Below are 1,153,433 nucleotides of genomic sequence, written 5' to 3'. Positions count from 1 at the left end.
AGACTGGATGCGAAAAGACTCTTGAAAGTAGTAGTGGAGAGTAGAGATGGAAGAAACCGACCGGTTAAAACCAATACCGGTGTTATACTTCTGAACAACTGGTATTTTTCGGTATTTTTTTTAATTATTACTAATAACCGAGTAGAGAAGCGAAATGTCAGTTAGCCATAGCACTAGAGCTCAATTTTTCCATTTTTAAATAAACATTAAAAAAAAATTCGTAAAATTTGCAATGATTGAAATATTGCGTTATTATAGAAAATGAGAAAAGCGATCAGTGCTATTTTAATAATAATGCCGACAGAAACGATCAACAAACACATAGAATAAGAACTTGTACAGCACTGCTGAGACTGTAGTGCCGGCCGAGGTGGTCGAGCGGTTCTAGGCGCTTCAGTCTGGAACCGCGCGACCGCTGCGGTAGCAGGTTCGAATCCTGCCTCGGGCATGGATGTGTGTGAAGTCCTTAGGTTAGTTAGGTTTAAGTAGTTCTAAGCTCTAGGGAACTGATGACCTCAGAAGTTAAGTCCCATAGTGATCAGAGCCATTTGAACCATTTGAGACTGTAGTGCCCCTATTGATGTGTGTCGTGGCTTAAGATACGCGTGTGCTTGCAGTGTGCAAGACTTTCCCACTCCTGGTCTACACGGTAGTTTTAAGTTGTCGTCGCCGGACCTCCGCCCACTGCAGGCCCATTGCAGAGTGGCACCAACCCTAGTCTGGAAATATTGTTATAAAGTGAAAATGGTTCAAATGGCTCTGAGCACTATGGGACTTAACTTCTGAGGTCATCAGTCCACTAGAACTTAGAACTACCTAAACCTAATTAACCTAAGGACATCACACACATCCACGCCCGAGGCAGGATTCGAACCTGCGACAGTAGCGGTCGTGCGGTTCTAGACTGTAGCGCCTAGAACCGCTCGGCCACCCCGGCCGGCTTACAAAGTGATCTAGCGGTGGAGTACACTGCTTCATTTACTTTAAAAGATGAAAGATCTGTCTGCCATTTCTATTAAATAATAGAAGAGGAAGTAACTTATGGTAACAGTAATAAACTAAAAACTTAGCAATTGATTCACAGTATACAATAAAAACAGAAAGTACAATCTGATCTGCTGTCTGTGTCTACATAATATGGCTTTATCTGCTTGTAGCCTTTGAAAAGGGACAAATCACAACGAAAAACATTGTTATGCGACCTCAATTTTCATCATTAACACTGGCTATTCGTAACACCCGAATAATAATATGATAACGCATTACGACATAACTTGTAAGAAGAGTTTCAAAAAACTAGAAGCTATGGAAGAATACTACTGAGTTTTTGTAGTATTCAACCACTTATCACTTTTCGAGAAAAGCTGAGAACGGTAGAGGGACTAAGTGCTCTATTAGTTGCCTATTTAATGTAATATGTTTATTCTATCTGTCCTGAAAATGAGAGTCAGCATTTTTCAACTGTCATTCGATTTCTACATTTATTATAGGAAATATTAGGAATAAAAATCCAAAAATCGGTTCTTCAGAAACCGATTATTTTGAGCGGTTTTTAACAGTCAGGTTAAAATAGCGTGGAAAAAACCGATATAACCGAAAACCGGTTGTTCCAGTGATAATCGCCATCCCTAGTGGAGTGATATCACGCTCCTCACTGTGCCAGACAAAGTCTTTTACTTCATTCTTCTAAAAAGAATACAAGAAGCAGCAGATTGTTGACTACGAGAAGAACAGGCTGGCTTTCGAAATGCGAGGTCTTGCTCTCAACAAATATTTGTTCTGCAAAACGTAATAGAATAAAGCATACAATTCAACTGTCCACTGCTCCTAAACGTCGTTGATTTTAAGAAATCTTTTGACGGTACACGCCGAAGATTGTTGTAGAATGTTTTAAGACTATGTGTAATTCATGAGAATTTAATTGATGTTTTAAGAAAACTGTATCTATATTCGAGTTATTACACAAGAACAGAAGGTGGGAACTGGCAGTAGCAGTGTGACAGGCGTCAGTCGACGATGCATTTTGTCGCCATTCCTTTTCATATTAGTCATAGATGTCCTAATGAGAAAATCTATTGACAACTCCGACACTGACGTACGTTGGATTGTGCAGTCTAGGATTACAAATATGGATTTTGCTAATGCCATCGTCCTCATGGCAGAAAGAACACAAAGTTTACTATTAAAGACTACCTGGATGTATGGAGAGGCCAGTTCTGTAGGACTAAATATAAATAGTGACAAGACAAACATAATGTGCATAAAAGTGGAAATATTATCTACTCATATTATAATGCAGCAGAGGGTACTACAAGATTGTGACAGATCTCCATATCTCGGCAGCGTTATCTGTAATAACAGAGACGTAAGAAGTTGGAAAGCATCATCAATCTTCCCAATAAAACGATCCATATGCCAATCAAACTCTGTATGTATTTCCATAAATCTTTTGCTGTACTCCTTTACCATCCTACCGATGGCTACATACGCATGTGAGACCTGTAAAATGTCAGGAAAATCGGCATAAAAGCTGAGCGTTTTCATCAGCGGTACTTGAGGCGAATCTGTTATCTCGACCACGTTTGAAATGATGAAGTGTTGCGAAGAAGTGGTCTACGTGGCCTGCCCAGAATCTTTGCTGAAAGAAGACTGAAGCTTGTAGAGTGTGCTCTACACATTAAAGACTGAAGAATCCCTAAATAGGCACGTTTGTGGAAAGCAGTGGATGGATACATAAGTAACACCCGGAAACCAACTTCCAACTTTTGTAAAGGATCTTCAATGCAGAGACATAAACACGTAAATTGGGAAGAAGCTGAAAACTTAGCAGCTGATTGAGTTCACTGGGGGAAATTTGTTGCACGATATGTTACTTAGCATTGGAGGAACGAAATCTAAGTCTAATCCGTAACTTCAATGGTGGAGAAACCTTTTGTACATGTTTGCACTTACGTCAGCTGAATATACGAGTATAAGGATTAGTGTGAAATTGACGTAAGCAATGAAAAGTAATAACATATAACACTTAAAGATAAATCACGTATTATAAATGCTGTACCAGTCTTGTCTGAGAGCAGTAGTGCCTAAAGAGTACCAAAATATTACGAGATCCATTTAAGTGCTGCCCGTCTTCAGAACTGTAGAAAGCAGCAAAGTATTGAGGAGGCGCCATGTTCTAAGATTTTTACTTGCCACAGACAGAGAGGCACTGTTCTCCAGTTTCGAAACTCTCTCCCTCAAAGGTTTCAACAGCATGAATGGCGTGACTGGTGAAACGAGCGCCGAAACTGGACTCAAGCGTTTTAGCCTACGGGGAGAATTTCCGATTCAGCTACCTAGTCAACAACATGTGGTTCCAGATTCAGGACACGTGACATGAAAATTACGAGACGGTCGTTGATGATTCTCGATGAGGCAACAGCCAGTGAATGACGGTCAGGGCCTTAATACACGAAACACTGGGCACTATTAATATTTGGTACCCATCTGCCGAGTGATTGGCCCCCAGAAGGTTTTTCCCCGTAGAAGGTGGTTTTTATCATTCTCTATGAGAATGGGCGGAATGAAGGATGGAGAAAATATTAGGTTTTCATTATCCGCCGACAAAGCGGTCACACTCGGATTGGATAATGGATTCGGCCGGGTCGTTTTCAAAGAAACCATCACAGAGTTGGCACTAGGCAACTAAGGGAAGTTGTAGGAAACTTAAATGTCGTGTCATTAGCGGAGGGTGGCTGTGAGCTCATCTGTTACAATTATTAAGCTTGCATCAGTCAATGGCCCCAAAAAGATTTGTTGACTTTTCAGCCATTATCAATAGCTCTTAATGTTTCTTGGACGGTTGCTGGGTCAAGATATCGTAGGAGTGAAAGTATTATCGAGAAATCATGTAGTAGGAGCACGATGATATATTCACTCCTACCGTACTTTGACATCCGCTGATATAAACTCTATAACAATAAATATGGGTAAATGGATAGAGGTCCTCTCGAATGCGAATCCAGTGTCTTGACCACTGAGCCACATTGCTCGCGCTATGAGTAGTGGTGTTGCCACACGAATTCACTTTGCATTAACCTTGCACCCATAGTATTCTAAGACAACACGGGCTACAGAGAAAGAGAGAAAGAAAGAGAGAGAGAGAGAGTTACCCCATTATACAGAGTCATCCTGCTATCCATCTCACGAGGAAACGAGACTCATCATGAATACCAAAAATTCCCTGATAATGCAAACATTTATTTGAGACAATGCTACCATGTGTATCAGGCGTTCTATGTGCGAGCAGAAAGCCTGCACGTTGTTATGCTGGTCTTCGTGATTCACTGACTATTCAGCATAAGTTAAATTTATGTTGAACAGCTCTTTTCTGTTAGATATGTGATCTCAGTGTAATCTCCCAACTAGGTCAGTTTACCCTGTCATAGTAGGGATCTTATGTCGTGCCATGTGTGTTGTAGGTAAACTATCTGGTGTCTGCAGACATGGCGAGAAGCTGGGTAAGCATCCCAACCTCGTTTACCTTGGAACGAGCTCCACAGGAAGCAGACAGAGTGCACGCGATATCTTGCAACAAGACGACCAGGGCGTGGTTGTGGTTACGGTACTTAACGTGCTGGCCACAATTACTAACTTATAAAAGGTGATCCCACTTGCCGAAACTTGTCTAAGAGCTCGCAGGAGGCTCTACGTCAGTTATCTGGGAGCAGCTCTGGCGAAGTAACTCAGATATACCGCGACACATATAAAAATCTCGTATTGGTGTGAAAGAAAGCAATATTTTAGCTAAACTGTCGTCTGGATGTGAAAAGGACGACAGCTTCTGAAAAGTAAAACGCAGCAGGCGATTTCACGCTACACATGACGTGCACAGCCATGAATGTTGTATCGCGGATAAAATATTTGTCTCGCCGATACAGCAGACAGTCGATATATCAAGCAGCAGATGGCATACGGATACTAATACTGCGTGACAACCAAGAGCGGTGTGCGTCGTAAGTCAAGCACTATTATCTGGAGAAGTTTTGTCACTTGTGTTCAGAGTTATTGCCCAATGAGCAGCAAGGAAATAAAACAAAGATACGATTGTGCTACCTTTTGTCCCGTGGAAAAGTGGAACCGGCATAGCGTGTACGCGAGTCAGAGTGATATGTACCGTCGGTATATGAGGAGAGGCGTCTCTAACAAGGGAACCTCCCCATCGCACCCGCCTCAGATTTAGTTATAAGTTGGCTTAGTGGATAGGCCATGAAAAACTGAACACAGATCAATCGAGAAAACAGGAAGAAGTTGTGTGGAACTATGAAAAAAATGAGCAAAATGTACAAACTGAGTAGTCCATGCGTAAGATAGGCAAGATCAAGGATCGTGTGAGCGCAGGAGCGCCGTGGTGCCATGGTTAGCGTGATCAGCTGCGGAACGAGAGGTCCTTGGTTCAAGTCTTCCCTCGAGTGAGAAGTTTACTTTCTTTATTTTCGCAAACTTATGATCTGTCCGTTCGTTCATTGACGTCTCTGTTCACTGTAATAAGTTTAGTGTCTGTGTTTTGCGACCGCACCGCAAAACCGTACGATTAGTAGACGAAAGGACGTGCCTCTCCAATGGGAACCGAAAACATTTGATCGCAAGGTCATAGGTCAACCGATTCCTTCACAGGAAAACACGTCTGATATATTCTATACGACACTGGTGACGGCATGTGCATCACATGAGAGGAATACGTTGTCGACCCACCTAAATTGTACACTTGGCGAATGGGTAAAAAGATTCTTCTACCTTGCCCGATTTAGGTTTTCATGTGGATGTGATAATCACTCCGAAAAAAGTGATGAAAACATAAGAGTTTGTCACATAAACTGCAACAAATGAATGCAACTGTTTCACAGTCGCACAGTTTTCCCTGTGCTCTGTCAAAACATATGTATTTAACATTTTCAATTTTTTTCGTGCGTAGACCGTCGAATCCTGCATATGTCCAAGCAAATCTGAACATGTCCTGGAATTTTGGAGAGCGAAGTTGATTATGTGTGAGTGCCTAAACTTTGATAATTGACACACGATCACGTAAACAATACTGCTCTGTGTACCTGTGCAGCTTCGCAAAATCATAGAATCTTTTCACAAAGTTTTTCACTTGCCGAAAACCAAACACGTCTAACGGTTGCACAAGAGGTATACAACCTGGAGGAATGGTAATCACGTCTACTCCCACACTAAAATTGTCTGAAAATAAAAAATTAAACTTTTCACTCGAAGGAAGACTTGAACCAATGACCTCTCGTTCCGCAGCTGCTCACGCTATCCACGGGACCACGGCGCTCCTGCGTTCATACGATCCTTGATGTTGCCTATCTTGTGCATGGACTACTCAGTTTGTATATTTTGCTTATTTTTTCATAGTTCCACACAACTTCTTCCTGTTTTCTCGATTGATCTGTGTTCAGTTTTTCAAGGCCTATCCACTATGCCAACTTATAACTAAATCTGAGGGGGGTGCGATGGGGAGGTTCCCTTGTAAGAAGTAACTTCATTACTGATGAGGATAACTTTAGATTGCAGGGTTCTCCACTGCACTGCAAATCTAGAAGCAAAAACAGCTCGAACCTACCTCCATATCTGTGCTCTGCGACCCACCTATGAATAATGATTGCATGAGATACTAAGGTTATCTGCTATTTGTGTTACATTCGCAAATGCTGCAAGTGAAAGTCGCTTCTGTATGTGTTCTTGTGCCTCTACTTTTACTATCATCTTTCAGGATTGATATGGATGGAAGGGGAATGAACTTACATGTGTGTTTCTGTGTGGAATTTCTCCGACACTTTTGAGTTTCCGTCTAAGTGACGCACAACGTCATTCTTTTAGACTTTCCCACTGGAGACTAATGAATGGTCTATGATGTTCTCTGTAATCAACACAAACACATCGTAAGTAGAATTTGTCTTCTTCTCTTTATCTTCAGTTATTACGGCGTGCAAGATCGCATATAGAGGCACACGATCAAGGGACCGATCGAGGTTTCTGTTCTCGGTTATGGCTTTCCCATAGAATCTGTTCCCCCCGAGAAACCTCTCATTAAACTATTTGCCTTATCCAGAATTAGATGAACGTTGTCTTTCAGTCAAATGTTCCTTTGAACTGTCAGTAATTAGTGACTTATCTTTGTTGCTATAATAACACAATGCAATGAATTTTCAGTTATTTTTGACCAGTGCATTTTATTATGTACCAGTGGAGCTTCTTAGTTTTGAGAGACACACGTTGCTAACAAAAAAACAGTAACAAACAATAGAAATCATGAAGTTTCGTATGAAATAGCTATTATTTTACTTCATTTATGACTGGCATTCAATGTTGTATGAGTAAGAATTGGAAACGTCGCGCCAGCAGTTCACCAAATTGTTACTTGTCGCACCTGGGTGGAACCTACGATTTTTGCACTTGCAGGCACAATGTTATTTGTGACCCTCCCTTTTTTTCCTCTTATTGTTGCTTAACAATTCTGGATGTCCTCAGGTTACCTGGGAATGTCATAGACTAAAAGGAGGCTCCAAAAAATGAGAATCTGTGCTTGGACTCAAGCCGTGGGCGCTTATGTGGGTTTTTTTTAGTCATGGTACGAAACTGTGCCATTACAGCAGCAGACATAGAAATTAGCAATTCTCTCAGCTTATACTTTTCAGATAACAACACGTAATTTCACCAGCAGCAAAGGGAATACAGTAGTAATTACAAATGTTTAACGTATACATACACAAATATTAATTAAACTTTCTTTTACTATTGTAGAAACTTCTTCGGGTATTGTTGAGTCGTAACCACGCTCTAGGCTATATCCCAAAGCAGGGACGTAGAGAAGTACAACACTTAGCACAGAAATCTCTTTTATTACTAACACCAACGGTCAGCCACAACAGAACTAAAATCATGGGCAGAAGGAGTACAGGTATTAACACAAACCTCAAATATTCCTCCAGCGCAGGTAGCCACGTGTGGTAACGCGACAGAGGTAGGCTGGTCTCGTATCGAATCCAGCCAGCGGATTAAGGTCGAGGGGTCGGTGTGTAAGCCAGCCTGGATGTGGTTTTCAGGTGGTTTCCACATCCCACTAACTGAATATCGGACTGGTTCTCACGCTCTGTCTGAGATACACTTACTCAAATATTTAGAACACTTTCTCAAACTTGCACACGGAATTCACTCTTTACACGGACAAACTGGATATACTGCTTCTGTCCTGTAGGGGCGAATAGGAGACTGATGACCTTACCTGTCTTGTCTCTTTAAACACTTACTCAGTTTCACAATCGAATATTGTAGAATGCTGGTATTGACACAAACATCGAATATTCCAGAATATGTAATTATTACAGACATAAGGTATTTGAACTACCTTCCAGAAACTATATATACCAAATAACAGATAATTGCTGATAGTCGGGTTTGAACTGGGCAGCTAGCGACACTAACCTCTACGCCACAAAGCATGCGTTGCAGCTCAGCATATTGCTCCCTTCTCCGAAGAAACGGCCAACCGCTGCATCAGACGTTCTCATGGGAACCGACAACTAAACCTGAATCCAAATTTTGTCAGTGGCCCTCTGTATGGTTGCGCTGCTGGATTCTCGCGTTCTGGTATCGTTGTTACTTCTTCAGTTTCCTTGAAACTCCCAATTCCAATGTGCACCTCTAGACTGTAATAGAGCTTCATATGGAAGGACATGGGTGACGTCTCTGCGCTTTTCTCTTCTTGATGAAGGGTGACATTCCTCGATTTCATATGTGACGTCTGGCAAGCGACAAAGGATGTAATACCGTCCAGATTAGCGTTTTAGTAACATTTCCGCCAGTCCTACTTTCTGCACAGGTGTAAAAATCTTCTGTCCTGTATCTCACTGGCCGCCATTTAGCGCTTAGCCCTCTCGGTGTGTCTTCTGGGCGTCCAGAGTCCATAATTGAGCTAGCTGCCTCGCTTCTTCGGTCCTGGGGATGAAGTGTTTCACTTAATCTCCCTGAGCATCGTCAGGCTGTCGTTTCGGCTTCGCGACTGTGGAGCGAAAAGGGTGGTGTGATGCCTGTAGTGTCTTGCTTCGCTGTGTTGTATACGAATGTCGTGACAGACAGTATTGTATCACAATCACTTTGCTCAACAGCAATGGACATAGAGAGCATTTATGACGTCTTATTGAAGCGTTCTGCGAAGCCGTTGGTCTGTGGATGATAGGCAGTTTTCATCCTGTGGATGACGCTGCAATATGAAATTAGCTCTGACAATAGTTTTGGCTGGAAAACGTTTCCACGATCAGAGATTACCAGACGGGTGCTCTGTCCCCCAAATAATGTCTTCTAGAAGGAACTTTGTAGTTTCAGGAGCTTTGGCCGTTGATAACGCCTTGGTTACAGAATTTCAGGGGAGGCAGTAAATTCAGGCTATTATCTATTGATTCCCATATATCGAATTCGGGAACTTCCCCAAAAGGTCGATACCAACTCGGTGGAATGGTCAGCTCTCTGCGTAACTAACACCGCAACGAGAAACGCCTTTGCTTTTATGATGTGCACCCTAAATCGTGTATCATGTCTGTTGCACTCTCTCGCTTATTTCTCGATAAACAAAACGTCCTGATCTTCTTTGAACTTTCTTGATATTCCCCTTAATCCTATTTGGTAAGGACCTCACATCGCACAGCAGTACTCCGAAAGAGGACGGACAAGCGTAGCGTAGGCAGTCTCTTTAGTAGATTTGTTGCAACTTCTAAGGGTTCTGTCAATAAATCGCAGTCTTTTGTTCTCCTTCCCCATAACATTTTCTATGTGTTGTTTCCAATTTAAGTTGTTCGTAATTGTAATCCCTAAGAACGTAGTTGAATTTACTGCATTTAGATTTGATTTATTTATCGTGTAACCGAAGTTTAACGGATTCATTTTAGCACTCTTGTGGATGACCTCACGCTTTTCGTTATTTATGATCAATTGCCAATTTTCGTACCATACCGATATCTCTTCTAAATCGTTTTGTAATTTGTTTTGATCTTCTGATGACTTTATTAGACGATAAACGACATCGTCATCTGCAAACAACATAATATAGCTGCTCAGATTGTCTGCTAAATCGTTTATACACTCCTGGAAATTGAAATAAGAACACCGTGAATTCATTGTCCCAGGAAGGGGAAACTTTATTGACACATTCCTGGGGTCAGATACATCACATGATCACACTGACAGAACCACAGGCACATAGACACAGGCAACAGAGCATGCACAATGTCGGCACTAGTACAGTGTATATCCACCTTTCGCAGCAATGCAGGCTGCTATTCTCCCATGGAGACGATCGTAGAGATGCTGGATGTAGTCCTGTGGAACGGCTTGCCATGCCATTTCCACCTGGCGCCTCAGTTGGACCAGCGTTCGTGCTGGACGTGCAGACCGCGTGAGACGACGCTTCATCCAGTCCCAAACATGCTCAATGGGGGACAGATCCGGAGATCTTGCTGGCCAGGGTAGTTGACTTACACCTTCTAGAGCACGTTGGGTGGCACGGGATACATGCGGACGTGCATTGTCCTGTTGGAACAGCAAGTTCCCTTGCCGGTCTAGGAATGGTAGAACGATGGGTTCGATGACGGTTTGGATGTACCGTGCACTATTCAGTGTCCCCTCGACGATCACCAGTGGTGTACGGCCAGTGTAGGAGATCGCTCCCCACACCATGATGCCGGGTGTTGGCCCTGTGTGCCTCGGTCGTATGCAGTCCTGATTGTGGCGCTCACCTGCACGGCGCCAAACACGCATACGACCATCATTGGCACCAAGGCAGAAGCGACTCTCATCACTGAAGATGACACGTCTCCATTCGTCCCTCCATTCACGCCTGTCGCGACACCACTGGAGGCGGGCTGCACGATGTTGGGGCGTGAGCGGAAGACGGCCTAACGGTGTGCGGGACCGTAGCCCAGCTTCATGGAGACGGTTGCGAATGGTCCTCGCCGATACCCCAGGAGCAACAGTGTCCCTAATTTGCTGGGAAGTGGCGGTGCGGTCCCCTACGGCACTGCGTAGGATCCTACGGTCTTGGCGTGCATCCGTGCGTCGCTGCGGTCCGGTCCCAGGTCGACGGGCACGTGCACCTTCCGCCGACCACTGGCGACAACATCGATGTACTGTGGAGACCTCACGCCCCACGTGTTGAGCAATTCGGCGGTACGTCCACCCGGCCTCCCGCATGCCCACTATACGCCCTCGCTCAAAGTCCGTCAACTGCACATACGGTTCACGTCCACGCTGTCGCGGCATGCTACCAGTGTTAAAGACTGCGATGGAGCTCCGTATGCCACGGCAAACTGGCTGACACTGACGGCGGCGGTGCACATGCTGCGCAGCTAGCGCCATTCGACGGCCAACACCGCGGTTCCTGGTGTGTCCGCTGTGCCGTGCGTGTGATCATTGCTTGTACAACCCTCTCGCAGTGTCCGGAGCAAGTATGGTAGGTCTGACACACCGGTGTCAATGTGTTCTTTTTTCCATTTCCAGGAGTGTATATATAAGGAACAGCAGGGAGCCTACATCACTCCCTCGGGGAACGCCAGAAATCACTTCTGTTTTCCTCGATAAGTTCCTGTCAGTTGCTATGAACTGTGACTTCTTTTACAGGAAACCACCAATCCAGTCGCTTAACTGAGACGGTATTCCGTAAGCACGCAATTTGATTACAAGCTGCTTGTATGATACACTGTCAACAACCTTCTGGAAATCTAGAAATAAGGAATCAATTTGAAATCTCTTACATCTAGCACTCAACAACTCTTCTCAGTAGAGAGCAAGTTGTGTTCCACAAGAACGATGTTTTTTAAATACGTGTTAACTGTGTGTCAGTCTGCTGCATATCGACGTTAATGATATAGGGCTGGTGCAACTTTCCAGCCTTGAATGAGGATCTTTCTTCGAGCAAGCGGTTGTATACGATTGTTAAGTATGGAGCTATAGCATGAGCATACTCTGAAAGGAACCAAATTGGTATACAGTCTGGACTGGAAGACTTGCTTTTACTAAGTGATTTAAGCTGCTTCATTACTCCGATTATATCTACTACTAAGTTACTCATGTCGGCAGCTGTTCTTGATTCGAATTCTGGAATATATATAGTTCTTCTTCTTAGGTGAAGGAATTTCGCTTTAGCAGCGCAGTCATCGATAGTATTTCCATTGCTATCACGCACAGAAGCCATTGATTGTATCTTGCCGCTAGCATACTTTACATACGACTAGAATTTATTTGGTTTTTCTGCCAGGTTTCGAGACGAAGTTTCGTTGTGGAAACTACGAGGGGCGTTCAGAAAGTAAGCTCCGATCGGTCGCGAAATGGAAACGACTATGAAAATCCGATAAAGCTTTGCACAGATGTGTTGGGTAGTGTCTCTAGTATAACCCCAGTTAGCATCACGTCGCTCTTCTCATTTCTGAGCTCGCAGTGAGTGCGTAAAGATGTCTAGAAAATAGTGTCTGCCGCCAAGTACGAGGGCCTGGTGAGAAATTTCGCCTGAAGCTATGCAGCTAACATTACATAACTGTCGTGCTGTTTCTTCTTCAAGACAATTCTCAGCCGCATTCTGCAGGGGCAATGAAGATGCTCCTGCATCGTTTTCAAATGGAAATGTGAGATTACCCACAATACAGTCCGCAATTGTCTCCCCCTGAGTTTCATCTCTGGTCACATGAACCGCTGTCTTAGAAGACAACATTTTGACACAGACAACGAGGTGTAGACCAGCGTGGAGAATTGGCGGAAAGCACTGGCGGCTGCCTTCTATGATGAGGCTATTGAAAAGTTGGTACAACGCTATGACAAAAGTCTAAGTCAGAACGGCGACTACGTAGAGAAGTAGCTGAAAGGTGTAGCTAATTGTTACAAGTAAAACATTTCTGATGTTCACTGCGGTTTCAATTTGGCAATCAATCGGAGCTTACTTTCTGAACAGGCCTCGTATTATAAGCATCTGGATTGAAGTTCGCTCTAAATTTCGAGCTTCTGCAAAAGTTCTTTAATCTTGGGGATTTTGCGTTCGTTTAAATTCGGAAAGCGGTTTTAGTTGTTTCTGCAACCGAGTTATGATTCGCCGTTTGTTAGTTTGTTTGGTATAAATCTCTCAATTACCGTCGATACTATTTGTTTCAATTCAAGCCACACATGGTCTACACTTACATTGTTAATTTGGATGGAGTGGAAATTGTCTCTGAGGAAGGCGTCAACAAAATTTTTATCTGCTTTTTGAATAAGTATATTTTTCGTTTATTTTTGGAGGATTCGTGAGTTACGGTATTCAGTATCGCTACGACAACCTGTGCTCACTAATTACAGTATCCGTTTTGATTCTCGTAATTATCTCATGATTATTAGTTGCTAAGAGGTCAAGTGTGTTTCCACAACCGTTTACTATTCAAGTGGGCTCATTAACGAACTGTTCGAAATAATTATCAGAGAATGGGTTTGGCACAACTTCGGAGGACGTTTTACACTTACCTTCTGATTTAAACATGTATTTTCGCAAACATGTCGAGGGTAAATTGAAGTCTCCACCAACTATAACTGTATGAGTCGGGTACGTGTTTGAAATTAGACTCAAATTTTCTTTGAACCTTTCAGCAATTATATCATCTGAGTTGGGAGATGGTTAAAAGGATCGCTTTATTATTTTATTCCAGTTGCCTAGAATGAGCTCTACCCATACTAACTCACAGGAACTGTCTACTTCAGTTTCGCTACAAGTAAACTACTTCTAACAGCAACAAATACGCCGCCGCTAGCTGTGTTTAGCCTATTTGTTCTCAACACCGTTAGGTCGTTTACAAAAATTTCAGCTGAACTTATCTTCAGCTTTATCAGAAGTCAAGTGTGTTTCCACAACAGTTCACTCTTCGAGTGGGTTCATGACGGCAGCTTTCAGTGCCTGTAACAAATGGAGCGTCAGTGCTTTTCATTAGCGCTTGAAGCTTTGGTACTTTTCCAACACAGCTACGACGGTTTACAACTGCTGTAACGCTGGTTCTTAGGTCTACCTTTGAGACTGAAGCCCTTTATGTGTTTCCCGGAGGTTTTCTAACCTAAAAAACTGCCCAGTCCACGCCACACAGTTCCTGCTATCCACTTACAAGGGTAGCATACGTAGCACGCCTCCTGCGTGTAATGGACTCCTGCTCTATTAAGCGGAACCCGAAACCCCACCACCCTATGGCGCAAGTCAAGGAATCTGCAGCCTGTCGCAGAACTGTATGATCCTCTGGTTCATACCCTCCACTCGGCTCTGTACCAGAGGTCTGCAATCGGTCCTGTCGACTATGCTGCAAAATGTGAGCTCCGCTTTCATCTCCTGCTTCGTCCTTCTAATTCTTTCAACGCTACAATGAATTCTTCAAACCTTGCATTTTATTCAACACCAGTGAGTTTAGGGAACTGGACTGTGTTTTGTGTCTTTTTAAACGCATCCCCATCAAATCAGAAATAAGTTTTTTCTCACCTTGCAGTGTCTTACTGTGGGCACTGTGCGGTCAGGTCTAGCTAAAATGCAAGGTCTGTAGTCAATTCCAGATGTGCTAATTTTCATTCGTGCATTTCTTTTTACTTCATAAATTCAATAACAACGGATTTTATATCGAAAAATTGTCCCAGGGATGTCCCTTGACTTAATAAAAGTACTTTGCATTAAATATGTGAAGTCTTCACGATATTCATTCAGTTCCATAGGAAACTGTTCCAAGTGACAGTGCAGTAATGCGAGCGACTTCAGAGCTTTTACTTTTACTGTTCGCACATCCAATTTCTTCACACTCTACATGTCTGCAAATTTAGCACAAAGTGTCTCTTGTTGTACAGAACAATGAGTCCCGTCTGTCGAACGTTGTAATTTTTTACTCCTTCATTGCAAACTAAATATGTAAATTCTTTTGCATAGTATTCTAATTCCTTTTCATAGGATATTTGCAGCGCCCGTCGATTATGCGACTACATAATAGATACTGAGAATTTTCATTCCTCTCTTCTCTCATTCCCATTCATTTTTAAAGGCTTGTCGGCCGCTAGTGGCCGAGCGGTTCTAGGTGCTTCAGTCTGGAACCGCGCGACCGCTACGGTCGCAGGTTAGAATCCTGCCTCGGGTATGGATGTGTGTGATGTCCTTAGGTTAGTTAGGTTTAAATAGTTCTAAGATCTAGGGGACTGATGACCTCAGATGTTAAGTCCCATAGTGCTCAGAGCCATTTTTTTAAAGGCTTGTGATGGTATAGAACTAGACTGCCCCTTTTCCTGCAAGGCACTGGACCTCTGAACGTCCTTCATTCCACGAGTAAATAGTGAATGGTAAATAGGTAATACCACAATTCTGCCGAACTGAAGACTGTTGTGCTAACCGAAAAATGCCACACCACAATGTTAAATGAAATGCCGCGCTTACGTGGTACTTCTGACAAGGACCGAGAAAAGCCAAGACAGGCCACAAATCTGGCTCAAGTGCGATTTGGCATGCTGTGGCTGGCTCTAGTCTGGAGTCTTCACGAATCCCAGGTGACCAGTCGTTGGAGCGTCGTAAAAATATGTCCGGATAACTGGCCGTAGATGAGCTGGGACGACGAGTAACCTATTCCTCCCACTGGATCATAGTTCCTCTTATACAGTGTTCCTTTAATTAATTGGAATTCTCCTTTGGCCGTTTCTTTCTTCACCTCGGCTTCCATGGCTATCAGCAGTGCTGGATCTCCCCTCTGTTCAGCAGCAATGTCATTTAATGCAGCGATGGTGAGATTTCATCCACGTTGCTGTTTTCTACCAAAGGATTCCTTGAAAGGCAGTCGGCATCCTTGTGCTTCCATCTGTGTAATACACTTCTGAAGTCTCAGTGCACATCTCGCCAGTCGATCTGACGAATCCTTCAGGCTAGTCAGCATACACAGAGAATATACGAAATGTATTTGCAGCTGCGATTATGGACAACCATCAGCTGTGTAACGGAATGACGACGAAAATTTGTGCCGGACCGTAACTCGAACCCGGATTTCCCGCTTACCACGAGCTGGCGGCTTACCATTTGGCTTTCCGAGCACGACTAGCGGCCATCCCCAAACTTCCAAACGTAGTCAGCCATGTGTCTACAACCTGTACTCGTATGTCAGTTACGTATATTTCCGTACAGGTGTAGGTGGATGAATAAGATATTCCAGTGCCTGTGTTGTTCAGAAGTGCAGGTGTGTCCGAAGCAACATTGCATCGTAATTCGAAACAGCTGAGGGTCAGCAATATCGTATCGTATCGTAACACAGAGAATGGTGGTCCATCAGAATGGTGACCGGTTTGCCAAATAAATACGGCTCCAACTCGTTGACGGCCCAAACAATTGCAAGGCACTCTTTATGGATTGTAGAGTAGCTCATCTCAGAGTTCGAGAATGCTCTGGAAGCATATCGCATTTTCAGCACAGCACCTTCCTCAATCTGCACTAGAACTCCACCTATCCCACAATCGCTAAAGTTGATGTCAAATTCTCTCTCGGCATTCTCGTCGTCTAATACTAGGACTGGAGAAGACGCCTTCTTAAGGAAAAGGAAAGATCTTCCTTGCACCTCTTTCCAGGAAAATGTGGCGTTTCGCTTCAGCAATTCTTGCAAGAGACGTGTGATGAAACAGAAGTCCTCTATGAATCACAAATAGTACGTGTACATTCCAAGAAAACTTCTCATATCACGAACGTGCCGAGGAATCGAAATCTCTGTGGCGTATTATTTTTTATGGATCGGGATGAACTCCATCGTCATTTACTAGATGCCCCAAGATTTTTATTTGTTGGGCGGCGACGAGGCACGTTTGCGGATTCAGGCGGAGGTTTGCAGTATGAACACACTTTTTCACAGTTGTCAGGCGACTTCAATGTTCTTCAAATATCTTTGAAAAACGACAGTGTCATCTAGATAAAGACGCGTAATCAATTTACATTGTAGAAGCAGGTTGTCCATCATACGTTTGGGGCTGGCTGGATCGTTACACAGTCCAAACAGCATAGCTGTATACTCATACAGGCAGTCAGCAGCTATGAAGGCAATGTTTGCCTGCTCAGCCTCGTCATTCTCTATTTGCCTGTAGCCAGTCTGCATGTTCGTAGTCTAGAAATACCTTGCTCGTTGCAGGCAGTGTAGAGTGTCGTCAACGTTCGGCAATGCGGAAATGACTAAACATCTTTCTTCGTGAAATTGTTCAGTAGCCGGCAGTCAATGCAGAAATTTCACGTGCTGTCCTTTTTCTTAAGAGGGACCAAAGCTGAAGGCCAAGTACTCTGTGAAGATTCAATAATGTCATTTTGCACTATCTTCTCCACTTCCTCCTGGATTATCCGCTGTTCATCCGGCGACACTCTACACGAGCGCTGGCTAATTGGTGGGTCATTCCAAGTGTTGATACCGTATTGTACCACGGACCATTTGGTATGTCTTTTCACCACTTCGGATTTGAAAGAATCCGAAAACTGACGCAGAACGGCCATCACTCGTAAACGTTATTTCTTGGTCAAGCCAGATCATAATGCTACACTACTAGCCATTAAAATTTCTACACCAAGAAGAAATGCAGATGATAAACGGGTATTCATTGGACAAATATATTATACTAGAACTGAGATGTGGTTACATTTTCACGCAATTTGGCTTCATAGATCCTGTGAAATCAGTACCCAGAACAACCACCTCTGGCCGTAATAACGGCCTTGATACGCCTGGGCATAGAGTCAAATAGAGCTTGGATGGCGTGTACAGGTACAGCTGCCCATGCAGCTACAACACGATACCACAGTTCATCAAGCGTAGTGATTGGCGTATTGTGACGAGCCAGTTGCTCGGCCACCATTGACCAGACGTTTTCAATTGGTGATAGATCTGGAGAATGTGCTGGCCAGGGCAGCAATCGAACACTTTCTGTATCCAGAAAGGCCCGTACAGGTCCTTCAACATGCGGTCGTGCATTATCCTACTGAAATGTAGGGTTTCGCAGGGATCGAATGAAGGATAGAGCCACGGGTCGTAACACATCTGAAATGTAACGTTCACTGTTCAAAGTGCCATCAATGCGAACAAGAGGTTCGTGAACCCAGGTTCGTCGTTGAGTACACCATCGCAGGCGCTCCTGTCTGTGATGCAGCGTCAAGGATAACCGCAGCCATGCAATAGTCCATGCTGCTGCAAACGTCGTCGAACTGTTCGTGCAGATGGTTGTTGTCTTGCAAACGTCCCCATCTGTTGACTCAGGGATCGAGACGTGGCTGCACGATCCGTTGCAGCCATGCGGATAAGATGCCTGTCATCTCGACTACTAGTGATACGAGGCCGTTGGGATCCAGCACGGCGTTCCGTATTACCCTCCTGAACCCACTGATTCCATATTCTGCTAACAGTCATTGGATCTCGACCATCACGAGCAGCAATGTCGCGATACGATATTCCGCAATCGCGATAGGCTACAATCCGACCTTTATCAAAGTCGGAAACGTGATGGTACGCATTTCTCCTCCTTACACGACGCATCATAACAACGTTTTACCAGGCAACGCCGGTCAACTGCTGTTTGTGTATGAGAAATCGGTTGGAAACTTTCTTCGTGTTAGCACGTTGTAGGTGTCGTCACCGGGGCCAGCCTTGTGTGAGTGTTCTGAAAAACTAATCATTTGCATATCGCAGCATCTTCTTACTGTCGGTTAAATTTCGCTTGTGTAACACGTCATCTTCGTGGTGTAGTAATTTTAATGGCGAGTAGTGTAGCTCAATAGCTGCTTCCTTCCCTGCGTTGTGAGTAGTGCTAGTGCAGCATGATTCTTCGTTGAAGGCACTGAGCTGTTTGTTATGGATTGTTCATCTGTCCCTACGTACATACCTTTGGGGTTGAGTTGTGACTGCTTGTGACGGTGAAACAACCTACAATGCTTATGGTCGTCCCTGGCGAGCAGAGCCTGAGTAACCTTTTGCAATCGACAAAATCTTTATAATTTCACTGAGCATCTCTACTGACGACTGAACACATTGTGTTGATCATGGCGTGACAACAACGTCGTCAATACCTAACAACCGCCCATAACAATGTGTGCTTGTGAGAGTAGTTCCGTTAAGCCAGAGCTTTCACCGTCTGTGACTGCTTCTGATGCCTGCAAGACGTCACATCCGAGAATAAAATTACGACTACATGCCTTTAAAACGACAAACTCGAAGGTCTGTGTACTGTCATTGATAGTTATTCTTGCAGTACATGTTCCTGTTGCTGGACGCGTTTCCCATTTACGACTTTTAGCACAATCGCTTTTGTATCATGAGACGTAGTTTCCTTTAGCTGACGACGATAAGCATCCGACGTTACAGAGAAGGAAGCCCCCGAGACGAATAGCGCCCGGAGAGGTTGGCCACCGATGATTTTTCTTGAGATCTTGGTGACTTTCGTCCATGGCGGATCTGCATCTGTGGCGGCCTCATCTCCAGCGATGGTCGCCTTGCTTAGTTTTCCTAAAGTCGGCTGCAAGAGAGCGGTTGATACCTATTAACAGCGACGGGGAACGGCTGCGGCGTGTTGGGGAGCGATTGCGTACTGGGTAGGGGAGTGGCTTCGTTCCACAAATCGACTATAATCGTCTGGAGTTGACTTGCGTGAATAGAACTGTTGTGATGGTTGACGTCTGGCGGCGCAGTAGTCTTCGACGACTCTTTCTTTGTCTGCAGAAGCGTACAATGTGTGTAGGGTGTCCACAATGTAAACAGTCCGGTGTGTTGTTCCCTGTCCTCCAAACGTCTGTCCTTTTTCTGGGCACTAAAACAGGCGTAGAAATTAGTTTTACCTAGTTGTACCTTCGTTGATTAAGTGCTGGGTTGTCGTTTGACAGCTATGGCGTATGTCTGAACTGGGGCCGAGATAGGTCCTAAATATTGATTCAGCTCTTCTTCATCATTCTCTATTGCGTCCTGAGGTATAAGGTCGACATGTGTGGCTGCTATCTCTTACGTACTCTGTCCGTTTTTCTAGTTACCATGCACTGCAGTATCTCTTTTCTGGCCGCCTGGCACGTGAGAGAAGCGAGATCATGGTGGTCCCGCGTAACTGTCATGGGGACCACGTTCGGGAGCCGGTCATACTTCCTTTGCCTGATTTTTTCTATTGAGTTTGCTCGATGTGCTTGTGCCACTTAATGAAATCCTCGTTTACTGTGACATCCTTTACCAGAAAACTTGGTACATGTGTCTTGCAACTGTACTCATCAAGTGTGAGTTTTTATCAGCTTCTGTCTATATTTCGATTCATAATATGGCACAGGGCCAAGACATTTTGAATGTAGGGCTGTGTCGTTTCCCCTTTACGCTGGGCCCTGTTCTTCAATCGTCCTTCCGCTAAGCGGTCTTGCTGCTTATTGTCGCAGAACTTTCAGTCAGTGGTGAACTAATCCCAGCTATCGAGCTTCTCTTCGCTGTTTTCCAACTACCGCTCGACTGTGCCGGCCAAGTAAAAGTACGCATTTGCGAAACACATAATGCCATCCCACCTGTTATATATGGCGACTCGGTCGAATCCTTTCAGTCATTTCGTTGGGCCCTTACCAACATATCGCCTCATGTGCCGGTTACTTACTGCTGGCTTGAATCCATTGGTGTCCTGAACATCAGGACCGTGGAATGATGTACAATTTGTATTCCATTTCCTGTACCTGTAGTCGACGGCTTTTACATTGCCTAGGTGGAGCTCCGGTAGTGGATGTTTTTAAGTACCCAGCGTCTCCAACAAACAATGTCTCGTCGTTACCATAGTCAAGTCCAAATACGAAGGCAGAGTCGTCAATTAAATACAACACTTAGCTATTAAAGCCCGTTTATTACGAACAGAAATTACAGCCGGAACAGAACAGGCCTCGTGGACGGAGAGTACAGTTGTTATGCAGTCATCGAATATTCCAGAAGGCTGGCATTTGTACAAACATCCAATATTAGAGTATATATATAAACATTACACATGTGGAATATTTAATGAATGATCCAGAAATAATAAATGCTTAATAAAAAACTACTTGCTGTTGGTTGGGTTTGAACTGGTGACATGCAGCACGCCAGCGAGCCCTATACGTCACACTGCACGAGAGCTTACTGTAACTTCCAAGAAAGCAAAATATTGGCCTGACAGGAAATAAACTTACAGTCAGTTTAAAGCTTCGTGATAAATCAAAGTTGTGTACCGAAACGGAACTCGTGGCACTGTTGTAAGAAAGGATATGGCGACTAGCTGACTAGCTGCAGCCAAGAGGTAGATTTCAAAACGAATCTTTCGCTTTGCAGTTGGTTACACACTACAATGAAATTTCTTCATACGTTACAGTCAATTACCAGATTGAGACTCAGACCCGGATCTGTATCATTGACGGACAATGCTCATCCTGCAGGTTTTTTTTTCTAGTAATGATAGTGCAGCATGTAGGAGTTTAAAACAGTAGAAAATGGATGTTGGGGAACTTCTGCTTTGAGTCCCAAGAGCCAAACGAAGCAAATTAGGACCAATTTTGTTTTTGCCTCCAATACGCTTGTGACAACTGTCACACATATTAGGAAACATAACGCTAACTTTGAACTGCAATGATCCTGTACACGTCCTTAAACACGGCGTATGATGAACTAAGTGAGGATAGTGTTTTTCCTTCTAAAACAATGTACTGTGTCACTTCGGACGACAGATCCTCGAGCCACTCGCTAATCGGATATTCTGTACACCTTATCTTACTGATTAAGAGACCGAAACTCTTAAAGGCGTTGCGTGGGCCACATAAACGTATTTCACAAAGTGAAATGGGAGAGAAACGGGCTACGAGGTTAAATGAAGCAGAGTGCATCATGAACTACGGCTGCAGTATTTAAAATGCTCTCTCTAACTGCCAAACATCTTTCTGGAGCGCTGGAGACATACCTCACGGTATAGTTTACTATAAGTTCTAATGACGCGAAATGTTGGGTCCTCTACGGCTCCATCAAGACCTTCTACGCTGTCTGTGAAACAGGTGTTCTAGAGAGTTTCTGCGAGGATCTGCTAGTGTTCACGTGCCACGACCTTGCGTTATATAGACTAATAGCTTATTGAAACTGTGACGGAGTTTGAAAAACAACTTCGGCGATCTAACGAATAAAGATTTACCATTTATGTTACCCCCATGTCACCCAGAGCATCTATACGTCGATGTTTTCCCCTATAAATATTTCTGTGTATACTGGATTAACGCAGCTTCTGCACAGCGTAAACAACATTCCGATATTCTGATATTAGCTGATAAAGTAATATCTGCAGAAAGTGGTCCTGCTCTTTGAAAAAATATGATGTGGAGATAATAAACAGATCTGTATTCTGATGGAACGTCGGAAACTCCTAGTATGAAAGACGCTGTAACTTGGACCTGCATTCGTGGATAGTTGCATAGAGTCCAGTGCGCTTGTGGTTTACGCGTTTTGCAGAAATCAGACCCTGAGTTACTCATAACAGTTCACTATTTATAACAATTTATTTGCATAGGCTTTTGGCTGTAAGACCCCTGTATTACGTGTCTGTGAAGAAATATATAACGTAGACAAAAGTTAAAGGGGATAGAATTAAGCAATGGAATCGTATCTATTTATCGTATCTGGAATGTTTAAGATGCAGTATAATGTTTTCTTTTCGACACGTATGTGAATTTAACTGTTTCCTCCAATCTCCAAACAAGTCTACTGTACATTCTTACATAGAATATTGTAATAAGTTTCCTTCAGTTGCTGTTTCACACAGAAACGGGCAATATCCACAACCACTACACAATCTCAAGGGCGTGAAACAGACTAAAACTACCATCTATTGCCAAAGTACCGAATTTGTTTACTACTGGCATTGTTAGTTGTACTAACGTGTTCCGTCTGTCTTGGAGTGGCAATGAACGGAAATTAAGTGAAAAAAATAGCTACAGTACATCATTTCTTATTTTAATTTACTTTTTCTTTACTTGTGCTTGCCCATACGCCTCATTTCTGAGTTACAGCTGTGTTAAAAGTAATTCATCTTAATTTTTTTCGGTAATACGTCCACTTCGTTAATTTATTTCTGTAAACATTTATACATGAGAAAGTTTACTCCGTCTCCAGTATTAATATCAAGCACTCGCTGTTTAAAAATAGCTTGCAACCAACCTAACGATCCCAACCCTCCATTTTTTTAATAGTAGGTCAAGTGTGAAAGGGAAGGGAGGTCACTAGGCGACACTGCACCAAAAGGGTCGAAGACGATTTCATGTGCCGGCGAAGTTATAGTCCGAGTACTTTGGGACGCAAAAGGCGTTTCTAGTATTTCCTGCGTTCCAAACAGTAAAACAATAACAGTCGAATATGGAGCATTTGCTTACTGGGGGCAAAAAGGGTGGAAAGAGATATAAATTTCAAAAGAGAAGAAAGAATTCTTGAAAAAAGAGACAGCATTGGTCGTATATTTTTTACTATTGCAAAATCGATTTTCTGTCACTGAGTGACCATCTTCAGTGCTATATTGTATAACTTAAATTGGGATGCACTGTTGTCACTAAGCTTACGGAAATCACATATTCTTCCTGAGAATACACCCACCAATATAGAGGCTTTTTGAAAAGGCCAGTTTTCTGGTTCTGAAGTAAGAATTGATGGAATATTCAGCCTATTTATCTCCGAGTTGAACCAAGCAGTTCTCTCGTCTGTGGATACGTAGTTCGCAAACCTTACAGAGTCGTACTTTAAGAATGGAATCTGCTCACTGGTGAAATATGGGCAAAAGTGTATTGACCGCAGAGAGGACTATGCAGAAAAACGTTTTAATATTTCACAGAAGAAACAGTTTCAATTTCGAGGCCGAGAAATATTGTTTCGTTACCCTTACAAGTGTAGATGGGAACAATTTGTTCTCGGGATCTGCTGTGGAGAGAAGAGTTTCAAGAACAGCCGTTGATACGGTGCATAATATAGAACCATGTTTTGGTCAAATAGTGGAAAGCACATTCTAATTGCATAATCATGTGTGCTTCCTCGCTAGAATACCATGAGCAACTCTCTTATTCTGCCGCGTGTGTCCTTTTCCTCAGTAATGTAACCATTCATGTTAAGTAACTCTAACCATTACAATGTCCAGCCAAGACTCAAGTTTAGGAGATTTGCAATACCTGCCATTAATGTAAACGTAATTTATGCTTCTCATTCGTCTTTCATAAAACACCAGATATATTATTAAATGAAACTTCCTGAGAGACTAAGAATGAGTTCCGTACTTTAGTTTTTCCCAGCATATCTCTCCAACTTTCCAAACTTCACAGAAGCTCTGTTGTTTATCTCATGTTGGACTAGCACCATGGAAGAAATTATACTGCGGAGAAACGGCTTAGGTACAGCCTGGGTGTTGTTTGCAGAAAGAAGGAAGAATAGGGTTTAACGTCCCGTTTACACTGAGTTGATTGGGGTTGATTTCAGAATGAATATTTCCCTCTACGTCGTAATATGCCATGTCTAGAAACTTCCTGGAAGATGGAAAGCTTCTGTTGCACCTGGTCTCGAACCTGGAACATTGCATTTCGTTGTAAATGCTCTTAACCACGGAGCAATCCAAATACGACTCATAGTTTAATCTAGTACGAAGTTTCCAATCGAAAATGGAAAGAAAGGAAGAGTAGGATTTACCGTTCCGTCGACATGGAGGTCATTAGAGGCGGAGCGCAAGCTTGGCTTATTGCAGTGGTGGAGAAGGTAATAGGCCTTGTACTTTCAAAGAAACCATCCCAGCATTTGTCTGGAGCGATTTGGGGAAATCGTGAAGAGCCTAATTCAGGATGGTCAGACACGGATTTCCATCGTCGTCCTCCCGAATGCTAGTTCACGAGTTTCAAACTGGCGCACACTCCCTTACAGGGAGAAAGTTTAAATGTGGAAACTTCTCCCAAGCTGTGGAAAATTCGTTTGGAACGTAGGGAAGAGGTACGGACAGAGCTGATGCTGTAAGAGCGAGTTCTGAAATCTACTTCGATATCTCAATCAGAGTGCGTACAGATAGCGAAATACAATGTTTTAGTCTACAAGAAAGTTTGAAAATGTGCACACCTCCCTTGAAAGTGAACTGCTCATTACGGTTGTAGGGCCTGGTGGTCTAGTAGTAAAGCATATAGCTCGAAATCTAATCCCGGTCAGACCGAGGGAAAAATTCAAAACTGGTTCAAATGGCTCTGAGCACTATGGGACTTAACATCTGTGGTCATCAGTCCCCTAGAACTTAGAACTACTTAAACCTAACTAACCTAAGGACATCACACACATCCATGCCCGAGGCAGGATTCGAACCTGCGACCGTAGCAGTCGCGCGGTTCCGGACTGAGCGCCTAGAACCGCTAGACCACCGCGTCCGGCAGACCGAGGGAATTTTCTGTTTGCCGTTGCTTCAGACTTCGTCTCTCAACGATGTAATGAGCCGCTAGAACGACATGGCTCGGATTCCACGTTACACCGTAGGCCCTCTTTCTCCGGTTGTATAATTGAGGTAGATTAGGGACACGAAGCTACCCCAGGTGACGTCTTATCCGAATACTTGCACCCGGCCGTTCAGCCGCATGCCATTTGTGGTGTCACCGCCAGACACCACACTTGCTACGTGGTAGCTTTAAATCGGCCGCGGTCCATTAGTATACGTCGGACCCGCGTGTCGCCACTGTCAGTAATTGCAGACCGAGCGCCGCCACACGGCAGGTCTAGAGAGACGTACTAGCACTCGCCCCAGTTGTACAGCCGACGTTGCTAGGAAAGGTTCAATGAGAATTACGCTCTCATTTGCCGAGACGATAGTTAGCATAGCCTTCAGCTAAGTCAATTGCTACGACCTAGCAAGGCGCCATTTATCCTTTGCTATGTATCTAATACAGATAGCCGTACCGTAGGTACAACCACAACGGAGGGGTATCTGTTGAGAGGCCAGACAAACGTGTGGTTCCTGAAGAGGGGCAGCAGCCTTTTCAGTAGCTGCAAGGGCAACAGTCTGGATGATTGACTGATCTGGCCTTGTAACAATAACCAAAACGGCCTTGCTGGGCTGGTACTGCGAACGGCTGAAAGCAAGGGGAAACTACGGCCGTAATTTTTCCCGAGGGCATGCAGCTTTACTGTATGATGAAATGATGATGGCGTCCTCTTGGGTAAAATATTCCGGAGGTAAAATAGTCCCCCATTCGGATCTCCGGGCGGGGACTACTCAGGAGGAAGTCGTTATCAGGAGAAAGAAAACTGGCGTTCTACGGATCGGAGCGTGGAATGTCAGGTCCCTTAATCGGGCAGGTAGGTTAGAAAATTTGAAAAGGGAAATGGATAGGTTAAAGTTAGATATAGTGGGAATTAGTGAAGTTCGGTGGCAGGAGGAACAAGACTTCTGGTCAGGTGACTACAGGGTTATAAACACAAAGTCAAATAGGGGTAATGCAGGAGTAGGTTTAATAATGAATAGGAAAATAGGAATGCGGGTAAGCTACTACAAACAGCATAGTGAACGCATTATTGTGGCCAAGATAGATACGAAGCCCACACCTACTACAGTAGTACAAGTTTATATGCCAACTAGCTCTGCAGATGACGAAGAAGTTGAAGAAATGTATGATGAAATAAAAGAAATTATTCAGATAGTGAAGGGAGACGAAAATTTAATAGTTATGGGTGACTGGAATTCCAGTGTAGGAAAAGGGAGAGAAGGAAACGTAGTAGGTGAATATGGATTGGGGCTAAGAAATGAAAGAGGAAGCCGCCTGGTAGAATTTTGCACAGAGCACAATTTAATCATAACTAACACTTGGTTTAAGAATCATGATAGAAGGTTGTATACATGGAAGAACCCTGGAGATACTAAAAGGTATCAGATTGATTATATAATGGTAAGACAGAGATTTAGGAACCAGGTTTTAAATTGTAAGACATTTCCAGGGGCAGATGTGGACTCTGACCACAATCTATTGGTTATGACCTGTAGATTAAAACTGAAGAAACTGCAAAAAGGTGGGAATTTAAGGAGATGGGACCTGGATAAACTGAAAGAACCAGAGGTTGTACAGAGTTTCAGGGAGAGCATAAGGGAACAATTGACAGGAATGGGGGAAAGAAATACAGTAGAAGAAGAATGGGTAGCTTTGAGGGACGAAGTAGTGAAGGCAGCAGAGGATCAAGTAGGTAAAAAGACGAGGGCTAGTAGAAATCCTTGGGTAACAGAAGAAATATTGAATTTACTTGATGAAAGGAGAAAATATAAAAATGCAGTAAATGAAGCAGGCAAAAAGGAATACAAACGTCTCAAAAATGATATCGACAGGAAGTGCAAAATGGCTAAGCAGGGATGGCTAGAGGACAAATGTAAGGATGTAGAGGCTTACCTTACTAGGGGTAAGATAGATACTGCCTACAGGAAAATTAAAGAGACCTTTGGAGATAAGAGAACCACTTGTATGAACATCAAGAGCTCAGATGGCAACCCAGTTCTAAGCAAAGAAGGGAAAGCAGAAAGGTGGAAGGAGTATATAGAGGGTCTATACAAGGGCGATGTACTTGAGGACAATATTATGGAAATGGAAGAGGATGTAGATGAAGATGAAATGGGAGATAAGATACTGCGTGAAGAATTTGACAGAGCACTGAAAGACCTGAGTCGAAACAAGGCCCCCGGAGTAGACAACATTCCATTGGAACTACTGACGGCCTTGGGAGAGCCAGTCCTGACAAAACTCTACCATCTGGTGAGCAAGATGTATGAAACAGGCGAAATACCCTCAGACTTCAAGAAGAATATAGTAATTCCAATCCCAAAGAAAGCAGGTGTTGACAGATGTGAGAATTACCGAACAATCAGTTTAATAAGCCACAGCTGCAAAATACTAACACGAATTCTTTACAGACGAATGGAAAAACTAGTAGAAGCCGACCTCGGGGAAGATCAGTTTGGATTCCGTAGAAATACTGGGACACGTGAGGCAATACTTACCTTACGACTTATCTTAGAAGAAAGATTAAGGAAAGGCAAACCTACGTTTCTAGCATTTGTAGACTTAGAGAAAGCTTTTGACAATGTTGACTGGAATACTCTCTTTCAAATTCTAAAGGTGGCAGGGGTAAAATACAGGGAGCGAAAGGCTATTTACAATTTGTACAGAAACCAGATGGCAGTTATAAGAGTCGAGGGACATGAAAGGGAAGCAGTGGTTGGGAAGGGAGTAAGACAGGGTTGTAGCCTCTCCCCGATGTTATTCAATCTGTATATTGAGCAAGCAGTAAAGGAAACAAAAGAAAAATTCGGAGTAGGTATTAAAATCCATGGAGAAGAAATAAAAACTTTGAGGTTCGCCGATGACATTGTAATTCTGTCAGAGACAGCAAAGGACTTGGAAGAGCAGTTGAATGGAATGGATGGTGTCTTGAAGGGAGGATATAAGATGAATATCAACAAAAGCAAAACGAGGATAATGGAATGTAGTCGAATTAATTCGGGTGATGTTGAGGGTATTAGATTAGGAAATGAGACACTTAAAGTAGTAAAGGAGTTTTGCTATTTGGGGAGCAAAATAACTGATGATGGTCGAAGTAGAGAGGATATAAAATGTAGACTGGCAATGGCAAGGAAAGCGTTTCTGAAGAAGAGAAATTTGTTAACATCGAGTATAGATTTAAGTGTCAGGAAGTCTTTTCTGAAAGTATTTGTGTGGAGTGTAGCCATGTATGGAAGTGAAACATGGACGATAAATAGTTTGGACAAGAAGAGAATAGAAGCTTTCGAAATGTGGTGCTACAGAAGAATGCTGAAGATTAGATGGGTGGATCACATAACTAATGAGGAGGTACTGAACAGGATTGGGGAGAAGAGGAGTTTGTGGCACAACTTGACCAGAAGAAGGGATCGGTTGGTAGGACATGTTCTGAGGCATCAAGGGATCACCAATTTAGTATTGGAGGGCAGCGTGGAGGGTAAAAATCGTAGGGGGAGACCAAGAGATGCATACACTAAGCAGATTCAGAAGGATGTGGGTTGCAGTAGGTACTGGGAGATGAAGAAGCTTGCACAGGATAGAGTAGCATGGAGAGCTGCATCAAACCAGTCTCAGGACTGAAGACCACAACAACAACATGTATCTAATGAAGCATGTACAGTAACAAGACCAATGTTCACCAATTGTGGATTAAAGTTAAGTATTCCAGCAGCTACGTACTTTTCTTTATAGCATTCATTAAGTATCCTGTTTCAGACCTCACGCCATCCTGCGTGAGCTTATAGCGCGCATTTCGGCTTCCTCAAACAACACGGTGTTGGCACTTCTGCCGACACATCACCATTATTATTGAATGAAATTACAAAAGTGTCAGAGTTGCATAGAAGTTAGTTTTCAACTAAATGGCCACAAGTTTCGGACTGAAGTCCGTTATCAAGTCATCCACATAAGGCCTACGACAACACCATAATGCGTGTACGCTTGCCTCATTGCTTGTTTGAGCAGCGAAGTGCAAGGTACTGTTTGTATATGGCGGTGCAGTGCTGCGTGCAACGTACACACATTCTGGTGGTACGGTAGGACTTACGTGGATGGCTTGATAATGGACTAATGTCCAAATCTAGTCGCCATTTATATAAAAACAAACTTCTGTACGACTTTGACAGTTTTGTAATTTCATCGAATCATAGTAAGTTACTGTCTGTTGCAATCCGGCATGCTGGAAGTGAGCCATTATTATTGTGAATGTAATGAGATTTTTTCCAAGTCTTGTCAGAATTCTGTACTCCTTTTCTAGCGGCTTCCTTGATGATCGAAACCTATGCTTGAAAGATAAAAAAAACGAAGTCTCTTAGGGAAAGCACAGTTATTGTGTAAACACTTCGGCATATTCACTAAACAAATCTGACTCCGCCATGTGAATTGAATATATTGCTACCAAGTATACTATCGACTTTTCTTACCACAGATCAGAGATCCCGATGTACTCTACCATATTGTAGATATATCATTCATTTATGGAAGCCGATGTCTGGTTTGGTACCAAGTATACAATCGACTTTTCTTACGACAGATCAGTGATCCCGATGTATTTTACCATATTGTAGATTTATCATTCATTTATGGAAGCCGATGCCCGGTTGTTGGCAAGCCCAGCTAGCGGCGTCTATTACCACACAAGGAAGCTCGCGCGCTCGTACTTATCTTGCAGTATATTTCCTCGGTTAAAGTCGTGACAGAGCGCTACTGTTACAGTCCACGCAATCCAATTGCACCTTCGCCTTGTAGAGAATACAGATTACTCTAAAGACGTCATCACGATCTCCAGTGTTACAAGTAGTCAAAGGTAAGCCCCAGTGTATTCATCAAAAAGCTTACAACTGTACCAGATACTAACTGTTAGGCGTTGAAAACAATAGGTAAAGTTCCTGATTTTCTGTACTCTTACTCAGTTGTTTAACGTAAAAACTTTTGGTAGCTATGTAATATTTTTGTTTCTCACTTAACGTAACCATAGTAGGTATAATCCACTGATCAATTATGTGCCTTATATGAAGAGCTCCCTTTTGACAAGTGAGAAGAGTTAATGAAGTTACTATCACAACAGCAGATGAATAGTTTTCTTCTTACAGTATACGTATCCGTAAGTATGGAAGGAAGATTAGGATTCAACATCATTTCGACATCAAGGTCATTGTAGACGTGGCACAAGCTCGCATTGGGGAAACACGGAGGAGGCCATTTGAATGGAATCTTACCGGCATTTGCCTTCAGTGATTTAGAGAAACCGCGGAAAACCTAAATGTTTATGAGGTTTATTCCTGAAATTCATGTTAACAATGATAGGTATAGATGTACAACCTAAGGCGTTATATGAAAATTTGTGTAGTACGAGGACTGGAATCCGGATTTCTCGCTTATAGCTAGCGATCTCCCTACCACTAAGGCTGTCCGAGCACACTCCCCGGGCCGACCAAAATTTCCATAAGTCATACACCTCTCTATTTATTCTCATAGATTATTAATTCATTTACCTTCACTCGCACACCTCGTGATTCCAGTGCAGGTTTTAGAATCAAGACAACAAGAAGTGACAGATTATTGTTGTCATTTCCGTCACAGGTCCGTCTTAATCTTTTGTAAATTTATTTGTGGCGACGAACTACAGTTTGAGATATGTCACTTTAGGTAGTGCAGTTAAGTTTAATTTCAGGAATAAATGTCACTATTTGAAACTGTAGTTTGTAGTCAAAGATAAATACCCTAAAACTTTATGATAGAACGGGGAGCTGAACCGCCATTCTCTTGAATACGAATACAGCGTCTTAACCACTGCTCACCTAGCACAGTAGCTATGAATATGTTGATTGCCTTTCCAATAAATAATTCTATTAATGGAGCAGATATGTGTTGTTCGAACGGCTAGTTAGGTGATTAATTAAATTAACTGTATATTCCAGAAAGATTTTCCTTGGAACAGCATCAGATTCCATTATCTGAAAATGATACGACCTCTTAGAATGCCACGTTGTTTCTTAGCGTAATCTGATATTCATGACAGCAGTTAGTGGTTTATCTATCAACCATAATGTACCTTACTCTGAAGCCGTTTGTATGCTGCAGAGGAATATATGGAACTTGTAAAATAATGCTTGTTAAATTACAGATATATTGTCTTAGTTCGTCGTACAAAACTTAAGACGATTTGTAAGTGCACGAATAAATCATACATAACTATCGCCGTCATTTGGAATGCTGTGAAAGAATTGCTCACTACTGTATACTTGCTTCCTTGCACGAAACTCGTGCACGCAGATGAATGTCTATGCTCGTCAGCGTGCGTCAAGCACAGAGATCCGTGGACGTTAGTTGTTTCATTGCCTGAGAGCGCTTCTCTTCTGAACTTAAGTTAGTAATTAAAAATTACAAAATTCACAGCACTTTGATTCAGCTGACGACAAACTGTAGACAAAATAATCCGAAAATTTGGTGAAACACTTACAGACACGGTATCTAAAATGAAATTTATGGGATAAATAACTTAGCTCTTCGAGGTAAACAAAGGTGTACGCCAAGGCGATGGTCTTTCCCCAACTCTTTTTAATCTTGTTCTAGAAAAAACGATGAGAATTTGGAAAGAAAACGTGAATGAAAATAAGATTTCACCAATACAGCTGGGGGGGGGGGGGGGGGATAAACAAAAATTTAATAAATATCCAGTAGGACCGGTTTAAGAATTTACGAAGAAAAAATAGTGTTTTTACAACGGAATTCCTTAAAACTGATATTGGCCAAATTTAGAAGGTCAAAAATTTAAATTTCTTTGGGAGATAATCCAAGATAATGTTTTGGAAGAAAACTGCTATAGGGTGAAAACACATAAAATGGGAAGGGCATGTTGTGTAAGTAAAGACTTTTACAACAATAATGCGTGTCCAAAAATGCAAAAATAAGGCAGTACAATTCAGTAGTGAAGCCAGAATATCTATGTGCAAGTACATGCCTAGCATTAAAATATAATTTAGATTCACTGGAAATACTAGAAATGTGAATCATTAGGAAAATATTAGATCAACGTAAAGCTATGGAAATTACATAGTAATGATTGAATTTATTGAACCATAAGAAACATATCAGAAGTAACGAGGAAAAGAGGACTGATATTGTTCGACATTTATATCGAAAGCAAAACAGCAGAGTAATAAAAAATATCTTCGAATATTTATTGGATAAGAAGTCAACAACAAGTTGGATCCATGAAATAAAGAAAAGCTGAAGACGCAACTGACAGAGAGGTGATAAGGGAAAAAGTATTGGAAATTTTAGGATTTCAAAGTAGGAGATTGAAAAACCCTGGTCTGAAGTGATTAGAAGAAAGGAAGAAAAGAAGAGTATTGGAAGGAAATAAAAATGGTTCAAATGGCTCTGAGCACTATGGGACTTAACTTCTGAGGTCATCAGTCCCCCAGAACTTAGAACTACTTAAACCTAACTAATCTAAAGACATCACACACATCCATGCCCGAGACAGGATTCGAACCTGCGACCGTAGCAGCAGCGTGGTTCCGAAATATGACAGAAGCTGATAAAAATTCACACTTGATGAATACAGTGGCAAGACACATGTAGCAAGTTTTCCAGACTGTAGCGCCTAGAACCGCTCGGCCACCTCGGCAAGGAAATAAAACAGCAACGAATAAGGAACTGAAATTGTCATGTGTTCCTTAATTGGCCGATCCGAGAAAACAAGAAAGACGTTGATAACTGTTATGTGTGCAAAATATTTAAACTGAACTTAGATACCAGATGTCAAATAACTGTTCGTGAAGCATTTCCCACCTTTCCTAGTTATAAGACGAGCCTGTGCAATAGGTTTAAACTGTCTGTGGAACTGGGACTCGAACTCGGATACATGCTCGTGCCATTTGAGCGGTCCAAAGGCACATCACATATTCACAAAAGATTTCACTTCGGTAGTGTGGCTCATCTGGTAAGAGTATTGTTCCTATCGATTCCAATGACGGGGAAAGTTCAAAAGCACAAGGAAAGAATACAGGAAGAGGAGTAGAAGCAGGAAACATTAATGAAGATGTCAGTTGTAGCGAAGGTGAACAGGTAACTGCTGTAGTGCAGCGTACAGATGACAGTAGTAACGACTGCGTGCGCAAATGAACTATAGTTGATACATAAATAAAAGGTACTGGTAGCACCATTGTAAGTCTGGTTAGCAGTTTATTGCCCGTAATATGTAGAAAAATCGTGAAATACACTGTGCAGGCGCATTAATGTGACCACATGTCAAAAGGCAGAACAACTAACCATCTTTCGCAGCACGAGACGTGCAACAAGCAAGTCAGTGAGGTTCTGCAAGGTATTGACGGAATGTGGAATCATGCTGTTTCCCGTTCCTTGACCAACTGCTCTAGGTTTCTCGGTTGAGGACCCACGACGCGAAAAGCCCGATCGAGGTAGTCCCACAGATTCTCTATTGGGTTTAAATCTGGGGAGTCTGGTGGCCAGGGAAGTACGCAAATCTTATCCTGGTGCTCTTCGAACCACACACGTACACTGCAAGCGGCGGGACACGTTGCATTGTCCTGCTGGAAGATGCCATTGTGCCGAGGAAAAACAAACTGCAGGTAGGCGTTGACATGGCCCCCAAGGATAGATGCATACTTTTGTTGATACACTGTGCCTTTCATAATGACGAGATCATCCAGAGAATGCCACGAAAACATTATCCGGACCATAACGCTTCCTCCTGGTTGCAAGGTGTCTGCTTTCAAGGTTTCGTCTTAAAAGGCGTCCGCCCCCGGTAGCTGAGTGGTAAGTCCGCTGTTAGCAGCGGTGGGGCAAGGTCGTCGTGCCTGTGTCCCCCTGTTAGCGCACCGCGCGCGCGAGTGTTTACTGTTTACCTTCCGCTGCGGCGAGTGTCACGCGTCCGTGTCTCGGTAGTGCCATGGCGCACTCGTGTCGCAAGTCCACCATTAAGATCACATTTCAAGCGGACTATGCAAGACCTCGAGCACTTGACATTGAACGTTTCATCCGGGAAGAACTTCATATTGCACCTCAAGACATCATTGGGATCCACTTTTCCATAACACAAAGTGTCGTCTACATAAAAATGATCAATGAAAAGGCGTGCACTGATGTTGTGTGTCGACACGCTCATGGACTTAAATTCAAGCATTCTGATGGTCACATAGGAACTGTCACGATCGACCACGCTGGATTAGGCCTTCGCACTCTGAGGGTCTTCGAGCTGCCATTCGAAGTCCCGCCAGATGTTGTGATGACAGCTTTCAAACCATACGGCAACGTGCTAAGCCACTTGGCTGAAAAATGGCAAACGTTTGAAACGTACCCCGTCTTAAATGGAGTGCGACAAATTAAGATTGAACTGACGAAGCATGTGCCATCCTATTTAGTAATTGGCGGCTGCAGAGCCATTGTCATGTACGACGGACAACCGCGTACTTGCGCCGGCTGTGGCCAGGAAGGACATGTCCGATCGGCCTGCATTCAACGCCGACTAAGACACTGGTTGGTGAAGTTCCATCCCCGGCGACGCCTACTTCATTCCCCATCACGTATGCAGCGGCTGCAACCGCAACAGCTGTTCCTGCCCAGGATCGTAACAACATATTGCAGTCAGTGGTCGATGACAGTGTGGCGGACAGCATATCCCCCTCTACGACGTCATCGGCAGACTTGCCTCAAGACGGTGATCAATTGTTCCACCAAGACGAGCCTAAAGAGAAGATGGAAGTAGAAACTGAAATTGTCCCGACCTCTGCCTTCCTACCAATGGAGACCGCATCAGATGATTGTCGCCCGCACTCTGACACAGAACAACATGTCCGGAAACAACGGTCCCCTCGAAAACGCAAGAAACGGCGCCATACGCCATCCGATGATTGCCTGTTTCGGATGTGTGACCCGGACGAACCTCCGGCGTCGGACGACAATCAGGACTCTACCACCACAACTCACCCTTCCCGTCACGATGCTACGGCGGATACAATTTCTGAGCCTCAGTCTGACAACATCACTTCTGCTCTACTGATAGCACTCATCAACAGTTACCAATTGCTGCATCTGATTCTTGGGCGGATGATGTCGAGGATGAGCCACAGCACCAGGAGGATGCCGAACGCAGAGATGCTCCCTCGGCTGTACCCAGCACCGACCAATAACAGTGACTACGGCTGTATCGTCAGCCTCTGTGGGGCCGCCCCTGCCGCCCACACCTGGCCTCCTACACAACCCAGTTGCCGACCTGGCTGACCAAACGTACCGTCTAGCGACGATTAACATCAACAACATACGTGCCCGACATAAACTAGCGATGCTACAGGACCTGCTCAACGCAGCAGACATCGACATTGCGCTCATTCAAGAGGTGTATGTCACAGACTTCAAGGGACCCTATGGCTACAAGACTTGGGTCTCACATGCGTCTGCCAATGGCAGTGGTGTGGCGATCCTCCTCCGCGAAGGTATATCCGCAGAACACGTCGAGTATCTCCCTGACGCCAGAGGCATGGCTCTTACTATCCAAGGAGTCAAACTTATTAACATCTATGCACCGTCAGGATCTGGTCGGCGTCACGAACGATCCACCTTTTTCGCTCATACAATCACGCCCCTCTTTATGGGCCGTCAGGACGCCTTGATAATGGGAGGGGACTTCAACTGTAGCCAAGCACCTAAGGATCAGTTACCACATCATTCTCCCTGCGCAGAAATCACGACAATTATAAATAATCTTCAATTGGTGGACTCGTGGGAACACGTTTGTGGCGATTGGCCCGGATTTACTCACTACACCAGCCATTCCTCCAGCCGCATCGACCGAATTTACATCTCGCACTCCATAGCTGTGGGGACAAGAGCTGCCGAAGTTTGGCCCACAGCTTTTTCTGACCACGAGGCCTACATCTGCGCTATTACCCTCGGCCGCCAGAAGGTATGGCACAGCCGTGGTCCTTGGAAGTTGAACGTCGCCCACCTCGCTTCTCAGGAATGCCGCCGCCTTATAGAGAACACGTGGGACTCTTGTAGCCGCCGGCGTGGTACCTACCGGTCTACACTGTCGTGGTGGTTACTCTGCGCCAAACCAGCCCTCCGGAAGACCTTGATAGGCTACGGCCGAGATGTTGCAGCATGGAAGAGACATACCATGGACTTTTACTACAGCATCTTAAGGGAATGTACAACACTGCCGTACTCACCTGCACGGCAGGTGACGGTGAACCGTGCCAAGGCACAGATCATCAGATTAACACGTAGCCACCTTGAGGGTGCGATCGTCAGAGCGCGCACTCAAGACAGAGTGGCCCAGGAGGAACCGTCTATGTACCACGTCATTGCAGAACGACGGCGCCGACGCAGGACACTGATCCAAGCTATCACGACGGAAGACGGACGACGCCTTGATACCCAGCGCGACATAGGAAACGCCCTTCATGCTCACTACACTAGGCTGTACTCGGAACATCGACATCCCCCAGAGGTGATCGCCGAAGTCTCTCAACTCACTTATGGCTCGATCTCTCCGACAGCGGCGGCGGATTTGACTGCAGATGTAACGGAAGAGGAAATCATTGAAGCAATACAGGCTGGGGCTGCTCGTAAGTCCCCGGGACCTGATGGCCTTCCTCTGGAATTTTACCGGACGTATCAACAATTGCTGGCACCAGCATGGACTGATATTTGCCGCGATCTTATGTCTCCCACGACGCAGATACCTGGGGCCTTCCTAGAAGGACTGATTGTGCCCATACACAAACCACGAGGCGGATCCAGGATCAGTGACTATCGGCCCTTGACCTTACTCAACAGTGACTTGAAGATTTTCATCCGGCTTCTGGCGGCACGCCTAAAGCGATCAGTACGATGTGTTGTGTCGCAGGACCAGGCATCGTTAGGTGGTGACCATAATATTCGCACTGCATTGTGCCGATATAGAGATATGATCGCGCTAGCCAAAGCTCGCCAACTGCCAGGGGTTTTGGCCTCACTCGACTTTAGCCAGGCCTTTGACAGAGTCGACCACACATTTTTGCTGGAGGTACTGCAACACATGGGGTATCCGGACGTCATAGTTAATGTACTGATGCGTCTCCTACGCGACGCGACGTCCAAGGTGTTATATAATGGCCGTCTTACGCCGCCGATACAGATCCAGCGATCGGTGCGACAAGGCTGCCCTCTTTCGGCGATATTGCACGCCCTCGTCTTGGAACCACTCCTCTGCGGCCTCCGACAACGCCTGATTGGAATGTCCCTTGGTGGACACACTTTTTGCTGCACTGCCTATGCGGATGATCTGGTACTCCTTCTTCGCAATAATGACGATGTTCGTGCAGCACTGGCGTGGGTGGCGACCTACGGCGCGGCATCGGGGAGCCATCTCAATCTCCACAAATCACACGCCCTGTCTATAGGCAGAGGCCTACCCGACGAGAGCGTCACACCGCTAAGAATCAGTGACGCAATCCGCTGTCTTGGCATTGATTTCACATCTGACATGAAGCGTTCAACAGCCCTTAACTACAGGCGTTTATTGAATCAGATGAGAGCAGGAATAAGTGCCCACCGTTTGCGACATCTAGACCTCCTAAAACGGACACGATATGCTAACGTCTATTTGGCGTCACGTATACCCCATTTTGCACAGATACTCCCCATACCACCTACCCTGGCTCTCCGCATGTTGGCGGTTTTGGGATCCTTTGTTAATACGGGCATGTTATTTAAGATTCGTTACGAGTCCCTAACCCTCCCGAGGAGCAAAGGGGGTTTAGGCCTTTATCATGTACAGAACAGAACGAAGGCCCTGTTCGTCAGATGTCACCTGCAACTGTGGCGACGAAGTCCGACGTGCCTCACAAGTCTCTTACTGGAAGCCTTACTTACGACCAATCTCACTCGCACCCCCTGTGATGATATCGGACATCCCAGCACCTTTCTTCTACATTAGCCAATTCTTCCTTGAATTAAGCTACATCCGCACCGCACTACTACCCACACGCGTGATGATGCCGAGGGCGATATATGCTGCCATGCGAATGAACAGGACGCCGAATGTGATTGAAAGCAAACACCCCAATACAAAGTGGCGCGCTGTGTGGCAGGCAGTGAATGCCACCACCCTTGATATTAACGTGCAATCTGCATGGTACGTAACTGTTAATGGGAAACAGTTGTGCCAGTCCCGCCTACATCACATCCACCTCGCTGATTCACCCTTGTGTGCCACATGCCAAGTGATTGACACGGATGAACATCGTTTCGAATGCGGATCGGCAAAGGAAGTTTGGTATTTGGTGCGTCAGATATTGGCTTTTCTCACACGCACGACTCCCGACAGGATAACTACCCGATCACTTCTTTTCCCCGATAAGATTTATTTCCCAAGAGCAAAAACGAACTCTGTGACGTGGATCAGCGGCCACGCTGTTCACTACCTCTTCGGTAATGGCGAAAAGACAGTACCCGATTTTTGGTATTACCTCAACGAACGACATTGTGCTATCGTCAAGAACCCTAAATATAGGCAATATTTTTCTAATTTTCTTTGGAGCGCATTCCATAATCCGCCTCGCAGCTGGATTATCGATGACATGAGAAGATAACCATAGCACCTCTTCCCAGTTCCTTTTTTTATGATATTGAACAAACAATGGAAACAACACAGCAACGAGAAGACAGTCATCGATAAATTCGCAGCGGGCTATAGTATGCATCCTTTGTCGTAACGGGACGACTTCCTATTATTCTGTTTATGTAGCCGAAGAGGAACGGCCTTTTTTTATCCATTTGTATAAAAATAAAATAAAATAAAAATAAAAAAGCAGAAAAACAAACCTTCCAAAATCCTTTTTCCCTTTTTTAAAATAAAAAAAAGTGGTCAGCGCGGCAGAATGTCAATCCTAAGGGCCCGGGTTCGATTCCCGGCTGGGTCGGAGATTTTTCTCCCCTCAGGGACTGCGTGTTGTGTTATCCTCATCATCATTTCATACCCATCGAGGCGCAAGTCGCCGAAGTGGCGTCAAATCGAAAGACTTGTATCTGGCGAACGGTCTACCTGATGGGAGGCCCTAGCCACACGACATTTCAGTTTATCTAAAAAGGCCACCTGTCGCCACTCGATTGACGTCCAGTTGCAGTATTCACGTGCAAATTCCTGCCTTCGTCGCCGATGAACAGCAGATAGCATGGGTGCATGAACCAGGCATCGTTCATCCGCGCGGTCAGTTTGCTCAACATTTGCACGTCTATTCGCCGCCGGCCGAAGTGGCCGTGCGGTTAAAGGCGCTGCAGTCTGGAACCGCAAGACCGCTACGGTCGCAGGTTCGAATCCTGCCTCGGGCATGGATGTTTGTGATGTCCTTAGGTTAGTTAGGTTTAACTAGTTCTAAGTTCTAGGGGACTAATAACCTCAGCAGTTGAGTCCCATAGTGCTCAGAGCCATTTGAACCATTTGTCTATTCGCCCTACACATATGCGCAGACGTCGTTCACCTCTGTCGTCCATGGCCGGTGATGCACCACGGTTGTCTCGGCGCCAGTTTTGGATGAAGCCGTTTTTCCATGCGCGGTATATTTTAACCACGGTGACACACGAGGAGTTTAAAAACTTTACCGTTTCGGAAATGCTTGAACCCTTGTCCCCGTAAGCCAATGATCATGCCAATGATCAAATAAATCGCTCAGATTCCGCAATATGACAACAACTGCACTGATTTCCACGTCGCCCCGACGTTCTTTATACACTCGCCACTGCTAGTGCTGCCATCTACCGTCTATGAATGATCAGTGCACGCTGACGTCGAACATAAAGTTGTTACATTAATGTGACCGTACCGTCTATAACAAGTAAACCATTAAGCCTCTAAGATGAAGTTTTGTTATATGAATTGCCTTGATAGCAGTCGGATACGTAATTGTAATGATTTCATTTACATATGACGTACTAGTAACATAACAACAGTAGTATAGCCTGCAGTGATCTGAGATGCACTGCAGTTTAGCCGGCCGTTGTGGCCGAGTGGTTCTAGGCGCTTCAATCTGGAACCGCGCTGCTGCTACGGTCACAGGCTCGAATCCTGCCTCGGGCATGGATGTGTGTGACGTCCGTAGGTTAGTGAGGTTTAAGTACTTCTAAGTCTAGGGGACTGATGACCTAAGCTGTTACGTTCCATAGTGCTTAGAGCTACGCTTTTGCGCTGCAGTTTAACCTGTCGTCCAGTCCATCTGAGATCACGTAGTACATACAACATTGGCAAGTAATATTAAAATGTATTATGTGTAAATTCACCCAGAGTCATTGGACATACGCAAGAGCACACAAATAATCGAAGGGCTATTCAACTTAGAATAACTCATGTTGCTTAGATTAATAGTAATATCTGTAAAAATGTAAATGTAGTTCTTAACAATGTTGCCACTCAACAGGCAACACTCGAGTCAACGGGGAAACCACAAGTCGAATGACATTTATAGAAACACATATGAGTGATGCTTGTAAAATCGGAATATACATTTCATTTTGTTTTGCTAACCTAAGCCGGCCGCGGTGGTCTAGCGGTTCTAGGCGCTCAGTCCGGAACCGCGCGACTGCTACGGTCGCAGGTTCGAATCCTGCCTCGGGCATGGATGTGTGTGATGTCCTTAGGTTAGTTAGGGTTTAAGTAGTTCTACGTTCTAGGGGACTGATGAACATAGATGTTAAGTCCCATAGTGCTCAGAGCCATTTGAACCATTTTTTCCTAACCTGATATTTCCATGTCAAATGCCTCTGAGCACTATGGGACTTAACATCTGAGGTCATCAATCCCCTAGAACTTAGAACTACTTAAACCTAACTAACCTAAGGACATCACAGACATCCATGCCCGAGGCCGGATTCGAACCTGCGACCGTAGCGGTCGCGCAGTTCCAGGCTGAAGCGCCTAGAACCGCTCGGCCACGCCGGCCGGCTGTTTCCATGTCAGATAATTGTTTTATGTGCTTTGTTTTTGAATTTGTTATGTTTTGTTTTGTGGCATTTTCTGTTAAATTATACTGTGTAATATTTATATTTTTTGTATTACGATGTTACACATAATATGTGAATACTGTTGAGTGTAATGTACTTATTACACAGACCGCCTTAGACGTACAAGAGGGGAAGTCTGCAGAAAACAAAGAAATAAATGGATACTTTCTGTAATTGTTAGTGACAAGTTCGTGTGCCAGTCAGGTAAACAGTTTTAACGTGGCCGAAGGGGACATATCGGAAAATGCTCCTCTTAAAATTTGAACATTTTTCTGCATTGTCCATACTGTCCTTTCTTTTAAAGGTGCTAGTCCTGTTGCATCGTTGGATAGCTCTGGATCTTGGTGGGCAGGTGCTGGGGGATATGTGTGGGTTCAGTAGACACGAATAAGTAGCTTGGATTTACATGGGAGCTAGAGACAAGAATGTAGCACTTATTTATAACTCAAGGTTTATTTCATTTACTGAGTCTCATAACCAATAGTCATTCACTTTTCATTGATAAACTTTCACGTTACTACATTATTAACTTTCTGACCATAATGACAATGACTTCACACAGAGTGATTTTAAACTGTGAGACAAACTGCATTCTAGGACACCAGGAATCTATCAGCATTTCTAGGTTACTTTTCTTTCTAGAAGCAGTGATACCATTCACTACCAGAGTGTAGATGTGGGCAGAAGTACCACCACGAGGCACCCACACGTGCCCATACAGACATCTCAACAGTGGAGTGTCAATTATGACGATGCGAAGGGAAAGACGTCACACCCAGTCCCAAAGCGGATAAAATCTCCAACCCTGCCGGGAATCGAACCCAGGCTCCACCAGTTAGGAATCCGCTGCGCGTTCGAGGCGGAAACTACACTACTTTCAGTGTAAGCAAAGGCACGTTTTCCAGCATGGCGACTTATTTATTTCATTGAAACCTGCTATCCGTAGTTTGAACACAGACTGTATTCGTCCTGACGCAGAGTATTACTATCAACACCATGTTTTCCCCTTTACATCGGCAATTAATGGTGCAGCATGCATTATTACATGAAACACAGTACCACTTCCCATCACAATAACTGCAGTATTTCTACTATTAATAAAGATTATAAACTAAAAGTAAACTTAACTCCGTCCTAACAGGTCTCGGAAGGCCCAAAGGTACTGACCGGCCGCCGTGTCACCCTCAGCCCACAGGCGTCACTAGATGCCGATATGGAGGGGCATGTGGTCAGCACAGCACTCTCCCGGCCGTATGTCAGTTTACGGGACCGGAGCCGCTACTTTTAGATCCTCAGTTCGCCTCACAAGGGCTGAGTGCATCCCACTGGCAGACCGGATGGTCAGCCGTCCAACGCGCTTAACTTTGGTGATCTGACGGGTACCGGTGTTACCACTGCGGCAGGGCCGTTGGCCAATAAAGATTATACCTACTTCTATACCATACCGCCGTCCCATGTGGCCGAGCGGTTCTAGGCGCTTCATTCCGGAACCACGCGGCTACTACGGTCGCAGGTTCGAATCCTGCCTCGGGCATGGATGTGTGTGATGTCCTTGGGTTACTTAGGTTTAAGTAGTTCTAAGTCTAGGGCAGGGCTTAACAACTGGCCCGTTTTGAGCGCGAGTACTCGCGTCTGCTCAGGCACGTGCTCACGAGCAGCTGCAAGGTCGCGGAGTAGGGAGGGAGGGAAATGCGCGCGCACGTTTGAATCGGGCCGCTGCGTGCCTATTGAATTCGCGCCGACTGTGTAACGTTTAAAGTACTACGATCAGCTCTAACAGTCACTTCGCTGGTTAAGAATCATGTCAAGTCGCTGTTGTGTAACCCCAACCATGCTTTCGCAGTTCAACCCCCATTGGGAGGAATTGTATCTGTTTACAGAAAAAGATGGTGTTGCAAAATGTTTAGTATGTCACAAAACGCTGAATTCTTTTACTAAATTTAATTTGCAGAGACATTATATGTTGTACCACGCGAAAGACTACGGACGTAGAAAATGTGATGGACCAGATCGTGCACAGGAAGTTATTAAACTTAAAAGGAAGCTATCCGAAGAAGATCTGGACGACGAAGAAAAATCAACTGAGGCAGCTCTCAGAGTGAGTTACAAAATTGCTTTGCTTTTAGCAAAATCCCTGCGCCCCTTCACTGATGGCGATTTAATAAAATAATGTTTGGTAGTTGCAGCGGAACATTTGTGTCCATCTCAAGTTGAACAGTTTCGGATTGTGCCATTATCTAACATGACAATTAAGCGTCGCATACAGGACATGGCAGATGACGTCCAAAGCCAGCTTGCAAATATCTGTAAAGATTTTATGACGTATTCTCTAGCTCTGGACGAAAGTGTTGATATCACTGGAACAGCGCAGCTTGCCATATTTATTAGAGGTGTTAATACAGATCTTCAGGTGAGGGAGAAGTTCCTCGATGTAGTAGCCATGAAGAACACTACAACCGGAGGTGATATTTTAAGTAGTGTTGAAGAAAGTGTTGAAAATATAGGATTGTCGTGGTATTCTTTAGTTTCAGTGTCTACAGATGGTAGAGGCATACACTAAGCTAATAAAATTATGTGGCACGTGTACATTCTCCTTTATTTGTTTCATTTGTCGCAGTAATAATTCGTGAGTGATATCCCTGCAGGTAGCCGCAGATTTACATTGACTGGCGGCAGCTGTTGTGTACGCCAAATGACTCTCCCCACTCTCCGCTCTGGTCAGGTAGTGGGGGTAGCGTGCTCGCGTTGCTCCGTGCTCGCGCCTTGCTGCTCACAGCTTGCTCCGCGAGCACGTATGTTGTGAAGCCCTGGTCTAGGGGACTGATGACCTCAGATGTTAAGTCCCATAGTGCTTAGAGCAATTTGAATCATTTACACCTTGCCGTGTCTATCATTATTTGCCTTACAACTATATAGTATATACTACAACTAAATGCAATAGATTGTAAACAGCAATAACATCTGTTTTTGTATGCCGAATTCTAGAATGCACTCCATCGCTGCGCGGTCCGTAGGCACACCCTGCGATAGCCTAAGGCACTGCAGAGGACGTTATGGTTGCATTTGCCTCGTCCGTTCTCCGTAGGCTCGCTGGCGTTGCAGGGGACGACCCTCTGGTTCCGAGGGGGCATCGTTTCTCGCGACGAGGAGCGCATGAACATGCCGACCTGCATCACTCCATTGTATGATACATCACCCCAGTTCTAGTTCTTTGCGTGGCGAGACACGGCTCACAGCTGTTTCCACTCTGTTGTTGTTATGATCGCCACTCATGCGCCGTTGGTTGTTCGTCTGCCGTAGCTGTCGACCTCAACTGTCTTAGTTCCGATGCTTCTCGATCTTGTGTCGCAGACTCCCATTGTGCAGTAGATGTGGGTTGATTGATAAGGTTACTCGCTTTCCAAACCTTTCTTGAAAGAGCGTCAGCAATGTTGCCCAGGATATGCAATGTTGTATGTCAACGCAGTGTCTCATTGAAATCGAGTCTACCGTGACGATTTAGTTGCTGCCGATCAGTATTAGCAACATCGACGTACAGCGAACGCCTCCAGGTAGTATATGCTGCTGTGCCTTCTTCACCACAGGAACATTCGAGGTCTGTTTACAATAAGTTCGATACCAGTAGATGGTGTAAGTCCAATGACCCATCAAGAAGTGTATCAGGCATCTTGAGGGATTCAGGTGAATCATTCCCAGTGTCTGTTGTATGTCGGGGGAAACCATAGTTTCGGCTCGCTCTTTGGGTGTCATCCCATCGTTACTGCCAGAAATGGAGGATCCGCTTGCGTACTGACTGCTTGCTTGTGGCCCGTATTCCTATTAAATTCTACACTTCACCATGTTGTACTTTTCCAAGTAATACATGACCACTTTAATTCGTATATGCAGACCGAGTGGACGCATCCGAAGTATTATCTTCAACGGCTTAAGTGACAAAGTTCCAAAAGCTCCCCGTCAGTCGAAGAAGTATTCCGTGTTGCACCCTGTTAAATGCCCGTGATGGTGTTAAATGGTACAAATGGCTCTGAGAACTGTGGGACTTAACTACTGAGGTCATCAGTCCCCTAGAACTTAGAACTACTTAAACCTAACTAACCTAAGGACAACACAGACATCAATGCCCGAGGCAGGATTCGAACCTGCAACCGTAGCAGTCGCGCGGTTCCAGACTGTAGCGCCTAGAACCGCTCGGCCTCCACGGCTGGCAATGGTGTTAAGAGCGGAAATCTGTGCACTCAAGCACTCGTACAGTATCCCATGATCGCAGTTGCAACAGCGTTACAATACCTTCTTATTGTACACTCATCTCATAAATTAAGGATACTGCTGGTACTTGGTGAAACAACGCTCTGGTGGGCGGTTTGCGGGTTTAAATCACCTCGGAGTATGACCATGCGGTGCATTTGACCTGCGGTCGTCGCCAGCAGTACACATACGCAGAGGTGTGTTGGTGCATGTCAGAGTACGGTGCGGCGAGTAAGTGTGCAGACGTTTTCAGACGTGCTAATGGTGACTGTGTGTTGAAAATGGCTCAAAGAACACATAATGATGATGTTATGAGAGGTAGAATACTAGGGCGACTGGAGGCTGCTCAAACACAGCAGGTCGTAGCATGGGCCCTCCGTATGCCACAAAGTGTGATCTCAAGATTATGGCGACGATTCCAGCAGACAGGAAACGTGCCCAGGCGCTTCAGTACGGGACGTCCACAGTGTACAACACCACAAGAAGACCGATATCTGACCATCAGTGCCCGCAGACGGCCACGGAGTACTGCAGGTAGCCTTACTCGGGACCTTACTGCAGCAACTGGAACAGTTGTCTCCAGACACACGGTCTTCAGACGACTGAACAGACATGGTTTATTCGCCCAAAGACCTTCAATGTGCAGTCCACTGACCCCTGGTCACAGGAGAGCCCGTAAAGCCTGGTGTCAAGAACACAGTACATGGTCATTGGAACAGTGGTCCCAGGTTATGTTCACGGACGAGTTCAGGTATAGTCTGAACAGTGATTACGGCCGGGTTTTCATCTGGCGTGAACCAGGAACCAGATGCCAACCCCTTAATGTCCTTGAAAGGGACCTGTATGGAGGTCGTGGTTTGATGGTGTGAAGTGGCATTATGATTGGTGCACGTACACCCCTGCATGTCTTCGACAGAAGAACTGTAACAGGTCAGATGTATCGGGGTGTCATTTTGCACCACTATGTCCGCCTTTTCAGGGGTGCAGTGGGTTCCACCTTCCTCCTGATGGATGATAACGCACTGCCCCTCCGAGATACCATTAAGGAGGAGTACCTTGAGACAGAAGATATCAGGCGAATGGAGTGGCCTGCGTGTTCTCCAGACCTAAACCCCATCGAGCACGTCTGAGATGCTCTCGGTCGACGTATCACTGCTCGTCTTCAAACCCCTACGACACTTCAGGAGCTCCGACAGGCACTGGTGCAAGAATGGGAGGCTATACCCCAGCAGCTGCTCGATCACCTGATCGAGAGTATGCCTACCGGTTGTGCGGACTGTCTACGTGAGCATGGGTCTCATATCCCATATTGATGTCGGGGTACATGCGCAGGAACCAGTGGCGTATTGTAGCACATGTGTTTCGGGACGGTTTTCTCACTTTATCACCAATACCGTGGACTTACAGATCTGTGTCTTGTGCGTTCCCTATGTGCCCATGCTATTAGCGCCAGTTTTGTGTAGTGCCACGTTGTGTGGCATCACATTCTGCAGTTATCCTTAATTTGTGAGCATGAGTGTATTTATTGGTAGATTATAATCGTCATTGGCTATATTAATAATTTTGTTCATCGTGTTCCTGTTGCTCTTCCTCATTTCTTGAATATTTGAACAACAATTTTGTCGTTCGTCCACGAAGACGCCTAAATATCTGGTGAGGGGCTTTCTCTTAATCGGACTGTTGATTAATTTCATGAACGGGTCTCTCAAAAGGTTCCCTTTCAACAACATTTACGTGGTCTTTTCCGCCACAACAGACAATTTAACTCCTTGGCACCACTGATTTAATTGCTGAAGGACTATGTTACATCCTTTTTACAGGTTACTTCTGTAGCTTCCTTTCACAAGGATCATATGGTACTATTCCTGCGCCCAATTCGTTATCCTGCAGCTTTCCTAATACCAGGCTGAATATCAGACCTCACAAGACAGGGCCACTTATGGATCCTCATGGGCATCATGTTGAAATTTCTTTTGTAATTTTCTCTCCTGGGGACAGCAGTTCTTAAACTGTTGTCAACGCTCGGCGGCAGGCCGAGTCCCATAGGTGATCAAAAAGTGGAGGCTATTACAAGTTATCTAAAGCGCCCGAGATTTCCACCATTATAAATGGCTCTGAGCACTATGCGACTTAACTTCTCAGGTCATCAGTCGCCTAGAACTTAGAACTAATTAAACCTAACTAACCTAAGGACATCACACACATCCATGCCCGAGGCAGGATTCGAACCTGCGACCGTAGCAGTCGCTCGGTTCCAGACTGTAGCGCCTAGAACCGCACGGCCACTCCGGCCGGCTCCGCCACTATAGCTACAAAACATTTATACAGAGCGTGTTTTACAAGTCTTATCGCCTCAATTACAGATCCTTCTCTTAACTTCCGGCTTCTGAATCGATACTGTTGCGAGTGCATTCGGTGAAGACGTCATTTCCCTTGTAATCAAACGCACAGCAGCTTCTCCAACACTGGTCTGTAGGACTTTGCACCTGAGAATTATTGTCTTCGCCGTTTTTCATGGTAATTATATCAGGGGGGGGGGGGGGCAGATACGCCTTGTTTCTGATGCGTCACGTTGGACGATGATCCCCGTGAAAATAAAGAACAAAAAATGGTTTAAATGGCTCTGAGCACTATGGGACTTAACTTCTGAGGTACTCAGTCCCCTAGAACTTAGAACTACGTAAATCTAACTAACCTAAGGACATCACACACATCCATGCCCGAGGCAGGATTCGAACCTGCGACCGTAGCGATCGCGCGGTTCCAGACTGTAGCGCCTAGAACCTCTCGGCCACCCCGGCCGGCAATAAAGAACAAACGAAACGTAATGGACAGGACCGCTGCCATCATGGAGAGCAGTACCGCACTCTGACAGAGTTCGATAGCACGTCGCTGACCGGAGTACAATGTACGGGGGGCTACAAGGTATGAATAAAATGTTCTCTATCATGGAAACCATGTATCATTTCTCCCTTTTCTTCTCACGAATTATTTATCACACTGTCCCGAATGTACAAATTACTCTGTGTAACATAATTCATCGGTGTAAAATGTATAATTGTCAATGTCTTTTGCTTTGTGTAACATTTTTCTTCTTTTTCTTTCCAGGTAAGTGTCGCAACAAATATAAGCAATGTTTTGAAATGGCTGACGTCACCTTGATGGGGAAGGTAAATCATTATGTAATCTTATTTATTTTTGTTATAATTCATTGATAACATGTCGCCAGGCCGGTTTTTACGCTGATTATATGCATTTCGTGAATTATAGAGAATTAAAAAAATTGTAGGTAACATGGAGGTGACATATTTCCACTCACGGTGCACTATTTACTAAGATCTTTCCTCGGTCACGTCATATACACAATTAATTTCGACATTTATATCCGCTTTTTAGTTTTCATTTTTTCTAGCGGTAATATGGAGGTCAAAGGTCATGCGGAACAGTCCTGCACAACTGCTACAGTACAAATTATGGAACATCATACAACAATATACGCACAAGCTAGGTGCCGCTGACATAAAAGTAGTACTGAACTCGCACAACAAGCTACCGTTTCTGATAGTTTACAAACTTTCGGTGCACTTAATACGCCAAGTAGGTGAGCAAAGATGAAACTTACTAAATAGGAGTTCTTAATAAATATACACGCTGAGTGGAAAAAACATCGCCTTCATTCAACAAATTTATTGCTGTGGTGCCCACTATCAAGTAGATGTTAACATCGTTAAAGTATTCCACGATATAGGATACAGCACTGATTGTCTTTCGAACAACGTGGTTCTTACTCTGCCAGAGCTAGACACGAATTCTAAGTCATTGTTTCAGCTTTACACCTCGCTAACTACTCTCGGTGCTGGTTTCAAACCTTCTTCCGGGTAGCACGCAGGGATAATACGAGTATTTACGAAAGAAACAACTTATCAGAAGTTCTGCCCAAGATCCTGCGTTTACGGATGTAACACTTCTCTGGAAAAGTGAATAGTAATTGTACTTCAAGCTTACGTGTCACATTAATGATCGTCTGCTGAAAGAAAAAAAATGTGTGTGAAATCTTATGGGACTTAAATGCTACGGTCATCAGTCCCTAAGCTTACACACTACTTAACCTAAATTATCCTAAGGACAAACACACACACCCAAGCCCGAGGGAGGACTCGAACCTCCGCCGGGATCAGCCACACAGCCCATGACTGCAGCACCTCAGACCGCGCGGCTAATCCTGCGCGGCAATCTGCTGAAAGCTCTCTACAACTTGTCGTGCCTGCAGTTTCACGTTCAGTGCAACGTATACGTAGAATTGTGTGACAGAAACAGACAAACAGTTACCTTGGGCTTCTTATTCCCTTCTCTGGTGTCATAGACCTACCATTCCACGGATTTTCTTCGGAAACAGCACATCCACTGTTCTTTCCTCATTTCTTTTTTGCTTTCTGAAGGCCAGTGTTAAACCCCCCTCTGGTCATCCAAATTTAGGTTTACCACCTGTTCTCTTTATCGTTTAAGACAAATATAAGAAAAGTACCTTCGAAAAGCACAAGATCAATGCTTCCTCATCCTTGCTCCATCCGCGTTCGTGCTCCATTTTAAACTACCTCGTCGTTAAATCCTAATATTCCTTTCTTTTGACATGAGTTTAGATAACGTTTCTTACATTTTCAACTTCGGATTACTTGAAAACTATCGGAACAAAAATTGTTTTCGGGATTTCTGACAAAAATTACTGCAGTTGAATAAACCTCCGAAAACTATTAATTTTTTTGTTTCTTATGCTTAAAGTATGTTATACTGAATCAGTATCATAAAAAAGCTGCGTTTAACAAAAGAAACAGAAGTGTATGGAGTGATTGAGGTACTCTAAAATGTACACTCCTGGAAATGGAAAAAAGAACACATTGACACCGGTGTGTCAGACCCACCATACTTGCTCCGGACACTGCGAGAGGGCTGTACAAGCAATGATCACACGCACGGCACAGCGGACACACCAGGAACCGCGGTGTTGGCCGTCGAATGGCGCTAGCTGCGCAGCATTTGTGCACCGCCGCCGTCAGTGTCAGCCAGTTTGCCGTGGCATACGGAGCTCCATCGCAGTCTTTAACACTGGTAGCATGCCGCGACAGCGTGGACGTGAACCGTATGTGCAGTTGACGGACTTTGAGCGAGAGCGTATAGTGGGCATGCGGGAGGCCGAGTGGACGTACCGCCGAATTGCTCAACACGTGGGGCGTGAGGTCTCCACAGTACATCGATGTTGTCGCCAGTGGTCGGCGGAAGGTGCACGTGCCCGTCGACCTGGGACCGGACCGCAGCGACGCACGGATGCACGCCAAGACCGTAGGATCCTACGCAGTGCCGTAGGGGACCGCACCGCCACTTCCCAGCAAATTAGGGACACTGTTGCTCCTGGGGTATCGGCGAGGACCATTCGCAACCGTCTCCATGAAGCTGGGCTACGGTCCCGCACACCGTTAGGCCGTCTTCCGCTCACGCCCCAACATCGTGCAGCCCGCCTCCAGTGGTGTCGCGACAGGCGTGAATGGAGGGACGAATGGAGACGTGTCGTCTTCAGCGATGAGAGTCGCTTCTGCCTTGGTGCCAATGATGGTCGTATGCGTGTTTGGCGCCGTGCAGGTGAGCGCCACAATCAGGACTGCATACGACCGAGGCACACAGGGCCAACACCCGGCATCATGGTGTGGGGAGCGATCTCCTACACTGGCCGTACACCACTGGTGATCGTCGAGGGGACACTGAATAGTGCACGGTACATCCAAACCGTCATCGAACCCATCGTTCTACCATTCCTAGACCGGCAAGGGAACTTGCTGTTCCAACAGGACAATGCACGTCCGCATGTATCCCGTGCCACCCAACGTGCTCTAGAAGGTGTAAGTCAACTACCCTGGCCAGCAAGATCTCCGGATCTGTCCCCCATTGATCATGTTTGGGACTGGATGAAGCGTCGTCTCACGCGGTCTGCACGTCCAGCACGAACGCTGGTCCAACTGAGGCGCCAGGTGGAAATGGCATGGCAAGCCGTTCCACAGGACTACATCCAGCATCTCTACGATCGTCTCCATTGGAGAATAGCAGCCTGCATTGCTGCGAAAGGTGGATATACACTGTACTAGTGCCGACATTGTGCATGCTCTGTTGCCTGTGTCTATGTGCCTGTGGTTCTGTCAGTGTGATCATGTGATGTATCTGACCCCAGGAATGTGTCAATAAAGTTTCCCCTTCCTGGGACAATGAATTCACGGTGTTCTTATTTCAATTTCCAGGAGTGTATTTTCAATGTAACAGTGAGGAAGATACTTATTCTTCCACTTGTTGTTTTAAATAAATATATTTTTTATCATTTTAAAAATAAAAAAAATGATTTTAATTTAAATTTTTAGCTTTTTTTGTTTTGTAAAAATTGCAATGCATGTAACGACAGTGTTCTATATTGAGACAATGAGAGTAAATATTGAAGGTCATAACTGTTTTTGGTATTACCAGGGATACTTCCGGATACCTTGGGCTTATAACAAGCTGGATATCGTTTTTAACGGCAATTAAAATAAATCGACACAAACAAATATTTAATAATATATACACCCAACGAAATTGTGAATTTTACGTGCAAAGGTTGTCTTAGGCTCACCTTAACACTCTTATTCCGCGAAGGTAGAGCATATAATCTTTTAGCAGTGAAATGCGTTTGAGGTAATCCTTTAATGACCTACCAACACCGTTCTTAATTTTAATATCACAAATTTTTGTATTTTCGGAATGGTAATAATAAATTGAATTTGGAATAAATGTTCTCTGCTCACTAAATGATGAAAATAAATTTTTAAGCACATCTAACAATATTTTGGCTCGTTTTCTTCCTTAACTCGTACCACTACGAAGGATTTCTTGATGCTGTCGTCGTATCGACGCAAAATATTAAAAGTTTCCCAGACAAAAATAATATTTCATGGTTGAGAAACCCATTCCATGATAATAATTTTGTGCAACATTTCCGTTTGAAATTTAATAGCTGATCGTTTCTTTCAGTTTCCAATTGATTCCAGGCAGTGTATGTTTCGCCGTTTGGTAGGCTTTTAAAGGATTACCACATATACATTTCATTCCTAAAAGATTATATGCACAGCTATCTCGGAATAGGACAGATAAGGTGCGTCTAAAAACAACATTTGCACGTAAAATTCGCAATTTCCCTGGGTGTTTTCGGGTAAATTTGATTTAAATATTGCTGGCATTACGTCAAAGAAGCATAACTGAGTCAAGAACTGTCATTTTTTTACCCATTTTGTGTACCGAAAATACCAAACGAAGGTCATCTCACTTGCTACTCGTATACCGCCCCTTTCCGTTTTGCTCTATTTCAAATATTTTCATCATCCATCGCAAATTTCAGCTATCAAGTAGTTTGAAGCACTTGTCATAATCGAAATATTCATTCTCAGCCTCGTCTTCTGGAGTGTTGAAAGGGTCAATTCAAATACAGCTATTTATTAATTTCCTGCTGCTTTATTATGATTCTGAGCGGCATTATTGGAGAAGAGTTTAGAGTTCTGAGACCCGATAAAGAATAACACCAATCTGCGATTTACTTCGGTCTCTCATGAACCCTCTCTCATTACTCTGTAAGCTTTTCTCGTGCCCAACTGTCGTTAGGAGGTCAGGCAATGCTTCGCGCCCAACGTATGTCACAGTTTAGTTGATACAGTACGGTGTGACGCACCAATCCTTCGTTGCTTACTCATTAACTGTACTTAGGTCGCTTGAAACTAAATGGTGCTATTTTATATTACAGGGAACTACGCTACGGAAACGGAAATCATATGCGAACCGACGAGAAATTAGATATTCAGCTCCACCTCCCTAGATACTAGATTTGTACCAGTTGAGTATAGCGAGTGATAACAATGATCATCGTGAATGTTATCAGTGACCACTTGATTCCCTTTGTGGACGATGTCTTTCAGAGTTTCTTCAGACGTTAGTCTTATAGGAAACTTTCGGTTGGTGTCTAGCACCACCTTAGCACTCACAACGACCACCTCGTTTCAGGAATCGTCGCATTTGTAAGCCATGCCACGGTGAACTGAAGGGTGATATAAGATGACCAACGCACTATTACCTTCAGGATCTCATGTACTAGCTGTGTCAATTTAGCTTCTTCTTATTAATGTGTAGATGCAAAAACTGCAGTGGCTCTGTTGTGCTCATAACATGAAACTAATGAGTCCGCCTCCGTAACATAGTCAGCGTATCCGACTGCTAAGCGGAGGAACCTGTTTCAATTCCCGGTACTGCCAGGTACTTTTCCATTTGAGGAGCCACTTGAGTGAGAGGTAGTAGGTGCTAGGTCTGACAACTGACAGCGGCCGGACGCCAATGCGCATCTGGACAGGGCCCACGAGAAATACGGGCCCCGCAACGAACTTGAGACTCCACACCATACGGTTTGTCCGCCATACTTCACGAACGCTCGACTCCGTGCAGGTCGCACAGAAAATCCGTATGTAATTGGAAAGGTACGCACTATAGGTCTTAACTTTGTCGTGTGCTATCAAAAGCTTGTTTGCATTTAAACGCACAGTCAAGATTTATTAAACTCGTCTGAAATAGTTACTCGCTCCTCGGCGGAGATGGCTGCTGGCACACGTAAGACCTGCAGTATTACATGTTGTGACGTAATCGCCACGGCCTGTCTTTCTCGTGGGCTTCGGCATCCGGAAGATGCCGTTGGCAGAGGACGACACGGCAGCCGACCGATACTGTATGGTCCGAGAGTGCCAGAACACGGATCTGGAGATAAGACTAATGACTGAAGCGACTGTCAGTAAGGGAAAGATATCACACCATGATTTTCATTTATCCGTGTGTACTACTGATTGGGGTCTGTTCTTCACAGCATGCGCACGTTAGATCACAGTAATATCGTCAGAATTGAAGGTTCGCAGAACATGACGCCGTTCTAGTGCTCCACTTCACGCCTCGTACCTTGTTCCCCTCTCCAATCTACACAGGAGCGATGGCTGAATGTGTAAAAGGCAAACTGCTGTACACAGCTTCGCCATACTGAAGTCTGTTGTTCACTGTGGTGAAAGTAGATTCGTATGTATTTCACTGCTTTCATCGAGTTATTGACACACCGGTTCCCATCAGATCACCGAAGCTAAGCGCTGTCGGGCTTGCCTAAACTTGAGTGGGTCACCGTCCGAGTCTCGCGAGTGCTGTTTGCAAGCGGGGTGCACTCAGCCCTTGTGAGGCCAATTTAGGAGCTACTTGACTGAGAATTAGCGGCACCGGTCACGAAACCTGAACCTGACGACGGCCGGGACAGCGGTGTGCTGACCACATGTCCCTCCGTAGACACCTAAGGGCAGAGGATGATACGGCGGCCAGTCGATTTCGTTGGGCCTTCAAAGCCTGTTCGGTGTTGCTGTCGCGTTATTGACAGAAAAATGTGTCATTTCAGGTCAATATTTGCTTTATACACTGAAGAGCCAAAGAAACTGTTACACCTGCCTAACATGGTGTAGGGCCCCCGCGAGCACGCAGAAGTGCCGCAACACGACGTGTCATGGACTCGACCAACGTCTGAAGTACTGCTGGAGGGAAATGACACTATGAATCCTGCAGAGCTGTCCATAAACTCGTAAGAGTACGAGTGATAGGAGATCTCTCCTGAACAGCAAGTTACAAGGCAACCCAAATATGATAAAATATTATCAATAATGTTCATGTCTGTGGAGTTTTGTGGCAAGCGGAAGTGTTTAATCTCAGAAGGGTGTTCCTAGAGCCACTCTGTAGCACATTACTGGCCATTAAAATTTCTACACCAAGAAGAAATGCAGATGATAAACGGGTATTCATTGGACAAATATATTACACTACAACTGACATTGATTACATTTTCACGCAATTTGGGTGCATAGATCCTGAGAAATCAGTACCCAGGACAACCACCTCTGGCCGTAATAACGGCCTTGATACGCCTGGGCATTGAGTCAAACAGAGCTTGGATGGCGTGTACAGCCCATGCAGCTTCAACACGATACCACAGTTCATCAAGAGTAGTGACTGGCGTATTGTGACGAGCCAGTTGCTCGGCCACCATTGACCAGGCGTTTTCAATTGGTGAGAGATCTGGAGAATGTGCTGGCCAGGACAGCAGTCGAAGATTTTCTGTATCCAGAAAGGCCCGTACAGGACCTGCAACATGCGGTTGTGCATTATCCCGCTGAAATGTATGGTTTCGCAGGGATCGAATGAAGGGTAGAGCCAAGGATCGTAACACATCTGAAATGTAACGTCCATTGTTCATGTGAACAAGAGGTGACCGAGACGTGTGACCAATGGGACCCCATACCATCACGCCGGGTGATACGCCAGTATGGCGATGACGAATACACGCTTCCAATGTGCGTTCACCGCGATGTCGCCAAAGACGGATGCGACCATCATGATGCTGTAAACAGAACCTGGATTCATCCGAAAAAAAATGACGTTTTGCCACTCGTGCACCCAGGTTCGTCGTTGAGTACACCGTAGGAGGCGCTCCTGTGTGTGATGCAGCATCAAGGGTAACCGCAGCCATGGTCTCCGAGCTGATAGTCCATGCTGCTGCAAACATCGTCGAACTGTTCGTGCAGATGGTTGTTGTCTTGCAAACGTCCCCATCTGTTGACTCAGGGATCGAGACGTGGCTGCACGATCCGTTACAGTCATGCGGATAAGATGCCTGTCATTTCGACTGCTAGTGATACGAGGCCGTTGGGATCCAGCACGGCGTTCTGTATTACCCTCCCGAACCCACCGATTCCATATTCTGCTAACAGTCATGGGATGTCGACCAACGCGACCTGCAATGTCGCGATACGATAAACCGCAATCGCGACAGGCTACAATTCGACCTTTATCAAAGTCGGAAACGTGATGGTACGCATTTCTCCTCCTTACACAAGGCATCACAACAACGTTTCACCAGGCAACGCCGGTCAACTGCTGTTTGTGTATGAGAAATGGGTTGGAAGCTTTCCTCATGTCAGCACATTGTAGGTCTCGCCAACCTTGTTTAAATGCTCTGAAAAACTAATCATTTGCATATCACAGCATCATCTTTCTGTCGGTTAAATTTCGCGTCTGCAGCACATCTTCGTGGTGTAGCAATTTTAATGGCCGGTATTGTATGTCGCATTACTTATTGGACGTCCCTCGTACCATCAGCACACGCAACGTGTCCAAGAAGTGTCGTAAAACGGCACAAAAAAGGCAATTGAGGTTAGCGTATGCAAGCACCCTGCCGAGCTTACTTTTGTTTTATAGCGGATCGGAAATGAGCGGGCAACCGGGAGGTGGGGTTTACGGGCGTGGCGGGCAGCGAAGCAGCACGGGGCGCGCACGCGTGGCGCCGGCCGGCGCGGCCTGCATGCGGCAGCCCTCATCCGTTCAGGTCCAGCTGGCGCGGTGTGAAGGCGCTGCAGGACCGTTCACACATACACCCCCGCTACCTGCTGCACGTGCAGCGCTTGCTACGCCGGGGCAACGTCCCTAATATTCCGCACAGCGAGAATGCAAACTGCCTGGCTCCGTCTCCGTGACGGAAGCCCCTAAACAGTGTTCGCGCGCGTGCGAGATCGAGCAGTTCGATTCTCTACAGGCTACGATGGTTGACAGCGTACAGACGGTGATCGGAAGATAGCGTAGCCGAGTCTTATATTAAAACTGAAGCACTGTTTGCGTGACGCCGACAGTTTTACTAGAAAATTTCTCGGCTTCACAAAAGTTTACTTATTTTTTGAAATATTCGCTCTTAAATCGGTGCAGTATTCAGTTATTTCTCAGTGAGTGGGTTCCATTGACGTAGTACGATTCTAGACGGTCTGCAAAATATCCGCGTATAGAGTTGTGAGACTACTGTAAACTACCGTAGACTATCACAAGTAAGCTTACACTACTCTAATTTTCCTAGTAACTTCGCTCAGTTTAGGCTGTACCCGTATTACTGTACGTTAAGTGTGCTGCATACCTATTAGGCGTTATCTCATAACGATCGCTATTTTTACGTATGTGATCCGTATCTTACCAGATACTTCATAAAACCGGAAGCGGTGAACCGTCTAGAAACTGAATGGTGGTAGAAAAAGGGCTGGGTAACCTACAGAATATTTTTGTTCTACATAGTTATCCTCCTGTGTGTTACTTAAGAATAAACAGCATTTGTAGCAGAACTGAAATCTTCAATTTTTAATTCAGGTTTTATTCGCAAATTTTTGATTTGTAACATGAAAAAAGAGATGTAGTAAAAATTTAAAAAACCGATAGAGCTATATCATATAGCGCCGGAAAACGCAAGTTCCTCAATAAAAAGATAAATTAAAAAACCGTAAAACAAAAATATATCAAACATCGCTTCAATACTTCTTCAAACTTATGTAAAACATGTTTCTGTTATTCACAAAGAAGTTCCACATTTATCAGTAATAACAGGAACCGCTTGCCTTTGACTATTATCAAGAACATTCTACTGAGTACAAAATAACAACAATAATTAAACAGCATATACTTTTTATGTTTGTGCATGTGAACTATACTTGCCTCAAAAGTAATTGCTTTGGTTACATATAAGAGCAGAAGGTGCGCGATTAACTAATTTTTATTACCTATAAAATCCAATTTATATTCTGTAAGGATATAAAATACACAAAGGACTAACACTGAATGATGAGCGATTCTAATTATGTGCAAAACAAACAAACAGAGTGAAGTCTTCGGCTCCCATTTTCTCTCTTACACATTCATTTATGTTTCCTTTTCTGCCAATACTATGGGTAATCTTACCATTTACTGCGTCATTTATGTAATGTACGAAAACTACTAAACCACAGTTTGGTAGAGCGAAGCTCTATCCATGTACGATGGTCATAACGTTTTCACTGGACTTAATTTTCCAGCGACAAGTTTCTTCAGATATCAGAGTAAGTGGAAGGCGGAATATATCAAGTCAGTGAATCGGGTAGGTGCTCCAACAAATCGTACTTCAAATCCCTCAATATCTCCATTGTCAAATACTGTTCGTGGGTTGATGCTATGTCGATATGAAATATAATGCTTTCTTTCGCTATGTTTTCATATCCAGTTGGTTGGAAAGACTTGCACGCTATTCGCATCAAAGACGAGAACCCCTTGAAACTATTTAACCTTCCTGAAAATATTGGAAAGTAATTGAGACATTTTTTTGGGTTGCATGGTCGCTGGAACCCTTTCACTGCCTCGACTGCTTTAGGCGCGAAGTGGTCGATCATCTGCGCTGTAGACGCACATGGTCAGTTCTATTCTTTTTACAACAGTCCAAGGTTTATCCTTACGTTCTTTTCGTAACTGATTTTGATCAGCATTCAAGAAATTCATCACCCATTTCATAAATCTAATTAATTCTCGATGTAAAATATATCACAGTATTTCTCCAGGTATCTCTATCGTTTGAGGTGTTACACACTGCATTTTTCAAGGATCTGCCTGCAATGCGAACTCTCCCATGTTTTAATTTGTGGCTGCAGTCCTAAAACATTTTGCTGTGAATCATCTCCAAGCAGTGTTTGAATTCTGTCCCGCATTTCGTCACTGTTGCAAATGAAGGAGCAGACTCCTTATAGTCCTTCATAAATTTCTGATGAATTTCCGTTGCCTAGTTTCAAAAGTCATTTAATCAAAAATATTCCCAATAAAGTCACTGATGTAATTACGTTAAATGTACCACTATAATCAAAACTAAATTTCATTTGTATTATTGCTATCTCTGTGTATAGCCGAAAAATTTACCCTTTATCCTCGTAAAGACACCTCGACAGGTTCGCTGAATGAGAAATACACTGCGCAACAAAACTATAGGAACTCTTTTTCGAAACCCCGTAATTGTCTCCCATTGCGACGAATAAGTTTTAAATTTGTCTCAAAATGGTTCAAATGGCTCTGAGCACTATGGGACTTAACTGCTGAGGTCATCAGTCCCCTAGAACTTAGAACTATTTAAACCTAACTAACCTAAGGACATCACACACATCCATGCCCGAGGCAGGATTCGAACCTGCGACCGTAGCAGTCGCGCGGTTCCAGACTGAAGCGCCTAGAACCACTCGGCCACTCCAGCCGGCTTGGCTCAAAGGTGTCTGCAACATTCCTCTGTAATGGTGCAAAAGCGTGGCTCACTGTGACGTCACCGCTGACTCGGTGACGCTTCGAACAGCAAGGTGTCGACACATGCGAAAAAAAGGCCACTGCTCAGAAAGTCTTCTGAGCTTTAAGATGGATTAATGATGTCACATTGGCACCAAATTTCTCAAAAATTCTGCCCAACGCCACTGTGGACGGGTCACACAATGAAAAGATCGTGACAGCCTCTCTTAGCCACATTTCACCCTTCTTTTGACGTCTCTGCGATGGGGTCATAACCGTGACACCCTGTGTGAAATCACGTGGTTTTCTTATGAGTGGCTAAAGGAAACATTTCAGACACATCGCCGCGTAGAATACACCCGAAAAGGCCTCGGGGGATGAAATAAAGTTCGTTAATGAGACCATCCGTTTCCATGCGGCAGTGATTCCTACACATTTCGCGCTCGAACCCGACAGTTCGCAATGCGATAACCAACAGAAAGATGTTCTTGACAACCTTTGACGCTGCTTACACCCTCGGACGTTTCAACCCCTTTGTAAGGACATTTTATGGCTGCATCCCCATTGAACGTGATAGCACCCCTTTGGAGTGCAGCGCGATCAATTATTGCTCTCATGCTCAGGTTGGAACCACTACGTACCGTTCAGAACCATTCTACGAAATCTGAACTTCATCTGAAACACCAACCATTGATTATACCTTTTCAGCCTTCCTGTTTTCCGCTTTCCTGTGGCGTGATCACGCGGGTGTGCAACTTTAACATGGACGTGAATAAAATGGCACAGGTTCCCTCTGAGAACCCCCCAACCCCAGTTCGGCAACATCCTCGGTGCCACAATCGCAACTTTATTGAGCACGTTACAAATGTACCTGCTAGAAACTTTAACGCCAGTTCAGCCTGGCGAATGCTCTATGTTCTGAAGGCAGGCAAACCGCACCCAGGCGATTGATAAGTGTTTGCCTAATTTTCAGGCACTACAACAGCGTTTGTGGCACCGACGGTGTTTGCCGAACTGGGCGGTCCTAGAGGGACCATTGGCTGCTTTATTCACACACCTACACACATGTTAATGTTACACTCCCGCGTGATCACACCACGGGCACATGACGCGATACAAATTACAGGATAGGTACACGAAGACTGTCATTACACTTTCGAAGCATCGAAATATAGGGTGTATGGAAACGGACCTTATAAATCTGAAAATTTGTAAAAACTTATTCATTAGACTAACAGACTTGATCTTGGTGTCATCTTTAAGGAAAATAAATCAAGTTTTGATAGTTTGGTAAGATGTCCGGATTTCCTGAATGTCCATTTTCCACGTAAGTGAATGGGCTGAAGTGCGCTAATTGCATGGCCTCCACGTTTACTGGACCTAACAAATCCTGACATTTTGTTTTAGGGAATAATCAAGGATACCTTGTTTGTTCCACCTTTACCAGCCTCTATATCAGAGCTCAGAACTACAATCTACCTCTCACCTGAACAAGTCGCGCCTGCAGCAAATTTGGTAAGAAATAAACTTCAGATGGGATGTGTGCCACATAAGCAATGGAAGTCACTTTTAACCTGTTTAGGAATATGGTAAAAAACTTAACATATTTTTCTGTAAAACGACACCAAAATCATATCTGTAGGTTAAATGAGTGAACCAATATGAGTTTTCAAAATTCTAAAATTCGTTTTGATCCATCGTCTAGATCACCTGAGTACCAATATTGCACGTTCATCGTTCGTATAGATAGGTGGCGCGGTACGAGTACGTCGAAACACAAGTATCGGCCTTCTATCACGAACTAACCACACAGAGGTCTGCTGACAAATTATAGTGTCCGACAGCTGGTGTAAAAGAGGGAGAGAGTCGTATTCTGTCGTCTCCCCACGACATGCACCTCAACAGGCGTCCAACAAGATACAGTAGCAGGATCTATAGTTAGCTTCTTAAGATTCAGAAGCTGTTGTTGGAATGGAAGTGTACATTAAGGGCAAACACTTTCAAAGCACAAAGGTACGTTCTCTGATGTTGGAAGATAATGGCTGCGGAAATTGCAACGATCATTGAAGAAATTCCTCTGACTCAATTACACGTTTTTGTAAGTGTGTTGCTTAGAGACCACTGAATGGAGCCCAGTTAATGCACTGGGAGCTAAACCGCGCAATAACCCTGGGTTAGGTGTGGGGCGGCGGTGAGGTGAGTTGACTGCTGTGGCCTGTTATGGGGTTGTGATCCACTGAGGGCTACGGCAGGATGAAGCCTCTCCGTCTTTTCTAGGTCCCCGGTTCAATACACAATGGGGTTTGACCACTTCTGGGAGTAATACAGATCTGACAGCGACGGGGTATTGTGTGAATGATGTCATCAATCTCATGTTGAGGCAATAACGCCATTCTTCCTGCAGAGCTGCTCGCAAGTCTTGGAGAGTGGCTGGTGGATGATGACGTGATGCAACCTCTCACCCTTGTGCATCCCAGACATGCTCCATAGCATTCAAACAGGAAGAGCAAGCAGGTTACGCCATGAGTGCAATACCTTCCGTTTCCAAGAAACATCAACCACGAGATCGAGCCCACAGCATGTCGCAACAGTCCCACATGATGTCCAAAGATCTCATCACGATACATGACAGCAGTTAAACCTTGCCGATTCACCCGTACAATTTCATGAAGAGGAGTTCGAGTGGTCAACATAATCCCTGCCCACACCATTAGGCAATCTCCTCGATATCGGTCTCTTTCCACAATGTTTGGGTCCTGACATCGTATTCCATGTTAATCCAGATGCGAATCCGTCGAGACTCACTCTCCAAACCAAATCGCGTCTCATCTGTGAAAAGAACATTAGCTACTGTTCGACCGACCAGGTGGCACGTTAGCGACTCCACTCTAGACGTTCCCTTCTGTGAAGGCAGGTGAGAGGTACACACACACACGCAGCAAGTCTCCGGTAATAAAGGCCACGCTACCAAAGTCTTCTGTACATCATTTGTTTCTATAGAACACGTCTAGTGGCTTTCTGATGTCATACGGGGTCGGTCCTGCCCTGGCCTTCGGGATACAGTTTCGGTCTCTATGAACTATCATCACATCCGAGGAACAACAGAATGACTGAAATTAAGCCATCAGGCTACATCAGCCTGCGACTGCCCTGCTTTCATTCTTCCCACGGTCCCCAAACGCAGAGAATCCGGCAGGCGTCTTCTCTGTGCCATACTACAGTATCTGTGGCTGTGTACACGGCAATTGTGGATGTGGGACCACCCGGCAAACACTACCCCGTTTGATAGGTGCCCTAACGTCATCGTCGGCGTGGTTATCCGTTGACCGAAATGTCATCTTCCGTGCAAAACAACGTCTTACGGACATATGTTCACAGTTTGTATGATTATATCGTGAATTAGACACAGAACGGGGAAATAGCGGCCTGTTGCTTTAATTTTGGACACCTGTGTACTAGTGTTTAATAATCTCTATCATCTGATTGCATAGCCTATCGTAGTATCCGCTTGTGGCAGCCGGGACCTGGGGGTTCTTTATTGAGTCATCAGTCCTCTGACTGGTTTGTTTCACGCGGCCCGCCACGAATTCCTCTCCTGTGCCAACCTCTTTATCTACTTGCAACCTACGTCCTCAAGTATTTGCTGGATGTATTCCAATTTCTGTCTTCGTCTCGCGACGCCTTAACAGATGTCCTAGCATACTACCCCTTTTTCTTGTCAGTGTTTTTGATATATTCCTTCCTCGCCAATTCTCCGGAGAACCTCTTCATTCCGTACATTATTAGTCCACTTAATTTTCAACATTCTTCTATAGCATCACATCTCAAATGCTTCGGTTTTCTTCTCTTCCAATTTTTCCACAGTCCACGTTTCACTAACATACAGTTCTGTGCTCAAAACGTACATTCTCACAAATTTCTGCCTCAAATTAAGGCCTATGTTTGATGATAGTAGACATTTCTTGGCCAGCAGTGCCCTTTTTGCCAGTGCTAGTGTGCTTTTGATGTCGTCCTTACTCCGTCCATCACGAGTGATTTTGCTGCCTAGGCAGCAGTATTCCTTATCTTCTTTTACTCTGTGATTACCAGTTTTGATGTTAACTTTCTCACTGTTGTTCTTTCACCTGCTTCTCATTACTTTCATCTTTCTTCTATTTACGTGTTGAGTCTTATCAAATCGAAACTGATCGTCTCCTGGCTGCAAATCATGTTCCGAAACAGCTGATCAATTTGTTTCTTCTTTTCTATGTTTGCCCTTGTGTTATTTTGGTCGTTTTCTCACCGTTATTTTTACAGACATTACGTGCACGTTTTCACAGCTCCACGGTATCCAGTGAATTCCTGCTTTTTCCAACGTTTTTAAAGCACTCTTCGCCGACAGTAGATATCCCTGCATTTTTCGCGTGGGTTTGTAAACTATAGCCATATTCCATTTCTTCAAGATATTCACCATGTTTCAGCAACATTTTTAATGAACCTTGGATTTTGCTGACGTGTGTGCACCAGTATGATGATAATATGGGGTCTTATGCGCTTTTTATTTTTGCAGACGACTACTCAGTCTTCAGCAACGTATTGTTGCGATACTCCCAACTCTCAAATGTGAGGATTTTGAGCTCGTATCGTCAAAGTACGTGACTAATAAACGACGTACGTGTATTTCACACAATAAACCCCTGTCATGTTCCAGTAATGTCACAGGCAGTGAAAATTCTAGCTAGAAGATACGCTGCTTCAACCGGTGTCCCGTAAACGAGACGCTTCAGATTATTCTGCAAGAAGAAATAATATGGGATGAGATCAGATAATGGTGCAGGTTCCAAAATCTCTCCACTTTTCAAGGAAAGACTGACGCAAGTGTGCAATGTCAACTGGTGTTCCGTTATGTTGAAACAACATACATTCACAACGAACAAGCGGGACATCTTGCTAAAACGCGGGCAGTGTGACTCTCAGAATTTAGAATTATATTGAAGCATTGTCAAATTCTCACACATTGAAACAAACAAATGAATTAATATAATTAATAACACATTCATATCCCACTCCCTCTCATCTTCCTCTGACATAAACATTCTTTGAGAACTGCACATTCAAATTAAAAAATGTTGAGTTCTTAGTATTCACATTAAATCCCAATAATAAACGACTAGCCGGCCGCGGTGGCCGTGCGGTTCTAAGCGCGTCAGTCCGGAACCCCGCGACTGCTACGGTCGCAGGTTCGAATCCTGCCTCGGGCATGGATGTGTGTGTTGTCCTTAGGTTAGTTAGGTTTAAGTAGTTCTAAGTTCTAGGGGACTGATGACCTTAGATGTTAAGTCCCATAGTGCTCAGAGCCATTTGAACCATTTGAACCATAAACCACTCATGTGTGTTTCACATGACAAACCAAATTTACATGCTATTCCTAAATAATAATAATTTACGTCTATATTACATTGTTATCAATGATGATAAGATTCGATCAGTGCCTCATGGGAAAACTAACTGGCGATCGCTACGGTCGCAGGTTCGAATCCTGCCTCGGGCATGGATGTCTGTGTTGTCCTTAGGTTAGTTAGGCTTAAGTAGTTCTAAGTTGTAGGGGACTGGTGACCTCAGCAGTTAAGTCCCATAGTGCTCAGAACCATTTGAACCAAAACTAATTGCATCAACATCGTAACCGCTTGTTTACTGATGATACACCTTTCATTGTACCGTTTCGGCATAGCATGAAGCAACAGTGAGTATATGTTAAAGATTATTTAAGGTATCAATGTTAGCGCACTCACATGTCACTCAAAGCCGAGTCTGCAAAGCGGCATATTATTTCCATTCGCTTAAGAATGATGCCAAATGATACCGTGCGCGCAAGGAGGATTGGTACAGTACAAAACTCCACGGAAGCTGTTGTATAGTTATGTTAGAATCTAATGCTAATTTGCAAGATGAAATTTACCTCCGAATATAAATTAAAAGTCATATACAGAATTTGATATACACCAAGTGCCCCTTATTCTCTGATATTTTAGCAGATATTTGCAATTTAGTTTTAGTAATGTGTAACCGATGACAGCCTAAGCAAATACTGATCATCACGTCTTTCATGCGACGCCCATTGTCGACGGAGAGCGCCGGTTTGTTTCCCGTTACAAATAAAATAATTTTACATGCCCATTCAATAGAGCGGTTCAAAATTAGTATTGTGCGATATTTTTTATCTATATTCATTAACAGGGGCACTAAAAAACGAAGAATAAACAGTATTCCAGCAGCGACTGACCAGCACTGCTTCATGGCGATAGCAGTCATCGTGGGCCAGAGCGGTGCCGCCGCTGCTGGCGTACTGGATATTCTTCTTGTTCTTCTGCCCCTTTTACTAGAGATATATGAAACGAATATCGTAGTAGACTATTTTGGGACAGTTCTATAGAACGGGAACGTAAAATTCCGCTTTTGTTTGTAACGCGAAACGAACCGACGCTTTCTGTCGACACTGGTCGCCGCATAAAAGATGTGACGAGCGGTATTTGTTTCGTCTGACTTCAGACACATATTGCAAAAGAGAAATTGCAAAAATCTGCCGGAACACCAGAGAAAATGTACCTGACGATTTTTACGAGGAACGCTATGCATCATGTGAGAATGTGTCAAACGCGAAAAGGATGTTCTCGGCCTGTTGCTAGTGAGTTGCAGAGCCAAGAATCACTGCAAGCACAGGTTAATCCAGTTTTATTTACGCTTCATCTACAATTAATTATCAATTTTTTGCTATCCAAGTTTTGATTACATAATTCTACATTATTACTTAATGCACATCTTTACGTGCACAGAAAACCGGTTGCCTGGTTATAGCTTCCAGATGGATTTCGTGTTTTAGCATGTTGCAGTTTCCACTGTAACTAAAAGAACTGAAATAAAAATAAAAATAATTGTGCAACTGATGACCGAATTTTATTCTGAAATTTTAGAATTTCACACAAGCTTATCTTCGTGTCTCTGGAGATCATCTGCATAAATCAAAACTTTCATTCTGAAAAAACGTTCTATTTTTATACGTAAAAGGTACTTTATGTTTACCAAGTCCGTGTTGTTACCTTTCCCGCTTCAAACTTGTGGAGTAGATTTCAGTTTCAGGTTATACGAACGAAAGGTAAACGCTTTGAGAATAATTATGTTATTTAAACCAGGGGCAACACTATTCATAACATATTCACAAAATATAAAAATAAATATGATTTAAAATTAACACTTGAGATTTCGTACGCCACTCTGTTTCTTTAAGGAGAAGCAATGGAGCATACCATGATGTCTGAAGACGCAGGTACCATTTCATATAAAATCGATGAGTACTTTTATAGATAGCTGAAATTATGTCTTTGGAACAGGTATCGTTCTCCTGAAGACATGGACATTGTGTAGTGTCGTGATGAAGCATGCTGCAGTTCGATGGACTTTTATTTCCTTTACGTAGAAAGTTTTTCTCAAGAGGCCGCGTCGCTACACACTATTGATAATGAATCGACATATTTGACATATGTCGATATGCCAGGTTAGCCGAGGGCGGTAATGCGCTACTTCCTGGACTCGAATAGGCTCGCCAGTCCCGGATCGTATCCGCCCGGTGGCTTAACGACGAGGGCCGGTGTGCTGGCCAGCCTGGATGGGGTTTTTAGGCGGTTTTCCACATCCCACTAGGTGAATACTGGGCTGGTCCCCATGTCCCGCCTTAATTACACGACTCGCAGACATTTGAAAAACGTTCGCACTATTTCATGGCTTACACTTGATGCAGATGGCTGGGGTACACCACTTCCGTTCTGGAGGGTACGGTGTGGCAACAGGAAGGGCATCTGGCCACCTTCTGTCACTAACAATGCCAAATCCATAGTAACAAGCCTGACCCTGCGTTGGAGTGGGACAAAGGCCCACCGAAATGATGCTGATATTTTACATATGTACTGTGTTAAAGTATTTAAGTTACCATAAGAAATATCACACTTCATTCAAACATCATAAATAGGAACACATAGCATCAGTCACAGTAAACAAACTGTCACTCAATAAGGGGACTCAGGACAACTTTTTTCGATGTGCTGTCGTCAGTGATATAATTCCACTCACTGTCTACATGCTATATAGTGACATTATGTTGCAAATGGAACATCGTCATGTACCTATAAGGAAATGAAACCACTTTTACGAAGACAGTTAAGGACAGTCTGGATTAATATTCTCGTCGTGTTACTGCCTGCCTCAACCAATAGAGACTGAGCAATTGGTAAGATGCTGGACTCGTACTCGAATGGGCTGGGGTTCATTTCCCATGACGGCCACGTTGATTTACGTTTTGTATAGTTTCCGTTAACAGCTTAAAGCGAATATTTGGTTGTTTTTTCTATCCTTGCCCATTCCGAGCTTACGATGCGCCTGTACTGACCTTGTCATCGACGAGCCTCTAAACGTTAATCATCAATCATCACCCTTGCATCTTAAACTCATTCGTCACCTTAGTTGGCGCAAGTAATGAGTGGATGGGCAAATATCTATTAGGAACATTACGTATGTAGATTGTGGACAGTTGGGAGTGTGGGTCTCACGGGAAGCGTGCAAGGGCACACATTTTCAGCTGTCCCCATCGAGGTATATCAACTACACCTGCCGGCCGGTGTGGCCGAGCGGTTCTAGGCGCTACAGTTTCGAACCGCGCGACCGCTACGGTCGCAGGTTCGAATCCTGCCTCGGGAATGGATGTGTGCGATGTCCTTAGGTTAGTTAGGTTCAAGTAGTTCTAAGTTCTAGGAGACTGATGACCTCAGATGTTAAGTCCCACAGTGCTCAGAGCCAACAACACCTGTCGGCAGCTGAGGGTTTCAATTATCATTCATTCTGCCGCTTATGCGTCCAGTCTGTGAGCAAATATTATCTCTTACTTCAGTTGCTCACGAACGACATTCCCTTGGCCCTGTTCATCTGAGAGTACACTCCATTATTGGATAGTGAGTCTACAGCCATTAATTTATGTATTAGGACCTGCCAGGCATTTACTAGTTTACGTTGTGACTAACAAAGTTCTACCCTACCAATTGCTCACAGTGGCATAATTTCTAACAAATTACGAGTATCTTGCTGAAGAATCGCACCGCCTTTACTCGTTGCACCGAACGTCGACGCCTCCTGTAGGTCATTGGCAATGCACTCCACATTTAGTCAGACATCTAAATGGAATCTCTAGATTAACGGAGTGGTCACTGATATATTCCTGTAGTATTACGAACTGTCTCCGAAGAAACTATTTCCGTGGGATGAACCAGGCTGTGTTGTTTAAATCTGTAATTGATGAAGTCAATATATTTACACTGAGCCGAGTAATGGGACCGTTCTTGAATAAGGCCAGGTACTTCTCAATGAAAAGTGATCCAACGGAACGAGTTGGATTCACCATTTGGTGTCAAATTTCGTAACTCATTAGGAGCTTCGTTATCAGGACTACGTACATTGATATACCAGAGATCGACGTCGCAGTTTTAGGGACCCATCTGCCTTAGGTTTCCATCAGAGAAGGAAGCGATGTTTGTCGGCTGTGTCCTGCACTGACGCCGCCACCGAATACGAATCTGGGCCTGATTATAAGTCGCGACGTGCCGTCTGGGACGTGCTCCCAATGCCGTTCCACTTCCTCGTGCTGTCGCAGCGGGCAGCGGCCAGCGACCGCGGCATCTGCTATGTCCCGCACGTTGCCATGGTCCTGCGGCTGCCCCGATCATCCGCCCCTAACGGTGCGGCCCCGTCCTCATAAGATGCGCTCTCCACTGCTACACGTAAAACACGAGGAGTGGACTGAAGTACTGCGACCCCCAGGACCTCGGGATACAAAACAGTTAACGTCCAGCCAATGGGGAATAGCCACGAAGGCTCTGAAGAGTCCACAACCGACAGTTCTGCGGTACGAAATTAAATCTAGGATATATGAATTTTATGCAGTCCTCGTGTGGTGTTTTCGCTGAGGAATATGTCCCCACTACCGCTATGGATTTATTAATTATGACTGGGAAGACACTATCCAACTGTTGACCTCTCCACGAGAAAATATACGCACTGATGAACCTAAACATTATGACCACTTGCTTAATTGCTTGTTTATCCGTCTTTGGAACGAAATACATCACTGATTCTGCGTATCAGGGATCCGACAGTTTTCTGGTAGGTTTGCGGAGGATGTGGAGTTAAGTGTCAACGCACGTGTCATGGAATTCGAGTAAATAACGGGTCTCTGACTTGCGTATACGGTGAAGGCACCCGATGGCGACCCAGATGGGTTCCACAGAATTTACATCAGTCGAATTTGGTCGCTGAGACAGCAGCGTGAGTTCACTATAACGCTCCCCAAATCACTGTAGCACGTTTCGGGCTCCGACACAGGGACCCGCCGTCGTCAGCTCGTTTGTGGAGAAGACCATTGATCTAGTGTAGCAAAAATGTGATTTACCCAAATAGCCGACACGTTTCCATTGATTGACCGTCGAGTCCAGATGGTCCCATACCCACTGAAATCGTAATTGACGATGTCGTTGGGTCAACATGTGAACACGATGTGGTGGTCTGCTGCGGAGCTCCATATTCAACAATGTACGATGAATGGTGTGCTCCGAAACAATTGTGCATGCACCAGCATTGTGTTCTTTCGGCAGAGTTGCTAGAGACGGCCATCTATCTTACATTACAGAGCAGAAAAGCCTCTGAACCTCACGTTATCTGAAGAGTCGTGGATGTCCAACTACACTCCTGGAAATTGAAATAAGAACACCGTGAATTCATTGTCCCAGGAAGGGGAAACTTTATTGACACATTCCTGGGGTCAGATACATCACATGATCACACTGACAGAACCACAGGCACATAGACACAGGCAACAGAGCATGCACAATGTCGGCACTAGTACAGTGTATATCCACCTTTCGCAGCAATGCAGGCTGCTATTCTCCCATGGAGACGATCGTAGAGATGCTGGATGTAGTCCTGTGGAACGGCTTGCCATGCCATTTCCACCTGGCGCCTCAGTTGGACCAGCGTTCGTGCTGGACGTGCAGACCGCGTGAGACGACGCTTCATCAGGTCCCAAACATGCTCAATGGGGGACAGATCCGGAGATCTTGCTGGCCAGGGTAGTTGACTTACACCTTCTAGAGCACGTTGGGTGGCACGGGATACATGCGGACGTGCATTGTCCTGTTGGAACAGCAAGTTCCCTTGCCGGTCTAGGAATGGTAGAACGATGGGTTCGATGACGGTTTGGATGTACCGTGCACTATTCAGTGTCCCCTCGACGATCACCAGTGGTGTACGGCCAGTGTAGGAGATCGCTCCCCACACCATGATGCCGGGTGTTGGCCCTGTGTGCCTCGGTCGTATGCAGTCCTGATTGTGGCGCTCACCTGCACGGCGCCAAACACGCATACGACCATCATTGGCACCAAGGCAGAAACGACTCTCATCGCTGAAGACGACACGTCTCCATTCGTCCCTCCATTCACGCCTGTCGCGACACCACTGGAGGCGGGCTGCACGATGTTGGGGCGTGAGCGGAAGACGGCCCAACGGTGTGCGGGACCGTAGCCCAGCTTCATGGAGACGGTTGCGAATGGTCCTCGCCGATACCCCAGGAGCAACAGTGTCCCTAATTTGTTGGGAAGTGGCGGTGCGGTCCCCTACGGCACTGCGTAGGATCCTACGGTCTTGGCGTGCATCCGTGCGTCGCTGCGGTCCGGTCCCAGGTCGACGGGCACGTGCACCTTCCGCCGACCACTGGCGACAACATCGATGTACTGTGGAGACCTCACGCCCCACGTGTTGAGCAATTCGGCGGTACGTCCACCCGGCCTCCCGCATGCCCACTATACGCCCTCGCTCAAAGTCCGTCAACTGCACATACGGTTCACGTCCCCGCTGTCGCGGCATGCTACCAGTGTTAAAGACTGCGATGGAGCTCCGTATGCCACGGCAAACTGGCTGACACTGACGGCGGCGGTGCACAAATGCTGCGCAGCTAGCGCCATTCGACGGCCAACACCGCGGTTCCTGGTGTGTCCGCTGTGCCGTGCGTGTGATCATTGCTTGTACAGCCCTCTCGCAGTGTCCGGAGCAAGTATGGTGGGTCTGACACACCGGTGTCAATGTGTTCTTTTTTCCATTTCCAGGAGTGTATTTAGCGCCTAGTGGTAGTTTCAAAATGGCTCTGAGCACTATGGGACTTAACATCTGAGGTCATCAGTCCCCTAGAACTTAAAACTACGTAAACCTAACTAACTTAAGGACATCACACACATCCATGCCCAAGGCAGGATTCGAACCTGCGACCGCAGCGGTCGCGCGGTACCAGACTGAAGCGCGTAGAACCGCTCGGCCACACCGGCCGGCGGTAGTTTCACTGTCCTACCTTGTTCAGTAGATGATCACGACAGTAGCACGTGAACATGCGACCAGCTTCGCCGTTTTCGAGATACTCGTTCACAGGCTCTGCGTAATAATAATTTTCCGTTTGTCAAAGTCGCTATCTCAATTGATTTCCCGATTTGCAGCCCATATCTTCGCTAGAGTGATCCCCGTCCATGTCTGCTCTGCTTAAAAACTTTTATTACCGCGTCACGTGCCCGCAGCGCTGCCAGGTGGCATCCAGCGTTGAGATCGGCAGTGGTAATAATGTTTTAGCTGATCTAAATGGCTCTGAGCACTATGGGACTTAACATCTGTGGTAATCAGTCCCCTAGAACGTAGAACTACTTAAACCTAACTAACCTAAGGACATCACACACATCCATGCCCGAGGCAGGATTCAAACCTGTGACCGTAACGGTCACGCGGTTCCATACTGATGCGCCTAGAACCGCACGGCCACACTGGCCAGCTTTACTGATCAGTGTAAATACTATACTGACGTGGGATGTAGTCTTTGGAACAAATGTTTGCTTTGCTCCAACCTGTAACTGTTCTACTAAAATTTTCGATGACGTCAGTAGTGAGGAGGAGAACTACAGGGCAGCCAATATAAAAGAGGTCCGATAAACTATATACAGAAAATTCACTCGTTTATACAGAATACAAAGTAGTAAATTATTATTGTGAAAAATAACGTACTGAACATTCAATAGGTCAAAGCTCACAGGTGATGCTGAAAATGTTCACCATAAACCTCAATACACAACTCATCACGTGCTAACACGTGTCTGGAAACTTTTGTCAATTCATTTGGTGTGATTTTCGCACTGTCATTGCTAATGTTTCTTTTTCAATTCATCAGTTGTATGCGGGCTGTTACTGTAAACTTACCCTTTAAATTAGCCCACAAATAAAAATCACAGGTAGACAAAAGGGGCGATCTGTGAGGCGACAAACATGCGGAAAATGTACTTTCTTCTCCGAAAGCATCATGGACGTACGACATTGAAAACCGTGAAAGTACACGCCGTAGTGCCATCTTAATGGAAAAATGCATACTCTCGTTCTTCTTCCGTTAGCTGCGCTGTGAATGGTTACAACAACTTCGTTACATACACTTGAAAGTTTACGGTGTTCTTAAAGAAAATGGGGCCTAGAATTCGTTGGATTGCAACTGCACTCCAAACGCCTACTTTCATATCACGCAGGGGCACATGAAACCGTTGCCTGGGGTTGTCTTTTGATCAATAGCGTATCTTTTGAGAATTTACGTACCCGCTGAGGTAAAACCAAGCTTCGTCTGAGTTCAAGTAAAGATCTGGATCCAGATAACCATCACCGACGTGCGTGAGTAACCATTAACAATAGTGTTGTCATTGTGCGTAATCCCTAAGTTTTAATGCTTGTATGACTCTTACTTTGTACGCTCACATATGTAACAGCTTCAACATGTTTGGAATGATGTTCGTTTGATGTTCATTTGGGAGGATAGACGCCTAGTTGATTTCCGTCGACTTCTTACCATAGTCTCGGGAACACGTTCAATATTTTCCGGCGAAAGGAACTTCGTTTATTACAAGGATTTTCTTTACGTTTGGCGTTACTGACTGAACCTGTTAATCTAAATTTAGCTATCAATATCTGCGCAACACTTTTTGCAGGAGTAGCTGTGTCTGGATATTTCATCGCGATCTTTCATTTAACGTGCTAAACGATTTACGTCCAAAAAATGTTTCGACAATAAACACTCTTTTTAGGTTGAAAAAGGCATTCTGCAGCACTGTACTCACAACCATCTAACTGACAACAGATAATGCAGCACTGATCGCTAAAGCGCAGCTCGACATCACGTGATCCCGCTCCAGCGACGTCCTAGTGTTGAGAAATAAGAACACTGAGACAGCTTCAAATATCACGTTCAGTGTAACATGGGGTCTCTTCTGTCTTGGCCATCCTATACAAGCCCTGCAGTCTACTTACCGCAAACTACGAAAGGATTATCCATCCGATGGTTCACAGCTACGAAACGAAATCGAGAATGTGTGCATTTTATTCACTCCGTTTGGTGTCTTTCCTGTATACAATACATTGCAAGTACTGACTGCTCTTCATCATCCATACCGAACGACTTACAACAGTTAGTTTCTAAAATAATCAGCAGTAGCTTAGCATAAAAATTTCTTCACTAGAGACTGTTTTGGCGAAGGGATACTTACGCCATAAATAAACCCATTTTTACAATCATTTCAAACGTCAGAGAATCCCTTGCTATACAAACTCTCGAAATCACATGTTTACGATGTACACACACTCTGAGGAAAGAAAGGAAGATGTAAATGAAGTGGGAACCATATTCAAATGTTTTCCGTCGGAAGGATGAAAGGTAGTTAGGGTTAAGCGTCCCAATTAGTGTTAAACGTCCAGCCAACAAGCTCATCACAGGCCATGTACTTTGAAAGGAAACAGTCACTGAATTCGCCTTAAACGAGTGTGGAAAACGACGGAAAATTTGAATTTCTATGACCATACGGCGCCATGCACCCCAAGTCCAGTGTCTTAACCAGTGCATCATCTAGCTCGATCGCTCCTCGATTTTTCACACTCCCACAGTACTTCAGAGTACGATGCAAACAGAAGGACTACAAGTAACATCATAGGCAGTGAAGACAGTCTTCCTATGTGCCTGCACGCACAGTTTCTCAGTTTCTCAGAATTCGGGTTTAAAGCTCTGGATGTATTTCTAGTGCACAATTCTAACGGTTTTCTGAGTTTAAATTTATTTAGGCTATATTTTCTGGATGAATTAGTTTTCTAATACGTTAGTGTCTTGATATTTCGCATCTAAAACGCATATTTAAATATCGACTGTGGTATATTGGTCTCAAGTGTCCTCTAATATAGGAGACTATAATATCTTATGATAGTGAATGATTTACCTGGTTTCTTAATCTTGCAGACGATAGACTATCGCCATCCCATGACATGTCAACCATCTTACCGAGCCAGCTGTGGGGTGGCCAACTGTCGAACATGCGTCTTTTTCACATACACTAAGAGTCAAAGAAACTGGTGCACCTGCCTAATATCGTGTAAGGCCCCCGCGAGCACGCAGGAGTGCCGCAACACGACGTGGCATGGACTCGACTAATGCCTGAAGTAGTGCTGGAGGGAACTGACACCATGAATCCTGCACGGCTGTTCATAAATCCGTAAGAGTACGAGGGGGTGGAAATCTCTTCTGAACAGCACGTTGCAAGGCATCGCAAATACGCTCAATAATGTTCATGTCTGTGGAGTTTGGTGGCCAGCGGAAGTGTTTAAACTCTGAAAAGTGTTCGTGGAGTCACTCTGTAGCAGTTATGGATGTGTGAGGTGTCGAATTGTCCTGCTGGAATTACCCAAGTCCGTCGGAATGCACAACAGACATGATTGGGTGCAGATGATCAGATAGGATGCTTACGTACGTGTCACCTGTCAGAGTCGTATCTAGACGTATCAGGGGTCCCATACCACTCCAACTGCAAACGCCCCACACCATTACAGAGCCTCCACCAGCTTGAACAGTCCCCTGCTGACATGCAGGATCCATGGATTTATGAAGTTGTCTTCATAACCGTACACGTCCATCCACTCCACACAATCTGAAACGAGACTCGTACGACCAGGCAATATGTTTCTAGTCATCAACAGTTCAATGTCGGTGTTGACGGGCCCAGGCGAGCCGTAAAGCTTTGTGTCGTGCAGTCATCAAGGAAACACGAGTGGGCCTTCAGATCCGAAAGCCCAGTGTCGTTCGTACACTGACATTTGTTGATGGCCCAGCATCGAAATCTGCAGCAATTTGCGGAAGGGTTGCACTTCCGTCACGTTGAACAATTCTCTTTAGTCGTCATTGGTCCCGTTCTTGCAGGATCTCTTTCCGGCTTCAGCGATGTCGGAGATTTGATATTTTACCGGATTCCCGATATTCACGGTAGGTACGCTAAAATCCCCACTTTATCGCTACGTAGGAGATGCAGTGACCCATCGCTCTTGCGCCGACTGTAACACCACGTTCAAACTCACTTAAATCTTGATACCCTGACATTGTAGCAGCAGTAACCGATCTAACAACTACGCCAGACTCTTGTAGTCTTATATGGGTGTTGCTGACAGTAGCGCCGTATTCTGCCTGTTTACATATTTCTGTATTTGAATATGCATGTCAATACCAGTTTCTTTGGCGCTTCAGTGTATATGAAGTTTTGATAGACGTAAAAGGCCTCTGAGATATTGCAGTAGAAACGATCGATTGGGAATTACTTATGCACTAGATCATCAAATAATTCTGAGCGGTACAATCAACAAATTTCTTCTGTAGAGACATATTTTGGACATAATGCTTTCATTTGCTGTCACGTAATTCCGGTATATTATTCCGTTGGAGACTTAGGATAAACCCAAATACTCCAGTAAAGTTACTTGTTAGTCCTTATAATTACGATCAAATTTATTTTTAAATATGGAACTATATCGCAAGCCAGAATTTTCAATGCAAAATAATATATTTTTCAAAGCCGTGATGGGTTTCAATCAGGCTCACACAAGACCAACACTATAAGCATATGCTTTGAGTCTTGTGCAGAGAAAACTGTCAAGTTTTACACAGCCAAGGAGTTGTTTCGAGGGCATTGAAAGCACGAGATGGACCGTTAGCAGGACGTCTACAGGGAAAGGTCATCCACCCCAGCGATGCCGGATTCCGCCCTCTCGCTCCAGCTGGCCGATGCGTATCTGCATCAGCTGTTTGAAGACGACCGCGCGGAGGTGTCCTGAATGCCGGATCGCTACTCCACACTCCACCTCACGTCTGGTAGCCGTGAGACACAAATCTGGAGCCTGACACCATCGACGGGCGGTACGTGGGAGACCTAGAGCAGTTCCTTCAAATGCTTGTTCTACCACGTACACGTCTTTTTCTTCGTATCTATAGTACTGGCAGATCGTATTTCACACCACGATGGTTTTCTTCAGATTACAGAGGTTAATCTTAATGTTAACATTTTCTCGGAAATAAGTTACGAAACTTTTAATGAGTGAAGTGGTCCAACTAGATTTCTGAAGGATCCAGGTGGTGATACACCGATAGTTGATTCAGGTCTCTCATTGTTTGCCTCACTTATGTTCTCTTGTCAAAAATTGGTAAAACTGTGTTAGCTCTCCACCTTCGACAAATTCTCTGAGTAACACACTCTTATCTTGATCCCATATTTTTTTTATTATTGCTCCTGATAGTACGTTTCGCTTTGACAAGAATCATCAGATCAAATCTGTGGTACAGAGATCTAACATTAAAACGATAGAATAAACTTTCGTACAAAAAATGTTTAGAATAATTGTGATGTCGCGTAGGTCGGCCGCACACCTTATGGGTACATAGTATCTAGTCCGAGTTGAAACATCTTAGTCAACATCAAAAGCCGAATTGGTTCTCGTCGTGCGGTACATTACAAAGTAAACGTGTTCGGCCACCAGGTGCTACAGTGGACGGCGTATAGCAAAATTTTAATATGAAACAGTTATTCCCCCCCCCCCTTAATTATTCTAAGCCGGCCGCAGTGACCGAGCGGTCCTAGGCACTTCAGTCTGGAACCGCGCGACCGCTACGGTCGTAGGTTCGAATCCTGCCTCGGGCATGGATGTGTGTGATGTCCTTAGGTTAGTTAGGTTTAAGTAGTTCTAAGTTATAGGTGACTGATGACCTCCGCTGTCCCATAGTGCTCAGAGCCATTTGAACCATTTTGAATTATTATAATTTTGCAGCGTAAACATATACGATTTTAAAATAATTTTGCAATGGGGGTTTTGGTGCGTCGAAAGTTGTGTGACTTCTATCACGTGACGCTCCATTTACAGTATTAATTTTTGAATGAAACAAGACTGTAAAAGTTACAGGTGGAGAAGAGACATATGAATTCAGTTTTAATGTATTACTATAAATAGTGGTGTTACATAAACAGAGGAGAGAGAACTTTATTTTGCGGCCGGGAGAGGAGAGATACCTTATATACGACATCTTAGGTATAGGATTACATAAAAAACAATTGTGTCAGTAATAACAAAAATGGCAGTAGCGACCGAAAAAACCCAACGACAGTAAAAAACACGTTAATGGCAGTGGTGACATGACATTGAACAATATTGATCTTGCTGCCATTTCTCATATCAGTAGCTTATTTTGAGGATTTATCTTAGTTGCGTTTAAGTGTAATGGTGGATGTTCAAGTCACGCGATATTTCTTATGAATCGCCATTCCGGTGTCACCCCCCTCACATCGCACGTTACAGTTGATGTATTTGATGTTGCTTGCGTAGAATAACTGAGTGGATTACTTAAGATCACACATATTTTACGTTACTTATTAATCATGGTTTCAGTGTACATCAACTTCACATACTATGTATGTTCTATGTAAAGCACATAAATTCACACAAGGATGTTAGACTTCAGAAAATACCTACAGGCAAATCACATGTGACTGTCATTGTCATTATTATTCACTGCCATATTTCACTGTGGTCATTACTGCAATCTGTGTTTTATTGTCATTACTGTCATGTGTGTTGTTACTGACATCATTGTTTTTATATACGATCCTATATTTAAGATGTACGAAAGGTTTCGTACGTCTCCCGGCCTCAAAATAAAATTTCCTTTCCCTCTGTACTTATAACACGGCTAGTTATAGTAATGTATTAATACTGCAGTCGTATGCTTCTTCTGCACATGTAACAATTACAGTCTTGTTTCTTTAAAAATCAGTATTGTAAATGTAACGTCACGTAAATCAAGTTCCACAGCTTTAGTCGCGCCATAACGTCCACTGTAAAATGATTTTAAAAGTGATACGCTTACGCTGTAGTTATAACAATTGACAAGGAGAATAATTGTTTAACATTAAAAGTTAATGTATGAAATTGTATTTGGTACTCGCCGTCCACTACAGTCACTTGGTGGGTGAACATGTAACTTTGTGATGCGTCGCACGGAGAGAGCCAGTTTGGATTTTGATGTTGACTAAGACTTTTTAACTCTTGACTAGATACTATGTCCTTAAGGTTTGTGATCAACTCATGCGTCATCACAATTATTCTAAACATTGTTTACATAAAAGTATGTTCCATCTTTTTAATGTTAGTTCTCTGTTCACACATCTGAGCGTAAGATCTTTGTTAAAGTGGAACGCGCAGTCAGGAGCAGTAATAAAAAGAATATAGCAACAAATAAAATAGTGTATTATTGAGCCAAACATGGTCGCAGAGCCGCTGAAAGACTTTCTGTCAAATGTAATAGAATAAATTCTCTGTTTTTGAGTTGGAGGTGACTCTGTTGAGGAGTGGGACACAATTTCACGCTGTTCCGATGGGCTACTACTAATCACTGTCAGCTAGAACATATTACTATCGGAGATCACGTGAATCGTTTTGCCGCATAAACAGATTGTCTGCTACAGTTGTACTGTCCATTCAGGGGTGCCAACTTAATAACAATCATACCAGTGTTTGCATCCTTTTTTTAGGACTTGCACGACTTTTATGCGAATAAATATCATAGGTTCATTAGGCCACAGAATCGGACACAGGTTTCACTCCTCTATCGACTGGTAGATATGAGTGCAGAGCTCTACAATAAAAAGCAGAAATTTTCCCAGAAACTGACGTCGTAAATTCTGGAGCCGTTTGTTTCTCATCCGCTGCAGACTTAGATCACAGCGGCACGCCGACAATATTCTACATCCCATTTTGTTACACTTCGTGCAAGTCCTCCTGGGCTTACATTTCAGCAAGATAATAGCCCACCCGACCTCAGCGATAGTTTCTATCGCTTGTCTTAGAGCTAGCAAAACCTTACCTTGGCCAGCTAGATCGCCGGATCTCTCACCAGCTAAGAACGTTTGGAGCATTGTGGGCAGTATCCTCTAACCAGTTCAAGATTATTACGATGTAACGCATCGTCGGACAGAAATTGCACAATATAGCTCAACAGGACATCCTACGACTCCATAAATCGATGCCAAGCCAAATAACTGCTTGCACAAGTGCCAGAAGTGCAACAACGCGTTATTGACTTGCTTTGTGACTCTCTTTCTCTTGAATAAATCATTATATTCTGAAATAGTGATTATTTGTTTCTCTGTACATGCAGATCACATGACCGGTTTCTGCCGCATTTCGATAATTCCTTCGTGGTGGGTCGTTTGTTTTGTCTTAGGGTGTATAAACTGGTATACCGACCCGCCAAAAGTTCATAAGACATGGATTGTTCCTCGGGAACAAAAATCTATGCAAAGTTGGTGATGGTTTGTAAGGAATTTGCTCCTTTATTGTCAACAGTTCAGAAACTGTTCTAACGAATAAGAGCGGAACACTTTTTTCTGCTGCCAAGCGTCTCATATGCTGGTATTTGATTCCATGCTGTTTCAGCTCTCTGCCACAGTTTGCTGGCTGGAGTAACAGTCAAACACACGGCCAACATACTGTCTTGTGTTATCCTCTTGAAACATAGCGTCATCGAAGATAGGACACAACCGCTGGCTTTAGCACATCGAAAATGCCGCGACTGGTGCTGCATTTACAGGCTACGTGAGATCATATGATGTACCCCGTGCCATCATGCCTATTCCTGGGCCCGTATGGCGATGGCGAATGCAATCTGGCAACGTTGGTTCTCTTCAGAACCTCAGCATGCGGATACGACCATCGTTGATGCTGTGTGCAGCACCGAGATTCGTCTGAAAAGTTGACGTTTTGCCTCCCCTGCGTTGCCATTGGTCGCACCATTGTCGGCGCAGCATTCACTGCTGCCAGATCGATGGACGCCACAACAATGATTACCACAGCAACAGTCGATGGTGTGCGAGATGTTGCCGCACGCTCTGTGTAGATAACGGTTCTGCTGCAAACAAGTACATTTTCTGACTATTTTTATTTATTTATTTATCATAGTCTACTTTCTTGTTGTCAACAGTGGACAGTTACAAATCGAATCACACGTATGTGAATTTTCATGATAAACAAATTATTTTTTTTCGCTTATTTTTTTATTCGGAACGTTAACTTAAGAATACAGCGTCTATAACCCTATTCTTTCCTAACCTTTATTTCTTGCTACTACTGGCACTCAGCTTTTAGATGCCTACCTATGTGCTACTCGATATGCTTTTTTTCCTATGGCATCTTTTTCTACTGTCAGCTATAGATTTTCATTGTTTCAAATTATCTTGACTAATTTTACAGTTATCTCGAAGCCTACTGCTGTTAGTATTGTCACAACAGCATATACACTGATAAGCCAAAACATATGACCACTGCCCACCTCGAAGTTGGATGCCGCCTAATGGCGCTGTGGGCACGTGACGCGGTAACAAAGGTGTGTAAGCGGAGCAGGCACGGCGGGAGACCACCCTCGCGAAGATATGGTCTGCAAATGGGGAAATCCACTGAGGTTCTGGAATGAAGAGCAATACTTAACAATTTGTCGAAAATGATTGGTGTAGGCGACTTCCTTCGGGCACGTGTCACACTTCCTTAAAATTCTTCTGATAAATCTTTGATTTCTGTAGCTTCACACTTGTTTGAAATACATCGGACGGTACTTTCGCATCTGACGAGCTATCGTCAATAAAATGCACTGAGGCGTTGTTTTTACCAGGAAGCATTCAACACAATCACATAAGTATAGCAACACTTCCTAAAAAACGCGTTTGGTTTACTAGCTGACGCTTTTACACTTTCCAGAAGTCATGAAACACAACAATCTGCATTTAAAGCCTGCTTCGTCTCACGGACGGTTCAGTTCCGTATGACCGTGGTTTGTAGAACTTATGTTGATAGCTACGGTGGGCTTCAATACAAAAAACACAAGCACAAAATTTGTTCTATAAACCCACAGAAAACTGTAGTGAATAATTTACGTCTGTAGTTCAGCACATGTTTGTTGAGACCCTACTTAAAGAATGGAACGATCTGTGTGTTTTTACAAACTAGTAGGATGCTCGATTGTCTTAGCGACTTGCGTACGATCGACTTTTGCAAGAAGGGCTGACTATTCTTCCACATATTCGATATCGAATACAACGGGCACTCTATCACGTACTGTGACCTCTCGGGTATCGTGCTCTCGGCTGGTCGTTAAAATTGCTACGCCATCAAGGCAGAATGCAACAAACGTCAAATTTGCATCAAGTGTACTACATGTTTAGATATTCACATTACGAGGGACATTTTATTCAGTCTCCTATTACTTGCGAAACCTTTGCGCAGATGAGCTGCACAAAGTTCCTGATATGCCCCTCTATCACGTCACGTTGCACTTTTCATTTCTGAGCGCATATGAGCACGTAAAGACGCCTAGAAAATGATGTCTCCCGTCAAGTGCGAAATTCTGCTGAGTGATTTCGCCTGATTTCATGCACCCGACATAACGCAACTGTCATATGTTTCCTTCTTCATAACAGTTCATGGCTGCATACTGAACATGCATTGAAGATGCTCCTATAGCATTTTCGATGGGAGGTGTCTGAACACCCACCATACATGCGGACTTGGTTCTCTGATATTCATCTCTTCGCTCATATGAACCGCTGGGTATGAGGAAAGCATTTTTTCACAGACAGTGATGTACAGAGCAGAGTAGGGAATTGGTGTAAATAACAGGCGGCTGCCTTCTATGAAAAGGGTATTGGGAAGTTGGTAACACGTTACGACAAATGTCTAAGTCTGCGCGGCGACTATATGGAGATGTATCTGGAACGTGTAGCTAAATATTGCAAAACAAATATTTTTTTTTTATTTTCACTGTGGTTTCCACTTGGAAACCGATCAGAGGGTGAAAAAAATAGTCCCCATATTATCATTTAAGAGAAAATGCCCAAAGTAGGTAAGAGGAATCTCTTTTAAATTCTGCATACAAAGGAAAGACTACTAATGGACACTCTCAATCGGAAGTCTACAGCATGTGTTGGAATTGGACGGTGGGGGGACAGCGCCTTATCGAGAGTGCGGTGTATCGTTCCACGATATTGCTGCCCGTGTTGGTAGGGATACCACAACTGTCACACTGATATGGAATCTCTGGTTCAGGAGGGCCGTACTCAACGCCATGTATGATCTCAACGGTCCCACGCAGAGAGTGCTCGAAAGGTCAGATGCATTATTCGCTTGGGCGTGCAAGATCGCGCAAACACTTCACGTACGTTCTTGAGTCAGGAAGCTGATGCTGTCTCAGGAAAAGCAAGGCTTAACTATAATCAACAAACACCACAGCACAGACGCGTACGGCCGATAGCCTTAGGGTCGCTTGGCCTAGTAACGGAAGAGTGAAGCGAGGTGTCCACAAGTATGACCAATAGTCATAAGTAATAGTAGTGGTAGTATTAGTATTAGTTAAGTTGGTTACAATTAAAATGCAGCTACTCACAGACGTCCAATGTGAGCTGTAATTATCTTCTGGCAGCGAAACTTGGTAGATATTCTAATGTGTTAATGCGGTACCAGTTTACTGTGGAAAAAACTTTAGCTCCAATTGTAACCTCCAGGAGCAAAGATGGCATCTCGTTGACGTCTCCGGCGCTCATATTAAATAAACTGTGTAAACGGCGGTTAATGATAGAAACGTTATACCTTTCTCACTTCTTTGACCTTTTCTGCCCACGTTCCGTTCCTAATCCATTACATTAAAAAAAAATTCTATACGTCTTTCTTGCATTCACAGCGCCACATTTGCACCTGTTGGCAAAAATTGGAACTAATTTTTCCCAGCGTAAATCGGTTCCGTATTAACGCATTAAAATATCTACCAAGCTGCCTTTCGATAATTACAACCCATACTGGACCTCTGTGAGTAGCTGCACCTTAAATATAACCGTCCAGTATTAGTGGTAGTATTAGTAACATAATTTTCAGTAGTGGCAGTAGTAGTTGCTCAAGAAAAATGAAGTGGTGGCAATAGTAACAGGGACTTTTTATAATTATAATAGTTGTATTGTTCGTGTGGTGTCACCGCCAGACACCACACTTGCTAGGTGGTAGCCTTTAAATCGGCCGCGGTCCGGTAGTATACGTCGGACCCGCGTGTCGCCACTGTCAGTGATTGCAGACCGAGCGCCGCCACACGGCAGGTCTAGAGAGACGTCCTAGCACTCGCCCCAGTTGTACAGACGACTTTGCTAGCGATGCTACACTGACAAATACGCTCTCATTTGCCGAGACGATAGTTAGCATAGCCTTCAGCTACATTTGCTACGACCTAGCAAGGCGCCATTACCAGTTTATATTGAGATTGTAATTATGTATCATCAAGAGCGATGTTCTCCAGTTATGGATTAAAGTTAAGTATTCAAGCAACTCCGTACTTTATTTAGTAGACTCAACTCCTTTAAATGTTCCAGACCTCACGCCAGTCTGCGTGAGCTTAAACGCGTGCATTTCGGCCTTCTCTAGCAACACGGTGTTGGCTCTTCTGCCAACACATCAGTTCCCTATTGTATTAGTAGTAGTAGTAGTAGTAGTAATAGTACATTATGACCACCTGATTTATAGCTTGTTTGTCCGCATTTGCAACGAAATACACCACTGATTCTACGTATCAGGGATCTGACAATTTTTGGTAGGTTTGTGGAAATATGTGGCATTAGATGTCTATGCACAGGTCATGGAATTCGCGTAAATAACGGGCGGTCAATTTGCGTACACGGTGATGGCGACCAATAGCGATCCAGACGGGTTCCATAGGGTTTACATCAGGCGAATTTGGTTGCCAAGAAATCATCGTGAGTTGATTACATTGTCCCTCAAACCACGGCAGCTCTGTTCGGGCTCCGACGGACAATTATACTCCTAAAAGATGACATCGCCGTCGGGGAAGACATGAAGCATGAAGGGACGCAGGTGGTTCGCAGCTGTTAGCGCGTCTTCGATTCCTACCACAGGTCCCATGCAAGCACAGGAGAATGTCTCTCATGGCATAATTCTGCGTCAATGGCGCGCTGCACGTTTCGAGCTGCCGTTCATCGCGATGACGGCGTAGAACCGCACGGCCACTCCGGCCGGCAAAACGGGTGATTAAAAGGTGTGATTTTCTTTACAGCAGATGACGGCTCTGGAATTCTTTTACGTCAAATCAGACCATATCCGATATTATCTAGATGACCTCTGACTGGTATTCTTGGTACATAATGATGCAAGAGTGGATGAACTAGGTCTAACATTTTATGGCACCAGCTGCTGTTTTAGAGAGACAGAGAGAGATGGGGGAGCGGTGAGAATTGAAGATTCAACAATAACTCCGCTATTAGTCTTGGGTGCATTTAGTTAGCAAGAGGGGGTCACAGAATCTCGCAGAAATACCCAGTGGGAGACGAAATACGTAAGAGGTTGCGCGCCTTGGAAATCTCTATTCTGAAGATTCACGAAGATTGAATTTAAATACAATTTGTATCTCCCCATAACGACTACAACGAAAAAAGCAGATACATTTACGTGTACACACTGTTTCATCAAAAGAATCCGAACAGTCCTATATAATGTGGAAGTGACCACCAGATGTCATGAGAGATGGATCCGCCAATACACACTCCTGGAAATTGAAATAAGAACACCGTGAATTCATTGTCCCAGGAAGGGGAAACTTTATTGACACATTCCTGGGGTCAGATACATCACATGATCACACTGACAGAACCACAGGCACATAGACACAGGCAACAGAGCATGCACAATGTCGGCACTAGTACAGTGTATATCCACCTTTCGCAGCAATGCAGGCTGCTATTCTCCCATGGAGACGATCGTAGAGATGCTGGATGTAGTCCTGTGGAACGGCTTGCCATTTCCACCTGGCGCCTCAGTTGGACCAGCGTTCGTGCTGGACGTGCAGACCGCGTGAGACGACGCTTCATCCAGTCCCAAACATGCTCAATGGGGGACAGATCCGGAGATCTTGCTGGCCAGGGTAGTTGACTTACACCTTCTAGAGCACGTTGGGTGGCACGGGATACATGCGGACGTGCATTGTCCTGTTGGAACAGCAAGTTCCCTTGCCGGTCTAGGAATGGTAGAACGATGGGTTCGATGACGGTTTGGATGTACCGTGCACTATTCAGTGTCCCCTCGACGATCACCAGTGGTGTACGGCCAGTGTAGGAGATCGCTCCCCACACCATGATGCCGGGTGTTGGCCCTGTGTGCCTCGGTCGTATGCAGTCCTGATTGTGGCGCTCACCTGCACGGCGCCAAACACGCATACGACCATCATTGGCACCAAGGCAGAAGCGACTCTCAACGCTGAAGACGACATGTCTCCATTCGTCCCTCCATTCACGCCTGTCGCGACACCACTGGAGGCGGGCTGCACGATGTTGGGGCGTGAGCGGAAGACGGCCTAACGGTGTGCGGGACCGTAGCCCAGCTTCATGGAGACGGTTGCGAATGGTCCTCGCCGATACCCCAGGAGCAACAGTGTCTCTAATTTGCTGGGAAGTGGCGGTGCGGTCCCCTACGGCACTGCGTACGATCCTACGGTCTTGGCGTGCATCCGTGCGTCGCTGCGGTCCGGTCCCAGGTCGACGGGCACGTGCACCTTCCGCCGACCACTGGCGACAACATCGATGTACTGTGGAGACCTCACGCCCCACGTGTTGAGCAATTCGGCGGTACGTCCACCCGGCCTCCCGCATGCCCACTATACGCCCTCGCTCAAAGTCCGTCAACTGCACATACGGTTCACGTCCACGCTGTCGCGGCATGCTACCAGTGTTAAAGACTGCGATGGAGCTCCGTATGCCACGGCAAACTGGCTGACACTGACGGCGGCGGTGCACAAATGCTGCGCAGCTAGCGCCATTCGACGGCCAACACCGCGGCAACTGGTGTGTCCGCTGTGCCGTGCGTGTGATCATTGCTTGTACAGCCCTCTCGCAGTGTCCGCAGCAAGTATGGTGGGTCTGACACACCGGTGTCAATGTGTTCTTTTTTCCATTTCCAGGAGTGTAAAAGCAATTGGGGGTGTAGTGCTGTCAATGACAAACAGTAAGAGCGGAAGGGGTCGGTTAGGAGATATCAGTGACTTCGAATGTGGGACAGTCATTGGATGTCACCTGAGTAATAAATCCATCAGGGCATTTCATCCCTTCTAAGTCGTCGTGCAATGCGGTGAATGGTTGTAAAAAATCTCATGAAATTAGAGGAAGGCATCACATGTGAGTTCCAAAGTGCTGACGGCAGTTCAGCTAGCATGATGATTGTGCGTATGGACTTAAAAAGAATGGCGTATAATGGTGAGCAACTCCTTGTAAACCACATATTTTTTAGTCAGTGCTAAGCGATGCTTGAGACTGGGTAAAGAGTCACGCCACTGACAGCGATGACTAGAAACGAGTGATTTGAAGTGTTGAATCACACCATACCCTGTGACAATCAGATGGACGGGTTTCGGTCTCGCGAATGCCTGGCAAAATTTACCTATTCTGTGTAGTGCCAACAGTGAATTACGGAGGAGATGGTGATACGGTATGGAGATGTTTTCGCGGTTATGGTGTGATCCCCGTACTGCGCTTCAGAAAAAGCTATATGCGGAAGTATACGAACATATTTCACGTCATTGTATACTGCGTACAGTAGAGGAACAGTTCGGAGACGAGGACTGTTTCAGCATGGTAATGCACCCTGTCATAAAGCAGGATCTTGAGACGGTGGTTTGTGGTGAACGACCTGAACCCAACGGAACATCTTGGAGATGCGTTGGCTGATTTCGCTCCGGACATCAGCATCCGACATTGCCACCTCTTCTGGCTGCGGCTTTTGATGAAGAATGCGCCGACTTCCTTCACAGAAATTCATATACCTCACAGAAAGTGTTCCCAGCATAGTCCAAGCCGTCATAAAGGTGAAGGGTGCACGCACCTGATATTAATGTCCACTAGTAGGTGTGGTGATAAATTCGATCAGATAATGTACATTGGCATTCCGACAACTTTCTACCTGCAGACCATGAGCAACAACAGAGTCTGGTGCACTCAGTGCGTTTCCCTTGAAAATAACTTACTTGACGTCACAAAATTGCACCCACGTTGAAAAGAACGGATGTTTAATGTGGTATTTGACGATCTGCAAACCAAGCTGTATTAAAAGTAGGCATTTCAGAAGAAAGAGTAACGTGCATTTTACACGAAGAATTACTCATGGTATCTACTTTTCCGTTATTAGGCAACTCACCACTGTATCGAGACTAAACGATATAGAGAGACAGACCATAAAGGACTGAATCCAATGCTTGTGCCACGTTTCTCCCGAACTGTATTTCAATGCTACGTTCATCTTTCCTTCTGTCAAATCTGTTGCTTCGAATCTCTAAGCTTATTTCAAATTCTACGAGCAACGTCTCGTCATTGTCGTAATTATATTACGATATAGTTCTGTGGATGTGGCAGCTTGAGATGTCACTGACCCAAATTCCAATGAAGTTGTATGGGGGGACAATGAAGAGCAAGCAAGTTATTTCCCTACGCGATTAAAAGTAAAACTTGGAACTCCTGTCAACTGATACTGGCGCACATTTTCTGGGTTTCACGATTATCGAACCTCTAATATATGGCTAAATGAAAACATGTTAGGTTTTTTCCTCGTTATTTTTTCAGTTTGTAAACAAAGAATTTCTCCTTTGAGAAATCAAAGTTACAAGAACACCTACGAGCAGATCAACATGCCTTGAACGCACTCGTGCTTAAATAAGAAAGATAGTGCTGAATTTGATGAAATATATCTAAAGTGCAGAATGAATATATTAAGACACGAAAACTTCATTCCAAACAAAGAATATTGTTAGAGTTTGGAAGATGTCTCCGATACATAAAATAGAGATGTTAATAAAACAGTGATTTCCCCGAGAAGCAATACAGTTCATGTAACGGTGTAATGAAGTCTGAGCTCTACTGGGAGTAGTTCCGATTCTCCTTGTTAAACTGTCCTTAGGACAGCGAACTACAACACGACTCTCGAGAGTACTGTATGGGAGATCGGGTATAGTAATCTCTCAATGTTTCTCCATCGCAGTTTCACCATTATGTATCGACCCTTTTCGACCCAGATGCCTGTCTAAGCTGTTTTATCTCGTTCTAAGCACAGAAAATGACTCTTCACTGGTAATAATGTAGTTACTCGCTACGTGCATGTAGAATGGAAATCTGTGTGATGGTGTAACGGCAGTTTTTTGCAGCACTGCTGCAGTAAAACACACTTAGCTTCCATTAACTTGTCGGGTAATCAATGCTTTCCAAACTTTTTCATAACTGATGGAAGTTACCTTAAATGATCTCAAACATATTTTACCACATTTACTACAAGAAAAGTATATAATCGTTCCATGTAATCTCTTAGAAATAAATAAAATGTTCAGAAATTACTTCGTAGAGTGAATTTCTACATCTAAGAAATACATTTATGAAAACAATTTCAATTCTAATTCGTTCTGTTGCTGTTTCGATTAAACTAACTGTCAATGGACTATTTCATAAAGTCAGAAAGAAGTAAGCGATAGAAACAATGTTTCAAAAAGTCTGCTAACCATCGTTGAGATGCTTAACGTCTGAAGATTTGAGGTAATTTCAGTCGTACAACCATTGGACAAAACTCTCTCTTTCTCTATTCAATTAACTATATGTTAAGTGTTAGAGTCGGAAGAACGTAAATGAATGACTCCATGAAATACGTTTTCTGTGAACCAGCTGAGCTTCCGTTTTGGAATTTCAGTAATTTGTTTTTCGTAATTTGTTATCTGATCCAGTAATATTCCAGTCTAGTTTGTTTGCCATACTAAGACAAAAGCAAAATGTCGGTAGTTACGCCATATGATACATGAGCTCCCTAACCAGGGATACATTTCGCAACGTGAGGTTTTCTATTTGTAAAACGTGTTGCAGCAAACATCCCTGAACAGTCCATCTAAAGACGAAATATTGACCATAAAGGAACAAATGAACTTAAAGCGTTTACTTAATAATGATAGGCCTTCATTGCGGAAGAGCCTCTGAAAAATAGTAGAAAAAATCTGGCCGCTGAAAACACAACGGCTCGTGTCACTTACAGACTGATAACAAGGTCATCCAAGGATCCTTGACTTGGCCGAAAACAGATAACATCAGTGTTCATTTTAGAAGCCTTTTGGGAAATCTTTGTGATTAGAAAATCAGCCACACACAGTGTCAATTTACACTCTTAATATTCACCACGCTTCATACAGAATTTTTATGGAGGAAGGTTTATTGTTTTCTTATTTCTTCAGTTTCAGGCCACACGGTGAAGGTGATGACGAGAGAGGAATCTGTTTATGAAGTAATGAAAAGCTTCGTCTACTAAAATAATCTGCGTGTGGCCTTCGTTTTATTGCGGTACGTACTCCAATAAAAAGGAGGTCACTAACACGTTATTTTAGTAGAAGAATCTTTTCGTTACTTCATAAACGGATTCCTTTCTCAACACCTTCACCGTGTCGCCTGAAACTGAAGGAACAAGAAAACAATAAGCCTTTCACCATAAAAATTCTGTATGAAGCATGGTGAATATTAAGAGTGTAAATTTGGCTCTGTGTGTGGCTTTTTTTCTAATCACAAAGATGTCCTTAGGAAAGCATTAGAATCAATATTTTACAATTACATTAAGAACTGCACAATATGTAAATCAAGCCATATAGAAACTCCGAAACTGTACTGTCTAGGACTTATTGTAATGTAATTTAGTTTACAGACTGCTGAACTGTGAGAGGAAAGTAATATAATATACCCGGAAGGAAGAAATATATATAGGAAAAAGATTTAATGTCTCTTCAGCGTCGGAGCACAAACTCGGATTACGGAAGGACGGCGGGGTTGGGGGAATCTTCTTCGTCCCTTTCGAAGAACGGTCCTGCCGTTTCCCTTAAGGGAAACCACACAAAACTTAAATCTGCTTCGCCAGACGGAAAACTGAGTCCCTGTTCTCCCGAATGGGTGTCCAGCGTCAGTGAAAGATGAGAAAACATAAGCAAATTTTGGGCCAGTCTAATTATTAAATAACAGGAGTATACCACACCAACATTTTTTGTTCAGAGTCTTGTTTAAATTCTACTTGCGCACGATGTGGTTTAGTCCAGCAATTTCAGTCCTTAAGTACAGAATCGGAACCGTCTAAAAGTAATATCTAATGTATTATCAAGGGGTAAGCCTAAAGTCGTGACACAGATATGAGTACTGTGGTTGACCCGACCCAATTTGCCGCGAGTCGCAGGTACCTTCAGACAACTCATATTTCAGGGAAGCAGCAGAGAGTTACCCTATACTCCAACTTCAATGCACTTCTGCCGGTATATTCCAAAGAGACGAACTCAGATCACTCGCCACAAGTTAAATTAAAAGCTAATGTTTCGCTACGAAAGGACTCCAAAGACTCAATGATGATGTAGAGTGTAAGTGGATGGAAAAACTGCCATATATACTCGCCAGCGGGCGCGCGTAGCCGACTAGAAGAATGTAATCTTGTTGAAAACGAAGATCCACTATGATCGAAGCTGCATGGAATCCAGTATCCCTGAAACATATCTAAAAGTTGCATTCGATGTCACGATAAGTAGAAACTCCTGTCATCGTTCGGGCCACGTTACGATATACTATATCCGTTAGTTTCTTTCACAGAACCTGCGTAATTTCTTCCTCTTGTGCAATTCCTGCGTATGATGAGTATTAGCTCAACGGCACTAGTGATGGGTTTCTTTGCGTCACTGTGCGATCTGCCTTGCTTACGGGAGCCGATGTTTTGTGAAAGTGGTTTTAGAGAACTGTTCAGTACAGTAATGGAACCAGTTTTGAACAGTACCGTGACGTGGGCAGAATTACGAGAGGAGCTTTAACTTATCGTGACAATGATTGGGAGTTCTAAATGTGTTACTGGATTATTAGATCCATATAGTTTCTATAACAGTGCACCATCGTTTAAAGTGATTATCAAGGTATATTAACACGCCTGTAATCTATATGCTATACCGTACACGTATGCAATCATCTTTACGATTTTTTCATACTAAAAGAAACTCAGGAGCAAGCGTGAATAATATGACACAGGGTTGTGGTCCGACTATGAGTTTCCCTTGGAGTAATTCCATATCAGTTATCTGATAGTGCTTTACTTGTGGCACTGTCATTGTATTTTTGATCAATGCTGTCATTCCGTTTTCCTTCATTATTAGGTGATTCCGATCATTGAATATTGGTTTTTGAGTGCTTTTACTCTTCGCTCTGCATGTTATCTTCACGTTATACACTGTTATCAGTGTTGTTGAGGTTGCCATGTAATTTATTTCGTAATGTTTGACAATTTGGTTTGGTACACGTGACATTCATAGACTGCTCGATGAAGTGGCACAACTGGAACACATGAAATATTAGTTAATCTTGCCGGCCGATGTGGCCGAGCGGTTGTAGGCGCTACATTTTTCAACAAGATTACATTCTTCTAGGAGGCTACGCGCGCCCGCTGGCGAGTATATATGGCAGTTTTTCTATCCACTTACACTCTACATCATCATTGAGTCTTTGGAGTCCTTTCGTAGCGAAACATTAGCTTTTAATTTAACTTGTGGCAAGTGATCTGAGTTCGTCTCTTTGGAATATACCGGCAGATGTCCTTAGGTTAGTTAGGTTTAATTAGTTCTAACTTCTAGGGGACTTATGAACTCAGATGTTAAGTCCCATAGTGCTCAGAGCCATCTGAACCATTAGTTCATCTTATTACACAAATTAATAAAAGACTTACTTAACTTTGACACCGATCTTTGCCACAGGACTGTTCGATAAGGTGCTACTTTTATCGACTGTTAAAGCATCACTTGATGAGCAAACTAACCATCGTTCTCTTGCAGTACAATGTTCCACATTTAATTGAACAAGTCCATCAGAAACTTTAACGATCACGTTTGTCCTGGGCTATGATGCTGACTCCTTCAGATGAGGTCACGATCTGGGCAGAGCTCTTGCTAGTTCAACACTATATTGACTTCAGTGCGAGGGTCCTGCTATGTTGAGAGGGGAGGCGTGGCCTTCTGGAGCGCCTTCCATACGTCATTGCGGATTGCATCGTGCCCTCGCTAATATCTATGGTATGGATTCGCGTTGCCAACTTTGGAGTAGCAAAGCGATCTCTGTACGAAACCACAGCCTCCGTACCAAATCTGCCTATTAATATTCAACATAAAATTTTCACCGTTTAATATCCTACAAAAATTCGATGTTTTCTTTTAAACTTACCGGATAAACCATTGGTCACTCGCCCAAAGGAGCACAATGTTTGCTTTGGACTGTCGTAGATGGTATAGAACTGCACCAGGCCGTCATGCCACGATCCGTCGTTGATGTAAGTCGTCGCAGTTAAAGTGGGTTGTACGTGCCAGTCGCTTGCATGGAATTAGAATAGTAAGATGACCCGACTGGAGACGGGACAAAATGGCGAAAGTTACTAAGCATGAACGTGTGTGTAGCCACATCATGAGTGAAGTTTCCCAATTTCGTGGAGCATCAGCGTGGGAAGTCCAACGTGTCTACAAGAAATGCTGCTCAATGGCATTTAAAGCAGCGTAATAACACTGGTCGTAAAAACATTATAACCGCCAGGGACCAGGGAGGAGTAAATGGGGCTGCATTTAATGGACATTTGAAGCGAGTACACCGCGAAAGGCCTTTTTCTACGGCTGCACATAAAGCTGCATATCTTGAATGGGCCAAGCAATACAGAAACTGGAGACAACTTGCGATTCTGCCTCTTTTTCAGATGAGGCAAGGCGTCCAGTTGAACAGTGGAACGACGGTCAAATGAGGCATTTAAACCGCAAAAGGTAGAAGGTGTAGGTAAGGCGGGAGATGGCTCTGTGGGTGTTATTTGTACAATGACTTGGGTCCAATCAGTCAGATTACCGTGAACATGAACCGTGATGATTATTTCAACATTCTCTGTGAGCAATTGTTACCCTTTCTTCTATACAGTGCAATCACATTAATGTGACCACCGCTTACGTTCGACGTCAATGTGCAATAAACTCTCACAGACGGCAGATGACAGTACTGTCAGTGAAAGGTATATGAAGCGTGTCGGTGGGACGCAGTTAACAGTCCAGTCATTGTAGTATTTCTGATGCGGGCCGATTTATATGACGTCCAAAAGGGCATGACCATTTGCTTTCCGGCCAAAGGTAGAAGCATTTTAGAAACGGCTAGGTTTGTGAAGTATTCGTGATTAAAGCATACCGTTCATTGGAAAATGGCGCTATCCAAAACCGGCGTCGAGCCAACTGTGGTTCACCACGGGCCACAGATGACAGGGATGAACGACGGCTGCGGTGATGTGTGCGGGTGAATAAGAGTGCCACTGTTGAGCATCTGAACGCCCAGATGAACCTATGGGCTACTAGATGTGTTTCTCAATGACCGTTCAGCGAACGTCGCTGCGTGTGGGCCTCCGCAGCAGTTGCGCAATTGCGACTACAACTAACAATATCCCTCTGTATAGAGAGACGTTTGAGAAAACTGCAATGATCAGAAAATAAGACCTGAATGAATCCCGACTCAACAGCGTATGTATAACAGTGTCGCCGGCCGGTGTGGCCGAGCGGATCTAGGCGCTTCAGTCAGGAGCCGTGCGACCGCTACGGTCGCAGGTTCGAATCCTGCCTCGGGCATGTGATGTCCTTAGTTTAGTTAGGTTTAATTAGTTCTAAGTTTTAGGGGACTGATGACCTCAGATGTTAATTCCCATAGTGCTCAGAGCCATTTGAACCATTTGTAACAGTGTCGAGGCGACTAAATTAAAAAAAAAAGGCTCAAATGGCTCTAAACACTATGGGACTTAACATCTGAGGTCATCAGTCCCCTAGACTTAGAACTACTTAAACCTAACTAACCTAAGGGCATCACACATATCCATGCCTGACGCAGGATTCGAACCTGCGACAGTAGGAGCAGAGCGGTTCCGGACTGAAGCGCCTTGAACTGCTCGGCCACAGCGACCGGCGACTAAATTACTGGCAGGTGGCCCAAAATCACCCTCTCTGTTGTAACTGGGGAGATCTGATTTACACCAAGCTTATTCTGCGAAAACAAATTAGAACAACATGCAAGTAAGTACGAATGCAGCATGAAGTATGTTCTCTGGGGAAGGAGTTTATCATACCGTGACATTTCAGCTCGCTCGGGGATGCTAATCCGTCAGCGATGCGTGTTTGGAACCATTTATACACTCCTGGAAATGGAAAAAAGAACACATTGACACCGGTGTGTCAGACCCACCATACTTGCTCCGGACACTGCGAGAGGGCTGTACAAGCAATGATCACACGCACGGCACAGCGGACACACCAGGAACCGCGGTGTTGGCCGTCGAATGGTGCTAGCTGCGCAGCATTTGTGCACCGCCGCCGTCAGTGTCAGCTAGTTTGCCGTGGCATACGGAGCTCCATCGCAGTCTTTAACACTGGTAGCATGCCGCGACAGCGTGGACGTGAACCGTATGTGCAGTTGACGGACTTTGAGCGAGGGCGTATAGTGGGCATGCGGGAGGCCGGGTGGACGTACCGCCGAATTGCTCAACACGTGGGGCGTGAGGTCTCCACAGTACATCGATGTTGTCGCCAGTGGTCGGCGGAAGGTGCACGTGCCCGTCGACCTGGGACCGGACCGCAGCGACGCACGGATGCACGCCAAGACCGTAGGATCCTACGCAGTGCCGTAGGGGACCGCACCGCCACTTCCCAGCAAATTAGGGACACTGTTGCTCCTGGGGTATCGGCGAGGACCATTCGCAACCGTCTCCATGAAGCTGGGCTACGGTCCCGCACACCGTTAGGCCGTCTTCCGCTCACGCCCCAACATCGTGCAGCCCGCCTCCAGTGGTGTCGCGACAGGCGTGAATGGAGGGACGAATGGAGACATGTCGTCTTCAGCGTTGAGAGTCGCTTCTGCCTTGGTGCCAATGATGGTCGTATGCGTGTTTGGCGCCGTGCAGGTGAGCGCCACAATCAGGACTGCATACGACCGAGGCACACAGGGTCAACACGCGGCATCATGGTGTGGGGAGCGATCTCCTACACTGGCCGTACACCACTGGTGATCGTCGAGGGGACACTGAATAGTGCACGGTACATCCAAACCGTCATCGAACCCATCGTTCTACCATTCCTAGACCGGCAAGGGAACTTGCTGTTCCAACAGGACAATGCACGTCCGCATGTATCCCGTGCCACCCAACGTGCTCTAGAAGGTGTAAGTCAACTACCCTGGCCAGCAAGATCTCCGGATCTGTCCCCCATTGAGCATGTTTGGGACTGGATGAAGCGTCGTCTCACGCGGTCTGCACGTCCAGCACGAACGCTGGTCCAACTGAGGCGCCAGGTGGAAATGGCAAGCCGTTCCACAGGACTACATCCAGCATCTCTACGATCGTCTCCATGGGAGAATAGCAGCCTGCATTGCTGCGAAAGGTGGATATACACTGTACTAGTGCCGACATTGTGCATGCTCTGTTGCCTGTGTCTATGTGCCTGTGGTTCTGTCAGTGTGATCATGTGATGTATCTGACCCCAGGAATGTGTCAATAAAGTTTCCCCTTCCTGGGACAATGAATTCACGGTGTTCTTATTTCAATTTCCAGGAGTGTATTTACACCTGTGCTGTGTTAACCACTGTGAAAGTTGTGGCAAATGATACTTCATCTTGTGCCGTATATTACAATTTCCTCCCGTTGCATTCGATTATGGAGCTTCGGAAGACAGTCTGTTTAAAAGGCTCTATGCTTGTTGTAACTAGTCTAACATTCTACTTGCAAGAGGCTAGATTCTAAAGTCGTTCTTGAATCTTCGTAAATCGTCTTTCACAGGATAGTTGGAGTCTGCCTTCAAGAGTCTACAAACACACATATTTCAGCATTTCAGTGACGCTCTCCTGTGCGTCAAACAAATGTGAGATCATTCGTATTGCCCTTCTCTGTATACCTTCGACATCCCAGGATAGTCCTCTTTGGTATGGGTCCCTCACACTTTTCGAGAAGGGACGCAGTGGTTTGTAAGCAGTGTCCTTCGTAGACTGACTGCATTTTCCTAGCATCTTACGGATGAACCGAAGTCTTACACTTGACGTACCTACGGTTCAGCTTATGTGATCATTCAATTTGATAGCCCCACAAGTTATTGCCGTCGTCGACGTCGTCGTAGTCCTTGTTGCGATATTCAGTCCGAAGACCGGTTCGGTGTAGCTCTCCATGCTAATCTATCCTGTACAAGAGTCTTCATCTCCACATAACTGCTGCAACCTCCATACATTTGAGCTCCTTACATCAATCATCTCTTGGTCCCCCTCTACAATTTTTGTCCCCGACACTTCCTTACAACACTAAACTGATGACCCCTTCATGTCTCAGAATACAGCCTATCAAACGATCCCTTCTTTGCTCCCCAATTCTTTTCAGTATCCTCTCATTAGTTACATGTTATACCCATCTGATTATCAGCATTTTTCTGTAGCACCACATTTCAAAAACTTCAATTCTCTTTTTGTCTGAGCTGTTTATCATCCGACAACGATATGATTATTAGAGTATATGCACTAAATAGCTAGCCGGCCGCGGTGGTCTCGCGGTTCTAGGCGCGCAGTCCGGAACCGCGCGACTGCTACGGTCGCAGGTTCGAATCCTGCCTCGGGCATGGATGTGTGTGATGTCCTTAGGTTAGTTAGGTTTAACTAGTTCTAAGTTCTAGGGGACTGTTGACCTAAGATGTTAAGTCCCATAGTGCTCAGAGCCATTTGAACCATTTGAACTAAATAGCTGCTTATAATAAGTAATCTATATGTGCGGCAGACTGTTTCGGCTTTATCGCAGTTTTCAAGTACCTGCAATTACAATTTTGGTGACAACAGGTATGGATGTCAGTGTCATTTATATTAAAGTTGCTGTATTATACTCACGTCTAGATTGATGTGACGTTCATATTACGTTGTTATTGGACTGTCTGAAGGATTCAACGAATTCCAAAAAATATATGAGAAGTTTGGGACTTACGCTAAGTCGCAAAACAAAACATTTGCATCCATCTAGTCACTTCGTGACCCCACTGGTACCAGAATAGTTTCACCAAGGAGGAGTGTACTATGGTTCCTCCGTTCATTCGTCGCACGATGACCAAAATTACAAATAAGGAGGTGTGTACATAATGACAGAAAATCAAAGATAATATTCTCAACAGAAGAAAGCGGAATAGACATGACTGGATACTTATACGACCCTACATACAATAGGTGAACGAACACGTTTCTCTTCTAACAGCAGTCTACCGGTCGCAAGGGGAACGCAACTTCCCTACTGATTGAAGGAAGATCAGTTCATTCCCATTTTCAAGAGCGGCAGTCGCACATATGCACGCATCTACGGCAATGTAGTTGTCGACAATCTGTTGGAGAATTTTGAACACGTTTTACGAGTTCTGCTTAAGCACTCATCATCGTAGGCTTCCTGCATCATTTGGTGTGACTCTATAAAGGTATTCTTCAGTTTCACGCAAAATTTAATGCCGATGCTTTGCTCCTCTATCTCTGTAAAGGTTTTTTATATGTAAAGGTTTTCATTTTTATTTTTTTATTGTTTTTAAATTACCGATACCAGTCATAAACTTTGTCAACTATTGTATTATTTATTTAGCGACATGTTTCGAGGGATTACCTCATCTTCGGGCTAAATGGCATTACAAAAACAATTTTACAATAAGGTCATACTGCTGTTACATGGTCTTTTCGTAAATGCTGTGGTCATTTTTGTTCTCCTAGCGTGGCAGTCTCGTTGTGATGCGCTGAGATGTTTCCATTTCCGTGGCTCTCTAGGTCACTGTTCACAAATTTTCACTAACATAGCAGTAACTTGGAAACACGATCACAAACAGTTCTATCTAACTCTGCTATCTCGAAATTCGCAAAATTTGCGACACAACGTTCTACTCAATACAGCACTGAACAACAAATAACACATATACAACAATGAAACTGGCGGCGGTTGCCATTAAACACTGGCGTGTGCAAGGATGCCAAACTGCACTTCGCTCCAACGCACCACTGACGTGAAATTACGAATGTTCCTGAATTTTTTGAACAGACCTCGTATGCTCGCGAATTATCCGGAGAACGAAAATCATCAGTGAAGATTTAACCGGAAACGAGTTCCGACCTTTGAATGCCGCAATGAACTTTAACATTCTCAGAGTTGCCAGGAAGCTGTCGGAGGTTTCAGGATTGGCACAGTGGCCCGTTCCGCTTATGTGCAGCGACGACGGGAGCAGTGTGCCAGTGGGCGGGTTATCTGGCCGGCGCTGCTCCCACAGATAGTTACGCGACCTCGACATAGTGCCTCAAGGTCGCCCTAGCCAAACTCACGCCCGCGGTCGCGCACCCCGATAAAACTGCGCTAGGTCAGCCGTCTTCTACTCCCAGCTGGGGCGTAAAGATCACGTACTGATAATCCGTGTGTCCAAACCTAATTGCAGTAGGAAGGAAAGCGGATTATCGTTTAACGTCCCGTAAATGGCAAGGTCATTAGAGGCGGAGCCCAAATTCCGAATACGGAATAGTGGGGAACGTTCAAAAATGGTTCAAATGGCTCTGAGCACTATGGGACCTAACATCTGAGGTCATCAGTCCCCTAGAACTTAGAACTACTTAAACGTAACTAACCTACGGACATCACAGACATCCATGCCCGAGGCAGGATGCGAACCTGCGACCGTAGTGGTCACGCGGTTCCAGACTGAAGCGCCCAGAACCGCACGGCCACTCCGGCCGGCTGGTGGGGAAGGAATTCAGGGAAACCATAGGAGCCTATATGTGGATGTCCAGGTACGGCGCTTAACCAGCGTATCCCCTAATCCCAGTCCAGTGATTCAATACGGGTGAATCAGGAAATGGGTGATGGCCATCCTGGCATTGGCTTAAGCAATTAAAACGAGGTCGTAACACGGACCCTGCTTTCAATCGTCGTACGTACGTCGAAATGGCAGGCACTGAGATAACCGGTCGCGGAATAGAAAAGCAACTATTAATGGAAAGGCATCAGGACCAAATGAGGTGCCTATAAGATTCTAAAAAAATTATTGAAGAAAACTTGCTCCCCTTGTATAGCAGCAGTTTATTGTAGTTCGCTGGAGCACCGAAGGGTACATAGCAACTGGAAAGAAGCGCACGTTATTCCAGTTTTCAAGAAGAGTCGTCCGACAGATGCACATAATTATAGGCGTATATCGCTGACGTCAGTCTGTTGAAGAATTATGAAATATGTTTTATGCTCTAGAATGATGACATTTTAGAGAACGATCTTTCAAAATTCAGATCGCTCTGTTCCTCCATGAGAGCAATAGCGCAGTAGACAACGGCGCTCGGATTGATGCCGCATTCCTTGACTTCAGGTAGGTATTTGACACAGTGCCGCACTGCCATTTATTGAAAAAAAACGAGCTTATCAAGTATCGCACCAGTTATGCGACTGGATACAAGACTTCATTGCACAAAGAACTCAACACGTCGCTTTTAACGGAACAAAATCGACAGAATTTCCGGAGTACCCTTAGGAAGTGAGATAGAACCGTTACTGTTTGCAGTGTATATAAATGATGTAGTGGAGAGCGTCGGAAGCTCTTTAAGACGGTTTGCAGGTGACATGGTTGTCTATAAGGAAGTAGCAACGCTAGAAGATAGTATCGATTTCCAGAAGGACCTGCAGAGGAATGATGAATGGTGCAGTCTCTGCCAGTTGACACTGAACGTAAATAAATGCAACATATTGATACACATAGGAAAATAAATCCACTACTGTACAACTACGCTATTGATGACAAATTGCTGAAAACAGTATCTGACTTAAAATATCTAGAGGTAACTACCTAGAGTGACTTTAAGTGGAATGACCGTATGAAACAAATAGTAGGAAAAGCAGATGCCAGACTGAGAATCATAGGGAGACCCTTAAGGGAATGTTTAAAGTGCACTCGTACGACATATTCTTTAGCACTGTTCATTAATCTGGGACCCTTACCAGGTAAGACAGACAGAAAAGATAGATAAGATCCAGCGAAGAGCAGCTCGTTTCGTCACGGGATCGTTTAGTCGATGAGGGAGCATTACAGAGTTGCTCAACAAACTCTAGTGGCACACGTTATAAGAGAGGCGTTGTGCATCACCGAGAAGTTTACTGTTGAAATTTTGACAGAGCACTTTCCGTGAAGAGTCGGACAACATATTACTTCCTCCCACATACATCTTGCGAAATGACTACGACGAGAAAATTCGAGAATTACAGTTAATATAGAGGCTTGCCGACAAGCATTCTTTCCTCGCGCCATTCGCGAGAGGAAGAGGGTAGGGGGAGTCGGTTAGTAGAACCAGAAATACCCTCCTCCATACAACGTTAGGTGACTTGTGAAGTAGAACAGAAAAAGTGCATCCAACCAACCAGTTATGTGGAAGCTCCAGTCATGCCTTGCAGCGCACAAATGCCCATTAATGTCAATATTTTTCCAATGACAATCTAATTTCTTCGTCATTTCAATCACAACGATCACGAATACTTTAGATACCTGAAAACATACGGCTTATACTCCGTAACAACACGTTTAATACATTTACCCTTGATCGTGTAGGTGTTCGAACCTGCAACCTCCCTTATAGAATTTACAATGTGCAGCGGTTGTGGGTGATCTATGATGAAGGACTGTGAGTCGAGGAGAGTCAAGAACAGCTCGATGGCAGCAGAATTCCCTTATCTGCCAACAGTTGGTATCAGTACCTCATGGCCACATCTGGTGGGCGCTGTGTGCTTGGCGTCGAACCCACGAAAATCGGCAGAGAAGGCTTGTCGCAAAGACGCCAATCTCGGCATGACAGCAGGCCGACCGTGCGACACAGCCACCGCTCACCACGTGGCTGAGTTACGTCAGGAACTGATATGACAAGCTGTTGCAACTGTCCGAGTACAGGACGTGCGTCAAAATTATGGTCGATGATAGGAGCGTAGACATTCACGGTGCGAGCTCCAGTCGGATTTCTGGCACCGAGCCTAGGCCTTTCAGTGCTGCGGCTAGACCCCGGTAGACGGTCCAGTCATGATGACAGTGGAGTGGTAGCGGCCTCACAGCGGGAGCCAACACTACAGCAGGCCAATTTGACCCGGACGTCCAATACGGATATGCGTCAAAGCGGGTCTGTTGCGGTGTAGCTGCTACAATTGTCACAGACGCCACGTGCTGCAGTGTCCTTAGTTTCCAGTAGCGAAACTGATCACCGACCAGCAGACAGGCATACCATAATACTGCATCAGTATATTGCTGCCAGTGGCCTTCTTACGGCTAAGAGCCCTTTTGCCTTGGGATCGCGCCATTATAAGTAAATCAGAAAACCTCCATCGATATGGATGAACAACAATTTTAACCGCACTCTTGTCCAGTGTCTCAAATCACTGGTTCAAAATGGTTCAAATGGCTCTGAGCACTATGGAACTTAACATCTGTGGTCATCAGTCCCCTAGAACTTAGAACTACTTAAAACTAACTAACCTAAGGACATCACACACATCCATGCCCGAGGCAGAATTCGAACCTGCGACCGTAGTGGTCACGCGGTTCCAGGCTGCAGCGCCTAGAACCGCACGGCCACACCGGCCGGCTCAAATCACTGCACCATCTCGCTCGGTTAGTTATACAAACAGGCTAAGGATTCTGAAGATTTTGCCATTGAGGAAACATTTCCCACGCTGTCGCTAAGCCACATCTCCGCATTACGCTTTCTTGCAGGAGTGCCAGTATAACAAGTTTCTCAGGAAAGCTTCTGTGAATTTTGGGAGGTAGGAGAGAGATACTAGCGGAAGTAAAGTTGTGAGAACGGGTCGTGTGTCGTGCTGGTTTAGCTCCGTCGGTAGAGCATTTGCCCGGATTTGAGTCACAGTCCAACGTAAAATTTTAATCTGCCAGAAAGTTCCATGTTTACTATGGTCAAAATTGGAGGAAGGTTATTTTTGCATTAATAGCTCGTTACAACTGTGCTAATTTCTGCGTACCGGGCTTTCAACAGTCAGTATGAACTGCTGATTTAAACCAAGTGTTGTGCCACGCTGGTAGCAGAATACTATCGCACTCTCGAGAATGCTCCGTCACTAGTAACCTGGACTTCGAAGGGCCGTGGTTTCCTAATCAGGACTTACTACCAAATGAACGTGTTTTCTCAAAACAAACAAGAAGCTGCGGAAATATTTGTGCAATCACATTTTAAGATGTTGACTGATACGAAGATAAAAATGTTAAAGTCGTATGACGCTGTCAGGTGCAAGACTACGTAGGGGTGTGGCCCACAGGACTGGAACCCATCTCTGATAATTGGTTTGTTGTAAGAGCTATACGCGGCCTAGTTTTTGAGAGTAGATGTCTGTGATGGGTGGAGCCCAATAATGAGTCTGTGATGATGTGATGATGATGGGCCGCGCATCGAATTATTGCGGAAGGAGAAGAGGTTGGTTCAAATGGCTCTGAGCACTATGGGACTTAACATCTGTGGTCATCAGTCCCCTAGAACTTAGAACTACTTAAAACTAACCAACCTAAGGACATCACACACATCCATGCACGAGGCAGGATTCGAATCTGCGAACGTAGCGGTCGCGCGGTTCCAGACTGTAGCGCCTAGAACCGCTCGGCCACCGCGGCCGGCGAGAAGAGGATGGATGTGAACGCAAAATATAACGGTACTGATACAATAACGTTTACGAAAATTGATATACTTCAAAGTATACAGGTGACTAAATTTAAGTTTATATTACAAATTGTATGCATAGCAATATAACAGTTGTTATGATAAAAGATCTGTACATGATTTTGCACTTTACGAATGCCGTGTGGTGTGAATAAATCACGTACTGCAATCAGATGCCATAAACATTGCGACAAGAGATCAGTGAAGTCCTGGATATGGTCCTGTCTAAAACTCCTCCATACGATTTTGCATGCAAATCCATATAGCTTCAACAGTGGTTTCTACAGAACAGTGGACTAGAAACTGCGTTCCATTTTGTCGCGTTCAAATGAGGAATGTATTTTACATATGACTCAGACGTAACTTGCAATTTTTGCAATTTCAGCAATTTATTCAAGAGGAAGATGAAAATTTCTGTCTGATAGTGAAATACAGTGTTTCTGGTATCACAATATCTCTTATTATATGGACATAGTTCCATTCGTGGTAATTTCTCTTTATTTAACGTTTTTCCAATTAGTAAAATCCACTCCTAAAGGGCGATCCCGTATGTGGTCGTTATAACCCGCCGGGAAAGCCGCGCGTATTAGTACACCGCTTCCAGAATTGCGGCAGGTGTGCTGGCCCTGGATAGAAGCCGCCCAGCGAATTAACGACAAGGCTCAGTGGCTAGTTATGGTCTTTAGGCAGTTTCCCACATACTTCTAGCTGAATATCGGGTGATACGAAACGTCCCGACTCAGTTACACAACTCGCAAATACACTCCTGGAAATTGAAATAAGAACACCGTGAATTCATTGTCCCAGGAAGGGGAAACTTTATTGACACATTCCTGGGGTCAGATACATCACATGATCACACTGACAGAACCACAGGCACATAGACACAGGCAACAGAGCATGCACAATGTCGGCACTAGTACAGTGTATATCCACCTTTCGCAGCAATGCAGGCTGCTATTCTCCCATGGAGACGATCGTAGAGATGCTGGATGTAGTCCTGTGGAACGGCTTGCCATGCCATTTCCACCTGGCGCCTCAGTTGGACCAGCGTTCGTGCTGGACGTGCAGACCGCGTGAGACGACGCTTCATCCAGTCCCAAACATGCTCAATGGGGGACAGATCCGGAGATCTTGCTGGCCAGGGTAGTTGACTTACACCTTCTAGAGCACGTTGGGTGGCACGGGATACATGCGGACGTGCATTGTCCTGTTGGAACAGCAAGTTCCCTTGCCGGTCTAGGAATGGTAGAACGATGGGTTCGATGACGGTTTGGATGTACCGTGCACTATTCAGTGTCCCCTCGACGATCACCAGTGGTGTACGGCCAGTGTAGGAGATCGCTCCCCACACCATGATGCCGGGTGTTGGCCCTGTGTGCCTCGGTCGTATGCAGTCCTGATTGTGGCGCTCACCTGCACGGCGCCAAACACGCATACGACCATCATTGGCACCAAGGCAGAAGCGACTCTCATCGCTGAAGACGACACGTCTCCATTCGTCCCTCCATTCACGCCTGTCGCGACACCACTGGAGGCGGGCTGTACGATGTTGGGGCGTGAGCGGAAGACGGCCTAACGGTGTGCGGGACCGTAGCCCAGCTTCATGGAGACGGTTGCGAATGGTCCTCGCCGATACCCCAGGAGCAACAGTGTCCCTAATTTGCTGGGAAGTGGCGGTGCGGTCCCCTACGGCACTGCGTAGGATCCTACGGTCTTGGCGTGCATCCGTGCGTCGCTGCGGTCCGGTCCCAGGTCGACGGGCACGTGCACCTTCCGCCGACCACTGGCGACAACATCGATGTACTGTGGAGACCTCACGCCCCACGTGTTGAGCAATTCGGCGGTACGTCCACCCGGCCTCCCGCATGCCCACTATACGCCCTCGCTCAAAGTCCGTCAACTGCACATACGGTTCACGTCCACGCTGTCGCGGCATGCTACCAGTGTTAAAGACTGCGATGGAGCTCCGTATGCCACGGCAAACTGGCTGACACTGACGGCGGCGGTGCACAAATGCTGCGCAGCTAGCGCCATTCGACGGCCAACACCGCGGTTCCTGGTGTGTCCGCTGTGCCGTGCGTGTGATCATTGCTTGTACAGCCCTCGCGCAGTGTCCGGAGCAAGTATGGTGGGTCTGACACACCGGTGTCAATGTGTTCTTTTTTCCATTTCCAGGAGTGTATTTAGAACACGTTCGCACACTTTCACGTGAATAACACAACTCTCAGACGATTGAGGTACTCAAACTCCTACCAGGGTATCAACGGCTTGGCGACAGGAAGAGCTTCCGCTTTCCCTCTAACTTTGACAATGCTAAATCCGATAATAACCATGCCGACCCCGAGTAGGTATTGCAAGGAGGCAAAAGAGAATGTAGATTACAGAGTCATTCTACTCGAAACGTTTTCCAGCAACAAAATTCCTTAGATGTGTACAGAAGAGTGGATCAGAGCGTGCCTAATCTGACAAATGGAGTCGATGTTCAGTATAACTGTGCTTAAAATCTCTCAGCCATTGCCAAAACACATTTTTTAACCGCCACCTTGAACTTGCGAAATATGGCTTTTTCTTAAAAAAAACTTAGTCATCCAAGCCTCTCATGATTTCTTTAGTGTATAAAGAATTTTTAGTGTGCTCCAGTAACTGGATTAGCTTCTAGAAGGTAAATCTACTCCTGTTTTGCGTACAAAAAGCGCTGTCCAAAATTACTTCCAGTATATTAAATCAAATTCACTTTTTTGTGCTTACATACTTACCCCCAATGTCTTACTTGTTGTTCAGTTTCGGGCCCTCATTTTGTTCACGGAAACAAATAGGTGGAAAAACTCAGTCTCATTCTCTATCGAACTGTCAAGAAATTGCTAAAAGGTCTGCTTTCGCATTTGGTTTTCGTCAGCATTCATTACATGTTACACATCACCTTCGTTGAACATTGACCAACGCGAAATCCACCTTTTACAATGCATTCTCCTATTTCATTATTCATACGAAATGTACCGTATTGTTCTTTTGATATGCCTATGGCGTCATATATTTATATGCCCCTAATCGCTGGTTGTCCAGTACATTACCCTGCACATTCTCGATTTTTTTCACATGTGGTTCTGTCCGAGAAAGTTTCAAGAGATGTACTGCCAACTGCGATATCAGCGGTTCATTTGTTTATTGTTGAAACTGAAGCAGAATTTTGCTTTAACCCGTTAGCAAATATGAAAAAAATTACTTTGGTGATAAATCGTCCAAAACAAAGAATTTACTGCCATTCGGTATTACAGTATTCCCCTTTAAGCGAAACACAAGCAACGTGAGAACGTTAAAAGGCAGTGGAAACTTAACTAACGAAAGAGAAGACTACTCACGTAAATAGTAATAATCAATCCCCGAAACCTTAAAGCTATGCAAAATATATAAGGCTCTTGTTCCAGAGAAACAATTCGGAAACGATATCTGACACAGGTTGCACAGTAAGAGGCACACACACGGAAGTCTGCCATCATCCAAACGTAAAAGAAGTGTACGTGACCATCTTCAAGGCAGCATGAGCGATACGATATACGTCACGTTAGTAGTATGAGAGTGGACTCCCTGTGTGTTACCTCACGAATACAAAAATCGGTGTCATTCTAAGGTTAGATGAATTTAATATTGCGTTAAGAAAAATATTCGGTGTAATCACAGCCAATATTTTTTTCTGTAAGTTTGCAGAAAAAGTGTATAAATCGTTGTTAATGACAGCACTGCTTCGAATACGAATACATATGACAACGTTAGCTGAATGACGCAAAAATAAAGACTAGAATTAATAGTCGACTGTTTCAAGGTTTGTTATGCGAAATAACTTTGACATGAGGACAGTCACGTACACTGATACCCGTAGAGTGCAACACAAGAGATACTTTGCGGTTGTTCGATATTCACCGGCGACAAAGCTGTTTCCCTTTTCTGATAGTGCTTTCTGTTGTTGAAGCCTTATATAGAAAGTCATCTCAAGCATAGCACTGCTTTAACAGCGAAGCAGTGCCTACTCGACATTTGTATCACTTCTCTCGACGCTTCAGAATTCTCTCGTGTCTTGAGAAAAAACCACAAGAAGCTGAAAATGGCTTTTGAAGTACGACGACAGTCTCTGTGCGTCTGTCGATAGAAACGCCGGCTGCCGAGAGATAACTCTACACGCTAATGGTTGTTATACTCGTACACTGTGATTCAGTTTACCACGTGCATCAGCAGGTTATTGACTTACTGTTGAATAAAATTTGTCCACCGCTGTTTTTAGAGTTTGGGAGCCAAGGATTAACGTATCATTGACTGCGACAACAGTCGGTTTCTCCGTTTTGATAAGAACAGGAACACAAACCATCATCGATTTCTTTCAAGAAAGCATCTGGATTTTCACTTGTATTGTATAAAAAATCAATGTAAAACGTAAATCAGGACGACTAGACGATCTCTGAATATGGCGCCTTCCGATTGGGATTCAATTATTGTCAAATATATTCGCTGTGTAAAGTTTCCTGTACCAGGATAAACAGTCTTCATGTAATTTCTCAATTCTTTTCACTGCCATATTCATGTTGAAAACCACCCAGGCTGGAGTTTATAATTCCGTCACTGTTTATTATATAGGCTTCATTACAAAATACAGCGCTTCCCCCAGTACTGGTTCTGAATTTCACTCACTGATCAGCATCACAGACTGAACCCACATTTGTGGCATTTCGTGATATTTCGTAAAGTTACTATCCGCTCCGCGTTGCTGTTATTTCACAAACTGCCTTGCCTTGCATTATTCCTGTTTCCAGTGGACATGTATGATAGACAAACGGTGTACCTAGATCTGACAGCCTATTTTATCTCGGTTGAAAATTACGTGATTGTTTCTGAGTTTAATCCAGCAAAAGGTTCACCACGTAAATTAGCTGGTTAGTTCCTGGGAAGAGCTTCACAATGAAAATTAAGCACTTGTCAAAAAGTGAAGCAAGTTATCCTGGACTATTACCAATCAAACCAAGTTAAGTAATTAGCCATGGTTAAGTGCATCCGGAAATTAAACGGAAAGTACTAAATTTTCCGTCACAGATCGGGTGGCACGATTAACATGTATACTAGCACAGTAACAGGCCTGGAAGAGGCCAAAAAAAGACTCAGTAGCCTATGCACGAATTAATCCGACTGTAAAACATGGCCGGCCGAAGTGGCCGAGCGGTTCTAGGCGCTACAATCTGGAACCGCGCGACCGCTGCGGTCGCAGGTTCGAATCCTGCCTCGGGCGTGGATGTGTGTGAAGTCCTTAAGTTAGTTAGGTTTAAGTAGTTCCAAGTTCTAGGGGACTGATGACCTCAGACGTTAAGTCCCACAGTGCTCAGAGCCATTTGCACCATTTTGTAAAACATGCGAGCGCTATACACTCGTTATTACCTCTGTATTTCTCATATATTTGCATATATTGCGTGGTCTCTGCATGCAATGGAACCTCATCACACTGAAGCCACATTCTAAAAACGCAGCTAGTTGTATTTATTTTTTTATGGCCGCCTAATCGTGGGGAAGGTGTAGGAAATTTGCGACCTCACAATGTAGGGAAAGATTGTGACTACAAAATTCTTATTTCCTCTAATGGACAACAAAATAGCCCAGAGCAATGTTCTTAAAAATGGAGTAAACTAAAGTAAAAATGACGCGAAGCGTTGTGGCAGGTGCGTTTTATTGGAAGACTATAGGAATTAAAAGCAATAGGACTTCGTCGTGTGGGCAGCTCGAAAATTCAAGGTAAACGAAAATGTGCTTTTGGGAGACAGTGAAGGTCTTCTGCTGACCAAACGGTATACTGTCGTTCATCGCAAACTCACTCCCTTCTTTCCAGAAATTGGATAATTTTTCACTCCCATCAAAAGTACCAAGCACAGATAATAATTTAAGTTAAGTTTTAAGTGAGTGCCAGTCTTTTTGTCACATTGCCCACCAACGTGAAGGAAAACGGTGTTGCCGTTTCCTGCGCCTCGTGTATATTCTGTTATGTGTATCTTCGAATGTTAAGTGTTTCTTCTACTGAGAAAAGTCTCCAATGTAACATTTGTTTACATAATAAAATGTAGGAAATCTGAAAGCCACATACAGTGCTCTGCCACTGCGCCAACGTTCAGTGCAAATGGTCACGTGCCGATTTCAGTCACAGTTGCCGATGTCATTGTGAGAACATTGGCACATACATGGGTCGTCGGCTGCGGAGGCCCATCTTTAGGAGTGTTCAGTACACTTTGTGTTCAGACTCACTGTTACCACAAATTTACAGATTTTAGTATCTTATGGGACCAAACTGCTTAGGTCATCGGTCCCTAAGCTTACACACTACTTAATCTCACTTAAAGTAACTTACGCTGTGGACAACATACACACCCATGGGGGGGGGGGGGGGGGGGACCGCGACAAGACGCCTGACGCCTGAGTCTGCGCGGCACACATTTAATCTGCCCAGCATTAAAGTTTGATGTCAGTTCCACCAACAGTTCGCCGCCTTTTACCACTCTGCCCAGCCTACGACGTCCGATATATGTAATGAGGAGTGCCTTCCCAACCACACGACGTCTGGACGTTATTACGTCTTGGTTTCGCTACTTGTTGAAGACACTCACCACAGCACTCTTCGAACACCCGATAACTTGTGCAGTTCCCGAAATGCTCGTGCCGAGCCTCTGGCCATCACAATATGCCCTGGGTCAAAATCAGACATTTCACACGGTGGTCATAATGTCCTAGCCGATCAGTGTAAGATTCACAGTGCGTCGTGGTGGATAGTTCTTTCCGTAAATGCTTGGTGTTTCAAAAAGGAGACCGGTGTTCGTTTTAGACCATCATGAAGTTAAGAAATATGGAGACGCCCGTGTAATTTACTCGAACTAACCAGAGCGAAATTATTATTAAATGGAAGAGCGCAGTAGTTACTAAATTTTAAAAACTTTTCATTTTATAAAGGAGAAGAAACGGCGTCATCAAAACGTCAGCTGCAGATACTGAGTGAAATTTAGAAACTTCATATAGCGTCGTATCATTTTTTCATAACTGTCATTTTTTCTGTGCATTTAACCATCCCTAACTATTGTGTAAGGCTGCACTCATGTCTAAAATCTACTTTATCCATTTTATAGTTTTTAAGAAATACTTTTTTAAATTTATTAACAAAAATATTAAGTTTTTTCCGCAGGAAATATTTTTTTGTGAACTTCCTAATCGGGGAATATTAATGAATGTAGTACCAGAGGTGGATTTTTATGTTGTGCAGAGTCTCATTCATTTATCTATGATAGCTTCTGATATAATGGGGCACATGTACTGAAAATTTTAGTTCGTGGAAAATTGACTTTAAAGAAAAAACTTTTGAAATTTGTTACTTACTAAAAGGCTGCATATGATGGTCCTTCTTTGGCCTCTAGTAGGTCTATCCAGCTTCTTTTTCACCTTCCTGGACGCTTGTCTTGCTTTCTTGGCCATATTAGATGCAGACCTATCTGCATCGGCTATCCTCATTTTATCGCAATGTTGCAGGCCAGTGATCATATTTTCACCAGGATTAATTCCCAGCTTTGTCAGTACCCAACACTTTCCAATATTGCCACAATTGAATGTAATAACAGCATCATGAACTCCTAGTTTCATTGTATACATGCCTACAAATACAGTTTTAGGAAGACGGTTCCAAATTATGCTATTGAAACATTCATTTGGGTTCTGTGTCTGCCCATGCAGATATTTCCTTAGAAGATCAGGATGAGTCAAGTCTCTGAAAATAAGTTTAATTGCTGTAAAAACAGCAGCAGGAAGAGAATGCTGGTGAGAATAAGATTCTCCATTTGCCTAAGCCCTATTGTATTTGCACAACGAATTTTCTCCTGATGGGCCCAATCCATGACCTGGCTTATCATCAGTAGAGGACTTATGTAAGAATATGGCCCAAACATCTCTCTTCATTGCCTCCAGATTTTCTTTATTTCTCCTAATTGCCTGCTAACAGTATATCCGTAAGTTTTCTATAACAACTACTCGCAATCACACTTGAACAAAACTAACCGCGTGTTTGAAAGCGTGTTGTTTACGAACAGCAGAAACAAAAGAATACCGACCGTTGCATTCCAAGGATAGCCAACACACTCGGGAGTAAAAAAATCCCTAACGTGCTATGTAGGGGATATTAAGATCAAAAATATATGCAGGAAAGTGGGTGACAGAAAAGTGGGCATGGCACATAAACACACGTGCTAGGAAAATGCTGTTTAAATGCTCGAAAAATTTTTTTCAGCAAAATCCTTTTCAGAGTACTTAAATAAAACCTTAATCTATCGAAATATGATGAAAACCGAAAATCAATTTTTTAGACCTGAACCACGGTAGCCACAACGTACGAAATAAAGGCAGTGATAAGTATCACAAGTCTGAGATTGAAGTTTTTGCCTTTGGAGAGAGTGTAATGATATGAGCAAAAATGTAATTGAGTCACCGTAGACGCTGGTTGACAAGGGTAAGACATTGAAACATTTTGGTCTCAAAATAAGCAAAGCTAGTCAGCCAATAGAGCACCCGTTACAGTAACTTCACCATAGAAGATATAATGTGGGACAAGTGCACTAGTTCCAATACATCAGCTATATGTCGGGAGCAGACAGTCGAGGGGCAGCACGTTTCAAAGGTAAAGTACAAAAAGGATTTCAGAGTTAACTGTCTTGAGAGAAAGTTTCATTGGCCCATACAGGTTCCTCTAAAATATTAATTAGAACTCTACATGAGCCTTTTTGCACCGTTTACGACATGTAGCTTAAAATGTGTGTTCATCTCAACAAAGATATCACTATATTGTACACTGGGAACATAGACGCGATAAAATAAAGGATGATGATATATGCAGTCAACTATAGTCATTGAACTTAACCTGTACTCACTCCAGAAAAAATTGCTCAGGCTACCTTAAAAGAAAGTATTTAAAAGACAATCAGGACATTGTTTGGGAAATAACTGGAAGGTGGATTAAAAAGGGTGCACGTCGTAAGTCAAGTAATGTGTTCTAAATGGGCAAAAGTTGAGAGAGCTTGTTTATTGCAACTGAGGGATTGGAACCTGTTTTCGGTGATGAATATGACAATGATTTTCATATCAATAAAAGTGAGAAGCGTATTATTATTTTATCTCCGGTTCTACTAAACCCATTTATATGGCAACAAATCTAATGAACATTATTGTATATTTTTTCATTGTAGAAAACTTCAGAACTGTGTGTTATCAAGGTGTTACAGAAACATCAGAGTGTCTATTCCCAGTGTTGAGATTATTAATAATTTATGTGAAGACATTGAGCCAGACACAAAATTTTGGTACTGTTTAAAAACATTAAATAACGCAATTCCTTGTCTGGGTTCATGAATCAGAAACCAGAAGCAAATGCAGCCGAAATTTCTGTTCCCCTATTCTACAAACATATTAAATATGTGCAGCGTACTCTAAGAATATATTTTTCTGTCTTTTTCTGCAAGGGACGAGTGAAATTCTAGCGTTGACGACGCACACCAGTATTTCACCTCGCTTGTCTTGCCAGAGAAATTGTAGGAGATAACACACTCCGTAATGACCCAAAAATGTTTGAAAAACGGCCAAATTAATGGACGGGTGGACCCTTTAAAAACTGACAAACGTTTGCGCATGTGTTGCAAAAAGATGTGAGCTGACGTCCCATTATCTCTGATGCTGGAGGTCTTAATAGCCGAAAGGGATGCGCTTACCCCCACGTGATACTGACGAAGTTTCTCTCCTGTGAGTAACATTTTCAACTGGTAATGTAAGACATAATTAGCGACGTTGTTCTTTGCATCACATCCCATGAAGATTTTTTTATTAAATTTTAGTCTAACCCGATCATAAATATTCTGTAGCAATGAAATTCTTTCAGCTACGAAACCCGAGAAAATTTCGTTCTGTACAGTTCACAGGTTTTTGTAGTCAAATTCTTTGGAAGTCACTTGTTGATATTTATTGACAGTATCGCTACACGGTGACGTAAAGTAATTTCTGCAGGCCGTTTTCGTCCACCTGAATAAGCTTGTGACTATTTGTGGCAGTGTTATTGGCATTTTTATAGCTCTGTTTCAGTGTAGTGAGCTTGTAGAGCACCAGAAGTGTTAGAATAGCAGTTTTCGACGATATGTCGGCGGCTTTTTACAGCACTGTTGTTCTGCCATTACGAAGCGCTATCCATGTCAATTTGTAGACTACTTCATTTAAGGCGAAAACTGTAATAATACATGAATGAAATTTTTACTCTACAGCGGAGTGTGCGCTGATATGAAATTTTCTAGCAGATTAAAACTGTGTGTCGGACCGAGACTCGAACTCGGGACGTTTGCCATTCGCGGGCAAGTGGTCTACCACTGAGCTACCCAAGCACGACTCACGACCGCTTCTCCCAGCTTCAATTCTACCAGTGCCTCGTCTCCTACCTTGCAAACTTCACAGAAGCTCTTCTGCGAAGGTCCCTAGTTCGAGTCTCGGTTCGGGACACAGTTTTAATCTGCCAGGAAGTTTTATAATAATACGTGGTTTCAAGATTGTGGTGATTTGATTGTGTTAATTAGACTTCTGACCGTTCTATATACGGCTGATTACAGTTAGAAAGACATGCACGTTACTTTCGATATACATGCGGAATCATCTGGAGGTGTCCACAGCTCGTGGTCGTGCGGTAGCGTTCTCGCTTCCCACGCCCGGGTTCCCGGGTTTGATTCCGGGCGGGGTCAGGGATTTTCTCTGCCTCGTGATGACTGGATGTTGTGTGATGTCCTTAGGTTAGTTAGGTTTAAGTAGTTCTAAGTTCTAGGGGACTGATGACCATAGATGTTAAGTACCATAGTGCTCAGAGCCATTTGAACCATCATCTGGAGGCAGATGCATTTTTGCCGCTGTAGGTGTCGAACTTAAATGGAAATCGTCGCAAGACAGTTCGCTGAATTTTTTTAATGAACTGTAAATGAACCTCACAGATACGGCTTAGTTTTCTGATTTTTACTGAGCTTTTTACCGTATACGTTTTTCTTCTGTAAAATGAGGACAGATAAGAGTAAAGGAAGTAATTTCGACCTATAAACACAGCGTGTAGTCGATCATTTTAACGGTAACAAAATTATAAGCTACAGCTATCATTTTAGATACCAGAAATTTGTATCCTCAGTTTACATAAATTTTCGACTGAAAACGAAATGGAGGAATAATCAATCGAAATTAAGTACAGCAAAATACAACTTAAAAATACATCGTGTGTCTATTAATATCACTGTTGTTGCAAAGTATCTGAGAATGTTGTACCATGACCTAATTTTCGTTGTATATTTAAATAAGTGAAATAAATTTGCAGGGCACAAAACTGACAACATTGAGAATGTTTATTGAGATCTGATAGAACAAATGTTGAATTACAACGTAGACACAATGAATCCAAAGCAATTTTGAACTGTAATTACTACCAGGGAAACAGCGAAGCATTAGTTGACATAAAATATTCAGCCTTAGAAAAGTTTAACTATCGATGACTGATCAATGCACAACTGGAAGTAGGCACACTGACGTGTAACACAAACCTCATAATATAAACATCCATCAAATTTGTGTCGCCGGCCGCTGTGACAGAGCGGTTCTAGGCGCTTCAGTCTGGAACCGCGCGACCGCTACGGCCGCAGTGTCGAATCCTACCTCGAGCATGGATGTGTGTGATGTCCTTAGGTTAGTTAGGTTCAAGTAGTTCTAAGTTCTAGGGGACTGATGACCTCAGATGTTAAGTCCCACAGTGCTCAGAGCCATTTGAACCATTTATTGAAATTTGTGTCTTATCTGTGGAAAAAGTCGGGACTGTGCTATTTCGTTATAAAAACTGCTACTACAGTGTATAACTACTCTTTCTTACACTTTTTACCATAAGACACAATGATACATGGTCATAAAGTCAGGAACAATGAAGCGTTCAGTTTCCAGTCTGTCTTTAATTAAAATACACTTTTTACCACCATAAGAAACAGAGTTTCTATATGTTCATGAAACTTAAATTTTCTTTATACGTTACTGAATCTGTTAACAGTGAAATAAGGGAAGAGTATTTTCTAATATAGAATATCAAAACCAATGAACCTAGTGTACTTGACAGTCTTTCAACCGTATTACTGAACGCGACTCACAAGATAGTTGCTCGCGTTTTGATGTATACACTTTATATTCCAGGCAGACAGTTTCATCTTAAAACATTAATCAAGAGAAGGAAGCTTTTGTTACTATAAGTAGCTAAGATTAAGAATAATGTTCCTTCCAGTCTTCTTCTTATGTGCATTACGTAATAATGTTATTCTAACAACAAATATCATTTATACTTTGTCAGAGGGAAAGTTTAGAAGTGCAACATTTTTCAGGAACACAGTGATGGTGCTTGCGTTTGTTATATGGAGCTCATTAGTTTATGGGAACGAAAAACTGAACTAAAAGACAAATATATAGTGTCGAAGAAAAAGTGATATTAATGTTCCTAGGTTCAGTTTCTAATATGTTAGAATCCGAATTTCCCGTCTTTTCGCAGAGGTAATTTTAGGCCTGGTAATGAGAATGGAAGTACCACAACTAAATATACATGAGAGCGTTCTACAGCCACTGTTTACTCACAAATAAAGCTATAGAGCATCAGAATGTTGTTAGATTTGAGAAGATACAATGGGAAATTGGTGAGAGAATCAACTAAAGCAATAAGAGTATGAAGAAAAAAATAGAAATCTACATTGAGTATACATCACATAGTAGACAGCGTAGTAATTAACAACCGAGAGAAAATTGTACAAGCAAGTGAGGTTTCATTACAAAAGATGAATTAAGAGTACAGGTAGTTGACAATTAAAATTATGACATACCAAATGAAGTGTGTAAAGTCATTCGAGGTACGAAGAAAGGACGGAGTTCCAATAGAAATAATAAAATAAGACCATGGTGCCAATACTATATCAGCTGTCCTAGTTTTCAGTTCCTTAAACGGACAAAACCAATGAGGAATACGGTTTAATAAGATATGTTTGAACTACCTTCGTTTTCCTGATGCCAATGTACGTTTGCTATTATTGCATATAAATTTCAACATAGAACATGAAAACTTAACATAGTGCAATTTCAGGGCCAGCCTGAAAATGAATTATAATGAGAACAAAATAAAATGTAACCTACCATCGAAAAGAAAATAGTAGAAATTAAATAAAATTCATAGGAATAATCGGTGTTGTTTTGTATTTAAGGCTGAGACTGCACAGTCACATAAAGAAGTCAGCAAGAAGTAAAAATGACCTGGAATTCTTTTCGTAAACTAAATAGTCTTCGAACAAAAAACGGTCGCGCGGTTCCAGACTGAAGCGCCCAGAACCGCTCGGACACCCCGGCCGGCCATGGATGTGGGTGATGTCCTTAGGTTAGTTAGGTTTACGTAGTTCTAAGTCTAGGGGAATGATGATCTCAGATGTTAAGTCCCATAGTGCTTAGAGACATTCTTTTGTGTACACTATCTGATCATAAGTATCCAGACACCCCTATGTAATGTGGAATTGACCACCTGATGTAACGAGACGCGGGGAGTCTTGTGTTGGCACCACAGAAGCAGTAACAGTAGGATGGATCGACAGGAGCGCTCAGTTTGAAACGAGGACTAGTCATCGGATGTCACCTGAGTAACAAATCCGTCAGGGACATTTCAGCACTTCCCAAGGTGCCCAAGTTGACTGATGGTGGTATGATTGGGAAGTGGAAGAGCGAGGAAACAACCACGGGTAAATGAAGACCACGCAGATCTCATACATGATGAGCCAAAACATTATGACCACCTCAATAATAACTTATTTGTCTGTCTTTGGAACGAAGTACATAACTGATTCTGCGTATCAGGGATCTGAAACATTGTTGGTAGGCTTGTGGAGGTGTGTGGCATTAGATGTCTACGTACAGATCATGTAATTGGTATAAATAAGGGGCCGCTGATCTACGTACGCGGTGATGGTGCCCAACAGCGATCCAAATGGGTTCCATAAGATTTACGTCAGGCTAATTTGGCAGCCCAGACATCAATGTAAGTTCACTATAATGCTCCTCAAATCACTGTAGCAAGTTCGTAACTCCGAGACACGGACAATTATACTGCTGAAACATGACATCGCCGTCGGGGAAGACATCAAGCATGAAGGGATGCAGCCGCGCGGTTTTAGCCGAGCGGTCTTAGGCGCTGCAGTCATGGACTATGCGGTTGGTCCCGGCGGAGGTTCGAGTTCTCCCTCGGGCATGGGTGTGTGTGTTTGTCCTTAGAATAATTTAGGTTAAGTAGTGTGTACGCTTAGGGACTGATGACCTTAGCAGTTAAGTCCCATAAGATTTCACACACATTTGAACTTTTTTTTTTTTTTTTTTTTTTTTTTTTTTTTTTTTTTTTTTTTTTTGAATGGATGCAGGGGTTCGCAACTGTCAGCATGTCTTCGATTACTACCACAGGTCCCATGCGAGCACAGGAGAATGTTTCCCATAGCATAATACTGTTCCCACCAGCCTGCGTCCGTGGCACACTGCACGTTTCGAGCCGTCGTTCACTTCGATGACGGTGTTTGTGGAGGCGACCATCGACAAAGTGTAGCAAAAATGTGATTCACCCGAAGACTCAACACGTTTCCATTGATGGACTGTCGAATTCCGACTGTCCAGTGTCCACTGCAATCGTAATTTTGATGTCGTGGGGTAAACATGTGAACACGTAAGGGTGGTCTGCTGCGGAGCTCCATGTTCAACAATGTACGATGAACGGTGTGCTCCGAAACACTTGCACATGCACCAGCATTGTGCTCTTTCGGCAGAGATGCCACAGATCACCATCTACCCTGCTTTACAGAACAGACAAGCTTCCGAACCCCAAGTTCTGTGAAGAGTCGTGGACGTCCAATCATTTAGCGCCTAGCAGTTTCACTGTCCTTCTACCTCTTTCCGTATGTGCTCACGACAGTAGCACTTGAACATTCGACCAACTTCGCCGTTTTCGAGATACTCGTACACAGGTTCTGCGCAATAATTATCTGCCCTTTGTCAAAATCGCTTATCTTTATGGATTTCCCTATTTGCTCCACATATCGTCGCTAAGGTGATCCCCGGTCCGTGTCTGCTCCATTTACATAATTTTGTTTCCGTATCACGTGCCAGCAACGCCATCAGGCGGCATCCAACGTCTCGGTGGGCAGTGGTCATAATGTTTTGGCTTTTCAGTGTATGCTGACGGACAGAGACCATCGAGCATTGTGGAGGATGGTTATAAAAAATCGCCTGAAATCAGCGGATGGAATCATTCGTGAGTTCTAAAGTGCTACCAGCTGTTCAGCTAGCACAGTGACTAAACGTAGGGAGTTAAAAAGATTGAGATACAACAGTCAAGCAGCTCTTCATAAGCCACATATTTCTGTAGTCAGTCCTAAGCGACACTTGAGGTGACGTAAAGAGCGACAATGGATGGGTGCAAACGAGTGATTTGGCGTGATAAATCACACTATACCCTGTGGCACCCTATGGAAGAGTAAGTAAGGAGATGGTCGTGTTACGGTGTGGGAATATTTTTCTTGGTGAGGGTGAGGTCCCCTTGCTGAGCTTAAGAAAACGATAAATGTGGAATGAACACATGTTAGAGCATTCTGCACTGCATGCAGTAGAGGAACAGTTCGGAGACGATTACCTTTTGTGTCAGCATGACAATGCACCCTGTCATAAAGCAACATCTGTGAGGCAACTGTTTGTGGACGACAATATTCCTGAAACGGACTGACCTGTCCACAGTCCCGACCTGAACCAAAGGGAACACCATCGGGATGCGTTAGAACGTCGAATCTGCTCCAGACACCAGCGTCCAACATCACTGCGTTCTCCGGTCTCAGCACTTAAGGAATAATGGGCTACTCTTCCTCCACAGACATTCGAACACCTCACTGGAAGTTTGAATGCATATTCATCGGAGTTAAAGGCGTTGTAGAGGCGGAAGGTGGGCACACCTCTTATTAACGTCCACTAATTAGTGTCTGGATATTTTTGATCAGAAAAGGTACATCGACACTTGAGACTTAAAGGCCGAGTAAGCTTTTGTTATTTGACGAGGGGAACTTGAATAGCCTAGATAGATTTTTGAGAGACAACATCGTGTACAGCAAGCTGTTATTTTAAAATAGTGCCTTATTTAAAATAGTACCTTACTAACTAAGCACTACTAGGTAGTTTCGAACTTTGCTCGTTCTCAAATGGGTAACAGATGTTGAGACACCAACCTGGTAAATTTTATAAAAAAAAATCCACGTGTCATTCACAGTTATGCCTAGCATGGTGGTCAATGTACGCGACCTAAAATCATTGTTTGTCTTCCCGTTGTTTACGTTTATAAGTGGTTCTTTTATTGTATATTATTACTGTTGTTCTAGCAACTACTGTTACTCCGTGCATATTATATTTGGGTCGTGTGCAGCCAAGATTATCCTACGCATAACTGCGCATGGCATGTGATTTTTGTCTTTTGCAACTTACGTGGATGATGTATCCACATCTGTTATGAACTTGTGAACGAGCAAAGCTGGAAACGAGCTACTGTGCCCAGTAATATACAGCTAGCTCACGATTGCCTGCCTTTTTGCTAACCTGAGACTGCACGGATAACCGGAAACACAGAATCCAAAAGAAACATTTTTTTAGTGAAAACTGCCATTTACTGTATCAACAGAACGTGATTCATGGCACATTTCAGTGTCCACTGCAATATGTACGCGTTACTCCCGGAAACAAAGAGGTGAAAGTTGTCTGTCTTCATCTCATAGGAAAATGGCTACGCAAATATATAGACAGGAAATCGGCCAGTAATTTTTACAAAGTCAGAGAGCCCACATTTAAGTTAAGGTGAAATGGGAGCGAGCGGAAAAGTATTTCAACGATGTCCAATGGTGGAACTCGAGTACGCATTGTCTTTCCGCGGTACCATTTGAGGCAAACGCATATTAGAGTATGAGTTGTAATTACATGAAAATCCTCCAGGTTTCGTTTTTTTATTTTTTTCAAAATTCCTTGAGCTATGCACCGACAATCAGCAAACCGTGTTATCCGCATCGAGGTATTCGAGAGTTTGCTGTACTGTTTTAAAACAACATCCTTGGGGGAACGATGTCGTACCTGGGAAAACGTATTACTATTCGGGTATGAGTATTTTTACCCTAAGAATAATTTAGAACTTTGAGGATATAAAAGTCAGTAAGTTAACATAAAGATGTCGTCTTTTAGACTTCTATTCCGCAGTCGCAATTTTATAAGTGATATGGATGATATGCGATATATTCCGTCCTTGCGATATTAATGAAAAAAAAATGTAATATTTTCCTTACCTGAGATCTTATGGAATGATATTCTTGTGTTTATCCTCACTTACGCAAAAAGTATTCATTGTTCAAAAGAAAGTACCCTAAATATACACTCCTGGAAATTGAAATAAGAACACCGTGAATTCATTGTCCCAGGAAGGGGAAACTTTATTGACACATTCCTGGGGTCAGATACATCACATGATCACACTGACAGAACCACAGGCACATAGACACAGGCAACAGAGCATGCACAATGTCGGCACTAGTACAGTGTATATCCACCTTTCGCAGCAATGCAGGCTGCTATTCTCCCATGGAGACGATCGTAGAGATGCTGGATGTAGTCCTGTGGAACGGCTTGCCATGCCATTTCCACCTGGCGCCTCAGTTGGACCAGCGTTCGTGCTGGACGTGCAGACCGCGTGAGACGACGCTTCATCCAGTCCCAAACATGCTCAATGGGGGACAGATCCGGAGATCTTGCCGGCCAGGGTAGTTGACTTACACCTTCTAGAGCACGTTGGATGGCACGGGATACATGCGGACGTGCATTGTCCTGTTGGAACAGCAAGTTCCCTTGCCGGTCTAGGAATGGTAGAACGATGGGTTCGATGACGGTTTGGATGTACCGTGCACTATTCAGTGTCCCCTCGACGATCACCAGTGGTGAACGGCCAGTGTAGGAGATCGCTCCCCACACCATGATGCCGGGTGTTGGCCCTGTGTGCCTCGGTCGTATGCAGTCCTGATTGTGGCGCTCACCTGCACGGCGCCAAACACGCATACGACCATCATTGGCACCAAGGCAGAAGCGACTCTCATCGCTGAAGACGACACGTCCCCATTCGTCCCTCCATTCACGCCTGTCGCGACACCACTGGAGGCGGGCTGCACGATGTTGGGGCGTGAGCGGAAGACGGCCTAACGGTGTGCGGGACCGTAGCCCAGCTTCATGGAGACGGTTGCGAATGGTCCTCGCCGATACCCCAGGAGCAACAGTGTCCCTAATTTGCTGGGAAGTGGCGGTGCGGTCCCCTACGGCACTGCGTAGGATCCTACGGTCTTGGCGTGCATCCGTGCGTCGCTGCGGTCCGGTCCCAGGTCGACGGGCACGTGCACCATCCGCCGACCACTGGCGACAACATCGATGTACTGTGGAGACCTCACGCCCCACGTGTTGAGCAATTCGGCGGTACGTCCACCCGGCCTCCCGCATGCCCACTATACGCCCTCGCTCAAAGTCCGTCAACTGCACATACGGTTCACGTACACGCTGTCGCGGCATGCTACCAGTGTTAAAGACTGCGATGGAGCTCCGTATGCCACGGCAAACTGGCTGACACTGACGGCGGCGGTGCACAAATGCTGCGCAGCTAGCGCCATTCGACGGCCAACACCGCGGGTCCTGGTGTGTCCGCTGTGCCGTGCGTGTGATCATTGCTTGTACAGCCCTCTCGCAGTGTCCGGAGCAAGTATGGTGGGTCTGACACACCGGTGTCAATGTGTTCTTTTTTCCATTTCCAGGAGTGTAATTATGTGCTGGGTTCACTCCCTTACATCTTGCAGTGCTCTCTTATTAGAAACAGCGTCACAGTACATTTATTCGATTATGAAATTTAAATTTTGTTATCAATAGTCCATTTGAGTTGAAGGGTAACAGAGATATTTAGGTACAATACTAGAAGGAAATGTGAAGTGCGTTACCCCTTAATGAATCTAAATTTGGCTCAGAAGACGGGTAAATATGCGGCTAGAAAACTCTTTGACAATCTACCCACGGAAAGTAGACGCCGGCCGGAGTGGCCGTGCGGTTCTGGGCGCTACAGTCTGGAACCGAGCGACCGCTACGGTCGCAGGTTCGAATCCTGCCTCGGGCATGGATGTGTGTGATGTCCTTAGGTTAGTTAGGTTTAATTAGTTCTAAGTTCTAGGCGACTGATGACCTCAGAAGTTAAGTCGCATAGTGCTCAGAGCCATTTTTTTTTTAAAGTAGACGATAGATGTTTCTACTTACCATATCTATTTATATCAGACAGGAAGGTTTGAATTGAAATAATTAGTTATTTGTATAGAAAAAAACCGTAAATTGTGAGTGTGTAGCCACATACTGTAACTATTTTTTTCGTCTTCATGTACTCGTATATAAGGCGTTTAAAAATGTGTCACGTGTTCCTAGACGAGGTGATATTGGTCAAAGCTGCAAGAAAAGCTCCTATAATGATCAGTTCGAAAACCAATACCTGTTGAGATATAGACCGTTCTCTTTGTGGCGAGTAATCTGTAGTATTCCGTAATGTAGGTAGGATTCACAAGACACGGCATAGTGGATAACCGCAACACGCACGAGTGAACAGATACACATACACAAACAGTCATGGAGGTGCGCGATCAGGATCGCTTCAATGTCGATGTATGGGCAGGAACTGTCGATGACAGACGCATAGGTCCATACAATTTACGAAATACTGTAGATTATCGATTTCTGTGTAACGCCAATTTCTACACTATGAATAACCAACGACTGTGGTTTATGCACGACAGGGCATCACGCGTTTCCTATGGATCGTCCGACACTACTCCGCTACGTCTCATGGGCGATCTATTGATCGAGGATGTTCGGTTGTATTTCTGACCATGGAAACATTTAAGGGCATTGACGTACGACCAACCCATCGGCAAAGTGCAGACGTTACAGGAGAATGTGAGCAGTGCATGTGCTGCAATCGGAATGGGCCAGGTGTATTTGAAGCAGTGCGTGATTCACTGCGAAGGAAGGCTGAAGGAAGTTTCAGGCCGTGCGGTAGCCACAAGCAGCTCTTCCTATAGTGTCTACTTCTACGTAACATACATATGGGTTTGAAAGGACAGATTGGTCCTATCGCAACGTGTTTGGGTTTCCAGAAGTATCATTATAGGAAACTTCCATCTAATTTTGAACAATACTATCTCCTGTAGGACTGTGTGAAACTTATACACCCCCTATATGTGATCTAAGTTTGTTCTATTGACAGGTTCCACATAATAACGCAAACAGGTACGCACGCAGCAGCATGCGGTACGTAATATGTTTCAGAATGCAAAATCAATTTTTTTGCTTGGTTCATACCTCGGCTTCTGTTGGTGATAGAAAGGTAGGGTCGAGTGTTTTGGATAGCCCTTGTGCTAGGGACCATTTATATGCCCAATGGAACGATCGTCTCACTGTAACTGTCCTACAGAACAGTGTCAAAATTTGGTAAATGGAGCAAATCGGTTGGCTCTTTCTTCATTATATGTGGTTGGTGGTGCGTCTTAAGGGGCTTATGGAGACACCACATAGTTTGTGGATGGTTCCTGAGAAAATCCGAAAAACATGGTTTTTGAGTCGAAAACGTAGTTTATAAAATGACGTAACTCGGAGAAATAAAATTTAAAGTATCTCTGTTGTTATCAGAAAGGCTCTGGGAACCTCATGTTACAGTACTGAAGTCATGCAGATTTTTTTGTGCACATAAAATCTAGTCTGAGGTGTCAAATTAGTTCTGCGTTATTTCAGTTTCACATAAGTAAAGTATTAAGAGTTTACTGACCCATAAAGTTCTTTTCAAATTAGTAACACGCTCTGGTGTAGCAGGGAAAAGAAGGGAACCAGCGGAAAAATGCTTCTATCGCAACACAAAATAACCTAATATGCTCTTGAAAAGTGAGGTACCAGCTGCCTCATTCTACCTTCCTCGGCACGGTTAAAAATTTTCCCAAAACGTTTGGCGTGCGAACATATTCGTGCTCTTTTATGTTGAGACACAATGAGACAGTGGCAGTGGGAAAGGGACGAAAACGTAATAAAGTTTCGATAATTGTAGACAGTGGTTGTGGGATAGAAAAGACGAAGGAAATAATGATATTGTGAGACAAAGAGAGGGGCACAGTGTCAGTGGAACACACTTGAGAGTAACAGATCAGTGCTAGGAAAAGAACGAAGGAGACAGTACCAGTGGGAAAGGAATAAAGAAAAGGAGAAAGTGTAAGTGGGTGAGAGCCAGTGATAATGAGAGACAGAATCTATGACAGCGGGGAAGAGAGAGATAGTGACAGTGAGAAGAGACAGCAGCAGAGGGGAGGAATGAATGAGACAGTAGAAGTAAGAGAGAGCAAGAGGGAAATAGTGACAGGAGGGGAGACAGTTGTAGTAGGACAGAACGAAGGAGAGTGTGGCTGTGAGACAGTGGAGAGTGGCAGTTATGGAGACACAAAGAGATAATGACTATGAGTTGGGCTGAACGACTGAGTGAGAATGGAAATGTGGGAGTGGATGAACAGAGCGACTTACAACGACGGAGTAATGGGTGTAAGCTAGTTACGTATAGGGGAGCTCGTGGGCACGAGAGGCGAGCTACATGTTTAAAAGAGCATGAATATGTTCACATGACAAAATTTGTGGGAAGATTTTTAAAGGTGCTGAGGAGGGTGGGATGAGTTAGTTGGTACCCCACTTTCCAGTTAGAGCATTTTAAAACAGGAGCTTATTAGCCTTTTTGTGCTCCGATAGGAGTATTTTTCCGCTGGTCTTGAATATAATCCATGGAACAAGTAACAGAGAAGGACGTGTTGTCAATAAGTCTGTTGGGAGAAGATTGAAAAATTAATTATCATGTCCCCCATAACACAGTATTTACACAGCAGCTTTCCCTCAGGAATAATAAAAGACAACGTCCGAGCAGCTACAACTTGTGAAAGGAGATTAGTCAACCTAAAATTGCATACACTTCGTCAGAGTGGCGTACGCAAAGCTACTGGTTGGCTAAGTGCGCGTTAAAAAGCAGCCGTTTAACAATGACGGTTTAAAGATGGCACGAAATTGCGTGGAGAGGCCGGCGGGGCATCCTCGACAGAAAAACTAGGAGCAGAATGGCTTCCGGTTGCGAGGGCAGCGCGCCTTCCGCGGTGGCGCAGTATTTTACGTGCGGGCGCGCAGAAATAAAGCTGGCCCGAGCGTCAGGTGAAGAGAAGCGGAGGGGCGACTCTTTGTCCGGCCGCGGGACGCCCGCCGCAGAGCGTACAACTCAGTAACGCTTTCCGACAACAATTAATTCCCAATTACCATAAATCCGGAGCGCGCCGGCCACAAAGCAAGTCTGCACTTCCCCGGCCGCGACCTAACGCCTCGCATAAACAATAGACTAATCGTGTAATTGCGAGGCCGGCGACCGGCCCAGCGCGCTCGACGCTCTCCTCGGAATGAGGATCATAAAAATTATCAGCGCGCTCGCAATAAAACCGAACCCTTCTTGCGCACCCACCTCCCCTGACAACAAAGCTCTCCCTTCACCAGAAAATAAGTTGCTTTAATTTTCGAGCGCTTCACGCATAATTTAATTACCGGAGGAGCGGCGTCCCGTTTAGGTGCTACACGCGTCCCCTCTGCCGATCGCCGGGCACTTCGCAAACAAGTTCTCTCCTCCCGCTTCCGCTCGCCCTGCCGGGACGGATATTTCAATCTCGGCGCGGTCCCAGCACAGTTTTTAACTCTTCGCCTCCGATCGCGAGCTATTCGCTGTCATAAAATAAACAAACGCCGATAGTTAATTAACTAATGCAAAACTGCAGCTCCGAGTTGTAAATCGAATAACTCGCAGCTTGCAAATTGCTGAAATAGGAGGTAAGAGGGATATATCTGGTATATTTATGACCAGAAAGGCTTTTTTTTCTGTTCACTTGTACATACTACGTTCAGTACTCGTAAAATTCGAATCGGAGCTATCGAAGCAAGTAATCTGTGTTCATACATCTACGTGTCAAAGTGACGGAAAAGTTAATTCCGTAATTGCTTCCGAGAGGAGAATCTCATCGACTGGACAGACCTGGGCACAGCTCTCCTCTGCAAAACGCCCCCAAGGTCGCTGCAGCAACCTAGAATCTACGTTCAGAAAGAGCATATGGGGAGAACTAAACAGCGACGCAACGCGTGGAAAATTAAAATCAACCATGGAAAAGGCAACTAATGATCTTCACCAATAGTCTTAAGTTACTAAACCTTCCCTCGTCCCCCCCCCCCCCCCCCCACCAGCCCAACAACCACACACATTGTGTAAGTAGGCTGTTTAGGTTTTTATATTGGTAACGCCACGTAGCGCTCTGTATGAAAATCACTGACTGTGCTGTGTGCAGTCTGTGGCTGGTTTGCATTGTTGGAATTTGCTATTGTAGTGTTGCGCAGTTGGATGTGAACAGCGCGTAGCGTTGGGTTGGGCAGTTGGAGGTGAGCCGCCAGCAGTGGTGGATGTGGGGAGAGAGATGGCGGAGTTTTGAGAGCGGATGATCTGGACGTGTGTCCATCAGAGACAGTAAATTTGTAAGACTGGATGTCATGAACTGATATATATATATATTATGACTTTTGAGCACTATTAAGGTAAATACATTCCTTGTTCTCTAACAAAATCTTTCATTTGCTAACTATGCCTATCAGTAGTTAGTGCCTTCAGTGGTTAGAATCTTTTATTTCGCTGGCAGTGTTGGCGCTCGCTGTATTGCAGTAATTCGAGGTACGAAGATTTTTGTGAAGTCGGTGATTCATGAAAGGTATAGGTTATTGTTAGTTAGGGCCATTCTTTTGTAGGGATTTTTGAAAGTCAGATTGCGTTGCGCTAAAAATATTGTTTGTCAGCTTAGTGTTGATCAGAATAAGTAAAGAGAGAAATATCTGAGTAGGTTCGGTTTTGCTCAGCTCTTTGAAAATCAAATAATGTAAGAGGTTTATCAGCACAGTAATTCATAAATTCTCTAAGGGGACGTTTCAATTGAAGACACTTGTAACGAAGGCTGCCCCATTTCTATCGTCTCTACCCACAGTTAAAAACCAAAGCTCTCTACACAAAGGTTAAGCTACTACGGGGGGATTTCAAAACGTGTGTCACAAATTACACTGTCAAGTAAAATTAATGTGGGCCACCTGTAAAATGTCTGAATAACCATATTTTGAAGCCGGCCGAAGTGGCCGTGCGGTTAAAGGCGCTTCAGTCTGGAACCGCAATACCGCTACGGTCGCAGGTTCGAATCCTGCCTCGGGCATGGATGTTTGTGATGTCCTTAGGTTAGTTAGGTTTAACTAGTTCTAACTTCTAGGGGACTAATGACCTCAGCAGTTGAGTCCCATAGTGCTCAGAGCCATTTGAGCCAACCATATTTTGAAGTGCAAAACGTGCAGGAAGAGAGTCAGTGAGGTTCTGGAAGGTTCGGCAGGGATGTGGAGTCAGGCTTACACCAGTGCCGTGGCCGCTGCACTAGGTTTCTCTCTTGAGGATCGAGGTGGTCCCACAGATTCTCGATTGGTTTCAGATCCGCGGAGTTTGGTGACTACTTGTGTTGATCCAGTGTGCCTTCCAGAATGACAAGATCACCCAGGGAATGCCTGGAAAACATTCCCCAGACCATAACGCTCTCTCCTGGTTGCAAGGTGTTTGCTTCCAGGCGTTGCACGCCGCACACATCAACGGCAATCTGTCTGATGGAACATAACACGTCATTCATATGAAAAGGTCACTGTCCCCAGTAAGTAGGCGTCCAGTTGCAGTATTGGTGTGTAAATTCCAGCCTTCGTCGCCGATGAGCACAAGCCATCATGGGTGCCTGACCCAGACGCCTGCTGCGGAGGCTACCTTCACTGAACAGGCATTGAGGAGACACTGTTGGTAGTCCCGTGGTTCATTTGGGCCGTCAGCTGCTCAACAGTTGCACGTCTGTTCGCCCGTACACACGTCCGCGGCCGTCGTTTACCTTTGTTGGCTACGGCCTTATAGCGCCATTTTGCCACGCAAGGTATACTTTAACCACAGCGACAGGCCAACGGCTTCTAAACTTAGCCGTTCTGGAAATGCTTCCACCCTTGAACCGAAAGCCAATGATCAAGCGCGTTTGGATGTCAGATAAAGCGCTCCGTTTCCACATTACGACATCGACTGCACTATTTTCCGTGTCCCCCCTACGCACTTTAATATACACTACTGGCCATTAAAATTGCTACACCAAGAAGAAATGCAGATGATAAACGGGTATTCATTTGACAAATGTTATACTAGAACTGACAATTGATTACATTTTCACGCAATTTGGGTGCATAGATCCTGAGAAATCAGTACCCAGAACAACCACCTCTGGCCCTAATAACGGCCTTGATACGCCTGGGCATGGAGTCAAACAGAGCTTGGATGGCGTGTACAGGTACAGCTGCCCATGCTGCTTCAACAAGATACCACAGTTCAGCAAGAGTAGTCATTGGCGTATTGTGACGAGCCAGTTGCTAGGCCACCATTGACCAGACGTTTTCAATTGGTGAGAGATCTGGAGAATGTGCTGGCCAGGGCAGCAGTCGAACATTTTCTGTATCCAGAAAGGCCCGTACAGGACCTGCTGAAATGTATGGTTTCGCAGGGATCGAATGAAGGGTAGAACCACGGATCGTAACACATCTGAAATGCAACGTCCACTGTAGGGTAGAACCACGGATTGTAACAAATCTGAAATGCAACGTCCACTGTTCAAAGTGCCGTTAATACGAACAAGAGATTACCGAGACGTGTAACCAATGGCACCCCATACCATCACAGCGGGTGATACGCCAGTATGGCGATGACGAATACACGCTTCCAATGTGCGTTCACCGCGCTGTCGCCAAACGCGGATGTGACCATCATGATGCTGTAAACAGAACCTGGATTCATCCAAAAAAACGACGTTTTGCCATTCTTGCACCCGGTTCGTCGTTGAGTACACCATCGCAGGCGCTCCTGTCTGTGATGCAGCGTCAAGGATAACCGCAGCCATGGTCTCCGAGCCGATAGTCCATGCTGCTGCAAAACGTCGTCGAACTGTTCGTTCAGATGGTTGTTGTCTCGCAGACGTCCCCATCTGTTGACTCAGGGACCGAGACGTGACTGCACTATCCGTTACAGCCATGCGGATAAGATGCCTGTCATCTCGACTGCTAGTGATCCGAGGTCGTTGGGATCCAGCACGGCGTTCCGTATTACCCTCCTGAACCTACCGATTCCACATTCTGTACACGAGGCATCACAACAACCTTTCACCATTCAACGCCGGTCAACTCCTATTTGTGTATGAGAAATCGGCTGGAAACTTTCCTCATGTCAGCACGTTGTAGGTGTCGCCAACGGCGCCAACCTTGTCTAAATGCTCTGAAAAGCTAATCATTTGCATAGCACAGCATCTACTTCCTGTCGGTTAAATTTCGCGTCTGTAGCACGTCATCTTCGTGGTGTAGCAATTTTAATGGCCAGTAGTGTAGTCTCCACTGGTAATGCAGCCACCTACCGTCTGTGAGTGGTTATCGCACGTTGACATCGAACATAGGCGGTGGTCACATTAATGTGACTGGACCGTGTATTATGGCAGGTCACGCAACCTTTATTGAGTGCTGCACTACACTTCAGAATGACACAGATACATGAGAATATTTTTGAACATTGCCACCAAGCCTCCGTAAAGAGTGCCGGAATGTTCTACCAGTCGTTTAATTCCTTGACGACAGAAATCTACTATTTGGTCACGGAGCCATTCAATAACCGCTACAGTCCGCAGCTCGTGGTCGTGCGGTAGCGTTCTCGCTTCCCACGCCCGGGTTCCCGGGTTCGATTCCCGGCGGGGTCAGGGATTTTCTCTGCCTCGTGATGACTGGGTGTTGTGTGATGTCCTTAGGTTAGTTAGGTTTACGTAGTTCTAAGTTCTAGGGGACTGATGAACATAGATGTTAAGTCCCATAGTGCTCAGAGCCATTTGAACTAATAACCGCTACGTGAAAATCCTCGACGTCTGAAAATATTCGACTGCTTTGAATCAGTCTATTGTCTGGACATTGTCGTCTGTGGTCAATTTCGATGGCCTTCCTTGCCAAACAGCATCACGTACGTCTGTGAGGCCTTGGCCAAATTGTTGGCACCATTTCAGTACGACTCGACGCGACATTGAATTTGGTCTTTATACCGCCAGAATTTCATAGCGAATCTGTGTGTAATTTATACGTTTTGTCTACGAGAATCGTACTGTCTGGCGTGTTTCAACTTTTTAGTACGTTTCCAGTTACCGCGCTGTTGCACTCCCACACTGTGATGCAGTTGTGAAGCATACTTTATGAAGTCCCGTCGTACCACACATATGCTACTACATTTCGTCTTCCGGGGATCGTAATTCCGATCCGTGGACAGAAAATACCATCACTTTTGCATTCAACACTTCTAAAACAAAGCGCGGAACATACGGGGCAGACCGGTTGTTCCACAACACAGATATTCGGCAACAGCTTTCTCGATCATCACCTTTCACCACCATAATACAAAAATCACGTTACTGTATGAGAAATTTCAAACTTCGCCTCGGCTCTTTATCAACCCACTGGGCCTAGAATTCCTACACTTTTCATATAAATCAACACCCATTTTATGACACAATAAACACATACACACGTATCTCTCAGATTTATCTCACGTCATTTCCCATATTCATTATACTGGATTCCTACACGTACCGTCTGGTGGGGCTTCTGTTACTTAAGATAATCACGCACAGCGACTTACCTCTGGTCTGGTCGTCAGAGTTACTTGCTAGAATCGATTTCCAGTCACCACAACACACTTTCCTCTGGCAGTATCGTATGATAGTCTACCTATTAAGGTGAGTGGTCAACGTAGATGGCTGCCAAGCGGAGGACCCGGGTTCGTTTCCCGGTACTGCAAAGGGTACTTTCTTGATGACAGGACTGCTATGGGGTACACTTGGCCTCGTGATGTCAATTGAGGAGCTACTTGACCGAGTAGTAGTGACTCCATGGTCTGGAAAGTCTGTAAAACGGCCGGGAGAGCGTTGTGATGACCACGTGCCCTCCTTACCGCATTCACATGACGCCGAAAGGCAGAGGATGGCACTGCGGCCGGTACACATCCCTTGGGCCCTCTCGGCCTGGCGTAGAGCTCGTCTTCTTTTTAGTATCGTATAATAATGTTCGGCATAGTGGTAAGGTTGGCAAGTGTACTTCTAAATGAAGCAGGTGGTTTTCGCTGTCAGAAAAAAAAGCTGATATTTAGTTAACTAATGCAAACTGCATACCCACTTTGTAAACTGAATAATTCGCAGGGATCAAATCATTGAAACAGAACTGAAGAGTTCTGTATCAACTAAATGTGTGACAAGGAATACTTTTCGTTTCCTTGCATATTATACGTACATACTCCCGAAATCGGAGTCGGAGCAATAAAAAGTTATTCTGCGTCCAAACATTTATACTTTTCAATGAAACTATATGGATCCGTAGAACTTTTCAAGTATCAGACATTAATGAAGTATATATGCAGACTGCAACTACAATGTGTACCAAGGGTACGAATCCAGGCTTTGCTACAAATTTTCATTCGTCGCTTCAGTCTGCATAGATACATCATTTGTATTTTTATTTGCTGAGAAGTTCAGCTCCTTAATTTGTCAAGAAGGCAAAACTGCATCGATGTAAATGAGAGATTAACTTTTTTCACTCTGGAGTAAATAAAAGTGACAATACCGTGTTTTGAGGAATGAATATCACTAGGTCAGTGCAGTGGGCGTCACAGTACGGCAGCATCGAGCAGTAAACGTTCAGATCGTACTGTAGTGATTACCAAGTGAAGACAATATCAGTGTAGCTCAGTGGTCAATTTTCGTTATATTCGGAAGGAGTGCGGCTCATCTTCGTTCGCCCATTTTGATTTATAAGTTTCGCGGTCTCCTTAACGATCTTAAGGCAATGCAGGGATGGTTCCTCAAAAAAGGTCATTGACTTACTTTCCCCTATAAGAACGGCGTACATGTACGTAAGTGTGTGTCTGTGTGTGTGTGTGTGTGAAGAAACACACGTGATCGATTATATATAAAAAAGATGTACCTGTTGTAGTGTACATCATACTGTCCTATGTTCACTAACAACAGCATTGTCTTAATAAGTAGCACTTTCTCGGGCGAGTTGGAAGAGTGGTTGGACACTGAAATGTTGATAAGGATGAGCGGAGTTCAAGTACTTCAGGTTTTCAATGGTTTCCCTAAACATTCCAAATTAGTTGCTGTACTGTATCACAGACAAACCGAAACAGAGCCAGTCCTCTATCGTTATCCAGCTGTGCTAATGGTCTGTCTCACACAACCGTTATGTGATATGGGGTGTAAACGTGGCTATTACCTTACTTTTTGCTTCTACGTTTTTCATGTACCTATTCAAGAAAGATGCTGTATTACTCTGAAATTGTAGCTAATAATACTTAAAGGCTGGTTGCTGCGATTTAACATTGTTAAGGCTTTCTAACTTCCTGACAACTTACAGATGATTTATATTGCTGAGGAAAGAACTTACGTTTGTCGTAAATTTCTTCGAAAAAGGGGAAAAACAGGAACTTGGTGGCAACATTTATTCTCCGAGGAAGAAAGTTTTTATTTACAGCTGCGAATGTACACCTAAATCCACTGATCAGCTGCAGTGCTTGGACTGAGAAGGCAGTGTTAATTTTGGTGAATGCTAAGTTTATTCCTTAAACTATCACGCTAGAATCTTTCTTAAATTGTTATCCATGTGCACTCCCTCAAATTGCCTTAGTAGACCTTGGTAGACGGGCGTCAACCTCCTCTTAGCTTAGTACACTTATAAGCATTCTGTTCTGTTCTGCTTCCGTCATTCGCCAATAAACAGAGTAACCTACGAGTGTATCAGAAAATTCATTTTCATGACGATGTACGTTTCACGTTTACACTCATTGCACTGAAATGTGGATATAATTTTTCTGCTGTTTGTAATATGAAGCTCGTAGTTAATAGGGTGGTGATTGCATAAATATAAGAAGGTGATATTAATTACTACTTCTGCTGCTTCAGTAAAATTCCACTTAGTATGTTGAAATCTATCATAAAAGAAACGTAATATTTTTTTGAAATGCCCATGTACTGCGAAGAGAGAGTGACGAACTTCGTAATCAATGCTTATAAACGCCAACCATTTTTTTTTTCTACGCCAAGATCGTCAGTGAATTAGTTTATGGAAAGTAATACTTGCGGTATCAGCTATGCAGGTAGCCTGAATTATCTGAGGTATTCATCACGTTTCTTTATTTAGCAGATTATCTCTATTTCCTTCATGCTACCGTCACAATTCCAAAGTTTAACATTTCTTCTGCTGGTGCCTCTTAAACGCGATCCACACTGTCAGTTCTCGAGATAGTGGGGAAAGATATCACCAGGACCTCGTGTCTGAAACCATCGCAACATTTGTTTGGAGTTATTTAATCTCTTGCTATTAATAAGCAACAATCACTGCATTCTAGCCAAGCCTGCGGGTTGCACTGTGTATTTGACCACGAATAGTATCTGCGCAATGTTCTCAGTACGTTACAAGTGTCGGTCGTGGTCAGAACAATGTTCTGTGTAGTTGTGAGTTTATTACTGTGCGACGGAGGTAACTACACTACTGGCCATTAAAATTGCTACACCACGAAGATGACGTGCTACAGACGCGAAATTTCACCGACAGGAAGAAGATGCTGTGATGTGCAAATGATTAGCTTTCCAGAGCATTCACACAAACCTGGCGCCGGTGGCGACAACTACAACGTGCTGACATGAGGGAAGTTTTCAACCGGTTTCTCATACACAAACAGCAGTTGACCGACGTTGCCTGGTGAAACGTTGTTGTGATGCCTCGTGTAAGTACGAGAAATGCGTACCATCACGTTTCCGACTTTGATAAAGGTCGGATTGTAGCCTATCGCAATTGCCGTTTATCGTATCGCGACATTGCTGCTCGCGTTGGTCGAGATCCAGTGACTGTTAGCAGAATATGGAATCGGTGGGTTCTGGAGGGTAATACGGAACGCCGTGCTGGATCCCAACGGCCTCGTATCACTAGCAGTCGAGATGACATGCATCTTATCCGCATGGCTGTAACGGATCGTGCAGCCACGTCTCGGTCCCTGAGTCAACAGATGGGGACGTCTGCGAGACAACAACCATCTGAACGAACAGTTCGGCGACGTTTGCAGCAGCATGGACTATCAGCTCGGAGACCATGGCTGCGGTTACACTTGACGCTGCATCACAGGCAGGAGCGCCTGCGATGGTGTACTCAACGACGAACCTGGGTGCACGAATGGCAGAACGTCATTTTTTCGGATGATTCCAGGTTCTGTTTACAGCATCATTATGGTCACATCCGTGTTTGGCGACATCGCGGTGAACGCACATTGGAAGCGTGTATTCGTCATCGCCATACTGGCGTATCACTTGGGGTGATGGTATCGGGTGTCATTAGTTACACTTCTCGGTCACCTCTTGTTCGCATTGATGGCACTTTGAACAGTGGACATTACATTTCAGATGTATTACGACCCGTGGCTCTACTCTTCATTCGATTCCTGCGAAACCCTACATTTCAGCAGCACCGCATGTTGCAGGTCCTGTACGGGCCTTTCTGTATACAGAAAATGTTCGATTGCTGCCCTGGCCAGCGTATTCTGCAGATCTCTCACCAATTGAAAACGTCTAGTCAGTGGTGGCTGAGCAACTGGCTCGTCATAATACGCCAGTCACTACTCTTGATGAACTGTGGTGTCGTGTTGAAGCTGCGTGGGCAGCTGTACCTGTACACGCCATACAAGCTCTGTTTAACTCCATGCCCAGGAGTATCAAGGCCGTTATTTCGGCCAGAGGTGGTTGTTCTGGGTACTGATTTCTCAGGATCTATGCACCGAAATTGCGTGAAAATGTAATCACATGTCAGTTCTAGTATAATGTATTTGTCCAATGAATACCCGTTTATCATCTGCATTTCTTCTTGGTGTAGCAATTTTAATGGCCAGTAGTGTAAATTCGAACGTGGGCGAACTGTTGGTGTCCATGTGGTGGATGCTTCCGTTACCAAAGTAGCCGAAGTGTCTAGTGTTTCAGGAAGCACCGTATCACAGAGTTTCGCCGTATACAACGAAAGCGGATAAACATCATCCAGTAAGTCACTACGCGGACGAAAGTATCTGTTGAATGATCGTGGCGGACGGTCGTTGAAGAGGATTGTAACGACGAATAGGAGCACGAAAGCTCGAAAAGCCACTGCAGAAATGAATTTCGCAATTGCGAACCCTGTCAGTACCAAAACAAGCTCCATAAGTGAGCTGGTAATCCAGAACCACAAATCGGTGATGTAAATGCCCGTAACTGGAAAACGTGGTTCCGATACCACTATAGCTGCACCATGGAGGAATGGAAGAAAGTCATTTGGTCGTATGAGTCTTGTTTCACATTGTTTCCAACTTCTGGTCGATCTTACGTCCCAAGAGTGAAACATGGCGCGGATTCGGAATTGATTTGGGCAGCCAAATCATTTTATTCCGTGGCTTCATGCTTACTCTGCAAGATCGCCTTACTGCCAAGATTATGTGACCATTTTGGCTCATCAGGCGCGTCTGATGGTATAATGTTTGTTCCCCAGTGGTGATGCAATGTACCAAGAAGACAGTGCCCTTGTTCATACTGCTCGCATCGTGCAGGAACGGTTTTGCGAGCATGGGGACGAATTGTCGCATCTCTCCTGGACACCATAGTCACCAGATCTCAATATTATTGAGACATTGTGGTCTACATTGGAGAGAAGACTGGGCGATCGCTATCCACCTCAATCATTGTTACCAGAACTCGCCACTGTTTTGAAGCTATAATTGTGGAAGATTCCCTTAAAACCACATAGGAGCTGTATTTATCAGTTCCGAGACGACTGGAAACTACTTTGTTGACGGACCCACAGCCTCACTTCTGCCTGCACCGCTTCATCACTATCAATGCGATATTCTCGAAGGTTTTCTTTAAATTCTGGAAACAGATGAAAACTGGATGGTGCCAAATTGGGACTGAATGGAGGATGATCAGTGACAGTGAACGCAAGGCATCGCCTTGTTACAGAAGTCGCAACGCTCCTGTGTTCTGCATTATCATGCTGAAGGGGAGTCTGTTCTACGTGTGGAACAACTCTTCGAATTCGAAACTCAATTGCAGCACACTATTTATCACACACCGACATAATTACGTTACGCACCACCATGTTACACTACACCATTCAGACCCCTCTAGCGGCAGAATGCCGTAAATATGTAGACATGACGAATAGAGATGTAGAACGTTAATAACGGTTGTTTTATTTAAAATGCTTTAAGAATTCTTACATAAAAAGTTCGGTGCCATTACTTTTGAGCACGCTCACGTAGATGACCTTGACCGAACAGCAGGTGAGGTTTCGTTTGTAGCTGATGTTACCATCGCCGCGCGGGATTAGCAGCGCGGTCTTAGGCACTGCAGTCATGGACTGTGCGGCTGGTCCCGGTGGAGGTTCGAGTTCTCCCTCGGGTAAGGGTGTGTGTGTTTGTCCTTAGGATAATGTAGGATAGGTATGTGTAAGCGTAGGGACTGGTGACCTTAGCAGTTAAGTCCCATAAGATTTCACACACATTCGAACATTTGCTACCATTACCCAGTTTTTACATTCACTTTGTTTTTTCGCCGTATATCGAATAGTACTCAGAATCTTCTTCGGAAGATAACGTTATAGGTTAAACAAGTCGAGTGACAACTCTATTACTTCTTGTTCTTCTTTCGTTGAACCCTACTTTGGGATACATTAAATCAAACAATTTTTAATATTCTGTGACTTTCTATTAGCCAAGTGCTGTTCCATTCTTTCTGATATTGCTTTCCTTTCTTATTCAGAGATTTGGATTGTTCGTTCGGTTTTCATTTAGACTTGCAACCTCTCCTTCTTGTCTTTGGCTTTATTTTATTTTCTGTGATATGGAGTTCTCTTTAAGTTCTTCTTCGTTTTCTTAAACCCATTTGGTTGGATTTTGTTGTTGTGGAAACAGTCAAAAAAATTTTGTTAATCTATTTGGGTTCATTCTGAGAACTGGTCTATAAAAATCAGTTCTTCTTTTCCTCAGTGTGTTTGAGATTTTTTCTGCAGTTTGGTAAAGGGTTTACTTTTGATATTAATTAGTTTACTGTTGTGGAATCTGGAGCCGAGGATTTTTCTTAATATTTCCCTTTCTTTGGTCTCCAGCCTTTTAACTGGGCCATGGTTGGTAACAGACAATGTTTCGACTGCATACAGGGCTTCCGGTTTGATTACTGTATTGTAATGTCCTATTTTTTATTTCAACGAGAGAGACTTTTTGTTATATATATTTTTGGTGAGTTGGAAGGCCAGTTCCACTTTACTTCTTCTAGGTTCCAAAGCCTTTTTCTTGAGGGCATTCCAGTTGATCAGTTCTCCAAGATCTCTATTTTTCGTTCTCCTATTTTAAAATATTTTGGTGCCCTTTTATGTTTGTCATTACCTTTGTCTTTTCAAAGGAGATTTTGAGACATATTATTTTAGCTCTTTTCTGTAGTCGTAGGGTCTGTTCTTTAGCTTCTTACCAGGTCCCGGCTAGTAGGGCCATATCATCTGCAAATCCTGGACAATAGACTTTCATGCATTTGTTTTCTGTTCCTGGTCGGATTCCACTATAGAGCTTCGTGTTCCACTGTCTGACTACTTCATCTGGGGGGGGGGGGGTGGTTGTTAAATAGCAGTGGGGAGAGTCCATCTCCTTGCCGTATTCCAGTTTTTATATCAGAAGTGTCGAAGAGCTCTGCCATGAATTTGACTTTGGAGTATGTGTTATGAGGGTTTCTCTGATTAGGTTTGTGGTTTTGTTATCTAGACTGAATTCTTTCAGTATAGGGATTAGAGATTCCCGCTCTATTGAGTTGTATGCTTTCTGAGATTCAATGAAAGTGGTAACATTTGATTTTGCTGTTGACTTTTGATAGGCCATGAAGTTATAGAGGCTTAGGATTTGTTCTGGTCAGGTTCTATCTTTCCTGAAACCGCTTGATATTCTCCAAGTTGATGGTCTAATTGGGGCACTGCCCTGTTTAGTAGGGTTTCGAGAATATCTTGTATGTTACGTCTAGGAGTGAGATCCCTCTGTAGTTGTTGGAGTTTATTTTGGACGCTTTCTCTTTTAGTGGATGGATGAAATGCGCCTTCCATTTATCTGAGAATCTTTCATTTATGCTTGTTTCTTCAAAGATGTTTTGTAGAGAGTGTATGGCGTTTTGTTGACTTTTTCCAAAGTTCATGTGTGATTTGTTTTTCTCCCGAGGCTTTATAGTTTTTGAGATCTGAAATGACTGTCTGTAGTTCCAGGGTGGAGGGTGGTTCAGAGATAGGGTTGGTTATTGATGAGGTCTTAAAGTCTATTTTTCTTCTATGTTTTCCTCACAGTTGAGAAGTTTTCTGGAATATTCTGCCAATATTGTCCAATTATCCCTGTTGTTGTGGGCAGTATTTCCGTTTTTGTATTGGAACTGTAGGGTTGGTGGGCTGTATTTGGTTACTTTTTGTTTATAGGTCTTATAAAAGTTTCTTGTGTTGTTTTTGATGGCGGCCGGGGTGGCCGAGCTGTTCTAGGCGTTACAGTCTGGAACCGCGCAACTGCTACGGTCGCAGGTTCGAATCCTGCCTCGGGCATGGATGTGTGTGATGTACTTAGGTTAGTTAGGTTTAGGTAGTTCTAAGTTCTAGGGGCTCAGAGCCATTTGAACCATTTGTTTTTGATGAGTATCGTTGATATGAAAGAGGAGCTAGCGTTCTTGGACTTTTTTTATTCTTTTGATATTTTCGCTCACTAATTTATTCATGATTAAGAAGTTTTGACTGTTACAATCGTTTCTCTGTGACTGCCACTGTTGCCATGGTTCAAATGGTTCAAATGTCTCTGAGCACTATGGGACTTAACATTTGAGGTCATCAGTCCCCTAAAACTTAGAACCACTTAAACCTAACTAACCTAAGGACATCACACATATCCATGCCCGAGGCAGGATTCGAACCTCCGACCGTAGCGGTTTTCGCGGTTCCAGACTGAAGCGCCTAGAACCGCTCGGCCACCACGACCGGCCTGTTGCCATGATTTTCTTATCAGTTCAAGGAGTCTGTCACATTCTTCCGTCCACCAGGTATGTTTTTGGTTTTGGTTGTCGGAGCTAATTGTTCGAATTACTTATTAGGCTTTCTCTTATTTGATTACATTTGCATGTCTTCAGTTCCGATGGGAAACTCCTTGGAGTTTATTATGTTTTTTGGGTCATATTTTCTGCTTTTGGGGTTGTTGGTTCCGTTTTTCCTTTTGGGAATGATTTTGAGTCTTATTTAAGAAAGATAGTTTTCAGAATCTTGGTTGGCTCCTCTGAGGACTTTGACATTTTATATTGCTTTATGGAAATTCAGTTTGATTACCAGGTGATAGAGTTGGAAATCACCTATGTGTGGGTTTAGGGATGTGACATGCTGTTGGCAAAGGCACACGAATGAGGCAGTAGGTTTCGCTCCCCACAGCGAGGTTGTGCTTCTGGATAAAACAGCTGCTTTCCGTCTGCTACTGGCGAGTACATACTTGATTCTTTCTGTTCCGTATTACAATCCACGCTACTCAACAGTAACCCTGTCATCTGCACGGTTGTGACTACGGTAGATGACTAGTATGCAAACACTCACGTTATAAGGCCGCACGCGGAAAGCCCAGTCTGTGCACGACCTAGCATATGGAGTGTTCTATGCGTCTGGCACCGAAGGACGGGCCGCGATAAAATGCGCTGATGCTGCGCTTGATGTTGACTGTCAGTACATAGCCTGACGACATCGGAATCACGAGACAGCTTAGCAGTTGCCCTGCATCACTCTCTATTTCAATTTCTCAAGTAAAACATTGCTCATCAGTATTTCAAGCAAAATTTCGGAAAAGGTAGTCACGAATCGAGCTATATGTGGGGCACTAGTCATCACTCTGAGGCCTCTTACACGATTTTTTTTTCTTGCCTGTCTTACATGCGCCAGGTGATATTTTGTCGTTATATACCTGGATGTTCCGGTTTTTATAAAATAAGAGGCACTGATAGATAACTGTGAATCTACAAAAATATCTGAAACTGCAACTAATGCTGTCTGATAAATGGTTAATGGCGCGTACACCTCTCAGGACGCAACTGTGAGTGTAGGTGTCACCCCATCCGCGATGGCATGATTTGTTCTGCCTTTCAAGATATCGTGATTTCAGCCACAAATTTCTTTTCATTTGCCTACTTTCCTTAGAAGGCGTCGCTCGAGTCTTGCATTGAAATGTGCGTGGGGCTAGGAGCTCCCGTCGGGTAGACCGGTCGCCTCCTGCACGTCTTTTTAGTTGAGGCCTCTTTGGCGACTTGCGTGACGATGAGGATGAAATGATGATGAAGACAACACAACACCCAGTCCCCGAATGGAGAAAATCTCCGACCCGGGTGGGGATCGAATCCGGGCCCGTCGCATGGCATCCTGCCGCACTCACCACTTAGCTATGAAGGCGGACGGTTTAGTATTGGATCAAAACCTTTACGAAGATATTAAGCACAAGGGTTTACTTGACAACCACACTCCGTGCCAATAAGGTCTGCCGCGCAAAGAGCGCGAGTTGGCTTTCGAATGATCGATGTTTTAGAATCAGTGGAAGTAATCCATGGTGGAGGGGGCGCGGGCGTCTATTTTTCAACAAAAGTTATTTGTTCTAATTAAGTGTTTGCTCTAGACTTCTTGTTATGGCTCCAGCTGAGGTTACTGTTCAAAACGTTTGTACATACACATGAGTGCTCCAGTTCCCTTACGACTCTATGTTTAAAATTCCAAACTGCTGTATCGTGACGAGTTGTGGCATTACCATCTTTGATATTTCAACGACAGCCATGCAAGAGGTCAAAGCGCTAGCTACACCGCAGCAGGCGTCCTGACTGCAAATGTAACAGTAGGTGTGTGACATCTGTCGGAAAATGGCGGTGCAACAGTGAGGCAACATTAAGTTTTTTGAGTTCTCCATCATTTGTGGGGAGAATTCATCAAATTCGACCCAAATACCGAGAGGCAGATTCCTGGTCGCTCCTCCACGACAATGACCCAGCCCAGAAAGTGAAAACTGTGCGCGCGTGTTTGGGACAAATGGATTAAAATCCTGGATCACCCCCGTAATCGCCGGATTGGGCCTCAGTCGACTTCCTGTTCCCCAGACAGAAGTTAGCAATGAAAGAACACAATTACGATGCAGTTCAGACATCCAAGAAAATTGTACTGAAGCACTTAATGCAATTCCAATCAAAGGACAATAGTGTCTGTTTTAAAACACTTTTAAAACCATTTTAGCTGTGTATTGATTCAGGGGAGATTATTTTGAATAATTACAGTGATTTTGTGAACATAACCCATGGATTTTATTTTTTACAGCTGCAGTCATAACGGAACTGGGACGCACCATGTATATTTCCGCCTCTTATGAACTCCTCATCAACGGGACGGTAAACCCTAATCTCCTTCTTACACATATATTACGTTGTACGTCTAAAGCCGTGCCGTCTGGGCTCCAGTTCCTGTGTGGACTGTTTTGGGATGTCCGGTTATCAGACATTAAATGAAAAGTACGCGTATTTTGTGGAACTGCAGCGTGGGTTTCAGTGCAAAGCCAGAGAAGTCAACGGCCGTCTGCTGCGAAGGCGTGAGCTTCCTCCCGCCTCGGCCGCTGATCTCATTTGCGTGCGCCGCTGATGAGCACGTCTCAGTAACAAGCTGTAATGCTGGCCCTCAGGATGCAGCGCCACAGCTACGTGAGGGGGGAGCGTGCGCGTCACCCAACTCACGCTCACTTCGATGCCAACTGCCACATTTCCAAGTGCAGCGTTATGGAATACCTTTTAAACTCAGTTCTGAAGATTGTTCCGCGCTACGAAAAATTCCTCCGTGCTAAGCAACACGGATACCACAAATAACGACGGTGTGGAATGCATCTTTTCTATGTGCTTACAAGATTCACAAGGGCAAGTATATGATAGCTTTGAATATTTCCTGGGGAACAAAAGTGTTTCTGTTATTCTTGGAGGGCAAAAATCGTCTCAAGCGTACCCAAAGATGCGTGATAGGTATATTCATGTTGGATACAGGTACTGCCGGAAATGAAAAGTATTACACGATGATACACCTGACTGACATTTGTCGATCTTTGTGGAAACGTTCATCACATACAGCATTTCCCGTAGTAACTGATGATCTTCATCAACAACAGTATGAGGTATTACTCACACGAGCACGCATAGCCTCCGATGTTATTTTGAGGAGTTTCTTGTCATGTCTGAAAAGCCGGCCGCTGGTGGCCGAGCGGTTCTAGGCGCTTCAGTCTGGAACCGCGCGACCGCTACGGTCGCAGGTTCAAATCCTGCCTCGGGCATGGATGTGTGTGATGTCCTAAGGTCAGTTAGGTTTAAGTAGTTCTAATTTCTAGGGGACTGATGACCTGAGATGTTAAGTCCCATAGCGCTCAGAGCCATTTGAACCATTTTCGATTGTCTGAAAAGCACGATGGGTCAGCTAATGAAGCTTGCTGGTTGGGTACTGGTATGAAAGTACCTTTCTTCCCATCGCATCCCAAGTATGCTCTGTGGAAGACAAACCAGTGTACCCGGCAGACAAATAAATGATCTGTACATTCGAGCGTTTGTGGTGTGAACTGCAGTGTGGGTCTTGCATTATACTGCTGGAATATGCCATTTGATTCACTGGTCATAACGGGGGCGGCAACAGGATTTTTCACTCTTGCCAATTTCTAGCGAGAATGGAGCCTTCCTTCAAAGCAAGCAAAGCTCCACGTTCTGGCCCTGATGAGCCAATCTGGACCGACCAGTCGCCATATCATCCTCTGCCAATGGCGTCATTGGATGCGGTACTAAGGGGCGTTGCCGGCTTTCTTGACCTTGGAGCCGCTACCTCACTCAGATATCTTCTCAACTGGCATCACGAGTGCACTTAGTTCCACTCCACCCACCAAGGAAAAATTCCTGGCAGTACCGGCAAACGAACAGGGTCTTCTGCATAGCAGCCAGACTCACTGACTACTGAGCTAAGGAGACGGACCAGCCTCCCTTTAGTAACTACTATACCTTTTGTCATATCCAGCAGTTCCCTAAAACATCATTCGAGGAGATGGACAGGTAAGCGTCTCGATAATCGGAGTTTCCTGTGACCTTGCAGTAGGTAGTCTACGGACACTTTGGCGTCGATCTGACCATCCCAAAAAGACGCGACACTTGTCGTTGAACGCCATAGAAGGCCACTTTTATCCCAGTTGATTCTAGCTTACAGTTTACACCAAGCAATACTCGGTTGACTGTGGCATGGTGGCAGCTATCAACAAGGCAATGCATTTCGGTATGTCAAGCAAGGTTCCAGTAATCTGTCCCCGACGGTCGGTGATGACACTCTGCCTGTAACCTCTGCCAGTACAATCCTTCGGCCGTCTCGTGGTGTAGTCCTTGTGGGTGGACCCCTGCCTACCCTCCTTGTCACGCCGTTGTCCGCAATCTACCTCGTCACCACTCATTCTGCAGTAATTTCATTTCAACGAAATGTGTGTACCGTCTGTTGATATAATATTATCGTGTCCCTCATGCCGATGATGTGGCGTTCCTCACAGACTGAGAGATGACGATAAGCAGCACGTACGCGAATGACACCATTCTTCATCTGTAGTAAAGACATTTTTGTGTAGTGAAAATACTACATAAAAGTTCGTATAAGGATGAAACTTTAATCAATGTACCTCGCGGGCACGGAAGTACTACAGTAACAGTTTGATAAATTTCGGTCAAGGTGTTCATGGTTAGCATTTTCCAATTACGCCATAGTATATAAATTACCTGAAATAAAAGGTTTGTTGCTCTCCTAGGTTGTTCTCAGATGATAGGTTGTCTTCAGGAAGGTTACGTCTTTAAAACATTGCTGCAAAATTCCGGAAAACTTACAGACGATCGTTGTTTAGTGTAATAACTGGCAGCTGACCTTTGGCACACGTAAATGTTATATAATGCGTGTAAACAAGTACAGAAGCTTGTCGTTTGACTTTATTATCGTCATGAAATGGTTTGTATCAATTACAGCTCTGCAGTACTGCCGGAAGTGATTTATGATAGAATGACCACATAATTCCATCCATGGGGAAAGCAAATGGCGGTCTGAGGACTAGCCAGAGAATGTTAAGGATGTGTAATTTACACAGTGAGGAGATCGCTTACAAAACGATCAGCCGAGCAAATCTTGAGCATGTTTTTTTTAGCCTGGAGCTCTTACCAGACTGGGTTAATAAAAGAGAGAGGTGACATCCAGCAGTAGTAAAGCGATTTAGCCTCTGGTTCGATTCGTCAGTGTAACAGAAATGGAAGGCGCTACAAGACAGTGCATTATGAACTGCGCAGAGCTCGTTATTGTGTATTGCGTTGTGCGACTGAAAAATAAAATACTCGCAATCTGCTTATTTCTACATTGCATGATACTGAGCGCTTCCTTTCGTTCCAAGTTTTATCAAGCATCGTATCAGTGTCGTAGCTTGGACGGTTCCTGTTATGTCCTGATTGCCAAAGTCTGTAGAGGAGCAGTCATAGGTCGTTCATGAAGAAGTTTGCCATTTGTCATCTGGAAGTAAGTCGCGTCCATTTTCCCACACTGAAACGACATACATATTATGATTAACCCAGACCGCTGTCAGAGAACGAATTAGAATTGAATTCGGAACGAACACTAGCTGGAATGAGAGTGAAGGAGTCGTAGCTTTATACATTCTAAATATGAGGATCACGATTATTTGTTGTTGTTGTTGTGGTCTTCAGTCCTGAGACTGGTTTGATGCAGCTCTCCATGCTACTCTATCCTGTGCAAGCTTCTTCATCTCCCAGTACCTACTGCAACCTACATCCTTCTGAATCTGCATAGTGTATTCATCTCTTGGTCTCCCTCTACGATTTTTACCCTCCACGCTGCCCTCCAATGCTAAATTTGTGATCCCTTGATGCCTCAAAACATGTCCTACCAACCGATCCCTTCTTCTAGTCAAGTTGTGCCACAAACTTCTCTTCTCCCCAATCCTATTCAATACCTCCTCATTAGTTACGTGATCTACCCACCTTATCTTCAGCATTCTTCTGTAGCACCACATTTCGAAAGCTTCTATTCTCTTCTTGTCCAAACTGGTTATCGTCCATGTTTCACTTCCATACATGGCTACACTCCATACAAATACTTTCAGAAACGACTTCCTGACACTTAAATCTATACTCGGTGTTAACAAATTTCTCTTCTTCAGAAACGATTTCCTTGCCATTGCCAGTCTACATTTTATATCCTCTCTACTTCGACCATCATCAGTTATTTTGCTCCCCAAATAGCAAAACTCCTTTACTACTTTAAGTGTCTCAAATGGTTCAAATGGCTCTGAGCACTATGGGACTCAACTGCTGAGGTCATTAGTCCCCTAGAACTTAGAACTAGTTAAACCTAACTAACCTAAGGACATCACAAACATCCATGCCCGAGGCAGGATTCGAACCTGCGACCGTAGCGGTCTTGCGGTTCCAGACTGCAGCGCCTTTAACCGCACGGCCACTTCGGCCGGCTTTAAGTGTCTCATTTCCTAATCTAATCCCCTCAGCATCACCCGATTTAATTTGACTACATTCCATTATCCTCGTTTTGCTTTTGTTGATGTTCATCTTATATCCTCCTTTCAAGACACTGTCCATTCCGTTCAACTGCTCTTCCAAGTCCTTTGCTGTCTCTGACAGAATTACAATGTCATCGGCGAACCTCAAAGTTTTTACTTCTTTCCATGAATTTTAATACCTACTCCGAATATTTCTTTTGTTTCCTTTACTGCTTGCTCAATATACAGATTGAATAACATCGGGGAGAGGCTACAACCCTGTCTCACTCCTTTCCTAACCACTGCTTCCCTTTCATGCCCCTCGACTCTTATAACTGCCATCTGGTTTCTGTACAAATTGTAAATAGCCTTTCGCTCCCTGTATTTTACCCCTGCCACCTTCAGAATTTGAAAGAGAGTATTCCAGTTAACGTTGTCAAAAGCTTTCTCTAAGTCTACAAATGCTAGAAACGTAGGTTTGCCTTTTCTTAATCTTTCTTCTAAGATAAGTCGTAAGGTTAGTATTGCCTCACGTGTTCCAACATTTCTACGGAATCCAAACTGATCTTCCCCGAGGTCCGCTTCTACCAGTTTTTCCATTCGTCTGTAAAGAATTCGCGTTAGTATTTTGCAGCTGTGACTTATTAAACTGATAGTTCGGTAATTTTCACACCTGTCAACACCTGATTTCTTTGGGATTGGAATTATTATATTCTTCTTGAAGTCTGTGGGTATTTCGCCTGTCTCATACATCTTGCTCACCAGATGGTAGAGTTTTGTCATGACTGGCTCTCCCAAGGCCATCAGTAGTTCTAATGGAATGTTGTCTACTCCCGGGGCCTTGTTTCGACTCAGGTCTTTCAGTGCTCTGTCAAACTCTTCACGCAGTATCGTATCTCCCATTTCATCTTCATCTACATCCTCTTCCATTTCCATAATATTGTCCTCAAGTACATTGCCCTTGTATAAACCCTCTATATACTCCTTCCACCTTTCTGCCTTCCCTTCTTTGCTTAGAACTGGGTTGCCATCTGAGCTCTTGATATTCATACAAGTGGTTCTCTTCTCTCCAAAAGTCTCTTTAATTTTCCTGTAGGCAGTATCTATCTTACCCCTAGTGAGACAAGCCTCTACATCCTTACATTTGTCCTCTAGCCATCCCTGCTTAGCCATTTTGCACTTCCTGTCGATCTCATTTTTGAGACGTTTGTATTCCTTTTTGCCTGCTTCATTTACTGCATTTTTATATTTTCTCCTTTCATCAATTAAATTCAGTATCTCTTCTGTTACCCAAGGATTTCTATTAGCCCTCGTTTTTTTACCTACTTGATCCTCTGCTGCCTTCACTACTTCATCCCTAAGAGCTACCCATTCTTCTTCTACTGTATTTCTTTCCCCCATTCCTGTCAATTGTTCCCTTATGCTCTCCCTGAAACTCTCTACAACCTCTGGTTCTTTCAGTTTATCCAGGTCCCATCTCCTTAAATTCCCACCTTTTTGCAGTTTCTTCAGTTTCAATCTGCAGGTCATAACCAATAGATTGTGGTCAGAATCCACATCTGCCCCTGGAAATGTCTTACAATTTAAAACCTGGTTCCCAAATCTCTGTCTTACCATTATATAATCTATCTGATACCTTTTAGTATCTCCAGGATTCTTCCAGGTATACAATCTTCTTTTATGATTCTTGAACCAAGTGTTAGCTATGATTAAGTTATGCTCTGTGCAAAATTCTACAAGGCGGCTTCCTCTTTCATTCCTTCCCCCCAATCCATATTCACCTACTATGTTACCTTCTCTCCCTTTTCCTACTGACGGATTCCAGTCGCCCATGACTATTAAATTTTCGTCTCCCTTCACTACCTGAATAATTTCTTTTATCTCGTCATACATTTCATCAATTTCTTCGTCATCTGCAGAGCTAGTTGCCATATAAACTTGTACTACTGTAGTAGGCATGGGCTTTGTGTCTATCTTGGCCACAATAATGCGTTCACTATGCTGTTTGTAGTAGCTAGCCCGCACTCCTATTTTTTATACATTATTAAACCTACTCCTGCATTACCCCTATTTGATTTTGTATTTATAATCCTGTAATCACCTGACCAAAAGTCTTGTTCCTCCTGCCACCGAACTTCACTAATTCCCACTATATCTAACTTTAACCTATCCATTTCCCTTTTTAAATTTTCTAACCTACCTGCCCAATTAAGGGATCTGACATTCCACGCTCCGATCCATAGAACGCCAGTTTTCTTTCTCCTGATAACGACGTCCTCTTGAATAGTCCCCGCCCGGAGATCCGAATGGGGGACTATTTTACCTCCGGAATATTTTATCCAAGAGGATGCCATCATCATTTAATCATACAGTAAAGCAGCATGTCCTCGGGAAAAATTACGGCTGTAGTTTCCCCTTGCTTTCAGCCGTTCGCAGTACCAGCACAGCAAGGCCGTTTTGGTTAATGTTACAAGGCCAGATCAGTCAATCATCCAGACTGTTACCCCTGCAACTACTGAAAAGGCTGCTGCCCTCTTCAGGAACCACATGTTTGTCTGGCCTCTCAACAGATACCCCTCCGTTGTGGTTGCACCTAGGGTACGGCCATCTGTATCGCTGAGGCACGCAAGCCTCCCCACCAACGGCAAGGTCCATGGTTCATGGGGGGGCACGATTATTTAGAGACGTTATTACCAACTCTCTAAATCCCGTCTTGAAAAGGCATTCTGCGAGTATGATTCTCTTGTAACCCGTTTCCGGCTGCCCCTCTTGTAACAGCCGTGCCGTACAACCCGGTGGTAGCTGTTTCTACTTGTAGTGGGGGAAGAATTTTCCTCTAAAATATTTGGCCAGAAAAATGAGGATTGATGTAGTAAAAGATCTTGGTCATCAGATTGTCTATCCATGTTTTCGTTTAAATCTCATACCACGTCGTAACGCGTCGTGGTGTGAGCACATATAACACGCTTGATCGTGATCCGTTGATAAGCTAGGTGGATATATTTGTAGTATTCGAAAGAAGTAACCCGTATGCCAGCGGCAGGATTCACTCTTTCTTCTAACTGCCTCGTCGTTATCAACAATACAGACACGACACTACACTCTACATGCGCTCGTGAGAGTACACTTTACAAAACGGTTTCTATTTCAGCACAACCCTCACTCATTAAAAAGGAAGGATGTGCAACCCTTAAGAATAATGGAAACCTTTCTAGTTTAGAAAGGGTGTCCTAGAGTATATCACAGCTGACAATGTCATATGAAATTTACAGAATTGTTTTCATTTCTACACGTCATCTAGAACTGCAATAAGAGATGCTCATTTTATTGTTACTGAACCTTAATAGGTTGAGTGTTGATTCAGTGAATATAAAATCATTACAATTTTATTCGACGACTGTCCTTTTAGAATGCAAACTGATGAACCAAGACATTATCACCACTTACTTAGTAGCTCATTGGTCCACCTTAGGAACGCGGTACAACAGTTATTATGGATAACATGGATGATAAGCCCTGGCTAGTTTTCTGCAGGTGTGTGACGCTAGACGAGTACGTACAGATCACTCAATTCCGGTAAATTATAAGTCGGTGGTTTGTCGGCGCGGAGCTGACGCTCTGTGGCGTCCCAGATGCGTTCCATAGGGTTCAGATCAGGCCAAGACATCAATTTTAGTTCACTATCATGCTCTTAAAACCACTGTAGCACCATTCTGACGTTGTGAGACGGACTGTTATCCTGCTGAAAAATGCCGTCGCCGGAATACGTCAAGCATGAAGCAGGTGATGAGCAATAATGTTCACGTAGTCCACAGCTGTCGTGGTGCCTTCGATTATCACAAGTCCCACGGAAACGCAGGTAAATTTTCCGCTAAGCACAATACCCTCCCCACCAGCCTGTGCTCGTAGGGCTGTGCATGTTTCGAGCAGCCATTTGCCTGGATGCCGGCGTATCCGAACTTGACCATCGACCAGGTGTAACAAGAAACATGATTTACCCTAGTAGAATGGAAAATGATGAATTCGGAACTCACTCTTTCTCCAGAGCCTTCAAGAACCCCTGTCTAATTGTAACAAAAGGTGAAAGATGCTCAGAGCAGTCTACTGCTGGATGCCATTGAGCATCTTCATGGTCGTTTGCATGAGAGAATACACGCCTGCGTTGTCGCCAGAGTGGGATACACTGTCTATTGATGCTGCCGTTTTGTCACCGTTAACTATGACACGTATTGTTTCATTTGGTCTGAATTTCTTATCATGTAGGTCTACTCCTACAGTAATGAACTAACTGTCACGTCACTAGTCAATTAAATGACCTTGTCCTTCAGAGTGTTGCATTTTTTTTCCGGCAGCGTAGCAGTTTTATCCAAGGACATCATAAATATGTAATATTACCTACTTGAAAACAAAACGCAACACTCCAAAGCTCAGTTCGTGGACCTAAAAAACTCATTAGAAACAGGTAACTTGTTAGCAGTCCGGAAAGCACTGACATTTTGATTCAGAACCGCGTGAGTGGTCTTGTTCACACTGCAGTAGCACTGGAGTTTAGAAACAGCTCTTCTCTAACCTCCTAAATGAGATTATCTGGTACCTTTCGTGTTTCGTGGATCCATGCCACAGCCCAGTCATCAAGGAGGAATTGGGTGCTACATGCTACCAGGAACGTGTATATGGTTCATTTACACATTGTTGTTTTAGTTCAGAGTTCATTGCATCTAATCTATATGTTGATATGAGCGCTGGTGGTTCCGTCATTCTTTATGACAATGTGAATCACTTCCAGAAAGTGACACAAACTACACTGACCAATGATGGAAAAACGTTTTTGCTGAAAATACTTTATTCTTATGTTTTTTGTGGTGGGAAATCCAAATATGATTCTTAAAAAACTGTGTCTCTCACCATTTCTTCACATTTTACAGTAAAATTTTTAAGTGAAGCGATTTTTTAAAGAATTTAACAGCTTTCATATAATTAAAATAATTTAAAAATGAGGTGTAATGAATTTAGGTGACGTTGGTAGCACTGTTGAAAAACATTTTCTGGCAAAAAAAGGTCGACTCTATTTTTGTGTTAACAGATTACTGTCAACCTAACCTCACTTTCCCGTTTCCTGTACATGTGCTCAGTACAATGTCTAATTGTGGTTGTAAGAACTCTGCTGACACGTTTTGTTATATTTATGGTGAATTTGTGATTAAAAAGCACCAAAGAAACATTACAGACTTTGTGAAAAAGATTTATCTATCATACTTTGGATCTCAACTTGGTGATCAAGATAAATCTTTGGCGCCACATAAGGTATGTTACGCGTGGGTTGAAGATCTGAGAAAATGGTTAAAATAGCAGAAAAAAACCTTTAGATTTGCTGTTTCTATGATATGGAGGGAGCCAAGAAATAAATCCGATGATTGCTACTTTTGCAGTGTTGATATTACTGATCATAATTCGAAAAACAAGAAGGTAATAAGCTACCCTAACCTTCCTCCGCCATCCGACTAGTAGTGCATGGTGTATATTTGCCACCAGATGATTTAAATTCTATTCCAACAGAAGTATTTTCTGATATATAATATGATTTAGATGAACCAGATGATGATGAATTCCATTGTAATACAGAAAGTGTAGAGACCAAATTGTTTACTCAGTCCGAGCTTAACGATTTGGTTGGGATCTGGGCTTAACGAAGGAAAAAGCTCAATTGCTTGGCTCTAGATTAAAAGAATAGAACTTATTGGCAGTTCTAACCAGCATATACATGTATAAAAAGAGAGAGCAGCAATTTTCCAATTTTTTTCAACAAGAAGGTGATTTAGTGTATTGCTCAGACATTCCCAGTCTGATGAATGAGTTTTGTATTGAATACAAAAAGGAAAACTGGAGGCTGTTTATTGATTCATCCGAAAGTAGTTTAAAGGCTGTTTTATTACACAATGGTAACATATATGCATCTATACCTGTTGGACATTCTGTACATATGAAAGAAAGCTATGAAAGCCTAGAAATAGTGCTAAATAAAATAGGCTATTCTGCTCATAGTTGGATGACATGTGGCGATCTAAAAGTAACATGCATGCTCCTTGGTCAGCAAGGTGGCTTTACCAAATATCATGTTTCTTGTGTGAATGGGACAGTAGGGCTAGTGATAAACACTGGTGCAGAAAGAACTGGCCTGTGAGGGCGTCTTTAAAACCTGGTGAGAAGAACATTCTATGCAAAAACCTTGTAGATCCAGAAAACGTACTTCTACCACCTCTAAATATAAACTTAGGCCTAATGAAACAGTTTGTAAAGGCATTGCCCAAAGATGGACCATGTTTTTAATATCTCTGCCAAAAGTTTCCACAATTTTCAGAAGCTAAATTAAAAGAAGGCGTCTTTGTCGGACCTGACATTAGAAAATTGATGTTTGATGTTAACTTTGAATCTACAATGACTTTAAATGAGAAAGAAGCATGGGTATCATTCAAGCAAGTCGTTACAAAGTTCTTAGGACATGAAAAAGACCCAGAATACGTTTCTATTGTAGCTACAATGTTAAAGAAGTTTAAAACTTTAGGATGTTTAATGAGCCTGAAAGTTCACTTATTGAACAATCACCTTGATTACTTCCCGGAAAATATGGGAGATGTTAGTGACGAGCAAGAACAGCGTTTTCACCAGGAAATTTCAGTGATGGAAAACCACTACCAAGGCCGCTGGAACAACAACATGATGGGGCACTACTGTTCGTCACTTTACCGAGACGTTCAGCAAGCGACTCATCGTAGAAAAGGCTACACAAGAAGCTTCAAAGAAAAAAGAGAAAGAAAATACAAACCAATTCCAGCTGACAAGCGAAACCTCTATTAACACATATCATTGTTTTAAGTAGCTTACTGTAAATACAAACCATGCTTATGTTGTAACAAAGCGTTTCATTAATTTCCCCGTTTACCGTACAGCATAGGACTTTTATACTTTATAATAAAAATCTTATTGCTCGAAAAGTATGAGTAATACAAAAAAACTTAGGCTACATTTGGATTCAGCTCATAAAAATCTATAAAGATCAGCTATCAAAGTAAAAAAAGTGTTTAAAAATTTTTTTTCGTTGGCTTGTGTTATTATTTATCACTAAAGATCACACTCGACTCATTTGTTCATTCGTGCTGTACTGATTTGATTCCAGACAGTTTTTATAGGAAATGAACATTTTCAGAATTTCTCTTTGTACGGGAAAAGCAGATTGGATCGTAAAACATGTAAGAGGTAATATTACCTATTAAGCTGACTTCTCTGAGGGTACTTGCTACAACGTTATAACAATTACGGCAACAAAATTTTAATTAGTCTATGTTCCACAATAGTTATATTTTCGTAAGCTGTAGCTTACGAGCTTCCAGTTGTACTAAAAGCAGAATACACAAAAATCGAAATTTTGTTCCAGTTTGGAACTGATGATTTCACACGACCTTCTTTCTTATTTGAAGTCCGTTATCTAGTGCAAATAAAGAATCTACAACCATCAAATGATTTAAGTGGTAATTCTAAAAAAAATCGTGATTGTACAGTGAACAAGTAAGAAACTGAATGAAAATATGAGACATTAAGTCACAAGACGCATTTTCATATGAGAGAGAGATTTTTAATGTCACTGCTTATCTCGCTGGACGCAGCTAAAGGTAGTTCGTTCTTGCATACAGTCTCCAGACTAGAAGTGAGCTACTACGTTAAAATAAATTTGAATGATAAACTTTAGTAAGCATAGATTTTTACTACTGAATAATGCAAATTTTAAATTGTGATAAGATGAGATCTATTCTCAATGAATGTTTCGAAACATGTTAATGTCTGAACCATTAGCTTTTATTTTGTGGTCATGTGAAACGAAATGAACTGAATTATTGTTAGAATGCATAAACGTTACTTTCGTGAGCTACGCTGTAAACAGAAACAATGTTTATTTCATACCAAAAAGAAATCAGGTCAACTTGATTGTGAGTTAACAAAATGATAGTAACTAATTACTGGAATATTTACACATTCCACTTGATATTTGTAGCACTCTTTCTAAGCTTTAGCGTAAAATGTTTCTATTCAGATGTTCTCTTTTATTAAAAGTCAGCTTTGAAATTTCGTTAAGAGTTATTTATTCTCACTGCGACAAAGATCTTACCAAGCGGAGATATCCTTAAACGGTGTTCAAGAAATTTGTTAGCTGGTAATTGGTTGAATTTGTATGAAACCTAGATAAGCACAAGATTTCCCCTAGCCGTTGTATCCTGGTAAATAAGAAAACACAGGAAACGAACCCATTTCGTTAATGGTCACTAAATCACGACAGCTAATCCCGAAATTAGCATTCGATTAAAGTAGGGAATACGAGTGGATGGTGTTTACTTGCTTTAGTGGAGAGAGATGGAGATAGCGCATTGATCGTACAATGACTTACCTTATCGCGTCGTCTTACTGCCTCCGCCGCGCCACAATACAAGCAGCCCCTCCGGCGCAGAGCTCTGCAAACGAGAACTCTTCACGAGACGCTGCAAACGGAGGATTTACATTCTAACAGAAAATAAGAAATCCAGATGCTACCAGTAACTCCTTAGACGTTCATAAAACACCGCCATCATTCTTAGTTATGACATTTGTGAGAGGAATATTCATGATATAATTAAAAAATAACCACATTTTCTTAATAAACTATCACTCAATCGCAAAAAAACATTTACAAGAACGTAGATCTCGGTGATTTTTCTTTCGCATGTACTTTGTGCTGAATGAAAAAATATTTTTTCTGACAACATAGCTTTTCGTTCCAGGGTGATGGAAATCAATAAAAACTGACTGAGCCACCAGTGTTTTATAACGTATGACCGGTTTCAACACACTAAAGGTGCCATCATCGGATTTGAATGTAGCTTAACATGTATAAATCATTTGTATATAACGATACATGAGGCAGATCAGCTGATATAAAATCATTGTCGTAGAAATAAAAATTAAAAATAAACATCTCTCATGGTCAGTCTGTTCCATCAGATATATAAAACCGAAGTCACAAGATGAAACTGATGGAATAGAATGACCATGAAAGCAGTTGTTTTTTAATTTTCATTTCTACGCAATGATTTTATATCAGCTGGTCTGCCTCATATATCGTTATATCCAAATGATTTCTACATGTTAAGCTATATTAAGATCCTATGATGGCACCTTTAGTGTGTTGAAACCGGTCATCCAGTAAACAGTATTTAAGCGACTTGGCTTTTGAATTATTTGTACAACAGAGTGATCGCCCCACAACACACTGTGTGTTCACTGCAAAGTGTTATAACGTAGTTTATGCTTAGTTATGACAGCGAGAATTAGGCCCGCATCTCGTGGTCGTGCGGTAGCGTTCTCGCTTCCCACGCCCGGGTTCCCGGGTTCGATTCCCGGCGGGGTCAGGGATTTTCACTGCCTCGTGATGGCTGGGTGTTGTGTGCTGTCCTTAGGTTAGTTAGGTTTAAGTAGTTCTAAGTTCTAGGGGACTTATGACCACAGCAGTTGAGCCCCATAGTGCTCAGAGCCATTTGAACCATTTTTTGAACTGCGAGAATTATTTTTCCGAAGACGAGTTCTACCATCGAAGCGTTTAACTAATGTCCTAAAGCGTTGTAAACATACAAAATAACTTGTGCTTCAGCGAATACTTCATCAGCGGTGTGAAAGAAACCGGTGTTCAGCATAAAGCTAGACCAACAAGCTATGTATTGATATGAAAAAGCAGATAACGTTAGAGCGACGTTGTGTAATATACCTGTATGGGTAGTTTACGTTCCGTACATTAAGCACACGGTACATTGGAATGTGTCATTTCACAGGATTTACTTACTGGAAACAACGAACGGGCCACTTATACTGGAGTCATTAAAGAATGACAGTACTTTAGCCCAAGGGCTACTACTGCAGTGGATGACCGCTCCCTACGGATTATGGCTGGAATGAAGGAACCCTGACAGCAACAGCACCATGTTGAATAATGATTTTCGTGCAGCCACAGGGCGCGATGTTACGACTCAAACTGTGCGCAATAGGCCACATGATGCGCAACTTCACTCCCGACGTCCATGGTGATGTCCATCTTGCAACCATGACACCATGCAGCGCGGTACAGATGGGCCCAACATCATGTCAAATGGGCCGCTCAGGATTGGCATCACGTTCTCTTCACCGATGAGTGTCTCATATGCCTGCAACCAGACAATCGTCGGAGACGTGTTTGGCTGGACGCCTTAGACACACTGTCCAGCGAGTGCAGCAAGGTGGAGATTCCCTGCTGTTTTGGTGTGGCATTATGTGGCGCCGACGGACGCCGCTGGTGGTCATGAAAGGCGCCGTAACGGCTGTACGATACGTGAATGCCATCCTCCGACCGATAGTGCAACCATATCAGCAGCATATTGGCGAGGCATTCGTCTTCATGGACGACAATTCGCGCCCCCCTCGTGCACATCTTGTGAATGACTTCCTTCAGGATAACGACATCGCTCGACTAGAGTGGATAGCATGTTCTTCAGACATGAACCCTATAGAACATTCCTGAGATAGATTGAAAGGGGCTGTTTATGGACGACGTGACCCACCAGCCACTCTGTGGGATCTACACCGAATCGCCGTTGAGCAGTGGGGCAGTCTGGACCAACAGTGCCTTGATGAACTTGTGTATAGTATGTCTCGACGAATACAGGCATGCATCAGTGCAAGAGGCCGTGCTACTGGGTATTAGAGGTACCGGTGTGCACAGCAATCTGGACCACCATCTCTGATGGTCTCGCTGTATGGTGGTACAACATGCAATGTGTGGTTTTCATGAGCAATAAAAAGAGCGGAAATGATGCTTATGTTGATATCTATTCCAATTTTCTGTGCAGGTTACGGAGCTCTCGGAACTGTGGTGATGCAAAACATTTTTGATGTGTGTATTTATATGTAGTGTAGCCATGTATGGAAGTGAAACATGGACGATAAACAGTTTAGACAAGAAGAGAATAGAGGCTTATGATGTCACCATCATCGAGATTGGACGAGTTGTTGGGGAATTACTGCTAACATGAAGAGATGCGGTACTGCACCCATGTGTACAATTTTTCATAAGTGCAGTCCGTCCAGATATCCTGTTCGTAGATGGTAGTGCCCGTTCAAATCAAGTTGCTCTGTTAGATGACTGTCGTGCGTATGGTGGTATTTATTGCCTCGACTGGCCTGTGAGATCTTCGTATCTGAATCTCCTACAGCGAATCTGGGATACATCGGGCAGAAAAACCGTGGTTCGGCGGGTTACAGTGAGGGCGTGTCCTGGTTTTCTTGTTTTCTAATTATTATATTATTATTATTTCTTTACTTTCTCAGACGTTAAGTCTGGTTAAGAATGGAAAGTGACGCAGAACTTGATCAAGCGTCACTTCCTATTAACTGTACGGTATGTGTTATATTGCATTTAGGAACTTTCGGGTAATTGAACATGTATCAATAATTACGGATTTCTGTAGTTGTATATATATGTTTGGATGTAGCTGTATTGCATTGATGTACTGGTGGATATTGTGTGGTATGACTCCTGTAGTTGATAGTATAATTGGTATGATGTCAACTTTATCCTGATGCCACATGTCTTTGACTTCCTCAGCCAGTTGGAAGTATTTTTCAGTTTTTTCTCCTGTTTTCTTTTGTATATTTGTTGTATTGGGTATGGATATTTCGATTAGTTGTGTTAATTTCTTCTTTTTATTGGTGAGTATGATCTCAGGTTTGTTATGTGGCGTTGTTTTATCTGTTGTAATGGTTCTGTTCCAGTATAATTTGTATTCATCATTCTCCAGTACATTTTGTGGTGCATACTTGTATGTAGGAACTTGTTGTTTTAAAAGTTGATGTTGTAAGGCAAGCTGTTGATGTATTATTTTTGCGACATTGTCATGTCTTCTGGGGTATTCTGTATTTGCTAGTATTGTACATCCGCTTGTGATGTGATCTACTGTTTCTATTTGTTGTTTACAAAGTCTGCATTTATCTGTTGTGGTATTGGGATCTTTAATAATATGCTTGCTGTAATACCTGGTGTTTATTGTTTGATCCTGTATTGCAATCATGAATCCTTTTGTCTCACTGTATATATTGCCTTTTCTTAGCCATGTGTTGGATGCGTCTTGATCGATGTGTGGCTGTGTTAGATGATACGGGTGCTTGCCATGAAGTGTTTTATTTTTCCAATTTACTTTCTTCGTATCTGTTGATGTTATGTGATCTAAAGGGTTGTAGAAGTGATTATGAAATTGCAGTGGTGTAGCCAATGTATTTATATGAGTGATTGCCTTGTGTATTTTGCTAGTTTCTGCTCGTTCTACACTCCTGGAAATTGAAATAAGAACACCGTGAATTCATTGTCCCAGGAAGGGGAAACTTTATTGACACATTCCTGGGGTCAGATACATCACATGATCACACTGACAGAACCACAGGCACATAGACACAGGCAACAGAGTATGCACAATGTCGGCACTAGTACAGTGTATATCCACCTTTCGCAGCAATGCAGGCTGCTATTCTCCCATGGAGACGATCGTAGAGATGCTGGATGTAGTCCTGTGGAACGGCTTGCCATGCCATTTCCACCTGGCGCCTCAGTTGGACCAGCGTTCGTGCTGGACGTGCAGACCGCGTGAGACGACGCTTCATCCAGTCCCAAACATGCTCAATGGGGGACAGATCCGGAGATCTTGCTGGCCAGGGTAGTTGACTTACACCTTCTAGAGCACGTTGGGTGGCACGGGATACATGCGGACGTGCATTGTCCTGTTGGAACAGCAAGTTCCCTTGCCGGTCTAGGAATGGTAGAACGATGGGTTCGATGACGGTTTGGATGTACCGTGCACTATTCAGTGTCCCCTCGACGATCACCAGTGGTGTACGGCCAGTGTAGGAGATCGCTCCCCACACCATGATGCCGGGTGTTGGCCCTGTGTGCCTCGGTCGTATGCAGTCCTGATTGTGGCGCTCACCTGCACGGCGCCAAACACGCATACGACCATCATTGGCACCAAGGCAGAAGCGACTCTCATCGCTGAAGATGACACGTCTCCATTCGTCCCTCCATTCACGCCTGTCGCGACACCACAGGAGGCGGGCTGCACGATGTTGGGGCGTGAGCGGAAGACGGCCTAACGGTGTGCGGGACCGTAGCCCAGCTTCATGGAGACGGTTGCGAATGGTCCTCGCCGATACCCCAGGAGCAACAGTGTCCCTAATTTGCTGGGAAGTGGCGGTGCGGTCCCCTACGGCACTGCGTACGATCCTACGGTCTTGGCGTGCATCCGTGCGTCGCTGCGGTCCGGTCCCAGGTCGACGGGCACGTGCACCTTCCGCCGACCACTGGCGACAACATCGATGTACTGTGGAGACCTCACGCCCCACGTGTTGAGCAATTCGGCGGTACGTCCACCCGGCCTCCCGCATGCCCACTATACGCCCTCGCTCAAAGTCCGTCAACTGCACATACGGTTCACGTCCACGCTGTCGCGGCATGCTACCAGTGTTAAAGACTGCGTTGGAGCTCCGTATGCCACGGCAAACTGGCTGACACTGACGGCGGCGGTGCACAAATGCTGCGCAGCTAGCGCCATTCGACGGCCAACACCGCGGTTCCTGGTGTGTCCGCTGTGCCGTGCGTGTGATCATTGCTTGTACAGCCCTCTCGCAGTGTCCGGAGCAAGTATGGTGGGTCTGACACACCGGTGTCAATGTGTTCTTTTTTCCATTTCCAGGAGTGTAGAAAGAATTTTCTTAAATTGTCTACCTGTCCATAATGTAGGTTTTATATGTCGATAAATCCCCTTCCTCCTTCCTTTCTGCTTAATGTGAATCTTTCTGTTGCTGAATGTATGTGATGTATTCTATATTAGTGGCATTGTGATCGTGTAAGTGGAGAGGAGGAGGAGAGGAGATTACTGTTTAACGTCCCGTCGACAACGAGGTCATTAGAGACGGAGCACAAGCTCGGATTAGGGAAGGATGGGCAAGGAAATCGGCCGTGCCCTTTCTAAGGAACCATCCCGGCATTTGCCTGAAGTGATTTAGGGAAATCACGGAAAACCTAAATCAGGATGGCCGGACGCGGGAGATCGTGTAAGTGTATTGAGTGCTTCTAGGTCTGTGTTACTCCATTTCACTACTCCAAATGAGTAGGTCAATATTGGTATGGCATAAGTATTTATAGCTTTTGTCTTGTTTCTTGCTGTCAATTCTGTTTTCAGTATTTTTGTTAGTCTTTGTCTATATTTTTCTTTTAGTACTTCTTTAATATTTGTATTATCTATTCCTATTTTTTGTCTGTATCCTAGATATTTATAGGCATCCGTTTTTTCCATCGCTTCTATGTAGTCGCTGTGGTTATCCAATATGTAATCTTCTTGTTTAGTGTGTTTTCCCTTGACTATGCTATTTTTCTTACATTTGTCTGTTCCAAAAGCCATACTTATATCATTGCTGAATACTTCTGTTATCTTTAGTAATTGGTTGAGTTGTTGATTTGTTGCTGCCAGTAGTTTTAGATCTTCCATGTATAGCAAATGTGTGATTTTGTGTGGGTATGTTCCAGTAATATTGTATCCATAATTTGTATTATTTAGCATGTTGGATAGTGGGTTCAGAGCAAGGCAGAACCAGAAAGGACTTAATGAGTCTCCTTGGTATATTCCACGCTTAATCTGTATTGGCTGTGATGTGATATTATTTGAATTTGTTTGGATATTAAGTGTGGTTTTCCAATTTTTCATTACTATGTTTAGGAACTGTATCAGTTTAGGATCTACTTTGTATATTTCCAATATTTGTAGTAACCATGAGTGGGGTACACTATCAAAAGCTTTTTGGTAATCAATGTATGCGTAGTGTAGCGACCTTTGTTTAGTTTTAGCTTGATATGTCACCTCTGCATCTATTATCAGTTGCTCTTTACATCCTCGTGCTCCTTTGCAACAGCCTTTTGTTCTTCATTTATAATTTTGTTCTGTGTTGTATGTGTCATTAATTTCTGTTTAATGACTGAAGTTAATATTTTGTATATTGTTGGTAGGCATGTTATGGGGCGATATTTAGCTGGGTTCGCTTTGTCTGCTTGATCGTTAGGTTTCAGATAACTTATTCCATGTGTAAGTGTATCAGGGAATGTGTATGGGTCTGTAATGTAACTGTTAAATAATTTAGTTAGATGTGAATGTGTTGAGGTGAACTTGTTTAACCAGAAATTTGCTATTTTATCATTTCCAGGGGCTTTCCAATTGTGAGCAGAATTAATTGCTTGGGTGACTTCATGTTGCAAAATTATCACTTTAGGCATTTGTGGTATCATCTTGTATGTGTCTGTTTCTGCTTGTATCCACCGTGCATGCCTGTTATGTTGTACCAGGTTTGACCATATGTTGCTCCTGAAGTGTTTCATGTCTGTTATGTTTGGTGGATTGTTTATTTTAATGTGTGTGTTATCTATTGTCTGGTAAAATTTCTTTTGGTTTGTGTTGAATGTTTGGTTTTGTTTCCCTCTATTTTCACTTTTTTTGTATCTTCTGAGTCGTTTGGCTAATGCTTGTAATTTCTGCTTCTTTTCGTCTAATTGCTCTGTCGCTTCTTGTTGTGAGATTTTACCTAACCTTTTTCGTTTTTTTTCAAGAGATTTCATTTCTTATAAATTGTGTTAGCTGTCCGATGTCTTTTCTCAGTTTTTCTATTTTGATCTGTAGCCTGTGTTGCCATGCTGGTTTTGTGGGTTTCTTCTGTGTGTTGGTTGGTTCTGATCTGTGCCTAGTGTGTATATTTAGTGTAGTGAGTGCTCCTATATAAACCAGTAGTTGTAACTCTTCCATAGTTGTGTTTTCATTTATTTTGTTGTGTATGATTGTGTTGATAGTTTTTATTGTTGTTTCGACTTGTGGGTTATTTGGTGGTCTATGCAAGAATGGTCTAATGCTTGTATTTGTGTCTTTGTATTCTATATATGTTAGCTGAAATTTTTCTTCTATATCTAACATCTGTGTCACTTCGTGTTCTATTTGTGCTTGTTCTGGTGGCTGTCTTAAGATTTCGTTTTCCTCTGATTGTTTAATTGGTGCGTGTTGTTCTTTGTTTGTTTGCTCTGGGATGTTTGAGTCCATTACTGTGTTTTCTTCTTCTTCTGATTGCACATTATTTTGTTCCAGTATTTGTTGTTTGATGTTTTCCAATTCTGAATGGGGTATCCTGTTATTTTTGATTATTACACGGATCTGATCAGCTAGTCGTTGTTCTGTTAAAAATTTTAATTCTGGGTATCTGGTAATAAATGTTGTGTATACTTGTGATCTGTATCCAGTTGTGTTGGTTCCTAGGTTTGTTGCTTGGTAATAACAGAACATGAGGTGTCGATTAACTTCATCTGACCATCTCATCCTCTGTCTTTGTTTTCCTTCTAGGGTGGTTGCAGGAAGCATATCCTGCAAAACACCTCTGTTTGGATTTAAATCATTTTCCAGTTGGCTAGCAGTGTCGTTACCATTGTGGGCGGGCATAGGGTTCAAGCGTCGTCCCCGACCATGACGGCGCTTGTCCGAGGCTTCTTTAGTTCTGTCCTGAACCAACTAATCACACTAAAAGGGGGTTAGCCCTATTAGTGGTTTGTTCTTTTCGTCGCCTTTTACGACTGGCAGAACATACCGGAGGCCTATTCTTTTCCCGGGCCTCCACGGGGATTATTATTATTATTATTATTATTATCATTACTTTGATTTAACTTGATTTAAATCTGAAACGTATCTCCGTTTTAGGAACCATCGTAATTACATGTAATTACATTGTAATTACAGGTAGTGTGTGACAAGTGATTTGTGATTAAGCATCACTTTGTTTTGTGGCTCTTCCCGTTTGCTTCGGGAGGTATGGTCCTACTTCTTTTAGTTTATATTAGAACTGTTTACTATTAAAAAAATTCTGAGGCACTAGCTCTTTCCCGTTAAAATTTGAACAAACTTTATCGTTGCGCGTTATAACATATAATATGGGAAGGTAATAAAATCATCTCAATATGCATTCTGCAAGTATTATCCTTCCTTTTGTACACAGGAATGTCATGATTCTACATATGCCAACGGTGAGTGGCATTTTACAGGGATTAATAGTTTAGGAAGTCTTTCTTGTGTGACGATTTATAATTCCTTTTGTTTGTAAAATGCATTCCATATAAATGTTGGTATAATTTTCTTGTGGGAATGTCGGACGGTTTTTAACTTACACTTGCTAACAAAAGAGAGACAAGAGGTCCCCTATATTACATTGAAAGCTGTGGACAATTTTAGCGTCATATTGGGTACATGCTCAACAAATGGTACCTGAGGAGTGCAAAACAGTCAAGTCCAACCGCGTGGTGGAAAACGAAGTGAACGCAAACTTTCTTTCAGCAGACTAGGACGCTACAGTGTATTATACGCAGAAACGATTATAAAAATCATATAGAAGTCGTAGGAAATATTTCTGGTGATTTTTAAATTTCACATGATGAAGTCGTACGTCTCCTGTACCTCCAAAACAACTGTTGCAATAATTCATTTTCAGTGTAGCAATGTTGCAATCATATCCTTAGATTGGCTAGTTAACCCTTAGAGATCACAGCAAAGTAGTCGTGGTCGAGTTACACGTTTGTAAATCGTTGATCCATGGAGAACACTGTACGACGTACCACCTGAGTATTTACACAGTGAAAAGTGCAACACTCCGAAAGAATAGCCATAATACACTCCTGGAAATGGAAAAAGGAACACATTGACACCGGTGTGTCAGACCCACCATACTTGCTCCGGACACTGCGAGAGGGCTGTACAAGCAATGATCACACGCACGGCACAGCGGACACACCAGGAACCGCGGTGTTGGCCGTCGAATGGCGCTAGCTGCTCAGCATTTGTGCACCGCCGCCGTCAGTGTCAGCCAGTTTGCCGTGGCATACGGAGCTCCATCGCACTCTTTTAACACTGGTAGCATGCCGCGACAGCGTGGACGTGAACCGTATGTGCAGTTGACGGACTTTGAGCGAGGGCGTATAGTGGGCATGCGGGAGGCCGGGTGGACGTACCACCGAATTGCCCAACACGTGGGGCGTGAGGTCTCCACAGTACATCGATGTTGTCGCCAGTGGTCGGCGGAAGGTGCACGTGCCCGTCGACCTGGGACCGGACCGCAGCGACGCACGGATGCACGCCAAGACCGTAGGATCGTACGCAGTGCCGTAGGGGACCGCACCGCCACTTCCCAGCAAATTAGGGACACTGTTGCTCCTGGGGTATCGGCGAGGACCATTCGCAACCGTCTCCATGAAGCTGGGCTACGGTCCCGCACACCGTTAGGCCGTCTTCCGCTCACGCCCCAACATCGTGCAGCCCGCCTCCAGTGGTGTCGCGACAGGCGTGAATGGAGGGACGAATGGAGACGTGTCGTCTTCAGCGATGAGAGTCGCTTCTGCCTTGGTGCCAATGATGGTCGTATGCGTGTTTGGCGCCATGCAGGTGAGCGCCACAATCAGGACTGCATACGACCGAGGCACACAGGGCCAACACCCGGCATCATGGTGTGGGGAGCGATCTCCTACACTGGCCGTACACCACTGGTGATCGTCGAGGGGACACTGAATAGTGCCCGGTACATCCAAACCGTCATCGAACCCATCGTTCTACCATTCCTAGACCGGCAAGGGAACTTGCTGTTCCAACAGGACAATGCACGTCCGCATGTATCCCGTGCCACCCAGCGTGCTCTAGAAGGTGTAAGTCAACTACCCTGGCCAGCAAGATCTCCGGATCTGTCCCCCATTGAGCATGTTTAGGACTGGATGAAGCGTCGTCTCACGCGGTCTGCACGTCCAGCACGAACGCTGGTCCAACTGAGGCGCCAGGTGGAAATGGCATGGCAAGCCGCTCCACAGGACTACATCCAGCATCTCTACGATCGTCTCCATGGGAGAATAGCAGCCTACATTGCTGCGAAAGGTGGATATACACTGTACTAGTTCCGACATTGTGCATGCTCTGTTGCCTGTGTCTATGTGCCTGTGGTTCTGTGAGTGTGATCATGTGATGTATCTGACCCCAGGAATGTGTCAATAAAGTTTCCCCTTCCTGGGACAATGAATTCACGATGTTCTTATTTCAATACCCAGGAGTGTATATTCAAACTTTGGTGATTTATATAACAGAGTGCCCTTTTCTGTGTGCCTGAAAACCCCACTATTCCGTTAATGGCGCAATATCGTCATAGGAGAGTGTTAAAACAGAGCAGGCTGTTCGGTCTTCGCGAAATGGTCTGTTCCTACGGCGAAATTTAGGTTTGCACATGCCATGCTATCTTGATACTGATACGTATGTGTGGAACCAGTGGATACGGAAAAATTACCCGTAACGACGAGCAAGTGATGGAACCACGTGACCAAAGCAGGACATGATCACTATCGTGTCCACATGAAGGTAAACCAGTTTACAGGTTCATCCAACGACTTGGCTCAACACTAAAGCACCACAACGGGTGAGAAGCTGTCTGCATAGATGGTTCGGCACCGTCTGCAGCGGGTAGTACTACAGCCATAACTGACACTGCTTTGACTCCCATACTACAGAAACCACCAACTCTTCAGAATATGATGGACAGGTTGTTACCATCACTAGACTGCAGACAGACATAATTCAGTGTTTCAGTCGTACAGTGTACGTGTTTGATGTTGATGTGGTGCTCGCAATCTTGTAGCCTGCTTCGTTGAGCAGCATAACGGACCAACGCCAATTGTGGTGGCTTTGGGCACCAGTGAATACTCGATACGTTTTCGTCTTCTGTTCTTACTTACTGTAAGAAACCTCATCAGTAACAGTTACGTCGTAAATATATTAGAATTCTAAGTTCTTCTCGTCCTTCGGGTAATTCCATTTGCCAGTGTTAGCATAAAAATGACCGCCTGGTTATAGCGACGAACGTGCAACTTCTTCGAAAAACGACGGCTTCCACGATAAAGCTGGCTGTGTGTGACGACGAATGCGCAAGCATCCTCTGATGAACGATGGATAACACTGGTCCCCTGTTCTGCACGTTCATTAGACGTCGCACCCACTGCACGTGTCTGGAATGTGAGTTACCGTTAATGTTTTTTTGACTCTAATACAATGTGTATTGGGGAATATGGTGCCTGAAACTGTCCAAGCCCTTCTTAGTTCCATGTCACGGCGTTTAGAGCCTTTCAGTGCACGTTTCACATGATACTGTGTTCTCAAAGTGTGATCGTCTGCAGTTGCCTACTTCTAATCACTTGCGTACTATTATATGCGAAATATGGGGTGTAAAGTTCATTTAGCTACATGTAATCTTTTTGATATTGCCACAAACTTTGGTATTAAACTACTTGCAATAAATAACGTTGATTCCAGGAAACTGCGTCCTTCCTAGATGCCATGACGATAAAGTAAATGCCACGGAAGAGTGTTTTCTTTGTTTCATTTCCACTAACTACCTATCGTTCGGTCATTTGTTAGCGGATACGACTTAAAGTAAAGAAATGTTACACATCCTTATCAGAATAATGATGGCTACCACTTTTGTCTCCTTTTTTTCTTTTTAATGATATCAAGGTACTATACTTTTTCTTATGGCACAACTGCTCACAATTTGAATATGAAATTACTAGTTGCTGCCGTTATTAGTCTAATTCAGATAATAAGACATATGTTTTAGTTCACTCCAACGGTTGGCGAAACCGAATTACGAAATGTTGTTCCTTCCAAGCAGCAAATTTTGTTTCACACTACACCGTGTAACATCAATAGAGGCAGTGCAGTGGTTAAGATAGTACACTTTTATTCGCCCGCCCGGTTAGCCGTGCGGTCTAACGCACGGCCTTCCGGATTGGGGAGGCACGAATCCGCCCGGCAGACTTGTGTCGAGGTCTGGTGAGCCAGCCAGTCTGTGGGTGGTGTTTAGGCGGTTTTCCATCTGCATCGGCGAATGCGGGCTGGTTTCCCTTATTTTGCCTCAGCTACACTATGTCGGCGATTGCTGCGCAAACAAGTTCTCCACGTACACGTACACCACCATTACTCTACCACGTAAACAAAGGAGTTACATTCGTCTGGTGTGAGACGTTACCTGGGGGGACGGGGGGGGGGGGGAACATCGGGGGATAGGGGGCCGAACCGCACAATAGCCCTGACAGGGGTTGTTCGGTGTGGCGCGGTGGAGGGGTGAAGTGGACTGCGGTAGTCGTCGTGGGGTTGCGGACCACTGCGCCTGCGGCGGGGACGGAGCCTCTCCGTCGTTTCTAGGCCCTCGGTTAACATACAACACAATACAATATACAAGGTGTTTATAAATGAATATCGGGGTTTTAACACTTTGTAATATTTATTATATTAAACTTACAGCTATAAATGATATTTCAAATGAAAGAGCAACTCAAACAGTTTTATCAAGAACCTTATAAATGTTCAATGTGAACACCATTTCACACGGCACACATCAAGTTTTATGTAACCTGCAATGCCTTCGAAAACGCCACCCAAGATTTTCATATTCTCTTGCTCGCTACGTGCAAAGTACTAGTATTAATACTACAGTAAAAATGAACAGGACCTTTATGTAGGAAATTTAATGTAGCTAAATTTTGCACTGGAAAACGCTTCCGTTGGAAGCCACAGTTTTCGATTTATTCACGAAACTCGCATTTGAAGGTCACTTTTGTAAGTTTTTCTTGAATGATTCCAAAACTAGAGCCTCTATCAAAAACGTATCGCAGTACAAAATTTAACTACACTAAATTTCCTACAAAAGGGTCGTGTTCATTTTTTCCTGTAGGACTAACAGTTTGCACATAGTGAAATAAAGAATATGAAAATCTTTTCCATATTATTTAAAGTCGTACCAGGTTGCCTAAAACACATTGATAAGGGAAGCTGAATCACCTTGCATACTTTCCATACCATGTTACCTCACGGAGGGCAGTGGTCAAAATTTTGTGGCTCATCGTTGTAGTTTCATTTGAAATTTTATTTCAACGTCTGAGATTGGCAATCATATGTTTTACTTAAGAGTAATTATTAACCATGGTATGTGTTATAAGAGTTAAAAATGGCATTGCCATATTCTTTTTATGATTGTAGGAACAAGCCTACTATGTTTAAGCGATAAGTAATGCGTAATTTCGTCAACAGTTTGAAGTATACTAGTCTGGAAATTCCACATAACACTCCAGTCATGCCACTATGCAACGGCTCTTCAACAAAATGAAGACATTTTTGGGGAGCATAATGTTTTGTATTCTGAGAGGTCATATACCCGGACAGGTTCATCTACACTCCTGGAAATGGAAAAAAGAACACATTGACACCGGTGTGTCAGACCCACCATACTTGCTCCGCACACTGCGAGAGGGCTGTACAAGCAATGATCACACGCACGGCACAGCGGACACACCAGGAACCGCGGTGTTGGCCGTCGAATGGCGCTAGCTGCGCAGCATTTGTGCACCACCGCCGTCAGTGTCAGCCAGTTTGCCGTGGCATACGGAGCTCCATCGCAGTCTTTAACACTGGTAGCATGCCGCGACAGCGTGGACGTGAACCGTATGTGCAGTTGACGGACTTTGAGCGAGGGCGTATAGTGGGCATGCGGGAGGCCGGGTGGACGTACCGCCGAATTGCTCAACACGTGGGGCGTGAGGTCTCCACAGTACATCGATGTTGTCGCCAGTGGTCGGCGGAAGGTGCACGTGCCCGTCGACCTGGGACCGGACCGCAGCGACGCACGGATGCACGCCAAGACCGTAGGATCCTACGCAGTGCCGTAGGGGACCGCACCGCCACTTCCCAGCAAATTAGGGACACTGTTGCTCCTGGGGTATCGGCGAGGACCATTCGCAACCGTCTCCATGAAGCTGGGCTACGGTCCCGCACACCGTTAGGCCGTCTTCCGCTCACGCCCCAACATCGTGCAGCCCGCCTCCAGTGGTGTCGCGACAGGTGTGAATGGTGGGACGAATGGAGACGTGTCGTCTTCAGCGATGAGAGTCGCTTCTGCCTTGGTGCCAATGATGGTCGTATGCGTGTTTGGCGCCGTGCAGGTGAGCGCCACAATCAGGACTGCATACGACCGAGGCACACCGGGCCAACACCCGGCATCATGGTGTGGGGGCGATCTCCTACACTGGCCGTACACCACTGGTGATCGTCGAGGGGACACTGAATAGCACACGGTACATCCAAACCTTCATCGAACCCATCGTTCTACCATTCCTAGACCGGCAAGGGAACTTGCTGTTCCAACAGGACAATGCACGTCTGCATGTATCCCGTGCCACCCAACGTGCTCTAGAAGGTGTAAGTCAACTACCCTGGCCAGCAAGATCTCCGGATCTGTCCCCCATTGATCATGTTTGGGACTGGATGAAGCGTCGTCTCACGCAGTCTGCACGTCCAGCACGAACGCTGGTCCAACTGAGGCGCCAGGTGGAAATGGCATGGCAAGCCGTTCCACAGGACTACATCCAGCATCTCTACGATCGTCTCCATGGGAGAATAGCAGCCTGCATTGCTGCGAAAGGTGGATATACACTGTACTAGTGCCGACATTGTGCATGCTCTGTTGCCTGTGTCTATGTGCCTGTGGTTCTGTGAGTGTGATCATGTGATGTATCTGACCCCAGGAATGTGTCAATAAAGTTTCCCCTTCCTGGGACAATGAATTCACGGTGTTCTTATTTTAATTTCCAGGAGTGTAGGTCTCATCTGAAGAAATGACGAACTGTGTACTTTACTATTGCTACAACTCTTGTCACTCGGACAAGCCATCTGCTTCCGCGTCCTTTAATACGACTCTGGTTGGACAAGCAATAAATATTTATGAATTGTCATATAGATGGTCGGGACGATGGATTTCTACTGGCCAATGCTAGTCATGATCACGAAACAGTCGTGGTCTTCTACTGCACTGCCCAGAGTGGGTGGTAGCGTTTAAATTACCAATTTGTCGTTACACACGTGCCAACTTTGGTCAACGAAAGCCAAATCTCTGACAACTACATAGATCCTACATCCACATATTTATTTGATCCTCCTGACGAATCCAAATTTCAAAGTTCACGCCTTCTAGAGGTCTCAACAAAGAAAAAAGAAAGAAAAGAGAGAGAGAAGTTGGCAATTTCTTAAGCCAATAGTTTGGGTATGATGACACTACACATTATAGTCACCTTAGGTTTATTCAGTCAGTAGCTGACAACATTTAAAAAAAACAGTACTATAACGTTTACTGCTGTGCTTGGCACAGCGTGGGTGAAAACATATTCCAAATTCACTTTGTTCACGATTAGAGCATAAAGCATTTTTTATTCTGAAATCAATGCAATATTAATCAGAGAAGAAGACAGAATGTGAGGGTTTCAGTGTACACATGTGTCAAGGGTATTAGAAACTGACTGGCGAAAGTTATGGGAGGGAATAGGGGAATCTGAATTAGGTCTTTGTAAAGGTACCAATATTCGTTGTAAATTATTAAGGAACACATTAAAAATATAGATCAGGATTGGTGGACGTGTATTTGTTTCCCGCATGTGTAGGTAGCACACTAAAAGCACTCCATCTTCAGGCCACAAGTGGCCCATCGGGACCAAGCGACCGCCGTGTCATCCTCAGTTGAGGATGCGGATAGGAGGGGCGTGTGGTCAGCGCATGTGTGGGTAAGTCAAACCAAATTCAAGAATGCCAGTCTCCATTGTATATCCGTCCTAGGATTCTCATGTTGCATGTGGCCTTTACGGAGATACCATTCAAACTTTCAGTTGAAGTCATTTAGACAAAACAGGCATAACTGAATCAGAATTGTTGAACCATTTAATCCAGAGAACGTGTCCAGCGTTTTACGTCACTTGCCACATAGCGGAGTAAATATAAAGGTGCCTATTCGTTCGTGAAGGATGGGTGGATAGTTCTGCAGTTATAAAATTCGAAGAATATGAAAGGGAAGGATTAACTGAGAAGGGGCTGAAACAGTGTTGTAGCCAGACCCTAGTGTTATTCAATCCGGACATGCAGAAGCAGCCATAGAGACCAAGAAGAAACTTGGGGAGGGAATTAAAGTTTAGGCAGAAACAGTAAAACCTTTGAGACTTGCCATTGACATTGTAATTTCATCAGGGACGGACGATAAGGGGCTTCGAAGATTAACTGAACAGAATGGATACTGTCTTGAGCAGAGGTTCTAATATGAATATCAACAAAAGTAAAATAAGGGTAATGGAATGTAGTCAAATAAAATCAGGCGATAGCAATGAATTGGATTTGGAAATTAGAGAGCAAAAGTAATAAATGAGTTTTGCAACTGGGCATAAAAATAAATGACAATGAGGGAAGCAGAGAGGATATGAAATGCAGATCGACTACAGTAGTTAAATCCTTTCTAAAAAAAGAGAAATACAGGGTGCCTCAAAAGGTAAGGAACAATTTTAACGTGTTATAGTATTCAAACTAATTAAGTCATTCACATCAAGGCTGGCTTATGTGACACACTATCTCAGGAAGGTTTTATGCTATTTAATTGGTTTCTACATGTGTGCCTTTGGTGGCACGCACTAGATCCAGTCTGTGTTCAAGCTCTATCTACACTCGGTGCAACATATCCGCTTCAACTATGGCAATGGCAGCAACAGTTCGGTTCTTTAAATCATTGTTGTTGTTGACCGTCATTTGGAAGACTCTGTCCTTGACATACCCTAATAGAAAGAAATCCATCAATAAAATGTCAGGCGACCTACGAGGCCAGGGAACTGGCCCACCGTAGCCAATGCAGCAGTCCGTAAACATCTGGTCTAGAACCACACACGTGGAATGTTGTCTCCTCAGAAAATGCAAGATTGTTTAGAAAATTTCCTCCTCCTCTAAACAATGCAGAACGTCCACAGCGAATTGCATATGTTGTGGCTTGTCGTCTCGTTTCAATGCGTGCAACAGTTGCAGTCTGTATGGACACCCGGTGCACGGCCTTTCTAGCGATACGCAGCTCTTGCGACGCCCTCCGAACAGACTTCAGTGAACGTTGATAAGCCAACCATGTCCGCTCTCTGCCGGCTTCACTTGTTCCAGATCGACCAGTGTGGTGCTTCCCATCAACGCTCCCTGCCTGCATAAAATACCGGTACCACCGCGATATCGACGTCCGTAGGGTGGTTGTTTCCTATACCGTGTTTCGAAGTTCTTTCGAACCAGCGTGTCCGATTCGGTCTGAACACACCATTCCAAAACTAAACATTTTCTTAAACCGTTCTCATTATTATTCACTCACGATAACCTGGAACTCACACAAACAAACATTTTTGAAATAGTGTGTCACATAAGCCAAACATGGTGTGAATATCTCAATCAGTTTGGCTGCTATAACACAGTTAAGTAGTAGTCTACCTTTTGAGACACCCTGTATTTTAACATCTAATACAAATTTAAGTTTTAGGAAGACCATACGTAAGTGAAACGAATGCGACAAACTCATCAGAAAAGAAAATAGTAGGAGCTTCTGAAATGTGGCTGTATTTATGAATGTTAAGGAACAGATGGGTAGAACCGATAATTAGTGAGGAGGTACTGAGTGAAAATGGAGAGAAAAGAAATTTATGACCCAGTTTGAATAAAAGAAGGAAGCGGCGCGGTATTAGCCGAGCGGTCTCAGGCGCTGCAGTCATGGGCTGTGCGGCTGATCCCAGCGGAGGTTCGAGTCCTCCCTCGGGCATGGGTGTGTGTGTTTGTCGTTAGGATAATTTAGGTTAAGTAGTGTGTAAGCTTAGGGACTGATGACCTTAGCAGTTAAGTCCCATAAGATTTCACACACATCTGAACATTTCATTTTTGAAAAGAAGGAAATTTTAAAAATACATCAGTATACTTATATCCCGAGGCGTCAAGAAATCGTCAGTTTGGAAATGGAGGAAAGCAGGGAGGATAAAATCCGTGGACAAAGACCAAGGTTAGACTACAGTAAGCAGTTTCAGATGGATGTAAATTGCTGTAGCCATGCTAAGAAAACGTGCTGCACAGTCAGCCTTAAGGCTGATAAGTGCTTCACCTCTCTATCCGAACACCGAATCCAGTATCGGAACTGCTGAGCCTCCTCGTTAGATACGTGCAGAGGGAGCTGTTCTGCCGGTGAATCTTCGTCTTGTCGAGGCTGGAACACGTCGGTCAGTAGCCCTGGAGAAGAGTACAAATTACGTATGGCAGTCATGTTGTGTAATGGCGGCGAGAGGGAGTTAAACACGAGGACGAGAGGAGATGGTGGCGCCTTTCCGGTCACGTCTGGTCCTCAGCGCGATAATGCCCGCCCACGTCCCACGCACCCTCTGTCCACGGCCACCCAGGCCTTGCACTGCCGCCTTATCTGCTGCTTACTCAGGCACTAGCAGCAGCTGCCAACACTAGCGTAAAATACTCTTCCTTCTCTATATTTACCCTCTGCCTGTACGAGGTGTTGCAGACTTACTTTATTACCTCTTTCATGGAAAACGGTACGTCCGGACTTGTTTCAGATAAAATGAATGTAAGGTAAACCATTGAGGACTAACTGAGTGATTATTATTACATTCCCTGAAATTTTCTGGAAACTGGAGAAGAAATCTCCTTGATTTAAAACAGGAAGAAGATGCGAAATTACAATCTTTGTATTGAACTCGTTAATGCTAAACGTTATTTGTCTGTGTATGTTGTGATGCACAAAATCTTCCTGAAACTGAACGCTAGAACAACACTTAAGGAAAGAAATAGAAATTTTGTATGGTAAATGTAAATGTCGAGTGACTAGGACCTCCCGTCGGGTAGACCGTTCGCCGGGTGCAAGTCTTTCGATTTGACGCCACTTTGGCAACTTGAGCGTCGATGGGGATGAAATGATGATGATGATTAGGACAACACAACACCCAGTCCCTGAGCGAAGGAGATCTCCGACCCAGCCGGGAATCGAACCCGGGCCCTTAGGATTGACATTCTGTCGCGGTGACCGCTCAGCAACCAGGGGCGTACATTTAGTATGGTAATCGATTTCGCTAAGGCCTACGTTTTTATCTTCTTGTGAGGAAAATATTTTTAGAGTGTTTGTTTCATATAACCTCGTGTTTATGCATTTTAACATGGAAATTACTTGATTTTTAAATTGCGAATAATCTTTTTGTTTGCCAATCATTAAAAAGATCACGATTTAATCACCTTAACTGTTCTTACGGAGACATAACAAAGACTCAGCATGTCAGCAGAATCCTCGAATAAGAGATGAAATGATAGACCGAATATTGAAAGCGAACTACTAGCGCAGAAGTATTTGTAAGTGCACAAATCCGTCATTTGGAACTTATTTTGAACAATATGATTCTCTAATGTAAACTTCAGGCTATTTAAAACAGCAAAAATGTTTCTTTAAAACGATAAATGAATTAAAACAATTTTTTCTCACAACAGCATTAAAACCGTATCTTTAAATTCACTGGTTATCGAACAAAACTTATGTTTCTTTCCATGTGAGTTCTTCAATATATCCACTGAACAGTATAATACGTCATAAAACGTCTTAGACAAAAATTGTTCAGTTATCTCAGCTGTTTTCATCAAACGAATTTCAGACCAGATTCCTACTCAAACTTATTTGTTAACCACATTCCTGACAGTCTCCATTCTTCCCGTTTTAAGTTCAGAAGATTTTTCCTTCAGTTTGTATAAACATTTAGGCAATCTGATCCTTAATGGTTCGCCTAAGACATACATTATCCGAAAATAACCAACTGTTTTAGTACCCCTGTGTGTCAGCACGATGCAAGGTTGACTAAATCGCAAGACCTGCACAGGTATTGTGTTCGATCAAGGGCAACAGTTGGCGAAATAGTAGTAATATACAGAGAACTCTGCAGACAAATAGGAAGCGCTTTTCCAGAATCCCAAATTAGTGCTTAACCCATGAACGAATAATATTATCGCCATCTGCTATCCGTTATATTTACCTATGTTTTTATATCAGACGGGTTATAAAATTAGAAAGAAAAATCACTGATTAATTAAGTAGCCCCTCTACAGAAGCTAAATGAAGAGGGCCATTTCTCGTGGCTAAAATCGGTAGAAGAATGTTGCACAGCCTATTATCAAAATCTACGTCCATGAAGAAGCCAGGGTGGTAGTTTACACCGAACAATACCGCCAAAAAAATATGGAAAAAAATTTAAAAAATCGCCTATAACAATTTGAGACATCGTGCAGGGCATGATTTCTAATGCGATTCAGTGTGTAGCCTTGATGGATGTGGATGAGTAACAAGGAGTCCGAGTGTATACGTACAATATCTGTTCTGCAGTTATACATAAGAGTGGACGCTGAGAATAGAAATCTAGTTTCTATGATTACGAGGTCAGGAAGATTAAACATAAGTATTTCTGTTGTTACGCAGTTGGACAATTCTGTTTCTTCTTACTGTTTGACTTTGTTGGTCTGTTGTGCCTGAATCAGCTAACTGCAATTTTAATCACTTATCGCTGACAAATTTCTCTACACGTCCTTCAACTGTGGATTCCTTTTGACAGTACTTTATGGCTGCTTTAGAGGATAACTTTGCAGTTAGTAAACATTTTTGCTGTATATTGTGAACTGCCTTCATATAATCAGTTCTTGCTACACAGAACGTTTCAAAGCCAATATTTAAATCCCGTGTTTTCGAGCTTATCACGCCAAGTTACTAGCCCCGTGCTCATCGACTTCATTAGAGATTTAGACGTAGCTGCTGTGCTGGAGGTACAGAGTTTCTATTGCGAATGTTACGCGACAGGTTCAAATGGCTCTAAGCACTATGGGACTTAACATCTGAGGTCATCAGTCCCCTAGAATTACTTAATCCTAACTAACCTAAGGACATCACACACACCCATGCCCGAGGCAGGATTCGAACCTGCGACCGTAGCAGCAGCGCTACGCGACAGGGCTATCGTCAGACAATGCACGTGCTGACCATCGACGCGACTGTCGAGCCCAGGATGATCACGGCGAGATCGTGTCTCTCCGAGGCACGAGACTTCGCATCTCCGAGGTCGTGCAAGCACTTGGTTACTCACGCGCCGTCCGGTCACGAGTGTAGCGTAAGTACACTGCCGAGAACATCGAAATGTTAACCAGAGGACTCGCCACCGGCTACGGTGGATATTAACAGCCGATACACGGGCAATAGAGCGACCAGTCACGTGTCAGCTCAATGACGATCAGCAACAATCGGTGAGCTCTCCTACCATCCTGATCCACTTTCTCGGTGTGGGGCAGAGAATCGACTTCACTGGCTACACCCCTCTCCAACGGACACCCTTAGCCGCAGAGAATGGCATGGATGGAGAAACATAGCCATTAGATGCACGTAGCCGTAAGAAGTTATTGATAAGTGGCGATACACATTAACAAACGCCTTGCGGGCATACTAAACACCCAATAGCTCACGAGATAATAGGATGCAAATTTGTTGGGAATGATCGAAGGTTCTCCTCGTATTGGATTATAGCGAACAAAAACGCCATGAGCAACAAGGTCGTTGACACTCCTGCTAAGGAAGTGATGACCTCAGGTATAGAAGACTTTACACAGATTCCATACCGAACGAGATGGTGCAGTAGTTAGCACACTGGACTCGAATTCGGGAGGACGATTTCCCTAAATAACTTCAGGCAAATTACGGGATGGTTCCCTTGAAAGGGCACAGCCGACCTCCTTCCACATCCTTCCCTACTAGCCGGCCGGTGTGGCCGTGCGGTTCTAGGCGCTACAATCTGGAACCGCGTGACCGCTACGGTCGCAGGTTCGAATCCTGCCTCGGGCATGGATGTGTGTGATGTCCTTAGGTTAGTTAGGTTTAAGTAGTTCTAAGTTCTAGGGGACTGATGACCACAGATGTTAAGTCCCATAGTGCTCTGAGCCATTTGAACCATTTTGAACCTTCCCTACTCCGATGGGACCGATGACCTCGCTGTTTGGTTCTCTCCCCCAAATCAAACAACCAACTAACACATTCCAGATTAGGATCTCTTGTTGATTTACAGGAAGAGGATTTGGATCGAGTGGAACAAAGAATTGCAAGCTTCCCAGACAACAAAATGAAAATAGTATGCGCAAATAAGTCCACTGCTATCAACCACGCCTTCGTACCATGCATTTATATGCTCATGGAAATTTGCAGCTCCCATAACACGGTTGAGCGCCTCAACTATATTCGTATAGTACTGTCTCCACTTTGTGACTCTAGCTAAGTGGAAGACACAAATCACATATTTTTTGGCTGCATCAATCTGTGCAGTCTCACATCTAAATTGCTATGGACTGCTGTGAGCGAGAACTGTCAGTTATCAACAAATGTGCCAACATTATTGGCAACCATAGACCTTGCAGCGTCTAAATAACTTTATTATTTTCTAACGGAAGCGAAAAGAGAGATATGAACTAACACGCAAACTACAATGAAGCACAAAAGAAACTAGTATAGGCATGCATATTTAAATGCGGAGATATGTAAACAGGCAGAATAAGGCGCTGCGGCCGGCAACGCCTACATAAAACAAGTTTCTGCCGCAGTTGTCAGATCGGTTATAGCTGCTACAAAGGTAGGTTCAAATGGTTGAAATGGCTCTGAGCACTGTGGGACTTAACATATGAGATCATCAGTCCCCCAGAACTTAGAACTACTTAAACCAAACTGACCTAAGGACATCACGCACATCCATGCCAAAGGCAGGATTCGAACCTGCGACCGTAGCAGTCGTGCGGTTCCGGACTGAAGCGCCTAGAACCTCTCGGCCACCGCGGCCGGCTACAAAGGCAGGTAATCAGGATTTAAGTGAGTTTGAACGTGATATAGTCGGCGAGTCGGCCTTTGTGGCCGAGTGGTTCTAGGCGCTTCAGTCCGGAACCGTGCTGCTGCTACGGTCGCAGGGTCGAATGCTGCCTCGGGCATGGATGTGTGTTCACTGTGGTGTAGAAGACACGGACGCCCATCGATTGTCATGTGGTCCGTCGTCAAACGTCTGGAGGCTCGCGCAGCGTATCTTGTTTTTCCTTACCCGACAGACACCTGCTCAGATCACTTTTCTGACGCTTTTATTTCTGGATGTGATTCAATACCCTGCAACAAAACCTAACGCTGTGAATTGGATACCCGGTCATATGGTCTGCTACCTTTTTGGCCCTGAGGAGTAATCAGAACTAGTTCATTGCCCTTTCATGACCCGTCTTCCGGCTGGAACGTCCAAGCCATGAGACACTGATACTTTTTTTGCCGACATAATGTTCTGAACGCACTATAAACGAAATCTCCATTAAATTTTCGAGTAGACACGTTTGGATGTTCTGCCAATCGGAAGGCGCTAGCGATTACTGGAATTCTGGTACATAAACAAATTTAAATTAAAAACATTTAAAAAATGAAAAATTAAAACAAATAATATATATATATATATATATATATATATATATATATATATATATATATATATATATACCAAAACACAAAAAAACGCAATTAGAAAAACTGAAAAAAAAGCAAAAGCCCGTTCACAAATTTTCAAATGTGTGTGAAATTCAAATGGTTCAGATGGCTCTGAGCACTATGGAACTTAACTTCTTTGGTCATCAGTCCCCTAGAACTTAGAACTACTTAAACCTAACTAACTTAAGGACATCACACACATCCATGCCCGAGGCAGGATTCGAACCTGCGACCGTAGCGGTCGCGCGGTGTAGACTGTAGCGCCTAGAACCGCTCGGCCACTCCGGCAGGCTGTGTGAAATCTTATGGGACTTAACTGCTAAGGTCATCAGTCCCTAAGCTTACACACTACTTAACCTAAATTATCCTAGGGACAAACATACACACACCCGTGCCCGAGGAAGGACTCGAACCTCCGCCGGAACCAGCCGCACAGTCCATGACTGCAGCGCCCTAGACCGCTCGGCTACACCCGCGCGGCCCCGTTCACAACTACTTTCATTTTCATCGCTACTCTCTATGTTCTTTTAGTGTTCCCTTTCCCGTCCAGGGCCAGAAAAAAAAAAACAGTGTCGAGGTCCGGTGTGCCGGCTAGGCTTGGATGTTTTTTAAGGTGGTTTTCCATCTACCTCGGGGAATGCGGGCTGGTTTCCCTTGTTCCGCCTCAATTACACTGTGTCTGTGATTGCTGCGCAAACACCGTTTCCTCGTACGTGTACACTATAATTATTCTACTAGCGTTGCTGCCTCTGGATCACGGGGTCCCGGGTCCGATTCCCTGCCGGGTTGGGAATTTTCTCTGCCCGGGGACTGGGTGTTTGTGATGTCCTCATCATTTCATCATCATCATCATTTGTGACAATGACTACATTGGATTGTGAAAAGAAAATCGGACTGTGTAAAAATTGGAACTTTTTACGGGTGCTGATGACCAAGCAGTTGAGCGCCCCAGAAACCAAACACCATCATCGTAATTATTCTGCCATGCAAACATTTGGGGTTACATTCGTCTGGTATGGGACGTTCCCAGGATGGGAGGGGGGGGGGGGGAGGGGTGCACTGGGGGCTGAACCGCATTCAGTGTGGGGCGGCGGTGGGGTGAATGGACTGCTGTGGTCTGTTGTGGGGTTGTGAACTACTGAGGGCTACGGCGGGACAAAGACTCTCCGTCGTTTCTAGGTCCCAGATTTAATACATACATGCATACATACAAATAATATTGAATGAGGTGAAATGTTTCATCACACAAATGGATAACGTTATAAGAACCATGTTTGTGAAGTGTATCATCGCTGAACCAGCCGGGGTGGCCGAACGGTTCTAGGCGCTACAGTCTGGAACCGCGCGACCGCTACGATCGCAGGTTCGAATCCTGCCTCGGGCTTGAATGTGTGTGATGTGCTTAGGTTAGTTAGGTTTAATTAGTTCCAAGTTTTAGGGGACTGATGACCTCAGAAGTTAAGTCCCATTGTGCTCAGAGCCATTTGAACCATTTTCTGTATCATCGCTGAAGTTTGTGGAAGAATAGTACAGAGTGTGGACGGTATCGGTAAATAGAAACACGATGATGGTTTAGTAAGCACAGTTGCAATTACATATCTCCGAGGTCACTAACGCATGCTTGTGCGGTGGCCCTCGACTAGGAGGTAAGCCTGTTCGAATCCTGGTGGTCGATGAAATTATCACTGCCAATATTTACGTTCTTCATCATTACTCTTTGCACCGATTTCCTGCATTAAATTTCAAACCTCTCCACATCGCCTCATGAAACGAGGGCATGTGACACTGTTGATGGTAATCTGTCCGTTGGATGGGGACATTAAGCTCAACGGCCCCCTTGTCGCTATTTGAAAGGAGTAGGCTATGTGCTGGGATCGGGTTCCACCCTTTCCCATCGCTCATCATCTCTAACACAGACACGACACAGCACTACACACACGAAAATACGCACACACACACAAACACACACCGGCGCGCACGCGCACCTACACACGTTACAATCACCTACACTTCACAGTTACATTTCCGTTGGGTCGTACTTAGCGACGGAAAGGTGCCTGCAGGCGCGAGGGATAGAAAAGAAAAATCTTTCCAATTAGGTGGCTGAACCTGCCCTTCAAGCTCTTCCAGCCATTCACACCATACGACTTTACTTACTTGACGTAACCTTCACCTCTCAATGATGTGAGGAGTCACCAGAAGCAACAGTTGGTTCGGACTCCCCCTTAAACTGTAGGTCTCCTTTCCCCGATTGGATGACTAGGGTAGGTTAGGGACGCGCAAGTCGTCGAAGCGGCATGCAGTTGATAGACTTGCACCAGCCATTGAGCCATACGAAATTATTTGTTGTCATTAACCCGCTTCATGGTCTGGCCCAGTTTCCTGTCTCGCCAGGTAACGCGCTGCGCGTTGCGCTATACGATCAGGTAATGTGAGACATTTACAAAATCGAACTAACAGGAGAGTGTGTTTAATTGCAAATAATATTAACGTGATTCGTCACGGGTTCGCTTAGTGCGCACGAGAGCTTCACAGGTATGATCAACAAACCTACAGTGCGAGACACTACAAGAAAATTGTCTTGCATACTGGTGAGTTTATTCTCGTAACTAACAACTCACGTTATGCGATGAGAATTCGTATACGTATTACTTTATCTAGTTTACAGCCACAACAGAGAAATCCCAGTGTATCATGTGAAACGCTGGCAAATCTTTCTTCCATTACACCTGCCGCAAACTGAACCGTAAGCGGGTAATGATTGTGGTTTAGTATATACCCTCTGACACACACCATACAGCGGCTTTCTGAATGTTGATGTAGAGCGTCCAGTATGCTTCTCATCAGAGAGAGTAAAAGGAAAAACGTGAGCTCTTCACTTGGCAATAAACCAAAGCTGCAGGGAAGCCCCTGGCGCTCACTACCATTCATTCGAGTTTGTTTTTCCTTGTTACAGTTGAATTGCCACGGCTTGATGGTAGAACACAAGGGAAACTATGGAAGTGGAGCAATGAACTCGGAGACGTATTGGCAGTCGACCTGTGTAGTGACCACGATTTACATGCAATGCAGGAAAAGTTCCCGTGCCGGACGACTCTCCGTAAGTCACAGAAACGATCGCCTTCTACGTGGTACGACAGTAGACAGCCTATTCTCTCCATCACCACGACCATAACACACAGAAATGTCCCATCCAGAATGTGTTAAGAAACTCAGAATCGCTCCCTACTGATTCAGCACACAGGATGTTTGATCGGTTGAGTCCAAATTGTTGTACTGAACGCCAAATATTCAACAGGAAGGAAACGTAGTTGAGCCACCCCTCTTTAAACATACACAAACTATTTATCTTTTACAGACAACAACACTCTTCAAAGAGGAGTTGTTTTCTACAGGGAATCATCGTCGCCGAATGAATCAAGAGATGCAGAAAAAATTAGTATTTCCACTTGTTATACTTATTACTTGTTCTCTTTAATAAACGCAATATAATATACATAAACAATAAAAACAACCAGACGTCACCGGGTTAGAAGATTAATAATAATTTTACGGATCCCGTCACATCGGTTAAATATCTAATACTTTAAAATAACATGAAATGTATCGAACTCAGAAATTAGTAGGGAGAAAAGTGAATAGAAAACTCGACAGGTTTCCGGAAAACTGTAATCATCTAAAAAAATGCGCTGAGAGTAACTGTAGTGTGTACTTTTGCAGTTTTTTAATCTTAAAAAAAAAGGCATAACAGAAAATATCGAACGAAATCAGAGACGCACTGCCGGAGTCATGCCCCATACGAAAGTGTAACGCAGATTCTCACAGAATTTTAAGAGATGACAAAATAAATGATAATATCCCATATGGTTCTGATTTGGCCCCACTCTTTTTTAATTTGCATACAGACGACCTTTCTGAAACAAAGAACTGGAAATTTGTTTACGCTGATAATATTACACGGATCGCTCAGGATCAAAGCTTAGGGAAGCTGAAGCAAAACTAACACCAGACCTGAAGACGTTGAATGAATACTTCAAACGTAACTCTCTCCGAACAAATCCTCAAAATGCTGTTGTATCAACTTCCCACCTACAAAGTAAACAAGCAAACTACAAACTTACCATCACATTTAGAGATCGTACTCTCGAATATTGCAACACTCCAAAATACCAAGACGTGACCTTATACAGGTCTTCGACATGCAAAATCCATCTACGGAATGCGACGGCTAAACCCAAAACTCGAAACAATACACTACAGAAGTTCAGAGGAACCGCCTGGGGTGCCACTGCAAGTATCCTCAGATCATCAGCTCTCGATATTTCATACTCAGTAGCAGAATAGAGTCGTTCCATCCGTCTAAGCAGTGCTCACACTAAAATAAATGGCACACAGCTCAGTCAAGCAATCTGCCTCAAAACAGGGTGTATTCGTCCAATAAAGACGCACTGGCTACCGGTATTTACTAGGGAAACTTCCCATCACATCCCCCTCAGATTTTCTAGTAAGATGGCCCAGCGGATATCCCGTCAAAAACTGAACAGAGATCAAGCATGAAAACGGGAATAAGGTGTACTGAACTGTGAAAAAAGAAGCAAAATAGAAACAGTGAACGGTCCAAGTTAAAGATGCGCAACATCGAGAGTCTGAATAGCACCGGCGTCGTGGTTATGTGGTGACGGTGCTGCATAGCGAAGGGGGGAGGTCTCCGTTCAGACCTCTCTCGTGTCCCATTTTTTTTTTCATTCACAAAATTATGAACTGTCCGTCCGATCACTGACATGTCTATTCGCTATATTCAAATTTGTGTCTGTGACGTGGTGTAACGTCCGTTCGCAACAGCGAGGTGTGAGGAAGGGACCTCCTCACATACGTATCTCCTATTTGTTCTACACAAGTATCACGTGTTATGCGTTCCGTTTTGGAAGTTTTGAGTCTTGAATTCCTTTGTTGCACCGTACTTCATACTCGTTTATTTGTTGTTTTCATTTCTGTGAGAGGTCTATGCGGCATCTCGGCTGCTCTCACTTTCCATCACATTTACTTGCGGCGGTAATACTTTCTTACCACATTACTAATATTCTATAAGCTATGTATAGTATGGCAACTGCCAAGACTACAGAAGGAGACAGAAACGTCACGGGGCCATTTTACCATTAAACCTGAGAGGGGTGCGATAGGGAGTCTCCCTAATTACTAATACTCCACCACCGCCATAAGAAGATCACAATCTTTGCTGAACGTGTGGACAAGAATAAAATACAGCCCATAATTACCAAAGATTCAGAAGTTTCATCTTTACAACCCCAGAAACTGAGGTCACAAGAAAACCATCGTGGCGCACGGCAATCTACGTGTGCGACAGCAACTTCAATATGCAAGCAGCCTGGAACAATCAGTGGCAGGAGCAATCTTCCACGAAGCATTAGCAGTTAATTAAAACTCCCTGGGTGCGACCAGCAGGTTTTAATCTACTCCGAATGGGATCAGAACTCACTGGGGCAGATGTGCAACATTGTCATACCAACGAAGATTGAAGCATTTCCCTGAATGTGGCTGCGGCGAAGACCAGCGAACAGTAAATGACATAACAATTGTATGTGCCCTTAGAGCACTCAAAGAGTCACTGAAAGGCCATCACAATTTGTCTTCAGGAGGGTTTGCCTGGATTTACAACTGGAGATAGAGCTATGAACCATTACGATCTTCAGATTGTGTGTCTCTGTATAGAAATTTACATATTTGTTGTAAATGATTTTCTGTATTTCTCTATCATCATACGAAAAATAAATAAAGGAATTTTAATGGAAATCTTTTGGGAAAAAAAGGCTGTGTTGTTCTTGCGAAACCCTGTGGGATAAAGTTCTTGAACCGGTATTCGAGGTACAATGCGCAAACATACTCCTGCCTCCAACATATGTCTCGCCTATGGACCGTGAAAAGGGGTTAATAGAGATCAGAGTGTATTGGGAGACATACAGACATTCTCTTTTCCTCGGCTCACACTGGAATGAAATACACTTGAAGGCTAATGAAGTATGCATTTATATATGTATACGCAAATGTTAGATAGTTTTATAATGGTTGTCCTAAAAATGTTCAATATAGTGCAACGTCTGTAGTCAGGATTGTTCCAAAGGAAAATTGTACAGGTCCTGAAACAGCACCCAGTATATTCTACTGGAGAATTTTTCGACAGTAACCAAAGTGAAAGGACAAAATAATATTGTTTTCATCTCTAAGATGTGTCCATATTGTGAACAATTTTCTTTATATGTTATACAAACAGCTGTAAATAACTCATATGTATGCACGTAATTTTGACACAGGCTGTCCAGTCATGACTGATAAACAGCTCGGATCTAGTAATAAAGTAATAGATATTAGCGTTCTTCCAACAGAGAGGTAACTAGAGACAACATATACCAAGACATATGAGTAGTCTAAGAAATTTTCCGTGATCCGTCACTGAAAAATGTAATGATCTCATTTTATGTACCGAGTCGTACAAAGTCAGGCAGAACATTCTGACACATTATACTTGTATTTCACAAAAAGGATTCAATTCGCCCTCGGCTGTCATATTTTAGATATTTGAAATTTCCTAAATAACTTTAATTTAAAGTGGAGAATTTCCTTTAAAAAGGCAGCTAGATTTGTTCCACATCGTTGTTCAACTGAGCTGTTACTCTGCGTGTAATGGCCTCGACGTCGGCGAAACGTTGAACTTTATCTTGCCTTCTGACTGTGGTAAAAAATTACCGCGACCAGAAGTGTTTCATTCCTCAAGAATAATTCATAAAACCACATAATAACCACAGTCACACTGATTAAGTCATGGTACCGTATCGGCATAAATGTGTATACGAACTGACTATCTGTGCATTTCCTTGAAATAAAGAGGAAATTATGAGTTATTCTGTGTCCAGCCACTAATTTTGTTTTTCATGTGGACATTTTTGTAGAAACTAAAAGAAACGTCTGGAAGGTCAGTTCAACATAATTATCTTTCTGTTTAATATCGGTTTGTTAAGTTCAGGTACGCGACGGGCGAAGTTCAGTTCCTATGGTAAAATCTCTTCAGCAACTTTTTAGCGGACGTCAAACAAATATATTCATGAATTTATCACATTTTTAGATATGGAATTCATCAGTTTCATATCTAAATATTAATCTCGCAACTGATGTAACTGAAAATATCTTATTTGGCAGGACATTCTGCGATTATTACTGCTGTTAAGAGTAGACTTTTCTAATAAAAACGTACAGAGAAGATGAAGCTATTTGTAAACTCAATAAAATCAACAACGGAGAATTAATTTTAGCCGTTTACAATCCGTGCAATTTTCATTTCCAGACATTAGAATCTTTCTTTTCCTTCTTTATCCTGTCAAAAACATTGCTGAAATGCGTCTATGTAGACTTTCACTTGCGAGCTTTGGATATCTGCGAAATATAGAAGTTAACTCTTGCCTTAATATCTAAAATGTCTATCGATGCTTGAGCTACAACGAAAAGGGCGAATTCGCACTCCACTATCAAACGTCCAAATTTCCACAATCAGCTTCAAAGGAAATGATTGCTCAATCCAGTGATATCAACCGGCTCAGATGGAACCAAAAGTAATTTGAATTTTTATGAAAGAACAGAGACCTAACTAAATGACATTTTTCAGCTCTGTGGTGCTGGATACCTTATTTCAAGATGTAACACGCCAAGTGTGTCAGTGACAACAACCGTACTGAGAAGTCGACTGTCATGTTTGGACTTTACTTTAGGTGCAGTCATAAAATATATTTTTTTTTAATTTTAGCGTAATCGTAAGGATCTTGTTACTTGAAGAGAACTGAGTGAGACGTAATTGAAATAGATTTTGCGAGGCAGCGTTCGCCACAGATGTAGATGGTCGCTGCGGCGGGTTTGGTGCGGATGGGTAGGGCCCGCACCCCGAGCGCTATTTTGGGCGTCTTGAACACAGCCCCACCTTCCTAGCACCAAGAAGTGGCGCACGCGCCATCTGTGAGGCAACACACGAAGTCTGGCATCTCCACGTAATTTGAGATGTTCTGACGAAAGAGCGCCCGTGTCGCCGGGGTTACCGCCGACTAAAGATCCAGGTGAAAAGAACATTGCCACACGGGCGACCCCTTACGTATTCGGCACAGTAAGAACAATGAACTGAAAAATAATTGTTATTAGAATTGTAATCAATGTTTCTGCTAAACATGGTAATAGTAAATACCTAACAACTAATAGTTCTTTCTCATCATTTTTCAGCTATGTCCCAAAGTAGATTTAGTTCCATACACCAGAGTTATATATTACACCGAATTCAGCGTAGATTTGAGTGATCGTAGACCCTAAGCACTACAGGGCACATCGTCCAAGGAATGTTGTTTGCACTGTCCTGAAACTGGGGAGGAGACTGCTTAGACGAGATGACCCTTTCTTAAATATGAATTTACTTCACAACGAGAGGACATAAATGTTGCTTAACTATATTCGTAAATATTTCACCGAAAACATATAAATACATATAAATATGACTTTCTGAAGGAAAGGCATGTTCTATTACTCGTTCGCTAAACATGGTGTCTACCTAACATGCTCTGTATTGCTCTTAAATTAATTTCTTAGTTGGAGTGTTTTGCTTCTCACATTACACATAAAATTCAATTTCTTAGCTGGTGTGTTTTGCTTCTCACATTACGCATAAAATTAAAATGGTGATATAGGGGGAGGGGGGGGGATGTTTTTTCTTCTATGACGCTCTCCTTGATCAGATAGTCAATTACTTCATTATATTTTGTACCAAGAGAAGTGATTATCTAAACTTTTTCGTTGTTAACAGATGGAATTCATTTTGTTATATGCTATAGATATCCATTTGTTTCCGTTGTGAAAGGTGTATATCTCATTTCTGTGATTCTCATAAAATTTATTCACGCAAAATTAACATTTGGCTAACGATCACATAACAATGTTTTGTTTTCTTTGATATAATGCCTGATCTATGGAACAGAATCAAGAATCTGATGTTTATAATGCAATTCCTCGTTAATGTAAATATGTGGGTGATGAAATAGATTATAATCTCATTCTAAATATTCGATCTTATAGGTGAGGATCAAAGAACGGGTAACCTTAGCCTCCGATAGGGCCCTTACATAGTGCGCGAGGAGCAATTTAGAATCAACAATAGCCGTTCATCATTAAAATAATTCTGATTTATTCTTCAGTCTCAGATGAAAATTTTGAATTACATGACATATTTCGATCTCCCTGGTTCATCTTCAGGTCTAAAACAAAGGGAAACTAAACACGTACCGTCTATAATTTTACTATAAGTAGAAAAGAATTGTACATAAATGTAGGATTTACCTAAGTAGTTGTGTCAGCAGTTTGTCTTCCTTGTGTCAAAACCTTATCGATTAATGAGTTTTAAAATTGCTGCCAATGTTTTAAATTGGTGTCTATTGGAGATAGTGGAGAGAGGAGAGGTAAAGGGGGCAAGAAGGGAAAGGGGAAAACTGGAGCGAGTGTAACTGGGAGAGGGGAAAGGAAGCGGGGAGGGAAGTGGTAGGGATATCTTGAGTATAACAAGAGAGGATCTTACGCTAAAATTATAAAAAATATAATTATGTAAAAATTCTCGTTAAAATATTAATAGTGCAGCACAGTGTAAACGGCATAAAATAGTGAAATCGTAAAATAGAGAGAAGGGAACTGAGAGCGAGGAAAGAAGACAGAGACAGGGGTGGAAGAGAGAGTGTGGTATGGATGTTATGCGTTTGACAAGACAGGATCTTATAGCAAAAGTGGAAAAAGTCAATTATGTAAAAATTTTCCGTTAAAATATTAGAAGTGTAGACCAATGACTGTGCAAGACTGTAAAAGGCATACAATAGGAATGTATAAAAATGGAAATCAATTACCTAAAACATTAAAAGCGTGGAAAACTGAAAGTATAAAACCATGAGAAGCTTGCTCTGAAAGTATAGTAAATCAAACCGTTTAAAATTATCGTTAAAATATTAACAGTATAGAACAATAGATGTATAAACAGAAAAAGACGTAAAGATAATAAAATTATAGAAGTGGAAATATGCAGAGCACCTAGAACTGAATTATTATTAACTATTAAAGAAAACTTGAAAGTATAAAACTATGAAAAGTATAAAACAATAAAGTATAAAAGTGAAACTACGTGAAGTAACTAAAGTCACAAGGAACAGGTTGTGTCAGTTATAGCTAGTTGCATTTGCTTCTGTTTGGTGGGGTCGTGCGGCGTAAAGTTGTACAGTATGCAGGAAAGCTAGTCTGCATGTCGACTTGCCGCTTGAACCGTGCGTGAGCCGATGCGCCGCCACGGTCTTTCCACCCTGAGTGCTGCTGTTGCTATCATACTTGCGATGCAACGAGGTGAACGATTAGAAGAGGCCTTCGAAGTTTCAAAAAATGCACTGTCGATAAAGCCACTCTGCTGATTTAATGTGTTGCCAATCTTTCTTCAACGGTGTGTAAAAATCTTCATTTCTTACAACATTGTGAGGAAGTATCCGTTAGGTTCATTGTGCAGCACATTTAAATGCTTATCAGTGGTTCCAACAGCGTGCTTCGATGTTAGATGTTCACCAGACGCTGTTTTATTATTGTGATTTGACGCGTGCTCTTCGAAACGTATTTCAAACGTTCTGCCTGTTTGACCTACGTAATCTTTTAGACAGTTCCCTCACTATTTTATACGAGTATACACCTGCTGCCATGAAATTCGAGGCTTTTTTATTCACGCAGTGCCTCAGTCTTTCACTAACAAAACGTATTTTGCGAGCTGACGTTTTGATATTTACCGACCGAAAAAGCAGAGGTCGCTCCTGATAGGACAATGATGCAATTCGGTAATGCTTCAGATGCCATACGGGCAGCTTGTAATTGTAGTTTAGTCTCTGAAATTGTTTTTGAGAATAATTCGGACTATGAGTGGTATCTCTTAGGGATCATTTTACATTTTATCTGAGCATAAGCATAGTGCTGTGCTTATCGGCAGAAAAAATGGTTCAATGGCTCTGAGCACCATGAGACTTAACATCTGAGGTCATCAGTCCCCTAGAACTTAGAACTACTTAAACCTAACTAACCTAAAGACATCACACACATCCATGCCCGAGGCAGGATTCGAACCTGTGACCGTAGCGGTCGCGCGGTTCCAGCCAGCCTAGAACCGCCTTTTTTTTTTTTTTTTTTTCGTTGTGTCTGCTCATGGCTGACGTCGTAAGACATCCGGTTTAAGTTAGTTGATGATCGATTAACTCAGTTTTTTTTTATTACAGAGGGCACGTAACCCTCTGACCGAACACGCAGAGCTACCGTGCCGGCTGCCACTCCGGCCGGCTTATCGACAGACACACACACAGTGCCTGGCTGATGGTATTATCACAACGCATTTCGCCATTTGTTTTAGAGATTTACAGTGGTTGTCATGCAATCTTACAAGATTTTTGGTTTACATTCATTAATTACAGATGTAAAGCAGACCAGATCTAAGTGTACTCACAATTGACTTCTCATCTTGTGACAAATTTCTTGTTTTTTCTGTGCCTTACATTATGTTAAATTAACTGTAAGCACAGTTTCATTTTGCGTAAAAGACGAACTGTGAACTGTAAATAAGCAGACTCCTTCTATCCATTGTTTAAACTTAGATACAGTGCTTAAGAGTTTTTGTGTCACCATCGTGCGACAATTTGTGTACTTTGTTGAAAAACAGTGCTCTCAAGAATGCAACAATGCCTCTACTATTAAAATTTAGCCACTGATTACGATGTGTTTGTTTATTTATAGTTTTAACATACATTCATAGACGCAGCCTGTGTAAATATCATTAAGTCTCAAGATATGAACTGCTTTAAACCTGTAATTAAAAGCTTAGTCTTCCTACCGATTGTCCTGTAGTCACTGGATACTCTTTTTCTTCATGATTTTGCAATTACTTACTTCAAACTTTTTTGCCGGATACCTTTCCTACCGTCACAGTCGTAAATTAATATTAGGGGAGACAGTCGTCTGCGCAATCTCTTTGGGAATCGTGTAATTAAATTACGCAGTTCATGTGTGTAAAACAAAACTACTCACATCTGTGTAAATAAAAATTAATGTTTCTATCCTAAACCATTCATTCGATTGCGATAACTTTGGTGAGTTGTTTCCGTACGCCTGCGAAGATTCCAAGCTCCCGCCCCCCCCCCCCCTCTCCCAAAGAAAGCGTACGACACATAGTTCAGGATATATTAGGACATAAACAATGAGATGCCACCGCGCGAAAGTACCCAGAATTACGCAGCCACTATTTGAGAATAGAAGTACTTAGCGACTGGCAACAAATTTACATAATTTCGAACACTTACGAAGTTTCTTTAGCACTGACTCCCCACAAAATGATGAAAGGAAGGAAGTTATCGCTTACTACGTTTTCGCTGTACATGGCGTAAAACTTCCGCATCGGGCAGACAAGTTGTCTTTATCATTTATCAGCTTATGATTAGAATACTACCTCGGAATCTGAATTTGCAACAACAGTATAACGGAAAATGTGTTTTGTTAATGGGGAAACGTTTAAGTGACTGCTGCGGGAGATAGCTAGCACAGCTAACTTGTTGAGTAGCACCAAATCGATTGCTCGGTGGAATGCGAGTGGCTTTGCTGGTCACGGTTTGGGTGTCGCGCGCCAGCTAGCTCCGTGGCCAGCTTGCATGTGAACTTGCAGTCGTCTGGGTGGGCGCTGCTCTTGGCATCGGTTCTGCGGCCAGACTTGGCCGCCCGTGCGGCAGCGACAGCTGTTCGCTGGCAACTGGCACCCTTCTCTTCTCGTCACAACACCACCACGTGCTACCAAATCTTTTGCCGCTGTTTCCTTTCCGCAAGCTGCTTTATCATAATAGAGTGGTATCTTAAATCGCTAGACGATGTTTTCAGATTAAACCTAAGAAGCATTTTAACGTTAACAAGCCCAAATCAGCATTGTCTATGCACTTAACATTAAGTTATTCCAAGCTAAGGAATACTAACAAGGGAAAATCCCCATCGCACCCCCCTCAGATTTTAACTATATATGACGGTAGTATCTGTTGCCGAAAGAACAGTTACCGTGGATGACCATGCAGCTTTACTAGAAATGAAATGATAATTAAATGGACACCCCAGCTGCAAACAGGCGTTGATGTACTTCATCGGGGACATGTTGAAAATGTGTGCCCCGACCGGGTTCGAGTCCCGGTCGGGGCACACATTTTCAACATGTCCCCGATGAAGTACATCAACGCCTGTTTGCAGCTAGGGTGTCCATTTAATTATCCCCTCAGATTTAGTTATAAGTTGGCACAGTGGATAGGCCTTGAAAAACTGAACACAGATCAATCGAAAAAACAGGAAGAAGTTGTGTGGAACTACGAAAAAAATAAGCAAATATACAAACTGAGTAGTCCATGCGCAAGATAGGCAACATCAAGGAGAGTGTGAGCTTAGCAGCGCCGTGGTCACGTGGTTAGCGAGAGCAGCTGCGGAGCGAGAGGTTTTTGGTTCAAGTCTTCCCTCGAGTGAAAAGTTTAATTTTTTATTTTCAGACAATTATTATCTGTCCTTCCGTCCGTCCGATGCGTGGTAACTGCGCCGTAGTATGGGGACGCTACACCTAAACAAACATCGAAACACATATGACACTCTTATGTTTTTCATCACTTTTTTGGGAGTGATTATCACATCCACAAGAAAACCTAAATCGGGCAAGGTAGAAGAATCTTTTTACCCATTCGCCAAGTGTACAAGTTGGGTGGGCCGACAACATATTCCAGTCATGTGACGCACATGCCGTCACCAGTGTCGTATCAGACGTGTTTTCCTGTGGAGGAATCAGTTGACCTATGACCTTGCGATCAAATGTTTTCGGTTCCCATTGGAGAGGCACGTCCTTTCGTCTGCTAATCGCACGGTTTTGCGGTGCGGTCGCAAAACACAGACACTAAACTTAATACAGTGAACAGAGACGTCAATGAACTAACGGACAGATCATAACTTTGCGAAAATAAAGAAAGTAAACTTTTCACTCGAGGTAATACTTGAACCAAGGACCTCTCGTTCCGCAGTTGCTCACGCTAACCACGGGACCACAGCGCTCCTGAACTTACGAACTCATTGATGTTGTCTATCTTGCACATGGACTACTCAGTTTGTATATTTTGCTTATTTTTTCATAGTTCCACACAACTTCTTCCTGTTTTCTCGATTGATCTGTGTTCAGTTTTTCAAGGCCTATCCACTGTGCCAACTTACAACTAAATCTGAGGGGGGTGCGATGGGGAGGTTCCCTTGTAAGGAGGATCTTCCTATACTTCATGTCTTTCGTAAAGGCTTCACTTTAAACATTCAGGAAGAGATCGAGATTTTCTAATGTACCGGCTGATCAAAAAGTCAGTATAAATTTGAAAACTGAATAAATCACGGAATAATGTAGATAGAGAGGTATAAATTGACTCACATGTTTGGAATGACATGGGGTTTTATTAGAACCAAAAAAATACAGAAGTTCAAAAAATGTCCGACAGATGGCGCTTTATCTGATCAGAATAGCAATAATTAGCATAACAAAACAAGACAAAGCAAAGATGATGTTCATTACAGGAAATGCTCAATATGTCCACCATCATTCCTCAACAATAGCTGTAGTCGAGGAGTAATGTTGTGAACAGCACTGTAAAGCATGTCCTAAGTTATGGTGAGGCATTGGCGTCGGATGTTGTCTTTCAGCTTCCCTAGAGATGTCGGTCGATCACGATACACTTGCGACTTTAGGTAACCCCAAAGCCAATAATCGCACGGACTGAGGTCTGGGGACCTGGGAGGCCAAGCATGACGAAAGTGGCGGCTGAGCACACGATCATCACGAAACGACGCGCGCAAGAGATCTTTCACGCGTCTAGCAATATGGGGTGGAGCGCCATCGTGCATAAACATCGTACGTTCCAGCAGGTGTTTATCAGCCAGGGATGATGCGATTCTGTAACATATCGGCGTACCTCTCACCCGTCACGGTAGCAGTCACTGACGTTTCGCTGTCCAGCGCCATCTGTCGGACATTTTGTGAACCTTGTTTTTTTTTGTTCTAATAAAACCCCGTCATTCCAAGCATGTGTGTCAATTTTTACCTCTCTATCTACATTATTCCGTGGTTTATTAAGTTTTCAAATTTATACCGACTTTTTGATCACCCCGTAGATTGAACTGTCCTTTACTGGTCTTACGAGCATTATGAGGTCAAGCATAAAAGTTCCCGAATAATTTAGTACAATGCTTTCAGTAGTCCGTTTCCGATGTGGCTTACTGTCTCCTCTGCTCCAGTTTCATAACCCTGCTACGGCCCCTTAATGTGCGTTGTGTAGCCCTTTTTTTAAATTGAAGTAACATCAGATAGATCATTATTACAAAAATTTGGTCTTTGATTTTAAAATAGTTTAAATTTTTAAAAATTGTTTAAACTTTTGTAATCTTTTAAATGTTTTACCTTTTAATTTCACTGGTTCACAACCTGCCATTTGTTACGTTTGGGCTTTCCTCCTATTGAGTACAGATTTTGGCATTTTTTTATTTATTTCGGCTGATGGTATTATTTATACATTCCATGGTATGAGTCTGTTGCTCTGTTGCACTTATTCTTTTATTAGCCATGCTGCTTTTTCCTATTTGCTTGTTCAGGCGAATATCTCTCGTCCTGGACTGCCATTACTTCCGGTTATTACCTATATTTCTTCCGCATTCTTTTTTCGGCATTCGCATGTACTTGTACTTTAGTTCCTCTTCACACCATATTACGATCCCCCCCCCCCCCCCCCACCTTCACGATGTTTACCACGACCAGAGCCCGCAGCGTTACTTAGTTCTCTTGACGTAGCCACACGTCTCACACAGGCACGCTGCATCAGCGTGATGGCCTCGAATGTTAGCGATACTTTCTCGTGGTTCTGCATATCAGGTTTAAAGTTAATGTGCGCTTTCTCCCGCGCTGGGTCGTTACTTAGTTTAACTTTGGTCTAGTCCGCGACTTCCACCTAATGTCCTAATGGTTTTACTTTTGTAGGATCCATGCATTCTCTTGATAATTTTGGAACAAGAAGCATTTTCCGAGAACGCGCTGGAAAACTAGGGTTTATTTCTGCCACAATTTGAGATGCTATTACGACAGTCCACCTACGGTAGATGTTTACCTACTTATAGCTTGGACATGGACATGACGTCCTACTACTGCTAGGCAGGCTATTTCTAATAATTTCATCTGATTTTTTGTAGTTTCTGAATTTAATCTTTCATTTTTAAATTTTTTAATTGTTTAAAGGAGCAGGTTACAACTATTGTTCTACTTTAGATTTCAGATGCACTTGTTGACGAAGCTAAGTCCCCGAAATCATAGTAGTGTACAGCGATTTCTGTCGTGTAAGACTTCGGTCAATAAAAGCATTCTACAACTGTGGTGGATTTGTTTAGGAAGACCTTTATTCTGTTTCAGATCAAAAACGGCTTTCTCCTTCGAAATGCAGATGGTTATCTGATACAGTAATGGAGAACGCCTTGATTGTTTCCCTGAAATGGCTACCTCAGATTACCAAGCGTAATTTACGATACAAAATGTTTTATCACGCATTTTTCCGATACCCTTTTTTAATTCTCGTAGATTTTGTAAATATTTCTTAGTAAAAAAGTCTTGATTGTTCTGATGGATGTAAATGTCAGAGAGGTATGTAAGCATGGAGGAATGTAATAATCTTTGAACAGTGAGTTGCTATCTTTGTTTTTAACAATCTAGGGACTGTCAGTGGGTAAAATAAGTTAGTTGCTGGGGAGCAGTTTGTCGAGAGCAGTTGCGTATAGCCGCATGTTTTCCACGTTGGGTGGGTGTTGCCCATTATGTCTAAATAATAATGCTCGAAAGTATCTTTCTTATAACTGTGAGCCGGCCGAAGTGGCCGCGCGGTTCTGGCGCAGCAGTCTGGAACCGCGAGACCGCTACGGTCGCAGGTTCGAATCCTGCCTCGGGCATGGATGTGTGTGCTGTCCTTAGGTTAGTTAGGTTTAACTAGTTCTAAGTTCTAGGGGACTAATGACCTCAGCAGTTGAGTCCCATAGTGCTCAGAGCCATTTGAACCATTTATAACTGTGAACCACAAAGAAAAAGTTTTATTTAAAATTTGTGAAAATATTTCAAGAAAATATCAACAAGTTGAAAACTGAAACGTGTTCATTGCTTTCATTAGAATTGGCACAAGAAGATAAAACCCGTGAAATCCTGCAGATCCAAATCTTTTATCAATATTCTACAGGAAAGCGAGAAAGACGACCCGTAGGTGTAAACGACGTGAAACATCGAAGAATTTTACCGGCTAAGTACCAATTATTTTGATCGTTCCACCCTGTTTGCCCAGTGTGCTGTTACGAGGGACGAAATGTAAGTCCTAAAAATCTGCAGAGACAGAAATTAAATAATTAATTTAATCAGAAATTATAGGGTGGGGGGTCCTAGTATTAACTCTAATTTCTCGGATTTTCTCGTTGTGGTCTTTTCGCGGGGGGACTTACTTGGTAAGAAGTAATGTTACCCGACTCTCCCCAGAACGTACTCTCTCGGAATTTCAATAGTACATATCTTCTTGAATGCACAGCGCCTCTCTTGCAGGGCCTGTCTCTGGAAATTGTTGAGCATCTCCATATCTCCACAGTGCTCTCATTTCGACTACAACAATCCTTTGTCGAAACACGTCGCTCTTCGTTGAGTCTTCTCTAACTCTCCTATCAATAAACCTGTTAAGGGTCGCATACTGATGAGCAATATTCAAGAATCGGTCTAACAAGTGTTTTGTAAGCCACTCCCTTCATGGGTGAATTACATTTGCTCGAGCTTGTTCCCTCGAGTCTCAGCGTACCATTTGCTTTTCCTACAATTTTTCTTAAGTGGTCATTCCACTTTAAGTAGTTCCGGATGACCACTCCTAGATATTTTAGGTTTGTTAGTTTCCAAAAATACGTCACCAGTATTGTAATTTACATTAGTGGATTTCTTCACCTGTTTATGAGCAACAAGTTACAATTACTTATTTTCTGGCATAGCTGGTAGACCCTGCACCATTCGCCAAACCTCCGCAGAACTTCCTCCAGTTCGCTACAGCTTTCTGGCGCTACTAACTTCTTATAGACAGGCGCATCATCTGCGAGCAGCCTCATGGAGCATCCGAGGTCATCCACTAAGACGTTCATTTAGCATCTTAGAGCAAATAGAAATATAGACGTATTAGGCAAAAAAAGAAACAGATATCCAGGTAACATTTTTAATGAACATACGGGACTTGTAAATACAAAAATATTGAAAACTTTGAAAAATTCTTCTCAGGGACAATTTAGAACAGATGAAAGTCTTTAGTTTTACATACGATATAAATGGTTTTTCGTCAAAGATACAAATTTAACAACAAACGATACAGCTGACACGTAAAGTGATATGGTTAAGTCAAATATGACGAAACAAAAGTAGATCATAGCTAAAAAAATCAAATTTAAGATTTTACAACGGAAGTAAAAATTATACATACAACCGAATATTGTACTGACAATGCGAATAGCTTGACTTTATCTAGGCACCGCTTTCGAATTAACCGTCACTGGATATCGGTAGTGGTGAATTAAGAGCTATAAAAGCAACCCTAGCGGATCCTTATTGCAACAGAATATACACTCCTGGAAATGGAAAAAAGAACACATTGACACCGGTGTGTCAGACCCACCATACTTGCTCCGGACACTGCGAGAGGGCTGTACAAGCAATGATCACACGCACGGCACAGCGGACACACCAGGAACCGCGGTGTTGGCCGTCGAATGGCGCTAGCTGCGCAGCATTTGTGCACCGCCGCCGTCAGTGTCAGCCAGTTTGCCGTGGCATACGGAGCTCCATCGCAGTCTTTAACACTGGTAGCATGCCGCGACAGCGTGGACGTGAACCGTATGTGCAGTTGACGGACTTTGAGCGAGGGCGTATAGTGGGCATGCGGGAGGCCGGGTGGACGTACCGCCGAATTGCTCAACACGTGGGGCGTGAGGTCTCCACAGTACATCGATGTTGTCGCCAGTGGTCGGCGGAAGGTGCACGTGCCCGTCGACCTGGGACCGGACCGCAGCGACGCACGGATGCACGCCAAGACCGTAGGATCCTACGCAGTGCCGTAGGGGACCGCACCGCCACTTCCCAGCAAATTAGGGACACTGTTGCTCCTGGGGTATCGGCGAGGACCATTCGCAACCGTCTCCATGAAGCTGGGCTACGGTCCCGCACACCGTTAGGCCGTCTTCCGCTCACGCCCCAACATCGTGCAGCCCGCCTCCAGTGGTGTCGCGACAGGCGTGAATGGAGGGACGAATGGAGACGTGTCGTCTTCAGCGATGAGAGTCGCTTCTGCCTTGGTGCCAATGATGGTCGTATGCGTGTTTGGCGCCGTGCAGGTGAGCGCCACAATCAGGACTGCATACGACCGAGGCACACAGGGCCAACACCCGGCATCATGGTGTGGGGAGCGATCTCCTACACTGGCCGTACACCACTGGTGATCGTCGAGGGGACACTGAATAGTACACGGTACATCCAAACCGTCATCGAACCCATCGTTCTACCATTCCAAGACCGGCAAGGGAACTTACTGTTCCAACAGGACAATGCACGTCCGCATGTATCCCGTGCCACCCAACGTGCTCTAGAAGGTGTAAGTCAACTACCCTGGCCAGCAAGAATCTCCGGATCTGTCCCCCATTGAGCATGTTTGGGACTGGATGAAGCGTCGTCTCACGCGGTCTGCACGTCCAGCACGAACGCTGGTCCAACTGAGGCGCCAGGTGGAAATGGCATGGCAAGCCGTTCCACAGGACTACATCCAGCATCTCTACGATCGTCTCCATGGGAGAATAGCAGCCTGCATTGCTGCGAAAGGTGGATATACACTGTACTAGTGCCGACATTGTGCATGCTCTGTTGCCTGTGTCTATGTGCCTGTGGTTCTGTCAGTGTGATCATGTGATGTATCTGACCCCAGGAATGTGTCAATAAAGTTTCCCCTTCAAATGGTTCAAATGGCTCTGAGCACTATGGGACTCAACTGCTGAGGTCATTAGTCCCCTAGAACTTAGAACTACTTAAACCTAACTAACCTAAGGACATCACAAACAACCATGCCCGAGGCAGGATTCGAACCTGCGACCGTAGCGGTCTTGCGGTTCCAGACTGCAGCGCCTTTAACCGCACGGCCACTTCGGCCGACGTTTCCCCTTCCTGGGACAATGAATTCACGGTGTTCTTATTTCAATTTCCAGGAGTGTATTTCATAAAGTCAGAGTGTTTCACGTACAGTGCATGAGTAGCGCTGTCTCGGCGTTAAGAGAGAGACCTGTAGAAAGGTCATCACCACCACGAGACTGCTCTGTCCCTTGCTCTAGCAATGCAATTAAGAGAAACCGTGCAAAGAACTCCCAGAGAATCTTTGCTCCATTTAGCATTTCAGACAGGTTTGTCAGTCGCATTTGCTGGCGCGGCTGTGCGGAAACTCAAACCTTAGTGTTGGAGAATTGACTGACCAGTTGACACAGTGTTGCTCTACATCACTACTGCATCTGGATGTAGCGGACTCTCCATTGTGGAGAGGCTGATCCTGAAACGCCTTTTGTATGTGGGTACATGCGGATAGGTGAACTCATGGAACAATCGACATAGGAGTTCTGAAACTCCTCATGAGCTACATCAAGAGCCTCTGCGTGATGTGAAAACTGGGATGTGGTGTGCAGTTAGTGTAACAAAAATTACGGAACACATATTTTCCCACCAAACCGTAAGTTCTTATAGGCATGCGAACAAAATAGCGCAACCTTTCTTCGGAGAGATAACAACTAAAGAAAAGACCGACGGTTATTTCTTAGTAGGACAATGCACAGACGATCTGTCTATGACAGAATCACATGGTGTTTTTGATGACAGAAACCCGGCCTTTGCCACTGCCTTGTCATTCCACAGATTCCGCTATTGTGACATCGATTCCTGGAGGTTCCAACTCTTTAGCATTTCCCCACCTTCCAGTCAAGTGGTGTGTCATGAGTTGTTAAGGCGACGTTTCGCCTTCCTGCAGAAATTCGCAACGTTTATGCTCTAAAATATCCCATGCGCCAAATTTTTCACAGGTCGCATAAGATATGGCAACTGATTCCTTTACGTTTTGAATAGTGCGGGATGCCTGTTATTTGCCGGCCGGTGTGGCCGAGTGGTTCTAGGCGCTTCAGTCAGGAACCGCGCGACCGCTACGGTCGCAGGTTCGAATCCTGCCTTGGGCATGGATGTGTGTGATGTCCTTAGGTTAGTTAGATGTAAGTAATTCTAAGTTCTAGGGGACTGACGACCTCAGATGTTAAGTCCCATAGTGCTCAGAGCCATTTGAACCATGCCTGTTATTTATTGTTTGCTTGTTTATAGGCTTTACCAAGAAAATAAATCATCGAATGCAAAATTTACCTTTTACTTTTCTTTACATTGGTATCTGTACACTTTCATGTGTATTCGAAGAGTCACTTCCCTGAATTCAGAATAGTCTAAAAGCGCAGAACAGACTTATGCTGTGCTTTATGCAGCAGCTATACAACTAGTCTGAATACCACAAGGGGTACCCTCGTCTTCAGGTCAGCACAGTGATGGTCTTTCCAGTTAATCATATTTCTGATATAACAGATCTACCGGTAATCAGGAAGAATGTCACGCTATTGGAGAATGAATTAGAAAATGAGCATCTTATGATGCGATTATCAACATACACGAAACGGAGAAAGTATTTCACTTAGTCATATGCCGTTAAACTGTAAACTACAAAGTAAGGTTAGATACATCTTTCTTATATAGGGAGCATAATCTAATGCTAAAATTGATTTCTGAACTTTCAAATCGTTCGCCTCTCTAGTGTTCTCAAATACTTACTTGAGGTGCTGCAATTGAGAAGCAGTAAACAGCAGTCTCCATGTTGAATTCATTGTATGCGTCTGAGTCGTTCAAGGGACCTAAGCTTAATTGCAATCACTATTAATAGTCTACTACCGAAACCTACTCTGATTCTGTAGCAGTCCATAATATTTTATAGTGTTACTCAGGTACAGTAATAATTTTCTCATAGGGGAGGATCTGTGCAAAATGAAGTTTACTGGAATGAACATGCTAGTTTCTTCGCGTACTATAGACTAATATCGCTCATTACAGTGCGTGTTATTCTCTCCTGTGATCTTAAGAGTGTGTAAATCTGTGTGTGTGTGTGTGTGTGTACGTATGTGCAATAACTTTGTCAGTGGAATCAGGGACTTGTACCGGTTATTAATTAGTACGACAGCTCCAAAATTCGTACCTCTTGTACTATCTGACATTTAGTGATGTTATCGTGAAATACATGTTTCCTTGAGCCTTACTATTAGCTCTGAGTTCTCTGTGTTGAGGAACAAATTGCCTGAAGGCAACGTTGATTTTAGTGTACTTTTTGTCCAACGTTTTGGGTACGTGGTGAAGAGAATAATATTATAAGTAAGTGGCAACATAATATTTTGTTTATGGATGAATATGCGTTAAATAACCTTAGTTTTCGGACCGTCAAAAATCTCTATTCGTTGTCGTACATCTGTGGGAAACTGACAAAGAAGAAATTGCTACGTTGCCTATAATGTAGCGTTATAAGTTTCCGATACTGCATCGGAATAACCGAGCGAGGTGGCGCAGTGGTTAGCACACTGAACTCGCATTCGAGAAGACAACGGTTCAATCCCGCGTCCGCCCATCCTGATTTAGGTTTTCCGTGATTTCCCTAAATTGCTCCAGGCAAATGCCGGGATGGTTCCTTTGAAAGGGCACGGCCGATTTTCTTCCCCGTCCTTCCCTAATCCGATGAGACTGATGACCTCGCTGTTTGGTCTCTTCCCCCAAACAACACAACCCATCGGAATAATTTAAGATTATAGTAGAGCTTTAAAAATATGTTTAACATTATTAGTTCGACATTGTGTTTAAAATCATATGGAGGATTTTCGAAGCATCTTTTATCATAACTTGTTAACAGAATAATCATTTTGTATTACAGTGCGCCAATATAAAGGCGTTATGAAAAGTTTCGCTGTTATACTACATATGAATTGAGATTGTGTTTTAAATAAATATGCATGCATATACAATGTGCGTAAGCTAACAATTAAGACGCACACTGAAAATAAAAACAAAAATGCAAATGAAGATAGTTTGGTCCCAGTAAAGTTTTAAACCGGACTTGAAAACAGATTGGAAAAGCATGTTTTTACATATGAAAATATGGTGTTCGGGTGAAACATGTCGGACGTAAGAAAACTTGCGTTCGTCATTGCAGAAAGAAACTGACTGCGCCATAATATTAATGCACTACAAGCAAAGGCACGCAAAAAGTGGGCTGAAGGACTCCATCCAAGAAGTATCACCAAATCTGAGGGAAATGAAGAAAGTTCCAAGAATAACGTCAAGGCCTAGCCAGAGAAGCTGTGAACTGACGAGCAGACAATAAAAAAAAATGTAACTGAAGCAAAGGAGAAGCACTCCAGAACTACAGTTCCACCTGTGGGAAGGAAGTGTTCTGGATACTCTGCAGGGAAACCACGACAGAAACTCATTCGTAATACAGAATAATGGTACTGCGAGTTGTGCGAGGAAGATCGAATAAAGCAAATGATTAGATGTCTGAAACTCAGAATGCGAACTCATACGTAGGGTGGAGGTGAGAGAAAAGGTATGAAACATTTTTATTGCAGTGCCTGCAAATAGTGATGGAAGAACAAAAATATCGAAATTTTCTTAAACTTAATCTAGTACGTATCTTTAAGCTCTGAGATGTAGTTACAGAGGTGGTAAAACTTATGCACCAACTGATACAAATTAGGATACCAATGTCCTAATTTGTACCACATGTAGATGTTTAGCAAACTAAGTGTAGCGTGTTTATTTTTCTCAGAATTTCCATTCTGTAAATAAGATACCAAGAACAATTTCCTGCAATTGATGATGGAGTTGTTTAAATAATTGTATAATTAACTGTTTAAGCTACAGTAAATAAAATCTCAAAAGTGATAAAATTTGGCGATTCTCCCTCTTCAGTGTCGTAATTAAATTCGGTAGATTTCCCACCCTTGTTTCAGCATTTTTGTTTTGTTCTGCAGTGGATGACCAGAATATATAAATAAATTAATATAACTAAAATCAGTTTCACCATTCTAAGTACACATTATCTGACTAACAGTATATTATGCAGTAAACATACAGTCAGGCACAGTGAAGGTGGGAGAAAGTAAATAAAGAAAACAAATGGTCAATTCTGTCTACAGCTTTTATAGTCATTTCATTATCCAGAGCAAGTCGGGAGGGATCTTGTGTTTCAGATAGGAAACAGAACTGGTAACAAGAAGATACAAAAGTTATGTAGCGAAATTCGTAAGAATGACTGCGTAATTTAGCATCTGATACCCCTTTCTCACCACCGACGTGGTAGTGCTCGACCAAGAGGCATCTGTTTCCCGTCTTGCTGATAATATTGCCATAACTGTATTGTCAATGAGAGGTGAGGTTGCAGCTATCAACAGATCGTTCTCTAGAGTTCCTCTTAAGTCCCAAAGCTCTCCACTCAGCGTCATGACTGTGAGCATAAACACCGTCCGGAGGAAAGAAATGGCTCTGAGCACTATGGGTCTTAACTTCTGAGGTCATCAGCCCTCTAGAACTTAGAACTACTTAAACCTAACTAACCTAAGGACAACACACACACCCATGCCCGAGGCAGGATTCGAACCTGCGACCGCAGCGGTCGCGCGGTTCCAGACGGAGGAAAGAAGATGAGGGTGAAACATCCCGTCCACAACGCCGTCATTACAAACGGACCAGAAGTTATGATTGGACAAGGACTGAACAGCAAATCGGCTATGTTCTTTTGAAAAGATCTGTGCCGGCATTCCTTTTAATGGGTTTAGAGAACTCACCGATAACTTAAATGTGACGGATTTTAAACCGCTTCTCCATGAAGCGAATCCACAACCTTAACCACTGACATCCGTGCGCGGTATTTACAGCCGGATGGTAAGTTCAGTAGCCCCTATCTCAAAAGGGTGCCTCACGGGTCGTTATTAGATGTCACTCTCTCTGACATATCCATCTTCAACAACAAACAGATACAACATAAACGTGGGGGAGCTCTTATCACAGTCACCGAAACAATGCTGTTACGTATTTACAGGCCACATGGACAATATTACGGACTGGTGTCCATCCGAAAGGCTCGTACCTGGACCTGAATCACACGAAACGGAAACAAGTCATCATATAATTGGTAATCCGAATAGTTAGATACGAACACTTTATAATCTAACTACAGTGAATAAAGTTCTTACTCAGGCAGCTTGAAAAAGAAAACGTATAAGATAGTAATCCGAATAGTCAGAAACGAACAATGTGTAATGAAACGAGAGTGAATAAAGTTCTTACCCAAGCAGCTTGAAGAAGAGAACTCACTATTCTGCATTGAACATATAAAATGATTTTTGGAAGTTTACAGCTGCGGAAATTTTAAATCCGAATTAACAATCTTCCATCAACTTAAAAAGTAAGAAATACATTCTAATTTAGAGGTACAAAATTATAAGCTGAATTGAAAGTTAGGAAAAAGCATTTCTTAATTCAGTCCAGTCGGCACTGCTTGCGCAAAAATATTAAAACAATATATAGAAAAAATTAAGAGAACAGAAAATAGACAAGGAGTAATGGAATATAAGAGATAGCAAGAATTTCTCAAAAATGATGACGCTAAAAATGCCTCTTATTTTTCATAAGGCGGTATGAAATATTGATTACAGTTAAAGTCTGGATGTTCGGTTCGCTGGACAGGCACCGAATTCTAGTCGGGCGGGCATTCTTCCGTAGCTACGTAAACCACCTTAGCAGCCCACAGCATACGAAATTTGAAGCGACGAATAATACGACATTAACTTTGTTACGACGCTCACGGGGTACTGGACACGTTTTGACATGCGCTCCGTGCGTCGTCTGGCACGCCCCACGAATACAACGCGCTGTTCTTGCGTGCTATGATAGCCGTTTGGTTTCTCTCGCGTTATCTTACGGTACTGCGGCCACTGTACTCCATACTACGGAAGACTCGCCAAACCCACAAGTAAAAATAATAATAGTACATACTTTTATAGTCTTTTGTAAATGAAATACAGTTCATTTAGGAAATACCAGTGAGTTTTTAGCAGAGTTTCTTGAAAACCTCCGAATTTTATAGCGCTCAATTATTTAGCGCTTGAGCCAAAAGAGTAGTTCCAAATGTCACTAACGACACAGATATTACATGCGCATCCTAGTACATCCAAATACAAGAAATTTACCTGTAAAATTATATACACACGACCTTCAACCCCAGTTTAACTTAAATATAAGGCAGAAGGTATGTGTAGGTAGTAAAATAGGTGTGACGTAGCTTGATGTAAATGTGGATAAGCAATGGATAATTTTAGGGAGGAGTGGAAAAATTCTGGTGGAGTTCGTATGCATTGATAGTGATATGCCGATAACGTATTCATGAAATACTGATGATTCCACCTAGAAGAAGGTATTTGAGATCCACTGAAAAACAATTGTGCTACCTCAACCGAGTATTAGTATGACAACTACATAAGATAAAACCGATTATGTGCAGACACACACAGATATCTTCGTCATACTGCAGTCGCGAAAAGGGAGACTGGTAGGGACAACGGTGACATCAAACTCTACAGTGCTTTGCGAAAGGTACGGGGTTTCCGAGAGACGATAAAAAATTTCAAATATGTTTCAAAAGGACCGATGTGTCAGTGTGATATACGGTACCGTTTTTACCGAAACAAGTTAATCCCTTTTTATACCTGGAAAATAGGCAACAATCCAAGAAGGTAAATTGTTGTAATAAAAAAATGGCTCTGAGCACTATGGGACTCAACTGCTGTGGTCATCAGTCCCCTAGAACTTAGAACTACTTAAACCTAACTAACCTAAGGACATCACACACACCCATGCCCGAAGCAGGATTCGAACCTGCGACCGTAGCAGCAGGGCGGCTCCGGACTGGAGCGCCTAGAACCGCACCGCCACTCTGGCCGGCAATTGTTGTAATAACTTCGTTTATCACCAAAATTAACGCTGCAGTTGTTCAAAGATGCGTCCCGTAACTTGCATGCACAAATTTCTGTCGTATCTGTTCGCCCTGCTGCGGTCTTGCTCCAACAATTTCACAAGCAGCGAAAATTCTTGCCGTTCCGGACAAATGCCTCATGCACGAGAGGCCATCAGCTGGGGTAAGACCAGGTGAGCGACAAGGCCATGAAACACGACCATCTGTTCTTACCTCTCTTTCAGGGAACACCTGAAGAAAGTGTTCACGAGTAAGATTTTTAAAGGGATCTAGGGTTCATGTTGGAACCCCTTATACGCATGGGTTTCTTTCAAGAACGTGGGCTTGCAAACATACTATACGCTGGTGAAGTAAATCGAGAAGGAAGCAGATAAGGGCCTATTAACCGATCATTGACTTATTATGCTCACAGTTTTATGGCATCTCTACAATGATGGCTGTATTCGACTGTAGGTTGCGGATTCCCAATTACCCTTCCATGACTATTGCGACTACTGAACATTCCATGTATACATCTTCATCTACATGACTATTGTGCAATTCGCTCTTGAGTGTTTGGCAAGGGGTTCATAGAAAAAACTTCGTACTATTTCTCGACCGTTCCACTCTCAAACAGGATGTGGGAAAAATGAACACCTCTCATATCTCCTATTTTATTTATTACAATTACGTAGTTAATTTGTTACATGTTCCATATATCATTTGAACGATTGTTTTATCTAAATGATATGCAATGAGTTAGTTTATAGGATATTTTTACATGGCTAGTGTTAACAGTAGTGAATATATTGTTTTTTAGTCCTACTCATCTGCTCATGCAAATACATAGTTTCAGTGAAAGGTAGTAAATGTAATTTTTTTCTGTAATGTTGTAAGTACGGGCATCATTGTTCATCTCAAATTGTCAAGGATTATTTATGACGAATTTCATTAGCGAATATATATATTGTGATGGCCTAATTAAGATGTATAAATCCTGGCAGAGGTACCTACTCCCTTTTATGCGAACAAAAGTTCTTTCTAAATTGTGAGGTACCGCAGAAAATTTTACCATAAGACATTATTCAGTGGAAATTTGTAAAATGTGTCAGGAGGTTTATTCTTTTATTTCCAGGAATAACAATTATACGATGAAAAAAGTTGCTGAAGTTATTTCTTTGAGCAGCTAAGTGATATGCTTCTTCCGGTTAAAGTTTTTATCAATATTTAGAGCAAAAAATTTGGAACATTCTACCGTGTTTACTGACTCCTGTTCACGTGCTTCATCAATTGTTGGTTTGTCTCTATTTGTTATACAGAACTGAATGTAGTGTGTTTTCTAAAAAAATTTAGGGACAATCAATTTTCAGAGAACCACTTAATAATTCTGACCTTCATACAAATCTTTTTTTCCTGTTACATGTGATTTTAATACCTTTAGATATCCATGACTCACTTCTTTTTGCTGTACTTTCTGGTCAATATTTTATGAAAGTTACTTTCAAATAATGACTCAGATTTACTTCTGAATATACTGAATTTCACATTACCATCTCTTTCTTTCTATATATGCAATCATCCCATGCCATCTATTTTGCCTTATTTTTAAAACATTGTACCCTGTTCTCTTTATAAGCTCCGTGCTTTGTACGAACATGCTTTTGCCTCTTCCCATTAATTGTGCATCATGATCAGATAGATCATTAACAATTCGTTAAAAATTAACTGTTTCAGCCTGAGCACTGCCTATAAAAATGTTATCAATTAGAATCCTCCTACCTTGCTGCTCGCGAGTTGGAAAATTCACTGCAGATATGAGATTGAAGCGATCAAATATGATTTCAGTTCATTTTTCCTGTCGGAATCCTTTAAGAAATCTTCACTGAAATCTTCACACACTACTAACTGTTTCTTCGTGTCTTACGGGTAGCTCAGGACCGCATCTAGATTTTTATAAGTGGTTGAAACTTTCCTAGAGGGGATCTGTAGACTGTTAAAATTACAAGGGAAGTATTCTTTAGTAACAGCTCACAAGCACGTGATTCAGGTTTCTCATCTACACAAACATCGTTTGTTTCAATGTGCTTGGCTTTGTCTTTTACATATGTTGCTACTCCACCTTTTTCCATGTAGACTCTAAACGAAAATGATGTTAGTCTATAATATTTGATGTTTAACTTCTCTATCCTTGTGGTTACATGGTGTTCTGAGAAGCACAGAATTTCTGTCACTTCAGTATTTTGCACATCTTCTAGACATGCAAGAAGTTAATCTGTCTTGTTGTCAGCCCACTATTGTTTTGATGAAATAAACTAATTTCACTTTTTTTGGAAACTTTTAAATATATTATTTTCCTTTTCTGTTTAATTTATTTCAAGACTGTCACTCCACAACCCGTCACCAATCTAAAAAATGTGCCACTCTGACTCCAGTAATCACAAGGATTTTGGCATAACGTTTTGGCATTCGGGGAGAAAGTTAATGATCGAAATTTCGTGAAAATTCATTCTGGAGAGGGGTCGGTCAGCGTAAGATTGGATGACGTCTTCTTACAGCTAATGCTTCTCTATCCTTCCCGACTGGCGTTCCGGCGCTTGACTTGATTGTGTTTGTTTTAATGATAGCTTTCTCAGTTTGGTTCAAATGGTTCAAATGGCTCTGAGCACTATGGGACTCAACATCTTAGGTCATAAGTCCCCTAGAACTTAGAACTACTTAAACCTAACTAACCTAAGGACATCACACACACCCATGCCCGAGGCAGGATTCGAACCTGCGACCGTAGCAGTCCCGCGGTTCCGGACTGCAGCCCCAGAACCGCTAGATTTCTCAGTTTGGCTCAAATGGCTCTGAGCACTATGGGACTTAACATCTGAGGTCATCAGTCCCCTAGAACTTAGAACTACTTAAACCTAACTAACCTAAGGACATCACACACATCCATGCCCGAGGCAGGATTCCAACCTGCGACCGTGGCGGTCGCGCGGTTCCAGACTGAAGCGCCTAGAACCGCTCGGCCACTCCGCCCGGCCTTCTCAGTTTGCTTATCATTTCCGCTACACTCTCTTTCCTATTGCTGTTTGAAGCATGCTGCAGAAGTTTAGCTGAGAAGCTCTTACACATCCTCCATACAGCTCCGAACACTCCTGATGCAATTTCCGTATTCTTTAAGTATATTTGAATCTCTGAATTCGTGGCCGTCCATTTGCTTCGCACGAAAAGATGCAAGCATAGGTACCATCACGGATCCGAAGAGAGCGGCAAACATTTTTCCGTGAAGGCATCGACTGCTTTGTCTCACAGTGGGGTAACTGTATTAACAGATATGACGATTATTTTTGAAATAAGAAACAGTTTACCTATTTTTTTCCATCTTTCTGGTTTTCATTTGACTTCCCTTCATAGCTGAATCGACAGCCTTTAAATTTGTGTGATTTATCGTGTAACCGAAATTTTTTATTCTTCGTGTGGAGGACCTCACACCGTTTCTTTTATTGTTTCTGGTCAATTGCCGCTTTTCTCGTGCAGATACCTTATCCAAATCTTTTGATCTTCTGATGACTTTTCTATACCGTAAACGACTGAATCATCGGCAAACAATGTAAGACGGGTGCCAGACTGTCATCCAAATCTCTTACATAGATAATGAGTAGCAGAGTGCCTCTAACAGTTTCTTGGGGAACCACAGATATCACTTCGGTTTCTTCAGTTACTACGAACTGTGACCTTTCTGACAGGAAATCACGAATCCAGTCGCACAACTGCGACTTCATAGGCATGCATTATGGTTAGAGATTCTGGTGCCACAAGCTCCAAGCAAGAAAAATACAGTACATATGCAGCAAACCGAGTACCTACAATACAGTTCCGCAGCGTAAATTGATTCACTATAACGCAGGGCTGTGAACACCTTCTGCGAATGGTAGGTGTGTGCTGCTCTTCCTATATTAACTTTCGACAGAGTACTGTGCGTCAGCCCCCTTTCAGGAGCAACTGCTAGAGTGCTTGTAGTAGTCTCCTTGCCAGGCGATTAGTACTGGTTCTTACAAGTTGAGAGTCTGTACAGTTTGTTGTTCTCTTGGGTCCTTGCATTGTTGTATCACTTATCTTTTTTTTCCTGAACAATTGGAAGAGACTTGGAATTACAGAGTGTGACGAGCGTTTCACATATTGGTACATGTTTCAAGACGGTTTTCCACCTTCTCTACAGCTTCAATTTTCTTGTTATTATAAGAAAATCGTGTCAGTTAATTTTATAACCAGGTCAACGCTATTGCATTAGAGCGGATCGACTGTTCACTTGAGCTTGTAAACACAAAATGCAGTCATAAAGACGTTTACTTTAGGGCCTACAATGTCAGCATACACAGAACGCCGACTGAAATGTGTTAGCTGAGATTTCTGTTCCAAATCCTCACAGGGTCGTCCAGATGGTACTACTATTTGGCTTGAGACCGCGCGACTGCGTCTGCTTACTCCAATAAGTCAGGAGGGAGGGTTGATGGCATCTGCAGGAGAAGAATGAACATTTCTCTTGTGGTCTCACAGAGTCAGCGTCGTGTGTAGCAGATCCTTTTCTTAACCGTGGCTAGGGTAACTCTTCAAGTCGTCTTCCTGGGGAGTGGAGTTCCGGTTTGACGAACGACGTTCACAAAAGATGCCATCATTCGGCTGTTCAAATGGTTCAAATGGCTCTAAGCACTATGGGACTTAACATCTGTCATTAGTCCCCTAGACTTAGAACTACTTAAACCTAAGTAACCTAAGGACATCACACACATCCGTGCCCGAGGCAGGATTCCAACCTGCGACCGTAGCAGCTGCGCGGTTCCGGACTGAAGCGCCTAGAACCGCTCGGCCACAACGGGCCGACCACAGCGCTTAGTGCAGGTACTCGGTGTAATGGAACACATCCACGTGCTGACGTTGACAGAGGACAAATGTAAACATAAGTAGAATGCACTCCGGCATTCCGTCCACCATTGCCAGTTGAAGAGTTGTGTGAGTAGAATGTTCACCAACGAAGAGAAGGCTGGAATGCTACTCATCTATGGAGAATGTAAGTTAGCAGAACAGCAAATTGCAGTATTGTTTTCTTATGTATGGGTACATTTAGTACAGTAGTTTAGTCCTTTTAAATACTGTTGTGAAGAGTAAGCGTACAGTAAAGGCTGTCATTCCTACGAACTGCGACATAACGTTTCTTTTATTGTTGTTGTTTTTGTTGAAGGTAGACGGAATGCTAAGCAGGTAGCGGAACTGTACAGAGAGCGATATCCTGACAAGAATCCACCTTCCCGACGGATGCTTTTTCGTCTTGTTGCGACGCTTCAGGAAACGGGAAGTTTCAACCCACGACAACGCAATCGTCGTAGCACTCGCACAGACGAAGCTGCCGAAGTTACAGTTCTCGCTTCTGTTGCTATGAATCTACATGTGAGCACACGACAGTTTGAAAACGAGACTGGCATTCCTAAAACCAGTGCACATCGTATTCTTACACTTCACCGGTTCCATCCTTACCATGTACGCCTACATCAAGGATTGCATGGGAATGATTTCCAGAATCGTGTACAGTTCCGTCAGTGGGTACAGTAACAAATCCTCTCCCAACCCGAACTTCTTCTCCAATGTTCTATTTACCGATGAATGTTTCTTCTCAAAAGCCGGCCGAAGTGGCCGTGCGGTTAAAGGCGCTGCAGTCTGGAACCGCAAGACCGCTACGGTCGCAGGTTCGAATCCTGCCTCGGGCATGGATGTTTGTGATGTCCTTAGGTTAGTTAGGTTTAACTAGTTCTAAGTTCTAGGGGACTAATGACCTCAGCAGTTGAGTCCCATAGTGCTCAGAGCCATTTGAACCATTCCTTCTCAAACAAAGGACACGTAAATACAAGGAACATGTATTATTGGTACAGACAGGTGGATAGTTAATATCTGGTATGGGATGCTTGATACTACAATTATTGGTCCTTATTTCATCAATGGTAGTCTAAACGCCACAGCGTATGCCAACTACCTCAGACGAATTCTTCCTCCTCTTCTGGATGAAGCGCCGCTAAGAACCAGAAAGCTTATGTGGTATCAACACGTCGGATGTCCAGCACATAATGCCTTGCGTGCTCGTCGTGTTCTGAACCGAAGGTATCCTGCCAGATGGATTGGTCGAGGGGGAACAGTTACTTGTCCTGCTAGGTCTCTTGATTTAAATCATCTGGACTTTTTTCTATGGGGATGCATTAAAGATGTTATCTATCGCGATATTCCAACAACTCCAGAGAACATGCAAGAACGTATCGTGCTTACTTGTAATTCTCTTCAGCAGGCAACACTGGAAGCAGTAAATAATTCTTTCATTCAACGAGTGCACCACTGTATCGGTGTCGAGGGTCACTACTTTCAGCACCTTCGAGTGTTTTACTCCTGGGCAATGGTACAGGAGAGCCAAAGTCAATTTTGTGTTATGTTTTTACTCGATTTTCATTCGTTTTCTGCCAACTCCAGCAAGTGGACGAGTTTGTGATCCCGGGCTAAAAGTCAATGTTGTGTTATGTAGTTAATAACGTTGTGTTTCAGTGAATTGTACACTGTGATACATTTTTGAATAGGTCTTAAGAGAGGAAATGAATTACCGAATAAAAAATACAGGGTGCCATTTAGAAACGTCATACCGCTGCTCATGCCTTTATAAAAAACAAAGGTACAACGAAGGGAATCATGCTGATTGATGTCCCCCTGACGGCTAAAGAACATCTACTTGAAACATTTTGTAATTTGCATCTCGACAAACAGTTATTTAGGGTGGTCAAGATAAATGGGACACCCTGTATAAGGAGTGTTCAAACAAAAAGATACGAAACGTCGTAACAATCAAACCGGTGGGAATTTGCTTATGCCACTTTGGGATAACGTATTGAGAGAACTATGGACGCGAATGTAGTGTCCTCACATCCCCCTAGAAAATTCAAAGCTGTGCTCTCAGCCGGCAAGGTGAGCTTACCGTCGTTTTCGAGTCCGATGTCCGATGCTCATCGAATTCCTCGAGAACACAAAAACCATTAACAATGACGTATACTGTGAGATACTCCGCAGCCTATTCCATCAAGATCAAATGTTCTGGGCTGCTCACGGAGGGAGCGATTCGTCCCATGACAACGTGCATCCACACGTTTCTAAAAGTCACACGAAGTTCAATGGCCAATTTCAAGTGGGAGCAGCTTGCCTTTTTCGGCAAATTACTTCACACGGTCAAGATATAATTTCTTCAACTATTCAGTTACGGCATCCATGACTGAAACAAGCATAAAGATCCACTGTTGGTATTGTTTCACGCCAATAATATAAAAATTGAGGTTATTGAACAACACTATGAATATCTATTTAACCGCATAATAAGGCATGTACGAAAGTCTTACAACTTTGTAAATAATAATCTCTTGTTTTTTCATAAAAATAAAGCATTTTCTTCAATAATAAAATGCAACAGTCCTTCGGAAATTTATGATTGCTTTAAATGTAATTACGAACTAACTAAATAACAATATAGTTATTTGAATCTGTGTGTTAGATATTGATCTATACTTTGTCTTGTCGTTGGTATTTTACCTGTATGGTAAATATTTTCCATTATCTTTATAATATAGTTTAGGACCCTTGTGTCGGAAGCCTAGAAATGTAAAAGAATAAAAAAAGAGAGAGAATGGCCACTGGTGAACATCTCGAAACCGAAAGCTACGATAAATGAACAAAGACTGTGTCTTCGTTCTCCGAGTAGAAAGCCAATGAAAACCTGTAAGCTACGACAAGCATCGTGCCGTTTAAGGGTGATAAGCTAGTCACTCAAAGTGAATACAAATAGATCCTAAAATTATTACGAAAAACGAGATAAGTTTACGTCGATATTTGTTAACTTGGGCGGATAATCGACAGGAGAAGAAAGCCGCCGTCTATCGAATATCCGAAAATCGCCATATCTCATAGACTTTAGGATTAGTTTTCAATAGGCGTGGAGTTGATGCCTCTCTCTCTCTCTCACTGTATTTGCAGAACTTTACTAAACATTTCAGAAGCACGAGCTGAACGAACGGAAGTGGACAGAGTAAGGAGAAGCTGTTGAAACATACAAATCTACTAAATTTCGTTAGAGTGATGGAGACTCTATCTTCAGCACAGCTTATGATACCCATTTGGACTGAGTCCAAACACTCACAACAAATTGACTGTTCAGAGCGGGCAACAGGAACACATGTTTACTACTAGCAGCATCAAAAGAAACCACTTCTCTTATTTCCTTTCCTCTTTCCGTTCCGCTTTCTTTCTCTATCTTTTCGTTTCTTTTCGTCCTTAATCGCATTCATAGCGCAGGAAGAAACAATATTAATTACGTAGAAAGTTTTCTCTTGCAAACAACAATTAATATCTACGTCGACATATATATTCCTCAATCTAGTTCCATGGTGTGCAGGAAGACGGCTGACGGTAAACCTCTGAATGAGCTCGAGTGTCTCTCGTTTTATCCTCATTGCAATTTCGTGAGCTATTTGGTACAGGAACTAATATGTTGCTTGGCTCTTCTTGGACCGTATGCTGTCGGGAATATCAGCAGTAAACGCACCCGCGTTTAGAAAACGAATCTGTGACGAAAAGTGCTCGCCTTCTTAGGGTCTTCTCCACCTCTTCTATTAATTTTACCTTCGGTAAGGGTCTCAAGCTGAAAGTTGCAGTGAACCTTAATCTGACATCTGCTTTTCCTACAGGTGTTTTTATGTGGTCGTTCCACTGTACGCCAACCTGGACACCTACGTCTAGATAGTTGACGGTTGTTACTGTTTTTAGTAATTGAGTGCCAATCGTGTAGTAATGGGTCTTTCCATCGATTCACGTACAGTGCGTTAAATTTGTTTATGTTAAGGATCACCTGGCAGTCCTAGCAACCATGCGACGATCCCACGACAGTGGATCCTACATTTCGCTGCGATTTTTCGTTGTAGAGGGGATCGGAAACTTCCTAACTGAGATATCGATAACTCGTTTGGATCGTATTTATAAGAATGTTTACTCAGTTACTGAGTCTACAGCTTTCAAGCATTCACTGGACCGCCTCAATAAATAATTGCTGCTGCTGCTTCCTTTCCACTTTTAATTTTTTTTTCTTCTTTCATAATGTGTCTTCATATACCCAGGCAGTTATCTTTTGGGGAAGCGATGGTTCCTTTGAAAAGCACACGGCCGATTTCCTTTCCCATCCTCCCCAATCCGTGGCTTTGCTACGTGTCTAATGACCACGTCGTCGACGGCAGGTTAAATCCTAATCAAATTCTTCTTCACTAAAAGCGAGGTATTTATAAGGCGATCGAAAATTTCTGTTAGAAGGCCACACTAACCTCTTTTCTACACGTCGTTGTTTCTATACCTGCATCAGAGTCACCCTAAGTTGCACGTACGCTACGGCAAGGTGTTCAGACAGAAATTTTCTGATCGGGTTATAGGAAACAAACGAATTAATCATGGCCGGCCAGTGTGGCCGAGCGGTTCTAGGCGCTTCAGTTTGGAACCGCGCTACCGCTACGGTCGCAGGTTCGAATCCTGCCTCGGGCATGGATGTGTGTGATGTCCTTAGGTTAGTTAGGTTTAAGTAGTTCTGAGTTCTAGGGGACTGATGACCTCAGATGTTAAGTCCCATAGTGCTCAGAGCCATTTTTGAATTAATCATGTAATGTACAACGGAAATTTTAATTTTATTAACGTGTATAATAAGCCATTGTGCCGTACTCTGTCGCCGGCCAGTGTGGCCGAGCTGTTCTAGGTGCTTTAGTCCGGAACCGCGCGACTTCTACGGTCGCAGTTTCGAATCCTGCCTCGGGCATGGATGTGTGTGATGTCATTAGGTTAGTTAGATTTAAGTAGTTCTAAGTTCTAGGGGACTGATGACCTCAGATGCTAAGTCCCATAGTGCTTAGAGCCGTACTCTGTCGAAGGCCTGATTAATATCATGGCTTATAACTGTCATAGATTTGTCATTATATTGCTTCCTATAGCCTCAAAAATTAAAGGAAATCTGCGTGTTTTGGACAAAAACTGGACTGATTATCTGTTATAACCGGTTTTTCGTTGCTTATTTTATGGATTCTAAGAAGTATGAGCGCTGAGTTACTTTAGTTATTGATGACAAGAGGCTGATTGGTCGATACCGTTTCGCGTGGTTATGGTCTTCGCTTTCTTTTTAACTACCTAGACATGCTTCCGTTGGCTGGGAAAATGCTACAAATTAAATATTGTATCTAAAATGACACCCAAGAATTTACGACCATTTGAAGGGAAGCGTTTATTCCATTAACATCAGGGCATTAACATTATATAAACTGACACAGGATTTTGTTAATGTCGCGTGGATCATTTAAACTAGTGAGTTCGTTTAACGACTGTCGTTAACAGCAACTACGCTCTAAGGTACAGTGTGAGCAGTATTTGACGTGGAGGATGATGCAAATTTTTTGCTTAAGCCTGTCTCTTCTCTCTTGACCACAGCAGAGCCATCTCATAAAAGAGCAATTATCGTTGGCCTAACTAGAACTTTCGAGTCTATTTCCAAACCCAATTGGACCCAAAACCACTCGTTTTGAGTCGATACTGCGATGCATCATTTACATGTTTCTTTATTTTTTTCGCTGAAATCCTTGGTTAGCATATTTAGTTCGGTTTGTGCTATTGGGCCATGTGTAATTCGCCAGAGTTTCCTAGTATAGATTCTACTTTTCTTGAGCTGATAAAACTTGGATCGAAATTCATAGCTATATTTTGTATGACGGAAGGGGAGCATTATGCCTCAGTTAGCTGCTGTTGTCCCAGTTTCTTCCTGCAATCACAGCTATTTTACAGCCTTGATGCGGTTGACAGCACAAATCATGGTTTATCTGTGCGGTTTACGCGCATTTACAGTTTATGTTTTTACTATTTGTCCAACTTTTCTTTTTAGATATCGACGTATCCCCTATTTTTAGCTAGCCGCTGTGGCCAAGCGGTTCTAGGCGGTTCAATCTAGAACCGCGCAACCGCTACGGTCGCAGGTTCGAATCCTGCCTCGGGCATGGATGTGTATGATGTCCTTAGGTTAGTTCGGTTTAAGTATTTATAAGTTCTAGGGGACTGATGACCTTAGACGTTAAGTCCCATAGTGCTCAGAGCCATTTGAACCATTTGATCCCTATTTTTACTAATAAGGGATTGTGACCAGAATTTACGACACTAAATTGACGAGAGTCGGCACATTTTTATAGAGTACAGTGCAGAACTTCGAGATCAATGGGAAGTAGCCATACTGGTGGGGTAATAAGTTCATTCATTTGGAGAATGAATTCATTATTTGAAATAAACATAATAAGTATGAAAATCTCCTGTCTGAATTAGTTGTACTTGAATTCTACAGGGATTGATCAGAATTCAAATCTGCCACTGTATTAATGATTGTTAAGTACCGACAAGATTAACCGAGAGCGCTAACGCGCTGCTTCCTGGACTCGGGTAGGCACGCAGGCTCCAGATCGAATCCTCCCGGCGGATTAACGACGAAGGCCGGTGTGCCGGCCAGCCTGGATGTGGTTTTAGGCGGTTTTCCACATCCCATTAGATGAATACTGAGCTGGCCCCCACATCCCGCCTCGCAGACATTTGAAAACGTTCGCACTATTTCATGGCTTACACTAGATGCAGACAGCTGGGGTACACTAATCCCGTCCCGGGGATAGGGGATGGGGGGGGGGGGTGCGGTGTGGCGACAGGAAGGGCATCCGACCACCCTCTGACACTAACATCGCCATATCCATAGAAACAAGACCGACCCCTCGTTGCAGCAGGACAAAGCCGTAAGAAAATGATGAAATGATTAGTGATTGCTAGGTCCACCCAGAGCATTATTGACAACGGTGGTCATTTTGTATAGAATTCTTGTAGATTTGTACAGAAATGCTATGTTTTCTGTCAAAGAAAGAGGAAATATTGTTTGACTTGAATGTACTGTGTAATGCGCAGCGCGCTGGTTTGCTAAACGGCGAGGTGATCCAGACCTCGATCGAATCTTCGCAGCAGAACACTGGCAGCAGGAGTGTGGATTTTAGGCGGTTTTCATCGCTTGTTTAGGTGAATGCTTGGAAGGCCCATGACTTCTGCCTCAGAGAATATGGTACACCAACAGTTAAAATACGATAACATACAGAACAAAATTTGCGCGATACACAGACATATGGCGGCACAAGAGTTCCACCTCAGTTAGCTTACCTTGAACGACTGTGACATCAGTAAGGTCATCCGTCTACAAACTTAAACATAAATAATTGAATAGAATTTGCCAAATTCTCAAAAAGAAGACCCCGTAGTAGGTGGGATAAACGTTATGGAAAAGGAAGCATGAAGGAAGAGCAAATGTTTGTTTATTTGCCCTCAACGTTGAGAATACTGGAAACATTTAGTTAGTTTCATGAGTGGGTGTTTCTTCCCAGTTACCAAGATAATCTTAGCCGGCCGCCGTGGCCGAGCGGTTCTAGGCGCTTCAGTCCGGAACTGCGCTGCTGCTACGGTCACAGTTTGGGATCCTGCCTCGGGCATATATGTGTGTGATGTCCCTAGGTTTGTTAGTTTTAAGTAGTTCTAAGTCTAGGGGACTGATGACCTCAGATATTAAGTCCCATAGTGCTCAGAGCCATTTGAACCAAGATAATCTTAGATAATCGCCTGTAGATACGTAAGAGATTAACAGAAGAAACAATACAGACATTCAAACGCCTTTGGCAGTCGCTTCAAAGACTCCAATTACGCAACTAATAAGGTGTAGGATCTCTGTCAACTAATACTCCATCGGTAAGCACGCGACGCATGCGCTACGTATTCTTCAAAACACCGCGCATAAAAACGGGACTCTTCCGGGGCTCATATCTCGGTTTCTGTTGGTGATAAAGAGGTAGAGTCAAGTGTTTTGGGTAGTTATTTGGTTAGGGACCATTTTTAAACCCAACAGAAGGATCGTCTTACTGTCCTTATCCTGCAGTACAGTACCAATGTTTCAATATTACACATTTCCTTCAGCTTAGGTAAATGGATCAAATCGGATGGCTCCTTTTGCATTATATTTGGTCTATGGTGCACCTTAAGAGGCTTATGGAGCGACGTTATTTCATGCGCGGTTCCTTACAAAACCCCAAAGAAAGGATTTTTAACCACTTGTTTCAAACCGAAACCGAGCTGCGGATTCCAAGGCGACTATGTACAGTAAATCGCTGAAATGTTTCACACATATTCCTAAGATCCAGATCTTGAACAACCTTGAAAATTTTCATGGTATCTTTACCGTCTCCGTGATACTGAGGTTCAAAGTTACCACACTTCTACACGTAAAATATGCACCTAAAACCCGGTATGAGGAGAAATGTAAATAATAAATAACCGCAGAAAACTGCTCAAGTTTTAACGGTATATTCTCTAGGCGTTTATCTAGAAGCATCATCTTTACATTTCAGGCCACGTGGTTCTAGGCGCTTCAGTCCGGAACCGCGCGACTACTACGGTCGCAGGTTCGAATCCTGCCTCGGGCATGGATGTGTGTGATGTCCTTAGGTTAGTTAGGTTGAAGTAGTTCTAAGTTCTAGGGGACTGATGACCTTAGATGTTAAGTCCCATAGTGCTCAGAGCCGTTTGAGCCATTTTTACGTTTCAAAAAACTTCATTAACTCATGACCGGTTCCTTAGAAAATCTCAAAAAAGCGTTTTTTGCCATTTTTTGGTACTAAAACCGTGCCGTGAATTTCAGGACGACTGTGTACAGCAAACTGCTGAAATTCGAACGATACATTCCTTAAGTTCCCGACCGCAAAAACTTTGAAAATTTTATTGATATCGTTTTCGTTTCCAACATACATAGGTTCCCTACGTTAACACGTAAAATACGCGCATAAATCCGGTATGAGACCAAAATGTAACTTATAAAGTGACGTATCACGGAGAAATATGCTGTTAAGTGTCTCCGTTATCATCATAAGGGTTCTGGAGGTAGTACTGATGCAAAATTTTTGTCCACCTAAAATTCGGTTTAAAAGGTGCAAAATTAGTTTTGCGTTTTCTTCAGTTTCAAATAAGTAAACTATCAAAATTTAACTGACCCATAAAGTTCTTTTCATATGTGTGACATGCCCTGCTGTGGCACGGAAAAGAAGGGAGCCAGCGGAAAAATGCTCCTATCGGAGCACAGGAAAGACTAATACGCTCCTGTTCAAAAGATCTGACTTAAAGTCGGCTACCAGCTGCTTAATTCCACCTTCCTCGACAACTTTAAGACTTTTCACAAAAATTTTCCCATGCGAATGTATTCGCGATTTTTCTTAAGCTCATAGAGAAGCAAAGAGTAACAGTGGGAAAGAGACGGAAAAGTAATAAGTACTGGAAGGTAGTTGACCTGGTTGTGGCATAGAAAGAGCGAAGGAGACAATGACATTGTGAGAGAAAGACAGGAACACAGTGGCTGTGGAACATAGTTGACAACGACAGGATGGTTCTAGGAAAATAGTGAAGGAGACGCTATCAGTGGGAGAGCTATAAAGAGAACGAGAAAGTGTAAGTGAGTGAGAGCCAGTGATAATGAGAAACAGAGTCTATGACACTGACAATGGGGAATCAAAGATAGTGACTGTGGGAAGAGACAGCAGCAGAGGGAAGGAATGGATGAGATAGTAGCAGTAAGAGAGAGCAAGAGGGAAACAGTGATATGAGAGGAGACTGTATTAGTAGGACAGAACAAGGGAGACTATGACTATGAGACAGGGGACAGTGACAGTTAGAGAGACAGAAAGGGATAATGACTATGAGTTGGGCTGAATGAGTGAGTGAGAATGTACAAGTGGGAGTTGACAGATACGAGAGACTTACAACGATGGACTATTGGGTGTGAGCGAGTTACAGGTAGGGGAGCTTGTGGAGTGAGAGGTGAGCTCCTTTTTAAAAAGAGCGCGAATATGGTCGCAACCCAAAATTTTTGGGACAGTTTTTAAAATTACTGAGGAAGGCATAATGAGGCATCTGGTACCCCTCCTTTCAGTCACAGTCTTTATAACATGAGCATATTCGCGTTTTTCGTGCTGTTATAGGAATAATGTTCATTTATTTAGAGAGAATTTTACTGAGGATCCGTAGCTGATAATATTTCGACAAAGTTCACTGTTTCAGTCGCTTTGTACATGTATTATTCTGCTCACGTAGTATGGTTCGAAGACTGTTTACTTCAAGCACTTGATAATGAGGCTTAGGCCTTGAAACTAGTTGTTAGTAAATAAAAAAGAAGTAGAGTATATCTGTAGACGAGTTATTGCTTGTAATACGTAACGTCTCTGAGGATAGAGCTTGGCACAAGTAGCTCCTGTGAAATCCAACTAACGGGACTCCCGACTTCGGGAACCACTACTACTATGACCTAGTAGAGCTCATTTAATTCTCCCCGTTGTGTCATTCTTACGGAAGACCCGTCTATGATAATGACGCAGTATTTGTGTGCTTGCTCACCCACGAATACCAATGACGTACCAAAGAGAGAGCTCAGTAGGGTATCCGGAGATGTGCAGTCACTTAGTGTAACTTAGTGTCCGTATAGGGGAAAGTGCTGAATATTATATGCCTCTCTAAAGGACGAATGTAATGTGTGAAAGTAGAGTTATCACCGAAAGTGATGTACATGCAACACGCTCATCAAGCCTTTGGTCCAGAATAATGAAATAAGCAACCACAAACCAACGTCTTACTATATGAGCGTCCAGCTTAAAGCGATATTAAGCCTGTCATCCTTCTCTGATAAGCCCTTATACACTGACTAAAATGATGGGTGATAATTGTGTGACAGATTTGGTCGTTTTAAACTAATACATACGACTGCCCTTTCAGTCTGACCAACTGCAGTCTTTCTTTAGAAGTACTCGCTGAAACTAACAAAGACGATTCTGATTTGACAGGCAGACACGTACAAGACAATGTCTATTATACCAGGTTATGATTTGACTTTAGTTTTATTAGCAAATGTAAATGGTCTGGACGGTGCTAAGTGTTCTGTGTGCCTGAGGTGAACCAATCAGACTGTGAAAGCTAGAGTATCTCAGCATTCTGTCCTACAAAAGTCTACGATGAATATATATTTCGTATTGTCTAGGTGACATGTGAGAACCATTCCTCTCGGAGCTGAGCATTCGAATCATGTCACGCCGTGTTCTCTTTCATCCAAAATATTCAATGATATCTGTTGAAAATTGAGCTCTGTGTTTCATATTTCAAGGCGAGGAAGTACAAAATAAGTTCAAAATATTATAGTAAATTTTTACAAGTTATTCGAGGACATTCTGTAAATTGTGAAACAGAAATCGTGGAATTTTCGAGGTCATCGTGTTGTACAGTTAATCTTTTAATGCAATGTGTAAAATGTTTGTTTAAATTTACAAATTGGAGCTGCGTTTATACCAAGTATTGTTATTAGTAAGCCTGTCTGTACTACAACAATATCTTGTCCCAGTTTGCAGTTACCAAAGTTCAACCGTGCCATCTTCAGGGAAAGTTTTCGTAATGATAAGCATGACAATCTTAGACTGTATAGTATCTCAAAACATGCATTGACGAAACTGGGAAATGTTACATCATAAGACAGCAGCCCAATGTTTATCAAATTTTATGGCGATATTAATCACTTAAAAGATAGTAAACTTGCGTTCCTTTCGGAACGATGTCCACCATCAGCATCGGTATGATGTGCGACACCTACAGTTACAAATTCATTTGTGTATTCGTTGTGACATGGAAACCACAGAATGTCATCTTCTTGATTTCCTCCTGAAACCCATGCTGTCTCAGTTCATGAAAATTGCTGACTGAAGACTAGTTCAAATGGTTCAAATGGCTCTGAGCACTATGGGACTTAACGTCTGAGGTCATGAGTCCCCTAGAACTTAGAACTACTTAAACGTAACTAACCTAAGGACATCACACACATCCATGCCCGAGGCAGGATTCGCACCTGCGACCGTAGCGCTCGTGCGGTTCCAGACTGTAGCGCCTAGAACCGCTCGGCCACTCCGGCCGGCAGTTGTAAATATTTGGCTCATTTCTGTGGCAATGAACTGTTTAAATTTAAAAGACTAGTCTTCCCATGACATCCTAGACATCCTCTAGCGCTGGAAAGTCAGGGTACCGCACAAGCCAGACGCCAGACAAGCATCCATACATTCTCAAGGCGTCTGTGATGTGAACTAGATTGTGAGGTCTTGCACTATCTTGCTGGAATATGCCATTTGATACCAGGGTCATGAAGGGCATGACAAATAGATTTACCATTCTTGCTATATACTGGTTAGTATTCATCCTCCCTTCAACAGTTAGCAAATCAGTCCTTCTGTCATGTCCAATAGCCGCCACACCATAATTCCAGGAATGGGAGACGTGTGGGTCTCGAGAATCGTTGTGACGCTATACCCGTAACTTTTGCTCGGGTTTCAGCTGCTTTTACCCATATATTCGCAATAATATCATCTTGTAAACTGTTCACATCCCGCCATGGTCAAAATATACCGTGCATGGCAAAACGGCGCTACACAAAACCGGCGCCAAGACAACTGTCGTGCACCACAGGCCATAGATGACAGGATAGAGGCGACTGGAGATGTGCATGGGCGAATAGATGTGTAACTGTTGAGAAACTGACTGCTCAGGTGAACCAAGGGACAACAACAGCGTCTCCTCAACGACCGTTCAGCGAACGTTGCTATGGACGGACCTCCGCAGCAGGTTCCGTGTTCATGCACCCCTGGTGACTGCTGTTTATCAGCGACGAAGCCTGGAATTTGCATGACAATACCGTGACTAGACGTCCACTGAGTAGCAACAGGTGGCCTTTTCATACTAATCACGTTTTATGCTCCGAAACGTCTGAAAACTAACACCCTGCGACAATAGTCGGAAGGGTCCAGGCTGGAGTTGGAAGCGTTATGGTCTGGGGAATGTTAACTTGACATTCCCTGGCTGTTCTCGCCATTCTGCAAATCACAATGAATAAACACACGAGTATTCATACATCCTTAGGGACCATGCCCACCCCTGAATGCGATTTGATTTTCCTTGGCACGATGGTATTTACCAGCAGGACAATGCAACCTGTCACACCGCTCGCAGTGTACCTGTTTTGTTCGAAGAGCACCAGGATGAGTTTATCGTAATCCCTTGGCCACCAAACTCCCCGGATTTAAACCCAATCTCGATTGAGCTGTTTGCACCATGGATCCTCAACCGAGAACCCTATCGCAGCTGACCACACCACTGGAGCCGTCACTGACTCTCTACGCTGCCGACAGGCGTTGATATACATTAACGGGGACAGTTGAAAAGGTGTGCCCCGACCGGGACTCGAACCTGGGATCTCCTGCTTACATGGCAGACGCTCTATCCATCTGAGCCACCGAGAGAGCACAGAGGATAGTGCGACTGCAGGGACTTATCCCTTGCACGCTCGCCGTGAGACCCACAATCCCAACTTACTGTCCATACACTACATTCGCAGTGCCCCTGCCCATTACACTCATTACTCGCGGTAGACAATCTTACCGAGTCCCGTAAGAGTTCGGCCAATACGTGTGCATCCGCACAGAAGAAGAAGGTCAATGGCCAGCTAGCCTTAACTATATGAAGATGGTATCTGTTCTTTCGGACATGTCCGAATGTATGGATGCTCCTGCACGTCTCGCAGCTTCCTGCGCTGTAAGAGGTGTTTATTCAGGTTGGTGATCACAATCATGTGACTGAACAGTATACAACCCAAGACATGGAAATACTGGAGAATCAGCTTGGTAGCATTCGTTCGAGGTGTTCATGATGTTACAATTCCCATTTACGTCAGCTTATACCACTAGCATTACCTACCGTTACCTCAGCTTGAAAAAAAAAAGGCCGATAGCTCAAATGCCTACAATCAATATAAAACTCGAGTGTCTCCCAGAATATAAACTGTGCAAAAAACTTGCGGATATTCGCCAGATGAAATTTTTGTCAACCGTGGATATTTTGACAGATGCATACCCCGTCTTTTTCACGTCACAAATGCCAAGAGCGAATGCTATTCAAGGAAGTTTAAAACCTTGGTATGCAGGGTGTTGTGACCTGACGATACTACAAGCGTTCGGTCATAACTGAGGGTCCTTTGATTGCTCTGAGAGATCGCTGATCGGTGCTTTAACATATAAAACATCAGTTCGCTTTATTACAAGAATGATAAAAAGACTTACTTAGATTTAAACAGTTCATTGCCACAAAAATGAGCCAAATATTTACAACTGCCGGCCGGTGTGGCCGAGCGGTTCTAGGCGCTTCAGTCTGGTACCGCGCGACCACTACGGTCGCAGGTTCGAATCCTGCCTCGGGCATGGATGTATGTGATGTCCTTAGGTTAGTTAGGTTTAAGTAGTTCTAAGCTCTAGGGGACTGATGACCTCAGATGTTGAGTCCCATAGTGCTCAGAGCCATTTTTTTTTATTTACAGCTGTCTTGGGACGGTAAAGCATCACTTACAAATTCTTACCCTAAAGTACAAGTTCAACATTTAAAAAACTACGTTTCATCTGATACGTGACTAGAATCTTGTTCTAACTAAATGATGTTGACTGCTTCGTCGGAGGTCATGAACATAGGAAGAGTGAGTCAATGCTCATCTTTATATCGATCTCCGTGTGATGCTGTTGCGGTGCTGAGAAAGAGGAAGGGTCCAGGCTGGAGCAGGAAGCGTTATGGTCTGGGGAATGTTAACTTGACATTCCCTGGCTGTTCTCGTCATTCTGGAAAGAAGAGGGTTCTGATGTTAGGTAGTTCCCATGGTAGAGGTGTAGGCCAGCAGTTGCAGGAAATTTTGGGGAGTGAGTACCAGGTCACCAGCATTGTGAATCCTAATGCAGGATTGGCTCAGGTGACTTTTAACATAGGGGGGTTATGTAGGGATTTTACTAAAGAGGATCAGGTAGTGATTGTAGGTGGGGCTGGTAATAGTATTGATAGGGATGGGGAGTATGAGATAGATGGTGACCTGGAAAAGATAGCCACTCGGACTGACAACACGAATGTGCATTTCGTGGAACTGTTTCAGCGTCACGATCGGCCTCATCTTAATACAGCCGTCAGGCGTAATAACATGAGACTTGGGGGTGCGCTGATGACAGAAGGCATGAGTCACATTTCAGTGGTGTCGGTGGAGTCTATCAGCAGGACGGGTTTCACTAGACATGGCCTGCACCTCAACAGGTATGAAAAGGGGAGGTTGGGAAAGCTTATAGGTGAGAGCATAGGTGGGGGTGGTGGGATCACTCATGGGAAAATTCCGGTAGTTGTGGGTGTTAAGAGCTGTACCTTTTTTAGGTTGAAGTCAGCTGATAGGTATTCCTGCTTGAGGGAAGTCTCTCTAACAAAGAAACCACTTTCGACAAAGCTTAGGTATCCGATTAATGAGGGAATTAGTATATTTCATCAAAATATACAAGATATTAGAGATAAAGTTAGTGAACTGCTTAGTCGACTCAGAAATTATTGTTATATCTGAACACTTCTTAAATAAGGAGATAATTCAGAGGCTTCCTCTACCAGGATACAGGTTGGCTGGCAGCTTTTCTAGGAGCTCTTTGCGGTGTGGGGGAGTAGCCATGTAAGCGAAAAACGTATCCCATTTGAGTCAATTGATGTTTCAAAGTACTGCACTGAAAAGGTGTTTGAATGTTGTGCAGGTGTGGTTAAATTTAGTGGAGCTAAACTTCTTACTGTTGTTATTTATACTAGATCCCCAGACTCCGATTTCACAACATTTTTGCTAAAGCTAGAGGAGGTTCTTGGTTCACTTTATAGGAAATACAAAAAGTTAGTTATATGTGGTGACTTCAATATTAATTGTATAAGTGATTGTGCAAGGAAAAGGATGCTGGTAGACCTCATTAATTCATATAATCTTATGCAAACCGTATTCTTTCCAACGAGAGTGCAAGGGAACAGTAGAACAACCATAGACAATATTTTCGTTCATTCCTCATTACTAGAAGGGCATTCTGTTAGCAAAAAGGTGAATGGCTTTTCAGATCATGATGCACAAATTTTAAGTCTAAAAGATTTTTGTGCTGCAACACATGTTAAATATAGTTACCAACTTTTTAGGAAAGCTGATCCAGTTGCTGTAGAGACTTTTGTAAACCTTATCAAGGAACAAGAGTGGCAAGATGTTTATAGTGCTGATACAGTAGACGATAAATATAATGCTTTCCTCAAGACTTTTCTCGTGCTCTTTGAAAGTTGCTTTCCGTTAGAACGTTCAAAACAGGGTACCAGCACAAACAGGCAGCCTGGGTGGCTGACTAAAGGGATAAGAATATCTTGTAGAACAAAGTGGCAATTATATCAAAACGTTAGAAACAGTCACAATCTAAATGCAGCAGCCCATTAGAAACAGTATTGTAAGGTGCTTAAAAAAGTTTTTAGGAAGGCAAAAAGTATGTGGTATGCAGATAGAATAGCTAAGTCTCAGGATAAAATTAAAACCATATGGTCAGTCGTAAAGGAAGTGGCTGGTCTGCAGAGACAGGTCGAGGATATAGAATCAGTGCGCAGTGGGAATGTTCGTGTTAATGATAAGTCGCATATATGTACAGTATTTAATAATCACTTTCTGAATATAGCAGGTGAACTAAATAGAAACCTAGTCCCAACAGGGAATCATATAGCGCTCGTAGAAAAAAGTGTTGCGAGACTGTTACCTGAAATGCTCCTCCATGATACTGACAAGAGGGAGATTGAGTTAATAATTAAATCACTAAAGACCAAGAACTCTCATGGATATGACGGGGTATCTAGCAGAATATTGAAGTATTGTTCCATGTATGTTAACCCAGTGCTTAGCCATATCTGTAACTTTTCCTTTAGGAGTGGTCGGTTTCCTGACCGATTCAAGTACTCGGTAGTGAAGCCACTAAGGGAGACAGGGATAAAGTTGACAATTATAGACCTATTTCTATGCCATCAGTGTTTGCTAAAGTTATCGAGAGGGTTGTATATACAAGGTTACTGGAGCATTTAAATTCACATAATTTGCTGTCAAATGTACAGTTTGGTTTTAGAAATGGCTTTACAACTGAAAATGCTGTAGTCTCTTTTCTCTGTGAGGTTTTGGACGGATTAAATAAAAGGTTGCGAACGTTAGGTGTTTTCTTTGATTTAACGAAGGCTTTTGACTGTGTTGACCACAAAATATTACTGCAGAAGTTGGAATATTATGGATTAAGGGGAGTAGCTTACAATTGGTTCGCTTCTTACTTTAAGAACAGAAAGCAGAAGGTAATTCTCCGCAATATTGAGAGTGGTAGTGATGTTCAGTCCCAATGGGGCACTGTTAAATGGGGCGTTCCCCAAGGGTCGGTGCTGGGGCCACTGCTGTTTCTTATTTATATAAATGATATGCTTTCTAGTATTACAGGTGATTCAAAAATATTTCTGTTTGCTGATGACACCAGCTTGGTAGTGAAGGATCTTGTGTGTAATATTGAAACATTATCAAATAATGTAGTTCATGAAATAATTTCGTGGCTTGTGGAAAATAATTTGATGCTAAATCACAGTAAGACTCAGTTTTTACAGTTTCTAACTCACAATTCAACAAGAACTGATATTTTAATCAGACAGAATGGGCATATTATAAGCGAGACGGAACAGTTCAAGTTCCTAGGCGTTCGGATAGATAGTAAGCTGTTGTGGAAAGCCCATGTTCAGGATCTTGTTCAGAAACTAAATGCCGCTTTATTTACCATTAGAACAGTATCTGAAATAAGTGACATTTCAACACGAAAAGTAGTCTACTTCGCATATTTTCATACGCTTATGTCATATGGTATTATTTTTTGGGGTAATTCTTCTGATTCAAAAAGGGTATTTTTGGCTCAAAAACGGGCTGTTCGAGCTATGTGTGGTGTAAGTTCGAAAACCTCTTGTCGACCCCTATTCAGTAGTCTGGGAATTTTGACATTGCCCTCACAGTATACATTTTCTTTAATGTCGTTTGTTGTTAGCAATATTAGCTTATTCCAAAGAGTTAGCAACTTTCACTCAGTTAATACTAGGCAGAAATCAAATCTGCATTTGGAATGCACTTCCTTGACTCTTGTGCAGAAAGGAGTGCAGTATTCTGCTGCATCCATTTTCAATAAGCTACCACAAGAACTCAAAAATCTTAGCAGTAGCCCAAACACTTTTAAGTCTAAACTGAAGAGTTTCCTCATGGCTCACTCCTATTCTGTCGAGGAGCTCCTGGAAGAGCTAAAAAATTAAGCAAATTCCAGTGTTACATTCTTGATTTTCTTTATTTAAACTAACGACTTGTCGCCTGAATATGTTTCTTATATTTCATTTTATCTGTTTCTACAATCTACAACTGAATATGTTTTTTATATTTCATTTTATCTGTTTCTACAATCGTGTTATAATTTCATGTATTGACTCGTTCCATGACCATGGAGACTTCTCCTTAATGTGGTCCCACGGAATAATAAATAAATAAATAAAATAAAGGACGTGTCTTCAGGAGAACCTCCCATTCGTCATTGCGGATTGCAGCGAGATTTTGCTAATGCCTATGGTATCGATCCACGCTATTGATTTTAGTGTCGCACTTCGAACTTTGGGTGATGCCACACGGGGCCACCACACAACAAAAGACGACCAACGTTAGACGTTATCGATAGTGGCTGTTAATTACCAGTGTGTGAGAAAGTAGCGTTAGCTCTATTCCCTGTTGTTTGACCACGGAGAAGCAAAGTTTAAGCAAAAACCTTCATTTATAATGCTATGTGCTAATTTAATCTCAACTGCTATCCCAATAGCTGGAAGTGCACACCAGAATTTCCGTGTTACTGTATTCTATACTATGGAATCATCATATTATGATGACCGGTGTCAAGGCAATGTCCTGCAATAGTAGGTTTGCTCAGCTGTTGTAAGAGTGTATGAAACCTGTCCTTCATGGTCGTGATGGTCTGACCATTGTATGAGATGCCACAATTGCAAGTGAAACGGTAGACATTCGTCTTACACAAACCATGAATATGTTTTACAGAGCCTAAAACGGGCCCTGGTTGACGAAAAACGCAGAGAAGTGGAAGTTAACGAATTATTTTAGCCATTCAAAAAGAAGTGTACTGTGAAAATAATGAGCTTATTAAATATTTTTTACATAATTTTGAAACGCATGTTCTATAACGAAGGTATGTATTACAATACAGTATATCTTTCAACACAGGCATATTATTCATGACCAGACGGAAAGTGTCCCTGTCAGAAATTTCCGTTAGACACCTCAAGCAACAGCAGGAACTGTAAAAACAAAATAACACACGACAAATGGTATTAAGAAGCAGTCAGCAGTCTCCGCATAACTTGCGAAGTAACGATCCTGACAAGAAGATGAAACGAAAATGTGGTACACACAGACGCAGCCGCCAAATTTCGTTTTTTCTGAAAGTACCACCATGTGTGAGACCATTTAGTCAAAGTGTAATCACAAATTTTTGAAACTGCGTAGGGTAACACGGTAAAATCACAACTACATGAATATGATCTCTTATGTTCTGAAAGTAGGTATTATTTCGTTTCAAAATACTCCTTCACGAGTTTACTTCAAAGAAAACTATTTAGTGTTGTGCCTCACAGACAAATCAAAGAAAACTTATTTAGCGTTGTGCTTCACAGATAAATCAAAGATTTATTTATTATTTCGTTAAACGTACCTTGGAAGTTTAACTTATTTTGTAATACAAAGCAAGTTTGTCACCTCAGAAAATAGAAAATGAAGCGAACCTGATCACTTATTTATGTTTACTTTTCTTAATTTTTTTGTATCTCATTTCCTTGTTTACATAACGTAACCACATAGCAAATCTTGTATTATTCCTATATATATAAATGTTTCCGGCTGACGTCTTTTAATTTCTCGTAAAGATACATTTCAACACTCATTCTGCTGTAGAATGGAAGATTCATTAGAATATATATTACCTGAAATGTTCAATTATATGTCCCACTGGCATATACAACTATTGCAGTTTGAGTAATCACCTGTATGCACAATCGCGAAATTATGCAAAATATTTCTCAAATTTCCCCTTCGTGTATGAATAGTCTTATCAACAGAGTTCGTTTTGAGCACCTTATACGATCGTTACATGTGTTTCAGACAAATATTTCGTGCAAGTTTCTCCGTTACACCCATTATTCATAGAAAAGTAATATAGTGGACTCTTCATGCAATGTAACGTATGAAGGTAACTAAACCATTTCACCACTGAAACTAAAAATTACGTTTTGCGACTCACTGTACTTTATATTAGTTTCCGTTGAGATTTAACGATGACGCTTTGAACGAAACGGGGTTAATACTAGCCTTAGCACTGTCCCATTGACGGGAATATACGAACCATGGCAGCTTATTTCGTATCCCATCTAACTCACCCTAAATCCAATTCAGATGTTTAAACGCCAACTTCCTTACTCTCTTTTGTTGTTTTAAATAACGTGAAATGGTAACACATTTACAGGAAAAAATCAAATGTAGCTAACAACCATTAGCAGTTTACCTAAAACACTCCAGTTCAGTTTTTCTTTCCTGTTCATTAATTTTCCTGTTCGACCAGTCTTCAAACACACAAATCCGTTAACTGGTCCTGTGATTTACTTATCCGTATAATTTTGATGTCCTAAATCGTACTATTTCGATTTTCGTGCCTAATCTGAAACTCTCTCTATTAGCTTTGTTATCTTGTTTTTTAAAATTCATCTGCACTGTATCTGTACCCTGCGAGCCATGTTACGACGTATAGCAAAGTTATCACTGTCACTCCCCCCATTTCCCGTTCAAGTCGCGAATGGTGGGCCGTAAAGAGCGATTGTTGGCAAGCATCCGTATGAGCTCGAATCTCTCCAATTTTACGTCCATTGTCTTTTCACAAGACATCTGTAGGAGGAAGCAAAATGTTGGTTAACTCTTCTAGGAACGTACGCTATCTGAATTTTAACAGTAAGCCACACCATGATTGAAACTTCCTGGCAGATTAAAACTGTATGCCCGACCGAGACTCGAACTCGGACCTTTGCCTTTCGCGGGCAAGTGCTCTACCAACTGAACTACCGAAGCACGACTCACGCCCAGTACTCACAGCTGTACTTCTGCCAGTACGTCATCTCCTACCTTCCAAACTTTACAGAAGCTCTCCTGCGAACCTTGCAGAACTAGCACTTCTGAAAGAATGGATATTGCGAAGACATGGCTTATCCACAGCCTGGGGGATGTTTCCAGAATGAGATTTTCACTCTGCAGCGGAGTGTGCGCTGATATGAAACTTCCTGGCAGATTAAAACTGTGTGCCCGACCGAGACTCGAACTCGGGACCTCTGCCTTTCGCGGGCAAGTGCTCTACCATGATTGTCAAAGTCTCTCTTATAGGATCTGCTACGAGATTTGAATAAGCAACTCCATTACGCTTCACGATAAGCAAACGAATCCGTGACGAAACGCGGTGCCCTTCTTTGGATCCTCTATAATTTTATGGAATCCTACAAGATAATGGTGTCGTACTGCATAGCAACACTCCAATATTGGTCTTATTAGCATTTTATAATAACTTCCTTCGTGGGTGAATTACACTTTTCGAGGATTCTTCCAATGATGTTTAGTCTGGCATCCGCCTTTTCTGCAATTATTTTTGTGTGTTGATTCCACTCTGAACCTCGCTGTTTGCATATTCCCATATATCTGACGAATGTGGCTGTTTCCAGTGATTGTTCGGCAACAGTGTAATAGAACAATTTGCAAACAGTAAACTACCATGAGCAAAGAGTGTTTAGTTGTTTTTCATTAATCGTTGTTCCCCCAGTGTTTTCTCAGGTTTGAGTATCAGAGCTGATGAGAATGGTTTCGGTGATAAAGAACTTCCTTGACTGACCCTTCTTTCAGTTCTCAATTTTCTGGCATCCTGATATGTCTAATATGGTTCAAATGGCTCTGAGCACTATGGGACTCAACTGCTGTGGTCATTAGTCCCCTAGAACTTAGAACTACTTAAACCTAACTAACCTAAGGACATCACACACATCCATGCCCGAGGCAGGATTCGAACCTGCGACCGTAGCAGTGATATGTCTAATAGATGACGTTTCATGTCATATATGTTCTGCAGAAGTCTTTAATCTAAAAACCTAGTCTCGTTTTTGTTGTTGTCTTCTGTCTGGAGATTAGTTTGAGGAAGCTCCCCGTGCTGCTCTGTCCTACGCCAGCCGCTTCATCTCTCCATAACTACCGAAATCTCATGCCACTGTCTCTCTCTCTACAATTTTTACCAGCCGCACTTCCTTCCATTACAAGACTAACAATTCCTTGATGCCTCGAGTTGTATCGTATCAGTTTTTTTTTCTTTTAGTGAAGTTTTCCTTCTTTTAGTCAAGTTTTGGCATTAATTTCTTTTTCCTCCATTTCGATTCACTACCTCCTCATTTTTTATTTGTTCTACACAGGTAATACTCGGTATCCATCTATAACATCAAATTTCAAAAGCTTATATTCTTTTAGTTTCTGAACTGCTTATCATCCACGTTTCACTAACATACAACGCTACGATCAAGGGAGATACGTTCAGAAAAGGTTTTTCCAACATTTAAACTTATATAAAATTTTAAGTGATCCTCTTTTCAGAAAGCTTTTCTTGCTATTACCAGTCTGCATTTTATGTCATCTGCTTATGCTATCATCACTTATTTTTCTGCTCAAATAACAAAAGTCATCTGCTACTTTTAGTGTCGCAATTCCTAATCTAATTCGCTCAGCATCACCGATCCAATTTTGCAGTTGTTCATATCACCGCAAGTGCTAGTCAGCTAGGTCGTGTGTCGTAGATCGAGAAATGTGGCAGTCAAAGGGAGGAATATCTGGAGGATACAGCGGGTGGGGTAGAACTTCCCATTTCAACGTTTCCAAGTATGTTTTGACGGGATTTTCGACGTGGGGTCGTGGACTGTCATGCTGCAAAATCATTTTTTCATGTCTATCGCTGTAATGTGGCAATTTGTCTTTCAGTGCTCGGCTCAGACACATCAATTGCTTTTGATAACAATCTCCTGAGACTGTTCCCGTCGGTTGCAGCAGCATCGAAAGCTTTCTCTCTTTCACAGCCGTGCCGGTCTTCAAGGTCAAAATCACCATTCTTGAAGCATGGAAACCACTTTCTGCGAAGTTCTGTCACTAACAGGCGTCTCATCATAGCTCTTACGCAGCTTTTTATGAGCCTCAGCTGCAGATTTCTTCATATCAAAGCAAAAAATTAAAAGCTCCAGCAGATGACGAGAATTGGGCTCAAAAGTTGACGAATTCAGTCGAGAATAACTTTATGATGCAATCGAAAATCGACTGATATTTGGTGGCGTTATATTCTCAAATGTCTAAGCTAACTGTATGTCACTTACAAGGAACGACTTGCACCACTACTTTCCACTACTGCCATCTACTGCAAAACGGCGGAAGCAAAGTTGTACACCTAATAGTTCGGGTACATTCTGTTACCCTTGTTTTCTTTTAACGAGGTTTATCTTATAATCTCTTTTCGAGACACTATCCATTCCTTTAAACTGCGTTTTCAAGTCATTTGCCGTCTCCGACAGGTTTGCAGTGACATCGGCAAAACGCAAAGTATTTATTTCTTCTCCCTAAAGTTTAATTCCCGTTCCAAATTCTCTTTGGTTTCCTTCACAGCATGCTCAGTGTAGAAACTGAATAATACTGAGGATAGGCTACAGCCCTGTCCTCCTCCTTTTTCAACTCTAGCTTCCCTTTAATGTACTTACATTCTTACGACTGCAGTCTGCATTCTGTACAAATCGTAAATTGTAAATAGCCCGCATCTCGTGGTCGTGCGGTAGCGTTCTCGCTTCCCACGCCCGGGTTCCCGGTTTCGATTCCCGGCGGGGTCGGGGATTTTCTCTGCCTCGTGATGGCTGGGTGTTGTGTGCTGTCCTTAGGTTAGTTAGGTTTAAGTAGTTCTAAGTTCTAGGGGACTTATGACCACAGCAGTTAAGTCCCATAGTGCTCAGAGCCATTTGAACCATTTTTTTTTTTTGTAAATAACTTTTTATTCTCTCTATGTTGTCCCTGATGCCTTCAAAACCTCAAAGAGTTAGTCCATTCGTCACCGTCAAAAGTTTTCTCTAATCTACAAATGTTATAAACGTAGGTTTAGCTTTCTTCGACCTATCTTCCAAGGTAATTCGTAAGGTCAGTTTCGTCGCAAGTGCTCCTACATTTTTTGGGAACTAGAAGTAATCTCCCCCATAATCGTGTTCTACCAGTTTTTTCCATTATTCTATAAATAATTAGTGTTAGCATTTTGTAACCATGACGTATAAAACTGGCTGCTTTATGATATTCACACCTATTAGTACCTATCTTCTTTGGATTTGAAATTATTACTTTCTCCCTGAAGTGTGACGGTATTTTACCTGCGGCACATACCTTACACACCAGACGGAATGATTTTGTCATGGCTGGCCGTCCCCGGGATCTCAATAACTCTGAGGAAGGGTTTAGTTTCGACGTAGGTCTTCCAGTGCTCTGTCAAATTCTTCTCGGTTCGCCTACTCCCTTTCCTGTTCTATAACATTATCCTCCAGTCTGTTCCCCTTATATAGATCAGCTATGTATTCCTTCCGCCTTTCACCTTTCGTTTCTTTGCTCAGTACTAGCTTGCCATCTGAGCTCTTGAAACTGATACGCTGCTTTTCTTTTCTCCAAAGGCCTCTCATTTTGCTGTTGGCGGCATCTGTCTTCCCCTAGTTACACAGTGAGGTGACAAAAGTCATGGGATAGCGATATGCACATATTCAGATGGCGGTAACATTGCGTACATGAGGTAGAGAAGGAAATGATTTGCGAAGCTGTCATTTGTACTTGAGTGATTCATGTGAAAATGTTTCGGACAAGATTACGGCCACGCGATGGGAAGTAACAGATACTGAACGCGGGACAGTAGTTGGAACTAAACACACGGGACATTCCATTTCCGAAATCGCTAGCGAATTCAATATTCCGAGGTCCACAATGCTAAGAGCGTGCCGAGAATATAAGATTTCTGGTATTACCTCTCACCACGGTCAACGCGCAGGTAACACTTCCGCAGTTATGAACGGCTATAAGCATGGCTCAATATTTCTGCAGGAGATGTCCAATGACTTGTTGAATCCGTGCCAGGTCGAGAACAAATAATGAGAAGTTACTTTAAAAAAATTACATACAGTCATATTTACACCAATGATGAACAATAATTAAACATAATTAAGAACAAAGGCGTATGTGGGTTTATTAACAAGTTTCTGTAAAATAATTATAATCTTCCTAGTGTTATGTACGTTAAAACGTGGACCTTATATACATGAGCTTTACAACAACTTCACGAAAATAATGTGCTTCCAAAATAGCGAATTTATTTTATGAGCATTACATGCAGTCATAGGAGAAATGACGTACAGGACATAATATAGACTAAAGAATCATCCATAAAGTAAGTTATAATGCACCTATTATATCTACAGATATATCTTGTCCTTACGTCAAACTCACAAGTGTCACTAATATATTCAATGTATAAGGCTTTCGTTTTAGATACTTAAAAATGGCCTAAAGCCGAAATTGTAAAATCGTACATGGAATAAAGAGAATGGCAGCTGAAGACATGGCGAAATCATTCGAAAAATTCATCGCAGCTGCAGACCCTATAGCACTGAAAATTACATAACGTCTCAGATCGTTTGGTGCTAAATCTGATGAGGACGACATCAGTCATCGAAATATTTTGCAGAAAAACTGAACTGACAGCCTGAATGGGCATTTGCAAATACATCTCGTAAAAGTCAGAACACTCTAAAATAGCCACCGATCAATATGATGCGGTGATTAAGACGTTGGATTCGCATTCGGGAAGATGGTGGTTCATTTCCTCGTTCGGCCATACAGATTTTTGATTTCGTTTCCTCTAATACAGGAAGACAGATTCTGGGATGGTTTCTTTAAAAAAAGACACGGCGAGTTTCCTACCCTATCCTTACCCAGTTGAAGCTTGTGCTCTAAGGACGCCGTCGTTGACAGACCTGTAAACTCTAATCTTCCTCGCTCCCTTCCTTCCTTCCTTCCAATGACCTCATCGTCTAAAAATTAAACTCTAACTTCTCTTCTAAATTCATTTTTTTACCGTTGAAGTTAAATACGACGTAAGGCCACATTTAAAATCTTACAAACAAGTCCAAGTTGTTAGCCGAATCCATGACCTCAAATTTACGGGACAGTGACGCTGCGAAATGCAGGAAGACCTGCAGATCATCATTGCTAGATGCAGAGACTGACCGCTGGGTCTAATGTAATTCGGTCCGAGTAAATATAAGGAAAGTTCTGATGTTTTTTATGAAGTATCGGTGACAGATCAGGAGTCACACAAAACTGTCAGATACATAGGCATGTCCTAGCCGAGTGACTTAATGTGGAATGAAAAGACTAACCTAGCTGTAAGAAAAGCAGATGACCATAATTAGGTTCACTGATAGAATCCTAAGTAAGTACAGTTCATTTGCAAAAAAAGGCCTTTACAAAACTCTTGCTGGACCAATGCCTCAGTGCAGTTGCTATTCTGAAACCCTTAATCGATTAATCGGAGAGAGAGAGAGAGAAAAAAGATCCACAGAAAAGTTGTGACTGGCCGTAGGGTTACGTTTTCAGTTCAGTTTGCTAACTGAATGCTTGGACTAAAGCGTATCGACAGCCGGTCTTCCTGCATACCGTGTAAACGAAGAAAAGTGCAACTTTTACACAATTTACAAGAAGGTGTCGGAACGAGTCTCGAATCCAGACCATCGACTTTTGAGAGAAATGCTCATGGTCACTCTGACATCCAGGCACGACTCATAACTCATTGTTCCAGTATCTTTCTCCTACTCTTCACACTGGCCGCGGGGGGAGGGGAGGAGGGGGAGGGGGGGCTACTGTTACGTACCTTGTGGTGGACTAACATTCCTGGGAGAATGGATATCATGGAGAACCATTGGATATTGGTTATTTCCTGAATTAATATTTCACTGTGTAGTTGTATGTAAGTTGTTGTGAAGCTTCCAGAAAGGCTAAAGCTGGGCATGGATCACAGCCCTTGTCCTTCGTGGATATACTGCGGAGGAGCATCTGAATATTTTCTAATTTGGGAGAGAGATACTGGCAAAATGAACTTTTAGGCGGGTCTTAAGGCCTGGCTGTGTAGCGCACTCAGAGCACTTCCTACCAATGACAGGGTTTCAAGGTTCGAATTCGGATAAGTTACACGATTTTCATCTGATAGTAAATTTCGTCTGGTGTAATGACGTATTATGATTTTCTGCTTTTCTGGAGGAAAACATGGTTTTCTCAGTGAATCAGCACGGATTCAAGAAAAACCGCTAGTTGAAACACTGCTTGCTTGATTCATACACGACACCCTGCAAACAGTAGATGTAAGTGAACAGGTACATCGCATCTCCCTATATTTCCGAAGGACGTTCCACACTGGACCATATCATCGACTACAAACCAAGGTAAGATTGTACTGTGCATCTTCGAAAAAATGTGTCTAAGTGTAGGAATATTTGGCTGACAGAACCCAATATGTTACTGGACGGCAAGTGTTGCGCAGAAACAGAAGTAACACCCTGTGTGCAACGAGAAAGAGTTATAGAACCTTAAATATTTTCAATATACGTAAACAGTTTATCCGACTAGATCAGCGGTACTATAAAATTCTTGAATGGCGATGCTGCTGTGTACATAAAAATATTTTCGTTGGACGATCATAAGAAATTACAAAAATATTTGGATAAAACTTCCAATTACTCAAATGGATGACGACTCTCCTTAAATGTGGACAAGTGTAAGATAATGCCTACAACAAAGAGAAACAATCCAATAGTCTGCCGGTCGAAGTGGCCGTGCGGTTAAAGGCGCTGCAGTCTGGAACCGCAAGACCGCTACGGTCGCAGGTTCGAATCCTGCCTCGGGCATGGATGTTTGTGATGTCCTTAGGTTAGTTAGGTTTAACTAGTTCTAAGTTCTAGGGGACTAATGACCTCAGCAGTTGAGTCCCATAGTGCTCAGAGCCATTTGAACCATTTTTTTCCAATAGTCTCAGGTTACAAGATTAGTGGTGAACATCGTTAGCACGCCACATTCTACGAGGGGCGTGCAGTAAATAATGCAACACAATTTTTTTATGAAAGCAGATTGGTTTTATTCAGGATTCCAATATACCATATTATTCCTCATTCTTTTGGCTATAAAAACATATTTTCAATATAATCTCCATACATTGCGATGGCCTTACACCACATTACTGGAGCTGGGGATCGGAGAGTTTTGCACGACCTTGTTATGATAATGACAGACCCCGCGCCCAACGACTCACCATGTTTACATTCACTGACAGGTCTCAGCAGACATTCCGGAAGCGCCTATGAATATCTGAGGTGCTCTGGTTTTGCGCCAAAAGAAACTCAGTGACAGCTCTGTGCTTGAAAAGTACCTCCGCTACAAACGCAATTTTGAAGGCTACGTATATCGACGCTACCAATCGAAACTTCATGAAACTGTAGGGGCTGAAGCGGGAATATTCCAAGACGTCCCACAACAAATTCTGCACTTTTTCAACCGAAAATGGCCGAGAGAAAAATGAATTGCATTACTTAATGTACGCCCCTCGTACAAGTAATTAGTGGTGATACTAAGGAGTGATATGAATTGGGTCGATCATGTAAGTTCAGTATTAGGCAAGGCGGATGGAAAACGAACATTTGTTTCAAGGCACCTGGGAAAATGCAGTGCAGTGTAGTGGGAATTTTTTGTACAGTGGTAGCGGGGCGTGCCAACAACAACATACTAAAAACCCTGACTGGTGAGGGGGGTGAGTATGGGTAAGATGTGCATTCGAAGGTATCTTTTGTGCGTGTTTCTTGAATAACTCGTAAAATGTGGCCGCTATCGAAAACTTATCCCAGTAAAAGATTTAACTACATTAAAATCCCTACAAAAATGGCCTATCCATTTTTTTCTGGTGGACTAATAGTTTGCGCACAGCGAGCGAGAGAATATGAAAATTTCACGCGTGGATCTTGGACGCCCCAAACAGAATTGCGGCTTGCTTCAAACGAAATCGTTGGGGCAGCTGAATAATCCTATCTGTCACGTAGGTATCACGAAAGTAAAATACGAGAGATCGGGGAACTGACAGAGGCATATACAGTCCCTCACCCAATACACAAACAGAATAAGAAAGAAAGAAAACCTCCCATCCCACCATCCCCCCCCCCCCCCCGGCTTGCCGGCTTGCTCTGTTCAGTGTGACTTGCAGAGAATGCATGTACACTACTGGCCATTAAATTTGCTACATCAAGAAGAAATGCAGATGATAAACGGGTATTCATTGGACAAATATACACTCCTGGAAATGGAAAAAAGAACACATTGACACCGGTGTGTCAGACCCACCATACTTGCTCCGGACACTGCGAGAGGGCTGTACAAGCAATGATCACACGCACGGCACAGCGGACACACCAGGAACCGCGGTGTTGGCCGTCGAATAGCGCTAGCTGCGCAGCATTTGTGCACCGCCGCCGTCAGTGTCAGCCAGTTTGCCGTGGCATACGGAGCTCCATCGCAGTCTTTAACACTGGTAGCATGCCGCGACAGCGTGGACGTGAACCGTATGTGCAGTTGACGGACTTTGAGCGAGGGCGTATAGTGGGCATGCGGGAGGCCGGGTGGACGTACCGCCGAATTGCTCAACACGTGGGGCGTGAGGTCTCCACAGTACATCGATGTTGTCGCCAGTGGTCGGCGGAAGGTGCACGTGCCCGTCGACCTGGGACCGGACCGCAGCGACGCACGGATGCACGCCAAGACCGTAGGATCCTACGCAGTGCCGTAGGGGACCGCACCGCCACTTCCCAGCAAATTAGGGACACTGTTGCTCCTGGGGTATCGGCGAGGACCATTCGCAACCGTCTCCATGAAGCTGGGCTACGGTCCCGCACACCGTTAGGCCGTCTTCCGCTCACGCCCCAACATCGTGCAGCCCGCCTCCAGTGGTGTCGCGACAGGCGTGAATGGAGGGACGAATGGAGACGTGTCGTCTTCAGCGATGAGAGTCGCTTCTGCCTTGGTGCCAATGATGGTCGTATGCGTGTTTGGCGCCGTGCAGGTGAGCGCCACAATCAGGACTGCATACGACCGAGGCACACAGGGCCAACACCCGGCATCATGGTGTGGGGAGCGATCTCCTACACTGGCCGTACACCACTGGTGATCGTCGAGGGGACACTGAATAGTGCACGGTACATCCAAACCGTTATCGAACCCATCGTTCTACCATTCCTAGACCGGCAAGGGAACTTGCTGTTCCAACAGGACAATGCACGTCCGCATGTATCCCGTGCCACCCAACGTGCTCTAGAAGGTGTAAGTCAACTACCCTGGCCAGCAAGATCTCCGGATCTGTCCCCCATTGAGCATGTTTGGGACTGGATGAATCGTCGTCTCACGCGGTCTGCACGTCCAGCACGAAAGCTGGTCCAACTGAGGCGCCAGGTGGAAATGGCATGGCAAGCCGTTCCACAGGACTACATCCAGCATCTCTACGATCGTCTCCATGGGAGAATAGCAGCCTGCATTGCTGCGAAAGGTGAATATACACTGTACTAGTGCCGACATTGTGCATACTCTGTTGCCTGTGTCTATGTGCCTGTGGTTCTGTCAGTGTGATCATGTGATGTATCTGACCCCAGGAATGTGTCAATAAAGTTTCCCCTTCCTGGGACAATGAATTCACGGTGTTCTTATTTCAATTTCCAGGAGTGTATTATACTAGAACTGACATGTGATTACATTTTCACGTAGTTTGGGTGCATAGATCCTGAGAAACCAGTACCCAGAACAACCACATCTGGCCGTAATAACGGCCTTGATACGCCTGGGCATTGAGTCAAACAGAGCTTGAATGGCGTGTACAGATACAGCTGCCCATGCAGCTTTAACACGATACCACAGTTCATCAAGAGTAGTGACTGGCGTATTGTGACGAGCCAGTTGCTCGGCCACCATTGACCAGACGTTTTCAATTGGTGAGAGATCTGCAGAATGCGCTGGCCAGGGCAGCAGTCGAACATTTTCTGTATCCAGAAAGGCCCGTACCGGACCTGCAACATGCGGTCGTGCATTATCCTGCTCAAATGGAGGGTTTCGCAGGGATCGAATGAAGGGTAGAGTCAAGGGTCGTAAGACATCTGAAATGTAACGTGCACTGTTCAAAGTGCCGTCAATGAGAACAAGAGGTGAACGAGACGTGTAAACAATGGCACCCCATACCATCACGCCGGGTGATACGCGAGTATGGCGATGACGAATACACGCTTCCAATGTACGTTCACCGCGATGTCGCCAAACACGGATTTGACCATCATGAATCTGTAAGCAGAACCTGGATTCATCCGAAAAAATGACGTTTTGCCATTCGTGCACCCAGGTTCGTCGATGAGTACACCATCGCAAGCGCTCCTGTCTGTGATGCGGCGTCAAGGGTAACCGCAGCCACGGTCTCCGAGCTCATAGTCCATGCTGCTGTAAACATCGTCGAACTGTTCGTGCAGATGGTTGTTGTCTTGGAAACGTCCCCATCTGTTGACTCAGGGATCGAGACGTGGCTGCACGATCCGTTACAGCCATGCGGATAAGATGCCTGTCATCTCGACTGCTAGTGATACGAGGCCGTTGGGATCCAGTACGGCGTTCCGTATTACCATCCCGAACCCACCGATTCCATATTCCGCTAACAGTCATTGGATCTCGACCAACGCGAGCAGCAATGCCGCGATACGATGAACCGCAATCGCGATAGGCTACAATCCGACCTTTATCAAAGTCGGAAACGTGATGGTACGCATTTCTCCTCCTTACACGAGGCATCACAACAACGTTTCACCATGCAACGCCGGTCAACTGCGGTTTGTGTATGAGAAATCGGTTGGAAACTTTCCTCATTTCAGCACGTTGTAGGCGTCGCCACTGGCGCCAATCTTATGTGAATGCTCTGAAAAGCTAATCATTTGCATATCACAGCATTTTCTTCCTGTCGGTTAAATTTCGCGTCTGTAGCACGTCATCTTCGTGGTGTAGCAATTTTAATGGCCAGTAGTGTATAAGCAAAATGAAATTGGGTCTAATAATGAGGCGTACGATCCTTGATCGGAAGGGAGAAAAATGATGCTGGTCCATTGCGTAATCCTGTCCCCCGCACATCTCACCTCCACTCCTTGCACACCGTATGACGATTTGCGGAGTCAAGATATAGGTGTAGGTGAGCACCCGCAATGGGCGACCGTCGAGAATGAAGCAAATTTGCAGATTAAGTGGAAGTTAGAAATCTGTGCTGTGCAGTGACGTGAGGCGCAGAGGAAGAATTTGAGCGCGTTTGGCGATGCAGTTGGCACGGCGGCGGTGACCGTTGACCCAGCGGCGCGGCGCGGCTCCCACGGTCCGCGCGCTCAGTATTCGGCGCGCCTGCCGCGCGCTGCAGCCCTGCACATACTAACGCCGCGCACCAACACTACGCCCCCAAACTCACAGCTCGCGCTCCCGCTTCCAGGTCTCCGCCTTCCTCAGCCCCCCCCCCCCTTCCACACTCAAACAGAACGCACGCATCTCCGCCCACGTAATGCGTCCGTCTATATCCTGGAACGTGCATTGTAGCCCTGCAACGGAAATCGTCGTTCTGAGTCTAGCGGCCGAGAGGCGTTTCTTCTTATACGTATCTGTACACCAACGATGAAATAGTAGGAACACTGCTTCGTACTTCTTAATACACTACTGGCCATTAAAATTGCTACACCACGAAGATGACGTGCTACAGATGCGAAATTTCACCGACAGGAAGAAGATGCTGTGATATGCAAATGATTAACTTTTCAGTGCATTCACACAAGGTTGGTGCCAGTGGCGACACCTACAACGTGCTGACATGAGGAAAGTTTCCAACCGCTTTCTCATACACAAACAGCACTTGACCGGCGTTACCAGGTGAAACGTTGTTGTGATGACTCGTGTAAGGAGGAGAAATGCGTACCATCACGTTTCCGACTTTGTTAACGGTCGGATTGTAGCCTATCGCGATTGCGGTTTATCGTATCGCGACATTGCTGCTCGCGTTGGTCGAGATCCAATGACTGTTAACAGAATATGGAATCGGTGGGTTCGGGAGGGTAATACGGAACGCCGTGCTGCATCCCAACAGCCTTGTATCACTAGCAGTCGAAATGATAGGCATCTTATCCGCATGGCTGTAACGGATCGTGCAGCCACGTCTCGATCCCTGAGTCAACAGATGGGGACGTTTGAAAGACAACAACCATCTGCACGAACAGTTCGACGAAGTTTGCAGCAGCATGGACTATCAGCTCGGAGACCATGGCTGCGGTTACCCTTGATGCTTTATCACAGACATCACAGACAGGAGCGTCTGCGATGGTGTACTCAACGACGAACCTGCGTGCACGAATGGCAAAACGTCATGTTTTCGGATGAATCCAGGTTCTGTTTACAGCATCATGATGGTCGCATCCGTGTTTGGCGACATCGCGGTGAACGCACATTGGAAGCGTGTATTCGTCATCGCCATACTGGCGTATCACCCGGCGTGATGGTATGGGGTTCCATTGGTTTCACAGACGGTCACGTCTTGTTCGCATTGACAGCACTTTGAACAGTGGACGTTACATTTCAGATGTGTTACGACCCTTGGCTCTAGCCTTCATTCGATCCCTGCGAAACCCTACATTTGAGCAGGATAATGTACGACCGCATGTTGCAGGTCCGGTACGGGCCTTTCTGGATACAGAAAATGTTCGACTGCTGCCTGGCCAGCACATTCCCCAGATCTCTCACCAACTGAAAACGTCTGATCAATGGTGGACGAGCAACTAGCTCGTCACAATACGCCATTCACTACTCTTGATGAACTGTGGTATCGTATTGAAGCTGCATGGGCAGCTTTACCTGTACACGCCATCCAAGCTCTGTTTGAATCAATGGCCAGGCGTATTAGGGCCAGAGGTAGTTGTTGTGGGTACTGATTTCTCGGGATCTATGCACCCAAATTGCGTGAAAATGTAATCACATGTCAGTTCTAGTATAATATATTTGTCCAATGATACCCGTTTATCATCTGCATTTCTTCTTGGTGTAGCGACTTTAATGGCCAGTAGTGTAACATAAACAAAGCTATACCTTATTTATTCTCCAATACCAGGCCTCGACTCTCAGTACGTATGTTCTTCCTCGACTTTAATAGATACAATATGCGGGTGCAGGTTGTCACACATGGACGACGACATATGAAAGTCTGAGTCTGCCCGGGATTCGTGCTCGGGTGGCCGAAGTGGTTAAGTCAACCAGTCGCGTAAAGCGGGAAATAGTACGAGTCCCAATCAGACCAAAATTTTCACCGTTGTCGTTCCAATAAACAGCTGAAAGTGTTCCATATTCGCAACTGTGAACAAGTTTCCTGTATTCCAAGTATACAACTCTGTGGGCGCATGTAACTTTTCCTTTCTTCTCCTCGTAAATGAAGTCTTAGAACAATGAGACACAGAAGAATAAATTTGTGAATATTTTAAAGAAATTAATGGAAAATACATATTTTTTTTTCATTGTCTGACGCCGTCGTTCAAAATTCACATGTAATTGGTGTGATTACATTTCTACTCAATGCTGCTCTTCAACATATTCTGCGTGAAAAGTCGTCCCATTGCGCCTCCGTTGAACATACTCCATAATCCTCCTTCAGCAAAGACGTAAGTGTACTGTCGAATCCTCTTCTTCACACTCCTCCTATGCCTCATTTGTGTCATAAAAACGTTGTACCCGATGACTGTTCATTGTTTAACAAATAGTTTAAAAAATTAGATTTAAAATTCTTCTGAATAGATGTCTTTACTATTTAAGAACTGCTGAAGTAAAAATATCCTTAGGAGATGACCATTAATTACGTGAGCTCAAAATGTAGGGAAACGGTCTGGCAAAATCGCACCAAATCTCATATAAGGAGGGGGGAGGGGATGAAAATGTCACATAAATTTTAGTGGCTAGCACACTGGACTCGCATTAGGGAGGACGACGGTTCAATCCCGTGTCCGGCCATCGTGATTTAGGTTTTCCATTATTTCCCTAAATAGCTCCAGGCAAATTCCGGGATGGTTCCTTTGAAAGGACACAGCCGACTTCCTTCCCTGTCCTTCCCTAATCCGATGAGACTGGTGACCTCTCTGTTTGGTCTCCTTCCCCAAACAACCCAACCCAACCAAGCCAACATAAATTTTCTAGTTAAGATAATATACATGTCTATAGTTGATAACATTTTGTTTTACATAATTAATCCCGAGTACAGACAGTACAGAAGTGCCCATCAATCTTTATGGCCTCCCTGAACTAAAAGCTTTACATGTGAGCATACCCAGGATTCTACGATCTGAAACAGTGCAGCACAAGTGTTCTCTGCCGCAGCGGTTGAAATCAATGCAACGCGCGTGAAGCCGACGTTGTTGTATTCGACATGAATTTCTGTCAAACATTTACAATGCGTATGTTAAGCGGCCAGCAGACAAGTCGAAAACTTCGTGCGACCAAGAAGTTAATCGTTTGTCACGAATTCTTTTAGTGATCATACAACTCAAGAGATTGAAAAGCCACGTAATCATATTGCTGAAAGGGGCGTATAATCTGCAATGTAAGTGAAGGATCAGTGACATTTAATCGTGGAAACCTTTTATCCGTCTCTCCTTCTCTGTCTGTCTGACTGTCTGTCAATCTAAATACCACTCAGTGTTGGCGTGTTTAAAACACAGTGTTTATAATTACGTGTTAAAACGCTGTTTAATATGCTTTATAAATAAATCATGGTTTTATTGAAGTGTTTTAATCGACATTTAAAATATTTTTAGTCATTTTTCGTATTTTTCCCCTACTACGGGTTAAACTTCACAAGGGTGGAGGGGGGGGAGGGGGGGGGATCCGACACATCTGACCAAATCTCTCCAAGGGGAGAGGGGCTCCAAATTTTAATGAAAACACCTCAAGTCCCCTTGCTTGCAAGACACAGTGGAGAATTGTTACCATAAATGCCTTCCCCTCCTACTACATCCATTCCTCCCCACCCCATTCCCGCCTATAGAGGTAACTTTTGTATATTTGCCATTTTTTGGTCAAATGTTTAACAAGGCGAAGACAAGACTCCCCAAATTACACAATGGAATTTTGATGAATTTTCATAGCCATACTAAGAGTGTTAAGCGGACTAATGGAGTATCAAACGGACCAGCATGTGGTCTAATTTTGCATAAAGGTTCAATTGCTTGAAAGAAATCGGGGTAATTAAGAACAACTTAATTAGTAATTTGAGGGAAAATTGAAATATCTCACGAACAGCTAGTGCTAGCTCTGTAAATTAAATATCTTAAAGTTATTGTGTATTAAATGTTATTTTGGTGTAGAAATTACGGAGTTCTTTATTTATTAAAAAATGAAATATATATCAATCTCTTGAGCTATGTACTCTTATTAATAATAGAATACCGATCTATATTTAAGTATTTTATTTTTCATACTTTCTGAATAAACCTTGAAAATAAAAAATTAAAAAAAGATCAAATGTTTAATGAAATGTTCTTCTAAAAGTAAGAAATAAAATAGATTAGGAGAAACGTTTGATTTGTCTCATTTGTTGTATGTGATTTCGAGATGTTTCAAAGGCGCGTTAAATATTTCTCTCATCTATTTTAATTCTTACTTTTGCACAAGTTATTTCACAAAATATTTGATCTTTTTTTTTCAAGTATTTTTATTGTTTCATTTTGTAGGTACAAAGGTGATCCCTTACAGCTGAAATTGGTAATCAGCTATATTCGATCACAACTGTTTTAATAAATAATCGATTATGAACCAGTACGAATCTGAACGTAAAATCTGAATACTGCGGCGGGTGGAGGACTACACAGGAGCCCAATTTCCTGTTCACCTGATCTGATGCCAGGAAGTTTATTTTGAATCGTTTTCAGATTCTTGTGCGGTATCTTTTCGTAAAGGCTTCTTTAAGATTCATGAGGCTCTCATGAGTCCCGTAAGTTATTGGAAACTGTCGTCCTTTTCACTCTTCGAAACACTCACTGTAACTGCGTATCTGACCGTGGTTTCTTATCCTTAAGTCGAAGAAAAGTGCGACGTCACTGCATGAACTACATTTGCGTTTCCGGATCACGAACAGACCCTCAAATTTCATATTCAATCACTACATGGAATAAAAATTTCTTGGTTTTGAACGCTCATAGCGACTCACTGCAAACTTCCGCACATTTGCCCTTCAAATCTGGTGTCTACTTCCGAGGTACGCAATTCGCACAGTTTCTGATACAACAACCTTTACACCATCTTCTGTATGCCATGGTGACTACAGGTCAGCTGATTAGCATAAGTGGGGCATTCGTCTGCACTAAAAGAAGGAAGGACCATTAACATTTAGCACGACGCCAATGATGACGTTAGAGGCAGAGCACAAACTCTATCGGTACAAGAATGAGAATGAAATCGACAATGTCTATTTGTAAGGAAACTAATAGATTTACAGAAATTTACCTTAATAAATTAAGTGACACCGAGGAAAATCTTAATATATGTGGCATACATTTCCATAACGATCCATATTAGTTAGTAAAGAAGCAATGGCCACTTTGCAACGCTTTCCGTACAGCTTTTGTGTATCAGTGCCAATTAATAGTAACGTATAGGCGTTACATGTGCCATAAGGCTACAGAAAATGCTTCATCTTTCCTTACAGATGATAATTTTACAGGCATTTTCATAGCTTCTTTGTGGTCACATAAGTTTTACATGTTCGTGGCTTTCAGGTGTCTCCTGATTCACCACGACCAGGAAGTGTGTAATAAATATATCAACTTGGAATAATTTCTTCCTCAAGTCACTTTATTTTCTGAAAGAAACGATGTTGCAGGAAAGTGCTTAGAAGCTGAAGGTCACCAGTATTGTTAGGTTTTGTAGTTTTATTGCTGTACATGTAGTGGCTCAGATAAGCAAGACGCTAAATAATTTGCACCGTCTTGCCATCGGTAAACGGTGATCTCGTTGAAAATTTGTACCATTCCCTTTCCGTTTTGCGACTTTACTGGTTGGGAACAAGCCATTAATCTGTTTTAAAGTATACGCTGCGAATTTATAATGCACTGAACAGGGAAAAGAAAAGAAACAGATTGAATATTAGCGCAGAGCTGCTATTGAGTTCATTGTGATCAGAGTGAACTGGACAGGAATGAGAAAGAAAATTGATGAACGTCTTGTTAAAAAATCGTTACAATTCACATCTAGTAACTTCAGAGAAATCATGGAAAACCGAAATCAGGGTGTTTGACCTAGACTGAGACGCCAATTCTCCTGAACACGAGTCCATAGTAGTGAAAATACGACACCTCCCTTGGTCTACACAGAACAGCATGCTAATGGGAATGAAGAGCAAAACCGCTGGGATTCTATAAAACTCTAGTTTCTTATTTACCTCGACAGCACTGTATGAACAAGGTCTTGATTTTCCCATTTACTTAACGTCTTACTTCTATGTTTTGCTGTATTTGTGCTGAATGATCGTGACAACTAGATGTTAAGCTCAGTAAGGTACCACAACCATCAGCACCATTTTTATCTCGTAAGTTCGATGCTATGTGTGTAAGTAACCACATCCCCATATAAAAATCATTTATCGTTGCTTCAAATGATGGTATGTAGTCTCCTATTTTGGTGTTTACCATACCACAAAACGCTATTTCACCATTCTTCAAACAGGCTGCTTTTATTAAAGAACTGCATAACTTTCTTTATAATATGCTACTAAAAAGTTGATCCCAGCATAACATTGGATAAAGATGTTCAGTCTGAATACGCGGACAGAGCAGCACTAACTGTGAAGCACATCGAGAATGTGAACCACCAATGTGGAATCGTAGAATTTTTCGAACAGTCTTTTCCCTAAATCTCCACTCCCTATCTGTATGGCAATCTGAGAAAGTTCATCTCAGTATTGTCGTCATTAGGGGCTACACTGACTAGCTTACAATAGACCACTAATTTTGAAGAATTTGCTTTCCTAAATCCTAATTTTAAGTACAGAACTCATATTTCACCTAATATTTATCATACAGTAAGGAAGGCAGTTTAATCAAGGAAATTCCTGAAGATAGAGAGTATTTGCGTGAAATCTATTTCTCGCTGCCTAGATGAAATACGTTAGAGTCTATCACGACTTTACTTGTCTTACGTTTGCTTCCTAAATGATTTTATGGTGCCAGTATATACCTGCACTTCTCACCACATAGTCTGAATTTCTGTTAAGTGGTGCAAAAGGCTCTGAGCACTATGGGACTTAACATTTGAGGTCATCAGTCCCCTAGAACTTAGAACTACTTATTCCAGTGTGATCTGGCACAACCTCTTTCATAAGGTTATTAAGGTAACTTGTCAAAATGTAGTACACAACAAATGAATAGGGCTTGACATCCAATCTTATGGAATACAAGATCATTCAGTCTACTTATTTTTCTTGAGCTATATAACTGAGGTGCTTTATTAGAAACTGTTGATTCCTTGATAATGAGATTATAATCACAATACAGATATCTCCGAGCGATACTATCAACTGTTTACAACGCATATGAAACTGCAAATCATCAGTACGGTCTCTCCTACGGAAAGGTTAATTTGAAGAACGTTGTGCTATATTAGCATTTACCTATTGGAAGCGATATGCTTTTTCCTTCCTGCGACCTTTGAAATAACGTACACACCCAGTTATAAGGGGTCCTATAGTGCAAGGACAACTCCGAATCTTGATGAAGTTGTCATTAAGAAATTATTTCCAGTAAGAAACAAGCGTAAATAACGGGTCAGCTGATGAATGAACCCCCGGACCTTTGGTTTTGATGTCTGACACTTAACTGATTGAGCAGTCGAAGAGAGTAGCAGTAGGAATACATTTCGAGCATCTTTTTAAAGTGTAGTACAAAGCGTTATTTTTAGGCAGAAGTCACAGCCTTCCTTCTTATCCAGTAGGTTTAGTCCTACAATTGCCGGCCGCTGTGGTCGAGCGGTTCTAGGCCCTTCAGTCCGGACCCGCGCGGCTGCTACGTCGCAGGTTCGAATCCTGCGCTGGGCATGGATTTGTGTGATGTCCTTAGGTTGGTCAGGTTTAAGTAGTTCTAAATCTACGGGACTGATGACCTCAGATGTTAAGTCCCATAGTGCTTAGAGCCGTTTGAATCACTTAGTCGTACAATTATGCAAATCTCGTATTGGGGGAGGAAATAAGTATGACAAACAATGCCGCGCGGGATTAACCGAGCGGTCTAGGGGCGCTGCAGTCATGCACTGTGATGCTGGTCCCGGCGGAGGTTCGAGTCCTCCCTCGGGCTTGGGTGTGTGTGTTTAGGTTAAGTAGTGTGTAAGCTTAAGGACTGATGACCTTAGCAGTTAAGTCCCATGAGATTTCACATACTTTTGAACATTTTTTGACAAACAATGGTTGATATAAGTTCCAGTAGGCAGAATAGTAGGAAAGCTACTATTTGATTGAAAAACGACAATTATTGCGTGTAGCTCTTTTCGCGGACACACTACTATCCTAACACGACTCGCATTCTGTCAACGATAACCTACTGGGCTCCATCTTTGTGTGTATTTGTATATGACTCAAAGTATCCCATGGCGGGTTAAGAAGCGTCGTGCAGACACAGCAATGCCAACACACAGGTAATGCAGCTTACGTCCGCAGACTGATAAAACAGACAGACCAGAATGAACTGTTTTGTGGAGTTGGCTGGATTCCAGTATTTACAAACGGTCGTGCAAATCTTCTGTATGAAGTCTATAGGAAGCTTGTAGGTTTCATTAAAATACCCGTTTTAATTATTTCTGATTTTTGGGGGACTGGAAATTTGGTGGATTGTCTACAGCTCATTAACTAACTCGCTGAACGTACAGGATGGGGGTAAAGATCTTTGGGTGCTGAAGACTTCGTTGTAGCAAATCGGTAGTCTTTCTAGCACCAGCCTCGCCGAGGAAAGACGCATCTATTGCTAGCAACATGACTATTCGAACCAATGAAAATACGAATACATAAAACTGCAACCAGTCAATTTTTGAACAGCTTATTAGTCCATGAACCGATTTTCGAACCTTTACAGGTTCATCTTCGGATGGTTCTGTGGAAGTTGTCCAGCACAGTGCCGGCCGTTGTGGCCGAGCGGTTATAGGCGCTTCAGTCCCGAACAGCGCTGCTGCTACGGTCGCACGTTCGAATCCTGCCTTGGGCATGGATGTGTGTGATGTCCTTAGGTTACTTAGGTTTAAGTAGTTCTAAGTCTAGGGGACTGATGACCTCACATGTAAAGTACCATAGTGCTCAGAGCCATTTGACCCATTTGTACAGCACATTTTGGATACTGGCAAAGTTTCACTTTCACAGTGTAATTGAATACAGATTGTGTAAAAGTGTGTGAAGTGTGTGAAGTGATGTACCAACTGGCCATCAAAATGGAAGCAGACAGATGGATACTAACGGGAAAAAGACAACCACACTGTCCCAAGCCAGCTTTATGCTAAAAATAGTGATGTAAGTTCCAGAAAACCATCTGAACATGAACCTGAAAAGGTTCGAAAACCGGTTCATGGAATAATAAACTATTCAAAAAAGTGATGGTTGCAGTTTTATGTATTTATATTCAATTAACAGTCACGAGTTCTAAAATATCCGTAATGGATCATCTTAATCCAATGAAAAATGTGGTTCCGCGACCAGTAAGGGACAGGAAACTACATGTCGCATTGAAAAGAGCTAGCTGTTGTCTCTAATGAGGTATGTAGTTATACCAGAGACCGTAAAACAATGTAAAGTCGTTCTGTGGTGATAAATTAGTGTACAATGTATTCCAAAGGTGGAAGAGCGCGAACAGGAGAGTTTCCATTGAACAGTCAGGTCAGTGCTTATAGTAAACGATTATTATGAGTAAACTCAAATGTTATCTTGTTTAAAGCCAAGAGGGTGCAGTATTCTTGTTGCATTTCGTGGAATTCTCAACTAACAGGGTTACGAATTTATTTTGAACACTTTCTTGCAGTCTAACACCGAAGAAATGTTCGTAAAAGCTCTTGCTTATCACCTTGACAGATCACTTCGTCACAGTGCGTTCTACATGTTCACTAATTTCACGACTAAAAATTACTTATTAACTGACACCCTGATATACTAGAATTGGGGTTGCGTGAATATTTACGTTATATTAGATATGCCGGCATCGCATCAGGCCACAAAAGCCCACAAAAAAGTCTACCATCTTCGAAGATATCCTTCGATACAGTTCCCCTCAGTCGTTTAATGAACAAAGTAAGAGCATATGGACTATCAGACCAATTGTATGATTGGATTGAAGAGTTCCTAGATTACAGAACGCAGCAACTCATTCTCAATGGAGAGAAGTCTTCCGAAGTAAGAGTGATTTCAGTTGTGCCGCAGGGGAGTGTCGTAGGACCGTTGCTTTTCACATATACATAAATGACCTTGTGGATGACATCGGAAGTTCACTGAGGCTTTTTGCGGATGATGCTGTGGTATATCGAGAGATTGTAACAATGGAAAATTGTACTGAAATGCAGGAGGATCTGCAGCGAATTGACGCATGGTGCAGGGAATGGCAACTGAATCTCAATGTAGACAAGTGTAATGTGCTGCGAATACATAGAACGAAATATCCTTTATCATTTAGCTACAATATAGCAGGTCAGCAACTGGAAGCAGTTAATTCCATAAATTATCTGTGAGTAGGCATTAGGAGTTATTTAAAATGAAATGATAATATGAAGTTGATCGTCGGTAAAGCAGATGCCAGACTGAGATTCATTGGAAGAATCCAAAGAAATGCAGTCCGAAAACAAAGGAAGTAGGTTACAGTACACTTGTTCGCCCACTGCTTGAATATTGCTCACCAGTGTGAGATCCGTATCAGATGGGGTTGATAGACGACATAGAGAAGATCCAATGGAGAGCAGCGCGCTTCGTTACAGGATCATTTAGTAATCGCGAAAGCGTTACGGAGATGATAGATAAACTCTAGTGGAAGACTTTGCAGGGGAGACGCTCAGTAGCTCGGTACGGGCTTTTGTTGAAGTTTCGAGAACATACCTTCACCGAGGAGTCAAGCAGTATATTGCTCCCTCCTACGTATATCTCGCGAAGAGACCATGAGGATAAAATCAGAGAGATTAGAGCCACACAGAGGCATACCGACAATCTTTCTTTCGACGAACAATACGTGACTAGAATAGAAGGGAGAACCGATAGAGGCACTCTAAGTACTCTCCGCCACACACCGTTAGGTGGCTTGCGGAGTATGGATGTAGATGTAGAAAGCGTGAATTGCCATTTTCACAAAATCTTGATCTAGCTGATCACAAGTTCTTCCCGCGCACCGTTGGCAACTGTAACAGTATAACCACCATAAAGCGGCTTCTAAGTGTACATGTAGATCTATAAATGTAAAGCATGGAAACGATGAGTCAGGCTTCAAAAATTACTCAAGAACAAACTTTGGCTTCCGGTTCAGGTGTATGTCCGCATTCTTTTAATCAAATACCGTATGTCGACGCCCACTTCAGACAAATGTCAGTGGTAAATTAGGTTGTTTTGGAGCTAGTCAACGTTGAAGCTCTATCCGGTTTGAGTTTCTTGTAATCCTCAAGAGTTCCTAACAGAGGTTAGTTCGGGTCTTCAGGAGAATGCTGCGAAGAAGATAAATACGGTCGGGAATGAGAGCGAGGCGTTATCAGCGTGCTCTGTGGCCAGCCGGGAAGACGTGAGGTGGCCTAACGGAACGCGCTGCTTGCTGGGCGTCGCACGTAGTCTCCGTGTCACGTCCATCCCCATTCCTCGTCCACACGACTACAGTTGGAACAATAAGTTGCTGAGCAAGACACGCCGTGTCCTGCCTTGTCGTTCCTCTACCAAACTTGGGACCGCTTTTATTTCGTCTACGGCTAACTATATTCGACGCGTTGATGTATTGATTTATCGATGTATTATATCTCGGAATACGATTTGACATTTTATTGAGCTTTTATTTCGCGATTAGACCATACTCCACCAGTATTTTTCAAAACAAAACAGAATCGAAATAAATGAAACTGAAAGAACTTAATAAAGGAAAGCAAACAAACAGCTCATTTTTCTCACAAACTTTATTTAGCTGGTTAATAAGTTGATTCGGTTTCTCGTGACTACCGAAAAGCTATCGACGTTGTGTCACGCTACGCAGAACATTACTGATGTACTAGACAGAAGTGTCGACAGAAACGATAGTAACATCGAGAGAGACCCAAGGAAATGAGAGACCCGTCAACGTTCTGAGTATACTTATGCGACTTGCCAGATTATGATCAGTAAGGAAACGCCGAAGTGCTGCTTTTGTTCCGGGCAAATACCACTGTCAAATGGCTCTGAGCACTATGCGACTTAACTTCTGAGGTCATTCGTCGCCTAGAACATAGAACTAATAAAACCTAGCTAACCTAAGGACATCACACACATCCATGCCCGAGGCAGGATTCGAATCTGCGACCGTAGCGGTCACGCGGTTCCAGACTGTAGCGCCTAGATCCGCTCGGCCACCCCGGCCGGCAAATACCACTGTCGTACAAAATTTCTAAAATAACATTTTACGGTTTCAACAGTAATTTTTGTTTATTTCCATTATTGGTCAATTAGCATTTTAGTGGCTTCTGCTCGTGCACGTCAACTGTCTCTTAAAAATTAGGTAACAGCCGAAATTTGCCAGTAGTGAAAACAAACACTGATTACAGGCGAAGGTGGAAAAAACTGTCACTTCACACTTAATCTGTATCTGCATTTGCCGCGCGGGATTAGCCGAGCGGTCCAAGGCGCTGCAGTCATGGGCTTTGCGACTGGTCCAGGCGGAGGTTCGAATCCTCCCTCGGGCATGGGTGTGTGTGTTTGTCATTAGGATAAGTTAGGTTGAGTAGTGTGTAAGCTTAGGGACTGATGACCGTAGCAGTTAAGTCCCATAAGATTTCACACACATTTTTACATCTCTCCCTTAATGTAATTCATTGCAAGATAATGCTCCAACGAAAGTTAAGTAACCCGACAGTTTCCGATACCAAGATGACTGGTAAAATTAAAAAAAAAAGGTCGTCGTATCATTTACTTATAAAACGATATGAAATGGAATAAACACGTCGATTGCATGATGGTAAATAAAAAAACTTGCAGTGTTTTGAAACGGTTTATTTCCCGACCCAGTCGGAAATAATTTCAAAGAGAAATGTCCGGTTTGGGCCGTAACTGGCCATCTTCAGATTATAACGTGGTGGCAGTAGTTTACTCCCAAGCACTTTCAGAAAAATCACATTAACGAAGCGGTTGGAAGTAAACTATTGCTTCCTTCTTATGATCTGAAGATGATCGGTGTCGACCGAAACGGGTAAACCCTTCCTGACGTTATTTGTGACATTGACAGAAAATAAACCGTTTTTAAAAAGTATTTCAACACTCATTGACGTCACCAGCAAAACTGAAATGTCATTCTCAACAATAGACTAACGGCTGTTTGGAGTAATCTGCGAAAGTGATGTTCAGCTTCTAAGGAAATTACGTACTATTCTAGAGTCCTGATCCAATATTTAGATCCATTACCGAGTAGACCGGACAATAGTGGAGGTGGAATTCCTGAAATCGTAGCCGTCGGTAGACTCTGCGTGACAAAAAAAGTGAAGGACCCGGAAAATATGATCAGATATCAGTGTAACTTCGTACAAAGTTTAGAGAATCATTATTTATGAAAAATGTGGGAATATATGATAGCAACCCAAGTATCACTCGCTAACGATAGCGCGCATTACCAAACATACACTATTTGGTCAGAAGTATCCGTACTCCTATTATTGTACGTTAATAAGGGCTGTGTCCACCATGTGGCTTCCTGACGGCTTCAGCTCTGCTGGGGACACTTTTAGTGAGGTGTCTGAAAGTCTGTGAAGGAATGGCAGCCCATTCCTCATCGAGAGTTGAAACCAGAAAAGGTAGTGATGTTGGACGCTGGGGTTTAGAGCGAAGTCAACGTGATAACCTATTTCAAAGGTGTTACATTGGATTCAATGTTCCAATTCTGGCCAGGAATGTCCAATTCCGGAATGTTTCTATCCACAAACCATAGCCTGATTGATGCTGCTATATTACAGGGCGCATTGTCATGCTGATACAAACAATCATTGTCTCCGAACATTTCATATCTTTTCAAATACACTACTGGCCATTAAAATTGCTACACCACGAAGATGACGTGCTACAGACGCGAAATTTAACTGATAGGAAGAAGGTGCTGTTATATGCAAATGATTAGCTTTTCAGAGCATTCACACAAGGTTGGCGACGGTGGCGACGCGTACAACGTGCTGACATGAGGAAAGTTTCCAACCGATTTCTCATACAGAAACAGCAGTTGACCGGCGTTGCCAGGTGAAACGTTGTTGTGATGCCTCGTGTAAGGAGGAGGAATGCGTACCATCACGTTTGCGATTTTTATAAAAGTCGGATTGTAGCCTATCGCGATTGCGGTTTATCGTATAGCGACATTGCTGCTCGCGTTGGTTGAGATCCAATGACTGTTAGCAGAATATGGTGGGTTCAGGAGGGTAATACGGAACGCCGTGCTGGATCCCAACAGCCTCGTATCGCTAGCAGTCGAGATGACAGGCATCTTATCTGCATGGCTGTAACGGATCGTGCAGGCACGTCTCGATCCCTGAGTCAAGAGATGGGGACGTTTGCAAGACAACAACCATCTGCACTAACAGTTTGACGACGTTTTCAGCAGCATGGACTATCAGCACGGAGATCATTGCTGCGGTTACCCTTGACGCCGCATCACAGACAGGAGCGCTTGTGATGGTGTACTCATCGACGAACCTGGGTGCACGAATGCAAAACGTCATTTTTTCGGATGAATCTGTTTACAGCATCATGATGGTCGCATCCGTGTTTAGCGACGTTGCTGTGAACTCACATTGGAAGCGTGTATTCGTCATCGCCATACTGGCGTATCACCCGGCGTGATGGTATGGGGTGCCTTTGGTTACACGTCTCGGTCACCTCTTGTTCGCATTGACGGCACTTTGAACAGTGGCCGTTACATTTCAGATGTGTTACGATCCGTGGCTCTACCCTTCATTCTATCCCTGCGAAACCCTAAATTTGTGCAGGATATATTTGTCCAATGAATACCCGTTTATCATCTGCATTTCTTCTTGGTGTAGCAATTTTAATGGCCAGTGTTGTAGATGGCTTATTGGGAGTTGCTCGACCATTGAATCTCATTCCCTTTTACTCCTTACACACAGTCATTGTGCTAGCTGGAATGATAGTAGCAACTCACGACTGATTCTTTCCGCTCATTTCATGCTTTTTTTTTTTCAGCCGCACTACGCAGTGGTCGACGGTCCTTGTCAGTGCTTACACGAGGTCTGCCTGACCGTGGTTTATCTGTGGTTGTTTCTACGCGTTTCCACTTCATATTGACATCGTCAACAGTCGACTTCGTCAGATTTAAAAGGGTTGAAATGTCCCTGATGGATCTGTTACTCAGGTGCCACACAATGACTAATCGGCACTCGAAGCCACTGATCTCTCCTCAACGACCCATTATGCAGTTGCTGTTTCCCACTGAAAAAACAATACTCCCCGCCTCATTTTATGCTAGTGAGTTCGCCTTTCGTGACTTCTAGCATTCAGTTCCGCGCTACATAGGGGTGCTCGGATACTTTTGATCAGATATTGTACTTCCCACAATCCACACGCGAATGCAACGAAAAGAAACAGTAATATGCTGTGCAGTCTACGAACAGACTACAAGTATATCATTTGCCATGTACTTTACAGTGATTATCATTGTGTGAATATCGACATCACACACTTGTTTTGAAGAATACCGCTTCTCCCAACTCCTTCTCGTATTTTCTCCAGAATGTTAGACGTTGTATCTGTTTAAACTTCAATTTGTACAATGACAGTAGTTATGCTGAATGCTACAGTAAATGTCGTTGAGATAAAGCTAGAATTTATTTTTAATTAAACGCAATTTATTGTAGCCATACAAATTTCATGTAGCATATCAAGGCATACTGTCACATAAATGCACTTTTATGAATACGATATTCCAGCAGTGCATTGTGTCATTTACGTAACGTCAATGCGTGGAGCAATGGGCCAGGAACTAGAATCGTCTACTGGAGGAGTGGGGTTCAAATCCCCCGTTAGTCATATCACATTTGGTGTTTCCATTGTTTCCCTGTATCTAGGAGGGTGCATGCTAAGGTGTCTGGCCACACATTTTATGGTGTTTACTCGCATCCGAGAATCCTTCGAGGTTCATGTGTACCTGTCTATGAACTACTCAGTATCCTGACATTTGGAAGAAAGCTTTTACCGCAACAGTCGTTTGATAACATTGTAGAAACGCGAGTGCAGCACTGAGTCCCATGTATGAGGATGAGTTACGTATCCTGACATTTGTAAAATTCGGAAACACTCGTTTGGTAATACCAGTTACTGGTCGAAACGTAAGTCCAGCAGTCTCCATATTCTACTCATACTTCAAATCCCATACTCAAGTTATTACTTGTGAAAATATATCGTGATACCCACTTCAGTGTTTCGTTTTCTTAGAACTTGTCTCATTTACTCCAGCAAAGGAAGGGAAATTTGAGAGGAATTCATGTCATCATATTGCTGGAATTGCCTCCGTAACTGGCCCTTGTTTCCCCATTAATCTTAATAGGCTGTAATGTACATCACATTAGCCACTTTCGCTTACGTCTCGAAACAGTTCTGTGCGGAAGTAGGCTTAAATACCAAAAATGAGGAACCACGTAGTTCATTCAGCAAAATAGGGCGCCCAGCTCAAGTGTGTTTGGCAGCGAAACTTAGGTAATTACTACGTCATCTTCGACGGGGCGTCCCAATGTTCGGCCGTCAAGTGTCGAGAAGAAAAGACAGCTGGAATGAATAGAGGCTTATTGCACATATTTTTTCGGTCAAATATCATCTGTAATTAAATTTGGGGTTAATTATTCACCATAACAATACGAATAAAACGCAACTGCAAGTGCACTATCAAGTCGCTAACAAAAATCGTGTCATAGAAATATTCGTCTGTATTGAAACATATTTGTAGGCGCGAAGCGCCGAAAACTCACGAATATAGTATTAATTGTGTCCAAAACGTGGAGATCTAGACCGATAGCGTTCTGGATGTGCAAAAGTGACAGGGGTGAGCTTATGGGTAAAGTTGAAACGGATATTAAATCCTACTCGGGAGAAGTACTTAGCTACCGAGTAAATGGGTTAAAGACTCAGTGTATGCATTTAACGGTTGTTCATCTGGGACTTCAACCGGACTTGCTACTGCTTTTTGTAGACTGCTCTCATTTATTCATAAAAACAAAGGTCTTGTTACGCTACTCCACCCCGAAAATTCGTGTGAAAATTTGAACGTAATTTATGAATGTAGTAGACACGGATGTTAGCTGTTGCTGTCGAACGGAGACTGCGAAATACTAAAATAGCTGCAATCGTTTAGTGTAAAACTTACTAGCTCTGCTATGATTTCGTGTAAGAGCTAGGTACACAAGGCACAGAAAAAAAAGAAAAGAAAACAGTTCGTGCTCTTTGAGTAATTACAGAACTGTTGTATAATCAATTCTTTCACATCAAATTAACGCATCTCACTTTCTTGGAACTCCAATTTATTCAACATGAACGCGTGTCTCCAGTAAAATTTTAGATAGTTAAACCATACTCCCTGCTGGTCTACGTCATGACGTCGGAGGCAGCAATATCCGATGGTCTCGGCGTCAAGGTAAAAGCGGCAACAGAGGGAACCCGTGTTATGCTTCCCGGAGAGAGAATATTCTGCAAAACAATTTAGATAGTTTTACAAAAAGACTGGCTCCTAGTTGAAATCATAATTTTGATGGCATAGTTTAGAATTCCGGCCAAACTTTGCGAATTCCAATACATGAAAATGATGTTCGATGAACCTACCTAGGTACGAAACCAAATCATCTGACGCCCTTGTCACAGCTCAGTAACTGCTAGGAGTTTATAAACAATTCTGTCAAAGCTTCTCACAATAACAAATACTTAGAAGGATTGCTGACGATGAAACACTTCCTGCAGTGGTACCATAGCCGACCATGAGCTATTAAATAAAGACATTCAACTAGTAGCGTGTGACATTTTCTTTCATCCTGATCATAGCGGCGAAGCGTCGTGACAGATTCCACGCGAAACCTAAATCGTGGGGATCCATGCTGAACCATGACCCCTAACCCGCCGAAAACTCACAAAGATAGTAAGAATTGTGTCAAGAACGTGGATCTCCACAAACCAAACCAAAGAACGTGGGCATCTCGCCTGGTAGCATTCTGGATGTGAAAAAGTGATAGAGATCAGCTTAAGGTAAAGTTTAAACGAATCGAAATCACGCTCTGGAGAAGTACGTAGCAACCGAGAAATGGATCACATACGGAAAAATCACACCGTGTTTTAATAATAAAATTCGAAAAATGCTGAGGAAGCAAAGTCTGTTTCACTCTCAGTTCAAAAGAAAACATGCAAATGACGACAGGCAAAGTTGGTGGAGGTACTTGCTTCTATTATAAGATCGATGAGCGAAGCATTAAGCAACTACAACCATCACACCTTATCAAAAGATTTTGCGGAGAACCCTAAAAAATTCTGGTCCAACGTGAAATCGCTAAGCGTGTCTAAGACTTCTATCAAGTGACTAGTTGACCAGTCTTGTGTGGCAATAGAAGATAGCAAAAGGAAAACTGAAGTTTTAAATTTTACGTTTAAGAAATCGTTCACGCAGGAGGGTCATCCAAACATACCATTGTTTGACCGTCGCACAGAGTCCCGTATGGAGAACGTAGTGATAGGCATCCCTGGCGTTGAGACACAGCTGAAGGAGTTGAAAACAAATAAGTCGCCAGGTCCGGATGGAATCACAGTTCGTTTTTACAGAGAGTACTCTACGAAACTGTCTCCTTACTTAGCTTGCATAGAATCTCTCGCCCAGCGCCAAGGCCGAAGTGACTGGAAAAAAACGTAAGTGACTTCTGTGTGTAAGAACGGTAAAATGACGGACCCGCAAAATTAAGACCAATATCCTTAACATCGGTTTGCTGCAGAATTCTTGAACATATTCTCAATTGGAATGTAATAAATTTCATTGAGACGGAAAAGTTTATGACCGTGAACCAGCGTGGTTTAAGAAAGCATCGTTCGTGGGAAACTCGGCTTGCCCTTTTCTCAAACGATATACTGCGAATTATTAATGAAGGGCACCAGGCAGATTCCATATTTCTAGATTTGCGAAAGCGTTTGATACGGTGCGCCACTGTAGACTGTCAACGGAGGTGCCAGCATGTCGAATAGGTTCCGAGCTATATGATTGGCTCTAAGAATTCTTAAGTAACAGAAGCTAGTACGCTGTCTCGACGTCAAGAGTTCATAAGAAACAAGGGTATCGTCAGGAGTGCCCCAGGGAAGTATGATAGGATGGCTATTATTTTCCACATGCATAAATGATATGGCGGACAACGTGATGATGCTGTGTTGTATGGAAGGGTGTCGTCGTTGAGTGACTGTAGGAGGATACAATATGACATAAACCGAATTTCTAAATGGTGTGATGAATGTCAGCTGGCTATAAATGTAGAAAAAAGTAAGTTAATGGAGATGACTGGGAAAAACAATCCCGTCCTGTTCGAATGTAGTGTTAATAGTTTGCTGATTGACACAGTCACGTCAGTTAATTATCGTGGTGTAAAGTTCCAAAGCGATATGGAAAGGAAGGGGCACGCAAGGATGGTAGTAGGAAGGCGAACGGTCAATTTCGATTTATTGGGAGCATTTTAAGGAAGTTTGGTTCACTTGCAATGGAGACCTCGCATTGTTCACTAGTGCTACCCATTCTTGAGTAGTGCTCCAGTGATTTGGGAGCCCCGTCAAATCGGATTAAAGGAAGATATTGAAGTAGTTCAGAGGCAGGCTGCTAGATTTGTTACCGGTAGGTTCGTTCAACACGAAAGTATTATAGAGATGCTTCGGAAACTCAAACACGAATTCCTGGGGGGAAGGTAGCGTTCTTCTTGAGGAACACTATTGAGAAAATTTAGAGAACCGTTATATGAAGCTGATGGCAGAACGAATCTACTGCCGTCAACGAACATTTCAAGTAAGGACCACGGAGATAAGAGAAATTATGTCTCGTACGGAAGTATATAGACAGCCGTTTTTCCCTCACTCTCTTTGGGGGTGGAATAGGAAAGAAACTGGCTGACAGTGGTAAAAGGCACTATCTGGCATGCACCATGCAGTGGCTTTTGGAGTGTGTACGTGAAGCAGATTTACCTGGGGAGGGGAGGGGGGAAGGAAAGTAACTTCATGTGTAGCGTTGCCCAAACAAAGCTGACAAAATTCGTGAGCGAAAAGGTGACGTATTGTTTACCTCAAGTTCTAAGTCACGTTCAGAGTGTTACAGACGAATAAACGGATACACATAATGACACAGCACGTCCCTGAATCTTCTGTCAGTGAGAGACACGGAAATGCCTCCGTCATCAGCCTGAACGGTGGTCTGTTGGGAAGCAGAACGCATCGTCTCCTGAACACATGAAAATATAACTCACCACCGGGAGACAAAACGCTCATATCGTGTAATACCACTTCAACGCTTGGTAGTGGTATCAATTCGGCGTGGAAGAGAGTCCACAAGTTCCCATCAAGTATGTGATATCGCATCCGTTGTCCCAAATAGTTCTGGGCATTTTCTATCGGATGATTTGGCAAACCTCTCGTAATATGATAACGTCCATGAGTGTTCGTAATACTAGAAACGTATGCACGTATCCCTGTAAACACGGCTGTTGTCATCTCCAGGTGGGAATGTCATCAACATACTCACCATGTAAATGAACGCAACACCAAAATTATTAATGTAGAGTAAAGAAATTTTGGAAATACATTTGTCTAGGTAGTGTATTAAAATGATTAACACTGCAAGATCACAGGTAATTGTATGCGCAAGATAAGCCACTGCAAATGTGAAATGCTGGTACATTAATAAACGGTGTAACCGCCAGAATGTTGAATGTAAGCATGTAAACGTGCATGCGTTGTGTTGTACATCTGCTGGACGTCGTTTTATAGGACGGAGTTTCACGTCTGTCGCACCTGGTCAGTCAGTACAGAGAGAGTTAATGGTGGTTGTGTATGACGCTGGAGTTGTCGTCGGATGATGTCCCATATGTGCTAGATAGGAGACAGAGCCGGTGATCGAGCAGGCCAAAGCTACATGTCGACACACTGTAGAGCATGTCGGGGTACAACACAGGTATGTGGGAAGCGTTATCCAGATGGAAAACACGCCCTGGAATGAGTGGCAGCACAACTGGTCGAATCATGAGTTTGACGTACAGACGTGCAGTCAGGGCCCGTGGGATAATCACGAGAGTTCTCCTACTGTCCTACGAAATTGCATCCCAGACTATAACTCCAGGTGTAGGTCCAGCATGTCCTGCACGCAGAAAGTTTGGTTGCAGACCTTCACGGCCATCACTAGTACCGAGCCAGAACCAGCTTTCATCAGAAAACACAAGCGACCTCCACCCTGCCCTCGAATGAGTTCTCGCTTGATACCACTGAAGTCGCAAATGGTGGTGGTTTGGGGTCAGTGGAATGCACGCTACACGGTGTCTGACTCGGAGCTGTCCTTGAAGTAACCGATTTGTAACAGTTCATTTTGTCACTCTGGTGCCAACTGCTGCTCAAGTTGCTCCTGCAGATGCAGTACCATGCGCCAGACCCATACACCGAACTCGATGGTCTTCCCTGTCGGTAGTGCCACATTATCCTCTGCTCCCCGTCTTCTTGCTACCGTAAATTCTCCTTACCACCGCTACCAGCAATCATGTACAGTGGCTACATTCCTGCCAAATCTTCCTGCAGTATCGCAGAAGGAACATCCAGCTTCTCGTAACGCTATTACACAAGCTCGTTGAAGTTCAGTGAGGCGTTGCTAATGGCGTCTTTGTCGCCATCAATTCACCACGTCCAATCTGAAAGGTAACTAACGCCCACGACCGTTACAGAGTGTATTTAAAGCAAACATGATTTGCATTCTCATAGTGGCGTTACTAGCGTGACTCTTATGCGAGTGATGCGAAATTTCAATGGACATCGACTTTCAGATGTAGAAACACAGGTACAAACTTTCGTTTATATCGTAAAACTCCTTGGTGCTGTGATTTTTTTCCCGTCATTATATGTTTGAAAAAATTTTTAGTATTATAGTCTTCTACCTGGAATGACTTTTCGTTCCGTATTTTTACATCTGAGTACAAACAGATTATACTTTACCATCTATTTGAATGTGAAAGAAAATCAGCAGTCAGTGTTATATAAAAGAGGTCACTGGATCTGTTGGTGACTTTATCGAATGTATCGCGTGTATAAAAATGACCAATTTCATTATAAAATGTGTGTAGTTACTCGTAGACGTCAGTAATGACTTTCAGAGCCTGAACCTGTCTTTTGCATTTGCAGTCATGAGGTTTACTGATCCTAATTACGGTACACCTATTTTCCCCCACAAGAGTTTATAATGTACGATAGTAATTCGTCTTCCTCAGATTTTCCTATTCTGTCGAGCAAAGTGGTGCAGCGTTTAAGATACTGAAAGTACATTTTCGAGAAGTGAGGTTCAGTTCACCGTTCGGATGTATAGACTAGCATTTGTCGTAGTTTTTTCAAATTATTGATGGGTGATGGCGGGATAGTTTCACTTTAAATTGGTCTCTCCACTGTTGCAGTGACCTGCTGTAGACTGTTTCCTTAATAGGGGCCTGTTTTTCTTCCATATTCCTTAGGTGAGGAATTCCCACCAATGAAAAGTCCCCTGTTCAGGTTGTGGCAAACTACCTTATATTTTCCATAGGTGGGAGTGATTTAGTAACAAGTTGAAACCGTAAGTTAATCGCTGACAAGGGGACTGCACCTACTCGTCATCATCGATTTCGTCCAAATTTATGGTGTATGCTGGGCTTGGCCAGAAATGAAAGTGACAGACGTAGAAGTTCCAGATGGCCAAACATTTAGAAAAAAAAATTATCATTGTCGTTGAGGTTCGGTCGGGGCGTGAACCATGTACATTAGTGTAACTTCCAAGCAGCGGTTGACGCAGCGGAAACAGTTCATAACGGTAATCCGAGGGGCGTGGGGCTAGTCCATGTGTGCGGACGCTTTTTGATTTTTAATGTTCAATTTTTACATTGCCTACACCGAAATAAACCGAAATAACGTCTAATACACCGTGTTTATTAACATTTTCGTAATAGACATGAAAAAGTTGGGTAAAGGAAAATGTGAGATTGCAAATTTACAGCTTCCAATCAGAAAATAACTTTCCAAGAAGTAATTGTAACTAAAGCTTATAGGTTTTCGTATTGCGCTAGTTTCATTTTGACTTCTGAGCAGCCCTCGGCCGTTGGGGACAACGTTAGCTATAAATACGGAGCTCATTCGTTTTCTAACATTCGACTCCTTTTCATGAATTTTGTGAGAGCATTAATAAATGTAATATAATGAGTAATATAGTTCTCACAGGAAAGATCAGCGTGGGAAGCTGCATCAAAACAGTCTTCGTACCAAAGACCACAACAACAACAGAGAAGTGGAATACATATTTCAGTTTTTTAGCTTCCTTCCAGCAGATTTTTTCCTCAAATCAACTGGAGAAACAAAGATGAGACTTAATTTAACAAACGCGAAAAATATAAAAAAATGATTTGAAACTCCATACTCATTGTTAGTTCTACGACGGAGGGGAATGTAGGAGGGAAGAGGAAAGAAGCTTGCGCTAAGCTAAGCTAACGAGACCACACGACAACTGGAATTTTGTAACTTTTTATACTTGTTGTATTTGAAGTTCAGAACTCGAATACCAGTTTACCAACGTAGACCGATGCAACTCTCAAAAGGGCTTGAGAAAATCGATTTTGAGGTTTTCCAAGCATCTTTAATTTGTTTAATCTAGGATGGTGTTTTGATGAGTCATAAACAAAGGTGCATGTTCTACGAACATTTCTGTGAAGTGTAATATATATATATATAAAGATGGAAAAATCGATAGCGCTCGAAACTGGTAATACTTGGATGCCTGTATCGAGTCCTTTTCGTCATTATTTTTTATTTTCTCCGTTCAGTTCGGATAGCTATGTTATTTAAACATAAAATTCATCAAATACATGATAATGAACACAAATAGAATTCTAATTATTTATGAAAAATGCACATCTTCTTATTTCTAATGACATATTACACAAAAAATTCTAGTTTTCACTGCAAATATGCAGTCTTAATTATTGGTATTTTATAAAATATTGATAATAAAGATTGTTTCGAATTTAATGTTCTTACAAATTATTTTTTTATCTTTATGTATTTTGGGCTTCGCAGAAATGTTCCATGCACCTTCGTTTGAAAATTTTCATCGGCTATGAGTCAATCCCAGGCTACCCGCACGGGAGAGGGGGAGTGAGATTCTAACACAGGGCGAAGTGGCCATCGAAAAATCATCCTAGATTTGGAAAATTAAAGATGTTATTAAAACTGAAAATTCGATTTTTTTTCGAGAATTTCTGAGAACTCCATTGATCGGCTTTGATAGATTGATATTTGATTTCTGGAATTCACGTACCATAAATATAAATTTTAAGAAAACCGTTTCTCGTGTGGCGTTGTTGTAAACTAAAATAATGAAATAGGAGGTGTAGTGTGTACTAGTCCATAGTGTAATAATTTAGTTAATTAATGAAACTTCACGTGATGTATGCCAATGAGAATGATATATGTACAAAAAATCGAATTGCTAAAGAGCTACTTTAACAGGAGCGAGTTCACGAGAAATCTAAAACAGCGGAAAATATTAGTTGTAGGACGGAACATACACAAATAGGAAACGACCTGTTTCTCGTTTATCACTGCATTCAGCGGCGAAGAAATATAAAAATGGAGCAACGTAAAACCCGAGAGGCGCTTTGTGAATGTGAGTGCTTACGTAAGGTGAGAAGCCAGCCATGAATGATTGAACTCGGCAGCTGTTGGTTGGCGCACGAGCCGAGCAGCCGCAGTGCAACAGGTTGCGCCGCCTATCAGCACGTCACGCGACGCCAGCCGCCTTTCCCCTGTTAAACACACTGCCGTTTACAGCTCTTTATTTTCACAACACTGCTCATTAAAGTAATCTATTTTTCACGTGCTCCCTCAACAACGACATGCTACCACTTTTCGCCCTCACACCACTTCTCGATGAAATTACTCATTCGTACCATTCGAGAGTCATGTTAAAGTAATTGATTATTTATCCCAATCACATTTGCAAGATAGTTTTAGTGAACACTATCAGTTTCAGGATTTCGGGGCGATCTTCATATCTATAATGAATGCAGGAAAACCGACGCAATCCACAGTTTAACTCAAATACACAAGTATTTTAAATATATTACATTATGCCTATGCAGATTGCTTACGATACAATAAGAATTCTTCGAAGTGAGTAGCTGCGTCCTCGGTGGAATATTGGACGTTAGAGTGACCGGAAACCTTGCTATGTAGAAATGAAACCCATTGTCGATTGAGGGTTTAAGTAAATGACAGTTTACAGTAGAACTTTGTCAAATAACTATTTTAGACAATATTGTACATCGACAGTGACCATAGTCTAACATTTAAACTACCAATTAAAATAATATATATTTAAAAATTAAAATATTAGGAAATTTGTGGTAAGTTACTATGGGACCAAACTGTGGAGGTCATCGGTCACTAGGGTTAAACACTACTTAAATCGAACTTAAACTATCTTACGCTAAGGACAACACATACACCCATGCCCGAGGGAAAGGCAGTGGATTTTGATTGGGTCATACGCGACGAAACAAAGCAGAGAAAAGCCACTGCTGCTGTAGAATCCGAAGTATAGTTATGTGTGTCAATCTGTATGAAAAGATTAAAAGAAGAGCACTGGTGCATTACGATTTTAATCCGTATTTTGAGACACTGTAATAAATTTACAAGGAATCAGAAAATGCCTACATAAATGAATCTCACATAGCATGACACAGTTACTGCACACCTGCTCATCCAGTTATGCTGTTCTAGCCACTATAGAGTGCGTGGTAGAAAGTAATTTTTATTGTACTTTGACACAGCCACTAGTACCGTTCTGTTATAAGTGTAATTTTATCTTCACAGTGTGTGGGAGAGCATTATCCAGTGTTCTGAAGAATGTTCGTAGATTACGCCCAGAATATCTATTCTTGGGATTACCTAATTACGTGTTTGCAAGAATCTTTTTCCGGGACTTTTCAGCGTTATTTTTGACACTATCTGGAATCAAAACTCACTCCTGTTAGTACAACGAGATACGAATCCCATACATTCAACTTGTATTGCAGACAGGAGCAGTCTCTTTTACACATGAACTGCAGTTTCCCATAGCTCTATTAATAATTCTTAGCCTCTCGCTTATTTTAACCAATGGCCGACTCTCGTTGTGACTCATTGATCGCGTATTCTAAGAGTATTACATGTTTACGTTTCATAGTTCCCCTCACTTTAAGCTTTTCTACACTTAGAACCCGGTGAAAATCTACACACTAGGCTGAAATCTCGCTAATTCTTGTCTGCATATTTGTGCATATGTCTTTTTCAGATAAAGTGTACTCATGCGTCACCATACCATTTGCGAAAACACAAATTAAAGGAATTGACAAACGCCGTTTCATTAATGTGTTCCACGACTTTTATTGAATGTCAAGTGGATTTTCACGACCTCGTTCGGCGGTTACATATGAATAATAGTTTTTAAGAGAAATTGACTAAAATAATTGTAAAATTCGCAACAAGCAGAGAACTGTAAATTTCTGTTACTTTGTATCATTCTCATTTTTTTCAAAAGAGAAATTCATTCTAAGCATGCAACTTCAAAGAAAAGCAACTGTTTGTTACCTTTTCGCCTCGTGTCGGACGAAGATTGTCTGAAACTATTTCAGTGACAGAGTGGTCAATACAGAGATACTGAATGAAATTTAACAGTTGCGTCTTTGTGAGTACTTCATACGTCTCGTCGTAAGTTTGAGTGTGTCATAAAGCGTCCGAGTATTGGGCCGTACCACGGATATATCATCCCGACTACGCGATTTCAAAAACAAGTGAAGAGGCCTGTTTGTAAGATGGTTGCTACATCAAGACTATTGTGCAATAGGTGCCACAGCAGTCGGTAGGTGACAGCTTCTGTAGCTGAATATCTTCATGGAATGCTATTGGCTGTTGTAAACAGGCCTCATATCTGTATATATTGAAAGTATTCATCCAAAGTAAGGAACACATTTTATGACCTGAAGGTTACCCCCAGAAAGTGAATGAAACTTGAGGATGACGCGATCTGACATTAACTAAACAAACATTGTTATACGCGTTGTTTCACAGATTTTATTATTATGTTACTGCACATTCTAGGTTTGGGGTTAAAATCCCATTTTCAAATACATTACTGATTCCCAAAGATGATAATGCACATAGAAACATGATGATAAGGAAAAGATAGTAGTCTCAACTTCTTAATGTATCGATCCATGGCTTAAGGTAAAATTAGCTCGTTGCGTCTCGGAAACCGTTGAGAAATGGAAATATATTTATATCCTGAAGACGCGTTGTTTTGTGGCCTGGATATATTTGAAGAAATTCCTAAATAAAAAGTATAAATGATGTTTCCCCGTCAGAAAGTTCCACATAGGCACCATTTTGTGTCTGTTACCTCCCGAAACACTCAGCACATTAAGCTCTATATCAGTTTATTTCTTTATTTAATGACCGAGTGAGGCGGAGCAGTAGTTAAGGTACTGGACGCGCACCCGGAAGAGCCTGTGCTCAAACCCTGTATGGCCATTCGTACTTCGGTTTTCCGTGATTCCCCAAAATGGATTAAGGTAAAAGGTTATGTTGGAAACAGTAGGAGCATGTTTGTGCTCCAGATCAGATGACCTCATCGTCGACGGGGTTTACCCTAACCTTCATTTTTCCATAGAAATCTTCGGAAAAAGAGGATTATCTTATGTGGATAAGTATTGAGGTAAGCATTTGTGGAGGCCTTGTCGAGGATCCCTTGTTAATTTCAAGTCATTTAGAAAACTACGAAATCAGGATTTGCAGATGAGAATTTCTCTCGTCCATAACGTTCTTGTGTTCCGGTCCGAAAGTGATCCATATATCGCTCCACCATACACTGATGTAAGCTTCGAGCAGAAGGTACCACTCGCACATTCGAGCCCACGGAACAGATAAGTGAGTTAACACTGAGAACAGCTCTGGAGTTTAATTACACAGTCGCTGTCAACTACTAGTCTTATCTTGTACTACTTCAGCCGTGTACCTCAGTGTTTACTAGCATTATAAGGCATGACATCTTATCGGTTACAGACCTGCTTGCGGCTTACGTTCTTGTACTGTATTCTGTCGAGTGGTTGCATCTTGTGCTCCTCGAATCACGCTTAAGCCGGTTTTGGACGTTCCATATTTCTCGCTGTGCAAGTGCAAGCTCTATTTTGTTGTCTGAATTCTTAATTGTCTGGCTGTGTCTTTTATTGGTTTTAACTGTGGAGAAAAAAAAAATGATCCTGACGGAGACGTAATAACATAAGAGTTCACTGTTACTACCACACTGCCACGTACCTTAATACTTGTTGAAGCTCAGAGGGGGCGAACTACTTTGGTTGTCTTGATGGAAACACAGGAAGTGTGTGAGTTGTTGGCCACTTCAGCACAAATTAAAATAGCGTCGTCAAAAAAATGGTTCAAATGGCTCTGAGCACTATGGGACTCAACTGCTGAGGTCATTAGTCCCCTAGAACTTAGAACTAGTTAAACCTAACTAACCTAAGGACATCACAAACATCCATGCCCGAGGCAGGATTCGAACCTGCGACCGTAGCGGCCTTGCGGTTCCAGACTGCAACGCCTTTAATCGCACGGCCACTTCGGCCGGCAAAATAGCGTCGTCGTCACTGCTCATAAGTAACGTTATTAGCGAAGGGTTCAGTCACTGACGGATCGTAGATGATCAGCTAGGCTTCCGAGAAGTTCTGCAAAATATTTCCGAAAATCTGAGAGGTACTGAAGAGGCTACGAGGAGGAAATGAATGAATGCTGGAACAGATGTCAGTATACGCCATCCAGCAACGTCATAAATATGGAAGCCAACGCCTAGCGGTATACTACCTGAAATGCACCGTCGTCTTTTCCGCTGGACGTCACGGCAAACAGACGAAATGGAATGCCTGAGAAATTCATTCTCCATTAATGCGCATGAAAGTAAATGTGGGCTAAAAGGAAACATAAATTACCTACGGCTTTACACGCACCATGTGAGCACTGTTACCGAATTACAGTAAACGACCGAAGCTCTCAGCATCGCTTAATGCTTATCTCCCGAGTATCATCGACTGACACACTCGTTCGGAGATGCATGGCGTGGTACGAATACTTTCGCACGCTGCATGTGTCCTATAGACTAACTTCTCGCCTCAGTCCATGCTTGAAACATTACCAGGAGAAAATGTGGTCTTACGTCAGCTGATCGAAGAAGTAATACCCATATTTTCCGTGGTCTGAAGCGACGCTGGATGAGGTTTTTGGACACAGGTTTCCAATTTGTCCCTCCTGACATCATCTATAATACCACTCAGTCTTCTGCGAAAATTTTGTAACTTCCTTGCCATATCAATCAGTATTCTCGTATCAACATCACATGATGATCTGCGAGATTTAAAAAAGCTATAAATTTGAATTTATATTCCCCGAACAGAATAATGACAAAATTTTTAGAAGTAGCATGCAAATGGTTGCATTAGCGTAAGTGAAATTCGTGAGTCATCAGTACATATTTGCCAAGTTTGGCGGCTTGTACGCATGAATGGAGTCTTACGAAGAGCGTCCTACCTCAAACAGGATATGACAACCATACCCTTCAGCTTACGTAAGAATATTACATTGTACTGCTTTTTTAAACACGAGATAGTTACAATCTTACTTTGTACGCAAATTCGGTGTTGTGACATAGATGCTAGTCGGCACGTGGCGGTCTGATAAGCCTTATATAACTAGCTGGACAGAGCTCAAGACCTTATAGCCGCCGCGATAACGGCCTTTTACAGCAATAAGAATATATTTTACGTTAGCTGGAAGGTCCCAAGCGAACAAAAATCTTCTTTGTTGCACCGTACAAATGATCGTGGTTCTTTTATTCCGTATGTAACAGCCAAGCTTCCGCAGTTGCAGAATGCGGTCCCATTTATCTCTACCGTCCTTGACTAGGACTGTACACGGCGAGCAGTATTTCATCACGTCGACAGACTGCAACTGTATTCACAACTATTTGAAATGTATTTCCGGACGTTCGTGCTAAATTATCTTCTCTTATGTGCTCGTATACTATTTCAGGCTAGAATCGTTACAACTTCGTAAGAAATACGGTTAATACCTTCGTCTGTGGAATGAGTGAAATTCGAGTTCACTTTCACAGTTCCTAAGAATAGCTATAAAGTAAGAGAATTTCTACCAATTTTTTTTTTCTACGACGGCGTTCTGAAAAGTAATTCTTCCGAATTTTTAATGTGAAAACTCTTAAAACTTTTTAACTAAAACGGACGTTACTAACATTCTACATCTTTATGATTCATATCTACATATTTGCAGCTCTCTGCCTCTAGAGGGTCCGAATTTTAGCGAGTAACATGGCGGTGTGTAAGGTAACTATGTCGGTACGTGAGAAACAGTGCTCTGTAATCTAGTTTCAAATTCGCAGAGTTCGTCCACACATGGAGCACCCCTTACTTCAGCATGAGAATGCCAGACCACACACGAGCGCTGAGGCATCTGCAACAATCCGACGCCTTGGGTACGCTGTCATCGGTCATCCTCATACCGACTTTACTCCATCTGTTTCCAAAACTTCAAGAATATCTTAGAGGACTTTACTTTGATAGTGATCAAGCGGTGCAAGCAGAGGTGAGGCTGTGGCGCCGTCAAAAAAGTCAAACATTCCTCAGTTATTGGTCTCATTGGGAGAAATACATGCTCATAAATTAAGGACAATTGTAGAATAAGGTGACACACAACTTGGCACTACACAAAACCGGCGCTAATAGCATAGGCACATAGGGAACACACACGACACAGATCTTTTTAAGTCCACGGTATTGGTGATAAGTTGAGAAAACCGTCCCGAAACACATGTACCACAAAACGCCACCGTTTCCTGCACATGTACCACGACATCAGTATGGAATATGATAACAATGCACACATACACAGGCCGCACAACGGGTTGGCATACTCTGGATCAGGTGGTCGAGCAGCTGCTGGGTTATAGCCTCCCATTCTTCCACCAGTGCCTGTCAGAGCTCCTGAAGTGTCGTAGGGGTTTGAAGACTCCATTCGCCTGATATCTTCTGTTTCAAGGTACTCCTTCACGATGACAGCTCGGTGGGGCCGTGCGTTATCATCCATCAGGAGGAAGGTGGGACCCATTGCACCCCTGAAAAGATGGACATACTGGTGGAAAATGACGTCCCGAGACACCTGACCAGTTAAGGTTTCTCTGTCAAAGACATGCAGGGTTGTACGTGGTGCAATCATAATCCCACCCCACACCATCAGAATAGGACCTCCGTACAGGTCCCTTTCAAGGACATTAAGGCGTTGGCATCTGGTTCCTGGTTCACGCCAGATGAAAACCCGGCGAGAATCACTGTTCAGACTATACCTGGACTCGTCCGTGAACATAATCTTGGACCACCGTTACAATGACCATGTGCTGTGTTCTTGACACCAGGCTTTATGGGATCCCCTGTGACCAGATGTCAGTGGAATGCACCTTGCAGGTCTCAGGGCGAATAATCCATGTCTCTTCAGTTGTCTGTAGACTGTGTTCCAGTGGCTGCGGTATGGTCTCGAGCAAGGCTACCTGCTGTACTCCGTGGCCGTCTGCGGGCACTGATGGTGAGATATCGGTCTTCTTGTGGTGTTGTACACTGTGGACGTCCCGTACTGTAGCGCCTGGACAAGTTTCCTGTCTGCTGGAATCGTTGCCATAGTCTTGAGATCACGGCACACGGAGGGCCCGAGCTACGACCTGCTGTGTTTGACCAGCCTCCAGTCGCCCTAGTATTCTACCCCTTATAACGTCATCAATATGTGAGCGATTTTCAACACACAGCCATCATTAGCATGTCTGAAAACGTCTGCACACTTATTCGCTGCACCGTTCTCTGACACGCGCCAACACACCTGTGCGTATGTGGACTGCTGCCAGCGCCACCGTGCGACGACCGCAGGTCAAATGCACCGCATGGTCATACCCCGAGGTGATTTAAACCCGCAAACCACCCACCAGAGCGTTGTTTCACCATATATTAGCATTATACTTAATTTATGAGCATGAGTGTATGTTCGTAGCCAGGGTGAATATGTTGATAAATATTAATAATGTTTTTAGGTGTTACTTTTCAATGCGCCCTCGTATTTATGGATTATTTCATCCTTATAAGATCGGTGCCTTCAGTTCCGTTGTTAAATCGGAAGAGGAACTACTCAAATAAAATTTTGCAAAGACAGTCTTCCATTCGATTCATTTTTTTAATTTTCTTGTGGCTCAGTTAAGTCTGCATAGTCACTGTAGCAACTATTAAGGCAGTAGTTACAGTTTTATAACATGCTAAAGGAAGACACAGTGGGTTTGTACATAAGAGTCTTAGTACAGAGAAAAAATTCTAGTACATAGTCTCGTCATTGAGACATAAGAAACAGAAAATGGCCACACGCGTGTAGTAATTATGATACTCTGTACACTTTCGTCTCAGTACATCAGATGGGACCGTTCACTCCGGCCAAAGGATTAGGAATCACTACAGAAGTCGTGCAGTTTTCGTTATGCACAGCTCACCATTAAAACTGGAGCACCAGGAAGGATATAAAACTACGAATTTTTTCTTACTGTATGAGTACAGTACAGCGGTAAGGATAAACGATTAAATCTGTAGGTGATTTAGTGGTATAGAGGGTGTGAATTTTGATACACAGAGCTCCCACCACTAACAGCACCAAAGGATCTAACGTAGCTGGATAACGCGGTGAATGGAGCTTGCATTACAGATACAGTCACCCCACTTTATGTTGCTTCAGCTCTGTGCCAGCGTTCATCAACCCTGCGGTGGGAAGTGACGTTCCAGTCTCCGGCTGCCCATGACCAAATATTTTCATTGAATGAGAGATCCGGAGAACGTGTTGGCTAGGGCGACAGTCTAACAACCTCTGTAGCTAAGTAGGCAAAAACAGCACGAGAAACATAGTCTTGAGTTATCACACCTCCGGTCTTTATACGCAAGAAATGTGGCGACTGCCATACACCTGTGCGAACCAGAAGTGAGCGTGTCGTCTATTCCACGGAACCGCGTATCACCACACCTGGAGCTGGGTTCGTGTGGCGATAACGAATACAGGATGGCAAAGTTCGGTTCCCGGGGCATCCACACATTGATACATCCATCGTGTATTGTACGCTGAGCGTAGTTCCACGACGAATATATACTATGTGATCGAAAGTGGATGGACACCCACAAAAACATACGTTATTCATATTATCTGCATTGTGCTCCCACCTACTGCCAGGTACTCCATATCAGCGACCTCAGTAGTCATTAAACATCGTGAGAGAGCAGAGTGGGGCGCTCCGTGGAACTCACGGACTTCGAACGTGGTCAAGTGATTGGGTGTCACTTGTGTCATACGTCTGTACGTGAGATTTGCACACTGCTAAACATGCCTAGGTCCACTGTTTCCGATGTGAGGGTGAAGGGACACGTACAGCACAAAAGCGTACAGGCCGACCTCGGCTGTTGAATGACAGAGACCACCGACAGTTGAAGAGGGTCGTAATGTGTAATAGGCAGACATCTATCCAGACCACCACACAGGAATTACAGACTGCATCAGGACCCACTGCAAGTACTATCACAGTTAGGCGGGAGGTGAGAAAACTTGGATTTCATGGTCGAGCAAAAAAAAAAAGTGTGTGAAATCTAATGGGACTCAACTGCTTAGGTCATCAGTCTCTAAGCTTACGCACTACTTAACCTAAATTATCCTAAGGACAAACACACACACCCATGCCCGAGGGAGGACTCGAACCTCCGCCGCGACCAGCCGCACAGTCCATGACTGCAGCGCCCCAGACCGCCCGGCTAATCCCGCGCGGCCATGGTCGAGCAGCTGCTTATAAGCCACACATCACGCCAGTAAATGCCAGACGACGCCTCGCTTGGTGTAAGAGGTGTTAACATTGGACGACTGAACAGTGGAAAAGCATTGTGTGGAGCGACTAATCACGGTGCACAATGTGGCGATACGATGACAGGGTGTGGGTATGGCGAATGCCCGATGAACGTCATCTGCAGCGTGTGTAGTGCCAACAGTAAAATTCGGAGGCGGTGGTGTTATATTGTGGTCGCGTTTTTCACGGAGGGTGCTTGCACCACTTCTTGTTTTGCGTAGCACCATCACAGCACAATCCTATATAGATGTTTTAAGCACTCTCTTGCCTCCCACTGTTGTAGAGCAATTCGGGGATGGCGACTGCATCTTTCGACACGATCGAGCACCTGTTCATAGTGCACGGCCTGTGGCGGAGTGGTTACACGACAATAACATTCTTGTAATGGCCTGGTCTGCACAGAGTCCTGACGTGAATCCTACAGAACACCTCTGGGATGTTTTGGAGCGTGCTAGACCTCACCGACCGACATCGATACTCTCCTCAGTGCAGCACTCCGTGAGTAATGGGCTGCCATTCCTCAAGAAACCTTCCAGCACCTTACTGAACGTATGCCTGCGAGAGTGGAAGCTGTCATCAAGGCTATGAGTGGGCCAACATCATATTGAATTCCAGCATTACCGATGTAGGGTGCCACGAACTTGTAAGTCAGTTTCAGCCAGGTGTCCGGATACTTGAGATCACATAGTAAATACCGGAGAGCCAAAGAAACTGGTACACCTGCACGGAAAAGTTCCGCCACACATGGACTCGACTAATGTCTGAAGTAGTGCTGGAGGGAACTGACACCATTAATCTTACAGTACGGGGGATGGAGATCTCTTCTGAACAGCACGTTGCAAGGCATCCCACCTATGCCCAATAATGTTCATGTCTGGGGAGCTTCGTGGCCAGCGGAAGTGTTTAAACTCAGAGGAGTGTTCCTAGAGCCACTCTGTAGCAATTCTGGACGTGTGGGGTGTCACATTGTCCTGCTGGAATTGCCCAAGTCCATCGGAATGCACAATGGACATGAATGGATGCACGTGATCAGACATTATGCTTACGTACATGTCATCTGTCAGAGTCGTATCTAGACATATCACTCCAACTGAACACTATGTACACCGTCACAGGGCCTCCACCAGCTTCACCAGTCCTTCCCTACTGCTATGCGGGGTCCATGGATTCATTAGGTTGTCTCCATACCCGTATACGTCCATCCGCTCGATTCAATTCGAAAAGAGACTCGTCTGGCCAGGCAATATGTTTCCCGTCATCAACAGACCAATGTCGGCGTTGACGGGCCCAGGCGAGGAGTAAAGCTTTGTGCCGTGCAGTCATCAACTGTACACGAATGGTCCTTCGGCGCCGAAAGCCCATATCGATGATGTTTCGTTGAATGGTTGACACTCTGACACTTGTTAATAACCCAGCACTGAAATCTGCAGCAATTTGGGGAAGGGTTGCACTTCTGGCACGTTGAACGATTCTCTTCAGTCGCCGTTGGTCCCGTTCTTGCAGGACCTTCTTCCGGCCGAAACGATATCGGAGATTTGAAGTTTTATTCGATTCCTGATATTTCACGGAACATTCATGAAATGGTCGTACGTGAAAATCCCCACTTCGTCGCTACCTCGGAGATGCTGTGTCCCATGGCTCGTCCGGCGATTATACTACCACGTTCAGACTCATTTACGTCTTGATAACATGTCATTGTAGCAGTAGTAACCGATCTAACAACTGCGCCAGTCACTTGTTGCTTATATAGGCGTTGCCGACCACAGCGCTGTATTCTACCTGTTTAGGTATCTCTGTATTTCAATACGCATGCCTATACCAGTTTCTTCAGCGCTTCAGTATATATACTCATGTTCAAGGGAAAAAAAAAACAGAATACCTTGAACGACTAGGGACAAGACGTTCATATTCACAGGACGTGTACATTAGTATGTTCTGCAGAAATGATTAGCATTTCAATCACGTCGGACGGCGAGTTCAGGTTCAAAATCGATATCGCGGCACAACACCACCTAATGATAAAACGTGCCTGCAGCTCTCATTGTCGCTCTAAACCGAAGATAATGGATCAGTCCAGGATGCCTCGCAGATGTATACCCGAACCGTATCGTCAAATCAGTGAGTTTGAAAGATAGCGTATTATCGGGTTGCGAACCTTACCGTCAAATCAGTGAGTTTGAAAGAGGGCATATTATCGGCATGAGAGAATGTGATGCATCCATCTGGGGAATCGCATCCTATGTGGAACGAAGTGTTTCGGCAGTGAACGGGTGTGTGGATAATGGTTCACAGAAGACCGAGCTAGGTCAGGTTGCACCGCCTGGAACCCCCCCCCCCCCGTCCCCCCCCCCCCCCAGAAGATCGACACCTCATCCGAATGTCAGTGCAGGACAGATCTGTGTCCTCCTCAGCTCTGGCGCAACTGTGAAACAGTGTAACACATCGTACAATATCAGGGGTGACAGTCCGTCACCGTTTATTATGGCATGGCTGACGGGTACTTCGTCCACTTCTCCGCCTACCTTTTACGAATGTGCAGAAACATGCTAGACAGCAATGGTGTGTGAAACGGAGTCACTGTGGACAGGAATGGCAACAAATAGTGTTTTCAGACGAATTATATGGTGGGGTACTATTGGGTAAAACCACAAATCACAGCTGTTGCATGTCCAGGGCCCTGTGAGCAGTGTGGCCTATGTGAATGATATCCTGCGACCCACAGCCATACGCTTTCTGCACATCACGCCAGATGCCATTGTTCAGCACGACAATGCACGACCACATGTTGCTACACGAACACGTGCCTTCTTGGTGTCACACTATGTCAGCCTTTTGTCCTGGTCTGCCAGTTCAACAGACTCGTCGTCATGGCTGGCTCTGAGCACTATGGGACTTAACATCTCAGGTCATCAGTCCCCTAGAACTTAGAGCTACTTAAATCTAACTAACTTATGGACATCATACACATCCATGCCCGAGGCAGGATTCGAACCTGCGACCGTAGCGGTCACGCGGTTCCAGACTGAAGCGCCTAGAACCGCACGGCCACACCGGCCGGCTAGACTCGTCGTCAATCGACAGTGTGTCTGATATGGTGAAATGGCAGCTGCAGCGCTGTGACCCAGTGCCAACTACCAGAGATGGTCATACCACAGGACGCCTTATAAGCGTCGATGCCATCACGCATGGAACTAGTTGGGCCCATGGTGGACCCTATGCTTGCTAGGCAACAGGACACATGTTGAACTGAGGTGTCTGAAATACTAATCATTTCTGCAGAACGTACTAATGTACATGTCCTGTGAATATGAACATCCCATCTCTAGTCGTTCAAAGTGTTCTAATTGTTTCTGAACATGACTGTTAGTTGGTTGATTTGGGGAGGGGGCCAAACAGCGAGGTCATCGGTCCCATCGGATTAGGGAAGGATGAGGAAGCTTATGGCCATGCCGTTTCAAAAGAACAATCCCAGCATTTGCCTGATACAATTTAGGAAAACCACGGAAAATCTTAAATCAGGATGCCCGGACGCGGGTTCCAACCGTCGTCCTCCCGAATGCGCCACATCACTCGGTATGAGTGTATATATGTATTGTGAAAACCACACTGGAAAGTATGCACTGCAATTTTTATCAAAATGTACGTAAGTAGGCGCATGCGCTTGCTCCCCCCCCCCCCCCCCCCACACACACACACACACATACACACACACGCACGCTTCTTCTCCTGAAATTCCACCACATTCAAAAGTATTTTTCCAACAAATTACTTAAAGAGCGTAATTTGTAGTATTACAACATTCTTTACGGTGTATATATGTAGTGTCCATTTTTTGGACATGTCCAAAAGGACAGATACCATTTTGATCTTGCAGCCACTGTGAATCAAGGCAGAAATGAATTAAGACATTAGCTGCCCGTGGGCACTGGTGCGTATTGACTTAAATCAATTGGGCAAGTTGAAAATTTGTGCTAGACCGGGATCCGAAACAGGTTCTCCTGCTTACTAGGCATATGCACTGACTACTACGTCATCCGGACACAATGGTCACCACAACTGCATGAAAACCACACAATTCCTCTTGTCAGAGTCAAATTCTCAACTTCTACCACACATTACTGATGTAGTGCCCCTGCTCATTAGCCTCATTATTCGCGGCATCTCGCCGGTTCCTGTAAGAGTTCGAACTCGGTGTGCATCTGCACTGAAGGCCATAATTATACGAGAGTTGGAACTTAAATAATGGCAACTGTTTATTCACAACCGATACAAAAGTGTTACATGTTTGCACCTGTTACTGTCCTTCAAAGCAGCCACCAGCGTTGTGAATAACCCGTTGCCAGTGACGTGGAAGGCATAGTATACCGTTAGCAGAGACTGCTCTGTTGATGGTGCGAATGGAGCGGTCTACTGCCTGTAAAATCTCTGGAACAGTTCTGAAGCGAGTACCACGAAGCCAAACTGAAACTCCGCGAAAGTCGAAAGTGCGTCAGAGCCCCAGTGTGGTGAAAGTTATGGTGATTCTCGAGTACGTTCCTCTACGGCATACCGTCAATGCACAGTATTACTGTTCGTTTTTGGAGCATCAGCTGCGACCAGCTTTGCGAAAGAAGCGGCGACACTTTCTCCGCAACCCACCCATCATTTTGCACGACAATGCGCGGGCTGTAGCTGCTCTGTTCGGTCGATGAGACTGGGAAGTACTGTACCATCCACCATACTCCCCTGACTTAAGTCCTTGTGACTTTGATTTGATTCCGAAGATGACCGAACCACTTCGTGACATTCGCTTCAGAACTGTTCCAGAGATTCGACAGGCAGCAGACAGCTCCATTCGCACGACCAACAGAACAGGCTCTGCTAACGGTATACTCCGCCTACCACATCGCTGTCAACGGGCTCTACGCAACGCTGGTGACTAGTTTGAAGGACAGTAACAAGTGCAAACATGTAAATCTTTTGTATCGGTTGTGAAGAAATAGTTGCCACTATTTAAGTTCCAACCCATATATACAGGGTGAAAAGTATTTAAACCGACAAACTCTGGGAGGTTACAGGGGACATCAAAACAAATATTTTCCCCTAATGTCATTTTTTCCTATAAGGAGTATTTAAACCGGTAAAGGAAGATTTCTCTGGCGGCAAATTAATTAAACCAACAAACTCTTTTCCATTTTTTATGATCAAGAGACAACACATTAACACAACCCAATTCCAATTACAGTAGAGTTTCAAAAATGCCTCCATTGACACGTAAACAAATGTTACACCGTCGGATCATGTTCTGTCTGACACGGAAAACCCCAGGAGTATCCTGAATTGTTCCTGCTGCTGCTACTATCCGGACAACCAGATCCTCTTCTGTTGCAACAGGAGTTGCGTAAACAAGGTTGCGCATCTCTCCCCACACAAAAAAGTCCATAGGGGACATATCTGGGGATCGAGCAGGCCATGATACAGGACCACCTGTGCCAATCCACGTTTCTGGGAACTGTCGGTCCAGGAATCGACGCACACGACGACTGAAATGTGCCGGCGCCCCGTCATGTTGGAACCAGATGCGTTGTCTTGTAGGGAGCGGGACGTCTTCCAGCAATTCTGGCAATGCTCTGGCGAGAAAATTCTAATAGTGCCTGCCATTTAGTAGCCTAGGTAGCAGATACGGCCCAATTAAACAGTCCCCACCGACCAGCACATTAACGAAGAACCGCACTTGAAAAGCGCTAGTAACTATGGCATGTGGGTTATCCCCACTCCAAACATGCGAATTGTGGATGTTGAAGACTCCATTACGCCCGAACGTTGCTTCATCAGTAAACAACACAGAGGATGGAAATGTAGGATGCATTTCACACTGTTCCAGGTACCGCTGCAAAAACTGTGCTCTGGGTGGATAATCAACTGGTTCCAGGTTGTGGACACGCTGTAAGGAAATGGACGTAACAATTGTTCTCGAAGGACTGTTCTTACATTTGTCTGATTCGTCGCCATGTTACGTGCAATTGCACGAGTGCTGATTGAAGGAGCGCGCTCCACATGCTGCAAGACAGCTTCGTCAAATTGCAGCGTTCTTACCGTGCGACGGCGCCCTGTCCAGGTAATCTGCTAAATGACCCGGTCTCAAAATGGTTCAAATGGTTCTGAGCACTATGGGACTCAACTGCTGAGGTCATAAGTCCCCTAGAACTTAGAACTACTTAAACCTAACTAACCTAAGGACAACACAAACATCCATGCCCGAGGCAGGATTCGAACCTGCGACCGTAGCGGTCGCGCGGTTCCAGACTGTAGCGCCAGAACCGCTCGGCCACCAGCGGCCGGCGACCCGGTCTCACGCAGACGTTGGTACACAGCAGCAAAGGTTAAATGATGCGGGATACGACGATTAGGATATTGTTGCTGATAAACCTGCTGTGCAGCTCGTCCGTTGTGGTGCGCTACATAGTACGCACCAACCATATCAGTGTACTCATTCCAGGTGTATCGCTCCATTAGTAATCAGAGACAATGCACTACTACACTGGTGGACAGCAGTTGCCTAAAACTGAAGAGCGTAATACGCCCTCTAACAACTGAAGATCGTAATACGGCCTCCACGGTTTAAATAATCCTCATAGAAAAAAGTGACATTAGGGAAAAATATTTGTTTTGATGTCCCTTACAACCTCCCAGAGTTTGTCGGTTTAAATACTTTTCACCCTGTATATTGTGGTGTTTGCTCCTTGAGACGTATATCATGATACACTCGCGCCTGTGAAACGAACCCATGATGAAGACTGCAATTGTTCTTTAGATTTTGTTTGCTTCCTGTGTTAATCTCAAAAATTTAGGGGTCCAGAAAGCCGAGCAATAACCAAGTATCAGCCGAACTACTGTTTTGTAACATTACTCTTTCGTAGGTGAGCCACATTTCCAGAGAATTCTTACAGTGATTCCCAGATTGACACTCGCCTTTGCTACAACTAATTATATGTTCTACTCTTAATTTTTCTGAACACGTATCCCTAGACCTTTAAGGATTGTAACCTTTATCAGTATTTCGTGATCTGTTGTATAATGGAACACCAATGGGTCATGTCATCAGTTTAAGTGCAATATGTTAAATTCGTATTTGATGAAACTGCATTTCGTTACATTTTTCTGGCGTTGTTACATCGCTGTACGTGGTGTAAACGATAGCTTCTGACAATGTACCATACTGGCGTAAGATATGTCAAGACAACCAAGTGGATGTAACGCACTTGTCGACTATCAAGCTGGGAAACAACCCTAAATTGGTCTACAATGGCTACCTAAGCTACACTCCTGTGCGGCGCCCAATATTCTCAGTATCTTCTCGCCCTCTTAATCCAGCGTATCAGTCGGTCAGATTTTTTACTTTTGTGTGTCGTTAACATTAGTAATTTAAAGTTTCCCTCGAGTGTAATGAAATAAAAATATTTTTGTTAAAAAACATTAAAAAAACTAATTACGTCTATAATTCCATCTAAACTTAACCCTTAAAAACATAGCAGTCTCGTAGTAATGGGCTTAAGTTACAACTTGTTAGTACAAGAACAAGGTGTTTTAAATATCCGAGATGGTTTTAGCGAGAAAAAGAAATGAGATTTAAATGGGTAAAACAGAGCCGACAGCGTAACGGGGTGAGATGATACTCAAAATATCGCTCGGCGCGCAGGCACTGTAGTAGGCCAATTTGACGTTGTTTTCCTGCTTGATAGTTCACACTTGCCCTACATCAAACTGTTTGTCTCAGCTTCACCACACCACTGTGGTACGTTGTAAACAGTTATCTTTCCGCCCTGCGTGAAACAGCAACGGCCACGAACAGTCTCATCGTTAGGCAGTAGATAGTTTATAAATATCGTTCACAGCAAAAGACCTATGGAAGTTCCTTGGGCTACGCTCGAAGGTAGTTTCACATTTCACAGTTTTATTCAGTTAAGAACGACGTGCCGATTTCCTTACGCTTGCAAGCCTTTAATCAAACCGTAAACGTGGACTGATATTCCATAATCCAGAGTTTTGTTCACTGCACAACATCGTGTAAATATGTTGAATGCCTTTGGGAAATCAAGGAACGCGGTATCAACTAGGTGGTGCTGGTTACTGTCGTTAGAATTCCATTAACAAAGAGAGCATACCCAGTTTCACTGAATCGCTTTATGTGAAGCCCCTGTTTATTACCAGAAATTAGCTTTTCAATTTCCGCATGATCATATTATCCACACTAAAATCTTATTACAGATTGATGTCATCAGTTTAGGACCATAGCAACTAGCATTTAAATGACGATTCTTTTTGGAAACGAGAAACATATGGGTTTCTTTAATTGCTAAAAATGCATTATTTCGTTGGAGAAAAGAACAGTGACTAATTACTATACATTCTTCTCGTACATTATCCATAGTGTTTTAAGTTCAAATATGAATTCATGTCACAGAACGGTACATAAAAAAAAGATTAGAATTGAACGTTCAATCGATGACGAACCAATTATTGAGTAAGCACTGGCTCCGATTGAGGAATAATCTAAATAAGCTAAAACATAAACTGAAACAAAACAATGCCACACTAACAAGAGTGGAAAAATAAAATATTGTAGTGATTTTGGAAACAAAGGTATATGTAGATAAAAATCTAGATTATCTAAAGGACAACAATACCGCCAAATTGATCAGTGACCCAAGAGCAGGGTACCATAGAACGTAGGACAAAGACTGAAAAACATCAGAACTACATTCTGAAAATGCCAGATAAAATGAATGATACAGAAAAATCGAAAGGCACCCACTACAAATTCTCTACCAAAAGTGCATAAACAAAATATTCCATCAGTTTGAGAAGTGATTTATCCTATCACGGAGCCCAACATACACATTACTATACAAAAAATACACTTCTGGATACAACAGAAACCTGGAAAACTAAAAACAAATTAATAGAAAGAATCAAAACCATAGACAAACCAGACACAGAAAACCTTATATCATTTGAAGTCACATCAATACACACTTGCATTCCAATAGCTGAAACAATCAACAACATCATGCAAGCACTAAAACAACAAGGAGACGCGCCAGACACACACGTTGGTGAAACAGCAACTATACTCAGGACCACAACAGCACAAAATTACTTCGTGTTCAACAAAGAATTTTTCCCACCATGAGTGACAGCCAGTGGAATCACCAGTTAGTTGCCTCCTAGACCATATCCATGAAAAAAATTAGAGAACAATATCTTTATATACATAACAAAACTAAAATATACGAACTTATATACTAGTACCGCTATGTTGACGACGTATAAAATATGCCTGATCGACGACATACACTCATATTTACATCGATACTCCGCAATCCACCTTACGATGCGTAGCGCAGGGTACTCCATACCACTACTGTTGGTTTCCTTTCCCGTTCCACGCGCAAATAGAACGAGAGAAAAACGACTATCCATATGCCTCCGTATGAGCCCTAATTTCTCGTATCTTCTCTCCGTGGTCGCTATGCGCAATGTATATTGGAGGCAACAGAATCGTTCTGCAGTTTCAAATGCCGATTCTCTAAATTTTCTCATAATGTTCCTCGAAAAGAACGTCGCCTTCCCTCCAGGGATTTCCATTTCAGTTGCCGAAACATCTCCGTAACACTTACGTGTTGTTCGAACCTACCGGTAACATATCTAGCAGCTCGCGTCTGAATTACTTCGATAACATCCTTCAATCCGACGTGGTACGGATCCCAAACACTCGAGCAGGACTTAACAATAGGTCGCACTAGCGTCCTATATACGGCCTCCTTTACAGATGAAGCACACTTTCCAATAATTCGACCATACGCCTTACCTACCACATGCTCGTTCCATTTCATATCGCTATTCAACGTTTAGCCCAGATATTTAAACGAAGTGACTGTGTCAAGCAGGACACTACTAATGCCGTATCCGAACATTACGGGTTTGTTTTTCCTACTCATCCGCAATTAACTTACATGTTTCTGCATTTGGAGCTAGCTGCCATTCATGACACCAACTATAAATTTTGTCTAAGTCATTTTGTATCCTCTTGTAGTCACTCAACTTCGACACCTTACCGTACACCACAACATCATCAGCAAATAATCACAGGTCCTATAACGTAATAAGACGTTGAGCCACTCACATATCTGTGAACCTGTTCCATATGCTCGCACCTTCTTTAGCAGCCTGCAACGGGGCACCGTGTCAAACAATACAGTGAAATTAACAATTTACACCCAAAAACTCACTTTCCACTAGAAATAAAATCAGACAACGCACCAATTTTTTTTGGATCTCGCCGTACAAAAAGTAAACAACAATCATTACTTCACAATATTTAGGACACTAGCAACTACGAACACCACCATTCACAATCTGTCGAACCACGCATTCACACACAAGCAAGCAAGCATCAGATTCATGCTCCACAGATTACACAGAACACCCTTAAGGAAACACAGCTACACACGGTAACTAAACACAATAAAACAAATAGCAGTGGAAAGGGGAATGATACCCATATGATTGGGAAACTAGACGAACAGATATATACACGGCAATGGAGTGAACAGGCCCTGTACATACAAGACATTAACACAGAAGAACACACCAGTCCCGGCGGAGGTTCGAGTCCTCCCTCGGGCATGAATGTGTGTGTTTGTCCTTCAGGTTAAGTAGTGTGTAAGCTTAGGGGCTGATAACCTTAGCAGTTAAGCCCCATGAGATTTCACACACATTTGAACATTTTGAAGAACATAACACGCACACAGTGAACATATGCAAGACACAAATCAGCAACAACATACACACAAAACTAAGTGGCTCATACTCACCTACAATAATAAAATTGTTCAGAGAATAGACAACATATTAAAGAAACAACGATTTCGGATAGGATACAAGACAGACAACATAACACAGAAAATTCTCAGAATACGGGAAACACCGACAGATCAGGCATAATATTAGCTCACATACAACGTTTGTCAGTCAGTATACATAGGACAAACATGCAGATATTCAGAATACGTCAGAGTTCTAAAAAGTAACAGCGCCCATAGCACGTTTCCTAGCCACCTAACAGCCCAAAACTACAGTGGTGGAAATCAGTATAAAGGCATGGATATTTGTAAGAAAATTAACACTGTCGGCTGAATAGTTGTGCACAGTATATATGCAATAGTATGTGATCCAGTATGCTGGCCTATGCAGTGAAATGGTACACTATGTGATCAAAAGTATTCCGATACCTGGCTGAAAAAGTCTTGCAAGTTCGTCGCGACATCTATCGGTAATTCTGGAACTCAATATGGTGTTGGCCCATCCTTAGCCTTGATGACAGCTTCCACTCAGGTGATGGAATGTTTCTTGGGGATTGGCACCCCATCATTCACGGAGTGCTGCGCTGAGTAGAATTATCGATGTCGGTCGGTAAGGCCCGGCACGAAGTCGGCGTTCCAAAACAACGCAAAGGTGTTCTATAGGGTTCAGGTCAGAACTCTGTGCAGACCAGTCCATTACAGGGATGTTATTGTCGTGTAACCACACCGCCACAGGCCGTGCATTATGAATACGTGCAGTCGCAATCCCCGAATTGCTCTTCAACAGTGGGAAGCAACATGGTGCTTAAAACATCAGTATAGGCCTGAGCTGTGATAGTGCCACGCAAAACAACAAAGGGTGCAAACCCTCTCCATAAAAATCACGACCACACCATGACACTACTGCCTCCGAATTGTACTGTTGGCACTATACACGCTGCAGATGACGTTCACTGGGCATTCGCCATACTCGTACTCTGCCATCGAATCGCCACACTATGTACCGTGATTCGTGACTCCACTCAACGTTTATCCAATCGTCCAATGTTTACGCCCCTTACACGAAGCGAGGTGTCGTTTGGCATTTACCGGCGTGATGTATGGCTTATGAGCAGCCGCTCGACCATGAAATCCAAGTTTTCTCACCTCCCGCCTGACTGTGATAGTACTTGCAGTGGATCCTGATGCAGTTTCGAATTCCTGTGTGATGGTCTGTAAAGATGTCTGCCTATTACACATTACGACCCTCTACAACTGTCGGTCGTCTCTGTCAGTCAACAGACGAGGTCGGCTTGTACGCTTTTGTGCTGTACGTGTCCCTTCACGTTTCCACTGCATTATCACATCGGAAACAATGGACCTAGGGAGGTTTACGGGGTGGAAATCTCGCGTACGGACGTATGACACAAGTGACACCCAATCACCCGACCACATTCGAAATTCGTGAGTTCCGCAGAGCGCCCCAATCTGCTCACTCACGATGTCTAATGACTACTGAGGTCGCTGATATGGAATAACTGGCTGTAGGTGACAGCACAATGCACCTAATATGAAAATCGTACGTTTTTGGGGATGTCCGGATACTTTTGACTGCATAGTGTATCTCATTTTATGCCAGTAGTACAGTACACATTAAGACATCAACGATTCAGGTGGTAGAGGGTTAAAATCAGTATAAAGACAGTCGGCTCTGTGTGGTGTTAGTGCGTGCGTATGTGCCATTAGAGCAGATAGAAAACAGACACCATTAGTGACAGTGCGTGACGTGGACATATACCACGATTGCGACAACGACACGCGGATGATAATTAGCATAAGAAAAAAGCAAAAATTGGTGCTTACTTGGAAATAGGATACTCTAATCATTAAATCACCAAGAAGTTGAACCATTCAAGTAAGGTGACTGATTATTCGTTAGTCTGGGTGCGCGATTTCGACAGAGCGTAAAATATGAGGTAACTGGAAAATTATTTGAGGTACTGTAAAGGTTCCTTTTGCGCAAAGCAAGGGCCACATACCGTTATTATAGTGACAACGCAAAAGTAAAAGGATATGCCAAAGCTAAACATAAGGAACAGCGAATATATGCGCGGAATGTCTTGGCACAACAAAATTACGTTTAAACATAAAGTGATGTGTTAACCCTTTAATCAAATTCACATTAACATCGTTTAGTTGCAGTGATAGTTTGCAGATGATGATGTACAAATGGTCCTGCATAAGCGTATAATGTAAAATTAAGGTAATTACAAAAACAAACAAAATTGTTCTAAAAGGTCTAATTTTCGTAGATTAGTTACCACTTAAAATATGTTCACATTTCATAGATTCGCATAGAGAAAACTCACCGATGATGGCACAGAGGTGCTGAAACGTGTCTGAGTCACATGGAAAACAGTGTTTTGTGTAACAGGCGGACCTTACATCCAATAATATTAATATACACGATAAGTAAATGTCTCGCTAATTTCCATAACTCCTCTTAATGGCGGAGGGTTTACCATCCGAAATGCATGGAACAATGAAAATATAGTAAATTGTGACTGGTTTTAGTACTTTATTGTTTCATTTGAAATTCGTAACAGTCACCGCAAAGCCTAACCTAAAGTGTTCGCATTTAAAGAAAATCACGAAAATAAAGTTCCAAATCTAAAATTTCTCTCGAAATTTAGAATATATTTCAGTTGTGCGATATGCATTTGTCATTTCGGTATGGTAAAATTAAGGACATTGCGTACTATAATAACTCCAGGCATTTACGTACAAAAATGTGTGCTGTTTCCCGTATGATGCATACGACTTCCATAGAAAATGATTTCATTTTCTAATTGTCTGTCGGAATTGCAAGGAGTTTGCAACACAGAAACTGAGATGGACACTCCATATGCTGATACATTTTCTATTCTAATGTTACTCCAACTGAAATTCTGGCTAAAATACTTCTAATTACGAGAGATTAATCGTAGTATGAGAGTGATATAGTTTTTGCAGTGGAATGCTTAACTTTGAACCGTCGAATCTACTCCACCAGTAACGTCCATTAAAGGATATATATTGCAGATTTGCCTGGATTTGTGACGTGATGAAAATTTGGATGTAAAAATGATATTTTTGAACCCACTGATGAATCCTTTTAACAGCAGATGTATTTTCCGTTAGCATTTACAAAGACGTTCACACATATGACTGACAAAATCGCAACTGTAACAGATTTAGCGTCATTACATTGGCCATACTGCGACTGACTTCAAATGTTTTGCACCGCTCAATGTAAACTCTATCTTAACAATGTACGTTCTTTGGCCTGTTGTCAAAAACAATTACATTTCTGATTTATAATGAAAACTTGATGATTTACAACAAACTGTTAATACGGTTTTAAAGACAATAAATGATGATTCATTCTTAATACGCTTCTAAATATTGTTCTTTTGACTTTTATGTGAAAATGTTGTTATCAAGTTACAATAACAATACCTATCGTAAAATCTTTAATTACATGTTGATTTCACGTTGGATTTTATTCATCACTTTAACTGCGCTACAGTACAAAATGCCAAAACCGAATTTCATGTTGCCGGCCGAAGTGGCCGTGCGGTTCTGGGCGCTGCAGTCTGGAACCGCGAGACCGCTACGGTCGCAGGTTCGAATCCTGCCTCGGGCATGGATGTGTGTGATGTCCTTAGGTTAGTTAGGTTTAACTAGTTCTAAGTTCTAGGGGACTAATGACCTCAGAAGTTGAGTCCCATAGTGCTCAGAGCCATTTGAACCATTTTTTTGAATTTCATGTTAAAGTTCTGTATGATAATTCCGTAGTATCCACATGACTGAAAATCAATTGTGTCCACATCAGAATGTTCGAGAATCGTTAGTGAAAATGTTAACTACGACTGATCTTACTTGTTTTTCGTCACTGATACGGTACATAAAGTGCGCAAGTCACGTTAAATACATCAGATGACTGATAAATGTTCCGAAAGTCTGTTTTTAGGTAAGGAGGTACTTACAAATTTTGCTAATTAATTATTGGTTCAATTGCAACTTAGATATTTCTCCTAACATTTCTATGGGAGTGTAATAATGCAATCACGAGAATGAAATTATAAATTTTGCTGAAATTTACGGCAGTATGTTAGTTAATTCACAACACCAGCTTTTCTAACTAATCATAACTTTCTGTCAATTATAGTTAGGTGGTCTGGAATAGTGTTAATGATGTTGATTCGGTGTATAAATGAACCATACAGCTTAATTTGCTGATAGAAACGAAAACCATGCTTTATAACTCTTCTCCATAATATATTGAAGGCTAATATACAATCTGATAAGCTTTTAGTGGTATCGAAGCATTCATTATCTACCCTATAATCAGTCTATTACACTATCCAGATATTCGTCCAATATTAAGAACGTGACTGTACAGGCCTGTGGAGTCGTAGCTTCGCATGGAAGGGTATCGACGTCAGTGCGTGTGTCTTAAGTCACACCACTGTACAAACAGGTACTCCCTAGTCCGAAGACATCCCTATCACGGATGTTTGACGGATGGTAACGGGTTCCGGCTTCTCTCCAAATCAAAACACGTCTTCTGTCACTTTGCAAGCTAAACCAGGACTCATCCGTGAAGAGAATGGTCTGTCACTGATCTGCATTCCAGTGTACGTGTTGGCGTGCCCGCTACCAACACTCCCTCTTGTGATGATATGTGTGTGGTACACACATGGTTGCTGGCCTCGCAATACATGGCATCTCCGTGAAGCCTTCTGCGCACAGTACTGTATGATACCACCATTGTGGTGCTTGCAACAAAGGAACGCCGTAGCTGAACTGGGGTCGTGATCCTATTCCATCTTTTCTTTATTTTAACATTAATGCGTTCTTTCACTTTAGGAATTATCGTCGTGTTGCAAAGACAAATCGTGCATTACTCACTATAGAACATGAACTTGGGGAAGTTGGAATTAACAGTTAATTGATTTTCTAGCAGCTATAGGAACATCAGAACGAAATATAAAACAAAATTTAAGAGTATTTAAGAAATAAGACATTATAGACTATCATAGTGTCAAGGTGCATTTACATCTAAATCTACATGAATACTCTACAATTCATAATTAAGTGCCTGGCAGAGGGTTCATCGAACCATCTTTTAACCTACTTTTCTACCGTTCCACTCTCTAACAGAGCACGTAAAAAAGAACACTTACGTCATTCAGTGCGAGCTCTGATTTCTCTTATTTTATTGTAATGATCATTTCTCTCTGTGTAAATGGTCGCCAACAAAATATTTTCACACGCTGAGAAGAAAATTTGTGACTGAAATTACATGAGAAGGTCCTGCCGCAGTGAGAAACGTCTATGTTTCAATGATTGTTATCTCAATTTGTGTATCATATTCGTGGCATTCTTTCCCTTATTTCGCGATAATACAGTACGAGCTGCCCTTCTTTGAACTTTTTCGATATTCTCAGTCAGTCCTATCTGATGTGGATCCCATACCGCACAGCGGTACTCCGGAAGAGGGAGGACAAGCGTAGTGTAAACAGTCTCTTTCGCAGACCTGTTGCGTTTTCTGTGTTCTGCCAACAAATGTCAGCCTTTGGTTTGTTTTTCCCGAAGTATTATCTATGTTAACGTCCAATTTCGGTTATTCGTAACTGTAATCGCTAAGTACTCGTATCTGTTTGAATTTTCAACCTTTAGGTTTGTGTGATTTATCGTGTAACTGAAATTTAGGGGACTCCTTTTAGTACTCATGTGGATGACTTTTCACTTTTGATTATTTAGAGTCAATTGCCACTTTTTGCACCACACAGATATCTTGTCTAAATCGTCTATCAATTCGTTTTGATCATCTTATGACTTTAAAAGACGATAAATGACAACATTATCGGCAAACAATCCGAGAGGGCTGCTCAGATTTTCTCCTAAATCGTTTGTGTGGATCAGGAACAACATAAGGCTTTTAACACCTCCTTGGGGAACGCCAGATATTACTTCTGTTTTAGTCAAGAACTTTCGGTCAGTTTTTACGAACTGTGACAGGAAATCACGTATCTTCTCACACATCTGCGACGATCCTCCATATGCATACAATTTAATGAGAAGTCGCATGGGAGGAACGGTGTCAAAAGCCTTCTGGAAATCTAAAAATATGGTATCAGTTTGATACCCCCTGTCGACAGTATTCATTTTTTCGTGAGAACAAAGAGCTAGTCGTATTTCACAAGAACGATTTTCATTGACTACACTGTAATGTACGTTTGCTGCTTCTTCCGATTATTTTCGTATTTATCAGTAATAGGATAACTACAGCAATGCGTTTGACAAGAATGAATCGTCCATACTATACTATGTTAGTACATTCCATTGCAGTTCTCCGTTCCTGTGTCTTGCCAACGATCCTCTTCATTCCACATCATCGATGGTCTGCCTTATACACTCATTTCAATGTTTGCCTCTGCAAAGCTTTCCTTCCACCATCCCTTAATTGGAGTTTTCAACGACGACTTCATGTCGTAAGGTGTGCCCAAAAATAACGTTTGCCCAGTCAAAAACGTTTCAGACCGAAGCCGTATCTGCAGACGCCCCTGACAGCGGTAGGATACCAACCTGGTAGTCGCCCGCCATACGGCCTAGCAACCAGGAGTAATTACCTGGGGAGACAATTATTTCCATAGTTGGATTTCCGGGAATCCTTTGTTTATCAACTGCGTCACTCTCACAGCACAGCGACATGTCGGTGATATTCTACGCCCGTACTGTTACCCTTTGTGTTTAAACCATGCTGAGCTTACATTCCAGCCAGATAATGCCTACCCGCAAACGGCGAGAGTCTCTATTGCTTGTCTAAGCTCTTCACATCAGAGCCGTCCAACGCTGTCCACTTCATTCATACCCTGGCATTCCCGACGACTTGTTCACTCTCACACCCAGGTTAATTAATTTGTTGAAAAAACACGGACTTGAAGGTTTAATCGTGTCTTATATGTATATTATATAAAATCACTTGCCTTGTATCAACTGTATATTGTATAAAATCACCATACGATTAAATAAATAAATAAACATCAGAGTCCGAACTATAGTCCTTTTCACAAATATGGAATTGTTTGTTACGTACAAATAGCGCAAAAAAGCGTCATTAGTTTCTGTGTGATATTGTTCTGCAGCACTAATGTCAGAATATAATACTCAGCGTACCCTTTAATTGCGTTCATTCTCCAGAGTTATTGCTCTTTGTGTGAAACCTCACTGGTTTAGGGAAACTAGCTATTCCTGTGGGTCACAATCCAACTCGAGGAAATCGGTTTTCCTTACAGTTTCTTCGTACACAAGTGGTGTCCTCATATGTGGCACTAGAAACTACGGAGAACTTCTTTCTGATATACCGTAAGTGTCTTTCCGGCAGTGTAAGTACATGTTATTTCGTTTCAGTACCGACGGTGTTAGATAAGAGAACCACACTTATTCAAATATCCCCTCCTATTATGCTGTGATGGAATTAATTTCTTAAAGTAACGTTGAGTTTCTTCCCCAAGTGCAGAGAACATCTTCAAGGGTGTCTGTAGCTTCTGTGAGTGTCCGATTCACACCCTGGGACGCCACTGTCTGCAGTAAATGTTTCTCTCTGCGTTCTGTCGCAAAGAGACGTCACTTCATATGTTTTTAAAACTTGAGTGCATTGGGCCGTTGTTGTTTGCCTCATCCGTTGTTGCTATTGTCCAACGATGGAAACCTGGTACACATCTTTTTTAGCACCGGCAGCCAGATGCCATTCCATCACGCAACCTCCTTCATCCACATAAAATTATTGGCGTGTTTAATAATGTCTATCACTTCTCCGTGTAGCGTACTGTAACACCTGTTCTTGGGAGCAGGCGAATCATGAACAACGTTTGCCCTCGTCCCGGATAAAGACGCGTGACCGGTAGCGCTTGGGAATTGTCGAACGAAACAGCGAGTCAGTGCTAGCTGCCGAAAAGGCTATGCTTAGCTCCAAATGTTCCAGAGAACCAGGGTTGCCCAAGTACTATTGTCTACGTCATATCACTATCGACAGTAGTATCCTTCGCAGCTGATGACGAAAATTTCTTCAAATGGCTCTAAACACTATGAGACTTAACATCTGAGGTCATCAGTCCCCTAGACTTAGAACTACTTGAACCTAACTAACCTAAGGACACCACACACATCCATGCCCGAGACAGGATTCGAACCTTTGACCGTAGCAGTAGTGCGGTTCCGTATTGAAGCGCCTAGAACCGCTCGGTCACAACGGCCAGCGAAAATTTCTTCCATAAGCAGAATTCGCATCTGTTATCTCAGAGTGAACTAAATGTGTTATCGATATCCGTTGCAGAGGTGAGTCTAGAGCAGGGATGGCGAATCTTTGTACATCTACGAGCCATTTTTTTTCCAAAGAAACATTTAATACGGTCATGGCGTGCCATCGAACTAATCGAAGAACTGAATGTTAATACCGTGTATTACTTCTCTTTTCTTGCTTCTTTTGTGCATGTTTATGCGCATTATGGTGTATAATTGCACGCATATTTTAAGATTTGATAGTGCATACATATTTGGGCTTTACTGATTAATGTAAAAGAAGTAAATACTTTCATATATATGCTTCTCATTTTCAACCAGTATTAGGCCTTACAGCAATTACAAAATAAACAATTTTTAGTTTTTCTTAATGAAAGAAAAATTAATGTGATTTCTGCTGTTGCAAATTCGATCGTACGTATTTTGTATTAGTTGCATATTTTGTAAATTTTAACAGAATTTAAGCTGAACTCGATTCATCTGACAAACCGTTTCTTAGCGACTGTTTAAAATTATTCATTTCAGAAAGTAATGACTCACAGGCACATGTACGCAGATGAAGATATTGTCAAGACAACAAGCACCAGCCTCTTTAGACAGTTATGTGCAGGAAACATAATTCCACGTTTCTGCGATTTTAATGTCGGCATTTTTGCCCATATTGACTGATCGCCTTACTAATTTGTTTTCTTCCAGTTCTTTTCTTGTTTCATTAAATTTTTGAGTCCATACTGAACTAGCCGGGAAACTAACCAGCTGCATTTCAATTCCTTCAATTTTCATCTAATCAAATTTAGACAAATTCAGTTGATCCAAAGAAGTAACATATGGATGCATACCAAATTTAAATGTTTCCGACAATTCTTTGAACAGTGAAAATCTCGATGAAAATCCTTCGATTGAAGATCTATTACCGCAGAAAATTCCTCAGTGATATTTTCCTGGGCTGGCTTTTCGTTTAAGTCCATATCGTTGGGAATTTTTTTCAAATTCGGGGAACACTTGTAGTTTTCAGCAACACTGACGTTATTAAAAACTTGCTATTTATCATCAAAAGCTAGTTTGCAAACAATATCTTCATTAGAAATCAGCAGTTTAGTCTCAAGAGCGCCAATATCTATCATAAAAATAACTGTTTTGATTGTGTCTTGAAGCTTCACGTTCAGATAATTGAAATGCTGACACATGACTGTAAAAAACATCAGTTTGTAAGCCACATAATAAATTTTAACTATGAATATTGCATAGTTTTTCTCTCATTTTGTACCACTAGCCTGATTTCTTCCAAACAATCCACAAATCTTAGAAACACGTTGCCTCTGCTCAACCAGCGAACATTGTTATACATCAGTAAGACATTGTACATGGAGATGACTCCATCTAACAACGTTTCGAACTTTCTTTTATTAGAACCTTGTGACGATATAAGGTTCACCATTTCTGTGACAACGGCCATTATATTATCTAGGGAACCGAAACCACACTTTGTACACAAGGCTTGTAGGTATATGATGCAGTGGAATTGAAGAATAAATGTCCAATGTAAGCTTGTAATAAACTAATAAGACCATTTTTCTCGCCGTATTGGGAGGACCGACATTCATTATGGAAACAGTTTTGCTTTATATCTATTTCTCTTTCAGTAAGCGAATTTTTAATAGTCGTACATATATCTTTGATGTGATCAACTGTCTTAACTTTATTTTCAAACTCTTCAAAAGGTGATGAAGCACAGGCTAACCGGGCTTTCTTCAAACATTTCCCGTTGCCTAAAGGTTTGCCATGCCACGCAATGACGTTTGCAGCCGAGAAACTTGCGGCACCGGTATGACAATCCTTGCCAGCATACTTAATCACAGATGTCGAGTGCCTATTTCCATATTAAATGGTACATGCAATGAATTCATCTTGCTCTGGTTCATTCTTTTGACAAAGACGTTCGTGATTTCTTTCATACTGCTGTTTTAAAGACGGTGTTTTACATTCCACTGTCACGCAACATAAAACACACACCACTTTATTGCCTTTATTAATCATGCCATCACTCAGTCCACCAAGTTTAAACTTTACTTGAACTTTTTGTTTCTTTGCCAGATTAGTCATGTTGAATAATATTCACAAGTTTTAAAATGGTACTAACTATGTGTAATTGCGGCACCCAAAATAAGCGCACAACAAACAAAATTAAACAGGTGAACAGTGTTTCACAGCAACAATTTGGCAGTACTGAACTGGTTGGTAGAGGTCGGAAGTCATCGTTGTTGGAACAGCTGCCAACCTATGCGATCTACCATTCGATGACGGTGTATCATTACTAATGTATATGAGTACACTGTGACACAAAATGAGTGAGAATGAAGAAACATATGTCATCTACAACTTCTATGAAGCCCGTTAATAATTATCTCTGGTACTATGACTTCAAATGCAGGTGAATAAATAATTTTTTTCGGTTAGGTGTGCCTACCTAAATTCCTTATTTAATACCGTGCCCAAATTATTTGTTCGCGTGCTATTAATGACATCCCTGGTCCAGAGAAACCATATTTTCTCTTTATGCGTATTACTAATAACAGAAAAGAAGTCACAGTAATCTGGATCAAAGGCCACATCGGCATCGGCAGCAACAATCAGAGCGATCAACTGGCTAAACAAGGTGAAGCTTCAGGAACCGAATGCCAGTCAAAGGCACCGTGCACAGGCTTTTATACGACGACTTAAAAGGACGATGCGAATAATGTGGGACGAGGAATGGAGAACAAGAACCAACATAAAGGCTCAAATGGCTCTAAGCACTATGGGACTTAATATCTGAGGTCATCAGTCCACTGGACTTAGAACTACTTAAACCTAACTAACCTAAGAACATCACACACATCCATGCCCGAGGCAGCAGCGCGGTTCCAGACTGAAGCGCCTAGAACCGCCCGGCCACAGCGGCCGACCAACGTAAAGGAAAACATAACAGAATGATATAGCCTGTGATCCCAGAAACTCGTTACTATATGAAGCACATAGTTACATTACCACTGCATGATTGAAATGATTGTTTTAAAAAATACTTCCACCTCCTATTTGTACTTGTGGAGTAGACGAAGACATGTACCATGTAATATTAGTACCAACAGTACAACATCACCTGAAGCGCCCTGCCTCTCCTGGGCTCCTAACCATATCGGTTGGACCCTATATCACTCGAAAAACATGACCTGGTCACTTGAGTCCCGATTTCAGTTGGTAAGAGCAGATGGTATGGTTCGAGTGTAAAGTAGCCCACACGAAACCATGGACACAAGTTGTCAACAAGACAGTATGCAATTTGGTAGTGGCTCCACAATGGTGTGGGCGGTGTTTAACGGATTGGACTGGGTCCTCTGGTCCAACTGAAGCGATCGTTGACTGGAAGTGATTATGTTCGGCTACTTGGAGACCATCTGTAGCCATTCATGGACTTTATGTTATGGACGACAATGCGCCATGTCAGCGGGCCACAGTTGTTCGCGAATGGTTTGAAGAACATTCTGAACAATTCGAGCAGATGATTTGGCCACCCAGATCTCCCGACATGAATTCCATCAAACATTTATGGGACATTATCGAGGGGTCAATTCGTGCACAAACTCCTTCACCAGTAACACTTCCGCAATTATGAACGGCTATATAGGCAGCATGGCTCAATATTTCTTCAGGGGACGTACACCGACTTGCTGAGTCTATGTCACATCGAGTTGCTGCACTACGCAGGTCAAAAGAAGGTCCGATACGAAATTAGAAGGTACCCCCTAACTTTCGTCATCTCAGTGTATAAACTCGCATACACAGCTGTCAGGCAGTTAGAAGTGTCTATATTATAAGGTTTTTTTTCGAGGGGATACAGAGCCGAAAGAAAGAATCTCATTGCCTGAAGGATGGGTTCCAATTACCTAATAGGTCAGAAGACAATCTGCCACAAAGTGTAGCGCATATGTACAAGGTTTTTTAGTTCGAAAGAATACTTCTGACATTGTGGCTGAATTTAATCAAATTTTTTACATAGATAAAGGAGGTACCGCATCACAGCTGATACCTCATGACGGAACCACAAGTAAGGATAGTCGCTGCCTGAAGCAGCGACGAGTGAGAGATGCCGGCGTAGACACGACGTCAAGAAATTCCGTACGCCGCCGCTGCTATTGGAAGATTTCTTACTTCAGAGCGCAGCGCCGCTCAGCCCACTTTGCAATCATCTCTTACGACGACAACATCGTTTTAGCCACATCCAGCTCCGCGAGTTGTATTAGAACTCAGAACTGCATCAAAGTTAATAGTCAACTGTCCATTGAGAAAAGAGACTATCCTTCTGAACTTTATAAGTGATACAGCGACAGTATCAAATACATGGCCATTCCTGTGGACATGGACTGTTTCCAAGTTAAGTATTTCAGATTGTTCAAGTTTTAATAAAGCGATCTAATATTTTGTGTGTGTTAAGTATCCACTGGACTTCTTTCAGAAGCAAATCTAGGCTAGGCTAGAACCCAGTACAGTGTAGGGATGGGAAAAACCGACCGGTTGAAAACCGATACCGGTTTTTAGTTCTGAATAATCTGTATTGTTCGGCGTAATAGGTGTTTTTATTTTTTTCTAATAATCCCCGATTACAACATGATTTTTGTGCAGTGTTTCAAGAAGTTGAAATCACTAGGAGAAAACTGGTGATTTCTTTGTAGTAGACGACTACTTAGCAGCGAACGGTTGACGGACTAAGTTTTCTTTTATTTGCCTATTCAATCTAATATATTGATTCTATGTATCTTGAAATGGAGGGAGTCAATTTGTTTTTCAATTTTTGTTCTAGTTCTACGTTTCTTACAGAAAACAATAGGTATAAAAAACCGAAGATCGGTTTTTCCAGAAACTGGTTATATTGAGCAGTTTTAACAGTCCAGTCGAACTGGCGTTGAAGAAAATCTACATGGCCGAAAATCGGTTGCTTCAGCGATAACCGCCATCCTTACTACAGTGCCATCGTGAATGTTTCAAGTATTTTTTCGCCCGAGGCAACATTTATAAAAATTATACCAGTTTTACTATTAATGGATTTAAATGTTGATCTGCTGGAATTATATTTTCCTTGTGACGTATGAGTCTCAACCTTATCTTTTATAATGATGGAAGCTAAAGAAGTGAATTAAAATTTGTGCCACTGTCACGATTTAAACCCAGGACTCCTGCTTACAAGACAGATGTGCTAATCTTTACACCTCTATAGCAGTATGGCTAGTACAGCAATGCCGACTACCGTAGTTAAATTCCCTTGTGGCCGAGCGATTCTAGACGCTTCAGTCCGGAACCGTGCTTCTGCTACGGTCGCAGGTTCGAATCCTGCCTCGAGCATGGATGTGTGTGATGTCAGGCTAGTTAGGTTTAAGTAGTTCTAAGTCTAGGGGACTGATGACCTCAGATGTTAAGTCCTGTAGTGCTTAGAGCCATTTGAACCATTTTCCAGTTCCCTACCTTCTTCTAACGATTTACGAAGGGGAAAAAGGACTGAAAGCCTGAATTGAAGTTTGTATTAGGGATGAAATTGGGGTAGAGTAACCCGTGAAAGTGTATTAGCCATGCTTCTACAGTGTTGTAATAGTTAGCACCGCTGTGCACTATGCAGGAGCCCTCGGTTCAAGTCCAGCTATTTGTACAAATTTTAATTCATTTCTTCAGCTTACATCATTATCAGAGGATTTAAATGTTGTACGTAGATGTTGCACACAGATGTTGTTACCAGTATACTAGTATGCATAAATTATGGTTGGCTGATAGTCATGAAAACAAAAGCCAATAAAGAAATACTAATAATATGATCCATGGTTTCGCTTTTTGCTAATCAGACTTCTACGTGTGGACGCACATGTAATTATCAAGACATCGGATGTCGCGGAAATGTTATCAGCAAGCCGGCAGTTGCATCGGCAGTGGCCGGCGGGGTGCTGGCCGAGATAAGCGCGGCTGGCGCCTGCAGGCGCGTCCCAGCCTTGGCCGTGTCGCGGCCGCCGCCGTAGCCGGCTGTGTTTACAAACACTGGTGTACGTGTTTGGCGATATGCTGGCTGCGGCGCTTGGCGCAGCTCCCCGCCTCTCATCTCCCGATATTTCTCTCTATTGCCCATTGATGTCGTGCCAGGGGTGCTGGACGTAGTGTTCTGTTGGCACTGAAGTGTTCTGGCATGCGACTTATTGAATGGCCCCGCTCTCCGTGCACCTCGCCAACGGAATCGCTGCCACCTCACGCATTCCTCCCTCTTCAGACAGAAGCAGTGCGTTGCCAGTGCCCGTCCTGGGGACTTACCTGACAGGCGAAGACGATTGTTTGTTCACGAAATCACCTAATTCTATACTTGGCTCGTCTAAATGCAGTGTTGCCTATTTATCGCGTACGGGAATCTACTTGAATAGCGGTTGGATAATCTCCTACTTCACATGGTAATGCTGCTAGAGAAGTAGACCAACAAAGTCTGATACACCAAACGTATTCGCAGTTGCGAATATGGACAAACATCAGCTGTAGAATGGAACGACGACAATGAAAATTTGAGCCGCCCAGGGACTCGAACCCGTATTTCCCGTTTATCACGAGCGGTCGCCTTACCATTTAGCTATCCGTGCATCCAAACTTCCATATGTTGTCAACCACGTGTCGATAACCTGTACTTCGACACCCATTATGTATATTCCCGTATAGGCGAGGCATTTTACTTGAAAGCCACTTGGGCGGTATAGGCGGAGAAATATGATACTGCAGTGCCTATAATATCTTGTAGCCGGCCGCTGATGGCCGAGCGGTTCTGGCGCTACAGTCTGGAACCGCGCGACCGCTCCGGTCGCAGGTTCGAATCCTGCCTTGGACATGGATGTGTGTGTTGTCCTTAGGTTAGTTAGGTTTAAGTAGTTCTAAGTTCTAGGGGACTTATGACCTCAGCAGTTGAGTCCCATAGTGCTCAGAGCCATTTGAACCATTTTTATAATATCTTGTATAACAGAGTCTGAGTGCTGGTTTCCTATAAAACATGTAACGGCACGCTAGTGACCGAACTCTTCATATCTCGTATCGAAACACAATTTTGTATAAATTCATTGCGATTATTAGCCCTTATGTCCGCCCCCGATAGCTGAGTTATCAACGCGACTGAATGACAATCCTAAGGGCCCGAGTTCGATTCCCAGCTGGGTCGGAGATTTTCTCCGCTCAGGGTTCAAATGGTTCAAATGGCTCTGAGCACTATGGGACTTAACTTCTGAGGTCGTCAGTCCCCTAGAACTTAAAACTACTTAAACCTAACTAACCTGAGGACATCACACACATCCATGCCCGAGGCAGGATTCGATCCTGCGACCGTAGCAGTCGCACGGCTCCAGACTGTAGCGCCTAGAACAGCTCGGCCACTCCGGCCGGCTCCGTTCAGGGACTGCGTGTTGTGTTGTCCTAATCAACATCATTTCATTCTCAGCGACGCACAAGACGCCGAAGTGTCGTCAAATTGAAAGACTTGCACCCGACGAATGGTCTACACGACGAGAGGGCCTAGCCACACGACATTTACATTTGTTTTATTTAGCACGTATTAAAAGCAAGAATTGAAGCAGTAACAGAATATTATACAGGGTGAACCTCAATAAAACCGACAAGCTGAAGGGACGGATTCCTGGCTGGAAATGGTGAAAAAAAGGTCTATTAACATATGTCCTGCCCGCATCTCGTGGTCGTGCAGTAGCGTTCTCGCTTCCCACGCCCGGGTTCCCGGGTTCGATTTCCGGCGGGGTCAGGGATTTTCTCTGCCTCGTGATGGCTGGGTGTTGTGTGCTGTCCTTAGGTTAGTTAGGTTTAAGTAGTTCTAAGTTCTAGGGGACTTATGACCACAGCAGTTGAGTCCCATAGTGGTCAGAGCCATTTGAACCATTTTGAACATATGTCCGGAAATGGGCGATGTGCGTGCAAAGACAACAAATCGCCAGGAACACAGTACAGAATTGCATCGATCAACGTCACAACAGGTGGTCAAACTAGTCTCCACAGGACTGCAGGTGACTGGGATGCTAGCGGTTGTCAGCCAGGATACACATAACCGTACTTTGGTTTACACCATGTTGGCGTGCTACTTGCCTGGAACTTATACTAGGTTTCGTCTCAATATCCTGCCGAACCCGGTCCTCCAAATCTGGTGTACCCACAGTCCGCCGCCTCCCTGCATGTTCATCCGTCTGAAAGGATCCATGATCAAACAAACAGCCAAAAACGGTTTGAAAAGTTGTTTGATACAGTTGTTGTCTCTGCTTGTTCTCGACATGAATACCGGACCATTCAGCTGCTTATAGCACGCTGCGTCTAGCACACAACCTGCAGCACATGGTCTGAGGAACTGTCAGTGCCTACTACAGTGGCAACGGTATATTTCCGGACATATGTTCATAGGGCCTTTTTTCTCTGTTTCCAGTCAGGAATCCGTCACTACAGTTTGTCGGTTTTATTAACATTCATCCTGTGTAAATAGTAAGTACACAAATTTGTAGTAAATTATTTTAGTATAGTTATTTATTTATTGATAATATGTTCAACACAGACTGAAAAACCCATTCGCATTCGGGAGGACGACGGTTCACTCCCGCGCCCGGCCATCCTGATTTAGGTTTTCCGTGATTTCCCTAAATCGCTCAAGGCAAATGCCGGGATGGTTCCTTCGAAAGGGCACGGCTGACTTCCTTCCCCGTCCTTCCCTAATACGATGAGACCGATGACTTCGCTGTTTGGTCTCTTCCCCCAAACAACCCAACCCAACCCATAGAACTCACAATACGGATAAAAATTATAGTAAGATGTAGAGAAACAAACAAGGTGTAATAAAACCTTCGGCTTTCTGTATAGCTTAATCGGATGCGGTATGAATGTGGTCAGCATTTCGCTCCCCCGGTCGTTGCCTGGTTTTTGAAACAAGGTACAAAGGCATGCCAAATTAAACTTTCTCGCAAATATCCCACCAAACACTGCTCTTAATATCAGCCAACGAGTGTTCAACGGATTAATGAAGATTTTCTTATGTGCGAGGGGTGTTCAATAAGTAATACAACACATTTTTTCTCGACCCCTTTAGGTTGAAAAAATTCAGAATTTGTCGTGGGACATCGTGGAATATTCCCGCATCAGCCCCTATAGTTTCATGAAGTTCTGATAGGTGGTGGCGCTATAGGCAGCCTTCAAAATGGCATCTGTAGCGGAGGAGCGTTCCAAGCAGAGAGATGTAACTGAGCGTCACAGATATTCATATGTGCTTGCAGAATGTCTGTGGAGACCTGGAAGTGAATAAAAGCGCGGTGAGTCGTTGGGCGAGGCGTATGTCATCATGGCAACAAGGTCGTGCAGATCTGTCCCATGTTCCGCGTGCCGACTGGCCGCATGCTGCCACAGCATATTGAAGAAACGATTTCAGCATGTTTGTCGCCACAAGAATGCAAACGAACTTCTCATTATCCATGACGAATCAAGGTCTCAAAGAAGTCTACCCAATCGAGATGCGTTCACTAAACTTCATTGGACTGTTCTTCCTCATCTACACTACAGTCCGGATTTGGCAGCTTCTGATTTCCATCTGTTTGGCCCAATGAAGGATGCTCTCTGCCGAAAGCAGTACGTGGATGATGGGGAAGTTATTGATGCAGCAGGACATTGGCTGCGACGTCGGTCATCAGTATGGTACCATACGGGCATGGCGCAAGGCCGTCGCATTGAACGGAGATTGTGTTGAAACATAGGGATTTGTAGCCAAAAGAGTGGGGAATAATATAGTGTATTGGAATACTAAATAAAATCAAACTGCTCGCAGAAAAAAAATTATGTTGCATTACTTACTGAACACCCCTCGTATAATGGCGCGTGGTTTGTGGCATTAGGTACCTCTACAGGTTGAACGAGGCCTCATCCAGAGATGTGATAAAGTGAGAATCCGAACGCCAGATACCACTTCATTCAATAAATACCGACAGTACGGCTAACCGTAGACTACTCTGAAAGTTTTAACACAAGCACAACATAAAATTTGTAAGGAGAAAGGTCAAGGTCCTATTTTATAATTTACTGACATGACGAGCTTTTAATTCCCGCTTGTACAACCAATCATCACTCCATTTTTGTCAGAAAGTCTGCAGGAACAGCAGGCTATGCTCTTAGAGGCCACTCATTAGTAATATGTTTGGTGGCCTGCTTCACTGCAGAATGGTCGAACTGTGCTGAAGAGAGTTTCTCCCATTTATGCAACATTTCTCCGCAATTCCCAGGTACAGTTACTATACAGTTCAAATGGAACTAGCAAACAGCTGGCAGTGGTACACGGCATGTTCTGACAGTGAGAGTGGTAGTCAAGTCCCCATCGATCGTTGTCCGCAGCTCGTGGTCGTGCGGTAGCGTTCTCGTTTTCCACGCCCGGGTTCCCGGGTTCGATTCCCGGCGGGGTCAAGGATTTTCTCTGCCTCGTGACGACTGGGTGTTGTGTGCTGTCCTTAGGTTAGTTAGGTTTAAGGAGTTCTAAGTTCTAGGGGACTGATGACCACAGATGTTAAGTCCCATAGTGCTCAGAGCCATTTGAACCCATCGATCGTTGCAGGTATCTACAAGGATTTAATTCTGTCCCTGCAGATGTGCAGCTGTTGAATGGGCGTCTTTGCCGATATAAGTTATCCTGGTAATCTTTGATGCCTTGGTGAACAGGGAGGTCTTTACTGTCGGCCATTTTTGTGTATTCTAGCAAAAGTCGGGTAGGAACAGCGTAAGGTTTGATCTGACAGTTTCAGTAATAGTTCGCATTGATTATGTGTAATGTCTGTCACCTATGTTGTGCGTATGCAAGGCCACATCGTTGATTTCTGCACGACGCCGTCGTAGCAAGTTTCCGTAATTCGTTTAATGGCGCCGAGACGACAGTTAGCAAGCGACTGCCACATATTCATTTTTGATATCCTGGCTCTAAAGTATTACAAGTAACAAATCAAAAGTATTGCGTTCACTGGCCACAAGTGGGTGGTGTTACAGGGTGTGCAAAACCAGGATGTAGCTTTATGATCACAGTAACATATAAATAGCGTTGAGTTCTGAGTGGGGTCGCGGACGACCTGAAAATGTACTCAAGAGTGTACTTGACAAGACGCTGAAATTAAGGGTATCTAACTAGTTTACACAAAGTGTTTGAAGCCGGCCGGTGTGGCCGTGCGGTTAAAGGCGCTTCAGTCTGGAACCGCGAGACCGCTACGGTCGCAGGTTCGAATCCTGCCTCGGGCATGGATGTGTGTGATGTCCTTAGGTTAGTTAGGGTTAAGTAGTTCTAAGTTCTAGGGGACTGATGACCACAGATGTTAAGTCCCATAGTGCTCAGAGCCATTTGAACCATTTTTGAAAGTGTTTGAAATTATTTAATGAGCGTATGATCACACCTTTTGTAAGTAAATTCCCTAGGTATGGTACATAAGGTGTTTATTTTTAGACGTTGTCAATTAAATGCTTGTAATTTATTTATAGAACTCATAATGTATGTAGTTACTTCTTGACTCTATATGGCACCTGTTCATGAAGTACACTGACAGAAAAAAATTCGTAACACGAAGAAGGAGTTGTGCGACATAAACGAAAGTCGGTAGGCGTGCTTCTGCGTCTGAAAGATGTATATTTTAAGCGGAGATAAAGCAATTGTTTATTACCATTTCGCAATCTCCATTTTTGCATTTTCTGTACGAAATAAACTCACCCAAGTTTGATATTTACGCTCTACTTCTTTGTTGAACACTGATTCGTCCCTGTGCAGATTTCAAAAAGAACTATGTTTTTGGAAATATTTTTTAAAGGAAGTATATTCCTATAACGAACTGTGGGAGCGGCTGACTTATAAGAAGACCACAGCAATCGGATTTTCGTACTTTTTATATTTATGGCACGTGAAGTTCAAAACTCAAATATCAGTCTTCCAAAGTAGTTACATGTAACTCTCAAAAATTCTTGAGAAAATCAATTTTCAGGTTTTCCGAGCTTCCGTAATATCCTACAGCAAGGTCGTTTTGCTTATGGGCTACGTGGCTCTGTGATAGAATGCTAATATGCAACGTCTGTGGTCTGTGTTCGATTCCCAACTACCGCGAAATTTTGAACAAAGGTCCATATTCCATGAACTTTTTAGTGAACCGTAACATAGATAAGAATGAAAAAAATTCATTTCTAATGTTTTTTAAATGTTAATAATATTTTATAAAACATCGGTAATTAAGAATTTATATTTGCAATTAACACTGTATATTTTCGAAATTAGAATTATATACAGGGTGAGTCACCTAACGTTACCGCTGGATATATTTCGTAAGCCAAATCAAATACTGACGAACCGATTCCACAGACCGAACGTGAGGAGAGGGGCTAGTGTAATTGTTTAATAAAAACCATACAAAAATGCACGGAAGTATGTTTTTTAACACAAACCTACGTTTTTTTAAATGGAACCCCGTCCGTTAGTTATGTTAGCACATCTGAACATATAAACAAATACGTAATCAGTGCCGTTTGTTGCATTGTAAAATGTTAATTATATCCGGAGATACTGTAACCTAAAGTTGACGCTTGAGTACCACTCCTCCGCTGTTCGATCGTGTGTATCGGAGAGCGCCGAATTACGTAGGGATCCAAAGGGAACGGTGATGGACCTTAGGTACAGAAGAGACAGGAACAGCACATTACGTCCACATGCTAACATCTTTTTATTGGTCTTTTTCACTGACGCACATGTACATTACCATGAGGGGTTAGGTACACGTACACACGTGGTTTCCGTTTTCAATTACGGAGTGGAATAGAGTGTGTCCCGACATGTGAGGCCAATAGATGTTCAATGTGGTGGCCATCATTTGCTGCACACAATTGCAATCTCTGGCGTAATGAATGTCGTACACGCCGCAGAACATCTGGTGTAATGTCGCCGCAGGCTGCCACAATACGTTGTTTCATATCCTCTGGGGTTGTAGGCACATCACGGTACACATTCTCCTTTAACGTACCCCACATTGAACATCTATTGGCCTGACATATCGGGACACACTCTATTCCACTCCGTAATTGAAAACGGAAACCACGTGTGTACGTGTACCTCACCCCTCATGGTAATGTACATGTGCGTCAGTGAAAAAGACCAATAAAAAGGTGTTAGCATGTGGACGTAATGTCCTGTTCCAGTCTCTTCTGTACCTAAGGTCCATCACCGTTCCCTTTGGATCCCTACGTAATTCGGCGCTCTCCGATACACACGATCGAACAGCGGAGGAGTGGTACTCAAGCGTCAACTTTAGGTTACAATATGTCCGGATGTAATTAACATTTTACAATGCAACAAACGGCACTGATTACGTATTTGTTTATATGTTCTGATGTACTAACAAAACTAACGGGGTTCCATTTAAAGAAACGTAGGTTTGTGTTATAAAACATACTTCCGTGCATTTTTTTATGGTTTGTATTAACCAATTATACTAGCCCGTCTCCTCACGTTCGGTCTGTGGAATCGATTCGTCAGTATTTGATGTGGTTTACGAAATATATCCAGCGGTAATGTTAGGTGACTCACCCTGTATATTAATACCTTAAGCTGCTGAAGGGCGTTGATATATATCAACGGGGACAGGTGAAAATGTGTGCCCCGACCGGGACTCGAACCCGGGATCTCCTGTTTACACGGCAGACGCTCTACCCATCTTTTTTTTTCATTTTGTTCTATATAGTTCGTTGCGTTCGGTCTAGGTGGACATCACAAGACATCCGTTCAAGTAGATCGTTGATTCCTTGTCTCAGTTTTTTTTATTGTAGAGAGCTCTCTGACCGAACACGCTGAGCTACCGTGCCGGCGAGCCATCTGAGCCACCGAAGGCACAGAGTATAGTGTGACTGCAGGGACTATCTCGCGCACGCCTCCCGCGAGACCCACATTCTCACCTTATATGTCCACACACTTCGGACATGTCCGAAATAATAGACACCATATCCATATAAGTATACTGTATATTTTCGTACGATGTGTAATTAGAAATAAGAAGACGTGCATTTTTTATAAAAACGACAGATATCTGCTAATTAGCATACATAATATGTTTCTTATACTGAAACGACATAAGTATTTGAACTGAAGACGAAAAAGATGACTGAAACGAGATTCAAATAAGCGATTATCAGACTTCATTTTCTTCCATCTTTATGTATTTTACGCTTCAGGATGTGCATACTGTAGCCTTCAGGATGTGCTGAAGAAAAGATCCCTGTCAATAAGTTTTAAGATCAGTTTGTACCAAAGTATGATTATGCCAGTGGTTATGTACGGTTTAGGAAAACAGATGAAGAGAAACTACTTGTTTTCGAACGAAAAATCCTCCGAAAAATATGTGGTCCAGTGATACATTCACAAAGAGGGTAATTAAGAATTCGAAAAAACCAAGAATTAAAAGCTTTACGCACAGTCTGACATTATAAAAAGAATAAGAAGAAGAAGGTTGACCTGGGCTGGACATGTAGCAAGGATGAATGAAGGGAGGATACCCCATGATGTGTTTCTACGAGCTGTAGCTGGAAGGAGGTACCGGGGACGACCGCGGACAAGATGGAAGGACAATATTGACAAGGACATCGAGGATATGGGACTAGGAGCGGGCGAGTGGTGGCAGGAGGCTCGCAACCGGGAACGACGGAGGAGGAATGTGGAACAGGCATATGGTCACTGAGGCCCAAGCCACGGATAAGTAAGTAAGTAAGGATGTGCTGGTAGAAAATGCACAACTGTTTGAAAATTGCTTCATCTGTGAACCGGATATAAGACACCTACGTGACAAGCGAGCTTACTACCACAAAACTAAGCCGCCTTATCTTTCTTGAGAATTTTTGAGAGTTCCATGGAAGGGCTTTGGTTAATTGACATTTGAGTTCTGAACTTCACGTACTATAATTATGGTAGGTTGTTGTGGAAACTGATTTCGAAAAGGTCAATATCACTCGCCCCATCTCTACCTGTAATGGAGTAGGAAACGCGATTATCGCTGTAACAGCCGGTTTTTGGTCATATGGTTTTTTTCCATGGCGGTTTGTCTACTAAGACCTGTAAAAATGACCGGTTTCTGAAATAGTCGATTTTCAGTTTTTTATTCCTATTATTTCCTGTAATAAAGGTATAAACTAAACAAAGACTTAAAAATGTAAACTCTCTTACTTTCAAGATACGTAGAATCGAAACACTAAATTAAGTAGGCAAATAAAAAAAAATTTGTCTGTCCATCGTTCGCTGCTTTTCTTGAAAAGTTATAAGTCGTTGAATACTACAAAAAATCACCGGTATTCTTGTATTGACAGTAATTTTTCCAACTCTGCTAAAAATTATGCTGTAACCGGGGATCAGACCATCAATCATCTTTGGCACAATTGAAGAACTATACAAATAAGACCCACACCAAAAGTACTCATGAAAAAAAAGAAACACCCATTCTCTCTCTCTCTCTCTCTCTCGCTCTCTCTCTCTGTTTCTCCCCTCCCTCCATCCCTCCCTCCGCCATAGTCCTGAACACACGCGCACACACACACACACACAAACCTCTCTCTCTCTCTCTCTCTCTCTCTCTCTCTCTCTCTCCCTCTCTCCCTCCCTCCCTCCCTCCTTCCCTCCCTCCATCCCTCCCTCCGCCCTGGTCCTGAACACACACGCACACACGCACACGCACACACACACACACACACACACACACACACACACACATACACACACAAACCATGCACCGCAAACGCCAAATACACTTCAAACTTATGTGAAATACATACTACACAGCTACAACAACACATAATGCTGGCGAAAACTTTGCCCATGTTTGAAAATTCGTAGAAAGTGCGTTGTCAAACGACCTTAAGTTACAAAAATCAGCGTATTCACCTCGCCAAAACATACGAGAAAACACTACAACACCGAAGCCGTAAGTTACACACAAGAAACGTGATAATACTCGTTTCCGTTCGTAAATACGTAATAAACATAAAAACAAAAAATTACGTTTTGCTGTTGCAGATGGCAAGTTGTACATTGTGTAGCAGACTAGCCACCAACATAAATACCCATTAGCTCCATGTAATGTTAGACATAATTTAATAAACAGCATAGAGTGCATCAGGTCGTTTATACATATCTCAACTTTGAACTGCAAACGAATTATGTATATTATTTTGCAACAATGATTCATTCACAATTGTAATTATTTTGTACCAAACGTTTCTCTAAATTTTAGTACATAACAACAATTTTACAGCAAGAAAATAAAATAACTCACTGAAGATAGCGCAAAAAGTGCTGAAACATGTCCTGGGTAAAACGAAACTGAAAAGGTGTCTTGCATAAGGCACAAGTCCTCGTCCTATGATCATACCATTATTTGGGCATTACGAATAGTCAGTGCAGAAGGGTGGAAATTGAGGTTAAAGATCTCTGTTTTTTGTGCCAGTCTGTCCCTTTTCGAGATCTGCAAGCAGATAAATGCATATTATGTAAACACAGGCAGGAGATCAGCTACATTCTATTTTTATTGTATACTATGAATGAATTGTTGTCAAGCTTAAAATTTATTTCTATTACCGTAAATTCCTCCCTCGTTTATTATTTCATAGAAATGGTAGACAAGTTTTTTAATATTTTAAGGCAAATGAAGCATTGTACTTCATATCCACGTCATTTCTTAAAAATATTTATAGACTAGGGTTGGGCCATTCTGCAATACAAAGGAAGTTTGTTTCTATAATAACGCAATATTTCAACCCGATGCAAATTTTACGAATGAAATTACTACTTTTTAAAAGAAATCTATTTAAAAACGAAAAATGTTATCATGTTGCTATGGCTAACTGATATTTAGATTTTTTAACTCGATTAGTAATAAAAAATGAAAAATACACCTATTATAACTGAGAACAAATAAATACCGAAAAATTCAGAACTAAAATACCGGTGTCAGTTGTAACCGGACAGTTTTTCCCATCCCTAATATGGAGCCGCTATGTTTGCGTCTTATGCACCAAGATTTACTTTTTGTCACTAATATTTACTTAAAGATGATGTCGACAGTACATATTTGTCACGTTGAAGTTAGGTGAAGCTGTACCCAGGAGGAAATAATGATTATTCTGTTCTATACTAGTACTAGTGCCAATATGCCGTTTCCTGTAATAGATAGGATGCGAGATGGATGCCGCATGGTTGAGTTACAGGAACGTGAGGCAGTGAGGAAAGCGGAGTGGAGACGAATGAGGAATCATGCCAGCGAATATACGGGCCGCAAATAGGAAAATCCACTGACATAGGAGCCTTTGATAAAGGGGAGGTTATTACAGACCAGCATCTGGGAACGATGATCTCGGAAAGGGCGAAGCTGAGCGTCTGTTCGCTTGTTACTGTCGTGGGTATCTATGGGAAATTGTTGGACGGCTACGAGGTGTTGAACGTCAGCGCCTCACCACAGAACATGCTTGCCCGCTCTTTACGACAGCAGATCTGGCGTCAGAGTACAGTGCTGGTAGTAGCGCAAGTGCATCGGAGCATACCATTCAGCGTATCTTGTTGAACATGGAACTCAAAAAATGTTCAAATGTATGTGAAATCTTATAGGACTTAGCTGCTAAGGTCATCAGTCTCTAAGATTACACACTACTTAACCTAAATTATCCTATGGACATACACACATACCCATGCCCGAGGAAGGACTCGAACCTCCGCCGGGATCAGCCGCACAGTCCATGATTGCAGCGCCTTAGACCGCTCAGCTGAACATGGAACTCTGAAGCAGATTACCCTTAAGGGGGAACGACAGGGTGACGGACGAAAATTTGCTCCAATGAATAAAGCATGCGTTGAAGTTTTTATTGATATTTTTATTGAAAAATATTAATAACTGCTCTGTGTAGTTGGGATTTTCCCGAGGCAGCTCTGAAAGGAGGTTGATGCTACAGTCGTCGCTGTTAACTCCGGTTGTGGTTGCCTGAAACACATGAAATTAACAGATCACCCTGATGCTTACAAATATAATGGTTTAATGGTTTTAATGGCTCTGAGCACTATGGGACTTAACTTCTGAGGTCATCAGTCCCCTAGAACTTAGAACTACCTGAACCTAACTTACCTAAGGACATCACACACATCCATGCCCGAGGCAGGATTCGAGCCTGCGACCGTAGTGATCGCGCGGTTCCAGACTGTAGCGTCTAGAACCGCTCAGCCACTCCGGCCGGCTTACAAATATAATTTTATTTCATCGTAGGGATTTAAAAAAAAATTGGCGAAATTATATAACAACCATGTCTAAAAACATGGTTTTGAGAAAAGCATATTTGACAAATATTTATCATATAAAAAAATGGACAAAGCTTGAAACTTACGGAATATCATCGATGCCTGGTCCATAATAACTATCGTCCCGGCTAGTGGAGAGCCGCTTTCTGCTACCTTGACCTGATAAGTATTACAGGGTAAAGTGAAGCGCTGGCACGCCAGTCGGGAACGACAGGGAAGAGGAGGCTGTGAGAAGCAGCCAATCGCACGCTGACCGGACCTCCCTCCAAGACGACAACGCGGCAGCAGCCGCCCCTATGTGGAGAAGACCAGCGCTGCGACCGACTGGTGACGGGCCAGTTCAATAGCAGTTTCAAGATTAGCGACATTGATAACAGCGTCAACGCTAGTCGTTTCGCTTGTACTCTCTATGTAGCACAAACTTGGGATTGTCTATACTGAAGAAGATTGAATTATTTTGTATGTTGCCCATTGCTTGCGACACATCTGTGTAATTATGCCCATTATAATTATCCGGGCTGTTATGCCGTGGTCGGTTGATGAATTATCTGTCAGTTCCCAACGTTTCGGTTCCGACTGCTGGAGACATCTTCAAGGGGTTCCGTAGCTCGATGAAAGGTCCAACACACCCACTGGCTCGCTACTGACTGCCGCTAAATTCCGTGTCCGCACGCTCCCGCACCGCGGCGTGACGTCACGTTTTTTGAAAACGTCATTGCAATTGGCCGCTGTCCGTCGTCGTACGGACCCCCTTGAAGATGTGTCCCGCAGTCAGAGACGAAACATTGGGAATTGACACAGAATTCATCAACCGACCACGGCGTAACAGCCCGGATAATTATAATTGACATGATATTTCCGGCCGTGAAAGTCTACATTTTAGTATCTGTGTAATTGCCAAAGTTAGGTATTGTATCTTTTCTTATAGTAATAAAACTCATCAATACGACCTGTTTGATTGTTTGTCTAGCGAACCGAGTATGCAGGCTTCCTAGACACTACAGGATTGACGGCGAGGCTGGACGAGACATTAAGCCTTCATTTTCGTCCTCAAAACCCTATCTTCACAGAATAGGCGAATTTCATTGCCGATTTTGATTTTGACACTTGCCACGTGCACTGATGCAGTATGGCCTACATTGAATAGACGTAAGACCAAATTTCAAGCAATATTGACAATTTAGCTTCGGCTGGATGTTATTTTTGGAGCGTATCTCCAAATGAGATTATTGAAACTTTCGTTCGTATTTTGAGTAACACCGCCCAAACAACGCTCCAGCAAATCAGGTTTCCTCATATCGGTATACATAGGGAGCGTGAGTACGGAACCGGTTCTCTAACGCCGAGGTGTGCCCTGCACGCTCGGCTTCAAACGCGCACGGAATCGCTACATTATGGAGTTCGCGCAGAATATTTTGGTAAATAATTCTTGAATGTATGTACATTCGAATTCCGTAATAAAAAATTTGCGCGTTTTCGACCGTCACCCTGCCATTCCCCCTTAAATGTTCCTATATTGACCCATTGACATCGTCAATTGCATTCGTTGTGGCACGAGGCCAACGAGACTGGACCGAGGATTAGTGAAAACATGCCACCTAGACGGATGTATCACGTGTGTTGTTACACCACGTCGATGATCGTGTGTGGATACGTCGTAATTCAGGCGAACGGCAGGCCGTTGTGACCGAGCGGTTCTAGGCGCTTCATTCCGGAACCGCGCTGCTGCTACGGTCGCAGGTTCGAATCCTGCCTCGGGCATGGATGTGTGTGATGTCCTTATGTTTGTTAGGTTTAAGTAGTTCTATGTCTAGGGGACTCATGACCTCAGATGTTAAGTCCCATAGTGCTCAGAGCCATTTGAACCATTTTTTCAGGCGAACAGCTGCTCGAACCATTCATCGCACCACGGACTCAGGTGAGTGGGAGCAGTATTATGCTATGAGTGACATACAACTGGGCATTCATGGGATCTGTGGTAGTAATCGAAGGGTCCATGAGAGCCGTGGAATACGTGAATATTATTGCGGATCACCTGCATCCCTTCATGCTTGATATCTTCCCCGACGGCGGTGGCATTCTTAAGCAGGATAAACGTCCTTGTCGCAATGCCAAAATCGTGCCACTGTGCTTTAAAAAGCATTACAGTGAGCTCACGTTGATATCTTGGCCACCAGATACATGTTATGCAGGGTGTCCCTGCTATCTTGTCCACCCAAAATATCTCTGGAACAATAACAGCTATTGGAAAACGACTTTCACCGGTATCAATGTAGGGCTGGGCCCCATGAATGTACATATTTGGAAACATTCTAAAACGAAAGCATATGTGTTTTTTAACACAAACTTATGTTTTTTTTTAAATGGACGTCCTATATTTTTTCTTCAGCAATCCATAGCATGACAAAGCACATACACAATGGCGTTGATTGCATCGCAATATTCCCATTACATCCCGAAATATTGAGTCGCGAAGTTGACGCTTGAAACACCCGACATGCGCTGCTAGCGCACGTCCTGAGGCTCAGGCGTGAACCCCATGCTGCCCGTAATCGCGATGTGATTGACATGTGTAATCACACCTCCATACTTATCAAGAGGTCCGAAACAACGGTAAACCTTTTAGTCCACTTGCTCGTTTCACTAAAACCATCAACATGAATTTTACTATTACGAGTGAATGATTAACTGTCACTTGCGCTAGATCTACAGTAAAGTAAAGTTTTAACGTTGAACGGCATTACCTTTTTAGTAACGGATTAACGATAAGCGAAGTTAACTTCGTGACTAACGTTGCGGTACACAGATATGTTACAGAACCGCATCACCCTTAGCCTAAGGGATAAATACCTGCTGGAATGTACGACGTTAATGCAGGATGGCAGCAGACCGTATTATTTGTTTCGGACCTCTTGATAAGTATGGAAGTGTGATTACGCATGTCAATCACATCGCGATTACGGGAAGCATGGGGTTCACGCCTGAGCCTCAGGACGTGCGCTAGCAGCGCATGTCGGGTGTTTACAGCGTCAACTTCGAGTCTTAATATCTCGGGATGTAATGGGAATATTGCGATGCAATCAACGCCATTGTGTATGTGCTTTGTCATGCTATGGATTTCTGAAGAAAAAATATAGGAGATCCATTTAAAAAATCAAAAGTTTGTGTTAAAAAGCACATATGCTTTCGTTTTAGAATGTTTCCAAATATGTACATTCATGGGCCCCAGCCCTACATTGATACCGGTGAAAGTCGTTTTCCAATAGCTGTTATTGTTCCAGAGATATTTTGGGTGGACAAGATAGCTGGGACACCCTGTATATGGAATATGTCTGGAATGCTATCCGGTACCAGATCCGCGCTTGCAATCCACAGTCGCGCAGTTCACGGGAATTTCGTGACCTATTCGTAGACACCTGCCACATACCTCCGGAAATCCATCAACGACTTGTTGAATCCATGCCACGTAACATCACTACTGTATTGGGTTCAAAGGTGACCAACACGTTATTAAGTAGCTCGCCGTAATATTTGGGCTCATAAGTGTATCTCTCTAGCTGTTGCCCAAACACAGAGATACCGGCAGAGATTTTCTTCTCGATCACTACAAATTTTTTGTTCTATAGCTGTGTCTCCTCAAGCTATGAGAATTATATTAGACCATGATAATGATTTAATGCGTTTCTTTCGTCAGCAACAACAAATGAGATTCGTTTCATGTACAGTAAATTTGCTTAGGTATCTTTAGTATGTCAGGTTCTAGTGATGTAACGTAAGAAATGTGATTGTAATCCTACACGCTGTAGGAAGAGGAATCTTTAATTTATACCACCTGATGTTTGCGTAAAACTAGCGATAGTAAGTCCAAATGATTAGAACGGTAATCTGTACAAGCCCTCCGAACCCTCTATGACTCGACAAGGTTGCACCAGCATGCTCTTTATGTAGTGTTCTTCCAAGAAACAATATCCGATCCTCCCTGAGGATCGTTGTTGTTATGCGTTTGAACACCAACGTACGTATTGCTTGTGTCATTGTATGCAAAACAGCTGCTGTAGCTGAGACCGTATGAATAGTAAAGAGGAGTGACAGAAGCCACGACACGTTCATCTTTTTGGAGAGCATTTGCATCCTTCTAAGGATTGCAATGCCAGGTGCAAGAGATGCTCATAGGTGTCTCTGAGTAATTTTAAAATTCATTAAGGCTAATTTCATAATTTGTCATCCTAGATGTATGTTTTGGTTTCTTGTATTTAACCTGTCACCGACATCGAGTTGACTGGAAATCAATAACTAACTTGGTTCGGTTAACTCAGAAGAATCAGTACTGTTCTCGGTGTAGGAAACATCCTTAGATGTACCAAACGCGATTTTGTGCAATTTCTAGTTAAAAATATCTAGATCAGGAACTGAATAGGTTATCTCCAGAATACCGAGAAAGGAAGCAAGATTACGGGTTGACGCCAAAAATCGACGGCGTGATCACTGAACAGAGGTTTATATTGGGCGAGAATATCGTAGGAAATTGACCGTAGACGTGTCACTGTACGATATCTTTGTTCACCTAAAATAATTTTGACACACCATGGATAGTCTAAATCAAGATGGCAGATCTGGGATCTTACACCCGCTCTTCTAGCTTCCTTTGTGACTCAACCACCTAACTAGAAAAGTACAGCTCTGCAGATGTTTCAGCCACTGAGATCTGTAATAAACTGTATTCGGGATGGTTTTTCTACGCAAATGCGGTAAGTTATTCCAGGTACTCACAGTAGCTATACTCGACAAATTTCATAAGGTCATCAGAGCCTAAACCGGGGAAGTTCAGTGCAAACCAAGTGTTAATTCTCTTGGACTCGATAGTTAAAACGTTAGCTCGTTGCGACACGGATGTCTTGCGGTCAATCGCTTTCAGTATTTCTTGTCTCGTTTGCATGTAATTCACACAAATTATAAATATGGATGTACGTATATATGTATGTATGTTGCACATCTCGTCCTAAACCACTGGACCGATGTTAACCAAGCTTGATATACATATCACTTACTGTGTGTAAAGAATCACTGTGCGAGTAAGAGCCACCCACCTTTGCAAGGGGCGGAGGTGGGAGTGAAAAATCAGTGTAGCTCTCGACGCGTGGAAACCCATGCTTTAATCATCCAGTTCTTGAGAGTGGGAGCACTGAGAGACTTGCAACATAACTACACACATAATTTTAAACGTTTAAGAAACTTTTGTTGGCTGGCGACCACCAGATAATGATGAAAAGAAAAAAGTATATTGATTACTACATTTTCGCTGTTAATGCAGTAAAACTGCCGCATGAGGCATCCCGTTTTAGTTTGTGACTTTTTTACTATTAACCTATTCGAGACACATTTTTCAGACCGTATTCACCACTGAATGTACCAGAAAATATACATCATTGTACGTCACGTAACGCAGAAGGTACGACGTTAAATACTGAGGTGCGTGAAAAACTGTCGCATCATGTTTCGTTGCTACTAGGTCTATTCACAACACATTTCGCAGACAGTAGCCACATATAACACTTGATGCACCTACAAAATTAGGTCATTGTACGGCACACTGCTCAGGAGAAACGACGTCATAAACATTGACCTGTGTGAAAATGAAACTGCTGGGTGAAATTCGATAGACATACAGGTGAAGTATGTATACAAATGCGTGTAAAATTTGTTAAATACATGTGAAATATATTTGACACGTGTGTATGCGGGCAAATCCACCGGTACAATGCTCATCCATACTCCTGGATCGATTTCAGCAGAATGTGGTACACATATTAGTTACAGTTTGGAAAAAAATACTGTAGGGGTAAGAACCACCAGGTTTCTATTGGTGTGAGCGTGATAACGTGGAGCGAGACTGGAGAGGGGGAGAGGGACAGAGAAAGGAAATAGGAGGTGGACGGAGCAGAGCAGGAAGAGAGAGGCAAAGAGAGGGAGCAGGAGGGGATGAACAGAGAGGGGGGTATAAGGAGATGTAGTAATAGAGGACTGGAATAAATACGTGTCTGGGCAACGCCAACTACTCAGATAATTACTAAATAATTTATTCGACGATGTTTAAAAATGAGATTCATCCGAATCAAGATTCAGTCACTACGGTGGAAATGACAATCTTAATCGACGAATGTTCTTTCTTGCTTGGGGGAACACAGTCATATACAATTTTTAAAGAAATTTCCGCCATTTAATTGTTCGTTCATTTTACACAATCATGATTTCGGATTTGTAGCCATTCTCAAGTGCATGTTGGACTGAAAATTAATAAAAAGTACGTCTCAGACGGTGCAGCGCGTGGGAACAAATCCGAAAACGTTACTTACCTCTTGAAATATGTCCGACCTGTCTGTGACATGTCATCCCTGAAAAAACATATTTCTGGTATTATAAACAAGTTGTCGTGTTACGGGATACAAATACATATCAAAGATATGTAATATTACTGACACTCTGCACAATGAGAGACCAATAATGCACAGTATGTCGTGTTTAAAAGCTAATATGTTCCTGTAACCTGCTTTCATCATTTCTGTTCATCAACTGAAGCTGAAATATGTCGGAACAGTAGCAGAGATCGTAACAAAGCGACACCACTGTGTGAACTACATAATCTTTGCCTTACTAAAGGTATTACCAGGAACCGGAAGAGAAGATCTACTTAGCTAACTGCTTAATATGCCTTTGTAATACACGTTCATAACAGCTTCTTACAGGTATACATTGTAATAATCCATACTCGGAGTGTAAATGTTATCATTTCAGATGCACAATAAAATTTTGATCTCACAACGATCGTGTGGATGTCGTACTAGAAAATTGTAATTCACTGATTCGTGAAGACTTACGTAAAAGGAGGAGGATATTGGTGTTTAACGTCCCGTCGACAACGAGGTCATTAGAGACGGAGCACAAGCTCGGATTAGGGAAGGATGGGGAAGGAAGGCGGCCGTGCCCTTTCAAAGGAACCATTCCGGCATTTGCCTGGAGTGATCTAGGGAAATCACGGAAAACCTAAATCAGGATGGCCGGAGGCGGGATTGAACCGTCGTCCTCCCGAATCTTACGTAAAAGACGTCACACTTGTGCAGTAACTTGCACGACCCATGTCAAGTGGTAGGACTGCTACAAGACTCAGAAAATGAAAGATCCTGAGCCACAACTGCTCTTTGACATTCTCCTCACATCCCTAAAATACGAAAGTAACCGCAAGAGAACACGATAGTTGGGTAGAGGGAAAATGAAGGGATGGGGTGTGAGGCCAACAGGGTATCAGGGTTGTGGGGGGAAGGAGAAGGGAAAAGTTGATGGCGACTGGGAGATGTTGGGGTGACTGCGAGATGGAACATATTTGGAAGTGTGTGTGTGTGTGGGGGGGGGGGGGGGGGGGGTTGACAGGCAGAGCATGATATTTCGGTGACCTATATTAGATGACTGCCCAAAAACTTCAGTATTACATAAAAACCCGTGAAATTCATATTGATGCACTCCCACCACTTGTTGTATATGAAGACCTGAACTTAATGTAATGGGTTCCATATACATTTCCAAGCTGGTATATCAATGTGCTACACTATGTACACAAACTGTACACTGCAATATTACATGAATAGTAGTAATTATATATTGATGTAGCCTTACTAATTAAAGTATGGGAAGATTTGAACCAAATGCAATGGATTCTATACATATTTTCAAGGTGACATACATACACATTCCTTTTACAGGTAATGAAATATGGAGTCCAACAAGTCTTATAAGGGGTTATTAAAATTGTAAAATTTCCATTTGCTGTTGAAAAATCACATAAGGCATACATGGTGGAAGTAGTACATTAAAACTGACTTAAGGTGTGCGGTTCAGCTAAAGACAGTTACAGTTCAATGGTGTCTTATCACCCAATATGATCCTGAAATTACCATGTTTATGGAACAAATTATGTATGCCTCAGAGTTTCACATGTTAGCATTATTAAGACCTCATCATTGGAAAATTCGATACTAATGGTTATGTATGTAATATTATAATATATTATCATTCACACAGTGTAGTAAACCAATATGTCATTTAGTTTACTGAAGAAACTGTGTGTGCTTCAGCTCTCCTCTTGTTGGAAGTATTAAGACCCCATCAATATGAAAATGAATGGATGTTAATGTAATATTACAATGTGGGCTCAAGCACTACTTTATTATGACCATAATTCATGGCTTAAAGGACCTGTTAATATTTTCTTATTTACGTTTTATTAATTCACTAATAATTTTAATACCTTTGCTATTTAGCATTTGTAAAATTAGTATATTCACATGTAATTCCAAGACATTAAAATGTTTATAGAACAAATTATGTATACCTCAGAATCATTAGGACTTCATCAATCGAAAATTGAATACTAATGATTATCTATGTAATACTACAATATATGATCATGTGCACAGTGTAGTATAACAATATGTAATGTAGTTTGCAGAACAAACTGTGTGCCTTAGATCTCCTCTTGATGGAAGTACTAAGACCACATCAATAGGAAAATGAAGAGATATATATGTAATACTGCAATGTGTGCTCAAGTACATAGGCCAGTATACCAATGTATTATATCCCCCTGCCCACACTGCCTTCTCTTCCAAGTACCTGGTCCTATCTCTAAAACCCCAACGTTCTTTCTTGGGCAACTGGAGTATTGAGATCACTTAGTTGTATTTTTAAGACTATATTGCCTGATAGTGACACTACTGAACTGTGATTGTCTTTAGCTGAACTACATAGCTTAAGTTAGTGTACTACCTCCACCATGTATGTCTTATATTACATTTCAACAATAAATGGTTATTTTAAAATTTTAGTAACTCCTAATAAGTTTGATGGACCCCATATTTTATTATCTGTGAAAGGAAGATATATGTCTGTATGTCACTTGAAAATGTGTATAGAATCCGTTGTATTTGGTGCAGATCTTCACATACTTCAAGTAGTAAGACTATGTTAATATGTAATTACTAATATTCATGTAATATTGCAGTGTATAGTTTAGGTACATAATATAGCTTACTGATGTACCTTCTTGAAAATATATATAGAACCTATCACGTTCAGTTCAGGTCTTCATATGCAATAAGTGGTGGGAGTACATCAAACTGAATTTAATGGACAGTCATGTAATACTAATAATTTTTGGTCAGGCATCTAATATAGCTAACAGAAATACCATTCTCTACCTCCCACCCCCATCCCTCCATGCACTCTCCCAAATATGTTCCACGTTTCAGCCACCCCAACACCTCCGAGTCGCCCTCAACTGTTCTCTTCTCCCTCCCTCCCCACAAATCTGACACCGTGTCACTCACTTCCCATCCCCTTCCCTTTCGTTTTCCCTCTAACCAACAGTTTTCTTCTATTGTGGGGGCTGTAATATTTTAAGAATATGTAGAGAATGTCACTGAGCAATTATGGCTCAGAATCTTTCGTTTCCTGAGTCTTATGGCAGTACCACCATTTCGAATGGGTCGTACAAGTTGTTTAACAGGTGTGACGTCTTTTATGTCAGTCTCCGCGAATCAGTGAACTACGATTTTATAATAATACAGCCACGTGATCTCTCGAATACTGATCGAACGAGTTTCGCAACAGGTTCTGACACAAAGTGTTCTTTTAATTATTGATTTACATAAACGTCCAATATTATTTATAATTGTCATACATGTAAACTCCGTCGATAGGCCAAGGCAGTGCCACCATTACCGACCGACAGCGGTGTAACTCTCTGCCAATGGCGTCATGGGATGCGGTATGGAAGGGCGTGTGGTGAGCACACTGCTTTCCCAGCATTTGTCAGTTTCCGTTACTTGGAGCCGCTACTACTCGGTCAGGTAGCTTCTCGTTGGCGTAATCAGGCAGAGTGCAGCAAAAAAAAAAAAAAAAAAAAAAAAATCCACAGCAGTAATGGGAATCGCACCATGTCCACCACATGTCTGTCAGGCGTGCTTACCAGTTATCTAGGCAGGTAGACGATACAATTTACAACAGTAGGTAATTTCAGAGTTGAAAATTTTGATTTAGTTGTAGCATAGTTTCAACCTAAGAGAAAATTCGTCGTATCTGCACATTTTCATCTCACTTTCTCTTCTCCATTTTCTTTTATTCACTGTCCATTTTTAACGTTTCCTGCTGACTCTTGGCAACACTTCACATATAACTTTTATTTTATGACGTTTTGCCTCATGTGAATCAATTTTAATCTCTTCTACGAAGCTATTAACCACCTGCTTCGTATCAATGACGAAGTTAGTAATCCCCTGCCCATTACTGCACGATTATTTTGGTAGCTTCTACAACAAAATATAAACAGATATGACGAGGTCGTGCAGAGCGCTAAATGCTTACATCTGTACCTGAGGTAATGAGCCACATGAAGATACAATCAGTAAGCGAAATTAACGATCAGTATTTTGGCGCAAGCTTCAGGAAGTGCTGTTTGGGTCGTTCTTCATAGCAGTTAAATTCACGCCGAAGAGGTTCAGATGAAACCGAGACAGATGCAAAAAAGTAAGTGAACTGGCTATTCTTTCAAAAGTAATCTCGACAACTGTTAATACATTTATCCCACTGTGAGACAAGACGGTCAGTGCATTCATGGAAAGATGTTTGCGATTCCGTAAGGAACCATAATTGTATCCAGGCGTGCACTTCTTCGTCTGAACCAAATCGAAGGCCACGAAAGTCTTTCTTCAGAACTCTAAAAATATCGAAATCGGTCGGGACTGTGTGGAGGATGTGTAAGGGCTTCCGAGCGAAATTTCTGCAGGGTAGTATTAAAAACCTTAGCAATATGTAATAAAACACCCTAGCTACTGGAGAAGAATATCACTGAAGTTCCTCACAATGTGTTTATTTATTATGGAAATGCTCTGTGTTGGTTCCATATAGTTATAATTTCGTAGTAGTTCTCAGTGGTGTTGTTAAATCTTTCAGGCAGACATATTTTCATATTCGATCTGTAGTGTAATATTCCCCCGAAATGTAGAACACGAAAAACATAAACCATACTGTCGATCTGACCTTCAATTTACATTAATATTAAAGTTTGTACATCATCCATTATTATAGCTTTTGGTATAGCCTATCACCATTAGCAAGCAGTATTCACGGCTAATTTAATAGAAAATTAATGGGAATTTTTATATTTGTATTTAAACAACTGAAATACTTTTTTATAGATTCGGAATGTAGCCATAGAAGTTCATGTATCAAGAAGATCAATTGCTTAAGAGATGAATTCACTAAAATTCTGTCGAACGGCATATTTACAGTACAATCCATTCTTTTTGCACTCAATTTAATCCACATATTCAACAATCAGGAATATATAAACTTGAATGTCAAAGTTGTGATGCAGTATACATAGGCATGACATGCAGGAACTTTGAAACACGATACAAAGAACATATCAGATGTTGGAAGTATGAAACAAACAATTCCACATTTGCAGAACATTTAAAACACCATAACCGTCATCCAACAAACATGGAACAAGAAATGAAAATAATGAGAATAACCAACCATGACAAACATCTTATACAAACGCAAGAAAACTTCCATATCCAGAAAGCCATAGCAGAAAACAAACATGTGATAAATGAACAAACACACATCAGCACAGGCTCCTTACTACACTTAATAAAGGAAATGATAAGATAAAACAAAGAACTCATCCTCCTTCACCTTCTGAACACACACACACACACACACACACAGCCCACAAAAAAATGAAATAAAATAAAATAAAAACTGTATCACACACACAAATGCATACACGAAGAAATCACAGATACTTCAATAATTACACTCGAAAGTTTGGCAATAACTTTCGATCTTTGACAAAAACATTTGACAGTCGGCAACAGAAACCAAAACATTGCATTGAAACAAGCGTTCAGTTCATAGTGCTGTGGAATGTGGGAAAAACCGCAAATTGGCATTCATAAGAAGAACAACGACGTCAAAAATGCAACAGGAGCGTAATATGTAAGAAATTGTCCACTCAACCTGTAAGTACGGTTCAAAACATTACTACTTAATAGGAAATACCAACCACCAGAACTGTTTATAACCTATAGGCACAGTGACAAAAATGTAAATTAAATAGCAACCATATGTACATATTCCAGGCCACTGATGATGCCTTGTAGAAAATAAAGGCGAAACGCGTATGGCACTAAAATTGTGTTTTATTCAGTTGCTGTCTGACGGTCCATAAGTAAAAATTATCAATATACCGTAATCCACATATTTTTCGTACGGTTTTTGTTTGAAGAAAACATTCATATGCTGCGCAGTTTATTTCTTAATGATTACTGCATCGAAAGAAAAGTTTATGACTCGTAAAATCAAATGTGGGGAATATGTTATAGCAATAAGTAGAATAGAGTAGCCAGTTACGGATGATATATCTGACTACTACGATGTACGCATGTAACAGTTTTTGCAAATAAGAGTAACTTCAGTACAGGAAACATATTCCACATATTGAAAGATATTTTGAATATAGCTTTTAGAATTGGTACTTCACTAATATTCAAACTGGAAATTATTTTGTCAGTTGAAATGTAATTAATGTTAATGACATGATCCTTATAAAGATGCAGAATAGATTGCTGAATCTTACGACCTCTTAAGTAAGTTTATGATGCTTGCGCATCACGTACGCACCTGCGTGACCTCCATAACGAATTAGTGAACTTCACGAGGATGCAGATATGACGAATACCACAAGCTTCTCAGACCGAGATTCGCGAAGAAGGATATAGCACTACTAACTAGAGTCTAATCAGGCAAAAATGTCAAAATACAAAATGGCATAATGTCACTGATATATTCTTATTTTTATTAAGTAAAGTTTGCCTCAAAATCGATAAACTTGGAGATCTCTTAGACTTTTAATAAAGCAGTATCTGCTTTATGTTTATTAGCGAAAGATATTTAGGAAAGTATCTGTTTGCTCGAGGAAAATGACTGCGTGTTGCCAAGGCTGCATGCTTCGTCAGCATTACACTGAGAGATAATAATAAACCGTTCGTCAGCTTTGAGAAAAGGAAATATACGAATCCGTTTGTTAATCCAATTAGTGACAGACATTTTTGCTGAAAATCAGATCCTGAGGAGGTCGAATAGAACCATATAATGGTATATTATTTATCTATAAAACTTGGGAAAATAGTTGATACTGATACCACTGCCATAGAACCAAACAATAAACCACCATAAGTGGTTATTCGTGTGTTATATTCCAAAGACGTTTGTGTACATTTCTGAGAAAGATACACTAAACGTACATGGCCACACTAAAGCGAAATTGTGGAAAAAAAACTAGAACACAATAGTCAAATACAAGCGTGTTGACTCCAAATGCACCTTGTGGAGACGGTCGTAAAGTAATTGAAAGCGGCATGGATATTCACTGTGAAAAGGCATACATACCGATTTAGTGCATATTTCCGCAATCCGTACGAATGCAACCAAATATACGATAGAGTTTGATTACAGGGTCGCAGCTCTTTCATTGCACTCAACCATACCCGTCAAGTATCTGCGAATATCTAATAGTATCTACCGGGAGTGATTTAATGTGGAACGACCGTATAAACCTAGTCCTGGTGAGATCAGGTATTTTACCAGACTGAAATACATCGCAAGAATCCTATGGCAGGCACGGGGGAAATAAGTCTCAAAAACAAGTTAGTGTGGACTGGTAGGAAAAACATACCTGTAATGTTCGGACACAGCGTTAGTAGTGTCCTGCTTGACACAGTCACGTAGTTTAAATATCTGGGCAGAACGTTGAATAGCGATATGAAATTGATCTACCATGTGAACATCGTGGTAGGGAAGGCAAGTGGTCGACTTCGGTTTATTGGGAGGATTCTGGGACAGCGTAAATCATCTGTAATGGAGACCGCATATAGGGCGCTAGTGTGACCTATTCTTGAGTACTGCTCGAGTGTTTTGGATCAGTACGAGGTCGAATTAAAGGAAGATGTCGAAGCAGTTCAGAGGTGGGCTGCTAGATTTGTTACCAGCAGCATCGAACAACATGCAAGTGCAACGTACATGCTTCGGGAACTCAAATGGGAATCCGTGGAGTGAAGGTGACATTCTTTTCGAGAAATACTATTGAGAAAATTTAGAGAACCGGTATTCGTAGCTGACTGCAGTACGATGCTGCTGCCTCCAACATACATTGCGACTAGGGACCACGAAGAGAAGATGAGAGAAATTAAGGCTCATACGGAGATATAGAAACAGTCGTTCTACCTTTTTTCTGTTCGTGCGTGGAATGGTAAAGGAAATGAGTAGTAGTAGTAGTACGGGGTACCGTCCGCCACGCGCCTTACGGTAGATTGTGGAATATCGACGTAGATGTAGAACTTTTTGGGGCCAATTCTTGATTATTGTCGTCGTCTAGTAACTTTACCAAGTAAAATCGACGTATTAGTTAAAGAATCAAAGAAGAGCTACGCAATACTTCTGAGGCTTGTCTAGTCAATACAGGAGCGTCACAGGAATGTATCAGATCCTCCACTCGAGATAATGCAAGGCAGGCGTTACAGAGCGTTACTTCCTCGGGTTTCGTGATTCCATTAGGAAGCCATTCATCGAAGTCACATCTCGTTTCAATGACACAAAGGTAAAATTTAAGAAATGTCGGTGATAGAAAGGGTGTACGACAAACTTTATACTCACGTGCCATCAGTGAATGAAATATGGTGGCAAAAAGGGTTTGGGGGGTTGGGGATTGATTCTGGTGCATTATTTAATGTATCTTCCGTCTCACTCCGTACGCTGGTTTGTAGAAGAAAGGTGTAGATAAGTAGTAGCTACTAAGGGCTATCATATATTCACAGATTCTCGAAGCCGCTAGATCTCACCGCAAGGCCGAAGCGGATCGGTGAGCTCCGCATTAACGGAAATACGTGTGTTGCAGATCCCACTTACTTTGAGAAAAATTATTATAACGCGGATGGCGAAAATATATCTGAAGTAGTACTAACAATCCAACAACCGGAATATGTGCTCAGTTTTAGTAGAGAAAACTAGGCAAAACACTAGTTGCAATAACTGAATAGGCCTAAATGGATCTGAACCTAACTTCAAGCGAAGAGGTTTCGCAAGTTAATCAACGGCAACGCATTTCGCTTTTATTTACGGATATGCGGTTGGTTAAGGATACGTAGAGCTGATATGGCTGCCAAAATATTCAGCTGATAGCGTGTGTCTCCAAAATTGCAAATCAAATGACTCGTTCAACGTTCAGTTATTGCACCATCTACATCTGTGAATAGCAAGCTTGTGAAATAAAACTTTTTCTCGGTTATTTTCTTGACAGTTAGTTGCTTTCTATCTTTCTCGGTACGAAACGTTTATCTCAGCAGATGTTGTACACGTGTTATGTAAGATGGCTTCGTTGCTGCCTACGGAAGTCGTCGGTGCGAAGGTAAGAAAAACGATCACTAGTACTTGCTGGCGCAGGCCGTAAACAGGGCAGTAAAAGTGTGGCAGTTGCAGTTCTCAGATTAAGAGTAGGTTTTCCGGTTTGTGCTGTATACGCTCAAACGCAGTGATGGATACTTTATACGGCGTCGCGTATGCAAATATGCGTGAAAGGCCAGCAGGATGTATATGATGCATAGCTTGCAGCTGATGACATTTTAGATATACAATAATTGGGTTATACACGATAATTTACACTTTATTTTCTTCAGAATATTAGTCTGGCCACATTTTATGCAGTTCCTTTAGTTGTATTACCTCTCAATATCCAGTGTTATGCCGATTTTCTGCTGTTGGTGATCTTTAATGTTTACAATATTTACGTGGATATTAAATCAGTTCGTCTGCAGAAACGAGGCCGAAATAAATTTTGAGTACTTGCTTACACCGAAAAATAAAACTTTGTGCTACCCAGACATTTGCATTCCCTATTGCGAAATGAAACCTGATGTCATCATGTTATCGTTAAATATCTAGAAAACATTTCATGTTGATCATCCAATGTCGAAGTTTCTGTCAGTTAAGTGTACACGTCTGACGCAGCTGCATTTTAAGGGAGCAGAAAACCCCGTAGTTATCTTTTCTGATAAGAGGTCTAGCAATTCTGTAGAATTTTCTGCCTCGTACAGTACTGAACACCGATAGCCGCTCACTCTCGTTGATTTTTTTTTTACTGTCTATTTCTAGTCTAATTGGGAAAATGATATCGAGATACTCCCCCTTCCCCCTCTACCGCCTCCATCCCCCCTACTCCTCCCCCCACCCACATACGCTTAAAACAATACAGTGTTGACTGAAAAGACAACGAATAATCGATAAAGTAGCGGCTGATGCGGAAATTTGTAGATAGATAACAAAGAATTACGGGTCATGATTGTGAAAAACAAACAGAAATCTTTGAAATTTGAGGTATGTTACTTAACGGAATTAACAGTTAGATAGATACGTTTTCCATAGATAAAATTCACGCTAAACGTTATGATGTGGAACGTGTCAACTGAACAAACATGGAACAAATATAGTTAGAAATTGGCCATTTACAAGTGTTTTCTGTACGAATGGCTAATTATTTCTATTTAAGAATTACACTAGGGATTAGATGGAGATGTTAAAGAGTAACATATATAATCTACATCGGAAAATATTTCTGCCATGTGTCAGACATTTTAATTCTGTGTGTGCATTGTCAAAGAGTCTTATAGCTCTCTGTTCCAAAAATAGATTCTTTAAAGGGTAAAGTAGGTGCTTTTACCTTCTAGTGCTGTACTTTGAATATCCCTGTTACTCTCAAACTCAAATGTGTTGTCGATAAGAAATTTCATAAGTGAATAAATGTAACACGAGGCTGTGGTTAATATTCCTGGCTGCTTAAACAGATGCCCGTAAGATGTATGTATGTGAACTCCACACACAATTCTCATTACTTTTATTTGTGTAATGAATATTTTTGGTCTAAGGGAGGAGTTACCCCTGAATATTATTCCATAAGACATCAGTGACGATGTTAACTTACAGACACCTATATCCCTAAAGTCCGCAAATATTCTTACGACAAAAATAACCGAAGCTAAGGGTTTCAAGAGGTCTACGATATGATTTTTGCAGTTTACACTTTCATAAATATGCACACCTGAGAATTTGCAACTTTACATCCTTTTTATTACTGTTAGGAAACTAGGTTACTAGAAGACGAGATACTTTTGATATTACAAACCTGTATGACTTATATCTTTTGTTTCCAAAGCTTAAAGGTCGCTCATTTGAGCAAAACCAGTCAGTAACTTTCATAAACAATATCATTTATTATTTTCTGTTTTGATGCGTCTTTGCTCAGCTCCACAACCGTGCTTGTGTCATCTGCAAACAGGACTAACTGAAGCTACTGTTTCAAATAAACTGGTAAATCATTAACATAAAGTAAGAAGAGTAGTGGATCAATGACCCTAACCTGTGGGGTCCCAGTTGTAATTTTATCCCCAGGGATGTACTGATTTACATATTTTAAAAAAATGTAACTTCTGTAACATAATGTACTCATCGAGACAAGAAAATCCTTCGATAAGTGAAGGAAGATCCCAGATATTTATAATTTATCATTTAAAGATTTTACTGTGTGCCCAATAAATTTATAGACACCTATTTCATTAGAGTGATTCTCTTGACCCAAACTGTGACAGGATAAGTATCCTATTACTACAGCGCCGGGTGACAACCCTGAAATACACCACCTTCTCAAAAATGTTTAAAATATTATTTAAGGAGTGACAACGAGCGGTAGTTAGCGACGTCTGTTGATACCTTTCTTACAGAGGCCTACCAATGGCATATTTTAATCTATGAAAATGTCCTAAATTAATAATACCTTACATAAATGACTAACAACATTACATATTATAGGACCACAAATTTTAAAGCCTTGTTAGAGATATTATCCAACCTATACGAACTTCTACTTTTAGAGTCGTGATAGTCTTTATTATTTCAGATGGGCGTACTTTTACAGTCATTGGTTCAGAATTAAATGCAGAAATCAGGTACAGTCGTCAGCATTAGGCTCATTGTAACCTTCACACCAGAGAACACTTTTAAGTACAGTCGTCAGCATTAGGCTCATTGTAAGCTTCACACCAGAGAACACTTTTAAACTTTCATTAAATTCGTAAGTTGTTTTGTCACTATTCAACCTCACTGGTTTCCGTAAGTGATTCTGAAATGTACATGTAATGTGACGAACTGCGCAGCTTACAATTCCTTTATCACAGGATACGCATGCGTCTGTTTAACATCCACTTGTCGTATGAATACATTACCACAGAGGCATTACTATCTTGAACAACTCGGGTACGGAAACTAAGTTTAAGTCTGATACTAAATTATAAGTGACTAACAGCATTTCTGTATCACTTTTCGTGTCATATTCCTTCACGAATTTACATTAACGTCAACACTAATTAATAGTCCGTTCTTTTCGTTTCACAGACATATTTATCATGAACATTTCCATTTACCCCCAGAGGACCTGCATGGAGTAACAATCGCAAGTACGACATTTCCCAATATTGTCTCACAAGCACATGCTCCTATATCCTGATCTATGCGGAATTTACTTACTTTACATTCCTTTTTTATGAATGTGGCAACTCCATGATAAGGCGAGACATTAAATAAGGGATCAAGTGGAATGAAATAGTATTGCCAGTATGGGGTAAGTTTACAGACTTTGGTTTGGAATAAATAACTGAAATCAAGTATAGTCAGCCACATAAGGGAACAGAGTGTATCTGCCTAGTGTGCTGAGAGAAACATCAGGAAAAATGTGAATATCATACGACTGTGGTTAACACTTATAATGAATGACATGGGTAAATTTGCAAGAGGCATGGAAGTGAGTAGACAGACTAGAGTTAGCTAAATGCTTAACATGCCCTTGTCATACACGCTCATAATACCCTCACACATTGTAATAATCTTGTCCAACTACCCGGGTTTAGGTTTTTCGCGAGTTTCCAGGATAACTTTAAAGGGAAGTCAGGATGCTTCCTTAGATAAGGTCACAACTGAGATCTTTCTTCAGGTTCCAGATGAGTTAGCGCTCCTTCTCTGATGACCTCTGCGTCGATGAAAGTTTAAATTATATTACACTTCCCTTCCTTTTTAATCAACACGTGTTCTATTCTGTCTGTATTGATACCATAAACTGAAACTTTTTGTTTCATCGACGCACGTTATTTAACTTTCCTTGAAGAAAGAACGTGTGAATCTGAACTTGGTTACGAGTGTTTCCAGAGCATACACGTACAGTTGATCACATAACCATCAGCTTGTTTTTTCTAGACATTAATATCACGCTTTAAGACGTTTTCTGGAATAATTTCCGCCCGTTTCATTTCGGTAACCAACAACCAGGCTTGGTGGTGTTTCACCAGCCGATAGAAGAGATTTCCTTGTTAGACTTATTTCCTATGAACAAATGTGAGACGCCGTTTTTCGGCAGTTTCATAAAATATCAAACTTCTTAAGCCAGCAGGGAAACGGTTATTTATGATAACAGCAATCTTAAATAATGGAAAAAATCTAATGATAGTCATTGTCTCCAAGACAATAATTCTGAGAATGCAAAGAACAATTATAAATCTCCAAACATCAAGATAATATCTATACGAGGTGTCAAAACGTTTGCACCTCATTACTCGCTGAGAATACTAAAAACTAAGTGGGAGAATTGCGGAATTAAAAAGAAAGTATCTTACAGCCTGACGTCTGCAACAATATCTCTAGCCTTACAAACCACCGTGTATGTCTGATAAGTTATTCACATGATCATGACGTCACTTCCAGTCACGTCTCCTAAAAAATTCGAAAATGTATTGATACTACAGATAAAATTTGCATCTAAAATTTGCATCTCAAAATACGTTGAGGTATGAGATTTGCTCATCACCCTAAAACTCTTACCAAGTTGGATTAATAGATACGATAGCGTAGTGTATAACCATCATGCAACCTATGTTAAACGCATATTCGTTAAAAATTATACAACAGAGTGTGAACTATAAGAGGAAATTATCATATGCAAGGATCAAAGACACGTTCCAAACGAAGTGCTGCGTTTACTACCTTACTAGAGAATGAAAAAAAAAAAAAAAAAAAAAAAAAAAGATTTGCGCAGAGACATACAGGAAATATACTGTCTACAAACATCGCTCCGCAGCATCAAGCACTGAACTAGACTCTTATATTAGATGATTCGTGTTTTCTGTTCAAAGACACATCCAAAGTTGGGACATTGTCGGAGCTATTACTGCTGCAACGAAACATGAGAAACATGAGAGGAGGATTCATAATAAATCTTAATGTCCAATGCTTTAAAACAGATGATTTTATGCTATGCTATGTTACCCTGCGGAAGCAAGCAGACGAAATGAGTTGTTGCCCGTTAACGAGAGGGACACAGATCGGTGATTTTCCATTTATCACGTCTTGGATAGGACGTTTTTCCACCAGTTAGCATCAATTTATGCATATGTGTGTCCCCACGCTCAGAACATGGTGGTTCTTTTCCCAGCTAGATGGTTAACGTTCACATGAGTTGGGCTTCTCTCATAGGCAAGAGTGACTGTGACTGACTGAGAGTGCACCGTTGTGGCCGCACATGTTCTCAATAATTTACCACATGCGAGACAGCTGCGGGATGTGATGCTGTTGCACTTTTGCACCAACACTTGATGTGCAGCATTAGTTTTATTTATTGCAGTGTGTTTTAGCTGTTCAGCAAAGTACTTACTTACAACTTCTTGGAACAGTGGGAGATAGTGTGTCAGAATATGTTTTTAAATAGCGATAGGTGTTTGTACACTGTATTTTTTGCCACTGTTGTTTAACGCTATGACATCACATCTTAGTAGCACAGGGATAATGTAGGGTTGGTACTTAGCAAATGTGTATTACTTGCTGGCGTTAAATAAAGCATAGCGTCATTTATTAAACATTCAAGTGTCTCTTATGTGTTAGGGAATGGCGCCTGAGGTCATGCATTGGAGTGCATTCAGAAAATGTTGTGGCATCATTATATTGCTGTATTTCTGCATATACAACACCTCACACATTTTAATATGCACTATAATATCACACACACATTAATAATATAGGAGTGATGTAGATTTGGTACGTACCAAGAGTATATGTGTTTAAGTATCGTGTTGTGGTAGATAAACAATTCGTAAACAAAAGCCAGCTTACTCTTTCAATTCTGCCACAGAGCTGGCTGATGCCTGCTGTTGCAAATGTTTCTTTATAATTCCCTCATTGTGTTGTCCCACACATTTGCTCCAGTAATAAAAGTGGGATGGGCGAGGAGAGGAGCTTGATTCTTATTGATCCACTGAGAAATGTGCGGGAGGTGAGTTTCAATGGGCAGTAGAGACTTGACAGTCTTTAATTTCACGGAAGTCTCTCGTCAGCCATCCAGGAGACTGGTAAAGAGAAGTTAAGGGTGTGGTGATTTGTCAGCGAATTTTCAGAAAGTACGAGCAGGGATGTATTTTTCTTTAAATTCTATCCATTATACCAGTGCTGCTGAGGTATTGTCCACGTGTAGGAAAATATGGTAGTTTCGTCTCTGGAATCGCTTTGCACTACTTCTGTCACGTTTGGTTGAAACTGCTTCGCGTTTCCTAGAGGCTAACCACACTGAGGTGATGGGTGCACACAGTTCGCCCAATGGAGTAGATAGACTAACATTTACTGGCATTTCGCAAAAGCATCTAATAACCCACAAACATCAAGAATATAAACAATGTCATGCTTTGTAATGAATATGTTTGATTCTTCCACCTTACCGAATAAAGTTTTCCATCCTTTTGCGTAATTTATCGTGAGGTCATTAATTTAAACTGGCAGTGAATTTTCAAAGCGTCTTGTACCACAAATTACGTCAGTGTTGGCAGCCGTTTTGTATAATATGCCATGATGTCATCAATTTATAATGTCAAGTAATATTTACCAACATTTTGCTTAGAGCATCATGACAGTGACGAGACATGACAGTCATGTGACATAATTGTAAATGTAATAATAATAAATTTAATGTATTATTTATAACAAATATCCAGTCCCTAATTCTAATCCATTACAGTATACAGATCTCTGGCAACGAAATTCGTATAATTCATGTAATGAGATAAGTGGTTTATTATTTGTAACAAATACCCACTCTGGTCCTGTCACTACCGCTCCCAGCCCTAAAAAGAAGCTTGCATAATTGGAATGATAATAAAATTAATTTATTATTATTGATTATTATAAATAAATGCTCCAAACAAACCTGATTCTGTCCCTACATCTCACAGGAAGAGACTGATGTCACCACCCTGTTATTCTAGTTATAAAGAATTGAGGAGAGGAAGGAGAGGTCTGGAACTGATTGGTCTTGAATGGAGGGAATGGGAGAATGATGCGTTGGTAGGACAGGCATCCGCTGGGTGCCCTTGCACAATTTTCCTCTGGTGTGTGGACTGGATGTGGGTATCCCTGGCGGAAATTAATGTGGCGTGACCTTGCCCAATTGTGTCAGTTCTAACCTGATGCCCCAGACCTTGAAATAAGATTGTTATCACGGCCAGAATCAAGCCTTGACAACTACTCGCAGCATCTCCACGGCCTTCACAGTGATCACTCTACATCTGACTTTGTTTACCCCTCTTATATATCTTACCAGGACTAGTAACAACGCTAAGCATGAACATCACTAACGCACTCTGGTGGCCACACTAATTGTCACAGAGAATCAAGACTGCAATCATTTATAAACCCGCCGATGGCGTGTACGTGTACGAATTTACATTGACATCCCACCATGTCGCCTGGGTGCTTCGCTTTCTTTGTCAGGCAATGTATATCGATTAGGATGTGTAAAGAGGCATACAAACTCGCTCAACACGCAAATGGAACAGGAAATAAAAGTGATAATATTATGACATTGTACTCTCCGCGATGCACTGTATAGTGGCCTACAGAGTGTTTATGTAGATGTAGATGTAAAATGTACGCTACGGTGGAGTGTTGATCTAGAGAAGGTAGAAGCCGACTCGGGCCGAACATTCACTGCAGCCATTTTAAAGCTGCCACTGGAAAATATATTTAGTTTGAGAAAGGTTTTTGTGCTGCGGAGCGCGTGGAAACTGTGGGCCGTGGGCAGAGCAGGCGTGTCGGAGACGAATGAGCCGCAGCCACCGCCGCCGCTAATGAATATTTCATTCACACCGCCGGCTGTCGTCAAATTAGCGAACTGCGCTCTTCAGAATGTTAACGCCGGTCAAAGGCCGCAAACCTGTAAAGAAACTCTTTGAGAGTTCCACGGTGAAGCCATTTCACTGTCTTCCTAAGTGAAGGTAGCCGTCACCTGGGAAACGAGTGCCTCCATCTCCGTATACGTGCGCATTTGACCAAACTCACTTGAAACTCCATTCGGAATTAGTTCATAGAATCATCTTTGTAGCACTATCTGACATATTCCTTGCACAGATTTTCCCTTTTACCAGGATTTAGGGTGTTGTAATATGCCCCCGTATTTGCATACGAAATCATAGATAGCGAAATCTCCTTCGTAATATGAAACCAGTTATTCATAGATGGCTGCAAATTTCTTTACATAAAGAAATCGGTGTAGGCCAGAGTTTGCCAGATCTAATAAATATGCTCAATGTTCGAACAACTTATACATCTAATACCTCAGATACATAATTGATATGCCACCTTTGGTGGGAGATGATGTCCTTTTTTTCAGTCTAAATCTCTTCCAAAGTATTGTTTCACCCAGATAACATGTACTGGACAGCTATCGTTTTCCCCTTCGCAGGGTAAACAACAATACTATCTTTTTTTGCTCTTATAAAACACTGGCGTTTACCCCTCTGACAGATGAAAACGATTTGATTTGTTTTTTTCTGGCCCATGTTTTCCCCTAAGGACATTCAGGTCTTTCCCACTGTAACAATTGACCCACAAAATCAACCGGTCTGTTTTTAAAATATTATTGAGTATTTCGTTTCTGGAGTTGATTTCATTCAGTATTTGTCAAATGCGACAGCCATCTGGCACAAAGCTTTCTTATAAGTAATTGTTCATGTGAAATGTTCCACAATCATTCTTCTGACATACCTGTGGCTACATCTATTTCGCCTCTCGTGACAGTGTAATTTACCTGTAGGTTTTCTTCTGTTGTTGCGACTTTGAGACCATGTTTAGGTGCATATATTTCAAGAGAAGTAAGGTCGTAATGTAATGAAGTTACCCATTTCCTAACTGTTGAAAATAAAGGAGCAGACGCCGGCCACGGTGGCCGAGCGGTTCTAGGCGCTTCAGTCCGGAACCGCGCGACTGCTACGGTTGCAGGTTCGAATCCTGCCTCGGGCATGGATGTGTGTGATGTCCTTAGGTTAGTTAGGTTTAAGTAGTTCTAAGTTCTAGGGGACTGATGACCTCAGATGTTAAGTCCCATAGTGCTCAGAGCCATTTGAAGGAGCAGACTCCTCTTGTCGGAACGATATATGTGCACGTCGTCTGGTCTACACAAAGCCGTACATGTCGGAGGTATAACTTTCAAAGTACAGGTTGGCTTGTTTTAATCTTCCGAATAGTAAAACAATTTGTCGTATAAACTGGTATTTATTCGTTCGCTCTATAATTCAGTATAAACAAGAAACATTCGTTTCTCGCAATCGGTGATCCATCGTAAAGAATTTCTCATTTTTCGTTGCCTGTAATTTGCCAGACTTGGTGCGTACCACATATACAGGGTGATTATAATTAAAGTTAAACTTTAAACCGCTGTAGAAATAACACCACTGGTCAGAATGCCGTCCAATTGCAACGGAATATTATCGGAGAAGGGGAAAAACGTATAGCAGAATAAAAATAAATAGTTCCGAAATGTAGCAATAGATGGCGCTGTAAGCATCATAATTTAATAGTAGTCGGCTACAAATGACAAATGAATCGTACAACAATGTCTAAGGTGTACGTCTGACGTTAAACAACTTGTACTGCTCAGTGTGCATGGGTGTACAGGTGCGATACTGTTAGTTACGTAAGCCCATCCGCCACGGCAAGGTCATATCACATCGGATGGTAAAAATCAGTTTTTAATTGTCCTGAGGCCAAAAACCACGTAAAAAGCATCATTCAAATTGGTTTTTACTTGTCCTGAGGCCAAAAACCGCATAAAAAGCGTCAATCAAAGTCATATCGGGTTATTAATTTCCGTGTGAGTGGTGCAAAACATGTTCAATGAGCAGTCCACCGTTTCCTGAAACAAGTTGAAATCGGGAAACAGCATGTTCCACAACTGATCGAAGTGTTTCCGGGGTTGAACACAACATCTTTCAGATAGACTACAGCCAGAAGTCCCACGGATTAAGATCAGGTGATCGGGACGGCCGGACTGTAGGGAAATGGCGGCTGATAATTCTAGAATTTCCGAAATAGCGCTTCAGCAGCTGTTTAACTGGATTTGCAATGTGTGGAGGTGCGCCATCTTCCATAAAAATGATCCCATCCACACATCCACGCTGTTGAAGAGCTGGAATGGCATGGTTGCGCGAAAGATGCTCATAGTGCTTACCAGTGACGGTACTGGTAACAGAACAGGAAGCACCTGTCTCTTTGAAAAAATATAACCCTATGATAAATGATGCCGTAAACCCAACTACACAGTGACCTTTTCAGAATGAAGTGGGACTGGTTGATTTGCGTGTGGATTTTCCGTTGCCCACATTCGACAATCCTGTGTATTGACATATCCTGTCAGATAGAAGTCTGTCCGCAAAATTTTCCACAGCCACTCATTGTCCACTTGCATGCGACATGAAATTCTAAAGCAAAGGTCTCTCTTGCTGGCAGCTCAACAGAAAGCAACTAGTGCACATGGATAACTTTGAATGGATAGCAAACAAGGATGTTTCGTAGGATTTTACGCACCGTGCTCACGGGTATGTCCAATGCTCGGGCAATTCTTTGTGCACTACACATTTTCACACCACCACTCGTCTCCTCCTGCATTGCTGTGGCCACTGCTTCCACTGACGTCGAATCAATTCGTTTCCTCCCTCTATCAGCTTGCACACCAAAAGAACCCGTCCTTTCGAATTTCCGAATCAGTTTCTTCAGACCCACAGCAGTCTTCGGTCCAACTCCCTTTTTAAAACCGTTCAGTGTACGGAATTTCTGCAGAGTGGCGTGTGCACCGTCATCATTCTTGTAATACAGCTTTACAAGCAGAGTGTGATCCTGTATGAATAGTTTAGAAGCTGATACCATCGATACAGTGAAGAGACTTGTCAGTTAATAAAGGCAAGTCTTCCGGACCAGACAGTACACAATCTGGATTCCTTTCGGAGTATACTAATGAAAAAGATACAATTTTTGCTCGCTCGACGAAAAATCCATACCTAAGGACTGGAAAGTTTCACAGATCACACAAATACACAAGAAAAGAAACAGAAGTAATTCGCTGGAGTACAGGCCAATATCATCGACATTGACTTACTCTAGGATTATGGAACGTTTGCTATATGTGCCGACGTTGTGAAATAACTCGAAGAAAGCAAACCAGCACAGATTCGGAACATATCGTCCTTTTGTAATACAACTGGCTCTTTATTCACATGACTTGGGGTGCTATCGATAGGTTATCTCAAGTTGATTCCGTATTTCTATATTTCCAGAAGACTCTTGATATCGTTGCTCATTAGCAGTAATCAAAGTGAAATATCGTCTTACTTGCACGACTGTATTCTTGATTCTCCATCAGAAAGAACACAGTTCATTGTAATTGACGAAAAAGTCAGCTGATGTGACCGAAATGATATCTGGGTTTCCCTAAAGAAGTTTTGTGGCCCTCTGCTCTTCTTATTTATTTATTTATCAGATTCCATGGGAACGTGCGAGCCAACGTCACATTGTCATGGAACGAGTAAGTATACAGTCTACAAAATACTTATTAGAAAATTTTTAAACAAAAAATTAATGAACTCTGGTTAATGCTCTGGTGGTGATAGCCACTAGTAAAACGTTCTGTGGTTTCAAACCGTGTCAAGTGGTTAGTTGTCCACGAGCTTTCGGCAGAGATCTCCTCTGATTTTGTCAAGTGGTTGACTGCCATGTGAATGTCACTGCCGTGCTTATATAGGCCGGCCGCTGTGGCCGAGCGGTTCTAGGCACTTCACTCTGGAACCGCGCGACCGCTCAGAGCCATTTGAACCATTTTTTGCTTATATAGGCGCACCGCCACCAGTGACGTCAGTGGTGCCCAGTCATGCATCATATGTGGCAATGTTTTGGTAGTACGACCGTCGCACCCGCTTCGACTCCCCAATAGCAGGATCCCAGGCCATACTCAGCTGCAATCCACCGTGTTTGTTGAGGGTGTTGTACGGTATTTTGATCTCTATTGCTTCATTTATTACGCTATGCCAGAGGCCGTTGGTCCGTTTGATAATAGAAGTGTCGTCAAATGCATAACGGTGTCGTTTTCCAGTGCCTGCTCTGCTACAAATGATTTTTTCGGGATAGCATAGGCAGAAACACCTTTTATGTTCTATGCAGCAGTGTTCAATAGTGTGGACAGTGTGACCGGCATAAAATTGCCCATAGCCATGCGGTGTTTTGTATATTCCAGGAGTTCTGAGGCCTGCATCGTCTTTCACAGGTTTCATTAGTTGTCAGATCTTTGCTGGGGCTCTGAAGACTGTGTCGACTTTATGTTTCTTCTGGAGCCGACTAATCTTGCTTGTTATTGAGCCACAAAACCGTATAAAGGTAACCTTCTTCATGTCTTCTTCGGAGGCATGCTTTCGCGGCTTATATGCATCTAAGATCTCCGCCGATAGCTCGTGTGCAGTTAACCACTTGAAATGGCTTGAAACCCGCAAATATTTTATTAAGCAATTAAAGAATTAATATAACGCGAAAAATTGACTATGCGAATAAATACATACCAGAGAAAATTTTTCCACTACTGTGAGGAACGTCTGTACTACATAGGAGTGTGCCATAAGGAAACCTTTCAACTTGCATTCGAATACTCAGTGTTTTGTCATTACTATTTTCAGTTCTGGTGGAAGCCCATTGAAAATGAAACCCGTTGAATAGTGCAAACCATTCAGAACATTGCTTCAGGAAGTGTTATCCAAGAGCATATCGTTTCTCCACCTAGCATTCTCTGAACGAATGTTGCAGTTTCTTCTGAATGAATCAGTATTGCTAGCAACAAATCCTAAAATGAAATAGATGGCAGCGTACGAATTCCAGGATGTCTGAACAACGGCCCACATAATGTTCCCGAACTGACACCACACATCAGACTGACTGACCTTTTCTGAGCCAAGAGTATTCTTCGTGAGTGCACAGAGCTATTCCAAAATATAACCACATAATACAAAATTGAGTTAAAACAGGGAAAGTAGCAAGCCTTCGAGTTTCAGATTCTGATGCAGTGCAGATTATTCTTATAGTGAAGATAGCAGCATTGAGTTTCTGCAAAAAGTCTTGAAAGCGATAATACTAAGCGATCGTTCCATCTAATCTCAATCCTAATAATTTAAAACGGTCGACTTCACCGACTGTTTGACCACCTAGGGACAATAAAATTTCATTTTCACTAGAGTTCCATGTCTCAAATAGTATTCATTGCGTTTTGCAACAGTTAAGCATTAATCTTTTTTCTAAAACCCTCATGCTCACATTACTATTTACCCTGTTAGCTACATTGTTGATATTACGTTTCAGGTCGTTTACAGTAATACTTGTGTCATCTGCAAACAGAACAATTTTGTGTCATCTGTCAGGAACAGACATACTGTATATCGAGAAAAATTATTGGACCCAAAACAGAACCCCGTGGCACCTCCAATGACCCATTCACATTCAGACTTCTTCCTTGTTTGTTGACGCGTTTTAGGAGACAGTATGAGAAGGTCTCTTAGCTTGTTTGCAGATGATGATCCCGTCTTCTATCTGGTGAAGAAGATCAAAATGAATTGTAAAGTTATTTAGACAAAGTAAGGTGTCAATTAACCCTAAACAATAAAATGTATGATGAACTCGACATTGGTACGAAAAAAAAATTCGTTAAATTTCGGTTATACCAGAAATAACCCAAACTGAAAGGTTGTAGATTCAACTAAATCCCAGGAGCTACACTTACAAACATCTTAAATTGGAACCATCATATAGAAAATGTTATGAGGAAACCCAACCAAAGAATGCATTTCATTGACACAACACTTAGAAGATGCAGCAAAGAGACTGCCTCACTACGCTTGTCTGTCCTCTTCTGGAGTAATGCTACGCGATATGGTATCCTCACCAGTTGGGACCGACGGACAACACCGAAAAAGCTTAAAGAGGGGCAGCATGTTTTGAATTATCTCGAAACAAGGAAGAGAGTGTCACGGATATGATAGGAGAGTTGGGATGTTAACTATTAAAGGAAAGGCGTTTTTCGGAATGGTGAGATATTTTCATGATATTTCAGTCATCTTTTCGCCTGTGAATGCCAAAATACAGGGTGTTTCAAAATGAATAAACGAATTACAAAGTATTATTTTGTCCAAACTACCAATCGCTGCGCCTCGGCTCGGCAATTGGAGAAACAAAAACATAGTCTAGTTTATATTAATAGTCGCTAGATGTCAGTTGTCTTCTGTTTTGCTTGGGAACCGTCATATGTTTAAAATGGCTATTCCGCAGCGGAAATCATTTTGTGTTCTCTAGTTTGCGAAGTTCAATTCCGTGATTACAGTGCAAAGACGCCCGTCCCCGGTAGCTGAGTGGTAGCCGGCACGGTAGTTCAGCGTGTTCGGTCAGAGGGTTATCTGCCCTCTGTAATAAAAAAAACTGAGTTAATCGATCAACAACGAACTGAAACGGATGTCTTGCGACGTCCGCCCCTAGCAGATACAACGACAGAAAAAGAACAAAATGAGATTAAAAAAAAAAGTGGTCAGTGCGACAGAATGTCAATCCTAAGGGCCCGGGTTCGATTCCCGGCTGGGTCGGAGATTTTCTCCGCTCAGGGACTGGGCGTTCTGTTGTCCTAATCATCATCATTTATCCCCATCGACGCGCAAGTCGCCGAAGTGGCGTCACATCGATACACTTGCACCCGGCGAACGGTCTTCCCGACGGGAGATCCTAGTCACATGACGTATACATTTATTTAGCGCAAAGACGATTCAGGCTGAGGTACCAAATTGATCCTCCGAATGGGTGGAACATTCGCAGATGGTATCGACAGTTTCTAGATACAGGTTGTGTATGTAAAGGAAAGAGTCCTGGCCGCCCTCATGTCCCTGAAGAAAATGTTGCACGAATTCAAACTGCTTTCCAACGTATCTCGCTATGTTAAAAAAACTGGTTGTTTCCGAGGCTGGACGAAGACAACTTCATTTTTCCACACGACGAGGCACCCCCTCACTGGAGTCGCCATGTGCGTGAATATCTGAATGAAACTCTACCGAATCGTTAGATTGGTCGTCAAGGAGTTGGCGACTTAGCATATCTCAGCTGGGCTCCACGGTCACCGGATTTGACACCCTCTGACTTCTTCCTGTGGGGTTTCTTTAAAGACAACGTTTATTTACCACCACTCCCACAGAACCTGGAAGAATTGAAGAACCGGATCCGTACTGCCATAACATCAGTGACAAAGGACATGCTTGTCGGAGTATGGGAGGAATTTGAGTATCGATGTGATATTGTTCCTGTCGCTGATGGAGGACATAATGAACATATGTAATCTGAACTTGAGAGGTTCGTAAATATGTGTGTAAAGTTTCATATTCGTATGCCTTAAAGCTTAATAAATATATCCATTCAAAATACGTATATTCTTTTCGAAACACCCTGTATTTTCTTGACTACCGCCTACATAGGCAGAAATCATCATCGTAATAAAATAAGAAAAATCAGTTTTCGTACGGAAAGATTTAGTTCTTCATTCTTGCCACGCGCACTTCGAGAGTGAAACGGGCGAGAAATAGTGAAAAAATGGTTGGATGAAGCCTCTGTCAATCATTTAAATAAGAATTGCGTTGTAAACGTGGAGATGTAGACGTAAATTTGCTATAGTATAAATGATAATTTGATTCATAAGACAGTTCGTGATGCTGACGTAGGTCACAGTAGAAGGAGCTGTCTCTAATGAAGATAAGGTGTGGGGGCAGTTCTGGATAGTTTTCAGTGGGTTAGGGCGTTTACAAGCAGAATGACGGCAGCAACCTGTGATGGGTTGGACTGAGAGCTTTAGATGCTACTGCGCGTCTTCGATTCTGATAGGCAGTCTGGTGGCAACACTGTCGATGGCCATATTGAAGTGCAGCAATATGTTTTTATTTTGTACTGAATAATAATAAACAAACATGACCTGGCCATTTTGGTATTACTCATCCGGTTCAAATCACTTTATACATGTGAAGCCGTACACCGCAATCCTGTACAAAAAGATAGATATGCCTATGGGAGTTGCGAATTTGAGATGGTACTGAATAGCGCCTCGAGTTTGCGCCTAGAACTAAACATAGATAAATCTCAAGTGTTTCTTGTAGTTTTCGACTAAATTTATCTCTGCCATTAGCGTATACCACGACTCAAGTCCAGACTACGGTTTTCCATGCTTCAAGCGTCCAAGGGACATGCGGTGAGTTGAGTCAAATGTATGTTCTGTCATGTCATTCTGGATGGAACGGTTATTTATAGGTTGTTTTTGTTCAGCACTGAAGTGACAAGTGATTTGTTCCACTGTAGCGCTTCTTTCCACCATGCATGGGGGCTTAATTAAAATAAATGCAAATAATTTTAATTTTTTGATTTAGTTTTAGTAGCTGTCTGTTCGATTACGAAGTCTCGTAAACGGTTGGCCCTGACTAGTATTTGTACGCAATCTGACTGCATAGAACAACAACAAAGAATGAAATGGAAAATCTCCGTTAACACAATTAATTAATTAAGTCCCCAGCAACTATAAAACCTACGAGACCAAAGCACAAGTGTCACTGTTCTGTGTGTGGAAGTGTAACTCAACGTACGCATCTGGCACGGTTCCTCTTCAATAACACAAGAAATTTTAAATATCATTTATACTGAATTAATTAAAGAAAATAAAAATACCATAATTACTCAAGAGAACCAGAATTATACTCTAATCCAAGAACACAAGCCAGATGCTTTGTTGACTGAACCTGTAATGACGCATTATTTAAGACACTGAAATAATGAAAAAAAGACACGGAATATTTTACCTTCATATATATTGACGAAAAGCACTCTGATCATTACAGTATTTCCATTCGAATCATCTGCTGTCTAGCCCATCAACAACTGCATAAAACATGGAACAACATGTCGACAAACACTGCCCACTAGCACATCTCAACACACACTGACTACTACGAGTCCTCGACAAGCACTGCCCACTACGACATCTCAATAATCACTGCCAGTGGAGGCGGCGGAACAATACTCTCTAGCGCGATCTCTGGCGCTGTGGCTCAGTGTAGCCACCTTTCATATGCCCTTCCTCCATGGGTTAGAATTTGATGGTATTTTTGCCAGCATTGGTGGTGAAAATACCACCAAATTCGTCAAAAAAAAAATACAGACAAAAATAAAAGATAATATTAATACGTAAATATCACATACTAGATAAAATTTTGGCTTTGCACTGACCTTTCAATAACCTAATATATAAAATACAGTAAGCAATACAAATTCTTTCATACATGTGACTTTACATAACAGTTTACACAAGTATTATGTGGTTAAACAGTTCAATCAATAGCGTCAGCAATGACGAATATGTGCAGGTAAGAGTCTCATAACTTTTCACAAACAGTAATACACAAAAAATCAGTTTATACAAATATTCACATAAACGCTTTCCATAGCCCAAGAAACAAGTAGTTGACAGTTCCAGCAGTAGCACCCAGCAATGGTGAACAGGTGCAAAAACCAACAAGTGACATTTTTTCAGTAGAAACAGTCCATCAGTGGCACCCAGTAATGTTGAATAGGTGCAGACACCAACAAGTAACACCATTTCAGTATAAGCAGTTCCATTAGTGGCACCAGCAATGTTGAGCAGGTGCACACAGCAACAGGTGACATCTTTTCAGTAGAAGCAGTCCATCAGTGGCACCCAGCAATGTTGAGCAGGTGCCGACACCAACAAGTGACATCATTTCGGTAGAAGCAGTCCATCAGTGGCACCCAGTAATGTTGAATAGGTGCAGACACCAACAAGTAACACCATTTCAGTATAAGCAGTTCCATTAGTGGCACCAGCAATGTTGAACAGGTGCAGACACCCACAAGTAACATCTTTTCAGTAGAAGCAGTCCATCAGTGGCACCCAGCAATGTTGAGCAGGTGCTGACCGCAGTCCATAATATTCACTTTCACTAATCACACTGTTCATCAGCAGAAATTAAACATGTTCTAGTGGCACCAATCATGTAGAAAAAGTGCAAATAACAGTCCATAATATTCCCTATCACTAATCACACAGTTACTCAAAGTTCATTAGCACAAATTAAACATTTCCAAGTGGCACCCATTATGTTGAACAAGTGCAGGTAACAGTCCATAATCTTCACTATCACTAATGAGACAGTTCAGTCATGAACAATAGTTTAAGTGCACACACAATTAACAAAATTATTATCAATGCTCTTACACTAAACATACAAATCATAATAAACGCACAAATAATATCAGGTAGTTGTCATATTAACTATTACAGTACACAAATAACAGTAAACCTATAATATTTATGGGTGTCAGTGCAAGCCACTACAAACAAGTAAAATAATATTTAGGAGATAGGTTGGGATCACTTCTCTGGGATTATAAAAGGAAAACACACAAAACACACTCACTCATCTTTCATCCACATTTAGTGCTACTGTGTAGTTGAATAGTGTTAACTGTGTAAATGCAATTCTGTCAAAATTTTATGTTCATCATGTGTATCAAGTAGTAGTGGCAACAATGTATAACAGTCAATAATAGTTAGTCAACGTCATAGTCATCATGTCAAGACCAATGTTTGCCAAGCCAGATCAAAATGTACGGTTGCTGAACAACTGTCAGTGAGCCAAGATATGCAATTACTTCCTCTCTCCAAAAAAAAAAAAATATATATATATATACTGCTTAGTGATTTAACAAAGTGTGTGTGTAGACAATCTTCCTTCTACTTGAGTGTTCTAGTCTGCCATCTTCATCCTCCTTGTTCCATATAAACCAACAAAAAAAAAAAATGCTCCTCACTTACTTTACCTCTTATCCACCAAAACTCCAATAATCATCAGCATCACATAATCTCAATACTTCAATAATACCTTTTACATCTGCATATAAACCTTATCATCAATATCATCAATAATACATCTTCAATACGTCGATACATATAAACCTCACTTACCTTACCTCTTGTCCACGAAAACTCCAATAATCATCAACTTCACACAATCTCAACTTCACACAATCTCAATACCCCAATAATACCACTTCAATACGTCGACACATATAAACCTTATCGCCAATATCATTTCACTTCCATAACAACTCTTTCCTCTAGTCAGTCTCCTCTAACAAGTACAGACAAAATCCTAGTGCAAACTTCAATTCAGCATCCCATACAATCTGAAGACACAGTGTCCACACACAACCTCTGTGTAATCCATCTGACCCAAATCTTCTACTCATTATGAATCATAAAATATATTTTGCTTACTTTGTCCATCATTAAATAAAAGAAATGCATACATGACTTCTAACAGCCTTTAGTTCGAACAACTCTCAGTAATTAAGTACGATTACGAAGTGTGAATGATCATAATATTTCACAGTGTGTACACCACTTCAAGAATCATGGCCGAAACAAACATGTGGAGTATTTCTTGTGTCAAGTGTCACTTCCTATTTCAATTACTCACGAAAAATGCAGTGTAATAACTGTCAATGGTCTAACCTAGTGTTGGTATGTCATGTCGTTAGCTTCCTTCCTATTAGCATAAATTTATACAGCTTCCATAAAACCTCCAGCTCATGTGACTTCTATGAAGTTTCTTGTACTAATGTCGTTCGTAGCATTATAGTAGTTCATTTTCTTATCTTAAGAATATATGGCACTGAGCGTAAGCAAAACATGCATTAGCGAGTAAATATACCAGTAGAGAACAGAATGTCAACAAGTGGATGCAGCACAGCTCCTACAACGAGGCTCTGCCAAGCAAACAATCTGTAATTAATACCATGATGTGACCCAAACTCCATGTTCGTACACCGTATATCAGCAATTCTATATACGAAATTAAAGAGTAGTTATGACAACAAAACAGAAATGTGTAAATATGCAATCCATACGCAAAGCAGCAAATATATATCTCACATAATAAACAGGTCATTATCATCATATCAGCATAAGCAAATAAATGTTCATACGTAATCTTAATAAGTAAACATGAAGGCGCAAGCAGATAAATCACAAAGTATAACTTACATACATAACCACAGTCAGCACAATTAATCAGTTGACAATTACAATTTAAATAAATAAGCACAGCAGGCACATAATAAAAAAATATGACATCAGTGAAAAGGCATAGCAGCCAAGCGATGCATAATATACATAAGTAACAACACTGTTCATTAATCAATCATTGTCAAAATCAGTAAATGTACACAAGCACGTCGCTTCACAAGTAAATTCATAGAACATGAAATTTAGCACAAAGTATGAATCACGTAATAGCGAGCAGCAAATTACGTCTAAAGTACGTACCTAGGTGGAATTATGTTACCTGAAAAATAAACTCAATTAACAGTTACCTTTTTTAGTTTATTACTTTTTTCTTCGAAATTACATTCTTCCTGAAATTTTCTCCATAGCAAGTCGTCTTAACGTCGGACATGCACAGAATTTACCTGAAGGTCTTAAATATTTTATACAACCGTATCCTGAAAAATACTGAACGTTAATAACATAATTTATAAAGTCACCATAGCTTTATACAGAATTTAGTCGAAGAAATTAGACTGTGTATTTGTTTACGTCTGTCAGTGCATTCGCACTGAGCGCTCGATCAGCTGTAGGCGCGTGATGTAGGAAGTGATTGTTTGCGGTCCACGACTGCCTTGTGCGCCGCGCAGACTTGACTGTTGCTTTGAGTCTGTGCCGCCGCCGGAACACGGCGCGGTATCCTTGTACTTTCTGCATGTCTACATGTAGCTGTTAGTTTCTCACAAGTATGTCATTCCACAAAAATTTTAACGTTTGATATATGATGTATTCCCTTAGAGCGTCGAGATTTAAGAGTTTCTAATTCAACAGTGTTATCATGAATAATTTTGCGAACTCTATATGGACCGTTATAAAGCAGAAAAAATTTGCGACACAAGCCTTTTCCTTTGTGAGATAAACGATGGGACTTAATTAATACCTTTTGACCAACTGACAAAGTTTTTAAACGACCAGGACGTTTAGCTGATTTCTCTCTTTTAGTAGCCGCAGATGCAATATTTCGTAGAGCCAGGTTGACAACTTCGGAATGCCGCAGTTTCCGTGTAGGCGGAAAAGGAACAATTTCAGAAATGCGATTTGTCGGTGCTTTATTTTTTAATATCAATAGAGGCGGTAAAGAAGTTGAATCATTAGGAAGTTCATTCAGAATGTTTTGAAAAATATGAAGGTACTGATCTCAAGTTCTGTGATTCTGATGACAATAGAGACGACACAATTTATTAATTTCTTTCATCCATCTTTCTGAAGCGTTAGACTGAGGGTGAAAAAGTGAAATAAAAATTGGTTTAATCTTACGACGCCGTAGAGTACGAAGCCAAATTTTAGAGCGAAACTGTGATCCATTATCTGATATAACCTTATCAACATGACCAACTTCTTTAAGAAAATGTTTGATGAAAGCATTAGATACTGAACGAGCTGTTGCTTTGCGTAAAGGTGTAAAACACACATATTTGATGTTAATTCCACTGCTACGAAAATGTACGCAAAACCATTAGTAGAACGAACCACTGGACCGAACAAATCGACTGCAGCCATGTCCTTTAATTTCGCTGGAATGATAGGAAACAACGGTGCTCTGTGAGAAACAGTTGGCGGCTTAGCCTTTTGACATAATTTGAATTTGGCAAGAACAGATCGAATACGTTTTTCCATATTACTGAAGTAACAATTTTCTCGTAATTTATGAAAGCATTTTCTGGGAGCAAAATGTGCATAACTGAAATGTGTAAACGAGGTGTGGCCAAATCATCCAATCTAACAAAGCGTCTAAGAAAATTACAGACACCAAGGAAACTACGAACATCACGTTTTATGGTAGGAACAGCATAATTACGAATAGCGTCTAATTTCTCTGGATCAGGAAGAATACCTTCTGTAGAAATAATGTGATCGAGAAATTTCACCTGACAACGACCAAATTCAGATTTTTCTAAGTTCACTGTAATGCCAACTCTTGCAAAAATACGTAATAATGAATCCAAAATTTTGTTATGCTCACTCCAAGAACGTTTAGCAATAAGAATGTCGTCAACATATGAAGTAATATTGTCACGAAGATAAACAGGTAATATTTCGTTTAAACTACGAGTGAATGCTGCAGAAAATATAGTAAGTCCAAACGGTAATTTCCAAAGTCACTTTTGGGTAAAACAGTCAAATCCGGTTATTCTTTACCTACTGTCTAGATAGATGGATAGTAGAAGAATTGTTTTTATAGATGCAAAGAATAGTATAAGAGTAGGCAGCGGTGCAGAAAACTAAAAGGGAAATAGCACCACTACAGCTCGGGGCCCTGTGAGCGCTACGGCACATATTCACTTAGTGTAGTGAATCCCCTGAGGACTTTAATAGCTGCACATAAATTTCAGTTTGTGACTTAGTGGCAAATTTGGTGGGAGTGCATACATAAATTGATCTAACCATGCACATGGATGTATGTCATTCTTAGAATTGCGGAAGATCTTAAATTTCCGAACAGTCAAAAAGTGTTTATAGTCAAAGTTTTCGCCTCGTGGCGACAAAGACCTACCGCGTCTGTCCCAGTTTGAATGTCGATTATTGTCAAGTTCGCGCGCCTGGAGCTCTCTTGTTGCATCCCGTAAATGAAACAAATTATTTTCTTCAAACCCCTCTGCTATCTGTGATTCCAAATTTCTTTTGCTGTCTTTTCCTACAATTTTCCCTTCAATTTGTTTGACTTGCTTTCGTAATGCCTCAACTTCCCTTTTAACACGTTCATTAAATTTTCCCTGATTTTCAACATGCTTACTTATGTTCTGGTACTCTTCGGTTTCTGCAAATAGCAATGGTGCTGTATCATCTGAATCTCTGTCCCCATATAAACTAAGATTTGTCAATTGATCTGAAATCTCCTCAACTCTTTCCGATAAGTTTACGTCTTCCGTAAGTGTCGCAACTCGGGTTTCGGTATTGTCACATTTAGTAGTTGACTGTTCACACTGTTGCGTTAAGTCATTTGGTACGGATTCCTCGATTCTTTCAAATACTTATTCCTTATCGTGTGTGCGTTGTAAATTTAATTCTGAAAATTTTTGTACTATCACGCGATCTTTTTCTTCCCGTTCTCTGTCCTGTTCCTCTTGTCTGATTTCTGTTGAAATTAAACTATTATTGTGAGCATTCAAAATCGATTGTTCTTCTTCTCTAATTTCTTTCTTTGATTCATCTTTCGTATTTTTGAAACATGTCCCTATTCGTGAGCATAACTGTGTTGTCATTGCTTTTAATTCAGATCCTAACTGTGATCCCAGTGAGTCTAACCGTGTTTCCATTGTTTCCCTATTAGTTTCTAATCGTGTTGCCAAAGTTCCCATCTGTGATCCCAGTGATTCCATTGTTCCCTTTTGTGAGTCTAACCGTGTTACCACTGTTTTTAATTCAGATCCCAAATTTAATATTGCACTCATCAACTGCTGCATTTCTTCTGTCGTTAACCACGTAATCTGAGAATTTTTCGATTGTGAAAAATTTTGAACTGTTTCCGGACTATTTTCCCGACTTATTATATTGTTTTCCACTTCATTATTCATCATCCTGTTCTCCTGTGTTGGCGAGTTCGCCATGTCAACAATTTCGTTATTCTAACTATTCATCATTTTTGCCTGTTTCATCGATCGCGTAATCAATTACAAAACATACAAAACTCGTCACTATATGAAAATTACACACAATGAGACTTTGTCTCTAACAATACCATTCACACGAAATGTTTCCCTCAAACACGATTAATCGAACAATTGAAATAATTGCACTAAATTATCAAACCCGTAGACAAGACAACAAAAAAAATAAATTTTGCAAAATACCATTAGAAGAATGCCAATTACCAAATCTACACATGCAATATAGACTACAATTACTAAACTACAAATTACTACAACAATACTACTGTCTACTATTTTTACAATCAGAAGAATTCCAAGGGACGATCCGAAGCAGCGGTCGCCACGTGCATGGGGGCTTAATTAAAATAAATGCAAATAATTTTAATTTTTTGATTTAGTTTTAGTAGCTGTCTGTTCGATTACGAAGTCTCGTAAACGGTTGGCCCTGACTAGTATTTGTACGCAATCTGACTGCATAGAACAACAACAAAGAATGAAATGGAAAATCTCCGTTAACACAATTAATTAATTAAGTCCCCAGCAACTATAAAACCTACGAGACCAAAGCACAAGTGTCACTGTTCTGTGTGTGGAAGTGTAACTCAACGTACGCATCTGGCACGGTTCCTCTTCAATAACACAAGAAATTTTAAATATCATTTATACTGAATTAATTAAAGAAAATAAAAATACCATAATTACTCAAGAGAACCAGAATTATACTCTAATCCAAGAACACAAGCCAGATGCTTTGTTGACTGAACCTGTAATGACGCATTATTTAAGACACTGAAATAATGAAAAAAAGACACGGAATATTTTACCTTCATATATATTGACGAAAAGCACTCTGATCATTACAGTATTTCCATTCGAACCATCTGCTGTCTAGCCCATCAACAACTGCATAAAACATGGAACAACATCTCGACAAACACTGCCCACTAGCACATCTCAACACACACTGACTACTACGAGTCCTCGACAAGCACTGCCCACTACGACATCTCAATAATCACTGCCAGTGGAGGCGGCGGAACAATACTCTCTAGCGCGATCTCTGGCGCTGTGGCTCAGTGTAGCCACCTTTCAACCATTAAAATCCAAGATAGTAGATTGCGGCACCTGACATACACACGTTGTTGCCCATTGCAGTTTACTCTCGTGGTGGCTGTATTGAAGCGCTAATGATACACCCTCGATACATTGGCGTAATTTTCGGTATTCGCACAGCTGGGATTTTGTCACGCACTACAAAACCAGAAACAATTAAACCTTCATCAGCATTCTCGTTCGACAATACTATTTGCACACAGTCATTCTCACATGACTTTTTCACAGTTTAATGTTTGCGAATCCATATTACGTCCAAACCGAAGCACTGGCCGTTTGAATGCGGATGCTTCATTTTTCGTAAGAATGTAGTGTGCGTTTTTCGCTAGTGTGCATAATCTTCCACAAACTCTTATTTCTTTAATCCTTCACCTTTTAAACTCGATTCCTCTAGGCAGATTAATTTTTGTGGAAGATTCTTTGCTAACACATAATCCCAGCGCTTTAGAAGAAAGTTCTGAAGTTTCCGTAGTGTAAGTACTTCCTACAATCTGAATACGATTCCAGAAACTGATTCGTAACAGCGCATGTAGGACTATACGTATAATAAATCGAACAATGACACCTTACTTCCTCTTTGGAATGTCTTTCCTTCTATAATATGCACATCCTAGAAGGATGATGTGTCATCTTTCCCAACTTCACTGGCACAATTTCTTCATACTTATCGTTAACAAAGATAATGATATTAATAGCAAGTTGTTACGCCTCACCGCGAAGACACTCTCCGCGATCACCTTCCATGTTTACAAAGCGAGTTATTCGTGGGGATTGGGCTTCTAATCGTCCAGATATTCATTTACCGCAATTTCTCTGAAACACTTCAGGCTAATATCGGGATAACTGCTAGGAAATCCAAACATACGCTTTCTGTATTTTCTCAGAAACACTTTACCCTAATGTCACTGTGGTCCCTAAGGCATCCAAAGAAACATTTTCTGCAGTTTCACATAACACTTTAGGTGAACTCCGAAGTGCTTCCTACGTTATCCAAATATACATTTTATCTAGTTTCTCAGAAACACTCCAGGCTGATACCGTGGTGGTTCATACGTCGTCCAAATATACATTTTCTGTAGTTTTTCAGAAATACTTCAGGCTAAAACAAAGGTGGTTTCTAGGCCATCCAAAATATATTTCCGTTAGTTTCCCTCAATCACTTAAACTGAAAGCTGGGATGGTCCCTCTGAATAACACACCACCAATTTGCTTCTCCATCCTTGTATTATCAAGCTAATGCACGAGGGACGTTAAACTGTCACATTATTCTCTCAGTGAACGTTTAATATTATTAGCACAGTAAACGTAGTTCCCGTCACGCTTTCGTCGCCGCGATAGAGTGCTCAAGTCCAGTTGGAACAGCTTCTATTTGCCCCATAGTATCGGAAACGCCACTGCACTGTGCGTCTGATCTCAAAATTCCTACGTCACAATGACGGAGTGCCTACATTACGGAAACCGCATATTTTCCGTACGTACTCGACATGCTTTTGTTTCTTCCGTCATTTTTGAGCTGCTATTCGTCGAGGTTCCACATGGGAGCTCTTGCGTAATATGGCCCAATCCATTAACGGCGAATACATGACCCGTGAACGTCGAAAGGCGTAGAAAATCTTCCGTAACGTTGTGCTGTTTCGCGCTAGCGTGCTGAAATGTGTAAAAATAAGGCAATAAAAGCGTGGAATGGTTCCCCTGGAAGAGCTCCAAGAGCATCCTTAAGTCAACCACTGAAAGTATAACGGCCTGACTTGGAGCACGTGAGACTGTGGCATTCTTTTGTTTAAGTACGGGTGCCCTGCATTCATCGCATGAGTTATTCTCTAAATGTGAACATTGCAGTTTCAATTCAGTTATTTTTTACCCTGCACTCGGACTGTGTTTGCATAGAGGGAACGAGGAAGGGGCCTGATCGTCGTTTTTGCTGCAAGGACTAAAAAATTAGTTAAAGACAGTCAATGATGACAAGCTTCCTGCCCTGTATGTGAGCCTATTGCTGTACTTTCTTGACTAAAAAATCCTTCGTCATTAACGTCTTCTTTTCCAATATTGTCGTTTCACAATGTAATTGCTGAGATGTGATTCTAGGGGAACCTTGCCAAAACGATATTAGCAAAAAAGGTATTCGCCTACAATTTCTATGCTTTTAAAAAAGTATCATTAAAGAGAATATGGTTTGCGAATCCCACATGTCTATAAATTTTAGGAATTTTACTGCAATAGCCTTGAGTGTTGTCGTCCGTTTATTATGTGTACCTAAACAACATTTAAAGTAACAGACTGAACGGAGCCAACAGACAGAAGCGATGGAATGCCAAATAATGATCTCCGTTTCTAGGCTGCGTTCGCAGAGGGGGTTTATGAGGTGCCAGTTGACTCTGATTATATCAAGTTCGCTCGTTGACAAAATGCTAGGAAATTATACGTTGGAAGACAACTATTACTAATCCTGAGAATTAATTAATTTTCCACATAAATTACGATCATTTGATGTTTAAGTACGCACAGAGTTATTTACAATTTTTTCCCATTTATTGAGTAGTATTTGATACTGGGTTTATAATATTAGTTTATACTTGAACATAAATTTTGTGAGCTAAACATTCTTCAAGTCACGTGGATCATAGACAAGACAGTAGTTATCCCCTCTCTCCTCCACGTATCTTTTTCCCTCTCTCTGTGCGTTGTGTTAATTCTTTACCTTTTTCGTAAGAGTTGCTTTGCAAAATTACTTAGAATCTAACAATAGTTATTTTTCTAGAGTGGTTCCTAATCATTGTCAGGTCAGCTTAGTTTCTTTCTGTAATTAATTAATTAAGGAAATCAGTCTCAAAGTTCGCGTTCGAATTACTTACTAGGTAGTAACACGCCCAACACCACTACACGCCAGACACAACGTATAACCCCGATGAGCTCCACTGTCATTTTCAGTATCTTTCCTTTTTTGATTCTACGAGCCCATTGATTGCACATTCCTATACTAGAGTTTGGCTATTTATGATCCCAGAGAGCTTTCATTTTAAAAAAAATCACATTTTATGTCTTTTTCCTTTCTCATGTTTTGCCTTTATTGGCTGGAGATTCAGGGGACCATTGATAATTAATTAATAACGTATGAAGTTTCATTATTTGATTCAGTATTTATTTTTGATCTGTAGGAAAGAGTAATAAAATCTGATAAGACAGTAATTCTCGCTTATCATTCTACTGCCTACCTGACCTTTAACACCTATGTTGTTCACACTGAACTATCAGGGAAGCTCTGTAGTTAAGATTCTGAACTTGTTTGTCCATACAGAAGTAGATTTTCCGTTGTTCCCCAGATTATTTCGGACGAAAATAGCTCCTTTAAAACAGCCGTAGCTTTTTTAAATTTTTATTTCTTTTAGTAGCGTGCTTCGTTTCCAAGAGGTTTTGCAGAAACTATACAGTACTTTCTCTGAAATAAACAAAGCTGACAGGGTGTCAAGTCGTGTTATTCCTTTCGTCTCAGTGTCCGGTCATACCTTCAAGAAAAGTGACACATTCATCTTCAAGTTTAAGTGCCACATGTACAGTTTTAGGGCTGTAATGCATTTTGATGCCATCTGTTCGGATTTGCTTGTGGTGTAATCTTATTTTATTGTGGTGCATGAATGTGTTGTCTGTTTCTCAGCACTACCGGCAGTACCATTGGATCTTTTTAGTGTTCGTTAAAAAAAACTGTAATACTGACAGCAGAATTTTGAGCACATTCTAAAATGGTAAATCAGGATGGAAGCAGGTAAACAGTAATCTGCAAAACAGGGTGTCTGACGCAAGCTACAAAAAGGAGAATGGTCGAGAACAATGGTTCGAGAGCGCGATCCGCTCAGTTAACTTAGCGTGACACTGAGTAAATCACGACGACAAAGTTAGTCGGAGCTTCCTACGCAGCTAGCATACACAGAAACTGCAATAAATATAAATAAAATAAGATTAGCCCTAAGCCGATACAATCTAGTAGCTTATCTCGCGCAGACAAAGCGAACGTGAGTAAAGTCTACTACTCAATAAAATTGCGGAACATGTAGTAGGAGGATAAATAGCGAGCCATAATCACATGCCACTCAAGAAATTTCCCGAACGATCTAGGTTCAGTTACATACTTATAAGTTGCAAAGGCCGTCTTAAACTGATAATAGACTGACCGTGGAAAATGTATTTAAATCAGATTTTTATATAAAAAAAGAAACATTTATAGGTGGCCCAGAGAAATGTGTGTGTGTGTGTGTGTGTTCTTTTCGAGAACGTCTTTGTGTGAAGCAAAAATTTTGTGCGGGTTTGTGATTATCTATTGAAGGGAGGGAGATTGTAGTATAAGGTCCCATCGACTAATAAATCATTAGAGACGGAATCATCTGTTGAGATGCCTCATATCGCACAATGACTAACGAATTATTGCACATATGGTTTCTGTGAACTTTGAGATAGTAATAACATTAGTCTTTTCATCTATACGACTGTTAAGCCTTGCTACAGATCAAGTTACTACAAAGACGTATTCGTATGCTTCTGAAGGCCAAAACATGCCCATTCGCGGAGTAAGCTACCTGGTGATTATAGGCCATTACAGATTTTAATGACATGAAATCTTGCCCTTTAATACCTACCATCCGGAGCTTTATATAGCAATTACGATGCAAAGGTCCAAATCTACTGAACATTGCTGCTGCGTGACGTACACGTATAATTAGTTCAAGCTCTAAACTCTTATTTGTATAGTAATGATAGAGAGTCGTTGTTAACAAGATCTTGACGCAAGGGTGCAAAATAAGCACTGCTTATCCCACTTTCTCTCCTTATTGACACTTGTTCGCCGCTCGTAAATTTGACATAAGTGCCATACACTACTACTAAAGATCAGAACATGTGACGAAACAATCTTAAGTATTGTCAAACATGTTGGAATATCCGATTTTCCTTATAAATGCAATCCTTACACAACTACTCTCTCAGAAAACTACTGATTGAGTATGTAGTATGTGAGGATTTTCGAGCTCTGTGTCGTTCAACTAGCAAAGAGCTTATAGTTTTATGTGAAATCTGAGTCGGTAGAAAAAAGTTCGAGGCCACATGAGGAGTTTTTATATATTAACCATATACAATTATTTTCCTTTTCACTAAGTAAAAAAATAAAAAAATAACGTATTTCATACCTACCGATCGACCTGGCGTTATGGTTAAGAGAGAGGACTTCCGTTCGAGAGGAACCGAAGCACGAATTGTAATCCACAGAAGAAGGGAAGGAGAGAAATGAGCTGAATTGATCGATGGCATTGATGGTCGGGAGTCCCCGCCTGAGGACTAGTGCGTCGATGATGATGAAATGATGATGAGGACAACACAACACAAAGTCCCCGTGCGGAGAAAATCGTCGAGCCGCCCGGGAATCGAAACCGGGCCCGCTGCATAGCAGTTGGAATAAGTAAGAGAACCGGAAAAAGAGAGAGTAAGTGAGGGAGAGAAAATGTGTGTGTGTGTGTGTGTGTGTGTGTGTGTGTGTGTGTGTGTGTGTGTGTGTGTGTGTTTTTGTTTTCTGGGTCTCTAATGACAACGAAGTCGTTTACCGAAATTACACTGGGATGACAGACTTTCGGAGCATATTCTAAATCAGACTCTATCAGAAGCACCGTACTGGGATGCTCATCTTTGCTGACCATTGCTACTACATGTTATTTCTGCACTGAATCATACTTCTGATGCACAGTAACAAATATGGAACAAATTTTGGTCTTTGTTACGTATTTTTGAAACTAGAATGGTTATTCGTATCCTTGTATTTTTTTCACTATAGGTAAACTAGTTTTGACAGTACTGGAGCGAGACCAAAAACAGAGCTACACATACCAGAAGGTTGCATACCGACTCAAACTTCACCTGTAGAGATTCACTGTTATTATACAGTTGAGATTCTGAAGGTGACTGTTAAACCAGCTAACGATACCGAGGTTGTATGTTAAAACAGATTCTTTGCATTCAGCAGTATTTGGCATGTTTAGTCTGAATATCTTGTGATACTTTCAATATCTTCATTCCTACTGACTTTTGTTAGTTATGCTTGACTCATAACCTTTTATTTCGTTTGGCAGAAATTCTGAAGATAGATGAGCTGCACCTGAAACGCTTCTGTATAGTTTTTTTTCTGTTTCACTTAAGGGACCCATGTAGCAGTGAAATAAGGTGTGTACTCAGTTCTAAGGACTTCACATACTTGGATTTCGAAACCGCTTATTAATGTAGAAGATCTTCCTTTGTCCTTATACAAAATCTTTTAGAAACTATGAGCACACGTAACCCTTACCAACTTCTTCAATGGATTCGCATTTTGCGAATCTGAATTGACACCAGCTGCTTACGATAAATGAAAATTTGTGATGTACCGGGACTCCAACACAGATCTCCCGCTTATCATGAGCGGTCGCATTAACCACTTTTTTCCCTTGATCTCATTAAGTTCGTGATTGTTCGTTCTATGTGTTCGGGGCGAACGTCCCATGACGCTTGCTAGAGTTCATCGTCGTTCCATTAACTCAGTTTTTTTTATTATAGAGGGCGGCTAGCCCTCTGATCAAACACTCTAAGCTACCGTGCCGGCTACTTGGACCAACCGAGCACGTCACGTCTCCAGGGCAGATCCAGACTTCCATATGTCATGGAATGCAACATTACATTATGTGAAGATGCAGACACTGTATACACACAGACATAGTATCCATCTATGCATCGACAGGCTAAAATGACTGTGATACATTTGTTCCTCTCTCTGCGGCAATCGCTAAATGTGCGAGCATAAGGGTTGTGGACTGGATGACATGTAGAACTTTGGATCGGTCCTGCAGACGTGCACTGGTAGCCCAAGTGGTTCAGGCGACCGCTGGTGATAAGAGGGAAATCTGGGTTCGAGTCACAGTACAGCACAAATTTTCATGTGTAGCAAACAGCTGGCGACGATTCGCATTCGTAAAATTCGTATCCATTTCGTAGTATTTACCACACCTGTAATCATCAAACTAAGTCTGTTCCTTCACTCATGTATTCAGGTCTGAAGGAAATTGTGATATGAAGGTACACACACGATATAAACACAGACATTGTAACCAACAATGATCTTTCTAATTGGTACGTCTTTGGCTAGATAATCTGATCTAAAGGGAACAGATTATTACACTACTGGCCATTAAAATTGCTACACCAAGAAGGAATACAGATGATAAAAGGGTATTCATTGGACAAATATATTATACTAGAACTGACATGTGATTACATTTTGACGCAATTTGGATGCATAGATCCTGAGAAATCAGTACCCATAGCAACCACCTCTGGCCGCAAAAACGGCCTTGATACTCCTGGGCATTGAGTCAAACAGAGCTTGGATCGCGTGTACAGGTACAGCTCCCTATGCAGCTTCAACACAATACCACAGTTCATCAAGAGTAGTGACTAGCGTATTGTGACGAGCCAGTTGCTCGGCCACCATTGACCAGACGTTTTCAGTTGGTGAGAGATCTGGAGAATGTGCTTGCCAGGGCAGCGGTCGAACATTTTCTGTATCCAAGAAGGCCCGTACAGGACCTCCAACTTGCGGTCGTGCATTATCCTGCCGATGTGTAGGGTTTCGCAAGGATCAAAAATGTTCAAATGTGTGTGAAATCATATGGGACTTAACTCCTAAAGTCGTCAGTCGCTAACCTTACACACTACCTAACCTAAATTATCCTAAGGACAAACACACACACCCATGCCCGAGGGAGGACTCGAACCTCCGCCGGGACCAGCCGCACAGTCCATGACTATAGCGCCATAGACTGTCGCAGGGATCGAATGAAGTGTAGAGCCACGGGCCGTAACACATCCGAAATGTAATGTCCACTGTTCAAAGTCAATGCGAACAAGAGGTGACCGAGACGTGTAACCAATGGCACCCCATACCATCACACCCGGTGATACGCCAGTATGGCGATGACGAATACACGCTTCCAATGTACGTTCACCGCGATGTCGCCAAACACGGATGCGACCATCATGATGCTGTAAACAGAAACTGAATTCATCCGAAAAAATGACGTTTTGCCATTCTTGCACCCAGGTTCGTCGTTGAGTACACCATCGCAGGTGCTCCTGTTTGTGATGCAGCGTCAAGGGTAACCGCAGCCATGGTTTCCGAGCTGATAGTCCATGCTGCTGCAAACGTCGTCGAACTGTTCGTGCAGATTGTTGTTATCTCGCAAACGTCCCTATCTGTTGACTCGGGGATCGAGACGTGGCTGCACGATCCGTTACAGCCATGCGGATAAGATGCCTGTCATCTCGACTGCTAGTGATACGAGGCCGTTGCGATCCAGCACGGCGTTCCGTATTACCCTCCTGAACCCACCGATTCCATATTCTGCTAACAGTCATTGGATCTCGAGCAACGCGAGCAGCAATGTCGCGATACAATAAACCGGAAATCACGATAGGCTACAATCCGACCTTTATCAAAGTCGGAAACGTGATGCTACGCATTTCTCCTCCTTACACGAGGCATCACAACAACGTTTCACCAGGCAACGCCGGTCAACTGCTGTTTGTGTATGAGAAATCGGTGGGAAACTTTCCTCATGTCAGCACGTTGTAGGTGTCGCCATCTGCGCCAACCTTGTGTGAATGCTCTGAAAAGCTAATCATTTGCATATCACGACATCTTCTTCCTGTCGGTTAAATTTCGCGTCTGTAGCACGTCATCTTCGTGGTGTAGCAATTTTAATGGCCAGTAGTGTATAACCGTTTTACACGATTTCCTACAAAAACAAAAAAAAAAAAACAAAAAACAAAAAAGAAAGAAGCACGTAAAATATTTAAGAATCGTCGCGAACTGCCAGCGGGTTTCAAACTGCGACAGGCCGTTATGAAGTGGCGGTGCTATACTTGGACATATTTGTGAGCGACATATAATTTGAGCAGCTGATAAGGTGACAGGCGCGCCTCATGGTAAATGTGGAGGCCACGGGGCCAAGCCATACATCAGCAAATGCCTGCCTGCCATCAGGAGGCCACCCCGCATCATTTATTCACGCCCGATAAACAGCTCGCGGCGCTACTCCCCCGCGACGGAAAAAACTGCGGCTCGCCGGCCTCCAACGCACCCACCAGCTGATGTGATGTCACGAGCCTCCCGCCGCAGTCAAGCAACTGCGAATCCGCAGTCCCGGCCCTCGTAGCCACCGTTACGGCTTCACTTACCCGCAATCTGTGGCTCCTCGTAAAATGTACAAAAAGAGTAAGCTGTAGTATTAAAACTTGAATTGTATCAATTAGGACCCACTAAATGTTTAAGGTGGTGGGTTGTTTATGTATCAATATATATTGGAGAATAAAGATTTTTTTTAAAAAAAGTGTGCAATTCAGCCTAAGGTACCGCAAATTATCTCTATACTGTGGCTCTGAGCACTATGGGACTCAACTTCTGAGGTCATTAGTCCCCTAGAACTTAGAACTAGTTAAACCTAACGAACCTAAGGACATCACAAACATCCATGCCCGAGGCAGGATTCGAACCTGCGACCGTAGCGGTCCTGCGGTTCCAGACTGCAGCGCCTTTAACCGCACGGCCACTTCGGCCGGCTATCTCTATACTGTCTCCCTTACAAAGTGTACTCGTGAAGTTTTGATTACCAGCTCCAAAAAACAAAGTGACGTGTTTGAATTTTGCTTCTTTTAATATCCCCATCTGCAGTCCCGGCATCTACATCTACATCCATACTCCGCAAGCCACCTGACGGTGTGTGGCGGAGGGTACCTTGAGTACCTCTATCGGTTTTACCTTCTATTCCAGTCTCGTATTGTTCGTGGAAAGAAGGATTGTTGGTATGCCTCTGTGTGGGCTCTAATCTCTCTGATTTTATCCTCGTAGTCTCTTCGTGAGATATACGTAGGAGGGAGCAATATACTGCTTGACTCCGCGGTGTAGGTATGTTCTCGAAACTTCAACAAAAACCCGTACCGAGCTACTGAGCGTCTCTCCTGCAGAGTCTTCCAGTGGAGTTTATCTATCATCTCCTTAACGCTTTCGCGATTACTAAATGATCCTGTAACGAAGCGCGCTGCTCTCCGTTGGAGCTTCTCTATCTCTTCTATCTGGTACGGATCCCACACTGCTGATAAGTATTCAAGCAGTGGGCGAACAAGTGTACTGTAACCTACTTCCTTTGTTTTCGGATTGCATTTCCTTAGGATTCTTCCAATGAATCTCAGTCTGGCATCAGCTTTAACGACGATCAACTTTATATGATCATTCCATTTTAAATCACTCCTCATGCGTACTCCCAGATAATTTATGGAATTAACTGCTTCCAGTTAGTGACCTGCTATATTGTAGCTAAATGATATGAGATCTTTCTTTCTATGTATTCGCAGCACATTACAATCATATTGAAATCGTCGCCACAGTACTGTAGCGAATCAGTTCGAAAGTGATAAAGTGGAATAGCGTCTAGCAGCGCTTTTTCTACATTTGAAAGAGAACAACGCAGCAACAATCCATTCTGAGACGGTCAAAGTGTTCAACAACAGTGCATCATAATACACACAATGGTTACGTGGAGCAGCCGCTTCGGCCAGCCGAAGTGGCCGAGCGGTTCTAGGCGCTACAGTCTGGAACTGCGCGACCACTACGGTCACAGGTTCGAATCCTGCCTCAGGCATGGATGTGTGTGATGTCCTTAAGTTAGTTAGGTTTAAATAGTTCTAAGGCGCTTCATTCCGGAACCGCGCTGCTGCTACGGTCGCAGGTTCGAATCTTGCCTCGGGCATGGATGTGTGTGATGTCCTTAGGTTAGTTAGGTTTAAGTAGTTCTAAGTCTAGGGGACTGATGACCTCAGATGTTAAGTCCCATAGTGCTTAGAGCCATTGAATTTGGTGATTTCTCTTTGTCAGTGAAGAACCGAGAATTGCAAAGTGGATACCCTAGTGCGCGAAGACCGCCGTACCTCAATCGAGACGATAGTGGAAAAAGTGAAAGTCAGTCACAGATCAGTTACCAACGTATTGTACGAAATTTGGAACACGAGAGGGGTCGCCGTCTGCTGGGTTACACGACTGCTCACACCCATTCAAAGATCCCGTCGAACCAAAATAGCAATGAAAATGCTGCAGCTGTGTTATGCCCAATTAGATGGCTTCGTTAACTGCCTAATCATCGTGGATGTGTGGTGAGTGTAATGCTATGACCCCGAAGCAGTGAAGCAAAGCTAGCAGTGGAAACACGCGGATTCACCAGCACCTAAAATGGTCAAGACCCAAACATCGTCGTGCAAAGTAATGGAAATGAAAATGCCGTGTGGCTAGGGCCTCCCGTCGGGTAGAACGTTGGCCTGGTGCAAGTCTTTCGAGTTGACGCCACTTCAGCGACTTGCGTGTCGATGGGATGAAATGATGACAAGGAAAACACAACCCAGTTCCTTAGCGGAGAAAATCTTCGACCCACCAGGGAATCGAAGCCAGGCCGTTAGGTATGACATTCCGTTGCGCTGACCACTCAGCTGCCAGGACAATCGTGCAAAGTGATGCTGATTGTTTGGTGGGATTGCCATGGTGTGGTGTTAAAGGGTTATGCAAACCGTCACAGGAGCATACTGCCAAACTCTCCTGACGAGGTTACGGAATGCTGTCAAGACTAAGCGTCGTGGGAAGCTGTCCAAGGAGATATTTTTGGTACACGACAACGCCTCAGCTGATTCTGCAAAGGACGCCGTCACACATGCTGCTTCTTTGAGCTATGGAATTTTGCTCACCTCCCATAATCTTCAAACACGACGCGCCGTGACCTATTCCTATTTCCTCGGATGAAAAAACATTTCCTGATAGGAATTTGCAGATTGATGACAAAGTGATTTTCGGGGTGGAACGGTTCATGAACCGCCAGAATGCAAACTTCTAAAACCATGGTCTGCGCCAGGTCGTCCACAGTTTGGAAAAAGCTAGTTGCATTGAATTTCCCGTGGTGTTTGGAAGGTCCTGACAATACTAATACTACTACTACTAATAATAATAGTAATAATAATACAGGGTCCGGCAAAAAAGGCCTCTCGTATTTGGTGAGGCCTTGTATTAGTTGGGGGGGGGGGGGGATACTGATGTGGAGGGGGTATTAATGGTTAGCGGTGTACGGGCCATTATCAGTAGGCGCACTGGTGTCTCTAGGTGAGAATGTTGTGTTTACTGTAGAGGAGTATATTAACAATGGTGGTTCTGTGATTCCTACTCAGAGAGCATTTTGCGTTCGGTTCGAACTTGACCGATATGATTCTGTGCCTGATAGAAAAAGTGTTCGAATTTGGATATCAGACTTCAGATCATCAGGTTCTGCACTGAAAAGAAAATCTATTGGCCGACTTCGGGCTGTAACAACACCGTAAAATGTGGTGTGTGTGGGATCTCCAAAGCGTTCAGTACTTAAACGTGCAGGTGGTCTGGGAATGTCTGATAGGTGCGTAAGAAGACTCCTGAGTAGAGATCTTCATCTCCACCCATACAAAATTCAGGTTACCCAAGAGTTAAATGAAAGAGATTCTGAAACTCGCAGAGCTCTGTGTGAAGGAATTCTCCATTACATTCATCTTGGCTCAGTTTCAATTCCTTCCGATGAGGCCCACTTCCACTTGTCAGGCACTGTAAATAAACAAAGTTCCCGGCACTGGACAGCTGAAAACCCTCAGGAACTTCGCCAATGACCACTTCACAACCATAGTGTGGCAGTTTGGTGCGCCGTTCCTGAATTTGGTATGTGTAGCACATACAGGGTGTTTCAAAAATGACCGGTATATTTGAAACGGCAATAAAAACTAAACGAGCAGCGATAGAAATACACCGTTTGTTGCAATATGTTTGGGACAACAGTACATTTTCAGGCGGACAAACTTTCGAAATTACAGTAGTTACAATTTTCAACAACAGATGGCGCTGCAAGTGATGTGAAAGATATAGAAGACAACGCAGTCTGTGGGTGCGCCATTCTGTACGTCGTCTTTCTGCTGTAAGCGTGTGCTGTTCACAACGTGCAAGTGTGCTGTAGACAACATGGTTTATTCCTTAGAACAGAGGATATTTCTGGTGTTGGAATTCCACCGCCTAGAACACAGTGTTGTTGCAACAAGACGAAGTTTTCAACGGAGGTTTAATGTAACCAAAGGACCGAAAAGCGATACAATAAAGGATCTGTTTGAAAAATTTCAACGGACTGGGAACGTGACGGATGAACGTGCTGGAAAGGTAGGGCGACCGCGTATGGCAACCACAGAGGGCAACGCGCAGCTAGTGCAGCAGGTGATCCAACAGCGGCCTCGGGTTTCCGTTCGCCGTGTTGCAGCTGCGGTCCAAATGACGCCAACGTCCACGTATCGTCTCATGCGCCAGAGTTTACACCTCTATCCATACAAAATTCAAACGCGGCAACCCGTCAGCGCCGCTACCATTGCTGCACGAGAGACATTCGCTAACGATATAGTGCACAGGATTGATGAAGGCGATAAGCATAATGGGCAGCATTTGGTTTACTGACGAAGCTTATTTTTACCTGGACGGCTTCGTCAATAAACAGAACTGGCGCATATGGGGAACCGAAAAGCCCCATGTTGCAGTCCCATCGTCCCTGCATCCTCAAAAAGTACTGGTCTGGGCCGCCATTTCTTCCAAAGGGATCATTGGCCCATTTTTCAGATCCGAAACGATTACTGCATCACGCTATCTGGACATTCTTCGTGAATTTGTGGCGGTACAAACTGCCTTAGACGACACTGCGAACACCTCGTGGTTTATGCAAGATGGTGCCCGGCCACATCGCACGGCCGACGTCTTTAATTTCCTGAATGAATATTTCGATGATCGTGTGTTTGCTTTGGGCTATCCGAAACATACAGGAGGCGGCGTGGATTGGCCTCCCTATTCGCCAGACATGAACCCCTGTGACTTCTTTCTGTGGGGACACTTGAAAGACCAGGTGTACCGCCAGAATCCAGAAACAATTGAACAGCTGAAGCAGTACATCTCATCTGCATGTGAAGCCATTCCGCCAGACACGTTGTCAAAGGTTTCGGGTAATTTCATTCAGAGACTACGCCATATTATTGCTACGCATGGTGGATATGTGGAAAATATCGTACTATAGAGTTTCCCAGACCGCAGCGCCATCTGTTGTTGAAAATTGTAACTACTGTAATTTCGAAAGTTTGTCTGCCTGAAAATGTACTGTTGTCCCAAGCATATTGCAACAAATGGTGTATTTCTATCGCTGCTCGTTTAGTTTTTATTGCCGTTTCAAATATACCGGTCGTTTTTGAAACACCCTGTATTTTTTCGAATAGGATGGCGTAATGGTAACGGTTAATTGAAATTAGTGTTGTCGCACGACAGACACTTTCCTCCGACATAAGTTAAACCACTTTGCTGGGGACTACGAAGAGGGAGAAGTCCGGTTCCAACAAGATGGAGCCACAGCTCACACTTCTCGGCGTTCTCTACAAATTTTGGGAGAATTATTTCTTGGACATTTTCTCTCGAGGCGGTATCACCTTGTCGTGAAGGATACACGATTTATCACATTTTAATTTTTTTTTCTTTAAGAACACTTAAAGACTCAAGTGTACAGACTTCGCCCCACAACCCTTCAGGCACTTATAGAGTCAGTCAGCCAGGAAGTTGTTGCCATGCCACGGAAATAACACGAGGAACTATGGACAACTTACTGGAATGGTTTCATGAGTGTGTCAACAATGGTGGACGCAGTTTACTGGATAACATTTTTAAAACCAACTACTACAAAATGGTACAGTATTTCTTGTTCACAAATAAAAGTACACTACTGGCCATTAAAATTGCTACACCAAGAAGGAATGCAGATGATAAACGGGTATTCATTGGACAAATATATTATACTAGAACTGACATGTGATTACATTTTCACGCAATTTGGGTGCATAGATCCTGAGAAATCAGTACCCAGAATAACCACCTCTGGCCGTATTAACGGCCTTGATACGCCTGGGCATTGAGTCAAACAGAGCTTGGATGGCGTGTACACATACAGCTGCCCATGCAGCTTCAACACGATACCACAGTTCATCTAAAGTAGTGACTGGCGTATACCAGTTGGCTCGGCCACCACCAACTGGTGAGAGATCTGAAGAATGTACTGCCCAAGGTAGCAGTCGAACATTTTCTGTATCCAGAAAGGTTCGTACAGGACCTGAAACATGCGGTCGTGCATTATCCTGCTGAAATGTAGGATTTCGCAGGGATAGAATGAAGGGTAGAGCCACGGGTCGTAACACATCTGAAATGTAACGTCCACTGTTCAAAGAGCCGTCAGTGCGAACAAGAGGTGACCCACACGTGTAACCAATGGCACCCCATACCATCACGCCGGGTGATACGCCAGTATGGCGATGACGAATACACGCTTCCAATGTGCGTTTACCGCGATGTCGCCAAACACGGATGCGACCATCATGATGCTGTAAACAGAACCTGGATTCATCCGAAAAAATGACGTTCTGCCATTCGTGCACCCAGGTTCGTCGTTGAGTACACCATCGCAGGCGCTCCTGTCTGTGATGCAGCGTCAAGGGTAACCGCAGCCATGGTTTCCGAGCTGATAGTCCATGCTGCTGCAAACGCCGTCGAACTGTTCGTGCAGATGGTTGTTGTCTTGCAAACGTCCCCATCTGTTTACTCAGGGGTCGAGACGTGGCTGCACGATCCGTTACAGCCATGCGGATAAGATGCCTGTCATCTCGACTGCTAGTGATACGAGGCCGTTTGGATCCATCACGGCGTTCGTTTTACCCTCCTGAACCCACCGATTCCATATTCTGCTAACAGTCATTGGATCTCGACCAACGCGAGCAGCAATGTCGCGATACGATAAACCACAATCGCGATAGGCTACAATCCGACCTTTATCAAAGTCGGAAACGTGATGGTACGCATTTCTCCTCCTTACACGAGGCATCACAACAACGTTTCACCAGGCAACGCCGGTCAACTGCTGTTTGTGTATGAGAAATCGGTTGGAAACTTTCCTCATGTCAGTACGTTGTAGGTGTCGCCACCGGCGGCAACCTTGTGTGAATGTTCTGAAAAGCTACTCATTTGCATATCACAGCATCTTCTTCCTGTCGATTAAATTTCGCGTCTGTAGCACGTCATCTTCCTGGTGTAGCAATTTTAATGGCCAGTAGTGTATTTTCTCTGTTTCCTTGTTTGTTTGTAACTACCTTTTGAAGTAAGGTGGACTTTTTGCCGGACTCTCTAGAATATAATAATAATAAAAATAATAATAATAACAATAATGTGACTTTTCCGTTGGGTACGTTCCTTATAAGGCCCCCTGGTCTGTCGATGGATCGCATTTTGAGAATCCCAGAATATTTCCTCGAGGCAACTTCTCGACATTGTCAGCATCCAGCTGCTTGTTACTACCGGTAAGTAGCAGAAGCAGCTGCTCGATATCGTTAGATAATGACTGTATGTGACTGCTGCCAAGTAGAAGACTATGTCGAGCTGTTGCCTCAAGGAATTATTATAACATTCATTAAAGATGATCCGTCAGTAGACCCGAGAGCCATATGTTGACTCATAATAATATTATACACCTCTCAATCGAAGCATTTCCCAATTTGCCTTCACAGAAAGTAAGAATAGAGTCGCTTGTCTTGAAACTGTCTGTTCAGCAAATTGATACCCGATTTTGTATTTTGCGTAGTTTAGAGTGTTTCTCACAACTATGTGAAAACTATTTGAGAACTACGTGAAGAAAAATTGCACATCTGTTGTGTACAGCCGGACGCGGTGGTCTAGCGGTTCTAGGCGCGCAGTCCGGAACCACGCGACTGCTACGGTCGCAGGTTCGAATCCTGCCTCGGGCATGGATGTGTGTGATGTCCTTGGGTTAGTTAGGTTTAAGTAGTTCTAAGTTCTAGGGGACTGCCATTTGAACCATTTTTTGTTGTGTACATAGTTCCGCGTAGTCAGCGCGTACACAACTTTCCCACTAGAGCACGCCCCGCTAAGCACAACAGCTCTCCGCTACGTGATGGTGCTGCCTAAGAGACGGACCAGATTCTGCTTCCGCTGATCCACGTATTAATATGTAACGCAGCCAATGAGGTTGCTGCTTACGTAGAACCTTTTCTCCTCGCGGATCACACTCACGCAGTGATACATGAATGCGCGAGGTATTATAACGAGTGTACAGACCTCCGACCGATTAGTCGGTCTGCATTAGTCTGCATTAGTCTGCATTTGTCTGTACCAGTCTATAGTCAAGTTTCAGTCTGCGCCTAATAAGATTACCATATTCCTGTACATAGCCATGAAGATAAATGACTAGACACTTTGTCAAGTATCAGAGATATGTGAGAATAAGATTAACGTACCAAGACCAAAGGAACCATTGTAAACAGCATCCAGAATCAAGTTACGTAATGCCTATGATTTTTATTATTTTAATAAATGTGTGTGAAAATTAATCAAGTTCTTGAAATCTTCTCGGGTGATCAGCCGAGTAAAGGCGTCGTCTTCTCGCAACGTTTCGAAGGGTTTCGTACCCATCATCTTCAAGCGAAGTGTCGAGATGCTGCTGCTGCTCACATCTATTACTTTCCCCTCTTTGGGGAAGTGTGAGGGGGAGTTTGTAGCCTTGCGGCTTTTACTCCCCTGTGTGCTTGTGTGTGTGATTATTTCTGTACTTTTTGGATGTCTGTGAGATTGTGATGTTTGTTCTGTGTGAGTCTGGTACTTGCCTGAGGTTTGGCGAGATAGTTGTAGTAATTGGGGTAGGAGCAGGATTTGGGGATGGGCATTGGGATTTTTCTCTTCGACTTAGTCGTCGAAGATCGTCATGGGGCGATTGTGTTTATCGCGGGACATGTCATACCGACCTAGGGAGTGGATGAGGGCGTTTCCCGACCTGGAAGTACCCTCATAGAAGGCCCTTGCCAGGTCTTGGAAACGCTCTTTCAGGAGTGGGATTTCCGCAGCGGCATGCAAATCGTCAATAGGGAATCCGGGGGGTAAACGCAGTGCCCTCCTGAGGGCGCGGTTCTGCAGCCTCTGGAGAGTGTCCAGGTGCTGCTTCGCCGCGTATCCCCAAACCGGACACGCGTATTCCATGACTGGCCGGATCAGGGCCTGGTATATGTTCACTCCTACTGAGCAGGAAAGGGAGCTGGATGAGTTGAGGATTGGGTACAGGATGGACATTCTGGCGCAGACCTTCCTATGGACCTCGTCTATGTGGGGTTTCCACGTAAGACGAGAGTCCAAGGTTACGCCAAGATACTTGGCGGTTCTGCGCCAGGGGAGTTGGGTTCCGTTTAGGTGAAGGTGGAGGGGGGGGGGGGGCGTTGAGGGGGATCGCGCCTTCCGAGCCTACGGGTAATCAGCATTGCCTGTGTCTTTTCAGAATTGATGGTGATTCGCCAGCGACGGGCCCAAGTTTCTGTGTCATCTAAAACCCTTTGTAGCCTACGAATGACCAGGTCCTTGTTCGCGTTTCTCGTGTAGAAGGCTGTATCGTCAGCGTACTGTGCAGTGTGCACCAGGGGGGCCGTTGGAGTGTCCGCAGTGTACAAACTGTACAATACAGGCCCCAGGACCGATCCCTGTGGCACCCCAGCACGAATACGCCTTCTGGTGGAGGTGGCAGTTTCCACTTTGACGGAGAAAGTCCTACTGGTGAGATAGCTCTTGATCAGCTGAACTATACTCCCGGGAAACCCTTGTGTGTACAACTTGTAGAGTAGCCCTCTATGCCATACTGAATCAAAGGCTTTGGCTACGTCTAGTAGCACTATCCCGCAGTAGCCTCTGTGGTTGAAGCCCTCTGTGGCCGCTTCAACCACTCTCATGATCTGTTGTGGGGCAGAGTGGTTCTGCCGGAATCCGAATTGGAAATCCGGCAGAATTTGCTCTCTGGTAATATGTTCTTGTATGGGTCTTAGCATGAGGCGCTCATAGATCTTGCTGAGAGTTGGCAAGAGGCTAATCGGCCTGTAGTGCTGCGGGAATAGTGGGTCTTTCCCTGGTTTGTGTATTGCGACCACTTCCGCGTGTTTCCAGCAAGCTGGGAACTCGCGGGTACGAGTAATCTCGTTGAAGACGTTCGCAAGGTGTTCGATCGCCGTGGGTGGGAGGTTTTTGACCAACTGGTTGGTGACTTTGTCATGTCCTGGCGCCCTTTTGGAGGGGAGGGACCTAATTACTTTTGCCACGTCTTCAGGGGCAAAAGCTGTGGGTTCGTCTTCTGGGTCCTCCTCAGCATTGAGGAAGACAGCCAGGTGACGACGGACCACTCTTTCGTGCTCATCATCCTGGGGTTCAGCCGCTTTGAACTGCTTCTCGAAAGTGTCGGCGAGGGCGTTGGCCTTTTCAGCATGGCTGTAGGCCATACCCCGCTCGCCGTGCAGTGGCGGCATTCTAGCGCGTCTTTTTGTGAATTGTTTGGTTGCTTGCCAAAGTGTGTGATCGTCTACTTTGAGGGTTGTGAGGCGGTTTTGCCATTGCTGGTTTCTGTGCTCATTGAGCGCTACCTTCAATTCTCTCTGTAGACGATTGAGCAGCCTCCTTGTGGCCTGGTTTCTGGTTATCTTCCACTCTTTTGCCACTCTGTTCTTATGTCGAATTTGAGCTAGCAAGTGTTCCGGGAGCTGTATTTGCGGCGGCGGGCCATCCCTTTGTGGGGGGGTGGCCTCTTCTGCTGCCTGCAGAATGGTACCTGTTAGGTCTTGTAGCGCTTGTTCTACTGTTTCGGCAGTAGGTGGCGGAGCGCGAGCGATATCAGAGGCGACAGTTTCTCGGTATCGCTCCCAGTTTGTACGTTTGTAAGACGTCTGGTACCGTGGGAGTGCTACCCATTCTCCCACGTCGACCTCTAGGATCACTGGGTTGTGGTCGGAGGACATTCTGTTGATCGTCCTCGCGGTCACAAACCCCGTAATCCTCCTAGTGAGAGCGATGTCTAACACGTCGGGCCTGCCTCCATTTTTTGGAAAATGTGTGGGCTCGACTGGACCCCATGTTTCGAAATGGTGGTTGCGCGCTAGTTGTTGCAATCTGGCGCCTGCTCTGGAGGTTACTCTAGAATTCCAATCAGGATGTTTGGCATTGAAGTCGCCCCCTATTATGAGTTTGCCTTCAATTTGCCCTAGAGTAGCTATGTCTTCCTCATCTATCTGGTCTTGTGGGGGTCGGTAGATTGCAACGATTGTTAGGGGTCCAGTGGCAGTGGCTACTTCCACTGCCACTGCTTCGATTTTATTGGTAGCTGGTAAGAATACCTGGTGGTGGGGGATCCCTCTTTTTATGTATATGGCCACTCCACCGCCATGGGTTGGCCTGTCTTTGCGATAGCTAACATAGTTGGGGACTGTCGCTTTTGTTCCCAGTTTTAAGTGGGTTTCCCCCATCATGCATATGTCGATGGAGAACTCCTTCATGAGTTCTCTGAACTCGACCGCTTGGTTAACAATGCCGTCTGCGTTAAAGACGCACATTGTCAGGCCTTGAATATTTGGTCGTCTATTCATGATGGGGTTTTGATACTACTGAGGAAGTCGCAGAGGGGAGCGACTGCCGGACTGTTGCCTGAAGGGCGACGAGGATCTGTGTGTTCTGCTTCTGGGCTTCCCTGAATTCCTTCATCATTTCCATGACGAGGTTCATGGTCTGCACAATTACGCCTAACAACTGATCCATGGGGGGGGGGGGGAGTGTGTGTGGGGTTCCCTAGATCTTCCTCCGTCATGGTGGACCTGGTCGTTGTTGCTGTGTATTTCCCGGTGTTGTTTTTGTGATTGTGTCTGTTGTTGTGGTGGTTGGGCAATGCTTTCATGGTTCCTCGGGGGAGAAACCACTTCCGCATACGTTGCCCTTGGTGTGTCCGGCCTTGGTTTTACCCAGGCCTTGTCTGTGTGTGTTGTCATGTTTTGGTTTCTTGTGTGTCTGGGTGGGTTCGTGGTGTTTTCTTTTCGTGTATGGGGGGCGGCCTTTGCGCCCTTTGCCTGCTGTGTGTGTCTTATATGGACCTCACAACCTTGGTAGCCCGCTGTGTGGTTTTTGCCACCTCACTGCCATTGAGCAGTGTGCCGCAATGTGGTTGAGGCCCTGACATCTGAAGCACTGCACCGTCTTGTTTTTGCGGCGCAGTGGTTCAGTGGTCACAGGGACCGCCAGGATCGTCTTAATGTCCCTTTTGTTCTGTGGCTCGTCCGGCAGTGTGACCTGATACAGGGGCCATTTGCTCCCTATGTTGCCCATCTGTTGGACCGCCTTGACGATGTACCCCTGGGCAGTCAGGTCTGTTTTGATTGCCTGGGGGGCCACTCGTCTCGGTAGGTCTCTGATGACTATGTTTTTATTTCGTGTTTTTGTTGTGGGGAAAGTGTAGTGGGGTATGTTTTTGCTGTTGAGTAGTGTTTTTATTGTGGTGTAGTGCTCGAGTGTCAGTAATGTTATTTTTATTTTGTCACCACCAGCAGGTTTTGCCTTGAAATTGCCTCCCCCGATTGCTGTTTTTAACATTTCGTGGAGTTCCTCGTAATTCCGAGTGAACTCCGCGACGATCGGAGGGAGGTGGTGGGTGACCTGATTTTGTGTTTGTGTTGTTGTGTCTTGTGGTGTCTCTGGCTCATCGGCCACCGCCTGGAACCTGTTCGGGGTGGGTTCCACTCCCCGGGCCGGCGGGAGCCTCGGCTGGCGAAAGGTTTTCCTCGCCAGCACAAAACCATCCGAATCCTGCCCGGTTACGTGGTTCCCTTCCAGTGCCAGTGTTTCCTGGTCCCCTCCCAGGACGACGACAGGTGCTGTCGGGGGCGCAGGCTCCTCAGAGAGTGTGGAAGTGGTTGGGGTGGGGGTGGTGGAGTGCTTTTTCCCCTTCGAGTGCTTCTCCCTCTTGTCCTTCCTTACACGCCGCTGCTTGGATGTGGTGGACTTGATTGGGGGGGATTTAAGGAACTGGGATCGGGTAGGGGGTTGGGTGGCAGTTGCGGGTTTGGGAAGGATTTTAGTCGGTTGACTGGGCTTCTGCTTGCCATTTAGGTTACGGATATGGTCAGCAAGGAGGCCACAGCTGTTGGCAAGCAGGAGAGGGCTGAGGAGAGGGGAGGGAGGGGCGGGATCGCAAATCCTGACGATGTATTTGTCTGTCTGCGTTTTGTGTAGTTTTGCCATGTCGGTAGCGGAAAGGGGGCTTGCTGCCAGGTTATTGTCAGTTGCCACTTTTGTTGTCACCGTTGGGTTTTCCGGTGGCATTGCTGACCCTAGTATAACGATGGCAGACGAGGAGTTCTGGACGGGGGCGGCGGAAACCATTTCTGTGGTTCCACGGCCCGCTTCCAGGTCCTGGCCTACTTTTTCCCTATTCTGAGTACAGCGTGGAATCCCGCAATAACTAAAATTAGAAGAGAACGCTCCGGCACGAAGACGGTAGCGGCCACAGACGTATTAGGAACCGGCAGGGACTCGACGCCCGGTCCGCGCCGCGAACCCCCCACCACTGGCGCGGCGGCCGATTCCGCAGGTACTTGATTGGTCGGCGCCCGGAATCAGTCACTGGTCCAGGAGCCTTTATAGGACCGCGCAACACAGCATCTCGACATTCGCTCGGTGCCAGTCGTACTGTGCGTTGATCGCGTGCGGAGCTGCAGGAGCGCGTACGATACTACACCGAGCCATAGGGACCTGCTTGCGGGTTACGTCTCGAGGGTGCGTAAAGCTTTGAAACTTACGCATACCAAGGACGCAGGAGCGGCCAACTGAGTTTTTGTCAAAACACAGTTTGGCGCTCAGTATCAACTGAGGTCTTAGCACGGACGGCACTGGGAAAAACATTTGCATGGCGTCGCCTGGCAAAGTTGTCGTGTCTTCTCGTCGTTGTGGTATGCCGAGCTTGGGTGGCGCCTTGGGGTCGCGGCGGTCTCTTTCCGCTGACGACACGAGGCGCGCTTTCTTGTTGCCGCGGGCCGCTCGACCGGCCGTCTCGAGCACCTCAGCTGCCGCAGAGTCAGTCTCTGCCCCCCCCCAAGGCTAGGGAAAATGTGGGCCAGGACCTGGGAGCCGGCCGCGGAACCGCAGAGAAGGTTTCCGCCGCCGCCGATCAGACCTCCGCGTCCACAAGGAGAATAGGGTCAGCAATGCAGCCGGGCCACCTAACGGTGTCAACGATGGCTGTAACTGGCACCCCCCTGGCAGCACCCCCCCTCTCCGTTCCGGACGTGGCAAATAACACAGCAAAAAATGCCACCCTACACAGAACACCAACATCGTCTTACATTGTCAGTACTTGCAATCCCACCCCTCCTAACCTCGTCCTACCCCCGCTCCTGCTTGCCCACGCCACCAACACACTACCTGAATTCCTTGAAACCATGAAAAATGGCAAGCAGACGACCCGCATGCCGACCAAAATCCTCCCCAAACCCACCCCCTCGTCTCAGTCCTCCACCCGTTCCAAATACCTTAAATCCCCCCCACACAAGTCTACCACATCAAAGCAGCGGCGTGACAAGAAGGACAGGAAGGAGAAGCACTCCAAGGGGAAGAAGCAATCCACCGCCCCCACCCTAACCACTCCCACATCCTCCGAGGAGCCTGCGCCCCCGACAGCACCTGTCGTCGCTCTGGGAGGGGACCAGGAAACACCAGCACTGGAAGGGAACCGCGTAACCGGGCAGGATTCGGATGGTTTCGTGCTGGCGAGGAAAACGTTTCGCCAGCCGAGGCTTCCGCCAGCCCGGGGAGTGGAACCCACCCCAAACAGATTCCAGGCGGTTGCTGAGGAGCCAGAGGCAACAGAAAACACAACAGAAACACAGAACCAAGTCTCCCACCACCTCCCCCCGATTGTCGCAGAGTTTCCTCAAAACTACGAGGAGCTCTTCGAGTTGCTCAAGACAGAAATCGGGGGAGGCAGTTTCCAGGCAAAACCTGCCGGTGGAGACAAAATAAAAGTCACGGTACACACGCTCGAACACTACAACACAGTCAAAACACTATTCAACACAAGAAACATACCTCACTACACTTTCCCAACAACAAAGACAAGAAACAGGAACATAGTTATCAGAGACCTTCCAAGACGAGTGTCCCCCCAGGCAATCAAAACAGACCTGACTGCCCGGGGGTACGTCGTCAAGGTGGTACAGCAAATGGGCAGCATTGACAGTAAGTGGCCGCTTTACCAGGTAACACTCCCTGACATACCCCAAAACAAGAGGGAGATTAAGATGGTCCTGGCAGTCCCTGTCACCACGGAGCCGCTGCGCCGTAAAAACAAGACGGTGCAGTGCTTCAGGTGTCAGGGCCTGAACCACATCGCTGCGCACTGCAACATGCCAGTGAGATGCAGGAAGTCCGCCGAGGCCCACGACACCAGGACATGCACACTCAAACACACGGACCCACAAATAAGGTGCGCGCTGTGTGGCAAAAACCACACAGCGGGTTACCAAGGTTGTGAGGTCCATAAAAGACACTCACAGCAGGCAAAGGGCGCAAAGGCCGCCCCCCACACACGCAAACAAAACACGACAAACCCAACCAGTCACACAAGAAGACAAAATACAACAACACACACAGACAAGGCCTGGGTTAAACCAAGGCCGGACACACCGAGGGCGACATATGCGGAAGTGGTTTCCCCCCCGAGGAACCATGAAAGCGTGGCCCAATCATCACAACACCAGACACTATCACGAGAACAACACCGGGAAACACACAGCATCAACGACCAGGTCCACCATGATGGAGGAAGCTCTAGGGAACCCCACACACACTCCCCCCCCATGGATCAGTTGTTAGGCGTAATGGTGCAGACCATGAACCTCGTCATGGAAATGATGAAGGAATTCAGGGAAGCCCAGAAGCAGAACACACAGATCCTCGTCGCCCTTCAGGCAACAGTCCAGCAGTCGCTCCCCTCTGCGACTTCCTCAGCAGTTTCAAAACCCCATCATGGATAGACGACCAAACATCCATGGCCTGACAATGTGCGTCTTTAACGCAGACGGCATTGTTAACCAAGAGGTCGAGTTCAGAGAACTCATGAAGGAGTTCTCCATCGACATATGCATGATGGGGGAAACCCACTTAAAACCGGGAACAAAAGCGACAGTCCCCAACTATGTTAGTTATCGCAAGGACAGGCCAACCCATGGCGGTGGAGTGGCCATATACATAAAAAGAGGGATCCCCCACCACCAGGTATTCTTACCAGCTACCAATAAAATCGAAGCAGTGGCAGTGGAAGTAGCCACTGCCACTGGACCCCTAACAATCGTTGCAATCTACCGACCCCCACAAGACCAGATAGATGAGGAAGACATAGCTACTCTAGGGCAAATTGAAGGCAAACTCATAATAGGGGGCGACTTCAATGCCAAACATCCTGATTGGAATTCTAGAGTAACCTCCAGAGCAGGCGCCAGATTGCAACAACTAGCGCGCAACCACCATTTCGAAACATGGGGTCCAGTCGAGCCCACACATTTTCCAAAAAATGGAGGCAGGCCCGACGTGTTAGACATAGCTCTCACTAGGAGGATTACGGGGTTTGTAACCGCGAGGACGATCAACAGAATGTCCTCCGACCACAACCCAGTGATCCTAGAAGTCGACGTGGGAGAATGGGTAGCACTCCCACGGTACCAGACGTCTTACAAACGTACAAACTGGGAGCGATACCGAGAAACTGTCGCCTCTGATATCGCTCGCGCTCCGCCACCTACTGCCGAAACAGTAGAACAAGCGCTACAAGACCTGACAGGTACCATTCTGCAGGCAGCAGAAGAGGCCACCCCCCCACAAAGGGATGGCCCGCCGCCGCAAATACAGCTCCCGGAACACTTGCTAGCTCAAATCCGACATAAGAACAGAGTGGCAAAAGAGTGGAAGATAACCAGAAACCAGGCCACAAGGAGGCTGCTCAATCGTCTACAGAGAGAATTGAAGGTAGCGCTCAATGAGCACAGAAACCAGCAATGGCAAAACCGCCTCACAACCCTCAAAGTAGACGATCACACACTTTGGCAAGCAACCAAACAACTCACAAAAAGACGCGCTAGAATGCCGCCATTGCACGGCGAGCGGGGTATGGCCCACAGCCATGCTGAAAAGGCCAACGCCCTCGCCGACACCTTCGAGAAGCAGTTTCAAGCGGCGGAACCCCAGGATGATGAGCATGAAAGAGTGGTCCGTCGTCAACTGGCTGTCTTCCTCAATGCTGAGGAGGACCCAGAAGACGAACCCACAATTTTTGCCCCTGAAGACGTGGCAAAAGTAATTAGGTCCCTCCCCTCCAAAAGGGCGCCAGGACATGACAAAGTCACCAACCAGTTGGTCAAAAACCTCCCACCCACGGCGATCGAACACCTCGCGAACGTCTTCAACGAGATTACTCGTACCCGCGAGTTCCCAGCTTGCTGTAAACACGCGGAATTGGTCGCAATACACAAACCAGGGAAAGACCCTCTATTCCCGCCGCACTACAGGCCGATTAGCCTCTTGCCAACTCTCAGCAAGATCTATGAGCGCCTCATGCTAAGACCCATACAAGAACATATTACCAGAGAGCAAATTCTGCCGGATTTCCAATTCGGATTCCGGCAGAACCACTCTGCCCCACAACAGATCATGAGAGTGGTTGAAGCGGCCACAGAGGGCTTCAACCACAGAGGCTACTGCGGGATAGTGCTACTAGACGTAGCCAAAGCCTTTGATTCAGTATGGCATAGAGGGCTACTCTACAAGTTGTACACACAAGGGTTTCCCGGGAGTATAGTTCAGCTGATAAAGAGCTACCTCACCAATAGGACTTTCTCCGTCAAAGTAGAAACTGCCACCTCCACCAGAAGGCGTATTCGTGCTGGGGTGCCACAGGGATCGGTCCTGGGGCCCGTATTGTACAGTTTGTACACTGCGGACACTCCAACGGCCCCCCTGGTGCACACCACGCAGTACGCTGACGATACAGCCTTCTACACGAGAAACGCGAACAAGGACCTGGTCATTCGTAGGCTACAAAGGGTTTTAGATGACACAGAAACTTGGGCCCGTCGCTGGCGAATCACCATCAATTCTGAAAAGACGCAGGCAATGCTGATTACCCGTAGGCTCGGAAGGCGCGAACCTCCTCAACGCCCCCCCCTCCGCCTTCACCTAAACGGAACCCAACTCCCCTGGCGCAGAACCGCCAAGTATCTTGGCGTAACCTTGGACTCTCGTCTTACGTGGAAACCCCACATAGACGAGGTCCATAGGAAGGTCTGCGCCAGAATGTCCATCCTGTACCCAATCCTCAACTCATCCAGCTCCCTATCCTGCTCAGTAGGAGTGAACGTATACCAGGCCCTGATCCGGCCAGTCATGGAATACGCGTGTCCTGTCTGGGGATACGCGGCGAAGCAGCACCTGGACACTCTCCAGAGGCTGCAGAACCGCGCCCTCAGGAGGGCACTGCGTTTACCCCTTGGATTCCCTATTGACGATTTGCATGCCGCTGCGGAAATCCCACTCCTGAGAGAGCGTTTCCAAGACCTGGCAAGGGCCTTCTATGAAGGTACTTCCAGGTCGGGAAACGCCCTCATCCATTCCCTAGGTCGGTATGACATGTCCCGCGATAAACACAATCGCCCCATGACGATCTTTGACGACTAAGTCGAAGAGAAAAATCCCAATACCCATTCCCAAATCCTGCTCCTACCCCAAATACTACAAATATCTCGCCAAACCTCAGGCAAGTACCAGAATCACACAGAATAAACATCACAATCTCACAGACATCCAAAAAGTACAGAAATAATCACACACACAAGCACACAGGGGAGTAAAAGCCGCAAGGCTACAAACTCCCCCTCACACTTCCCCAAAGAGGGGAAAGTAATAGATGTGAGCAGCAGCATCTCGACACTTCGCTTGAAGATGATGGGTACGAAACCCTTCGAAACGTTGCGAGAAGACGACGCCTTTACTCGGCTGATCACCCGAGAAGATTTCACGAATGGAATACGCCGAGAAAGTCTCAAATCACATTTAACATACCTCTACGGGGAGGATATCCATCGCAGCTACCAGATGCTACAGAAACTACGACTCAAGACGGGCAAGCTGCTTAGCAGACTGGCCTTCTTACAACGGTGTCGAGATAAAGAAGTGTTGCCGAAATTTGCCAACTTGCGACACCCTGTTAGCACAACAAGATCCAGACGCATACTACAACGAGCCGGTGCGGCCCTTGTGCGCGAACACATACGGGTCACCAGGCAGGAGTTAGATAAGAACGCAAGGATGCTGCTTACTCAACACCTTCGATTGGCATCCTATCTCCCACCACACACATGGGAGTGGATCGACGGAAACACATATGCAAGCAGTGAGATCCACAAGAGAAAAGCCACGGAAAAACAATGTGGCAAGTTCACCAGACTGTCTGGAGCCCGGCAACATGCCGACCACACAACCAATGCCAAGACTGTCATCAATCTGGCAGGCAAAGAACTGGACGAGACCACAATATCAGTGCTGTCGAGAGGACTTAACTTTGCTCCAGTACCCAGGACACTACCTAAGCGAGACATTATCAGCAGCATCGAGCAGGCCGTGCGCGGCCTCCCTACGGAGGCAGCTGAGGAAGTTAGGAGAGAGACGTGCAGGGTCCTGGAGAAGGCAAAAATGCCCAAGAACAACATAACGTCTGCTGAATGGAAGGCTCTTAAGGCCCTACGTGAGGATGAGGACACTGTCGTTCTAGCCGCTGACAAAGGCAATGCCACGGTGATACTGAGGAAAGAAGATTATTGGCAGAAGATAAACTCACTGCTACAAGATACTGCCTACAAGCAACTGGACAAGGACACGACAGCTTCCGTGACTCGCAAGACCATCGCCTTGCTCAATGACTCTGGACTGGAAAAGGACGTCATCAGGAAGCTGTACCCCAGAGCACCGGCACCACCACGGCTATATGGGCTCCCTAAGATCCACAAAGACGGAGTTCCATTGCGACCCATAGTGAGCACCATCAACTCACCGACATATGGTTTAGCCAAGTACCTAGCACAACTGCTCAAACCGATCGTGGGTCACTGTGAGCACCATGTCAAGAACTCGGCGGAGTTTGTGAAGGTACTACAAGGCTTTCGCCTGGATAAAGAAGATCTTCTTGTCAGCTTTGACGTCACCTCACTCTTCACACGAGTACCGCTGGAAGACTCCCTAGCGCTGCTCGAAACACGCTTTAGTGAGGACACAATAAAGCTGTTCCGGCATGTGTTAACAAACACCTACTTCAAGTGTGGAGGCAAATTTTATGAACAAGTGGATGGTGTAGCCATGGGGTCCCCCTTAGCTCCAGGCATCGCTAATCTTTACATGGAGCACTTTGAAGACATAGCCCTGGACACCGCCCCATTGAAACCTAAAGCCTTTTACAGATATGTGGATGACACTTTTGTCGTGTGGCCACATGGCAGAGAGAACCTGCAAGACTTCCTGCGACATCTCAACAGCATACACAGTAACATACAATTCACCATGGAGGTGGAAGAAAACGGAAGCTTGCCCTTCCTTGACATTCTAATCAAGAGGCACCCTGATGGCACCTTGGGTCACGCTGTGTATAGGAAGAAGACACATACGGATTTATACCTTCATGCACAGAGTTGCCACCACCCAGCACAACGCAACTCAGTGCTTAACACACTTGTGCACAGGGCCAAGTCTATCTGTGATGATGACAGCCTACCTGCAGAGTTACAACACCTAAGGAAGACCTTCCGCAGCAACGGTTATAATGAGACGCAAATCTCGCGCGCCCTACACAAGAGCAGGAAGGTAGACACACCAGAAGAAGAAGATGAGACCAGATACCTGGCATTTCTACCATACGCGGGACCGCCAACAGCCAAGATTGCCCGCATTCTGGAGAAACACAACATCAAGACAATTTTTCATGCCCCAAGTAAAATTAAGGACATACTTGGCTCAGTCAAAGACCACCTAGGACTGCAGACTCCGGGCGTATACAGTATTGAATGTGAATGTGGTACGAAATACATCGGACAAACGCAGCGCTGCATCACGCAGAGGCGCTCGGAACACATTAGAAATGTACGCCTTGGTCAGACAGAAAAATCGGCGGTAGCGGAACATAGCCTTAACGAAGGACACACCTTCCTCTTTGAGGGTACGAAGAAGCTGTGTGACGCTAAAGGATTTTGGGATTCAGTTTTCAAAGAGGCTGTAGAAATTCGGTTGAACAGCAACCTGATCAATCGAGACACTGGTTTCCAACTCAGTACAGCGTGGAATCCCGCAATAACTAAAATTAGAAGAGAACGCTCCAGCACGAAGACGGTAGCGGCCACAGACGTATTAGGAACCGGCAGGGACTCGACGCCCGGTCCGCGCCGCGAACCCCCCACCACTGGCGCGGCGGCCGATTCCGCAGGTACTTGATTGGTCGGCGCCCAGAATCAGTCACTGGTCCAGGAGCCTTTATAGGACCGCGCAACACAGCATCTCGACACTTCGCTTGAAGATGATGGGTACGAAACCCTTCGAAACGTTGCGAGAAGACGACGCCTTTACTCGGCTGATCACCCGAGAAGATTTCACGAATGGAATACGCCGAGAAAGTCTCAAATCACATTTAATCAAGTTCTGTTTAAAGTTGGTCACCGTCAGTCTGCTACTCTAAGCGTGCAAGTGGCATTTCTATCGTCTGACCTAATGGCAGAAGATAAACACGCCACGTTAAGACCACGAGACATATTGCTGACACTCGCCTACTTCGTTAGAGCGACAAGTCAAATAATCTGATGGTGTGTGTACCGAAGGTCTTACAGTACGCACAACACAACATCCATTTGTATACCAGAGAAAGTACTGAATTTTGATAAAAGAGTTGTTGTTACGACGAACCGACAGTTTCTCTTGCCAGCGTAAAGACGCATTTTTAATTACCATTCGGCCTGAAGATTATATAACTAGCTTGATCCTTCTTCCTTATTACACATCTCACATATTTTATTTGTAATCAGCGCACGTGTTTTAAAACCATGCATATGTGGAGTGCAGTCATAATAACGACACTTCTATAATCCAAACGGTGGCTTCATATCGTGCGTGTGCTTCACGAAACACCGACAGCTTTTGAGATCCACCCCAAGAAACGGTCACCCATAATTCGCGGAGTTTCCTCACATTTCGCTTGATGGCCTCCCAGATACGCTCTGTAAGACAGCAGGTAAGTGGCCTGGGCGCCATACACCCATCACCTTGTCCATGGAGTATTCCTCAAACCATTCTGACCCATTTTGGCAGTTGTAGGATATTGCTTTGACTTTATGAATTTACCCGGGCCTGTGTGGTGACGTACGTGAGTAAACACATGCCTTTGATTGGGCAGTAGGTTCCTGCATCGTTCGTTGGCGACAAACGATGGCAGATGTATCAGAGGTCCCATTTCATGCCGTGCAAATATTCCAAGTAAGAGAATACCTTCAGCACCTGCATAACCAATGCTCTGCTGGCAATGGGATGTTTCGCATAATTTGGGTTCCAACGTACTCTTAGCACTGTGTACCGCAACTCGACATTGCAGGTGACCTTTATCGATGTATTGAACGTTCAGCGTCAGTGTTCTTGCACCCATCCTAATAACCGTGCCACGTGACGTGGAGTAAGTAGAGATACAAGTTTGGTATGTTCACCCCATAGTGCTGATGTGTTTCTGGATGGTATACTTTCTTAATTTTTATGGTCCGTCACTGAACTGTTGAATGACTTGCTCTACTGTATCCCGTCCATCCATTGTTACAATCCGAGATTTTCAGGGGTTATCAACGTCATCAGTACGTTTCTGATCATGGCCACTCCGGAGGTGACCACTTTTCCAGTAACCATGTATTCAAGGAGAATATTTCATAGTGCTATATTCACAACGATCAGTTCTGGGGCGCACCCGGGTGAAGAGACTCAAAACAGCTACAGATCGAGGATAGTCAGGTGTGTCTGAGGCGTTTCAAAGCACTCTAGTGGGGTCATTATATGTGGGTCTCGGAATATATCTCATGAGGTACAATACGTCTGCACACTGGCTAATGAAAAGAAACTTAGAAAATGTCCAGGAGATAACTGTTTCCAGGATTACGAAAAGCTCCAGTTAAAGAAATGAAGCGTGGATTGCTGGCAGAATCTACGAGCCAACGCTCATGAATGTCGACGGGTTTCGTCTCTCTTCCCGAACGTCCGGGAAAAGTTGATAATACACTTCGTTAATCCCAATTGGGGTACGATGCATCTGTTGACAGGCCACAGTCCACATCCTACTTACATAACACGGCTTAAGCTCACATAAACCCGAGTGCAAGAGACTCACAAAAGTGGTGTGCAGTAACTCTTAACTAACTCAGTCCGAACAGGCCTCCTAAGGCTCAACGGTACCGAACGACCACCGTGTCATCCTCTGGTGACAGGCGTCACTGGATGCGGATATGGAGGAGCATGTGGTTAGCATTCCGCTCTCCCGGCCGCTGTCAGTTTTCGTGACAGAGCCGCTACTTCGCAATCAAGTAGCTTCTCAACTGGCCTCACAAGGGATGAGTGCAACCCGCCAGCAAACAGCGTTTAGCAGACCAGAACGGTCACCCATCTAAGTGCTAGCCAAGCCCAACAGCGCTTAACTTTGGTGATCTGACGGGAGCCGAAGTTACCACTGCAGCACGGCCGTTGGCGTGTACAGTAAACTCTCTAATAAAAAAATAAATAAAAAAAAACAACCTGTAACAGGCTGCTAGTTAAAAGCAAGAGAAGATAGTGCAGACTTCGCACAGTACCTCGGATGCTAAATAAGGACTAGGATCGAAGGAGTCGGCGCGAGTGAAGAGAGATCGAAGTGTAGTTAATGTGAACTGTTCAGTTAGGTTGTTCCTGTAGACACCATACCCTCATCGTAAGTGTGTACATCGTCGCCAGTACTCACACATACGATGCCACCTCGGCAGAAAAGAAAGGTTTTTCTCTCATCTGTCGCAGGCTAAATATATAAGCATAGACAACTACTTCCATTAGATTAGTGTTATAACAGTATCTACCGAATGTCTTCAGTGCCAAACACAACAACAGTTTTATACAGTCGCATAAGATGCTTCAGTCCGTACTAATAACGGCACTGTACGTGTTAGCAAAGTCTGTGTAGGGCGTCCCTGAAGGAATGGTCAGTTTTCAGGGATATGAAAGGAACGATCATTCGAAGCAAAAGCGTCTAGTAAACATGGGCTTTAACATGCTTACCTTGGGCTATGAGCACTAGTTAAGTAGAAGAGATGTGTTTCACAATATCGAAGATGAACAAATGCTCCTAGCTCTTAAGGTACGGACTTTAGGACCCATGTTTACCGGACTTTTTTCTTGTTTTAGTCCATACTGCCCCCCACCCCCCGCAAACTATGAAATGTAAAGAACTTGGAGTAGGAGAGATTGTTTCACAGTATCGAAGATGACGTGCTCATGGACCTTAAGGCACGTATTTTACATCCCTCGTTTACCAGACTATTTTGCTTCAAATGTTCGTCCCTGTTATATTTCTAAATACTCATCATTTCTCTTGGGCACCCTGTATACCGGGTTATCAAAAAGTCAGTATAAATTTGAAAACTTAATAAACCACGGAATAATGTAGATAGAGAGGTAAAAATTGACACACATGCTTGGAATGACATGGGGTTTTATTAGAACAAAAAAAAGTATTGTTGGACTCGTGGAAGATCTCTAGCGCGCGTCGTTTGGTGATGATAGTGTGCTCAGCCGCCACTTTCGTCATGCTTGGCCTCCCAGGTCCCCAGACCTCAGTCCGTGCGATTATTGGCTTTGGGGTTACGTGAAGTCGCAAGAGTATCGTGATCGATCGACATCTCTAGGGATGCTGAAAGACAACATCCGACGCCAATGCCTCACCATAGCTCCGGACATGCTTTACAGTGCTGTTCACAACATTATTCCTCGACTACAGCTATTGTTGAGGAATGATGGTGGACATATTGAGCATTTCCTGTAAAGAACTTTATCTTTGCTTTGTCTTACTTTGTTATGCTAATTATTGCTATTCTGATCAGATGAAGCGCCATCTGTCGGACATTTTTTGAACGCTCGTAATTTTTTTTTAATAAAACCAAATGTCATTCCAAGCATTTGTGTCAATTTGTATCTCTCTATCTACATTATTCCGTGATTTATTCAGTTTTCAAAATTATACTGACTTTTTGATCACCCAGTATATTCAAAGAGTGTGCCATATGTGCAAAATCACATAGAAGAGTAGGCGGCCTTAGAGTGTAAGCAACCAGTTGTTATCTGATCAAAAGTATCCAGACACCCTTATGTAATGTGGAGTTGACCACTAGATGTCTCGAGAGGCGAAACCGCCAGTATAAAAGGACACAGGGAGTATTGAATTGTCAGTAGAGAAGCACTAACAGCAGAGTGGGTGGGACAGGAGCGCTTAGTGACTTGGAATGTGGAGAAGTCACTGGATGTCAGCTCAGTAACATATCCATCAGGGACATTTCAACCAATCCAAAGTTGAATAAAACGTTCTCGGTTTTCCAGCTGCGTCAATTCGAATAAAATCCTCGAGCTTTCGATGGCCATCTCCGCCATCGTCGTCAGGAGTTTTGCAGAATTTAAAATGTGTTTTTGGAGAAATGGATACAGCAAAAGAGACATCGCAAACGCTTTCAAAGACCGCCGACGAAAGACACCTGGTTAATCAGTAGAAGAGGCCAAACGGACTGTATTCCTGTCATACTGTGGAGCAACTAGCAGTAAGTTAGGACGTCTGCTGCAGAAACATGGGCTAAGACCAGTGTTCCAGCCCGCCCCCAAGATACGAGATATGTTGCGCCCTTTTAGACATTGCTCTTCGAGTGTCCGGTGTGTATGGTGTACCCTGTGAATGTGGCAGCATGTACATTGGACAGACAATTCGCACGGTTGCGGAGCGTTGTATTGAGCACAAGAGCCATATAAAACAAAGGGAGCTTGACAAGTCGGCCATAGCGGAACATTGCCTAGAAAACGGACATAAAATACAGTTCTAAAATACAAAAGTGTTGGCTCATGCGTCTACATATTGGGACTCCGTTATAAAGGAAGCGGCAGAGATTCGCTTAAACAACAACAATTTCAACAGAGACCAGGGATACACACTCAGCAGGGCATGGGGACGGGCGTTGGACATCCAAAGAAAACAGAGACAGATGCGCGACGCGGGAGTGGCAATTTCAAACGTGGCGCCTGCACCTGGCGCCACCTGACGTCCCCGGTGCTGCCACGGGCAATAGCTCTGCTAGCTGCCCGGGTCGACTTACGAGCGCGTGCCACATTGGATCGATCTGATTGGCTGCTGATGATGTCATCATGCCTATATAAGCGGTTTCCGCCAGCACCGCCTCCATCCCGCTACCCATTGTGGCTTTCGGCCGTCCTTCTCTTCCAAGGACCTTCTCCTTCACCTCACTCATCTCTCTCCGAACAGCTTAATTCCCGTCGCTCCGCTATTTTCCTCTCCCTTGACCTTGAACGAGTCTATGACCACGTGTGGCATTCCGGTCTCCTCTTCAAGCTCCAAACCTTCGTCCTTCCTATTAACTACGTCTGTCTGATCGGCTCCTTTCTTTCCCACCATCCTTCCTACGTCACCATCCATAACACAGATTCCTACACCTTTTTCCCCTCCGCCAGTGTGCCCAAGGTTCTGTCCTCTCCCCTCTTCTGTACCTTTTGTATACGGCGGACATGCCGCCACCTTCACCCCTCATCCACCTTCTCCAGTACGCCGATGGCACCGGCTTCCTTGCCCTTGCCCCCACCCTGCAGCGCTCCCAACACCTTCTCCAATCCCATCTTGACCGGTTCATCACTTGGTGCAACCAGTGGTTGCTTAAGGTCAATCCTTCCAAAACCCAGGCGATCATTGTAGGCAAAACCACCCCTTCCTCCCGCCTCCTCGATTTCTGTATCACCATCTAAGGCCGTCCTGTCGCCCTAACCCCCACCCTTAAGTACCTTGGCGTCACCCTCGACCGTCGCCTCTCCTGGACCTCCCATCTCCAGACAATCCAAGCCAAGGCTCGGTCCCGGCTCCATCTCCTCAAGCTCCTTTCTGGCCGTACATGGCGTCTGCACCCCTCCACCATCCTCTACATCTATAAATCCCTCATACGCCCTATCCTCTGCTACGCCCATCCTGCCTGGATCTCCGCCCCTCCTACCTTTTACAAATCCCTTCAAATCCTTGAACGCCATGCTCTCTGCCTCGCCTATCATATCCATCTCCCCTCCCCCATGCGGATCCTGTATGATCTTATTCCGTTCCCCCACCTCCTCCTCTTCCTCAAATGGATACGGATCCTATACACCTCCCGTAACCTAGATCCCCCTCACCCGCTTGTCTCTCACATCCTCTCCCACCCCCGTCAGCTGTCGCGCCTGCATTTCCATGTCCCACCTGGTCTCCATCTCTCCACCCTCCTTACCCTCTCCCTAGGTGGCTTCCGCTAGTCCCCCTCCCTGCTGATGCCCTCCTCCCCTCCTTCTACCCCTCCTATCAACTTTGATCCTCCCCTCCCACTTCCTGTGTTTTTTCCTTAGGGAACCCTCTCTCCCTTCTTTCTCCTTTCCCTCCATCCTCCCTTCCTCCCCCCCTCCTCCCCCGGGCTTCCCCTACCCCCTCCTCCCTTCATTCCTCCCCCCATCCCCCCTGCCATTGGCATCCCTGTTCTCCCCTCCCCCGCCCCCACCACCTTCCTCCCCTCTTGGCAGGTCCCCGGACTCGCATACACTCAGTGGACATTCTCGCTCCGGAGATCATCGCCATCAGTTTAGTGTCTGTGCTGTCGTGATTGTGATTTAGTGTTTTTCGTCGCCACGCTCCTAGTTCACTTGTACCGTATCATTCGTCAGTGTGTGTGTGCAGTGCCAACAGTTTTTCATGTGTTTTCGTCGAGTGTGAACGGCTTCATGTATTTTATTTATTGTATCTCCTGTTTTTTAACCACCAATTTGTTACTTTTCTGTCTCCTTTTTCTCTATTATTGTAATGCTCGTGGCTGAAGGGTGGAGTAGATGTATCCGCTGCCAGCCCGCCTTTGTATAAGGTGAACAAATGACAATAAAGGAAAAAGAAAACAGCCCCAGCAGTCAGTGAACTCCTGATGGCGATGGCAGAGATGGCCATCAAAAGCTCGAGGATTTTATTCGAAATGACGCGGCTGGAAAACCGAGAACGTTTTATTCATGTATGCCATCGCGAAAGACTGAGGACACAATCCAAAGTTGCCCACAACAGCTGTTGGTGATGTGATTTTTAGTGGAAACGCGAAGGAATAACCACAGCTAAACAAAGAACAGGCAGACCTCATGTACTGTCAGGTAGGCATGGTCGAGTTTTGGGGAGAGCGGTTGTAAAACATTGCGTGATAACTGCTGAAGAAATCACTCTCGAGTTCCAAAGTACTGCCAGCAGTACAGCTAGCACAACGACTGTACGTAGGAAGTCTAAAAGCGTGGGGTACCATGGTTGAGCAGCTTCTCATTAACTACAGGGCTCTGTAGTCACTGTTAAGCGTCGCTTGAGATGGTGTGAAGAGCGACGTCACTAGACAGTGAATGACTGGAAGAGAGTGATTTGGAGTGATGATTGACGCCATACCCCGTGTTATCCCGACGGAAGCGTCTGGGTTTGGGTTTAGCGAATGCCATAGAAAGTAACCCATTATCATGTTTAGTGTTGACAGTGAAGTACAGGGGAGGTGGTGTTAAGGAATTGGAGTGTTTTGCGTGGTTAGAGTGTGGTCCCCTTAAAGGACTTAACAAAATGCTAACAGCTGAAGGATATGACCACATTTTGCAGCTTTGTGTACTGCGTATAGAGGAACAGTTTGGAGACAGTGACTGTATCAGCTTGATAATGTAAAGTAGCATCTTCGAGAAATGATTTGAGGACATTAACGTTTCTCAAATTGTCTGGCCTGCTAGACTTACGTTCTGAACCAAATAGGATGAGATGGAACGCCGACTTCGCTTCAGCTACCAAACATCACTCACTACCTTCTCTGGCTTTAGCTCTTGAAAAAGAATGGAATGCCATACCTCCACAGCCATTCTGGAGCATCATGAAAAGTGTCCCCAGCAAAGTTCAAGCCGTCATAAAGGCGGAGGGTGGACACATCCCATATTAATTCCACTAATAGGTGTCCAGATAGTTTTGTTCACTTACTGTACATCCAAAAACCCAACTGCTCCAATGAGACCTGACCTATATGTTCCGAGAAGCATTGCGCTTAATACCACAAAAACGCTTACTATCCAAAGTACGTTCATATGACTCGCCAAACGAAATTTTTAAGTGAGTCGTTGGTATCTTTCTAGTAGGCACAGCGTGTTATCTTGGATGGATAATCATTGACAGGGATAGAAATAACTTTAGATATTCCCAAGGAAATATTTTGAGATTCTTACTGCTCCTATTGTATAAAAGTGACCTGGAATACAATACTAATAGTAACTTCAGAGTTTTTTCCGATATCGTAGTCATATCTAATGAATTAGGGGAAAGTGCTGTATATAGCGGATAGTGCACCTAGGAATACGTGATGTTTTCTGGTCGGCACTTCAGTTAATGACTGATTTTAGAATAACATGAAGGAATGAGCACTAGAGACCACCATAGGCAGACCGCCATTCTCGACACTTTTTCTTGCTCTTAGATATGATGTGTTTTGTGCAGTAAAGACAGATCGCCATTCTCGACACTGTTTGTTGTTGTTAGATATGATGCTGTGTTTTGTGCAGTATTTATAAATATTTCACGCTCTACACATTGAAGTGTTCAATAATACGAGGGTCATCCACAAAGTAAGTTCCGTTTGGTTATATAAAACAAACATGTACAGATACAGAAAAAGTATTTATTGTACAAAAATCTACAACTGTTAAACTACTTTTCTACATAGCTTCCGAAATTTTGTAGGCACTTGTCATAGTGTGGCAGAAGTTTTTGTATGCCTTCTTCATAGAAGGTTGCCGCCTGTGTATTCAACCATATGGTAACATGTTCTTTCAATTTGTCGTCATCGTTGAAGTGTTGACCACCAAGGACAGATTTTAGGTGTAAGAAGAGATGAAAGTCGCTAGGAGCGAGGTCCGGGCTGTACGGAGGATAAACAAACGCGTCCCAGTGAAATTCCCGTAAGAGTTGTTTGGTCACATTCGTCGTGTGAGGTCGGCCATTATGGTGGAAAAACAACACCTTTCGACAGTAATCCTCGGCGCTTGTCCTGTATTGCGCGGCGCAATTTCTTAATGGTCTCGCAGTAACCATGTTCATTGATTGTTTGGCCTCGTGCTACGAAATCAATCAGCAAAATGCCTTTTCTGTCCCAAAAAAACGGTGCACACGACTTTTCGAGGTGTCATGATTTGCACACCTTCGTTGTGGATGAAGTGTGCCTCCTTTCCATTGATTGCCGTTTTGTTTCAGGGGTGTCGTACAATACCCAAGTTTCATCCACCGTGACTACCCGAGGTAGAAAACCATTGCCTTGTTCATTGTAGCGTGTCAATAACTGAAGTGCATTGCCCAACCGTTTTTTTCTGTATTTTTCAGTAAGAATTTTGGGTACCCAACGTGAGCAAAGTTTTCGAAATTTCAGTTTTTCAGTAACAATTTCATGAATTAGTGATCGTGAGATTTGCGGAACTTCCATAGCAAGGGCACTAAGTGTAAACTTACGGTTTTGCTTAATATTCTCTTCAATTGTGTGAACCAGTTCATCAGTAACCACAGATGGGCGTCCACTTCGTTCTTCATCGTGCACTTGATCACGTCCTTCATTGAACAGTCTGACCCATCTTCTAACCATGGAATCACTCACAACATTTTACCTGTAAACCTCGCAGATTATTCGATGAATTTCCTTTGGTTTAACGTTATTTGCATTTAGAAAACGAATCAGAGATCTGATTTCACACGCATTTTCAATTACGGCTGACATTATAAAGAAGCACTACAAAGCACACGTCGGCAGCAGCGATCTGAAAATGGCGTACATGTTCTCTCCTTGAGTCAGAGTAACTGCCGCGCATACTTGGAACTGCGATCGTAGCGCTGCCGCGGATAGAAATAGAAACGGAACTTACTTAGAGGACGACCATCGTATACAGGGTGAGTCACGAGGTTTTCCCACGGTTTCTGGAGGGTTTTCCTTAGGTTATTTGGAACAAAAAATGTAAATACAGTAATTGGATCAGATCCATAATTAAAGAGCTACAGTAACTGAAAGACTCAGGAAAACGGCAGAAAAAACTTTTATTGTAGGATTTAACTATCAAAAGGCACATAATAATTAATTTAAACAATTTTGTAGTAGTCTCTTGCATTCATAGTGGATACAAAAGTGTTCAAAATTTCCTCCCTGCATTTCAAGGCAAAGATTCGCACTGGAGTGAACCGCTCGAGTAGCATTTCGTATTTTCACATGCTCGTTCCTTACTGACGTTTGCGGCATCGAAAATGTGTTGTATCAATGCTTCTCGTCTTTCCACCTTAACTTCGTACACGATGTCATTCATCCACCCCCAGATGCATTAACCTAGGGGTGTTAAATCTGGTGATCTGGCAGGCCAGTTGTTAAGAGTCCCCGCGACCTATCCATCGATATGGGAATTGCTGATTAAGATAAGCTGTTACCACATGGTGGAAATATGCAGGTGCCCCGTCATGTTTGACATACATGTGGCGTCTTGTTTCCAGAGGAACATCTTCAAAAATATGCGTTTAATCTTCTCGTACAAAGTTACCGTACATATGACCATTTAAATTTCCCACGAGGATAAACGGCCCCAGTAACTGGTCACACACAACACCACACGAGACATTGACACTGAATTTACGTTGAAATTGAGATACTACCGTGGCATGGGGATTTTCGTCTGCCCAGACATGCATGTTACGCATGTAGTTGATGCCAGCCGCGTGGGATTAGCCGAGCGGTCTAAGCGCTGCAGTCATGGACTGAGCGGCTGATCCTGGCGGAGGTTCGAGTCCTCCCTCGGGCATGGGTGTGTGTGTGTGTTTGTCCTTAGGATAATTTAGGTTAAGTAGTGTGTAAGCTTAGGGACTGATGACCTTAGCAGTTAAGTCCCATAAGATTTCACACACATTTGAACATTTTTTTTTTTTTGTTGATGCCATCTGTTGTAAAGGTTGCCTCATTATTGAAAATTATGAAGCGATAGACCTGCCGATTTCCATTTAACCAGTCACAAAAGTGCAAACGGTTGGCACAATCATGTGGCTCTAAGTGGTGGACTTTCTGCACATGAAAAGGATACAGTCCATTCTCATGAAGAATCCTACATACCTTATATTGTGAAACGTTCACACGCGTAGCTAGGCGTCTTGTACTTGAACGAGGACTGCGCTCTACTGAATTAAGAATGTTTTCCTCTTCTTGAACGACACGATGTCTTTCGGAGTGAATACGAATATGGGAAGAGTACCAGTTTCTATCAATGTTCGGTGTGTTCCACTAAATGCTTTGGCACTCGGAATCCTACAATTAGGATACCGACGGTGATATTCGGCACCGGCAGCTTCCGCATTACCATCACAGAAGCCCAGAATGTACACCATCTCTCCATACTCCTGCGATGAAAACGTGTACGGCATCGCAAAGCGTAGTGTGCACAGGAGACAATAACAGTAAACAGTGACTGCAGTATCAACAACGTGGTTGTTATGCAAACGTACCATTAGCTGCACTTGTCTACCTAAGACTGATCGTGTCCTGTGAACAGAAGTTCAAATGGTTCAAATGGCTCTGAGCACTATGGGACTTAACATCTGAACAGAAGTGTAGCGCTCCATACACTGTGGCATGTTCCGGAACTCTGTTGTAGGTCTTTAATTATGGATCTGATTTTTTTTTCCTTTATTGGATTTCGATTCCCCTCCCCCCCCCCCCCCCCCGAGGGGTGAGCGGGCTGGTAGCAGCACAATACGCCGCTCTGCAACCCACAGAAAAGTTAAAAAACAGAATTAGGAGATATAACAAGAAAATCAGGCGATAAAACGGTGACTGTTAAAATCTGAGACAAGGCGAAAAAGTTGCGAAGAAAATATAAAAATAAAGGGTTGGTGGTGCTGATTAAAACACATAGTAAGTAGACAGGCACGATTAAAAACCATACTGACAGTCTGATGTCTCTAGAATGAAATTTTCATTCTACAGCGGAGTGTGCGTTGATATGAAACTCCCTGGCAGATTGAAACTGTGTGCCGAGCCGAGACTCGAACTCGGGACCTTGCCTTTCGCGGGCAATGCAAGGTCCCGAGTTATAGTCTCGGTCCGGCACACAGTTTTAATCTGCCAGAAAGTTTCAGTCTCACGTCTGTTCGCAACAGTTAAAAACACATCTAGCAACAGTATGGGGGCTGTTCACAACACTTAAAAGTGGCACGCACAACACTGAACACTCACGGAAAAAAATGGTTCAAATAGCTCTGAGCACTATGGGACTTAACAGCGGAGGTCATCAGTCCCCTAGAACTTAGAACTACTTAAACCTAACTGACCTAAGGACATCACACACATCCATGCCCAAGGCAGGATTCGAACCTGCGACGGTAGCGGTCGCGTGGTTCCAGACTGAACTGCCATGAACTGCTCGGCCACTCCAGCAGGCCAGTCACGGAAACACTGCATTTAAGAGTACGAAGGCATAAGGAGGGGGGGGGGGAGGATCCAGACAGATGGGGGGAAGGGGGAAGGAGACAAATGGCAAAAAAAGGGGGGAGCCGATGGAGGGACAGGACACAGAAAAGGAAAAGGCAGGGCGGACGCGAGACGGAGTGGGGAAGGCATTGGGGGTTGTAGGGGGGGGGGGGGGTTGGCAATCAAAAGGACTCGGGGCAGAGAAGGGAGTCAGAAAGAGGGTAGACAGGGAAAAAACAGGATCGAAGGGGGGGAAGAGGGAGCCTGGGAAAAGGACAGAGGGGGAGGTGAGGATCAGAGTTGATAGGACAGAGGACATCATTCAGGAGGGCAAGTTGATGAAAGCCACCTTGGGAAAGGAGATGAAGGGTGTAGAGGTAGGTGGTAGGAGGGACAACAGTGAAGGTACGGCAGAGGGCGGTGGTTGGAGAGGAGAGGAGGAACCAGGGGATGAGGGGGATCAAGTCAGTGGGAGGTGTAGAGGACTCAGATATGTTCGAGGAAAAGGAGCAGATGGGGGAATGGAATCAGGTCATAGAGGATTCGCATGGGGGACGGGAGGTGTACACGGAATGCAAGGCAGAGTGCACGGCGCTCGAGGATCTGGAGGGACTTACAGAATTTGGGAGGGGTGGGCGGATATCCAGGTGGGACTGGCATAACATAGGATGGGACGGATTAATGATTTGTAGGTGTGGAGGATGGTAGAGGGGTTCAACCCCCATGTCTGGCCAGAGAGGAGTTTAAGGAGTCGGAGGCGGTTGTGGGCTTTGGATTGGATAGAGTGGAGATGAAGGATCCAGGTGAGGAGATGGTCAGTAGTGAGCCCAAAGTAGGTGTGCGTGGGGGAGAGGCGGACAGGCCGGGCGCAGATGGTAAGGGAAAAATCAAGGAGCCGGAAGGAGCGAGTGGTACGACCTACTATGATTGCCTGGGTCTCAGAAGGATTGATTTTAAGGAACCACTGGTTACATCACGTGGCAAAAAGGTCAAGGTGATTATAGATCTGATCACATTACTGTATTTACATTTTTTGTTCCAAATAACCTAACGAATAACCTCCAACAACCGGGGGAAAACCTCGTAACTCACCCTGTATTAAAACTGTTTGGAATAAACTATTAATTCTTCTTGTACATGATTTTATGGTGCGTAAAATGCTATAACTTTCTAGAATTGTCTCTACATGGTGAACATCAATAAAACTGACACACTGCAGGGACGGATTGCAGACAGGAAATGGAGGAAGAAATAACCTATCAACATGTGCCTGGGAATGCATCATTGCCGCGGTAGATGGCGCTGACGAATGAAAGTTCCTGTCACCATGTGTCGTGTGTTCCTTGTGTGTTGCAGGCTGTGTGGTTGACGCAGCGTACTGCAAGCAGCAGTAGGTTTGGTACTGATGTCAGGAACAAGCCGAGATGGAGTTAGCGTACGGCCAAGCAGATGACGGAAACGGTCGCGAGGCAACACGGCAATACTAAAACAGTTACCCTCACAGACACCAACCACATCACACAACATTTAAAGCCCTTTCTGGCGGGGGAGGGGGAGTGGGTGGAATCATGGATCTTTCCAGAAAGACGAACGTGCAGGGAGGCGGCGGATGTGCGTTCACCAGGTTTCGAGCTTGTACTAGGGTTCGTGTCAATACTCTGTAGAACCCGGTCCTCCAAAGCTGGTGTACGTATAGTCTGCCGCCTGCCTGCACTTCCATCTGTGTGAAATGACCCACGACAACAAAAATGCCCAAAAAGAGCTTGAAACGTTGTGTGTTCTGGTTGGTGTCTGTAAGGGTACTTGTTTTGGTAAGCCGTGCTGCCTCTCGGCCGTTTCCATCTTCTTGGCCGTACACAAACACCATCTCGTCTTGTTTCCGACACGAATTTCGGCCCCTTCTGCTGCTTACAGTACGCTGCGTCAATAACACAGCCTACAATACACAAGGAACACGAGACATGCGGTCAGAGGAACTGACATTCGTCATCGCCGTCTACCGTGGCAACGATGCATTCCCGGACACATGTTCATGGGACTTTATTTCCTCTATTTCCCGTAAGCAACCCGTCTCTGCAGTTTGTCTGTTTTTTTAATGTTCACCCTTGATAAATGTGGAAAGTTAAACTAATTTGTCGGCGATGCACAATCTTGTACTTTAGAAGAGAAGGAGGTCTTTTACCATGGGATATGTGATACTTGGAGATGAAATGAGTTGCTTTAATGCCCTACCAGTTTTACTTGTCTTGAACATTGAAATTGGTTTTAGTCCCCAATAGCTTCTAATTCAAGACGTATTTAACTTCTGCCTGGCTTTTGTTAATATTTTTGCTGATTTCACTTACTGATCATTGGTGTATAGTAGATAATAATGTAACACGGCGAAGATGTAGATGTAGATATTTGTTCCTAACATTTATTCCTTCTTTTCCCTTCCATCTATTAGTTAAATGTCTGCAATTTTCCACAAACCTAATATTTTTCAAACTAAATATAATAACAGCCTGGGTAATATGTTAGTGCTAGGGCTGTTATTATTCAGATTATTATTGCACATACACATCGCGTTAAGCTAACAAATTGCTGTTGTAGGTCATGTTGTTTATTGCGTCTTCCTTTACAAAGAAGGAATTAACCCATCATTATAGAATTACGTTCCGCCGTTCGCAGCGTCTAGTGTGCTACAAATACAGCTGCAGAACGTACTATCAAAACTAAATAGCTTAAAAATCCTGTTACTTGACAGATGTCTCATGTTTATTTAAGCATTAAACTTGTGGAAGCTAACAGATATATGCATTCTCTGATTGTCGATGGATAACGCCAACCTTGAGGTATAAGACTTCCAGCATCATTTCCACACCTCGCTAGCATTAAATAACTCTTTTAAAAAAGCAAAATGCTATCAGCAAACACAATCATGATTTTCTCAACAAAAAGGCTTTGTATGAATACACATACGAGTTAAATGATAGGATGATGTAAAGCGTGTGCGAAACGCTGTGACGTCGACGAAAGAAAAGAAAACTATGAGCGATAATTAAAACCGAAAAAAGATCACGTGATGGTTCTTTAAGAGCAGCTGTTTGAGGTTCGTGAGCTAGGGTATTTAAGGACGAGCGGTATGTTGGCAAAATTATAGTTTTCGCCCTGTGCTACACTATTTAGCCTGGATTCGCGCCAAGTACTATTTCTAACGAAACGTTCCATGAAGAAGGTTTGGTCTCCCGGGAGTATTCTGAGCGACATCGTCGACGAATTTTAGGAATCCACTTGTTACAAATATCATTAATGACACGAACAGGTATCTCACCGCGAAGTCGAATTACATGTTGTCCTCTTTTATGTGCTAACAGTGATTATAACGTCCTTTAAGCATCTCTTGCGAATCTTTCTCCTTAAAACTATTTTCAGAATTTTTGTGTTAGTCGTAACTGACGAAACTAAGAGAATTTTGTGGTAAATCTAACGCGTTAGTATTTTGTGCCATATGCAAAACAATTTACATATACATTCAGGGTTATATATATTTTAGAGACTTGTTTGTTGTTCTAGATGATTAGTTCCCGAAATATACATTCCTGCAAATGAGATACTGAATAACTTGTCCAAAAGCAGATATATCTCGAATTTCGCGTTGTACTGAATCAGCTGTACATACCAACGCACACGACTAACAAGGTTCTGCTGTTGTCAGTTTTCCAAGTTCTGGAAATTTCAGTTGTTTATTAGTGAGAAATAGGCTCGTGTTTACTGCAATACGCTGGTATGAATTAGCATGACATGTGTATTTCTTTAGTCACTCCACGAAGACTATACAAATATTACGCGCGTCTCCCTTTTTGACAATCTCAAGTGTATTATGTAGTGTTACTTGTGTTCCTTCTCAGTTTTTCAACTTTATCTGCATCCTGTTGATAAAAACCAATAATAACGCAAATACTTTACTGGTATCTTTTAGGAATCTGCTAAAAGGTTATTATTAAAGCGAAAGCTGATATAGTATTCAACTAATAAAACTTGCGTGTGCCCTGATCCAACAGATACGCAGAAAGAAAATTAGGACTCCAGATTTGTACTTCTGAAGTAATTAATGACCCGCAGCTATCAACAGAAAAAGGGTTCAACATTGGTTTTCTATGTTCCCCATTTTAGTTGGATGCTACTCCTGCCCATCTTTTTCTGGGGGAATGGGGGGGGGGGGGGGGCTGGGAGTGGCATTTATTTTGTTGTGGAGAGTGACATTAAGCATAAAGAAACCGGTGTGAGTCTACGTCATGGGAGAATATTTCACAATGAGAATTTTTCGACAAACGGGGGATAAACATGGAGGTCTGGCCTATGAATCTTCATTTGCGGGCCGGCCGCTGGTGGCCGAGCGGTTCTAGGCGCTTCAGTCTGGAACCGCGCGACCGCTACGGTCGCAGGTTCGAAAGCTGCCTCGGGCATGGATGTGTGTGATGTACTTAGGTTAGTTAGGTTTAAGTAGTTCTAAGTTCTAGGGGACTGATGACCTCACATGTTGTCCCATAATGCTCAGAGCCGTTTGAACCATTTTTTTGCATTTGCGGATTACACGATAACGTCTTGGATTAAATTCCAATCCGTAGTTTACGTCAGCCGGTAAACTTCTTTCTGTTCTAGAGGAATCATTTTTTTCTAACTATCCATAAGAACGTAAAGGGAACACTGCATTTTACAGGTACAATCATCCATGCAGTATTTTGTAGAGGAATTGCAAAAAATATGGAAACACCAAAAACACAACACATTACCATGACTTATATGGTGTAGGAAAACGGTTGGCATTCAAAACAGCTTCCAGTCGTCTCGGAATGGATAAATACGGGTCGCATATGATTTTCAAGGGAATCGTATACCATTCTTCCTGCAATACAGTGGAAAATCCAGATAACAATGAACAAGGTGGATAGCGATCAAGTATCCTACTCTCCAAAGAAGACCACGAAGGCACAATAATATAGGTGATTGCGGTGGCCATGGGAAATGTGACAATTCATCCTCGTGCTCACAAAACCAGTGCTGGACGCTGCGAGCTGTGTGAACAGCGACGGTGTCGTTTTGGGACACAGCATCACCACTGGGGAACAATCATTATACCATGGGAAGGATCTGATCAACCGAAATGGTCACATAGTCCATGGCAGAAATGCGACCTTACAGAGTAACCATGGAATACCACGAGGTTGTTGTTGTTGATTTGGTCTTCAGTACAGAGACTGGTTCGATGCAGCTCGACATGCTACTCTATCCTGTGCAAGCTTCTTCGTCTCCGAGTAACTACTGAAACCTACGTCCTTCTGAATCTGCTTACAAGGGAACCTCCCCATCGCACCCCCCTCCGATTTAGTTATAGGTTGGCACAGTGGATAGGTCTTGAAAAACTGAACACAGATCAATCGAGAAAACAGGAAGAAGTTGTGTGAAATTATGAAAAAAATAAGCAAAATATACAAACTGAGTATCAAGGATAGCGCTCAGGAGCACCGTGGTCCCGTGGTTAGCCTGAGCAGTTGCTGAACGAGAGGTCCTTGGACTAAGTCTTCCCTCGAGTGAAAAGTTCAATTTTTTTATTTTCAGACAATTATCAAAGTTCAGGCACTCACACATAATCAACTTCGCTCTCCAAAATTCCAGGACATGTTCAGATTTGCTTGGACATATGCAGGATCTGATGGTCTACACACGGAAAAATTTGAAAACGTTAAAAACATATGTTTTGACAGAGCAAAGAGGCCGGAAAGAGTGGCCAAGCGGTTCTAGGGGCTTCAGTCTGGAACCGTGCGACCGCTACGGTCGCAGGTTCGAATCCTGCCTCGGGCAAGGATGTGTGTGATGTCCTTAGCTTAGTTAGGTTTAAGTAGTTCTAAGTTCTAGGGGACTGATGACCTCAGATGTTAAGTCCCATAGTGCTCAGAGCCATTTGAACCATATTTTTTTTTTTTTTTTTTTTTTTGACAGAGCACAGGGAAAACTGTGCGACTGTGAAACTGTTGCATTCATTTTTTGCAGTTTATGTGACAAACTCTTATGTTTTCATCACTTTTTGGGAGTGATTATCACATCCACAAGAAAACCTTAATCGGGCAAGGTAGAAGAATCTTTTTACCCAATCGCCAAGTGTACAAGTTAAGTGGGTCGACAACATATTCCTGTCATGTGACGCACATGCCGTCACCAGTGTCGTATAGAATATATCAGACGTGTTTTCCTGTGGAGGAATCGGTTGACCTATGAACTTGCGATCAAATGTTTTCGGTTCCTATTGGGAGGCACGTCCTTTCGTCTACTAATCGCACGGTTTTGCGGTGCGGTCACAAAACACAGACACTAAACTTATTACAGTGAACGGAGACGTCAATGAACGAACGGATGGATCATAACTTTGCGAAACTAAAGAAAGTAAACTTTTCACTCGAGGGAAGACTTGAACGAAGGAGCTCTCGTTCCGCAGCTGCTCACGCTAACCACGGGACCACAGCGCTCCTGAGCTGACACTATCCTTGATGTTGCCTATCTTGCGCATGGACTACTCAGTTTGTGTATTTTGCTTTTTTTTTCATAGTTCCACACAACTTCTTCCTGTTTTCTCGGTTCATCTGTGTTCAGTTTTTCAAGGCCTCTCCACTGTGCCAACCTATAACTAAATCGGAGGGGGGTCCGATGGGGAGGTTCCCTTGTTAGTGAATTCATCTCTTGGTCTTCCTCTTCGATTTTAGCCCCCCCCCCCTTCTTCCCTCCAATACTAAATTAATGATCCCTTCATGCCTCAGAACGTGTCCTACAAACCGATTCCTTCTTCTAGTCAAGTTGTGCCACAAATTCCTCTTCTCCCCAATTCTACTCAGTACCTCCGCATTTAGTTACACGCTCTACCCATCTAATCGTCAGCATTCTTCTGTAGCGCCACATTTCAAAAGCTTCTATTCTCTTCTTGTCTAAACTATTTATTGTCCATTTTCCACTTCCATGCATGTCCACACTCCATGCAAATACTTTCAGAAAGGACTTCCTGACACTTAAATCTATACCCGATGTTAACAAATTTCTCTTCTCCAGAAACGCTTACCTTGCCATCACCAGTCTCCATTTGATATCCTTTCTACCTCGTCCATCATCAGTTATTTTTCTCCCTAAATAGCAATATCATTTACTTCTCTAAGTGTCTTATTTCCTAATCTAATTATTTCAGTATTCTTTCTTTCTTTCGCTTACGCCATAGTCCCGCAGCAATCGCAGGGTCAGCGTGGTTACAACGGATTTGGCAATGTTACAATGTTAGTGTTAGGGATGTCCGGATGACCTTCCTGCCGCTACCCTGTACCACCCAGGACGGAATCAGTGTACCCCAACTGTATGTGTCTAGTGTATATCGTGGAATAGTGCGGACGTGTTTCAGATGTCTGCGACGCATGTAACTGTGGTGGAACGTGGGGACCAGCCCGGTATTCACCTAGTGGGATGTGGAAAACCGCCCAAAAGCCACATCCAGGCTGACCAGTACACCGGCCCTCGTCGTTAATCCGCCGGGCGGATTCGATCCGGAGCTGGCGCGCCTACCCGAGTCCAGGAAGCAGCGCGTTAGCGAACTCGGCTACCCTGGCGGGTCAATCTAATTACTCCAGTATCACCTCTTTTAATGCGACTACATTATATTATCCTCGGTTTGCTTTTGTTTTGTTCATTGAACCCTCTGCCAGGCACTTTATTAAGAACAGCAGAGTAATCACGAAGATGCAGATGTTGATATGGGTGCCTAAATCGACACCAAACCCACGCCATTTTAACTCTTGGGACCTAAACTCGACCAGAAGTTGGAAACAGTGTCAAACAAGACTCATACGTCCAAATTACACTCTCCCATTGTTTCACGGCCTAGGATTTATGGCTTCGGCGCCACGTTTTCCTTTTACGGGTATTTGGATCACTAACGAGTGGTATTGGAATTCCAGCTCTTCTTGCTTCGTCTTGTTTTTTGGCTGGTTGTTGTTGTTGTGGTCTTCAGTCCAGAGACTGGTTTGATGCAGCTCTACATGCTACTCTAACCTGTGCGAGGTTCTTCATCTCCCAGTACCTACTGCAACCTACATCCTTCTGAATCTGTTCAGTATATTCATCTCTTGGTCTCCCTCTGCGATTTTTACCCTCCACGCTGCCCACCAATACTAAATTGGTCATCCCTTGATGCCTCAGAATATGCCCTACCAATCGATGCCTTCTTCTAGTCAAGTTGTGCCACAAATTTCTCTTCTCTCCAATTCTATTCAATACCACCTCATTAGTTATGGCATCTACCCATCTAATTTTCAGCATTCTTCTGTAGCACCACATTTCGAAAGCTTCTATTCTATTGTTGTCTAAACTGTTTATCGTCCATGTTTCACTTCCATACATGGCTACACTCCATTTTGGCTGGTAGGATTGGCGAATGGGAAATTCAGTTCTGCAAAGACTTTAGCAGCTGTAATAAAAATCTTCTTCAATGACCGTCTGTCACGATCACTCGACACACACTTTCGTCCGCCTTGTGATTAAGCGGATGATATTTTCCCGCTTTCCCCATATGTGGTATAAATTTTCGATACGGTGTCTCTTGAAACATTAAACACTTCGGCTCCCTCGGGAGCACCCATCATATGAGCACCAAGAATTTGTCCGAGTTCGAATTTAGTTACCCTCGACTCCATGCACCCACAATTAAAAAAGAACACTGTTTCGACCACGACTGACATTTGTACCGTATTGAGGACATGGCACAGGTACCGTTCGTGGCCAAACGCAACAGCGCAGCATACAGGCTTGGCTAACATCTTCACTTATGTTCAAGTACGCATTTCTCGCGCTATTTCCATATTTTTGTCCAACTCGTGTATGTCGCCCACGATAAAATAAATACTGGAAGGAGGTAACTGCAAGTCACGTTCGCTGTAGCCTTTGCAAGGTACCAATACGACGTTTACATCTTGACGCTTACCTCAGTATCCAGTAACTTTACATCATACCGTCTCAAACAGCACTACTCGTATTTTTTTAGTTCATACACTTTTTGTCGTGATCATCAGCGATTTGTTAGTGCCACCTACACTTTATCGCCAGTTAAATCTAAGAGTACTGTATAGATAAACCCGATTTATCCAGCTCCATGTTTGCTTCAAATACTGGATTAGTATTATTTAAGTATAATTTAAAGTAAGGCAATTATGGGGACTACGTAAGAGAATGCAATCTCTGGATTGAGCTTATTTGGGCTAAATTTTTGTCATTTATATTCCTTATTTTCTGAATATTTCCGAAACACCTGCTAACTTTAAAAATGATGTTGTATTGAAACATCTGCGCACGTTGTTATTCTGAGATATTACGAAGTAGCCCTCGGAAGGAAAACGAAAGGGTACAGTTTAACTTCCCATCTACATCGATGTCGAATCATTGACTCGGTTTCGTCAAATAAGAGTGGAAAATTCGCCCATGGCCTCGTTTAGGCGTTCAAAATGGTTCAAATGGCTCTGAGCACTGTGGGACTTAACATCTGAGGTCATCAGTCCCCTAGAACTTAGAACTACTTAAACCTAACTAACCTAAGGACATCACACACATCCATGCCCGAGGCAGGATTCGAACCTGCGACCGTTGCGGTCGCACGGTTCCAGACTGAAGCGCCTAGAACTTCTCGGCCACATCGACCGGCTCGTTTAGGGGTTTGGAGCATTCAAGTGATTTGAAAAACAGCGGAAAACCGCTTTTTCTTAATTTTTAGTCCTCAGGAAAATGAATCGTGTTGTCAGTCCCATCGACTATTAGCTCGGTGACATCTTTCTCATAAAAGTATTGCGAATATGACACTGAAACAAAGTTACAGTTTACTGACAATATTTTTACTGCCTATTGCCAATGGAGCTTTATTCAGTGTTAGTGAAAGTGTACAAAGTGTCTTACCGTCCTTTTAAACCACTTGATAAATGGGTGGTGTATTTCTGCTGAGGGTGATCCATGATAATGACGTCCCAAAACTGCAGATACAAAGGAAAATGATGGGAAAGATTACAACATGTCATTAGACGAGGATATAATAGGTAACGTCATAGACATATCAAAATAAGAGTGCTGGTGACCCTGTACCAACGAAGAATAATTGTGAATGCTACGCAAGTCCTTCGAACCAAATGAATATAAAAATACACAAGAAGAGGTCCGAACTTCTTTCTTCAGAACAATGCACTTTCAGACTTTACTACGTTGGCGATGGGAAAAGCAAGGGGTTAAAAATATATTGTTTGAATATCCGCTTATTTCATTATATTCGGCACCCTCTGACTTCATCCTAAAGCGTTATGCCATATAATGTCTGACTGGAAACATTTTGATTCATCTGAAACTCTGTGTGAGCCGTAGATGGTTATTTCTCACGCCTTCCGGAATCCTACTTCATGGATGGAAGCTAATCACTGGAAAAGTTGTACATAGTGCTTTGACCTGCGAGGGGAGTTAATCACAAAAAAGCTCGTTTTTGACACACAGACGGGTGATTGACAACCAAGTCGTAAACCTTTTGTTTTATTGTCGCAGTTTTATTAGAGGCTGGTTTTCTGTATTTAAGAGTCTGGCTTCGCTATCTGCCTCATCCGTGGCTAAATTAAGTGTACCAGACAAAAATAAAATAGTCACCTCTAGAGAAATCATTACAAGTATCATTTAATAACGTGTAATTCCATCCTTGGACTTGATAACCGCCCGGATTCGCTTAGATAGAGAGTCCACATGGATTTGCATGTACGATGCATCCCGTTTAAGCCATGCGCTGAGGATTTGTTCGCGTTTCTCCACCAAACTGCTGGGTACTGATGTCGGCGTTTTATCCACTGTCCGAAAACCTCCCACAGTTTTTCTGTGGGGTTCAAGTCGAGCGATTTTGTGGGCCAATCAAGATTTAACGGGGTGGGGGAGAGTTCGGAAAACCAGTCGCATATTCTTCCAACCCGCTGAACTTCGTTATAGGCGCCTTTATGTGCCTGTGTAAGCAATGGCCTGTTGCAATATGACCGACTCCAAATGTTCATTGCATGCATCCTGCTCCTAATTTTTCTTTGGTTTCCATTACTGCTTGCTCAGTGTAAGTATTGAATGACATCGAGGATAAGCTACAACCCTGTGTCACTCCCTTGCCAACCACTGCTTACTTTTCATGCCCCTCGACTCTTACAACTGCCGCCTGGTTTCTGTACGAATTGAAAATATCCTTTTTCTCCCTGTATTTTACCTCTGCTACCTTCAGAATTTCAAAGAGGGTATTGCAGTCAACATTGTCAAAAGCTTTCTCTAGGTATACCAATTCTATAAACGTAGGTTTTCCTTTCCTTAAACAATCTTATAAGTCATAGGGTCGTACTGCCTGGCGTGTGACCACATGTCTTCATAATCCAAACTGTTGTCAGCTTCTACCACTATTTTCATTCTTCTGTAAGAAATTCGTGTTAGTATTTTGCAACCATAAGTTATTAAACCGATAGTTCAATAATGATAATAATAATAATAATAATAATTGCATGAAGTGCCTACTGCAATGTTCTCTAGTTAACTGATGAGGATGGACCTTCGTTCACTTCCTGCAGCAATTCTTGTCGGGTTTGGAAGCGATTTTGATTCACAAACGTGAAACGCGTCTCCGTTCCCTCTCAGTGGGGATCTTTTTGCAACCACAGTTGTGACATCATGTTTCGCAGCCACGTGTGTATCACCACTGCTTGTAGACATGTTGAACAGTTGGCAGTGAAACACCAACAAATCCAGCAACTCCATACACCGTATGGCCCTGGCCACGTCCAAACACGATTGCCCAATTTTGACAATATGACACATCCTTACATTTACCCATGTTTAGGTACAATGTCTGCTTGAAACATAAATGTCACACTGATCGCTATTGCGTCATGCTCACGTAGAGGTCGAACGGTTGAGCATGTGACACGACTGCCGCGCCATTGGTAAATGCTTAACGATTCATCTGTGCGTGCACGCAGGGGTGACTAATTTTTTTGTCCATTAAGCTTATGTACACTACTGGCCATTAAAAATTGCTACACCACGAAGATGACGTGCTACAGACGCGAAATTTAACCGACAGGAAGAAGATGCTGTGATATGCAAATGATTAGCTTTTCAGAGCATTCACACAGGCTTGGCGAAGGTGGCGACACCTAAAACGTGCTGACATGATGAATGTTTCCAAACGATTTCTCATACACAAACAGCAGTTCACCGGCGTTGCCTGGTGAAACGTTGTTGTGATGCCTCGTGTAAGGAGGAGAAATGCGTACCATCACGTTTCCGACTTTGATAAAGGTCGGATTGTAGCCTATCGCGATTGCGGTTCATCGTATCGCGGCATTGCTGCTCGCGTTGGTCGAGATCCAATGACTGTTAGCAGAATATGGAATCGGTGGGTTCAGGAGGGTAATACGGAACGCCGTGCTGGATGCCAACGGCCTCGTATCACTAGCAGTCGAGAAGACAGGCATCTTATCCGCATGGATGTAACGGATCGTGCAGCAGCCGGCCGAAGTGGCCGTGCGGTTAAAGGCGCTGCAGTCTGGAACCGCAAGACCGCTACGGTCGCAGGTTCGAATCCTGCCTCGGGCATGGATGTTTGTGATGTCCTTAGGTTAGTTAGGTTTAACTAGTTCTAAGTTCTAGGGGACTAATGACCTCAGCAGTTGAGTCCCATAGTGCTCAGAGCCATTTGAACCATTTTTTTTGATCGTGCAGCCACGTCTCGACCCCTGAGTCAACATATGGGGACGTTTGCAAGACAACAACCATCTGCACGAACAGTTCGACGGCGTTTGCAGCAGCATGGACTATCAGCTCGGAGACCATGGCTGCGGTTATCCTTGACGCTGCATCACAGACAGGAGCGCTTGCGATGGTGTACTCAACGACGAACCTGTGTGCACGAATGGCAAAACGTCATTTTCTCGGATGAATCCAGGTTCTGTTTACAGCATCATGATGGTTGCATCCGTGTTTGACGACATCCCGGTGAACGCACATTGGAAACGTGTATTCGTCATCGCCATACTGGCGTATCGTCCGGCGTGATGGTATGGGGTGCCATTGGTTACACGTCTCGGTCACCTGTTGTTCGCATCGACGGCACTTTGAACAGTGGACGTTACATTTCAGATGTGTTACGACCCGTGGCTCTACCCTTCATTCGATCCCTGCGAAACCCTACATTTCATCAGGATAATGCACAATCGAATGTTGCAGGTCCTGTACGGGCCTTTCTGGATTCACAAAATGTTCGACTGCTGCCCTGGCCAGCACGTTGTCCAGATCTCTCACCAACTGAAAACGTCTGGTCAATTGCGGCTGAGCGACTGGCTCTTCACAAGACCCCAGTCACTACTCTTGATGAACTGTGGTATCTTGTTGAAGCTGCATGGGCAGCTGTACCTGTACACGCCATCCAAGCTCTGTTTGACTCAATGCCCAGGAGTATCAAGGCCGTTATTACGACAAGAGGTGGTTGTTCTGGGTACTAATTTCTCAGGATCTGTGCACCCAAATTGCGTGAAAATGTAATCACATGTAGTATAATATATTTGTCCAATGAATACCCGTTTATCATGTATATTTCTTCTTGGTGTAGCAATTTTAATGGCCAGTAGTGTAGAATGTTATTTCAGAGATACATTTCATTCACAATAGCCGTTCCCATACTTTAGACGTCTTACCCTAACCCGTTGAGTATAATACTGGATGTGTGATGTAATACTGGATGTCTCGAGACGTCGATAATACCCTTTTTCCTTAAGATACGAGGGTTGGTCATAAAGTTTTAATTAATACCTGAAAAAAATAAAGTTAAATAATTATCTATCCGTATGTTTGCAGGTAGGTTTCTGCAGTCCTGTTAGACATCTCCACTGTATTAATGGACAACGCCATTGTACTAGGATTCCAGAAATGTACCTGCGAACAAGAAAAAAATGCAATTAAACAACTTTTTTTCGAGATATTACTTAAAACTGTACGACTAACCGTCGTAGTTTTTACATATTGGAGTGACGCTGTAAGCCGCATTCTTGTATTACCAGATCTGCTTCCTTCTGCCAGGTGCTGGGGGTGCAGCGCTGGTTTCCGAAGCAGAAGGCTTGCCCGAGGCGCGCACCAGTAACACAATCACGACCAGTGGCGATATCGCAGGGCGTGCCTCGTGTTTGGGCAAGCGTGTACGCACCCGCGAATCTTACGAAGCACCACATCTGTCCAGCGCGCCGCAAAATCCCTGCATGTTGAGGAGATTCCAAAGCAACGACCTGTCCATCCTGATACATATATCTACCTTATATCGTATTCCGCAGCAAATCGAGGTGTCTGCTCGTGACACGTAGCTTTGGAATACAGATTCTGCTGCCGTACAGTCGCTGCAAAGGCTACTAAAACAGTGCGCAGCCTTTGCTGGTAACGGTCGTGCAGCAGTCGCTAGTGACTGTGGCACACGTCTATAAATTACCTGCCTATAAGGAATTATATTTCACACTGTAGTACGTTAATGTACTCGTGCCGGTGTATTTTGAGAGCCGTTGCAATTACTAGAGAGACTTGATATGTAACTGGGCGTAATGCATGCTGGTTGCTGTTCCCAGCGCGCAGCTCGTGGTCGTGCGGTAGCGTTCTCGCTTCCCGCGCCCGGGTTCCCGGGTTCGATTCCCGGCGGGGTCAGGGATTTTCTCTGCCTCGTGATTGCTGGGTGTTGTGTGATGTCCTTAGGTTAGTTAGGTTTAAGTAGTTCTAAGTTCTAGGGGACTGATGACCGTAGATGTTAAGTCCCATAGTGCTCAGAGCCATTTGAACCATTTTTTGCTGTTCCCACACATTATATTTGCTTTGTAACAACAAGCAGCATCCTTCCGATAACTTCTACACTGACTTTCCACAGTGGTAGACTGCTATTTTTGACACTACTGAGGTAGCGCAGTGTTTCAAGACACTTGACTCCTCTTCTGTGGAGTTACGACCCTACACAGCCATAGTGTCATACGTTTCCCGTGGATTCCCTGAAACGTTGCAGGTGAATGTAACGCCACACCAAATTTTCTTCCCGTATCCTAATGAATTCTGTGTTCACAGTACACTCAACGTCGATCGTTTCCTATTTTCGGTGTCTCAGCTGTCTTATTATTATGTGACATCAGAGGAGGAAAGGAGAAAGCCAATAAAATACAACAGACTCCAAAAATATGTTTGGTCTTGTCGACATGAGTGTTCAGTTCAAAGCTTTTTCTTTCTTTCTTGCCGGCCGTTGTGACCGAGCGGTTCTAGGCGCTTCAGTCCGGAACCGCGCTGCTGCTACGGTCGCATTTTCGAATCCTGCCTCGGGCATGGATGTGTGTGATGTCCTTAGGTTAGTTAGGTTTAAGTAGTTTTAAGTCTAGGGGGCGGATGACCTCAGATGTTAAGTCCCATTGTGCTTAGAGACATTTTTTTGAACCTTCTTTCTTGTACATCCCTACTGAAGGTATTCTGGTAACCCTCAGAGTATCTACATGAAACATGAATAATATAGTCGTGTCATTCATATTCATCTCTCTCAGTTCCTTATCACATCAAAATTATGAAAGAAATTGTAAATACTTAAAGAAAAGATTTGCTCAACTAATTTCTTTTTCAGACCTTACAATGAAGGCATCGTACATAAGCTTGTGCGTTGAAAGCGTTTAATTCCTATAAAACAGAAGTCAGGATATTTTAGTCTCAGTTTTTGAAGTCTGTCGACAGAGAGACTATTAGAATTCTGGAGTTGTTGGACAGATTGTGGCCTTTATTAAAATCCATAAAAGAACTTCTAAATTATGTTCTGCATTATGATAAACCTAATAATGCATCGAAATACGCTTTACTAAAACTCGTATTCTGTTCTGTTCCTGAGGAATGGACTGTATGCACATCTGAACTGAGATTCTGCTCTTTAACAAAATACACGTATAAACAGTGTACGTATAATGGGTGTAAGTACAGATATTTCTATTGGTCACTGATAACACTGTACTGGGCAACATTACATTAGTATCTACGTCATCTGCAGACTATTAATTATAGCTAATATAAATGGTACGTTTTTAGGTTGGTTAGTACCTCCAAGTACATGTGGCAAGAGCAAGCCATTAACGCTTATAATCCCCAGTGCAGCAGTTCAGTTGTTGAAGTGTGGACGCGTGGACGCAAAAGGGTTAGTCTATACTAACAGGGGTAGTCCACATAGTGATGCAGTTATGACCGTGCAGAAAACATCATGTTGTAGAGTTTGCGACTTATTTGAGGGATGACTGTTCAGTGCACAGAAAACAACGAACTCACTGATGTATTTACATATTAAGGTATCACATATAGCAATGTTTGTATCTACGACTGTTACACTCTGTACAGTTTGTACTGTCTATAATAGTAGCAAGTTAGGAAAAACATCTATGTTTGGTTTTACCTGCTCACATCGTACATGCAGACCAGCTGCAAGTCTCTGGAACAACTGAAAGCAATGACCGTATAATGCGAAAGCATCTAAAACCAAATAAAATCATAAAAAATTATTGCTATAGTTTGACGTCTTTGACTGAAGATCTTCATGACACACACCAGTTGTACAGCGTATAACAGATGCTGGAAGTGTATCATGAAAATCGGCGTATATTTACATTCGTCTGATGGCAATCGGCAATCATAGTAGATACTGCCAGGTGGGTACTAACACCAACAATAAAGCCGCCTAAACTGTTGCAAGCCAGTGTCCAGGATCACTAAAACCAAGCTCCATGCGAACAGGCCTTGAAGGCCCAGCGTTACCGACCGGCCGCCGTGTCATCCTCAGCCCACAGGCGCCACTGGATGCGGATATGGAGGGGCATGTAGTCAGATCACCCATCTCCCCGCCCTATCTCAGTTTACGAGAACGACCCAGGATCACACTATGGCAATAAATATTTACTTCCACGTGTTCCATTTGAATATGAGCCTGAAAAGGTTCGAAATATAGTGTGTGGGAATAAACGACTCTTTCAGAAAAGTCACTGGTTGCAAGTTTCTGCATTTATATTCAACACAGAGTCTCGAGTTCTGAAACATGCGTAATGGATAAGCGTAACCATCAACACCCATCGTGATCTACGGCTGGCTGTTACTCATTATAGGGCATTACAAAAAGAAGTTCACATTAACTATATCGCAGCTAGTGGTTGTAGATATTTAAATTGAAATATTTTTTCACACATTCTAAAGCGGTGCCAACAGATTCTTCCAGAATTTCATTTGCTGGCGTAGCAAGCAGGATCCGGGTATCAGTGCATCAGACAGTGCAGAGAAAACTGAACTTGACCATTATGAGTGGCATTCACGAAAAAGTTGAAAACGTGACTAAAACAAATGATTATACTTTATATAAATACGACCTTTACGAAGCCATAAAAAGGCGTATGTACAGGGTGGTCAAAAGTAGTCTGAAAAGCTTGTAAGGGTGTTGCACGGGAGGTGGTGGTGAGAAATAAATTCGATACGTTGCACCATTTCCGAATTTCGTCTTAACAATTATTTCTCAGTACAATCTCCCCTGCTCACCCTTACAAGCTTTTCAGACTGTTTCTGACCACCCTGTGAAGTATGTAGCATCCAAAATAAATCGTCGTGCGTACTCCAGAGAAAGGTGCAGTCAGAAGCCCCTGCCGCTTTCCTCTCGCGTGGAACGCGCTGGCACAGCCGAGAAACTCTACACTCGCTTCTGAGAGTGCCGTGATTAGAATCACAATCACGCCGTGCCCATCTACCTTTCCCGTTGTTTGCTTAAATCACTCCAAACGAATACCGCAATGGCCCTAAGCTCGTGTTGATTACTTAAACGATTCTAAAAGCGAGTCAGATATAATCTTCGCCCTGTAGGCTACAAGTAAAACATTACATTAAATGTTTCAATTATGCACGAATTTAAAAAGCGTTGTAATTAAATTTGTGAGACATTATTTCTTGAAATAAAAAATGCGTTTGCAACCGCAATCTGAAACCATCAATTGCAACATTACGCTAGGTGCCCCAGGAGAAATAGTAAATAGTCAGTAGACAATGCTATGAAAATTATGAATGTCAGTAGACAGTGCTATGGAAATTACGTACAGTGGCCTAATTTTCAGAGCTTGTGGCAATAAAAATGCTATAAGTCTCTTACAGTTGTCATACAAGTAAGCACTCTTGAGTTTAAGATTTGATTCAAAGAAGACTACATTTCTAATAAGCTGATTATGTGTGGTAGCACAAACACTTAAGACACTGTATCTTATACAATAAAGTTCTGCAAATACAGTAGACCAATTAGAATTTAGCATTACGAACAGTCTGTCCTTATAAAAGTACCCCTAAAGAATTTACACTTAATGCTGTGAGTAAATCCGAAAAGTGTACTAAAATCGGAGGTGCGATATTTGCTGTAAATTGTATCTTACATATAAAATTATACATGTACCTTCCACCACAGAACTGTTCAGATCAATTATTTGTGCACTTGCGATCATTGTGAACTTTCTTTTACATATTACATTTAAGCCGCTGAACTCTACAGACAAAGGAAATTTTCCACGTGGCTACATGGCCATTTTTAATGTGAAACTGCTCGTACTACGGTCTACTGAAATATTTACTTCTTCAGGAAACACAAAGCACTTTGTGCCTTAATGCCACATTTCTTCTTATTTCTATAAGTGAAGCTGTGCTATTAATTAACATATTCGTATTTTTTGACACGGTCCAAATTCGCTTGTCTAACCAAGCGAGGTGGCGCGGTGGTTAGCACACTGGAATCGCCTTTAGAAACACAATGGTTCAAATCCCTGACGGCCAATCCAGAGTTATGTTTACCGTGATTTCCCTAAATCGGATAAGGGAAATACAGAGGCGGTTCAAAAAATGTTCAAATATGTGTGAAATCTTATGGAACTTGACTGCTAAGGTCATCAGTCCCTAAGCTTATACACTACTTAACCTAAATTATCCTAAGGACAAACACACACACCCATGTCTGAGGGAGGACTCGAACTTCCGCCGGGACCAGCCGCACAGTCCATGACTGCAGCGTCTTATTATATTTTTTTTTTCCCTCTACCGTCAAGGAATCAAGGAATCGAGGATGGGATGGTAAGGGGAAATCTTTTGTGAAAATTTTTATTTATTTATTTATTTATTGTTATTTACTGTTTTTAATATATTCTTAATTTGGGTTTACTTAATACCACAGCAAAAATAAATGTACCTAGCACCGCATCGTGCTCTGAGAAAACAAAACAATACCTCGGCACGTTCCTACACCGAGGTGATGTATATGGGGAAAACGAAAGAAAAAAGTGCTGCGTACATGATGCAGAAGGATGTGTCGTTACTCTCCTTACGCTTCATCATCCAGGTACGTCTTCACGTATGTCGTATGTTGTTCTACCGAGGATCGAACTTAGTCTTGTCAGCTCACTCAGTGGGTGTCTTCTCCTACCTGTTGATGATCCAGATGCGTGGAGGGTCGCGTAGGGCACTCCCTAAGTAATTGGAAAAATTCTGTCCGTATTTTGGGTTCCGTACGATCTTGTAATGACGTTCTTGTAGGTAGCTCCAAAAGTCGAATACATCTTTAGGTCCATCGTGAAATAAGTAGTGTACCGCATGCGCACGGATCCACGTGACTGCGTTGGTCTTGGTGAGCGGGAAATACTGTTGATCCGGAAATAGTAGAATCCGAGGTGTAATGTGTTCCGGAGTCACTCGTGTAAAATACGACTGAATTAGTCGCACCAAGCGCCATACTTATTCTGTCGCGCCACATGTGAGACGGTGTTCGTCCGTGTCTGGCATCCCGCAGTCTACACATCGAGGCGATTCCGCCATGTTTATCTTGTGGAGGCGTGAGCGGGTGATCTGTTTACCATTGACTGTGATGTACCATGTGGATCGGACGTCTGTGTCCGGTGTAACCGCGTGTGTCGTCCGCCACACCACCTTCCAATTAACCTGAGGGCTTTTGGTCTCCACGATGTATCCTTAGACCGCTCGGCTAATCCCGCGCAGCAGAGGCGCTTCCTTTGAAAACACACGGTCGATTTCCTCTCCTAACCTTCCCTAATCCGAGCTTGTGTTCCGCCTCTAATGACTTTGTTGTCTACAGGACGTTAAACTCTAACTTCCCTCCTTCCTTCCTTCCACATTCAGTTGCCAATAATTTGACGAATTTGTGGTAATGTCGCTTGAGGGCGAAAATTTCGGTGTGGATTTCCGCCAGACGCGTTTTATTTGCAACACCCTTACCAGCAGCCTGAAATTACAGGGACATGCTGAATGGTAATGCCACAGATTTTTTAAAATGTGAAAAGTCTTAAATATTATTAAATCATTAACAGTCTACATCTCTATTCGTCACGTTTACATGTTTGCAGCCCTCTGCCGCTAGAGGGCTTCGAATTTTAGCGTGTAACATGGTGGCGTGTAACGTAAATACGTCGTTGCGTGAGAAACCGCGTTCTGTTATCGAGTTCGAATTCGAAGAGCTCGTGTACACATGGAGCACCCTCTCTTTCAGCATGACAATACCAGACCGCACACGCGCACTACAACATCTGCAACAATCCGCCGCCATGGGTTTATTGTCAATGATCCTCCTCCATTCAGTCGTTCTGTAGCTCCTGGTCTAATGGCGCCGGCATGGTAGCTCAGCGTGTTCGGTCAGAGGGTTAGCTGTCATCTGTAATAAAGAAACTGAGTTAATGGAACAACGACGAACTGAAATGGATGTCTTGCGACGTCCGCCCTGAGCAGATACAACGAACGAAAATGAACAAAATGAGATTAAAAAAAAAAAAGTCAGAGGGCTGCGAACGTGGCTAGCGTTGCTGCCTCAGGATCACGGGGTCCCGGGTTCGATTCCCGGCCTGGTTGGAGATTTTACTCTACCCAGGAACTGGCTTTTGATGTTGTCCTCGCTATTTCTTTATCATCATTCGTAACAGTGGCTAGATTGAACTGTGTTAAAATGTGGACTTTGTATGGACGCTGATGACCGCGTAGTAGAGCGCCCAACAATCCCGACATCATCATCCTCATCCACAACGTCCCGAGTTGGCGCCATCCGATTTTCATCTGTTTTCAAAACTTAAAGGACACCTTCGAAAACTTGACTTTGATAGCGATGAAGCGGTGCAGGCATATGTGAGGTTGTGGTTACGTCAACAAAATCGCTCGACAATGACAGTATCAACTAAATGGTTTCTACTGGGAGAAATGCGTTCGTTACCACGGTGACTATGTTCGAAATAAATATGTGGACATGAATAATAAAGATGGAGGCGGCCGCGGTGGTCTAGCGGTTCTAGACGTTCAGTCCGGAACCGCGCGACTGCTACGGTCGCAGGTTCGAATCCTGCCTCGGGCATGGATGTTTGTGATGTCCTTAGGTTAGTTAGGTTTAAGTAGTTGTAAGTTCTAGGGGACTGATGACCACAGATGTTAAGTCCCATAGTGCTCAGAGCCATTTGAGCCAATAAAGATGGAGAATGTTAATAACGTTTGTTTTATTTAAAAAGTTTTCAGAATTTTCACGTGAAAAATTCGGATGCATTACATTCAGCGAGCCTTGCATTATTCTGCCTATAGTTATTTTACACAATCAGCTGTACAAGCTGACTTCTTAAAGCGGAAACATTTCGCAAGGCTTTTGTAAGTAAAAGTGAAACAAGGATGTGTACATCGCTAATGCAGTTTGCAGGTGCTCAAATGAGGATGCCCAGAACACAATAAATTACAAGTAATCTCCCAAGTGCTACCATGTTGGTCATCAGAGTAAGACGTAAATACCGACACATTATTCGAGGCTGCACCACGAGACTAATGGTCCTACATGCAGCACAAAGTTTTAAAAAATTATGTAAATGCACTACACTCACTCCAAATAAGCCACAACATCGTATTTCTCTAATGTAAACGTGTAATAGACACGTAAATGCGGCGAATATTCACTGAAAAATGGCTACACTACTAAATGTATGAGTATTAACCATAATCGCTCCGTTTACAGCACTTCTCTACTGGCATAGAATACATTGGTATTACGTAATAGTAAATAGATGGCCTTTGTAAGCGGACGTTATGCGACGTACGAGTTTATTCCGTGTCTATTTCGATAACCACTAAAGATTTAAATTTTGCCAAAATTACTGACATGGTTCGTTTTTGTCCTGTTCTACAGGTAACGCTCCTAATTTGTATGCAAACTGTCCAACCGGTGCGAAAGCACTTTTATGTTTTTGCTCTTCGCTGCTCTCAAGCAAAAGACAAACTGCTACTTGATCTCTCGCATTTCTGCCGCTCAGCGTTTTCAGTAACACGCAGTTGTGATGAGGGACATCACACAAACAAAATGGGTTGACAATTTATAATGATTTTAATACAGTTTCATTGCTAAGGGTTTCGTATGGCTGCAATGTTCACATAAATACGAAAAACGAAATGCAACACATACACATTACTTCTTACTGCTCGTATGTCCGCCCACGTATTGGTTCCCCCTCCACAGTCACATCCCCCAAAGATACTGTTGCAAGCTCTCGCCTCACTAGCTTGCACGAAACGAAACGAAATTATTTGTACAATATGTTACATCTGTGTACGGATGAGGAATAAAAAGTATTTTGAGTTGTACGTTAGAAGTAATTGTTCCAATTTTCTACTTGTCGCGATAGTGATAATTTAATTCCATTATTCTTTCAACCGCACATGTCTCAATCAAAATCTTTATGGCCATATTTCTGCGTAGGCTTTGTATGTCTGCGTATGTTTGTGTTCCTGTGCGATCGATGAACAGTACCTAAAATTTCGTTTCTGTAATACTTTAGTTTCTAACCCCAATAGTCCCCTCCTTTTACTTTGTTATTTGTGTTTGCGGCCTGTTACGAATATCTTCGACATTTTTCCTCCCTCTTCACCCGATCTCAGATTTGAATGTCTACCACAATAATAAATTCGTATACTTCCTCTCGTACTTTTCTGTTCCCGACCGTATCGCGCAAGATCTTATACATGCGAGTCTAGTTCCATCCGTGGAATTACATCGAAATACAAGCACATTATTGGAGCGGCTTCCCGCGAGGGGGCGATGTGTTAGACGGCTCCGCAATTTAGGATATGGTTCATCCGCAGTTCCTTGATATCGGCCGCAAATCTCAGCCCGCAAACTGTGTAGCGAGTTATTTTCGGAACGCGTATACACTTAACGTCGAGCGGCGGAGAACAGGCATGTGCCATCCGGGGAAATACATAGCCGAGGCGGGGCAAGTAAATCAGCGCTAAGTGGCCACGGCTCCAGTATTGACGGAAACGGAAAGCCTCCACCCCATTTTCTGAGGCTTTCTCATGGTTTCCACCACGGCCGTGCCTCACAAAACACGAGGGGGGAATTTATTTTTACAGCAGCTACCAGCATTACATGCACTTTATCAGCCTCCGTATTTTACATTCATGGTGCTGCGAACAAGAGACGTATTGTTGACGTTATCCGGCGTCTTAGCCGCATGTTGACAGGACAGCCCCGACTGTTAGAATTCCGATGTCCAATATTGAAAGAGCCGTGTTTTTCTGCAGTAATACCATTTTTTCGATATTGAGCGACGCCGATGCTCCCGGCACCTCACTTTATTTCCCTGCTCTCCGATTTCCTTACGGGCTGCAGATAAAAGTAAAGCATCTTGCTGCTGCGGAACTTACTTTCCTGCTTGGATTTATATCTCCAGTAATCGACAAACGACGGCGCTCTCCTAACGCGATGAGTAATGTGTCTGCTAAGAAAAGAAAGGAAACCGTTCTCATTACACAAATTATAAATTAGAAAGAAAGTTGACGCTTTAGTCGTGAAGAAAAATTGCGGAGTCCTGTAACTGGGACTTGTTTATGAGTTCAGGATTTCCTACAAGCCTGCATTCCATTAATTTTCCTCAATACCCGAGATTAATTTTGCTTGGGAAAAATTCGTAGAGGCTGTTACTGGAAACCGACGTCGGCGACCCACTTTGCTCCAAAGCCGAAAGTCATCAACTTATACTTTCTAACTGCCCAAGCTCCATAATGTGCGAAGGCACTTGCTACTGTCAAGAGGACTTATTTGCCCAGGACAAATATTCCTACTTGACACAGACACATCCAGAGGATTTCAGTGTACCGAGCCCGCAAATAATAATGATTTTTCTGTCAGTTGTAATATCGCAGACAAGAAGCACCTGTAAAATGATCTTCAGAACCCTTCTTTAAATAAGCTGCACACGACACATTCAACTTTGTTTGAGTTCTCGAGCATTATTACGACGCATCACTGCTATTCCAATAGTCAAATAATAATAATAATCATGTTGTTGTTGTTATATGGTTTCCAGTCCCAAGACTGGTCTGATGCAGCTGTTCATGCTACTCTATCCTGTGCAAGCCTCCTCCTCTCTGAATAAATACTGCTTACACCCGTCTGAATCTGCTTACTGTATTCATTTCTTGCTCTCTATCTATGATTTTTACCCCCCACGCTTCCGTCCAATACTAGATTTGTGATCCCTCGCTGTCTCCGAATGTGTCCTATCAACCGATCAATTCTTCTAGTCATGTTGTGCCACAAATTTCTCTTCTCCCCAGTTCTACTCAGTACCTCCTCATTAGTTATGTGATCTACCCACCTAATCTTCAGCAATTTTATATAGCACCAAATTTCATAAGCCTCTATTCTCTTCTTGTCTAAGCTGTTTATTGCCCATTTTTCACTTCCATACTACAATCCATATAAATACACACATCAAAAGAAGTTTTACATCACCTCGGTTCCGAGAGTTCCGGAACCTATAAGAAAATTGGAATAGAGATCTACATAAATATCATTTCCGCCCTTTTAATTGCTCATGAAGACCACGCATTGCATGTTGTACCACCATACAGCGAGAACTTCAGAGGTGGTGGTCCAGATTGCTGTAAACACTGGTGCCTGTAACACCCAGTAGCACGTCCTCTTACATTGATGCATGCCTGTATTCGTCGTGGCATACTATCCACAAGTTCTCAAGGCACTGTTCGTCCAAATTGTCCCACTCCTCAAAGGCGATTCGACGTAGATCCCCCAGCGTGGTTGGTGGGTCACGTCGCCCATAAACAGCCCCTTTCAATCTATCTCAGGCATGTTCGATAGGGTTAATGTCTGGATAACATGCTAGCCACTCTAGTCGAAGGAAGTCATTCACAAGATGCGCACAATGGGTGCGCGAATTGTCGTCTATAACGATGAATGCCTCGCCAATATGCTGTCGATACGGTTGCACTTCACGTATCGTACAGCCGTTACGGTGCCTTCCATGACCACCAGCGGCGTTGTCGGCCCCACATAATGCCAACCGAAAAAATCAGGGAACATCCACCTTGCAGCAGCCGGTGGACAGTGTGTCTAAGGCGTTCAGCCTGACCGGGCTGCCTCCAAACACGTCTCCGGCGATTGTCTGGTTGAAAGCATATGCGACTCTCATCGGTGAAGAGAACGTGTTGGCAATCCTGAGCGGTCCATTCGGCATGTTGCTGGGCCCATCTGTACCGCACTGCATGGTGTCGTGGTTGCAAAGATGGACCTCGCCATGGACGTCGGGAGTGAAGTTGCGCATCATGCAGCCGATTGAGCACAGTTTGAGTCGTAACACGACGTCTAGTAGCTGCACGAAAAGCATTATTCAACATGGTGGCTTTGCTGTCAGGGTTTCTCCAAGCCATAATCCGTAGATAGCGCTCACCCACTGCAGTAGTAGCCCTTGGGCGGCCTGAGCGAGGCATGTCATCGACAGTTCCTGTGTCTCTGTATCTCCTCCATGTCCGAACAACATCGCTTTGGTTCACTCCGAGACGCCTGGACACTTCTCTTGTTGAGAGCCCTTCCTGGCGGAAAGTAACAATGCGGAAACCGCGGTATTGACCGTCCAGTCATGGTTGAACTACAGACAACACCAGCCTTGTACCTCCTTCCTGGTGGAATAACTGGAACTGATCGGCTATCGGACGCCCTCCGTCTAATAGGCGCTGCTTAGGCATGGTTGTTTACATCTTTGGGCGGGTTTAGTGACACCTCTGAGCAGACCTAGGGACTGTGTCTGTGAAACAATATCCACAGTCAACGTCTATTTTCAGGAGTTCTGTTAACCTGGTTGATGCAGTGTGTAGTTACAGAAAAAGCTTCCTAACACTTAAATCTATATTCTATGTTAACAAATTTCTTTTCTTCAGGAACGCTTTGCTTGCCATTGCCAGCCTATACAGGGTTATTACAAATGATTGAAGCGATTTCACAGCTCTACAATAACTTTATTATTTGAGATATTTTCACAATGCTTTGCACACACATACAAAAACTGAAAAAGTATTTTTAGGCATTCACAAATGTTCGATATGTGCCCCTTTAGTGATTCGGCAGACATCAAGCCGATAATCAAGTTCCTCCCACACTCGGCGCAGCATGTCCCCGTCAATGAGTTCGAAAGCATCGTTGATGCGAGCTCGCAGTTCTGGCACGTTTCTTGGTAGAGGAGGTTTAAACACTGAATCTTTCACATAACCCCACAGAAAGAAATCGCATGGGGTTAAGTCGGGAGAGCGTGGAGGCCATGACATGAATTGCTGATCATGATCTCCACCACGACCGATGCCGAACATCGTGATGGAAGTGCGGTGGAGCACCATCCTGTTGAAAGATGAAGTCGGCGCTGTCGGTCTCCAGTTGTGGCATGAGCCAATTTTCCAGCATGTCCAGATACACGTGTCCTGTAACGTTTTTTTTGCAGAAGAAAAAGGGGCCGTAAACTTTAAACCGTGAGATTGCACAAAACACGTTAACTTTTGGTGAATTGCTAATTTTCTGCACGAATGCGTGAGGATTCTCTACCGCCTAGATTCGCACATTGTGTCTGTTCACTTCACCATTAAGAAAAAATGTTACTTCATCACTGAAAACAAGTTTCGCACTGAACGCATCCTCTTCCATGAGCTGTTGCAACCGCGCCGAAAATTCAAAGCGTTTGACTTTGTCATCGGGTGTCAGGGCTTGTAGCAATTGTAAACGGTAAGGCTTCTGCTTTAGCCTTTTCCGTAAGATTTTCCAAACCATCGGCTGTGGTACGTTTAGCTCCCTGCTTGCTTTATTCGTTGACTTCCGCGGGCTACGCGTGAAACTTGCCCGCACGCGTTCAACCGTTTCTTCGCTCACTGCAGGCCGACCTGTTGATTTCCCCTTTTACAGGAATCCAGAAGCTTTAAACTGCGCATACCATCGCCGAATGGAGTTAGCAGTTGGTGGATCTTTGTTGAACTTCGTCCTGAAGTGTCGTTGCATTGTTATGACTGACTGATGTGAGTGCATTTCAAGCACGACATACGCTTTCTCGGCTCCTGTCGCCATTTTGTCTCACTGCGCTCTCTAGCGCTCTGGCGGCAGAAACCTGAAGTGCGGCTTCAGCCGAACAAAACTTTATGAGTTTTTCTACGTATCTGTAGTGTGTCGTGACCATATGTCAATGAATGGAGCTACAGTGAATTTATGAAATCGCTTCAATCATTTGTAATAGCCCTGTACTTTTTATTCTCTCTACGTCGGCCTTCGTCAGTTATTTTATTGCCCATATGGCAAAATTCATCTGCTACTTTAAGTGTATCGTTTTCTAATTTAATTCTCTAAGCATCTTCAGAATAAATTCTACTACATTCCGTTATCCTTGTCCGCAGCTCGTGGTCGTGCGGTAGCGTTCTCGCTTCCCGCGCCCGGGTTCCCGGGTTCGATTCCCGGCGGGGTCAGGGATTTTCTCTGCCTCGTGGTGACTTGGTGTTGGGTGCTGTCCTTAGGTTAGTTAGGTTTAAGTAGTTCTAAGTTCTAGGGGACTGATGACCATAGATGTTAAGTCCCATAGTGCTCAGAGCCAGTTGAACAATCATCCTTGTTTTGCTTTTGTTCAAAAATGGTTCAAATGGCTCTGAGCACTATGGGACTTAACTTGTGGGGTCACCAGTCCCCTAGAAGTTAGAACTACTTAAACCTAACTAAGCTAAGGACAGCACACACATCCATGCCCGAGGCAGGATTCGGACCTGCGACCGTAGTAATCGCGCGGCTCCAGACTGTAGCCCCTAGAACCGCTCGGCCACTCCAGCCGGCTCCAAACTATTGTCGGCTTCTACTAGTTTTTCCAGTCTTCTATACAGAATTAGTGTTAGTATTTTGCAATCATATTTTGTTAAACTGTTAGTTCAATAATATTATTATTGTTATTATTATTCCTATTCTTAGAACACAGAAAAATGGTACTATTGGCGCCCCTGTAACAGACGACGTCGTCACCGCCCATGTAAAGGTGCAAACTTGTGTTGCTACAATGAGGCGAGAAACGAATTTCAATTAAGCACGCAGTATCTAGTCGTCATTTTGGCTGTTCCACTCTGTTGAACTCAAATACTACTGCATATGGACTTGATCACTTGTTACAATTTAGTCCCCCTTAAACATCCCAACAACCACCACCACCACTTGTTACAATAGACATAAGTAATCCACGACATGTTACCAGGTTTACTGAGATTACATGCAACCGGAAAAATTGTCGTCATGGAAACGAAGATGAAGTTGATAGCAACAAAAATTGTATAATCGTGCGGAATTGTTGTGATTCATTGGAAAAGGAGCTCGGAATTTATTTCTACAGAAAAATAAGACGTCTAAAGGAGACTACGAAATAAATAAGCAGTGAATGACACATATTTAACAACTTTATCGAAAAACTGCGTTGGTTTACAGTGCTTTCGCGTTGAAACAGATGAAATATTTACTTACGTTAAATGAAACCATGTTCTGGTATTAAACATTTCGTTGAAAATCCTACTGGTGATTTATGTATATAACATTATTACTGAAACTGATTTACGTCCTTTTGGGACTAGTTTATTTACAACGCATCCCGCAATGTAGAAAATTTCTACATTAATGTAATAAACTTGACTACATTTGTCAGACACACGTTAAACTTCTTGTAGTGAAACAATACTTATTTATATTTTTATTGGTGTTTTGAGTAACAGGACTTCAATTGATATGACTCTTGTTCGTTGAATCAGAACACTTCTATTACATGAGTGAGCCTTATTTCGAAAATGAAGATAGTAAATATGTTTCTACATTACTTGGCGTCATCAGATTTACTGAAACTTACGTCCATTTGACAGAACTTATCACAACGTGTTTAGATAAATCAGAGTTTCTTTGAGTATCACCGATGCACAGTAACAATTTGACTTACATTTCCCAGAGCAGGATTTCTTGGAAAACGATACTGAAGTCAGAGAATACGCTTGACGAAGTACGTGACAGTGAGGTGCCAATGTCCTATTGCAAGCCTAACTGTGGTCTCGGCACGGTTGGGGAAGACCTGCGACCTGGCGTGGAATTTGGAGCGCACTGCGGGCACGATGTACTTTACATTCGGGCAGCATACTTCACAGACCGCGGAGAAATCCGCACTGGCCGGGATTCGATCCCGAAGCATTCTGCGCCCGAGCCAGGCTACTTAACCTGAGACCCCGACGCACCACTTTTATAACGGAACTTCTTGCCACTTGTTTAGTGGAGCAGGCTTGTATTTCAAGGTCCTTAGAAATACGTAACTACTCGCTGGTTATCATTAATGAAGCTTAAGAGTAGATCAAACAGGGACTACAACTCGGAACCTTGCACTTCAAGGGCAGCGCTGTTGCCGATTGATCTATTTAGCAGACTCGCCATCACAGTATTGCTTCTGCCAGTCCGGCACATAGTTTTAATCTCACAGGAAGTTTCAAACAGCACAGATTCCACTATAGAGTGAAATATTAATTCTGGGGACTGTCACCTAGGCTGTGGCTAAGATACTGCTCTGCAATATCCGTTCTTCAGTGCATTCGTCCCTGGATAGCTCAGCCAGTAACAGCATTTCCCGCAAAGGGCAGGGTTCCGGGTTCGATTCCCGCTCCGGTATTCAGTTTTAATCTGCTAGGAGTTCCAGAACGGAGTACACTATGCTGAAGAGTGAAAGATTTGTTCTAGATTATTATTCATGTCGATGTGCACTCCAGAGTGTGTGAGTATGACACCACGTATATTGGATGCACTCGCGGTAGCAGGGGTGATACTGAGTCGATTTACATTGCCTGGAACCCCACACGCCACTGGAAGAAAGTTTTGCATCACCCCAGTTCCCAGAACTCCTGAAGACAGACGTTGACTGTGGATATTGTATCACAGACACTGTCCCTTTGACTGTTCAGAGATGTCACTAAAACTGCCCAAAGATGTAAACAACCATGCGTGAGCAGCACCTATTAGACGGAGGGGGTCCGACAGCCGATCAGTTCGTCGTTCCAAAAGGAACGAGGTACGAGGCTCGAGTTGCCTGTAGTTCAACCATGCCTGGATGGTCAATACCACTGTTCGATAGCGTCCACATTTTTACTTTCCACCAGGAAGGGCTCTCAACAAGGGAAGTGTCCAGGCATCTCGGAGTGAACCAAAGCGATGTTTTTCGGACATGGAGGAAATACAGAGAGACAGGCACTGTCGATGACATGTCTCGCTCAGGCCGCCCAAGGGCTACTACTGTAGTGGATGACCGTTACCTAAGGATTATGGCTCGGAGGAAGCCTGACAGCAACGCCACCATGTTGAATAATGCTTTTCGTGCAGCCACAGGACTTCGTGTTACGACTCAGACTGTGCGCAATAGGCTGCATGATGTGCAGCTTCACTCCCGGCGTCCATGGCGAGGTCCATCTTTGCAACCACGACACTATGCAATGCCGGTCATATGGGCCCAACAACATGCCGAATGTAGCTTCTCAGGATTGGCATCACGTTCTGCTCACCTATGAGTGTCGCATGTGCCTTCAACCAGATAGTCGTCGGAGACGCGTCTGTAGGCAACCCAGTCAGGCTAAACGCCTTAGACACACTGTCCAGCGAGTGCAGCAAGGAGGAGGTTCCCTGCTGTTTTGGGGTGGCATTATGTGGTCATGGAAGGCGCCGTAACGGCTGTACGATACGTGAAGTGCAACCATATCGGCAGCATATTGGCGAGGCACTTGTCTTCATACACGAAAATTCGCGCACCCGACGTGCACGTCTTGTGAACGACTTCCTTCAGGATAACGACGTCACTCGACTAGAGTGGCCAGCATGTTCTCCAGACATTAGCCCTATCTAACATGCCTGAGATAGATTGAAAAGGGCTGTTTATTGACGACGTGCCTCACCAACCACCTTGAGGGATCAGCGCCGAATCGCCGTTGAGGAGAGGGACCATCTGGACGAACAGCGCCTTGAGAACTTGTGGATAGTATGCTACGACGAATACAAGCTTTCATCAATGCAAGAGGACGTGCTACTGGGTATTAGAGGTACCGGTGTTACAGTAATCTGGACCAACACCGCCGGCCGGGGTGGCCGAGCGGTTCTAGGCGCTACAGTCTGGAACCGCGCGACCTCTACTGTCGCAGGTTCGAATCCTGCCTCGAGCGTGGGTGTGTGGGTGATGTCCTTAGGTTAGTTAGGTTTAAGTAGTTCTAAGTTCTAGGGGACTGATGACCTCAGAAGTTAAGTCCCATAGTGCTCAGAGCCATTTGAACCATTTGGACCACCACCCCTGAAGGTCTCGCTGTATGGTGGTACAACATGCAATGTGTGGTTTTCATGTGCAGTAAAAAGGGCGGAAATGAAAATTGATAAATTAAAATTTGAAATAGAGCCAAGTGTAACCTCCCAACAAACATAATGTTTAACAATAATGCAAAATGGAGCCAAGCGTAAACTCCCAGCAAAAATTGATAAATGAAAATTGACCATAAACTCACAATAATATAATTAAATAATGAACCATGAACGAAATGTAACCTCCTAACAGAAATAATAATATCTGGTAAATTTTATAAGGACAGCAGCGCTGACCTTCGGCCCTGTATTCTGAATAACAAAAGCAAAAATTCTTACCTCAATAAAAACTGCAACTGTATCTGCTCTTCAGAATGAGATTTTCACTCTGCAGCGGAGTGTGCGCTGATATGAAACTTCCTGGCAGATTAAAACTGTGTGCCCGACCGAGACTCGAACTCGGGACCTTTGCCTTTCGCGGGCAAGTGCTCTACCAACTGAGCTACCGAAGCACGACTCACGCCCGGTACTCACAGCTTTACTTCTGGCAGTACCTCGTCTCCTACCTTCCAAACTTTACAGAAGCTCTCCTGCGAGCTGCTAGGAGTGCTAGTTCGCAGGAGAGCTTCTGTAAAGTTTGGAAGGTAGGAGACGAGGTACTGCCAGAAGTAAAGCTGTGAGTACCGGGCGTGAGTCGTGCTTCGGTAGCTCAGTTGGTAGAGCACTTGCCCGCGAAAGGCAAAGGTCCCGAGTTCGAGTCTCGGTCGGGCACACAGTTTTAATCTGCCAGGAAGTTTCATATCTGCTCTTATTTATCGACACAGCTTCGTGCAATGCTGGCATATATATATTTTTTTTGATTCTTGGAAGCAATGATAATGCATTGGAAAAATTCTTTAAATTGAAATGAATGCTTTTTCTTCAAAAGAGTTACTTTATATTATAAAAATTATTATTGGGGCATTTTTTTGAACAAATTAGATTACAATTAACATACATTATTAAACATGCGCAATGCTGCTTCTTTACCTTCTACAACAATACTCATCCTCCAGAGTCCTGACCAGAGTCGCGACCAGAGCACACAGCCGACGCATGCCGACTCCCGCAGACTACTCCTGTCCACTCGCTACTAAAGCCGACCGACTACTACTGTATCCGACTCACTACTACTGTCGACTCGCGCAGACAAGCGCACACTCGCGACAAGCAACAACTAACAATAAACTACTCTCTGGTCAGAGATTCTGTCATGCCTCGCCCATCGCCGGCGAAGCATACATGTTACATAACCCTCCACTGGGGGGGGGGGGGGGGGCAAAAATTTGGCAGCGATGGTGAGCCAATTGGACTTGCCATGAGCAACAAATTTTTCATAGTTAATTAACTTTACAATCACAGAATATATACATATATATATATGTGCAGAACATGAAATAAAATATAGTGCACATGCACTGAGTACAGACATGTCAAGCAATGACAAAATATATACACAATGAGTACAAAACATATTAACAAATGGCAAAAATGCACATGTACTGCAAAACTCTTTAGCATTTTTGTACAACAAATAAACATAATGAGTACAAATCATATTGACGCATGACAAAAGTCCACACGCACTGTAGTTCAGAACATATCAGCAAATCACAAAATGTATATTCAATGAATACAAATCATGTTAACAAAATGACGAAAGTGCACACGCGCTGTAGTGTAGAACATTTCAGGAAATCACAAATGTATAGGCAACGAGTACAAATCATATTGAGAAATGACAAAAGTGCACACGCACTGTAGTTCAGAACATATCAGCAAATCACAAAATGTATAAGCAATGAATACAAACCATGTTAACAAAATGACGAAAGTGCACACGCACTGCAATACAGAACATATCTGGGAATCACAAAATGTATACGTAATGAGTACAAATCATATTAACAAATGGCATAGAGTGCACACGCACTGTAAAACTCTCTAGCATTTTTTTACAACAAATAAACATATCAAGGAGTAAAATAAAGTGCACATGCACTATAGAAGTCTTTAGTATTTTCAGGACAACTGATCTTATTAACAAATGAAAGGAAGTGCACACGCACAGTATATGTCTTTTTCATTTTACAAGAATAAGGAAAAGAATGGGAAGGATTGCGTCATGGTTGTAGCACTTTAGGTTGCACGCAGCTGCACTGAAAGTCCATATCTTTCTACAGAAGCACAACACCAAGTGAGACAATCTGAAGCTCTTTTCCTTGAAGTATTAATCAGTGTAGCCAAGACACTGAAATGTCGTAATAATATTCCATGCTATCATTTTGGTAGTACACTAGGTACACCAACCAGTGGGACCATAATAACATCTCCATCGCTCAAGGTGGTGGACAGCATGTCGTGTCAACACCATGTTCTTGTAAAGTAGACCAACGTAGAATTAGTGCAAAAACCAAATATAGTGCTCCATGATCATGAGGATAGACAGGCCAAATGGATATCGCAGTAATTTCTGGTAATTAGGTCAGAAGGTGAAGGACATTAAGTCACATAGTAGTCTTCATTGAGAATTACACTAGTCTAACAACTGATTTGAGTAATTGGTGGCATTCATCGCCCAGTTACTGAACATTTCTGTACCATGTATGTAGTATTACAGAATAATGTTCATAAAATTATCTGAATATAGTAATTATTGGCACTCATTGCCCAGTTACAAACCATCAGAAGTCATCGTTCAAAACAGAAGCTAATGAATGGCATAGTATTAACATAATTCACTTAATTATAGTAAGCATTGGCATCATAGGTAATCTTATTACAATAAACAGTGGCATTCATTGGCCAGCTACAACGCATTTTTTTTATTATTCAGAAGTCATTACTCAAAATGATTTAATTATTGGCATAGCATTTATACATAATTAATCTAATTATAGTAATCATTGGCATCATAGGTAATCTTATTACAATAAACAGTGGCATTCATTGGCCAGTTACAAAGCATTTTTTTTTTGTATTATTAAGCAGTCATTATTGAAGTGACATACTATTCAGAGCTGATCAGTATTATTCAGAACTCTCTTAAACTAGTAGCGTTATTTGTAACTGGTAATTACTTTGTTTGCTTTTGAGTTATTGCTGCAAATGAAGATGTGTAACGTCATTCGTCATGAGTCAGCTGTAGCAAGGTTATGAAACAAGTAGAGTATATGTGATCACATTCATAAACGACATAGGTTTAATAAACAACTATTTATACCACATCAATTTCATGAATAATTTCTCCTGCAAAATATACAAAATGGATTATGAAACTGAAATAAGAAACGCATATTATGCTGAAAAGTAGTGAACTTCGAATTAACAGGTAGTGAGATGTGTATAAAAATATACATGTTCTCTAGCTGTCCTTTCCAAAACCTTCAGTCATCATACCATGCGATATAAGACATACTGTCAAAACGAACTGCAACAAATACTTAAATAACTACATAGCATCTCTTAACTAACAGCAAATATACAAACTTCATCATTATTTTCATCTGCAAAGAAAAACTTCATTATCCATATCACCATAACTCCATTATTATCATCACCTGTAAAGAAAAACTTCATTATCCATAGTAGCATATTCTTCATCATTATTCATCACCATTCATTATCATCTGCAAAAGAGTCACTTCATTATTCATTATACAACTATTCCTTATTTCTATCATATTTCATCACTAAAACGAAGATGTGTAGTTCTGTCTGACAGCCTGCATCAATCGCCTCGTATTCTGAAAGAAAAAATTGGTTAAGACTGCTATTCTACGATGTGTATAGTATATTCTTGTTAATGCTTGTTAATTCTGATCCATTTACTCTTCATCACGAGGTATTGCATTCTCTTTCGTTCATTCCGAAGGTGCAATTCCCATTTCTGTTTAATTTGTTTCGTTTACACGTTATTTCTTTTTGAAAATGATGAACAAAGATTAATGTCTTGCATTTAATTCATATACCCATTAGATAAAAACTGGTTTATAGTAACATAATTGAGCATACAGCATAGCATGACAGAAAACGTAATATGTCAAAAACATTGACAGTGTTCAGAAGCAAAAATGTACACAGTATATCACAAGGTAGCAGCAAAAAAAAGTAAAGTACTCACGATGTTTAGCTATCATAAGGCAAAAATGTTAAAGTCAACTGGTGTTTGTTATATCTTAAATATTTCATAGTACATACAAACAAAACAGGAAAACAATCATACATACATAAAAAATGGAAAATATGCACGGTCTGATGTGTAACGACAACAAAAGCGACCTGCTAATCTTACCTTGCCGGGCACTTGCCAAGAAAAAATACGACAATCATCAGTAAGTAGTCACATAAAAACAATTGCATAAGTGGTCATAAAATGTATAAGTTCATCTGGAAAAATATGCACGGTCTGATGTGTAACGACAAGAAGAGCGACCTGCTAACCTTACCTTGCCGGGCACTTGCCAAGAAAAAAAATACATAATCATCAGTAAGTGTTCATGTGAAAATAATTGCATAAGTGGTCAAAAAAAATTAGGAAATGGCATTACAGTGTGATAAATCATAAAGTATCTTCATTCAATAAAAGGTTTAACGTTCGACACGTGGTGGTTCCCTTTGGTTTTTCTGGTTCTCAAAGTTTCGACGTGTACTACATTGGGGTGAGGAATGCTGCGAATCCGATATGGACCTGCGTATAGAAATTCAAATTTACTGCACCTACCTTTTCCTCTATTCGATAAATAGTGTGTACATACTAATATCTTCTGTCCAATGTGAAAGTCGCGGCTTATACAAACCTGTTTTTGCTGTCTTCTCCGGCGTTCTGCGGCACGTTTGATGTTGTTCAGCGCAATGTCAATTATTTGATGGTGTCGTAGTCGACGAGATGTAGGAAATGTTACTAATTCTTTAATTTTGTTAGGTGGTACAACATTTTTCAGTATAACAGACGGAGATAGCATAGTAGATTCATTCGGTATGGAATTAATTACATCTTGGAATGAGAGTATGTGTGTGTCCCAATCAATATGTTCTTTATGGCAGTAAATTCTACACAGTTTACCAATTTCTTTCATTATTCGTTCACAAGGGTTCGAAGAAGCATGGTACCTGGATATATATATCGGAGAAATGTTTCTAGCTCGTAACATACGTGTCCATATAGCAGATCGAAACTGTGGTCCATTGTCGGAAATTACTTTCATCACATGCCCTACATGAAATAAAAATGTTTTACAAATGCTTTCGATACAGTTTTAGCAGTAGCTTTGCGTAACGGAGTGAAGGTAACAAATTTTGAAGTGAGTTCAACAGCGACAAAGATGTAGCAAAAACCTCTATTAGTTCTGGGAATCGGACCAAAAATGTCTACAGCGGCCATATGTCTCAATTTAACAGGTACAATGGGATGTAATGGAGGAATATGTGAAGTCGTATCTGATTTAGCTTTCTGGCAGATTTTACATGACGTTAAAACTCGTCGTATACGTTTCTCCATGTTGGTAAAATAACAATTCTGTCTCAGTATAAGAAAACATTTTCTAGCTCCGTAATGTGCATAACTTAAATGAGTATACCAGATTAATTTGTTAACAAGTTCGTCAGGAATGCATAATAACCAATTGTTGCTGTCAGGATGAGAGCGGCGAAACAGAATGTCATTGCGTACAGTATAATGGTTTCTAATGGTAACATTATTCCTATCTTGCCAAAGGTGTTTAATCTCTTTCCATACGTTGTCTTTACTCTGTTCTTGTGCTATGTCTTGTAATGACGACGAAATGAAATTTTCAAATGCAACTTGTTGAATGTACATGACGCTGAAATTTGCTTTGCAGAAGTTGGTTGCGATGTCTTGCTGATTGTTGCTGAGAGAACGGGATAGTGCATCTGCTACAATATTTTGTGTGCTGGGAATGTCAACAATTGTAAAATTAAATTCCTGTAAATAAAGTTTCCATCTGCTTAATCTGTCGTGTGTAAATTTAGCCGAAAGTAAAAACTGTATCGCTCTGTGGTCTGTGTAAACTGTAGTGTGTCTTCCATAAAGAAAATGCCTAAATCTGGTAAAAGCCCATACATCACATAATGTTTCAAGTTCTGTAACAGAATAATTTCGTTCAGCAGGTGACAGAATGCGACTTGCAAAAGCGATGTTTTTAATTACTGTACAACCATCTTCTTCAATTTCCTGAAAAGTATGTACGTCTAAAGCGGTGTTAGAACTGTCGGTGGCAATGGAAAAATTTCTAGTAAGATCTGGGTGCGATAAAAGTGGTGCATTCAACAAAGCATGTTTCAAGTAACATTCTCATGGACAAGATTCTGCGTGTCAAAAGTATTGCTTGCGTTACTGGAAGATCCAACCTGTACTGTATCTGGTCAAATTCTATCTGACGTGTTATTATTTTCGGGAGGATGCTATGGCATTTCCACTATTTGTACTGTTCTGTTTTTTCTTCCTGACGTCTTACGTTCTGGATGATACCTGCTGTCTGGTTCATTCATGATAATATGTTGTTGCTGATGTTCTTGCTGCTGATAAGATAGACTGTTATTAAATGTACGCTGAAAATTGTGCTCATTATTTTTACTTCTGTCGTGATAGTCATTTCTATACGGTGCATTGCGATAGGAAATGAAATAGTGTGTTTTCTGTACGTACTGATTCCCCTGTTGCTGTGCGTTACTGTTTGTTGGAGCTGATGCTATACGTGCACGCGGCGAAACATTAAAGCTTGGTTGACCTTGTACATTACATTGTTGGTTAGGTATGCTAACCGGTTGGTTTTGTTGCTGTTGCGGTGAAAAACGTCTATTATTACTAAAAATGTGGTTCCTATTGCTGATAATTTTACACATACTGATGATTATAATTTTATCTGTTATTAATGTTACGGCGATAGTTGTCATTTCGGGAGTGTTTAAACAGAACTGTCACTTTCGGTAAAATTTGTCATATCGTGTTTTCTTTGCTCATTCTTAATCCTAGATAGAGCAATAGTTAAAGAGCTGTTTTGATAGATATAAAGGATATTAGAAGAGAAGGCAGCAGTACAGAAAACTAAAGATGAAACAGCACTACTACGGCTCGGGGCCCTGTGCACGCCACGGCACATACTCATTAAAGCGTAATGAATCCCCTGAGGTCTATTACGCGCTGCAAATACATTTTAGCTTTTACGTTACAGGCAATGCCGGTGAAAATTCAAAAATAAATTGCTGTATCCATGCTAATTGTAGTTTCTGCATTACAGGTAATGGCGGTGAAAGTACAAAAATAAATCGACGTATCCAGTTCAATGCGTGTACCTGTGCTCTGTCATTTTCAAATACCTTAGATTTTTTTACACATACAAATTGCTTATAATCAACGTTCTCGTCACTGAATGTGTGAACAGATTCACGATTGCATAAGAATCTGTTTGTCTGTGTCACTTCGGATTTTAAGTCGCGTAGTCTCTGTAAATTACTTAAGTTACACTGGCTGTGTGAGTGTGACAAATGTTCGGAATGTGCCGTATGCTGTGATGTATTAAACGCTGAAACATTTTTCATCTCTGTTACCTCTTGCTGTAAAATTGACAATTTTCTACGTAATGTATTATTAGACGAATCTATCTCACTGATCGTCTGCTGTAAATTTTGGAATTCAGGTGTTTGATTAAACGAAATCGGCGAAGTATCGTCTGATTTGCTGTCATTATTACTTTCAATAACGTCAATACGACTGGCCAATTCATCACATTTTTGAGTCAGTATTTTTACCTGATCATCGTTTTTAGTGTCAGAAGCATTAATTTGTTTTTGTATTTTACGTGTGGTTTCGTTCAATTTTTTGACGTCAGCTTTGATGACATCGGAATCCTGTGTTAGTTCTAATTGTTCGAGTCTGTCGGTCACTGTTTGAAAATCTACTGTGTGTGTATCTGTTTTTGATTTAAGGTCGGAAATTTCATCACGCAATTCGGTGTTCAACTGTTTGATGGTATTAATTTCGTCCGATACTGTAGCAATATTGCTGTCTACGTATGTTTTTGCTTTCGCAAACAATTTACGTTTATCTTCCTGTCTCTGTGCAGTAATTGTTTCCATGACTTGTCGTTTTACTTTATTTTGTTCCTGTATAAATTTACGGAAACGCGTTTCACTGTTTTGTAGGTGGTGATTAAAACGTTCGTCAATTTGACTGTTCTGTTGGTCGAATTTCGCGTCTACTTTTGCATCCAGTGTGCGCGAAAGTTCTGCTGTCATTAATTTAAACTCGTCGCGTAACTGTGTTGCTTTTTCAGAGCATTGTTTACCGACTGCACTAATTTCGTCTCTAAGTGATTCTGTTGCAGCTGTTTGCATATCCCTTAATTCTTGCGCAACAGATCTAATTTCTTCGCTACTTTTCCTAGCATAAGCCTCAATTTCCTCACGTAATTGTTCTTTAGTATCATGACACTGCGCGGCAACAGCTGCAATCTGTTCACTAAGCTGTGTGGAATTGTTGACTAATTTTTCATTAAGTTGTTTATTCTGTTCACTAAGTTGTTTGAAGTTGTCGTCTTGTTCTTTCTTCGACTGTTTGAAATTTTCATTAAGGTTGTCTTGTTTTTCACTCTGTTGTAGCAATATTGCCATAATTTGATCCAAGCCAATATTACCTACTCTATTCTCTTTGCTGTTTGATGGCATACCTGCAATTGTCACGTTTTCTGTAACGATTTGGTCATTCTGTAATTTTTGAAAAGGTTTGCCAATCGAATGTGCACTGTTGGTCACTAAATCGGAATCAAATAAATCTGTCGTACTCTGACTACACTGTTCATTTTCATTAGAAAAATTTGTCTGTTCGTTACGTAAATTTTGCAAACCTGGTGTGTCAAGCTGGGCAGCGTTCATTGTAACAGAACGTCCCGCGTCATCAATTGTCGTTAAATTAACAAAGGACACAATTAAATTTGTTTGCTCATCATTAGCATTAAAATCATTACTAGTGGTCGGTACGCACTGATTGTCTGTAAATGGAGGATTGTCATCATTACACTGCATGTCGCAAGTACTACCGGTCAAATTATTCGTGTCTGTTATTTCACTCATTACACATCGCGATGTACTGTTAACAGTTTTTCGCGGCATATTTACACAAATCAAGGTTATTCACTAATGAAACAAACACAATGCAAAATGCAACAAACACAAATACAACAAAGAGCAAAAAAAATTGCCGATGATCTGTGAAAGAAAGAGTGACAAATTAGTAAATGCGTTGAGACAGATGCAAACTACGTTTAAGTAATTAAGAGCAGATATATGACTACCTCTCAGAAGATTCACAAAGAAATACGATCCTGGCCGGATGTCGCTAAGTGTAACCTCTCCGCAGAAAATTGATAAATTAAAATTTGAAATAGAGCCAAGTGTAAACTCCCAACAAAAATAATGTTTAATAATAATGCAAAATGGAGCCAAGCGTAAACTCCCCGCAAAAAACTGATAAATGAAAATTGACCATAAACTCACAATAATATTAATTAAATAATGAACCATGAACGAAATGTAACCTCCTAACAGAAATAATAATATCTGGTAAATTTTATAAGGACAGCAGCGCTGACCTTCGGCCCTGTATTCTGAATAACAAAAGCAAAAATTCTTAACTCAATAAAAACTGCAACTATATCTGCTCTTATTTATCGACACAGCTTCGTGCAATGCTGGCATATATATATTTTTTTTGATTCTTGGAAGCAATGATAATGCATTGGAAAAATTCTTTAAATTGAAATGAATGCTTTTTCTTCAAAAGAGTTTCTTTATATTATAAAAATTATTATTGGGGCATTTTTTGAACAAATTAGATTACAATTAACATACATTATTAAATATGCGCAATGCTGCTTCTTTACCTTCTACAACAATACTCATCCTCCAGAGTCCTGACCAGAGTCGTGACCAGAGCACACAGCCGACGCATGCCGACTCCCGCAGACTACTCCTGTCCACTCGCTACTAAAGCCGACCGACTACTATTGTATCCGACTCACTACTACTGTCGACTCGCGCAGACAAGCGCACACTCGCGACAAGCAACAACTAACAATAAACTACTCTCTGGTCAGAGATTCTGTCATGCCTCGCCCATCGCCGGCGAAGCATACATGTTACAGCTTTTTCTATATCATATCGTCGTTAAATTTTGATGAGTAGGGTATTTAATTATTATTTATTTTACTTTTGGTATTGGTCTGAATAAAGACTGAAACTAATGTTGAACATGGTACCGAATTGCCTCTATACAGTTGTTTTGTGTTACCATCAGTTGACGAATACACAACCTTTTTACTATTCTAGATGTGCGATTAATTATTCTATTTGTTCGTACTATGTAGTCCCCTCTGTCGGCGTCCAGATGATGTAGGTGTAGATTTAAAGCTTCAGGATCACAAGGCAACGTATTACAACCGATTATTTTACTCTTGAAATCCCTCATTTCTCTCTGCCCTATACTGTCCGCCCCCCTTTATTATTCCAATGTTGGGCCTCGACGTTGAGTTATGGGGCCAACCTGTGACCTTCCGTGTCTAACCAGTAGTGACTTTCGACAGTAATTATGTCTTCTTTTAGTGAGGGAGCATCAGTTAAAATATTTAAAATATCGAAATCGTCTATTAGTACTGAAGAAAAATATTTTTTTGTTTATTATTTATTTATTTGCCTCTATGCGGCCAGTTTCTCTCAAATAACAGAAAGGGTGCATCCTGTCTTTAGGTCTTCATTCGACTAATAATCATCATCAACATTGTTACGAGTCCTCGGTCCATAAGGCTTTATGGAGAGGTTTGGGAATTTACGTGTTCACGATTTCGTTGAAGAAACTGTGCTGGAATTCACGTCAACTGATTAAAGTAGGCCATTGTAAACCAATGGGGGCTGACGGACGAAGATCGAAATCGCTCTCTTAGATTTTTACTAACAGTTACGCAGTATCAAAATAACCCTCGATTTATAATGGTTCACTATGGGACTCAACTGCTGAGGTCATTAGTCCCCTAGAACTTAGAACTAGTGAAACCTAACTAACCTAAGGACATCACAAACATCCATGCCCGAGGCAGGATTCGAACCTGCAACCGTAGCGGTCTTGCGGTTCCAGACTGCAGCGCCTTTAACCGCACGGCCACTTCGGCCCTCTTCGATTTATAGAATTTGTTATGCTAGAGTGATGCTTTAATTTATTTTTAGTAATTTAATGAATTACTATTCGCCTCTATCGACAATTTATTGTACAATATTACTCCTTCGTTATAAATATAAGTTGTTGGATGATCATGAACAGAGCTGTTAGTGCAATGCCTTAACCCGTGTGTACCTTGTCCTACTGTAGTACTAAGTCTGTTACTTGCACTGTTACTGGCTTGTCATATACAAATGATCGAATGCGCTTTACGATCGCGTACTATCGTACTAAAAGATTAGTCAGTGATTTTTGCTCCAGAATTCAGAAAATTGCAGGAAATGTGTTAATTATTTTTAAGTTTTGAATGTATTCTGATTATTGTTCCTCCTAAACAATTAAGGATATTGGCGACTGTAACTACTGCTTCAGAGACAAGCGTGCACGTCTTTTGCCAACCGCTCTATTTGTATAACGGTGCCAAGTTAGCACTCCGCATTCGAAACAGGCCTCTGTATGTTCCTCACGAACGCAGCTTGGCATCGGTACGAGGCGTCCTAAAGCAACGAATTCCCTATAAAACTGCTGGCCATTACTTCCGACTCTTCTCACCACGCTTTTGTGATGACATTGGATCAAAATATTGTCAGACTGAATTTGTATGGCCTTTTATGGCCTTTGTGACATCGTTGTGGATCTCTGCGTAAATAGTACTATATCCTCATCAGTTTCTCAAAATAAATAAAGAGTGTACAGGATGTATCGAAATTAACAACGAAAAATGATACGGGTGTAAGTATATGATAACAGAAGAAAAGACATTCCAGCAAACGAGGATCTTCAAACGATCCGTTTGCAATATAATTCTCAGTTTTTGGTTATGAGCCACCACTGGCTTCAGTAACAAATATTATCCTACTTAGTATCAATGTACTCGATATGTATTCTTCTTGATTGAACTTCATATAATTGGGCTCAGATTGCACGGATGGGCAGTCGATGGGGAATGTGGTGCATGCTCGATGGGAGCAGGCACCTTTCGCTGCTAGTGTAATACGAAGTCTTACACGACAATTCGGCCTCAGATGGATCGGTCGAGAAGGACATCTGTCTTGGCCCCCAAGATTCTAATTGGTGGATACTCTTGACTGTTCCTCGGAAGGGTAATCAACTTTTCTCTACTACTATATAAAGACAAGCCGTTGTTTAATGTTGTTACCAAAAATCTCGAAAAGCGCTTGACACGTTTACTTCAAATTTTTAAACGATACTTTAATGAAAATTCGGTCGGACATAGGCTATATATATATTTAATACATCTCTAATACAGAAAGGGGAAACGTTGTTACCAAAAATTTCGAGTAGTACTAGAACGATTTATTTTACATTTTTACAGTATACTCTAATAAACATCCATACGGACATAGAATATACATTTTTTTAAACAGCAATGTACAGGTTTTCTTTTAAAATCGACTGTGAGGCAGAAAATGCTGTGTTGTGCTCTGCTGTGAATTGTGTGGTTTTGTTTTATTTCTTGCAGACAGTTTTAGCTACGATAGTAGGGCATTTAAACAATTAAAAGAATTGTTTCTACTATACATATTCATTCTCGTTATATATTTTTAAACAAAAACTGTATACACAGTTTAGTGCTGTTTTGCTTTCTTCCTCGAAGTCGGTTTTCACAGTAAAGAGGAATGATGTATTCATGGCTTATCAGATTATAATTAGAATACTACTACGGGATCTGAATTCGCAATAACAATAAACAAGGCCCAGGTCAGAGAGAGGTGGAGGAGTAGATGGACAGAGAGTGGTGGAGGGTATGAACATAGAGAGGGAAAAGGAGGATATGGATAGAGGGAGGAAACGAGGAGATGGAGAGAGAGAGATAAAGAGAGAGAGAGAGACAGAGAGAGAGGAGGAGGAGCAGGAGATGAATAGGTTGAGGGGAGAGGAGACGATGGGCAGAGAGTGTTCGGAGATAACATGGACAAAGATACGGGGAAGAAGGAGATTTGGAAGTACGTCTAAATCTCGTACCTACTTGGCAGATGTCGGGTTCGCTTGTGTTCAATAAAATTCGTTACCAGTCAAAATGGAAAGTGGTTTATTTAAGTAATGACCGTTTTTCAAAAAAATGGTTCAAACGGCTCTGAGCACTATGGGACTTAACATCTGAGGTCATCAGTCTCCTAGAACGTAGAACTACTTAAACCTAACTAACCCTAAGGAAATCACACACATCCATGCCCGAGACAGGATTCGAACCTGCGACCGTAGTGGTCGCGCGGTTCCAGACTGTAGCGCCTAGAACCGCTCGGCTACACCGGCCGGCCTGACCGTTTTTGAGTTTATGTCTATCTTTGGTGGTGATTACACATTCGGTTTCGTGCTTCCACATTCAATCACCTGTGAAGGGGCTTAAGTCCGGGTTCAAATAAACCGTCTTCAGTTGTGAGTGGTAACGGATTTTATTCAACATTACCATTTCACTCAGTGGCAATTCGTAACCATACATTGGACCCATGTTAACTACAAAAGTTTATACTTCAACTATCGTATGATACTCCCACTATATTAATTCCCTTTTACATAATTAATTTCTATTTCTGACTTAACAGTTTTATAACAAAAATTTCTCTTCTGGCCAGCAGTTATTCTTAAAATTAATACCAAGGATCTAACTGCTTGTAATTCCAATATGATAGTACGTCAGTATGCTTTCACGCAAAACTCATCATAGAAATATGCAGCCAATATCAAAGAAAGGTCAGATTCAATGAACTTCCCCTCTCTCTTCTCTCTCTCTCTTTCTATTATTTTTCGTGGAGTGTTTAGCGTAACTTCGACAATAGCCCTCTTGGAATAAACAACTCCACCCAGAAGCAGCCAATTGTCCATTCATCTGAATTTCTGGACATCACATGCTGAGACTCAATTCTTAGACCGGAAATTGTGGCATCATAACGTGTATTTTTTTCTAAGTTACTCCAGGAGGTACGTATAGGTAATTGCTTGAAGAATTCCAGCGTGTCTCCTTTGGCCATTATCGCGAGTCGTCGTGCAGTGGTAAAAGCAATGGACTCTTCGCCAGGAAGAGCGAGCTTCGGATTCCTGTATGGCCGTCCAGATTTATGTTTTCCGAGGTTGTGTTCTTCCTTTAACAAACTCATCATCGTTCGGACTTTAAACCCTAATTTCCTACCTTTTTCCTTTCTTTTGCCGGTGCCTCCTTAAATTGTACTAGTACTACGTCATTAACAACTCTGCTCAACATACGTTAAAGTAAAGCCCTAGACAATACTATTACGACTTTTTAATAGTTATTTATTACTTACTTCAATATAACTTCAAAAATGTCCAATGCATTCAGGGGCGTAACACTAATTACTGTACTATACTGGTCTGTACTAAGTGCTTGACTATTATTCAGAGTGACACTCGGTCTATTCTCCGTTATTCCGCATTCTCTCAAGTGGCTCAATCAACTGCGCGTTGCGTGAAACTGCGTGCATTAAAAATATTTGTTAGTTATGTAATTTCTCGAACTTTTAACCACCATACCGTGTAGTGTTTCTATAGATGATTTTCATTTTCCTGTTGAGAGTTCGCGTCGACTACGATTTTTTCCGAAAATACTGTTTCTGAGCGCTATATCACCACTGCTCTTGTAACAAATGTTAACCGTTTACATGTGTGTTAGGTAGTTCAGTACTGAAAATGTAGGAAAAAATGGACAGTCTGCAAAATAAAGCCAAAGTAAGAAGTGTCTGCTGAGACAAAGAATTAAAGTGATTTATTGCACTGCATGCTAATAAAATGTAGTTATTAAATTTCCGTAAGAACGTTAAGGAAAGCATTAGTAATTATTACACTAAGATCTCTATCCATGATAGTCTAACACGCTGTGGAATTAACTTACATTTACTAAGCAACGCAGAATAAAAAATCTAAATAGTAGTTTCTACAGGGAATAAAATTGTACAGTAAACTGACGAAGGGGACATATTGATTCAATTCTGGATTCCTGTTTATGCATTGCATTTATATAAACTAAAGTCAGAATGACTTGTGTACTGGAAAATGGGTTTACAACCCGAAACTAAGAGCGTACTAAAACAATATTTTGTGAAACAAGGGAGAAAAGTGTTTTGTTTCGTTTGTAGGGTATACATTATTATTCCTAAAAAACTAAAAACTTAACTAAATCATTCCTATAAAAATTATATACCACAAAGTCACGGGTTATTTTGTCACTGTAGAGTAATTGTTGGTAAGAATTTAATATAAATTAATGCTAAAATACGTTGGGCATTTTACAATATACAGTATAATTTGTCTAACGCACCTTACTAGACAGTCTTAGACCGAAGATCTGACATGACTGGTAATAATTCCAGTCATCGTTCTGAGCTCTTTATGGATGAATTCTAAGTTTCCAGATCATCAGCTAACGTGCTTGGAATTACAAATAGCTAAATGCACACTGTATACAACTTTCAAATACTTGTCATACTAGACGTGGAAGTAATTATATTTCAGTATATATGAATTATCTATTTGTAATTAAATTTTATCTTTGTCTTAATCTATCATGTCGAACACCATATCAGCGCACACTCCGCTGCAGAGTGAAAATCTCATTCTGGAACCATCGTAATTGTTATCTGTGCGTGAATAAACATGGTGAACCGTAACTCCACCGAAAAACTTTCAAAAGTGGTAGTATTGACCCAAATAAGAAAAAATGAGCAACAAAAATGGTTCAAATGGCTCTGAGCACTATGGGACTTAACATCTGAGGTCATCAGTCCCCTAGAACTTAGAACTACTTAAACCTAACTAACCTAAGGACATCACACACATCCATGCCCGAGGCAGGATTCGAACCTGCGACCGTAGCGGTAACGCGGTTTCAGACTGAAGCGCCTAGAACCACTCGGCCACACCGGCCGGCAATGAGCAACAAACATGGGCTCAAAAGTGCATACATTAAGAACTATGAACACATGTTCGTCTTCGCTACTGTGTTACATATCTCTTCCACTGAACGAGTGCGCATGGCTCTTAAGGCAAACTTTTTAGAGCCTGTGTTTACTCGACTGTTTTTCTTATTTTGGTCCATACTACCACCTCTGAACGTTTGTCGATGGAGTTTTTGTTCACCATGTACATAAGTAACTACTAAATGGTCACACGAGAATTTTGTAAAAACGTACTGTTTGAGAACAGCAGTAGATATTTTTAACCTTAATCGTAATTATGATGTTCTACTGTACCAAGTAAGTAATGAATACACACTCCCATCTGCCAACGACGTTCTGAAATTGCTGAATACTGTGCAATATCCAATAGGAAGTAAGAAATTTAAGCCAGTTACTTTGTGATCACAACAAAATGAATGAATCAGTTAGTTTTTTAAAAAAAATGACGTTTTTTGCCCTTTAGTTCTGGTTGCAACCTTCAACAGACATATATTTAAGATTTTTTCATTACTGGAAATACAGTAGATTTAAAAAATTAGAGACCCATATTTTACGGCAGTGTCATAATCGCCCTGTAATTGCAAGAAATCGTGTACCGTCCTTCCAAATTTATCTCCAATACACAGTTCACCTTCCTAATTCACTCCCCTCTCGAGTACATTTTCCAGCATTCCGACGACGTAGCCTTCCTCGACGTCCATCCCGCCCTCCACTCATTTCAACAGTCCCTTCAAATACACTTCAATTACTTCATCTCGTGATGATGCTAGTATTACCCTTCACATCAGCAATGAGGAAACCAAGAGAATGAGCATGGCAAAATACAATCGGGTTATCCGTCTTAGAAACCTCTGTCAAACAGCCCGAAGATGTCCATGACAGTAGAATACGTTGGAGTAACACTCGATCAAATGTAACTTGCTACCCCCCATATATTACATATCCAAAAGAAAACCGACATAACACGGAGATTAAATGCAACTACCACAATCTTCATTTACGAAACCATCGTCTGCCCCATTCTCCTAAATTTTACCACTCCCTCCACGTCCTTGAACCACTTGCATTCTAACTCACTTCCTAACCCCGCCTACTACCCAGCATTTATACACTGTACTATATCACAGAGTTCCCACACACCATCAAACAGACAGAAAAAATCGATAAACTTGGATTTTAATCGCCTTTCCATCGCGTACCTTGAAATCGTCCGTTAGATCTGCCGTCCCTTTCAGCCCATCGCATAGCATTCGAAATGAAGGCTCCAATCCAGACTTTTCTGCCTAGCTGCAAATGCTATGCATCAAATAAACATTTAGACTTATTATTTAGTTTATGCTCATGTATTCACTGAAATTTATTCCTTTACAGAATATCCTCTTCAGTACCAAACAAAACACTAATTACATACCTAAAAAGTGTTACCAGTAACACTCACCACCATATGAAAACTGCAGACATCTTAAACACTTCATTATGCATTATGTGGAAATCATAGTTTTATTTTATGCTTCTTTTACGAAGCCCAGGTGGAAAAATTGAGACATGACACACACACACACACACACACACACACACACACACACACACACACACACACAGACACACACACACATAGCCACACACTTTATGTAGCATAAGACGAACAAAAACGAAAACCCACACTGAGTGGCTAAAACAACAATTGTCTGTGAACTTTTTAACACCAATCATCCGGTATTTGTAGTTTATGAGAAGTCTTCTCCTTCGTTTTCGACATTAAGGAAATAGGCGGTCCCATTCAAACGTGACCATATATCCCTCGAGAATGAGAACGTGGACGATATTCCAAAACTGTACCTCTGATGAAATCATTGAGTCAATTCAAAATGTCGTATTCTGCGCTCAGCGATAAAAGGTACATGAAATACGTGTGTCAGAAGACAGGTTGCAATATATCCACATATACTATTAACTGTGAGAAAAATTCTGTAGTCGATGACCAAGAGCAAATGCCAAAACGAATTTCTCAACAGTATTTGGACCGTTTCAGACGAATCCAGCATATTTTGTTCTAGAGTTTGATACCACTGACGTGCGTCAACCAGTTAGCCCATATTGGCTGCATATTTCTACGAAGAGTTTTGCGTGAAAGCATACTGACGTACTATCATATTGGAATTACAAGCAGTTAGATCCTTAATCAATAGTTCTAGCTTGGTATTAATTTTAAGAATAACTGCTGGCCAGAAGAGAAATTTTTGTTATAAAACTGTTAAGTCAGAAATAGAAATTAATTATGTAAAAGGGAATTAATATAGTGGGAGCATCATACGATAGTTGAAATATAAACGTTTGTAATTAACATGGGTCCAATGTATGGTTACGAATTGCCACTGAGTGAAATGGTAATGTTGAACAAAATCCGTTACCACTCACAACTGAAGACGGTTTATTTGAACCCGGACTTAAGCCCCTTTACAGGTGATTGAATGTGGAAGCACGAAACCGAATGTGTAATCACCACCAACGATAGACATAAACTCAAAAACGGTCAGGCCGGCCGGTGTGACCGAGCGGTTCTAGGCGCTACAGTCTGGAACCGCGCGACCGCTACGGTCGCAGGTTCGAATCCTGTCTCGGGCATGGATGTGTGTGATTTCCTTAGGGTTAGTTAGGTTTAAGTAGTTCTACGTTCTAGGAGACTGATGACCTCAGATGTTAAGTCCCATAGTGCTCAGAGCCATTTGAACCATTTTTTTGAAAAACGGTCATTACTTAAATAAACCACTTTCCATTTTGACTGGTAACGAATTTTATTGAACACAAGCGAACCCGACATCTGCCAAGTAGGTACGAGATTTAGACGTACTTCCAAATCTCCTTCTTCCCCCTATCTTTGTCCATGTTATCTCCGAACACTCTCTGCCCATCGTCTCCTCTCCCCTCAACCTATTCATCTCCTGCTCCTCCTCCTCCTCTCTCTCTCTCTCTCTCTCACTCTTTATCTCTCTCTCTCCATCTCCTCGTTTCCTCCCTCTATCCATATCCTCCTTTTCCCTCTCTATGTTCATACCCTCCACCACTCTCTGTCCATCTACTCCTCCACCTCTCTCTGACCTGGGCCTTGTTTATTGTTATTGCGAATTCAGATCCCGTAGTAGTATTCTAATTATAATCTGATAAGCCATGAATACAGCAACAAAAGCAATAGGTGGAAACAGGTGGCCCTACACGAAGAAAAATCAAAGTCGAATACATCTGCCAGTGTTTTCTGAGATGTAAAGGAATTGCCTTCACTTATTGCCTTTAAAAATAAACTACTAACTGGAGAATACTACTCAAGTCTTCTATATCATGTGGACAATCAAAATATTTGAGGAAGGATCAGATCTGAGTAAAAAAAAGCCTAGGAGATTCGGCATCAAGGGAACTAAAGGATTTAAAATACGAACTGATGAAAAATCCACTCTGTTCACAAGATTTGTACGCCCAAAAAAAGTGTAGCTGTATGCCTTTATGAGTACAACGGCGAAGTCATGCCAACTATAGATAAGTACTCTGCAAACCTTACAAAATCACATTTCAGCAATGAAATCTATTTAACGACAAAGCGTTTGGCAACGTGCATTGACTTCAGTGGCGATTAGTTTCTATATAAATGCAGTATCCACGTAAAACCAAGATAATGCAGTACAGAACCTGGAAAATTTCACCCCCCCCACCCCCCAACCCCAAGTTATTTCCTCATCATTGTCACTTCCCTTCAAGGACTAGGTTGATGCCTGTTCCGAACTCACAAACAAAATACAATTATTTCTTACTTCAAATATGTAAGGGTGGATCCATGGCCACTACCAGTCCGCCCCCTGCAGCTGGTACTGCAAACTTACAATTAAAAACAGATCTTACGAAAAAGAACGAAGATTATTGTTTCACACCTCGTCGCCAACGTGGTCATTAGAGGCGGAGAACAATGTGAAATTAGGAATGGATGAGGAACGAAATCAGCCATGGCCTTTCGAAGGAACCATCTTGGTATTTACGTTAAGCGATTTAGGAAATCATGGAATACCTAAAACTGGATGGTCGGTCGGGGATCTGAACCGTCGTCCTCACGAATGCGTCGTCCTCACGAATGTGTCGTCCTCACGAATGCGTCATCTCGCTCGATAAGCTATTTTAAGCGAATCATTTATTTGTTGTAGCTAGACGTGGTTTGGAGCTATTTTAAATTTAAACATCATGTTGCGTGGTGTTTTGTAGGAATAGTGTTTGGAAGTTAGGGGAGCGGGACGGCGCGGATAGCTGTCGCGTCTTTAGACAGTCGGCGCGCGTTCGGCCGGGCATTCCACAGACCAGCTCACGCCCACCATAAATACCCCTCCACCCGCGCAAACACCGTTACTGCTAGCCCAGTGCATTTACCAGATTAAGCACACTGCTGGGGCGCCCAGTGTTCCATGGCTTAATACCTGATTCTCAACTGGAAAATCTTCCGCGTTACATCCCGTGGATCGTGTTACGAAGGCTTTTTTCCGAAATTTTGCTTTTATTACATACAAATCGGAAAATTATATTATGCGTCTATACTTGTGTAATAATGCTGGTAATATCTTACTGAAATATAGATCGTAACCAGCACTATTATTTACACTGTTTATCTTAAGAAAATAGAGTCGCCACTGGTATTATCAGACGGCAGTACACTGTAGTGTTGTTAGTGAATTATAATTCTGATTGGTATACCGACTCAGGCAACATAGAAATCTACATATTTTATCTCTCACAGTACGCAACGTGTTTGGCAAATACCAAACTGACTCTTTACACTAAAAGTAGTTCGATGTATTGTAATTATTATTATTTTAAATTATTCCCTTCATGAGAGCGTGTGAACGTGAGCCAATCAAAGCTCCACTTCCTTGTCTTCCTTCTTTTCCTGCCAAAGCCTCTTTAATAATTCACTGTTTTTTCTTCCTTTCGACTGTCCATTTTCCCTATTGTTCCTGTTCTTGAGACTTGTTCAATTTTCTTGTTTCTGGTTTTACTTCTGAATTGTTTTCTCTCCTTAATTTCTTTTTCTGAAATTTTCAGTCTTTCCAGGTCTCCTTGTGCTTCTTTCAACCAATTGGACATTCATCTCTTTTTACTAACGATTTAAAAAAGAAAATCCTTAGTGCATCTGATTTCATCTATCCTACATAGGTGACGGTAGAAGGTTAGGAGTCTTTTAATAAATTTACCTGTGCTGTTCTATGTTCCTTTGCAGGTCGTCTGACTCGAGTTCCGTTCTTGTTTCTCGATGTCACGAATTATTTTCATCCCTTTTATTACTGCTTTTTCTGCTGCAGACGAGACATCTGGTAAAATAACAGTGTTGTAGAGTCGTAATTTAGCATTACGGAAGAGACTCCTGTTAAAAAAAAACTGAGTCAAGGAATCAACGATCAACTTGAACGGACGTCTTGTGACGTCCGCCCAGACCAAACGTAACGAACTATATCGAAAAGTGGTCAGTACGACAGAATGTCAATCCCAAGGGCCCAGGTTCGATTCCCGACTGGATCGGAAGTTTTCTCCCCTCAGGGGTTGGGTGTTATGTTGTCCTAATCATCATCATCATCTCATCCCCATCGACGCCCAAGTCGCCGAAGTGGCGACAAATCGAAAGACTTTCACCCAGCGAACGGTCTACGCGACGGGAGGCCCTAGTCACACAACATTTATTGCCGTATGAAATTCTTCCGTACTGCGTTTTCAGTGGCAGTTTTTCTGTTGATTTTGTGTTCATACACTGTCTTTTTTCATAGGAAATTTCTAAGTCCGGTTCTACAGGAGACTTGACGCTGTTTATCTAGTACTAGTTTGTGTTCATCTTTGTTGTTCGTTATTTTAGCCAGGTCATCTGCAAAGACCCAAGCATACTACAGTGACGCTTTTTCATTTCCCTTTTTCTTATTTGTATATCTACGACAAGCTTTAACCATTTTCTGATTACTTATTCTTGTAAGATGCTGAACTAGAGTGATGAAGAGCCATCTCCTTCACAGACCTCTGTGTGAGTTTAGAATGAATTTGAGATATCTCTCATGAATTCAACTTTTGCGGTGGTTCCCGACAATGTTTCCTGGATTATGGATCTGGTCTTCCTATCTACTCATAATTCTTCTACGCTATTAAACAGCGTTTGTCTGTCAACAAAATTGTAAACCTCTTTGAAATCCAGAAATGTGAATAGTATTCCGGCACCGTCTAATGTGTAATATGCTTTTGAGGTTTCAGATCTGTTCAGTATAGGACCTCCCGTTCCTGAATCACGCCGGTTACTGGCCGATCTTTGGATCTGCTTGCAGCTGGTATCGGTTCAGCTAAGTTAGAGAGAGAGAGAGCGAGAGAGAGAGAATTTTATTTATTACTCGAAGAAACGAGATTCCTCTATAATTGTTCAGATTTGTTTCGTCCACTTTCTTATAGTGTGACTGTACCAAGCCGCTCTTCCATTGTATAGGGATTTTCTCTGGTTTTCGGACGGCTGATATTATTAGGTGAATTTTTTATGCTATGGTTTTGCGGTCAAATTTCTATAATAATAGAATAGTGCCATTTTCGCCAGATACTCTACTGTTTTTCAATGAGTAGATTATGTTCACCATTTCTTCGTATGAGTATGGAAGAGAATCAAGATTTGGTGCTGGTTTTGCAAATCGGAGTAGTTCAGATGGCACTTCGCAGTTGAGGAGTGTAATGAAATATTTGGCTAGAATTTCACAATTAATTTTTTGTGTTGGTTTCCAGGGATCTATCTGTTGTTGGAAGCACAGGTTATGAGATCGGTAACAGGCTAAATTTTCTTTGAAATTATTGTAAAAATTTCGGTTGTTGTTCTTGGTAAAGTGGTCTTGTATTTCTTTCATCTCTTATTGTTGATACCGAGTGAGGTGGCGCAGTGGTTAACACACTGGACTCGTATTCTGGAAGACGACGGTTCAATCCCGCGTCCGGCCATCCTGATTTAGTTTTCCGTGATTTCCCTAAATCGCTTCAAGCAAATGCCGGGACTGTTCTTTTGAAAGGGCACGGCTGATTTCCTTCCCCATCCTTCCGTAAGCCGATGGGACCGATGACCACGCTGTTTGCTCCCCTCCCCCAACTCAATCAATCTCACTGTAGCAACTGCGTTTTCCTCGTTGAATAATTTAACGAATATTTTTCCGTACCTCTATGAATTCTTTCTAATGTTTCGATGTTTTATGATTAGTGATTTTTTTTCCTATATTCTACTGCTCAATCGCATGTGATGTACCACCACCTATGGTTGCTCTTTATAGGGGTTTGACCTAACTTTATTGTTTGCTTGACTGTCTCTGCGGGTGCAGACTTGTTCGTGGTATTCACCCAACGGATTTTCTTCTTGTTGAGTTCTAGGTATGCGGGATCAGTCCGAAAAATATAAGTTAGTATTGTCCGTTTTCCATTGGGCTGAAATTTTACCTTGGTTTGTAGTGAGTGGTGGTCCGACTCGAAAAATCCTCTCCTGGTTCCTACACTGAGAACTTTTTTGGCGTTCCTCATGGAGATAGCAATATGATCATTTGAATTCTTCAAGTGTTTTATTGGAGAATTTCAGTGTCCTTAGGTACTGTGTGCGTTTCTGGAATTGTGCTTTTACCATTTTATTGGTATTGTTGTGAACGACGTACGGCTCTGTGATTCTCCTGTGTGTCCTTTGTTTTCCTGATTGCTCATCGAAGTTGTGATGTTTGACAGTTTTGTTTGTGATTTCTTCCTTTAGTTCGCAGAATTCTTCTATCGCCCGTGGGTCCTTTCTGTTGTAGTCACTTGTTGGTGTGTGCACATTCTTCAGTGTGTATGTTCCTTACTGACAGCGTTCAGAGTCCTTTTGAAGCTGAGATAAAATCAGTGACTACATCTGTGACAGGCTTGTGAACCACAAAAACCTGTGCCAAATTGTTTCGGTCCTGTGTTGATCCGCACTGCAGGTTTTCCCGTATAGAACTTGTGATTGGTGGAGTCGGAGTAATCTTCATTTAGTTCGACCTATATATAACTTTTAATAAATATTAAGGTGAAAAGCACACCCACTGAAGAATCCTTCACTGCTTTTAATCAAAATCGCGCCAAATTACTCATTGTTGAGTAAAGAATTTTAAATTAATATTTCTATTGTATTAAATTCGTTTACATAATATACCTTCCAAACTAGCATTATCGTCTAATAACGGGAGGTAATAAGGCATTGTTAATAGGATGATTACATGAGATGGTTCATTTGACTGGTAATCGGTCGCTCCAAAATTGCACATCAGCAGTATTTTACTACTTCAAAATTTTAGTACTGTAGTACATAAATGTGTTTTAAGGTAAAGTTGTCACGAGCCCTTGCCTTCATCTGGGCTTTGAATTGATTTACCAAGCCAGATATCAGGCGACCGTGTAAAATGCCAGAGTAAAACTGGCTCTTGTCTCACTTACCACGTAGGTATGTAACGGGATATATTAACATGTTGAGTATGGTTTTAGCCAACTTGGTAAAAATTTCGATCTCCGAAGACTGATATGAGATAATTCTTAACAGAATTGCAGATAGTTAAATATTCTTGCAATTTTCTTAGTGTGTGAATGTTATTTCAAGTTTGGTAAACGTCCCTTTTAATGAGGCCAGTCAGCTGTTTATACTTACCGACCGAATACTTGGAAAAGACGCGTTTTCTGATTCAGCATGAGGTGCAGGTAGCATCTACGACAGTGGCTCCTGTTTACTCGAAGCTACAACTGCTGCTGCTGTTACTACTACTACTACTACTAACACCACTACTATCGTTTTCTTCCTTCTTACAACCTTTCCTCTCTCCTAATTTAAGCTGAAAGTTATGAAGTAACAATAGGTAGATACCTGATACCTCTTTTTGTTATTGTTTATGAGAGAGCAGTCAAGAGTATGTGAAAAATGTTTCTTCAAGTTTCTGGTGATGCCAAAATTAACAAATAAAATACTACAATAATGATCTTAAATTCCATTTGTTACGAACTTATAACTGTTTGATAAATATTTGCATACCGCTTGGGAATTAGTTAACCTGTTCTCTGACTTGCATTTGTCGTTAATTATTTGTTATTTTATAGAAGAAGATAGAACAAGTTGTACTTTTTCTTTCCTTTTTCGTTTCTTTGATAGGTCTGAGGTGTGGGTGATAGTATCGACATTTTAATGTCCCACTGTACATTAAATTTTGAGGAGTGACGATATTGTGAAAAATTCTCTGACGGTACTGAATGCCTAATCACTGCCATAGTAACGCTTCATGAAGGGCGTGCTGAAAAGTAATGTTTCCGAATTTTTTTGTGTGAAAACTTTTGAAGCTTTTTAAAAATAACAAACGTCATTAACATTCTACATCTTTATTCTTCATGTCTTCATATTTATTTCTGAACATAGTCACCCTGGCGACGAACACATTTCTCCCAACAAGAGACCACTTTGTTGATACTAACAGTGCAGAATATTTGACATTGTTGACGGAGCCACAACTTCACCTCTGCTTGCACCGTTTCATCACTATCAAAGTGAAGTCCTCAAAAGGGCTCTCCAAGTTTTGGAAACAGACGAAAATCAGATGGGGCCAAATCGGGACTGTGTGGAGGATGATCGATGACAGGAACCCAAGGCGTTGGACTGTTGCAGATGTCGCAGCGCTCGTGTGTTTTCTGGCTTTGTCATGTTGAAGAGGAGAGTGCTTCATGTGTGCATGAACCCTTCGAATTAGAAATTCGGTTGCAGCACGCTATTTCTCACGCGCCGACATAGTTCCGTTACACGCCGCAATGTTACGCGCTTAATTTGGAGTCCTCCAGCGGCAGAAGGCTTGCAAATACTCAGACATGAGTAATAAATATGTAGAATGATAATAACGTACGCTTTATTTAAAAAAAACTTTAGGCGTTTTCATATAAAAAATCTGATGGCACTGCTTTTCAGCACGCCATAGCACATTACTAACCAAAATAGAGAATTTGTATTTTCAGGGTACTTTTCGAAGTACACTTTACCTAGGGCACGGCACCTCTTCTTTTCATAATCGTTTACCCTGTATAGCACGGGCTACACTGTACTCAAGTTTTGATACACGTAACTTTGCTGTCGGACACCTTCCCTGTCGCCGAAGTCGTCATTTACCGATTGAAGGGAAGTCGTGTGCGCCACCTGTCTGTGAATTGTGTAAACTTTGTTCTGTGTGTGGTCGTATTGTAACCGTTTTTGTATCGTGTCTCCTGGAAAAGCACTTACTCGTTATCACCGATTTCGTCCACAAATATCCAGGAGCTGCCCAGATATAAAATTGACTGACGTAAGTGCTCCAAATGGCCAAGCGATTAGAAGAAAATAGTAATTTTTGTGCGAGTCATGTGCGGCATGAGCCATTGATTCGAGCGCAGTTTCCAGGCATCTTTCGGCGCAGCGGTAAGAGTATAGAACGGTAAACCTAGGGTCATGGGATTTTTTTTTAATTTACATATTATACGTTACTTACACTGCAAACAAACCGATATAATGCTCAATATATTGTATCTGATATGATAAAACTCTATGTGGAGGAGAAAAACTTTCTTCTATTAACTGACTCGTATGGAGGACAAACAAATCCATATTTATGCGACGAGCTTTGGGATTGCCATCGTGCAGTACTAAAATCATTCCTCCCAGACGTTCGAATGTAACAAAGTTTGCTTTGTGTAGAAACTTTAAAACAACAATGTAATTGTAAAATTGTGACATTTGTAACGTGTGCAGGATACCAAAAACTGCTGCTTGTCCTGTTTTTACGATAAATATTACCCCAGCACGTGTAAATCATCAACTGTAAAATAATAAAAGTATCTAATTTTATATGCGAAGTCTTGTGTATGCCTTACAACCTCCTCCTGGAAATTTATTTGCAGTCCCAAATTTTCATTTTCCTCTCCTTTCCATGCATTCGGTGAAGATATTAATAAATGCATTATATTGAACATTATTTCGGTTTATATACATTGTAAATAACGCAAAAATTAAAAATAGAAATTTGCATAGGAACTCGAAGACACAACCCTCAGATTACAGTTCCTTACTTTTTCAGCTGCACCAATCTTTGCATGTAAACAATGCAAACATAAGTGGCTCATGCGTCATCCAGCCCCTAACATTCCAAACAAGTGCCAATCTGGAGTTCCAACTTCTGTCGTTTTCATGTCTGTCTAAGCCCTGTATGTACCATAAATTTGGACGAAACCGGTGATAACGAGTAGGCGCGGTCCCCTTGTGGGGAGCAGCCAAGCATTTGCCTAAACGAGTGTGCGAAACCGCCGATGAACAACAGTCAGGGTGGCCGGTGCTCAAGACAAATAAGTTAGGCGCCGCGCCGGTTCCAACCTGGTCTGGCTCCCCTTTCTATCTCGCTAGTTAGACCGCGGCGCCGTACGCTATACAAACAGCTTGTTGACCGCCTTACACGCTTCAAAACATCGCCAAAAACACTATTCGTAAGCTGTCTACGTATAATTTAAAGTGTGTTTGGTGTCCCAAAAATCTGAAAAAACTTGTGAATGGTCATATGTTGATTTTGAAGTAGTTGTGTGCCGTCTCGTACGAAGTTCACTCCAAAACGAAACTAGCTCATAGAGCAGAATTCCAGGTAACACAATGAAAAATATACAAAAGGATGAGGGTGAGAGAGGGGGGGGGGGGAGAGAAAGAGAGAGAGAGAGAGAGAGAGATACCATGTGAGAACACACGAGAAGAACCTGGTACACGCTCTGTCCCGATTTCCCAGAAACTTCACTCAGTGGAAGAGTGAGCAACATAAGCGAACACTTCTCTCGGCTTATCCGTAGATACTCGACCTTTTCTGAAAAAAAACGACGGTCAAAGTTTCGGAGAAAGTTTCGGAGGTATTTTCGAGGTACTGCATGTGCCCCTTTTACCAGGTATTGTCTTCAGATGAACTGGTGGCTCAGTGCTTAGCGTGTTCGAAACCCGATTATTACTTTTATTTTTGTTTCTCATTTATATATTCATGTCTGCAAACACTAATGTTTTCTAGTGTATATCGATATCACGCTGGCCATCTTCATCTACTAACTGTACGTCAGGTGAATGAATAAAAAATAAAACATGAGAAAATTATTTGAAATTGTTTTCGGTGAAATTCCTGTAGTGTATGCTGATTCATAACCAGCGACAGTTTTAGAAAAAGTGATCTTTATGCATGATTTGCCCCGAAATTATTGCCAACGTTCGGAATCTTCAGCAGTGTTAAAGACGTTTCTGTCCCGAGTGAGATTCATACAAAGAAATGTCACTGTGGCAAACCTGCTTACTCGCGATGTTCTTAGTGTTTGAAATATCTGTGTCTCGGATGTTTCTACGATTGTTATTATCCAAGACTATGCACCATATCTTCCTGAAGAATAAACACATGAATAAAATATAAGAATGAATACATGAATTGATAATAGAATGAAATATCAGGATACGAGAATTTAAAAAGATTGTAACTCCTCAATATGCCATACAACACATATGATATATAATAATACATGACATTTATCGTGAAATCAAGTTATCATTTTACATTAAATGTGAAGCCCATGCATCCCATAATTTTATAAGAAATATTTATGTAGTGCCTTTCTACGGATATGGGTACATAAATGAAAACGATAAAAATAAAATAAATTAAAATAAATGGAAAAAATAATTGGATTATGAACGAGGGGTGCAAAATTTATAAGCAGCGACGCTAATCACTGGGCCACCAGCCCCTTTGACAAACTCGTGCGATGAGTCACATAAAGGACCTTGAAAATACCTCGAAAACTTTCAGCATCCTATTTTTTTTTCCAGAAACGGCCGAATATCTGCGAGTAAGCCGTGACACGTGTTCGCTTATTTTGACTTCCCTTCCACTGAGCGTAATTCCTGGGAAATCGAATGATGTCACTGTCTTCGTTTTCCTCCTCAGTAGGAATTAACGTGACAGTGAGAAAATCAGAATAAACAATAAGAAATCGCTGAGGATTCGACGTGATAAGAGAAGGAATTTGATGCGTTGTTGGTGGTGTTCTTTTATTTGTCATATTCCATTACATTTATTCAGTCACATACTTATACATTATTCTTTAAAAATTTTCATTTGTGGTATTTATTTAATTTTAGACTTAAGAGGAGGACAACTATTTTATTATTGTGGTTTAAGAGTTCCTTCGCCTTTGCATAACTTGGAAGTTTTCTGTCGTAACATTAAAGCCCATTACTCGGGTTGATATAACTTATCCCGAGTTACATTGTATATGTGCATGGGCAATAATGACATACGAATACTGTCCTCGACATGCCCTGCGCCCATTACGGCACCAGGCCGAATTCAGTTTCGCGACGGGTAGTGATCATAATGGTTTGTTTATATTTAATAACAATTTTAATGCAGACTTTTTCAGAGGTAATCAGACACCTAAAATTAGAAGTATAAATGAATGACAATAACGGAATGAAATTGTCAGTTTTATTTCTTTCTGAATAACGCATAAGCACGCACCTCGTATTTAACGTATGGTGACGACTTCACATTCTTGGCGATGGAAAAGTCCTTTAAATGTTTGCAGGCGAATCCAAGCAGGTACACTTCTCGCGATTTGACTACGTAGAAATATATAAAATAACTTCAATCACCGTTCATTCCCCATTCAGTTGCGTATGCAGTTACTCTCTTTAAAATATAAGTGTAAGAGAAAATTATTCCAACATTGGCAAGCTATGCAACAAAAGAAGTGAAATAAAATTATAAAAAGAAAACGCTTATAAAAATCTGTACATTTGTCTGACTTTTAACTTTGGCTCTGAGCACTATGGGACTTCACATCTATGGTCATCAGTCCTTTTAACTTTGATTTGTTTTCATTATACAGGATGTAACTAAATTCCCTTTACAGACTTTGAGGACAGGTTCCTTATACTAAAACAATAAAAAAATTCTAGTAAACATAGGTTCTGAGATGAATACCTAAAGAGATATGAGCACTTGTTCATCTTCGGTGCTGTGAAAAACCTCTTCTACCGAACAAGTGCTCATAACTCATAATTTACACATTTTACAACCCATGTGTACTGGACAGTTTCTCCTTGTTTTGGTCCAATCACATATACAAGCTCGTTTCGTTAGTTATTCAAACAATTTTCATTTTAGAGCACAATCACTCATCCACAGGCAGTAAGCCTTCTCATTATCTCGGCTTTCTTTTGTAAATTTTATCTTCTCTTCAATGTCTAGCCTATATTACGAGGGGCGTTCAGAAAGTAAGCTCCGATCGGTCGCGAAATGGAAACGACTATGAAAATCCGATAAAGCTTTGCACAGATGTGTTGGGTAGTGTCTCTAGTATAACCCCAGTTAGCATCACGTCGCTCTTCTCATTTCTGAGCTCGCAGTGAGTGCGTAAAGATGTCTAGAAAATAGTGTCTGCCGCCAAGTACGAGGGCCTGGTGAGAAATTTCGCCTGAAGCTATGCAGCTAACATTACATAACTGTCGTGCTGTTTCTTCTTCAAGACAATTCCCAGCCGCATTCTGCAGGGGCAATGAAGATGCTCCTGCATCGTTTTCAAATGGAAATGTGAGATTACCCACAATACAGTCCGCAATTGTCTTCCCCTGAGTTTCATCTCTGGTCACATGAACCGCTGTCTTTGAAGACAACATTTTGACACAGACAACGAGGTGTAGGCCAGCGTGGAGAATTGGCGGAAAGCACTGGCGGCTGCCTTCTATGATGAGGCTATTGAAAAGTTGGTACAACGCTATGACAAAAGTCTAAGTCAGAACGGCGACTACGTAGAGAAGTAGCTGAAAGGTGTAGCTAATTGTTACAAGTAAAACATTTCTGATGTTCACTGTGGTTTCAATTTGGCAATCAATCGGAGCTTACTTTCTGAACAGGCCTCGTATTAATCGATTCTAAAATTTTTTTAGTTCCCTAGGCAAACACTTCATTCTCAATTGTTATATAATTTCCTTGTTGCAGTAGATCTTTTGAAAATATACTTTCTAGACGCAGCTCTTTCACTTAATTACGAAGCAATAATGTATAATTTCAAAACTAGCAGGACCACCTAGTGAGTATAGAACGTTTTGAGGGTCAAATGCAGATCACATATGATCACACAGTGTCCACATTTCTGTCAGTATATTACAATGCCGCATCACCAGTGAAGTCATAAAATGAATCGTAACGATCAATGGGCTGGAATATCGTCATTTGTGGCTACGGTGCTCAAGCTGTCTTTAAAATTCATTCAGGCGAATGAAATTCTCGATCTCTCGTTAATCATCAAATACGTATTTCCGAAAGTTATGAGAGTAGGGCGTTCAACGACCTTATGCCTAAGATAGAACAAATTCATTTTTAGGTGGGTCAGTTGTCATGCCGGAAGAACTGGAGAGTGATAATAGGTCCAAGTAAGAACTAAAGTCGATAGTATGAGGAAATACTGGAAAATGAGACAGCAACCTAGTTTGGAAACGATATACTTCATAATTTGTGGTCATAACAAGATCTATGATTCATAAGAATATTTGCGGAAAGTATACGAAATCCAAAATAGTAGTCTGATGAAAATGAAATCATTTCATTCTTTGATGCTTTGCTCCAATTCCCACAAGCTGGAAACCACTTTAAACAGAATACGGAAGTCAGCCGCCAGCCAATTCTTTATTTGTCTTTAACGTGCAGTACAGTTTACTTATTTTTTCTTTTTTTTTTGCGGTGAGATTCTGTTATTCTAGGTAGAAGACTACTTATAATATAATTGCTGCAACGTACGTGCACATGTTTTCTTTAGACACGGCAAGAAACTCGTTCAGCAACAGTTACATAACGTACAATTTTTCTATCCACAGGTTGCGTTTAAAATATTCAGTAATCGTGGTGGTAATCTTGATAGACTTAAAAACACAGTTTTTTCTGAATAAATTTTAAAAAGTCGTAAGATAAAATACCTTCACGTCCGTAAGCAAGCCCACAGTTACTATTCACGCTGTAAATTACTGTGTCGTGCACGGCAGAGGCGTTGTGTCTTTGCAACTAATTATCTGATTTTCCTTTCAGTTTGAAGCGACATTAAATGGTTTCAGGTAATCTAAGCTTGTCCTAACTTCAGAATATCGTTTAGACTTGCATTAATGTACTACATATACATCTACATACATACTCTGCGAGCCACTGTACGGTACATGACGGAGGGTGCCACGCACGACTACTAGTCATTTCCTTTCCTGTTCCACTCGCTAACAGAGCGAGGGAAAAACCAATGTCTAACAGCCTTTGTACGAACACTAATTTCTCGCACCTTATCTTCGTGGTCCTTACGCATAATGTACGTTGGCGGCAGTAGAATCGTTCTGCAGTCGGCCTCAATGCCGGTTCTCTAAATTTCCGGAATAGTGCCGTCTTCCCTCCAAGGATTCCCATTTGAGTTCACGAGGCATGTCCGTAATTCCGTAATACTTGAGTGCTGAACGAACCTACCGGCAACAAAGCTAGCAGCACGCTTCTGAATTGCCTCGATCTCTTCTTTTTACCCGACATGGTGGGGATCCCAAACGCACGAACACTGCTCAAGAATGGGTCGCAGTAGCGTTTTATACGCCATCTCCTTTGTGGCTGAGCTACACTATCTGAAAACTCTTCCAATAAGACGAAGTCGAGTATTCGCCTTCCTTGTTACCAACATGGCGTTCTCAATCCATTCCATATCGCGTTGCAACGTTACGTCTAGACATTTGATCGATGTGACCTTGTCAAGCAGCACCCTGTTAATGTTTTATTCGAACGTGACAGGATTACTTTTTCTGTTCATCCGCATTAACCTGCATTTTTCTATATTTAGATCAATCTGCCATTCGGTACACCAAATAGAAATTCTTTCTAAGTCAGCTTGTATACTCCTGCAGTTACCCAACGACCACGTCTTCCCTCATCAGCAAACAGCCGTAAATTGTTGCTCAGCCTGTCCGTTAGATCATTTATGTATATAATGGGCAAGAGCGGTCCTAACGCAACTCCCTGGGGGCACTCCTGACAATGCCCTTGTCTCTGATTAATATTCGCCGTCGAAGACAACTTACTGGGATCTATTACTTAAAAATTTTCGAGTCACTCACATATCTGGGAACCTAAACCGTATTCCGGATCTTCGTCAACAGTTGTGCAGTGGTGCACCATGTCAACGCTTTTCGCAAATCTAGGAATATGGAATTGCCTTTTGCCCTCCATCCACGGTTTGCGCGATAACATGTGAGAAAAGGGTAAGCGGAGTTTCACACGAGCGACGCTTTCTAAAACCGTGCTGATTTTTGGACAGAAGCTTTTATGTTTCAAGAAAATTTACTATATTCGAACGTAGAATACTTACAAGAATTCTGCACCAATCCGATTTTAAGGATATTGGTCTGTAACTACGCGAGTCCATTCTTTTACGTTTCTTATATACAAGAGTCACTTGAGCTTCTTCTTTACAATCGCTTGGGACTTCACGTTGGGCGAGAGATTCGCGATAATTGCAAGCTAAATAAGGGGCCGATGCAGCAGAGTACTCTCTGTAAAATCTGACTGGGATTCCGTCTGGACCTGACGTCTTATTTGTTTCCAACTCTTTCAGTTGCTTCTCTACGCCACGGACGCCTATTTCTATGTCCTGCATGTGGAAGGTTGCAGGGCAGTGAACCGACGGTGTTTATACGACCCTCCTACGCGAATGATTTGTTGAACGTGAAATTAAGACTTCGGTTTTCCTTTTGCTGTCTTCTATTGCCACCTCAGATTGGTCAACGAGTCACTGGGTAGAAGTCTTCGACGCGCTTAATGATTTTACGGATGACCACAATTTTCTAGGGTTCTCGGCAATATCTTTCGCTACGGTATAACGCTGTACGTTGTTATATGGTACACGCATTTATCTTCCTACGGACGCACGAATTTCTACTAACTTTTGCCTGTCAACATGTGCACGTTCATTTTTGAACTGAGATAGCAATTATCTCTTACGAGAGATTAGTTTACGGCCACCGCTTGTCTCTACACCTTCATTATCACATTACAATGTAACACATTGAATGGTAGTAAGGTCAAACCCCAGTATAAGTTGCACATGTATTTCGTGAGCGGTCGTCTTGACTGACAAGCTGCGATCTCCGTAGGAACCTACTTCTTCGCCGTTCTTCTCTCTAGTGTTTCCCAGAAACATACTATCCACTGCCATTAACGGAGCGGATCATTAATATTATAACTAAAATTATTACATTTCAATATTTATTAGAGCGTAGTCGCCTCGCGGAGTGGCCACGCGGTTTGAGGCGCCATGAACCGGATTGTGCGGCTCCTCCCGCCGGAGGTTCGAGATCTCCCTCGGGCATGGGTGTGTGTGTTGTTCTTAGCTTAAGTTACTTTAAGTAGTGTGTAAGTCTCGGGACCGATGACCTCAGCAGTTTGGTCCCTTAGGAATTCACACACATCTGAACATTTTAGAGCGTAGTGTTAACATATTTAGAGCCACCTGGCAAGTCTGAGATCATGTTTCTGTCATAAATTATTTGCATATATCCCATAAGCAAACCACTGAATATTTTAAATAAACTGCCACTATTGAAACTAAAGTGGTTAAACAATTATAATTACATTTAAGCCCCTGGTTAATATTACAACAGTATCGTCTATTTTGCGGAACGGTGTTAACAGTTTTGATCTAAATTGAAAGGTTCAGCTATCAGACCAAGCTAGATGGCGCAGTGTTAGCACACTGGACTCGCATTTGGGCGGACGGCCGTTCAAATCCGCGTCCAGCTATCCTGATTCCGTGATCCGCGATTCCCCAAAATGCTTCAGGCAAATGCCAGGGTGATTCCTTTGAAAGGGCACGGCCGATTTCCATCCCCATCCTTCCCTAATTCGAGCTTGTACTCCGTCTGTAATGATTTCATTGCCGACGGGACGTTTAATCTCTTTCTCTTCCTCCTCCTCCTCAGCTATCAGACTCAACATATTTAACACTATCACCCAGGATTGCTGTGAACAGTTGTTTCTGCGATAGCTGTTACGTGATGTTTTTCATTCAGTTTAACTTAACACTGTCTTTATTACTTCGTCGACCCAGTACAGAAAATAAACTACCATAGTGATAATCGTATTGCTATATCCAGCGAAGAGTAATAATATTAAACGTGGAATATAAAGGAATTTAATCAGCAATCAAAGGACAAGTGTACCAAAATTGTGTCACAACAAAATAAAGCACTCTCGAATCAAAACTGGGGGAGGGAGTAAACAGGAACGTAGGAAGATTAGGTTTTAATGTCCCATGGGCGAGGAGGTCACTACAGACGTACAGGGATGGGAAAAGGTATCGGTCTTTTCTTTTTTCCAAGGAACCCATCTGTTACTTGACTTAAGCGATTTCAGGAAATCACGTAAACACCTGAATCTGAATGACCGGAAGGGAACTTAATCTCGATCACCCAGACTGCATGTCCAGTTCGTCAGTGCATCAGCTCGCTCGGTGTAATTTGGCAAGGGACGTGTAGTCAGGTAAAAATGTTTTAGAAAAGAATTATTGTTGAGTCGCATGTTTTAGAATTTACTGACTCGCATAAACGTGAGCAGTTATCACTATGTAGTCGTTAGATTTTCATTCGATGCAGTAGTGAGGGATAGCTCTAACAAAATATGTAGGACCTTTCACAACACCTTGCTACTTCTACAATTTATTTTACAACCTTTTTGAGTTGCGCTAGACACTGAGACATGGTTGGGCCCCTATGGTTAGGTAGAAAAAATTATGCAAACCGCTGCAGTAAAACAACACGGACACATAGGCCAAGGACGATAACTTTCTACTCGCCGAACTGGACACAGCTAAGTTTATAATACTTCTAATATGCCTTCTAACTGTTGTCTATGACAAATTCACTATTTAATTTCAATGGTGAAATTGTCAGCTGCGAACGTCAATACATCTCAAACTCTGTACTGCCAAACGGTGGTGATCCCAGCTTCACATTCCTGCAAAGAATCAGAAGACGAACCTTCAACAAGCTAGGGGATTACAAGTGGATATCGTTAAAAAATACACTACACCTTTGTATAGCGCAGGGTGACGCAAAATTGCCGAGAAAATATGAAATTCAGTAATTCAAAAAGTTTTTATAGGCCAATTTGAGGTAGTTTCCCGAGCTGATAGACCACAAGTGTCCCATATCAAACTGTTTGTCTCAACTTGCTACCTCAGTATGCTACCTCAAATTGGCCTACAAAAACTACGTAAGCTACGGCGCATGGGCGTTGAGCGAGTTTTTCAACGTTCTCGCGCTCTCTCCGCACAAACCATTAGTTCTAGAGAAAAAACTGAATAGGACCTTTTTTGCAGGAAACTTAATATAGTTTAATTTTATACTGCCACACGTTTTCGTTGGAGGGTACGATTTCGAGTTATTCAAGGAAAACGTACAAAAGGGATATTAAATGTGTTCTATCTCAGTAACCATTCGGAATAGGGCTTGAATCCCTGTGAAGATTTTTGTTCAGAATCAATAATACTATCGCCTCTCAAAGCATGTACTTTTCCTCCTAATTGGGTGTATAAGGAAACGCTCGTATTCGCATGCAACGTTGTGTCAAAATTTCGAGTCAATCGACAGACTACTTTTCGAGTTTTGCGAGCTCTAAGATTCAACACACAGGTGGGTAATATCAATGCATGCTCAGAGAATTACGATTTCAGAGGAGAAGTGTCCACTTGAAAGACGCACCGCCGGCAAATTAGCACGTGTTGAAGTGCGGGGGAGAGCGAGTGGTGGTGGAAGACGCTGTGGCGGTCCCAGGAAAGCCTTGCCCTGCCCGGCTACCGGAACCGTTGCCAGCAAGAAATGTTATCGGGTATTTTATGTGGTGGGCGCGATCCATCTTGTCATGATAGGTGATGTGCCGGGTGTTAATCTCCCCCGGCCGCCCCCTCACCGCCTAAGTACCCCCGGCGGGTTCTCAGTCTTTTTAATGTCTCCGAAGGGAGAGGGAATCTTGTCGCCAATAGAACGCCATTGCGGCTATAACTTAGCAATATGCAATGCGTCCTTTCTGTGTGGGCTCCCTCGCGTGCACGAGGGCTCTGGCAAACGCCTTTTAACCTGCGAGAATGCCTAAAGCTGCACACACGTTTATGTACATCGCAATTTACGAAAGGCGTTATATTCCTTCTAACTGCACGAACTACTTTCCTTCGGTTTTCGTTGTTCGACCACGGACACCGTGTCGCCACGATTGCAGATTATCTTGAAACGACGAAAGAAATTATATATTCATTTAAAAAATTATAAATTTCAGATGTTAACATCAGTTTTTAGCAAAAAATTGAATAAGTGTTGCCTAGCTCAAAATATCATTCGAAATAGCGTTGATATTAAAAGCAACAGCGGCACAGCAGCAGTCAAAAATTCAACTGCACACCAGAAAATTCTTAAATGTAGTCCGAAATTTAACAACGCTACAGAAAGAAGGAAACGTATTTTATATCACAGAACCATATCACAAGTGTATACTGCTGAACAATCATGCGTGTTTCATCACGTAGAAACATCGGTACCAAACATATATAAGAGTTTTAAAAATTAAACATGCGTAAGTTTTGTAATTGATACCGGCCCTATAAGAAACTTATTTATTTATTCAATTTCAAAGAGTTGCTCATTTCTATCGTCGTTATCATTATTATTGCTATTAGCTTTATTTGCAATAATAATTGGCATCTTCCGCCTCATGAAATATTTTTAAAGGACAGATCATATTCCGTATGCGTCCGGTATCATCTGCCACATGATGTATGAGATATCATCAGTCTTTATTATTATTATTATTATTTTCTAGTAGTTTTACACCACATTACGTATACTGTTCTTTTTTATTCAGCTTTAATACTAGACCAGCAGTTTTGAATTATCTTTTAGTGAACTTTGATATTTTCTCTCTAGTTTAATTTTTTCCCGTATTCGAAAACAAATACGCCATTCACGCTTTATCAAGAAATACATTAAAGTACTCTTCCAAATAGGGTTGTGCGATACAGATCAATGTTTTCAAATTCATTTCAAGATCTCGTTCATTAACAATTTTAAGATCACAGCTATAACCATTTTATTATTTCTCACTTTCACTAGAAATAAGTTATTACTTATGAATCTTGACCGAAGATTGTTTCGCCATTTATTTGGCGAGGTCAAAATTTATTTAACACGAAGGTCCTTTGCATTTGCTGAGTCGCAGAAGAATATGAGATTTCATTATTATTCGACGAAGAATAACGAATCAGTGTGTGATAAAGAAGTTGTAGCTACTTGTAATCATAAGTACAGGTTGTATTCAACTTAATACATATGTACATGAAACATAGGAATGTATGTTGTACTACACGTTACTAGGTGTTCATGCTAGCTCTGGCTTGGAAACTGATCTAGTTTACTCTTAGCATACTAAAGTTAGCTAGGAAAGTAGTGTTAAAAAGTACCTGCGCTCTAAGTTGCATTGTAAATGTGATGTATTATTCTTTTCCTTACTAACTTAGCTCTTAAAATTGGATCAGACACTTTGACAAAAATAACTTTATTGGCGACGCGTCGGGATGCCCATTAGTCTTTGTAGGGCTTCACGTCAGAGGTTTAAGTTTCAAATATTGGCAATAAAATACCCTTAGAAGTAAAATTTATTTAAACATAATGTGTGGTCAATTGCAACATGGGTCAGTTTTGCTGTCTCTATCCTACAAACACAGGTCATTTGATACAATGTACTCTGAGTATGCTAACATCTACAAAAACACCAAAGTATTTAAATAATGCTGAGACGTAGATATAAGCTGTATCAGCTAATATCTGCTTAGGACGATATATCAGCTTATTGTCACCACTTCTGACAGTGACTTTCTGACTTACTTCTCACACAGAGATATTCTAATCACTAATTCCAGAAGCTAGGCTTTAGGAATTATATTTTTACAGTAAGTTATTAATCTAGTTCCTTCTCCGTAAGTCTGTCTTACGTTACACAAAAAATGGTTCAAATGGCTCTGAGCACTATGGGACTTAACATCTATGGTCATCAGTCCCCTAGAACTTAGAGCTACTTAAACCTAACTAACCTAAGGACATCACACAACACCCAGTCATCACGAGTACGTTACACAAAACGATGGGATAATAGGATATATTATAAAGTTACCACTACTGCTTAAGGCTACAAAAACTTCTACCATTATGACTATTGCAGCACGAGGAGTCCGTGAGGACATTCCAATTTTTGCAAAATGATATATCAGTATGGAAAATTACATGTCAAATGCTACTTTACTTTAGCTCGTTGATAATTGTGTTGCTTAGTATACTGTTGATTTTCTGTCTACCAATAACGACAGAGTTGTGCAGTTATCACTTATCCAATACTGTTTCTCAATTTTGCTTTGAAATAAAGACATCACCTATGTTTAAAAAATGCTATATGAACAATTTATTATACTCTTCCCTTGAAATACGGGCAACTTATGCTACTGTTTCTTTTGTTTTTCAGGTGAGTACCTGTAACATCATGCGCCACTTACAGAACAAACAAAGGTAACCAACACATTTAAACACTGAGATTTAAGGAAGGAATCTGCGTACCGCATGATCATTATTAGTCGCACAAAGAAGGCATTGGGAGAGTCCGTAGGAAATGTAGTCCGTCAACAAAGGAGATGGCTTGCAAAACACTTGTTCGTAATTTTACGCGTAGCATTGCACTTGAGTAAAAGCTGTAACTCACTGTTTCACAGCCTGTGTTTACTTCCGTAGTTATACTGAGGTACTTCCGTGGCCGGTAAGAACTGTGGATCTGTTCCCTATAGGACACATGTGAGACAGCTTGGACGTCATCTCTGTCCCAGTTCTAGTATCTAGGATATCAAGGACCAGTTCCAATAGTGGTGCGCCAGCTTGCCTCAAGAGGGGATACAACGCATGTATTACACCCTTCCCAACCAAAACCCGGCCGCTGTGGTCGATCGCTTCTAGGCGCTTCAGTCCGGAACCGCGCTGCTGCTACAGTCGCAAGTTCTTATCCTGCCTCGGGCATGCATGTGTGTCACGTCCTTAGGTTAGCTAGGTTTAAGTAGTTCTAAGTCTAGGAGACTGATGGCCTCAGATGTTAAGTTCCATAGTGCTCAGAGCCATTTGAACCCAACCGAAAGAGTGGACGCATCCAGGCCAGAGTTGGTGCATCATCATACTGTTAAGTGGGCTCATACTGCAAATATTGCAATCAATTACATCACAACATATACGTTCTCAAACTGTGAAGTTTTATTTTGCTCCCTTTTTCTCTTCTGGGTGCTTCATTGTCTTTTGTCAGGCAGTGTATGTTAAGTATAGATGTTTGTGCTGAGAGCGTGTGTAGCGTGTGTAGCGGCCGGCTACTGAGAACAGATTTGGAATTTAATCCGGTACCTTGGCTCAAAGTTTTAAGATCAGGAGCTTTTCACCGCCGGGTTTCCTCGCCTTGCTGGCGTAATACTGATGGCAAATATTTGTTTTAACGCCAGAATACGAACCGGCTATCTCAAAGTCGAGCGCCACGGCGAAAGTGTGCGCTAGCAACTCCGCTACGTAGCTTGGAAAATCAGTTAGTCGATGCTTGAAAATACTTTTTCCCACCAAAAGCCGGCTGGTAATATGAATAAACTGAGAAAGTGTGTTCACAACTTTGAACTAATCCATTAAAAATACTTTGTTATTATTGAAACACATGTGTTTAACTCATATGTAGTTCACAGAAATATGTGACCAGCTGCTCTAATAAATAACGCCACTGCTGTCTCACCATCAAACTGTGCTACGAATGTGCAGAAATACAACACCTTTTTTACCATTTATTTATTTTCTCTCGAGTGAGAAACATGCAAAGACGCAGACTGACAAATAAATAAATAATTTTTCCAAAAACTGAGGCTGTAAATTTACACGACATCTTTGCTTGTTGTCTATACGACAACGGTAGTATATTTAGAAAGTCAGTAGCTTTCTTCATCTTAACATTAATAACAAAAATATAGAAACAAATAAAACAAAAGACGTAATAATACACAAATATGCCTCAGATATAACGTATGTATATATCTTCGTCAGTTTTCAAATTAGTTCTAAACGTAAAATCTAGAACCCTCCGATTCTTCACTGTCTTCTGTAATACTAGGGTCATAGCACTCTCTATATTTTTATTGGAATTTCTGAGTACTAAACGAAGCCCAATGGTACTACGTGGATTTTCAGTTTCTTAATGTTATGATAGGCAGTCTTCTTCTTTTTCTCGTACCTTTGTCGTGCATCTACATGGGGTCAGTATAGTTACTATTGGATTTTACATTGTTAATTCGAGGGGTGGCCGGATGCACCGCTCTACCACTGCACCAACATCCTTTGCCGATGGTCGCATGCCAATATCAGTCGTAGTTACCGATGTTCTGGTGTTAATATCGGCATGTTAACATTGGCACATGCAAGGGTCGTCGGCTGCGGAGGCCCATCAGAATCTTCGGTGCACTGTGTGTTGAGACGCACTTGTACTCTGCCCAGCATTAAACTCTGGTGTTATTTTACCACACTTTTCCGGCTGTCCAGTTTTACCAGTCTGCCCAGCCTATGACGTCCAGCATCTGTAATGAAGGGTGGCCGCCCAACCCTACGACGTCTGGACGTGATTTCATCTTGATTGCGTCACGTATTGAAGATATTCACCACAGCAGTCCTCGAACAGCCGACAGGTCATGCAATTTCCGAAATACTCGTGCCGAGCATCCGGACCATCACAATCTGCCGTCGATCAAACTCAGATATATAGCGCGCCTTCCCCATTCTACACACGGACAGCACCCTCACAGACACTACGTGCACCGTGCGTGTTTCTGACTAGAAGTCATTCCTCGCCAGGTGACGCTGCTATCGCCTGGTCGGGTTTATATCGATAGTAGGCCGGTGGTTATATTTTCTGGCTAATCAGTGTATACAGGGCGGTTAGGCAATCAGGCCATTGTGCACGCAAATTCAAACGGCCCGTCAGATATGGTGTCGCCAAACGTGTTCTTCGTTTGGTTTCCTAAACAAGAGAGCAATACAAAAATTGGACGTTTGACGCTAGTAAGAATCAAACCCGAACCCAAGGCTGAGCAGTGTCGTGCGCTATCATCTTCGCTAAGAGAACAAGTGACACTAATTTTATTTGACGGGCCTCTTGAATTCGCGGGCACAACAGTTTGATTGGCTAACTTCAATGTTATTTAAATCGGAAACGGCGCTATGTATCCAATGTTTTTCTGAATAGTTACTTCTCACCACAACCTATCCTGAAATCACTTTACAAGCTTTTCAGGTTGTTTCTGACCACCACGTATTTAACATATTTCACCTGTATTTCTAGCGAATTCCTCCCTGCAGTTTCGTTCAAATGGTTCAAATGGCTCTGAGCACTATGGGACTTAACATCTTAGGTCATCAGTCCCCTAGAACTTAGAACTACTTAAACCTAACTAACCTAAGGACATCACACAACACCCAGCCATCACGAGGCAGAGAAAATTCCTGACCCCGCCGGGAATCGAACCCGGGAACCCGGGCGTGGGAAGCGAGAACGCTACCGCACGACCACGAGATGCGGGCACAGTTTCGTATTCACGTAACTCAACGTTTGTAACGTCATATCTTCTGAACTATGTATCGTACAATGTCATAATTTTTCAGATACACCCAGTGGTATATGTGGACACTGCCCGCGAAATGTGTTTCGAATAGTTAGTACTGAAGTTGTAATAAATTAGAACTTCATATTAGACGCGACCATTTTTCACGTATCACTATGTTTATGATATCGTATCTCCTGAACTGTGTGTCGTACAATCAGTGATGTATGTGAATACTTATAATTTTGTGGAGGGTGTCAGCAAGAAAACATCACATAAATGTTTGAAATTACGTGTGAAGTTTGTTGCAAGTCACACATTCTTAAATACTGGACGAATAACACCTGGATATTTGGGGGTTGTGAGCTATGTTTCCTTTTCACCTCTACCCCCATCCCTTTGAGAGATAAATGGTTCTTACCCACACAGTGGCTCTATCCAGAGAGTAGGTGATTGTGTAGCAAGTATGGCTGAAATCGATCCAGTGCTTTAGCAGAAGATAAGGAACATGCATGTACACATACATACGTACACTTTTATGATATGTATGGATTTACTCTCGAGTAATCTGTCTCTCCATCTCAGTATACCCTTTCCCCAGCCAATAAAATGCAGCGCTGTATCTGACGATTGTATTGGGGGGATGCATTCACAAAACTACTAATGACTTGTACTGCTTGTTAATTTTGAAATCTCGCTGCATAAGCCTGAGGTGTGCTTATGCACGTTTTTAGCGCAGCACGCTTCCAGTGAACTATCATTCTGCGTGGTGTCTGTTTGTTCTAAGTCGTGTCTCCCTACCACTTTCGCGCAACGACGCTCTGAGCGTGTTTTTTTAGGGAATTGACTAGTTTGAACCTGGGACCTGTTGCTGGTAAGGAGACGTCAGACCACACATGACATGTAGAGTTCAGAAGAGTTCAGTGAGACTAGCGATGATATAACCAAATACTTAATGGTTTCAGCGTTAGCTCCACTGCACTCCCTGTAAAAGAATCTTAATACTAACTAAATTTAGTGGAAGGGGTTCAAGGCTTTCCTATTTTTAGTTAGCTGGTAAAATAACGTCGAAAAAGGAGTTAAGTTTACCATTGGAAATTTTATTCTACTCACAAAACATTGTTTATAAATTGCACTGTTGATAAAAGGAAATATTTTGATACAGGATGATAAAAACCAACTGCGTTCAACAAAAATGTGAACGATTATTCCCTGAGTGAGTTTCCAAGTTCTACAATGGATCGAAGGATGACCTATGCCATATCACATCTATAATCTAGGTTTTAATTAAGTTTCACAAAAGACCAAACTATCAAAATGGTCTGCAGTGACCCTCAATTATCATTAATTACTTATCTAACTTGTCGTAAATTACAGTGGCTGATGTGGCTTCTCAATAATTATATAACAGAAAAATCATCGCGTTTCAGATTTTAACTTACGTAGCAAATGTGAATACCATGAGCTTCAATTGACGATCGACGCTAGTATTACGTAAAAAGGGGATGTAACAGATGTGACTTCTGCAGTTCTGAGTGAAGCCTTATGCGCTCAAAAATGCGGCATCGCGTGCGTTCATTACCTTGTCGGTGTCCGTCAGGGGGCTGCGGGAGGCACAGCTCCACGCACCTCGCCGTCTCGGAAGCAACTCTGTCCTAACTTCTCCTTACTACAATTTACCGAAGATGGTTTAAAAAAATCTATCTGGCTGTGTTTTCATCTGACCAATCAGGGTCTCAATGTTAACCTTAAGCTCCGCCTACAACAATTCTGTCTATCCAATGAGAAACGTTATACTTTTCGTGGTGGGGCAATGTTTTTTAACGTTTGCAACGTAACAGAGGCGCGAAGAAGTCTCACGCTAAAACTTGCAGCTGGTGTGGCCCTTTTAGTGTTATCGTAAGATGTATGCTGTTCTTCTGGAGGGCTCTATCTTTAAACATGGGCTGGGGGGTGGTCCTGGTGGTTGGCTGGTGACGTGGGTGTCCGTCCCTTATCGTAGTGCCTTCTAGCTTAACACGGTTCTGCTCTCGGCTTCTGTTCTCGTTTCTTCCCTCGGAACTGCGTCTGTTTCAAGGTGGGAAGGTATGACATGCATTTAGGCGCTCTTGTGTTAGTCTGTGGTATTCCATTTGCTGACTCGTTGATCGTATTACTTTGGTTAATTTAAAGTCAGACACCTTACAACCCACACAGTGGCTCTATCCAGAGAGTAGGTGATTGTGTAGCAAGTTTGGCTGAAATCGATCCAGTGCTTTAGCAGAAGATAAGGAACATGCATGCACACATACATACGTACACTTTTATCATATGTATGGTTTTACTCTCGAGTAATCTGTCTCTCCATCTCAGTATACCCTTTCCCCAGCCAATAAAATGCAGCGCTGTATCTGACGATTGTATTCGCAATTGTCTCCCCCTGAGTTTCATCTCTGGTCACATGAACCGCTGTCTTTGAAGACAACATTTTGACACAGACAACGAGGTGCAGGCCAGCGTGGAGAATTGGCGGAAAGCATTGGCGGCTGCCTTCTATGATGAGGCTATTGAAAAGTTGGTACAACGCTATGACAAAAGTCTAAGTCAGAACGGCGACTACGTAGAGAAGTAGCTGAAAGGTGTAGCTAATTGTTACAAGTAAAACATTTCTGATGTTCACTGTGGTTTCAATTTGGCAATCAATCGGAGCTTACTTTCTGAACAGGCCTCGTATTTTCATGATATGGCAATAGAAGTGCAGCTATTACATGAGCTAGCAGATACAGATCGACACGTTTGGGATTAAGTAGTTGACGCGGAAGTTTGTTTAGTTCATTCAGCATGTGGAATACCTAAGTCAAATGGGGTAATACTGTGGCACTAATAATGAGATTTTGGTTTACAGTCCAACCATGGATTTCCTACATGGCTGACATGTTCGTCAGCGTAACATCAATATTGGCTGCTGCACCTGTTCTGAGCTAATGTGTATCCGGTTAACCAACTTTTTTCGTAACATGTAAGTTTATTTTTCCTAAAACGTCATACAGTCCATACGTCACACAGCTGTGCCAAAGAACAGGTTTTATACTGCATCTGATACTAACATAAGGCAAATACCAACTGCGCAGTGCATAGCTGCTCTCAGTTTATCTAAACACGTTCCCGTTCTTCTTAAGAACTGCACGTAAATACATATGATTGCCCATCTACCAACTGCGTCTGTAACATTATGGTAACCATATATTCGTCACATAAATGGACTACTGTTCAACTAATTCTATGTTGAGACCTAAAATTACCGCCTGAGGTTCACCCTCTCCCTGGATCATTGACTATGTTGCCTGGAAGTAAGATATAATTCCTCAGGTGAAGCTCTTTGATACACAGCACGTCCACCGTCGGCTCCTCTAACTGTTTCCTCAGTTCCACCAACACTATCACCCTTCTTCTCGTGACGCACATGATTAAATCTACGTATTTTGAATGATAGATTTAGATCAGGGCTACGAGAATTCAAATTATGTACGACCATGCACCTTAACAAAGTCTTTGCAGATTCTTTCGATGTCCAGAAAATTCTTCCTCTGGGCGTTCTCCTGTTTTAACAAATGGCACAGGTCTTTTAAATGAGTCGGTAGATCGTAGCATCGAAGAAATTGTAATCTAAATCTCCAAACAAGGGAATATTTACTTTGTTATCTTTAGGGTGAGCTAGACTTATAGAAAGGCCCATTTCTACACTAAATAGAGCAAAATCTTACGGCCTAAACTCTAGGCATTTCCTGTGTCCTGTGTGAATGAATTAACGCTTCGTAAATATCAGATGTAGACTGATACACACCTGAGACTCAGTACTTCCATACTTTTATGACGTAGGTCTTTTTGTTTTGTCCTTAGTTTCATAAATTTCCAAAAACAGCTGCCTCGTGGTTGACATCGAAAGTACATCTGTCCCAGTAGCAGAGGTCGTTTCAGATTACGAGGTTGCTCTTCCTTATACAATGTCCCCGTTAGCAATGTGAAGAGACCCAATGACGGATTCTCCTTTGGTGGAGTATTTTGACATCTTATGACTCACATGTATGTTAATCTCAAGTATGGTTTAGTTCGTCGTTTTTCATATCCGCACGTTCTGGATGCGTTGATATACGAACCGGCTTCATCCAAGTTTTCTCCTTTGACATCATCCTCCATGTTCAAGTGATCGAGCACAGTTTGCCCAGTCAGTCAGCTGACACCGAAGGCGTTCCCCGTGGAATGTTCGTTGCGTAATTCCACGAGGTGCACATGGTGACATTTGTTGTTTAGAACACTCTCATGTACATAATCCAGTAGTCCATTAAAGTTTGTCTCGACCAAGCCTGTGCATTTTAATGATACAATTAATTCATCAGTTGCTACGGTGTTTTCGTGGTTCATAGGGTGAACTGTTCACAACACGCAGCTGCGCGATGGCATGTCCTCAATCTAAAACAAAACAGCTTCTTCTTACGCTTTTTCGAACCTTCTGTGGAACAGACGCATTCAGTAATTTTTGTTTATCCATGCACTGCTGGGACATTATGGAGAATATAGATATAATATTCAATTCGTGCATTCTCCCTTTCGAGGTGTAAATTACACCCTGCATAGTCCTTAAAAGACACGTCGAGAAAGTGGTGGTAGTGGTAAGATCCTATGGGAGCCAACTACTGAGGTCATCGGCCCATAGGCTACCACACTATTTAATCTAACATAAACTACCTTACGCTAAGGGCAACACACACCCACGCCCGAGGGAGGACTCGAACCGCCGACGCGAAGCCGCGCGAACCGTGGCAAGGCCCGTCGAGAAGGCCATTCCTTTTTTCTAACTTGTTGATACCATTACGGGAGACAAAATCCTTATTCAGGGAGACTTTTTAAGGGAGGAAGCATCATCAGCTTTTCTGAAGAAACCATCCAGCCATTCATGTTCAATGATTTTACAGATCCATCTGAAATCTTTAATAATACGACAGCGTCGACTGTTATACTCGCCTACCTAAATAGAATCTTAACTACTGTGACATCCACTTACGGATAGTGCTGTTCTCTAGTTGCTTTCATCTGCCTTTTTCTACCTAAAAAGTCGATCGAATCATCACCTCCCATTTTAGTGTTATTCAGCTTCTCGTACATATTTTATCAATTAGTGTGATTGTTCTAACAAAGATGGAGGAATGAACCACATTAATTCATGTATGGCTTCGCTATGACTACTTCAAGAGGGGTAGTCAGAGGATGTCACCGTTAGTGGCTATGACAGAGTGAAGTGTCTCATTGGCCAAGATACAGAACTTGTATTGGGGAGGAGTGCAAGTCGAATGACGAGTGAACGATCCAAATTCAGGTGTTTCCTTTTTTTCTACATCATCTGATGAAAATAGAAGGTAATTCGTTAAATAAGGCTACTTCCGTTTCCTTCCCGTTACGTGTTCAGTCGAGCTTACCTCCATTAATCTCTGATCAACTTTTTTCAACCTTCTTTCTGTTTATGATTCTATTGATCTACAATTGCACCACTTCCTTCACTCGGTAATTACCGCACTGCCGAAGGCTGCTTATACGTAAGATTATGGAAATTTAAAGAAGTAAATGGAATATAAAATGTGGCATTTATCATCAGATACATACTTTTCATCGAGTATCTTGCGAAACAGCCTGTACTAGTTGCGACTTACCTAACGGCACTTCATACGTTGCACGATCTATAATATGTCTTCAAGCGAAATATCCGTCCTGAGAAACCGAAGCGCTGACTTAATGTACTCGTAGTAAACCAACGTCGTGATCGTAGAAATAACTGTTAATTATGAGTTACAATTTAGAAATATAGGCACAGAAAAGGCGCCACGTAAAAGTCAGTAGGAATTATTACGTCTATGCAATATGTAATCAATATCCATAAGCAAAGAACTTTCCGAAAATATTAGAAAATTCTGATCCTACTTAAAATCATTATGCAGTTCGAAATATTTTACTCAGACCAGACTGGTGGCGCAAAAAGAATCAGCAATAGGAAAGCTGAAGTCTTAAAACTCGTACTAAAAGATAATTCAACCATGTAAATCGTACAGAGTTACCATTTTTCGATCACTGCAAAATAAAAATAACGATCCCTGGTTCTGAAAACTGAACTTCTTGGAAACGAATAAGCCGGCAGGACGTGATGGAATTCAAATTCGGTTTCATATACACTGATGAGCAAAAACATTACGACTAATGCCACTGAAAGACTGAATGCCGTCTGGTGGTTTTGCGGGTGCGTGACGCGATAAGGAAAGTTAATACGCCAAGCAGAGACTAATGGGGAATCATTCAAGCGACGATAGGGGCTGCAAATGGGGATATGTACTGACATCAGTGAGTTTGGCAAAGTACAGATTGCTTTGGCCGGCGCATGTGAACAAGCATTTCTGAAACGGCGAAACCAGTCGGCTGTTCGCGTATTAATATCGTGGACATATATGGAGACAAGTTGAAGGACGGTGGAAACCACGGGCTGGTAAAAAGGTGTTCAACGTCCACGCGTCATCACAAAACGTAGAGATAGAAGGCTTGCGCACTCTGCGAAGTAGGATAAACACCGTTCCACGGCAGATCTGACGAAAGGTACAATGCTGGTGAAGGCACAACTGTTTCGGAACGCATCGTTCAGCGCACATTGTTAAACGTGGGACTCAGCAGACGACCCCTACGTGTTCTCGTGTTGATCCAACGACATCGTAAATTACGGTTTGTAATATGCCTCCTCAATGCTGCATATTCAATGAATTGTCCTCAGATAGGACATTAGTCATTATTTTGCATAATTAGTCATTATATTGCATCGAATGGCATACTAAAGCTTTTACTTAGCTGATGCTCCTGATGTTGGCTTTGTTGTCTTCTGTAGAGGCATGACACCATCCGCAGACTGGCCTACTACGTAAAAAAATTTACAGACGAAAGCCATGTGAAAACCTAGTAATTATCAAATTACGAAATGAAATATATTTAAACGTTTGTGTTTTGGAACTTTTCGTACATTGTAATGACACAATTTGAACAAACAATTCGATCCATACGTCTGCTTTCCGCAGTCTCCCACGAAAGCTTGACCACCATTCAACACAACTTCCCACCAAGTCTGTAGACATTTAAGAATAGAGATACTATACAAAGTAAAGAGTTTACATGTTTTTCCGAGGTACTCGCAGGTATATATTTAGCAAAACTCAGTAAGAGTGAATTTACAAAGTTTTATCTTCAAATTTCAAGATTGTTTTGAATACATGGAATATAGGTATTCAGGCGTGAAATAATTAATTTTAATGGACATAGTTTTATATGAGCTTTTCTTTTTGTAAACGAAGATATCGATACCTCCTCGTATCGAAGGATTTCGAATGTGTCATAGCCTTTATCCCATTACAGGTTGTAGTGGGCATGGGATCAGTGAGATCTGACAGTGGATCAATGGAAATTTAGCGCCTGCTCGGTTGAATCGCGTTTTGTGTTACACCAGGCCTATGATCGTTACTGGTATGCCGTTATCCAGGCCAGCGGCTGCATGTAACACGCACCGCGCCAGAGGCAGAGGCCGGTGGGGCAGTGTTATGATATCCAGTCCGTTTACATGGGCTTGCATGGGTCCTGTGGCAGTAATCAGAGGCATCATGACAGCTGTAGACGATGCGAACATTATTGTAAACCACCTGCAACCCTTGAAGTTTAATGTCTTCCCCGACGGTGACGGCACCTCCCAGCAGGAGAATGATTGTTCAACAATGTTTTAAAGAGCATGACATTGAAATCATGGTGACTTCTCGGCCACTAAATTCGCTTGATGTTAACCCAAATGAACGCATCAGGGACACTGTCGGGCGTCACGAGAAAGAACTAATATTGGGTGGTGGCCGGCCCCTACCGCTCGACTCGCCGTAACACCAATTGCAAAGTTTATTTTAAACGAAACACAGCGGATGCGCATCGTATCATCAGGTTTCCTTTGCAGATGGTTTGTGGACAACAAATTGGTGTTATGCTCTAACAATATCGTGTTTCAGAATTATTCAAATTTTCCTAATTCCACCTTTCTCTGTTATTTTCTTGTATCCCTCTCATCGATATATTATACGTAAAGATAGTATCATTCACTTGTATCTATCGTTATTTCAGGTAATCTCAAATAATGAAACTGCTGTCCTCATAATGACAAAAGAAAATTACCAAATATAACTTACTTGGTATGAGGGAACAGCTAATACTTCATATCTCCAACTGGTGCTTCTCCGAGTAAATCTGTTAGTTGTGGTTAAACCTTATTACACCTACGAACAAATTGGGAATGCCATGATAAATATTTGCTCCAGTTCTAAAACAGCATTGCTTTAATTGGTATGCTTTCTTGGTTTCAGAGTTACGTCATCTGATAGGGTGCATCTCAAATTAGGAGACCTTCCCCCAGCGAAATATCACCATTTGTAAACACTCACTCCAAAGAGGTCAGATTCGTGAGTCACCTACAACCAGAAAATCATGAATAAGGTTTTCTCGTATATCTTCGTAAAGTTACTTATTGGCATACACACTTAAATCATCGTGGCTGGACGATTAACGTGGATGAACAAGCAATTTAGTTTCCTTTTCTTCATATTTTAATCGGGTACTAAATAAGAATAAGTTTTAATATGTCACCCTGTGTGTTATTATTTGTTTATGTGTGTGCCTTTAATCCAGTAACGTAGTCATCCTGAAAATTACGGCCCTAGTTGACTGAGTATCATTTCATACCAGCGTGTGAAATTGTTCCAATCGTGCTAAAGTACTATGCCAATCCATCAATAAACATTTTGCTTTTTAACATTTTTCTAAGACATCCTGGATACATTGTGTACATTGGATAAATTGAACACTGTTGCTCTTTGACCGACAGGCCAAAGTAATCACATGTGCATATTAGCACTGCGAGGCGTTAAGCCTACGGTTGGTCAGTGTAAAAGCCATGTTTGCTGCCGGAAGGGTGGGCTAGTGACATGCACCGGTGCCTATATTTTCGACGATCTGTAGCGTCATTATATGACGATTCCGGACACGGGTTCCTACTGCTATTTGCTCCTCAAGATACTCTCTACAATCCCTCGAAGTGTCACAAAATTTCTGGGGCACCCTTTAAATTACTTTCAATAGAAAGAAATAAAATTTACGTAATAGAATCAGGATAAGATCTTACTTGGCAGTAAGTTGCTGGTGGTAGTGTCAGTCTATCATAGCGACTTTTTAAATTACTAGCGAGTGTTTAGTACACGTTGTTTCTAACAGACTAGTTGAATAATAGTGCAATGACGCTCTTCATGAGATAGGTCGCCGAATGCAGGTTACGGCTATATCCAGCATGCTTCCAGTTCTTACACTTTTTATGACACGGATAGAGCGGAGCAAATTCATTTCACGTATGCTGCCAGATTCAGCACAGACAATCATTTTCGTAAGTTAATCGTACTTTGTTAAGGATGGCTACATTTGCATCAGCTGTTGTTTGGTTACGAGTTTCTTTCCAGTAAACAGAAAAGCGCTCGTAGAGCATACACTGGTGAGCCGAAATATGAAGACTACTGCCTACCGCGAGAATGAGTGCCACTCGCTGGTGTTGTAGGGACGTGGGCATAGCAGAGACGAATGAGGAATCATTGAAGTGACGATACGGGCAGAAAATGCGGAAATCCGCTGAAATAAGTGACTTTTACAACGGGCGGATCGTTATGGCCTGGCGCCTGAGAATGAAACTCTCGGAAATGGCGAAGCTGGTCTGAGGTTTGCCCGCTCTATAAAGCAGGATAGGGGCGATCTATGGCAGATCTAACGACAGAGTACAATACTGTGCAGGGTAAGTGGTTTGGAAAAAAATGTTCAAATGTGTGTGAAATCTTATGGGACCTAACTGCTAAGGTCATCAGTCCCTAAGCTTACACACTACTTATCCTAAATTATCCTAAGGACAAACACACACACATTTTTGCCCGTGAGAGGACTCGAACCTCCGCCGGGACCAGCCGCACAGTCCATGACTGCAGCGCCTGAGACCGCTCGGCTAATCCCGCGAGGCAAGTGCTTTGGAGCACACCCTTCAGCGCACATTATTGAACACCACGCGGCGGTGTAGATCCCTCGTTCACCGAGCGACATCGTCAGTTACGATTGCAGAGGGTGTGGGATTAGCAAGGTTGGACCGTGGATGAATAAAAACATGTAGTTTGATCGGAAGAATCACGTTTCTTGTTACAGTAGGTTGATGGTAGAATCCGGATACTCCGTCATACAGGTGAACAGTTGCTAGAAACACACACAGTACACAGGAAACCGGCCAATCGGGCAAATGTTATGCCATGGGGTTATTCACCTCGGCGTCCATCAGACATGTGGTAGTAATCGAAAGGACTACGTGAACAGTAATGTGGACCACATTCACCCATTCATGTTCTTGTCTCCCCGACGGCGATGGCATCTTACCGCATGGTAACTGTCCGTCTACGAAGGTCAGAATCGTGCCACTGTGGTTTAAGGGACATGATAATGAACTCACGTGGATATCTTCGTCACCAAATTCTCCTGATCTGAACTGGATGGAACACATTTGGGACGCTATCTGGTGCCATTTCTGCATCCACAAGCTGTCCACAAACCGTCCCTCAATTTAAGATATTTGCATCTCCTGAGCGTATTTTGTGCCACACATGTTTGGAAACGTAACAAGGACTTTTCGAATCCATGTCACCCAGGATTCTGTATTGCGCTCAAAAAATGGACCAAGACGCCACTAACCAGGTTGTCAAATGTCTTGGCTCATTAGCGTATTATTTGTGATTGTATGAGAGCATCCAGCTATAATGACGTTTAATAATGTTATAGTGATTTATGTTTTTTCAGTGTAATGTTTTTTATCAATCTTTATATGAGAAAACTCAGTATAATTCTAACTACACTACGAACGACAAAACATTCTTCATTGATAATATATGGAGGCACCGTACTACAAAAGAAACTACTACATTTATTTAGTATTGCCTGGATAAAGGGAGTTATTCCAGAAGCACGGTCACAAGCAAAGGTGATGCCACTACTTAAGAAAAGAGACCGCAATAGCTGCGAGAGCTATAGAGGAACAGCTTACTTGACACCGCATACAAAGTTTATGCAAGAATTGTGAACAATAGGTTAAAGGTTATAGCTGAGAGTTTATTAGGTGAAGATCAAATTAGATTTGGGAGGGTGGGGTTGGGGATGCAGTACACATGAACAACAGTCACAGTATTTATAATATAACAAATAATCGAAAACAGAGAGAATATAACAGAGAATAGCGTTCATTGATTTTATTAAGGCATTCGACAATGCTAATAGAAATAAACTGTGGAAAATTATGAGGCAAACAAGGTATCCACAACACAAACGTTTTAAGAAGACTATACGAACACATGACTGAGGCTTTAGATATAAATGGCACTCCAATATGCCTATAGCCACAAACAAAGTATATAATCAAGGGTGCAACATTTCACCCATCCTTTTTAACATTTATTTAGATGAGGCAAATCGGAAATGGAAGCAGATTTTTAATGGACAAATTAATATTAACAGTAATTCCCGCTTGAATTGTCTTTTATATGCTGGAGGATAATGAAGATGACCTACAAAGGGCAATACATTTATTAGGTAAGATTTTTGAAGAGTACCATTTGGCGATAGAAAAGAAGACAAAGGGAAATATCCTGTAGGACAATAATTTTGATCAAGAATAGAACAGTAGAACAGGTCAAATATTTTAACTATTTAAGATGTGACGCCGCATAAGAGTATGATGAAGACATAGAGAAGAAATTAGCAAAGTTTGGGAATGTATGTGGAACAACAAACAGACGTCTAAAATATAAAACAAGGAAAGAGACAACACTAAATTTTATAAGGCTCTGGTAGTTCCAGTGCTTGTTTATGAAAGTGAATCGTGGGTTGTAAGCAAACGTCGAGAAAGCTGAGAAAGCTGCGTACAAGCAACAGAGATGAGGTTTCTAAAATCAGTAAAGGGATGCACAGGAGCCGATAGATTTCGAAATTCGGAGATTAGGGTAGAACTGAATATATTTAACTTCATCACTAAAATACAAAAATTAGGAGAAATTGGAATAAAGCATCTCGAAAGAATGAGCGGAGAAAGATTTCCTCTCCTGATAGGGAGATTTAAGCAAGTTGGAAGAAGAAGTCAGGGAAGCCCGAGGAAGCGATGGATACTGTAAATAAAATAAAAAATATAAAAAATCTAATGCTTGAGGTGACGATGATGATGATTGATGAAGTGGGTTAGCGTCGACAGGAAATCATTCTAAGGATATTCAAAACTCTGTTCCGTAAATGTTACTTATAAACCTTCGGTATTTATTTCCTTTATGAAACTGTCAAGATCAAGATTTAATGCCTATTATACTATTGTAAATAGTTATTCTGCACCGGAGTGACCGTCCTTGTGCATCTAAAGGTATTTAGTCAAATGACATCGTAGGCTGAAATATACTAACTACTCGTATGTAAAATTAATTTCACTGTTATGAAAACGCGGTCAGGTTCTGTAGAGAGATAAGAGTGAATCTGCGTCCGTTAATGTGTTGAGAGCTAGAGACTGTTGAAGGTCAAGTAACTAGACGTGATTCACTTTTGACATTTACCTTGAGAGCTTGTTCTGCTTATTGCAATTAACAGTCACGACATCAGGTCTCGTGCTTCAGTTAATACTAGTACTTCTCCTTCATCTCTTTATAATGAAGTATGTTTGTTTGAATTTAGGTAAACAATAAAAAAGGATGCACAGTCTGAGTGATTACGGTCGATACACTTAAAGGAATCAGAAAAAGAAATTAAGATCAATATGGTTTGAAGCGTTTATAAGACAGACAGGAGCATTACAGTACGAGAACATACGGTTTTAGAGTTCAGGTACCAACGCGGTTATTCAGCAGGCAAAGTAAGAAATAGAAAATCAAACGAAATATAATGCAATATTACGTAGTTTGCCTTGCATCTACGTGCGCAACTGTAATGTAAAAGCGACTGCTGATCAGTCAAATTGATTTTATCAGAGTGTAGAATATGTGGTGATCACCTGACTAACGAACAATCGGAAATACATTAATATAAAAGTTTCTTCTATGAGATTCTAGGTTGATGCTTGTTGCTTGTTAATTCCGAGTTCCCTAGTGAATTTTTCGATACTGCTGGCTAAATCCCCTTAGGTTAGGCTAACCGTCGAATTGCTATGTTGTTCTGCCTATAGCACCTCAAATATGTTCTGTCGTCGGGATGTAAGTAATGTGACTTCAGTATAATTGTATAGGCGAGTGAAATGATGAGAGCATACAGTATGAAGTCTCATGTCGTACACAGTGTGGTCAGAAACAGTCAGGATAGCTTTTAAGTGTGTTTCAGGGGAGGTTGTGCTGAGAAATAATTGTTAAGAAAAAAATTCGAAACGTTACGAGTTATGTAGCATTGAAGTTAACCGATCAGGTCATTGTGTGCGCAAATTAAAGTACTTGCACTCTCTAAAATGTGGTAATGCACAGACATCTGTGGGTCCGTGGGCTACCACTTGTCCAAATGCCTGCTATTTAAAATGTGCCTTTTTCAGAAGTGATAATTTCTCCTTGGTGGACAAAAGCTATGTTTGTACGGTTTGAGGAAGCCAAACGAAGAACAACTTTGACGAGACTGTCTCTCGCAGGCTGCTTGAATATGGGCGCGATACGACGTGATTCGCTGACTTCGATAACTCGAAAGCAGAATAACGTACCAAAGTTTTTTTAAACAGTTATTGCTTCGTACAACCTCCCCTGCAACAACGTTACAATTTTTAGACTGTTTCTGACAACCCTGTAAGAGTTGTTGACCACTGAAGCAGAAGAAGGAAATTGGTGAAATCTGGTATGCGCAAGAAGGCTACAATTATACAAAAGCAACGAAAACTCGCTATACATTAAAAAAGTGTAAGTGTTTCGATTGCAGTACAGCGTGTGAAGGGCTAATAAACACAGGATCGTAGCGACCTGTCGCACGATCACTTAATGTTCACAAAAAATGTTTGTGTAATCTTATGGGACTTAACTGCTAAGGTCATCAGTCCCTAAACTTACACACTACTTAACCTAAATTATTCTAAGGACAAATACACACACCCATGCCCGAGGGAGGACTCGAACCTCCGCCGGGACCAGCCGCACAGTCCATGACTGCAGCGCCTAGAGCGCTTGGCTAATCCCGCACGGCATTTAAATGTTCTGTATTACACGAGGAGACTTCAAAAAGTAAGCTACACATATTGACCCAAGCTAACACCATTGAGCATAAAGAGTGCCTCATTGTCAGAAGAGAGTAAATATTCTGGGTTTCCTTCAGATACAGTTCTGCCGCAGTACGGATAACAGATGCATCACAGTGTGGTAGTGATATGACGGGGAAAATGGAATCGTACCTCAAAGTTGAAGTAAGTGAGACAGTATGATTCTCGTGATCAAAATTCACTGAAGAGCCAAAGCACCTGGTACACCTGCCTAATATCGTATAGGGCCCTCGCGAGAAAGCAGAAGTGCCGCAACATGACGTGGCATGGACTCGACTAATGTCTGAAATAGTGCTGGAGGGAACTGACACCGTGAATCGTGGAGGGCTGTCCATAAATCAGTAAGAGTACGAGGGGGTGGAGATCTCTTCTGAACATCACGTTGCCAGACATCCTGGATATGCTCAATAATGTTCACGTCTGCGGAATCTGGCGGCCAGCGGAGGTGTTTAAACTCAGAAGAATGTTCCTGGAGCCACTCTGTAGCCATTCTAGACGTGTGGGGTGGCGCATTGTCCTGCTGGAATTGCCCAAGTCCGCCGGAATGCACAATGGACATGAATGTATGCAGGTGATCAGACATGATGCTTACGTACGTGTCACCTATCGGAGTCATATCTAGACGCATCAGGGTCCCATATCACTCCAACTGCACACGCCCCACACCATTACAGAGCCTCCTCCAGCTTCAACAGTCCCCTGCTGATATGCAGGGTCCATGGACTCAGGAGGTTGTCTCCATACCCGTGCACGTCCTACCGCTCGATACAATTTGAAACAACACTCGTCCGAGCAGGCAACATGTTTCCAGTCATCAACAGTCCAATGTCGGTGTTGACGGGCCCAGGCGAGGCGTAAAGCTTTGTGTCGTGCAGTCGTCAAGGGTACACCAGTGGGGCTTCGATTCCGAAAGCCCATACCTACGATGTTTCGTTGAATGGTTCGCACGCTGACATTTGTTGATGACCCAGCATTGAAATCTGCAGCAGTTTGCGGAAGGGTTGCACTTCTGTCACGTTGAACGAGTCTATTTAGTCGTCGTTGGTTCCGTTCTTGCAGGATCTTCTTCCGGCCGAAGCGATTTCGGAGATTTGGTATTTTACCGGATTGCTGATATTCAAGCTGCACTTGCAAAATGGTCGTACGGGAAAGTCCTCACTTCATCGCTACCTCGGAGATGCTGTGTCGCTTCGCTCGTGCGGCGACTATAACACCACCTTCAGACTCACTTACATCTTGATAACCTGCCATTGTAGCAGCAGTAACCGATCTAACAACTGACTGCGCCAGACACTTATTGTCTTATACAGGAGTTGCCAACCGCAGCGTCGTATTCTGCCTGTTTACGTAGCTCTGTATTTGAATACGTGTACCTATACCAATTTCTTTTGCGCTTCAGTGTTTCTAAATTGCACTCAGGTTCACCGGGAAATTCTGGCGATATATGGACCAAATGCAGTGGAAAGTAGAGTCAAATATGTGTGGGTCACTTTGATGTGTAGCGCAGCAATCAATAACAATAACAATAATATAGAAGTTACTGTTTGAAGACCCACTTACGTTTGTTGCAGAACTTCCAATCAAATGTAGAATTTTAGCCTATAGATGAATTTTTAAGAAACTCACTATAATAAAGTACAGCTCTAAAAGAGTGGAAAGGTGTTATTAACTTCCAAGGAATGAACTCAGATCTCGATGGTAACATCGTTTTCATCTGATCAATCCATGTTGTCTAGAATTCCAAAATCGACTGTCCTGAGAGAAAGGAAAATGTGAACGTATTTATATCCATCCATATTCAGCAAGTCACAGAGCACGTATATTGCTTAAAAAATGGTAGTGCGGGGTCTAAGACTCTTCATCGCATACTTTTCAGGTGTAGTTGAGATGCTTTTTCTGTTTGCCTTCTTCGAAAAGAGGAAGGGTTTGGGAACAATTTACCGTCAAGTCTCATCCTGTGAAATAAGATTATCGGCCACAAGTATCTGTTCTCCCAGATATGGACATGCCACCCAGCCTATTATGGCGTCTGGTCCGTTTTCGATATCCATGGCGACTTCTTATCATATGAACTTTTCTACATATGGATAATATCACTTGCAACATAACAAGTATAAACATACCAAGGGCACTAATTGCTATCGGTTAAAACGCTAAATACTTTGAACCCTTAATGTTACCTGAAAGCCAGGGGCTGGAGGTTAAGGAAAGCTTGACACATGAACCTCAGTTAAACACACAAGTTCACTACGTTATGGTTGAGTTGCAAAATGATTTATTTAATGCGTTCCTTAGCGATATATCCCCTATAAAAGCGGGAAATGTTTCGCAGAACAGTGGAGGGTTCTCCCCTTATCAGTAATTCTGCCTCTCATTCAAATACTAAGATTGTACTTGCGTTTCGACATATCGGGAAATCTTCCTGTAGCATTAGACTAAGAAGTAGATGAACCGGCAGGTCAACGTGTAGCAATTTAGCTTTTTAACATATTGAGATACCATACCCTCATGTGCTTGGTTCTATCGGTAGTGATGATAATATATAAAGCTCTATTTCTGTGGAGTTAAATAAGTTGCCTCTTGGCAGCACTAGTTAAAAGCAGGCCAGCATTTTGGTCTCAGCGTTCTTATCGCCCAATACTACAATCCTCGGTTGTGACGTTCAGACATGGTCGACTGGAAACTTGACAATGAGTGTGCCAGCCCTCACTTACCTGCTCGGTCCATCAGACCACTGTCATCAGAGTCTGGGTATGGCGCTACACGACCAGAGACCCATGATGAGGAGTCCTTCTAATTCTATTAGGTGCTGATGACTCATGTCGCACTAGTCTCTCTGTCCTTCAACGTACTCATTCACACCTCATGCTGTTCACGCCCTTTATACACCCCTACCAAACCTAGTAATAGCCGGCAGGAGTGGCCGTGTGGTTCTAGGCGCTGCAGTCTGGAGCCGAGCGACCGCTACGGTCGCAGGTTCGAATCCTGCCTCGGGCATGGATGTGTGTGATGTCCTTAGGTTAGTTCGGTTTAATTAGTTCTATGTTCTAGGCGACTGATGACCTCACAAGTTAAGTCGCATAGTACTCAGAGCCATTTGAACCATTTTGAACCTAGTAATAACACTACACATGGACAACACTAATGCACTCTTGCGGGCGTTCTACCTGTATCAGTGAATTGCAGTTCTAATCATTTACACATCCGCTGATGGTGTACACGTGTACGAAGTTTCATTGATATACGGCTGCAGCACTTCTTTTATCAGGCAGAGTGGGTATATATTCTGACACGTCGTAACTACTGACTTTACCAAGTCGCAAACCGCCTAACAGCACTCTCCATTCGGCATCTCGTACATAATCCTGAACATGCGTAATGCGCGTCTCACTTGCGTTCGTTCGCCGAAACGGTCCATACGCTCGTATGTGTGGTACATCTTCATAGGGGATGTACTACAGTGCCAGGTTAATTAGAGTCGTGACGCGTGTTCAGCTGTTTTACATATATACGTCTGTTGGTTCGCACCATACGTTAAAGCTGGTACTTCACTTGTATATCAACCTTTCGTCGCCTTCAATTTGTTCTGATGGCCCACACTTTCCCGTGTTACTTTTTTATGAACTGCAATGACTCAACTATATGAGACTCCAAGTGTGTCCTTTATGAACCACCTTAACTACGCTTTCTATAGATCCCGCTAAACCGCCACCGTAGTTGAGTAGACAGCGCGCCAACATGTCATGTCGGGGGGCCCGGGTTCGATTCCCGACTGGAGTGGAGATTTTCTCCGCTCAGGGACTGAGTGTTTGTGTCGTCTTCATCATCATCATTCCATCCCCATCGACGCGCAAGTCGCCGAGTGGCGTCCCCTAAAAACACTTGCACCAGTCGATCGGGTCTATCCACCGGGAGGCACACGCCTCGCGCCATTTCTCTGCTCGTATACTCTATGAGAGCGTCACATAGAAAGTAAGAAGAGTTCAAGTTCCTGTCGACATCGATGTCATTAGAACTGGAACTCTAACTCCGTTGGAGACGGTAGTCTGTTGAGGCAACATCCCCGTATTCGTCTCAACTGATATAAGAATACGGTGGACAGCCAAAATCAGTATGGTTGAGTTACGGTTTGATCTCGCTATTATCCAGTTTGAGACCACTTTTTTTACTATTATGATCGTCAGTGAACAAAGTTTTCAAAGATTCCACAATAGCGGAAAAATTCGAATAGCTGTGTGCAACAACGCACAATATTCAGAGACGTCTCCTCTGTTCTTATTGCGTCTATTGTCCCTTAGGTATTAATGGCATTGACTATGAAAGTCCATCTCAAATTATTCAGAGCTGTGGTAGACGAATCTACCGTAAAGTAGCCAGAGGCAGTCTTCCAGCATTAGTCCTATTTACAGAGAGAAACATACATCGTTGTAATCGTAGTGGCATCTGAATCTCAGTACGAGTCAATGTTTCCGTCACTGCCCACTTTCCTCGATACTAGTTACTTGACTTTTCATTCATTTACGTGTGGCCAATATATGGGAACACTCATACCTGCTGAAGCTTAAGTTTTTAGTTCTTATTTAGTTAGAACAAGTGGTATGTCGAAGATTTAATGCTATATTTTATTAATATTAATTCGTCTATTTAATCTTAGGACTCATTAACTTGCATTTTGCTGTTTTATACAACTACTACGAATACCATGTGGGAAGACAACACAACATTTTCTCCTCGAAATTTATATTACATCTTGCCATAATTAATAGTAAGAGGAACATGCAGTAACCCATGCTCATTGTAACAAGCTTTTAATACCATCCATGTCACTAGGAATTACACAGAGCAAGCCTGGCCTTGACAGAAGAAGGAATGAAACTGTTCGCATTTCTAAGGTTTTATTTGTTAGGGCGAATTATTGAGCAATTTCTCGTCAAATTTCATTCGCTTGCTCCAGAACGCCCACTAATTAGAATTTTCAAACTATTCATCAGATAACAGATAATAGTAACATTTATCATAGACACTATTTTTAAATTTTAATCCTGAAGCGTGTAAGTATTGAGTAGTTTACTTAAACTTAAGCTTTGTTGATTAAAAGAAAGAAAGGTAGTGTAAGCAACAAAAATAAAATGTCTATTGCGGATTAAATTTTTACTTGAAGGGAATAAATTATCATGAAGAGGAAACACTTAAACTCTGTATAGTCGTTCACCGGACAAATCCTCATGTCTTCTTTAGTAAAAATCGAGCGTTTCAGCGTCCAGTGAGGAAATCCGCCACGGTATTCAGATTTCTTTTTCTTTCATTTTCACAATAACATATCGCATTTGTAATTGCACAACTTACAGTGCTATTTTGTGCATAAGAAGCGCTGCTCTATTTGCAAAATCCAAAGGACTAATCCGGCATTCCCTGTTCTAAACACGAGTGATCATTTCTTGCCAACCTTACACTGGCAATACGGTAACTTTCACCTCCAACGCAGCAGCACCAAGGTCATTCGTTGCTACGATGACGGCAATACTTCTTCTCATGTAAAAGTTTTTCAGTTACAAACTGCTCTCTGTGGCCCTAGAGCTGCAAGCGCCCACGTGATAGTGTGTTCGCCCACATGTTGTCTTTATGATAGATTATATCCTTCATTTGGACTCGCATTCGGTAGGACGACGGTTCAAACTCACCTCCGCCCACGCTGACTTAGGTTTTCCATGATTCCCTTAAATTGCTTCAAGCAAATGCGGAGATGGTTCCTTTGAAAGGGCACGGCCGATTTCCCTCCCCATCTATCCCTAATTCGAGTTTGTGCTCCGTTTCTAATGACCTGGTTGTCGACGGAACGTTAAGTACTAATCTCTTCCTCCTCCTCCGATATTCTTCATGTCCTGGATTACGCGAGGAATCTGAAGGAACTTCAAGAAGCGTGGAAGCATAGAAATTGAGGCACTGCTCTCTTCTTAGGACAGAATGCCGCTCAAATCCATATCAGGTGAATATGATTTAATCTTCCCGTGGTTTCATCAGATTACATCAGGCGGTCACCAGGATAGTTCCTTCAAAGGATCAAACAGTAATTTCCTTTCCCATTGTTGTTCATTCCGGTCTCCTGTCACGCTTCTAATGACCTCGACGTCAACGGCCCGTTACACTCTAATATTCCTTTCCTATTTGAAACAGTGTACTGATTTTGATAATATAACCTACCTCCACTCCCTTCACACTCGTAATCCATCAAAACATTCCTTTCCCCTCACCCCCTAACCCTCCCACAACAAGTAAAGGGCATATTTCAGAAACAGAGAGAACACTAAATCAAATTAACAGATTGCTAATGTATGAACGACAATGTAAACAAATGAAAGCTAATTAGAAAAATATATAAATATCAACACAAATAACATGAATTTCTGACTGTCAGAAAGTTGCGCAATATATACAACTGTGTAAAAATACTTGGAAATGTGTTGTTTTTGAAATAAAAAGAAACATTAACTGGCAGGGAAATCAGCGCGGACGACGAAAATGGGAATGAAATATGCACCTATATGTGACGTAAGCGTGGGCCATTTTTGCATTTCCTAATACAAAGGAAAAATCGTAAAGGATACATAGATTTCAGATTAATGGCAATTTTTTTATAAGATGGTACTCATATGGCAAAGAAGAAACAGACCTTAGTAGTTAAAGATATAGTATCAGCATGAATAAATTAACCATGGTTAGTTTTCTGCAGCTTTGAGTATTAAAATTAACGTGATTAATGTACCATGCTGCCTAGTGTGTCATTCCGTATCTATAGAATTAAACAGAAAGCCGCAAAAATCAGATGCATGAAACGCAAGAACAAAGTACAAGGTTTAATTATTATCCTGGGAAATAAGAGAATCATCAGGACGACAGTAATGTTGTCGTGTGCATCGTTCGTGCTAGGAGGCGAGGGTAGAACTGCACAGCGCAGAAGGGTGTCAAATATTCCGTGAGATCAAGTTCTTGTCATGTGAGCACATTATCCGTCTATTGATCACCGCAGTGAATTTGTAAGTTTGTCATTGCACAAGACAATTAATATTTTTGCCTCTTTACTCTTAGCTATGAACTTCAATAAAATATTGGATGCATCGAAGTAAAAATGCTCCAGTTTCTCATGCACTCCAGTTCTCGTGTACACTAGTATGCAGGACTGAAGGAAGAAAGTAACTTTCCAGTGATTTGTCATTGCCAAGTAACACATTTCGATGAAACTGGAACCATACATAGAAAAAATGCTGCATTATAGTACTGCAAAAGGTAACTGAAAGAAATACGCAGTGAGACGAACAGAAATGATACTTTTACCAAAGACAATAATTACACTGAAATCAGCGCGATTTATGATGGTCCCCTGGCCATTACAAAATGCGTGACTTTGTTCCTCAAATGTTCAAATGTGTGTGAATTCCTAAGCGACCAAACTGCTGAGGTCATCGGTCCCTAGACTTACACACTACCTAAACTAACTTACGTTAAGAACACACACACACACACACACACACACACACATGCCAGAGGGAGGAATCTAACTTCCGGCGGGAGGGGCCACGCAATCCGTGACATAGCGCCTCAAACGGCTAGGCCACTCCGCGTGGCACTTCGTTCTTAATAGGGTGCGTGATTACCTCGGGCGACAGTGCATGCTCTGTAACGTGCTTCCACGTTGGCCACAATACTGGTACGGAGTTCTTGTGGTAGGACGTTCCATTCCTCCACCAGCGGGTTCACAGCTGCTGGATGGTCGCTGATGCAATACGTCTGCTTGATGAGATTTAAGTCAGGAGTACGGACAGGCCAGTCAATTCGCCAAACATCCTCCCGTTCCAAGAACTCCACCCATGCTGTTCCATAAGGTTGCGCACTGTCAATCATAAACGTGAATTCAGGGTTGAATGCACCTCTGAAAGGACACGCATTGGGAAGACGTACAGTGTCACAAAAACATTGACTGCTGAGTGCATCGTTTTCAAAAATATGGAGGTCAGTACTCCTATACAACACTATGTCTCCCCATACCATAACACCTAGACTACCAAAACAATCATGTTCGAAAATGTTCCCGGGTAAATTACTTTAACCCCCTTCTCGCCATATGGGGGTACGTTCAGAATCACTGAATCAGCACTCATCCGGGAAAGGCACGCGACCACACTCCTCGTTGTACAGTCCTTATGCTCTTGGCAACATCGTAGTGCCTTCGATGTAGCCGGCCGCTGTGGCCGAGCGGTTCTAGGCGCTTCAGTCCGGAACCGCGCTGCTGCTACGGTCGCAGGTTCGAATCCTGCCTCGGGCATGGATGTGTGTGATGTCCTTAGGTTAGTTAGGTTTAAGTAGTTCTATGTCTAGGGTACTGATGACCTCAGATGTTAAGTCCCATAGTGCTCAGAGCCATTTGAACCATTTGAACACACGCACACACACCAACCCCCCTCCCCACCCCCAGCCCACACACACATACGTACGTTCCATCAACTGCCTTATGTTCCGGTTCCAACGACATTTGGCGCTACAATCACGCTGACCTTAAGCCATGTGACGTCAGATTTTATGTGCACGACTGGAAGACAATCATTTACACCGAGTTGATAATATGTTAATTTATTTAGTGTGTCCTCAAGTTTTGTGGAGGAATGTAGTTTATGTATCAGCTATGAGTTTTTACAGCCTCGGCTATGGGTGTACCTCAAGCGGGAAAGCATGCCACGACTTTAACCAAACGCTGTCTCATCAGTCGTCCCTAGGAGCATACATTCAAGTCCTACTTGGAACACTATCACTATCATTGAACATCTCCCCAGTACGCACCACATGTTTTGATTCTAGCTATCTGAACTTCCCAAATTGCTGTGTTATGGGACCTGCAGGATATATTATGTCACAGTAGGACATTATGCAGAGAATTAGTAGACAATATGCTTGTTGATATTTTATTTTGGCATATAAGCTTATTGCCTTCATCAGTACATGTCCTGAGGTTGCGGATGGACATACACTGATCAGCCAGAACATTATGACCACCGGCCTACTATCGATATAAACCCGTCTAGGCGATAGCAGCCTCACCTGGCGAGGAATCATTGCTAGTCAGACGCGCGCACGGTTCATGTAGGGTCTGTGAGCGTGCTGTCCGTGTGTAGAATGGGAAAGGCGCGCTATCTATCTCAGTTTGATCGATGGCAGATTGTGATGGCCCGGAGGCTCGGCACGAACATTTCGGAAACTGCACTTGTCGGCTGTTCGAGGTGTGCTGTGGTAAGTGTCTTCAACACGGGGCGAAACAGCCGGCCGAAGTGGCCGTGCGGTTAAAGGCGCTGCAGTCTGGAACCGCAAGACCGCTACGGTCGCAGGTTCGAATCCTGCCTCGGGCATGGATGTTTGTGATGTCCTTAGGTTAGTTAGGTTTAACTAGTTCTAAGTTCTAGGGGACTAATGACCTCAGCAGTTGAGTCCCATAGTGCTCAGAGCCATTTGAACCATTTGAACGGGGCGAAACCAAGGTGAAACCACGTCCAGACGTCGTGGGGTTGGGCGGCCACCCCTCATTGTAGTCGAACGTCGTAGGCTGGGCAGACTGGTAAAACAAGTCATGCGGCGAACTGTGGCGGAACTAATATCAGACTTTAGTGCTGGGCAGAGTACAAGTGTGTCTCAACACACAGTGCACCGAATACTCCTGAAGATGGTCCTCCACAACCAATGACCCATGCAGATACCATTGTTAAAGCCACGACATCGGCAACTATGACTGAAAGGAGAACATGACCATCGGCACTGGATGTTAGCGCAATGGCAGAGCGTTGCATGATGTGATGAATCCTGATACCTTCTTCACCATGCCGATGGGAGAGCGCGAATCCGTCGTCTTCCAGGGGAACATCTCCTTGACACCTGTACGGTGGGACGGAGACAAGCTAGTGGCGGCTCCATTATGCTCTGGGAAACTTTCACGTTGGCATCCATGGATCCAGTGGAGCTCGTGCTAGGCACAATGACGGCCAAGGAGTATCGTACACTGGTTGTAGACCACGTACACCTCTTCATGACGATCATATTTCCCGACGGCAGTGACATTTTTTAACAGGATAATGTGCCATGTCACAATGTCAGGAGTGTGATGGAGTGATTCGAGGAACACAATGGCAAGTTTCAACTGATGTGCTGGCCCCCAACTCACTAGATCTGAACCCGATCGGACACATCATGTACGTGATCGAACGTGGCGTCAGAGCTCATGGATCCCCTCCCCGGAATTTACGGGAAATGGGTGACATGTGTGTGCAGATGTGCCAGCTTCCTCCAGCGATTTACATTGGTCTTCCATGCCACGACGCGTCGCCGCTATTATCAGCGCCAAAGGTCGATATACCGGCTATTGGGTGGGTGGTCATAATGTTCTGACTGATCATTGTTTGTCAACTTTGAGTAAACTACTCAAGTTTGACAGCTAGTTGGTTACTCGGAGGTAATTATCTTTGAGTAAACTTGAATTTCTACGACTGCCAAACAAATACAAAATGTATTGTAATATTCGTACAACATCAAATCATTGTACAACTTTGAAACGTTACTGAAAAAGATATTACATCCAACAACTACGGACAGCAGTAATAGTTTACTCTTAGTTGGCCTGTGTCCATCTACAACGTCAGGACACGTACTGATGAGGGCAATAGAGCCTAAAAAGCTTATGTACTAAAATAAAAAGCATGACGGTGTGGCCGAGAGGTTCTAGGCACTTCAGTCTGCAACCGCGCGACCGCTACGGTCGCAGGTTCAAATCCTGCCTTGGGTGTGGACGTGTGTGATGTCCTTAGGTTAGTGAGGTTTAAGTAGTTCTAAATTCTAGGGGACTGATGACCTCAGATGTTAAAATCCTCTGCTTATTTTCCAAATTACATCAGTTCCAGAAACGGAGGGCCGGGTAGACGTCGAAGATTAGTGAGACAGACCACAAGCTCCATTGTTCAAGGATAGGGAAGAACTTCCTCCAGTAATCATTTTAAGTGATTTACGGCGAATCTAAACCCAGACCAGAAGTGTAGGTGGATAAGGACAGTGAACAACTTTTACAGCACAATTTTCAGTGATTTACCGTAAATCTAAATCAAGATGATCGAATTTGGATTTGGAACCTATTCCTGCCCTCCACTGTCTCAGTGACTGCGCTGTTTGGTTTAGACCCCGTCAGATCCTTTCGTTATCTGTTTTTCTCCGTCCGTGACATCGTACTGTTTATCTGCATCTTACATCGGCAAGCAACACCCTCATTACAAATATGCTGTCGATTAGTATCTTATTCTGCCACAGCGTTGCCCCGTAATATTAAAATAGGTATTAAAATAACGTAACCTCCAGATAATCAACTCATACCCTCTTCGTTCTACCGTACTGCTGCAGTTCATCATCTTTTAGATATATACAGTTCGTTCATTGCTTTCAGAGTATTTTTCGTCATGATCTTACAGATCCGTCAGTAATGAGTAGCAACGGATTATCTACTCTATAAACGACGTTGTGATAATCCGCGTGTTCGCAACCACGCGTAAACGGTGCTATCACTGCAAAATCGGAATGACGTCCTCGTTAGGGAACAATTTCAGTACAGTATCAGCCGCTTGGTTCCTTAGAATTCCCACATGATCACTGGACATAATTTATCCTTGCAGAGTAAAAATTTGAAACAGTGGCTCACACAGTTCCCACCTTTTCATAAACGTCGCAATGGTTTTCCGCTGTACACAACACACACACACAAACAAGCAAACACACACGTCCAGTTTGAAACGAGAAGTATGACTTTTTTTATCGTATCACACTACATTCTTCGAATTAGCGTTCATCATGTTGCATAGACTCGTCACCATTAGCGTAGCGCTGCAGTGGTGTTGATTTTGATCTGAGGTCAGAAATTTCCAAACGTTTGTCAATGTTCAGTCTTCGCTGCTCGAAGCTATGGCTTCAGTGGCCACAGCAACAGGTTATCAGAGATACTGATTGGTTCCTGAGGTCACTTCACCCACACTACATGTGCGACTTTTTGTGGCATATTTACGTAGCATAGGGTCTCAGTCGCCGACAGTTGATTTTCGTCCATTAATACTTTTATTCCCCATTCCGTAGACGAGGTCGCTAACACACCAAGCTGCAGTGACGTTCGACGTTAAAGTAAGTTATTCCAATCTTCACAGTAGAAGAAAATCGTCTGTATTTAGTCGGCAAGAGGTGGTAGTGAGAACTTCATAACATCAGGCAGCCCTCCAAATTTGAAACTGATACATAGTATATTATGGAACAACGACATGTGACGCGGTCGATAATGATCCGCCCTGTGGATGGGAACGTTAAGCTGCCTGCCCCTCAACGCTCTTGAAGAGGAACAGACTTTGTTCGGCTGCAGGCAGTACCCAACGGTTACACAATCACAACAGTAATTGCGCTACACAGATAACACTCGACGCATCACATCATATCGTTGGTATGCTACGACATATCTGCTTCACGCGAACCCTGGTCAACGACAGTTTTCCTCTGTTCCTACATTCTTCCGAACATTCGTTGCCTGAGTATAAGACACTTCACGTATGATTGCCTATCTCTCAGTAACGTGTTGTGACGACTCGCATATTCCCTCATTATCATGGGCACTATTACTGTCGATAAATGTAACAAATTGTCATTCTTCTATACCACTTCTCCAGTTAACAGCGCTACAGCTGAGCAGCTTCGTTGAAAGTCAGGAAGGTCTTTCATTTCGCCTCACCAACGACTGGCTTTTCCATAGGTGACTACGTAATACGTCGCCTAGCGTACTGCATACTAACTTGCGACACTGCAATAACAAACGACGGACGCAGCGCACGGGTGAAGTGATGTGTGTTTCCGTCTGAAAGAGCTGCTGTGTTCTGCAGCATATGACGACTCATCATTTCGATTAACAACTGAGTTATCGCAGTGACTATGAGTCTGGTAGTATTCAATTTGGTGTCTGTACTTTATCTAGAATTACGTAACTACTCTGCAGTTCCCAGTTAAGTGCTTGGCAGGGGATTCATAGGCCCACTTTCATAGTATTTCTCGATCTGTCCACTCTCAAATAGAACGTGGGAAAAATTAACACCTAAATCTTTCCGTGCGAGCTCCAATTTCTCCTAGTTTATTACGATGGTCATTTCTCCATACGTAGGTGGGCGACACTAAAATATTTTCACATTCGGAGGAGAAAGCTGGCTACTGAAATTTTGTGAAAATATCTCATTCAAACGAGATAGGCCTTTGTGTTAAGGACTGCCATCCCTAAAAATGGCTCGGAGCACTATGGGTTCAAATGGTTCAAATGGCTCTGAGCACTATGGGACTCAACTGCTGAGGTCATAAGTCCCCTAGAACTTAGAACTACTTAAACCTAACTAACCTAAGGACAACACACACATCCATGCCCGAGGCAGGATTCGAACCTGCGACCGTAGCGGTCGCGCGGTTCCAGACTGTAGTGCCAGAACCGCTCGGCCACCAGCGGCCGGCGAGCACTATGGGACTTAACTTCTGAGGTCATCAGTCCCCTAGAACTTAGAACTACTTAAACCTAGCTAACCTGAGGACATCACACACATCCATGCCCGAGGCAGGATTCGAACCTGCGACCATAGCGGTCACGCGGTTCCAGACTGTAGCGCCTAGAACCGCTCGGCCATGCCATCCCAGCTCGCTTCTCATATTCGTGGCACTCTCTCCCCTGTTTCACGATAATACAGGGTGGGCTGCCCATCTTTGAACTTTTTCGATATCGTCCGTCAATCCCATCTGATGGGGTTCCTGCACTGCGCAGCTGTGCACCTGAAAAGAACGGGCAAGTGTAGTATTGATAACCTCTTTAGTAAATTCAGTGCATCTCCTAAATGCTCTGCTAATTGTTGTGTTGGCTGACACCGTGTTACTAGAGGAGGCCGAAATGCACGCGTTTTAGCTCACGCAGGCTGGCGTGAGGAGGGAAGGACTCTACTGACGTGAGGTCTGGAAAATGACAAGGAATTAGAATTCAGAAAGCGGACGTAGCTAGTTGATACTTAACTTTAATCCATTAATGATGAACGCCGCTCTTGACGGTACATGATTCACAATATTATCTGTTCAGAAGACATATAGTAACTGAATATGGCGCCTTGCTAGGTCGTGCAAATGACGTAGCTGAAGGCTATGCTAAACTGTCGTCTCTGCAAATGAGAGCGTATGTAGACAGTGAACCATCGCTAGCAAAGTCGGCTGTACAACTGGAGCGAGTGCTAGGGAGTCTCTCTAGACTAGACCTGCCGTGTGGCGGCGCTCGGTCTGCAATCACTGATAGTGGCGACACGCGAGTCCGGCCTATACTAACGGACCGCGGCCGATTTAAAGGCTACCACCTAGCAAGTGTGGTGTCTGGCAGTGACACCACACTAATAAAACGCAGTCTTTAGTTTGCCTTCCCATCAACATTTTCTACACGATGTTTCCAATTTAAGGTGTTCTTACTTTAATCCCTAGGTATTTAGCTGAATCGACAACGTTTAAATCTCTGTGATCTACCGTGTAACCTACTTACTCCCTGGAGGTAGTTAAGAAACATTTTCCAACTTCTCACAATTCGTCTGTCTCTTTGCAGCTAATATGATCTCAAGAGAAACAGACTGTAAAGGGATTAAGAAAGCATTTTAAATAAAATATCCCGATTAGAAGAAGAACAGCGGACAGAAGAAAATACTAAAAATGTTTCGCGTACACCTTCTCCCTGCTTCTAACACTCCAGGATCAAGTCCTGTGAATGTAGTTGCATTACCAATGAAGAAACGCCAAAGGTTTCAGACATACTGTCAGTACTCAGGAAGCGTCGAACTAGCTATCTGGACGTTTTCCATAGACCAAACACTCGTTAAGTTAATGCCGTGCAAAGGAAGCCTGGCTCTATGTCCCATTGACATAATCTAACCATTCTGTGGCTTTTGTGGTTATTTATTTCTTCTTGTCGCAATTCTGAATATTCTAAACCTTTCGTCATGCTTCCTACGTCACCATCAACATAACATGCTTCCAACTTCACCATCAACATGAAATTGGTTTTTTTAAGCTGAGATTCGTTTCATTTGCAGGCTACGGCTGTGAAATTGACTCAAGAAACATGTATGTTAATGAATACGAGAATTGTCTAAATCTTGAGCATTACCAAACGACCAGCGTTGCGTCCTTGCACACCATTACAATAAACGTAACGTTACTACCTGGTGCAAAATATTTTCGGATCCAGAGTAATAAAGACATGCAAAAGCTTTTTGAGGGTGTAAATCCAAGTACGTACCCATTAATTTGCGAATAAAACAGATTAAACTGAAGTCCAAGACCAAATAAACAATTACCAAAAAATAATAGCAGCTTAAAAAACTCACTTTACAGTATTGGTTAATTTCATCTAAATATCCTGTCGTATGAATGCATGAAACCTTCCGCAGCGCCACTGAGCTTTACGCGTACTTACTTATAAATTCGACTTTTAAGGGATCTCGCTGAATTATGCATCACGGTACTATAGTGTAAGTCTACCTAGATATTTTAAAAGCCTAATTTCAAGTACTGGTACTGTGTAATGAGTGATTAATTTTCTTGGCTTGCTGTTCTGTCTCATCGTTCTGGAACAGTTGAACTTAATATGATTTCTTTATGTAGTAGTCTCAATTGCTTCACTGTTGTTTCTACCATCAAGTTCACGTCACTTCCCTCTATAGTAGTGGTGTACCATCATTGTGCTTAGACATTACAGCCACCAGTATTTCCACAACCAGTCTTAGATGCAGTGTTGTGATGCGGATGTAGAACACTCTGTAATACGATCAGCTTCTGAGTCTAACTTAGGTGCAGAGAAATACTTTTCCCTAGAGCGTTCATGCTTTCGCAACCATATCATCATATGTGAAGGTAATTGTCAGAGTGACACATTAAACGACCATTTATATTGCAGTGCTCTACGTTAGCCCTGCACTAGTTTCATTCACGGTTCCTATTCCTTCACTTCCACAACTATACGTCGCAGCAGTTGCGTTCCAGAGATATTACTGGTGGTGTCAAAACTTTCTGTTTGTATTTGTGTGCTTACACAGATAAATTCACTTGATTAATGCAATTTGCAACGTATTCTCCGTAGGTTTCGATATTGGTTCAAATGGCTCTGAGCACTATGGGACTTAACTGCTGAGGTCATCAGCCCCTAGAACTTAGAACTACTTAAACCTAACTAACCTAAGGACATCACACACATCCATGCCCGAGGCAGGGTTCGAACCTGCGACTGTAGCGCCTAGAACCGCTCGGCCACTCCGGCCGGCAGGTTTCGATATTCTCAAAATGCAGTCTCTAATTGATTTATCCATTTTCGTTTTGACACAGTTGATAATCTCTCTTATATTTATTTTCGCAGGTGTATTTGGACAATCCGAGAGAAACGTTGTCGTCCCATATGTTCTAGAATGGCCACTTACAAAAATAAATACAGCGTGAGATAGTCGGTACTACATACCTATGAGTAATACCACACAGCAAAGGAATCTAAGCTACCTCAATGAACATGTGAACACAATAAAAAGGCAATGCCAGTCGGAATCCTTTCAACTTAGAAGCTCCAGCCATCCTTCAAAGTCACTAAATTTATTCCTTCGTCTTTGTAAGTGATACGAAGTCGCAAGAAGCCAGATGTAGAGAACAGATTGTATGAGATGATAATTGGACTTGGTTTTCCAGTAAGTTAAGGTAAATACAGTGATATTTCTTCTGAAAAGAACACGGTCAGGTTTTCCCTCATGCTTCGCCAATCCGAGCTTGTGCCGCGCCACCAATGATCTCGTCGTCAACCGGGCGTTAGGCACATATCTTCGTTATTTCTTTCGCTTAATATCCATGATTTAGTGAAGTATTATTCACGATTGTTCTGTGCTGTGGTGTTCTGATGCTTAATTTAATATCACGACTCCTATTTTTTTTCTATATTAACAGTGCGTTGTGCTAACCTTAATAGGAATCTAACACATTTAATACGCCCCTCGTATCAATGCAACACTGTAACGCTTGAAGCAAGTAATCTGCAAGTTTAAATTGTCTTTGTTTACTAGTCGCATAACGCGTTATTTTGTTTAATAAAACGCAAGCGGAAATTATTCGCTACTGGATCTCCCGTGTAACGTGAAAATCCACAATGTCTCATAAATTGCTCAGGATAATGGTTCAAATGGCTCTGAGCACTATGGGACTTAACTTCTGAGATCATCAGGCCGCTAGAACTTAGAACTACTTAAACCTAACTAACCTAAGGACATCACACACATCCATGCCCGAGGTAGGATTCGAACCTGCGACCGTAGCGGGTGCGCAGTTCCTGACTGTAGCGCCTAGAGCCGCTCGGCCACTCCGGCCGGCGCTCAAGATAATGAAACAAGGTTTTAGGTAACTGTTATTACGCATGAAGTCGTCTATTTCACTGCAGACTGTATGTTTGTGTATTAAAGGAATTGAAGGAATAATACATACATATGCGAGAGCCATTCAGGAATGCCATGATATAATGATTGTAGATGTTTCAAGTTCAACTCGTCGTAGTACATAGTCGGTAAATATAAAAATGTTAAGCACAATGCTAAAGAAACAGCTAAGTTTCAACTAAGTAATGTGTAACGCTGCTTGGAATTGATGGAAACGGTCCTTCGTTGTTACCGTTTAAGTAATATCCAGATATTTCTTTATCGAAGCGTTAATAGCAAACTTTTACACGACATGAATCAGTACAATCCATTTATCCAAGATCTATGTAATAACTTTAAAAATTTATATTTTTTAATTTTGAAAACCATGTTTGTTGATATGAGCAATACTGTAGTAAATGCTCTGACCTCATTACACCTTTATCTATGATCTGTGCAGTGTACTGCCTACGATAGGTTGTACCGCTATTAGCAACTCCCTATCCTATTCCATTTGCGTTAGAAGGGAGAGAAAAATCACTGCTGGTATGCGTTCGTACCTGCCCTAATTTCCATTCTGTTACTGTCTGCCAAAGATTCACATTTGTGTTCCATGAGCTTTCTTGAACACTATCGCGTGAGCTGTAGTCGAACCGACAATTTACGATCCTAGCAGCGCGACACCAAATAAGTTCGACGATTGCTGTGATTTCTACTTGGTAAGAACTCCAAATGATGGAGCATCACTCTAGAATCAGTCGCAGTAACACCTTTTATGTGGTAACACCTATTATGTCGTTTCTACAGTATGTCTGAGAATCAGCCTTTCACTTCCGCAATTACTAATTTCACATGTTCGTTCCATTTCATATACCCTCGAAGTACTATCCCAACGTTCATATACGACAAACAGAATTCATGAGATTAACGCAAATCCGTTAATAGGGCACTTAATTGATCTTTGTCTTGTCTTAGACATTATACTGCAGTTCTTCAAATTCAGTTGATATACTGTGTTAGTCGTTCTGCATGTCGTTATCGTCACCCAGCAACAACACTTTTCCTGTAGACCACAGACAATCTGATAGTACTGCTTACACTATCTGTATGTCGAGAACTTTAGCGGTCATAGTACGTTTGCTAGTGACACACACACGCAGTGTTCCTTAGTTTCTGTTGAACACTCGTCGCCTTCTGTAACATATTCGTTTCTGTTAGTCAATAAAGCCTAGTCAGTCAAATATTTGAGAAAAAAATCCTAAGGGTGGTATTTTGGTTATCAGTTAGCAACGTGGTATAGTAATGAATGCCTTCCGGTTATTGGAGAGGAGGCGCTCACCTGCCTCTCTACTAGCAAAACGTTCAGAAAGTAGGCTAACTGTGTTTCTTTAGCAGATTCTTCTGAATGATTTGAGAGAAGATTCTTTCCCCCAAGGAAGGTAATTATTCTATAGGATACTACATCTGACGGACGTTAGGGATACCGATCTACAGTGCTGTACACCCATTTCTTCACGCTCTTCCGAAGATCTCTGACCCTTTGCAGTCACGCCAATTGTACGCTTTGCGAACGATTCCCGATGTGTATGAGCTCGGAAAGGGGTAATCACCGAAGAGCATTCAACTTAAATTCTAACTGTAATTCCATTGGGTGCTGGTACTGTGTTCCTCTTGAATAGTCTCAATTGTTTCTCAGTACCGGGAATACGAGGGCGTGTCGAAAAGCAATGCCTCCGATTTCTTTTTGTAAAAACTCATTAAGCTTTTTAAATAAAACGAACGTTATTAACATTCTACATCTCTATTCTTCATGTCTATGTATTTGCAACCCTCTGCCGCTAGAGGGCTCCGAACTGCAGCGTGTAAGCGATGTATGACGTAACTAGGCCGGTGCTTGAGAAACAACGTGCTGGAATCGAGTTTCGAATTCGAAGAGTTCTTCCACACATAGAGCACCCTCTCCTTCAGCATAACAATGCCGGAACACACACGAGCGCTGCGACACTTGCCACAATTCCACCACACCTTGGCTTCACAGTCAGCGATCATCCTACATGTAGTCGCGACTTGACACCATCCGATTTTCCTCTGTTCCATAAATTTAAAAACACCTTCGAGGTCTTCACTTTGGTAGTGGTGAAGCGGTACTACCAGAGGTGTGGCTATGGGGCTATGGCTCCGTAAAAAAAGTAAAACATTCTACAGTGACAGTATCAACGAACTTGTCTTTCGTTGGTAGAAATGTGTTCGTCGCCAGGTGACTATGTCGAGAAATATATATGTAGACGTGAAGAAAAAGATGTAGAGTTTCTTTTATTTAAAAAGCTTCTCAAGAGTTTTCACATAAAAAATTCGGAGACAATACTTTTCAGCACGCCTTCGTAGATACATCGACATCATGTACATTTGTGAGTTCGACGTATGGGAGTAAATGATAGATCAGTAGCACCATCCATATGCAGTAACTTTTTTTTTTTAATGTACACTTTCAAATTTCGGCTTTCTGTGTGATCTCGCCAACACCACATCTACCGTCGCTCCATCCCTGACAATAAAATTCGAGTAGATATTTATCCCTCCTATCAACTATAGCTCTGATACCTCTATCCCATTACACATGGCCTTCATTTCATAGATTCGCCCCAATGGATACCTATTTTTATACCCACGCCCTTCAACCTTACCGAAAATCAAACTGTTCAACTCCCCAAAACGATCTGTTCCCTAGCGCTGGCGCTACAACTTTTTAGTGAAGATGCAGTGCTACTTTTTAATGTTTTCTGTAGATACCTTCAAAAATCCATCTTTTTATAGGTTTTAAAAACATTTATAAAATTGTTCACCTTATAATCGTATTTGTTTCTTTCTTTTTTAATGCTTTCGGTTGGAGAGTAGAATGTTTTACCACTGGCTCCACTTGTGTGGGGCGAGAGAAAAGAAACAACTATAAAGAGAAAAAGGAAAAAAGTAGACCAATGAGGCAACGTAGTTGATTATCAGATATTAAATCAGTGTGACTGATCTGAACTCGAACTCGCAATCCTCTGTTCATCGTCATTATCATCATCATCATTAGCCAGTTCGGTCACTTGTTGATGTGGCAGCTTTGAGTGGGCGTGCAACATAAGATCCCTGCAGGTTTTTCTGTTTCTGCCGAGCTTTAACTTCCCGGTACCAATTCAACCCGGCTGCTTTTCTTAATTCTCTCTCCCGTGGCCTTCCACTTGGTTTTTTTGGTAAATTGGGCTCCAATCTAGTATTTGTTTTGACCACTTGCCATCTTTTTTTCGAGCGAGATGACCAGCCCACTGCCATTCCAAGATATGCAGTCTTTCCATTATATCCCTGACCTTTGTTGTCTGTCTAATATCAACTGCTTGTTCTTGTCTTTCTGTGTAGCCCAACTTTGATTTTTCCATTCCTCTTTAGGCTACTATTAGTTTTCTAGCAATGAATTCATTTAATGTCCATGTCTCACAGCCACAAGTTATTACTGACAGTATACGCTGGTCAAGAATTTTCTTTCGCTCGGTCGACATCTTAGACTTCAAAACTGAAGAGTATCATCTATAAGATTCCCAGGCTAATTTAATACATCGAAATATTCCCGGTTTTAGGTCTCCTTTCATCTTTAGCAGTTGATCCACATATATGCATTCTGTGACCCTTACAGTTACGTACTTCCAACGGAAATATTTCTCTCCGATTCCATTCACTCTTCATAGTCTTGGTTTTAGCACAGTTCATTTTTAGGCAAATTCAAAGCAGACTAACGCAAAGTGACTAACCCATATTTGAATTTCTTCTATACTATTTGCAAATATAACAATATCACCAGCGAACCTCACCTCATTTAAACTGTTTCCCAGAATTTAAATTCACTTTGTTTTCCAACCCAATTTAGACATTGCTTTTTCGGAGAGTGCTGCAAATATTTTTGTTTAACACCCTTTTCGATGGGAAATTCATTGGTTTATTCAGTTACATACAGGGTGTTCCACAATTCATGTTGCACCCTTCTAGAGGTTATAGATGGGACTTATTAGATCAAGTGTTACATGGGAACTCATGTCCGGAAACGCATACAATGACCCTACAGGGTGCCGGCGCTTGTAAATGTATGCATATACAGGGTGATTTTGTGATGATGTTACCCACTTTCAGTGATGATGGATAAGGATAAATGTATGATTGGGGTAAGGGTCCTGTACCGGAAGCGAACGAGCCGAAAGTTATAAGCGAAAACCGTTCTGACCGACAGTGGAATACATGTACTGGTACTCTTTCTGCTAACATTGTAGGGTCGGCAATTTTCAGAGGTGGTAGTATGGACCAAAACATGGAAACACGTCCAGTAAACATGGGCTCTAAAATGCATACCTTAAGAGCTATCAGCACTTGTTCAGTAGAAGAGATGTGTTTCACAGTAGCGAAGATGAACAACTGCTAGTCGCTTCTCAGGTATACATTTTAGAGCCCATCTTTACTAAACATTTCTTCCTTGATTTGGTTCATACTACTCCCTCTGAAAACTGTCTATTCCACAATCTATTAACAACAGTACCATTACATGTATTCCACTGGTAGGAGTATTATAACGAAGCCGGTCGTTGTGGTCGAGCGGTTCTAGGCGCTACGGTCCGGAACCGCGCTGCTGCTACGGTCGCAGGTTCGAATCCTGCCTCGGGCACGGATGTGTGTGAAGCCCTTAGGTTAGTAAGGTTTAAGTAGTTCTAAGTCTAGGGGACTGATGACCTCAGCAGTTAAGTCCTATAGTGCTCAGAGCCATTTGAACCATTTTTTTTTATCATAACGGTTTTCGCTTATAACTTTCGATTCGTTAGTTTCCAGTACAGGGGACCCTTATCTCCAATTGATACATTTATCCTTCTGCACCGTCCTAGAAAGTTTGTAACGTCATCATGGAATAACCTTGTATACAGGGTGTTACAAAAAGGTACGGCCAAACTTTCAGGAAACATTCCTCACACACAAAGAAAGAAAATATGTTATGTGGACATGTGTCCGGAAACGCTTACTTTCCATGTTAGAGCTCATTTTATTACTTCTCTTCAAATCACATTAATTATGGAATGGAAACACACAGCAACAGAACGTACCAGCGTGACTTCAAACACTTTGTTACAGGAAATGTTCAAAATGTCCTCTGTTAGCGAGGATACATGCATCCACCCTCCGTCGCATGGAATCCTTGATGCGCTGATGCAGCCCTGGAGAATGGCGTATTGTATCACAGCCGTCCACAATACGAGCACACCGGCCGGAGCGGCCGTGCGGTTCTAGGCGCTGCAGACTGGAACCGAGCGACCGCTCCGGTCGCAGGTTCGAATCCTGCCTCGGGCATGGATGTGTGTGATGTCCTTAGGTTAGTTAGGTTTAATTAGTTCTAAGTTCTAGGCGACTGATGACCTTAGACGTTAAGTCGCATAGTGCTCAGAGCCATTTGAACCATTTGAATACGAGCACGAAGAGTCTCTACATTTGGTACCGGGGTTGCGTAGACAAGAGCTTTCAAATGCCCCATAAATGAATGTCAAGAGGGTTGAGGTCAGGAGAGCGTGGAGGCCATGGAATTGGTCCGCCTCTACCAATCCATCGGTCACCGAATCTGTTGCTGAGAAGCGTACGAACACTTCGACTGAAATGTGCAGGAGCTCCATCGTGCATGAACCACATGTTGTGTCGTACTTGTAAAGGCACATGTTCTAGCAGCACAGGTAGAGTATCCCGTATGAAATCATGATAACGTGCTCCATTGAGCGTAGGTGGAAGAACATGGGGCCCAAACTAAAATGACCTCTAACATGGAAATTAAGCGTTTCCGGACACATGTCCACATAACATCTTTTCTTTATTTGTGTGTGAGGAATGTTTCCTGAAAGTTTGGCCGTACCTTTTTGTAACACCCTGTATACATACGCCTCTAACGTTGACGCTCTGTAGCGTCGTTGAATGACGTTTCCGGACATTGTTCCTATGCAAAACTTGATCTGTAGTTGAATGGTGTTTCGGGAAATGGGTTCCTAGGCAGAACTTGATCTACTAAGTCCCCTGTACAACCTCTAGAGGTGTGTAACATGAATTGTGAAACGCCTGTATAATAAAGGAGTGGTTTCTTCAATAGGATTGACTGAAGCAACCAATCCTCTATTATAGGTGAATATTTGGCATCACAGAATTTTAGTGCGAAACGGCTACTTGAAAATGACCGAAGGCAGAGATTGTCTAAGAGTGCTTAAATAGACTAAAATGTAATAGATGAAGGCAGTATGGAGTCATTTTACTTTAAGAGCAGAAAGCAGAAGGTAATCCTCCGCAATATTGTGAGTGGTAGTGATGTTCAGTCCCACTGGGGCACTGTTAAGTGGGGCGTTCCCCAAGGGACGGTGCTGGGGCCACTGCTGTTTCTTATTTATATAAATGATATGCCTTCTAATATTACAGGTGATTAAAAAATATTTCTGTTTGCTGATGACACCAGCTTGGTAGTGAAGGATCTTGTGTGTAATATTGAAACAGTATCAAATAATGAAGTTCATGAAATAAGTTCGTGGCTTGTGGAAAATAATTTGATGCTAAATCACAGTAAGACTCAGTTTTTACAGTTTCTAACTCACAATTCAACAAGAACCGATATTTTGATCAGACAGAATGGGCATATTATGAGCGAGACGGAACAGTTCAAGTTTCTAGGCGTTCGGATAGATAGTAAGCTGTCGTGGAAAGCCCACGTCCAGGATCTTGTTCAGAAACTAAATGCTGCTTTATTTACCATTAGAACAGTATCTGAAATAAGTGGCAGTTCAACACGAAAAGTAGTCTACTTCGCATATTTTCATACATTTATGTCGTATGGTATTATTTTTTGGGTAATTCTTCTGATTGAAAAAGGGTATTTTTGGCTCAAAAACGGGCTGTTCGAGCTATATGTGGTGTAAGTTCGAGAACCTCTTGTCGACCCCTATTCAATAGTGTGGGAATTCTGACATTGCCCTCACAGTATGTATTTTCTTTAATGTCGTTTGTTGTTAGCAATATTAGTCTATTCCCAAGAGTTAGCAGCTTTCACTCAGTTAATATTAGGCAGAAACCAAATCTGCATTTGGAATGCACTTCCTTGACTCTTGTGCAGAAAGGAGTGCAGTATTCTGCTGCATCCAATTTCAATAAGCTACCACAAGAACTCAAAAATCTTAGCAGTAGCCCAAACTCTTTTAAGTCTAAACTGAAGAGTTTCCTCATGGCTCACTCCTTCTATTCTGTCGTGGAGCTCCTGGAAGAGCTACAAAACTAAGCAAATTCCAGTGTTACATTGTTGATTTTCTTTATTTAAACTTAAGACTTATCGCCTGAATATGTTTTTTATATTTCATTTTATCTGTTTCTACTATCGTGTTACAATTCCATGTATTGACTCGTTCCACGACCATGGAGACTTCTCCTTCATTTGGTCCCACGGAACAATAAATAAATGTTGTTGTTGTTGTTGTGGTCTTCAGTCCTGAGACTGGTTTGATGCAGCTCTCCATGCTACTCTGTCCTGTGCAAGCTTCTTCATCTCCCAGTACCTACTGCAACCTACATCCTTCGGAATCTGCTTGGTGTATTCATCTCTTGGTCTCCCACTACGATTTTTCCCCTCTATACTGTCCTCCAATACTAAATTGGTGATCCCTTGATGCCTCAGAACATGTCCTACCAACCGATCCCTTCTTCTAGCCATGTTGTGCCATAAACTTCTCGTCTCTCCAATCCTATTCAACACCTCCTCATTAGTTATGTGATCTACCCATCTAATCTTCATCATTCTTCTGTTGCACCACATTTCGAAAGCTTCTATTCTCTTCTTGTCTAAACTATTTATCGTCCACGTTTCACTTCCATACATGACTACACTCCATACAAATACTTTCAGAAACGACTTCCTGACACTTAAATCTATATTCGATGTTAACAAATTTCTCTTCTTCAGAAACGCCTTCCGTGCAATTGCCAGTCTACATTTTATATCCTATCTACTTCGACCATCATCAGTTGTTTTGCTCCCCAAATAGCAAAACTCCTTTACTACTTTAAGTGTCTCATTTCCTAATCTAATTCCCTCAGTATCACCCGACTTAATTCGACTACATTCCATTATCCTCGTTTTGCTTTTGTTGATGTTCATCTTATATCCTCCTTTCAAGACACTATCCATTCCGTTCAACTGGTCTTCCAAGTCGTTTGCTGTCTCTGACAGAATTACAATGTCGTCGGCGAACCTCAAAGTTTTTATTTCTTCTCCATCGATTTTAATACCTACTCCGAATTTTTCTTTCGTTTCCTTCACTGCTTGCTCAATATACTGATTGAATAACATCGGGGAGAGGCTACAACCCTGTCTCACTCCCTTCCCAACCACTGCTTCCCTTTCATGCCCCTCGACTCTTATAACTGCCATTTGGTTACTATACAAATTGTAAACAGCCTTTCGCTCCCTGTATTTTACCCCTGCCACCTTCAGAATTTGAAAGAGAGTATTCCAGTCAACATTGTCAAAAGCTTTCTCTAAGTCTACAAATGCTAGAAACGTAGGTTTGCCTTTCCTTAATCTAGCTTCTAAGATAAGTCGTAGGGTCAGTATTGCCTCACGTGTTCCAATATTTCTACGGAATCCAAACTGATCTTCCCCTAGGTCGGCTTCTACTAGTTTTTCCATTCGTCTATAAAGAATTCGCGTTAATATTTTGCAGCCGTGACTTATTAAACTGATAGTTCGGTAATTTTCACATCTGTCAACACCTGCTTTCTTTGGGATTGGGATTATTATATTCTTCTTATAAATTTTGATCCCGGTGATAAGAGGGGAATATTCAGAACGTTTTGCGAATTGACAAAAGAGGGAATGCGTTTCTAAAAAGCACAGTTCGTAGAGATAGACAGCGTATGGAAATGAGCGCAGAGAGGAGCGCGCGGTGCGGGTTGTGGCTGCGGCAGCCGCGCTTTTTGCGGCTGGGCTCTGCGTTGCGCGGAGCGCACGTGGTCGCCGCGGCGGTGCTGGGCCGCGGGGGGCGCGGGGGGCAGCGGGGCGGCGCCGGGCCGGCCCACCCGGGAGGGGGGCGAGGGCCCGCCCCCGCGGGGCGTACCGGCCTCCGCCGCCGCCGCTGCCGCCGCCGCCGCCAGACTGCCGGGCCGGCAGTACTCGCGCCGCCGCCGACGTGCTCGCACCATGTTCATCCCCGACACGCTGCGGAGCTGCATGGTGGAGCCCGACGTCTCGACATACCTGCAGGCGCCCTCGTCTGGACAGGTGTGCTACTCGCCCTCGCTTCTCTTCTCGTTACATTCTTGTCGCTCCCGCTGTTTTGTTATCTGGTTTGCACCTCCACCCTCCCGTTGTGGACCGACTGTGCGTGTTATCTGTCGCCGGGATTCGCACCGGCTCCGAGCCGCTCGGCAGCTGTGTAGTGCCGTACGGCGCGCGTCGCCGGAGGAGGTGTCGGCCGCCGCGGGGAACAGCTGTTTGTTATTGTTGTCGGCGTAGGCGTGAAGCTCGTGTGAAAATGATAAGGGGCGGAGTGCGGCGCGACGGCGGTCACGTGACTGGTTGCCAGGGGGCCCGTAGGCGGGGCCTGGCCGCACTGAGTGACAGCGCGGGGTGCACGTGGCCGCGCCATCCCTTCGCGCCTTTTCGGCCGCACCGCTCCACTGCGCGAACGTCATGTCGCCCGCTAGCAAGTCCTTCGTGTGTGGAGCCATCCCCCGCTCTTACTGTCTCAGTGATGTGGTTCGGCAAAACGTCTGCATCTAACACCTTTGTTATTGTTTTCTTCTGACCGGATGGGTTTGCGGTTCCTGTCAAAGCATCGTCAGTGTGTTATTGTACGTAGTTTTGCTGGGTGACACTGTACTCCACAATGACAGTGGGCGGTCGATTTTGCACCTATCGTCATTTCTGCTGTGAATGCTGTTACAGTAACTCTTGTACGTCACAAGAATGACGAGAAGTGCTAAAATCGATCACAGAGTTGTAACTGTCTATACTAAAACTGAAACACGCTCGAGACAGCAAAACGGTAGCAAGCAAATCTGTAACTCCACTGACGATGTTAAGAAACTAAACGCAAAACGGGTGCACTGACACTAAAATTGCTATTGAGCAGCTGTATGCAGGCGGTTTGACCAACCTCGTTACACTACTAACTCGTTTTTTCTTCTTTTGGTTGCTAGGAAATTTCGTCTCAAATATACCGATAAACAAACATCAAAAACAAATTGTTGGAAATCGCTATGTGGTGTCTACATAGTAACGATGTATATATTTTCGTAATATCGAGATGATTTCAGTGAAGGTCCTCCTTTGTTTGATAACACCGGTATGTTCGCGTGAATGTCGTACTATGTTAAGTACTGGTCACTTCCTGGCACACATGCCAGACTAAAATGTTCACAACTTATAACATATTTTAGTAAGGGCAAAAATCTCCCAGAATTTTTTTATAAATATCTAATGTCTACACTGCCAGCGATGTGTGTGCCCTATTTATCCTCTAAGCAGTGTAGCATACTCTTAGAAAACGTGATCGGCATTGAAGTTATTGTTTTCCTCGGTGGTTTATACAGAAGTAGCTGGAGATATGGTGATATACCGGTGGGATGATATCAGTATAGGACAGCAGCTCTGTGCCTGAGTCACTTAAGTAGCTTTCAGATAGCGTAACTGTACCCCAAATATGTCTCGGTTTACACGCCCTGCTGGTCTTTCTCGCAACTAAGGCGATAACGACACGTACATGTTTGTACGGCAGTCCAGGTCAAAAGTCAACATGTTTTGTCATTCTGGGTGAACACTGCACCCCAGAGTAAGCCGGTGGCTTGGAATGTTCATGTGCCATCCACTGTAGCCGGTTATATAGCCTATAAAGCATTAACGAATTTATAGTCTCATAAAGGCCATTAACTGCGGCTGAAGTATTGTTACTGTTTAGCTAGACTTAAATATAACAATTCAGAAAGTTTTCCGCCCTGCATAGTGGAGATGTTGTATGGGAATGTTATGCTTTCCGGTTGCACGAGAAGAAGTAAAACCTTACCCTTATACTCCCTCTAAAAATCTGTAGGAAATGTAGATCAGCTGCTTGGCTGAGTAGTGTTTAGTTTCTTGCCGTTAAGTACTGTTCGCCTTGGGACGTATGACATCTGTGCAGGAACGCCTTGCGGGCGAACAGCTTCAACAGGACACTTTCCACTTGGACCTGGTGAGCGTAGTGTAACAGACCAACTGCGTCCGCTTTGCCTTACAGAAAAAGACCACTGCTGTCAGTAACAGCAGCTCTAGTTGTGAAGTCTTTTGTTTAAAAAACACGACAGGATTCGACTTCCTAAAGGTCGATGATTGATCGTGTTCTTCAAACAGAAAATCTTACACCAGGAGCAGCGGCAATTATCTACAGCTGTGGTATTCACCGCTCTTCTCATGGAGAAATTAATAATTAAAAAAAGGTAAGAAGCTGTAACGAGCTCTATTTGTGACACTTTAGCCGTTTGCCGATTATCGCGATTAATTTGTAGGCACTAGACGGTGCAGAACAACTGGTGTCCAAAAATCTGAGCTAAATACGATTTTTAAATGCTACCGATCTTATCGAAATTGTTGCGAAGATAAAAAATTATTCGCTTTTTTGTGTCAATTTGAATTTCATTGCAGTTTTTGTTTCTCTTCATTTAATTTCGTAGACCTTTCAATATTTCCATTGTTGCAGCGGTGTTAGTGAGCTAAAAGAAGCCTGTCGAACCCAAATTATTTTTCCCCCTCTTTGTAATTTTAGCGCTCCACGCAGAATAGTTCAAAGGCATTTCTTAACAAGAAATTTAGTTTAGCGTTTCCTCTCCAACGTACACGCGTGAGTGACGTCTTACGGGTGTAGGACCTTGTGCTCCGCCTAATTTTAGAGACAATGGCTAGGAAACTGCGACCACGCTTGGAGATCTTAAGAGTGTCCGAAGTAGACGAGACGACTGAAATACAGTGTAAGACACCCTGAGTGTTTCCGCCGCTTGACAAAATAACTGTTCTTATTTAAAATGATAGCTAGATTCATTTGTTGTAAGTGTCTGAGGAATTTTAAAGAATCGTTCTATTTTTATTTTATGAACTTTGGCATCTACAGATTTTATCCATTTTTCCTAAAGAATACACTGAAGTAGTTTTACTATGCGTTGTCACGAATACCATGTATAACAGTCAGTAAAATTAATCAATGTCTCAAATACTTTGCTGGTAATGATTCCACGTGATGAGTTCCGCAGTTCAGTTGAGAAAAGTTCCCACACCGTGATTAGCGAGCTTGAAGCGGCTTGGGGACGAATCCAGAACTGTAGATCAGTAATCTACGCCCTGATATGACGTACAGCCTGCACCGTTGTGGCTCCGTATCTCACTCAGTCCTTTGGCTCGCAAGTATGCGACAAATAAAGTGCCCACAAACCTATTTTTAAAAAAACTCAGATTTGTCAGCTCTGGTTAACGGGACCGGTCGTAATCTGGTTCGCACGGCCGCTCAGCTTCTACGTCCTGGGATCCGCTCATACTTGTCCTAGCAATCAGTTGTAGTGCTCCCTTTTGGCTGTGTTTTCATTCAGTGGGCAGCACGCCTCAGAGTGTCGGCATCTCTTGTTTGGCCTTGCTTCTCCGACGCCTTACCGCACCCCCGCAGACTCGCCCGTCAAACGGAATCCGCCACTCCTTAATAAATACTTCCATTTCACTTGATTTGATACTCGTCTTGAATGAGCGAGTACAGCCGAGGGATACTTTCGGCCAAGTAACGATACAGAACTTTAAACTTGTTGGTGGGATAAGCAGTGAGACTTATTTGTGTCCTCTCGGCAGATACAGTATCTTAGCTAACAAGCCTATCCGTGTCGTCTCGTTACACAATCGAACATAGTGTCACGTGGCATTGAAATATCGCAAGGTAAAACTTTCCCCGGTTGGACTGTTATTCATTCGTGAAATAATTTTCTGGTAACCACATCGGAAATAACTGTAAAATATTAATTGTACAGCTCTACTAAAATACAGCATTTATCTAGTCCGCTAAGATCTTACAGAAGAAATCGAAATAATTCTGTCGTGCGAGTCTTATTTTCTGAAGCACAAAGTAATGTGTGACTCTTGTACATTTGTTGATTTGTTTCTATTGTACGTGTTTTAGAATTGGAATGTTACTTTTAAAACTATATTTCTTGTCTTATCTTGACAGCAGTCACTTTACATTTCCTGTTTGTAATACGGACCTAAAAACTATCTCTTTGAATTATCTCTTATATCGTACAACTTGTTTTGCATATCACTACTTTTTCCCCTTTATTTCTGTTCCTATTTATTTTCCACAAATTATTTTTTATTTCGAGCATAAATAGGGAAAGTGGTTTAACTTCACAAATTTATTGCAGATGTTCCTAAGTAAGTGGGGAAAACATAAACTCGAATCGTGGTCTTGAAACACTGTAACACTTTCCTTAGACATGTAAGTACTGGAAACGAAAACCACCTGAAACAGACAACTGTGGGATGACCTCTAGTTTAACATCGAATCCAATGCACAATCTTTCTGTCTTCAAGAAAGCTCTGCTAAGGGTGAAAAATCATTGAATTAGAAAATTTTAGTGCTTGCCTTTATTTATATTCTGAACAATTCTTGAGCATTTTTCTGACTGAACAGAATCAGATATAATCTTGTCACACTCTTCCTCTTGAATATCATCGTTTGTCAATATGGCTCAATACATCCGCTTTCTTTTTTTTTTTTTTTTTTTTACATTGCCTGTGTCTACACGTTTTGACATCTGTTTAACAGACAGAAAACGAAATCCAATTCTGTTTCTATTTTATTATATTTTTATTGCAGTCTAGGCGTACTTCATTTACGTTCATTTAAAACAAGACTTCTGCACTTTCATTAACCCGAACTGCCCATTTCACTTTTTCCCCACGTATCACCGCCATCACCACTATATACTCATGATCCGGAAGCAAATCTAATAAATTCTGCTGTCAAATCTAGCGCTGTTCCTCCACTCTTCTCCTGGGAATATTCACTTTTCGTGGAGCCGGTGCGAAATGAAAGCAGGTGGAATATTTTGGCTTATTAGAACGTGAAATACTTTGTTTGATCAGCAATGTCCATTTCGTTATTTTAAAGTTCCGTATGTTTTTAAATCATATGTTCCTTCGTTTTCACTATTAAAATGATAGCAGTTCTTCAGTTATTAAGCTGCAACAGTATGCTTTTATTGGGTCTCACTTTAATTACCGTCAGTGGTTAAACAATTACATAGATACAACAATTGCGCTGTGAGAACAGCCACTTCTGCTTGTTTAGAATTGCAGTGGCAGGAAGCTAATGGAAATTTTTATCAGTGAACTGCTCATGGCAGTTTCCAGGTGTTGTCTGAAGCGTTTATTTATTTATTTATTTTTCGCACTGAGTCCCCTGGTTCTTCAGAATACCTCGAGACATGCGGCTAAATAGCTGTTCTTTATAAGACGCGATAGGTATGATGAGTGATATTTCTGTTAAGCAGACTCACGGAGCAATGCGAGCCGTAGAAGTCGCATGCGTGATACATTCTAACGTAACCTATTTTATTCTCAAAATGTTACAGCCAAACCTGTCGTGCTACCTGTCACAAGCTAAACCAATGATATTCTGTTTTTGCATTCTGGACGGATTCCTGGTCTATTAGAGGTATTTGGTAGATCACAGTATCTTTCTAGTGTATTACGTTATCAAATTAAGGCTGAATTTCTTTATAAGGCATGTACCAGCAAATTACATGTCAGTACGTCACGTAGGTTCACTGAACTATTTAGAAATCGAAGAAAGTTGAACGTTCTTTTACTGCTGTAAAGTATTACTCGGAATCAGCCATGAGCTTTTATATGTGCACACTTGGCTCATGCTTCTACTTTTATTTCCAATTTTTATATCTCTAACATTTATTTTGCAAAAAACCTTTTACTTATTGACACGAACCTGGTGCTCTTCGGAATTTGAGGTAGTCAGGTTATAGCGGTGTTAACAGATTTCTATTTCCATATACTGCTTTTTCAGTGTTTGTGGTGATATGTATGTATTTTCCAATAATACGCAGCAGAGAGTTACATTAAACGTATTTTTTGCGAGGGTGACAAATCCCACCCTATAAAAAATAAATGGAACCTCCGTTTACTGAGTGCAAGACTACTTCGTTCAGACGGAGTAGGTTCAGGGAAACCAAAAATATTGGGAAATATCATCGTTACATACTTATTACACCATTTGTGTTTCAGCATCCATACTTATTAATATGAAAAAATACATAACATAGTGGTAATTTGTATTCTGTAGACCAAAAAAGACATCTTTACAGACCGAGTGAGGTGGCGCAGTGGTTAGCACACTGGACTCGCATTCGGGAGGACGACGGTTCAATCCCGTCCCTGGCCATCCTGATTTAGGTTTTCCGTGATTTCCCTAAATCGTTTCAGGCAAATGCCGGGATGGTTCCTTTGAAAGGGCACGGCCGATTTCCTTCCCAATCCTTCCATAACCCGAGCTTGCGCTCCGTCTCTAATGACCTCGTTGTCGACGGGACGTTAAACACTAACCACCACCACATCTTTACAGTTAAAATTTAAATTTATCGTTGTTATAAGTATTCGTTCTGGTCTGCGACTGACTAACGAAATTCTTTTAAAATGCATTTCCTGCTCCAGTCTCTCTTTATTACTAAAAAGCTTTATTACGACACCTTTCGGGAGCATTGCAAATTTTGGAAATTATAAATAAATCGGTAAAAGTTCACTGTTAACGTTAACACAGACCCAAACATACATTTTCAGAGTTGGATATACATTTGTGAATACAGGTATTTACTGTCAAGATAGTGAACTATTATCCAACCATCAAAGATGATTTTTAGAAAGTCACTTCCGATGATTCTGAACCTTCGTCATGACAAAAGTAAATTATATTATTTTGACACTAAATAAATGAACAACTTCCACTCATTATTATTTGCATTTTGGATTGATTTCAGAGAAAATTGCTCTAACTTCATGTGATTGGCATCAGTTTCCTGTTTTTCTAATTTCATTAATTCCCTCTAAAAAGCCATAATATATATACTGGAGCTTTTCCATCGTAAGAAAGCTAACTGAAGAGAACTTTTATAATATCTTCAGGACTATTTAGAGGGTACGCTCCATCTTCAGGTACCAATGGATCCTTTGCATATCTACGTTGGTGTGGTTGTATCAAGAATAATTTAATAGAGTTCAAAAGGGTTCAGAAATGGCTCTAAGCACTACGGTACTTAACATCTGATGTCATAAATCCCCTAGACTTAGAACTACTTAAACCTAACTAACCTAATGACATCACACACATCCATGCCCGAGGCAGGATTTGAACTTGCGACTGTAGCAGCAGCGCGGTTCCGGACTGAAGCGCCTAGAACCGCTCGGTCACAGCGGCCGGCTAATAGAGTTCATGTGCATAATGTGTAGTCAACATCGTGTACGTACTTACTTAATTTGCACCAAACTAGAGCGTCATTAATTTTTATTTATTCGTTTTCATTGCGAGCTGTTCCTTAATAGCTACACTACATGACATGACGCGTCAAATTACAGCAACGTACAACTTAAGTCTGTGCAACAGTTGCTACACCTTGCTACTTAAATGCGCGGGTCATATGGAAGAGATTTTAGCTTCGAAACGCACTGTGCCAAATAAATATTGTGAATACAGCATAACAATCGACTATAATACAGTCAAATTACGAGTATGTGCTGTTGAAAACTGAGGTAGTCAGGCAAGAGAATCTAGAGCCACGCCCTCGACGACGCAGTAATTGACTCGTAATCTCATCGCAATATTTGCGTAAGATGAAATAGTGACGAAAAATAGTGGCCTCTAGGTTTCTAATGAGACCGCAGTGATGTTACGTAACAGCTGACACACCGCGTTATCTATAGAGAATGTCAACAGCTTGCGATTCGAAGACTTCAGCAAATTTGCTGCACGACTTCTGTGTGACGTATAAGTTTGTTCTTTCTGCTCCCGCGCTCAGTTTGTTTCATGTTCTTCCAACGATTATTTGCAAAGTTTGCCATGTTCCCAGATGGAGTGGATATGCTCCTTGTTTCGGTGTTCCCCGCCGAGCTGTTATCTGCGCAGTAGACATCCGAGCGGCTACGCGACTTCCCTGACACTGTATGCTACCGTTCCCATACGTCTATCCCGGAAGGACTCCGAAGTCGGAAAGCAACGCGTAGCGCGCCGAAAGACCGGACTAGGTGAAACGAATTCCCAGTAATCTCCACACTCTGCTCCAGCTGACTTGACTGAAGGATGTGAGATAAGCGTAATCTTAGGCTGTCACTGCCGAAATAACACATATTTTCGTATCACCGCAAGCTTCTATAGATAACGAGACGAACTAGTGTCTGGTATGTGGTTTCCTTAAGAAACGCACCGTATTTTTCTAGAACTGTTAACACAAATCTAAGTCTTCCATTTGCCTTCTCTACTACTGATTTCACGAAGGTGCTCAAATTTTAGGAATCCAATCTCCCATTTGAAGATAGCGTCCACACGTTGGCTGTACAAGGTATTTCATCTATTTTTTTTAAATAAGATTAGTAATCAGTATCACCCCGATATTGACAGTAAGACAAGGGTGTCCAACCCGCGGGCCTCATGCCGCCGAATGCGGCCCAAGAAGTGAGAAACTATCACACGATCCGTTAAAAAAAAAAAAAAAAAAAAAAAAAAAATCTGTGAAATTCCGTTTATGTTAAGTTATGATAAATTGAAAGTATTCGGTTTGAAAAGCACGGAACACGATATCTTTCTCTCATTGGTCCATCCATACCTAGCTCTCCAATTTATTTTTTTCAGTGGTTATAGTTAGTGTTTAGTAGATTATGCGAGGCTCAAAAATACTCGCTTTCGTAAGCTGAAAGGTTCGATATCACTGCTCTGAGATATGAAACCATTGTTGAAAAAAGAAATGTGAAAGAGAAACTCGTACAAGATCTCTTCGAAAGCACAATCTCGGTATTCCTCAGAGAACACTGAAAATTTAATTTTAGGTGACTGAATGGGGACCTGAAGGCGGTTTTCGCGGATACGAATAAATTGTCGTAAGCCCATGTTCAAAATATGTACTGAAGCTGTGTACTGAGGAATAGACGTCCGATGGTGCAACGCATCACATTAATTTTGACAATTTCCGTGAGAGAATAATGAAACTCGTTCTGGAGTTGCAATTTCTTACGCAGTTCAAATATACAAAGTAAGAGGATCAGTAGGCTGAAACTGCTGTCTTTGTTTCTCTCTGCTTGTCTTTCGAGTGATTCTCTTTGAAGTGATTTCTCTTCTGCAGCCTAAATTACATTTCGCAAAGTCAGTTGCCTCGGAACTCCACAGCCAGAATATGTTACCACTAAGCACGGTGAGTGCCTGTTTTCTTCAGTTCCTCGTAGATACACCCCTTAAGCGGTGATGAGGTCTCCCAGTTGGATTTGTGCTCTCAAGAAAGTCGTGGCCTCAGGTAGTCTCAGATGATCCTTTTGTCTCATATGGTCCAGCCCATAAAACAGTCGGTGACTGAGCAAACTATACGTACCAGTGATACATATTCACTGTATAACATCAATGTTTGTATTTTTATGGCTTCAACAAATCTGGAAGATCATCCAGAAAGAGCGGGGACAAAGCTGTTCTACCACCGCTCTTATCTAGGAAGGGCAGTCCGAGCGCCGCTGAGAGGTAGAGTACAGCTGGCTACTGGTAGCTGCTTTATATGGCACTTAAACTAGACACTGGGCACAGAATTTACACATGAGGTGTATTAACCAGCTGATAGTTAGTTAAATGTCCAAATGCTCGTGGTTCGAATACTTAACTATATTACGAAACTGCTGTCCCGAAGCTTGGTACCAGTTAGTGGTTGCGTATCTAATGACTTCCAGACTCAATAAAAATTTAATTTTCAGTATTTCGAGTGGTTATTGCCCAATTTAAAGATTTTAAAAGCCACCCATTAAAAGGTATAGTCTCACGTTAAAAGTTTAACACAACGGGGGCAAGTATTATTGATGGAAACTGTGTGTTGGTCTTAAGGCGGCGGAACTGACGGCGTGCAAAAAGCCAGATTTTATTCATCCAGTATTTGAGAATGAGAGTGCTTACCGACTTACAACAAAATTTACACATAATTTCAAACCTTTAAGAACCTTTTTCTAGCTGAGACTCCCACAAGCTAATGAAAGTAATAAAGATCTTTGTTTACTACATTCTCGCTGTTCATGCATCCATACTTCAGCATCAGGAATGACGTTTTGATTTCTTACTTCCTTACAAACGAGTCTATTCACAACGCAGTTTGCTGACAGTATTCGCATATATCGCTGAATGTACCTGAAAAATTATATCATTATACGACATATAGCACAGGAGATATAACGTCATAAACATTGAAGTGCGTGAAAAACTCGCTTCTGCTTGAAATGGAGCGCAAATTACCCTGACTGTACTATCTAGTGTTTCATAATGAGAGCACTTAGCAACGTCCAACAAAATTCATGTATAATTTCAAACATTTTCTCGCTTACACATTTGCGTGCAAATATTTAACACATTAATTGATTTGTAGAGTACGAGGGTCGATCAGTAACTAATGCCTCACATTTTTGCTCTCAGAACATATTTATTGTTAAGAGTTAGAATCTGGTGACAATATACATCTACATGTCTCGTCCATGTCCTATTTTTCAACTTAGTCTCCATCACGGTCTATGGCCGTACGCCAACGTTGTGGAAGAGCATATATTCCCTGCTGGTAAAACCTCTTGTCCTGTAGGCATAGCCATGTTTTCGCTGCAAGACTGACACTCTTGTCGTCTTCAAAGTGCGTTCCCTGTGGAGAATCTTTAAGCGGCCCAAAGAGATGGAAGTCCGCGGGTGCCAGGTCTGGACAGTATGCTGTCTGTGACAAGACGTCCCGAGCCTGGCTGATCATGGAGCTCAGTTTCTGTGTTTCCTGAGGCTGTAATATTCTTTACCTATCTTCAAACTGTACTCCTATCAACTGCAGAATCGCCATACACTGCACACAAACATGTATGGATGTTCACCACGGTTTCTTTTTCTGCACACAAGAATTCAATAACAGCACGCTGCTTGTAGTGTGAGTCGTACGTAGACGCCACTTTGACGCTTTATTGTGGCTCTGCCATCTGCCAGAACGGTTCGAAACTTCACCGGCGTACAGAAAATACATCAAAAGTAAAGCACCAACAACGTTAAAATGGTTCAAATGGCTCTGAGCACTATGGGACTTAACTTCTGAGGTCATTAGTCCCCTAGAACTACTTAAACCTAACTAACCTAAGGACATCACACACATCCAAGCCCAAGGCAGGATTCGAACCTGCGACCGTAGCGGTCGCGCGGTTCCAGACTGTAGCGCCTAGAACCGCTCGGCCACTCCCACCAACAAGGACGTTTGTCTATGTATATTAATGGCTTTTTAAAAAAATGTGGGTCATTACTTATTGAACGGCCCACTTAATTAGACGTTTGATGCTGTGGAGTCTGAGTCCTTAGAGAATCGGGAGTTTGCTATTGCTACCTGAAGCAATATCTTTTGAGGCATCTCTTGTACTTCCTAGGCTCCTTTCTGCTGAACATATGCATTCACTGGACGATTCGCAATCACGTAGTGCCAGTGTCATTTACTATTCTGAAACTGTTTAGTTACGAAAAGGCAATGGCAAGTCGTCTCCTGTAGGGTCCTTCCAAAAACTCGACAAGGCTAGAGTTATAACTACGCTGCCGGAACGATCCTCGAATCTCAGTACACAGAGACTGTTTCCGTCGTACGGTGGACTCCTCAGCAAAGGAAAGGCACGGTCGGATTGGGGATCGAAACCGGTTCTATCGAAAGAGTTGTCGGCACGTTGGACGCTGCAGGAAAATATCTGCGAGTGCATTTGTACGACTTGGCGGTAGCATGGTGAGCAGAGTGTTGGTGACTTAAGTGTGCGGCCCGACACGTTCGCACAGTGCTACTGGCATCGCCGACTCAGGGAGTGGCCGACACCGCTGCGATTTATTGGCGCCACGAGGAATTGGCGTGGGCTCGCGGGAAACACTTCTCGCCTATCTCGTATACTTGACGGACAGTCCTAGAGACAAGGCGCCACGCAGAGACACACACATCCTGTCTACTTTGCTGCGGCCGCCTCGAGAGGCTCAATAAAACCAGGTAGCCAAATACATAAAAAATTGGTTTCCTCGAAATTATGTGGCTCTAATAGTGATGGCTCACGTTACAGAGGTGGACACTGGGAAGCGAAGGTGCTGACAGCCGAATAATTCTCAGACTTAACCTTACTGCGCGAGATCCAGTACAATAGTAACAATGACGAAGCGTTATAACTTTCGCAGCAAAACAATAATAATAATAAAACTATTTCTGAGTACACTGTTCGCTGTTCGGGGCCGGCCGTTGTGGGGGAGTGGTTCGGTCTGGAACCGCGCGACCGCTACGGTCGCAGGTTCGAATCCTGCCTCGAGCATGTATGTGTCTGATGTTCTTAGGTTAGTTAGGTTTAAGTAGTTCTAAGTTCTAGGGAACTGATGACCTCCGATGTTAAGTCCCATAGTGCTCACAGCCATTTGAATCATTTGAACACTGTTCGTGTCTGCGCAGTAGATTTTTCGTGAAAACGTCGAGCTAAAATTGTAACTAGTGTTTCGTATTAACTATCTAGCTCTTTAATACAATGAGTACGCAGAGTAGTATATTGGTTACAGAATAGGTAAGTCACAAGTTACTACTGTTGCTGGCAGCGTATGCCCGATGGGCCAGCTACGTAGTCGCTTTGCACCGTTTCTTCATTTCCTTTTCGACGCTGCCGTAGCTCTCACATTCGCTTGCCTCAGGGCTTTTTAGGCTTTTTGGAATCCTTTCGACGCGCTCTCTCCTCTGACTTGCGTTTTCTATCATTCCGAGCGTATTTACGAGTCAAATGAGACGCCATCTTTCATTACTTTGTAAATTTCAAGTTAGTAGCGATTTTCATTTATATTCAGGCGAATATTTTTAGTGTCTTACTGTGGGTCATAGAAGTGCTCCGTAAGCTTTGCACAACGACACCCGAATTAATGTACAAGCTAAACGCATTTCCACTCTCCACCAATTTATATCTTTAAACAAAGCTAATTCCCAACGTCACTCGCATGTGCCTTTAATGGTACGATGACATCACAGGCAAAACAAATACTGCATGAGAAAGGCATACAAAAAAAAAAAAAATGGCTCTGAGCACTATGGGACTTAACATCTGAGGTCATCAGTCCCCTAGAAGTTAGAACTACTTAAACCTAACTAACCTAAGGACATCACACACATCCATGCCTGAGGCAGGATTCGAACCTGCGACCGTAGCGGTCGCGCGGTTCCAGACTGAAGCGCCTAGAACCGCTCGGCCACACCGGCCGGCTAAACGCATACAGAAATGACCATTGTTTACTCATTATTGCATTATTAGTGTCGTAACTATTAGCGATAGTGTAGTATGTCACACAAGAAAGATCTACCGACGAGCGAATAGACGTTTTCATGTCAAAAAATAAAAATGTAGAAAAACGGCACTCGATAACACTCCAGTCGCTGTACCACTGCTAAAGGTTGACTCAAGAGCTTTGCTTTGAATTCATTGGACTGAATATGTCACATAGATAATCATTTTGTCTCAAGCAGTTCGTGTTACAAGACGCGGCGTTTGGGAGGTACGTACCCGGTCGGAAGCGCTCAGGAAGAATAGATGTAGTCTTTCCCAAGACTCAGTCAGTATACTCCCACCTTACTTACGTTGTATACGATAAATCTGGTGACTCAGATTTAGTACCAAAGTACTGTGTTGTGGAATTAAGGATCCTTTCTTCTCGTACAATTGGTACCGTTCCATCTCGAAGCTTTAGTTTGGTGCGATAACAGCATCTGTTTAATGTGATGAGTTTCTAGTATTGACGATGATGGGACAGAGAGAAGGGAGAGGGAAATCCTTGTATATCCTGACGAAAATATCGAGCAGTAGTCGAACTTGACGTTCTCAATCGATGGACGGACAAACAGTGTTATGTGATTTTACTCTATGAAACGCTTTACTGATGTTAGCGATTGAATCCTGGACGTTGACGTACAGAAATTCTAGGCAACCACATTTTATCCCCTTGGAAGCCAAAAATTCTCTGGATATTTCTTCCACTATCAGGACTAATTAAATAACTGGCATTAGTAACGTCGGCTTAAGGGGAGATGTTTCTTCTGTAATGTTCATGATGTACTTGACGAGTCATACACTCAATTACAATAAACGTAATATCTCTTCAAGAAATGACTCTTACTGAGCAACCAAGATCCTTCTAGGACCAATTTCCAGACCGCGTTTGTAAGAACGGTATCGTATACAGTGGAAAATTCACTTGAGACGTACTGTTCTGTCTCCACCCCTTTTAAAAACTGAATACAACGGATTGCTCGGCTATTCATTACATTTTAGTAAAATCAGCGTACTCCTCAAAGTTTGGAAGGACTCCCACAGCCACTGCTATGACGGGACACTGAACGTAGTGAGATTCGCAGTTGGAATATCTCCCGCAAACGGTCCGCAAGACTAGTTTGAGCCTGAAGACGCAATTTCTGTCATTTCGTTGTACCAAGTTAAAGCCGTCTTCTGTTCGCCTTTGAGTAATTTTATTAAACGTCATGTCAGTCATCGTGTGTCGTCTGACACAAGTAATCCTTGGTCGAACCTCGCGAACGTAAATAAGTATGTCAGAAGTGTAGTGGCAGTGTACACCTCTGTCTTAATCTAATATGGACTAAGATATCTTGTAACATGTGCTCCGTATGTTCAGAGCGACACATCAGAAGATGGGTGTGTTTTCACAAAAGACAGGTTACCACCCGATAAAAATGGCATGTAAAAAGAGGTCCTCACTCACCTTGTACGTTACCTTCATTTCAAAATATTAATATCATTTTGAATAAAGTTAGAAAAATTGAAGGCACACGTCGTCTTGTGGACACATAGCTATAAGCGTTTTGTAATCCAAGGTTTGTGCAGGATTTACTTTACACACTGACATTTCGAAAAGACAATCATAAAATAGGAGTTATTGAAAAAGTTCATTCCAAAGAAATGTTATTTTCTATTATAATCATTATGATTGCGAAAAGTTAGGCTTACTGGCAGCCTGTGAAAGTTGAAGTAATAGATTCTTACTTGTGCTTCTCGCGTCACGCAGTTTTCCGCAGTTGCAAATACTAAAAGTAATAGATTCTTCCCATGGTCCTTGCGTTACCTGTTTTACTGCAAGTGCAATGCCAATCGCCAGGATAAGAATGTGACAAGCCCGTGTTTTTTGCATACTACAAGACGTGCCACTCTAAAATTAAAAAGGTACAGCGAGCTAACAAAAAAAGTAAATTGCTCTTTCTGTTTTTTCATATCTGTTTTTAGTCAAAATCTGCACATATCAGTTTTCTAGCGCTATCCTAGATTTGCGGTCCCTCATTTCTGCAGCCGCTGACGTATCATAAACGTTCCGAACGTTAATAAACAGAGACTGAAAGAGACGGTGCAAGGAATTACTTAATTCTATACGTGCCTTTGTACTATGAAGTAAATTGTGAACGTATTGGTTTCCGTTGAACGAACTGGTATTGGTTACTGCAAATATGACGCTCTCTACATAAGGAGCTTGAATTGCACAAACCAACGAGGGATCATTTAAATAATCAAATAATCAGTGTGCTACATTTACTAATAAAATAACTTTGCAGGTTCCACTCACTTACACTAAATTCAGTTAAGTTGTTTGGTTACTAAGGACTTCAATGGCAACAGCATGACAATCTCTAGCCTTCCTTTTTTCATGATACTCGATCTGCTTCTGAGGTTGACAGGATGGGTTAGCGCTTCTTTAAATGACAGAACACAGTTTTTTAACTACTGAATGCATTTCAGGATTAAAAAACACGACAAAGTCAACCTGCGAAAGTAATCGAAAGGTGGCTGTCTCTTTTCAGGATAGTTCAGCGGGCATCATAAATTTAAGATGAAAACTGTGATTCTGCCGAGTTTATTCCATTACTGTGATTTTCACAAAGAATTAATGTATTTCATGTTTCACCTTCAGAGAAGTAATTTTCTGTATGATTATAATCGTTTTTCTATCGCAGACTTTTGACTAAAGACCTCCAGTGAAGTTGCACAGCATTACAGGAACGCTGTTGTGAAATATTGCCTAATACCTTAACGTTACCCATTAGATGAAATTTGTTTCTTCTGTATGAAACCGTTTTCTTAGAATCGTCGCTGCACTTAGGCCGAGCAGTATATGTGTCCTATTTTTGTCCGTAGCGGCGTGGTACTATACATGCAAATTACTCATAAATAAGAACGCAACTCCAAAGCCATCAAGATCTTTGTGAACCAAAAATTGTTATCTTAAAGAGTAAATTGCAATCGACGAATAAACGTTTTCTTCTGTAGCAAAAAAGTAGGAATAGTTTATGTAAATTGAGAAATTTCAAGGCCCAAGTTGAGTCTATATTCCGGATCAAACAACATTAAATAAAAATAATGTATGATCTGAACAGATAGTACTCATATGGTGTATCTCCCCATCACGCACCAATAGCGTGATTTCTCCAGTGTGCAAGTACATAGAGGAACGTGTTGAAAATATACACATCGGATAACAAGTTTGAGATAACATTTTACTTTGCATGGCGGGCGAGTGTCTTTGGCATCTCTCTTTGCCTTTTCTGAAAACACCATCAAATCATATTCGTGCTATAACATTTCCTCTTCCTGTCGTTCCACTATGTGACGATTACTGCTGTGGTACAGGGTTTTAGTTCTGACTTCGTACCAAGAAAAGATTTATTTAAATTTTTAGTCCCATAGTTGTTTGTTGGCGGGCATATCTAACAGACTAAAGGTTAATTAATTATCTAGAGGCTAGACACCGAGGTTGCAACGATAACGTAGGCAGGAGACACCTAATGAATGAGTAAATAATTATTTAATAGATTCAAAATCTGATTTCCTGCACTACCGATTTTGTTCTGGAGTCGTCATTGAAAACATACAATTCCTCATTAGGAGTTCCACAAATTTTATTTAAAACCCAACGAAAAATATTAATCTTTTATTCTATTTTCTGAGATTTCCAAAAATAAGCATTTAAAATATATATATTACAAGATAAATTGCTATATTCCCACTTATAACTGCAGAATCAAATAGTCCTCCAGCTTCTTGTAGTGTTCTTATACTCAGCTGATCTTGCTATATTTCTCTGCGCTGAGCATTAGTTTATACAGAGATGAGGGTATAATTGTTTGCAATTCGTCAAAGACGATTTTCCGTCATAACTAACAATTACGGCACCAAATCCTAAGGCCTACTTTTATTGTTGCCTGTAGAGGCTTCGGACTGTTCACAGCCAACGTTTACTCTCTGTGGCTTGTCAACGAAGAATGCACGACACCAGAAATTAGATGGCGTGTGTATTGAGGAATTACTTCACGTTTTCTAGCACTTGTAAGAACAGTTACTGGGATCGATCTTACCGGTACGGGGTAGCGAAGAATTATGCAGAAACACAACCGCTTGGATGGTCTAACATTTAAAGATGGAAGCGATTGGTTGAATACAGAAGCTGATACTCTTCTGACTTTTCCTTAGTGTTATCGTGATTAAATCAATCATTTGTGAGTTTGTAGTCATAATCCAGGTTTATTTCTTGGTGTTACTGATTATAAAAAGAAATTAAGTAAGCGTCGACTCATTTTCGTGGCAGTAAATGCTTATGAGTTTATCAACACTTCACATTTGTGGTTACCTAAGTATTGAACTCGTATTTTTTTCTAGATAATGGTGGCTTAAATAATCACATGATCCGGTGTGATGTGAATACTTTTGGCGCAGTTACAATTATGTGGTCATTAATGACCCATTTGCTGTACATCTTCAGCACAAACCATCAATAGAATGGTATTACCATGCCATTATTTATTTATAATCTATGTTAGAGCATATGGATAAATATTCATCAGATAGCTGTACGAGCTCCATTGGAGAAGTCAGTGAAAGTAACGGATTGAATTTAGGTATTTCGAGCTTTTCTGACTCACGTTGAGTTCCGAAATCGTTGACTGTATAAGAATTCTAATACTTGTTTGTTTAACAGCCTGAATCGCATTGTTGTAATCCTGCGGTGACATTCGAAACTCCATGGTACGCGGAACTGTGTTGATGCTCTTGGTCAAAGATAAATGTTTCTCCTTCTGAGCAAATGCCACGCGTCGTAATAATAGAAATGCCAAGTGAGTATTCTTAAAGAATGTAAGCTCTTCACTACAGTTTATAATACGATTGACCTGCAATGCGGCGGCATTTTGCTACCTGTGTCTAAACATACATACGGCCTTGACATTTCAGCGAGCTTACACACCGCCGGCCTGTATCAGCCAGTCTTGCCAACATACACACTAACGCGCGTATTATGTGTTGCTTAGTAGAACCTCTGATTTATTTTCTTTCTCGTAACGCATCTTCTTTCTTAATTTATACAAGCCATTTATGACTGCACATAACTCATAATGAAACATTCACTTATCATTTTTTTTCGTCCTGTCGTTTATTGAAACCGCCGAGTAACGTAACAAGCATTTACGGAATATCGTGTATCGTTGTATCCCCGTAGGATTACAAGTGTGCACAAAATGAAATTTGTACAACAGGAAAAACAATCAAATATATGTGGATATTGTGTCACCATAGACACAAACAGTTAATGAAGCTCTTTTGTGTTTAAGAAACCAGACATTATCTCAAAATGGCCCAGCGTTATGTTTTCAGTTGCTTCGTTTAATGAAAATCAGAAATCACGTGTTGTCCGAGATATAACTGGCCAATAATTTTCGTACAAAACACCACTCTTAAAAGTAGGTGTTTAATATACAAATAAGTATTTTCTAACGTAAAATCGCACATGTTCTGTGAGTTCACATACCCAAATTTTCTCAGTTAGGCCTTACCTGAAGAAATGAAAATCTGTAGGAATACTGGAATGGAATAAAGAACGATATGTCCCGATATCAGTTAGTTCATAAGCAACCGGTAGAACTCAACACACGAAAGCTAGTCTGTTAGCTTCATCTCACGCACAGCAGCAAATTTGTGAGGGTAAAGATGCAGGTCCTTTTGACAATGTTCAGGCACGACAATCGTTCTTTTCCGATCTGCGCAACCGAGCTGTGTTTAGATTTGGCGGACTTAACTTCACTTGCGCACTGTTTTGTAGCGTTCGGACTCATTTGAGCTGTTCTAATGATCTCTTTGTTGTCTCGATTACATTCCCACGTAATGCTGGAAAATTTTTGAGCCAGTTTTATTTTTTCTGGCTTGTATATTAACTGTAGCATTTCTCTCAAAACTTCCGTAGCCGTTCATTTGAAACATACTCGATAGCACCCAGATCCCCTTTCGTATCGTTGTTTTATTCTCTGTTGGTATTCGAATGAAACACAGGGTTAGTTGGACGAAGATGGTTGGAGGACTCCACTGTAGCCTTATTAAAGGGACCATCCTAACTTTTGGCTGTATTGATGTAAGGAAACGGAAAATCTAAAGCACGCACTCTCGATTGAGATTTCTATATGACTCAGAAAAATACAAATACAGGGACCTAACAGCTGCATTGTATCCCGCGAAACGACTTCGTCTGATTTCTACAGTCGTGAAGGTAATTTAAAGAGGAAGACGTTACTTTTCATACCGTTTTATCTAATAATCTATCTCCTGTGATGTGTACGACTAGAGATCATTGTTAGAATACACAAATCATATGGTTCCCGTAAATAAAAAAGGAGAAGTTATTATTCTATGCACCATCCGAATTCTAGGTGAAAGCAATAAGAGTGAACGAAGCACTTTTACGAAAGTGAATGGAAGGTGAAATATTTCCTGTTAAAGCGATGGGTGAGCAAATTTCACGTATTGTGTCTAAAATTCTCGCAGTAGACGTTAACAGATTCCGTTACTTTATACAGTACGATCTCGTACAATATTATTGCGTACCGTTGCGATAACGTAGGTGCTTCTTTTGGCAAAGAGTCGGAATAGGGGTGGTAGTAGGTTTTATTCTTAAAGGTGGCAGCTGTGTTACTGACCATATACCGATCATTACGAGTGGTAGTGCTCTGAACGGTAAATAAGGAAGGGAGATTGGTGTTAAACGTTCCACCGATGACGGTGTCAACACAAACTCTGATCGGAAAGGAGGGGAAGGAAATCGGCCGTGCACTTCCAAGGGAACCATCCTGGCACTCACCTTAAACGCTTTAGAGAAAGATAGATAAAAAGCACATCCTCTCATTCACCAGGCTGATTGAGCCGTTTCAAGAATTCCACCTGTGTCACAGCCAAAATTTTACTTCATACACCTCATGTTTTTCTTTGTCCAGTTCGTCAAAAATTGCAGACTTTTGTGTTTGTGGCTGCCCTTAAAAGTAACTTCACTTTTAAATGAACAGAACCGTCTCAGTCATCTAACGGTATGTCCTCTAGAGGAACGCATTCACACCGATTTATTTTTCTAAGCTACTACTGAGATGCACGTGACGTATAATCGATAACTAGAATACCACGAACGAAAACCATCAGTCGTTTCTGTAACTTATTTGGTGTATTACTTTTCATTTTTTAGTCAGCAGCTACCGCACCAGATAGTACTGTTTCCTGATACCGACCTTGGACTTTAACGTCTCCAAACCAATTACAATCTTATGTTTTATCTTTACATTACCCAATAATATAATTGTTTCTCGGAAAGAAATTAAATTAAATATAATGTAAACTAACCACTTTAGCATATCAGACATTTAAAATACGCTACACTGAAGGGTAAAATACAATCATGTAACAATAATTGTTTTTGTCTGAATCAGTACAGCGATCCACTTAGCAAACATTCATACTCTTTCAAATCAATGATTCGTCTATTTTTGACATGGAACATCACCGCCCCTCGCCTGCCACCTTTGTCACAGCTCCAGCGTTTCTTTCTTTCAGTAGATACACGCCTACTGTTGGCAAATTATTCTGTGTTTTACAGCATCTGTTCCAGTTCCTTCCGATGCACGGTATTTAAGATTTCGTAGCCCGTTGGCATACTGGTGAGGTCAGATAAACGTTAGTATTCGCCGTCACATCAACCCATATAAGTGGCGCATTTGTCGATAGTTAGTGTTTTTAAATCTCATACAAGCCATAAATTAGTTCCTGTGACAGCCGGGTGCTGGAATATATCGTATCTGCTACCCATCTCCGATGTTACAGCACTGAGTTGTAAGTAGCTCACTTATCGACACGTACTGAATCTACAAGCCTGTATTTGCTTCCTTTGATAAAGGCCATATTGTCACAATAGTCATGTGGTCGCTACGGAAGAGTAGATACTTTCTCCAAATGAGAGCTTGAGAATTGCCACTAAACTCTTTTTAACGTACGCTACGTGATGCTTACAATATAACTGGTGTTGTCCTTCACTTCTATCGCTTTAGTATCATTAACGATGTTTCGTTCAAACGTTATGACGTTGACGTATAAGTTTTTGGTCATTTTAATGTTGTGGAATTATTTACTGAGGCGAGGTCGTCGCTAAACGCACATTCCGTTACCCAGCAGAGTGCAAGATTAATAAGTTTACCGTTTCCAGACGCCGTGTAAGTCAGTGAGGTATGTATCGCGGTCTTCTCTCTTGCTCTCCTTTAACTGAAATGAATAAGAACTCAGTGCATAACTTAGAAAACTAATTAATATTGTTGGCTGCTGTTTATTGTACTCTTTACTTAATCGACGCGATAATGATCTGGTAACAGTCGGAATCCCAAAGCCCTGGATACAGTGAAAACGCCAGCTAGCTAAACCGAAAGGATCAGCAAATCGATTTTTTTCACGGCTTGTGAAACAAGGCAACAAACGTTTGTTTCTTTTCGCCCTGACTTGGAACCACAAACTTGGGCTAGCAGCTGCCGTTGTTCTTCAGGGGACTCGCGGAAACCAATTCACAAGATATATCGCCTTATTGATCAGATATTGCGATAAGCGTGTCGTAGTTTCTATTGTAAATCCTGCCTGTTTCATTAGTGAACCCATTAACATGGAAGTTGAGATTGGAAGCCATTTAGGGGCGCTGGAAATAATACACCAACAGCTTTATGGTTCTTGCCGAAATAACTTTTGTACAATCTTCCTTAACTCGACAGTTGTCACTGTAGCAAGGAGAAAGCTCGCGCTGTCTGACTTGTTTGTGTGCGCATAAAGTTTTGTCTCCTGCAAGAGTAACACTCTTTTCCTCAAACGTTGTCGCACTGCAGTGTGCTAGTTCATTTAAAAAAATAAATGTCTGTGGAACAGCACGCTACGTAACGCGCAAGTTCCAAACAATTAGTTTCTTTTTCGTACGCTGCCAAGGACTCTCTACGGTGAAGACACAATAATTTTACAAAACAATAGTTTCTGCGCAAGAAAATAACATCGAATTGATATGAATTTTTCATTCATACAGTGATGTACATATGAAAGTACAGAGGAAGGAGGGCAACGGCTAAACACCAGATCCACCTTCACGAGGAGCATGGTGTAAATTCCGTTTCACCGCACATAGTTAGGTTTTCTAAGGTATTCCCAAATGGAATTCCTGTATTGTTCCCGTGGAAATGGACATGGCTGTTTTATTTCCCTGTTCCTATACAAGGCGACCTAATGCACGTTCTGAAATTATTGCGTCCTTGACAGAGCTACGAACTTCTTTTTTTTTCCTTTTTATTTTCAAAGGTTTTGCAATATCAATTAGATGGAAAATTTCCCGCCGTTACACGTAAACATTTCAATTTACTCTGCTTGTCACCATGCCACTAGAAATGTTCTGGACAAAATAACTATGCGTTTTTCTTGGCAGGGCAGAGCTTACAGCTTAGATTTGTTCTACGCAAATTAGCTCTAGTTTAAAGACGAAACTGTCGTCGTGGTGAACATCATTGCAAGCCAACTTCATTGCCGAGCAACATACAGAAATGGCAAAACATAGCTAAATATTCAGAAAAAAGATCACGTCTTCAGTAAATCAGCGCTGATAAATGCAGTCATAGTTTTTCCGAGATGGCTGTGCTTGATTCATTTCATAAGATGCACTAAATCTGAATTATGCCCCATTCTTGATGATTTAGTAGTACGCTAGAGGTCACAGTTTAGAGTAGTATAAACAATTGTAAGATACGTAAATCGAAGTTGTGAGTCTGTCATATACCAATTAAGAAAAATTCATCTTTCTCCCCATATTAGTCAATACCATTATCTTTGATGGACCAGTTCACTTCAGCAAGTGGCATACAATATCCGCAATATTTGCATTGCTCTTTGATTGTAGACTGTATTTTACTTTTCAGTGGATGCTTGGCGCTTGTACGACTGAGTGCTACAGTATTACCCTCGAGGTACCTGTTTAATCCCAGGATTTTTCTAGCACCTACTGTCACCACAGTTCACCCCAGGAAATCAAGTTGCACTGTTGTTCAGGCTGCACGTTAAACTTTTGGTCCTTCTATATCTAGCAGGGCGAGCCAGTTCAAAACGCGGGGATGGGAAAGACATCCTAGTTCTATTAGGACTGGTGAAGAATTGTGGTATCCAAACAATAATTCAGCTTCAATTAATGCTGTATCACATAAGGACTAGATAAGAACTAAAGCTTCCAGATGGTACCTGATGCTGATTATATCACATTTTTCACAACAAATAATAATGACACTAGTTTAGGTCAAGAATAATTTCGAATTGCTGTAGTGCGTGCCTTCAGTTAAGATAAATTGTAGCGTCCTACTTGGCCCTATTTCGCCTACATGAAAGCCTGAGTATACACGTGTACTACGTATTGAAAACTGCATTATGATCCTGCTGCAGAAACCACATTATGAACCTATTTATTCTCTTGGATACACCTGAGAGAGAGAAAAATGGAGCTAAAGAACTATAGTTCTTTGTCGCTGCTGTCCGCACATTTACAAGACGTCCAATTTTTGGACATATGCTCATCTTGTATTTGCCATTTTTATTTTTGGGCTATACGTTCATCCGGACGCCAAAACATACCAACAAACCACTCCGATTGAAAGCAATATGCACTGTATCTCTGTAATTCGTTTAATCTCTACTCAGCGAGTTGTAATATTTCAACTGTTTGCATACGGAGTTTGTAAAATGTAACTGGAACAACTATTTACCAATCGCATCTATTGCAAACAAACAATGATATACGAATAAATATACCTTCAGCAACGTCTAATTTTCAAATAATCAAGGTTAAATTCTAAAAAAATGAAAAAACGACACAGACTCTCTCTAATCGCATCGATGCGCTAAAATATAATACACAAGCTGTACATACCTGAAAGGCCAACTATTTTAATTGCAGTATTATCAAGATGTGATAATTTTCTACTACAAGCTGAATCGATAAAATAGGTAAAGATTGCAAACAGGTAGAGCGTGACTGCAAAATTACATACATGAAATACATAAAATAAAAATATCATACGAGGCTGCCGTAGAATTGAGATCCAGATTAAATGATAATTCTACATTTATAAAGACAGTGAAGATAGGAAAACATCCTCCGGATTAATGTTTCCTGTGCTTCTCCTTAGTGCCATACTCGAATGCTGTCGGTTTCGTGAATTATTCTAGGCTAAGAATTTAAACGTTGATTTCCTAAAAGGAATTCTGAAAGACTGACATACACCATCTCAGTTACGAATACTGACATTTAGCGCGAGTGCCGATATCAACAAACTGGTTCAAATGGTTCAAATGGCTCTGAGCACTATGGGACTCAACTGCTGTGGTCATCAGTCCCCTAGAACTTAGAACTACTTAAACCTAACTAACTTAAGGACATCACACACATCCATGCCCGAGGCAGGATTCGAACCTGCGACCGTAGCAGTCGCACGGTTCCGGACTGCGCGCCTAGAACCGCGAGACCACCGCGGCCGGTAACAAACTATAATTCCGCGTTAACTAGCCAAGAACATTAAGATCTTTTACATCTATATATACATTCGTACTCTGCAAGCCACCGTATGCTACATAGCGAAGGGTACCTTGTACCAACATAGTCATTCTCTTTCCTATTCCAATCGCAAACAAAGCAAGGAAAAAACGATTTGCTATACGCTTCCGTACGAGCCCTAATGTATCTTACCTTGTCTTCGTGGTCCTTATGAGAAATATATGTTGGCAGCAGTAGAATCGTTCTGCAGTCAGCTGAAAATGTCGGTTCTCTAAATTTTGTCAATAGTTTTTCGCGAAAAGATCGTCATCCTCCCTCCACGGATTCCCATTTGAGTTCACGAAAGATCTCCGTAATACTCACGTCTTGGTCGAACCTGCCGGTAACAAATCTAGCATCACGCCTCTGAATTGCTTCGATGTCTTTCTTTAATCCGGCCTTGTGGGGATCCCAAACACTTGAGCAGTACTCAAGAATGGGTGGCACTGGTATTGTACACGCGGTCTTCTTTGTAGTTGAGCTACACTTTCCTATAATTCTCCCAAAGGACCAAATTCGACCATTCGCCTTCCCTGCTACCGTCCCTAGCGTGCTCGTTTCATTCCATATCGCTGTGAAATGTTAGGTCTAGATATATAATCGACGTGGCTGTACCAAGCAGAATACCACTAACACTGTGTTCAAACGTTACAGGATTGTTTTTCGTACTCATCTGCATTAACTTACGTTTTTCTACATTTAGAGCGAGCTGCCATTCACCACACCAAATATAAATTGTACGTCATCCTATATCCTTCTACAGTCGCTCAACGACGATACTTTCCAGTGTACTATAGCGTCATTAGCGAACAGTCGCAGATTGCTTCTCATTCTCTCCATCAAATTATTTATGTATATAGCGAACACGAGCGATCCTACCACACTTCCATGAGGCACTCCTTGTACACTTCTCTTTGCCTCTGATGATAATTCACCGTCGAGGGGTTCTCATTTAAGAAGTGTTCGAACCACTCATGTGTATGGGCACCTATTCCGTATGTTCTGGCCTTTGTTTACCGTTTCCAGTGGGCAACTGTGTGAAATGTTTTCCGAAAATCTAAGAATATGGAATCTGCCCTCTGCCCTTCTTCAGTGGTTCGCCGGATATCACGGGAGAAATGGCCACGCTGAGTTTCGGTCGAGCGATGCTTTCTAAATCCGCGCTGATTTCTGGACAGAAGCTTTTTTGTCTCAAAAAATTTATTATATTCCAACTTCGAATATGTTCAAGAATTTTGCAGCAAACTGATGTTAAGGATATTCGCCTGTGATTTCGCGGGTCCGTCCTTTTACCCTTCTTATAAACAGGGGTCACATACGCTTTATTCTCGTCGCTTTGGACTTTGCTCTGGGCGATAAACGCAAGTATAGTACCGATCCGGCATTCCATCCGGACTAGGCGACTTTTTTGGTTTTAATTCTTTCAGCTGGTGCCTATGTCCTCCATATGGGAGCATGTGCGAAGGACAAACAACAATATATCTCCAGAATGAGATTTTCACTCTGCAGCGGAGAGTGCGCTGATATGAAACTTCCTGGCAGATTAAAACTGTGTGCCCGACCGAGACTCGAACTCGGGACCTTTGCCTTTCGCGGGCAAGTGCTCTACCAACTGAGCTACCGAAGCACGACTCACGCCCGGTACTCACAGCTTTACTTCTGCCAGTACCTCGTCTCCTACCTTCCAAACTTTACAGAAGCTCTCCTGCGAACCTTGCAGAACTAGCACTCCTGAAAGAAAGGATATTGCGGAGACATGGCTTAGCCACAGCCTGGGGGATGTTTCCAGAATGAGATTTTCACTCTGCAGCGGAGTGTGCGCTGATATGAAACTTCCTGGCAGGAGAGCTTCTGTAAAGTTTGGAAGGTAGGAGACGAGGTACTGGCAGAAGTAAAGCTGTGAGTACCGGGCGTGAGTCGTGCTTCGGTAGCTCAGTTGGTACAGCACTTGCCCGCGAAAGGCAAAGGTCCCGAGTTCGAGTCTCGGTCGGGCACACAGTTTTAATCTGCCAGGAAGTTTCTTAACAATATATCTGTCCGAACCTGTTGCGTGAATGATTTCTTTAAAGCGAAATTTAAAACTTCAATTTTCCTTTTGCTTTCTTCTACTCTCACATCTGTTTGGTCGATGAGAGACTGGATAGCAGCCTTCAGTCTCCCTAGTGATTTTACGTATGACCAGAATTTTCTAGGGTCCTCGGCAAGATCTTTCATTAATATATTACGATGGAAGTTATAGTATGAATGTCTCATAAATCTTTTCATAGAAAAGAAGAAGTGTTACGGAGACGCTTCGTTAACTGAAATGGGAATCCCTGAATAGAAGGCAACGTTGTTTCCAAAGAAGACTATTGAGAAAATTTAGAGAACAAGCATTTGAAGTTGACTGCCGAATGATTCTGCTGCCGCTAACGTATATTGCGCGTAAGGGCCGCGAAGATACGAGAAATTAGGGGTAATATGGAGGCATATAGACAGTTGTTTTTCTCTCGCTCTATTTTCGAGTGGAACAGGAACGCAAATGACTAGTATTGGTACAGAGCACCCTCCGCCACGCACTCTACGGTGGCTCACGGAGTATCTTTGTAGATGCAGATTAGGATTCAAAGGTCCATCGACGAGGTGGTTATTAAAGACGGAGAACAAATTCAGGTAAGACAAGTCTAGGGACAGAAATGGGCCGCGTACTTTTCGAAGTAAACATCCTGGCGTTTGTATCAATCGATTTATGGAAACCATGGAAAATCTAAATCTGCATGGTCGGACGTAGTTTTGAACGTATCTCCGGAATACCAGTCGATTTCCTTAGCTATTGCGTCACCTACCTTGTCGGAAAATAAGGCGTCGCATGGTTTTCTTACAACTGACTCTAGAGTACAAGAACTGTTTTTGTCGTACGATAAGATGTTTTAGAACAGAAAATACAGCAGAAACGTTTGTTACATTGTGTCTCTGAGTTTAGTGGGATCAAATGCGCAACACTCTGCAGTCCATCTCTTCGTGAAGATAGAAGAAACGCAACAGCATAACTCAGCATCTTGCTCTTATTGATATAACGTATCATCACTCTTTAGAGAGTAAAATTACATTGGTACACACGATAAAATAATGAGACCATTCTCGAAGAATTTTTTTTTTTAATTTGAAAATTTTGTGCGAGTATAATATGGCTCTGAGCACTATGGGACTTAACATCGGAGGTCATCAGTCCCCTAGAACTTAGAACTACTTAAACCTAACTAACCTAAGGACGTCACACACATCCATGCCCGAGGCAGGATTCGAACCTGCAGCCGTAGCGGTCACGCAGGTACAGATTGAAACGCCTAGAACCGCTCGGCCACTGCGGCCGGCAAAAATCTGGTTCCTGAAGGGTCGGTGCTACACGATGAATAATTGAGTAGGTGATGGACTATGGCACAGTTAGAAAGCCCTCTTGACGCGTATTATGATAACTCAGCAAAAGTGTCATCGAGCTTGCTGACAAAGTTATATGACAGGTATGGTATCCAGCTGAGTTGGTGATTCACTAAGTCATTCGTCGTCTGTATCACGTGCTTCAACTTGTTCATATTTGAGAGGAAACCGGCGGCATATAATCTCTAGATGGACTATTTCTACCGATATGTGGCGGGGTTCGAAGTACCTCTTAATTTACGTTACTTAATACACGGCTGTGGCGTAATGTAGTAGGTAAGAGAATGGCGTCCGCAGTTCGTGGTCTAGTGTTTTCACCGTCGCTGCCTTAGATAGCGCCGGCCGCGGTGGTCGAGCGATTCTAGGCCCTTCAGTCCGGAACCGCGGGACTGCTACGGTCGCAGGTTCGAATCCTGCCTCGGGCATGGATATGTGTGATGTCCTTAGGTTAGTTAGGTTTAAGTAGTTCTAAGTTCTAGGGGACTGATGACCTCAGATGTTAAGTCCCATAGTGCTCAGAGCCATTTGAACCATAGATAGCGGGGTCTCGGGTTCAATTCCCGGCCGGGTCGGACACAGGGTGTTTGCGTTGTCCTAGTCATTTCATCCCGTCCGCATTGACGCGCAAGTCGCCAAACTGGCGTCGGGGTCTCCCGCCTAATAACGCCACACGCTCATGTCAGTGGGTGGCGGCGGCGAGGCGAGCTGGTTGTGCACGCAGTACGTGGCGGGCGATGTTTGGGAGGTCCGCTCACGTGAAGGAGTAGCGGCGTGAGGACGCAGCGACGCGACCTTAGGCTGTGGGCCGCACAATGCTGTGTGGAATGCTGTGGGCGCCGCCGCACTGGAACGCGCTCGCCTCGCTCCCCGCACGCTTACACTACATCCAGCACCAGCACCAGCACCAGCACCAGCACCTCACACTCCCCTCTGACAGTGGGGGGGGGGGGGAGGGGGAGGGACTAGACAGCTTTACTTTTAGTGACAAGTGAGCTATGTCGAGAACGCACCTTGTCCCTACAATATTAAGTCCTGTAAGTCCAATTACCATTGACTACACGTTTCAGAATCCATTGCGAGAGAGAGAGCCACTTCATACAAATACCTCTGAATTATTTTTTTATGGAGGGGGGGGGGAGGGGGAAGAGACCAAACAGCGAGGTCATCGGTCTCATCAGATTAGGGAAGGACGGGGAAGGAAGTCGGCCGTGCCCTTTCAAAGGAACCATCCCGGCATTTGCCTGGAGCGATTTAGGGAAATCACGGAAAACCTAAATTAGGATGGCAGGACGCGGAATTGAACCGTCGTCCTCCCGAATGCGAGTCCAGTGTGCTAACCACTGCGCCACCTCGCTCGGTCCGAGTTATTAGGTTGGTGCATAAGTTCATAGTGTTTTTGTTTTTCATGTTGGTATTCCAGTTGGTACTGGTTTTTTTATCGACTGTATTTTGATTTGCAGTTAACTGTTGCTATTTGAGTTAACATACTGTCGCCGGCCGGAGTGGCCGTGCGGTTCTAGGCGCTTCAGTCCGCAACCGCGCGACTGCTACAGTCGCAGGTTCGAATCCTGCCTTGGTTCAAAATGGTTCAAATGGCTCTGAGCACTATGGGACTTAACTGCTGAGGTCATCAGTCCCCTAGAACTTAGAACTACTTAAACCTAACTAACCTAAGGACATCACACACATCCATGCCCGAGGCAGGATTCGAACTTGCGACCGTAGCGGTCGCGCGGTTCCAGATTGTAGCGCCTAGAATCGCTCAGCCACTTCGGCCGGCAAAATACTGCCTTGGGCATGGATGTGTGTGATGTCCTTAGGTTAGTTGAGTTTAAGTAGTTCTAAGTTCTAGGGGGATTGATGACCTCCGATGTTAAGTCCCATAGTGCTCAGAGCCATATTATACCCGCACAAAATTTTAAAATTAAAAAATAAAAAGTTCTTCGAGAATGGTCTCATTACTATATCGTGTGCACCAATGTAATTTTACTCTCTAAAGAGTGATGATACATTATATCAATAAGAGCAAGATGCTGAGTTATGCTGTTGCGTTTCTTTTATCTCCACGAAGACATGGACTGCAGAGTGTTGCGCATTTGATCCCGAAACAATTTTCAGAACTAACTTATTTCTTTAATAAAGCAGCTGTTCAACTTAGAAGCTCTGCGCGCCTACCAAAAATGTTGCGACACTGCGTGTTCTGGTAATCAGTCGCTATACAGCCCTGAAGTACACTTAGGTAAAATATTGTTGCTACCACGCTGAGGAGTTCGATATGTCGTGTCAAAAGTCACCGACCGAACCTTTTCTAGTTCCAGACGTTATCCACAGCAGCACTAGGAACTCAACCCGAATTCATGTATGACTTCCTTGTAACAACTAACCGACGTAGTTTGTAACAACTAACGAGCAGTTTATTGAGCAAGAATTGGTTTTAAAAGGTGTTGTGAACGCTGCCATACATTTTCCATTCGTTTTATGAACAGATTTAGTTCACGTGATAGATCTGGACAGCTTCTGCATCGTAGTTCTGTAGTACTTCAGCTGTCTAGTAAGGATCTGCAAGAGATTTCTTTTCAGTTCATTTATGTTCTGCTTCATACGCAGAGTTTGTGACCACATCTGAGTAATGTAAATCGTTGTTTCTATCTTGTGGGCGGACAGTTCCACACCGGTTCATTAGGGTACAATGCCTGTTCTGGCCTTACGGCTCAGCTGACAGTCTCTCTCTCTCTCTCTCTCTCTCTCTCTCTCTCTCTCCCTCTCTCCCGTCGTCTCGCCGTCTGTCTGTCTGTCTCTCTCTCACCCTCTCTCGGATTACCGTGACAATAGTGTTACAACAAGCGACAGTCTCACTCCTGAATATCTGATTCTCTGTATTGCCAGCACTCGTATATTATAACAGAGCGAGGTAGTGCAGTGGTTACGGCATTCGATTCGCATTCGTGAAGAGAGCGGCTCAGATCCTCTTCCTGTCCCCGTATCTTTCGTGCTTTGCCATAATTGCTTCAGGCCTTTTCTGTTATGGTTTCTTTTAAAAAGCCACTTTCAAACCCTAACCCATCCCTATCCAGGACCAGTCTGCGCAACGTGTCTTGTAGTCTCGTCGTGGCAGATTGTTTATTTTTCCACCCTTTCTTTATTCTGCGTTCTCATCATTTCATAAATACGTCTGAGGTCATGAATGACAAAGACTAAATTTTCCAAATTGAAATTAAAACCATATTGTACTGTTTCTCATTTGAAAAAACATTCTCACAGACTGTTAAACAGCTCTTGGCACGCCTTGTGCCATAACGATGTAGGTTCTGTGGCATCGCACTGGCTCCTGCAGTTGCTACTGAACGCTATTTAATTGTTAATCTCCATTACATCAGCAATGCGCACTTATAACTCATTCCAAATTACCCTGCATTACGTAGATTTTAGCTAGGCCTTTTCTTCGCGTCATTCCAAACTTCAGTTTTAACAGAGAATTTATTCACAATACATTATGGTCCTGACAGTGAGTAAGTACTCTGTTAAGACTGAGGACTGGTCACTGGTTTCTCCAAGACATGATGCCTTCTTGTATAAAATAATAAACTTAAGTTTCAATAACTATCTATATTTCCATATTGGGGTCTGTCCTCGGAAAACGTAGTACGTGTGCCATATGTACTCCTCCTTACATTTGCTCTCGTTGCTTTTATCATTCGGCCATTAAATATTTTTTTAGCTATATAGCGTCTCTCGCTCTAACGGGTTTTGATCATTCACTTCATTATAAATTACCAACATCTATCATTATCGTCAGCTTTTCTTCTGGACAGACTTTAACTTGCCTTTAAACACAGATTAAACGGGATCAGCATTCCCTATGTTCTGTTTATTTATCAAGTCGAATCGAATCGTGATGTGAATCCTATAGCCTTATCAAATGGAGGGGAACACATCTTTCCACTATAGCTGGATTATGATAGAATTTGAAACACTTCAAAGAATAAGTCAACTAATAGTTTTCAGCATATTGCAAACTGTTATGTGATACGCCTTTTCATTCTCTATCTACCATGCTTCATCTTTCAAAATGATAAAACCTTTTCTCCTCTTGGATTTGTCTGAAATTATTATTTCATTCATCTCCTTTGGTATCCTCTTCTGCCTACTTTCTTCCCCTGTTCATAATTAGTAAGTCTTGGTTTCTTTGTTTTGATCTAAAAATGTCGTTATTCTTTCTAAAAGTACGCTATCAAAACTCAGAAATGTTTATTCACTTTAGAGTCGTAGCTTGTAACTACACAGGCCGCAGTCAATATATTCGTAAATTACTCTTCTTGTAAACAATTACCTCACTGAATGTTTATCGCAAAACTTTTAAATTCACTGAGGGCATGAGTGATGTATATGATTAGCACCTCATCTAATACTGTGCATAAGAAACTAAAATAAACATGATAGCCACCCTCAGTTACTTAGAAACGCTGATCTTTTATCCATAATTCAGAGCACCAAAACTTAGTTCGTAGTACAATAAAAGGTATCCTTTGCCATCATTTCAGAGTAATCCGCAGGGTATAAGTACAGAAATCTTGAATATGTGTATATACCCTCCTGGGTTTTGCAGCATTCATATTTTTTCTGTGCAGTTTTTCAAGACTTCACGTGCCTCTAAAATCACTGATGAACACAAACTGTAATTTTACAATGGCTCTTCAGGTCATGCAACAGAGGATCGTAGTCTGTAATTTCAGTGTATCGTCAAACAAAATTTATGACTCCTTTGTAGAAGCTCACTGATTCATGCCGTATTTCTTTGTTACTGCTGTGCCATTAATTTTATGTCTTTTGTAATTATGCAGATTGAGCAGTATTCCACGTATTGCAGTTTCAGGATCGCCTTGCATGCCACCTACTCAATTGTGCTAAATGCAAATAAATACATTCTTCTCCCACATCCATACTCAACTGTAATTATATACAGCGCGATATAACTAGAAAGTAACCCCACGGAAAATAAACTAGATAAGTTCGTAAGCTCTAATTTCACGACCAGTGTCAAAGGGAATTCTAGTTGTGGCAGGTATTTTAAAACGTTATAATGCTATAATCATTTGCTAATGCTTCTCTGCTATAATATTCTCTATAATGAGCATTGTTTCCTGAAGTAGTATATTGCGGAGACTACGCCTTGTTGTAAAATATGCACTCACCCTGCAATCATGCGAGCTTCATTTTGAAATACATCAAACTTTCACAGTCAAACCTTGGGAAATTGCTGTAAATAGCAAGCTAATACTTTAATGATTCTGGTCTTGAGGCAAACCGACGGGAACGTCAATTAATTTCTGAGCTATAAGGAGGTATCCGATTTCATAAAATGATTAAGCATGTAAATTCATCTACGTTCTGAAATACTGAACGTAGTGGCAAGGCGGTAGCAAGCACAGTTCGCCTATAGAAGTGTTCTAATGAGAGTTAGCCACCACTTTACTCTGACATATCGTGAGTGGTGTATCAAATAAATGATTACAGAGTATGGGAAACTAGCGACTGTTCAGGAAGCCAAGTCTTTCGTTTTCATGGAATGGCATGGAAATTGGAAGCTTCAACTGGGTGACGCAAAATAGCTCGTACATCAGGAAGGAGGACCTAGCCAAAAGAGGTGACGCAGTGGTTAATGCATTAGGGTCGCATTCTGGAGGAGCAGGTTTCATATAACAGTCCTGCAATGCAGATTTAGTTTTCATGTTGTTTCTCAAAAACAGTTTCAGACAAAATCCGAATTAATCATTTTAAAATGTTGACCCATCCTTGTCCAATATGCGCTTCCCTCTATCGCTAATCACATCGTCGTCAATAGGGTGATAAAGCCTCGTTTTCCTGCCTTCCTTCTAAGAGTACCAACAGGAACACTGGGTTTAAGGTCTAGTTGCAGTGGTCGGATCATCACGAATAATGCACAGTGCCGTCATAGCATGAGCAATTTTTTTGAAATTTTGAATTTCCTGCAAGATGGTGGCGATTTAGAGCTGTGATACGCCAAATACCCTACCCATTAAGGATAACTTTTCACTATGAAATTGTCTCCCACCGTTTGAGGATCCGAGCCCTCCACCTATGGGACAAAACCTACTACGTTATAGGCATTTATCGAAATCGACCAAGGAATTCGATACAGAAATGACACTTTATGTTCTAAAATAGTTTCTTTAATGCCTGCTTATGCCACAATCTTTAATCTATGCGTTATGTGTAGAAGTATTTCATAATATGTAAAATGCGTTGCATGTCGTACTGAATTCGTCATAATACAGTGGATAGTTGTTGTGTCACGATTCTCTGTAACATACAGCTTTCGCAATAATCGTAGATAACGAGAAAGTTAAAAGACAATAAAGAAACGCTTAAATATGGTACCTTGCTGAATTCGGTACCTTAGTAAACTCAAAACATTTCAGAAGTACTTTTTACCTGAAATTTATTTGTAACTAGTGGAACAATCACGTTGTTACGTCAACTGGAACTGGAGCGACTAAAAATGAAAAAATAATTTTGAAACATGTTGAGGCAGGTTGTTAATACTGAACAGCTGACTGATATCTAATGTACGACACCACAACATCACGTGGTGGCTTATTCGAATCCGGTCACAAAACGTAAATAAAAAAAATCGACTTGAAACACTTTGATTTTTTTCATCTTGTTAAGCTCAATCAGGTGCAACATTCAAATTTTCAGTTGGAATAAACTGATGCTATTTTATTTTATTTTGAATTTAGCAATACCGAAAAACAAAGAGAGGACGTTGGAGAAGTGTGGGCTGAAACCTGAGACCCATGATACGCGCATATTAGACGACTGCTTTTAATAATTGCATTACAGCAGTCTTATCATAACAGACGAATGTTTCATGTGTAAGCACTAAACCTGCGAACACATGGGCAGAAATGAAATAGATTGCAATTTGCAAATTCTACCTTATTTGTAGCCAATAGTATATATGAAGAAACGTTTACTTTTGATTATTTGTTCTTGAACTTGAAGTTAAGAGAACTTTGATAAATTTGTCAACTCTTAATGATGAATAATACAGTGGGACAACTACAGTTTACACTATGGTTTTAATAGACTGAATATTAAATCTGTTACACAAGATTGAGGCAAAGAATGAAACCTGTTCTGCTGAGGACATCATCATGACATTCGAACGAAATTATTTAGGGAAAGGACGGTAATACTGAAACCAAAGATTTCTCGCAGGGAATTTCACCATTTTAACTGTCTAAGGTTACGAAAATATCAATAGCATATTTCCGAAAGTTACGTAAAGATTGGCTAGGGATTAGAATAGTCTGGATTGTTTGAATATATCGCAACATTATTTGATGCTAAGGAAAAGGTACATAATACGGCGTTTTCATCAGGCATCATCTCTTCCAACAGTGGCGACGTTACTGCTGAAGGAGTAGATAGTGAAAGTCGGAGCGCCATAACGACTTGTTTTGAACACAACGTCTATGTAGTGTGGTAATGGCTTTCCTTCTCGTTTTACGATGGAACAAACTATGGAACGCAAATGCGCGCTTCATACTCGTTCGGGCGGGTATGCTATCAGGCTGGCAGTGGCACATAAATCCTCGGCAGCTGATGTAATGACCCTCGCACGCGCTCGTCTGGCAGTGTTGGTCTGGACGCGTGCTCTGCCGGGGCGACCCTCTGAAGGATGCCGGCACTATCAGCGCGAAAGGTCGCTCGCAATAAAAACTGATGCGTGTGTCCCAAATGCAGGCTACACGCAAGGCCAAGGTCGCCTTCATCCATTTTTTCCTTTCTTAGTTGCTCTACCACAGTTTTTGTAGTTTCCCCCAAAAAATTCTGAAATGTAAAAACACTGCCAAATTATGTTCCGTTACGTAATTTTACACCGATCATACCTGCTTATGCGAGTGGCTATATCTCGTTTGCATAATGAGAGAGGACAACGAGCTTTTAAACGTCATTTTCGGTATAAAGCCGAATGTTATCATGAGACCCTTCATTCCTAGTTGGTACGTCCAAGTCACTCGGTGTATAACCATTCTATCCTGTCACTATATTACCTTACTTTTAATCATATTCCACGGGTCATACGGAGAGCGGTCCCTGGGATGAGGAAAGGAATCATATATGTACAGCTTAAGCCTGCCGGGGTGGCCGAGCGGTTCTAGGTGCTACAGTCTGGAACCGCGCGATCGCTACGGTCGCAGGTTCGAATCCTGCCTCAGGCGTGGATGTGTGTGATGTCCTTAGGTTAGTTAGGTTTAAGTAGTTCTAAGTTCAAGGGGACTGATGACCTCCGAAGTTAAGTCCATAGTGCTCAGAGCCATTTTTTTGTACAGCTTAATTTAAGTGCAAAAGAGTGAAATGATATTACATTACTGAATTACAGTGCTAATTTTAATTATACAATCAGTTAAAACATTAACAGTTTCTATGAAAATACTCTTTAATGTAGTAGAAGGAGTTGACTATTAAAAATTTCTGTAACTCAAATTCCGCCACATTATCTATATAATATTTAATGAGTAGTTTGTTCAGTGCATTTTGCACCAAATTGTCTGACTCGTTTCTGTTCGTATGTTAACCCCCTAACGTCTTTGCAGAGGTTTTTGTTGCTACCAGCATTATACTGAAGCTTTTCACTATTTTTGTGAAAAGGGAACTGTTGATAGTGTCAAAGGACATTAATGGGTATTTGTATTGTGAAGTAGTTGACAAAATACCCAGCTTTATGAAGAGATATTTGCAGGATGTTCTTCAGTTAACATCAGATGTAATCTTTATAACACGCGTCTGTATTCTCAAAAAATACTATTCCTGTTACTTGAATTTCCTCAGAAAATGATTTCATAACCCATTAGTGAACAGAAATATACGGAGTAAACTAGTTTCATTTTTGAATGGCCTATACCGTACCGTAAACATAGCTAAACTAAGGCGCTTCATTAATTCTAGGCAGAGAGTTTCTCGATAAAGCTGGTGACCTGTCTGTTGTCATAAAAACTTAATGCCTTCTATTTCTTGTATTTCACTGTTCGTGGAACTTATGTTTCTACCGTTTGGAACTGAAATCTAAATGAGCAGCGTTTCCAAGGAATATGCTGCAGTTTGATCGCTGCCACCTAAGTTTTAGTCATTAACTGTATCAAAACTGAGAAGTATATGCCGGAATCCGTTCGAAGTGAGTATTCACTGTCTTCAGTTTCATAAGCCTTAAATAAGAAAAAAATTTTGGACGAACCTTTCAGCTGGTGGCTACTGTTGTAAAATTTTAACAGATGTAACATTAGTGAGCTTGTAACCCGAAGTGATCTGAGAAATCGAAAAGCAATAAAATCGACTGAATTTTGGTAGAGATAAAAAGGATAGAGATTGAACTTATAGTTTATTCTTATTTTATGTCACATACAGTAACAACGTTATTTATATTGCACTGAAAAGCAATAACTGTATATTTTTTGTATATTTTTTAACTAAGCATTGGTATACTCCGCCCTGTTTCAAACGAGAGTGATGTGTGAAAGCAGTGGATTCATGGTGACTAAAAGTTCTCCTGCAGTTGTTTCGGAATGACGCATAAAGTGTGGTCAGCTGCAGCGTGTGCTACTGTTGTGGTACGTTCACTTCACCCGTCTGCTCCATCTGCATACTCGCGCTCCTTGCAACAACGCTGTCACGGTACCATTGTCTTGTAGCTACCGACAGACGTCTAACGTTTCAACATCTGAGCATTCATTAATGTCTCCAAAAACGTGTAAGAGACCATCATCAGTCACTTGAAACTAACTTCGGCTTCTTCTGTGGGAATGCAGTAGGAATTAGTTTTTGTAAAGTTCTCTAAAGGGTATTAACAGTGATATTAACCCAGGCGTTAGCCACCATATAAAAATATGTCTAAGGATGGTCTATTTCAATGACATTTCCTCTTCTTCTCCAACGATTGTGGTGAGTGTCACCATCCTGTCAGCCTCTGCCCTCTCGGTCATTACGGCTAAAGTGAAATAAATGCACTTAAGGCTTAATACATTACTGTAATGCCTATTCTGTAAACTGAAACAAACCAATAGCTGTTTAACATAATAAAAGATATGCATTCGATACCGAATGTTAAAGTCATTTCATGTCAAAATGCAAGTAAAACAATAATTAAAAAGATCAAGGACTGAAACCAATAATCTGAAGATGTCTATTAATGGGGATAATTAAAAGTAATTTTATTGTAATCACCATTGGGTCTTGCATTGTTATTAACTATTACTAACAGTATCTGATTACTCAGTACAGGATCGAACACGTCGGTCGGTCATTGGAATATCGTGGTTTCGAGCTTGCATGTCGTGGCTGTTGGCGAGTGAACGCCGTCCGGTTAAGATGCGTGAATGTTAACCTCATGCAAAATTGCTATTACATCAAATTATTGCACGTAGTGAATCAATGTTGGAATTCTATGATATAACAAACAAAACTGTAGTGTCATTTTATAAAAAAAAAATTCGACGAAGTCGGTTTCAAACATCACTTTCTGGTGCAATATTTTCTGATCTCGTAAAGGGTCAGCACAAAACTCATCGGGAATTTTTCTGTAGTTAAACGTCGTATAGTGCGGATAGTGAGTTCACAGCAGTTTCAATTTACTCCTACTGAAGTACCTGTGAACAGCTTGAGACGGAATGACTCCTAATAAACAAATAACCTAGAGAGAGGCACAGTGAATAAAAAAATGGACCCATCTTTGCTAGTAGTAGTTATGCAATGCAAATCTTGTAATACTGAGGTATGCTTTCTGTGGTTTCCTGCAGCAGCTTTGGGTGATGGCTAGGATAGTTTCTTCAACTGTGCTACAATCATTCGACACATAGACTTATTACCAAAATGTCACAGTTTATATCGACGACTCTTTCCTGTTATTTCATTGTATGCACCTAAACGAAACTAAGATTAACGAATATTTTTCTTTGCCGCGCGTGATTAGCCGAGCGGTCTAAGGCGCTGCAGTCATGGACTGTGCGGCTGGTCACGGCGGAGGTTCGAGTCCTCCCTCGGGCATGGGTGTGTGTGTTTGTCCTTAGGATACCTTAGTTTAAGTAGTGTGTAAGCTTAGGGACTGATGACCTTAGCAGTTAAGTCCCATAAGATTTCACACACATTTGAACATTTTTTTTTCTTTCATTATAGCAGAAATTCATGATAGAGAACTAGCCGATATGTTCACATATTGGACGTCCACCGTGACTTACCACATATCTGTATATCAGAATTATATCGTGCAACGCAAGAACATTTTGAAAAACAGAAGAGTACTTAATGATATAGCCTCACAAATTTCGCAATTATGAACTCATCATTGATAGATACTGATAGCACTTGGCAGGCAAACGGCCAAGCAAAGTGGCGTGTTAGTCAAGCACGAGACTGATGGTCTAGCTGGATTCATATCTCCGTCCTCTCATTGTCATTAAAGTCACTGCACATTTTAAGAATAGTAAGAAGGAGAATAATGTGATTCTTTCTTGAAAACAAGATTATAAATTAAGCGTGTCTGATCCCTTCCATTTTCTCGTTCAACTGATCTATCTCTAAGCCACTGATGTCATTGTCGTCCAAATAAAGTATAGAAAATCCATAACGCTTATGCCAAAATTGATACTATTAAGAAACGTGGGAGGTTAAAGTTCCACGTCTTGTCTGTAGGAGACGGAGTGCTGGCTCTTTTGGGGAAACTTAAAGACAGGAATTCGACTTTGTTTTCGTCAAGAATCATTCGGACAATCGCCTGAGAATTATTTAGGAAAATTACAGAACTCAGTTTCGTCCTGGTATGTGGTCTCATTCTTCCGGAATACAAGGCTACTGAAATTTTATGGAGATATTATTCTCATGTGTTACGGCCATAAATGCTGCTAAAACACTCGTAAAGGATTAACTAAAGTAAATATAACCAAAATAAATCCTTGGCGTGAAATCTATTGTCAGGTGACACCCCGTTGTAAGCTGCAAGAGTTAGTTCAGTATAGACCATTCGAGAATCTCATATTTCGATATAGACTCATGAGCAGGACGTCTCATGTTACTTGTACCAACCTTAAATTTTATAAAGTGTTAAGGATATCAAGACGATATTTTCAGTTTCAGTAAGCTAAAAAAATGGTTCAAATGGCTCTGAGCACTATGGGACTTAACATCGATGGTCATCAGTCCCCTAGAACTTAGAACTACTTAAACCTAACTAACCTAAGGACATCAGTAGGCTAAGAGCAAATATTTTCTGTGTTGTTAATACTCCTAATTTTCATCTACACTTAACTAAAACATTACATTAACGTCATTCGTTTTAAAACAGCAATGCGGCGAATAACGCTTGGTAACGTCTGACCCACTGCGCAATAGTTACGTATTCGCATATATGAGTCTGTGCTATGCTACCAGCTTTCCTTTCAGCTTTAGTACATTACCCGGCTATTTTCGCGAAAAGTTTTTTACTGAATAATGGCGGTCGCTATACACAATCTTCAACGTTGCATTTAAAAAAACCGTATTGCAAAACATGCCTCTTTGCGTAGTGTCGTAAGCTTAAAACCTTTCCTCAGTATCCACGGCCGTGTCCACGGTTAGCTTCATACTGCTCAGGCAGACTTACTCTAAACATCACGATACGAGAGAGAAGCTGTCGTCATCATTACCTGATAGCTAATCTAGCCACAGCAAAGGCATTCTCCTTCCAGTCAGGTCTTAGGAAAATACAGTGATTTCTGCTCCACTGAAGTATTGCAATACTGACTTATGGCTGTAGTTCTGGCCGCGCCTGCACCATTTCCTTCCCCCCAATAAATCGTGCCGAATCTTACGCCTTTACAAAAGAACTCTTTCACCCTTCCCCGCAACTGCCTTCTGCAGACTGGAAGGAGGCCAGAGTTTCCAGAGCGGAAGATTCAGGCACGCGTATTCCCTACTTAGAAACACACTAGAATTTTAATTAACAGTCCACAGAAGAGCGGGGGTAGAGAAAGAGAGAGAGGGGGTTCCAGGGAGAGAAAGTAATAGCAGAAACAGTAAGTGGTACGATAAGTCATAAGAAGCGAAATGGCGTTGACACGCTCGCTGCGAGGATAATGCAAATCGCAGGAATAAATGTGTGAGTATGGGAGAGGAAAGGAAGGGGCGAGCGCTGCTTAGCGAGTTTTATTTTAAAGCCGGCGGCCCATCCCCGCGCGCGGCTGATTTATCGGTGTTCGAGTAGTGGCGCTGGCGGGGCCACTGTGGCGTAAATTTTTGGTGCACGCCGGAACAGCGCGCTACAGTAGTGAGCCTAGTGCCGCACCACGCACTGCCAATATTTCGACAGCGGCGCCGCCGGCGTCGGCGTCGGCGTCGGCGCGCGGCTGGGGGGTGGGGGGCGCTGAACAATCAGCTGGGACGTCGTAAAGTGAGCGCTGGGCGCCTCCCTTCCAATGTCCGGCCAAGAGCGGGCCCAGCCCTTCTGCTGCTCGGCCGGCATTCATCTCCCGCCGTCCGCCCCGGACACTGCAGGTACCGCTGACCCGCCTTCCCGCCGCTCGCTCGCTTTATTACCCCGCTTCCACTATTTGTTAATCGGGCGAAAACGAAATTTTCGGTCGCCTCCGGGAACCCTGTTCCGACCGCAGCCGCAACCGACGGGACGTGATACTTGCCGACCGCGTCGCCGCACGCTTCCACCTCGCCGGCATTGCCTTGCACAGCCGGCCACTGCCTCAAGGCACCGCAGTCGCTCTGCTAGGGGCACTTCGTAGGCAGCCCGCCACACAAGCGTGTGCACCAAAATGAGACGTAGCTCACAAGGGAACCTCCCCATCGCACCCCCCTCAGATTTAGTTATAAGTTGGCACAGTGGATAGGCCTTGAAAAACTGAACACAGATAAATCGAGAAAACAGGAAGAAGTTGAGTGGAACTATGAAAAAATATGCAAAATATACAAACTGAGTAGTCCATGCGAACATAGGCAACATCAAGGATAATCTGAGTTCAGGAGCGTCGTGGTCCCGTGGTTAGCGTGAGCAGCTGCAGAACGAGAGGTCCTAGCTTCAAGTCTCCCCTCGTGCGAAAAGTTTTTCTTTATTTTCGCAAAGTTATGATCTGTCCATTCGTTCATTGACGTCTCCTTTCACTGTAATAAGTTAAGTGTCTGTGTTTTGCGACCGCACCGCAAAACCGTGCGATTAGTAGACGAAAGGACGTGCCTCTCCAATGGGAACCGAAAACATTTGATCGCAAGGTCATAGGTCAACCGATTCCTCCACAGGAAAACACGTCTGATATATTCTATACGACACTGGTGACGGCATGTGCGTCACGTGACAGGAATATGTTGTCGACCCACCTAACTTGTACACTTCGCGAATGGGTAAAAAGAGTCTTCTACGTTGCCCAATTTGGGTTTTCTTGTGGATGTGATAATTACTCCCAAAAAAGTGATGAAAACATAAGTGTTTGTCACATAAACTGCAACAAATGAATCCAACAGTTTCACAGTCGCACACTTTTCCCTGTGCTCTGTCAAAACATATGTTTTTAACGTTTTCAAATTTTTCCATCTGTAGACCGTCAAATCATGCATATGTCCAAGCAAATCTGAACATGTCCTGGAATTTTGGAGAGCGAAGTTGATTATGTGTGAGTGCCTGAATTTTGATAATTGACTGAAAATAAAAATTAAACTTTTCGCTCGAAGGAAGACTTGAACCAAGAACCTCTTGTACCGCAGCTGCTCACGCTACCCACGGGACCACGGCGCTCATGAGTTCAGTCTACCCTTGATGTTGCCTATCTTGCGCATGGACTACTCAGTTTGCAAATTTTGCTTATTTTTTCATAGTTCCACACAACTTCTTCCTGTTTTCTCGATTGTTCAGTTTTTCAAGGTCTATCCACTGTGCAACTTATAACTAAATCTGAGGGGGGTGCGATGGGGATGTTCCCTTGCCAGAAAATTTCAGGTACTCGCCTTGTTGGCGACAGCCTTCGTGGCTGTCCGTTCTGAAGGAACTGCCTGTGCTCGTCCTCCTGATTGGTGCACTTACACCCATGTAAGCTCACCAGACACAAAAATAGTCATCCCAGTGCCCACGCAGAGACGAATCGTTAATCCTCCCAATAGCAAAAGAGGGGAGGGGGGTACTTTATGCTCATCTTTTGAAAAGATTGTAATCTAGTCAGTTACTTTATATTTAAAAATTTTTTAAAATATTGTTTTTAATTAATTTTCCACCAGATTCCACATACGATTTAATTTTTCTGTTAAACTTAAACCAAAACTTTAAGCCTCGGTAACAGATGTCACTTTACCACTATTTAGAGGTTCAGGGGCTTGCTTACATATCAATAACTTCTTGTAGAAATAATTTTGACTGACGCCTTTCGGCAGTATTTTAACGTACCTCTGCCACAACATGTAACACACTTATCAATATTTCCTTCTGAAGAGAGAAGACATTTTTATAAACGCTGAAACCACTGTAAATAGGTTTAAGTAAACCTTCCATTTTGCAACTAATTGGCTGTTTATTATTTCTACAAGAATATTTTATCCTACAGTTGCTGCTCCAGCTACGTACAAAATTCTAGAAACATCAGTTTCTCTCTAAAAAGTACGTCGAGAGTAACAATAAAAAATAATGAACTTAATTCACATTTTTTAAATTTTTGGCGGTACTACACGTTATTGAAAATGCGTTGGTACTGCTAAGAGGTTGCTAAAAGTTATTTTCACGTTTTGGACCATACTTACACGTCAGTTCCTCTTTAAAAATTATGTTGTTAATATAATTCAAAAACTATTAAAGAGTTTGTTTTTATTTATTTTTTATTTTTTGGGTAGACCCCTTGGTAATGCGCGTTATGGAAAATGCCTTGGTATTGCTAGGGTTAAGCCTTTATATATGGGGCAGCGATCCACTCACGTGCTCAACCGCGTAAGCCCTTCCTCTACGTGAGCATAATGCGGTAGCGATTAGTAAGACATATATGTTCCCAGAGTACATTGGGCATAAACATGCGTAAATGTAAGGGCGTGACAGAGTGACAAAAACGGGCAAACTTGTATTTGAAGTTGCTGAATTTACGGGTGTTTCGCAGCAGACTGTTCAACCTGCCTACAAGTAGTGGTGTAACACAATTGGCTATGAACCACGACGTCAGAAATGTGGTCGTCAAAAGATTTTGACTGAGAGGGACCGGAGACGCGTTTCACAGCTTGTGAATCAAAATCGCTTCCAAAGCCGACAGGGATTGCTGCAGCCGGAGAATGAAGAAGGCCCATCTCAACCTGTTAGCGAGAGAATATTGCGACTGGAACTGCGTGCAGTGAACATTTGGAGCCGGTCACCTCGCAAGATGCCATTGCTCACACAGCCACATAAAAACAGTAACAGCAAACTTCATCGGACTGGAAGAATATGTGACCCGTTTTCTAAGCACTCACCCTACATCTCGATTGGAATGCTTAGTGGTGGTGGTTAGTGTTTAACGTCCCGTCGACAACGAGGTCATTAGAGACGGAGCGCAAGCTCGGGTTAGCGAAGGATTGGGAAGGAAATCGGCCGTGCCCTTTCAAAGGAACCATCCTGACATTTGCCTGAAACGATTTAGGGAAATCACGGAAAACCTAAATCAGGATGGCCGGATACGTGATTGAACCGTCGTCCTCCCGAATGCGAGTCCAGTGTGCTAACCACTGCGCCACCTCGCTCGGTGAGGGGTGGATGCACCAGTAACTGGAAAGTGTCCTGAACGCATGCGCAACCCTAGTAGCGAAGTTCAAGCGGCAAACATCAGCCGTCTCATTGCGTGAGTGCAAAGTGGGGCAATGTTGGTAGTTCAGGGTGTAGTGTTGTAGCCAGCTGACATGCTTAGAAGCTTTTGGGACGTCTGGTGCGGGAATAGCTCCACAGCCCGAAAGCAAGAAGCGCACACACGTGTCGGGTGTCGCACTGTCTGTTTACACTTGTTAAAACATTCCGGGCTTTTACCCCGGGCTCGAACAAATTTCTTGGACAAAACCAAACGTTTCGTCCCCATCTGCAGAGGACATATTGAAGGAGAGCCCCTTGATGATATCCTCCGCAGACTGGGACGAAACGTAAGTCTTCTCTAAGAAATCCATTCTAGAACGGCATAAGAGCCAGAAATACTTTAATAAGTGTCACATCTGGTGCCATTAAAGTTTTCTGCCTGCTTAGTAACCGGTAGGCTTACACTAGTCAGAGTTCAGAAAGGTCTGATCGTGGAAGCGGATATCTTAAACGAGACACTGAAAAGACGAACGCTGTGCACAGCTCAGTTCACTCACGTAGTCCTAGGAGCTGCCCATAACCATCATCAACCAGTACGAATTTCCTCATTATATCTCCATCGTAGGCCATCTCGTGGATGAGACATGTACGACGCGTGCAGTCTGCACACGATAACATGAACATCCACCTAATTCGGTGTAAAGCCATTTCTGTGCATACAAAAGAGCCTGACTCGTCCGAGTTGTCTCTAATAACCTCGTAACTTACTGTACGTAAAACACTAATGGTGTTCATTATCTTTCATTTCTTCCTTCTTACATTTTTCATCCTCTTGTCCTGGTTTTCGCCATACACGATGAAGCCTCGCTCTGCGGAAAAGTAGGCCTATAAACGTTCACCCGTTCGCTCATATTAGACACTACCTGACAGAAAAGGTGAAGCACCCAGAAGACATGATGTTAATGTAACTTCGTACGCATACATTGCATCGGTGGTTATGCAAATGATTAGAGTTGCAAATCTCTGTGACAAGTAGAACAGTCACCAGAGAGCATTAGTGTTGCTCGTGTTGTTACCTGATCTGGTAGGATATAAAGAGCGTGAACAACTTCAGCTGTTGAATGATCGCTGTGAAGGACAGGGAGAAGCCGCGTACTCGTGTGAGACAGCGTTATCAGCACCCGACAGAGTTTTCATTCGGATCTGACAATGGCCTGATGTTGGACTGTATCAGAATGTGAGAGCAGGCATACTCGTCTTCAAGTCTCCGGTCGACCACGTCTGACGACGACAAAGGAGGACCACCATATTGTACATCAAGTACATCGTAACCCTTTCACATGTAAGCCTGCGGTCCGAGAACAAGTCATGGACTCCCTGCAACATTCTGTGTTATCCCGCCCCACTGGTCTGAGACTAACAGCAGCCGGCCTAGGCAATTACCGTCCATGCGTAGGTTACCGTTAACACCACTCCACCACAAACGGCTGCCTTTTGAGCGATGCCCTGAGTGGAAAGCATGGACTGCATGGCACCTACCCTGGAAGGCGTCCCATTTCTCCAGTGTTTTTTAGACACACAGCGGTGTTACTACTGGCATCATGGTGAGAGGAACCATTGGATATGACTCTAGGTCACTGCTGGGAGTGATTGAGGGAACTATGACTGACCAACAGTACGCCACGGACATCCTGCGTTCTCATGTGTTGCCTGTCATTCGACCGTATCGTGGTGTCATTTTTCAACAGGACAATTCCCGTCCATCCATGGTACGTGTCTCTATGATCTGTCTGCGTTATGATAAAGTCCCCTCGTGGCCTGCAATATCCCCAGATCTGTCTGCAAGAGAACGTGTGTGGGATCAGCTCAGACGTCAGTTCCTTCCGAATGCCAGTATCCTGGATATATAGGAGTAGCTACAACAGTTGTGGGCCAGAATGCCCCAGAACAGGACGCAACTGCTTTACGACACCCTTCCCAACTGAATCAATGAATGCATCCAGGAAAGACGGAGTGCATCGTCAAAGTAATAAGTAGGCTCATACACCAAAGTTCTTAATAAATTTGACTCGATTTTGTAATCACTGAAATGACATACATTGTCAACCAATTAAGTTTCATTTCGTTTCGTCCTCCTCTTCTGGGCGCATCGCTTTTTTTGTCAGGTAGTGGATGTTTCCATTTGTCGGTAGTCCAGATTTTGTGATTTTTGCTCCGCTGAAGCTATTTCTTTGCGTTTTCCTGATTTGCAAATAAATTGTCAATAACAATTATACTACATATATTTGGTTATGGGATTACAGTCGAGTTGTATTCGCTACAGACATACCATATTTAACTAAGCAGCTAGTTTTGTTCGGCAGTCGTTAAAAGTGACTATCCTCGTTAATCTAAAATAGCTCTGAGCACTATGGGACTTAACTGCTGTGGTCATCAGTCCCCTAGAACTTAGAACTACTTAAACCTAACTAACCTAATGACATCACACACATCCATGCCCGAGGCAGGATTCGAACCTGCGACCGTAGCGGTCGCGCGGTTCCAGACTGTAGCGCCTAGAACCGCTCGGCCACTCCGGCCGGCCTCGTTAATCTCCTCCTGTTTCTTCGATTGTTATGTCTAGCGAAGTTTTCCCATGAACTCTATGCGCTACGATGATGCTAGATACAGTGAAACTTTCTGTCATGGGTATATCAAAACGGGGCCACTGGCAGTTTGAACTTACTGCAGTCTGTACGGTATTGTAAATACAGGGATTACTGGAACCTAGAGCACTTCTAGATATGTTATAGCATGTGTAGAAAACAAAAAACACAGTCAATTCGAATACAAGCTCGAGTAAATAGATTTTATACCACAACGTTCATATAATTTTGTTCAAACTCTGTATCATAAAATGTACAGTTTCTATGAAATTAAATGAGATAATTCACAAGCTGAATGAAGACTGCATGCATTTCGTTCACAGCTATCATGGATACGGAGAGGACTTTACCGCGATGCTTAACTGAGGGTGCAGTGTTCCAGAACCCACGAATTTTGCGAACCGTTAATGCGCCGTTGTGGTGAGAGAGACTTGTAGGAAGGCTAACCGTATTGTGAACAACCCCTGTCGTGCGCCAAGGTAGTAGCCTTAATTTTTTTGCGCTTCTCATCGTGGTCGTTACGTTTCTTGGTTCGTGCTCGAATTTAGGAGTAAACCTTATTGCGTTTTCTGTCCACCCCTGACACCAAAACGTAAATCGTAAAGAGTCCTCTTCAGCTACGCATCCTACGTCTACCAACAGTGAAAACCGGTTAACCTAAACACAAAGCAGGATTATTGTAGGCTTAGAGATATGAAGATTGTCTGTACATTTCGCACAGCATGCTTTCCGGCTTATATACAGTTTAGTGGTAGCGCCCATGTGACAGGCGTGACCCTCCTCCAGCGAATGGCTGTGGCGACTTCCCGCTAGAGACCTGCAGCATCTCTGAGAAGCCGCTGATATCGATACCCATGGAGGCGGCGATATTAAATCTAAAGACACAGTATCTTTCCTACAGCGACTCCATATGAAGATTTTTCGGCACTTGTAGAGCTAACTAATCATTTTTATCATGAATCACCAAGCTGTGTTCAGACTATTTTCTACTGTTTCCGTTAATTCAGTCTTGTAAAATTCCCTGACTACCCATCAGCCCTTTGTAACAAACCGAATGTGAAGTTTGTAAACGTAACTACCTTCACTTAAATAGCTCTAAATGGATATCCACAGTTATTCGACAATTTTTGCTGATGTAATCAAATGAAATTTGCCCTCATGACACGACATGTTCTTACTCTGATGTAGGAATATATAATAAAGTTTATTCTTAAGCATAATTATTATTTTATGTGTCTCTTAAGATGAAAATCCATGTCTCATTCGGACTGTTGTATCTCTAAAAAATTAAACAATAGATAACATTTTCCCTGGTGACGTTTCCAACCAACCACCTTTCCGTAGCAGCGCTTCCCTCCAAACGTTACGCTATAGCCGCTCTTACACTAAGTTATAAATTTTCATAGTAAAGTAATGAACCCCTCACAATCCGGAATGTTCAGATGAAATGTCCAATCGCAGAAAATACTGTCGTCGATTTTCCATTTGCGTCTGAACCGAGGCGCCATAACAGGCAAAATGTCAATTAAGTAACCACTGTACTTTTCTGGCCACATGTATAAGAATGGAATGAAAGCTATTCTCTAAAAAATCCCTTTGAGAAATACGTTTGCATATACTACCATGTGAGTTCTTGGGATGCTAAGAGAATCCCTCTACGTCTACCGATACTCGCGAATATAGTAGAATTGAAGGGCGCTATTTTCAATTTTGGTAGCAATTTTGAGAAGACAGATATTTCTTTGAAGTAATATGCTATCGTAATAGTTTCACCTGTATGTTGCTTCTACTGAAGGCCTGCCTACAGCAAACACAGCTTTATCCTTGTGTGCACCGTACGGACTCATTATCAGTAGTTGCCACAGGGCTGTCGGAATAGAGTGGGAGGGAGTTACAGTGTACAGCTGCTTGGCCTAAGAGTTATAGTTAGATATAAATGACACGGTTCACGAATAATTGAGCAAATGTAAATAAATATCCTTCCCAGTAATTATAGCTGCAGAGCCTGTAACACTTGTCTGGAAGAGTCAGTGTGAATTACGTCTACTGATGAAACCATGTGCAACCACACTGTTGTTCAGTACACAAATATTCATTGTGAAACAGGAAATATCAATAATTTAAGAGACTGAAGTGCACCTGCTCTTGTATTTGTTCTGTTCGAAGTAACTTCATGCACATTACCCACAAAAAGATGCGACGGAAGGAAGACCTATGGAATAGGAAGACGAATCCTGTGAAATAGGAGTGTAAGCTAGCGCAGGATTCATCTCAGACTTTTTCATTATAATGCCCCATTTCCCCGATGTCGCTCTTACAAGATACACGTATAAGAAAAGGATACACGCTCGAAAATACTCCACTAGTTCATGTATCCCTCTTTTTAATAGAATCATTGTAGAAACGTTCTAAGAATATTTACTACATTTTTTTTGCAACCGAAGGCAGCCACTGTCATTTTATGAAGGTACTGCGAACTTTCAAGAAAGCCGCGCGGGAGCTTCTGAGCGCAGATATAAATAAATTTAGATCAACATTAGCCGAGTCGCAGATGCGTGGTGCGTGGTCAAAACGGGATTGCGAAACTCAGCATTATATTTTGTGATGCGCCAATTAATCGGTGTTCGGTTCCGAAATTTGTGCTATTTCCTTTCACATTTCGATAGCCGATAAAGAAAGAACATCGTAAATTTTTATGATCAAATGCCAGAGCATGAGAGATCTATTCATTCCACCTTTGAATTTCATTGCATTAATTCGATAGGCACCTGCTGCGATTGTTTCTCTTCGGAAACATGTTTCGATCAATTCAGACAAAATGCTCGCCAGCGCTACGCTTTTCTCCGCATTTCTATGCCTTTCTTTTGCACGGTACCTACGTATACAGGGTGAATAATTTTCGAATCGTACGACAATTTCGTACATAAAGAAGAATGAAGATTAGGGTTTAACATTTCATCGACGACAGCGTCATCACAAACGAAGCACAACCTTGAATAGGACTCAGCGGAGGGAGACAAGTGGGCCGTGTCCTTTTAGAACACGCCACCCACGCATGAGTAATAGTAGATTTCTAGAAAAAAACGAAAACTTCAGTCTGGATGGCCAAACAGAGGTTAGACTCCCACGCCTTACGAATGCGGATCCTGAACCTTAGCAACTGCATCGCCTCGCGCCGTAATTTATTGCTGTATAACTGCAGTCGAAGCTCAGATATGAATGAAATACCCATAATATTGTGATATACTCGACACAAAATCTTTAAAACATGTTTATGAGAGAAATATCTTGAACAGTTTTGCAGGAATAAATTATATAAATGCATATTATGCAAAGGAAACTAATTTCCTGAACTTGTGCAAAAAGTACAAATACGATTAGATGCACAGCAGTGTTGACATAGTAGTTGGACAAACGTTGAGTTGGCACATTGCCTATCTGAAGCTGGTTGAAGCTGGATTTCCACGTGGATTTATTCGATTTTAGCAGTGGTTGTAAACGTACGTTTCAAATGCACTGACTACAAAAAACGCCAAGGTCGCTCAGCACCTACAAATATTCACATTACCGGTTACAGCACAATATTGTCAACCTCAAATGTCATAAGAACTCCATAAACAGTTTCGTCATGGTGTCTCTGCCTGGATAGTGGAGAGCGATACAGTGCTCGCTTCCGGAGCACGGATAGGCGAGCTAAGCCCCGAAGCCCAAAAGCGGTGCGTTAACGCGATCGGGTGGGTCTCGCATCTCCATTTGAGAATACGTAACTTCTTAAAGAAACCTAGTTTCATTTGTGGCTGCGACTTACAAGGAACTCACAACAGGCCTGACAACCCTGCAATGTCTAGTACATCAACGAAACGAGTTGCCAAAGAAAGTGGACTTATCTAACACACTATATACAGCAAATGAAAAAAGTGATAATCAGTGTCTATTTTCTCATTCCTTTCGCCATTCGACTGCGCATTTTACTGTTGAGTTCTTCTTTTCTTGGCACCAGTAAACGCCAATACTATTAGGGACGTTCAGTAAGTAATGCAACACATTTTTCTTCTGAAAGCAGATTGGTTTTAGTCTTGATTCCAACGCACCATATTGTTCCCCACTCTTTTGGTCACAAAACCCTATTTTTCAACATAGTCTCCGTCCAATGCGACGGCCTTGTACCTCCTTACTGGGAGGGTCCGTGTTCCCGCATGGCACCAATCTACTTGTCGACATCGGAACCAGCTTCTTGTTGCATCCATAACCTCACCATCATCCACTTACTGCTTCCCGCAGAGTGCATCTTCATTGAGCCAGACAGAGGGAAGTCGAAATGTGCGAGATCCGGACTGTATAGTGGTCGAGGAAGAACAGACCACCGAAGTTCTGTGAGCTCCTCTCGGGTGCGCACATTTGTGTGAGGCCTTGCGTTGTCACGGAGAAGGAGAAGTTCGTTTGCATTTTTGTGGCGACGAACATGCTGAAGTCGTTTCTTCAATTTACTGTGGGTAACACAATAAGCTCCAGAGTTGATCATTGCACCATGAGGGAGGACATTAAACAGAGAATCCCAGAAGACGATAGCCATAACTTCACCGGCTGAGGGTGCGCCTTTGAACTTTTCCTTCGAGGAAGGGGTTGTGTGGCGCCACTCAATGGATTTCTGTTTTGTTTCTGGTTTGAAGCTATGAACACAAGTCTGATAGGGTGGCCGAGTGGTTCTAGGCGCTACAGACTGGAACTGCGCGACTGCTGCGGTCGCAAGTTCAAATCCTGCCTCGGGCATGGATGTGTGTGATGTCCTTAGGTTAGTTAGGTTTAAGTAGTTCTAAGTTCTAGGGGACTGATGACCTCAGAAGTTAAGCCCCATAGTGCTCAGAGCCATTTGAACCATTTTTTGATGAATCCACGTTTCATTGCCTGTGACGATGTTTGACAAAAATTGCCACAAGCAGCGCCTTAATGCACAAACAGTTCCTCAGAGATGGTCCTTTGTTGCTCTTTATGGTCTTCTGTTAAGCTAGAAACCGAGCGGGCACACGCCTTTGACTACCCAGCTGGCGGACGGGCATGTCCGCACTACCAAAAGAGACGCGCAGTTGGGCATCGGGGGATTTCATTATAATCCTTTGATCAGCTCGAATGAGAGTGTCCGCACGTTCCAGAATTGCAGGAGTCGCAGCTGTGTGCGGCCGGCCCGGCAGACTGGAGATCGGACATATTTGCGTGCCCTTGTTGCGAAGATGGCAGACACCTCGCCCAACTGTTCACTTTGCTTTTGTTCACTGACAGGTCTCAGTAGACATTCTGCAAGCTCCTATGAATATGTGAGATGCTCTAGTTTTCCACCAGACGAAACGCAATGACAGCTCTCTGCTTACAAGGGAACCTCCCCATCGCACCCCCGTCAGATTTAGTTATAAGTTGGCATAGTGGATAGGCCTTGAAAAACGGAACACAGATAAATCGAGAAAACAGGAAGAAGTTGTGTGGAACTATGAAAAAAATAACCAAAATATACAAAATGAGTAGTCCATGTGCATGATAGGCAACAACAAGGAGAATGTGAGCTATGGAGCGCCGTGGTCCCGTAGTTAGCGTGAGCGGTTGCGGAACGAGAGGTCCTTGGTTCAAGTCCTCCCTCGAGTGGAAAGTTTACTTTTTTTATCTTCGCAAAGTTATGATCTGTCCGTTCGTTCATTGACGTCTCTATTCACTGTAATAAGTTTAGTGTCTGTGTTTTGCGACCGCACCGCAAAACCGTGCTATTAGTAGACGAAGGGACGTGCCTCTCCAATGGGAACTGAAAACATTTGATCGCAAAGTCATAGGTCAACCGATTCCTCCACAGGAAAACACGTCTGATATATTCTTCTATACGACACTGGTGACGGAATGTGCGTCACATGACAGGAATATGTTGTTGACCCACCTAACTTGTACACTTCGCGAATGGGTAAAAAGATTCTTCTACCTTGCCCGATTTAGGTTTTCTTGTGGATGTGATAATCACTCCCAAAAAAGTGATGAAAACATAACGGACGGACAGATAATAATTGTCTGAAAATAAAAAATTAAACTTTTCACTCGAGGGAAGACTTGAACCAAGGACCTCGCGTTCCGCAACCGCTCAGGCTAACCACGGGACCACGGCGCTCCATAGCTCACACTCTCCTTGAATTTGCCTATCTTGCACATGGACTACTCATTTTGTATATTTTGGTTATTTTTTTCATAGTTCCACACAACTTCTTCCTGTTTTCTCGATTGATCTGTGTTCCGTTTTTCAAGGCCTATCCACTGTGCCTACTTATAACTAAATCTGAGGGGGGTGCGATGGGGAGGTTCCCTTGTTAGAACGCACCTCCGTTACACACACCATTTTGAAGGATACGTGCGGCGCCGCCACCTATCGGAACTTCGTGAAACTAAAGGGGACGAAGGGGGAATATCCCACAATGTCACACAACAAATTCCGCATTTATTCAACCGAAAATGGACGTGGAAAAAAATGTGTCGCATTGCTTATTCAGCGCCCTCGTAATTCAATACAATGCTCCAGGCACTAGCCAACAAAAAACTTGGTCGCTAATAGGAGTGCAGGCGCTACGTAGAGGAACACTTTCAGAGAGATTAATAAAACGAGATAGGGAATAATAAGTAAAGTACCATTCATATTTTGCTTCGAAGTAGCGTTTTAGAATCATCAGATTCGCCTGATGCTTTGCTGTAGCTCTAGTAAGGCGACTGGAAACAAAGACTGTACTGCAGAAAAGCACTGACCCGGTGCAGCTTGGTGTGACGCAAACCGAGCAGATGGCGTAGCCTAGGATGCTGAACCTACCCCAACAGTTGCGTCCCTCTCATATCGCGCGCCAGCTCCCGCTGGTTCCCGAAAATACGGACGGTCGCCAAGAGGCGTGAAGCGAGAGCTGCCAGCGGGCAGCTGGCGACTGGCGCCTGCCGGCCACGTACCGACACCGCACGTCATCCATTGTTGTACTCGCGTGCGTGCGGCCGGCTGGCCGCGACACCGCCCGAGTCTCGGCTACGGCTCAAGCAATTTGCTTCTTCGTATCATTTCCATATGTTGTTGTTGTTGTGGTATTCAGTCCGAAGTTTGGTTTGCTGCAGCTTGTATGTATTGTATTGTATGTTAACCGGGGGCCTAGAAACGACGGAGAGTCTCCGTCCCCGCCGCAGCCTCAGTGGTCCGCAACCCCACGACGACTACCGCAGCACATTTCACCCCACCGCCGCCCCACACCGAACCACTCTTTCAGGGTTATTGTGCGGTTCGGTGCCCGGTGGACCCCCCCCCCCTCCCCAGGGGACGAGTGTAGCCCCTTTGTTTTCGTGGTAGAGTAATGGTGGTGTACGCTTACGTGGAGAACTTGATTGCGTAGCAATTGCCGACATAGTGTAGCTGAGGCGGAATAAAGGGAGCCAGCCCACATTCGCCGAGGCAGATGGAAAACCGCCTAAAAACCATCCACAGACTGGCCGGCTCACCGGACCTCGACACAAATCCGTCGGGCGGATTCGTGCCGGAGACCAGGTGCTCCTTCTCACTCCGGAAAGCCGTGCGTTAGATCGAACGGCTAACCGGGCGGGCTTGAGGCAGCTTTCCCCACTGGTCTATCCCGAGCAAGCTTCTTCATATCTGCACAGCTATTACAACATACATCCTATTCGGGGATTCGTGCCGGGGACCAGCTGCTCCTTCCCACTCCGGAAAGCCGTGCGTTAGACCGCACGGCTAACCGGGCGGCCTTGATGCAGCTTTCCACACTGGTCTATCCCGTGCAAGCTTCTTCATATATGTACAGCTATCATAGCCTACATCCAATTCGGTGTGCTTGTTATAGTCAAGCTTCGCTCTCCCTCTACAGTCTACTTGCACATGCTTCCCTCTATTACCGATTTAGCTATTCTCGATACCTCGGGATGTACCCTATCAACCGACCTAGAGTTGTAAAACTACCGCAAGCTGTCGTAAGTAGGAGCAGACTACGGCAGTTTCCCTAGTAGCTTTGGTCGGTTAAGATCATAACCGCGCTAGCCGTACGCCAGGTGTGTTTCATACCTATCGGGCGTTACCTCAAATGGTTCAAATGGCTCTGAGCACTATGGGACTCAACTTCTGAGGTCATCAGTCCCCTAGAACTTAGAACTACTTAAACCTAACTAACTTAAGGACATCACACACATCCACGCTCGAGGAAGGATTCGAACCTGCGACCGTAGTGGTCGCGCAGTTCCAGACTGTAGCGCCTAGAACCGCTCGGCCACTTTGGCCGGCGCGTTAACTCATTTTGATCGCTTTGTTTGCATATGCGATCAGTGTCTTACTAGGTTCCGCTAGAGACCGGAAGTGGTAAACAGTCTAGAAACTCATATGGATATATAAAGGGCCACATAACCTAGGGAACATTTTTGTTCTACATAGTTATCCTCCTGTCTGTTACTTAAAAATAAACAATATATATGGAAAAATAGAAATTGTTGTAGTTTAATTCAGGTTTTATTCGAAAACTGTTGATTTCCAACTTAAAACAGATATAAAAGTAAAAACCACTACATCTTTATCATATATCGCTAGAAAGCGCAGTTTCCTCAAAAAAAGGTAAAATTCATATCAAACTTCGCTTCTGTACTTCGTCGAGCTTATATAAAACATGTTTTTTTACTACTAAACAATTTTCGCACTTATCAATTATAACAAACTCTTGACTTTGATCATGATGAAGAACGCTCTACTGAGTACAAAATAGCAACAATAATTATAGATATTTTTGTGTTTGTGCATGTAAACTGTACTTGCATCAGAAGTAATTATTTCGGTTACATAAAAGCGCAGAAATTAAGAAAGCAGCTTTTATTTTACTTATAAAATACAATGGACTAACACTGAATGATGTGCGGTTCTAAACATGTGCAAAACAAACAAAAAATAGTTCCTCCCTCACACAGTCATTTATGTTTCTTTCCCTACCAATGCTACCAATACTATCGTACTACCGGTAATTCTACCATTTACTGCGTCATTAATATACTATGCTAAAACTATCGAACCGTAGTTTTGGTAGAGCGCGACTCTAAACCGACTATTTCCTATAGTCAAGTTGTGCCATAGAATTCTTTTTCCACTGTTTGATTCAATACCGTCTCACTAGTTATCCTATCTACCCATATAATCATCAGAATTCTACTGTAGCACACTTCAAAAACTCCCATTCTGTTCATGTCTGAACTGTTCATCGTCCATGTTCCATTGCAGTATATGGCTACACTTCAAACAAATACCTTTAAAAAAGACTTCCGAAGATTTAAATTTATATTCGATGATAAATTTCTCCTTTTCGGAAATGCATTTCTTGCTGCTGCGTGTCTGCATTTTCCATGCACTCCATGTTCGCCCTCCTTAGTTATTTACTGCCCAGATACCGTAGTCAGACCCATCTACAACTTTTAATATCTCATTTCTTCATCTTATTCCCCCAGCATCCCCTGGTTTAATCCTATTGCATTGCACTACCAATGTTTTATAGTTGTTAATATTCATCTCAGAACCTCTTTTCAAGAAATTAGTCGTTTACTTCAACTGACCGTCGAAGTCCTCTGCCATCTCTGGCAGAATTAAGATATCACCAGCAAACATCAGAGTTTTTATTTCTTCTCCTTTAACGTGACTTACATATCCAAATTTCTCCTTGGTTCGCTTCATAGCGTACTCGATATACAGACTCCATAACATCGGGAAAAGGCTACACACCGTTCCACTCTCTCTTCAACTACTGCAGCCCTTTCATGTCCTTTGGCAGTTAAAACTTCAGTTTGGTTTAAGTACATGTTAGAGACAACCTTTCACTCTCCATATTTTATCATTGCTACCTTAGAAATTCCGATATATCTTCTTTTTTAATTTGTTACGAAACAAGTTATCAGGTGCTGAAATGTAATGGACCATGAGGGTACCGCTAAAGAAGTATACCGACGGAGATGGGGTTGCGATCAAAGCGATAGAAATTTTTTTGTGACACTCCTAAAATAACTTAAATGAATGACTGGATTGTTCCTTCCACGAAGCTGCGGCCGATTTTGTCCTGCATCCTAGTTCAGTAGTTTGTAATGACTTAGACGTCCACAGGACGTTAAACACTATCTTACTTAGGAAGAAATATGAAGAATTAAACCCGACTCAGTCTTGACAATCGCTATATAGCCGTGCTACTCATCAGCTAAATGAATTAACTCAGGCGTACGAATTTAGCGATCGTTTCCCCATGTGCAGGCTTATATCAAAATATTGTGCATAACAGTCTGTAGTATGAATACATGGACGTTGTCAACGGTAATTGATCACGCTTTACACACATTACCATAATTTACACTTAACTTACGCACATCAAGAAACGTATAAAGATGGTATCTGTTCTTTCGGACATGTCGTTTACTTATGTCCGAAAGAACAGTTACCATCGGAGATCATGCAGCTCTCTTAGAATGAAATGATAATTAAATCAAGACCCTAAGCTGTCGACAGGCGTTGATATATATCAACGGAGACAGTCGAAAATGTGTGCCTGACCGGGACTCGAAGTCGGCTCTCCTGCTTACATGGCAGGCACTCTATCCATCTGTGCCACCGAGGGCACAGAGGATAGTGCGACTGCAGGGATTTATCCCTTGCCCGCTCGTCGTGAGACCCACATTCCCAACTTAATGTCCACACACTACATTCGCAGTGCCCCTGCCCATTACACCCATTACTCGCGGCTGATATTCTTACTAGTCCTGTAAGAGTTCAGGCAATGCGTGTGCATCCAGCACAGAAGAGGAAGGTCAATGGCCGGTTAGTCTTAGCTATATGAAGATAGTATCTGTTCTTTCGGACATGCCGATCCCGGGTTCGAGTACCGGTCGGGGCACACATTTTCAACTGTCCCCGTTGATGTATATCAACGCCTGTCGACAGCTTAGAGTCTTGATTTAATTATTATTTCATATCAAGAAAGTCGCTGAACTATCTTTGACATAGCCATCGATCCAAATGGATTACACTTTTTTTAAAGCCTTGTCGTTTTATCTTCCATATTATCGACATAACGGAGAATGCTTTACAGAAAAGAACAGTGATCTAATTCATGCACTTCCGAAATAAATATCAGATTTAAACATTTTGTATTTGAGATACATATCTCTTTATTACAGGTGTAGAATCCTGAGGTTTTCTGTTGCAGAGGTAGAACTATATCAATCTTTTATCGGAGGTGCCCGTAATTATCTTTTTTCCTTTGGTTCTGACATTTCTCTAATGCTTTAGCAATTACGCCGCACCTCAGGATCGTGAAAAGCATATTATGTAAATTACAGTTAGTTACTTCTCTCACTCCACAATTTCCCTATCCTCCCCTGGTTTTCTGCACCTGCTATCCGTAGACCGCAATGACAAATTACATCCATGCCGCGTGTGTCACGAAGTCGCAATATTTACCACATATACGCGGACAGTGTATTTTAGCGTTAAATTCACACTATCTGGCAAGTGAATGTGAACCAGATAAGCCTTATTCTATGCTAAGAGGCGTATTGGCAACGATACTCAATTCCTGCTCGAGAGTAACCAGGTCACACCCCATGTGGCCATGTTTCAGTTATTTTCACAATTTATTTTCACAGTTTATTTCACAATTTATCAGTTAGTTAATTTCGCCCCCTTTTACATGATCAAACTACATTACAGCAAAAATTATTATGTGTAGAGCATGATATATTCCACACATCCGTGTGGGACAAGCAGCATGTAATGGATTCCCTAACAGGAGTTTCACAAAACCATAGTAGGTACGGGCACAATTATCTGAGATGTGAAGTCCATGTGTAAAATGAAGAAAGTGCAACTCTTATGCCGGCCGGAGTGGCCGAGCGGTTCTAGGCGTTACAGTCTGGAACCGCGCGCCGCTACGGTCGCAGGTTCGTATACTGCCTCGAGCATGGATGTGTGTGATGTCCTTAGGTTAGTTAGTTTTAAGTAGTTCTAAGTTCTAGGGGACTGATGACCTCAGAAGTTAAGTCCCATAGTGCTCAGAGCCATTTGAACCATTTTTGCAACTCTTATCCTCCTGCATCCTGAAGGCACATATAATCACCTATTTTAACTTGTCTATTTCTGAGTTACTACATGCATAAATTAGCACAAAATATTTCTTTTATTTTTATTTTTAGTAAAATTTTACATTTGCTATTACATAATATACGTCAAAGAAATTAAAACACCTTATGTTCTTACTTTACAAATTTAAGTTTCAACTTCAGCTAGTATAGTTTTTTGATTACACACTGTGAAACTTCCAGAAACACTTGCATTCACTTGTGATGCACAAAAATACCTTGCATTCTTTACAACGAATGAAGATGAGACCGTCACAACATGTGAACCGACATTTGGATCTGCATCTCTGCTGAGAATTTCTCATCTCTGGCAAGTGTAAAGCGTTTGATGACCTAAATTGTGTTGATGTTACGACCTGAGGTACTCTCGGACGTTTGGACTCCTGCTGTCCATCATTCTTTTCTGAACTGCTCTCATTTTATTCAGTAAGCCTCTTGTAGTAGATCATATTTTGAGCAATATCAAGTGTAAATGCATAATACTGTATTATAGCCCTTCTTGACGATTTATTTCGGATAGCATCCTGTCAGCGTTCAAGCCATGCAGCAGAAATAACAAGGTCACAACCTGATGTATTATTTTTATTGTCCACTTTTCTGTTCTCTCTGTCATTCCATCTTCCCTACAACCCGGTCAAATCTATCTACTCCACCCATTAAAGACTTGTACTAGGTAATAGCGTTTGGTCTTCGGATGCTCACATGTTTTGTATCCTACTTTCATTTTCAACAAGCCTGGAGGCAATTGTAGTATGAATGTAACCTCAATCACGCACTTTCCAGACGCCAGAAAACAGATTGTTTTAAAATTAAATGTCATAGGCTTGATATTTAAGCGTAAAGAGTTCTGTGTAGACTTATAAATTGAGACAGTTAACACATGTAGTTGTAGTAATAGATTCCCGGGGTATCATGGGTGATACTATGCAGAAAACTGCTCGTTGATAATGGTAATGTCACTTTCAAGCACTGGATTTGTGTCATGTTGGTTCCAAGACAGTTTAAAAGATATAAAAACATCCTAAAGTAATAACAATTGACAAAGTTTTTTAAATTACCTTTGTTGTTTCACATTTCGTTGCAGTACAAAATCCACTACTGCGGAAACAGGTTATCACCTCTGGGATTGTGGAGAATGTGAAATAAGTGACAGACGGCAAGCACGTAATCTATAGCATACGATGCCAGCGCCCAACTCGCGAGTGCCAATGCACGACGGACTAAAAAATAAAAATCTGCGGTCTCATATATGATACCAAAGCACACAGGAGATTATACGGGGTTTGTCACCGTGACAGTATAAAACACATTGAAGTAAGTTAGTGCAAATATTTTTTAAAGCGAAAATAAATATGGTGTGACCAGCGTCTTAAACTCAAGTATTGCCCCCGTAAATCTGAAACTTCCTGGAAGTGACTCATTCCTTTCTCGGTACAGTACAACTTCTATGATAATTCAATACAGGACGTTTTTCCGCCTGTACTTTTCTTATCTGTCCATCCATGCAACTTCCACAAATACTCAAAAACGAGGATACCTCATTAGTTTTGTAGAGGTATCACATTTAAATTAGAATATCGTATACGCATTTTAGGAATGACTTCCCAGATGTTTTCTCTATAGTCATCTACCAGTGTTGTATGTTTAGTGGCCAAGCGTGTACTTTGAAACACTCCACAGATATTCATACGGGGAGGGTTCAGTGGTCTTCGTCAGTATTCAAGCGTTAGAAGTTGAGTTTACTTTTTCAATAACATATGACGTCACGTTGTTCCGGTTCAGTCCATATATTTCGCCTTACGGCTGTCAGCGGCTCATGAAATAACTACGACATGTACTATAGCCTACTGCACACGCAAACGCTAATTCCCGCTGATTTATGGGTGTGACCTTTTCGTAGGAATCACTCAAGAGTGCAAGAGTTCACATACATGTTACGAAAATTACTTCGAAGTGCTCGGCAGAAATAGCTGTTTTGCATCACTGCTGTTACATGCCCTGCCTCCTAAATTCATGGATATTGCGTTTTCAGAATGTCTCCATAACATGCACATAAGTCGATGTAAACCACTTAGATTCCTTAGATTCCGTATAAATGGTTGCATACACTCTATTAATAACATTCCACTTGGCAGTTGACAACTGGTTTCAATTTCTTTACGTGCTTCGATGATTCACTTCTTCAGAGGAATCCTAATAAGCCGGCGATTAGCTGCTTTGCCCTTCTCTACACTCTACTGATTCACCTTTTTTGCTTGCGATTTCCCTCTGAAAAAAAATACAAGGTGTCCTCACTGGAATGTCCTTCAGTACTCTCGACTGTCGAAGACATCACGCCCGTTGATTTACTTACCTTAAGTGTTCCTTACATGTGTCAAGCCACCGTTTCCTGTGACGTGCATCTCTTGGGTTGTCATGGTAAGCCAGCCGCCTTTGGCGTCGACTCTCTGCGACTTTCCCCACCTCGGCAGTAATTGATGCCACGGTCATCCGCTTTCCTTCCGCTATTTCTGAAATGCTCACACTTTGCAAGTACCAGAGACAAAACGCAGCATCCACATTTCCATTGTGTTAAGACATCTCTAACGTTTCTTTCACATAAATCAGCACTCAGCACGGAGTTCTTAGTAGCGGGATGTAACTCTTAATTGTAGGATGTGTTAATTGTATGTCTGCGTATATGTAAATCCCTGAATGTGAGAGATTATTTCCGAAACGTGTTGCGTTGAGAACTATAATGTAAGTGTTCATTCCGAAGCTTTCGCTGAAAATTCAGCGAGAAGATAAAGAGATCCCTCGGGAAGGCGAAAGGAAATACGTCAGCAAATTGGGTTAATTCCCGTCCCTTATTTGAGCGTAACGATGTAAAACAAAGTTGTTAGAAACGCTGACGAAGAACATAACATGACATCAGAAATTCTATTGTTGTCGCATTTGGTGGCGAGTAGAGTTTTATATTTATTTTTCTTGACATTGTGCTATTTTATCAGCTATCATGCTCGAAATCGCGAATTTTTCCAGTCGTAGGTGAACCTGTCACCTGTGAAGAAGCCTGTGAGGAAAGCAGTACGACATTTCGGTGGAGCAGCACCTAGATCCACAGCTCTAGTCATTTGGTGGACGTGCGCGCGCACGTGCTGCTTGCTTTTATTTCGGTAACGGGTAGGCGAGCGTGCTCTTTTGTATTTGTGAGCTCGTCCGGCGCGTACTACTGCGGGACGCTTGCCTTGTTTTTTATGTCTGTTCGCAGCACGCGCCAAGTCCCCCCTCCCCTCTCGGTCGCCCCGCTTTCCCCGCCACTATACGGCCATCTGTCTGTTTGTCGCTTTCCGTGTTCCTCCGTCTCGCCATCTCCTTCGAGCCGGCTCTTTGGAAACCAGAATATTCCTCGGTTTGTCCCCTCCCAGCTCCCCGGCCCCGGCACTGATTTTCCCCCCGTATTTTGCGGCGTCGTCCCAGCTTTTCTTGGCGCGCGCGCTATTTCTGTCTGCCGACATCTGCTGTCAGTTTCTGGCGTGCTCCGCTGGAGGGCACAGGTGTCGCGCTGGCTTATGTCACAGGTGAAGCCCTGCTCCCCCGTAGCGCGATCTGCTGCTCTTTCTCAGATTATCTCCCGCTGTCCTTCGCGATAATACTTCAGTTAGTGAAACGGCAGTACGAGCCAGCAGGAAACTACGAGCACTGCAGTTTCACTGTCATTATGTTGCTTATCTGCAAAACTGTTACAATGAGAGAGGCACTTTCTAATCTCCAGTTTACTTGTTGCGTATTAATTACGTGTGCTGCTGTCTGGCAGAAAGAATTTTTCTCATGTCGCCAGCGAGGAATAGCTTTCGTTACTGCTTGCTGAATCACGTCTACGTCATGATACTGTGTCAGAAAAGTCTTCGTAATCGGAAACAGCTGGCCTGTTAGGAATTTTCACAGCGTAATAGCAGCTAGCAGGCAGTTTTGCGCCCGTGAATTCCATGACTATTGAAAACAGTTTTAATGTAAGCACTTTACTGCAGTGTGTACCAAAGCAAATCTGGCAGAATTATCTAATACAGCTGGATATTTCCAACTTCTCAGCTGAGCAGACAGAGACATGGAGACGCTACAAGAAGAGGAATTCGTATTCGTTTGTATCTACACCGCCCCTCTCCTGACATATCGAATATTTCATACTGCATTACAATCAGGTTCCCAAAGGTTCTACAACTGATAATTTAGGCACACGTGTTGTTAATTTGTGTTTCATATAAATGAACCTTGGTCCTGTGCAACGACCTGGTCGATCCCATTTCGTTGCGTTAAGTTACCATTTGCCCCAAAAGAACATCGTTAGCTAACACTTTAACACCTAACATACGCCGGCCTTTGTGGCCGAGCGGTTCTAGGCACTTCAGTCTGGTACCGCGCGACCGGTACGGTCGCGGTTTCGAATCCTGCCTCGGGCATGGATGTGTGTGATGTCCTTAGGTTAGTTAGGCTTAAGTAGTTCTAAGTTCTATGGGTCTGATGACCTCAGATGTTAAGTCCCATAGTGCTCAGAGTCATTTGAACCATTTTGAACCTAACATACATTATCCGATCAAAAATATCTTTACCTAACTATGTAATACAGAACCGATCATTAGATGTTTCGAAAGGTGGATCCGCAAGTATAAGAGAAGGTGTGGATTATTGTGTCGTCAGTAGAGAAGCTGTAACAGCAGAAGGGTCTACCAGCAGAGCTCAATGACTTCGAAAGTGGACTAACCATGAGATGTGAACTGAGTAACAGATCCATCAGCGATCTTTCAACACATCTAAAGTTGCCCAGATCGACTGTTGGTGTGTGATTGGAAAGTGGAAACGTGAAGGAATAACTACAGCTAAACGAAGACCATGCAGATCTCTTACGTTAGCGGACAGAGACGGTCGAGCATTGTGGAGGGTGGTTTAAAAAATTGCATGAAATCTACGGAAGGAGACAATCGTCAGTTCCAAAGTTCTATCTGCAGTCCAGCTAGGACAATGACTGTGTGTAGGGAGTTAAAAAGAATGGGGTAAAATAGTCGAGCAGCACCTAATAAGTCACACATTTCTTTAGTCAGTGCTAAGCGACGCCTGAGATTGTGTAATGAGTTACGCCATTGGACAGTGGAGGATTGGGAAAGAGCGATTTGTTCTAATGAATCACACTATACCCCGGGGTAAAGCGACGGAAGGGTTTGTGTTTCGTGAATCCTTCAATGACGTTACCTGCCTTCTTGTGTAATACAACCGTGAAGTACCGAGGAGGTGGTGTTAGGGTATGAAGGAGTCTTTCGTGGTTAGAACGTGGACCACTTACCGCGCTTAAGGAAATGCTAAATTCTGACGGATATGAACGCATTTGTACTGTGTACAGCAGAGGAGCAGTTCGGAGACAGTGATTGTTGCATCAGCAACGATGCAGCCTGTTGTAAAGTAGCATCTGTGAGGTAATGGCTTGTGGACAATAACATTTCTCATATGGACTGTCCCGCCTGAGTCCCGACCTGACCCCAGTGGCACACCTCTAGGCTGCGCTATAACGTCGACTTCATTCCAGGACCAAGCATCCAACATTGTTACACTCTATGGTTTCGGCTCTTGTGCAAAATATGCTGCCATTTCTCCACGACGTTCGTGCTCGTCATTGAAAGTGTACTAGGCAGAGTTCAAGCCCTCATAAAGACGAAGGGTGGACGCATCCCATATTGTCCACTAATAGGTTGATTTAGGGGAGGGGAGCAAACAGCGAAGTCATCGGTCCCATCGGATGAGGGAAGGATGGGGAGGGAAATCGGCCGTGTCCTTTCAAAGGAACCATCCCAGAATTTGCCTGAAGCGATTTAGGGAAATCGTGGAAAACCTAAATCAGGATGGCTGGACGCGGGTTTGAACCGTCGTCCTCCCAAATGCGAGACCAGCGCGCTAACCACTGCGCCACCTCGCACGGTCACTAATAGTTGGCCGAATACTTTTGATCTGATAGTGTACATTGCACAAGTCGCAAAAAGCATATACCAGGGTATGCTAATAGAGGTTAAATTGCCATTTTTTCGGACTGGATTCTACAAGAGTCGCCATAACAGGTCTTCCAAGCCTGTCCTACTAAGGAATGAGACACGAGTTGTCAGTAGCGTCTTTCCGTCGCGGTTCGGTGGGACTAATATCTTAAAAGAGAATGTTGAGTTTACATTTTATGTCAATGGATATCACACTTACTGGAGACTCTTCAACTTAATTAGTACCTCTTTTTCTAGCTTACAAGAAGAGAGGGTCCATTTAGCGAAATGCGTGAGCATCCTTAAAATGTAATACCTGTTGTTCGAGATGCTATATAAGTGCAGGAAACGGCTCAAAACTGCGGTTCATTCTGTTGGAAGCGTTTGTAATGGCCGGTTGACCTTACTCGTGAAATGCCACGTACGTTATAGTAGCACAAAGCACACATCATCAGAAGTAACCCAGGGGATTTACAAAAGTTACTATCAGGCTAAATTACGTAATAGTATGATGAGAAGCAGGACAAAAAGAAGTGATTTGTGTAAGAATACGAAAATTGTGTTACAGCTAGACTCTTCCGTCCAAAATATAAGACAAACTTTGTTCAATAACGAACCACTTTAACGTATATATACTGGAGCAATATGTACTAATCTAGTTGTGACACTAGAATTGCGAGGCGTAGTATTCGCCATATCATTGAACTGTTTCATAAATATATAGGCTTTACTCTAGTCACACAACGACAGCGTTAAAAGATCCATATGAAAAAAATTAGTCGTTTGGCAATGTTTCCTCAGTTTTCATACTTCGTTACTGACTTAAAATTTTTTAAAAAGGAACTGGCAGATGACTTGGACTTCATGTGTTTACAGTTGTATGAAACTTTTCTTGACACTTGACACTCTCTGCATAGCACGCTGGTCTTCATTAGGAGGCTGTGAGTTCCTTTATAATTTAGCGACAAACTACGAGAGACATATCTCTGGCGCCCATGTAGTTCGTGTAGGTAACCCCACTTACTCAGGCAAGATACCACTGTGCCATCAGAGACGTGATCTGAAACATTCTCGCTATACCAGATATTAATTTAACACTTTCAGCCACCACGCAGCAGTTGAGATACTGCATTCATATTTGGTAGCAGCAGGGCCGAACAGCCGTTCGGCCATCCTGTTTTTTAGTGCTCCGTGGTTTCGCTAAATCAGTTCAGCGCCAGGATGAGGCCACACCCATCAAGGCCACAGCCTATTTGCTCCGTGTTTCTGTCTTAACTGACCTAATGTTCCGTCTTTAATGGCTTAGAATTCAACGGGACAGTAAAATCTTAGATTCTTTTCGTATTCCTTTCGAACTCCTTCAACTAACCCTGGTGACCACTAGATGCCCATCTGAAAGAGGTGACCGTACAGATTTTTGTGATCGAAGTATCCAGAATATAACCTTGTCTTGCGAGATCTTTGTTTCTATAACTTCAAAATCTTCGAACATTGTTCTGCTTGAGCTATGACTGTCTCATCTGGAAACCAGAATATAATTACTTGACCTGGTATTATAGGTGTATGAGAAAACATAGAAGTAACTGAGAGAAACGGTAAATTCCACGAAAGCAGACCAAAAACTGACTGCAATATGTTTGGTACTTTGGTACATCAAAGAGAGGTATTTCTAAACGTAGTGAATTAAAATGCATGGAAAAAATACTTGAAATAAATGGAACTGCTTTTGGCACTGTTAAAATAGTAGCAGTACTTTGTCTATAGACTTTGAGTATTGTGCTACTGTGAGGCAATGAGATAGTGCACAACGCTCGTTTGTTCAAAAATTGTGGCACCCTAAACGCAAGTAAGACATTTTATAGTTTTTGTGTATGATTAAAAATTGGCTACGTTAGTTGACGAGGATTCCTTTGAGGATCTTTCTATGGAATAACATTGGTGGTTGAAACCACACGGAAAAATGTGATGTTGTTTTAGTACTTTGAAAATGGCAACTAATGTCAATCACGACTATTCCATCTGCTGGAAACAGCCACAGCACGAATTTCCAGGATAGTGTCATAATACCATATAGCAAGGAAAGAGTTTCTTAAATTGGTACAGTACGCGAAAATAACCAATGTCAAATTTCATTTAAAAATATAATTTTGTTCAGTGCTGAGTAGAACTGAGATACAGCTATGAGCCAGCATTTATTTGAAAAATATGTCTAAGAAACCCGATCACGAAAACTGACAACGGCCGGGAGACCGGTGCGGTGACCAGATGCTCCTGTGGTCTGAGGATGACACGACGACCGGTCGGTACCGTTGGGCTTTCATTGCCTGTTCTGGCGTAGTTTAGCTTTTATGTCTAATAAACAATTAGCCAATGAAGTACAATGACTGAATGTTTCCTTAACATTTGACTGATCCAGTACCAAACGGAGAAGTTTCAATAAATAAATAGTGTACTTCATAAAAATGAGAAATGGCCTGCATTCCTGATAGGAAATTTTAATATTTCATAGTTACTGACAGGAAAGTAATTGTTTACTTTCTTCCGGAATAATGAGTTGCAACGAAGAAGGAAGGTCTTGGATTTTAATTGTTTTCTTCGCACCAATAAGTAAATTTAAGTTCATTTTATTCTGTAGCAGAGAAATGGAGAAGTACTCAGATTTTAAATCACGAGGGCAGGAAAACTGAAAACCGTCAGGGGGTGAGAAATGGATGTGAGCTAATTTCCAATAAGTAGCCAGATCTTTAAATATGATGTTGATGCTACGGAAACGGACAAACTTTCCATAGCCGAAAACTGAACTTAAACTCCGAATAACTTCCAGAGAAAATCGTGTTATATATTCGGTTATTCGCTTCTTTCACGATTCGCATGAATGAATTACTTAATGAGTTATTCAGAAGACCAGCGCGTCCGTGGAATATATTTTCCGGAGCACTCGCAAAAGATTTCGTCATAAGCCGGCACGTGGAATCCTTGTGCTGCTGCCCATGTCCATGTCCATATGAACAACAAAACAAGGACTTCCTATACGCAGAAAACAAACACGAACAGAAAACATAGGGAAAAAAGCATCAATCGAAACGTTGCAAGGAAATGGACTGCATTTCGTGTCCTCACTTCTGACTGGAACTTCGTGTGTGTTTCTTTCGGTGAGCAAACACAGCTTGATAACCAGCGGCAACTATACGAACCTATTCTTTATCGCGTTGCTTGCAGAGTAAACTCTGACCTACGGACTAATTAATATTGCGTCTTACGAGCCAGTATCACACCAGTCCTTTTGGTATTCGTCTTTGAGAGAGTTCAATGTTACGTCGGCGATTACGTGAACATCTTAGTCGATGAACTTCATAATCGGCGTCTGCATCTGTAGTTGTAACCCCATGCAACCTGGCACTGTTTGGCGCGTGGCGTCTGGCATCTGACGCCAGCATCGCTGCAGCTCATTTCTGCGCCATTCGCACGAACTCGTCAATGAAATAGTTGTTTGCATTTTACAGCACGCATTGCTATATCGTTTACCTGAAGGATACGTGATACGTGATACTAATATCAAGTCCTCAAAGAAAACCAGCTTCCACAAATTTATCGATATGCACTGTATTCAATAAAACGGCGGAAAATGTCATAAACTGCCATTAGTTGGAAAACATAAAGCAATTAACACGGAAGTTCAGTTTGTAATAACGCAGTCACGCTGGCCTTAACGATAGCATGCAACCTAGCGGTGTTACAGTCAGCTTGTCCCATCTGTACGAAGCAGACAACTTGTTATTTGTCACTAGGACGGCAACTGAACGTGAGACCACTGGGACAGCCAAATTTGCTCGAACTAAGACAGATTGGAGATAACTCTGGAGTAGGTAGCAAACTTAGTCCTTCTGTCGTTCATAGATGTTAACAACAGTTTATAGCGCAGATTCGACATACAGGTCTTCCCAAGGACGGCCTGTTCCTACGGCGCTCGCCGATGACCATTATTTGCTGTAAATAACACTAAGTATTAAGAGAGCAACCCCGCCGCAACATCGTCATAGGGCCAGCCAGATTTAGGGTCTCCACAAACAAGATGGTCACAAACAGTCTGAAAAGTTTGTTTGGGTGTTGCTGGGGAGGGGGGGGGGGGAGGGGGGGTGTTGTGCTGAGAAATAACTTTTAAGAATAAAATTCGATAATTCGCGCCGTTTCCGAGTTATTTATCATTGAAGTTAACCAATCACATCGTTTTGCACGTAAATTCAAGCACTTGCAGGAGCTAAAATGCAGTAATGCACAGACATCTGTGGATTCGTCAGTTAGTACTTGTTCGGATGCTCATTACCAATTAAAATGTGTCTTTTCGGAAGTTATAAATTTAAGTTGGGAGAGCAAAAGCTACGTTTGTACGGTTTGAGGAAACCAAACGAAGAACAAATCTGGCAACACCGTCTTTGGCAGGCTGCTTGAATTTGCCCGGACAAAGATCTGATTGGCTAACTTCAACGCTAAATATCTCGGAAACCGCGAAACGCACAGATTTTCCTTCTTAAAAAGTATTTCTCAGCGCAGCGCCCGTTGCAACACCCTTACAAGCTTTTCACTGTTTCTGACCTCCTTGTATAACTTATATGAGAATGGCCCTTTTGAACAGGACGTGGACGAATTCTTTCCACGCTCTTCTCCAATCCGAGGGCATAAACTGTGTCTGATGACCTCGAGATCGACAGGGCATTGAACCCTAATATTCCCGCCTCAACAACACTGCCCTTGTTGAATAAGCAGTAGGCTTCATCAAGGTGGTATGTATGCGAGGCAGACAGTCACATGCTGCTGTCGTCGCACGAGGCGTTTGTTATGGACAGACGACGTAGCTTCTGCTTTGCGATTTTAGATGAGGTAGTGACTATTTCGTTTCTGCCCTTCCACTGTCACGTATTTGTGGGTAATATGAGTTCCGCAAACTCAACAAGCAGGCTAAACCATTTTTTTAAATACGTTAGAGAAGGATAATTCTCTTGTGGAGTTTTGTGCACTGTACAACTCCTGTCTTTTCTTTTTAATGTTATTTCACAACAATGGACTCGGCTTTAATCAGCAGGAACAATGCGAAAAGACGACAAGGTCTTGATCGAATAATTAAAGAAAGAAATGACTGTAGCTTCGACCGCATAGTCTATCGGATTCCTCGATCCATTGCAACTTAATTGCAATTATCCTTGATGCAGCGACAGTAAATTCGATATCAGCCAAGAATGTTCACTATAAAGCCCGTGAAGATGGCCTCAATAGAGTATGAGCAGGGCCGAGGTAAGCCCCAAGCAACACAAGCCGCCGCTTGGGGCATCAAACTGAGGGGGGCACCAACGCACCAGCACTGTAAGATTTCTAAACAGAACATATCACAATTATTAGCGGCCGCTTAGGGCTCCAAGGTGTGAGGGATACCAAGTACAAGCCTAATGACACAGTGCGTGTCACAATTAGTAACAAAAATTAACTCGAGAAAAAGTGGATGATGGAAAGATGGGGGGGGGGGGGGGGACGCCAGATGATAATTCGCTTGTGCGGAAAAATGTTATCTAATTGAGTCTGAGTAGGACCTTATGTTTACACCATTGGCAACATGACACTGGTCGGAGGAACTTTGTGGAAAGTAATGTACCGATTGGAACTGTGTTTTGTTCTCGACGTGTCGTGATCTAGTGCAGAGCCTGAGATGCGGCGATTTACAATTGGGAGAGACAAAGGAACGTAACACTACCACGTATTTGTGCGCGAAAAGCCTCACGGTACGCAGACTGTTTGAATAGAGTCGGAATTGCTGGATATGCTTACATCCAAGTCATACGAAAGAGCTCTTTCAAGTCTCGACAATATGAAGGCGAAGTTGTCCGCGCTTATGTTCTTCTCTAGCTGAAACCCTAGGCGATTCTTCTCTGTTCATGGACGACGAAACTCATCCCCGCAGAACTCACTTTGCTGTCGACATACAATAAGGTGAAATTATCACTCGAATACTGTGATCTTTAATACTGCTTCTGCTTCTACTTCTGGGATTCTGTTCTGGAACGTAATGAAGTTAGACAAGCGACGATTATGAAGTGTAGTAGACGACGAAAATTTTTATTACTCTCCCAGTATCTACGCTGTACTACTGATGCATTAATTGTCCTCTCATATCGTTATTCATAAATACAAGAATAACGGAGAATGTAGGTCAGTATATACCAGGCCTACATCATAGTGTACACTTTTATTACAGACTTGTTCACACAATATGATAACAATAAAAAATGGTTCAAATGGCTCTGAGCACTATGGGACTTAACTTCTGAGGTCATCAGTTCCCTAGAGCTTAGAACTACTTAAACCTAACTAACCTAAGGACATCACACACATCCGTGCCCAAGGCAGGATTCGAACCTGCGACCGTAGCGGTCGCGCGGTTCCAGACTGTAGCGCCTAGAACCGCTCGGCCACCCCAACCGGCTAATAACAGACATGTATGGGCAATCTCCAGATAATACTACAGAAAAATAAAAAAGTCTACATTAAAATCTTTCACATTTCTGGAGGTTCTATTTGCAACAAAAGAAAAGTAAAAATCAAAATACATACAATTCATACATATATGTCATTAGCGGCATTTGGCGAACAAAGTGTTCGCGGTCTGAATTTCGATACTAACCTTGTCACTCTTCTCCATAAAGAGAACATTTTTTCCAACGTCATGCTGTGTCTGAAAGTGTACCAACCTCCTCAGGAACTCACAGTAGATTAAACGCTTATCTTTAGTAGTGAGTAGTATTTAGTCTGACTCCCTCATTTGTTTTACCAGTGGACTTCAAGTGGTTACTCTTATTTATTTGATCATTGTGGTCGATTCGTATTGCTTATCGTCCACGAAGTGATACTAGGTACTTGGACGTTTCTAGATTGCCCACCAGGTAGCGGCAGTCTAAGTCATCTCCATTGAAATCTATCCGTGCGGTTGAATGGATGTATGTCAGTTTCAGATATTAACTGTCACTGTTAACAGTGATGTTGTTTACTGTTAGTAAATGCCTCCGAGAGGTTAACTATAATGAGCATAGTGGGGGGTATCTTCCGCAATACAATTATCTCCATTGTTGAGGCACTATCTGTACGGCGTGGTCGCTTCTTCTGCACTCTGGTAGGAACTAGTTCTCTGTGGCGGTAACCAGTTGGTGACGGTGGCCGAGCGGTTCTAGGCGTTACAGTCTGGAACCGCGCGACCGCTACGGTCGCAGGTTCGTATACTGCCTCGAGCATGGATGTGTGTGATGTCCTTAGGTTAGTTAGGTTTAATTAGTTCTAAGTTCTAGGGGACTGATGACCTTAGAAGTTAAGTCCCATAGTGCTCAGAGCCATTTGAGCCAGTTGGTGACAGTTTCATTCCGTTATCGTTATAGAAGCGTAAATGTTGTCCAAGTGAGACGTCACTTCTTTCTAATTTCTAGGTCGTAATCTCTGAACTAGCTAGCAAATTTACTTAGTAGATGAAAAACGTCCGCATCCGTACTTTTTCTTCCGAAGTCCAATCGAAATTAACGGAAATTATGCCGTGTTGCTGCTCAAGCTAATTATGAAGGCATACACATACGGAATTGTGAAACATTAGGTTATGTTAATCTTACTTTTTAGACTTCGTTTACTATTTGGCGCAGTCTTATCATGCTTTTAGCTTTTATTTGTTTTTGTGGCCTCTGCTTTCTCATGACAGTCAATTGGCTGGTTAATCACTGAAATTTACGAATTTGGCTTTTCTGATGGCGTACTCCCGGATACTGAATTCATCATGTAATCCACTTCTATGCAGCGCTCAGCGATTCACCTTTCAGCGACCTTCGCAATCGACAGCGGATCACTATCAAATGGAGTATGATTCCCGTTAACCCAAACCCCGTGACTTGACTTGTGCGTAGTTTTAGTCTGGAAGAAGCAAACGTCCTCACTTCTGTCTGACTTAAGTGCAGATCTCTCTGTCGTCTACACATTAGAGGTGGAAAGGAAAGCTACATCCAACCTGCTAGATTTAATAGACTGAACTTCAAAGTAAGGTGAGGCTTTATTTAAATGGAAGCCAGAAGTCAAACATCGTATTCTTGAGTGCCACCTCTTTTCGTTGCGTTGCAGTACCATTCAGAAGATGCTGTAGTCGACGTTTTACAATTCCAAAGAGATAGCTGCTCACTACATAGTGTGCTGCTTCGCCTCTTTCTTTTCCCCTAAAGTAAATCAGCCGATCCGGGCGCAAAAAGATCAGGTAAACGCTAATCCATATTTGCTTTCTTTAGTTTTAAAATCAAAGGAAACAGTATCAAATTTTCCATTCAAAGCTTCCAACTGGAACTGAAGACACTGTAGAGAGTTGATTCAATTGTGGATTATCCCGAGATAACCGCTTGCTCCGCTGTTCATGGTTGAAATACACTCACGTCCTCAATATTTTGAAAAATCATGATTTGTACAATAGCTGTATACCACGTTATTAAAAACAATGAGTTTCGATTGGAGAACAGAGCATCTTCAGGTATCTATATGCAGAGTGATCTCAGAGTCCCATTACCCCCTATCGCGGATCCACATATTCATAGATTATCGCATTGTATTAATGTGGGGTCATGTCAGAGGACACTTTGAGGTAGTGTGACTGTTCTTAATTATTTCTTACAGAGTGTGTGTGTACACCAGAGTTTTCATAACAGAGTATGATTCTGCTCCATATACGATGTGAAATTTTTCCCAACAGCAGAAAATGCACTTCGAACAGAATTCTTAAGTTCGTGAACTGTCTCGTAACGTGTGGCAGCAACCTTCCGTTTAATGAACCCCTGTAATGCATCGCCGCAAAATTTCAGATGAGGACCACAACAAAGATGCAGGAAAATGGATAGAACCACGTTCAATCCATTTATCAGGAAATACCTCACTGAGATATTCCCTAACGGCAGCAGCATAACGGGATGGTGGTCCATCCTGCTGGATCCATACACCGAGAAGTCCTCGATCTTGCAGGTACTGAATAAATCAATCACGTAATGCGATTCGCAGCACCGTCAAAGCAATATGGACCTACCAAGTGGGTTTCAGACATCGAAACCCAGATCATGACGTATGATGAGTTGTGTTCAAGTTCTTCACAAAAAAATGTGTTTTTTCTTAACTTCATAAGTAAATCTTTCTCGCTTTAGCATTGCGATATATTGCAGAATAGTCCGATAATAACACTTTCCCCCCTTGAAGGAAGAACTGTAAAAATATAGAGTATTCACCGACAAGCCTGATGACGTTTTTGCGTATCATTACCAGTCAGTTCGTTTACAAACGAAGGTTTAAATGCCTTTAAAGTGAAAGCATTCTTCACACAGTTTTATAATTCGAGTACCGAACTTCCAATATTCCTGTGGCCGCTTGTTAATGGACATTTTTGGCGAACGTTCGACAGACGCTACAGCCTCCGCAAACGTTTGCAGTTGTGTTAGTGGTCGTCCCGAGCGGGGCTTATCTTTTATGCAGCCAGTTGAAAAGAGTTTTTTCTCTCAAAGTAAAGTTGTTGGTTTCCGTGTAGAAGGTTTCTGAAACCTTAGAGAAAATCTCTGTCATTCATTTTTCTGTATGGGGTCGTTCGTGAGCCCAAGTGCTCATTACGATCAGTTTCTCCATGGTGCAGATGAACTCATCAGCCATGGTTTGGATGTATAACCTCCTCTGCAACAGTAAGAAACAACAGTTCTACATCTACATCTACACGGATACTTTGGAAATCACATATAAGTGGCTGGCAGAGGATTCATCGAATCATCTTCACAATAATTCTCTATTATTCCAATCTCGAACAGCGCGCTGAAAAAACCAACGCCTATATGTTTCCGTGCGAGCTCCAATTTCCTATATTTTATTATGTTGCATTGTTCTCCCCTATATATGTCGACGTCAATAAAATATTTTCGCATTTGAAAGAGAAATTTGGTGGCTGAAATATCGTGAGAAGATACTGCCGCAACGAAAAACGCTTTTTTTTTAGTGGTGTCCATCCCAAATCCTGTATTATGTCCTTGACACTCTCTTTCCTATTTCTCGATAATACAAAACGTACTGCTCTTCTTTGAACTTCCTCAATATACTCCATTATTCTTATCTGGTAAGGATCCCAGACCGCGCAGCGTACTCCAAAATAGGACGGACAAGCGTAGTGTAGGCAGTCACTTTAGCAGGTCTGTTGCATCTTCTAAGTGTTCTGCCTATGAATTGCAGGCTATGGTTTACCTTCCCCACAACGCTTTCTTTGTGTTCTTTCCAATTTAAGTTGTTCGTAATTGTAATTCCTAGGTATTTAGCTGAATTTACGTCTTTTACATTTGATTGATTTATCGTGTAACCGAAGTTTAACGAATTCCTTTTAGCACTCGTGTGGGTGACCTCACACTTTTCATTATTTAGGGTCAACTGCCAGTTTTCACATCATACAGATATTTTTTCTAAATCGTTTTGCAATTTGATTTGATTATCTGATGACTCCACTAGACGATAAAAGACAGCATCATCTGCAAACAACCTGCGGCTGCTCAGATTGTCTTCTAAATCGTTCATATAGATAATCAGCAGCAGAGGGCCTATAACACTACTTTGAAGAACACCAGAAATCACTTTCGTTTTACGCGATGACTTTCCGTCAATTACTACGAACTGTGACGTCTCTGACAGGAAAGCACGAATCCAGTCGCATAACTGAGACGATATTCCATAAGCACGCAGTCTGATTACAAGCTGTTTGTTAGGTACAGTGTCAAAAGCCTTCTGGAAACAAAAAATAAGGAGTCGATTTGAAATCCCTTGTCAAGAGCACTCAACAATTCATGTGAGTAAAGAGCTAGTTGTGTTTCACAAGAACGATGTTTTCTAAATCAGTGTTGACTGTGTGTCAATAGACGGTTCTCTTCGAGATAATGCATAATGTTGGAACACAAAGTATTTTCCAAAATCCTGCCGTATATCGACGTTAATGATATGGACTTGTAATTTAGTGGATTACTCCTACTACCTTTCTTGAATATTGGCGTGACCTGTGCACCTTTCCACTCTCTGGATACGGATCTTTCGTCGAGCGAGCGGCCGTATATGATTGTTAAATATGGAGCTATTGTGCCGGCCGAAGTGGCCGTGCGGTTAAAGGCGCTGCAGTCTGGAACCGCAAGACCGCTACGGTCGCAGGTTCGAATCCTGCCTCGGGCATGGATGTTTGTGATGTCCTTAGGTTAGTTAGGTTTAACTAGTTCTAAGTTCTAGGGGACTAATGACCTCAGCAGTTGAGTCCCATAGTGCTCAGAGCCATTTGAACCATGGAGCTATTGCATCCGCATACACTGAAAGGAATCTAATTGGTATAGAGTCTGGACCGGAGGACTTACTTTTATTAAGTGATTTAAGTTGTTTCATTACTCCGAGGATGTCTGCTTCTAAGCTATTCAAGTTGACAGCTGTTCTTGATTCGAGTTCTGTAATATTTACTTCGTCGTCTTTAGTGAAGCAGTTTCGGAAGGCTGCGATTAGTAACTCTGCTTTAAGAGAACTGTCGTCGATAGCATTTCCGTTGCTATCGCGCGGAAAATGCATTGTCGCTAGCACACGTTACATACGACCAGAATCTCTTTGGATTTTCTGCGAGGTTTCGAGACAAAGTTTCGTTGTGTCTACTCTAAATTTTGAGCTCTTTAGCTCGTTAAAGTCTATGTGATACGTAGAAGGTAATGGGACTTTGTGATTACTCTGTACAATGAAACAGGCCAGAATGTATGATAGCGATCAATAACAAAAACAATCATCATACATCATAAAAACATTCATCACATAATGTATACTAAGAAAACGACATTGGTTACAAAATATCGAAATCAGTGCTACAGTATATGTTAATGAATCGAAGCACGTATCCAGACTGAGGTGGCTGATTCTCATCTCTTACAAAGTGTCAAATGTTATAGAATCAATTCCAGAGACGTTTTCTGTGTAAACGACTAATGATTCAAAGTGTATCTCTGGCGCCAACGGAAGGTTCGACATCCACCAAACAACGTGAGGTACGGTAATATCGTGTATGCTAAAACGTTCGTTGAAACACGTGACGCAGTGGTACGGGTGCAAACTATACTGGAAACTCAGTATTGATTGTGGACGGAATTCGACAGCCATGGTGTGCATCTGTCACTGGCATACACAACTCCATTACAGGTTGGAATGTCTTCGCTTGGCCATACTGAGTGCACAACTGCTCTTCGCCCTGTGGACTTGACCAGGATGGTTTGCGGTGACGCCTTCTGATGAACAACTGCCATCTGGAGGTTATCAATAGCCCTTGGCAGCAGTGTTTAGGCTGTACTCCTTCAGCCTAGAGTATCACACGCCAGTTCAATCGGACTTAAGCGCAGGGAGCCAACTGACAATTCTAGGCGCCTGTCCCAGATGTTGCAGATGCCAATCCACTAATGCGGCTCTGTGTAGTCGAGCATTATCGTCATTCATAAGGAACCGAGGAACTCCGGACAGTTTGCGCCACAAAAAAAGGGCTCACGCAGTTAGGACGTCACTCCTATATACTGCAGCCATCAATGTACCCACAGTAAATACGCTCATTGACACACATGCTCCTAGTTTGATGCTCAGGCGCAAACACAGGCACTACTGAGCCGTTACATTATTGGGTTCAAAAAAATGGCTCTGAGCACTATGGGGCTTAACAACTGAGGTCATCAGTCCCCTAGACTTAGAACTACTTAAAGCTAACTAACCTAATGACATCACACACATCCATGCCCGAAGCACGATTCGAACCTGCGGCCGTAGCAGCAGCGCGGTTCCTGACTGAAGTGCCTAGAACCGCTCGGTCACATCGGCTGGCGGCTGGGTACCGACATGTCCCAGGAACCATCAGATAAGCAGACAGCGAGCTTCAATATTCTTGAATAAGACACTACTTCGCCGCTTCTCGACTTACTCTCAGTGGGTAGTACAACACATTCGCCGAGTGTAGTTCCTCTGTGCAAGAAGAACGCATGCAGTGGGCTGTCGGGCAGACAGGTCAGGCTCGCGAAGCCGAAGGCGAGAGATGTGTGACGCATAGGCTACCCCGACTAGAATCTCCTCCACAGACGTGAAATGTCGCTACGGGCAACATTCGCCACCTCGTGCTGTCTGTGGCCAGCATCAAGATTCGCTATGATCTGGCCACGCCGACTATCATTCACTGTGCCATATTTCTCTCCAGCGGCTCGGAAACTAAGTGCTAAAGGCACGTAACAGTAGTAAGAAGCACTGTGTCCAGGACTGCGTCCACACGAACTGCTGCAGGCACACGAAATGGTCTTGTACTCCTGTACCAGGTACTCCACACGTTTTGTTGCCCGTTCCCTGTTGATCTCCAAAATCCCGTAACTTACAGGAAACACTGTTCTCTCAAATTTAATCGAGATAGAAGTCGAGATTCATATATTATCTTCCTGACTGGGACCTCGCTTCGTTAGCACCCTCAGTGAGTCTTCGATTCGGGATTATTTTCTACAGTTTCAACAGTTTCGTAGCTCACGATGCTACTATATATTTTCATTACATAATACGCTTCTGTTAGCCACGTACCTTTCCCTTCAGAGCGTTGGATGAAGTGTCCTCATCTGTTGAACAAAGATCAGGTGAGCCAAGCGGTTAAAGGCGCTACATTCTGGAACCGCGCGACCGCTACGGTCGCAGCTTCGAATCCTGCCTCGGGCATGGATGTGTGTCATGTCCTTAGGTTAGTTAGGTTTAAGTAGTTCTAGGGGACTGATGACCTTAGAAGTTAAGTCCCATAGTGCTCAGAGCCATTTGAATTTGAAAGATCAGTTGACCATAGAGCCAATTTTGCTTTAATTCGTTTTAAAATGACGTAAACGGTAGTAGATCTTCCATAATACGGTTCGAAACTGTTTCTGTGGTATGAGACTCGGTATATACATTGAGGAAGTTAGAGAGCATTGATTACGTCGAGGATTTTCCCAAACCTACCAGCTGCTACATCGGTCACGTGAAATATATGAGATCACCCGTGTGCCTACCCTTCTCTTTCAAGCTTTTCCTAAAAGGTGAAACAGAAGCCTATATATAGAGTAGTATGTATGCCACATTCAAACGTTCGCTCTGTAGTGAAAAGTACGTCGACGTGAACCTTCGTGGCAGAAGACTTTACCAACTACTATTCGCCAAAGGCAAAAATCAGGGGTCGAGGCCTGTTCCTAAGACGTCCGTGAAGTAAAGCAACACTCGTCCTTCCTGAACCTACTCTACTCGTCTTTTGTGGCTCAGTACGATGGCTTTTTTAATAATGCCCAAAAAACAAAATAAATTATAATGTCAATATTTGGAACATGTGTATGTCACACATGTGTCTTCTCTCCGGCTTGTTACAGTCTTGTGTTATGAAAACCTGCCTTGCTTCCACCTCTTCCCTCCCCCCGTTTCTAACCTCTCTCTTCTTCTTTCTCTATGTCTGTAAGTTATCTCCATTGCAGCAGTAATTACAGAGATCGAGAAACGTTGAGCAGTAGTACCATCTGTGCCGTTACATGTTTACCTTGCGGAGAATAATTTACTACCAGACCGACAATTCACTTTTCTTTCTCTGATAGCTCACCATAACGTCATAACTAACTTCTTTCCATTTGTTGCATGTCCTTATGCTTCTATGACCCCCTAAAATTATTTACTGTATAAGACCGTTTAGTTATAACTAGCGACTTGTCGCGGCTTCGCACGGGTAGCACCATAAATCTACAGCCGGATGACTTGACTGGCGTAGACGTAATAAATTATATACATAAACCTTCCTCGTGATCAGTCTATCTATTAGTGAAAGCAGTGAAAAAATCCCTATAGCTGTTCCTGAGATTAACTTTCACTTACGGACAGAAAAACCGAGGGTGGGGAATTTAATGCATTAGAGTTCAGCCAATTTGCACGAATTATTCCTCGTGAATCAGTGTGTCTGTTACTGAAAACCGTATCAAAATCCTACTAGCTGCTGATATTAGTTTTCACAAGCAGATAGAAAAACGCGGCAACGGACTTTAATTTAATAATATGAACAGATGTATGGATAATGGTTCAAATGGCTCTGAGCACTATGGGACTCAACTGCTGTGGTCATAAGTCCCCTAGAACTTAGAACTACTTAAACCTAACTAACCTAAGGACAGCACACAACACCCAGCCATCACGGGGCAGAGAAAATCCCTGACCCCGTCGGGAATCGAACCCGGGAACCCGGGCGTGGGAAGCGAGAACGCTACCGCACGACCACGAGATGCGGGCGATGTATGGATAATTACGGGTATCTGACATTCCGAATGAATCTAACTAACGATGTAAAATAAGCGTTTTAAGCTTAAAAGCACTCCAGCTACGGTCATTAAGCTCACGACTACGTCGTACACTGATTTTAATATTTCATTTGGCTGTCACTTGCTGCAGATCATCTAATTGTTAAGTCTTCGTCACTATCAGACTACATTTTTGAGAAGGCCGCAATCTGAGCTACTCTACAGTTTTGAAGGGATAGAAATGTCGAAATGACTGCACATTAGGACATATAGCGCTTGGCTCCTGTTCAGAGCGTTTGAAGTTTGCCTCGTGATAATAAATGAATGTGTCACTAATCCAAATAGTGGCCTAGGTATAACAGTTCTCTTCTAGTTGCGTCAATATATGACGTACTGCAATCTCCCTTTAAAACGAACATCTTTTTCAATGGAAAATACTCCAAACGACAATCTGGTGCTGCTCGTAGTCTAAATCCAGATGACCAGATTGGGATTTGAATAGCTGTCGTCCCGAACATGAGGCCAGTGTCTGTCTGCAGAGAAACCTAGATCAACAGAGTAGGTTCGAAAACTGGTATTGGAAGAAGTTTAACCCGCAGTATCCAGCTGACAATTTCATGATCTCCAGACCTTACAATATTTTTTTTTGTATTGAATTCCAAACCGCAGATGTTGTGAAGGCATCTGACACTGACGGTGTCCCATGTTGGTGCAGTTCCACTGTAGAGTATAAGCCAGCGTCGGGTTTACTCTCTCCTGTCTCTCTGCTTGTCATTAACAATACAAACACGTTTCACAAACCCACCACGTACTAATCATACTCACCTTCGCTCTACACATACACTTACGGGACAACGCCCATATCTGACTAAGGAAAAACACTAACGTGTGTGCAGAAAGAAAACCTTTGTAATTAGACGGCTTAACCTGTCCTTCAGAGTCTCTCAGCCAAAAATGTCGTACGAATCACTGTCTAGAAACTTGTCTCCTAAAATTTCTTCTTCAGGCTTGTCACTTTGTATAAACTAGAAAGGTGTAGCAAGCGTAAGTCTAGTAACGTTATCTCCCGAGCTTTGCTAGTGTGACACGTAGTAGACACCAGTTGCATTCTGGATAACGCGCAACATAAACATGGTTCAAATTGCTCTGAGCACTATGGTACTTAACATCTGTGGTCATCAGTCCCCTAGAACTTAGAACTACTTAAACCTAACTAACCTAAGGACATCACACACATCCATGCTCGAGGCAGGATTCGAACCTGCAACCGTAGCGGCCACGCGGTTCCAGACTGAAGCTCCTAGAACCGCAAGGCCACACCGGCCGGCACGCGCAACATAGAACAACGATTACAGCATCTGTCGAAATATTGGCCGGACTAAATAATAAGGTAGCGGCTTCGTGCTTTTTAATTTGTAGCTTTTATTGTCAGTAACTTCATATTGTTATATGGCATTATCCATATTATTATTCTTCCTATAGTTTGGATGGCACTATTGGGAGATAATTACAATGAATTTCATGCGCGTGACATGCCATGCTTCCTCCATTTGTTAGCGTCCAGTCAGAAAGCGGGCAGCGCCTCAACCCGCATGCCACGTCTTTCCAAGTATAACGACCTTGGACTTGGGGTCACGTAGTAGCTGATAATTCCATTTCAATAGACACACTGCGAGATACTGGGGCAAGGTCGATGTTCTCGCCTCTTGCGGCCTCTCATCATTGCACTTCTCATCCGTGTAATACCGTCCGCGACAACACCATATCATTTGTCAGCCGTGCATAACGTTTCACATTTTAAACGTACACGCCGTTTCGAAATGAACTTAGTACCACTATGGCTCCTCATGACTAGCCTATTCTACGTGTCTGAATAAATCTGACGCATTTTCAAACGTTTAGTGCAGCTCAGTGTTCTGGCCCTCCAGTTTCGATAATTTATAAATTTAGATTTCTAGTTACGGAATTATTGATTCCTTTTGCAGTGACGGGCAAATATTCGTAACTAGAATAAAGAGTTTTGTTTAAACAACGAAACTTTCAATCATTTTCTTTTCCAGAACAATTTGTTCATTTCTGTGTATTTTCTGCCCCTGTCATCATAAGTTATTTGTATCATTCACGGCAAACTTTCTCATATAACTTTTACCTTCTACGATCCGTTGTGTCACGATTTCATAGTTGTGAAATGTGTTCAAATGGTTCAAATGGCTCTGAGCACTATGGGACTCAACTTCTGAGGTCATTAGTCCCCTAGAACTTAGAACTAGTTAAACCTAACTACCCTAAGGACATCACTAACATCCATGCCCGAGGCAGGATTCGAACCTGTGACCGTAGCGGTCTTGCGGTTCCAGACTGCAGCGCCTTTAACCGCACGGCCACTTCGGCCGGCTGTGAAATGTGTGTGAAATCTTATGGGACTTAACTGATGAGGTTCGGTCCCTAAGCTTACACACTACTTAACCTAAATTATCCTAAGGACAAACACATACACCCATGCTCGAGGGAGGGCTCGAACCTCCGCCGGGACCAGCCGCAGATTTCGTAGTACTGTATGGCACAGGGCGTATTCCATCAACTTATCACGTCTTTCTTTTTCACCGGTCCAGGTGCTGCGGTAATGAAGGTACTAGACTCATATTCGGCAGGAGCGACAAATAAATGCCCCTTAGACCATCTTGGTTTTAGGCTTTCTGTGGTCACGTCAGAGCAATCACCCCTTCCAGACCTGAATTTTTTCAGGAGGAAGCAAATTTTCCTTTATGCTGTAATGCTCTTCGGTAATTTTTTTTAATGGTTTGAGATGCAAGACAAAAATATGTACCCGTTTTCAAAATATACCTTGTACACTTCTTTTTGTGGTCTAAAATAACTAATTTTTAAATATTCGCTGTTTTAATAGATCAACTGGTCATTCAACAGTTACGATGCAATATAACAATAATAATAACCATTCATTTACACTGTGTAATATAACTAACCAACCACTTCCGTGTATTCTGGCGATCACAAGCTGCTGCGCACTGCTACACTGACTAGTTGATTTTTTTACGATGAAGCCCAGCAGTTACAGCACTTTTACATGATAAATAGACTGAACATTTAAAAATGTATGCATGAGGTTTCCACTGGGGATTGTTCCATCTTAATGCGACCAGTGGGTTAAGGTGAATGTCGAGATGTTTACTTAAACTAAACCACGGCCGGACACCTCCTCGACTTTCATCAAATCAGAGTCGGTGGTCCGTTTATAATGTCGTTGACGTCGAAAATTCCTGTCTTCCTTCTTTTTTCTTACTGTCTCTGTGTCTCTCGTTTAACCATTCTCTCAGACATTGCTTACCCCATACAAACCATCCTATCATATCCTACGTGAAATGACTTCACTTATTATTTCACATCAAGCTCCCATAAGGTAATGTGCTGCAGATATATTGCCTGGATGACATGGCACAACTCTTTCTACAGTTCTGTGAGATGTTTGGACAACCGTAGCTGCTAGTCAAGTGTTCTACGTGCTCGGCTACTTACATGCGTGTCATATCCAAGCTATTTTCATGATTTTGTTTGCTTTTTTATTTCAAAAATATAAATACGCACATTCAATTCTATCTATATTTGCCAGCACTAAATCTTATCACGTAGTTACTATCGCTTAGGAGGATTAGGTTGTGTTTTCGGTCAGTTTAATGCGTATTTGGACTCCCCATTCTGCAACGTCTCACACAAATACTGCTTCAAAACGATTCACATGTGAATCAAGTAATTTATAAACATAAACGAAAAGCAACGCCATTTTCAATCGTAGGAAATTTAGGACTGTCAACGAATCCGACGAGGTTGTTTGAGAACTATGGTACTAAGCAACTGAACTCAGTCTTCAAGATCGAGAAGCTGGCAGGAAAACGAAACGCAGTAAATTCACATAACTACCCCCTTAAACTTGTTAAATTGACTACAACAGTAAAATTATTTGGCACAGATAAATGTAACTTACTTCAGAAAATTGTTGCTCTAAAAGAGTTGAAATTGAATTTTATCTTCTTGTGCAATAACTGGCAGCTTTAAAAGTCCAAAACAAAGCTTTTAACATAATCATTTGGAACCAAATTTCCATTAAAATTGTGTAAAATTAATTAATTAGTTCGGATAATAGGAGAAAAGAATCTCCAGTAATATGTAAAGTAGATCGATAAGACGGAATAACAAGTCATCATGAATGATATGATGTCATGCGCTAGCCATTTCTGGTTGTTTAGATGCTTAATGTTATTGTTCTCTCTATAGAAGTGTGTTTCTTCGCCCTACATCACGTGCAGGAATCGTTGTTTTGGAACAGTTTATGACGAAATGCTTTTATAGCTACAAGGACGCCGTCACTTATTCCGTTACTAAGTGGAAAGATTTGGAAGGCGTGGTGTCTATACTCAGTCGTAATGAATCTTCTGCTCCAAAACTGTAATACGCTGTCCGAAAAATAAATTAGTAAACGATGAAGAAATCATAGCAGAAACGTAAAATTTACGTGGCATGTAGCTACTAATAGTGCAGGTAAATCTATAAAGTGATAGACATAATCAAATTACCTTCGCAGTATCATTACTTTGTAAACCTACAGAGAGAAAAGGTAAGGTTTTTTATAAGCTAGTATAGCCCAGAGGAACCTGATGTGTTTCTAGGCTTTCAACCTGATTCAATCCGAGTCGGTAGTGCGCGTGCGTATAAAAACGACCAGACATTGAATAGTCGTGTCCTCCTGTTTTGTAACCCACTCAGTAGTATTGATGGAATCTACAGACGACAATAGTTCATCAATTGACTTAATAAGAATTGAGTGTATCCATCTTACCAATAGCGCTTGACAGACCCGAACGGTCACCCATCCAAGTGGTAGCCAAGCTCGATAGCGCTTAACTTCAGAGAGTTGTTGGGAACTGGTGTTACCACAGCAGAAAGTCGGTTGGCGCCGATAATACACAGGTGTACAATACTTAAAGACGAAATGAACTTTCACTTGTATCACTGCCATGTAAGGTAGCTCGATAAACTTGCGCTGTAGACAGAAAGAGCTGCTGCACTACAGTACTTAAGTTAACAGAAAAAAATACGCAATGGGACGAGCAAAAACGACACTTTTATTCAAAGATAATGATTACGCTGAAATGACCGCTATTTATGATGATCCCTTGAAGATTACGCTACGGTCGCAGGTTCGAATCCTGCCTCGGGCATGGATGTGTGTGATGTCCTTAGGTTGGTTAGGTTTAAGTAGTTCTAAGTTCTAGGGGACTGATGACCACAGATGTTAAGTCCCATAGTGCTCAGAGCCATTTTTTTGAAGATTACAAAAAAGCGGCACATTGTTCTTAACAGGGTATGTTATCACCACGGACGACCCTGCGGAGGTTCGATTCCTCCCTCGGGCATGGGTGTGTGTGTTTGTCCTTAGGATAATTTAGGTTAAGTAGAGTGTAAACTTAGGGACTGATGACCTTAGCAGTTAAGTCCCATAAGATTTCACACACATTTGAACATCACCATGGACGGCATGCATTCTCTGCAACATACTCCCATGCTGTCCACAAATTGAAGAAAGTAGAATCACACAGCAATAAGTCCTAATGCCATTAGTTCTTATTACTCTCGCAAATCTAGATTTCAGCTGTAAGTAGCCATCTTCAGTGCATTTGAGCCACAATCCAGCAAAGTCGAGGCAATACATGTCACCATACGATCTTACTGGTCTATGGGCAGTTTCCTTCTGCCTATACACCAGTAAGTTAGTATGGTGACATGTGCTGCCGCGAGTTTGTTGGATTGTATTTATAGCCAAAATCTAGATATGCAAGAGTAATAAAAACTAACGGGGTTGTGACTGATCGCTGTGTGCCTCTCCTTATAGTCTACGATCTCTATTCACAATAGTTCCTCGTGTAATCAAAGTTAGCCACAGATTTGGTAAGTAGTCCTTGTGGTAGGGCTTTCATTTCCTCTACCAGTGCAGTTGACAACTGTGTTAGTGCACGTGGACATGCTGTAAATACGTATCCTCGACGCAGTGCTCGATGGGATTTACGTCGGTGAACGGACAAGCCAGTCCATTCGCAGAATATACTCTCATTCCAAGAGATGCTCCACCATCGCAGTTCGATGCAGTCGCGCGTTGTCATCCATAAAAGTGAAGTCAGGGCCAAATGCACCCCTGAAAAGACGAACATGGAGAAGCAGTACAGTGTCACTATAACGTTGCCTGGTGACTGTACCGTGCTCAAAGATTCGTGATGACGGCCATGCAACATTGTGCCTCCCCACACCATAATATCTGGACCACCATAACGATGATTTTGGACGCTGTTCCTGGGTACATTGCGCACTCTCATACGGCGTGAGGTGGGAAGACATAATGCACTCAGGAATACTGTCCAAATGACCGTTTCGGTGCCCCGGGTGTTACAGTGTGGGGACGCCAAATCTTTGAACACGGTACACTCACTGGGCAAGGTTACCGTTACACTGTATTCCTTCCTCATCTGCATCTTTTCTGGGGTGCATTCAACCCTGAGTTCATTTTAACGGTTGACAATGTGCGACAGCATCAAACTGCGCAGGGGCAGGAGCACTTAACTGGAGGATTTTCGGCGAATGGACTAGCCTGCTCGTTCCCCCGACTTAAATCCCATCGAGCGCGTGTAGGATGCGCTGGGAACACTTACGGCAGCACGTCGACAGCCACCAGTGACTATCCAACAGTTGTCAACCGCGCTGGTATGCGAATGGAACACTTCATCGCAAGATACCTTTACCAACTTTGTGGTCCGTTACAAGACCATGTGCAGCTGTCCGTGGGACCACAGATCATTTTATAACTACAACCATGTCTCGCCCTTTGTAATGTCCTGGTGACCACCATAAATCGCTGAGACTTCAGTGTAATTACTGTCTTTTAATGAAAGTGCAGTTTCTGCTCGTCGCATTGCGTATTTTTTTCAATTACCTTCTGTACTATACTGCAGCAATTGTTTCTATACAGGGTGAACGTTAATACAACCGACAAACTGCAGGGACGGATTCCTGACTTGAAATGGAGGAAGAAAGGACCTATGAACATGTGTCCGGAAATGCATCGTTGCCACGGAAGGTGGCACTGACGAATGAAAGTTGCCCTGACCACGTGCCATTTGTTCCTTTGTGTTGCAGGCTGTGTGATAAACGCAGCGTACTGTAAGCAGCAGACTGGTCCGGTATTCATCTCTGGAACAAACCGATTTGCTCTTTGGGTATGGCCAAGCAGATGGAAACAGTCGAAAGGCAGCACGGCTATGCCAAAGCAAGTGTCCTTACAGACACCAACGACATCACACAACACTTCTAGCCATTTTATGGCGTTTGTGTGATCATAGGTCCTTTCAGACAGACGAACGTGCGGGGAGGCGGCAAACCGTGCTGGAGGCCCGGGTTCAACAGGACATTGAGACGAACCATTATAAAAGCTCCAGGCAAATGGCCCGCCAACATGGTGTAAGCCAAAGTACTATTATGTGTATCCTGTATTTCAGGCATGTGTGAACGCGAGTCTAGCATCCTACGAAGGCCGCACTGAACGTCTGTTGTGACGTGGATGCGATGCAGCTCTGTACTGTGTCCCGAGACGATCTATTGCCCTGGCACGCACATCGTCCATCAAATGACCACAGGACCTTTCTTTCTCCATTTCCAGTCAGTAATCCGTCCCTGCAGTCTGTTGGTTTTATTAATGTTCATTCTGTATAGGCCCCATAGCTCAAGGTTCATCGAGGTAATAACTTGGCAACGAAACACCATGCGAAAATTATCTTTGTTCTTAAGTATTGCACACCAGAATGTACTGTAAGAAGGATATGACTGTTGTGTGTATAACATCACTGAAGTACTGTTTATTGTGATGAATAATCGTATTTTATGTTAGTCACCATTTTCAGATATAGATCATATTGAGATTTTCACTCTGCAGCGGAGTGTGCGCTGATATGAAACTTCCTGGCAGATTAAAACTGTGTGCCGGACCGAGACTCGAACTCGAGACCTTTGCCTTTCGCGGGCAAGTGCTCTACCAACTGAGCTACACAAGCACGACTCACGCCCCCTCCTCAAGCTTTACTTCTGCCAGTAACTCGTCTCCTACCTTCCAAACTTTACAGAAGCTCTCCTGCGAACCTTGCAGAACTAGCACTCCTGAAAGAAAGGATATTGCGGAGACATGGCGTAGCCACAGCCTGGGGGATGTTTCCAGAATGAGATTTTCACTCTGCAGCGGAGTGTGCGCTGATATGAAACTGTGGCTAAGCCATGGAGATGTCGCGAAGTAATGTAACACAGATTGGCAGAAAGGCAGTAGTAGATTGTTCTTCACCGGAGTAGTAGCAATAAACTATACTTTCTTTAAAAATGGGTCATTTACATGACATTCGTGCAGTTCACTTTTGGTACCAACTTAAATTGCTACCATTCGAGAATAGATTAAACGTGCAAGCAAGGCAAGTGTAAAGCAGCTAATTGTTGTTCGTAATATATTACTTGACCCGTTTGAGAGCTTCATGAAATGCTTTTAACTATCTGAAAAGGCAGTCTCTGTTTAATAATATCTGATAAACTCTCAAAAACTTGCTAAAAGATCGCAAATATCTACGCTTCACTTCGCACTACCACTAGTTGCTTCTCTAGAACGTCTAAGAACCTGTCATGCAAAACGTGCGAAGAGTTGAGAAAACATTTAAATAATTCGGAAAAAGTGCTCTCCTTTGTGTCCCCCCCCCCCCCGACATTCGCGAATAAGATAATAATATGAGTGTGGAATAAATGGTTCAAATGGCTCTAAGCACTATGAGACTTAATTGTTCATTCTGATGTGATAGGTGAAGTGTTCTGGTGGACAAAGTGAGAACTCTTGACTTTTGGCAGTTCCTGCACCACATTAAATGTCAAGGAAACCTCTGGCAGCAGTACACGTCTAACAACAATGTGGCAGGCTGTAAATAATATCATCAGTTTCATGTTGAGGCAACAACGCCCATACTTCCTGCAGAGTTGCTCGCAAGTCTTTGAGAGTGGTTGATGGATGCTAACGTGATACAACCCGTATCCCTATTGTATCTCAGACTTGATCCAAGGGATTCAAATCGGGAGAGCGAGCAGGCCAAGCCATGCGTGCAAATTTTTCCGTTTCCAAGAAAATATCAACCACCCGTGCTCTATGAGTTCGAGTGTTATCGTGCATCAGTACGAAATCAGGGCCCAGAGCACCTCGCAATAACCCCACATAAGACCCCAAGATCTTGTCACGATACCTGACGGCAGTTAAACCTTGCCTATTCAACCGTACAGGTTCATGAAGAGGTTTTTGATACCATTAGGGACCCTCCTCGATATCGGTCTCTTTCCACAATGTTTGGGTACCAAAATCGTGTTCCACGTTCTCTCCAGATGCGAATGTGTCGAGAATCACTCTTCAGATCTAATCAGGACTCACCTGTGGAAAGAACATTGGCCCACTGTTCGACCGTCCAGGTGGCATGTTGGCGACTCCACTCTGCACGTTCCCTTCTGTAAAGACGCGCCAGAGGTACACATACAGCAGGCCTCCAATAATAAAGGCCACTCTGCAGAAGCCTTCTGTACACCATTTGCCTTGATACAACAGTGAAATCAATGAACCAGTGTATCTTCGATAATGGTAAGGGCTTACATGGAGAATATTTTTGAAGAATCTACAAATCATGACAATAGCCAGTTACTACGTGACAGTTTTAATACATAAAATACCTTCAAAAAATCAGAATACAACACAAATAACAAAATACACTATAAACGCCAATGTCACCACTCAAATATGTAGTTGGAGATTTACACCAAAAAAGAAAGCCATTAAACTTGTACTGTAGCAACTGACTTAGTGATGCTAAGTGAACGCATGTTTTGAACAAAAGGACTGATTGTATAAAGTTAACATTTGTTTTGGCAACTGAACTATGCATACATTCAATGAAGGTTGCGAAAAATGTTCTGTGTTTGTAACGCAAATTCGATATACCGCATTCTATGAAATAAATTATATAAAATGCAAAAAATAGAGATATCTGGAAATGTCTAGTCTCTGTCCCAGAATTTATACATATCTTATATGTCAGAAATATTTTAAATTTCTTTCTCCTTGCTGACTGACACAACTTACCGTATCGAAATCTGACATAAATCGCTGTATACGCAAATTCCTGTAAACCATTAGCGCCTCAGCCATACGGCTGACACCCTTTTCGAGCTAAGTACATGTTTATCGCGTACAGTATTTTCTTAAGTGACTGTTATCAAGTTCACATTGAAAGATGTAACGATAGAGCCCATACAACAGGGACAATGTGAGCTTCAAAGATTCTGAAGTCTTTCTAACAGCCCTAAAGTCGATGGAGTCAGCGGAGGAACTTAGCCAGCGAGTGATATGCGACGTCATATTTAAGTGGCTCATTAAAACAGAGTGCCTTAACGGCCTAGCTCTGCTCAGCAAGCCACTACTTGAGCACAACGTGTGGGATTCTGTGTCGTCGCCATCATCCGGTCTTCTAGTAAAGTGGCTTGCCGAACTGAACTGTTATAAACTGCAAGAGAACCACGGATGTTGCTTGAACCAGAAACGTAACGACCACGTGCCCGCAGCAGTGGCTGGTTTTCAATGTAATTTGTGGTTTTTGTACAGCTGTCTGCCACATATGAAATGAGTTTAGGCTAAGGTTAATAATACGAATAAAAACTACGTGAAGTTCTAAATCTGCTGATTAAAAAACCAAAATGGTCGTTGCCGTCCGTGTTACTCACATTCTTGATGTTCAACGGCTATGGTTCCCGGAGGGGAAATAAATCAGCGATGTTACAAATATATGGAAACGCCTCTCTAGGGTCAACATTTCAGATGCCGCACACATGCCTAGATATTAAATGGTAACTAACGTGCCGGGAGCCTTTTGTAGTTTCTAATAGAGTTTCAATACTTCAGATAGGCTACAGTGTCTTTTCAAATTTCTATGAGATATCTAAGACATTAATGAAGCGCCTAGACAGTGTTCGTAGGAATATCTCCACGAAAGTCATTATGTGTAGTTTTGAAGGATTTCTGCTCATGTTTTACCGTCTTTCTTCGTCAACGGCGGAAACGTAGTTGCGAAATTATAACTGAGCTATTCATTTCACATTCCTATGTTCAGAAGCTAAGATAAAATCCAATTTACGAGTATTACTTATCTTCTTTGCATTGTAATCACTTTCGGATGACGTACTTTTGTCTTGCATCACAGCGAGAGCGCATATGCCCCTACAAACGATTAAATTTACACTTGGTACATATCGGTTGAAACTCAATAACACACAAGAAATAACCACCTGTTACCAAAAACAGAACTTGACTGGTAGAACCATAGCCAATAACCTTCGCAGTGTCTCAGTGGTGCAGACTATGTCATAGCTTTTGCTGGTACGGAGAATCTTAGTGTCAGGACGACAAAAATTCAAGCTCTACATACAAGTCTTCTTCCCGAGGAGGAAATGCAAACGCGCATAATAGTTTTGCTTCCTTCAAGGATTACAAGAGGCAGTAAAATATTACACGTTTTCGTAACTGAATTCCTATGGTCATGTGATAGTTGGACATTAACATTAGCACGTACTGAGATTTAAGTAGCCACATCAACACGAAATCTACAGTAGTTTTACTGATAGTAAATAAACGTCTGTATTATTACTATGTTTGTTGGAAAACAACCGAGCTGATATGGAAGTTGCATAATTTTAATCTGAAACCTATATTTTCCGCGTAGCACAGGATATGAACCCAAAATGAGATTATCCGACTGAAACCATAACTTGTACCCACATGATGGATATAAGGGAAGCATTAATGGTCTATTGATGGAATCCTTATATTTTGAATCTTCAGCCACTATATACACACCTAAAATATTATAGTAGCGCCACAGCTCAGTCCACAGATGGCACTGATGAGTTCTTATATGGCGTAACACATGATGACAAGCCACAGTCCAAAGGAGAAATGAAATCTATTTCAGCGAAGAAATTGGCAATGACGTTATAATTCACTTATTTTCCAACGAACAGTTTCTGAGCTATCTTACCATATCGCTGTGGTTGAACAAACAGAAACTTGTAAAAAGTAACGATTTTGCTATGACTCGGAATTTTTAATTATTTAACCTTCCATAGCGCAATATTTGGTGGCTTCTTCCGCTTAAATTAAGTTCAGTGTACAGGTAGGATAATAAAGAGCTGCAAAAAACTACTTATTCTAATTATTTAAGACTCTTCGTTGAGATAACTTTTTTGATATGCCGTTAACGTCTTGAAAGTTAGCATGAATTTTGTTTAAGAGATATCACCATCATGTCTTGCAAAGATATATTTTGTCTGAAGATCTATTGTAAAAAATTCTAGACTTTTGTTACATAATCTCTATGTGGCTAGATTAAATTTACTAATTATATTTCCTTTCTGTTTATTTTCAGGATGAATTTCATCCTTTCATCGAGGCACTGTTGCCTTTCGTCAAGTCTTTCTCCTACACGTGGTTCAACCTGCAGGCAGCGAAACGCAAATACTTCAAGAAACACGAGAAACGTATGTCCTTAGAGGAAGAAAGGCGGTGCAAGGAAGAACTCCAGGTTAGTTTCATCGATATACATATACGTAAAATCAACAGCGTACAAAACAATTATAACCGTTTTTTTTTTTCTTCGAGTCCTAACTCTGTATGCATATCGTTGGAATGGTAGCTCCTCTGGCACTGAATACAATGGTTAACACGCGACGCTTTCGAAAACGTCAACTGACAGGCATTTCACATTAATACTTCAGCCGAAACAGTCTTGAAATTGTGGATGATATTATTTTCAGATACAGTTTATAGCCGTTCCTCATTTGTACCAGAACATGTCACAAATTAATTTTCTTCGTGTCAAGAGTTAAAAGACTGGATGTTTCATGAGTTTTTACAATAATGATTTAGGCAATTCCTTCCTGGAGTAATTTTATAGAAGGTTGAATTACCTTGAGTAACTTCTGTCATATTCTCTTTTAACATCCTGCAGACTATATTTCGTATAAATTTAATAATAAGGCTGAAGTTTCTAACATTCGCTGAAAATACGCTGACTTAACGCTTGGTTCTAGTTTAAAAACATACTTTTCATTGTTTTTCTGCCATAAGAAAATTTCTCATGAATTATGAAATAAGAAATCAACAGTTCTACCATTTTCTTTTCATTTCTCATTGAACATCACCATGTCTAGCGATGGCTGAAATGTAAAATCGTTTTAGTTTTGGAAATATTATGTAGCAACCTGTCTGACAAAGTCATTTTCCTACAAACAGTAGAGCCAATATCTTTGTAGTGCCTACCAATTACTACACGAAATACGATCTCCAGTACTGAGTCAGGAAGGCAAGCACTCGAGGCCAGTTGACTGAGCTGTACTGACGAATATATAGATGAAGACATCAGAGGTTCATGTTACAGCTATTTCTTTATGACTAGAACAATAGCTCAATACGGAGCACAGTGCATATATGGAGAGAAGAAAATGCAGATCTATAACAAGACTATCTTATAGTTACTATTCGGGACAGATAGACATTGATCAACAAATATATTGTAGAATGCGTGGAATAGAGTGCTGGTACATCTCTAGGATGAAACATAGCCGCAACTCTTAGTGTGACCTACACAATAAGTCGCTGGAAGTGATTTGAGGTATCTCTCAGAAGACTTCCTCACACAGTGCCTGTGACTTACCAGAATGTGGCTTGTACGTTCTGAGTTGGTAGTGGATTAAGCTCAATATGTTCTCGAGAGTCATGATCCTCTTAGAATTTTCGGAAAGAGATATCGATTAAAATTTATCGAACTGTTCATCAGTCCATTCTGTACTGTTGTGAGTATGTGTAGACTATTTTACTATAACGCTATGCCGCTTTTGGTAGGGGAAAGATTAACTACATGGGGTTTAATCCTCAATATTGACTCATCGCATATGTACATGCCTTCTGTACAAACTTAAGTGCCGTGAAATCGCCAAAGGATGTGCCCTTAGTAACACTCCTTGCACAGCATTCTGCTACCATTTGTGCCACAGAGTGCCGTCTCTACAGATCGGGAAGGCGTCCAACGCTCACTTTCTTGGCTGCTTGAGCGAATAGTAACGGCTCCACGGTCTGGAAAGTCTGAAAAACGGGCGGGAGAGCGTTGTACTAACCACATGCCCCCCTCCCCACCACACATCCCCATACTGCATCCGCATGACGCCGCAAGGCAGAGGACAACACGGCGGCCGCTAGACATCCCTTGGGCCTTCAGGGCCTGGACGAGAAACTCGTTTTTTAATAAAAGAATTAAGAACAATTCGATGAGCATCGCCGCTTCAATGATAGCTGCTGTCTCAGTTGCTGTGTTATCACAGTCGCTCCATTGTCAGACTCACTGAAAGTCGCCACTGCCCCGTTCTCTGCACACAGTGTCATCTCAATGACCCCTCTGTGTCGCCCACACAAGCTTTACAAATATGTCCTATAAGAACGCGGCCAGTTTTCTTATTCAATCTCAAGGTAACGAACAGTCCATAATATGCTCGCAGATTTCTGTGTATTAAGTTTCACCTCCCTGAATTGATTATTGTGATCTCATTCTGGAAAGTAGTCCATTTCTGACATGTTGTGAACCTGTTATTAGGTTTCATACGCGTATCTTCAGTATAGCACCATCTATACATTAACATTATCAGTAACTGGCATAGCCTACACAGCGAATTATAAAAACTTTACAGAACTATTCCCATGCAAGCTATCTCTGAATAATTGTTTTCGTTTCAGTGATTCATTCTGTCAGAGCGTTACGCTATGCATTCGTCTCTCTCAGTTTCATCAAATACGGATAAACTATATCGCTACAAATTTAAGAAACAGGAATTTTGGATCACGGTCATGCCTTATTTCTTGCCGAATCTATTGTGGACATCTAACTGATTAGGCAATGTCACTGAAACAGATTAACAGCTTATTATTACGAATTCCTGGAAACAAAGAAGATCGGAGGCCATTTGCACAATAATTTCATATCTCCTTCTCAGTCATACAGGGTCAAACGTTTTAGAGACATATCATTCATTGCATCCACTTTGTTTCGAAACATCTACTAATGAAACCGCAAGTAAAATGAAAAGCATGATCTTCTCAGTTACTCTTCAGGGCTAATATTGCTTGCTCCGTAGCTGGTAAAGTATTTGTTAGCAAAAATTTAAATGGATGACTTCTGAACACATTTTCTGTTCCTTGTGTGTACGTGACGTAGTTCATAACCATTATTACTACGTTATTGTCATTTTATGAGTATTTGACAACAAGATTGTACCAGATTGTTAAAATTAAATACCAGCTACTCACTGAGGTCCAGAGTAGGCTGTAATTATCGTACGACTGTGAAGATCGGTAGATACGCAAATGCATTAATGCGGAATCAATTTACGCTGGAAAAAATTGGTTCCAACTGAGGCCACCAGGTGCAAATATGGCGTGCACACTGTTTGTATGACGGTATGACATCGACGCGGTCATTTGAAAAGCCATACCGTCACTGAACAGTATGGCTATGCGAAGAGAGACCGTGCACTGTTAGTGAAGCTGTTTCATGTAAACGGCAGTAATTACAGTGCTGCATTGAGAGAGTATCGCCGACTTAAAAGTTCCATGAGAGGTCCAGTGTCATTAATTGGTTTAAAGAAGATGATAATGAAATATGAAAACACCGGTGAGCTTGGTGTGACGCATCCCATGATCAACACTACGGAAAGTTTTCGGTCCATGTCACACTGGTACCCGTACAGGACCCAGGGGGTGCAGCAACTGGAACCTCATGATCAGCAGCAACATTCTGAAGTTGCTCTTCGATATTTGACTCGGATCGATGTTGATGGCACGTGGCCGGGCAATATTCTATGGAGTGACGAGGCACATTTTACACTACAGGGCGCAGTGAATACACAGAACTGCCGAATTTGGGGTACTGTTAAACTGCGTGTTGTGCACGGAGAACTATTGCTAACACCGTATGTGACTGTGTGCTGTGGATTCAAACACCTTTATTCTCTGTCCGTTCTTCTTTGACGAAAATACACCCAGATGGCCTGTCAGGTGTACCGTGACGTCTGCACGTTATCGACACTTCATTGTAAAGCATGTGATTCGTGCTTTGGAAGAGTGCAGCTGTGTGGAAACCTCCATTTTCACACAAAATGGGGCAACACCTCTTGTCGCTCGCCCAGTGAAAAATCTGATTAATTAAACCGCCCACGAACGTGTTGTCTCTAGAGGTTTTCCAAATGCATAGCCTGCAAGATCACCTGATCTGAATCCATGTGACTTTTGACTCTGGGGATATCTAAACGAACGCGTATAACAGTGAAACGTTCGGTCTGTAGCTTACCTGAAGCTCAGTATACAGTAACAAGTTGCTCAGATTCCACAGGGTCTGCTGTGAGCAACTGTAGATTATGTCGCTTTACGGATGCAGCATTTCGTTGACATCTCCGGTGCTCACGCTGAACAAACTGTATAACTAGTGGTTAATAAAAAAATCAACATAGTGACTCTCTCATTTGTTTGATGTTTTCTGCCTGCGTCCCGTTGTTAATTCATTACATATGGAAACATTTCTGTCAAGTCGGGAATCTACCTCAAATTGGCCTTCAAAAAAACTGCCTCAGCAACAGCGCGCGGGTCGCGCGAGATTTTCAATATTCTCGCGCAGACTGGTAATGCTGGAGAGAAAAGGAATAGGACCTTTTCTGTAGGCAAATTAATTTAGTTCAATTTTTTACTGTGACAAGTTTTCGCTGAATGGAGCGACTTTCGTGTTATTCAAGAAAAAAGTACACAAGTGATTAAATGTGTTCTATTTCGGAAACTATTCGGAATAGGGCAAATATCCAACAGATTTTTTTGTTCCGAGTCACTAATACTGTAACCCCTCAAAGCATGTACCTTTCCTCCATGACACATGCTGTATACAGAAAGATATACTAATCTTTATGTTTGTTTTTAACACAGTGATCGTCGGTTTACTAGGAGATAAACTCAACCCGAGGCTTTTTGTAACAAAATGGAAACACGTTTTCACGATATCAGTTTTATTTCACACTTTAACTTGTCGCAATAGTAAAAACACACCATTCAGCTTTTTCCTCACGGCTGTATGAAACTAATGCACATACTGACTGCCAACTACTGACTGATCATTTGGTGGGTATTCAATTCTAAGACGTTGATGTAAGAATAGCATTCAGTATTTATTTTGCTCATACCACTGGCTATACAAGCATACCGTACTCTTTTCAATAAAACAAAATAAAATGTTGAAACTTTTGAGAGAAGGACGGTTATATGAAATTAATTGAAGTAAACTGCATAGAACGTGTGCACTTCACAGAGGGTGTTTATCAAAAACTCCATCTTATTTCTTGTCCATCTTACTTCTGTCCATACTCGTACTGTTTCTAGCAAATGCTTTCAGTCTCCATTCGCAAGACAGCGTAAAAAACGTTCTGTTTTTCAGCACTGCAGGAAAATTTTGAGTCGTGCCACCCCTCGCAGATCCATCGCATTTCTGTTTCGTCAATCAATGGACAACGTCCTTATGAAATGGAAGAGTTGGGTTTTGCTTTAAGAAAGAGTCGTCTAGTCACTTGCATAACTTTGATTCGGTCCTTACGAAGGGGAAACCATAAGTAATTAATTCCTATCGTTGTTCACGACAATTCAAGCGAATTTATCGTATGTTTCCTACTCCATAGAGGCGCGGCTCTGTTTGCTGTTGCCATGAGTTTACATGCGTTGTGTACACAGTGTTTGGGCACTTCTCTGCATTCGCTTACGTGAATACTAATCTGGTGCCCATTAAGAACGATATATATAAACTAAGTTCCTGCATGACCATCTGCGTAAATGGCAAACGAATCTCACACTATGAAATGATGAAACACCCATAGAAATAATTATATCACCAGTGACAGTTTTTCATGACATCCTGGAGCTCTTACACTGCCTCCTGTTTCTCTTCATTTCTCCCATTTCTTTCCATAGAAACACTGAGATTCGGATTAAACGAAGATTCCTTTTTTAATTACATACTTGCGTCTGCTAGCGCGGTGACACCCTCTCCAGTATGGCTGAGTGTGCATCTGCGGTGTTACTACGGCAGATTTGGTTGCTGCATGATATCCGCTGTGGCCTGTATCGTATACTTACAGCTTACAGGACACCAGCGACTTCACAGCCGATTGCATATCGATCCTCCTACATTATCTGGGACGAGGACAACTTCGACAAACTCAGGCTTACAGCGCTGTGCTCCTTAATAGCTTCGTAACTCCCACTGGTTTACTTCCTAATTCTGTCCATGGATACACAGCGGTTGAATATATAGTCTCAAATCTCACACAGAGTGAGCGATTCAAATAATTTTGACTTTCTGTCGCTCTTATTGCTCATAAGGGACACTGTGTGAAGGTAGACGTGTACATGCATCCTCTTGAAGCCAACTGATAGAGTTAAACAGTATGTAAGTATTTTTTTAAAAAGTTAGGAAATGCTGAGGTACTGTTTGCTAATACAAGGAACTTGCGAAAACGTACCTTTAAGACTGAAGAAGTTAGGCGTTAGTATTCCCAGATATTAGACTCAATCTGCATTTAGTACGATATTCAGAGGTCACTTGGGGTGGCCTATTGCCTGTTCTAATACGATGTACAAGGGTTGGCAAAAATATGGGAACGTCGCAAGAAATGCACGCTCGAAAATAAATGCAGATTACAAGCCAAGCCCGCAGGATGCGCTGTTATATCTGACCACGAACGGCACCTATGCAATGTCCTCAATATGTTGAAAGTGTCTGTTGTGTTTCTGTGTAGTTTTGAGTGCATTACGTCGGAGCCACGTGAATTCGAACGTCGGCAAATTTTTGTTGATCGTATGGTGGGTGCTTCCGTACATCTACATCTACATTTATACTCCGCAAGCCACCCAACGGTGTGTGGCGGAGGGCACTTTACGTGCCACTGTCATTACCTCCCTTTCCTGTTCCAGTCGCGTGTGGTTCGCGGGAAGAACGACTGCCGGAAAGCCTCCGTGCGCGTTCGAATCTCTTTAATTTTACATTCGTAATCTCCTCGGGAGGTATAAGTAGGGGGAAGCAATATATTCGATACCTCATCCAGAAACGCACCCTCTCGAAACCTGGACAGCAAGCTACACCGCGATGCAGAGCGCCCCTCTTGCAGAGTCTGCCACTTGAGTTTGCTAAACATCTCCGTAACGCTATCACGCTTACCAAATAACCCTGTGACGAAACGCGCCGCTCTTCTTTGGATCTTCTCTGTTTCCTCTGTCAACCCGACCTGGTACGGATCCCACACTGATGAGCAATACTCAAGTATAGGTCGAACGAGTGTTTTGTAAGCCCTCTCCTTTGTTGATGACAACAGTTTCTAAGGACTCTCCCAATGAATCTCAAGCTGGCACCCGCCTTACCAACAATTAATTTTATATGATCATTCCACTTCAAATCGTTCCGCACGCATACTCCCAGATATTTTACAGAAGTAACTGTTACCAGTGTTTGTTCCGCTATCATATAATCATTCAATAAAGGATCCTTCTTTATATGTATTCGCAATCCATTACATTTGTCTATGTTAAGGGTCAGTTGCCACTCCCTGCACCAAGTGCCTATCCGCTGCAGATCTTCCTGCATTTCGCTGCAATTTTCTAATGCTGCAACTTCTCTGTATACTACAGCATCATCCGCAAAAAGCCGCATGGAACTTCCGACACTACCTACAGGTCATTTATATATATTGTGAAAACAAAGGTAGCCGAAGTGTTTGATGTTTCAAAGTAGACTGTATCGAAGATTTATTCCGCGTACAAGGAAGTCGGAAAAACGTTATCCGTTACGCCGCAACGCGGACGAAAGTGTGGGTTGAGTGACCGTCACAGACTCTCATTGATGGGAACTGTGACAAAACATAAGAGGTCGACAGCTGGAAAAGTCAGTGGGGAAATGAATGTTCACTCGCGAATCTGTCAGCACAAAGCCAACACGAAGCGAGCTCCATAAGGATGGAATTGCAGTGTGAGTTGGAATACCAAAACAATACGTAGCTGTTGCAAATGCCCGTAACAGGAAAACGTGATGCCAAAGCCATAAAATCTAGACTATGAAGCAATGGAAGAATGACATTTGGCCGGATGGGTCTTGTTTCACACTGTTTCCAACTCCTGGCCGAATTTTTGTTCTAACTGTGAAATACGACGGATGTTGTTCAAATGTGTGTGAAATCTTATGGGACTGAACTGCCAAGGTCATCAGTCCCTAAGCTTACACATTACTTAACCTAAATTATCCTAAGCACAGACACACACACCCATGCCCGAGGGAGGACTCGAACCTCCGCCGGGATCACGACGGGTGTTCGGTGAAGATTTGTACAGTCATATCGTGTTATTCCATGGGCCCCATGGTCACTCTGGAAAGTCGCATTACAGCGAAGGATTATGTGACCATCTTAGCTCATCAATTTCAACACACGGTACAATGTTTGTTCCTCAGTGCTGATGCTGTGTTCCAAGACAAGACCCCTCTTCACACAGCTCGCATTGTCCAGGACTGATCTTGAGAGTACGAGGACAATTTTTCGCATGTTCCATGGCCACTATTGTCACCTGAGCTCAATATTATTGAGTCTCAGCGATCTGCTTAAGAGAAAATGATCGCTACCCACCTCGTTCATCGTTACCTTTGCTTCCCACTATGCTGGTGAAAGAATGGTATAAGACTCCCTCAAAAACAATATAGGGTCTGTATTTAAACATTACGAAATGACTGGCAGCTGTTTTGAATGCCAGCTGGTTTCCTATACCTTATTAGGCATGGTAATGTGTAACGTTTTTGATGTTGCCATGTTTTTGTCCAGGCCCTGTACGATGAGTTGTAATAGTCACGTCGAATAACTAGAGTAATAATAATGACTTTCTCATATTCTTTCACAGGTAAAAGACCTGGATTTCTTGTGTTAGAGCTTTTACTTTTCCTCATTCACTTTTAGCCCCACCGTTTCTAAGTTTTCGTTGAACTAGGAACAAACAATATTCAGTTTGAATCAAAAATAATAGAATACGGAAACTGCCACCAGCGGTGTGTTTAGGCAGTGTTCAACTATCTATGATTAACCTTAGTGTCAATTGACAAACTACAGAGTCTGCTCACTGGTTTAAGCACTGTGCAGTGGTGCTAACTGAAGCTTGTCGTCTGTAGACGGCAATAAAAAGTATATGGACTGAGATGTATGCAGTATAGGTTTTATTTGTATTTTCGGGTCGTGGTCTACAGATACCAAATTGCCTGCTTCCTGCATTATGTTGAAGTACACGCCGTTTAAGCCCACTGTGTCTCTGAGGGAACAGACCTATGAGTTACAGAATATCGAAGACCACGTTGTATCTTATGCTATCGTATACCTAATCCGCGGATGGGATTAATACAGCAGTAAAATTTATACATAGCGTACCATTCTTTTATTTACCTTATAAACAAAAGTAGTAACCTATTTTATCTTCCAACCATGTCCAAATGGAACTTTTGTAGAAGGTAAAGTGCTCAAATCCAAATCAAAACCAATAAGTTCGTCGTCGACAGGATGTTAAACTCTCGTCTTTCTTCCATTTTGCACAATATCTCCCAACAGCATCATGAATTTACATACATAAACCCATTTCTCAACACTACGACAAGGCACCTCTCTGTACCGTACTCCCATACATGAAGGCCCTCCCCATCAGTCACTTTTCCTTCCAGAATTCTCTACCAAGCTTCTCCGTAGCATTCTTCAAGTCAACCATGCCACTTCACCTAAAGTATAGACGCGAAATCCGTGTCACTATTTTTAGATATGCTGCTTTACATCTTGTGTTCAGACAGTACCTAACCTCTTCCTTTGCCAGTCCAACCAGTCCGACCTCATGTTATCCATATCCCAAAGTGTCCTTTTCTATATAGAAATCATGCAATCACTGACTGACTCACGTCAGCCTCAGACGCCAGCACCACCATCGATAAACATTCGTTTATCTGCAGAATCTTCTCAGATGTCCTTAAGGTAAAGTTAAGCTTTACGCCCCACTCCATTACTTACATACTTCTTCTTTTCTCCTTTTTAAATTTGCGTTATTCAGGTCGATCACATAGCCAGTTCACTACTTATACAGAAGTCCCAGTCATTTTTTAAGGCGTGCTTTTCGTCTAACATTATATTTTATTACAGATTACCTCAGCTAGTGAGTGGAAGTTATCTTCTATAAACAGTGTTAAGTCTAATCTTTTTAGTTTCATTGCCGGCCGCCGTGGCCGAGCGGTTCTAGGCGCTTCAGTTCGGAACTGCGCGACTGCTACGGTCGCAGGTTTGAATTCTGCCTCGGGCATGAATGTGTGTGATGTCCTTAGGTTAGTTAGGTTTAAGTAGTTCTAAGTTCTGGGGGACTGATGACCTCAGATGTTAAGTCCCGTAGTGCTCAGAGCCATTTGAGCCATTTAGTTTCATTACACTTTCTTTTGCCTGTGAATTATTATATTGTACTGTTGTACTATTGGTGGCCCACTTCGACAAATTTGAGGGATGACGAAGCGAAATAATAACAGAGGAAACCAGAACATTAATTTCAGAACTGGATACGTTGCATGAATACCTACCCTGCACAAGTGGCAAGTAGGATAATCATTAACTACTTATTTGAAAGGAATTTTTCGCCAAGTGCTATATTTTCTGCTGTTGCTATCACGTCCTGGTCGCGAGAAAATTACAAAATTTTTTTATCTGAGTCTGCCTATCCGTCTTGTGCTTTTGTTTGTAAATTACTGTTCTCGTCATTAAGTATGCATAAAGGGAAAACCCGAAATCTCATCGGTCGTTGGAACAGAGAAGCAGCTCTTGAACTAAATGTAAACATTTACATGGTAAACAGTATCAAACATCGACGAGTGACTGATCCGTCGGCGTCAGTCCACTCGAATACAAGTGTTTGACGATCTAAGAATTTTTATAGTTCGGGTGTGAAAACTGTACCCATCTTAATTCTTACACGACCAGTATCGCTAATGCTCAGTAATTGTAGATATACCTACATTATCACGCGTAGTACCTGTAGCAGTTACGGTGTACCGTTAATGTGGAAGTGCAGAGTCGATACGTTTGATTCAGTGATGGAATTACTACATTTCTGCAAGACATTGTAGTGTCAGCTACTGCGAAAAGCACGCCGGAAAGCAACAAAGCAGAATAATCGTAGCAGATGGCAATTCGAATTAGACGCTTGCGCAATTTTCGCGTCAAAGAATGCTGGTATGAGTGGGTGTGGTAAACTGTATAATGGAGGTGAACTGGTTTGAAAGCGTGCCCAAACTTCTGGACGACCTCGCGCAGTCACTCCGCTGGAACTGATCGGCTGCGAGGCTGATTGCTAATAAGATCCTGTATTTACATAATCATAGAATTTCAATTAAACTGAGATGCAGCAATGTATATATGTGCGAATGTGTGTGTGTGTGTGTGTGTGTGTGTGTGTGTGTGTGTGTGTGTGCGCGCCCCTAGACTCTTGTGCAGGAAACTTTCTTCTTTTAATACTACTATTTGTAGTATGAGCTCTTTCCGGTTTCTGGTGACATATATCCGTGTGATTAAATGCAGCAAATTTTTCCTTGTGGACGTTAATGGATACGGTACTTAACGAGAGAGTTTATGGCAGTCCGGAGCTTTTCCACTGCCGGAAATTACATAAGAAGAGTTGTTTCAGCCTTGTATTTTAATTCCAACCACTTAATAACATGACTTGGGGACACAGCCTGTGTCACATTTACTCGGACTTTGGAAACTGAAACTGTTTGGACTACTGGTAGACAAATGAAGTCTTTAACCATAATCTGGCGGTCTGCTTTAGGTTCCTACACTTTTGAAATCTGAATTTTTTTCTCAGGCAAATACATACAATCTAACACGTCTATATATGTATTCCATAAAACACAGTGCTGTGTGTGAGTACACAGAGTATCACTAGCATTTACCATTAGCGGGTGGTACGCGGGTTGAGAGACCGAAAGCACCCTTCTGCATGTGTCTGAAGTTCTCGAACTTTAAGTCATTGGTCTTTATGTGAGATATAAGTTACATGAAGTAACGCGTTTCATGACTCGCGCTGGAAAGTAATATCTCGAATTTTTCTAAGTATAGTTCTCTGCAATGCTCCTCTTGAAGCTTCTGTTACTGTAGTTCACTGATCCTTGAAGCCTTTAGCTCTTGCTCGAATCTCCACAAAATATTTCGTTAATCCAATTTGGTAAATATCTCAGACAGTCAAATGGTTCAAATGGCTCTGAGCACTATGGGACTCAACTTCTGAGGTCATTAGTCCCCTAGAACTTAGAACTAGTTAAACCTAACTAACCTACGGACATCACAAACATCCATGCCCGAGGCAGGATTCGAACCTGCGACCGTAGCGGTCTTGCGGTTCCAGACTGCAGCGCCTTTAACCGCACGGCCACTTCGGCCGGCTCAGACAGTCAAACAATACACAACAGTTAGTGGAGTGACGGTTTTGTAAGGGATCTCTTTCGTACGTGAGTTATATTTCCTTAACATTTTTGCAATATATTTGTCTGAGTTTCCTGACAGGTAGATTTATGTGGTCAATCAGCCTTAAATCAGTCGGGAAAGATACCCTCAGGTACTTGATGCTTGTACTTCATTCTAATGACTGATCGTCGACCGTGTAGTAGAAGGGGAGGAAGAAACTAAATAAAACTCCACGGGTTAGGAGCAAATATGAGGTTATTTCTGTGATCAGAAAACTGAATCAGATTTACAAAGATATTGTGAATATGAGCCCACTTGTCAACATGACGTTGCACTCTCTCTGGTCAGGATGCATGCACTGGTCGGCTGGGGACGGTGTCACAATGGCGTTCTATTCACTACAGAAGTAAGCTGGTCCATAATTATTGTAACTGGTCTTCGATAGCATGGATATTGGAATTAGGAGCACGTAGCCGTCAGAGCTGGTCCCATGCATGTTCTATTGGGGACAAATATAGAGATCATGTGAGCCATGGGAGAACCTCAACATTACTCAGACAGTTCACAGATTCATGTGTCATGTGTGGATGACCATTGACCTGTTCAAAATCCGGACCAGGATACTCTCACATGACAAGTAACACTTGAAGACGCGGCATGTCCGAAACATACCGTTGTATCGTCAGGGCTCCCTCAATCACAACAAACAATAACCTGAAGTCATACCTGAAGTCTTCCCACAACATGACGTGAGGAGTAAGACCGCTGTGACTTTCCAAATACTGGAGGAATGGGACTTCTTCCCAGGTCGCCACCATACTCGCTGACGATGGCCATCCGTGGTAGTGCAGAACCTTAACACATCACTGAACACAGTGTGATGTCATTCATGTTGCATTCTCATCGCCACTGTTACAAAGTACAAGTCCCGCTATAAACACTACACTCTCGTAGCGGGTGACATGAACTGACAGACGCCGACTGGAATAGTGACTGCGACTGAGACCACGACTGAGCCCTCCGTTCAGCGGCGGCGATCTAAATACTTGTGGTCGAGAGGGCGTTGGCGGAAAGTTGCTTGCAGGTCTGTCTTTGGACTCTCTCCTGATAGGCGCTCTTGATCCAGCGCCTACTATCGATCTTATTGCTACGTCTTTGTCGACTGGTGTGTTGGCGACAGCTTATGCCGGCATAATTCATTAGGAGTCTATGTTTCCCAGTCAAGGCACAACTCCAAACACAGACATTTATGTTGAGATATTAACGGTAGCCTATGCAAAGGACAGTAATTCCTATTTGGGCTGCTCCTAGTCTCCAACCAAGATGGCACAGAATGTTGCAGAGAGTCCATTACTTGTTTCCGATAGCACGCACAGATATGAAGGGATTCCAACGTGATTGATGCACAATAAGGTTATTCTCCCTTGTGATGATCAGGCATTGTCAACCGAAGCACTGACGACGAATATGTCTGCCCTACGTTCCAGTGCAGTCCAACATAGGGCCACTGTCATATTGAAATACCCCACAAATTTGAATATTGCATGATTCGACCAACTGGCCAAATCGAGATCCATAATGAGGCTCCTTTGAATTTCTGCCAGGCGCTGAAACGCTGTATCACGTAAGTACGCGGCATCTCCGTGTCATTCACAGTGATGACTCCACATCAAGGAGTCCACGCCCGTTATTTTCCCTACCAGGAGTGTAGAGAACACTGAACGCGAGGAAGAGTAATGAACTCCGGTGGCCTCTCTACCTATCACTCTACCTGCAACTCTAATCATTTACATATCCACCGATGGTATTTTCATGTACGAAGTTACAGTGACATCTGACTATCTATCCTGAGTGCTTAACTTTTTTGTTGAGGTTCAGCTGCCTATCTTTAGATCGGTTGCTGATAATTTGTAATTCTCTCTAGCATTTCGTAAGAAGTTTTTAACGGCATCACCTCCTTTAGCACGTCTACGTCGTCTGCAAACGGCCTCATAGCTACTGGCTACTAGCCATGACAGGGTGAGGCATACAAGACAGGCCACACAAATTCAAATGGCTCCGAGCACTATGGGACTTAACTTCTGAGGTCATCAGTCCCCTAGAACTTAGAACTACTTAAACCTAACTAACCTAAGGACATTACACACATCCATGCCCGTGGCAGGATTCGAACCTTCTACCGTAGCGGTCTCGCGGTTCCAGACTGTAGCGCCCAGAACCGCTCGGCCACGCCGGCGGCACACAAATACTCTTAAGCGCCAAAGATGCGTATTCGAATACAGAGAGATGTAAACAGGCAGAATACGGCAGTGCGGTCGGAAACGCCTATATAAGACAAGTGTCTGGCGCAGTCGTCAGATCGGTTACTGCTGCTATAATGGCAGGTTATCAAGATTTGAGTGAGTTTGAACGTGGTGTTATAGTTGGCGCACGAGCTATGGGACACAGCGTCTCAGAGGTAGCAATGATGTAGGGATTTTCCCGTACGACCATTTCATGAATGTACGGCGAATATCAGCAGTACGGTAAAACATCAAAACTCCGACATCGCTGTGGCCAGAAAAAGATCCAGCAAAACGGGGCCAACGACGATTGAAGAGAATCGTTCAACGTGACAGAAGACAGAAGTGCAATCCTTCCGCAAATTGTTGCAGATTTCAGTACTGGAACATCAACAAGTGTGAGCGCGCAAACCATTGAACGAAACATCATCGATATGGGCTTTCGTAGCCGAAGGCCGCTCTTTTACCCACGATGACTGCAAGACACAAAGCTTTACGCCTCGCCTGGACCCGTCAACACCGACACTGAACTGTTGATGACCGGAAACATGTTTCCCGGTCGGACGAGTATCATTTCAAATTGTATCGACAGGATGGGCGTGTACGGGTATAGAGACAACCTCATGAATCCGTGGACCCTGCATGACAGCAGGGGACTGTTCAAGCTGGTGGAGGTACGTTTGCAGTTGCAGTGATATGGGACCCCTGATACGTCTAGATTCGACTATGACAGGTGACACGTAAGTAAGAACCCTGTCTGATCACCTGCATCCATTCATGTCCATTGTTCATTCCGACGGACTTGGGCAATTCCACCAGGACAGTGCGAAACTCCACAAGTCCATAATTACTACAGAGTGACTCCAGGAACACTCTTCTGAGTTTAAACACTTCCGCTGGCCACCAGACTACCCAGACAGAAGAGATCTCCACTCCCTCGTACTCTTACGTATTTATGGACAGTCCTGCAGGATTCATGGTGTCAGTTCCCTCCAGCACTACTTCAGACGTTAGTCGAGACTATGTCACGTCGTGTTGCGGCACTTTTGCGTGCTCGCGGGAGCCCTACACGATATTAAGCTGGTGTACCAGTTTCTTTGGCTCTTCAGTGTAAATGCAGCTGAAGGACTCTTTCATATTCCATAAAACATAGTAGTTGGTGTTCCCTGGTCTATTGGAAGATGGATATACGGAGATACTGAATTTTGTTCTCAAGGATGTCTTCAGTTACATCTCACATCTGTTCGATTATTCCGCATACACTTTGTTTACTTAATAGATGACGGTGCGTAACCATACCGAGGGCTACTTGGAAGCCAAATGACACTGGATCAACCTGAACTCCGCTACGTGTTGTCCTTTGGAACTCATCAACGAGTAGTTTCACACGATCGGTGCTTGTAGAGACAATATTGATTCCAGCAGTGGAGTTATTCAGTCTCCAGTAAGGCGCCATACGCTAGAACAAAATAGGCTTCATATTTCATCAGGGTATTGACGTCTGATAGGTAAATAGTTCTGCGCCTGTGGCCTACATCAACCAGTCTCTTTTTTCAGTTACGAGGAACACTTCGTAGTTCCAGAGACATACGATAATTCTTTGCTGTAAGAGGACCTATTTCCTCCGCAAATATTATATGCATCCTGTGACGTAGAATGGTCTTTCCTCTATCAAATGACTTGAACCAATTTTCAACTACGCGCTCTCGTATTTGTATATGGGTAATTTTCGAATGTGTGTGACTGTTGAAAATTGGAACTAATTTGTCACAACATGTGAAGCCATTTTCGAAGACAAAATTTAGTAATTCTGCCTTCATTTCAACATCTTTCGATTTGGTGCAACCGTGATGAAGGAACATTTGGACAATTAGTTTCCTTCCCCCGACTGATTTTACGTAGGGCCAAAACATTTTAGAGTTGTTTGACAAGTCGTCAAATAAGAATTTTTTGAAGGGTTTCTTACATTATTTTTGAATTCGTTCAGCTGCAGTTTGCCAGTTACTATGTAGCTCTCTCAGCTTCTATAGTAGCTTTCTAATACTTTAGTTAAACACAGATGGGTTCTTCCCATACTCACTGTCATTCTTGGTACAATTTCTCTTGCACAGAGCCGTCTCTAATGACTTCGATGTTGAATCCTATACTCCCTACCTTCCTTCTTGCACATGGCCTGGAATGCGCCAGAATTGTGCCGGAGGTTCTCCGTACTCACCTCTCAAGAACTCAATTTTTGCGACTGGTATATGAGGTTGTTTCTTGTCATTTTCTTCTCACGTTTGTTAAGTAGAAGTATCTTAAAATCCTAGACAAAGGAGTGTTTAATAGCTCGTGGGCTTGGAAGCCTTTAAGAAATGTTGATCCCTATCAGTATGTACAGTTATACAGGAATCGTCAGGCGCATTATCTCTGTTGTTTCGACAGATGTTTGCATTCTCTATTTGTAATCGCTCTTGCAGGCCTGTTTCGTTTGACTGTATCCACTGTGGCAGTCTTTACAAGCGTAGTTTTTTGGTTTGCCTCTTGCATTGCGACACTTTGAAGAAGCTAGAAATGTCAGATTTCTGTTCAGCACAGCACCTTTTGATAACCTCTCACGATTCTATAGGTTCCATAGAATTGTTTTTCTCCTTTCCTGCTCGTACTAGAATGCAACACATACGTCGAAGAAGACATGTCGAATACTGTCGATATATGGGTTATTATGCTATACGACAAAAGAAACTGCTTGAAATGATTCATGGAGGTCAACTAGATGATAGGCAGACCATAATAATTTGAAGTGAATGCATAGTTGCGGAGTTCGTACAAATGGCACCTTCTTCAGTAAGTTCGGATACAGAGATACATGATAGGGCTGAGAGTCTCTAGATAACAGTCGATAAGGGAATTTAGCCACGTCGTTAACGTCAGTGAAACCACGCTTATGGTGGTCAGTCGTGAATCCTATTTCAGTGTACAATTAAGACTGGACAATGACTGAGTACAGATTTGACTTTTTCACGGCAATATAATGGTTTATCTAAACTATTAATCAGGAAATAAATCTCAAATTTACTCATCGAAAGAAGGCATGGCCTTACGTTCATATTCCAGGCCTTGAAATGCAACTACACAACCGGACGCGGTGCGTATCCCGGCCAACACATAAGTGCACAAGTCAGCTAGAAGAAGTGGAGCACTGTTACAGAGGGTAAGATTTCTGCAAACTGCTTGTTTTGCGCTTGCCCATCAGCAGATAAGAATCAACGGATTAATCCAGATGTAGAAGGTTGAGGACAGGGAACAGATGACGTGATTGGCGGACATCGTTAAGTTGAAACGCGAACCAGCACAAAAAATTCAAATTATCTTTTCAGAAAGACCAAAACAGTGTGTTGTGTGTGTGTGTGTGTGTGTGTGTGTGTGTGTGTGTGTGTGTGTGTAGGGCAGTAACTCATATCAGTGATGGAATTGTTCAGTAAACTGAATCTAGCTAGTGCTCTAAAAAGAACATATAAACTGAATCAAGTGTTCGCTTAAGACCCCAATGTTGAGCACACTAAACTTTTATCACTTGATATATGGCTGCCGGAGAAAACTGTTTTGGCGTTCCATTCTTAGCGAACCTCACCAGCCTTAAATAGAAATTTTTAAGCACTTTCCCCCACTGTTTAATATTACATTAGGTGATATAGTATCTCATTTCCTTTTCTGCACAGAGTTGATAAATCGTCGGTAAACCTTTGTTAACAGTGCAGACCTTGAGGACTCGGAGACCGCTCAACGGAAAATTATTCATTTTTTTCTTGCGTATGTCCGGAAAAAACAATCGTGAGTAAACTAAGAAGCTAATTAGAATAGGGTAACAGAGAAACAGTTCGTTTACTGTGATATGATAAAGCTATGAAAAATGAAAATCAAGATTATGACTACAATACTACTAGTTTAATCTCAGCTCACGATACTTATAAAGTTCGCAGCCGTGTTTTGTTGGTACATATCCGTTGAGAAGCTAAAAAATGGCAATGGTGACCACGAGTGTGGAACATGCAGTATTGCTATGTTGTATAGGCAGTTCTTTTTAATATACTGGTTTGGCCTACTAAAGGCCACATGAAATAACTTATTTTTCTTTCGTCTTTCCTTTCTTTCTTTCCAGCAGTTTTTCCTTCTTCCCCTATGTTTTTCTCTTCTTTCATGTGTCTATATTGCACCTATCTTTTTCTTTGTTTTCTCCTGGAAGCCCTTGAAGCTTTTTTACTTTTGCTTTTAACTTTTCTCTTTCTCCTATTTCTTCCATCGTTATTCCCATTTTCCTCAGGTCTTTTTTAAATACTTTTATCTACGTCACTGCTGTCTCTGGGTTTCTATCCAATTATTTAAAAATTATTTTTGTTATACTTTTTTGATCTAACCTTTCCAGGTGTCAATAGAATATAACTCTTCTCTTGGTCGTTGTGTCTAATATTCGCTCTATTTTATCATAAACTTATTTTATTACTTCTTTATTTCCCTTTCCCATTATGCAGTTCTTTTTATTTTATCGAACAGCTAAGCTAAAAAAGCCGTTGGTGACATCAAGTAGGCTCTTCGCACAAATTTTGGATAATATAAAAATATATATCTTAAAAAGATGAAAGTATAAAATATCTGTACGAAAGAAACCCGGAAGAGATGTCAGTCAGCCTCGTTGCGAGTTTATCCGGAAATTCTGGACAGGAGATAAATTTTAGCACAAATGCAGATGTATCACCAGTGGACTGCGGGCAGCGGCAACGAACCACAGCACCCTCGATGGCCGATCGCCGATCGCACACCGCATCAAGATGGTTAGTTAACCTGCTGCCCGCCAACCGCAGAGAGACCAGAAAACCTCCGGTAGCCATTAAATCGCGGAATTTCGACAGATGTCCAACTGAACTTTTCCCCCGCCGTGGTGTGTGAGCGGATAAATTTGTGGCACTATGAGAACCATTCCAAAATATTCCCGACGAGGTAGATCGACGAGCAGAATTTCTGAATATTGTTTCCTGGCAACGTAAACAGAAAAGTCAATCTCTTTTCACTATTTTCATGTCACGACACTTTTTCTCCAAATAATAAACTTATTCGAGAACACAAAAGAAATTAAGATGATCCAAAATTAAGTGAGAAATACAAACAATTCGAGTAGTACCTACACTTATGTAATCCTTTTATCGAAAAAAGTAGAATGTATGGTCTTGATGCAAAGTCACATTCGATCTCTGTTGCAGAAAACTGGACCTAATATTCAGTTTTATACATCAACAGTGTTACTTCGATAAACAGGATGCAAGGAAAATCTTAACTGCTGATTGCTGGAAACAGCTGTCAGTAATGTTAAATATGACGGTATCTCGATAAATTCGGCTTCTCAGCCAAAGTATATAAGAAATAAATAAAAAGTGGATTATTTACTGGCTTCATTTCAAGACGGAGATGCAGTTTCAAAAACTAGCATCTTTTTAATATGACTTACGGTGAGGTTACATCACCAACACCGCTCAAAATTCACGTATACAGAATTCCACGATTAAAAGCCACATATCCTCCCTTTGTACCCATAAGGACACCATATTTTATTGCCTCACACTATTTTATGCCTACTCCTAGGCTACCCCATCGTAGGGAATTCATAAATCGAATCACTCGGAAAATTTTAGGGCCCACAAAATTTCATAATCTAAAAACTACTGACGAATATAATATTCAGTAAACTCCACATTATGTAAATATCCTTTGACTGAAGCGTAGGCATATTTAAGAAAAATCGTAGCAGATGTAAACTCACTACGGTGCTGCAGTATGATGCTGCTGCTTTCCATTATCTTCTCATTACGATATACAAACCAAAAGGAGCTCACAAAATCATAAAGATTACAAAAAAACAATTAAACTGTTACAATAACAGGGGCATTAAAATTTATCGGAAACTTCAATAGACTTCGTTGATATTAAGATCACATCTTCATTTCCCTCTCTCTTTACCCATTTTTATATTTTTCTGTCTTTCTGATCGCTATTTTACGAGCTACGATCCCTGTTGACGAATATTCAACGACTTTCCTTTGTTTCCCAGTCGTAAAGTCGAAGTCAGACTCCAACTGCCGCAGTGAAGGTCAACAGGAACGTGCTTTGTAACTAGTATGGTAATTCCCTTGTTGTTAACAAACTTTATTTGACTGATGCCTAGAAAAGATATTTCTGACAAATCATATCTCACGCTAAGGCCATTATACCTTAACACTTTATCTTAAAAATAATGTAAGGAAACAGCGACAGACATCTCTAAAAGCATAAAGCATTAGTTTGTTGCATTTCCTGGCTGCAAATACACAACAGTAATCGATATTTACATTAGTAGCATTGTATGCACTGAAGCCCGATCTCTGGACGTGCATATGTCTCTTAATATGGTGCATCTGACTTTAAAGAGAATTAAATTTCACCGTTCGTTGTTTCTACTGACTGAATCAGTTACTACAGGTGTTTTACTCGCGTATATTGACAGAGAATGTTTATTTTTGTGTGACACACTGTACGATGTCAGTTCTACAGCAGCTTGTGAATGCTGTAAAATGTGTGTGTGGTATATATTGAGTTATGTGACATTGTTAATAAGTAAACGAAGAAACTTTTATGATACACGATCAATTGAGTGAAAACAGTGAAATGTTGAAATTTAATTAACAAAATTTTGCTGCAGAGCATCACGAATCGTGTTTGCTTGCGAGACAGAGAGATGAACTAAATAGGAACTGCAAGCACGCACTATATGGGAGACCTGGTGCACCGTCCAGCCTGATTTTGGTTTCTAAACGGTTTCAGTCACTTGCACAGGCCAATTTCTCTCTGTCTCTCTCTCTCGTAGACCCAGGAACACAATACTCAGTTGAAATTTGAAACCCACAGAACCAAATATACACGTGACTTTCCCTCCAGTCTCACGTTGAATCGACCAGATGATGATTGGAAAGGAGTCCATCCACTTCATAAAATAATGCTGAAAGGAAGATAATAAGTGGACTCAGTACGTGAAGGACATATAATAGCACAGAAGGTGATATTTGATGGCACTTTTGACTCAGAATCATACATTGCGAGTCACAGAAATTTTCAGACAACAGCAAGCAGCTCGACGCAGTGCTACGTACACAGGGTGGTCAGAAACAGTCTGAAAAGCTTGTAAGGGTATTGCAGGTTAGGTTTCGCTGAGAAATAGTTGTTGCACCGTTTCCGATTTAATTAGCATTGACGTTAGCCAATCACGTCGCTCAGGGCGCAGATTCAAACACTACTACGCGCTAAAATACGTTAGTGAAGGGACATTCGTAGGTCCTTGAGTTACCTTTGTGCAAATTCTCATTAATATTTAAAATGTGCCTTTTCCGTAAGTGGTAAATTTAAACTAAGTGAGCAAAAGCTGTGTTTATTGGTTTTGAGAAAACCAAACGAAGAACACTTTGGCGACACTGTCTCTGGCAGACTGCTTAAATTTGCGCGCGCAACGGTCTGCTTGGCTATCTTGAATGCTAATTAAGTCGTAAATTTTTTCTTAACATTTATTTCCCAGCACAACGTAACCTTCAACATCCTTACAAGCGTTTCCAGCTGTTTCTGACCACCTGTACACTTGATCTTGATATGAGACAATGAACAGTGATTGTTCGGAACCAGGAACGAAAAGATGCTAAAGTTACGAGATAACTAGCATCTATTTTCTTAGACTCAGAAGTTTATTCAGAGAGTTTTAAGAAAACTTTATTTAATTTTAAGTTCCACAGCGTCTCTCTGTAATTCATAGACTTCAGAAAAGGATAATGGAAGAAAATATAGGTTTAAAGTCTTGTCAAAGATTATGTCATTAGAGATAGTACAAACTCGCATTGAAAAAGGACGAGGAAGGAAATCGGCCGTGCCCTTTCCAGGGAATTATCTCAGTATCCATTTTATACTATTTACGGGATATCATAGGAAACGTAAATCAAGGTCGTTGGACAAGATTTGAACCGCCGTCCTCCCGATTACGAATACAGTGTCTTGTCACTGCGTCACTTCACTCGCGGCAAACTTTCGACGATGAAATTCCAATCATACATCTCTTGGCACCTTGAAGACGTATGCAACTCTGTTACATGGGTGTGGTCTTTCTTTTTATTTTCATTCTGATATGTACACTGATGAGCCAATTCATCATGGCCACCGCTCACGTGGTGGCGCTGATGGCCACGCCACGCGGTAAGGAAAGTACTTAAGCGGAGCAGAGACGAATGGGAATCATTCAAGGGACTCTACTGACCGCGAATGGGGATGCCCACTGACATATGCGACTTCGACAAAGGACAAATTGTTATGGCCTGGCGCCTGGGAACAAGCTTCTCGGAGACAGCGTAATTGATCGGCTCTTCGCTTGATATGAAACTGGCTAAGGATGGTGAAACCAGAGGAGCTGCCAACAAATTGGACGTCCACGCCTCACCAGAGAACGTGGAGATCGGTGGTTCGCCTTGTCTGTAAATCAAGACAGACGGCGATCTGTGGCAGGTCTGACGAGAGAGTACAGTTAGGGTGAAGACAAAAGTTTTTCGGAGCTCCCAGTTCAACGCACATTATTGAACATGGGGCTCCGCAGCAGACGACCCTTACGGTTTTCCCTTGTTGACCCACCGACGTCGTTAGTCATGATCGCATTGCTCACGGGATCATTTAGATTTGCCTGTGACTCAATGCAAATATGTAACTTTGTCTGATGAATCAAGTTTCTTGTTACAATAATGTCTGGATACTCCGCCATCCAGGCGAACGACTACTCGGAACATGCTCCGCACCACGAGCTGTGGTAGTAATCGAGCTGTGAACTACGTAAACATAATTATGGTCTACCTGCAATCTTTCCTTTTTTATGTCTTTCGCGAAGGCGATGGCTTCTTCCAACAGCATAACTGACCGTGTCACAAGGCCAGATTCGTGCTACAGTGGTCTGAGAAGCATAATAGTGAACTCACATTGATGTATTTACCACGAAAGTAACCTGATGGAACAAATCTGAGACGCTACCGCGTTTCATCTCTGCACCCACAAACCTGTGGCCTGCAGTTTACGAGAATTGCGTGACCTGTGCACAGACATTTGGTGTGTAGTGGACTGACAAGGCAGCCAGTCCACAGTGACGGGTAGCCGAAAGGGCACACGTACACACACGCCGACTGGCGCGAAGTCTGGAACAGGATTCGTAATGAATGTGATAAAGAAAAGAACGTAGCTACTAGAACACTTAACTTTTATATCGTCCTTTGGTATACAGCATTCTTGATGATACAAGTGAGACTATCTTGAGATACATGCAATGGTACAAATGGCGCCTTGCTAGGTCGTAGCCATTAACTTAGCTGAAGGCTATTCTAACTGTCTCTCGGCAAATGAGAGAAAGGCTTCGTCAGTGTAGTCGCTAGCAACGTCGTCGTACAACTGGGGCGAGTGCTAGTACGTCTCTCGAGACCTGCCTTGTGGTGGCGCTCGGTCTGCGATCCTGACAGTGGCGACACGCGGGTCCGACATGTACTAATGGACCGCGGCCGATTTAAGCTACCACCTAGCAAGTGTGGTGTCTAGCGGTGACACCACATGGTGCAGCATGCCTCTGGAAACCTACCAAGGTCTTATCGAGACCATGCCACGCAGAATCACTGCAGTATGTTACAGTGGTGAACCAACACACTATTAAGCGGGTTTCATGTTTCAATTTTTCACATTTCCCTACACTGTGAAACATCCCCTTACAAAAGTTTATGAATTACTGTGCTGATAAACCTCTTACGTTATTTGATTTGCAAGCAGCTGCGCAAAACTCAACGTACTCAGACAGTTTTCTCTCTACTTATTCTGATCATCACTAAACTGACACACAATATTTTTAGCGCAACGCAGTCTGACTTTCAATAATCCCTACGAAAGAATGGCCCTGATTAACAATAACCTATACCTTTCATGAATCACTTACCTCACAAAAATCTTCGTTACTCGAACTACTGCAATACAGCGAGCACCAATACTGCCAGCTAAATAGAAGATTCTAACTACTGAAGGCACTAACTACTGATAGGCATAGTTATCAAATGCAAGATTTTGATAGAGAACAAACAATGTATTTACCTTAATAGTGTTGAAAAATCATTATATATATCAGTTCGTGACATCCAGTCTTACAAATTTCGTTTTTCTGACGGACACACGTCCAGATCGTCCGCTCTCAAAACTCTGCCATCTCTCTTCCCACATCCACCACTGCTAGCGGCTCACCTCCAACTGCACAACGCTATGCGCTGTTCACATCCGGCTGCCCAACACTATAATAGGAAATATTCCAACAATGCCAACCAGCCACAGATTGCACACAGCAGTCAGTGATTTTCATACAGAGCGCTACGTGGCGTTACCAACATAAAAACCTAGACAGCCTACTTACAACTGGTGTGCAATACTTAGAAACGAAAGTAACTCTCACATGATGTGTGACTGCTAAGCAACATAGCTCTATGAAACTTGGACCATACATAGAAAGAACTGCTACAGTATAGTACAGAAGGTAGCTGAAAGAATTACACATAAGAACATAAATGACACTTTTATTCAAAGACAATAATTATGCGGAAGTCATCGCGATTAGTGATGGTCCTTTGGACATTAGAAAGGGTGGGAATTGGTTCTTAATAAACTGAGTGATCACCACGGACGGCAATGAATGCTCTGCAACGTGCTGCCATGCTGGCCACAAGGTTGGTAAGAAGTTGCCGTGGTAGGAGGTTTCCTTCCACCACCAGCGCAGATGACAGCTGCTGGGTGGTTGTTGGTGCAGTTGGACGCGCTGCAATACATCACCTCAACGCATCCCACGCGTGGTCGATGGGATTATGTCGTGGGAACGGGCAGGCTGGTCCATTCGCCGAATATTCTCTCATTCCAAGAGCTCCTTCAACAGCTCTGACGGTGCAGCCGTGCGTTGTCTCCCATAATAACCAAGTAAGGGTCGAATGCACCCCTGAAAATACGCACATGGGGAAGCAACTGGTGAGTGTATCGTGTTCAAAGATTCAGAGGCCAGTACGCCCATGCAACATTATGCCTACACCATAACACTTTGACCACCGAAACTATCATGTTCTTGGGTGCATTACGTGTTCCCACTTCTCGCGACACGGGAGTTCGTCCAGCACTGTCGACCATGGTCATTTTGATGGTCGTAGTGTTATGGTGTGAGGAGGCACAATGTTGCATGGTCGTGCTGGCCTCATAATCTTTGAATACGGAACGGACAACGGTCAATGTTATTATGTCACTGTACTCCTTCATCATGAGCTTCTTTCCAGGGCATCATTCGGCCCTGGCTTCATACTTATGGATGAAAATGCGCGACCGCATCGATCAGCGCAGGTGTAGGAACCTTGCAACGAGGGGATATTCGGCGAATAGACTTGGCCTGATCCCTAGCAGTTGTCAACTGCGCTGGGCAAGGAATAAAACGCCCTACCACACGAACTCCTTACCAGCCTTGCGACCAGCATTGGAGTACCATTGCCGTCCGTGGTGGTAACGCATTCTGTTGTTGTTGTTGTGGTCTTCAGTCCAGAGACTGGTTTGATGCAGCTCTCCATGCTACTCTATCCTGTGCAAGCTTCTTCATCTCCCAGTACCTACTGCAGCCTACATCCTTCTGAATCTGTTTAGTGTATTCATCTCTTAGTCTCCCTCTACGATTTTTACCCTCCACGCTGCCCTCCAATACTAAATTGGTGATCCCTTGATGCCTTAGAATATGCCCTACCAACCGCTCCCTCCTTCTAATCAAATTGTGCCACAAATTTCTCTCCAATTCTATTCAATATCTCCTCATTAGTAATGTGATCTACCCATCTAATCTTCAGCATTCTTCTGTAGCACCACATTTCGAAGGCTTCTATTCTCTTCTTGTCTAAACTATTTATCGTCCGCGTTTCACTTCCATACAAATACTTTCAGAAACAACTTCCTGACACTTAAATCTATACTCGATGTTAACAAATTTCTCTTCTTCAGAAACGTTTTCCTTGCCATCGTCAGTCTACATTTTATATCCTCTCTACTTCGACCATCATCAGTTATTTTGCTCCCCAAATAGCAAAACTCATTTACTACTTTAAGCGTCTCATTTTCTAATCTAATTCCTGCAGCATCACCCGATTTAATTCGACTAAATTCCATTATCCTCGTTTTGCTTGTGTTGATGTTCATCTAAGATCCTCCTTTCAAGACACAGTCCATTCCGTTCAACTGCTCTTCCATGTCCTTTGCTGTTTCTGGCAGAATTACAATGTCATCGGCGAACCTCAAAAGTTTTTATTTCTTCTCCATCGATTTTAATTCCTACTCCGAATTTTTCTTTTGTTTCCTTTACTGCTTGCTCAATATACAGATTGAATAACATCGGGGATAGACTACAACCCTGTCTCACTCCCTTCCCAACCACTGCTTCCCTTCCATGCCCCTCGGCTCTAATAACTGCCATCTGGTTTCTGTACAAATTGTAAATAGCCTTTCGTTCCCTATATTTTACCCCTGCCACCTTCAGAATTTGCACAAAACTCTTATTTAACCACGTCACTAAGGACAGACAGCTTATCGATACGCGAAGGATAGTTCACCTAAAAACACAGGTTATGGGATGTCAGGAAAATAACTACTACAGGCAAAGTGTATGAAAACTAACTTTTGTCTCAATTCGAAATTATATTGTAGTTGGGGACGCGAATAAGGAATATAAAGTTCAAAAATGGTTCAAATGGCTCTGAGCACTATGGGACGTAACTTCTGAGGTCATCAGTCCCCTAGAACAGGGGTCTCCAAACTACGGTCTGCGGGCCGAAACCGGCCCGCGACGGCCGGCAAACCGGCCCGCGTTAGATGGCCGGACATCCCCGGTATCCGGCCCGCCAAATATTTGAGGTGGTACCTATACTGCCAACAATTGAATTTCGAGGCCTATCGCGACCAATACACCGTGACATTGGCTCTGCTACTCGCTACAAGACTACATAACTAAACTTATTGTTGCGCCGCTTGAAATAACAATGCGTTGACATACTCTACCTCTGTTTCGTCTTGCAGTAATACTGTTTCTAACAATGATTTTGAGATTTCGTTAACTTTGCAGGACGCTTTCGTGAAGAATGTGCGGTGACATACTTTTTTGTCGGTGAAATTCGCCAGAATAAAATACGCCAGAATTTCGGTCAGGTACGCCCACCAACCAAAATTATGTAATTAAATAAAAATCGTAGTTTGTTTCAGTGCTAGTTATTCCCACAACCTTAGAATTTTTGCGATTTCATCTTTCTTTTAGCCTTACATTACGGTGATCGTGGAGTGCTAGGGTGCCTTAATCCCACTAGGTAGATCTCGGTCCTTATGACTTCGTGGAGGAGTCAATGTGGCCCACGGACTAAAACGTTTGGAGACCCCTGCCCTAGAACTTAGAACTACTTAAACCGAACTAACCTAAGGACATCACACACATCCATGCCCGAGGCAGGATTCGAACCTGCGACCGTAGTGGTCGCGGGTTTCCAGACTGTAGCGCCCAGAACCCCTCGGCCACCGGCGAAGTGAAAGTCATTAGTGTGGTTGAGCATTTGCGAAAACAGTATCGCTTGAAGGTATACGCAACAGGGAAAATTTTGTTTATTAATTATTTTTCTTCTAGGAGCTTCAGTCCGGAACCACGCGGCTGCTACGGTCGCAGGTTCGAATCCTGCCTCGGGCATAGATGTGTGTGATGTCCTTAGGTTAGTTAGGTTTACGTAGTTCTAAGTCTGTGGGACTGATGACCTCAGATGTTAAGTCCCATAGTGCTTAGAGCCATTTTGAATTATTTTTCATTGATCGAGAAAATAGGCAAACGAGGTACTTTCAGTAGTAAATTATATTAAGTTTTCTTGATGGTTAAATAATTTAGTGACGAAAGACACGCCCTTTGAAACAAATACATATGTGATTCGACGGATGGTAGCACTTACAGCATATAAGGGGGCTACGCGCTTTTCCTACTTAGAGGACGCCAACTGGGTCCGCTTCTAAACCGCTAGCCAAGGAAACGGAAGCCTGGCACGTTCCCAGGCGAGGCGGCGCTTCTGGGCGGATTCCCATAGCCGTGCAATGAGGTGCTAGTCCGCTGCTCGCTTCCCATGCAGGTGCGTAGTTAACATATATGTTAGATCGGAGGCGCCAGAACTACCTAGTCTGTACTTTGGGTAATTTTAGAACATATTGCAGGAAGTGAGGACTGCTAAGATATAATTCACAGAACCTGAAGTGCCCACCAAGGAAAGATGGAGCATCTAGTCCTAGAGGAATAATGGTATTTAGCAGAAACTGAAAACGTTCGAGAGAGATTAAGTCGAAATTAAGTGTCGTCTGAGACTGGCAGATACACAATTATTCTACGAGAAATAATCAATCATCGTTGAGATATGTGAACCATAGAGGTCGGGAGAAAGTGTGTGTGCTGGTGCATTGTGGATGGGGGAGAGGGGGGGAGGGGGTGCGGCATGGAATACTGATGACTGAAGCTTACCGGTGAAGAGGGTTTTGTAATGACCATGATCGTGAATGGGAAGTGGTACGATCCAGAACACTTGAAGTAATTTGTTTCTATTATTGTAAATACCGTCAAAATGTTTTGCTACGTTTTTATCGTTTTATTTAAGTCTTGAAATACACTCTCCTAGAGGTACATGGTGTGATACAGAAGTAATCTTTGAATACAAAGATCATAAAATTGAAATAGCCTTCATTTCTCTCTTTCTTCTCTTCTTGCATCTTAGCTTCCACTGTATGTATTACTTCGTGCTAGTTACCGCGAAGTTTAGTATCACATAGTAAAATTGTTCACGAATGTGAGTACGATGTTGTGGAAAGATAGATGGAACCCTTTATTCCAGGATTCGCACGTCGAACTTTATTAACGCTGCTCAGTGGAGTCAATCAATACTGCTTCGAAAATGTGCAGGAGGAGTATGTCTTATTACAATTTAGGAGTGTGCGTCTCCGACGAATAACATTAATAATCCTTACTCATCGTTTAAAATTTTAGAAAGCATTCTGTAACTGAAGCACAGCGATCGGTATAAAATGCAAAAAATCTAACAAAAACAGTCTGGATGGCGTATTCATATTTTTTATTTGTTGGCAGCCGGTTTCGGCCCTTTCCTCAGACAAACTTCAGTCTTTTTCCCGCTACAATACAGCAATAATTCATATTCATTATAGAGGGATGAGAATATGGCTAAACAAAGTCTAAAATATAGGCTCCAATAATTAAAAAGTACGATGTTATACACATTATGTCTGCTGGTAGAGGCAAACGGAGCGAGATGCCTAGAAATAAGGTTCTCACTCGTGAATAACGCAGCTTTGGTCGAGATTATGTAGTGTAAACCCCACCCATCGCCTACGGCATAACGTCATCGACAACCAGTTATGCGTGAGATATGCTACATTGATTGGTTTAGTCGAATTTATAAGAAAAATAGATACAGCAATAACTACATGAATTTCATACATACAATTTGACGCGTCTAATCCTATCATAACTGATTTAAGTGAAGTAACAAAATGACAGGTATGCTGTAATCGCTATTGTGTGCTGGTTGCCCCCTGTGAGCATTTGTATACACTCGCTGCAGCAGAGACAGCATTATTTGGTTGCTATAGCAATGGCCTGCCAGTATCGATGGTTGCACTCAAGCGAGGCCCACCACAGAGGCCGTGGCAAAGGACGCAACGTGAGGACCGAGCGGTGACCACTGGAGGCCATATCAGATATTCCGATTTAGGTTATGACTTGTTCGATATGCCTGCCATCATTGGTGATCATGTGGCGCAGACGAATAGCGAAATTCTGCATAATCCGCTGAAGTGTCGGAACATCGAGCCGGCCGGGGTGGCCGAGCGGTTCTAGGCGCTACAGTCTGGAACCGCGCGACCGCTACGGTCGCAGGTTCGAATCCTGCCTCGGGCATGGATGTGTGTGATGTCCTTAGGATAGTTAGTTTTAAGTAGTTCTAAGTTCTAGGGGACTGATGACCTCAGAAGTTAAGTCCCATAGTGCTCAGAGCCATTTGAACCATTTCGGAACATCGATACCGTCGATGACCTCCTGAATGGCTGTTTGCAGCTCAGTAATGGTTTTGGGGTTACACCCTGTACACCCTGTCTTTAATATAGCCCCACAAAAATGAGTCGCATGTGTTTGGATCCGGGGAATATGGCGGCCAATCGAGGCCCAAGCGCCGGCCGAAGTGGCCGTGCGGTTAAAGGCGCTGCAGCCTGGAACCGCAAGACCGCTACGGTCGCAGGTTCGAATCCTGCCTCGGGCATGGATGTTTGTGATGTCCTTAGGTTAGTTAGGTTTAACTAGTTCTTAGTTCTAGGGGACTAATGACCTCAGCAGTTGAGTCCCATAGTGCTCAGAGCCATTTGAACCATTTGACCTCAGCAGTTGAGTCCCATAGTGCTCAGAGCCATTTTTTGAACTCTCTTGCCTCGATGGAGTCGAGCTCCATCTTGCATTAGCCACATCTTGTCGAAATCAGGGTCACTTTGGATCATGGGGATGATATCATCTTCCAATACTTTCACGTACCGTTCGGTAGTCACCGTGCCATCAAGGGATATCGCACCGATTATTCCGTGACTGGACAACATTCCACACCACACAGTCACCCGTTGAGGGTGAAGAGACTTCTGGATAGCGAAATGCGGATTCTCAGTCCCCCAAATGCGCAAATTTTGCTTATTGACAAACCCATCCAAATGAAAGTGGGCTTCGTCGCTAAACCAAACCATGCTAATTCCCATCATGCCTCGCATCCAACCGTGCAATTTGAACGTCCTGACGCAAACCGTTCAAAAATTATGACTAATCTATTTAATATAGTTCAGTATTTGTCATCCTGTATGTATCTATTGCTGTATCTACAGTATTTTTCCTTTAAATTCGACTAAACCAATCAATGTAGCATATCTTACACATGATTGGTCATCAACGATATAATGCTGTAGGCGTTGGGCGAAGCTTGCAGTATATAATCCAGACCAAAGCTGCCTAATTTAGCAAACAGATCTCGCTCCGTCTACCACCACCACCACCACCAGCCATATTTGGTATAACATCGTACTTTTTAATTATTGTATCTTATATTTTAGATGTTTAGCTATATTTTCATCTCTCTATGATTAATATGTATTATTACTGTATTGCAGAGGGAAGAGCCTGAAGGTTGTCTGAGAAAAGGACCGAAACCAATTTCTAACAAATAAAAAAGTCTCAAAACGGGACCAAGACTGTTTTTATGTGATTTTAGCTTATTTATCGTGCCGGGGTATCAGTACATGTATTTTAAATTTGAGTAGCGTCATACGTAACAGCACAATGCATTTCTGCGGCTTGACATCGTGCTACCGTCGAGGCTCTTGACGTCATTTTAGCTGTGTGACAGACATTAGCATTTTATCTTATTGTATTATGGGTTGAGCCATTATTACTCCAGCTAAAAAGCGATGTAAATCTCTACTCGTGTCCCACTGCGACTCAAATGGCACGATACCGACGACAAGGTCTCAATTAATGCAGTTATCTACGCCAAGAAGAAAACATATAAGAAAGAAAATAAAGCATTAGACGCCACACAGGAAGAAAATTCGCTAAACACCAAACGCCTTCACAGACAAAATCTAACGAAAAAGTACTGCAACGCGTTTACAAGATAAGACTGTGTCGTTTTAGAATTACCCAAAGTGATCGGATGGGAACTGAATGTCTTAGAATAATTTTGACGCTGAAAATATAGCAACTTAATTTGTAGGCTGGCTAAAGAGAAAAGATTCGTTTGACACTTCCTGTGTTTTAGCAGTTCTAGCAAAAGATATTTAGAAATTAGTGTAATGGCCTGGTTTTCAGATCACTTCTTTATATTCAGTGTGCAACAATTTGGAGAATGCTTAGATGTCAGGACGGCGTGCTCAAGTTCTATTATTTGTTATACCTAATCCCTCTGTAATCTATAATCTACTTACATTGGTCGTAACAGTAATTTAAGTGTGGAAACCACTCTCGGATCGCAAAACACAAGAAATCAAATTCCCAACAAAGTAGAGCCTGTCAGGCGTATGGAGATATCTCCTGACTCCATATCTCCACGTTCAACAACGTTTTGCCGTTATTTTCTTCTTTGGTTTCATCTTTCCCTCAATTTTTCGATATCATGAGCACATCACTTGAAAAAAAAAGAAAAGAAAGAGCTTCTTGCGACATTGCGTAATGTAACACGCGCTGTATTTTCAAACAAATATTTTCGGAATTTCTGTAACTTATCACACGCTTAGACTCTGAATGATATTTTTGCATTCATAGTACTTCTTTCAGTCATCTGGTGAAAGCTCGTTTCTTATATCTCTACGCCAGGCTGCCTAAAAATATTAAAATAATCTCTTTCAGATACAATATGCACACTAAGGATCAGTATTTTCCAACTAAGAAAACAAAAAATTTCCGTTGATATCCCGAAATAACCATCGCCTAAATGAAAGCCAATAGCACCGTTGTATCATAAGAGCAGGCAATGTCCGAACTTTGCCTGCTTTTTTCCCTTTTCTTCCTTTTATCATGAAGTTGAATCTATACTTCGTCACGTTTCCCTTGCGATTTGAGTATAAGACTAAATTCCCGTGCCACCTCCGTCAATTTCAGTTTTCACTTTCCTGCGCTGCCCGCTTATTGAGGACTCGAAAGTCACTGGTGTATTCTTATTTCTTTTTACATTATTTTGAGGCTCTCTTTCCGATTCTGCTCATGTTTGCTCTCTTATGCCAACAAAATATTACACCTTTTTCTGGCGGATGTATGTTATCCATATACTATCCTGACTGTGCCATGTATTGTAAGTCCTGGGCCAATTGCCTCATCATTTATTTAGTTTTATTTTTTTTAGTTTCTTTTATTTAGTTTTAGTTGCGCTGTTTTCTTTTGCAAGCCGTCTTCTTATGCAGACTCATCTTGTAAGTTAAATTCTGTCACTAATGAATTTAACTGTCACTCCTAGTTTGCTTTCGGTTCCCTTCAGTATCATTGGCTGCTATATTATGGACATCAGCATCTATTAATCGACACCTCATACAAAATACAATATTTTGTTTGTGCAGTTATCTTTCCTCACATTCGACATCACGCCGCATTAACATAGGTTTCATATCTCCATGCATTTTAAGTTTCTGAGCTAGAGATTTCTCTACTAACGTCACGGAGTGATGCGATATATTTTTCTTAATCGGGAAAACTGTTAACGTTGCATGCCATTTATTGCATACATAATCTGAACATGAATTTGTACACGCAATATTCTCGGATCTTTATTTATAAGGACAGAACGTCTTTCTTCCTCTGATAGTGAAAACTGATTTCATTTTCATTTCGTAAATGGATGAGCGCTATTATCGTAACTTCGAAATGCCGCTTCCAGAAACCATCTTCGAGTAAAATTTAGTCAACTGCGACAGACACTGCGGTGTTCTGTAATTCCTCGTCTCGCTACAAATAAAGCAACATGTTCCAGCTTGTTATATGACGGAGTTCCTTAGGCCGTTTTCGGCAAGCGAGTCTGATATTGTTGTCGCAGCGAGATGGTTTGCCACTAATTTAAGTAACAAACTGGGTGGCTTCTGTATCGATGCATACAGATTAGGCAGCTGTTTTATTAAGTTCGTCGTCAGCCTGTGTAGTTTCGTTGCCGCTCGATAGAAAGAAGCTAACTTCTCTGTCTCGAAAAGAGAGAAAAGCGGTGCGTGAATCAAGGGGATATGCAATGGCAAAGACAGGCGTACAGCGTCGCTCATTGCTCAGACATCTGATACATGCTCCATGAATGATACATCTCGGCGAATTCCTTCTTTTCATCTTACAGTAACTCGATGAAGCTGCGGGAAAATATTGTCGATATATTAGTAAAAGCAATGAAAACAAAACGTGATGAAATTGTAAAATTTTCCAATATTCTGCCCTCAGCCAAAATTTAGTGATTGTTTTCTTAGGACAAATTGCATTTAGATCGGCAGATACCATTTTAAGTAATTGTACAATGCAATCTTGGCTAAGTTTCTCGTTAGTGTAGCGGACAAATGATTTCTTGAACTAAATACTGAGTTCAAAATATAAACGAACTTACTTCTTTAACAGATTCGTTGTTTAGAAGTCTGAACTTCCTATCTGATAAATCATTTGCTCATAGAAGATACAACAAACTCAGGGACGCAATCATTCTTCCTATAATTGTAAACAAGTACTACTACATGAATCTGAGCTGTCAGCGCTCTACTGGTGAAGAAGAAATCAAATGGTGATTGTTGATGACGGTGATAATGATTTGCTGTAGGGCGCTCGACGTCTTAATGACTGACGAGGGATTTTTACTTCACCTTGGCTGTGGAACGTAGTCCCATTTTTAATAGTGAGAAATTAATAAATTTCAGTGAAACACTAGTATTTTGCATTAACGGTTCGAAATGGGTTACGAAGGATTCATGGGATACGTGCATCTGCTGGTCTTGAAAAGTCGCTATTTCTCTCATAGAGCGAGGTGGCGTAGTGTTTAGCACACCGGACATGCATTCGGGAGGACGACGGTTCAAACCCGTGTCCGACCATCCTGATTTAGGTTTTCCGTGATTTCGCTAAATGGCTTCAGGCAAACGACGGGATGGTTCCTTTGAAAAGGCACTGCCGATTTCCTTCCCCATCCTTCCCTAATCCAATGAAACCGATGACCTTGCTGTTTGGTCCCCTCCCTCAAACCAAACAGCCAACCATTCCCTATTTGTCTCTAAAATTTCAGTGCCTGGGTACTGTTCCGTGCAGAATTTCTAACCACATATAAGGTGTATCGGTGGAAGTGGACTAGTAATGTGTAATTAAGTTAAACAGCATTTTTTATCTGCAGTAAGAAAGTAATGCAGGACGGTGTCAAATGCCTTACTGACATCAAGGAACACGGCGTCAACCTGAGCGCCGTTGTCCACTGCGCTGTGGATCTCATGGAGGAACAGAGCGAGCTGAGTTTCGCAGGATTTCTGTTCACGGAATCCATGTTGATTTTATAGAGGAGCTGTTCATTTTCCAAGAACTTCATAATTTTTTAGCATAAAACGTATTCAATAACTCTACAACAGATTCACGTCAACGATATAGGTCTATAATTGTGTAGATCTGTCTTACAGCCTTTCTTAAAACGGTAATGACCTGCGCTTTTTTCCAGTCGTTAGGTACCTTTCGTTGCTCAAGCGATCTACGATAATTTTCTGCTAGAAGGTAGCAAGTTCTTTCGCATAATCTGTATAGAATCTTATAGGTATCTCATCTGCTCCTGAAGCCTTTCCACTACTAAGCGATTGTAGCTGATTTTCAATTCCGCGATCGGTTATCTCAATATCTGCCATTTCCACATTCGCACGACGATTGAAAGGAGGGACAGTGTTACGATCTTCCGCGGTGAAAAAACTTCGGACGACCGAATTCAGTATTCCGGCCTTCTCTCTGTTGTCCTCCGTTTCGGTGCAGTGTAGCCACTGAGAGACCGAATAGACGATTTTGACCCACTTACTGATTTCACATATGACCAAAATCTCTTAGGGTTTTTACTCAGGTCGGTTGACAACGTCTTACTTTCGAAATCATTGAACGCTTCTCTCATTGCTCTCCTTACGCTCATTTTCACTTCGTTCAGATTCTGTCTGTCAGCTAGGTTTTTACTTCTCTTGAATCTGAAATGAGCCGGCCGGAGTGGCCGAGCGGTTCTAGGCGCTTCAGTCTGGAACCGCGCGACCGCTACGGTCGCAGGTTCGAATCCTGCCTCGGGCATGGATGTGTGTGATGCCCTTAGGTTAGTTAGGTTTAAGTAGTTCTAGGGGACTGATGACTTCAGATGTTAAGTCCCATAGTGCTCAGAGCCATTTGAACCAATCTGAAATGAGGTAGTGCTCTTTGTTTACGTAGCGCTTTTCTAACACGGGTATTAAACCGTGGTGGATCTTTCCCATCCCTTGAAACCTTAGCCGGAACATATTTGTCTAGGGCATATTGTACGATGCATTTGAATTTTTTCCATTTGTTCTTCACATCTTTGTCCTCATCACCGAATATTTGATGCTGACTGCTGAGATATTCTGAAATTTGTATCCTGTCACTCTTTCTGAGCAAATATATCTTCCTACCTTCCTCAACATTCCTTGTAGCACCCGTCGTCATAGATGCTGTCACAGCCTTATGATCACTGATACCTTCTTCTGCGGTAACAGATTCGATAAGTTCAAGTCTGTTTGTTGCCAGGAGGTCTAAGACGTTACCCTCACGAGTTGGTTCTCTAACTGTCTGCTCAAGGTAATTTTCGGAAAATACATTCAGAATAATGCCAAACGATTCCCTGTCTCTGGCACCAGTTTTGATGGCATAACACTCCTAATCTATATGTGGCAAGTTGAAGTCACCACCTATTACAACGGCATGATCAGGAAAATTACTAATTATATTCTGCAAGCTCTGTCTGAAGTGCTCTACAACTACGGATACTGACCCAAGTGGTCTATAAAATCATCCGATCACCATTTTTGACCGTCCTTTAATACTCAATTTCAGCCAGATAAATTCACATTCGGAATCCGCGATAACCTCGCTAGATTTTTATCGAATTTTGTACTTAAACACGCCGCAACCATTGGTGACTAACCTATCCTTACGATAAACATTCCAGCCTGAACTTAGGATTTCTTTGTCATTGACGTCTGGCTTCAACCTGATTTCTGTTCCCAATACTATCAGTGCATTGTAACCTTCAATAAGCGATACTAATTCTGGAACCTTTCCTTGGATACTCCTGCAGTTTACTAAAATCATATTAATCTTTTCTATCTCTGATCCGCGAGGACCAAGATTCTCTGAGGTCGTTGTGGCGGATTTAACAGGCAAATCGGGTTTACTCCTAAGGGTGGGGTCCTCTAACCTAAAAAAAAGCCCCATGTGTACGCCTAGTAGCCGCTTCCTGCGTGTAGTGCACGCCTGACCTATTAAGGTGAACCCCACAATTCTGCACCCGATAGCGGAGGTCGAGAAATTCGCATCCAGTATCGTCGCAGAGCCGTCTGAGCCTCTGGTTTAGACCTTCCACTCTGCTCCAAACCAGAGGACCGCGATCATCCCTGGGTACGATGCTACAAATAGACAGCTTAGCCTGCACCTCGCGTGCGTTGCTAGTTGCCTTCACCAAATCAGCCAGCCGCCGAAAGGAGCCGAGGATGGCCTCAGAACCCAAGCGGCAGACGTGATTCGTGCCGACATGTGCCACTATATGCAGCCGGTTGCACCCAATGCCTCGACAGCCGCCAGGGCCTCCACCGCATCACCGATGGGAGCTCCCGGCAAACATACCGAATGCACACTGAATTTTTTTCTCGCCTTGCCTGCTGTCTCCCTCAGGGACTTCATCACCTGCCTAACATTGGAGCTCCCAATGACTAGCATACCCACCCTCTGTACTTGTGGATTGGGCAGGAAAATCGATCGCTGGCCCAACAGGAGAGGCATCCCGTGCTGGCTCAGAGTTATCATCAACACTGGGAAGTACCTCGTACATGTTGCTAAGACGTAGGCAGCCAGCCGCAAGGCCTGCTCCCTCATATTAAACAGAAATAAATTTCTCTACACGGAAAATTTACACTAAGAAGCCGCCCTATACAACGATATTCACAAGACTTACGCAAAAACAAAAAACTACGATTAATTTTCTAAAGACTAGTCTACACAATAAAACACACACGTACAGTTCACTTCTTTGCAGAAGCACGTGAACAAAAAACAAAGACTAAATTAATTTACAGTTAATCACAAAAGTGCTACTGCTGCTGCTCTGCTGCGCGTCCTCTCGGCTCGGCAGCTGCCACTAATTGTGAATGTATGCGTTTCAATAGAATTTCTCCTATTTATGGAATAAATTAAATATTCCTGACATGAAACAATTCCTAAACCGGTATGGAAAACATGCGTTCGTTTATTTCAAAGTATTTTGAGGTGAATTTGGTTGGTGCAGAACTGTCACCCACTTATCCGATGACGGTTTCTCCGAAACTCATTAAATGATAATTGACTCAGACAGTCCTTGGTTTACAAGAAAAATCAGGATGTATTTAACAACCCCCCCCCCCCCTCAATAATTTTCTGATATACCTTCTGTATTTTCCCAGCATTTTATTTATATATTCCATGTTGACCACTGCCTTACTATCAGGGTTTTGTTGAAATTCACATATAACAGCGTTAATTTGTCTTGTAGTGTGGGGGTTACATCGTCATAAGAGGTGATGTAAGATTAGTCAGCAACCAGTGCCGTTTCACAAACAAAGCATGCCGCTCAAACATCTAGTCGTTTATATGAGTACAGCAGTGCAGTCACAGTGCTAAGGGATTTCTTGGGAATCATATTTCTAGGCATTCTTCTCTATATTTGCATATTAATCCTCCCGAGCCCCACGCACTGGAAGCTGCTGAAGGTTTTCCTTTTAGCCGAAGCTGAATGCTGCTACCGCACGATATTTTCTCGCTGTTTTTGAAGATTTATGTCATCTCATTTAAGGGGTTGCGCTCCGCAGGAACGCGCATATTACCTCCTCATACGTTTTTCACTCCAGCCGGACAAATACAAGGCTAATAGAGGAGCAGTGGCTTGAAACGACGCTGAAGGCTTCGACATTATTCCTTCGTTAGACACTTCTCTGCACATGAAATTCAAACTTTTTCCAGGAAGTATTTCTTAGAGTTTGAAGCTTCAGATGTTGTTACCACGTTCCACATTTGGCCACCTCAGCAATAAGAAAAGACAGTGTAAATATACCTTATGAGACGATACATCTCGTACGACTTCATCATTTTGTTTGATAGAGTATTTATAAGTCCACCGCGTAGCTATTTATACATTGTGTTAATTAAGGTGCCACACCAACTTGTGACCAAAATGAAATTGAAGAAGGCAAATTTTGTAACAGCAGCAAAGAGCGGTGTCATCACATGGATAGCATTCGTATTAGTAATTTCCCACACTGTGGCAGCCTATCAATGTCAAAGAGGCAGTCCTGTTTCTTTCTAATTAATATACTCTAATAAAGTCGTTTAAAGGTAGAATATTCTTACACTGAGCGGGAACTTGCTACTCCACCCACTATACGTCTGCAAATAAAGCAAAACGCCATATTTGTTATTGTTGATATATTGATTTTATTTGAAAACTATTACATATCTTTTCCTTAAGTTGCCATTTCCCAGTAATGAATATAAATGAATATACTGTGAGTCAACTATGAACTTTTACTGCAGACCACTGTCTTACAGTATGATTCATAAATTTGTTCATGGAGCTGTCTGAAAACACACTTCAGAAAAGCTATATCCGTTCGTGATTGATCACATCTTTCTCATTTATCTCTCTACACGAAAATTTCGGAACATTTTGTGTGAACACAAGCACATAAAATGTGCTACGATTTATCTCCATGTCTGATAGAGAAGAACTAGCTGAGATTGGACTATTGACACCCGCTAAGAATATTGGTTGTTTTGTGGGAAGCAGCTATCCACTGACAATGTGTTTACTACAGCGCTCCGCACATGTTTATATTTAGCATAACATTTAAACAGATTGTATTTAAAACTGGCTGATGCAACGTGCTCATTAAAGCCCCTTAATTCTGTTAATTATTTCCCAGTTCTCGCACTGGAAAACGTTTCTTGGACGTGAAGTCACAAACGATAATGCAGTGAGGTAGAAACTGCAAAACTTTATCAGTCGATTTGAATTCATGCTGGCTGTCACAGTCCGTGGCGTGATTTTGTAGGGTTGCATTACTTTTGATCTATGTACCAAAAGCTGTCACAGACTGCGTGCGTTTGTTATTCATGTTTAACCACAGACTTTCCTAAATTACATTACATTAATCGTACATATGGGTTTGGAGGAAAGATAGCTGTAGAATTTGGAAAGAAGTCAAGGTTGTACAGTTTATTTAATTACAGTACAGCTATATTACTCAATTTTTTTTAAATATTACAGTGGTAATAGAAACTACTCTATAGCCAAATACATTCATTTCAATAGTTTCAGTGAAAACACTATTCAGTGGAGTATAGGAGTATCCAACAGCCATTATTTTAGGGTAGGAATCTAAGATTCTCCCATACCACGACACATTTAGTTTTCTCACCTTCGTATCCCAGCTCTGTTGCTGATGGCCGACCGCGGTGGCCACGCGGTTCTAGGCACTGCAGTCCGGAACCGCGCGACTGCTACGGTCGCAGATTCGAATCCTGCCTCGGGCATGGATGTGTGTGATGTCCTTCGTTAGGTTTAAGTAGTTCTAAGTTCTAGGGGACTGATGACCTCCGATGTTAAGTCCCATAGTGCTCATAGCCATTTGAACTAGTTTTTTGTTGCTCATGCTAGTGCAGTGTCTCTGGACGCGGAGATTGTCGGCTCCAATACTGACCGTGCAAGCAGTTTTCATCCACTCTGTTTGGCCCGTATGGGAAGAAGAGCTGGTGGCTTATGATTGCTGATCACGAAACTATGCGCGACTATCCAGCATATACCTTTCTATACCTGGACGACAGTCCGCGTTCCGCTATCCGAGAGGAGTGGACAGTATCAATTGGTTTTTCCTACTCCTTCCTTTCGTGCCATACCACAAAATAGAGTGATTTTAAGCAACTGGGGCAAATTGCAGGAGACCATTTCCGAGATGTGAATTGAATTCCGTTCACAGGCCGTATGAACCGACCGACCGCCATGTCATCATCCTTCAGTGACGTCACTGGATGCAGTATGTAGGGGTGGGGGGTCAGCACACCACTAACCCAGCGTTCTCAGTTTTTGTGAGCTGGAGCCACTAGTATTCGGTCAAGTAGCTGCCCAGTTGGCATCACGAGGATAAGTACACCCTATTCAATTCTCCCACCGAGGAAAAATGCCTGGCAGTATCGGAATCGAACCCGCGTCCTCCGCATGCTAGACAGCCTACAGAGGCTGAGGAACAAATATGGTCTCATGAATGTATACAAAGTAGTGTCATAGATTCCACCGCTAGATGCCATTTCATTAATATCACGCAGCACATTCACGTCAGAATACAACAGTGACTTGGAGGATCGTCTAGTACCACTACGGGCACTTTTTTTTTTTTTTTTTTTTAGCAGAGGACACTTTGTAAACCGCAGGAAGCGCAGCTACCGCCTGTCAAGCGTCGTAAAAGACAACGATCCCAGAAAAGTATAGCAACAAATGAGGTCCAACAAACAGTCCCGCTATCAACGTGAGGCACGCAAACGCTATCTTGCGGGGAACAGCAGAGTGTTGTTCACTGAAATGTCCTGTTCGATGGACTTCATTGTATGAATGCAATGTTCTCCAACATGGAGAGAATGTATTTCTGCCTTACCTTGTAAAATATCTTCTGGTGCAATTAGTCCCCACTGTTCAGAATCAGCTTTTCTACACTCACCGTACTGTGCAACCATACCTCAAAATCATACACGAAGTACAGAGAGATATGAAGGGCGTTCAATATGTAATGCAACTCTTTTTTTTTCTCGGCCAATTTCGGTTAAAAATGTTGAGCTTGTCGTCGGTAGACTTACGCTCTACCATAACTACGGTTCGGTGGCTTAGGTACACTATACAAATGATGTAGTAAATGGTAGGATTTCCTGTGCAATATTGATAGTATTGGTAGGGAAAGAAACATTGATGACTGTATAATAGAGAAACTGGGAACAGACGACTTCTCTTTGTGTTTTGTTCGTTTTGCACTGTATTAGAAGTGCACACACATCATTCAGAGTTAGTCCAATGCATATTTTACATCCTTCCAGAATATAAATTTCGTTTTATAAGTAATAAAAATTAGTTGATCGGGCAGCTTCTACAATTAATTGTGATACAAGTACAGTTTACATGATATATATTGTTATTATTTTGTACTCGATAGAACGTTTTTCATCATGATCAAAGTTAAGAGTTTCCTGTTATTTTTGATAAATGAAAAAGTTGTTCATGAATAACAGAAACATGTTTTATATAAGTTCGAAGAAATATTGAAGCGATGTTCGATATATTGTTGTACCGCGCTTGTTTTTTATTTTACCTTTTTTTAGGAAATTGCGTTTTCTAGCGCTGTATGGTAAATCTGTGTTTTTCCTTTATTTTTACAGAAACATCCCTCTGTTTCACGTTACAAATCGAATAGAACCTGAATTAAACACTGGCCATTTCAATTTTGCTAAAAACACTGTGAATTTTTAAGTAACAGACAGGAGGAGAACTATATAGAAGAAAAACGCTATGTAGGTTCCCTGGACCTTTGTATGTCCTCACTCAGTTTCTAGACCGTTCACCGCTTCTGGTTTTGACGGGATCAAATACGTAAACAGAGAGATCGTTATGAGGCAATGACTGATAGAAATGCACACCAAACGTACAGATAACTCGGTACGACCTTAACTGACCAAAGTTATTAGGAAAACTACAGTAGTCTACACTTACGTTACAGTAGTTTCGCAACTGTAGTTTGAGACATTGTGGAATATTTCCGCTTCAGCCACTATAGTTTCATGAAGTTCCGATAGATGGTGTCGCTGTACGTAGCTTTCAAGATGGCGTCTGTCCAATCAGAGCTGTCATTGACTTCCTTGTACTGAAAAACCAGAGCACCGCAGATATTCATAGGCACGGTGAGTTCAAAATGGTTTAAATGGCTCTGAGCACTATGGGACTGTGGTCATCAGTCCCCTAGAACTTAGAACTACTTAAACCTAACTAACCTAAGGACATCACACACATCCATGCCCGAGGCAGGATTCGAACCTGCGACCGTAGCAGTCGCGCGGTTCCGGACTGCGCGCCTAGAACCGCTAGACCACCGCAGCCGGACACGGTGAGTCGCTGGGCGAGGCGTCTGTCATGTTCGCAACAACATTGGACTGTTCTTCCTCATCCACTCTAAAGCCCGGATCTTGCACCTTCCGACTTCCATATGTTTTGCCCATTGAAGGATGCGCTTTGTGGGAAGCAGTACGTGGATGATGGGGAGGTTATTGATCCGGAAATTTGTTGGCCCCGACACCGACCAGCGGAGTGGTACCATGCGGGCTCACAGGTTCTCCCAGTAAGGTGTCTTAAAGCCGTTGCATTGAACGGAGATTATTCCGAAAAACGGTGTTTTGTAGCTGAGAGTGGTGTATTGGAATCCTGAATAAAACCAACATGTTTCCAGAAAAAAACTGGTGCATTACGTACTGAACTCCCCTCGTACATATCCGATACTTTATAATAGGCTACGGGAAGACAACAGCAAATCACCTCAACTAAGGACATTACCCATAACAGTAATACCGTACTTTGGCATTTTGCGGAAATTAACTAACAGGAGAAAACGAATGCGTAATACGTGAGTGTGATGCCCACGCTGAAAGTAATAGAGAAAGAAACTAGCACTTACTGTAGTGTGAACAGAGCCTCGAGGTGATATATGGGCTTTCCAGGAAGAAGACCTACAAAAGAAGGCGACAACTGCGGAAGTGAGAAGGCGCCCGGATTGGCCGCCGAACTGAGTTCCGACTGAGTGGCTGCGGAAGACGACGGCCGAAAATTGTAGGAAAGCGATGGCCGGGTAGTTGGGCACTTAATTAGCGGTGGGATGCTTGGCTCTAATTAGTGCTCTCCTCCCGATGAGGGACGCGGCCGATTTACGGGGGATGGCGCCAAGCGCGCCCGAAAAAGGTGATCAGCCGGCGCACCAATCACGGCCCCTAACTGCAACACGCCTTCATCCCCCGTTACAGCGCACTCGCGGCATTACCCTCCACGGCGACAGTCGATTTCATTACAAACAAGATACGGTCGGAGTCGACCACGCTAACAAGGAACTGTTTGAGGCTTTCTCATTCAACACCCACCGCAACAGTCTTCATTTGCTCCGGCTACAATTGTAAAACTACGTAGGCTACAAAGAAGTAAGCGTTGACTACGGCAGTTTTCATAACAGCATTGGTCAGTTAAGATCGTAGCTGCACGTTAAAATGTGTTACATATCTATTGAGCTTTACCTAATTTCCAACGCTTTGTTTGCATATGCGATCAGCGTCTTACTAGATTCCCCTAGAAACCGGAGCGGTGGGGCCGTCCAGAAATTGTGTAAGAGTATATAAAGGGCAGAGTAACCCACGGATCATTTAGTTCAACATAGTTATCCTCCGGTCTATTACCTAAAAATAAACACTATTTATAGCAAAATTTTATATTGTCTATGTTTAAGTCAGATGTTATTCGAAAATTGTTGGATTGTAAGGTAAAACACAGGGAATATTATAGCAACAATAAAAAAACAATATACAGATATCATATAGCGCTAGAAAACTCAATTTCCTGAAAAAGACAAAAATTTAAAATTGCGAAACATAAACATGTCAAAGCTCACCTCAATACTTAGTGGAGCGTACATAAAACATGTTTCTATCATTCATAAACAACTTTCACTGCTGTCATTAATAACAGGAAACTCTTGCTTTTGACCATGACCAAGAATGTTCTATTGATTACAAAATAATAACAATAATTATATAGAGATTTTTATATTTCCACATGTAAATTGTACGTGTATCAGAAGTAATTCCTTTGGTTACATAAAAGCGCAGAAGTTATGCTATCAACTAACTTTTATTACTTATAAAATGCAATTTATATTTTGTAAGGGCATAAAATACACAATGGACACACTGAACGTTGTGCGGTTCTAACTATCGGCAAAAGAAATAAACAGAAAACAAAGAGAAGTCGTCAGCTCGCAGTTTCTCTCTCATAGATTCAGTCATGTTTCTTTCCCTGCCAATGCTACCACTACTACTGTTAATCCTGTCATTTACTACATCATTTATGTAGTGTACCAAAACTACCGAACTGTAGTTTAGGAGAGAGCAACTCTAAGAAATATTGTTGGTACATACTGTAGACAATTTAATCGGCTGAATAGTTTTGGTTATACGGCTTCTTCGGTTAGTCGAATTGTGTCTGTTTCGTTCAAATGGACAAAATGAAATATCGAATAAACTTAATTTTTGACAGTTTATCTACCAAGAAAAGTCATCTGCAGTTGGTGAAAACTTAAAAGAAGTCTGGTCTTTCCTTTTCAACAGTTAAGAAATGGGCAGCTCAATTCAAACGTAGACATATTTTTCTGAAGATGATCCAAGTTTAGGCCATTCCAAAACGTCAACTACGAATGAAAATGTCGCGAAATTGTCAGTCATGGTATTGAACGATCGGTGGTTAAACATGTATGATTTAACTTATGTCTCAGGTACACGAAGAAATAACTGTGAGAGAAAACTTTGTGCAAAATGAGCGTCACTGTGGTTGAATGCTGTTCGAAATAAAATTTTAAAACAAACGTCTTACTAATTTTTAGACCATTTTAGAAAAAATGTACATGACTTTTCGAGCCGATGTGTTACCGTGAATAAGATGTGAATCGACCACTTGACATCACTGGTGCAACATCAAAAATAAAAAGGTATCATAAATAAATCACAATTTTTTTATGTTTCTAGAAGAATTTCCTTGAAAACGTAAAATAATATCTGTGAGATACTGTTGAATAGACTAGATGTAAACATACATAACAAGAGCACGTGACTGTGAAATAAAATAGTGTGGAGTATGCGTCAGTCAGTGCATAGTCAGTGAGAAAACTGAGGAACATAAAATACTAGTTACTGGGATATCCACTCTATTCATCAAATTCGATATCCTCTGAGTTTATTTGTGGGCACAAAACATTATGCGTCCACAAAAGAGGCTATGATATACATAGATAAAGTTCTTGCAAACTTTTAAAAACGTGCCCTTAAAGGATGGAAAAAGTTTCATAACGTTATTCCATCTAAAAGTAAACTACATGTAAATGGGAGCACTTTTGACCAAAAAAAAGAAAGAAAATAAAACAGCAGCATTCGTCGCCTTGTCGGAAAAGGTTTCTGTTGCCCTTTTCATTTGTACGTTAACTAGTAATAGTACGAATAACTAATCTACTTTTTCTAACTTAAACAGAAAGGGCGAACGTATCAGAATCGAACACGGCACACAAAAGTCGCTCTGCAGAATGTCGAGACGCCTTCTGAAGAAACAGAAAAATGGATACCAAGTGAGGAAAAAAAAGAGAGCTGTTCCATTTAACGTTTTGTTTATGGTCACATGCTAACCAAATTAAATTTTATTGGTTATCTCGATGAGGAGTAGACAACATTATACTGGTTCTCGTCGAAACGTAATTGTTTACTTACAGACTACTAGTTTATCAACTATTCATGACAATAAAAGTATAACACAAACGTGTCAGAAAAGCGTCCGTTGGTTATAGTCCCTTCTGGAACTACAGATCTAAAAGTTAGGTCTTACATCGGTAAATGAAGTGTTCACTGTAGAAATAAAATCCATGACCACATTTACTTTGAATGATTCCGAATACTATAGAACTCCATCATCCCTAGGATTCAAGAAGTAGTTTTATCCTTCGTCACAAGTGGGGGGAGGTTTCAGTTTTAGCATCAAATGCTAGAAACTAGAAAACGAGCTGACTGCTGTTGAATGGTGAAAAATGTTTCTGGAAATTAAATACCTGACTCCTTGTTGAAAATACTACACCAATCAAGTTAAATTACTCACATTCGGTGGCCCAGTATTGCATTTTATAACTCTTACTGTATAAACGGTAACCAGAGAATTCTATACAGATACATCAAGGTTCAAATGAAATGGCCAGCATCCTGTAGCTACAGAAACACGAGTGAGAACACTACGTAGCGAAGACTCCTGTTTAATATTTGGTAGTACGGCTGTTCAAATCTTCGTCTATCCATTTAGAATTAGCCTCTCCGTGATTTCCCTAAATCTTTTAAGACGAATATCGGGATGATTCCTTTGAAGGGCACGGTCGATATCCTTCCCCATCCTTACCCAGTTCGAGCTTATGGTCCACCTCTAATGATCTCAAAATCGGCGAGATCTTAAACCCGTATCTTCCTTTTTGCTCCATTAAGCAATTATTTTGTTATTTTGCAGATCACTCACCAATAAAAGCCTTTCCACTTTAATTCCGTGAAATATTTCTTTTTCTTTGATTTTTTCGATGACTGCACGGCTTAAGAACCATAGAAGCGCTCAACAACCTCAAACTCACCTCCCTCTCTACTTTGGGTCTTGCATTGCAACTGGCAGAAAATGTAGGATACATTCTTTCATTGAGAAACGCCATCTCTGACTTAAGTGTTGCTATGTGTTTTGAAGCACTTGAAGAACTGAGGACTGTTTTCATTAAAAAGTCATTACGATAATAAAAGTAATGTTCATCACGTAGCGTTCTTCGTGTATTACCTAGCACTAATAGACTCTTGAGCACACGCGTGGAGATACTGGATTATCAAGTAGCTTCCGTTGCTCATTTATTTAAGTTCTGAGACGAAATATGTTGCTCTTTAAAAAGCAATATTCATGTTAACTCTGGGAATTTTCATCAAAAAGTAGATCCCACGTTTCAAAAGATATTTGATGCGTAAGTTTCACTTGCGGCGTGTATGAAAAAAGTGATTTACAGGGCGAAAAGTATTTAAACCGACAAACGCTGGGAGGTTGTAGGGAACATCAAAACAAATATTTTCCCCTAATGTCATTGTTTCCTATGAGGAGTATTTAAATCGGTAGAAGAAGATTTATCTGGCGGCAAATTAATTAAACCAACAAACACTTTTCCATTTTTTTTATGACCAAGAGGCAACACATTAACACAACCCAATTTCAATTACAGTAGATTTTCAAAAATGCCTCCATTGACACGTAAACAAAGGTTAAACTGTCGGATCATGTTCTGTCTGACACGGGCAAAAACCCCAGGAGTATCCTGAATTGTTCCTGCTGCTGCTACTATCCGGGCAACCAGATCCTCTTCTGATGCAGCAGGAGTTGGCTAAACAAGGTTGCGCATCTCTCCTCACACAAAAAAGTCCAGAGGGGACATATCTGGGGATCGAGCAGGCCATGATACAGGACCACCTCTGCCAATCTACGTTTCTGGGAACCGTCGGTCCAGGAATCGACGCACACGACGACTGAAATGTACCGGCGCCCTTTCATGTTGGAACCACATGTTTTGTCTTGTAGCGAGAAGGACGTCTTCCAGCAACTTCCTCAAATTGCAGCGTTCTTGCTGTGCGACGGCGTCCCTATCCAGGTAATCTGCTAAACGACCCGGTCTCACGCAGACGTTGGTACACAGCAGCAAAAGTCGTATGATGCGGGATACGGCGATTAGGATATTGTTGTTGATAAACCCGCTGTACAACTCGTCCGTTGTGGTGTGCTACGTAGTACTCACCAACGATATGAGTGTACTCACTCCAGTTGTATTGATCCATTAGTAAACAGAGACAATGCACTACTACTCTGGTGGACAGCAGTTGCCTACAACTGAAGATCGTAATACGCCCTCTAACAACCGTAATACTGCCTCTAACAACTGAAGAGCGTAATATGACCTCCACTGGTTTAAATAATCCTCATAGGAAAAAATGACATTAGGGAGAAATATTTGTTCTGATGTCCCCTACAACCTCCCAGAGTTTTTCGGTCTAAATACTTTTCACCCTGTATAGTTCGAACGTGTCATTAGCTGCAAGTGGCTGTTGCAGACATCCATTCTATGTGTCTGAATTCTACTCTTTGACGAACTTCACAATTTCTGTCGTTGATCATTATTCGATATATAGAACGCACAGTAATTTTATTTTGTCGTGGCCGCTTAAATAGACTTCATCCTGAAAGTCGTAAATAGAATATTCTAATGCAAGGCATTTAAGACCATCTATGTCGTTCACTTTGAAACATGAAAGTTTGGTTACTTAACTTATTTTTTTCTGTTATATTCCATGTTATCACATTCTAGAATAACTATCTCCGTTCTCAAAGTATATCCTCAGCCCAGAAATGTAGTTTGAGGCTTCAAGTAGGCACCTTCAGGTAGCCTGCTATTCAGTTACCTACAGTGCTGTCCCAGTATGTTTGTAATTGACCACATCTACTACCTCAAATAGAACTAAACCATTTACTCAGCGAACACTAGACAGAAAAACACTCTGCTCTTGCTAGACACTTTCTTAACCATCACAGAGAAAGTAGTTCGATTTCCCACAGTACTGGGAGTGGCTTATAATAAGTCATTACACAAAATACGGCTTCATTCAACATCAGTATCTGTTTCCACGTACTTAAGCAACAGAACTTCTTCTAAAAAGCTCCATAAACAAAACTAACAGGTTCACACTGTAAGTTACGTGACTCAAAATTGAGACAATAGCGCATATATAGTAGGCGAAATTACTAACTCTAGACGCCGCTTCTAAATAAGCTGTTTCGTGGCGTTACTTTTCATTCAGAGGCCAACAGCGAACGCGCTCCACGTTGTTGTGAAACAATGTCGTTCTCATCAGAGAAGTATCTGCAATGTTAGATCAGTGAGCTAGAGTATTGGTGAGGCCAGAGCGAGACTATTTTCGTCATGCCGTCGCTGCGGCCGTAAATAACACAGTGGACGACTGCGTCTTCTTGTTTCTGCGCACTTCGCATCCGTGCATGACACTTTCTTTAAAACAGTGCCTCTAGTGCTTCTCCCACTATCGTTCTTACTTTATGACGTACAGAACGCTATTCGCAATTTTGATCACAACAAATAGAGACCGACAAATTACTTTCCAATCGTCGCTCTAGAAGCTACGATACGATTCGTCATTTCAGTTCTCCTCTTTAGCGTAAGGCAAATCCGTTTAGAACAATGATAATAGCTCTTCGTCTTGTGTTCTCGATAGAGTGGAAATATGAAAAAGCTTGGCACCGTTCCACCTGCTTCTAACTGAAGGGCGCCCCCTGGCCGTCGAATTCTTTTCGAGGTTGCCACCACGTAAGCTCATTTACTTTTAACATCTGAGCTGGTCTTACGTTTCATCTATTTCCTCTTCGTTCAATACAAGGAAGACAATTTCTCTGGCTACCCAGAGACAAGTCACTTTGATACTTTCACTGGACGTCTCCGATATTTAAACTTTGTTTTTCTCCTCCGACTGATAGACCTGCCGTTGACACATTCAAGTTATGAGACTGTTATGTTTTATTCTTGTTCAGCAATCAGCTACTGCGTGACAGCGTTTATTCACAATCATTTTTTTCATTTGTAGCTTTGTGAACAAATCATCACACGATCTCTGGTTCGTCTATTCTTTTTGTTCTCACCTTTGTATGTCACACAGTGGCTCTGGCCGATCCTTACCTTTTAACACTTGATGAAATTAGCAACGAAGGCAACAAGCTACGACAAATAGGGACTGAATAGCAAGACACTGGTAACTAGTCGTTTCTGAACATTTTTCTGCCCTGCTGTTAATAACACAGAGACTTTCATTTGCATTTTATCAATTTAAAAAGTTGTAAAATGCACTGATATTTACCAAATGTAAATATTACCGTGAAATTTTTCCCGAAGAATATACTAAATAATTCAGTAATTCACGAATTACTACCTTCACCACTTTAAAACCAAAAAGTCTAGTAAATAATTCCTACAAAAAATGGTTTTTATTGTTTGTATCTGCTTATTTCTATTCCATCTGAGGAGAAACTAACATATAATATAAGTAACAGAAAACTTCAGTTGAAGCTAATTTTTTTCTGTTTATGCACAACACTGATAACAAGAAAAGCCATTACATATAAATATTCTGTTAACAGACGTTTAAATTATTTTTAAAAGTTTCAGGAAAAGTAGCTAATTCATTAAACTTCTTACAATGTTCCAGAAACTGCTAGACTTCATTCCTTTTTTCACAGAGTATTAAGAAGTTAGTTCACATGTATTAAGTTCTTTAAACTCTCTTTAGACTGCAAAGTTTTGTGTGTTGTGTTCTTATCTGACTGCCATCAAAATTTGATGGAAAACACGCGTTTCAGAAATGTTGTTCTGTGGAACTTTGAGATAGTTTCCGATGATAAATTGCGAAACTAAGATATTTCTGTCATCTTCGAACCCGCACTTGATATCTCTCCCTCGCCCTGAACAATGGTATTAGAGAACGACGTGATGCAGTGGTTAAGATTAAAGGTACTTGACTCACAATTGGGCGAACACAAATTTAAATCACAATCGGACCGTTCACGTTAAATTTTTCCGTAGGTTCTTTAAATCGGTTAAAGCAAATGCCAAGCCGGTTCCTTTCAAAAGCACATAGTTTCCTCGTCCATCCTTTTGCTATTTAAACCTGTGTTCCTTCTCTAGCGAAGTCACAGCAGATCTAATCCTAGGTGACCTGACTGGACTTTTGAAATCTGCTCCTCACTAATGCAAGTTCATTGCATAAGCACAGCGAGCACCCCTCCACCCCGCTCATTTCTTAAGACTAGTTACTCCTAAGGAGAGTTTGGTTGTTTCGGTAACAAATCAAATCAGATACCAGCTCCTTCATTGAGTCGACGCTTTAATTTTTCTTTTTTGCATTCTAATACGTAGTACAATCTTTTCTCCTCATTGTCAATCTTCGCACTGGTCTGTCGTTTCCTTTAGAAAACTGCAAGGAATACAGCAAACCTCCTACACACAAAAGTACAAGTTTCTTTGATCATAAAATTTGTAGAAAATCAATGTGTACTCTTCTTTTCGAAGCTATATCCACAGAAAAAAAGTAAAAAAGTAAAAAAGTAACTGTAAGCTATGCTCATATGGTATACTTTTCCCAAAATACAGCTGGAATGCTAATACAGGAAACGAAGGACAAAAAGGTTTAGACCCTCTCTCTCCTACACCACTGTTCAGATTTTATAAATGGTTATTATGGAGCTAACAAACCATAGTCGCATATAATATGTTGTCTTGTAAATGTTTGCGTCATTGAAGGCACATCGTTCACTGGCATACTGTTTCACCATGAAAAAGAAATTTCAGTTTGCGAAATGCCAAACATAAGCATAAGTTCCAGAGAAGTTACAAGCAATATCACTACGATTTCCATTCACCACATACTTGACTGCTAAATTCATATCTATTGCAGACAATTGACGCATCAGTTCCAGAGCTGAATTAGTCGTAATTACATACATAATGATTATCCCGCACACACAGCTTGTATAAGGTACTTCAAGAATTTAAAGTAGGAAGAGATTAAAAGAATACGTATAATTGGTTAGTTGTAATTACATACATAATGATTATCCCGCACACACAGCTTGTATAAGGTACTTCAAGAATTTAAAGTAGGAAGAGATTAAAAGAATACGTATAATTGGTAAGTTAGTGAAGAGTCGTACTTACGCGTGTCGCCAGAATCAAGCTCTTTAGCCACGAAGCTCTTTCTCACCTCGATAGAGAAGAAGCGCGTTGTAACCATACTGAATAAACCATCCTTGAATTTCTTCGGAATAATGTAGGGTACCACAGAAAACAGGAATCAGGATAGCAGGTCGGGAATTAGGACCCAGTAACCTCTGAATACCAGGCCACTGACTTATCCAATGCATTAAATCGCTCGGTTACAGATCACATTTTTCTGATTCCGTCCATCAGTGTTATGAACTAAATAAGATATTGTTAACTTGTTCGTACCACGAAATATAATTTTAAACTTCGCAGTTTATTCAGGCTTATATCTTGGTGTTCAACGTCTCGTCGCCATCGACGTACGGATCACTGGCTCAGTCAGACGTGGGTGATAAAAAGAATCGTGCATGGCTTTGTCAAGAATCATTCTGACTTCGCTTAAACGCCGTTAGAAAAATCACCTAAATTACGGTAGCTGGAGAAGTATTTAAACACAGTTTTTCCCCATTGCGAGCCCAATGCATTAATCGCTGCGCCATCTCCACCTCCAAAGAGATGCAATTAACAAGTCTTGCCTATCATCCTTACCGGTACAGAGCCCCGTCGCTCAATCACGTCCATTTAGTAGACTGTTCTCTCACGTGAGGTATCACCTCAGTCAGATCAGATGTACTGAATACCAGATATACGTGACTCGCTGTACTGATATCTTGTGTAACCGAATACACGTGCGATCTCCATTTTCTAAACCATATCTTCCAATTAGAGCCATGTACGATATCCTCTCACTCTTAAGATACGGAATAGTATATGTCTTTATTTCTGCTTACTGATCACAAAATATTTCCTGATCAGTAAATGGAAATAGAAGAGTAATTTATGTATTCTTGTAGCACTCTGACTCCTCCGCATCTCTGTCACGTCCAGTGATCTAGAATAATCTAGAATTTTAATTTCCTTCTAATACAACGAGATCGATGTCAATATGGAGTTAGGTCACACAAAAAGGGCTATGAAGAGAATTTATCTTCGCAGAAAACGGCATGGAAGATTTAAGATATTTTAAGACGTTAATCCCGTTCGAAGACTTGAATTGGCAAAGGAATGTGTAAAACAGTACAGATTCGTCCAGAGAAAGAAAATTTCCTAAGTATTTTCCACGTTGTGTCACACTAATGAGAGTAACTTAGTACGTCTGAACTTCCACCTTAGTCTTCCACCACTCACCTTTGTGTATGCTTGATGTCCACAGTTAATCAACTTATATGGAACCCAAACACCTTCGCAATATTACACTACGCCTTGTACAGGTGATTTTCAACCAAACTCTCTCACAGAAAGACTACAATTTTCCAACGTGCTAACAATGAATCGAAGTCTGTCATTTACGTTATCTGCAGTTGAAATCAGGAGGTCGCTCGAATACACGCGAAGTGTTCCTCTCAATTACTTATTTGACGTGACTGATTCCAGTAGTGAGACATGAATCATGTAATCACACAACTTTACACCTTTTTACATGAAGCACTGCGCGAAAGTCTTTGCTTGTATTTGGTGAAGATCTGCTTGGATATTACATCAATGTGTATAGATATCCGCGTCATCTACGAAATGTATTACGTTGCAGCTAATACTGCCAGCTAAGTAATTAATATAGCACGGGAACAATAACGGCCCTGTAGTATTTCCGTGGTGCGCAGCCGAGATTGCGTATGTATTTTTGGATGAATATTCATCCAGGATAATATGCTGCGTTCCGCCTGTCGTGGAGTTCTCAATCTTCTCGTAAATCCGTTTAGATATCCCTCAAGAATATATTTTCCTTCGTAGATTTAGGTACGGCACTGAATCAAAACCTTTTCGAAAGATTAGAAACACAGAACCCATCTGGTTACCTCCTTGGATAGCACAAATATGAAGCGTGTAACGTACAAAATTGTATTTCTCGTGATCGATGTTTTCGGAACCCTGTTAGTCGTCATTTATACCCTCATTTTGTTCCGGGAGGGTTATTACGCTACGTATGTACAAAAATTTGTTCAGGTTCGTGGTGAGTGCCATAGAACTGTACTTTTGCGAATTAGTAATGAAACTTCTTTTGTATATGAGTGTCATAACTTCTCTGTCCCAATATCTGTGGGATGTTCTACGGTTAAAGCATGGGCAGTAAATTATGATTAAAAGCAGTGCTAAATGGCTTGAAATTTATGTTCCTAATCTAACTGCGACTCTAATGGGCTCTGAGGCCTTGTTAGGCTGTGATGTAAACAGATGCTTTTTAACAATACTAGTGCTCATAGCTTTACTAAACATCTTTTAGCTGCGTATCATCTGAACCGTGAAATAAGATAGAACTTAGAAATCGATTGTTCTCCTTTTGATTTACTATTAACTGTTTTGGTACCCTGTCATGAACTTGTCTTGGTCCCAAAATTGTTGTCACTGATAACTCTAACGCACTATCAAAGTTTCTGAGGGTTTTGGAAGTTTTCTACGATTACATCTTGCTTTGTTAGGTATTGAAGGCTGCGCACGTTGTCCTCCTGATATTAAATTATGTTTTTATTAACGCCTACCTATCCATAGGCTGATATTTGCTTTATTTGTGGTGCTCAGCAGTCGCCATTGCTCTAAAAAGCTTCCCGATATTGTATGTATGCCACGGAAGTCTTTGTCATCTTTAAATATTTTTCTGCGTTTATATTTTACTATATGGTTCGATTATTCATTTTTTTTTACCACTTCGCCCCTGATATTCACCGCTTCTATTAAATGTTTCCAATTCTCGTCTGATAAATGAGACGACCTCTTTCTTATGCAATTTATGAACACAAATTTTTCTACATCTACATCAATACTCCGCAAGCCAACCACTAACTGATCCCCCCTCCCGTTTCCATTCGCGAGTGCCATGAGGGAAGAATGATTATCGGTAAACCTGTGTATTAGCTCTAATTTCTCGATTTTTTTTCGCTGTGGTCATTTCGTGAGACGTATGTGGGAGGAAGTAATATGTTGTGTAACTCTTCCTGGAAAGTGCTCTCTCGAAATTTTAATGATAAACCTCTTCGTGATGCACAACGCCTCCCCTGTAGCATCTGGCACTGGACTTTGTTTAGCAACTCTGTAACACTCTCGCAGCGACTAAACGATCCCGTGAAGAAACATGCCACTCTTCGTTGGATTTTCTCCATCTCTTCTGTCAGTTGTACCTGATAAGGGTCCCAGATTGATGAACGATACTCAAGAATCGGTCAAACAAGCTCCTTGTAATCCACTTCTTTAGTGGATGAATTACATTTCCTTAAGATTCCTCCCATGGATCTCAGTCTCGTTTCTGGTTTTTCTACAATTTGTTTTATGTGATCATTCCACTTTGTCGCTCTGGATAGATACTCCTAGATATTATACGGTGTTTATTGTTTACAGCAATTTGTCATGGAATAATTGTACAGTAGTGGATTTCTTCCTTACGTCACACAATATGCTACATTTATTTACGTTCTGGGTCAAGCCTTTTTGTATCCCTTCGTAACTTTCTTTTCATTATTGCTACAACTACGCTATGTTCATCGATACCATCTCTGCGTGAACGTTTCCACAATCGACAATACGTTGGCGCCAGCAAATTTATTTCCGTAGGTGCTAGTGAACTGAGGTTTCCCCCTGAAGTCTTTTGTCAGTTCTACAAGTGGGTCAAGCAGACAGTAAAGAGATACAGCTATAGTTTCCCGTTGATTTATTAATATTGCCTAAGTATTTCATGTGCAAACACAGTCTCTATTTAGCTGACGAAAGTTTCTTACCTACGACGACGAAAACTCCATCTGTTACACATTGCAACCTGTCTTTTCGATAATCACAGGTGTTTCAAATTTCTCGCTAATTTTCACCTCAATAGTCATGGCTGCTAACTCATGCTTGTGGTGAGGTACTCAACTCGAAAGTGTCCGGTTCGACTCGTGGATTTGAATAAAATTTCATCGCCATCATTTGGCCAATAATGGAATGATAGATGGTGGAAAGCGTCTCTGGACATCACACTTTACGCCAGTGTCTCAGCATAAATTTTAAATCACTCCACAGTTTGTCATGGAATGAGAACATGTGACACTGTTGATGGCGAACCGCAAGTCAGTCGGATGTGCCCAATAAATTCGGATCCCTGGCGCGCTTCGAAACGAATAGACCATATGTCGGCACCAGATCCCACCCTCTCGCAATCTTTCATTCGTAGCAACACAACCCTCAATGCTACACTTCACCAGCACCCATCCATATGATTCCTGACATTTCATAACAGGTCGCAGAAAGACAATGAAAAACCATCTCCACTAGCACCTTCCACAGTACGGCAAAATCTGTAGATCCGAATTTCATCCAGTTTTTGCAGTGTAGGACTAGCTTTGATTTTACTATCATTAGTTACTGATTTTAGGCCACTTGTGGTAGCGAAAATGTGGAAATGTGTAAATGTGAGCCCTATTGCTACTCAGAAGTTTCCGAAGTTATTTTTCGGACACTAAACTCATACATTCTGATGCCATATAATTTGTATGGTGTTTTATACCTCGAGTCTGGAAGGTTTTATCCTGCTGTATCAGTTGATGCATCGGATCTCATTAATTCACTTTCTGTCCTCACATCAGAGATGAGATGATTTCTCAACTCTACACCACTGTCAAGCTCAGGCCAATAAATTCGGATCCCTGGCGCGCTTCGAAACGAATAGACCATATGTCGGCACCAGATCCCACCCTCTCGCAATCTTTCATTCGTAGCAACACAACCCTCAATGCTACACTTCACCAGCACCCATCCATATGATTCCTGACATTTCATAACAGGTCGCAGAAAGACAATGAAAAACCATCTCCACTAGCACCTTCCACAGTACGGCAAAATCTGTAGATCCGAATTTCATCCAGTTTTTGCAGTGTAGGACTAGCTTTGATTTTACTATCATTAGTTACTGATTTTAGGCCACTTGTGGTAGCGAAAATGTGGAAATGTGTAAATGTGAGCCCTATTGCTACTCAGAAGTTTCCGAAGTTATTTTTCGGACACTAAACTCATACATTCTGATGCCATATAATTTGTATGGTGTTTTATACCTCGAGTCTGGAAGGTTTTATCCTGCTGTATCAGTTGATGCATCGGATCTCATTAATTCACTTTCTGTCCTCACATCAGAGATGAGATGATTTCTCAACTCTACACCACTGTCAAGCTCAGGCCCTTAAAACTTCTGGCGAGGGAGGTGGCGCAGTGGCTAAGATACTGCACTCGGGAGGAGCGTGGTTCAAACCTCCGTCCGGTCTTCCAGGTTCTCGTCGTCTCCATAAATTATTTAAATCGAACATGAGGATGGTTCCCTTGTAAGGGGCGCTCCCGATTTCCTTTCTTATCGTAGAACGGTCACAGTCTGTGCTCCACCTGTGGTGACTCCATTGTTGACGCGACGATAAACTTGTCATGCACATACTCAAATACACAAAGCCATTTTGGATTTGATACGAGTCACCAACGCGTGTTTATAAAATATGTTACATAACCACTCTTACCTCCATGGGTATGTGCAGCAATCATTGTCAAGTTTTTTTATATAATTTATTTTGTCTATAGATGGTATCAAACCGAGATTCTTCAGCCATGCACCGTCCGTCCGAAGAGTTCCTAGACTGATTTTATTCCGGGCGTACAAACGTTATCAGCCCAGTAGCTACGGTGGCAGCTGGAACTAACAGCTGTTAACAGCAGATGTGAGCGGGTAGTGTTAAGTAATGGACGTGCGGCCGCAGTGTGTCAACGTTATTGTGTCAATGGAGCAACGAAATGAACATCTCTAGCTAAGTGTGCAAGGCATTCTCCGGAATGTTTTCAGAAGTGTGTGCAAAGTTTGTTCCGCGCGCCTTGATTCCCGACCAAAAACAACGATGCATGGACGCCAGACGCGACTTGACTGAAATGCAAAACTGCAGTTAATTTTTGTCTGGAAAAAATCATCACAGCCGACGAGACTTGGCGTTATCAATACGAAACTACTACGAAACGATAAAGGCATTAGGGTCAACGCTTTGGCGTCATAAGCGACATTGAAGCCAATAAGCTGCGTAAGTTCAACAACATACCAAAGAAGGAGTTTTGTGACAGTTTCACATGGTGGTACTAACGTTCTATGTGTTGTGCTAAGGTGGTAAGAGACTATGTAGAACACCTTAAGCGTTAAAATCACCATCGTAACTTTTCTCTGTCTTTTATTAATTCAGTCTCTAAATATTTTGGAATGACGGGGCAAGTATTGCGCCTATATGGATACTGTAAAATAATTTTAAATCCTAGTTCAAATTCTTTGCATTGAGATTTCTTTGTACGTATGTTTTTATAGTCGCACCAAGCTGTTGGCAGTACGGTTCAATAAAACTAAGCCAAATATATATTTTTTAATCTTCCCTTTTTCATATTCTACTTTGGTTCACACACAGATATCCAATATTGTGATCCTCTGAAGAGTAAGTTCTCGTCAAAACTCCCTGGTGACAGTGTACATGATTTTCTATACCAGGAATATTTCATAGAGTCCTGTTCCAGCGCAACACTTGCAGGAAACTGGAGCTTTTCATGAACCAATAATTTACGTACGTATACGAAGCCGTGCTGAAAAGTAATGACTTCATTTTTTTTTAGAAAACTGTCAACCCTCTAATATAAAGCGAACGTTATTAACATTCGACGTCTTTATTCTTCGTTTCTGCATATTTTCTTCTCAGCATAGTCATCCTGGCGACGAACGCATTTTTCCCAACGAGAGACTAGTTTGTTAACACTATAACCGTAGAATGTTTGACTTCGTTGGCGAAGCCACAACCTCACCTCTTATTGCACCGCTTCATTATTATCAAAGTGAGGTCGTCAGAGGTGGCCTTTAAGTTTTGGAAACAGATGAAAATCGGATGGGGCAAGTAGAGACTCTATGGAGGATGATTCACGACGGTGAACCCAAACCGTGGGCTTGTTGCAGATATCGCAGCGCTCGTGTGTGGTCTGGAATTGTCATGCTGAAGGACAGGGTGCTCCATGTATGGACGAACTCTTAGAATTCCAACCTCGATTACAGCGCGATCTTTCTAATGCACCGACAGTTACGTTACACACCGCCATGTTACACGCTACAATTCGGATCCGGCTACCGGCAAAGGACTGCAAATATGTAGACATGAAGAATAAAGACGAAGAATATTAATAACGTTTGTTTTACTTAAAAGGGCTTAAGAGTTTTCTCCCAAAAAATTAGGAGGCAATATTTTTTCAGCAAGCTCTCATATATATGGAAGCAAAAGTGGGGCTTACAAGGGGCATGAGCTACAGCCATAGGGAATCCCGTGTTAGCTCACACACATGTGTCTCGAATATAACTGCAATGTAAGTTTGCACATTTCACTAAAATTTTGGTTCCGTTCTTTTCCCGCCTCTAGGCTACATTAGGGTTAATTGAATGCAAGTTTTCGTTGCCTTATTAGGTACAAGCATTGCATGGAGGCTGAATTAAATAGAATGCAAATAATTTTTAATTTTAGTCGCTGTATGTCCGGCTACGAAGTCTCGTAACCGGTTGGCCCTGACTAGTATTAGTACGCAATCTGACTGCATAGAATAACAACAAAGAATGAAAGGAAATTTCCGTTAGCACAATTAATTAATTAAGTCCCCAGCAACTATAAAAGCTACGAAACAAAAACTACGGAACAACAAAGCACAAGTGTAACTGTTCTGTGTGTGGAAGTGTGATTCAACGTACACATCTGGCACGGTTCTTCCTCAATAAGACAAGGTATTTTAAATACCATTTACGCTGAATTAATTAAATAAAAAAAACTGAATTGCACATAGAAACCCGAATTACAGTCTAATACATGAACACAAGCCAGATGCTTTGTTGACTGAACCTGTGACCAAGAGGCATTGTTAGTTAGGAAATTAAAAAAAAATTAAAAAAATGTTTTTTACCTTCATTTATATTGACTAAAAATACACTCTGATCATTACAACATCTCCATTCGAACAACATCTGCTGTCTAGCCCATCAAAACAACTGCACACGACATGGCCTCAAATAGTACAGATATCAACATCCTCTCAGCAAAGCACTAACCACCACAACTTCTGAACAAGCACTGCCAGTGGAGGCGGCGGAATAATACTCTTTGGCGCAATCCCTGGCGCTGTGACTCAGTGTAGCCACCTTTCATATGCCCCTCCTCCACGGGCTAGAATTTGATGGTATTTTTGCCAGCATTGGTGGTGAAAATACCACCAAATTCGTCAAAAAATACAGACAAAAATAAAAGATAATATTAATAAGTATATATCACATAACTAGATAAATTTAGGCTTTGCACTGACCCTTCAATAACCTAATATATAAAATACAGTAAGGAATAAAAATGCTTGCATACATGTGATTGTACATAACATAATAGTTTACACAAGTATCATGTGGTTAAACAATTCAATCAATAGCGTCAGCAATGACGAATATGTGCAGGTAAGAGTCTCATAACATTTCATAAACAGTAAATACACAAAAAATCAGTTTATACGAATATTCACATAAAATCCTTTCAATAGTTCAATAAACAAGTAGCACTCCTCAGAGTAGTTGACAGTTCCAACAGTAGCACCCAGCAATGGTCAACAGGTGCAAATAGCAGTCTCATAACATTTCAACAGCAGTAATTAAACAGCTCCAACAATGGCACCCAGAAATCGCGAGCAGGCGCAGACACCAAAACGTGACATCATTTCAGTAGAAGCAGTTCCATCAGTGGCACCCAGTAATGTTGACAGGTGCAGACACCAACAAGTGACATCATCTCAGTAGAAGCAGTTCCATCAGTGGCACCCAGTAATGTTGACAGGTGCAGGTAACAGTCCATAATATTCACTATCACTAATTAGACAGTTCATCAGAGTTCATCAGCAGAAATTAAACATCTCCTAGTGGCACCCATCATGTTGAACAAGTGCAGGCAACAGTCCATAATATTCACTATCACTAATTAGACAGTTCATCAGAGTTCATTAGCATAAATTAAACATTTCTAAGTGGCACCCATCAGTGTTGAACAGGTGCAGACAGCAACAAGTAACATTATCTCAGTAGAAGCAGTCCCATCAGTGGCACCCAGCAATGTTGAACAGGTGCAAACACCAACAAGTGACACCATTTCAGTAAAAGCAGTTCCAACAGTGGCACCCAGAAATGTTGAGCATGTGCAGACACCAACAAGTGACATCATTTCAGTAGAAGCAGTTCCATTAGTGACACCCAGCAATGTTGAGCAGGTGCAGACACCAACAAGTGACATTATGTCAGTAGAAACAGTTCCATCAGTGGCACCCAGCAATGTTGAACAAGTGCAGGTACCAGTCCATAATATTCACTATCACTAATTAGACAGTTCATCAGAGTTTATCAGCAGAAATTAAACATTTCCAAGTGGCACCCATCATGTTGAACAAGTGCACGTAAAAGTCCATAATATTCACTATCACTAATTAGACAGTTAATCAGAGTTCATTAGCAGAAATTAAACATTTCCAAGTGACATCCATCAATGTTGAACAGGTGCAAGTACGAACAACAGTTTGAAGGCACACACAATTGCTTTTACAAAATTATCATCAATGCTCTTACACTAAACATACAAATAACAATAAACACACAAATGATATCAGATAATTGTCATATTAAATATTACAAATACACAAATATCAGTAAACCTATAATATTTATGGGTGTCAGTGCAAGCCACAACAAACAAGTAAAATAATATTTAGGGAATAGATCGGTACCAATTATTTGGGATTAGGAAAGGAAAACACACAAAACACACTCACTCATCTTTCATCCACATTAAGTACTACTGTGTAATTGAATAGTGTTAACTGTGTAAATGCAATTCTGTCAAAGATTTGATGATCGACATGTGTATCAAGTAGTAGTGGCAGCAGTGTATAACAGTCAATAATAGTTAGTCAACGTCATAGTCATCATGTCAAGACCAATGTTTGCCAAGCCAAATCAAAATGTACGGTTTCTGAACAACTGTCAGTGTGCCAAGATATGCAAATACTTCCTCTCTCCAAAAAAAGTATATACTGCTTATTGATGTAACAAAGTGTGTGTGTAGACAATCTTCCTTCCACTTGAGTGTTCTAGACTGCCATCTTCATCCTCCTTGTTCCATATAAACCAACAAAAAATATGCTCCTTACTTTCTTTACCTCTTATCCACCAAAACTCCAATAATCATCAGCATCAGATAATCATAATACTTCAATAATACCTCTTACGTCGATACATATAAACCTTATCATCAATATCATTTACCTTACCTCTTGTCCACCAAAACTCCAATAATCATCAACTTCACACAATCTCAATACCTCAATAATACCTCTTCAATACGTCGACACATATAAACCTTATCGCCAATATCATTTCACTTCCATAACAACTCTTTCCTGTAGTCAGTCTCCTCGAACAAGTACAGATAAAATTCTAGTGCAAACTTCAATTCATCATCCCATACAATACGAAGACACAATGTCCACACACAACCTCTGTGTAATCCATCTGACCCAAATCTTCTACTCATTATGAATTATAAAATACATTTTGGTTACCTTGTCCATCATTAAATAAAAGAAATGCATACATGATCTCTAACAGCCTTTAGTTTGAATAACTTTCAGTAAGTAAGTACGAGTACGGAGTGTGAATGATCGTAATATTTCACAGTGTGTACACTACTTTAAGAATCTTGGCAAAACAGAAGCAAACATGTGTAGTATTTCTTGTGTCAAGTGTCACTTTCTATTTCAATTGCTCACGAAGAATGCAGTGTAATAACTGTCAATGGTCTAAACCTAGTGTTGGTATGTCATGTCGTTAGCTTCCTTCCTATTAGCATAAATTTATACAGCTTCCATAAAACCTCCAGCTCATGTGACTTCTATGAAGTTTTTTGTACTAATGTCGTTCGTCGAATTATAGCAGTTCATTTTCTTATCTTAAAAATATAAGGCACTGAGCGTAAGCAAAACATGCAATAGCGAGTAAATATACCAGCAGAGAACAGAATGTCAACAAATGGATGTAGCACAATCCCTACAACGAGGTTCTGCCAAGCGAACAATCTATAATTAATACCATAGTGTGACCTAAACTCCATGTTCGTACACCGCATATCAGCATTCCTATATACCAAATTAAAGAGTAGTTATGACAACAAACAGAAATGTATAAATATGCAATCCATACGCAAAGCAGCAAATATGAATCTTACATAATAAACAGGTCATTAGCATCATATCAACATAAGCAAATAAATGTTCATATGTAATCTTAATAAGTAAACATGAAGGCGCAAGCAGATAAATCACAAAGTGTAACCTACATACATAACCACAGTCAGCACAACTAATCAGGTGACAATTATAATTTAAATAAATAAGCACAACAGGCACATAATGGAAAAATATGACATCAGTGAAAAAGCAGTGCAGCCAAGCGATGCATAATATACACAAGTAACAACCCTGTTCATTAATAAATCATTGTCAAAATCAGTTAACGTACGCAAGCACGTCGCTTCACAAGTAAATTCATAGAACATGAAATTTAGCACAAAGTATGAATCACGTAATCGCGAGCAGCAAATTACGTCTAAAGTACGTATCTAAGTGGAAATATGTTACCTGAAAAATAAACTCAATTAATAGTTGCCTTTTTAGTTTATTACTTTCTTCTTCGAAATTACATTCTTCCTGAAATTTTCTCGATAGCAAGTCCTCTTAACGTCGGACACACACAGAATTTACCTGAAGTTCTTAAATATTTTATACAACTGTATCCTGAAAAAATCTGAACGTTAATAACATAATTTATCAAGTCACTATAGCTTTATACTGAATTTATTCGGAGAAATTAGACTGTGTATTTGTTTACGGCTGTCAGTGCATTCGCACTGAGCGTTCGATCAGCTGTAGGTACGCGTGACGTAGGAAGTAATTGTTTGCGTTCAACGACTGCCTTGTGTGCCGTGCAGACTTGACTGTTGCTTTGAGTATGTACCGCCGCCGGAACACGGCACGGTATCCTTGTATTCTCTGTGTGTTTACGTATAACTGTTAGTTTCTCAAAAGTATGTCATTCCACAAAAATTTTAACGTTCGATATATGATGTACTCCCTTAGAGCGTCGAGATTTAAGAGTTTCTACTTCGACAGTGTTATCATGAATACTTTTGCGAACTCTATATGGAACGTTATAAAGCAGAAAAAATTTGCGACACAAGCCTTTTCCTTTATGAGACAAACGGTGAGACTTAATTAACACCTTTTGACCAACTGACAAGGTTTTTAAACGACCAGGACGTTTAGCTGATTTCTCTCTTCTAGCAGCCGCAGATGCAATACTTCGTAGAGCCAGGTTGACAACTTCAGAATGCCGCAGTTTCCGTGTAGGCGGAAAAGGAACGATTTCAGAAATGCGATTTGTCGGTGCTTTGTTTTTTAATATCAATATAGGCGGTAAAGAAGTTGAATCATTAGGGAGTTCATTCAGAATGTTTTGAAAAATATGAAGATACTGATCCCAAGTTCTGTGATTCTGATGACAATAAAGTCGACACAGTTTATTGATTTCCTTCATCCAGCTCTCTGAAGCGTTAGATTGAGGGTGAAAAAGTGAAATGAAAATTGGTTTAATCTTACGACGCCGTAGAGTACGAAGCCAAATTTTAGAGCGAAACTGTGATCCATTATCTGATATAACCTTATCAACATGACCCACTTCTTTAAGAAAATGTTTGATGAAAGCATTAGATACTGAACGAGCTGTTGCTTTGCGTAAAGGTGTAAAACACACATATTTTGATGTCAATTCCACTACCACCAAAATGTACGCAAAACCGTTAGTAGAACGAACCACTGGACCGAACAAATCGACTGCAGCCATGTCCTTTAATTTCGCTGGAATGATAGGAAACAACGGTGCTCTGTGAGAAATAGTTGGCGGCTTAGCCTTTTGACATAATTTGCATTTGGCAAGAACAGATCGAATACGTTTTTCCATATTACTGAAGTAGCAATTTTCTCGTAATTTATGAAAGCATTTTCTGGGACCAAAGTGTGCATAACTGAAATGTGTATACCAAATCAATTTATTAACCCACTCATCAGGAATGCAAACTAACCAAACAGAGTTGTCGACCGATTTTCGTTTAAAAAGAATATCATTGCGAACTAAATAATACTGTCTGATCGCTACGCTTTCCTTCCTCCTCCACTTCTCCTTAATGTCCTTCCAGATTGGATCCTTGTTTTGCTCCTTAGCGATGTCCTGGAACGAAGAAGAAATAAAATTTTCAAACGCAACACCTTGAATATACATCAAACAATAATTGTTTTCTTTGCAGTCCTCCTCAGCACTTTGTTTCAAACCCATAGGTGCACGTGATAAAGCATCAGCAATAATATTTGAAGAACCCTGTATGTAAACAATACTAAAATCAAATTCCTGCAGATACAGCGCCCATCGTGACAATCTTCCATGTGTTAATTTTGTTGACATAAGAAATTCCAGAGCTGGATGATCGGTGTAAACCTTAGTATGTCTGCCAAACAAAAATGTCCGAAATTTTGTGAAAGCCCAAACAACAGCCAAGGCTTCAAGTTCCGTAATCGAATAATTCTTTTCTGATTTAGAGAGAACACGACTTCCAAATGCAATAGTTATCTGTACTACAACGCCGTTTTCTTCTATCTCTTGAAATAAATGTGCACCTAGGCCTTTGTATGATGAGTCCGTCGCCAAACATAAATCTTTAGATAAATCCGGATGTGATAGAAGTGGAGCAGCAACTAAAGCATCACGAAGTTGTTCAAATTCTGATTGAGCTTCCTCATCCCAACTCCAATTAGAATTCTTTCCAGATAGTTCACATAAACGAGGTGTGGCCAAATCGTCCAATCTAACAAAGCGTCTAAGAAAATTACAGACACCAAGGAAACTATGAACAACATGTTTTGTAGTAGGAACAGCATAATTACGAATAGCATCTAGTTTCTCTGGATCAGGAAGAATACCTTCTGTAGAAATAATATGACCAAGAAATTTCACCTGAGGACGACCAAATTCAGATTTTTCCAAGTTCGCTGTAATGCCACCTCTTGCAAAAATACGTAATAATGAATCCAAAATTTTGTTATGCTCACTCCAAGAACGTTTAGCAATAAGAATATCGTCAACATATGAAGTAATATTGGCACGAAGATAAACAGGTAAAATTTCGTTTAAACCACGAATGAATGCTGCTGAAGATACAGTAAGTCCAAACTGTAATTTCCGAAATCACTTTTGGGTAAGATAGTCATATCCGGTTATTCTTTACCGACTCTCTAGATAGATTGATAGTTGAAGAATTGTTTTGATAGATACAAAGAATAGTAAAAGAGTAGGCAGCGGTGCAGAAAGCTAAAAGGGAAATAGCACCACTACAACAGCTCGGGGCCCTGTGCACGCTACGGCACATATTCACTTAGTATAGTGAATCCCCTGAGGACATTTACATCTTCCGGCTAAAGCAATTTGTCTTATCGATTGTGGCAGCTTAGTTAAACAAATGCGAATTAATTCAGTCGGGCTATAAGGACTGGAAAGGAACTGATTCTTTCGAATCATGTCTGCAAAGTATTCTGCTGGCGTGCGGAACTCAGACTGTTTAAAATTACGCTGCATTATAAGACCATGTTTGACTCTGTCTTGCGTGTTTTCGGACCAATATGCCGATAGGAATGCATGATAAAAATCATTTAAATTATTACAATCTCTAATAAGTGCGCGCATCCGCGTCGCCGGTTCGTTTTCTAAATATCCACACATAAATTCCAGTTTGTGACTTAGTGGCCAATTTGGTGGAAGTGCGTACATAAATTGATCTAACCATGAACATGGATGTATGTCATTCTTAGAATTGCGAAAGATCTTAAATTTCCGAACAGTTAAAAAGTGTTTATAGTCAAAGTTTTCGCCTCGTGGCGACAAAGACCTACCGCGTCTGTCCCAGTCCGAATGTCGATTATTGTCAAGTTCGCGCGCTTCGTGCTCTCTTCTTGCATCTCGAAAATGAAATAAATTATTTTCTTCAAAGCCCTCTGCTATCTGTGATTCTAAATTTCTTCTGCTGTCTTTTCCTACGATTTCGCCTTCAATTTGTTTGACTTGCTTTTGTAATGCCTCAAATTCCCTTTTAACGCGAACATTAAATTTTCCCTTATTTTCAACATGTTTATTTATGTTCTGGTACTCTTCGGTTTCTACAAATGGCAATGGAGCTGTATCATCTGAATCTCTGTCCCCATGTAAACTAAGATTTGTCAATTTATCTGAAATCTCCTCAACCCTTTCCGATAAGTCACCTATTTGTTCCTTCTGTTTATTTACGTAAGTGTCGCGACTCGGGTTTCAGTATTGACACATTTAGTAGTTAACTGTTCATATTGTTGTGTTAGGTTATTTATTCTGTCATTTGGTACGGATTCCTCGATTCTCTCAAATATTTCTTCCTTATCGTGTGCACGTTGTAAATTTAACTCTGAAAATTTTTGTACTATCACGCGATCTCTTTCTTCCTATTCTCTATCCTGTTCCTTTTGTTTGATTTCTATTGAAATTAATCTATTATTGTGAGCATTCAAAATCGGTTGTACTTCTTCTCTACTTTCTTTCTTTAATTCATCTTTCATGTTTTTAAAACATGTCCCTATTCGTGATTCTAACCGTGTTTCCATTGTTCCCATATCAGTTTTAATTGTTCCTATTTGTGATCCCAGTGAGTCTAACCGCGTTTCCATTGTTCCCATACCAGTTTTAATTTCAGATCGTAACTGTGATCCCACTGTTTTTAATTCAGAACCCAAATTAAATATTGCACTCATCAACTGCTCCATATTAACTGGTTCGAAATTCTTTTCACCCCTAACATTTCCCGCAGAACCAACTTCTTCCGTCAAAGCTGTAAAGCTATCTGTGTTCGATACTATTCCAGAATCTTCTGTCGTTAATCTCGTATTCTGAAAACTCTTTAATTGTGACAAGTTTTGAACTGGTTCTGGACTATTTTCCCTGCTTATAAATTTGTTTTCTACTTCATTATTCATCATACTGTTCTCCTGTGTTGGCGAGTTCGCCATGTTAACATTTTCGTCATTCTCCCTATCCATCATTTTTGCCTTTTTCATCGATCGCGTAATCATTTACAAAACATACAAAACTCGTCACTATGCGAAAATTACACACAATATGACACTTTATCACCAACAATACCATTCACACGAAATGCTTCCCTCAAACACGATTAACGAACAATTTAAATCTTCATAATTGCACAAAATTGTCAAACGAGTATACAAGACATCAAAAATTAAATTCTGCAAAAATATCATTAGAAGAAAGACAAGACAACTACAAATGTTCATTACCAAATCTACACATGCAACATAGACTACAATTACTAAACTACAAATTACTACAACAATACTACTGTCTGCTATTTTTACTATCAAAAGAATTCAAAGGGACGATCCGAAGCAGCGGTCTCCACGTGCATGGGGGCTTAATTAAATAGAATGCAAATAATTTTTTATTTTTAGTAGCTGTCTGTCCGGTTACGCAGTCTCGTAACCGGTTGGCCCTGACTAGTATTCGTACGCAATCTGACTGCATAGAATAACAACAAAGAATGAAAGGAAATTTCCGTTAACACAATTAATTAATTAAGTCCCCAGCAACTATAAAAGCTACGAAACAAAAACTACGAAACAACAAAGCACAAGTGTAACTGTTCTGTGTGTGGAAGTGTGATTCAACGTACACATCTGGCACAGTTCTTCCTCAATAAGACAAGGTATTTTAAATACCATTTACGCTGAATTAATTAAATAAAAAAAACTGAATTGCACATAGAAACCCGAATTACAGTCTAATACATGAACACAAGCCAGATGCTTTGTTGACTGAACCTGTGACCAAGAGGCATTGTTAGTTAGGAAATTTTTAAAAAAATAAAAAAATGTTTTTTACCTTCATTTATATTGACTAAAAATACACTCTGATCATTACAACATCTCCATTCGAACAACATCTGCTGTCTAGCCCATCAAAACAACTGCACACGACATGGCCTCAAATAGTACAGCTATCAACATCCTCTCAGCAAAGCACTAACCACCACAACTTCTGAACAAGCACTGCCAGTGGAGGCGGCGGAATAATACTCTTTGGCGCAATCTCTGGCGCTGTGACTCAGTGTAGCCACCTTTCAGCATCCAAAGCTTAAATTTGTATCTGTATAGCATGACACAGTTAAACAAGGATCATTTTCTAACACAGTGGGAAGAAGACACAGTTAACACAATAGCACTTATAACTTGAGCGAAAAGTCATACATCTTCTCGAATTATGCTAAACGGTCTCTTCCGTGAGATATGTGTCAGTCTTTGAGACTCATGGTATAAGTGCTATTCTGTTTTTGTCCTTGGTTTTAAATTTCCGCGTTCCTTCAGCACCAGGTTTATTTGCTAGCGTACAGCGTGAGTTTGAAACCATCGTTTCGCTCTTAAGATTGACTTAGGGAATAAGTAGTGGATTAAAACGAATTGGCTGAATCGTTATTCGAATCACGCTTGTCCCAGTAAGCAAAGAACGACTTATGTTGGTGGTGTTGGCACAGCAACCAGTCACAAATTTATTTTAAATTCCTTTATTCAAAAGGTACCGTTACCGGTTTCGAATCACTACAGTTCGTCATCAGTCGGCTTTCATACTTTCATTAGAACATGTGGTGCGTTTTTTATTGATTAGTTGTCGTGAAATGTCGGTCTGGAGTATACGCTACCTATCTAGATATCTATCAAAACGTGCGATGTATGTTAGAAATCTATGCTGTGACAGATCTTAAGTTCTCAATGATACAAATTTAAGTGTGCAACGATAAGAATAAATTTAAAGTGCTGAGTGATACAAATTTAAGTGTGCAACGACAAGAATGTGGCGAAAACTACTAACACCATTTGTTCGACGAAAACTATGAAAACAAATGCTCCAGACCGAAATTTCACGACAACTAATTAATAAAAAACGCACCACATGTACTAATGAAAGCATTAAAGCCTTCTGATGATGAATTGTAATGAATCGAAACCGGTAACGGTACCTTTTGAATAAAGTAACATAACATAAGTTTGAGGCTGGTTGCTGTCTCAACACCATCAACATTTGTCATCAAATAACAGCCACGGTCTCCAACCATGTCATCATATGACAAAATTGCAGGAAGAAGGATTTTACTAGACGAACAGATATCCTCCCATACCAGCGATGCCAAAGTCGCGTGGGGATACCGCGACTGTTATTTAGATCTGGCAAAGAGCTCACCATCTCCACAAAATCTGACCGTAAGAGACGAGCAACGCCTCAGATTTGATAGTGATGAAAGAATAAATTGACTGCGGTGTTCTTGAATCATCCTGGCATTTTCCACGAGTGATTAGTATGACAGGAGCCGGGATTTGAATCAGGTTCTCCCCTTACAGGATTCCAATGTATAGTCGCATTGCGGCACTGCTAATTCAAGTTCCACCTGAGCTTTCAACGTAGATACGTGACGCTATTTAAATTTCAATGAAGCTTCCACGTAGACTATCGGATGACGCAACAGTCGCTTGTCTGCAAGTTAGAAACATGCAAGCGTGTCTCTAATCAGATAGCTCTCGGCGGTCAGTTGAGTCATGTGCTGAGAAAGGCATATAACATTGTCTGACGTTTGAAATCGCTTCAACTAAAAATATATTTAAAGACTTCAAGAAAATTACGTCTTTGATAAATGAGTGTTTCATTTTCTTTAGACGTTCCTGTCAGTCATTCACACTACGGTGAGGTGTCGCATGTTTGAATCCTGCCTCACTCATGTCGGCGGTTGCAGTTCGTATAATACGTAACGCTGTCTCCATTGCCAAAGCGACTCACGCCAAGAAAGGACGTGAAGTGCTTGCAATAATCGACTCGCATTAGGGAGGAGCGTGATTAAGACCCCGCACGGTCATCCAGATTATGCTATTGGGTTAGTTTCCCTAAATTCCGAGGTGGGCCCTTTCAAAAGCACACCTCTGATTTACTCCCCCCATCCTTGTGCCATACTAGATTGTGCTCCATATCTGTTAGCCTCTTCGACGACTATAGATTAAATTCTTCACATCCTTCCTTGCTTTTCCTGACATCCGCTTATTATAGCTATTTAGACGTATTGCAGTTCTTTTAATTTGGCTGAAAGTCAGCTGACACCGTTTTTGCTACAAGCTCATCATCTGTAACTGTGTCGTTTCGTAATAATTACACTGTCTGGCAAAGAAAGTGAGGTACGCAGAAGGGTAGGAGGAGACAAAATAAATCTTCACTGGTTGAGCGGTTAACTGGTGTTACACTATGTGATCAAAAGTATCCGGACATCTCCAAAAACATACGTTTTTCATATTAGATGCATTGTACTGTCACCTACTCCCAGGTACTCCATATCAGCGACCTCAGTAGTCATTAGACATCGTGAGAAAGCAGAATGGGGCGCGCCGCGGAACTCACGGAGTCCGAACGTGGTCAAGTGATAGGGTGTCACTTGTGTCATACGTCTGTACGCGGGATTTCCACACTCCTAAGCATCCCTGGGTCCACTGTTTCCGATGTGATAGTGAATTGGAAACCTGAAGGGAGACGTACAGCACACAAGCGTTCAGGCCGACTTTGTCTGTTGAGACCGCCGACAGTTGAAGAGCGTTGTAATGTGTATTGGGCAGACATCTATCCACACCATCACACACAAATTCCAAACCGCATCATTATCCACTGCAAGTACTATGACAGTTAGGCGGGATGTGAGAAAACTTCAGTTTCATGGTCGAGCGGCTGCTCGTAAGTCACACATGCCGGTAAATGCCAAACGACGCCTCGCTTGGTGTAAGCAGCGTAAACATTGGACGATTGAACAGTGGAAAAATGTTGTGTGGGGTGACGAATCACAGTACACAATGTGGCGATCCGATTGCAGGGTGTGGGTATGGCGAATTCCCGGTGAACGTCATCTGCCAGCGTGTGTAGTGCGAACAGTGAAATTCGGAGGCGGTGTTGTTACGGTGTGGTCGTGTTTTTCATGGAGGGGCCTTGCACCCCTAGTTGTTTTGCGTGTCACTATCACAGCACAGGCCTACATTGATGTTTTAAGCACCTTCTTGCTTCCCACTGTTGAAGAGCAACTCGGGGATGGCGATTGCATCTTTCTACACGATCGAGCACCTGTTCATAATGCACGGCCTGTGGCGGAGTGATTACACGACAATAACATCCCTGTAATGGACTGACCTGCACAGAGTCCTGACCTGAATCCTATACAACAGCTTTGGAATGTTTTGGAAAGCCGACTTCGTGCCAGGCCTCACCGACCGACATCGATACCTCTCCTCAGTGCAGCACTCCGTAAAGAATGGGCTGCTTTCCCCAAGAAACCTTCCAGAACTTGATCGAGCGTATGCTTGCGAGAGCAGAAGCTGTCATCAAGGCTAAGGGTGGGCCAACGCCATGTTGAATTCCATCATTACCGATGGAGGGCGCCACGAACTTTTAAGTTATTTTAACCCAGGTGTCTTGATACTTTTGATCACATAGCGTATTTCGGTAATTACAATATCGAGTCAAATTTATAAAATACTTGGCAGCATGAGCGCACTTACTTACATTACGTTGCACCCCTCTGGCCTGGACGTACGTGCTAATTCGGTTGGGAAGGGAGTCTTAAAGCTATTGTATTCTCTCCTGAGGCAAGCTGATTCACGACTGTTGTAACTGGTCATTGATATCCTGGATACTATCACTGGTACGGAATTGACGTACGAGCTGGCCCCACGCGTGTTCTATCGGTACGGATCCGGGGATCTTGCTGGCCACAAGAGTTCCACAATATCATGCAGAAAGTTAACATAGTCACCTGTATCTGTGGACGTGTATTGTCCTGTTGAAAAATGTCACAACGATATTGTCACATGAGAGATAAAAAATGAGAGCGCAGGATGTCCGTCAAGTTGCGTTGTGCCGTTCGAGTTCGCTCAGTTACTACCAGCTATGAAACGAAAGCGTACTGACTGGCTCGCCACAGCATGGCGCCAGAAGTAACAACGCTGTGTCTCTCCAAATCATTGGAAGAATGGGACGTCTCTCCTCGTAGCCAGCATACTCGCCGACGATTGTTACCCAGGATAGTGCAGAACTGCGATTCACCGCTGAACACAATGTGGCGCCATTCATCGGCGGTCAATGCTTTCCGGTCATAGCCCGCATCTCGTGGTCGTGTGGTAGCGTTCTCGCTTCCCACGCCCGGGTTCCCGGGTTCGATTCCCGGCGGGGTCAGGGATTTTCTCTGCCTCGTGATGGCTGGGTGTTGTGTGCTGTCCTTAGGTTAGTTAGGTTTAAGTAGTTCTAAGTTCTAGGGGACTTATGACCACAGCAGTTGAGTCCCATAGTGCTCAGAGCCTTTCCGGTCATAGGTGACGCTAATTTCCTATTCCCGCTGTTGCTAGTCTCCGACCAGTGGTGTGGGCTGACACGGTATGTTTCAGGGAGTCCATTGCAGGCGCAGATGTGATAGGGTTACGATGCGCTTGGTGCACAACACACGATCCTTCCTTGCGGTTGTCAGACGTTATCGATCGTAACCTTGATGGCGAGTACACCTGCCCTACGTTCCGGGGCAATGTCGCATTCGAATGCCCCACAAATTAGGATATTGCGCGATTCAACCAGCTGGCCAAATCGAGATCCATCATGAATCTTCTTTCAATTACTGTTAGGTGCTGATAACGCTGGCTCGTACGTGTACGCGGCATGTGTGTGTCCTGCACAGTGGTCATTCAACATCTGATACTGTTCACGCCTCTTATATAGAGCGTGCAAAAATGTAACAGCACATAAAGAATGCTCCACTGAACAGTTTTAGGTAGGGAACCTGGGGTCGGAGAAGTCAGCTTAAGGAGATATGGAAGTAAACGTGTCTATCGCTTTGTCTACAGTACTGTTTTTTTACAACTAACTGCCGTACAAGTTTACACGTACTGTGCTGTTTATTTGCATCTACATTTTTTATTTCCTGTAAGGAAATAAGGAAGACGAGACTGATTACCAGGAAGTCATGATACAGGTTTTGTTTAATTTACTTGTCCATAAGTCGTTCTGTTGTATTTACATTCTCCCACGACAGAACACGCTATGAATCAACGACAGATCCATTCATTAGTCAGTGCTATTCAGAGACGTAGATTACAATACTATGGAGCAGTACGGGTACAGTATTTTCTGGTTGGTGGAAAGTCCTATTCCATGTCCTCACCCGAATCCCCCTGATTATTTCATGTGAGGATATCTGAAGTCACTTGTGCATGAGATCCCAATGAATACGGGGATGGAATTCATTGCCAGAATTATAGCTGCCTGTGATGTGATTCGAAACACACCAGGGATTTTTGTCAGGATGCGTCAGAATCTTGTTCGCCGATGTCATGCTTGCGTTGAAGTTAATGGCCGTCAGTTTCAGCACATTTTGTAAGATACAGAACAAATAGTACGTTCATTCTGTCGATTATGGTATTTGCAACTAACTAATGTAGATATAGAAATACACAGTGATGTGATTTTATTCCTGCTATCTCCTTAAGCTGGCTTCTCCGACCCCAGGTTCCCTACTTCAAATTGTTCAGTGGAGCGTCCTCTATGTTCTGTTAAATTTTTGCACGCTCTTACGGAAGCACCCTGTATACAGTACAAGGCCTAGTAACAACGCTAAACACGAACAAAGCTAGAACAGTCTGGTGGCTGTTCCACCTGTCAGAAAATTTGAGACTTGTAATCATTTACATACCCGACGTTGGTGTGTACACTTCCGAAGCTCTTCTGGATGGTTCACTTTTTGGTCATGCAGTATATCTAACGACTTCATGTTCTTAAGTATAACTGCTTCGTCTGCGAACAGCCTTAAAGGGCTGCAGACGTTACACGCCAAGTCGTTTACTCACAGCAGATGCCCTGTCACACTACCTTGAAGTGCACCGGACGCTACTTTTGTTTTCGCGCGACGTGCTGACGTCTGTTTGTTGGGAAATCTTCAGTTAAATCGCACACCTGTTAGAATATCCGATAAACACATAATCTGTTTACTAGATGCCTCCTGGAAATTGTGTCTAAGGTTTTCCAGGACTCAAGAAACGCACTTTTAACTTTTGCTGTATTATCTAGGCCCTTCTCCTTTGGGCTCGCACACAGATAAAGGAAGCTGGGCTTCACTCTATTGATGCTTATGGAATCTGTGTTTCTGTCTTGATTGCTACGACTGCGAATAGGATACAGGAAGACTACAATTTTCTTAAAGGCGCTTCAGTCTGGAACCGCGTGACCACTACGGTCGCAGGTTCGAATCCTGCTTCGGGCGTGGATGTGTGTGATGTCCTTAGGTTAGTTAGGTTTAATTAGTTCTAAGTTCTAGGCGACTGATGACCTCAGAAGTTAAGTCGCATAGTGCTCAGAGCCATTTGAACCATTTGAACTACAATTTTCTACAAAAGAGATTTCATATAAAGCACTTGTACGAACTACGCATTAATTTTAGGAGACCCATACAATAGAACCTATTGAGCATATACAATCTCTTAAGTAATAGGCTCGTCGGAATTAAACACAGATGGTAAAACATATCGCCTTAGTTCTTTCACAATCCAACAGAGGCAACTTTTGTCCATCATTCAATGTCTATAAATCATTAGTTCACTTTTAATTCTTGAGTGAGATGCACAAGAAGAGACATGAGTGCAGCTTACACGTCGCGGTTATCAAAGATGTTTGATGCCGACTGCCAAACGTTGGTTCATATACAAAAATGAAGATTGGCTGCTGCAGGAAGGCAATGAACCGAAGCAGTGTAGCAGTCTTTGCAGTGACTGGAAAAAGGTGAAAGATGTGCAGATACTAGATTGGCTCTAATTGACGCTGATCCTATTGAAAATGTGTGTTGTTACATCAAAAAGAAGTTGCAAGGAAAAAAGATCTTCACTGTGAAACACCTTTCAACGCAGATGCTACTCATTTGGACGTTTCTTCCACGTGAATATGAGGAAAACCTGCTTTCAATGATGCCTCGGAGATTCCAAGCAATTATCGACGCTGCGGGTGACTGGACGTATTATGAACTGTAATTGCAATTTTCTTTTGTTCATGTATGATGTATGACACATTTATTTTTTTGTCAAATATATTTTTCTATTGATTAAGCCGACCACGATCTCACTCATCAGACTATACAAAGAAGGGTGATGTGAATAGTTACAAATTGCTTGAATGCCGAGAGAGTGTAACAGAAATGTTGGTAAACTGTAACTGGGAGATCCTCGAAGAAAGAGGCCACACTACTCGAGAGAACCTGCTAAGCGAATTTCAAGAACTGTCTTTCAGGGCAGAACCTGAGGATATTCTTCAGCCCCTTATGCATCTCTTATATCTACAGATACAAGCTGACAAATAATAGGTCGCATAGGACGTGTAAGCAGCTACTCTTCTCACACTCAACCTGTGAATGGGACGGGAACACGGTGTAATAAAAAGAACGGTTTAGCTCTCGATTAAGATGTAGAGAGTTGCTTGACCTTCAGAATTTGTTGTTTCTTCGTTGTCAAGTTTACCTGCGCTAACACATTCAGCGTTTTGCAGAAATTGCTTGCAGCGTTCTGCTAGTGCCTTGAGCTGATATCCGCCCCTTTGTAAGCGAAGTTCATAATCGAGACCTCGGTAACCCATATTTCGAGGACTTTGTTTCGGTGAAATACTGTGCCAGTTGATGCATTCTCACTGACCTTTGTAAAATTAACCGAGATTCAAATTAGAAAGGACATTTCGGCAAATTGAGAGGGGCTTCCCGAAGATGTATACGATGTGAGGTGATAAAACGGTGGAGAAAAAAAAGGAGGAGAAAGAAAGATGAAGACAAGAGGGAGGAGTGGCGATATTTCAGGGACAGGGCTGTGGGACGTGCATCATTTGGCAGGCGTGGCGTGGAGAGTTTCCTTTGAGGAAAGCGCAGGCTGACTTTCGTCGCCGATATTAGGCAATTGTGATGCAGCGTCCGCTTGCAGTGGCGTGACCTACTGAGCTGGCACCTGGCAGCGCCGACGCATTCGCCGCTAACGACACTTAAAAAAAAAAGCCACAAATTGCATTTTAATTACAGATTTAATGCTGTCATTCTTCTTCCTACCTCTGTTCCTCCTTTTTTATCTTACACGAATACTTTTTCCCGTTCACGGAGGGTGGGGCTTTACGGACGATTCGCCGTGCGTGCGCGCTCGGAGCCCGCTGGGTGTGTGTTTTGTACGCTTCCTGACGCTCTTTCTTATGCCTTTCAAATTTGAATGCAAATGGCTGAAGAAGCCATTTCATTTCAGCTCTATTAAATTCATGCACCATTTTTCTTTTGTGGATGGAGGAGGAACGTCGCAGCAGGCCTGTCGCGCAATCTTTATAGCTTCCAGACACTTCATTTCTGCAGAAACTGCCTTTGACAGGGATAAAAAAAAAAGAACCAAGTGGCGGAGGGAGCGGCGCCGGTACACAAACCGCTGGTATTCGAGGGATTCGTATATATTTATCATTTAATCCTCGGCCTTCCCTGCTTTAAATATTAATGGTTCCGGCCTTCCAATACGGTCGTCGCGGACCTGTAGTGAATGCGCTCGCACAGACATCATTGCGAAATCGAGTTTGCTTCGCATTAACAAGTTATCGTCAACTCCATTAATACGGCAACTGCCGTTCTCCCCATACTTACGGTTACTGCCGTCTGCACTCGTAAATTCGGCCTCCCCGAAGTCAAGAACTCACGATGACGGCATGGGACATTTACAATGCGCGTTCTCCTCACAGGTTACTGTACATAAGCTATAGGGAAAGGAAATGGTGGGGGGGCTGATTCCAAGTTGCTTTCATTTAGATTGTTTTCTAACATATCAACACGCAATTGTGAGCATCGACGCAACGCTGAACGAAACGTAGTTACTTATAATTGCTAATTTTATTTTGTGGGTAAGACCATAGGCTGTATTCCGGAAAAAAGATCCATTAAGAACTGCAGATAGGTACCTAATATTTGGCCGGCCGCGGTGGTCTAGCGGTTCTAGGCGCTCAGTCCGGAGCCGCGCGACCGCTACGGTCGCAGGTTCGAATCCTGCCTCGGACATGGATGTGTGTGATGTCCTTAGGTTAGTTAGGTTTAAGTGGTTCTAAGTTCTAGGGGACTAATAACCACAGATGTTAAGTCCCATAGTGCTCAGAGCCATTTTTGAACCTAATATTTGGAACCTACAGCTACGTCGGAAAATACTCCTTCATTAATACGTTTTTATGTCCAAAATATTTCAAATGCGAACTTTCATAATATTGTGTTTAAACTTAACCAAACGGCGATCTAATATATAGACAAAGTAAAACAATAATCTGCATAGAGTTAATTTTATCTTCTTCCAAGACGCATTTCAAGAGCTTATCCCCTCATTTTTAGGAAGGTCACTTGTAATCGCTCTCTTGCATGTAGCCAATTGTCTGCCTCATGTTTCATTTCTCTATAAATTAGCTATTAAAGGAAAAGAAAGATTAGGGTTTTACGTCCCATCGAAAATTAGTTATTATGTGTCACTTGTTATCAAAGTATAGTAATGTAGTGCATTCTAAACATAGTAAAGAAACTTACATAATATTCCAGCAAAAAGCACATTGCAATTCGTTATACAGACACATTTGTATTACTGAATATCACATATAAACACAAAATAAAAACAAAAACAGTCAAGGCCGGCTGGAGTTGCCGAGCGGTTCTAGGCGCTTCAGTCTGGAACCGCGCGACCGCTACGGTCGCAGGTTCGAATCCTGCCTCGGGCATAGATGTGTGTGATCTCCTTAATTTAGTTAGGTTTAAGTAGTTCTATGTTCTAGGGGACTGATGACCTCAGAAGTTAAGTCCCATAGTGCTCAGAGCCAAAAACAGTCAAGAGATCGCACCTGTAGAGAAATACAGTGCTTCCAAGTCAAAGAACAAGCTTGCACTGAGAATCAAAGAAACAGACAGCATGCATATAAGCGTTTACATGTTTCGTACTTTCCTTCATAAACATAGCCTTTTAAGAAAAATGTATGTAGATACACAATTTTTTATAATGAAACGTGGTTTCTCTACTCCCAAACGTCAGTGAACAGTATAAAATAATACAGATTCCTGATCTTTCATTGCTTGAACAAGTATTCGAATGTCGACCAGCTCTATGATTAACGTTTTCTGTGGTTTTCGTCATTACTACTGTTAATACCTGTAGTCATTGTCCTCTGTTTATTTCTGTATATACTACAAGCTCGTTTTCTTTAATTTTATCTGTAGTAGTTGGCTGATAAAACCTAAGACTTTTCGCTTAATTTATACTACGCTTATAAAGATCACAATCAAACATTTAGAACACATGCCTGTATTTTTACCTTTATTTGGCTCGTTATGGCTGCTCATAGGTAGTCCTACTATTGGCTCTGAAAGCGTTTGTTACTGTTACCTTCACTATGCGAAAATCTTGCGGGTGACGGCTCTATTCACATGTTAGACAACCTGCAGTAATGCTTACAGAGAAATCACGTGACTAACTGATACAACATATGAAATAACTGAAAAAAGATTTCTTTGTAGTAATTAAAATATTTTTTGAAGTCGACTACTTAAATGACAAAATTTCATTTGTTTTAAGAACGTATTACACGTAAAATAAGTTGCAAAAGGCGGACTTGAGGCAACGCTCAGAAAAAAAGCATTTCGTAGATCAGTGATCTAAACATAAAGACAGTGCTGCGTCTAGGATAAAGTAACGTTTTCGCTGCATTGTTGTTGTTGTTGTGGTCTTCAGTCCTGAGACTGGTTTGATGCAGCTCTCCATGCTACTCTATCCTGTGCAAGTTTCTTCATCTCCCAGTACCTACCACAACCTACATCCTTCTCAATTTGCTTAGTGTATTCATCTCTTGGTCTCCCTCGACGATTTATACCCTCCACGCTGCCCTCCAATGCTAAATTTGTGATCCCTTGATGCCTCAGAACATGTCCTATTAACCGGTCCCTTCTTTTTGTCAAGTTGTGCCACATACTCCTCTTCTCCCCACTTCTATTCAATACTTCATCATTAGTTATGTGATCTACCCATCTAATCTTCAACATTCTTCTGTAGCATCACATTTCGAAAGCTTCTATTCTCTTCTTGTCCAAACTATTTATCGTCCATGTTTCACTTCCATACATGGCTACCCTCCATACAAATACTTTCAGAAACGACTTCCTGACACTTAAATCTATACTCGATGTTAACAAATTTCTCTTCTTCAGAAACGCTTTCCTTGCCATCGCCAGTCTACATTTAATATCCTCTCTACTTCGACCATCATCAGTTATTTTGCTCCCCAAATAGAAAAACTCCTTTACTACTTTAAGTGTCTCATTTCCTAATCTAATTCCCTCAGCATCATCCGACTTAATTCGACTACATTCCATTATCCTCGTTTTGTTTTTGTTGATGTTCATGTTATATCCTCCTTTCAACACACTCTCCATTCCGTTCAACTGCTCTTCCAAGTCCTTTGCTGTCTCTGAGAGAATGACAATGTCATCGGCGAACCTCAAAGTTTTTATTTAATCTCCATGGATTTTAATACCTACTCCGAATTTTTCTTTTCTTTCCTTTACTGCTTGCTCAATATACAGATTGAATAACATCGGGGAGAGGCTACAACCCTGTCTCACTCCCTTCCCAACCACTGCTTCCCTTTCATGCCCCTCGACTCTTATAACTGCCATCTGGTTTCTGTACAAATTGTAAATAGCCTTTCGCTCCCTGTATTTTATCCCTGCCACCTTTAGAATTTGAAACAGGGTATTCCAGTCAACATTGTCAAAAGCTTTCTCTAAGTCTACAAATGCTAGAAACGTAGGTTTGCCTTTCCTTAATCTTTCTTCTAAGATAAGTCGTAAGGTCAGTATTGCCTCACGTGTTCCAATATTTCTACGGAATCCAAACTGATCTTCCCCGAGGTCGGCTTCTACCAGTTTTTCCATTCGTCTGTAAAGAATTCGCGTTAGTATTTTGCAGCTGTGACTTATTAAACTGATAGTTCGGTAATTTTCACATCTGTCAACACCTGCTTTCTTTGGGATTGGAATTATTATATTCTTCTTGCAGTCTGAGGGTAGTTCGCCTGTCTCATACAGCTTGCTCACCAGATGGTAGAGTTTTGTCATGACTGGCTCTCCCAAGGCCATCAGTAGTTCTAATGGAATGTTGTCTACTCCTGGGGCCTTGTTTCGACTCAGGTCTTTCAGTGCTCTTTCAAACTCTTCACGCAGTATCGTATCTCCCATTTCATCTTCATCTACATCCTCTTCCATTTCCATAATATTGTCCTCAAGTACATCGCCCTTGTATAGACCCTCTATATACTCCTTCCACCTTTCTGCTTTCCTTTCGTTGCTTAGAACTGGGTTCCCATCTGACTTCTTGATATTCATACAAGTGGATCTCTTTTCTCCAAAGGTCTCTTTAATTTTCCTGTAGGCAGTATCTATCTTAACCCTAGTGAGATAAGCCTCTACATCCTTACATTTGTCCTCTAGCCATCCCTGCTTAGCCATTTTGCACTTCCTGTCGATCTCATTTTTGAGACGTCTGTATTTCTTTTTGCCTGCTTCATTTACTGCATTTTTATATTTTCTCCTTTCATCAATTAAGTTCAATATTTCTTCTGTTACCCAAGTATTTCTACTAGCCCTCGTCTTTTTACCTACTTGATCCTCTGCTGCCTTCACTACTTCATCCCTCAGAGCTACCCATTCTTCTTCTACTGTACTTCTTTCCCCCATTCCTGTCAATTGTTCCCTTATGCTCTCCCTGAAACTCTGTACAACCTCTGGTTTAGTCAGTTTATCCAGGTCCCATCTCCTTAAATTCCCACCTTTCTGCAGTTTCTTCAGTTTTAATCTACAGTTCATAACCAATAGATTGTGGTCAGTGTCCACATCTGCCCCTGGAAATGTCTTACAATTTAAAACCTGATTCCTAAATCTCTGTCTTACCATTATATAATCTATCTGATACCTTCTAGTATCTCCAGGATTCTTCCATGTATACAACCTTCTTTCATGATTCTTGAACCAAGTGTTAGCTATGATTAAGTTATGCTCTGTGCAAAACTCTACCAGGCGGCTTCCTCTTTCATTTCTTAGCCCCAATCCATATTCACCTACTACGTTTCCTTCTCTCCCTTTTCCTACACTCGAATTCCAATCACCCATGACTATTAAATTTTCGTCTCCCTTCACTACCTGAATAGTTTCTTTTATCTCATCATACATTTCTTCAATTTCTTCATCATCTGCAGAGCTAGTTGGCATATAAACTTGTACTACTGTAGTAGGCATGGGCTTCGTGGCTATCTTGGCCACAATAATGCGTTCACTATGCTGATTGTAGTAGCTTACCCGCACTCCTATTTTTTTATTCATTATTAAACCTACTCCTGCATTACCCCTATTTGATTTTGTGTTTACAACCCTGTATTCACCTGACCAAAAGTCTTGTTCCTCCTGCCACCGAACTTCACTAATTCCCACTATATCTAACTTTAACCTATCCATTTCCCTTTTTAAATTTTCTAATCTACCTGCCCGGTTAAGGGGTCTGACATTCCACGCTCCGATCCTTAGAACGCCAGTTTTCTTTTTCCTGATAACGACGTCCTCTTGAGTAGTCCCCGCCCGGAGATCCGAATGGGGGACTATTTTACCTCCGGAATATTTTACCCAAGAGGACGCCATCATCATTTATCCATACAGTAAAGCTGCATGCCCTCGGGAAAAATTACGGCCGTAGATTCCCCTTGCTTTCAGCCGTTCGCAGTACCAGCACAGCAAGGCCGATTTGGTTAATGTTGCAAGGCCAGGTCAGTCAATCATCCAGACTGCTACCCCTGCAGCTACTGAAAAGGCTGCTGCCCCTCTTCAGGAACCACACGTTTGTCTGGCCTCTCAACAGATACCCCTCCGTTGTGGTTGCACCTACGGTACGGCCATCTGTATCGCTGAGGCACGCAAGCCTCCCCACCAACGGCAAGGTCCATGGTTCATGGGGAAGTTCGCTGCATTATGCATCTTTAATACAAATCCACTGTACCTTCTCTTTGTATAAGGGGTAGTTAACTGAAAAGGAGACAGATTGAAAGAAATAAGTAAACTGTTTATTATTTCAAAGCAATTTTCGTAACTGTTAATACATTTATCCCACTGCGAGACGAGACGGTCAATTCTTTCATGGAAAAATATGGGCAGGCCAACATGTTGCCAAGGTTGTTTCGATTACGCTTCAGAAGTTTCGCTGGAACGCCCTTACACATCCTCCACACAGGCCCGCTCTTGTCCTTACGACATCCATATTTTTGGAGCCCTGAAGAAAGATATTTGTGGACGCCGATTTTCTTCGGATGAAGAGGTGTACGCCTGGGTACAAACGTGGTTTCGTAGGAAACCGCAAACAATTTTCGATGAGGGCATTGACCGTCTTCTCACACTGTGAGTTAAATATGTTAACGGCTACTGCGATTGCTTTTGAAATAACAAACAGTTTACTTACTTTTTTCCATCTGTCTCGTTTTCATTTAACTCCCCTTATAGTAACATGTACAAATAAAGTCCTCTTCCATACTTTGGCGTTTTCTGTTTCTTTTGTTTTTCCTTGCGTGGATAATTAGAACTCAGCGACACTGTTGTGCTTTTGTGCTGAAATTAAATAACCTTGGTCTAGCACTTTGTCTGTTTCTCAATACAGCTAAAGAGTGACAGAAGATTATTTTCGTGGTCTGTACAGAAACACTCATTTGGTCACCATACCCATGAGTGCTTCTAAGTGTGACTCACCATATTGTTATAACAAGCGTAGGCAACTATCTGAACCTTGTCTCATTGATTACAAGAAGTCAAAAAGCCAACTATACTCCACTAGATAGGGTCAGTCGCGTGTAACGAGCAATCAGTGTGAGCTGATCCGATTACTTGTCATTCCTTACTGACATTTTGTAAACAGCGATTACAAAAGTTTTCCTTCCGCTTGTTACTAGGTGATGACTATACAGTGTCACACTCCAGTTGAATACGACATCTGAAAAATTTGAAATTTCTCTGAGAAGTTGTTTAGCATCGCTAACCTACATTCTTTCTTCTTTCTTTCTTTGTCTGAGCCTTGTCACACAGTTAAGCAGGATCGAACACGGTTAATCGGATGTGGCATGGTAAGTTCAAGGGGTGGCCGGATGCCCTTTCTGCCGCCACCCCGTACCCCCCGGGAAGGAATTAGTGTACCCCGGCTGTCTGTGTCTAATGGAAGCCATGGAATAGTGCGAATGTGTTGCAAATGTCTGCGAGTCTTGTAGCTGAGGCGGAACGTGGGGACCAGCCCGGTATTCACCTAGGGGGATGTGGAAAACCGCCTAGAAACCACATCCAAACTGGCCGGCACACCGGCCCTACGTCGTTAATCTGCCGGGCGGATTCGATCCAGGGCCGGCGCGCCTACCCGAGTCCAGGAAGCAGCGCGTTAGCGCTCTCGGCTACCCTGGCGGCTAATCGCTAATCTACATTATCTGATCAAAAGTATCCGGACATCCTCATGCAATAAGTAACTGGCGACTATATGTCACAAGAGGCGTATCTGCCAGTATAAAAAGAGACGGGGAGTGTTGAGTTGACAGTAGAGAAGCAGTAACATCAGAATGGGTCGGTCATGGCATCTCAGTGACTTCGATGGTGGACCCGTCAATGGATGTCACCTGACTGCCAAACCATTAGGGACATTTCAACCCTTCTGTTGGAACTGTGATCGTGAAGTGGAAACGGGAAGGAATAATCACAGCTAAACAGGTAGACCCCATGTACTGACGAACAGGATGAATCTATTGTGGACGGCGGTTGCAAAACTCTCATGAAATCAGCGGAAGGGATCTTTGGAATTCGCTAAAGTCCTACTAGTAGTCCAACTAGCACAATGACTGTGCGTAGGGAATTAAAAAGAACGGGGTACAATAGGCGAGCAGCTCTTTATAAGGCACCCATTTATACAGAGTGTTTCCGTAAGAGCGTGCAAAAATTTAACAGGACATAGAGGACGCTCCACTGAACAGTTTGAGGTAGGGAACCTGGGTTCGGAGAAGCCCGCTTAAGGAGATAACAGGAATAAAATCACACTACTCTGTACTTCTGCATTTACAATTTTTAGTTGCAAATACCATCATTGCCACAATAAATGTACCATTTGTTCTATATCTTATAAAATGTGCAGAAGCTGACGGCCATCCACCTCAATACAGACATGACTGCGGCGAACAAGATTCTGACGCATCTCTGTGTTTCAAATCACATCACTGGCAGCTACAATTCTGACAACTAATTCCATCTCCGTATTCACTGGGATCTCACAGTCAAGTGACTTTAGATATCCCCATAGGAAATAATCAAGTTGATTCAGATCAGGTGACCTCTCTGGCCGTCGAATAGTGCCTTCCTTTGCAATCCAGCGACCGGGAAATACTGTACCGGTACTGCTCTGTCGTCTGAATAATGAGTGGGTCTGTCGTTGATTCATAGCACATTCTGACATGGGACAGTGTAAATACAATACCACAGTGCCACCTTATGGACAAGTAAATTAAACAAAACCTGCATCATGACTTCCTAGTAATTAGGTCGTCCTCCATGTCTCCTTGTAGGAAATAAAGAATGTACAGGTAAATAAACAGCACGGTACGTGTAAACTTGTACGCATGTTAGTTGTAAATAAGCTGGAAAATAGTAATACTGGACAAAGCGTTAGACAAGTTTACTTCCATATCTCCTTAAGCTGCCTTCTCCGACCCCACATACCCTATCTAAAATTGTTCAGTGGAGCAATTTCTATGTCCTGTTACATTTTTGCACGCTCTTACGGAAACACTTTGTATATTCAATGCTAAGCGACGCTTGAGGCGGTGTAAACAGCAACGCCGCTGAACATTGGCTGAATGGAAACGAGTAATTCTGAATGATGATCGCGCTGGAACCTTATAGCAGTCCGATGCCTTTGGGTTGGTGAATCCTGCAGAAAGTTACCTTCCATCACGTGTACCGCCAGCAGCGATGTACGGAGGACATGGTGCTAAGGTGTGGGTATGTTTATCGTGGTTAGCGTGTAGTCCCCTCATTGCTCTTAACAAAACGCTGAATGCGGAAGGATATGAATACATTGTACAGCATTGTATATTGCAGACAGTAGAGGAACATTTCGGAGAAGATGGCTGTATCAGCGTGACAGTGCACCCTGCCATAATACGGCGCATGTGACGCAGTGGTTTGCGGACAACATTTCTGAAATGGATTGAACTGGCTAGAGTCCCGACATGAACCAAATGGAGCACTTCTGGAATGAGTTAGAACCTCGAAATCGCTCCAGACACCTTAAACGCATACGAGTGTAAAGCGAATTACAACATACGATAGCGTGCTGGAAGTTAGTGCCTCCGAATTTATGTGAAAACTCTGAAAGCTCTTCAAATAAAACAAATGTTATCAACATTCTGTACCTTTATTCTTCGTGTGTACATATTTATTTCCCAACGTAGCCACCCTAGTGATGTCCACATTTCTCCCAACGAGAGACCACTTTATTGATACCGTCACTGTAGAATGTCTGACTTTATTGATGGACTCATAACCTCACTTCTGACTGCACCACTTCATCACTATCTAAGTGAAGTCGTCGAAGGTAGTGTAAGTTTTGGAAACAGTTCAAAATCGGATGGGGTCAAGTCGAAGCTGTATGGAGGATGATTCGCGACGGTGAACTCAAAGCGTGGGATTACTACAGATGTCTCTGCGCTCGCGTGTGGTCCGTTATTGTCATGCTGAAGGAGATGGTGTTCCATATACGGACGAATTCTTCGAATTCGAAACTCGATTACAAAACGCTGTTTCTCATCCGCCAACATAGTTAGATTGCACACCGCCACATTACAGCAACAATTAAGAGCCATCTAGCCATCTAGAGGCAACAGCCCGATCGAGGTGCTCCCTCAGATTCTCGATTGTGCTAAAATCCGGAGGGTTTGGTGGCCGAGAGAGCACGGTAAAGTCATCCTTGTGCTCTTCGAACCACGCACGTACACTGCGAACTGTGTGACACGATGCCTTGTCTTGCTGGTAGATGCCATCGTGTCGAGGAGAAAAGCTGGACATAGGCGTGGAAATGGTCCCCGATTGTAGATGCATGCTTATGTTGAATCATTGTGCCTTCTAGATTGACGAGATCACCCAGGGAATGCCACGGAAATATTGCCCAGACCATAACGGTTCCTCTTTCGACGATTGTTACAGCGCCGTACACGCCAAGGGCCATCTGTCCAATAGAGCACAAAACGTGATTCGTGTGAAAGGGCCACCTGTTGTCACCCACTGGACGTCCAGTTGCGCTATTGGCGTGAAAATTCCAACTTTCATCGTTAATCAACAGCAGTCACCATGGGTGCATGAACCAGGTGCATGTTGCACAGGTCCATACACAGAAATGTTCGCTTTAATGGTCTTCCGGTGCTCGCTTTTTCCAAGTCCGTATAGATCTTAGTGCTGAGTTTTCACTCAGATGGCGCTTTGGCGCTAGGCGGTTGTTTCCGTGTGTGATCGCTGGCCGGGGCTTAGCTGGAGGCGGGTGAAGAGGTAAGAGGTGCCTGCCTTGGCGTGAAGACAGTTCGACTCAGCTGGGGTTGTCTGCGTCTGGACGCCGAGTGGGTTCAAAAATGGTTCAAATGGCTCTGAGCACTATGGGACTTAACATCTGAGGTCATCAGTCCCCTAGAACTTAGAACTACTTAAACCTAACTAATCTAAGGACATCACACCCATCCATGCTCGAGGCAGGATTCGAACCTGCGACCGTAGCAATCGCGCGGTTTCGGACTGAAGCGCCTAGAACCGCTCGGCCACCGCGGCCGGCCGCCGAGTGGGGCCCGATGGGAAGACCGGCCCGATGGGAAGACCGGACCGTGATTTTACGGTTAATAGTGTGGACAGCAGCGTGGTGTGCCGTTTAACTTGATTCGCAAGGGGAGCAAAATCTCGCCTGTTGTAGTTTGTTGAGCCTGAGTTTGAAATACCTTCTATGTGCAGTGGGATGTCATTTCGTCCTCCTGTCTCTCCGTCGCTGGGATTGCTATCCTCATTTACCGTCCCATGGATGTATATCGATGGGCTACGCTGCTCTCCGTACTCTACTAGACGCTGGTGATGGAAGTGCGTCGCTCAGCCGCACGTTAGTCTGGGTGCTTTATGTTTGATCTTCAAGTGCGTAGTCTTCGAGTGGCACTCCTTAGAGTTTGCCTTGCGCAGTTAGATTGGAGTTTATTTTGTCTTGTGGTGCTTCCGCTTTCCGTTAACGAAGGTTAAGCTTGATTCGGCACTCCGTACGACGCTTGGCACCCCAGCATGCGGGTCGGAACCACCTTCGCGACTAAACGGAAGCCTTTGGACTGGGAGGTCTTGTGTTTTGCATATTGTTCATAAATTGTTGGTTTGGTATTAAGTTGGCTGAGATTTCTTATGGATTTCCCGGCATTTGGTCTGTTGTCCGGCCCGGGCTAGGTCTCGTTATTTTAAAAGTCGGTCCTTGTTTTGCCTTAGTACGATTTTGGTTTACTAAATGGCTCTGAGCACTATGGGACTCAACATCTGTGGTCATAAGTCCCCTACAACTTAGAACTACTTAAACCTAACTAACCTAAAGACATCACATACATCCATGCCCGAGGCAGGATTCGAACCTGCGACCGTAGCAGTCGCGCTGTTCCTGACTGAGCGCCTAGAACCGCTAGACCACCGCGGCCGGCTTTTGGTTTACTGCCTGGTGGTTCTGGTAGCACCTGGGTCGCTGTGGTTGTGTTGCATTTTGTATGAGGCTGTGTGCTCGGAGCCGTGGAGTACTATTTGTGTGAACTGCTTCACTGGGGAATACTGATCGGGCCATTCTTGGTCCACTTTTGGAAAGTAACATTATCACTTAAATGATGTGGTGCACCACAGTTGCCCTGGCATCAGTTCTGGATAACGCCATTTTGCCATGCACGGTATACTGTAACCACAACGAAACGCAAACAGAATACAAACATAGCTGTTTCGGAAAAGCTTCCACCCTTGTTCCAAAAGTCAATGATCATGGTCTTTTTGAAGTCAGATAAATCGCTCCTTTTGCGCATTACATCGGCTGCACTGTTTTCCACGTCCTCCCGATACACGCTTTATATACAGGGTGTTACAAAACGGTACGGCCAAACTTTCAGGAAACATTCCTCACACACAAATAAAGAAAAGATGTTATGTGGACATGTGTCCAGAAACGCTTAATTTCCATGTTAGAGGCCATTTTAGTTTCGTCAGTATGTACTGTACCTCCTCGATTCACCGCCAGTTGGCCCAATTGAAGGAAGGTAATGTTGACTTCGGTGCTTGTGTTGACATGCGACTCGTTGCTCTACAGTACTAGCATCAAGCACATCAGTACGTAGCATCAACAGGTTAGTGTTCATCACGAACGTGATTTTGCAGTCAGTGCAATGTTTACAAATGCGGAGTTGGCAGATGCCCATTTGATGTATGGATTAGCACAGGGCAATAGCCGTGGCGCGGTACGTTTGTATCGAGACAGATTTCCAGAAGGAAGGTGCCCCGACAGGAAGACGTTCGAAGCAATTGATCGGCGTCTAAGGGAGCACGGAACCTTCCAGCCTATGACTCGCGACTGGGGAAGACCTAGAACGACGAGGACACCTGCAATGGACGAGGCAATTCTTCGTGCAGTTGACGATAACCCTAATTTCAGCGTCAGAGAAGTTGCTGCTGTACAAGGTAACGTTGACCACGTCACTGTATGGAGAGTGCTACGAGAGAACCAGTTGTTTCCGTACCATGTACAGCGTGTGCAGGCACTATAAACACTTCTGTGAATGGTTCATCCAACAATGTATCAATCCTCATTTCAGTGCAAATGTTCTCTTTACGGATGAGGCTTCATTCCAACGTGATCAAATTGTAAATTTTCACAATCAACATGTGTGGGCTGACGAGATTCCGCACGCAGTTGTGCAACCACGTCATTAACACAGATTTTCTGTGAACGTTTGGGCAGGCATTGTTGGCGATGTCTTGATTGGGCCCCATGTTCTTCCACCTACGCTCAATGGAGCACGTTATCATGGTTTCATACGGGATACTCCACCTGTGCTGCTAGAACTTGTGCCTTTACATGTACGACACAACATGTGGTTCACGCACGATGGAGCTCCTGCACATTTCCGTCGAAGTGTTAGTACGCTTCTCAACAACAGAGGCGGACCAATTCCATGGCCTCCACGCTCTCCTGACCTCAACCCTCTTGACTTTCATTTATGGGGGCATTTGAAAGCTCTTGTCTACGCAACCCAGGTACCAAATGTAGAGACTCTTCGTGCTCGTATTGTGGACGGCTGTGATACAATACGCCATTCTCCAGGGCTTCATCAGGGATTCCCTACGACGGACGGTGGATGCGTGTATCCTCGCTAACGGAGGACATTTTGAACTTTTCCTGTAACAAAGTGTTTGAAGTCACGCTGGTACGTTCTGTTGCTGTGTGTTTCCATTCCGTGATTAATGTGATTTGAAGAGAAGTAATAAAATGAGCTCTAACATGGAAAGTAAGCGTTTCCGGTCACATGTCCACATAACATATTTTCTTTCTTTTCTTTCTTTGAGTGTGAGGAATGCTTCCTGAAAGTTTGGTCGTACCTTTTTGTAACACCGTGCATAACCCCCCCGCCCCACTGCTAGTGCTGCCACCTGCCGGCTGGTTATTGCACGTCGACGTAGAACACAGGCGGTGGTCACATTAATGTGACTGTACCGCGCGTATTGCCATACGATGGCATCACGTACCGTACAGATAATCTGTATGCCACCGACAGAGGCACACTGCACATGGTCAGTGGCAGAACATAGTTGGTATTCCAGCACACTCCGTACTTGAATCACTGTTTCACGTGCCACAGTGCTGCCAAGGCACACAGTCTCCGTGTCTCACGCTATTTCGTGGATGTCGAGGAACCTCTAACATGTAGACATGAGTGTGCTTGCCCATCTTTGGAGAATTTCACCTACACGTCTTATGTTAATAGAAATCTTAATTCATCGTGCCCTGAAGAGTGTCATAAGTGTTGATGATTGTAAACAAAACTGCTATCATTTCAGTCCTCCGAAGACGAAAGTAGCGAAAAATTCTTCTAAAAATGAAAAAAATACACATTATAAAAGGCACATGAAATCTTATTATCGACTTTGAGGCTATATAAAAAGAGAAGAAACATTACTGTACAGTGCCCAGTAGAAGACGAGATCGTGAGATGAAGAGTAAGTTCGAAGTGGACAACGGTGGGTAAGGGAATCAAAGGTGTCCACAAAGAAACCACACTGATTTTTCTCGTAACTGATTTTGGAAATCCACTGATAACAAAAATCTGGATGGTGAACAGTGCTCTCAGTCCAGATCCTCTCGAAGACGCGTCCAGTGTCTTAACCCTGCGTTGCTTCTGTATTTGTTTGTACCACCGTTGCTACGAGGGGTCTCACAGACCAGACCTGCGCATAAGTCTGATTTGTTAAGGATAGGGAGAACAAAAGGGCTTCACATTCCCTACGTTGTCTAGATGAAGTAAACAGACACGTTTTGCATTGGGTTTGAGTAAATTGTTGTCCTTTATTACTACGTAAGCAAATTAGACAGTGATTCTAACATTTACATACAGTACAGGACAAAAATGGTTACACAATGTGACTGTCGTGTGTCATAGCACACTAAGTAGAACAATGAAAGCTACGAAAACCAAACTCAGGTATGAACAGATGAGTAGTGTTACCACACCAGGCCACTACATGCAGTCTTTACAAATTAAACTTGAGTTTTTGAGACACACAAACTTAGAGCATTTGTAAGAAATATATTGCGTTTTGCTATCTTCACACCCGTAGCACCGTCCTCTCTTAGGCACCGTAGTCTGTTTCACAGTCCCATCGTCTTGCTGTTCGCCCCCCGCCAGTCTGTTGACAGATCTTTTGAGAGTTCGGTTGATATGCCTACTGCCAGTCCTGTGTAGTAATTGGCCTCTGACAAGAGCCTTCGCAAGTGATTTCAGAAAGTCTCTCCTCGTAGTCTCCACCTGGTTGTTAGCTCTGAAAATGACGAGACTATTTATGCCTGCTACATTCAGTAAGTAAAAGAATAAGGCCAACGGTCACCTTCTAGTTGTTCTTGCTACATCACAGGTGGAACACATCTGATCTACTAAATCTACCCCACCCTTAGTAGCATTATACAGAGTTATCATCCCCGGCTTCATTTCTTCTCCAGTTGTTGCATCTATTTTGTTGTCATGGTGCATAGTACTCATTAGAAGTAGGCACCTTTTTTTCTTTGGTGCATAACTCAGTAATGCGCACGTCTTCTGAAAGCCAAAGATAACATGTATACCTCTTGTGATCACGAATTCTGGGAGAGTTTCCGTCTTGTTCGTCCTTACTGTTTCGAAAAGTGTTAATTTATGGTCTTTCAGAAGTGGCAGGGCCAGTTCATAGCTCGTAAATCAGTTATCCATTATTATGTTCCTTGATATTTTGGAAATATGATTACACAACCTTTTGACATCAGTTGCACGAGTACTCAACTTATACGGTCCATTTGGCTGCTCACCTAAATAAACTTCCAAATTTGACGTGTAAGCAGCTTATTTATCGTCATATTTGTGTTTGTTGCATTAAAACCAACAATTTACCTCATATATCAACAGAGAAGCATAGGATTTTAAGAAGGAAGACTAAGGAACGCTCGTCTTGGGTAGAACCAGCGTGGATCTGATATGACTAAAATTTGGTGGAATTCCTTAAGTGAAAATGTAGGGGATCAGTGTTAACATGATTTACGAGGACAATTATCATTGACACCATACATTTATCTTGCAAGTCACTAATAACCAGTTATTTGTACCTTGTATTGCCACATTTGTAGGCCCAGTAACACGTAAAATGGAAATAGGTATACGTTGTACAAGTTTGCAGTTGTATGTATCTTTTTTATATTTTGACATCCCTTAAGCGAACTGTCGAAACTGACTGCACCAAATGAAAAAAACTGTTGCTTTCCATGAATCAGGATTTAGCGGAAAATCACCTCGTAAGATTAAATCCGCTTCCGTTGCCTAAATCGCCAAAAGACGCCTGTGAGATGGTTGACTCGGAGATAGCCAGTTCGAATTCCGATGGCGCGAGAAATTTCCGCCTGTAGTATTTGGCCGGCAAAGAAAGGAGTGGTGGAGGTCTAATGTTTCTCATCAACAGACTTTGCACCAATGTTCTGGATTAAGTTCCAAATCTCGCCTATGTCCCAGGAAGTGAGGGCATGTGACATTGTTATTGGTGATCGCACATCGGAGGAGTACGTTAAGTCCGACCGCCCTCTTCGAGAGAAGTAGGCAATGTTCGGACACCAGGTTTCACCCTTTGCCTTCCCTCATAGTCATACAACACAAACATGACCTCACGCTACGGAAACACTTGCTGTAGGTACCTACATCGAATAGATACACTTAACACAAAATTCTTATACATAAGCCATTGTGCGCCGAGGATGAAATCCCATCCGATTAACTTGCTGAACAAATCTGTTGGGTCTCCCAGCCAACAATGCCATGTGCTTCTTTTTTATTTTAGGAACTTAAGCAATTATATTTCAGCGATGGTTAATGTGGTGCGGTTGAGAGTCTGACTAGATCGTTTGCAAGTGTCAACAGTACAAAAATAGACTATCTGATCAAAAGTATCCGATCAACCCTTAATTGACATTAATAAGAGTTGTGTCCACCCTTCGCTTTTATGGTGGCTTGAACTCTGCTGGTGACACTTTCAATGACATGCCCGAATTGCTGTGGAGGAATTCTTCATTAAGACCGAAACCAGCGAATGGACAGCGATGGGATACCAACCTGACTGTCGCCCGCCATGCGGCACGACAACTAGGAGTGATGGGTTGGGTTGCCATTTCCTTTCATAGCAGGACCCCTTTGTTTATTATTCGCCGCAGCCCTAACAGCACAGCGGCATGTCGACGATATTCGACGTCCCGTTTTGTTGTCCTTCATGGCCAGCCATCCTGGGCTTACATTTCAGCAGGATAACGCCCGCCCGCGCACGGTAAGGGATTCTACTGCTTGTCCTCATGCTTTTTGCCAAACCGTTTCTTGGTCAACAAGGTCGCCGGGCATCTATCCTGCTGAGAACGTTTGGAGCATTATGGACTGGGCCACCCAATCAGCTCGGAATTCTGGCGATCTAACTCGCCTGTTAGTATTTGGCACGATATCTCACAGGAGGACATCCAACATGTGGTGTCACCGCCACACACCACACTTGCTAGGTGGTAGCCTTTAAATCGGCCGCGGTCCGTTAGTATACGTCGGACCCGCGTGTCGCCACTATCAGTGATTGCAGACCGGGCGCCGCCATACGGCAGGTCTAGTCTAGAGAGACTCCCTAGCACTCGCCCCAGTTGTACAGCCGACTTTGCTAGCGATGGTTCACTGTCTACATACGCTCTCATTTGCAGAGACGACAGTAGCCTTCAGCTACGTCATTTGCTACGACCTAGCAAGACGCCATATTCAGTTGCTATAATTCATATCTTCAAGAATGTATTCTGAACAGATAATATTGTGAATCATGTACCGTCAAGAGCGACGTTCATCATTAATGGATTAAAGTTAAGTATCAAACTAATTACGTCCGCTTTCTGAATTCTCATTCCTTGTCATGTTCCAGATCTCACGTCAGTATAGTTCTTCCCTCCTCACGCCAGCCTGCGTGAACTAAAACGCGTGCATTTCGGCCTCCACTAGTAACACGGTGTTGGCTCTTCTGCTAACACAAAACAACAACTCTATAAATCAATGTCAAGTCGAGTAACTGCTTGCAGAGGGGCCAGAGGTGGACCAACGCTTCACTGACTTGCTCAGTTTGGGAAGGTCTTTCTGTGAATTAATCATCCAATTTTTCTGAAACTGCAATCATTTCGTTGTCTGTACATGTATCAGAGTTTTTGCGGACCCATGTTCACTGTGGAACGTCATTACTTCTGTTGTCGTATACTTCGGACCGTGTCAGTTTTCGCTGTTAATAATGTCACACCCTGTACGTCACGTGTTACCGTGTCGACCTTCCGCAGTCGATTCTGCATACTGTTGTCATTAGGCAACTCCTTTCTGCCGCGGTTCTCGAAGATCGACGAAGTTGCGGACGTGCGAGCAGATTCATCGAGAGCGCGAATGGGGAGGACAATGAAGCGAGTTTGGAAGCATTCCGCGAGCAGGGCGCTTTTTCCTACGAAACGTGGTGTGCGCGGCACGGCGGAGCAGCGGGACGTGCTGAGGCCGCGTTCCCACGCGGGCGAGCATCCGTCGTGTCCCCATTGTCCGGCGGCGAATACATTACACACGCGCGCTGGCCGTTGGGAGGCGCGGCGCGTCGCGTCGCAGCCCGCCGCCTGGCGCGCATCGCAAGCGCCTTCCTGGACGCCCGGCCGCCGCCGCCGCCGTCGCCGCCGCCCACCGCTTATCTGCATACGCGGACAGCCCGACTCTTTCGCGACGCGGAAGTCCGAGCGCCTCACACCAACGAGCACGCGCCGACAGTGACTTACGGGTCAGCGACGAGACAGCTCGCACAAGGACGCTCCAGGATTCCCACGATTCTGCGAAACCGAACTTCGGGAGGTATTTATCACTAACGTCTCATTCTTCTATAGGGAAACTGTACTCGAAGTCACCAGTCGCGTTTGCAAAAGCGGACATTAGCTACATCTAGCTGGTCTAGCACCGAGACAGCATTTTCTGGTTGGGGAATAAACACTATAGGTATAGCGCATGGATTGATATTGAATCCGTTCTTTTTCTTCTTATATACAGGGTGTAACAAAAAGGAACGGCCAAACTTTCAGGAAACATTCCTCACACACAAATAAAGAAAAGATGTTATGTGGACATGTGTCTGAAAACGCTTAATTTCCATGTTAGAGGCCATTTTAGTTTCGTCAGTATGTACTGTACATCCCCGATTCACCGCCAGTTGGCCCAATTGAAGGAAGGTAATGTTGACTTCGGTGCTTGTGTTGACATCCGACTCATTGCTCTACAGTACTAGCATCAAGCACATCAGTACGTAGCGTCAACAGTTTAGTGTTCATCACGAACGCGGTTTTGCAGTCAGTGCAATGTTTACAAATGCGGAGTTGGCAGATGCCCATTTGATGTATGGATTAACACGGGGCAATAGCCGTGGCGCGGTACGTTTGTATCGAGACAGATTTCCAGAACGAAGGTGTCCCGACAAGAAGACGTTCGAAGCAATTGATCGGCGTCTTAGGGAGCACGGAACATTCCAGCCTATGACTCGCGTCTGGGGAAGACCTAGAACGACGAGGACACCTGCAATGGACGAGGCAATTCTTCGTGCAGTTTACGATAACTCTAATGTCAGCGTCAGAGAAGTTGCTGCTGTACAAGGTAACGTTGACCACATCACTGTATGGAGAGTGCTACGGGAGAACCAGTTGTTTCCGTACCATGTACAGCGTGTGCAGGCACTATCAGCAGCTGATTGGGCTCCACGGGTACACTTCTGCGAATGGTTCATCCAACAATGTGTCAATCCTCATTTCAGTGCGAATGTTCTCTTTACGGATGAGGCTTCATTCCAACGTGATCAAATTGTAAATTTTCACAATCAACATGTGTGGGCTGACAAGAATCCGCACGCAATTGTGCAATCACGTCATCAACACTGATTTTCTGTGAACGTTTGGGCAGGCATTGTTGGTGATGTCTTGATTGCGCCCCGTGTTCTTCCACCTACGCTCAATGGAGCACGTTATCGTGATTTCATACGGGATACTCTACCTGTACCGCTAGAACATGTGCCTTTACAAGTACGACACAACATGTGGTTCATCCACGATGGAGCTCCTGCACATTTTCGTCGAAGTATTTGTACGCTTCTCAAGAACAGATTCGGTTACCGATGGATTGGTAGAGGCGGACCAATTCCATGGCCTCCACGCTCTCCTGACCTCAACCCTCTTGACTTTCATTTATGGGGGCATTTGAAAGCTCTTGTCTACGCAACCCAGGTACCAAATGTAGAGACTCTTCGTGCTCGTATTGTGGACGGCTGTGATACAATACGCCATTCTCCAGGGCTGCATCAGGGATTCCCTACGACGGACGGTGGATGCGTGTATCCTCGCTAACGGAGGACATTTTGAACATTTCCTGTAACAAAGTGTTCGAAGTCACGCTGGTACGTTCTGTTGCTGTGTGTTTCCATTCCATGATTAATGTGATTTGAAGAGAAGTAATAAAATGAGCTCTAACATGGGAAGTAAGCGTTTCCGGACACATGTCCACGTAACATATTTTCTTTCTTTGTGTGTGAGTAATGTTTCCTGAAAGTTTCGCCGTACCTTTTTGTGTAAATGATCTTCCATCAAACATAGACGAAGTAGGACTACAGGATGACCCAAGAGTCCATTTTTTGTGTTAGCAGAAGAGCCAACACCGTGTTACGAGTGGAGGCCGAAATGCACGCGTTTCAGCTCACGCAGGCTGGCGTGAGGAGGGAAGAACTGTACTGACGTGAGGTCTGGAACATGACAAGGAATGAGAATTCAGAAAGCGGACGTAATTAGTTTGATACTTAACTTTAATCCATTAATGATGAACGTCGCTCTTGACGGTACATGATTCACAATATTATCTGTCCAGAATACATTCTTGAAGATATGAATTATAGTAACTGAATATGGCGTCTTGCTAGGTCGTAGCAAATGACGTAGCTGAAGGCTATGCTAAACTGTCGTCTCTGCAAATGAGAGCGTATGTAGACAGTGAACCATCGCTAACAAAGTCGGCTGTACGACTGGGGCGAGTGCTAGGGAGTCTCTCTAGACTAGACCTGCCGTATGGCGGCGCTCAGTCTGCAATCACTGATAGTGGCGACACGCGGGTCCGACGTATACTAAAGGACCACGGCTTATTTAAAGGCTACCACCTAGCAAGTGTGGTGTCTGGCGGTGACAGCACACCATTAACATTTGAAAATGCACTAATTCACTGAATAAAGTAGCTACAGGGTAAAAGTTGACACACATGCCTGAAATAACACGGTGTTCTATTTAAACCAAAAATTAATGCAAAACTGGTCAATAGCTAGCGCTGGACAGCAACATGTCAGTGACGCTGCATGAGAATCGTGTATAAATGAGCTGTAGTGAGAGATGAAGTCTACTCACCTACACAGAACACATCCACATCTCCTGTACTATCCGAAAACTAGATTCCAGTAACTCCATTGTCTCCCCTCTGATCACCAACGCTCTTCTTCACAAGCACATCCTTCCATCCCTACACCTATACGCACTCCATATGCTATCTCAATGCAACTTCAACTCTCTCCCCAGACAATGAGATCCGCCCCAATATTTATCCCTCCTTCGAACTTTTACTCTTCCCTACCTATTCCACTCCACATCAGGGCCCCTCTCTCCTTGTCCCTCTGCACCCAACCCTATCTCTTTTCTCTTGTAAGCACTACCACATCCACACACCACACTACACCTCACACACTGTCTTTCCCACTGTATTTCCACTATCCGCCTCACCTCCTACCTACCATCTCCATAGTTTCCCTAACTAGCAGCTCTTAACCCTACTGAACATATTCTCTCCTCCGACAATAGTTCCAACTTAGTGCGCGTCCTACAAGCTAAGTGAAAGTGCGTTGCTTCAGTGCTTTTTATCAGAAGAATTTCACCTTTCTGTGATGTGTTTTTAGAATGTAAATATTTTCGTTTCTTTAGCTGTCTTTGATTTTTAATTTGAAATAGAAAACAGCACCAAATTTTGTTTCTCGTTTTATATTTTTTCGATTCGCTTGGCTGAAAGGCAGAATATTGTACTGCTAGCTGCCCATCCCCTCCCATATGGGGAAAATGGGGTGAAATAACAATAAATTAAAGAAAAGAGGGAGTCGAACCACCCCTAGCGTGGCTGATAAACACATGCAGTGAGGTACGACTTACACAGAATGCCTCTCCACTCCATATTGCTACACATGTGAAGGATCGCGTGCTGAGCCGTCACGTCCGTCCTACTTGGCCTTCCAGGTCCTTAGACCTCAATCCGTCTGATTACTGGTTATGGGGTTAACTGAAGTCGCAAGTCTACTGCGGTCGTCCGATCTTATTAGGGATGCGAAAAGACGACATTCGATGGCATTTTCCCACCATATCTACTGATACCCTGTACAGAACTGTTCACAACATTAGAGGTTAGTTAAGTATGTTAAATTTCTCTCTCCTTCTCTTAAAAATGCACACACACACACACCATAGTACTACAAATTCAGAAATTATTCTATGGGACAGAAGGAGTCGTCAAGCAGATTTGATTTCAATTTTATTTGAAGCTAACTTCGTTATAAATTAAATTTTTTACATCACTAGGTAGGTGGTCAAATACCTCACCACTTTCTATGCCAGACTATGGCTGAGTGATGGGCAACCCCCACTTAAGGGGGTTCCAAGGGGTTGCCTGTCCTCAGACGCTAAAGAAGCCACGAGGCACCACTTAGTTGAATGGGAGTCGAACTCTCTCGTAGGTAAATTTTTAACGTGCTCGTCAAAGGAATGTGTGGCATCGAGGATGTTACCGAACTGGAGGGTCTTAGAGTGACCCTTTGACGTATCATTCACACCTATGTCAGCGTTGCACCCCTTACGATTACGTCACAGAAGGGCGCGAAACAGGAGGGCTGAAGGAGTATGAACACCATCTGCTGCTTAAGAACATGTTTAATTTTTATGGAATGATTTTGAAGAGTCCCAAGTTGATCACCTTGTATACCGGAGCAAAAACTGGGGTCGTACTAAAAACACTTCAAAGGGGTCAGATCACGTACAGTGGGGTTACAGCCCCACGATGTCTTTAAAGTAGGGTTGAATCGTCCGGGGGGTGTCAGCAGTGTCCGACATTTTCCTGTTGTTCATCGCAGTGCAAACTGTCGTTCTCGTCCTCGAGATGTGTGGGAATCAGCGCTCCGACGGAAGAAATGGTTCCATTGACCCCCTTTATGCCACATCCGGAGGGCTTTTCGTGTCTGTTCGGAGCGGCGGTGTGGCTGAGAAATACTTTCCTCGACCACCCACTAGATAACCGCGTGACTTCGACGTTGGGTGCGGCGGTTCTGGCCTGCATCCCAGAAGCGTAAAAAGAAGCGGTACATACTCTCTCTTACCAAGAGAGAGTATCTACATCTACATGGATACTCTGCAAATCACATTTAAGTGCCTGGCAGAGGGTTCATCGAACCACCTTCACAATAGCTCTCTATTATTCCTCTCTCGAAAAGCGCGCAGAACACCTATATCTTTCCGTACAAACTCTGATCTTCCTTATTTTATTATGATGATCGTTTCTTTCTATGTAAGTCGGCGTCAATAAAATACTTTCGCATTCGGAGGAGAAACTTGGTGTTGAAATTTCGTGAGAAGATTGCGCCGCAACGAAAAACGGCTTTGTTTTATTGGTGTCCATCCCAAATCCTGTGTCATGTCAATGACACTCGCTCCCCTATTTCGCGATAGTAAAAAAATGTGCTGCTCTTCTTTGAAGTTTATCGATGTACCCCGTTGAACCTATCTAGTAACGATCTCACACCGCGCAGCAGTATTCCAAAAGAGGACGGGCAAACGTAGTGTAGGCAGTCTCTTTAGTAGATCTGTCACATTTTCTAAGTGTTCTGTCAACAACACAGTCTTTGATTTGCCTTCCTCACGACATTTTCTATATGTTTTGTGCAATTTAAATTGTTCGTAATTGTAATTCCTAGTATGTATCTGAATTTACGGTCCTTATATTGGACTGATTTATCGTGTAACCGCAGTTTAACGCATTCCTTTGAGCACTCATGTGGATGACCTCACACTTTTCATTATTTAGCGTCAATTGCCAATCTTCGCACCATACAGATATCTTTTCTAAACCGTTTTGCAATTTTTTTATCTTCTGATACGTTTACTAGACGATAAACGACGGCATCATCTCCAAACAACCCACGATGGCTGCTCAAATTGTCTCCTAAATCACTTGAATAGATAAGGAACAACAGAGGGCCTATAACATTACCTTGGGGACCGCCAGAAACCACTTCTGTTTCACTCGATGACTTTCCGTCAGTTACTACGAACTGTGACCTCTGATAGGAAATCATGAATCCAGTCACATAACTGAGACGACGTCACCACCGTTTGACAATACCGCCCTGGCGTTGGGCGGATTTGTGGTGAAATTTGGTGCCAATTTGACATAATTAACCCAAATTACATCTGACATGAACGTCTGACCTGCGGTCTATTTTTCGCTTGTGTCGACACCTCTCTGTTAGAAGCGTTGCCGAGCCGAGGATGCGTCACGGGGCGCCACCCTTTGCACTACTGCATAGGAAGGTTGTAGGCATCTTTAAAACAAATTTCAAAATTACGGGTGGCAGTGAGGGACTACAACGGGTGGGAGGAGAGAGAGAGAGAGAGAGAGAGAGAGAGAGAGAGAGAAATATGAGTGGTTGTTGTCAACAAACTTGATAAGGGAGCGTATGTACTGCGAGATTATTTATAGAGCAGTCTGCAAGAAGCGTTTGAGTGGACATCACATATTATCCTTATTACACGCTTCTTTGCAAAAACTTGTTACCCAAAAATTAGACACCATAAGACATTAGCTAATGAAAATAGGAAAATTAGGTCAACTTTTTGACATTTTGATCCCCAAAATTTATGTAACTTAAAAGTTGTAGAGCATAGATGTTTAAGAAGATCTGTAACATGTGACGTCTAACTCAGATTCTTATCAAAATGGAACCTCATAATTTTGAATATTCTGTCTCTTTTAATGGTCTGTCCTCACGCATTATTGCTAAAGGTGTGATCAGGCCTTGTGCAGTGTGCTATATACCATGTATTGAGTTTTACCTAAATAAGGTGACAGTTCGTTTGTGGAGGGCCAGTTATTAACTTTCAACAAAATAATATTTACATTTTCAAGAACCGAAGTTACTCCACTAAGCATAATTAAAATACATGCATCTGAATCAATGATAACTATGGTGTGACACGAAAGTCCGTTAACATTTGAAAACTCAATACGTCGATGAATAAAGTAGGCAGAAAGGTAAAAATTGAAACACAAGCTTGAAATGATACAGGGTTTTATTGAAACCAAAAAAGTACACAAAACAACCAACAGAAGGCGCTTCACATGATACAAAGCGATAATTAGCGTAACAACTGATTTTTAGGAAAGACGATGTTATTTATTACAAATGCTCAATATGTCTGCCGTCATTTATCAGCAATACCTGTAGTCGAGGGACAATGTTGTGAACAGTACTGTACAGGATATCTAATACAGGGAAAAAGAGATTTAACGTAGTTAGCTAAGTCACTGTACGCATGTGGGAAGGGGGTGAGCAGGGTGAAATACATTAAGAAATCATGTCAATGCTTAGTATGCTGCAATACTTTTCGCTGAGAAATCGTACTGTAATTGTAAAAGTAAATTCTTCCACCTCATAGCGAGTGGTCACAATTATAATCCACGTAACTTCCAAAAAACTAGGTAACTAATTTGTACAACTGAAGGATTAGCCATCGCAGACAAGATGCAGTCAATCCACTGTTGTGTCATCTTACACCAACGGCTTCTTTGGAAATCAGTACGGAAGAAGTATGTCCCCAGTTTTGCCTCGCAAACGTGAGCAGCTTGGAACGATCAGACCTGCTGAGCACCCAGTTACATAAGTGTACTCCAGCAGAACTAATATGTCCATATTTATTCCATATGTAGTGTCTGTACAATAAGCAGAACGGCACGGAATCAGCAATAGTGAGAAAAACTTTTTGGTAGGTTGAGGTTTTTAGCCGGACAGTGAAGTATGCTAGAATGGCTCTGTCTGTGAGAGCGTTTTCCACGAAGAGAAAAGGTTAGCGTTTTAGTCCCGTTCCCACGCACAGTTAAAATCTGTCTGGTTGTTCCACGGACTTTAATGTTTTTCTTATCATCCATCACCATTCACTTACGTTAGCGGAAAACACAGCAGCGGTACATCAGCTACATATAGCACAGTCAGTCAAAAGTGAAATCGGAGTTGGGCAGCCCAGCGACATAGAGATAGTGGTGAATGGGGCAATGGGTGCGTTGGAAAAGGAAGGGAGACGACCGCAGTGAATGAACTATCACATTATTCGCGTAAAGTGATTGAGGAGAACCGCGGAAAATCGTATTCGAGATAACCGGAGGGGGTGGTAGTATGAACTTTACCCTCCCACACAAAAGTTCATTCTCTTAAGCAGTCTCTTCATTTTTGACAAGTCACAGTCTAGTTGGTGGAATAGAAGGGTATTGTTCCACTGCTATGGTGTTTTAGTGTTGTCAAAGAATAGTAAGAGTTGAATACAGAATAATCTCGAGAACAGTTTTTCAGTTTCTAGTGTAGAAAGTGTATGTGAGAACTCGATCGTTAGGTAAATTATTACTAGGTACAGTTCTGATAATTAATTATGTATTTTTCCATATGAGTAACTTTCTGTCGAATTGTCTATAACATTCTCTTAATACAAGCAAAAAAAGTATAATATGCTTGGCCGGTTCTTTAAGGCTGCGTGACTGTTGAAAGATACCGTCGAAAGTTATCCGTAACATTTAACGTTATCTCCTCAGGCCAACAAATGAAGGACGTTGACGACAAATATTTGAAAACTTTGAGAAATGGAATAGATTTACTATTTCAGTTACTACTTTGTCCCGCCGACAGTAAAATTACTTTTCGCTTTTTAGCATCACACTGTCTTAGCTCGGTATCTGCTGTGAATCATATTCTGTTTTGAAGATCAGTCATTAAGTTCAAGTAGCTCGGTTTCTGATATCAGAGGAATCTGACTCGGAACAACATAATGAATGTGACATTGTATTCAGTGGAAGCACAAGATAAGAACATTCCCTCTGCCTCAGAACTCATGAAGGCATCCGTTAGGGTTACAAATTGTATTAAAGAGCTATAATTGACCTGAAGTTAAAATGAATGGAGTTAATAGTGTTCCAGTTTCTGTCTTTCCCGGCAAGTCTCTTTACTCGTTTTTTATTTAATCACGATAATGTACAAAAGAATAGGAGACCAGTTGATGAGAGAGATTTTACTTATAGGTTCATTTCATCACGCAAAAACATGTCATAAATCTCCGCCTCTTTAAGATAAATGGTACATTCTTATGTACTAAGAAGATCGCCGACGTTTCGAAATGAAAGCATTTCTGGTGCGTGTGTGTGTGTGTGTGTGTGTGTGTGTGTGTGTGTGTGTGTGTGTGTGTGTGTATGTGTGTGTGTGTGTGTGCGCGCGCGCGCGCGTTTTGACTTTACGGGCGCTCAACGGCGAGGTTATCAGCACCGAAAGCATTTCTATCAAGGAACTGTTCATGCTATTGCAGTACGCGATCAGACAGCGTGGATTTCTTTCAGTACAAACTCACATAGGCCAGTGAACTAGAGATAGGGTTCGTGTGAGTTTGCCCACATGAGAGCAGATCGTGAGTAGTCACATGCTGCAGGTGTTTAGAATGAGGACGCACGGGTGTCGTGGAAAGCTATTGGCAAAGGCGCACGACGCCGTCTTCACCTAGAATACTGAAAATGCTGTGCCATTAGCAACGTGTCTTTAGCGAATCTCTTACCTGATCGCCTATGGAAACTTGTCATAAAGACCTTGCCTGGTAAAACAAACGTATCCATAACAGTGCTCCGCGAATTTATCATGCCTTACATTCCTTTCAGTTAGGCTATCACTTAATATTTCTTTCAAGGTGATGATAATTAATCTCGCCATTTCTGTCGAGATGGTACGTAATATTTATTATTTTCCTAATAAATCCTTGGAGCAAGTTGGTTTCCGGAGAGAAAGAGAGAGAGAGAGAGAGAGAGGGAGAGAGAGAGAGAGAGAGAGAGAGAGAGAGAGAGGGAGAGAGGTGAGTGGAGGTTTCATTGTGCTCCATATCAGCGTCAAGTTTATCCTCTAACCGAAGTGAGAGACGCAGATGACTTAAGTGCGGGAATGCTTAGGCTGAGCTCAGGCGCGACCATGTCGGAAGTGTTTGCCGCAGCTCTATTTGCATTCTGCTCGTCCCCGGAACTCCGAATTGGGAGCGTACCACTGTCTGCCTAAGCGCGCGTTTGCATGTCGTAACCTTACTGCTACACGAGAGCTCAACCTTGGAGGGACCTCCTTCTACCAAGATGCTGACATTTATCAACATTTATCAACTGCTTGCCAAGAGGCTTCTTCGATACAGTGAGATTTAGACTTTTTAATTCTAAGAATATTATTTTTGCTTGAATTCGTGGCTCCCTGTGTGTGTCAGACTACAAATCCAGTTGTACAGAATTCGATTCACAGTTCATCTAGGGAATTTTCCTGACGATTAGTGTGACTTCGCCCATATTTATTCATACTCAAAGTGAGGAATTTAAAATTTTACAATATTTGGAATTCCATGTTAGACTATAAGTCCCCAGTAAACGGCTGAGTAAGCTCTAGGTTGTAAGAAGTCATGGCTACATCATTTCAAGTGCAGCCATGCCTAGTGTCTAAAACAGCTTTAGAGTTAATGAATGCGTCACATTAATTTACTACATTTTTAATGATTTATTATGCTTTCATGTAGCCAAATGTAGTCAGATAAATTACTTTGTTGAAATAATGTTCTATACACTCTGGAAAGCCAAAATCTTCTGACGCAAGGCCGGCCGCTGTGGTCGAGCGGTTCTAGGCGCTTCAGTCCGGAACCACGCAGCTGCTACTGTCGCAGGTTCGAATCCTGCCTCGGGCATGGATGTGTGTGCTGTCCTTAGGTTGGTTAGGTTTAACTAGTTCTAAGTCTAGGGACTGGTCACCTCAGCTGTTAAGTCCCATAGTGCTTAGAGCCATTTGAACCATTTTTCTGACAAAAGAAATATGCAGAATATACGAAATGGATGCGCAAATGTAGAAAATAATATTAGTGTGAAGAAAGAAAATGGCCAATACAACGGTAGATACCGCAGTGCGATGCATTCCAAAAAACAGTGGTTCAGATATCGAGCCGGTCATCATGTTCCAGGTTTTACGTGGTTTCCATAGTTTTCTCTTAGAGAATGCCGGGTTACTCTTCTTTTACCCGGGACCCGATTTCTTCTTTTTCTGCACAGTTCAACACAACTATTTTCAGCATGTTGCTAACGTACTTTGGGTGCCTTAGTGTCGGGCCGTGAAAGCCTGCATAGGATAGCGCGGGAGAAGAGAGAGTAGGCGAGTGTACCACTGTGTGATCACTGACACAGCGCGTAAACCAAACAAATGCTCGAAACCAGAGACCACAACTAATATCCATTCAAGTGTCGTGGCGGAAGTATCACTGTCTGCGGCTCAAAAATGACAGCCGCAAAAAAAAAACGAATAATTTATTTAGAGAGCAGTTTTTGAAATGATGAAGCTTGACGAAAATTCATAACTTACTTATAAGTATTGAGAAACGAGCAAAAGGCCAAACTGGATTAGCACGATTTTTTTAATATTTACTCTAAGTTAACGTCTAGATCATTAGGTATGAACGGATAATTCGTTTCGAAAAGGATTCGAAGGAAGAATCTCGTGTGATGACGATGCCGAGACTTCCGGGTAGTGAAAGATTTTTGTTTATGGGAGATGATTATATTTGTGAACAGAACACGTGGGATAGGAGCTGTCGATGAACAAAGCATTTATCGTAATGAGTGCGTTATTCTGCCTAATGTCCTATCCATAGATTGTCTGTTTAGTGTCTCCACCAAAGTAGGAGGATACATTGAACACTGGCTGTTTCAACTGCAGAATTCGATAGACATCAAAACCTTTCATAGAGCAGGCGAAGAAACTGTGACAAAAGGCAATCCTGTGGCACTCTATTGACATACTTGTCAACAGTGTGAGGGTTAAGACAACTTTCGCTCCCTACTGAAATCAGAATTCAGTAATGATTACCCAAACGGACAGAAATATCGAGGCACGCATCAGGTGTGGCTGGGAGTTGTCTTTTTTTTATATATATCGTACATCTGCATGGTGTCGTTCGCCGTTTTTCCGTAGCATCAAGTCAGAATTAATTGCGCGGTTAATTCCATGCCTCAAAATTACTATACGAGTACGATGGTCATGATCGTAAAGGTTACTGGCAAAACTAGCGCAACTGTAGAGCTAATAAACAACAAGGGGCTGCCCGGAAGATGATTTATGCGATGAATAATGTAGGAACGAGACTTATTCGCAATATTTCTCTAGCTTATCCTATAACAGTAATGCCACCAACATGCTAAACACTCTTAATCGGAGAATCTTGAAGCATACGATGAATGTTGTCTCTGAGACCAATGTTGGCAAAATTCCCACAACTGTGCTTCGTTGACATTGAGAAAACAAATCGCTGTCACACGTGGGAACTTCGTGGACGGCTCTTTATAGCAAGAGAAAATTGTAAGAATCGTGTACACATTATTCTTCTCTCGAATGAAAGCTCCTACTATCAACAAGAAGAAGGAAGGATTTGGGTTTAACGTCCCGTCGACATCGAGCTAATTAGAGACGGAGCACAAGTTCGGATTGTGTTAATGATGGGGAAGGAAATCGGCCGTGCCCTTTCAAAGGAACCATCTCGGCTTTCGCCTGGAACGATTTAGGGAAATCACTGATAACATAAATCCTAATATCCTAAAGCCGGTTTGAACCGTCATCCTCTCGAATGCGAGTTCTACTATCAGGGAAGTATTTAGTGTGTTGAGCAATCGTAACAAATGGCAGTTTTATGCCGGCCTGAATTTCGAGACAAGTCAATAGCTTTTCTTTGGTATTACTCGTAAAATACACTCCTGGAAATTGAAATAAGAACACCGTGAATTCATTGTCCCAGGAAGGGGAAACTTTATTGACACATTCCTGGGGTCAGATACATCACATGATCACACTGACAGAACCACAGGCACATAGACACAGGCAACAGAGCATGCACAATGTCGGCACTAGTACAGTGTATATCCACCTTTCGCAGCAATGCAGGCTGCTATTCTCCCATGGAGACGATCGTAGAGATGCTGGATGTAGTCCTGTGGAACGGCTTGCCATGCCATTTCCACCTGGCGCCTCAGTTGGACCAGCGTTCGTGCTGGACGTGCAGACCGCGTGAGACGACGCTTCATCCAGTCCCAAACATGCTCAATGGGGGACAGATCCGGAGATCTTGCTGGCCAGGGTAGTTGACTTACACCTTCTAGAGCACGTTGGGTGGCACGGGATACATGCGGACGTGCATTGTCCTGTTGGAACAGCAAGTTCCCTTGCCGGTCTAGGAATGGTAGAACGATGGGTTCGATGACGGTTTGGATGTACCGTGCACTATTCAGTGTCCCCTCGACGATCACCAGTGGTGTACGGCCAGTGTAGGAGATCGCTCCCCACACCATGATGCCGGGTGTTGGCCCTGTGTGCCTCGGTCGTATGCAGTCCTGATTGTGGCGCTCACCTGCACGGCGCCAAACACGCATACGACCATCATTGGCACCAAGGCAGAAGCGACTCTCATCGCTGAAGACGACACGTCTCCATTCGTCCCTCCATTCACGCCTGTCGCGACACCACTGGAGGCGGGCTGCACGATGTTGGGGCGTGAGCGGAAGACGGCCTAACGGTGTGCGGGACCGTAGCCCAGCTTCATGGAGACGGTTGCGAATGGTCCTCGCCGATACCCCAGGAGCAACAGTGTCCCTAATTTGCTGGGAAGTGGCGGTGCGGTCCCCTACGGCACTGCGTAGGATCCTACGGTCTTGGCGTGCATCCGTGCGTCGCTGCGGTCCGGTCCCAGGTCGACGGGCACGTGCACCTTCCGCCGACCACTGGCGACAACATCGATGTACTGTGGAGACCTCACGCCCCACGTGTTGAGCAATTCGGCGGTACGTCCACCCGGCCTCCCGCATGCCCACTATACGCCCTCGCTCAAAGTCCGTCAACTGCACATACGGTTCACGTCCACGCTGTCGCGGCATGCTACCAGTGTTAAAGACTGCGATGGAGCTCCGTATGCCACGGCAAACTGGCTGACACTGACGGCGGCGGTGCACAAATGCTGCGCAGCTAGCGCCATTCGACGGTCAACACCGCGGCAACTGTGCCGTGCGTGTGATCATTGCTTGTACAGCCCTCTCGCAGTGTCCGGAGCAAGTATGGTGGGTCTGACACACCGGTGTCAATGTGTTCTTTTTTCCATTTCCAGGAGTGTAGTTACGTGAGAACTTCTCGTTGACTCTTTAATAAGCTTCAGTTTGCCAATTCTTCTGACTTCCTTCAGCAGACCGAGGTAGGAGGTGGAGTGGTTAAGATATTGCTCTCGTAAAGGGGTGGAATGCAGCTAATTTTTCTGTCTGGCTGTCTGATTTAACTTTCCCCTAATTACAATGAAATGAACACCCTTAGCTGCTTACAGGCGTTGACATACGTCAACGGGGACAGATGAAAATTTGTGCCCCGACCGGGACTCGAACCCGGGATCTCCTGCTTACATGGCAGACGCTCTATCCATCTGAGCCACCGAGGACACAGAGGATAGCGCGACTGCAGGGATTTATCTCTAGCACGCCTCCCGCGAAACCCGCATTCTCAACGTATTGTCCCGCACTACATTCATAGTGCCTCCGCCCATTATATCCATTACTCGCGGCGCGTTGCCGATTCCCGTAAGAGTTCGGGCTCTGTTTGTGCATTCGCACAGAAGAAGAAGATGGTCAAGTGGCCTGTGAGCCTTAACTATACATATACTAAGATGGTATCTGTCCTTTCGGACATGTCCGAAAGAACACATATCATCGGTGACCATGCAGCTAGTTAGAATGAAATTACAATGAAATGAACACCCTTAGCTGCTTACAGGCGTTGACATAAGTCAATGGGGACAGACGAAAATGTGTGCCCCGACCGGGACTCGAACCCGGGATCTCCTGCTTACATTACCATATTAGTATATATATTTCCCCTAATTTACACGGTTTCCTTGCTTTTAAAGCAAATGGTTTACGAAACGAATGTGTTCAATCTGCTACCTCATCTTTGTCCTGTGCTAGCTTGTAGTCGTCTCTAATAATCTCGTCGTTCGGATGTTACACTGTCCCTTGTATCATCCTTCCCTCTCTCTTCCAAACTCCTCAGCGATTCTCCTCCTGATACTGAAGATTCAGCTCTCCTGCGACGCAAAGAAAAGTGGAGTGACTGACTTAAACAAAACACCGGAGTTTTTACAGGAAATAAATCTTTTATTGTCATAAGAATATCCGTTGCTCGAACAACCTACAACTCTCTCCGTCACTCGTCCGAAGGAAGGAGTGTCAGCAGAAGTTGGTTCAAATGGCTCTGAGCACTATGGGACTTAACTTCTCAGGTCATCAGTCCCCTAGAACTTAGAACTACTTAAACCTAACTAACTTAAGAACATCACACACATCCATGCCCGAGGCAGAATTCGAACCTGCGACCGTAGCGGTCGCGCAGTTCCAGACTGTAGCGCCTAGAACCGGTCGGCCAGCAGCAGAAGTGCTTAGTTGTACCGTTCCCTCCTAGAGTATGTAAGTCTACGTTCCGAAAACCACTGTGAAGTGTCTTACTCGGGATCATTGGTGTCTGTCTACATCAAGTGATGCCCGTCTTTGCATACGTGCAACATCCCCTGTTTGTCCTGTGTAGAATGGTTCCCACACACTTGAGAAATACCCGAGCAATATGCTTCAGTACACGTACGAACACGACTTGAAAGCCGGCAGGAGGATTCGAGAGATGGGAGTAGAAGCGGAGAGCGACGTTGGAGATAGTAGTAGCGCGACAAGCCACATACGGAAGCGTGGCGTATGAGGCGCGGCGCGGCGCATGGCCGCAGGTACCGTTGCGTCGGCCTTGCCAAATTCCTGGTCACGCGCTAGCGCTAGCACAGACGTTGACCTGCCCTCCGAGCTGCTCCCTGCCTCTTCGGGCAATCGCGCCGGCGCACTCGTCCAGTTTCGGACGACCGAGCGAAAAGAGCCGAGAGGAATGCGCTGTAGGATCCGTGTGCGACACGACTGGTATTCACAAGCAGGACCGTAGACGATATCGTTAGCCAGGCGGCGAGCTGTGCCTGCTGTCGAGGTGCTGCCTCAGGCGGACTACCAAGTAGTCGTCTTGTAGGGCACTGAACAGCTGAATCATCATCTCCAGATCATATTTGGAGAAAGCTGTAATGAGGTTTTGGACAAGAAGGAAAGCTATTGGAAGCGACCTCTGAGTGGAACGAGGAATAGACGGAAATAATGGGTTAGTTTCTCTCGTCGGCGTCAGTGTTGTTATGCAGGTAGCAGGTAGGGTTGAGACGTTACACTGTCACTTGTACACAACTGGCCATTACAATTGCTACACCACGAAGATGTGCTACAGACACGAAATTTAACCGACGCGAAGAAGCTGCTGTGATATGCAAATGATTAGCTTTTCAGAACTTTCACACAAGGCTGGCGCCGGTGGCGACACCTACCACTTGCTGACATGAGGAAAGTTTACAACCGACTTCTCATGCACAAACAGCAGTTGACCGGCGTTGCCTGGTGAAACGTTGTTGTGATGCCTCGTGTAAGGAGGGGAAATGCGTACCATCACGTTGACTTTGATAAAGGTCGGATTGTAGCCTATCGCGATTGCGGTTTATCGCATCGCGTCATTTCTGTTCGCGTTGGTCGAGATCCAATGACTGTTAGCAGAATATGGAATCGGTGGGTTCAGGAGGGTAATACGGAACGCCGTGTTGGTTCCCAACGGCCTCGTATCACTAGCAGTCGAGATGACAGGTATCTTAATCCGCATGGCTGTAACGGATCGTGCAGCCACGTCTCGATCCCTGAGTCAACAGATGGGGACGTTTGTAAGACAACAACCATCGGCACGAACAGTTCGACGACGTTTGCAGCAGCATTGACTGTCAGCTCAGATACCATGGCTGCGGTTACCCTTGACGCCGAATCACAGACAGGAGCGTCTGCGATGGTGTACTCAACGACGTAACTGGGTACACGAATGGCTAAACGTCATATTTTCGGATGAATCCAGGTTCTGTTTGCACCATCATGATGGTCACATCCGTGTTTGGCGACATCGCGGTGAACGCACATTGGAAGCGTGTATTCGTCATCGCCATACTGCCGTATCACCCGGCGTGACGGTATGGGGTACCATTGGTTACACGTCTCGGGCACTTCTTGTTCGCATTGACGGCACTTTGAACAGTGGACGTTACATTTCAGATGTGTTACGACCCGTGGCTCTACCCTTCATTCGATCCCTGCAAAACCCTACATTTCAGCAGGATAATGCACAATCGAATGTTGCAGGTCCTGTACGGGCCTTTCTGGATACAAAAAATGTTCGACTGCTGCCCTGGCCAGCACATTCTCTAGCTCTCTCACCAATTGAAAACGTCTGGTCAATGGTGGCTGAGCAACTGGCTCGTCACAATACGCCAGTCACTACTCTTGATGAACTGTGGTATCGTGTTGAAGCTGCATGGGCAGCTGTACCTGTACACGCAATCCAAGCTCTGTTTGACTCAATGCCCAGGCGTATCAAGGCCGTTATTACGGCCAGAGGTGGTTGTTCTGGGTACTGATTTCTCAGGATCTATGCACCCAAATTGGGTGAAAATGTAATCACATGTCAGTTCTAGTATAAAATATTTGTCCAATGAATACCCGTTTATCATTTGCATTTCTTCTTAGTGTAGCAATTTTAATGGCCATTAGTGTATTATTCTTCCTTTTCTCTTCCAAATTCCTCAGCAATTCTTCCTGATACTGAAGGTTCAGCTCTCCTGTGAGGCAGAGAAAAGTGGAGTGTCTCACTTAAACAAGACACCGGGGTTTATAGAGGAAATAAATCTTTTATTGTCATAAGAATGTACTGTTTAGCTTCAGCACACCTACAAACACGACCTGAAAGTCGGCAAGAGGATTCGAGAGATGGGAGTAGAAGCGGAGAGCGACGTTGGAGATGGTAGTCTCTCTCGCAGAAGCCAACACAGGAAATGTGGGGTAATGGTAGCGGTACCAGCGGTAACACTGGGTATGGCTGATAAGCTACGCACGTACTATGCCTTCGTGACTGTCGTCAGTTACAACATTCCAGTAAACACACTAAAGTGGCTAGAACACTGGACTCGCATTCGGGAGGACGACGGTTCAATCCCGCGTCCGGCCATCCTGATTTAGGTTTCCCGTGATTTCCCTAAATCGCTCCAGGCAAATGCCGGTATGGTTCCTTTGAAACGGCATGGCCGACTTCCTTTCGCGTACTTCCCTAATCCTTTGAGACCGATGACCTCGCTGTCTGGTCTCCTTCCCCAAACAACCAACCCAACCCAACCTAACCTAACACACTAATCATCGAAGTTTCGACTTCATAACTGGTACAATCATCAAGATAATGGCTATGCTCTAAATAGAGTTGAGTATACGTTCTACAGGGTTCGCAAAATAAAACTGACTCGGATAATACACTGACAGAAAAAAATCTAAACACCAAGAAGGGGTTGTGCGACATAAACGAAAGTTGGTAGGCGTATTTCTACATCTGAATGACGTCTAGTCAAATTTCGACCCTGTCCGCAGCTCGTGGCCGTGCGGTAGCGTTCTCGCTTCCCACGCCCGGGTTCCCGGGTTCGATTCCCGGCGGGGTCAGGGATTTTCTCTGCCTCGTGATGACTGGGTATTGTGTGCTGTCCTTAGGTTAGTTAGGTTTAAGTAGTTCTAAGTTCTAGGGGACTGATGACCACAGATGTTAAGTCCCATAGTGCTCAGAGCCATTAGCCAAATTTCGACCCATTCGCAGACGTGTGGCCCTACTAACGCTACTATGAGGATGCAAATCAGGTTTGCTTTAAATACACGCTGTAAACTGTGGTGTCACCGCCAGACACCACACTTGCTAGGTGGTAGCTTTTAAATCGGCTGCGGTCCGTTAGTATACGTCGGACCCGCGTGTCGCCACTATCAGTGATTGCAGACCGAGCGCCGACACACGGCAGGTCTAGTCTAGAGAGACCCCCTAGCACTCGCCCCAGTTGTACAGCCGACTTTGCTAGTGATGGTTCACTGTCTACATACGCTCTCATTTGCAGAGACGACAGTTGAGCATAGCCTTCAGCTACGCCATTTGCTACGACCTAGCAAGGCGCCATATTCAGATACTAGAAGTCATATCTTGAAGAATGTATTCTGAACAGATAATATTGTGAATCATGTACCGTCAAGAGCGACGTTCATCATTAATGGATTAAAGTTAAGTATCAAACTAATTACGTCCGCTTTCTGAATCCTCATTCCTTGTCATGTTCCAGACCTCACGTCAGTACAGTTCTTCCCTCCTCACGCCAGTCTGCGTGAGCTAAGATGCGTGCATTTCGGCCTCCTCTCGTAACACGGTGTTGGCTCTTCTGCCGACACAACATAAACGTCGTGAGCGTTATTTACCTTTAAGATTGGACGTGGTGAGTTGATGTTGCTCAAGAATACCTTTAAGGCTATAAAGACGCCACTATCACCATCTCACTGACTTTGAACGAGGGCGTTTAATAGAGATAAGAGAAGCTGGATGTTCCTTATGCGGGACTAAAGAAAGACATTGTAGGAATGTAACCGCTGTACATGACTGCTGGCAGCAGAGGCCACCAGAATGTACAGTCACAAGAAAACCAGGCTTCGGACGGCCACGTGGCACTACCGAGAGGGAAGACCACCGTGTCCGGCGTATGGTTCTGGCGTAACGTACAGCGTCTGCAGCCGCAACTTGAGCAGCAGTTGGCACCACAGTGATACAACGAACTGTTATAAATCGGTTACTTCAAGGACAGCTCCGAACCACACGCCCTGCAGCGTGCATTCTACCGACCCCGAACCACCACTGTTTGCAGCTTGAGTGGTGTCAAGCGGGAGCTTATTGGAGGGCAGGGTGGAGGTCTTTTGTGTTTTCTGGCGAAAGCTGGATCTGCCACTGTGTCAGTGATGGCCGTGTGTTGGTTGGGATGCCAGTTGAGGACCTGCAACCAGCTTGTCTCCTTGCTAGATACACTGGACCTACACCCGGAATTATAGCCTTTCGTATGGCAGCAGGACCACTCTTGTGACTATCCCACGCACCCTGACTACAAAACTGTACATCAATCTAGTGATTCGACCTGTTGTGTTGCCATTCGTGAAGAGTATTCCAGGGGGTATTTTCCAACAGGATTACTCTTGCCCACATGCCGGTGTTGTAGCCCAACGTGCTCTATCGAGTGTCAACATGTTGTCTTGGCCTGTTCGATCACCAGATCTGTCTCCAATCGAGTAGCTATGGGACATCATCGGACGACAACTTTAGCGTCATTCACAAACGGCATTAACCGTCCTTGTATTGACCGAGCAATGCAACATACATTGAACTCCAGCCCACAAGCTTAAACCCCGCACCTGTACAACACAATGGATGCACGTTTGTACCGGTTATTAATTTACCAGCATTTCACATTTGCAATGGATTATCTCATTTCACATTAACTTACGATCTTGCAATGTTAATAATTTAAATATGTTACCTAGACGAATGCCATCCCGAAATTTCATTACTCTACATTAACTATTAACTTTTAGTGTTGCGATTTGTTTTTTCGTCAGTGTATTTCACACACAATAAGATAGGCAACCCGACTTACATCTTCCATTCCCATGGCAGACGATGTAATTTGCGTTGCCTGTCTTAAAGTGAGTAAAATATTTTCTAGGTCAGTTTCATTTTTCCCACTACGTATACTAGCCGCAGGTTTTTGATTGATGCTAACATTATATTCGGTTCTATTTTAAAATTACAGGGTCGTTATAGGCTAATTAAACTTTCGCTGTTTGAGAGGGGTCCATGAATGACAGCAGGACAAGCAAACATTATGGAAACGTTTTTGTTAGGAGGTACGGAATAGAAATAACGATTAAACCATTTAAGTAAAACGAATTTTAATTTCCAGAGTAACATATGTTAATTGCGTACCTGGTTTGCGTTTCATGTTACGAACCTTGCCCATTGTGACGACCATCTGCATCCACGACAGCCTGGTACCGCACTAGAGATTGCTCTGCTGCTGTCCGAAACATCTCAAGTGGGAATGGGATGTTCAGCTGTCGTCACACAGCTCGTGCGCTGGTTGAAGATTGCACAGTGACTGCTGCATTCTCAGTAACTTCTTCCACAATTTGTGGTGCTCTCCCAGGAGCAATTTCCAAATCACCAGTTAATTCGAATTTCCGAATCATGTTCTTCAACCCCGCAGCGGAAAGAGGATCTTTCCATATTCCTTTAGTGCGTCGATACACACGAAGAACAGCAGCATCTTGTTTTGATAAAACAGCTTTACGAGTAAACTCCCGCTCACCTTGTACAGACCCATGTGGACTGTCTGCGACTGTAATGCACACTTATGCTCCTTCCAACGCTACGTCGACGTACCGGTACCGGAGGCTAATGGCGAGTCATGACAAGAACGAATAGTACTAACCACGCATATCGCGCAACGCACAGCCTAAACTTCATTCCTATTAAGCAGGGTACCGATACGGCAAATAGTTCTCCGTCGTCAATGGCTCAAGTAGCGGAAGATTAGTTATACCTAACCTGCACATGAGGAAAGACCAAATGTGACTGCTCATTAACAGGTTCATCTAATTCTAGTTACTCATCGTGAACAACGTACCAGAATTATCAGAAATTTAAACATTATCGACAGTAGTTTAGTAAGATTGGCGTGATCTGTTGGGTGGTTTATGGTGACGAAATACTGTTCAAATGTTCAAATGTGTGTGAAATCTTATGGGACTTAACTGCTAAGGTCATCAGTCCCTAAGCTTACACAATACTTAACCTAAGTTATCCTAAGGACAAACACACACACCCATGCCCGAGGGAGGACTCAAACCTCCGCCGGGACCAGCCGCACACTCCATGACTGCAGCGCCTTAGACCGCTCGGACGAAATACTATGCGAGGTTTTTAACAGTGAGAGTAGCCACTGGAGGCGATTACTGGGAGAACAGGGAACGAAAAGTTCTAATGAACGTACACTACTCAGCAAAACTGAAGGTCGAGGTAGACAAACTAACATAACATATTAACTACTCGGAGGAAATGAATGAAACTGCGGGAGCATGTCTCCATAGGTTTTCCAGTCGTGCACAGAAAGTTGAACGCCAAATGACGTGAGGTCAGCGTGACTGTACCGCCAAATGTGGTTGATGGTGCAACACGAGGCAGTTGAAGGAACGGGAAAAGGCAGTGTGTATCAATCAACGAGCAGGTACGGTACAGCGTGGTAGTGGCCTTTATTACAAGATGGCACTGAGACAACATCTTGATGATTCACACGGTGAATAATCACCAGGAAACTGGAAGAATTACGTAGTGTGACGAGTATAGCCCACGAGTTTGGTATTGCACGCAGCATTGTTTCACGTGATTGGGCAGCGTTCCCAACAACAGGCATTGCTGCCCGAAGGAGCAGTGTTCGATCACAGGCAACTACATCTGCAAATGACCGCTACACTATTCAACAAGCAGGAAGCGACCAACGTCAGACAGCAATTGTAGCCACACCAACAGGACTGCAAGGCACGCAATCACAAGCTCCACAGTGGCACGGCGACTGCGTGGGCGTGGTCACTTTGCCCGACGACCAACACGTTGTGTCCCATTGACGTCGGTGGCAATCGTTTGCAACGGTGCCAAGAGTATAGGTCTTGTGCTAAAGAGAACTGGAATCGTGTTCACTTCTTAGATGAGAGCATATTCAGTCTGAGTGGTGATTCTGGACGGATCCTCATATGGCGAGAGATGAGAAAGCACCCAGGAGTATTATTGAACATGAATATTTTGGTGTTTCGCTTGTAACAGTGTGGGGGTGGTTGATGTGCGTCTTTTCGGGAGTGCATTCGGCCCTGACTTCATTTTTATGGACGACAATGCGTGACCTCATCGAGCAGCGCAGGTGGAGGAAGTGTTGGAACGAGTGGGTATTCCGTGCATGGATTGGCCTGTCTGTCCCTCGACTTAAATTCCATCTGCGCGTGTGGGATGCGTTGGGGAGACGTATTACAGAACGTCCACACGCATCATCGACCATCCAACGTGGCTGGTCGGTTCTATGCGCTTCAGTCAAGAGCCGCGCTGCTGCTATGGTCGCAGATTCGAATCCTGCCTCGGGCATGGATGTGTGTGATGTCCTTAGGTTAGTTAGGTTTACGTAGTTCTAAGTCTAGGGGACTGATGACCTCAGATGTTATGTCCCATAGTGCTTAGAGCCATTTAAATCATTTTTTGACTATCCAACAGTTGTCAACAGCGCTCGTTGTGGTATGGACCGCCCTACCGCAAAAATTCATTACCAACTTTGTGGCTAGCATGCACTTTACGGAGCATGCACTGGTGTCCGTGATGGTGATACACTGCATGTAGAACCATGTCCTGTCTTTTTTAATGTCCAGGAGAGCATCATAAATCGTGGTGACTTCGGTGTAATTACTATCTTTGAATTAAAGTGTAATTTCTGTTCGTCTCATTGCGTATTTCTTTCAGGTATCTTCTCTACTATACTGTGACAGTTCTATCTATGTATGATCGAAGCTTCAGCGAGCTATGTTACTTGGAAGTGGCATATCTTGCGAAAGTTACTTTCATCCTTAAGTATGTCAGGAAATGCGTATCTACGAAAGATTTTTTTGAAGCCATAATGCACATGTTCAGTACGTTCCCCGGCAGACGTGGATGCTGTTCCCTATGACGCAAGCCGTACTGCTGTTTGGACTTACGGATCGTGGTCCTACCTCGACACGTCATAGGTTGGGCGTATCTGTGATTCCTACGGGACGCGCTACCTCCAGTGTTGGAAGAAGTGCGATACGCTGGGTCATATGACTGGTACATGCTCGCACTCGAACACACTTCACCTTTTGGTGGGGAACGGCAGCGTGTCATCTAGAAGAATTTTCTCGTTTTTACCTCCAATAAAATCGCCTCTAGCACCGAAACTATATATTTCGGGATAAATGTCAATTACACGTGGTTCTTTACCCTTACAGCAATCGACTCCCGCAGTTTGTCCTCGTTGTACAAAATATGTCAGTTCAGAGACTGGTGCGAGGAATTTGTTTTTGTTCACTGCTTTTGAACTCTTCTGTCCTCAGTGGTGTATGGGTCTATCTGAATGTGGACTGAAGGGGACGACCTAAAGGCAGAAATCACGGGTTAGAGTTTCCTGCCGTTGGCGTCGATGTTATTACTGGTGGAACAACAACTAAGTTGGACTACAGGGTGATAAGGAGTCGTCTTTGGAAAACGACATATTTTCAGTGGAGACGTGTGATTAATTGAGTATCGTCTTCTGTTTCCTTACTACAGAGTCGCAATGCGTAATCTGTTCTGACCAGCCAGTGGTCAGTATAAAACTAAAAGAACGTGCTGGAAACGGCAACGTTGCTTTGCTAATATAAGTATTAACTGGACCAAAGTCGACAAAGAAGCGAGACGTCACATCCTCAGCTACTAGCAGGTTGTTTTAGTCTGATACTAATCACTGGCTGGTCACGCGCTGTGAAATGCTTTTGTTATTTTGTCGCAAGGACATCATAGAAGAGCCGGACGGAGTGGCCGTGCGTTTCTAGGCGCTACAGTCTGGAACCGCGTGACCGCTACGGTCGCAGGTTCGAATCCTGCCTCGGGCATGGATGTGTGTGATGTCCTTAGGATAGTTAAGTTTAAGTAGTTCTAAGTTCTAGGGGACTGATAACCACAGCAGTTAAGTCCCATAGTGCTCAGAGCCATTTGAACCATTTGAACCATCATAGAAGATCTGTTACCTTGGACATGGCAACAGCTCAGCATTCGCATGAAACTGTGTAGGAGAAACACGACTGAATGTTCCCAGAATGAGATTTTCACGCTGCAGCGGAGTGTGTGCTGATATGAAACTTCCTGGCAGATTAAAACTGTGTGCCGGACCGAGACTCGAATTCGTGACCATTGCCTTTCGCGGGCAAGTGCTCTACAACGTCTGTCTCCTTGTTGCCGTTCACTGCTGGTTATAAAAATTCCTTCCACCAACCATGTTTGAAGCATCAATACCTAGCTCGAACGCCATCCCACTAGCTTCCTTTGGCAGTTTATCCTGCGGAGTTTAATTGGCAGTAATGCTAATAGACTAAATTTTGGAATGAGCGTAAAGCACTTATTTAACATACATTGGACATCAGGTTTCAGTTGTAAGACAGACACTATAGATAAATATATTCCAGGAGCTCCGTATCACAATTCGGAGAAATGTGACACAGCAGAGCACACAAAATATGAAAACTATTTTAAAAATAAATTCTACACGGCATGGCAGGAAAAGAACGTCGTATACCAAGAAACGAAGAAGGAAAAACAGAAAGCAGGTGGATTAGGAGTAAAGTGACTCCAAGATTACATGACGAACGGCGCAATTAAAGATGAAGATGACTTGGAGGGTCTAAAAGACTGTCGCTGGACCATAATGGCTTTTAGTGCCAACCAGAAAATGTAAAAAAGAAAGAACTCAGTGACATAGACGACCGGCAGACTGCTCAGAGCAGTTCAGACAGCGAACTGCAGAAGTTATCTGTTGTTGCGCACTTGGCACTTTTCCCCCGCAAGATGATGTTAATATGTCGTAAGTATATCTTTTCAGAGATGGTGGCCATGAGCAGTGCTCTACACAGAATATAGTGTTGTGTCTGTAGTACTGATGATGGAGACAGGAGTCGATAGGTAACCTACTCATGTGCTAATAGCAAATGATGGTGCCAGAATTGACGTCATTCACTGTATCAGATTCTGTACTATCTGTTCATAAGACACGAGAGGTTTAGGACTTAAACAAAGACAATGATGCACATTTTAGTGCTTTGAAATTGTACACCGGCGGGTCGTCTCCAGCCATAGTTATTTTCATAAACTGTGAGGTAATATTGTGCAATGGGTTGCCACGTTGCATAGCAACGAGTACCTCACTAGCGATTCTGAGGGCTATGTGGTTCATGTCACGCTGTGGTAGGCAGAGGAAAGGAAGGACGCTCAGAGTTTGAAGTCCCGCTGAGACTGAACACAAGCTCGGAATGGGGAAGGAAATCGGTTGTGTCCTTTTCAAAGGAACCAACGAGGCATTTGTCCTAGTAGAGTTAGGGTAACCAGAGAAAACATAAATCTGGACGGATTTGAACAGTTGTCGTCCCGAATGCCCTTCCAGTGTGCTAAACTGGTTCAATTGGTAGCCTGTGGAACGAGACTTCCGTTACCAGCGTAATAAGGCAAGATTATTCTGTATCGTTTGGACGGTTTTGTTCCGTGGGTATATTTGCATTATGCTCTGAAGGTCACTTGGGGCACCCAAGCGGATGAAAAATTTGTTGTCTCCGCTGCGTTTCACCCGATCTAGTAATTTCGGAAATGGATAGAGCTCTGCGTCGAACACAGTGAATTCTTTTGATGGACACATAATATGATAATATCAAGGAATTCACCCAACCAGCCGCATGAATGTGCTTGCTTGCGTAAGTTAGTATAAGAGACAAACATTTTTTTGTCCATCTCAAAGGTGTCCATGAAAGAAATTGCAACATACACGTTGAGCAGTCATGTACAGTAACAAGTTATGCCCATCTGAAGCAAACGCTCTTTCATCATGTTCATAGTCTCCCAGAAACTGGTAGGAATGTTTCTGGAATTAATACTCACGTTGCAAGTTGGAGTTTTTCTTCGCATTGTCTCGGAAAGTTCTGGGGGGGCGTTGCACTTAGAAGCAAAATAATCAACGCTCTGGTATACGTTAGGTTTACAGATATCTAGAGAATTAGCTGACGTTGATCCGTTAATATGGAAATTAAGATTCAAAACAATAAATTTCGTCCTGTCTTCTGCAAACGACTCTGCCGTTGAATCAGAAATTGTGCTATACGAAACGGCGTCTTGCTACAAAGAAATATTTCTTCCTTATTTTTCTTTATAACTGTCTTAGCGGCATGGTCTTGACATGTGAAACAGTTCTCTAAGTACACAGGTGGAAATAAGTAATGACCTTGTGCGTTAAAGTATAGACTTTTAAACCAAGATGTCTAAGAAAACATCTCCAGTTTGCGATGACTGTGACTATCTCATTTCCAGAACTTCATTACTGTAGCATATATGGTTGTGAATATCACGGTCTACACAGCACCCACGTAAGACTTCTTTCTAAATATTTGTCCTTAAAAAGTATTGTTTGTTACATGGCACTGGCATTGCCAGAATGGATCCAGCATATTATATATTATGTAGCTTAATACCGCTTGGTTCTTTTATACATATGTAATGGTTATTTACTCATTAACGTTAAAAGTGTTCAGCACCGACTCCACCGTATCTGACATTAATTCTCTCACCAAAACGACAACCATTCACCGCTTTTATGGATATTATGAATGGGCAGACATTTGTCTCAATGTATATCTAATCACTTTCTTAAAACAACCGTTGACCTCGTGTCTTCGTCCGTGCTTTGGAGCCACACTTCTCTTCGAGTGATCGCGACAAAGGCCCTCCAGAGTTAGTTCCAAATGAATTACGTAACGCGCCCGGCTCGCGGTGTGACTTCCGAGCGCAACATCTGGTCGCTGAAACAATTTGACGCCTCCTACAGCGAACATCGGTGCTATATTTACCACAATGGTTTCTCAGAGACATGGCTCCGTCGTTCGGGAACTACCACAGGCCAATATCCGACCTTGCCTTTTACAAAAACATGGATGCAACCTTTGTCGTGCATGTAGTAAAATGTATATTTCCACAAACAGATTTTGTGCAAGACTATGTAGTGATTTACAGCGTTATCCTAACGTTTTTAGGAAGTGTACGCACATCCTGATCTACATATGAAGTACTAAATGCAGTAAAACTGTTCAGCCGAAATTAGAGCTGATTGCTGGAAAATACCATTAGTTGGCAGTTAAATTACAGCAGTTCGTTCTCCCATAGACAAACAGCACAGATGCCATAATATTTACTGTCACAAAATACCCAACATACAGGATGGTGAACTGTTATGTTCTACCACAACTTTGACCCTTGTGTGTCACGTAAAAGCCATGACACTGCAATAATTTTGTTTTCTTATAATATATAAATAATGGACAGAGAGGATATCACTGCTAATACTTGGTGACCATGATTGGTAATAAATTTTTGTTTTGAATTGTTTATGTTCTCCCTTCAGCTATAAATCGCACTCTTATTTAACAAACTGCGCAAAGCACATATTCAACTATTTGATGTAGTTTAAGAGACTTCCATTTCCCTGTCAACAGCGAATAAGAGAAGTATCACTGGCACTAGTACAATATTAACAGAAAAGGATGTTCTGTCATTCATCCGCTTTTTAACTAGAAATAGGTGTTGCGGAGATTTACGTACTTGCATCTGCTGTTGGTTTCCTCTGACTCAATTAACAGATCAAGTTTTAACTACAATCTGTTAAGCTAAGGTAGCGTATTCACTACAGAAGGCAGAGAAAGAAGTATTCAGCAGGTAAGACAACGGCGCAGGTTTTTCCGAGTATGCGTAGGCGCGTCGTGACCAGCTCGTATAGCTTAACACGCTATGTGCTTCCATCTCAGACAAGAAGTAAGCAAGTCAAGAGTCTTGTAACAGCACTAGATTAATAGCTAATACTGGAACGCGCCAGCTGTGTGGTGTGATTTGTGGAGAATTTTCTGCGTACGTAAAAGATAGTGGCTAACTTAGTTCACTATTTGGACATCGAATACTAACAGCGGTACAACTTAGAGGTGCTTCCTGAACTATTCTTAAGCAGATTTCTCACGCGGTATACGCCCGGGGAGGTTGAATACCTCAAGATACTGTACAGCCCGAAAGGTGCATGAAAACAAGCTGAGAGCTAGTAGCGAATGGTAATAGGGATTAGTTTTCAATAGGCCAAGCAGCGACACTTTGTAAGGTAATCAATAAAGCGCCGACTGAAAACGTGAAGCACAGGAAGGGATATTCCCGGCGTCCCGTACCCCACTGTAGGCTAACGTATATCTTTACAGCAGAATAAATAATAGAACTCCACAGTGTCAAATTACATTAGCAGACTTACGGAACGACCGAGCGAGAGGACTCATATTCACTGTGCCAGGAGTCCAAATTTCCTTCGGACCTTCCAGATTTACGATGTTCGTGGTTCTTCTAAAGCGCTAAGGCAAATGCCATGATAGTTCCTCTCAAAATGGCACGAGCGATTTCTTAACGCATCCTGCCTCAATTCGAGCTTATGCTTCGTCTTAAACGATGTCGACGACACGGTAAACGTTGATATTTACCATTACGAAGCAACATGGAATGGAACGAGCAAGTGAAGTTGATAGTTAGAGAGGCGATGGAAGATTTAGAGTTATTGGATTCTGGGAAAATGTTGTGCATTTGTAATGGAGAGCACATATACGACGATATGCCACCTATTGAAGAGTACTGTTACATTTTTCGAGTCAAAAAGGTAAGCCTTACAGTACGTAAAGAAAGAATCCAGTGGCGGGCAGCTAGGATTGTAGAAAATTATTGCTGCCCATACGGAAGTGTAGCAGAGCTGAAAGGAACACTTGACCGAAAATCGTTGAAAGATATGCGACATTCTCTCGCGAAACCCTTTTAGGTAATTATGAAATAAAATCCAGATTGCTGCTATAGCAGTTTAATGATGTATTTATTGTGAATGATCCATTTCGGCTAGATTTCCATCTTCAGGCCGTCTGCAAACGTTACATATTATTTTTTATTTTTATTATAATGTCGGTTAACCATATTTTCGGGTATACAAATTTGGTACTTATGTCCAGTGGTCGCTGTCAGTCAGTATAGTATTACAACGTCGTGTAGGTTTAGGACTCTTGTGCTGTAACCCATTTTATGGTTTATCCCTGTTGTTACTGGTCATTTCTAGTAATTTTTATAATTTTACATTTTATCGTCAGATTTGACATACTGACAGCTGTGAAAGTCGGTTACAGTTGCTGTGACGTGTTGATGTTATCATTTCGGGCTATATGTATGATCTCTGTAATGGATGTGTCTGTGGGTAGTCATTTATGTTTATCCGTTATCTTTGGTTAGGAGTTCAATAAAATTTTGTGTGCAATGTTTACGTTTTAAATCCGTTATTTCATTTATAATGGTGCCAGGGGGCAGTATTGTGGGTATGTAATATTTCTGTCTCTTCAAGTACGTTTATTGTTAAAACTTTGGGTAATATGTGTAAAATCTTCATTATTAATTCCATTTTTTATGCATTGTGGTTATCATTCTTTAAATGGTTGAAGGATGTAGATGAATTAATTAGAAAAACAATAGCTGTGGTAGAATGAAATGTGCAGTGGCCTGTTGAGTATATAAGTAAGTGGATGTATAGAAATTGGTGTCACGAGACCTAAAATTAAGGTATGTACTGGGTTCGACACTGCTTTTCATTCTGACTTATCCGAACAGGACTCATTGTTCGACAGAAAGTTCCCATCGCAACTTTCTCGTTCTTCCTGTACACTTAGTCGTCCTGTAGACCCAATACCGTAGCAAACATAACACAGCGGGGAATGTGCTAGACGGTGCCTTTTGTTAGTTTTAGAATTATCTTGACAAGTCGACGGATTATTCAGGATACATAAGTGTCGACCATTTTGATCTTTATTCGAAGATTTTCCGTTTTAGGAATGATCTACCTTATGTGGTCTTCACTTCCCATTCCACCAACTCCACTCGTGCAAAAAATACGAACTTTTCGAAACAGTTAACGTATTTCAGTGAAAAATAGTGAGATGCATTGTCCGATTACATCTATCGAAGAGACGATAACATTTTTAAGAGATCTGCCTTCAAATTGAAGGTTTCTTTCCCGTCACGCTTTGTTAATTGTGAATGCATCGCAAAGGCACCTAAAGCACTTTACAGCATTCACTGACAGTTAATTCACCATTAGTAAACTATTCTTCATCGTGCGTAGAGTTATTCATATCAAGAAAGCGACTAATTGCCAATCGCTAGTGGAGAGACTGATCCTGCTTCGTGTTTGATTACTGTTAGACTACCAATAGAGTTTTCAGATGAAAACCTTAAAATTTTCTCTGATTCTAGAGGATACTTTTATTTTACACAATATCACTCATCGCTACGAGTAGTACATGTGTAGACCTAACGAAACTGGAAATGTTTTTGGCAGGGCTACAAACACCAATATACATTATATGACCAAAAGTATCGGGAAACCTCTTAGTGGATATTAATATTAATGTGTCCATCCTTCGGTTTTATGGCTCTGAGCACTATGGGACTTAACATCTATGGTCATCAGTCCCCTAGAACTTAGAACTACGTAAACCTAACTAACCTAAGGACATCACACAACACCCAGCCATCACGAGGCAGAGAAAATCCCTGACCCCGCCGGGAATCGAACCCGGGAACCCGGGCGTGGGAAGCGAGAACGCTACCGCACGACCACGAGATGCGGGCCTTCGGTTTTATGACGCGACACTTTCATTGAGGTGTCTGAATGTCTGGAGAAGAATGGCAGCCAATTCTGTCTCAAGAGCCGAAAACAGAGAAGGAGTGAGGTTCGACCCTGGAGTCTTCAACGAATTCGACATTCTAACTTACCCCAAAGGTGTTCACTTGGATTCAGATCGGGACGCTGGGCAGGCCAGCCCATTTGAGGAACATTATTGTCCAAAGACCACTCCCTCACGGCCGCTGCCTTATGACAGAGTTCATTATTACACTGATACAAATATCACCTCCGGACTGTTCCTCTACTTCACACAGTCGTGCTGTAGCACAACATCCTCTGTACTTCATGGTTGGCACTACACACAACGACAGTAACGTTATCCAGATTTTCGCTAAACCCAAACCCTTACATCGGTTTGCGATGGGTATAGCGTGATTCATCACTCCAAATCAGTCGTTTCCAGTCATCCACTGTCGAATTACGTCGTTCTTTACACCACCTCAAGGACCGCTTAACAGTGACTAAAGAAATGTGTGGCTTATGAGGAACTGCTCGGCCGTTGTTTAAAACTCCGTAAGCCCTGTCATTGTGCTAGAAGGATTGCTGGTAGCACTTTGGAACTCACGAGTGATTTCTTCCGCTGATTCGATGCAATTTTGTACAACCACCCTCCGCAGTGCTGGTTAACTCACGTCCGTCAGTACATGAGGTGTGCCTACTTTTGGTTTACCTGTGGTTGTTCCTCGACATTCCCACGGTTGCTTCCTTCGATTTACAAGGACTGAACTGTCTCTGATGGGTTTGTTATTCGAGTGATATCCTATGATCAGTTCAAGTTCGGAGTCACTGAGCTCTACTGCCCGACCCATTCCGCTGTTATTTTTCTTGTCTAATGACGTCACAATACTCCCAGTCTCCTTTTATAGCGGTAAACATCTTGAGGTCCATACCGCATTACGTAAGAGGAATCCGGCTAGTCTGATCAGATAGTGTACAGACTAAAAATTATGTAGACCGTCGCATGTGTATCTTTAGTTTAGGGGAGAAACGTTTCAATTAAAATTTTTCCTTTATTACGTGATCTGCCAGGTGTTTACATCAGTTGGTAATTTTTTTTATAATGAAATGGCAGTCCTTGTCATTTTCTACACGTTTCTTCACGAACAAGTATTTATGTCCCTTTTTCAAACAAACAAAAAGTTTTCTACTCACAAGCAGGATATCTCAGATACCATGAAGAAACCAAGACTAAGGTTAGAAACTATTTATTTCTTCCATTAGTAGTTAGTCATCAAAAGCGACTTATCTGGGACTAGTAAAAGTACATACATGTGTCGTATTAATCATAGTAACCCTAGACAAGCGCGTTTTGGCTTCGTAAAATTGTGTAAACGTGCAACTCAAAATTACGGTTCTGCAACCCAGTAAGGATGTTTTAAGATTTTTGTAACTGTAAAAGTGTTGAAAATCCTGCGATAATCGTTTCCGTTGAGTATACGTACACTTCTTGACTAGAATGCTACTGCAACGTTGCGACTAGGGCGAGGGAAGTGAAGCTTGCAAGGAAAGGAGTGTCAGTGCGAAGGCCAACTAGAGCATGTTGCTTCCAAAGAGAACGGAGAGCAGTCCCCGGCGTTGGAATCCAATCCCGCTATTTAGTGCCAACAGATCGTGTATAGTCAGAAACCTGCAGAACCGCTGTCAACTCCACAACGAAATGACAGTCCAACTCAATGAAACACGCTGCTCAACGTCTTATATTTGTTTTACCCTTTAACGTACTGTTGACAGTGAGGTCCCAACTTTTTCAAATGAAGGTCTGTTTTTTAACGCACGTTATGTAGTTATCTTGAATAATGATGACAAAACTAGCACCCTATTTGAATCTAACGTCACTTATTCTTTTTAAAACATGCTACCAGTTTCGACATCGTATGGTGTCATCTTCAGGCCCTGAACGAAACCTACCATCCACAAACTTTCTCACGTGCACTTAACAGAATCATGTGCACCGGACAAAAATTAACTGGATTCCGTATCTTTCGTGGCAGTTACAAGCCCAGCATGGAGCCCCAATTTAAATCTGTGGTCCATCTCTGATGCCCTGTTCATCGACGCATTGTTTAACCCTGTCGTCTGACCATGCTTGGCTTGTTATTGCCAGGGAAGGTACGGAATTCAGTTAAATTTGGACCGCTGCATACGATTCTGTTCATTGCACATGAAAACGGTTGTGGATGGTAGGTTACGTTCCGGGCCTGAAAAATGGCTCTGAGCACTATGGGACTCAACTGCTGTGGTCATCAGTCCCCTAGAAGATAGAACTACTTAAACCTAACTAACCTAAGGACATCACACACATCTATGCCCGAGGCAGGATTCGAACCTGCGACCGTAGCAGTCGCACGGTTCCGGACTGCGCGCCTAGAACCGCGAGACCACCGCGGCCGGTTCCGGACCTGAAGATCACACCACGTGGTGTCGAAACTGGTAGCATGTTTTAAAAAGAATAAACGGCGTTAGATTCAAATACAACCGCTGGTTTTGTCATCATTATTAAAGTGCTACGTCTCCGGCTGCAGTCCCACTTGATGAATTACCAGAGACAGTTAAGTTGAATGAACTAGAAGGGTTGAATAAAAATGGGGATAATCCGACGAGATGAGGCATTAGCCATGTAGTATAGCCTCGGACAGCCACTGGCAGCAAGAACCGCCTTCGTTTGCTTAGGAACCAATACAAAAAAGCCCCAGATGCTGGATCATGAACTTTTAACAACACTCTTAATGCAAAATTTGCTAAGATGACAAATGAAATCAGGTAAATAAGTACTATTCTCTGTTACAGATATTACATGTGTTGTTATGTGGAAATTTTGTGATTGTGCTTCAGCAACAGTAATTCCACGAATTAAATTTTATACTTCTGACATAAACGATGGCAATGGCAAGGTTCTTGTCATCCAAAATGTCCGTATAATCGTCGCGCATAACCGGATCTGCCATGTGTTGATGAGACCGTAGAATCCCACACCATAGCTGAAGATAACAAGCCGGTGAATCCTGTCCGTGTTTCACAGCACTCTATAACGGAAACCTGGGACGGTGATCTATGTGCGAACATAAGCTCTTGCTTGGGAGGTGGTGCAGTGGATAAGACACGGGACTCGTGCCTGTGAAGAGCAGGACTCAAATAACTCCTCTGGCTCTTTAGATTAAAGTTTCATATGGTTACTCTAAGTCACTTATAACGAACACTGTTACGGTTTCTTTGCAAAGATCTCCATATCCCTTTCCAGTTTATATCCGCTGGTCATCGACGCGTTGTTTAACCCTAATCTGGTTTTTATTTTTCCTTGTTGAAAATGGCCTGAAGTGCGATTCATTGTAGAGTGAGCATTACGCTGTTTGTGGGTGTTACTCGACAGCTGACTCTATAGTGATTTCGTAAGCACATCTCGTCCACGAATATCTGGTTGTGTGGTTTGCTTCTTCCTTCTTTCACTCAACTGGAAGCTGAAATTATTTTATTGGCCTGGAAACTATCTCTGTCAGTATTTTCTTCTTATTCATGATCACGACTCATATCGACGCTCTGTTTGTATCTGATGTAGGTCTAGATGTAGATGGTCGCTGCGCTTAAGAAAACACTACATGCGGAAGGATATTAACATATTTTACAACACTGTGTGCTGTGTACAGTAGAAGAACAGTTCTCAGACGATGATTGTATCAGCATGACAATGAACCACCTCAATAAAGCAACATCTGTAAGGTAGTGGTTTGCGGACAATAACATTCCTGACGTGGGCTGGCCTTTCTAGTTTCCTAACATGAACCCAGTGAAACACCTTTTGGATGTGGCTCTTGAGGCTCAGCTATTCCTCCACAGACACTGAAACTCATTGAAAGTCTCCACAACAGGGTGGTTCGATGAACCCTCTGTCAAGCAGATTAGTCAGTTGGATCTAGATATCAGTTTACGCATTCAACAAAATTAATAAATGTGACCAAAGACTTTGATCCAGTACTTCGTGAAATCTGTAATAAACTGGTCACGTCAATCGTAGACACACTAGCTGCTTGAGTTTCAATAACTTGCCATTTCCGAATATCCGTAAATTCTCAAACGACTGAATTTACTGTGTAGTGGACGTAATCTGCACATGCAAAGTGAATTGTTACTGCTCCTGTTCGATGCTTGCCATATCGAAATAACAAATATTGTCGTAGAACATCCAATATGAACAATTTGAGGCCCAATTGACTGTTAGTGTGGAGTGTAAAACTGGTGAATTTTACCACCGTGAGAGAGCACTGTTCTCTTTATATTATTCGATATAATTATCGATGGTCATCTTCAGGGCTGAAACCAACAATCTTTCAAAACTAGAAGCCTATACTCTGTCCCTCACAGATTATGCTAGGGTTTCCGTGCACGTTTCGTAGAGCCACTAAGTGCCGTCTTCTTTTCCAAACGATTCGCATATGTTAATTTCCTAGTGTATCTATTAGTGTGGGTTACTCTGAACAACAGCTAATTAAACAGCCTATTGCCATTTCAAACGGCAAATAGAAAGAACAGCGTGAAAAATGGAACAAAAACACAACATGTAGAACATTATCCACGGAACCTGTAAGTAGAAATTATAATATTACTGCGCCATAGAAAAGCCAACCTCCAAAAGTTTTTATAATATATATAACCCCAAACGTAAATTAAATTGTAAAAATATGTGCATATTCCAGGCCACTGAAGAGGTCTTGAAAGAATAAAGACGAAACGCGTATGGCAGGAAAATTGTTGCATTCAGTTGTAGTTGGACGACCCAAAAGAAAAGTTACCAACATACCGTAATCGACAAGATTGTACACTACTGGCCATTAAAATTGCTACACCAAAAAGAGATGCAGATGGTAAACGGGTATTCATTGGACAAATATATTATACTAGAACTGACATGTGATTTCGTTTTCACGCAATTTGGGTGCATAGATCCTGAGAAATCAGTACCCAGAACAAACAGCTTGGCCGTAATAACGGCCTTCATACGCCTGGGCATTGAGTCAAACAGAGCTTGGATGGCGTGTACAGGTACAGCTGCCCATGCAGCTTCAACACGATACCACAGTTCATCAAGAGTAGTGACTGGCGTATTGTGACGAGCCAGTTGCTCGGCCACCATTGACCAGACGTATTCAATTGGTGAGAGATCTGGAGAATGTGCCGGTCAGGGCAGCAGTCGAACATTTTCTGTATCCAGAAAGGTCCGTACAGGACCTGCAACATGTGGTCGTGCATTATCCTGCTGAAATGTAGAGTTTCGCAGGGATCGAATGAAGGGTAGAGCCACGGGTCGTAACACATCTCAAATGTAACGTCCACTGTGTTCAAAGTGCCGTCAGTGCGAACAAGAGGTGACCGAGACGTGTAACCAATGGCACCCCATATCATCACGCCGGGTGATACGCCAGTATGGCGATGACGAATACACGCTTCCACTGTGCGTTCACCGCGATGTCGCCAAACACGGATGCGACCATCATGATGCTGCAAACAGAACTTGGATTCATGCGAAAAAATGACGTTTAGCCATTCGTGCACCCAGGTTCGTCGTTGAGTACACCATCGCAGGCGCTCCTGTCTGTGATTCAGCGTCAAGGGTAACCGCAGACATGGTCTCCGAGCTGATACTCCATGCTGCTGCAAACGTCGTCGAACTGTTCGTGCAGATGGTTGTCTTGCAAACGTCCCCATCTGTTGACTCAGCGCTCGAGACGTGGCTGCGCGATCCGTTACAGCCATGCGGATAAAATGCCTGTCATCTCGACTGCTAGTGATACGAGGCCGTTGGAATCCAGAACGGCGTTCCGTATTACTCTCCTTAACCCACCGATTCCATATTCTGCAAACAATCATTGAATCTCGACCAACGCGAGGAGCAATGTCGCGATACGATAAACCGCAATCGCGATAGGCTACAATCCGACCTTTATCAAAGTCGGATACGTGATTGTACGCATTTCCCCTCCTTACACGAGGCATCACAATAACATTTTACCAGGCAACGCCGGTCAACTGGTGTTTGTGTATGAGAAATCGGTTGGAAACTTTCCTCATATCGGCACGTTCTAGGTATCACCACCGGCGCCAATCTTGTGTGAATGCTCTGAAAAACTAATCATTTGCATATCACAGCATCTGCTTCCTGTCGGTTAAATTTCGCGTCTGAAGAACGTCTTCAGAAAGTAAGTCACATATTATTCTCTGGCAAGTGACTTTCATCGAATGCTACACTACACTTTAAAGTGACACGTACATGACACTATTTTTGGAGATAGTCACAAATTCTCTGCGAACAACGGTCGAGACAATATACCAATTGTTCAGTTCCTGGACAGTAAAAATCCGCTCATTGGCCACGGAGCCACGGGAGAACCGCTATGTGAACGTTGTCATCGTTGGAAAATCTCGTTCCCCTCAGATCTCGCTTCAACTTGCCGAAACAATGGAAACCGCATGTGCAAGATCTGGATTTCCCGATCAGCATCATCCACATCTGTGTGGCCTTGGTCAATTTGTTGGCGCCATTTCACTACCACTGGACGCGACATTGCATTTCATCCATACACCGCCAGAATTTCACCGTGAATTTGTGTAAAATTTAGACTGTTTTATAGCCATTTACAATTTCAGCTTTTTTATTATTTCGAAGCATGAGATTTGATGTTATATTATTACATACAAACAGGTTAATAATAACGTACTTGTAGGATGGTTATATCGTCAAAGGTTGTTTTCAATGGCATGAGTAGATTTGTTATTTACGTTCAGGTAACTCAAATTTTATGCTTGAAAATGACCTACAGCTAAAAGCGAACATGACGTCTTTTAAAATCATTATACAGGCCATTGGTCCGTATTACACATACTTTCGAACTGAATACTGATGGGTATATGTCCCGTCGTTGGAATGATATTTTCGAGAATTACAGTAGTATAAATTATGACGTCAATTTTTCCTTGAGAGCCACTGGTTTATTGACCTACGTCTCTCCCACTGATACTCGGAAAATGTATTTCCGCAATTGCAATAGACTTTATTCCATGAAGTCAACTAGAAGGAATAAATGTAGCTGTAGGAAGAAAGGAACTGGTTTCACGATTGCGGATATTATATACTTGTGACAGAATTATGTTGGTTAGCAGAACATCAGACCTCTTATGAGACGCATGTCATTTTGACGCCACGAAGAACCACGAGTGACGAGTGGGCTGTCGTAGCAGGCAGCTACACGTAGCCAGGGTTTTTGACGGACGTCCTTATTAGACGAAAAGGCGAGGAAGTAGGCCGAGCAAGTAGCTGGTGGGCGTATCTTAAGCGCTCGCTCTGCCATTGCTGCTCACAGGCGGCTTCCCTGACTGACACTCGCCACAGCTTGTGTGTCTTTAGATAGCTCCAATATATGAAGCACTCAGTATGATACACAGGTACCAAGTCATTGACCGTGACATAAAGATGCGCAAAGAAAAGCAGGTAGGTGTACGAGTAGCGTAGCTTCACTGTGGGATACAACGCAGTGATCAAACCGATGGACTTGCATTCCGGAGGATGGGACTACAAAACCTTCCCATCCATCTCGATTCGGGCCGTAACTCATTTGCGTAAGTCAACACAGGTGAAGGCTAGCAAAATCAAATGGTTCAAATGGCTCTGAGCACTATGGGGCTTAACACCTGAGGTCATCAGTCCCCTAGAACTTAGAACTACTTAAACCTAACTAACCTAAGGACATCACACACATCCATGCCCGAGGCAGGATTCGAACCTGCGACCGTAGCGGTCGCTCGGTTCCAGACTGAAGCGCCTAGAACCGTGCAATAGTGATGACTTGAAGTTCGTGTCCATAGCACAGATTAACGACTTCGCTTCGTCAAATTGACTGGTGTCTTTAAATTGCCCTCTGTACACGTCTGTTATCGGTTTCTGACCCTGTGTGGTGACCTGCATTGCAACTAGCATTCCAGGCTTTTTTATACTTTTTGTTTACTGTTGCTTCACGTACAATATTTCGTTCTCCATGTTCTCAGGTACGACTGAAAATGCATGCATGACATACTGATTTATCAGAGTGTGACGATCGTTTCTGAGTGTAAAAAAAGAGTTCTACTCTCCGGTGTAAAGAGTGGCTTGTACAGCTTCTCTGGGAAAGTTTTCCAGAAGTTTATTGTTAGTACGCAGGTTTTCCGAATCGAGTACGATGCAATCTTAAAGTTCGGATATAGAAAACGTTACAGACTTCCATTTCGAGTGTTTGGTTAATTGCATATCGTATTTCCTACCCGATAGAAAAGTTTATTGTGTTATTCGCTCCATGATCCCTTAATGCAAACTGTATCACAAACACCACAGCATTGACAGCAAGTTGCCCTAGGAAATAATATTTCTGTAAATGCCACTGTACAATCCAAATTTTATACTCCATATTGCAGTACGTAACTAAGATATCTTATCGACGTATTGCACCAATGCGAAAATATATCCTTTTCACTCTCTTTTCATTTCGATGGCGTAAGTAGAGGTTGAACAACCAATTTCATGGAGAGTTGACCTACCGTCTTTGAGGGTACTAAAACCGAATGTAGGAACCGTTATCACATAGGAAAAAGTAACCTAACGCAGAGCAGCTGACATAACGACAGCTAAAGGATTCCACTGCACACCCAATGACGGATTTAACACAACAACAACACTGAGTAGCGTCATAACGTTAACCTAATCTTAAAGTATTTTCCTTTTCTTGGGTTTCAACTGCTGATGGATTGTCCCATACATATTTTTAGTTCGTACTCGCCTTTCTGTTGTAAGACACTTTCGTAAATAAACTTAGACCTCCCCTTCCTTAACTGCCATCATAGACAGATTTTAATTATCAGTAGTTTGTATTCTTCTCCGGCTGTCTATGTTAGCCATGTACCCTGCGAACGTGAGGCTTCGTCTTGACTGTTAGTCACTCTCATTAAGACAATGCTGCCTATGGTCTGCCTGTGTTGATACTAGGCCTCCGATCAAAATTTCTATGATTATTTATGTACTTTTATTCTTAAGACAGACTTTTCTAAACCATATGTATACAGTGGACTATTATTGATTCAGTGTTACGCCTGACGTGACAAGAAATCGGAGATATAGCTGCGTCGACATATTGCTTTGAACCGCCACTGAAGATTCGTATCACCACTTTTAATGAAATACTGCCGGCCGCGGTGGCCGTGCGGTTCTAAGCGCTACAGTCCGGAACCGCGGGACTGCTACGGTCGCAGGTTCGAATCCTGCCTCGGGCATGGGTGTGTGTGATGTCCTTAGGTTAGTTAGGTTTAAGTAGTTCTAAGTTCTAGGGGACTGATGACCTAAGATGTTAAGTCCCATAGTGCTCAGAGCCATTTGAACCATTTTTTTAATGAAATACTCCTTTGAGCAAAGATAGGAATAGTGTTGCTCTCTTACGATATGCATTACAATGCTTGTCGTAAAATAAAACGTGTGATAAATGCTGGCTAATCTATCACCGGAGTGCGCACTAGTTGTTTTGAACAGATTAGATGAGGTATGTTCAGTAACGTATTTTGCTCGTTAATACTATGGCGGCCACTTATTTCCTAAGTAAAACTTATTATTTTACACAGAGCATCAATAAGTAAACTTGGAGCTTCGACTGTCACTCATTTTCTCCTCTGTCTTTATTGAATGTGTATACGTAACGCACAGATTCCAACAGAAGTTACAAAAGACATTAGGATAATGCGGTAGCCGTAACGTATTAGTTGGTAGAAATTTTTCACATTATGTTAATAAAAACACGAAGCTAATCATCTTCCAGACTGATAACGACTCGCTACGCTTTTCCAGCATAATTGGTTCTATTCTGAGTTTACACGTCATGTACATCTTTGTATGCGCTGCCGTCTGTAATTAGGATTCACACTTGTTAAAATACTGACTTTCAATAACGCCTTCATCATCTTTGGGTCTGCCTCCATAGCTGAGTGGCCAGCGTCGAGGGTTGCCGTGTGAAGAACCCGGGTTCGATTCCCAGAACTGCCAAGACCATCGATAAATACAGGCCTGAGCACACGTCGGTGTGACGTCAGCAATGTAGTCTTCGTGGCCAACTATAAATACTTACCAAATCCGTTTGGTACAATCATCGACAGTTTAGCAGGGAAGCTTTTAGCGAAGATCTTTGACAAAAAGTCAGAGCAAGGGGCTAGCCGCTGTGGCCGAGCGGTTCTAGGCGCTTCAGTCCGTAACCGCGCTGCTGCTACGGTCGCAGGTTCGAATCTTGCCTCGGTAATGGATGTGTGTGATGTCCTTAGGGTAGTTAGGTTGAAGTAGTTCTAAGTCTAGGGGACTGATGACCTCAAGAGTCTCATAGTGCTTAGAGCCATTTGAACAGAGCAAGGGCCATTGTTTACATGTCACTTCGCTTGCTTTGGTGCATGTAAGCCATAAAATGACGAAGTATATTTGGTGCTTGCCTACCATCAGTGGGCTACAGTGAGAGCACATAAAGAACAACGAAAATTATTTGAGAATGGGCGAACAAACATTTCCGTTTGCCCTCATGAAAGTGGACCTTCATAGTTGCATACACGATGACATTTCTTAATTTCATTCATCATCATCGATGTTTTCGGAAAGCCTACAGATGTGCCATTCATGATTTAAATTATGAAATATTACACTAGTTACGTATATTCCCATGTTTAGTGTGACGCATTTGGAGAATTTATTCTCATTGTCAAAAGGAAATGTTCACATCGGAATTTTATGTGGTGTTTATACGCTTGTTTTTCTGCCTCTCTTGTCCTGCAATTGTGTTTTTTATGGTTTTCTGCAACTGGACAGGCTTCTTTTGTCCGATTTTTCGAAACATAGCATAAAGTACATATGTAAATATTTGTACTTGATCATGACAATCAATTCTCAGAAAGCATCGAGCAAATCGTGAAAAATACGCAACTAGTGCAATGTTTCATTATTTAAATCATGAATGATATTTCTGCTTTATGGACGGCAGGAGTGGCCGTGCGGTTCTAGGCGCTACAGTCTGGAGCCGAGCGACCGCTACGGTCGCAGGTACGAATCCTGCCTCGGGCATGGATGTTTGTGATGTCCTTAGGTTAGTTAGGTTTAAGTAGTTCTAAGTTCTAGGGGACTGAGGACCTGAGATGTTAAGTCACATAGTGCTCAGAGCCATTTGAACCATTTTTTTCTGCTTTAGATTGTTTTTTGGCTACGGTACGATTTTTGGCAACAGGAGAAATATATTTTAGCTTGCAATATAGTACTTAAACCTCTGAGTCTACCATTTTATGTATTATTCGATTAACATTTGAACCAATACATAAATCACCTAATGTGGTGTTTATGAAGGTTAAGTTGATCTTTAAGAGTACAAATACACTTATTTCACCTACGTATACTTTGAACACACTTGGCTTTTCACATCTACATCTCCTTCTACATCCTTAGATATATATATATATATATATATATATATATATATATATATAATTAATGTGTGAGTGTTAGCTTAACTCATCCACAGTGCAACAACCCCGAATCCATCTGATTGCTGCAGCTATTTCTTTGTAAGAGTCAAACAGCTTATTACGGTTTTTGTAGTCAGTGAGCTTTGTGTTATGGAGAATTGCGTATTCTTCATACTTTGCAATGATCACTGGGTTGGTAGGCAGGCATCAAATATACTTCGTCGGTTTATAGCTTACGTTCACAAAAGCAAGCAAAGCAACATTTAAACAATGGCCCTCGCTCTAAATTTTATCAAAGATCTACTTTAAAGTTTTCTCTGCTACACCGTCAAAGATCTGACCAAACAGCTTTGAAAAGTATTTGTCGTTGGCCACAAACACTACATTGCTGACGTCACAAAGACGTGCGCTCAGGCCTGTATTTGTCGATGGCCACGCCTTGGTGGGAGGATTGGCTCGGGGTGTACTTAACCTCGTGATGCCAATTGAGGAGCTACTTGACCACCTAGTAGCGGCTCCACGGTCTGGAAAGTCTGCAAAAATGGCCGGTAGGGCGGTGTACTGATCACATGCCCCTCCGTACCGTTTCCGCATGACTCCGCACGGCAGAGGATGAGATGGCGGCCGGTAGACATCCCTTGGGTCCTCACTGCCTGGACGACGAGCTCGTTCGTTATTTCTAGAAAATATGGTAACGCAGCAAATCTCGGCATATATGACTGAAGAAAACACATCGGGAGGGCGAAGATGACGGGTAGGAAACTTCGTGACTGCAAGCGACCCTCTCGCTCGGCTGATATCGCGAGAATGTTTCATGATCTCTAGCAAAATTCGACTGATTTTCCCGCTGGAACTATTTCAAGATATTTCTCTTTATTATTTTCTACGTCACACATTCCTCCTTGTGTGGCATTTTTAACATTTCTTTTTCGCTATAGTGGACTGTAATTCACGGGATACTGTTGTCAGAGTCGGCGTCACATTTCAAAGATCATAGAAATGAAATGAAAAGAAGATAATTTATTACATAGAAAACAGAAATATCGTTGATCGTTTACGGAGTTCATGATTGATGCTCAACGAAGTACGTCTTCGTTTGTAACAAAATTATATCATCATATAAATATTTTTTTAGGGCGAGGGGGGGGGGGGGAGGGGGCAACTCTGTATTTCATTGGTGGTACGCGTGATGTTTTGATATATGTTCGACACCAAAAATTTGTGGGAAATTTTCAGTCAGATTAGCTGATAGTGTTACAACACAATATTGAGAGAGAGATTTGGCTACTGTGTAATGTATTGTACTTTTAGAGCGACACACAGTCGCCTCAAGTAGATAGGACACTGACTCGCGAGGACAGAAACCTCGGAGTGCAGTACCGATGCCACAGCCGCACAGGGTGCAGGTGAGTAATTTGGGGCTTCCCAGACTTGACGGCTCTTTTATGGCGTCGTTTGCTGCGAATCCTTAAACAAAATGGGAGGGTGAGGAAAAAGGTGAAGAGGGTTTAGGGAGAGCAAAGTCGTTAACAGCTGCGAGGTGGGCGTGTCGGCGGTCACCTCTTACTTAGCATGAAAGAGGGCCGGATCGGCCCCCGCCCTCACAGGCCCCTCCGCAACGCCGGATCTTTTTGGCAGTCAGAAAATATATTCAGCATTTTTTACGGTCGAGTTGTTGGAACGTGTGAGGCGAGGGCAGGGCGAGTGTTTGCATGTGTGCGCGCGGGGTCTATTATCGCAGTGCGGTCCGCTGCCAAAAAATTGCCCCAAAGGAGGAGGCGGATAAGGTCGGCACCACCTATTAACATTGATCTGGCCGGCTGTGTACGCTTGGCAGGCTCCTGTGAACTGTGTCCACGTCCGGCTTAAATCACTGCCTGCGGCCCTCGTCACCACTCTTGCGGCGAACGCCATTTTTTTCTTTTTAATTCTTCGCGCTATAGGCGTCGGACACACTGTGACCGTTAGCTGTTCGCCTATATTATTTCCGCTCTCACACGTCTGAGCGTGGCTCCTGTAAAGGGACATTCGGTCGTTCGCTCCAGGAGGCGAACTCTACAGTGTCTTTGGGAGACTAGCCAGCACAGATCCGTGGAACCAATACTATTTGCGCCCTCTGAAACTTTCCGGCCTGATAGCCACGATGTTTATCCTTTCTTGTAATCTTTACAGTGGAACTACACCTATATCTGCACTCCGACAGCCAGCTTAAGGAACCGGCCGTGGTGGCCGAGCGGTTCTAGGCGCTTCAGTCTGGAACCTCGCGACCGCTACGGTCGCAGGTTCGAATCCTGCCTCAGGCATGGATGTGTGTGATGTCCTTAGGTTAGTTAGGTTTAAATAGTTCTAAGTTCTAGGGGACTGATGACCTCAGATGTTAAGTTCCATAGTGCTCAGAGCCATTTGAACCAGCTTAAGGTAGCGGATAATACTTTGTTTACCACTCTCAATTTCCCCCTTTCCTGTTCCAATCGGGAATGGTGGCCGGGAAGCTTCCGTGCTTCATGGCCTTTTCCCGAAGTATTCGAAGGAGGAAGAAATATATTAGTTGGCTCTTTTAGTAACTTACGCTCTCGGATTTGTAATAGCAAGACCATGTCGTGAAGTTTCCGCGCTTACTAGGCTAACGAAATGCCCTGCTCTTCTTTGTAGTTTCTCATTTTCCTCTAACACACATGTCTAGTAAGAATCTCACACCAACGAACAAAGCATCGTACAAAAGATGGTTTTGTAAGATACCTTCTTCATGGGTGGACTACATTTCTTGAGAAACCTTCCAAGATACTTTCAGCTAAAGAAAAGTTCATTTACGCACCTACACTTTAGTACATATTCATCGTGTAGTGGAGACAGTCTAACACAAAACACGCAATAAAGATGAAACAAGTACATCTCACATCGCGAGTTAGCAGAACTGCATTCTCTAGTGGATTTTTGTCAGGTCTTATCAGTCTGAACAGTCTGTAAAAATCCCGCCTGGTTTCCGTTTATTTTTCTTCAGAGCAACCGCGGCTTGTATCATTGTTACCAAAAACTTCCAGCGTCCGTGCTAATCAGTTTTATTTGAAGCTTAAGAATCTGGATGATTCTTACTTGAATGCAAACACAAATTTATATTAGCCATATCGATTTAACAGCCAATGAAATTCAACTGTAATCATCTTTTGACAAAATGAAGCGTAGACAATATTGTGAGCCATACTAAGATTAATTCACACCCTAGATGAGCTTTAATCAGGTTCATTAACGCGAGAGTGCTACTAACTGTTTACTAACTAGGCAGCAACCGCACTCACTCTCTGCCTGTTGACTTGCTGCGGCCCATACCGAGAGCAGCAAGTATTATTGTACTCTAAAATAGGACCTATTTTTCAGCACTTACGAATTTCGCTTGCGCGTTGGTATTGCGTAATATTATGTCTATAGTAGCAAAGAAATAAAGAAAGCAATAAGTAAATATTATTGTGGGCGCAGTAGCGAATTTGGTTTTTTTTTTTTTTCGCCATTTGTATTAGGTACTGATTTTGTCTGCTTGTCGAACATTTTCCGTTATGACCCCACTCACGGGTGTTTCTCTGGTACCAGTAGCTGTTAGTCGTGAGATTACATTTTACGTCGCTCCCACCGCACTCGAAATAATGGTGGCACTGTGACTCGACTCGAATTGGCTGACTACCCTTAGTCGATACAATGGCACAAATGACACCTTAAAACAATCTTCCAATTTGTTTATTTACTATACTCAGCACTGTTGTACTACAGTTCATTACTTCGGCCCTCGACAGTCTTCTGGTTCCAACGGAGGTGACGTACGGGGTGGCACATTGGACACACATTCAGAAGGCAGCAGAGCCCATACCCACGTCTAAACATTGTGATTTATCATTCCCGTGGTTTCGCTGAATGTGATTAAGACGAAGGTCAAAATGGTTCCTTTGAAAAGAACGTCGCCAGTTTCTGTCCCTAGCCTTCCCTTGTACTTGCTGTGCTCTTTGGCTAATGACCTCGCCGTCGACGGGAGGTTCCTTCAGTGTCGTGCAAGCACAGTCTACAACCAGACTGCAGCAGATTCTTGCTTATTACTCAGACTGAATAACGCTGTTGGAATACCGCTAGAACATACTGCCCGTTTTTACCCTCAATCCCCAACTCCATGCAGATACATTTTGTAATGTAAGAAGGGTTGCGGAGAATGCTTTTTCCCAGATATTTTCAAGCAGCATATTACACGAAAATTTTCACACAACACGTCACCTATCGATGTATCTGGTATCAACATAATCCCTCATATTTTAATCAATTCTTCAACGCTGAGTACGAGACACAATTGCTCTAAAGATTCTCTAATTCATTTCTTGTCCTATGTGCGCGTAGAAGGTGATCTCTTGTTGCCCCGTGAAGACAGTTATTCGGAATTTTAAAAGAACAGTTTTAAGCGAACGGCGATGCTTTGCTTGTAGCGCCTGTGATTCTAAAGTTTACGTACTGAGCAAACGTATGCACTATAGCTCATGTTGCTTTCCTCTGAGCCGTTGCAACCTAAAGAGATTTCTCGACTTGATTGGGATCCCAGACAGGTGGGAAACAGTCGAGGTTTGTTCTCACATTTGCGTAGCACCCTGAACCTTTCACACATTTGAAAATAAACCTCACTCACTCTAACTCCATTTTTCCAGCCATCTTATAACACTTAAAGCGTGCATATAGGGATAATAGGTGAATCTTGAACACTCCTTGTTTTGTGCCATGTTAGGAGACACGCATGCAGCAGTAGTGTGATTTTAATTCCCATTCAGCGAATGTTATTTTATTTTTCTGTAATTTATATAAAAAATCTTCACGTAAACGGCTTTAACAAGAGTGCGACCAATTTACTGCTCCATCTTGCCCAACATAGCTAGCGCTCCGTCTCTGCTGACCTCAGTGTTGACAAGAGTCTAACCTCTAATCTTCCTTTCTTCTAGTAATTTATTCCGGATGCTGTACTTCAACGAAAAAAAAGGTTTGTCTTCCTGCACACATTGCGCTGCATCTCTTTAGATTTAGTCAGTAGTTGGTCAGTTCACTTTTATGCAAGTCTTCCTAAAGGTCACTTCTATTCTCAACCTTCCCATCCGATCGGCGAATCGGTGCTGTCTGCAAATTTGCGTTCGCTCTTTCCTTTCCTTTCTTTATATTTTTATTCTTTGGCAATTACGTCGTTGTTAAGATTGAAGCTGAAGTTCGAGCAACAGCCCAGCTGACTGGCGAAATAATACGAGGCTATTCGGAAAGTAAAGGCTGATCGGGTGCGAAATGGAAACCATAGTGAAAATCCAATGCAGTTTTGCACAGTCGTGTTGGACAGTGTCTCTAGTATGCCCGTCGATCACGTCACGTCGCTCTTTTCAGTTCTGAGCGTACAACGAGCACGTAAATATGCCTAGAAAATAGTGTCTCCCGCCAAGTATAAAGACCTGGTGAGAGATGTCGCCAGGTGTCATGCAGCCCACACATCATAACTTTCATACCTTTCCTTCTTGATGACAATTCTCGGCGCACTCTGCAGGAGCAATGAAAATGCTCCTGCAGCGTTTTCAGTGTGTTATCACCCACAATACAGCCCGTAATTGGCTCCCCTGCTCGCATTAACCAATGGCTATGAAGACAATTTTTTGGCACAGACAGCGAGCTCTAGACCAGTGCAGAGAATTGGCGGAAAGCACTGGAGGCTGCCTTTATAAAGAGGGTATATATTGTACAGTGCTGCGACAAATGTCTAAATCAGAGTGGTGACAATGTGGAGAAGTAGTTGGAAGGTGTATAACTGTTGAAAATAAAACATTTTTGATTTTCACAGAGGTTACCATTTCGCGACGGATCGGACCTTACTTTCCGAATAGCCCTCGTATGTTGTGGCCATTTTTGGTTATCTCGTCTGGCATTTGTTTCCAGTGGTTTAAGTCAACTACGATTACCTAAATCTCTTTACCCAGACCCGAATCTATAACGCATTCATCTCTATACGAATCAATATTCTTGGCCACAGACCCATCCAACTAACTTCTCTATTCATTGATAAGTATAGCTCACCGAACATAGCCACGAGACCACAGTTATTATAGTGGCAATGCGATCAAGAGTTCTTATATTTTTCTTTTCCTGTGGTGCAGATAAAGAACTAAACACATTAGAAGTGTCTCAGACTTTTTTTTCCTTTTGTCGAGTGTTCCGTATCTCGTAGCCTGCGCACGAAATGGACGTATAAATAGTGGCGTTTTAGCGCATCTGCAGTTTATGGAGTGGCCGGCTATTGTATTCACGGGCGGCGAGATGAGCTGCAGCGGGCGCGGAGAAACGCTCATAACGCGACGTAATACTGCTGCCTGTGAGCTTTTAAATGGGTCAATCCGTTGCAGAGCGGGTCGCACCACAGCGCTACAATGGCACATCCTACACTCTGGTAACTCGTGCTTCAAATTATAAATTATCGCGCCACGACACAAGCAGCAGCTTGCCTTCGAATTGCCTTTTCGAGTCTGCAGGAACGGGGACCGCTGCCAACGGCAAATGAGAATACAGAGGCCACGAAGTCGGCTCCCACATCTTGTTATTAGATTGAACCAGTGGGAGATTCTGTATCTGCCTGCCTGTCTCTTGCGTGTATGACACTGAATGAATGTCGAAGCATTGTCGCCAGTGTCTCATATGAAGATAAAAATATTTTAATCGTCCTTTGTTTAGGAACTTTCTAAGCAGATCGAGCGAGATTACGTAAGAAATTAATCGATCCTATATTTGAATGAGGTGACAAGGAGACGGTAAAGAAATGGATACCAGATAAGACTTATAAAATATAAATCACAATAAATGAAACGGCGTGAGCGACGACGCAGGCAGCTTTTCGTCCCCATAGTCTAAACCAACATAATATTTGTTTTTGGAGGGAGTCTGCCTTGAGCAAAATATAATTTTATTTCTTCTTTAATTTCGCAGGCATGTTTCCCTGAAGTTTCAGCATCATCACTGCGCTTTTATTTTCTTGCTGTTAAACAGGAAAAATGCTCTTTACTGCTTGTACACACATAAATTTGAGTTTTTAAGACAGTATTTACAAATTTGAAGAGAAAACAAAGTTTCGTATCTATGCCTTGTTACCACATCGAGCGGTTATCCTGGATTTTTTATATTTTTACTGCATCTGTCTTCTTTCACAGTCTGTCATCTGCAACCATATAGAACTTACCGTAGAAAAGTTATTTACTTCGAAATTTTACGACTGGGACTATTATCGTTAGGCCTGACATTATGTGATTCTGCGTGGAAGATTGTGTGTGTGTGTGTGTGTGTGTGTGTGTGTGTGTGTGTGTGTGTGTTCAGTACGTTTCACCTACTTTTTCTGGTTTCCCCACAGGTGTTAAAAGCATGTATTAGTGTTGTATATACCTGCTTTGGGCTGATTTTTCCAGATGTGATGTGTTTGTACGATAATGTGCTGCATTCCTACAAAACGTTAATTTTGTATCATTTGTATCATGTTAAGCAAATGTGTAGAGCTGTGTATTTGTCCTCGTAGCCCGTCCAGTTAGCCGTGTTCTAACGCACTGCTTTCCGGGCGGGAAGGTGTGCCGGTTCCCGGCACGAATCCGCCCGACGGATTAGTGTCGAGGTCCGGTGTGCCGGTCAGTCTGTGGATGGTTTTTGAGCCGGTTTTTCATCTGCCTCGGCGAATACGGGCTGGTTCCCCTTATTCCGCCTCAGTTACACTATGTCAGCGATTGCTGCGCATACACTTCCTCCCCGTACACCATAATTACTCTACCACGCCAACATTGGGGCTACACTCGTCTGTTGTGATACGTTCTCGGGGGATCCGCTGTCGAATCATCAGTTGGCTACCAAGATGACTTGTTCATACGATAACATACGGGTATGAGTCGCTGTAGAAAATATATATATTACCTAAAAGGTTCTGGCACTGCAGTCCGGAACCGCGGGACTGCTGCGGTCGCAGGTTCGAATTCTGCCTCGGGCATGGGTGTGTGTGATGTCCTTAGGTTAGTTAGGTTTAAGTAGTTCTAAGTTATAGGGGACTTATGACCTAAGATGTTGAGTCCCATAGTGCTCAGAGCCATTTGAACCATTTTCATTACCTAAAATTTTTCAATCTGTTCAACCATTTACTCGGAAGTGGTTGTGTAACACCTAGACAACGTAACAGAAGGAAACAAGTGACGACAGAAGAGGGGGAAATTAATGTTCTTACTGCTTCCGCTGTTCAAAAAAATGGCTCTGAGCACTATGGAACTCAACTTCTGAGGTCATTAGTCCCCTAGAACTTAGAACTAGTTAAACCTAACTAACCTAAGGACATCACAAACATCCATGCCCGAGGCAGGATTCGAACCTGCGACCGTAGCGGTCTTGCGGTTACAGACTGCAGCGCCTTTAACCGCACGGCCACTTCGGCCGGCGCTTCCGCTGTTGATGACCACTTTAGCTCCAGCGCAATCGCACGTGGAAGTGGCATGAGTTAGTTAAGTGTCCTAGGCATTCTCCAGCGACATAGGTTCCATCCCTATCACATCACTCTCCATCAACAGCATGGAAAGGTTTATTAGACACGCGTTAACATCTGTACATCTTCAAGATGTATCATATATCTTGTTTAGTGATGAAGTCACATTTACCAATAATGGCCAGTTAAACCACCGAAACATGTTCTTTTGGTCTCTTGGCAATCCCCGTTGGCTTCTTCAGGTGGTACTTCAGCGTCCATGGGGTGTAAACGTGTGGTTTGGGAGAGTGAACCACTAGCTCATAAGCCCGGATTTCATAGACGGAATATTGAACATGCATAAGTATAGCAGGCTCCTAACAGACCATCTTCTCGGATGCTATAAAACGTTCCTGTGCAGACTAGGAGAAACCTGTGGCACCAATATAATGGCTGTCCAGACTGTAGTGCAGGAAATACTACAGAATGTCTTCACGAGTTGCTTCCAGATCGTTGGATTGGATGCAAAGGACCTGTACGTTGGCCGGCCAATTCACCCGATTTGACGCCAGTAGACTTTTTTCTGTGGGGAAAGATGAAAGACGATGTCTTCAAGGACATACTAACTACAGCCGATGATATGCAACAACGTATTACCGCAGCCTGCTCAGACATCTCAGCTGAAATCTAACACGTGCGCAACAGACCTTCCATAACAGACTGGAAGCGTGTATTACCGCTGCCGGTGATCATTTTGAAAACAACTTGTGATGGTCAATTGTTTCATTACTGGTCAGAATGCACATAACTAATGTATGCACTTGCGTTCATATTTAGCGTGTGCTACCACGGGTATTGTACAAGTGTCGCTGTGGGAACGTTTTAAAATAAGATACCTCGTAAACGACTCGTACTAGAAACCTTCCATAAACACCAATGGCACTGTAATTTACCCTACTTTTAGTTTGCTAATGTCAACCGTTATTGTTCCATTTAAAAAAGTGTATCTTTCCACAGAAAATACACTTTCTAAGTATTATTGCAATCTGTTTATTGGCTAACAATACGAGCCCCTGACTACCAATCCATTATGTGAAAACCGCACATCAATAACACTTTCCACTTCCGCAATATTTTCGGTGCAAATTTTACTTGATACGCCCTGTATAATAGTAATGTCACACAACATGCAGTCGTACTGACGAAGACTGCCTGCAACATTAATTGGAACTTTGATCTACAGTTTACGTGGTTAGAGTCTAACACGTCCCGCTTTAATTATGTCGAATCTAACTGTCATATAGGTTAACGGTCGACTGCTTTGCAAGTAGCAGCATTACTGACTTAGAAGATAGTGTTTTATTATTTTCTTCTACACTTTAGTGGAAAATACGTGGACAGACTCAGCTGAAACGCATATGACACTTCTTTCTCTAGAAGCTCGAGGAACGACGCGTTTAATATGCAAGTACAGGCCGCGGTAATCGAAAACTCTATTACTCAACTCTGCGTAACATCAATCTAAATGTGAATCAAGTGAGGTGACGGAGTAGGTACGAAACTGGACTCTGATTCAAGAGGACCCTAGTTCAAATCTCCTTACGGGCAACATTAAATAGGTTTTTTGTGGTATGGTAAATCACTTGACGCACAGGCAGGTTCCATCTACAGACAATAGCCGATTTGCTTCCACATCTTCACGTAAATTAGCTACTACTCCGTCTCTGAAGAATATTACGTCATCTTGACATAGCTGTGCAACCTCCAATGTTCCCGTAAAAGTAGCACTTTGTGGATTCTGAATGTCAGTATAATGCACTTAGGAATCTCTTAGTATGAATCAAAAAGAAAGAATTCGAATTAAAAAAATTATTTTATTTAGAAGTAAAAACAACTGATGTAACAAAGACTTTACATTCTAGATCTGTGCCGTGCCATTAACGAGAAAGTCACTCGAAAGGACAGGTACTAGGACTTCTGAACAGATTTATTCAAAAGATCAGAAATTGTTTCGCAAGTTTTATAAACATCTACGAGTTGTGTAGCTGAAAGAATCATTAACAGCCACACTTAATTTACTTAAATAAGGTCTGGTACTGTTATTTTCACATTTTCCGTTGTTTCACATTTGCACTCAACTATAACTTAGCATTTCTGCTCCCCGATGACGGACGCAGTACTGTAATAGTGAGAAAGCTATATTCCTAAACAGCTAAAATGGAGCACGGTCTCAATTCTAAGTTACCGACATAATGATTTCTAGGGACAACAACAATTTGATTTTCAATATTGCACATTATTAGTGACTGGATTGAAAAATTTAAAATGCAATTACAGTCTACTCGTTAATATATTACGTTAAAGGCTTAACACAATAAGCCAAATATTAAAGATAGAAACTATATATACACTACTGGTCATTAAAATTGCTACACCACGAAGATGACGTGCTACAGACGCGAAATTTAACCGACAGGAAGAAGATGCTGTGATATGCAAATTATTAGCTTTTCAGAGCATTCACACAAGGTTGGAGCTGGTGGCGACACCTACAACGTGCTGACGAAAGTTTCCAACCGATTTCTCATACACAAACAGCACTTGACCGGCGTTGCCTGGTGAAACGTTGTTGTGATGCCTCGTGTAAGGAGGAGAAATGCGGGGGGTTGGGGTTGGGTTGTTTGGGGCGAGGAGACCAGACAGCGAGGTCATCGGTGTCATCGGATTAGGGAAGGACGGGGGAGGAAGTCGGCCGTGCCGTTTCAAAGGAACTATCCAGGCATTTGCCTAGAGCGATTTAGGGAAATCACGGAAAACCTAAAACAGGATGGCCGGACGCGGGATTGAACCGTCGTCCTCGGAGATATGCGTACCATCACGTTTCCGACTTTGATAAAGGTCGGATTGTAGCCTATCGCGATTGCGGTTTATCGTAACGCGTCGTTGCTGCTCGCGTTGGTCGAGATCCAATGACTGTTTGCAGAATATGGAATCGGTGGCTTCAGGAGGGTAATACGGAACGCCTTGCTGGATCCCAACGGCCTCGTATCACTAGCAGTCGAGATGACAGGCATCTTATCCGTATGGCTGTAACGGATCGTGCAGCCACGTCTCGATCGCAGAGTCAGCAGATGGGGACGTTTGCAAGACAACAACCATCTGCACGAACAGTTCGACGACGTTTGCAGTAACATGGACTATCAGCTCGGAGTCCATGGCTGCGGTTACCCTTGACGCTGCATCACAGACAGGAGCGCCTGCGATGGTGTACTCAACGACGAACCTGGGTGCACGAATGGCAAAACGTAATTTCTTCGGATGTATCCAGGTTCTGTTTACAGCATCACGATGGTCGCATCCGTGTTTGGCGACACTGCGGTGAACGCACATTGGAAGCGTGTATTCGTCATCGCCATACTGGCGTATCACCCGGCGTGATGGTATGGGGTACCATTGGTTACACGTCTCGGTCACCTCTTGTTCGCATTGACGGCACTTTGAACACAGTGGACGCTACATTTCAGATGTGTTACGACCCGTGGTTCTACTCTTCATTCGAGCCCTGCAAAACCCTACATTTCAGCAGGATAATGCACGACCGCATGTTGCAGGTCCTGTACGGGTCTTTCTGGATACAGAAAATGTTCGACTGCTGCCCTGGCCAGCACATTCTCCAGATCTCTCACCAATTGAAAACGTCTAGTCAATGGTGGCCGAGCAACTGGCTCGTCACAATATGCCAGTCACTACTCTTGATGAACTGTGGTATCGTGTTGAAGCTGCATGGGCAGCTGTACCTGTACGCGCCATCCAAGCTCTGTTTGACTAAATGCTCAGGCGTATCAAGGCTGTTATTACTGCCAGAGGTGGTTGTTCTGGGTACTGATTTCTCAGGATCTATGCACCCAAATTGCGTGAAAATGTAATGACATGTCAGTCCTAGTATAATATATTTGTCCAATGAATACCCGTTTATCATCTGCATTTCTTCTTGGTGTAGCAATTTTAACGGCCAGTAGTGTATATTACTAAACAGCTAAAATGGAGCACGGTCTCAATTGCAGTTTTCCTACCTAACGACTTCTAGGGGCAACAAGAATTTGATTTTCAATATTTCATATTATTATTGACTGAATTTAAAAATTTAAAATGCAATCAGAATCTACTCGTTAATAGGTATAATCTTACGTTAAAGGCTTAACACAATAAGTCAAATATTAATATATATAGTATGTCTTGAGGGAGCGTAACTCACTGCATGGAAATTACCCAGATTATATTGATCCAGTATTGAGAATGAGAGCACTGGGAGATTTCCAACAAGCCTTATACAGAATCTCAAACCGTTTCCAAATTTTTCACCCTGACACCCTCGCAAAATAAAGAAAGGAAAAAGTTTATCGCTTACTACATTTTCTCTGTTCATGTAGTAAAACTTCATCTTCAGGAATCAAGTTTTATTTTATTACTTCTTTACTACTAACACCATTGGCGACATTTTGCAGACAGTATCCACATATACAGCTGAATATACTTACAAAATTATATCATTTACGACACATAGTTCAAGAGATACGGCGTCATATAAACATTGAGATGCGTGGAAAACTAGCATTTCTTAAAACGGAGAGCGAACTACCAAGATTATACTCAACCAGTGTTTCATAATGTGAGAACTAAGAGAGTTGCAACAAACTTTATACATGCTGTCTAAACATGGGAGTTCGATTCTTTAAGGAATCGGTGTTGGGCACACAGAGTAAATATACCTATGTCGCAGTTACGTGACGACGAAGTACATTCTTGGTTGTGATCTTTCGGGGATAACGATGATGATGATGATGATGATGTTTGGTTTGTGGGTCACTCAACTGCGCGGTCATCAGCGCCTGTACAAAGTCCCAATTATTACGCAGTCCAAATTTTTTACACAATCCAATCTAGCCACTGTCACAAATGATGATGATTATGATGACGAAATGATGAGGATAACACAAACACCCAGTCCCCGGGCAGAGAAAATCCCCAACCCGGCCGGGAATCGAATCCAGGACCCCGTTCAAAAAAATGGTTCAAATGGCTCTGAGCACTATGGGACTCAACTGCTGTGGTCATAAGTCCCCTAGAACTTAGAACTACTTAAACCTAACTAACCTAATGACATCACACACATCCATGCCCGATACAGGATTCGAACCTGCGACCGTAGCGGTCGCGCGGTTCCAGACTGTATCGCCTAGAACCGCTCAGCCATCTCGGCCGTCCAACGTAATAAATGCATGCGCTGATTAGCTCTCAGGTGCGTTAAAGCAGTTTCGGCGCATAATAAGAACGTGAATGAAATGGTCAGCCGTGAAAGCCTCAAAATCAGGCAACATCACAGAGAAAACTGGAATCTGACGTACTAGACGGCAAGAGTCCCCTTTGTAACCGATTTTTTACGCCCCTCTAGACGAAACCTGGAATTGCTCCAAGTTGCTCCTCGTGTACTCTGCGCACAAACACATGTAAAACAGTTTACGTTCGACAAAATTTACGGGTACAGCACGTGTAGCAACAGCGCAACTGTCCTCTGCTTAATAAGACTGAGTTAATCCGTTTCTACTGGTCTGCCTGCCGACACGCCGCTAAAGCCCGAGGAAAAGAGAACGGGTGCCGACATGCCGCTAAAGCACAAGTAAAAGAGAATGGTTATGATCTGTGTCAGTTATTTAAATGTTTTTCTTCACTGACACCATTGTGAAATACACAGCCTGAAAAAAAATGTGAAGCACGCAGAAGACATGGCAAGATGCTAATGTAACTTAGTACCCGTGCGTAACAACGGTGGATATGTCAATGATTGGAGTTGCGATTTTGTACATATTCTGTCACATGTAGAACGGCCATCAGAATGTTGATCGTAGTTAGAGTTCTCACAGGCTTGGCAGGGTATATAAAGGGCACGAGCAGCGTCAGATGTTGAATGATCACTGTGAACGTCGCGGAGATGACGCGTACTCGTGTGAGACAGCGTTATCAACACCTGAAAGGTGAAACGGGCCTCATTGAACTCCATTTGGCCAACTGGTCGAATCGTGTAGTACCCATATCTGTGGGCCATTCATACGTGGTAGAGACTCGGTGGTGGACTGCGTCAGAATGTAAGGCCAGGCATACTCGTCGCCACGGTTCCGATCATCCACGGTTGACCACCACAAGGGAGGATTGCCGTATTGTGCACCAAGCACGTTATAAACCCTTCATATCTGCACATGCCCTCCGAGAACAAGTAATGGACGCCCTGCGACATACTCTCAGTCCGCACCAGTTTTTTAAGGAAGTGCCGCCCTACGCGTATGTTGCCGTCAACACAACACAAAATATGGCTGCGTTTGGAACGATGCCGTAACCAGAAAACGAGGACTGCTTATAATGGCGTCGCATGATGTTCAGTGATGAACCACAGTTCTACACTACCTCGGGTGACCATTGTCGGCGGATATGGCGGCTACCTGGGAGAAACCCCATTCTTCCAATGTTGTGGAGAGGCACAGCGGAGTTACCCCTGCAGTCATGGTATCGGGAGCTATCGGGTATAGCTTCAGGACACCGCTGGTAGTGATTGAAGGATCTCTGACCGCACATCGGTCAGTCACAGACATCCCGCGCCCTCACGTGTTACCTGTGGTGCGACAGTATCGTAGTGCCGCTTTTCAATAGGAAAAGGCACATCCACACACGTCACGAGTCTCTGTGAACAGATTGCGTGATGTTGTCGTTTTCCAGTGCCTCACATCTGTCCCCGATAGAACGTGTTGGAGCAACTCGGACGTTAAAACAGTTGTGGGCCAGCGTGCCTCAGTAGGGCATACTACGGTCTTATGAGACCCATCCCAATCAAATCAGAGTATGCATCCACGCCAGAGGGAGTACAACGTCATACTGATAAGTGGGCTCATACTACCAAATTCTTTGTAAATATGACTTGGTTTTTCGTAATCACTGAAATAACATCACTTTTCCTCTCAACCCCTGACGTTTCATTCATTTCCTCCTCCCTTTCTGAGTGCTTCACTTGTTTGTCAGCCTGTGTAAAATATACTACACATTAAAAACGTGATTTTAATTTGATGATGATGATGTGGTCTCATACTCCGAGGAGCGTAGGGGACGATGCGGGAGACCCGCACCGCTGTACTAGGCAAGGTCCTAGTGGAGGTGGTTTGCCATCGCCTTCCTCCAACCGTAATGGGGATGAATGATGATGATGATGAAGACGACACAACAACACCCAGACATCACGAGGCGGGAAAAATCCCTGACCCTGCCGGGAATCGCACCCGGGTCCCCGTGCGCGCGAAGTGAGAACGCTACCGCAAGACCACGAGCTGCGGACGATTTTAATTTAAAGGGAATAAAAACAATTATACAGTGTGATTTTTTTTCACCGTGTAAAAACTCTAGAGACTGATCGATGAGAGGATACGAAACAAAAAAGGTCAAATAAACTTATGTCCGGAAATGCTTGGTTTCCACGCTGGAGACCATTCAATGTTTGCAACAGTGTCTCGCCGTTTGTCTGAGACAGGGACCTTTCAGGAAGCAGGAAATCATCAAGGACGTACTCGAAATGTTCGGACACCAGACTTGGAGGAAAATGTGATTAACACTGTGGAAGACGACCGCCGTGTCAGTATCAGGCAGTTGGCCCACCAGTTCACGGTAAGCCAGAGGACCGTGTGGCACATTCTCCATGGCAATTGTTACTGCCCTTATCACTTACAGCGTGTAGAGGGCTTACTAGCGACATACTTTCCACATCGAGAGCAGTTTTGTCACTGGTTTCTTCACCAGGCAACCACGATTCCGGGATTTGTGTCATGTCACGAGCAGCCCACCCTCCAGTACAAAAGGAGACATGGAGTTTTGTGTGCTGGCCGGGGTGGCCGATCGGTCCTAGGCGCTACAGTCTGGAACCGGGCGACCGCTACGGTCGCAGGTTCGAATCCTGCCTCGGGCATTGATGTTTGTGATGTCCTTAGGTTAGTTAGGTTTAATTAGTTCTAAGTTCTAGGGGACTGATGACCTCAGAAGTTAAGTCCCATAGTGCTCAGAGCCATTTGAACCATTTGAGTTTTGTGCTGTCAGCAGAGATGCAGTAACAACAGAATGGGTCGGTCAGGAGAGCTTATTAACTTTCAACCATTCTAAAGCTACCAAATCGACCGTTGGTGATGGGACTGTAAAATGGAAACGCGAAGGAAGAACCACAACTAAACCAAGATAAGGCAGACCTCATGTACTGACGGACAGGGAGCGCCAAGCATTGCTAGGATGGTTGTAAAAGCACATGAAATCAGCGGAAGGAATCACTCTTTAGTTTAGAAGTTCTACGAGCAGTCCAGCTAGCACAATGAGTGTGCTTAGGGACTAAAAAGAATGGCGTACAATGCTCAAATAGCCTCTTCATAAGCCACGCATTTCTGCAGTCAATGTTAAGCGATGCCTGAGGCTATGTAAAGAGTGACGCCGCGGACAGTGGATGAGTGGAAATAAGTAATGTGAAGTGATGAATCACACTACGTCCTGTGGTAATACAATGGAAGGGTTTGTGTTCGGCGAATTTTTGAATAACATTGCTTGCTATCATGTTTACTGCCAACAGAGGAGGTTATTTTACGGTATGGGTGTGGTTTTCGTGGTTATCGTGTGGTCCCCTTATTGTGTGATATAACGCTAAATCCGGAAAGATACGAACACATTTTACAGTATTGTGCACTTCATACAGCAAAGGAACAGTTCGGGGACGATGAGTGCTTGTATCAGCATGACAATGCTTCCTGTCGTAAAGCAGCATCTGTGACGCAATGGTGTGTAGACAACAGCATTACTTAATGGACTGGCTCGTGCAGAGTCCCGACCTGAAGCCTGTGGAACACCTTTGAGGAGAGTTAGAAAGTCGACTTCGCTCCGGACCGCAGCGTCTAACATCGCTATCTTCTTTCTGACCAAGGGTAATACACTATCCGTTTCGGTACATATCCCTGCTTCGTACTGAAAATACGACAACGCACCACAGTCACTTGTGAACGTGGAGCAATTGGCACCCTAGACCACATCGTCTGGGACTGTGCCATTATACATGTTACAGACCAGGATAGGAACGTCTTTGGCAATAAAACAGTCTATAACATTATAATTAATGAAGAGCTATGGCACAAGGTGAACTCGCTGACAGCCGAAATATCAGATTATGAGCGGCAAACCTACATGGCCGACAGACATCCTAGGAGAGGTCAGACATCGTGGGAAAGAGACGCAGCACGGCAGAACAACTAACTGCAAAACCATTCCCAAAGCAGCGAGGAGATGAAGTGGTGGAGTATCAGAAACGGTTTCCTGAGACTCTGACAGCCATCTCCCAATCCTTACACCTCGGGTGGAACAGCAGCGCACTCCCGTGAAACCTGACTTGTGCCTCAGCGCGCCAGGGGCTAACTATCAAGACAAATTAAAAAAGTTTCCTTCGTACTGATACTAAGTACTACATTACTGTAGTGTAGTGCGGTATGCAGTAGTGTTGTACAGAAGTGTGGTCCAAAATTACAAACTGCAAAATTGCTAATGTAGCAACGAAGCATAGTACAGTAGACCAGTAGCATGTACCTTATGGATTCCGGGTGAACTTTTATCTTTGCGTCTTATTGTCAAAGGATAGCACGTAGATTTTTAATTATTATTTTTTATGTAGGTGTTTTGTGCAGACTTTCCCCCTTAATGGTTAGGTTAGGTTAGTGTTGTTTAACGTCCCGTCGACAACGAGGTCATTAGAGACGGAGAACACCGAGCGAGGTGGCGCAGTGGTTAGACACTGGACTCGCATTCGGGAGGACGACGGTTCAATCCCGCGTCCGGCCATCCTGATTTAGGTTTTCCGTGATTTCCCTGAATCACTCCAGGCAAATGCCGGGATGGTTCCTCTGAAAGGGCACGGCCGACTTCCCTCCCCATCCTTCCCTAATCCGATGAGACCGATGACCACGCTGTCTGGTCTCCTTCCCCAAACCATCCAGCCAAGAGACGGAGCACAAGCTCGGGTTAGGGAAGGATGGGGAAGGAAATCGGCCGTGCCCTTTCAAAGGAACCATCCCGGTATTTGCCTGAAACGATTTAGGGAAATCACGGAAAACCTAAATCAGGATGGCTGGAGACGGGATTGAACCGTCGTCCTCCCGAATGCGAGTCCAGTGTGCTAACCACTGCGCCACCTCGCTCGGTTTTCCCCCTTAATGCATAGTTACAATGCTTAGTTAAAAGCATAATGCTTAGTTATACTATCCCATTTGAAATTGTGTTAAAATATTACGTACTGTTTTCAAGCAAATTCATGTGCAACATTTGGATTGTCCTTGTACCTAGATAACCTTCTCTGATTTATGGTCTTGAGGAAAAATGGGCTGCCGTTCCACTACATACATTTAGAGACCTCACCTAAAGCGTTCCCAGCTGAATTAAAACTGTGAGACAGGCGAATGGTTGACACATCCCATATTAATGTCTACTAATCGATGTCCAGATAGTTTTGATGAGACGTATTGCATCTTCTGACTGTTAACAGATGTCACCTAAACATGCTCACATTTTTCTATTTGTCAATTTTCAGAACGAGAAAGTGGAGGTAAAGCAGAAGTGGGCGTCCCGGCTGCTGGGCAAGCTGCGAAAGGACATCACGCAGGAGTGTCGGGAAGACTTCGTGCTCAGCATCACGGGCAAAAAGCCCGCCATGTGCGTCCTGTCCAACCCTGACCAGAAAGGCAAAATGCGCCGCATCGACTGCCTGCGACAGGCTGATAAGGTAACTCACTCCTCCTATGTAATAAAACTGTCAAGTCACTTTTCCAGCAAAAGATAATTCCAAGTTATTTCTCGAACTTCGAGACAGAAAACTCTTTGCTGTCATACACCATAAAAAACTCTTGTCATTCTACCATTCGGATTCCAATGAGAGACAAACTGCTAAGCTCAGATCTAATGATAGAATCCTTTCAGGTGACACAAAGTGAAAATCGGACCAGTAAGGATACGGCGGTTGTTCCTCGGACGGGCAGTGAAGTACTGTTATTTTGGGCAAAAATACACTTACTTTTCGACGTAAACTTCATTTAGATGAAAAGACTTTTAGGCCTCTTTCAAAGTTAGTACATTCCATCACAAAATTGCTATTCTGGATTGCTTACAAAATCTTTCAACTTGTGACACAACCTCTTCAGTACAATCATACAATAATTCTTTACATATGGGAGGAGCTGGGCGTCAAGAGGGATTAAAAATTTCATGACCAGGATGATCGTTGCAACAATTATCCCAACTTACTTTCCCAATCCGTTTATCCAAAAGACTTGTGTGGTTTTCACTACATTCTTATTTACCTACACAAGGTATTCGACATATTAAATCACCCTTGCACCACATAATAGACCTATTATAACGAAGCCTTCAGATGGAACCGATTTCGCCCTGTTACGTTGCCGGCTTATCGGCTTCAAATATTGATTTGATTGCTATTTCCATCCTGGTATTCACAGAGACAAATCAGTGCACAAGTAAGGTAGGCTCTTTTTACAACGATCCATACATTTCTTATTCGAATTTGATTTTTTCAACACTCAACAGTTGGGGCTCCCGTTGTCCACAGATCGTCTTCAATAATTAATTCTTCTACAGTACAGTCAATTTCGCAGTGCCTATGTCATTGTGCACTTGATAGATATTTGCTTCTGTGGTTGCACCGAGCATTTGGAAGGTCTGCTATTAAAATCCCCGTCCAGACAACCAGATTTAGATTTTCGGTACTTTCCCTAAATCGCTTGTTTTAAAAGGACATCGACGGGAAGTTAAACCCGAATCTTCCTTCTTTCATGTGTGGTCGGATCATCTTCAACAGAAGTATGGCCACATCTATATGGATGTCAGTTTCTTAACTCTCAAAATGAAGAAGCGTGCTGCATGTAAACGTTCACTCATTTGGATGAATTTCCTTTGGCGAATCGCCCAAAAATATGTTTGATGGTCAGACATTACAGTTTATTCGTCTGAAAGGGACTCATTCGACACTACGAATTCGAGAGGCTGTATGAACAAAACTAAGTTAACTCTTGAGTCACATTACTACGCAACATGTACCAACACAACAAAAACCAAAATTTCATATCAGGGCCATCCTGTACACAGACCGATAACGCTTCACCTTGATCTGGTGCGTAAAGAAGACTCTCTTCTCGGATGCGTAGTACTTTGTTGCGTGAAGGACAAAATATTATCTAGGTGTAAAGTGGCTATGCTACTAGTTTGTTGTTGTAACAGTTTCCAAAAACCGAGTAGGTATTAGTTCCAAATAATGCCAGCATTGACTAGTGATTCATCCTTCGCAAAATGCACTCAACTTCCTTGATGAGTTAGGACTAAACTCGAATCACAGTCCGTTAACATATAATACGAGCCTATACCAATAACTTTCCTTCACCGTAATAATATTCTTTCCTGTAAAGCAGCGATCGTGGTCTTAGGGTCTAATACTCTGTCAACAATTAAGACAGCCAAAACTGTAGCACTGAGGCTTATGCAGAGTGTTTGAATAACAGGTACAAACGAAATACGCCAGTAGAAGTCAATGCATTTTAAGCGGTTACCATGGCTCTCACACATTTTCGAATGAAGAAATGGCGGGTATCCAGTTCATGTACGGGTGTGCTAAGGGCATTACACGGGAGGCAGCACAATTATATTATGCAGTGTATACCCAGAGACGACAGGCAGTCAGCAGTGTGTTCATTAGGTTCCATAAATGCCAGCACCACATCGATACATTTAAACCTAACATGCACTATGCAGTTAGACCAGGAACAGTGTCGACATCACGAATGGAGGAGGGCATATAACAACAACTGGACGCAGTGCCGGTCGCAAGTACCAGACGGATTGCTGTATCAGAACGCTTCTCGCCCTCCACGATTCGGCAGTTGCTACGTGAGGGACAGTTCTTCGCATATAATGTACAAAGTGTGCAAGCCTTGCTCATTCCTGACTTTCCAGCTCAGGTTGCCTTCTGAAAATGAATCCTTGTACATTGTGGGAATGATTCATAGTTCCTCATTACAGTCAAAGCATGCTTTACCCGAGACGGTAATAACAACATCTAAAACACACGTTTAGGCTTATGAGAACCCATATGTTATCATTAAGAAGGCACATCAGCGGTGATTTTCCAGTAACGTCAGGGTAAGCATCGTTGGTGATGGGTTGATAGCGCCACATTTCCTTCCTACTCGACTTCCTAATCGTGTTTACCTTCATTTCCTGCAACACAAGCTAATCATCTATTTGGATGATGTTTCTTATGATTAATTCTTCTACTGTACAGTTATTTTCGCAGTGCCTATATCATTGTGCACTTGATCGATATTTCCTTCTGTGGTTGCACCGAGCATTCGGGAGAACTGCGATTCAAATCCCCGTCCAGACAATCAGATTTAAATTTTCAGTATTTTCCCTAAATCGCTTAAAGCAACTGCTGCGGCGTATGTGGTACCTGCACGATGGTGCACCGGTGCACTTTCATGTGGCTGTTCGGAAATACGAAGTACGAATCTTCGACAAAGCAGATAGGTCGTAGCTCGCTAATACCATTTTGAGTGGTTTCAGTACATTTGGAGCATGCATGGGAATTTTGAACTTTTACTGGCATCGATGAGCAGATGTGCTGAAGTCTGGCTTCACATGAACGGTGACTATGAGTAACACTTGTAATGTGTTTGTCCTCAAGTACATATCCGCAGTCTGGATCCTTGGGCACTCTGTTCTAAGGTGTTCCTGTACTCAGTCGTACGAGGAGCGTTCAATAAGTAATGCAACACATTTTTTTCTGGGCCATTTTCAGTTGAATAAATGCGGAACTTGTTGTGGGAGATCGTAGAATATTCCCGCTTCAACCCCTATGGTCACACGTAGCCTTCAAAACTGCGTCTGCAACGGAGGTGCGTTCCAAGCAGATAGCAGTCATAGGGTTTCTTTTGGTGGAAAACCAGAGCATCGCAGATGTTCATAGGCGCTTGCAGAATGTCTACGGAGATGTCAGTGCACAAAAGCACGGTGAGTCGTTGGGCGAGGCGACTGTGATCAGCACAACAATGTCGTGTAAACCTTTCTTATCTCCCGCTTGCCGGCCGGCCGCACACAGCTGTGACTCCTACAATGTTGGTACGTGTGGATACTCTCATTCGAGATGATCGACGGATCACAAACAAACACTTCGCTGCTCAGCTGGACGTCGCTGTTGGCAGTGCTAACACACTCGTCCACCAGTTGGGGTACTCACAGGTATGTACCCGCTGGATTCCTCGCCACCTAACAGAATACCATAAAGAGCAACCATTTGCGCGGATCTGCTTACGCATTACAGTCCGGACCACGTACGTTCCGACTTTCATCTGTTTGGTCCAATGAAGGATGCACTCCGCGAGAAGCAGTGCATGGATGTTGGGGAGGTCATTGATGCAGAACGACGTTGGCGCCGACGTCGACCAGTGGAGTGGTACCATGAGGGGATACAGGCGCTCCCAGTAATGTGGCGAATGGCCATCACATTGAACGTGGATTATATTGAAAAATAAGGTTTTTAGGGCAAAAGTGTGGGGAATAATAAGAGGTTTTGGAATCCTCAATAAAGCCAACCTGCTTTCAGGAAAAAATGTGTTGTATTTCTTATTGAATGCCCCACGTAATACATCGTATCAGAAATTATAATTAATTGCTTCTCTCACTGTCTTCTATTCATCCCTTTCTGTATAGGTGAACATCGCATCATTCGGCTTGAACGATTCAGTTAAGCCACAGAATCCTTCATTACTGTAACTAGTTCGGATGCGGGGTCACAAGTATTCCGACTGTCTTACGTCGCTACTCCACTTCTCTCGTTTTTATCAAAGTTACTCCGCTTCTCTTTAGTACATACCGTAACCTGTTCGTAGATTCAGCTATTTTGTCACATCGCCTTGATTTCATACAGTGTACTACGTACAGATGGCTTGTCATCTCTATCATTTGTGTATCGCTTTTACAGTGGCCGAAGCGCAAATTCTGAAGAATTACAGGTTAGAGACATTCACATAAAAATTTTCAGGGCACTGCGACTGACAGTGATTGACTTAGATATAACATGACTACACCGGAGAAAAATGTAAGGTATTTAAATTTTCTTACAACATAACTTTATATATGCGTGTGACTTATCATTCGCCTAGAGATTTAGGTTTCATTCAAGAGGCAAATGCTATACGTTGCGTTCCTCCGTTAACAAAAATTATTCCTCAAACTATTCATCGGTGGGACATAGTAATTTCGCTTACAGAAATTTCAGCGCTTTCTTGAAGACATTCTATTTTTTGGATTCAAGACGAAAGTAGGTCACTAAGGAAAGTTGTCATGTAAAACACTTCTCAGTCGTCGTATAAATGTGATAATAAAAGACACGAATATGGTCACACCATATATTACTTCTGAATTCGAAAAACTTGTGTCATAAGCTGAAGTTATAATATTCACGTAAAGTAATTCATCACACAATTATAGTCTACAATCTGGAATGAAATGAGAAAAGCACACTAAGAACGCTGGGCGACAGTTACAGACATTCGTACGTCGTACCTTCTGTGTAACTAAAACACGGGCGGTTCTTCATATAACAGAAACGCATTTTGTTGTAATACTTACTTAAAAATTCTTATTTGTGCCGAGAGAAAAATGTAAGTGAAATAAGAGATAATTAAATAAATTATATTATTAAACAGGCTCATCTTGGTCTTCATCATGTTACACTTATTCTCGTGCAGCGTTTAACAGAGCGGTACATGAAGTACATTCATATAGGTTACACCTCTTTTTCAGCTTCTTTCTCGATAAAGATGTATCTTATGCAGAAGTCTTATTCCAGATTACGAAGGTGAATATAGACTTCGAATTCCAAATGTAACTAAATTGATATATTTTAAATGTCTGTATACTGCAAACTTCGACCCGTTATTGCTGAGAACAGAATGATTTTAGTATATAACTACTGCAGGAAACATATTTTCCTGTTCTATTCCACACACAACGTCTCAAATTAGCGAAGAGCGTACTGTTGGATAAATTAAAGAAGACTTAATATTGCATCTAGGCTTTATTTTACAAAATTTAGCCGCTGGAATTTGATTAATACATTATTACCAATGGATTTCACTGCAAAGTTAAGCTCTGTAACAAGGCATTGCTTTGCAGTTGAAAGTTTAGGTGTATAATAACAATCATGATCTACAGCAGTCATGATTATTTTACGATTGCTCGCAGAGATTAATACAACTGTTCTACTTCGTCAGTTTCCCATTCCCAGTTATTTCTCGACAAGAATTAGTTTGATTTCTTCGCGTTTGCGTCCGATACGGAATATTCAGATGTTAGTGGTTCACAGATTGCTGCGATGTTATAACTAGACGGCGAAGGGGCAGGCTGATATTTCGGGTGAACTTTGTAAATGCTGTTACAGTGCTGACCTATAAGCTCAAGCTCCACGCAGCGTAAGCCGTCTTTCCATTTAAGGTGAGCACAATTGCTCGTCCATGCTTTGTCTACAGTGCTATGCACTACACGTAACTTGCTTTGGGTTGAACAAGAATTTCCATGTAGTGTGGTTGTATTTTCAAATTCGTAATTGAAGCACAGCGTACTATTCGCTATAAAATATAATGTTCTAAAGTTTTGGAAACGTTTATGGCGTCCACTTACAACCTGTCATCATGAAGTACTACGCTTCAACAGTAATCTGACTACATCGCTATTTACACTGAACAATTAGCTTATGATCCTCTTTATCACAGCACCTAAACGTATCATTTAAAAGATGGCAATTTATCAAACGTCTCTCCAGAAGAAAAATAGGAAAATGGATTTAAGAAACAAATATTCCTAAATAAGTTGCTAAATTATCGGAAAATTACACACCGGTGTATGTGATTATTGCATTGTGCTTTTATTTTAACTACGAGCAATTATTTCACAATCCGACAAAATGTCAGGAGTCACTTTCCTCATTGAAATACTTTCTTGGCTTTCAGATTAATCTGTATGTGAGTAAGAAGTTGTAATTATATTCTAAATTACAAATTTCTGAGTATTATTTTTAATAACAGAGTCGTCTGTTCGTATTTTCGGTACACTGTAACCATACGTTATTCTTCATATAGGCCGAAATGGTTTTAACGAATGTTATTTCATAATAGTTACCTACAAGAGGAACCATGTATGTTTCTGCGTCTATTGCAAAGAATTTCTAGATGTCATAAATGGTCACTTATGTTTTGAGAATAACTTTGTACTGAATTCTGTAGTTCTCAACATTGTACTCGAAAGCAACCATTAAATAAGTTCAACTTTACATCCCAAGAATAACCAGCGGACACGCACCTGTAAAATAATCTGCGATAGAGTGACATTATAAATACAGGTGACAACGTAACGGCCAATACTGAGCGTGGCCGTTAGGTGGGTTTCATATTCACTTCTCTAAATATCGAATTGGTCAAACGTAACCAGCTGTAGCCGTTGCTACAATTTTTTTTCTGCCATTTAACGTGGCCTTCACTTCCGGCAAAGTTTTCTTTCTGTGGTGAATGCCAAGTTGCAACGTGCTGGGGTCGTTCAGTAAAAGTGAGCTTCATGCACTCGCGTGTAAGAAGACACAGCTTCTCCTTCAGCTTATAGCTTCCATTCAGATATATCAGATATATCTCATGATGGTAACATTTCAGTAAATCACCATAGAATATTAATTTTGTAATTTAAATTAAGTGCATTTAGAAGCATATTCTTCAATATCACAAGTCGTAATTTCTTTGGAAAGCCAACCAGCAGCCCTTGAAATAGTGACATGAGGACCTGCATGGTGATCGCACCATTGTTAACAGCTGGTGACATAACAACTGATAAAAGCTATTAAAGTCATCAAGAAATTTTTGGATGTCTTTGTTTACTGTCTTCAGTTTTGGGGGTTTGTCATGCGTAGTATAGTGGGTCAGTTAGCTGTGGAGTTCCGACTAAGATGAAATGAATCCTGTTGAAATTCATGCCGTTGCTACAATTTTTTTCTGCCATTTGATGTGGCCTTCACTTCTGGCAAAGTTTTCTTTCTGTGGTGAATGCCAAGTTGCAACGTGCTGGGGTCGTTCAGTAAAAGTGAGCTGGCAAAGGGAACTGCCCAAGTGGCAAACAGAGGTGAAAGGAAAACGCACATCACTATCATTATTACTTTACGGTGTATATCACTGTGCAATTCAAACAGGTGTTACAGTTGTGGAGTGCTGTACTTTTTTCAGGACGAATAATAAATGCGGATCTGTGAAGGACTAGTAGATTTACTTTTATAATGTTTTGCCGTTAGCATTTCTGGAACCAGAGAACTCCGATGACGGAACCCAACCTCTCAAAAAGCACAAGGAAGTGAGCAACCAAAACCGACCTGTGGTCTGCAAGGAAATTTAGTATTTGCTGTTTATGATCGTTCATTTTCAACTGTTACTGCCTTATTCGAAGAGAGAACAGTACAGCTTTTATTTCTGTGTAGCCTTTATGTTTTTCCACATTTCATTTCCTACCATAATGAAAGGGAAGACCCCTATAGGTCTATCGACTTCTTTTGGAAGTGGCTCGAGTGGGACCCATTTGGGATTTTTCTAAGGGTATTTTCAGTTCCAGTATATACCTTATTACCATCAGGAACCTGTCAAAACCTCAGTTCAGAACCAAAGGATTTGACTTACATTTTTTCAGCGTCTCATGGGCTGATTCGCCTTATTACCAGAGAACAGTCACTGCGCATTTTTAATTCGCTTCTTGAGCTTGCAGAAGGGGAGTTCATAGTCCGAATAATTAATATACTGGGAGGCGAAACAGAATGAATGTTACTTTGTTTTTAATGCTGAACAGCTATACGATACCTACAAACGCTTTTCTTATTACCAGCGTTAGGCATGTAATTTTATTTCAAAAACCATGTTTCGCAGCCATATAAGAAGGAAAATGTGCGACGTGTGAAGATTACGCAAGGCGATTTCTAAAGAGCAGCGCCACCTTGTAACCTTTACGCACACGCGCGCATTCTCGGAGACGAACTGCAGAGAAAATTTGTGACAGCCACTTTCGCCGTGGCGTCACCCCGCGATAGCGAGAAGGCCTTATTGCCTACTGCTGCTGCAGCGTGCCTCTTCACGCTTCTTAATTGTGGGGAATACGTTTTATTACTGACCCAGCCTTATGTTGCGAGCCGAGCCTCCTCGTAGGGGACGCCGCCCGGTTCTGTTGACACACTTTCTGGTACAACACATGTACCTATCACGCGCGTCTCCTGTCCCTACGTAATGGGTCATACATCACTCGTGATGCTGAGCACCAAGAAAATGGCGATTCAATAATCGGATAATTTACTTTTCGATTTATGGCACGCTTAAGCTCATTTCCTTCTTCTCAGCGTAATATTGAGGATTGTGTGTTAGTATTTGCCTACGCTGTCACTTCACATAATTACGACCATCTGTTAATGTACAGAGCTCACACAAGAGCTAGATGATCTGGACGTGACGTAGTCACGTGCTCATAGGCCTCCACGTGTGTTCCGATCAAGGTCGTGCGCGATGTTTTCAAACCTTTCGAGGAGTGCAATGCGGGGGATTCATACTGCATATACTAAGATCGAGACCATCTCAGCGATGTTCAGCTGTGTTGATTCCAGATTATTTGAGGCTAACTAGACTCTTCAAAGCATCAGTCCCCGTCTATGCACGTAAACAAAATACACAGAGCACGGCGATGTAAAAATGCATTATAAACAAAACTATTCCACAGATGAAGTTGACACTTGCCTTACATTATTACATAACGTGTGCCAACAAAACAAAAACAAAATTTCATTGATAGTGACGTCAACTCCGTGCCAAGCAGAGAACTTTTTACATTTATCTCGTAGTGTTGTAACAGACCCGTTTAGTCAAAATGACAGTGGAAGAAAGTCGTTATTTTTCTCGTGAAACGATGTTGAATGAATTCATGCGATACTAACTGTACAATAAGCCTCCATTTTCTGTCTTATATTTTGTACACGACAATCTGAATAGATAAGGGATATTAGAGTGTACGCAGAGGCGTCAGGTGAACTATTTTCCCGCTCTTTATTCGCGAATGTCATATGAAGGAGATCTATGAACTGCATATAATATCTATGTGCTGTAGATACATAGAATGGTCCTGCGTTTGTTGAAAAGCTGTAAGAGCAATTTCATACTTAGTTTTTCAGTCATACGTTGAAATGAACCCTACCTTGTACTGTGCCTTGATTCCATAAAACACTGTGCACACCCTAAGGACAGAATGGCGATTAATAGTAAGTTTTACACTGCTTGTCACGTAAAACTGTTGAAACCGTCTTCTGAGAACACAATATCACTTTGCAATAGTCAAGCACCATCCATCGGCTACAGAATACCCTGCGTATCATTACACAGCTTCTAAAATGATTATTATCATAAAAGAAAGACGCTAAAACAGTTCCGACTGCCGAGACATTATTCACTTGATAATTTAGTAATTTCCCTGGATAACGACTGACTGTGACTAATTGAGAACCTCGTCCTTGCACATGACTTGATGACACGTTTTTTATACTGTCCAGTCTATTCACGTGGTGTAACAACGTCATAATTTCACGTTCGAGACATACACAAACTCAATAAAAACCGCGAATCATCCTTCATATGATCAGGGACAACCTCTTAACATGGTGTGTGTGTGTGTATGTGGCTTACACCGACAATATGTGGCAAGGCACAGACTGTCGTTCGGGAAAGTAATACACATTACAGAGTATTTGATGAAATACACAAACGTAGTGAGGGTTCCGGGAGAGATCAAGACAGGCAGACGTCGTCGGAAACTAACTAAAGGCAGATTGACGTCGGCTGGAGGCAGACAAGTGTTTTTGGATCGTTTTTAATCACGGTACATAGAAGTGGTTTAGTGTATAATGATAGCATATTTCTTAGACTGTGTGCATACAGTTCTCTTATTTGCATAATGAATTGTATAATTAGAAAACTATATCGTAATCCGAGAGGACTTACAGGAAAATCAGTACAAGTTTCGGCGACTAGCAGCTAAACCAAAATGTTAACTCTTGAATGTCTGTTATGATGTTTGTGTCCGGAGTTGATACTACGTGGCGTAGAACACCACAGATATTGAATAAATGAATTAAACATCAATATATTTATTTATATTAAGTTCATAGTAAAATATGTTATATATAACTTACATTTCTCGATTGTCCGTTACACACTGATTCTCATATATCAATCACTGATTTTTCTGCACGGTAATGTTGATCACTTGCTAGCGGGTTCAGTCATTGAATATCAAAAGCGTCGTGCTAGTACATAGTTATCTCACAGCAAGTCTTCCGAGATCTGGGGGCAAAACGGTGTCCGGCGTCTTGAAACTATGCAAGGACGGATAAATTTTCATGCAGTACATAGGGCGAAGACGACGTCCTAGCGCCACCCACAGGAATACGGCGAGCCCTGGAGAGGGTGTGGTTCTCGCTAGCGGCCTGTTTAAATGGATCTTCTTCGGTGAACGCGCGGTGCACCATGTACTGTTCACAAAAACACTGTCGATACTGCAAATTACCAAAACAAAACAAAAAATCAGAATCTTCGAACTCTTCAATATTGACTCACGTTGCTCAGATATCCAAATGCAAGAAATATTAACTGTGATAGTAGATGAAGGAACCATGTCATTTTTACTGTATGTAAGACAAATTCCAAGGTACTGTACATTTGGAGAATTCTGAAGAGTAGTACACTGCATAACACTTACGGAAAAGCTTTCGACCATGAAGCAGAGTATTATCAACATTTCTTGAGATTATTGTCAGATTGCAGTTACTGAAACAAAAGGATAAAGAGAAAAATGTTCAAAGATAAGTTACGTCATTCTTGATGGGTTTGTTTTGAATAGTACTACAGCGCTATAGAAATAATGAGTAAACTCTAAAAGTGCAGTTTGAGTTTCCTCTACAAAGGCAAAGCGCCTTTCGGAGTGGGCTATTCTCCAAGAATATGTGTAGATAGCCTGACGGTGTGGCCAAGCGGTTCTAGGCGCTTCAGTCTGGAACCGTGCGACCGCTACGCTCGCAGGATCGAATCCTGCCTCGGGCATGGATGTGTGTGATGTCCTTAGGTTAGTTAGGTTTAAGTAGTTCTAAGTTCTAGGGGACTGATGACCACAGATGTTAAGTCCCATAGTGCTCAGAGCCATTTGAACCATTTTTTTATGTGAAGATATCCTCAAAGTATAGGACCTGATAATTACGTTCCGCAAACCCATATTAGATGGATTAGGATTATAAAAGAAGAACTTACTAGTATAGATTAATGTTCCGACCCTAATACGTGAGACAAAGAGGGAAATTAGAGTTTAACGTCTTATCGACTTCAAGATCATTAAAGACGGAGAAATAACTTAGCTGGAGGAGGATGGAGGAAGGAATCAGTCGGTTCTTTTCCAAAGGAACAATCCTATTATTTACCTCAAGCATTTTAAGAAACCTGCAGAAAGCTTGTAAGACACATAGGTGAAGTATAACACGGGAGATGCACGCGACGACTTAGCAACCGACGGTCTGATGCTCCGATCAGACTGAACAAGGTGTCTCACATTAGCCTACGTAAATTGTGGTTGGTTACCAAACTCTACCTCAGGAATGCAATACGCAAGTAGTTAAAACACGAAAACAAAAAATTTACGTTGTTGTCAACAGGTAAAATATGCTACTCGCCTCTACAGTACGTTTGTGTGTTTTATGGAGTATTAAAATATTGTGTTACTAATTTCGTCTTTGCATATAGGATGTGAAACACTCTAAGATGAGAGATACTTCTAAGTAGTAAGTATGCGTTTTACATCGTTACGTTCGAAAGTCGCCACGGAAGGCTGAAATGATCCTTTGTAAAACGCAGGTTTTCAGTTTGTGAACATACACCTGAGCATTGTACAGAATAAAAGGGCAGAAAATTTTCGAGGCGAGGAAACAAAATAGAAAAGAGTCATCTTCTATTAGTACACATTGCTGCAGTGGTTTCTATAGCACACCAGAAGCACCAAAAAGAATACAGAATTTTAAATGCACATATACGATCGCGCGCTGAAAAGCAATGCCTCCGAATTTGTGTGAAAACTCTTAAGGATTTTTAAATAAAACAAACTTTGTTAATATTCTATATTTTCATTCTTCACGTCTACAAATTTATTCCTCAACAGTCACCCTGGCGACGAACACATTTCTGCCAACGAGAGACCGATATTCCACAGAATGTTTGGCTTTGTTGACGGAGCCACAAACTCAGCTCTGCTTGCATCGCTTCATCACTATCAAAGTGAAGCCGTCGAAGGTGTTCTTTAATTTTTGGAAACAGATGAAAATCGGATGGGACCAAGTCGGTACTGTATGGAGGATTTGTCGTGATGAAGCAGAGGGTGCTCCATGTGTGGACGAACTCTTCAAGTTGGTGCTTTCAGTTTTCTGAGGGATTACAGCACGCTGTTCCTCACGCACCAACATAGTTACGTTACGCTCCGCCATGTTATACGTGGCAATTTCGAGCACTCTAGCGGCAGAGGGTTGCAACTTGCCTCAGTTAAGCGGCAAAGTCGACCAAGTAATTCAAGACATCCAATATCTCAACCGATGTTGAGGACAGAATAAAAGTTTGGAGGCATTACTTTTCAGTGCGCCCTCGTAGTCGTGCGTAATGCACATATGGGCCGAATTCGCATAATTTTAAGCTCTAGTCGCACTGTTGGGGGGCAATTTGTCTACAGAAATTCGGACGGGGCACATAGCAAAAATGAAGAAATAAAACTGAGTAGGATCGACGGGCAATGCTTATATATTCAGCAACGTCTAACTACTTCGATTTGCTCACTTAACAGAGTAGACAAATGAAGAATTTTGAAGAGTAGTTAGATTTCATTGTGGAGTAGAACAGATACGTGTCAATTATAAGTTGTTGAATGTATGTGTTGTGGACCAACGAAGACAGAATTTACAGTTGCGTGCTGAGTAAATAACAACATTCCATTTTTGTGAAACAAAAAATGTAGCCGAGATCGCTAACGCACTTTTATACGATGGCGGAGCCTCAGAGATGACCGATTCGATTCAGGTGTTGGAAGAAAATTCCGTTCTTAATTATTTTCCCGGTAAGGGTACGAGAAGTGGTGACGGATAGTTACTGATCACAAGATTTTCCTGCATTGCATTCCAAAGCTTTCAGCAGGAGCACATGGAGTGCACTGTTGATGGAGATCCGCCCGTCTGATGAGGACGTTAAGCTCGGCGGCTCGCTTGTTGCTATTCCAGAGGCAAGAGATTCTACATCAGTAGTGTGAAGATAGTTGAGAATTTCGGTCTGATGGGAGGCGTGCTAAGTTAGTCCGTGCAGTTGAGCTGACAACGGTGGCCGGGTAGCGCAGTGGTCAGCGCATCTGCCTCGTAAGCGAGAGTTTAGAGTTCGAGTCTCAGTTCACTACAAATTTTTAACATTCCCCATTGATTTAAATCAATGCCCACTGGCAGATAATATCATTAATTCATTTTTGTCTTGATTCACGCTGCACGATCCAAATGGTGTATATTTTTTCGGACATCTCCGATAGAACACCCACCACATATTTCATTGAAGTAAAAAAAGTGAAACAGTCATCAATCCGGAGACTGTTTTGAACACCAAAGTGCTTTAGTAGGAACGGTCCTGTTGGAGGTGGTATGACGTTGCCCCACTCAGACGTCTGAGCTGACTTAACTCAGCCGGTTATAGGGGGTCCTACAGTTCAAAGTGTAGTCCGAACCGCGGTTGAAATCACCATTTTCCCCATCAACAATCTTTAACAGGGGTGAAAGAGGTGGTGACATATAAAAATCCTAAGACTGACCAGCGGTCGCCACCGAGCCCTTTTGATTTGTAGTCTCGCACTTTACCACTTTTCTTTATTTTTCTTGCTTTCGATAAGTCTCTTCGTCCTCTTTTCGTCAACGATTCTGTGCAGAAGTCGCGTGACATCTTTCAGATTCCATCTACGAGAACTTCACTTAGCATTCTTTTTTTCCAGAGGTTATCTGTTTCCCTGGCCGAACACGTTTAGATACTGTGCCAGCCCACGGCACTACACTACACCACTACACACGTTCATCCATTATATTCAGACTCCACATTTACAATGGCATCCCACCGTTTCCGAAATGACCCATCTGGACCTCCCAACCAAACAGAAAAAACGACTTTCCTTTTCTGTCATACAGTAGTTACCGTTTCGCCTTAGATTAGAATAACGACGTGATGACAGGAAAGACAGCCGGTCACTGGAAATCAATTACGCTAATTCCAGTATAGGCTAGTGATTATAACATGTGGACCCTCAAAAACGGGGATTATGTCAGGAAAGTGGGTAAAAGGGCGATAAATTTACAGTTACTAGAGCATATACTAAATTTTACAGTCAATATCTGCGCTGCGTGCCTGTTGCGAGATGAGATGAGGTGAGGTGAAAAATGGCTCTGAGCACTATGGGACTTAACTTCTGAGGTCATCAGTCCCCTAGAACTTAGAACTACTCAAACCTAACTAACCTAAGGACATCACACACATCCATGCCCGAGGCAGGATTCGAACCTGCGACCGTAGCGGTCACGCTGTTCCAGACTGTAGCGCCTAGAACCGCTCGGCCACTCCGGCCGGCTGAGGTGAGGTGAGGTAAAAAAATCGGCTACTGGATATCCACATACAGCACAGTGGTTTGCACAGTTACAACACAGATGTAGATGTGTACGTGTCACAGATCGCTTCGGTGCCCAAGACTGTGGTAGAGTAGCACGACCGGCTACGCGTCCCGTTAGAGAAGCAAGAGTCGGTTTGGCCTGTGGTGCAGTGAGGCGCGCGACCTCCGCCGCCACCACGCCCTGCAAGGTGAAGGCTGCTGCTGCCGCCTCCTGCTCCTCACGGCCACCCGCCTCACACAGCACACACGCGCTCATTTGCTTACACACTGTCGCCACCGCCGCCTCGCTGAGCCTCACAACCACCTACGGGGCCTACACCTCCACACGAGATACTTGTGTGGACCAGCTGAAAATATCGACGACTTATTTTGAAGGGCATTTTTTAGATTGACGTGCACCCACATTCTCACCTAATCGCATTTTATATCAGTATGTAGGGCTAGTTCACATAAGTTCGTAGCGTTTTTCCATACGTTTAGTGAACACAACAACACACATAATAGAGACTTTAGTCATTAGTAATATACAGGGTGTCCGAAAAGTCTTTCCCTGACTACATAAATTGATAACTCAGGCTATAAGTAAGATACAAATATGAAACTGGTGTCTAATTGTTGACAAACTATCAAAGTTTTTTTCACACATCAGAAAATTGCCACTTCCATTGTTGCCCAATGACAGTACGCATCGATATGACTTTGCGGTCGAAATGCTTTCACCTATTGAGGACGATGATGGTTATCTCAGACGAATTGCCTTTTCCGGCGAAGCGACCTTTTTTGTCAGTGGAGTAGTGAATCGCCATAATGTGCGCATTTGTGGTTCACAACCCCTTGGCGAGGTCATGGAGTGGACAAGAGGCAGTCCAAAGGTGAATGTTTGGTGCGCGCTATTGAACGATCGAATTATCGGGCCATTCTTCTTCGCTGAAGCTACTATCACATCTGCAGTGTATCTGGACATGTTGCAACTGTATGCTGTTCCTCAGCTGCTTCAGTATCACTCCGATGTCTTGTTTCAGCAAGACGGTGCACCGCCTCATTGGGGTTTCGACGCCCGTGCCTATCTCGATATGACCTTTCCTGGGCGATGGATTGGTCGTGATGGGCCAACGGTTTGCCCTCCACGCTCTCCTGACATAACCCCATTAGACTTCTTTATCTGGGATTATGTCAAGGACGAGGTCTACCGAACACGTGTACCAGGTCTTGAAACCCTGCGGCAACGGATAACCACAGTCGTTGAATCGATCCCTCAAGTGATGTTGGCTAATGTGTGGACGGAAACTGAATATCGCCTAGATATGCTACGTGCTACCAAGGGCACTCATGTGGAAGTTTACTGATGTGTGAAAAAACTTTGATAGTTTTTAAACAATTAGACACCAGTTCCATATTTGTATCTTACTTCTAGCCTGAGTTATCAATTTATGTAATCAGGGAAAGATTCATCGTACACCCTGTATTCTCCTACATTACTTACAACAGTCTGCCAACGCTGGCTAACTTTTCGATTCCGTGACTGTAGACATCAAGTCCTTTGGAGGCGAAGAACTTGTCGAGCCATGGTCGGAGCGCATTTTCATCCGGGAAGGAAGATTGTACGATAGAGAGCGGAAAAGGAGAAAATCTGAAGGCGCATGATCAGCTGAATAAGGTGTGTGCGGGATGACTTCCCAACCCAACTCCAGTAGAGCGTTATTAGTCAATACAGCAGAATGCGGGTGGGCGTTATCGTGGAGTAACATCACTTCTTGCAGTCTTCCTGGTAGTTGTTCTCGGGCTGCGTTTACAAGACGTCTCAGCTGTTCACAATAAATGTCAGCAGTGATGGTTACACCTCGGGGTACCAGTTCGTAGTACACCACACCGTCGCTGTTGCACCATATTCACAACATTATCTTTCGTGAATGTGCGAAGTTCTTTGGACTAGGAATTGCTGCTTTTTTGGGCTCAACCATTCCTTATGTTAGCAAAAAGACACCATTTCTCGTCACTAGTAACGATACAGGATAGGAATGTTCGGTGTTATTCACGAGCCTGTTGATGACGAACAAGTAGAAATGCACATATAGCCACACGCTGACTTTTGCGATTTTGGCTTAGAGCATGCGGTACACATACACCCGCTTTTTTAACCTTCCCTATTGCCTGTAAATGCTGCACATTTGCCTTCTCTCGAGTATACCGACGTCCGATAATTGTGGATTGATGCGTTTAACCGATCGTCACCAAACCCCGAAGGTCTTCCTGAAGGTGGAGAGTCACAAATGTCAAAACGATCCTCCTGAAAACGAGAAAACCATTTTCGTGCAGTGCTCTGTCCAGTGGCATTATCCCCATACACGACGCAAAGGCCGCCGGTGTGGCCGTGCGGTTCTAGGCGCTACAGTCTGGAACCGCGCGACCGCTACGGTCGCAGGTTCGAATCCTGCCTCGGGCATGGACGTGTGTGATGTCCTTAGGTTAGTTAGGTTTAAGTAGTTCTAAGTTCTAGGTGACTGATGACCTCAGAAGTTAAGTCCCATAGTGCTCAGAGCCATTTGAACAATTTGAACCACGACGCAAATGTTTCTGGCTGCCTCGCTTGTTCCGATTTCTCCGCTTAGCACTACATTTTCTAGCGTCCGCAGCTCCACTCATTATCTCCAAATGACAACATGAAAATATGTCAACTCAAATAGCAACCGTGAGCAACAAATAAAAAACGACTGTCGATAAATAAACCTATAGCAGCCGGAATACCAACATGCAAAAAAAAAAAAAAAAAAAAAAAACGCTACGAACTCGTGTACCAGTCCAATACTTTAAATAACATTTTCGCACTGTTTCGTTTCAAATCCCGAAGGACGATTTGGTGAGAAAAATTCACACCTTATATAACACCTTATTTGTTTTTAAAACAAGAGAATGCTACGAATTTCTTAAGAAGTGACAAAATGTGGAAATCTGTGGGTGCTAATTCTGTTCAGTAGGGTGGGTGCTCCAACAATTCGTACTCCTAACCCCACATTTTCGCATCGCCAAAACACGTTTGTCGCGAACGAATGCTTTTCTCCCTTCTCAAATCCCGGCCTCTTTTCGTGTGTTTTGTCACCAAATTTGTCCTGAACAGTTGCCCGTATTCACCTTTTACTATTTTATTCTTTTCGAGAAAATCAGAAAGAGGAATACTTTTTGCATCCCAGGAAACGCCGGCTATAACCTGTCGTGTAGATGCAACAGACTTCACTATTATTGATGCAAGTCCACCGGGTTTCAGCCACTGCTTTGACTGTTGTTTCGTTTCTGGAGTGAAGCTGTGGCCGTACAACATATCCATAGCCGTTGCATTGATTTTAAAACGATTCAAACATAGCTGGAAACTTTTTTTCACATTCGATTTTGGTGAAAATACAACAAATGCGATACCCATCTTGCACAAAGCTTCTTAACAATTTCTTATTTGTTAAAATTCAGCGTTAAATTTGTTTTCCTGAAGTCGTTTCTTTCAAACTACTTAAGTCGACAACCGACCAATACCATATTATGCAATTTTCTGAAGTTTTCATTTGCCGCTGGAATTTTTGGAGTGTCTTTCACATGCGTAATCTTCAGGAGAAGCACAGCATACTTCAATCCAGTCAGTGTTTTCTTAACTGATGAACATAACAGGCCACATGTCTTATTATCTTTCATAAAATTTAAATGAAAATTTCTTTGGCGATAATACGTCCAAAACTAAGAATTTAATGAAGGCACTGCTTTCAAGTTTACCAAATTGAGCGAAACACACAAAACAGTATTTTAAGAAGCAGTGTAAACAACAATATTCCGCTGATTGAATTGACACTTGATTTTCATTTTTGCGCAATATGTACAAACTTAACAAAAACAATTTTTTTATTGAAATAATCGCCATCTGTAGTGGAAGCTAATACATTTCGCGCGTTGTGCCATTGTACTGCGACCTCAGGGATATCTTTGGTACTTCATATCGCTGATACATTGCTTTCGAAAACGACAGGAACCAGCTACATGGAAGCCACAGATTGCTACCATTCAAAAGAAAATTGACAGAAAAGTCATTATTTGGTATCCATCGATTCGAAGCCATTCACAACAGAAATATCGCAATTCTAACATACACTATCTGATCAAAAGTATCCGGACACTGCTATGTAATACGGAATTCACCGCTAGTTGTCACGACCCGCGGATCTGCCAGTGTAAAAGGATTACAGAAAATGTACTCGCTGTTTCGAATATGAACTACAGTATATTTGGCTGTATAATAGAATAACGACAATGAAAATTTGGGCCGGACCGAACTCGAACCCGAATTTTCTGTTTTACTCGTGGGGTCGGCTATCCGTGCACGAAACACGGCCAGACCTAAACTTCCATATGTTGTCGCCATTGTGTCACAACCTGATTTCGTACGTTACGTATATTTCCGTCCAGGAAGGGAGCCGAAGTAGTACTTCCTGTGTTATTAAAAAACGTGATGCAATGTAACTTCGGATACTTGAAATGTTTTAAAGAGCGACGCCACTGGAAAATGGATGACTGGAAGCGCGAGATTTGAAGTGATGAATCACGCTATGCCCTGTGGCAATCCTTCGGAAGGGTCTGGATTTGGGGAATGGCTACGTAACATTACCTGCCATCATTTGTAGGGCCAATAGTGAATTGCGGAGGACATGGTGTTGCGCTAGAGGTGTATCTTTCGTAGTTAGGGTGTGATTTCCCTATTACGCTTAAGAAAACACTAACTATATAAGGATCATTGTGTACGGCGTACGGTAGAGGAACAGTTCGGAGACGATGACTGTAACTATCAGCATGACAATGCAGCCGGCACGGTAGTTCAGCGTGTTTGGTCAGAGAACTGGTTGTTCCCTGTAGAAAAAAACTGAGTGAAAGGATCAACAACGAACTTCAACGGATGTCATGTGACGTCCGCAACGATCAGCCACGAAAACAAACAGAAGTGTGGTCAGCACGACAGAATGTGAACCCTAAGGGCCAGGGTTCGATCCCCATCTGGTTCGGAGATTTTCTCCGCTCAGGGACTGGGTGTTGTCCTAATCATCATCATTTCATCCCCAACAACGCGCAAATCGCAGAAGTGGCGTCAAATCGAGAGACTTGCACCCGGCGAACGGTCTAGTCACACGACATTTACAATTTTGCATCCTTTCATAAATCAGCATCTGTGAGACAATGTTTTGTGAACAATAACGTTATGAAATGAACTGGCCTGTCCACAGTCCCGACCTAAACCCAGTGGAATACCCCTGAGATGAGTCAGAACGTAGACATCGCTCCAGACACCAGTGTCGAACATCACATCAAGCCGTCATAAAGGCTAAGGTTGCACACACTCCATATTAATGTCCACTAATAGCTGTCATGATGCTTTGATCACACAGAGTATGTAGAGCCCTATAGGTCTGTAAGTGCTAGGTCGTTCCAATATCTGATTTAATTCCAAACCAAGTTGTATGCCTATGCTCTGTTACGGTAGCTCTCCTTTCGAGTGGTTTTGAAGCTTTCGTCAGCACACTGCTAGTAAATGGATTTAGCTAGGTAGCAATAAAGTCTTATTAACTCTACCTACGTAAGGCTGCCATCGTAAAACCTTGCATTCTTCCGTAAGTTTAGGAAAGAAGTTAATTGGAAACAGAGCTTTACCTGAGTTGGTTCTAGTGGGTTAAATCTATAGAGAATCTGTCGTGCCATAACTGGAGCAGTTATCACGTCATTGGCTTGAAGTGATTCACGATAACAACACAAAAACTAAATCGTAGTCGCCGGACAGGAATTTTAACCCGTTTGTTTCAGAATATCATTGTAACCATGTCCTCCTGAAGATCAGACCATTGCCTTAAACGCTACGCAAACTCATTCAGGATTCAACCAAAGGAAAACGGCTACTTTGCGGAAACAACCACCCTACTTTGTTTTTCATAAGCGACTTTATAAAGTATCTCTGTGGAAGTCTCCCTCCGTCTTGTTGCCCCTCTGACCTGGGGTAACGCAACTTACCAGCCCTTCAGCGTAACGACTCCAGCAGTTGACATATAGCAAAACATAACATTGGTAGACAGTGAACGCAGAGGGATACACTCCGATATGATAATTTGACATCAAAACAGAAACATACTCCATACTTGTAACTGAAGTGCAAATTCTGTCGTTAGTTGCCAGTACACAGCAACACTGACATCTTCAACCCTGCTCATGCATTGAACTAAATGCTTAACCTCTTTGAAATGGAAGTGTTTCCTTTCAAAAACACTCCTACACTCTTCTGGGCAGGACAAATGTCGTGTCAAGAATATACAGATAACATTTCTTAGAGTTGTTAAAAGAAGTAAATTAGTTTTGCGATTGTTTCTTACGTTGAAGTCTAACTAGACTGCTGAAAATTACAGCAGCACCTCCGAACATAAAAAAGACGTTGCAGTGAAACTTCTGTAGATTTCTTGTTTCCCCAAGCAAACAATTTAGGTTTACGTGGCTTTCATTCTGTCCTATACGCACTGCTGCTTTACCTGCAACATATATTTTCCTAACTGCACCCTCACTCCATATACGTGATCCCCGGATCTAGATTCACTGATATGAAACTCTCATAATTTTACTCTCCAGTTTGGAGCTTTGATTGTGTTGTGAAAACAGTCTACACAACTGATCGGGAAGCTTTCCCATCAGGTAAATTTCACTGTTTTACCGTCGTCAAGAACTTGAGTCACAGCAAGTGACGTGCAAGGAAATGTAAAAACTATCGTTTACAAACTCAATAAATGATTTCTCAAACAATGAACATACTTTATATGATTCTGTAGAAGTTTTTGAAGCGTTATCAGAAGAACGCCTAAGTGGAAATATTCTCAGAAAATACAGTGTGCGACAGTAATTTACTGGTAAAATTCTTCGAAGCAGTGCTTCTCGACAGAGACTGCACGGAAGAGGCTCGCGCGAGCCGTCATTGTGAATTGTCGCAGTGCAGATTGGCTGAATGGGCGTTAAGAAAAGCGGCCCTCTTCGTGACTAGACTCTGGCATCGCCTCAATGATCCACAGCTCCCTGTTTACTGCTTCTTTCCTCATCTTCGCGCGACTTGATATTTTCTTCTCACTGTTTCGAATAATTTTCACGCTAGTTCTTAACTGAGCCCTTATTTGGCTCTGTTCTGATTGTTCCAGCGGACGTCTTCACATAGTTATTCTTTAATTTAGCACTGCTACTATTCTCAGCTAGATTGACTCCGTAATTTTTTCGCTTGCATTATGTTGTGGACCAGAAGTTTGCAATTTCTTTTTCTGTTCACTGATGCGAGAAAAGACAATTCCTGGTTAACCATAGTTCAGAGGAAAGTATAGGAAATAGCTTTATGCTTATTTCACAGAGTGGAAATTAATTATTATAAAACTTCTAAGATACTTCGAGAGAAGTGGTACTGATGCATTTTCATCGTGTTACCAGTGCCCATGAACGAACAGGTGTTCTAAGACTAATGTTTCACATGTGTGCGTCTAAGGGAAGACGGTAGTGGCATATTAGTGCAGAGATAACAAACACTTCTTGGGTCTGGAGCGGAATCGCAGAAACCAGATGTTCCACAAAACTCACGATCCGTCCGTAAGGTTCACAATATCGACGAGAGGTCAAGACCTAACACAAGAAGGACATAATTACGTCAAAACTGTCATTTTTATTCTGCCTTCGTATTCTTTCCATTATGGCATGTGCTTATAATCGTCACTTATCTTAGAAATTTCCGATTACATTTTTTCATTTGTTTCCTCACGTTGTAATATATGTCACCATCTTGTTCACTACATTAAAAATTTACTTCATCACTTCATCACTTTTTATCGCTGAGGCACAAACGGATCATTAGAGATGGCGCATTGGTTCACTTTATTAAGACGGAGAAGGGATCCATTAGTCCAAGAAATATTGCCAATGTAGAGTTGTTCAAGAAAACCACAGCAAAACCGAATAATAACGTCTGGACTGGGATTTGAATGAAGGTCTTCGATGTTACGCGGCAGGCTGTGGCACCTCTAATATGGACACCGGCTCTCATATATTGGGGTGTGTAAGTTCGTAGCGTTTTACCATAAGTTTAATAAACACAATAGATACACATAGCAGAGAGTTTAGTCTTCAATAATATATCCTCCTTCACTATTTACAACAGTGTGCCAACGGTGGGGTAAGTTTTCGATACCGAGACTGTAGAAATCACGTGGTTTTGAGGCGAGAACTCGTCGAGCCATGTTCGGAGGGCATTTTCATCCGGAAAGGATGGAGCATGTTATTTGATAGGGAGCGGAAAAGTTGAACATCTGAGGGCGCAAGATCAGGTAAATAAGGTGGATGCGGAATGACTTCCCATCCCAACTCCTGTATAGCGTTTTTTGTCAGCCTAGCAGAATGCGGGTGGGAGTTTTTGTGGAGTAGCATCACTTCATGCAACCTCCTGGTCGTTGTACACCACACCGTTGCTGTTCGACCAGATTCATAATATTATCTTCGTGGATGCGTACATGTCTTTGTACTGGGAGTTGCTGCTTTGTTTGAGCTGAACCATCCCTCTCTTTCCCTTATCTTATCATAAAGACACCATTTCTCGTTACCAGTAACGATACAGTATAAGAATGTTCAGTGTTGTTCACGAGCCAATTGACGATGAGCAAGTAGAGATGCTCATATGGCCACCTCCTGTTTTTTGGCGATTTTGGCTTAGAGCATGCTGTATCCACATACCCGATTTTTAACCATCCCAATTGCATGCAAATGTCGCACGATTTCGGAATGATCACAGTTCATCACATCTGCCCTTTCTCGAGTACACTGACGTGGATCATAGTCGATTAATGCATATAAACGATGTTCATCAAACCCTGAAGGCCTTCCTAAACGTGGAGAATCACTAATGTCAAAACGATCCTCCGTAGAACGAGAAAACCATTTTCTGACCGTGCTGTGTCCCGTGGCATTATCCCCATACACGGCGCACATTTTCCTGTCTGCCTCGCTTGCGTCACCTCTCTACTGAACTCAAACACAAGAATACGTCGGAAATGTTCCGATGTCTCCACTTGACACTCCATTTTCTCGCGTCCACATCCCTACTCTCTATCTCCAGATGACAAAATGACAATATGCAAACTTATACAACAACAGTGAATTACAAATACAAAATGAAAATTCATAATAAACCCATATTACCGTAATACTAACATTCAAAACAAAAACTCTACGGACTTATGTACCAACCTAATACACTGCAGCGGAGCGGCACTTGTTCTGCTTTGTGTCATTCTGTTATTTCTGAAAGTTTTCTTGCTGTAGTTTCAACGGGTAAAATAAAGCGCACCCCGTTAAGAGCACACTAGTCGATTTAGAGCGGTGTACATGATGTAGAACTGGTACCAGATGGGCATGTGACCCACTAGTGCTAGCAGTGACGTGGGACGTAATGACGTATTTTCAAAATGGATCAACGTGTTGACGTGAAAGAAAGGTGCAACTGTATTTGTATGTGCCCATGACGACACCGCAGGTGAAGTTGCCAGATTTGTCGGGGGGTCAACGGAACTGTCCGACATGTCTGTAAGTAGTGGTGTACCACTTGCAGCTATGTCGACCTGCGTAAGAACAGTGCTCATAAAACTATCCTAACAGACGGGAACCGGAGTCGAGTATCACGTCTCGTCAGGGACAATCGGTTTCAGATCCGACAGGAATTGCTGCGGTCAGTGAATGCACGTACACTTTGTTCAAATGGTTCAAATGGCTCTGAGCACTATGGGACTTAATTTCTGAGGTCATCAGCCCCCTAGAACTTAGAACTACTTAAACCTAACTAACCTAAGGACTTCACACACATCCATGCCCGAGGCTGGATTCGAACCTGCGACCATAGCGGTCACGCGGATCCAGACTGAAGCGCCTAGAACCGCTCCGCCACTCCGACCGGCCCGTACACTCTGTGATCAGAAGTATCCGGACACCCCCAAAAACATACGATTTTCATACTAGGTAAATTATGCTGCCACCTACTGCCAGGTATTCCATATCAGCCACCTCAGAAGTCATTAGACATCGTGAGAGAGCAGAATGGGGCGCTCAGCGGAACTCACTGACTTCCAACGTGGTCAGGTGATTGGATGTCACTTGTGTTATACATCTGTACGCGAGATTTCCACGCTCCTAAGCATCCACTGTTTCCGATGTGATGATGAAGTGGAAATGTGAAGGGACACATACAGCACAAAAGCGTACAGGTCGACCTCGTCTGTTGACTGACAGAGACCGCCGATAGTTGAAGAGGGTCGTAATGGGTAATAGGCAGACATCTATCCAGACTATCACACAGGAATTCCAAACTGCATCAGGATCCACTGCAAGTACTTTGACAGTTAGGTGGGATGTGAAAAAACTTGGATTTCATGGTCGAGCGGCAGCTCATAAGCCACACATCACGCCAGTAAATACCAAACGACGCCTCGCTTGGTGTAAGGAGCGTAAACTTTGGACGATTGAACAGTTGAAAAACGTTGGGTGGAGTGACGAATCACGGTACACAATGAGGCGGTCCGATTGCATGGTGCATGTATGGCGAATGCTCGGTGAACATCATCTGCCAGCGTGTGCAGTGCCAACATAAAATTCGGAGGCGGTTGTGTTATGGTGTGGTCGTGTTTTTCATGGAGGGGCTTGCACCCCTAGTTGTTTTGCGTAGCACTATCACAGCACAGGCCTACATTGATGTTTTAAGCACCTTCTTGCTTCCCACTGTTGAAGAGCAATTCGGGGATGGCGATCTTTCAACACGATCGAGCACTTGATCATAATGCACGGCCTTTGGCGGAGTGGTTACACGACAATAACATTCCTGTAATGGACTGGCCTGGGTAGAACCATGACCTGAATCCTCTAGAACACCTTTGGGATGTTTTGGAACGCCTACTTCGTGCCAGGTCTCACCGATCGACATCAATACCTCTCCTCAGTGCAGCAATCCGTGTAGAATGGGCTGCCATTCCCCAAGAAACCTTCGAGCACCTGACTTAACGTAAGCCTGCGAGAGTGGAAGCTGCTATCAAGGCTAAGGGTGGGCCAACACCATATTGAATTCCAGCATCACCGATGGTGGGCGCCACGAACTTGTCCGGATACTTCTGAACACATAGTGTAACTCTCAAGCAGTCTTAGAGAGAACATTGCGTAGAGAACTGCATGCAATGGACTTACAGAGTCTGGTCCCTCGAAGAAGGCCATTCACCACCGCGACACTTTAAAGTTGCACGTCTTCAATGAACCAAACAACACATAAAGTGGACCGCAGCTGACTAAAGGCTTGTAATGCTGTCCGACAAATTGTGAGTTGGCACATTTTCAAATGATCCAAGGCGTCCAGTGCACCGACAGTCCAATGAGGCTCTTAGCACGCAGTGTGTGTAGTTCAGGCCGGAACAGGTCCTGTGATATTTTGGGGGTGTTGTTAGTAGCATGACTTTGGTCCACTCGTTCAGGTAGCTGTGAAGATGAACCACGTTGTTTATTTCAACACTCTCGGCAACAAAGTGTTGCCCTTTCTTCTACGTCTTCATGATGAGCGTGTTGTGGACACTTCCGCTTTCCAAGATGACAACAGCCGTTTCCCCAAGGGCCGCATGCATACGTTCCTGGTTTGACGGACACTCAGGTAGTCAGTCGCACCCAGTCGCACCTCAGCTGGACTAGTGATCGATTTTATTTCCGTAGAAAACGTCTCCAAGAATTTGGAAAACAAGGCAAAAGCTGTCAACACACCACAGTTTGGAAGCTCTACTGAATCTTATGATGACCGAGTGACTTCATCTGGATACGTCACACCGAAGATGTTTGTGTATGTCTTACTCCCCGAACTATGGTCATTATCAAGGCTGGAAAGGGGTGGGGAACGGGGGGGGGGGGCGTGTTACGCGGCATTAGCGTGGTGGCTCCTACGGGTCATTAGTCTTTTGTCCAGTGCACTTATAATGTGGTGGGTAGTACAAGACGTGCTGAAAACTAATTCCTCCGAAATTTTTATGTGAAAACTCTTGAAGGTCTTTTTTTTTAAAAAAAAAAAACCTTATTAACGTTCTACATGTTTGTTCTTCATGTTTATATATTCATTTCTCAGCATAGACACCATGGTGACGAACACATTCATCCAAGCGAGAGACCGTTTCTTGATACTGTCGCTGTGGAACGTTTGACTTTGTTAACGGAGTAACAACGTCACCTCTGCTTTCATGGCTTCATCACTATCAAAATGAAATCGTCTAAGACGCTCTTTAAGTTTTCGAAGCAGACGGGTGGGACCAAGTCGGGACTGTGTGAAGGATGATCGGTGACAGTGAAACCAAGGCGTCGGATTGTTACAGATGTCGCAGCGCTAGTGAGTGGTCTGGCATTGTCGTGCTGAATGAGAGGCTGCTTCATGTATGGACGAACACTTAGAATTAGAAACTCGATTACAGCACTGCTTCTCATGCAACGACAGTTACATTACACACTGCCTCGTTACACGCTACAATTCGGAGCCCTCTAGCGGCAGACGGCTGCAAATATTTAGATACGAAGAATAAAGATGTAGAATGTTAATAACGTTTGTTTCATTCAAAACGCTTTGAGTTTTCACATAAAGAATTTGGAGGCATTACTATTCTGCATTCTCACGCATATTCGAGAGGAGGGTCACACGAAACTCCATCCGGTTGCCTTAGTCTAGATTTTCAGACACAGTTTTCAGTAGTGTAAGGAAAGGAGTAGTTTGCGAATTCGCTGTTCACAGCATCGACACTAATTTTCATGAAAAAATGACGCAGAAATCACTCCAAACTTTCGTGACTGAAAGATTAGGATGTTCAAGGTGCACAGTAAATTTTGAACTACAAAATGCCATGGAAATATCTAGTAAAAATACTGTATTTATTCTCAAAAAATTTGGAGGTGGACCTATTAGAATCATTCGCGTGTGACAAAAAGTATTAAATCTTGCCATGTTGTTACAACTAAATGCAGTTGCATGTATCGATACAGTTAACAGTTTAAACTATCTATGATTATTAAGAGCATTAACGACATCCACAAGTTATAAAGTTAGTCCAAAGAAATTTGGAATACAGTTATTTACACATTTTTTCAACATACACTCCTGGAAATGGAAAAAAGAACACATTGACACCGGTGTGTCAGACCCACCATACTTGCTCCGGACACTGCGAGAGGGCTGTACAAGCAATGATCACACGCACGGCACAGCGGACACACCAGGAACCGCGGTGTTGGCCGTCGAATGGCGCTAGCTGCGCAGCATTTGTGCACCGCCGCCGTCAGTGTCAGCCAGTTTGCCGTGGCATACGGAGCTCCATCGCAGTCTTTAACACTGGTAGCATGCCGCGACAGCATGTACGTGAACCGTATGTGCAGTTGACGGACTTTGAGCGAGGGCATATAGTGGGCATGCGGGAGGCCGGGTGGACGTACCGCCGAATTGCTCAACACGTGGGGCGTGAGGTCTCCACAGTACATCGATGTTGTCGCCAGTGGTCGGCGGAAGGTGCACGTGCCCGTCGACCTGGGACCGGACCGCAGCGACGCACGGATGCACGCCAAGACCGTAGGATCCTACGCAGTGCCGCAGGGGACCGCACCGCCACTTCCCAGCAAATTAGGGACGCTGTTGCTCCTGGGGTATCGGCGAGGACCATTCGCAACCGTCTCCATGAAGCTGGGCTACGGTCCCGCACACCGTTAGGCCGTCTTCCGCTCACGCCCCAACATCGTGCAGCCCGCCTCCAGTGGTGTCGCGACAGGCGTGAATGGAGGGACGAATGGAGACGTGTCGTCTTCAGCGATGAGAGTCGCTTCTGCCTTGGTGCCAATGATGGTCGTATGCGTGTTTGGCGCCGTGCAAGTGAGTGCCACAATCAGGACTGCATACGACCAAGGCACACAGGGCCAACACCCGGCATCATGGTGTGGGGAGCGATCTCCTACACTGGCCGTACACCACTGGTGATCGTCGAGGGGACACTGAATAGTGCACGGTACATCCAAACCGTCATCGAACCCATCGTTCTACCATTCCTAGACCGGCAAGGGAACTTGCTGTTCCAACAGGACAATGCACGTCCGCATGTATCCCGTGCCACCCAACGTGCTCTAGAAGGTGTAAGTCAACTACCCTGGCCAGCAAGATCTCCGGATCTGTCCCCCATTGAGCATGTTTGGGACTGGATGAAGCGTCGTCTCACGCGGTCTGCACGTCCAGCACGAACGCTGGTCCAACTGAGGTGCCAGGTGGAAATGGCATGGCAAGCCGTTCCACAGGACTACATCCAGCATCTCTACGATCGTCTCCATGGGAGAACAGCAGCCTGCATTGCTGCGAAAGGTGGATATACACTGTACTAGTGCCGACATTGTGCATGCTCTGTTGCCTGTGTCTATGTGCCTGTGGTTCTGTCAGTGTGATCATGTGATGTATCTGACCCCAGGAATGTGTCAATAAAGTTTCCCCTTCCTGGGACAATGAATTCACGGTGTTCTTATTTCAATTTCCAGGAGTGTAGATTCTCAGTAAACGTCTAGTATGACGTAACCGGTTATAAGTTAACTCTGTCCTTTGACGTAGTAAAAGATGGACATATACTGCCTGTAAATTTGGATTCCTCTGTGGATTCACCTGGATATATTTTCAGAACCGTATACATCCTAACCATATGGTGACAACTGCATGAAATTTAAATTTCTCATCGAGCGAGGTGGTGCAGTGGTAAAACAACGCTGCACCTGTGTTTGATAGGCCGGTGGTTAAAATTTCCGTTTCGCAACCAGATTTTGGTTCTCCGTGCTTCCCCTAAATCGGTTATGGTACGTGCCGGAATGGTTTCTTTGAAAGGGTACGTCCGGTTTCGCTCCCCGTCGTCACCCACTCAGAGCTTAAACTCTATTTCTAAAGACCCGATTGCCGACAAGACGTTAAACTCTAATCTTCCTCTCCATTATAAAATTTTCGACACGATGGACTGATCGCGACGAGCACATTCGTTACTGTCAAAGATCTCTGGAGTATATTCCACCTTTTAACTAAGGGAGAATTTAATTTCACAGGCTTAAAATAATTTTTGAGACGGTGTGAGCACGGATATTGTCAATTTAAGTAGCCTCGATATATTTTCAGAACCGTATACATCCTAACCATATGGTGACAACTGCATGAAATTTAAAAGTCTCATCGAGCGAGGTGGCGCAGTGGTAAAACAACGCTGCACCTGTGTTTGATAGGCCGCTAAGATAATCTAACACTCGTGCTCTTACGACAATTTTTTTCATGTCTGTTGACATTAGAGACAGATATTTCGGCAATACAGTACAACAGAAACTAAGGAAATACGGAAGCGTCCGATCCCGCCCGTCTGCTTTGACCCATGACGTCACAAATATGGCGGAAACAAAAACAAACACACACACTTTCCACAAGAAGCCTAATGACACTAACGGGACAAGCGCGGGAAATGGGTTGTTTTGGGTGGGGGGCAAACTAAATATAAACAAATTTAGACGCCTTGCGTAGCTACAACGTGTAAGTGAAGACAGCCATGCATGAATACCCACCCACCTCCCCAGGGGTAGTAACCCCTGCAACCCATAGAAGATAAAGATGCTTCAGTAGCTGATTAGTGTTTTTTGTCTTTTTAAAAAAAATCTCACGGGATAGAACGAACAGATCAGAAAGATAAATATAATAAACTAAAACAGAAATTGGAGGAAACAGATAATTAAAATAAGTAATAAGTGTTTTTAAATTTAAAAAAAAAAATCTCACGAGATAGAACGAACAGATCAGAAAAGTAAATAAAATAAGATAAAACAGAACTGGAGACAGCCACACTCAAACCAAACTCCACGCCGTCATGACGTCACACAAGACAACACCCTTACGTCACGGGTCAAAGCCGACGCGTGGGATCGGACGCTTCTGTCGACCCGAAACTAAATCCAATTTCTCGATTCCTTTTTAACCAAAAACGGATGAATAATAATCTGTTTTGTCGTCATCACTTCTGTTAGGTTTATTTTACAGACAACTGCAAGCTGCTGTGACTCCGTACTTACCGAAAAGGGGACATCACTTGAAACCAATATAAATGAAACAAATGCCTTTATCCTAGGGAAGCTACGTATAATTCGTGATAAAATTTCTGAAGCATCTACAATGTCTTACAGACGTATTCTTCTGCGAATGTAGAATTTTTTAGGACCGAATTACTCCCAGATTTGTAGCTGCAGAGAAGAGCACATATTTCCCAGATAAACAGGAAAGGGCTAAGACCAGGTGGGACGTGTCACTGTAGAGGAGCATCTGTATTGTGTTCTCGTCTATTCTCGGTCTCGCTCTAGGGTTTCGCAGCGCTGGGTGACAGAAAGAGGGCTCCTGCGCTATCCTAGTTTACGACCTGCTTGGACTAAATCACTTCAGACGAACGCCGGAATAGTCCCAGAACGAAGGCCAAGGTCTACACTTGCTACGTCGTGTGGAACACATTATCCGTCACTTGAAACGTTTGCATTCATATGGCGTGTATTACCACATTCATCTTTCCTCAGTTGTTAAAGGACTTCATGATACAATTTTTAAAAGCTGAGGAAATAGTGTGTTATGACAGCGCAGTATTTATAGCATGAACACAGAGAATTACGCGACCGGAACTAAAATTTCACAGTGTAATAAGCTTCCTTTTAGTGCTGGAAGCGAATGGAGAGACGTTGGCAGTGCACTCGGAAAAATTGCAGGTACTTCCAGTAAAGATTGTGCTCATTCATTAGATCGAAATCGAAGGTCGAGACACAGCTTCATTGATGTTCAGGCGACACATTAAATAAACAGATTTGGCCCCTCTCGTTTCTTCAGTATGGTGTGTCACGTACGTATCTTGCCAAATGTGGAATTTTATTTTTTGTTGTTATTGGTTCCCACGGAAATGAGGGTAGAAATGAGGAAACCGTACATATTAAAGTCGTTATCCGTTAGAAGGCTCATAATTAACAATGCCACATGCAATCCCTTCCCTTGCCATCAAATTTCTAATGGATAAGATTTATTCTAATACCACAATTCAATCCGCCTACGATTGACATGAGATATTACTAGAAAACAACAGTTTCAGCATTGCGATGTTTTTTTTTTCCCCCCTTGCTGCTACAAAGATTTAGCCTGCTGACTGCATACTATAGCGTATGATTAACATTTGGACATTGCGACATGTATTAACGTCTTAACACTAGTTACAGTATCAATCTTCGATAATTATGTAATGCCAATCCTACATGACAATAACTTCTCAGGTTACAGCCCCTATGAAACTGTACAGTATTTCATTCCAGATGTCAGATGGAAAACATAGTATTTCATTATAGCGAGATCTTGGTAATCTAATGTGGAATATCTTCGACATTGGCTCTTTTTAAGCTAACATTTTGTGTCTGGCTTCATACGCTAAACATGATGTCCTGCGATAAATAGGACATTTCGTATGGATATTTCTACAGGCACTAGATTAAAAGTCTGTATGTTTAAATTTATCCAACCTGCATCCTAACATGAACGTTCTCTTTCTTTCGAGACCAATATAGGAAAATAGCCTCAAAATTCTTCCGTCGTGTTCTAACACTTTCCTTTTTTCTGATAAGATAAAAGATAACTTTTTAACAGTTTGTCCGCATGGACATGAGAAGAAGGTGATACAGGTTTAGCTACCAAACCGAAAAGTACGGCAAGAGCTAGGGACAGAGACTATAAGTGGGCGGCGAACGTGTCCAGGATTAATGGCCTATTAAGAGCTTTGCTAGGGGCTGCGGTGTGCGGGAAGACGAAGGAGTCGCGTCGAACGCAGAGTCAGCACCAGCGTGGTGGGGTGCAGAGAAATCTTGGCTTCCAACCGTACCAGCAGGTGCTTAACAGATCCACGGGCGACGAAAAAAGACTAAAGCGCAAACAGTAAAATTGGTGTATATTTCATACAGGTAGGCCTACCTCGAAATATTTTCAAGACAAAAGCCTTACCCACAAATCTTATAATTGGTTATGTTTCCGAACGACACTTACTTTGGTACGAATCGGCCAACAGCGGTCACGATTTTTTTCTCCGTCTAGCTCAAAATGCTACGGATATTCGAGAATTTCTGCGTTTCATCCAAAGCAGCTAACCCAAAGTACAACAAATTCTGGACCAGATACCGAGGTATATAAATTTTACTTCTGTATTAACCTGTGCGACCACATGTGCTTTGGGTTTCAATCAGTAAGAGTGTCACCGTAATGATGGAGTCATTATTTCATTTCGAGCATCTGGAAATGAAATTTTTCACCCACGTCAAAAATAACAAACATGTCCCAAGTCAGAATTGTCAAGAGTATTATACACTACTGATATTTTTCAGTATAACGCGAAGCATTCTTACCCCAGTGTTTAGAGTTGTCATTACATGCAGCATAGACACAAGGAATTTAAGCATAGGGAAAACTTATGAATTATTTGCATTTTTCCCTTTGGTCCTAGTTGTGTTTTCCAGTAAAAAAGGACAGTGGATATTTTTGCCGTTACACGTTTTTGGATTAGATAGGAATACTACCTCATGTGAAGCATTGACAGTGACATATAAAATATGAATCACATTCACATTATTTTTAGTGCAATGAAGTGATGCTCTTGAAAATCTCCACCGGGGGCCGAACCGCACAATAACCCTGGGTTCGGTGTGGGGCGGCGGAGGGGTGAAGTGGACTGCGGTAGTCGTCGTGGGGTTGTGGACCACTGCGGCTGCGGCGGGGACGGAGCCTCTCCGTCGTTTCTAGGTCCCCGGTTAACATACAACATACAAGCTGTATTTATGTGTTCACTCTGAGTTATAGTGCTTAAATTTTTACTGACTCTGAGCACTATGGGACTTAACTTCTCAGGTCATAAGTCCCCTAGAACTTAGAACTACTTAAACCTAACTAACCTAAGGACATCACACACATCCATGCCCGATGCAGGATTCGAACCTGCGACCGTAGCGGTCGCGCAGTTCCAGACTGTAGCGCCTAGAACCGCTCGGCCACTCCGGCCGGCTAAATTTTTACTCCCTACAGTATTTAACATAAAAGTCTTTAAGCGAAAATGGTCCCATTTTAGTCGTAAGGAGTCCGCATTCATAAATAATTAGTGAAATGTGAGCAGTCAAATTTCATTCAAGTGGATTATTACGGATTTTTTACTTTTTAGCTTAGTCCTTTTATACTCTCGGACCAAGTTGAAAGTAATGTTTCCTGTGGAATATTGTCCTCGCTCCTTTATAAGTGATCGTGCAATTTATGTTGATAGGTAACTGTTACTAAGTTTGCCCGCATCTCGTGGTCGTGCGGTAGCGTTCTCGCTTCCCACGCCCGGGTTCCCGGGTTCGATTCCCGGCGGGGTCAGGGATTTTCTCTGCCTCGTGATGGCTGGGTGTTGTGTGCTGTCCTTAGGTTAGTTAGGTTTAACAAGTTCTAGGGGACTTATGACCGCAGCAGTTGAGTCCCATAGTGCTCAGAGCCATTTGAACCATTTTTGTTACTAAGTTTTAGTAACAACATTTCCAATCTCATAATATTTTGAGCTATTCAGTATAATAGTTGTGGTTTAAGTTTACAAAAACACAGCGACATTTTTAAGACAAAATGAATGTCCGGTACACATAGGTACTCATCCGGATCGATCATAGTTTCTTTGAGGATGTAGGTTTAAGTAGTCGAAGGAAGATAACGGCAAACGAACTTAGTTGCTGTCTTTCCCAGAGCTACAATCTGGTGCTCTTATAGTGTTCCTTTCTGTCTGGGAGCGTTGTTCACTCTCACAGAAAATAAGTATCACGTTTCTTTCCATGGAATGAATATAAACTAGTCCCTTCTGTACACACGTCACAGCATTTGCTATAAAAATCAATTCCGACATCTCATCCACAATGGTGATTATGGGCATGCCTTGATGGTCTTCTCCACAGTGGAATCTGGTACTAAAGTCTAGACAAGAACAGTTTCATTGGTAGGAAACACCCATCTGCCTGCTGTTTAGCGGACTCACTTGCTATCTTTTACGTCTGATTTGAGTCCTCTCCACAGAGTGGCCTATTTTTAACTCTCTTTCCACTCTACATCCACGTTCCGCAAACAACCTTACTGTGTGGGAAGGAGGGTACTTTTGATAACAATATCTTTTTGTTTTTGCCCCTTTCCTATTCCATTCGCGAATGGCACGTGGAAAGTGATCGTCAAACCTTCTATGAGCTCTATTTCCTGTGATTTTCTGGTCGTGATCACTTCGCGAGACGTTTGTGTGAGGAAGTAATATGTTGTTCGACTATTTCCAGAATGCACTCACAAGGAATTTCAATAGTTAGTAAACCTCTAATTGAAACTTCCTGGCAGATTAAAACTGTGCGCCCGACCGAGACTCGAACTCGGGACCATTGCCTTTCGCGGACAAGCGCTCTACCAACTGAGCAACCGAAGCACGACTCAGGCCCGGTACTCACAGCTTTACTTCAGCCAGTATCTCGTCTCCTACCTTCCAAGGTTCTGCAAGGTTCGCAGGAGAGCTTCTGTAAAGTTTGGAAGGTAGGAGACGAGATACTGGCAGAAGTAAAGCTGTGAGTACCGGGCGTGAGTCGTGCTTCGGTAGCTCAGTTGGCCGCCGGCACGGTAGCTCAGCGTGTTCGGTCAGAGGGTTAGCAGCCCTCTGTAATAAAAAAACTGAGCTAATCGATCAACAACGAACTTCAACGGATGTCTTACGACATCCGCAACGACCAATCACAACGATCAATAAAAAAAAAAAAAAAGTTGGTAGAGTACTTGCCCGCGAAAGGCAAAGGTCCCGAGTTCGAGTCTCGGTCGGGCGCACAGTTTTAATCTGCCAGGAAGTTTCATATCAGCGCACACTCCGCTGCAGAGTGAAAATCTCATTCTGGAAACCTCTAATTGATGCCAACCCTCTCCCCTCTCCTCCCCCTCCTCTTGTAGTGGCTGCCATTGAGTTTGTTGAGCTCCTCAGTAACGCTCTCGCTCCGAGTGAATGATTTCCACACCCCTCCCCCCGCCGAAGCCCCACCCCTTTCTGCACCTTCATATCCTATCACTAATTCACCAGGTTTCCTCGCTTCCATTTCTCAATCCTCATACTTAATCGGTATTCGGTAGTTTATTTTGTAAATCAATCAGTTAGTATTTCTGTCAACGCATCAACAATTTCTATAATTACTTAGTAGTTTTAATTGCTAGTAACCCTTACATTAACATACAGGGTGATTCCGTGATGATACATATTTTCAGGGATGACAGGGAAAGGTAAATGTATCAAACTGAGGTAAGGAACCCTGGTCCGGAAACGACCGAGTCGAAAGTTATAAGCGAAAATCGCTCTGATACCTCCGATAGTGGAATACATGTACAGGTACAGTCCTTGCTAAGATTGTACGACAACAACGCCGACGAGCACATAGGTGTAGAGGTTGGGATAATAACTCAACTAACCCAATGCAGATGGCGTACTGCGTACTGACATGAGCCAGTGTGCAATGTCTGTACTGTAGTAAACTGCTGTATGTGTTTACAAGTTAAAGTACTAACGTCGATCATCCGTAACGAAATGAAGTTGACGGAACTTGCAGACATGATTTTAGTGTATGGGCAAACAAATGTAAGCAGCACGGAAGCGAAAAGGTTGTACAGGACCAAATATCTGCTGGGAAGAAATTACACCATGTTTCTATGACTATTCCAACGATTAACTGGTACCACAGTACGACGACCGCGGCGGACGACGAACTACACCGACTCCCGACGTAGAAGATGCAGTGCTTGCTCGAGTCAATGAGGAGCCTACAAACAGCACTCAATGAGATGCACGTGAAGTGAATCTGTATGGCCAGTATTACGGGAAATGCAGCCGCATCCCTACCATCCACAGAAACTGCATGCTTTGACTCCTGCCGACTTCGGACCTCGTGTCGTTCTCAGCCAAGGGTTCTTGAGGCGCCTTACAGTCGATTCTCACTTACCTGTGTATGTACTTTTCACGGAGAAGCAAAGTTTCACCAGAGACGGAATGCTAAATACTTGCAATAATCGTATTCAGACCGATGATAATTCCCACGCTACAGTTCTGAAGAGCCATCAACACAGATTATCAGTCAATGTGTGGGCAGGCACAGTCAATGAATATATACTAGGACCTTTTCTTCTTCCTCCCCACTGAAATGCACCAGTGCACACAATGTTAATCACAGACATACTAACCAGGTTCCTGGGACATATCCCACTTATTGTCGACGGATGTGTCTCCAATGTGCTGGAGCACTACCCGCCTTTGGATTGAAGTTTCGTGAATGCCTGGATCATACATTCCCTGGAAACCTAATAGGCAGAGCAGGTTCTGTTTCGTGGTCAGCACGTTTACCTGATTTCACCTCACCTGACTTCTTCTTGTGCGTCCATGTGAAAAAATCTTTTGGATTAGACACCTATTGAGGCAGATGTGGATCTACTGGTAAAATTTCTCGCTGCCTGCGACACTGTTTAAACGACACCGTAGATGTTAGAAAGGGTACAACAAAACTCCTTGCGACGATGTCATGCTTGCATTGACGCTAAGGGACGCCATTTTGAACAGCTGTTGTAAATGTAGCAGCTTGTGACATTCGTGCAGGTAAACAGAATTCATTATTACTGTACTGTAGACTAAGGATTACATAGTAAGTTACTTGCGCTGTTAAAATTCCATCAACAGGATAATTATCTGATGGTATTAGGAAGTGTTCAGCGGATAATTCTGTACTCCATGATCAGGGTTCGGAAGTTGGGAACCTTATTTTGAGTGGATACATCATCATTATCATTATAATCATCAGCATCTTCTACAAGTCCGCGTAATTGCCACTTCCATTTATGTCGTCTATCGTCTTGTATCTCGTCCTTCCTCTCAATCTCCTCCCACGAACTAGACGTTCTGTCTCAACGAATATCCCGTCCAGTTCTTCCTTTCTCTTGTAATCTGCTGCAGTCATTTCCTCTCATCAACCCTTTCCAACACTCTTCCGTTACTCACTCCTTCCATCCAGCCTATCCTTTCCATTCTGATCCACATCCATATCTCAAATGCTTTTGGTCTTTTCTCATCCTGTCGTCTCAGTGTCCATGTTTATGCCCCACACAATGCCGCACTCCAGACTGAACTCTTGCCATGTCTTTTCGTCAGACCTTTATCTACTTGGCCAAACACACAGCGAAAGTGATTTGCCTGGTAATAAAGCTTATTTAAGGTAAAAATTAAAGCTAAGCAATTAATATATTACAGGGGCTTTTTCCAAATCGTTAAGTAAAGCAGTGTGATATGCATGTTGGTGGCTAGAATACAGAGCATAGTTGTGTTTCCGACCTTTCGCTGATCTAACAATCGGCCCAGCTAGCCGATTATGTGAGCTCTGCGAAATACGTGAAACACAACCCACTCTGTAACTTGAGTTATTTGGCGCACAAAAATTATTCCCGGAAGGACAACTTACACTGGCGGACAGAAATCCCAAGCCAACCTAATAAGCAATATATCTGACACAGAATCAGCAGGACAGGGTAGCTACAATTCGAATGATTATCATCTCTGTAAAACGCTATTAAGAAATAATTCGTCGCCAACTTAGCCCTCTGCACGCTAAAGAAGAGACGACTGTATGCCCACGTACGTATGCATAAAGTTATTTTTAATTGCAGTTAACAGAATAAAATTTTTGTCTTGTGTGTTGTGTACCTCTGCAAAACAGTACAAGAAACAAATTTAAAAGAATTAAATATACTAGTTTTAAAATAAATTTTCAATCTATTGACCTATACTTACGGACTTATTGGAATACTGTGTGATTAGATGTTTAAAAGAACTTATCGATTGAAAAGTCATAATATTTAGAATACAATAGGCATTTGATGGTGAATGCAACGACAATATGTCGTAACCCACAAAATCCTGATTTTACAGGAGGCCGGATGTTCCAGTCACCATCAAAACGAAGCTTATACGATTTCGCACCGGCAGGTGAATGCATGGGAGACCCCAACACCACAGTCTTCCCCATTCTCTCGCCACTTAACCAAAAACCACTCTCTTAACTTACTCAACAACAAAAATAATGTTTGGGTTAGAGTGAAATTTCCACCTTTTTTGTTAAAACTGTAGCTTGGTTTATGTTGTCAGAAAACTGTCCAGAAAAACAGACGATACAAAACAATGAACTCACTTTTAGAAATGTGTGGGTTACGCCATTTTGTCGTTGCTTTTATGGTTTCTTTGAAGTCCTGTTTCTAGGAGTGACTCACGAAACGGCGTGCTACTAAGTATTTCAGAAATACGGCATTCACTGCATTTCAGTCTTGCTATTACAATTTCAGTACTGCTAAAAAATATTTAGAGTTTTACACGCTATAAATAGTATTTGATTCGGGCAGCATTGTTCTACTGCCAGTCGAAGGAAGGAACATTCAGTGGCTGTAAAAAGCTTAAGCTGCAGTAAAGATAATCAGTTTTGGTCATCACAGTGGCAATATTAACGCATGTCTAGCTATCACAGCCTGAGTCACGTATTAGCTAACATTTCTGAGTAGCTAACCGTTCGTGAGTATCATATATGACAGTAACATTAACGTCCCCACGCATGTTTTGTGTTACCCCCAGACTTGTGACGGTGTCTCAATTCCAAGCAAAGGATTTTACGTCCCCTGTATGTATTGCATGCTTCCGAGTTTCGTTAGCCGTGCTTGCGCTTCATAACAGTTATGTTTTCAAATACATACCAATTTGTTCATCTGAAGCTTGTGTTCAGAAACCCTCTTTGCATGATTTGAACATGCATGTTAATTCATAGTTTATTTCGCAAGTAGTTTTTACGCCTATATTTATTTTTTTGAAAGGCTTTTGTTCTTATAATATATGTCGATGCTAATAACTATATGAGTGTTAGTTCGCGGAAACTGGCCAGTCTGTTAACTGCAAAATAACAGTAGGTGTATAGTTAGCTAGTTATTTTCGCGCTAACATTTCATTACTTTATTATTAACATGTTTAAAATCATTTGTTGTTTTGAGCGGAGCATTTTTCTCAGATCCATTCTATTGATACAGCAGGTGTAACATCTATACATAAAGGGAGTCAACCCTTTTATAAGTCAACACCAATGTCCGTTACAACACTTTTATCTCGAAATAACAACACTAATTTTCTAAATAGATCGCTTTCTAAGAGAATGGTCTATAAATAGTGATTAACCGCTAAAATAGCTGTACATATGAACAGCGTCTTCGTCGAAAATACTGATCTTGCTCCACGTGCTTCATGAGATGACCTCCGATTACATTAATCTTATCACTTAACATGGCGTACCTCTTGTTTCATACACTTGTAATGTATCTAATTAATATTTCAATGCTCGTAATACGTATCAAAGACCTCACCATACTGACGCAGGATTCTAGTCACATAGAAATTGTTTCACTTCTGGTGTAATTACAGAACATTCGCGTTTACTTTCTCCTCCCGATTTTCGCCTAAAGAATACCAACAGTGGAAAACAAATGATAAAAAGAACCTGAGAAAATACATTACCTACAATGAAGGTCTGCTGTTAGGCAATTAATGTATCAGTATGAAGCTCTCATCGAGTATGCCTGACAGCAAACGTAGACGGAAGTAAAAGACGCAATCCATGGATAACAAAAGGTCACTGCAGAACACAGAAAAGCGTTAAAGAGATTCTGGTGGAAGTCACATGTAAATATTTGAAGAGAGGTGACCTTTTGTTCATAAATATGTAGCCAGCGAATTAAGAAACCTGGTATTCTAATTAGACTGTGCAATAATTTTGCTTTTACCATCGTGTATGCCGTGTAGCGTTTAAGAGACTAAGATTAAAGATGAGAGTGCCTACGGAGGGACAAGGACAGCCATTTATCCTCCTCCCACACGCAAAAGGAATGAGACAATGCGTATCTGATACTGGTACGCAGTACCCTCGATCAGACACAGCACAGTGCCTTGAGGAATGCAGGGCTTATGACTAGATGTAGACTTCAGTAAAATACGATGCCTCTTCAAAAACTGAGTTACAATTACAATGACAGATCCAGTAAATTTTGCTGAATACTACACTGCACTTCAAAGTGACACAGATACACGACACTGTTTTCCAACATAGTCACCAAGTATCGAAAAACGAGGGTGAGAACGTTCGACCAATCGTTCAATTCCTCGACGATAGAAATCCGATCCTTGATCACGGAGCCTTTCGAGAACTGCTATATGAACGTTCTCACCGGTGGATAACCTCTCTCCTCCAGATGTTCTTTCAGCTTGCCGAAAAGATGATAATCGCATGGTACAAGATCTGGTCTTCCCGACCGGCATCATTCGTATCTGTGCGAGCTTGGTCAAATTGTTGGCAACATTTCACTTCTGCTGGGCCCGACATTGCATTTGGCCCGCATACCGCCAGAATTTCATGATGAATCTGTGGGGAATTTAGAGGTTTTGCCCTTAAGAGCTGTAGTGTTCCACGTACTTCAGCTTAGGAGTATGTTTCCAGTTGCCGCGTATTTCAATTGCACTCTGAGAAGCACCTGGTTTCTGTACTCCGTACGAATTTTTTCTGCAGAAAACCAGGAACATATTGTCTCCTCTGACAATACGTCACTCTTACTTCGCAATGGTTAGATCTTAGCGCCGTACGACGTGCGTAACTTACTGTCTCAAGACCCTACGTAGGAGAAGACCGAAAGGCATTCATTGGAAGAACTCTCGGAACATGCTAGTAGTTCCAGAGCAAAGAAAATTAATTTAGTGACCTACGCCTCAGGCTGTGCGAGATTTGGGATCCTCATCTGGGCAAATTGAAGGAGGATATCTAAGGAATCCAAAGCCGTGTTCCTAGATTTGTAACCACACAGTTCGGTCAATAACAGAGTGTCACGGAGGTGGTTAGGACCTGATTCGCACAGAAAGAAAATTTGTTGTGAAGTAGACCTTTCACGGCTGCGCTTTATCTAATTATATTTACTTCTCTTTCGATTTTTCCTACAAATTTCGTGATCACAGCCCCAATTTCTAGCAATCATTCCTGTCATCTGTCAAGTCGTCTGTTTTGGATCCGGTGTAGCGGCTTGCCACACTGGCAAGTTGGTAAGCCAAGTGCGTCTAAGTGCTGTGTTTTCCACGTTGGTATATAATGATTCGGCTTACAACTTAATTATAGAAAGCCGCTACGATCCCAGCGACTAGCTGCACGTGGTTTACTTTATGTTACGTGTCTGTATGTATCAACCATATGAAGATGAATCTTCAGTGGCTCAAAGCTAATTAATGAAAGAACGATTTTTTTAAACAAGGATAAAGCGACTGCTTGCATTATTAATTCAAAACAGCCGCTAGCTACTACCTGTTTGGGAAACGTCACTCGATATCACCGGTTTCAAAAACGTCGATTGTGAAAATATTCGAAATGTTTCCAGCCGATTTAAATTATGTAATACATTAATTAAAAATATATTTCAATTTATGTTTTGGGGCTGCTCCACCTTCGGGTAGGGATGAGAAAAACCGAACGGTTAAAACCGATACTGGTATTTTAGGTCTCAGTAACCGGTATTTTTCGATATTTGTTTGGTCTCGCTTATAGCAGGTTTTTTCGTTTTAGATAAATTTAAAAACAAAAAAAAAGAGTTTGGTTGGGCGCTGTGTGGCTTCTCAAAGATTGATAGTGTCTTTTAAAGCCGTCCTTGGTGGCCGTGCGGTTCTAGGCGCTCCAGTCCGGAGCCGCGCTGCTGCTACGGTCGCAGATTCGAATCCGGCCTCGGGCATGGGTGTGTGTGATGTCCTTAGGTTAGTTAGGTTTAAGTAGTTCTAAGTTCTAGGGGACTGATGACCACAGCAGTTGAGTCCCATAGTGCTTAGACCCCATTTGAACCATTTTTTGTCTTTTAAAAATATTGTTTCTGATGTTAGGAGTCATACTTACACATCAGCTCATTATATAACGGGTATTTATGAAGAGATTAGACAAAAGATATTGGGCAGCGAATTAATTCATTATTGAACTTTTAACTATAGTCATGTAACTGTTGCTGATAAATTTTATATTCTGTGCACTATCTAAATTATTCATCTAAATTTTTTAAAAGAGCGTTTTTGACTTTGCCAGCAAAAAAAGAATGTTATTCCCATTCCCGTTAAAAAGTAAACATATGTATTTGCCAAGAAAATATCTCTTTCGTTCGAAGCAGTTCAAGAAAAAGACCGCTACAAATTTTACAGAAAGGCTTATTATTTTTTGTCATTTATATGAAATAAAAAGAGAAAAGAAGTTACGGCAACAGTAATAAATTAAAAATTTAACAATTCATTCACAGTTTTTAATAAACAGAAATTAGCTGATGTGCTGCCTGTGTCTATATAATATGCCTTCAGCCACTTGTGCCTCTTAGAAACGCATAGCTTAGTTAACGTGAAAAATGGAGCACTCAGAGCTCAGATATCACCCTTTAGCACTGGAGTTTTTTGTAGTATTCAACCACTGATAACTTTTCGAGAGAAGCAGCGAACGGTGGATTGTCTAAATTTTCTTTTTATTTGCCTATTTTATTTGATATTTTGATTCTACGTGTCTTGACATGTGTACACGAATCTGAATGATCGACATCGGGTTCATTGGGAGAATTCCAGGAAAGTGTGGTTCGTCTGTAAAAGAAATCACATATAAGACGCTAGTGCTACATATTCTTGAGTACTGTTCGAGAGTTTGGTATTCATACCAGGTCCGATTAAAGGCAGACATCGAAGCAATTCAGAGGCGGGCTGCTAGATTAGTTGCCGGTAGATTCGAAAAACGCGCAAGTGTTGCGGAGATACTTCGGGAAGTCAAATGGGAATTCGCTGAAGGGAAAGCGACGTTCTTTTCGAGGAAAGCTATTGAGAAAATTTAGAGAACCGGCATTTGAAGCTGACTGCAGAACAATTCTGTTACCTCCGACATACATTGCGCGTAAGTACCACAAAAGGTAAGATACAAGAAATTAGGGCTCATACGGAGGAATATAAACAGTCGTTTTTCCCTCGCTGTATTTGAGAGTGGAACAGGAAATGGAATGACTATTAGTGGTACGGGATGCCGTACGCCACGTGCCGTAAGGTGGAATGTGGAGTATCGATCTAGATGTAGCCTGAGGGAGACGTAGAATTTTTCAATCTTTGTGTGATGTCTATGTTTATCGCTGGAAATAATAACGAGAAACCGAAAAGCGATTATCTGAGAAATCGCTTATTGTGAGCGGTTTTAACAGTTAGGTTAAACTGGAGATGAAAAGAAAACCGATTGTTTCGGTGATAAGCACCATCCGTACCTCGGAGCCGCTGACTGCGAGTCTCGGCTGACATATGCTACGGGACGTGTATGTCGTCGCAGGCTCGCGGTTGCCAGTTAGACAATGCGAGAGGACTGCAGCGGGATCTGCAGAGCCGTGGCGGCAGCCAAAGAGCCGGCAGATCGATGGCTGGGGCGCCGCGATCGCTGGATCGTCACGCTTGCCTCGCGCGCTTACTCCGCTTCCCGCTTCCGCCTTGCTGTTTACCCCACATGCTCGGGGGCGCTATGCTGTACGAGTGCTTCTCGCAAATAGCACCGAAAATCAACCACACAGTGAACACAGTAACTGCAGACGTCAGTACAATCTTGTGTGAATAACAATAACAACACTCAACACTCAATAACAATTCAAATTATCATAAAAATTATAACAGCTTAAAAGCCAAGAATAGTGCGTTGTTTCTAAAAGCCACATAGCTATATGAAGATGCTTCATTCGCAACTACCAGATCCACGTCAGTATAGACGTATCTTCAGGTTTATCTGTAAAAAAATACAAATCCCTGAGTGAAATGTTTGAAATGGAAGAAATGCAGAACCATAGTGTTGGCATTCAACAAAAACAATGAAAATTATATTTAAATACTGCAGATGTCCACGTTAAAGAGTCAAACCACATGGGTGGGTTGTCACAGTAAAATTGAGTACATCCAAAATATGCTTGTCAAAATTTACAAAGACTGACTGCTGAATGAGCCAGAGCTAGGAAAAAAACGGATGAAGAAACAAATAATTACTGAGACACTACTGTGAGTAGTGTACTATTTTTTGCACGCTATTTACCGAGCACTTAAGAGTTCTTTCCCTAGATTTCGTTTATTTTTATGCATTTTATCCCCGTTCGCAATAGTGTTCCATTCATTATTTGTTTTCCCCCGCTTTTTTCTAGGCGTGGCTCATTCACCAGTCATGGTTTGTATATTTTTACAAGTGTCTTTTGAGGGTAGCCCTACACAATTTTATTATGACAACCCACCAATGTGGTTTGACTCTTAACACGGATAACTTCAAATGGTTCAAATGGCTCGGAGTACTATGGGACTTAACGTCTATGGTCATCAGTCCCCTAGAACTTAGAACTACTTAAACCTAACTAACCTAAGGACAGCACACAACACCCAGTCATCACAAGGCAGAGAAAACGGATAACTTCCCGAAAGCTGGGACTCCGTATTTGTCCATCTACATTATGGAAATATAACCATTGTGAATACTTGTCACTATTTTTTGTTGAATTCCAACACTATGGTTCTGTATTTCTACCACTTCAAATATTTCAAATTATGGTTTGTGTTTTTTACAGATAAACCTGAAGATGCGTCTATACTGATGTACAACCGGTAGTTCCGAATAAAACACCTTCTTAGAGCTATGCTGCTTTTAGAAACACCTCATCATTCTTTAAATTTTTATGATAACTTGAATGGTTATTGAGTGTTGAGTGTTGTTATTGTTATTCACAATGTCTCTGAGCTGTGGTTGCCCTCCCCAGAAAGTTGCTTGTAACGAGCGAGGTGGCGCAGTGGTTAGCACACTGGACTCGCATTCGGGAGGACGACGGTTCAATCCCGCGTCCGGCCATCCTGATTTAGGTTTCCCGTGATTTCCCTAAATCGCTCCAGGCAAATGCTGGGATGGTTCCTTTGACAGGGCACGGCCGACTTCCTTCCGCGTCCTTCGCTAATCCGATGAGACCGTTGACCTCGCTGTTTGGTCTCTTCCCCCAAACAATCCAATCCAATCCAAACACACTCTTGATTGTGGAAATATTGCAAATTTGTGGTAAGGCCTTATGGGACCAAACTGCTGAGGTCATCGGTCCCTAAACCTACACACTACTTAATCTAACTTAAACTAACTTCCACTATGGACAAAACACACCCATGCCCGAGGGATGACTCAAACCTCCGTCGTGGGGGGGAGGGGGGAAGGGGGGGGGGGAGCCGCACGGACCGTGATAAGGCGCCCCAGACCGCGCGGCTCTTGGTTGTGTTCTGATTTGATGTAATGAGTTTAAATACTGAATGCCAGTTAACGAAGATTTTCTGTTCTTCTAATTGTTGTTGTGGTCTTTAGTCCGATGACTGGTTCGATGCATCTCTTCAGGCTAGTCTAACCTCTGAAAGCATCTTCAACTCTGCATAACTACCTAAACCTACATCTATTTGTACGTTCTTAATCTCGTCAAGCCTTGCTCTCAGACTACAGTTTTCACCCTCACACTTCCTTCCATTACAATATAGGCGAATTTTTTTGATGCCTCAGAATGTGACCTCTCAATCGATGCCGTATTTTAGTCAAGTTGTACCATAAATTCCTTTACTCCCCAATTCGATTCTGTACCTTCTCATTAATTACCCGCTGTACCCACCTGATCTTCAGTATTTAAAAAGCGTCTATTATCTTATTGTGTGAACCGTTTATCGAGGACGTTTCATTTCTGCAGAAGACGTCACTCTACTCAAATACCCTCAGAAAAGATTTCCTAACACTTAGATTTGTATTCGATATAAACAAATTCCTACTTTTCAGAAATTATCTTCTTGCTATTGCAAGTGTGCGTTTTATATACTCTTTGCTTCGGCCATCTCCAGTTATTTTGATGCCTGAACAGCAAAATTCATTTATTAATTTTAGTGTCATTTCGTAATGTAATTCCCTGAACATGACCAGATTTCATTCGACTGCATTCCATACATTCCATTACGCTTATTTAGCTTTATAGATGTTCATCTTATAAACTCTTTTCAAGAAGTAATCAGTTCCATTTAACTAATCTTTCAAATGCTCTGCCATCTCTGACAGAAGTACAGAGTTTGTTTATTCTCCCTCAGCTTAAATTCCCCTTCCAATTTTTTGCTTGGTTTCCTTTACTCTTTTTTCAGTGTACAAACTGAATAAAATCGGTTAGGTTACTACTCTTACTCCCTTCTCAACTACTGCTTCCTTTTCATATTCTAAGACTCGTATAGCTGCAATATTGTTTCTGTACAAACTGCAGATAACCTTTCTCTCCCTGTATTTTATCCTTGCTAGCTTCATAATTTCGGAGAATGTATTCTAATAAACATTTTCAAAAGTTTTCTCTGAATTTACAAATACTATAAATGTAGGTTTGCCTTTCTTCAGCCTGTCTTCGTACGGGAAGTATTGCCTTGCGTGTTGCTACATTCCTCTGGAACCCAGTCTTCCCCGAGCTCGGCTACTATCAGTTTTTCCATTATTTTGTAAACAATGCGTGCCAGTGCTTTACAAGCATGCCATATTAAACTGATGATTCGATAATATCCAAATCTGGTAACACCTACTTCAAACTACTCGAACGATTTTCGTCTACAGCACTAGTTGTGGAAATAAACCCATTCGACATAAAATTACTTCTTCTGATTAAATTTTTTTTAAAAAAGTCGCATTAGTAACTGCGTAGATTTACTCACTGACGTGAATTAATCTCTCTCGCTGTACTGACATTTTCATTCATGATCTATGTTCAGCGTTCTCGAAGCATACCTCTGAACGTAAGGAAGAAGGGCTAGAGTATAACATTCCGTCGACGTGGACGTCATTCGAGACGAGCACTAGCTCATATTGGGCAAGGATGCATACGGAATTCGCCGTGGCCTTGTTTGAGGAAACGTCCCGTCATTCTCCTCTTGTGCTTTAGGGAAACCGCTCCAGAACGTAGGTATAAGTAGCTTTCTGAAGTAGTAGCAAAGCAACTTTTGTACATTGTATTGCAACTACACGAATAATTTCATAAGTAGCATGATAGTAACATGCACTTAAGTTCTAGTTTACCCCCTTAATTGAGAGTGACATGAAGGGAAGTATTTATACCGGTCACGAAATACATTTTGTAGGGCAAAATCTACCAACATTTCTTTTTTTCGATTTAACACTTAAAATCTTGTTAAAACACAGCTCTCACGTCAGAGGATTAAGCTAGCATTGCTATATTTATCATACTCGTTGCTTTTGGTTATGTATACTTCACCAGTGGGTTGTTAGCATCGTTCCTTCTATCTGCTTTGTACCTGTGGTGAGTGTAAATAGTGAAATTGTTGTTCGCTCCAGAACTACTGACCTGTTGCTGGTAAGTCGTTAGACGTTACATTCCACGATGACTTTTAATGAAATGACCAAGTAAATCTAATAGGTGGGAAAGAAGACTCCAGGTCAAGATTCACTAGAAACATCCTTAGAAATATAGTTTATCTATGAAGGAGACTGCTTAAACAACTGTCGGTTTCACTCTTGAACATTGTTCTTATGCTTGCGTCCTTGGTTAGAATCGGTTAACAAATATGACAGAAAAGTTTCAAAGAAGAGCTTTCTAGTACGTGTAAAAACAGACACTTAAAAGACGTCAATGGGATACATTAAAACCGAGTCAAGATTTTAAACATGGCTGCAACAGCAACTGTTGAAATTCTTCACGATAAAGTAATGATGAAGTAATGGTGCTAAACTGTTCGCTTTGACCCTGTGCCCCTAGTCATGTTGTACTAATGGAGAAGATGTCTCAATTATGGACGACGCCTTTGGCACAATTGTTTTATTAATCTCCATTACATGATGTAATTTCAGATTTTTTACTTCTGATGAAGGTATATTTATATGTACAGAAACCTTGGTCAAGAAATTTTAATAAAAATTTTTTATCCTGCAACTGTTTATGGCTGTCATCCTTTATCGTGTAAAACCGAGTCGTTACGATGAAAACATTCGAAAACCACTTTCGAATGCGAAGGGGTGTACAAGTATTATTTCCTCTCACATACATATGGCTAACGTCATCGACGCTAAGATTACTGTATTTTGGACTCATTAATAGACGTATGCCGTCACTCACAAGTTATGGTGGTTACTGAACACGAATATGTATACACATTTAGATTACGAGAAAATTTTCTGTACGAAAATTTTAAAATGAAAAAGATTTTGTTTTCTACATGCGATAAAGGGCGCACTTTACTATGAAAATAAGGAATAAAGAGAGTCAGCATCCAATTGAAAGTTGAAAGGGAGAAATGCTGATTGGTGGGCTTCTGTCAACACTTCAATTATGTCAGAGAGGCTCTACGTCACTTCCAGAAACATGGAACCGTGATATTGAAAGCATCGTCTTAATTCACAGCTAGTGCTTGAAAGCTTGCTTACGATTCTTGCGGATGAATAGTGGTAACTTTAAATAGTACCATTCACCAAAGAGTTGAGTCATATCTGTCTCAAAATGAGACAAAAAATGACCTAAATTACCAAGTAAAATAACAGAGTACATGTGGAACGTAAATAATTGAAGTTTCAGTTGTGTGTTCGCCATTATCCATATAAAAAATTGATATAAGAGTTCAAGGTGTGGGATCAAGGCATCTGTCGCTCATGTCATATTAGCTCACACTTGTGAAACGATGTCGTGCGGAACGGGAAATATCCGATACTGCGTTCTGCAAATTCCTCTGTCGTATGCTCCACCTGTACCTCCCGCAGATCGCCAGTGTTTCTGAGTTGATAGCGACGAAGTTTTAAGCTACTTCGATAAAAAACCGCAACGTGCTGGTCTCACGTAATGAAAATACCGGCGATGGCCTAGAGAAACCAAAACATAGCTACCACCGGCTTGTAGCCAGCAAAAACTGAGATCGGATCTTTCACTACTAGTATCCCTTGAACAATACCAACAGTTCCGAAGAAACATCTACCTCAAACGCTATGATGTAGCAAAGGCAGACATATTCAGGATATATTCTTATTTGCAACATCCCATATTTTATGAAGAATATTACTAAATTACGTGTCTCACAGGGAGCGGGAAGGAACGTGGAATGGCCCTCAGTTCACATCCAAGGAAAGAGAGCATGTGTTAATAAAAAGATAATGAAAACAAGTGGACTGGATGTAAAGTGTCTGTAGTGCTGTAATTTGTTTCCAAAGCACAATCACTATATTGTAATTTTCACTACACTTGTTTCTTCTTTTCCGTTTTCAACAATCTGTACTTTTTTTAAGGTAGTTGGTTATATCTTCTCATTATCATTGTTAGATAATACAAATAGTAGTGTAGCTCTGTTTTGAAATAAGTTGTTTTCGTATCCATTGCAGGTGTGGAGGCTCGACTTGGTCATGGTGATACTTTTCAAAGCAATCCCTTTAGAAAGCACAGACGGCGAACGCCTCGAGAAATCCCCCGAGTGCACTCACCCGGGATTGTGCGTCAACCCGTACCACATTAATGTTTCCGTCCGAGAGTTAGACCTCTACTTGGCCAACTTCATCAACAGCCACGGTAAGTACCCGTCGCAGTCTACCTCGTCTACATGTCTGTTGATACTTTTACTAAGAACCCTTGACTGCTGACATCATCTAAGTTCTCAGAATTACCTGCAGTGAAGTGGATTAATAACCCTAAATAATTTGGCCTCCTAATCCGATGTCTTTGCCCAGTTATGTAGTAGGGGGTTGTTGGTAACGTCTTATTATGTCCATTGATTTTTTGCCTTCAAAAAATTTTGGGAAGTAAGTGATTTTGGAGGGGCCTTACAGTATTGGGCTATCGATCGAGGCACAGGGGGTGAAAAAATTACAGTGTTCATTTTTAATTCTGAATGACAGCAAAAGGATCCGTTCACTTGATAAGATAATGTGCGAGTCGCCTGGCGTTTACATAGGAAGTCCGTAAAAATCTGAAGAGACAGTAAATAAAATGGAACGTGTGCGGTGAGTAGGCTGCGCGTGACTGTTATGTTGTTTCCCATGTTTCCCAGAAGGTTTATAAGTCCACAGACGAAATACATCGGTTTGAAATTAGCGGATGAAGATGGCCCACTGTCCTACGCTCACAGACGAACCTGGTCTGCAGTAACTCTTACGGAATAGTTCAAATGGTTCAAATGGCTCTGAGCACTATGGGACTCAACTGCTGAGGTCATTAGTCCCCTAGAACTTAGAACTAGTTAAACCTAACTAACCTAAGGACATCACAAACATCCATGCCCGAGGCAGGATTCGAACCTGCGACCGTAGCGGTCTTGCGGTTCCAGACTGCAGCGCCTTTAACCGCACGGCCACTTCGGCCGGCCTTACGGAATAGTCTTTCGACTATCAACGCCACTCGTACCATGGTACTCTGCTGTATGACTTGTTAACTGACTTGTTCCGTTTATTGCAACACAAACCTTAATCAACAGCTACCAGAAACAGAAATACTATTGCGTATTTCTTTTTCTTTTCGCATTGCTTTTCAGTGGAGCACATATTTCTAGTGACAGCGAGATTAAAGCGAAGTGCTTCACCGTTAGTTTTGCGGTGTTTTCACCAACCTAATACTAGAGACAATAACGAAATAAAAGAATGCATTCGCAGTATTTGCAATGCATAGAGCAAGTCATTTAATAAGTGTCGCAGTAGCGTAGCACAGTACAAGTGTCATTGCTAGTCGAAAATACTGTGAGAGTTACTGTAGATCAGGCCTTGACTACCTTTTAACATGGTGTTAACGTTTGTCACAAATAGGTTGCATTTCTGTATGCTGTTAAAAATAAAAGTAAACAAAAGTATATTTATAACCATTCTACTCCAAAGTCATTTATCAATCACACGTTCTAAGGAATTTTTAAGAAGTTAAGCACCAGTCACACTTAACTGTGATTATTGTACTGGAATAGTGTACTTGTTCATTTTCGTTCCCAGTTTAGAAGAACCCCTTGTCTGTCACCGCACAAACTTCTTATAAGGTAGTCTTTTTAGCGCAGAGGGAATCTTCGTTGAATGGCGAAAAGCAGCCCATTCAAAGACCCTCTGACGATTGCAGGTACAAATGAAGAGTATCTAATAACACATCTCTTGAAGACTGCAGTCACGCACTATACCTCAAGAAACACAAAAAACCAGCATCCCTTCTTTGGTTTGATTTCGGAGGCGCAAAATTAGCGATGCTTAGAAACTAGCAATACGTATATACCCAAACTTAAGACGTGTAGGATGCGTTTCATAACATGCTTAGGTCATACTTAGGCGTTCATTTCTGGAAATCATGTTACTATGTTGTACTATCTAACTTTTTTTGTAATCATCTTTCTGTCTGAACTTGGATTTTATGCAGTTTGCCACAACATCTGAGCTACTACAGAGGTTTATTCTTGTTTCCCATCTACCCAATTCGAGTAACAAAACCGCAGCACACGCCGTTACATAAATGCTCATCTCTATCCCTGACAGACATTGTCACTTTACATATCATGGAAAGTGATTTCACTAATCGATACCAGACGAACTGTGACATGGTCTGGAAAAGCGGCGAATTATTACTCGTGGAAACAAACAATATGAGCACACAAGGAGAATGACGGAACAAAGAAACCGACGTCTAAAAACTGAACTATGAGGTAAACAAACATTAGTCAGGGAGTCATCAAGTAATATGATCTGCTTTCGATAGTCTGTAACAAACTTCATTTTACCTCATGTTAAGTACAGAACAACACCCTGCATCCTATCTCCAGGGGTATGGAAAACTATCATCCCATAAATTGTCGTTGTCTTGAAATCTTCATAACGAAATATCATTTTCTTCGTGAAACAACTCTAGCGTGCTCAGGATTATTGTATATTAAGCTACTTACGTTTGTTGTCAATATTGCCTTTCCTTAGGTAAAAAAGACCATTTCTTCTCATAGAGAGATCGACAGTCTAAGTTCAGTCAACGCACCAGCTGAATTGCTCTACCTGAAAAAAAAAATGTTAACAAGATTGAGAAAGAACAATGGCCACTATTTTATGAGCCTCTTTTATTATTCTTCTACGTGTAAACGGATAATCAATAACTTTTATACATCAAGAAGTATTATAACAGAAGGAATTTAAAAAAAGACATAGTCTGTACAAATGAGGAATACAGCATGGCTATTGTTTCTAGACTACTACGAAGAGCTCGTGTAGAGAATAAACGAAGGTTACCACAATAAAGCCTTTACACTTAAATATTCGTAAATATGAAATTTATTAGTCGCATTTTTTCATTTCCGTTGGAAGCATACCGAAATGGAACTTGCAGAATTGTACACACCTATATAACGTTTAAGGAATCGTTATCTTAAGCGCAGATTGTTTTCGTATGTAGCGCTCATCGCCTAACTACTGCAGTCCATGTGAATGATTCCATATTATTAGCAGTGCGTCTACTGTCCACTGTCCTTCATTCGACATGTTCATGTAAGTAACGAAAAGCGTGCGACTGAGTCACCCGCTCTCTCTCTCTCTCTCTTTCTCTCTCTCTCATCCGCCTCCTCCTCTTCCCTTGTCCCTCTGATGAGCGTGTGCTTGTCTGCAAGTGTGCGTGTTTGTGTGTATGTATATGTGAGTGCGTGCTTGCGTGTGTGTGTGTGTGTGTGTGTGTGTGTGTGTGTGTGTGTGTGAGGGAAACAGAGCATTTGGCTGGCTCCTCAGACTCGGCGAGCGACAAATATTTCTGCAGTATGTCGCACTTGCGCAGCTTCCTTTTCACGTGACATAACATAGGGGCCGGCACCCTCCAACCCTCGCACTGGCGCCATAAAACGACGACGGAGACTACGCGCAAGCAAACTGGCGAGGGGCCGTTATTTACTGCGGCTAGCGGCATGGCGCGGCGCGGATTTCGTGATTATCAATTGAGACGCCTGGATTCATCCGCTATGAATCGCCTCTGCGTGTATCAACGGCTGCAAAGTCAAGCCCACCTCTGCCGCCAGCTCCAGAGCTTTACGCGTGTCTTATCACAACTCGGAAAGTGGGTCTCTCCCCTCGATCATACGCACTGGTATTTGTAGCACGTGGATCGTCGTGTTAGTTGCCATGCGCACAACACCATGAAAGTTTTGTTATAAACAACCTCGAAATGAACATTCTCGATGCGGAAAAAGGAGAGGTTTCATTAGTCTATCACAAGACCAGCATTTGCCCCTGATACTGTCTGATCCACGCAGAGCTGATTGCCTCGGGTAAAGATCCTTTGCAGCCACCTTTCGCTTCGGGCTAGACTGATCCGTGATTACCATTTTATGTAGCGTTTCCCGCTCCTGTAACCAGACGGCTTGTGTTTATCCTTGAACTTCAGCGATGTCGTAACTGCAGACTGCTTACGCTCTACCTATATCGCCTCGAGTACAGCAAACAACTGCGCACAAGCCTCAAAGCTGACGCTACGATCGCCCTTGACTACTGAATTGTTTAAGATACACAAGCAAGCCTATGTGGTCATACACACATTCTACCTATAAACAATTACACCTATGCGAAAATAATATTTAAATTTACTTCCTCCATCTCGCTAATCGTGTCTATCTGAGCTGAAAACATCATCGTCTTATTTGTAAGGACGTCCCCTTTCCATTCGCGATTTCGGGCAGTTGAATGTCGCGGAATTCGTGTAGACGTCAGTGATCGTTCAGATTGCTTTCGACATCTCCTTGCCGTGGCTGCTTGCTTTATGGTGAATTCAAATACTTTAAAAGTAAGTTTTAGGAAGGCTACCTTTGTAGACTGTCTCGAGCATTATGGCCATCAAACTTAGAAACGTGACCTTTATTCTCCAATTTGGTTGTTAATTCGTAAATGACGGTTGCCAAGAGCTCAGAAGAATTGGGCAGGTGAAGTGCAGTTGTCTGACTGCCACCAGATTTTTAGTGAAAAGTAGTGGCCCCGCATCACATATCACATGTGACGGGTATTTGCACAGAATTAAGGAGGAAAATCTGGATATAGTGATGGTTTACCGCCTCGAAAAACCATCTTTCTTGATCGCCTTGTTTCCAGATCTTTGGAGCTACAACTGGTACATACATCGTCTGACATTGATGCTATAAAGTTGAGACGTCTTCTAGTTAGTATTTTATTCGACCTGCAAAACTTACTCTGCTCAAATTGTGAGATGAGGAACCGATCCGAATTGACACACCAGCAATAAAATCGAGATTTCATTGAAGTGTATGTAAGATTAATATAATCCGATTTTTGTTTAGATATAGCTACTAACATAGAACCCGTCCCGACACATGAACATTGTCTGTGAGAAGTCCTGTGTCTGGCATGAAACGCATTTGTAGCTTGTGGGATGCTTCGAGAAATCTTTCTCCATATTTTCTAGAGATTTAGCAGCATTAAACAGTCCTGCGAATGAGACAGACTCACAAATAACAACATGAAAACATTAGAAAGTCACAATGGTTAATGAGAATATATTACACCCAGAACTATTAACAGGTACATCCAAACAACGTTTGGACTCCAGCCCCTAGATCACCGCACAGAGTTTATTGTCAACGTTTCTATGAAGCTTTAATATATGAAATTCGTCGTATCAGTGGGGCAAATCCAAGTGTATACAATCATTTTATGGGCCTCCCTAACACCTGATATATTTCGTGTACATTTAAAAATTTATCACATTCAAGGTGGTAGGATATCATGGTAACTTCAAATTAGCTTGAAATTAATCTGAGAAATACGGAATACACATCATCTACAGGCAAGGTGAAAATTTATGGGTCTGGCAGTGCAAGATTCTTTTTATAGTCAATCGTTAATTTGTGTTTATACGTAGGCCATGTGATCAAGAGTATCCGGATACCTCTGTGTAATGAGGAACTGATCACTATACGTCACAAGAGACAGTATAAAAGGAAGTGGCGAGTACTGTATTGTCAGTAGGGAAGCAGTAAATGAAGAATACGTCGATCAGGAGAGCTCAGTGACTTGGAACGTGAACTATTCATTGGATGTCAACCACAGTAACAAGTACATCGTGGACATTTCAAGCTTCTAAAGCTGTCCAAGTCGACTGTTGGTGACATGGCTGTGAAGCGGGAACGCGAAGTAACAACCACAGCTAACCCAAGACCAGGCAAAATCCTGTATTCTAACGAACGCGGACACTCGACCATTGAGGAAGTTGGTGGTAAAAGATCGCTTGAAATCAGGGGAAGGAAACACCCGTGAGCTCTGAAGTGCTACCGACAACCCAGCTAGCAAAATAACAGTGCGTAGGAAGTTAAAAGAATGGGGTACAATGATCGAGCACCTTCTCATAAACCATGCATTTCTGTAGTCAGTGCTAAGCGACGCTCGAATTGATGTAAAAAACGACACCATTAGACAGTGGATTGGAAAAACGTGTGATAGGAGTGATGAATAACGCTATACCATGTGACACTCTGTTGGAAAGGCTTGGGTTTAGCGAATGATTGGATAACATTGACTACCATCATGTGTAGCACCAAAAGTGGGGTACAGAGGAGATAGATGGTTGGTTGGTTGGTTGGTTTGGGGGAGGGGAGGGGACGAAACAGCGAGGTCATCTGTCCCAGTGAATTAGGGGAAGATGGGTAAGGAAGTCGGCCGTTTCCTTTCAAAGGAACCATCCTGGTATTTGCCTGAAGCGATTTAGGGGAATCACGGATAACCTACATCAGGATGGCTGGACGCGGGTTTGAACCGTTGTCCTCTCGAAGGCGAGTCCAGTGTGCCAACCACTGCGCCACCTTTCAGTCAGAGGAGATAGTTTTACGGTGTGGGAGTGATTGTAGTGGTTGTGGTGCAGTCTCCCTATTGGGCTTAACAAGACGCTAAATGAGGATTATGAACACATTTTACAGCATCGGTAATGCGTGCAGAAGAGGAACTCTTTGGATGCAGTGATTGTTTACATCAGTACGACACTGCGCCCTATCATAAAGCAACATTTGTGAGCCAATGGTTTGGGAACAACAACGTCCTGAAATGAACTAGCCTACCCAGAGTCCCGACGTGAACCCAATGGAAAACTCCTGGGATAAGTTAGAACGCCGACTTCGCTCCAGTCCCAGCGTCGAACATCTCTGTTTTCTCTGGTTTCGGCTCTTGAGAAGGTATGAGCTGCCATCTGCCATACCTCGGTAGACATTTAGACGCTTCATGGAAAGTGTCCTCAGCAGAGTTCAAGCCGTCATAAAGGCAAAGCGTTGACACATCCCAAATTAATGTCACTGATGTGTGTCCGGATACTTCTGATCAGAGAGTGTAGCTTTCTTTTTCGTCAATAAATTTTGTCCAACATTTTTCCAGTGATTAGATTTCATTCCAGAGGTGCGATCCTACAACATCTTCACAATTCCCATCTACAGATGACGTAACCACTCCACTGGACTCAAAATGTTTCCTGTTCACAAATGTCCTCGGCTCAGGGAAATCGTCTTAGTCAGAGGGAACCAAATATGAAGAATAATGTGTTTTTCCAACAATTCGTCCGCCAATTCGCTGTGCTTTCTGATTGCTCAACATTTTAATGGACAGGCTTACCTTTTTTTATTTCACTGTGTAGGCCTCTTCTCACAAATTATCCTCCAGTTATCCCAGAAGGCTTGCCTAGTACTAATAAGTTATTATTTTGATTATTGTAACGTAATCAGTAAGAAGACTGCGTTTTGCATCACAGCACACCTCTTTTCCGTAGATAAAAGCGAAGTCGCCTTAACTGATGCAGAACCACCGCCTCCCACACGCTGGCTTGATTAGTTTCCCTTCTGCCGTGAACCCACATCTCAGCCACGGCAACAAATCGGTGCATATAATCAGTTGAATTCTTTTCACAATGTTCCAGATATTCAAAAGAAACTGGTTTTCGAATTTGCTTTCTGTGAACATTTAACAAATCCGGCATCCATCTTGCACTGTTTTCCTCATAGTTAATTCTTCCTACGATATGTACAGAATACTTACCTCCGACACGCTTCTGACGTCAGTTCCTTCATACAATTTTAATTCCCTATTGGCGATTTCATTGTGCAGTTACGCAATGTTTTCATCCCTGGTTGAGATATCGGTACATCTTTCACAGGTATCTTTTTGGAGTGAAGCTAAAGAACATTTTAATTCAGTTACCTTTGCCTTAATTTTTGACAATAGAAAAGCATACGTCATATAAACTGTCATAATTGGATGAGTATCCGTTGGTGGTAAATTGTCGAAAACAATAAATAATTCTTTGGCTGCGTGTTATTCTGTTTACCTATTTAAGCGAAAGACGATTGCTTTAAAAGACCTTATAAACATAACTAATCGGCAGACCATGTTAATATTTGACTTGCTTCATTGTGCAAAATTTATAAACCAAACCTCATTCATAGTATTTCTGTGCTAGGTCGTCAGTTGTTTCCATTTCCTCGTACTTTAACTACGTAGGTTTATCACCGGAGTGTTACTTTGAACAAAAAGCACTATGTTACCTGGTCTTATTGGACTTGGAGCAGCGTTGCCTTCCTTTGATTTGGCAACCTGTTCACTCGGCTCTACAGTTGAACGTAGATTCCAATTCACATTTTTCATATGTGTCACAAAGCACTGCCGGATGTATGCGTAAAGTTACGCAATACCAAAACTCCTAGTGGCAAACGTGGATCAAACTATGTGAATCACGGAATACGTTGCAGGTCGCAAATTAGCATTTGTTTCACCGAGGCTGCGTGGAACGGGTGAATTTAGAAAAAAAATGCAACAAAAACCTACGATATAAACAAGGTCTACCAGAATTTTGAACTCCTGCAGGTGAATCCACTGCGTAATCATTATGGCCCTTTCAGCCTCTAATGGTGAAATCATAAGGCGCCAAAGTAACGGCCATTTACTACCCTCCACCTTCAGTTAGCGTGCACGCCATAGTATCGAAAGCGTTTGTCCTTCTCTTTGTTCCTCTAAATGATTATGAACCCATGCGCCACTACGGATTTTCCGGCCATTTTCTGTGTAACTGGTGTCGCACAAGCTCGTATGCTATATTGATTGGAGTCCCGGACCCTCATTATCGGAACAAAGAGATCGGACGAACTGGGGCGGTCTTCCGCAGTATGCAGCTGGCCGCCGTTCCCGCTGCTGACCACTCTGTATCGCCTTCAGCCCGTCTCTGCCACTTCCAAGCCCCCGTCCGTCTGTCAATAGATAAGTCTGACAGTGAAAGGCAGAAAATTTTGCAAGCGCTGTCTCACGAACTTCCGACGAAGCGCCATCAGTTTGGGCACGTTTGACTGCAGACGAACTGACTTTGTTCCAATCTTTACAAAAATTGCCATACGCCTGCTTTAATTTATCTTTTTCTCTGTCCTCGTACCGGTTTATGTATAAACTATTTTGTGTATATAACACCGTCCGTATCTCTATTATCCTTCCACTTCCTGGAGTCCTTTCTGTGCTTCAGAGACATCAGACGCCTCGAAATACTTTCAACATTTTCTATAATGTTCTTCGCACTTCGAAATACTCTTGTATTCAACCTCATGATACATCATAATCATCATCATCTTCATAAGAGAAATACGACAACGAAAAAGAGGTCATCAGATATGAAGCAACTGTTATACCGTCCAGCGTGGTGTCAAGTGAAATAAAGGCTTTATAAAGTACCCAAATAATTGAACACAGTACGTCCCACTGGATGGTAAATGTTCCACAGCGACGAAAGTAATGTTGCGTATGCCTCAGATAAACGTGATAGGACCTCTATTTGAAACGTCCCCTTAGAAAAATTATGAATTACTGTGCTGGTAAACCTCTTACGTTATTTGATTTACAAACAGCTGAGCAAAACTCAACGTACTCAAACAGTTTTCTCTTTACTTATTCTGATCATCACTAAGCTGACACACAATATTTTTAGCGCAACGCAATCTGGCTCTCAATAACCCCTACAAAAGAATGGCCCTGACTAACAATAACCTATACCATTCATGAATCACTTACCTCACAAAAATCTTCGTTACTCGAACTACTGCAATACAGCGAGCGCCAATACCGCCAGCTAAATAAAAGATTCTAACTACTGAAGGCACTAACTACTTATAGGCATAGTTAGCAAATGAAAGATTTTGATAGAAAACAAACAATGTATTTACCTTAATAATGTTCAAAAGCCATCAATATTTCCTTTTTCCGGCGGACACACGTCTAGATCATCCGCTTATAGTGACCTCTCAAAACTCTGGCATCTCTCTCTCCACATCCACCACTGCTGGCGGCTCACTTCCAACTGCACAACACTACGCGCTGTTCCCATCCAACTGCCCATCACTACACAAGCGAATATTCCAACAATGAGTCCAACCAGCCACAGACTGCACACAGCAGTCAGTGAATTTCATATAGAGCGCTACGTGGTGTTACCAACATAAAAACCTAAACAGCTTACTTACATATTATTTTCAGTATCCATGAAGATCAGCAGCACTGTAAGACTGTTCGCTGACGATGCAGTTGTGTGCAGGAAAATCTCGTCGTTGGATGATCACAAGAAATTGTAGATACACTTGGACAATATTTCCCTTGTCTATACGGAATGGCGGCTCTCTTTAAATGTAGATAAATGTATTACAATTCCTACAGTAAAGAGAATACCTATATACATTGAGGTGGCAAAAGTCATGCCATAGCGATGGACACATACAGGACGTTTTAACAGGACATAGAGAATGCTGCACTGAACAGTTTGAGTTAGGGAACCTGGCGTCGGAGAAGCCAGCTTAAGAAGGTACGGAAGTAAACTTGTCTACCACCTTGTATAGTATTACTGTTTTCAAGCTCTTTTTACCACTACCATGTGTACAAGTTTACACGTACTGTGCTGTTTATTTACATGTACATTCTTTATTCCCTGCAAGGAAACAAGGAGGACACGCTTCATTTCTAAGTAGTCATGATGGAGGATTTCTTTACTTTACTTACCCATAAGGTGGTTCTGTTGTACTGTATTTACATTTTCCAAAGACAGAAAGTGCTATGAATCAACGACAGACACATTCGTTATTCAGTGCTATTCAGAGACTCACAGTACAATACGATGGAGCAGTACCGGTACTGTTCCACAGAACTCACTGATATGCACCTTGTGTATGGAGAAGTAAGTTGCAATGCTTTCGCTGCTTGAAGGCTGTACAGGGAACGATTTCTTAACGGGCATCATCCGTAACGACGAGTGTTTTTTTCTCTCGATCGACGAATGCCAGAGTTGTAGCTGCTTGTGATGTGATTCGAAACACACCCGAAATATTTGTCAGGGTGCGTCAGATTCTTGTTCGCCGATGTCATGCTTGCATTGAGGTTGATGGCCGTCAGTTTCAGCACATTTTGTAAGAGACACTACAAATGGTACATTACCCGCCAGGGTAGCCGAGAGCACTAAAGCGCTGCTTCCTGGACTCGGATAGGCGCGCCAGCCCCGGATCGAATCCGCCCGGGCGATTAACGACGAGGGCCGGTGTGCCGGCCGGCCAGCCTGGATGCGGTTTTTAGGCGGTTTTCCACATGCCGCTAGGTGAATTCCTGGCTGGTTCCCACGTTCCGCCTCGGTTACTCGCGTCGGCAGACATTTGAAATACGTCCGCACAATTTCACGATTTACACTCGCCGCAGATAGCTGGGGTACACTGATTGCGTCCTGGGGGGTACGGGATGGCGGCAGGAAGGGCATCCGGCAATCCCTAAAATTAACATTGCCAAATCCGGTGTAACCACGCCGACCCTGCGATCGCTGTGGGACTATGGCGTCAGCGAAGTAGACTGCAAATGGTACATTCACTGTGTCAGTGATGATATTTGCAGTTAACTGTAAATAATTTAAACAAAAAAGTACACAGTAATGTGATTTTATTCCTATTATCTACTTAAGCTGGCTTCTCTGATCCCAGGTTCCCTACCTCAAATTGTTCAGTGGGCATCCTCTACGTCCTGTTAAATTTTTGCACGCTCTTACTGAAACGCCCTGTATATATATGGCGATAGTATCACATACACAGGGTATAAAAGAGCAGTGGATTGACGGAGCTATCGTTCGTGCTCTGGTGATTCATGACAACAGGTTTCCAGGTTTCCGACGTGATTATGGGCGCACTACGGGAATTAACAGTCTTTGAATGTGGAGTGGTAGCTGGAGATAGAGGCATGGGACATTCCATTTCGGAAATCGTTTTGGAATTCAATAGTCCGAGATCCACAGTGTCTAGAGTGTTCCGAGGATAATAAATTTCAGATATTACCTCTCACCACGGACAACGCAGGGGCCGACAGCCTTCACTTAAAGACAGAGAGCAGCGCGTTTGCATAGAGTTGTCAGTGGTAACAGACAAGCAACACTGCCTGAAACAATCGCAGAAATCAATGAGTGACGTACGACGAACGTATCCGTTAGGTCAGTGCTGCAAAATCTGGCGTTAATGGGCTACGGCAGCAGACGACCGACGTCAGTGCCTTTGCAATCAGCATGACAACTTCTGCAGCGCCTTTCCTGGGCTGGTGACCATATCGGTTGGACCCTAGACGACTGGAAAACTATGACCTGCTCAGAGATCAGTCCCGATTTCAGTTAGCAAGAGCCGATAGTAGGGTTCGAATGTGGTGCATACCCCACAAAGCCATGGATCCAAGTTGCCAACAAGGCAACGTGCATAACGGTGTGGGCTGTGTTTATACGGAACAACTTCTTACATTATTCACATTTTACGAACATGATTTTATTCTTAAATTAAAACGGATTTTCTAAAGAACGACGTTAATTAATGCTATCAGAAACTCAATATCAAACAACAGTTGTATACAGATTAACAATTTATCAGACAATACATTCAAGCGTGCATAATATTTCGTTCACCCTACCAGCAAGTGCAAGACAAGACTTCATGATGATTTCTTTATTCAACAGATACCGCAGTTACAATGCCTCATGAATGGTAAAATAATCCCGAAATAACACATAAGCAATAAGCTTGGTAATCCATTTCGTGTTTTTCAAGAGAACTAGGTTGAATTTCATCTCTTATCATCTTCTTCCTTCTATCACTGCCATACTGTCTTTAACATCACAGACTTAACACCAAACATCTCGCCGCAGCTCGTGGTCGTGTGGTAGCGTTCTCGCTTCCCGCGCCCGGGTTCCCGGGTTCGATTCCCGGCGGGGTCAGGGATTTTCTCTGCCTCGTGATGACTGGGAGTTGTGTGATGTCCTTAGGTTAGTTAGGTTTAAGTAGTTCTAAGTTCTAGGGGACTGATGACCGTAGATGTTAAGTCCCATAGTGCTCAGAGCCATTTGAAGCAAACATCTCGTTTCCTAACGTTATTCTGATACTTGTGCAGGGTGGACTATTTTTTAAATTCCGGATCCATCATTTATGTTATCTCTGTGTACATCCTATTAACTCATACTTATCTTACATGAACTGGAAATAAAAGTTGTGTGCGTTATCTTTTTGTTAGTCTTCTATTTTCCCTGTATGATTTTGTGTTGAATTGTTTGTTTGTGTATTGTGTATCTGACACGAAAGTGGGAAACTTGTACGTCATTTCTATAAGGGAAAAGTGGGGTGGGGAGTGGGAGCGGTGCCTGAAATCTGTATCTCCAGTGGCCGCGGGGAAACAGACTAGTGGTCGTTACTCCGGAGTGCCCCTGTATACGCTCATCGTAGTTAGATACACTAATAGGTCTCATCACTAAATTTTACAGAAACTTTTTTTAATCAAGTAATGGAAACTCCTGATTGGAATCTCAACAATTAAGGAGAAGATATATTGCTACTCACGGCAAAGATGTACGTTAGGCAGTAGACAGGCACAACGAAAACACACTTTCACATTAGCTTTCGGCCAAAGCCTTCTTCTGAAAAGTAAACACACATACCTTCATTCACACAAGCAAGCACACCTCACGCACACATGACTGCCATCTTCGGCAGCTCGGTAATGTGTGCGTGAGGTGTTCTCGCTTGTGTGAATGAACGTGTACGTGTTTCCTTTTCAGAAAAAGTCTTTGGCCGAAAGCTAATGTGTAAGGCCTTTCCGCTGTGCGTGTCTGCAATTCAACGTGTTATCTTTGCTGTGGGTAGCAATCTACCTTTTCCTGGTATTGCTGTTTTTATAATCAAATTCATTCTACGAAAAAAATGGCACATTTACACACATACAAGCTGGAGGAAGCTGATAGCACACCGTATCGTATAGGATGCCACTACGATAGAAGTGTATGAGGTTCTATAACGTCCCTTACATGATAAACGCAGGCCGGTGTGGCCGTGCGGTTCTAGGCGCTTCAGTCTGGAACCGCGTGACCGCTACGGTCGCAGGTTCGAATCCTGCCTCGGGCATGGATGTGTGTGCTTTCCTTAGGTTAGTTAGGTTTAAGTAGTTCTAAGTTCTAGGGGACTGATGACCACAGATGCTAAGTCCCATAGTGCTCTGAGTCATTTGAACCATTTTTATTTGAACATGATAAACGGGATGATATTTTGATTACTGTTGTATCTTATGTAAGTGAGAATAGAGCAGAATTACTGGAAACAGGGAACAAGTGAAGGACGACACCACTAAGGCACAAAAACTTTAAAAGCAAGATCTCAATTGGGAATTGCGGTCAATCTTCTTTTTCGAACTATGAACTCTGACTCTTCGATACTGTTCGTCAAAGAATCGAGAAAAACAGGACGTACAGTAACCACAACCACACGTTAGGATGAAATACTTATCGAGTCCATTCTTCCTTAAGAAGGCAAGAGTCTTCTACCAAACACAAGCTTACAAAAGTATCATAACAGTCTACGAATAAATTATTCTTATCGATCTGAAGAGCTCTCGAAAACTTTTCCACCTCTATTGATTTTACTGTCGACGCGACCTTAAACCTTATTTTCCTTTTCTTATTTCTTCTAAAACCTATTTTTTTTAACACTTGGCAATCGAACAAGTGGTAGCCTCTACGTAGGTTGCACTTTCCACCAAACAGATAAACATAAACACAAATAAAATGCAGTCACTTCCTAACACCATATTAACATTTTTACAGAGGTCAATGTTTGATATGAAACTTTCTTACTTCATTCTGTCACTTTCACGAATATTCCTTCGAATCTACTACAGACGCGAAAGGAACCGGATGTAATGGAGAAATAATGTGATACACTTGCTGAAATTTATTTTCTCCCGCGATTGCCGTGACTCTGTCTGATCTCAAAATATCGTGGCCAAGAAGTCGTATCAAACAGAGCACTATTGTTATACGACGCGAGAGTAGAGCAGACGCCCTCTTTACGACTGTTTTGAGAGAAAATGGACACAGCTAGGATGCTGGGGGCTGGCTGTTTGTATATTCTCCGGCGGCACGAAGGCGTCGCTGCGAATGCCGTTGTTGCTCGTACCCACTCTCAAGGACATCCGGCCCAACCTAGGTATGCCACCAGGCTCCTCGACACCGGCCCCAACAAGGACTCGCACGCCTTTAAAATCTGTATCGGCAAACGTGGTTCCCACTGCGATCAATCAGGCGTAGCCCGTATCCGAGACGGAATGTTAATTCGTTTATACAGTTAACTCATACAACTCACGTCACTACTCTTTGTAATCATATGCATAGTTCGCGAAGCATCCTGAAAAGTCTTCATAATTGTAGTGTTAACAAAAAACCAAAGACTACGTTCCCTTTTTGCTCTTTAGCAAAAAATCATTACACTGAATTCCTATCACCTTCCAATTTCTTCTGTCCTCCTCAGTCTGTTTTTAATTCTCATGTGTGTCCACACCAGGCTTGCCGGTTGCTTTCCCTTGTCGTAAGTAATTAATGAGTCCTGACATCCTATTTTACCTTATAGTAATTGTTTTTACAACTTCATTCACACCTTGTCTTCTAATGTTCTTCCTTTTGTTTTTGCTTGTCACATTTCCGTAGCAAGTCGTTTCATACATTACCGCATATGTCTCAGACCCATCGCTGTGGCGCAATGTTTAAGAGAGTGGACTCGCTTTCAGGATGAGCGCGTTTAACACCAGCGTCCAACCATCCAGGTTTAGCCTGGAGTTTCCGTTGTGTTCCTAAATTGACATAAGGCAATATTCTTCCTCATTCTTGTCCTACCAGGGCTTGTTCCCAGTATCTCTTGACTTCGTCGTAAATGGGACATTAACCTTTATTCTTCCTCCCTGCTTTCCTTCGTTCCTTCATTCTTTCCTTCTTTTATGTTTATGAGAGACTTTTCCCTTTTGCTCCTTTCCTCTACCAGTAGTTCACTTAAAACTACCGCAACCAATGCTTACAAATGTCGTGCTGTTTTCACAGAATGAAAGGGCAAACTATGACTCACAAAGTTAACCCATACAGTGATTCCAACAGCTATGTAAAACAAGATTAACAGAATCGTGTGTATATTCATACACCAAAGCCTATATTACTGTGAAATTTGTAGATGAATTGGTATTAATCTTAACAGAGTCTGTTCCAAAGCTACAGTGCAAGTAGTCCATGAGATGCTGCCGTTGCAGTGTCCAAGTTTTCTCCTACCCATTAGTATCACTGGTGGAGCTGTGTCTGTGTTTGCCGGCCGAAGTGGCCGTGCGGTTAAAGGCGCTGCAGTCTGGAACCGCAAGACCGCTACGGTCGCAGGTTCGAATCCTGCCTCGGGCATGGATATTTGTGATGTCCTTAGGTTAGTTAGGTTTAACTAGTTCTAAGTTCTAGGGGACTAATGGTTCAAAATGGCTCTGAGCACTATGGGACTCAACTGCTGAGGTCATTAGTCCCCTAGAACTTAGAATTAGTTAAACCTAACTAACCTAAGGACATCACACACATCCATGCCCGAGGCAGGATTCGAACCTGCGACCGTAGCGGTCTCGCGGCTCCAGACTGCAGCGCCAGAACCGCGCGGCCACTTCGGCCGGCAGGGGACTAATGACCCCAGCAGTTGAGTCCCATAGTGCTCAGAGCCATTTGAACCATTTGTCTGTGTTTGTTTGCCGGATATGTTCAACAGAATGTCCGTCAGCTACATTACATTTTTCAAGCAACGATCTTTGAATAGCCGGCCGGTGTGGCCGAGCGGTTCTAGGTGCTTCAGTCTGGAACTGCGCGACCGCTACGGTCGCAGGTTCGAATCCTGCCTCGGGCATGGATGTGTGTGATGTCCTTAGGTTAGTTAGGTTTAAGTAGTTCTAACTTCTAGGGGACTGATGACCTCAGATGTTAAGTCCCATAGTCCTCAGAGCCATTTGAACCATTTTTTTGATCTTTGGATACTGCGTGGTATTTGAGACTTATTTAATGTTCATAAAACCTGTTGTAACCCATTCCAGGTGACCCTGATTCATTCTTCCCGTGGTTTCCCTAAATCACTAGAAGCAAATACCACCATAATTCCATCCCCTACATTTCCATAAATGCTCTAGTGCTCCGTCTCTGCAGGTTTGGTGGGCTACAGGAATTTGAACTATTACTTTTACCCTTTCTTTAGCAGTTAACTAAAAAGGTCTGGAAACTTGCTCCAGAATCGTATCATGCCTCTGAAGCGTGCCAGATGTCGCCGTTAAGTCAACTAGACGACTCGAAATGAGTGTCCTTGAGCGGACTAACTGCCCTGTGGAAAGTCTGACAGGAAAGTCTACACACTTTATCAATCTATTGATTTGGCACTGCTGCGTCCATAATAAGCTGCTATGTAGGAAGACTGCAGTGGGTGCTAAGACACGTAGTATTATTGTAATTGGTCGTTAGAGTTCTCTTATTAGCTAACTCGTCATGTTAAAGAACCGGATGGTTCTAATTAAAGTGCAGCTAGCTACTCACGGAGGTCCAGGGTGGGCTGTAATTATTGCACGGCAGCGAAACTTGTTAGATATACTAATGCGTTAGTGCGAAACCGATTTAAACTGGAAAAAGTGTACTTCTAATTTTGGCCACCAGATGCAGACCTGTACACTGTTTGTATGACAGAATGATAGGCACACTGTCATTTGTCAAGCCATAACGTAAGTGAACAGTATGGCTATCGAGAAGAGAGAGTGCGCTGTTAGTGAAACTGTTTTATATGAACGACAGCAATTTCAGTGCTGTACTGAGAGAGTATCGCCGACTGAAATGACTGACGAGATGTACGATGTCATTAAATGGTTCAAAGAAGATGGTAATGAAATTCGAAAACACGGGTGAGCTTGGTGCGGCACCTGGGAGAGGAAGGCGTCCCATCCCCATGGAAGTTACTGACGAGGTTTCTGTTGCTGTAACTGACCCTGCAGCACGTGCCCCGGCTAGTGCTAATGCTAGTGTCACGAGACTTCTACATCTTATGGTCAACAGTTTTGCGGTCTATTTTTCACTAAAATAAATGTCGTGTGACTAGGGCCTCCCATCGGGTAGACCGTTCGCCAGGTGCAAGTCCTTCAATTTCATGCCACTTCGGCAACTTGCGCGTCGATGGGGATGAAATTATGATGATTAGGACAACACAACACCCAATCCCTAAGCGAATAAAATCTCCGACTCCGCCGGGAATCGAATCCGGGCCCTTGGGATTGATATTCTGTCGCGCTGACCACTCAGCTACCGGGGGCGGATTATTTTTCACTGCTTCCCTACAAGATCCAGAAGGTACAGCAATTAAAACTTCATGATTCGCAGCAACGTTCTGAATTCGCTCCTCGGTGTCTGGCACGGATAGAAATTGATGATATGTGACCAAAACATATTCTATGGAGAGATGAAGCACATTTTACTCTACGGGATGGAGTGAATATACAGAATTGCCAAATTTGGGGTATTGTTAAACGCTGTTGTGCACGAAGAGCCATCGCCCTCGCCGTATGTGACTGTGTGGTGTGGATTCACAAGCATCTTTATTCTCGGTTCGTTCTTGTTTGAAGAGAATGTATCCCAGAGGAGCTCTCAGGTGTACCGTGACGTCTGCACGTTATCGAGACCTCCTTGTACAGCACGCGATGTCGCTCGCCCAGTGAAAAATCTGCTTAACGCAACTTTTACGATTATGTTATCCGCAGTGGTTTTACCGATGCTTGGACTGCAAGATCACCTAATCTGAATCCATGTCTCTTTTGGCTCTGGGGATTCCTAAAAGAGCGCATTTACCAGGTACACGTTCAGTCTCCACGTGAGCACAAGGCCAACAGGAACATGTTGCTGCGATCAACTGTTGAACACGTTATTTCACAGATGCAGCATCTGGTCGACGTCCCATGTTGAACAAACTCTGTAAGCTGCGGTTAATAATAAAATCAACATTATGCCTTTCTCACTGCTTTGACGTTCCTAATCAATTACATAAGGAAACATTTCTCTAAGTCTTTCTTGCATTCACAGCTCCAGATTTGCACCTGGTGGCCAAAATTGGAACTAATTTTTCCATTGTAAATAGGTTCTGCATTAACGTATTAGAATATCTTCAAAGCTTCGCTGCCATACGATAATTACAGCCCACACTGGATCTCAGTCAGTAACTGCACTTTAATTACAACCCCTCGGCACTCGCCGAGAGAGGACCAGTGACATGCCGATGACCACAAGAACACCCCTGAGACTTAGATTTCAACTAAGAATATCTTTATTTACTTACTTTCTATACAGCATAGCACCCCTAGTTACAACTACACAAAATAAGTGTTGATATGTTATTTCCTCGGCTAATTATTTCGCTGTCTCATTCGGCTGTTTCTCTCCACACTTGCATTTCTTACTCTCCCATGTTAAGAAGGTTTTCGCTCCATTTAATTTTGGCTTATTAGACAGTCCTCTACAATATGCGACAACGTCTGGGTCTTTCCACATTCGTTTAGTACGTCTTCTCTTAGCCGTTATAGGATGGTCATCAACTGTGACGCATGCGCTGTTGGAGCATTGATGCGTGGGAACGCGTAGACGCTTGTGAGCATTAGCAATTCCAGTCGCACCTCTTGGCTTTTTGCATCTAAAGGAAGCAATAAAATTCACTCGAGGGGAGAGAAAGCAAACGTTCAGTGAGTACCAACAGAAAATCGTCGACACGTTGAATAAATCAGTAACTGGGCCAGTCCCTTCTCACCATTGTGAAAGTTAAAACGATGTCTCACAGATGTACCTATTTTTAAAAAAAATATTTTAATTGGAAACGAATAAAAATCGAGTTAAAATTTTGGAACACTGAAGGTACGAAATAAGTAAGAGAATCAAACGTGTCGCTGTGAATGTCGAATTGCAAATTAAGAGATACCGAACAAGTAGACAGCCACCTCATATGACATTTGAGCTGAGAGATCCATAAAAACTGTGATAAATTACACATGTGTAACGCGATAGATAGGTGTTTAAACGGCAATACAGAAACTTCATTAATAGAAAGTCATAACTACAGCAAACGTCTTGCACGGTTTTTTTGACGAAACGGCGGCATAAATTCTCGCACACTGTACTAGTATCCCAGTGTCATACCCATCTGACAAAATTTATCTTCCGATTTTCTCACATGATTAACTGATTTCTCAGTATGGCAATGTAAATTGCATGGAGAAACAAATATAGAAAGGTAGATGTTCAAAAATACAATTTTTTACGTGGCATCTGAATCTTCGGAAGACGTTACACATGGTTATTTTTACTGAAACATCGTATCTGAACTAACGTCTATAATCAGACAAATCCGATAGCGATGCTATGCTATGCATGTTATGACTCACTATGAAGACTGTTAAATCTGGCTCCAACATGGAAACTTTCAATCGGAAAAGACAAAACACAAGCGCCTGAACACTACTAACAACGTTTTTGGCAATAGTGCTGGCGAAAAGCAGTTTGCTGAAGCGAAAGTGCGTGCTCAAAATGGAGAACGACGAAGGAATTATGGGTGATCAGAGAGTATTTTGCACTCAACACGAGGAGAATTATGGAGCGAAAATTATCAGTAGATTTTAAAGTTTTATCCTCATCATTTTCAAGAAGTCTTTCGTGGCGTAATAGACGTAATTTTTGTAGTGTTTACAGTATCCACATTAGCGTAGAGGCAGCAGGGCTACTTCGTGAGCGTGAGAAGTGGCTCTGTAAGTTCTTAATCACGAAAACAAAAGTATTTTTCCCGTACGCTGTGTGACAGGAGAACGGCGAGGAATCTGTTAATAACTGATGCAGATATGGCTAGCAAAATCACACGAAATAATAAAATTAGCTTTGCCGAAAATATGATCCATATACAAATTATTGAATTAATTTCTGAAGGAAAATAGAAGTGCGTATATATCAGCAGGGATTCGATCAGTCTTTGAAAGTGCCGCTGGGAGCATTGTCGTTAAGGTTATTGCTGTCTGTCTCTCAAAGTCAGCTTGCGACGTCTTTCCAAGATGAGATAGTTTAATTTCACTTCCCATTCAAGTAAACAATTTGTAAATAAACGAAATATTGTAAGACACATAGATATAAGTGTTCTACGTGAACTATTACCTTTAAAGATATGGTGAGAGAATACGACAAACTAGTAACGTGATATAGCCACACAGGAAATATCAGAACCGCAATACCGTAAAACCGTACGTTGTCGGCAGTATAAATATATTACGGAATTCACTTTTGGACGTGAAATGAGGAGTGGTACCAGTTTTCAAGGCAGACTAGTGCTTCATTAACAAGTCTGATAATTTTGGCCATTCCACACCGTGCGCTGCACTAGAATAACTGGCTTTTTAAGGTTCCATAAGATGTCTCGCTAGAATCAAGTCACCATGTGATCAAATTCATTATCGCGCACAGCAATAAAAACTTCGTCGCAGGATTAAGTCCTAACAACGGCAGCGAAATGAATTAGTAGCAGTTATGTAGAGATTACTGAGCGCAGAGCAGATTCCACTGGTAGCCAATAATTTAAACAGTGTTTCCACCATAATCCACACATCTCAATTTTCTTCTCTGCACCTGTAATGAAACATACCAAGTTTGTCCCTATCCCCGTGAGACCTATTAACGAAAATGAATCATATCTGACGGACAATTATTTTCAAGATATGGTAAAAATCAAATGGCTAGAGATCTAACGGCTGTGAATGAAAGCAACGATTTCCTACTGGTAAATTGGTTGCGTAGACGCGGCAGTCAGACTCGAAATTTGTCCAGGGTCGCCCACCTAAGCTCCCCCAACTCACCGCCGTCAGGCTGTGAATTACACATACGAACACACTTCGATCCCTCCACATTAAAAAGATTCTAAAGGTTTTCATTTACTGCAGAAAGGAAAGTCAATTTCACGTTATCCCATTACGAGTTCAGATATCGACGTACGTTTCCCATGTAGGTTCTCTACAATTTTATAATCCAATTCATTCAAGTAGCATAATGGTCCATTCCACTATAGCGCCCAGTTTAGTTCCTCTTTCTTTTCTAACTAAACAAATTCTCCATTTCAAAAACTTCTGCTGGCGAAATGTCAAAACTGCGGCTGAGATTTTCGTTAAAAATTCAGAAAATTCACTGTAATTGAATTTCCTATGCTCAAAATTGGAAACAGTAAACAAAATAATTGTTGGAGTAATTAGATGTTATAAGAATGTCGTACATGTGTCATACCCAGAAGGAAAAAGCCGTTGTGGACATTCGACAACGGTGGATGACCTAAAATTCAAAACTCTCGTGTACAGAGTTTCAGATATTCACTGGTTATAAGAGCCCCAACCGCTACAGTGGTAAAGAGGACATAATAACATTAAACATCCCCACAACAGCGATAGCATTAGAGCCAGACAACTAGCAAGATCGGAGACGGATAGGGGATTGCAGCGGCAAGTGAAGTCACAGAAAACATGTATCAGGATGGCTGAAGGAGAATTAGAAGCTCGCTCCTCCTGGATGCGACTCCGGTACCTTCACAATTGCTCTACCCCTCTCGGCGGCAGGCTGCAACTAATTGATAGCGTTCTGAAATGGACAGTTAGTCGGTGACAGAGATGTGGTGCAGAAAGCTTGTTCGACCGATACTAGTATATCACTCGAGTGTTAGGAAATCACGCAAGATGTGATTAATGGAGAATGTCTTTTATATAGAAGAGCAGCGTGAATGATGTAGATTATCTGACTCTAGGGAAATTTTTGTACAATATCTGGAAAAATTTAACTGGGAGGCGCTGAATAGGGCGTTTATCATCTCACAAAAAAATTTCAATTAGATTTTCAAATCCTACATCCTACTATCTCCTACACCTCTCTCGTAGACATTAGGAATGTTAATGTACATTAATTATAGCTCTCACTGAATCATATGTGGGAATAGCACAGCAATGTGTGTTTTCTAAATGCAACAAACAAAATTATGAAATGTGACATTCCTTTATTTTTCCTGACGTTCGAAACAAATATGTGCTGTTCAAAGCTGCATTTTTTTTTTCAAGTAGAAAATTCGAACTCAACTTGTGAAGTTCTAAAAATTTTCAAGATATCGAACACAGACTTAAACCTAACTACTGTGCTGCTGATTTCCTGATTTCTCAAAGACTGAAACAGGAGTAATCAGGGAAACATCTGCCTTGTCAAAAGTTTACCTATGTTCATTTCATCGGGAGCTGGCTAGGCAACGATGTTTCAGGAAGGGGGAATTAAACTGTAGCAAGTGGCAGTGGATCAGTTCTGAGCCTGTAGCGATGTATCTGAATGTTAGACAGCTGAAAGTTTTGTTGAATGTCAGAGATGGAATTCCTGTATCACCGATGTAGAACACTGGCAACGTTGGAGTCCCACAGGGCTCTGTGCTTGGTCTCAGACTTCCCTCGTGCAGTCCCTGAATGAAACGGGATAACATCTTAATACACTGCACAATAAAAAAGTAACCTCTGCTGCCAACATGACAATGATCTTTAAAGTACAACTGCAGAAGAATATCAAGACGCCGAAAGAAAGTGTCGTTAATTTTTAATAAGACTTTATCGTATTGTTAAAAAACGTACAAAATGAGAAACGAAAAGAATGAAGATTTCGTATGCCGGCTAGTTACTTTTAAATTCCCTGCATCTGTCAGGGAATAATAAAATGGCCGACTCAACAAGCAGCTTCCATTACGGATAGCAGCGGTTACATGTTTTCCGTTGTGTGACGATCTGCTATCCGCAAGCTTTCTAAATGAGTCCGCGGCCTAGGATAGAACCTTAAGAGCTGACATAGCTCGCACGCGCCCCGTCTGCACACAGCGCGACAGTCGCAAGCTCTGCACGGAGCGAAGGCGGTGACAACCACGGTCTGAAATAGACCGCTCCCAAGATACATTCCTAGACACTCTCCTTGAGGACGGGGCTCTACTTGGCTTGCGCTGAGCCTCTCTTACTATCGCAGAATGCGTCTGACGTATGCATGGAAGACAGTCTGCCCCAAACAGATACGTTGCTTCGCATAACTGAGAATGGATGCGATATCACCACTCATTTTCTGTACATGTGAAAGTATTCAAATTAAGCTAGAAGTATCACACAGATTAATATGTACGACGTATCCACTTGTTTTCACTGCCGGAACTACGGCAGTTTTCTTTACTTTTCCCATCTGTTCTACGATAAACATTCTTCGAGTTTCTTAGTAAATTTATCACTTACATAAACTTTCGACCATAACGTAGCAGTTGTTAGTGATTAGTCAGGTATTTTGATGATCGGCAGATCTTAAATACGTTGATGAAGTCTGGGCTGTTTTCAACACGGTTATCAGACGATGCCATTAGTATTAAATTCACTACTCAGCCAGTTTCACCTCTGTTCGTACGTGTGCAGTTAAAGAAGGTGAGAAGTTTAAGTATTACATGTCGACGATGTCACTGAAGTCAGAGCAAAGGCTGAATTACAGGAAGACAACGTGAGGACGTTCAAATGGCTCTGAGCACTATGGGACTTAACATCTGAGGTCATCAGTCCCCTAGAACTTAGACCTACTTAAACCTATCTAACCTAAGGACATCACACACATCCATGCCCGAGGCAGGATTCGAACCTGCTACCGTAGCAGTCGCGCGGTTCCGGACTGAAGCGCCTAGAACCACTCGGCCACAGAGGCCGGCAACGTGAGGACGTTTCAGTATCTTGTTGAGGGAAACATCCCACAATTTTCCTGCAGATATGCAGCGATAGTGCAGAAAGCCTGTTGACTGCGGGAGAAGGTTATTTAAACAAGGCACCTTCAGAATCCTAGTTCAGTGTCTTCGTCATTGCAACATCAGCCTCTGTGTGCATTTTTCTCATGGTACAGATAATTTGTTCACTTAGGACAGACCCTCTGTCCGTAGTGCAATACGAATGCGTATGTCTTCCGTCTCTAATGAGGTCAGTGATGATGGGACATTAAGACTTAACAAGCAAAATAGGATATGACTCATGCATTACATGGCTCTTTTCTTGATTCTGCGCACGCACCTTAGCTGGAATTCATCATTAAAATCTACTCCGAGCCTCCAAGTGTTACTTTCATTCACAACCAACACTGCTTGTCCGACGCCGCGTCGTGTTCATAATATGTTACGAAACCGACAGCGCCGGGGTTACCACGACATCACGTTTTAAATGCAACGGGTGACAGCATTTGGTGGCTCTCCTGTGCAACAAGAATAGGCTGCGTTTTCGTTCTGATTGCGATGTATGTGAGCAATTAGAGCGTTACAAATGTCGGAGAACGTATTGTTGGGCAAGTCTGTGTAATATACGGCAGGTCGTTACGTCTACAACTTTTCTGCTCGTTGCTCGGTCCGCGCCTTGAAAGTGCGTCTGAGCAACGCTGCGGAGGTATAAATTGCGCAGGTATAACTGTGTATGCGCCTAAGAGAGCTTCAAGGCCGTCTGCGCACGCTGCCATTTAATTATCCGTCTGGACGTAGGTGTCTCGGCGCACAGTCCACTCGTTCTTTCGGCTATGTATTGTCCTTTACAGGCTGTTCACCAAACTCAAATTGTACGTGCCTCTGGGTTGAGTTTACTTGTTAATAAATTCTTTTGTTGCTCTCACACTGGACATGAATCGAGTCGTATCTGATTAGAATCTCAGACTGGTGACCTTCCATCTCTGACAAGCATTACTCCACATATGAAATACGTAAGGAATCAAAGAAGGGACGTTTCTTGGGACCTTTGATCTACATTGTACATTTTGTCTCTGAAAAAGTCTGCACAACACCCTTACAAAAGAAATGAAACACTTTTTCTTGACTACACCATTGCGAATATTAAACTCAACCCGTATTTGACCGTTGTTCATAATTACTTATTAATAAATATTTTTGGCCACCGAGAAGTGAGTAGTGTAACTTCTGATTTATGTCCGGGCAGATATACTTTAGCGACCAATTTCACAGTCTACTTCATACGCAAAGATTTTTTTTTTTTAAATCGTGAATTTTTTAGTTCTATGAGCACATAGTTGCAAATTTCTTTCGTCGATTTTGCACCTTTCATCTCTGGGAAGGTCTCTTCTGTGTCTCACCGACGGTAAAAAACACGCAGTGATTTCATCTGCACTTCGAACAGCACGATGCTACACCGGAATATGTACCGAACTCAGTGCTATACTGGCCTCCAAGTCGTATTAATGCATTCAAAAACATTTTCCGGTGTTCTGGCACATGGGATGTGGATAGTACTGTCTGATTCGTGTCCTAGACAGGCGTGTGTACAGTGACCTACATGGCAGCTTACATATGTGGTAAAGACCGCTCCGTGCAGTTAGAGTTCACAAAGAATCGTGACTCACGTGGCTATATAGGTGATTGGAAACAGATATCTATCACTCATCTTTTAAATAATACAAAGTACCTCTCCACTAAACGGTGATTTCAGCTGTGCTCGAGACAGCTTACAAGGAAGGTGTTGCTATGGTGCCCAATGAGTTCAACCCTATTCATTGTGATTTCCTAGCCATCTACGAGATTCGTTTAAGTTTTTTGAGTTGATTTTTTCCTTGCACTTGTATACTGAGCCAAATATCAAAAGATGCAACAAGCAGAAATAGAATTTGAACGGATAATTTTGTTCCATACGATTTTGAACGGATTATGTGACATTTAACTACCTAATCCTCACCTAGAATAGTCCCAACTATATATTGCTGGTAATACTTAAACGAAAACTAACGAAATAGAGAATAGGAAACTAATCACTCTGCAGAGAAGAAACGTGTCACCAGCTAATATGCTCGACTAGAGCAGTAACGTACCATTTCATCAAAAAGATCACTAGAAGACAATAGTGCGTCACTTAATTTATTCTCTATATATATTTACTTTTTGTTTCCTACGTCTAGTTCCGCAGGAGCAAATTGAAGAGCAAGTCTCCATCCTGAAGGAACGAATCAATGAAATTAGCACCATAAAATTTAATAATAAAAAAATAAAATCTACACGAATCAATGCAGACGAGAAGTAGCTGAGTATATATTATCATAATCAACAAGATAACACAGGAATTTGCTAATTTTTTTTTTCAAGAACTCCCCGAAAGAATGGAAGAAATGAACAACAAGGAAATTCTTCAGTTTAGACTTCAAAGTGCGAGGATTACTGCCAAGACTTTTTATTCTTGTGCTAGCTTATTGATAATCGATGCTGCTAAATACGTTACAATGCGTTTTATGATCACCATGCACTCGTAGATAACCGGCTTAGATGTATCATTTCATAGCTATACAGTACCTTTTCTTTTATATGGTGGCGATCCCTCTTGATTTCTTGAGACATCGAAAGCATCGAAAAGTCATTCTGATATATGACAGCTTCGTCGACGCCCACAACATATGGAGATTGCTGATTCCAAACCACTTACTTCCCGTTCGATGGCACCTTAGATGTGCTCAATAAGATTGCAATCTTGTGGGGTGAAGGAGTTTCGGGGCGGGATCAAACCTTTTTGTCAGAATAAGTACAAGTCGACGGCGACAGTTGTCATTAAAAAAAAATTGTTGTCCACAACAGCTGACAAGCGACATACGTTTCCCTAGAATCGAAGTACTCTCGGTACACACTTGACATGGTAGCACTTGAAAGACCCAGAGCCTACACGATCCCGGAGATGGAATGTAACCATGATCTAGACTCGATCAAGTGCGCTGCTTTCGAGCGGCTTCCCATCCTGAGGCAGGTTGTCTTCGTACCGACGGTCCTTGCAAGGTCAGGCGACAAGCCATTAATGTGACACGCAGAACTACTCCATCCGCTGTAGCGAAAGATGTGCTTTCTTTCCCAAATACAATAGCGAACGCACTCTCTTACAGTAGAACATGGAACGTTATGGATATATATGTCAGACTTTTAGATAATCGTCCCCACGTGGAAACAGCACACTTGAACGGAATTTTCGAACAGTATATGAAAATCCCATAACATGCTGTCTAAAGTCAGTATCTAATCATTTCAACAGTGATAGAATAACTGGCTATAATTTTATAGGTCGATGAACAAATATAGCATTTTTTAAATCTTGTTAAGAGCTTTTTCAAACATAACAGCAACCCTCAGACAAATGGTGAAATTTGTCAGACTAAATGTGGATGCAAAGTCACCAAAGAATTTTCTAGCATGTCTTAAATCAATCAAGTCCTGGTCAATTAATTTGCTGTAAATTGCCTATTACTTAACCAGAGTAAGGAAAAAGTAAGGAACGCAAAGAAGTGTCTCCTAAAAATCTATCATCGTCTAAGGAGCGATATAAACCATAGTTGGCAACATTGTCGCTAGGACACGGAAGCGAAATTTTGCATCAGCTGCCTGTCAGCGACACAGCGAGAAAACTTAGAACCTGAAGTAATGGACTCGTCTTCAGAAAGAGGGAGATTCAATACCCGGCCGGCAGTGATTCAGATGTCTCACGGTTTCCCTGAACCCTTCCCGATAAATTTCAGGATGATTCCTTAAAGGAGCCCACAGCGTTACTTTTCCCATTTCTATCCATTGGAAAAACACGTCATTAACACTGAGTAAGCGAAAACACAAAAAACTTGACACCGAACAAGAGTTTCATCGGCACTGTGAGTGCCAGAGCTCATAAATTCGGGATTTGCCTCGGATAGGCTTCTCAGCAACGGAATATGCCCTAAAATACACGGAGAAAGTTGTACATAGTTGCAGTAAACGTAATTTTCTCCATATTATTTAACTTTTTCGAACGTAACGTAGTAAATTCAGCAGCTGGTGCACATTTTCATATCAAGATAAGAAATATTCCATAGCTATAATGTGAACTCCATGTAGTCAAACCAGCATAGGACGATGAATCCTCATCCTCTGCCATCCATTTTGCATTACTGGTGGACATATTTGCAGTTGAAGGGGGCGTTTACTTATAGCTATACCGTCTGACAGAACAAACGCTGAAAAAAAGGGATAGGAAATATCGCGTCCAGTAAATTAGACGACTAAGTCCATGGTTTGATATCGTGAAAAAAAGAACAACGATTTTCCTATGACTTTTAGCTAGCTAAAGCTGTATGTATATGTGGTGTCCGTTCGGACATGTCCAGAGGCACTACATCGGTAGTGTGTGCCTATGTTGAGAATTTGGTTCTATCAGGAGGAGGGCTAGGGTAGTCAGTGCGGATGGGGTGACCACTGCGTCTACACGGCGTAGTGGACAGCGTATCTGCCGAAAAAGCAGGAGTCCTGGGTTCGAATCCCAATCTGGAAAAAATTTTGAACTTCCCCATTGATACAAATCAATGCCCGCTGGCAAATAATGTCTTTAATTCCTTTGTGTCTTAAATCCGTATGTATTAAACAACATCTGTATTAAGGCTGAGGTGCTTCGCGTTCCTGTAGTCAAACAGTGCAGAAAAACAAAGATTTTGTGCCTTTCTGTTGCAAGAAGTGTAACATTCATTGAAATATTTTACATGTAAAGTACACATGAAACAAACAAAATTTGTTGTATTCATACGATTCCTTTATAAACTACACAAAACTGGAACTCCTGTCTTAGTCAACATTTTCATACAGTGAAGAGTCTCCTCAGAATAATATTACTTATTTGGTCTTAAGGGCAAGAATCACCAAATGATGGCGCAAACACATGAAGCGAAAATCGCTGCAACACCAAAAAACTTGACATCTATGTCAGAGGGGAATTTGGTGCTAAATAAATTATCTTGGTAAGGAATTGTCTATAGTGTTAAGTATGCTACGTCCTCATACGAAAAAATTCCCAATTTATGTTGTACCTCCTATAGATCAAATTTCTTAAAAATCAATGGCCCAAAAACACAGCAAAAGAAAGAGTGCTGGTCATAGAGGTACATCAAGTCAGATTTGCTCCATAATCAGAACCTCCCTAGAAGCTGATTAACCAGAAAAAATTGGACGTTGTTACGGAGATCACGCGAAGTTACCCACTACCTCATACGCTTCTGACCAAAACGCGAGTTGGGAAAAAAACAATGTCACCTCGTAATATCTCTTTTCCAAGTTTCAGAACTGATAGAGGAAATGAAACAATATGCATCTGTATCTGACGAAAACCTCATCGACATCTGGAGGAGGAGGTACAAAGTGATAAGTATTGCTTTGATATGAAGACCAAACTCCCTAACGTTGTAGTTACGTTCATATAGATATGTTGCTTAAACAACTTTCCATGCACATAAGTGCAGAAGTAATAGCACCGTGTCAGTGGATATCTAAATAGTTCAATGAGGAGAGGAGTTTCATGAATTATCGACATAACTTCATACAAGATGGTTAGATGAACTTCTTGTGTATAACGGGCGATTAATACGTTTCCGTTCAAAGGCCGTACAGTCCAGAATCGGTATGCCATGCAGGCAAAATCGCAGTGAGCGTTGAGGCAATAGTCCCACCGACGCACCAGATTGAAGATAACCCTTTGGTAAAACATTGTGTCCTGCAGCATGAACAAATCCGTAGCTGTCTACTGCACATCCTCGTCCGAACGTATCTTCGACCCTACAAGGTCTTTCTTTAGGGGCCAAAGCCGTGATAATCGCACAGGAAGAGATCAGGACTACAGGGCGGGTGCTCGAGTGTCTCCCATTTTTTGTTAACGAATGGGGCTGGCCTCCCAGACCGACTGTCGTTTTGTATTGAATCGACAGCACGGAACTTTGCGCACCATTCCACAACGGTGGTATTCAACAGACATGCTTCCCCATACATATTCTTCATTCTCCAATGGATATCTACCGGTATTTGTGCTATGGCGACCAAGAAACGAAAAGGAGCACACTGGTCCTATTTGGACGCATTAGTAAGAGGCCTACTCGGAAAGTAAGGTCCGATCGGTCGCGATGTGGACCCCACAGTGAAAATTAAAAATATTTTATTTGCAACAGTTAGCTCCACCTTCCAGCTACTTCTCGCAATAGTCGCCTCTCAGACTGCGACATATGTCGTAGCATTGTACCAATTTTTCGATGCCCTCGTCACAATCTGCCGATTCTCTACGCTGATCTGCAGCTTGTTGTCTGTGCCAGAATGTTATCTTCCATAGCTAGCGGTTCACGTGAGTAGAGACGAAAATCAGAGGGACCCAAGTCCGGACTGTATGGTGGGTGAGCAAACACTTCCCATAGGAAACATTGCAGAAGCGTCCTCATAGTCCCTGCAGTGTGCGGCCGAGAACTGTCATGAAGAAGGAAACGCACAAGAGTTATGTTGTGTGGGTTGCATGAAAGTAGGCGAATCTCTCTCAGGCACTCATACATGGAAGGAGACAGTATTTTCTAGGCACCTTTACGTTCTCACTGTGCGCTCAGGACTGAAAAAAGCGATGGGACGCTCGACGAGCATACTAGAGACACTGACCAACAGATGTATGGAAATATTCATCGGGATTTCACTGTGTTTCTATTTCGCGATCGATCGGACCTTATCTTCTGAATAGCCCTCGTAATAACGTCACGTTTCCGCATTTTCCTCACTCACGTTGCAAAGACACGAATATCACACTAATCCTATGCCTAGTTATATACCCGGGTCGCAGTCGCGCTACGTTGTATAAACACCGTATCAACGTCCTCAAACGGAAACTTTTTGATCACCCCTCATATTATGTGAGGGCATCTTGGTATCCATGACACTTATCCAATCACACCACTCCAATGGTTGTTGATTTAGAAAAATATCTTAAGGAGATCTAACGGGGAAGAGAAAAATCTCACAAATATTGATCTTTCATCAGCTGTAAAACATGAATGAACTTTTTTGATAACCTCTATAAATATAGTGCTTTGCTGCAGAAATGAGAACAATGTAAAGTGAATAAACAACAGATTATTTTATAGACAGCAACAGCATGGTATTCTTTTATCTAGAGAGCGAATCATATACACAGAAGAACAAAAATCGCAATATCAAGTAGGAGACGTGCGAGATAAACGAAACTAGACAGCAACAGCATGGTATTCTTTTATCTAGAGAGCGCAATCATATACATAGACGAACAAAAATCGCAATATCAACGAAACTTGGTAGGCGTGTTTCTATATTTGAAAGATGAAGTCTGTCCAAATTTTGCTCCAGACGCATAAGATTGGCACTAGGAGCGCAACTGTGAAGATGCAAATAAGGTTTTGCTTTAAATACGCGCTCTGACGCTCGTGGGTGTTAGTCGGGTCATAGAGAAGTCAAACAGGCAGAGAAGGACCACAACACACTTAACAAGAAACAGGAGGGAAAACTGCAAAGTGTCACATTAAGATTCCAAAAACCATTGGGAAAGAAGAAAATTGCATTGAAGATCCAGCGGCGTAAGCCTTTGAGATCGGACGTAGTGCGTTGATGCTGGTCAAGAATGAATTTAAGACGAACAAGACCCCATTATCAGCAGCTCACAGAGTTCGAACGAATTCGTGTAATCGGGCTACGAGAAGCTGGATGTTCCTGCTGTGATATTGTAGAAAGACTTGGCAGGAATACAGCCACTGTACATTAGTGTTGCCAGTGCTGATCGCGACAAGTTACGGTCGCAAGAAGACCGGGCTCCGGGCGGACATGTGGCACTACTGAGAGTGAAGGCCGTCGTGTTTGGCGTGTGGCTGTGGCGCATCGCACTGCATCTACAGCAGCAATTCGAGCAGCAGTTGCCACCACGGTGCACGACGAATTGTTACAAATCAGTTACTTCAAGGACAAATCCGAGCGAGACGCCCTGTAGCGTGCATTCTACTGACCCCAAACGACCGCCGTTTGCGACTTCATTAGTGTCACGTGAGAGCTCATTGGACGGCGAGGTAGAGCTGGTTCTGCCTCGGTGCCAGTAATGGCCGTGTGGTGGTTAGAAGGTGGTCAGACGAGCCCCTGCAAGCAACCTGTCTGCAGCCTAGACGTACTGGACCTACACCTGGAGTTATGGTCTGGGGTGCGAATTCGTATGACAGCAGGAGCACTCTCGCGGTTTTCCCACGCACCTTCAATCCAAATTTGTACGTCAGTCTGGTGATTCGACCTATTGTGCTGCCACTCACGAGCAGCATTACAGAGGGTGTTTTCCAATAGGATAACGCTCGCCCACACATCACTGTTGTAACGCAACATGTTCTACAGAATGTTTACATGTTTCCTTGGTCAGATGGATCACCAGATTTGTCTCCATTCGAGCATATATGAGACGTCATCGGACGACAACCCGAGAGTCATCCACAACCGGCATTAACCGCCCCGACATCGACAGAATGCTACAGGCATGGAACTCCATCCCACAAGCTGACATCAAGCACCTGTACAACACAATACATGCACATTTGCAGGCTTACATTCAAAATTCTGGCTGCTACACTGGTTATTCATGCACTAGCATTTCACATTTGCTATGGTTTTTCTCGCACTTACATTGTCCTGAAAACTTGCAACGCTAATCACTTAAATGTGTTACCTAGACAAATACTTTCCCAAAATCTAATTACTCCACATTCTTTATTTCTCGGTGTTGCGATTTTACTTTCCATTAGTGTACTTACGTCGTCACAGATAACATTTTTGAAACGAGATGCGCTGACGTAGAACTCTACTATTTCGTCAACTACAGCGATACTATTCGTATCTGAGAAGCAGAACAAATTACTTAAAATTGGTCTGGCCGTGCAAGTGGAACTAAATCAGAAATTAAGCAAAAGAGCGAGACATAGTGACACTTGCGAAAGCAAGGGGCCCGACGCATGGGCACGCAGTGCCGCTGTACCGGTTCTCTCAGCTGACTCTTAAGGAGGCTGCCTCAGCGAGCCACGTTTTATAGTTCCACGGTCCACAGGGCGTTTCACAACACGTGCAGTCGCGGTTCAGGGATGTTAAACAATCCCCTAAATAGGACTGACACTCTAACAAAGATTCGCTGATGAGCCAAACCACGATGGCCCTGTCCTCAGCGTGATATTGCATACGGCGAGGTTCCGCTACCGTCACCTGACACCCTAAGAAAAGTACACTGACGGAAAAAATCCCTACCCCAATAAATAATTAATGTAGAGTAATCAGTTTTCAGGACAACATTTGTCTAGGTAACATATTTAACTGATTTACGTTGCAAGATCACAGGTAATGTAAGTGTGAGTAGAAGACATTGCACACGTGAAATGCTAGTACATAAATAGCCGGTGTAACCGCCATAATGTTGAACAGTAGCATGAAAACGTGCATCCATTGTGTTGCACAGTTTGTGGAACGGAGTTCCATGCCTGTTGCACTTGATCGGTCAATACAGCGACGGTTAATGCTGGTTGTGGATGACGCTGTAGTTGTCGTCCGATGATGCCCCATACGTGCAAGATTGGAGACAGATCTGGTGATCGGCAGACCGAGGCAACATGTCGACACTGTGTAGAACGTGATGGGTTACAGCAGAGGTATACGGGATAGCGTTATCCTGTTGGAAGACACCCCCTGGAATACTATTAATGACTAGCAGCACAATAGGTCGTATCACCGACTGACGTATGAATTTGCAGCCAGGGTGCAAGGGATAACCGCGAGAGTGCTCCAGCTCTCATACGAAATCGCATCCCAGACCGAAACTCCAGCTATAGTTCCGCTTTGTCTAGACCGCAAACAGGTTGGTGGGCTCCTCCTTACAAGCAATCGGCCATTGCTGACACCGAGGCAGAACCAGCTTTCATCAAAAAACACAACATACCTCTACCCTGCCATCCAATGAGCTCCCACTTTACACTACTGAAGTCGCAAACGGCGATGGTTTGGGATCGGTGGAAAGCACACTACGGGGCGTCTGACTCGTAGCTGTCCATGAAGTAACCGATTTGTAGCGGTTCGTTGTGCACTGTGGTGCCAACTGCAGCTCGAATTGCTGCTGCAGACGCTGTACGATGGTCTACAGTCATAGGCCGAACACGGCGATCTTCCCTCTAGGTAGTGCCGCGTGGCCGTTCGGAACCTGGTCTTCCTGCGACCATATCTTCCTGTAACCGCCGCTGCCAGCAATCTTGTACACTGACTACATTTCTGCCAAGTCTTTCTGCAACATCGCAGAAGAAACATCCAGCTTCTCGTAGCCCTATTACATGACCTCGTTCAAACTCAGTGAGCTATAATAATGGCGTCTTTGTCATTTTAAAGTCATTCCTGACTAACATAGACTCACTACGTCCAGTCTCAAAGGATAACACTTTTGACCATTACAGCGCTTATTTAAAGCAAACTTGATTTGCATCGCGTAATTTGATTTGACGTCATCTTTCAGATGTAGAAACGCGCTTACCAACTGTTGCCTCACGTAACTCCTACTTGGTGTTGAGATTTTTTTCCTTCAGTGTATATAAGCCGAGGGGAGACGTATGAGGAATCTTTCTTACGGTGGTACTTGCCTCAAATGAGGAAAGTCACTGATACAAGCGACTTTGACAAAGGGAGGATTGTTATCGCCCGATCTTTGGAAACGTCCATCTCATAAACGCCGCAACTGCTCGGGTGTTCGTGTACTTCTGTCTTGAACATTTATGGAGAGCGGTTGAATAACGGTGAAACCACGAAAGGCGACAAGGTGTTGGACGTCGCGCCTGATCACAGAAGGCTTAGTTCCGGAGGCTTGACCGCTCTGTAAAGTACAATAGAGGCAGATCTGATGATACAGTACAGCAGTGGTGCAGGCGTGTTTGAGAGGACACCGTTCGCTGCATATTGTTGAAGATGAGGATCCCCGTCAGACGATCCCTATGTGTTCCCATGTTGACGTAACGTCATCGTCAATTACGACTGCAGTGGGCAAGCATTGGTCTCGCGGTTCTAGGCGCTCAGTCCGGAACCGCGCGACTGCTACGGTCGCAGGTTCGAATCCTGCCTCGGGCATGGATGTGTGTGATGTCCTTAGGTTAGTTAGGTTTAAGTAGTTCTAAGTTCTGGGGGACTGATGACCACAGATGTTAAGTCCCATAGTGCTCAGAGCCATTTGAACCATTTTTTTGCAGTGGGCAAGGAGTCATCGCGACTGGATCCTTGCTGAATGGAAAAGTGTCGCTTGGTCTGGTGAATAACGTTTTTTGTTACAACAGGTCGATGGGCGAGTCCGGATACGTCGCCATTTAGGCAAAGGGCTCCTCGAAACATGTACCGTTGCAAGAACGTAGTTTGGTTTGAGCAGAAGTATGCTCTGGGGGATTTTCACCTGGGCTCTCATGGAACCTGTGATAGTAATCGAAGGTACCATGAAAGTTGTGGACTACGTGAAAATTATATTTGACCACGGTGCCGGCATGCTCCAGCAAGATAACTGTCTGTGACTCAAGACCAGAATTCTGCTTGCTGGTTTGACGAGCATGATGTGAACTAAGTTTGATGTGTGGCCCAGCAAATTCGCCTGACCTGACCCTAATGGAAAATATCTAGAACGCTATCGCACGCCAGCCCCGTGCCCACAAACCACCGTCCCGTAATCCATGGAAACCGAGTGACCTTTGTGTAGACATCTAGTGCATATCTATGGAGTGAGCTAATCTACTGCGCATGGTCTCAAAATCAAACTGGGTAGTCACTTGATTTTGGGGCGACGCTGCTTGTCTACAATTTGCAGTTATAGCGAAACTTGAATATTACATGTATCAGCCTTGTTTTATATACGTTGCTGCACGTTTGGGTTTTAGTAACGGCTATGATTCAGTATTGTCGTTGCTGTAAGGAGAAGTATGTGAAAGCAGGACCAGTTACTTTTCATAGGTATGTACAAAAAATGTATAGCTGTACGTATCATATTGGTATGAGGAACTTCGTATGGTTTATACGATGAAAACTATCGAGACGCAGTTTTATAAAGACTTGCATTGTAGAGATAATTTCTACGATTTTATGGCCATGTGTTTACGAGACAAGTGCTGGATAAATTTGCAAGTATGTTTGAGTAAACTGCCAGTCAGTGTATATATATTGGTGCTATCTTCATATACAGATAAAATTTATACATGACAGTCTGATTAATTTCCTTAAGTTTATGCTGATTCTCAAACCACTCTGGTGAATAACTACTTCTGCATGAGACAGCTTCCCATACAGTGTTACTGTAACGTAATCAAGTAGAACAGATTCCACGATTTGATTCAGCGCAATAGAAAACCTAAAAAAAAAAGTTGGCTGTCACTTCTTTTATTACTAGAAGATTCCAGCATGGGTCTTCGAATTGACGCGGCTTGAAAACCGAGAACGTTTTAATCATGTCTTCGAACAACTTGAACGTTATTGAGCATTCATGATTGCTCTTGGAGCAAAGAAGCATAGATGATATTCCCTGTCATCGTCTCAAATGTAATGCTGCAATTGTACAAACTTCTTTCAAAAATACTTCTTTCACATGTACCGTTTCGCAACGAATCGTCGCTTCAAGACAAGCCGAAGATGTTCCAACACCATACTGACTGTGGTTACTCAGATGTTGTGTGGGAACCTTCACATATAGTGGAATTTGCGTAGATGCCAATGAGTCCTGACGGATTGACATCGCTCGCCATTTAGGAAACTACTCTGTCATCAAAATTTTGTATTACTGCCCTGTTCCCAAAAATAAATGAACACTTTCACACTCCCAGCACACAGCTGAAGCTTTCCTTTGAATCCCATTAAATCTATGTGGTATTTTCACTGTTCTAATATTGGACTGCATCACTGAAAGACAAAATATTCCTTACAGTCAAGCGATTAAAATCCTTATCATATCTAACAATCGAAGTGGGATTAAAACAACACTGAAATACAAATTTTTCTTTGTTTCATCATTCACCGTCAGAACTCTATAGCAAAACTGAAAACTTAGCATGTTATACCGGGTTCAAATGATATATTTTGCACCTTCATGAAAAAAAATTTTCAAGGGAAAGAGCCTCCAGAGTAACATTTTTATATTACTGTGAGCAACACATACACTATGTGATCAAAAGTATCCGGACACTCCCAAAAACATACGTTTTTCATATTAGGTGCATTGTGCTGCCACCTGCTGCCAGGTACTCCACATCAGCGACCTCAGTAGTCATTAGGCATTGTGAGAGAGCAGAATGGGGCGCTCCGCGGAACTCACGGACTTCGAACGTGGTCAGGTGATTGGGTGTCATTTGTGTCATACGTCTGTACGCGAGATTTACACACTCCTAAACCTCCCTAGGTCCATTGTTTCTGATGTGACAGTCAAGTGGAAACGTGAAGGGACATGAACAGCACAAAAGCGTACGGGCCGGCCTCGTCTGTTGACTGACAGAGACCGCCGACCGTTGAAGAGGTTTGTAATGTGTAATAGGCAGACATCTATCCAGAGCACCACAGAGGAATTCCAACCTCCATCAGGATCCACTGCAAGTACTATGACAGTTAGGCGGGAGGTGAGAAAACGGATTTCATGCTCACAAGCCACACATCACACCGGTAAATGCCAAACGACGCCTCGCTTGGTGTAAGGAGCGTAAACATTAGACTACTGAATAGTGGAAAAACGTTGTATGGAGTGACGAATCACGGTACACAATGTGGTGATCCGATGGCAGGGTGTGGGTATGGCGAATGCCCGGTGAACGTCATCTGCCAGCGTGTGTAGTGACAACAATTAAGTTCGGAGGCGATAGTGTTTTGGTGTTTTCGTGTTTTTCATGGAGGGGGCTTGCATTCCTTGTTGTTTTGCGTTCGACTATCACAGCACAGGCCTGCACTGATGTTTTAAGTACCTTCTTAATTCCCACTATTCAAGAGCAATTCGGGGATGGAGATTGCATCTTTCAACACGATCGAGCACCTCTTCATAATGCACGGCCTGTGGCGGAGTGGTTACACGACAATAACAACCCTGTAGTGGACTGGCCTGCATAGAGTCCTGACCTGAATCCTATAGAAGACCTTTGGGATGTTTGGAAAGCCGACTTCGTGCCAGGCCTCACCGACCGACATCAGTACCTCTCCTCAGTGCTGCATTCCGTGTAGAAGGGGCTGCCATTCCCCAAGAAACCTTCCAGCACCTGATTGAACGTATGCCTGCGAGAGTGGAAGCTGTCATCAAGGCTAAGGGTGGGCCAACACCATAGTAAATTCCAGCATTACCGATGGAGGGGGCCACGAACTTGTAAGTTATTTTCAGCCAGGTGTCCAGATACCTTCGATCACATAGTGTAAGTTTCTCATCACCTGAAGTTATAACAATTTCACGTCGTCACTTGCTAATAATTATTTTTAGTATCACTTGTTAATTATCTTGCAATTTTAGACAATTTTTTTCCATTACGATTTTGTATGTATTCATCATTTCGTAACAAGTCATAGGAGTGAAGGAACACTCTAACAAAGCATAGCTGCAGAACAGCTTTCGTGTCAAGCGGAGTTTGTACGTTCAGATGATAAACGTTGTTTGTAATGGCTTCAGCAAATTTTTACAAGACCACTCAGTTGGTGACATTTTTACAATGAGGTTGTTTCACATGTTTGAGGTCCGCCAACTGCTTGACATCTATAGGTGACGGATAGTCCATACTTAATTACAGAGCTTCTCCATATAACAGTCGAAGCATTGAAACTGCACTATGTAATCGCCTACTTTAGGTCTAGAATATATAAAGCATGTCATTCTACCTACATTTGTGGTTACTTTTAATTACGATCAAGTGTGACTAGCGTAAACTGCTCTATGAAATTTTCAGAGACTAAGAATTCGTATCAGATTGATATATACCATGTCAAACTTTACAGCTGAGAGGGTAACAACTGCGTAGGTAATTGTTCGAGTTCATTCAGCAGTGTTCCTTTGTAGGCTTTAACTTATAGTTAACTGCGAGGACATTTCAAATAGTACACCATCGGCACTAGCTTACGACGGAGGATACAGTCAAAATTATAATGAAGTTAATTGCATATACCGATGACCTACCGGAATCTACATGAAGTTGAACTTGGTGAATTGAGAAATGTTGCTTTTATGCGGGGCTAGAGGAAGGGAGACCCACTAAGGCCAACAAAGAATTCTGATGACTTAAGCACTCTTTCTGAAAAGTTTGGTGACTTTAACACTTGAAACAATAATGATCTCCCTCCAAGCGATACTGAATAGCTGAATTTAAATTTGGAAATTTATGGTAAGGTCTTATGGGACCAAAGTGCTGAGTTTATCGGTCCATAAGCTTACACATTTCTTAATCTAACTTAAACTAACTTACACTAAGGACAACACACACCCCCATGCCCGATTGAAGATTCGAATCTCCGACGGGGGGAGCCACGCGTACCGTGACAAGGCGTGGCTACCTCGCGCGGCTCTGAAATTAACATTTGGTATTTATTTTATATGTAAATTCTGGTTCCATGCTTTGTTTCATCTGGGGTTGGATTCATAGCTTCCTCCACTAATAATTTCCTACAAAAAGGCAGCTGGAAACTGGCTCGCGTTCTTTGGATTGGAATTGAGAAATTAGACAAAGTCTGCTTGACTGACCTTGCTTCAACAGCAACACATAGCAGATGGAGTGTGGATAATATTTTGTTCGCTGCATCAACAAGCAGTGTCAGCTTTAATTACATACAAATCTCGGCGTTTGGGATACAGATGATACTTCTGATGACCATCTCTAGGGCTAACTTATAATATTCCGTATACTTTCCAAAACACTAATACAATTTAGGATATCGCATGTAATAAATAAAAACAATGTGTCACAGAAGTAGGGAATGGTGGTTCCTAAAACGTTCGCGTGAGCACCAGAACTGCAGCATAAGTCAGTCATTTTATTTTTACGAAGAAACCTACTAGGAAATTTCGTCATTATGAACGTTTCAGTAGGGGCAACATTACCGAAGAAAGTAAACAGACGAATGTCATTAAAATCTTAGGTCTTAGAAATCAACACCACCTTCCTTAGATCAAAATGATAAATGGGTGCTTGTATTGAATGACTTGTGTACCACCGCTCATAGTTGAATAAAAAAATTTAAAGAACATGAATTCGTAAAGACAACACAATTACAAATAAGCTCTTTAAATAAAGAAAATAATGCTAGAATTAGATTGTTTCTTTCGAAAGACTGAAATGAAATAAGACACAACCCTCATTCAGCCCTGTACAGATTATTGGTTATTCTGCATGAATTAACAACGAACGTATTGCTCTGTTTGGCGAGGTGTATGCATGAATACTAACGTACAACATATTGTTGCGGAACTGAGTTATGAGATGAAAGTAAAATGGATTACCTGACCAACGCTTTATCAAAAAAAGGTCTGCAGTACAAGTCTCAGTTTGCACCTGTTTACATATGTTTCAAATGTCGACAGCAGACTCAGTTCACGATGGCAGTACGGAAAACAACATTCATCTGCTACACGCGTATCGTCGATCACTGCGCAGAGATAACAATTAGCATTCCGTCCCTGGTAGTTTCGACAGTTTTGTATTACACCCGTTGAAAGTTAGAATTTTCTTCATTTCTTCTCTGTGAATGTATGGTCCTTGTCTCGGTAGACGAGCTCGCTAACACACGTTAGTTTAATGGTGCCCGATATGCAGACGGCCGATTGTAGAAGATATGTTCATCATTTGACCGGCAGGGAGAAAAACGTGGTGCTGTGCCTGTCCTGATTTCTACTCTAATTTTCAAACCTCGTCGCAGTTTTTCATGAAGTGATGGCGTATGAAGTTGTTGATGGCAGTGCGATAGCCGGAAGGTAAAGTTAACTTCGGCGTCCTCCTCTGTGCTGTTTGAGTGGAGCAGGCTGCGTATCGCCACCCTGATTTCCAACTCCACTATTTATTTACTTCTATAGTCACACGTACCAAAACAAACGACACACTAGAACGTGCAAGCATCCACTACAGCCACCTGCGAGGCACAGATTCACACGTGAAGCACTACAATGAGAAAAGAAGAGAAACTCCACGAACACCAATGAAATTGGGGCATGACTATTGCCTTTAAATTATTGACTGGCTAAAAATGTGTGGTACCTTTTGCTTGACAATTTCTCAACAGGTTATGTTGCCTCATTAAACTCAGAGTTCCTACAAAAGGCTTCGACAATTAATGAAACTGGTTCCTTTGGCTACATGATTGGATATGTCCTTTCAGCCCAACGTAAACCACAGACATCATAAAGAGACAGACGAATCAAACTTATCAAATCCTCAAAGCTTGTTCTGTCGCAGGCATCGTATTCATTAGTCACCATTCTCTCCAGTTCGTATTCGGGCAGACTTATTTATGAAGGGATAAAATCTACAGAGCAAACATAAACAAAAGTGACTAATTGCTCGCTCGAACGTTAAATATTGCTTCTACCTTCAGAAAAGGACACACAGCCACACGTAGCATTGCGAAGTAATTTAAAAAATTCATTGGGGTTTGTGGTAAACAATCTGAAATTTTGCAGTTGAAGTTTTCCGGACTCTTTTTGAATCAATAAATGCATCGTAAAATCAATTTGTGTATCTAACCATTTCTCAAAAAAATTTTATGGGTATCATTTGTACAGCTGTTGCTCTGTACTTACCGACAAGACGAAACAGGTTTAGTGAACTTACTCGAGGAAAATTTTCCGTACAAACACATAATAAAATGTCTACTGTTCGTCTTCGAGCACCCTGTACAGCTTCATTATCTGTTATAAGCGCCAGTTGCCATATTATGGCAACCGTGAAGATAAACATCGCTTTAGTAAATGTAATCGCGGTGTGTTTTCCAAATCTTTTTGAAAATAATTACAGACGGCGATATAGGGAGCTACATAGTGGATCCATAACTCTGCTTCTCTCGTGCCGTGCACGGGCTGCAGAGGTTGGCGAGAGGAACGCGAGAATATAAAGGCCAGTTGTAGCTGAGACCAGGCGCGTGTCATTCTGAAGGATATCTGGTTGGGAGACTCGTTCTAAACGAAATGCGCATACATTACGTCTGTTAACTGATGCATAAATATTGTGTGCGTTTATTATTCGTTCTTAAAACTTTTATTAATGTTACTTTATTAATTTGATTGTAAATTACTAACAATGTTGGGCGGACAACGAATTATCAAAGGGGGATCGGAGTGCAATATACAGCCACACTAAAGCTGATCGCTGTTCGCGGATATTATTTCACGAAAATAATCTGCGCCGTTGTTTGACGTTTAATGCTTCGGGAACCGTACAAGTGTAATTAGGTGGTGCAGATAAGACAACTCTTTCTATGGCACAGGAGCACGATAAATCAGTCAGAGAAATTGACGTACGTTCCACATGGAAAGGAATGACTAACACTTTTGTTGTTAAATAATGTGACTACAGGTTGCCACCCGAAAAGAACAAACTACTTTGCCCTCACATCTTCAAAATGTAGTTTGTACTGTCTTGAGAGTACCTATACTGTGGCACATATATGTAGACTTCGCACTGATTACACGTCTGATGAAGGAAGGAGTATGTTTAAATTGTTTCTGCAGCAACGTTTTTCTTCCTTACACCTTTACCTACACAGGTTTCGACACCTTTCTGCCATCACCAACGGGCTCTTAGTTTATCTGATGTCTGAAAAATCAAACATAGAATTGAAAAATAGCAATTATTATGTGCTTAAAAAACATAACTGTCGTTTTTAAATTTGTTTTTAAATTTTTAGACATGAAACACTGTCATTATGAAATGTAAACTCAGAAAACACGTATAGGTGAATGTGTAATTTCCTATTATTGGAAAAACCATTGGCTTTCCCTCCAGTGATTAATTCTGCAAACATCAATGTTAGAGAACAACACAACTCAAAGGGGGATCATAGCTCACGGAGGCAGAGTTGAATTCGCTCATTTAATTGCAAGTTAAGGGTACTGCTCAGACACTTTTATTATGTACTGGAAATTCAGTTGCGAAGATAGGGTACTGCTTCAGTCTGACTGGCCATTGCCAGGGTTAAATGAGCTGCTCTGGCAATAGCCTAAAACTGTTAATGGAAACCATGAAATTTCTAAATCGGGATGGCACGTTACGACTTGAATGTGGCTCAGCCCGAGATGACTAATCACTGTTAGCACAAGCACTTTAGCCTAATAGAGAAAAGATTGATAATGTGTTTTTGTCGACTTACCATTGTAACAAGTGTTTGCAGGAATAGCTTTATTTTGTGATACTTGACAGACTGATACAGCGAGATCCATGCCTACTACACACCGTAGGCTTCTGTGATTTTTTCGTTTGTGTCTCAAATCGTTTCACACGAATGCTGGAATGGTTTCTTAAAATACCATGGACGGTTCATCCCTCTCGTCACTATCACTCCTACAGTCCTTTTAGAGCACAGACAGCGTTCTGTATCAAGTGACGCCATTGCTAATACGATGACGTCTCACCTTCCTTAAAATTACTTGATTCAAAAGTTCTTCCATTCCTTTCTCCTTCCTATTACGACCTGGTGCATTTACGAAAATTGAGCAGTGCATCGTCTGAAGAATCCTGACCAATGTTAGGTACCGATCTCCTTTCTTATTGTAACTATTACAATACGAAAAACTGGCAATGACAGTTGATTTCATCTTAGAAAACTAAACGTAAAACAGATCTTGGTGGGGCAGTGATAAACCATTATATTCCGGAAGACTGAGATTTAAATCCTTGTGCGACCGTACGATTTACTTTTCCCGTGGTATCCCTAAATTACTTCAAGTAAACCGAGTCCTTCCATACCTCCTTCCCATATTTTTTCAGAAACTTACCTCAAGCAGTTTAGAATGTTATTTCTCATGTGACTTCAAAAATTGTGAAGTAATGGTGCGTAATTCTTAATTAGTTTCAAAATCGTATGGTGAAAACACTGCCCTTAATAATGTGTAGAGGATAAGAACACACAGAGAAATTCAGATTAGAGCAGGCTACAGAATGACGAAATTTTCCTGATACATCCGAATGGACCGTTCGTCCTACAGAATGTCGCCCATGTCTTGAGTATAAACCGAGGAAAGCGTATACTATAGCAAATGTTATGCTTCAAGACTATTTACGTTAAGTTACATGTTCAACGAATCCAGTTTATTTGAGCATTCGGATGGCGTTTAGAACTTCTTGTCCTTTCCCTCAGCAGTTTCAGTCATGTGTCATTATGGCTCTTTCAGATTTTTTTTTAAATTCTGACTTTTAGCAGTCTCTAAAATTGTCAATAACTGGCTTAGGGTTTCTAACTGTTTTTTTTTACTACTAACCTATAACAAAATTGGGTCTCCATAATTACATGACATTTGACCGTTTTGGACAGCTCGGTGATTCGGACCACAATGACAGATTGCAATCTTGGACAAATTTCGACAGTCCACTAACCAAATGAACATATTAAACATAACTTCTCGTTAGCGTTTCTACTCCGATGAGATTCGAGCTCTGCCGGTGACTTTAATTTTTTGGTTCTTTAGCTGTCTGACGTCCTTTCTTATCCACCTGCAGTGGATACTCGCAGTGCCTCAGAGCCTGCTGACGTCTAGAGAGGTCTAGAAAAGCACAGGAGTAATTCAAGGCAAGCAACATGACTCCACTAATCCCCAGTCAAGAGAGGTGATGCAACTGATAAGGCACAGGAATAACATGCAGAAAGAAGGTGGTTCAAGCTCCGCTACGGTAATCACGATTTAGTTTCGCGAATGCTAGATGCTTCTTTAATGACGAGATGATCATGTACTTCGAAAAATATTTTATGTAAAACAAACATCAGTTCTCAGTTTTCAGGTTAAACAGATGCTAGATTAATTCTTCATGAATCACTCACTTCCTGTAATATCTGGGCAAGGACGATGAAGTCGTTAGAGGCGGAAGTATCTGAACAGAGGCTTCAGTTTAATGTTAAGTACTCAAACTACAGAAGCAACTTTGTGATTAATACTTTGCATTAAGAGCTACGTTAATAACAAGAAAAACATCTCAAAAATAACATAATTAATCTGTAGAAACAATAACAATTTCTTTGAAATCAGTACTATGACTATATTTTCAGTAAAATGCCACTGAACTTTGGATTACTCAAAAGGCAGGTTGATACAAGTTGTTGACATATTCTTCTCTAAAAACAAAGCTTGCGTCTTTGTAAATCAGCCGAATGCCCGTTTCAGATTTTCTTTATAAATTCATTTAGCTTCCGCCACTGTTAAAAAAACTTTATTTCAGTGGTTTTAAAAAAATCCTTATGTCCAGTAAGTTCTTCACTCATTCTGTCTCTTTAGTATTTGGTCCAATGCCTTCACTTGTTCTCTTCAAATTGCTCTGAGCACTATGGGACTTAACATCTATGGTCATCAGTCCCCTAGAACTTAGAAATACTTAAACCTAAGTAACCTTAGGACAGCACACAACACCGAGTCATCACGAGGCAGAGAAAATCCCTGACCCCGCCGGGAATCGAAACCGGGAACCCGGGCGCTCACTTATTCTGTCCCTTAAGTATTTGGTCCAATGCCTCGTCTTGGCCATGTGGAAAGGCAATTTAGATTTCAGAACAGTCCAATGCGGAAACACAAGAAATAAAAACATAATATAATCAATAAAGGAAGATGTGTAATAAATGTAGGAATATTTCAGAAGTCTTCTGTCATAAACAGAGCGTTGAAAGAAAAAAGACAGATGAGGATGAAAAAATGATTGTTCATTTTAAATAGTTTCAAACGGATGTGATTAGTAACAATGCCTGAAATATGTATTTTTACACTTACTGTCTGTAATTTGTCTTAGAAACAGAGCAAGCTGTTTCTGCATAACGGAGACGCAATCGGCTATTTCTTGGTTAGAGAATTTAATAATCTGATTCAAACTGAGATATTCTAAGACTGGCACGTACTACTAGATTTCAGTAGTTACTATAATTTTAAAATTATTATTCGGGTGTCAGATTCATGTCGTTCCATGATTTTCAAGATTTACGACCTCTCTTTGCCATGAGCGCTTTGAGCCAAGTTGTTGATAAGATCGTTGCGCTAGTTTTGATTCTAGCTCGCCATATGCGCCTGGCTCTGTGAGAATGACTCGTACCGCAGTAACACTAGTGCTGAATATAAAAATATATCATTTTAAAATACGACACCTTCAGCCACACCTTTCGTAAAATTTATACCTGGTCATGTTAACTGTACCACAAGCTTATTTCGTTATTAATTACAGAGTGACGCTACAGATTATACCTGCATGCACTGTTGTAGTACCCTGTGAAATGTTGCATGTAAGTACATAAATAAGCACGATTACAACAGAACGAAATCATACAAAGATATTCCTTCAGTCAGTATGTTCTTTTAATCACAGTTAATTTTACCAGGCAATAAGAATTTATCAGATAGACTAAAACGTTTTATATGTACATGCTCTTGAAATCGTAAAACAAAAACTGGAAGTGAGATACTAAAGCCTTGTTGCTAACATAAGGAAAATGAAAAATAAAAAACACGCTATTTTGGCTCTGGCTATAAAATTCGACAGCTATTAGTAATGTATATTGATCACGTTCAGAATGCCCCGAATCACCAAGTAAACTTGATTGTAAATAAGTCCTTTCCTCATAGGTACATTCCCATAAAGAAAGAGTTCCTCATTTCCTTACATGTATGTCTTGTCTTTCAGAAATCTTGAGTGGCTTATGCGATAACAATAATGACAAAGATGACGACAGAGGAATGAAAGGTAAGTTTCTAACTGTAGGTTTCTATTTTTATCGCATATTAAATCAAAAGAGCCGCTTTCAAATTTCTGCTAATAACATACTTACAAGTAATTTCCATGTAGTTACAGTGAAATGTATGTAGCAGTCATTTATAACAGTAACGATTTAGGTCACATTACTAAATTGACCATTATTTTATTTTAAAACCCCCTCATGGCAACTATAAGTACTAGAATTTTTCACTATAGTTTCCATTCGAAAGCAAGGACCATCGTATGCACATTCATATTCTATAAGTAAATAGTGTTTACTGCAATTTTAAGAGCTATGTTATATTCGCTGTAGCTATTCATAGGTCACCAAGGGACTGAAGAATGCGTCTTTGCAAACTTCATTAACAAAGTTTATCAGTATTTGAAATTGCCGAGAAATTGTGTTGCAGTTACGAATAGTCGGTCTTAATAAAGAATTATCTACCAGCAAAAATCGAGGTGCTTTATTTGCTCCAACCGACAAACCAGAAAGTCAGTTCATTCCCTGCATCGCAGTGTACCAAAGAGTTAATTCAGCAAAAAGCAAAATTTCTACTTTATTCCAAGAGCGGCAAGTATACAGACAACAGTTACAAATAAAATACGGATCGACTAAAAATACAGTAAACGTTAATCACTTAAATAAGTGCTCAAAACTATATATTTTAGTCTTAATTGCTTTTCGTCAGTGTAATAAATTATGTGCCTTTTCAAGGAAACAATGTTCGACGTAGTGATATGCATAGCAACAGCTTTCATTGCTACAAACCGCCTATAATTCCTCGCCACAACAAATTATGCAGTATCTTTCACTCGGTAAGGCGGCTGAAAGAAAAGTCTCTGCAGCAAAAGTTGTAATAATATCACTCGTATTTAATTTGCTACGCGAATATCTGCATGTCTTGTGTATCTACAGATAACTGCAATTGTTACTGTCACATTTGTGCTCAGAAGTAACACTCGAAAAGACCAACTGTGATACTATAGTCCAGTTATCTGTTCAGACACGTGACGAGTCACATCGGTAAGGAACTGGAAAAAACAGGAAAACGAGACTAACAGTAGTGAGCTGTTGTTACAACTGGGAGAGAAACGCAGTCCGTTTCCTCCATGTTAAATTTACTGTTTCCTTCTGCGGAATTAAAGTCACCATTGCACTAACCTCACCGCTAAGTTGTAAAGACACCGTTTCTATGCCGCAAAAATAATTAGAAATGTGTGTAAGCAACTACATACGTGTCCCCTCCTCACGTCATTTTTAGACAAGTTACAAATTCATAGTACTCAGAAATATAGAAGACGATAAGTCTGAAATTTCTCAGTAAAGAGCGCAGAATGCACTTACGGTTGTGAAAAATGCGACACGATGATGGATGTGTATGACTGTTCAAATGTTCAAATGCGTGTGAATTCCTAAGGGACCAAACTGCTGAGGTCATCGGTCCCTAGACTTACACACTACTTAAACTAATTTAAACTAGCTTATGCTAAGAACAACACACACACCCATGCCCGAGGGAGGACTCGAACCTCAGGCGTGAGTGTATGACTATCGAACTTTATTCCACGAATTAGTGTACACGGACATAGTGCCTTGGAATTTAGGAGGGCTCGGATATGTTTCTGTGGTATCTCCCTCCGTGTGGTTTAATGGGAGTCCACAAAACATCAGTATATGAAGTTGCTAGACGGATAGGCGCTATTTCTGGCCCAAAAGTGTGACCATTTGAGTTCAAATTACCAATGGAAAGCTCAGGGTGTATCCCATTGGCGGCCTCATCCAAGACGCTTGGCGTCGGGACTCCACATCGCTCGACAAGTTAAGCTGCCAGATTGCGATTACTTTAACAGTGTCTAGCATGATCGGTGTAGGACGGATTAAATACTACAGCTTACAACTCACCACCCCAGTTCATCACAGTCTGGCTCGTTTTTGGTTTCTGGGTAATGGGAAGCACAACCACAGCATAGGTACCACCAGTACGGCCCGACAATGCGGACAGATCTATACGCTCCAGGGTCGTAGCAACGTTGTGGACGATGCTGCACAAGCCGTCACGGACGTGTAGACAAGACAGCGGACATCACGTGGCTGTGGACACATTGTGTGCTCCGGTGCCTGCTCATCACAGAGTACGATTCTCGCCTGTCCACCGATTCTACACACACACCACTGTTGTACCATCACGCCCTCTGCCAGCTTAACCGTCACGGTATAACCAATCAGCTTTTCGAGGACCGAATATTTTACCCCTTTTTCATTCCCTTACACATTGCGTCGCTCCCTCTGATGTCTATGAGGCATGCCGTCACTTGACATATGTTTCCAGTTTGCTTTTTTACCTCCTCACTCGCTAAACTTGATATAACACTAAGCTCTCGATAAGAAAAGGGAGGAGACTACGTGTGGGTCATCTCTCTGCAGTGTTGTTTTTATTGCTGGTACACTAGCTTACACATCCTCCGATTCTCAATTTATTCGGACCACTGTTATCAAGTGTTGGAATTTTCACGACCGTTAGTATATAACATGCGACACATTGGCTCTGTAAAGAGAACTGGCTGGTAAAGAAGTAAGCTTAGCAAAGCATGAAGAAGTTTCATATAATGAATGTCACTTAAGTAACCTTTGCACTATTTCTATAATTTCGCGGCTATTTGCCAATCGCTTCTAATGGGATGTCTATTCCATACTTGTTTCCCAGACGGTACACATTGTTTTGCAACTTAGTCGGTGTTAAAAGTAGTTTATTTTAGTTATACTAATTTGACCATTTACGCTATTTTTCAATCCCTGGTAATTAAATAAAGGTATCTGGGAGGAGAGTTACTCTGAAGGTACAGTGGAGCACGATGAGATCTTTCGTCAGCTGCCTTTTTTAATCCTTAGGTTATAGAGGGTTACAGATTAATAATTTGTATCCTTAAGGATATTTCGTAACTGCTATACATCTACGAGTGTCTTCTTGTCATTGTGAACTGTAATGAAAGCTATAGATCTCATGGAATTAAATTTTCCTTGAGACATACGAGTCTGAACTTTATCTACGATAATGACACTAGCTGAAGAAACGAATTAAAATTTGTGTTACGGCCAGGACTTGAATCCGAGACTTCTGCTTACTATGCAGATGTTCCCTCCCTAACACGCTTTAAGAAGGGAAGAAAATAGGCTGAAAGCGTGAACTGAAGTTTCTGTTCGGGAGGGAACATCTGCCTAGTAAGCAGAAAACCCAGGTTTAAGCCCCGTCCGTGGCACAAATTTTAATTCATTTCTTCAGCTTCTATTAGTATCGCAAGGAAAGCATAATCAGAAAACACTAACTCGTTTCTGCCATTCACTTAGCATACTCATTACTGGAAGACGTGGAAGATATTCGTAAAATTTCAGGTGTTAAAAATAATACATTCCAGATTTCTTCATCGGTGCGACGCTGTACGTTAAATGCAGACCGTGCTTGCGATATTTAGAAAGCGTAACGTGGGGAACTTGTGATAACAGGGATGCGGAGCAGCCAGAATGGTGGTGCTAATTTATTATGGGCCGTGAGCGTTTGTCATGCAATTGCAGCAACGAGTTTTGACAGCTGGCGCTGGAAGACGCCTCTCACTCGCATAAATCCCAATTTCCTGTCAAAGCCGGGGCCTGCCCAGGGGCCTCGTCACTGCAGCCCACAAATAATGGCACTGTTGTCGCCGCTCGTTTCCCCCGCATACTAAATACTGACAAAGTTTCCTAACGCGTTACTCACGCCATTCAAAGATAAAGTGCTCAGCATTACAGTCAACAATTGTTCCGACGGAATTTCTCCTGTAATAATTTGTTACAACTTTCATTCGCTGGAGAAAATTTTCAAGATACTCAGACCTAACGCATTCCAATCGTCATAATAAGCTATAGACGATATTAAAAGTGTGATTTTTGTGTTAGTTGACACTATACGGGCTGAAAATTATTTAAACCGACAAACGCTGGGACGCTGAACGGGACACCAACACAAATATTTTTCTCTAACGTTATAATTACCTGTGAGTATTTTTTAATCCAGTAGAGGGCGCAATCGCTCTCAGCGCTCCTGCAATTGGCTTAACATGGGGAGAAATCCGACGAATGTAAGAAATGTTCCTCATGAGCAATCGCAGGGTGGAAATCAATATCGGCTTCAGTGCCAAAAACAATTTCTTTTTTTTAGTTAGACCCGAAAAACCGAGTTAAGTTCCGCTGCAAATAATGTGAAAGTCAGGATAAGCACTACGATCATTTCCAACAGCGCAGATAAGGCCCGAAAGACAGCATGAGCGATATGTGCCGGCCCATTTGTGAGGCTGGAAGAAGGTCAGAGTGTCAATACCTAAGGAGCTTGTAAAACTTACGGAGAATGCGATACCTAACAGTACATTTGTGGTTACTACGCTCCAGTCTGAAGACTTTATTATTTTATTAACAACGAAAATAAATATTTACAAATGTAGTTGGAATCAAGTGATAAAATTCCACGTGGTGTCGTCAAGACGAGAACATCGTTTAACAAGTTTGAAGACTGGAGCACCTACAAGGTTTTCAAGAAAGGAATTACCACTGACATAATAAAGAACTTTGGTTTACCGTCGCAGCAGTGTAAAAACAACTTGTCTGCTGAAAAGAAAAAAATCTGTAACAGATGCTGTCGTAATTGAAACTAGCTAATAGAACAATTTTCGAACAGTTAATCTAATAAAATTGCTTTGTGCCCTATAAAATTAAAAGAGGGTTTAAAAATAATTTCATCACGGGATCGTATATCTGTAAAATGTATCGCTAAAACGTTTATTATTAATAAAACCGATAAATGCTTGAGATTTCTTTCATTCGCACTTGACTCGTGTTTGCCGATACCTCTATGACATGATGAACGTCCTGTGCTTTTCAGAATAAAATGTTTATTTTCTTTGAATAAATGATGGGAGCTTTAAAAATTTGTAGTAGTTGTGTGGCTCTTACTGTAGATAATAAAAAAATAGTGTTAAGGTTTTCTCATTTAAATATTTGTATCAAAACAAAAAAAATTGAATACCTCGCAGTCAGTCTTTTGGCACTTAGGCCGTTATTGATTTCCACTCCACAATTCTTAATTCACTTCACTTACGGCGTGTGCACAGCCTGGAACCAGATGATTATCCACTCAGAGCACAGTTTTGGCAGTGGTACCTGGAACAGTGTCAAATGCATTCAGCGGTTCCGTCCCCTGTTCTGTTTACAGATGGAGCAACGTTCGGGTGTGAAGAGGCTGTAACATCCACAGTTCGTATGTTTTGGTTGATATTAATCCATATGCCACATTAACTCGCGCTCATCATTCCCGGTTCTATGTGAATGTGTGAGCAGAAATTGTTGAAGACTGTTTAATTGGGCCATATCTCCTACCCAGGCCATTAAATGACAGGCATTATTACAATTTCCTCACCGAGCATTGGCAGAATTGCAGGATGACGTGCCATTCGCTACAAGACAGCGCTTGTGGTTCCAGCATAGCGGGCGCCGGCACATTTCAGTCGTCCTCAGCACCGATTCTTGGACCGACAGTTTCCAGAAAAGAGGATTGGTCCTGTGCCATGGACTAATCGATTCCCTGATTTGACCGTCTGGACTTTGTGTGACGAGAGGTGTGCAACATTGTTTACAAAATCCTTCCGAAAACGTAACGAATCAGTAGCGTAATTCGTAAAATCTAAAAGTTAATCGCTTAACGTTTCGTCGACATAAAGGTGATTAGAGAGGTAAAAAGGCCTCGACTTCGACAAGTATGGAGAAAAGAATCAGCCATAGGTTTTTTTTTCTTTTAAGAAACTACTCAGGACTTTGGCTTCAGCGTTTTTCCTAAAAACACTGATAAACAAAAATCAGAATACCCGAGTGGGTATTTGAATCACGCTCCTCCTGGCAGACTAGCTTTTGGATGGAACAGAATAAAATTTTGAACCTTCGTTTGTATTCAGGTCACTTCATGTAAGACTCTTTGCCCATCTTATGGCAAGAACGTAATGTTGTGTTGATTCATGGTAATATTCCGGATGTTGAGAGAAAAATATAGTACTGATACTTCATTAATACTTTGGAGTAAAAGATGGACCTATTAGATAATTTCTTTCAGTTATTGTATTAGATACACCGCGAATGATGGACACATAAGAGACGCCTCGTTCCTCTCTAAAGTCTACTTAATGTTCATTCTTCGCCATAGTAAACCAGAATGATGTGGTCAGTGTTTTCGAGATACTTTGCAGAAAGTCGACATCTGCCTCTTATAGTCAATTTTGGTACACTTTGGCAGAATTGTGGTAAGGCTTAATGCTGCGCAGCCATTAGGCGTGCTTCTCGTTCTCTTCTCTCTTGTCCTCGTTTTAGCCACGTACTACAACAGATCCTTTCCAAAATTATTTTAATCTGCTTAAATACTTCTTTATAAACACTTGATCTTTTTGGTAGGTTTTTTCCTTTTCCTGCAGTTCCTGCGCCATCATTTGCCATCTCCTTTTGCATTGTTCGTTTCATTAAAGCGTCAGTTCCAACAATGACGTTATAATCTGAATACTCATTAGGATAAGTTCCTCTCTACTATTTTTCAAATTTTCACTCTCATCAAGAATCGATCTAATGGCTTCAGAACATCTAGTTGGCACGTAGACCCTGACCTGGCCTAATTAAATTATTCAGACACGAAAGCATAATAGCAAGTGAGGTGAGCATATTCGACAAAACACAATTTGAGAAGCGGTTTACTACTTTTTCAAAACCTTTCTGAAGTTTCTTCCCTCGTATGTGTTTACCATCATCTGATATGCATATTGCAATAAAAAAGGGTTATGGATTAACTTCCGGTCGGCATGAACGACAATAGAGATGCGATAAGCGGCATGTGTTGCTTGAAGGCTTCCAACCGTCATCAGGAGACTAGCGTGATTCGTGTTATTGACGTTTGAAATCACGTTGATGAACTTCTGATAATAAACGCTATGACTTTTACCCAGATGGCCGCGGTTCGAATCTCCCAAGTGATCACCCTGGGCCACTAATTCTTTTGGTCCAATACCCCGCCAGCGTCACTATAACTAGGATCGAGGCACTAACTAAAATTGGGCATTGCTGTGGAATGGACACCCGTCAGCGTATTCGTATGAAAATTTCTGCGGAATTTGTAGCAAATCTACCTCAGGTTTGGCCTGATATCAGTAACTACAAGTCCAAGGTACACTCCTGATTTATATTTATTGGAAGTTACTTCAATAGTTTCCCCCAACTTGTCAAAGCAAATACCTGTCTGGCGATTTGCGATATGTCGCGAGTGTGTCTTTCCCTAATCATTCTCGTTTGTTACTTATTCTCCACCTGTGACAAGCTCTTTTTCTAAGTGGCGACACACCCAGAAAGAAAAGTGGGAAAAGATGAAAATACGTTGATATAGTACTCCACTTTTCATACTTGCACGAATATGTGTTTACTTCAAAGCTGCCTCTCAAGTGTATACGTGAAGAACTTAAATTATCTATTTGAGACTGACTATCATGCTTACATAGCTTAAAACTTATCAGTAGTTTGTAACTGATCACAACTTCGAATACTGGTCATAGTACCTGCAGAAATCACGCTACACCACCCGCAAAGACACTAGATGTCTTAATTTCGCCAGTGCTGCTGGGGAAGTATTCTCTTCCTTTATTTGCCGCAAGAGACGTCAGGCATACTCGTGACATAGACAGTAGCCACGTCGATAAGACAAACTGCATCCGTCATTTCACAGACGACGCTGCACAATTTCATATTCTATGGCAGCGCGTGTCATCTATCTTACCAGTAGAGGGGGCCGTGATAGCAGGCGCTGCTGCCAGATTACATCTGGACCAGGGGAATGCAAGGACGTGTGCTGGCGGCCAGTGAGACCGGTTCTAGGACACGACCACACTCAACACCATTTACTACACGGCTCAGGCTGCCCTATTTTTTTCTCCTTTTCCATTTGACACGCCTTGAAGTGACAAAAGCGACCGTGTTGTGCTTAATCAGACGATTTTATTAGTAAAAAAACTCAACCCGCATGCTCTTGTTTTTCGGTCTTCAAGCAGCCATGGAATTCGTCGGTGACGATTATGTAGTACACTTACAACCACCTGGTGTCACTAATACAACAAAACTCCACAAAATATTTTCGAATTCGTGAATTTCCTATTGCGATGACAAAATCTGACCCAAAATCCACTGATTTGAAGGGAGCTATGAGGTGCGTCTCCATGGATAATACAACATCAATTCTGATATCGAAAAGGACTGTCAGGTTATCCCTAGCCAATCTGGAATACTTAGAACCAATGAAAAGATACAGCGAAACAAAGCATAAAAGGGTGCTTTCTCATAATTTCTCAACAAAGACAAATGAGACTCAAGTAGCTGAAAAGATATTATCGGGATAGTTGAGAATGCAAATTCAAAGTTATACAGCAAATGATACTTGACATTGAACTCGCATTTGAGATGAGCCGGGTAATAAACAGTTGCGACAATCTTAAATGAGGTTTTCGGTAGTTCCTCTAAATCACGTGATAGTGATGCCCAGCTGGATCCTTAAAAACGTCCGAGGCCAATTCCCTTCCCAAAAATTATTCAGTCCGAGTGTGTGTTCCGTCTTTAATGACACAGAGAGGTGAGTGGAACGTTCAACAACTATCTTCTTAATTCAGCACCTTGTCTTGTATGATTCACGACGTCACCATTAAGGTCAAGTTCTCATTTACATGACTACACCCTCCTTCCATCGCGCTGTTTCCTTCACAGTACGTAAACCATAGTCTGGTTTCCCTATTACAATGAAGAAATGAAACAACTTTTTTATAGGGTACCATGTTGTACAATAAAATAATTGGTGCTTATGCACGGCTTATGACCACAAACGATTTATAAATATGACAATTTTCCGTAAGGTAGAATTTCTGGCAGGAAGAAATCGGTAAAACGTATTGATGAAATAAATATTGTTGTCAGCCGTGCTATGACAGTGGGAAGGGCTAACAGGAATTCATTTTATTCATCCAAATAATACAAATATAGTACAATTATTAAATTATTCTAAAATAAGAAACAGTCGCAGTAAAATATAACATTGAGTAATGTCTGTGTCAAACTAATTCCGTTATATTTTGTAATCATAAAAAGTACAATAGGTATGCCTGTAAGAGGAGAAGTAAGCGCTCGTCTTACGACGTAGAATTTTTTCTCTTCTGAACAGACTGCAATCTTGTTATCGATTGCTTTGATAGATATTAACTAATTTATGCTATAAAATAATGTATTACTTCCCATTGCAGGTAAAAACTCTGTTCTTAAAGATCCGACATGCCGCATTGCCTTCTACACTCTTATAACAGACATGCTCTTTTCATTTGCGAACTATTCTCATCCTGAAACATCCGAAGTAAGTTATTAAAATAAGACAATTTCCCAGATTATCTTCGCTTCGGATATACCTGATATTGCAACTGCAACTGCGTTTTATATCATTCTGTGAGGGAATTTTAATTAATTTTGAACATATGAATGATTTAAGTTAGAAGACACTTCAGTTTCTGCCTCCCAGATAGTGAGATGCACAGCATGCGGGCGAAAATATAAACCTGATACGGGACAGATATTCTATTACACTTATAGTATCGTGTGGTTTTCAATGCCGTTTTTTTGCTTCGAACGAATATGATGTCAGTAGCTTTTCACAACATCCACTATTCCAAGATATTCGGTACGGTTTTGTAATGGCTGTAAATTTAGTCCCAGTGCGATTTAGGTAGCGGTAGAGGGAAATATTACACTGAAATGGTATTTACCGATCGCAGTGGCGCAGTCGTAGGACACAGGACTCTCTCATTCTGGAGGACGACAACTCTAATACTCGTCTCGCCTTCCAAATTTAGGTCTCCCTTGATTTCCGTAAACTGCTTCAGGTGTAATCCGGGGTGGCTCCTTTAAAAGGGAATGACTAATTTCCTTACCCAGTTACAGTGTGTGCTTCGTCTGCAATGACTTCAACGTAACGGGACATGAAACGAAATCTTCATTTGTTCCTTAAGTGGTGTTTTCAGTTTTCGTCAAATTAATTTGAATATTTTCTGTCACATACGTTTTGTAAAAATTCCTAGTAATAATAGGAACAGAACCATCATGATTGATAGCATATTCACAAATAAATTTTGACGTATAAAGAAAGACAATACTGAGTAAACAGTTTCGCATAAACCTATGGCATTTTTTTGTGGGAAATAACGCATTTTATGAATTTTAATACTTCGCTACAAAGATGCAAATTGAGATATGTACGGAAAATAAGGCATTGTGGTATAAAAGGTCCTATATGCAAAAAGGGCTATATCAAGCCATGTTTAATATTCCAGAATGAGATTTTCACTCTGCAGCGGAGTGTGCGCTGATATGAAACTTCCTGGCAGATTAAAACTGTGTGCGCCGACCGAGACTCGAACTCGGGACCTTTGCCTTTCGCGGGCAAGTGCTCTACCATCTGAGCTACCGAAGCACGACTCACGCCCAGTACTCACAGCTTTACTTCTGCCAGTATCTCGTCTCCTACCTTCCAAACTTTACAGAAGCTCTCCTGCGAACCATGCAGAAAGGCGAAAGGCAAAGGTCCCGAGTTCGAGTCTCGGTCGGCGCACACAGTTTTAATCTGCCAGGAAGTTTCATGTTTAATATTGTTACCTTGACAGCCTCCAGGAGTCGGTATGGCTAAGTTTCGTAACACGTCAAACAAAGATGTGATATGCGAGTATCCTTCACTTCTTTGTTGGTTTCCCTTACCATTTGGAGTTACGAGGGCAGTTCAATAAGTAATGCAACACATTTTTTTTCTGAAACAGGAGTTGTTTTATTCAGCATTGAAAGACACCAGGTTATTCTCCAATCTTTTAGCTACACAACACTATTTTTCAACGTAATCTCCATTCAATGCTACGGCCTTACGCTACCTTGAAATGAGGGCCTGTATGCCTGCACGGTACCATTCCACTGGTCGATGTCGGAGCCAACGTCGTACTGCATCAATAACTTCTTCATCATCCGCGTAGTGCCTCCCACGGATTGCGTCCTTCATTGGGCCAAACATATGGAAATCCGACGGTGCGAGATCGGGGCTGTAGGGTGCATGAGGAAGAACACTCCACTGAAGTTTTGTGAGCTCCTCTCGGGTGCGAAGACTTGTGTGAGGTCTTGCGTTGTCATGAAGAAGGAGAAGTCGTTTCTTCAATTTCTGAAGAGTAGCACAATACACTTCAGAGTTTATCGTTTGACCATGGGGAAGGACATCGAACAGAATAACCCCTTCAGCGTCCCAGAAGACTGTAACCATGACTTTACCGGCTGAGGGTATGGCTTTAAACTTTTTCTTGGTAGGGGAGTGGGTGTGGCGCCACTCCATTGATTGCCGTTTTGTTTCAGGTTCGAAGTGATGAACCCATGTTTCATCGCCTGTAACAATCTTTGACAAGAAATTGTCACCCTCAGCCACATGATGAGCAAGCAATTCCGCACAGATGGTTCTCCTTTGCTCTTTATGGTGTTCGATTAGACAACTAGGGACCCAGCGGGAACAAACCTTTGAATATCCCAACTGGTGAACAATTGTGACAGCACTACCAACAGAGATGTCAAGTTGAGCACTGAGTTGTTTGATGGTGATCCGTCGATCATCTCGAACGAGTGTGTTCGCACGCTCCGCCATTGCAGGAGTCACAGCTGTGCACGGCCGGCCCGCACGCGGGAGATCAGACAGTCTTGCTTGACCTTGCGCCGATAATGACACACGCTTTGCCCAACGACTCACCGTGCTTTTGTCCACTGCCAGATCACCGTAGACATTCTGCAAGCGCCTATGAATATCTGAGATGCCCTGGTTTTCCGCCAAAAGAAACTCGATCACTGCCCGTTGTTTGCAACGCACATCCGTTACAGACGCCATTGTAACAGCTCCGTACAGCGCTGCCACCTGTCGGAAGTCAATGAAACTATACGAGACGAAGCGGGAATGTTTGAAAATATTCCACAAGAAATTTTCGGTTTTTTCAACCAAAATTGGCCGAGAAAAAATATGTGTTGCATTACTTATTGAACTGCCCTCGTATAACTGTGGTGTGCGGAATTAGATGGAATTTATTTGTTACTATCTCATGACAAATAGGTTGTTCGAAATAATAGAGAAACGATTTCTTGTCAGTAAGCATAACTTTCTTCCTTGAGACTCTAACTTTGCCTTGATAGAAAGAAGAAATGGATTCGTGAAGGCAGTTATATTGATTGACCAATTTAATATCTAACACAGTCTAAGGCTGTTAAACCATTTAAAGTTAGTCACATGGATAACCAAATATTCTTCCTTATCCAGCTGCAGCTGACGACATTGTTGTTTAAAAAAATCTCAACATATCCAAAGCTGTCAGCATCACTCCTGATTTACCACATTCTGGCAGTTTAATAGCCAAATACTTCATCAGTGGGGTGTCGTCTGCACATAAGATAAGAGGTCTGAAGTATGTGAAACATCAGATTCGCACCAATGGAAGTTCGCTCCTTACTGAAGCCACTTCGAAACTTAAAATGATAACAAAAAAGGACTTCACGGCCTTGATTCCTTGCTTCCGCAAGAAGAAACACCTCTTAGGCATATGGTACGTAAGGTCTACACAAACCTATGATTATTTTGTGGGAAATGGCACCTTTCAAAGGTTTTAATATTTCACATTCCCTCGCAACTAATAATCTACCTCCCTATCTGAGTGGTAAGTGCGGCTGGCTACCATTTGGAGGGCCTGAATTCAATTCACGGTATTGCCACGGTTTTTTCCTTTGTCGGAGGACTAGAACGGGGTCTTCCCAGCGTCGCGATGGCATTTGAGGAGCTACTTAAAAGAAAAAGAGACATAGCGGCACCAGTGTCTGGAAAACCGACAACGAACGAAAGGGTGGCGTGCTAACCCCAGGCCACTCTATTACGGATCCGAATGACAGCGTGTGACATAGGATTACACGGCAACCTATCTCTATCGCATGGTCATCTGTGTTTCAGCTTCCAGTATCAAAACTATCGCCGATAAAGTGGCACCATAAATGTCGTAGTGTGCCTAGAATTTAGTTTTGGACAGTATAGTGATAAGTATCCAACCATTTTCTGCCCAACGCTGTTGCAACACAACATTACTTTTAGGTTCACGTGTCATCAGAACTCTGTTGACTGTTTCAATATACACAGCCGCTCGTATAAATTATTTAACATAAATCAGTAATTAAAATAGCGGGAGCTATTTTGCATTTGCCCACAAGCAACTCTGCTAATATAATTTCCCGCAACTGTAATGAAAAATGTATCTTTCTACTACTTATGAAATTCGAAAGAGTACTATATAAATGTAAATGTTATTCTCTCTGTAAAGCGTTAAGCGTGTTGTGCTAGGAGGCGCGGCGAGACTGCGGAGAGACGGGACGTGTTACCGAAGAGCTGGGTGTGGCGGGCAGACAACTTTCCACACGCAGACAGCCCTCACAAGTTTCCTGAAAAACATATAAACCTTCCACTACAAATCAACTCACGAAATATATCTGCGAAAGTGACACTATTAAGCAACAGACAGCCATACGTATCTCTACATTAAGTCCCTACTGTGTATCTACCAGTGGCTATGTCTTTCCCGTTCTATTTTAAACACTGGGCAAATACACTACGTCGCCAAACGCCGTCGAACACTCGACTGGATGCGTTCTGTATGACGTCAGAGTAAGTATTCGAGATTATGTATGTACAAGCTTCATGTGCCGGGATAATAAACAAGAGAATTTGCGGAACTGGATTAGTGCAATCGGTGCATTATTCCAGAGATCCTAAAACACACACATTCCACGAGGTAACATGTATAGAGCTTACATGTGAACTCTTCTACCAATCGCAATGTTTGTGTTAAATGGAATGATCCGCGATAGCCCTAAACTCAAACATCGCTCTAGTAGACACAAGAAATTTACTGATAGGGACCACCGAACACTAAAGCGTGTAGTACAAATCAGTCGTCAGAAATCCTTCTCAGCTATTGGAAAAAGGTTCGGAAGATAACACCATACTGATGTGACGTGAGGAAGTACAAGGGGCGTTCAGTGAGTAACGCAACACAGTTTTTTTCTGAAAGCAGGTCGGTTTTATTCAGGAGTCCAATACACCACATTATTCCCTGTTCTTTTGGCTACAGAAACCTATTTTCTAACGTAATCTCCATTCAATGCGACGACCTGACGCCACCTTTCTGGGAGGCCTGTGTGCCCGCATAGTACCAGCCGTCGGAGCCAACATCTTGCTGCATCAATAACCTCCCCATCATCCACGTAATGCTCCCCGCGGAGTGCATCCTTCATTGGGCCAGATCGATGGAAGTCGGAGATGGGAAATCCTGGCTGTCGGGTGGATGAGGAAGAACAATTGGTGGACAAGTGTGTCAGCACTGCCAACAGAGAAGTCCAGTTGAGCAGCGAGGAATTTGAGCGTGATCCGTCGATCACCTCGAATGAGAATGTCCGCACGTTCCAACATCGCTGGAGTCACAGCTCTGTGCAGCCGGCTGGTACGCGGTAGGTCGGACGGGTCCTCGCGACCTTGTTGCGATAATGACAGACCCCTAGCCCAACGACTCACCGTGCTTTTTCATTGCATGGTCTCCATAAACATTCTGCAAGCGCTTATAAATATCTTCGATTCTCTGGTTTTCCGTGAAAAGGAATTCATTGACAGCTCTCTGCTTGCAGCGCCTTCGTTACAGACGCCATTTTGAAAGCTACGTATAGCGCCCCAACCTATCGGAACTTCATGAAACTATACAAGCTAAAGCGACAACATTCCACGATGTCCCGCAACAAATTCTGCGTTTTCTCAACCGAATTTGGCTGAAAAAAGCTGTTGCATTACTTATTGAACGCCCCTCGTAAAAATCAGTTGTCATTGTAGTGCTGCTGCCTAGAAGGTACAGTTAAGAATGCGACGAAAACTTCCCTCAAAGTGATTCAAACGTTGCAGCCACCTTCAGTGGTCTGTGGAAGGGAGAGAGAAGAAGAGCATGATTCAACCTCATTAGAGACGAAATGCAAGCTCAGAGTGAACGAGAGTTGAAAAGGACACCTACAGAGACCTTTTCAAAGGAAAAAATCCAAAGATGGATGGCCACTCGGCAACTTGATCCCCACTTCTCCTAAATGCAGTGGGCCTACGGAGCAATGGATGAGGGATTTGTGGAGATATTAGACACACTTGACATTCAGCTGGGAATGTCAGGACGTGACGAACTCCGGTTAGTCGGCATTTACCGCTGTGTGTGTGGGAATGTGTATTTGTGTGTGTGTGTGTGTGTGTGTGTGTGAAGGTCTTGCGGGAACAGAGAATTCGGTAGAGGCGGGGCGATGTTATTTTTTATGGTCTCCGAATATTAATTTTGGCCAAAAGAAAGATGATCCGAGCGTTATGGCGCAGTGAGCACATTGGACTCACATTCGGAAAGAAGACGATACAATTCTTCGTTCATCCAGATTCAAGTTTTCCGTGATTTCCCTAAGTCGCTAAAGACCAATTTCCTTCCTCATCCTAATCTAACCCGAGCTAATAATCCGTCTATAATCACCTTGTCGTCGGCGGGCGTTAAACACTAACCTTCCTTCATTCGTTCCTTCCTTTCTTCGATAGCAAAATTAAAACAGGTGTTTATGAAAACATTCAGGCAATAGCACGCTACACACACTGGAAGTAATGTGGATTCGGGAATTTCCTACATCACATGATAACGCTACCGTCCACAAAGCAAAGACAGTTCCATCGTAATTCGAAGAAAATCAAACAGGTTTGAAGGAACTTCATTGTTTATAGTCCTGATCTAAATCTCATCAAACATTTTTTAAATGAACCAAGTATTGGCTGCGTGCTGAACCTCATAGCAGCTACTCGCCATGCTTGAAACGAATTGAACCGAATTTCCCTTTCACTGTATCACATCTTCCCAGGAAATTAAAATCTCTAACTGTAGTCTAAGAAACTGCGATTAATGTCGGAACGAATAGCAGTAAGTGTACGGATACGTTAAATTATACACGAGGCTTATTTCCACCATTTTAACATTTGATGAGCTCAATCCAGATTGTGACTGAAATGCGGCAATACTGTTATAGCCATGCGCCATGTCGTTAGAAAATTATTATGTAATGCGGAAAGACAAGATGAGCTTTAGCGCTTGTTACAAAAAAGACAATATCATATAATTATGCGATCAACGGCGAATCAGTGAAAGCAGTCACAATCGTTCACAGGTTTGCCTTCTCGGTGACGTAGACTTAAATCTATCCGTGAAGAAGGCTGATGCCAGACGGAATTATCGGAAGACTCGAATATGAGTCGTGTGTTGCCTCACGTGTTTGTTTAGTCAGTGCGAGAGCACAAATTCCAATGGAAGACACCACAAGAATGGCGCTAGTGAATCACGTAGAGCCTTACTCTAAAAATTCCTCGAGTCCAAGTTCTTAAAGAGTGATGGAACATACTTCTTCTTCCAGAATCTATCTTGCGTAAAGACTGCGAGGGCTGAATAGGGAAACTAGGTCCTATACAGACGGGTACCGGCAATCTTCCTTCCCGCCCAACATCCGCTGATGGAACAGGACGTTCACAGGGCAAGAATGGTTCAAATGGCTCTGAGCACTATGGGACTTAACTTCTGAGGTCATCAGTCCCCTAGAACTTAGAATTACTTAATCCTAACTAACCTAAGGACATCACACACATCCATGCCCGAGACAGGTTTCGAACCTGCGACCGTAGCGGTCGCGCGGCTCCAGACTGAAGCGCCTAGAACCGCTCGGCCACTCCGGCCGGTCGCAGGGCAAGATCATGCTCTGGATTGTAGCATACAGATTTAAATGCAGATTTCTCTCTATTCTCGGAGTCTTCGCCCCGATATCTTATGTAAAGTTTCCACGAACGTTGCAGAACATTTTCATCCTAAGACTGAAAGGCTGAAAATCTAGCACTTGTCCTTCCAACCAATGTCCTCATTATTTTATTTTTGTCCTTTTTGGTATTTTAGGTTACAAATTAAAGAGAAACGTTAATATACAAGATTACTTCTGGTTCAATGTTTTTTACGGCCATGTACTGTAGGTATCGATCCGCACTGTCGCCTGATAAACAAAGTAAGAGCCTACGGAATATCAGACCAGCTGTGTGGCTGGATTGAAGAGTTTTTAACAAACAGAACACAGCATGTTGTTCTCAATGGAGAGACGTCTACAGACGTTAAAGTAACCTCTGGCGTGCCACAGGGGAGTGTTATGGGACCATTGCTTTTCACAATATATATAAATGACCTAGTAGATAGTGTCGCAAGTTCCATGCGGCTTTTCGTGGATGATGCTGTAGTATGCAGAGAAGTTGTAGCATTAGAAAACTGCACCAAAATGCAGGAAGATCTGCAGCGGATAGGCACTTGGTGCAGGGAGTGGCAACTGACCCTTAACATAGACAAATGTAATGTATTGCGAATACATAGAAAGAAGGATCCTTTATTGTATGATTATATGATAGCGGAACAAACACTGGTAGCAGTTACTTCTGTAAAATATCTGGGAGTATGAGTACGGAACGTTTTGAAGTCGAATGATCATATAAAACAAATTGTTGGTAAGGCGGGAGCCAGGTTAAGATTCATTGGGAGAGTTCTTAGAAAATGTAGTCCATCAACAAAGGAGGTGGCTTACAAAACACTCGTTCAACCTATACTTGCGTATTGCTCATCAGTGTGGGATCCGTACCAGGTAGGGTTGACAGAGGAGATAAAGAAGATCTACATCTACATCTACATCTACATTTATACTCCGCAAACCAGCCAACGGTGTGTGGCGGAGGGCACTTTACTTGCCTCTGTCATTACCTCCCTTTTCTGTTCCAGTCGCATATGGTTCGCGGGAAGAACGACTGTCTGAAAGCCTCCGTGCGCGCTCGAATCCCTCTAATTTTACATTCGTGATCTCCTCGTGAGGTATAAGTAGGGGGAAGCAATATATTCGATACCTCATCCAGAAACGCACCCTCTCGAAACCTGGCGAGCAAGCTACACCGCGATGTAGAGCGCCTCTCTTGCAGAGTCTGCCACTTGAGTTTGCTAAACATCTCCGTAACGCTATCACGGTTACCAAATAACCCTGTGACGAAACGCGCCGCTCTTCTTTGGATCTTCTCTATCTCTTCCGTCAACCCGATCTGGTACAAAGAAGAGCGGCGCGTTTCGTCACAGGGTTATTTGGTAAGCGTGATAGCGTTACGGAGATGTTTAGCAAACTCAAGCGGCAGACTCTGCAAGAGAGGTGCTCTGCATCGCGGTGTAGCTTGCTGTCCAGGTTTCGAGGGTGCGTTTATGGATGAGGTATCGAATAATTGCTTCCCCTTACTTATACCTCCCGAGGAGATCACGAATGTAAAATTAGAGACTACACTCCAGGCAAATACCATGGGAAAAGGCTTCCTAACACTTAAATTTACTTTGAGAAGCGCTTTTCTTGCCGTTGCCAATCTTTATTTTATATCATCTCTGCTTCGGCCATCGTCGGTTATATCGCTACCCAAATAGAAACACATGTAGACCTACTGCTTTTAGTGTCTTATTTTTTAATCTAGTTCCCTCGCCATCCCCTGTTTTAATTCGAGTACACGCTATTATCCTTGTTTCACTTTTGTTGACGTCCATCTTGTAACCTCTTTCCAAGATTCTGTCCACTCCGTTCAACTGCAGTTCCAAGTCCTTCGCCGTCTCTGACGGAATTACAATGTCGTCGGCAGAACTCAAACTTGTTTCTTTTCACTGAACTTTAAATCCCTTTCTAGCATATAATACAACTGTGTCTCTCTCCCTTGTCAACTACTGCTACCCTTTATATCCTTCGATTCCTATAGATGTAGTCTGGCTCCTGTACAAGTTGTAGATAACCTTTCTTTCTTTATATTTTATCCCTGCTCCCTTCGGAATTTCAAGGAGAATATTCCAGTCTACATTGTCAAATGCTTTCCACAAATGCTATATCCGTAGTACTGGCACTTTATTCTTTGCGAAATTTCCTTACTCATTTTCCCCACGCCGGGAACACGTAATCATAGCGCTTTCGCTTAAACGTTTTTACACAGCACCATCATCATTACTACCATAAAATGTTTTGGTGGGGCTACAAACTATACAATTTCTGAAACAGTCACCTGTTTTAATAACGCTTCCGGCCGGTGTGGCCGAGCGGTTCTAGGCGCTTCAGTCTGGAACCGCGCGACCGCTACGGTCGCAGGTTCGAATCCTGCCTCGGTCATGGATGTGTGTGATGTCCTTAGGTTAATTAGGTTTAAGTAGTCATAAGTTCTAGGGGACTGATGACTTCAGATGTTAAGTCCCATAGTGCTCAGAACCATTTGAACCATTTTAATAACATGCTGTTTGGTCACTGGAGCATACATGAATTCGTCTCCCTCCAAAATATGAAGCACTGAAGATAACGTACTCATATAATTTTTGCGTTTAAGATGCTTGAATGTGTCCCTCTGGTATAGAAGATGACACTGATTACCAATTAGTTGTAAGTCATTCAATCACGCTGCAAAATGTGGTTACATATTTTCTACGTATGAACATAACTGTTATGGAGAATTTTTAGGTTCGCCTTTTACCCTTATAGCCCTTATAATACTTCCGCATACTTCATGAAAATGGCACATATGGTGTTCCCATCGTTTCCTTCGTATGCCATGGCTGAATTATTTCTACCAGACACGGTTGTAACGACCTCGAACTGTGTGAATTAGGAAGTCGTGGTCTCAGTATGCCCTCGGGAGTTCCTACCATTCTCGAAATCCCAAACTGATCCTCCCACAGCATAGGTGCATTCAGTGAGTAATGCAACACTTTTTTTTTTCTGAAACCAGGTTCTTTTTGTTAAAGATTCCAATACACCACATTATCCCCCCCCCCCCCCTTTTGGCTACAAAGCCCTATTTTTCAACATGACCTCCGTTCAATAATGCAGCCTTAAGCCACCTTACTGAGATGCCCGCAAGGTACCATTCTACTGGTCTACGTAAGAACCAACGTCCATCAATAACCTACTCATCACCTACGTAGCGCTTCCAGCCAATGCGTCCTTCACTGGGTCAAATAAGTTGCCCTTTACGGTCTTTTGTTAAACTTCAAATGGTTCAAATGGCTCTGAACACTATGGGACTTAACATCTGAGGTCATCAGTCCCCTAGAACTTAGAACTACTTAAACCTAACTAACATACGGACATCACACACATCTATGCCCGAGGCAGGATTCGAACCTGCGACCGTAGCAGTCACGCGGTTCCGGACTGAAGCGCCCAGAACCGCTCGGCCACCGTGGCCGGCTTTTGTTAAACTGGTGGTCGAATGTATCAGCACAACGAACAGACACGTCCAGTTGTGCAGACAGGTCTTTAACTGTGATCCGTAGATCACCTCGTGTCAGAGTTTCCGCACGTTCCGACTTTGCAGGAGTCACATCTGAGTGCAGCCGGCTGGCACGCTGGGGATCGGACAAGTTCCAAATGGTTCAAATGGCTCTGAGCACTAAGGGATTTAACTTCTGAGGTCATCAGTCTCCTAGAACGTAGAACTACTTAAACCCAACTGACCTAAGGACATCACACACATCCATGCCCGAGGCAGGATTCGAACCTGCGACCGTATCGGACAAGTTTGTGCGACCATGTTGCGATGATGACAGACGCCTCGCCCAACGACCCACCGTGCTTTTCTTCACTGCCTGGTCTCCGTAGACATTCTGCAAGCACTTACGAACATACGCGATGCTCTGTGACATCTCTCTGCTTGGAACGCACCTTCGTTGTAGACACAATTTTGAAGGCTACGTATGGCCCCGCCACCTATCGAAACTTCTTGAAATTATAGGATCTGAAGCGGGAATACTCAACGATGTCCCACAAATTCCGCATTTTTATCAATTGTATTTGACCAAGGTTCAAATGGTTCAAATGGCTCTGAGCACTAAGGGATTTAACTTCTGAGGTCATCAGTCCCCTAGAACTTAGAACTACTTAAACCTAACTAACCCAAGGACATCACACACGTCCATGCCGGAGGGAGGATTCGAACCTGCGACCGTAGCGGTCGCGCGGTTCCAGACTGTAGCGCCTAGAACCGCTCAGCCACTGCGGCCGCCATTTGACCAAGGAGAACATGTATGGTTCAAATGGCTCTGAGCACTATGGGACTTAACTTCTATGGTCATCAGTCCCCTAGAACTTAGAACTACTTAAACCTAACTAACCTAAGGACAGCACACAACACCCAGCCATCACGAGGCAGAGAAAATCCCTGACCCCGCCGGGAATCGAACCCGGGAACCCGGGCGTGGGAAGCGAGAACGCTACCGCACGACCACGAGATGCGGGCGAGAATATGTACTGCGTTACTTTTTGCACACTCCTTGTAGTATTTTTTACATTCTCCTGTATGTAATTCGAGTCTGCATTTTTGAACCAGGACTTGCGAAATCGGTATATCGGAAATATTCACACTTATTAGCGACTGCTTTCTTTGGGTTCGGGATTATTACATTTTTCTTGACGTCTGAGGGTACGTCACCTGTCTCATTACACCCAGGTCATTTACAGAGGAGGTCCAGGTCAATCCTTCTTCTATCATCCTTAGTATCGTTACCGAGGATGGGCGTGGTACGCAAAAGGGAGGAAAGACGCGCTCCCGTAGCCGAGTTGGCGCCGGCAGAGGATTGGCGGCTGGCAGTTCCAGGCAAAGGGCGCTGGCGTGGCGAGCGCTGGCCGCCAGCCGTCGCGTAGGTTAGTGCGTGTTTACAGCGCTCAGCTGATGCGGCTGGCGCGCCGGCCGGCGCTCATTCATGGCTCGTGGCCCGGTGAGCGCCTCTGGCTCCAGACGTCGAGTCCTTGGCAAGGCTGTGCGCGGCGCCTGCCAGCCGCTGGAGGAAGGTCGGCCGCTAACCTGGCCGGGCCCGCGACTTGTTGCATATTGACCTGAACAATGCCAGATCCGGCCCGCCTGCTCCTGACGTCACGCCACAGGGAGCACTACGTCATCTTGCCAAGTACTGACGGTAGCGTGCCAAGGCCCGCGGCGCATCAGCCGTGTGCCAGGTCAGCTCTGCGGAAGTGGGCCCCTCGCTTACAAACACCGGGCCGCGCAATCTCGCCGTAAACATCTGTGTAATGCAAGCCTTCCGAACTATTTACACACTTAATTTCTACACGTCATCACCGTACGTCTGTTGCACCTACGTCTGTCCTCTACAAGATGATACGAAGTGCGTGGCAGAGGATAAGCTGTACAATTAGGGATTGCTTCCATCCCTTTCGCGTCTGGAGAGCGGGAAGACTTAATATTCAAACGCCCCTTTGTGCTCTGTAATTAGTATAATAATTTTTTCGAATTCCCAACGTGATCGATCCGTAGGATGTTGAAGTATAGTCCTAGATATCTTTCTTAATCATAGATTACTACACCGTCCGGAAAGTCCACCTCGGTAGTTGCACGATCAGCGCTGCGGACTGCTGAGTAATGGGGCCCGGATTCGAGTCCTGGTCGGGATGGAGAGCTTTTTTCTCCGCTAGGGTTGTGGATATTGTGTTGTCCTTACTTTCGTGTCGTCATACCTGATATTCCACTGTTGAGCTGTATGAATAGGCATCCCCCAAAAGCCAGTAAACCGAAGAAAAATTTTGTAAAATTTACGATCGCTGAAGGGTATAAAACATGACATTCTGTATGTGTGTGAAATCTTATGGGACTTAACTGCTAAGGTCATCAGTCCCTAAGCTTACACACTAATTAACCTAAATTATCCTATGGACAAACAAATGGTTCAAATGGCTCGGAGCACTATGGGACTTAACATCTGAGGTCATCAGTCCCCCTAGAACTTAGAACTACTTAAACCTAACTAACCTAAGGACATCACACACATCCATGCCCGAGGCAGGATTCGAACCTGCGACCGTAGCAGACGCGCGGTTCCTAACTGAAGTGCCTAGAACCGCTCGGCCACACTGGCCGGCTATGGACAAACACACACACACCCATGCCCGAGGGAGGACTCGAACCTCCGCCGGGACCAGCCTCACAGTCCATGACTGCAGCGCCCAAGACCGCTCGGCTAAACCCGCCCGGCGATATTCTGTACTTAAATTGGTATGTAACATACCATTGCAGATCTAATAACTGTAATTAATTAATTAATCTATGCATAATATGCCATCAAACAATGAGATGCGTGAAAAACTGCTGCATTGTGGATGATATTTAAATTTATTACATCTGTTCTACAAACTCTGTTCACAATAAATTTCGCAGACAGTACTCAGATACGCCGCTAAATGCACCTACAAAATTATATCGTGTTACCCCATATAACTCAGGAGATATGACGTCATAAACACTGAGACATGTAAAACAAGCTGCTGCATCATACATGACGTTTAAATTTATTACTTCTCTGTTCGCAAGCCGGTCGTTGTGACCGAGCGGTTTTACGCGCTTCAGTCCTGCTACGGTCGCAGGTTCGAATCCTGCCTCGGGCATGAATGTGTGTGATGTCCTTAGGTTAGTTAGGTTTACGTAGTTCTAAGTCTAGGGGACAGATGACCTCAGATGTTAAGTCCCATAGTGCTTAGAGCCATTTGTACTGAGATGCGTGAAAAATTACCTCATCATGCATGAAGTTTTAATACGTTTATTCTTTGCTATTAAAACACTCCTACAGTCGAGGAAATCGCTGACACCTGGCAGCTCTTTTGACAGCTTTCAACTGCGAAGCACAAACAGATGTAGGCGAAAACAATCGCCGTCTGCAGAGCTACTGTGTGAAGAGGCTTTGCGATAGAGACGTTTACAAAATCCCGTTTTAGACACGCGAAGCACCTGCGTCTAGCGTGTCCAGGATGTTACATTACAAATACAGCTCATTTTTCTGTTTTCATTTCTAACAGAAAATTGGCAAAATGAATACCTGGGCAATGCCGGTTTTGTCAGTTAGAGACCTATAAATTACGACTTCGTTTGAACAGACGGGCGCTGGAGACCTTGCTGTCGTGCGCCCAAAAAAACCTTCTACTACTACTACTACTACTACTACTTTGAACAGAATTAGGCTAGTAAGATTTACGATGATTTAGTAGTAACCTTTTGTGTTCTATGGTTAAAACTGTTTCTAAGAACTTAGTTATTAGGCTTTTGCAGGATAATTTGCGTCTATCCTCAAGCGTCTGCAAGTTCAGTTTTTCAGCATTTCCTTGACGCTCTACCGTGGGTCAAAAAACCTGTGACAGTTCGTGCTGACCTTCTTTGTATATTTTAAATAACCCAGTTAGTTCTGTTTGTTACGCGTCCCTTGCACTTAAGGAATATTTTGAGATGGGTCGCACAAGTATTTTGCAAGCAATCTTATTTTTCGACTGGTTGCATTTTCATAGTATCCTCATATTCTTACACTCAGGTATTTGTATGAGATGACTGATTCCAGTTGAGACTCATTGATATTTTAACTATGAGACTCTATGGTTTTCCTTTTTATGAAGTGCGTAGTATTACATTTCTCACATTTAAAACAAATTGCCAGTCTTTGCATCATTTCGAAATCTTGTCAAGATCCGACAGTACTGATGCAGCTTTTTTCAGACGATACTTCATTGTAGGTAATAGCATCATCTGCGAAAAGTCTGAGGTTACAATTAACGTTGTATGCTGGGCCATTAATATAGAACACGAACCGCAAGGGACCAGATGCACTTCCCTGGCGCATGCCTGAACTTACTTCAAAATCTGTCGATCACTCTCCATGTTACAGTCTGACCTTTCCATTATTACTGCAAGACGTCGACTAATAATGCGAGGTGAAGAGTACATACTAGTGTCATATTCCTTGTTCTAAATCCTATCCAATCACCATTATCTTGTTTTACTTCAGCTTTTCGCCTTTCTCATTCTGTATCAGTGAACTTTGCGGCAATGACGCTGACAATATAGCTGTGTATACGAAATGCACAAGGACTTTGACAACTTTCCACGTGGTGTAACTAGTGTCAGATGGCCGGCCGCTGTGGCCGAGCGGTTATAGGCGTTTCAGTTCGGAACCGCGCGATTGCTACGGTCGCAGGTGCGAATCCTGCCTCGGGCATGGATGTGTGTGATGTCCTTAGGTCAGTTAGGTTTAAGTAGTTCTAAGTTCTAGGGGACTGATGACCTCAGATGTTGAGTCCCATAGTTGTCAGAGCCATTTGAACCATTTTTAGTGGCAGATGTCTTCAAATGAATATAAATGGAGGAACACGATCATTTCTGATCACAAGATTAGTGGTGAACATTTTGAGCCCCTCATATCGTATAAGTATTAATGATTAATATTAAGAAGCAATATGAAATAGGACCTTCATATAAAATCACTATTACAGAAAGCGAATAGAAGACCTAGGTCTGATAGAAAGGTTCTGGGAAAACGCAGTGCATCTTTAAAAGAAATTCCATACAAGACGCAGTTGGGTAAATTTGCAGAACCTGTATACGACGAAGGCTGTGCGACTATTAGGATGGCACAATCTTCTGTCTCACGTAGCGGAAATGGGTAATAATGGTCCTATGTACCCTCCTGGACAGTATATACTATGCAATGGCTGGCGGAGTATATGTGTAGATATTGAACTACTGTCGAGATTTTAGAGTTTTGCTATGAATCTCCATTTCAAGTTAAATCCAAAGATTTGTTTTTTCAGTTGTTGCAGCGTTAAAAAAGTATTTTCATGTACACTCCTGGAAATGGAAAAAAGAACACATTGACACCGGTGTGTCAGACCCACCATACTTGCTCCGGACACTGCGAGAGGGCTGTACAAGCAATGATCACACGCACGGCACAGCGGACACACCAGGAACCGCGGTGTTGGCCGTCGAATGGCGCTAGCTGCGCAGCATTTGTGCACCGCCGCCGTCAGTGTCAGCCAGTTTGCCGTGGCATACGGAGCTCCATCGCAGTCTTTAACACTGGTAGCATGCCGCGACAGCGTGGACGTGAACCGTATGTGCAGTTGACGGACTTTGAGCGAGGGCGTATAGTGGGCATGCGGGAGGCCGGGTGGACGTACCGCCGAATTGCTCAACACGTGGGGCGTGAGGTCTCCACAGTACATCGATGTTGTCGCCAGTGGTCGGCGGAAGGTGCACGTGCCCGTCGACCTGGGACCGGACCGCAGCGACGCACGGATGCACGCCAAGACCGTAGGATCCTACGCAGTGCCGTAGGGGACCGCACCGCCACTTCCCAGCAAATTAGGGACACTGTTGCTCCTGGGGTATCGGCGAGGACCATTCGCAACCGTTTCCATGAAGCTGGGCTACGGTCCCGCACACCGTTAGGCCGTCTTCCGCTCACGCCCCAACATCGTGCAGCCCGCCTCCAGTGGTGTCGCGACAGGCGTGAATGGAGGGACGAATGGAGACGTGTCGTCTTCAGCGATGAGAGTCGCTTCTGCCTTGGTGCCAATGATGGTCGTATGCGTGTTTGGCGCCGTGCAGGTGAGCGCCACAATCAGGACTGCATACGACCGAGGCACACAGGGCCAACACCCGGCATCATGGTGTGGGGAGCGATCTCCTACACTGGCCGTACACCACTGGTGATCGTCGAGGGGACACTGAATAGTGCACGGTACATCCAAACCGTCATCTAACCCATCGTTCTACCATTCCTAGACCGGCAAGGGAACTTGCTGTTCCAACAGGACAATGCACGTCCGCATGTATCCCGTGCCACCCAACGTGCTCTAGAAGGTGTAAGTCAACTACCCTGGCCAGCAAGATCTCCGGATCTGTCCCCCATTGAGCATGTTTGGGACTGGATGAAGCGTCGTCTCACGCGGTCTGCACGTCCAGCACGAACGCTGGTCCAACTGAGGCGCGAGGTGGAAATGGCATGGCAAGCCGTTCCACAGGACTACATCCAGCATCTCTACGATCGTCTCCATGGGAGAATAGCAGCCTGCATTGCTGCGAAAGGTGGATATACACTGTACTAGTGCCGACATTGTGCATGCTCTGTTGCCTGTGTCTATGTGCCTGTGGTTCTGTCAGTGTGATCATGTGATGTATCTGACCCCAGGAATGTGTCAATAAAGTTTCCCCTTCCTGGGACAATGAATTCACGGTGTTCTTATTTCAATTTCCAGGAGTGTATATCCGTTTTCCTACAAACTTTTTATTCCTTTCCTAGAATGTTGTTCGGACCATCACTATCAGAAAAATGGTTTTGTTGTGAACATACAAAAAATAAAACTTATCTACCATAAATGAACATTCAATTTTGTTAGCTCACCTTTATTGCAGCAATTTTATGCCATCTTTCCATTTCCTTCAGTTCACAGAAAATACCAGGCAGAGTGAGTTTTATCGTTAGTTTTATCCTGACTCATTTGCCTTAAGGATGTTATTCTTGGAAAAATTGTCCAATACCATCAACATATGGAGCAGCGTAAAAATGATTGTTTGTACGCCTCCATATACGCCTTAATCTAGCTTGCCTTTTTTGCATTGTCCTGCGCAAGGTACTTGATGGAGGCAGTAGAATTCTTGCCAGTTTACGCCGAAATACGGATATCTAAATATAGCCAACACGGTTTCACGAAAATAAAGTTGCCGTTCTTCCAAATATTTTTACATAGCTTTCGTCAGTAGTTCTGTAACACTTTCGCATGAGCCATACTGATCTATTAAGATCCTAGCATCGTGTCTCTAAATTCCATCGCGGATGTTATCAGGCTAACTGAATAAGGGCTCCCAACGCTGGACCGGTAATCTATAACAACGTTCTATATGCTATTTCCGTAATATATGGTGTGCATTTTCCCAGAATACTCCCAAAATTCTCTCTTCTGTTTATCTTCGTCATTATTGATTTCACGTGTTCGTTCTATTTCATTTCATTTAGTAAGAAAAGTATGTAAGAAGTTTACCACTAATCAAATATATGAAATTATGAAATTCTGTCTTTAGTTCATAGATATTACCTTGCATTTCTCCATATTCAAAGAGCCGTTCACCACTCGGTATTCAAAAGCAAAACTTTAAAGTCGTTTGGTGTTTCCTAAGAGTCATCCAGCAACGGTTCTTTCCTGTAGGCAATATCATCATGAGCGCACAATCCTTATAGGTGCAATTGCATGAGGCACTCATCCAATTTCTGTGGAAAAGTAGTGTGGACAGAGTCATCTATCAACTCATAGCGTAACGTATGTTCTATATAAGTGAAGTTCACTGTTTTCCGCAGCGTATGGCACTAACCACACACTACCGCAATAGTATTCCACCCCCGCCGGCCGCGGTGGTCTCGCGGTTCTAGGCGCTCAGTCCGGAACCGCGCGACTGCTACGGTCGCAGGTTCGAATCCTGCCTCGGGCATGGATGTGCGTGATGTCCTTAGGTTAGTTAGGTTTAAGTAGTTCTAAGTTCTAGGGGACTGATGACCACAGATGTTAAGTCCCATAGTGCTCAGAGCCATTTGAACCAGTATTCCACCCAGAGCCATCTGGTCCCAAATCCGGTGCTTAAAGAATTATATCATTGCGATTTATCACCAAGGGGAGGAGTAATAATGATGTCCACTTTCTGATTCCCACACTGCCCTCTTTGGTCCTGGCATAATTTCCGAACCCCTCCGTTGTTTCTAATGCAAGGTAACTAAATAACAGCTAAGGAGCTATTCCCTCCTCTGTTTCACTTCCTGTTTGTGCATTTGAGGAAATTTATCAAAAAAGCTCCAAAAAAGGGATTATACAGGTAGAAAAATTCGCCAGACGGTCCATTATTAAAGAGGCCGACCAGTTCGTTCCACTGAACGAGTTGGCGCTGCAGTTAAGACTGGCCATTACGAACGTTTTCCCGAAGGTTGTCCAATGGAACTAGTGTTTCATCTCTTTAAAGATTTTGATGTCGACGAAACGTTAACGCGAACTTCCTCCTGTACGTGGCCCCTCGGCTTGCAAGCTCTGTTTCTTTTGCTGTAATTTTCAGATTGTTCATCTAATATTGTAAGTCCCTTAGAAGATACGTCAATGCGTTAACTTCGATAGTGGCGAAATGTTAAGGGTCAACGAAACAGGATAACATTATCTGCAAGTATTTCCATGTTTGAATTTTACTGTGGACATATTGCCCTGTCGTTGCTGGACACGATCTTTTATTTTCACACAGCAGTTACGAAGGAACCGAAATTATTCACCCTGATAAGATAAGAATAGAATAATCAATATGTAACTTATTTATGAAACAACATAGCCAGCTTTCCTTAGTAATTAAACTAATAATGCGAAAAAAGGCACAAGAAATGAGTGAACGTGTACAGGGTAACAACTGAAAAACACTTTCTACAGATAACTTCACTTATTCTGTTGCTGTTGAATATAGAAGCACAGTTATAAAAATAAGGTATTCCCGCTCCCCCTCATAAAGAAGTAGTACTTAATATTTAATCTATTACGTTATATGTTCAAAATTCTCGCCACATGCACCACTGATCTTTCTAAAAACTACAACTGTTTAACACGTACCACGGTTTGGACTTCTTTTTGCTAATATTAAAGTATTTAATCAACTGTGAAGAATTCACTCTGAGTCCTGATGCACAGAACAATGAAATTGCTTCAATTTTTGCTAGAACAGCGTAGTGAGATATTCTAAATTGAAAAAGGAGTCAGCCGCGCGGGGTAGCCGCGATGTCTTTGGCACCTGGCCACGGTTCGCGCGGCTCCCGCCCCCCCCCCCCCCTCAGCAGTTTGGTCACATAGGAACTTACCACCACCATAAAGGAATCGGTCAAGGACATTCTATACCCTCTAAACTATTCTCAGCATTCCTCGAGAGATTTTTTTAGGTCTTTAAAATTGGAAATAGAAGGAGTACGGATTAATGGAACATATTGGCACTACCTTCGTTTCGCAGAGGCAACGGCCTTGTCGCAGTATATACACCGTTTCCCGTGAAATCACCGCAGTTAAGCGCTGTCGGGCGTGGTTGGCAATTGGATGGGTGACCATCCAGGCCGCCATGCGCTGTTGCCATTTTTCGGAGTGCACTCAGCCTCGTGATGCCAATTGAGGAGCTACTCGACGGAATAGTAGCGGCTTCGGCCAAGAATATTATCATAACGACCGGGAGAGCGGTGTGCTGACCCGATGCCCCTCCTATCCGCATCCTCCTCGGAGGATGACACGGCGGTCGGATGGTCCCAATGGGCCACTTGTGACCTGTAGACGGAGTGGTTTTATTTTTGTTTCACAGACGACAATATGTTGTTTAGCGCTGTAGCAAATAATCTTCAACAGTAAAAAGTAAACCTTAACAGAGCAAGTTTGAAACCAAGCCCAAAGATGGATTACAATAAGACTGCTATAATATACTTCAGAATGAAAGTTGAATTTTATTATGGCAGGCCAAGTAACTACTACTGAATGGTGTACTACACTTCAAAGTGACACTATTTTTCAACAGCCACCAAGTCTCTGTATACACCGGACGGCGTTTTCTACCAATCATTCAATTTCTCGTCGATAGAAATCCGCTCCTTGATTACGGACCAGATGTTCTTTCAGCTTGCCGAAAAGAACGAAATCGCAGGGTACAAGATTTGGACTTCTCAGTCAGCATTACCCACGTCCGTGCGGCCTTGATCAAATTGTTGGCTCCATTTTACTACGGCTGGACGCGACATTTTATTTGGTCCATATACCACCAGAATTTTAGGGTGAATCTGTGTGCATTTTAGACGTTTTCCCCATAAGAAAAGTACTGTCCCACGTATTTCAACACTGGAGTACGTTTCCCGTTGCTGCGCCATTTCAGTCGCGCACTGTGGTGCCCCTGTTATTACGTACTACTGCAGCAGAACTGTCTGCATGAAGCACGGAACCCGTACTCTCCACTGACAACGCACAGCACTTGTTGCGCAGTGGTCTTAGCGTGGAACTCAATGTAAAACTTACTTTCTGAAGTCCCTACATAGATCAAGAAAAGAGTAAAAAGGTCACGGAGTGCCTTTGGCAAACTATCTGTGTTCTCAAAACTGACCTCTGCATCTGTCTGAAAAGAAAAGCTTACAAACTTTGATCGTGCCAGTGCGACATGGAATTTAAATGCAAGAACCATTGATAACCTGAGGGCAGCTCGGTGACCAGTGGGAATATTCGTTGTTAAATGTTGGCAGAGACAGGAAACGAAAAGAAGAGGTAGTAGTGGAAGTATTTATGACTGTGATGAAAGGGAAAAGGGGTAAGCGGGGCGTGTAGGCAGGCGAACTGATTTTAGATCGGCTAAGGAAGTTCTTTGTGTCGTTCCAAGAGATAAGAAAAAACCAACATGTGTCCCAATGAACGGTGGGTGGCTGACATTAGGTTCAAATGGCTCTGAGCACTATGGGACTTAACTTCTGAGGTCATCAGTCCCCTAGAACTTAGAACTACTTATACCTAACTAACCTAAGGACATCACACACATCCATGCCCGAGGCAGGACTCGAACCTGCGACCGTAGCGGTCTCGCGGTTCCAGACTGTAGCGCCTAGAACCGCCCGGCCACCCCGGCCGGCCTAACATTAGGAGAAACATGGATGCACATAGCTGAAGATTGTATTTCATGGACAATTTGAGGAGTGGGTGACAAATGATTGATGATAGACAGAGACGGTGCCTTTTTTAGGAATCTGTCAAGCTATCGACGTCATACTTCGTCCCATCGAAGATCGATAATCTTCAGGTCGCTGTTTAACGTATGTCAGACTAGTAAAACCGACTGTTCTTCTATGAATTGCGATGGAATGGCTTGTGATTCGTGGACGACAGCATTATCATACTAAAAACGTACAGGGAACGTGTGATGCCATATTGTCAGTATAGTGTAAGACGCATGGTGTTACATAAATCGCTTTCATGAAGAGCTGCGTTCATTTCTCCATTGACGGAACTAATATTCAAAAGTCTGAACACGAAAAACAGCCCTGAAGCTTCACATTACCTCCACCGAATTAGATCGGCAACGCGCTCAGGTATTCACCGTTGTATACCGTTTTCCTGGTACCCTTCAGGCCTACGCACACGCCTATTTCAGCCTCTGTCAGTTAATCTCTTATGCCTACGCCTTCAAAACAAAAACAGCAATTAGATTCAGCTGAATCGAAAATTAGAAGGTATTACTTTCTTTTTCTGCTGTCATAACACAAAATGGAGCAAATAAAAGTGTCCCGGTGAACGGAGTTCCATGACACAAAGGAACACAGCATAGCAGATGTTGAAAGTGTCCACCATTCATCTCTTGACACTTTTGGGTTCAGGTCAGCAAGTTGCTGAAGGCGGAACGAGGCTGGACTGTTGGAATTGCTGCATCCTCATCCGAAACGTTCTGCTGCAGTTCTTGAAGACTGTGAAGGTTGTTGTGATACACAGACTTGAGGGTTGCCCACACAAAGTACTCGCACACTGACAGATCAGGTGATATGGGTGGCCATCTAGGACCGCGAACAGATTGACCTCTGCCAACAACTCCGTCATGTGTGTAGACTGTGTAAATTGCTCTAACTGTATTTATTGACTTAAGGCTCTAAAAACTACACACATCAAAAAAAGTTGTGCATCACCTCGGTTCCGAGAGTTCCGGAACCTGTACAGAAAATTGGAATAGAGATCAACATAAATGTCATTTCAGCCCTTTTTATTGCTCATGGAAACCACACGTTGCATGTTGTACCACCATACACCGAGACCTTCAGAGGTGGCGTCCAGATTGCTGTACACACCGGTACCTCTGTTCCCAGTAGCACGTCGTCTTGTATTGATGCATGCCTGTATTCGTCGTTGCATACTATACACAAGTTCGTCAAGGCACTGTTGGTCCAGATTGTCCCACTCCTCAACGGCCATTAGGCGTAGATCCCTCAGATTGGGCCGCGAGGAGTGGCCGCGCGGTTTGAGGCGGCATGTCACGGATTGCGCGACCCCTCCCGCCGGAGGTTCGAGTCCTCCCTCGAGATGAGATGCGTGGGTGTGTTGTTATTAGCATAAGTTAGTTTAAGTAGCGTGTAAGTCTATGGACCGATGACCTCAGCAGTTTGGTCCCTTAGGAATTCACACACACCTCAGAGTGGTTGGTGGGTCACGTCGTCCATAAATAGCCCTTTTCAATCTATCCCAGGCATGTTCGATAGGGTTCATGTCTGGAGAACATAATGGCTACTCTAGTCGAGCGACGTCGTTGTCCTGAAGGAAGTCATTCTCAAGATGTGCACGATGGGGGCGCGAATTGTCCATGGCGACGAATGTTCGCCAATATGCTGCCGATATGGTTGCACTATCGGTCGGAGGATGGCATTCACGTATCTTACAACCGTTACGGCGCCTTCCATGACCACCAGCGGCGTACGTCGGCCACACATGATGCCACCCCAAAACAGCAAGGAACCTCCTCCTTCCTGAACTCGCTGGACAGTGTGTCTAAGGCGTTCAGCCTGACCGGGTTGCCTCCAAACACGTCTCCGACGATTGCCTGGTTGAAGGCATATGCGAAACTCATCAGCGAAGAGAACTTGATGCCAATCCTGAGCGGTCCATTCGGCATGTTGCTGGGCTCATCTGTACCGCGCTGTATGGTGTCGTGGTTGCAAAGATGGACCTCGCCATGAACGTCGGGAGTGAAGTTGCGCATCATGCAGCCTATTGCGCACAGTTTCAGTCGTAACACGACGTCCTGTGGCTGCACGAAAAGCATTATTCAACATGGTGGCGTTGCTTCAAGTGTTCCTCCGAGGTATAATCCGTAAGTAGCGGTCATCCACTGCAGTAGTAGCCCTTGGGCGGCCTGAGCGAGGCATGTCATCGACTGTTCCTATCTGTATCTCCTCCATGTCCGAACAACATCGCTTTGGTTCACTCCGAGACGCCTGGACACTTCCCTTTTTGACAGCCCTTCCTGGCACAAAGTAACAATGCGGCCTCGATCGAACCGCGCTACTGACCATCTAGGCATGGTTGAACTACAGACAACACGAGCCATGTACCTGCTTCCTGGTGGAATGACTGGAACTGATCGGCTGTCGGACCCCCTCCGTCTAATAGGCGCTGGTCATGCATGGTTGTTTACATCTTTGGGCGGTTTCAGTGACATCTCTGAACAGTCAAAGGGGCTCTGTCTGTGATACAATATCCACAACGTCTATCTTCAGGAGTTCTGGGAACTGGGGTGATGCAAAACTTTTTTTGATGTGTGTATAAACCTTGCATTAATTGCAGTCTAAAGTAGACTTTGACTGAATTGCTTAATTATCGGAATTGGCTACAACTTTATGGAGAACATAGAGTTAAGTATCAGATTCGACATACTATGAGTCTCCATACGCAAATGCAAACTTACTGTTGCCGTACTGAACTTGTAGCGCTGTTTTAAATTTGTCATATCTTTCGCTATCATATTATACATCGGACCTAAACCAAACATTACTTCAACCGCAGAATACTTCTTTAAAGTTTTGTACCTAATGAACAAGCTATGCATATTACTTTTCAAGCAGATATATTTTAGAAATAATTTTGGAACACCTTTCTAGATATTTTCAGGATTCAGGTCACAAGCCACCATGAAACTCATTAATGTGGCTAAACCCAGTAGAAGATAAGCGTCATGATTTTAGGCACTCGAAAGACTCCTTTTGCCCTCACACACTAAAACTTAAGCAGAACAGTTTAGAAGCCTATACGCCGAAACAAACGTCCCAGGAATATTACTATCTTATAAGTGGTAAAAGGGACGTCACATATATTTCGATTTCCGTAACTGTAATAGATATTTGGAAGTTTAGAGGTTTAAAAAATTAAGGAAGAAAGGTAAGGAAAGAAGAGAGAAATTCTTAATGCCAGAGAAAGTAAAGGACAGTAATGTATTTTTGTTTTTCGTTTTCCAAGGAACCAAGTGTGTCAACAGCAAAAAATCGTAAGGAAAATAAAGTAATTAGTGAAAAAGTTGCACAGATGTCGCCTGAAGATCATGCGTCTGGTTAAATAACACAAAATCAATTTGTGAAATATAAATATTTACTGAATGTGGTTATTCGAACCAAAGAAATAGTTTGAAATCTTTCATCGCACTGAAAAGAAGAAAATACAGAATTTTATCATGCGACAAAGATGAAGATGTGGGAAACGAAAGCACAAGAATGGGAGGCTGGGGCTGTTTAAGTAGTTTCACGCATTTCAGCCAACAGTAAGTGGTGTAATTTTCAACAATGGGTCATCCATTCCAACTCGTTCTTCAACTGTGTCTCAATATTTCCTGTAGTTATTTCAATTTTAGTGAAAGTCTGGAAAGCTTGATTTAGAATCATTATCGAACGCTGACCTCAGAAACAACAAGCGCAGTATGTTACGCAGTTCTCATGCCGATCGGTAACTGCTAAATGGTGCAAATGGCTCTGAGCACTATGAGACTTAACTTCTAAGGTCATCAGTCCCCTAGAACTTAGAACTACTTAAACCTAACTAACATAAGGACATCACACACATCCATGCCCGAGGCAGGATTCGTACCTGCGACCGTAGCGGTCGCGCGGTTCCAGACTGTAGCGCCTAGAACCACTCGGCCACTCCGGCCGGCCGGTAACTGCTGTAAGCTAACATGAGAACAATAGGAGGCTGAACCTAACATTCTGGAAAAAATCAAGGGTTAATTTTAAAGCTGAAATCAGGGTTCCAAGACAACTGTGAATAGCAGCAACTCAGCTTCACTTAAGACTCTGGTATACATACAAACATTAACAATTGAAAACACTGAGGAACGAAGGCTACTGTTTGTAATGAGCGTTGTCCTACTATATTCTGCTGAGGGATTCAAATCTCGGCAAACTTTTCTCTTTTACAATTGAAGACAATGCTTTATAGTAATTGGTTTATTTGTTTGTGTATTCTCTGTTGCAATCTACAGTACTGGCCATTAAAATTGCTACACCAAGAAGAAATGCAGATGATAAACGGGTATTCATTGGACAAATATATTATACTAGAACTGACATGCGATTACATTTTCACGTAATTTGGGTGCATGGATCCTGAGAAATCAGTACCCAGAACAACCACCTCTGGCCGTAGTAACGGCCTTGATACTCCTGGGCATTGAGTCAAACAGAGCTTGAATGGCCTGTACAGGTACAGCTGCCCATGCAGCTTCAACACGATATCACAGTTCATCAAGAGTAGTGACTGGCGTATTATGAAGAGCCAGTTGCTCGGCCACCATTGACCAGACCTTTTCAGTTGATGAGAGATCTGGAGAATGTGCTGGCCATGGCAGCAGTCTAACATTTTCTGTATCCAGAAAGGCCCGTACAGGACCTGCAACAAGCGGTCGTGCATTATCCTGCTGAAATGTAGAGTTTCGCAGGGATCGAATGAAGGGTAGAGCCACGGGTCGTAACACATCTGAAATGTAACGTCCACTGTTCAAAGTGCCGTCAATGCGAACAATAGGTGACAGAGACCTGTAACCAATGGCACCCCATACCATCACGCCGGGTGATACACCAGTATGGCGATGACGAATACACGCTTCCCATGTGCATTCACCGCGATGTCGCCAAACACGGATGCGACCATCATGATGCTGTAAACAGAACGTAGATTCATCCGAAAAAATGACGTTTTGCCATTCGTGCACCCAGGTTCGTCGTTCAGCACACCATCGCAGGCGCTCCTGTCTGTGATGCAGCGTCAAGGGTAACCGCAGCCATGGTCTCCGAGCTGATAGTCCATGCTGCTGCAAACGTCGTCGAATTATTTGTGCAGATGGTAGTTGTCTTGCAAACGTCCCCATCTGTTGACCCAGGGATCGAGACGTGGCTCCACGATCCGTTACAGCCATGCGGATAAGATGCCTGTCATCTCGACTGATAGTGATACGAGGCCGTTGGGATCCAGGACGGCGTTCCGTATTAACCTCCTGAACCCACCGATTCCATATTCTGCTAACAGTCATTGGATCTCCACCAACGCGAGCAGCAATGTCGCGATACGATAAACCGCAATCGCGATAGGCTACAATCCGACCTTTATCAAAGTCGGAAACGTGATGGTACGCATTTCTCCTCCATACAGGAGGCATCACAACAACATTTCACCGGGAAACTGCTGTTTGTGTATGAGAAATCGGGTGGAAACTTTCCTCATGTCAGCACGTTCTAGGTGTCGCCACCGGCGCCAACCTTGTGTGAATGCTCTGAAAAGCTAATCATTTGCATATCACAGCATCTTCTTCCTGTAGGTTAAATTTCGCGTCTGTAGCACGTCATCTTCGTGGTGTAGCAATTTTAATGGCCAGTAGTGTATATCGTGGGAATATAGGTCTCAGTGCTTTAAGGTGAGAGGTTCAGAAAGTGAATTGAAATTTTCAAAAACGAACATACAAACCGATAATGGGTTCAATAATGAAAGAAGTTGCATGAAAGAAGAAAATCCCATTCACCTACTTTAAGATACCATCAAAACAGAAATAATCCTCCCGCCACCCTCCTGTAAAGATTTTTATTTTATCAAATTGTTTTCGATACGTACGTGCTGGAGGAAAAGAAAAATGTTGTTTTCAAGTTCAGACTTTTACTAAGGAGGAGAGTATGCGAGCGCTATAGTCCGTATGAAAGCAACTAAGTGTGTTACAGATCTGGAAGGAATATTGAGCGAGCAGTTAGCATTATGAGAAGGCGGCTGAGCTTGTGCAGACCTATTCGCATTCAGACACAAATGAGGCGCTGGTATTCAGGGCGAGCGAGTGGGCGCTAGGCCGCGTTTGGCCGGATGCCCCCGGCTAATCCTTTCATTCCGGAGCGCCTGCAGACGCTCGCAGCCTCATATCTGACTATGGTCACCGGAAACGTCGAAGCATTGTCACCAGCTGAGTTTCGCGTGTGACTGCGGCTCTCTACATACATCAGATAGGTCTAATTGCTTCCATTACAATTTAGCTCTCCTCTTTACTTTCGTCACTGTCGAAACACGGCTTGTGTGAACGAGATTGTGCAGAAAGTTTCTCTGCCTGGTAGTGAAAAACTTGAGCTTCTCGGATAAAAATGTTTTTGCTTTTCAACATATTTCCCTTTTATGAACTTATTTAGAGAACATAGGACATAACATTTCTGTCAGATGGAATCGACTTAGTTAATTGTTTATTCATCGACAGATCGTTTACAAAATCATATCACACATAAGGAAACAGCTTTTTTTTTAATTAAAAGCGAGCACACACACACACAGACACACACACACACACACACACACACACACACACACACACACACACACACAAACACACGCGGCTGGCATCATAGCTTCTACGATTCTTCTATCGTTCTATCGAATTCTTCATATTAGCCGTTGGCTCGTCTGAAAAATCAGTCAGTGAATGAGACGTTGAGCTCAAGATAATGGGAGAAGGTTCAAACTTTCCATCACAGGTCCTGGGAATAAGATTTTACAACAAGAATCATTAAACTATGACATTTTTGTGTAGAATGACAGTTGTTAATTATTAAATAATGTTAATTCCTTTCAATTTCCTTCTCTCTGTTATCTAAATAATCCTTGACTTTGCAGTATAAATTATTCAACGGGTATGCATTAACTGACTTAAAATATTTAGACTTTACTTCTATCTTTAATCTCTGTGGACAGTTTATTGTACAATTTTATTCCCTTGGACAAGATATTGGTTTGTGTTTTTTATTTGTTTACTCTTGGTAAGTGTAAGTTTAGTCTGGTTCGTGTTCCATGATCATGGATGCTACTGTTTGTGAGATTACTGCTGGTGTACTTCTTGATGTGCATAACAGAGTCATAGATGTGCTCTCATGGTGCAGTTAGAATACCCAGGTGCCTAAACAGATCTTTACAGAGAGCTCAATTACTGTTTTTAATTATTAATCTAATGGGCCATTGTATTCTTTTTACGTTTCGAATTTTCCCAGGAAATTTGTTTTTGCTTTTGCTTTTGATTGGCAACCAACATATATGTCAGACATCTTGCACAAGGCACAAGTTTTTCATAGAAAACGTGCCTTATTCTATCTTCCGAGATGCCGATGGCGTTAAGTATTTCATATATCTGTAATTATCTGTAGTCCAGTGCCGTATTGCTCACTTTCTTGTGGTTTTCAAATGTGCTTGCAGTGTTGGGACGTCTTCACGTGCATCACCTTCAAGAGAAGTACAGATACGTTCTAATTCAACCGAGCATTTCTTAGGTATTGAAAGTGAAGGATCAGACTTATTACAAACTTTCAACTTTTCGATGACTTTCCGTTAGCCGTAAAGCACCCGACATAAATAATGTTGTGTTCGATGGTCTTCTCGTTTATTCATTTAAACTAAAGTGACACAACACGGCTACTTTAAAACTATAAGCACAATTTATTTTACATCATTTTAACGAGACAGTGCTATAACGCTTCTAAATTTGTTTTCAAAGTCATGCTTTGCAGAATAATTGTATGTCACCTTATTACAAACAAGTAGTTAGGGTCAGACAACAGACCATCCTCCGAAATAAAATGACAACCATTACAGGACAACTGCTTTCCTACTTTCCATGGTTTTAATGCATCTCGTCTTTGGCATTGGTCTAGGTACAAGTCGTCATTATCCTGTAATGTATGTCGTTTTATACCGGAGGATAGTCTTTTGTTTGTCCGAAACACGTTGTTTGTATTGTTGTGATATATAGCTATTGTGCAAGTCACGATTTTAGAAAAATTGTTTATTTTTCTTGGTACGAAACCACGTTCCAGTTAGAACTGACGCAGCTCATACAAATACATAATTTCTATGGAACAAACATTCAAATCTTCCTAACATTTCTTGCTCAATACTGAAAAGCGTTCTAGCAGTTGATATGTCCAGGAAAAAAATTGAATAGCATGTTCTTCAAAAATGTCACATTTGTGTGCATCAGTGCACAGCACAAAGTAATGAGAGACTACGTGATTTGATACATACAACAGCAGTTAATCCCTTAATTTGAAAAGCTATTCGTACCGTATTTTAACACTGCGTAATGCACCTGTATTATTACAATAATTACAAATGACTGCTATTAGTTAGGCAGCTCGAGTTGTTTAAATCATTCCATTTATGGCTGTAGTGGGACACTATTGTCAAAACTTATATCGTAACATGATTCTGCATCATTCCTTGTTGCTATTTACACAGATCGAAACTCTTTGAATTAACTGTCTCACCGAAGCAGCTACAGGTATGAAAGAACTGCACGCTTCCGTGTTATCCAATACGCCTGAAAGCAAATTAGCGTGATTACTTCAATGAATTGTACCGATAAATAATAGCCCCGCATAAATTCGATGTGCTGTTGACCAACGAGGAACGTAAGATAAATTTAGCGAGCGGATCTGGCTACTGGCGTCAAGTTGTTTTAATTAGTTTCGTTCTGCTTCGTGCTTTAGTCACGCTGTGTCAGTTTAAATGGGCATTTGTGGAATAATGGAAAGTTGCAGTACTTGTAATTAGCTTCTAAAGCCATGTTGAAATTACAAATTTCAGGTGTTAAGTAAGGAAAAAATGCACGCACTTCCAACGTGCATAATTTACTTTAAACATGGAAAATACATCCCGCAAAGTTTAAATTAGTTCACTTTCTCATTATCACAATATTTCACTGATTATATATGCTAATCAAGGAAATTGTCGGCGTCATCAGATACCTACCTGAAAATGACAAAGTTAGGAGAGCGCCGCGTCCAAATTATCCCAAGGAGCTTATTGCGCACAGATTCCCGTTTTCCGCCTGTACGATTGATGTTGAACGTAAAAGCGCTATATTACTTTGACGGAAGCCGTTAATTAAAAGAACTTATACTTTTCTAACTGTCCGGGCACTTTAAGAGCATCATATACTACTAGCACGAGCCGAATTTTTAGTTACGTAATTGATTCCACAATCTGGATCTGGGATAAAATGTTTAGGGACTGAAACGCGAAAGAATTATCTGCATTCCGTTTTGGAACACGAGGCAGTCATTTGTCCTAGTCTCTCAGTCACTGACAGTTTCTACAGAATAACTCCAGACGACTCAGGATATTCGTCTGTGATAGTGACGATCTCATCCTCCATTTAATTTGATTTCGCAATAAATAAGCTTGATACCCACGCCATGATTTAATGATTCGAGGGATATGTCCTGTCTTCAGTATAATCTACGTCTTCACATTAACCCTGGGGCAACACATGAATGCAGCTCATTGTTCCATCCTTGTGCTCTTATGGTCGCTGGGATCGTATATGGTACCGTAGCAGAGATGTTTAAGAGACTTTTTCGTTTCTTACTTCGTCCTGCTGTTTCTAGTTATTCTAACCGGTGTAAGAACATTAGGAGGCCGGGAACAGGGGTTATAATGTGACAGGTATCAGGAATCTAATGTATCTGGCCTAAGACAATTTATCCCAAAGTTGACAGTTATAGCAAGGCGACTTACAAACAAATGCGTGCTGTAACGAGTGACTGAGCGAAGTTGAAACTGAGATAAACAGGAACACGTTTCAACTCCTTTGCAAGTATCTTCATTCAGACTGGCCGCCGATTCCTTAACTTTCTCAGACTACAGTAACAAATCGTCAATAGTTTCCAACAGATCCGATCTTCTATTTTTAACGAAATCGATATCAACATAAGGTTTGAGCTTACTACAAAACAGGCAAATTACCAGATCAAAATAATGCAGAACATGCAGCACAACACTGTAAGATTCGTTAAGTAACACTGAAATTTCTTTCCCTTTCCCCTGCTGGACAATAAATCAAACGTTTCCATAAAACGAGTAAAATATACGTTCTTAGTTGGAATTTCCATTGGGTATCAATGACTTTATGAACAAATACATCACGCAATATGCTTAGGTACGACGTAAAAAGCTAACTGAAGTATGTAAGAAATGTTATCTGTCTCAGAGGAAACAGTCTTTCTTCTGCTAAATATATGGCAGTCCGATGCACTATTTACATAACTGTCGTAATAGATGTTGCAGAATTTAGCAGTTTGTGTAACAGAACATTATAGCTTAAGCGACAAAAAGAGCTGCCTTTTATTAACAAATTTACCTGGCAGACGAAAAAATGTTACTTAAAAAAGAATGTTGTATATCGTTTTCATTTTGATGCAAAAGCAACAGTAAATACGGATGTTTTCGTAGGGAATCGAGTGTACTTATAGTATTAGTAGAGCTTTCTTCCTAAGTTTCAAATCTTTAACCATTGTGATGCAGTAACATTGCTCTTAGTAAATCTCTATTTAGTTTCGTGATGTTTACCCGCAAGGCACTGTTAGAATCAGTGAAACTACTAGTGATAATGCTATTTAAAGTAGATTAGTGAATGCGTCAGTTTGTGGTGAACTCTCTTACATAACAAATATGTCTCGGGATTAGACCGTCTTACAGAGGTCGTACCAATCTTCGTTTTCTATCATGGACGAAATCTAAACAAAGTGGACTTATTGTGTACCACAATAGGTGCACGCACTCAGCATTATTTTGTGGAATTTTTATCTAAAAAATCTCTAGTTCAAAATTCTAAAGCAAATGCCTCAACAAATTGGGTATTTATTGCCTACTTTTGTTCTCTTTTTAATAATCTGGACCACGCGTTTTTGGATTTTACGGTAGGGCATTAATAGAATATAAAAAACAATATCAATGAACTTAACTGCTACAAGCTGTCTTAAGTATCTCAGAAAGCTGATGAAATCAGTTTCTTCGACGTGAAATAAGTTCGTTAACTTCTATTTGCTCCAACTACGACGTAATAACAACCTCAGTGTCGCCGTTCTATGTACCAGTTTCTAAAGGACAATTCATTGAGGTTGAATTAAAAAGTTTCACAGACATAAGCCATTAATATCTTTCTTTCAAATATTGTTAAAACCTGCCAACGGTACCTTCAAATAAATCGAACATCTCAGTTCAAATTTGTGAATAAATCGTGCGAGGTAAGGAAACATCAAAATAACACAGACGTGAAATGGTATTTCATAGACAGAATACACCAACGTTTGAGAAAACTGCAGCAACAAGAAGGATTCATGTGAGTGAAAGGCACTTTGTGACAGATTAGGTACATTACAGCAAACAAATTCAGCATTCACCTAACAGAAACCATACGCTGCCTGGCTTGTTTGGCATGTCAAGTCTAAGCCCCGTTGAGAGAGTGAATTTTTTCGTTATAGAATTAGTTTCTATTTCCCCTGTACTTCCCTTGCAACGCATCAGATGTAAGGAACGTAGCATCCTCTGCCTCCATCTACGAATTTCCCCTGCGAGTGTCGTACATTGCTTTTTGTGAAATGCTTCTCTGAAGTGAAATCTAGGATCACTCAAGATATCTTCGCACAGGTTGTAGAAAATCTGTCATAGGTGAATCCCCTAGGAGTTTGGTTGCCTGGGGAGAGGATCAGTTCATCTAGCCACAGGTAATTAATACACCCGGTTCTCAAAGCAATTTTTCCAGGAAGATGCTTCTGAACAATTTTTACTGCCGCCATATTTAATAGGTAACGTAAGATGAATGGAGATATTTCTAGTGTGCTTCATTAAGGTACTAAGATATCTGTTACGAACACCTGATGTCTGTTGATGCGGCTATTGTTTACAGGGAAGAGTGGAGGAGAACTTCTGTGTAAAATGAAGTACTTGTTGGGAGATTCCCTAAAATAACAACTACTGTGTACTCAGTTAGAGGGCACGCTATCTGTACTTACTAAATGTCACTATCAAAGTAGATACTCCCGCACTGCAAGCATTTTGCTATCATATCTGTGGGACCACCAAAACCTTTGTTTAGTGCTGAGAAACTGAAGATCTTTATAGGAAGCCGCTGCTTGTCTCTCGGGAACCTATTGGCAGATTTCCAGCAGTTAGTCCGCGAAGAGAATGCCTAAAATTTTCCACTGGCAACGGGTGCTACTCAGGAGAGATCGTAATGATACAGACCAAAATTAGAAAAAAATATACGGAAGCGTGCCGATAAATTTTCTCTTTGTGTTTTATATTTTCTTATACTCTGTCGTCAGCTATACCATTTGTGACGGGTTTAAATACCATTTTATTTTATAATGTATGTTGGAATCACACTGCAAGTTACTGGAAGTAAACGTACAAAGATATAATGTCATGCACATCTCAAAAGTACATTAAGGTACGAAACAAAGAATAAACTAAAACAAAAAATTGTTTTTTTCGACATTATCGCAATATGTGACCAGCATTTTGTATATCTTCGCCGTGAAATATTATTCCATAATTGGTAACAAGATATCTGAAAACGTCAATTTCCTCTGCTCATCTCATCAAGTATTTCAGCCAACTGTACAGTCATTTTTCACGTTCGCCTCCTTCCCTTTACACCACCAAAATTATCACGTTGTGAACTTACATGTACTAACAGCTGCAAACCACTGTTTCAGTAATTAGCCTACATAGTCCCCATGAAAATCAGACAGATGTGACGGCAAACGACTTTTAGTACTTCTTTAATGGTAATCATTTTTTTCTGACACTTAACACGGACTCCTCTCTTGGAACACGTCAAGTATGTGAAAAAATGCTGTTTCACTGCTGCTTGGATATCACTTAAATCACCCAAAAACTGGCTACTTACGAGCCAGTTCACAAGTCGGATGAAGACGAAGGAATATCACCTTCAGTAGGACCGTGTGTATCAAAGCGCTGTAGTGTTCAATCAACTTTCGCACTGATGACAGTTGTACTGTTTTCCAGATACGTGTTTCCACGTAGGCAAGGCCATGGATTTTTAGTTATCCCACATGAAACTATTTTAGCGTATTGGACTCAAAAACGTGCCTGCGTAAGAAAAATTTCTGCGAAACTGGTGCGCCAGTTCTTTCTCACCGAAGTTTCGTCTGTATATCGATCGCCATGACTGGTAGACAAAGGACCCACGCTCGATCACCAGTTTTGCCTCGAGCAGATGGCTGGAACGAGGTCCACTGAGACTCACAAGGCCAACAGAGACCTTCGAAAAAGATGTGGCGGTTTCGGTATCAAAAATTGCCCTGAGAGTTGGGAGAGTAGTGTGATCGAACTAGAAGCCTCTTCGACAGTGCCTTCCAATGACACGATAGCTAGAGGATCAATCGGCAGTCGATTGAAATCTCGCGGTCTCACGAGAAGTTTGTTTTCGGTGTTAAGGTGGCACATCAGCTACTGGGACAGGAAAGCGGTCACCTGGGGCTACCTTGTCAGCGCCGAGGGTTCCAGCAGGGCTCGCAGTGTGGCGTTATCTTCAGCGGCCGGTTCGGGCCCAGAAATAGCGGCCTGTGCTTCTGACGGCGCCAGCTGGCTGCGACCTCACGGACGCGCGTTTCTCATATCATTTTTATTTCAGAGCTTATTTTCGCATAGGCTGACACGTGATTCTAAGGCGACCCAACCCTACTCTCCTAAACCGCTTGCGTCACCCATATAAAGAAAACGAACGCACTTCACTTCGCACCGCCGGGCAGCGAGCAAACGAAATTCAGACAATAGAACATTCCTACTGGGGAAGGAAACTGGCATTTCGACCCCATTTAGAAATGAAAATCTTGGATAAGTAACAGATTTGTCATTCAACACCGCTGCAGGCGTTAACGGCCTGTGTTTATTTCCTAAATGACATCTGTTTTTTGTGATTTAGACCGTGGCGTAAGTATACTGGTACGGCAGACAGTTATCATCGACAGTGGTTATAGGTGATTAGATGCTCCGGTGTTCCTCTCTCCTTCCTGGCATTTATCCTGCCGTAGGTATACGTGGTTCACTGTTTGTCATTATTTAGCTTTTTTTCGTTTTAACTTCGTGCTCGGGTGCTCTTCGTGTCATTTAACGTGAGGGAGTGAAGTCGTGTCAGCCATCTGTCTGTGGATCCTGTGTTCTGTGTGTTGTCGTATTGTAACTGTCTGTGTAACATGTTTTCTGAGGTGGGGATTTGGGATCGGCCTAGAATTTACCTGAAAGAGCGTGGAAAACAGCCTAAAAACCACATTCATGGTGGACAATGTACCAGAGCAATGCTCGTTAATCCGCTGCAGGGCTCCCATCCGAGAGAGGTCCACAACCCGGCCTCGCCAGTTAGCAAGCTGGTCATTAGAGTCTCCTATGTTTAATGTTTCAAAAAGAAAATCGTTTGAACATTTTTTTGGTGATACAGACACCTCTAAAGCTGTAACTGTCGTAGGATCTAATCACATCATCGCAGCGTCTCTTGATGTCTGCCCCCCCCCCCCCGCCCCCTCCCAGGTCCCACCTAATCCAAATCAAGAGATGAAACGTTAAGCAGCAATATCTGCCTTAGGCCATGAGTAAAATTTCAAAAGCCCAACGTCGACAAGGGAGATTTTTCACTTATTTTATTACATAATTATGTTAAATACACAACAATAACGTGTGAAGCTTTGTTTGAGAAGGTATTCCCTAAAAGTCAGTGAACACTCTATAGCACTACCGAGCCAGTGAAAAAAAATTGATCCCGCATCAGTTGTTGCCCGGCAACGGCCTTGCCGTAGTGGCTACAACGGTTCCCGTGAGAGCACCGAAGTTAAGCGCTGTCGGGCATGGTCGGCACTTGAATGGGTGACCATCCAGGCCGCCATGCGCTATTGCCATTTTTCGGGGAGCTACTCGACCGAATAGTAGCGGCTTCGGTCAAGAATACCATAATTACGACCGCGAGAGCGATGTGCTGACCCCACGCCCCTCCTATCCGCATCCTCCTCTGAGGATGACACGGCTGTCGGATGGTCCCGATGGGCCACTTGAGGCCTGTAGACGGAGTGGTTTTTTATTAGTTGTTGCCCAGCAGTATATTCGTGGGAGATGCAATTGACCTATCTGTTTTTGAAGTGGAAAGAACTGCTCTCAGTTCTGTTTGTTCTTATCGTAAATTGTTACTTGCAAATCGTTGATATTCTTTCTGAGAATACCTTCACACATCCTAAAAATGATTGCAGTGTCAAGACTATGTCATCAGCGTATATAATTTTTACGAAACTCGTTACAATACCGCGTTCACGTACTTATCGAGGATAAATATGTTGGTATGTACACAAATGAAAACTACTCTGTGATTCGCCGTTGGGAGTTGGACAACAGTAGCGTTTCCGCACAACGGATCATCACAAGTATGTACTTCTCCTTGGGGACCATATCCACCCCTACATGCGGTTTGTTTTTTATCGACACGATGGCATCTACCAGCAGGAAAATGCAAAGTTCAAATGGCTCTAAGCACTATGGGACTTAACATCTGAGGTCATCAGTCCCATAGACTTAGAAGTACTTAAACCTAACTAACCCAAGGACATCACACACATCCATGCCCGTGGCAGGATTCGAACCTGCGACAGTAGCGGTCGCGCGGTTCCAGACTGAAGCGCCTAGAACCGCTCGGCCACAGCGGCCGGCAGCCGACTCAGTGGCTTGGCTAAATTCTCCAATACACATGATTATTATACCGCTCCACATTGAGTAATTGTTCGAATTGTAGTGCTGAAAGACGTTTCCATGACAACATTTTGGCCTTCAAGGCGAGGAAAGATAGTAACATAACGATCATCACCACCAGACTCTGCGCCATTGCCCTGGACCAGATCCCAAATTTTTCCATAGTTCCATAAGGATTAAGGATAACACTCTTAATGCTAAATCGTCCGTCGGCTGGTGCTATTAAATCCAACTGCCATCTTGCTGCATTTAGAGACGTATAAGCTATGTATCCGCATCACATTTCTCTTCCTCTCTTCATTTATTCTATACTCATTGACAAAAGCACATATGTAGCATATCACCAGCATCGCCAATTAGTTTCCACTAGGATGTTACTTACAAAGCATTGTGGAGTTCCTGACGGTCGTTATAAGCCAGGCACTGCCAGAACTCTGACGTATTTCAATTATCCCTCAAAGTACTTGTTAACTTTGAAATTTTATAGTTCCAAAGATCAGCACTGCATTCTCTTGTGGTAATCATGGAAAGGAGAAGCGCTTTAAGATTTTAATGTTCGCTCGTGCTGTCATCATGGACACACCAGGAGCCAATAGAAGAGCGAGTCTTACAAAATAGCGATTATACAGTGTCCAGGTGAATAGGCTGTAAAAATCCGATTTCACTTTTTGCTAGGGTTTACTGTTGAAGAGATTATTTACGTGCTAATACTGACAATAACGATGTATGAGCAAGAATGACACGGTCTCGCTACTTCGACACCCACTGATGGCATCATGCGTGGTTATAACCAGATTTCTGTATGATTGTATCTTGCTAAGAAAGCTGATAATTTCTAATTTTATGTTTAAAACTTAGATAATTTCCATTCATACATCAACTTTTAGTATATTTTACTGTATAAGACATGGAAATTTAGAACGTAATTTAGCTTTGATACAAACACTATATATTCCAGTTTCATTCGAATAGTTTGTACTTGTGTTTTTCTCCTAGATTCATGTTCTTGTACTGTAAATTACCAACTTAAAAATTTCTTTCAAATGAACTGTTTTTCCCTTCTCGAATGGCGCAATGTATCACTGCATTAGCTGCTGAGAACGGCAGATAAGCCACACCCGCATCCAATCCTCACGCTTGACTAACGACCGCTAGTTCGGTGGTTTACAGGCGGCTTCCAACATCAGTTTAGACCGATTCCACGCTAGTTCCCAATCTCTGCCTCGGAAACACAACATATGCAAGCATAACACGTGCATTCATACAGTCCCCTAACTTGGCTTGAGATTGGGTCGTCAGGAAGTCAGCCAGCGATAGGAACAATCTACCATGAGCAAATGCATGTAGTACATAGTCCAAAATATGTTGGCTTAACCCTCGGAATACCAAGGGAGAGTGGGGGGGGGGGGGGGGCACTTTATGCCCACCTGTAGAAAATGTTGTAATTTACTCATGTATTTCAAACTTTAAAATTTTGAAAAAGAATATCTATTGTTTTTAATGATTTATTATAGCATATTTCGAATTGCTTTCAGCTTTTCCGTAAAACATAACCCAAAAATTTAAGTCTTAGTAGCAAATGTGACTTTTTGCAACAATTCACATTTACATTCATATTTTCGAGTTCTAGACTCTTCTTACACGTCTGTATACATTTAAAAAGTATGTTTTGAATAAAACTCAACAACAATTAACTAAATCTGTATTTTTTAATCTTTTTGTGGTGGTCGTAAGATAATCCTCCTCTCTGTGTACACATTACGGAAAATGGCCTGGTACTGCTAAAAGATATTTTCAGGTTCTGAACCCTACTTATACATCAGTACCTATTTAAAAACGATGTTGTTAATAAAAGCTAACAATAATAAACGCATTTTCTTTTTTCTTTTTTTTGTGGTAAAGTACACCCCCACTTTCTAATACGCATTATGGAAAATACTTTGGTATTGCTAGCGCTAACAACCATCACATTAGCCCGAAGACAGAGCCACCAGACCTGCTTTGCCTTGTATGTCGATTGCTCCACAATGTTTGAAGGTTGTGCATCAACAAAAATTATATAACAACTCTTTTTAAGCACAAATATCGAAGAAAACAGAGGTACGTAACAACATTTTTAATGGAAGTGCAGCTATTCACTGGAGATTAGACGAAGAGGGTCGTAAACCACCATTCTGAGTTACTAATACGTAGGTTCAAATGGTTCAAATGGCTCTGAGCACTATGCGACTTAACTTCTGAGGTCATCAGTCGCCTAGAACTTAGAACTAATTAAACCTAACTAACCTAAGGACATCACACACATCCATGCCCGAGGCAGGATTCGAACCTGCGACCGTAGCGGTCACGCGGTTCCAGACTGAAGCGCCTAGAACCGCACGGCCACACCGGCCGGCTCTAATACGTAGGACTGAGGGGCTTATCATCTAGTGAGTAGAGAAGTAGGTGTTACTGGAACAGATATCCATGAAAATTAGTGGCGTACAGTTACATGATTCACCGAAAAACTTCAAATTAATAAACGATCTTTTCGCTTGGGCCTGCCTTAGTGGCCGTGCTGTTCTAGGCACTACAGTCTGGAACCGCGTGACCGCTACGGTCGCAGGTTCGAATCCTGCCTCGGACAAGGATGTGTGTGATGTCCTTAGGTTAGTTAGGTTTAAGTAGTTCTAAGTTCTAGGGGACTGATGACCACAGCAGTTAAGTCCCATACTGCTCAGAGCCATTTGAGCAATTTTTTTCGCTTGGTTTCTGAAAGATTGAGGCAGTTTCTTTGTCAGAAATGAATCATCCATACACTCAGGTGTTGCTTAACATCGCGAGGGAAAAACTTCATATCATACTAGCCGTTTGTAGACCCAAGCCCAAGAGAAAGGGAGAAAGACCTATACCTTGCCATTTCATATCGTTACAAATGGAAATTTGGAGGGGCGGCGGTGGTAAAAGACGTCAGTATAGACGTTAGTAGATACGGAACATAAGCTCAGATTGAACAACAACGAGGAAGGAAATCTGGAATGTCCATTTCAAAGAAAATGTCTCGGTAATTGCTTGAAGAAATTTAGCTAAATTACGGAAAACCTAAATCTGTATAGCCAGCATCCAGCGCCATAGACACTCCACCAGAAGACTTGGTATTAATGAAACAATCGTGAAAGTGATGTCGTAAGTGTCGTGGTATCATTGGTTCCAAGATAGTGTTTCACTGCCAAAAAAGAGGATTTACGCTCTTGCCACTTTACATCAACAGTGGCAAAATATAACGTCGCCACTAGCAGTTTCTGTTGTAGCGGGAGTGTTTATAAATGGAATTTAAAATCAGAGCGAATGCTAATTGAGTGACTGTGATAGTTTCAGAGGCGGGAGATTACAGAGTTCTCACATATTCCCGCGTCTGATCTGCCGTTCGACAAGGCACGGCCGATGTGATATGTGACTCCCCAGCAAGCAAACGCGCGAACATAAAGTTTCACTCCCATACATCGCTCGCCTAGCGGCACCCATCCTTTTGTATCTTCCGACTGCGAAACGTGGGTTGCCGACAATGCTCGCGCCTGGATTAATGGTACAGAATAAATACGGAGGGGAAGACCCGCGGGCATGGGGAGTCAAAGTAAGTAGTGCAGCCGCTGAATCGAGCAACCTATGGCGACGCTTAAATCATTCCACCCTCAGCACTCCCCTCCCTGCGACGTGACCGCGGATGCAGACGCCGGCGGCGCCCTACTTGAGCTAACCTAGTCCAACCTAGTCCTTCTCCCCCCGCAAACACGTTCTAACGTCCACTGGATCAACAATCAGCACTTTCACCGTTTACTCTCAAGATTTGGGTGCCACCAAAGCGATTTAATTGTTCTGAATAACGGAAGTGCTTTCCAAACGAATCTCATATTTTGGTGCTTTCGTTAACAACTTAGATAAAAATCTTATTTCATCCTCTCTGCTGAAGCGTCCGATTGTTCCCGCAAAGCTTTAGAAACCAAATACAGCAAAACTACACAAACAACAGAGATGATTACCTACAAAACCATAGCACGACATATTCGATCACTGCCTTTTTTTAATTTTTTGCTACGCGTCTGTAGATTTACTAAATGAAGCCACTCAAGTTTAAGCATCATAAAGCCTGCGAACTACGAAGTTTTTTATCTTGAAGTACTGAAAAATAATTACAAACGTTATATTGGGAACTCTGACCTATCAGACCTACCAAGATATCCGACCGCTGTTGCCTTCCTATTCGCCCAAGAGGTAAATTCTTTCTGTTGACGAACTAGTCTAGCATACGTAACGTTACCATTTTTCTCCGCAGCTCTACATCCACACGTACCAAGATATTCGTTCGGTTCTTCTCTCCAATTATAGTTCTCTAAAGCTGTTCAAACTGACAACATTTTTCATTGTAGTTTCACTGGTGATGGAAGACTGTGGGAACGTCAGATAAAGTTCATGTCGGAAAACTAAAGATTTTTTTCCACACAGCTATATTTACTGATTTCAGATGTACAGTTTCAGAAACAAATGGTTCCACATTCGCGCACATTACAAGGATGCAGCAATCAATCTAAATCCGTTACATAGTGATAAGGAGCGTGACAAAACCGCTCTTCATCTACGAGAACCAACACAAACTCGAAGGCACCCCGATTTGCAACAAACTGTCACTCTTGTCGGTACTACCCACACTCATACTCACATTTGTGACAGGTTGCATGCAATACATGAAAAATAATTCTGTCAAAGTCTCTTGCGTGAAACAACACAGATTAAGGATTTATATTGATTGCTGCATTCTCGTAAAATTTCTGAAAGTGGATCCATTTGGTTCTGAATACGATAACATGTTAAATTGACACCAGTAAATACACCTGAATGGAAAAGTAATAACGCAAAGAATTAAATAATTTTTTTCCTCTTTAGATTTTTTCTTTACATATAAAAGATGCTAATAAATTCCTCTTACAGATTCCCAGTACATATAAAGGGTATAGGGTGAATACGGTCTGAATTATCACACGTCGTGAATTTAACTCTATAGTCCGATAGGTTCGATGCCTGTCACTGCTCTGTGTAAAATAAGAGCTTGTCTAGGCTGCAGACAAAAAATCCCCCCTCCCCCCCCCCCCGAACAAATATAGGAATTCGTTCCGCAGATGACCAGTTCGATGTAACCTAGATCAGTTGGTCAAGAATGTGGATGTCGGCTTCGTCCGCTTTGACGTAAGGCAAAATCTGCCTGAAATTATTTAGGGAAACCACAGTAAATCTTAGTTAGGACAGCTGTTCAAGTATTTGAATTCCCGCCCTCCCGAGTGTGAGTTTCTTTTCTTAACCCCTGAATCATTTTAGTGAATCTACACAAATAAACATTCTTAGATATCTTACGTATTTCGCCGAAGTGACAGATTTGTGCCGGCCAGGGTGGCCGAGCGGTTCTAGGCGCTAGTCTGGAACCGCGCGACCGCTACGGTCGCAGGTTCGAATCCTGCCTCGGGCATGGATGTGTGTGGTGTCCTTAGGTTAGTTAGGTTTAAGTAGTTCTAAGTTCTAGGGGACTGATGACCTCAGAAGTTAAATCCCATAGTGCTCAGAGCCATTTGAACCATTTGACAGATTTGTACAAGGTGGGAAAAATAAAAGGGGTCCGGACGGGTGGATACGATTGGATACGAATGTATGCGTATAACCACAGCAGTGACGCGTACACCACATGTACGCCCGCCATGTCGTCCACACCGGTTCAGAGTGGTGTGGACTGTGTCAGTGTGACTGGAGCAGCGCAAAGGGGACGATTGTACTCACCGTGGAGCATCGGGTATTCGTTGTGGAAAGTTACGTGACAACGAAGTTGTGGAAACGCTGTGGTCAGTTGTTTGCTGAGAAGTTCAATGATCATAAAGTGCTATCGAAGAGTGCCATGCAACGCTTAGTCTGAAAATGGCGTCAGACAGGATCTGTTTTGAACGAGTCAGAAAACATTCCGAAACGTGCCCTCACACCATAAAATGCGGTTGCAATTCACCAGAAAATGCTTCGAGTCCTACCAAGTCAACTCGACGCCTATCGCAAGATACCGGCATATCATATCGAGCGTGTACCCTGGAACTCTGTTCTCCGGGTCACTTTTATTTCTCCCATCCTGTAATACAAATCTGTCCTCGAACGCTGTACAACAACTCATCTGCACCAATCGAAGATTTGTTTTTCAGTTACTTCCTCTTTCTGATACTTGAATGTAAAATGAATACAGGTTTACGGATTTTGTTGGACTTTTACAATTTTGTCTTATACTGAGAAAGCATACCTGATTTATCACTGATCTTTAATGAAGAATGTCGTGTACAGTAACTTGCAACAATCGGTGTGGAAGTCATCATCGTTTATAGAGCAGTGGGTTTTCCATCATTGTGGAGAGCAGCGAAGAACTGGCGAGTCCCGTTCTTCATAAAAACACTCGTAGCTTTGTGGTTTCTATGAAGTCTGAACAACTCTGGAGAATGATCATTACTCCACTTGTTATCCCACGAACATTTCATTTTTACTTAATTAGCCTCAAATACACTGACACCATCCACAATAGTCAGAAACTCACCGATACTTTCATGGTCGAATTTTTACAACGCCTGATAAGACAAACGTCGTACTGAAGGAACGACACGCCAACAGAGTAGGGACTCCCTGAGACATGCAGGTTACTAAGTGGACTAATTGGACGACGCCGCCACCTGCCGACTACTTAGGATGGGTACATAGCAGACCAACAGTACAGAGTCACTCCTCTGAAGTAACCCGCCTGGTTGTTATCTTAATTGCAAACAAACCGGAAACAAACGGCCATTGTGGTAGAGAGAGAGCACTGAAGCACTGATCTTACAACCCTATTTTTATTTACAAAACATACACGGTGAACCACCTCACCGCAAGTAATGCGGAAATAGAAAGTGCTACTGCTGTGCGGTTTTCACAGATAGGATTGGTAGTCAGGGGTTCGTGTTGTTTGCCAATCAACCGGCTGTAATCATACATAGAAAGTATATTTTTGTGCAAATTTGCACTTTTAAAATGTAGCAATGTCTATTGGCATTAATAAACTAAAAGTAGGGTCAGTTAGAACGTCTCTGGTGTTCGTGGCAGGATTATAGTGCGAGTCGTTTGCGAAACATCGAATTTTGAAAAGTTGCCTCAGCGACACTGGTTCAACACCTGTGGTATCACACAGTAAAGACCAACACAAGTGCATACACTAGTTATGTGGATTCTGACTAGTAAAGAGACAGTTGACCATCACAGGTTGTATTCAAAACGACCACCGGCAGCGGCAGTACACGCTTCCAGTTTGGTATGGAACGACTGCTACACATGTGCTAGCGTTTCAGCAGGGATGTCCGAGCAGGGTGTCGTAATACGTCATTGCATGTCATCTGGTGTAGTTGGTATGTCCTCGTAGACAGCGTCTTTCAGTTTTCCTCGCAGAAAAAAGTCTATAGGCGTCAAATCCGTGGATGAGGTCGACCACGATACAGATCCTCTGCAACCAATCCAACGATTTGGCAACCATTCATAAAGACATGCTGTAGTACTTCGTGCTCAATGGGCCGGACAGCCATCACATTGGTACCACAGGTTTCTCCTAGTCTGCAGAGGAACGTGTTCTAGCATCCGTGGTAGATGGTCTGCTAGCAGGCTCCGATACTTGTGCGCGTTTGTTGTTTCGCGTATGAGAAACGGGCCTTTGAGCTGATGCTTCACTATCCCACACCGCACGTTTACATTCCAAGGACGCTGACGTTCCACCTGACCAAGCCAACTAGGATTGACAGCAGACCAATAGTGCATGTTTCAGCGGTTGACATGGCCATGATTGATAAATGTCGCTTCATCTCTAAACCAAATACATGACGCATCTTGAGTATCCTGTCTTAATGGCCATGTACAGACGTTAACACGATTGCCGGCCGCGGTGGCCGTGCGGTTCTGGCGCTGCAGTCCGGAACCGCGGGACTGCTACGGTCGCAGGTTCGAATACTGCCTCGGGCATGGGTGTGTGTGATGTCCTTAGGTTAGTTAGGTTTAAGTAGTTCTAAGTTCTAGGCGACTTATGACCTAAGATGTTGAGTCCCATAGTGCTCAGAGCCATTTGAACCATTTCGTTAACACGATTCTCATAATAGTTTCGATGCAGCTCTTGATGGAGAGAGATTTGATAGGGGTGGGACCTATGTAGCTGGAGAATACGTAGGACACTTGCCTGACTCATGCCACTTTCACGAGCAATTACACGGGAACTAAAGTGCTATCAACTACAACAGCATTAAAGACATTAACTTCCCCCTTCCCCTCTTCTTTCGTCACTTGTTTCCTTCTAGTACGTTGCCTAGGAATTACACTATTACTTCCACGTAACTCGTTGAAGAGGCTGATAAACAATTTCCGGGATGGTTGATGTCTATTGCGTTATCTTCCGCATACTCCCTACAAGAACGAATTGGATTTTTCCTACACTCTCCATGCACTATGAGCATGTCGGCTTTTTCTGCATTGGTAAATCCCATCGTCCACTGATAACGTACTGCTTGGACTATCACACACTAACTGACTAGCAAGTTGCAATGCACTCAAGGAACACAGAAGCACACTGTAAGCAAATATAACAACATCGCACCTACCAACTACGCAGGTTGAAAGGCACAAGCAAGTTTCGGTGTGAGAACTTTTAAAAAAACGATATCTCGTAAACGACTCGCACTATAATCCTGTAACAAACACCACAGACAATCTAATTTAACCTACTTCTAGTTTGTTAATGTCAATATGCATTGCTCCATTTAAAAAGTCTGTGTTTGTACAAAAAATATACTTTCTAAATATTACTACAATTTGTTTATTGGCAAACAATACGAGGCCCTGACTACCAATCAATCCCGTGAAAACGGCACGTCAGTAGCACTTTCTATTTCTGCAGTATTTGCGGTGCAGTTTTAGGTGAGTCACCCTGTATATGTTTAATACATCAGGTAACCATAGTTGATCATGGACAATATCAGTGCTTTGTTGTGTGGGCACCTGATATTTCTCCATATCTCTGTAATAACCCTTCCTACAGGTCGGTACCAAAGAACATTTTACGTGGCGTTAAGTTCGACTTTGCTTTAACGTCTGATGATGTTCATGGAGGACAAACTTTGGTTACATTTGCAGTTTTTCATGCTGGTAAGAATAATACGCAAGGAATTACAGCATCGGAAAACTTCCTTCCTCAAGATGTTGTCGCTTATAATACTTTAACGTTGTCTGAGACTGTGTAGTCATATTCTGCTTCCGCTAGTACATCTGTACCTGTTGATAAACCGTTGTGAATGCTCTCTGATGATATGTTGCGTATATGGATTAAAGGACGTGGACATATTGCTAAATTTACTGTCATAGATGATGTTACTGTGTATAAAACCTTTCTTGAGTGGAAACAAATAAAAATCGTTGAATGGTTCTGCTGGTTTTATATGATACGATTTCTGTGGGCGATACATACGATTAGATTCCGTAGTAGAAAGTAGCTGTGCAGCAAGTAACTACCACATAATATGAGCCCAATATCAACATCTATTAAAAATCCAACACGTGTCACCTTAGGGTGGGGCTCTTCCAGACATCGTACGTTTGGTTTCCCGTCGTTTCTCCAAATCGCTTAAGGAAAATATCGCGAAATTTCCTTTTAAGTAGGACACGGTCGATTTCGTTATCTACGTTTCCCCAGCCTGTTATTTTCTTCGTCTCTACTGACATCGTCGTCGATGGGACGTACGATCTTAATCATCTTTCCTTCTTTCTACAACTCATAAACTGCCTTTGACATTCCTTACCGAAAAATTTCTGTGTCCAATTAAGCAGAGCGTTATAAATATGTATTAAATGACATTAGCTGGAGTAAGTCATATTAGTGTAGCCAAAGCAATCCACTTCTGAACGTAACCCACTCTTCAGTTTTTCTGAACAGTAAGATTCTCCATATAAACTATGCTATAGCAAAATTTTTTGTGTCTCACGCAGTCTTAAAAATCACTTTGAATTGGTGTCTAAATGTGGTATTTGTAATATAGATAAATTAAAATACATTACAAACGAAATAAATTTTTTCTGAATATATACCTTACTCAACGTAAGTTCATCTGCCCTCTGAAAAACTGGTACCTGAACTGTGTAAAAAGAAACCATTATTGTCCAGGAGCTGTTGGTATCGCTAGTCCCAGCTCCCGAAGAACATCTCACTTATTCACAGAGAGCCTCAGACAAACTGTAGATGATCGACATCCTCTCTTTGGCACTGACGGCGAGTCTGGACGACTGAAATCCCGTAAAAAACTCTTAAACACGGCCATTCAAGAACCACCACCTGACTATCCACAAGCATAGGTACATCTACATCTACATTTATACTCCGCAAGCCACCCAACGGTGTGTGGCGGAGGGCACTTTACGTGCCACTGTCATTCCCTCCCTTTCCTGTTCCAGTCGCGTATGGTTCGCGGGAAGAACGACTGTCTGAAAGCCTCCGTGCGCGCTCTAATCTCTCTAATTTTACATTCGTGATCTCCTCGGGAGGTATAAGTAGGGGGAAGCAATATATTCGATACCTCATCCAGAAACGCACCCTCTCGAAACCTGGCGAGCAAACTACACCGCGATGCAGAGCGCCTCTCTTGCAGAGTCTGCCACTTGAGTTTGTTAAACATATCCGTAACGCTATCACGGTTACCAAATAACCCTGTGACGAAACGCGCCGCTCTTCTTTGGATCTTCTCTATCTCCTCCGTCAACACGATCTGGTACGGATCCCACACTGATGAGCAATACTCAAGTATAGGTCGAACGAGCGTTTTGTAAGCCACCTCCTTTGTTGATGGACTACATTTTCTAAGGACTCTCCCAATGAATCTCAACCTGGTACCCGCCTTACCAACAATTAATTTTATATGATCATTCCACTTCAAATCGTTCGGCACGCATACTCCCAGATATTTTACAGAAGTAACTACTACCAGTGTTTCTTCCGCTATCATATAATCATACAGTAAAGGATCCTTCTTTCTATGTATTCGCAATACATTACATTAGTCTATGTTAAGGGTCAGTTGCCACTCCCTGCACCAAATGCCTATCCACTGCAGATCTTCCTGCATTTCGCTACAATTTTCTAATGCTGCAACTTCTCTGTATACTACAGCATCATCTGCGAAAAGCCGCATTGAACTTCCGACACTATCTACTAGGTCATGTATATATATTGTGAAAAGCAATGGTCCCATAACACTCCCCTGTGGTACGCCAGAGGTTACTTTAACGTCTGTAGACGTCCCTCCATTGATAACAACATGTGTGTTCTGTTTGCTAAAAACTCTTCAATCCAGCCACACAGCTGGTCTGATATTCCGTAGGCTCTTACTTTGTTTATCAGGCGACAGTGCGGAACTGTATCGAACGCCTTCCGGAAGTCAAGAAAAATAGCATCTACCTGGGAGCCTGTATCTAATATTTTCTGGGTCTCATGAACAAATAAAGCGAGTTGGGTCTCACACCATCGATGTTTCCGGAATCCATGTTGATTCCTACGTGGTAGATTCTGAGTTTCCAAAACCGACATGATACTCGAGCAAAAAACAGATCGACGTCAGAGATATAGGTCTATAGTTTTGCGCATCTGTTCGACGACCCTTCTTGAAGACTGGGACTACCTGTGCTCTTTTCCAATCATTTGGAACCTTCCGTTCCTCTAGAGACTTGCGGTACACGGCTGTTAGAAGGGGGGCAAGTTCTTTCGTGTACTCTGTGTAGAATCTAATTGGTATCCCGTCAGGTCCAGTGGACTTTCCTCTGTTGAGTGATTCCAGTTGCTTATCTATTCCTTGGACACTTATTTCGATGTCAGCCACTTTTTCGTTTGTGCGAGGATTTAGAGAAGGAACTGCAGTGCGGTCTTCCTCTGTGAAACAGCTTTGGAAAAAGGTGTTTAGTATTTCAGCTCTACGCGTGTCATCCTCTGTTTCAATGCCATCATCATCCCGGAGTGTCTGGATATGCTGTTTCGAGCCACTTACTGATTTAACGTAAGACGAGAACTTCCGAGGATTTTCTGTCAAGTCGGTACATAGAATTTTACTTTCGAATTCACTGAACGCTTCACGCATAGCCCTCCTTACGCTAACTTTGACATCGTTTAGCTTCTGTTTGTCTGAGAGGTTTTGGCTGCGTTTAAACTTGGAGTGAAGCTCTCTTCGCTTTCGCAGTAGTTTCCTAACTTTGTTGTTGTACCACGGTGGGTTTTTCCCGTCCCTCACAGTTTTACTCGGCACGTACCTGTCTAAAACGCATTTTACGATTGCCTTGAACTTTTTCCATAAACACTCAACATTGTCAGTGTCGGAACAGAAATTTTCGTTTTGATCTGTTAGGTAGTCTGAAATCTGCCTTCTATTACTCTTGCTAAACAGATAAACCTTCCTCCCTTTTTTTATATTCCTATTAACTTCCATATTCAGGGATGCTGCAACGGCCTTATGATCACTGATTCCCTGTTCTGCACATACAGAGTCGAAAAGTTCGGGTCTGTTTGTTATCAATAGGTCCAAGATGTTATCTCCACGAGTCGGTTCTCTGTTTAATTGCTCGAGATAATTTTCGGATAGTGCACTCAGTATTATGTCACTCGATGCTCTGTCCCTACCACCCGTCCTAAACATCTGAGAGTCCCAGTCTATATCTGGCAAATTGAAATCTCCACCTAAGACTATAGGTAGTGCCTGGCCGCTCCACAACAACCTGGAAAACATGGAGAATCCTGAACCGCATAATAACAGGGGTGTCCTCGGTGAAAACAAACGTGATCAGATAGGGTCATGGTAACACGGATGACAAGTAGGATTCCGGTGCAGTGCAAGACATGGAACACCCCCTGGCCTGTCCAAACTGCTCCTACAGATGCGTCCTCGACGATTTGTGGCTGAACAAGAAAGAAGCCATAGACATGGCTCAATATTGGGCTTAAAAACTATGATTAATTTCCGGATACCAAAAAGTAAAGTAAAAGTAAGGATAATAAATCTGCAAAACTGTATACTTGTCTCTTTCTTTTTATTTCAGAACAACACTTCACTGCTCTTTTAATTTCACAACACTAATTTAACTGCCAAGCGACTGAAGTTTTATAAGAACTGAAAATAGTATCAGGATACAGAGCAATGGTGCTTTGACGTATCTTTTTTCTTAGATCTCATATTACTTTCGCAGCTTAAATATAACACGTACCGTACGTCATCTGCTAAGAGCCCCACGGCTGAACTACAAGTTTCTTCAAAAAAATGGTTCAAATGGCTCTGAGCACTATGGGGCTTAACTGCTGTGGTCATCAGTCCCCTAGAACTTAGAACTACTTAAACCTAACTAACCTAAGGACATCACACACATCCATGCCCGAGGCAGGATTCGAACCTGCGACCGTAGCGGCCGCGCGGTTCCAGACTGAAGCGCGTAGAAACGCTCGACCACTCTGGCCGGCAAGTTTCTTCATTTTATGTTAGTGGCTGTTACCTACCGTAAACATTACTCGTTTGGTATTACATTTTTACGACGCAGTTGAGACATGGCTCTCTCTTTTCAAATTAGTTTCCTCCTTTGCTAAAGACAGGGCTAAGCCCGTAAGACAGACAGCTAACAGATCGAGAATTTTTCTGGAGCCAATAATGTTGGAAATGAAGCTTCCTCGTTAAAAGTTTGAAGGTCAGAGGTACTGGACTGGTGCTTGCAGGCAATTAGGGAGACGATCTGTCATACCCGTCAGCCAGTGACAGAACGCGTTGGCCAACTCCTCCATTCTGTCATTGATCCTTCCACCAGTGCCAAACGGGTGACTGGCGAACATTCCCTAGTATTTGTTTTCTGATTTCTCTTGTTGCAGCTTTCCGAACTTACTTAATTTCTTTCTGGATTTCTAGTATGTCAAAATCCTCTGTACGTGTTCCATAACAAGATATTTGATAAATGGACGAATATGTCTCAGCTCGAGAAACATTGTGCAATAGTGATAACCAACTTCAGATACAACATGAAATACATCTTGTTTTTCCCAGTTATTTATTTCGATGCCATCATTACCTGTGTTTCTTTGGTAAATATCTGACAACAGAAACAGTCGGTGAGATGTCCATCAGAGTGTAGCCACTGAGCCTTAGAACTTTATGCTGATTAAGCCTTACCAAGAAACTAAAAACAAGCAGATGACGAAATAAGTTTATTCTTCTGTGAAAACAGTAAAGAATTAAGCTGATAAATCAGGATACTGCACTGAGGGAAACCACTGCACATTCTCTGGAGTAGCCTCAAGGTAGTCCATTGCACTCGCGTTTGTACTCTGTGTACGTTTACAGTGCCAGGTTCACGAGAATACAGATGTTTCTCTTACCCTATGTACGATGTTAAACTTAAAGAAGTACTAAAACTACAACTTCGTGTTCGAATAGAACCCAGTACAAAAGACGTGCCAGACATTCTAATTTATGTCTGTAGTTTTGTCTGAATAACTTCATGTGAATGGCTTTTTCGACACACAGATTTTATTTTCTTAAATATGTAGAAGTTAATTTTCCTTGTAACACATACTTTCTTTACTCTTTTTCTGTAGAATGGCCTTTTCGAAATATCAGATTTCATTTTCAAGTGCTGCTTTATAGTTCACCTACGCCTTTGTTGTTGTGAAAGGCATTGATTAATCTATAGGTGCACTTAAAAACTAAATTTGATATTTAGAAACCGGTCATCCTATAAAAAAGTAAACAAAGTAGAAGTTAGAAGGAATGTAAGTTCCCCCATATTCAAGATTTTTGCGGCACTCCATCTTCAGTGAGATGGAAGAGATTTGGTTGGTATTATATTTTAAATTAGCTTCACCCAGATTTCTCACAGAATGATTTGTTGATCTTGATCAACAATTCTTTAAAATATTTCGAATTTAAAATTAGCGTACCAATGAGTGGCAAAAGTTGAGAATTGTATGTCTACTCTCTTCTCTATTCTGCATTTATTCTCGTGGTGCCAGGACGTCTAATACTGCTACGTAATTTTCTCTTAAGCTGAAAGAGAGAAAATACAGTAGTTGACCGAATGTTTCTGTACGTACTGTTCCTTCCAAAGACGCCACCTACGCAACTAATAGTGGTTAAAATGGCTCTGAGCACTATGGGACTCAACTGCTGTCATTAGTCCTCTAGAACTTAGAACTAGTTAAACCTAACTAACCTAAGGACATCACAAACATCCATGCCCGAGGCAGGATTCGAACCTGCGACCGTAGCGGTCTTGCGGTTCCAGACTGCAGCGCCTTTAACCGCACGGCCACTTGGGCCGGCAACTAATAGCGTATAGGACCTCTTTTTAAATATATTGTAACGTTTACCCTTCAGGTAGACTTTCCATTGAGTTCTGATACATTGACGGTGTAGTCTGAATCTACCTTACCTCAAGTGGGATGACTAGTTCTTGCCGAGTTTTCGGTAAAATGATCTCGCAACTGGAAACTGTGGACGGGTGAAACCACTTGTAGTATGGGTCGTACTGAACGCTCTTGAGACGGATAAAACTTCTGATTTCATGTCATTCGCCTAGAATTATGTAATAATTTTACCAAATGAAGTACACCTTCATAAAATGTGGAGAGTTTTTTTATGAATTCAGTACAACCAAGCCAATTCGAGATTATAAAGTTACTAGAGTTTTTGAATGGAAATTATGCACAGTATTTCGTTCGTGGCTGTCGTAAGGAATTTGTAATTGAGAGCTGACAGCTTCGTTGATTTCTTACTTAACAATATACTAAACTTGGGGTTCCTTATTAGTGTAGTGTGTTAAGACTGAGTATTTGACCACACACTCAACAGTGCTTCAACTTATTGAGTGTAGAAAAAACCACCGAACTGAGTCAAGAGCATAGGACATTACCAATACGACATACAAATACAGGAAAGCTCGTTTGATTTCATTAGCTCGCATTTTTGACCAAGTACGTACCACATACATCATCCTGAGTTAATTGGTATGTTATTCGAAGGGCGAAATGTAACGATCTAAAAATTTCTCTTTTTTTAAGACCATTTGCTTTATACCTGTAATACCTGAACATCAACTCGTAAGGATACACACCTACTTATAATTCACAAGTTGTTACTGGAAATTCGTTCTACCGTCCTAATAACAACAATAGCTACATTATTGTTTTTATTCCCGAACTTCGCCTGAAAGAGAAATTAGTCCTCAAGAACAGGACTGAGCTAAGAAGGATAGAGTATCTAAGTCACAGTGAGAGGACGAAGAAACAAAACAGCAGAGTACTAAATTAATTCCCTTTTGACCGCGCAAGTTTTGCTCTGTAGTTATGGTGATCAGATGATTGGGAGATGAGATAAACGCGACAGCACGCCGCTAGTTTTTTTTTTTCTGCGGCGTGCCTTTTACTAACGGGTCCCGCATTCTATTGTCGACTCTACTTGGGTATGCAAATGGTTTGACCATTGAGTACAAGACAAGACGACAGCAGGGCCATTGGCGTGCTGGCCTCGTCGCTGGGGCGTGACAACACTCCAGACAAGCTGCTAGGTCAGCCGAGATGCTCCGCTGTTCTTCGCCTCACCTATGGTAGACAACGGTTTTCCAACATGTTTACTCTTAGAGCGCATTCCATGCAGTCAAACGTTTGGGGGAAAAATAGCACTGGGCGAGACTGTTGATATCATTAGCGAAACGTTTTTATCACCTCTCCGATCCCTTCTCTAATTTTTTCCATGTTCAAGTTCACATCGTTATAAGTTATTAGAAACGGATTGTTCTCATGTACCATAATGTCGATTTTACGCTAGTGCCGTCTCTACATCCCCTCTTGTGATCTTTTCTCCATTAGGGACTAGTAAAAGAATTCGATTTCTGGCTCCGTTTGTCAATAAGCTGGACAAGGATCCCAGAAACCTAAACTGGAGAACAGTCTCCCATTTGCTCAAAATTGAGTAGCACTCTAAGTTTCAGAAGTGCCGTTGGATATGTCCCAGCGTTTTCTGTGCCGGAAGCGAAGAATTTACAAGAAAGAATCAGAGTGTTAACACGCCGATGACATTATAATTCTGTCAGAGACAGCAAAGGACTTGGAAGAGCAGTTGAACGGAATGGACAATGTCTTGAAAGGAGGATATAAGATGAACATCAACAAAAGCAAAACGAGGATCATGGAATGTAGTCGAATTAATTCGGGTGATGCTGAGGGAATTAGATTAGGAAATGAGACACTTAAAGTAGTAAAGGAGTTTTGCTATTTGGGGAGCAAAATAACTGATGATGGTCGAAGTAGAGAGGATATAAAATGTAGACTGACAATGGCAAGGAAAGCGTTTCTGAAGAAGAGAAATTTGTTAACATCGAGTATAGATTTAAGTGTCAGGAAGTCGTTTCTGAAAGTATTTGTATGGAGTGTAGCCATGTATGGAAGTGAAACGTGGACGATAAATAGTTTGGACAAGAAGAGAATAGAAGCTTTTGAAATGTGGTGCTACAGAAGAATGCTGAAGATTAGATGGGTAGATCACATAACTAATGAGGAGGTACTGAATAGGGTTGGGGAGAAGAGGAGTTTGTGGCACAACTTGACTAGAAGAAGGGATCGGTTGGTAGGACATGTTCTGAGACATCAAGAGATCACCAATTTAGTATTGGAGGGCAGCTTGGAGGGTAAAAATCGTCGAGGGAGACCGAGAGATGAATACACTAAGCAGATTCAGAAGGATGGAGGCTGCAGTACGTACTGGGAGATGAAGAAGCTTGCACAGGATAGAGTAGTATGGAGAGCTGCATCAAACCAGTCTCAGGACTGAAGACCACAACAACAACAACAACAACAACAAAGAAACACGACTACGGGTACATGTCTTACACTTTTGATATGGATATTTCTCTACGTACTAGAACGCTAGCTTAACATGTCCACAACCAGGGTTTGCTTTTGAGTACGCCATTTTCATATCGTGCCACACGTTTTGCCGGCCGGAGTGGCCGAGCGGTTCTAGGCACTTCAGTCTGGAACCACGCGACCGCTACGGTCGCAGGTTCGAATCCTGCCTCGGGCATGGATGTGTGTGGTGTCCTTAGGTTAGTTAGGTTTTTGTAGTTCTAAGTTCTAGGGGACTCATGACCATAGCTGTTAAGTCCCATAGTGCTCAGAGCCATTTGAACCATTTTGAACCACACGTTTTCCCTGATAGTACCACTCCAAACAAACAAAAAAAAAAACATTCCTAGTGCCAAGAAACTGAGCTACGATCGGAAGACATTAATTAGAAAAAAGTCTGACGAATATACAAGGATGAGGCTAGACCTTGAATTCCCAGATGCACTTCTCCCTAAATGTACGAACTGGTAGAATTGAGAATACGCTGTCTGCTGCAAATAGCTTTTCTCTGCTATCGCTCTTCGTCATGTTGGCCATGTAACCTTGGTCGAACATGTGAATAATACTGACTGATGAATGATTGAATTTGTGAATAGTCCACCATGACGCCACTAACTGTTATTGCAGGATACAGTCACATTACTCAGCAGAAGAGTTTTACATTCACGTATTTATGGAGAGCCGATAGCAGTTTTCCACGGACAGTTAAATACTTCTACGTTTGAGTAAAAAACGTACAGGGTGATTCCGTGATGATGTTACAAGCTTTCAGGGGTGATGGAGAAGGTTAACTGTATCAGTCTGAGGTAAGAGACCCTGGTCCGAAAACGACCGAGTCGGAAGTTATAAGAGAAAATATTTCTGGTGCCTTTGACAGTGGAATACATGCACCGGTACTGTTGTTGCTTAGACTGCACGGTAGGCAACTTTGAGAGGTGGTAGTATGGAACAAAATAAGAATAAAAAGTCTAGTAAACAAGGACTGTAAAATGGATACCTTAACAGCTACGGGCATTTGTGCAGCATAAGAGATGTTTCACAGTAGTGAACATGCTCTAGTGCCCATAGCTCTTTAGGAATGCAGTCCAGAGCCCATGATTACTGGAGAGAGAGAGAAGTGTGGGGAGAAGAGGGGGCACCAGAAAAGGTGGAATGATAGGACGTGTAATACAGGTGTATGGAAATTGTTTTAATTACTCCTTGCGAGGCTGTTGTATTAAGGGACAGTCATTACCGATCACAAAAAATAATCTGTTGTATTCATTCTCTTTATTCAGCATGTCAGTGGGTTGGGAAGACAGTTTGTGAATACAGCAGATTACTTTCTGTATCCAGTAATAACTGTCTCTTAGTCCAATAGCCTCACACCAAGCAATGAACACAATTTCATCATCCCTTCCTCAAACGTAAATACGCCCAATCATCTCCATTTCAAACCATCCATCATAGTCGGTCTCTCTCTCTCTCTCTCTCTCTCTCTCTCTCTCTCTCTCTCTCCCTCTCTCTTTCTCTCCCCTTCCCTCCCTCCCTCCCTCTCTCCCTCTCTCCCTCCCTCCCTCCCTCCCTCTCTCCCTCATAAACCCTAGATCGTATTCACTGATATCTTGCGTTAGGTACTTTCATTATGATGTTACAATCACGACAAGAATAAATTACACACTTAGTTATAGGAGTATAAACTATAACGAATATTTTGAGTCACTCAGTATGTTAATAAGCAAATCTACTGTTAAACACGTAAGAACGAAAAACAGAACTTGTTTACTGTCTATCCTGTAACTATTTTTTTAATTTTTTTATTTCGTCTGTCGAAATAAATGGTAATAATATGAAATTGGATACTCCATCATATCACTAAAACATTAGTTAAATGGGCGTCACTGTGTGACATGTAGTACTGTCACAAGCATGTTAAATAGTTCAAAACGTAGGTGCGAATGTTTTCCGCCAATGCAGAAGACGTGAGTTTTGTGGCCAAACGCAGGTAAAATATTATAACACTTCATTTCTCTTGTTTACCGCCTGAGATAGATTTCTCGTAAAATGTGACAACTGTGTCGTTCTGTTGGTGTCAGGTGAAACCCTAAAGCAGATTTAAGGCCCACTTTGTTTATACAAACCTTGAAAACGGAGCTGTATCCCCAAAACGCGTTGAACAGTAATTGTAAAATAAAATATTGTGACTGAATACGGAATATTACTAATAAATATATCCCTAACCTAGAAGTTACATTCACAGAAAGCCCGCGAATTTTTTGCATATTAATAAGGTAATGTGTAAGAATTTCTAACTATCTCAATGAAAGACTAAATATTATTTATCACAATCTCAGCTGTATTTGCGTAAACGCATATGATAAACCTAAACACGTCGATTATCTAAATATGGAGACAAGAAGTGTAATCAGAAATTAGTGTAGTTTTAAATTATTTTCGTATAATCAATTAATAATGCATATCTTGAAGTACATCAGTAGTACATTATGTTGTAATTTACGTAACAACAGAGGTCGTGTTGTGAAATTGTGGTATCACTTTCTCGTTTATGCAGTAGTTAGCTCAGTTTGCCATAGACACTAGATTTTGAGCTGCCATTAGCGCCATCTATGAGCAGCCTTATACTGCTAAATGGATGTGCTGATATGGTTCCTTTAGAATGGTACTGGCCTAGGAATGTGGCACATTTAAATAGCAATTTATATTCCTGATATCGTGCCCCCTCTGAAATCAAACCTAAGATTTAATATTCTTTCTTCCCCTCCGAGAAATACTCATTGCAGCAATAAACAGCATCTCTTCTATGGTCCCTTCCAGTCTAATCGACATGTGCAGTATTTTACAGGTTTGATGCGGCGATTTCTATAAGCAGCTGCTGAAGCTACTACTAAAACTACGTCGTCACGTATTCCTTTGACAACGACGTGGTCAATTTACTTCCCATCCTTCTTTTATATGATCATGTGCTCCATCTCTAATGAGCTCGTCTTCTTTGGGAAATCAAACTTTAATCTTTCTTCCTCTGCTGTGCGTGTGCTCGACAATAGCAGGTATGGTCACTGTGAATGGAATTATGTGTGTTTTGTAATACAAAGTAGACTGACTTCATAACGGATGAGCTAATTGTATGGCCTGGAAGCCAAATACTAATAACGTTAAAAAAAATAACACACACACACTTACTAAGTATGTGAATAAATTGGCGGTCTCTGCTGAATAATTCTTCTGTCAGATTTGTTCGTGATTCGTAGGAACAGTGTAACAATTTGATTCCAGTGCTCGTATAGACCACATCTGTAAACCACATTTATGTTGAGGATAAGCAAGGGATCCATAGTCGGACCGTGTGTTATCGCCGAAACACAAAGTTTGAGACATGAAACTGTTAATGCGAATCAACAGTGCATTCATAGCTCCATTTAAAGTTTTTTAACAATTAATTGCAAATCTCCTCTTGTACTTAGCCTTTATCTTATTGCTGTAGCGCTATGTCCCTCTGTCATAATTTGTGGAGTATTGGTTGTTACTACAAAGTCAGAAGGCATAGTGTTTTTAGAGACCGAACACGTAATGAGCCGGATGATTCGAAACTAACATACACAGAAATCTTTTGATTCCCTCTGTTCGTAGGATTAGCAAGCTTATGCTATACATGTGTTTTATAGTATTGTACAAGATTATTAACTGTAAAGTAGCGGACAGTGTTGTACCCTGGTAAACATCTCAGACTTCCTCCTCTATCGTGCCCTGTAACGGAAGTTTAATATAATTTTTTATTCTATTTTTAAACGTTGACATTAACTTTTTATGTACTCCAGCCTTTTTCAGAAATTACAAAAATTACCGCGGAAAATGAAAGTTTTTCCCTAAATATACATCTGCATCTATACTCTGCAAACCACTGGGATTTGTGCATGGCAGAGGGTACGTCCCATTGTACCAGTTATTATGGTTTTTCTCCATTCAGTTCACGTATAGAGTACCGAAAGAATGGTTGTGTGAATGCCTCCGAGCGTGACGTAATTATTCTAATCTTACCCCCACAATCCTTATATCCCTATGTGAGCGATACGTGAGAGGTTGTAGTATATTCCTAGAGTCATCATTTAAACCCGATTACTGAAAGTTTGTTAACAGACTTTCTCGGGATAGTTTACGTCTATCTTCAAGAGTCTGCCAGTTTAGTTCCTTCAGTATCTCTGTGACACTCTCCGACGGATCAAACAAACCTGTGACCATTCGTGCTGCCCTTCGCTGTATCCATTCAATATCCCCTATTAATCCTATTGGGTATGGGTCCCACACACTTGAGCAAAATTCTAAACCAGTAGTAGGAGTGATTTGTAAACAATCTACTCTGTAGGTTGACTGCACTTCCCCAATATTCGACCAATACTATCTATTTTGCCCACGACTGAGCCTATGTAATCATTCCGTTTCATATCTCTACAAAGTGTTACACCCAGGTATTTGTATGAGTTGGCCGATTCCAACAGTGACTTGTTGATATTACAGTCATAGGACACTATATTTTTTCATTTTGTGAAGTTTACAGTTTTACGTTTTTGATACATAAAACAACCTGCCAATCTTTGTACCACTTCGAAATCCAACCAAGATCTGTCCTATGCAGCTTCTTTCAGACAGTAACCATTATAGATAACTGCATCATCTGTAAAAAGCCTCAGGTTACTATTAATATTGTCTGTAAAGTCATTAATATACAACATGAACAGCGAGAGTACCAACACACTTCCCTGGGGCACACCCGAAGTTACTTCTACATTTGTTGATGACTCTCGATACAAGATTACATGTTGCGTTCTCCCTTGCAAGAAATATTCAATCCAATAACAAATTTCAATTGATACCCCATACTATCGTACTTTTGATAATAAGCGTAGGTGTGGCACTGAGTCAAATGCTTTTCGGAAATCAAGAAATACTGCATCTACCTGCCAGCCTTGATCCAAAGCTTTCAGTACGTCATGTGAGAAAAGTGCGAGTTGTGTTTCACATGATCGATGTTTTCGGAATACGTATTGGTTGGCATTGAGGAGGTCATTCTGTTCAAGATACGTCATTATGCTTGTGCTCAGAGTATGTTCTAAGATTATAAAACAAATCGATGTAAAGGATATTGGGGATATTGGAAGGTAGTTTTGTGGATCACTTCTACTACCCTTCTTGTAGATGGGTGTGACCCGTGCTTTTTTCCAAGAACTGGGCACAGTTTCTTGTTTCAAGGATCTACGTTAGAGTATAGGCAGAAGAAGGGCTAACTCAGCCGCAAATTCAGTATAGAATCTGATAGGGATTTGTTCAGTGTTTACGATTTCAGCTGTTTCTCAACACCGCTGATACTAGTATTTATTTCACTCATCTTTTCAGTGGTGCATGGGTTAAATTGGGGCAATTTTCCTGGGTTTTCCTTTGCAAAGGAACATTTGAAAATGGAGTTAAGCACTTCAGCTTTTGCATTGTTATCCTCAGTCTCAGTTCCTGGGTCACTCGCTAGGGACTGGACACTAACTTCGTTGCCAATAACAACAATTACATACGAGTAGAATTTCTTTGGGGTTTGTGAAACATCATTTCACAAAATTCTACTATGGTAGTCACTGAACGCTTCTTTCATTGCTCCCTTGACAGCCAAATCTGTTTCATTCAGCATCTCTCTATCTATGGACCTATGCTTTGTTTTACATCTATTATGCAGTAATCCCTGTTCCTTTAAAAGTATGGAAACTTGTTCCCAGGTGATCATGTACCTAGGAACAAATATTTGATTGAAATTTAAAAAGCGTTGCAATCGAGGAAAATATTGTCAGTACTGTGTTTAATAGTGTATCAGTTACATTATTACTCTGCTACACACAAAGTAAGTGAAAACACATCAAGTAGAAGTATTGTCAAAAAACCAGTTGCTAGTTAAATTCACTTTGAAATAGAAGTTACTGAAAACTAACACAAATTTCCATTTTCCAGACAGGTAAACTTATTAAAACGTTAAAGAAATTCAGTTAATTTGCGAGTATTGCATGTTCTATGGTAAAAGATCTTCTGTTTCAAGGTACAAGATGGTGCACGACCAAGGACGCATGGCATAACTACTCACATGTCATATAAATGGTTCTAAAATATATAGCATTTGACTCGCCATAATATTCTGTACCTGAAGAATTAACAGTATATTCCAAACAGCTTTAATATATTATATAGCACTTCAATGTGTAGAACGCGAAATATTTACAAATGCTGCGCAAAACACAACCTCATGTCCAACAACAACAAAAACTGTATAGTACGGCGGAACCTATAGCCCGCATTCCTTCATGTGATTCTAAAATTAGTCACTAGCCGTAACTATAGGCCAAATAACAGTGTGTATTATTAGGTACACCATTCTCTACGTACAACACTCTCTACTATACTCGGCAAAAATCTGTTGCAGTTAACAGATGCGGCAGTAAACGTTCTCGTGTCCCAATTTTTGTCACAGAGTAACAGAAAAAGGTGAATTCTTTCGAGGCTCATATTCTCGCTTAGCATAGCTGCAACAGGAAAACTCTATAATATTTCCAATTGTTCCTGGATGATAGCGACTACCGCGTTTTCTTCATATTATATCAATATACGATCGTTCTACCACACTGTCCACTTTCAGCAGGTACATTTCACATACAACGTTAGTGTGTTGGTCTTTTCAGACGTGTATTGCATAAACAGTTAAGTACCACTCTTTGCATACCGTGCTCAAACGAATAAGGTTTCTAACTTAATAACACCTTCAGGTATTCTTGTAATATTGGCATATTGGACGTTACAAATAGATTTGCGCTAGAGCAATTGTTAATTGATGTATTGTGGAAAAAATGTAGCTTCTAGCCTCAGTACAAAATTAAGACTCAAACGTCATACACCACTCAAGCGAAACATTCATGATTCAGATCTACACAGCTACTAAATTCCAGAATTGTTTAGTATCTAACCAGCGCCCGTGCGCGGGCACGCACGCATATGTGTGTGTGTGTGTGTGTGTGTGTGTGTGTGTGTGTATTAACTACCTGTTAAGCACCATATTGCCCCCAGAGACCGCAAGCACGCTTTGCAAATAATGGCACCCATAATGACCCATAAAGACCAGGCGCTTATATTGATTTCCCGTCTCATTCCCTTTAACAGGTCTTTCATTGCTTATACGTGGCCCGTTATTGACAACGCCATATAGCAGTCTTTCTTGTAGGTCGGGTCCTCTCCTGTGCAGCGTTATTTATTGGTGTCGAAGGACGCCCGTAAGGGAATCGTGGTAAAAAACCGCATGCGTGCACTTTCAACGACACGGTATGGCGTGGATGAGATGACTAAGCCCACATCCTCCCATGATAAAGGGCTGCAAGGATCAACTCTTTTTTGAATTTATTTATATGCTCGATTATTAATTTACTGCATCTCACTTTTGTGATCAAAAGAGATTGCGGCTTACGTATTCAGTGAACCCCGGGGACAGTGTGAGTGGATCTGGGGTCACCACTGTAAGGCAGCATAGGCGTTCTTGCGTCAGATTTTTCATCTTTTTTCTTTGTAACTGCGATGTTCACCTTCTTCGGTAATAAACAATATACCGCTTTATTTCATTATATTACTGGAAATCGCAAAACTTTGTCCTCGCAGCTCATTCACGTTTACTTCTATGTATTGGCACTTTTACATTTTGTGAAAAAAAGTTCCTGTTTGTTAATTAATTTTGTGTTCTTCTCGATCATTTGTTAAATAAACCGAGAAATTTAGTACCTTATGAAGTTTTTATGCCTACCTCATCTTGTTCAAAACTGTTGTAAATGTGTTATTTTGTATACATAATAATATCAATTAATTTCTCTGATGACTAAGTTATTTGCTGTTTATATTCGTACAATATTTTGTCAGTTACACTGTTCCTCTTCTTAAGTTGCCGTCTCGTTTCGGACGTTGTCTGTCATCAAGCTAATCTTGTTTTTGACTTTGCGGATCCAAACAATTGTAGGGAAGTGCATACTAACCACTCTCTCAGATTCTGTAGCCACGATGCTCGTCTTCTTGCTACTAATTATTTCCCTACAACTTTTCCTTCCATTATGAGTTTTAGAATATTGTACGTTGCTCCTCTCATGATACAGCAAAAATATTCTAGTTTGCTGGTGTGACTGTGCTCCTCAATTCCATAATCTTATTAACTCGCCTTAGAATTTCTTCCTTGATAATTCTTAACACTCCTCGATATAGCAACATCTCGAGACCCTCAATCTTCTTCATTTTTGCGTTATTAAGCGTCCATGCCTCCATGCCATACAAGAGTAATGGAATTACATAACATTTAATCATTAGGAGTCTTAGATCTAAGATTAAATTACGTTGGTGAAACACGATCTCATCTTTAAAAAAGGCAACTCAAGCTTGTTCGATTATGCTACTGGTTTCCTGGGTCAGATCTAGTTTATTATTGACCCAGAAACCGAGATATTTACATATTGATACTCTTCCAGTGGGTGTGGTGTTAATAGTAATACATGAAGGAATCCTTGGATTTTTGCTAATAATTATGTATTTGGTTTCACTAGAATTCATTTTGAGGGCAAAATCGTTTCAGACTCTCTTAATTTCTACAATTAGTGTGTGTAGCTGTTACATTTTCTGCCAGTATGCTATACAGTGGGTCAATAAGTCGAAAACTAGGTCTACAAATAACAAGTGAAAAATAAGTGTTAATGTATTTTCCGTCTGCTTCTGAACATTCATATAAAATTTATGGCCTTTAATTTCGTTTTTTTAACACACATTCTTAGAGATTTTCATCTGTAAGGGAGGCAGAACTATAACTTATTGTGTCCATACCAGGTGGTAAGTGGAGGAGGACGTTATTTGGAATGACAGTCGTTTCAGAAAAGTGAGATGTATACCTTCTCAAAAATATTTGACTTTTGATGATCTAAGACATTGAATAAAATACCTGTACAGCTGCTGACGGTGTAAGCCCCGACAGCCTATAGCTACAAATAACAACAATCAACGCAAATAATAGTCATCTAGTAAAATATTTATTATCTCCGCTGTGTCGACATTTAACGGATACATGAATGTCGGTGCTTAACAGACTCCCAAATGAAGAGCGTGTATAGATGTGAACATTAACCCGCCTTACCGACTGTCGGCGCCATTCCATGAGGCTCTGGGATTAGACATCAGATCTTCGCTTGCATTCAACCATATTTTTGTATGTAACGCTCCACCTACACGCATCCGTATGGCATCCTAGAATGGATATAGACTACAGAGGTTTTCTGCGTTTATCGCTGGTGTAAGTCGTGTCAGCCAATAACATTTGTTCCCCTTATGGTCATGATTTGGCGTAACATGGTAGTTCAACAGAAACATAGCTAATGATGCATTGCGGAACCATGGATACTTTCCATGTTAAAACACAATCTTATTCCATTTTATGCACAAACACACACGCACGCACACACACACACACACACACACACACACACAGAGATATATATATATATATATATATATATATATATATATATATATATATATATATATTTTATTTTATTTTTTTTTGGGTGAAAAACTTAGGTAAAATCTACAACGTACAGCAATGTGTGTATGTCCATGCTCACAAAAACCAGGTATTATAACACAGTCATCAAACCTGAAGCCTTATACGTTAGTGAAACACCTACACTCCACAGAAAAGGTGATTTGGAAGATATCCTAATAGAAGAAGAAGTAATTTTAAGAAAGATAGTCGGCCCAAAAATCCCGTAAAACTATAGAATCTGGCTGCAGACTTCAGAAAAAGGTAACTGAAATTTTATGAGCATATCCACAGACTTCCAGTAATAAGACTCACAAAACTGCAACGTACATGGAACAATTCAGAACCATACACTGAATCCAGAAGGTCAAGAAGAGTTTAGAAAAGGCTCATATTAGTCCATCAGACAGTTTCAACAGAAACTTATACAGACAAAAAATTAGAAAACTGGAAGCACTGCCAGAGAATGAAGTCACCATCAGGCTAGGGGCACAGTGGACTGAAGACAAATAAGAATCCGCGGAGAAAAAATGAGAGCTACTTGGAATTTCCGAAGATTGAAACATAACAGCTTTGCATGATCCGATAGGGTCAAAGTGCACCTAATAATATACATACTGAAGAACCAAAGAAACTGGTACACCTCCCTAATATCGTGTAGGACCCCGCGAGCACGGAGAAGGGCAGCAACACGACGTGGCATGGACTCGACCAATGTCTGAAGTAGTGCTGGAGGGAACTGACACCATGAATACTTCAGGGCTGTCCATAAAACGGTAAGAGTACGAAGGGGTGAACGGCACGTTGCACGGCATCCCAGATATGCTCAAGCGGAAGTGTTTAAACTCAGAAGAGTGTTCCTGGTGCACTCTGTAGCTATTCTAGACGTGTAAGGTGTCGCATTGTCCTGCTGTAATTGCTCAAGTCCCTCCGAATGCACAGTGTACTTCAATTGATGCAGGTGAACAGACAGGATGCTTACGTACGTGTCACCTGTCAGAGTTGTATCTAGACGTATCAGGGGTCCCATATCACTCCAACTGCACACGCCCCACACATTTACAGAGCCTCCACCAGCTTGAACAGTCCCCTGCTGACATGCAGGGTCCATGGATTCATACGGTTGTTTGCATACCCGTATGCGTCCATCCGCTCAAAACAATTTGAAACGAGACTCGGCCGACCAGGCAACGTGTTTCCAGTTATCAACAGTTCAATGTCAGTGTTGACAGGCCCAGGTGAGGCGTAAAGCTTTCTTTCGTGCAGTCATCAAGGTACACGAGTTGGCCATCGGCTCCGAAAGCCCACATCGATGATGTTTCGTTGAACACTTGTTGATGGCCCAGCATTGAAATCTGCAGCAATTTGCGGAAGGGTTGCACTCGTGTCACGTTGAACGATTCTCTTCAGTCGTCGTTGGTCCCGTTCTTGCAGGATCTTTTTCCGGCCGCAGTAATGTTGGAGATTTGATGTATTACCGAATTCCTGATATTCACGGTACATTCTTGATATGATAGTACGGGAAAATCCCCACTTAATCGCTACCTCGGAGATGCCGTGTCCCATCGCTAGTGCACCGACTGTAACACCACGTTCAAACTCACTTAAGTCTTGATAACCTGCCATTGTAGGAGCAGTAACCGGTCTAACAACTGCGCCGGACACTTGTTGTGTTATATAGGCGCTGGGGATTGCAACGCCGTATTCTGCCTGTTTACACACCTCTGTATTTGAATACGCATGCCTACACCAGTTTCTTTGACGCGTCAGTGTATAGCGGGTAGGGCTCCCCGTAGGATGGGGACATCTAGTTAACATCTTCCTAAATCAATTGGTAAACAAAATTTTGAATAATACACAAAACACAACATAATTAGATCTCACTATACATAGGAATAACAAACATCACTTTACTATAAACAGGAAACCCACCATGGCCAGCACAGTCAATCACAAAAGATTGAACGACCCTATAACACACAAGCAATTCTGATCCGATTTATGTTACACACGAGTAAAATGCCAATAGGTGAAGACAACTATAAGAAGAAGTTCCAAACAATAAAACAAACAGAGATTTCAAATGTGTATGAAACGAACGCGCTAGACAATCTGAACGGCAAAATTAAAACAAAGATGAAGGGGCACCCATGACACAAAAAATAAATAGAATATCAGCAATATGAAAACGCAGGCACACAGAACACAAGCTCACGAACACACAGAATTCACCAAAACAAGAAACATTCACAACAAACAAACAAATTCTTCATATTCACCTACAGCAATAAAGCCACTCACGAGGTTGGCAACATGTCACACACAAGGACTGAAAATAGCTATCAGAACAGAGAACTCAGTACAAAAGAAACTGAGGACAAGAGACAATGACACAGACAAACATTATAGAGCTGATGTTTATTAGTTCACATGTCAAAATTGCAAGTCACATTAAATTGGACAGACATTTAGAAGTTTCAACATTTGGTACACAGCACATAGAGGTACTCAAATTTACACCTCAAAACTTGCTTTCAAGCCAAACTTAAAAATTCCCATGCAGAACGCAGAAAACAAGTTCAGTGTATTATAAACAGTGGAACATTTCGTCGTGAAAGTGGGATCCATAGAGTTTTCACGACGTGGAGACCGCAAGCACGAAAAACGGTAAGTTACAACAAATTACAAACAACTTCTTACGCTCTCAAATTTTACAAATTCCATCACTACTGACTTGCCTCCTAAACTAAGAAGAAAGCATATTTTTTCCAAACAGTTACAGTAACCGAGAAGACAAAACTGTTGGCAGTAAGAGAAACAAATAAATTATATCAGTAAGATAATAACATTAACATAGAGAAAATACTATAGACACACGAAGTTTTAATTTGAGCCTAAATTATTCGCTCCATGAAAGTACATTACTTTAGAGACATCGTCTTGAGTTGCAGATGACAAACTGTATTGGAATATTATTCGTACAGCAGAAAAGAGACAGTGACATGAAAAACGAAATGTGATGTTAAGGTATACATTTTTCTTAATTATTTTAATAGGATGTCCACAGTTCCAGTTTAAATTTATTCTCACTTAACCCATTGACTCTGGTGTAATATCACCGAAACGTGTATGGGTGAAGAGAGTTAAAAGAAGGAAATTGTGTTTTTCAAAAGCAAATCTTCCAAACATATTTACTGGATGTTTATGTTTACAAATTTGTTACGTCTGAGATCAAGGACATGCTATGTTTTGTTATTTGTATTGCAGCTCATTTTAATGCCATGCTAGCCAATTCCAAAGATATGCGAGAGGGTAAAAAAACCTGCCCTTCCACCGTGTATCCGTATAATTTTATTTTAGTTTTCTTCCTCTGTTTCTGTAATTTAAGATATTTTCTACTTTAATGCGTACTTGAATAATAAATTAAACTGTCATTTCAATCAGGCAGTACAATCATACTCACTCCAAATTATATGAAGTCTAACTGCAAATGCGTAATTTTTTTTTTTTTCAGAGGGCGAACATTTCGTGGCCATAAAGTGTCGTTCTTTTACTGCTAGCTGATATACTGAAACAGATGTGAAGCGAAAAAATTGTCAATGTTGTACTTGAAATTTATATTGTAACTCCGAAATACGTTGAACTTAAACAGAGAAACAAGATATTGTTAAGATGGCGTATTACCAGTAAAAAACGTTAGGAATTCATAAACTGTTAAAAACCAAATGCGTTGCCAGATCCGTAACGGAATGAAGAAATGACGGTTGTGACAGCTGAGTAATTTATCGTATCTATTAAACCGAAAATCAGAATACCAGTTACTTAAGTTAATGGTCCAAAAGCCGACCTGGAGCAAGAAAATAGATAATGGGTACGCACAGAAGTAAAGCAAAGCACAAAATTCAGATTGTAGTAGGTACAGCTTTAAGTAACAAAAATGAGATGGAAATTTTTAACTTCTAAGAAAATACTGTAAGTACGAATGCGATAAATTATGTGTCAGTAGAACTGAGAAATGGAACGGAAAACATCTTAATGCACTGGTCATCAGCATGTGTAATCCTTATTAAAGGTAGAAAGCGCCCTCAAATACAAAACGTTATTCATTTTCTAATATTCGCGCTTCATGAAGAAAGAAGAAGGCCATGGTGTAACGTCCCGTCGACGGCGACGACTTAAGAACTAACAGGGAAAGAATTCGGCAGTGTCTTTCTCAATATCATTCGGCATTTACCTCCTGTGATATAGGAAACAAGGGAAAACCAAAATCCGTTTGTCTAAACGGGGATGTAAACCACGCTCCCCCGGATTGTGAGTCTAATCAATCAACACTTCGCTCGGATCGTAATTCTTTACCGTCGCCTTGATCTGCAGTATCTAAGTGACACGCAATTATCGAAAATTCTCGAGAAAGTTTATTTTGAAGTTTTCCGGGGATCTTTAGTTCTCTAAAGCAAGGCTGACATTCCGACAGTCTATGTGGCTTTCCGGTAAAATGCTCACCTCTCACGTGGGTGGCTGAGGTTCCATTCCTGGCCCATGCAAAATCTTAATGGTAGATGTTCTACAAGTATTTCTGTGAAGTACAAAATAATTAAAAATTGAAAAAAAATCTGTATTGCTCGAGACTGGTAATAGCTAGCTCGCTGGTACGAGTGTGGTATCGGCCCTTTTTTTCCTTTATCTTTTCGTTCAGTTCGAATACCTACGTCATTTAAATGTAAAATGCATCAAATATATGTCATTTTATGAAAAATACCTGTCTTCTTGCTTCTAATTACACACTGCACACAAAAGTTCTTCATTACTATTCTTTAATAAAGTAGTGTTAATAAAGATTCTTTGAATTTAAAAAATTACGAATTATTGTTTTAACCTTTATGTATTTTATGCTTCATGGAAATGCTCGTAGAGCACGCATCTTCGTTTATAAAATGTACACCCATTGGGAATAGAATGACAGCCACCCACATGGAGCTGAGCATTCTAGCACAGAGCTAAGTGGTCCAGCGAAAAATCGGCCTTGTTTTAGGGTCTTAAACACACTCGAAAAATCTAAAAGTCTATTTGAGGTTTAAACTTCACGTACCGTCAGTATAAAAACCATACAAATATCCGATCGCCGTGCGGTCTCCTTCCAAGCTATAATTGGCAAGTGATACCCATATGAAGACGAATCTACCATTACGTGAAGAAACCATGCTGAAGAAAGTACCCTTCTTCTACCGACAATTTATCGTAGGTCAAAAAAATGGTTCAAATGGCTCTGAGCACTATGGGACTTAACATCTGTGGTCATCAGTCCCCTAGAACTTAGAATTACTTAAACCTAACTAACCTAAGGACATCACACACATCCATGCTCAAGGCAGGATTCGAATCTGCGACCGTAGCAGTCGCGCGGTTCCGGACTGAAGCGCCTAGAACCGCTCAGCCACCGCGGCCGGCTATCATAGGTCACAAGAACAAGCGAGGATCTCACGAAAACGAAAAAAAAGGAACATGCCGTTGAAGCCTATAAGACAGTTGGCAGATCAGATCTGCAGGACCTCAGAATTATTTTGTTAACGTCTGTTTGTTGTGAAAATAAGGACATTATTTAGTACTTGCGTATGATGAATTTTTTGGTTATAGCACAACGCCTATTCCTCATCCGCCGACGATTTGAAACCAAGTCCGCTCTGTTCGTTCACGAGATCCACAAGGCAGTAGATAGTGGTCCCAGGTCTATGTTGTGTGTTTTGACTGCCGAGAACCTTTCAATACTGTTGCGAACTGTAAAATGGTAAACAGTACGTGTTTACAAAACGTCCAAATAGATATGCAGTATATTCCTGAAATTGCAGCGTAGCTTATGTTGAAAAATATTTGTTAAGAAAAATCGATACTTTGTGCCGTTTCCCAGCTAATTATCGTTGAACTTAGCCAGTCAGGCCGTTGCGCGAGCAAATTCAAGCGGTGCGCCATATACAATTAGTGTCAGTTGCTCACGTAGCGCTCGAGACTGCTCATCCTTTGGCTCTGATTTGATCTCTGCTACTGTCCCACGGCCAATTTTTATATCGCTCTCTTGTTCGGTTCTATGAAACCAAATGAAGAAAACGGCTAGCGACACCGGCACTGGCGGGCCTAACTGAATGAGATTTTTCACTCTGCAGCGGAGTGTGCGCTGATATGAAACTTACTGGCCGGTTAAAACTGTTTGCCAGACCGAGACTCGAACTCGCAGGAGAGCTTCTGTGAAGTTTGGAAGGTAGGAGACGAGGTACTGGCAGATGTAAGGCTGTGAGAACTGCGCGTACCTGATGGGTAGGTCAGATGGGAAGCCGGCACCGTAGCACAGCGTGTTCGGTCAGAGGGTTAGCCGCCCTCTGTAATAAAAAAAGTTGAGTTAATGGATCGACGATGAGCTTAACTTGAACAAGCGTCATGGGACGTCCGCCCTGAACAAATAGAACGAACAATCACGAACAAAAATGAGATGAAGGGAAAAAAAAGATCGTAAAGCGCTTGCCCGCGAAAGGCAGGGTCCCGAGTCGAGCCTCGGTCCAGCACACATTTTTAATCTGCTAGGGAGTTTCATAACAGTGCACACTCCGCTGCAGAGTGAAAATCTCATTCTGGAAATATCCCCCAGGCTGTGGCTAAGCCATGTCTCCGCAGTTTCCTTTCTTCCAGGAGTGCTAGTTCCGCAAGGTTCGCAGGAGAGCTGTGTGAAGTTTGGAAGGTAGGAGACGAGGTACTGGCAGAAGTAAAGCTGTGAGGACGGGGCGTGAGTCGTGCTTGGGTAGTTCAATGGTACAGCGCTTGCCCGCGAAAGGCATAGGTCCCGAGTTGGAGTCTCGGTCCGGCACACAGTTTAAATGTGCCACGATGTTTCAACGGCCAAACTGTCCAACTTCAATGCTAATTAACTTGGAAACGGTGAACCGTATCGAATTTCTTTTTTCTTAGCAGATATTTTTCATCATACCCTACGCTGCAACACCCTTACAAGCTTTTCAGACTGTTTCTGACTACACTGTATAATCAGTCTGAAATCCACCAGTGTCTCCAGGTCTCTCCCACGTATGCAATCTTCTTTTCATGATTTTTACTAAGTGTTAGCGCTGGTTAAATCATGCTCTGCGTAAAATTCCACCAAGCGACTACCTCTTTCATTCCTCTCCTCGAGTCCATATTCTCCTACTATTTTTTCTTCTCATCCTACTATAGAATTTCAGTCCCCGTTGCAATTTAGTTTTCCTTTTCCTTCACTATCTGAATAGTTTCTTTTCTCACATCGTACATCCTTTCAATCTCTTCACAATCGGCGGTGCTAATTTGCGCATATATTTATGCTACTGCAGTGGATGTTCACTTCGTGTCTGTATTGGCTACGGTAACGCGTTCACTATGCTGTTCGTAGCAGCTTTGTTTCCTGTTCCTTCTGCCATCGAACATCACTAATTCCCGCTATATCTAATTTCAACCTGCTCGATAATTAGATCTAGCATTCCACGTTCCGGCCGTAGAATGCCCGTTCTGTTTTTCCTAATGACGACATCCTCCTGAGCAGTCCCCTCCCGGTGAACCGAATGGTGGACTATTTTGCCTACGGAATATTTAATCCAGGAGGATACCATCACCATTTAACCATGCAGAAGACCTAAATGTCAAATAAAATGGTTCAAATGGCTCTAAGCACTATGGGACTTAACATCTGAGGTCACCAGTCCCCTAGACTTGGAACTACGTAAACCTAACTAACCTAAGGACATCACACACGTCCATGCCTGAGGCAGGATTCGAACCTGCGACCGTAGCAGCCGCGTGGTTCCGGACTGAATCGCCTGAAATCTCTCGCCCATAGCGGCCGGCTACCTACATGTCCTCGGAAAAAATAACAGCTGCAGTTTCCTCTTCATTTCAGTCGTTCGCAGTACCAGCACAACAAGGTCATAATGCATCGTTGAGGCACTCAAACCACCCCACCGCGGCAGGTTCCATAGTTCGTGGGTGGGACCTTTGTTTTATCTCAACATGTTTTCGGCCTCTAACGACCCTTTCACTGACGGGACGTGGAGTTGTTACACTACATCTTTTCTTCCTTCCTTCCTTCTCCGTTAATGGTGGATCCTTTCAGGGAAAGCCAGTGTACATCATTTTACGAAACATTGTCGGTAAAACATCAGGCCAGTTACTGAATAAATAGCTACAGAATAAACTGTACGCATCCATTGTAAACATTTGTAACAATAGTTAGAGGAACTACATCTCCAAAATATCCGAACTACATCTCTTAAAATATTTGCTTTCCCTCTTTAATTACTTTGTTCTTACAATTTTCCGTTCTGTTATTAATGTTAGTTATACTCAATGAGTAATTGCGTGTTCCTGCAGTAAGCACATGTCGTTCTGTGTGAATTGTTTTTATTTTATACGGAACACTGCGTTCATGCTCTGCAAGGCATTCGGCATTCGGTGTTTCTGTTCTCTGTCTCGAACATGAGTGTTCTTCGTGGATTTACACTTTCTAGCCTTCTTTTGTTTATTTTGTGGGCATTGTGGTAGATGCCGACGCTGTTGCTGAGTTATTGTCGCCAGTATTGCTGATACTGAGTTCGGCGAAAAGAACTTTTGTAATAGCTTCAGTGTATTCAGTACCAAAACGATACGTTATAAAGTGTCATGCTCATTAGCATAAGACGTGCAGGGCTGAGATCTTTAAGGCGGCTGTTCTTAATTTCACAGCCAAGACCCGATATGCGCCAGCTGACCGGTTCCATGGAAACTTAATGGCGCGGAAGCGACCACTGTGTGCTCAAACTCCCCATGAAAGGAAATGCGGATATTTTAAATATCTGCTTTGAAAGTTTGTAGCCGATGTATATTCGTGATTTGTTCCGGAATAAGCAGAAGTGCAGTACCATAATTCAGCAAAAGGCATGAAGCTGAAGAATAGTATAACACAATTACAAAGTTTTCAAATTTATGTGTATGCCGTTTCGTACTCGCACAGAAAGCGGGGGAAAGTTCGTGGAAGACTCAATATTTCGCCACAGAGGTAGTAGGTTACTATTAAAATAAATCAAAGTAACTGTGACAATCTCAGCAAAACTTTTAACGCTTCATTCCATAAGATATAACAAAAATGTAGTCGGCAGACGTCTGTAATAACATGATTAACAATGAGCACTTGATGTTTTTGTAGTATTGCCTTCTGAGTGATGAGTTATTTCACATATAGCATCAGTACCACAACGAAACATAATTTCATCGGCTGGTGCACTGATTGCTAATACATTTTATATCACATATTTCATAAAATCCCAATCGTTTTATACGATAATGTACTAATTGTAATATATGCTTAGTGTTAAAGTGTACATATGAATATCTACAACCACAGATACAATAGAAAAAGTACAGTAAGGCATGCTGGGTGGCCCGTACAGATATTATTCGCTTCATGCTTTGTTCTGTTCGTGTAATGAGCAACGAGAAGAATTACTATCTGTAGGCCACGGTAAGCAACATATGTCTCTTATCTTATTATCTCTATGCGAGGTATACGATGAATGAAGTAGAGTTGTTATACTGTGTGTCTCTAATTCTGATTCTTTAAATTAACCAAATATGATTTCCGGAAAACAACGTCAAAAATCTTTCAACGATTCTCATAGATTTCCCTTTAAGCATCTATGTTACATTTTCGTATGGGCTATACAGACCTGTTACAATCTAAAAAGCCCGGTGCGAATTCCTTCGACGTCTTCTATAAGGCTTAGTTGGTGAGGACAACAAACGTGCGAACAAGATTCGGGAACAAATCTCATTAGAGTCTAGTATGCTGCTTCCTTAATAGAAGAGCTGCACTACTCTAGCATTGTCCCAACAGATACATGTTTTCTTTTTCGGCTTCTCTGTATCTGATCTCATATCGCTTCGTAATGTTACCCCTACGAATTCGACCAATGCGATGCGCTCCGAAGGTTTAACACTAACATCAATAAACAATATCAGAAATTGCACACGCTATACGACAAATTTTACACTTTTATTGGCTACGACAGCGGTTCTGTTACGCTTCTTTGAGACATCATCCGATTTTACTGCCCTTGTAGTTGAAAATTTTCCGTCCACTATAATGTACTGGGTCTATGATGCAAATTTTCTTCGTGACAGTCACATAGTTGAGAAGGTACTCCGTGTGATCCTAACTTCATTATTTAGTACTGCGCCGAACACCATGCGGCAACTATTTTTTTCCGCCCTGCAGTATTGAGAGCGACACGTGCGTGCGTCTGCTTTCTGCGAGAATGTTCTTCAAAGCATGGTGCAACAAATAAACCTGAAAGTCGCTAGAATTCGTATCTGAAGTGAAGTTTTATTTCGCCTTTGGTGTCAAAGTTCATAGTTGCTATTTCGGGAGGCCAGGCTGAGACCTAAAAATACTTGTCACGCTACTGAAGCGTGCAGGTGACATGCGGGAACGTCCTCTTGATACAGTAGTTCTCCACACTCACCTGAAATACAGAACTTCTCCGAGTGTACAATAATATGCGTGTGCATATTCTGTACTTGATGACTCAGTTACTGTACATAACACTTCCCTGTGCTTGAACAGAGCAAATCAGGAACAGCATCATATGTAATGATAGCCGGTAACAGATACAGTGGAAACGATACAAGGCATTCATCATAAAAAAATCCATAAATCTAACTGCAGAATTAAAGAAACATGTAAAACAATTTGAGAAACTTGCAGCTTTTAGAATGGGACAGAAGTCTTTCCCGTCATCAGAGCTCAGGTAAGAACGCAATTGCATACAGTGGTACCGAATTTGTTTATGAATACAAGTCAAGAAGAAATTGTTATCAGTCTAATTTTGGTGTTGCCAAAGACATTCAATCAAACATCAAATGAATAGAGTCAGCTGATGCTGTCAGGTACACATATTTTGTCAAACAGGATAATCTAAAGGGTTATGGAAGGAATCATGGAAGCCAATGTAAAAGAACGTTCCCGCGAAATGTTACCTGTCTAATTATAAATATAAATAACACATTTTGTTATCATTGATCAGAGGTGTGGAAAATTCTGTCACTCTTATAATTATGTTTCTTTTCTGTTCTTTACAACTCCAGAAACAATGCAACGGTTTTCATACCGGACAGCAAAAGACATCTTTTGCAATACTGTAACGTTTATCCACTTAAAAACGTTAGTATCACAAGCCAGTTGTCGAAATGGCAACTAACTTCACTGAACTCTACGCATATTTATCGTAAGACAATTAAGTGATATTAACTTATTTTTCATAGGCGTTTGTGAAACGAGGAACACTTTCACATTCTTTATTGAGTACCTTACAATTACTAACGACTTTTTTTACTCTGGAGCCAGGGTAGACGTGTGTTAAAACTTTTATTGCGCAAAGTACTGTAATATTCAGAGGTTTCTTGCGTTTCTGTCTTTTACAATGCCTCTATCTACCACGTTCCTTTCACGATCATCAGTAGCGAATATAAACGGGTTTTGCAAAAATATGGACACACCAAAAATACAAAACATTATCATGCCTAATATTGTGTAGGAAAACAATTAGCATTCAAAACAGCTCCTAGTGCCTCAGAATGGATAAATAGAGGTCCAGTATGTATCTCAAGTGAATCTTAGACCACTCTTCCCCCAAAACAGTGAAAAGTTCAGATAACGACGATGGAGATGGACAGTGATCACCGGCTGGTCCCAGCGGAGGTTCGAGTCCTCCCTCGGGCGTGGGTGTGTGTGTTTGTCGTTAGGATAATTTAGGTTAAGTAGTGTGTAAGCTTAGGGACTGATGACCTTAGCAGTTAAGTCCCATAAGATTTCACACACATTTGAACATTTGACAGTGATCACGCACCTTTCTCACGAAATTAGACCACAGAGGCCCAATAATACAATTATATTAATATCTGGTGACTGGTGGTCAGGGGAGATGTGACGATTCATCTTCGTCCTCAAAAAATCAGTCCTCGACGATGCTAGCCGTGCGGACAGGGACACTGTCGTCTCGGATCACCATTGAGGAACAGACATTGTGCCATGGGATTGACCTGATCAGCCAAACTGGTCAAATAATTCTTGGTTGTAATGCGATGTTGCAGAATACCCATGGAATACCACGATATGGCTGCTCAGATCATCACCGAACTCAGGCCACGTTTCACTGTTGGGACGCAAACTCGGCCATAAGTTGGAAACAGTGTGAAACAAGGCTTGTTCTCCCAAATGACTTTTATTCCATTGCTCCACAGTCCAGGTTTTTTGCAACGACGATTTCCTGTTACGGGCATTTGCATCACCGTTGTGTGTTTTTGAAATCAATGCTCGCTCGCAGTTCCCTGCTTATGGTGTTCCCGTCTTGTTGTTTTGGTGCTGACTAGGTTCGCTAGTGCAACATCCATTTCTGCGGCGATTTTTGCAGCTGTCGTCCTCTTGTTTCTCGTCACAGTCCTCGTCAACGTCGGTACGCCTCAGACCGCGCGGCTACCCCGCGCGCCGCATTTATGTTCAAGCATGAATTTCTCGCGGTGTTCCCATATTTTTGTCAAACCCTTGTACGTGCATACATCTGAACGTAGATGTTTGTACTTTCTTAAAGAACCACTAAGGGTGTGTACTAGTCATCTCCATGCGTTACTTTCATAGTTCGTGGCCGTAGCACATAAACTTTCAGTGCTATTGCTGTTTTTCATCGGAACATTTTCCTCTAGAACATCTGTGAGTATAAATATGCATCGTGTGACACACACAATCTTAAAAAAGTATTCCAAAAGAATGCATTTTCAAACACTATTCCTTGCAGCCATTGCATAAATTACTTTTTGTTTACATTTCACTGGGTACGTTCTGGAACAGCATCTTCAGTACTTCGTGAGGGTAGCGACGTTCGTGTTCTTTGTAAACATAAGTCCCTAATCTCACAAGGAAGGACTAGCCATCATCATTTCATTTTGTACATATTCACTCGTATAGACATAGATTATGTGATACATGAGACAGAGATAACGAATGGTGTGTGACGATGCGAAATGTCTGCCTCACGAGTAGAAAGCATGTGAATGCTAGCTCTTGCCATTGTAATAGGAAAGGAGGATTACAGTGGTACAGAAAGTACCCTCCGCCACGCACCGCAAGATGGCCTGCAGATTATAGATGTGGATGTAGAAAGAGAGCCCTTAAATCTTAAATATAAGATTAAAAACATTCACAAAATAAAATTGACTGGAACTGTTCGCGACTGGAACAGGAAAGGGATGAACTGACAAAAAAAATGGCTCTGAGCACTATGGGACTCAACTGCTGAGGTCATTAGTCCCCTAGAACTTAGAACTAGTTAAACCTAACTAACCTAAGGACATCACAAACATCCATGCCCGAGGCAGGATTCGAACCTGCGACCGTAGCGGTCTTGCGGTTCCAGACTGCAGCGCCTTTAACCGCACGGCCACTTCGGCCGGCGATGAACTGACAGTAGTACACAAAATACCCTCCGCTTCACACCGCAAGATAGCCTGCAGGTTATAGATCTGGATTTGGACAGATAGCCCTTAAATCTTAAACATGAGATTAAAAATATTCACAAAATAAAACTGACTGCTATAGAAAGGCTGAAGAAAGTGAAAACGAGTAGAAAATTGCTTAACTACTAGTGTAAATAAGGTGGACGTGCACTAGAAGCAGGGCTGATAGCGCCCGCGAGTAGAATACAATTAAGTACCGGCCGCACGTGACGATATGAGATAACTGTTAAATCAGTCCAGTAGTTCCCGAAATACTCATCTACGGCCGCCACAACCTCTTCGCTGGACTTAATGTTTTCCAGCCATTATTTTCTTTAGATGTAGCGCTAGTTGCAAGTCAGAGAGTATCCAGAGTGTATAGTACAAGATTCCATATGATCTGCCAGAGTAGCCGAGAGCGCTAATGCGCTGCTTCCTGGACGCGGGTAGGCGCGCCGGCCCCGGATCGAATCCGGTCGCCGGATTCACGACGAAGGCCAGTATGCCGGCCAGTCTGGATGTGGTTTTTAGGCGGTTTTCCACATTCCGCTAGGTGAATACCGGACTGGTCCCTAAGTTCCACCTCAGTTACACGACTCACAGACGTTTGAAAACGTTCGCACTGTTTCATGACTTACACTAGACGCAGACAGCTGGGGTACACTACTTCCGTCCCGGGGGGTTCGGGGTGGCGGCAGGAAGGGCATCCGGCCACCCTCTGAACGTAAAACTGCCAAATCCGTCTAACCAAGCCGACCCCGCGTTGGAGCGGGACAAAGGCCCGAGAAAGAAAGAAAGAATAGTACAACAATCCATATCCTAAATGCTTCAGTTTCCGATTACGAAATCATCTCTGTGGACACTTTCAATGTCTTGGTCAAAAATGTTTCTCTTATTTTTGCAGTTCAGACCTCTTCTCACACATTTTTCCTCCAGTCGGTCCAGAAGACATGTATAGTATTCGCCTTAGATTGTTCCACTCTTTACAAAGTAGTCGATTACGAGTACCCTCTTTGAAGCCAAAAGAAATGCTTGTCTTCTTCACTCATTCACCTTTTATGGTGCAGGGCTACCGTCCTCCATCCATTGGTTAGATTGCTATTTCGTTTCTAGCGTGAAGTGGTGCGTCCACCTCTCGTGGACACACGTCTCATTACGAGTAACAAATATGGATACAAAAAGCAGTTGGACTCTTTTTAAAATGTTTCAAACATTACTGAAAAATCTCTATTTGGATAAGCACCCACCCCCCATTTCTGCTGTAAGTAAAGGCACAGTTTCTATATAAAGCCTCACCTTCTTTGAATGAATTTCTTGGCGATAATTTCATGGCATCCCAGGCTACCAGGCTATCCATTTGAACGAAATACATGCATCATGAGTGCTTTAAACAGTCGTATAAACAAAATTAATCCGCAGATCCCGTTGACGCTTGACGTATTTGATTACGCAACATTTATCGACCTTATAATATCAAAATTTCATTGATATCACCGCGCTAAATTTTCTCATTTCCCTTTTGCACTAACAGGATACACAGAACGTACACTAGGAGGGACATAAAGAGTGATCACAGGTTTGGCGCTCATAGAAACACTAACAAAATGCTAGTAGCAGGTATTCGATGAGGAGTCCGGCAATATCGAACAACCAGCTGCATTTCATCTGCGTAGTTGCTTAAAGGAGAGATGACAATAATTACAACTCGCACAGAGGCATGTAGGTAGACGTTCTTTCCACGCTCCATTTGCGAGCGGAACGAGAGGAAATTGTAATATGTGAGAAATAAAAATTACGATCTAAAACACTTTGCTGTAATTTATGTAATACATATGCAGATGTAGGGTAGACGAAGTTAACGACAGTGTGCGATATGCTTGCTAGGATACTTTAAAACTACAGCCGAACAATGCAGCGTACCATTTGGGCAGCGTGCTTTCCACGTGTGGGGTGCTTTCTGCTTTGTATAGCTGTGGTGCGGCGGCGCACATTTAGATTGCACGGCGGACAGCGCCTGGTCAGTCGGCCGCCGGCGCTTCTGCCGTGCTAAGAATACCCTCAGACGGTCGCAGCTGGATACTAATTATTCAGAATCGTGTTTTGTTTCTTTTTTATTTTAGGTGTCTTCGTGCAGGTTTTGGAGGCCTCCTGAGGCCGCGGGCTGTAGACGCAGAACTGTTTTGTCACATACATCGACATCCCTGGCGCGAGTTTTAGGAGCCCTTGTCGAAACGAGGCGAATGGGAATGAAGAGCCAGTTTATTGTAGCACTGATATTCAGTTACGTTTCCTTTCAGTTAGTTACAGGTTCCGGTGCTTGTTGTTAACAGTAAAACTGTTCTGGAAACTTCCTTCACACTAGCTAAGATCAGTAAAATATAATCACTGAAGAGGTATTTTAAAAATTATTTAAATATTTGCAGTTCAATGTTCTTGCGCTGTTACATGCTTTTTAATGCACAAACGAGCAGTCGTGGGATATTTTACGCGTAGTTCCTGTAGAAGACTACGTTCTTCACGTGAGTCTCCATTCAAAACGATACCTACTCGGTCTCCACAAAATTCGTCAGAGTTTGCTAGGGCGTTTTAGAACCACCCTTTATGTTACAGAATCTGCCGAATGAAATAAACAGTACCATGAGCACAGAATATGGATTGAGAGCAAATCGAAGAAAGACGAAACTAATGAGAAGTAGCAGAAATAAGAACATCAATAAACTTATCAGAATTGGTGATCACGAAGTAGATGACGTTAAGGAATTCTGCTGCCCAAGCAGCAAAATAGCTCATGATGGACGCAGTAAGGAGGACATAAAAAGCAGGCTAGGACTGGCAAAAAGGGAATTCCTGACCAAGGGAAGTCTTCCAGTATCAAACATAGGCCTTAATTTGAGGAAGAAATCCCTGAGAATTTACTTTTTGAGCGCAGTATTGTATAATGGACTGTGGGGAAACCGGAACAGAAGGGAATCGAAGCATTGGAGATGTGGTGCTTCAGAAAAATGTTGAAAATTTGGTGGACTGATAATGTAAGAAATGAGGAGAGTCTCCGCAGAATCGGCAAGGAAAGGGATATATGGAAAACACAGACAAGAAGAAGGGACAGGATGATGGTACATCTGTTAAGACATGGTGGAATAACTTCCATGGTGCTACGCGGAGCTGTAGCGGGTAAAAACTGTAGAGGAAGATAGAGATTGGAATACATCCAGCAGATAATTGAGGACGTAGGGTGCAACTGCTACTGTGAGATGAAGAGGATAGCACAGGAGAGGAATTCGTGGAGGGCCGCATCAAACCAGTCAGAAGACGGCTGACAAAAAAATCTCAGACACAGTAGGCGTTTCAGGACTAGAGAAGGGCTGGGGATTGGCCTTGAGAGATTAAAAGAAAATAAATAAATCACTTATAATTCAGATTCATCGCTATACATAATTTTTCTCAAATCCGGGCAATGTGACTGGCTGTCCGAATTATTTTAGGTTTCTCAGTTATCACTATCGCGTCAGACCTTCCAAACCGTGATATTACTGAGCCAGTTATTTTCGTAGTGTAACATCACTAAACGTTGAGTATACCCCAAAAACCAAGGCAAAAGTACACGGAAATATTGAAAAACCACCCCTTGAGGTACTTCCGAATTTGTGTGTGTGTGTGTGTGTGTGTACTTTTTGATAACGGGTACGGTGGTGTGTTTTTATTAATATTAGTGCAGAGATGACTTGTACTTAAACCTCTCAACAGTCTTTTTCTATCAGAATATCGTACATGTTACGTAAGGCGTATCTGAGTATCGCAAAGCAGCAATCGTCAGGAGAAAGTACTTAGCTTCGATTTACACAGTTGGGCGGAAGTATGTAAACAGTGTTTCTTCAGTCGACTTGGATCCGTCACTATATATCGTGTTCACCTTCGGCTCAACTATCATAATGCACTGCATGGCGTTTAGTTCCCCTGCGGCAGAATAGCTCAAGAACCTTACTTGCCATTGTATTTGTGGTTTGTAATAGAGGATTTCATACTCAAGTCCGACCCGACTCTAACTGGCGGCTTAAAGCAGCATGCTCCCTAACACACCCCTCTTCCCCCTGCATCCCTCTCCTTCTCTCTCCCCCCCCCCCCCCCGCACTGAATTCTTCATCTCCGCGGTACAATCCTGGCGCTCATAAATTCATAGATCGCTCTCGTTTCGAGTGGATATGATGACACTACTGCTCAGAAAAGTATATCTCTTCAACGGCACGTGTCTGGCTTATACCAGCAGCACATACGCTACTTCGCCAAAACACTACGACAACCTACTTAATTGTGGGTTGGTCCACCTTTGCAACGCAAAGTGATTCGATAAGCCTTGGTATGTTACCAGACGTATGTAATGGCAGATGTTCTACACACAAGTCACGCAACATCTGTAAATCAAAGGCCAGTGGTTTGTGCGTGCCGAGCTGGCTCCCGATAACATCCCAGGTGCATTATCACGTGTTCAGATATGCGATTTTAGTGGCCAAGACATCGACGTGAGTTAGCTATCACGCTCCTCAAACCACTGTAGGGCGCTTCCGGCCTTGTGATACGGATAGTTACTGTGGTGTCACCGCTAGACACCACACTTGCTAGGTGGTAACTTAAATCGGCCGCGGTCCTGTAGTACATGTCGGACCCGCGTGTCGCCACTGTGTAATCGCAACCTAGCGCCACCACATGGCAGGTCACAAGACACGGAATAGACCTCGCCCCAGTTGTACGGACGACATTGCTTGCGACTAGACCTACCAAGTCTTCCTCTCATTTGCCGAGAGACAGATAGAATAGCCTTCAGCTTAGTCCATAGCTACGACCTAGCAAGGCGCCATTTGTATCAGTGCTTATAGCTTACTAATATTCAAGAGAGATGTATTCCAGCAAGAGAATAAAGTTAAGTATTATAAAACTACGTACTTTTCTTTAGTGCATTAATAAGTCTCCTGTTCCAGTACTTCAAGCCCGTCTGCGTTAGTTTAGCGTGCACCTAGCTACCTCATTGTGTCTATGCTGTATGAACTAGACACAACAGTTACCCTGGTGGAATATACCATCGCCGTTAGTGAAGGCATGAGGCATGAAGGGGTGCACGTTTTCCGGAATAATTGTCACGTTGTCTGTAGCTGTTTTTGGTGCCATCGATTACTTCCACATGTCCTATCGAAGCCCCAGCGAATGTCCCTCGTAGCATAATACACTGTCAATTGCCGGCCGGTGTGGCCGAGTGCTTCTAGGCGCTTCAGTCTGGAACCGCGCGACCGCTACGGTTGCAGGTTCGAATCCTGCCTCGGGCATCGATGTGTGTGACATCCTTAGGTTAGGTAGGTTTAAGTAGTTCTAAGTTCTGGGAGACTGATGACCTCAGATGTTAAGTCCCATAGTGCTCAGAGCTATTGAACCATTTTGAACACTGTCAATTCACGTTAATGTGTCACCTGTCTAAAGCCTGAATAACCGCCTTTTGCAGCGCAGACCACAGCGGAGACGTACAAGAATAGAGTCAGTGAGGTTCTGGAAGGTACAGACAGAGACGCAGAGCCATGCCGACTCTCATGCCGTGACCGGCTGCCCTAGATTTCTCGGTTGGGGATCCACGGCGCGTCCAGCGCGATCGAGGTGGTCCCGCATATTCTCGGTTGGGTTTAAATCCGGGGAGTTTGGTGGCCAGGGGAGTACAGTAAACTCATTTTGGTGCTCTTAAAACCACGGACGTACACCGAGAGCTGTGTGATACGTTGCAGTGTTCTGCTGGTAGATGCCATCGTGCCGAGGACAAACAAACTGCATGTAAGGATAGACATGATCCCAAAGGAGAAATGCATCCGTTCGATTGTGCCTTCCAGAATGACTAGATCACCCAGGGAATGCCACGCAAGTATTCTCCAGGCCATAACGCTCCCTTCTGGTTGCAGGATGTTTGCTTTCAGACATTTCATACCATACACGCCAACTACCATCTGTCCGATGGAGTATAAAACGAGATTCATCTGTTGCCGCTCATTGTACATCCAGCTGCAATACTGGCGTGCAAATTCCAATCTTCGTCGCCGATGAGCAGCAGTCAGCATGGGTGCATGAACAAGGCGCCTGCTGCGGAGACCCATACGCACCAACGTTCACTGAATTGTTTTTGAAGAGACGCTGCCTGGGCGGTCAGTTGTCCAACAGTTGCGCGTCTATTCGTCCGTACACATGTCTGCAGCCACTGTTTACCACTGTCATCAATGGCTCGTAGCGACCACAGTTGCCTAGGCGTGGGATTTGGATAGCGCCATTTTGCCATGCACGGTATCCTTAGCACAGCAGCACGCGAACATTTTAGAAACTTAGCGGCTTCAGAAATGCTTCCACCTCTGGCCCGAAAGCCAATGACGATGCCCTTTCAGAAGTCAGATAAATCACTCCTTTTCAGCATTACGACGACTACACTGTTTTCCGCGTCTCCCACCGCCCCCCTCCCGACACTGCTAGTGCTGCCAGCTGCTTCTGTGGGTGGTTATAGAACGTTGACAGCGAACATAGACGATCATCTCATTAACGTGACCGTGTACTACCCCACCGGCTTGCGTTCGTGGGAGTTGCACGTTTCGACCAGGCGTTCGACTGGATAACTGTGTATTCAGACATCACAATCGACTTGGTGTAACAAGAAACTTGATTAGTCCTACCAGGCAACGCAGTTCGCTTGATCCACGGTCCAGTCTCTCTGTTCCCGTGTGTGTGTGTGTGTGTGTGTGTGTGTGTGTGTGTGTGTATTTTTTGATAACGGGTACGGTGGTGTGTTTTTATTAATATTAGTGCAGAGATGATTTATACTTAAACCTCTCAACAATGACATATGTGGAACTACCTTCGTACATTCGCCGAGAGTGTGTTATAGTTCTAGTACTGTGGCGAGGGAGACCCGCGAATCTTTTTCTATCAGAATATCGTTTATGTTACGTAAGATGTATCTGAGTATCGCAAAGCAGCAATCGTCAGGAGAAAGTACTTAGCTTCGATTTACACAGTTGGGCGGAAGTATGCAAATAGTGTTTCTTCAGTCGACTTGGATCCGTCACTATATATCGTGATCACCTTCGGCCCAGCTACGGCCCAAGTTACAATCGTAACTGACTTTGTCATTTGGTCAACATATGAAAGCGGTCTCCATCAGAGCCGCGCGAATAGCCGACGGTGAAGAGCGGCGGGTACGGCAGTTTTGGTTTGAGGACGAGGTTAAGCAGTGTAATATTGTGTTGTTCGTTTGAGCTTGTCGAATTTAATCTCTCAAAATGTCTGCTGCTATGCCAATTAACCCCAAACCCTTCCTTAATAGCTTGACGGGAAAACCATTTATGGTAAAACAGAAATGGGGCCACGAATACAAAGGATATTTGGTTTCTGTGGACGGTTACATGAACATGCAGCTAGCAAATACTGAGGAACATATAGATGGCTCTCCTACAGGCAATTTGGTCGAAGTGCTTATCAGGTGCAACAATGTGCTGTACATTCGTGGAGTGGAATAGGAGGATGAAGAAGGTGAAATGAAAGACTGAATGAAAAACTTGATTGTGTTTGTGTACATTGACATAGTGCTTTAACTTAAGACTTTGCTTTTATACAGTATGTGTTTCTCCAGAAATTCCTATTTAAAAAAATAATAAAAAAATAAAAAAAGCGGTCTAAGGCGCTGCACTCATGGACTGTGAGGCTAGTCCCGGCGGAGGTTCGAATGCTCCCTCGGGCATGGGTGTGTGTGTTTGTCCTTAGGATAATTTAGGTTAAGTAGTGTGTAAGCTTAGGGACTGATGACCTTAGCAGTTAAGTCCCATAACATTTCACACACATTTGAACATTTTTTTTGTCTCCATCAGAGACGCTCAACGATAGTGGTGTGCTCGAAAACACATGTGCCTGCACCACCACTGCACTCTCTCGTTCAATCTGCCATAGATCGCCGCATATCCTCCTTTGAGTTTTGTGATAAGGCGTGGAGGCCCAACACCTTGTTGCCTACTCATGGTTTCACCGTCCATCGACCGGTTTCCACAAATTCTCACGAGAGTAGCTCGTGAACTGCTAGCTAGCTCCGCCATTTCTGAGATGCCCGTTCCCAGGTTCCGGGCCATAACAAGCTGCCCGTTGCTAAAGTCGCTTTTATCGGTAGATTTCCCAATTATCTGCCCTTGCCGTCGGTAGAATGATTCCTCATTCGTCTCTGCTCCGCTTGTGTACTTCCCTTACCGCATAACGTGTATTTAATGGCACCAATCGGTATTCGGTCTCGTGGTGACTCTTCAATGCACGTAAGGGCAGAATTTATATTGCCCAAACTAAACTAAGATAGCGCGCTACTGCGGGGTGTCAATTTATTTGAGGACTTCTTTTGAGTCACTGCCGTACAGGAGGCTGTTATAATCCGATATGATGTCACAAGGCATGGAGATTAATATCGTGACGTCAGCTTCCCACCTCAATCGAACGAGTGCAAGTAGTATATTCAGTCCCTGCCTAAACTTTCCTTTCGTACATTGCAACCGTCTGGTTAGTTCCATTGCCCTGTTCACGTAGACCTAATCATTTGGTTGAGCTTTTCACTGGAATTGTTTGTAACGCAAGGTGAAGTGACAGTGATGGATTCGATGGCGGCATTGGATGTATCATGGAGGCTCATGTGGCTGTATCATTGATGTCCCTTGGAGCCGCTGCTCTTCCAAGTAGCTCCCGAACTGGCCTCCATAGGCTAAATGTTCTCCCACAGAGAAAAAAGTTTCTGACAGGACCGGGAATCAAATCCAGGACCTTCGCGTGGCAGTCAGACACCTCGACCGCTCAGTTACGGAAGCAGGGGTGTAACTTCACGTTAAAGTCATAATGCGTTCGCCGGTGCAAACGACAACTGAACAAACTCAGCTCCTGTATGTGAATGCGATATGTTTCGTACACCAAATGTTATCGGTTGTATTTCCATATACTATAACTCCAGAGTAGATATACATATGTGCTCAGTAAGCGACGGTACGTTGTGTGACGGAGAGTATTTAGTGCAATAGAATCATTTTTCTTAAGGATTGTCTATGTTCCACTGCATAAGCTCGAAAATCTGGCTGGGGGAAGTTATATTTTCATTGACTTGAGGCACAATGGTATTTATTTATTGAGCATTTCACTGACGCTATGTCGATGAATAAACAAATAGTCGACGAATGGTTCAGGTAATCTTCAAACCTCCTCCATCAATTACTCTCAGACAATTTGAATAGGGTCCCAGACCCCGTAACAGTACTCAAGAATCGGTCTAACGAGAGTTTTGTTCACTATTTCTTCCGTGGATGAATTATAAAAATGGTTCAACTGGCTCTGAGCACTATGCGACGTAACTTGTGAAGTCATCACTCGCCTAGAACTTAGAACTAATTAAACCTAACTAACCTAAGGACATCACACACATCCATGCCCCAGGCAGGATTCGAACCTGCGACCGTAGCGGTCGCTCGGTTCCAGACTGTAGCGCCTAGAACCGCACGGCCTCTCCGGCCGGCGGATGAATTATACTTCATTAGGATTCTTACCTCATTTATTTGAGACAAAGGTCAGAAACTCTCGGTACAGCATTTCCACACAGTATTGTAGTTTTATCTGAAGCTGCCCTGCTACACTTGTTTTCATCTACATTTTACTTCGCACGCCAACTAGCTGTGTTTGGCAAAAGGTTCATAGTGAACGACTATCATTCCTCCTCTTCCATTTCTAAATTTTGAGCGAGGAGATCAGCTCCCAGTAAACTTATGTATAAATTCCAATTTTCTTATGATTTTTAACGTTGTGGTCACTTCATGTGTTAAATATGTGTGGAAGTACTACATTTTCTGACTGTTCTTGGAACAAACACTTCCTGAATTGTAACACGAATTATCTCCGTGATGCATAGCGCCTGTCCTGTAGCGCCTACCACTGAATTTGGATTAGCAGTTCCGTAAGACCCTCGCGTAGCCTAATAGTACTCGAGATAAAATTTGAAGTGATTATATGTACTTTTTTATCTCCTTTAGAATCCGTGAGTGACGTACAGTACTCAATCAAACGAGGTTTTAAGTACCTCCTGCGTAGCAGAATACGAGCCGTTAATAACATTCCAGTGAATCTCATTCTGACATCAGGGTTTCTTTTAATTAAAAATGGTTCAAATGGCTCTGAGCACTATGGGACTTAACATCTGAGGTCATCAGTCCGCTAGAACTTAGAATTACTTAAACCTAACTAACCTAAGGACATCACAAACATCCATGCCCGAGGTAGGATTCGAACCTGCGACCGTAGCAGCGCGGTTCCGGACTGAAGCGCCTTGAACCGCTCGTCCACAGCGGCCGGATTCCATCTATCGAATAGCGTTCATGATGCAGTCTTAGCGCCTTTAAAGTATGTTATGTAACTTTCCATAGCACTTCCCATGTACTTCGGCGCTGGAATATATTGCGATGGAGTAAATAAGTTTTATGTTGTGCCCTTCAGCGAAGAAGTGGAATTCACGTACCTGTAGTCATCTGATGTTATCGTTCCTATGGACAAAGCTTTACCCTTCCGTTGTAATAAGTACATTAACAACGAGCACGGACTGAGGACTCGAACTTGGCAACGAATGTGCTGCCCACTCTCTCAATACTGACTGCATTCAGTTCAATTGAGCGACGAGTTGCTGACTTTAAACGAACTTTGTCCAGCGGATACTCTACTTGTTCCAGATCTATGTGTGCACCACCTGCTTTAAAGTATGCTTTGTTCAAATGTGTGTGATCTCGCCATTGATTGTTAGAATTTCTAATAGTGAACTAATAATAATGCTAATGATTTTTGTTCTCTTCTACCCCGAAAAAACATACATTGTTATATTACCGAGAGTCAGTACGTGAGATTGATGTATGACGGCAATTAACTGAAAATTAAGGACTGGTTTACAAAACTAATTTATCGAGCAACACAAAACCGGGGAACTTTTCTGCATCAGGGGCTCATTCCAGTATCATAGGCAACGAAATAGTCGACCAGATGGTAAATATTAGAAGCAGATAAATTTCTTTAAATGTTTATCTTTTTTAAGGCTGTAAAATTTCTATAAAGAAGCGGAATTTGATTAATGGTACTGATTGTGAGAAACTTTTGAGATGGCGGGAAGACGACACTTTGCAAGGATTCAAATGTTCTTATGTAAAAGAGTTAAAACTAGCTCGACGTCATATAACAGCAATAACAAGAGTGCTATATGGGTATGGGTTTACCCTGCATATCTCCTCAGAATCAGAGTTTTAACCTCTTCATATTGTGAATATCATCCTTCAGAAGTGGCAGAACTCGGCTATTGCCGTTATGTCAGATGGTTATTCTCCATGAGGTAATGTCAAACAAGGAATTCCTTTACCCGTAAGTGCCGAAAATATGCATCCACACCGCAAGATAGTTACAAGAAATAGACATCCGTCTGCAAATTCCAAGACTGGTGTAGACTGAGAAATAGCAACCACATTGTTTATTGACTCTGATACAGGCCCGTACTGGTCAACTCATGCCATAAGAAAATAACATTCTGTATACAGTTATTCATTAATTGACTGTATGTATTTACAGTGTTAATCAAATGGTTCAAATGGCTCTGAGCACTGCTGAGGTCATCAGTCCCCTAGAACTTAGAACTACTTAAGCCTAACTAACCTAAGGATACCATACACATCCATGCCCGAGACAGGATTCGAACCTGCGATCGTAGCGGTCTCGCGGTTCCAGACTGTAGCGCCTAGAACCGCTACGCCACCCTGGCCGGCTACAGTGTTAATCCTCAGTCTCTGTTAGTTGCAGGGTGTTTCAGAAAGAATATACGTATTTCGAACGCTTGTATTTATTAAACTGTAAGAAATACAATTATGAAACTTGGGGCACATATTTAGAAATCTGTCAAGTTTAGATTACCGATGTTCGATATGTCCTCCACCAGCGAAACGGACAATATCACATCGATACTCGAATTCCTCTCATACTCGAGTAAACATGTCCATCGTCACTGATGTAATGGCAGTACGGATACGGTTGTACAGCTCTTCTAGATTCTGTGGCAGTATTGGTGCATAAACGTTGATCTTAATGAAACCCCACAGGAAGAAGTCACATGGCGTCAAATTTGGTGACCGTGGACGCCAGCTGTGAAATGCTAAGCCGGGCCGGCCAGAGTGGCCGAGCGGTTCTAGGCGCTACAGTCTGGAACCGCGCGACCGCTACGGTCGCAGGTTCGAATCCTGCCTCGCGCATGGATGTTTGTGATGTCCTTAGGGTAGTTAGGTTTAAGTAGTTCTAAGTTCTAGGGGACTGATGACCTCAGCAGTTAAGTCCCATAGTGCTCAGAGCCATTTTTTTGCTAAGCCGCCGATTGTTCGACGACCAATCCAACGGCTCGGTAGAGTTTCATTCAGATATTCAAGCACTTTACAACTCCAGTCCTGTTGAAAAATGAAGTTATCACCGTTAAGCCAAGGATGATGATGATGATGTTCGGTTTGTGGGACGCTCAACTGGGCAGTCATTTTTTCCCGTACAAATTCCCAATTTTTACACAGTCCCATTTTTTTCACGGTCCAATCTAGCCACTGTCACGTATGATGACGAAATAATGAGGACAACACAAACACAGTTCCCGGGCAGAGAAAATCCCCAGCCCGGCCGGGAATCGAACCCTGGAATACCGTGATCCAGAGGCGGCAACGCTAGCCATTAGACCACGAGCTGTGGACGTTAAGCCAAGGAAACAAGTTTTATAACATAGGTTCTGATGACCGTTCACCGTGTTTCCGTCAGAGAAGAATTGGGCGTAAACAGATGAGTGGGGTATCGCAAAAAAACACATTGACTTTGGGTGAATCTCTTACATGTAAAATGTAAACTTTCACGGCCGGAAATCACACATATAATAAAATTTTCCGTGTTATTATGCCGTGTTCGAATGGACCCAACGTTTTGTTCCCATCTACGGAGGACATTTTCAAGGGGATCGCAGCTACTTTGAATGTCCGATTCATACCCTAGCTCCCCCTTGAAAATGGGCACTCAGCAGCAGAAATCATTGTGTTCTTGAGTTTGCGAAGTGTAATTCCATGATTACAGTGCAAAGACGTTTCAGTCTGAGGTACCAAAGTAATCCTCAGAATGGATGGAATATTCGCAGATGCAATGTAAGACGGTAACCATGCAAATAGAAGACAACCGACAACTATCATCAATGAATATAACCATGGCGCAGCGGTCGATTGTTTGACAACATAATATTCTGTAATACGTAAGAAAGTTTGTATGTTTGTGTTATTAAGAGTGACATCATGTAAGCAAGAAAGAGAAGCCATAACATCGCACTCCAACCAAAATACTCGTACCAGTGGGCTGGACACAAATGAGAATTGTTAGGTACTAAACATTTTTCACTGGTTTCATTACATCCCCTTTTACATCGAAGCGAACAAAAACGAATGCGCATTAGCAAACAATGCGCAGCGGATTCGCTAGTGTACACCATCATTGACTTCTACTTGAGAATAAGCGTTTACATTGGAGCCAACGGAAGGTAACGCAAGGGAACGAACTTAGAAGCACACGTTGTGTATTGTTTTTTTTTTTTGCGTTACTTATATTCCGTATAGCGCATTATAGTCGCGACGAAGAAAAGAAACGTATAACTTGCCGTAGGAAAGGAATAATTTAATTTAAGTACTTCCGTTTGTTTGTACATGAACGTGAAATTCGTGAAGGTAGCACACTTAACACTGAATTGCAGCTCCAACTTTACTTAACATTAGTCCAAGACTTTCCACATGCGTCGGTTGACACTTTTCTCTGGATCCTCATTACAACTGAGGATGAAATTTAAAAGCACAACAATAATTGCCGACGACCAACATTAGCTGAAGAAAGGTTAGCATTTACATTCTGGTTGTTAGCAACCGTAGGCATATAATTGTTTCGCATTTCAATAGCTGCTTTATATCCTACAGTTTCTGATGACTTTCTGATGGGAAGCTCTTAAAGGATTTTATTAAAGTACGTAGAAGGAAGATAACGTCAATAAAATATGATTAAAGAAATATGAAATATACGTAAGACCTGTCACGTAGGCTACTTGATAAAAGCAGCTGTATACAGGGTGGGGCAAATAAAAATGGCCCGGACGAGTGGATACGATTGGGCGAGAATATAAGCATATAAACACACCCCGTGACTCGCACACCACATGCACGCCAGCTAAGTGATCCACACGGGTTCAGAGCGTAGTGCGGAATGTGTCAATGTGAGTGGAGCAGTTCAAAGGGGACGATGGTACTGACGGAGGGGCAGCGGGTGTTCGCTGTAGAAAGTCACATAACAACGAAAAAGTCGTAGAAACAGTGTGTTCAGTTGTTTGCTGAAAAGTTTAATGTTGTCAAAGTGCCAGAAAAGAGTGCAACGCTTTGTCCGAGAATGTCGTCAGACAAGATCTGTTTTGAACAAGTCAAAAAACATTCCGAAACGCATCCGCCCACCGGAAAATGTGGCTACAGTTCACTAGGAAGTGCTTCAGAGTCCTACCATATCAACCTGACGCCTGCCTCAAGACATCAGCATATCACGTCGATCATACGAACGAATACTCCACCTGGACGTGCACATGCATCCCTACCAAGTGTCTGTTGTTCATGCATTAAAACCAGCAGAGCGCTTCCAGTTTTGTAAGTGGCTCTTCACTGAGACGACAGCGAATGGCTTGGACATGAAACTGTTCTTTACATCTGATGAGGCCTGGTTTCACGTGAGTGGTTATGCCAACTCACAGAATCACAGGTTCTTGGCAGCGGAGTATCCGCGTAACTTCCACGAAACACATCATCAGAAGGTTGGAGTTTGGTGCGCAGTGTTTGCACGGAGCATCTTCTTTCATCAGACACTGACTTCGGCTCCTTACATTGCCGACATTTTGAAACCATTTGTGGCAGCATTAACGTAGGTAGAAAAGACCTACAGTTACTTCCAACAGGATGGAGCAACTGCCATACAGCTGGCCAAACCTTGCAGCACATTTACACAATATTCACGCCTAGCTGAGGTCTGTCTGGTCGCTGCCCTAGCTGGCCACCCAGGGCACCAGAGCTGTCAGTGTGCGCTTAGTCTAAGGTGTTTCGCGACCACCCTCATAGTTTCCAAGTATTTCTATTACAGTGACACGTAAAGTGCCCTCCGCCACACACCGTTGGGTGGCTTGCGGAGTATAAATGTAGATGTAGAACTACAGCAGAACATTTCGAATGAGACTGCACCAATTCCAGCAGTCCAGCTTCGATCCGCCTTTAGCAACTTGCTGACCAGGGACCAAAAGTGCCAATATACGAATGGTGATCACTTTAAACATCTGCTATAGTCAAGTTAGTACTGTATTTCCTTTCCTCTACTGTGTTCCTTTGTACCTAGGAACTTTGTTCTCCGGGCCACTTTTATTTGCCCCGTCCTGTACGAGTGAGTGCTGAAAAGCAATGATTCCGAATTTTTTATTCTGTTCTCAATTTCGGTTGCATATTACTCGGTCGGCTTTCACACTTCGCTAACGCAAGTCGTAACCCTCTGCCGCTAGAGGGCTCCGAACTGTAGCGTGTAACGTGGCAGTGTGTAACGGTAACTACGTCAATGCGTGAGAATTAGCGTGCTCTAATCAGCTTGGAATTCGAAAAATTCGTCCACGCATAAAGCACTCTCTCTTTAAGCATGACAATTCCACACTACAGACGAGCGCTGCGACATCTGAAACAATCCGACGCCTTGGGTACTCTGTCATCGATCATCCTCCATACAATCCCGACTTGGCCCCATCCGATTTCCGTCTGTTTCCAGAATTTAAAGACCACCTTCGAGGACTTCACTTTGATAGTGATGAAGCGGTGCAAAGAGGGGTGAGGTTGTGGCTCCGTCGACAAAGACAAACCTTCTACAGTGACGGTATCAACAAACTGCTCTATCGTTGGGATAAATGTGTTCTTCGACAGGGCGACTATGTTGAGAAATAAACACTCAGAAATGAAGAAGAATGATGTAGAGGGCAGATAGCTTGATCCTGGTAAACCATTTTTATTGACCGTCAGAAATCTCGGACATAACAGTGTACACCAGCCATGTAATTACAGATAACAAGAACGTAAGCAACGAGAATGACTAGGCGTTCCCTATATTTTTAATTTTAATCAACTTGACAGATGCATATTCGCATTTGTTTATATTGAAGGAAATTTATTGTGCTTTTTCTTTTTAATAAAAAGCATGCTTATTCACTCCGTTTTCGCCTGAATGAATTTATCATCTTTCTCAAGTCCCTCAGTTGGACTTTTGAGTGGTTCGACAATTTTCTATAAATAATATTTCTTTTCCTCTGACATTTGTGTTAAAGATTTCTTCGATTCCAGAAGCACGTACTATATCTAGGTTTTTCTATTACCAACATCACATTCTATTCAAACTACTTCAACTCTTACGCAATTCATGTTAACAACAACAGCAGCAGCAGCAAAAGTAGACAAAACAGCACCGAAGCGGAGAGGACGTAAACTTCCTTTGACTGTTCGCTAAAGAACAGACGACCAGCTGAATCCGAGCGAACAACTGCCACTGCGAACCAAGCAAAAACGAATGTCGTTTGCACACGCGCGCTTAGCGGTTATGGGAATTCTCTTTCGCTGTTGCACTTTCGCTTGTGTTCGCTTCGGTGAAAAGGGAACTTATGAAGAACCGTATATGCTTCCTTAAGAGATTTCATGACAATTATGAAAAAGAGCAAAGAAGTTCTTTCTGTATTCCCCTACCCTTCACAAACACTATGGTTGACAATAATTTGCATTTTTCGTATGGGTTCTAGTTCTTCACTGAAACCCCTCGGCTCTGCGTTTCTTGCGACAGATTGGCACTGGCTTATCTCTACGTCCGTGTCCAGAATGTTAGCGCACCACTGGGTATTTAGCATTATTCTGATCAACATAATAGCTATTTAACATCAGATTTGCAAATTTCCACGTTGCAAAAATTCTGTAGAGGAAAGGAAGGAAGGACAATTCGGGTTTAACGTTTGTTCGGCAGCTAGTGAAGGATATCTGCCGTGTACTTCACAAAGAAATCGTCCCGGTCTTTGCTTTAGTCGAGTTAGGGAAACCATGGAAAACGTGAATCTGGGTGACTTGAACCGCCGTTGTCTGGGTCACTTCGGTCGATTTGTAGTAACTACACTGCGGTAGGATGATCACAACAAAAGAAATTTGGTGATCTGGGAGGCCAGAGAATGTGGCCAATTCTGACGGCCCTTCATTTGATTACCTCCAGTCCGTGAAGCGCGAAGGAAGGCGTTGTGAGGTTGTCAGCAGTACTACAGAGTAAGTACAGAAAAGATTGCTACTTTCCGCAGTGAGGTTCATTGTGATCCACACTTACTTTTCGACAAAACTAAATCAGAAGACTTCGTGTGACGAAATATGCACACTACACAGTCACTTTGCAGCTTCAAAGAGGTGTTCGTGAATTACATTATACAAAATGGGCAAAATAATGAACAGGAGGACTGTCCATCAAAGAAAATGCTGGACACACGATTTCGACGCACCAGTCGGTTGGTGTCACATATCTAGGAATGCGCATCTCCCAAATGTCCCGTCCCGAGTAATTCGTTGTGTCTTTAAGTTCGAGTAAGTGAGAGAAGCAGACGTGTTTATTGACCAGATGAATGCAACACTGAATGGTGTTCGCGATAAAACAGCGCGTGTAAGTTGCCGAGTGTTATGCGAAGCGCAGTTCGTGGAAAACGTTTGCGAAACTGCGCAGGAGTTTAACGCTGGAAGTGTTCTGGTAAAACCTCCAGCAAAGTCTGCAGTGCAGATCATAGCAGCAAAATGGCGGGAAATGGCTTCTGCATCGAATAAAACCCGCGATTCGATTAACGAAGCTCGTTCCGGCATCAGCCTTACTCTAAATATCTTCCGTGTCAGTTTCATTTTCTCCACCCTGTATTTGTTGTCTGCATACTAGCAACAGTTGTACTTGTTCCAAAAAAAATTATAAATTAAAAAATGGCCCTCGTGTGACTTCGACAGTGTGTCCAAATATTCGTCGTCTTCGATTACATATGATTTCATTTCTTTGGCAGAATGCTAATCTCAGCCAATTGTCGTTCTTCTTTAGTTCTTAAACGAAACAATTTTTACGAATAAAAGCTTAAACTAACATGGAGTAATCTACGAACACCCTCCGAGCATAACTTGTCCGCAGTTCTTTAGGTGCACGCACTGCTTAAGACGAAAACATGCACGGATTCGCAATCAGGACGAAGAACGCGCACTTCTCCGTCATCATTTCTGCCAGAACAGTCTCTTCAAACCTTCAGATGTGTATTTTTATTGGCTATATAGTACATGTAACCAAGATGGAAACCATCCGGTGCACTTTCTAAACACTTTAAATAAGATCACATTGCTTCATCATTACAGCACGATCTAGAGAAGCGATTTGCCGGTGCAAGGGTGGCATGTTTTTAGACAAAGTGTTGCTGGAGGGAGCATAGTACTATAGTACTATTAACTGCACTGAAGAATTCGAACTATGTGCACGTTATAGAAACAGACTAAATGCAGCGCCGGTTCTGAGGATAACTCCCAGGGCATCGGAGGCAACTCAAATACTAGAAAAAAAATTATTTCCAGGGTGCAACGAAGATGTGAAACGATGAAAATGCTAACATCTTCAAAACATCTCTACACAAGACTATCATTCATGTTATAGTGAGAAAATAACTGCACAGGAACACGATCTGTAAAACCAGACACGACGGCCTTGAAGCTGAGGAACGACACTTACGAATTACATCTGCCATTAAAATAATGCTAATTTCAACAAAAAACAAGGTCATAAATTATATCCAAAGTGCGTAAGAGATACCAAAAACATTAAAATTTGAAAATAATAAAAAAAAGGCTCGAAGGCGCAGATGCTCTACCTACATACTTTCCGCTTCTGAAGTTGAAAGAAAGGATGTTCTGGAGAAACGACCGCTGAAGTTCCTCAAGCATGATCTTGTTTTTAAAACAAATATTGTTGTATATATCTTTTTGTCATATTGATCAGTACTTTATTTCAGCGCAATCTTTCGCGTTACTAAAACGTATGTTCCTTGTAAGATTGTATTTCTGCTGTGTGAAGGAGAATAACATCGATAATCATAGAATTTAGTTACTGCTTCATTTTTCCATTTGTACTGACCGCCTGGATAGCTCTCATTCTCACACTGAAAAGCAAAAATGCACAGTGCTATCTTCGTAATAGCTATTCTAAATGACAGGGCTGTCTGTAGTTCATGGTCCTTGTTATGCAGTACTACCACTTGTACATTACTGATAAAAAAGCACTTCAAAACTTCACTTGATTTGTACTACCCAGTACTAGGCACTTCTGTTGAGCGAGGTGCTGCAGACAAATCTTGAGCTGCAGGTAATCGTCAGCAGTAGCTCACGAAGACAGCTGAGAATGCTGCTATTGTTGTGGTCTTCAGTCCGAAGACTGCTTTCAAGCAGCTCCCCATGCTACTCTAACCTGTGCAAGCCTCTTCATCTCCGAGTAATTACTGCAACCTACATTATTCTGAATCTGCTTACTGTAGTATCTCTTTTTCTACGATTTTTAGCCCCAAGCTTCCCTCCTCCGGTACTAAACTGGTGACCCCTTGATGTCTCAGGATGTGTCCTACCAACCGATCCCTTCTTCTAGTCAGGTTGTGCCACAAACTTCTTTTCTCCTCAATTCTGTTCAGTACTTCCTCATTAGTTACGTGATCTACCCATCTAATCTTCAGCATTCTTCTATAGCACCAAATTTCAAAAGCTTCTATTTTCGTCTTGTCTAAACTATTTACAGTCCATGTTTCACTTCCATACATGGCTACACTCCATACAAATACTTTCAGAAAAGATTTCCTGACACTTAAATCTATACTTGGTGTTAAAAAATTTCTCTTCCTGGGAAACGCTTTTCTTGCCATTGCCAGTCTACATTTTATATCCACTCTACTTCGACCTTCATCAATTATTTTGCTGCCCAAATATCAAAACTCATCTACTACTTTAAGTGTCTCATTTCCTAATCGCCTGATTTAATTCGATTACATTCCATTATCCCTGTTTTCCTTTTGCTGATGTTAATCTCATATCCTACTTTCGAGACACTGTCCATTCCGTTCAACTGCCCATCCAAGTCCTTTGCTGTCATCGGCAAACTTCAAAGTTTTAATTTCTTCTCCCTGGACTTTAAATCCTACTACAAATTTTTCTTTGTTTGCCTTTACTGCTTATTCAGTGCATATATTGGATAACATCAGAGGTAGGCTACAGGCCTGTCTCACTCCCTTCTCAACCATTGCTTCCCTTTCATGCCCCTCGACTCATAACTGTCATCTGGTTTCTGTAAAAACTGTAAATAGCCTTTGACTCCCCGTGTTTCACCCCTGCTACCTTGAAAGAGAGTATTTCTGTTAACATTGTCAAAAGCTTTCTCTAAGTCTACAAACTTAGGTTTGCCTTTCCTTAACCTATTTCCTATGAGAAGTCGTAGGGTCAGTATTGCCTCGCGTGTTCCTACATTTCTTCGGAATCCAAACTGATCTTCCACGAGGTCGGCTTCTACCAGTTTTTCCATTCTTTTGTAAAGAATTCGTGTTAGTATTTTGTAACCGTGACTTGTTAAACTGACAGTTCGGTAATTTTCTCAATTGTCAACTGCTGCTTTCTTTGGAGTTAGAATTATTATATTCTTCTTGAAGTCTGAGGGCATTTCGCCTGTCTCATACGTCCTGCTCACCGGATAGAAGAGTTTTATCACGGCTGGCTCTCCCAAGGCTCTCCCGAGTAGTTCTAACAGAATGTTGTCTACTCCCGGGTCCTTATTTCGATTAAGGTCTTTCAGTGCTCTGTCAAATTCTTCACGCAGTATCTCATCTTCATATACGTCCTCTTCCATTTCCATAATACTGCCGTCAAGTATATCCCCTTTGTATAGACCCTCTATATACTCCTTCCACCTTTCTGCTTTCCCTTCTTTGGTTAGGACTGGTTTTCCATACGAGGTGTTGATATTCATACTGGTGGTCCTCTTCTCTCCATATGTCTCTCTCTAATTTTCGTGTAGGCGGCATCTATCTTTCCCTTGGTGATAAATGCTCCTAAATCCTTACATTTGTCCTCTAGCCATTCCTGCTTAGCCATTCTACACTTGCTGTCAGTCTCATGAGAATGCTATACATCTGGGACTGGGTAAGTAAGCAGTATCTCTGGCCTATCGCGGGCTTGGGAAAAACAACGGAGGCTCACATTGCGAATGTGGGAGGTTCTCCATAGGAAACGGTCTGTCTTAGGCTCTCTGTATAGATTTTTGCTGGATCCTCCTCGGGAAAGAACCGTGGTGCTCAGCGGACACTGCAGACGTCGTCAGTGAACTACGCTGGAGGCCAGTCGTCTCCATTCTGTGTTCGCTAGATACGCCGCTTAATTGTCTCGTCATGGACATCTCGCTACACATTTATGAAATTTCTCCGGAAGGACAGTGCAAAAACGAGATGTTGTTGTACAGGTACAGATATTGCAATGGTCGTCGGTCGTCTCCGTTGAGTTCTGTCATTGCTACACTTAACAGATGGATTTCGCTAGTCTGTCTGGTGGTTTAGCGTGCTCGTACATTGAATGAACTGTCTTAAAAAGGTACCCCTTTTATTTCGTGAACCGCTCAAGATATGGAAACTTGGGTTTTCGGTGATTGATAGTAAGCGAGGACCACGTAATTAATTTTGTTGCGTGCTCTTAGCGCTTGTCTGGACCAAGATATTGAAAATGGAAAAATGTGCTTTTTAACGCGCATTCGAAAGTTCTTGAAAGCACAGCTACTGTGATACAACGTTTGTTCGTGTTGGTGTTAAAACTTTTCACATAACTATCCTAGAACTGCTAAAACTGAAAGGGATGGTTGCCGGAATCGGCTCTTGTGGTCTAAACACCATCTAGAGGGAGTCTCATGCCAAGTACCACCATTGCATCAAGCCGTTTCCACGTACAACAGTTGTAGCTGTCCCTGCGTCTCTGCCGTATAAAGTATGCCTAAGAAGAAATACTCGTACGTCTTATTTTAGTAGCGTAGGCCTATGTTCTTCGCGCATCTAACGACGGAACCTGGCCATAGTGCACTACTTGGCACTGTTTACACAGCAATATCTGATGCCGGGCGCAATGTGTTTCAATTTTAGCTGTTTTTCTCAGATACTTCCGCGAAAACTTTCCACGCCAATATTACCAAGTTTGACATCAATGTGCTCGTATTTTCAAGAGCATTCAGATGCCTTTAAAAAAGTATATCGTTTCATTAAAAAAATGCTTACTTCAGTATCTCGGCTGATACAAGAGTTAAGATGGTTAAGGGAACAAAATTACGTGCCCTAAGGCATCACTCTCACATTCGTGTCATCTTCCCCACGTCTTCCTCAGTTGACATTTTGTGAATAGTACAGGTTACCCCGGTAATATCAGAGCTAGGCATATCTGAGTGTACATATCCAGATACTGACAATACCGTTGGTCGCCTTAGCTGCTCTGTGATTACTCCAATTAATATATCGACGTCGCTCGTATGTCTCCGGACTGAGGGTGCTAGTATACTGGGTGTCCAAAAAAAAAAAAACACCGACAAACTTTAAAGACAGGTCCCTTATAAGAAAAAAAAATAATAAGAAAAAGATGTCTATTAAACGAGATCTCTAAAATGCATATCTTAAGATGTCTTCGATACTATGAAACAGACCTCTTCTACTGCAAGGTCTTTGCTTTCCATATTTTGGGAGGAGGAAAAGTTGACCAAAACGAGAAATAAATATCCAGTAAACATGGGGTTTAAAATGCATACTTTAAGAGCTATGAACACTTGTTCATCTTCGCTCATGTGAAACACGTCTCTTCTACTGAACAAGTGCTCGTAGCTGTTAACATATGCCTTTTAGAGCGAATATTTACTAGAAATTTATTTCTCGTTTTGGTCCATACTACCTCCTCCAAAAACACGATAAGCAAAGAGCTTGCAATAGAAATGTTTCATACTATCGAAGATGAACAGGTGCTCATCTCTCTTAAGGTATGCGCTTTAGAGCCCTTGTTTACTAGACTTTTTTTTTTTTGTTCTGGCATTGGAAATTCGTCCCTAAAATTTGTCGGTGTATTTTGGGATGCCCTATTTACCTTCTTCCTACGATATGACGAGCACACTCGTGTCATCTGCCCCATTTGACTCTGTGGGTAGTGCGGTTGACACAGCAGGAAGGCATGGAAACTGGTCAAAAGTCTCAACAACGACCCAACAGAACCACAACCAAATTACAGTGAAGTTACACCTGATCAGATAGCTCACCAACTACTCATGAACGGAAAAACTAAAAGGAAGATCAGGAATGGCAAAATTAAAAGAAAATTGAACGAGGAGATTAGCTTCCTAGCTCGCCCGTTCTTCATTCAGGAGATACAAGATGCCATCAATGATTTGAAAAACAATAAGGCCTCTGGCCTCGACCCAACAGTCAATGACTCAGGATAAAACCTTTGAACAAGTGGAGGTGAATCTCACAGGAGCCTTAACAGAATTTGCTACCTATTACGACGGCAATAATCTCAAACCAAACCCTAGTAAATCTCAAGTATCCGCCTTCCATCTTAGGAACAAACAAGCCAAACGGAAACTCCGAGTCATGTGGCAAGGGGAAGAGCTGAAACATACAAACAGCCCAAAATACCTGGGAGTAACACTGGACAGAGCACTTACTTTTAAGCAGCACTGTCACAACACTAAAAAAAAGGTCTGTGCCAGGAATAACATACTGCGGAAGCTAACAGGTTCATCGTGGGGAGCTCAACCACATGTTCTGCGCACCACGGGTCTGGTGCTGAGTATCTCAGCAGCGGAATATGCGGCGCCAGTTTGGAGGAACTCTGCTCACACTAAGCAAGTTGACGTCGCCGTAAACGAAACTGTACGTATTGCCACAGGATGCCTCAAACCAACTCCCACAGACATCATTTATCCCATCATAGCCATAGCACCACCCACTATCCGCAGACAAGCAGCCACCGAGATCGAAAGATCAAAACAAAAGAATGAGCCTCGACACCCGATGCATATGCACCGAAAACAACGTGTCCGGCTGAAATCCCGCAGGAGTTTCATTGAAACTACTGAAGAGCTCGCCACCAAGCCCGTCGCAAGGCGGCTATCTCTTTGGGAAGAAATGGTGTCACGCTCCACAATGGAACTACTTGAGGAGGGATCTGCAGGATTTCAACTACCTTTTACAACTTGGAGGTCATTAAACCGGCTGCGCACTGGAGTAACTGGGTGCAAATCAAACCTATTTAAATGGGGTTACAGTGATAGCGATAGGTGTGAATGCGGAGCAATACAGGACTTGGACCACCTACTGATTTGCCCAGATATGTCTATAACATGCACTAAAGATGATATTTTGAAAGTCAATGACAAAGCAAACTACGTTGCTAAGTACTGGGAAGGGAAGATATAATTGGTGCATCCGGATACGGAAGAAGAAGAAGAACAGGGACTAGTCGTAGCTGTGCTGGATGAATCGTCATTACTCAGAGCTGTGCATGAAAAAGGGTCGAAGAGGAAGAAATGAGACATTCATGTGCGTATCCAGGTACTACAGCTCTTCGGTAGCCATCGTTCATTTCTGTCATTCCTTCTCTCAACAGATCGACGTTGCTCACCCGTCCGCTGGATGAGCAGACTCGTATATACTCCATCCCTACGGCAGGAGACGCACACCACTGTCATCTGCCCCATTTGACGCTTTGTTAATAGCGATGGTTACGGTGGCACTAGTCAGAGCTGTGCACGTCTGAGCGATGAAACGAGAAAATTGAGGAGACCCGACGAACACAACTACGCAGGGTGCTGCCAGCTGCCCGACTGACGAGACGTAAGCGCGTTGCGGCACGTCGCGACCTCAAGCCTAGCACATGGAGCTGGCACGGCGTCCCTTTTTTGAGCGAGACGCGGACGGCGCACACGTGCGACGACGAAGATGGAAGGCGAGGCGGCGTCGGCGTCGGCGTCCCGGGCTGGCCGCTGCGAGTATTTATGGAGGCTTCGCCCGGGCCAAGCAGGTGCCGCCGCCGGCGGCCGCGCCGAGCGCGCATCCTCATTACGCACTGCGCGAAACTTCCGTACTCACTCCTAGCACACCTGTCCTCTCCTATAAACCACACACCACATCGCACAGGCCGATCGTGAGTTACTACGAGGCCAAAAGTCTCCAGAGGTCCGTGCTATTCGTTTCGAAGTCCCTACGCTTGTAACAGTGTTGTGTAGAGCCTCGTCTTCTTACTGTTGGGAAATAAAGCAATGCACAGGTGGCAGCACTGCATAGCAAAGATGGTGGACTACAAGCAGAGTCATTATATAGTACCAGTGAACTACGTATTCTTTGAGGGGGAGACCTTCATAAAGTTGACCGAAAATGTCCCTTTTCATTTTTTTTTCTTTTTTTAGTTATTAGTAGAACTCATGGACAACAAGTTTCCATGATCAAATCGCATCCGAAATGCCTAAAAAATAAATGCCTGAAGCAACCGTCCTCCCACCCCCACTTTTAGAAGCAACACTTCAGCACTAGCTCAGTGAACAAGGACTCCTTTATTCACAAGTGGAGACTTCCAAATTGTATCCTGGATGTTCCAAAGCCCACTTATAGGTATATGGAGGATCCTGAAGTTCTAAAACAGTATGTTCATCGCAAAACTCAGATTTCAAATGAGTTCCTAATTTAACTCACATGGAGACGATATCCGAAAACCACATTTTGACCTGTTACCGTTGTCAGAATTGCAACTTACGATACAGTTCTTGTATTTAATGATTATAATGTAGGGATGATGAAGGTATTAGAGAGAATAGGCTTGAAGATAGGAAATTTCACTGAAGACCTCTTGAAAAAAATAGATTTACAGCGCCTCTCTGCAGTTGAAAAGTCAGATGAAGACCTACTAAAGCAAAGAAGGCAGAAAACGAGAAACCAGGAGAGAAACCTTCAAGGGAAGAGGCCACTCAGAACAAATCTAGGGTCTTCTGAAGAGACGACATAAGAAAAAACGTTAGGTAGAACATTAAACTGCATTTCCTGAAAATTATTTCTTTTAAATTTATGTACCTTTTTCTCAGAATCTATGAAGGTTACAATTTTGAAATTTTCTACATTTATTTCTATAAGCCCAGTAAATGTTCTCCCAAGAGTAAATTTCTAAGTTCTGACTGTAAGCTGACTTATGGGACAAACTGTTCGGAACGTGTGTGTGTGTGTGTGTGTGTGTGTTTAAACTCATTTGTTAATAATCAGACGTTTGAAGTTGTTTTATACAAGGAAGTTCGATTCTTTAAAGGGGACGTCCATGAAAAACACACAGTATTTAGAAGATACACCAAATCGACAATTTTGAAGATACAGCAGTGAAATTTTGTACAATGATTTACATGAAATTAACACACACACACATATTTATATATCGATTTGTCGATTTGGTGTATCTTCTAAACAGTGTGTGTTTTTCATGGACGTCCCCTTTAAAGAATCGAACTTCCTTGTATAAAACAACTTCAAAAGTCTGATTATTTTCAAATGAGTTTAAACAAACTCCGTCCTAACAGGCCTGAAAGGTCCAACGGTACCGACCGGCCGCCATGTCACCCACAGCCCTTAGGCGTTATCAGAGGGGAATATGGGGGGGCCATGTAGTCAGCACACCACTCTCCCAATCGTCTTCAGGTTACGTGACCAGTGCCGCTACATCTCAATCAAACAGTTCCTCAACTGCCCTCGCGAGGGCTGAGTGTACCCCACTTGCCAAAAGCACTCAGCAAACTCAGACGGTGACCCATCCAAGTGCTAGCCAAGCATGACAGCTCTTAACTTCGGCCGGCCGAGGTGGCCAAGCGGTTAAAGGCGCTACAGTCTGGAACCGCGCGACCGCTACGGTCGCAGGTTCGAATCCTGCCTCGGGCATGGATGTGTGTGATGTCCTTAGGTTAGTTAGGTTTAAGTAGTTCTAAGTTCTAGGGGACTGATGACCTTAGAAGTTAAGTCCCATAGTGCTCAGAGCCATTTGAACCAATCTTAACTTTGGTGATCTGATGGAAACCAGGTACCACTGCGGCAAGACCGTTGACTTACAAATGAATTAAGGTGTTAAATATTTACTTTAAGCATGTTGCAAGTTGCTAAGCGCTCACAGTCTCAAATACTGGATGAATATAGTCCTGGTACTTGCGCGCCGTCAATTTCGCTGTCTCAAGACGAATACATAGTTTCTAATTGTAATACTTGACTTACTGCATTAAACTTTTAACATAAGATTATCTCTTAATGAGCAGATTATGACAGCATTTTAAATTCGGTCACTAATTACGCGAAATAGTCAAAATAATTTTTTTGTTCCCTGGAAGCCGTTTGATAGGTAACCTGAAACTGATACCGGATTTCGGGATAGCGGTTTAGTAATGTAGATAACTCGACAAAGTGAAATCTGCGTCATCTGATGAGGGCAGCATTGCATTTTTACTTCTTAGGAGTGAAAGAACGAGAGATATCGGGGTTCTCAGCGCATATAGGGAATGAACAGCAGCTATAACCTATAATTATCGATGTCATTCTCCTTCACAAAAAAACCAATACAAATGTATAAGGAGCAAAGATGTTTCGGTAGTACTAAGGACCGCGTATAAGTTTCGATGTGAGGTTTCTGATAAGTTCTAGTGATGGAAGGTGGAATTTGTTTCACCGAGCGAGGTGGAGCAGTGGTTAGCACACTGGACTGGTATTCGGAGGACGACAGTTCAAACACGCGTCCGGCCATCCTGATTTAGGTTTTCCGTGATTCCCGTAAATCGCTTCAGGCAAATACTGGGATGGTTCGTTTGAAAGGGCACGGCCGATTTCCTTCCCCATCCTTCCCTCATTCGATGGGACCGATGACCTCGCTGTTTGGTTCCCTCCCCCAAGTCAACCAACGAACAGGGCGATCAGAAACAGTCTGAAAAGCTTGGAATGGTGTCGCAGGGTCGAGTTTGTTGAGAAATTATTGTTATGAAAAAATTCGATACGTTGCGCCGTTTCCGAGTTAATGAGCATTGAAGTTAGCCAGTCAGGCTGTTGCGCACACAAATTCAAGCGGCCGCCAAAGACGGTGTCACCAAATGAGTGCTTCGTTTGGTTTACTAAAACCGAACAAGAGGGCGATAGAAAAATTGGGCATGGGACGGTAGCAGGGATCGAATCCGAGCCAAAGGCTGAGCAGGCCCGTGCGCCACCATCTACAACTGTGCGAACAACTGACGCTAATTGAATCTTCAGGCCGTTTGTATTTGCTAGCGCAACAGCCTGTGTCACTAACTTCGATGCCAATTAACTCGGAAACGGTGCTATGTATGGAATTTTTTTCTTAACAATTATTTCTCAGCACAACCTACCATGCAACATACACTCCTGGAAATTGAAATAAGAACACCGTGTATTCATTGTCCCAGGAAGGGGAAACTTTATTGACACATTCCTGGGGTCAGATACATCACATGATCACACTGACAGAACCACAGGCACATAGACACAGGCAACAGAGCATGCACAATGTCGGCACTAGTACAGTGTATATCCACCTTTCGCACCAATGCAGGCTGCTATTCTCCCATGGAGACGATCGTAGAGATGCTGGATGTAGTCCTGTGGAACGGCTTGCCATGCCATTTCCACCTGGCGCCTCAGTTGGACCAGCGTTCGTGCTGGACGTGCAGACCGCGTGAGACGACGCTTCATCCAGTCCCAAACATGCTCAATGGGGGACAGATCCGGAGATCTTGCTGGCCAGGGTAGTTGACTTACACCTTCTAGAGCACGTTGGGTGGCACGGGATACATGCGGACGTGCATTGTCCTGTTGGAACAGCAAGTTCCCTTGCCGGTCTAGGAATGGTAGAACGATGGGTTCGATGACGGTTTGGATGTACCGTGCACTATTCAGTGTCCCCTCGATGATCACCAGTGGTGTACGGCCAGTGTAGGAGATCGCTCCCCACGCCATGATGCCGGGTGTTGGCCCTGTGTGCCTCGGTCGTATGCAGTCCTGATTGTGGCGCTCACCTGCACGGCGCCAAACACGCATACGACCATCATTGGCACCAAGGCAGAAGCGACTCTCATCGCTGAAGACGACACGTCTCCATTCGTCCCTCCATTCACGCCTGTCGCGACACCACTGGAGGCGGGCTGCACGATGTTGGGGCGTGAGCGGAAGACGGCCTAACGGTGTGCGGGACCGTAGCCCAGCTTCATGGAGACGGTTGCGAATGGTCCTCGCCGATACCCCAGGAGCAACAGTGTCCCTAATTTGCTGGGAAGTGGCGGTGCGGTCCCCTACGGCACTGCGTAGGATCCTACGGTCTTGGCGTGCATCCGTGCGTCGCTGCGGTCCGGTCCCAGGTCGACGGGCACGTGCACCTTCCGCCGACCACTGGCGACAACATCGATGTACTGTGGAGACCTCACGCCCCACGTGTTGAGCAATTCGGCGGTACGTCCACCCGGCCTCCCGCATGCCCACTATACGCCCTCGCTCAAAGTCTGTCAACTGCACATACGGTTCACGTCCACGCTGTCGCGGCATGCTACCAGTGTTAAAGACTGCGATGGAGCTCCGTATGCCACGGCAAACTGGCTGACACTGACGGCGGCGGTGCACAAATGCTGCGCAGCTAGCGCCATTCGACGGCCAACACCGCGGTTCCTGGTGTGTCCGCTGTGTCCTGCGTGTGATCATTGCTTGTACAGCCCTCTCGCAGTGTCCGGAGCAATTATGGTGGGTCTGACACACCGGTGTCAATGTGTTCTTTTTTCCATTTCCAGGAGTGTACTTTCAAGCTTTTCAGAGTGTTCCATATCACCCTGTGTATAATGACTACATTAGCACTTAATGTAAATGGTTATCAAGCATTAAAATAAAGATAACTAAATTAGACTGAATGAACAAAAGTGATGTGCTGTATTTTGTATGTGAGAAGTAATGTGAAACACTTTGTTTACAGTTACACTGGTAACACTGAGAATGGATACGTATAAACCCTCAGAAATCTCCCTGAAGAAATGGTCAAATTTGCGGATCCCTGTAACGATACCATCTTAGTTCCCTCCGTTAAATTATTCTTACAGAGTATATGTCTATGATGTTGCCATATTCTGTCGACGTTTGGCACCCTCGGGTACATTGTCTGGTCTCACAAAAAGAGAGTTCAGTTGAGTATCCAGAGACTTGTGTCCGCCTAGTATACATACGTGCCAGTAGTGAAACAGTTAAACTGCGGACCACTGCTGTTACTAGCCTAATGTAACTGCCATAACTGCATGTACGTCGGTCATTTGATGAGGTAGAAGAACAGTCTTATCTTGACAACATTTTCGCTGATCGTCAGGAATGGAACTCTTCTTCGTGACTAGCTGTCAGTTTACTTTTTACTCGACCCACAGATGACATTCTCAAATCATTGTGATGGAAGAAGTCGTTGTCTGATACCTCACGGCAGAATAGAAATATAAAAAGCGTTCTGGTCACTGAATTGTGCACCGATATCATAGATCACATTTTAAACCTCTCCGCAATAGCCTATGGCGGTTGGGCGTAGAAGGCTGTTTTGGTGATGAACGATCTGTGCAATGAACACATGAAGCTCCGAAGCTCCTTTGGTACATTTCAAAACGATTAGACTTTGGAGTAGCTGTGGCTGTCACCTTCTTCCTTTACACGGTTCCCCATTTGACACAAACCAGTCACTCTCATATTCCTCAATGGGCCCCCCTCACTGTTGCCCTGAGCAAAGCCGCTGACTTCCTTCGACTGTTGTGTCAAGAATACAGCTGTGCCAAATGGGTGATTATAAGAAGTGCTTCTGCAGTATGTAGTTGTTGACTATTAGTGGAAACCCCGGCGGAGGGGTTTTTCCGAGCATAACATTCCCGTCCGATAGACGGAACAATATTGACAAAATCACAAGCATTCACTATAACAGACGCTGGAGGGATGTTTGAGATCTAGCTAAGGACATTAGCGTATATTTTGTTGATCATGAAACTTATACTGTCACCTGATCTCCATAGGCCAACTCAGTGCTAATTATGAAAATTTCTTCCGGGCTATAAGAGATCGGGAAGTTACATTATAGCATGCATGAACGACGTCAGCTGTGGTGGTGAATGCATGACACGTTCAGGAAGAGTAAAATGTTACCGAGCATTCATTAATACGACTGTGTTTTCGTAAATTGGTATAGAAATGAAAAGAAAGAAGGGTATGTTATCCGATGTTGACAGGTTGCGTTTTTCATACACATCCTATCGATACATCACCATCAGCATTGCCTTAGACCGTCACAAAACAGGAAGGCACGTCTTAAGGAAAGTCGTCAAGTTTATTAGAGACGGCGTCTCTCCGAAGGACCCATCCCGACATTCTCCAGTGAGGATCTGTCTGAACGAAGAGATCGAGTAGAGGAGACTACAATGCAAAATGTTCTTGTGTTTCACGATAAGGCACCTGTGCTACTGTCGCAAATCGTCGAGAACTTGTAACTGTGGCTGCAGCTTCCACAAATATTGCAAGCAAATTGTTCTCTAGCCGTTTAGTCAATGAGTCTTACATTGGTAGCAGGTTTCTAGCTTTCATGGCGTGTCTTCCTCTAAGAATGTTACTATTTAGCTACTTCTATCTCAGAGTTGCAATGTACTAAGCAGTTTACTTTATAGGTCTGCACGCTCCGCTGACTCTGGGAAACTGTAGCATTACAAGCGCTACTGTATGTTTTTCAGTCTGGTGCTCAGCTGCTCCAGAATTTTGCATTAGCTGCGGTCGTTGTGAGCTGAATGCGAGCAGCTACAGTTGTTGCTGGAATGCGAAGTTTCGCAAGAGGCGCCACCGGGAAACCAGCTGATGCAGTGCAGTGCCACTTCTACTAGCAATCGTGCTGGTACTCCCGATGTTACTTATTTGTTCGTCGCTATCTACAGACGTATTGCCCATGCATATATAAGAGGTCAAGGTTGCAAGATGTTATTATGGTTCAAATGGCTCTGAGCACTATGGGACTCAACTGCTGAGGTCATTAGTCCCCTAGAACTTAGAACTAGTTAAACCTAACTAACCTAAGGACATCACAAACATCCATGCCCGAGGCAGGATTCGAACCTGCGACCGTAGCGGTCTCGCGGTTCCAGGCTGCAGCGCCTTTAACCGCACGGCCACTTCGGCCGGCGCAAGATGTTATTACATGTTACATAGTAGGTAGGTGGATAAAAAGTCAGTTTTTCCCAGTAAATGATTAATTGTAAAAACAGTATGTAAAAGTAGGTAATAACAAGTGAAAAATGAAAATTATTCGATTCCATAAAAAATTATTCCATTCCATTGTGGCAGGGTGGTACAGCAATCAGTTTCGAATGTATTTCAAAATAAAAACAGTCATGGTTGCAAAATTATTTAATGTCAATGCCGCATTTCACCCTTTTGCGGCATCATCAGAATGCCTACAAAAACAAGAAACCAATCAAATAATAACAGACAGAGGAAGGGGCATGGTCCTTTCTTGCATGACTACGCAGATAAAATGAACTTAAAGTAATAGAAACTTGCGTAAAAGTAGCTGGATATGAAACCCATTCGTCAAAACCATATAAAATGGGAAATGGACGCAACAGTAACTGGATATATTACCTATCTGTCATAAAAACACATAAAATGCACGGTGGATACAGTTAAAACAATTTTTTTTCCTTTATTGAATTTCGATTCCCCCCCTCCGAAGGCGGCGGGCAGGCAGCAGCTTAGTACGCTGCTCTTCAGCCTACAGAATTTTTAAAACGTAAGACAGACAAGTAACAATAAAAGCAGGCGATAAAACGGTGACTTAAATTGTAAAACGGCGGAAAATTGTGGAAAGTTAAAACATAAAACAAAGGGTTTGGCGATGCTAATAAAATACACAGGAAGTAGACAGGTAAAATAGTAGACAGACAATTAAAATACACGGCGACAATCTGGTTTCTGTTCGCAAGAGATATAAAAATCACACCCAGCGACAATATGACGTCCGTTCGCAACACTCCGGAAAAGACGCACAACATTTAACATTCACTGGAAACACTGCACTAAAAAGTCGGCACGAAGATGACACACAACAGCCAAGGGCGGATAGGGGGGGGGGGGGGTGGCAGGACAGATGAGGGAAAAAAAGGGGGGAAAGGGGGAGAGTTAAAAGAAAAGAAAACCGCTAGTATATCATCACGAAGGTACAGAAAGGTGGCGGACAAATTTCATACACATATCGCATGTTACCTTGAACACACCAGCTGACCCCACGATAGTACTACCAAATAGGGCCACGCTTGCAAAAAATAAGGACGATATGAGCCGCACGCAGCACAATGCCCTTTTGGCGTGCATACAAATACTACTGTGACAGAACGAGATGCAAACATCGAGTTTAGTGTAGCGAGAGGTGCCCAGGTGGCGTGCATGACCGGTGTAGGGCACATTTACGAAATATAAAAACTACGTAAATGTAGTAAATTAATATACATTTAAGCACACCTTGACGACCACAAGAAACCAAAAGTAAATTAAGGTACCCCTATAAAAAACAAAAAATTAATTAAAATGATGACCAAAAATAGCAAATCAAAATATTTTCTTAAAACTCTTATACAGAGTAAAATAGCTAAATTTTGGAGTGCTTGCACAGCATTTGCATATAAAACCAACAATCCAAACATCAAGACGTCAGGAACAGGGGCAGTCGTAAGCATTGCAAACTACTGACACAGACCTATTCCTAGTCATTAGAATAAAAATGTAAGTTGCACAATATAAAAAAAGGCAAAGTCACCTTCGATAAATAACGTCATTAATAAGTCCCCCTGCGAAGTATAACCTCCCCCCCCCCCCTCCGCTAACTTCATACGCAACAAAACAAGCAAGTTAAAAATTAGGCTGTCGACAAGATGAAAGGTATCACTGTGGCAACATTCCAAACTCTGGAAGCATTGTATCATAATATACTTGGTTTCTGCTAATCAGCTAATCGTTCAGCAACTTGTCTTTATCGACATAGAGATGTTTAACAATTTCCAACTCCTCGAGTAGATTCAACATTTTCCCCTTCTGAGCAAGGTGTAGTATTCTCACGTTTTCTAGTGTGGCAGACTGATGATTGCTTGATTTAAGATGTTCGTCAAATGCAGAATTCTGCTTAACCCAGCCTTTCTTCGTTAGCCCGTGCTCGCTGGACTTGGTCTTAAATTTCCAACGGTCTGGGCTATATACGACATTCCACAATCACTACACTCCAATTTATATACCCGACCCTGCATAGTTATCCTTTTAGGGGCTTCCATTGTGAATGTAATTATAGTGAAGCTTATTACCAGTAGTGAAAACAACACGCATATCATGGCTTTTAAAAAGCTTAGCCAAATCATAAGAGAGGTTCCCCATGAACGGGATCTTCACAAATTTGGACCTCGAAAACAGCGAGAGGGGGAGACCTCTGTGTTCAACCACTGACGTTTCTTCTTTATATACAAGTAAGTAGCTTATCAAAAATTGCAGGACTGTAGGCATTATTTGCAGCGATGAATTTCAAATTCGCTAACTCTTTATCTATGAAGGACTGGCTGAGCAGTGCACCACAGATTTGAAAAATCTCAACTTATACTGATGATGGCGGCAAGAGAAAGCATATATAATCGCTAGTCGTGCATTTACGGTAGATCCCAAAATATATTAAAATACGAAATGAAAGGAAAAAATAGAAAAGCAGAAGAAATGTGAGAAGGTCTCGCGCTCTGAGGGTACCGTACAAACTTAATTATGTATATGATATTTCATCTATAGGTTTTGACACGTGAGTTTGCAAATATCAAAATATGTGACATAAAGGGCCGTATCTTTTGACTACATAGACTTAGAAGTTTAATTTTTTTACATCGCCAAAGGACTGTATACCTTAGTATTTGGTATCATTTTCGGTTTGATACCTCTACCCGTACCTGAGAAAAGGGATCTTAACAGAAGGACAGAGAGGCGAATAACAAATGGCAAAACTTATTTTCGTGTGATATAATTACAAATTAACGATTTTCGAATTTTTTCCTTTACTTTTACTATGAAACGTTGATTTTTGCCAAATTTTATGATTCTGTCTCACTAGGAAGTACCCTATAGGTTTTCATGTGTGACTTTTCGAGTATCAAAATATATGACCTAAATGGCCATATATTTTCGTTGCAATTAGTTAGAATATCAATGTTTTTACACCGCCAAGGGACTGTAGATATTAGCATCTGACATAAATGTCAACTTGATATTTCTACCCTTTCCTGAGGAAAGGGGGTCTTAACAGACGGTCAACAAAATGATCTTATAAGGGTTCCGGTTTTACCGATAGAGGTACAGAAGCCTAAAAAGGGACGAACAATAAAAAATCAGGTTCTACTTTAAAATTGTGTTGTTGTATCAAAATAATTCATCTTGTCAACGTTGATCCCGTCTAGGACGACGTCCGCTGTACTTACGATCTGACATATTTATTTTTTTAACTATGTAGCCAGATGCCCTTCATATCGCCGCAGCCATCATTTCCTAAGGAAGCGGCGTCATGTGCACCACATGTGTGCGTATCGTGTGGACTTTGTTTTGGTGTGATCGTAATTTAACTGTCTGCGTATTGTATTTTCTGAGATGGAAATTGCAGACCAGCCCAGCATCTAGCTATACGATCGTCGGAAACCGCCTAAAACCCACAGTCAGTCTGGCCTGTGCGCCGATTCAATCTCCCTCCTGTCTCGTAAGCCGGCGCGCTTCGTATTACGCTACACGAGCGGGTCTCGTATCAAAGTACTTAACTGATTAAAACTGGTTAGGAACGATAAGGAAATACAAAGGAAAATTCGTCATCTGTCAGGGTCTATATACTCTGAAATGGTCTCAGAGCATGGCGCTGCTCCATCTCTACTCCACCCATCACCTACACTTAATACCTATCAACAGTCGTTTCAGTATCAGTAAATCTACAGTCCCCATTGCGCAGAACTTTCTCCTCTGTCTAGAAGGCCGACAGTGCCTCTAGATCTTCCTATCCTCGTCCACTAACCATTGTTACAGCTACAAACTAAAGGAAAACTGGTCAACCATTTCGCGAAAATTACGTCTCAACTTAGGTACGATCCGTTTCTAAATTCTGAGTCCTCTTGACAGCGCCTTGGGTTCTCTGCACGATAGCCGGCCGAAGTGGCCGTGCGGTTAAAGGCGCTGCAGTCTGGAACCGCAAGACCGCTACGGTCGCAGGTTCGAATCCTGCCTCGGGCATGGATGTTTGTGATGTCCTTAGGTTAGTTAGGTTTAACTAGTTCTAAGTTCTAGGGGACTAATGACCTCAGCAGTTGAGTCCCATAGTGCTCAGAGCCATTTGAACCATTTTTTCTCTGCACGATAGTGGTGGGGGATGGAGCACCCTCTAGAAGAGGCAGATAAGAGACAGATGGCATATTCGACCTCCAATACCACCAGACACGAATCAATATGCTCGATGGTTTCCACAATGGACTAATCCCCTAACGTGAAATGTGTTCGCAGCTGTAAATGTGGACAACCGTGAGCTGTACGATGGAATGACGACAGTGAAAATTTGTGCCGGACTGGGACTCGAACCCGGATTTCCCGCTTATAGTGAGCGGTCTCTTTACCATTAGGCTGTTCGAGTACGACTCGCGGTCAGACCCAAACTTCCGTATGTTGTCAACCATGTATCTACAACCCGCACTCGTACACTCTTTACGTATATTCCCTTACAGGGGAGGCATTTTCCATTATACAGCTCATAGTTGTCCATATTCGCAACTGCGAATACATTTCATGTATTTCAAAATGGCTGTAGTCGCCGCAGTGCCTGTTCCTGGGGCATGCATGCATATCCGAAGGAACATTACATCGTTCTTCTGAACAACACAGGCACCTCAATATCGTACCGTAATCCCGTTACACCTCACTACAAAAAATTAGTTCAATGTCCAGGGAAGAAACTTGTCCAACCTCTGTTGTTGACTCGTCAATGAACCTCACGCTTCCTGTTTTTCAGTCGACCTAATCTCTTCACTCGATCAGGCTATCATTTCAAAAGCTATTTTCCCCTTTACTGCTTGACGTCTGACGCACATAGAGGTAATTACAAACGGAGATTAATCCGAAATGGACAAGGACAAGAGATATAAAGAACCATTGTCTTCCTGAAGCAACCATCCCGGTATTTACTAGAGCGATATGGAGAAACCTATACCAAGATGGTTATGTTAACTTCTGTGACCCAGTACAGTGCACCATTCTCTCTTAGTACTGCTTTAGGTGAAGAGCAAGTATGCGTTGTGCGAGAGATGTAGCAGCATGATCCTCTGCAGTCTCCTCGCAACACCGCCAACGCAGGAGACGCATCTAAGCACTGACGAAAGACACCAGTCAGGGATGCTGGAATTGTCTAATCTTAACGATCTGTGACGGCAGGCAGAGTCTACTAGGAACAGTACTGGCATTGCTACCGACAATGACTAGACTAAGCATCAGAAAGGCCTACAGCCAGATGGCTCAACGAAACAAGTGATTATATGACTGCAAAAACACTCTCTTACTGAATATCTTGTCACACATTTTTGTTTCATTACTAAAATATCGCTGCTATATAATTCTTACAGAACAGGGGTACATGCTTTTCGAGTGTTACATCGAAACATGTTCTAGCTTAACACAAAAAAGAATTCTGGACGTGATGCCGTATTATATTGTAAAATAATTGCCACCGAATAAATCTGACAGTTCAGCCACGGTTGCAGAGGCCTTTCTATGCGTACTTTGTTGTCCAGAGTCCATTGTATTTCGTCATAACTCCTCTGACATTACTTCACAACTTTAGTGGTCTCCTTTGGTGGACCGAGCGGGGCTCTGCTGTTGTCTATTGCCTCTTACAGTATGTGCTATGACGTAATGTCATGCTCCATAGAGGAGGCATGACGAAACGTAATGGACCCTGGACAAAAATGGACACCAGTAGCTGTATAGAAAGTCCACTTTCAACCGCGGCCAAAACTTGGCTTTTATTCACTGACAGTTATTCTGCAATATGATACGACGCCATTCCTAGAAATCTTTTATGTTAACTTAATCTGGCCGCACGAGCCCACGCAATTATATTAGTGCTTCATTAATAGAGTATTTCTGCTATGCAATTCGTGCCAAAGAGAAATACAGGTTCGAGCTTTCGAGAATTTTGTCTTCGATTACTGGAGTATTTATTATGACAGCGAGAAATATTTTTTTATTGACTGCTTCCGCAAAACTTTCTGCTTCATGGTGATTAAGCGTTTGTTGCGGACCGCGTACGCCATCGACATCATTCAGACCTCCCGAAAAAATTTGACGCGGGAAGATTGAGCAGCTGTTCTTAGTGTAGTGAACTTTTTAGGATAGTTGTTCTAACATTAATTCACATCAGTGTATTGACAATCGGGGAAAGGAAACAGGATCCAGTTCGAAACGGATTTGGCAAATAATGCAGAAAGATCGTTAAGCTGATCCTTGGGCATCCCACCCAGTGCCATTAGCAGTGCTTACCGTCTTCAAAATAAATGGTTCAAATGGCTCTGAGCACTATGGGACTTAACAGCTATGGTCATCAGTCCCCTAGAACTTAGAACTACTTAAACCTAACTAACCTAAGGACATCACACAACACCCAGCCATCACGAGGCAGAGAAAATCCCTGACCCCGCCGGGAATAGAACCCGGGAACCCGGGCGTGGGAAGCGAGAACGCTACCGCATACCGTCTTCCGGAGTACCGGGCTTCACTAATGTTGGTTTCTACGGTTTCTTGTAATCACTTCAGGAGGATGTCGGGATGGTTCCTCGAAATCGCCACACCCCCTTTCTTGCCACATCGTCATCTATGAAACAGTTGATCTGACGAAACAGAAGAGACGTTAAGTCTGGCCTTCCCCAGTTGTACCTTATACGCCAATTAAAGTGGATTCGCACTGTTTAGTATGTATAGTAAAGTATAGACAATAGTTAGCCAAGAGTGTGAAAATGTTGTCAGCCAAAACCGATGTGGTGATTTATAAACATATATTCAGTTTTCAGCTGCTCGTCAAATAGTAATATAACACAATTAGTTCGTATTCTGTCTCTTTGTTAGCGTTTATCCCGTCGTACGGGTTGGCTGCTCTCACGAATTGGCAAAGTTTTTTCTACGAGTATTTTGATTTTGTGGCCGGATGCATTTCCCGTCGCCAACACTCAGTTCGTATTTAATGTAACTAAAGTCGATCGAAAGGCTTCAAATATACAGGGTACATACTATAACTGCTTGAAACGTACCACACTGTCGTAGCGGAAGTCGGAACGAACAATTTGAAGGCGAAAAATGTGATGTAACACATTTGTCTATAAGCCGGAAAACAACCTGAGATCGACTTTCAAGAACCATCTAACATACAGCGCATGCGCGCCGCGCAAGTTTTGAATATCGTGACGCCTTATTACGCCATCGGCTAAGCAGATGAGATTTTTAATTTTTGTATCTCCTTAACATTAGCAATTTAAACGTTCCCGTGAGGTTGATCAGGGGAAAAAAATTTTGTCAACAGTATGCAGAAACTAATTACGTTTGCCATTCGATCTAATCTTAACCCACACAAGCACAGCAGTATCGTAGTAAAAAGGCTAGAAAAATAATACGATTCAGTTGTTAATTTTACGCCGTTAAAATTCACAACATTTTGAGATAAAATTTACACAAAAAAGTCAGTTTTACAATTTGTAAGTGCAAGAACAAGATGTGTTTAATATCTGAGGACGATTTTAGCGAGAAAAAGAAAGGAGCTTTAAACAGTTTAGACCATATAAGCTGCTGACATAAGAGTGCTGTAAGATATTTAAAATCTCGCGCCTTTGTACACCAATTTTAGGCTGTTTCCCAATTTGACAGACCGCAAGTGTCCTGTATCAAACTGCTCGTCTCGACGTCCCCTACATTAGTTTGGTACGTTGTAATCTGTAGGGTGACGCAGCTAAGACAGGCCATAGCAAATATGTCCACAACGAATATATACTGGCTGATTCAGCTGCCCCTATCTACGGGTTTTGTGCAACCCGCAACGCCTTCAAATATCACGCGCACTATTTGCAGTCTTTCGCCTTCTATGTGCAAACTGTTGGTCCTACAGCAAGAATGTACAGGGACTTTTATAGGGAATTTAATGCAGTCGAATTATGTATTGGGATACGTTTTCGCTAGAGGCTGTAGCTTTCGAATTATTCAAGAAAAACGTACAAAAGTGACCTTCAAACAGTTTTTCTTGAGTAACTTGAAAACTGTGGCCTCCAGCGGTAACATATCCCAGTAAAAAATTCAGCTACATAAAATTTCCTATAAAAAGGCCCCGTTAATTTTTTCTGTAGGACTAATAGTTTGCATACAGTGAGCGAGAAAAGACGAAAATCTCGCTTGTGTTAGGGACAGCTGAATAATCCTGTATATTTAGCAACTGTTTTCACTAACAAAGCGACCGCACCTACTCGTAAACACCGATTTTGTCCAAGTTTATGACATATACAGGACTTTGTCATACATGAAAGTGACAGATGTGGAGTTTCAGATGTCAAAGCGTTCAGAAAAAATAGTATTTTTGGCGCGGGTCAGTCAAGTCATGGGTTATTTACATTAGCATAGCTCCCACGTAGCGGTTGGGTCAGCGGAAAGCGTGCAGAGCGGTAATACGAAGGTCGTAGGGTCGAGTCTGTAGACGCAGTTTTTATTTTCAATTTTTATTTTACTTATACTGTAAATAAACCGAAATAGTGCTCAGTGTATTGTGTTTATTAATATTTTCATAAAAGGCATTATTTGTAATTCCGCGTTTTTCTTTGCCTTTCCTTTTCATTTTGTGAAAATATTAATAAATACAATGTATTGAGCATTATTTCGGTTTATTTGCAGTGCAAGTAACGTAAAAATTGAAAATAAAATTTCCGCCTAGGAACTCGACTCCACGGCCTGTCGCATTATCGTTCTTCGTTTCCACGGCGCCAACCGCTGCCTGGAAATTACGCTAATATAGGTAGCTCATACCTCTCCCGACTCGCCAAAAATACTATCTCTTTTAAATCCCTTGGCCATCTGGAGTTCCCGCGTCTGCGACTTTCATACCTGTCCAAGCCCTGCGTACACCACAAATTTGGACGAAATCGGCGATGACGAGTTGTAAGTTATTGGGGACAACATGGGGAATTTTCTGATAGACGCAAGTAATTTTTCAAGTTTGTATCTGCTGAATTATGACACCGAATACCCTTTTTTATGGGACTATATTTTTTCTATAACTTTGGAAAGATACCTTCAAAAGTTATTTCAGTGACATAAAATGTGTGGAATTTGATCACATAGTAACAAGATAAAAGCACATCAAATCACTGTCCCACCTTCAGCAGAACAGACCTCTTAAACGACTACCCTGCTGTAAGTAAACATACACTGAAACACCAGAGAAACTGGTATAGGCATACTTATTCAAATACAGAGATATGTAAACAGGCAGGAAACGACGCTGCCGTCGGCAACGTCTATATAAGACAACAAGTGTCTGACGCAGTTGTTAGATTGGTTACTGCTGTTACAGGTCATCAAGATTTAAGTGTATTTGAACGTGGTGTTATAGTCGGCGCACGAGCGATAGGACACAGCATCTCCGAGGTAGCGATGAAGCGGGAATTTCCCCGTACGACCATTTCACGAGAGTACCGTGAATATCAGGAATCCGGTAAAACATCAAATCTCCAACACAGCTGCGGGCAGAAAAAGATCCAGCAAGAACGGGACCAACGACGACTGAAAAGAATCGTTCAACGTGACAGAAGTGCAACGCTCCCGCAAATTGCTGCAGATTTCAATGTTAGGCCATCAAAAAGTGCCAGCGTGTGAACCATTCAACGAAACATCGTCGATATGGGCTTTCGGAGCCGATGGCCACCTCGTGTACCCTTGGTGACTGCTTAACACAAAGCTTTACGCCTCGCCTGGGCCCGTCAGCATCAACATTGGACTGTTGATGATTGGAAACATGTTGCCTGGTTGGACGAGTCTCGTTTCAAATCGTATCGAGCGGATGGACATGTACGGTTATGGAGACAACCTCATGAATCCATGGACCCTGCATGTCAGCAGGGGACTGTTCGAGCTGGTGGAGGCTCTGTAATGCTGTGGGGAGTGTGCAGTTGGAGTGATATGGGACCTCTGACACGTCTAGGTAGGACTCTGACAAGTGACACGTACGTAAGCATACTGCCTGATCATCTCCATCCATTCATGTCCATTGTGCATTCCTATAGGCTTGGGAAATTCCAGCAGGACAATGCCGTGACACTCCACACGACCAGAATTGCTGCAGCGTAGCTCCAGGAACAATTTAAACACTTCCGCTAGCCACCAAACTCCACAGACATGAACATTTTGAGCATATCTGGAATGCCTTCCAACGTGCTGTTCAGAAGAGATCTCCAGCCCCTCGTACTCTTACAGATTTATGGACAGCCCTGCAGGATTCATGGTGTCAATTCCCTCCAGCACTACTTCAGACATTAGTCGAGTACATGCCACGTAGTGTTGCGGCACTTCTGCATGCTGCCGTGGGCCCTACACGATATTAGGCAGGTGTACCAGTTTCTTTGGCTGTTCAGTGTGTAACTCAGGTACGGTCCGTGAGTTTATCTGTCCGCTTGAAGCCAATAAGTCTGTCCTTACCGTTCTAACGATCAGACCATTAGCTCGTGATGCTATTGAGACTTTCGTATTACATACGACGGTCTAAAAAATCGGTATGGTTTACGTTTATAGTGAATGTCGTCAAACTGTTAGAGCAACAGTGTGGTTGTATCCTGATTGTATCAAGTAATTAATAATTTTATGTGACTCAATGGCTCCGTGCAGTTATTTCAGTTGGACGCTGCTCCGACGACTTGCGTGTACTTAATTGATCCCAGTAATCCAACTGCCAAAAGGCGACATAGTTTAACGTGGAATCCGAAACACGGCGGCTTCTCACGTCGTTGATAAGCGAATGATAGATTGAAAATGGAGAGAGAATTCTCGTCGTTCGAACGGGATTCGATACCCCAACCTCTCGCTTTACAGGCATGTGCTTTACTACCAGGCCATCAGCCTCGGCGCTGCCAAGGGAAACGTGGGACGATAAACAGTTCAGACAAGAAGAGAAGAGAAGCTTCTTAAATGCAGCGCTACAAAATAATGCTCAAGATTAAATGAGTGGATAGAATAAATAACGAGGAGGTAATAAATAGCATTAGAATGAAAAATAATTTATGGCACAACTTGACAAAAAGCGGATATCGGTTGACAGAAAACATCGTGATGTCTCAAGGAATGGTCAGTTTGGTGAGGGAGGTAAGTATGTGTGTGTGAGTATGAGGGGGACTAAAAATCGTTGAGGGAGACCAACGCTTGACTGCAATGAGCAACTTCATATTGTTGTGTGTTGCTGTAGTTATACAGATGTGAAGAGGCTTGCAAACAATAGAAAAACCTGTAGAATTACATCAGTTCAGTCTTCGAACTGAAGACCTCAACATCATTTGACCCAGGCGGAGAAATTTTCACCGTGCGTATGGTACGGTTCACCCGATTATCAGCTCAGAGTGCTATTCTACCGCAGTGCGAGAGAGGTGTACACGAGAAGAAAGTACACAATGAAACTTCGCGCCTGGGATGTGAATTACTTGAAGAGGTATTTGAATCGGAGCGTTCGCTAACAGCCAGCTTACTGTGCGGGGTTGGCCGTGTATATATTTAGACTGTGCACTACGACATCGTCAGTTGACCGCCACATGCTCCGACTCAGTTGTACGGAGAAACGCCACACTTCGCAATGCTGCCCCGCGGGTCTTTCACTGCGGACGGCTAAGTGTCGCTATCTCCTTTCTTTTCTCTCTGACAGCGCCAATTACATACAGCACGCACCCCCTGTCGTACCCTACTTCAGTATCTATTTTCCATCATCAACGTTATATTGTATGATGCCTACAGAATCCAGACGGAGAGGGCAGCCGGAGCAGATGTAATTAATATCTGCTAGCGAAGCTCACCTTTTTTTACGGTCTCTTAAATAACACGACAGTGTCGATCAAATTACGTCAGTAAATTCAATTTTTGTTCGCAGTACCTCTCATTGATAAACTCTATAATAATTACAGTCTTTAGCTGCAATCTACGATATGCCACATTAACACATTACCGTGCACCGAAATTAAGTTGAAATATATTTAGCACTGTGATTAAACAACTTCACCCGTTTAATAATAGCAAACAACAGTTGAGATGGAATGATAAATTTTTCGCAGGTTAAAAAATCCTTTTGTTAAAAGTTGCACATTAATTATTCTCGATCTTCCACAGCCCACCTTATTACCACTCATATTCATGTTCATCTGCTCGTTAGAGTTTAACATAAAATGGATTTTTTTGTTCTGTACGTCAATACATCATTTAGCTATCACATGTTTCAACGTAAATAATTGTATCATGCAACTTACACTTATTACACTTCTTGCGTTGCCATCTTTTTCTGTTCCTTTATAGCTACAAAAATACCTACCAAGAATGTAAGGCAGTGAATTCGTCTTTGCTGGCTCACTTAGGGTAAAGGCGACAGTCCTGCAACATTCGAAAATAATCTGGATTCTGAGAGTTTAGAAATTAATAGATAATAGAAAAGAGTCCTTTGGAGAAAAGAGAACGACCTATATGAATATCAAGATCTCAGATGGAAAACCAGTACCAAGCAAAGAAGGGAAAGCAGAAAATTTGAAGGAGTATAAAGGGATGTACTTGAGGGCAATATTATGGAAATGGAAGAGGACGTAGATGAAGATGAGATACTGCGTGAAGAATCTGACAGAGCATTGAAAGACCTTAATCGAAACAAGGACCCGGGAGTCGACAACATGCCGTTAGAAGTACTGATAGCCTCGAGAGAGCCAACCATGATAAAACTCTTTTATCTGGTGAGAAGGATGTATGAGACAGGCGAAATGCCCTCAGACTTCAAGAAGAATATAATAATTCTAACTCCAAAGAAAGCACGTGTTGTCTGCTGTGAAAATTACCGAACTGTCAATTTAATAAGTCACGGTTGCAAAATACTAACACAAATTCTTTACAAAAGAATTGAAAAACTGTTAGAAGCTGACCTCGGGGAAGATCACTTTAGTTCCAAAGAAATGCAGGAACACACGAGGCACTACTGACCCTAAGACTTCTCATAGATAATAGGTTAAGGAAAGGCAAACTTACGTTTATAGCGTTTGTAGACTTAGAGAAAGCTTTTGACAATGTTGACTGGAATACTCTCTTTCAAATTCTGAAGGTAGCAGGGGTAAAATACAGGAGCGAAAGGCTATTTACAATATGTACTGAAACCAAATGCAGTTACAAGAGTCTAGGGGCATGAAAGGTAAGCAGTAGTTGAGAAGGGAGTGAGACAGCGTTGTAACCTATACCCGATGTTATTCAATATATACACTAAAAAACCAGTAAAGGAAACCAATGAAAAATTTGTAGTAGGAATTAATGTTCAGGGAGAAGAAATAAGAACTTTGAGGTTTGCCGATGACATTGTCATTCTGTCAGTGGCGATGGTCGAAGTAGAGAAGATATAAAATGTAGACTGGCAATGGCAAGAACAGCATTTATGAAGAAAAGAAATTTGTTAACATCGAGTATAGATTATTTGTCAGGAATTCTTTTCTGAAAGTATTTGTATGGAGTTTAGCCATGTAGGGAAGTGTAGCATGGACGATAAACAGTTTAAACTAGAAGAGAATAGAAGCTTTTGAAATAAGGTGCTACAGAAGAATGCTGAAGATTAGATGAATAGATCACGTAACTAATAAAGAGGTCGTCAACAGAATTGGGGAGAAAAGAAATCTGTGTCACAACCTGACTAGAAGAAGGAGTCGGTTGGTAGGGCACATTGTGACACATCAAGGGATCACCAATTTAGTACTGGAGGAAAGCGTGTGGCGTAAAAATCGTAGAGGGAGACCAAGAGATGAATACAGTAATCAGATTCAGAAGGGTGTAGGTTGCAGCAGTTACTCGAAGATTAAGAGACTTGCACAGGATAGAGTAGCACCAGTCTTCGGACTGAAGACAACAACAATAACAACAGATATTTTTCTCAGTTTGAATTAGAAAAAGGTTGGTTGCTTCTACTATATAAATTCTATCTAATTAATTTTTTAAAAAAATTCCACACAGTGCATTCTTCATATTGCTCACTTTCGTAATTACACTTCAAGAATCTCATATTGCTCCATATTCCGACAAATAAATTAGTCTATCTAAATTCAGTTACGTTTATGCTCTCACACATATCTGCTGTAAACACACTCACTGATGCTGTATCTCTCTGAAATAAATTTCAATGAAGGAGACGTAATTCGTCCAATGTACATGAACTAAAATTAAGAACTTGAAGTAAAAAATTATTATGTTTCTTTCCATGGGCCAAAATTGTGGCTAAATTCCTCCTGTGATCGTTCGTAATAAACTGGCGTCCTTTTTTGTCCACAAAGACGTATCGTACATGTGAACAATGTCTCAAAATCATTCTAGTATGACATTCATCAAGAAAACTCATAAGAGCACTTTACCGGAGAATGGAAAGGAAAACTAAAAGGAGGTTAGCAGAAGACCAGTGTGGTGTTAGGTAAGCAGGGGGACTCGATAAGAAGTTGTAACCTTGTAGGTAATAACAGAGAACAGTTTTAGGAAACACAGGTAAACGTGCATTGCGTTCGTAGATTTAGAGAAGGCCTTTGATGTTGTGGGATGGAACAAACAGTTAGGTATTGTGATATCAATTATAGGGATAAAAGACATTGTCCTTATTCTTGAGTATTGTTCATCCATCTGGGATGCTTACCAGGTAGGACTGATAGAAGAGATGAGAAGATCTAATGAAGAGCGGCAGGTTTCGGCACAGAATCGTTGAGTCGATACGAGAGTGCTACAAAGATGCTCAAACAGCTACAGTGGCAGACGTTACAAGAGAGGCGCTGTGCATCACTGAGTGGTTTACAGTTGAAATTTCGAGGGAGCAGTTTCCAGGACGAGTTGGACAACATATTATTTCCTCCTACACTCATCTCACGAAATAATCACGACGAGAAAAATTGAGAAATTAGAGTTAATACAGAGGCTTGCCGACAATCAGTCTACCCACGCTCCATTCGCTAGTGGAACAGGAAAGGAGGATCAGTTAGTGATATCAAAAATACCGTCCGCCACATACCGTTAAGCGGCTTGCGGAGTATGATCTAGGAGTAGATGCGAAGCTGGCTAGAGGCGTCAGCACTAACTAAATTACAAAAGAGACAGAAACCAGTAAGGTGTAAGCAGGGTTGCTCATTGCAATCACTCGTTTAAATTGCACAATGAGGAAAGCAAAGTGCTATTTTCATGTGGGAGTGGTTTTTCGCGGACAGCATATCAGCATGAATTAACAATAGACGCTGAAAGCCAACAGTTATTGAGTCCGATACTTAATGTAACGGAGTTAGTGCTAGTTAATTGCTATAATACTGATTTTTTCTGTCTAGCAAGTGGGAAAGATGAGAAACAAATAGGCAAAAAGACATAGTAGAAATAATTGCACGAAACAGAATTGGTTTCTGTAAAGAGCAAAAACGGCTGCTATGACTCTTGGTACCAGAGGAAGAACCATCAAAAGTTGTATTTGGAGCACACTGTGAATGGGTGCGAAGCGTGTACGTTGGGGAAGAAAGAAATTAGATGATAGAAACCGTTGAAATTTGGTGTTATAGAAGTCGAGATAGGATGGTTTGGCACATATTACGTCGTGAGTTGTTAATGAAAACTTTGGTTAGGAAAGAATCGCAGATTCAGACATAGACATAAAGACACAGGTTGGTCAGAAGCTGTCTGAAAAGCTGGTAAATGAGTTGCTGGGTAGGTTGTGCTGATAAACAATTATTCAGAAAAAATTCGATACGTAGTACCGTTTCCGAGTTAATTAACATTGAAGGTAGCCAGTCAGACCGTTGAGCGAGCAAATTCAAGAGCCCCACCCAGAGACAGTGTCGCCTAACATGATCCCCGTTCGGTTTCCTAAAACCCAAAAGAGAATGATACAAAAGTTGGACATAGGATGGTGGTAAGTAACTGACCAGAGCCAAAGACTGAGCTGTCTCTTGAATTATCATCTACGCTATAAGAACAAATGACACTAATTTTATCTGGCAGGCCTATTGAATTTGTGCGCGCAACGGCCTGCTTGGCTAACTTTAATGCTAATTAACTCGGAAATGGCGAAACGTACCGAATTTTTTCTTAACAATTGTTTCTCACCACAACCTACCCTGAAACAACCTTACAAGCTTTTCAGACTGTTTTTGACCACCCTGTAGATGTACATCTGCGAGGAATTTGGATGCAGCAGTTATGTTGAGCGTCCGGCCATCCTGATTTAGGTTTTCCGTGATTTCCCTAAATCGCTCCAGGCAAATGCCGGGATTGTTCCTTTCAAAGGGCACGGCCGACGTCCTTCCCCGTCCTTCCCTAATCCGATGAGACCGATGACCTCGCTGTCTGGTCTCCTTCCCCAAAAACCACATCATTCAGTTATGTTGAAATGGAGATTATAGGTAACAAACGGCAGGAATGGATAACCCCTTAGGGCGAATGACCGAAACATCAACAGAAACACGTCACTACACTCCAGTAATCAGTTCTGAATTTCTTGTAAATTGGATGACTGATATGCCATTTCAAAGTATGTACTAACAACATCAGCTGGGTGTTAATATCCAAAATCAAACTCATACATGTTTTGTTTGCTGCATGACATATAATTTGTTAGCTGAGAACGCCTTGGGTATTTTTCAGGCCGCACGAGAATATCATTTACAGTTTGTAGCTTTGCCATGTCAGTATCAGTGACTACAAGATCCCGCGCAACCTGCAGTTGATAGACACTTATTGCAGTCACCGAGTGCAACTTCATAATCAGATACAGTTACGCATAATACAGAACTATTGAGCAGTGGTACTGATGACTCAGGCATAACCTTTGCTTCGGTTTCTCTTTCTAACATAAAGTAGTAATGCACTCGGTCTCTTGCAGTAGGACGCTGGTCGCGCACAGCAACTAGAGTAACACAAATCTGCATAGTATACACCTTAAAAAGCGATTAAGTTAACTATACATTTACAAATAATAAAACATTCAAGTTGTATGACAATATTCATTGATAGACCTCAATAAGTAAGCTAGGTTCAAAATTAGACAGGAATTTTTTGTCTGCTTTCCTTCGTCAAGTGTGAGCATACCCCTGTAACTATTTAGTGTAGATCACTGTGTGTAGAGTCTAGAGCTGCTGTTGATGCGGAGAGAGAACAGGGGAAGGGGGTTGAACAAAGCCTCAAGTAAAGGCGAAGAGTCTTGGAATTTGACTCAAAACGACGGCGCAGATCTGGCGATCAAGAATTGTACACCACTATATCTCATCTCCTTTCAGCCATATTCTGATCAAAAAATTCTTTCATCATCTGGGTTAGTACCCATCTCCTGAAATTCAATACCTGACCCCACGAGCGTCTGTTAGCAACAGTGGCTACCAAGTCGAATTTGGAAGGAGTTTTTGTTGTTGTAACCTTTATTTGTGTGGTTTTTTTTGTATTAATCCCTATTTTTCTAAGAATCCTTCAGCTGAACAACCGATGCTTATCGCCAGAAATTTATGGTGTAGATACACGGCTACAAACAGCCATTGAACACAGGTGTACTGATGGATGATTTCCTTCTTACTATTCACTACGTGATGTAGAATCACTTCCTGATGTTCACTACCACTGACACGCATATTCCATGGTGCCAGATAGTATTTCGCCTGACGATGCTTGGAGAGTATGGTGTCAATCCGTTGGAATTATACTCTTCGTTGTTTCTCTTTTTCATCATCTTAAGCTGTCCCTAGCTCAACCGGACCTGTTCGTAACAGTTCCTGCAATAGAAGCATCTGATGACTTGTCTGCATATTCTCATTAGAATTGGAAATTTCTGGATCATCCACAGTCCTCTCACACAAGGTGCCATTTACACGAATTCCTCATTCCTCTCAGCCACGACTGGAAAGTATAACGATTGCTGATGGTTTGTGGTTAGTTTACAGCGTCGAACGACTTATTTCCAAGCAGAAAAGTGTTGTTAGCGCTTATGTATTTGCCGACGCGGTCCCATCAACTATGAAGTCCCGTATGGCGCAAGGATTAAATAAGACCAAGTATCAATTTCAGATACCATTAAAACTCTCTCCGCAAGGTTTTTCCATTTCAAAAAGCTAGGCAAAAATTCAAATTCGACTGAACTACTTGAACAATGTTTCTGTATTTTATTCCCAAATATCCTAATTTATAATAAAATTTGAATCAAATAACTGTCCTAATTTATCGAACTGAGCCCTTTTAAACTAAAGACTTGCTTATTTAGTCATCACATCACATTAAGGCTGTATCTGGTGCATCAAATATGTCGTTTTATCCATCATATGAGAAAGAATACTGAAACATAAGTTTCTTTGTGCTATCGACGGCAGACCTGTCGTAGCACAGTAATTTTTATTTTGGTTACCATGTTATTTTGGAAAGTTCCTTGTCATTTGCAAAGCCAATAATTTTTGAATTTTTCTTTCTGTTTTCTTCCGGTGGCAGAAAAGAATCTGATCAATTATTTTAATCACTTTGTTCGCTTATAAGTAGAAACCATGGGCGAAGGCTTTTATTTTTAGTCAGGCTTGAAATTTTCATTTTTGCGAAGTCCATATTTTTATTGTGCTTTGCAGGCTACACTCACAACCCATACAACGGAGTCGTATGCAACGACACGATTTTAGCCACTGGAGTCTTCTCATCCAAAGAACTGTGGAGTCTTTCCAAAGGTATGTACCCACGAAGAGAATAGTAAGCCATACAGTGCGAATACCATAACTTCTCTTATTGTTGCACAATTAGGAGAATGTGCATGATCACCAATGTCACTTCACGACACTGAACTGGTTTAGCGGCAGTTGTAGAAAAAGGAAATTTTGTAGTGTCTATAGTTTAAAGAATGTTTTTTTTCTAATTCTAAATACAGACAATATTTCACCTTTAATGAGTTAGTCTACTTAGAACTCCACGCAGCGATGTTTACTCAATCTCTCAAAAACTAGAATTGAACGAAACGTGGAGACATTAAAAAAAAATTCTCCCCGGCTAGCACTGATGCACTTTACATCCGATCACGGTGATAAATCTTCCTTTCTTGCCCTACTGAATACCGAACGATTTTCAGTCATTACAGATTGACCATTCCGTTACTCTGTGACTGAATGCAGCTGAAATTCCATAAGTGACTCTTAAATCAATTACATTACTATCAACATCACGTGTACTACGAGAAACTCCACCTGTATAATCTGTGGTTACTACTGCTGATGGATTTGGTGGATTTATTAACAAATTTTAGAATTAATTAATGAGATTTTTAACCACATTTCTTTGGCGATATGTAAGCTTAAAGCGTTGCGCCCCAGCTTGCGAGAAAGCGAGAGGACCCAGACGCGGAACGAATCCACACCTCGGTAGCTGAGGAGGAGGAGGGGATTAATGTTTAACGTCTTGTCGACATCGAGGTCATTAGAGACGGAGCACAAGCTCGGATTAGGGAAGGATAGGGAACGAAATCGGCCGTGCCCTTTCGAAGGGACCATCCCAGTATTTTCCCGAAGCGATTTAGGGAAATCACGGAAAACCTGAATCAGGATGGCCGGACGCGGGTTTGAACCGTCGTCCTCCCGAATACCAGTCCAATGTGCTAACCATTGCGCCACCTCGCTCGGTTCCCGTAGCTGAGGCACTGTCTAGACAGAGTGTGGTAACCAGTTTCCCATACAAACCTCAGCCTCAGAAGCACAACACAAAAAATTGCACTACGAAAACGCAACGAAAAAAAATCTAAATCACTCGCAAACGCACAGCTGTCACTCTCATCTCAGAGTAAATAGTTGCGTAAACACAGGAATTGCAGCTACGTCTAGGACAGTAAGAATCATCTTTGCTCTGGTTAATGATTTATATTTCGTATTATCTTTCGTATGCTAACATTTCACATTCTGAAACGGAAATATAATGTCAGGAGAGTATCCTTCTTACTAACGTGTCACTCTTCTTAACGGATGCGGCCATAGGCACACTACCTAACAGGTTTCTTTCTGTGGGCATAAAACATCGTCACCACTGTTTATTCACACATTCACTTTCTTACTTTATAGAATTAGAAATCTATATTAACCAACAGTTTTCCTATGGTAATACTAACTCAAAAGACACACAGGAACATTTTGATCGTGTTACCCTTTGTATGAGAGCATTACATCGATCGTCCTTACATCTACTCAAAACCGAAAACGGAAAATTTCTTGGAACTATCGAATTGCATGACCTTGTCTATTCACCACTGAAATTATCTTCAGTCTGTTATCTCGAGTCTTGAAAGATTCACCATTGCGATGGCATAATGGGAGGTTTCTGTGATACGAGAAGTGTCTTAAGGTCCTCTTACTACTGAGCGCACATCTTTGCTGAGACTGGTAGAAATTTCTAATCCACGCTTTATGTTCGTATATCCTTAAATATGTGTGATTATTCAAATAAATATTTCAGGAGATATTCGAATCTTTACGTCGAAACCTGCAACGGCCTCCACTGCGTCTAGGTTTTCCTATACCAGATATATCTCCACATAGCATGACTTAATTCACTTAACATGAGGAAACAGTGACCGGCCATGTTTAGTTATCAATAACGATGTTAATACCTACGTAAAAATACCGCGGCACCTTTCTTCGCTATGAGGGAATTTGTAAGTTGTAGTAAATCTTTGAGTTTTTCGGTAAGCAGTCTTGTGTGGATCGCCGTATTCTTTTCATTTACGTTTTTTTAACTTAATTTAATTTGATTTTTTCTCAGACTCCACGCTGTCTGTCTTTTGGATGCATGGCTTACACGACTTTTTAACAATGTCAGATCGTTTTATAACTGTGTCCCATCCCTCGCACTAATCAGTAGTGAGCTTGCATGATTGTGAAGATTAATCTTATTTGCTTACCAACTTGTATTAATCGCGTAGATATCTTACTCTTGTGTACTGTTTTCTGGCTTACTGTGCGGAAACATTTCGATTTAGGAAGTAAACGAATGTCTAGTGACGTATTTGGTTGCTTCCAGTGTCTGATATTTTTACAGAGTTATATATTGGCGAAAATCGTAAGAGTGTATAGAATTTTAAATTTTAGTCCTTTTTACATTTTCAGTTTCATTCTATTTCTTACAACCATCCTTTTCTATTTTGTGTTAACCTGTGTTCTTCTCATACCTATGCAAACAACAGTTATAGGCGTTTTCTGACAGGTCATTGTAAAGGATAGGTGCAGATTTGTTCTAAGATGGTTTCAGAATGAATTCATTCGTAACAGCGAATATTCTGATTTTATTTATTTACTATGGTTGTCAACGTTGTACTAAAGAGCCATTACCACCCAACAACTGAGCATCGCTCTGGATAATGGTGGCATGCCGGAAACAAGCTCTGTTAGCCATAGGTATTAGAAAGTAAATGTTCATTTTTGGTATACTGCATAGGGTATAAATAATTTTTCATAGCTGAAGAGAAGACAGCATGGATATGCGCCGTATTAAATACAGGAGAAATTGACATATATCAGGAATCGGCTGGTTCAAGAATTACTGTATATAACTAGATATATAACAGTAGAACATCCACAGTGTTTTGTCTTTATTTCTTAAAATAATCTTTCTAAAAAGAGTAACTGAACAATCCATGACCATGTATTAAATTTGGTTTACATTAACAGATCCGAAATTATAAGGGGTGATATTAAGTAAAGTCGTCACCGTTTACTATTTTGACATTGTGCTGTTGTGAACTGTTGATTATCTGGAAATTATTTCTTGTGTCTTATTCCCGAACATATGTAATTTCACAGTTAGTTTCTCTTTTCCAGTTGGAAAATTTCTACATTATCAGATTTGCTTTTCAGTTGACGACACCGCCTCCATATACTTCGTACGCTACGAAAACATTCCAAATGAAGTTGCTGAGAGTACACGGAAATTTCACGGAAGTAAATAACGGGCATTCTTAAATAAAACGCCTACATCTCTTTCCAAATTTTCTTGTGTTTGTAGGCCATTAATCATTCTTTTCCAAGAACAGAGATAAAAGTGCATGATGCATACAAGCATCGGAAAATTTCCGCTAACACAGACACCTAAATCCAAAAGGTCTATAAAAGAATCGTTGTTTCACTAGATTTTTGTCGCAGTTAGTTCCACATAGTTGATTGTGATCTTAAATTAACTTTCGGTTAAGCGTATCTTACAGGAAAATATTGCGACCATGTGCGTTAAACATAATCGATAATACGAGTATTTAGGAGGTTTAACCTCAGTAAATAATGTAATTTTTTTTTTCTTTGCTTGAAATATACGTTGGTATTTTCCTGCTTAGTTGTACAGAAGTATAAGTTAATTAGCAAATTACACAATTTTGCACAATTGTGACGCTGATAGCTACGCTACCGAAACTGTATTTTCGATGGCTAAAATACTCTATCAGGTAAAGCAAGTAAACACATCTGGAGACGAGATCACTAACAAACACTAGTTTTGTTGCACTCGGCCCGGATGTAGCCGGTTTGATTCATGCAGCAGAAGGAACCATCACCAGCAAGGGATGAAAGGTTGTGGCATAAGTTTCCGTATCACCATACGAGGCCGGCCGGTGTGGCCGTGCATTTCTAGGCGCTTCAGTCTGGAACCGCGTGACCGCTACGGTCGCAGGTTCGAATCCTGCCTCGGGCATGGATGTGTGTGTATGTCCTTAGGTTAGTTAGGTTTAAGTAGTTCTAAGTTCTAGGGGACTGAAGACCACAGATGTTAAGTCCCATAGTGCTCAGAGCCATTTGAACCAATTTTTCACCGTACGATGTGATTATGTCATAAAACCTAGTATCTCATGGAGTGAGGCATATCACACTATTAATAGTGATCCGTGAGACCATTCCCTAGGAACGGCTACCGGCCTGTCTTGTCTCTAGCTCACATACACACACACACACACACACACACAGTCACCGATAACACAAACACTACAACAGTTATACACACAGTCATCTATATGACACGATTGCATACAAGGGGCAAAATACGCAATTCACAATGGAAGGTACGTAATCGGTGCGAATGAAGAAACCCTTTTCGATTCAGGCGACTGAACCCATACGTGACGCAGCAGCCAACAAGGTGCTACATTGACATTAACATTATCGAAAGTAAATCACAAACTAAACATCAACTTGTGTTCTGCGAAATTAACAATCGAAAAAAATATAACGAAAAACTGGGAAGTGAGCGCTAACGCTAAGGCAAGAGAAATTGAAAATTCCGTAAGTACCTAATAAAAGGAAATCCATCCATGTAATAACAAATATTACCTTTTATAACAGTAAATTAATTACAACATTAAGAAACAAGAGCACAATGCAGATATCTGAATGAAGACTTACTAAGCACATGTGAGTAACAGAAATGGTTGTCTCGGTTAAACAGAAACTTCAAAGTAAATCCTTTATACGTATCTATCCAAAAAAAAAAAAAAAAAAAAAAAGCTCTCTGTTAAACATGTTTTCATAGAAATTATTGTAGTACCTGAATTTACATCATCTTACTGTACCTCACTCCAATAATATGCAGAAATTACGCGCAAACGGATCTTGAAGTAACTTTTTTGTTCGTTGTGAATCATAAGCGGTCAGTCTGTGATGAGAACGTGATAACTAGTAATGAGATGTCACCACAGCCATGTATTCGACCACAAACTCAAAGAAGAACAGGCGTTTTATTTTAACAAGTCATTCCATGCGATGTTTCAGAACATATATTTTCAAGTAATATATCCGTCAAGTATTTCGAAAATGAAAAACACAGTTACGCGTTACTAGGAAAGACAGGCATCTGTTCATGTAAAACAGCGTCTGGAAGTGGATTATTCTTAATTTTTCTGAAACCACAAATATGGCATTTTACTGCTATGGCTTCATTGTACGGAATGCAGAAGAAAGTTAGGAGTTTAGTGTCTCGTCAACGTCGAGTTATTTATAGATGTAGTACTAGCTCGGGTTAAACAAGGATGGGGAAGAAATCTACAGTGATTTTATTGAAGGTATCATCCTTAAATTGTCCTGAACCGACTTATAGAAATCACGATAACCATGACTAAGTTGCCTGGGCATAGCTGGAACCTCGTTTCTCATTAACACTCCAGTTCATCAGCTATCACGCCACATCGTTCACTCTATCGACTGACGTGAGGGAGTATGGCAGTTGTCTACATTTCGGCATAGCGGTTCACCCTCTCCCTCCATCATGAACAACACAAATACAACATTAATACGCACAAGTAGGCATAAATGCGCACTAATCTCATTCGCCTCCACTAAAGGAATACGCGTAGGATTTCGAAGGGACAGATTTTTTTATCTAGTTTGGAGACTAAACAGTCCCTCCTGTTCCCGTCACCAACAATGCTGCCTGGATTTTTTATTGTTTAGTAGAGATTATATTGTATGTTTTAATAAACACTAAACAAATCCCAGCTTTCGTCATATGTTGGGTTTGACGACGAATGATTCTGGGCCGCCCTTTGTGGCCGAGCGGTTCTAGGCGCTACAGTTTGGAACCGCGCGATCGCTACGGTCGCAGGTTCGAATCCTGCCTCGGGCATGGATGTGTGTGATGTCCTTAGGTTAGTTAGGTTTAAGTAGTTCTAAGTTCTAGGGGACTGATGACCTCAGAAGTTAAGTCCCATAGTGCTCACAGTCATTTTTTGAATGATTCTGAGATACACGCAGTGTATATTCGTGTTCTCAATTGGGAAGAGACTCGGCGACGTTACTGGCCAAGGTAAGGTTTGGCAAGCACAAAGACAAGCAGTAGAAACTCTCGCCGTATCAGGGCGGGCATTATCTTGTTGAAATGTAAGCCCAGGATGACTTCCCGTAAGGGGCAACTAAACGGGGCGTAGAATATCGTCGACGTACCGCTGTGCTGTAAGGGTATAGCGTATGACAACGACAGGGGTCATACTATGAAAAGAAATGGCACCCCAAACCATCACTCCTGGTTGGCGGGTTGTATGGCGGGCGACAGTCGGGTTGGTATCCAACCGCTGCACGGGCGTCTCCACACTTCGCCAGCCATCGGGGCTTGATGGAAGCGGGACTCGTCAATGAAGACGTTTCTGCTTCAGTCAATGAGGCTCCAGATCGAGGGCGTGTCTGGAGACGCTCTGGAGCTACAGCGGGTCATACATATACAACGAAACAATACTCTTACGAAGAGCGATATACAGACAACAAGAGATAATTATTGTATTGTTAACACTGATTTTATGAAGGGTAGGTATATACAGACACACAAAGGGAACATCTTTAACCACTGGCATGTTTCATGTTGAAATCAGCGCCCACAGAGAACACATCTGTTATGTGCTGCCAGTACCAAAGCCATCGCCAACCATTAACTGCACCTTATCTTTCACAGCACATTCGATTATGAGAGTGATAGCTCAGTTAGTTGAATGTCACGCTGGTAACCGAGAGAGTTTTTATTGTCACCCGTCACCGCTATGAATTTTGCTGGCCGTTAACTGGGACATCTGCCATTGAGAATACCATATGTTTGTGAAAAATGCTGTCACATGTTAGATCAGGCCCCGTGCTGAAGTGTACCTACTCCTTAGGAATGGACCTACGAATTAAACAAAATTTAGGTTCAACGTCCCGAAGACAACAAAGTCAACAGAGACAAGCGTGTAATGGAAATCGGCAGTTGGTATGATAACCATCCGGTGCCATTTAGAGTAACTGCAAAAAAACTTTAACTGGAGAAGCTTAACATAATTCTTTAAGAAAATCATGCGTGAAGGTCGTAAAAACGAAGTTGCTATATGGTTACCTAGAGATGGATGTTGATTGTACAAACTTACAACTGCTTAAAAACATATAAATCTGTAAAATAATCACATCATTGAACAATTAAGATGTGTTTATGTACTATTTATTTAGTCCAGTCTCATCTAAGCAGTATAATTACAATGTATCACCAAATGAACTCGAAATTTATTCCCGTATTCGGAGAACAAATGGTGCAATCTTTGAGCCATTATATTGAAACGTGCATTATATTAAAATATTCTCGTCTAATAACGTTTTAAATTAAAGATTATTTTGAATCCTATAGTCAACCCACCTTTCAGTATTTTTTCACAAGGTGACTTTATTTTCCTCATTCCGAGTTTCATGCAGCAGTTCAGACGGAGCACCTTCCGTTAAAAAAAAAGTCTGTAACAGAAGTGTGACAGAAATATGAAAAGGAATGAAAAAATACAAGCGGTACTCTCCAGATGCTTCAGTTTTTTGGAGAATTTTCCATCACGCATGACAGCCTTCGATGTTTAGGCTACAACCATCTTACCACAGTCTGAATTATTTCCTTTTTTACCACCCATTGCAAAAAGTGCCAATATTTATCATTTTATAATTAGTGAAAGCTTACGGTTACCTAAAAGTATACTGGCTGCTGCAATCATATTATTCTAATGGGATATCACACATCATCTGAATAATCCACAGATAAATTCTGAAAAACCGTTTTGAAAAACGATTTCTCTGTCATAAGCGATATGGCTCTTTAAGTCATAAACTATTTGACGAATGAGTGACTAGGCTTCACAAGCAGTAAGTATGATGGATCAATTTCCATTTTCTATCAGATTTTCATATCAGTGCTTACGTAAAAGTATGAGTCAGAACATAACTCCTAATGCAAGATCTACGATAGGCTCTGATAGAAATCGTTCGTCTGTGGAGCAATTATGTGCAAACATAAGAAAGAAGACAACAGTTTTTTTTTCTTAATTGCTTGTGAGGGGACATCTAACAAACAGAGAAATTTCAAATTTCTGGCACCACTTACATTTCCCAGACTTTTTTCTTATTTTACTTACGCTTTGCGACATCCAAAAAGAACGCTTTACGCGTGACGTTAAGAGCTGCGACTATACAGGGTATCCGGAAAAAAGGTTCCATTATTTACAGAGGACGTAGTATACATCAAGGGAAGAAAAATGTTTTCCGTAAACATTGGATGTAAACCTCATATTTTTCAGAATTATGATCTGCTTCTGTACGAGGGGCATATATAGCACACCGAGGACTTTGGCATGGGAACAATAAGGGAATAGCGTACGTGCTATACGTTTATGCAGCATAACGTGTTTGCATTGATATCCAGCACGCACTCAACACAAGAACACGAACAGTAGCCACTGCGTGATACAATACGTAGTGTATCTGTCAGGTATGTTATTTTCATCTGGTGTACCCGTAGTGTTGGTATGGCGTATTGTTTGTTGTGACATAACAGTTCAATATTGTATTTGTTTCCCTATCTATCACTGGATGTACAGCTCCCGATGGAGACCTACCATTCGACACCGGAGATGGCAGATACGGCCTTCTGCTACGGGCAAGCGGATAGAAGCAGTCTACTGGCATGTAACCTGTGTGTTATCAAGTATCTACGACGCCTTACGCCATCTGCAAAGTGTTTAATACCTTGCTACAGTGAATTTTGCAAACGGGATCCTTTGCACCACGAACACGGGATCGCTGCAGACCTCGAACAACTCGCACACCTGCTATGCAGCAACAGGTGTAGAACATGTGGAGGACAACCATGGTACGACAGTCTGACAGCGGCGGCGCAAGGTGTTGCTAAGTCTGTTGTCTGGATAGTCCTCCATGAACAGTTGATTTATACCTGCATGTGTAGTGAGTTCACGCTCTAGTGCCGCACGATCGGCCCACCAGATTGCAATTCTGCCAATCGTTTCTCCAAACGTGTGCTCGTGAACTGCAGTTAACTGATAACGTGGTGTTCACGAGAGACGGTATCGTAAATTACCATGACAAGCCCGTATGGGCCGATGCCAACCCGCATACTCTTGAAGAGAGACGACACACATCTGGAATAAAGTTTTGGGCAAGTGTCCACAGGGACAGATTGCTAAGTCCCTACCTTCTACATAAAACGTTTAATGGTGGCAGGTACTCTCACTTCCTTTGAAACCTGTATTGCTGGAGAATATGCCATTACGTGAAACAGTTTCAAGTGTGGTACTTGCGTGACGGGGTACTGGCTCATTTTCAACTTCGGGTAACGCGACACGTAACATAAGTCTTTCAGGAGCGATGGATTGGTCGGCGAGGGCCAATTACTTGGCCTGCCTTTTCTCCTAACCTTCACCCCGCGGATTTCTGGCTTTTGGAACATGTAAAGACCTTGCTGTTTGCAGTCCCCATAAGTGATGCACATACACTACGAGAACATGTGTTCAATGCCTGCAACACAATCCGGCAACAACCAAGGGTGTTCCAACGACTGCGTGATTCAATTGCATTGCAATGGGTGGCGGTCACATCGAGCACAGTTTGTGAAGAGTAGCGCAGAGTCATCGTGATCACAGACAGTAGTGGTAGTAGAACATAACTCCAAAGATATAAGGTTTACGACCAATGTTTATCGGAACTTTTGGATACTGCATACTCTGTAAATACTGGAACCATTTTTTCCGGATACTCCGTGTAATCCAAGACATGGTTATTACCAGAATAAATTAATGACGAAAAATGCGTGTGAGCCCTAACAGGACTTGATTGTAGAGATTCACAATTATAGAACGTTCCTTCATAGAGCTTTCTGAGAAACTGTATGTAATAACGCTTTTAACTGTAGAAACGTCACTATCGCTCTGGGAGATATGAGAATTTGACTGGCAGGATTCGCAGCAGTTTTAAGTATAGTACACGAATCAGTCATCAGACGTCTTGTCGGCTGTTGCAAAGGTCTTCCTTTACACTTCACTTACCAAGGCCAGGGACAGTACAGTGGATCGACAAGCGACAACACATGGTTCTATAAGCTCGAACTGAACGCCACAGATCGTCTTTGGAATGACAGAGTGTAAAAATAGAGTTTTTGTCGTTAACGATTAGGTCATTAGAGACGGGAAACAAGCTCTGATTGCACAAAACTAGGAATAGAAATTGGCCGTGTCCTTTCAAAGAAACCATTTCGTCATTCACCAGGAAACCACAAATTCCTAAACGTCAATGGTTGGACGGCCATTTGAAGCCAAATCTTGACAAATATTAATCTTTAGAGGGTAGGTTGCCTATAACATTATTTTCCCTAGCGCCCAGTAAAATCTATTCACGTTATTTTAACAAAAGCGAAAACCAATTACATCTGCGTTGTATAAGTACTAAGAGGAGATCCTCTTTCAACACAAAAGGACACAGTAATAGTAACAAAAGGATGTCCAAACTCCAATTACTTCCAACGTTGGCGTATCTGGAACAAACAATATGGTTTCTGTTGATACATCACGGACTTGCAGTTGCAATCAGGTCTTCGAATGAAGCACTTGGGATAGGCTTTTACATTCACGACATCCAGGAATATATGGCACTCTATGACATCGTTTGTTTTTGAGAGATGCATATGGGGCCTGAAGATGGCGTAGTGGAATGCCGAAACCAGTAGTCAAAATAAAATAACACCTCAATTACACGACTGTTAGCGAATTTCATTGATGAGACATTATGGTTGGTTGGAGGCTATTCGCCACGTAATTTATGCGTTACCGGATTCGCAGAAACATATAAAAATATCCGACACTCATACAACATCATCCGGCTATCGTTACAAGGAATCTGAGAGCAAACCGGAAGCAGAAACGGTGTCACAGTTCTGAACTGTTTTTCGTTATTCTATGAACAGCAGAATCTGTTAACAAAGAATGCAGGAAATCCGTAGCGCGAAAACCAGACCTGCTCGCAAAACTCTGTTCATATCTGAAGTCCGTGTTATTCTTGAACTAAAATCCTTTAATGGCTCGGAGTGAAGCGGACGAGCGTTAATTTTCATAAACGAGGAAAGCTTGGTGCTCTCTCTGGGAAAAGTGGGGGGAGGGGGGGGGCGGAGTAGGGGGACGTTTCCTGTTGGCTTCCCGTCACGGCCCTTCAGTTTAATGGCAAGTAAGCGGAGCGACATTCATTATCCTTTTCCGCACAGGGCATTTACTGTCCGCACGCACGGAGCTCAGCTCACCCAAAGTGCGAAGAAGAAACTGACACTCCGCAGGTCGATACCCACACAAACGTGCTAAAGCGATTTCCGAGGAGCATTCCCCGCGAGAAGCGCTCTCGTTGACCTACACAGGACTGCAAGCTTGCTAGTAACAGTTTCAATGAGGCTCTGATTTTTGCGAATAATCTGTTCCGTAGTACGACAAGTAATCTGCTCCATCAAGACAAGATTATCGTGAATGATTACGGCTGTCACATAGCACGTTAATGGACACTAAGTGCTGAACGTCAATGAAATCCAATTATAATCACATGTTAATTGAAAGATATTAAATGAATGCGTTCTCCTGCATAGGCTTTTATTTTATTTTGAAGTAAACACTTTGCTTCATTATTTAGCAATTGTTATGCTTACAGCATGTTATAATCCGCTCCTCAATGAGGGAAAAAGCAAGTTGCGATGGCCTCCATAACAAGATTTTCCACAACCATAGTATGTACGGGCACAACTATCCCAGATGTGAAGTCCAGATGTAAATTGAAAAAAGTGCATGCCAAATGCGGATTTATTCATTATACCAGCTTGCATAACACGTAACAATACGTTTAAGGAAAATAATACAGGTCATGTAAGATAACGCATAGGCTTATAACTTTACTTCTACTTTAAATTAACATTGTTTTGCTACTTAAAATGTAAAGAGTTAGTGATTCTTAAAATAAATTATCTTCTTATTTCTAAATTGTAAAAAAATTAGTGCATTTTCCTGTTTCAGTTGGCAAAAATGTTAAAATGATTTCCGAATTCGGTGTATCATTTCAGTCTTCTATTCTATAACACTGTTGAGGTGTCGTGTCTTCGATTTCTTATTCTTGAAATAAAAACATTTTTTTTCAAAATTGTACTATAAGAAAATGTTTTTCTCATTACAACATTAAAAAGAAGTATTCAGTCACACGCATTATCATACAAAATATGTGTTTCTTTCCTTATTAGTTTCTCAATGTATATGTACGAGAAAGACTGTTTTGATTATACCATCGAATCGTTAGCAGATACTAGCAAATTTTTCAGACAAAAAGGTCTGATTTTAGGAACTCTATTCAATTTACCTTAAATTCTAGGCAATATGAGATTAACCATTTATTTTGGCTTCAATATTTCCTTGAAACGTGTTTGTCTCCTAAAAATACCTAACTTACCATTTTCGAGAGAAATCACTTTTAATGTAGACTGGTGATCACACATTTTAAACGACGTTAGAGATCTCGTAAAATGTGATAAACATGCCTATTAATAGCTGCAGCAAACATCTTTCCAAAAACAGCCCGGAAATTTTCTAAATAGGTTACCGCAACGTAAAGTTTCATCTCGATAGATACGTAAACTTCCCGTAATAGTATTGGAATTGGTAACTTTTATTTTTCACTTTATCAAAATGTATGATTGAAAACACTCAAGGTACTCTTAATTTCTAAACCATTCATACATCATACCAAAGCGCATCGTTCAATCTTCAAAAATAGCTACTTTTGCTTTTAAATTTGGAATAGTTACAAAGAGTTTCGAACACCACCGCAAACCTTGGATCAATGCATTAAACAGTTTTTAAGAAATACATACTTCTAAAAATGTTAGAGCTCAAGTTTCATAAAAATGAGGGTTGACCACAAAATACAGCAAACTTTTTTAATTTAATTTAATTACCTGTAAATATTTAAATATGTAAAAACATTGCAAAACGAAGTTTGTTTCTAGCTTTAGAGAAGTAGCACGCCAGTCTGTATGTATAAATAACGGCGACATATTTGAATAAGATATTTCACTACATTCCATACAATGTTTCAATTACAAAACATTTGCGTCTGTATGTGTCAAATGTTCCATAGGCAAAGTAGTGTTACATTAAATCACGAGTTTCATGTTCAGGATGACTATGGTGCTATTTCCGAGATTGGCCATTCTACATTATATCACACAGATATCGGGATAAAATTCTTTGCAATGATTAATTCTAGAAATTTTATAGAACCTGATCCTCATATTGTCTCCATCAATGGGATTTCAAATTCTAATGTCGACAAAAAGTGATATATAGAAAATTGCATTTGTAACCAATCTGCAGTGGCATCTTTACTTTATGAAATCAAGACGAAAAGCATCCCATTTGGCGAAAATATTGTTGTTGAGATTCGCTTCATGGAGTCGCTCTCCCCTCCTTCTCCCCATTGGCCTCTGAGTAAAAAGAGAGTTCCAGAAGTCAAGAATGAAGAACCATTTAACATGCTAAAACCTTTTGAAAAGGTTTGTGCTTCACTTGCTTAAAAGACGCGCAGCATAGACTCAAAATGTCTAATAGTTGAAACTCACGATATGCCAGAGAATACGACCATAAACCGTTGTATGCGGAGTAATTGCGATAAGAACAGCGTATGACCATTCATGTTACAGTGATCGTATTCATTATCAGAAGACTATCGTGGTTTCGAAACTGCTAGAAGACTAATAGACCATAAGAGGGGCTAGACTAACTGCTTCGCCTTTCTCTTTGTTGTTCACAAGATAGTGGAATCATACAGTTTTAATTTCGCGAAAGAGAAGTAAAATATTTATTAATAAGTACTGGGCGATAATTCTGAAGGAAATTCCTCATAAACGTTAAACAATACCCTAAACCGGTTTCTACAGCAGACCGTATTTCAATATTACACTGGTAACTAATAAAGAAACGTGGAAAGTGTACTAAAGGAGAAGAAGACTACGGCTTTCGAACTGTTTCACGTCCACCTCCTTCGCCACGTAAATATGGTCTAACAGGGTGATAACTATACTGAACTTGCAGACTTGGTCTTCCCGTGTCCTTTAGTGAAACGTTTTCTTCCAAACGTTAACATGCCATGTGACCATACTTATCTTTTCAATAGGTCTCGAGTTTGATATATGCATAAAACAGCCAACCAGTTGCAAAAAACTGATAAAAAGTTATGTTGCAACCAGTTGGCTTTTATACCTACCCTATTCTCGTACAGTTGCTGTCTCAAATTTGGAAATTTGTGGTAAGTTCTATGGGATCAAACTGCTTAGGTCACCGGTCTAGAGCCTTACACACTACTTACTCTAACTTAAACTAATCTACGCTACGGACAGCACACACAAACACACACACACACACACACACACACACACACACACACACACGTACACACACACTCATGCCCGACTGAGGACTCGAAACTCCGACGGAGGGAGCCGCGCGAACCGTGCTAACACGCCTTTGACCACGCGGCTACCCAGCGCGGCTGCTGTCTCATAGCCGTACTGAAAAAGATTTTTACCTGGAGATCTCGAGCTGTTTTAAAAAGTCTATTTTGTTCTGTTTACAAAGATATTTACATAACTGCATGTCGATAAATAAATAGTGATGAAGTCAAATTAGGTAGGAAAATACTCGATTCTTAACGTAATATCACTTGTCTAACATCTTGTCCAGATATTTGAAACCAGTGAAATATGGTAAATGTCAACTTTAGATGTGACATCCTATGTTAAATATTGGAACAGTTAGCATCCTTTACTAACATTCTTCTGCTTACCTAAAGTATAAATCTTGGAGAGTTTAAAAATATAGTCCGTCACGTCGAACACCATATGCTATAGTTTCTTATAGTCCTTCGTTGCTGTTGTTACACGAAATAATCACACATGTCATAACAAAACACAATGCACTGCGTTGCAGAGCGGAAACGCAGTTCTAAACTTAGTGCTGATGGGATGTTTGTCTGTGTGTTTCAGCTTCTATCATGCAGGGCCCGAATGGCATGCAGCCTCCAGTGAGTGCAATAAAGCTGGAGAACCCGAACTACTACTGCAACAGCTACACGCCGCCCGCCTCCGACCATACCTCCATGATGCCCACCGGCGCCTACAGTAAGTGCAGAAGCCTCCGGTTTCTCTCTCTCTCTCTCTCTCTCTCTCTCTCTCTCTCTCTCTCTCTATGTGTGTGTGTGTGTGTGTGTGTGTGTGTGTGTGTGTGTGTGTGTGTCAGCTATTTTAGTTTTATTTAAAGTTGTCGTTATTGTACACTACTGGCCATTAAAATTGCTACACCACGAAGACGCGAAATGTAACCGACAGGAAGAAGACGCTGTGATATGCAAATGATTAGCTTTTCAGAGCATTCACACAAGGTTGCCGCCGGTGGCGATACCTACAACGTGCTGACATGAGGAAAGTTTCCAACCGATTTCTCATACACAAACAGCAGTTGACCGGCGTTGCCTGGTGAAACGTTGTTGTCAAAAAAAAAAAAAAAAAAAAAATGGCTCTGAGCACTATGGGACTCAACTGCTGTGGTCATAAGTCCCCTAGAACTTAGAACTACTTAAACCTAACTAACCTAAGGACAGCACACAACACCCAGCCATCACGAGGCAGAGAAAATCCCTGACCCCGCCGGGAATCGAACCCGGGCGTGGGAAGCGAGAACGCTACCGCACGACCACGAGATGCGGGCCGTTGTTGTCATGCCTCGTGTAAGTAGGAGAAATGCGTACCATCACGTTTCCGACTTTGATAAAGGTCGGATTGCAGCCGATCGCGCTTCGGCTTATCGTATCTCGACATTGCTGCTCGAGTTGGTCGAGATCCAATGACTGTTAGCAGAATATGGAATCGGTGGGTTCAGGCGGGGAATACGGAACGCCGTGCTGGATCCCAACGGCCTCGTATCACTAACAGTCGAGATGACAGGCATCTTATCCGCATGGCTGTAATGGATCGTGCAGCCACGTCTCGATCTCTTAGTCAACAGATGGGGACGTTTGCAAGACAACAACCATCTGCACGAACAGTTCGACGACGTTTGCAGCAGTATGGACTATCAGCTCGGAGACCATGGTTGCGGTTACACTTGACGCTGCATCACAGACAGGAGCGCCTGCGATGGTGTACTCGACGACGAACTTGGGTGCACGAATGGCAAAACGTCATTTTTTTCGGATGAATCCAGGTTCTGTTTACAGCATCATGATGGTCGCATCCGTGTTTGGTGACATCGCGGTGAACGCACATTGGAAGCGTGTATTCGCCATTGCCATACTGGCGTATCACTCGGCGTGATGATAAGGGGAGCCATTGGTTACACATCTCGGTCATCTCTTGTTCGGATTGACGGCACTTTGAACAGTGGACATTACATTTCAGATGTGTTACGACCCGTGGCTCTACCCTTCATTCGATCCCTGCGAAACCCTACATTTCAGCGGGATAATGCACGACCGCATGTTGCAGGTCCTGTACGGGCCTTTCTGGATACAGAAAATGTTCGACTGCTGCCCTGGCCAGCACATTCTCCATATCTCTCACCAACTGAAAACGTCTGGTCAATGGTGGCCGAGCAACTGGCTTGTCACAATACGCCAGTCACTACTCTTGATGAACTGTGGTATCGTGTTGAAGCTGCATGGGCAGCTGTACCTGTACACGCCATCCAAGCTCTGTTTGACTCAATGCCCAGGTGTATCAAGGCCGTTATTACGGCCAGAGGTGGTTGTTCTGGGTACTGATTTCTCAGGATCTGTGCACCCAAATTGCGTGAAAATGTAATCGCATGTCGGTTTTAGTATAATATATTTGTCCAATGAATACCCGTTTATCATCTGCATTTCTTCTTGGTGTAGCAATTTTAATGGCCAGTAGTGTAGTTGTAGAAAGAATCTCATGAAGTTAGGGGATGGAATCACTCGTGATTTTCAAAGTGCTACCAGCAGTCCAGCAAGCACAATGACTGTGCATGGGGAGTTAAAAATAATGGGTACAATGGTCGAGCAGCTCCTCATAAGTCACAAATTCTTGTAATCAGTTCTAGGTGGCCCGTGAGGTGGTGCAAAGACCGACCTCACTGGACAGTGGATGACTGGAAACGGATGACACGGAGTGATGAATCGCTCTATTTCCTGTGGCAGTTCAATGGAAGGGTTTGGGTTTGGTGGGTGCCTGCAGAGCGTTATCTGCCATCATGTATGGCGCCAAAAGTGAAGTACGGAGGAGAAGGTGTTACGTATGTTATGGGTGTTTTTCGTATTTGGGTGTGGTCCCATACTGCACTTAAGAAAATGCTAAATGCGGAAGGATATGGACACATTTTACGGCATCGTGCACGGTGTATAGCAGAGTAACAGTTTGGAGACGGTGAGTGAATCAGCGTGACAAAGTACCCTGTCATAAAGAAGCATTTGTGCGGCAATGATTTGTGGACAATAACATTCCTGAAATGGACCGGCCTGCACAGAGTCGGAGACTACGGCTGGGTGCTCAGCATACTCCTATGATGCTAGTAAGACCCATAACTATTGACCAATCAGTAAACAATCGCCCTCCCACGAAGTTATTTGGGATTAATTAATGAAACGTTGCATAATGGAAACTACTGCAGTCTGGAGTAACAATAGGGACTGCCCTAAAAAACACGATGACATGAGCCTATAGCTCACACAGATATATTAAAGAACAGTTTCATCTAACTACAGACTGTAACTAAAGATCACACTTAAGTTAAATAAATTGTTAGTTAATAAACATGAATTGGATTCCCAGTCATCACAGAAAGCACAATGATCCAGTGACATTAAAAAAAAAAAAAGAATACGTCAAGACTTTGGCATGAGTGTGAGGAAATACGATTGCAAATAAATCACTTCATAAAGGCAAGGCCTCCGGTCCAGATGCTATACCAGACAGATTCCTCTCAAAGTATGCTGATAAAATAGCTCTATATTTAGCAATTATATGCAACCACTCGTTCACAGAAAGATCCGTACCTAAAGACTGGAAAATTGCTCAAGTCACACCAATACCCAAAAAGGGAAGTAGGAGTAATCCGCTGAATTACGGGCCTCTATCACTAACGTCGATTTGCAGTAGTGTTTTGGAACATATACTGTATTCGAACATTATGAAGCACCTCGAAGAAAACGATTTATTGACACATAGTCAGCAAGTTTTTAGAAAATATCGTTCTTGTCAAACACAACTAGTTCTTTATACTCATGAAGTAATAAGTGCTATCGACACGGGATGTTAGATTGATTCCATATTTTTAGTTTACAGAAGGCTTTCGACACCGTTCCTCACAAGCGCCTTCTAACCAAACTGCGTGCCTACGGAGTATCGCCTCAGTTGTGCCACTGGATTCGTGATTTCCTGTCAGTAAGGTCACAGTTCGTAGTAGTAGACGGAAAGTCATCGAGTAAAGCAGAAGTAATATCCGGCGTTCCCCAAGGAAGTGTTATACGCCCTCTATTGTTCCTGATCTATATTAACGACATAGGAGACAATCTGAGTAACCGTCTTAGATTGTTTGCACATGGTGCTGTCATTTACCGTCTTGTAAAGTCATCAAATGATCAAAACGACTTGCAAAATGATTTAGATAAGATATCTGTATGGTGCAAAAAGTGGCAATTGACCCTGAGTAGGGAAAAGTGTGAAGTTATTCACATGAGTACTAAAAGAAATCAGCTACATTTCGATTACGCGATAAGTCACACAAATCTGAAGGCTGTAAATTCAACTAAATACTTAGGGATTACAATTTCAAATAACCTAAATTGGAACGATCGCATAGATAATATTGTGGGTAGAGCAAACCAAAGGCTGCGAATCATTGGCAGAACACTTAGAAGGTGCAACAGGTCTACTAAAGAGACTGCTTACACCACGCTTGTCCGCCCTATTCTAGAGCATTACTGTGCGGTGTGGGATCCGCATCAGGTGGGACTGACGGATGACATCGAAAAAGTACGAAGAAGGGCAGCTCGTTTTGTACTATCGCGAAATAGAGGAGATAGTGTCACAGACGTGATACGTGAATTGCAGCGGCAATCATTAAAACAAAGGCATTTTTCGTTGCGATAGGATCTTCTCATGAAATTTCAATCACCAGTTTTCTCTTCCGATTGCGAAAACATTCTGTTGGCACCCACCTACATAGGGAGAAATGATAATCACGATAAAATAAGAGAAATTAGGGCTCGCACAGAAAAATTTAAGTGCTCGTTTTTCCCGCGTGCCGTTCGAGAGTGGAACAGTAAATAGACAGCTTGAAGGTGGTTCATTGAACCTTCTGACAGACATTTTATTGTGGATAGCAGAGTAATCACGTAGATCTAGATGTAGATTAAAAGTCCCCACATAAACGCCAGTGATTGCGAATGCAACTAATAGATGGAACAGAAGACCACACCAGAGATAACGGCCCCAGAAAGTTATATGCAAGTGCAGGATAAGGCAATTGAGCTGCCTGTGTGTATTCAGTTAAGCCAAACCAATCTCGAAATAGGGAAGTTCGCGGTCCCCTCGTCACGACTAGTGCAATTGCTGCACGTTCTCACCATGCTCAGTTATGCCGTAGCGATTGCCTGAAGTAGTGGCTCTGGACTCTTGAGTCCGGGCTCCGGCATCTGCACCCATCTTGCGACAGCCTAAACTCTGCAAGAGGGGGGTGAAGATGACTGCTGAGTTCTCGGTGGGCAACTAACATGACGCCGGCCGCGGTGGCCGAGCGGTTCTAGGCGCTTCAGTCCGGAACCGCACGACTGCTACGGTCGCAGGTTCGAATCCCGCCTCGGGCATGGATGTGTCTCATGTCCTTAGGTTAGTTAGGTTCAAATATTTCTAAGTTCTAGGGGACTGATGATCTCAGATGTTAAGTCCCATAGTGCTCAGAGCCATTTGAACCATTTTTTTGAACTATTGCAGAAATTGCTCTGGCTGTCTCAGCATTGGGAACTCTGTGGCCAATTACGGTCAGGATTGCGAGCACCAACAAATGAAAGATTCAGAAATATGTTACAAAAATCCCTTGATTGGTCAATGATGTTAATTGTCTCTAAAAGTGGGGGCTGAAGTTCGGAGTTCTGTCCCGCCGCGAGCGTGATTGTCTGTCCTGGTCAATAAGAGGGAAGGAACGTACACACAGGTAGCCATTCCTCCGGCTACCAAAATAATTTTCGTGAACCAATCAGAGTTCGTTTTACAAGTTTGATTAAGAACACCCAGCTACCTCCTCTCGCACTACGTGGTCGTTACTTGCTTTCAGTGCGTGTCTTGACTTTCCATGCCGTAGCTGTCTAAAAAGCATTCTTAAAGCTCCTCGTAGCCCTGAAGTTTTATAGCCTCCTAGCTGTGCCAGGCTGTCCCCTATTGTTAAGCAGTCTGGACGGTTCCGGTCTACTGCAGCCCCCAGCCAAGGTGACCGCCCCTTCGCTCAGGGCTTTCAAAAAGAAACCCATTTATGACCCTGTGTTGAGCCCCTGTGTGGAAATGTCCCATGACAGCTCGCCTAACTTGTTGGAAGAAAGAAAAGACTCCAGAGTCCAAAAAGGCAGAACAGAAACTAAAGGGATTATCAATCATTCTAATAACGCATATTTACGTGCATATTCAAGTGAACTATTCATATTATGACATTACGTGGTGCCCTACCTAAAATAAATGAATGTCAATTTGGTTCAGTGTCAGTTTGGCAAAAACTGCCATGTAACAATGTCGGGAATAAAATTGTGTAGGTAGCATATTTAATTATTAACATTGCAAGATCACAGGTTAATGTAAGCGCGGGGTAAGCCATTCCATGTGTGAAATGCTGCTACATTAATAACTGATGTAACTGCCAGAATGTTACATGCAAGCATGCAAACGTGAATGCAATGTGTTGTACAGGCGTCAGATATCAGTTTGTGGGATGGAGTTCCTTGTCGCCGGCCGGAGTGGCCGTGCGGTTCTAGGCGCTACAGTCTGGAACCGCGAGACCGCTACGGTCGCAGGTTCGAATCCTGCCTCGGGCATGGATGTATGTGATGTTCTTAGGTTAGTTAGGTTTAAGTAGTTCTAAGTTCTAGGGGACTGATGGCCTCAGAAGTTGAGTCCCATAGTGCTCAGAGCCAGTTCCTTGCCTGTTGCACTTAACTTAGTTGGTCAAACAGGGGCGGTTAATGTTGGTGTTGTGGATGACAATGGAGTTGTTGTCCGATAATGTCCCATATGTGCTCGATTGGAGACAGATCTGATGGTCGAGAAAGCTAAGGCAGCATGTCCACACTCTGTAGAGCATGTTGGATTACATCAGCAGTATGTGGGTGAGCGTTATCCTGCTGGGAATCAGCCCCTGGAATGCTGTTCATGAATGGCAGCACAACAGGTCGAATCACCAGACTCACGTATAAATTTGCAATCAGGATGCATGGGATAACCACGAGACTGATTCTGCTGTCACATAATATCGCACCGCTGACCAACTCCAGGTGTAAGACCAATGCTGACAAATTGGTTACCGCTCCTCAACTGGCCTCCTAACCAACACACGGCCATCACTGGCACTGAGGCAGCACCAGAAAACACAACGGATTTCTACTCTGCCCTCCAGTAATCTCTCGCTTGACACCACTGACGTCGCAAATGGCACTGGTTTGGGGCCAGTGGAATGAACGCTACAGAAAGTCTGTTTCGGAGCTCTCCTACGAAGCAACTGTTTCGTAACAGTTCGTTATGTCGGTGTGATGCCAACTGCTGACAAACTGCTGCCGCAGTTGCAGGACGATGCGCCAGAGCCATACCCCGAACACAGTGGTCTTCCCTCCCAGCAGTGCCACGTGGCTGTCCGAAGCCAGGCCTTCTTGCGACTGTACAGTCCCGTGACCACCACTGCCAGCAATCACGTTAGTGCCAAGTCTTTCTGTAGTATCGCAGAAGAAACATCCAGCTTCTCGTAGCCACATTACACGACCTCGTTCAACCTCAGTGAGCTGTTGATAATGGCGTCTTTGTCGCCTAAAAGACATTCTTGACTAACACAACTCACCACGTCCAATCTCATACGTAACTAACGCTCACGACCGTTACGGCATATATTTAAACCAAACCGGACCTGCGTTCTCATAGTGGCGCTGCTAGCGCCACTCATGCGACTGGCGTGAAATTTGAATAGATATCATCTTTCAGATGTTGAAACGTGCTTACCAACGTATGTCGCACATTTTAGTATTGTGATTTTTTCCGTCTGTGTATCTTGCACGACATTTTGAAAGTGACAAAGGTCGCCACCCGCTGGTTTCCGCGACTACTCACACAAAAAGCCCGTCAAACCGAGGCAGCTGTGGAAATCCTGTAACTGTGCCAATTCACACAGACGACTTCTTTAGCCTCATCTCCATGGACGAGGGTTATGTTTGTCACTGTGAGTCCGGAACAAAGGTACAAAGTAAGTAGGGCAAACATGTGAAGTTACTTCCTCCGAAAAAAACGTGAAGGCCCATCCATCGTCGGACAAGTTGTAGTTGCGAGTTTTTTTAGACCTCCATGGAATCGTGCTAACACGTTATGTTCATAAGAGACAAATCGTCCAGGAGAATACTACCGAAATCTCCCGACGGTGTTATTGGAGGTTGTCAAGACGAAGCGTTGCCGGAAGGTGCCCGAGGGAGTGGTTCTACTCGATGACAACACCCTAGCTCCTTCTTCTCATGACACAATCATACATGGGGTAACCTACAGTTCAGAAGACTTCGTGCAAACGTGACGTCATTTTGACGTCACACACGGTTATCGAAACCACAGGAACTGCTGTCGACTTCCGTTGGAATCGATGCGGGATGCTTGGGAGCCACCTTATTGAATTCCAGAGTGGATAGTTTCCGTATCGTAGCTTGCGTATTATGAAAGTATGCCATTTCAAAACAACGGCACGTTGAAGATTTATAATAACATGTCGTTCTTGGTACGATTTGTTATAATTAAATATCACACAATGACAGGTTGTCGATTAAGCCCTTTATGACATGTCAGTTACAGCAGAAAAGCTGGAATTTCGCCAGTTCGTCGTAATTGTGTGGTTAGAAGCGTAAAGTACCACAGTTTTCTACTTCAGTGGATGGTTCGTGGCCTACAAATTCCAAAAAAAAATTTTTCGCCTTCGTGCTTCTAAACAAGAATGCTGTCCCCCCCTCCCCCCACTCTCTCTCTCTCTCTCTCTCTCTCAGGAGTGAGTTGTCATTGTTAATGATTTACAAATTAAACATGAAACACGCAGATTCTAATAAATATTCAAATCACGTAAAGCAAACTACCACTCACAATATGAAGCATAGAAAAGACCGACTCATTTGCAAAAGAATTAAAAGGTAACTTACTCGGATCCATCTATAGGTAGAAAAGAAAATTTACGAGCTGGTTCTTTTACGACATTCTTTTCCAAACAAGAACGTCTTCAATTAAAGTAAATAGTTATCCATCAATATTACTTTTGTCATCATTTTATTACAACAAATTTTACCAATACCGACGCGTTTTCGAGAGGTCCTCAATGTGCTGGTGTTGTGAAACAGCATTTATTCATGGGACATAAGGTAAATGAGCTATTGCTTTAATTCGTGTGATAGAATCGCTACCCACCCTTTCTAATTAAAAACCAAATCTGAAACTAGTTTTCAGAGTTCGTAAACGTAAACATGTTTTTTGAGACACCTTAATGCACACTTGAATAAATACGATATTGGATTCAATGCTATCTTCAGCTGGTTTTATACTTGTAAATCTTCAAGTTGTCTCACTTTCGGGGTTCATTAAGGCATATTACGAAAAATAGTTAATGTAGTGCAACTTTATCAGTACTTAGTTTCGGACTTACTCTTGCAAACATTTTAATCTTTCCCTTATCCGTTGCCCATTCCACATGAGTGCAGAACTTCATACATCTATAAACAACATAACCTCGAAGTTAACGTACCCTGCAGTAAAGAAAAAGCATATCTCCAGTTTCCTCTACTTGGGGTGAATGTTATTGTTCCGAACATCATGTTCGCCTCGTGTATTACCGAGCGAAGTGGCGCAGTGGCTAGCACACTGGACTCGCATTCGGGAGGACGAAGGCTCAAACCCCCGTCCGGCCATCCTGATTTAGGTTTTCCGTGATTTCCTAAATCACTTGAGGCAAATGCCAGGATGGTTCCTTTGAAAGGGCGCGACTGGTTTCCTTCCCCATCCTTTCCTAATCCGCTGGGGTGTCGATAGACAGCTCTTTCGTCTTCTATAAAGCGCGTTGCATCAAATTGACGTCACGTTTGTACGAAGTCTTGTGAACTGCAGGTTACCCTCACACATGCTGCTTCTTCGGACTGCCCAATTATGCCTCACCGCTGTATCCTTCTGTCATTTCATCCAGTTAATTCTCCTTACGTGGAACAGCCAAAATGCAGACTTCTAGAGGTAAGGTCTCCATCAAATCAGCCTTGGGTGGGAAAAATGTGTCGTGTGGGAGAGTGACTATATAGAGGATTAGCGCCATCACCAAATTTCTCAGCTTCATTTTTTTCGAACTGATAATTACCGCTTTGACTAACCTAACGTGAATTGCGAACCGGCTAGAAGTCAAGATTATCTTATGCGATAAATATGGAGCCAGTTCCAATGCACTTGTTAAAAATTTCATCATCTTTATAGCTGTATTTCATTCTCATTTCGCTATTACAGGAAATCTGGTAACGTCGAATAAATTGTTTGATATGCATGGGTTGTTTAATCATTCGCCACTCATGTAAAATACTGGTATGTAATTAAAAATACTCATTAACTCTCGTATACAAAAAATCCAAATGTGTCAGAACGACACGGCCATTGACTTCGTAACTTTTACGAATTTTTTTTTCTGTTTGTGGACGATAAGACATTGATTTACGAATGTAAGTATTTGGAATGTCTTGAAAGCTTGCGGGAAGTTTCACGAGCTATCCTACACAATTTGCAGCTATAATTTGGATTACTTATTTTTAACTTCGCTCTTGCCTCAAATATATACCGTACATGGATACGACAGTCAGGTTACCAAGACTTCTAACGTAGTCTCCGTATGCATAGTTTAACATTCTCTTAGAATGAACATGTTTTATATATAAATTATTAGTCTTGTTCGATAAAAGAATTCCCACTATTTTTATTGTATGCGGTATGTACAGTTCAAATACAGTAGTGCACAAAATACACAAAAAATTGTTGACATATTATAGGAAGGTCGTTAGGGACAGAACAAAAGCTTGGATAGGACAAGGATGAGAAAGGAAATTAGCCGTTTGCGTTTCAATGCAACCATTTCTGCTTTTACATTTAACGATTTGTGGAAACCTCATAAGCACAGATCGGTAACCTCGCCCCACCCGGACAAGAGACCAGTGCTTTTACCACTGCTCCGACCCGCTCGCTGTTTGGAACAAATCAAAGTTGATTCACAATAAACTCAGCTCAGCTCTATTTATGGTAGATATTTTAAATACGTTCTTCGAATTTAAGTTCCTCATACACAGTAATTAGGCCATTAAAATGTGGTAAATGTTCAAAATGGCTCTGAGCACTATGGGACTCAACATCTTAGGTCATAAGTCCCCTAGAACTTAGAACTACTTAAACCTAACTAACCTAAGGACATCACACACACCCATGCCCGAGGCAGGATTCGAACGTGCGACCGTAGCAGTCCCGCGGTTCCGGACTGCAGCGCCAGAGCCGCTAGACCACCGCGGCCGGCCGTGGTAAATGTTACCTATCTTATTTCATCTGTAATTATGTCCATATGCCATCTATAGAATTTCTTGTTGTTGAACACAGGGTACAGAGACTTTTCAGTCTTGTGGTCAAATAATTAGATGACCTGCTTAATGGCGTCTACCTTAGGGCTTGGGCGCGCGGGCGATTTTTGTCACCGTGACGTTTCGTCTGTATTGTCCAGCCCGTGGCTGTATGCAGTACGTAGTAGACGCGCATGTTACGACGTGACAACCGTGTGACACTTTTGTCTGCCGAGCAGCGAACAAGTCCGTGACAAAACTGTCATTGCATCAGTAGGTTTTGATAGCCAGGCGTGCACGGGTGGCAAAATTGTCACTTTCCGTGCATTCTCCGCTCCCCATGTACTTTGTGATTATCGACACAGTGACACGCAAACATGGCATCAACGTCTCCGCACAACGTAACTGTGTGTGAAGAGGATATCGATAATGATATTCTTATAGAAGAAATAGAAAAAAGGCGAGCACTTTCCGGCAAAAAATTTGAAGGACTCTTCGGTCATAAATATGAAAATTAAAAAATGGGAAGTAATCAGTCGAATAATATTTTTAAATGCTTGGGACAAGTTGTGTTCAATTCGAAAGTATTGAAAACTTTCCTTTTGATGTTGTTTAAGTTTTATAACACATTATGTGTAACTTCCCACGTATTGGTGTGTGACTCCAAAGGGGGTACCCACTATTCTGTTTTGTATTTTCTTTTATGTCTCATGCGTTCGCAAATAATGACCGTCTTTTCAAAATCCGTATCGTTAAAGGACGCTTTGATTTCAAAAAAAGTTTAGTGACTGTCTACTTCGTCAGCACTTTTATGACGTGATGAGACAGTGACGGAAACTTTTTTGTCATGATGACAAAAATCACTCATACGCGCTAGCGCTAGATGTAGTAGCCCTTTTCTGATCGGTGAAAGTCGGCTTTCCCGTTCTGTTTGGATGTTTGAACTGAACCCTTGTAGAACAAGTTCTGCCCTCCGGCCACAAAAGAAGTGAAATTTACCCAATCTTCTATTTTCTCATTAGACACAGGAGATATTTTACGAAAATGATCATTTTTGTTTCTCTTGCTTTGTAGTATTTGTCGGTTTGTCTCTACATAGTTAGGTGACTTACAGTGCAGTGATTTGGTGGGCTTTCCACTACTGTTTTGATTCTCCACAGTTTTAAGTACCGGTATTGCTTCTCTGTTAAACTCCAGCTTGATCAACTAGACTAGTCTACAAAAGAAGATAACACAGCTGCCATCTTTAACAAACATTAATATCCTACATCTACTCATTATTGTAGATCCTGCTTATTTGCAGAGAGTTCTGTTTGTTAACAGCCACTATAGAGGGATGCTGAATGGTTCAATAAGCTATGTGGCAATAATAAAACAACATTACATCTAATTTTACAATTAATCTAAACTAGCTCTGAGTTGTTTGTTGATGAGAACATGTAATGCCAAATAATAATGATCATTTCATTAGTCATAGAGGATGACTAATACTGATGAAAGTCTGTGCAAATTTTTTGTCCAGTGCTCATTATTGTGATAAATTATTTGTGCTTACAGGCCCACTTTCCCTGCCACGTAGTTCTCACAGCCCTGGAGAGCCTAGGCACAAACGGCCACGAAGTCTCAGCTCAACAGAAGAGGACATGGATTTGGCGAATCGTGAGAAAGGCGATGTCTCGTACTATGGGCAGAGCCCGGCGTCCCTTTCCAGCCAAGCCAGCTGGCAGTCAGATGTTGATCATGGTGGGTTACTTACCTCTTTGCTCTTGTACAAAACTTAGGTTTGTACAGGGTGCAACTTCTGTATGGTTTTCTTATATTAACTCTATGTGTTGTTCCGTTTTTCTGAATTTAAATAATCGTAGGTTTTTTTTGCATTTGTCTGGATTAATGAACTTTGAATTAAACATTAACTTCTCCTTCAATTAAGAAACTATGTAAACAAATCAATATATCAGTATAAAGTTTCAGCAGTTTCAAAAACACATGAATTATTTCCGTATGTTACTAATTCACATAGAAGTTCCTTTCCAAATATATCTTCTGTTTGTGTGTATTGTTTTGGCACTACAGTATCAAAAACTTGTAATTTTTAGATTTCTTCCAAGTGTTTTCTAGACTTCATTGGTGTTGCAGTTCACAGTAATCAGTGGTCTGTAATTTTTACAATGTAGTTTGTAATAAATAACAATTTCCATTGTTGAAATAACAATGCCAATTATCCATTGAAGACATTAAGTTTGTAAACAAATCTGTGATCATGTTTGTCACTTTATTTATAAACATCCATCTTAATCATGTAAGTTATACAACTCACATTACTGATTTCAACCTACTACCATTATCAGATCTGTTCCAAATAGAAAAAAAAGTAATGTGACAATAAGGTTAAACATACAGGAGACCGAGGAATACATAAAAAGGTAACATGTAATACAGAGGTGAAATCACTGCATGAGAAAGGATCAAAGGAGGATACAGGAAATTACCGTCCTATCTCCATCCCCCATTGCTATCCAAAGTATTTGAAAAAGTAGCTGCAATCCAGATAACAGATGATGTTATTCTAAAAAACCAATAAGTGTTCCAAAAAGGGAAAAGCACCATGAATCCAGGTAATGAGTTCCTTGAAGAAATCAGCTCATCCCTGGACCAAAGGTATAAAGTGGCAGGTATCTTTGTGACCTTACGCAGGCATTCAATTCCAAGTCTTATCTGACAAATGAGAAGCAAAGGGTAATTGTAACATATAATACCATAAACTATGCATCTCACTGGGATAAAATTTCACAAGGATTCCCTCAAGGCTCATTCTTGGGACCAACCTTGTTTCTCTTTTACATACATGACTTGCCTCTCATTATCTGTGCCAATTAGTCATGTTTGCTGATGATACATCAGTACTTATTGAAAAAGAAAATGTATGGGAGTTCCAGGTGCTGTAATAAACACACTAAACAATCTAGATACATGGTTTCAACAAAATGGCCTTAAACTTAAACAATGGAAACTCCGGATTGGAATATCAACAACACAGGAAAAAATAGATTGGTACTTCTCATAGAGATGACATGTTAGGTTTCAGACAGGCACAATTAAAAGACACGTACACATCCACAGCATTCATCAGAAAAAGAAAGAGAAACACACACCATTCATTCATACAAGCAAGCAAGCAAGCACACCTCACCCATACATGACCGCCAACTCTGGCAGCTCGAACCAGAATGCAGCTATCATGTGGAATGGAAGCAGCAATCTGGAGAGGGCGTGGAAGGGGAGGTATAATAGTGTACAGGTGTGAAGAGAGAGGCTCATTGTCTGGCAGAGTGTTCAGGGACGAGACTGACAACAGGCACAGTGTCAGGGGCTGTGGAGCAGGGAAGTGGGGAAATGGAGAGGAGCGGGGAAAGATGGGCGGATGTGTTGGCAGAGGGTGGCACACAAAGACGGTGGGAGACAAGAATGGGAAAGAGCTGATAGCACAGAGGAGGTGGACACTGTTGGGTGGATTGTGTGGGGACAGTATGTTACCATAAGTTGAGGCCAGGGTAATTACAAGAGCAGAGAATGTGTTGTAAGGGTAACTCCCATCTGCACAGTTCAGAAAAGCTGGCTGTGGAGTAGAGGATCCAGATGGCTCAGGTAGTGATGCAATCATTGAAATGAAGCATGTTATGTTCAGCTGCATGTTGTGGCACAGGGTGGTCTACTTTGCTCTTGGCTGCAGTTTGTCAGTGGCCGTTCATCTTGTTGGACAGCTGGTTGCTAGTCATATCAATATAAAATGCTGTACAATGATTGCAGCAGAGCTAGTATATGACATGGCTGCTTTCAAATACAAGCTCTGCTGCAATCTTTGCACAGCTTTTTGTATTGGTATAACTACCAACCAGCTGTCCAACATGATGAATGGCCACCACCAAACTGTGGCCAAGAGCAAAGTAGATCACCCTGTCACTAATCCTCTTATTTTGAAAAAAAAATTGTTAGAAAAATGTGTGTTGCCCCTTCAAGAACATCTTGTCACCCACTATGCAAGAATCTAAAAATGTTACCTATCCCTGCAGTGTACATATTTGAGATTATCATCTTTTTATGCAGTAATCCTGATAACTGAGGAAAACCATTTCAAACATATGTACAATACCAGACACAAAGAAAGTTTCATACTTCCAACACAGCACTTAAAACTCTACGAACAGTCACCCAAGCACAGAGGAATGAAAGTCTACAATAAACTCAAGGGTTGAGATGTACTGACCATGGAGATAGGTTCACCAGAGCAAAGGAGCTCCTTGTGGGAAAAAGCTACTACTCAACTAATGAATTTATGAATGATAGACAGTTTAATGACTTAATATCGTAATGTTATGTATAATACTGTATTCATAAAGTAACATCTGGAAAATTTGGACACTAAGTACTAGAAGATCAATAGAAAAATAATTTAATAATATTACTGTGTTCAATGTAAACCTGTGCTGGTAAAATTAATGTTAAAAATTATGCAAGTGTGTATATTATAAGCCAAAAATTGATGTGTCACCTGTACGATATGATCACATGATCTGTTAAATGTATGTTATGAGATGAATAAAATGCAGTTACAAATATATACCAGCCATATGCCTCATCAAAAGTTTTTAGATACAAATATCATTGTACAGATTATTCAATGATATTTGTATCTGAATACCTTTAATAGTATGTGTGGATGGTACATATGGCTGCTAACCATTTTATGTATTCCTAGATTTTGTCACCTTACTGCTTTTTAATTTTTTTTTTTCTGTTTGGAACATGTCTGATGTTATCACAAAATCAAAACCGGTAATGTGAGGTATTAATAGGCGTGATCAAGACAGACATTTATAAATAAATAGCAAACTGGAGATCCTATGAATAGTTAAGCCTTTTTCCTCAAAATAATTATCAATATAGCTTTAAACAGCTTGTATAGATATTAGGTAAGCTTCAGTTCTAATTTCCAAATGATTCTTCATTTCCTTTTAATCTCCATAATGAAAGGAATAAATTCACAAAAATATTCTTGTAAGTTGTTAGTACTTATTTTTGTATACTCTGTTGCTATATTCTGTAATGTCATATTTTCTAACTTTTCTTGAAAGAACATCCTGTTATGTCTATTTATCATAGATTGTATAAACAACAATGTAGGAAAAGAGAGTGCTACTCACTGTAAAAAAGACACATCAAGTTGCAGACAGGCACAATTAAAATACACCTACATAAAGTTTTTGGGCACAGCCTTCATCAGTAAAAGAGAGTCACACACCATTCACACACGACCGCCAACTCCAGCATCTCAGGCTGGCCCGGCCATGTGTGCGTGAGGTGTGCTTGCTTTTGAGTGTGTGTGTGTGTGTGTGTGTGTGTGTGTGTGTGTGTGTGTGTGTGTCTTTCTCTTTTTCATGATGAAACCTGTGGCCAAAAGCTTTATGTAGGTGTATTTTAATTGTGCCTGTCTGCAACTTGACGTGTCTTCTTACAGTAAGTAGCAATCTGTCTTTTCCGACATTGTTGATATTCCTGCCTGAAATTTCTGTTGTTTTATTTAGATTGTATAATCATATTTTTCTACTTTTCTATTATGTGTAAAGGTCAAAATGATGGAAATTGTTGTCTTCTTTTTTGACAATAGCTGTGCTTATTTTCAAGCTGAATCAATGTAAATGTAGTTCAGTTGTGTTTATACCTGTCAACAGTTTCCCAGGGTCCTTTACCATGTTAAATAACAAGGCACAAAAATAATTTACACAGATATACATTTGCAAATATAGCTTCTGTTTATGTGCCAAAACTCAGTATTCTTGTTTTGACACTAACAAATCAAAAATCTGTGAGAAACTGATTTATTATCTTCATTCATTTTGTCTTGCAAAGATACAGAAATGATTGTAATGTTGTGACTGTTCTGTATTTCATCACCTTCCCAATTTCCACATTAGTGTGTACTACAAACCAGATAAAATTTTCAGCATGAATCTGTTTCCAATAACAAGAGTTTCGTAAATGATCAAAATAATATTCACTCCACTAACTGTGAAACAACTGATCATTTGAATTTCCCATTTCTTGTCTAACATTATTTCCCTTTACATTTAACATTTCTGGTTTACAGTGTTCTGTTTTTCTATATTAGCCCTGTGTCTGTAATGCTGAATCATATTCTCTTAAGGAACAGGAACTGTCATAAGTTCTCACATGTAACGAAAAGTTTAATCGCCACTTCTGAGACAGACTCTAAATCGGTGAACTTCAGAAAGAATTGCAGTGTATGGATCAAAATTGTAACTGCCATTAAAATTGCTTTAAAGCTTTTATGCATAAGGTGTGCATGCTGTATTCTGATATAGAATAATCATGACTATTATAGTATAACTATAGTATACATTAGTTAATACCATGAGTTTCCTAGTTAGTAATGAGATAACTGCAATAAAATTGAAGGCATAGATTATAGAACTAGTTTTCTTCTGATGTAGACACTCTAGATTAACGAACAAAGTACCTATCACTTTAGTTTCATTGATGTTATATTTTACTGAAGATGTGGAGGCAGAGGCCTTTGCCCCTTTTTATACATTATTGTTGCAGATTTTCCAGATGTTAAGTTCATATATTTAGTAACTATATCAAGGCATTTAATAATTAAAACAAAAATCTTGTTTTTCAGGGCAACTGAAGTGATAGATATTTGAAGCTTAACTATTTTGAGTGTAGTCAGTATTTAAGTAACATTATTCTAAGTTGACAGTTGTATGTATGGAATGGAACCCCAGTGCTTTATATGACGCTAATCCATGTGTTGTCCTTGACCTCCCCACTGGCTTAGCGTGGATTGCTTGCAGGTCAACCCCTGCACCTGGTGCATGCTGGAAAGGTCGCCAAGGCAGTACTCAGAGCATCCGACACTAACAAGGACCCCTCTTTGTGTAGTCACCTCCGCTCAGCTCAGGAAGGTAGGTGCGACTCCATATGCACCAGGTGTCTGGGTGAGGCCTTCCTATTTCCCATCCTTACCTGCCCCAATCTGAGGACAACTCAGAATGGTTCAATTCACTGTGTAGTAACAAATGTTAATCATTTTGTTTCAGTCTTCCCCTCCTCATTGCATGATGACAGGCTCATCTGTTAACATACAGGTACTTCTGTGGTTGGTTCACTGTTCTAAATGTGTGGTTCTGCGTAAACTCGTTGTCGGTGTGGTACAGTACATGTTCTTTCTTGTTTGTGGCCCAGGTTGTCTTAAATGGAAACTCGCAATTCTAGGCTGCAATCCTTCATCATCTTCTTTACATTCTAGATTTGAAATCCAGAATTTTGTTTATTTTCAAATTATATTTGATTTTCCTTTTCTTTCTTTATGTCTGCTGTTATAATTAAGGATTTGATGTTGCTACTGCATTTTAAGCCATGAACCCTAGATAAGTACTTAAACCAATCTATCCTGTATTACTTGGACTCCATTTTTCTCAAACACCAGCTCTTTCACAGGGTGACTCACAGGAACAGGTTGTAGTTAACACCTTTTCAAATGAAAAGGCTGTGCATATTGATTATTTATGTTTGGAAATCTGTGATGGTGGGGAACATAATGTCAAAAATATTATGCTGATGTGACATAGTAAGAAACTGAGATTATCAGTCTTATGCATTAAAATACAGCTTGACATGTTAACAGATTTATGACACACATGGAATTACATTATTGTACAAGTAATAATGATTACCTGATGGTTACTGTAGTGGGCCTGTGAACAGCCAGATAAGTAGATGAGTAATATACATTACACAGAGTTAGATAGCTACATGAGAGGAAATATGCATGTATGTTAGTGAATCCATGTACATTAATGTTACTAGTCCATTGTGAGCTAAATGGTTCAAATGGCTCTGAGCACTATGGGACTTAACATCTGTGGTCATCAGTCCCCTAGAACTTAGAACTACTTAAACCTAACTAACCTAAGGACATCACACACATCCATGCCCGAGGCAGGATTCGAACCTGCGACCGTAGCAGTCGCGCGGTTCCGGACTGCGCGCCTAGAACCGCTAGACCACTGCGGCTGGCTTGTGAGCTAAATATAATGGTAACAGATACAGAAAAAATATGTTAATGGAGCCTCTGCATTTTAAGTAATACAAGTTGGACTCAGACTTAAAACTTTCAACAGGACTAGTAGACATGAGGTATGATATTAGTGCTGATACTTGCCAAATTAATTACAACAAATTTTTGTGGAACTTGTGAAGATATAACATATTTTTTCATAAGCTATTAAGACAAAAAATGTATACTGAGTCAGATCCAGAAAGGACTGAAAATAACTACAACCGTCATAGGAACATATTAGGCAAAATTAACATAAGAATACATAATTAATCACTGAACTAAAGTGTGTAATAGTTTACAGGCACAAAATTGTTTTATATTTCCCCATCAGGCTTTATTAATAAATAATTTATCTTCTTACCTGCTAATTATTTCACTGCTAGTGTTCCCAAAAAATTCCTTCTTGATTTATGTGTACTAAGACATAGCTCACAAATCTTAAACCTCCTACATTGAAATTGCAGAACAAATACTACCACAAAGCTAAAGAATACAACTATACAAGAGAACAAGTAGTTTAAACAGATGTTAAACCACCTGGAACCCTTAATTGTTTACTTTGGGAGATCTACCAGGATATTGTTTCCATTTTATGCACAATATTTCAGCAACCAACCCAGCTGTCTCCTGGGTTTGTTATAAAAATTTCAGTTTCAATTTATTTTTCTGCTCATAACATGTCATTTCATGTGCACGGTCATTGTCAACAAAGTATAATTTATTTACAAATACGATTCTTTTTACAATGTGCTACAGTTATTCACAATGTGCTACAGTTATTTCTTAGATATGATTTTTTTTTTTTTTTTTTTTTTTTTTTTTTTTTTTTTTTTTTTTTTTTACATTATTGAATCATGAAAGAAGGTTGTGTACATGGAAGAATCCTGGAGATACTAAAAGGTATCAGATAGATTATATAATGGTAAGACAGAGATTTAGGAACCAGGTTTTAAATTGTAAGACATTTCCAGGGGCAGATGTGGACTCTGACCACAATCTATTGGTTATGACCTGTAGATTAAAACTGAAGAAACTGCAAAAAGGTGGGAATTTAAGGAGATGGGACCTGGATAAACTGAAAGAACCAGAGGTTGTACAGAGTTTCAGGGGGAGCATAAGGGAACAATTGACAGGAATGGGGGAAAGAAATACAGTAGAAGAAGAATGGGTAGCTTTGAGGGATGAAGTAGTAAAGGCAGCAGAGGATCAAATAGGTAAAAAGACGAGGGCTAGTAGAAATCCTTGGGTAACAGAAGAAATATTGAATTTAATTGATGAAAGGAGAAAATATAAAAATGCAGTAAATGAAGCAGGCAAAAAGGAATACAAACGTCTCAAAAATGAGATCGACAGGAAGTGCAAAATGGCTAAGCAGGGATGGCTAGAGGACAAATGTAAGGATGTAGAGGCTTATCTTACTAGGGGTAAGATAGATACTGCCTACAGGAAAATTAAAGAGACCTTTGGAGATAAGAGAACCACTTGTATGAGCATCAAGAGCTCAGATGGAAACCCAGTTCTAAGCAAAGAAGGGAAAGCAGAAAGGTGGAAGGAGTATATAGAGGGTCTATACAAGGGCGATGTACTTAAGGACAATATTATGGAAATGGAAGAGGATGTAGATGAAGATGAAATGGGAGATACGATACTGCGTGAAGAGTTTGACAGAGCACTGAAAGACCTGAATCGAAACAAGGCCCCTGGAGTAGACAACATTCCATTAGAACTACTGGCGGCCTTGGGAGAGCCAGTCCTGACAAAACTCTACCATCTGGTGAGCAAGATGTATGAAACAGGCGAAATACCCTCAGACTTCAAGAAGAATATAATAATTCCAATCCCAAAGAAAGCAGGTGTTGACAGATGTGAAAATTACCGAACTATCAGTTTAATAAGCCACGGCTGCAAAATACTAACGTGAATTCTTTACAGATGAATGGAAAAACTAGTAGAAGCCGACCTCGGGGAAGATCAGTTTGGATTCCGTAGAAATACTGCAACACGTGAGGCAATACCGACCTTACGACTTATCTTAGAAGAAAGATTAAGGAAAGGCAAACCTACATTTCTAGCATTTGTAGACTTAGAGAAAGCTTTTCACAATGTTAACTGGAATACTCTCTTTCAAATTCTGAAGGTGGCAGGGGTAAAATACAGGGAGCGAAAGGCTATTTACAATTTGTACAGAAACCAGATGGCAGTTATAAGAGTTGAGGGACATGAAAGGGAAGCAGTGGTTGGGAAGGGAGTAAGACAGGGTTGTAGCCTCTCCCCGATGTTATTCAATCTGTATATTGAGCAAGCAGTAAAGGAAACAAAAGAAAAATTCAGAGTAGGTATTAAAATCCATGGAGAAGAAATAAAAACTTTGAGGTTCGCCGATGACATTGTAATTCTGTCAGAGACAGCAAAGGACTTGGAAAAGCAGTTGAACGGAATGGATGGTGTCTTGAAGGGAGGATATAAGATGAACATCAACAAAAGCAAAACGAGGATAATGGAATGTAGTCGAATTAAGTCGGGTGATGTTGAGGGTATTAGATTAGGAAATGAGACACTTAAAGTAGTAAAGGAGTTTTGCTATTTGGGGAGCAAAATAACTGATGATGGTCGAAGTAGAGAGGATATAAAATGTAGACCGGCAATGGCAAGGAAAGCGTTTCTGAAGAAGAGAAATTTGTTAACATCGAGTATAGATTTAAGTGTCAGGAAGTCATTTCTGAAAGTATTTGTATGGAGTGTAGCCATGTATGGAAGTGAAACATGGACGGTAAATAGTTTGGACAAGAAGAGAATAGAAGCTTTCGAAATGTGGTGCTACAGAAGAATGCTGAAGATTAGATGGGTAGATCACATAACTAATGAGGAGGTACTGAATAGGATTGGGGAGAAGAGGAGTTTGTGGCACAACTTGACCAGAAGAAGGGATCGGTTGGTAGGACATGTTCTGAGGCATCAAGGGATCACCAGTTTAGTATTGGAGGGCAGCGTGGAGGGTAAAAATCGTAGGGGGAGACCAAGAGATGAATACACTAAGCAGATTCAGAAGGATGTAGGTTGCAGTAGGTACTGGGAGATGAAGAAGCTTGCACAGGATAGAGTAACATGGAGAGCTGCATCAAACCAGTCTCAGGACTGAAGACCACAACAACAATACATTCAACGAAGTATAATTTTTTTAATGATTAGATTCTTTTTACAGTGTGCTACAGTTACTTTACTTATTTCCTTGATACGATTGTTTCTTGCATTATTATTCGTGTTAAATCCAAGTTATACAGGCATCTTTCATAAGCCAGTGCTCAGGTCTCTTTTTAAAAGTATCCCCTGTCAACGTCTTAACTTCATTTGGTAACACATTATGAAAAACAGCTGCTTTGACATAGGAACTTTTTGGCACTAAAGTTAATTTTCTGTTAACAATATAAAAGTCTTTCTTATGACTTGTATTGTGGTAGTGAAATTTCATGTTCCTATTTCTGATTTAGCACATAAAATGGAAACAACAACTTGGCGGAACACCCAGAAGCAAACCATTAGCCAATTGTGCCAAAAAAACCTGAGAGATCACACCTGAAATCTCTTTCTTTTTCATGCAGTTCTATTACATTCTGTTTCAGCTTGTATATTCCTGCCACACTTATGCAGGAAGGCACACTTTCATTCTCAATTACCTCAGTGAAATACATACATTACAGTCTTACTGAATGTATATGGTGGGAAATAACCATATTACAATGGAATTCTTCTATAACCTTTGGATCTCAGTGATTCTCTTCTGTAGAATGTGTCTCTTTAGTTTTAACATCCATTATGGGAATAACCTAATACTTTATTGTGCTGTCTGTTGAACTGATTTTGATGGGAATCTCATGTTTCACACCTACTGCACTCTCAGTAATGATTTTTAATGGTATGGAAACATTCCATAGAAAGATCATTTTTAAATATACCACATTTCAGTGGTTTTTCCTCTTTAAAGGCAAGAGAATAGTGCTGTAGCTTACCTATCCATCATCCTCTGAGAATCCGCTTTAGATCTTTTTAGGAAATTCTGATTTTTAAGAATGAAAAACTCTGTCAGAAGTAAGTGACAGAAGAATTGCTGTTCACTTTGTAGTAGAAACATATAGTTATCAGTTTTTAATGAGAGAGTAAAACCTAAATTTAAAATAAAACTCTATGTATATGAATAGCTACTAACTATTCTTTTCTTACTTTGTTCATCTTTCTTTTTTCCTTTCTTTCATTTGTTCTGGTAAAGTGTCATTGTAACTGCTGTTTTTGTGTTATTTTCCTCTTACAAGCATGTAGTTTTAGGAGATGTAATACATTTTTTATTTGAATATCCAAAAAATTGAGGAAATCTTCGATGCTTCAGAGTAATAAAATAGTAATAAATAAAGTAATGGCTTTTGTAACATTACGTTCATAATGTCCAACATAAATTCATTTTTCCACTTCTGACCAAGGTGGATGCAGAAAGTCGAACTTAGAACACAAACAAAATACCCTGCTATATATTTTTAAAATGTGAAACAAATTAGTTCACAGAGCCACCACAAGAACCAAGGAAAAACTGTTGCATACTACATTCTTACAGTGTGTCTGTTGTCAGCAGACGGGTGTCAGTTTAGGATCACTATTTATTATGTTCAGAAACCATACCATATATTTTATGTGTAACAAGCTATGCTTCTTGCAAAACAGAGACTTTACTTGGCACATCTACTTAAAATGTTTGCTTTCAAGCATTAAGCAGTGTGTACTGATTTTTGTCATAAAATTACCTTGAAAGAGCAAAATATCTCACAATAACTCTCAATAAATATGGTTGCGATATTACCCCAAACAAAGTCCAGAGACCGAATACAAAGATTTCATATACAATAGCATTATATCACTGGCCCTTCTAAACCTGCAACTTATATTGACAAGTGAAATGGAATCTATGACTTCCATGCACTGGTAGCCACCTCACTTCAGTATGTGGAAATGATGTACCCAACAATTTAGCAAAGAACTTTGTAAGATTTGAATTTTGTCGCAGAAGCTGAACATATCACAGACCAAACATGAAAATAAACACACAATAAAAGTAAATGTGTGATTATAATATGCAAAACATATCCTAAAAATTCAAGGAGATCTGTTATACTGCTCCCTTTGATACCAAAGATCTTGCATTGTTGTTCAGCTTATGAAATGAGGTTCTCCACAATGAACAATTTCTTGCAGAGTTCATTCATTTGAGAATAGATCAGTGTTCCTGTGACTTGCCCTGTACTTGCAGTTACATGAGTTGGATACTTCAGTAGATCTCCACATCTTAGTTTGTCCACTTACTGTATGTTATGTAGTGTAAGAAGTATTCACTTGCTTCATTAGTTTATTTTTGTTTGTGACTCGCACACTGATATTGAATCCTATTTGCAGTTTCATGTGTCACATTAATGTGAGTCTTCTTCTCTTCTTACTGTTGAACATATAAAATTACTAATCCATATAAAATATATGGACACCTTCCTACTGTGTAAAACATTGTGATGTGCATATCTTTGCTATGATCATAGGGAATGGCTAAAAACAGATATATATTTAAAATAGCTTTAAAGTCAATGGTGGGTTGTAGCCTGTGAATGCTTTTTACACGTTATGAAGTTCACTGCAATTCTCTTTCTGGTTTGAATAGGGTTTGTTTGTGTGTAACATATTTGCTTTAAATGTGTGTTGATTCAGTTTAAACATCAAATATTTTAACTTGTTCTTTCCTCCTATTTTGTTCTCTTTTCCTTCAATTTTCTCTTATTTTGTTATTTGTCTCACACCCTTCCAAAATTGTTGGGTGAAATTTGTTCCAGTATTCTCAAGATAAAATACATTTGTATTAGCTAATTATGGTCAAGCTTTCACTTCACAAACAAATAAAAGCACTAATTGCTGATTTGTGCTGAAATTTCAGTATTGAGAAACTGTTTCATAATTCATGCATGCAGAGGGAAGAGCATTAATAAAGCATGTTCATACTATGAGAAACAGAATGTTTGTGTGGCTTCTGAAGCTTTGAGACAGTCTAAACATCATTCCTCCAATTTGTACATCAATCTGACCATTAATATCAGCTACACATCCAGTTATCATAAATGTTTAATATCTTTCAATGAAGATATCTTTCTGAAAGAGGAGAGCTGTAGCTTATTTAAAAAGTAATTCTCCCATAAAAGTTAAACACATAACAGATTCCTTCAATTTATGGCAAATGATAGAAACTCAATATGATTCTATATTTACCCCCACATAAATGCATTATTTCCATTAATCAAGCTTATGCCATTAATAACATCTTAACTTGCCTTAAATGATTAGAAATTCTTTATTTATTATAAATCAGAGATTTAATGTTAGTTTTAGTCATTAAAATTTGTTTCAACATAAAAGTTTAGTTTACAAACAAATAATCTGAATGCATCCTAAAACCTAGACACATCAGCACTACACCTACAGCTGTACATCATCCACTGCTCTGAGTGTCACATATGATAATGCACAGGTACTGATTTTGAGAAGAAAACAGTGAAAAGCCACTTCTGCCATTCATAATTTAAGTTCTTTGTGGTTCCCCTAGGTCATTTAAAGGAAATGTTGGTATGATTCATTAAATGGGCTACTATTACATCTATCCCTCTAAAGCTACAGAAAAGAATAATAAGGAACATGTGTACCACCCATCCAAGGAAATCATGTCGCCCACTATTTGAAAAACAACAGTTATTAACAGTTCCCTCTTTATACATCTATGATATTATCATCATTCTACATAGCAATTTAGAGTTATTCGAGAAAAACTGTTTCAATCACTCATATAACACAAGAAACAAAGACAATTTTATGCTTCCCACTCATCGGTTAAACCTATATGCCCAGTCTCCTCAGTATATGGCAATGAAAATTCATAACAAGCTAAAAGGAAAGAATGTTCTGAGTATGAACCTAGAGACACTGAAAACAAAGCTATATGATATACTTGTCAAACGCTGCTACTACACTGTTGAGGAGTTCATGAAGGATGAACTGAACATTTGAGCAGGATAAATTTACATATAGTCTTGTGTGTAAATGTAGCTGTCCTTCACAAAAGGGAGGAAAGAAAAATAAAAGTTTATATTAATGTTAAAATTCTTTGTACCAATTAGGCCTAAGTTGTGTTATCCATTTTTTGACGTGTCTCCTGTACACTAATCATATGATTAGAAATTGTATGTTATGAGATGAATAAAACACTATTCACTATTCAGTCAACTGTTGAACATTCATTGTCTATAATGACTCTGATGTAAATGAGACAAACTCTAGTCTCCTATTCCTTTTTTCCTAAACTCATCTGAGCTACCAAAGCTCTCTGCTGTAAAGTAAAGGTTTCATTCTGGAAACATCCCTGACTCAGGCTGTGGCAAAGCCATGTCCCCACAGTATCCTTTCTTCCAGGAGTGCTAGTTCTGTACGTTTGCAGGAGAGCTTCTGTGAAGTTTGGAAGGTAGGAGATGAGGTACTGGCAGAAGTAAAGCTGTGAGGATGGCTCATGAGTCGTGTTTGGGTAGCTCAGATGGTAAAGCACTTGCCCGTGAAAAGAAAAGGTCCCGAGTTCGAGTCTCGGTCTGGCACACAGTTTTAATCTGCCAAGAAGTTTAATTTGCTCCTATTTTTACATCTGTTTGTTTGTTTTTCATTCTTGTTCCTGTTAGTTTCCACTATTTCTTTGCTCTTTCACTCTCATTTTCTTTCACCACCTTCATAGCCATTAATTCCAGCATTTGTTAGAGGCTACTAAAACTTCACGAAAATCACTTCTTCAGGATGTGGTAGAATGATGTTATAGTATTGTAGTAAATATTCTTTCCCAGTGATAACTGCCCAATATGTAGCAACTGTAATGACGCATTACTGTTTAAGACTACATTACCTTTGATTGGATGTGAGTAATTTCATGTCATCCTGGAAATTGTACACCAGCTCATCAAAATAGTGTTTTACGTTTAGAATACAATCCAGCTCACACTTCTGTAAGCATTTCAAGATAATCATTAACTTTTACAATACTCTCGCCAATAAAATGTAAAGACATGACAAATAGCTGACCAATACAGTGAGAGAGAACCACTGGTGTACCATTTTACATGTGGTTATTATATTATGGAAAAAATAACTCATTTTTGTGTATGAAAAAAGTAATCTTATACTACCAATAATATTTCCTGTGCAAAATAGAGAAGCCTTCTATTATGTTTTGATTTGAATTGCAAATTCAACAAAGTTACCTGCCATCTACAGTGTTTAGGATTTTCTCTCACTTGCTCTTGTTCACTCTATCTGTCTGTTCATCTCTCTGTCTTTATCTGTGATTCTTATCGTCCTCTGTAGAATGATTGTTTGGACTAGAAACACATCCTTTTTTCCTCTTATAATTAACTTTACTATACAGACTTAATGGAATGGCCTGATTGCAATTTTTTTTCCAGAAATAGTGAAGTCAGTTCGCTTTTGATTAGGCAAAATATTCATAAATGAACAACTATGGTAACTTATTGTGAAAAAGAGACAGTCTTTTGTCAGTAAAGGATGATAAAGAAGTGTAGCCCATGATGCGTGAATACTCGGACTTTATTCATACAGTATTTGAGAATGAGAGCACTTTCTGACTTGAAATAAACTTTACACATAATTTAAAGCCCTTATGAAACTTTTTCTTGCTGACAACCCCCACAAAAAGATGAAAGGAAAAAATATTACTTACTACATTTTTGCTGTTCCTGCAGTAAAGCTGCCATATCAGTCATGATGTTTTACTTTATTTCTTCTTTTCTACTAACTGTATTCGCAACACATGTAGCTGTCCTTCACAAAAGGGAGGAAAGAAAAATAAAAGTATTCACATATACCACTAAATGTACCTGCAAAATTATATAATTGTATGACACATGGTTCAGGAGATATAAGATCATAAACATTGAGATAATGAAATTGCAGGGCTAAGTTTGTTAGAGATGCAGGTGAACTATATGTACAAATATACATGGAATATTTTTAATCTATGTGAAATGCATGTGACATGTGCATATGCGAGCAGATCTAAGGGTAGAAAACTCATCTTAAATCATTAGATTCATTTGGTACACATACAACTTACTATCTGGAAAGAAATACTGTGGGCATAAGAACCAGAAACCTGCTATAGGGGTAGGAGAGATAACATGGAAAAGAAGGGGGTAGGAGATGGACAGACATAGAGGGGAAAGGAGGAGATGGACGTAGATGAGTGAGGAGGAGATGGACAGACTGAGGATGAGGGGAACAGATAGGAAGGGAAAAGGAGAAGATGGATAGAGAGAGGGGAGAAGAGGAGATGGACAGAGAAAGGAAAGAGGAGGAGATGAACAGATTGCAGGAGGAGTAAGAAGTGAACAGGGAGAGGGAGGAGAGAGAGATTGAGGGAGAGAGAGGGAGGAAGAGAATGGCAGAAAGAGAGGGAAGAAGAGATTGGCAGAGAGTGAGGGGAGGAGGACATGGACAGAGAGAGGAGGAGGAGATGAGCAGAGAGGGGGAAGGAGGAGATGGACTAATAGAAGATTGGAATAAATACGCTCTAAGACAAAAAAGAAAAAAAAACACCACACCATGAAGGAATTATTCAAATGGAACAGAAATCAGTAGATGTGATTTACAAGTGTAGACAAACAAATGATTACAGTTGCAGAAAAATGGGATGATTTATTCAAGAGAAGGAGCTTCACAAATTGAACAAGTTCAAAAATTCATCGGTCCACTTCTGGTCTTTATGCTGGTAGTTATTCAGCTTGGCATTGATTGATAGAGTTGTTGGATGTTCTCCTGTGGTATGTCACAACAAATTCTAATTAGTGTGCTATATCATTAAAATCCAGAGATAGTTGAAGAGCCCTGCTCATAATGCTCCAAACATTCTCAGCAGATGAGAGATTCAGTGACCTCGCTGACCAAGGTATGGTTTGGCAAGCGTGAAGACAAGTGCTAGAATCTCTCGCCATGTGCAGCCAGGCATTATCTTGCTGAAATGTAAGCCCCAGATGGCATGCCATGAAGGGCAACAAAATGGGGCTTAGAATATTGTTCATGTACCTCTGTGCTGTTAGGCTGCCATAGATGATAACCAAAGAGGTCTAGCTATGAAAAGAAATGATACTGTAGATGATCACTCCTGGTTGTCTGGCCATATGGTAGGTGACAGTCACATTGATATCCCACCGCTGTCTGGTATATCTCCAGACAGGTCCTTGGCCTGGAATCTCATTGACTGGTGTAGAACTGCCTTCAGCGATGAGTCCTACTTCGAACTGAGTCCCAGTGACCAGCAAAGACGTGTCTGGAGATGCCCCGGACAATGGTGGGATACCTGCCTGACTGTTCCCTGCCGTACGGTCTGACAGCCAGGAGTGATGGTTTGGGGTGCCATTTCTTTTCATAGCAGGACCCCTTTGGTTGTCATTCAAATCTCCCTTTCACCACAGTGGCATGTTGATGATATTCTACACCCTGTTTTGTTGTTCTTTATGGGAAGCCATTCTGGGCTTACATTTCAGCATGACTGCACGTAGCGAGAGTTTCTATTGCTTGTCCTGATGCTTCCCAAACCATATCTTGGCCAGAAAGTTTTCCAGATCTCTCTCCAACTGAAAACATTTGGAGCATTATGAGCAGAGTCCTCCAACCAGCTCAGGATTTTGACAATCTAACGCACCCACTGGACAGAATTTGGCATGGTATCCCTCAGGAGGACATCCAACAATTCTATCAATCAGTGCTAAGCCAAAAAACTGCTTGCATAAGGGCAAGAGGTAGACCAACATGTTATTGACTTGCTCAATTTGTCAAGCTCTTTATCTAGAGTAAATCATGCAGTTTTTCAGAAATTGTAATCAATATATAATCTATATATTACATCACATCTACCAGTTTCTGTTCCATTCAAATAATTAGTCTGTGGTGCATAATTTTTTTGTATTAGAGTGTACATACCCAAGCAATACCTGGTGCTGAGCTAGTTCTTAACAAAACACAGTTCATAAGTGGGGTGCTCCTAGATTGTAGCTTTAATTTCAGGCAGTTTATGACATAAAATGAATCTTTTCACCTCTAATTCATCCCCATCATTTTCTCCTAATGAAACTAGCACTTTGTTACATAATACACTATTGATAAATATATCTTTTGTTTCATATGGAAGTCTGATGTGCTCTGTAGGCTACTGTTGACAGTTGTTTTTGAAATTCGAGTGAAATTAGTCTGTCCCAATTGTTTTCATCACTATTGCAAGTGTCCTGGGGTGGGGGGGGGGGGGGGGGGGAGGGGGGGGGCAATAATGGTGCATTTCATCTTCTGTATTGAGAACCAGAGTCTAATAAAAGTTACACCTTCATTTTTCTAATTTAATGTTTCCTCATGGGCTACCTTTCTCCACAATACATTACAGTACCCACTAGTGGCTACTAAGATCTGAGTGTTAACAAAAAGTATCTTGTCATTTATCGCAGAGGGTGTTCCACTCAACAGTTGACTTTATACTCTCCTACTTCTGTCTCTGTGGCTCTCTTCATAGAAGCACCTACAGCTACATGGTATTTTATGTATTTTTCTCTTTCTGAAGACTGCCATCCATTTTTGACATTCCATATAAATTTCTGCATCTTCCTTCTGGGTTGTGGTAATATTCTGTTGCAAGATTTTTCCTATGCAATCCACCTTTAATGAAACATAAAAAATCTTTTCATTTCCCAGCTATTTGAATCGCACTAGCTCCTCTTTGTGACATCTATAGTACCCTTATTATGCACTTCTGATCACAGGACTAATGAGATATTCTTTTCTTCTCAAAACGACTTTCCTCAACAATACAACAATAACTAGCTTTCCTCAACAATATAACAATGACTTCTGGTACTCATTCTAAGAAACGTATTGCATTACAAATCTGCATTATGCTAGTATCTTTCTATATTACCTCTGCCAGTCTTGCACTACTGTTGTTTCTGGGTTGACCTCTTTTCTTCCTTGCTGGAGGTCTTCATGCCTACTGTTTCTGAGGTATTCTATCATCATCCACACATCTCATATACATCTCATATGGCAATACCATTTTAGCTGTTTATCTTCTTTTCACTGCATTAACGTTGTATCTGTTTCCATCATGTCCATTGTTGTGCCTTTCCAACACATTCTCGAATACTTCATTTCTATTGTGTGGAGTGTTTCTTACATGTTCTTGGTCAGTGTCCACATTTATGTCTCATTTGACACAATGCTTTCCACAAAAGTCTTGAACAGTCATTTGTGTCTAGCTGTTTTGGTCATAGCTCCAGCTGAATCATTGTAACTGCTTAATCTACATGAAGTGTTGGACACAGTGTTTGACACTGAGCAGATTAATCCATATTTGTAACAGTGTGGCTCACAGGCATAAAACATATGTGCTCATCTCAACTATTAACCTCCAAATGTCCTTCACACTTGTGCAAAGGTTTTATTTCCTTTTCTGTATGTTAGCACCAAATTGGATACAGTGTAAATACAACAGCCATAAACATTTCACATTTTCACTAATGTATCAGGTTTTGGTATTCAATGAACCTATAGTTTTTCCTTCGCAAAACTTATACTTTCCCACACTCAGTAAATTGTTGCTGTCCTGACTGTCTCATTATGTTACACAATGATACATCATATGTATATTTCAGCCAAATAACTAAGTTTACTGAGGTAAACCTTAATTCCTTGACCACTGAGTGCTATTTTTACTGAATGAGATAGAGAAAAAAAGTTTCACTACCATATGGATAACAAATGAATGGTTACAGTGTGACACAGGGGCTAATAAATAACTATAAATAACTAATACTTCTTGCACCTGAATTATTGAAATGTTTGTTTTATCTAATATTGTCACCTTTAGTAATAAATGGGTTCCCACTTACCTCACTGAAGCTCAACATAAAAAGGCAGAAGCTTCTCAACCTCTTGTAAAATTATTATTAAGGTGGGAATTCAAAAGTACAAAAACGTTAGCACAGGTGTTCTTCAGTTTATATCTGACAACTGTTTGAACATCAAGAGTGATCAGTCTTGCATATTTTATTAAGAGTGTTTAACTAAATGAATAAATATTAGTGAAAAAGCAAATAAAACTATACAAGAGTGGCCGCATTTTGTTTGGAACTCATAGCGAGCAACACAATGTCCATATCAATTTTCTTATAATTACCAATGGTAACAGGGGACAAAGGTAATAAAAGAACTAAATGCTGCCATGGACGGAGGAGCACTTTTTAATGCTAAGTTTACCACTGGCCTAATTTCAAACTTGTCTGTTCCCGGCTGATGTCTCTGTCCATATTCAAAAATATTACAAGTTTGAGATAGTTCATTCTTTGTTTATTATACTAAATATTTGGTAGCACTGATGTCACACACATTCTGTATTCTATTGATATGCATATATGCATCTCTTGTACCTACCTATTTTATTGTAACAGAGAATTGGAAATCAGTAATAATTACAGAATGAATACATAGAAATTTTACTAGAGTCAACAGAAATTTCATTAAAAATATATTGTAAAATTTCCAAAAACATACATTACATCAGCAAGTACACGTTAAACAGTATGGTGATGAGGAAGCACTCTATTTTACAGACAGTGTTGTCATTCTGTATTTTCATTCCAATCTATTTACTTCATGTTTCTCTTATATTGATTTAATCCAAATATACATTTTTCTGAAATATAAGCAGCATAAAACATTGCCCTATCTTTCTTTCTTCCTGTCTGGTTACAAAACTTGACAATAATGTAATAAACTATCAAAATAGTATATCCCATAAAATGTTTCATTGTTTCACACAAGAAAAAACATACATTAGATGTCAATTACAATTTATTACAGTCACTGTTGAGTTCCTTGAACACTTATTTGACTCCTATATGCTGAGAGTAAAATATGTTTTACTCTTAATTTCTAGCATGGAGCTAAATGTGAGCAGAAAGCTACTTTTGTTTGTTTCTGGTTCATTATAGAACAGTTTTAATTTTATATATAATTTTCCTGTATATGGCGTAACAAATGAGAGAAGAATTTCTAATCGAGGTAATCACTTATATAGCATTGGTTTACACCTCTGGTACTCTTCCAAATATAAAATGATACATATTGTGCTGACAATATTACTGCACTGCTTACATTTCTCTATGACATTTGTTTAACTTTTTCTGTGTAAAGTGATTCAACGCATATATAATAGAGGTATCAAATCACTGAGATTTTTGTTAATTTTCCGTAATTTCCCCCTTAATGTACATTATTTTCCAGGGTAAATCAGATTGATTCAGTGTGTTATATTTACGCATGCCTATCTCTAAGCAAGCATGTTATGTGTGTATGTTGTGTGTCCATGTCGAAATTCAGATGTGGGTGTTTCTCTAAATGTGCTACACATGGCTGTTTCTATGCTGCACATGCCCACTTGCTATGCTCTGTGTTTCTCTGTTTACAGCTCTGTTTCTCTATCCTTTTTGCACAGATGTTATGTAAATGTGTAAGTGTACAGTAGTTTTAATGTGGTAAAGAGTAATTTATGTTAATGTATGCTATCTTCCCTTTTTGTGTTTGTTCCCTGCTGTGTGTAAGTAAGTTAGATGAAAATTGCAGAATTGTTAAAGATAAAATATAGCTGTAAGTTTCAATATACTCAGGTATTGCAGGAAGATCTGTTTAATGTAGCCATGCCATAAGGCTGTTGTTATTAGACGTGTCAAGAAAAGTTAGGTTTTCTTAATTTAACATGTCAGTCAACAAGTTTTGTCCTTCAAAGTCTGTTGTTTCTTGTATCTGATAAACTGTACATTATTCTTGTATTAGGTTACCACACAGTTCATATGTGTTGTGAAATATAATTTACTATGATAGCTTCGTGATGCACCAGAGGATTATTTTAGTTACTAAAATAATGGCAAATAGTTTCAGAAATAAATCTTGACAGCAAAAAATGTTCAAAAGTGATGACTTGTACATTCTTACAATGAAATTAGTACATAGTCTGTACAAACTGTGACAAAGTGACAATTAACATCATGTGGTAAACCCAAATAAAAAAAGCACATAGTGTGATTGCCCAGTAATTTACAAAACATTAAAACTAGAGAAAAATGTAAATTAAGTAAAGTGACCACTATTCCTGTACTCTGTAAGCTTGGGAGGGCTTGTACATCCAGTCACTGTTGCAATATTGATCATCTGCATCTCCTGAATTCACATACTCTTACACACAGAAGCCCTACATTTTCGTTTCCATTTTTACATTTGCATACCATTGAAAAATAGTTTAAGCTGGCTGTATGTATATTTATAATTTTGTTTACTGTGGACAGAAAAGATTTAAAAAATTACGTAATTCTAGTTTTCAAAAACTGCCCTTATATTCAACTCTTGTACTTACACTTCCCGTAAGATTCTCATAATCAAGTCTCTACCACTAACCTTCTTTCCAAGTGACCCCACAGTTGCCTGCTTAAAAACAGGATACAGAATTCAGCCATCTGAAGTTTTCTACAATTTCCCTTGTTATTCAGCCATTGATTAAGTTTTTTACATCACAAAATTTGAAAAATAAAATTCAATTTCCTAGTTACTGTGACTGAGGATCACAATGTAGAATTTGTCCTTCAAATTTATTGTCCTTTTCACACTAAGACATTTGTCACAGCAGATATTCAAGATAATTTTCAGTTATTCCATATGAGACCAGTCTTTCGGGGACATTGTCATGAAAGGTAAAATTTTCTGAGTTATGAGGCTATGTTGTGTTACTCTTCATACTTTTCCAAAACTTACCATTTTGACCCCTCTACTGGGATCTTCTTCAGGTGTCTCCAGATACCCAACCACTGTCAGAAATCACAGCTGTGGCTGCACATAAAAGGCTGTTTTTCCACACATTTTTGAAGAAGTGGAATTATGGGGAAAAATCTTTTGACTGTCATTGGTGGGTCATTGTTAGTTAGTAGGTACTGAAAGCAGTCATTAAAAGAAAGGGGAAATATTATCAAAATATTATTGCTGTTGTGTCACCAAGTTATTAATGTTCCGTGTGTACCATGGCTGGATTGTTATTTCTGTAATGGTAGGAAAACATGTAGCTGGAATCCTGTAGCCATCATCTGTATTGAAATTGCAGACTTTTCTTCTATAAACATTACTTTTGTTTATTTGTATTCATGTTTTATTAAAATCCACATCCTGCTCACATTGTTCCTGGTGTTCCACAACCCAGCAACAGTATGCAAGATATGTAAACAACCATCAGTAAGCCACCTTGGTGCAAAACAACTATAATATTTTCATAATATTTAAACCTCTCTTCCAATACTTACTATGAGTACCTGCCCAGTGACAATGGTCCAACAGTCATTAGCCTGAAGACCTTTACCCAAGAACTCTACACCTTCAAAGAAGTAGAAGCATTTTATAAATAGATGCAACATGATTTTCAACAGTGTTCATCCCCCAAGGAACACCAGAAGACTCCTGAAGAAGATCTAAACAGATGGGTCAAAACAATAAATTTTGGAGACATTTGATAAGGAATGGATGCAGTCTAACTACTCAAAAGATTTTAGTTTCAGTAATACTGTTCGACTTTGTTATGAAATACCAGATTATATCAATCTGTTTCTAGAATACATACATTCAGCCATTAAAAAGCATTCTGCAATTAAATTTGTATTTCTTAAATATTAATTCAGATGTGGTATACAGCAAGTATTATGTTTAGCTGTAGTTTCCATCAGAAATAATATGACTAAAAAATCAATGATGGAAACATCCCTTAGCACAGTAAACATAGACTTAGCATCCCTCCCCCCTTTCTTCTTCACCACACATATTTACACACACAAATTGACACATTGTTCTTGTAGGAACTCACAAGCCAAAAAAATCATACACCAATTCCAAGAGAGCATTGCTGTTAAATGTCAGATAAGTCAGGATATGCTTCTGGTTAGAATCAAATTAATGAGTAATCTGTATGTTTCACAACAAGATGAATGTAACAGTCAGTAAGCTGTACTCAATTTAGATAAATCCTTATATTGAAAAATGTTTAGTGAACATGCTATTTAGTTCCTGAGGGTGAGAAACTACCAACAGTCAACCGATTCAATGTCTTTTTAAAAATTCAAATTAGTGTCAGTACGAAAATATTAGAACATTAATTTTTTTTATATATTAATCATGCTTGTGTTTCAAAATTCGTTTTCCATCCTTGAAGCTCTTTATCTTATCTCGGTTCTGTGAATAATAATAAAAAAATAAAAACTGACATCTTTCTGGCAACAAAATCACCACAGAATGATACTGCTGACTGGGAAAGTTTCATCCAAAAAACACCAACAGTGATAATACTGGCCAAAGCCCCCACTAATTTCAGATCCACTTTTTACTGCATTAAATATGCCACCTCTTCAGCATAGCAGGCCATATTCCTACAATGAAAGAGCTGACTTTTTTTTAATTGCATTGTGCATTTATTGATTCAGCTTTATCACACAGCACAAAGTTTAAAGTGATATAGGACAGACCAGAAGAACATGACATGACCTTCAGTACAATCAAACAAAGAAGTTAGGCTGTCTACATATTCCTACTGTGTACATTTAGTATATCAGTCTAAATTTAAAAAACAGTTACTGTTTTTGCATATTCAGAAATTTGTTCACAGGATAGGAATGGCATTTTATTAAAATACCCTTAGTTTGGTCTAAAATACTGGCACTTGAGCATTCTTTATAGTGTGGTGCCATAATTAATTGCTTTTCTAGTATGATGATTTTCTGTAAAACTTATGTTGGTTATTGGACTATTTTTGGTGCACTAATTGTCTATACACTTCTTCATTTACTGAATCACTTTCATGAGGTAGTCCATAGTGAATATTATTGTTCCATGGACAAATAAACACATAGAACGTAGAAAACCAAGCTGAGTAAGTTCAAGAATTTTCTTCACTGTGCTTTTTAGCATTCAAAATATGTTTATACCATGAAGTGCATTTCCCAAAAATATAATTCCTTAGAACTGGATTAAATCTCCATGCCATAGATGGAGACAAATGGAGGTATTGATTGTTAGCTCCAAATCTGTTGGTTGCTACCTGTATGTGTCACCTCTCCAGTTAAGCTGTCTGTCCTCTTACAGGGTAACTGCTGGAACTCCAAGCATTTCAGGCCTTCTACTCTTTGTTAAGGATGTACACTCTTCCTCTATTATCTTTAATCAAACATTAACACTACAAATGTTATTTCAGTCTTAAATGGAAGCTATGTACTTATTATATACATACAGATTGTATAAGCCAGGAGAACTAATCTGTGGTACTAGATTAACTGAACAAAACATTAACAATATATGGAAAAGGATAGAATGCTACTCATGGTAAAGATGACATGTTGAGCTGGAGACAGGCATAACAAAAAACAGTCTTACACATTTAGCTTTTGGCCAAAGCTTTCTTCAGAAAAACAAACACGCCTATTCATTCACTCAAGCAAGCACATCTCATGCACACACGGCCACCATCTCCAGCAGCTCGAAACCAGTCCAAGCTGCCAGAAATGGCAGTTGTGTGTGTGAGGTGTGCTTGCTTGTGTGTGTGATTGTGTGTGTGTTTCTGTTACCTTTTCTGAAGAAGGCTTTTGCCTGTATAACACTCTTTTTGTTGCACCTGTCTGCAAGTCAAGGTGTCATATTTACAGTGATTAGTAATGTATCTTTTTACTTATGTTATTGGTATTCCAACATGGAGTTTCCATTGTTTCAACAAAATGTTAGCCACTTCCTTAAAAGACCACACTGGTCCCTGTCTAGCATTGTAAATTGCTTAGGGCTAGTACCAGGCAGTCATGTGACCCTCTACCACTGTAAGCCATGCCAGTGAAGTGTTGTGTATATGCCAGTCAGTTATATCAAATCAGCACAGTGAAATGGATTGAACATAAAGATATGACAGAAATGAACTATCATATTTGAGTATTCCCATGACCTCCCATGATTAGTTGATGTATCACCATTGACTGTATCTAGGATACCAATGTGTGATGAAATGACAGGTACTGGAGGTGAGTCTCATGTCGTCTCAGTGACATTTGGTTTAAAACCTGACACCAACTGCAGCTGCCAGTGAATTCAGAGCCATCTCAACCAGTTTCCAAGCAAACATTGTGAAGGTAACTGCATGAAATGAACATTTGGAGTTGCAAACCTTGCAAAAGGCCATTGCTCACAGCAGCTGATAAAGCTACATGTCTTGAGTGGGCCGTATAACAACAGAAGCTGGACAATAGCTGACTGGAGCTGCGTTCTAATCTCTGACAAGCTGCAATTTTGCGTTTCTTCACATGATGCAAGACATCAAGTGCACTAACAGCCAGATGAGGCATTTGACCCTTAGTGTGTGTAGGGTGTAGTTTAGGCTGGAGATAGTTTTCTGATGTGTCGGGGGAGGGGGGGGGGGATTTCTGGACCATAACTCTGCATACGCATTCAGGTTAGTATGAACTTGATTCAGGACACTCCCATCTTCCAATATGATGACAAACACATTCACAGGGATGCCTGCATACATTTCTGGCATGAGAAACACTCAGGCACCCTATCACATTTCAGCTGGCTCACTAAATCACCCTATCTTATTCGCACAGAAAATATCTGGGATTGTTCAGATCAGCAGGTGAAATGTAGCAATAAACATCCCCACAACTCTACAGCTCTGTGGGATCTAATCACCAATGAGTGACTTCAGCTGGATATAGCTTACCTGAAGAAACATTTGGACTCTCTTTCTAGTCAAACTGAGCCCATTATCAAGGCTAGAGTTGGTATTCCATGATATTAGCTTCATATCCCCTGCAGTTTACTAAATTTTTGTTTGGTGTGCTTTCTTAAAACATGTAGGTTTTCTCTGACTTTGCCTATAGCACATCATATGGCAGAAGGAATAAATTTTAAAACTGAATATTGAATGAATAAGTGCAAATAAGTCTTTCTGGTCAAAGATTGAAAATGCAGCTATAAGTCCACATCTGAGTTAGTCAGTTGTGGTTAACGCATACAAGAAAGCAGAAATAAGTTTTCTGTACTCTAAACAGAGATAGAAAATTTCTAGTGCATCTTGTACAGATATTGAACTTCTAAACTGTAATTTTAAGCAATTAATGCATAATGACATGACAGATGTCGTAGACATGAATGATGCAGTTGGTGTACAGAACAGAAAGAGATTGGAATACAAGGTGCTAGATTTATAATGAGGTGCTAGATTTATAATGATGTAAACAGTGTTGCTAAGACCAAAGGAGAAGAAAATTCTGTTTAAAAACATAGCCTAATGCATTTTTATTGCAGAACAACATCCACTGATAAGTTGGGAACATGTTCGTTTTCATTCTTCTTTCTTACATGCTGTTTCAAAATACTGTTTCCAAATGAGTTCAACCCAGTTCAGTACAAGTTTGTGAATGGTACTGCATAGACTACATTAGGCTTTCTAGTAACCCAAAAAGGAATTTTAAAAATTTTATGAAATATGTAAGTAGTGTAATTCCACATAAAATCTTGCGCCAATAGTTGGTGTTACATAAATAAAACATTTTTTTAAATTTCTTTATTGAGAAATTCTGGTAGTTTCCACAATGGTGAGTAAGGTGGTTATGAAACAACCAACATGAAAAAGATCATTTCATCACACCCACCATTGGTATCCTAGATAGCTCATTTTGCTTCAGACTGGCACAGTTGGCACCTGTTTCCCATGTAAAACTCACTCAGTTTTTGGCCTGACTTTGCACACACGTCTCTTGACAATCTTTTCATTCACATATGATCAAAGGGCTGCTAATTTGAAACTGGAGGGATTTAGAGCATGTGTTTATATATGGTTTTCTTCTCATTTTAGAGTCAAGAAAATACTTTCAGGTCTGAATCATAGTTTATTTGTCATAAATATCTTTTTCACAAGTAGCTGCACTTGAAAGAGGTGGAATCAATGCCCAGCCATCTGGATTTCTGTTCTCTGCATTTTCTCTAAATTTTACATAGAACACACTGGGTTAGTTCCTTTCAAAAGAATGCTACCCTTGTATAATCTGAGCTTTTGCTCCCTGTGCAATGACCTTGTAATCAACCGGTCATTAAACCTTAATCTACCTTTCTTTTCCTTTATAATCAATAGGGTTTTAGTGCAATATGTGGTTGCTCAAATAATGACAGATACACTCTTATGCTTCACCACTGGTATGAACTAGTTTCACATTGTTTGGTCATTCATGTCTGCTCAGAAATTGGATATGATGTTGAAAATGCTGTGAAGGGTAGATTTTCAGATCCAGTGACACTTTCCAGTGATTGGTATTCCTCAGTCTGAGAGTGTTACGCTCCTCTTTTCCTCTGCTTGCCTCAGTGGCTGTCTGATAATGTGAATTACAATTGTAGCTCATCCATAGACATTCTTAATGCAGTTGTTTCTTCATTGTTGATTGTTGATTTTTAAACACAAAAAGTTAGTTCTCCAGTCACATTTGAAGCACTTGTTTCCATTTTGACAATCATTTTAGCAGCCTTCTCTCTCTCTCTCTCTCTCTCTCTTTATCTGTCTCTCTCTCTCTCTCTCTCTCTCTCTCTCTTTCTCTCTCTCTTCCCCCTCCCTCCCTCGCTCCCTCCCTCCCTCCCTCACTCCCTCCCCCCTTTTCTCTCAGCTTCCACTTTCTTCCCAACATGTCATTGTTATAAGTTTATTCATGCGCTCATGATCGTGGGTACACTACCACAAAATACTCCTAATACAGTTACACAGTTTACCACAGGTTGATCAAATAAGTGAGCATTACCACCTTTTTAAACTCTTTATATGATTCATTGTTAGTTGAACAGGATGTCATCAGCAGACACAATTCATTAAGACTCTAATTACATGAAAAAATAATGTCACATTTTATCCAATACAAACTCAAGAATGGCACCAATTTTAATAACTCGTACACTGTAATGTTGATATAATAATCAAAAATCCTGGATGGAATACAGACAATGAAGAGAGTAACATAACTACTCAACATATAGCTAAGGTTTAAAGTGCTTCATGTGCATAAAGAAGATGTGAAACTTGTAGCTCTGATGGTTCCACATGTTTGTTCATCCCGTGTAACATATGTGTGAAATTTAATATATCTGATAGCAAAGTAGATTCAGCTGTCATATACATAATCCATCTTAATTTTAGTTTGTGCAGTGTTAACAATATTGAAAACTACTCAATTCTACCAAAAGTTTGGTTATGCACATCAGTTGCACAGCATTTCACTTTACAAATAACTTTACTGACATATTTGGATAAAATAAAGATAAAGTTCACTGTTTTTCTGATGCTTCACTGACTGTAATCCTGGAGCCTTGGACATACTAAAAGCATGGCCATAATTCTATAACTATGTGTATTATTTGTCTTGCTTTGCTTTTGAAATATGTAGTTGGAATTGTGCTTATAGATGTTCTGAGGTCGATCTGACATTTTAGTTTTTTGTAGCTAAATGTTTATATTCTAGATTAGCATCTACCTATCTCATCTCTTGATATGACTCAGTATGATACAATACAAATATTAACAGCTGCATATCTTATAGGTCTGCAGCAACACAGTTCTGTGACATCCATAGCTTCCTCAAGTCTTAGTGGAAGTGCATCTGCCAGTTTCTACCAACAAGCATCTGGCCCCAACCACACTCAACACAGTCCAACAAAATATCCTGAAAATGGGCATGACACACTGTCTGATTTTGTTACCTTTGTGTGTCAAGAAGCTGAAAATACGCAACAAGGGAGTCAGGTTGGTTTTTGCACTGCTAAATTTTTGGCTTAATAACTAAAATAGTATTTATCAGATTACCATATTTATTAAAAACTGTAGTAAATGATTCATAATGTTTTTATTGAATTACAAATCCGAATCGTAACAAAAAGGCTGGGTGTACATCTTCAGAGATAATATAGAAAATTAAATTTATACCAAAGAGCAGAATAACAAACATATATAAAGTTTGTAATTTATTAATTAAGGAAATCTTAATTAATATGTTACAAGTATAGTGAGTTGCTAGATTGATAGCAACACTACATTGGAGTAATGTATACAGAAAGTTGATTTACTATAGTGATATGAAAAAACAATGAAAGAGCTAAATTATCAAACAATAAAACAAAATTTGTGGAGTATGTCAAGAAATATTTTAGTTTGGTGTTGATATGATTCACTTATTGTTCAAAATTTTTAATTATTTGACTTGTTCATCATATGACAACTTGCTATGTTTTTTTTTTTTTTTTTTTTTTTCCGTGTATACCGTAAAGGCAAATAATGTTTTATATCCTAGTAATAAAGTATTCTCTGTTTCACAACTGTCTCTTCAATTTATGACAATATTCAATAGATGAGCTATTATTGAGAATAGTGGATAAAATCCAAAGCAGAGTCTCATTCTTAGTAAATGTTCATTATACATGTTTTCTCAATAATAACATACAATTTGAATTATCAAAAACATTGTGAAGTGTAGCCAGATTTTTCATTTGTGTGTGTGTGTGTGTGTGTGTGTGTGTGTGTGTGTGTGTGTGTGTGTGTGTATGTGTATGTGTGTGTGAAGAGAAAGAAAGGAAGAAAGAAAGAGAGAGAGAAAGATTGATTATATTCAATAAATACATTAAAATTAATAGTAGCTATGTTTGCTTAGGAAAAACAGCCTATAACTCATTAAATGCTAGGAAACACTTTCTATATTATTTATGGTCAAAATTTCCTCATTGGCAAAGAATTCTTATATTTCTCAAAATAATTCTGTGTAAATCCTTGAGGGGAGCTATTTGCTTGAAGACTAGGCAGTTACTTGTTTCAGAATACACAATAATATCAAATAAGCATGAGATATTCTGGCCATTTGTGGTGTAGTGGCATTATTCTTGTATCATATAATGACTCACCAACTTTGAAAGACACATAAACAGTCAAGATTATTTAGCTTCTCTGAATTCTCCACAAGTTCCACCACATAGTTACATTCAACTTAAATAGTCATCTAGAAGTTACTTGGTACTGTTAACCTATTATTCATTCAAAACTGACATAATATTCCAGAAGATTAACTGTGTACACCCTCTTTTGTGTATTGCAATCTATCTGATTTTATAATTGGGATGTTTGTTGCAGTCTCAGCCGGGTCCATCAAGGAGTCCATCAAAACTGTCTCAATACTACCCTAGCTCAATGCTGCCACCCCCACCTCCCCCACCCATGGCTCGACCTGTGGCAATCATTCGATCTACAGGTAAACTTTTATTTGGATTTTTTCTTCTTTGCCACAGCGGTACAATAGTTGTCATATTTTTCGTAGTGAAAAAATATTGAAACATTTTCTTCCTGTTGTGAGCTGTTACATCATTTTATTTACTATGATACTAAAGTTAACTTTCTTTCCCCAATCTCAAAAGTAGAGCATGAAATGGTGTTCATCTGTTAATTAAATTACTGTGAAAAGTTTCAAAAACATCTTTTTATTGTCCAGTTTTTTGGATCACAGAGTGGAGTAGCTGAAAACATGATCAGGCTTTAAATAAGAATATCATTACTGTGTTTTAATTTTCTTGACAATAAATAGTTGGTAAATGTTTCCATAGAAACAAAAACTTAAATTTATAAATCAAAAGCAGCAATAATTTATTTGTCCAAAACTGCTTTATGTAGGCACTGAATTTCCAACTTATAGTGTGAAAACAAGTAATATCATAACTGATAATCATTGAATATTTAATATTATATAGTGACTACAGTTATGTTTTATCTTTGAGACAGATGATGTTTTCTCATTGTTGTATTAATGTTCTCACAGAATGAGCTGTTCAAATGCAAGTTTATTGTAATGTGTGTGTGTGTGTGTGTGTGTGTGTATGTGTGTATGTGTGTGTGTGTGTGTGTGTGTGTGTGTGTGTGTGTGTGTGCGTGCGTGCGTGAGTGAGAGAGAGAGAGAGAGAGAGAGAGAGAGAGAGAGAGAGAGAGAATGAATTTGTTTTCAAGCACTGTGTTCACTGTTCAGGATCTTGGTTGATAGAATGTGCAATCATCTTTGAAGCCACTTGTATTCTGTATGATTTTTGTTTTCATGATTTCTGACACGATGCAAAGCATTTCACAGTTTATGAATGGGGAAAATTTGGCATTTGCAGGATACCTTGTAAAAATGTAGAAAGCTCATAGCATTTAGAGTCTGATACATACAGAAGAAGAAAAAACAATTTAAAAATGTAAACAGCCATCTTTTTAGGTCTAAGTTGTTTATACCATTGGGATTAAGAGAATAAGTCAAGTTTGCCTGTCAATCATATTCATCAAATTACAACAAAGTGTCAGTAAATATCCATACTCCTTCTTTTAACTGGTAATATTTCATATGGAAATTGCTAAAACTTCATATTATGCAGAATTTAAATTCAGCACTTCATGTAATCACATAGTTATCGTGAATGAAAATGAAATAAGTTAACATATTCCTCTCTTACAACAATTAAAAACTTTAGAATAAGTCAAATAGCTATAATTTCTATTTATCTGAAGCTAACTGTTCATGTTGCAATAATCTTCAAAGCAACCAAAGTTAATAAGGATGGTGGAGTATTTTATGTGAGGTTGTGTTGGTTGTGGAATTTCTGGAGAGAGAAATTTTTAAGACCCACAAAACATAAAATATCCAAAAGCATTATAATTTGAATATAGTAACTTGTATTGTTGTAACAACTGGAGCATAATGGCTGTTTCAAATAAGAAGTGTGTAGATGTGACTGTTATTAGAAATTACTGCCAGTTCAGATTCATAAATCCTCTATGTTCATATCTCCTACTACAAAACTAGAATTTCCCTCTCTCTCATCAGTACATTGTTTTTATTTTTAAACTCTCATCTATACCATCATGTCTTCTCTATCAGTTTCTGTAACAAATTTTTCATTTAATCCTATGATTGTTTTATTATAGTCTCCTGATTGTTCCTCTTTCAAATCATTTCTTTTCCTTGCCAAAGTTTGCTATTTTTATTTATACATCAATTCCTATTTATTATCTTTTGGCTCTCTTGTACATTCTTGTTGTTCATCAGCTACAGCCTGTACTCCTCCTTTTGTCCTACATTTTACTTTTAGTATTCTTTTTTTAAACTGGCTGATAGATTAGAGGTAAAGATCACATTTGTGTCTTTTTTTCATAAAACTATATTGAAGAAATATAGTAAGCCTTCAACTTCAATGAATTCATTAATTGTTCAAGACCTAGTTCACTTAGTAAACAATTTTGCCTTACAATTAGTTTCAGCTCATCTAATCATAATGTGAAATATACCTTATTTTTCTATTTCTCTGAAGCTAGAAACTTAGAAACAATTTATTTTTATTGTAAATGCATCCTGTACTTGTTGACTTTATGAATGAAATATTTCAAATGTATAGGGTGGAGCTGCAACCTATTTAAATTGTCACTGCAGAAAAAGTTGTGGAATGATACCTTATTTTTCAGGGTAATGACATGTATATAATATGCTTTATGGAAATATGGTCTGTATAATTATACAGTTGTCATTCTGGTTAGATATTTGTGTTCTCTCATGAGTTGTACAAATTTTATTTTGAAGCAACAAAACAGTTATGATTTGTTGCTGTACATTTACTTTCATTTTAGTCCATTACCTACCTATAAGCTTTATTCTAATGCATAAATCCTCTGAAAATCTCATTATGTTCATAGTAAGACAAATGTGGTATACAAATATATGAAATTGACAAGGCTGACACTGCTTCAATCCACATAGTCTAATAAATGTTTTGCTGCAATAGTATTTTTAAAAACACTTGACCTTTCTTGGCTATTTATTAGTTTCTGTCTTCTTAATCTTATGGTTTGTATATTTTCTGAAATGAGTAAAATGAACCAGTAGAGACTTCGCATACTACTCAGAGTAATTTTTTTTCTTAACTCATTAAATATTTTTATTAAGTCATATGTGGACATCATGCAGATTCTGTCAGATGAGAAAAGAATTCTCACCCATTGTATGAAAAAGTTATTCACAAAATTCTTGCCGTGAAGTTTCACTATAGTAGAATAGTACATATTTTCACAGACTGTAACAGTGTCCCAAGAGATTGTGCATTGTGTGTCATATATTTGTAAACTAATATATCAGGATAGAATAGCTCTAAACAGATTCAAGACACTCCATACCATGACCCATTTTTAGACAAGAGAACTGTAGAACAAGAATCGCTGATGCATTAAGTGAGAGATGCTGCAGTGATACATTGTCGGGGGGACTGAGTTCCCCACTTTAACTTAGACTTTTGTAAGTTCATACAAACTACTTTGAAGTCAAGTTAGGGTTTTTTTATCAGTCAGTTGATTTTGTACTTCTTCCATCTCTAATGATATTCCTTTAGGTTTCAGGATTGCAGCCAGATAATGTTGACTTCTTGCCACAATATTTTGGCTGGCAACCATTCAGCCATCTTCAGGTGAGTGTCTGCCACTGAATATTGCCAGTTCATGGTGTTGGCTTTATAGCAAAAATTGGCATGGAGACGTACGAACATTGGCGGCCATCACAGGAGCATCAGCTATCAAAATCCGCACCCTCTGCAAATAATGTTCCATACTTGACATGCAGGGGCATGTGTAAAGGTGAAACTACATGTCTGCCCTCTGTTGTAATGCACACTTGTGGCACTAAAAACAAATATCAGAAGTTGCTAAATGTATCACTATGAATAAAATGTTTCTCTCAGAAGGAATTAAAAAGATCAACAGGTCCCAAACCTTGTCCAGTTGAAAGCCACCATCACAATCTATAAGATCTTGTGCCAGATGGATTTCCACAGATTATTTAATTACTGGAGACCAAAAGAATCTCACCTGGGCCAAGATTTTTGTGGCAGAATTATCCATAGAGTATGCTGTGGTAATACCATGTTCAGCTACAGCCAACTCACTGGGCTGCGAAAGGCAATTGTGGCACTAATGTTCAACACACCTTTCATATATTGTGCATATTGTCTGACACATGTAAACTTTTCCACACTGGCAAGGAATTTTGTAAATTACAGCCTCCCACAGTAGTATGACTTGTAGTTTCACCTTTGCACATGGATCTGTGTGCCAGAGGGCATAAATTTCAATAGAGGACACTCTTGTGACATCTGCTAATGTGCATGTGTCCCCACACCAATTTTTGCTGTAAAGCTTACACCATGATCTAACAATCTCCTGTGGTGGACATTCACCTAAAGATGGCTGAACAGTTGCCAGCTGAAATATTGTGGCTAGAAGTCAGCAGCTGGAATCCCAAAACCTCATAGAATATTCAGTATTCTGGGAAAACTTCAAGAATCACATCTCTAATTATGTTACCGTAATACCGTTGATTACATCTAACAAACATTTTGTCTATTTTAGACTCTAATGCTTTTCAAAATTATTTAGTCCAATATTTTTCTTTGACCACAGAGCACTTGCAACTATCAGTAATATTTTTACCAAATCACAGCACAGTGTGTCTGGTGCACTTCAACTGAGTGAAGAGCACCTGCTCAGTTCTGAATATCTGAAAATTGTCTAAGGGTCAAAACTGGTCATGGATAAATTTTGGTGCAACTACTGCTGAGTTTCAATAGAAGGAAATTTTTTAATACTTGCAGCTGCGATTCTGCTTCATCTTTATTGTAATTTATGTGATACTTATACCAAATTACCCTTAAATTATTAAATGATTTTAGGATTGTAATCATTTCATTATGGAAGGGCTATACAAGAAACTCTGGTAGTGACTGTATAATGGTGAAAAACTATTCACTTCGGTATATATACATTGTCATCTCACAAATCTGACCCAATACATTTTCTCTAAAAACACAAATATCCCTTTTAACATGTCTGGTGCAGTTAACTTCATTTTTTGAAACAGAGATTGTCAATATTGTGTTGAGGTAAGTTCATGGACAGCAATGAAACAGTTACAAGGATTCGCAATAACTCTAACTGACTGATGAAAATAAATTTCCTTACAGTTTACTCTCAAAACATTTACATATAAATTTTGAGACTAAAGTTATAAGAGCACCAAATTAATTACAGTGAAAAATTTTTATCCTACCACATATTCTGGAATATCTTTGTAACAATAACAAAAAACTAATATGTTTCTTTAAAAAATAACAAATATGAAAAGAAAGAGAAAAGCCTATCAGTTACAGATTAGCTAGTATGATATTCCAATCTTATTTCTTTTTGACCTGTGTAAATAGACACTGCTATGTGTATAGTATACCATTGCATGCTTATGTTGCAATTTTTTAATACGAAAACCAATGAGGCTGAAAGGGAGAACTGTTAATTCAGTGGTGAAAAAGATGCAGGGTGAATGTTTAATTATGGGAATATGTGATTTCATAGCCAGCGAATTGAAAGATCCAGTTTTACACAAAGTAGGAGGAAGTATTCAACACATATCTCAACAAGACAATAATTACCGGAACACCAGAAAGGCTCAAGAAGTTACAGAAAATGCTCCAGTTGAAGAATTTCAGCAAGAATTGCCTGACACGGTAGAAGGAACAGGTGAATAACATACAATTTCTTTGTTAAAATTTAGGTGTGCTTCTTACTATGTTTGGCAATGGATATTCGACAGCATTTTGAATTGTGGATGGTTACATGGACATAATATAGGGAACAGCATCCATAATATAGAACTTAAAATTGTTATTAATAGAGATTTAGATTTGTGTTATACATTTTCTCTTGAAAGCATTTAGTAGACCATAGATTTTAAAGTATTTTGCTTTTATAAGATATTTTCATTTGATCATGTATGAACTATGAACCATGATTAAAATCAGATTACAACATTCTTCAGCTTAATGGCATTTATGTTTTTAGAGTGTTCTTCCTTTTGCATGTTTTGAGTGGTCTAAGTATTAATCTATGATGGGACTGGTATGAAAAACACTTAGATATATTGTACATCATCTTCTTATTTCCTCAAAATTAAGACTTATTGTGCACTGTTAACATATTTTTCTCCATTTGTTTTTAGGTGATATATCTTCTGATGAAAATGTGGATATAATAAGGCAGACTTCAGCTCAGAAAATGAGAGGTAAATAAAATTTTCACATATGTTTAATTCATCTAGATGAACATAGAGGCAGGAAAATCAAAAACTAGTTACTACAAAGTTTTATTTTCACCAAAGTGTGGGCAATAGATAGACATTGCTTCAAAATTTTAACAAGTAATCCATTATCAGCAGTCAAATTCCCCCCTTTTTTTATTTTCTAACTAGTTTTTCTGGCTCAAGAAACTAATTACCAAAAGTGGGATGCAATACAAAAATGTTAGTTAATTCCTGTGACTATATGAGTACATTTAATGAAAAATGGCACTCACTTTTAATGAGAACCTTACGTGGTTGGTAGAGCTGTATACTATGAGAAATCATTTGATCACTGGTGATTCATTTCAAACTTCCAAGGAAAGTATCATGTCAATATACTCATACAAAACTTTAATGGACCACACTGTGTACTGGTAAATTTACTTCAATAATTGATGCAAATCAGAACTGTTTAGTAACCACTATTCTGGCAAACCAGTAAGTCTCTTTTGCTTTTTGAATGCCTTTCCTTTGCTTTTGAGTTGAGAGGGTTTATTTTATGGCTCTGCTTTAAATGAGTATACACAACAAAAATACGTAACTACACTTAAGACTGTTTACACATAAATGATACATACAAATTGCCTGGTTATTATTACCAAATGTGGTGATGCAGCAGTTAGTGCACTGGACTCGCATTTGGGAAAACAGTGCTTCACATCCTCATCCTGCCATCAAGATTTATATTTTCTGTGATTTCCCTAAATTGCTCCAGGCAAATGCTGAGTCATACTTTTGAAAAGGGTGTGGCCTATGTCCTTTCCATCCTTTTATAACTAGAGCTTGTGCTCCATCTCTAATGACTGCACTGTCAATAAAATGTTAAACTCTAATCTTCCTTCAGTCCTTTCTTTGGTGTCTGTTGTTAAGACAGTGTAGCATTAAAATTGGCATTCAGTCACAGAAACTGCCTTCAAAGTTAATGGTACCAGTTGCTTTACTGGATAATAACAAGTAGAGATGTTCCAATATGGCAGAAACCACTAAATCAACTACATATCCAATAAAATCTTCTCAGTTTACAAGCTTTTGACAACTGTCTCCACCATTGTCATCAGGAGTTTATATTGATGTAATGTCAACATCTGGAATTTTCCAGAGAGGGCTGGAATGGTGCATGGCAAGTTTGGCAGCACCTAGTGGATCCATCCCGCTGCATGACTGAGTGACGTCACTTGGCGTGAGTGACCAGTGCCACATTTGAAACTGCCTCTCCCATGTCCCTACAAGTGTCAAGCCTATGTCTTTGCAAAGACATAGGCTTGATGCTTGCAGGTATGTGGGAGGGGCAGTTTCAAATGTGGCGTCAGCTGCTCACATCATGTGATGTCACTCGATCCCATTGCAGGATGGAACCACTAGGATCTGCCAAGTTCGTTTTATGTCCATGCACCACTCTAGCCCTCTCTGGAAGGTTCCATATGCTGTCATTAGATCTAAATAAGCAGACCAACCCTGCCAGCCCCTGCAGTCAGTGATTTCCACTCCTGATGACGATGATAGAGACAGCTGTGGAAAGCTTGAGTGTTTCATTCAAAATGACGTGGCTTATAAACCAAGAAGATTTTATTGAAGCACACCACCATGAAAAATTCAGAGGACACAACTCCATATTCATCCCAATTCATCACAATAATAATATTGTGATTGCTTCTCAGCTTTGGTTATTGATAACTTGATACCAGTGTCTGAGTTTAATTTGTACAGCACTGAAGATGATCACTATGTGGTCAAAAATCGATTCTGCTATCAATAAAACATCAATATTATGGCCAATGCTGACCTTCCTTTTAATTTGGATATGTTTTGTCTTTTTAAAATTAATGGTAAGACTATTTGCAGATACTTACCATTTCTTCTGTTGCTGTATGTATGCTTGGATTGATTACAATGTTAGTGCCATGTGCAAAAAGCTTCCTGCTTCTTGTATATTAGATGAAAGATCATTTACATATATGAGAGACAATAGCAGACATAAGCGTGAGCATTGGGGAACCCCATTTGTCATTTCTCCCCAATCAGAATAATGTCTCTTTAGTGCATTTGTTGAATTAGTAAGTACAACTTTGGTATATTCTTTTGGTTAGGTATGACATCATCCATTGGTTGGTTTTTCCATCAATCCCATAAACCTTCTGTTTGTCTAGTAGAATACTGTAATCCAAACAGTCAAATTCCTTAAATAGATCACAGAAAATACCAACCAGTGCTATTTTGTTGTTTAATGCTTGTAAAGCTTGGTGAGTGAACATGTAAATGGCATTCTCAGTAGAGCAATTCTAATGAAAACCAAACTGTGGTTTTCTGAGGATATTGTAGTTGCTCAGGTGAGGTACTGTTCTGGAATACATCCTCTTCTCAAAAATTTTGGAACATGATGTCAACAGTGAAACAAGTCAGTTGTTATTGAGATCTCTTCTATCACCTTTCTTAAACAGGGGTTTAACAATGGCATATTTCAGTTTCTCTGGACAAATTCCTTGAGTTACTGATGCATTACATATTTTATATAAGACAGTGATTCATCTGAGTAAAATGACACCAATGATAGACATATGTATTTAGTATTGTTTCACATTTATAAGTAGGTATTATTCCACTGAAGCTTATGTTCTTCCAAAGTTACATTTTGATCCTTTCAGATGTATTCATCTGTCATGAACTCAAATCTATTGTGTAGATTCCAACAGGGTAAGCATTGCTATTCCCAATTACCTCATATTTATTTAAAATTTACTTAAAATTAATTATATCGTGTAATCGCAATGTTGCTGCTCCTCCATGTTTCGAGCCATTGAGTCTGGCTTGTTACTATGATTCAAAATGTTTACATGACTTGTGTGTCAACATTCACTATGTGACCTGATGTTATAAGTTTGCTTCGTTTCCTTTACATATATGTGTGTGTGTGTGTGTGTGTGTGTGTGTGTGTGTGTGTGTGTGTGTGTGTGTGTGTGTGTGTCATGGTCACGATACCATATTTGTTCCTGTTTACCAGATTTACAATCACCATCCAATCTACCTACAGTGTTGAGGTATCAATGGCACAAATAATATTAGTTTTTCATGCAATTTTGTAATTAATTCATTTATCTGTCTATTTTTCCTAAGTCTAACTAATAGGCATTCCAAAAGAATTATTTTCTCTCGCTGGCATGCAATCAATGCTTCAAGTTCATGAGAACATTTTTCATTAAGAGTTTGGCTAGATCCAATGTAACTTAATGAATTACAATTGAAAACATGTCTTACACCATGTAGTTATGTTGGCAATGCAGATTCCATACTACTTACTAAATATATGTCACATTCACTTAACCCTCAACGTATAACTTTTGTGAAAATGCATCTAAAGAAATATTTGTCTTGAAGAAAAGTGTGCTAGATTTGCTTACCTGTTTTTGCTTTTTCATTTGGGTGCAACCTCTTTTTCATGTCATTGCTGTGAGGTCACAAACAAAGTCATTTCAATTGAAACAAGATAGCTTTGATGATGTAGGAATAAAACTTCCTACATTTAGCCTTCATTAGTTTCAAGAGCTGCCTCTGGACTGCAGTATCTTGAGAATCAGTCTGTTTCCTTGTGTATTTTCTGAGTTGTCTAGTATCACTGGACTAACTTCATTTTCCAGTACCCACCTCTAGAATAGTACTATGTCCCAATGACAGTAAATTCAGTCTCTGCAACTGTAGAGGAGTATTTGTGTAAGTTTATGACTTTTTTATGTGCAAAATGTAGACTAGTAATACATTAGACAAACAAATGAGAAGATCTGTATCATAACCAAACATACTTGAAAGATTCGTGCTCATGTTTGTAATAGGTTGTCCATATTGAGCATAGTTGTTGGCAGTTTTACTCACATATATAATTGTCATTCCGTTTCTGTCCTTCCTGCTTCAGGTATGTAATGTAAGAAATATAACTTAACAGATTAGCCCCAGTTAGACAGCACTTTTTCCACTCAAAACTTCTGTTAAGTCTTTAGGAACAATGAAAACGATACAAAAATGTAAGTGCCAAATCCAAAATAAGCAAGTTCCCCTGAAATAATACTAGTGAAAAGAAGGAGTGATAAGTACCTTCTCACTGTTTGGTATTCATAGGTAGAATTTTTTCACAAGTATAAAATGAGATTGTTTCTACATATGTTTTGGGGCTTGCATTCCCCTGTTGTACCATATGTTACCATACTTTCCGTAAATCCATCTCTTTCAGTTAAAAACTGTCACTGAGTCCTGTGAGAACTTAAGCCTAGTTCTTGTGAAAAAGTTAATTATAATTACTTTGCATGTTATACACTGAACACATTGTGTTTTGTCAATGTTAACAGATCACCTGTTTTTCTGTGAAACACATACTGTACTAACTGTATCTTCTATGCAGTGTACTAATTCTTCCCACTGACGTAACAAAAAAGGAAACTTTTGATTTTTTTGCCATAGCATATAGTGGTTCATTGATATGCATGAGAGAAAAATAAGACAGCTACTTAATTCTGAGAAGAATATTGTGTAGATATACTGAGGTATACAATGAGGTATCTCTGTTACAGCCTAAGAGATACCTACTGAGTAGAGGCTTTTAATTAATCCAAAATAGGATCTGACAGTGATTTAATTATTTAATTATACTGATGCTGTTTTAGGGAATTAACAGCATGATTTGATGTGTCAGTATATAAGTGCCAGACCACAAATACAAAAGTGTGGGATTCAATCTCAGTCAGTCATATGATTTTTTCCTATCACTTATTGCTTCTTCTATCTCTGGCAATAATTTGATAATGTGCGTAATACCAAGTTGCACTTTGGTTCAGAGTCCACATTCACAGTAAGTCCTGATCACATTAATCGCATTTTCAACAGATTTTTAGTTAGTTATTGCCTTAGCCATCCGCAAGGGGAGGCGAGAGGGTGCATTTGCCTTCCCTCGAATCTCGGTACAGGATTCTAACACAGGCTGTTCATAGGAAAATATGCCTATTATTTGACATGGTGGTGATTTTGGCATCATCTTGCATTCAAGGTGGCAATAAATATTTGCAGATCATTGCCAAAATAGTCCCCAAACTGTTCTGCGCTTTCCACATACAGTATTTGTTGGGATGTAGAAAGATACCACTCCAACATGCTGGTGTGAAAATTCCAGCTCCTATTCCCAGAATAAAGTTAACATGGCTGCAGTATACATACCCAGCATTCATCCTCAATTCCCACAAAGATGACCCCTTCTCTCACTGCACAACTTAATCACAAGTTTTTTACCATTCGCCTGTGGTTAAGGAACAGCCCCTGTGACATACTCATACCACATTCATTTATAAAATCATAGTGCACTTGTAGCAGACTCTGAACATCATGGTCTTTCTATCTGTTGCTGTGTTCATTTTCACGTCATCTATGGACCAAAATGCATCAATTGGAGAGGGAAAATACCATTTTCTCCACTACAAGAGAGGGGCAAAAGTGAGAAAAGTTAAAATAAAAAAGATCCTCAACATAAGAAATGGGACCTTGTCAACTTCCATATGGGTGGAACACAGCATAATAGATAGTCATACTTCTACCAAATCAATAGTCCAGTTGTTATTTAGCACAATGTGTCAACCTGGGGGACAAAGGTCATCTTGGTTGAATCCTAGGCTGTTAAGGGTTGATTGTACTAGTGAATTTATGACTGTTTTGGGAGATTTCTCATATTAATGTTGTTGAATGCTGGCCTGGGTCACACTTTACCCAAACAACCCAAAAATGCAGCTTTCAAAACGTTTTATTGAACATTAATTATACCAGTCAACTTCAAAAATTGGAAGGCATGAAAACAATTCAATAAATGCATTAATATGATCAGCTGTGAAATTTTGTAAGCAAAGGTTCCTAAAGTTAATAAGCATTTTTAATTTTTATTTCCTCTTGCTTAACTTTTAGAGATATTAATCATAGGCAGTCTTGCTGGTTATTTTTCTTAATAATCAACTGGAATTTCTCAAGTTTTCCAATATAAAAAAAATGGCGATTTTCGAATATTTCCCCTTCTTGGATAAATTTCTGTGGACACCGATGCTTACTGGCAGTCGTGACAATTTATGCATTTCCTCTTAAGTGGTCGTATGTTAACAGATGAACTTCTCCTTCACATAAGATACTTTGGTACATATTTGTGCTGAAATTATTGCTTTTCTTGTTTTTCACACTTTGTTTTGTGTGTTCTTTATGAGGTGTGTGTAATTTTTTTTTCAGTAATTTTTTTTTATTTTATGGGGTTTTACAGTATCTTGTATTATGTCTTTTGATGATATAAAGTCTTCTGCATTATGTATACTCTGACTACTAAATAAGTAACATACATATAATTTGTATGGAATAATTTATATTCTTTTCTTACAGCTCTAAATATCATTGTGGATTAGAAACTGACTTTTTTTTATTTTACTCAAATGTACTAGTCATTTTTTTATGACTTCATCTGCATCTATATTCCACAAGACACTTTATTTTGTGGCAGAGACAATGTACACAACTATAATTTTTTGCGTTTCCTGTGCTATTCTTGAATGGTGAGCAGGAAAAATGATTGTCAGTGAGTATCTCCACGAGCTCAAATTTCTCAATATTTTCCTCTCGTGGACATTTTGCAAGATATATGTTCAGAAAATAGTTATGTTCACTGACTCTTTTTGCATGATCCACAACAGCTCCCTTATAAGTTTGCCCCTGAATTTTGATGAGCTGCACTTGTTGCAGTAATGTGATGATATGTGGCTTTGTTTCTGTGATTCTTCTCTAAGTTATCCATTCAATCAACCTGATAAAGAGCCCCAGACTGATGAACAATACTTTAGATTTGACCAAACAACAGTTTTCTTAGCTCTCTCTTTCATAGAGGAATTACCTTTCTGTAGACTGTCCCAATGAATCGCAATCTGTCATCTGCACTTCCTACAACAAATTTTATTCAATTGTTATAATTTAGATTGGTATGGGGCATCTTCCTAGATATTTTTTAATTGTTACTGTTTCTGGTAACTGATCATCATTCAGTTAACCAAATAAAAGTGGGTCTTTTCTCTTATTTATGTACATGTTACATTCATTTATGTTTGGGCTCAATTGCCAGTCTCTTCACCAAATATCAGTCTTCCACAAGTCTTCCTTGTTGTGATTTTCATCTATACAAAATTATTATCTTCAGACATTTATGGGGATTTTGATATTATTCACTAAATCATTTACAAACATTATAAATAAGAATGACTCTATAATACCCCACTTGGCAATGATGAAAATTACTTTCACATCTGACAACTTCTTCATGCTAAAAATGACCTCTTGGGTTTGCTCTGCTAGGAAATCCTGAAACCTCTCACAAATCTGGTCCAGTAGTCTAAAAGCTTATATTTTGTTCACAAGTCAACAATGTGGAAATGTATCAAATGTGTTACAGAAATCAAGAAACATGGCATCAACCTGGGTTCTATTATCTGCTGTCTTATGAATCTCATAAATGTATAAAGGAAACTGAATTTCACCAGACTTCCCGTATGCCAAATCCATGTTGATTCCTAAAAAGAAAATATTTGATCCTCAAAATGGTCATAAATGTCCTAAATATTGTTATTGACTGTGTTTATAAAATGAATTATCTGTAGGCTTTCTGTGTGTTACCAAAGAAGATTATCTAGTTAGTGTATATTACTAACTGTCTGGAATGCAAGATAAGGGTTTCTGTTCGATTAGAGGTTTAGTATCTTGTGTGTCATTTGAGGTTCCAGAACCTTGTTCCTGTAATGGAATTTTTTAACACAGTCCTCTATTTTCTGTTCTGGACATAAACTATGGAGATTGTGGCAAAGAAAAGAAGGGAAGGGTAGCTGTACCAATAATATTAGAACACCCTAGTTTGAATTGCAAAATATTATGATCTTCACAAGCAAAGGTCTGGATGAGGTCACTGAAAGTGCCAATAGAGTAATTTGATATGTTTGTTTCTATATTTCGGTATAAATAAAGTCTATATTCAAGTAGATATCGAGCTTAGACTTCTTCTCTAACTGTTGTCCACAAATGTGTTGTGTAAGTGTAGATTTTAGGTGTTTCTAAAAAAAAAAAGAAACTATTATGCATAACAAACTGTTCTGTCTATTTCTGTCATTCAAACTTTGCTGGATAATGATCTTTGACCACAACCAGTTTCACATTAAAGAGTAATGTAAACAGCAGGGTATGGTTTGCTATAAAATATCATTTCTATAGTTCATAAAATGTGTTATGAATCAGTGACATATGGTGAGCCCATCACATATTGTCCCAGTTTTTTTTTATTATTATTTATTTTATGGCGTTCATTGGACCACTGTAGTCAAAAATACAAAGTTCTAAACAAGTTGTTACACATGGATACAATTTGGTTCAACAATAACTTAATATATTTAGGTAATATAATTATTAGAGGCTATTCTTATATGAAAGGTGTTTTGCTCTTCTGTCTGCCCAATATTTCTTCATTCTTTCAGATATTTTCTTTCTTTCTTCATCTGAGACAACTCTTCCTGTACTCCTTTTATTGATTTTCATTTGTAGTCTCGTTTGCGGGTCTTGCAGTATTCTGGTTTTCTCTGTCTTGTTTTTTAGGTCATCTACTGTAATTTGAAGTTCTTTTATATCTTCCTTAATTTCTGTGATCCATTTAATGTCGCTCTTGCTATTCCACAATTTTTGTATTATTTTTTTACTAATTCTGTTTTCTGGAGTTCTCATCAGATGTCCAAAGAATGAGATGCGTTTCTTCCTGATTGTGCTCATGACTGGTTCTATTTTCTTATATACTGTTTCATTTGATGCTATTCTCCAGTGTCCATTTATTTTATACTGTTTATTTATACATGTCCTGATTATTCTTCTTTCTACTTTTAGTATTCTGTCAATTTCTGCTGTATTAGTTGTTTTGAAGATAGTTTCAGCTGCATACGTTATTTCTGGTTGTGTAACTGTTTTATAGTGTTTTAATTTTGCATCTATAGATAGGCTTTTTTTGTTGTATGTAGTTTTGGTAATGTAATTTGCATAGTTCAGTTTTTTTATTCTATTTTGCCATGATGGCTTCTCATTTAGATTGTATGTTATTATTTCGCCTAAATATTTAAATTTATCAACAATTTTGATTTCCTGTTCTCCTATTGTAATTTTGTTTGCAAGTGGTGGATCAGTTAGCATAATCTCCGTTTTTTCAAATGATATTCTAAGGCCTACTTTCTCTGCTATTTCTTGTAGTGATTTCACTTGTTGACTGGCTTCTTGAACGGTGTTGGCTAGGAGAGCAAGATCATCAGCGAATCCCAAGCAGTTTAAGCTAATATCATCTTTTGCACTTCCAATTCTTATCCACTTTGGATTGTCCTTGTACCATTCTCTCATTATGTATTCCAGTGCACAGTTGAAAAGCAATGGTGATAGGCAGTCACCTTGTCCTAAGCCTGTTTTTATGAGGAATGGTTCCGAAATTTCTCCTCTAAACTTCACTTTTGATTTGGTGTTGGTTAGAGTGAGTTGTATTATTTTAATTAGTTTTGGATGGAGTCCTAGATTTCTTAAAATTTTTAATACTGAAGGTCTGTGGAGACAGTCATATGCCTTCTTAAAATCTACAAATGTTATTGCCAGAGGTTTGTTCCGTTTCTTGTAGTATGCCATAATCAATTTTATACTAATTATCTGCTCTGCACAGCTTCTCCATGGTCTGAAACCTCCCTGATATTCCCCTAACTCCTGTTCTAATTGCTCCTTGATTCTTTCATATAGGATCTTAGATAGAATTTTATATGTGCAATCTAGGAGAGAGATTCCTCTGTAGTTGTCTGGGTTGCTCGTATCTCCCTTTTTGTGTAGTGGGTGGATGATAGCTGTGGTCCAATGTTCTGGAAATTGTTCTGTTACCCAAATTTTTGTTAGAGCCATGTGTAAGGAGGTCTTGACTGTGTCACTTGCATATTTCCACATTTCAACAAAAACCTGATCTTCTCCACATGCCTTATAATTTTTTTGTTCTTTAAGAATTTCTTCTACTTCTTGGAAAGTTGGAGGGTGTAGTTTGTTAGGTTTGGTTTTTATTGGGGTATTTATGTTGATTTGTAAGGGTTCTTTGGGTTCCTCACAATTCAGAAGTTTGTAAAATGCTTTTGCCATGATTTCTGCATTTTCCTTGTTACTGTGTGTCATTCTTCCATCTTCATCTTTCAGTATTAGTGTAGGGGCCTCATACTGTTGTAGTTGTTTCCCAAAGATTTTGTAGTAGTTCCTGGAGTTGGTTTTATGATAATTACCTTCTATAGACTTTATAATATCTTTATGAAATCCTCTCTTGATTCTTCTAATATTTTGAGTGAATTTTTTTCTTTCATTTTTTGGGTTGATGGCATTTTCTTCAGTTTTATGTGCTTGAAACTTTAACCATGCTTGGTGTCTATCTTCATGGAATTTGTCACATTCTGATGTCCACCATGCATGTTTCCTTCATGGGTTCAAGGGAGCTAGATTCTCTGCTTCTTTTTTAAGATTAGGCATATTGTCCCAGTACTGTAATATATACAGTTTTGTGGCTAGAACAACTGCTGATTTTCAGTGATCTACAGATTTTTAGTGAATTTGTTGGTTGTACCTTTGATATTTTTATCCTATCATGATACATGCTACATCTGTCTGATAACTGTATTATTATTTTTATTTTCATTTCAGTCCTAGCTTTCTGACACTGTTAGTGTGAATTCACTAAAACAGTGAAAAAGCATTCATGTCTTTCACAGCAAGCTTTTAACACATTACTTTGGCTTTATTAATGGAGGGATAAACACACACACACACACACACACACACACACACACACACACAACTTCATAGGACTGATGCTCAGACTGTATGCTGTAGAACTTGAGTAGTCAGTAGTGTTAGTGTCATGACTTACCATTAGGCCCATGTACTGGTACAAAGACGTACGGTTGAAATGCAAGCATCTTTGGGCATTACAGTTGCAGTCAGTCAGCAAGGGTCTGGAAATGTGAACAGGACTTTACTTGTAAAGCTGTTTTGTCAAAACAACAGCAATAGTGCTGCTGCTTTTTGTGAGTATCAATCCATTGAAGGAATATGGAAAGGTCCTCTTTCTGCATCAGGTTTGAGAAACATGATTCAGAAGTTTGGATTAACTGACAATTTGGGAATTGCACGTGGGAGACACCAATGGCCAATTGTGCCACAAATTGTTGAAGAAGTTACTGTTGCCATGGCTGAGAATGGTGGACACAATGTGCGAACTTCAAGCATTGAGCGAGCTGTGTCATGACAGCTGAACATTCTGTGATCCACTGTTCAAAAGGTGCCACAAACAATTGTGAAATGGTATGTCTAGTGCATTTCCAATCTGTCATTGATGCAGATGGTCATTACATTGAGCAACGTTTGTAAGCTGGAACATAAACATGGTATGCAATTAACAAATGTTAACCTCTCATGTGGAAATTAAAATGTTTTTCTTTCGATGGTTTATTCATTACTTCTCTTCCACAAATGTTTTCACTAAGTTCCATTGTTGCATGATCACTCATTTTTTATTTGGGCCCTCTTAAGTAGCCAAAGTTTAATTATAACTACCCTGTATTATACACATAAGAGATAGCAGAGAGGAGCAGAAATCACAAATCAATTTTAGACCCAACATTACAATGGTACCTAAAGGAGTGACTAGACACAGGCAAACTGTTTGTTCAAGAAACATGCAATGTGCTCTACATAGTAGACTTCACAGGATAGAAGGGAAATAGTTTATAAAGCACAACAAGACCTGCCAAAGCTCCTCATGTTGCTATCAGCACTTTATGTCCAGTTGTTACTAAGTGAAACCTTTGTGTATGAAAATGATAATCAAATATTTCATTGCTGGCATTCCAACAATTAGTTTAAAGTACAAGTGACCAACACTGTGCATATCCTTCAGTGAAGAGTGATAAACTAAGTAGATAAAAGAAGTTGAATAATTTTTGTAGGTTCCAGTTAGCTCTACCACAAAGGTCAACATTTTTTTGATTGCTGTATGGGCAATTTTAATTTATGTAATTTTTTTTCATTTTTATTTTTGTATAGGAGATTTGCATATTTGTCATAACACATATTAAATTGTAACATAGATGATGTAATTAGAGGTTTGATCTGTTCACTGCTTAAATACTGTTATTGAGTAGTTCTGCCAGAATGCCAAATTTTTATTTAAATTTCACTGCATATAGGCTACTGAAGATGTACTGATGTATGTCTTTCACATTCACTCTGTGAAACAGATATTTTTAATAACTTAATATTCAGTGTAAATGAAGCAGACATTTATTTTGAATGCGTATTTCACTGTAACAAAACAAAGCTTTAAATGAATTCTAGCCTGCATTGCTTGGTAGAAACAATCCAAAAGCATACAGTAGGAGATGATTATGCCAGAGAATTTATGATGAACTGTGAAATTCACAGCCGCAATTCAAGAGGGCTAATTAATTTCCACATAGCCTATGTGTCTCTGTTTAGGGGTTAGAAACAACTTTTGTAGTCCAGTGCATTTGTTTTTAACATATTACTGACAAACATGAGGCACAATAATTAAGGCCTAAGATTCAGAATTATGAAGAATGGTGTTCAAAAGTAACTTATCTGTGGTTTTCCAAAACTGATTAAGGCAAATCCTGGAATGGTTTCTGGGAAAAGGATGCATCTACTTTCCTTTCCTATTCTGTCCAATCTGAGCTTGTGCTCCATGTATAATGATTTTCCAGTCAATGAGACAAACACAAATCTCCCTTTCTTCAATAAAAAAATATATTTGGAGTCTTATTTGCCTTATATGTGCACCTTCTGTAGCACACTTTCAGTAATAGACTTTTTGTGTATGTTTGTAATCAAATACCTATAAATTCATGATTTCATAATTCTTTAACTTTCACACACTTTTCATGTATGTCTCTTTAACTGATTGTAGCCAATTCATCATCAAGGAATTTTTCCTCATTACAGACTTTAATACTGCTTTCAGTTCAGCTGTAGACTTACAATACAGAAAATGAACCTTCAAGTGTGCAGAAGGTGTTAATTATTATAACAAAAGCAAGGGTCATTTTATTTGCACTACACTTATATTTTGTCATACTTCCTCACACACACACACACACACACACACACAGAGAGAGAGAGAGAGAGAGAGAGAGAGAGAGAGAGAGAGATTTGGATTATTTTAAATCAAAAATAATACATGAATATTATGAAGAAAAACACTGCTTTTTTAAAAGAAAAATTATACTTAGACCACTGGTATTAACTACAGTTATCAGTTAATAAGTGCTGTTTTGTAGTTCTTCAGTTTCCGATGCAGTAGTGAAATATATCATTAGGCATACGTTTTTCTCCAAAAGGTGTTTGATGATTAAAAGTATGAATTAGTTGCAGTCTAATTGTGTAAGAGTAGCAAATGATCATAGCTATCTCCAGGAATGCTGACAATATTTTTCTTCAAAAGAGCTGAATATTGAGACATGACAAGTAAAACAATTGGATAAAGGTTCAGACTGTTGGTTGAGTTTATGTACCATACAGCTGACCAAGAGATTGTGAAAATTGTGAAATGTCCATTATTTCTTTTCCTTTTTTGCTAATATTATGAAGATTTTAAAAAATAAAAACTTTAACATAAACAAAATGTTGTTTGATCCAGAATAACCTTTATTGGAAATTTTCAACTTAAAGCTCAAAACAATTTTGAGATGTGTTAAGAATAAATGTTGTTGTTGTTGTTGTTGTTGTTGTTGTTGTTGTCCTCAGTCCTGAGACTGGTTTGATGCAGCTCTCCATGCTACTCTATCCTGTGCAAGCTTCTTCATCTCCCAGTACCTACTGCAACTTACATCCTTCTGAATCTGCTTAGTGTATCGATCTCTTGGTCTCCCTCTACGATTTTTACCCTCCACGCTGCCCTCCAATGCTAAATTTGTGATCCCTTGATGCCTCAAAACATGTCCTACCAACCGATCCCTTCTTCTAGTCAAGTTGTGCCACAAACTTCTCTTCTCCCCAATCCTATTCAATACCTCCTCATTAGTTACATGATCTACCCACCTTATCTTCAGCATTCTTCTATAGCACCACATTTCGAAAGCTTCTATTCTCTTCTTGTCCAAACTGGTTATCGTCCATGTTTCACTTCCATACATGGCTACACTCCATACAAATACTTTCAGAAACGACTTCCTGACACTTAAATCTATACTCGATGTTAACAAATTTCTCTTCTTCAGAAAAGATTTCCTTGCCATTGCCAGTCTACATTTTATATCCTCTCTACTTCGACCATCATCAGTTATTTTACTCCCTAAATAGCAAAACTCTTTTACTACTTTAAGTGTCTCATTTCCTAATCTAATCACCTCAGCATCACCCAATTTAATTTGACTACATTCCATTATCCTCGTTTTGCTTTTGTTGATGTTCATCTTATATCCTCCTTTCAAGACACTGTCCATTCCGTTCAACTGCTCTTCCAAGTCCTTTGCTGTCTCTGACAGAATTACAATGTCATCGGCGAACCTCAAAGACAAGCCTCTACATCCTTACATTTGTCCTCTAGCCATCCCTGCTTAGCTATTTTGCACTTCCTGTCGATCTCATTTTTCAGATGTTTGTATTCCTTTTTGCCTGCTTCATTTACTGCATTTTTATATTTTCTCCTTTCATCAATTAAATTCAATATTTCTTCTGTTACCCAAGGATTTCTATATACCTACTCTATACCTACTCTGAATTTTTCTTTTGTTTCCTTTACTGCTTGCTCAATATACAGATTGAATAAAATCGGGGAGAGGATACAACCCTGTCTCACTCCTTTCCCAACCACTGATTCCCTTTCATGCCCCTCGACTCTTATAACTGCCATCTGGTTTCTGTACAAATTGTAAATACCCTTTCGCTCCTTGTATTTTACCCCTGCCACCTTCAGAATTTGAAAGAGAGTATTCCAGTTAACGTTGTCAAAAGCTTTCTCTAAGTCTACAAATGCTAGAAACGTAGGTTTGCCTTTCCTTAATCTTTCTTCTAAGATAAGTCGTAAGGTTAGTATTGCCTCACGTGTTCCAACATTTCTACGGAATCCAAACTGATCTTCCCGAGGTCCGCTTCTACCAGTTTTTCCATTCGTCTGTAAAGAATTCGTTTAGTATTTTGCAGCTGTGACTTATTAAACTGATAGTTCGGTAATTTTCACATCTGTCAACACCTGCTTTCTTTGGGATTGGAATTATTATATTCTTCTTGAAGTCTGTGGGTATTTCGCCTGTCTCATACATCTTGCTCACCAGATGGTAGAGTTTTGTCATGAATGGCTCTCCCAAGGCCATCAGTAGTTCTAATGGAATGTTGTCTACTCCCGGGGCCTTGTTTCGACTCAGGTCTTTCAGTGCCCTGTCAAACTCTTCACGCAGTATCTTATCTCCCATTTCATCTTCATCTACATCTTCTTCCATTTCCATAATATTGTCCTCAAGTACATCGCCCTTGTATAAACCCTCTATATACTCCTTCCACCTTTCTGTCTTCCCTTCTTTGCTTAGAACTGGGTTGCCATCTGAGCTCTTGATATTCATACAAGTGTCTTCTCTCCAAAGGTCTCTTTAATTTTCCTGTAGGCAGTATCTATCTTACCCCTAGTGAGACAAGCCTCTACATCCTTACATTTGTCCTCTAGCCATCCCTGCTTAGCCATTTTGCACTTCCTGTCGATCTCATTTTTGAGACGTTTGTATTCCTTTTTGCCTGCTTCATTTACTGCATTCTTATATTTTCTCCTTTCATCAATTAAATTCAATATTTCTTCTGTTACCCAAGGATTTCTATTAGCCCTCGTCTTTTTACCTACTTGATCCTCTGCTGCCTTCACTACTTCATCCCTCAGAGCTACCCATTCTTCTTCTACTGTATTTCTTTCCCCCATTCCTGTCAATTGTTCCCTTATGCTCTCCCTGAAACTCTCTACAACCTCTGGTTCTTTCAGTTTATCCAGGTCCCATCTCCTTAAATTCCCACCTTTTTGCAGTTTCTTCAGTTTCAATCTGCAGTTCATAACCAATAGATTGTGGTCAGAATCCACATCTGCCCCTGGAAATGTCTTACAATTTAAAACTTGGTTTCTAAATCTCTGTCTTACCATTATATAATCTATCTGATACCTTTTAGTATCTCCAGGATTCTTCCAGGTATACAACCTTCTTTTATGATTCTTGAACCAAGTGTTAGCTATGATTAAGTTATGCTCTGTGCAAAATTCTACAAGGTGGCTTCCTCTTTCATTTCTTCCCCCCAATCCATATTCACCTATTATGTTTCCTTCTCTCCCTTTCCCTACTGACGAATTCCAGTCACCCATGACTATTAAATTTTCGTCTCCCTTCGCTACCTGAATAATTTATTTTATCTCGTCATACATTTCATCAATTTCTTCATCATCTGCAGAATAAATGTAGTGAAAGTGAAAAAGCTTTGTTTTCTGTCTTGGAGTCCCACCTCGTTTTGTGCTTCATTAGTGTGAAGAATATTGTGGTAAAATACACTCCTGGAAATTGAAATAAGAACACCGTGAATTCATTGTCCCAGGAAGGGGAAACTTTATTGACACATTCCTGAGGTCAGATACATCACATGATCACACTGACAGAACCACAGGCACATAGACACAGGCAACAGAGCATGCACAATTACGGCACTAGTACAGTGTATATCTACCTTTCGCAGCAATGCAGGCTGCTATTCTCCCATGGAGACGATCGTAGAGATGCTGGATGTAGTCCTGTGGAACGGCTTGCCATGACATTTCCACCTGGCACCTCAGTTGGACCAGCGTTCGTGCTGGACGTGCAGACCGCGTGAGACGACGCTTCATCCAGTCCCAAACATGCTCAATGGGGGACAGATCCGGAGATCCTGCTGGCCAGGGTAGTTGACTTACACCGTCTAGAGCACGTTGGGTGGCACGGGATACATGCGGACGTGTATTGTCCTGTTGGAACAGCAAGTTCCCTTGCCGGTCTAGGAATGGTAGAACGATGGGTTCGATGACGGTTTGGATGTACCGTGCACTATTCAGTGACCCCTCGACGATCACCAGTGGTGTACGGCCAGTGTAGGAGATCGCTCCCCACACCATGATGCCGGGTGTTGGCCCTGTGTGCCTCGGTCGTATGCAGTCCTGATTGTGGCGCTCACCTGCACGGCGCCAAACACGCATACGATCATCATTGGCACCAAGGCAGAAGCGACTCTCATCGCTGAAGACGACACGTCTCCATTCGTCCCTCCATTCACGCCTGTCGCGACACCACTGGAGGCGGGCTGCACGATGTTGGGGCGTGAGCGGAAGACGGCCTAACGGTGTGCGGGACCGTAGCCCAGCTTCATGGAGACGGTTGCGAATGGTCCTCGCCGATACCCCAGGAGCAACAGTGTCCCTAATTTGCTGGGAAGTGGCGGTGCGGTCCCCTACGGCACTGCGTAGGATCCTACGGTCTTGGCGTGCATCCGTGCGTCGCTGCGGTGCGGTCCCAGGTCGACGGGCACGTGCACCTTCCGCCGACCACTGGCGACAACATCGATGCACTGTGGAGACCTCACGCCCCACGTGTTGAGCAATTCGGCGGTACGTCCACCCGGCCTCCCGCATGCCCGCTATACGCCCTCGCTCAAAGTCCGTCAACTGCACATACGGTTCACGTCCACGCTGTCGCGGCATGCTACCAGTGATAAAGACTGTGATGGAGCTCCGTATGCCACGGCAAACTGGCTGACACTGACGGCGGCGGTGCACAAATGCTGCGCAGCTAGCACCATTCGACGACCAACACCGCGGTTCCTGGTGTGTCCGCTATGCCGTGCGTGTGATCATTGCTTGTACAGCCCTCTCTCAGTGTCCGGAGCAAGTATGGTGGATCTGACACACCGGTGTCAATGTGTTCTTTTTTCCATTTCCAGGAGTGTATGAGTGGAAAGAGAAGATCCTATGTCTTGAACAGTCCAGCTACATAAACTGATTGAATTTGATTAATTATTGTGTGATCATTAAACATCTTTCTTTTACAATAAAGAGCTGGAGCCCTCAAAAAAATTTTTATGCTCTGGTATTGATGAATGACTTCTTGGAAATTTGGGAAAATACTACAGAGCTGGTAGTAATAGTTATGTGTGGTTGGTTAAAGCTAGTTGTCAACATATGAGAAATTGTTTATCACTTTAATGACTTCATCAGAATGTAAAAGTTATTAAATCCTTAAGAAATATTGTTCATTTAAATGTGCACCTCAACATATTTCTTTTAATCTTCATAAGTTCCAAATTATGTAGCTGTGTACTGGGTCCATTTCATGCTGTTAATAATCTGTCAGGATTCACAGCCTGGAACAATACCCATATCCAAAAATGCTTCCTGATTTTAAGATGTGGTATCAGTATAAAGTGAAGTAACATTTGCGAGAAAGATTAGTTTTGATCCTGGATCTATGAAAAAGTAAAAGTTCATTGTAATTCAACTCAGTTCAAACCAGTTTTTTTCAATATTTTAGAAGCTATATGTTATTAAAAAGTATAAGAGTAATGGAAATTTGTGGATGGAGTACTGCATAAACAAAGGAAAGGCAACCACTCAACCTATAGCAGGTCAATGCATGGAGCACAGAAACACATGATTCACACAGGCTTTGGAGCACTAGCTCTTGTTCTAACAACAGTACACACACAAACACACAGACACTGAAACACACACATCTGTGGCTCCCACAAGAGTCTTGCCATGGACGCTGGAGTGTTCGTTTGAGTATCTGTGTGGTTGTGTGCATGAATGTGTGTAGTGCTGCTAGGAAAAGAACTTGTGCTTGGTGTTTCTGTGCTCCATGCATCGACCTGCTGGAAGTGAGTAGTTGCCTTTCCTTAATTTTACATGTTATTAAAAAGTGTGTTTTCTACTTGGAAGTTATGAAATTCTTCGGTTTTATTTATTGTAACAGGCAAAGCATTAAAAAGTATTTTGGGTAGGTAAAGTACACTTTTTTGCTAAAAGTGTTTTGTGTATGTGTGTCTCTCTGAAAGTCATCTTTGTTTCTTGTTTGTTCAATGTTGAAAACTTTTGGTATGATTTCAGAAAGTGCGTGCATGCACGCGCTCGCGCGCCCGCCCACACACACACACACACACACACACACACACACACACACACACACACACACACACACACACACACACACAGTCTTACACGTATAAGCCCTGAAGTGTCATTATATTAAATTAGTCATCATATAAATTATTTAAAGATGTGCCTGCAGAAATTTTTCATGGGAAGGAGGGTATGGGCAAGACTGTAAAATTGCCATTTTTTATATAAATGAGTTGCTAAGTTTTCAGACATGTGCTACAGGAACAAAATATTATAGGTGACACAAAAAACCTACTATACCCCAGAGAACTGTAGGTTATCTTCTCAGATTCTATTATTCCAAACTTTAGAATAACATTTGACATGGTGCCCCACTGCAGGCTACTAACAAAGTTATGAGCATATGGAATAGGTTCCCAGATGTGTGAATGGCTCAAAGGCTTTTTAAGTAGCACAACCCAGTACATTGTCCTCATTGGCAAGTGTTCATCAGAGACAAGGATATTGTCAGGAGTGCTTGAGGGAAATGTGATAGGACCACTGTTATTATCTATATAGGTAAATGATGTGGTGTAGATGATGAGCAGCAATCTGCAGCTTTTTTCTGATGATTCTGTGGTATATGGGAAAGTGTCATCATTGACTGACTCTAGGAGTATTTAGACAAAATTTTTAGTTGGTACGAAGAATGGCAGCTAGGTATAAATGTACCTAAATATATTCAAATATAGCATTATTAGTCTGCTGCTTGACACAATTACATTGTTTAAATATCTGGGTGCAGTGGCGGCTGGTGCTCATGTACATTGGTGGGGCCTAGATAAAAAGTCAATAAGTTTTATAACAGAATTCCTCTGAATTGTTTGCTATATAACCTTCATTTATGTCATACAGCTTAAAACCGTAGAAAAATAGTAAATATGATAATTATACAGTATTAAATATAGGCCTAATCCACAAAATACTGAGCTAATAATAAAGTACATACAGAACTGAACCCAATTTTTGTGTGTGTCATGTTTGTAATACTGTAGTTGGTTGATGTGCACCTAACTGCTTGATTTCTAGCTTCTCTTCCATATTTATAAATTAAATGGCGTTTTCAACAAACAATCTACCTTATTAATTTTAAAATCATTGTAAGAATACTCGAGTTTCAATCACAGAACTCCAGAATATGGAACAGTACTGTGATGGACCTATTTGATGTTTGCAACATTTCCCATTGATGAATGATAATGGGGGGAATGGAGGACTGAAAGGACTGAACATGTGAGACTTGGGTTATGCGTCAACAGAGCACTTAATTCATACAGCAGCTACCTACAGATAGCTCATATTCAGCAATGTAGATTTTACTGGTACCTTTCCACTGGCTTGTAGGATCTCAAAGATTGGCCACAGGGTGTTGAAGCAAATAATATGCTGTTTGACCAAAGACTTCCTATTCATACCAAATTCTGCCAACTGACGACTGGAGTTGATCTGTTTAAGCTAGACTGCTTCAAGGATAGAATATTAAGAGAATGGGAAATAGATCTCATGTATAACACACCATTTCATCTCAATTAAATTACCTGCCAGGAAAGCATTAAATGAGAGCTACATATGTCATTTTGAAAAATATGTAGCAGATTTTGGTGCCAAATATAACAGAACTATTGATATAGCAGAGAGGGTATATAAAGTAGCTGCCTTCAAATTTCAGTAGCAAGAGCTGATGAAGAACAATGACACAGATTTCCATGTGGATATTTTGAATTTGTTTTCAATGTATGGATTATGAGATGCTTATCGATGCATTAAAATAGCTTTGAGGATGTTTATGACAATTTCAATACAGTTTTGGCAAATTAAATGTGATGATAAACTACTTACGGTAGAGTTTATGTTGTTCTCTATATACATAAACGATTTGGCAACAGGGTTGGCAGCAGTCTGTGGTTGTTTGCTGATGTTACTGTGGTGGAAGGTAAGGTGTCAAAGTTGAGTGACTGTAGAAAGATCCAAGACTGCTTAGACAAAATTTGTAGTTGGTGTGATGAATGGCAGCTAGCTCTAAATGTGGAAAAATCCAAGTTAATGTGATTGAGTAGGAAGAACAAACCTTTAATGTTTAGTTACAGTATTACTAATTTCCTGCTTGACACAGTCAAGTCATTTAAATATGTCTATGTAATGTTGCAAAGCGATATGAAATGGAATGAGAGTGTGAGAACTGTGGTATTAAAGGCAAATGGTCAACTTCGGTTCAGTGGGAGAATTTTAGGAAAGAATGGTTTACCTGTAAAGGAGACTGCATATAGGTCACTGGTGTGACCTATTCTTGAGTACTGCTGAAGAGTTTGGGATCCCTACTGGGTCAAATTGAAGGAAGACATTGGAGCAATTCAGAGGTGGGCAGCTAGATTTGCTACCAGTAGGTTTGAACAACATGGATGTATTACGGAGGTGCTTCAGGAATTCAAATGGGTATCCCTGAAGGGAATACAATGTTCTTTTGGAGAAACACTATTGAGAAAAATTGCAGAGCCAGCATTTGAAGCTGACTGCTGAACAATTCCATTGCTGCCAACATACATTGCACATAAGGACCACAAAGATAAGATTCGAGAAATTAGGGCTCATATGGAGGCATATAGAAGTCTTTTTTTCCTCGCTCTATTTGCAAGTGTAATTGGAAAGGAATTGACTCATAGTGGTACATTGTACACTCTGCCATGCACTGTACGGTGGCGTCCAGAGTATCTATGTAGATGAGGATGTAGATCTAGAGACAGACTGTCAAGTTCAGCTTTCTTGTTGATGGAATACAACACTGTCGCTAAATTGGACTTCAGTGACATATCAGTGCATTTGCTGTGCTCAAAGTGAGGAAACGGACAGTAAAATTACAGTAAGAACACAATTCCTGGAAATGAAGGTGTTCTCAACAGTTAAATATAGCCCTTTTTATGTTTTTTTAGTTCCTGTTAATGACTCATATGTTGTTAACAGTTTCGTTCTTCATTGTACATCATGATAAAATCACTGTACAGTAGCCGCCGCAAACAATAAACATAGATTTTGTTTTACTTTCAATCCTTTAGGAAATGTTGTAAAATTTGTATTTTATATCTACAGTGGTACATACAAGTTGTTGTTTGTATAATTTTTCATCCATATAGCTCATTCAAATAACATTTTTCAATAACACTTCATTTTTATGAAACCTACATTACAAAGTATGAAATTTCCTATATCTGTGTGGAAAAAAGATAGTTTTTCTGGGGCGGGGGTGAGGGGGGCAGCTTAGGCAGTTCTGCAAGGGGCATAGCATCTCCTTAATATGACTCTGGCTATGGGTCCAAGCCAGCGGCCCCTGAACATTGTGTAGATGAGCAGCCATGAGGGCAAGGAAGGGAGAGACAGCAGGGTTCACTGGGGGACAGGGGAGGAGGGGGGGGGGGGTTGTATGTGTGAAATACTCCAACCAATGGGCCCACCCAAGCTGGCCTTTTGCTATGATATGGCGAGGGCTGAAGTAGAGTATCGGAAATGGCTTTGTCACTTTTAAGTTTAAAAAAAACGTTTTGCTGTACCTTTGTTTCCACAGAAGATCACACCATATCTAAACAAGCTGTTCATATATGTGTAATAGGCTCACAACAAAGCTCAGTGCTACAACTGTCCCGTAGCATTCTTAGTACACATCATCATTTACATAGCTGTTTTATTCCAAAATTCTAGATGATTTTCTCATCTCAAGTGTTCATCCATCCAATTGCCAAAAAATTTGGCATGTGCAACTTGTGTAATATTGCAATTCTCTAACTGAACTCTCATGATGCTTGTAACTTAAACTCTGTTATTACTGAAATTCATCTATACCATTTTTACTTATTTACATCCAACGTATTATCTCCAAACCACTCTCTGGCCTCATTTACTGTCATAGAGACTTTCTGCTGACTGTCGTCCGTAGTGCGTCCTTCCATAAAAATACTGTTGTCATTGGCAAATAAAAATGCATTTGCTCTCATCAAGTGGCTTGATAAATCACTGATATATACCAGGAATAAAAGAGGACTTAACTCAGAACCCTGGGCACTCCCATATCTAAATTTTTGTACTTGTAAGGTATTCCGTGTCTTTGTATTCTCTGTTTCTAGGAGAGATAGGAGTAGAACAAATTGTAGGTTAATCCCCAGACCACATTTCAATGTAGTTTCATAAGCAGTAAGTTATGCCTGATTAGATCAAATACCTTGTATAAATATAAGAATTTGTATCCGACGCAGTTAGGACCACTCTCATGAAATGAAAGACTGCTGGTTCTGTTGATCTGTTCTTCCTAAAACCATTCTGATAATTAGTGATTATTTTATTTTTGTTCAGAAAATCAGCTCATCTTTCATACATTGCTCTTTTGATTACTTTATAAGAAAATGTGGCAATAGTGACATAGCAGAATATCAGTAGAACTGCACTGAATCCCTCTGAGAAATGTAGAAACAGCCCCTTTAACAAAAATTTTCTAACACTTTTTTTATCTATGTGGATTTCTTTACTGTAGAAACCATTAAAAATATTATAGTTTTGCAACAAGTTGCTTGCTGTTGGACAACATTTTCTCTGTAAAATAAATCCAGAATTGAAGACTACTTAGTTAAATTACCTACCTGAGAATACATTCTTATAACTTCTTTCATGCAGTGATATAATTTTGTTTTCATGCAGTGATACAATTTTGTCAGGTCATTAATCAGCTAAATTCATTTGTTGTACATTGTAGCTTTTCTGAAATCAGTTTTGCAGTTTTATACATTTGAAACCATTGTGCTGATTTATTCTGTGAAATATATCCAGTATTTCAGAAGTATCTTCTACCTAATACTTTTTTTCTGTATAAAATTTTAATGTACCCTGAGAGTTTAAGAGTCACTAATGTTTTGTTTATTATTTTATGCGTTATATTAAAGTTATGAAGAGAATCATTTTCTCTAGAATTTTAAAACATAATGTACCTATTAGAAATTTTTGCAAGAAATGTCATTTTAATTTTCTTTTACTCTTTCCATGAATTTTTCAGGTGGAATGAATTGACAAAACTTAGACACCTGTAATCAAGACATGAGGGATGTGATTTAAAGAAACCATGAGACAGACCTAAATGATATATTTTTTATCTGAGGCACCATTTCAAATGAAGTGACAGGGAAAGTTAATACTCATAGCGCACCAAGGACTAATGAATACCAAGAGCCCTCTGGTTTAGTGAAACAACTTGTGGGCAGACATTGTTGACAAATTTTCAAGTCAAAGAGCAATATTATATAAAAGCTGACTATAATGAATATATCATGTACATTTCATATATTCTGGAATCTCTCCACTATAAATCATAATCAACTTTACCAGCTAAAAGATTGGGACTTAATACTGTGAATAATGAGTCAACATGTTACTTAAATTCAGTTGAATAGTGTTCTACACACTACACATATGCCAGTTAATTTATTCTTTTCATTCATGTATACATATTCCTAAATGTGATTTCAGACTGCAAATATCAGTACTGGTGCAAAAGTAGTTACAGACTTTTGTGCAATTCTCCAGCATAAAACAACTAGGAAACAGCTTAGAGAAGTGTGAAACAACACATTTTTGATCAAGTTATAATCAAGGAATGTGCAGGACCCTTGCATGGAGTAATAATATATGTGATGGATGACATTTGCACCCCAGATTAGAAATAAATGGAATTACTGTATGTATGTATTTTGAATAGAAACCACACATTTCATGCACATGCAGTGAATAAAGGCCATAGAATTCCCATAGATTAAATAAATGAAGATGTGCTATTCAGAATATTTGCACCATAACCTAGCATCTGGATGCAACATATCTGTTTCATTTATTAACAGATAATGATTTTTTGGCTATTTCAGAACGAAGTTGTGAAAATGTATTTCAGTTCACTTATGGAATATTTATTTGCCCTGGTCTGGGCATCATTAGCAGTCCTACAATACTTCAATAATGGTTTTGGAAAACTGCAGAAAAAATCATAATTATATCATAAAAACATATAAAACAAGTATTGGGTCTTCTACCCATAAGCCCATTATACACTTGTACATTTGCTATCTTAAACAGTAAACAATCCACCATATCACAATCTTCTTAATATGTTTGTTACTTTAAACAATGAAACAAAATGTAGTGTTAATTGAGGGAATAACTCAGCTGCTGCTCTGTCACTGCCATTGTAAGCTTAATGCTACTCTGTGGGGACTTGATTGAACATAAATACACACTTTAAAGGCAATTTGCACCTCCTAGGTGTAATTCAGACAGGTCATAGATAGTAAACTATGATTACTTTTTACAACAGTTGCGTATAACTACAATTTAATAGTACCCAAAGTTCAAAAAATGTCTTGGATTTTTAATTCATAAGATGGGTCTGATTATACACAGTACATATAATCTTTCTCATTTGTTGTGTATTTAAGTGCTCCTCATTGTCTTTCTGATTAAAACTCTACTCTTGACTCACATTAGCAAACCATTACTGCCCATGTCATCAATCTCCCATGTCCACAGTTTTCCCGATATATTAGTATCTGTCAGTTTTTCTTCTGCTGTATTTACAGAGTCAAATTGAAAAAAACTGTGATATTTATTTACTTTCCAGAATGTGTATTCAATGTAGCTGTGTAGTATTTTGTTTTATTGGCAGTTTTTGTACTGTTATCAGGATTTGACCATATAAGTCATTGTTTCAGTTTTAATGAGTTCATTCATCTGTTGTTATTATGTTTTTGCTTTGTGCAAAAATCCTTGCATATTTTAAAATATTAATTCAATTAAAAGTTTAACTCAAAATAGATTTATTTAATTTGTTTTCCACCAAACTGTGGAGCTGTAGTATTTCATAAATTACTTTATTTTCCCCCCATGTACTCATGGTATCTAACTGTCCTCTTTACCATATTTTCAAACAAAAGTAATAGGGTCCACTTTTGCAGATGTATATACAATTTCCTCCAATTATATTGTATAATAGACTTTGTTGGTCTTGCAGATGTTCATTTTACAAACAAGAACTAGTATTATTATAAAACAAATGAACAATACTGTAATCAAGCCTATCAGAAATTACCGTATAATCCTCCAATATACCCAAACCTTCAACACATCCCCATACTCCTAAGTTTGACTAGGTTTATATATAATCTTAACATAACCATTATGGATAACTTATTACATATGGAAACCTTAAATGTGAAATATAACTATGAAACAGAAACAGAACTATGAAATATGAAATAGAAGAGATCAGTTAGGCTGTAATCAAACTTTTCACATATAATAATCCTCCATTACATCCAAACCTACAGCATGCACAGAGAAAATGATGGTCATTCCCCTAATGTTATGTCTGAGTAGGTCTATGCTCGAAATTAATATAGCCATTATAGGTAACTTGGAATGACTGATTTACTGAAGACATTAGCTTCCCAAGAAAATTATCACAGTAACATTAATAGAGAAATTTAATACAGACTACCCAGAAATGAAATAGAAAACAAACTTTTAAGATAACTGCTGACCTGAAGTTATCTACGTATTTACAACAACAATGGTAAAACGTACACTGTAAATAGGCCTTCATGAAATGGAAATATTGACAACAAACCTAATAGTAAATCATATGTTGAAATATGAACACAGTGAAAATTATAGAAGAAGCAGTGATACAGTTGTGAGTATTATATGTATGTTAATAAGAACCTCAAAACAGTGAATTTCAGCTGTATGGAAAGTAGCTGAAGACGAAAATTTTCATCTTAGTTCAAATGTTATCAGCAGTCTTGCAACAGTTTTAATGTGCAGTTTGTGATCATTGTGAAAGAATGATCCTGCTATGAAAATGTTTCTGAGCTGAAATATAAAGATTTTCATATTCAGTTACTGTGGTACTAACTAACTAACCAACTAACTGTATGTGATTTTGTACTCTATACATTTGTAGTACATTTTTGCACTGGATAATTATCTTAGTTCACCTTTAATGTATATGTATATCTATATGTTATGTAATGCTGTGTAAATTTTGTGATGAAATATATCCATATATTTAAAAATCATAGTTTTTTTTTTCCTTTATTAATCCAGTCTTGTTCCATGTTTCAAGGTTCTGTAGCCAGAAATCTGACAAATTCTGTTTGTGAGTCCCCTTCCCAAACCCATTTCATTCAGAATTAACACTTTTCTTATATAAAATCCTAATTTTTAATCATTTTATTATGAGCTTATTCAGTTTTTTTATTTTCTGCAGCACATAAATCCCCAGAAGTGGCACTGTATTGTTTAATATTAGGTGACAAACTAAATTAGATTAAAAATAGTACACTTAAATGACATGTTATGGAACAAATAAACAAAATAAATTGCTCAAATTATATTTTTAATAAATATTTAGCTACTAATAATGATTTTAAAATTATTTATGTCCCTGCATTTAACACATACCCAATAAAACACCATATGTAACCAAAAATTAAATGTAATGTATTTCATCAGGTTCATTCCACTTTTTAACATCTTTTTATATATGTATATACAAATTTTATAGTGAATGTGTTCAGTAGATTTACACTCTATACATCATACATCTTGCATTAAAGAGCATTGATCAGTTTCGTTTCATTGAGATTTGTGCATTCCATGATATGTTATAAATTTATATATATATATATATATTTCAAGTGGTACCATGATTATCAATATGGCTATTTCTTGATCCTACTTTCATTTCAATTGCAAAAAATATGTAGGACTTTCATCATTACTGTGATATCAATTAGTAGAACATTAGATGTAGGTGTATCAGCTGCTGTTTTTTTCTGCCACAAATATTACTGCTATAGCACAATTAACTGTTTTAACTGTGCATATTAGTAATGACTAATAACAGTGCATTATTTCTGCACTTTTTCTTGTAAGTTATGGTTACTGACATTTCCGTTAATCACATGTGTGTCATTAGTAACACATTTATTGAACAGCTGTAGCCTGTAACCAAGATAAGATGCTCCATCCTGGAAACTGTAAGTAAAGTGCTTCTAATGAGGAGACATGTTTTCAGCTCCTCCTGAATTATATATTTCAGTAGCTGTGCACTTTTTCAGTGCATAGTGCTTTTGGCGAAATATTCAACTTCCTTTAAAGGTATAGGTGCAGGTTAATAAGTCATTTCACTCTCTGCTGTTCATTTTTGATACTTTAATGTGAGGGAACCCTACCCCCTTTGCATTTGTAACTTTTCCACTTCTGTGTTTCCATTTTAATTGCTGGTGAACCTATTTTTATGCTAATAGGTACTGATGTTTTCTGTCTCAGTGTCTGTACTTTAGCTAGTTATTCCAAATAGTGACAACATAAAATTATTTTACTTTGATTTTCAACACTTACCTGTATTTAAAAATGTATTAATAAGTAGTCATTGACATGAAACAGAAAATTTAGTTTCTGCTTCTCCAATTTTGAAGTGCTTTCTGTATATTATAGATACTCTATGAATGCCATGAAGAAGGATAACTTTTGCGGCTATAGAATAAACGAAATTAATATTTTTCTGTGTCATATAGTGCTCTATCATTGTTTTGAAGATTGTATCCCTAATTGTAACTGTAACACTCTGTTTCTCTCTTTTGTGACCTCTTAGTGGTCATTTATATGGAAATATATGTAGCTTTCTTGAACCCTCAGTACTCAAACTTCTATTAGTGCTGATTTATAGAGCTGATGTTCTCAAGAACAAAATATGATGATATGAATCCAAACAACCACTGGCAAATAAACATGGTTTTATCTAATTATCAAATATTTTAACCAAAAAAGTTTTGCTGTAGACAATGTAATCTAAATCTTAGGCAACATCCATACTATACACTACTTCATACCTTTCCTTAATACAGTTATTTACCTAATTTTACAAAAACTGATTTTTCAATTTATCTAGGCTCTTTCCATCCTTACAGACACCGTCTTACTTGTGTCTGCAAATTCTTGTTAGAATATTTATCATCATAATATGCCACTTCTTTCTAATTTATGTGCACAACTCTGAATGGAATGTTGGTTATTTGAAACATATTTGTTTCTGGATTAGAGAAACCATCACATTCAGAACTGCAGACACCATTTCAAAGAGTAGAGGATGTTGGTTCATGAGAAAAATGTCATCAGGCTGTTCCATGCTGTTCACAAATGTTTTTAAATAAATATTTTTAGTGTCAGCATGTAGTTATCTGATGAGAGTGGTCTGCAGTGCACATTATAATTCAGGAAAGTCTGCATATATCAACAGCTGGAGTGACAAGGAAAATGTCAATGTTACATAGAATTTACAGATTGCAATAAAATGTGAAATATTTTAATTAGGAAGATGTACTAAAGAAATTTATAGCCTTTACAACATACAGTTTGTATTCTGAACTATTTATAAGTTCTTACAGGTAGTAAAATCTGTTATTGTGTAAATCTGTGATAAAGACTACAGCAAAATAGCTGCTATCATTGTACAACATTTCCCATTTATTTTGTAATTTCCTTTTATCAGCCACTGTGTTGTGTGTTGTATTGGCAAATGAGAAGGAAAAATATTAACTCTGGTATAAAGTGACTAATGAGGACTATTCATTGTGCTTAAATGAATTACATTTGTCTTATTTTTAAGCCCATTTGATTTAACTCAATACACACTTTGAAAAAGTGTAATGTTGGAGTTATCCTTAAGTCACCTATTATGATTTACTGAAGTATCGTTAGCCAGCAAATTTACATATTGGTAAATATCTCAGCCTAATTCAGTGCCAGGTTGTGGCACAATAAACTGCTCTTGCTCACTCATAACTATTATCCTTCAGATAAATATTATCTCTTCAGTACTTCTAAATTGAAATTTTTGATAATAACTGAATGCCTTCCAAAGATATTGCACTTGTGAGTAAGTGCTGCTACTAGCCTAACTATTAATATCCGAGCCATACAGGATTTGAAAGAGAAGACTAAATCATTGCTTGTCTATTTTTTCAAAATAAATTAAGGAAAGTCAAAAAAGAGGTTCATAGTATCTATTAGTGTTAGTGTAATAACACTTTCTTCAATACAATGGGTTTCTAAAAGAAGACCAGTCACGGTTCATTTTAAATTAATTCTCTTACTTTATCATCAAAATATATTGTCCGATAACATTTTTGAGTGTATGGAGATGTGATGCCTCCAGGTGAGCTGACAGTGACTTCAGCGAGCTCCCCACCATCGTCTGGGACCCCACCAATAGCAGAAGGTTCTCCAAGAGATGGCCGCACTCCAGTCCAGGGAAATGCACTGAGTCCATCACCTCCTGTCAGCTCAGCAGCAGTTGATGTGGTCCCCACAAGCCGCACTGTTGTCAGCAGTCCATTCTCAGTCAGCCGTGAATATGCATTCACTCACATTCACACCCAACCAGGACAGGTTAGTTACAGTTAAATTTCTACACCCAAAACAGTCTCTGAATTTAGTTGTATTTTTGCATATATCCATACTACTAGCAAATATGGTGTAGCATCATTAATGAGAATAAGCTCAGTATTTTATACAATATGTCATAAATTAAGTACTCAGATGAAAAGAAATATGAATGAAAAATTCCTCCAGTCAAGATGTGCTGCTTAGTTTATCATGAACATCAAAGTTTTAAACTACAAAAACACACTAATTTGCAAATTAGTAGTCTCTTGGAATCTATGTGATGGACAAAGTTGGCAGCTGAGGTGGCTATTGTGACCTTCAGTAAGTTTAGTCAGCATAGTGTTGCATGAACTGTTGACAACCTCTAGGTCTATGGCTGATAGGTGCTGGAAATGACAGTGGAGTGGATATTTCTCATGTCAGTACTGACAAGAGATATTCATAACCCTGATGGGGGAAGGTAATTCAAACCTACAATACTGGATGGTATTGTGTAATGAGCAGACACTCAGCTTTCAATGGAAAGAGTGTGGCTTCAGTTGCCAGACTGCAATCGTGTGTGTGTGTGTGTGTGTGTGTGTGTGTGTGTGTGTGTCTTTCAATGACTCAACACTTCTGTTATTATGTGAGCGGTCTTCTTTATTTGTAGATTATTCACATTCTACCAGAATTTTCCAGATAACATTTTTCATTTTGAAGAAATACTGAGGAATAAATGCAAACCCATGGTGAATATATGAAGGTAGCAGTCAGCAGTGCTCTATCTCATTTCTGTTTGGTCTAACAATAAGACATTAAATGAGGCAGTTCTAAGTTATTCCTTCACTCATTTCAGAAGGTTTTTGTAAGGGTCTGTTGTTATCATCTGGGTATTTGAAAGATAAATGAAGTGCTTTCAAGTTATAATGCCAGCAGCTTTGCCACAATGGTAACACTGGTTCCCATCAGATCACCAAAGTTAAGTGCTGTCGTGCTTGGCTAGCACTTGGATGGGTCACTGTGTGGGCCTGCCAAATGCTGGTGGCAAGTGGGATGCACTCAGCCCATGTGAGGCTAATTGAGGAGCTACTTGATGGACAAGTAGTGACATTGGCTACGAAGTTTGTTCAAGTTATAACACCTCTGATTTTTTTTCTCACAAACTAATCATGTGAAAAAGGTGAAACGTTTGTGACTTCTCGACATAATCTCCCTGCAGCTATATACATTTTTAACAACATCAATGCAATTTTTCCATGTGACTACAAACGCTTCCTTAGGAGTCTGGTTTGACCTCTGGAAAATCGCTGATGCAATAGGAGCATGGCTAGTGAATGTACAACCATAGAGAGTGTCTTTCATCATTTGAAACAGCCAAAAGTCACTAGGTGCCAGGCCAGGCGAGCAAGGAAAATGAGAAATCACTTCAAAGTTGTTGTTATGAAGAAACTGCACTATTACGTTGACTGGTGCCATATTTCCATGCTCTTTTATGTTCTTTATACCTTATTTCAAAAGTTCTGCAGGTCTGCTGATTGTAATAAGGTATTGGCATAAAAAACATAAAATAGCTTGAATATATGGCACCAGGCATTCAACATTTGCAGAACACATCTGACAAGAAAAACACCACCCCACCACAACAGCAAATAAAATGTCAAATCGAAACACCTTCATCTGTCTAAATTTTCTGTCTTACTTTATGTTTGTTTACATTTGTCACCAGTTTCAGAGTTACATTACGCTATCTTCAGACCCCCAGACCAATGTGTAGGAAGAATCCCACCTCTTTTATAATCAGAATAGAGGCCAGCATACAGTCACTAGTATCTGTAGACATCTTTTAACAATGCGATCCATTCAATCATCGCCTGCAGACTGCCCACTCTACATCACGCACCTGTACCATAGTGAAGCAATAATTTACAAAAACGAAGTTTGCACATTAGCTTGCCAGCAGATGATGATCGAAGGGATCACTTTGTTAAAAGAAATATATGGATACCACCAGCTGTATGCTGACCCCAATTTTAATTGTATAAAATGTAGGATTCTTCCTACACATTGGATAGGGAATCTGAAGATGGCATAATATAACGCTAAAACTGGTAGAAAAAGTGAAATAAAACTAGAAATTTAGACTGCTGAAATTTTTTCATTTGCCATTTTAGACAAGAAAATAGTCAGATACAGAAATAAGAAACATCTCCAAACTCAACAAGAGAACTTCCAAATCCAAAAAGGCAATAATAGAAAAGAAACATGTAATAAATGACAAAACAAACATCAGTAACCAAACGTTATTCAAAATAATAAAACATGTAGTAGATAAAGATTAACCTCCTAGTTACCACAAAACAGTATCATATAAACAAGGCTATATCCCCACCCTCTATCACACTGAGAGAAACAGCAGACACTTTTGTTACCACTAAAACGAAACAAAATACAAACGCATTCCAAACATCAAAACAAAGTGCACAAAATGGTGAGATGGCAGTGGTTCTTCACAGCACAAAAATGGGAATATATTTAGCGTTAGTGAAAAGTTCTGCGTGCTAAAATCGACCACATATATGCAGAAGACTATGAAGAATGGCATAAGAAACAAAACAAAAACATGAGTAATGATAATTATTAATACCGTTTATAGTAGTAAGCTATGGCATGAGAACTCTTCATGCTCCTAAAAAACCACAATTATAAGAAAAACTATATTGTTACAGTGACGACCGTAGAATCTTTAAAAGAAAAGTGAAATGCATTTTGTTAAAATTAGACTTCATTACACTTGCAGAAGATTGTATTTAACCTATATGACTTGTATGATGTGACTGCAGAAAAAAAGAGGCCAGGAAACAAAGAAGACAACATGTATTGCCTAGCAGCATGCCACATGCACAGCCTGGTGCCTGGTGATCATCCATCAGCGTCATGGTATCCACCTGTGGGGCTCTTTTCCCATTTTTAGGTCTTCATGCAATATTGTGTGCCCAGATTCCATAAAAATGACAACTTTGGAGGCTATGCATTCCACTTTCATATAGTGATCCTCCAAAACAACTTTTTCCACTCACTCTATCATGTTATCAGGCAGGCTGGTGCTAGACCGAGATCGTCTTGCTTTGTTATCCCACAATATTCTAGCTTCTTTTAGCTGTCACACCTATGAACACACATTAGACACAGCCATGCATGTATCACTCATCCAGAAATGAATTTCCTGTTGGTGTCACACCATGCAAATGCGGAAAATGAAAACATCACCATTTTACAGTAGTCAATCTTGCCACTGACAAGTTCTGTGTGCTGTACAGTGCTGCCATCTCTGTCACACATTCACAACAAGTTCACACATATTTTAAAACAAACCTCTTGTTTCTGTGTGCTTCCAGTCCTGAGGGGAAAAAAAGAGGTGTCATAATTTGAATGCACCTCGTAAGGTTGTTTTGTGTTATCATTGTCCTAAGAAACAAGTCATAAACTGGTGACTCCCAGTATATTGCAGGTATATGTTGCCAAAGATGTGTAATGGAACTAGCACATAAGGGCAGTAGTAGGAAATGTGAATGGCTGATTTGCTTTATTGGGAGAATTTTAGGAACATGAGCTTCGACTGTAAAGGAGACCTTGTATAGAACACTAGTGCAACCTAGTCTTGAGTACTGCTTGAGTGTCTGGGATCCCCACCAGGTCAAATTAATGGAAGGCACTGAAGCAGTTCAGAGGCAGGCTGCTAGATTTGTTACAGACACTATTGATCAAATTTAGAGAACCAGCATTTGAATCTGACTATAGAATGAGGAGGTATATATATAGTTGTTTTTGCCTCACTCCATTTGCAAGTGGTCCATGAAAAGAAATTACTAGTAGTGATACGAGGTACCATATGTAACACATCATATGGTAGCTTGTGGAGTATGTATGTAGATGTAGATGTAGATGTGAGTAATTCTCAAGTTGAAAGTCATATTGCAATAATAATCAATATTAATGGAATGTGTATTGTGTTGCAGAAAAAATGTAACACATTATAGATAGAAATCAGTGAACTGAAATATAATGAATTAAAATATTTATATGCAGGTTTATAATTTTTTATTAATAATTTCAACTACTGATGTAAAATCAACTTGCTACATTTTAGAATTATTTTCATTATAATTTGTTCTAAGAATATTGAGAATTAACTACACTGACCAATCACTGGAGGCAATTAATTTTAGTCTGTTGAAAACAGAGCAGCAACTTTAAGAAATTCCATAGTTTGTGATCTACTGCCAATATATGCAACCCTCATTTGCTAAAAGTACCTTCTCATGTGAATCAAAACTTCTGCAAACAGCAGTCTCTGATCATCATGCATTAATATGCTGTATGTACAAAATGGGGCTCTAAAACATAAGACAGGAGGGAAATCAGGACTGTCAGTCTATAAAATATGAACTTTTTGAAGTAACACTGAGGATAGAAGATTGGACTGAAACAATGCAAACACAAGGCACAAATTAGAAGTATGATGATTTCTTAACAAACTAATGCATCATTTTCATGCAGTCTTCCCCAAAACGACCTGTCAGAAAAAGCAGGGTCACCATATGCAATTTATTACCAAAGAAATAATTGAACTCAAGACTAGAGTGAAGGAACTCAGACAAACAGGAAAGATGGAGACATTTAAACAGTATCAGAAGAAGTACAGGAAATTTATAAGAGAAGCAATAAATAGAGACATAGCAAATTCAGATCATAAAAGTAAAACAGCATGGGGCCAAATCGACACTGATATATGTAGTCAAAAGTGTAAATAGGCACCAACAGAAATTTTACTAAACTGTTGATATTGAGAACACCAAAATTACAGATGGAACAAAAATTTCATATACACTCAATGACAGTTTGATAGATGCTGAATAAAATTTAGTGTGTGAAAGAAGCCATCATGGGTCATAGAGTCCTAGTTCACTTGGACAACCATCTGACTCAGTGTTCTGGAACCAGTGACAAAACTAGAACTCCTAAAAACAATTCAGAAACTAAAGTACAAGAAATCTGCAGGAGATGGTGCTATATCAAACTGACTATTAAAGTATCATTGAACCTTTTTTGTACATAGCAAACTGCTCACTCAGAGAAGTATATCCAGAAAAATTAAAAATAAGCAGTTACCAATAAACAAGAAAGGTGACAAATATGACACAAATAACTACAGACCACTATCTTTCTCAAAAGTACTAGAGATATTTATGCAAAGTAGGTTGATTTTATTTCTAGAAAAACATCCTGATTCCTGAACAACATGGTTTCCAAAAAGGGAATCTTTTACAGATGCATTAAACAAAAGAAACTTGGTAACTGCTATGCTTCTGGATTGTCTCAAGCATTTGACACAACCACCTACACAGCACTAATTAAAAAACTTGAAAGCAATGGTATGCATGGACAAACCATGCAATGGATAAAATTGTATGTTAGTAGCAGAAAGCAGTATGTTACTACATAAACTGGATGCAGATCTGAGGTCAAAGATATTATGTATGGTGTACATCAAGGATCTGTACTTAGTCCAATTTTGTTCAACTTATTTATGAATGGTATTGACGTCAGAGAGAAGAATCAAAAAATAATGTATGCTAGTGATATTACATTAGTCAGTGTAGAAGAAAATCTGGAAATGTTTGAAAAAGATGTTTTTATTTCGACAAATAACACAGTACTGTGCCCCATACAAAATGATTTAGCCTCATTATAAATTTAAAGAAGACAATGTTCATGACTAGAAAAGGAAGAACACATACATGTACTCATAGATGAAGCAATACTGGAAGAAGCTACCTCCATAAATTTTTTGGGGCACAACATTTGACAATAAGCTCTAATGAAGACAGCATAAAAACAATGTCTGCCATACACTGTAGTATTTATTATGGTAACAAACAAATTATGTGTGCAGTGTACCATGCTTGTTCTGAACTATGCTTACAGTATGGAATAAATGTTTGGAGAAACTACAGTAGCAATAATTTAAAAAGAATTTTTGTAGCACAGAGAAAGCCATTACAACCAGCTGGGTAAAACCTGACTCATTCAGAACCATCTTCCATTATCTAAAAATATTGACATTTTCATCCACATGCATATGAATAACAATAATTTTATTAATAAAAGAGAATGCTAGAAAAGAATGCAAGTCTTCATTCAGATGACATAAGAAAAAAAGTGAGCTGAGAAGTGTATCACACAGACTGAGAGCTGTTGAAAAAGGTCCTTGATACCCAAGTGTACAACCGGTAAAGCATCTTCCTAAGTGTCTGCAGGACAACATGAATGAAAATAAATTACAGAAGCTTCTAAAGGATTATTTACTGGAAAAAGACTTTTGTGCTGTAAAGGAGTATATGTGTAAATAATGAGAAACATTGTTTTACCTGTATTATGTACTACAATCACTTGAATATATTGTATAAATCATAAAATATTATGAAAAGGATAGCTGCTACTCACCATACAGCAGAGATGCTGAGTTGCATATAGGCACAACAAAAAGACTGTTAGAAAATGAGCTTTCAGCCATCAAGGCCTTTCATGAAAATAGACAAAACACACACACACAAGTGCAACTCAAACACACATGACCACAGTCTCTGGCAGCTGAAGCCAGTCTGGCTTCAGCTGCCACAGACTGTGGTCATATGTGTGAGTGTTGTTTGCATTAGTGTGGCTCCAAGACATGGACAATTATACAGCTGAAAGACGTCATTGCCATCAGGGAAGACATCAACCATGAAGGGACACAGGTGGTTTGCAGCTATCAGCGTGTCTTCAATTACTACCACAGGTCCCATGCAAGCACAGGAGAATGTCTCCCATAGCATAATATGACTCCCATCAGCCTGCATCTGTGACATGCTGCACATTTTGAGCTGCCTTTCACCTCTATGACAGCATTCACGGAGACAACCATTGATCTAATGTAGCAAAAATGTGCTTCACCCAAAGAGCTGACAAGTCTCCATTAATTGACAGTCGAATCCCAATAGTCCCATGACCACTGCAATCATAATTGACGATGTCACTGGGTCAGCATGTAAACACATAGGGGTGGGCTGCTGCAGAGCTCAATGTTCAACAACGTACAATGAATGTTGTGCTCCAAAACACTTGTACAGGCACCAGCATTGTGCTCTTTCAGCAGAAATGCCACAGATCACCACACATTCTACTTTACAAAGCAGACAAGCCTCTGAATCCCATGTTCTGTGACAAGTCGTGGTCTTCCATCCATTAAACACCTAGTGGTAGTTTCACTGTCCTTCTACCTCCTTCCATAGGTGCTAACAACAGTGGTATGTGAACATTCAAGCAGCTTCTTCATTTTTGAGATACTCATTCACAGGCTGTGCATAATAATAATTTGCCCTCTGTCAAAGTCACATATCTCAATGAATTTCCCCATCTGCAGCCCATGTCTTCATTAGGGTGATCCCCCGTTCATGTTTACTTCACTTACACACTTTTGTTACCATGCCATTGCCTTCAAAGCCACCAAAAGTGGCACGCAACATCATGGTGGACAGTGATCATAATGTTTTTGCTTATCAGTGTATGTTCCCTTTATGAATTAAATGAATGTGAACACTTCTGTTCAGTGCATTTCATTTGAAATCAAGACATAAGGCTACTGAATTTTTCAATGTGACACTTACCCCTGCTGTCTTAGAGTTCTTAATTACAAATAATTGATGGAGCTGTGGTAATTTCAGACCAGTCCAAAACGTTCCTGGAATATCAATATTTATTTATTTATGTACTCTTTGCCCTTAGACTCTAGCTGATAATTTTCAGCTGAGAGTGTAGGATGCATCATACAATTTTATACTGTATATATAATGTATGTACAGTAAAGAAAATGGGGTTACATTTTGTGGGTACATATGAGGTTATTACACATTTTCTGTTACAGTAAAACAGCTAATATTTAATCTGACATTTCATACTCACTCGTACTGTATATATATTTCTCCGTAAGATACACTTTAAAATAATTTTTAAATGAATTTAATTTATTTACTTGCTTAACTGATTTTGGAACCTTGTTGAAAAACGTTTTGCCTGCTTCAACAGGAGCATTCACTGTCAGTTTCAGAGTTCGCTGTCTCATGTAATAATTTTCCGTTCCTCTTGTGGTGTGTTCATGTATGCATGTATTTAGGAGGTTTTTATCGTTTATTCTCTCTGCTATAATATTCTGGTATATTACTTCAGCACAATGAGTCATCGCAATTTTAAAGTATAATTTTAAATTTTAAGTACACTAGACAAAATAACATTTTGTGTTATGGTTCTGGTTCCTTTCAGCTTTTCAGCTATTCAAGTATTAGTCCAGTTAGTGCCATGTCAGGAGTTATAAGTCCAACAAACTTGAGTATGTTCAGCTCTCCTGTAACAACTCCCCGTACAACACCAAGATCTACACCAATACCTCGCTGGAATACTCCTTTCATCAGTTTGGAGGAGGAGTACAACATGATGACACCACTAATATCTGGAAATGGCCAGAGCTCTGAGTCTAACTCGGGAACACTTATAGATGATGGTAAGTATAGTATTTTTCAGAAAGTAATTACATTTTAATGAACTTGAAGTAACAACTGAAAATTTTTGCAACAAATAATTGTGTGTTGTTGCCTTAACCATTTGGCTATCCTAGCATGCCTCCAAGCTTGACTCAAATTTTCATTGAAACTGATGTCTTCACCTTTCCAAGTACAAGTACTACTACTACTACTACTACTACTACTACCAGAGATTCTCTCACAATGCATGTGAAAATAGTACCAATGTAGAAAAAGTTAATGGATTCCTGTGGCGTTCACCACCACAAAGTATATACAGGGCAAGACGAAAAAAAAAATTCAAGTGTGTAGAAGACATGGTCAGATCTCGATTTAACTACGTACATGTACACACTGTCAGTGGGTCTATAAATGATTAAGAGTTGCAATTCCTTGGTACAGGTAGTTATCCCACAAGAGTATTAGTTTGCTCATTTTATTGCTGTTACCAGGCCTGGTAGGATATATAAGAAGCAAGAACAGCATCAAATGTTGAGTGATCCCTGTGAAGGACATGGAGATGCTGTATTCTTGTGTGAGATAATTATCAGCACCTGCAGAGTTTGAAATGGTTCTCATTGCGAGTCTCCATTTGACCAGTTGGTCAAATCATGCAATATCAAGAATTTTGGGGCGTGTGGATGTGACATTGGACTACATGGAATGTGAGGGCAGATATACTTGTTGTCAAGGTTCCTGTCAACCATGTCTAACCACCACAAGTGAGGATCACTGTATTGTATACCAAGCACATCATAACCTCTTCATCTGCACCTGAAATCTGAGAACATGTACTGGACTCCCTGAAACATTCTCCATCATCCTGCAACATTGGTCAAAGACCAGCAGCAGCTGGAGCGGGGAATTATCATACCATGCAACACAACAGAAATAGCTGCATTTGGAGTGATGTTGTGACTGAGAATAATGGACTGCTGAAGAATGGCATTGTGCTGTGTTGAACTGCAATTCTGTACTACCTCAGGTGACCATCATCAACAAGTATGGCACTGACCTGGGAGAAGTCCCATTCTTCCAATGTTTATGAGAGTCACAGTGGTGTTACTCCTTGTTTCATGATGTGGAAAGCCATAGAGTATGATTCCAGGTTACAGCTGGTAGTGATTGAGTAAATCCAGATAGCACAATGGCATGTCTCAGACATCCAAACTGCTCTTGTTACCTCTCATGCGACGGTATTGTGGTGCCTTTTTGCAAAAAGGCAATACTTGTTGACACCTGACATGTCTCTGTGGATTGCCTGCATTATGTTGAGGTACGCCCATAGCCAATAAGATCCCCAGATCCATTCACAACGGAACAGGTGTAGGTCCAGTGTGGATATCAACTCTGTCCCAGTGCAAGTATCCAGGATATCAAGAACAATTTACAACAGTTGTGGGCCAGCTTGCCTCGAGTGAGGAAACAATACCTTTATGACATCCTTACCAACTGGATCAGTTCGTGCATCTAAGCCAGACAGGTTGCAACCTCATACTAATGAGTGGGCTCATTCTGCCATGCTCTTTGTAAATTTGATTTACTACTGTAATTACTGAACTAACATCACTTACCATCTCATGGAGCTAGATTTTGTTTCCTCCTCCATTTCTGGATGTTTCACATTTTTGTCAGGCAGTGTATACTAAATTTAATTAAATACAAAGAAATGAAATGACTGGATCAATGGGAATGAAACAATAAAAATATAGTGACATGAACTGATATCAGTGCAAGCTGATCACATATGCTGAACTTGTGATGTAATAAACTTGTTGTGAAAATTGAATACTTATGCCAGTTGAAACTGGAATCCGAGTTTCCTGGTTAATTGTTAGGCTTATTTCAGGCCTGAATGTGTGCTCAGAAGGTGCAGTAGTTAAGATGACTGCTTTGAATAACTAAGAAGTCTGATTTTGAGTTCCAGTCTGGCACTAATTTTCAGTTTTCACAACAGATTTATTTCATTGCAATTTCAAGATACCTGAACAATTTGCACCAATATCATTTCACATCACTCCATCTTCACTGTTTCGCTCCCACTGATGCACACATTTCATTTGAGTACCTTTAATTCATTTGGTAACACAGAATTATATTTTTTATCTGTCACTTACAACAATAAGAAAAATATCTCTCTTTATTATTCATTATTGTTTATGTTTTTCAACCATAAAGGTATTTTACAATCTGTTATTAAATTTAATGGGACAAGCAAGAACTGAAACATATATGAATGTAACTAAGAAAAGAACTGGACAGACGGTTGGGAGGGGGGGGGGGGGGGGGGGGGAAGGAGGTACTATCAATTTTTTGCCCCCAGCTGAGAAATATCATAGATGTGTGCTGCATATGATTGGATAGAACTTACATTGCACTCACTTGCATGATGGCATTTACTGTCCAGTTCTTTTCTTAGTTAATATAATAGAGGGAAACATTCCACGTGGGAAAAATATATGTAAAAACAAAGGTCTGCTTGTGTCTGTATATGTGTGGATGGATATGTGCGTGTGTGCGAGTGTATACCTGTCCTTTTTTCCCCCTAAGGTAAGTCTTTCCGCTCCCGGGATTGGAATGACTCCTTACCCTCTCCCTTAAAACCCACATCCTTTCGTCTTTCCCTCTCCTTACCCTCTTTCCTGATGAGGCAACAGTTTGTTGCGAAAGCTTGAATTTTGTGTGTGTGTTTGTGTTTGTTTGTGTGTCTATCGACCTGCCAGCACTTTCATTTGGTAAGTCACATCATATTTGTTTTTACATATATTTTTCCCACGTGGAATGTTTCCCTCTATTATATTAACTAAGAAAAGAACTGGACAGTAAATGCCATCATGCAAGTGAGTGCAATGTAAGTTCTATCCAATCATATGCAGCACACATCTATGATATTTCTGAGCTGGGGGCAAAAAATTGATAGTACCCCCTTCCCCCTCCCCCCCCCCCTCCACCCCCGCTGCTCCCTTGAGTGTTTTAGATTGGATGTAAAATTTTTAAAAAACTGATTTTTCAAAAATATGATCATTTTGTAGCGGACATCGTTCTGAAGAGTTTGATATATAAAACATATATGTAAAAGGAAATGTAATATGTTATTTGGTCTTAAGTATGCTGAAGTGCAGTGCCACACCTCTTCACACAGCAGTCTTCTATTGCACGTCACTGTATTTCGCTCTGTGGAATTCAAATGTGTATATTTTGTAATGGAAGCCATCAAACTTATATTCAGGACAGTGGAAATTAAAATTTGCTGTGGTGCCTCTCCTGCACCTATTTGGCCAGTTTCACATCCTACCTCTCTAAAAAAAACTCACTATTAATACTGGGTGGGCTTATTTGTAACCAGAAGAATAAGAACTCTTCAGAAAATTTGCACTCTGTTGCACATTATCTTTTGTGTGGCATAAAATTAAATATCAATAAAGACAAGAGCAAGCAAGACAGTACCATTTCTTCAGTCCTTAGGTCCCAGCACATCTTTTTAACTCTAATCTTGCTATGGCTTTACATGGCATGCTTTCCTTTCTGCGAAAGAATCTATTACCTCATCAAAGCTTGTCAAAAATTTTGCTACATGAAAAATCAAAATGTCATTTTCTAATACAGAAAAAGCTGTTAATATGAATAGTACTTAAGACTGGTGTGGTTTCTCTATTTGATTATGTCAGTTTTGTCACTCTGTGCTAGATAAAATGAAACAGACATTTCCGATATTCCAGCAATTGTAGCACACGCCAAATAAGCAAGACAAATGGTCATTTTTATCTACCTCATTTACATAATAACATGATAGAAAATAATTTTTGACATACCAATATCAAATGCCTAATAGGCCAACTACAAGCTACAAGCAAAAAGTTTTATGTTAGGAAATAGTTTCACATTTCATTCATATACTCCAGTTCCTCAAGCATGAGATCAAAAAGCAGTAGTATGAAATTTTTATATAAATTTTAAATCATCATATTCTTCCATATAATTTGTGTGATGTCCCTGTTTCTTCTCCTTCCTTGCTCTTACAAACAATCTTGTCATCACTAATTCTGTAACTATTCCTGCTAGTGTCAAAACTTAGTCTCAAGTTAACTACACTAACACTGCCAGAATCACCAGTTTAGTTATCCCACATTTATTCTCAGGTTAGGCATTATTACATGTTTGTACAACATGTTTTCCACACTAGTCTGAGAATAGAACTTAAGCAGCTGCTAACTGGGGACTGTACAACTAGCCCTTAGTAGTGTAACAATCTGGCAAAAATTTTCTGTCAAAATTTCATTTTCTTGGATACACCAGGAAGATTAATATGTAATCTTTCACACTTGTTAGTCATTTATTTCCACTCAGGTAGTCTGAATCTAAGGATTTTGCTAATAATTATACCAATGCTGATCATATGATGGGGACTCCCCCAGCTGAGACGTCCCATACACTATGCACGCATTCAAAAATCAACTTATGATTCATTCAGAAATCAACTTAGAATGTGTTTAAAAATGTTGGAAAACCAACAAGGATGTGTTTCAAAATAATATGAATAACAGATAAACCAACGTGCCCTGGATGCTTGGTGCTTTGTGAAGCAAGGTTGTTTTCTTCAAGAATATGAATTTAGCGCCCCCTGAAATTGCCACCTGGGGCAAATATCCTGGTTCTGCCCTCCCCCCACGATCTGGGCCTGAGGCAGAAAAATACAGACAATTTAGTACTGAATTTTTCTCCAGTCTAAGCAGTACAAATATATTGCTAATGAAATATCAACAGTTATAATGGCTTAAAAAGTATTGCACTGCACTACTCAAAAAATGCAATACTAAGTGTGTTACAAATATCCAATACTGGAACATAATGACTGAGTGTGTTGTTTGATTTATTCATCCATAGACAATTTACATTGTAAAATACCCTTAAAATAATTGTACAATGCTTAAATTTCTAATAAAAAGTAAAAGATTTTCTCTTTCTACCAGTACAACCATTCACTTTTTCTTACACATTTGTATTTATCTAAGAGTGGCTGTGTTTTTTAAGTCAATAAATAAATCTTTGACAGATTCTATAGTACTTGAAAATTATGTTAGAGTTCTGAGATATTTACATTTTGCAATGAGTGGTCAGATGATAAAGGTGTGTTTCATTAATTTCATGCTATGCTATTTATGTTCCAAATGTTTTTGTGTAGAAACCATTATGTGTATAAAGACAAAATTTCATTTACTAAGCCTCTATGCTCCACTTAAGATATGTACTAACCTTTACACTTCCAGACAAAACAAAAGTAAATAAAAACTTCATGATAAATTTCCAGTGGCTATGTTCCATAACATTGCTTTGATATTTCATTTCCTTTTCAGATCGATATTTCAACACTGTGGTTCACAGCAGTGAAGGAATAGATGCCACTCAAGGGATTACTTCTGGAGATCCAGGATCTAATGGTTCAAGCAGTGGAGCACGTACTCCCCCATCAAGGACACCAAATTCTAGCTCCAACCCATCCACACCCACCAAGCCACAGTCATCTTAAGCTGTATATTAGCACTATTAGATTTTGCTCAATTTATTATGTGTGTTTGCTAAGCATTGGGCCTGAATGGTACCTGCTGTAAACTTCCCCTTTTAATGGTAACAGCAGGGTTTGGCAGTAATCTCCAAGTGTTGTGTGAAATGAGAATCTTTAGTTGGATGTGTTTGAAGATGCATTTTTATAACTCTTCCCTTAATTTGTAAGATTTGCGTTGGATGAGAAGTAGATTTTCTCATATTGATCAACTAGTGCACAACTAATGGAAGCTGAGACAATCAGCCCAGAAAGTATGTGTGCCAGAATGTTGTCACTTTAATATGTGTTGTAAATAGTTGTTTTATTTGTGGTGTTATCAGTCACAATTCCCAGTCATCTTGCATGGGAAAACAGATTGTTTTCTAACTACCAAAGACTTTAGCCATATTTAAAAAAAATGTGATGACTGATATGGAGTTGTGTTAGAGTTCTCATTGCTATGTGATTTCTTTTAAATATTTTCTTTTTTTAAGCACATTGTGAGTATGATGTTTACATCTTGTAGCTTGTTTTTGTTGTTGTACAGAACACAGTTTTAAATAGTTTGTTGGGTGTCAAAAATTTTGAAAAAATTTTTGTTATGCTTACAGTCAGTTTGATTACAGTTTCAGTGTTTCTATTTGTTTATTTATGTAGTTGTTAACAATAAGAATTTTTTGACAAATGTAAGGTGGTTGATGTTGAGTATGAACACTGTTTGTAAAATTTGTTACATTTTACTGTACATATCAGATTATTTTTTAAGTAAAAGCAGTGCAGTTTTGTATGTCTTTTGACCTTAGGTTATTAACTTATGAGGGCATCTGAAAAAAGATACTCAACTCATATACTGTTAATATATATTATTAATTCTCTTGTTGCGCCAACAGCTTGTTTAAGGTATTTTGTTTGTTTCTAATTCTGTCTGTGTTTCAGTGAGATTGATATTCACAAGTTTTTATTTTTGTAAGTACAGAATCAAGCAACATGATGTTTTAGAACATGTTCAGTAGTGAAGTGGCATCAGTGATCCATTATTTCAAATGGAGGAGATATCTGTCACACAGACAAATGTTGTATTGATACAATGTTTCTGGAGCGTTTATTTATGAGTACTAGTCAATGAATAAATTCAAAAGGGCCATTAAGCTCTTTTTTCTTCCAGAATGAGATTTTCACTCTGCAGCGGAGTGTGCGCTGATATGAAACTTCCTGGCAGATTAAAACTGTGTGCCCGACCGAGACTCGAACTCGGGACCTAGGTCCCGAGTTCGAGTCTCGGTCGGGCACACAGTTTTAATCTGCCAGGAAGTCTCTTTTTTCTTATTTTTTTTTTTTATGTGAAGGTCTTCTGCAGTGTGATATAAAACTTTGGGAGGGTTTTTGTAATAAGCATCTGTTAGAGTGTTAATATGACACACTTTTTCATTGATTAATTATTTTTTGTAGACAAGGACAATGGGCCCCTGTAGAGATCTCAGTGATAAAATATTACTTTATTCTGAGGTACAAAGTGTAATTGGCTTTGAATTGTCAAACAATGAAGAAAAGATTTGCAGTTAAGAAGAATGGCTTGCAGATAATATTTTACAAATCTGTGATGCAATAAGTCGTAGCCTTGCCTTAAAAGCAAATATTTAGATAGAACCGTAGATTAGATATGTTTGTTACTGTCTATATAACATGAAGTATACTAACAAGACGGTGCTAGTGGACATTCAGAAGGTATGAAGTTTCTAAAATACACATTTGTTTATCTTGCCAGTATCAGAAATTCCATCATTTGTATGTGCAGCTGAAATAACACCTTTATCACTGAGGCATACCTAATTCTAGCTCATATACATACTGAATCCTGCAAATATAGCAATATGAATGACTAAATGTCCTGTAATATGTAGCAAATGTGGTGTGTTACTCAGCTGTTTTAGCTTCTGTTGATTTGATAACAAAATATTGTGCAAATTTTAATTGATGTTAGAAGAAAAGTTACAAGAACTGCAGCACTGATTTGTATAAAGACTAGAGTAACCTCTGAAAGCTCAAGATTTTTTTTACTGTACTTTTATTTTACTTCAGGCAAGGACATGTTCCAAAATATTATTTATTTCATATAGTTAGTTAGATTTGTGGAGCCACTTGAAAATGAATATGTTGTGTTTACTGTATTATGCTCAAACAGTCCATTTACAAAAAGAATGAAGGAGAGAGGAGAGGAAGGAAAGAGAGAGAGAAAGATAAAGAGCAATTATCTCTCTGCTAATGGAAGACTACAGAATACGAGACAAAGCATGAATGCTAAAATAGCTGAGTTCACTATGTGTTGCAACAAGGAACTACATCATCATTTTTATCCATGATGGTAACTGCAGTTAAACTGTACGCCCCTACAAAAGTTGTAAGATTGTTGTGTGTTTGCCTTGTGGGACCCAACTTTTGTGGGACATCAATTAAAACATTTATTAATAGCTATGATCTGTAGAGAATAATAGTGTTTGATACAAATTAATATTTGGCATCTTCAGCTTTAAGGGATGTATGAGCCCAAAAGATATGTGACATATACTAAGACATTGTCTGCCAGCCAATTGTATGTTATCCTAGTTTGAGAAACGGTATTGAATCCTTGTAGATGGGATTAGATTAGAAAAATGAACATATTTTGGGCCTCTGATTACCATGCACATGTCAAATACTGGTGTACTGGTCTTTTACCAGTCAGTTCTTACATAACCAAAGAGGAATCAGTTGTGAAACAATTTGTTAGCAGATTCATAGGTAGAGCTTGTTGCAGTGTGGTACAAACTTGACTAGCCAAAAGTTAGTGAAGAAAACAAATTGTAGAAGAGACAAATCTCCAGTTAGTAGAGTAGTGGATTTGAAAGAAAAAACTTTTGATAAATAGCAATTTGTTATATATTGTTACATATACCAGTTGTTGATGATATTGCAAGTTAGTCATTCAGTCACTTCTTGTTTTGTAAGTACAGTAACAAGGCTCAATGTATTACTGTTTGTAAATGTGCTAAACCAGCACGTTCATGACAGACTGTGTACAAGCTTTACTATAATCCAGAAGATTGTATCATAATAGTCATTGTAAAATATAGAACTTTTGTTTTCATATTTAATCATTACATTTAATTTAAGTCATACACATATTCATCCATTTTAGCACAAAACATATTGTCAGAAGCTGTTTAATGTGTCTATCATGTTTCTATACATACTTGTGAATCTGCGTCAAATAACAAAATTTCATAAGTATAGGGGACTCAAAAAGGTGAAACTGTGAGCATTTCAATAACCAATAAAAGTGCCAAGAATCTGCAAAGTATTCCCATGTCGAGCTACTGACACAAAATGTAAAAGTTGATTGAATCAGGATAGTCTCCTATGCGAGAAGATAAGAATTAAAAGCATTTCTGTCACCATGATAGAAACTGCATGCACAGTAGAGTCTAAACTTCAGCAATAATGTGTCTCAGAACTCAAGCTTATGTATATAATTTCAGACATTGAACTCGGACATGTGAATATATAGAAAACAAAATCTTCTAAAACCTCTGGATTATAGTTAAGTTTGCTCATAATGTTAAAATTCATAGATAATAACTTCAGTATTTCCTTTTCATGGGACTGTGAAATGAATTTGGTATAGTTTTATTACAAAAAATGCAGGAACAGGCACCACCAGTGAGCTGCTTATTTTTATAGAATATCATTTTGCCACATTTTGGCTGTGTTTGTGCTGCAACTGATATGAACTGCAGCTTAATAAATACAAAAAGTCACATAGCCCGTTTTTCAAGAGAATTTTGAAATAATGATATATTAATAGGCAGTTAAGTATAGTCTTCCTGTATTCCAACATTTCACATGGTAACTATTAAAATATTCACTTTTGAATTGAAAATTGCTTGAAATATATTGCATTGTTTATTAGTTCAGTAGTTCTAACTTGTACCATTTTTTCACCACATTAAAAACTGATCCATCAGGTGACAGGTAATCCAGTTGCAATATCAAATAAAAGTTTGTAATTACCTGTTGTTTGTTGAAGCAATAGCTTCTGTTTTCATAAGACCTTTTACATTTCATTTATACAAAGTATTACCTATTTGACTTACAATTCCAAAGTCGGATATCCACTGTAAGTATTAATTCATATTTCAGGATTTCTGTACCAAGAAGATAGGGTGAATTACATTGTGTCACGACAATGTTGTCATTTCAGGACTGATAATAAAATTTTTATTACATACTTTAAAATTTCAGAATGTGCACCATTAAATTTAGTTCACTTGTACCAGTGGTTCAAGATTGTTTTTCAATAGGGCACTTTATTTTTATTTGCTAGTCTTACAACTTTTGATAGCCCTATAAATTTTATCTGCGGAGAGAGTACTAAAAAGGAAATTTTCTGTTATAACAAGTAATTTAACTTTTCAGTCAATATAAACTCATCAAAGATGATCAAAGATTATACAGAACCACTTCTATTATATAAAAAGATCAGTATTATCACAGATAAATTTCTGTATTGGTGCTAATTACTGTTAAAAATATGTATAGTGATAAGATGACAAAGAAAACTAGCTGACCAAAAATTCTTACACACATATTGCGGCAACAGAAATGAAGTCACTTAAAACTTCAAAACAGACTCCTGTAGAATTTTATTAGTGGGGTACACTATTTAGAGGAATGTGCTGACATATACCATGATCCATTTGACTTGCAGACCTTGTTTTGAATCTCAGGTGTTATCTGTGTTTCTGTAGCCACAGGGATAAGGGGTGCTGCTAATCCCTGTGTAAACAACACGTGTATTTTTCACTTCATCAGAGGATAAATATGTACTTAAGATTTTTTTTGTTTGAACATATATGCATTCATACACAGATCCACGTGTATTTACGAATATGCAGATATCTATTTTTACCTTTGAAATAGCTTCCAAACCACAAACATAAGACACATTACAATTTACACAGGTGTTATTTTCTTAGTGCTGTAGAAAAAGTAAAACTACAGCAACTTTCCATATGAAAATTTCACTGGATTTGTCGTGGTGATAAAGAGAGCCAAAAAGCATTAGTATTGTGGATCAGTTATTATTTTCTAATTATTGTGATGATTATGCTGATTATGTTGAAATTTGTAAGAAACTGAGACAATGAGTATCGTATACCACAAGAAAAAGTTATTTATTGTCTTTCCAAAACAGTCACCAAATAGAAGCTAAGGTTTCAAGAACTTTTTCATTACATATATTAGATTACCTAGTGCCACATATCCGTGAATAATCCATGCAATTTTTTCCCAAATTTAAGGACAAAAAACTGGGGTGTGCAGATTAATTGTAATAAGGTTGGTACTGCTCTGCCTCCATCAACAGATCCTGTTGTGTTGTTGTGGCCTCAGTCTGTGATGGACCAGTAGCTCATTAGATGTGAAGAAATGTTAACTATGTGTCAGTTATGGCTACCAGTTCTTGTTATTGATTGTACACAGTTTTAAAAAAATTAAAATTCTTAAAGAAGCAGAGAAAATTGGAAACTGTTCAGTGGAAAGAAAGTACGATGTGAGTGAGGGTTGTATTCACAATTGGCAAAAAACATGGCTTCAAGAAATGAACAGTAATCATCATCGTTACGTGACCAAAAAGCGAAGTATCTGACCTTGAAAAAAGTCTCTGTGATTATGTAGATGAGAAGTGAGAATAGGGGTGTGCAGTGATTAGTGAAATGTGTCCAACTCAAAGCATTGGCCTTAGCCATTGAAATAGACATCACCAGCTTGAAAGCTAACTGGGGCTTGGTATCAAGACTTTTCAGTTGAAATCGATTAGGCTTCTGAAGGAAAACTATTGCTCTATAGCTTCCAGGCAATTATGAGGAAAAGTAGTGAAATTTCATCTCTATGTGGTAATTCTGTGTCACAAACATTCCTATTTATTATCTCAAACTGGTAATGTGGATCAAATGCCAGTCTATTTTGAGATGCCATTTGACAACACCGTGGACAGGAAATGGAAATCCAGCATCATGATATAGACTGACAGCAATGAGAAGCAAAGGTGTATACTAAAGTTGTGTGTAACTGGTGGTGGACGAAAACTACCACCTGTCATGATACTTAAAATGAAAACTATTGCAAAAATATCAGTGAAAGGCATAGTGGTAAGAGTGAATCTGAAAGCATGGATGGACAATATCCTTGTGGTTGACTGGATGACACATGTTTGGCAACATCAGCCTGTTGTGTTACTAAATTTATGTGACATGTTGGTCTTGGACAGCTTCCATGGACATACAAGTCAGGAAGTGTGAGACAAGTTACAAAATAGGAAAATTGACATGTTCATTATCCTTAGAGGCCTAACATCCATCCTGCAACCACTAGAGGTGTGTATAAATTGGCCATTCAAAGCTGCATTTAAACAGCGATACACACAATGGATGGAAACCATGAGTTCATGAGTGGAAATATCAAGCAGCTGGATCTGTGTGATTTGTGAGTGGCTGAAATGTGCCTGGGACTACATTTCACTACCACTGGTGGCAAAGTCCTTCAAAAACAGTGGTATCACAGATTCACTGGATGGAATCAAGGATGATGCTCTTTGGGAAGATGGTGACAACAACAATATTCTTCCACTAGTGATGATGATGAATAGAATCATTATGTTAGAATAATTTTTTTGTAAATAAAACACAAATTAAACCCAATATTTTGTTTTCTTAAAATTAGTGTGTGCGGATTATTCGATGGGGTGGATTACTAATGTAAACATAGGATTTAATTTTCAACTGAAATTTCAGTTACCAGTTTCATTATCATGTTTGTGGTAATAAGTACTTAATTTAGTCATTGTCAATGCAGTTTTACTGCAACGTTACTGGTTTTACACAAATGTGAATGTGCAGTGTAGATACACCCTTGCCATTAATTAATAATAAAAATTATTATGCTTTTTAGTGTTGTGCTATGGTATCTCATTTGACTACCAACAATTATATGAATGGAACTCAACATGTCTGTATCTGCAAATAAATTTCAGAAGAAATAATGAAATATATGATGGAGGTTGGCCAGTACCATTACATGTTGACCACTTCTCCTGTTCCACTTAGAAATGGAATGATAAAATCATGCTTTAGAATGGAACTTCCAAAGTGGAAATAAGAAACAAAAATGAGGAAAGGCAAACATCAACTGAAGCTGATTGGCAGACAATATATGGATAAAAGCAACAGTACTTTAAAACCACTAGCTTTCATGCTATCGTTATATTTACAGTTTAATTATGAACCTATGCACAAGCAATAATACGTGCACCAAAATACTTCAACTCACAGATATGGTGATACTGACTGTTTGTGAGTAATAAAATGTATGGGGCGATGGGAAGGATGATAGATGGAAAGACAGGTAGCTCTCAGAGACAGTAGTAACACTGAGGACAGTCATAAAACTTAAAGAAAAGGGGATGAAAAAGATATATATAGAATGTTGTGCTTCTGGAGAAAAGAGAAAATGATATCTGTGCTGTTGGCCCAGATCATAAAGACGATAACAATGGTTCTAAACCAGACAAAGGATTTGACGTCCCAAGTATAGACAGGAAGGATACCTCTATGTCGTTCAGACCATGGTCATCTGCAGAACTTTATGCAAGAGGGGGCAAGTTTCTAAAATTGCAGTTTTTTTTACAACAGAAAACTTGAGAAACTCCTGTTGATTACTAACAGAAACCAGCAAAATCCGAACAGGAAATAGAACTTGAAAAAAGACTGTTCAGCTTCAGTGACTACTGTTTGCATACAAAACTTCATTTCCATGTTAATGGATTTCACTGCATTATCTTCACACCTTCTGTTTCTTGTAAAATTGACTGGCATAATTATGAATTAATAAAATTTGTTGTGAAAGCTGCATTTTTTAAATTATATGGGTAAAGTGTAACTCAGGCCAGAATTCAGCAAGATGAATGGGGAAAACTCAAAACAATCAAAAATTGCCCAACACCAGTTACACTTGACAGTCTGTGATCGAACCAAGATGAGTCTTATCAAGGCCCCCCCACCCCATGTATGCAGTCATGCCAGCTGTAATGCTGAATGTGTAATTCTGTGAGTGCATTTTGTGCTGTGTTGCACCCCATGGAGTTTGAGAACATCCTATGTCTTTTAAGATCTTTATGACTTTGTTTTTTTCACACTTTTCCTCTCTTCTAATGCAAGAAATAATTTTTTTTAATTGATATATTATGGTCCATGGATGAGCTACAGATAGTAGAGCATAGTACATTCTGCAGAGTCTTCTAAAATCATTCTAAATGTGGATTAAGCTAGCCATGACATGCCTTCTTGGACCAGAGATAGATGGTAAATTCCTGTAGCAATAAAGTTGTGGACAGAAAGAGGGAGTGACTTTGTGGGAACTGGGGAGGGATATTGGGCAGCTGTACTGTCACCATGTTTACCTTATGGTGAGAATAGGCACAGGAATTCGAGCACCAAGTGTTGGAATGATACCTATCTGGAGCTCAATAAGAACTGTACAAGGAAGGGACAGAGAGTATTTTAAAAAAATAATTTTGGTATTAGGCTGTGTCATTGTAAAACACTAAAGCAATCATATTGTCAACATTTTGACTGACTTGCTGCGGTCCTTATCAGGGCAGACAGAGATTGGTTTGGGGTCTGCATTTTGGCAATGTTCTGCAAAACATCACATCTGCACTGAATGCATGACAATACCCAAACCACCACCTCGTCGAAGAAATGGCATAATTTCCAATGAAAAGCTTGTATTTCAATTCTGTACCGCAAATTCTAGAAGGCAGCAAGTTCACCAAACACAAACTCCATTTTGACAATCATCATCTTGGCCAAACTGGAAAGTCCCCCCCCCCCCCACCCCTTTCTGCCCTCATGCAGTTTGACACTGCATCTGCAGTGGGGAGCAGGAGATAGCCAAACACCATACCACCCCCAAGTTTCCAGATGCCTTTCCTCTCCCTCCATTTCCATCAGAATAAGCAACCACTTATAAACACTGTTGTCACAGATTAAGGTAAGTGCATTTTAGTGTTCGTGTTGTTGTGTGAGCAAAACTGCATTCTTAAACTGGAAAAAGAGCAAAGCTTAGAAAGCTGCTGGTGTCTCTCTGTTGTTATCTGTACCCTTTCATCACCTTCCTGTGTGTGGCTACCTTCCTCATTTTTATCTTTTTTTTTTTCTGCATGCTTCCATACAAACCCTAATCTCCCCTCTGTCACCTTGATAACTTTTATGCAAAATACATTACATTCAGAGTAATGTTTCATAGCCCATCTAAAGTACTGGCTCTTAAATTTATCCAAGTGTATTTCATAAAAAGAACAGTTTCTTTCTCCCAACAATCCCTATTTAGATTTCCTGGCCATTTATGTTACACTTACATATGGACTAAAACGTGTGGCTGCGAATATATCGACAAATCTTTGAATTTCTGAGACCTCCTTTGGCAGGCAGATTGGATGATTCATAATGTATGTTATAACTTATAAAATACCAGACAATTTGATATACATCCAAATAATTAATAGACTCTTAGTTATTGGTTACGAAAATTTCTAAAGCAATTTTTCAAACATTCACATCTCTTCCAAGCATTTCATGTCTACACTAGTGGACATCAAAATTTCACACTGCGAATGCAACATCCAACTAAAGTCAAAGTGGCATGAAGTGTACTACATGACTGGATATGAAAACAATTAGCATTTCAGTAGGGTCACACGAAGTATCTTGGAGTAAAACCATCTACATTCTGTATCTAAGAAAAGATTACGGAGTGGGTTTCTTAATCGGAAATTGCATAGTAATGTTGGCTGTTCATGAGAAGATAAAGTTATACCTGTTGTAAGAAAAAGGGACACCTACCAGCACATGTCAAAATTTGAAAGCAACAGAACTGTGACCTACTGAGATGGCAGTTTGTCATTCTGCACTATTGCAGCTCACATCAGTCAGGAACCCATGACTGTTGTGCAAATACTGAATCGGTTGAGGAGGACCACATTCAACGTCATCACCATCACTATATTTTAACAGCCCTATGCAGCCAGCATCTGAGAGGACAGATGTATTGTTCACTCAGCTGTGCAGAATTACACAGCCAAATTACATACTCTGAGTCAGGAAATAGTCATGTTTGCAGCAAAACAAAATTCATCGAGACAACCACAGACCATCAGAACAGTGATCATTGTTGCATGTTCCCTCAACTCATAGCAGCAGGTAGTGGCTGACAGCAGTGGATCAGACAACAACAGAATCAGGAGTGGCCCATTGTCATCAGATGAGTCCTGGTTCTGTGTCCATCATCACAATGGTCATATCCATATGTGGAGGCTGCAACGAGAATGAACATTACCAGATTGCATTAATCATCATTATATGGGCCCATCACATAGTATGACTATATAGGGTTCTATTGGGTACACAACACAATCATTTCTGGCTCACCTAGACAGCAATCTGGATGGCAGTTGTTAGATTTCTCATGTGTTAAGGTGGGTAGCTGTACCCTTCCTTCAGGATATCAATGCTGATATCTATCAACAAGATAACACAAGACTGCACATTACACTCATTGTCCTGACCTACCACAGTACAGATGATGGTCAAATGTTACATTGGCCAATATGATCTCCATATCTCTCACCCACTGAAAACATCTGGTTTTGGGTTGTCAAAAGATTGACATTCCGCCACTTGCCATCAACTGTGATTGATGAACTCTGGCAGATAATTATGATTCACCTATATTTGTCATCCAAGCTCAGGTTGACTCAGTGCCCAGCTGGGTTTGAGCCACTGTTGCTGCCAGAGGAGACTGCTCTCTGTACTAAATGCTGCACCACCTATCTCCTAAAATCTTCAACAAATGTAATTGTGTAAATAATCTTCCTACTATATTGTACATGTACAATAAGTAACATTTTGTTATCTGCATTCCTTCCTGATGATGTAGTTTGAATGGCCAGAAGTGTATTTCATGAAATGTATTTTTCGTTCTGATGGTCGTGGTTTCAGAATAGGCTAACAAAATAATGGCATTTGTACTATTTTATTTATTAAAATTTGGTTGTAAGTCCTGTACTTCCACCAACATGAATGTTTTATACTAAAATTAAACTGACATTCAAGAGTGTTTTGATCCATAGTTTAGGTAGCAGTATGATTACAATATTTGTTATACCTTATGCCTTAACATTGTTTATTTCATTAGGGTGCTCCAAAAGGAACAAACAGAAATGTTCACAACTGTAATTTCCATAACAATTAGTAATTATTGACAAAATTTCTCTTTAAAATGAACTGCTGACACATCAGTTTAGATGTATGACTGGTTTGCAATAGAGTCAAAAGACTGAAAGTTCATAGTCTGGGCAAGGCAAAATCAAGAATAGAGAACAGCGAGATGAACAAAGTAAAAACTGATTTTTGGGAGACTCAGTATAATTACTACAAAACACAATGTAAGTTGCACTGATTTTTTCTATGTCATCAATAAAAGTTTCGTTTAACTATACACAAAATATGCAAATTGTTATGAATATTTTCCTATTCCAATAGGTTTTTATCCACCACATCAAGTGATAAATAGTGTGTACTTGTATATTCTGTAAATAGGAAGCATACAAATATGAAGCTAAGCCAAATCAGTTTGAAAGTGGTAAATAAAGAAAATATAAAGTTATTGGCTGTGGTATTCCTTTCAGTTTATGCAGCTTTAAATTAACAGTCATGAAGTTTCATTATTGAAAATAGAAATACTCATATATTCAGCAGAGTCATGGACAAGTTTTAAGAGAACACATTAAATCTATAAATACAAATGTAAAATTACTATTAAGCATAGGTAAAAGTTTGTCTTCTGTTTGTAGATAAGTAGCCCAAAGCTAAAGACACTTTGTTTTTATGTATTTATTTACACAGAAGAAGATATAATGACCACTGACACTTTCAGAGTTACACGTGCAGCACATATGTTAACAATATAGTACACAAAAATCACAGGGAAAAAGCAAAGAGAACAATAAACACAAAATAGAGCTCTAGTACAGTATACTGTTTTCCCCTAAAGACACATAACATACTGGCTGCAATAAAACACTGTCAACAAACTTTAAAGGAGGTGCTTAAAAATGTTATTAGGAAGGCAAAGTATGTGGTATGCAAATAGAATAGCTAATTCACAGGATAAAATTAAAACCATATGGTCAGTTGTGAAGGAAGTGTCTGGTCAGCAGCACAAGGTTGATGATATAAAGTCAGTTCGCAGTAAAAATATTTCTGTTACTGGTAAATCAGATATATGTACAGTATTTAAAAATCATTTTCTGAGCATTGCTGGTGAATTAAATAAAAATTTAGTGTCTACAGGAAATCATATAACTTTCTTGGCAAATGCCTTCCGAGATTTATGTCTGAAATACTCCTCTGTGATACAGGCAAGGGGGAGATTGAGTCAATAATTAAATCACTGAAGACTAAGGACTCTCATTGTTATGATGGAGTGTCTAGCATAATATTAAAGTACTGTGCTGCACATGTTATCCCTGTATGTAGCCATATTTGTAATGTTTCCTTTAGGAAAGGTCAGTTTCCTGAGTGATTAAAGTACTCAGCAGTAAAGCGGCTTCATAAAAGTGGAGAAATGGATAATGTAGATCATTTTAGACCTATCTCTATGCCATCAGTGTATGCAAAAGCAATTGAAAAGGCTGTGTATATAAGGATAATTGATCATTTTATATCACATGATTTGCTATCAAATGCACAGTTCGGCCTTAGAAGTCGTTTAACAATTGAAAATGCTATATTCTCTTTTCTCTGTGAGGTACTAGATGGGTTAAACAAAGGGTTTCAAATGCTTGGCATATTTTTTTTATTTAACTAATGCATTTGATTGTGTTGATCACAAAATATTGCTCCAGAAGTTGGACCATTACGGAATACGAGGTGTAGCTCACAATTGGTTCACTTCTTACTTTAGCAACAGGCAACAAAAGGTCATTATTCACAATGTTGATAACAGCTGTGATGTGGGGTCTGAGTTGGGTACTGTCAAGTGGGGGATGCCCCAGGGATCAGCGTTGGGGTCACTCCTGTTCCTTATTTATATAAATGATATGGCCTCTAGTGTTACGAGTAACTCTAAAATATTTCTGTTTGCTGATGACACTAGCTTGGTAGTAAAGGATGTTGTGGGCAACATTGGCTCGGTTTCAAATAGTGCAGTACATGACCTAGGTTCATGGCTTGTAGAAAATAAACTAATGCTAAATGACAGTAAGACTCAGTTCTTACAGTTTCTAACACACAATACAACTAAACCTGACGTTTTAATTTCACAGAACTAGCATATGATTAGTGAAACTGAACAGTTCAAATTTCTAGGTGTTCAGATAGATAGTAAGCTGTCGTGGAAAGCCCACGTTCAGGATCTTGTTCAAAGACTTAATACTGCCATTTTTACTATTCGAACGGTATCTGAAGTGAGTGATCGTTCGACAAGAAAATTAGTCTACTTTGCTTCTTTCCATTCGCTTAAGTTGTATGGTATTACATTTTGGTGTAACTCTTCCCATTCTAAAAGGATATTTTTGGCTCAGAAATGGGCGGTTCGGGCAATAAGTGGTGTAAGTTCAAAAACCTCTTGCCGACCCCTGTTCACGAGTCTGGGTATTTTGACATTGGCCTCTCAATATATATATTCCTTACTGTCATTTCTTGTTAATAATATTTGCTTATTCCCAAGAATATGTAGCTTTCACTTGGCTAATACTCGGCAGAAATCAAACCTACATTTGGATCGGACTTCCTTAACTCTTGTGCAGAAAGGTGTGAGGTATGCTGCTGCATCCATTTTCAATAAGCTACCACTCGAAATCAAAAATCTTAGCAATAATCCACATGCTTTCAAATCGAAACTGAAGAGTTTCCTCATGGGTCACTCCTTCTATTCTGCTGAGGAGTTCCTTGAAAAATTAAGTTGATTCTTATTGTGTTGTTGATTGCATTTACTTAAACTTATGCACTGACATTTTTTGGGTTCATAAATATTTATTTTTATCTGTTATTACTTTTATGTTGTAATTTCATGTACTGAAATGTTCCATGACCTTGGAGATTTGCTCCTTAATTTGGTCCCATGGAACTTGACGTGTAAATAAATAAATAAATGAATAATAAACTGACAAACAGGAACCTAAATGTTGAACATCATCTACTGACAGTATAGAATGTTGAAATTATAAGGGAAAATGCCTGCCCCTAGATGATCTCTTCAACAGCAGATTTGAGTTTGTACGTTGATGGATCACAGATAGAACTTCTAACAATGTCCCTGACAGAATTAAGAACATTAGATGGTGTCAAATTTGTCCACACCTATGACACCTACAATGCTTATGACTTGTCAGCTCATAAACTCACGCTTAGGCCTACTGCTAAAGTGGTAGCCTAACTTTGACATTCTGTAGCATTGATGGATGACACTTCAAGACCTAAGTTCCTAACTTTAGTTTGTTCAAGACACACCCTACAGCATCTCAAAATTTTGTGGGTGTCATTTTTTTACACTCTGCTGAACTATTATTCCCAATATCCCACCTCAGTTCTACAGAAGAGGATATGAGTGGACACTGACACTTTCAGATTGCCATGTTGAACACAGAGATTAACAATATGGAATACAAAAACCTTACAAAAAATCAAAGAGAATAATAAGCAGCAGACAGATCTCCACAACTCCATATTACATTGTATGAGAGGTGTGAGCAGTAGAACTATCCTTTCCAAAAGCCAATCTCAGTTCCATAGATTGCTAACTATATTACAGCTTTGAACACCCCTAATTCTTCTTACAGCTTAACAAAGTTTTGCTTGGATTACAATTTTGTAAAGATATCAGCAAATTGATTCTCTGTGACAACATACTTAACATTTCTTTTCCTTTTCAAACATAGATTTCAATCCAATACATTTTTAATGCCTTTTTCCCAACCTATTATACTCTTTATGCCCAGGGGCAATACAAAATTTATTGTTTTTATGTGTCATAAGTTCCTTGTTTTTCAGAATATTCACATCATCCAATTAGTTTATATGCCATAAATTTTCTGCAATACTTCTTGCAAGCAATAAAAACTTTGCCTCTATAGAAGACAATGCCACAGCACTTTGTTTTCTAGGTACCAGACTATTGTCTTACCAAACAGCTTTTTCTCGTTTTTACTGCATTCCATAAACTAGTGTACTTTTTATGAAGTACAGTGTGCTGGTTTATTTAAACATATCCAAAATGTTTTTATATCTACATCCTGTGGATCATTCTGATATAGAGTAAAATACACACATCAAAAAAAGTTTTGCATCACCCCGGTTTCCAGAACTCCTGAAGACAGACATTGATTGTGGATATTGTATCACAGACACAGCCCCTTTGACTGTTCAGAGATATCACTAAACCTGCCCAAAGATATAAACAACCGTGCATGAGCAGCACCTATTAGACATAGGGGGTCCGACAGCCCATGAGTTCCAGTCATTCCATCAGGAAGGAGGTACACGGCTCATGTCGTCTGTAGTTCAACCATGCCTAGATGGTCAATACCACGGTTTGATCACATCCGCATTGTTACTTTGTGCCAGGAAGGGCTCTCAACAAGGGAAGTGTCCAGGCATCTCGGAGTGAACCAAAGCGATGTTGTTCGGATATGGAGATACAGAGAGACAGGAACTGTCGATGACATGCCTCCCTCAGGCCGCCCAAGGGCTACCACTTCAGTGGATGACTGCTACCTATGGATTATGGCTTGGAAGAACCCTGACAGCAATGCCACCATGCTGAATAATGCTTTTCGTGCAGCCACAGGACGTTGTGCTATGACTCAAACTGTGTGCAATAGGCTGCATGATGCGCAACTTCACTCCCAACATCCATGGCAAGGTCCATCTTTGCAACCATGACACCATACAGTGTGGTACAGATGGGCCCAACAACATGCCGAATGGACCACTCAGGATTGGCATTAAATTCTCTTCAGTGATGAGTGTCACATATGCCTTCAACCAGACCATCATCTAGGAGACATGTTTGCAGCAACCTGGTCTGGCTGAACACCTTAGACATACTTTCCAGAGAGTGCAGCAAGGTGGAGGTTGTCTGCTGTTTTGGGGTGGCATTATGTGGGGCTGATGTATGCCATTGGTGGTAATGGAAAGCTCCATAACGGCAGTACGATACATGAAAGCCATCTTCCAACCAATAGTGCAACCATATCAGCAGCAAATTTGCAAGGCATTCGTCTTCATGGACAACAATTCGTGCTCCTATCATGCACATCTTGTGAATGACTTCCTTCAGGATAACGATATCACTCGACTAGAGTGGCCAGCATGTTTTCCAGGCATGAACTCTATCGAACATGACTGGGATGGATTGAAAAGGACTGTTTACGGATGATGTGACCCACCAATCATTCTGATGTATCTATGCCAAATTTCCATTGAGGAGTGGGACAATCTGGACCAACAGTGTCTTGATGAACTTGTGCATGCATCAATGCAGGAGGACGTGCTACTGGGTATTAGAGGTACCGGTGTGTACAGCAATCTGGATCACCATCTCTGAAGGTCTCACTGTATGATGGTACAACATGCAATGTGTGGCTTTCATGAGCAATAAAAAGGGCGGAAATGATGTTTATGTTGATCACTATTCCAATTTTCTATACAAGTTCTGGAACTCTTGGAACTGAGGTGACAAAAAACTTTTTTTGATGTGTGTAGTTTAAGAGCACAGATTAAATCAGGTACTATGGTTATCTAACATCTACATTTAAATGTACATATATATTCCACAGGTCATTTTATGGTGAGTGACAGACAACACTTCATGTGCCATTGTCCTCTTCCAGTTGCAAATGCTGTGTAGGAAGAACAACTGTTGGCAATCCTCCATATGAGATCTCTTTAATTTTACAAATGAGATGACACAATTTCAGAGACTCTACTTGTCTCATACAGATATGATTTTGTGTATATAGACTGAAGTGGTAACTGAAAATTTGTACCAAGGCTGGGAATCGAACCCGTGTCTTCTGCTTACCAGACAGGTGTGTTAGCCACTATGCCACCTTGGCACAGCAGCTCACACAACTGCACGAATTACCCTGGAATGCTCCTCCTCTATCCAAATTCTCACTGCCATACCAACCTGCTTTAAAGTCCCCTTACACATGTACAGAACTTCTGAGGCTCTCCATGTTCTCAAATAGCACCAATCTACTTTAAAATCCCCTTACACATGTACAGAACTTCTGAGGCTCTCCATGTCCTCAAATAGCACCTCAGCATTGGATGTAAATGAGGAATGCAGTCTGAAACCCAGGTCCAGGTACTTATACAAATGAAATTACACAGTTTCAGAGACTTTACTTTTCTGTTCATGTGTAAGTGGGAATTTAAAGCAGACAGGGGACCCTGGTTTGATTCCCAACCTGGTTACAAATTTTTACTCACTGCTTCAGTCTATGTACATAAAATCATATCTGGAAGAGACCAGTATATTCTCTGAAACTGTGTCATTTCATTTGTAAAATGAGTTTCCAGCTGGATCCCCCATTTATGTTCAATGCTGCGGTGCTTTTCCAGCACATGGAGAGCCTCATCTGCCTAGTAGGAAGGAGACCTGGGATAATTCCCAGCCTCAATACAAATTTTCACTCACCACTTCAGTCTAAATACATAAAATCTTTAATTTTAGTTTTATGGTCTTTGCATGAGATGTATGTGGAAGGAAACAATATGATGGTTAGCTCTTCTAGAAACATATGCTCTCATGATTTTAACAATACATCACACCATGATGAACAACATTTCTTTTGTAGTCTCTGCTACTGGAAATGGATGAGCACTTCCAAAAAGCTTTCATGTTTACTAAGAAAATTCAACATTTCTCTTTTTTTATCATTCAGTTCTACGTGGTAAAGATCACAGACTGAAGAGCAGTACTCAAGTATCAGAATTTTGTAAGCTACATCCTTCATGGGTGGGCTGTGGTTCTGAAGGATTCTTTCAACAAATCTCAGTCTGGCATCTGCGTTTCCAAAGGTAGTTTTATGCAGCTGCACCCCTTTAAATTGCCCAGAATACACAGTCAGAGGATATATGGAGTGCATACGAATATTTGCAGTGATTATTTGATGCATGTGTAATCAAACATCAAGATCTCTTTTCTACTATTTATGCACAATACATCACATTTTTTTTAATATTGTGGGTCAACTACTAATATCTAAACAAATTGTTCATGCTCTGCAGGTATTTCTGCATTTCACTACAATTTTCTAGTATTGTGACTCCTCTACACAAATATACAAAAGAGTCATATGCTAACAACCTAATGGAACTTCTGCCATTATCCACTATGTCATTTTCATATATTTTCAAGCACTACAATTTGTCTATTTACAACAGCATCATATGTCAACAACCTCATGGAATTTCTGACATTATCCATTAGATTACTTCCATATGCTATGAAAAGAAATGGTCATATAACAATGCCTTGCAGTATGACAAAGATATTTTTATGTCTGAAGATTTCTCTCATTAACCCTTTGAGACCTGCTGGTACTTCTTAGTACCACCTCTTTCAGCCCTTGTTATTCTGACTGCACACATATTTCCCACATCCTGGGCTGATGGTACATTTAGGTACATATTTATGTTGAGCTGGAAGCACTTCACTGCCTTGTAGATATTGTTCACTATTCAAAGAGTATGTTTGTATAATCTTTGGTCACAGCTGAAAATTAGCTTTTGAGATAGCGTATTTGTTTTGTTTACTGTCATACAGTTGTCAGCAATGTGTTTACTAGCATAGATATGATGAAAGTTAGATGTTTTACAAAATAAACTGAAAAGCATATTGTACTAAGAGTGTTGTCTGGGCGTGTGTGCATTTTTCGTATACTACCACACAACCGTGGTTTATTGCTTTCTTTGATATTTTTCACTGTATTTTACTAGCTTTGTTGATCTAGCTGAATAAGGTTCAGATTCCTTTTAGTGTTAGTACAGTTCTCATTATCATAAATGATGTTTTACAGAGAAGTAAATGGCACTGAAATACTAACAGATAATGAATTGTCGCAGCTCATCTAAAACATTTGCCAGATGGTGATGATGATGTGGAAGCAGGGGATGATGAAGACAATGATAATGATCCAAATTATGCTAATAATCCTACAGGTTTATGTTTTGAAGAGAGTTTTGGAAAAGCTTTAGGTTTTGATGGAAGTTTTGAAAGAGTTTTTATAGAGTATGCGCCACTGGAGCTTGAAATTAGTTTACCTGGATCTGTTGAGAAATGTGAAAAACAAATGATAAATGATTTCTTATGTGAAAACCCTCTCAAAAGTAGAAACATGTCAGATTAAAATTGACAGAAGGTGAAAAAAATGCATATAACTAAATTATTTTCTTTAAAGGAAGAAATTCTTCACAACAGTACAATGCAATGAAGCCTGTACAATGCAGTTAAAAAAATGTGGCACACTCCAAACCTAAAAGGATACATTCTTGCCTTTGATTTTCACCAAGGGAGAAATGAAGCTTTGGAGTGGGAATTTGAAAATTGTGTGTTAAGATAGTTTTAGGTTTTTCAAACAAATTTTGGGCAAAAACAAGAGACTGGACTTTTATAATGATTTGACTTAGTTTTCCCTGCTTTCTGAACAAAAGTAGAGAAAATTTTGGTTTGTGACATAATGAGGGTAAATTGGAAAAGTTTCTCAACAGGTCTTTCAGCTTAAAAGAAAATGACAAAAGATGATTTTGATTATAGAGTGTCATCCTCTGGAACTCAGGTACTTTGTGGAAAGACAACAAAATTGCGGGGCTGGCTTCCAATTAAACAGAAGTAAAATTTGTCTCAGGAAAGTGGGAGGATGGCATTAAAATAAACATTCACTACTCTTCTGTAGTAAATGATTACATTCCAAACAATGGAAAAGCCAGAATGAATATGGCAGTGTTATGAGAAGGATAGATTGCTATTCAACATATATTGGAGATGTTGAGCTCTTGCCAGGCACAACAGAAAGACTGCCAAACAAGTGAGCTTTTGGCCAAAACACCTTCTTCTAAAGTAGACATGCAAGCACAACTCACACACACAACTACTGGCTCTGGCAGCTGAGGGCTAAACTGCAAACAACTGTGTGCGATAGGAGAAGCAGTCAGGGTGGTGAGGGTAAGGAGGATGCTGGGTTGGGTAGGGGGAGGTATGGAAGTGTAGGGGTGGAGGACAGAAAATTGCTGTTTGTGGGAGCATGCAGGGATGTGGTGGGGACAGGGTATGGCAGTTAGAAGCAGTTGGGGGGTTTTACAGAGGCATGGAGGATGGGGGAGGAAACAAAGAAGGAGAGAAGAACAGAGACTGTGGGTGCATTGGTGGAGTAGAAGGCTTTGAAGCGCTAGAGGAGAGCAGAGAAGGGGATAAGTGGGTGAAGGACAGTGACTAAAAGAGGTTGAGGCCAAGGGGGTTACAGCAACTGGGATTTATTGCAGAGAGAGCTCCCACCTCCACAATTCAGAAAAGCTGGTGTTGGTAGGAAGGATCCAGATGGTGCAGACTGTGAAGCAGTCACTGAAGTGAAGAATGCTGTGTTGGGCAGTGTGCTCAGTAACTGGGTTGTCCAGCTGTCTCTAGGCCACAGTTTGTGAGTGCCCACTCATGCATATTGACAGCTTGTTGGTTGTCATGTCATAGAACACAGAACAGTGGTTGAAGTTAAGCTTGTAGATCATATGACTGCTTTCACAGGTAGTCTTGCCCTTAATGGAATAGGTGATGCTTGTGACTGGACTGGATTCAGTGGTATTGGGCAATTTACGGGAACAGTCTTGCATCTACCTTCCTGTTCCGTGCCACACAAACTTATACCTGTCCTGCCACCTTCTCCCTGCCCTCTTCCACTCTTTCTTCTCTCTTATTCCAGAAAAGACATACTAAACTTACCTAATCGAGTCACAACTGCTGTCCCCCTTCCTCAAACATATCTGCCCATCGACCTGAATCCTACAATATCATCTTTTTACTTATTTTTATCTTATGTCATAGCGTTTTCACACCGATTTCAGTTCGCTTTCTTCTTTCGCTGTCAGCTCATACTTCATAAATTCAACCCTTTTTGTCTTTTTCCCATGTATTTTGCAAATTTTTTCACATGTATTTTTATGCCATTTATGTATTTTTATGCATTTTTATCCTCCACCATGGATCCTTGCTCCTTCAATCTGTGCCAGTACAGAAAAGTTTGCTTATTCCTAGCCAAAGCCGAGTTACACATACTGTTCCTGCACTCTTGCCTGACTCATAGAATCCTCCCAAATGGCCTTACCATCAAATTACTCATCTCTGGATGCAGCCCCTCCTTCCACAATAACCTCTATCTGTTCAGATTCTGCCCTTAGCCCTCATCAACCAAGTCCTGCAAAACCATGTAAATCAGGCCCAAACTTCCTTGCAATACCTCCTCTCTGTCCACGAAGTTCTCCTGCTCTGCAATCACCAATTCCTATACCCCATCTCTCACAACAAAACTCTTGCCCTCCAGGAACTAGAGCAGCCATGCGCAACTGCATCTCAAAAAGCTCTCCAGCCTGTTCACCGCTACTCCTATCTTTGAGTACCACTATCCACCACCTCCAAAACAGCCTCCATACCTCCCCCACATCCCCTCACAGCTGACAAACCCTGCCTCACAGACCTACTACATTTACCACACCCTCAGAAACTCCCTCCCACCACCATACAAAATCCGGAACCGATACACAGTCATAAAACTTTCCTCCAAAAGAGCTAGTCCCACAGAAGTATCAGTCCTTTCTTTTGCCCGAGTCTCAAATTCAATCATGCTGTACTTATGAAAGACCTTCTCTCCTTCTCCCAGTCTCTACAAAGGAAACACTTTTTTGCCATCAACCCTACCAATCAGACTCAACCCAAAACCAATGTTGAACCCTGCATGACTCAGTTCACTCCTTCATTCAACTGTGATCCACCCCCACTGCTCCCATATCATACACTTTTAACATTCCAGAATTTCTTAACCTCAAACCATGTCTCACCATCATTCCACAAATCCCTCAACAAGCAAGCTAACCTTAAATCTGCAGAAAGAACCACAATCCACCACCTAAAAACTGTTTCTGACCTTACAATCCTACCTGCTGACAAACGCTCCATCACTGTGGTTTTTAACCACAGGGATTACCTAGCAGAAGGACTCCACCAACTGTGAGATTCGTCCAACTACAAACCTTATAGCAGTGACACCATTCCAGTAATCCAACAGGATTTCCAGTCTCTCCTCAAATCCTTAGGCCCATTCCCAAACTTTCCCCTCAAATCTATCTCTCTCCTCATCCCTAACAATCCCCACACTCTTACCTTCTACATAATTACTAAAATCCATAAATCCAACCACCCACTACAACCTACTGTGGCCAGTTACTGTGCTCCCACTAAAAGAATCTGTGCTCTCATAGACCAACACCTTCAGCCTACCCTTGAATGTAAAAGACACTAACCATTTTGCCCACTGACTCTCAATAATTCCTGTTCCTTTGCCACATGGTGCCCTGCTGATCACTATTGATGCCACATCTCTTTATGGTACACAAACATCCCTACCTAATGTCCATGGCCTTGCCACTATTGAACACTACCTTCCCCAATGCCTGATGGATTCCAAACCTACAACATCCTTCCTGATCACCACGGTCAATTATATCCTCACCTACAATTACTTCATCTTTGAAGCCATCATCTACAAACTAATATGTGGTATGGCAATGGGTACCCATATGGTACCATCCTATTCCAATCTATTCATGTGCCATCTACAGGAATCCTTCCCAACCACTCAGAATCCCAAACCTCTCACCTGGTCCACATTCATTGATGGTATTTTCATGATCTGGATCAAAGATGAGGACACCCTATCCACATTCCTCCAGAACCTCAACACTTTCTCTCCCATTTGCTTCACTCAGTTCTCCTCAGCTGAACAAGTCACCTTCCTCAATGTTGACTTCCACCTCAAAGATGACTACATGAGTACTTGAGTACCTCCATCCATATCAAACCTATCAGCCACCAGTAGTACCTCAACTTCAACAGCTGCCACCCATTCCACATCAAGAAATCCATTCCATACAGCCTACACACCCATGGCCATCACATCTGTAGTGACGAGCAGTCCCACTCCAGATATACCAGGGGTCTCACTGAGGCCTTCTCAGACCGAAATTATCCTCCCAACCTTGTACAAAAACAGATCTTCCATTCCTTATCTCTTCAGTCACGCATCTCCTCCATAGGTCCCTCCCTTTGGCCACATAGGAGCATTCCCACCTGGACCGACTGAATCACACTCTCCCCCAGAGTTTCGACTACCTTTTGTCATGCCCTGAAATGAGGAATATCCTACCCACTATTCTTCCCACCTCTCCCACAGAGGTATTCCACTGCCCACGAAACCTGCACATTATCTTCATCCATCCCTACTCCACCATCTGTAATAGACCTGTCCAAGACATACCCCCACCACCACCAACTCCAGTCCAGTCACAATCATTAAAGAAAGGGCTATCTGTGAAAGCAGTAATGTGATCTACAAGCTAAGCTGCAATCACTGTTCTACATTCTGCACAGGTATGACAACCAACTAGCTGTCTGTCCACATACACTCCTGGAAATGGAAAAAAGAACACATTGACACCGGTGTGTCAGACCCACCATACTTGCTCCGGACACTGCGAGAGGGCTGTACAAGCAATGATCACACGCACGGCACAGCGGACACACCAGGAACCGCGGTGTTGGCCGTCGAATGGCGCTAGCTGCGCAGCATTTGTGCACCGCCGCCGTCAGTGTCAGCCAGTTTGCCGTGGCATACGGAGCTCCATCGCAGTCTTTAACACTGGTAGCATGCCGCGACAGCGTGGACGTGAACCGTATGTGCAGTTGACGGACTTTGAGCGAGGGCGTATAGTGGGCATGCGGGAGGCCGGGTGGACGTACCGCCGAATTGCTCAACCCGTGGGGCGTGAGGTCTCCACAGTACATCGATGTTGTCGCCAGTGGTCGGCGGAAGGTGCACGTGCCCGTCGACCTGGCACCGGACCGCAGCGACGTACGGATGCACGCCAAGAGCGTAGGATCCTACGCAGTGCCGTAGGGGACCGCACCGCCACTTCCCAGCAAATTAGGGACACTGTTGCTCCTGGGGTATCGGCGAGGACCATTCGCAACCGTCTCCATGAAGCTGGGCTACGGTCCCGCACACCGTTAGGCCGTCTTCCGCTCACGCCCCAACATCGTGCAGCCCGCCTCCAGTGGTGTCGCGACAGGCGTGAATGGAGGGACGAATGGAGACGTGTCGTCTTCAGCGATGAGAGTCGCTTCTGCGTTGGTGCCAATGATGGTCGTATGCGTGTTTGGCGCCGTGCAGGTGAGCGCCACAATCAGGACTGCATACGACCGAGGCACACAGGGCCAACACCCGGCATCATGGTGTGGGGAGCGATCTCCTACACTGGCCGTACACCACTGGTGATCGTCGAGGGGACACTGAATAGTGCACGGTACATCCAAACCGTCATCGAACCCATCGTTCTACCATTCCTAGACCGGCAAGGGAACTTGCTGTTCCAACAGGACAATGCACGTCCGCATGTATCCCGTGCCACCCAACGTGCTCTAGAAGGTGTAAGTCAACTACCCTGGCCAGCAAGATCTCCGGATCTGTCCCCCATTGAGCATGTTTGGGACTGGATGAGGCGTCGTCTCACGCGGTCTGCACGTCCAGCACGAACGCTGGTCCAACTGAGGCGCCGGGTGGAAATGGCATGGCAAGCCGTTCCACAGGACTACATCCAGCATCTCTACGATCGTCTCCATGGGAGAATAGCAGCCTGCATTGCTGCGAAAGGTGGATATACACTGTACTAGTGCCGACACTGTGCATGCTCTGTTGCCTGTGTCTATGTGCCTGTGGTTCTGTCAGTGTGATCATGTGATGTATCTGACCCCAGGAATGTGTCAATAAAGTTTCCCCTTCCTGGGACAATGAATTCACGGTGTTCTTATTTCAATTTCCAGGAGTGTAGATGCCTTGCCTCTGCACTTCTGCCTCGACTGACATCTCTGCCCAAACTCTCTGTCTTTAAATATGTCTGCTTGTGTCTGTATATGTGTGGATGGATATGTGTGTGTGTGCGAGTGTATACCCGTCCTTTTTTCCCCCTAAGGTAAGTCTTTCCGCTCCCGGGATTGGAATGACTCCTTACCCTCTCCCTTAAAACCCACATCCTTTCGTCTTTCCCTCTCCTTCCCTCTTTCCTGATGAGGCAACAGTTTGTTGCGAAAGCTTGAATTCTGTGTGTATGTTCGTGTTTGTTTGTGTGTCTGTCGACCTGCCAGCACTTTCATTTGGTAAGTCACATCATCTTTGTTTTTATGTGTGTGTGTGTGTGTGTGTGTGTGTGTGTGTGTGTGTGTGTGTGTACATAGTCGTACACCTTAACTTTGGTATCAATAGAAGATTTAGAGGATTTGTTTGTGGGTTACTGTTAAATGCAACTTTTAACTTTTTCTTTTTTTAGTTTTTGGTGAGACTGGCCTTGCAAATCTCTCTCAGCAAACTAAAGAGGCAAAAACGTAGTTAGCTCATTGCTCACAGTCAACAGTGCAGTTGATGATGGCATGCTGGCCAATACATCTGCTGAACTACTAAGCATTGGGTTGGAAGCACTAACAAGCACAAGTAGTGGGAGTATTGGCGGGGCTCCTCAGCTAGGGAGTTGGCTATCTCTATTGACTGACAATAGAGGTTGCGGCAGAAGGTCTTTAAGAAGGTGAGATGTGACTACAAATGCTTCACAAACAAACTGGGCACTTCGGCGAGAGGTAACGTGCATTGGCGAGAGGTAACATGCTCAACCTTGCCACATTTGATACCCGTATGATTTACTATTTGAAAGATGTGTTGTGGTGTTAAAGATAAGCTAGCACATCCAGGAATGGGAATGTGGTGGATGAGGTCACACGTAAAAATAAAAAGAAGCAATAAAAATTATTGCTGCATCCGTATATTTAGGGCTTGGAAGGCCGGATTGATTGGTCAGCTTGTCAATGTCATTCTATCAGGGCCAGGAAACTGGTGGAAATGTAAAAATAATGTAAGACTAACTATAAATGCTAAATGTTGAGTCTGTAGTTTTTGAGGCTGACTCGTGAGAGCTCTGGTGACATTTAAGTCCGCATTTAGATAAATACATGCACCTCAGAAGAATGGAAGGGTTCATTTAAGAGTTAAATTCAAGGTGCTAGAATAGGCTGATCTCCACCCACACGTCTGGGGCACTTGTGTGTGGTACATTCATCAGGACGTAACTTAAAGCCTATCAAATGTCAATATAAGCCTCCATTCTGCTGCTCATGCCTCTCAGGCAATTGCGTGACATAAAAAAGATGGGAAATTGAAAGTCGCTCATCCATTGTGCTAGTTCTTACTGCAAAATCAAGGTCACCTTGCCCCTCCCCCCTTTTCTCATTAGGCCAATAGGAAGACTGGAGTCAAGAACCCTCTCCCCCCTCCCCCCCCCCCCCCACCCCGCCACTCACTCTTATTATTATTCCAATTGTGTGAGTTTTGTCATTCGAATTCTGTATGCTGTAGTGAAGGGAACATGAATTGCCAACAGATATCAGTTACCGCCTCCAGCCAGAATAAAATAAATATGAAGTCTCTCACATTCGAAAGTATGTCTAAGTCCAATCATTTCTCTCATTATTGTTGAGTTGGTGCATAAGTTTGCAGCGTTTTTCCATAAGTTTAATAAACACATTAGATAGATATAAAGAACATTGTAGTCAGCAATAATACACTGAAGAGCCAAAGAAACTGGTACAGCTGCCTAATATCGTGCAGGGACCCCTGCGAGATCGCAGTAGTGTCACAACACGACATGGCATAGATTCAACTAATGTCTCAAGTAATGCTGGAGGGAATTGACACCATAAATCTTGCAGGGCTGTTCGTAAGAGTACGAGGGGGTGGAGATCTTTTCTCAACAGCACGTTGCAAGGCATCTCAGATATGTTCAATAATATTCATGTCTGGGGAGTTTGGTGGTCATTAGAAGTGTTTAAAGTCAGAGGAGCGTTCCTGAAGCCACACTGTAGCAATTCTGGACATGTGTCATGTTGCATCTTCCTGCTGGAATTGCCCAAGTCATTCGGAATGCAGAGTGGACATGAATGGATGCAGGTGATCAGACAGGATGCTTATGTATATGTCACCTGTCAGAGTCATATCTAGATATATCAGAGGTCCCATATCACTCCAACTGCACACGCTCAACACCCTTACAGAGCCTCCACCAGCTTGAACAGTCCCCTGCTGATATGCAGGGTCCGTGGATTCATGAGGTTGTCTCCATACCCCGCCGGCCGGTGTGGCTGAGCGGTTCTAGGCGCTGCAGTCTGGAACCACGCGACCGCTATGGTCGCAGGTTGGAATCCTGCCTCGGGCATGGGTGTGTGTGATGTCCTTAGGTTAGTTAGGTTAAAGTAGTTTCTAAGTTCTAGGGGACTGATGACCTCAGATGTTAAGTCACATAGTGCTCAGAGCCATTTGAACCATTTTTTCTCCATACCCCTACATGTCAATCTGCTTGATACAATTTCCATTGTTGGTGTTGGCGGGCCCAGGCGAGGTGTAAAGCTTTGTGTATTGGAGTCATCAAGGATACATGAGTGGGCCTTCAGCTCCAAAAGCCCATATCGATGATGTTTCATTGAATGGTTCACACACTGACACTTGTTGACGGCCCAGCATTGAAATCTGCAGCAATTTGCTGAAGGGTTGCACATTGAATGATTCTCTTCCGTTGTTGTTGGTCCCATTCTTTCAGGATCTTTTTATGGCTGCAGCAATGTCAGAGATTTGATGTTTTACTGGATTCCTGATGTTCACAGTACACTCTTGAAATGGTCCTACAGGAAAATCCCCGCTTCATCGCTACCTCAGAGGTGCTGTGTCCCATTGCTCGTACACTGACTGTAACACCACATACAAACTCACTTAAATCTTCATAACCTGCCATCTACATCTACATCTACATCCATACTCCGCAAGCCACCGTGTGTGGCGGATGGTACCTTGAGTACCTCTATCGGTTCTTCCTTCTATTCCAGTCTCGTAGCAGCAGCAACCGATCTAACAACTGCACCAGACACTTGCTGTCTTATATAGGTGTTACTGACCACAGTGCCATATTATGCCTGTTTACATATCTCTGTATTTGAATACACGTGCTTACACCAGTTTCTTTGGTGCTTCAGTGTGTATTCTCTTTCACTATTTACAACAGTCTGCCAACACTGGGGTAACTTTTCAATTCTGGAACCATAAAAATCACGTGATTCTGAGGCGAAGAACACAACAAGCCATGTTTGAAGTGCATTTTCATCTGGAAAGGTAGTTCCTTGAAGGTTGTTAGATAGACAGCAGGAAAGGTTAAAATCTGAGGGCACAAGATCAGGTGGGTAAGGTGGGTCAGAATGACTTCCCGACCCAACTCCTGTATAGTCTTGTTGTCAGTCAGCAGAATGTGGGCGGTCGTTCTCGTGGAGTACCATGCTGTCTTCGTGGTCATTGTTCTTGATTTGTGTCTGCAAGATGTCTCAGTTGTTGACAATAAATGGCCAGCAGTGGTGGTTACACTTTGGGGAAGCGATTTGTAATGCACCACACTGCCGCTGTTCCACCAGATCATACATCATCCTTTATGGATACACATAGCTCTTTGTACAGGGAGTTTCTGCATTGTTTGGGCTCAATTATTCCTCTCTTTTGCTTGTGTTAGCATAAAGACATCATTTCTCGTCACCAGTAACGGTACAGGATAGGAATGGTTGGTATTTTCCACAAGCCAATTGATGACAAGCAAGCAGAGATGCACATATGGCCACCCACTGATTTTTGTGATTCTGACTGAGAGAATGCGGTAACAATACATCTGATTTTTGAACCTTCCCCATTTCATGCAAATGTTGCACGATGGTGGAATGTTCACAGTTCATCACAGTTTCCAGTTCACGAGGGTACACTGACATGGATTATTGTGGATTTATGCATTTAAACGATCTTATCAAATCTCGAAATTCTTCCTGAACGTGGAGACTCACTAATGTCAAAATGATCCTCCTTTTCTTTCCGTGCTCTGTCTAATGGCATTATCCCCATCCAAGGTGCAAATGTTTCTGGCTGCCTCCGCTGCTGTTATCCATCTACTGACCTCAGGCAGAAGAAAATGTCGGAAATGTTCCGATTTCTTTGCTTGGCACATCCTCCACTATCTTCAAATGACAAAAAGACAATATGTAAGCTCAGATAGCAACAATGAAATACAAATAAAAAACGACAGTAGACAAACAAAACCCATAGCAACTGGAATACAAAAATGCAAAACAAAAACACTAAGAACTTATACACCAACCTAATGTTATTCATTTATTAACCCTTTCGTTGCTACAGGTGTGGTCTCTGCATTCCATGCCGATGCGGCTTTTGTTACGGCTGTACTGCTCACCAAATGCTTGTGTCTGTCTTCACTCGATAAAGAAGTGAATTTCTTTTTGCTATCTATCATACTTAATGCGTTGCATCAAATTAAGTAAATCATTGCATCAATTTTTAAATAATTCGCATAGGTAAAACGCATTGCGCAGTGACGGCTGCAGTATGCCTTGCGTGGGCCAAGGGTGAACCAGAGTCTTCGACCACTAGTATCTATGGTCGAAGGCCAGAGTATAAAACAGGTGGAGCAGCCCCAGGCGTGGATGGGCCCCATCCTTTATAAACCAGGGTTGCCACACCCAGCTGAGACCTCGTCGGGATACTCTGAGCTGAGGGTGTAGAAATGAGGTAAAAATTTTATTGAATATAATTACTTTTTATTTAGAACACAGTTACATGGAACTAGTTGCGGCAGAAGCAGTTGGTACATCATATTTTTCGGAGGATTACACGTTTTTCACCAAGTCTTTTCTCCCCTTTTAAGTATTTCTAAAACTCCACGCAAGTCAACTTGTAGTTAAACTGGGACTGTAAGACTGCCACAGTTCCTGGCAGCAGTCGATTTTTTTCATCAGTCCATTTTTTCATCAGTCCAGTGGGCCATCATTAGTGAAAATACTCTTTCAACAGTGGCGCGGTGTGAGAGAATAGAAAGAAAATATTCACCTAATTTTAGCAATTGGCATTTGCGTACAGGATTTTCTGTTTCCTGAAGAAAGTAAATCCATGGAGTGTTTAGACTCCCATTCTCTGAGTCACGTTTAGTTTCTAAAAAGCTCTTCTGAAATATATGTTCCTGAAAACAATAAATTGTCCCCTGAAACCCTCACGCCATTTTAGTCGTATAATGGTGTTTTCAATCGTCAGATAATATCATCCTATCAAATACGTGGTATCAATTAAAAGAAATAGTCCATTTTTCTAAGTAATCAAATGCTATGACACAGAAAGCCATTGTCTCCTCCTCAAATTTCGAAATCTAATTAAATATTTCTTGGTTAGTTTAGTTCAAATTCATATTGGTTTGTGTGCCACTAAAATTCGGTCTTTCTTTCATTCAGACGTTTTTGAGTGTCGATTAATATATTTCTTATTTCAATTATCGAGAGTTTATTTCCTTCACACTGAAAAAACCTGAAATTATTTTAGGTGGTCTGTCTTGGGCGTTAAAAAAATTCTTTTCATGGAACACAAAGCTGAAGAATTCTCTCAACTGCGGACATTAAGGACAGCCATCTTGTTTTTGAGTAAGATAGAAGAGCCTGGTGATTGACATCAACATATAAGCAGAACTCTTTCAGCTTTTCTGTCCTTACCGTGTATATTGAAAATAATTAAATATTTTCATGACGATTATTTCAGTGTCGACAGTTAAGACTCCAGCAGCACTTGATTAGTATTGAGGAGAGTATGGACAGGGCAAGCAATTAATACTACATTTTATCCTAGTTCTTTAATTTGGTGAAACACATTCCGATGGCCGCATCAATGAAACCCTACGAAGTTGGTACTGGTACTGCCTCCACAAAAAGCGATTAATTAATCTAATGGAATTTGCAGTTGACTTAAAGTGTCGAGACGAAACCTTCCAATTGTCTCCAATGTTTCCTTACTCAGCAAATCAAACTTTAGTACCATCTGTTGGATCCCGTAAGTTTTAGCGAAGTATTGAACGGCTAAAGGAAACATCTTTTCAGACTTGTGGTTCGAAGCATCGGTGCCTAAGCCGGAGAATGTAACTTCTTGCAATTGTTTTATACATTCGGACATGGAGTACGGCGCGAGAATATTTTTAACAATCGCCCTAGTTTTGGGCCTGGCTGTAGACTGCATCGTGACGACTTTGGAGTCAGAGTACATTGCAGCTTTCAGGTTTGTGATACAGTCAAGAGAACTAAAGGATTGACGCCTGGCAACTTTAAAAGCCGTTGCAATTTCGACAGCAACAACGAGCGACTCTTCCTTGGTATCTTCTTCAATCATGAATGTAGAAATAGGCTTTCATGCCGATGCTACCGCAAAACTGTTTGTATGATTCTTAGTAGAAGAGCGATGCCTCATATCTGCCTTACCTTCGTGAGTTACTGAGATGAAACAGCTACAAATCTCACACAACGCTTCCTAATCCATACGTCCTTTCTTGACAAAAGACCACTCTTTTGTGTAATCATCCGAAAAGTGACAGTTTCTCTTTCCATCCTTGGGCATTTTCGTAATCTATGATAAGATGATAAGTTAATTAGACGGTAAACCGTCGACAGTACTACTTTAGTACACTTCACGCCTTTTATATCCACAGCAAACACTTTTAACAGTGTGGCGCTGCTTAAATACACTGCTGGCCACCGTAAATGCAACACCCTGAAGGAAGCATCCGAATCAAGTGAAATTTACACCATGGGTTTGCAGCGATGAGATATGCAACTGATTAGAATTTCAGTGTAGACGCACATCACGCGCGCCTGTGGCGCCACCTCATAGCGCCATTTAAGGCTTGGCGATTTCGACGAGTGTACGTTCGGCACGTGTGTTTACCTTGTGGTTGTTTCACAAGACGATCAGTTATGCCTCGTAGACAACAGCGAACATTGTTTGATCAAGTATCCGAGTTCGACAGAGGAAGGATAGTGGCTTACCGAGATTGTGGATTATCATACAGAGAAATCGCTAGTCGTGTTGGACGAAACCAAACAACTGTAATGCGGATATGTGACCGTTGGATGCAGGACGGTACGACGGACCGACGTGGTCGATCGCATTCACCTCGGTGCACCACTGCACGTGCTGATAGGCAAATTGTGCGCATGGCAGTGACGGATCGCTCCGTGACATCCCGAACCATAGCACAGCACATTGCGTCTGTAACGCATCATCCAGTGTCTGCGCGTACCATTCGACGCCGTTTACAGCAGAGTGGTCTGTCCGCACGACGTCCATTGCTTCGTCTACCATTGACGCAGAACCACAGACGTCTCCGTCGCCAATGGTGTGATGACAGACGGATGTGGACGGCAGAATGGAATGACGTTGTCTTTACTGACAAGGCACGCTTCTGTCTGCAGCACCACGATGGTCGGATTCGAGTGTGGAGACACCGTGGAGAGAGGATGCTGGACAGCTGCATTATGCACCGCCACACTGGTCTTGCACCGGGTATTATGGTATGGAGCGGTATTGGGTATTACTCTCGCACGCCTCTAGTACGCATTGCCGGTACTTTAAATAGCCGGCGCTACATATCCGAGGTGGTGGAGCCAGTTGTCCTTCCTTACCTTCAGGGCTCGGCCACAGCCATATTTCAACAGGATAATGCGCGACCACACGTGGCACGCATTGTCCAAAGGTTCTTCGTCAATAACCAGATTGAATTCCTTCCCTGGCCGGCTCGCTCTCCGGATCTTTCGCCGATAGAAAACATGTGGTCCATGGTTGCTCAATGAGTGACCCAGATTACATCCCCAGCTGCCACACCAGATGATCTTTGGCAACGTGTGGAAGCTGCTTGGGCTGCTGTACCCCAGGAACACATCCAACGTCTCTTTGACTCAATGCCGAGACGTGTGGCAGCGGTGATCTCCAACAATGGCGGCTACTCTGGCTACTGATTCTGGCAGGAACCACATGTCACAGACGTCTGTAAACGTAATCATTTGATACTTGGTCAACATGTTATCTACAAAATAAATTTTGTTGTGCTACCTCTTGTCTTTCTTGGTGTTGCATTTACGGTGGCCAGCAGTGTAGTTCCAGCCCTGTACTACTGTAGAAGTCTGGTGCTTTCTCGAATGATGGCACTTTCATTGTCGATACAGGATACGTAACATGGAATGCCATCTGTGAAAGGATCCTGTCGGCATAAACTATTTAACATAAATAACTGAGGCTGAATTTACAAGTTGTGCTAACAGATGGCTTTTTTCAGTACTTCAGGCAAGCTCGTAAGAGTATTTTGCAAAATCGGGACAAAATTGGGTCTTATCAGGATTTCAAAGTAGGTCCTTAGTGGGGACAGTCCCGGTATATCAGGACAGATGGCAATCCTAGCCTAGCCTCAAGTTCACATGAATAAATATGGAGGACAAAATATAGTTTAAAACATTAATTTATTGACCGTACTTAATTCCTCCAATAGTCATTTTGGTCTGCAGTGCAGATCAAAATTAGACCTGAGTATTGTGTATTTATAGTCATTGTATACTTGCAGTTATTTTGTGCTTTTATGAATCTGTATGGAACATAAAATTTCATTGAATGGCTCTATGTATTTGCACTGTACTGAACTTCTGTTTGCTGTTTTTTTCTCAAGGGTGTCATCTGTTTCGTCACGCCCGCTTGAAAATCCTATGTCGTCGCCTTTTACTAAATTGAAATAGCACATGCTAGCATTATTTTTCCTTGAGAAACAGTAAACAATGTTGATTTCTGCGTATAGTGGCTGTAACAAGTATAGTTTTAGTAAAAACCAGTGGAAGAATAAAACTCCCATGTATAAAACAGCTTCAAACATCTGATTACTTGACAACTGAGTTCATGCGTTAAATACGTAATTTTAAGTATGTAGAAGAGAAAAAGGTTTTGGAAGGTTTGAAATTATGCTTTAAATTTGTTGGGAGTCGTTAAGTGCTCTCATCACCAAATACTGGATTAATAAAGTCTGGATAATTTTCACCTCATTTGAAGCAAACGCTAGTTTTTCACACATCTCAATGTTTATCATCATATCTCATGAACTGTACGTGTTGTTCCATGCAACAATTCTGTACTTACATTAAGTGCTTTACGCTGATACAGTCTGCAACCTGTGTTGCGAATAGAATTAGTAGTAAGGAATTAACAAATTAAAACATCATGTCTAACGAAATTTTGCTGAGCGGCATTTTAAGAAAATGCTATTTTTTTTTCTTTATTGATTTTCAATTCCCCCCGAAGGGGGCGGGCTGGCAGCAGCTTACTACGCTGCTCTACAGCCTACAGACTTTTGTTTAAAAAAGGAAGAAGAAAGAAACAAGGAGAAACAGGCGATAAAATGGTGATTTAAAGTGTAAAATGGCGTAAAAATGTGGAAAGTTAAAACAGAAAGCAAAAGGGGTTGGCAATGTTGTTAAAATACACAGGAATCAGACAAGTAACATAGTAGACACACAATTAAAAAACATGGCGACAGTCTGGTTTCTGTTCGCAAGAGATAAAAAAAAAGCACACCCAGCGACAGTACGATGGCTGTTTGCTACACTTCCCAAAAGACACAACACGGAGCACGCACTGGAAAAACACACTGTAAAACACTGCACGAAAAAGGCGGCACAAAGATGGCACTCCCGATCCAAGGCAGATGGGGGGGGGGGGGACCTGGAGTAGGGGGAAAAACAAGGAGGGAGGAGAGGAAAAAACGAAAAGGGGGGGGAACCAAGGAGGGAGAGGACTAATAAAGGGGGGGAAGGGCAGATGCGAGACGGAATGAGAGGAGGCAGAGGAGGGAAATGTAAAAGGACTCGGGGGAGAGAAGGGGGCAAAGAGAGGGGAGGTGGGGAAGAAAGAGGATGGAAGGGGGGGAGAGGGAGCCTGGGAAAAGGACAGAGGAAAGGAGGGGGAGTGAGGATCAGAGTTGATAGGAGGGATAAATGGAGGGAGAGAGGGCATCATCTGGGAGGGGGAGTTGATGAAAGCCACCTTGGGAAAGGAGATGTAGGGTGTAGAGATGGAGGGTAGGGGGGACCCAACGGTGAAGACGTGGCAGGGGGCGGGGATCGGAGAGGAGAGGAGCAACCAGGGGGTGAGGGGGTTCAAGACGGCGGGAGGTGTAGAGGATGCGGATATGTTCGAGGAATAGGAGCAGATGGGGGAAAGGAATGAGATCATAGAGGATCCGCGTGGGGGACGGGAGGCGTATACGGAAGGCGAGGCGGAGTGCATGACACTCAAGGATCTGGAGGGACATATAGAATTTTGGGGGGGGGGGGGGGGAGGCAGATATCCAGGCAGGACTGGCATCACAGAGGATGGGACGGATTAAGGATTTGTAGGTGTGGAGGATGGTAGAGGGTTGCAACCCCCATATCCGGCCAGAGAGGAGTTTGAGGAGTCAGAGGCGGTGGTGGGCTTTGGATTGGATGGAGCGGAGATGAGGGATCCAGGTGAGGTGACAGTCAATGGTGAGGCCAAGGTAGGTGAGGCTGGGGGAAATGCTAGTTTCTCAGGCAGCTAAATCTACTTGGTGTCATGTCTCCTGAACTGTCTCTCGTACAATCATATAAGTTTGCAGGTGCATCCAGTGATATATGTAGGTACGGCCTGCAAATTGTGCTGCCAATAAAGTTAGGAATAAAGAAGTAATACAGGGTGTCCCAAAAAGAATGACCCGATTTTGACGTGTAATAATATTGAGACAAATGTCACCAGGTAACTGAAACAGCGGTAGATGTAATCGGCATGGTCTAAAGTTTCAGAAAAAATTCGCTAGATGTGGTTACGAGCGCTGACCCAGAGCGTGCAGCCAGTCTCGCGCAATATGGTGTCCGCACAACAGAAGGCGTATTGTGTTATTGAATGTAGTCGTACTCAATCAGTGATCGCAGTTCAGCGGGCGTTTCATATTCGATATCGTGCTAAACCACCATCACCAAAGAACATTCGACGGTGGTATAAACAGTTTGAAGAAACAGGGTGTCTCTGTAAAGGCAGAAGTCCTGGCTGGCCACGCATTCCTCAACGAACAGTGGAAAAAATGCGACGAGCATTTGAGCGGAGCCCCCGCTAGTCTACGCTTGGTGCTAGCCGAGAAGTTGCGTTACTGCACATGACAGTGTGGCGTGTGTTACGGTAGCGTTTACCGCTCAAACCATACCGATTACAACTGGTACCAGCTTTCTGAGATACTGACAAAGTGAAGCTAGTGGACTTTAGCAATGCTATTCTAGAGGACGTGGAAGATGACACTTTTACGTCACAGTTGATATTCAGGGATGAGGCAACTTTCCATATTAGCGGTAAGATTCATCGTCATATTGTGCGTATATGGGGGCTCGCAAATCCTCATGAAACAATTGAACACGAATGAGATTCACCAAAAGTGAATGTTCTTTGTGCTGTTTCGCAAAGCAAGTTTATGGATACTACTTTTTTTGAGGAAGAAACCGTTACAGAACAATCATATCTTGCAATGCTACGGAACTGGTTATTCCCCCAACTTGACTCTGACAATTTCATCTATCAGCAAGATGGAGCACCACCGCACTGGCACAACAACGTGCACAGTTTCCTCAATACCAACATGTCTCAACGTTAAATAGGGCGTACAGGACTGCGAGACCAGGCTTTACACTCTTGGCCTCCTAGGTCCCCTGACTTAACACCATGTGATTTCTTCCTGTGGGGATATGTTAAACAATGTGTTTACGTTCCTCCCTTACCTCGTGACATTGATGAACTAAAAACCAGAATATCAGCTGCTGCAGCTTCAGTGACAGAAGCCACCTCACGCTCAGTTTGGGATGAATTCGGCTATCGACTAGATGTCGTCTGTGCAGCCAATGGATGACATATTGCATATTTATGATGGATTTTTGTAAACGTCTGTCTTTTTGAGTAATTTAATATGCAATTTGTTTGTGTTAAGCCCTTCTTCCTAATAAATAACTCTGTTTAAAATCGAGTCATTCTTTTTGGGACACCCTGTATATTAAAACGTCATGCCTGATGATGCCGTTTTAGTGCATGGGCAGTGAAAATGCAGTAAGCGATAGACGTTTTCCTGTCATCATTTTGTGGGAGTTGTCAACAAGACAAAGTTTTGAAAGGG

At 42.1% G+C, this 1,153,433-nt stretch overlaps 1 protein-coding gene across 8 annotated transcripts; it reads left to right on the top strand.

The window, feature by feature from the left end:
- The first annotated feature begins 515,303 nt into the window (after positions 1 to 515,303).
- LOC126248210 (nuclear factor 1 X-type) lies at positions 515,304 to 1,117,065 on the top strand. Of its 8 annotated transcripts, XM_049949024.1 has the most exons (16): positions 515,304 to 515,420; positions 609,265 to 609,420; positions 768,009 to 768,200; positions 818,882 to 819,065; positions 866,532 to 866,591; positions 1,006,488 to 1,006,583; positions 1,021,711 to 1,021,845; positions 1,034,088 to 1,034,273; positions 1,039,406 to 1,039,516; positions 1,063,431 to 1,063,633; positions 1,065,008 to 1,065,125; positions 1,070,285 to 1,070,449; positions 1,070,928 to 1,070,990; positions 1,101,545 to 1,101,777; positions 1,110,112 to 1,110,349; positions 1,115,723 to 1,117,065. In XM_049949024.1, the coding sequence occupies exons 1-16, from the start codon at positions 515,340 to 515,342 to the stop codon at positions 1,115,893 to 1,115,895; spliced, it is 2,394 nt and encodes a 797-aa protein (XP_049804981.1). In that variant the 5' UTR covers positions 515,304 to 515,339; the 3' UTR covers positions 1,115,896 to 1,117,065. The 8 variants fall into 8 exon arrangements, with proteins under 8 accessions (XP_049804981.1, XP_049804982.1, XP_049804983.1 ...); XM_049949025.1 differs by lacking the exon at positions 866,532 to 866,591; XM_049949026.1 differs by lacking the exon at positions 1,006,488 to 1,006,583.
- Positions 1,117,066 to 1,153,433: the final 36,368 nt, after the last annotated feature.

The sequence above is a fragment of the Schistocerca nitens genome, chromosome 3 (genome assembly GCF_023898315.1).
Source record: "Schistocerca nitens isolate TAMUIC-IGC-003100 chromosome 3, iqSchNite1.1, whole genome shotgun sequence".
Taxonomy (NCBI): Eukaryota; Metazoa; Arthropoda; class Insecta; order Orthoptera; family Acrididae; genus Schistocerca; species Schistocerca nitens.
This window is presented reverse-complemented; position numbering and strand designations above follow the sequence as displayed.

What these genes read in the sequence shown, in the direction of transcription:
- LOC126248210 (XM_049949024.1), top strand. Translation starts at nt 515,340, where the DNA reads ATGTTCATCCCCGACACGCTGCGGAGCTGCATGGTGGAGCCCGACGTC. An exon ending in TGACGACAGAGGAATGAAAG is followed by an intron (nt 866,592 to 1,006,487) that starts GTAAGTTTCTAA and finishes TGTGCTTTGCAG; the next exon opens with GCTACACTCACAACCCATAC. An exon ending in GCAGTCAGATGTTGATCATG is followed by an intron (nt 1,034,274 to 1,039,405) that starts GTGGGTTACTTA and finishes GATTGCTTGCAG; the next exon opens with GTCAACCCCTGCACCTGGTG.